At 40.8% G+C, this 1,153,433-nt stretch overlaps 1 protein-coding gene and 2 pseudogenes across 16 annotated transcripts; 2 read left to right on the plus strand and 1 right to left on the minus strand.

Moving 5' to 3' along the window:
* Positions 139,129 to 788,843, plus strand: MAGI1 (membrane associated guanylate kinase, WW and PDZ domain containing 1). Of its 15 annotated transcripts, none has more exons than XM_018066867.1 (25): positions 139,129 to 140,079; positions 520,999 to 521,115; positions 659,604 to 659,723; positions 674,203 to 674,409; positions 682,490 to 682,691; positions 690,443 to 690,525; positions 694,473 to 694,511; positions 699,989 to 700,046; positions 701,850 to 701,959; positions 704,186 to 704,278; positions 710,475 to 710,657; positions 711,164 to 711,784; positions 742,260 to 742,291; positions 752,634 to 752,850; positions 756,537 to 756,620; positions 759,395 to 759,486; positions 761,800 to 761,992; positions 764,914 to 765,207; positions 768,210 to 768,413; positions 776,749 to 776,842; positions 776,987 to 777,047; positions 778,022 to 778,165; positions 781,085 to 781,223; positions 783,278 to 783,366; positions 785,272 to 785,451. In XM_018066867.1, the coding sequence occupies exons 1-25, from the start codon at positions 139,767 to 139,769 to the stop codon at positions 785,326 to 785,328; spliced, it is 3,846 nt and encodes a 1,281-aa protein (XP_017922356.1). In that variant the 5' UTR covers positions 139,129 to 139,766; the 3' UTR covers positions 785,329 to 785,451. The 15 variants fall into 15 exon arrangements, with proteins under 15 accessions (XP_017922356.1, XP_017922357.1, XP_017922358.1 ...); XM_018066868.1 differs by having other exon boundaries at positions 694,476 to 694,511; XM_018066869.1 differs by having other exon boundaries at positions 139,130 to 140,079; positions 694,476 to 694,511; positions 768,213 to 768,413.
* LOC108638613 lies at positions 587,184 to 588,290 on the minus strand (annotated as a pseudogene). Its single transcript, XR_001919971.1, has one exon. The product of XR_001919971.1 is annotated as a TIP41-like protein pseudogene (transcript).
* LOC102178951 lies at positions 899,160 to 899,294 on the plus strand (annotated as a pseudogene).

Genomic DNA, 1,153,433 nt, shown 5'->3' on the forward strand with positions numbered 1-1,153,433 from the left:
TGGCATCTGGTCCCATCACTTCATGGGAAATATGTGGGGAAACAGTGGAAACAGTGTCAGATTTTGGGGGGGCTCCAAAATCACTGCAGATGGTGATTGCAGCCATGAAATTAAAAGACGCTTACTCCTTGGAAGAAAAGTTATGACCAACCTAGATAGCATATTGAAAAGCAGAGATATTACCTTGCCAACAAAGGTCCATCTAGTCAAGGGTATGGTTTTTCCAGTAGTCATGTATGGATGTGAGAGTTGGACTGTGAAGAAAGCTGAGCACCAAAGAATTGATGCTTTGGAGCTGTGGTGTTGGAGAAGACTCTTGAGAGTCTCTTGGACTGCAAGGAGATCCAACCAGTCCATTCTAAAGATCAGTCCTGGGTGTTCACTGGAAGGACTGATGCTGAAGCTGAAACTCCAGTACTTTGGACACCTCATGCTAAGAGTTGACTCATTGGAAAAGACCCTGATGCTGGGAGGGATTGGGGGCAGGAGGAGAAGGAGACAACAGAGGATGAGATGGCTGGATGGCATCACCGACTCGATGGACATGAGTTTGAGTAAACTCCGGAAGTTGGTGATCGACAGGGAGGCGTAGCATGCTGTGATTCATGGGGTGGCAAAGAGTCAGACAGGACTGAGTGACTGAACTCAACTGAACTGATGTTGAAATGATACTGTTCCAGATTTATCTTTGCTTCCTGGGCAATGTCATGAAAAACTGTTGTTAAACTCCCTTCTGCAATTGTTTTGGCATAAGCAGCCATCCAGAAATGTAATGAACATCCCAAGTTGAATTAGGGATGTGTTTCTGACATTTTTTTTTTAATTTCTCAAAGATTTCTCTTGTCTGCTTGATTATAAGAGTATTTATCTAGGTAAAAAGAATTTTTTAACATAGTAATCGTCTGGTGAAGCTTTGCTATGAGATTCTAAGTCTTAGTCTTTGACCTTTTATTTTTCATTACAGCTATTTTCTTAGGCACAACAAAGTACCTAAAAGTTCTTTAATGTGTTGTCCAATGGCACCCCACTCCAGTACTCTTGCCTGGAAAATCCCATGGACGGAGGAGCCTAGTAGGCTGCAGCCATGGGGTCGCAAAGAGCGACTTCCCTTTCACTTTTCACTTTCATGCACTAGAGAAGGCAACGGCACCCCACTCCAGTACTCTTGCCTGGAGAATCCCAGGGACGGGGGAGCCTGGTGGGCTGCCGTCTATGGGGTCACACAGAGTCGGACACGACCGAAGTGACTTAGCAGTAGCAGCAGCCACTTTATTTAGATTTTCAAGGTTAGAAAAACCTTATATATATATATATATATATATATATATATATATATATATATATATATATATATATATATATGTTTATTTATTTATTTATTTATTTATTTAATTTGTTTGGCTGCACTGGCTCTTAGCTCCAGCATGTGGAATCTCTGACCTTCACTGTGGAATTTTTTGTTATGGCATGCAGGATCCTTTAGTTCCAACGTGCAGAATCTTTGGTTGCAGAATGCAGTCATTTGTTCCCTGACCGGGGATTGAACCTGGGCCCGCTGCATTGGGACCAAGGAGTCCTAGCCACTGGACCACCGGGGAAATCCCAGAAACACCTTTATTTCTAAGTAACTCTGAATTTGTGAGCTACCTCAAGAGCATATTTGTATAAATACTTGCACTTTTATTTTTTGAGAGTAGGCAACCACGAATGAGGACAATTATGCTAGTCATCTGAACTCATTTATTTGTGGAAGCTGTCCGTCTAAAGGATGACTTAACTTTGTTAAAAAGGATGGTTTTTAACTTTCAACAGATTGGATCAGGGCTATCCAAGGGACTTGCTGAGAAAGTGGTTGAAGAGTATGCAAAAAACATAAGCGTTAATAGTTAACCAACAGTTAACATTTGGCGACAAAAAGGAACTTCTGTTGATCTGGGCATAAAGCAATCATTTTACAGAAAAGGCTCAAAGTTTAATATTATTCCTTGGGCACTTCACTTGTGTAACAGATTGTAGAAAAGATCCATACCTATTCCGTGTGCACCAAGACATGTGTGCTCAGTTACTCAGTTGTGTCCGACTCTTTGCAACCCCTATGGTCTGTAGCCTGCCAGGCTCCTCTGTCCATGGGATTCTCCAGTCAAGAATATTGGAGTGAGTTGCCATTTCTTCCTTCAGGGGATCTTCCCAACCCAGGGATCAAACCCACATCTCCTGTGTCTGCTGCTTTGGCAGGCAGATTCTTTACCCTCGAACCACCTGAGAAGCTCAAGAAATACATAGACATAAAACATATGAGTAGATAATTTAAATTAATTTAAATATTAATTTTAATTTAAATATTTAATTTAAAAATAATTTAAATTGTCAGTATACCAAATAAAATATCATCTTAAATTTATTATGTGAATGAAGTGCACAACTTTTAAAAACAAACAGACAATCACCTCTTATGCACACACCTGTATCTCTGCAGTGCAGTAGCTGTCCACACCAAGTACTTTCTTTAAATAATCCTTCCTGTCTTTTTTCTCTGGACTTAAGGGACACCTAAAGGACAGAAAGTTAAAAACCATGTAGGTAATTTTTTATAAGCATTTTACCAGTGCTCTTGCCTGGAGAATCCCAGGGACGGGGGAGCCTGGTGGGCTGCCGTCTATGGGATCGCACAGAGTCAGACACGACTGACGCGACTTAGCAGTAGCAGCATGTCATATTAATTAAAGGCTCTGAGAAGGCAAATACAAACAAAAATGTATTATTCATCAAAAATGTTTGCATATTTTTTAATCCATGGACATTTTAAGAATAAAGGATTAATTAAAAATTACTTAGTAAACAGTCAATTTTTATCTTTTTGTCTTTTTAATAAGAATGTGCCTTTTCAAGTGTTGTGCTGTACTTATATTTATCTTGCTTTACTCTGAAAAGCAATATAGAGTTATCTTTGAAAAGAATGTCTGAAACTGAGCTTGTTTATACTAATACGGACTCTCTTCACTACTATGGCTTAGACTCTTCCTCATTAGCTCTAAGGGTGTGCCTTTGAGACGAACATCCACACTTGTGTTCATCTTAGTTTACTCTGAGAAGCACCAAGGAGTTTCTTTTTCGAGAAATATCTGAGACTGAGCTTTTTTCCATTAATACAAATTTTTTTCAATTCTCCTTTCTGTTTGCCTACGTGCAGACATATGTAAGATTTATATAAGCAAAAAACCCTCAGAAACTCACCCTCATCTTCATTGCATTTTCTTCCTGTGAGTTAGAACAAGAGGACTCTAACCCATATTTATGAAAATAAGTTCATATTTACATGCTGTTCTCCATAGCAACTTCTTATCTAGAGTTAAGGCATATATCACTGAAAACCACATTTGCGAGAACAAACTAGCAGTACAGAAATCAGATGTTAATCTGTAAAGAAAACTCATTGCGAAATCAATGAGAACCACACATGATCAAAAGTAGACCCTATTAACACATCAAAGCAGCACATTTGAAAACATACAATACAAATGTAAGGAAGTTCAGAACTATACAAAGTTCTCAAAAGTATGTTCTTATTGCTAGTTATAAGAAATCTAGGAGAAATTAGTATGAGGGTGTACAAGATTTCGTGTTCAGACCCAACTTGGTGATGGTAGGTAATTGTTAGGGTCAGAACCATTCTGAAAAGCATTATAAGAGTCAGAGTCACATTGCAGGTCAGGCAGGGTGAGGTTAGGGGTCAAAGTCACAATGAGAGTGAGCTTTAGGATCATAACGAGGGTCAGGATAGGCGTTAGGATCTGGGTCAGGGTCAGTGAGGGAGTCAGTGTCGGGCTGAGGATCAGTGATCACCATCAAGGTCAGGCTAAGGGTCCTGATAAGAGTTAGGGTAAACATGTGAATGAATTTCAGGGTCAAGGTGGAAGTGATGATGAAACTCAGAGTAATTGTCCTCCTTCATTCGAGGGACAGGATGAAGATCTGGTCAGGCTGAGATTCCAGCCAGGCTCACTGTCAGTGCGAGGTAAAGGTCAAGGTATGATCAGGATTAGGGTCATGTTGAGGATTGAAAAGCTGACAGAAAAGTGAGGGTCAACTTCAGGGTGAGAGTAATACAAGGGTCAAGGTCAGGGTGCTAATCAAGTTCAGAATGATGAACAGGGTCAAGACCACCCAAGAGTAATATTGGGGGTTTAAGGAAGTCAGACAGAGTCAGGGTGATGTCAAGGTCAGAGGCACTTTGAGGTAAACAAGGTAAACGTGAGCATTAGGATCAGAGTGAGGATCAGGTTGATGAAGCAGGAATTCTGTGTACTTAGGGTCAAGGTTATCAAAATGGTGAGAATAAGGATGAAGTTCAGGGAGAGGGTCAGGGTCAGAGTCAGCATGAGAGTCAGAGAAAGGGTTAAGTTCAAGCCACACTCAGAGAGGTAGATGGTCAGAGTAAAGTTCACTGATGGTCCCGGTCAGGGTCAGCTTGAGGGATGTGGTGAAAGTCAGCCTAAAGCGCAGAATCAGGTCAAATCCAGTTTCTGGGTTGGTGTGAGAGTAGAGTCTGCGTCAGGGGCTGCTTCAGGATCAGGAAAAAGGTTTTCAAGACAGGGTGATGATGCGGGTCCAGTTAAAGGCAGGGACAAGTTGAGAATCAGTTCACGTAAGGCTCCAGGGTGGGAAAGTCAGAGGCAATGTTAAGGCTGACCTCAGAGGCAATTCCACTGAGAATGAGGGCCACAGTGAGGGTCAGGTTGAAGGTCAGTGTCGGGTCAGATCTGGGGACAAAGTCACTGTGGGGCTTGGGATTAGGGTCATCATTTATGCACAGAAAGCCGATAGCTACTTTATGACCCTCCACATTTTTACTGTCCGATCCATCACGTCAGGTCTTTGGAAAGACCCACCTGACAATCCGCGGCCTCTTAGAGCACGTCTAGAACTGCAAGAAGTAATCCACAACCTCCACTGCAAAAGCTTCCTTCACGCGCCTTCAGGCACAGCCTCCTCCAGGCACATTTTAATTCTCTATGGAAGAATTAGAGCACGGCTGCTTGGAGGTTCCCTGGCTTTTCACCCACACTCCCCTCCCTGCAAGCGCTGGTGAGGCCCCATAACCACTGGCCCTCCAGCCAGAGACTTCCCTCTGGGTCTTATTTGCCTCACCTGTAAAATAAGGAATTGGATGGTCTTTTCAGACTCCATGCGATCCTTTCAGGCACCAACTCCTATCTTTCAGGCCCCGCTTCTCTTCTGAAGGCTGCAGAATAATGTCTCCCGGCTTTTCACATCCCACACAGCCCAAAACACAGGGTGACTATCACCTCACAATTCAGAGCCCACCTCCTACACAGCTGCAGGGGTCAAGGGGATTCTGCCGAGCTGTGATTTCTATAGTTTGTGTTGTGAGAATAAGAGATATTTTTGGTGTTTTCCCAAACATGAACATCATAATGTGAGATCTGCTTTTTCAAGCAACGCCGCACCCTTCACTCCCTTAGAAGAGCCCGGCGAGCTCTCTCAGGCTGTCGTTTCCCGGTCTCTTTCCACCTCTCTTTTGGGAATCTCTGTTCTCAAATCATTGAAAGATATTGATTATCTGCTCTACCACGGCCGTGTTCTTCTTCTTTTTGTCCTGATTGCCACTGTTTGGTGTCAGTTTTCAGATAAGAAAAGAGAGTGCTGTTGAGGCTGTATTTATAATATGTCCTTGAAGGCTGAGTGCCGACTTCTTTGAGCTAGAAACTGGCAGGTTAGCAGCAGACTCAAGACAAAGGGTCATCCTCAGGCATGTGTGTGCACACACACACACACAGCACACACTTAGCCTCCAGGTCAAAATGAATAAAGAGAAAAGAAATACAGATTCAGGGAAAGAGGGGAAATGCCAGGAGCATAATAGAAACTCCATACAAGTTTGGTGAAAAAAAAAAAAAAAAAACAGAAGAGAGGGAATGAGAAGGGAAGGGAAGAATTCAGAGAGATGGCAAATTTAGTTCAGAGAGCACAAAACTTGGCGTCAGGGGACTCACATTTGAAGCCTGGCTTGATTTATTAGATTTGTTAGGAAATCGAGCTTGGGAAAGTTTTTTGGCTGTTCTGAACTTGGGTTTCCTCTTCCCTCAAGTGGGTGTAACGTTTCCTTTCCAACGAATCTTGTAAGATGGCTATAAAAATAAAATGTAATCACAGTTATGGAAGCTCTTTGTAAACTCAAAATATTGGGGGGAAAAAAGCTGAAAATACACTAGGCTCCCAGCCTCCTTAACAGAGCTGCAATTTAGTAGAGCAAATTTGGTAGCAGCCTTTCTGACTTGCTCTGCATACATTAAAGCATCTAACCTCACAACGCTCTTGCAGGTATAAAGTACTACTATTCCTGTTCGACAGGTGAGGAGCCGCGCAGAGGTCACGCCCTTAGGGGGCCATTAACTAGGACTTGTCCAGCAGCCACTTCCCTTAACCACCCGGCCGCCTCTCAGACACTGACGTGCATCCTGAGCCGTTTAGCATCCCCTTACGTGTGCTTAGTCACTCAGTCGTTTATGACTCTTTGTGACTCATGGACTGTAGCCTACCAGGCTCCTCTGTCCATGGGGATTCTCCAGGCAAGAATACTGGAGTGTGTGGGGTCATGCCCTCCTCCAGGGGATCTTCCCAACCCAGGGATCGAACCCAGGTCTCCTGCGTTGCAGGTGGATTCTTTACCTTCTGAGCCACCATGGAAGGCCGTAACATCCCCAGGTGAGAGGAAATGCATCTTCCAGTGTTGATTGACATTAACACTGTGTGAGTCAGGGTGGGCTGCCACAACGGAACACCAGAGACCAGGTGGACTTCCACAATAGCAGTGTATTCTCCATGGTTCTGGGGTTGGAACTCCGAGAGCGAGGTGCCGATACCGCTGGTTTCCAGTGGGAGCTGTCTTCCTGGCTTGCAGATGGCTGCCTTGTGTCTGGGTCTGCACGTGGCCTTTTCTCTGAGTTTGTGGAGAGCCTGGGATCTCTGGTGCCTCTTCCTTTCTTCCAAGAACACCAGTCCCATAGGGTTAGGGACCCACCCTATGACCTCATTCAGTATCAGTTACCTTACTAAAGGTCCTATCTCCAAATACTGTCACATTAAGGGGAAGGGGGTCAGGATTTCAACATACGAATCCAGTCCACACTTGACACATACTCCAGAAAATAAATACTCTGTCAACTTTTTCTCCCCAATGAGGAAATTTTTTAATCCCATCAGCTCAACAGCAGCCACTGCAGTAAAATTCTTGAGCTCTGAGTCCTGCTCAGACAACTCCCATAATGCTAAGCAGCTCTGCTGTCAAAGGAATGAAGCAGGTTTCGTGAAAAATACTTAAAACGTTCCGGCTCACTCCCTCCTTCCTCTCAAGAGCATTCCGCAGAAGTGAAAGGTCTGTCCCTTGTTCCCCTCTTGCCAGGAGTTCCTATTTATAGTTTCTGGCACTGATGAGTCTGAAGGAGTCAAGAGTTCTCAAATCACTTCCAAGGCTTTACAGCATGCCACCCCTCCCCTATCCCCCAGGCCATTAGAAATTATTATTCCTTGTTCCCATAGGGTGGGAGTCGGGGGAGAAGGGAAAAAGAAAGGTTTGCAGTATGCAAAGCTACAAGTTCTTTGAAAAAGCAAAACAAAACAAAACATAGAGGAAAAGGCATTCTGCTTTGTATCTCTGTAGAGCTTTCTGTTGGCTGGTGGTGATTTATTCAAGTTGTGTCTGACTCTTGCAACCCCATGGACTATGGAGTCCCATGGAGCCCTGCCAGGCTCCTCTGTCCATGGGATTTCCCAGGCAAGAACACTGGATTTCTATTTAGGTCTCTTCATAACCAAGCCCTCCCCATCTCTTCCTTAAAACTTAGAGAAAAATTTTCTGTGGACTTCATCCTTGAATCCTACTTCAGAGAGATGCTGATGCATTCAAGGGGAGGGGAGAGAGACAAAGGCCAGAAAGGTTTGTTGCCTGGAGGCCAGAAGCCATTAAAGGGTTTTACAACTCATCTCCCTACTTGTGCCTGCACGTGATAAATTACCAGCATCCATCTATCTAACAGGATCAGACTTCAGAATTTGTGAGCCATATGCTCACGTCATTGCTTTGTGCAAATAGAGACTCTAAATATGCAACAACCTGGCACGTTTCATGTGTATTTATCAAAATGTTCTCTTGTCTCCCAACACATATTAATATATTAATAAAAAATAATACTGAACAATTCCAAGTGGCAGCTGTGCACATGATTCCAAATTGGAAGTTCAGTTTGCACATTTAATGAAGGTTATTTTTAATCATTCGAAGGGAAAAAAAATAGCCCAGCAACCAGAAGTACTTATAGAAGATAGAATGAAGCTCATATGTTTACAGTGTTTATAGATGGCTGCAGTCCATGGGGTCGAAAAGAGCCAGACACGACTGAGCGACCAAACAACAGGGGAAGGATAGAAATGTGGTTGAACTTGGTTTATCCCCAATAAAAATTCTGGATTGGGGGATCAGCTATGCAGGGCAATAGTAAACAGTCTTTACTTTGGGAACCTTGTCCAGGTGACAGGGAAATCGATCACACCCCATTTTTATCACCTTAGTGCTCATCTCACAAGATTCTGCAGAAGAAATCGATACATTTTAAAAATTTTCTGTTACCAATGCTTCCCCCTTGGTTACCATAGTCAACAACAGAAGTTTTGGGCTTCTAAAGAAAGCAAGAAAGTTGCATTTCAAGGCAACAAAATGTAAGTTAGAAAAAAATCTGGAGGGAAATATATGGAATTGAGACTACAGGTTGTAGCTTTGAGCTGAATTTATGTAGGACATTTTAAATCTTTTTTTAAAGTTTGAACTCACTGACTTCCTAGGAAACATGTAATACTGCTTTAACTTTCTAATCAGGGAACATTTTAAAGTACATAGTATGAGAAAATATAATAAATGCCCGCATACTTTGCAACCAAAATAAACAAATGTTAATACTCTGTCCACTTCAAACCATTCTTTAAAATACATAACAAAAGTTACAGATTAAGCTGAAATCCTCTTTAGAGCCCTTGCAAGCTCCATTTTCCTGTTTACTTCCCCAGAGGTGGCCACCACTGTGATTTAAGAAGGCATCCTTCAGCCATAAGCACAGGTAGCCCATCAATTACATAAGATGTTGCTTTGTATGTCCTTTGACAATTGTATACACATCTTACTGTATCATTCTTCAACCTAATTTTGCATTCTCATATGCATACTTGGGCTTCTCTGGTGGCTAAGGGGTAAAGAATCCACCAGCAATGCAGGAGCCACAGGAGACATAGGGTCAGTCCCTGGGTTGGGAAGATCCCCTGGAGCAGGGCGTGGCAACCCACTCCAGTATTCTTGCCTGGAAAATCCCACGGACAGAGGGGCCTGGCAGACTATAGTCCATAGGGTTGCAAAGAGTCGGACAAGAAAACCCAGCCCAGCCAAAAGTAATAAATAAATGAGTGAACTAACTACTCTAAAAAAAAACCTCCAGCACATAATAAATGCTCAATAAACATACTGTGAACCGTTGACCCCACTTTGTACCTAAAATGCCAACTTTACTTAGCATGAGTCTTGAAGGAAGGACAAGTCCATACCCTGACGGTTTCATACACCATCTGGGTCACCCAGCGATCTCTCTTATCCCCATCTCCTGGACAATCACAGGACGGACAGAGGATGGATACCTCAGAGACATACAGGGGACCATTGCATCTGTTCTATGTGGGGACAAAAGGTAACATGCGGATTCTATCTGAGGTGGAGGGGACAGGAGATGCTTGCCAGGAGGGGTAGGAGCTCAAAGTGCATTAGTCGCTCAGTTGTGTCCAACTGTTTGCGGCCCCATGGACTGTAGCCCTCCAGGTTCCTCTGTCCATGGGATTCTCCAAGCAAGAATACTGGGGTGGGTTGCCATGCCCTTCTCCAGGGGATCTTCCTGATCCAGAGATTGAACCCAGGTCTCCAGCACTGCAGGTGGATTCTTTACCATCTGAGCCACCAGGGAAGTACTTGGTAGCTCAAAGCAGGAGAGCTGCTCACCAGGAAGTGTTGTGAATTTTACTGAAAACAAGTTTTGCTGGGGGTCCACTGTGATTCTCCTTTTGTCATTTATTCTAGTGGTTTTGGGAACAGTTGCTCTGTTCAGAGCCTCCTTGTTACTTATCATTATCACTAAGATTGCCGAAACCTAATCTACTGTGTTCAATCCTGCTATGTCAGCACTTCCAACATTCTGCAGGCTAGAGATCACATCATCTGATTTTCACTGTGGTACCCAGGGAACTGTCCATTCACTCAGTCAACAGGGCCCATCCTTTGATTAAACCTGCCAAGCTCCCAATGCCAAAGGGAAGCTGAGGATGACAGTGATTGACTGGATGACCCCCACCATCATCTCACTTTTGCCGAAGTGTGATCCTTACATTAATTGCTTGATGACTAGAGGGAGACTTTATTCTTAGAATTATAAAATTATAAGACTAGAAAGAGATCTAAGAAGGTCATTTATCTCCAGGACAATAAGCTCAGTTATGTGGTACAAAAAGATGTAAAGAACAGACTGTTGGACTCTGTGCGAGAAGGCGAGGGTGGGATGATTTGAGAGAATAGCATTGAAACGTGTATATATTAACATATGTGAAATAGATCGCCAGTCCAGGTTCGATGCAAGAGGCAGGGTGCTCAGGGCTGGTGCACTGGGATGACCCTGAGGGATGGGATGGGGAGGGTCAGGGTGGGGAACACATGTACACCCGTGGCTGATTCATATGAATGTATGGCAAAACCATCACAATATTGTAAAGTAATTAGCCTCCAATTAAAATTTAAAAAATAATATTAATTTTTTAAAAAAGAAAATAAAACAGAAAGATATGAGACATTTCTTCCTTTCCACGTGTAGTGGATGGGGGCTGGGGAAGGGAGAGATTTGTTACCATCCCTGCCCTCATCCTTCCCAGGTGGCACAGTAGTAAAGGGCCAGGAGATTCAAGAGATGCAGGTTCTATCCCTGGGTTGGGAAGATCCCCTGGAGAAGGAAATGGTAACCCACTCCAGTATTCTTGCCTGGGAAATTTCACAGACGGGAGCCTCGCGGGCGATAGTCTATGGCGTGGCAGAGTCGGACACAACTGAGAACACGAGCATTCTCTCGCTCTCTCTTACCAGCTTCCACTCCTTCCCCAATAAAAGCAACCAAAAATGAAGTCCTCAGCAGATCCTACAGGTTATGAAGTGTCCCTTAGGAACAAAGAATAATGCAGTTGAGGGGATGGGTGAAATGGGTGGTGGTGGGGGGATTAGGAGGTACAAACTTAGAGCGATAAACTAAATAAGTCACAGGGATGTGATGGACAACATAGGGAGCAAAGTTAAAAACGTTGCGGTAACTCTGAATGGTGATTGATGGCAACTAGACATAGTAATCATTTCACAATGTAGAAAGATATGAAAGCACTGTGGTATACACCTGAAACTAACATAATATTGTGTGTCAATTATAATTCAGTTAAAAAAGAAAAAGGACAGGGATTTCCCTGATGGTTCAGGGATGAAGACTCCATGTTTCCACTTCCGGGGGTGTAGGATCAATCCCTGGTCAGGGAACTAAAATCCTACAGGCTTCATGGCACAGAGAGAAAAAAGAAAAAGGACAGTGTAAGCTGTCCTTTCATTCCTGTCTTCAGTGACCATTTATTTTGTTGGCTAGGTATAAGGTGATGTTACACTTGGAAATGGTGAATTTATGTATACTCAGACGCCTGAGAGCTTCTAAATTCCCACCCTCTGCTTTGGGCTGATATTTTTTCCTTAATAGTCTCAAATTTCTGGCAACATCGTGTAGCTGCAAATAGGTTCTAGAAGATTTGATTTCTTATTTAATCAATGAGGCTCAAATCTACTTTTGGTTTACTAAGCTCCAAGGCGTCCTCTGAATTTATATTAGAGCAGCGTACTACAGGCACAAGGACTGTCGTTTGTAAACAATGCCACCACAATGCCACCACTCACCAGCTCTCTCTGTTTCCCTCTTCCGGCTGTCACAGCGTTCATCATTCCTAGGTTCGGTTTTTCTTTTTTATGGTTATATAACACCTAATCAGAGAAGGCAATGGCACCCCACTCAGTGCTCTTGCCTGGAAAATCCCATGGACGGAGGAGCCTGGTAGGCTGCACTCCATGGGGTTGCTGAGAGTCGGACACGACTGAGCGACTTCCCTTTCACTTCTCACTTTCATGCATCGGAGAAGGAAATGGCAACCCACTCCAGTGTTCTTGCCTGGAGAATCCCAGGGACGGGGGAGCCTGGTGGGCTGCTGTCTCTGGGGTCGCACAGAGTTGGACATGACTGCAGCGACTTAGCAGCAGCAGCACCACATCAATACTTTTCTCAGGTTTGATGAAAGATGCCAGAATATTTGCTCTTTCTTTCTTAAATAATTCTATGTAAGCATAGACAGCTTTTTGAAACCATTACTGGGAGGTGTAATTCTCTTATACCACAAAGTAAAAACAGGATGAAACACTCCCTTTGACACAGCACCTCCTTAATGACAGAAAAAACAAAATATCCAGGTGTGGGTTTTCAAAGATTCCATTTATCTAAACACCATATTCAAGCCAAAGATTAAGTGCACTTATGGTATTCTAATGACAAAAGAAAAAAAAAATTTTTTTTTAACTTCAGAGTGGTTGCCATTTTGCCAAGTGCTTTCCTTCAACACCATGCCCTGTAATCCCACAGGTTAATTATTTAATCCTCAAAGTAACCATAAGGGCCACATATATTTATTGCCATGTTGTAGATTAAGAAACTGATGCTTAAAATACTCGCCCAGTTACGTGGCCAGAAAGTAAAGGTTGGAGCTGGGCTCAAAACCAGGTCTATTATGAGTCAAAAGTCAGGTATGCAGATAAGCTTTATGCTCAGTGTACCAACTGTGTTTCATTTAACATAGAAACATGACTTACTTTCTGGATTAATTAACCAATGCAACTTACTTTCGGAATTAACTAAAGTGGGAAGCCAGGTAAACTGAAATGGACCCTCTGAACCTGTAAAGCTTCAAGCGCTATGTTCTGCATAGCAATAGTTGGTGACTTTTCATAATGCATTTTCATATGTCTGACATCATTTCATTTTGGTTTTCATTTCAAAATAATGATGAATATTAATAAGTGCTCAAGGCACTGTCTTTTCTTATGAGAGCCTTAATCACACGAGTGTGAGAGCATCTGAAAGTCTGGTTCAAAATGGAAATGTGGATATAAACGCTGCAGTGCTGAGATGTGGGGATTCTGGGCTGCAAGACTTAACTGCAACTCTGCAAACTGCTCCCTAGCCCTGATGAGGAGTTTGGGGCGACAGCATTTCCAGGGAGAGTCGTTCGTCGGCCGTAACTTTATACAGAAGAAGAAAATAACTCAAATTTGGTGGAATACTGAACAATGGCCTCCTATCTGTTTTCAGCTGCTTGTTATTTCAAAGACAAAGACAGCCAGAAACCCACCTGGGCTGGGAGAGCAGCAGCCTCAGGAGAAACCAAAGCTGTTCAAACCTTGACCTTGGATTTCTACCCCCAACTCTGTGACAAATAAATAACTTTGCTTTTTAACAAAAATGTCCACCAACAGATCCACGCACAAAGAAGACGTGGTTCAAATATACAGTGAACTATTACTCGGCCATAAAAAAGAAGAATGAAATAAAGTCATTGGCTGCAACATAAACACCGAGAATGATCATATACTAATTCAGGCAGAGAGGGACAAATAGCCAGTCACGTCACTTTAAAGTGCAATGGAAAAACCAGATAAGCAGTTCACTTTGTAAAGAATAAATTTACAAAAAAGGAAACACACAAAGTTAAACCACCAGGATTACACTCTGGAATGGTTAAGGGAAAAACACATTAGAAGGTCTGGATTCGCATATACACAGAAATATAAAAGTAATAGGAATTCACGAGCAATTGGCTTCAGACAAGAAAATCTACTCCACTTCCAGCTCTAACTGCTATGGGAAAATAATCAGAAAACCACTAGATGCACTGTGATACAGGTGTAAATGAAATTATCAGCTGTACATAGAAAAAGCACACCAATGAAAACCAATTATTTTCACATCAAAACAAATAGCAAGTTTCAAAAAAAATAAATAAATAAAGGAATGGGAATTATATTGGTCTCAGTCCTCGGGGACCTGGGCTGGAGACAGATCCCTGGACCCTGAGCAGCCTTGACTCCCAAGGCTGGACTGGGCTGAAGTACAGAGTGCTAGGGGACGATGGACTAGCAAGAGGAGCACAAATTTAAACAGAGCATTGAGGCCTGTGAATGGGACCTCAAACTACAGATCCTGGCAGTCTCTAGTACACCTCAAGTTAGCCTCATGCACCCCAAGGACACTGGATCCTCTGGACTGAAAGCTCTTGGAAAGACACGTGGCCTCAGACTCCCAGTGATGGCGTTCCCCACAGCAGTCTGTTTCTCCTGAGACTCTGGGCCCCTTCAGACAGGACCCTGAGCATCGCTGTTTGGACAGGATTGAGGATTTTTCTGGAGGCGGGGGTGCAGGGGAAGGGGAAAAATGTCAAAAGACACGGGCCTTCGCACAGGTTTGCCACTCAAATCTATAACCCTGGAACGAGGCTCTGATGGCGGAGGGACCCCAGCAGGGCATGAGACAGTGCTGCCTCCTTGTGGACATTTCTAGTAACAGCAAGAGGAAAACCAGTGCTTAAGGGCACTTCTATTCACAAAGCCTGAAGAGCTGAGAATGATACCTGACCTCAAGCAATGCCCAGGATAGATAGTTGAAAACACCTCAACAGGGCAGACTTTCAAGGACCCAATCTCTTAGAATTCAATTAACAAAAGGCGTTTTGGTGTTTTCTTTTTTTTTTAAAAAGTCCATGAGAGGCTGATCTACATCTCTAAATATCACAAAAAATATAAAAGCTGCAATAAGGAATCACCTGGCAGCCCTCAGAAGTGCCATCATGAAAAAATTAAAAACTGCAGTTTCAGGGAGCATGGATATACGGGAATGGATGGCTGATTCTCTCTACTTTTCCCCTGAAACTCCAGTCTCAGTTCAGTTGCTCAGTCGTGTCTAACTCTGCGACCCCATGGACTGCAGAACACCAGGCTTCCCTGTCCATCACCAACTTCTGGAGCTTGCTCAAATTCATGTTCATCAAGTCAGTGATGCCATCCAACCATATCGTCCTCTGTCATCCCCTTCTTTGCCTGCCTTCAATCTTCCCCAGCATCAGGGTCTTTTCCAGTGAGTCAGCTCTTCCCATCAGGTGGCCAAAGTATTGGAGCTTCAGCTTCAGCTTCAGTCCTTCCAATGAAAATCAGGACTAATTTCCTTTAGGACTGACTGGTTTGATCTCCTGGCAATCCAAGGGACTCTCAAGATTCAACACCACAGTTCAAAAGCATCAGTTCTTTGGTGCTCAGCTTTCTTTATGGTCCAACTCTCACATCCATACATGGCTACTGGAAAAACCATAGCTTTGGCTAGATGGACCTTTGTTGGCAAAGTAATGTCTCTGCTTTTTAATGTGCTGTCTAGGTTGGTCATAGCTTTTCTTCCAAGGAGGAAGTGTCTTTTAATTTCATGGCTGCAGTCACCATCTGCAGTGATTTTGGAGCCCAAGAAAATAAAGTCAGTCATGGTTTTCATTGTTTCCCCATCTGTTTCCCATGAAGTGATGGGACCAGATGCCATGATCTTAGTTTTTTGAACGTTGGATCTGAAGCCAGCTTTTCGACTCCTGCATCGATGCTAATTGGCTGTTTTCCACAGTAAAGTAAAACGTTGAAGGGGAAAATACAAAAAAACAAGCAGGGCACCGCGGGGTACAGGAGTAACAGTGTGAGAGGGCCTGGAGCACTGATAACGCGGCTACACTTCTCGGGGACTGTGTAGCTGTTAACAGTCAGGACAGAGGACAATAAAGAGATTGCCTAAAAAGCTGGAAACTGAGATGCCGCATGACTGGTCCTTTTCACTCCAGGCCTCTTCTAGGAGAAAGCTGCGATTCTGGAACAACACAGGCACCACAACGGTCACTGCAGCATGGTTTACACTCAGCAGAAAGCGGAGCACCCAAAAGTTCTAGGGACGATGCATGGGACAAGAAGCCGTTTCCTATACCTACAATAATATGCCTCAGCCAGAGAAAAGAATGAGCTAAAATCTTGTCCAGTGGCATGGACGTACTTGCAATGATCATACTAAGTGAACGGAGACTCAGATAGGAAAACAAAAGGTCTGGGATATCCCATAGGGGGAAATATGAACATCGATACACATGAACGGGTTTTAAAAAGAGAAACCGACTCTGAGACTTAGAAAGGAAACTTCTGGTTACTAAAAAGGACGGTCGGGTTCAGGGAGGTTTAAATACAGAGGTTGGTTTGAACATATACACAGTAATAGAGGCAATGTAAATAGTCCAACAGGACCTAAGACATAACTCAGGGAAATCTACTCGATGCCCTGAAATAGTGCCAATGGGAAAAGAGTCCCAAGAATACACGTAGGTATCTCTATGACTGAATCAGGATACCGAACACGTAAGCCAACACTGCTTTTTAATCAGCTCTACTCCAGTATACAATGATAACTCAATTTAAAAAGAGAAAAAAATCTCAGAAATAAATGCGTGGGGTATTGGCCTCAGGCCTAGGTTATCTGGGCTGCTGACACGTCCCTAGACCCTGAGCAACGGTGGGTGTAGAGGCTGGACTGTACGGAATCGGATGGTGTTAGGGAGCATGGATCAGCAAAGGAGCCCCACTTTGGAGGAGGAGTCCCTTGTGGCCTGTGGATCTTCAGATGCAGGCGTGTCCTCGGACACCTCCTCCTGAACTGCTGCTGCTAAGTCGCTTCAGTCGTGTCTGACTCTGTGCGACCCCGTAGACGGCCTCCTACCAGGCCCCTGGACTAGTGCACCCAAAAGACAGCGGGGCTTCTGGGCAGAAAGCTCCTTGAAAACTCCCCTGGCCTCCGAGACTCTCAGTCCCGGGCGTCCCTGCTGCAGCCTGCGTCTCCTGAGACTTCGGCCCCGTTCCGAAATTACCCTGAGTATCACTGTTTGGGCAGGACTTGGGAATCTTCTAGCAGGGTGCAGGGGAAGGGGAAAAATTGTCAAAAGACACGAGCCTTGGCACAGGCTTCCCACTCGAACCCGGGACGCAGCTAGCTCTCTGTAGGGAGCCAGTTAGCCTAGGAGCCCTAGTAGCGTATGAGACAGTGCTGTCGCCTGGTGGACATCTCTGGTAACAGCAAGAGAAAAACCGGTGCTTTAGGGACACTTCTGATGGATGCACAAAGCCTGAAGCTGAAAAGGATACCTGACCTCAAGACCTCAGGTAACTGTCCAGGGCAGATGGTTGAAAAAACTCAACAGAGCCCATCTTCAAAAATCCAATCTCAAGAGTTCAATTTAACAAAGGTTGTTTTTTTTTTTTTTTGAAAGCCCTTGTAAGGCTGATCCACGTCCCTAAATGTCAGAAAAATGAAAATGAAAACTGCAATGAGGCAACCCCCAGAACCACAGTCATCAAAAAATTAACAAGTTCTGTTTCAGGAAGAACGGCTATATGGGAATGAACAACTGAGCCTCTGGCTCTTCACCTTATACTGTCACATTCATGCTAATCAGCTGCTCTCCACAGTAAAGTAAAAAGTTTAAAAAAAAAAAGGGCATTGGGGTATAAGGAGCAAATTCACGAGAGGGCATGGAGAACTGAACTGTACTACACTTCTTGGGAACCGTGTAATTGGCAACAGGTCAGAGGACAGTATGCAATTTCCTTAAAAGACTGAAAATTGAGACGCCATGTGACTGGTCCTCTTCATTCCAGGTCCCTTCTTGGAGAAAGCCGGGACTTGGGAACGACACAAGCACTCCAGCATTCTCTGCAGCATTATTTACACTTAGCAGAAAGCAAAGCACCTAAAAGTTCCAGGGAAGACGGATGGATCCAGAAGCTGTTTCATACACCTACAGTAACATGCCTCAGCCAGAGAAAATAGAGAGCTGAAGTCACTTCCAGCAGCATGGTAGGATGTGAGATGATTACATTAAGTGAAGGCGGACCCCCAGAGGATGACAAAATGTCTGTGACACCCCGACGGGGGGAACATGAACAGCTACACAAATGAACTGATTTTAAAAGGAAAAACCGACTCAGAGACTCGGAAAGGAGATTTCTGGTTGCCAAAGAAGAACGGTGGGGTTCAGGTAGGTTTCAATACAGACCGTGGTTTGAACATCAACACAGTAGTAGAGGCAATATACATTATCCCCAAGGAGCTGAGGCATAACTCAGTGAGCTCTACTCAACAGTCTGTAATACCGCAGACGGAAAATATCTCTATAACCTCGATATCTCTATAACTGAAGCAGGAAACCAAACACCCAAGACAACACCACTTTGTTCAACTCTACTCCAGTAGGCAATGATATCTAAATAAAACAGAGAAGAAAAACTCAGAAACAAATGATTTCCAAAGTTGGGATTTACCTCTGGGGTGAGGGGTTATGGTGAGGAAATAATGAGTCCAGAACCCCTTGGGTTTTTTTTTTTCCTCCCCCTTTGGCTGCCTGGCAAGTGGGATTCTAGTTCCCCCAAGAAGAACTGATCCAGTTGCTGGATCAAATAGAAGCAAGGAGTTTTCACCACTGGACCACCAAGGAATCCCCCTTGGGTACTTGCTCTAACACTTGAATTTGCGACGCGGGAACGGAACTTTCCATAAAGCTCTTGTCTGAGTAACCAGAACTGGGTATGAAGAATTCCTGCCGCCTTGTGGCCATTTCCCATAACAACAACCTTAAAACCGGTGCTTATGGACACTTCATGTTAACAAAGGCCTTCCCTTGGTAGGCTCAGATGGTTAAGAATCTGCCTGCAATGCAAGAGACCCAGGTTCGATTCCAGGGTCAGGAAGATCCCCTGAAGAAGGGTATGGCAATCTACTCCAGTATTCTTGCCTGGAGAATCCCATGGACAGAGGAGCCTGGCGGGCTACAGTCCGTGGGGTTGCAAAAGAATCGGACACAACTGAGCGACAAACACCTTCACTTCACAAGACCTGGGGGATTGTAAATGACCCCTGCCCTCAAGAAAGGTCCTGTGTGGCAGAGAATCAGAAAAGAATGCAAAACGCACAGCCTGTGAAAAAGTCAGTTTCAAGACATAACTTTTACTCACACTGTTTAAAAATAAAACACATGACATGATACTCAACACCCATAATTATTAGAGAGATGCAAATCAGAACTACAACGAGGTATCGCCTTGCACCAGCCACAGCGGCCAGTCTCAGAAATTCTGCAAACAAAAGTAGCTGGAGAGGGTATGGAGAAAAGGGAGTCCACCTAAGCTGCTGCGGGAATGGAAGCCGACAATCACGGTAGAGAACAGTATGGCAGTTCCATAAAAAACCTGAAAGGACACGATCAGGTGATCTGACAGCCCCACTCCTGGGGGTTTATCCAGAGAAAGCCAGTATTCGAAAAGGCCTCAACCCCAGTGTCCACTGCAGCACTGTCTTTACGAGAGACAAGACATGGAAGCAATGAAAATGGTCACAGACAGATGAATCGGCAGTACGCGTGGTATGAGCATGATGGATACCGCAGATGGATATGTGGTGTAGACAGTGGAATGCTACTCAGCCATTACAGACAATGCCATCTGCAGCAACACGAGTCGACCTAGAGACGATCACGCTAAGGGAAGTGAGGAGAAAGAGAAAGACAAACACTGTAAGATAGCACTGATACGTGGGCTCTGAAATATGGCCCAAATAAACTCATCTATAAAACAGAAACAGACTCACAGGCATAGACAAGAGTGTTGTGGTTGCCTAGAGGGAGGGATGGATTGGGAATTTGGGGTTGGCAGATACAAACTCTTATATACAGAATGGATAAATCACAAAGCCCTACTGAATAGCACAGGGAACTATATTCAATATCCTATAATAAACCATAATGGAAAATATGAAAAGAATATACGTATATGTCTGAATCACTTTGTGGTATAGCAGAAATTAACACACTGTTGTAAATCAACTATACTTCAATAAAATAAATTAAATGGGTCTATATACATATATCTCTCTCTGTTCTCTTTGTTTAAAGCCATCCATCATGGAGTACTTTGTTATGATAGCCCTAGCACATGCATACAGAGCCACTGACCAGTCTTGCCTGGACCTGATTTGCCATAGAATTTTCAGTTTTCTGAGCCTGTGTGTGTGTGTGTATATATACATATATATTTTTTACTTAATTCAATATGATTGAGTTTCTAACACTTGCTACTTAAGATTCCTCACACATATTCCACTGAACTCTTATAGCATTGGTGGGGGGGCGGCTACAGGGAATAGGATGGTGTTGGGACTAAAACTGTGTCCACTAGGCAAGGTTGAAGAAGCTGGGGACATTTAATCAGCAGAATGACAATGCAGGGAGGAAGTAAAGGAAGAGTGAGGCTATTTTACGTGGTTTCCAGGAGAGCAGCACCTTTTCCTGAGTGGTTCCCTGCTGTGTCTCCAGTGCTTGCCACAAAGGAGTTGCTCTATAAATATGTGATGAACAAACGCCATGAAAATGGCAGAGGACTTAGTTGCAAGAAATAGCACATGTTTAACAAACATAAGGTGGGGAAGGGTTTATTAAAAGGCTACTGGATAAACCAAATAATTGTTGGGATGACTAGAGAATCTGATCAGAGGAAGCACACTGGATCATAATCAAAATCATGCTACCAGGCACTTCCTGGTGGTGCAGTGGCCAAGAATCTACCTGCCATTGCAGGGGACGCAGGGTGGATCCCTGGTCCAGGAAGGTCCCACATGCCACGGAGCGACTGTTGAGCCTGTGCTCCAGAGTCCATGAGCCACAAGTACTGGACCCGTGCACCTAGAGCCTGTGGCTCTGCAGTAAGAGAAGCCGCTGCAACAAGAAGCCTGTGCTTTTTCTCATCCAGCTGATATTCACTGAGTGTCCACCCTGCATCTGGCATAGTTTCTAGCAGTTGGTGATACAGATGTGAACAAGACGACCAGGCCTGTGTCCTTGGGGAACTGAAATTCTAGGGGCAAGATTACAATAAAGGCAAAAAGCAAGATACAGAACAAGATGGGATACAGTAGCCAAGAGTGACTAATAGGTGGCTGTTTTCATGGGTTGGGCAGGATAGGTCCTTAGGAGTCTTTTGCGTTGTTACCTAAATGGCAAGCCCAATGTTTAAAGAACTAAAAATTGTACTCCAAGGCAGAGGAAATACCAAGCGCAAAGGGCCTGTAGAGGTAATGAACGTGGTCTTAGAGGAATAGAGATGGGACCACTGTAGGTGGCATATAGTAAATTAACACTGAATTTGAGGCCCCAGTAACTCAATAGTGCAATAAGCTTAGTTTCTGACCACTTGGTAACTATTTAATAGGATTTTAGAAATAGAATCTGTGAGTACTAATGACAATTTAGGAAACCTGAGTACGTCAAGGCTGTATATTGTCACCCTGCTTATTTAACTTCTATGCAGAGTACATCGTGAGAAATGTTGGACTGGAAGAAGCACAAGCTGGAATCAAGATTGCTGGGAGAAATATCAATAACCTCAGATATGCAGATGACACCACCCTTATGGCACAAAGTGAAGAGGAACTAAAAAGCCTCTGGATGAAAGTGAAAGAGGAGAGTGAAAAAGTTGGCTTAAAGCTCAACATTCAGAAAACGAAGATCATGGCATCTGGTCCCATCACTTCATGAGAAATAGATGGGGAAACAGTAGAAACAGTGTCAGACTTTATTTTGGGGGGCTCCAAAATCACTGCAGATGGTGACTGCAGCCATTAAATTAAAAGACGCTTACTCCTTGGAAGAAAAGTTATGACGAATCTAGACAGTATATTCAAAAGCAGAGACATTACTTTGTCGACTAAGGTCCATCTAGTCAAGGCTATGGTTTTTCCTGTGGTCATGTATGGATGTAAGAGTTGGACTGTGAAGAAGGCTGAGCGCCGAAGAATTGATGCTTTTGAACTGTGGTGTTGGAGAAGACTCTTGAGAGTCCCTTGGACTGCAGGGAGATCCAATCAGTCCATTCTGAAGGAGATCAACCCTGGGATTTCTTTGAAAGGAATGATGCTAAAGCTGAGGCTCCAGTACTTTGGCCACCTCATGTGAAGAGTTGACTCATTGGAAAAGACTCTGATGCTGGGAGGGATTGGGGGCAGGAGGAGAAGGGGACGACCGAGGATGAGATGGCTGGATGGCATCACGGACTCGATGGACATGAGTCTGAGTGAACTCTGGGAGATGGTAATGGACAGGGAGGCCTGGTGTGCTGCAACTCATGGGGTCGCAAAGAGTCGGACACGACTGAGCGACTGAAATGAACTGAACTGAACTGAACTGAACTGAAAAGTCCTTGTAAAAATTCAAGAAAGGGCTAGCACTTTTTAATAATTATTAATTACCATTTTAGGAAGACCTGTGGGCTATAGGTCAATTTTTAGAAATTACTTGACCTAGGTGGGTTCTGAAGGGCTTCAAACCACCTCTATCAGCTGGAAGCTCTAATTCACCAAATTTTTAGACTCCACTGCAGCCCCTCCCTTCATTTCAACCATTGACTCTTCAACATCTCTAAATTATACTCTAAAATGTCCTACTTTTAGTGAAAAACACAAAGTCCCATGTTTCCAGCAGAGATATTTCAAGTTTGGAGGAAAAAATAAGACTAATTATGGTTCTGACTTGAAGTCAAGGCTCCAAAAGGACTCCCTAAAAATGCTTTAGAAATGCAAGCTTTTGTAAAGAGCTCCTCACTCCAAAAGAGAGAGAAGTTAATTTGAGAGAACATCTGCAAAAGTTTTTCCCTCCCTCAGAATTTCAGGAATGTCACTGTAATAGATTCATCTTAGTGCAGATAAAATCAAAGGCAGTGAATGTTGGAGTGTCCTATCATCCAAAATGGCAGCCATTTCACTGCAATTTAAGCAAAACATTAAGGGAGCAATGGTTTCCTTAAGGTTCTTGTTATGCAAAAAGCTGTTTGCACTTAACTCTGAGCAGCTAGGCATTTTTAACCCATACGGAAAGAAGACAGAGCTCTGTCAGGTTATTATGTAGTTCCCTGAGAAATTCAATAAATGAAACACATTAGCCTAATATCAAAGGAGGGGCAATTGAACATTTTCTCCACCATCAGGGCAACACGGCTGCAGGACTATATTGAAGGAATAATGTTTATTATGCACTTAAGGACACCTGGAGAGATTAAAGGATCAGCTTCAGAGAACATTATGGCAGTTTTTACACTTTCTGCTAGACAAAAGGTTTTCAGATATTTTTCTTGTCCTCATAATAACTCTTAGAGTTCGCATGTTAGTCAGGATTCTTTAGGTTGCAAATGAAAGATACATATCTCAAGCATGTTTAAGCATAAGAGGGAATGTATTAGCATATATGAGTGTGGGTTAGTTGCTCAGTCGTGTCCAATTCTTTGCAACCCCATAGACTATAGCCCGCAAGGCACCTCTGTCCATGGAATTCTCCAGGCAAGAATACTGGAATGGGTTCCATTCCCTTCTCCAGGGGATCTTCCTGACCCAGGGATTGAAGCTGGGTCTCCTGCTATGATTCAGATTTTGTACCTCTGAGCTACCCGGAAGCCAATTGGCATATATAAAATGTATTATATTCAGGTCTGGCTAGATCCAGAGGTCAAACAACCTCTCTCCCTCCCTCTCTTTCATTCTATCTTAACCCTTCCCTCTATGTATCTTGGTTTCATTTTTCTTTAACACATTAGTGTGATCTTCTTCTATTGCAGACGGCTTCCTACAGGCAGCTAAAGCTTATGTCATCCTTGTAGATTGTAACTCCACATGAAGCAGAAATCAGATCATGTGGGGAGATTCTAACGGGCCCTGCCTCAGTCATGTACCCATCCCTTGAGCCAACCTCTGTGAACACTGGAGCAGTTTGTCACCATTAGCTGGGCTCATGTGTATGGTTACTATGGTGACCAGACAGTAAATGTGATTGACAGTCCAGCTACAGCCACATGGAATTAGGGCTGGGGGTACTATTTCTGCAATGGAAGGAGGCATGCTAAGCTGACAAAAGCTACAGATAGGCAGAGCCAATCTCGTTAGTTCTATTTGGCCAACATACAAAAACAGTGGACTTGCCCAAATTAAAACATGTCTGTTAATCATGACCTTCATTCCATAAGACAGATGAGGTTTAAAGTGTATGGTAACACAGATAAGTTAAACCAACATGGAAGAAAAAATTCAAGATGCTGCTCTGAGAGTCAGTCTTATGTAGGAAGATGTATATAGTGTGTGTATGAAGGAGGAAGGAGGAAACACAGTAAAGAGAGTTATTTGAGTCCTTGTCACTTCCCCTCTAGACTGCAGACTTTTTTGAGGAAAGAGTCTGTGACTCCCCCCCTTTCCCCTCTGTAGGGCCTGGCAAATAATCGCAAGCAGCAGTAAATGTGCGCTGAATAAACAGAAATAAATTAGCACCTTCCCTTGTCCTCTTTTCCTTGGTAAATTGATGTGAGTTCAGTATATCAAGCTCAGCGCTACATCCATCTGATAGACAAAGCTGACCTTCTACATTAGCAGGAACTGAAGGTGTTTGACAGGGATCTACGAGCAGTACAAAGAAGCTGGAAGCATGAATTTTCAGATTAGAGCTGAGTTTTAAATAGCCTATGATTCAACTCCTCCAATTTTACATATCAGAGAATGGCTGCCAGAAAATGCATATCAAGCCCCAAGTTGCCTGTGGAGGGAAGGGGCAGAGGTGCGCAGGCTACTGTCCTTGGTTCTGAACCATTGCTTTTCCTAATGGTGGACACTTGTATCCCAGTCCAACCTCTCCTGGTCCTATGGGTGTTTCTGTATTTCTATCTTTGAGATGAATGGGGAAAAAAGATAAGTTATTTACTGCCTCAGAGAAAATAACTGAGACTTGTATTAAATATATAGGTTATTCTACAAGCATTTGATAGTTCTCTCATTTTTTTTTTCTGTCAACTAAACCTTCTTCCAAGATGAGCTTATGTCATCCCAAGAAGTGAGTCAGTCTGCCTCAAGTTCACAAATGAAGTAGAGGTCCCAGGCTTCCTGAGTCCTGGTCTGTTGGGTTTCCACCCTCCTCTCCCTACTACACCTTACTGTCTTACTAATATTTGAAAATCCCATTTCAAAAGTCTTAAGACTAAGGCTGGTGTTATCCATGGCTGTGTAACTAATCACCCCAAAACTAAGGGACTTAATCAATATGTATTGTCTTACAGCTCCTGCGGGTTGGGAATTTGGAAGCTGCTTAGCTGAGTTCTGGCTCAGGATTTCTCATGAGGTTGCCATTAAGATATGAACCAGAGCTGCAGGCAAGCCAAAGGGTGTCTGGGTCTGGAGGAGCTGCTTCCAGGGACATTCATCCCACGGCTGACAAGTTGGAGCTGGTCGTGGGTGGGAAGCCTCAGCTCCTCTCTTTGTGGGCCTCTCAACAGTTCCTTACACTGTTCTCACAACAAGGCAACTAGTTTTCCCCAGAATGGCACTTGAAGAGAATGAGGGACAAGCAGCTGTGTCTTTTAGGACCTGGCCTCTAAAGCCACATGCCGTCCCTTCCATTAGTCCAAAAAACCGACCTAATACAAGCAGATGAGTACTAGGAAGCAGGGATCATCGGGGGCCATCTAATGGCAACAGCCTCTTTTATGCTTTCTTATCACAGCACTTGTCCTGAGGTGTTGTAATTACCTTTTATTTGCACACCCTTCTGTAGCATACACAGCTCTCTGCTTACCAACAGTCTTTATTCCCATTCTCCTTGATAATAGAACCCTGGTTTTGTTCAGGTGTTAGAAAGCAATTTTTCCAGGTATTAGCAAACTATGACCCATTGAACTAAAGACAGTTTTAACAGTTATAAAAATTAAAAGAATGTGCAACACAGACCGTATATTGCACTCGAAGACTAGACTATTTTCTATATGATCCTTTACAGAAAAAGCTTGCTAATTCCTGATGGTAATCTCATTTCCAACTTTCCCTGAAGGGTTTAAGGACAGGTAGCGGTCCCAATTCTAGTCTGAAGAATAAAGAGAAAGCCTACTGGGCTTAGGGAGCTTCTGGAAAGATTTTTTTCTTCTTCATAAGAAAGAAAAGATATCACTAAAGGAGATCCCATATACTTTTCATCTATCCTGCTTTTGGGGTTGTTTTGCAATCAGCAAAAAGAGACCGGGAGCTGACTGTGTCTCAGATCATGAACTCCTTATTGCCAAATTCAGACTTAAATTGAAGAAAGGGGGGAAAACCATTAGACCATTCAGGTATGACCTAAATAAAATCCCTTATGATTATACAGTAGAAGTGAGAAATAGATTCAAGGGACTAGATCTGATAGATAGAGTGCCTAATGAACTATGGACGGAGGTTCGTGACATTGTACAGGAAACAGGGATCAAAACCATCCCCAAGAAAAAGAAATGCAAAAAGGCAAAATGGCTGTCTGAGGAGGCCTTACAAATAGCTGTGAAAAGAAGAGAAGCAAAAAGGAAAGGAGAAAAGGAAAGATACAGGCATCTGAATCCAGAGTTCCAAAGAATAGGAAGGAGAGATAAGAAAGCCTTCTTCAGCGATCAATGCAAAGAAATAGAGGAAAACAGAATAATAAAGACTAGAGATCTCTTCAAGAAAATTAGAGATACCAAGGGAACATTTCATGCAAAGATGGGTGCAATAAAGGACAGAAATGCTATGGACCTAACAGAAGCAGAAGATATTAAGAAGAGATGGCAAGAATACACAAAAGAAGTGTATAAAAGCGATCTTCATGACCAAGATAATCACGATGGTGTGATCACTCACCTAGAGTCAGACATCCTGGAATGTGAAGTCAAGTGGGCCTTGGGAAGTATCACTACGAACAAAGCTAGTGGAGGTGATGGAATTCCAGTTGAGATATTTCAAATCCTGAAAGATATTGCTGTGAAAGTGCTACACTCAGTATGTCAGGAAATTTGGAAAAATCAGCAGTGGCCACAGGATTGGCAAAGGTCAGTTTTCATTCCAATCCCAAAGAAAGGCAATGCCAAAGAATGCTCAAACTGTCACACAATTGCACTCATCTCACATGCTAGTAATGTTCAAAATTCTCCAAGCCAGGCTTCAGCAATATCTGAACCATGAAATTCCAGATGTTCAGGCTGGTTTTAGAAAAGGCAGAGGAACCAGAGATCGACTTGCCAACATCCGCTGGATCATGGAAAAAGCAAGAGAGTTCCAGAAAAACATCTATTTCTGCTTTACTGACTATGCCAAAGCCTTTGACTGTGTGGATCACAATAAACTGTGGAAAATTCTGAAAGAGATGGGAATACCAGACCACCTGACCTGCCTTTAGAGAAACCTGTATGCAGGTCAGGAAGCAGCAGTTAGAACTGGACATGGAACAACAGGCTGGTTCCAAATAGGAAAAGGAGTACGTCAAGGCTGTATATTGTCACCCTGCTTATTTAACTTACATGCAGAGTACATCATGAGAAACGCTGGGCTGGAAGAAGCACAAGCTAGAATCAAGATTGCCGGGAGAAATATCAATAACCTCAGATATGCAGATGACACCACCCTTATGGCAGAAAGTGAAGAAGAACTAAAGAGACTCTTGACGAAAGTGAAAGAGGAGAGTGAAAAAGTTGGCTTAAAGTTCAACAGTCAGAAAACTAAGATCATGGTATCTGGTCCCATCACTTCATGGCAAACAGATGGGGAAACAGTGGAAACAGTGTCAGACTTTATTTTTCTGGGCTCCAAAATCACTGCACATGGTGATTGCATCCATGAAATTAAAAGACACTTACTCCTTGGAAGGAAAGTTATGACCAACCTAGACAGCATATTAAAAAGCAGAGACATTACTTTGTCAACAAAGGTCCGTCTAGTCAAGGCTATGGTTTTTCCAGTAGTGATGTATGGATGTGAGAGTTAGACTCTGAAGAAAGCTGAGCACCGAAGAATTGATGCTTTTGAACTATGGTGTTGGAGAAGAGTCTTGAGAGTCCCTTGGACTGCAAAGAGATCCAACTAGTCCATCCTAAAGGATATCAGTCCTGGGTGTTCATTGGAAGATCTGATGTTGAAGCTGAAACTCCAGCACTTTGGCCACCTGATGTGAAGAGCTTACTCATTGAAAAAGACTCTAATGCTGGGAGGGATTGGGGGCAGGAGGAGAAGGGGACGACAGAGGATAAGATGGCTGGATGGCAACACCGACTCGATGGACATGAGTATGTGTAAACTCCAGGAGTTGGTGATGGACAGGGAGGCCTGGCGTGCTGAGGTTCATGGGGTCGCAAAGAGTTGGACATGACTGAGCGACTGAACTGACTGACTGTGAGAATGGTGCTTTGGCAGCCACTTTGTAACATGAAAAGAAAGCCAAGAACATTCTGGAGAAGTTGACTCACACCTCACGTTGTCGAGTTGCTTAGTTAACCAATCCTAAAACAACCTATTTCCACATTTTTGTACATGAGAAAATTCAAACTATCTTTAAGCCAATCCTTGGGATCTTGTTACTGGCAGCTTAAATCACACTAAATTATATATACCTTCCTCTAGACAGTGAATTTTTAGAGGGTAAAAATGCATGCTTATCACAGAATCTTTTATTTTTACCATAAGGCCTGGCATAGACTAAAGTCTAAAGTATCACTTGTATAAATCACAGTTTCTCAACCTCAGCATGACTGACACAGGGGCCAGATAATTCTTTGTTGTGGGGGCTGCTGTGTGGATTGTAGGATGCCTAGCAGCATCCCTGGGCTCCACCCAGCTAGATTTTTATTTTTTTGACAGCACCACTCAATATACAGGATCTTAGTTCCCCTACCAGGGATTGAACCCAAGACCCTTGCAGTGGAAGCACAGGGTGTTAACCACTGGTCCACCAAGGAAGTCTCTCCACCTACTAAATCTTACAAACACCCCTTCCCTTATGTTGTGACAAACAGAAATGCTCCCAGACGTTTCCACATGCCTCCTAGGGGAACAAAATCACTCCTGGTTGAGAATTACTGGTATTGTGGAATGACTCCTAGGATATTCGTTTCTAGTGTACATGATATATTATGTAAAACTTTAGATTAAGTGTGGGCTTCAGCCACATTCTGGTCAAGGCAGAGAGGCCTTCAAGACAATGGGTACATTGAGACAGGGTGATGGAACCATGAAAACAAAGGAAGAGGAGGGAGGTGGGCACAGTGAAATCCTGGCTGTGCCCCAGGCTGGAGAGGGCACAGAGATAACCACTCCCATCTCCTCTTCTGATCCTTTTTTTTTTGTTGTGTGGAAGTTATTGGACATGATGACAAAATTTATTGGTCTGGGTCTTGGACAAAATGGTCTTGGTGAACCACAAAATTTCTGATGATAAAGATGAAAAGAAAGAAAGGTGATCTTGTTAACAGTATCCAGGCTTTAGGGAAGTCATGGCCCTTTGGGGCCAAGGTTTTGATAAAGGATGGGGTGGTGGGGTAGGGGGAGATTAAGTAGCACCCAGGACTTTCCTGGTGGTACACTGGATAATAATCCACCTGCCAATGCAGGGGACATGGTTCAATGCCTGGTCCAGGAAGATTCCACATGCCTCTGAGCAACTAAAGGCCGTGCTCCACAACTGCTGAGCCCAGGTGCTGCGAGTACTGAAGCTCGTGCACTCTACGGCCCGTGCTCCACACCAAGAGAAACCACTGCAGCGAGATGCCTGTGCATGGCAACGGGACGGTGGCCCACAGGCAGCAATGATGACCTAGTGCAACCACAAATAAATAAATAAACCAATCCCTTTAAGAAAAAGAAAAAGGAAGGTAGCACCTAAAAGTGGTTGAGAAAACATAACTCAGCAATGAGAAAAATCATTGTATCAAGAGTGGTTCCCAGCAATATGTCTATCTCTTTTGGAAACACAACAGAAAAGCTTCCAGCAAACTGTTTTCTGTCAAACGCTGGCCCCTGACAGATTGTGGCATATGGAGTGTGGTTTGTCTCTTAAGTCATTGGGGTTTTCTCACTCAACGTCACCAAATGGCGGCTGTAATTATGGCAATCAGTGCTTCTCAAATGACAGCTTTCTTTCTCCCTTAAAAGGGTGAATGTTTTTAACAAGGCTGTGGAGTAGACCACAAATAAACATGTGCTGCAGGGCTTTTTGGAAGGGCGGCTAGAGAATGCAGCTGATCACTCAGAAAGGAAGCTGATTTCCTAGAAAGAGCCTAGGGTGAAGAGTGAGAGAACAGAGTTCCAATCTGGGTCCCTCTCCACCTCACAGGCCAGCTTGGTGACCTTGGCTCGGCAGGTCCATCTGTCTCTCTGAGCCATGGTTTTCTCAGCTGTGACTTTGGAGGATTGAACAAAAACATCTATATGAAAGAGCTTCTTTAACTGCACCTACATACGCAAGGACAATTATTACCCTTATTACCTCCACAAATTGTATTCTACGAAAGCTGCAGGGGTTCTTCCCAGGTAGCGCTTGTGGGAAAGAACCCAATGGCTGTGCAGGACCCACAGGAGGCACAGGTTCAGTTCCTGGGTCAGGAAGATCCCCAGAGGAGGGTATGGCAATCCACCTCAGTATTCTTGCCTGGAGAATGCCATGGACAGAGGACCCTGGCCAGCTATGGGGCATGTGGTCGCAAAGAGTTGGACATGACTGAAGCAACTTGGCATGCGGGAAAGGTGAACAGCCTCGTGACAGCTTGTGCAAATCATGCTATGTGAACATGCACTCTTGAGCAGCCTCTAGATACTACATTAATACAAATCTGGTGTTCAGCCTTTTGCTTAAAATCCTTCCCTGTACCTCACTGTCCCAATGCTACCTTGGATGGCTGGGCACAGTCTAGCCTTTCTTGTGCTCCAGCCTCAAATCTTATTGCTTTCCATCCATGTTACTTCTAGGCTCTGGCTACCCCTAAAAGACATGCAGTTTGCTGCAGCTGCCGTTTCCTCTAACTCGCCTTGATAAACAGATATATGAGTACCTTTGGCACAGAATGGTCTCCCTCTACCCAGCCCTTCACCTGACTGAATCCTACTTTTGCTTCAAGTTCAAGTTTAAAAGCCCCTTCCTCTGTGCTATGGGCTGAATTGTGTCAGCCCTCAAGTTCATGTGTTGAAGCCCTAACCTCCAGTGCTCTGAATGTGACTATGTGGAGATAGTGCCTTTGGTGGTCATATGGGCTGCCATCTACGGGGTCGCACAGAGTCGGACACGACTGAAGCGACTTAGCAGCAGCAGCAGCAAGGTGAAATGAGGTCTTATGCGTGCACCTGATCCAGTATGACTGGGGTTCTTATGAGAAGAGATTAGGACACAGACATACACAGAGGAAAGACCACGTGAAGATGGCTGTCCAAAAGCCAGGGAGTGAGGCCTTGGGAGAAATCAGCCCTGCCCACATCTTGACTTTGGACTTCCAGCCTCTAGAACTGTGAGGAAATAAATTTCTGTTGCTTAAGCCACCTAGTCTAGGGTGCTTCATTATGGCAGCCCAAGGAAACTAATACACCCTAGGAAGTCTTCCATGACTTCCAGGAGACCAACCATGACCTGCTGTTACCACCCTTTATTCTTCTTTTCCACACACTTATCATATTGAAATGTTTTGTCTCCTCAGTGTGTGAGTGTGTGGGCGTTGATGGCTTGGCTTGAGGGGTGGATGACCGAAAGTCCTGAGGTCAGGGATTATGCATCTATGTATCATCGAGACCTACCTGAATGCCTACAGGCATACAGAAGGCATGCAGCACAGTATGGTTTCCATAGATGAACGGATGGACATGAATGGAAAACATCATGTCAGTTATCCGGTAATTTAGGTAAACAAAACCTCCCTCACTTAGGAAAAGACAGATTTGGAGCGGCATCTTCCTAGTTAGTTTACCTAAATTCAGGGATTTCTAATCAAATTATCTATTCCTCACCAGATCTATGAAGGTATACATTTCAAATGTTCCCCAAATTTGGCTGAGAATCATGAATAGTCAAAGAAAATTTTCTGGTGGGTTTTCCATTATTTATCTGTTTATCTAGGTTCTGTGTCTCACCATGTCTGTTTCACTCACATTCCCCATAGGAGTCAGATTAAGTGACGAGGGGAGGAGAAGATGAAAGAGAGAAGAATTTCTTGGTGCATTTGCTGCTGCTGCTGCTGCTGCTAAGTCGCTTCAGTCGTGTCCGACTCTGTGGGACCCCATAGACGGCAGCCCACCAGGCTCCCCCGTCCCTGGGATTCTCCAGGTAAGACCACTGGAGTGGGGTGCCCTTTCCTTCTCCAATGCGTGCATGCATGCATGCTGTTGCTTCAGTCGTGTCCGACTCTGTGTGACCCATGGACAGCAGCCCACCAGGCTCCTGTGTCCACGGAATTCTCTAGGCAAGAGTACTGGAGTGGGTTGCCACTTCCTTCTCCACTTGGTGCATTTAGGCATCCACAGTCTGGAAGCAGCTTAATATCTCCTGTGAGCTCAGTCACTCAGTCGTGTCTGACTCTTTGTGATCCCATGGACTAGCCCACCAGGCTCCTCTATCCATGGGATTTCCCAGGACAGGATACTGGAATGGGTAGCGATTTTCTTCTCCAGGGGATCTTCCTGACCCAGGGATCGAACCCACATCTGTTGCATCTCCTGAACTGGCAGGTGGATTCTTTACCCACTGAGCCACCTCATCAGTCCTAATACCTCCTGCTGCACCTCAAATCCATTTATGCTGATTCCATAGGAAAGCAATTGGCCTCCACTTTCTATGTAACCACCAATCATAGCTCAAAATAATGAGTTTAAAGGAATAAATACAAGATTGGAGAAGTTCTTTAGAAAATAAAATCCTATTTCGCACTTTCAGTAATTGAAATCACCCAATAATACCCAGACAAGATCCGATTTCTTGATATTCGGATAACGAACAACTGAAAGCCAAGACAGCCAGGGGGAGCAATTAGGGAGAAAAAGAAAATTAAGAACTTGCCAATACATTCTATTCTGTCAACTTCATCAGTGAAGTGTTCCCTTTAATTACTATTGATTTTCATAATAGTTTATTAACCCAATATGTTAATTTAAGTTTGTCGCAGGCTATTGTAGATGTAGAATAATGCATTTTTTGGTCTTGTTGTGGGGGGAGGGGGGATAGTGTAATGAGAATAAATTTACCCCTCTTACACTTTTGTGTCTGATTTTTAAAAATTGTTTTGCTTGGGCAGAACTTTATTTTATTTTGGGCAGAACTGACCCAAATGGATCAGTCATCCTGACAATGTTTTGGCTTCCAGCATTAGCTTCTGAAGCACTCTATTCACTCTCTGGCTTTGGAGAGTGGTGGTGGTAGAGAAATGGGAGACAGACTGATCTGACAAGTGAAGTCAATAAAGTGAAAGTGAAAGAGAAGTCGCTCAGTCGTGTCCGACTCTTCGCGACCCCATGGACTATAGCCTACCAGGCTCCTCCCTCCATGGGATTCTCTAGGCAAGAGTACTGGAGTGGGGTGCCACTGCCTTCTCCAAAGCATGAAAGTGAAAAGTGAAAGTGAAGTCACTCAGTTGTGTCCGACTCTTTGCAACCCCATGGACTGTAGCCCACCAGGCTCCTCCCTCCATGGGATTCTCCAGGCAAGAGTACTGGAGTGGGGTGCCATTTCCTTCTCCAGGGAATTAAGTCAATAAAACCATCTTATAACTTTCATTATTAACTTCTTATGAATGCAGCCTAGGACTTGTGTTGAACTGAGAGAATCACTGTCAGAACTCATTTGTTTTGCCACTGAAGACACTTTGTAAACCTCATGAGTTAAAAAATGGGGCTTCATGAACTCCCTTGGTGGCTGAGTGGATTAGAATCTGCTGTCAATGCAGGGGACATCGGTTTGATACCTGGTCCGGGAAGATCCCACATGCTGCTGGGGCAGCTAAGCCCATGCAGCGCGACTTCTGAGCCTGCGCTTCTAGAGCCTGCGCTCTGCAACAAGAGAAGCCACCACGATGAGACATTGTGCACTGCCACGAAGAGTAACCCTGCTCACCCCAACTAGAGAGAGCCTAAGTGCAGCGAGAAAGACCCAGCACAACCAAAAATAAATTTAAAAATAATTTTTAAAAAAATGGGGCTTCATGATACCTTCTTCATCCTACCTTCTCGAGTGGGCACAGGGCCCACATCAGATCGTGGAAGGGCTTCTTAAAGGTAAGAACACACAAAGAGAAGATGTTACAGGCTTCCTTGTTTACAGAAAAGTATCTTTAACCTCCAAACACCGAAGGACATAGCAGACTCTCAGAGCAAACGCCTGGAACCAAAAGCTCGAAAGATTTACCAATCTTGGCTAATAAAATAGAAACTAAACCCCAATTACTACAGAAGGGAAATCAGATTAATGCGGTGGTACCTTATCTGAATAATAATTATGAATTAGGAGATTCCATTACAAGGCCCAGGCAGGGCATGCTTTATTGGTTCATCAATAAGGCACGCATTCTAATGGACTGGCATAAAACATGCTCTGAGGATCTTCCTGCTGGATACCAGAAACTCAAAATAATTTACATGGTACAAAATCGTTTTTCTTCCAATCTGTAAAACACTCATGAGAAATACTGGGCTTTGTAGAAATATGAGGATTTAAAAGGTCACAGAGGCTTCCATCTTTCCTTCCTTCAGTAGGCTCACAGCTATTGTGCTTATACTTGTCAGGCCTAGAATTCCCTAAAAGGCAAAAAGTGACCGTGGATTTGAACAAGGGTCTTTGAGGTAGGGCCATGGGATGTGATCATGGTAGTTGTTAGCCTATGGGCTAAAGATTCATTCCCAAATCGTGCTGACACTTACCCCCCGAGCCTTCCCATGTGACAGCGTGTTCTCGCATCCTGGCCTCTTTGTGGAAGCCACTGCCCACCAGCTCATATCCCTCAGCCACCTCCTTGTTGGCCCTCATTCCAGCATCAGTATGGGGACACGGTCCCCACCATATTGAACTCCATCCTTTGGGTCCCAAAGCATCCTGCCAGGGCACAGAGTATTATTACTAGGTGCTTCAGGAACTTCTTGAGCTCTTAACTATTTCCTCTCTTCCCTAAGACTTGAGATCAATTCATGAGACAAGGTTGTCTCTACCTTTCCCTTCTTCCCCTGCCTCTTCACATATAAAGAGATAACAAAAAACTACCTTATATAGTAATTGGTGAACAAAATACCTATAAGAATCAACACGCTATAACCAACAAGAGGAACAATAGCACTTAGGTTTGTACTTAAGGGGATTAAAAACAAGCATCCACAACACTTCTACATACATGTTTGTTGGTAACAATATTATTCATAATAGCCAAAACGGAAAGCTACTACAATGGCTATCAACCGATGAATAGATAAATAAAATGAATTACATCCACACAATAGAATAGTATGAAGCTTTAAAAAGGAATGCAGTACAGATACGTGCTACAACATGGATGAACCTCAAACATATGTTACATGAAGGAAGCTGAACACAAAGACCACATGCGGATTCCATTTATATGAGACGTCCAGAACACATAAAGTCAGAGAGACAGAAAGTCAGCAGGTAGTGGCCAGGAGCTAAGGGAAGAGGGAAGTGGGGAGTGACTGTGGCTTGACTTCCTTAACTGTAAAAGGGGGATTATAATTGTACCTCATAGCATAATTGTAGAAATTAATACATGTAGAGCTTTTAGAACATAGCTGTGATACTTCGTTTTAGAACAAGAAATATATACTTGGTCTTCATCCCCATTTCTGGCACAGAGCTCCTAAAACCCTAAGAATATTTTAAGTGATGAGTGACAAAGGTGTCTTTTTATGTTAACAAGGCGTGGGATGGAATTATTCACCTGTGGAACCTGGAGCTATCTCTCCTTAGAGAGTGTCAGAATTGACTTGAATTGTAGGACACCCTCTGACCGTGTAGAGTATCCTCTCTTACTCTGAAATTGTTGACCAGAATAGTTAATTGCTTCTTATAGTTAAGTTTGCAGTAAACGTTAGCTGTTGCTGTTTCTAAGGATGCTGAAAGTATAGACTTGCCCATTGCTACATCCTTTCTGTGGAAGACTATTGGGAAAAGTCCACGAGACTTGAAGTTGCGATACACAGATGAACGTCTCTCCCATGCACTCCCCCGCCTTCCCCCTGATGCTGGCACTAGGGAGGCCCCCAAAGAAAGCAAAGATAGGTGGCTCTTGGAAGGTGGCTTGTCCTGAGCCATAGAGAGTTAGAGAAGATGACTCCTGCCCCTGGTTCTTCCTAAACCAGCCCAAACTCCATTCCTTGCCCTGGATTGTTCTTTATATCATGATAAGCACAGAGAGAATTGCAAGGAACATTCTGGACTCTACTTTTAAGTCCCTCTTCATAAATAGAACAACAAGATCCTGGCATTATTTTGGATATTTTGGGCCATTAAGACAGACTAAAACACTGTAAGTGGCCATTAAAAATAACCGCCTCACTCCTTGCCCCATCATCTTATATTATATTGCCATTTCCTCCATGAACTTATCTGAAGTTATCCTGCTAGTATTCACAGTTGCTGTAATGTACAATTGTTCGTCCTGTAGAATGAGGGTTCCGGGGGGACAAAGTTCCTGACTGTCTTCTTTCTCACTGCTGGATCCCAGCACCTGGAATAAAGACCAGAACATGGCAGGCATTCAGTGGATATTTCTTAAATAACGAATGAATGGTCCTTGCCCCAGTGCTCAACACAGTGCCAGCGTTCCAGACACAATAATCTCTATCGATAATCACCGCTGAGCCTCCATTCCTCCTCTGAGAGAACCAGTCAGCGTTTGCCCTCTGCCCACACTGGGGGTGGCTCAGAGGACCTCCCTCACCACACACACTACCTCTGCCATCACGGCTGGTTAGACCTGGGGTGGGTTCCTTCTCTAAGCCAAGACATTCCTAATTTTGTCCTGGAAAATTTGGGCTTGGCACTCAGATTCTGATGAATAAGAGTTGGTGCTTAAAATGTGAAGCTGGAGAGGTCTGGATCTCAAATATATTCAAAGCAGAAGGAGCTATATGAAGGTAAAGAGAATAAAACGCACCGTAGAGAGGAAGTGAAGGGATGGGAGAAGAGTGAGGAAGAGAGAGGGAGAGAGAGTCCGGGCAAGTGAACTCTTTGATTGGAGCATGCTGGTTTCCAGCTTTTCATCTTGCCCCTCCAGACTCAGCTGTGTTTCTAGCCTTAACTGTTTCTTTCACTTTACATTAGTTTGATTGGGTTTCTGTTTCTTGCCCACAAAAAATTCCTGACCATGAAACCCTAGCATGTGGGAGGCATTCTCAAAACCTTTGTTGACTTGACTTCATTTTTCATATATGTGTTCATTTGTTCACTTACTCAACAAGTATTTATCAAGCTGGGCACTGGGCTAGAAAATAGAGGAAAACAGATGTGCAGAAAGTTAGACTCTGCCTCTGCCTTGGTGGAATTAGGGCAGGGAGACAGCATTAATCAAAGAAGAGAAATAGTGAATGTTTGCATCATATACTGTCTGCTATGTGCCAGGAATGTGTTGGGCATCATCAGTATTAAGGGGACCACCATCTGCTTAGAATGGGGACCCACATATGGTTCTTTACCAACCAAAGAACCAAGCACTAACACACATTTTATCTGATTTGACGTTCAGGCTGATCCCACATAATTGATTTTTAAAAGGTATCCATTTTATAGGCATGTTTGTAAAACTGAGCCCCACCCACAAGGGTTAAGTGACGTATCCAAAGTCAATGAGGCTGGTCAGAGGCAGAGCCTGGACTTAACTGCTGTCTTCTGTCTCCAAAGCCCAGTACGGTTCTTTACCAGCCATCCTGCAAAATGCTGCCTCTATGAGGAGATGACAAGTGTGGCAGAACCATCACTGCACACCCCTGAAGAAACATTGGGCAGAAGGTATCCAGACAGGACTCTGCTCTGCTGTTTTTAGGATAAATTCTGCTGAACTATGCAAGCAGCAAAGGGAAGAGGCAGTTAGTTAGCTGTGCCTGCTGAAGCAGCGTGTCTATGCCCAGTGCTGGATCTCTGACAGAGGCCCAGGATCCCCCACCTCGGGAGGCAGGATGGATGGCTGAAGTTCACGAGGCCTCCTCTCTCTTCCCTAAATCTCCTGGGCAGCCAGGGTCTGGTACCTGGGGGTTTCACATGCAGGCATCACAGTGAGATGATAAACACAGTCCTGGCCACAGAGCTTCTAGGAGGCTCAGACTAGGCTCATTGCAACTACATTAATGTCCATTAAACTGGACATTCCTCTGTGGAGGGGGTGGTATCTTGTTTTTCTTTCTGACTCATCTCTCAGCACTCTCAGAAAGGAGAGAATTTACCTCCTCAGAGCTATAAAAACGAATGTCAGTGAAACCTTCAGAACTTGCTTGGTGCACTGGAACCCTGTCTTCAGGCAATCTTTCCTCCAAAGAAGACGAGAGCTGGGTTTTTATTTGATTTTACAAGGCCAAGGAACATTCTGTTATTGTTTCTCGAGGTATGCTCTGTGGAACACTGACATTCAAATCAACTTTATCAAAGTAAGTGTTCAGCTAACTGGACTCTCGTTTCAGATTGGATGAATTAATTCTTCAGAGCATGGGACCCAGGAAGTTTCATTTTAAACAAGTACTCTTGCTAATCCTTAAGTACAATTAGGCTTGAAAACAACCATTCTACACTATATGTTTGCCTACCAAGGTGCCAGAACATGCTGCAAACGGCTGGTTCTAAAACCTTGGCCCTCTAGGTCAAATGTTCTCCACTTCCATACTATCAACACCTGGCCCAGGTAGTTTTTTTGCAGTTGGGGGTTATCCTCTACCTTATAGAATGTTTAGCACCATCCTATTAGATACCTATAATGACTTCCCTCCAGTTGTGGCAACCAGAAATGGCTCCAAATGTCAACAGAATGTCAATGACCAATGACGTGTCCCCTGGGGACAGACCTTCCCCTCCTTTACACCCTACTGAGAAGCACTGTTGTAGATAAGTGGGTTCCAATCCTGGCTGAACATTGGAGTCACTCAAGGACCTTTGTCAAACTTAGATTATTGAACTTTACCCCAAGAAAGTCTTGTTTGTTTGAGTTGGGGTGGAAGCTAGGCACCATTAAGATTTCCCAAATGATTCAATATGGCAGAGTTGAGAATCCCTGCTCCAGGGAGATGCTGGAGGCATGAGTCTACATGTATGTTTGTGACTTCATGGAAGCTATAAACACTCAAGTCACATTGATGGCATTATCTGAGCACCTATGTATCATCAGGACCAGGCACCGAGACAGGATGACAAAAGCCACATCTTTTGAAACTAACAAACACAGAGCTTCAGCCAAACACATTATAAATTCCTCCCATCTCACCCCACATATGACCTAAATCAGAATTTAAAACAGAACTTTTCTTGATGGCTAGGAAAACAGATAAATTTTTTTCTACTGGATGGTAAAATATAGAGAGATGACAGCTGAAAAAGCTGCAGTCATTTTGCCACTATCAAAAAAGCTGACCAAAAATGGAAAGAGGAGGGCAGCACCAAAAGAATCACAGAGCAACAGAGCTATAGCCTTGATCAAATTGTACCTGAATTCCATCCTGCCAAGTTATAATCAGTTACATGACAAGATAAACCATCCTTATTTTTAAACTAAGCCAGCCTTTGACTGTGTGGATCACAATAACCTGTGGAAAACTCTGAAAGAGATGAGAATCCCAGACCACCTGATCTGCCTCCTGAGAAATCTGTATGCAGGTCAGGAAGCAACAGAACTGGACATGGAACACCAGACTAGTTCCAAATAGGAAAAGGAGTACGTCAAGGCTGTATATTGTCACCCTGCTTATTTAACTTACATGCAGAGTACATCATGAGAAACGCTGGGCTGGAAGAAGCACAAGCTGGAATCAAGATTGCCGGGAGAAATATCAATAACCTCAGATATGCAGATGACACCAGCCTTATGACAGAAAGTGAAGAGGAACTCAAAAGCCTCTTGATGAAAGTGAAAGAGGAGAGTGAAAAAGTTGGCTTAAAGCTCAACATTCAGAAAACGAAGATCATGGTATCTGGTCCCATCACTTCATGGCAAACAGATGGGGGAACAGTGGAAACAGTGTCAGACTTTATTTTTCTGGGCTCCAAAATCACTGCACACGGTGATTGCATCCATGAAATTAAAAGACACTTACTCCTTGGAAGGAAAGTTATGACCAACTTAGATAACATGTTAAAAAGCCAAGACATTACTTTGCCAACAAAGGTCCGACTAGTCAAGGCTATGTTTTTCTAGTGGTCATGTATGGATGTGAGAGTTAGACTGTGAAGAAAGCTGAGCACCAAAGAATTGATGCATTTGAACTGTGGTGTTGGAGAAAACTCTTGTGAGTCCCTTGGACTGCAAGGAGATCCAATAACTCCATCCTAAAGGAGATCAGTCCTGGGTGTTCTTTGGAAGGAATGATGCTAAAGCTGAAACTCCAGCAGTTTGGCCATCTCATGAGAAGAGTTGACTCATTGGAAAAGACTCTGATGCTGGGAGGGATTGGGGGCAGGAGGAGAAGGGGACTACCGAGGATGAGATGGCTGGATGGCATCACCGACTCGATGGACATGAGTTTGAGTGAACTCCAGGAGTTGGTGATGGACAGGGAGGCCTGGTGTGCCGCGATTCATAGGGTCGCAAAGAGTCAGACATGACTGAGCGACTGAACTGAAATGAAGCCAGCTTGAGGTGCATTTTCTGTTACCTGCAATCAAAAGCACTCTAACTGATATACCACTCCAGACCAGTATCCTCTTGCAATTATAGATGGTCCCCAAATTACAGTGGTTTGACTTACAATTTTTCAACTTTATGATGATGTGAAAGAAACACACATTCAGCAGAAACTGTACCTTAAATTTTGAATGTTGATCTTTTCCAGTCTAGCGATATGATATTGTCTTGAGATGCTGGACAGGGCAGCGAGTGCAGCTCCCAGTCAATCACCGATCACAGGGTAAACAACTGATACACTTAGAACCATTCTGTACTCTGAGAACCACTCTGTTTTTCAGTCTTAGTATAGTATTCAATAAATCACACGAAATAGTCAAGACTTCATTATAAACTAGGCTTTGTGTTAGATGATTTTGCTCAACTTTAGGGTAATGTAGGTGGCACAGTGGTAAAGAATTTGCCTGCCAGTGCAAGAGATGCAAGAGATTCGGGTTTGAATCCCGGGTCAGGAAGATCCGCTGTAGTAGGAAAAGGCAACCCATTCCAGTATTCTCACCTGGAAAATTCCATAGACAGGGGAGCTTGGTGGGCTACAGTCCAGGGACTCACAAAGAGTCAGACACGACTGAGTGACTAAGCACACACACATACAGGGTAATGAAAGTGTTCTGAGCACTTTAAGGTAGGCTAGGCTATGGTAGACCCACTCCAGTGTTCTTGCCTGGAGAATCCCAGGGACGGGGGAGCCTGGTGGGCTGCCGTCTGTGGGGTCGCACAGAGTCGGACATGACTGAAGCGACTTAGCAGCAGCAGCAGGCTACAGTAAAACTATGGTATTCAGCAGGTTAGATACATTAAATGCATGTCCAACATAGCATATTTTTCAGTTATGATGGGCTTATCAGAAGGAATCTCACTGTAAGTCAAGGAAGATCTGTATAGTAGATTACTTAGAGGTAATGAAATGAAATAATTTTTAAGGCAGGGCAAGAAAAGAGCTTAACATAAAATTTTTTCTATCTTTTGAGCTCTTACCCCTCTCCTTTTAGTGTGCATTGTACCCTAACTAGATCCCCTAAGAAGACTCAGGAATGCCTACTAGTCAAAAAAAGAAAAAAAAAAAAGAAGAAGCAATTTCTTCCTGACACCAGCAAGATAACTCTTTGACATTCCTGTCTCAAGTCTGTAAGGGGTTACAGTGACTAGTCTTATTTTGATGTATAACCCTTTGTCTCAAAAACTTATATAAATGTGGTTTGACCTCTAATGGGTGGAACAATCCTCAGAAGTTTCTGAATGACTGTCTCCTGGGTTATAATCCTCTGGTTGGCCTGAATAAAATGTTCCATTTCTTTCTTAGATTGACTATCGATTAATTTTTTTTATCAACAAGCCTTGACGAAGAATGGTCCTTGAACCAGCAGCCTCAACATCACTTAGGAACTTCTTAGAAATGCAGAATCTTAGGCTCTTCTTCAGATCTACTGAATCAGAAACTGTGCTGTAATAAGAACCTTGAGGGACTCATATGAACATTAAAGCTTAAAAAACCTGGACTTAGGTAACTGCTCTCTTAAGCACTGAGCTAGATAATAGGGACCCAAGGATAAGCAAAAAACAGACTTTGTTACTTGGTTCTATGACTTGGTTAAATGCCCTGTTTTATACTTGCCAACCAACATCTCAACTCCTTCAGTTCATCCATCCTTTCACTCATTCAACAAATACATATTTAGCACTATGTTTATGAGCTTAAGGCTTCCCTCCTGGCTCAGTCGGTAAAGAATCCACCTGCAGTGCAGGAGACTACCTGCAATGCAGGGACAAAATTAGCAGAAACACTAAAAAGTGTGCTCAGAGAAGGGAGATGAGGCATACTCTGCCCTTTAAGAAGCTCCTTGCGCATTTGAGTTAACAGATATCGTAATCGCACAGATAAATGTTAATGTGCCAGTGATGTAAGTGCTACCCTGGAGAGGTCCTGTGGGGGTTCCTCCCATCCAGTTCCTCCATGGGGGATATTTGATTTGATCAGAGTGGTCAGGCAAGGCTGCCCTGAGGAGATCTGAAGTGCGAGGAGAGAAGAATGGTGCACGTAAAGAGGAGAGTAATTGAGGCACAAGGGAAGACAATGTGTAAGCTTTTCAAGCTGGAAGAAGCGAGTGAACACAACAGTTGCCAGGAGCAGGGAGGGTCAGAATGAGACCAGACAGGTAACCAAGGGCCAGCGTCTTTAACAATATAAAAACTACATTAAGGATTCCTCCCTTAATCCTCAAACTAACAGCCATTGATGCATTTTAATATTTATTTCACTTTTTTTTAAAATTTCACTTTGATAGGAATACTTAATCTACCTTCTTACCACATATTTACATGTACATTATTGTTGACTTTAGGCTGACAATGTTATACAGTATTTCTAGAGCTTATTTATCCTCCTTAACTGAAAGTTAATGCCTGTTGATGAGTATTTCCCTATATCCCTCACTCCCAGCTCCTAGCAACCACCCTTCTTTGATTTTATAAATTTTACTATTTTACATATCTCAAATAAGCAGGATCATGTAGTATTTGTCTTTCTGTAGCTGGCTCATTTCATTTAGCATAATATCCTTGAGTTTCATCCATGTTGTTGCATATTACAGAGTTTCTTTTTATCATAAGGTGGAATAGTATTCCCCTATGTGTATATTCCGCATTGATTTTATTCATTCATCGGTCAATGGACTTTTAGGTTGCTTCCACACCTTGGCTATTGTGGATACTGCTGTTTTGAACATGGGAATGTTAATTTCTCTTTGAGACTCTGATTGCAGTTCTTTGGATCAGATACCCAGAGTTGGGATTGCTGGATCACATAGTAGCTCTTTTTTTTTTTTTTAACTTTTTTGAGGAATCTCTATACTGTTCTCTGTAGTGGGTGCATCAGCTTGCATTCTCACCAGCAACATGCAAGCCTTTCCATCCTTGCCACAACTTCCACCTCCTCGCCAACATTTGCCGCCTCTTTTGAAAATAGCCATCCTGGCAGGTGAGGTGAGATCTGATTATGGTTTTGATTTGCATTTCCCTGATAATTAGTGATGTTAAGCATTTGTTCATCTGCCTGTCAGTTGTTTGTATGTCTTCTTTTCAGAAAAGTGTCTTCAAGTCCTTAGCCCATTTAATCAAGTCTTCAGTTATCTTGCTATTGAGTTGTAGGAGTTTCTAACACACTTGGACATCAGATTTGTGGTTTCCATGTGTTTTATCCCATCCCATAGGATAGCATCACCATGCTGATTCCTTTGCTGAGCAGGAAGTCATTGACATCTTTTAAATATAGTGCTTTCCACATAGCACAGCTTATCAACTGAGGGTGTACACAATCTGAGCCCTTGTCCCAACACCTTTTGTTTTTGTCTTCCCCCTCCTTGCCTTATCACCCAGCAGAGTAGACCAGCACGGCCTAGCTTGTTCACACCACACTTGTTATTTGGGGCTGACAGACAGGATGGAGCTGTGGGTCAGGTTGACTTGACCCGAATCCATTTCCATATCTTCATTGCTGTGAGGGCCACAATGACAGTGACTACAGGTGACAGCTTCACAGCGTGCTCAGCACTCCACCACACACCTGGGCACAAAGAAGGGCAGACTAGGGACTTCTCTGCTGGTCCACTGGTTAACGTACTGTGCGTCCAAGGCAGGAGGTGTGCGTTCCATCTCTGGTTGGGGAACTAACGTTTCATGGTGAAGCCAGAAAAAAAAAAAAAAACAACAGACAGACTAAATAATCACTCGGTGAATGGCCTAACCCAGAGAAGCTGCTGGGGGCTTCCCTAATCATCACCCCTAGTGACTCTTTGCATCAAGACTCCCTGGAGAGCTGGCTCTCATGTCTACTGAGGGAGGCGCCAGGTGGATGTGCCAGTGGGACACTCAGAAGGACCCCTGGCTTTGCAGAGGCAGCTCTGGGAGCCCAGGTCTATGGTCTAGGCCAGGAAGCCTTGAACGTGGGCCTGCTTGGTCAGATGCATGTCCTCTCCCCAGGAGAACCTTCTTCTACAATGTTCTCCAGGTCTTCCCATGAGAGCCAGTCAGCCTGGTCCCCCACGGAGCGTGCCCGCACACGTCTGGCTTTGGAGCCATGTGCAGAGCTGGTGTACCTGGGTATGTGTCTACTTCTGCAGCCAAGAGTGTCCTGAGCAGGACTGTCCTGAGTTCCCTGCTTTTGTAGACAGCTCTATGGCTTCAGAGGGCTCCCCAGGTGGCACTAGTGACGAAGAGCCCCATGCCAATGCAGAAGACATGAGCGATGTGGGTCTGATCCCTGGGTTGGGAAGGTCCCCTGGAGAAGGGCATGGCAACCCACTCCAGTATTCTTGCCTGGAGAATCCCGTGGACAGAGGAGCCTGGCCCAGCTATAGTCCACGAGGTTACAAAGAGCCGGACATGACTGAAGTGACTTAACATAACATTGTTAAAAAAATGTGAAAATATAAAAAAGATAAGAATCACACCTTATCTTACCCTTAGAGGTGATGATAATGTGCATTTTGGGATATACTCTTTCATAATTTATTTTTTGCAGGTAAATACATATGTACACAAGGCTGTGGTTCATGTGATCAGTTTGATTCAGTTCAGTTAAGCAGCTCAGTTGTGTCTGTGACCCCATGGACTGCAGCACACCAGGTTTTCCTGCCCATCACCAACTCCCAGAGCTTGCTCAAACTCATGCCCATCGAGTCGGTGATATCATCCAACCATTTCATCTTCTGTCGTCCCCTTCTCTTCCCGCCTTCATTCTTTCCCAGCATCAGGTTTTTTCCCATGAGTCAGTTCTTCGCATCAGGTGGCCAAAATATTGGAGTTTCAGCTTCAGCATCAGTCTTTCCAATGAATATTCAGGACTGATTTCCTTTAGGATGGACTGGTTGGATCTTCTTACAGTCCAAGGGACTCTCAAGAGTCTTCTCCTTGCTTTTGGATCATCAAAAAACCAAGAGAGTTACAGAAATACATCTACTTCTATTTTATTGACTATGCCTTTGACTGTGTGGATCACAACAAACTGTGGAAAATTCTTCAAGAGATGGGAATACCAGACCACCTGACCTGCCTCCTGAGAAATCTGTATGCAGATCAAGAAGCAACAGTTAGAACTGGACATGGAACAACAGGCTGGTTCCAAATCGGGAAAGGAGTACATCAAGGCTGTATATTGTCACCCTGCTTATTTAACTTCTATGCAGAGTACATCATGAGAAACGCTGGGCTGGAAGAAGCACAAGCTGGAATCAAGAATGCCAGGAGAAATAGCAACATATCTATATAGTGGTATATAGATAACACCACTCTTATGGCAGAAAGTGAAGAGGAACTAAAGAGCCTCTTGATGAAGGTGAAAGAGGAGAGTGAAAAAGCTGGCCTAAAACTCAACATTCAAAAACTAAGATCCTGGCATCCAGTCCCATCACTTCATGGCAAATAGATGGGGAAACAATAGAAACAGTGAGAGACTTTATTTTCTTGGGCTCCAAAATCACTGCAGATGGTGATTGCATCCATGAAATTAAAAGACAATTGCTCTTTGGAAGAAAAACTATGACCAACCTAGACAGCATATTAAAAAGCAGAGACATTACTTTGCTGACAAAAGTCCATCTAGTCAAAATTATGGTTTTTCCAGTAGTCATGTATGGATGTGAGAGTTGGACTATAAAGAAAGCTGAGCACTGAAGAATTGATGCTTTTCAACTGTGGTGTTGGAGAAGACTCTTGAGAGTCCCTTGGACTGTAAGGAGAACCAACCGGTCCATCCTAAAGGAAATCAGTCCTGAATATTTATTGGAAAGACTGATGCTGAAGCTGAAACTCCAATATTTTGGCCACCTGATGTAAAGAACTGACTCATGGGAAAAGACCCTGATGCTGGGAAAGACTGAAGGCGGGAGGAGAAGGGGACAACAGAGGATGAGATGGTTGGATGGCATCACTCACTCAATGGACATGAGTTTGAGCAAGCTCTGGGAGTTGGTGATGGACAGGAAAGCCTGGTGTACTGCAGTCCATGGGGTCACAAAAGGTCAGACACGACTGAGCGACTGAAGTGAATTGAACATATATACCTATTTTTTAAAACAAAGGTGAAATGATTATTCAGTTTTTAAATTAAAAGTTCTCAAAAGTGAAAAGTGCATACTAGTCTACATTTCCTATTAAAACAAATCATAGGAAGTTAATGTTCTCAGATTAAATTTCAATCATAGAAAAGATACATACAAAGATACATCTTTATCTTTGTAGAACATTATTGTTATGATTATTATAATGTCACCTTTTCCCAAAACAATTACAAAAAACATATTTTCAGAGTTCTGGCTTATAAAGAAGTGACTTAACTTTCAAATTTTACTCAGGCTGGGAAAAATAAATGTGGAGAATATTTTTTTACTTAGCTGGTTTTCAGTGAATTTCTTCTATGATCATAGAGGAGAAAGGGGAAAAAAGAATTAAAATAAGATAGCACATTATCCAGTTTCAATTTCCATCTGGAGAGGTTATATTTAGCTTAAGATGAGGATATAACATTTTCCCTAGGTACCTCACATTCCAAGGGAAAAAAAACTACCAAAATGATGATGAGTATTGAAAAAAAAAAAAGGTATGTGTTTCATGATCTGAATGGAATGCTGAGTCAGCAAAGTCTGTCAAAAAGGCAAGAGAATTTGGAATTTTGTATATTACCAAGAACTATCTTGTAACTGGATGCCCAGACATGGCTGAAACCATGCAGAACGTTCTCACTGGTTGGTACTTCCACAAACATAATGAATATGAAGTACACTTTGGAACCTGATATGGCCAGCAATGGGCTTCCCGAGTGGTTCAGTGGTAAAGAATCTGCCTGACAATGTAAGAGATGTAGGAGGCACGGGTTCAACCCTTGGGTTGGGAAGATCCCTGGAGGATGAAATGGCAACACACTCCAGTATTGTTGCCTGGAGAATCCCATGGACAGAGGAGCCTGATGGGCTACAGTCCATGGAGTTGCAAAAAGTCAGATGTGACTCAGTATGGACCCAAGGACACGATCAGCAATGAGCTACATTATTTGTATACTGACACCCCCACCACCCAATTCATATGTTGAAATTCTATCCTTAGTGTGATGCTATTAGTGGGGGGAGGAGGGACTTTGGGAAGGTAATTTGTTCCCAAAGATGGAGCCCTCATGAATGAGATTAATGTCCCATTTATTAGATCCTTTATAAAAGGGACCTGAGACAGCTCTCTCACCATCTTTCCACCATGTGAGGATACAGTGAAAAATCCATCTTTCCACCTAGAAGAGGGATCTCACCAAACCCAACCATGCTGGCACCCTGTTCCTAGAATTCCAGCCTCCAGAGCCATGAGAAATAAATGTTTGTTGTTTAAGACATCCAGTCTGCGTTCGTTTGCTACGACCACTTCAAATGACTGAAGCAGTGTCCTTTAAAATGAATATGATCACATTTATCTGTCTGAGCATGATCTAAGATAACAAAGTGTTTATCTAACCAAAAAGAACAAGGAAATATTTATTCATGAAAATCCTGTGAAGTGTTTATACTGCCGCCTGATCGTTTCTGTGATCTGATATCATCATTTTCTCCTCCTAGATGATACTCATTGCTGTTCTCTCTTGGTTGCTATGGGAAGACTTGGAGCATACAGGTTTCCCACCACACCCCCAGTCTCCAACTTTATTAGCTCAGTTTTTTAAACCACTGATTTTACAGTAATTCCTAAAATATCCCTTCTGGACTGCATCACCTCTCTGAGTCACTCATCCTGCCCTCATGGTTCCAGAAACTTCTTGGCTTGGGTGTAAACCCTACTTCTTGGGCCAGGGCTTCCCCAGTTGCAGAAAGAACTGCTAGGTCAGCCAGATGTCTGACTGTTTCACCTACATAGCGCTTGTAAATGCTGTCTGGCATCACGTTCTCCACATTTTTCCCAGTTTCCAGAACTTTATGAGTACTGAACTTTTGAAGGCATGCTGTGAGGGATGAAGAGACACACAGAAGCCCTCAGCAGTGATGGCAGCGCAGCACCCACTCCCGTGTCTGGATGGTGTGTGCGAGAGTGTGCACAGAGGTCACTCTATGCTCTGGGCCTCAGTTCACCCTCCTTCCCCCCACGACTCTGCACTTAGAGACTCCTCTTCTCAGTCCATTCCAGGAGATGGTCTTTGACCCTGGTTGGCATTACGGTATGCTTCTTAACATTGACTTGCATCACATTCTCCACACACACCACATCCTGCCACCCCTCAGCTCAGCACTCCTACAGATAACCACAAATTCTCTGTGAAGCAGAGTACATTTGACACATTTGGTGAAAGCTGACTCCCACCCGCGCCCCTGCCGAGAAGGACCTGGGGAATAGCGGTGTGCCACGGCCTGCTCATTGAGAATGATGGGTCCAGAGTCTAAAGTTACCAAGCTTCTCTGCCTTCACTCCAAAAACAGGTCCAGTTTTTACTGAGTAGAATTGTAAAAACTTGGGGCCCTTTTCAGGGAACGTATGGTTAGAAATCATACTTCAACACATGCTGAAGTCACCAGGCTCTAGCCACAGTGGCTTGATTCTGTTGTTTTGGCTCTTTAACTACACCAAGAGCATTTACGCCCTGGGGCCTTTGTTCAGTCTATTCCATCTGCCTGGCTGCTCTGCCCCTAGATGGAGATAAACTGTTTCCTTTTTATCATCCAGGTCTGAGCTTGAATATAACCTCAGAAAGGCCCTTCCCTACCACCTATACTAAGTAGCTCACACATTTCCTGGTTGTTGCTGCTCATCAAGTATCCCCATTTCATGTACTTGTGGGTGCTTGGCAGCTGAAATGACCATACTTAAACGTGTTTGTTGTCAGGATCAGCTTCAGCATGAGTGACAGTAAGTTCTCTTGGAATCCCTTGTTTAGACAGGTTCTTCATGTGGTTTAATGCTCTGTTGTCGCTGTCTTGGGATTCTAAATTTTTTTTTCCGAGAAGATCTTCATTTTCATTTTAGACCACAAGTTATGCACCTCTCCAGCTTACTGTTTATTATCTCTTTGCTAGTAGGTACCCAGGAGAGCAAGGTATCTCCTAGGTTCAATATTGTGTTGTCAGTACTTAGGACACTACAGAGAATACTGTAGCTGCTCAATGAGTATTTGTTAAGTTAGATAGAGGATTATTATGTGACCCAGCAATTTCACTCCTAGGTATATACCCTAAAGAACTGAAAAAAGATGTTCAAGCAAAAACTTGTATACCAATGTTATAGTGGCACTATAACCAAAAGGCGGAAACAACCCAAATTTCCATCAGCTGTTGAATGGATGAACAAAGTGTGCTATATCTGTAAAACAGAATATTATTCGACCAGGAAAAAGAGTGAAACATTGATATGTGCTCTGATATAGATGAATGTTTTCCATAGCAAAATATTATGCTACGTCAAATCAAATACAAAAGATCACATATTTATAATTCTGTCTTGTGAAATATCCAGAAACAGTTAATCTGTAGAAATGGGAAGTAGATTGGTGGTTGCCAGAGGCTAGAGGAGGCAGGCAAGGAAGGACAGATGGAGAGTAACTGCTTGACAATGTATGGGGTCTTCATGGATGGAGCTGGATAGAAATGGTGGTTGCGAAGCAATGAATTGAAAGTCACTCAGTCGTGTCTGACTCTTTGCAACGCCATGGACTATACAATCCATGGAATTCTCCAGGCCAGAATATTGGAATGTGTATCCTTTCCCTACTCTAGGGGATCTTCCCAACCCAGGGGTTGAAACCAGGTCTCCCACATCGCAGGCAGATTCTTTACCAGCTGAGCCACAAGGGAAGCCGTTGTTGCACAGGCTTATTATGAATGTATAATACTAAATGCTGCAGAATTGTTTCTTTTAAAAGGTTAGTTTTGGTTTAACTGTGTATTGTATTAACTTTACCTTGATTTTTTAAAAAAAAGAAAACTGAAAAAAAAATTTGCTGAAAGAATACATATTTATAGAACTTGTGACCAAACTCTTTCCAAAACCAAGTATAGCGTATTCTTAACTTAGCCTAAGGCTTCAGTAATTTCAGTCCATGAAGATAAGGACACATTCATACCTTTCTTTGAAAAAACATTTTAAGTACTTGCTTCTGTCAAGATGATATCAGATCTTGTTATCATTAAGATGCCAACCTTTTCCTACATTTTTTTTTTTGGTGGTTGTTTTGTTTGTTGGTCTTATGGTATCTTTATTTTTTTTTTAATTGTAAAAGAACTTTTTAGATAATTATAGATGCATATGCAGCTGTAAAAAATATTATACAGAGAGATCCTGTGCTCCTCCTCCCAATTTCTCCCAATGGTAATGTCTTTCAAAATTATAGAATAATCTCACAACCAGGAAATTTATATTTATACAATCCATCTACCTCATTCAGATTCGGTGGTTTTATCTGTACTCATTTGTGTGTCTGTGTCCTGTCTCTATACTGAAATGTAACAACAGTTCCTTTTAGTATTACTGTAGTCTGTCAGCGAGTAAGACATTCCAGAGAGATTGTGGCACAACCAGAATAACCACAAGTAAATGACTCTGAGCATAAGTTAAAAGAAAGAAACATTTCCAAAGAAGTAACAGGGGCCTAGCAGTCTGGAACCTGTTAGGTCAGCCATGCCTTCTTTACATTCACTTGACCCTTTCAGTGCCAGGATTCTCAAAAGGGCTGGCACGTATTTTGGTTAATTCAAGAGACTGAGGGATGGGGGTACTCTAAGATACTCTTCTTTCACTTGAGAAAATGGGAAACATAAAAGCCAGCAAACATTGAGTGGGAGCATAGAAAAGATGCCAGGAAGATTGTTTTTACCTGTTAAGAACACGTGTTATTTCACCCTGGTAGCAAACGTAACTTGGAACTCCTCAGGCAAATACACAGACGTGAGGACATTTCCCAGTGTTGACTGTAGGCTCCATCCTGTGTATTAACTTAATTCATGTGAAGGTTCTAGTGAATGTTCCTTTCTACACTGCATTTGCTAAAGGGTCAGACATCTCTTTCGCCTTGTCAGCATCCCTTCACCATCATCTGCTGATAGCATGTAGGTTTCCCTTGAAGGGCCACTCACCTCCTCTCCTAGTCTACGTGTTTTGGTAGTGCTACGTACAAACCCTGTTTTCTCCTGCTCTGCCCCTCTTTCACCTCCCCCACCCCTGCCCTGACACACGCGCACACACACTCATGGCTCAGTAGAAGGACTCCATCAAAACATGTTTCTCTTCCGGACACAATGATTGGTTCAGAAAACGCACATATTCAAAACTGGTCAAAGAGATGTAATCCATGATCTTGCCCGATGATTAGGACAAAGAATCTCTTTCCATTGGGTTTGAAGGTGTTAATACACAACCATGGAGTATCAGTGGAGACCATCAGGGATGTCACGCTGGAAAGGAAGCCAATAGGGAAGGGAGCAGAATTGACAGCCTTACCTAAGTGTCTAGAACCAGCTATATCTAAAGCTCTGAACTTAGTTACATGAACTAATAAGATTAAAAAATTACATTTTGGGGTGTAGTTAAATTTTTGTTTTGGTTTGGTTTTTTGGTCACTTGCAACTCACTGAGAAGGACTGAAACACATAACATTCATTAGGCTAAGCTTGGGGCCATAAATCCTTAAGCTAATTTTAGTCTTTGTCCCCTCATCATTCAACAGTTCCCTTATCTTCTCATGTGTCTGCATTACTGCTGCAATAATTGGCCTGACCCAGGCTTTGGTGCTTACTGCAAAAGAAGTAACTCAAGTCGAGTGAATGAATGGCACCGGGAGTACATTAATTCTTCTGCCCCTACAATGTTGTCTTTTAAATAGGTTATGCATGCGTAATGCTGCAGCTGACCATCTGTACTGATTATTTAAGTTCTGTAATGAAATGGTCAGGTCTCTCATTGTTTATTTATGTGATGCAGACAGCCATTCTCTAAATCCTACTTCAGTCTTCAGTCACTGTTTTGTAGGCTAGGCGCTCTAATGACTGCAAAAGAAATGTTTGCTGCTTCAGGTGGTGTTATTAAAAGAAAATTGCTCCCAAAGAAATTCTTATCTCCTGATGGGGGGAGCTAAATCACTATAAATTATGGAAAAGGAAATTGCAAATGTGTCTTGCTTTCTCTTTATTGGAGGCATTGTTTTATCACAACTGTCAAGGAGAGCGCACACCTATTTTGAAAGCTTTTTACAGCTTTGAATTAAGCCCAAATGGAGAAATAAGAGGCTGCACGATTAGAGCAGCTGACTGGAGTTGTGCTTTGCAAGGCAAAGGCAGGGTTTTACCATTACTTTCTTATTCACAAATGGCACCAGCGAGGGGGTGGGGCGGGGCAAGGCGGTGGAAAAGCCGAGAAAAGCAACAGCAAAATACAGTTAAGAAAAACAACCGAAGAGATCACCGGAGACCTGGCAGGAGGATAATCAGAATCTTGAAAAGGAAAGGGGAGACCTTTAGAATTGCACTACTCTGGGCAGGAGGCGGGAGGGGGTTGCGGATTCTCATTTGTTTCAACCGAATAAGCACAATCAGTCAATCCATCAGTGTTGCTGTAAACTTTGTCCTTATAAAGATTGCATAAAGAGTGGCTGTTTCTCGTCTGTCCATCACAGGCGATTTCAATGGACTCGGCTCCTCCGTGGTCACTGCTCAAAGCATCACGCAGCGAATGTGTTCTCGGAGGCCAGCAGAGGGAGCGCGAGATTAATGGGTGGGTTCCCAGCGTCACCAAGGCGACCGGCTCCCTGACTCAGGACTGCCCAACCTAGTTCGTGCTGGTGAAGCTGTCTCCATGGCTCCTTTCCTCCATCTCCTCCATCCAAACTGTCTGATTGGTTCATCTGGGAACATTTCTACCCAAGGTTTCACAGGTTGACGTTCTCTTGGCAGATCCGACGATGAGTGCAAAAGCAAGGCCCTACTGCGGGGAAACATGAAAAATGGTGCTGAGTGAAAAGACTTCTGTAACACCAAGTAAAAGGCTGATGATATAATGTTAAGTGGAAATAACTGGTTGCAAAACTGTGTATACAGTAGTAGCCTGGCGGGCTACCGTCTATAGAGTCGCAAAGAGTTGGACGAAACTGAGTTCACACGTGCACTCACACACACACACATATATATTTTTAATTATAGAAACACTGAATTTTGACAAGTTAAGGATGATTAGTGCTCGCTTCGGCAGCACATATACTAAAATTGGAACGATACAGAGAAGATTAGCATGGCCCCTGCGCAAGGATGACACGCAAATTCGTGAAGCGTTCCATATTTTTACCCAGAGGGATGTTGTGGGGAGGGAGGTGGGAGGGGGGTTCATGTTTGGGATCGCATGTACACCCGTGGTGGATTCATGTCAATGTATGGCAAAACCAATACAGTATTGTAAAATAAAGTAAAAATTAAAAAAATAATAATAAAGTTAAAGGAACCTTAAAAAAAATGATTAACTTTGATGCGTGATGTGTGTGTGTGTGTGTGTGTGTGTGCGTGCGTGTGTGTCTGTGTACAGGGAGGTGGAATTTGAGGGAGGCCTTTTTTAGTTGCTTTATTATCTTTTCGTATGTTTCAAATGTGTATTCTGGGCACAACGTATACAATGTGTACACTGACCACATACAGCTTTGGTAATTGTGGGGGGAATGAAAGACTGGAAATGCTTGTATGTATTTCATGTGTTCATATGGTATACTCTCTGCTGCTGCTACTGCTGCTGCTGCTGCTAAGTCGCTTCAGTCATATCCGACTCTGTGCAACCCCAGAGATGGCAGCCCACCAGGCTCCCTCATCCCTGGGATTCTCCAGGCAAGAACACTGGAGTGGGTTGCCATTTCCTTCTCCAATGCATGAAAGTGAAAAGTGAAAGTGAAGTCGCTCAGTAGTGTCTGACTCTTAGCGACCCCATGGACTGCAGCCTACCAGGCTCCTTCATCCATGGGATTCTCCAGGCAAGAGTACTGGAGTGGGCTGCCATTGCCTTCTCCCAGTACACTCTCTACTTTATAATAACACAGGGAATCATGTGACAATACCAAGTGCCATCACAGAAAGAAGGAAGCAAATGAGGCTCCAATTAAGTCCCCTGTGCTAAGGACTGTGTGAGAAGCTGAAGGATTAAAAAGATAAGCCAGGTATACTCTGGGGAGCTTATAGTCACCTGTATCATCTTATTTCTTTGTCACAATGACTCTGTGAGGTAGATGGTAGTGTTCTGAGTTTGATGGCTAGGTTCCTAGAGGTGGTAATCGACCCAAGGCCACTTAATACACAACTGTTTTTCATCTGGATTTTCACCTCCAAATTCTCTTCTCCATCCTAAATTTGAGGCCTCGTAAATCTTATTGGAAAAGACCCTGATGTTGAGAAAGATTGAAGGCAAAAGGAGAAGAGGGTGGCAGAGGATGAGACGGTTAGATTTAATCACCGATTCAATGGCCATGAATCTGAGCAGTCTGGGAGATAGCGAAGGACGGGGAGCCTGGCCTGCTGCAGTTCATGGGGTCGCAAAGAGTCAGACTCGATTTAGCGACTGAACAACAGTAAGAGTCATGGTATTTGCCATCTCCTAGTTCATCACTTCATGGGAAATAGATGGGGAAACAATGGATACAGTGGCTGACTTTATTTTGGGGGGGCTCCAAAATCACTGCAGATGGTGACCGCAGCTATGAAATTAAAAGACACTTGCTCCTTGGAAGAAAAGCTATGACCAACCTAGACAGCATATTAAAAAGCAGAGACATTCCTTTGCCGATAAAGGTCCATCTAGTCAAAGCTATGGTTTTTCCAGCGGTCATGTATGGATGTGAGAGTCGGACTATAAAAAAATTTGAGTGCCGAAGAATCAATGCTTTTGAACTGTGGTGTTAGAGAAAACTCTTGAGAGTCCCTTGGACTGCAAGAAGATCAAACCAGTTAATCCTAAGAGAAATCAGTCCTGAATGTTCATTGGAAGGACTGATGCTGACTGAAGCTGAAATTCCAATACTTTGGCCACCTGGTTCGAAGAACTGACTCATGGGAAAAGACCCTGATGCTGGGAAAGATTGAAGGCGGAAGGAGAAGGGCACGACAGAGGATGAGATGGCTGGATGGCATCACTGACTCCATGGACATGAGTTTGAGCAAGCTCTGGGAGTTGGTGATGGACAGGGAAGCCTGGTATGCTGCAGTCCATGGGGTCACAAAGAGTCAGACACAACTGAGCAACTGAACTGAACTGAGTTCATAACAGTTATTGCAACCTATTTTTGACAGCAATCTATTTTAAGAGAAGTTTTATACTACTAATGTAAATTCAAAACAGAATAATTTTCCAGAAATAAAAGATAACCGTTAAATAAGTACAACAAAAACAAACAAAGAAACAAAAATAATTAAAAGTACTGACCGTGCTGGGGAAGCTCTGCAGCTCTCTTTGTTGTAAAAGAGTAGCAAGAATGAGAGAGATGTGAAAGGCACACAGCCACTTCATTGAGGTTTCTTCTCGACATAATCAGAAGGCCTGAGCAAGAACTGAGAGGGAGTAGCCACGTACGCAATTTAATGCATACCTTAAATGAGACCAACTGAAGCTTTGAGAAATATGGTATTATTTGATGCAAAGCCAAGAAAAACATCCCCACCCAAGCAGAACAGAGAAATAGTTTTCAAGTTGACTTTTAGCTCAATGGACTTTCTAGCAGTTAGAAAGATAAAGCTGGGGTCTGAGACTGTATAAATCAAATTTACTATGAATTTCAAGATTATGGGGTATCCTTTTTTTTGGATAACAAGTAATGACTTTGAATATCAGCATCAACTGGAACATAAAGCTAAAAGCAATCTTTTAATGCATAAAAATCTATTTCTCAATAAGAAGGCAATGCTAAGGGATAGAACAAAACAACAGTTTAGGAACTGAGTGGACATGGATTCAAGTCCAGGTGGGCAGTTTACTGCCTGTATTTAATTCTCTGAGTTTCTGTGAACCTAACTCTCTTCATCTATAAGCCTAGGGAGAATGATAAGAGGTTTTCTCTGGTTCAGTGGCCATTTGTATAATATCTTAGGTTAAAGGATACTTTTCACAAAAAGGTAAAGGCGTGACTCCCCTATAGATATGAAAGGTGAAGTGAAAGTGGAGGCTGCTCAGTCATGTCCAGCTCTTTGTGACCCTATGGACTATACAGTCCATGGAATTCTCCAGGCCACAACACTGGAGTGGGTAACCTTTCCCTTCTCCAGGGGATTTTCCCAACCCAAGGATCGAACCCAGGTCTCCCACATTGCAGGCAGATTCTTTACCAGCTGAGCCACAAGGCAAGGAATACCTTGTAAATATTTTATTTCACTATCAGTGAAATGTGACAACTCATTCAAAGAAGAAGTCAAAGAGAAGAGACATGTATAGATGGGAATGCTAAAATAAATTTACAAATGGATACAAAGCTGTCTTCTACAACGGGAGAGGAAAATCAATAGACTGTTCACGGGACACTCTTTGCTTGTCTATGGACAAGAATTATTTGCATTACTAGAGTTTCATCATCAAATTCTGGATTGTTCTGGTCAACTGAAATTGTTTTCAAGTTGACTTTTAGCTCAATGGACTTGTAAAATAGCTTAGTCACAGATAAACATGTATGTTCCTGTAGGGGTACAAGATCCCCAGAGGTATCAGTATTCTGCTGAAAGACTATCCAGTCATCTCTTTTTTTTAAATTCCAAAGTCTTAAATTTTTCCCTATGCTTATGTCAAGACGTGATGTGCGGATGTTAACACCACTTTGAAAACAGCAGATTTATAATACAAAATAGATGAAGTAGGGGAAAAAGTGTGCTCAGAAGCTCAGTGGTGTCTGACTTTTTGTGATTCCATAGACTGTAGCCCACCAGGCTCCTCAGTCCTGGATATCTCCAGGCAAGAATACTAAAATGGGTTGCCATTTCCTTCTCCAGGGGATCTTCCTGACCCAGGAATGGAACCTAGATCTCCCGCATTGCAGGCAGATTCTTTAGTATCTGAGCCACCAGGGAGATGAGGTGGGAAACCTGGGGAGGGAAGGGGAAGGGCTTCCCAGGTGGCTCCATGGTAAAGAATCTGCCTGCCAAGGCAGCAGACAGAAGAGACACCGGTTTGATCCCTGGGTCAGGAAGATCCCCTGGAGGAGGAAATGGCAGTGTTCTTGCCTGGGAAATCCCACTGAGGGAAGGGCCTGGTGGGCTACAGTCCATGGGGTCACGACTGGGTGATGGAGCACACAGTAATCATCTAACTAGTGGCAAAGATGGGACAGAAAGGGCCCTTTCCAAATCTCAAATTTTAGGGTCCCATCCCCTAGCAGGTTATAATGTTTATTTACATTTTACAAAAAGCTAGTTTTAAAAAGGCTGGGAGTAAATTGAAAATCAACCTGACGCAGCCACTGTGGAAAGCAGTATGGAGGTTTATCCAAAAACTAAAAGCAGAACTACCATACATTCCAGCAATTCCACTCCTAGAATATACCAAAACCCCCCAAAACACTAATTTGTAAAGATACATGCAATATCATCAAATTCACTTAAAAAAATCAACCTGAAATAAAAATAATTGCTGAAATTAAAATGTGAGTCAAGAAAAAAGAACTGCTTATAGGAAAATACGTAACTTTCAGTAAAAGATGTTATATAATCCCAGACTTTTCCTTATTTAAGAAATACTGACAAAGAATGACACTATCAAAGATGAAAGATGACAGAAGCTCTAGCTCAGTGTTCTGATCAATACAGAAATTTATGGTAAAACAATTTCCAAGACTTTCTTCAAAGTGACCTACATAATCATTTTAAACTCATTCTTTTGCAGAGCTCTCTAACACTGTTTCAGTAACAAAGAGTATCATTTTTTAATACAGTAAAAAAGGTAAATCAAGCTACATTTTCTAACCAAATTAAGGTAGCTTGTGAGCATCCGAAAGTTGATTTCCTAATTCACTAATTTCTTAATTTTACTGTGAACTCAGATTTCCCAGGAAGCTCTCACCACTGCCCCTAAATGGACTGGTTCTTATGGTCAGTTCAGGGGCCGTTCCCAATGACAGATCCACAATCCAATAATTCTCTCTAAGCCTTTTAAACCACCCAAGCCTTCAAATAAATGTAGTGAACAAAGCAAAGGAGTTCAAGTGACATTTCCTTCTATTCACAAAAACTTCAACTTTTATGTTCAGTAATTAATGGCACTGTTTAACCAGGAACGACATTACAAAATGGGGGCAGTTGTTATTTACCATCACCGTGAAATAGAGTGTCAAAGGTTATCACAACAGGATATCTGTGTTTAAATGGGAAGAGATAAAGAGACAAAGTCAAGCTAGTTATGCCTGTTTTGTTTTCCAACTGGAGGGAAGTCTGCTGAAATAGACTTCTGAATACCTACAGCTGCCATCTCAGCACCAATGGTAATTTTGATGTTCTAGCCCTTCTTTCCTTTCAAACTGGGGGTGACTGAAACGAACATTAGAATACAGCAATTCTGAGTGCCTGCAATGCGAATTTTTTTACTGGCATCTTCCCTTGATCCGGATGGAGTATGCATTCTCATTCTCACGTTATAGAAGGAGGGTGGGTAGGTTCTAGAAGCAGTCTGGAAACACATAGTGAGCCTGTGCTGATGTTGGTTTGGGGAGTGTGGACATCCCCATGTCTTCACTTTAACTGTGAGAGATTGTGTTTTCTCACAGATCCCCTGCCATCTTCTTATCGGGATTCATTAACAACTGTCATTTCGACCCTTCATCTTTATTTTTATTGAAAAAGGCACAGCTTTAGAGAAACACTCTTCCCTTTCCCTGAACTTATCCAGGAGAGACGCTGAAGCTTGGAGATTTAGGTTGCATGTGCAATCAGTAACCCACTGGATTCGAACCCACATCTGCTCAGTTCCTAAGCCGATGTTCTTTCTTCTTCATGCACTCTGTCCTCGTTGAATGTGTATTCATTTAAAAATTGCTTTTAGGAAATTCCCTGGTGGTCCAGTGGTTAGGATTCTGCGCTTCCAGCGCAGGGGGCATGGGTTCGATCCCTGGTTGGGGAACGAAGACCCCACAAGCCTTGGTTCCACAAAAAAATAGAAAAATCATTGCCTTTACCTGTTCTTTGTAAAAATAATTTAAACTTTGCAAGTAAAAGCAAAATAAGAAAGTAAAAATAACTCAAACTTCCATCCTACAATGGTTAATACATAAGTATGGTGTTTTCCTGGTTTTTTAATGCATCTTAAAAAACTGGAATCATTCAGTAATTACATTATTCCATATCTTCCATATTTTTATTCAAGACATACTAACACCATATTAATGTTTTTCAGAAAGTGGTTGCTAGTACTTGCAAGTAATTCCTTTGTGTTCATGGACCAGTTTCTTCAAACCATTCAAGAAACATTTAAAAATCATTTTGATTATCCAAATCTTTCATCATAAATCTTTATCCTATAAGTAGAATTATTATATCAACAAGCTACGGAATTTAGAAATTGAGAGCATAGGGTTTTGTTTTCAGCAGTTTCAAATACAACTGAATAAGCAGCCGGGACTTCCTCTAAACAGATTATTAGCAAAAAAAGTTTTAGATGACAAAAACATGAAAAGGTCTGAATCTATTATAACTCAGATTTTTCACAGTTAAAAAGAAAAACTTTTCACTTAGGCAGCATTCACACAGTACCAAAACATCCAGATAAAGAATGGAAAACCGTCCGGATGTGGCAGTTTTGTAGAAGTGCTGAATCATCTGGGCAATCTCGGTAATATCAGGGGTAAAAGAGAGCATCACACAGCACAACACTGCAACCAAAAAGTGAAATGCAATGGAAAGCGTTTTAAACATCTGTATGCAAAGTACAGGACTTCCCAGCTGGCTCAGGGGTGAAAAATCTGTCTGCAATGCAGAAGACCCAGGTTCGATCCCTGGGTCAGGAAGATCCCCTGGAGAAGGGAATAGCTATCTATTCCAATATTCTTGCCAGGAAAATCCTATAGACCGAGAAGCCCGGCAAGCTACTGTTCATGGGGTTACAGGACTGGACACGACTGTGCAACTGAGCACACATACGCACAAAGCATAAAAAGTCACTGGTGAATGTAACGGAAGGCAGCATATTATATCCATGTTACAGTCCCAGTGTTCACTGACATTGTTCCACCCTTCTCCTTAACGATTCTCTTGAAAGTAGACTTGGATGCACCTGCGGATTTGGGTCCAGGCAAGAGTTTTAGGAACCATACCTGTCAACTTGCACAAAGGTGCGATTATAGCATAAAAGGATTGGGAGAAAAAGAACTGGCAGCAGGAGTCCACACATTAGCCCAGTCTCAAGAAAAAATAAATCTGATAGCATTTGAATTTGTGATTATGGTCAACAAACTTTCTAGATGCAAAAATAACATTTCTGCTTAACTGTCTTATAACACCTGAGCACCTGAGAACCTTTCTAAGGCTGTATGTGAATCAGAACACAATACAAAGTTTCACCCAACACAGCAGCCTCTTGACGCTAAAACACTGAGCTTTCAAAATGCACCTTCTTTAATATTAACCTACATTCAAGAGGATATATGTATACATCTAACTGATTCACTTTGCTGTACTGCAGAAACTAACACAACAGTGTAAAGTCACTATACCCCAATAAAATTTTTTTTTAAATTAGTACATTTACCAGATGGGCTCATGGGTTGAACGGAATGTCTCTAAAATTACTCCCTCTCTTATAAATTGCCCGCATCCAGTTTATTTTCTGGAAATAGTTTTTTTCTTGCATTTGCCTATACCAAGCTTTAAAAAAAAAAAAATGCCCTCTGACCCCTCCACCTCATGATCATTTACCATTATTTCCAGGAACAATATCATTTTTGCTCTGTGTGTCAGGGAGAAGAGAGAAGATAATTTTTAAAAGCATCAAAAAGGAGAAAAGGACTCATCACAGCTTTGAAAGAATGTTTAGGAAAACTAAGGCTGATTTATCCCACCTCTTGAAAGCTGGATTTTATAGAACTAGGCAGACATGGTTATACTGCTTCCTTGTCCTGGATTAAATTATAACCAACAAAGGATCAGTAAAAGTGCAGCTGATCTTGGCAAGATTGCTTGTTTCCTGATTGAGAATTCAGCTGAAATGTCACCTCTTTGGACAGCTGCTTCCCTAACTTCCAGGTACAATGTAGCATCTGAGTCCCTCTAATGTCTCCCCTTATTCTGCTCCTGCAGCTGTTTCGGACTGTTGTTTTCTGGCAAGTGGGTATGTATGTACTGATGGGTGTGTGTTGGCTTTCTGGTTTGCTGTTTGCCTTCACTACAGTGACAGGTCCGAGGGAGTATAGTTCTTAGAAGTCTTGGGGCAGCTGGCATTGCTAGCTGCTTATTCAAGGATGCCTTTAATTGTACTCTTTCCCCCGATTTTGTTTATGAAATAACACAGCCGACCAAAAGAAGCAAACAAAAAATGCTGTGTTTCTTAGTATTGGTGCTAGGTGGCCAAGAGATGGGTAAGAAGAAGTAAGTGGAGATAGGAAGAGATCGATCACAGGCTGAGGAATCCTCTGGAACACACATTTTCCTTTGGCCATTCCCCTCTTCCTGCTTGGAATGCAGACACTGATGGAGTTGAGGCAGCAAACTTGGGACCACATGGAGGAGGCAGAAGCAGACAGGGTCCCTGGTGGCCCCCTGGAGCCACTGTATGCGCCCCGGACCGCCTACGTCTAGACTTCTAATTATACAAGAAAAATAAAACCAACTCAGTTTAAGCCGTTGCTTCTGGTGTTTCTGCCTTCCAAAAGCCATTCCTAGCTACTATAAAGCGATGTTCCTGGTATTTAAACAGTGCCTGGTACGTAGTTGATCGTCAACATTTTTGAGAGAGCATGAGGGCCATTGAAGGCCATTCATAATCAGGTCCTAATGGGTATATGTTAGCATGTGAGATGTCAATTAATCATATTTTTTCATCTCTTGGGGATTATAAGTCAATTGATATATAGACACAAGACACTAATAGAGACTTTTTTAAATGACCTTTCATTCATTCATTTCATTCATAAATATTAAATGACTTTTCATTTAATACTTATTGAACATCTACTATGTACCAGCCACCATGCTAAGCATTTCAGGTAAAGCCACAAACACAACAGACCAAAATCCTGCCCTTGTAGTGCCTCTGTTAAATGGGGTACGAAAGACAGTGAGCAAGATACACGTGTATGTTAGAGGTAGAGAGGCAATTTAAACACGGTGATCAGGAAAGGCCTTGCTGAGGAGTCATTTGAGCATAAACCTAAGAAGTTAAAACTCAATCATCAGAGGGAAAAGTGTTGTAGGCACAGCAAATGCGTGGGGCTGTCGTGGACATTTTCAGGGTCTTGCCCTTATGCCTCAGGCTTTATTAGTGGAGGGCCAGCCTGACGTCAAATTACCAACATTTTTATCCTTTCTGCCTGTAGGCTTTCTCTGGGCGCCGGAGCCTTCTATGTTCACACAGGCAGATAGATGGACATACACACACACGACCAGCTACAGGAGAGACCTGGGGCATCACCTCCAGGCCCCTTGCCTCTCGGGAGGGCTGGCCCTGCCATGTCTGTTCCACACTGGCTCCCACACTTTGCCAGCGGAACTGAAATCAGTGGTCCACGGTGACGGCTGCCTCAGCAACATTCCGTATTAGGAGACTTTGCTTTCCAATCTCCCTTCCCAATGTCCTGTGGGTATTTCCTTCACTTCCCCAGCTAAATAACTGACACTCAAATCCTTGTCTCTTGAGTCTGCTGCTGGGGGTGTGGGGGACACAAACAGAAAGGCCCTGGGTGTGGGCATAGAAGGAGGCCTGTACTGCTATACGGAAGGAGGCAGGGGAGTGACAGGAGAGAAAATCAGAGAACAAGACAAAATCACGCCACAAGGCCTGGAGGATGCTCAGATCTAGTAAAATGGGCTTCACAGGTGGCGCTAGCAGTAAAGAACCTGCCTGCCAACACAGGAGATAGAAGAGACGCGGGTTCCATCACTGGGACATGAAGATCCCCTGGAGGAGGGCATGGCCACCAACTTTAGTATTCTTGACTGGAGAATCCCATGGAGGGGCCTGGAGGGCTACACCCCACAGGGTCACAGAGTCGGACACGACTGAAGTACTTAGCACGCATAAGATGGGAAGCCATCGGAGAGTTTTATTTTTTGGCTGCACCGCACCACTTTTGGGATCTTAGTTCCCTGACCAGAGATTGAACTCATGCCCTTAGTACTGAAAGTGTGAAGTCTTAACCCCTGGACCGCCAGGGAATTCCTGGGGTGACCTGTTCTGACTTATACTTTAAATGCTTGCTCCAGCTGCTGTGTGGGGAACAAATTGTAGGAAGAGACCATATTAGAAACAGGGAGACTTAGCAGGAAATTATTACAACTAACACAGATAATAGATGATGAGAGTTTGGACCGGAGTGGAAGCTTTATCGTCATTAAAGTTGGAGGGAAGAATACTGCCAACACAGAGCCAAAATAATCTTCCTGTCTCTCCTCGTCTCAGATGAATTTATTCTCCACATAGAGCAGCTGGAAAACTGCAGACCTCCCAGCACCGGGCAGGTCAGCATTCAGTAAGCTCCACATCCCTGGGTTTGAGTCCTGGCTCCATCACTTGCTATCACTGCATATTGTATAAGTTACCCAATTTCTCCAGGGCTAAAGATACCACCTTCATTGAAACATGTATACTATCATGTAAGAAACGAAGTGCCAGTCTATGTTCGATACAGGATACAGGATGCTTGGGGCTGGTGCATGGGGATGATCCAGAGAGATGATATGGGGTGGGAGGTGGGAGGGGGATTCAGGATTGGGAGCTTGTATACACCCGTGGTGGATTCATGTCAATGTATGGCAAAACCAATACAGTATTGTAAAGTAAAATAAAGTAAAACAAACAAACAAACAAACAACAAAAAAAGATATTACCTTCACGGCTGCTGTGAAGATCAAATTAAATGAGAGAATGTTTGAAAATTGCTGCAACTGCCTGGACCAATAAATTACAGTTTTAATATTATCATTCAATTACCAGATTTCATCAAAATATAAGACACCATTATTGGTAAATGCATTGTTATTTATCTACCTCCAAGGAAAAGTAAGGATTTCCCAGGCGGTACTAGTGATAAAGAACCTGGCTGGCAATGCAGGAGACATAAGAGATGCGGGTTCAATCCCTGGGTGGGGAAGATCCCCTGGAGAAGGGAATGGCAACCCACTCCAGTACTCTTGCCTGGAGATCCCATGGACAGAAGAGTCTGGAGGGCTACAGTCCATGAGGTCAACAGTCCAAGAGTCAGATATGACTGAAGTGACATAGCATGCTAGGAAAAGTGAAAATGCTGCCAAATGACAACACAAGGCTTTAATGACAATCCTGCCTGATGCCTGAACAAGGTAACGGCAGCTTCTCGATGCTTTAAAATTTCTTTCATCTATTTCAAGGCATTTGGCCATTTCTCCTTCCTTCAGCTGCATGACTTGACATGAGATGAGAAATACTTTCACATATACCTGAGAAACAGCATGAACTCAAGTATGACTGGCAGTTTCGTCTCCTTGAGGAGGTCTGTGTTCTTAGGTTTCTTCTGCAAATATTTAGAAGAATTGAAGTAATCCTCCCTTGATGAATATTTGTATCAGTCACATAATTTGCACCCAGCTACTCTGTTTTTTAATTTTCCTGGTGGCTCAGCAGTAAAGAATCCTCCTGCCAATGCAGGAGACGCAAGATTGATCCTTGGGTTGGGAAGATCCCCTGGAAAAGGAAATGGCAACCCACTCCAGTATTTTTGCCTGGAAAATCTCATGGATGGAAGAGCCTGGTGGGCTACAGTCCACGGGGCTGCAAAAAAATCAGATACGACTTAGCGACTACCAACAACAATTCTTGTTTCTATATCCATGAAAATTATGGATATAACTTTCCATTTTAATGCTGAATCATTATGTTCTCTTTTCTCAAGTTTATCAAACATCAGTTAAACCCAATGTGTGTAACTTTAACCATGTACAAAATGTCATCGATACAACAAAGATGAACAGCCATGACCAAGTTAATTAACAGGTACACAGGTAAAATCACTTACATCACGACCCAAAAGAAATGCATACACGTGTGCACCAAAACTCATATACTAAAATACTCACAGTCTCCCTCTTCCTAAGAGCCTCCGTCTGGAAACTTCCCAAAGATCAGTGGTGGAATAGATAACGTTCAGTCTGTGCATACTGTGAGATACACAGCCATCAATAAGAATGAATAAACCACTGTCAGCAATGACAAATATGAATCTCATAGACACAAGGTGGGAAAAAGAAGGCAGATACAAAATGTTATTTTATTTATATCAAGTTTAAGAATAAGCAAACCTCACCTATGAGGCTATCAGAAGACAAGGGAGTTACTTGTTGAGGGGAGTATGGGGATGGTGGATGGCTGGATTTAACCATGAGAGGAGCATTCAGGGTGCTAGCAAAGCTCTGTTCCTGGAGCTAGGTGCTGACTTCCTGGGTGTGAAGAGTTTATGAAAATGAAAACTCATTGAGCTTTACACTTGGGAATTGTGCGCTTTTCTGTGAGTATATTATAGACCAGAAAAGTTTAAAGTTTTGAAGCTCTGGATCATTACATACACACATACACAGGTAGGCGTATACAAAAGCAAAACTGATCTTTTTTTGTATTAGGCTAAAAGAGTGGCACTTGAGTTAAGGATGACGTATCTTGCCCTTTATCATAAAATTTTATGAGTGAAAACTTTATGCCAAGCAAAACAATAAACACTTAATTCATTCTTTGCCTCTTGCATGTCGTTGCCATCAGAAACAACATTTTATCGAGTAAGAAATCATTTCTTTTTATAATTTCTTTCAAGGTCAAGTCCCGCTAAGCCTGCTCTCACACCAAACACACATCCACATTAAGCACTGAAGTTTGCACCTCATTTGAAGTTTTGATCCAGTGCCAGGGACCTCTTGTGAGTATAAAATACTGCAGGGACACAGCAGGACAAACAACCACTTCTGCCTGGAGGAATCTGGAAAGCATTTCCCGAGAAGTATGTGTAACAGTGGCTTCTGCACAAGGATCCATAGGTCACCAGGTCAAGGCTCAGTTATTAGATGAAATGAGAGTGATGATCTGGAGGATGGGCTGTGCTCCGATGGGATTCTGGTTTCTTTGTACATGAGTAAGTTTGTCTCTTCTTATTTATGCTGCAATTTACCAAACGCCTGATCGTTCCTCCAACTGCTTTAACAGCCTTAGGGTCTGGGGAGGCTTCAGTCTTCTCTCCAAGACTGTCCATCCTCTCTTCCTGAAAAATACAGTCTCACTTATTTTTATCGGCTCTTACCTGCTCTGCTGCGAGAGTCAATTTACATCTCTCCTCAACGAATGTATTAGTTTATCCCCTAGCTAATACCATGGATAGACCTCCAGCTACCCCCATAAGGATCAGAAGAACTACTCAGCCCATACTCTGCAGCCACAAAAGCAGGAGACATAACAAAATGCTGGGTTTTAAAATAACTTTTTACTGGAGAATAGTTAATTTACAATGCCACGTTAGTTTCCGGCGGTGCGGCAAAGTGAATCAGTTATACGTTTATCTACTCGCCATTGCAGAGCACTGAGCAGAGTTGCCTGTGCTGTACAGTAGGTCTTTGTGGGTATTTTTTATTTAATTTGGCAGCACCTGGTCTTAGTTCCAGCATGTGGCATCTTCAGTCTTCTTTGCAGCATGGGGGAAACTTTAATCGCGGCATGAGGGATCTAGTTCCATGACCAGGGATCGAACTCAGGCCCCTTGCTTTGGGAGAACAGAGTCTTACCACTGGACCACCAGGGAAGTCCCAGTAGGTCTTTGTTGATTATCTATTTTATATATAGTAGCAATGTCAATGCCAACTGCCCAATTATCCCTCCCCCACTTCCCCCTGGTAATCACAAGAATGTGTTATGTATCTATAACTCTAAATGCTGGTGTTTTATGCCACTCTTTTGGTGAAGCTTGGTATACAGCAAGAGATGACTGGAGCAGTAATAACTGGATTCAGACGATGAATAATTTAAAGGAAATACACTGAATTTGGGGAAAGACTGAGAAACTTATTAGCCCAATGAGGATAACAGAATAAGACGATAGAAACGAAACTTACAGAACCACTGGGACAAACTTTTACTTTTTGGTGGTCCTGAAGCTCAGTCCTTGGCCCTCTGCTCGTCTCTAAATAAATACTCCCTGAATGATTTCTTTCAGTCCCATGACTCAACATCATCTATATGCCAGTAACTCCTCAGTGATGTCTCTGGCTCAGATCTTTCTCCTAAAGTCCAGGCTCACTGTTTCAACTACCTACGCAGTTGCTTCTCATGGATGCATATCTAATAGACACGTGGGAATTAACATGGCCAAACTCTACACTCAGTCCTCCACTCCACCCCTCACTTGTTCCCTTTGCAGTCTTCCGTATCTCAGCAAATTTCCACTTCCTCTCTCCAGTCGCTCCGGCCAAAAACCTGGGATTCATCCTCGTCTGCAATCTTTGTCTCACTTTCCGTATCCTATCCATCAGGAAATCCTGTTGGCTCTACCATCAAAATGCATCTATGCTCTGTGCTCTTTCATGAGACAGTCAGGCGTGGCCATAAGAACAGACACAGGAGTGGCTCAGGCAAACAAGTTTTAATATCCTTACAGACCTTGGAAACAGGAGGCAAGACAGGCCACCTAGGGCCGTGTGAGGGACACCAGGTTTGGGTCAGGGGAAGGAAGACAGGAAGGAGGGGAAAATCTAGGTCAACCTTTACTGGAGTTTCTGCAGGAACTGCAAAGCAAGGCACAGCTGGGTAAATGGTTTAGGATTGGCTATTTGGAATAATTCTTTGGAATTTAAGCTCTCAGGGTGGTCTCTAGTTACCTGGTCCCTGGCTTTAGGGTGATTAAGGCAGAGGAATGGGAAGCAGAAGTCAGGGAGAGGATGTCTGTCTCTGAATTGGTTAGTCTGCAAACCAAAGGCATGCTGAGCCCTTTCCTATCTCTAAGAATAGCCTTGGAAGGGGCAGTCTTTCTCTAGCCAGAAAGGTGTGGTTTTTTAAATACGTCAAAACATCACAACATAAAGGAAATTATAAAATATAAACAATGGAATCCAGAATCTGATCCCCTGTAACACTTTTGCAGACAATACCATGGCCTAACTCATCATCTTCCCTCACCTGCATTAAGTCAATGGTTGCAGCCTCTGGAGGACAGATAAAGGCAAGCGGGGCAAGGCACCAGCAGTACCAATTGCAGGGACATCACACAGAGTTGCACTTATGACCCGTGTCATCCGGCTTTCCAAGTTAGAGTGCTTCCAGCACAGACACGTACAGACACGTACTCATTCAGTGAATGTATCATGAGCGCTTGCCCCATGCCATGCACTTTTCTGGGCACTGTGGACACAGTGGTGAGCAAGGCAGGCAAGTTTTGTGGAGCTCATAAATGCACCCCTTCTTGTTCCAGAGGAGGCATTAACAAGCCTGGACTTGGCAGTGATCAGATTGATTCATTTGCCTTATTTACGTACGACCAAGATTTAATTCAGATTCTTCCTTCTTACTTTATATATCCAATTGGTCTCCAATGGTGGGTCTTCCCACCTCAAAATATTTCAGGGACTGAGAGTGGATCCTGGCCTAGCCCACCATCTTTTCCTCTTCCTTCACCTGCTCGCTTCTCCAGCTGATGTCACTCAGTCCCATGACTTTAAAATACACTTACTTATTTGTGGACCATCCTTGGTTAAAAAAGAAAAAGAAGAAACACAGTCAGGGAACTGCTTAATACTATGTTACTATGTACTGGCAGTAAAGGAGACTGCCAGCTCAGATTTCACTCAGGAGCACATTCTTAAAAGTACCCCTTGGTGAACTTAGAGCAGAAGTTATAAAGCCTTTGTCTAAAGCAAAGGCTCCACAAAGAACAAGAGGCCTGGAGTCTGAACCTGATTTCCTATCTTTTTCTGTTACATATGGACATTTCCCACTGGAAGACTTTAAGAGTATAAATATGCTCCCCACCCCACCGTATGTAAAACCAGCATCTCCAGCCTAAGAAGCCTTTAGACTTCTGCATCGTAACAGAACCTCTAAACACCACTGTTCTCAGCCGAGGGCTATTTTGTTCCCAGGGGACATTTGGCAATATCTGGAGACATTTTCGGTTGCTGTGACAGCCAGAGGATAGGTGCTAGAGGCATTTAGTAGGTGGAGGCCAAGCATGCATCCTACAGTGCACAGGATGGTGCCTACAGCAAAGAATGATCCAGCTCCAAGTCTCTAGAGTGCTGAGGCTAGGGATGAGTACCTGCCCTCCTTCCTCCTCACCCCGCCTCACTCCATCCTTCTCTGCACCTCTCAGCCCTTCAAGGATCAGCTAAATTCAATAGCTATAACTCTAGCAGCTTAGACCACCAGCCTTCACAGTCTGGGTCTCAGTTTCTGAGCAGCGAATACACACTGTTTCCAATAAAGCACACTTGCTGATGTGCATGCCCTTGGGTAGTCCTCTGAATCTAATTTAAATATATTGCCATGTGGGATGTGGGGATCTTAGTTCCCCAATCAGGAATTGAAACTGTGCCCCCTCCCATGGAAGTGTGGAGTCTCAACCACCAGACCAGCAGGGAAGTCCCCTATCCTTAAGTCTAAATGTCCCTGTGATTCCCTGTCACCAGTAGGTATGTGCATACTCAGTTGCTTCAGCTGTGCCTGACTCTTTGTAACCCCATGGACCGTAGCCCACCTGGTTCCTCTGTCTGTGGGATTTTTCCCGGCAAATATACTGGAGTGGGTTGCCATGCTCTCCTCCCAGGTATCTTCCTAATACAATGATTGAACTTGTATCTACTGTGTCTCCTGCACTGTAGGCAGATTCTTCACACTGACCACTGGGGAAGCCTCATTGTCACCAGCAGAATGTGGCAACTGGGACACTGTGCATGATATCAGCCTAAGCCTTTGGAAGGCCCGGTGGCATCTGCTTTTGTACTTGGGAATTCCTGAGATGCCATGTAAGAAATCCAGCTACCTGATTAGAGAGACCAAATGGACAGGCAACATGGAGAGGCCATGTGGGGAGGGAGAGGCTCTGAGATGACATGTAAAGAGAGAGAGTGGCTCAGTGTCCCATGTGAGTCAAACTTACCGGCATTCCTGTCAAAAGAGACAAGCTCACTGAGCCCCCAGATAACTGTAGCCCAGGAGATGTCACTAGGAGCAGCAGAACCGCCTGGCTGAGCCCAGCCAGCTCACAGAATTGTAGGAGACAACAAAAGGCCTTTGTGTGAAGCCTCTATGTTCGAAGGTACCTTGCTCTGCAATGATAGACAGTTACAACTTTTTCCTTATCTTTAAGATGAGAAGAGGACACAAGATCACGGCGTTTCAAATTCTTTTTAGTTTCAGACTCCTGATCTAAATAAAATCTTACCTGGAAGCACCATGTTTGTATATCTGTCAGGAACGCCTTTTTGAATGCAAGTGAAACACCTGGAGTAATAGGCAAATTTGGCCTTGGAATACCGAACGAAGCAGGGCAAAGGCTAATAGAGTTTTGCCAAGAGAATGCACTGGTCATATACTGGTCATAGCAAACACCCTCTTCCAACAACACAAGAGAAGACTCTACACATGGACATCACCAGATGGTCAACACCAAAATCAGATTGATTATATTCTACGCAGCCAAAGATGGAGAAGCTCTATATAGTCAACAAGAACAAGACCGGGAGGGGACTGTGGCTCAGATCATGAACTCCTTATTGCCAAATTCAGACTTATATTGAAGAAAGTAGGGAAAACCACTAGACCATTCAGATATGACCTAAATCAAATCCCTTATGATTATACAGTGGAAGTGAGAAATAGATTTAAGGGCCTAGATCTGATAGATAGAGTGCCTGATGAACTATGGATGGAGGTGCGTGACATTGTACAGGAGACAGAGATCAAGACCATTCCCATCGAAAAGAAATGCAAAAAAGCAAAATGGCTGACTGGGGAAGGCTTACAAATAGCTGTGAAAAGAAGAGAGGCAAAAAACAAAGGAGAAAGGGAAGATATAAGCATCTGAATGCAGGGTTCCAAAGAATAGCAAGAAGAGATAAGAAAGCCTTCCTCAGTGATCAATGCAAAGAAATAGAGGAAAACAGCAGAATGGGAAAGACTAGAGATCCCTTCAAGAAAACTAGAGATACCAAGGTAACATTTCACGCAAAGATGGGCTCGATAAAGGACAGAAATGGTATGGACCTAACAGAAGCAGAAGATATTAAGAAGAGGTGGCAAGAATACAAGGAAGAACTGTACAAAAAAGATCTTCACGACCCAGATAATCATGATGGTGTGATCACTCACCTAGAGCCAGATATCCAGGAATGTGAAGTCAAGTGGGCCTTAGAAAGCATCACTACGAACAAAGCTAGTGGAAGTGATGGAATTCCACTTGAGCTATTTCAAATCCAGAAAGATGACGCTGTGAAAGTGCTTTACTCAGTATGTCAGGAAATTTGGAAAACTCAGCAGTGGCCACAGGACTGAAAAAGGTCCGTTTTCATTCCAGTCCCAAACAAAGGCAATGCCAAAGAATGCTCAAACTACCACACAGTTGCACTCATCTCACACGCCATAATGCTCAAAATTCTCCAAGCCAGACTTCAGCAATACATAACTGTGAACTTCCAGATGCTCAAGCTGGTTTTAGAAAAGGCAGAGGAACCAGAGAGCAAATTGCCAACATCTGCTGGATCATGGAAAAGGCAAGAGAGTTCCAGAAAAACATCTATTTCTGCTTTATTGACTATGCCAAAGCCTTTGACTGTGTGGATCACAATAAACTGTAGAAAATTCTGAAAGAGATGGGAATACCAGGCCACCTGACCTGCCTCTTGAGAAACCAGGAAGCAACAGTTAGAACTGGACATGGAACAACAGACTGGTTCCAAATAGGAAAAGGAGTATGTCAAGGCTGTATATTGTCACCCTGCTTATTTAACTTCTATGCAGAATACGTCATGAGAAACGCTGGGCTGGAAGAAGCACAAGCTGGAATCAAGATTGCCAGGAGAAATATCGATAGCCTCAGATATGCAGATGACACTACCCTTATGGCAGAAAGTGAAGAGGAGCTAAAAAGCCTCTTGATGAAAGTGAAAGAGGAGAGTGAAAAAGTTGGCTTAAAGCTCAACATTCAGAAAACGAAGATCATGGTATCTGGTCCCATCACTTCATGGCAAATAGATGGGGAAACAGTGGAAACAGTGTCAGACTTTATTTTGGGGGGCTCCAAAATCACTGTAGATGGTGATTGCAGCCATGAAATTAAAAGATGCTTACTCCTTGGAAGAAAAGTTATGGCCAACCTAGATAGCATATTCAAAAGCAGAGACATTACTTTGCCAACAAAGGTCCGTCTAGTCCAGGCTATGGTTTTTCCAGTAGTCATGTATGGATGTGAGTGTTGGACTGTGAAGAAAGCTGAGCACCGAAGAATTGATGCTTTTGAACTGTGGTGTTGGAGAAGACTCTTGTGAGTCCCTTGGACTGCAAGGAGATTGAACCATTCCATTCTAAAGGAAGTCAGTCCTGGGTGTTCTTCGGAAGGAATGATGCTGAAGCTGAAACTCCAGTACTTTGGCCACCTCATGCGAAGAGTTGACTCATTGGAAAAGACTCTGATGCTGGAGGGATTATGGGCAGGAGGAAAAGGGGACAACAGAGGATGAGATGGCTGGATAGCATCACGGACTCGATGGACGCGTGTCTGAGTGAACTCCCAGAGTTGGTGATGGACAGGAAGCCCCGGCGTGCTGCAATTCATGGGGTTGCAAAGAGTCGGACACGACTGAGCGTCTGACCTGAACTGAACTGAAATGAATGAAAGCCCAAATGAAGCAGCTTAGACAGTAGGGGGTTCCTTTCTTCACATGGCAAGGATTCTGGAGCCAGATGTTTGCTGGCGTTGATGCAGTCACTCATTGATCGAATTCCATGTCTGTGCGATTCCAGGCATTCCCATCATGCTTACGGACACATGGTGACAAGACTGGAAGTGGAGAAGCAGAGGCAATGCTGGCCATGAAGGCAGGCAGAGGAGTAAAGGCAGGGTCAGAAACAGCCACACATGTCCCTTAGTGCTCAGGAAATCACAGTCTCCCCGAAGCTTCCGCATCAGGGTCCTCTCATGTTTCCATGAGAAGCCATAGCTGGGTCACATGTCAATCCATAGCTCCCAGCCAGACAGGGATTGAGGGACAGGATTGCCATGAATGACTTTGATCAGACCCCACAGCTTGAAGTTGGGCCTACTGCCACTGCACACAAAATCAGGGTGTAGGAAGACAGTGGGGAAGAACACTGAGCAGTAAGTAGCTAGTTTCTGAAACAGGGCAAGAAGCACCAAAATGGAGTTGATCAGTCTGGATTGGGGAGGAAGGGCATGAATTCCTGGCACTTCAGTCTTCATTTATTACGATTTCCCATTTACCACAGTGAGACTTCCAAGAAGACCCCAGGACTCTAGAAATCCGACTGTAAAACTCACTTGATTAGAACTTGTCATTTATTTCTGCTTTAACTTTCTAGAATCTGTACAGTCAACTGATGTAACTTCTTGAGGTAGTAACTTCCATACTTTTTTTTTTTCTGAGTGGGATAAGCATCTTACATTTTAATCATCTCAAGTGGTTAAAACTCTCCACTTTTCATAATATTTCATTCATCCATTCACTAACCAGGTCCTTTACAAAACCCTGGGATTTCTCCCCCATGTAATGATAAAAGGTTAAAAATATATTTTTAGGATCATTGTTTCAGTGATCTTCACAGGTACTCTGTGAGGTAGGTATTATCATTCCTTTTTACAGGTGAGGGAAGGAGGTTCAGAAAGATGGGGGAATGAGTCAAAGTTGCTCATTGTTGGAAATGCCACCCAAATCATCTGACCCCTTGTCAAGTGCTCTTTGCACCTAGTAAGTACCACAGTCTCTTCCAGAAGCTGGGGATGGAGTGGTGAACAGGGCAAGTGAAGGTCTTGCTCTCATACACCTTCTGTGGTAGATGAGAAAGACATAAAATAAGCGAACTTGTAGGGCATTCCCTGGCCTTCTCTGGCGGCTCAGTGGTAAAAAAAAAAAAAAATATGCCTGCAAAGCAGGAAACTCAGGATCCACCCCTGGGTCGGGAAGATCCCCTGGAGAAGGAAATGGTAATCTACTCCAGTATTTTTGCCTGGGAAATTCTATGGACAGAGGAGCCTGGAGGGCTACAGTCCACGGGGTTGCAAAAGAGTCAGAGAGGACTTGGTGACTAAACAACAGCAGCAAGGGAATTCCCTGGTAGTCCAGTGGTTAGGACTCTACACTTCCTTTGCAAGGAGCACGGGTTTGACCATTAGTCAGGGAACTAAGATCCCATAAGCTGCACAGTGCAATCAAACAAAAAAGAAAAGTGAACTGGTAAGTGAATAAGCAGTTATTTCAGAGAGTCCAAAGGATTAAGGAAACAATAAGATAGGGTGACGTGTTGAAAGAATATTGCTGGGGTAAGCTGGAGGGGTTTTTTCAGTGAAGTGACGAGGAAAGCTACTCTGAAGAAGTGATCCTTGAGTTGAGAAAGTGCCAGGCATGAGAAGATCTGGGAGGAAGAGCTCCAGGTCATCATGGAAAAGCTTACATATTTGAGGGGTTGTGAAGAGACCACTGTGGTTGGACTGGAGGGTGGAAGAGGCATTGATGGAGTCAAGAGGAGTGGTGTGAGAGAAGCCAGCCCATTTGTTGGTCCACAACTTCGTAAAGTCTCGAAATTTATCGTCCCCATCATTCTCTTTACAAGACTCTGGTTTCACTTTTGTCTCCTTTGAGGGTCAAAAGCTAGAAAAGTCAGATCCACTGATGTTGATTCTGGAACCCAGTGGTTTTATAAGAGTAGGCTTGGAGGAGAAAAGGTAAGAGAGAGCCTACAGGTGAATCTTCCTAATGCTGTTTCTTTTTTTTTTTTTCCTTCTCATTTGGAAGCTGGCATTCACCTGACCAGATGAATCATGGTCTTTGCAGCTAAGAACTGCTGAGTCAAGAAAAGATGACGCTTGGCTTTATGGAACGTATGCTATATCTGTAATACATCTATCCTGAGGTGGAGGGGTGGGGTGCCACTGTGATGGTATATACTCCAAAATATGAAGGGATAGCCCTAATGTCCTTAGTTCCACTGCTGCAGAATTTATGGGATAAGCTCTTGGTATCTGTTAGAAACCAATGAACAGATTTTATAACTGCCAAATTACCCTAGACCAAGTGTAAACAAATTGATTAATGACATCCGCTGGCAAAGAACAGTTTCACAGGATTATTGCTCTAACAAACTCTGTTCACACAAGATAGGAGTTTTTGTGTTTAAATAAGATAAAGAGTGGAATTTGGATGTTAGGTGAGGTCCTGTTGAGCCAGAGCATCAGGAAGCTTCCGTGGACAAGGAGAACCTTTCACCGTGCAGGGATGATTTGGCATCTTCACAGAGTTTCAGCAATCCCCAAGTACTATTTATAAGGCTTCCTAACAAGCCAATGGGAAATAAACTTGAGGTAACTACATTTGCCCTTTGACATGAGAGCTAAAATGACTTTTAAAGGAAGCTTAACATAACGGTAGTATAATCTGTAACCAATCAACAATTGACTGAGGCTACAAGCACCACCCTTACGTGCTTCATGATTTATGACAGTGGTCATTATCCCTTTAACAGAATGAAAGGCCACTAAAAAAACCTCAGATATTAACAACAAGGATATGTCAGTGAATGGAACAAGAATGAATCAATCATACCATAAAATAATGTCGATGATGACAACAATGATGACCGTGATAAATTTTGCCATTTATTAAGAGCATATTATGTGGCAGGAACTTGGCATGTTTTGTCTCAGTTCTTACAACGTCCCTGTGAGGTAAGTACTAGTTTAATGAAAGCTACTGTCATAATACTAGATGCTCATTAAACAGAAAATAAAACTAGTCTAAGAATTTGGTAAAAAAAAAATAAATAAATAAATAAAATTAAAAAGAATTTGGTAACATGCACTGAGATACTTAATTCTAGGTGTTCTGATTCTATAGGAAGTGAACTCAACCACGAGGCATTCTGCCCCTTAAGCAGCATTTGTGCCAATTAGATCAGATTTCTGTTTTTAAAGATCCTTTGAAAACAGGTGTTTCAAAACCCACTGAGCCTGTTGCTCCTTAGCGAGGGGGCTTTTAGTTATGTTTTGATTTGGCTATATTTCTAAATTCACCAATTCACAGTAAACAAACAGGTCAAGCTCAATCAAAAACAGCTTAAAGTATATACTGGTTTGGTTGGCTAGCCATCCATGTTCTATGTCATTTGAAATGGTTGGTTTGCACACTTGCTTGTTTGCCAGGAAAAATTCCATGATGGAGTTGATTCCATGAAGGAGTTTAACCTTCTTAACAAAACAAAGGTAGTCACACACAAATCTCCCTTTGGAAGGAAGGGAGGAGGAAAGAAAGGTGGAAGGACAGCCTCTTTCAGCATTCTAATTGATATCCATGAGGGGAGAAGAGCAACGAGAGCAAGTCATCCTTCAGGTTCCTGAGATGCCCGGCAAACCCCATCCCTATGTCAGGAGAGTTATTGGCCGAAGATGAAGGGAGACTCCCCTCTCCCTACCAGCTTCTGATCAGTAGTTTACTTTGTAAGGTAGTGAGCAATGGGTTCAGAACTCCAGGAGGTAGACTTCAGTTAGAATAGCTTTCCAAGAAGTTCCTCTTAGTGTCTACTCAAAATGCTAGTAAATCATGTACTAAAACACACATTTCACACATTTTCTCGGATTCTAACGGCCCCCCTTTCTCTCCTGGTTACTGCCTCATTCATGGGTGGTCATTCTTCTACTTCAGGGAGAGGGTACCTGTTTCCGGAGAAGTTGCCAAGGGGTGAGTGATACAATAGGAAGAGAGGCAAATTAGTTCTCCATGAGGGTAAACTTTGACAGTTGGGAATGGGAAGAGGGAGGGAGAAGAATCGATAAATCCCCTTCCTTTTCTCCTTCCATGAACCACTCCCAGGCACAATGCTTTCTTGCAACCCAGAGAAAAGCACTATGTGCAAAGCCTGAGGAGGGGTTCATGCATCTCTTCATGACTGACTTGTAAAGCTAAGCATCTCACTGCTTCCCATCTTGCCTTGTCTGGCTACAGTTCTTCCCTCACCATCACCTCCCTGGGTTTGAACATCCAAAAACCAAAGTCTTAGTGCCGTATCCATGGCTTCACTGCGAGAGACCAAACTCTTGGATCTGGGTGTGGCTATTTGACTAAGTTCTTGCCAATGGGCTATGAGAAGTGGAATATACAAACTCTGGGTCTTGCCCTTAAAAACAATTTAGTAAATGCCTCCCTCCCATCCTCTTTCTTTCTATCGTCCCACTCCCTACTGGCAGGGAAGTAGTACTGATTTGAACAGTTTTGAGGCTACAAATCAATGATAGCTGAGCTGCCTTGCCAGTTCTGGACCATTCATCACTGGGTCTGTACATGAGAGAGAGAAACTTTGATCTTTAGAATGAAAATGTATTAAGTGTCTCTATCTTTCCTCAGGTTCTACTTTCTAAAGAACTCAAGCCAAGGCCAGTAATAATCAGGTATTATCTGTATTTCATTTGCCAGCTTTCTTCTGGTAAATATTTTCCCCTGAATTATACTAAACTTCCTGGCTAAACCAAAGGTGCTACTCCCACTCAGGAGGTTAGATACATCTGAAAAGAAATGCTTCCATGCTCAAGCATCACAGCTGTTAACTTGGATCCAGCTTTTCCCCCTGTAGGGGGACCTTCTTTTATACCTGAAATGATTGACAGATGACATCCAAAGGCAAGCACTGATCTTTGGACCACTGAACAGTTGGTTTGCTTTATTCTCAAATAAAAGTATGACAAAGATAGAAAGCATGCTCAAATTCTCATAATGTAGAGAAAGACAGAAAGACTCAAGAAATTCCCAGGCTTCCATTCACGTCCCTGAGTAAAATCACTAAATTAACTCTTACAAATAAAATAGTCTGTGCCATAAGCTTTAGTGCTCAACTCTTTGAACGTGAAGGAGTGGTCACTGCAAGGCAAATAGCCAAGGTCTTGTCCTGCTGAGTCAGGGTCACCCAAGGGCCCTCTGACAAAATACCTAAACCTAAGGACAATGTATCTGCAAGTAGATTAGAGGGATTTGGGAATGAAACCGAAGGGAAAAACCCCCAAATATCTCTCCAAATGTCAGCAATTCTACTTCTAGGAATTCTCCTTAAGGAAATCACTCAGTGTTGTAAATGCTTTATGTTGTTGTTTAGTCACTCAGTCGAGTCTGACTCTTTGTGACCGTATGGGCTGGGGCCTGCCATGTGATTCTCCAGGCAAGAATACTGGAGTGGGTTGCCATTTCCTTCTCCAGAGGATCTTCCCTACCCAGGGATCAAACCCGTGTCTTTTATGTCTCCTGCATTACAGGTGGACTCTTTACTGCTGAGCCACCAGCAAATCAAGAGTTAGTTCTTAAGTTAGTCAGGACTACCATAAAATGATACTTACGGCAGGATTGTGCATGTTAATATAGTACAACTCCCCGCCAAACAGAAGTATCTATTATCAGAGGAGGAAATGGCACCCCACTCCAGTACTCTTGCCTGGAAAATCCCATGGATGGAGGAGGCTGGTAGCCTGCAGTCCATGGGGTCGCTAAGTCAGAAACGACTGAGCGACTTCCCTTTCACTTTTCACTTTCATGCATTGGAGAAGGAAATGGCAACCCACTCCAGTGTTCTTGCCTGGAGAATCCCAGGGACGGAGGAGCCTGGTGGGCTGCTGTCTATGGGGTCACGCAGAGTCGGACACGACTGAAGCGACTTAGCAACTAGCGATTATTAGTAGCATGGTTTTGCAAGTTCTGATATAGCTAATACAATACTAGGTAGTCACTCAAAAAGACGATAAAGATCTGTACTCACTGACATGAAAAAGAAGTTCATGAAAGATGTAAGTCTTAAAAGCATGTTGCTAAATACAGTAAGATGGTGGGCTTTCTTGGTGGCTCAGTGGTAAAGAATTTGCCTGCCAATGCAGGGGACGTGAGAGTTCGATCATTGGTCAGGGAAAACCCCACATAACTCGAGGCAAATAAGCCCGAGCATCACAACTACCCAGCCTGTGCTCTAGAGCCTGGGAGCCACAGTTACGGCCGCAACTACTGAAGCCTGCATGCCCAGAGCCCACGCTCTGCCATAAGAGAAGCCACTGCAAAGAGAAGCCTGAGCACAGCAAGTAGAGAGACGCCCCTCTTGGCCACAACTAGGGAAAAGCCCACAAAGTCATGAAGACCCACCACAGCCTAAAATAAATAAATAAATACAAGTTTTAAAAAGAAAATTAAAACAAACAGATACATGCAGTAAGATGGTGTCTAAATTCTAGAGCAGCAGCTCTCAAAGAGTGGTCCCAGGGCCAGCAGCATTAGCACCACTTGGTAAAATGCCCTATTTCAGACTTATTGAATCAGAAGCTCTTTAATAGATTAAGGCAAGCTGTTTTAATAGCTTTGTAGGTGATTCTAACACATGCTAACTATTGAAAGTCACTGGTCTATAAGGGATGAGTAAGAGCATCCCTTTGTTATTTTAACACAGCTTAATACCAGGGGTATTAGTTACAGTGTCCAGTAAAAAATACTCAGCCAAATGGTCTTAAACAATATGTAAATTATTACTTCACATGAACTTGAATAGGGCAGGTTCTAAGACCTCTGTTAAGGCTCTGTCTCCATTTCTTATCATTCTTTCACATATGTGCTTCATCTTCAGTCCTGGCTCTTGCAGTTCGATGCATCACACACCACATCCAGAGGCAAAATGGACTGTGTCTTCTGGAAGCTCCTTCTTAATAGTAAGGAAACTTTCCTAGGAGCCCCTGTTGCCCTCAGCAGACCTTTATTCCTTTCTCATTGACTAGACATGGTCACAAGCTTATTATTACGTAGTTAATTACTGAGGAAAGTAATAGGAAAACCAGGATTAACTTAGTTATGATTTGCCCCTGAGCTGGTCATCAGTTCACCTCTCCTGAAATATGGCCACTGAACAAAGCTGAGGTCCTGCTATTAAGAGGGCAAACGAATTTTGAGTTGAACAACAAACGGTATGCTACCTTAAGTCTGCATTAATAACTGCTTTTTCATATTTATTGGGCCAAATAAATCCGAATGAACTTGTGGGCCAGCACCATACTTTTCTACAAAACTAGAATGGGTTACCATTTACTTCTCCAGGGAATATTCCTGACCCAGGGAGTGAACCCACATCTTGTGCATTGCAGGCAGATTCCCTACTGCTGAGCCACCAGGGAAGCCCAAGTCATCACTGTTGTGAGTTAACTTGTCAGGTGTGATGAAAAATGGGGTCTCCTGGGTGTTTTTATTTTTTATTTCTAGGGTCTTGCTTGCTTTGGAAATGGCTCCTCAAGCTCCAAGAAAATGATTTATATCATGCAAGGTTTTCCTTTTTTCTTTCTTTTCCTTTAAGGCAACTTAAAAGACTAACAGTATCACAAGCTCTGCAGTTGTGGAGCAACTGGAAACCACATACTTGGTTGAGTATAAATTAGTACAAACACTTTGAAAAAAACAGTCTTATTCTTTGACCTAGCAATTTCATTCCTAGAAATGTGTATAAACATGCATAAGAATAGTCATAGAAGCTTTCAAACTGGAAACAACTTATATGTCTATCAACTAAGAGATGGATGAGACAATTGTGGTACAACGCATAGAATGGAATACTACATAACAATGAAAATAAACATGCTACTGATACTAACAACTTCTGTGAATGCATCTCACAGAATTAAGATTAAATGAAAGAAATAAGACTCAAAGTAGTACACACTGTAGAGTTGTATACAAAGACTGAAAGCAGGCAAAATTAATCTAAGTGATGGAGTCAGAATAGTTTTTACCCACACTAGAAAAGAAAAACTTTAAGTGTGGTCTTGGTCTATCAAATAAATAGCCTTTAAAATTAAAACAATGTTGTATTTGCAAATGAAGACACACTGACCCGTGCAATAGGAAGCCTCAAATAGACTCAAGGATATATGAGAATCTAGCATATGATAAAGGCGGCATCTCAAATCACACAAAGAAATATTCCTCAGCCATAAAAAGGAATGAAAAAACGCCATTTGTAGCAACATGGATAGACCCTGGAAATTATACTAAGTAAGTCAGAGAAAGACAAATATGTGATATCACTCACACGTGAAATCTAATTTTTTAAAAAATGATCAAATGAACTTATTTATAAAATAGGCTCACACATTTTGAAAACAAATTTATAGCTACAAGAGGGGAAATGTAGAGGAGGGGAGGGAAGGATAAACTAGGAGCTTGGGATTAACATAAACATGATGCCTGTGTGCATACCCAATGGTGTCTGGCTCTGCAACCGCATGGACTGTAGCCCACCAGGCTCCTCTGTCCATATCATTTCCTACTCCAGGGGACCTTCCTGATCCAGGATTGAACCCAAGTCTCTTACGTCTCCTGCATTGGCAGGTGGATTCTTTAGCACTGGGACACCTGGAAAGCCCATAAACATTGTACTATATATAAAACAGACAACCAACAAGGACCTACTATATATTCTGTGATAACCTATATGAGAAAAGAATCTGAAAAAGAATGAATATATGTATAACTGAATCACTTGGCTGTACACTAGAAACTAAGACAATGTAAATCAATAAAATTTTTTAAAAAGCAGATAATAAAGGGTCATGTTTAAAGGACACAGGAGGCCACAAGAAGGGACTTCCAATGGCCTAAAGCTACCCAATGGACAATTTGAGAAAGAAATATTGATAGTAATGAATTATAATGCATAGAATAAAATAAATCTCCATGAGTACAGACTACTATTAATAAATAATTAGGTGAAGAAATAAATGTAGGAGAAGGGCCAGTTCTTCCTTACAGGAGAGTTTCAATTCATAAGTAGGAAAGGAATGGTAAAAATAGAAAAGCACCAATTTGGCAAATAATGGATGCTAAAATTAGTCAGTAAATGCCTGATGAGTAATAAGGTATTTGCATGGTCTCAAAATATCTCCCAAGATAATTATTAATTAGAAAGGGGGAAAATATCTTTACATTTGAGAACTCTGGGAGCTATTACCTTCATTGTGTGATCAAGGCTAATGTCAACAATATCGAGACGTTATCATATGTCTCCAGTTAGAAAGCACTAAGCCGAGCACATCATTTCTGAAGCATTCTTGCCGAAAACACATAACCTGAATGTAATCTGGGGAAACATCACACGGACTAAACTGAGGGACATGCTCCAAAATAGTGGAATGGTCTCTTAAAATGTCATGAAAGACAGGAAAGGCAGAGGAACTGTCCCAGACTGGGACAGACTCAAGAGAGAAGAAAGCAGGATGCAATGTGTGAGCCTGGCTTGAATCCTGGATCAGAAAAAGAACTCCAGTGGAATAACTGAGATAAGGTCTCTACAAGAGTTAGCAGTATTGTGTCAATGTTAATTTCTGGGTTTTGAGAATTGTCAATGATTAAGAAATATGTCACCACTGGGGAAAAGTGGGTGATAGGTAGACAAATTCTTTGTCCTACTTTTGCAACTTCTTGTGTTGGTAAAGATGAGATTATTTCATAATGCAATGTTACAAAAAACCAAAAGAATATTGTTCGCTTCCAGAGAAGCATCGACTCGGAGGGATATAAGGAAAGCTGGGGCACTAGATATTCTCTGTCTTGATCCTGGTTCAGGGTACATGGGTGCATACGTTTAACTTCCCCTGAACATTACGCTCAAGATTTATGCATTTTACTGTAGGCATGTTGTTCCTCAATTTTTAAAAAATGTTTAAAAAAGGGATCAAATCAACTTAAAGTACAAAGTATGAGCAAGCTCATCAATGCTCAACCCTGCATTAGGCTGGGCTCTTAATCTCTACTGGTCGCTCAGTCATGTCTGACTCTTTGGCCTGTAGCCTGCCAGGCTCCTCTATTGATGGAATTCTCCAGGTAAGAATACTGGAGTGAATAGCCGTTCCCTTCAGGGGATCTTCCCGACCCAGGGATCAAACCTGGGTCTCTCGCATTGCAGGCAGAGTCTTTATTGTCTGAGCCACTATAAAAGTTTAGGCATGTACTATTTATCATCATGGTGCTCTCCATGACTATGGCAAATACCAGAGAGACATCACATGTTAAATTCACAGCCCAATTCAGCTTTTCATAGGTGCTTGTAATTGGCGGAGATTATGTGACATGGTTTTTATTTTACAGATTTTTCACGACAAAACATTGAAGGAGATTTTAGGACCCACTTCCAGCCTTTTTAAAGATGAGGAAACCAGGTCTCAGAGAAACAAGAAGACATTGACCACTCAGGCAGAAACTGGCAAAGCCAGTCTTTAAAAGCCAGATCCATCTAAGTTTTAGGTGTTTCCTGCTATTCCATACTGCCTTAAACAGGAAGATTTTTCATTTGTACATTAAAAGAATGAATTCTAAGACATTTTATAGTTATAGCTCTTAGCACCTGAATAATGGTCATGATTTTAGCTGCACTCTAACCCCCACCCCACCCCCCACACACAAAATAGCTAATTTAATAAGGGTTTGGACACTTGACACTTGATTAAGAAATGTGACTTCAAATGTTTAAGAAAGAAATTTTTCCAGTTTAGCTTTTTATCGGTTTGATTTATTTTCTCCTTTTGCTAACTTTCAGACTTAACTTCATTAACTTTCCCTTGAATTTAAGTTGAATGCTGATCACTAATTATAATAAAATGAAAGAACAAGTTGAGACAGGCTCATCATCAAGTCAATGAACAAAGACTAACTAAGTGCAGTAATGCCCTCTCACAGTGCTTCTTTGTATCTGTTTGCCACACATATTAAAGACAGGTCTGCTGCTGCTGCTGCTGCTGCTAAGTCGCTTCAGTCGTGTCCGACTCTGTGCGACCCCATAGACGGCGGCCCACCAGGCTCCCCCGTCCCTGGCATTCTCCAGGCAAGAACACTGGAATGGGTTGCCATTTCCTTCTCCAAAGACAGGTCTGCTGCACCTCAAATACCTCTTATTCCCATGAGTCCAAGGAATCCTGAAATCATCTCTATCTAATCCACAGAATTCAGCAGGCCCCTCTGTGGGTAAAACAAGCATGCTAAGTTGCTTCAGTTCAGTTCAGTTCAGTTGCTCAGTCGTGTCCGACTCTTTGCGACCCCATGAATTGCAGCACGCCAGGCCTCCCTGTCCATCACCAGCTCCCGGAGTTCACTCAGATTCACGTCCATCGAGTCCGTGATGCCATCCAGCCATCTCATCCTCTGTCGTCCCCTTCTCCTCCTGCCCCCAATCCCTCCCAGCATCAAAGTCTTCTCCAATGAGTCAACTCTTCACATGAGGTGGCCAAAGTACTGGAGTTTCAGCTTTAGCATCCTTCCTTCCAAAGAAATCCCAGGGCTGATCTCCTTCAGAATGGACTGGTTGGATCTCCTTGCAGTCCAAGGGACTCTCAAGAGTCTTCTCCAACTCCAATTCTTTGCGACCCTATGGACTGTAGCCCACCAGGCTCCTCTGTCCATGGGATTCTCCAGGCAAGAATACTGGAGTGGGTTGCCATGCCCTCCTCCAGGAGATCTTCCCCACACAGGGATCAAACCTGCATCTCTTATGTCTCCTGCATTGGCAGGTGGGTTCTTTACCACTAGTGCCATCTGGGAAGCCCTCTGTGGATAACATAACCAGTGTCTGAGACTGAAAGAAAGTGTTAGTCTCTCAGTGGTGTCCGACTGCTTGCGACCCCATAAACTGTAGCCCACCAGGCTCCTCAGTCCATGGAATTCTCCAGGCAAGGATACTGGAGAGAATAGCCATTTCCTTCTCCAGGGGATCTTCCAGACCCAGGGAATGAACCCGGGTCTCCGCATTGTAGGCAGACTCTTTACTGGCTGAGCCACCAGGGAAGAGCCCCTCAAATCTGAGATACCTGGGTCAAGTCCTCGCCTTTTTTCCAGTGATATGACCTTGGGAAAGTTACTGAACTTTCCTGAAGTCCAGTTTTCTGATCATTAAGATGAGATTGACTGCTGCCAATACTACCACCCGTAGACCTTGAATTTGGGGTAGGTGGAGGAGGTCAAACATGTAAAATACTCTGCATATCCTTCAGGACAAAATCGTTGTTAACTATAATGATTTTCTGGCATGGACACCAGCTGACAGATATTCTGTTCACGGTTCAAGCATTCACTCTTGTTATTTGCATTGAGTACTTACTAGGCACAAAGAAAGACACAAAGATGAATCCTTTCAGTATGTCAAAGCTGAAATAATTTAACTCTGGAATTCATTCTAAAGACAAGGAATGGGTATCTACAACATGCCAGCCATTGTATTAGGTACGGGACAAACAGTGGCAAATGAAGTCCCCAAACTCCTAAAGCTTATATTCTATTGGGAGGAAACAGGCCATAAACAAAAAGGTGAAAGATGATTAAAGCTTGTGCTGAAAGTAAAACAAGTTCCTGTGACACAGTGTGTACCTGAGGGGGTCACCGGGTGACTGTGCAAAGCCTCCTCTTCTCACCCTTCCAGCCCTGACCTGACCTTTCTGATTGCTTAAATGCCCACAGAGCCAGAGCATTCCCATGTGGGGCTGGACAGGGGACCCGAGACAGAAGGAGCCTCCATCCTGGGTGCCAGGCTGCCCCCAGTTCCCAGGAGGGGCTGGACAGGGGACCCGAGACAGAAGGAGCCTCCATCCTGGGTGCCAGGCTGCCCCAGCTGCTCTTCTCTGAGCTTCCGTGAGTCTGTGTTTTTGTCACTCCCAGCAAAAACAATGACTTCCTCTTGGCTGAGGATGTTTCTGCTTCCCATTTTATCAAATATGTAAATCTGGAAGAAACTCATAATTTGAGTCACAAAAGTAGAGAGAAGGACAGAGACTATAAACCAGTAACAATTTAGACTTATTTTGTACTTTTTTTTTTTAAGTATTTATTGAGTACTAAAGAGCCTGAAGTGCCAGAGACACAGGTTTGGTCTCTCAGTCAGGAAGATCCCATGGAGAAGGGTATGGCAACCCACTCCAGTATTCTTGCCTGGAGAATCCCATGGACAGAGGAGCCTGTCAGGCTACTCATAGGGTTGCAAAGATTTGGACATGACTGAGGCAACTGAACATGCATGCATTGAGTACTAATTTGTGAAGCTTCATTCATACTCACGTGTGAACATCACAGTAACTTTACTGATTATCTACATCAATCCTCATTTGAAAGATCAAAGCAAACACAATCCCAGTAGTCAAGCACTTACACAGGTGACTGAGGCAAGAGTTAAATCCAGGTGTGAACTAGGGTCAAGGCCAAAATTTTACCCCCTCCCCTTGCCCTCTCCAAGGTCAGCCAGGAAAGAAGAGAAAGTAAACTGAAAAGATAGAGGCACATGACAGAAGGGTGAAAATAAAGAATTGGTTTTAGACCCATTTCCAGAGTCCTCTTGGTGGTATCCAGTATTAATTGTGGCAATCACAACTGAGGCAATCACACATTTACAAATTTTTATAACTTGAAGGTACTGCCCAGAGTAAGATTTCCCATGCAGGAGAAGAGGGTCCTCATACTCTGCTTTTTGGCAAGCTTAGGTATGGCTCTCAGACCCAACCCTACCCATTGCCTGTTTTGTTTTGTTTTTAATAAAGTTTTATTGATGTAGAGCCACTCTTGTTCATTCAGGTGTTGGTTTTGGCTGTGGTTGCTTTCATACCTCACTGACAGAGGTGAGAGGTTGAAACAGAGCCATTAAAAGCCTTAAATATCCTCTACTCAATACTCTATAATGAACTGTATGGAAAAGAATTTAAAACAGAGTGGATATATGCCTATGTATAACTGATTCTCTTTGCTATAGAACAGAAAGTAACACAGCATTGTAAATTAACTATACACTCCAATAAAAATTAAGTTTTAAAAAGCCTTAATATTGACAATCTGTCTTTAGTAAAGTAAAATAAATAAATAAGCAAACAGAAGTGAAGTGAAAGTGAAGTCGCTCAGTCGTGTCTGACTCTTTGCGACCCCATGGACTATAGCCTAACAGGCTCCTCTGTCCATGGGATTTTCCAGGCAAGAATACTGGAGTGGGTTGTCACTTCCTTCTCCAGGGGGTCTTCCCCACCCAGGGACTGAAACCGAGTCTCCCACATTGTATGCAGACGCTTTACTGTCTGAGCCACCAGGGAAGTAAACCTCAGTTAAATAGAGTCAGGAGACCAGAAGGGGGAGCCCTCACACCCTAGGAAGAAAGACTTTTCTTTCCTGGCAAGGACTCAGCCAATGAACAGTCATGGAGCCTTTGATTACTCTAGCCTTCCCAACTTCCTTTTCCCCTCTATAAAAGCAGTTTCCTTCCCTGGCTGTGCAAGGATTGCTGGAGTTGCAGATTCAAATTGCAGTTCTCTACAGATCCCAAATAAATGATCCCCATCTTTTTTTTTTTTTTTTTTTTTGCTGGAGAAATATCCAGTGGTCTACTTATTTTAGGTCAACACCCTTTACAGAAAAGTTTACCAACCTTTGCTCTCTGATGTGGCTACAGTTCAAAGATCTTCCTATTTACACCAGCTCCATTGTAACATTAAGCTGAAGCCTTGGGACCAAACACTAAAAATCTGTTTCCATGGATTTTTCCACTGCTAAACACATGGATTCAGGGCTAATGCTGGACCTCTGTATCATAATGAAAACTTTAATTAAACGTTCAGCGATACAAAACCCATTCAGACTCCCACTCCTTTGTGTGACCAGCCTGGACACCAGGAGACACCCCCTGAACCTTGTTAACTCATGCCCTTGTGCACGCCTGTTACCTCGATGAAAAACGTGACAGTAATCTTAATTAAGTTTAAATCCACTGGATTCATATTCTATCAAGTCACAATAAATGAATGTGAAAGAAAATGAAGACAGTCGCCTTAGGGAAGATGACTTTTAGAACAGGGTTGGGAAATAGAGGGAAAATGGGCATCTTGGCTGTCTTTTTGAACTGACAGAAAACTGTAGTGATTACATTATTCAGCAAGTAATGAAATGTTCCTACACACTTATTCTCAGAGGGGAGAACCTGGGGTTTTAATCAGTTGGTAATGCACTTCCCTCAAATCTTGCAGATTTGTCAAATGCTGTAAATGAACCACAGTTTTCTCTCTTTTCGTCTCTGGGGCCCAGCTCTAGTTTTTCAATCAGCACAGGCAACTTTAAGCAGACAGGACAGCTGGGAAGGGAAACAACCCTTCCCAAGAACGGCTGAGCTCCACGTGCTGGCCCCAGCTGTGTGTGAAGGGCTGCACCCCACCGATCCCTCAGGTTTTTCTGAAGCCTCCTTTAAGGCGGCAGAGGCAGAAGGAGCTGCAACATTTAAAAATTTTCTGGGCTCCTAATGGAAAAGCACTCTTGGTAGGTAAAGTCTGGTTTCTGTGCTCGGTTCACAGCGACCACACAACGTGCTTTGATGCCTGACTCGGCGTGATCCTTTTCCTGTCTAATTTCAGCCACTTGTCATTTCTGTTTCCTCTTGGCTTCAAATGCATTGTGGCAATCCTTTCCTGAGGGCGGGGGTGGGGGGCTGTACCATCAATCTTCCTGTGGATTATTCACTGGTTGGATTATAGGAGGCATGTTTCTAATCCTAGCTGGGCTTCCACATGCCACCCAGCACGATCTCAGCCAAACCCTCTGCCATCTTACATGCTGGGGAAAGGAAAGCCAGTTTGAATTAGTTAATTCTGGTCTCTGCCTAAGAGAAACAGTACTACCGGAAGATTAAGAGGAAAGGCTTTTTCAGGGAGATGAACTTAGTTCTGAGCATCGGTTTTGCCTCTTCCTGGCTGTGTGACCTGCAGTCAGTGTCTTAACTGTTCTGAATCTGTTTTCTCATTTTAAAATGGGGTGGCAATACCCAATTCCCAAGCTTGTTATGAGGATTAAATGAGTACATGTATAAAAAGGACTTAGATCCTTAAAATAAATGTTCACAAATAAGAGTAAATCCACCTAGAAACTGTGAAGGAGAAAAATATCAGCAAAGCAATAGAAATACAACTGGAACACTGACAGGTCACAGAAAAATAAATATAAATGGCTCTCACACATTTGAAAAGATGTTTGACCACCTCACTTATAGTAAGAAAACTGTAAGTCAAAACTGCACAAGGATATCATTTTTCACCTATCAAGTTAGCAAAAATTCAATTCAGAAGTTTTACCCAGTACATTCTGTAATAAATAGCAGAATTGGGCATTTTCACACATTGCTGGCAAGAGTGAAAAATGGCCCACAACCCTTTGGGGAGCTTATTGGCAATCACTATTGAAGTTATGAATGCATTTACTTTTTAACTCAGCAATTTCACTCCTGGGATTTTTTTTTTTTTGTAACAGCTCTACTTAAACCAATGTGAAGTAAAGTGACAGATAAACCTCGTATTGATCGTAAGATTGGGTGCGTGTGTGAGCAAGTGGCTGCAAATACCCAAGTGTCCATCTAAAGAGGAGCAGATAAATAATCCATGGTACTTCCGCACGGTATCAGTGGCTGAGCAAAGGAGAATGCAATTCTCCATGCCCTGTGGAAATATCTCAGGGAAACTATTAAGTGAAAGAGGAAGGATGCAAAGCAGTGTATATAGCATTTCTATGTAAACAGGGGGCAAATAAGAATATATTTGCTTACATCTGCAGAAATACAAACACCAGAAGGTTACACAAGAAATTAATGAGTGGGTACCTATAGGAGGCTGAAGGTGGAAAATTAGGTAGGTGGAGTCAGGAGATAGAATAAGACTTCTTTTGACTGCAATATATTTTTAAGTTGTGTGACTATATGACAACTCCAATAATACAATCAAAATAAAGAAAATAACATCTTCTAAAACGAATACAGACTTCCCAACTCAGATCCATATTTGACTTCTCTGTCATTTTGAAAACCCTGATGGCCCTGTGCAACGTTGCATGCAGCGCCTATAAAGCAGGTAGCCAGGTATGTCTCTCACTCTCAAGCAGAGAGGTTAAGGCATACTTTTTCCTGAACGAATGAACGAATGAGCTTGCTGCTTTCAGCTGCACAGAGAATGATCATTGGCTGACTCTGTCAAAAACTATCAAAGAACCAAGGAATGGCAGGAAAACAATGAAGTTTTCAGTTTTCAAATGGAAAGTAGAAAACAGACCACTGAAGGAAGAGCTTAATGACCTTAGATAGAAAAAAGAAAACTATAAATGCATTCCTTCTGTGAAGTTGATGAACGGCTTTAATCCAGCTTCCTTTTGGAGGATTTACATTTGAAATGGAAACCCCAATGCAACAGCGCTGCTGTCTCTACAGGCTGGAAAAGCGGCGCTCACCTACCCCGGTCGTGTTAAACCTGGAGAGAGACTTGTTAGGTCAAAGAGGATGCTCCTCCACAGAACTTTCAACTCTTTCCTCATCATCAGTCCTCCAGGAAAAATGGAGGGGAAGATCAGCTCAGACAGACGACCAGTAAAGTGACTTCTATGCCAAGAAGCCAGTAAAAATTTGTTCACCCATGATTTTCCTTCCTGGATCCACAATAATTTATACAAAAATGCCATCTCCTTTACCGCAGGGTGCCTGATTTATAAGATGGGGCATCTGTTTCATATCAAGGGCCCCTGAATGGAACAACACTCCACGTTCTAACAAAACAGAGAACTCATTTCATAAATCACTTTCAACCTATCAGATATCTCACACTGAACTTCTTTTAAATCCAGGCACATTTTTCTTTGCCTCAGAGTTTAACCTGCATGTTGCTATCGAGAACACAAAAACACTTGAAGCTTTGAAAAGACTCCAGCAGAGCAATAGCAAACCTAGCAATTGGTCTATTTCTTTTGTTTGAGCCTAGAAGAACCTGTTATAAATGTTTTCAGGAAGAAATATTTTTTAAAAATTACTGTCCTCGGGGAGCCCAGAGAGTCCAGGAATTTGCAAACAAATGGAATTTATTTTGTCACTTCCTGTTCCTTTGCCCATAGCAGACATTACTATGGGCAATGATCGACTCCTTCCCACTGAGTTTGTTTGAAGTCCTGCTGTCCTTCTCAGGCCCCAAATGCCAAGAAACCTCTGTTAGGGAGCAGCAATTAACACGCAGGGTGAGATAGTCCAATTCCATCACTTTAAACAAACAAAAAATTTTTTAAATTTATTTTTGGCTGTGTGGGTCTTCGTTTCTGCACAGGCTTTTCTCGAGTTGTGGCAAGTGGAGGCTACACTCTAGCTGCAGTTCGAGGGCTTCTCCTTGCAGGGGCTTCTCTTGTTGTGGAACACAGGCTCTAGGGCATGCAGACTTCAGTGGCTGCAGCACATGGGTTCAGTGGTGGTGGTTCCCAGGCCCTAAGAGCACAGGCTCAATAGTTGTGCTGCTTGGGCTTAGTTGCTCCAAGACAAGTAGGATCCTCCCAGATAAGAGATCAACCCTTGTCTCATACATTTGCAGGCAGACTCTTTACCTCTGTGCCTCCAGTGAAGCCCCTGATCACTTTTAAGATAACAGAACTGAACCCCAGAAGAGGAAAGAAATTTTGCTACAGTCACACTGTTAATCAGTGATGCACCTGATACATATCCCTGAGTACTGATCCCCAGGGATCTCCTTTATCTGCACCAACACATGACTTAAATTCAGAAGATCAAGTAGAATTTTGGTGTATGTGCATTGGGGAAGTAGTGTGGGTTTTGTTTTTCAACAGAGCTTTCTTCAGAAGAAGTCTTTTTACACCAAACCGATCCCAAGTAGCCATGCTTTTCAGATAAAGAGTTTACTAATCATTCTAATACAAATGATTCAGAAGCTCCTGGAAGCCTGCTGCTTTAAATATTATTTTGTTTTAGCAATAATCTTCTTTTACCATCAAATATGCTTCCTCCTCAATGCAGAAGAGATAATTGTTATTAAACAGGAAATTTCTTTTCATTTGGGCTAACACAAAGGACTATGCAACAAGCTTGGATGCACAGGCACTGTTCTCCATCACAGTTATGCAAGGACGTGGTAAACCTGCAGTAGCTCTTTAATCAATTGATTACAGAGTTTACTCAATCTCAACTGGGTTTTTTGTTTTGTTTTGCTTCACTGAAATTTCTTAGAATTACAGAATGTCAGAGCCAGAGGGGACCTTACAATTCATCTGATGAGACAACTAGGAGAAAGCAGAAGGAGAGTCCTAGACATGACTTGCCCAGGGTAGCACAGTGAGGGCCCAGGTATCACAATTCCAAGCTCCCTTTAACTCAGCATCTCACAGTTCTGAGATCAAAACGAGCAATTCCCCATGTAGCAGACAATGCAAAACATACTGAATTCTCTGATCAAGCTTCTGAAATTGTAATGTGTGTATAAATCACTTGGCGATCTTGTTAGAATTATAGATTCCTCTTATGTAGGTCTAGGATAAAGCCTGAAATTCTGTAGTTCTGACAGCTCCCAGGGGACACTGATGCTGCTGATCCCTGGACCAGTCCTCTGTTTAGTCTAAGATAGCCATCTCAATAGAGAAACTTGACTTAATCCCAAACTTATAAGTCACATATAATTATTGGGTCAATCAGATTATCTCAGGTTGTAAAAACTGAATTACAGTTTACATAGTAATGTGAGAAACTGATTAATTAAATGAATTGAACTTGATAAGAGTTCCTTGATAAGGAAATAAATTAATTTCCCCCATTGCCATCTTTAGATCTTCTCTACTGTTTGTCTCCTCTACCCCAGGTCAATATCTAGGCCAGATTCCATGGCTTGTTCAGGAACATCTGAGTATTAACAATCTCATTTTCAGGTATTAGAGTGTCCAGTGTAGTGTAACTATCAAAACTTCATTTTCTCATCCATTCCAGAATTCTTTCCCAAGTAGCTCAGACCCAAGTAGCTAGATGGTTAGAGCAAAATGCTTTGATGCTTCTCTCCTTGTTGTGCCTCCAATTTTAGCCACTTTGGGGCACTTCTGGATCACAAAGAGCTGAGGCTGGGAGAAAGGGAAGAGCTTATGGTCTTTACTGAACCTCAGATATGGTCCTGTGTGTGTGCATGCTCAGTCACTTCAGTTGTGTCCAACTCTTTGCAAACCTAGTGTGCCAGGCTCCTCTGTCCATGGGATTCTCCAGGCAAGAATACTGGAGTGGGTTACCATGCCCTCCTCCAGGGGATCTTCCCGACCCAGGGATCAAACCTGTGTCACTTATGTCTCCTGCACTGCAGGCAGATTCTTCACCACTGAGTCTCTGAGGAAGCCCCAGATATGGTCTTCAGTTCAGTTCTGTCCCTCAGTCATGTCTGACTCTTTGCGACCCCAAGAATCGCAGCATGCCAGGCCTCCCTGTCCATCACCAACTCCCGGAGTTCACTCAGACTCACGTCCATCAAGTCAGTGATGCCATCCAGCCATCTCATCCTCTGTTGTCCCCTTCTCCTTCTGCCCCCAATCCCTTCCAGCATCAGAGTCTTTTCCAATGAGTCAACTCTTCGCATGAGGTGGCCAAAGTACTGGAGTTTCAGCTTTAGCATCATTCCTTCCAAAGAAATGCCAGGGCTGATCTCCTTCAGAATGGACTGGTTGGATCTCCTCGCAGTCTGAACACCAAAATTAGGGATTTCTGACAGTGCCCTATTTCCTTAGTTAATGTACATTTTCAGCAACAGCCTGTGTTTCCTTCCAGCCTACTCGGGTGAGCCAGCAATGCCATATTTGGCTACTCTCCTCTTCAGTGTGGGGGGATCTTCAGAAAATCAAAGTTACCAATGCCAATGAAATGTCCACACTCTCAGTTCACAGCTCACTCGGACGGACAATGTCTCAGCTACTAATCTTCGGGCTATTCTGTGTAAGTCAGGTGCTGGGCCCTCCAAACTCCAGGAGAAATTAGTCAATCCCTTCTTCGAACCTTTCCATTGTACTCCGGTAGGTGACATTTGCCTTTTTAAAAATACTCTCGACAACTATACAGTATTATAGAATGATAATCTATGGACCTTAAATCCCTAGAGGTGTGTATTTGTAGACTAAAGCATGTTTCTGAATAGAGATGGTTTTAAAGGTCTAATAAAATGGTGCTAATTCTACTAGCATAATGGTTGGCTAAATGGCATTGAATATTTCTTCTACTTCCATTAATTATAGCAATTGAGCACCTACTAATTTCTAGGCACTCCTTGAAGACTTAAAATCCTAAAATTGCTATGAATTAATGATAAAAGTACTATCAGAATTCTAGCAAGTGACATTTTTTTTTCTCCTCTTGAAAAATGAATCATACAGAGAACCTTAATCTCCTGGTACATTCACACAGTAAAATATCTACCAATGTATTTCTATAGAAAGACATCTATGATAGATTTAGTGAAAAAATGTTTATAGAAGAGACTATACATAGTATGTATGTGTAATTACAGTTTACAAGGGTATAAACCATCATCTTAACAAAAATGATGATTCAGTTTGTGGGAGAGCTTTTACTTTCTAATTTATTCTTTCCTGTACTAACTTTTTTCTTTTTTACTGTAATACATTTACAAACAGAAAAAAACATTATTAAGAAACAAATAATGATGCTGCGGAACTAAATCTCTAGTTTTTTCCTTTCCAGGTTTCTTTTGTGAGACTCTGCAATACGTTAAATTAGCCTACCCAATGGAAATAAATATATACGAGCTACAGATAAAATTTTATTCTGTTGACTAAAAAAGATGTACAACTTGAGAGTTGTGAGTTAAGTTTCATTTGTGGCAAAAAAGAGAACTGCAGCCTGGGAGGCTGCATCTCAGATAACTCTGAGAGTCTCTAAAGTGGCCGTGGGGGGAAAGTCAATACCTATAAGGTTTCGGTGAAGGGGGAGCTCATGAAGCACTCATTTTACAAAAGGTTTTTGTTAGGCGTGAAGATCTGATATCACCTTGAAGGGATTTAGTGCTTCTCTAGACATGAGGAGATGCAAGGATTGAGATAATAAAATCTGTCCCTAAAAACATCCAACTCTCTAAAGACCTGTCCCACCAGATTCCCTGGAGCACAGAGTGCCTCACTCCACCCTGAACTCCCTCAGGAGTTGTTGATGGTCAACAGCTATAGCAGCATGGGGTTCGATTCCCTAGAGGCAGATGGCAAGTGCCTTTCAGTGCTCTTGGTAAGTGCCAATTTGTAGTTGACATAGTAATAAAATATTTTACTTAATCTACTATATCCAAAAGATTGTCATTTTAATATATAATCGATATAATGCCATTGATATATTCTTTTTTTTCCTAAGCCTTTGAAAGTCTCTGTATTTGACATAGGACATCTCAGTATGGCTCGAGTCTTGCTGTATAGAACAGAGTGGTTTTAGATGGGCATATGCCCTCATTCTCCATAACAATAGGGTAGCCAGTTCTGTTATTGGTGACTTTCCGCTTGTATTTTTTTAATTTAAACTGATCATTTAAAGAAACCAAAGCAAAATAAAACAAAGACCTGCTGAAGAGTTAACGGTGTTTATTTTTAGAAGGAGAGTCTTTAATCCACAGGTTGTTTATGTTAAAATTCTATTGTTAAAATATTATTACATATTAAGATTATATCAGTAATATTTATTTATTTCAACTTCCCTGGTGGCTCAGACCATAAAGAATCCGCCTGCAATGCAGGATACCCGGGTTCAGTCCCTGAGTTGGGAAGATGCCCTGGAGGAGGACAGGACATGGCAACCCACTCCAGTATTCTTGCCTGGAGAATCCCACGGATAGAGGAGCCTGGTGGGCTACAGTCCATGGGTTCACAAAGAGTCAGACACGACTGAGCAACTAACACTTTCACTTTCAATGTATATTTATTTAAATAGAAAGGAAAATATGTTTAACAGGTTTTAAAATGTTTATTATAGTTATGTATCAGTATCTTTAAAACAGAGTTGGTGCTGGGTTGTTTGTTTGAAGAAACTGCTGCTGTCAGGAATGCCTTTCCCTGCACTAACACAACTTGGGTGAAATCCTACCTCTACTTTAATTCTCTATTGTTGACAGGTGGAGTCAAAGCCAAAATCTTCAGAAGCTACAATTTTTGCTTACCCCTGGAGGAAGGAAGGGCAGGGAGATAGCAAGAAAAGGCCACACTTGGCAGAGATCACTCAACTGCACCGTGAGAGAAGGACTGAAACTATCTTCAAACTTCTCTGAATAATTGAAGTGACATTACAAAGGTCTGATTCCTTCTAAAGAGTAATCCTGTTCTCTCTTTTGCAGTAACACCAATCCCATGGGGATATTTTCATTGCCTGATACACTGGCTACAGTGTATCCAGGTAGGCCTGGGCTTGTATGTCTCTGGGCTTCCTCAGCTGTAGACATCATAATATATAACTTACTTCATAAGACTGTACCATTATTTGATGACTCTTTCATAACATTTTCTCGCTATTCTGTAACAATATACAAAATACAGGGACTTCCTTGGCAGCCCAGTGGTTAAGAATCTGTCTTCCAATGCAGGGAATGTGGGTGCAAGTCCTGGTCAAGGAACTAGGATCCCACATGCTGCAGGGCAACTAAGTCCACCCACTGCAACAAAAGATGCCACGATGAAGATCCCACATGCCACAACTAAGACTCAACAGAACCAAAAATAAATAAACAAAATAAAAATTTTAAACATATATACAAAATACAAATAGAAAAGTACACATATCCTAAGTATAAAGCACAATGAATCGTCACAACTTTAAAATATACTGGTACAGGAAATTCTCTGGAGATCCAGTGGTTAGAATTTGGTGTTTTCACTGCTGAGGCCCAGGTTCCATTCCTGGTTGGGGAACTAAGATCTTGCAAGCCTCAAAGCACAACCTACATATATATGAGTGAGTGAATGAAAGTTGCTCAGTCATGTCCAACTCTTTGTGACCCCATGAACTATAGAGTCCATGGAATTCTCCAGGCCAGCATACTTTTAGCCTTTCCCTTCTCCAAGGGATCTTCCCAACCCAGGGATCGAACCCAGGTCTCTCACACTGAAGGCAGTATCTTTACCAGCTGAGCCACCCGGGGAGCCCAAGAATACTGGAGTGGGTAGCCATCCCCTTCTCCAGTGGATCTTCCTGACCCAGGGATAAAACCGGGTCTCCTGCATTGCAGGCGGATTCTTTACCAACTGAGCTACCAGGGAAGCCTACACACACACACACACACACGCACACACACACTCATACACACACACACTCACACACGCACACGCACACACACACACGTGTAACCATCACTTTGATCAGGAAACAGAACACTCTCAGTGGCCCAGTAGCTCTTTCCAGTCGCTATGGCCTATATTAATTTTCTTTTGCTATGTAAAAATCCAGTTTAGTGCCTTAAAACAAGATACATTGATTACCTCAGCTTCCATAGGGCAGGAGTCGGGGCGTGGCTTAGGTAGATCCCCTGCTTAGGTCCGTGGTGAGAATCAAGGTGTCACACAATGCTTGGGTCTTATTTGTGACCTGAGCTCATTCATGTTGTTGTTGGAACTCAGTTTCTTATTGCTCAATAACTGAGGTCCCCTCTTTCATTAGCTGTTGGCAGGATACCAGTCTCAGCTCCTACAGGTTGCCCACAGTTCTTGCCATGTGGCTTTCATCCAGTTAACCCTGTTGCTTTCTTTCAGTCTAGCAGTAGCTGATCTCTCTAATTTCTATCTCTGACCTTTAAATGCTCTTTCAAGAGCTCGCCTGGTTAGTTCAAGCTACCCAGGTCAATCTCCTGGGTGATTAAGATCTTAGTTACAGGAATTACATCCCATCAAATCACAGGTTCCACTGTATTAAAGTGGCAGAGGTTATGCTAGGGAGTAATACTACTGGCATGGATCATGTGGCTGCCTTGGCATTCTCCTACCACACCCTTCTCTAAGGGTAGCTACTCTCTGATATATATACAACACAGTTTTACCTATTTTTGATCTTTATAAAAACGGAATCGTACAGTATGCCTCTTGTATCTTGTTTCCTTGATCCAACACTATGGTTGTGAAATACACTCAAGAGGAGCTAAAAAGCCTCTTGATGACAGTGAAAAAGGAGAGTGAAAAAGTTGGCTTAAAGCTCAACATTCAGAAAACGAAGATCATGGCATCTAGTCCCATCACTTCATGGGAAATAGATGGGGAAACAGTGGAAACAGTGTCAGACTTTATTTTTCTGGGCTCCAAAATCACTGCAGATGGTGATTGCAGCCATGAAATTAAAAGACGCTTACTCCTTGGAAGGAAAGTTATGACCAACCTAGATAGCATATTCAAAAGTAGAGACATTACTTTGCCGACTAAGGTCTGTCTAGTCAAGGCTATGGTTTTTCCTGTGGTCATGTATGGATGCAAGAGTTGGACTGTGAAGAAAGCTGAGTGCCGAAGAATTGATGCTTTTGAACTGTGGTGTTGGAGAAGACTCTTGAGAGTCCCTTGGACTGCAAGGAGAGCCAACCACTCCATTCTAAAGGAGATCAACCCTGGGATTTCTTTGGAAGGAATAATGCTAAAGCTGAAGTTCCAGTTCTTTGGCCACCTCATGTGAAGAGTTGACTCACTGGAAAAGACTCTGATGCTGGGAGGGATTGGGGGCAGGAGGAGAAGAGGACGGCTGAGGATGAGATGGCTGGATGGCATCACGGACTCGATGGACGTGAGTCTGAGTGAACTCCGGGAGATGGTGATGAACAGGGAGGCCTGGCGTGCTGTGATTCATGGGGTCACAAAGATTCGGACACGACTGAGCGACTGAACTGAACTGAACTGAACTTCTATATGTAATTGTAGATGGTTCATTTGCATTGCTGCAAGTGTGAATATAACACAATTTACTTACCCATTTAAAAGTTGATGGGTATTTGGGTACTTCTTCTTTGGGGGCTATTACTAACATTACTCCTATGCATATTTTAGAAAATATCTTTTGGTAAGCACTTGTACACATTTGTGTTGGGTATATATATACTAAGGAGTGGAATTGCTGGGTCATAGGGTATGCATGTGTTCAGTTTGGGAGAGAGTGCTAATTTCCTAAAGTGGCTTTACCAAGCTGTATACCCACCAACAGTATATCCACGAACAATGTTAGAATGTTCCATAAGCCTGTTTTTTGAAGGATGTAAAATATGATCATGATAAAGAACATAGGACAGTATCTGGGATATATTAATAGTAATGACTAAATAATAGTATTCCCAATGGAAATTAATTAATGCCAGGTGTTATCTTCTGTTACACTAGTTTTTGAGATATGTGTGTCCTGCTTACTGATATACCCCTAGTGCCAAGTCAAAATGTATTAAATAGCCTAAGGAACATATCTGTGTAGAGTAGTTTCCTGATCAGAAACAACTTCTTTAGATTTGTATTTAACTTTCCTTTTCCTTCGTCCCTGCACCAAGGCACACAATAAGAAGATACTGAATCTCCTTTGGTCAGATCTAAAAGTTGTACAGGACTCACTGAGAAGGTAGTTTCTTCAAACTACAAGCCAGCCAGCAAAATTAAAATTAAGGACCACGGTGATTTTGCATACAGCATCTATCTCTAGAACAAAACTACTCAGATTATGTCTTGCAGGACAAGATATAAAGAAAGATAGTTCAGTTGGTGGGATCACCAAACCAAAAGAAATATTTTGTTTTAAAACCTAGCCTGGGGACTTCCCTAGTGGTCCAGTGGTTAAGAATCCACCTTGCAATGCAGAGGACATGGGTTCTATCCCCCACCTGAGAGCTAAGGTCCTACATGCCAACAGGGAACTAAGCCACAACTAGAGAAAGCCTGTGGGCCCCAGTGAAGAGCCCATACATGGAAACAAAGACTTAGGGCAGCCAAAAAGAGGAAAACATAGCTTAGGGAAAGACTTTGTCTCACTTTGCATGGGATTAAGGGCTTCCCTGGTGGCTCAGATGGTAAAGCAGCTGCCTGTAATGCGGGAGACCCAGGTTCGATCCCTGGGTTGGGAGGATCCCCGGGAGAAGCAAATGGCAACCCACTCCAGTATTCTTGCTTGGAGAATTCCATGGATTGAGGAGCCTGGTAGGCTACAGTTCACGGGGGCTGCAAAGAGTCAGACACAAATGAGTGATTTCACTTCGCTTTGCTTGCATGGGATTAAGACTTGAAACAGGACACTTAGCAGTAAAGAAATGCTAATCTTCTGTACTGGGTTATCTTTTTATCCAAGGGCTCAAGCATACCGGCTCCTCCTAATTGTTTGTCCTTACTCCACTCTTAATAGTCTTCTAAGACTGCAATTGCATGCCTTCGAAGGCCAAGTCAAGTCAAAGGGAGTAGTATCAATAATAACCAGCTCTGGAACACCAGTCTTTCAGCAAATTAAAGTTATTGGCTAGACCAAAAGCTCTTCAGAAATTGGTCTGACTTTAATTAGTGGTCACTTCGCTCCTCTAAACTTCTAATTCCTCATTTGTAAAATAGGGCACATAAAGGCATCAACTTTAAATCACTGGTTCAAGAAAGATTTCCTTTCTATTATATGCTAGATTCTGCTTCAGGCAATGAATAAGTTTATCAAATGCTATTCATAAATCAGCTATTGTTTAATAATTAATAGTAATAATCATTAAATAATTATTTGCAAATCAACTATCAACTTGGTGAAAATGTATCTGAAAAATGTGGAGTCTTATGTGCTGTGTACTTAGTTGCTTTAGCCATGCCCAGCTCTTTGTGACCCCACAAACTGTAGCCCACTGGCTCCTCTGCCCATGGGATTCTCCAGGCAAGAATATTGGAGTGGGTTGCCATTCTCTTCTCCAGGAGATCTTCCTGACCCAGGGATCAAACCTGCATCTTCTGGGTCTCCTGTATCGGCAGGACGGTTCTTTACCACCAGCACCACCTGGGAAGCCCATGGAGTCTTGGGCTGGCTTAATTATTATCAACAATTATTTGCATACCAACTCTTCACTGGGTGGGAAAGTATCTGAAACATCTAGAGTCTTAGGCTGGCTTCCTAAACCACCTAACCCCAAACTTACACCCACCCACATAAATAAATCAGATGCCCATTGATGACCACAGTTAAATCCAACTCCTCAAGCCTGTATCCTCCAATTATTGTGAACCAGGAATGACAACTAAGTTTATTAGCAGCCTAAGAGCTTCATAATTAAAAAAGGGAAATTTGCCACATTTCAAAATCATAGAAAAATGTGGGGATTATCTGCCCCACATTTCCCCTCCCATTGGCTAAGAACATTAGGGGGCAGATCATGAGATGGGTCTGAAGGCAGACAGATTCTCATTCTCCTCTATTTTCTTACCTTCCCCACCTTCAGTCCCCTCCTGAGTCCCATCCCCACCTCCTAGAACAGTACAAGAAACTATCAGTGAGAAAAGTTTCCAGAGTGCCTTTTTTTTTCCTCTTAGAGAAGTGTTCAAATTTGCTTATGGCCTTATTCATAAGATTAAAGGGTAAATACTAAATTAACACTGAAAGGGGAACAAAACCACAGGAAGAGAATGGTACTAAACAGACTATTCATCTCTGGAGGGACTTCCCTGGTGGTCCAGGGGTTGGGACTCCCCGCTTCCACTGCAGGGGAGCATGGGTTCTATCCTAGTTAGGGAACTAGGATCCCAAATGCAGTGGGAAGAGGCCAAAAAGTAAAAATTGAAATTGAAGCAAAAAAAAAAAAAAAAATCCATGATAAATAACAACAAAAAATAATCTCTGGAGCCAAAATTCTTAGGTTCATATCCTGGCCACTTCATTTTAAAGCTGCCACATAAAATACACGGCAGCCAGTTGAATTTAATTTTTAGATAAACACCAAATGCCCATTTAGCAAAAATACAGAGATATTTGTATTTACACAGTGGCGCTAGTGGTAAAGAACTCGCCTGCTAATACAGGAAATACAAGAGACGTGGGTTCAAATCTGGCCCAGGAAGATCCCCTGGAGGAAGGCATGGCAACCCACTTTGGTATTCTTGCCTGGAGCAATCTCATGGACAGAGGCGCCTGGAAGGCTACAGTCCATAGCGTTGTAAAGAGTTGGATAGGACTGAAGGTGACTTGGCACCCCGACACATACTAAAAAATTATTTGTTGTTTGTCTGAAATTCAAATTGAACCAAATGTCCTGTATTTTTGTTTGCTAAACCTGGTCATTGTTTACTGTTTTTATGACCTGAGGCAGGTTCCATAACTTCTCTATGCTTCAGTTTTCTCGTCTGTAAAGTGGATAAGAAATGGGTGTAGTAAGAGCACATTCTTCACAGAACAGTTGCAGAAGTTATTTTCCTTGTTCAATAAATTTGTGTTTTTCTTCCAGAAACACGGGTAGGGCAGCACTTTCTTGAGCTCCTCAAGTTAGGTGAGGCCTACAATCTGCTTTAGCCAATGAGAGGTGAGCAGAAGGAAGGCATTACTTCGAGCAGAGTCTTAAGTACTGCTGCACCATCTGCCACCCTCTGTTTCCTTGTCAGAGGGGCCAAGGTAGACAGAGGATGATGGGGAGAGGAGCCTCCCACTTACACCCACAAGGACCCAGAAAAACTTCAGTGTGAAGGAGAAATAAACATATAGTTTTTATTTTATGGAAGTATAGTTGGGAAAGGTCAGTTTTAGTTCCAGGCCCAAAGAAGGACAATGCCAAAAAACGTTCAGACTACCCCACAATTTTACTCATTTCACATGCTAGCAAGGTAATGCTCAAAGTCCTTCAAGCTGGGCTTCAACAGTATGTGAACAGAAGACTTCCACATGTACAAGCTGGATTTAGAAAAGGCAGAGAAACCAGAGATCGAATTGTCAACACCTGTTGGATCATAGAAAAGCCAAGAGAACTCCAGAAAAAATTCTACTTCTGCTTCATTGACTACACTAAAGCTTTGACTGTGTGGATTATAACTAATTGTGGAAAATTCTTCAAGAGATGGGAATACCAGATCACCTTATCTGCCTCCTGAGAAATCTGTGTACAGGTCAAGAAGCAACCGTTAGAATCGGACATGGAACAATGGATTTTTTCCAAATTGGGAAAGGAGTATGTCAAGGTCGGATATCGTCAGCTTGCTTATTTAACTTACGTGCAGAGTACGTCATGTGAAATGCTAGATTGGCTGGAGCACAAACTGGAATCAAGATTGCTGGGACAAATATCAATAACCTCAGACAGGCAGATGATACCACCCTTATAGGAGAAAGCAAAGAGGAACTAAAGAGCCTCTTGAAGAAGGTGAAAGAGGAGAGTGAAAAAACTGGGTAAAACTCAACATTTAGAAAACTAAGATCATGGCATCTGGTCCCATTACTTCATGGCAAATGGATGGGAAAAAAAATAAAAGCAGTGACAGACTTTATTTTCTTGGGCTCCAAAATCACTGCAGACATTGACTGCAGCCATGAAATTAAAAGACACTTACTCCTTGGAAGGAAAGTTATGACCAACCTGGATAGCATATTAAAAAGCAGAGACATTACTTTGTCAACAAAGGTCCATCTACTCAAGGATATGGTTTTCCCAGTAGTCATGTATGGATGTGAGAGTTGGACTATAAAGAAAGCTAAGCACTGAAGAATTGATGCTGTGGTGTTGGAGAAGACTCTTGAGAGTCCCTTGGACTGCAAGGAGATCCAACCAGTCCATCCTAAAGGAGATCAGTCCTGGGTGTTCATTGGAAGGACTGATGTTGAAGCTGAAACTCCAATACTTTGGCCACCTGATCCAAGGAGCTGACTCATTTGAAGAGACCCTGATGCTGGGAAAGATTGAGGGCAGGAGGAGAAGGGGACGACAGAGGATGAGATGGTTGGATGGCATCACTGACTCAATGGACATGAATTTGGATAGACTCCAGGAGTTGGTGATGGACAGGGAGGCCTGGCGTACTGTGGTTCATGGGGTTGCAAAGAGTCCGACATGACTGAGTGACTGAAATGAACTGAACTCATGTAAGTAATTATTAGCTTTAAAAAAAAGTGTGCAACACTCTTTCAGTACTAAACAGGGATTGAGATAGGCCTTGATTGCTGTCCCAGTTTTGGTAATAAACATGTATTGTCCAATTTTCTGTCTCCAGGCCAAAGAAATCTAATCTACCCCTTCCCCACAGTGTTTGGTAATAAACTCTGTAAAGTCAGCAGCATTGAGCTCAGGAAGTTTCTTTAATCATTAGACAGAATTTTCATGTCGAAAGCACTCCTGATATAGGTCCACTCAAATTGCAGCATCGGTTCTAACTGAACGGCGGACTGGATCGCTGATGACCCGGGCTAAATCTGCGGAAGCGAACCATGTGCACAGTAATTCAGAGAGGGCAGAGCCGCAGGATCCAGGGGAGAAATCATGGGCAGTTAATGAGAATCAGATGCAGTGTAATTCTGACCGCAGCGCTCGTCCTGATCTCTGGGCACAGAGAATTACATCCATAAACAGACCAGACTTGATTTTATACAGCACTTTCATCCCCTAAAGAATTCCAAAAGCGTTCCAAAAGAATGCTCTGGTTGCTGGTAGCTCAGTGATGGGGAAGACAAACAGGGAAATTGTTGTGTTCACAGCCCAGGCTCTGAACCTTCGTTAAAATCTCTGTCCTCCAGAATAGGCTAGCTTGAGAGACCAGGAACCCTTTCCTGTTATGAAAAACATACTCCCTCTGTCCCTTTCAAATATAAACGTGCTCATAAAGGAAATCCAAGCATGCATTCAAGAGGCTTTCAAACTCTAAGAACCACAGTACAAGTACATAGTTCATGTCAGATTCAATGATTCACTGTATTGATTTCTATGTATACTTGGATATATACATATTTTAAAATATACAACTTAAATGAAATTTCACTAAATACTGCTTATTCTTCTCTTCTAACATGTGATGTATTCTGATGTTATCTATTCTATTTCATTTATAAAAAGCTGACCACTCTCCATAAGTTAATACTGTTATTGTTTAGTCACTAAGTTGTGTCCAACTCTTTGTAAATCCATGTAGTGTAGCCCTCCAGTCTTCTCTGTCCATGGGATTTCCCAGGCAAGAAAACTGGAGTGGGTTGCTATTTCCTTCTCCGGGGGATCTTCCTGACCCAGGGATCAAACCCGCGTGTCCTGAAGCAGCAGATGGATTCTTTACCCACTTAGCCTCCTGGAAAGCCCAAGTCGATATTACAATCCACATATATGCAGGATCTTACATTTTGAAATTTGTTTCACTAAAAGATAGTGAAAGAGAGTGGAGGACTCTAACATCACAGCACTTCAGTTACACCACAACAGACAACCCTGGGACAGCAGTAACTTCACCTTTTTAGGTCACAAACTTTCTGGGATTCTTTCTGGTTTAACTTGCCGAAATTTTTATGTATGGCACTTATGTAGAAAGTGAAAGTTGCTCAGTTGTGTCCGACCTTTTGCAACCCCATGGACTTACAGTCCATGGAATTCCCTAGGCCAGAATACTGGAGTGGGTAGCCTTTCCCTTCTCCAGGGGATCTCCCCAACCCAGAGATCGAACCCAGGTCTCCCACATTGTAGGCGGTATCTTTACCAACTGAGCCACAAGAGAAGCTGAACCTAAATTCACATGCTGAGACTTTCCCCCAAATTCCTTTGTTGATTCAGAGTTGGGATGGAAGGTATGGAGGAAGTCCACTTTCTTTTAGTACTAAACACAGTTTTGGGTGACTCCTAAATCAGAACGGTGAGGTTTTTGTTGTTGTTGTTGTTTTTCTATTGCAGGTAACAAAATCCTTCCTCTATCCAAATACAAAGGAAATTACTGGTTCAAATAGTAGACTAGTCTAGAAGCTATAGATTTTAGCACAGATGGACACTGTCTTCCCTCATCTCTGGGTTCTACTTCTCTCAGCTATTATTTTGTCCTGTTATAGATAGGATTGCTCCTTGAAACTAGAGAAGATATTTATCAGCACCTCTAGACTTAAATTCTTCCAGCCTAACAATCCAAAGGAAAGAGGGCACCTCTTTCCTGACTGTTTAAGCAAAAGTTCTAGACTTCTCATCAGCCCAGCTTGGGAGGTCACATGCCCATTCTTGAACCCAATATTGTGACCAGGTATATGGATTGTTCCAAATGGTCACGTCTGGACCACGTGTCTACCCCCAGGGCATAGTGATGGTCTCAGAACAAGCAAACTACGTGAACTTGAGAATCTCACAAAGGAAAATGAATGGGCCGTATCCAGAAGTCAGAGACACGAATTTCAAGTAGATGATGAAAAAAAAGGTTGTTACTGACCTCTGTCCAGATATAACTCCAGTCTCTGCTTCCTATTCAGTCTTAAAGTACAGAGACAAAGCTGGCATTCTATCACTCCACTTGAAGAGTACTTTTCTCATCAAGAGAAATCCTGACATTTTCTCTCTCCAATCACTTTGAGAAGTTAGAAGCTGTGGCAAGGGATTCTCTTAGCTTTCAAATGGAAAAACTTAATGTGCCATGAACTTCTGGTCATAAACTAAGAAGTAAAAACTCTCTTTGGGCCTTTTAGAAATCAGCTCTCCAACTTTATGTCCATGGTTTGTAATGTCGTAATTACCTCCCTGGTTGTACAGCAGCTGCCTTTGCAAACAAAGTTGAAACCTGCAGGTCACCTTGGATTAACCAATGTATTGTGTGCACAACTGCCAGGGCCCTGAATATGTGCTCTGTCTTGAACAGAAAAGCGCATGAAAAGGGAAAACACACAGGCACACAAAACAACTTTGGCTAAATCTGACAAACAGGAAGAAAGCATATTGGAGAAAGATGGCTTGGGTATGATTATTTTCCTGCATTTTGCTAAACACCATTTATCTTCTGGGAAGCAGTACAAACAGAGCTGTGGCTTTCAGACTGTGCAAATATTATTGCTATGCATGTGAAGAGATTAACTCACTGAAACATAGAAAAACACAGACTCTAAGGAGTAGTATAGATTTTTTCTTTTGACTTGTGCCTTTCTCTTGTCAGATTATCACGGCCAGCATTTTGGTTTTTCGTTTGCTTGCTTTTTTGGGGTGTTTGTTCCTTGCTTTAGTTTGGGGTTTTTCTTTCTTCTTTTTTTTTCAAATGATTTCTCACAGAATAGTTCAAATCAAACTGAGAAAATGCACCCTTACTGTGATGTAGGCTCATTTATCACCTTCAAGAAATTGACAGCTTTTCTTCGATAACACTCTTTTGCCTCGGGTTTAAGATGCAAAATACAATAGTTATTACTTTATAGGTATCCCATCAGGAATAAAGAAACTGGTGTTTTACCCACTGCCTAGAATATTGTCCCTTCCTTTTTCCTCGGCTCTTTCTTTTTTCATTTTCATATCTTTGCTTAAATGTCAGGACTTAGTTTCTTAAAAATTAAACATACTCCAAAGTAAACAAAATTACCACAACAACTGAGCAATTCTATTTCTAGGCATGTGCCCAAGAGAAGTGAAAACATCGGCACAAAACCTTGTGTATGATTGTTCATAGCGACATTATTCTTAAGATCCCCAAACTGGGAAATATCGAAAGATTTGTCAACTGGCAAATGGATAAACAAAATGTGATATATCCACAGATCAAAATATTATTTAGCTGCAAAAAGTACTGGTGTATGCTACAACACTGATTAACCTAAAAACCTTTATGCTAAATGAAAGCAGTCAATACAAAAGATCACATATTGTGGGATCTCCCCTTGTATGAAATGTCCAGGAAAAAGCAAGTCTGTAGGAAGTACTCAAAAGGTTGCTTGTGACTAGAGATAGAAATAGAAATTAACTGTACATGGGAATGAGGGACTTTATAGGGGTGATGAGAATGTTCTAAATTATAAATATAAATTATATTTTGATGACAGTTATACAACTCAGTCAATTGAATGAAAATCACTGAATTGTACAACAAAAAAATTTTAATAATAATAAAGCCAGGCCTTTTTTAGCCTGAGATTAAATAAAATGCCCTTGCTGTACCTTCCCTTGGCTCCTGCTTTAGATAGCCTCATTCCATTTGAAAGTACCTGGATTTGGTCTCAGATACACATGGATTCTATTCTCAACTGTGCTATTTACTGGCTTGATCTTGCCCTCCTTAAGAGTTCAGGGTGCAGGTCTGTTTGTATTGAATTATTTGTCATAGCATCAGAATGTTTTTGTGTTTGTGTCCTTTTACTTAACTAGACCATGCACTTGGGGCCTGTTCTTCTGTCTCTCTTGTACTATGCCCGGTGACACAGATGACATCTCTGGGCAGAGCAGTGTGGTGGGTAAAACCTCTGCAACCAGGGTGCTTGCATTTAATGACCCACTCTCTAGCTGTGTGACCGTGGCCAAAGTATTTAACCGCACTGATTCACCATTCTTAAATGTTTTGTGTGTGTGTGTGAGTTATTAAGGTCTTCTGAAAATTAAATGAGATGATACAAATTACATGAGGTGAAGCATGCTGATACATATACAGTGATCAGAACAGTGCCTGAGGGCCCATCAGAAGCGCTACATGCTAGGTATAATCTGTATACTCCATATCTGGACAGATACAAATAACACACGTCTGCTTGGCTTTTCACTTCCCAGGAGTGTTTGGATCCACTCTCGAAATGCATCACCACCAACCAGCCTTGGTAACACTCTTCAACAGAAAACGCTCACCTAGACCTCTGAACAGCCTGGGGGTTTATGGTTCTCCTTTAATCCTCTGCCTCAGTTTCTCATCAAAGTAGGTTGTCTTTTAGTAAAAACTTAACAAATGTTTTTGTACTTGAATTTTGTACTAGCAAATTCCATTAATTCAAAGAATTGTGCACTTAGCATAGTTATTGAATGCTCACTGAGTACTGGAATTCTAGGAGGTAGAGACTAAAATACTTGTCCTTGAGAAGTTTGAGATCAGCATCAGAGATTCCCAAACTCCCTGGGTATCAGTGACCTCCAGAAACAGTAGGTGATAAGGTGTGGCAGGAGGAAGGAAGGATTAAAAATCACTCCTCTACCCCATCACCTCCAGAAAGTTACATCTAACTAAAACAACTTTTTTAAGTAATGTAATATCTGCAGAAAACCACCTTTAGAAAACTTTGCTATTTTAATTGATCTGTAACATGCAATCAATGTAAACATAACATGTTTGCTATGCAAACACAGTCTCAGGTAAGTACCCTATGAGACTGTTCCTCAAAACGAACTTCTGACATACTCCTATGTTGAAATTTTGGAATTGTCATGAAAGTATTAAGTTTTGTTTGCTCATTTACTTATTTAAACCAGTATTCTGGTGGATTTAAAAAATACAGATCCACTGGACTTTCTGACTCAGAATCTCTAGAGGTAGAACCCAGGCATCTGTTCTGTTAACTGTCCCCAGGGTCCAGTTAACAGATCTGTGTTGGGGAACCACTGCTCACAGGTAGCAGAAAGGGAAGATGGGTTACACTAAAGACAGGGAGACCAGTGAGGAGGTAAGAAGTGAGGAAAAGATGAGCAAGGCAAGAAGGATGTGGGGGGCTTAGCCCCTCAAGATGTGCATGTCCTCATCCCTCACCTGACATGGCAAAAAGGACTTTGTAGATGTGATTAGAGACCTTGAGAGAGGGAGGTTATCTGGGTGAGCTCTTAGTGTTATCACAGTATCCTTGTAAGAGGGAAGGAGAGGGAGATTCAGCTGTAGAAGAGGAAGAAGTCTTTGGCAGGGAGAGGAAAACTGTTGTTCTTGGAGGAAGCAGCCATTAGGCTTGAACAACGCTGTGTTAATCCACATACAATTTACAGTTGGGCCTCCATGTCTGTGATTCTTCTGCAGCCATAGATTCAACCAACAGAGGACCATGTACTGCTATATTATTTACCATTGAGAAATATCCCCATATAAGTAGAAACATGTGGTTCAAACCTGTGTTGTTCAAGGGTCAACTGTACAGAAATATATAGGAATGAAACCATTAAGAGCTGGCAATTGTTAGATTATACAAGGTTTAAAAACAGAGTGAGAAAGAAGAATCAAAAATGAGTCAAGATTTCTAATGGTTGATGGATGAATTGATTCCTGACCACCCTCAAAAACAAACAAACAAACAACCCAAAAAACCAAAAAGGAGGTTATAAAAAAAATAGAAAGATTTGTATGGGCTTTTACTCAGGGAAGGTACAGGTGAAGATGGCCAACAGATAGTTGGATATACAGGTTTAAGATTTGGGTTCTATCATCTGCAAAAGGGAAAGCTGAAATATAATCCATGTCTGCTGATTGCGGGGACTAAAGGAGACAGTGTATGTCGAAGTCTCGTGTGTGAAGGTACTCAACACATCAGAGGAAATACCTCCACCACAGCATAGTTCCATGATCTGGGGTCTGTTTCCAGGCAAAGGAGGCTATGAGACTTTGTCCCTTATCCCACCCTCACCCCATTAGTCTATTTGGCAGAATGCAAAATGCTAACTGGAGTGGTCATTAAAATAGCCATGAACATCAGCTAAGGTTTAAGTGCCTGGTGAAAGGTGCCTCTGTTGACCCCAGAGGAAGATGCAGGCTAATGCAGCCAGTCAATATTTCTTAACTGAGTAAAGCTTCATTAATTGGGACACAGAATGGCTCAACTCTTAACAGAGTTTATGTTTTCCCCCTTTTTAAAGAAAAGGGAAGCAAAATGAAGAGTTTAACAAGATTTCCAGAGGGAATATTTAAACACCTTACAAAAGCAAACTGCTTTTAATCACCTTCGAACACTTGAGAAGCACCATTGGCTGTCCAGCTGATTTCTGAATGGCAAATCATTTCTAATTCTTTATTAAGCAAGTGCTCGAGGGAAGATGAAGGAATAATTTTATAACCTGGTTCTATTTCTTGGAAATAATGAAGCTGTTTCCTTTAAAATACGTCACCATTCTGACCTCCACTCATTCTAACTGGCTTTCGTCTAACAAGGAGTAGGGGCGTCCCTGGTGGCTCAAATGGTAAACAATCTGCAGTGTAGGAGATGTGGGCTTGATCCCTGGGTTGGGAAGATTCTCTGGAGAAGATTTAGTGAAAGCTATGGTTTTTCCAGTAGTCATGTACAGATGTGAGAATTGGACCATAAAGAAGGCTGGGAGTGAAGAATTAATGCTTTCGAGGTTTGGTGTTGGAGAAGACTCTTGAGAGTCCCTTGGACTGCAAGGAGACCAAACCAATCAATCCTAAAGGAAATCAACCCTGAATATTCATTGAAAGGACTGATGCTGAAGCTGAACTTCTAATACTTTGGCCACCTGATGCGAAGAGCTGTCTCATTTGAAAAGACCCTGATGCTGGGAAAGAGTGAAGGCAGGAGGAGAAGGGGATGACAGAGGATGAGATGGTTGGATGGCATCATTGATTCAGTGGACATGAGTTTGTGCATACTCCGGGAGATGTTGAAGGAAAGGGAGGCCTGGTATGCTGTAGTCCATGGGGTCACAAAGAGTCGAACACGACTGAGTGACTGAACAACAAAAACAAGGAGTGAGATAAATGAGGGTTTCATAGATCTTCTCCAGAGCTCTTTCTCCACCACCTGTCTTAGCCATGTATTTTGGGGTTTCTGGACTCAATTCCAGTGTATGAGTGTGTGTATAGGGGTGGGGCTCCTTCCCATATCAGCAAGCAAGTCTCAGGACACCAGGTGGCGTCCTATGATTCAACTCAGTTCTGTCACTGCACACCCAGGGATAGTGTCAGGTTTCAGAGTCAGGGTTCAGTCCCACAGGAGTGCCCACATCTGCTCCCTGCTGTCCCACTTCAGTTATCTCCTGTGCTTGTGACCACCTGGCTAGAGACTGGAGGTTCTGATGATTCTCTCTAATTCATGATGCCAAATGCAAGTCCAGATTATCACCTGTGCATCTGACCAACCAGCTATAGACTGAAGGTTCCCACAGCCTCCTTCCTTAAATTGCTAGAGCAGCTTTCAGAACTCAAAAACATTTATTTACTAGGTTACTGGTTTATTGTAAAAGGATTTAACTCAGGAATAGTGAGATGGAAGTCAATAGCCAAAAACTGAAAAAATTCAATTAAAAAAGAGGTTCGGTTTAGTTCAGTTGCTCAGTCATGTCCAACTCTTTGCGACCCCATGAACTGCAGCACGCCAGGCCTCCCTGTCCATCACCAACTCCTGGAGTTCATCCAAACTCAAGTCCATTGAGTCGGTGATGCCATCCAGCCATCTCATCCTCTGTTGTCCCCTTCTCCTCCTGACCTCAATCTTTCCCAGCATCAGGGTATTTTCCAATGAGTCAGCTCTTAGCACCAGATGGCCAAAGTATTGGAGTTTCAGCTTTAGCATCAGTCGTTCCAGTGAACACCCAGGACTGATCTCCTTTAGAATGGACTGATTGAATCTCCTTGCAGTCCAAGGGACTCTCAAGAGTCTTCTCCAACACCACAGTTCAAAAGCATCAATTCTTCAGTGCTCAGCTTTCTTTACAGTCCAACTCTCATCTCCATACATGACTACTGGAAAAACCATAGCCTTGACTAGACAGACCTTTGTTGAGAAAGTAATGTCTCTGCTTTTTAACATGCTGTCTAGGTTGGTCATAACTTTCCTTCCAAGGAGTAAGCATCTTTTAATTTCGGATGTGCTGAATAGATATTTTTCCAAAGAAGACTTACAGATAGCCAACAGGTGTACTCAAAGACATTCCATGTCACTAATCATAAGGGAAATGCAAATCAAAACCACAATGAGATGTCCCCTCACACCTGTAAGTAGGCCTATTATCAAAAGACAAAAAATAACAAGTGTTGGCAAGGATGTGGAGAAGTATTGGAGAGAATGTAAATTAGTATAGCCACTATGGAAAATAGTGGGCTTCCCGGGTAGCCTAGCTGCTAAAGAATCCACCTGTAATGCAGGAGACCTCAGTGCAATTCCTGGATCAGGAAGATCCGCTGGAGAAGGGATAGGCTACCCTCTTGAGTATTCTGGGCTTCCCTGGTAGCTCAGATGGTAAAGAATCAGCCTGCAATGCAGGAGACCTGATTTCGATCCCTGGGCTGGGAAGATCCCCTGGAGAAGGGAATGGCTATCCACTCCAGTATTCTGGCCTGCATCATTTAATGGACAGAGGAGCCTGGCAGGCTACAGTCCATGGGCTTGCAAAGAGTCAGACATGACTGAGTGACTTTCACACACATGGAAAACAATATGGGGGTTCCTCAAAAAATTAAAAATGCAACCATAATGTGATCCAGAAATTCTACTTCTGGATATTTATCTAAAGACCTCAGAAACACTAATTTGAAAAAAAAAATGAGCCCCCATGTTTATACACATACAGACACACACACATACAGTGGAATATTATTCAGCCATAAAAGAGAATTAAATCTGGCCATTTGCAACAACGTAAATGGACTTTGAGGATATTATGCTAAGTGAATACCATATGATCTTACTTAAACGGGGAATCTAAAAACAAAAAACCAAGAGATAGATATAGAGAAGAGCTGATTGGTGGTTGCCAGATGTGGCAGGTGAAGAATGGGAGGAACAGGTTAAAAGAAAGAAAAGATTAATTAAAAAAAATTTTTTTTTGTCCCAGCTCCCATCATTTTCTACCTGGACTCCTGCAACAGTTCTTCCTCTAGCTTGTTGAATCTACTCAATAGTCTTCTAATTTCCCCAGTGACAAGTGCCAGTGAGATCTACCCAAAACAAAGTGTAGTCTCTGGAGTCAGACTGAATGGGATCATTAACCCTGGGACTTTTGCTCATGCATGGTGTTTCCTAGCCTCATTGTCTTCATCTACAAAACTGATAGCAGTCACTGCCTCTGAGGTTTCAGGTGAGGATTAGGTGAAGGTGAAGGGCTTTCCTTGGCACCTACAAATAACAACTGCTAAGTAAATCTAGGTTCCATGACTGTGACCACTTGGCCTGTCCACCAGCCAACCAGTTTGGACAATCTCACCCCAGTTATAACAAACTAGCACGTGTTTATTCTGCAATAGTCATATACCAGTTTATGTAAGCCAAGTGCAAAAGGAGGTTTATGCCTTGTTTTTTTTCCCCATAATTTTTGAGAAGCATAATTGGGAGAATATGCATATAACTTAAATGAAACCAATCATGCTTATGAACAGTCTAAGTCATGGATATAAAACGAGCATTTAAAATATGAGTAGATGGATCGGTTCATTATTCTTTCTTTAAAGTGAATACAATACCTTTCATACGCCTAACAGACTCTTCCCACAACTTATCCCCTGTAGCTCCCAGTAAAAAGACCAAAAACATCTTTAAATAAATTAAAAAAACAACTCTGAGTGAGCCATTAAATATTCAGAAGGGCACTTCATCTGTGAAGAAAGAATGCAATCCTTAGCTGACCGGAGATAAACAAAGAAAAATTAGAAAATAATGCGACTCTGAAATCTTCATTGTAATTCTCTCTAGACACAAATAACGTGTTTTCTATCAGGTGATTCCTTTTATCTCAGGAGCTGTTCTAATTGCTTAAAATTTGCTCCGAGTTGGGTAATTCAAAGTGTCTCACCATCATATTTTGTTAGAAAAGCTCATTATCTTAATGTGAAGGAAGCTTTCTCTAAAATGATGAAAAGAATATATTTAAATGAAATGCCATTTCATTCTTTTTAAAGGACTTAGGGCTGCAGTTTGTACTTTAAGCTCTAAAGACTGAAGACATTACAATGGCTACTCTCTACACCCCACCTCATATTTCAAAATAAAAACAACTCTAAAAATAAGTGGGGGAAAAGGCCAAAGTTCTACTTTTCCCACAAGGACTACATTGTTGATTTCCTTCAAATAGCATATACTTAAATTCTTCAAATTTTTTCTTGGTGAAGTTACCTGATCGGCTTAATTTGCCTAGTACAGACCCACAGGACTCAAAGTGTTTGGGCACAGAGTAGTCTAGCAAAGGTGAGACTTGAAGACCTGGATCCAAATCCCATCTGAGCCACTTACTACCTGTGTGAACCTGGGCTAATTCCTTCTCTCTGAGCATTAATCATCTGGTCTATGGTTGAAGCATGGTTGTGTTGGGATAAGAACAAGTAAACAGATGCACAGTCCCCTAAATCTGTCCTCTCAATTTGCTAACTAAATAATAGTATAGAGCGCTTTGCAATTAACCCATCACTTGTACGTAAACAGTGCCTCAGCAAAGCACTATTGATTTCCTTAAGTAAATTAAATGGGCACCCTTACAGTGTTTATTTATTTTAAAAATTTGTTTAGCATGTTCAGACAGCAGAGAATATTTCAAAAACTCCACAGGTTTCAGTGGATCAGAATTTGAGTTAATGAGTTTTTGGTAGGTAGCCTAACATGGGGAGAGAAGGAACGAAAAAAGAAGAGAAGAAAATTATGTACAATAGCCGTTAAAGATAACAGAACACAATCTTTCCAGTGGATTTTAAGCATTTGGGGAGTAAACAAAATATTCTTTTGTAGGAATATGCTTGATACCTGCTGGGAAACCCATTTTCCTGAGAAGGTGAAGGCTTTCAATACCTGCTCAATTACTTTGTGCCTTGTCACTTGATAGGTGACTGAAATTTTAAAGAAAAAGATGGTACTAGTTAACACCTTATTGCTGCAGGAGTCATTCATTCAACAAGCAAACTTTTTATTGAGTCTATTCAATATCAACCCATGATCTTAGACAATTAGGATGAAATTACCAACAAGACTCATATATGACCCTCGTCACACGGAACATACATGTTTGGAGAGTGGAAGAAAGCTACCCTTGAGAACATTTATTTTCTAGTAACCATGTGCCAGGCACTCCTTTAGCACATTACATGTGAATGCATTTTTATGAATTTCACTGATAGGACTGAATTAGAAGCTATGCAATTCCTGTCTCTTCTTGCAGTTACCATCAAAAGTTGTTCAGGAGGAATAAATTAATGGTTAGGATTAATACACACACATTACTTTACATAAATATATCTATTATCTGTATATATATACATAATAGATAACCAAAGAAGATCTACTGTATAGCATAGAGAACTATACTTACTATTTAGTGATAACCTATAAGGGAAAAGAATTTGAAAAAGTATATATATATGTAAAACTGAATCACATATATTTATATATATAACACAGTATGCATGCATGAATGCTGAGTTGCTTCAGTCATGTCCAACTCTTTGCAACCCCATGGATTGTAGCCTGCCAGCCTCCTCTGTTCATGGGAATTCTCCAGGCAGTAATACTGGAGTAGGCTGCCATTTCCACCTCCAGGATATATATATATATTATATATATATATAATATATAACATGTATGTATATGTTATATATATAACTGAATTACAGTGTTGTACATATGAAACTAACACAGAATTCTAAATCAACTATACTTCAATTTTTTAAAACTTTATTAGCTGAAAAATTAAAACAACCATCATTAAACCTAAATTTCTCCAAAAATTTTTTCTATGTAATTATATTTAAAAAGGGACCTATGTTCTTCAAAAATGTCACTGCTATGGAAAAAAAAAAAAAAACCTGAAGAACTGATCAAAATTAAAGGAGACATAGTAACAAAATGTAATAAGCAATCTTGGTCGGAATCCTGTACTGTAGAAGAAAAATACAATAAAGATCCTTATTGGATCAGCCAACAAGATTGGAACGTGAACAGTAGATTGAATAGAAATATTGATTAATGTTTAATTACCTGAAGTGGGTAACTGTAGTGCAGTTATGTAACAGAATGTTCTTATTCTTAGGAAGACACAGTAAAGAATCTAAGGATAAGGTGGTATAATGAATGCAACATAACTGCAGATGGTTTGGGGAAAATATTCTATATATGACAAACGACAAAGTAAATAGGGCAAGACATTAACAATTGGTGAATCTAGGTGAAGGGCATTAAGGAGTGTTTTTATACAATCTTGGTAATTTTTTTTTCGTGATGCTTGTCATTCCTTGCAAATAGAAGTTTAAAAATACTGTAAATCTAAAACATAGGCTCCCTAATAGCAAAAGGTAGGGATGAAAATTCCAAGTACATACTCTCTGCAGCTGGGGATCATTAAGAATGATGTCCTGTTGTGACCAGATATTAAAAGTCTGATCTACCATGGTGAATTTCTATGGATCTGGGCAATAAAATGGAACATTCTCCCAGCCTAGGATTTTATTATCATTCCTCTGAGGATGTATTCTTGGTCAGATATTCTTTATTTTGGCTCCAGATCACCTACAACTTCAGGATGTGTTTTGAAGTCAATTCATCTCTAAGGCCTTCCAAATATTGAAAATGTCATTAAAATATGAAGTAGAACTGAGCAGATTTTTGCGTTAAAATTCTCCCAATCTATTCTCATTTCCACTCATCACTGTGTGTGTGTGCGCAGTCACACACACACTCCATCATGTCCTACTCTTTGTGTCTCTTTGGACTATAGCCTGCCAGGCTCCTCTGTCCATGGAATTTCCAGACAAGAATACGGGAGTTGGTTGCCATTTCCTTCTCCAGGGGATCTTCCCAACCCAGGGATTGAACCTGCATCTCTTGTGTCTCCTGCGCTGGCAGGTGGGTTCTTGACCAGCTGAGCCACTAGGGAAGCCCTGAGCCACCAGGGAAGCCCACTGCGGAAGTTTTATTGAAATCTGAAATCCCTAAGTAGCTTAGTCTCTTGATAGCTCAAATATAACTTTTTTGCCCTGATTTAAAGTTTTCTTTAACAATGTGATTTATGTGCTAACTTAGACATTTCTCAGGAGATGAGGGATTCAAAGAGCAGCCATGACTTGGGACTCTGGGAAGGAATAATTTTATGGAGGCTCAGTTATAATGGGGAAAATAATTCTTACCTCAGAGGGGATGATGTAAGAGATAATTGTCATTTGCAAAATGCCTCAAGGTCTTGAGATAAAAGGGGTCATTTTGGTGTATCAGGCTGTCATTTTTATTATGTGCTTTCTTATTTTTCTTTTACAGATTATGGAGCAAAATCGTTTTAAATGAATTCAAAGTGGTTGCCTTACTTCACCGATTAAACCATCTACTTGCCCTTGGCCACAGGCAGAGTTCTTATCAATGGAATGAAGAAGAATAAAGTAATTCCTAGCTTTGTTGCTTCTCCTTTTATTTTCACTGGCTTTCTAAATGAGCCACTTTATTTTCAATATATTATTCCACTTTAATTATTTCCATATTATTATTTTAGTTTAAATTATACAAATGACACTTGCCTTAGCACATTAATGGTAAGTGTACAGCCAGGGAAATTCAATTTCACTCTTAGTCTAATTGGGCTACTATAACAGAGCATCATAGACTGTGACTTCTAAACAACAGAAATGTGTTTCTCACAGTCTTGGAGACTGGAAGTCTGAGACAAGGGTGCTAGTATGGATGGGTTCTGATGAGGGTCCACTTCTGGCTTGTAGATTGCCCTCTTCTCCTAGTACCTTTGCATGGAGGAAAATGCACAAAGGAGTACTCTAACCTCTTTTTATAAGGGGCACTAATCGGTGGCTCAGACAGTAAAGGGTCTGCCCACAATGCAGGAGACCTGGGTTTGATCCTTGGGTTGGGAAGATCCCCTGGAGAAGACAACAGCTACCCATTCCAGTATTCTTGCCTGGAGAATTCCATGGATAGAGGAGCCTGGCAGGCTACAGTCCATGGAGACACAAAGAGTCAGACAGGACTGAGCGATTTTCACTTTACTTCAAACCCATTTACCAAAGCTTCATCACATGACTTAATGACTTCCACCTCTGAATTCCATCACATTAGGAGTTAGGATTAGGGGTGGGGAACACAAACATTGAGTCCATAACATCCACCAATATTTACTGAACACCTGTCATGTGTTAGGTACTGAGAGAAAACTGGTGGACCCACTTGCAGAGTTTATGAAGCTTGGAGTTTAGTGGTGCAGAAGCACAGGGAATAATCATAAAATAAATAGTCCATTTTAAAGTTTGACGAAAGACATAACCAGAGGCTTGATACTACTAGGATAGAGCCTGGTATAAACTTCTAATAGATCTTCCTAGTTCTGTTTGTAATAAATGTGATTGCAGATGTCCTCAGAGGTAAGACATTTTAATAACACACTAATTTGTCAGAAACAGTGTATCTAGGTCAAAGGAAGAGCTCAGTCTCAATCGTTAGTGATGATTTGGTTTTCTCTGAGTTTTAATATCTTTGAGGATATGATGGAACATTGCAACTGTAGAAAAAATTGCAGACACTGAGCCAAAACTGGTTCTTATATAATTGACTGTAAACATCAAGAGGAAATTAAACTTTTTTAAAAAGAAAAATATGAAATAAACAACATTGCAGTAATGAACTTAGGGACAAAATATTTATGAGTCACTGCAATTCCCTAGTGGAACATCTAGTTATCATTTATTGAATGCTTTCTCTTTGTACAGAGTAAGGACTCAATAAATAATACCTATTACTGTGTTCTATTTTGGAGGCTCATATTGTGGTAAGGACTCACTCAGATTAGCTCAAATAATGTGGAGATGTCAAAAGGACCTGAAAATACAGGCAATCAGGAATTTCAGCTCTGGTGTAAATGATCTCACAGGGACCCAGAAAATGAAATGTTCTATCTAGCCTAACAGTAAGAAGAGGACCCATCTTACTTCAAAGAGATTTGAATGCATCTAATATTTCTGTAGAGTAGTGGTTCTCAAAGTTTGGTCCTTGGATCAACAGTATCAGCATCAACTAGGAATTTGTTAGCAATGCAAATTCTTAGTGCCCTAGACCCACTGTGTCAGGAATCTGACTGTGGAACTAGTATTATTTTAACAGGCCTACCAGGCAAGGAGAGAAGATTGTTTCTCGATTTCCATCACCTTTACCATCTGGGATAATTGGGACATCAATCACCAATTAAACAGAAGTCTCAATTTAAACAATAAGTGGAATTAGGGACTGACCTAAATTAAAGATCCAGAAGCAGGGACTCTCTGTCCAAGTTTGAGGAAAACTGCCCTAGACCAGACCTGCCCTGGTTAACTCTGGCTTGTCACTGGGTATGAAAACCTTGGCTACAGGATTTCATGACTTGACTATATGACTCAGCCTCTCCTCTCCTTTGGGTTTTGCTTCCTTAGCTAACACTTATTTTATTTTCTCAGTATCTCAATTTGAGATGGTCTGATTAGTCCAATATTGTAAGCACTACTTCTATTGGACAGAACTCTGGAGCCAGGCCAGCCTATCGGTCACCAATCAGCTTATAAAGTGGCTGCCTTAAGGTCCCATGCCCACTCCTGGTCCAGTCAGCCAAGGCCAGAGAGCTGGGCCTATAGGGAAGCACCTGTAGGTGGGGCTACTGATGCATAATGAATGGCTTGGAACTGTTTCTAGAAGTATTCTATGGAAGGCTCTCCATCAAAAGGGACTATTGGTCCTTTACTTTTATCACCTAGAAATATTGAATGACCTAACATAGACATGACTTCTGATACAGGTCCCAAAATGAATTGGTTTGTACTGAAGTAACTGTGAAGCTGTTATAACAAATCCCTTAAATACTAACGTGTCTAAATAACTACAGATGACTGGACATTCATCGGACCTATTATGTTTTTCTTCAGTGAAGATCCTTGAGGTAAGGATCAGTACCCAAAATACTCCCTGGCACATAGTGAGTGCTCAATAACTATTTATTGAATAAATGAATGGATGGATGGGTGAGTGAGAAAAAGGAATCTATCTGGACCTACAGATTACCATATGAAGTGAAGTGACCAGAGAAAGACAAATATTGGATATCACTTTATATGAAATCTAAACAAATGATACAAAGTCATTTACAAAATGGGAATAGACTCACAGACATATAAAACAAACTTAAGATAACCAAAAAGGATGCGATGGGGGAATAAACTGGGAGTAAGGGATTAACAGATACACACTATTCATAAAGTAAAAAGTAAGGATTTACTGTGCAGCACAGGGAACTATATTCAATATCTTGTAATAGCTTATAATGGACAAGAATCAAATAAAAAATATATGTAATATATATGTAATATAATATAGTATAATTTAAAACTGAATCACTTTGCAGTACACCTGAAAATATCCTAATATTGTAAATCAATTATCCTTCAATTTTTAACTCTTTGTGAAAGGGAAGGGTTAACACACACAAGCAAAAAAGCCAACAAAAACAAATTTTTGAATTCTTGTATTCAGAGTCTCAAATTTAAAACTTTTGATTCAATAGCCTATATTTATACAGGCTGTTGTTGAGAACATTTTACATAGCTTTCAAACAAAGGAGCATACATAACAACATTTGCTATAGCTTTATGTAAAATAGCTAAAGGTTATAGTCTAAATGAGTCTCTAAAGGACCCTGGTTAAATAAATCACAGAACCAAAAACAGAATAGTTTGGAGCTGTTTCACAATTTTAAATGAATTTCTTCAGAAATGTGCAACAGGTATTTGCTACAGTTGCTTAATTTCACTGATTCAACAAACAAACTAATTTACTCACCCTTGTTTGCAGGTAGCAGTGAAATGAAGAATGAAAAATTCCTAGCCGTGTTGTCATGTTTAAGAAGCAATTTTCCCATTAAAAAAAAACAAATATGGTTGTTGGTTGCCCATCAACCACATTTCAATTGAAATAAAAAATAAAGAAGCAGCTTAAATATTTTCTGATATGGAACAACCTCTGAAAAATATTTGTAAGCAAAAAAAGCAAGATGCTGACAGCATATATTAAGTTTGCCAAAAGCTTCATTTGTGTTTTTCCATAATGTCTTATAGAAAAACTCGAACAAACTTTTAGGCCAACCCAATAGTACCATTTGTGTCAACTAAAAGGAAGATCTTTGTGCAGAATATCTTTAGAAGTATACTAAGAAGCCCGTAAAGGAACTAAATGTTGCCTTTGTGGAGGAGAACTGAGGAAAATGGGATGGAGACCCCCTCCTCTCTGTCTGGAGACACCCTCCTCACTGTCTATCCTTTCATAGTGTTGCCATTTTTAAGAAAACACATGTATTCAAAATGTTATTAACATATTTAAGGTGTTAACACTTGGAAGATTTCACTTTAAAAAAACTAAGAGAAAATAGATCTTGCAGCAATTACAGCTGCATTCTGATTTCCTATACATACTACTATATTTTTAGAGAACAGAAAAGTGTTTCTGGATTTCTGTCACCCTTACCTCCTAGGATGTTTGGCCAGCGAATCCAGAAGTTTCAGTTTGAGAAACAGAACATATAGACTTTGTGGAAGAGTCCAGAAACATGGCCAGATTCAGTTGCGATCTGATTCATGTTATGGGGGCTCTGCTGCTCTTTCCACTCAGTTGGTCATCTCTGGCCTCTGAATTAGCACTGGTCTCAGGCTGGCTCCCCCTATCAGTGGCAAAAAAATGTCACTGCTGTTCCAGGGGTTGGCAGCACCACCACACAGCCCAGCATTAGGGGAGCCTCTGTCCCAGCATTCCAAGTGCAGCGCCCGAGGTTCACGCCTGGAACCAGCCTAGCTCACAGGTGCAGAGCCTGGCATCCGTGATTGTGGCCAGGTGAACCAAATGGGCCGCACCTGGGTTCCCTGCTCCTACCCCTGGGAAGACAGAATTCACTTCCGTGGTACCATGATGTAATGGGATGCATGCATGCTCAGTTATGTCTGACTCTTTTCAACCCCCTGGACTATAGCCCTGCCAGGTTCCTCTGTCTATGGAATTTTCCAGGTAAGAATGCTGGAATGGGTTTCTCTTCTTCAGGGGATCTTCACCACCCAGGGATCCAACCCTCATGCCGCCTGCATTGGCAGGTAGGTTCTTTACCACTGAGTTGCCGGGGAAGCCTCCCTGGTAGCACAGTTGGCCTCAAATGCAAGATGAGAATTGTTGGAAGCAGGAACCGAAGAGTGGAGGCTGATAAGAAATATCAGGAATTCTCCCCTGAAAGTTGATTTCAAGTTTGGAAAAGTGAGGGAGGGGTTGGCCAGCTCTTCGCACTTTGTCCCAGAATCATGCTATATCTTTTGTTTGTTTTTTCCTCGCAGATGAAATGCCTTGGCAATCCATCTACTGGATGGGCAGTGGTATCTTAGATAACACCACACATTCTTGAAATAAAAGAACAATATTGTCTTCTCATCTGACAGTTTGATTCTTTAAGACTATGCAGCAAGCACCCACCGTAGACTAGAAGCACACTATGGCTAAGTCAAGATGAGAATGTCATCTTGGTATGACAAAGGGAGAAAAGTGCCGCTTGGACTCTTTCTCAGCGGGAGGATATCTTCATGGTCACAGTCAGCTTTTATCTATGATTTTGAAACAGAAGTCACAGCTTTGAATACTACCGAATTTGCTGTGCTGTTCTAAACCCAGAATGTGGCATAGTCTACTCACAAAACTCTAGTTGCCTGTTACCACTGAGGCTTTCAGCTGGTTGTGAGACTGCTGGAGCTGCTAGCCAGTCAGTCAGCCAGTCCACAGATAAAGCCCCTGCCCTTGGGACTTCTCAGCTTGTCCAATGGTTAAGAATCTGCCTTCTAATGCAGGGGACATGGGGCTCCATCCCTAGTTGGGGAACTAAAAGCCCACATGCTGCAGGGCAACTGAGCCCTCACACCACAACTACAGAGCTCACATATGCTCTGAAACCAGCACATACCACAACTGGAGAGAAGCCCGTGCGTGGGCAACTCTGGAGCCTGCGCTCCACAACAGATCCCCCGAGACTGGGGCTGGCGCACTGCAATTGGGAGTCATCTGCAGCTCTCTTACCTCAATGGAAAGATCCCATTTGACACAGGGATGATCCTGAGGGCTGCCTCCTTTCCCCTCAGTTCACCCTACTATTTATTCCTAAGGGAACCCCGTGTTTAGATTTGATCAGGTATCTTTTCTATTTTCTTTTGCAGGGGTGTGGGAAGGGGACATAGGAAACAGGCAGGATCTTCATTTCTTGGCTGTGGCAATTTATTACTTTCTTTAAATATATATATATATATATAATTTAATTTGTTCATCTTATTTGGGGCTGTGCTGGTTCTTCATTGCAGCTAAGGCTTTCTCTAGTTGCAGTGAGCAGGGGCTACTTCCTCGTTGTGGTTTGTGGTTGTGGTTCATGGTCTTCTCACCTCTGTGGCTTCTCTTGTGCGGAGGGCGGGCTTCACTAGTCATGGTGCAGGGGCTTAGTTGCCCTGAGGCAGGTGGAATCTTCCAGAACCAGGGATTCAACCCATGTTTCTTGCATTGGCAGGTGAATTCTTAACCACTGGACTACCAGGGAAGTCCATTTCTTAAGATAACAATGAAGTTTGCCACACCGATTGACTCTTCCTTTCACAAATTATTTCTCTTTAGCATGCAATTTGATAGCATTACCCATAGTAGGACTTCTTTCAAATTGGAGTCAACCGTTTCAAAGCCTGCTGCTCCTTTATCAACTAAGCTTATGTCATATTCTAAATCCTTTGTTGTCATTTCAATAATCTTTACAGTATCTCCTCCAGGAGATGAAGGAACTAGTGATCTCAAGAAACCATTTTCTTTGGTCGTCCACAAGAAGCAACTCCTCACTTGTTCATGTTTTATTCTGGGATTGCAGCAATTTAGCCACATCTTCAGGCTCCACTTCTAATTCTAGTTCTCTTGCTATTTCTACCATAGCTGTGGTTCCTTTATTCACTGAAGTCTTGAAATTTATATAGTTATATACATATAACAAAGTTATATAGGAGGGTTGGAATTGACTTCTTCCAAACTCCCATTAATATTGACATTTTGACTTCTTCCTATGAATCTTGAATATTCTTAACAACATCTAAAATGGTGAATCCTTTCCAGAAGGTTTTCAATTTCTTTTGCCTAGATTCATCAGAGGAATCACTGTCTGTGGAAGCTATAGCCTTAGGAAGTATATTTCTTACTAATAAGACTTGAAAGTAAACATGACTCCTTGATCCACAAGCTGCAGAATGGATAATGTTGCTAGCAGGCATGAAAACATTAATCTCATTGTATATCTCCATCAGAGAGGTTAGATGACAAGATGCATTGTCACTGTGCAGCAGTAATATTTATTTTTAAAAATAATTTATTTATTAATTTTTGGCTGTGCTGGGTCTTCCTTGCTGTGTGGTCTTTTCTCTAGTTGCGATGAGTGGGGGCTACTCTGTAGGTGCGGTGCACAGACTTCTCATTGCCGTGGTTTGTCTTATTGGGGAGCACAGGCTCTACGGTGTGTGGGCTTCAGTAGTCTCAGCACGTGGTCTCAGGAGTTGAGGTTCCTGGGCTCGAGAGTACAGGCTGAATAGTTGTGGCACATGAATTTAATTGCTTCATGGCACGTGGGATCTTCCTGGACCAGGAATCGAACTCATGTCTCCTGCATTGGCGGGAGGATTCTTTACCACTGAGGCCCCAGAAAAGCCCAGTGAACAGTAATATTTTACAAGGAGTCTTTTTTTTCCCTGAGGAGTAGTTCTCAACAGTGGGCTTAAAATATTCAGTTAACCATGTTGTAAACAGATGTGCTGTCTGTCATCCAGGTTTTGTTGTTCCATTGACAATGCATAAGCAGAGTAGATTAAGCATAATTCTTAAGATTCTCAGAATGGTAAATGAGCATTGGCTTCAATTGCAAATGACCAGCTGCAATAACCCCTCACAAGAGAATCAGCCAATCCTTTGAAGTTTTGAGGCTAGGAGTCAACTTCTCCACTCTAGCTACCTCTCTAGCTATGAAAGTCCTAGAGGATATCTTCTTTCAAAAGAACATTGTTTTATGTATATTGAAAATCTCAGGATAGTCACCTTCATAAATTATCTTAGCAAAATATTTTGTACACCTTGCTGCAGCTTCTACGTTAGCACTTGCTGCTTCTGTTTGCACTTTTATGTTACAGATATGGTTTCTTTCCTTAAGCTTCATGAACCAACCTCTGATAGCTTTAAATTCTTGTTCTGCAGCTTGCTTACCTCTCTCAGTCTTCATAGAATAGAGGAGAGTTAGGAACTGGCTCTGGATTAGGCTTTGGCTTAAGGAAATGTTCTGGCTGGTTTGATCTTCTATCCAGACCACTAATATGTTCTCCATATCAGCAGTAAGGCTGTTTCACTTTCTTGTCATTTCTGGATTCACTGGAGCAGCACTTGTAATTTTCTCCAAGAACTGTTTCCTCTGCGTTCACAACTTGGCTAACTGGTGCAAGAGGCTTGACTTTTGGCCTGTCTAGGCTTTTGACCTTCCTGCCTCACTAAGCTTCATAATTTCTAGTTTTTACTTAAAATTAGAGACATGAGACTCTTCCTTTCACTTGAAAACTTAGAGGCCATTTTAGGTTTATTAACTGGCCTAATGTCAATATCATTGTGTCTCAGGGAATAGGACAGCAGGAGGAGAGGGGTCGAGACAGGGCCGGGGGAACGGTCAGTTTGTGGAGCAGTTGAAACACACACAGCATTTATCAGATAAGTTAACTATTTCCTTACACAGGTACAGTTTGTGGTGCTGGAAAACAATTACAATAGTAACATCAAAGATCACTGATCACACATCACCATAATGTTAATGAAAAAAATTGAAATACTGTAAGCATTACCAAAATGTGACACAGAGACCAGGAGTGAGCAAATGTTGATGGAAAAATGGAACCAGTAGATTTGCTTGAGGTGGGATTGCCACAGTCCTTCAATTTATAAAAATATGAATACAATATCTGCGAAATGCAGGAAACTGAGGTATGCCTGCAGGTCAAACGTCAGTTAGACTTTGTTATATTTGTTGGTAAGACTAGCATGTTTGAACAGGCATGGAAACTGTTAAACCTTTCCCTCCCTAGATACCCATCAGACCCAGTTCCCTGCTCTTCACATAGTCACTCAGTCGGCAGTTTTGTTGGCCTGTAGTTTCTTGCCAAGAATGGAGATCGAAAATCTCCCATAGAGCAGTTAGCGTCAGGGTTGACCAAGTGGAAGCCAAACCCTGCAGCTATTTTTCTCCCCGCATTCCTCAACTCCCAGGAGAGCCCAAGAGGATGAGGAACAGGGGTTAGAGGGCAGGGTTCTAGAAGTTTCTTTTTCTTACTTTAGAAAGGCTGAGTTGTGTGGCTGGAAGAATTGTGTACGGTGTAGAGCAGAGAGTGCTGTCTGAATCTTTGGGAGATGAATTTCCTCTACCGCTGTAAATTTGCCCTTCCAGTTACTAATGACGCTAAAGGAGCTACATGGTTTCTTCCTGAGCTATGCCAGGATTTGCTCCATAAATTACCTGGGAGGATGGCATATGCAAATCCACAAAGAAACAGCAGTCTTGATATTCATGGTGACAGCTTAGTTATCCTCAAGGGGAAGGGAAGGAAACGTAGGTACCTTTTCTTCCTAATAAAGTCTTTCCTATCAATTCCCAGATTCTATGACTATTCTTTTGTAGAAACAGTTGGAAGCAGCCTAGAAATTTTAGTAATAGCAATTTAGCCTAAATTTCAATATAACCTCACATAATCATTACAGTGAATTGCTGGACTCCTTTGGATGCCATTTTAAAGATCTGTTCACGGGATACTTTTCCTGGGATGTAAAAAGTCACATATGGTGATAAAACTATGATTGTTATCTCCCCAAACCCAGATCACTTTCCTTTTAATGAAATTATCATTAGGAAGACTAGTAACACTCAATTCACATATATACAAAGGTGGAAAAAAAAAAACACAAAGCATATATTAATCATCATCATTATTTTTAGGCTAGGTGACAACTTATATAAAAACTATTTCATTATAACCAGTAGCAATGACACACAGTTGACGAATGAGGACTCTGAGTCTCAGACAGGTTATAAAACTTGCCTAAGGATAACTAGTCATTACGTGAGAGCACAGGGCTTTGATTCTACAGCTGCCAGTTTTGAAAGTCCACGCTCTAAATCAAGATGCTGTGCTGAACGCTGATATTTCATGTAATATTTAATTTTTTTTCCTTTTTAAGTGGTATCATATCTCCCAGAACATTCTATTTCAGTATACTACCTTTTAAAAATGGTATCCCAGTGAGCTTTTAAATTGAGGTAAAATTCACTGAACATAAAGTTTGCTATTTTATTACTATTTTTATTGACATATGGCTTTTGGGACCAGGGATTGAACCTGGGCCACTGCAGTGAAAGTGCCAAGCCCAACTACTGGACTGCCAGGGAATTCCCTATCTTATCCATTTTAAAGTGTACAATTCAGTAGCATTTAGTACATTCAAAGTACTGTGCAGCTATCACCATTATTTAGTTCCAGAACATTTTCATCATCCCAGAAGAAAATCCCATGATCATTAACTAGCACTCCCTCATAACATATGTCAGTCCTTTGTTCCATTTTACAGCTGAATACTGTTCTACTGTATGGAAAGCTACATTTTCTTTAACATAATTTTTGATGGATTTTTGGGTTATTGCCATCTTTGGCTATTGTGACAACTGCCGTTATGAACATCCACATACAAGTTTTTGTTTGTACGTCTGTGTTCAATCCTTTTGCATATACGGATATACACCTAGGAATTTAATTGCTGGGTGATACAGTAATTCAACATTTAGCTTACTGAAGAGCCATCAAACTGTTTTACAGTGTATGCATCATTTTATAGTTCCAGCAAAAATGCATAAGTGTTCTAATTTCTTTGCATCTGCACCAACACATGTTATCTTCCATTAAAAAAAAAGTGTACCCATCCTAGTGGAGGTATAGTAGTATCTCACTGGGGTTTTGGTTTGCATTTCTCTAACAACTAATGAAATTAGACATTTTTTCATGTGCTTCATTGTGTTCTTAAAAAATTTATTCTAGAATAATTTTAGATTTATAGAACATTTGCAAAAAATATAACACAACATTTTAATAACAATTTCCATATCGAATGTACTGGAAGGCATTTCTCTGCCTTCTCTACTTCTTCCACCTTGAGTTTTTAACTTTTTGGTAGAGAAATATGTCATTGAAAAATATTATAGTTATTAATGAAGGTTCTGATACATTGTCTATTTTGGTTACAAAATTATAGGGGTAGGTATTACCGTGATATTAGAAATTAATAAATGGAAGTACATAGCATAGTAATTAAGAAGATCATCTGTCTTAGTCACACCAGATCTAACTATACTAGTCGCACCATCTCAGGCAATGTACTTAACCTCTCTGGACCTCAGTCCTTCCTTCTGTAAAACAGGGATAGCATCTAACTCATAGTGCCCTTATGAGGGTTAATTGAGTAAAGACACTGAAAGCAATTACATAAAGTAGTTGTTGGTGGTGGTAGTTTAACTGCTAAGTCATTTCAGACTCTTGTGACTGTAGCCCGCCAGGCTCCTCTGTCCATGGGATTTTCCAGGCAAGAATATTGCAATAGATTATCATTTCCTTTTCCAGGTGATCTTTCTGATCCAAGGATCGAACTTGAGTTTCCTGCATCTCCTTCAACGCAGGTGTGTTTCTTTACTGCTGAGCCACCAGGAAAGCCCACTTGAAGTATTTAGCACTTAATAAATGAGGGATTTACTTTGTTTATTTGTTTGGTTGGTTGCTTTTTAAAGCACCAAGCAATCACCTAATTTATCTGTGTTCTCATAGTTGGTCAGGGTCTATGGGATACCATCAATCTATCTCTGCATCCTTCATTAATTCATACATGTATTCATTCATTCTTCAAATATACATTGGGTCCATATTATGTGTCAAGCTATGGTCAAGAAGCTGAAAACATCAATAGTATTAAGAACCAAAAGTTTGGAAGCAGAGAAACCTAGGGTTAAATCCTAATTACCACTTCCTAGGTGTGTAATCCTGTGCAAGTGATATAGCCTCTGTTTTGTCATTTATTAAGTGTGACTACTAATATCCCCTGCCTCATAGAGTGAAAGAGAAAATTTTGGTCGCTTAGTCATGTCTGACTCTTTGTGACTCCATGGACTAGCTTGCCAGGCTCTCTGTCCATGGAATTCTCCAGGCAAGAATATTGGAGTGGGTTGCCATGCCCTTCTCCAGGGGATGTTCCGAGCCCAGGCCCCTCTCATTGCAGGCATGTTCTTCACCATTAGGGCTACCTGGGAAGCATCATTGAAAGCACTTACCAAGGCATCCTGCACACTGAGCACTCCCTCAAAATATGTTAACCACTAAAGATTTAACAAGTCAATAAATGCAAAGGCTCAGAAGAGCACATGACATATTGTAAATAAATGTGTCTCATTATAATTTGTTTGTTTGCTTTTGAACCACTGAAAAACATAAAACCATTCTTAGCTTGTAGGTAATCCAGGGAAAGGTTAAGAAACATGGCTGTGGGCCATAACCCAAGGCATAGTACATCATATGCAGAAAGGATAAATACGGTTTCCTGAAATTTCTGTTTCAATCATATATATGTGTGTGTGTTTATATATGTTTATGTGCTGTTTCTTATTCTAAACAGCAATCATAGAATTTGAAAACATTACTCTAGAGAACAGTCTCAGCTCTCTGGAGAGCAGTGTCAAAATGTCAGCTTGCCTTAGCAGGTGGGTCACACAGCTTTACTATTTTTAGGTTTTAGTGCTATCAATTCAAAGTGTAACGTCATACCAAGAGGGTAGATTTAAAAAAAATTAATAACTGGAAGGGAAGTTGGGTCTAGTTTAAAACAAAGTAGCCTAAGATTTAAGCAAATAAATAAACAAAAGAAAAAGAGAACTGCTATCTGTCTAGTTTTGCTCCCATCACTCAGCTGTGACTGTTCCCAGGACTCTCAGGATTCTAGAGGAAAGGTCATAAGATCAAGGTCAAACATTTTAAAAATGCAGTTGCTGTGAGTTTGGAAACAGAAACATTCCCAAACATATGCCAACTTGTGCATTCACTAAAGCAGGGGGCTAACTTAATAATTAAAACTGCAACGTCTTCCAACACTAAGCTTAATTCAGTAGTTCTCTGCTGCATGTAAAATCCTTGGGGTACCCAAACTTAGGCAAGCTGAATTTCTCAGCCAGTATTGTCAGGAATGTTCAGAATACAAGCACTCCAAATTTGGGAACTGACTTCCTGGGGGATGGTGCTCATAACTGTTCGTGGCTTGGCTAAGCCCCCCTCACCTGGGCAACAGTCCATAAAAATGAGCTTAAAATTCTAGGAATGCGCTAAATCTGGAAAGTGAGTACTGCATCTTTGGGGGTCCTCGTTCATCTGGCTACAAGATTTTATAGGTAACAATTTTCCAAAGATAGTACAGTTCAAGGAGCAAGGCTGCTCAGATTCCAGATTGCTGAGTCATTTTCCAAAACTCCACCTAGCGTTTGCTGGATCACTTTGTGGCAAGACAGAGTTGTCCTTTATGGAAGCACATATTCACACTATATTCAACTGTAACCGTCTGGGAACTCAGTGAATGGTTCCATGAAACATATCCTCAAGTATCATAACGTGATCATAAAACTGGACATTCTCTTTCACTTATTAAAATACTATTAAAATAAATTATGGGTAGAGGAGGCAAGAAGTTCTAAAAACTGCACCTTTAATTTCTGAAGCCATGTTTGCAAATTATAATTTTCCTAAAGAGATGTCTACCAAGATGACCCTAGCTCCTTGTCATTGAACTTACCCAACACAGTTGAACTTGTATTTTTTTTTTTTGTCTGTGTATCCAATTAGGAGGTAACCTTCCTCCAGCCAAAAAAAAAAAAAACCAGCAAAGCCTAGTGAGTCTTTTAGTTCTATACCATAAGTGTCTAGTGCAAATTGACAAAATAAGTATTTAATCAGCATTTGTTGAAGGAACAAATGAATGAAAACAATCTAACAATCTACCAACTGTCATGGATCATCTTAAAATATTTAACTTTTTCTTTTTTGGTTTAGCTTCAGAAAAACTTAAGACTCATTTCAGAATATTTGAAATTGATGTTATGTAAATAGTTTAACAAACCATCTGTATTAAATAAGTATAACACTTGACTGGCTTCCTCTGTAAAGGGTACAATCCTGCACTACTGCCAGCTTCAGAGTTTATTCAAAATAGCTACCAATGTGTGGGCCAACCACTGCAGCTTTGATTGGAATCAAACTCCCACTGTATTTGTATTCTTGGAACTCTTAGTTAACTGCGTAAGAGGCAACCACGATAGGAGCTTGTAGAGAAACGTACCTTAATGACCTTTCCCTGAGTCTCAAGTCTACACACACACTGCCAGGCTTGATCAGGTAGCCAATCATGTTTGTGTTTATTCTCAAAGCTGGTGAAAAGTATACAAACTCCATCTATACACTCCACAATTGAAACTGAAAGCTTTAATACAGAATGAAATTTCTCTCATTGCTTTTCCCATCTGTTAGTGAAAATCTTTCTTTTGGGATTACTAAACCTAGATGCACATGGTTGTCTTTCCTGGATTTTGGAAGGTCAGTCCATATGTAGTATGAGAGGATGAGGGCAACTAAGGAAAAAAGAACCAAGAGATGGAGGGATAAAGCTGACAGCATTGATTGAGCCTCTTAATCTAGGCTTGCTGAAAACTAGTTTCATCTCTAGTCTTGCCAGTTATAATGGATTAATACATTTGCTTTTATTCCTGTTAGTTCAACTAAGTTTCTGTCCCTGGCAACCAAAACATCCTAATACAAATAATTACTTTAGTCTCATCCAGAATCCTAAATGATCATGAATAGGGCATTATTTTAATAAATTTTGGAACATTTAAAGAATGGAATATTATTGAGCTGATAAAAGTGATAGATATAGGTTTATATTTAACAAATAGAAAATTGAAGATATATTGGTGAGTAATAAAAGATAAGGGGCTTACCAGATGGCACAGTGGTAAAGAATTCACCTGCCAATGCTGGAGAGGCAGATTCAGTCCCTGGGTTGGGAAGATCCCCTGGAGGAGGACATGGCAACCCACTCCAGTATTCTTGCCTGGGAAATCCCATGGACAGAGGAGCCTGGTGGGCTACAGTCCATGGGGTCTCAAAGAGTTGGACACGACTGAGCAACTGAGCACACAAACACACACACACAATAAAAGGTATAAAGGATTATTTTATTCCATAAACTAACTATAAATCCTAAATGAGGAGAGAGACAACTAAAGAAAGTAGATTGTGTCAGTGTGTGTATATTTGTATTGGCCAAAGTCCAGGAGGAGATAAACCCAAATATAAAATTAGGTAATACAATCTTAAATTATTTAATTCTGCCTTTTTATTTATCTATTTTTAAAGTTGTTCAGCAATAATTTATACTATGGGGTATTTTTTAAAGTGCCCGTATTGCATCCTTGATTTCAATGTGTAATTTCCTCTTTCATTCAGTTCTGCTTCAGTGCAATAAAAATTGTTAAAATATATAATAAGAAGACATACACAGAATGAACACCTTCACTAATCAAATTATTATTTAAGCATCTACCATGTTCCAATTACTATATTTTCATAGAGTTGGCGGGAGATAAAAGAGATACAAATATCTATTATGAACAAAATTGCAAATATCCTGTTCATAAGGAAATTTACTGTCACCAGGTATAGTTTCAGCGGAATTATGCAGGATGATATGCTACAGTATAGCTGAATATTTGGGAAATTTTAGGAGAGATTCCCATAATAAATTCTTGGGTTTCTCTTGGTTCCTCACAGCCAACATTGAAATTTCAAATCTTCCAGTTACCAGTATTAACTTTTTCCCATGGAAGTGAACTAGAACATTAGCCAGGATTAAACTCTCTTCCTGGAGTCCTTCCTCTAGGATATGAAAATAATAGTTCACATGCGATTGCTTGGAAGATCACGAGAATTAACATTTTATTTTTTCTTCCCTAGCTGAAAGTACTAGAGGGGTACTGTGTTCAGAAAAAACCTGTCTGCCTCCCTGTGAGGAAAAGAACATGTTATCAAGTGAATCGTAAAAGTGCCTCCAGGAGATGACTGAGAAAGTGGTCCTCACTATCTGTTTCCCTCTATCTGAAATAAGGGTTTTAACTTTCTTTGTTGATCTGCTCTAAATTACCAGTTTGGAGTCAGTTAACCTTATTGAATATGAAGCATTTACCTTGATATCTATAATATATACTTCTTGATGACATTCTTCAGAAACTGAAAGATAACCAATTTATATGTCCTCTTTTGCCTCACAGTCAACCAACTTATCTCCTGTCTTCACATTTTCAGAAAAAGGAGGTAAGTTACCACTTTAGATTGCAGTAATGCTTTCTTTACTCACAACTAGAAACCTTTGAAAAGAAATGTCTTTGGAAGAAAGAAAGGCACAATTTTACATTTGTGGATTTTCTTCTTCCTTTGAGTGGAACTAGCTATAGGAAAATAAGACCATCGTTTTTGCAGTTTATTATGTCACAGTTTACTTCTTAATCACGTTTATTAAGATTTCGTTGTTGAACTGCTTCTGCAGTAACAGTATATTGGCATGTCACCTGTACCAGAGCCCATAGATCTCTAGACACTTCGGAAATGTTTGCAAATTAATCCTCTTTACATTCCAGTAAATTATTTGATCTTCAGAGCCCACAGAAGGAGGACCGCAGACTGGATTCCAGAGTGGAACACTGTGTTCTTTCAGTTTAAAAGGAAGAGATAGGAGAGTGTCTTAACTGATATGCACACACTATGTGGTGGATACTGGAGCCAAAATATGCTGGTACCCAAATATGCTACATGGTGGATGGCCACATCCCACCCCTCCCATAGGGCTGTAGTTCTGAATGTGGGCCTAGGTTCAGGCCCCTGCATTCATATCCTAGCTCTATCATTTCCAGGCTCTTGAGCAAATTTCTTTACTTATCTAGCTTTACTTTCCTTTAAAATAAAAGTTACTCATACAAAATCAAGGCCATACCTACCTCACACAATTGTTATAGTGATTAAATAAAATAATGCACATAACTCTCCTCGCATACATGGTAAACCTCAAAGTTAGGTATTTTATGGCATTATTTCCCCCACTAGAATGTATTGTCAAAGTCATAATGTAAGTGAGGGAAGCCAGAATACAGGGTTCTTCTTTATATATATTCAAGAAAAATCTACTTCAAGATAGTTATAAACTCTTAAGAAAACAATCTATAAATATCAGTTTTAGCCACAAAATCTAACTGGGTTTCATGTTTTTTTTTTTTTTAATTTTACTTACTTAATTTTTTGGCCATGCCACGGGGAACTCACGCCCCCTGCAACAGAAATGTGTAGTCCTAACTAACCACTGAAAGGCTAGGGAATTTAAATGGGTTTCATGCTAAAGGTCACATACTACATAGTTTAAGGTCACACTTCACCCATGCATTCACACATTCATTCATCAAGTGTGTATGTGCACACTCACCTCGAGGCATGGGTTTAGGTGCTGAGGATTCAAAGTTCGGGTAGAATAAATATGATTTCTGCCCCGAAGCTCCTTCCAATCTGGGACACAGGAACTGAACCAGGAGAAACAGAACAAACAGAAAGGTTCAGAGGAGAGACAGAGAGTTTGGGAACATCATAAACTTAATGTCTGGAAATTGGCAGTCTTAGCTGTTTTGAAAGTTCAAATTACTTCTTTTTAAATTCCTGGATTTTAATATGTCTCTCTGCACCTCTCTCTACCCTGCTGTCTGTGCCCTCACTTTTCCCTTCTTTTTGGGGGGGGTTATTCCATACCTAGAATCTGAAGTAGGCTAAATTCCAAGTCCATTCCTCTTCTCTGCTTCAGGGTCATGTGGAACCCTGGAGAGGGAAAACGGTGCTGCTGCCAGTAACTGCTAACCACTTGATCTTGTCTATTGTCCGGAATCCTCTAGGTAGGTGACCGCTGATTAGAGGCAGGTAGGAGAATTCCTCGTAAGTAGGCACCCATAGTTATAAAATATGGAGTGTGGGAGGTGGGAAATATAGGTCAAGCTCACCAATGATCTGTAGGGAAATCTGTGATTTCACTCTTAAGGTGGTATGCAAAAATGTGCATTTGGGAAGAGGGTTCACTCACTGAACACCTGAACATTAACAAGATACCAGATACTGGGACTACATCAGTAAACCAAACTGCCAAACTCCACTACCTTCCTGGAGTATATGCTGTCCAGGGAGATGTGGACATAGATTCTTACCCTAAAAGTGTCTGTGAGCTCAGGAATCAAGCTGACTTCTGGTCCTCAGTGTTGTGTACTAGCACCATGCATGTAAAGGCAACCTTAAACATCCAGATGATAGAGCCTATCCTTAAGATTCTGACTGGGTGGATCTTTATTTCGTTTTGGGGCTGAAGCTTTTTAATTTCTCATTCATTTTGATCCAGTCAGGCTGGAGACAAATGGATATCTTCTGAGAAAAGAGGCTGAAGATGGTTTCCCTTATCAAGAAGAGCCATGGAAAACTGGTCACTTTCTTCTTTTACAAATACTAGAAGGCAATAGGATTTTTCAGTTTTAGAGATCTCAAGAGAGAAGTAGCAATGTTCTTCTCTTATTTTTATTGGCTTAGAAAAGTGCCCTATAAGCAGTGCTTTAAAATATTTAAATGTATGCCTATATATTTTAAGTTTTAGCGAGAAGAGGAGGAATTACCATGTAACTTGAAACCCCGAATGATTCTTAAATTTTCAAATTACTACTAGTATTACTACTAGTAAGCTTTTATTATATATCCCCGTAATACTCCCAAGAATCTTGTCAGGTATTGTTACACTTACTTAAGAAACTCAGGGTCTGAGGGGTCCCAGCGCTTGGTCAAGATCACACGGACACTGGACCGGTGAGAACCTAAACCTCAGAGCCCAGCTCTCAACCGTGACCTCTGCGGCACCCCGTCCTTTCGGAATCCTTTACACTCACCTCCCTTATTTAGCACTTGAAATCTCTCTTGTGACCCAAGATGGATAAATAAGTTATAAATCACTGAGGAAAAGAAAATGTTTAGGAGACTATCGCCCAGGCCGATTGAGGAGTATTTAGGGAGGGTAGCCTTGCCGGTGCAGGATATTCTTTCTGTCCGCAGCCCCCAAGCACGTTCCGAAACCTAGCAGGGACATTAGCTGGCTCTACCCCCGCCCTCGGGCGGTGCCCGAGGCAACAGCAACTCCAGGCTGTGAATTCCGAGAGGTGGCTGCCGCGCCCACGCCCCCGCGGGCGCCAGGACTTGGGTGCAGATCCCAGACCCAGGAGTGATCCTTATCTCCTGGCCCCGGGGCGGGTCCAAAGGCTGCCCAGCTTAGCCAGGAACTTGAGTCCAGGACAGACGCCTGGTTCCAGAGGTCTCTGGCCGCAAGTTTTAAAGAGCTAGACCCTTTTCGGTTGAAGACCCCAAGCCTCTCTTGCTTTTTGGCTTCTTTCCCTCGCCTTATACTTTATCTGCGTCCAGAAAAGTTGGCCCTAAAGTTTAAGGATGCAGATAAGTGTGTGTATACGTGTATGAGCGTGTGATGGATCCCATTTGGGGGACACCACGGCCCCCCCTCCCCAGGGTCGCAGAGGCTGGGGCACACCCTACTCAAAGACCAGAACCCGCCTTCACAGTGCAGGTTGGGGGGAAGCCGGGCAGGCGCAGTCCTCTGGGTTGGGGTCAGGGTATTAGAGGGAATTGCGGCGGGGGGTGGGCTGGGTGACCGACAGCGTGGCCAGCCACTGGCCGAGGGCGGTAAGGAAGCTTAGGCCGGCGTGTGTGCGTGCGTGTGTGCGTGAGTGTGAGCGCAAGGGTGAGTGTGAGCCTCCCCAACCCCCACCTGTTTGAAATGGTTTTAAAATACCCAAGCAGATTGCCCATGTTTTTAAGTTGCAGACAGTTGGAGTAAAACACTTCCTCGTCTCCCAGACCCCCGAAGGGCTATGCAGAGTCGTGAGCACTGAAATAAAAGTAGGTTTGAGAAGGGTGTGTGAAGGGGGAGAAAAGTGGCTGATCCTGGAGAAGTCGGACTTAGGACCCAACGGGAAGCACATTGGAATCTCTCACTTCAGGAAGGCGGGGTGGGGCGGGCCGGCCGGCAGGCGGTCGCGGGGCGCATGCGCGCGCGTCTCCTCTTGCCGGCCGCTGCGCTCGGCGGCGCGGAATAGAATGAACTGTAACAAAACAAGCCGAGCCTTTGTATCTGCTTAAAGGGGACGCAGGCACTTCCCTCCTGTCCCCCCCGCCCCCGCTCAGCTACCGCGTCTCCAGGGCTCCCAGCAACTGCCTAGAAGGGCTTCCCTCACCCTCAGAAACTGCCCGCCAGCGAGGAAAGGCGACCCAGGCGGGAGGCAAAGAGGAGACACCGCATTTCTAAGAGGCAAGAAAGAAAGGAAAAAAAAATAATTCAAGCGGCGCAGAGTGGACTCTGGTCCCAGAGAGCACGGTCGGGCGCCGGAACGTGGACCGAGAAACACCGGAATGCAAACAAAGCTCGCGGGCGCCTGTGCAGGGCTCGCGGGGAAGCCCAGAAAGTTTGTTTTATGATGGCTTGAGTGAGCGAGTGTGTGCAAGGGAGCGAGGCTGCCAAGTTTCTCTCTCCCGTTGCGTTGTTTGGGGGGGAGATGTCTCTCCCATGAACCAGCAGGGGCTTGGGGGCTTGTGCTGTGGGGGGCACCTGTCTCTCATTTTATCGTTATTTTTTTTTGGCGGGCGTAGTAGGGGTGTAACTCATCATGTCGAAAGTGATCCAGAAGAAGAACCACTGGACTAGCAGGGTTCACGAATGTACCGTAAAACGGGGACCCCAGGGAGAGCTGGGGGTGACGGTGCTGGGGGGCGCGGAGAACGGAGAGTTTCCGTATGTCGGAGCGGTGACGGCTCCCGAAGCGGCGGGGCTTCCCGGCGGCGGCGAGGGCCCTCGGCTGAGCGAGGGCGAGTTGCTACTGGAGGTGCAGGGGATCCGGGTGTCCGGCTTACCCCGCTATGACGTACTGGGAGTCATCGACAGCTGCAAGGAGGCCGTCACCTTCAAAGCCGTCAGACAAGGTAAGTCGGGCCGCGCCTCCTGGAGGCGCCCCCAGAAAAGAGAACCGGCCTGAGAAGTCTCCCCCCGCCCCCCTTCCGATTTCCCGCTTTTCTTCTGCGAACGCGGCATAGGGGCGATGTTGAGGCCGTGTGCCCAGTGATGGTGAAATACACCAAGTTGTTGAGAGGCTGTGGGTTGCTTGCCCACCTGCGTTGGGAAGAGGGGCTTGGGTTAGCTCCGGGAAGCGCAGAGGTTTTTCCCTGGCCTGGTTTGCTAACCTGTTATCTCCACCACCAAGCGCAGCAGTGGCTTGCCTGCACCGGCAGGAGAGTTGGGACACTGAGGCAGGGGCAAAGTGGACGCTTTCCTGGCTGCCTGGGCGAGTGTTGCAGCGGGCGCAGCTACTGTGTTCTTTGATCTCTTAGCTGTTTTCAGACCTAGAGAATGGGTATGAAGGAGGTGAGGGTCTTTGATTGTTGGACATCCTTAATCAAAAAATCAGCATCACCCCCTGACCGGCCAGGTGGGCTAGGGCATCACCACCTTTCAGTCCTAAAGCTTGCAGCTTGAAGATCTTGCATTCACCCCACAGCTGGATGATGCATGTGTCTCAACCCGTGTGGCCTGGCCCCAGACTTTTGGGTGGCGGTGTGGGGAGAGAATAGAGAGGGTATTTCAGCGCCATTCAAGCCCAAGTTTATACTGCCACCAACATCACCACCATCCCCATCACTGCAACCATCGTCATCATCCCTGTGAAGATGATTATAGCTGCTGTTTCTTATTCACTTATTATGTGTCAGGTTCTATGTAAAATGCTTTCCTTGCACTCTTTTGTTCTGATGCACAACGATTCTGAGAGCGAGTGTTTCTTCTAAACCCCCTTATGTTACCGATAAGGAAGCTGGGACTGACGTTGTTTCATTTACTGATATTGGTTCAGTTACTTGCCCAAGGTCACACAGATGCCAAGGGTGAGGGTTTGAAAATCCTTGCTGCAGAGCCTTAACCACCAAGGAGGAAGAGGATGAGTGTGGGAGACCTGAGGGGTGCACTTAAGAGAAAGGAGTGGAAGCAAATTCACCTCTCCGAAGCTTGGAGAGGAGTGATATGGCTGCTGGTTGCGGGGAGTCCCTTGCATCTTAGTTTGGTATAGGCTCAGGGCTGTCCCTGAGTAGAGAAGTAGAGAAGGAATGGATTCCCTTAAAAGGGTCCCTTGTATGACCAAGCACCGTGATGCAGGTTCTTCCCTGGTTGAGCCCTGGTGAAAAGTTCACACATGTGCCTGCGTGCTTGAAAGGGCAAGCAGCAGCTGGAGGACTGTGTCAGAGGAAAGGAGGGCTAGGCTGAGCTAGTCCTCTTTTGGAAACAGGCCTGTTCCAGATGAAGTGGAGGAGGGGGACAGGGAGAAGAGACGGGCCTTTTGGTAGCTTTGGGAGCTGAGGGACTGACAGTTATGGAAATCTCCTTCCATTTGTGTCCTCATTATCTGCTTGCACACCTCCTCCAAGAAGCCTTCAGGCATCCTGCCAGGATGAAGAAATCAGCGTTCCTCTGGACTCTCCTAAATGTGTGTCTTGTCGGTTTTCTACTTATTCTGAACTATGCGTTAGATCCCTTCCCTTCTTTCCATACAAGGTGGTAAGCTCATTGAAAGGAGAGAATATGCCTCATTGACTGCACACCACCTCAGTTTTGCTTAAGGTCCAACACCTTGTCTCACCTGGAAATATGTCTCCCGTTATCTGTAAACTGGCTGTTTTGTATTACATAAACTTATAAAGGGTGCAGAATAGTGCCTGACACATAATAAGTGCTCAATAAAGACCAGCTATTATTGTTATGTTTCAAGTGAAATTGGGGCAGTTATTTATTTCTATGTCTAGCTTTTAAGTTTAGCTTTAAAAAATATATATTTTAGCACTTTATTAGGTATTAGGTATAGAATGATAATAAACCAGTGTATTACCATTACTACATTAAAACAGGTTCTGCTTACTCCATATATCACCAAACATTTTGAGACACTTATGTGCTATGTACTGAGCTGGCAATGCTAGAGATAAAATGAAGTTTACAAAACAGTCCTCAATCTCAAGGAGCGTCCAGTCTCACGGAAGAAAATAATGCCTATGTACAAATAGGATCTTAAAGTGCGATGTATATGATACTTAAAAAAATGAACATTAGCATTTAGGAAACTAGGAGCTAACTTCCAGTTGTATGATCAGAGAAGGTTTCCTAGAGGACTTTGTTGTTGTTCAGTCTCTAAGTCATGTCTGACTCGGGCTTTTTTAGTGTCAGGAATCTGAATTATGAGGTGAACACCGTAATTCAGGTTCCTGCATTACTAGGACTTGATACAACTGTAGAGAAAATACTGCGTATAGCATTTGATGGGATCTGCTGTGGGTCACCATGCAGGGGCATCTTGGAGACATGGCTGGTAGAGGATGGGCATGAGTTCCTGACTATCCTGGAGATTATGGGGGCAGGGAGCATTTTACTAGTGTCTAATTGATCGATGGGAGCTCATTCTCAGTGTGCGAGATACTATAGGTGGCAGAGCCTCCCTCTACCAGTTACCAAAGATTGGGAGGCTTTGTCCCAGTGTTGCATCATCGTGAAACCTTGGAAAGGTCAATGAGGTAACCAAGGGTGTTTGGAATCAGAGGCCTCTGTGTTTGAAGGAAGCTAGTGTATCCCCATCTTATTTCCTTTCACCTGGAATTACTCTGTGTGCTATGCAAGAATGCTCATAGAAAGTGTATGTGCATGTGTGTGTATGCAAATCTACTTGTTCTTTTAGTGGGATAAAGTTACGGATGGGGACATTTGAATGGCTTCACATCCACCACAATGTGAAAGCTACTATTTCCTGTCATGATTACCCAGGCGCAGGCAGCTCTTCTAACATCTTCATTAAAGAAAGAAGGCACTGGAAAGCATTTCACCAGCCTTCTCTCTCTCTCTTTTCTTTTGGTGGCTTGAAACTTTTTATTTTGTATTGGGATATAGCTGACTTAACAGTGTTGTGGTAGTTTTAGGTAAACAGGGAAGGGACTCAGTCATACATATATATGTGTATCCATTCTCCCCCAGACTCCCCTCCCATCCAGGCTTCACCATCACCAGCCTTCTCTTTCATATTGAGAATATGATTTAAATTATACGACAAAATTGTTCTTCTTGTGTTTTCATTACTGTGTTTTAATCATATTAAATAGGCTCCTACTTGGTAAAGGAAAATAATACTTTTGAGTTGTCTCCACCTTAAACTCGCTACTCCCAGGGCCATGGGTCACTCTTATGGAAATGTCATGGTCCTCTTCTGGGAGAGAATCCTGCTCTATTTCACGGCAGCTCTCTGGAAAGTTGCACAGACCAAACTAGTCTGTTGTAAATGGTATATGAAATAGGACTGGTCTGTGAAAGAATCAAGCTAAATAGATCTACTTGGTTGGAGTTGGTTTATTTGAAATGAGGGATGACAGTTTTTTGTCACAAAAGTGCCTTAAGAAATTTACATATATATGCTATATAAAATAGATCACTTCATATATATAATAAGATATATATACATGTACTATATATACTATAGGCTTATAGTTACCTGCAGTAAAATGCACAGATCTTAAGTATATAGTTTGATGGGTTTTGACAAATGTATATGCTCATGTCCGCTTCACCCAGATCAAGATACAGAGTGTTTCCATTACCTCAGAAATTTCCCTCCTATACTTTTCCAGTCAGCTCCCTCCACCTCTTCCAGAGGCACTGACTGTTTGATTTCTCTCACTTTGGTTAGTCTTGTCTATCGTTGAAATTCATATCAATGAAATAATGCGCTATGCACTCTTTTGTGTCTGGGTTTTTTCCCTCAACAAAATATTTTGGAGATTTCATATTGTGTGTATCATGGTTGTTTTGTATTGTAGAGTAGCATTACATTGCATACATATACCAGATTGTTTATATTTTTATTTCTCAATGGACATTTGGACTGTTTTTTCTTTCACCTATTATGAATAAAGCTGCTATAAATGTTCCAGTTCTGCCATATCTTTTCCAATCTTTGATCTTATCTATCTTTTGAACTTTAACTATTCTAGTGTATGTTGAGAAAGGAGAAAAGTGAAGTATTTTCAAATGGTACATTCCAACTTAGGCACAGTGAGAGATTAACAACAACACAAGAAAATAGAACAAATTATAACTGTATAGTGTAATAAAAGGTATGTGACTGTGGCCTCTAAAAATACCTTACTGTACAAATTTAATGCCTTTTCTATCTTATTAATATCAAAGCATTTATTATGCACTGCAGCTGCAACTTTGCAATTTTAAGTATGAAAGCAAAACTAGCATGTATTTCTTTTTTCCTTCTTCATGATTTTACAGATAGAAAATTCATTCTTACTGTAGATCTTAGTATCCATAGCTTAATGATTTTTTTTGGTTGTGCCCTGTGGCATATGGGATCTTAGTTCCCAGATCAGGGATCAAAACATTGCCCTCTGGGGTAGAAGTGCAGTCTTAACCAGGGAAGTCCCCACAGCATATGATTTTAGGTTGAGAACTTGCACCTTTTCACTTCAAGGAAGTACTTTACGGCTTCTCTTTGGCAGATCTGAACTACCAGCATCTCTCCTCTTGTGCTTTCGGGCCATTATTGAGCCCAGTAAGGGTCACTTGAATACGAGAACTGCTATACCTGGACAGTTGATTTGATAATGGGACTTCTAAGTGACTAATGGGCAGGATACCCTGGACAAAGGGATGATTCATGTCCTGGGCAGGACAGAGCGGGAAGGTGGGAACTTTCATCATGTTACTTGGTGCACAGTTTAAAACGTGTGAGTTGTGTATTTGTGGGATTTTCTGTTTAATATGTTCGGTCTGGGGTTGACGGTAGGTAACTGAAATCACAGGAAGTGGAATAGCAGATAACGGGGAGCCATGATGATTAAGGAAACGTTTCTGTATTGGGATGTAACTAGTATTTTTTGAGCACTTGCTTCTAAAAGGCTTAGCTCTTGGCTGAGCTAGAGCTATATGGGCATTTCTTTATTCCTCCCAACTGGACTTATGTGTCAGAGACTGAAGTCCAGAGGTTTTGGGTGGCTTTTCCAAGGGTCATCCAAGTGGCTGAAGTGGAGCTGGAGCTCAGCTGTGTTAGGTTGCAAAACCCATGCTTCCAGTTCTTGGGTCAGTGAATTTCAAGTAGGGTCCCCAGATTAGTGGCATTGACATCACCAGGGAACTGGTTATATGTGCAGATTCCTGGCCCTTACCCCAGTCCTACAGATACCTAAACTCAGGAGCGTGGAGCCTGTGGGTGTTTTAAACAAGTCCTCATGTGATTCTGATGCATGCTCAATTTTGAGCACCACTGTCCTAGGATATAGAGTGACATTGGAAATATGGTGTTGAACTTCCCCGGTAGTCTAGATGTTAAGACTCTGTGCTTCCAATGCAGAGGGCATGTGTTTGATCCCTGGTTGAGGAACTGAAATACCATATGCTGCACAGTGAGGCTGAAAAAAAAAGAAGAAAACAAATATGGCATCAAATGAAACAGATAATCGTGAACAAGCTAGGTGACTAGTGCTGTTATCGCCAGTATGTTACCTATTTGGACCTTTCTTTATACCTAAAATAAGTGGATATGCCCCTTCAGTTCCTTTGCATTCATAAAATGCTAAGATTCCCTGAATAACCCAGACTCCAAAAGTTTAAAAGGGTGTGATTGTAGTTTCCCAAACTGGTAATATTATAGGTCACGCTTACATATTTTTGTAAGTGAATTTTGTGGTTTTGCAAATTACCCAGGAACCAAAACTGTCCTTCCACTTTTTTTTTTTACAGACAGAATGGAGACAATAAATAAGACACAATTTAAAAACCACAACACCACCACCAGACCCTTCCCCTCGCTGTAATGAGGGACTTAGGACCATTACACAATTTAATATAGCTCTTTGTGCTTTTTTGAGTTTTGTTTTGACATTGCGTGTTTATTTTGACCAATTGGAATGTATTACAACATTTTAACAAAATAATTCTGTTCTTGTTTTAAAACAGTGCTTTATCTTGCTTGGTTTCCTGTGAATTCTGCTTTTGGGATCTCTGGGCTTGCTTCCTCCCCGACCCCACCCAAGATGGTCACAAGATTGACTTGTCTATTTAGTGTCTCTTCAGAAAGACCTCCTCATCTGGTGGTGTGTTCCTAAAGGCTTAACAACTGGCTCTGGTGGCAGGGAGACACTGATTTGTTGCATCACTGGAGTTGCAAAGAGATGGATGTAATTGGTTCTCCAGAGCCAGTCTGAGGTGGCCCCAGTATTCACACTGATCCCCATATAAGAGAGCTCCCTGGATGACATGCCATCTCCCCATTTTGGTTTGTGTCTTCATAGCCTTGATATAATTTCACATTATCTTCTTTTGTTGCTTTTATATTGTCTGTCTCTCTTCCCACTGGAATGTAAGGTTCATGAAAATAAGAAATTTATCTCACGTGTTCATGCCTCTGTTTTCCAAAATTAGTACCTGGCAAGTCATCAATTCAGTACAGTTGCCCCGTTGTGTCTGACTGTTTGCAACCCCATGGACTACAGCATGCCAGGCTTTCTTGTCCATCACCAACTCCTGGAGTTCACCCAGACTCATATGCATCGAGTCGGTGGTGCCATCCAGCCATCTCATCCTCTGTCGTCCCCTTCTCCTCCTGCCCCCAGTCCCTCCCAGCGTCAGAGTCTTTTCCAATGAGTCAACTCTTAGCATGAGGTGGCCAAAGTACTGGAGTTTCAGCTTTAGCATCAGTCCTTCCAAAGAACACCCAGGAATGATTCCTTTTAGGATGGACTGGTTGGATCTTCTTGCAGTCCAAGGGACTCTCAAGAGTCTTCTTCAACACCACAGTTCAAAAGCATCGATTCTTCAGCGCTCAGCTTTCTTTATAGTCCCAACTCTTAACATCCATACATGACTCCTGGAAAAACCATAGCTTTGACTAGACAGACCTTTGTGGGCAAAGGAATGTTTCTTTTCAGTATGCTGTCTAGGTTTGGCATAGCTCTACTTCCAAGGAGCAAGCGTCTTTTAATGTCATGGGTGCAGTCACCATGTGCAGTGATTTTGGAGCCCAAGAAGATAAAATCTGTCACTGTTTCCACAGGTGCTCGCTAAAATTTGTTGGCTGCATGAATGAATTTTCTCTTGCTGCTGCTTATTAGGATGGTGAATGTAGATCAGGCCATCCACAACATGTTTCCTCTTTTCCTCTCTATTCGTCTTTGATTTCTTCTCAGTTTGGATCCTAATATGTTCATTTTCTCATCACTAGGCATTCTGATCAGCTGGTTCTCTGTCTAATAATTTATACTGAGCTATAAATAAATAAATAACTGACAAGGCTTCATGAATTATACTTAAGTGTTTCTGCCTGTGGACTCTAGGTGGGGTTTAAGAGGTGAAATTTCAGATGTTCACTCAACGGAATGATGAGGAGCTGTCCTGTTTTTTGTTTATGTGGGACCTGGTCTATGTCAGCATCCAGAAGAATGACACTTTACCTCTGTCTTCTTGTAGCCTGGTCCCTGGGTACAGTTTTTCCAGCCAAGAGCAAATCGGATCTTTGCTGTGGAAAACAGCCTGATTTTTTTTCCTCTCTTGCTCTTAAACTGAGCTTTGTGTTTATGTCTTTTTTTTTTTTTTAACTTAAACTTTCAAAAACCAATCTGTTTTTGTTCGTGGTGCCAAAAGACCACTCTCTGAAGGATATATTTAGGTTTTACTGTGGAACATTCTACAGCTTTTACAAAAAATAATGCAAAGACAGTGAACCCAACATGTCCATTGTTTCTGGTGGCTACTCTTTGCCAATGGCCGTGTTATTTAAAAATAGAATAACTTGACCTTATGATGCCTTGGCATACAGTGGGCTCACTGCATTTGTTGGCATTCATTACCCAGCTAGTTTCGGATGGCAGAATTGATGACATCCACCAAGGGGAATTAAGTGGTTTATAAGGGAAAACATTCTGACATCTCCTTACCACAAGGGTTTACATGAAGGATGTTGCTTTATAAACGATGATTATTTAATGCAAAACACCAGTCTCTGATGTTAGTGGTCCCTTCCTTAAGTTTGTATATACGTGTAACAGAATATACTGATTTTTGTATACACTGTGAATAAAGGCTGTCAAATTCGTTAAGGGCTGACATTCATATCCTAAAAAAAGGACTGCCTTCCTGCCTGTCTTCATGGAGCTCATATGTGAGATCTATAACCTTGAAAAATCCTTGGGAAACACTGGAGCTTTGCTCTACTGCGCTCCTGTGGATGTCGACATCCATGTAGTATGTCTGGGGAATTTGTTTTGGTGTTTTTCACAGCTGAACCTTCATGGATGTCAAGGACAAGCAAGTAATGCCGACTTTTGCTTTAAGGTATAGTAGTCTGTGGAGGGTCCAGTGTGTTCTAGATGTTATCCTTTCTGAAAGCACGGAGCAAACCGAGAAGATGGAATTTGAACAATGACTCTTATGATTAAATAGTAATCTCTTTTTATAGCTAAATAATTAACGAATGGATAATCTATAACACAGTTGTTTCTCTAGTCCTTCTGTCTTGAGTAAAAACTGAAATCCTCCTGGTGACTCACAAGACCCCCCAGCCCCCAACAACCTGGCCTGTAACTTGTCCTCTGTCTCCCTGGCCGTGGCCTGATGGTCCCCACCTGGTCACCTGGGAGGCTTACTCTTTCATGAAATTCAAATCTTTCCCACTTGTCTTGTCATTCCCCATTCCCATCCTCTGCTTTATTTTACTTTATAATATGTTGAGTATTTCAAAATGACTAAGTTCCTTACTTTGTCTCTTTCAAATATAAGCTCCAAGACGTTAGGCTGGTTGTGGATCTGTTTCCTGTTGCATCCCCAATACCAAGAATGGTGCCTAATGCATAGTAATCGCTCAAGCATTTCTTGAGTGTCCACTGTCCACTTTAGAGCTAGAAGAATTGTCTCTGAGCTTGGTTGCCTCTGAAAATTCTGATATTTGAGTCTCTGAAAATGTAGGTACTTTGTGATAAACTGCATTAAACTTGATTTAACTTTTGCTGTCTATAACTTGGGCTAAATAGAGCTTCACTGTTTGATTTCAGAGTAACCTTGAAGACAGGGAGCCTTGCAGGTCTTCATTTTAGGGATTTAGACCAGCACCGTGCTGAGTGTGCCAGATAACTGTGCACACTCTCTCACCCTTCAGTGGATGGTGGAGATGTTCTGAGCACCGTCAGTTGTGTGTATAGACTTTTCCCGTTCCATCTGCAGTGTGGTGAGAATGAGTTACGTAAGAGAATTACATCCTCCTGGCTAAGGTGTCAGCCCTGTTCTTACTGCCAGAGGAGGCATTAGTGTGTGACTTTAATGGGATGCAGTTATGTTTTCCACAATAAGGCTAATCTTTCAGTCCATTGTGAGGAGAGACTTGAAGCTCTCTTTATGGACAGTGGCATGATGGTGCAATTAAAAGGCCATTATGCCCTGATTATAAGCCATGTTTCACAGTTATTGCCATATACAGTGTTAACAGGACTGTATGCATTTATCGGTGTGTTGTAGATTGGCAGGTTTTGGACTCAGTCTGGCCTGGGTTAGAAGTCAGGCTTTTCAATGTAGTACCTGTGTGACTTGGGGCAAGATACTCTACCTCATTGTGCCAGGATTTCCCCTTCTGAAAATGGGGATAATAATACCTACTACCTGAGGCTGATGGAGGGATCAAATTAGGAGATTGAGGTAAACCACACGGCCCAGGGCCTGGCACGTGGTGAGTGCTCACAGAATACCGGCTTCTGTTATTGTTTGAATGTTCCCTGTTGGAAAGCACGTGCGCGAGAAGAAAGGATCTCTTGAGAGATAGCAATTGTGGTACACAGTTCCCTAGAGAGCTTTTCAAGTCTAGAAAAAGCCCTCATTTTTTTTTTGCCTGATTCAGATACCACTATTTAAAAAGGCTGAGACTGGATTAGTACAGACAAAGAAGAAGGAAACCTCTGGATCTCTGCCTGAATTTCTTCCGTGTTGTCACTGGTGAAGAATTAATTCTGATGAGTGTCCTCAGGACCCTGGTTCAGGAAGGTGTAGGAAGGATGGATCCTCTCCCAGTTTCCTGGGGGTCCTGGGTAGGGCAGTACCAGAGAAAGTGATCCTCAAGAGCTTGACCCTGAGGTCCTCTGGCCTTCCTGGCACCATACCTGGGCTCCTGAATCAAGAAAGGCTGGAGAGGCAGTGGGACTCGGTGTTACAAGCTTTTGAAGTCAGCCTGGTTGGGTCTGACTCCAGCTGAAGAACCACAGGCATGTTAACCTCCCAGAACGTCAGTTGTCCCAGTTGAAAATGAGAATAATGCCTACCTCATAGGGGTGGTTGTGAAGATTAAATGAGAAAACATATGCAAAACACCTTATCCTCTGCTTGGCATGTACGGTATGTAGTCCTTACCTACTTAATAGCAGCCATGATAATTTTCAGTTCAGAAATGAAGACCCATCAACAAAGACCCAACAATCCATCCTCTGAAGAAGTGGTTTTTCAACTGAAGATGATTTTGATCCCCAAGGGACATCTGGCCATGTCTGGAGATGTTGTTGGTTGTCTCAACTCAGGATGGGTCAGTGCTAAGTGGCATTTAGAGAGCAGAGCCCAGAGATGTAACTACACATCTTACAGAGCACAGTATGTCCACCTGATGCGAAGAGCTGTCTCGTTGGAAAAGACCCTGATGCTGGGAGAGATTGAAGGCAGGAGGAGAGGGGGATGCCAGAGGATGAGATGGTTAGATAGGGTCACCAACTCAGTGGACATTGAGCAAACTCCAAGAGATAGTAGAGGCCAGAGGAACCTGGCGTGCTTAGTGACTGGACAGCAACAACCATCGCAGAGAGATATCCAGCCCCGGGGGCCCAGAGACTGAGTCCAGAAGCTCTTCTCTCAGGTGCAGTTTCATGGTTGAGACTGAGAATCTGAATCAGAAGCAGTAAACTGAGCATCCTAATTGCTATATATTGATCTTCCGCCACGTCTCTGAGACCCCGGTTAGCCTGGGTGGATGATGTCGTTTCTCATTTTAGCTATGAGAAAAGTAGCTTGAGAGCTCAGGTAATTTATCCTGGTCCCCAGGTAGCTTACACAAGGGAGAGTCAAGCTCAGATCTGCCTGGTTCCAAAATTCTCATCCTAGGTTTTTCCACACTAGAAGTGTGTTGACCTCTGTTAAGCTGTACCATTGCTGTCTGAGATAGCAAACCATGCCTGGTAACCTCACCTATCCCCCAAAAGAGTCCCAGAATTAATAATAATAAAATGGATTTGCAAAGTGTTTATTGGTCAGAACACAGAGGGTGCTGCTACGACGGAGTTTCTGGCATTTCTGCTTATTTGCCTTCTCTTTTCCCAGATCTCCATCACCAACACTGTTGATTCTTTCCTCCTCTGTGCTCTGTCTTCCCCCATGCACATGATTTCAAGAGTCACAATAGTGTCTTGAACGCAGATTTGCTTGTCTGTTTCCTGCACTGGGTTACGTGTTTCTCACAGTCTTAAAGGCAGCATCCCTGTTTTATGTCTCTTTGTAATCTCTGCCCTCTCTAGGTACTCAAGCAATCACCTTTGAATCGAAATCTTTTGAGGTAACGAGTAGGCATAACTTTTAAATAAATAAGAAAAATTCTTGCCTAAGATCTTGTTGGCTCAAAAATCTGTGGCTTATTTTTAAAGCGTATTAAATATACTTAGCCATATGTCTGACTTTTCCGTGATGATTTAAGATGGTTGTCTGCCAGTTGTCGTGGCATTTTGAACTGTCAGGAAAATATTGAATTAATTGTGTTGAAGGTCTTAGAGGGCCTTTATTCTGACCAGATGTGTGCAGCAGTGGAGCCTATTGCTTATGTAATGTGGCCACGGAAGGCATCACTTTGGCTTGATTTAAATAGAGTCAGTATTTTACCACCTGGATTCTTGGCTAAGCGTTGGAATTTACATCTGATAGGGAGAGCCTGTTCATTTCCTCCTCCAACTATCAGCCTGTTTAAGTCTGTGTGACTTGGTTAAGAATTCAAAACTCAAGATCAAGTAATTAAAAAATGACTTTCTTTGGTGTTGGAGCATGTAGTTTTCTTTCTTTTTTTTTTTTCTCTTCCCAGAAAGCACAGGCATGTAGATTTCTTTGGTTTCTAATTTTTTAAAAACTCAAAGTTGTGATCTTGGATGACTGTCAATCACTCTCCATTGTTGTTCGGTGCTTCCATAGCTTATGGTTTTTTCATGGTGAAATTCAATTTGTTCCCTCATTTAAACAGTGTGTACAATACAGAAAGATGTGACTCTATGAAAGGAAAATGTACCCACATTGCACATAATCCCATCGCAGAGAAATACATGTGTTACTCTATTTTTACCCAGACATTTATATGTATATATAAACATACATAAATACACATATTTTTTTTTTGGTAGACTTTTTTGGCAGGGTCTTTTTCTTCTGAAAATTGAATAGTACTGCACATAGTTTTAGTGTGATTTTTCTTTGTGCCTAACGACATATCACAGACTTTTCTCTTACACTTATGTGTAGATCAATTTTACCATTTTGATGGCTGTGGAATCGGTTTTTAGTTGTGCTCTAATGTGTTAAATCGTGTTTTCAGAAGGTCGTTTTTAGTTCTTGTTTTATACAACACATTGCTGAATATCCTTATATATACATTTCAGTGAACTTCTTCAGCTATTTTCTTTGGATAGATGTCTAGAACTTCTTGTCTCACTTGAATTTTATCTTTTTAAACCTTAATGCCTTGAAAAAACCATTCAGGCTGCTTATCAACTTAACTCCCTGCTGCCTGGGAGTTAAGTCCTATATTTTTCTTAACCTAGCTCAGTTAGAACAGATCCTACCTAGCACTGGAATTGTTCCTTTGCAATAGTCATCACAAAGGCAGATAATGAGTGGATATTTTAAAGGGCATTAGGGAGTGGTGGGGACTGGGGTAAATTGGAAGGAGCTGTTTTGTTCAAAGAGAGCAGTTGCCACTCAGCTTCAGCCGGTTGTTGACTTGTCGGGGCATTGCCCATCGATGCCAGATTTTTTTTAAGCTTTAAACAGAAATGCAGAATCTTTGATTGTTAAAAAAAGTGAACTTCGCCAATTTGAAAGTGTTAGTTCAAAAATTTTCTAAAGCATGGATAAACCAAGCAACACATCTGGGAGCCATATTTGGTCCTCAAGCAACAAGCTGCAGCCTGTGGTTGACCTATTTGTCTTTCTCACTTGATGTCTGCTCTTCAAGAGCAGTTATCACGTTTCTTAATCGTCTGTGTTCTCAGGGCCCAGGATAGCCACTGGCTCCCAGTGAGGGCCCACAAGCGTGTGGTGAGGAGAATAATAAGTTCCAGAAGTGGTCAGGTTTGTCTCTTTAGACCATGCTAGTTTATTGGTTGCTTAGCTGGTGACAGCTCTCCCATTCGAGTTACAAGAAGATGGGGAGATGATATATTTTGACAGCTGATCTTGAGTCTTGGACTATTTTATTTCAGGGTCCTGATCTGCTGAGTCTTAGAACTGGGTGCAAAATAACATCTTGATGGTGACATTTATGTGAGTATGTACTGGGAACAGTATATATTCTCTGCCCTGAGGTTACTGTACTCTAAAATTTGTAGTCTCCCAAATTAATGAATGACTTTTATGTGTATTTCTTAGGGAACTTCTAAATATGGCAGGAAAATCCCTAATAACATGTCTCGTTTGGCTGTTCTACAGGTAAATCAGGACCCTGGCCTTTAGCCCAAGAGCAGGTGCTTTCAGAACACGATTCACCTCTGTTCTCCAGGCCAGCATTATCTGGTAGAATTCTAGTTTTTTGAAAACCAGCGCAGTACTTCTTGCTTTCCTGCCTGCATCATGGGTCATTTTGTGCTGCAGGATTCATGGTGGGCACCAGGCTTGCTGACGTAGGATGGGGAAGGGGACTTGTGTAAATCAGATTTGAAATTTAGGGAGTGCAGTTTTTCTAATCATGGAGCCAACCAAAAACAGGCCTCTGTAAAATGAAAACTAGTGTTGGCAGTGAGAGCCCGACATGGAGCTCAGATTGTGCCAGGTGTGGATTGGGACTGTGTTTCTATTCTCTTCTGCTCCCGTTGCCTTCTTTCTCTCCATATCTGTATCAGAGTGAGAACATTCCAAGAGACTGTCTAGGAATTCAGATTTTAGATAAGATATACTATATGTAATCCAGGACTTTGGGTGTGAGACAAAACCAAGGAGTGTTTTCAAGTGGAGACTGCTATATGCTCTGATCCGCCTCCTTCAGTATGAGCACCGCTTTTGGGGCACCCATGATTTCCCCAAGTCAGGATGAAATTTGGCTTCTGTCCTACTTTAAAATGCCCAAGGATAAGATGGAGCAGGAAAGGCTTATATTCTGCAGCGTTTTAACTGTTTTTATTATTTTTTTTAATTTTAATGTTTTGGCTGCCCTATGCCGCATGCAGGATCTTCCCAGACCAGGGAATGAGCCTGTGCCCTCTGCAGTGCAGTCTTAACTGCTGGACCACCAGGGGAGTCCTCTGCAGTGTTTTAGGCTGGACAGACATTGGTAAGCTTCCTGAGCTTTGGTATTTGGTAAAGAGAAGAATCCAGCTATGAGGAATCATGCAATCACCGTTCAGTACCTGCACAGGGTCTAGGAAGACTCTTCAGAAAGCACACAGTGTTGTCTCAATATTGATATATTGTACACATATCATGATTTGAAAAAGGAATGTCAGAGAGATAGGATGCCCAGCAGAGGAAAACTCAGTGCAGCTCTTGGCTATTTCTGTCTCTGTCTGTGGGAAAATACTGCCATAAGGAAGAAAGGCCTAGGCTTTCTAAAGCAATGTGAATCTGTTTCTGAGACATTTTAGCTAAAAATGTAAGCTCAAGCTATTCTGCGTGAATTATCTCTGAGCAAGGCAATTGTTAGAAGACGGCGTTATTGAGGAAGATGATAGCTGGTTGTCACTGTTGGAATCTGTTTTGGTGGAAGGCACCCGTCCATGGGGTTTAATAAAACATGATGAGTTACCCTATTGCCTGGATTCCTGAGGGAAGAAAGACATTCTGGAAGGGCTGTGGGGAAATTTGAAGCCCTGGGTACCTGTTACCAGGCACTTGTAGTCACCTGGTGGCTGCCAGCAGCTTGCAGGCAGAGCTGCTTGGAGAAAATAATCAACTTTGGAAACAGGGGCCCGCAAATTAGGTTTTGGGTAAATGGAAAGTACATCAGAATTACCTGGGAGTTTGTGAGCTCTGGACATCTGTGGGCGAGTCCATTAGTGGACTTGCCCTGCCCAGTGGAATCCTGATAACCCCAGCTCCAAAGAGTGGTTCATAAAATGGTCACCGTTCAGAATCATCCAGAGTGTTTATGAAATTCAGGGGTTACTCGGCCCCATCTCAGACCTGTGGAATCTAGAATCCTAGGGGGTGGACCCTGTGAATCCACATTTTTTTTTTTTTTTTTTTTTTAAAATTTAGGCTTGTTGTGGTAAGTTTAAAGCTTGAGACTCCAGGCTCTAACATGCTGGCCTTTTCAAATCCAGTTCCCTAATAAATGACGGTAGCAGACCCCACTGTACATCTAAACGAACATTGATTGGGGAACGGAGTCAACAATAGAAATACTAATTGAGTTATTTGAGCTGCTGCTTCTTTTAGGGTGACACATACTGGCTGTGTGCAGATGCGTACGTGGAAGGTCATTTTTTTGCTTCAGGATCCTAGCATTAGCCTGGTAATTTAAGACACCTCTTCCTCATCACCACGCGTGCCTTTTTGTAAAATAGAAAATAAACTCTGGAGAAGGAAAGTATTAATACAACCCAGAAGAATTTTTTTTGCAGTGATGGAGATACTCTTGACCGGTGCTGACTGCTAAGGAGATTGTGTACTTGTGTGGTTGGCGTGGCTACCTCTCACCAGCCAAGCTACGAAAAAGGTTTTTTTTCCTTTTTATTTACATAGCATTAATTTAAATTTAGCCGTAAGTGGCCACGCATGGCTAGAGTCTGCCAGATTGAGCAGCATGGGAGACATTGCTATCACAAATGGTGAGGGCAGTTGTATTTCTTTAGTGACACATTTATCTGCTCCAAGAAAAAGAGGCTGAAGTGACCCTTTGTGTTGATGTTTGTTAAATGTGGAGGCCTGGGATAGGTAGATTTTAAGCGTCCTTTTGACCGTTTTATCAATATATTTACTGGTGACAGTTTTCTTAAAGAAGCTCAGTATGGCAGTATGCTGATTGTCTCAAATGGAGTGGTTTACATAGAACAGATGAATTCCATGAAGCTAGGGGTGATGTTTTTCCTGTGGACTGCTCAGTTTCCAGCACCTAATATAACAGATGGTTGAATAAATTACTTCAATTTGAATATTTTATGCAGGGAGGGAAACTCTTAAGTTACCTGGGAGTTGCATAAGCCATTTTATCACCTGATGCTTTTGGTTACAAATCATAGGAAAAAACAACTCAAGTGGCTTAAACAGCAAAGAGGATTAACTGGTATATGTAACCAAGGATTTCAGAATAAGAAGGGAGCTTCAGGTAGGGTTTGATCAGGGCATGGGCCATGTTTTTCTGATTTGCTTCAGAGCTGCCACTAGCCCATATGATGTCTTTGTTCAGAGTAGAAATTATATCTCTGCTGGGCAAACACATCCCTGCGTGGCGCGGAGAGCAGAGAATGGATTGGATTTCAGCCTGTACTTAGCAGGTGTAAGGACACTGCCTAGATACCGTAAAGGGAGGCCTTGATTCTCTCAGTGCTCTCTTCACAATGCTGGCTTGACCTTAGGATGGCGTCTCTTGTTTGCAGACAGGTGACCGTGGCAAAAGGGGTGACGGGCCTGCTTATTTATAGCCAGGGGGAGAGAGATGGGGAAGAATGCCACATACTGTGTGTAAACCAGTCCTTGAGGCTTAAGCAGATCATTGGCCACTTGCAGTAGGAGTGAGTTTAGCCATCTGGGTCCTTTGTATTGTACCAAGATTTAGAAATCCTGGTCTAGACTCGTGTTGGCTTCTGATAGAACCTTCCTCTCCTCCAGTCACTCACCGCTTCATCACTCTACTGTTGCTTTTGCCCTCATCGCCATCTGAAATGAACCCCTTTATTATCTGTCCCACCAGAGTGTGATTACCTTAAGGGCAGGAACATGAATCATATACTTTGTGATTCGTCTTTTGGCTGTGCAGTGCAGCTTTCAGGATCTTAGTTCCCCAACCAGGGATCCGACCCAGGCCATGGCAGTGAAAGCACTAAGTCCTAAGCACTGGACCACCAGGGAATTCCCTGCTTTCTTATTCTTGTGGCCAGGCAGTTTCTGGCACTTGATAGCTGAGCAGAACAAACCAATGAATTGGTCCATTCATTCCATGGACCAACGAATGAATGAAGCCGAATGGCTGCCTTCTCATGGTGGGTAAGTACTTTCAGATATATACATGGCTTAGGGAAGAGATGAAAATTAACCAGGAATTTTGATTGAGCAGTTCAGGAGAACTATGGAGACACACCATGGATTCCTGAAGGGCAGAGTGAGAGATGAGCAGACAGATTTTCAGTCTGCTGGCAAAGCTTGACAAGCACTGACTTGAAGAAGGAAATGGAATTAAGTAAGCAGAACAAGTGTGTGTTGTGCTGAGTGAGTTAACAGCCTGAGCACTCAAAATGCAAGGGATGTGAAGAAGGTCACCAGCCTCATTAGCTGTAGCAGATATTGCTGGAATACATATATAATCAGGCTATAGGGAACCATGAACTCTGTGAATCAAAAGAGCTAGGTGGTTACAGTGGGCTGCCCTGATTTCAGTTCCAGTCCATTCTTTACCAGCTGTATGGCCTTGGGCATATGACTTCACTTCTCTGTGCCTCAGTTCCCTTGTCTGTAAAATCCAATGATAATTTTAGTTCCTGGCTGCAGGCCACATAGCTAGCTTCTTACTTAAGAGTTTTGGAGATGCAGAGTGGGTTCACATGCTGGCTCTGAATACCCTGGTAGATGGGTGTAGGAGGGGGATGCCATCTTTAGGGAAAGATAGTGTGGCCAAATTCTGTTACCCAAGCATACAGTTTTTGGAGGAAAATAGTCTTCTTTTACATCTCCCAAGTGGTGGTAACAGAAAGTTGCAAATGTGAGAATATGCCTCGGTTGCTCCTGTGCGTATTGTGTGTATGAGAAGTACAGCCAGCAATAATTAGGGACCCCATCTCTGACCAAGATAAGAGGGGGAAAGTTAAATGAATCCCAGATAAGAGAGCAATTGGCAGATTTTTAACTCCCAAAGAGGAGTAAGGATGCTTGCTTCTCCTTTATTTTGTTGGCTCCTGGCATTCTCACAGTTCAACTCAAATGCCCTTCTGCTTTATCGTGTGAGACTGTAAGTCCGTCTTTCTTGTCAGAGTCGGGAAGCCTTCTGGCCCCCACCTCCTCATACTTTGTCCTGTCTTCACGTATGGGAGTGAAAACCCAGCAGAGAAAGCTAGTACCAGTGAGGCCCTCAAGAGCAGAACTAGGTTCAGTGCTGGGCAGGTCAGGCTTTGCTCTGAGGGCTGCCCAAGCCTGATCTTTAATCCTTAGCACAAGCTGTGAAGTGTGTGTGGTGGTGGAGGTTGTGGTTTAGTCGCTTAGTCACGTCTGACTCTTTGCGACCCCATGGACTGTAGCTCGCCAGGCTCCTCTGTCCGTGGAATTTCCCAGGCAAGAATACTAGAGTGGGTTGCTATTTCTTTCTTCAGGGGATCTTCCTGACCCAGGGATCGAACCTGGGTCTCCTTTGTTGCAGGCAGATTTTTTACCAACTGAACCACCAGGGAAGCCCATATATCCCCTCCAATCACCATCTGATTCAGCCTCAACGCAGAAGTCACATCTGAACAGCAGACAGGTCCTGCCTAAAATTGAAGCGTGTGTGCTGTCCTCCCATAATTAATTAATTAAATTAATTATTTTTAAAACTTTAAATTTTGTGTTGATTAACAATGTTGCGATAGTTTCAGGTGAACAGCAAAGGGACTCAGGCATACATAGACATGTATCCATTTTCCCTCATACTCCCCTCCCATGTAGGCTGCCATGTAACACTGAACAGAGTTCCCTCTGCTATATAGTAGGTCTTTGTTGGTTACACATTTTAAATATAGCAGAGTGTACATGCCCATCCCAAACTCCCTAACTGTCTTTCTAGTTTAGAGGTTGGAGCAGTGAGGCTTGAGAGGTCATTACAGACCTAGGTTTCTCCTCCGATTAAGTGACAGTGATGGCATTTCTGCAGGCTTCCACCAGGATGCTGCATTATTGCCTTGTGCCATGGATGGAGGAGCCTGGTGGGCTGCAGTCCATGGGATCGCGAAGAGTCGGACACGACTCAGCGACTTCCCTTTCACTTTTCACTTTCATGCATTGAAGAAGGAAATGGCAACCCACTCCAGTGTTCTTGCCTGGAGGATCCCAGGGACAGGGGAGCCTGGTGGGCTTCCATCTATGGGGTCGCATAGAGTCAGACATGACTGAAGCGACTTAGCAGCAGCAGCCATGTGGTAGGATCAGCTTCAGATGGCACCACACCACTGTGTGAATTCAGGGTATGGAGACTTCTGGAGTGTAGTCTGGGGAAGGCGGGGAAGGCGGGGAAGGCGGGGAAGGCGGGGAAGGCCGGAAGCCAGGCACCCTTTCTTGTGCTCAGGGAGTCTATAGTCCTTGTGTCCTCTCTGGGGAAGGAAATGTCAGTGCCTGGGGGGTGGTTTGCGGTGAGTTTGCTTGGACCGTCGCAGCTCAGAGCTTCTGTTTATCTGTCTGTAGCCATGCCCTGCGTAGATCCTGACCTTTCCCAGCACTTAGGCACAACTCTCTTACGGTTCCAGGCAATGGAACTTGCTCTTTATGGCCATAGCAAGGTTGTATTTGACTTTTTGAAAAATGGTGGTAAAATATGTGTAACATAAAATTAATTTAACCATTTAAAAAATGTACAGTTCAGTGGCTTTAAGAACATTCACATTGTTGTGCAATCATTAGTCATCTGTCTCCAGAGCTCTTCCATCTTCCCAAACTCGCTGTCCATTAAACACTCAGTCCCCATTCTCCCCTCCCTTAGTGCCTGGCAGCTACTATTCTAGTCTCTGTCTCTATAACTCAGACAACTCCATGTACGTCATCTGAGTGAATCATACAGAGTTTGTCCTTCTGTGTCTCGCTTCTCTCACTTAGCATACTGTGCTCAAGGCTCATCCATGTTGTAGCATGTGGCAGAATTTCCTTTTAATGGCTGAGTAATATTCCATTGAATTGGCTATACCACCATCGTGTATCCATTCTGCTGCCAACGGGCATTTGGATTTTTACCTTTTTCTATTTGACTTTTCCCGCTGCCATCAGAAGCAGGTGCAGTTAGATTTTCTTGATATCTTGGCCAAATCTGTTCTGCTTTTTCTTCTTTCTCATAGCTTTGCCTGACCTTGCCAGGTATGTCAGGAATACCATTTGCTTGATGTCTCTGGCTCAGAGGATGGGGAATTTGTTGTCTGGGTTTGCCAGCTTTGCCATCAATACTTCCTCATCATCTCTTTGGCACTTAGAGGGGTATGTATATTGGTCACCAGGTGTGTTTTTTTTTTTTAAGCTGTCCCTGGTCAACTAGACTAGGAGGCTTCAATCCTACGATCAACTTTGATTTGGCCAACATTTCTTGCTGGGTTTGAGGCCATAAGCTTAGAAGTGATACTCACCGACTTTGCATTTCAGATGTGTATGTGTGCACTCCGTCTCTTTAGTTGTGGCTGACTCTTTGTAGCACTATGGACTGTAGCCCGCCAGGCTCCTCTGTCCGTGGAATTCTGCAGTCAGGAATACTGGAGTGGGTTGCCATGCCTTCCTCTAGGGGATCTTTCTGACACAGGGATCGAACCTGGGCCTCCTGCATCTCCACTGGGCTCAAATCCAGTCCCACTGCTTGACTGCTGTGTGACCTTTGATGCATGGTTTTACTTCTGTGACCTTGTATGGTTGCTGCAAGGATTAAAAGAAATGTTGCAATGAAGCTCTTATTGTGGAGTACAGAGCATTGAATAGATGATATTATTATATTACATTTGTCAGCTTCTCTCTTTTGAATCTGATTACTTTTGATTTTAGGTTTATGGAACCACTGTATTTACTGCATAATTGACTTAAAACACTTCTGTTTAACACTCTGCGTTTTTATATTCTTCCTTGGCACTAACACCTCGTCTTAGATTTTATGGAGCTGAATTTGTTGGACCAAATTATATGGAGCAGATTTGATAGAGACACATTCTAAGTATACTGTCTTTGTGTCTTCATGTTATTTTTCTTAAATCTCTCTCTTGAGGTCTGAATTTAGTCACCACTCTGTGGAAGCTACAAATGATTACAGAGCAATTAAATGATTCCTGAGTCTTTAGAATTCTAGACTAATTGGTATAAAGATAGGCATTTTCCAATAAACTTGATGCAAGAGTACTTACCTAGTTCGGTCAGTTATTCTTGCAAATGTTTATTCCAGCTATGAATGGGATCATGAGGGAACCACTAGACATTTATTGCTTATTAAATTTTTTGTATACTTTTCTCTCATTTAATCCTTCTTAAAAGTACTAGTTAGAGTTTGATTGTGTGCTATGCTTTGCTGTCAGTGCTCTGTATTATTTCATTTACTCCTCAACTCTGTGGAGTGTAGGTACTATAATCCTTCCCATTTTATGGAAGAAAAAAATTAAGGCTCGGAGAAGTTAAAAGTATCCTCTGCCATTGCTGTTAACAGCAGACCTGGAATACAAAGTGAGTCCAGGAAAGATGGATGCCCTTCTGAGCACTGGGAGGTGGTTGGCGTCTTTACTTGTTGATAAAGAAATGGACTTCTCTGAGGATCAGCAGAGCCCATACAGGTCTTTTTTTTTTTTTTTTCTTTTTTTAAGTATAGTTGATTTACAGTGATGTGTTATTTATAGCTGTACAGCAAAGTGACTCATTTATTTGTATATATATACACACACACGTACATTCTTTTTCATAATTAATTTTCATTGTGGTTTATCATAGGATATTGAATATAGTTTCACCCATCCAGGTCTTTGATGCTGTGTCTTGAGCTGATTTTGATTTACTACAACAATCTTCATTATGTACATTACATCTTCCATTTCTCCAGGTCCAGAAAAACCACTGATATATGACAAGGGCATTTTGGACAAACCCTGCGAATGATGCAACAGATCAGCAAGGTTGTTGAAGGGAAAACTGTACTTCCCAACTATTCCATTTTATCCCTACTTTCAAATGATCCAGGACTCTGCTACTTTGTACTGCCAATGCCTCGGTTTCTTTGTCTATAGAAAGAGTACTATGCTGGACTTCAAGACATTTTTCTAGAATTCAGTGAAGTTATTGTTTGCATGTCTGCCAAGGTTGAGTATCTATCCCGAGAACATGGCTTCTTTGCACCTTACGTGCTAGCAGTGGCTTTGGCTGTGCACTCCTCCCCCGTGGAGCTCAAAGTTGCTCATATGTGCAAGTCTCGTTTTGGAATTGTTCCCCAAGCTGCTGCAGTGCCCAGGCCTGCTTGCTGTCCTGAGGCTGCAGGCTGCAGCAAGGCTTTATGAATATGTCTTGGGCTTGCAGGGTGCAGCGTGGGGCAGCTCTGGGACTGGCGGGACTGAAAGAACCCCTGGCTGGGCCTAGCTTCAGAGAACTGGCATTCTCCATCCACAGAACTGTTTCATCTGTCCCTGCTTTATATTTAAAATAAATATTTGGTGTCATTGAAAGGGAGAGCTGGTGACAGATGGGTGATTCAAGGTCAGGGATACCTGAGTGGTGATTCCACTAAGCAGCAGGTTCCCCCCCCAACCTGAAAATCGAGGCGCCATGCATATAAAGATATTTTATAATCTAGGAAATAATTCATATGTAACTACGGCAAGGAGGCCTTGGGACTCCGTTGATTTCCCTCTCTAGTGGGATTTTAGATGCAGTGTGGGGTGTAACACAGGGACACAGGGCCACTGTGTTAGGTACAGACTCTGGGGTCAGGCAGCTGTGAGTCTGAATGTCTGATTCGCCTGTGGCTTTGGGTGAGATTTGTAACCTCTTCAAGTCTTAGTTTTCTTACATGTTAAGTACCTACCTCATAGAATTATTTGTGAGCATTAAGTTATGATAATGGATAAGAAATATTCATCAGAATGCCTTGTGCTTTTGTAAATGCTCAATTCATGTGAGATACCATTGTTATTAGTATAATTTGATCCATTGAGCAATAACATTAATCTCCATTCAACAAACACATATATTGTATGATTTCTATGTGTGATTGAATGTGCTAGATTCCAAAGGACTCACAGTTGAATGAAACTTAGCCCTCAAGGGCGTTCTCTCATTAAATAGTAATAAATTAAATTGTTAGCATTTCTTTCTGTTATATTATATGTTAAGTATTTGCTATACACTTGCTCATATAATTTTCAAAATAAACCTTAGGGTAATTACTATATAAAATCCCCATTTTATGGATGCAGAAACTGAGCCATGGAAATTGGGTAGGGCAGGTCTTTTGCCTGTGTGTGCCCATTGACTCTTGTCTTTGAGTTCCCATGATTTAGTGGTAATTGTGGACTCTAATTCAGGTTATGGGAAAGGGGTTGCAGTGGGGGGGATTAGCATGGTGGGCTTTTGTAGAAGGAAAAGATGATGTGAAGACAGTTTGTAGTTAGTCTGGCTCAGGACAGGTCTTATGGAGGTTGTATTTATTGTTGGTAGCATATTTAAAGAGATGGGTAGAATGTTATTCCAAGTGGAGGGAGCAACAGAGTAGAGGCCTGGTGGCAGGAAAATTCTATTAAACACTCACGGCCCAGATTGTCTGGAGTTGAGGGAACATATAAGGAAATCATGGAATGAGTTAACATCCTTTTTTGTTTGTTTGTTTTGTTTTCAATTTGGCACAGTTGATCAGGGTATGAGGATAGAAATGCCTTTGACATCTCATCTTCGATCATTTGGTCAAGCCTTCTGGGGCATGGTCTCTGACCCCTACCAAAAGGTCACTTATTGCCTATTCTTTTTTTCTCTCTCTAATTTTGTATGCATTTGCTTTAAAAAAATATCAGAAGATTGTTTACATTCTGTAGTGCTTTACAGTTTTCAGAAGTATCAACATGATTTCATATAATTCCATAATAACCTTTCTCATCTCCCTTACCCCTATATTGTCCCTCTCACCACTGGTAACCTATTTCTGTGTATCTCTGAGTCTTCTTCATTTTTGTTTTATTTGCTAGTTTTATTTATTTATTTTTAGATTCCCCATATAACTGATGTGGGGCTTCCCAGGTGGCTCAGTGGGTAAAGAATCCACCTGCAGGGCAGAGATGCGGATTCAATCCCTGGGTCAGAAAGATCCCTTGGAAGAGAGCATGGCAACCCACTCCGGTATTCCTGCCTGGAGAATCCCATGGACAGAGGAACCTGGTGGGCTACAGTCCATAGGGTCGCAGAGTTGGACACGACTTACGAGTGAGCATGCACGCACATAAGTGACATCATACAGTATGTGCCTTTCTCTGACTTATTTCACTTAACAGAATGCTGTCCAAGTCCATCCATGTTGTAAATGGAAAAATGTCATTCTTTTTTATGCCTGAGCAATATTCTATTGTGTATTTATGGTCCATCTTCTTTATCCGTTTGTCTGTTGATGGACACCTAGATTACTTCCATTCTGAGGCAGTTGTAAATAATGCAGCTATGAACACTGGGGTACGTTAGCATGCTTCCTTTATCAGCTTGGCAGAAACTCAAAAACTGTCAAGGAACTGTCTTAATATGACCTGGGAAGGCATTTGGGGAAAACCCTTCAAAAATTGTAACCTTTGATTTAGCATTTTCACCACCAGCAGCCTATTCTCCGGAAATACACAAGCCCATAAAAGATGTGTTTAGGGTTATGTTCCCTGTAGCACTACTTATAATGACGAAAATATAAAGTTGCCTTACCTGTGTTTGAAAAATTATGGTACCTTAGATCAGCCCTGGGATTTCTTTGGAAGGAATGATGCTAAAGCTGAAACTCCAGTACTTTGGCTGCCTCATGCGAAGAGTTGACTCATTGGAAAAGACTCTGATGCTGGGAGGGATTGGGGGCAGGAGGAGACGGGGACGACAGAGGATGAGATGGCTGGATGGTATCACTGACTTGATGGACATGAATCTGAGTGAACTCCGAGAGTTGGTGATGGACAGGGAGGCCTGGCGTGCTGCGATTCATGGGGTCGCAAAGAGTTGGACACGACTGAGCGACTGAACTGAACTGAACTGATATAGTAGTATATTCTGCATTAATAACAACAACCAAAAAAATGACGTGATCTCTGTTTTCTGACATGTAGACACATCATATGTTAAATTAAAAAAGAAAAAAAACCCTACAGGAGACAGCAGAATCTATAGGCTCATCCCATTAGTGTGACTTATTCACAGTTGACCTCATGGGTGCCTGTGTGTGTACCTTAAAATTGTGAATGACAGGTAACTATGAGCCATGGCTACCTCTGAGTGGGGTGGCCATCCGTCCCACTTTGCTGCAGAAATACCTGGGCCACACCTGTTGCTGCTGCTGCTGCTGCTGCTAAGTCGCTTCAGTCGTGTCCAACTCTGTGTGACCCCGTAGACGGCAGCCTACCAGGCTCCCCCGTTCCTGGGATTCTCCAGGCGAGAACACTGGAGTGTATCCACGCCTGTTAACCCGGTATAATTATTCTTGTGCTCCCTTTCAGCCTTGAGTGGCCTGGTTGGGATGATGAATTACGTGGTTACTTTACCTTCCTCTGAGGATTAGAAATGGGGCAAGAGGAAAGGGAAATTGGATGTCACACACAGGACTTGGCATAGTTTATAACAGGCAAGTATTATTTTTATAAGGTAAACTGAGGATGTGCTCCTAAGATATTATGCATTGGTGTTCTGCGTAGCCACAACGTGAGGCCATTACTAAAAGATAAGTTACCTTTGTTTGGTTTTGTCTGATATCTGAGCATTTACTTTGTTCTGCTTAAATAAGTCTTGGGTCCACTCATTGAAGATACTCCTTTGTCTGAGAAAAGTGCTTATTAGGCTTCCGACTAACAGGCTTTTTCATTGATCTAGTGGGGATTTTTGCATTTCCTTCTTTCATTTGGCTCCTAGGCCATTAAATTGAAATTCTCTTTTGGAAAAACGACACACCTTAAAAAAAAAAATGTAAAAATTGTGGCCTTCCTCACCCCTGGGTTTCTCAAACATAAAAGACACAATAGGAGTCAGAATTATTAAATGAGCTAGATGCAAACTCTTGACCCAGAGTGGGCTTCAAAGTTGGCTGGGTTCCTCTTTTCTTTGCTTCCCAGTAAAATCATAGAGGAAATAGAGATGGGTGGGAAGTAGCTGCAGTTAAAAAATAGCAGTGATTCAGACTGCCCAGACATCGTGGGCACCTTTGATGTGCCGGGCACTGTGCTGGGTCATTTCTCACGTGCCATCTAATGTGTTCCTTACCAAAACTCCTCATAGGCCCCGTTTTAAGCCTTTGGAGACCGAGGCTCAGAAAAGCGAAGTTCCTGGCCCAGGTAACGTGGGATTCTACTTGGGTTCCTTTGACTGGGGATTCTAGAGCTCCCTCCACTCCACTAGGATTTTCCCTCCTCAGCACTATTAACATTTTGTGCTGGATAATTATTTGAGTGCCACTTTCTTGAGTAACTCGACCAAGAAGATACATCTGGAAAGTAGATGTGTTTGGATTTGAGTTCACACAAAAAAATTACTTTTTATCTTTTGGCTGTGCCACTCATGTGAGATCATAGTTCCCCGACCAGGAGTGGAACCAGAGTCCCCTGTGTTGGAAGCTCAGCTTCTTAACCCCTGGACCGCCAGGGAAGTCCCCTGAATTCACATTTGACTAGTCCCCAAACCTTTACCGAGACAGCTTGCAATGAGAGTTGCCCCAGAAAAGAATACCCATGGCAGTCTGCTTCATTTTCCATGTGGCTTTATATCCGCTGCGGTGTGCGGACCCCCTTGAGGCTTGCTGAACTGACTTTCTCTGACATACTTTTGTCACAGGGGTTGAAAGGAAAGGTAAAATCATTTGTCCTAAACGAATCATCAGTTGGAAAGAAAAAGTCTGAACTCTATGCCTCTATTATGTTCCTCAGCCAGGGGTGACTTCAAACACATTGGTGACCCTCCAGTTCCTCTGGGAAGCACTTGACTCACCAGGTCCCTTACCATTAAAATCCGGTGGGGAGTACTTGGCTTCCTTTCAGAAAGCTCTCAAGTCCTGGTGCTTGGCTTACAGCTGACTGGCGTTCTGCTTGCCCCTGATTGCACTAGTACAGGACCAAAGCTATAAAAGATTTCTTCTCCGCTTTTGTCGATGCCTGGAAATCCTGAGGGCAAAGGTGTTTTGTAAATACTGAATTGGCGGTGGCCATGGTGTGCAAAAAATTGGAAAATAAAGGTAGTTCAGTTTATGGTTGAAGGAACCCAGAGTTGAAGCAATTCCTCTAAATACCCCAAACAGGAAATTCCAAGGAGAAAGTTACATTTTACCAAAATTCAGTCCTGAGGGATTTTCAGGTCACTGGACTGCTAAGGACATTGCAGTCCAGCCAAGACAGAGAGGTATAGTGAGGTGCTCTTCTCTTCAGCCTTTCTTACTGTTTTCTTTTTACCTTTTCTTTTTTTGGCCTTGCCATATGGCGTATGGGATCTTAGTTCCCCAACCAGGGGTGGATCCCATGCCCCTTGCATTGAAAGTGCAGGGTCTTAACCTTTGGGAGTCCCCAACCTTTCTTACTCTTCACCTGACTCGGAGGGTCAGATTATTTTAGCAGCAGCTTCCTTCATCCAAGCTTTTTACTCAGCTGGAATTTGGGTGCACCAGGTCTCATTGGGAATTGGTGAATTTCGTGCTGATTGCTTCAAGGAATGGGAGAGCCCTTAGTGGGAACTGCCCCCCTACCACTTGGTGTGTCCTTGGGGAGCCCTCAGGATCCATGCGCCTGCTTAGAGCCTGGACTCACACTTGGCACATGAGCCGGCCGCTTGTCCTCTTTGTGCTTTGTTGTGCAGTGGGCTTAATAGCAGTGTCCACTTTGTAGAGCTTAATAAATGAGAGATGAGGGCTTTACGTTGTGTCTAAGTATTTGCTCCTTGGTAATGAAGATGATCTTTTAATAAAGAAGCTTTTAGCTTCAAGAGTTAATGTGTTCATGGAGGCAGGTTGAGAACCACAGTGATGTGTAAAGATAAGACATCTTTTGTTGAACACCTACCGCATGCTAAGGGCATTGCTTAGGGCTTGTAGACTCTGTTTCTGCTTTGTTCAAACCAATCAGACCCCTGTGATGTAGGGATTATTACGGCCTTGAGTAAATGAAGGCTGAGATGTCCAGCAGTAGAACCAGGTCTGAATTCAGATATTCCTAGAGTCTCAAGTACTACTTAACATCCCTCCAACATTACAGGAAGCCATTTAGGCTTATTGACTAGCTTAACTGTATGTTTCTCTTGCTTTAGCACTGGGGAGCTTCTTGCATACTCTTCTGTAGGTAAGGGGCTCACTTTGTGTTGTGGGGTGGGTGGCAGGCAAGGTAGAGTCAAGGCGCAAAAGGAGGAAGGTAAATTGTACAGAGAGGATTGTCCGAGATCTGAGTCTTGCTTCCAGAGTGAGATCTCTGGGATCTGTCCACTTGTCTACTCTCTTTTTTCTCACGTTGGGGAGCCTACCTAAAACCTGTCAGGGACTTCCCTCTGTTCTTAGGATCAAATGCTTCCTGGATCTACAGGAGCCGGTGTGATCTGCCCTCTGCCTCTCTTGCCAGTCTCATTTTGTAAGTATTGTGCCAATCTAGTTCCTTTAATGTCTGGTGTTCCTTCAGGCCACAGGGCTTTTGCATATGCAGGAGACCCGGGTTCGATCCCTGGGTTGGGAAGATCCCCTGGAGAAGGGAATGGCAGCCCACTCCAGTACTCTTACCTGGAGAATCCCATGGAGGGAGGAGCCTGGTAGGCTACAGTCCATGGGGTCGCAAAGAGTTGGACACGACTGAGCGACTTGACTTTACTTCCTCTCTACCTGAATGCCGTACCTTCTCCTTACCTACCTAGTTAATGTCTAGGCATCCTGCAGATCTCAGTTCTATCATTGGTTTCTCTAGGGAGCCATCCTTGACGGGATCTGATCTCCTTATTTTATGCTTTCGGAAGACCACACGTTTTTCTTTGAGAGCACTCATCACGCTTTTTATGTTGTACTTTTATATGTATTTGTGGTTGTATGAGTCTTCTCTTCCCTCCACTGCACCGCACCGCCCCCCCCCGCCCCGCCCAGTGCTCAACTCTAAGCTGCATGAGGGCTGGTGACTTTCTGTTTATTTGCTTATTGCCTGCTCTGCATCTTCATTGCTGAGAGGGGGCTTTCTCTATTATGGTGGTTTCTTTTGTTGCGGAGCACTGACTCCAGGGCACACAGGCTTCAGTAGTCGCAGTACATGGGCTTTGTTGCCCTGTGGCATGGTGAAATCTTCCTAGACTAGGGATCTCACCCATGCCTCCTGCATTGGCAGGGGGATTCTTAGCCACTGGACCACCGAGAAAGTCCCAACATGCTGTTTTTTAATATCAGTTTTATATATCTACACTCCCTGCCAGAGATGGTGCCTGCATTCCACGGGTCTTCACATTTTGGAGACTAAGAGAAGGAAGAGATGAAGAGAAGATGGGTTCTTCTGGGTTCACCAGATGGTGTAGGGCCCAGCAGAGTAAACTTGAGTATGTATATGAATCATATGGGGATGTCAGTTCTGACTCAGTGGCTCAGGTTGGGCAGCTCTAACAAGCTGCCAGGTGATGCTGATGCGTTGAATAGTAAGAGTCTGCGGCCCGGTAAGATCCAGAGAGCAGGTGTGGCTGGTGCGCACACCCCTCCCCCATTTGTACCTTTCATTCTCTGTTGCTCCCGAGGAAAGTAGAACAGATGCCCTGACATAGTTTTCTCTTCTCTGTGGCTTGTCACATTTAGCTGTTCTCTGTTTTCCTACTTGTGTGCAGTGTATTTTCTCTTTTGTGTCAAGCTCATCCGTATCATGTTCCAACTCCTGTGATGAATGGTCCTGAAGTATTTCCTCTGAAACAACGCTGCGGCCACAACAGACCTTACCGAAGGTGGCTGCTTGGGATGCGGTTGACGGATTTCTCCTCCACGTAGCAACGTTCTTTTCCTCGTACATTTATGGAGCTGAGTTTCTTTGTCCGCTCTCCTCATCCTCAGCAGGCCTGAACTGCGCCTGAGACATGTGGTGCCAGAGGACTTGGAGGCAACTCCCGGTGTCTTAGGCACTGATGAGGTTCTGAGTGTGTGACCCAACTTTTCTGCTTCTTGTTTTCCTTATTCTCGTGTTTGCAACTTGATTTTTGCCTGTTAATTAATTATATAGGAAAAGAGGCCGTGACTTATTGGGAAAATGGGAATGCCGCCGTGACCTGGGAGCTTAGAAGAGATAATCAGATAGAGCTGATAATAACCTGAAGGTCTACCAGAATGGGACAGGGGACTCACCCTCTTCTCCTGACTGGCAAATCCGGCCTCTGCCCTGTGCTCAGAGCTTGGTAGAACTCAAATACATTTTATAGGAACTTTGTGCTTTTTAAAGATAAAACTGCTGAACTAAAAACAAACCGAAACAAAATTTAAAAATGTATAATCCCATTCTCTCTTAATATTTATGTGTCTGTTCAGATGTTTTTATGTCATACTCTTTAAACAGTATAATATGTGACATCATTGGAAACTTCCTTAAGTCCTGATACCATAGGATGGTTAGCGTTAAGCAAATAAAAAAGCTTTATTTGGCATTTGCCGGGGGTTTGGCATTTGCTGAAAGTAAATCACTTTAGTTTGACTTAGGCATACAGACACATGTACATACATACATATACCCAAATATATGCATGACTGTAGTTACTTATAAACCCCTATACATACATGTGTGTATACATTTGTGTTGCAAATTTAAAAAAATTACTTGATTGACATTATGAGAAGTTTCTAAGACTTTAAAACTGCAAATAAAATCCATGGCACTTTTCTCTTTTAGAAGGTTGGAATTCCTTTTATTTTACATTTACCACTGGCAGTAATTTCTCAGCCTCTTGTGAGTTAATTTTTCTTTGTTGGTATTATTTGCATAGTAGCAACACAGATGCCTCCTTTCCTGGTTGCTTGTCCTGCCTGGTGAATAGTTCATGCTGAGGAACAATAGATGATAAGAGCTCAGTGAATCTGTATGATTTCTATTTGCCTACTGTGTTGCATTGGTAAATCACATTCTTGGGCAGAACTGAGTTGTCAGCTTCCAATTAAGCCTCAACTTACTATGATTTTTTTTTTTTTTTGGCCCTGCTGTGCAGTTTGTGGGATCTTAGTTCCCTAACTAGGGATCAGACCTGGGCCCCCTGCAGTAGAAGCACTGAGCCCTAACCACTGGACAATCAGGGAGTTCTCTCTAAGCCTCTCTAAGCCTGTTTATCAGCTGTGTGGACCCCATGAAAATCCATAGGTCCTGGTGCAGCTTCTCCTTCAAGGAAAGTCTAGGGCCAACAGTAGAAGTGGTTCTCATCTTACATCTCTTGAAGAACATTTAGAGGAACGCAGGCAGGCAACACTTCCGTTCTCTGACAATCTGTCACCAATCCCGTTCTTGGTACCTGGTAGATGCCTTGACGGTCTCCTCACCGTACATTCCTTATTCTCTAGCAAGTCTCTCCCTGACGTCCTGCTGCCCTTCTTCTTGGTCTCGTCCTCCCTCTCTTTTTCTTCATCCTTCAGCTGCCATCTTCTAACCTCCCTTTGCATTTTACTCCTCCACCCACACACAGTGATTGCCTCAGTATGTTGGGAAAGACACAAGGAGATTTAGGAATGGAGTTAATGCTAAGTGGAAAAGGCCAAAGATTTCTTAGGAGGTGAGGGGAGGCAAAGAGGCTGTGGGCATTGATTACTGAACAAGTCTCAGTAGGGCAGTTACTTCCATAATAAGTGTCCTAAGCTAATAGCAGATAGCGATAATGGTCCCAGTCGGTGATGGTACTAGATGGTACTAGAAATCTGAAAGATGAGTCTGTGTGTGTGTGTGTGTGTGTGTGTGTGTGTGTATGTTTGTGTGCACATATGCACTTTCAGTTGTGTCCCACTCTTTGTGACCCCGTGGACTGTGGCTTGCCAGGCTTCTCTCTCCATGGGATTTCCCAGGCAAGAATACTGGAGTGGGTTGCCATTTCCTCCTCCAGCGGATCTTCCCAACCCAGGATCTAACCTGGGTTTCTTGTGTCTCCTGCATTGGCAGATTCTTTACCACTGTACCACCTGGGAAGGCCAAAGATGTGTTTGTTACATCCTTAAAGAGGAAGAGGCATGATTAGGTATTTTAGGTTTAAAAAATAAAACCTAATAAACCATGGGGCAGTGTCGATCATCTCCTCTGCTCTGCCTCTCCTTCTTGCCATCTTGGAGAGCAGGCTTGCTTTGAATGCTACATTATTGAAGACTGAAGTCTCCCTTGCAGTACATCTGTAGGTCACATCAGCTCTGAATTAAACCTAACCCGTGGCTTTGCATGTGGGGCTGCTTTATAAACAGCTGCTCTCTGTGTTCCATTAAAAATTGAAAAAAAAATATATTTAACATGGTGAATTCATGGTTTCATAGATTTCATCTCAATGTCATCTGAACTTTGGAATTGTAATTCAGCAGATGTTTTATTACTCTCGTACATTTAAATCATATGTCAATGGAATACAGAAGAAACCAAGCTGTAATAAAACAGAGGAGATACATATTGTATGTTGAGGACACTTTTAATTGTTACCAGGACCAATGTTTGTAACCATGACTTCAAAGGAAACTCAACGGGCTTCCGTGGCTAGAAAGCCGTTCCTCTGGCTTTGGGCTGTGATCTTTTGCCTATCAAAGTGCTGGCTTTAAATTGACAATAGTCAGGGATACCTGAGATCCAGATTTTTGTACTTACCTTGGTCATGTACGGCAGACTGCATTTCCAAAGGTGGAGGCAAAACTCTGTCCCATTCCACAGGCTTATCTTCTAACGTGACTGTGACTCTTCTTCCATGGAGTAAGGAGGGGTGTTTATATCTTCTCTGGAACCTGGGCAGACCTTTGTGAGCCTCTTGACCTACAGAGTATGATAAAAGTCATACTGTGACTTTTGAGGCAAGACCATAAAAGTGCCATGTGTTTCTGCCTTACTCTTGGAACCCAGCCACCATGCTGTGAGGAAGCTCAAACTAACCCATGTAGAGAGACCACATGGAGAGGCCATGTGTAGGTGTTCCAGCTAATGGCCAGTATGAGCCTCCAGACATGTAAGTGAAGATGCCTTCAGACGTTCCAGTGCTTAGCTGTCAAGTCACCCCCAGCCAAAGCCCCAGACACTGTGGGGTCCAACTGTCTCCATTTTGCTCCATCTGAATTTCTGAGCTCTAGAACCAGTGAGCCTAATAAAATGGTTATTTCATACCACAGAGTTTGAGGATGATTTGTTTCAGAGCATTAGTAATCAGAGAGAGAGTGAAACAAAAAGCTTTCCATTCAAGTGAATTTTGAGTGTTTTTTTTCCCCCCACATGTGTATATTTATAACTTGAAATAATTCAAAACCTTTTGAATTATTTAGCTTGCCTCCCAGGTATAAAGGAAGTAGCATTGTTAGCTTAAGGTAGATGCTGTGATGTACTCACCTTTTCTTGGTGCTGTTCTGTTACTAAAACAAACTAACAAAAAGGTGAGAATTTGCTCCAGGCAGTTACCAGGTTAGCCTTAAATCACCAGGTTAAGCCTTAAAAGCAATTGAGGTTTCTCTTCAATGTGAAATGTTTGAAAAATTTTGGTGTCCTGACATCCCACAGGATCTGCAGTATTCTTGGTTTTGAGTTACTATCTTCCTGTATAGCTCCCTATCCATGATGACTTTTCTAAACCACACTTGACAAATATTTGGTGAAAGGCACTTTCTGGTAACGTGTGTCAAGGCTACAATGACCTTGGCAGTCACATATCTATCATCTTTATCTTTTGGTTTTTTTCTTTTGGCCATACTGCTCAGCTTGGTCATTATTAGTTTCCTGAGCAGGGCTCAAACCCATTCCCTCCACACTGGAAGCGCGGAGTCCTAACCACTGGACCTTCTCTGTTATCTTTATCTTATAGAAGCCGATACTGAGAGAGAGATGACTTGGCTGGGGTCACACAGCCAGGATGTGGTAGAGCTTAGACTAGGTTTCTGGCCTCCTGGCTCTCAGGCCAGCACTATTTTTGGACACCATGCTATCTTCAGACAGAAATTGCCTAAAGGTGATTTTAAGAAAGTATTACTCACTCAGTGGTGTCTGACTCTTTGTGACCCCATGGACTGTAGCCTGCTAGGCTCCTCTGTCCATGGGATTCTTCAGGCAAGAACACTGGAGTGGGTTACCATTTCCTTCTCCAGAAGGTGATTTTAGTGTTAATAAAAGCTGTTTGTATTCACAGGAAATGTCCTGGGGACTATTACGTTCCTTTCTTCCTGGTACATAAATATGTAAATACATTTAAAAATTTTTATCTGTCCGTGAGTGATAGAAATTATATGACAGGAGATTTCCCCCTTTTCTGTAGTGGAGAAGTTTTCTCTCATGCTTACCCTCTTTTAACCTGAGGAGTCAACAAGCCAATTTACTTTGCATTATAGTGTGGCCAGATTGCCAGTGCACAGCGCAAATGCCAAAGAAAGGGGAGGGGAGGAAGGGAGGGGATGAAGAGTTTGAACGAGAGCTTATGGCACCACCTGTCTGTGCATCGTGACTGCATTATTAGGTATCAAACTTATCCTTTCTTCTTCTTCTGTATGTTCACGGTGAACAGGTCTAAGTAGTTCAAGCAGAAGTTTTGCTTTATATGAATATAGGTCTAATACTGCCTGGATGGTGTGTGTATGTGTTTGTGTGTATGTGTGTTTATTGTTAATTCCACCCCTGCACTAATTCTCCTGTTGAGTCAATCATTAATTTACCTGCCTAAGCTAATGGTCCTCCTTGTGCCAGTGGTACCTGGAAATATTAGAGGCCAGATCTGAAATGTAGTGAATCAGAAGCACTGCTTTTGGTAGTCGTTGGGACATGCAGGTGTTGAGTTGTCCTCATTCGTTTTGGAGAAAACACAGATCATCTTTTCCTCTCCAAAATGTCTTAAAAATAGTCTCCAATTCTTGCCTAAGACCTATGTCCTTTCACATAAAATAGGGGTGGTAGTGTTGTCTGCTGTATAATTGCATGAAAATGAAACAAAATGTCAAGTGGTTAAAGTGGATAGGTAGGGAATATTTGTATTATAGAGGTGTTTTAAAATAGTGAGATCTCACTTCTGCAGCCAGACTTACTTTTTTTTCTTTTCAGCAAATTGACCCTTTGTTTCTAAAAGTGCTAATTTAAAATGCTTTGTTTATAAGCATTGATTAGAAGTTGATTGTAAGCATGATTATAAGCATGGTTATGGAAGTTAGTGTTTTGTTTGAGGAAAACGAATGCCAGGGCCTTTACTTTACTGGCAGGAGATTTCCGTGTTGACCAGTTGCTTTTGTTTATGAGACTCCGTGAAATTGAGGCAGCAAGCATGTCAGGTGACTTCAGAGGGTCTGAAGTCTAGAGGCAGGAAGTAGTTTGTCAAAACTGAGCTTTCTGTTGGGAGGGATCAAGTACAGAAGCTGGGGAAATATTTGGACCTTGACAGCCATCACAGAGGATAGTTTTTTTTTGGCTACACTTCCCAGCACGTAAGATCTTTGATTCCCATTCAGGGATTGAACCCTCACTCCCTGAATTTGGAGTGCAGTCTTAACCACTGGACTGCTAGGGAAGGCCCCAGGGTAGCTTTTCGTTTTATATACAGGAGAGCTTTCAACGTCTATCTCTTTCTAAGGGCTTTCATAGCTTGGCCTGTGGGCAAGCAGTTATATCACTGAATTTGGCACAAATGTCCAAGATTTTCCATTGTTTTTCAGATTATTTGTGTTTTGATTAGGCAGACATATCGTTATGAACTGCAGAGGAAGCAAAGTCTGAAGGGCAAGTAGGAACAGTTTTTAAGGTCTCAATCATGTACATTTCTGTATTATATTGGAATGGAGTCCAATCAGTTATTTTCCTTGTTACTCAAACTGTCACTGAGGCTCAGTTTTCCCCTGTGTAATATAGGGCTCATTATAGGAACTACTTTTAGTAGTCATGAGGATTTAAGAGAGATCCTGCCTGTTAGGCCTTTATGACAATGCCTGGCACATAATAATCACAATTATTTTTAGATGTTATGCATGTTTTTTGGAATATTCAACGTTTATTTCAAGATTTTCCTTTTAAAACCCCATTGGGGTGAATTCTTTCTTTTTTTAAATATATTTTTTTTAATTTAAAATATTATAATTGAAGTATAGTTGATTTACAGTGTTGTGTTAGTTTCAGGGGTATAGCAAAGTGATTCAGTTATATATACATGTGTTCTCAGTCGCTTTAGTCATGTACAGCTCTTCACAACCCCATGGACTGTAGCCCATCAGGCTTGTCTGTCTATGGGATTTTCTTAGCAAGAGTATTGGAGCAGGTTGCCATGCCCTCCTCCAGGGGATCTTCCTGACCCAGGGAGCAAACCTGTGTCTTATGGGCCTCCTCTGAACCCCTTGTATTTGCTTCTTATTGTAATATTCAGTTATTGTCTGAAAACCTTTCTATCTCTTCTGTTTGATAAGCAGGTACCTTAAAAATAATTACATTTCTCCATTTCACCACCTCCAGTACCAGGACAAGGTATCTTCCTACTGTCTTAGTACATGCTGACTGCAGCTCTTGGAGCCTCAGTTTCCTCATTGCTCACTAGGTCATTGGGGTGGTTAAATGAAATAATATGTGTGAAACACTTTAGACAGGGTTTAGCCTGGCGTGGATTGTCACTGAGGTTGGTGGACTGAGAGTAAATAATTCCCGCCCTTTCATAAACTCTGATAGAGAAGATTGAACCCATGATCCAGGGGATTGCATTCCTGAAGTGCCCACTCTGGGCCCAGCCTATGTGCTAAGTGCTGACCATCCCGACATCAGCCCCCAGCTCCCCTGTCCCTCCAGGAAGCATAGGGCCTAAGCCAAGTTCTTAGCCTACCTGGTTACTTTTTGAGATACTACAGTTTGCAACACCTTTCATCTTGTGTGGTACTGTTGGATAGTCTTCATTTTTAATCCCTACCATTACTTGGTAAATAACCACAGCTGAATCATCAGAGTATGTGTATATAGGAAGTAGTTTTTGCCTTCATCATCATGTGTATATATATATATTTTTTTTTTTTTAAGCCTGTTTTCTTTAGTAAGAAAATTTAATTGGGATAGGAAGAAAGATAAGGGAAATTAAAGATTAAAACCACATACTATCTCTCAACCTGGTTTCCTGTGTCTTAGAGTTCTTAAAAAAACCTTTGGGGAGGGGGGAATCTCAAGTTTTTTTCATTGTTAAATGAGAACAAAATCTGCTGGACTAGAGTTTGTTTTCTAAAGATGCAGTTACGTAGGTTAACTAAAATGTCAAGTTTCTTTACTTTTAGTTGGAATTGTCTCACCTCTGTTGGTTTCATTGGCTATCTTGGAAGCAGATAAGTTTCTCATTATTTCGTAAGTGCAGCCGGGGAGCACAGGCTTCTCATGACTGGGCTGTATTTGCAAAGCATGATGCAATTAGTTCTCTGGATGGCAAAAAGATAATGGACCACTGGTATACCCTACTGTGGCTCTGTTAGGGGCTTCTCCCATATTTTTTCACACTTGGAAGGGAAGAAGGCATTGATAGATTATGCCCATCTGCACATACAAACTTTTAGTATTTCATATGCTTGGCACATTCAAATTAAACATATCAGTACCATAGCTGGGAAACATATTGGTCTCAGATTTTATTGGTCCTTCCCCCTTTCTGTCTGTCTATACGCCACCCCACTGAAATTGTATTAATGATTGTATTACAAAGGGATTCTTTCACAGCTGTTGCATTGAGTGATAAAGGGTCAGAATGAAAAGATACTTAGAGATTGTAATGTGGCTTTACTCCCATTTCGATGTGATTCTAGTCTCTGCTAAGAAATGAAGTAATTGTAAATACAGTACGTAAGTGAATTGTAAAACTACTTCCATTTAGTGTTCAAGTAATGGAAATACATCAACAATAACCCTACAAAGCTATATGCCTTAAAAGTTTACAGCCTCAATTTTATGAGCTTCAAGGCTTTCTGCGCTAGACGAAAGGGATAGTACCCCATTAAAGTTGGTATCTTATGAGCTTGAAGCCTTCACCAGCATTTTAAGAAAGGAGAGGGTTAAAAAAAATTCATGGTTTCAGAATATAATCTATAAATGGAAGAAGTAGTTATTATCTTTTGGTTCTGGTTAAATAAGAAAGACCAGACAGATCACTGTTGGTCTCTTTGGTCCCAGTTTCTGCATATGTATTCTTTATTACACAAAGGAAGCAAAACCAGGCTTAAAACTTGATGTGTTTAGAACTGTCACGAATAGTGGAGTTTTAGAAGTGCTAAGTGGAATGAAATTTTTTTCTTTAGTTACTTTAGCAAATGTACATGGGAAAAAATGAAAACAAACATATTGAGAGGCTACTGTATTAGTCATCTGTTGGTACAAAAGTGGTGTGTAACAAATCACTCCAAACTCCGTGGTATTCAATAGTAAGTTTTTATTCTCACACTTCCACGTCTACAGGTTGGCCAAGGAGCTCTTTTCTGCAAGTCTCTTTCTGGGGACCAGGCTGGTGGGAGCATTGGTAATTTAGGGCAGGTTCTCTCTCCTTGTGGTGCAAGAACCCAAGCTCCTAGAGGGCAAGCAGGTATACATGTAGACAGATAAGTCTTGTCTTGGAAGTGACATGGCACTGTCATTTAGACACATCCAAGGCATGTTAATGAAGTATATTTCTCCCACCTTGGTTATAGAAGGAGGGAGAGATATTTGCCAGAAAAAATTTGAATCCATACCCACTACTATTTGCTATACCTTGTAAGGTCAGAGTTACAACGATGAACAAGACTGATAAAGTCCTTGTACTCAAGGATCATTTATTCTTGTTTCAGGGGAGCAGGGGTGGAGGGAAAAGATCGTAAACACAACAGCAAATACTGGAACAAGATGGTTTAGATAGTGGATGAGATGATAAGGTAGAACATACTGCCTGAAATATCATATATGTGTATTTTACTTTGTCATTTGTTTAGAGTTCTTTAAGGTTGATGGTTTTTTCTTCCTAGGGTGATATCACTATAGTTTTATAGGTCTTGGCAAATCTGAACATTGGTCTGTGGTCAACGTGGTGGAGGTTTTTGTGGTTTGGATCTTGTATGAACTTTCGCACATGCTGGTCAGAGGAAGTGAGGAAGTTTGTTACCAGACTGCGTCCATCAAGGCCGAGGTGTGCACTCAGACACATTTTTAAGTCGTCCCTGGAGCAGAAACTGTTCTCTTGAGAGTGTCAAGGGCTGGAGGCAACAAAATCTGCAGGATGTAATCTAAAGAACCATCTATATCCCAATTAAATTTCTGCCTTCACTAAGCATATTAGCAGCCAGCAGGCTGTTTCCTTTTCAGGAGTGAGAAGTTGAAAGTTGAACACCCAGCAAGGTGTGTCCTGGTGATGATGTCATTTGATCCTGCATATGGCCACACATGAGTTTCTTAAGCAGCAGGCATGTCCTTTGGTGATTAAATCTTTAACCCTGGCTGACTCGGGCCCTCTCTCAGATTAGGGTGCTTATACTATCAGAAACACCCCAGAAAGAATGGTAGAAAGCTTCCTGAGTTCCCAGCCCCTCCCTTGTCTGTCCCAGCTGTCAACACAAACTGGAGTGTCTCTTGCTTTACCTGGCAGAGAGCTCCTGGCTCAGAACAGGAAATGTGGGAGTTCTCCACCCAACCTTGATAGACAGGAGTGGAAAGGAGCAAAGCTAGAGGAAGTCTAACTTCATTTTTGGTTTTCAGACCAGCAGACTGGGAGGGTGACTGCAAGTTGGGGATTTTTTATTTTTTTCTTAGTTTTTCATTTATAGTTATCACTAAATATATTCCAATGATGGAAAATTACGGCTTTTCACTTGCCATTTGGCAGCTGTGCCTGTATCTCTTTTTTAGTTTTTGGTGTATATTTGAAATTCAGTTAGACTTGAATGGGATGGAATTAGACCTAAAAAGAATGAAGTGTCTCACTGCTAATGTAGGGTTAGGTGTGGTATAAAAAGGCGAGTTATAATAGTAGCTAGCAATTATTGAGAGTTTATTGGGTGCTATGTCCTGAGCAAAGCACTTGACATATCATTTTTTTTTTTTTAACTTCCTAACATCTTTATGAGGTGGGTGTTATAATTATTCTCTTATTATAGATGAGGAAACTGAGGCTTAGAGAAGTGCAGTAGTGGCCCAAGGTTACTGAGCTCATGACTGGTGGGTCCTAGATTCTGATCCACACTTGTATGTCTAGGACACAAATTCATAGAACTCTAGTTATTATTAGGAAGCAGATAAAGAGTCTTTTGAATTCCTGTACAAACTCTCGTTATGAAGAACCTATTGCCAGGGTTCACACAGCATGGACTTGGTACTTGGATGTTGAGTACTATGGAAACCAGTGCACTTGAATAATTACAAATGGGAATAGAAGGACCCAGTGGAGCAGTGCTCTCTCAGCTGGAAGAGATTATGGGAGGTTGTTAAGTTGGTGTTTTAGGAATGCGCTTGCTATTCCTTCATTTCCCCTACTCCCCTGACTATAGCTGGAGTAGGATTTGAATTTGTTGTTTGGGGCCTGGAGACACACTTCGAATCTGACCCCTTTCTCAAAAAAAAAAAAAAAAAAAAAAAGCCTGTAAGGGAGCCATCATTCCCTAATTGCCTACAGGGAAAATGGGAGAAAAGATTGTGTCCTCTTGTTTCCATCAGCTGTATGGTTAAAAAAAATATTTTCAATTTCCAGTTAACTTGAGCTTTCAGGGGGACCAAACCTGTCTCTTATTATTTCTTGACTGCCCTGTGTTGGGTCAGCTCAAGCCGCTTACCTCCTAATGACTCATTGTAGTAATTGGCCATTGCCAAATCCTCTGGACAGGCACTGTCGAGTAGAAAATTCATCCTGAGACCAGATTGCTTGTGTTATTTATGCTGCTGCTTATCTCGGCGCCTTTATGGAAATATGTTTCTTGTTGTCTGCACCAGGGAGATGCCAAAGCTGTGTGACTCATCAGAGGGTCATGGACGGTGCCTTCCGTGTTTGTCTGAGGCCTGCAGTGTGTGAGCCAGGGGCAGTCACTGAGGAACAATGCAGTGTTCTCCACCCCCCCGAATCTTGTATGTTGGTGGGGAGGCTTCTGGTCCAAGACTCTGTGCCCCTCACTTTTAGTACATGGTTTCTTAATGCTCTGTAAACATTTCTAACCATTCAACTGTTCTTGTTGAGATCCCCAACTTGTGGGTGCACAAGGCGTCTCAGAGACCCCGGCTCCATTAGATAAGATACCACTTTCAAAATAATGAAATGGTTCTTGAATTTGTTCTAAGCCCCCAAGTTTTGGTTAATTTGGTTTTAAAAAGGTAATTGAAACATACATTCAGGAGATAGTTCAGTTCAGTCTCTCAGTCGTGTCTGACTCTTTGCGACCACATGGACTGCAGCACGCTAGGCTTCCCTCTCTATCACCAACTCCCAGAGTTTACTCAAACTCATGTCTGCCTAGTTGGTGATGTTGTCCAATCATCTCATCCTCTGTCATCCCCTTCTCCTCCTGCCCTCAGTCTTTCCCAGCATCAGGGTCTTTTCAAATGAGTCAGTTCTTCGCATCAGGTGGCCAAAGTATTGGAGCTTCAGCTTTAGCATCAGACCTTCCAATGAATATTCAGGACTGATCTCCTTTAGGATGGACTGGTTGGATCTCCTTGCAGTCCAGGGGACTCTCAAGAGTCTTCTCCAACACCACAGTTCAGAAGCATCAATTCTTTGGTGCTCAGCTTTCTTTATAGTCCAACTCTCACATCCATACATGACTACTGGAAAAACCATAGCTTTGACTAGATGGACCTTTGTCAGCAAAGTAATGTCTCTGCTTTTTAATATGCTGTCTAGGCTTGTCATAGCTTTTCTTCCAAGGAGCAAGCGTCTTTTAATTTCATGGCTGCAGTCACCTTCTGCAGTGATTTTGCAGCCTAAGAAAATAAAGTCTGTCACTGTTTCCTTTGTTTCTGCATCTGTTTGCCTTGAAGTGATGGGACCGAATGCCATGATCTTTGTTTTTTGAATGTTGAGTTTTAAGCCATCTTTTTCACTCTCCTCTTTCACTTTCATCAAGAGGCTCTTTAGTTCTTCTTTGCTTTCTGCCATGAGGGTGGTGTTATCTGCATATTTGAGGTTCTTGGTATTTCTCCTGGCAATCTTGATGCCAGCTTGTGCTTCATCCAGCCCAAGCATTAAAAATGTCCAGGAGATACTTAGTCAGCACTAAGTGACTCTGTACCTCTTGGAGCTTAGTGTATGTGTGCGTGCTAAGTTGCTTTGTTTGTGCCTGACTCTTTGCAACCCTGTAGCCCATACATTGCATGCGAGGATACTCTGTCCTTGAGATTTCCCAGGGAAGAATATTGGAGTGAGTTGCCATGCTCTCCTCCAGGGGATCTTCCCAACCCAGGGACTGAACCCACGTCTCTCATGTCTCTTGTATTGGCAGGTGGTTTCTTTCCCACCGGTGCCAACTTGGAAGCCATATTGTATGGATGGGAAGAAAGAGGTTTGATATAGTTTCCCAAGTTAAAAGTATTTTGAAAAGGGCAATGAGTTGCTCATGGGATGCTGAGTTCTAGAGGATTTTGTGTTGGAAGTGTTCCCTTTGGCTTACCATTTACCATTTTCTGTGTTTGTTGAAATGCCTCCAAGCTGTGTGTTCTCTATTTTTCATGAGATGGTAAACTTCTTGAGGGCAGGCATGGAGTTGATTCTCTCCTCTGAGGAGATAGAGCAGGCTCAAGATGGAGAGCATGGATCTTGGAGTCAGGCGGGATGTTGTTCCTTGGTATGTATTAGCTGTGTTGGGAGAAGTTTACTTAACCACCCCAAGATGGGTATGTGTGTGTGTGATCTGTCTCTCTCTCTTTTTTTGTCTATGCCATGTGGCATGTGGGATCTTAGTTCCCTAACCAGGGATCAAACTTCTACTCCCCTGCAGTGGTGGTGCAGAGTTTTAACCACTGGGCAGCCAGGGAATTCCCTGTGATCTCTTAACTACAGATAATGTTAACCTCCTGGAGTTCAAAAACTGTAAGATGATGCAGCAAGTAGTCTGATAAGATCTGATAAGATGATGTTTGAACTTCTGAAGGCATAGGCTTGTTTTGATCAAATGTCATTCAATTTGATTAAAAAAAAGAGAGAGAACCTACCAAGGATTGTTAAGGCTACAGTATGAACAAACTTCTGAGTTCGGTCTGTAGAACCTACAACAGGCTTGGCACACAGTGCCTTGCCAGCATTTGTTGAATGAATGACTAATGTGTGAAGTCTGTTTGGATGGAAGTTATTCTTGGTCAGTAGGTGTTCAGTAAGGGCTTGCTGGTTTTTCTAATTGTCTCTCAGTTCCTACAGCGACCCAGCCTCTAGCTACCTCAACATTTGTTCCACAAACGCAGGGCCACACCCTGTGGAATAATAGGCCAAAAATCTGTCAGTTTGAAGTGTCAGTGGGGAATCTGACATCAGATGAGTTGCTGTTAAAATCATGCAAAGCAAGCAAATTAGCTTTGTGTTGTTATAACCAGCACCTTAAGGCCTGATCCAGTGGTTCTTCATTAAGTGGGGGAATTGTGTTAGACATTTTCTGCTTGGAACATCTGAAAATAAAGCTGAATGACAGTCAGACTCTTGGAAAGAGAAGGAAATTTGTGAGAATCTGTTAAGGTTCTTCCCTTGTTCTAAGTACTGGCTCTGGAAGGTGATGATGTTGTCTGGGTTTTTGCTACCTAAAATGTAGTCTTTGGACTGACTAGCAGCTTCAACATCTGCTGAGAGCTTATTAAATATGGCATCTCAGTCCCCTTCCCAGTGCTATGAGATGAGAATCTGCATTTGAACAGGATCCTCAGGTGATGCCTTGGCCCATTACATGTGATGGGAGGAGCATTGGAGAGTTTTGGTTAGATGGGCCTGGTATTGAAGGGAAGGCAAAATGATGACTATTAAACTAAAAGTGCTATGTAAGGGCAGACAGGATACACTGTTAATTGACAAGAAACTTTGGTCACAGTTAACTTTGGTCTGTCAGTACAAACTGCATTCGTTCCATGTATTTTTATTACAGAGAATGGAGAATATCACTCAGGGATCTGAGGAAGGAGAGCAAAATACTTGTCCTAAATTATTTGTAGGCTAAATGTCTGTGTCAGGACATGGGTGACGTCCTAATTCCTTAACTCTATAACTGGCTTTTTTTTTTAAAGAAAGGGAAAGCAGGCTGACATTTATGAAATGCCTATTATATGTCAGTTAGTACACGACCCACCTTTTGTGCGTTATTTCATTTCATCATCTTACAGCTTCGGAAAGATGTGGAGGTTTGAGGAGATTAATTTGATTGTGAAAGTTAAAGTGAAGTTGCTCAGTTGTGTCTGACCCTTTGCAACCCCATGGATTGTAGTAGCTTACCAAGCTCCTCTGTCCATGGGATTTTCCAGGCAAGGGTACTGGAGTGGGTTGCCATTTCCTTCTTGAGAGGATCTTCCTGACCCAGAGATCGAAGCTGGGTCTCCCGCACTGCAGGCAAACGCTTTGCCACCTGAACCACCAGGAATTTGATTGCCCATGATCAAACTCTGCATCTCTCTGGCACCTAAACACTTCCGTGCCATCATCCTGCACACTTTTTTTCTCATGGCTTTGGGATTTATTTATTTTTTTAACTAATATCAACCTGAGATTTAGGGAGGAATCTAAGCAAGAAAAGAGTCTACATCAAAACATCATCTTTGGTTGGTTAAAGTCTTCAGTGTAGTAGTGGTTGGTAAATGTTTGAATTTCATTGCGTCAGAAGCAGGCCAGGAGGATGAGCTCATGAGAGCTATTTTTTTCAGTTTCCTGGGAACGAGAAAAAGTGATGTCTAGTTCTGCGTTTCCAACACCTACGTCTCATAAATACACTGCAGCTGTAGAGACACACGTATAATGCCATTGAAAGAGAACACTAAAACACATATCTGCAACAGAAGTCCTCAAATATGAGTCATTTGGAAACCACCTTCACGATTTCCCCCCTGTTCACATACTGTTACTGGGCTATTAACCTGTTTTTCTGTAGCTGAGTCACTTTTAAAGAATTAGATATGTTTTAGGAGCAAGCTTTATATGAGTTTTCTGTGGAAACCCACACTGTTTGCCATGAATATAACCCATCTGAAATACAAGCTTCTGGGCCTGAGTCCTGCTGTCCATTCATTAGAGTGACCTGGAGGAGTGGGATGGGGGAGGGGAGCAAGGCACAAGAAGAAGCTGTTACATGTATAATTAGGGCTGATTTGCGCTGTTGTATGACAGAACCAACACAACAGTGTAAAGCGATTTTCCTCCAGTTTAAAAAAAAAAGTGATTAACCAGTGTGAGATGGGAAAAATCCCCTCTAGTTCTAAACTCTGGCCTTCTGAGATCCAAAATTTGAAGGACTGAGAGAGAATTAGACAGGAGTGATTTTCTCAAAATGTGATTCACTCATTTTTGTGTCTGTATACCATCGGAATTCTCCTCCTGTCCATTGGCACATATGACTGAAGATGAGTAAGTTTTCATGGTTGGAATTCTCTTCCTCAAGCCATCCCTGAGCAAGTGGTTCATAGACTTCAGGAACATTACATTATGCTGAGTTCATGCTCATCATTTACCCTGTGTGAGGAGGCAGACTGCCTCAAAGGAATATAGCGCCATGGCAAGAACTGAATTTGAAGAATGAAACTTGAAGCATGCATGTGCCCGAGAATGGCTTGATAGCTATGCTCGGATGGTTTTAGAAACTTCAGCTAAATAAGGAGAGCCTCTCTTACTCCAGGGCCGTTCTGTGGCAGGCTGCCATAGTAGGTGGCACCTTCCTCAAGGGACCTGTGGATCTTTCTAAGGCAACTGGCCTGAGCATTTGGTTTAGATGTTGGTCTTCCATGAGCAACCTCCTTAATCTTTAATAACTTTTCCTTTTTCTGCCTGTGGTGGAATGCTTACTGAAACCCTACCAGGTATTTTTAGTACTTGGAGCAAGATAGAGAACTAAGAACTTGACTTCATTTTCCTGCACTTTGTCATGGTGCACTCTTGGTAACCCCTTCTGCCTCTTCCCAGCCACTTGCTGGTTCCTCTCTCTTCCTGTGTCTACTTTTTCCTGTCTCCTTTCTCTCAGTTCCCCTCCCCACTCCATCTTTTATCATCAAAGATCTAGACTTCAGCCATTCTTGAACCACCTTCATAATTTTTTTCTATGTCTGTCTACCACCCGTACTATTTTTTTACTTATATTTTTCTGTTGGTCAGAAACTTTTTACAAGGTAGTCTGATAAAGTCTGTAAAATCCTTGGTTTTATAGGGTCACTAATGTTTTCCAAATATTCATAAAAATGAACATATATAACTGTTAAACACACAATGTGCCTGGTATAACAAAGTCATTTCACGTACCCTCCTTGCCCATGTATTTTGGGTACTGAGCTCTGACCTGTAGCAGCGGTTTTTCAGCTGACGTCTATTAGATTCATGTGGGAAGATATTTTTGAAAAACCCAACAAACTCCATGTCCCAAGCTCTATCAGTTAAATCAGAATTTCTGATAATGGGTTACAAGTAGAACGTGTTTTTCTAAAAAGCATCTGTGGTGAGTCTGTTGTGCAGCTGGAATTGAAAACCACTGAGCCTAGAATAGGGTCAGATAGTCTTACCATCTTTAGTCTCTACCTGTTTTAACTCATGTTTTACTGTGTGTCTATGTGAATCTTCTCAAAGCTGTGATTTTCAAGGCTCACTGGTTGTACAGAAATAATTACAGTGCTTTGCATAGTATGTGCAGAGGGCACAGTTTAGGTACAGTTTCGTGATACTGGAGTGAAAGTGAGCAGACGGGGTCTAAGCTCAGTTCCGCCATGTTTTCACTTGAGTACTGTAGGTAAATGGCTGTATCTTTCTGAATTTTAGTTAAGTCAGTAGTCACATAGAGAGACTCATCCATACCCTGCATATCTCCCAACTCAGTAATGTTCAAATGAGAAAATGCATTCTTAACATGCGCCATCAGGATATATAATTATGATTGATTCACATTGATACGGCAGAAACCAACACAGCATTGTAAAGCAATTTTCCTTCAGTTAAAAAAAATACCAAAAAAAAAAGTGCCATCAAATGTATTAAGGGGATCATGTCATACAAGTATCATTAATTAGCAAGTCTGGGGAAAGATAAGAAATAACATAGGAAGAGTATGAGGAGAGAATATTTCACATTAGTGTTGGGTGATTTAAAAAAATGACTGCTTGCTAATTATAATTATAGAATCTACCCTATATTTTTGCTCTCGGACTGTTCATAGTCCCCAAAATGGAACAGCTGGGCTCATCATAGTGCTTGAAATGAACAGTGGCTGTTAATTACAACTAAAATAAAATATATAGTTGGGTCTGAATTTGGTGTCTTGAAGTTAGACTCCCTTTCCCTGTATCTCATTGTGTTTACTTTGTTTTTACTGCAGTGGGTTAGTTCTGGATTTGCCCTCATTTGTGGTAGTCTTGGAAGTTGCGTGTTTCCACACTGGTGACAGAAGTCTTGTTTTGTTCCAGATGATGGCTCAGATGCAGGAGTGTGGGTGAAGAGAAACATCTACCCTCCCCATCTCCCAGGGGGCTTAGGGTGCTGTATGAATTCCTCCTCTTCCTAGGGACAGTTTCTAACATTATCAGGAACTCAATTATGCCTGATTTAACCTTCAACTTGAAAACAGCTGGCCTTCCTGGCTTCTGGGGAGCCATAGGCTAAAAAAAATTTGGATCTTACAGACAAACAAAAACCTTAAGTTTCAGGACAAGTGGAGATCTGAGTGACTTGGAGAGGCTTCTGAATATTTCCATTACTTACTGATGTAGGTTTCTTTTTTTGATTGGAATGTCCTAAGTCCCTATTAATAAGCTTTGAAAAGTTGAGAGGATTTTTGTTTTTCAAACTTAAAAAAAAAGTATTCAGATAATAACTTGCACCTGTCTTATATTTTCAGTGCATTTTCAGATCCCTGTTCTCATTTAGCCTTATAACACTATGAAGTAATCAGGAAAGGCATCAGCTTCATTAGATAGAAGTAAATGGTGCTGGCAGTTAAAATCCAGCTTTAAGTAAGCTGGAGTCAGAAAGTAAGTGTTTTGAATTCTGACTCCTGTCACTTACAAGCTGTGTGACACTGGGCAAATTAGTTAGTTTCTCTGAGCCATATTATCATGGGCTGTAAGAATGTAGTACGTGGGTGTATGAAGAGTTAAAGGATAACGTGGGGACCCTTGTGATTTAGCTCAGAATTGCTGCTATTGTTCCGTCGCTAAGTCGTGTCCAACACTTTGTGACCCTGTGAAAGGCAGCACGCCAGGCTCCCTTGTCCTTCACCATCCCAGAGTTTGCTCAGACTTGTGTGTATTGTGTTGGTGATGCCATCCAACCATTTTGTCTTAGTTAATAGCTAAGTTTCACAGTGGTTAAATGATGGGTGTAGGTCAGAGGACTAGTTTGTACACAGAACTCCTGAAGTTTGATACTGTGGGAAAGAGCACTGGCCTGAGAGTTTGAAAGTTTACTTACTAGTGCTGACCAGGCCATGGATCATCCATGTGCTCAAGAGCTTGTCCTATGTTCACATTATTTACATTTATATAATTACAATTAAATGAATAGAAATCAAATAAAATAATACATTTAATTCCTTAGTTACACTAGCTTCATTTCAAGAACTCAGTAGCCATGTGTGGCTGGTGGCTGCTGTAATTGGATAGCTTGGCTGGAGAACAGTGGCCCCCAACCTTTTTGGCACCACCGACCAGGTGTGGAAGAATGGTTTCAGGATGATTCAAGTGCGTTACACTTGACAGGAGGTGGAGCTCAGGCAGTAGTGTGAGAGAGGGGGAGTGGCTGTTAATACAGATGAAGCTTTGCTTCCCTTGCCCACCTCCTGCTGTGCAGCCTGGTTCCATGGAGCTGCCCATATCCTCTGTCCATGAGATTCCTACTATGCCACCTTGAGCCTCCCCCCATCCCACTGCACATATCCCCTTACAGGCTTGTATATATTCTATGAGAAGTTTTATACACTAAGACTCAAAAGATGGTGTATATGTATTTTGCATGTAGAGGCAACAGCACCCCACTCCAGTGCTCTTGCCTGGAAAATCACATGGATGGAGGAGCCTGGAAGGCTGCAGTCCATGGGATCGCTGAGGGTCGGACACGACTGAGCGACTTCATCTCACTTTTCACTTTCCTCCATTGAAGGAAATGGCAACCCACTCCAGTGTTCTTGCCTGGAGAATCCCAGGGACGGGGGAGACTGGTGGGCTGCCATCTATGGGGTCACACAGAGTCGGACACGACTGAAGTGACTTAGCAGCAGCAGCAGCAGCACTCCTCCATCCCTGGGATTCTCCAGGCAAGAGTACTTACCCCTAATCTTATAAGTGGGGACCTCTGGCTGCCTTCAGAGCTCAAATTCTTAAAACAGCACTACAGCGCAGCACCTTCTGACCTTGTAGGAGTGGACATCTTAATTATGTAACGTAAAATAGTGAAGCCATATCTTCCCTGCAGTGCTGTTGTGGCTGCCACTGGGTTTTATCTGAAGACAAGCTCCTTCAGTCTCTTGGCCTAGGCCCCCTGGGCATCTGACCTTTTCCTAGTGGCTCTGAGAAGAACCTAGTGATTTAGGGAGGGGATTTCTGTGAGCACTTCAGCCTGAGATTGGCTTGGGATTCACTTCCCACCCCCTCCTTATCTCTGGGGCTAAACTTGGGCAGGCTCCCTGCTCCTTGTCTTGTACTGGATATTCCTACACTAGGTACAGCTTCCAGAATGAAGGCAGATCCCTGTTCTGTATCTGTCTCCTCACGGTCGACATACTTCAGTCCCAGTCCTGGACAGAGGTTGGGAGACACTTGGGTACTTTCCACCGTGCATTCATAAAGGGAATAAGTGCCAAACAAGCTATAAAAATGATGGTATATTTTAAATATTTATGCCTAATAAATTCGTGCTTTTAATGCATACCTGACATGCCATGTGGAGTTACTGCCATTATTATATGGTTATGGTTTCATAAAAAATATTAATTACTGGTGTCTTAGAGGATGTGTGGTCTGATAATGGGGCTTATGTGTAGAGTTGTATTGACAGTGATGTAATTTCATTCCTGTCAGCAGATTATAGTCAGGTATACCTAAACTCACTATGAGACAATGTTGCAAGACTGAATTTGAAGCTCCCTGTGACTAAGAGACCCTGGAACTAAGAGCTTGCAAAAGCCTTCATGATAGTCTTGGGACGGCACAGTCTAGCCTATAAAAATAAAAAAATTTTTTTTTAACAGCGAGGAGCATGGCTGTTTTAATGCATGGGGTTTCTTAGAGAAGAAGAAAAATCCAAGCTACCTCATAAAGGAGAACTTGTTTGCTTTCTGACATAAATGTTTGCTTCCTTTTCTTTATCATGTTGACTTACTATTTATTTCTCTCCTCTTGCTCTCTGCTTCAATAGCTCCTGATGTATGGACCATTGTTTACTCGTGTTCCCCTTTGAAGTTGTGAAAATTAAACGAAGTTCTTTTATCCCAATAATGCAGAGTACAGTGTGGTTCTCTGAGGTCTCTGTGAAGTGACTTTAAAACAGCTGGTGAGCATGGCAACTCTGGGCTTTTCTGTCTTTTAAAATTTACTTACAGAATTTGGATTAAGAGAATTGGAATGAATGGGACTTCCCTGGCAGTCCAGTGGTCAAGACTCCATGCTTCCAGGGCAGGGGGGTGTTGGCGCAATGCCTGGTCAGGGAATTAAGACCCTGCATACCAGTGCTGCAGAGCCAAAAAAAGGAAAAAGGAAGAATTGGCACGGACAGAGAGATTTAGGTAGCACGATTTCACATGTGAATGCTTTTCTCTAAGTACATGTTCTTTTTAGATAAATATTGTGTTTTAAAAAAAAATCAAATTAAAGGGTTTGGTGGCTAGTCCTTTAAATAAATCTTTGATCTGCCCCTCCTATATTCTTTTCTTCCTCCCAATTATCCTCTCACTATTCCCTCATGCCCTCATCTTTCCATCACTCAGCATTCCTAGAATGGACGGAAATATTAGTTGGGAGCAGCTACTTTCTTGGGTGACTTTGCCAGTTACTTAACCTTTCTGTGTCTCAGTTTCCCAGATTTGTAAAATAGGAATAGTGATATTACAGCCCCAGATGATAACTACCATAGGTACAGTGTATAAATTAGTGGGAGGTTTAAATGAGTTAATGCATATAATGTACCTGGCACCCAGGAAGTACTAAGTACATTGTCATTAATATTACTTTTCTGATGTTATTATTAGTCATCATTATCATCATCCTTTAATTCGCCTGCTCTCTCATTCATCCAATATGAGCTGAATGCCTTCTTAGAAGGCAGTGTGTTAGTGGTTAATGGAAAAACGTGGTTTTCCATTCGTGGATGCTTGAACTTAATATTTATACCAGGGTGGGAATTCTGTTTATACCAGGGTGGGAATGCTTAATGGAATTGTTGTGGCCAATCTGCGTGTTTATATCTTCCCCCCTTTAAAATATATAAATATAATAGACCATTATGTATTTTTCGAAAGATAATGCCATTTTATTCTCAGATTGGGACTTCTCTGGTTGCTCAGATGGTAAAGAATCTGCGTGCAATGCTGGAGACCCGAGTTTGATCCCTGGGTCAGGAAGATCCCCTGGAGAAGGGAATGGCTTTCCACTCCAGTATTCTTGCCTGGAGAATTCCATGGACAGAGGAGCCTGGTGGGCTACAGTCCATGGGATCGCAAAGAACTGGACATGATTGAGCACCTAACACTTTTTTTTTTTTCAGATTAATATTGTGGAGAGGAGGGGAGATTTTACTTTTGTTTTGCTTTGTAGTAATTTGAAGTTCTACCTAAGTCCAGTTCTTTGTAGCAGCCCTTGCAACCTACTTTTGGTACTGATGGCAAGCCCATTTCCTCAGTTATTAACTATGTATTGTGAGCCTTTTGTAAGGCTGCTAGCCTCTCGAGTTGCATGATGAATTAGATAGCCATTCTCTTACTCTGAGCATGTAACTAGAAGTATGCTGGGTATTGGATGGAGTTCCCAGAGTTTCAGGAGCATGTGAGAGAAGTTGTTCTTTATACCATCTGTATAAGGAGTGGCAAGTCAAGGACTTGGCAGAAGACAGCATTGACTTGAGTCTTTTCTGAGAAGGGCCAAAATGATCACAGTGGCCTATTTGGTAGCCTGATTATTTTTGTCATATTCAAGGCTATTGTCAATGGCTGATTGGATCTAGCTGGTAAGTCAGTATTTAGGCTCTTCCTCATTGGATAATGTGATAAACAATTGGGAAAAGTTTGAAATGTCTATCTATCTGTCTTGATCTCATTGAAAACTCTTTACATATCACATTCTGAAAAGTTCAGTGGGATTGAAAGTCATGGAAGGGAGTACAGGACTAATAAACTATAAAGGAATGAATCCCATGCCTTTTTCCCCCTGGTACTTTGAGAGGCTAAAATAAACTTCATTTCCAGTATTTGATTGTTTATTTACTAACCACCTTTTTGGAGGAAATGTCATATTGTCTCAGAACAATGGGGCTATGATTTCAGACAGTGATTTGGGATAGACCCAATTTGGCTCAAGTTTTTTGCATCTGTGAGTTCAGGTGAAAAGGCTAGTGGCATTGCCGAAAATCCAAGAGAGCTGAAAATGGAAAACTAAAACAAAATAGTGTCCATTTTGAGTCTACACCATGTCTCAATTTAGAACCATTAGTCAAGAAGGATGTATTACATGCTGCAGACTTCTGCCCTAGTTGGTAGATTGCTGTCTTTCACTGGCTTTTGGATAATCAACTCAAGGGCAAGGGTTTAGGATCAGAGTAGCAAATGGGTTAAGTCTATGTGGTCATTGTTTTCCCAAGCCCATGACAGACACAGCTGATTTTGGCACCTTCTCCCGCCATACGCAGTTGTGGTTGCAGTTATTCTCAGGTTATTAGAGTTGGCACATGAAATGAAACTGTGTGTTAGTCATAATAATATGACATGATTTTTTTCTACTGATGTGTCCTAGATTTTACCCATATTAAATTAACTTAGAAAAAAAGGATCAAATTATCTTAGAAGAAGAGTTAATATTTGCAGAGATCCTTAGGTTCAGATGAAGACATAGGTTCTATAAATACATTTACAACCTATCCTAATTTTATCCATGGATGAGTTGGGGTGTGCATCTGAATCAGGGCCAACCTCTACGCTCTACTAGTATAAGTGTGTAATTAAGGTAAAGGGTTTGGAACAGGCCAGGCAGTCCTAAAATTAGCTCTTGCTTTGATGTTCCCCAGGTGCAAATGCATACATCTCAGATTCTTTCACCCTTGATTTCATTTTCTAAGGGATGTGCCTGGCCTTACCAAGGTTGCAGCAAGTTTGGTTCTGGCTCAGATTAGGTAACTGAGGTCGTTTTTCTCTTGTGGTACATAAGTCATAGTTGAAGTATCCATTGGAGTTGCAGAAGCTTATATGCTTGTTTGTCTAAATATTCTTTTAAGGAGAAGTCTTAAGTGATAGTCCAGCACAAGCTATTTCAAGCTATTTTTGGGCTGATACATTGAGGGTTATGTTGTATTCCTTGTATCCTTTCTTTTAAGTGAAGGTAGGCAGTGCAGTGCAGGAAGGGGTTTGAAGCTTACTTGTCAAGAGATACCAGTACAACTACACATTCCCCTCTGGCTCCTTTAGGAGGGAAGCCCTTGGACTCCCTGCAACCTTGGGCAAGTTATGTAACTTGTCTTGAGTAAAATGGAGATCATAACAGTATCTGCCGCATAGGGTTGTTATGAGGATTAAATCAAATGACATAACAGAGATGAGTAAATCCACTGACACATGAAGCTTAAATGTAAGCAGTACTCCATAAAGATGGGCTGCCTGGGCAGCAGCTCACCTTGGTAGAAGCATTCACCTTGGTTGCAAAATTTCTGGGGTGCCAAAAGCTCAATAATCAAGGTAAATAATAGCAAATGCAGTACTTTTAAATTAATGCAAAATTTATGACAATACTAAAATTGAAAAGGCACACGGGTGCCCCAGCCTCATTCTCCCTGTCTGCATCTGGCCCTGATGGTTGCTCAGATGTGCTCTCACCCAGGACCAATGACTTAGCAGCTCTTTCAGGAATGGTGTTCCGTTGTACTGACCCACTTTGCAGGTCAGTTCGTTTTGAGTCATTAGCGCATACTTTCAAGATGGACTCTCTAAAGCCAAGAGTGCAGCTGAATCCTGAAATATTGCTGAGCTCAGTTTATCAGGAGAGACTGACTTTGCATCCTTGCTCTCATAGCCGGGTGCTAGAAATGTCTGGGGCTTCCCTTATAGCTCAGTTGGTAAAGAATCTGCCTGCAATGCAGGACACCTGGGTTCGATTCCTGGGTTGGGAAGATCCCCTCGAGAAGGAAATGGCAACCCACTCCAGTATTCTTGCCTGGGAAATCCCATGGACAGAGGAGCCTGGCAGGCTACATCCATGGGGTTGAAAGAGTTGGATATGACTTAACAACTAAACCACTGCCCGAAGCACCTGAATGATGGAGTCCCCAGACACTGGAGTAATCAGTGTGTCCTATTATTGCATAAAATATTCACTCAAAAAGATCTCTTTAGGACCCTGTATCTTCAAGTGTAGCAGTGCAGCTGTTCTTCAGAGAGTTGAAGCGTAAGTTCCATTTCCTACTGCTGACCTGGTTTCTAAAAACAAAATGAGGAATAGGGAGAGACAAGATTCCAGAAGAGGCTTCAATTGTTGCTCATATGTCTCTGAGTATTTTATGTAGTAAAACAGAGATTCTGCCATTCAGTTCCCTGAAGTGAAGAGAGCTAAGAGTTCTATAAGCACGTCCCCAAAGAAAGCTAATCAGGGTTCCTTAGGGTTACTGGGCTATACTGCTTTGAGGAAAAACAGCACAGCCCTGAAGAGTACAAATAGCGAGCTTCCAGCCAAGGGCTCCTGAAGGAAACCGTAGTTAACTGCTAGGAAGGTTTTGTTGGATGGCATTTTGATTAAGCAGCAGGCTACTTACCTCCCAGCCCTGGGAATGGGATCTCTTGAAGATGGAAATACTGTAGTCCACATAGGAGTTAGAGGAGCAGCAAGGGCTTGCAGGCTGAGGTTGTGTGTTGTTTGATAAATTACTGTAAAAAAAAAAATTGGACTGGATTTTTAAAGTTCAGTTCTTATTTATTGTTTCAGAGATCTTGAGATCTCTGTAAGTTGATTGTGGCAAAAACAAAAACCAACAAAACACGAAAACCCCCAAACCTGGCTGTTCTCTCTAAAGCTCTTTTTTCCTGGAAATTGTTAAGTAGCTATTTAGGCCCATTGGATGAAGAAAGAGATGCTCTCTGGATACTTAAAATTGTTGCTCTATGATTGAAGAAATTTATAGCTGAGTCACTCATATTATATTATTTCAGATTGACCTGGCAACGAAGAAGCTGAGTGCACTGGTGGAGGCTGGCAGTATTTGGGGTGATGGGGTAGGAGATGAATTAGCTCCCTTCTTCTAACCCTTTTCTTACCGGCATCCGGCAGTGAGTAGAACAGAGAGGGTCTCTGCTCTGACAGGAAGGCAGCAGGATGTGATGGTTAAGAGTATGGATTCTGGACCCACACACTTCTGGATTTGAATCCTAGTTTTATCCCTGAGTAGCTGTGTGTCCTGGGCAAAGTATTTAACCTCAGTGTGTTTGGTGGTCCCATTTGTGAAATGAGGATGAAAGGCTTGGTTAGTTGCCTTATGTAGTTGTTGAGAGAACTAAGGTACTTGGAACTAAGCTTGGCAACCTAATGAATTTTAGATCCAACATCAGCCTTAGTTTTTTATCAACTGCTGTTTTATAGAGCTTGCTGCCTTATGTGTACCCACATGACAGGCGATAGACATGTTAATGAGTAAATGCAGGCAAATATAATAGCTAATGATAAGAGAGAATGGGATATGCAATATTAGTTTGGTTGGGGAGGGCTGTTCTGAGAAGCTGATACTTGAGGCAGGACCTGGATTCTAAGGAGTCTACCTCTTGATCATCTGGGGGAAGAAGGAGCAACCCCACCAAAGCCCCTGAGGCAGAAAAGAACCTAGTGAACTGAGGAAGAGCTGCAAGACCAGTGTGACTCAAAGACATGGCCATTTCACGTAGAGCTTTGTAGACCTTGGAGGTGAACTTACGGTTTTGTCGTAAGGGTCTTGTAAGGTGGGTGTCTAAATGAGCAGGGTCTTGACCTGGTATTGGAAAAGCTACTCTGGAACCTGTACCTGAGTGTGCTTCTTAGAATGAAGTCAAGCGAAGTTGCACACAAGTTAAAGGTGACTTTGACACTGGCAGTGATGTTGACAACCTTTGAAGCATGTCATTGGATGGAGGAGAGGTCCACAAGGGTTAGAGTCTTTGATGACCTCTGGTCTCCTTTCCAAGGCTGAGATGCTTAAAGCACACATTAAATGGAAGGAAACCCCCTGCTACTACCATCTTTTATAAATAAGTATTGAACATCGCTAAAGAGGGCCAAGGTTAACTGTTTTAATTGACACTTAGGTTTCCTGAAATTAGAATTTGAATGATTGCTGGAGTTGTTTACATTTCTTATTAACCTGAAATATTCAAATGATTTCTGCTTGAAAATACCTGAAAGAGATACCACAGAGAATGAAGGTGTTTTTTGAAATGCCTTCTGCCTTTGTTGCTTCTGAACAAAGCAGGTGTGTGATCTGAATTAGGGCAGGTAAGAAAGCTTCTACCAATTTAGTATTACAACTTCTAATGCCTTTTCTTGGTTTAACTGCCCCTTAAACTTAAGTGTGTTTTGATTGATTCACATATGTAATTGAGTTTGATTCAAAAGACTAACAGAGCCAAATTCAAGAGTAATTAATTCTAGACCATGATCAAAAGTGTTTTGCCATCAATAAACTCAGTGGTGAGAGATGTCTTTTATATATATATATTTAAAGGATTGAAGTATATAGTTAGTTCATTTTTGTGTTAGTTTAAGGTGTAAAGTGATTCAGTCATACATACATGCAAATATATGTGTGTGTTTATATATGCATGTATATATTTTTCAGATTCTTTTCCATTATAGGTTATTACGAGACACTGAATTTAGTTCCCTTTGTTATATAACAGCACTAAGGTCTTTGTTGTTTATCTATTTTGTATATAGTAGTATATATCTGTTAATCTGATACTTCTAATTTATCCCTCCACCACCTTTCACCTTTGGTTACCATAGTTTATTTTCTATATGTGTGAGTCTGTTTCTGTTTTGTAAATAAGTTCATTTGCAACGTTCTTTTTCAATTCCACATTTAAGTAATATCATATGTTATTTGTCTTTCTCTCTCTGAGAGACCTGAAGAAAATTTTATCATTACCTTGTGCATGGCCTATGTTTTAACCCCCCTCCTCACTTTGAAGAACAGTCATGAACAATAATTTCTATCATTTGAAGGTGTTGGTGATAATTTGCTTTACTTATGAATATCCTACTACTCAGCAGCTTTTACAGTATCATCTAGGGTCATATATGGGCTGAACTGGGAGGGGCAGCAAGGGGTTACAGCCTACAGAAAGAAGCATGATTGAGGTTACCAAATGCTTCTGGCTTTTTTAGCATTTGCAATAGAACTTTGATGTATGTGGGTGTGTGCGCTCAGTTGCTCAGTTGCATATGAATCTTTGCAGCCCCATGGACTGTAGCCCACGGGCTCCTCTGTCCATGAAAAATTTCCTGGCAAGAATACTGGAGTGGGCTGCCATGTCCTCCTCCAGGGGATCTTCCTGACCCAGGGACTGGACCCGTGTCTCTTGCGTCGGCAGTTGGATTCTTTACCACTGTGCCACCTGGGAACTCCGGAATATTGATGATGTATTTGCAAAAGGCAGTTTTGAACATACCAGAACAGGAAGCAGCCATAAAGATGGTCCTTTGGGAGAGGGACCATCTCCATCATTCAGCAGTAAAACTGAGTTCAGCCTGGCGTTTGTTTCTTCTTAATTCCAGATCCAGAGGGGAAAAAAAAGCTTTAAAGTACTTTGTATTAATGTATGCTGGCCACTGCCACCATCCTCTGGAAGCATTTAAAAAGAGGAAGATGTGCCACATAAGGGTATGCAGGGGCTTGATCCAGTCACGGAAGAAGAGCTCAAAAACAAGAGTCAACATCGGTCAGTTATGACTTTATTTTAGTTCAAGTCTGAGTGACATCTGATTACAGACAAAGAAATAGAAGGAAACTGGTGCAAAGCTTTCGGTGATGTAAAAACCATCTTCCAATTCAGACCTTGGGTAATAAGGCATTCTGAAAAAGTGTTTCCTTCTATTTTATGCCTTACTTAAAATGTAACTTATTTATACAAGGGCTCAAAATGACAGCTCATTTTGTGGTCTAGATTGTTTCTTCATTTATATCTAACCTGTGCTCCAGAAAGAGCGAGATGTGATTTTAGAGATTTGCCTTTTTGGCATTGATGTGTTTGCTGAGTTAAGTTTTGAATTTTTAGAGTGCAAACCACTATTGCCATGAGTTGGGAGTCAGACAGCAGGTCATTTTTGGATCAGGAAGAAAATTAAAGTTGACATTGCTCATAGATGGTTACTTTTTCTTCTTTATAGGTATTTCCCTTTTTGGTTTTATAACATAATATGAATGTTTTGTATAAGCTTTTGTTACTGTACAAAAAGAAATCTGCCTCTGATGCTGTGTTACTTTGTCAGCGTCTGAGCTTGGCTCAGAGATTTAGAAGAGCTGATGATTTTAAACTTTACAGCCTTTAGAATGTCCCTCCATGATTCCAGGTATTCACACCCTTGTGCAGGACTGGCCTGTGTGACCCCTAGCAGAATTGATGGTGCATCTTTATAAAAGCCTGCCTTCTTTCCTCAGCATTTTTTCTCTTTCCCTCTCTCTTGGGATCCCTCACTCTGGGGAAAAAATCCATGTTGTGAGCAACCCTGTGGAGAGGAATATGCAAACAGACATATGCATGAGCTTGGAAGAGAATCTCCAGACCCAGTCAAGCTGTAGATGACTGCAGTCCTGTTAATGTTTTGACTCCAATACCGTGAGAGATCCTAACCCAGAACCACCCAACTAAGCCATTTCTGGTTTCCTGACTGATAGAAACTGCGAGATAATAAAATTTTATTATTTGAAGTCAGTGCATTTGGGATAATTTGTTATAAAGGAATAGAAAACAAATACAGTCTAGTAATATAAGATTGGTTAATTTATCCACCCCTGCATCTACCCTTCCATTCATCCATCCATCCACCCACCCCACCCACCCGTTCCACCTACTTTATCCATACATTCATCCATCCATCCAACTCTCTGCTTTTAACAAATATTTGAGGAGTTACTCTGTCCTATGAACAATACTCAGTGATTAGAAAGCTGAAGTGAATGCCACAATCAGTGTTCTCAAGGAGTAAAAATATCTAGTTTTCCCCATTACATCAGGGTGGAATACTACCTTTCCACTTTCCTAGGATTAATTTTTTTTAAGGTAGAACTAAATATGACTTTAAAAAGTGAATAAATATTTAAAGGAAATTCTTTTTTTTTTTTTCTCTGTCTTTCCTTTTTTATAATCTTTATGCTACTCAGAACAGGTAACAATAAACATTGCATGCTAAGTCAGTTCAGTCTCTTCCTACTCTGTGTGACCCCATAGACTATGGCCTTCCAGGCTCCTATATCCATGGGATTTCCCAGGCAAGAATACTGAATGGGTTGCTCTTTCCTCCTCCAGGAGATCTTTCTGATCCAGGGATTGAACCTGAGTCTTTATGTCTCCTGCATTGGCAGGTGGATTCTTTTAGCGCCACCTGGGAAGCCCATAATAAACATTACTTTAAATCTTAAAGTGAAGTCGCTCAGTCCTGTCCGACTCTTTGCGACCCCATGAACTATAGTCTACCAGGCTCCTCTGTCCATGGGATTTTCCAGGCAATAGTACTGGAGTGGATTGGCATTTCCTTCTCCAGGGGATCTTCCGGACCCAGGGATCGAACCCAGGTCTCCTGCATTGTAGACAGACGCTTTACCGTCTGAGCCACATTATAAAAATGAATTTTAGATGAAATTAATGCAAAATATATGGCCTCAGTATTTATAAGTTGTATATAATGCTTTGATTGAATTCTTGATATTCAGTGTTTGTAATTTTCCCCTGATTATATGAATGGTTCCAAAAATAAAAAGTTACTAAGGAATTTCAGGAAGAAAATGTGATTTGAACCAGATTAATGCATGAGTGCGTGCTCTGTCATGTCTGACTCTTTGAGACCCCATGGACTGTAGCCCACCATGCTCTTCTATCTATGGAATTCTCTAGACAAGAATACTGGAGTGGGTTGTCATTTCTTCCTCCAGAGCATGCCAGACTCAGGGATCAAACCCACGTCTCCTGTGTCTCTTGCATTGACAGGCGGATTCTTTACCACTGAGCCACCTGGAAAGCCCCAATTAATACTTAATAGTAAATACTATTAATGATATTGATTGAAGTGCTTTCTCTATGCCAGATTCTGTGCTAAGCAATTTATTTACATATTTTCTGTTAGTCCTCAAAAGGTATTATAATTATTTTCCCTGTTTTGTGGATATGAAACTAAGATTTAGAACAATTAATCAGCGCGGAGTCCAAAAATCAGTAAGGGTGGGAGGTGACTTTCAAGCTTGGGTCTCAAGATCTTCGCTGCTCTGTTCCACATCGATGTATGTGCTTATATACCAATACCCAGTGCCATATTTCAGGAGTTTATAGTTTTTGCAGGGTACTCTCAGTTGTCCTGTTTTTTTATGTGTAACCAGAGCCCTTAAAGCATGATTTGGCCAAATTTGTATCAGAATATCCTGGGGGCTGTAATAGAACTGTAAATTGAGGTTTGTCCTGTGCAGTCTAAAGGAACTCTTCCTTCGTAAAGATGCTGAAGTTGGGGGAAAAAAGAGAAAAACAGCAGATTCTCATGAAAGTTCTCATGAAAACTTACTTCATCTCATTAAATTTTGATCCCTGTTAAGAGAGGAGGCTGAGATGAGTTGACTAACGCCTCTGGAAGGAGAACAAGTTCCCTTACCTTTTGTCTTTAGAAAGCTCTGTTTGTCACCCACCTGGAGGGCAGTGCACTTGGGAAGGTGTTCCGAGATCAGGACTGGGATTAATTGGCCCTGGCTTTAATCCAAGCACCGCTGTTTACCAAGTGTATGACTTAAGTCAGAGGCCTAAGTATTTTTTAGCATATTTTCCCATATATAAAATTAGAATAATATTAGCATACTATTATGTTCTGAGGATTGAGTAAATGCATATATATATGTGTGTGTGTGTGTTTAATAAAAGTTGACTGTTAATCGTTTAATATAGAGTCGCTCTTCTTTTCCCTTTCTTCCCCTCTTCGTCATCATCATCCTCATCATTAGCAATGATTTTAGCAGGAATACATGAGATTTTAGGCTGGCTAGAAACTTCAAGTAAAAATTAAGGAACAAAATAGTTCCAGCCAAGTGAAGGTCATATGGTGCTGACTACCCAGGAGGTTGCATAATAAAAACTGAGTTAAGAGGAATACTTTTAGTTAATTTACAATTTAAATAAAAGAAGAAATGTGTATGCATGTGGCATACACATAGGGCAGCGGAACATGACTGCATCAGGAAATATTTAAAATTGCCGACAATCCCCCCTCCCACCCAACTAAAAACCAAAAAACTTCTAAAAATAAAAACAGAAAAATAAATTTGTCAGTGAAATTTCATCTTTTGGTAAACATCTTTCTAAAGTATTTCTGTTCTGTCATTTTTTTTTCTTTAAACACTAGTTAATGTTTTGAATTTAAAACAATATGCTTTGTGTCACAAATTCCTCTTGTCCTAGTTTTCTCCTTTCCACTTTTTTCTCTGCTGCTAGTGTGTGTTTCTCTTCCCTGCTGTCTTGGTCCCTGGTGGTTTTCCAAATAAGAAATGGGTGCTGCTTTGCCATGTGATGGGACCTGCTAGAGGCTGCGGGGATGGAGGGGGTGGGCGTGAGAGAACTTTGTCTTAATGCATTCTCTCCTGTGCTCTAGATCAGTCTTCTCCTGGGTGCTGTTCCTCTTATCCCCCAGTCGAATCCTTTTCCATTTGCCCTTGGATTCTTCTTCTGCTCCTTCTTCTATTGGTGCAGTGTGATTATTGTATATGCCCAGGGGTGAGCTTGGGGCATAGAAGCATTGGAAGTTTGCCTCTTGGAGAAAAAAATCCAAACCATTCTTCCTCCTTCGGGCACTTGGTGCTGAGGTGAAGAGAGGCTGGAGCTCTTGGAAGCCCAGGGAAGCACATCAGTCAAGAAACAGAAAAACTTCCTCCCAGCAAGATGCAGGAAGGCATCTCTGTGTTGTGGAAGTGATGGAGCATTGGAGTTGGCTTCATTGATCTTTGTGGATGTTGACAGGGCTCCTGTGAGCCTTCCGATTGTTCAAGGTTTGGTTTCTTTGACTTGCATCAAAACAGGCACTTGACTTGGATGTGAATTTTATTTCCTCCTTGGGTGAAGGGTCTTGGATAGTACAGTCTGTCAGCTGCCGGCTTGGAGTGACTACCAGGGACTGCTGAAAGGAGAAATTTTGAAAGGAGAGTGCTTAAATGAAGCTTGTACTTTAGGGAGCAGTTCAAATTAGATCCTTTCTGAATCAGATGGTCTTCTCAGATGATAATGCATTATGAGAGGTGCCAGAATTTGTTTTCTTCAGATTTAACACCACTTAAGACTATAAGCCTTTTCGTACTGTTCTTGCCATGGGGTTCTCAAGGCAAGAATATTGAACGGGTTTGCCATTCCCTTCTCCAGAGGGACAGAGGATGAGATGGCTGGATGACATCACTGACTCGATGGATGTGAGTCTGAGTGAACTCTGGGAGTTGGTGATGGACAGGGAGGCCTGGCGTGCTGCAATTCATGGGGTTGCAAAGAGTCGGACATGACTGAGCGACTGAACTGAACTGAACTGAAGACTATAAGCCACAGGCCCTTAAGGAATGAAGCATATTTCTACATTGGACTCACCTTGTTCAAAACTCTGAGGCCTAGTGGGCCTCCTAAATAATTCATAAAAGTTTATAGTTCAGGGCATTATATTTAAAATAACCTATACACATGTAATTCTAGAATGCAACTCCTCCTAAGATGCTTGTGGCAGGTACTCATTGATGATTCTCTTGGTGGTAAAACCATGACCACTAAAACTCTTTGTATCAGGTAGCTTTCGGTCTAAACATGCTGTGTAACAAATTGCTCACATATCCCATAGCCTGCAATAGTAACATGTCTTTCTCTCGGTCACAGGTTGCTGAAGTGGCTTTAAGTCAGGCTGTGGGTTAATAGATCTTGGCTTCAGAGTATGGGGTTAGGTTTGGATTTGTTCTGTTTATTTCTTCTTTCTTTGACTAGCAGCTACTCTGGCATTTTCTTCTGATGGTGCATCAATTGAGTGCACCAGACTGCAAAGGCAAACCAGACTGCAAAGTACATGGAAACCTCTGTTTGTGTCTTGTCGTCCTGTCCAAAGCAGATCGTGTGGTCAGATCCAACATTAATGGTGCGGGGAAATATACTGTATCCATATCAGAAAAAAGAAAACTATAAATGTACAGGGGAAAGGGCATGGATGTATAATTTTTATGCAGAGATAGCGTGAAGAATCATGAGGCATGGTTTAGTCCACCATACTCCGTTAGGTTTTGTAGGTCCATCCATCCATTCATCCGTCCGTCTGTCTTCCCTCCTTCTCTTTCTTTCTTTCTTTTTTGTGGTAAAATATATATAAATCTGGGCTTCCTGGGTAGCTCAACTTGTAAGAAACCCACCTGCAATGCAGGAGACCCCAGTTCGATTCCTGGGTTGGAAAGTTCCCCTGGAGAAGGGATAGGCTACCCACTCCTGTATTCTTGGGCTTCCGTGGTGGCTCAGCCAGTAAAGAATCCGCCTGCCATGTGGGAGACCTGGGTTCCATCCCTGGGTTGGGAAGATCCCCTGGAGGAGGGCATGGCAACCCACTCCAGTATTCTTGCCTAGAGAGAGGAGCCTGATGGGCTACAGTCCACAAGGTCACAAAGAGTCAGACACAACTGAGCGGCTAAGCACAGCACAACACATACATAAATCCGTAGTTCTTTATGTGGCATTAACGACATTCATGTTTTTGTGAAGCCATCACTATCACCCAGAACTTTTCATCTTCCCCAAGTGAAAGTCTGTGCCCATTAAACACCAACACCCCATTCCTTCTTTCCCCCAGCCCCTATCAACTTCCCTTCTATATAATGTCTGTATGAATTTGATAATTCTAGGAACCTCATGTAAGTAAAATCACCTAATATTTGTTATTTTGTGACTTGGCATAATGTCTTCAAGATTCATTCATGTGGTAGCATGTGTCAAATTTTCCTTTCTTTTTCGGGCTGAATAATACACATATACCATATTTTGTTTATCTAATCATCTTTCAGTGGATACTTGGATTAATTTCATTTTTCTGATTCTTTGCCACTGATTTTCCATTTTTCCCTATGGCTGGAGTCATCTGACTTTGCCTAATAATCCTTTCCACTCCAGAACCTGTGTTCATTCTTGTTCATTCATTAATTCAACAAATAGTAGGCGCCAGTATGTGCCAGCAGTTTTCCTCAAGCACCCTAAAATTTCTCAATAGGCAGAGTTGTGTTCTCCTTTTTGGTTGCCAATAGTTACATGTGGCTATTTAAATATAAATCAAAGTGAAACAAAATTTTAAAATGTGCTTCTTCACTTGCAGTAGCTGCCTTTCAAAGGATTAATAGCCACATGTGGTTAGTGACTACTGTATTAAATGATGCAGATATGAAACAGCTCTCTCCTTCTGGAAACTTTCTTCCTCTAAACCACAGACCTGTCAAAGTCACCTTCTGAGTGCAAGATGGCCATGTTTTATTTGTCCAGATCTGAGCAACCAGCTAGCCAGTCAGAGCCCTTCCTCAGCCTTTCAGAAAGTAAACTGAGCAAATAATTTAGATTTCTCTAGGTCAGTGACGGAGAAGGCAATGGCACCCCACTCCAGTACTCTTGCCTGGAAAATCCCATGGACAGAGGAGCCTGGTAGGCTGCAGTCCATGGGGTCGCTGAGAGTTGGACATGACTCAGTGACTTCACTTTCACTTTTCACTTTTGTGCATTGGAGAAGGAAATGGCAACCCACTCCAGTGTTCTTGCTGGGAGAATCCCAGGGACGGCGGAGCCTGGTGGACTGCTGTCTATGGGGTCGCGCAGAATCGGACACAACTGAAGCGACTTGGCAGCAGCAGTAGCAGCAGCAGGTCAGTGATAATTTTACCCGCAGGAGGCATTTGGCAATGTTTGGCAAGTGTTTTGATTGTCACAGCTGCAGGGAGAGGGAGGTGCTACTGGCATCTCATCTGGAGGGTGGAGGCCAGGGATGCTGATAAACCTCTTACAATGCACAGGGCTCTCCCCATACCACAAAAGTATATGGCCCCAAATGCTAATGATTCCAAACTAGAGATATGTTCCTGCCCCTGGTGAACTGTTTACAGATGATAACGGATATCTGAGAGACATGTTTTCTGGTATGTAGAAGAAGCTGGTGTCACTGAGAGAGAATGCAGCCACAGAGATGGAGACCCCTGACCAGGATCCAGTTTCCTTGTTTCTGAGACCAGCCTTTTTCCTTTTTTGGGGTTCTGTATAGGACCTCAGTGTTACAAAACTTTCCTCTTTCATCTGAATTCTTTTGGGTTGGGTTTTTAGCCTTTTGCTGCATGTTCCTAATAAGGCAAGTTATTTAGTAGTTCCTTATCTTAGTTCCACCCTGTGTAAACTGGATCAGAGGGTAACTGCCTGCAGTTGTAGAAGACCTGGGTTCCATCCCTGGGTTGGGAAGATCCCCTGGAGGAGGGCATAGCAACCCACTCCAGTATTCTTGCCTGGAGAATCCCATGGATAAAGGAGCCTGGTGGGCTATAGTCCACACGGTCTCAAAGAGTCGGACACGACTGAGCGACTAATACTCTCTCATTCTTATGTCTACACAGAGTAGCCATTCACTGCAGTAATCTCATGGAGATGTTTTAACTACATTCCAAATGGAGTATCTCATTCCCTATGAATGAAGTATTATTTTGCATAAACAAACCATGGGACCTCATCATACTTTACTAGTGGCCTTTGGGTTGGTGATAATCTTTAGCCCTACTTGTCAAATCAAAGGGCATCAGTAAAATGCTTTTTTTGAAGATTTTATCAACTCAGCAGGCAGTGGTATCATCTGAGGATTTTCAGTCTTACATCACCTGTATGGACTGAAAGACCTGTATATACTTAGTCAAAGTGTTAGACACTCAGTCGTGTCTGACTCTTTGAGACCCCATGGACTGTAGCCCACTAAGCTCCTCTGTCCATGGGATTTTTGAGGCAAGAAGATTGCTGTAGGTTGTTATTCTCTTCTCCAGGGGATCTTCCTGACCCAGGATTGAACCTGGGTCTCCTTCATTGCAGCTGTATTCTTAACCATCTGAGCCACCAGGGAAGCCCATATGTACTTTAAGGGGGACCTATGTTTTTTTTTTTTGGACATGGTGCAAGGCATGTAGGATCTTAATTCCCTGACTAGGGGTTGAACTCACGCTCCATGCATTTAAAGTGCACAGTATTAACCACTGGACTGCCAGGGATGTCCCAGGACCTGTGATTTTTGAAGAAGACTTGAATTTTAATCACTTGGAAACTATATGAATTAACATGATTTCCCCAAATCGATAGCCCCTGAGATACTTTGATTTTTATCCCTGAAAAAATCCATGGCAGAATGCGCATGGAAGTGACATGTTTTTGTCCTGGATATTTTAATCAACAGCAGTTAATTAGACACATGCATACTTTTCCCCCATTTATCACTTTGCTGTACAGCAGAAATGAACACAACAGCATAAATCTTTAATAAGAACATATAGAAAAATATATAGAAAAGAAAATTATATATATGCATGTGTGTTACATAAATACATATACATACATAGACTCTATGTAATTTTTTATGTTCTGTTCCTTATTGTTTTCAGTTAATATTTACAACTTTGTCTCAGAGCTGTTTTTCCATCAGTACTGAAACTGGCTTCATTCTTTTCAGTGACTTGGAGTTTGCCCTCCTGTCAGTGTTCCATACATAATTTATGGAACCAGTCTCCTGCTAATGTGCATTACAGTCCTCTCCAGCCTTTGGGTTTTATAAATGCTGCAATGAACAATACACTCTTGTATCTTAATCTTTATGCATTTATAATTATATTTGTAAAGTAAAATCCCGGTAGTGGACATTCTCGTTCAAAAGGTGGGTACATTTTATGTTTCTATGACATATTGCCAGATTACCTTTTAAAAAGATGCACCATTTTCTACCTTAACCTGTTTATGGACGTGCCTAAAATTTCATCTTTCTACTTCGTTATAATCTTTACCACCCTGTTTACCTCTCCATCTCTCATCCTGCCCCCAGGCCCGGTCTAGAAGTTGAGAAGCCTTCAATGAAAAGGTTTATCTTATTGAAGTCTGTAGAACACAAACTGCAGGAGCTTTCCTGAAAGACACAGACCTGTCCCCTGGGTGAGCACTGGCCCTGTTTCCTTCCTGGTGGGGTAGGCAATGCCGCCGGCCAGTGGCCCCCTTCTCCTTCATTTGCTGGCTCAGCCTCATCGGTGTGAAATCCCTCTCCTCACTCTTCTCTCTTCATTCCTTTGGGAAGCTTTTAAGAGCTGGTATTCGTCGCTAGCACCCCGAGAAAGTCCAAATCTGTTCACTCGTCTTGGGTGCTTGCCAGTACTTAAAGATAGGCATGGTTGGACCACTGCATTCTTTGCCCTTTCAGACGAAGTTGTGTCTTGTTTGCGAGTACAGTGTCAAGAAACGATTTCCAGATGACTGCTTTGGCCTGGCATCTCCATTAACGCTTTCAGTGGGGAGAGGGTTTCTCTAGTGAACCTGGCAGAAGACCAAGGTTTTCATCCCTCCAGCTCCTCTGTTTCCCAGCCTTCCATCCCATGTGGGGTTACCTGTAACTTGATTCTGTGGCCTCTGGAATTTAATGGGGACACTTAAGAAAAAGGGATTAAAAAAAGGATTAAAAAAATCCTTTCAACATGACATCATTGGCAAATCCTTTTTTTCAGTGTTCTTCCATTTTTGAGCAGGAAACAACATCCTGCGCTCATCCTCACTCTCCTTCCAGTATTTTATTATGAGAAATCCTAAACATCTAGCCAAGTTATAAAAATTTTATAGTGAACACTCATATGTCCGCTAATAGATTCTGCCCTAAACATTTTACTATACTTGTTTTATTATATCGCTGTCTCCCCATTCATCATTTGAGGCTCTATTAGTGATACCTCTGGCATTTCAGAGGCATCATGACATGAGTGTGGTTTGGAGTGTGAGCTGTGAGTTTGAATTCTGGCTCCTCTGTTTGAACCATGTGACCTTAGGTAAGTTACCAAACCTCTGTCACTTCGGTGTTTCATCCGCAAAATGGAAATAATAATAGTGCCTGCTTCAGGGGGTTTGTGAGATTAAATGCATCAGTACATGTCTAGCATGTAGAACAGGACACAACATATAAGTCACTTAGTACATGCCATAAAGTAAGTGCTAAGTTAATTTTGATTTCCTGGATTAAAAAAAGAAGCAATAAATTTCCTGGATTTTAAGGGGAAACAACTGTGTACTTGATATTGGGCCAGACATTGTAAGTACATTGCCTCATTTGAGCCTCAGAATAACCTTAAACAGGTTATCCCATTTGCGGATGAGCTAGCTGAGGCCAGAAAGTGTCAGGGGTGGGATTTAGTCACAAGTATATCCTACTCCAGTGGTCATTATCTCCATGCTTCGCTCTTTCTTTTTTAATCACAAGATGGAGACATTGCCGGATTGTGTAAGGTGGCAGAGATTTCTGTGGCTCAGGCAAAAACTTTCCCTTGAACTCCAGAAGCAGGCACCAGCAGGCACTCAAGGTTTTACCACTTCGGTGTGACCTTGAGCTGCTGAGGGTCAGTCTTGCCAAAAAAGAGAACTCGCTGTTTTTTTGTGTCTTGTTACAATTCTTTTCCTTCTCATTCACTCTTCCATCTCTGGGTCCTCCTGCTGCCGGGTGTGCTGCCTGACCTTGCTGGGTAGGAACTACCTTGAGGGTATTTTGGAGTACCATTGCATGTCACCTGTTTAACATCTCAAATGCTAGCTTGCCTGCTAAGTGGCTTCAGCTGTGCCCAACTCTTTGCGACCCTGTGGACTGTAGGTTTTTTAATCCAGGAAATCCAGGTCCATCAGGCTCCTTTGTCCATGGATTCTCCAGGCAAGAATACTGGAGTGTGTTGCCATGCCCTCCTTCAGGGGATCTTCCCTACCCCAGGGATCAAAGCGTTTGGGCCAGTGCCGCAGACAAAAGAGAGGCAGAGTCCATCCCTCTGTTGGGAAGGTCCCCTGGAGGAGAGGAAGTCTGCAGTAAGCTGTGTTATGCATACACCTCAAGTAGTAAAGACGAGATTGAAATAAAGCCCCTAGGCTTTTTTTGTTTTCTCCCTGGAGTTCCTGCCTCCATTCAGATTCAATCCTTTCCCCTGTTCCTCTTAATTCTAGGTGCTAATATGTCTTTAATACCCTTTAACATTTGCTAATCTCCCTTTCTGCTGCCTAGGTAGAGCAGTGGTAAAGAAGCTGCCTGCCAATGCAAGAGACATAGCTTCAGTCCCTGGGTCTGGAAGATTCCCCTGGAGTAGGAAATGGCAACCCACTTAAGTATTCTTGCCTGAAGAATCCCTTGGACAGAGGAGCCTGGTGGGCTACAGTCCATGCAGTTGCCAAGAGTCTGACACGACTGAGCATGCACACGTGCACAAATCTCCCTTTCTAATTGAGAGGCCCAGTGGCACCCCACTCCAGTACTCTTCCCTGGAGAATCCCAGGGACGGGGGAGCCTGGTAGGCTGCAGTCCATGGGGTTGCTGAGGGTTGGACACAACTGAGCGACTTCCCTTTCACTTTTCACTTTCCTGCATTGGAGAAGGAAACGGCAACCCACTCCAGTGTTCTTGCCTGGAGAATCCCAGGGACGGCGGAGCCTGGTGGGTTGCCGTCTAAGGGGTCACACAGAGTTGGACACGACTGAAGCGATTTAGCAGCAGCAGCAGTTTTTAATGACAGCATTTTGCCTTGCTTGTATTTGCTTTTGGAGTTACCTTATTTTTATGGCAACTGATTCTGTATGTCTGCTTATAGGAGTGATGAAAAGTTTCCACATAAGATATGTTTATTTACATAAATATAAGCTGGGGCTCTTTTGGAAAGTGAAGATGGAATAATAAAATGATACTCAACTGAGACCAGATTTGTGAGAATGAGAATGCAAAATGATGGTGTTTAAAGAAATACTGACCAATCCTCAGGGTTTTTGGTCCTGTCTCTTGACAGTAAATGCTTTGGAGAGAGGGAACATGTATCAGGAAGTTGCTTCTGTTGTGAAGATACTCAGTGGAAAATGCTCACCCTACATCTGTCTCTTGGCTGAGAAGACATGTGCAGTAGGTTTTGGGCTCTCTGGAAGTTTTCAGAGCAAGGCTAATTATAATTATGCCTTGGAGCTCTGGGCAAGCACACTTGTTTTTATGAGACAGCCCTTGGTATCATTGGTACCTAGAGTGGTTGAGTTGGATGCCAATGTTTTTAACTTCTTGAATTTCTTTGCATTTCTTATGTGTCCGGACACCCAGGAAATGGTTACTATATATCCTGTTAGTCTTGGGGTGACTTCAAAAGGCAGAGGGACATCAAAAAGGATGTCCTCAGAGAGTGCCCTGAAAGGGAGTCCAGGATAAGCCTCAGGATTGGCATGGTTCTCAGTGATTCTGTTCAGGAGGAGACATGTGTACCCCTGCTCTCAGAATCTGTCTGAGCTGGGTTAGTGCCTAATTATTGGATCCTCCTTTGGAAAGGAGGGAAGGGAAGGACAGGATCTAACCTCGGAAATAGAAGCAGATGCTCACTGATAAGAACTTGTTCCAATTCATGGACCCTTGAGAAAGGGTGCGAATGAAAAAGAGAGAAACCGATTGATTGATTGGGAGAGACTGAGAGATTTCTAGGTATGAAAGGAGAACTCCTTTTCTTTGCATCACTCGGTAAAAGAGGAACCCATGACTCATGCCACTGTTCTGTGAAGAGTTCTTCTTTCCCTTTGATTCACTTGCTGATACAGGGATATGGGGCCCATTCAGATTGTCTGGGTGATTTCGGATGAGCTCCCTCTACCCTTTGCTTTCTCCTTCTTCTTGGTACTGATTTTGACATTAAACAGAAGTGACTTTCTCCCACAGGGGCTATGGTATCCACAGGTCCATGGTTTGGCTTCTCCTGAGTTCTGGTGGTCTTCACTTCCCCATGTAGCTGTGCACGTGTGCTAGGCTGCTTCAGTTGTGTCCGACTCTTTGCGACCCTATGGACTGTAGCCCGCCAGGCTCCTCTGTCCATAGGATTTCCCAGGCAAGAATACTGGAGTGGGTTGCCATTTCTTCCTCCAGGGGAGCTTCCCGACCCAGGGCTCTATCCCAGTCTCTTGTGTCTCTTGCATTGTCAGGTGGGTTTTTTTTACCGCTGGGGTCGCCTGGGAAGACCCTGTGGAGCTGTGGTGGTGGGGGTTTAGTTGCTAAGTCATGTCTGACTCTTGCGACTCTTTGGACTGTAGCCCACCAGGCTCCTCTGTCCGTGGGATTCTTCTCTAGGCAAGAATACTGGAGTGGGTTGCTATTTCTTTCTCCATGGAGCTGTAACTCTAAAGTAATTCTTGGGGGTCAAGTTTCCTGAAAGAGACAGTGGAAGGAGAGTGAAATTCATGGGCAGGGCAATTACTGGGTTAATGGATTAAAGAATGTTTCTCATTCTACAGGATAGTGCCTTGTAGCTGCCTTGCAGGGGTATGCTGTGATCTTAAAAGTGTTAGAAGTCGATTCTCTTTGTCTGAATCTCTATTCCTGGACTTGTGGACACAAGGGAAGGGAAAGGGATGTGTGACAAATTTAGATAGTAGCATTGTCATATATACAGTATAAAATAGATAGCTAGTAGGAAGCTGCTGTATAACACTGCGAGCTCAGCCTTGTGCTCTGTGATGATCTAGAGGGGTGGGATGGAGTGTGTGTGTGTGAGGGAGGTTCAGAGGGAGGGGATATATATATACATATAGCTGATTCATGTTGTTGTACAGAGAAACTAACAATAGTGTAAAGCAATTATACTCCAATTAAATTTTTTTTTTTAAAGTCCAGCCCTGCCAGGACTCAGGAATCCCACCACCTTTCTTTGGAAGCCTGGCTCAGCCACTTCCTAGTCTTCTGGTCTCCGACAAGGTGCTTGAGATTTATGAGCTGCATTGTCTAACATATGACATCAGTCAACAGATTTCACTATATACCTACTGTGCACCAGACACCACGCCAGCTCTTAAGATAAATGAGTGAAAAAGCAGGCAAAGCTCTCTGCCCTCACGGAATTTTTTTTTTCCTTTCTTACTTAAGATTATTGTGAAATTTAAATAAATTAGTGCCTGTAAAAGGGTATAAAGCTCTAGTTAAAATTAGGAAATAACTGTTATCGAGAACTGATGAGCTGCCCATTCTACTCTGGGGTGTCAATTTAACAATAGAATTATTGAAAAATGACTTCATTATTCTACACACAGTATTTTTTAAAAATTTGTTTTCTTTAAATGTTCTTTTTTCTTTTTCTTTTTTTTTTTGCCTATATATGAGAGAAACCAAATTTCTCTGCCCCTGTGTCTTGACTTTTTAATCACTATTTTGATGTAACAAAGTCCATCTTCTTTCTTTAACATTAATTTTTATGGGAGTATAGTTGATTGACAGTATTGTGAAAATGCATCCTCTTAAACAACTCAGTAGGAAACAGCATTTATTTGGTGTGTGTGCACACATATGTGCATGTGTATAACTCTTGGAAAAACTTGAATACATTTGAATAACACAGTTGAGTAGTGTCTGTGAGGAAAAAAAAAAAAATATGCTTCCTTCTTATCTTGAAAGTACTGATTATGAGAAAGATAGTAGAAGAAAAAGAACCTGCTGTTGAATGTTGTTCCAAGTGGGACATTGAATGTGTCCCAGTTGGAAATAACCTCTTCCAAAGACCTTAACTGATTTGCTCAGGTGGCTCCTAAGTGTTTAGTTCAAACCAAGCAACTTGATATGAGCTTCTTTCTTCTTGGCACAGTGGAATATTCATGATGTTTATCAGGGAGAAACTTCATTAAGGGAAGCCTGACAAGAGCGATTCATGGGATCGCAAAGAGTCAGACACGACTGAATGACTGAACTGAACTGAACTGACAAGAAGGTCATGGGGAAGAGGAATGAATGTGTTGTTATTGGAAATCTTGATTTTTGAAACATGTAGAATTGCATAAACAGATGTACTTCTGTATGATCTTTTTGGCTTCTGACTGTACTGAAAAAGATACTTATTCTTCATAAAGTGCCTTTTGAGGCGCAATCTAGGTGCTAAGTCTTCCTTATTTCATTGTTATCTCCAAAAAGAGCTCCATTTTAATATTATTGCTTTGTGGTAAGTTGAGCCGTGTATTGAGGGTCCACCATGTGCTGTGTATGGCTCGGATAGCCTGTCATGTGGCCCCTGTGGTCTGAACCACGAGGGTAGGGAGGCAACTGTTCCATCCATGGTGGAAGGACTAGTTGGCCCTCTTGCAGGTGGAATTTTGCCTCTTTGAGAATGCAGTGTGAAGTTCCCAGCATCTATTGGTAATACAAGGATTTCATGGTTTTTTTTTTTTTGGTAATATGGTGAGCATATGTATGTGAGTTTTTAGAATTGGTACTAGGAGGGTCTTCCCATGTGGCGCAGTGGTAAAGAATCTGGCTGCCAAGGCAGGAGATGTAAGAGATGTGGGTTTGATCCCTGAGTCAGGAAGATCCCCTGGAGTAGGAAATGACAGCTCATTTCAGTATTCTTACCTGGAAGATTCCATGGACAGAGGAACCTGGCGGGCTGCAGTCCACTGGGTCCCAAAGAGTTGGACACACCAAGTGGCGGAGCACACATGGTAACCAGCAGAGCACGTATACAAAGGTATTTCAGCTGTTAAAGCCAACCATACAGTATGCATGTTATTTTTCAACATACTTTTTTTAGTTTTATATTTTTTCTCAATTTACATAAGGAATCTTCAAGACCCTAGTAATTTATTCAGTGCTGACAGTATACAGTTCATTTGCACATATTCAGGAGCTTAAGCAACTCTATCTCAGGAAAGGATGGGCTGAGTCACTCAATGAATTCAAAGAGGTAAGGGAAAATGAATGCTGGGCAAGTAGCACTAAGATCAAGGTGACTTTTGTTTCTATAGATCTGTGTTGAATAAGTTTCTGATTTGATCAAGAGTAGTTTTCTGTTGTCTTCCTTCTGATGTATCTTAACACATGGGGATAGCCTGAGGCAGGGGTATACCAGGTAGCAAACAGCAGTAATCTTACCCTTTTTCGTTCACAGAAGCTTGGTGTCCACAGAAGCTTGGTGTGAGGGAAGTTCAAAAGGTTATTCTGGCATTTCATGGATTTCAAAGCAGAAAAGGAACCTAACTTATCCATCTAGCCTATCAGTGTTTGCATGCCTGCTATGCCGACATAAAGGGTGTACTCTCTGCTGAGAGTATCGAAAAGACAGATCAGTCCCTGTCTATCAACAGCTTAGAGCCTAGAATCAAGGTACAGAAAGTCAGTGAGGGTAATGGGTTATTAACAAACAAGGAAGGAATGCGTGTATCTAGAGCATGAAACTCATTTCTTAGAAATTTTTTCCTCATGGCCATATAGGAGGAATGATAAGGAAATTGTATGTAAACTAAGATGGGGACATTTTAGGGGAAAAGTGAGAGAATGGATATGGGTGAAGAGTACCAGAGACCCACTGCCCGGCACAGTTCTGCTCCATGGCAGTCTTCTGTATTAACATATGTGTATGGGCACTGGGGTCCACAATTCTAGCTTGAAACCTGGGAGATTTTCTCCTCTGTGGTTTCAGCATAAAATATTGTAATTAGATCATGATTAAGCATATTTTCACTGTTTTGGAGCCACTCCATAGGACAGGCCTTCTTTTTTGTTCGGCAGCCGCAGGGACCAGTGACATCCTAGCCTTTTAGAATTGTTTGTACTTACTGGTTTGTTGGAAACCACTCTAAAGACTGCAGTCTGTCCACCCATCCCCCAACTCTCTTCTCCAGAGATGTCAAAACCCTCTTGTGGAATCTGTGAAATGTGAACTATGACTCGGTTATATGAGGTTCAGTGAAATAGCTGGAGGTTTTCCCAGCAGAAGGCTAAGCAGAATTGTCTAGACATCGCTTTCTCCTTATCTCGGCAAGCCTTTCTGGGAGCTTTTCCACATGGGGAATCTAGGCAGAAAGGAAAATGAACTTGACTGTCTAAAAACCCCCTTGACTTTTAGATCTCTCCTGAAACTTACCAGGCTGCAGTTTATTGTTTTGAATAGAACACGAAGATATTTGCCTTTGTTGTTACTACGAGAGAGATTTTTCATTTATCCATTAAGACTTTATCAAGCACCCACTGTGCACAGATATTTTGTCATAAGCAATCGAAGATGGACAGAAAAGTGATGTTCTTTGCAGCAAATGAAGTTAAGTAGATAAGGATATAATGACAGTTTGAGTAAAGGGCTGATTGGAAAAGAATAACATTCTAAGGGTCTAGAAGATGAAAGGACCCACAGGGGAAGGGGAGGTCAGAGAAAGCTTGGAAGCAGTAAGCTTGAGGCAGGTCTGAAAAATATCTGGGAGTTAACCAAATGAAGGGACCAGACAAACCACTTTAGAGTCCCAGGATCTGTGTCTCTTGGAGGTACCATGCCCTCAGGGGCTCTTGGAGAGTTTGAAAAATTTTTTTTAAAGAAATGTGGTTTTATTTTTATTTAGTTATTTAATGACCGCACTAAGTCTTTGTTGCTGTACGCAGGCTTTTTCTAGTTGCAGCAAGTGGCGGGGGGGCAGGTGGTGCTCCTCTCTAGTTTTGCTGGGTGGTCTCTCCTTGCGGTGGCTTCTGCTGTTGCCAAGCAAGGCTCTAGGGCGTGAGTTTCAGTAGTTGCTGCGCATGGTCTCTAGTGCACGGGGTCTGTGGTTGTGGCCCATGGGCTTACTTGTTCCACAGTATGTGGAATCTCCCCGGAGCAGGGATTGAACCTGTGTCTTCTGCGTTGGTAGACGGATTCTTAACTGCTGGACCACCAGGGAAGTTCAAGTTTGAAATCTTATTTGTCCTTTGGCGGGTTGAGAAGCAGTGCATTTCTTTCTATACTGGCCAAGGGGCGTAGTGAGTATTTTTCCTCACTAGGAGCATGAAGATTTTTTTTTTTTAATCTCAGATGTATGGGTCATATCATACTATATAGAGCCCTGTTGTCTTATAGGATTGCTGAAGTAAGTCTGCCATGGTAAAGACAACATTTAAGACCAGGCTGGTCCTCTGTTTTCTCTTAGTAGCTGATGTTGAGAATGCTCAGTTTTTACCCTGGCATAGAGGATTTTGTACCAAAATACTAAATGACTTCATCATTGCAATAAGAGAGTTATCCTTTCGAACCCCTGGCACTGTGTGTGTGTGTGTGTGTGTGTGTGCGTGTGCGTGTGTGCGTGTGTGCCCCTTTGTGAGATGGATCACATTTGTGTCTCTTTGATGCCACAATAAAGAGGTCTTTATTGAATACAAACATGGTTTACAATCATACTGAGAAGATTTCTCTGTAGAGCTTTTCCTGTGTGTTAAGATCATTGAACTTGCTTTAGAATGTCTTATACAGTACCTCCCCCACCCCCCAGTATGGATCTTAAAAACCTGCTTTATTTTTCAAGGTTTTATGAATTTCCTTACTTTGTTTGTTTGTTTTGGAGGGAAGGGAGAGGAAGGTCATCTGAAAGAGAGTCGCAGAAGTCTTAAGCAGACAATGGATAAGTTTACCCCAAAGGCTGGATCTGAAATTAGAACTTGACAAAACCAAGACGCTCCTTCTTAGGACTTACTTCCTTCTCCCCAAAAGTAACCGCTGTCCTGACTTTGCTGCCCACTGATGAGCTGTGCTTGTTTTGGAACTCTTTATAAATGGATTCATTCAGTGTTGTATTCTTTTGCTTTCATTTCCTCACCATTATCCTGAGGTTTGTCTGTGTTGTGGATAGCTATGGTTCATTCATTTTCATTTTTGTATAGTATTACAGTGTGGAGACAGCACCGTTTACAAGCATGCTTTACTTTTGGTGACATTTATGTTGCTTGCAATTTGGGACTCTTATGAATAATATTACTGTCACTATGACCATCAATGACCATCTATGTCTTGGTGCACATGAAAAGTACATGCATTTCTCAGGGGTTGAACCCTGGGGTGCAATTGCAGGATTGGGGCATAGGGTATGAGTTTATCTAATTCTACTAGATAGTTTTAAGTAGTGTTCCAAGATGCTGGTGCCAGTCCGCATTCCCACCAGCAGTATATGAATTTCTGTTGTTTAGCATTCTCACCTACACTTGGTATTGCCATTCTTTTCATTTTAGACATAGAAAAAGTACGCCTACTTTAAATTTTAAAATTGATCATTGTAGAGTCTAGGTGTTTTTGGTGAAAAGAAATGAGATGTGGAGCCCAGAAACTTTGAATGAGTTTCACTTAAAGCCTTGTTGAAGGGACACTGAGGTACTATCTGAGCCAATTTTCTTAAAGTTCGACCTCCAGAATCTCACAGACCAGGGTCCAAAAGCCAATGGCAAACTTTGTGAACCTATACCATGGCTTGACCTCCATGAGCCTCAGTCTTCTCGCCTACAAAATGGGAATAATTTCAAATTCATCACAGCACTGGTACAAAGAGTCTGTGGGTCAATCCACCAAAGAGCATGTCATTCCTGGCCCATGGTCATTACAAAAAAGAAGCCATGAGATCGTTGTGAGTCACAGGAAGAAGTAGCTGACTACAGTGCTTTGGAACACTCCTATTTTTAGGGGAAACAAAGTTATTTCACTCAGCGCATTGGACGTCAAAACCCAGTATATCCTTTCTGGAACAGCCTCGCTTGTTTGATGTTGGGTGGCTCTGTGTGTTGTTTTGAAGGATGGCGTGTTTATAGCTCCGTGGGACCATAAACACTTCTGGAGCCCAGGGCAGCTCTGAATTTGTGTGCAGTTGACACCAGGGCAGCAGAGAAGGAAATCATCTTCAGCTTGTGTTTTGACACAGAGGAGTTTTTGTTTTTCCTTTGTCAAGTCTCGGTATCCTCCACCAAAAACTAACAAAACATTCCAGCCCTGGTAAATATTGTGACAAGCAGCCCTGTGTGGTTGTTTTTTTCCTTTCCTGCCATCACAGGGTGAGCGAGGGTGGCATTTTGAAAGATCAGTCATTGTCATGCTGATATTTGAAGGACAACCAACTGTAGCAATTCCAGAGATGAAAAAGTGATATAAAGGAAAATAGGAACCTCAAGGTAAATATTTCTTTCAAGGGAAACTGGGAGACTTCTCAAGGAGGAAAAAGCTCAGCAGAGTTATGGGGGTTGTTTGCATTCCCTTCCTTAAGCGCCTGGATTTATCATGCTGCCTCTCTTGAGCCTTAGGAGAGATTTTTCCAAGAAAGTTGAGCTGTGGTTAATTGAGTCTCTTCCCTGTGAGCATGGCCTTCCTCTGCTCTATTTGCCCATCTGGGGAAGATCAACTAGAATTGGGGTGCAAGCCAGGCCAAGAGGGCAGGAGAAGAGTAGCCCCTCATCTCTCAGCCTTCAAGAGTTTGACTTGGTAGAATTTCATGTCTATAAGATTATTTTTATTAATTAAAAAAGTATAATATACCCTATTTCTTTTTAAAACTTCCCCTATCACTTTCTTTTTTTAAGAGAGAAATCAGTCAGTAAAGAAAAGCCAGACAAGAGACCAAAGAGACTAACCCTGCTGGGTTTTGAGTCGACACCACTGGTGTGCATCCCTCCACGTGGTCTCTTATTAACTCCATGGTGTAGAGCAAATTCTGTAATTTCTCTGAGCCTCTGTGCTTTCATCTCTGCATGGAGACAGTAGTCCTACCTTTTGTTAGAAAGGTTGTGGCAAATGTGACAAATGTTACCAAGTAACATGTGAGAACTGCAGTTACCTTAAGTACTGGGTATATATACGTTTATTAATTCTTACCACAGCCGTGTGGATTGTGGGCTCTAATCTACAGAGGAGGAAACTGAAGCAGAGAGTGTCTAAGTAACTTGACCAAGCATCACTCAGGTAAGAAGAAGCCAAGCTGGGATTTGCACAGGAGGCAGTTTGGTTCCAGAGTTTATGTCTTTGTCACAATATTTTCCACCATCCCTCCAACCAGGGTATCCCCATCCTTCACTGTTACCTAGAGATAAGCATTTCACAGGTTGGCATAACTCCTCCTATGTAATTTGAAGCAAGAAAGTAGATCCAAGAAACCGGGTCCGTGTTGCTTGTTCCCTGACACACTGTCATAAACATTTTTCCAGGTCAGTACCTATAGCTCTACCTGGGTCAAAAATTAACCACCTTGGCAAGAGCTGGCCATTTTAGCCCAGCCTTGGCGGGGGCTGGCTGGCTTTCAGAGAAACCCAGTTCTAGCTGGCTTGTTGCCTAGGAACTGGCTTTCTTTCCCACAAAGTAGCTTCTGAGAAAAACTGTGGGAAACAAATGACTTCAGAGGTTTTGAGAAACAAAAGTGCAAACTCTAACAAATTTCATCTGGCCCCAAAATGTTATTACCCCAAATCTTGAAAATATTTTCTTATAGGATTATTCCCCTAAGGTTGTTAATCTGAGAATCGGCCAGGCCTATTAGGCCTGACTTTTTGCCCCTTGATATTGGAATCCTGTGTATTTGAGTGCCGGAGTGCGGGGGTCGAGGTAAAAATATTTCTCTGGAGGAAATGAAGTCATTTTATTTAATATTATAGTTACCACTGGGACTCCATCATTTCAGCAAGGGGATGGCAGTTAACATAGCCAAGAAGAAGCTTTTATATTAGTCCAAGAAATCTTTTAAAAGAGAGCAGTGGGTTTTCCGAGCCACAAATATTGATCGATTGTATCTGCCCTAAAGATTCCTGATGTAGTTAAATTTTACCTAAGAAGCCTTGTCTATCTAGATGAATGTTATTGTAACATTATCAGACTCTTTCTTTTAGTGGTTGGCATTCAAAGCTTTTTACTTTCAACATTACAGAGTGGCAGCCTGCTAAAATGTTTCTGTGTTGAGATTACTGTGTGTGTTTTTGTGAGGCTGTTATCTGGCTCTTGGAGCCTAGCACAGCCTGGAGACAATTCTGCATTTGTTCACAGAAGGCAAGAATGTGGCCCTTGTACACCTGCCTCCCTGGATACACCTGTAGGGCTGGTTTCTCTGGTGAAAGCTCATGGCTGAGCACCTGACACAGGCGGAGTTCGTGTGGTCCTGGCAACAGTGTCAACAGTGACTGGACACCTAGGAACTAAGGTTTCTGGGTCATTCCCCTGCTGGTTCAGTCCCATGAGCATGTGTGTAATCTCTCTTGAGCTGGTGTGGTGAAGTCGAAACTTGGCTTATCACAGGCCTCAGTTCCCCTGGAACGTATTTCAGATAAGAGTTGGAAGAAATGCCAGGCCTAGCATTCTCTGTGCTGAGATACAGAGGAGCTTATTTTTCATCACAGACAAAGAAAGGCCTTTGGTTTAATTTTGAAACCTGATTGTGAATATGCTGGAAGGTATAAAAATGGCCTTTCTTATATAAAGGTGGCCTTTCTTACCTCATCTAGCTTTACTTTTTCAGCAAGTGATTAAGAAGCAAGAATGAAGATGATAAAACAAAACGAAACAAAACAAAACCATTAGCTCACTTGTAATGAGCAGTCTTGAGGTTCCATTGTTTGGTGTTGACCTCACCTTGAAAATACAATAGGCAGCTGGTTTCTCTTGGAAGCCCAGCTGTGTAACCTTGGGAAAGTTATTTAACATCTCTCTGAGCCTCAATTTTCTCATTTTTATTAGGGGATAATACTGATTATACTTAAGTCATAGGATTGTGTTAAGGATTTAGGAGTTAATGCTTGGAGTCCTAGAACAGTACCTCACAGACAATAGGTAGAGTAGAAGTGTTTGTAAATTAAAATAAACTGGGAGGTACTTTGTGCATTATATTTAGTTCAGTTGCTCAGTTGTGTCCGACTGTTTGTGACCCCCATGGACTGCAGCATGCCAGACTTCCCTGTCCATCGCCAGCTCCCGGAGCTTGCTCAAACTCATGTCCATTGCATTGGTGATGCCATCCAACCATCTCATCCTGTCGTCCCCTTCTCCTGCCTTCAGTCTTTCCCAGCATCAGGGTCTTTTCCAGTGAGTCAGTTCTCCATATCAGGTGGCCAAAATATTGGAGCTTCAGCTTCAGCAACAGTCCTTCCAATGAATATTTAGGACTGATTTCCTTTAGGGTGGACTGGTTGGATCTCCTTGCAGTCCAAGAGACTCTCAAGAGTCTTCTCTAACACCACAGATCAAAAGCATCCATTCTTTGGTGCTCAACTTTCTTTATGGTCCAACTCTCACATCCATACATGACCACTGGAAAAACCATAGCTTTGACTAGACGGACCTTTGTCAGTAAAGTAATGTTTCTGCTTTTTAATATGCTGTCTAGGTTAGTCAAAGCTTTTCTTCCAAGGAACACGCGTCTTAATTTCATGGCTGCAGTCACCATCTGCAATGATTTTAGAGCCCCCCCCCCCGCCCCCAAAAAAGTCTGTCATGTTTTCCATTGTTTGCGCATCTATTTGCTATGAAGTGATGGGACCGGATGCCATGATCTTCGTTTTTTTGAATGTTGAGTTTTAAGCCAACTTTTTCACTCTCTTCTTTTACTTTCATCAAGAGGCTCTTTAGTTCCTCTCGCTTTCTGCCATAAGGGTGGTGTCATCTGCATGTTTGAGGTTATTGATATTTAGTACGAAATGCAGTAATTGGGTGCAGTCTCAAAAATGACAGAATGATCTCTGTTTGTTTCCATTCAGTATCAAACCATTCAGTATCACAGTAATCCAAGTTCTAATGCCAAAGAAGCTAAAGTTGAACAGTTCTATGATGACATATAAGACCTTCTAGAACCAACACCAAAAAAAGATGTCCTTTTCATCACAGGGGACTGGAATGCAAAAGTAGGAAGTCAAGAGATACAAGGAGTAACAGCTAAATTTGACCTTGGAGTACAAAATGAAGCAGGGCAAAGGCTAACAGAGTTTTGCTAAGAGAATGCACTGGTCATAGGAAATACCCTCTTCCAACAACACAAGAGACAACTCTACACATGGACATTACCAGGTGGTCAATTATATTAAGTGCCACTGAAATTTCTGTGGTCTTTGTGATTGCTGAATATTCTGACACACAGAAATTAATCATTAGATCAAAAGACTAATTTTTGATACTATGTACTTGAAAATTTTTTTCTTTCCTTTTAAATATACATTCTTCAGGATATTCAGTATGCTGTGATAAATTATAATAGAAAAGAATATGAAAAATATATGTGTATAACTGAGTCATTTAGCTGTACAGCAGAAAATAACACATTGTAAATCAACCATACTTCAAAAAAATTAAAATATATACATTCTGAACTGCTCTTCCTGTTCTCTTTGGAGAGCAAAAGTATCGGAAAAAAACAAGTGCAAGCGTTTCCTTATAATATTGGTTTGGTTGTGGTCAAAAACAGGAATTGTGAGTCATGACCTCCAAATGAACAGGAATGAGCCAAGGTGAAATGACATCCTAGGGATAGGGGTCATTTTTAACAAACAGATTCAGGAATTCACCAGGTAGTAAAACAGTCCTTTTAACCTAGAGTCCATGGATCCCCACGGGGGTCTGTGAGTAAATATTAAGGGGTTTATACATTTGGGCAGAGTAAAAAGTAAGTACATCCACATTCCCCACACCTCACCCTGAACTGCACTTGAGCATTTCCTTCAATTATAAATGTAGGCAACAAACCTCAGCAGCATAAACAATACCCACAACTTTGCCATCAAATAGAAATCTTGGAAAATTTAATATGGCATGACAGATTCATTTATGTTTATCTCTAGTTAGAAATTATACTAGTCATTTGACTCATCACTATTTATTTATGGTTTTTCAGTTCTTTAATTATGAAAAGTACAATTTCAAAAAAGAAAAGCACAATTATAAAATTATTTTTAAAGAATTTGGGCAACAGTATTTTAGTATAATTGGTTTCATTTGTGAAACCAATTTATTTTATTGTATTCATTTGATAAAATAAACCACTCATTTTATTTATTTATAAGCATCATTCTTAGAAGGGTCCATAGGTTTTATCTGATTGCCAAAGTCCAGACACAGAAAAGATTAAGAGGGAGTTTTTTTTTTTTTTAAATTTTTTAATTTTTAAAATTTCAAAATCTTTAATTCTTACATGTGTTCCCAAACATGAACCCCCCTCCCACCTCCCTCCCCACAATAAGAGGGAGTTTTAAAGCTGAAAGTTTAGGCTGATTTAAATCTGAAGAGTGGTGCTGTCCAATGTAAATATAATGTGAACCACAAGTAGTTAAAAATTTTTAATAGCTACTTTAAAAGAATAAAATGAAGTAGATTTAATTATTGTTAATAATACAATTTTATTATTGTATAAAAATTAATTTCAATTGGTAAATTATAATAAATTAATTTTAATGATACTCATTTTGACTGAATCTATTCAGGATATTATCATTTCAACAAGTAGTCAATATTAAGTTACTAATGAGATTTTTACCTTTGTTTTCATACCGGTCTTTGAAATCAAGTGTATCTTTTACGTTTAGAGTACATCTCAGTTTGGATGCTGTGACTTCATTGGGAATACTTGCTCTGTGTGTGTGTCTTCCATACTTGAGTATATACGTTTAAAAGAATTTAGTTGGAAAAGTAGATTCAGGTGGTTTAAAATAAAATGAAAAGTTTTCCATTAACTGCACTATCTTTTTAAATCAGTGAAGATGAAATTTAAAATAAAGTTTCTCTGTCGCATTCGCTCCGCTTATAAGTATGTAAGCAGTCCTGTGCGTGGCCTGTGTCCATCCTGTTAGCCCATCTTGGGAGCCAGACTAGAGATGGAGGCCTTGGCAAGGAGAAGCAGGAATAGGACTCCAGGGAGACTTCCTTAAGATAACATGCGCTCTTTTGTTACTTTGTTTAGTGAACCAAGTGCTTTTTTTGTCCTCTCCCTAAAGTCTCCCCAGCGCTCTGCCTGTCTTTCAACAGATGCATCCTTCCTGTTCCCCGCTAGACCCGCACAGAATACAGGACTCTGGCTGGAGCTTTGTGTATTACAGGGTAGGCATTTCCATTCAAGTGTTGGCTTTTGACAATCAGTGGGAGCTGGCATTTTGTAATTTCCATTCCAACTGGTAGAAGAGGGATTTACAAATTCTTGGAGAGGAGAGATTCTAATTATTTTCCTTGAGCAATCCTTTGGCATAATAAGGGAATTAATTTACATATGAATTTATAGTAGTTATATCTGTGTTTTGCAGGACTCAGTTTTATCATTTAGTCTTTTGCTTTAGTCCTTACTTTTTGGATTCAAATCCTATCTTCTTTGACTATCATTCACCAGGTAGGGCAGGTGCAAGCCTACTGTTCTGGTTTTGTGCCCACGTGTGTGTGTGACTGTGTGTGTGTGTACTGAGATATAGTTGGTGTATAATATATGTTTCAGGTGTCCAACATAGTGATTCACAGTTTTTAAAGATTGTACTCCATTTATAGTTATTGCAAGATAATGGATATATTCCCTGTGCTGTACAATATATACTTTTAGCTTATTTTATACATAGTACTTTGTATCTCTTAATCCTCTATCTTTATCCTGCCCCTTCTTCCCTCTCTCTTCTCGCTGGTAACCACTAAATCTTCAAGTCTGTTTCTTTTTTGTTGTATTCACTGGCTTTAGTTTTTAGATTTGCATATAACTAATAACAGAGTATTTATCTTGACCTACTTATTTCACTAAGCATGAAACCATCCAGGTCCATCCATGTTGTTGCAAAAGGCAAAATTTCATTCTTTTTTATGACTGAGTGGTATCCGAGCCTAGTGTTTTTTAGTCTTAGCAGGGCTGAGAGGAGATGTAAATCCACGTGGAGTTCCTTTACCAGGAACGTTAAGTGAGGCTCCACAGTTTCCACAATTGACTGCAGTTCTTCATGTCTTTCCCTTCCAGGAATGGATCTCTGAAGTTAAGCTAGGTAATTTCAGCCAAGACTAAGCTCTCCACAAGACTAAGCTCTCCACTTGGGCGGTCTAGCTCTATTTTCATATCCTAACGTGTGTGTCTAATTTTTGATCCTGGATGTGGCCTTTTCATTTCTTCTGCTTAAAATTGACAAGCTGTGAAAACATTATGAACCAATAGAGTAGCTAGTCCCAATCCGGTTTATTGTTTCCTAGACATGAAAGTTTAAACATTTGAGGTTTAGATGGAAATGGAAGGCAGTCAGATGCTGTTGGTAAATGAATTCTGTACTCCTGGGTGTATTTGGCTCTTTGAGAGAATGTTGAACTCTCTGGGACCTTAGAAACCTAGAAGCATGTCCCACCCTTCAACTGACCTCTGGGCCTGCATGTTAATGTCATAGTGTTTCTAGGGCTTCTGAAAGAGAACCAAAGGCACACTTCCTGCTCTTGGGGACTTGGAGTCCTTAGTCTTGGTAAAACAAAGCTGTGAATTTGGATAAGCCTAAAGGATGATTGAGACAGAAGGTACAAATGTCAGTGGATTCTGTTTTGTTTGTTTAATCCCACACCTAACAGAAACTTAGGAATTTCCAGCCAAGCAGCAGTAATAACATCAGAAACAACAGTGGGCATTTACTGGTTCATTCAACAAGTGTTTAGTGGGTGCTTCCTATGTGTCAAGCACTGTTCTAAAATATAGCTACCCACACAATGGATGCAGAGTTCGCTTGGGTTTATTGTGCAGATGTTGGGGACGTATCAGATGTAACCCTGGCACACTTGTACTTTAACGAGTTGGGCGACTAAAAATTTGTAGCTGAATGTTCCACTGCTATGGACGTGTGCTCAGGAAGTGACCAATGCTTGGAAGAATATGGAGCAGTAAGTCTGCTGAGTGCACTGGAGTGACATTTGCCTTCTTTTCTCTTTACCTCTTCACTCTGCTCTTGTCATCTTTTTAGGTTTGTTACTGGGCAGTTGAAGGACGCTGGGCGAGTCAGTTCAGTCCTTTTGCTTTGGGACATAAAAATTCAGCTGCATGGTTCACAGATAGTATATCTCTGCAGTAGCTTCTTCATGCATTGCAGCATTTGTTTCTTAATAAATCTCTTGTGAGATTTTATGATGCTAAAATCAAAACAGGTTTTAAATTGTTCAAACAATTTGAAGCAGTTTAAATTTTAGGTAATTTAAATAGTTGCTTAAGACATTATACATTGGCAGGAATGACTTTTGAAATGCTTGAGTTGAAGAGGAATGCCTTTGCTTGTGATATTAAGGGATTTGTTTTACAAATCTATTGAATAAGCTGAGCCAGTATGAATTATGTTATTATCTTTTAAAGGAAAGATGTCCAAAGTTCAAACATCGGTTTTGAGGTTTTGAGTTAGTCCGACTGAACTTTCCAAGAATTTTCGACCTCTTGGGTTTAACACAAACTGAAGTTTAATGAGGCTGGCCCAGGTGACTTCTAATCCTGTTTCAAACTTTACCATAGCTCTGCTTGAACACTTTGAATTTTATCACAACGAAAAGGCAAATTACTGAGCATTTTATTCAGGCTGTTGCAGTAGGGAAAACTTTCATTAATGAGGAAAGTCTCAAAGTAGAGAGAGAAAACTCGACCTTTTATAGAACAAGAGAATCACTGAGAGGGCCAAGCGAGGTGGGTCTCATCTCAGAATATTCCAGGTCTTTTCCTTTTGCCCTTAAAGAGGGGGTATGATTGAACTGGTCATTTTTCCTTGGGCTTAAAGTTCAACACTGTCTTAGCACACTGGGCAAAGTAGTTTTAAAAAGGTACCACTGGTAAAAGCTTAATTAAAGATATGCAGTTTATAATTAGTGTTATTTGGTCACAATAATTTCATGATAGCTTGTCTCAGTGTAGTCTTTTGGTGATCTTAAGATGTAAATTCAGGATTTTTTTATATGGGCTTCTCTGGTGGCTTAGCTGGTAAAGAATCCACCTGTAGTGCAGGAGACCTTAGTTTGATCCCTAGGTTGGGAAGATCCCTTGGAGAAGGGAATGGATACCCATTCTAGTATTCTGGCCTAGAGAATTCCATGGACTGTATAGTCCATGGGGTTGCAAAGAGTCGGACACGACTGAGAGACATTCGTTTTTCACTTTCACAGGATTTTTAAATGCTTGCAAATTATCTTAAACCAGAATTTAGAGAAATGTTGTTTATTCTCCCCCTTCTCCCATTTTAGGTTGCTCATATATTTTTCTAGATTCTTAAGCCTATGTGTGGTATAGTTCCATCTTGCAGTTCTGTTTGGGAGTTTTACAAATTTCAGTCCCAGCCTTAGTATGGATACAGGTATAAATATAAAAGGACAGAGGCTGACTCTCTTAGCATTTTGCTGGTGTGCTTTCAGAAACTGTTTACTGTGGCTTATAGATCTAATTCTCTTGTAACACTGGAATTCTGTTTCCTTTAGGGACTGCAGGAAGTGCAAGCTGGGCAGTTATTTTACATAACAGTCAGGAGAAAATGTTATTTATTTATAAGCTACTCAGGGCCTGAAGGCCTTAGGGCACCAAACATAATGCCATGTAGAAAGCAAACCAGTTTTCCTTGACATTTAGCTGTAAATTGAAATTAACTCATATGAAATACCTGAGATGAAACACTTTAGTAGTGGAATTTTGGGTACTGCTTGGCTTTCCTGGTTTTGTCATTTAACTTCAGAAGTATGCTGTATCAACTTATTAGTTGGGTAAAATTCTCCAGCTATCCGCATTTTATTCTGTACTTTCTCTGTAGCTAAAAAAAAATCTTTGTGTACTGAAAAATTTTATGTGTTTTGTTCCATGTCGATTGTATCTTTTTTGTTCTCATTCCCTTTTGTTTGGCCCTGCTTCTTTTGAAAGGCACTGGAGAGGTGGTATACGGGGTGTGTGTGTGTGTGTGTGTGTGTGTGTGTGTGTGTGTGTGTGTGTGTGTGTGTGTGTGTGTGTGTGTGTGTGTGTGTGTGTGTGTGTGTGTGTGTGTGCGTGTGTGGTGCATTTTGTGGTGTGTGTGACTGCGCAGCCAGGCCTGCCTACTTGTGGGTGAATGACATAACCAACAGCTTACTGAATGCCTTGCCAAGACAAATAGGACTGAGTTGTCCTCTTTGGTGGCTGATCCTGCCCAGCGTGAATTTTATACCCTCATTGAGTCTGTCATTTTCTAACCTGGAGATGCTTTTGCTGAAATTTGGAACCAAAGGGGGTGGGTGGAGGACCAGAAATAGAACGTAGTGAAGCTTTAATATTTTAAATCAGGAAGTAAATGATAAAATGCAGAAAAGGGAGAGAGCAAATTCTAACTGCACTGAGTTCAGAGGTCGGCATCAGTAACCAGGAGGAGGAAGAGGAGGACTTGCAGCTTTGAAAGTCCTTTAACTGGGGCTTGTTGGCAAGAGAGCGGACATATTTTTTTTGCTTCCTCTCTATCAGCACCCTTTCTGTTCTCCAGTGATCCTCCCATGGTCCCAGGGAGAGAGCACACACAGGACTGGCAGGAAAGTCTGGAGCCTCCTTTGCAGACCCTCTCCAGGTGGCTGCTAGCCCTTGTGGTCAGCCTACTCCACTCCCTCCCAGTGTCTACATCTGAGACTGACCTTTGGGTCAACCCCAGATGGCTGCCCAACGGCTTTTTCCTCTAATGTAATAAATAAATTACAGCTGGGAAATTTTGGTTCCCGAATTTTTTTTTGAATTTATTTGAAGAATACTATATTACTTTAAAATAATTTTTAAAAAGTTATTACCGCCCGAATGCGTGTTTCTCACGTGTGCTTTCCTCACTGATCGGATTTTAGCACCTCAAGCAGGTATTACCCACTGAGGTTTCATTGAAAGAATGTGTGGTCTACAGACCAGCAGCCTCAGAATCTGCTGGGTGGACGTTAGAAATGCAGATTCTCAGGCACACCACAGGCCTCAAGAATCAGAATGTCTGGAGAGAGGCCAGAACATCTGTATCTTAAGGTTGATTTCTCCAGCAGACTCCTGTTGAGAACTGATGCCCTCACACACCAGCTCTCTTCAGTTTTCCGTGTTGTAACATGAGGATCTTAGTTCCTGTTCTCCAGTCCAGACTCCCTGCCTCTCCACAGCAATATCATATAAGGAATATCCCCTGTATAACAGCTGAGTGCTGACATTATATAATTCATGTTTACCCAGTTACACATTTTGGTGTTATCCAGCGAACCGTCAGTCTCTATATTACATAACCAGTTCCCTGGTTTTACCTTACCTTCCCCTCCCCCCATTTTCCATTTTCCATTTTTTGCTTGCTTTGTTTTTTGCCTTGGTTCCCACTTTCCCATTTTAATATTCTGGCAGACTAGAATTTAATGAACATTTGATGAGTGACTCGATGAATGGGTATGTGAATGGGCGCACACACGTGTGAGCATGCGTCCGTGCCCTGTTGCTCAGTAGTGCCTGTAGTGTCTGCAGTGTCTCTGACCCCATGGACTGTAGCCAGCCAGACTCTTCTGTGGAACTTTCCAGGCAAGAGTACTGGAGCGGGTTGCTATTTCCTCCTCCAGTGGATCTTCCAGACACAGGAGCTGAACACAGTCTCTGGCGTCTCCTGCATTGGCAGGGGTGTTATTTACCACTAGCGCTTCCTGGGAAGCCGTCTGAGATGCTACAAAGAATAATTCAGGCATATAGCTTTTCAGTTTGTGAGCTGGTGGTTCTTTCTCGAAGTATCTTACAGAGAGCAAATAGAGTATCCAAAGGATTCTCTTCATGGTCTTAAATATTTATTTAAAAGACTGTATTAAAAAATTGCTAGCTCTGTAAAGTAATAGATGTTAACTAAACTTACTGTGGTAATCATTCAGAATATATATATATATCTAATTATTAGTGTTATATATTGTAATACAACATTATATGTCAATTATATCTCATTTAAACTAGGAAAAAAAAACACCAATCCTCCACCCTAAAACATATATGTCTATATATTATATAATTATATTAATTATATACAATTAATATAATTATATGCACACACATACACACACACGGACACCCAGTGTAGTGCTTACACATAAACATCTATTGGGTACAATACTGCGTAAATGGATGAATGAGCACCCTCCCCCAGAAAAAGACTTTTGAAAGCTTTTAGCATCTATATAGCAGTTTTAATCTCATTTAATCTTACTTATACAAAAAAGATCTTCATGATCTAGATAACCACGATGGTGTGATCACTCATCTAAAGCCAGACATCCTGGAATGTGAAGTCAAGTGGGCCTTAGGAAGCATCATTGTGAACAAAGCTAGTGGAGGTGATGGAATTCCAGTTGAGCTATTTCGAATCCTGAAAGATGATGCTGTGAAAGTGCTGCACTTAATGTGCCAGCAAATCTGGAAAACTCAACAGTGGGCACAGGACTGGGAAAGGTCAGTTTTCATTTTAATCCCAAAGAAAGGCAATGCCAAAGAATGCTCAAGCTACTGCACAATTGTACTCATCTTACACGCTAGCAAAATAATGCTCAAAATTCTCCAAGCCAGCTTCAACAGTATGTGAACCATGAACTTCCAGATGGTCAAACTGGATTTAGAAAAGGTAGAGGAACCGGAGATCAAATTGCTAACATCCGCTGGAAACAGCAAGAGAGTTCCAGAAAAGCAGCTACTTTTGCTTTATTGACTATGCCAAAGTCTTTAACTGTGTGGATCACAACAAGCTGTGGAAAAGTATGAAAGAGATGGAATACCAGACCACCTGGCCTGCCTCTTGAGAAATATGTATGCAAGTCAAGAAGCAACAGTTAGAACTGGACATGGAACAACAGACTGGTTCCAAATTGGGAAAGGAGTACATCAAGGCTATATATTGTCACTCTACTCATTTAACTTACATGCAGAGTACATCATGATAAATGCTTGACTGGATGAAGCAGACGCTGTAATCAAGATTGCCGGGAGAAAGATCAATAACCTCAGATATGCAGATAACAGTGAAGAAGAACTAAAGAGCCTCTTGATCAAAGTGAAAGAGTAGAGTGAAAAAGGTGACTTGAAACCTTCAGAGAACTAAGATCATGTCATCCGGTCCCTTCACTTCCTGTCAAATAGATGGGGAAACAGTGAAAACAGTGAGAGACTTTGTTTCTTGGGCTCCAAACTCCCTGCAGATGGTGGCTGCAGTCATAAAATTAAAACATGCTTGCTCCTTGGAAGAAAAGCTATGACCAACCTAGACTGCATATTAAAAAGCAGAGATATTACTTTACCAACAAAGATCTGTCCAGTCAAAGCTATGGTTTTTCCAGTGGTCATGTATGGATGTGAGAGTTGGACTGTGAAGAAAGTTGAGCACTGAAGAATTAATGCTTTTGAACTGTGGTGTTGGAGAAGACTCTTGAGAGTCCCTTGGACTGCAAGGAGATCCAACCAGTTCAGTCCTGAATATTCATTGGAAGGACTGATGCTAAAGCTGAAACTCCAATACTTTGGCTACCTGATGCGAAGAATCTACTAATTGGAAAAGACTGTGATGCTGGGAAAAATTGAAGAACGGAGGAGAAGGGGATGACAGAGGATGAGATGGTTGGATGGCATCACTGATTTGATAGACATGAGTTTGAGAAATTTCCAGGAGTTGGTGATGGACAGGGAAGCCTGTCGTGCTGCACTCCATGGGGTCGCAAAGAGTCGGACACGATTGAGTGACTGAACTGAACTGAACTGAACTGAATTTTACTTACTCAATTCGGACATTCTTTTATAAGGGAAAAGCAATTCAGGATCAGTTCAGTTCAGTTCAGTCGCTCAGTCGTGTCCTGCTTTTTGTGACCCCCTGAACCTCAGTATGCCAGGCCTCACTGTCCATCACCAACTCCCAAAGTCCACCCAAACCCGTGTCCATTGAGTCAGTGATGCTATCCAGCCATCTCATCCTCTGTTGTCCCCTTCTCCTCCTGCCCTCAATCTTTCCGAGCATCAGGGTCTTTTCAAATGAGTCAGCTCTTTGCATCAGGTGGCCAAAGTATTGGAGTTTCAGCTTCAACATCTGTCCTTCCAATGAACACCCAGGACTGATCTCCTTTAGGATGGACTGGTTGGATCTCCTTGCCATCCAAGGGACTCTCAAGAGTCTTCTCCAACACCACAGCTCAAAAGCCTCAATTCTTTGGCACTCAGCTTTCTTCACAGTCCAACTCTCACATCCATACATGACCACTGGAAAAACCATACCCTTGACTAGATAGATCTTTGTTGGCAAAGTAATGTCTCTGCTTTTGAATATGCTATCTAGGTTGGTCATAACTTTCCTTCCAAGGAGTAAGCATCTTTTAATTTCATGGCTGCAGTCACCATCTGCAGTGATTTTAGAGCCCAGAAAAATAAAGTCGGCTGCTGTTTCCACTGTTTCCCCATCTATTTGCCATGAAGTGATGGGACCGGATGCCATGATCTTTGTTTTCTGAATGTTGAACTTTAAGCCAACTTTTTCACTCTCCTCTTTCACTTTCATCAAGAGGCTTTTTAGTTCCTCTTCACTTTCTGCCATAAGGATGGTGTCATCTGCATATCTGAGGTTATTGATCTTTCTCCCAGCAATCTTAATTCCAGCTTGTGCTTCCTCCACCCCAGTGTTTCTCATGATGTACTCTACATATAAGTTAAATAAGAAGGGTGACAATATAAAGCCTTGATGTACTCCTTTCCCAATTTGGAACCAGTCTGTTGTCCCATGTCAAGCTCTAACTGTTACTTGCTGACCTGCATACAGATTTCTCAAGAGGCAGGTCAGGTGGTCTGGTATTGCCATATCTTTCAAACTTTTCCACAATTTGTTGTGATCCACACAGTCAAAGGCTTTGGCATAGTCAATGAAGCAGAAATAGATGTTTTTCTGGAATTCTCTTGCTTTTTCCATGATCCAGCGGATGTTGATAGTTTGATCTCTGGTTCCTCTGCCTTTTCTGAAACCAACTTGAACATCTGGAATTCACGGTTCACGTATTGCTGAAGCCTAGCTTGGAGAATTTTGAGCATTGCTTTACTAGCATGTGAGATGAGTGCAGTTGTGCAGTAGTTTGAGCATTCTTTGGCATTGCCTTTCTTTGGCATTCAGGATCACTTGTCATTAAATCATATTAAGAAACTGCAAAATGCTTGAGAATTGAGTGAGAATTCCTAAGCACCTTCTTTGAGTTAGTCACAGGTTTAAGGCACTTGTAGGCTGAATCACGAAGAATGCCTCTTTGAGGCTTTGTTTTCCTTCCATTTAAGAAACATAAGAATTAGCTATGATTCCTCAAGCTTTGTAGTGGTACTCTGTTACCAGCGAAGAAAAAATATTCCCAGTCCATAAATAAATTTGAGGTCTTTGAGTTCTACAGGATGAATCCATTTCTTAATTTAGAATTTCTTGGCTTGCATTGTGTTTGGGGTATATGACATAAACTGTTTCCCAAACTTATTTGACTACAGAACCCCTTCTTTAATATCTGCTGATCTTACCTCTCTGCAGAACACCTCTGACACATATGGTCCTGAAGTGGTGTTTTCAAATGGTAAAACAAGGTTCATAAATGATGGTAGGGAAATTTATGTAGTAGGTTGCAATCAGAATTGACATGTACACATACGTATATACATAAGGTTAGTACATCACATATAGTGGGGTATTGTTTTCTAGGAAAAATAAAACGATTTTTTCCCCAAGGTGTGAGTGTGTCCTAAAAGTTCAGAGATAAAAAGGGACATTTCAAAACAGTGTTCCTACCAGAAGAAAAACAAAAGAAAAATAACAGCCAATTTGACATGAAGAATGCCAGCATAAGCATTAAAAGATCATGTTCAAATAACCAGGCCACATTAACTTTATTTAACAATCACTTATGTTGATTCCTATGTTGCAACACTATTGTGAACCTTTTATAAGTTTGATCCTCATAACAACCCTGTGCTATTATTATTCCCGTTGTATAGATGAGAAAAGTGAGGTGCTTGCTAGCATTCTGTCTGATACAGTGAACTGTAAAATCAGAAAGTGGCAGTAAGAATTACTCTAGTGTGTATAACTTTGACCTCATGTTTAATAGTGGTCAATAAAAACCAAAAAGAGAAGTCAACCATATAATATTAGAATGGGTGTCATGCCAAGTATTCTTTCTGGCCCCATAGTAATGGGGTTGAGGGACATAGCAAGTTATGCTCAGCTGCTGAAATGATCAGCTGTCTGCTTGATGGCTCTTAAAATATGACCGTTGTCCAAAACATGGATAAAACTTCTTCTGGTACTGCTTGCCAGCCATCCTTAGTAAGAAGTAGTTTTGTTTGATAATAAAGTGTTTCACTAATGTCAGGATTACTGCTCTTGTTGGTTTTGTATCTGTCTTCTCTGAAGGCAAATGAAAGTATCAGTTCTCACAAACTGAACTGTGTACATAGTGACATGTTGAGTTGGCCACAGGTGAGGAAGAAAACAGTGTTCAGGACATGCTACCCCAAAGTATGACCCTTGGCACGTTGGATATTCTTTTTATTGAAGTATAGGGGTTGGAAAGATCCGCTGGAGGAGGGAATGGCTCCCCACTTCAGCATCCTTGACTAGAGAATTCCATGGACAGAGGATCCTGCCTTGCCACAATCCATAGGATCGCAAAAAGTCCGACATGACTAAGCGACTAACACTGCTGCTGCTGCTGCTATAGTTGATTTACGGGGCTTCTCAGTTGGCTCTGTGGTAAAGAAATTGCCTGTTAGTGAAGGAGATGCGAGTTTTAATCCCTGGGTCAGAAAGATCCCCTGGAGAAGGAAATGGCAACCCACTCTAGTATTTTTGCCTGGGAAATCCCACAGACAGAGGATCCTGGTGGGCTACAGACTCAACAACAACAGTTGATTTACAGTGTTGTGTTAATTTGTAAGATACAGCAAAGTGACTCAGGTTTTCATACATGTATATTCTTTTTCATGTTGTGTTCTTTTTTTAAAAATCCGTATTGTTTTCCATTCTGGTTGATCACAGGATACTGAGTATTGTTCCCTGTGCTATATACTAGGACATTCGTTGTTGGCATTTGACTGCTTGGAACTGAAGGAGTTTGAGAATTGGCAGTGGCATGAAGGGCTCTCTGACCCTTCCCTGAAGCAGGCTCATGACCCTTGTGTGCCCAGGAGGAAAGGAGCATCCATGCTTCCTAAGACACCACCTGTGTGCCCATTTGCTCAGTCATCTCTGGCTCTCTGTCATCCTTTGGACTGTGTAGCTTGCCAGGCTCCTCTTTCCATGGGGTTTTCCAGGCAAGAATACTGGGGTGGGTTGCCTTTTTCCTCCTCTCAGGGATCTTCCCAGCCTAGGGATCTAACCTGTGTCTCCTGTACCTCCTGCATTGTGGACGGGTCATTTACCCACTGAGCTGTTAAGACACCAGGAGACATCTGAATTAAGAGGTTTTGCCAGGCTTCCGCAGTTCACTTCCCTTGCCTCATGTCCTTCTGTCCTGTCACCTTTTGCATGACTTTGTGCTCTTCATCAAAGAGTATAAAGAAATGCTCAGATTTTACTACTTTGTTTGGCCTTCATTTCCTTATGAAGGCTTCTGTGTCATGTAAAACTTATATTAAATAAATCTGCTTCTGTCTTGTTAATCTGTCTTTTGATATAGAGCCCTGGCTGAGAATTGAGCAAGACAGAGAAAAAAAGACTTTTTCCCCCTACTCGGCGAAGGAAACTGGCATTCTCTAAGAAAGTTAATATTTTTTCCTCGACTGCCCCGGAGCTGTTGAGAAACACTTTTTATTTCTAAAAAAGTTATTTGATTCACTTAGGAGAGAAGCTAAACTCATGAGTCTGGTGACTTTATACTAGAGTTGTGGTTCTCATTTCAGTGATGTTAACCTAGCAGTGGATCTCCACAGGGTTAATGGTGTCTCCCAGGAGACATTTGGCAATATCTGGATACAGTTTTGATTGTCACACCTGGGAGGGTGCTGTTGGCACCTAGAGGGTAGAGGCCAGGGATGCTGCTTAAACATGTTGCAATGCACAGTATAGTTCCTCAGAGGAAAGAATTTACTAGCTGTGAGAGCAAATAGTGCTATAGTTGAGAAAGCCTGCTTTGGAGAAATTAGATGCAGTTCAGTATTAGTGAACCATCTTGGTTTTAACTAGGAACAGTAGAATTGAACTCCTTTGCACTTTGATTATATTAATTTTTTTTTTTCCTTCGCTACAGTTTCATATGCAGTTGCAGAAATTAGTTGGAAGGGGATAGAATCCTGCGGTGGTGAGGAGAGGTGAAAAACAATGGCAGCTGCCTGGAAAATCATAGTATTCCTAGAGTTTCTCTAATTGTTGAACTTTGGAGTTCAACAGGAGGTTGTTTGGGGTTTGAAATTTGTGTGTTGGTAGAGATCTTCTGCTGAAATGCATGCTACAAACAAGCTAAATCATGAGTAAAAATTTCAGGTTGTCCCTGTGTTGGGTCGTGTGACAGCTGCTTTGCATATATTATTTTGCTTACTCATGATAGTCAGTAAACTTCAAAATCTTACTCATTTTAATGATGAAAAAAAGAGTCTCAGTATTAAAATAACTGGACTCCCTAATTCTTTCTTTAAGCATGATGCACGAGGTCTTTGGCATCACTGACTTGATGGACACGAATTTGGGCAAGCTCCAGGTATTGGCGATGGACAGGGAAGCCTGGTGTGCTGCAGTTCATGGGGTCGCAAGGAGGTGGACACGACTGAGCAACTGAACTGAACTGAAAGTCTTTGAGTGGGCATTCCTAAGAGTTGCTTTCCTTGTGAGCTTTGCTTTGTTTGGGATAAAGAGAAGTAGGATGTAGAGAACTTTCTGAGTGTTTTGAGTCTGGTACTGTGAAACCTTCCCTCCCTGATGATCTAGCTCAGCTCCTGGTACTTGATCACCAGTAATGTGAAAGTTCTGTTATTAAGGGGCGAAAGGGTAGAATTGACAACAGGCAAATTACAGCTTGTACTGCACTAATATTTCAAGATTCTTATTCTTTTTTTTTTTTTAAATTTCACTAAAAATTTGTCTTGCTCATTTTTTCTTCCTTTATCTGAGAGACTATAAATTGATCCAGACACTAGAGAATATTGTGAGTGGCCATTTATCAAGTGGCCACAGTGTGCTTACTAATGTTCAAAGAATATGAGGAATGTCAGTTCTGCTTCCAAATCCTCATTAGCCATGAACTGCTTCATACTGTGACTGCTTCAGTCTTTTTACTCCCCAAATCAATCACCCTTTCCTTTTTTGTAGGGTCTGTGATGTGGATGATCCATTCTAGGGAAGATCAGAGGGGCTAGTTTGAGTGATGGAGAAGTAGCAATTGGTGTTTTATATGGCCCTTGTTACTCCTACTTAATAATTTAAATGGGCTCATCTTTTAACATCCACCATTGAAATATTTTCTCAGAAATTAGAAAACGAACCATCTTTCAGACCCTTTGACAGTGTTTCATTGCTATACTTTCACATTATTTAGTCTGTCTGTGAGTAATTCAAGATCAGTTGTCTACATTTAGCTGTTTGTAATTTGTTTAGAATTAGCATTGGTCATCCATCTGGTTATTGATCCCGCCCCCCGCCCCTCTACCAGTGTTTAACCATGAAATACTGTGAAATACAGATGGTAAAATGTAGTTTGTATATATTTTCAATAGTAAAGATTACACAGCTTGCTGTTATATAGGTCTTTGTGCCGATAGTCATAAAGTGTGGAAGCCTGCAGGACTTGGAAAAGGAAATTTAAAAAAAGAGAGGAAATAAAAATACTTCATGTCCAACTAGGGGGCCACAGTAAGTTCCAAAGAGTATATTTCATGGATGATCTGAGTGTCCCAGTTTCTGCGTAAACAGTCTACTTATTTGAAATTAATCTACATTAATTTAAAATAGAAGTAGATTGATTTATGTTTTTCTCTTCAGCTGCATAATCAATCACAAAGGAATTACTAATGCTAATGTTCACTCTATAAGCATAGGGTCTCCTAAATTAACGAGTTAAACAGGACAGGATGTAATAGCCTGAGAGTGTTCTTGCTGTTTACCTCCAATGGCTGCATCCTCTTTTCATTTTTTTTTTTTTTTTAATGCCCTCCCTCTGCTACAAAGGCTGAGCTCTGGCAGCCTACCACAATAAAATGATTTCAGTGATGTGGTCTCATTTCAGGAAATGTTTAATGAGTCTCAGGAAAACTATAAATAAATCTTATGTCACTGTTACACCAAAGAACAAGGACATCTTGAGGCCTGAGATAATTAGGATGTCCCACCTCCACACATTACAAGCAGTCTGCATTTAAAGGGGTGCGTGTTTGACACTTGTCTTAATTTATTCCATTCCGGGCTTTAAATTGCTTTGTCTAAATGTTGAAAGGGGAAAAATAACACGTCTCAGTGAATATGGCTAGTGGTGAGGTTTTCCTTTTGAACAATGTCATCATAAGACTGAAGGAGACATTCAGAGATTGTCCCTCCTGTACCAGCCTCTATGTAGTACTTGAATCACCTGGAGCAGGTAAGTGAGAGCAGAGCCTTCGTTAACGTTCTTAAAGAAGCAAGTTGTACAGTTTCCCCAAGTAACACTTTAGTTAACTAAGCTAAATTGGAAGATATTGCATCTTTCCATGGATCAAGTTCTTTATTTCTCATGGTAGCTCTATTTTCATTTGTACCATGGATAGTTGAAAAAACATTGGCAGTAGCTTGAAGATTGTCTTCCTTGTATGTGTTTGCAGTTGAGAGCAAGGATGATCATATTGACATTTAATGTGGAATATATTCTCTTAAGGTCACGTGTGTGTGTGCGCTCTGTCATGTCTGACTCTTTGTGGCCCCATGGATTGTAGCCTTCCAGGCTCCTCTGTCCATGGAGTTTTCTAGGCAAGAATACTGGACTGGGTTGCCATTTCCTGCTTCAGGAGATCTTCCCGACCCAGGGATCAAAGTCATGTCCCTTGCATCTCCTATATTAGCAGGTCGATTCTTTACCACTGCACCACTTGGGAAGCCCCCTTGAGGTCTTAGGTGTGTAGTTAAATAGTTCATCCTTAGAAAAATATTATTTTGGCCATATTCCTTTGATTCTGGCAATTGCTGTTAAAAAAAAACTAAATACATAAATAAAATTAAATAAAAAGTAAAGAGCTGCCATATTCTTTTTTCATTGAATTGACTGAGAGGCTGACGTCCCCTATTTAAAACTCTTTCAGGCTAAAGTATTCATCAAACCGAAGAATGTCTTTAGGGAAAATTCTTATTTAATTTTGATGTAATTTCATTACCTCTCTCTTTACCCTTCTTGGATTGAGACGCCACCCTTTGCAATAGCACTCCTATTTATCAGAAGTGAAGTTGGAAATAAAAAAAACAAACAACTAAAATTTATGACTTAAAAGTTCGATTTAGCAGGTGAGGGGTAGTGGGTCCTGGGTGGTGCTTATTTGAAGCAGTCCATACAGCAGACACTCATGCAGACAGGTAATTCACACTGCAGAGGCTGCCTGAGGCCGGGTGGTCGGCCCAGCATCCACAAGTTGACCAGCAGGGGAGACAGCTCCAGAGACAGTCTCCCTCTCTCCCTGTAGGCAGTCAGGCCACCTCCAGGAAAAAGCTGACTTCTAAACAATTTCCTGGTGAGCCAGCTGGGGAAGGAGGGGATTTCCTTAGCTGAACACTGTGCCCTGCCATTCAAAACAGACAAAGCTGGGGAGCCTGGGAAATAGGAGGGAAAGGGCAAAGGAGATGTGACAGGGAGGGGCAGACTGAGGTCCGCAAATTGGCCGAAAGCATTTTCAGGGTATTTGGCTACCATCCTTTTGACAGCTCTTGGTGATCTCCAGCGGTCATAACTTGCTGTTGGAATTTAGATTCCAGAAAATAGGCCTTCTTCTCTTTTGCTAGTTTACTTCCCTGATGAGATTCTCTGCCCGGTATAAGCACACGGGTATCAATTTGCTTTTGGTCATCTGTACAAACTGGCTCATCATTGGGATGAAAGATACCATCTATAGAGAAAGTTAGGGAGATAATTGTTTTTTATTAAGCAGTTTGACTCAAATTTTGCTAAATTTTTGGCCTGCAAGATAGATACAATTTCTTTGCTGTATTCATGAGTTGGCACCATGGTGTGGTAAGCCTTTTGGTATCTCTGATGACTGCTCTCACTTCTGGGACCTTCTCTTTGTTCCCATATTTGCCATTTAAAGACAAGTCTTTTTGTCGAGCCTTTCCTCTGTGGCTAGTCTAACAGGTTAAAATGAAAAATGATAAATGTAACTATCTAAGAATTGATTTGTAGCCATCCTGCTGCAGATTGCAGACATCTAATGAAACATGAATGAGCTCTGATTCTGCCTTTTTTTTTTGTTTTTGTTTTATGTTCTTTTGCATTTCATAATCCATTCCGTCTCTCCTTTAACTTTACAAGATTTTTCAGCTCCTGGAAATCTTGTTGGCCTGGGCACTGTGTCTATGGTACTCATAGATTGTGTTACTCTATTCTAAAAACCCATCCATGTCTTGCCATTGATTCAGGATGAATTTCAAAGTCTTTTACCTGGTCCTGTACAATTTGTCTTCTTTCTATTTGCTAACAAAATCCCCAAAGCTTAGTAACTTAAAAAAATAAAAAACTAAGAATTTTTTATTTCTTATGATTTTTTGAGTTGACCAGATGGTAGTTGGGCTAATTTCACCCAGGTGGTCAGTTGGAGGGGTAACTGAGCTCTAGAAGGTCCAAGCTCATCTCCATCATGTGTTTGGTCTTTGGTTCTGCTTGTCTGCTGGGGCACCTTGCTTCTCTTCCAGGTGGTCCCTTTGCCTCCATTGGCCTAGACTGGTTTCCTTACCTGGTGGTTTTGAGACAGCATTCCAAAGGAGTGAAAGAGGATATGGCAAGGTCTCTTGGGGCCCAAACTAATAGAGGTCACACAGTGTTACCTTCACCACATTTATTGGTCAAAGCACATCCCGGGCTGGCCAGAATTTAGAGGGCGAGGAAATAGACTTCTCTTCTTGCCAGGACTTGTTGCACAAAATTTACTCTGCTAAACCATTCCTTTCTCATTTCCCACTTGCCCCCTTTCATTGCACATTTTAGTCTCTCACTTCTTTCAGTTCCTTAAATTCATCCTGTTTTCTAGCTTTTGGCCTTCAAACATGTATGTCTCTCCACCTGGAATATACTTTCTTGCCTATCTCCCCCCGCGTCCCCACCCCCCACCGTTAATGCATACACATAGTTTAGTTTTTAACTTCATTATCCTTACTAGAGTTTTAAAAAAAAAGTTGTTTTTTTTACCTTTCCTGATAAACTGGAAACTGTCAGAGATCAGGATTGATGTCTTTCTTGTTCTTAGTCTGTATCTAGTACCCAGCACAGTGACTGGCTTATAATAGCTCAGTTCAGTTCAGTTCAGTTGCTCAGTCGTGTCCGACTCCTTGCGACCCTATGAATCGCAGCACGCCAGGCCTCCCTGTCCATCACCAACTCCTGGAGCTCACCCAGACTCTCGTCCATCGAGTCTGTGATGCCATCCAGCCATCTCATCTTCTGTCATCCCCTCCTCCTCCTGCCCCCAATCCCTCCCAGCATCAGAGTCTTTTCCAATGAGTCAGCTCTTCGCATGAGGTGGCCAAAGTACTGGAGCTTCAGCTTTAGCATCATTCTTCCAAAGAAATCCCAGGGCTGATCTCCTTCAGAATGGACTGGTTGGATCTCCTTGCAGTCCAAGGGACTCTCAAGAGTCTTCTCCAGCACCACAGTTCAAAAGCATAAATTCTTTGGCGTTCTGCTTTCTCTCACATCCATACAGGACTACTACTGTTAAATAAATATTTATGAACTCACAAGATCAAATTGGTGTAGATTCCTTATTGTTGTTTGCTCACAAGATGATTTTGAAGTTCCCCTTGGAATACTACCTCCTACCCACTCTAGAAGTTTTTTTTTTTCTCCCCTTCTCAGCCCAGCAATCTAGCATCAAGATGATAGCCCAGTTGAAGAGGTACTTGGTTGTGGAGTAATTAAGGTGGAAACCTTTTTCTTAGATTTAATGAGTCATTAGAGCTGTTAAATCACTTACTAGCCTCAAATGAATGTTTGGAGGAAGTCCTACCTGTAGTCCATAAAATAGGTGGTTAAAAATGTGAAGTTAAGCTAAGCTTTTGTTTGTAAAGAGTGGGAATGGCTTTCCCATAGCTCAGCCACCCTATTAGTTCTTCCTTTTCTGAGTCTGTATTATACTTAGAATCAGTGCACTCTAATTGCTCTCTAATTATGCCATGTGCAAGTCTCAACCTCTCACCTAGAATTAACGTTTTGAAGGAATAGGAGTGTATTTTATTCCTCATTTATTTTCTTTGCAATGCATACTATCATAAATAATTAATAGACTCCGGCTCAGCCAAAACATCCTCCTCCTTTCTTCTTTTGCTCCAAGCATTAGATTTAGTGTTAAGAGTTTCAATGAATTTATTTTCTAATTTAGTCAAGTGTAGTAGCTAGTCTCCAAGATAACCCTCCCCTCTACCCCCAACCTCAGTAGTTCCTACCTCCTTGTATTTATGCCCATGTATAGTGTCTTCCCATACCAAATCATACCGACATTTGAGCCAGTCCAGGATGGTGGAATAAAAGACATTGTGGCTTCTGGTGTGCTTTTTTTGATCACTTGCTCTGAGGTAAGCCAGTTGCCACTTGAGGATATGCAAGCAGCCTTTGAGAATTGTCCATGTGGTCAATTGGACTATGACGCAAGCAGCCTTTGAGAATTGTCCATGTGGTCAATTGGACTATGACGTGAGGAACCCAGGTCTCTTGCCAACAGCCACATGAATTAGCATCTTAGAAGCAGATCCTCTAGCCTCCATCAGGCCTTCAGATGACTGGTCAAAATCCTGACTGCACAAACATGAGGGACTGAGCCAGAGCCACATAGCTATTTCCAAATCCTGACCCACAGAAATAGTAAATATTGAGATAATTCATGACTCTTGTTATTTTAGGCTTGTTACACGTTGAATAGTAGTATGTTACGTGGAAACAGAGAAGTATATATTGGCCGTTTTGCATTCTCTCTGGACTCTTATGAAATGAACGTGGTGTTTGTCTGTGAGAAGATTGACTGAGCTTTGCCTTGGAAAAGATACATATTACATAATATATCTATTTATTGGGAGAAACATAACTATAACTTTTCCTGTATACCCAGATTTCAGTGGAACATTGGGTTAGATGCTACCTAGAGGCAGATGGGAAAATCGTGTCATCTTTCATATCATTCATACCTTATATGATTAAAACTTTGAAAAGATAGAAATGTTAAGTAAGTTAAGTCTGGTACAGGGTAGTATAGCAGAGTGCTTTATTTAAGCTTAAGAATTGGCTTTGGTTTCAAGTAACAGCATAAGCAGAAAGGAAATTTATTATATAGAAAAAGAGATGTCTCATGGAGCCCCAGGTTAAGGATGGGAGGAGCTGGAGTTGGGGGGCGGGACTATGGGACTGCTTGTAGCATTTTCCTGTTGATGGTATAGGTATGTTGGGTGGGAGTTGGGTAGGGAGAGTAATAAGGATACTGTAGGGGCTGTTAGGTTCTAAAGGAGCCTGTGAGGCAGACAGAAATCTCAGAGGTATTTGCTCAGATAGGAGAGAACCAGTTTTAGAAAACATGATTGTATTATCTCAGCTTTGTGAGGCAGCACATTCTCAGCCTGTCGTTTTATAAAATGGCAGTTGATGATAAAACCCTAGATATCATTTCCCTTCTCTCCCTTATTCCCACTTAGATCCTGGGTTATAAATGTTACTACCAAGAACTTTAGTGAGAACATAGTTTATTACCCATGTTAAAGGTCAAAATCAGAGACAGGTATCAATAATGTACTTTTATGACACCCATGAGGAAAGTCAGTGTTCTTGGCCATTCCAAATCAACACTTGTAAATATACATTTGAAAGAGTGGGAGGAGTGAAAACAAATACCCTTCTTCTAGTCCATGTACACTTAAGCTTTGTCTGGAATTTGGGCAAAATACATGTGGCAGTTCTGATGTTCTTAATTTGCCACATACATCTTAGAGTCAGGATGTCTGAAATACTTCCTCCTTGAACAATATAATGATATAATTGGGATACAGCACTAGTTTCCAACAGGGCTTTCTCTGTGTTGTTTTAAGCAGAATGGAAGAGAAAAATGAATAAGAAACTGACGTACTAGTCAGATTAAAAAGAGCAAGTTTGACGCATTCCTCGCTGAAAAAAAATACTTCATTGAGCTCTTCTGAAATGTTTCTAACCATTTGTGTTTTCACAAGTTTACTTTATTGTGTTTTTTTTTTTTTTTCCAATTCAAAAATGCTTGCATTCACCACTCGCTTGATTTATCTGTGGAATATTTGGCATTTCCCAGTTTCAGTGAAGTATCTGGAATAATGTATGTGATGGTAGGGCTTTCCTGGTGGCTCTGATACTAAAGAATCTGCCTGCAATGCAGGAGACGAGGTTTGATCCCTGGGTCAGGAAGATCCCTTGGAGATGGGAATGGCTATCCACTCCAGTATTCTTGCCTGGAGAATTCCATGGACAGAGGAGCCTGGTGGGCTACAGTCCAGTTCACAAAAGAGTCAGATATGACTTAGGAACTATTGTAATATTCCAATGGGGAGGGAGTATTTTAAAACTCATGGTTTAGTTAGTGTCATAAGGCTTTTCTGTAAGTGTGCATATCTGCATACTCTAGTTATAATACTGTTACCGTAAGCGGGAGTCCTTCCCAGGGCTCTAGAGATCCTGTGTAACACTCAGAAATGCACGTGCTGATAAAGCTAGACTTTCATTGGGAAAGGGTGCCTGTGCAGAGAACAGTAAGGCAAGGGAATCCAGGAGAACTACTCTGCCATGTGGCTCGCAGTCTCGGGTTTTATAGTAAGGGGGCTACTTTCTGGATGGTCATCTTGCTTGGCTCATGTCTGACTTCCTGGTGGCACATGCGTCTCTCAGCCAAAATTGATCACTGAAAAGGACTCTGGAAGGTTGGTCATCTCCTTCTTTTGGCCTCTCCCAAATTCTCATGGCTAGTGTTCTTAATCGGGGCCTCCTGTTGTGGGACAGCTCAGGCAAGTAGTTATCACTTGCCTGGCCAAGTTGTGTGGTTCCCTAATGGTACAATGAAAAGTCAGTTGTAAGAAAATATAGGTGGTGATTTTCCCTGTGCCATACATAAAATTGGGTTCAAATCCTTTTTTAATGGTGGTATTTTTGTGCCCTTGGGAATAATGCATAACCTGTTTATCCTATAATATCAGAGAAGGAAATGGCAACCCACTCCAGTGTTCTTGCCTGGAAAATCACATGGACGGAGGAGCTTGGCGGGGTACACACCCCATGGGGTTGCAAAGAGTCAGACACGACTGAGTGACTAACACACACATCCTGTAATATAACTTGAAAAGAAGTTGAGCAAACACAAGAATGCAAGTAATCTTTTTGATAAATACTTGGAGAAGCTGAAGGCCAAAACATAATCGGAAGAACCTAATGCTTATTTTAGATACAATATACATTTTTGTTATTCAAAGTTTGCTCTTAAAGAGTTTACACTGAGATACTTTTAAGGGATTTACCCTGTAGAAAAGATGTGAGGTCCCCACGGGAGCATTTTTCTTTTGCTGATGGAAAAAACTAACTTCATTTAATTGCTTGCCCAAAGCCACGAAGGTGTTATTACATCAAAGAATGAACTAGAACCCTGGATTTCTGACTGAGTACACCTCCCATGTTACATCCCTTCAGCTTCTCATCCTAAATAATTCCCCTGACTTGGTTTCTGGACCAGGCCCCCTGGTTTGTGGTTTATGGTACCTTGTTTGTAAGGATTTGTTTTCATTTTTTACTTTATAACTTTGACAGCATGAAAGGATCTTAGTTAAAGAACAGGTGAAATTGTCCAGTATCTTATACAGATTGCTTTAAATATTTTGATTCCATTTCTTTGTGATGGTGGCGTTTTTGTCACCATTTTGTTACCACCGAGGGTGGTGAGGATACTTGTGTAAATGAGTTTTGAATCAGAATGAGGAGAAAGGATGAATGGTAGAGGTAGCTTTCAGGACAGGTTCATTGTCACAGGCTTTTTTCATTGAATGCTCTGAGCACTCACTATCATTGCATCGCTGGAAACTGCTCGATGCATCATTTTCAGGGTGGAGTGGGGTGCTGGTGGCGGTGGATGTCCTTTTCATTGTTTTGCCCGTAGGCTAGGATGGTAACCCTGTAAGGTGTGGTTTTCCTTGAGTAACAGCTTCCATTGTAACTTTCTTATTTGGAAGGTAGGTTTTAAAAGGTGAAACTGCATGTTTTCTATTTAAAGGAAGGCATTGGCTGCTTTTCTGTTGAGGTCAGGACCATGGAAATCAGATCTAATGTAGTTTGACATGTATTACAGAATTTTAGAATCTTGAGGGAGATGGAAGCATACAGCCAGCATATGCAGCATGCTTGCTCCTGTGGCAGTGTTGGAGGTGCGGAGATGGGCACAGTGGGGATTCCTGTGCGCGCAGAGCTGAGTCAGTGGGAACACAGTGCATTGATTGCATTGCATGTACTTCTGACAAATGATGTCCATTTTCTGTTTAAACATGCTCCTGGGGCCACTTTGGAAAGTTTGTCCGTCAGTTGCTCTTGCCCCTAATTCTGTCCTCAAATGTAATTAGTGGTGTGCCGGTTAATGGTTATCAACCTGCTCAGGGCAGGGAATGCTGGTTTGTAGTGTTTGCCAGTTTCCACTGTGTAAATACTCACACTTTGGCCAATGTTAAGTCACTAATGAAAAGACACAGAGCACAGGATTGGGAAGAGCTGCACACGATTGGCTCCTTGGTGTTAATAATGAGTGGCTTCTGCCACCACTGAGCTCCATATTAATATGATAACTGTAAATGAGAATGGATAACAGTTTATTGGGAACAATAGTTTTAAAAGCTCTTTTACACACACACACACACACACACATTACACCATGATAACTGGGAAATAAGTGTTATTAATCACCTCATTTTAATACAGTCTCTATTCCCAAATACTTGGATTCTCAACCTCTTTATAGTTACCTCTGTGAAACTTGAGGTTATCCAAATATTTAGAGTGTAGTTGCTTGTAAGTGGCAGATTCAAACCCATGTCTTTCTGATACCAGAATCTTCACAGAGAGTCACTGTAAAATACAAAATAAAATTAAAGGCTGATTGCATTTCATCTAAGCATCTCCTTTCTGGTTGTGTGCACCCACAATTCTAATAAAGTAGCTCTTTCATTGAATGAGTGTACTGAGCATCTGTGTGTGTTAGTCATTGTTCTGGGCACTCCTGGTGCATCTGTGAACTAAACAGTAAATACCCTCCCCTTTATGGAGGGAGACAGACAATGGACTCATGGAAAAGCAAGGAATTTGCATGTTAGGAGGCGAAAATGCTGTGAAACAGAATAGAAGAGAATGAAGGGGATTATGTATATTGGAGAGACTTGGGTTGCTGTTTTAAATACGGAGATAATATTCCTCACGTGGCTTAATTTTCAGACCTTTCACGATTGCTCATTGCCTTTTCTCAAAGGACACACTGTGTTAAGTTGTGTGTCCTGAGCCCCAGGTGTCATAGTGCAAACTGGTCCCTAATAGGTTAAGAACGCAGCCTGCGAGGCCCTTCTCTCTCCATGGACCCAAGTCCCATTCTTGGCCGCTGTTGTCTTGTGGTCAGTGCCACAGGTCCCTTGCCACAGGAATGCCTGCCAGCCATGTTAGCTTTCCCTCATCAGATCGTTTCACCCTTGACTGATGGAACCTAGAGGCAGTACTTTATGTTCATTTCTGTGGTCTCTCATTATGCAAAATAACTACAGGGGCAGCTTGATTTATTGGCAGATAGATTTGCATTTGTGACATCTCTAGGTCTTAATGCTCCTTGAGGCAATGTTTTCCAAAGTGTGGAATCACTCATGAAAAGTGGGGGGATTGGCACTGAATGATGCTGAATCTTAAAGGAAGAGAGTTGCTCCCCTTGTAGTTCACTGGCAGTGAGTGTGATGCAGTTGAGGTTACAGTCTCATTTTGGTGCCAGTGAGTCTTTAATATCGTGTATCAGTTGGCAAGAGTTGGACACAACTGAGCAACTGAACAAAAACAACAATCAGTTGCCGATGTACCTTTTCTCAAAAGAGAAAGGAGACAGGGAGAAGGGGGTGTGTAGGAACTTTAGAGTCTTCACAGATGACTGGTTTAGCTAGAAATGAACATTCCTTTAGTTACAATATATTGTATTTGTTTATCTTTAGGGTTGTCTTTTACTCACAGTAGATGATACTGATTTTCCTCTCACATAATGAAATAAAATTTTCTTTCAAATTGAAACTATTCATGTTAAAATGTGTTTATTTAAAGAAATTTGAAATAAATAGCAGATGATTTTTAAGTTTGACACATTATGAAGGTAAATCTTCAAGGTCTGAAGTTCAGTTAATGTCTGTGTAAACAATGCTGCAATATCAGAAGTGGATACAAAGCTCTTTAAGAGCTCAGATCATGAAATAAGCAACATTTTAAAATCTAAAAACATTTCATCATAATCATGGTTGTGTATAGCAGTCAAGAGTGTGAACCATAAGTCTCTTGACTTGAATTCCTCTTTTACCAGTTGTGTGATCTTGGGTAAATTTCTTAGTGCTTGGTGCATCCTCAGTGTGCTCATCTGAAAAATGGGGATAAAAGCCCTTATGTCCAAGGATAGTAGTGAGGATTAAATGAGTTATACGTTAAAGATAGTTATGGCTATGTAAGTGTGAACTATTATAATTATTTTTAAGAGAGTGATGTTCTTCATGGCAGCAGTGGTGGGGGAATTCTTCATTTTTATCAGTCTAACCGATACATTCTAGTTCTTAAAGGAGTGTAACTTAGGGTTCTAAGTTATGTAAACAGAAAAAAAGAATGAGCCACATTGTGTTAATATGATGAACAAAAGTTCTTATTGTTTTCCTCCCAGCTCCACTTTGGGAAATTATGTTTTCACTGGCCCTGGGTTGTTTATAATTGTCCTTGTTGAGTCAAGGTGGGCTTTTTTACACTAAGTCTGGGCAAGATGCCCTTTATTGTCATTTCATGTGACCTTTCAGCCAATTTCTGATGTATAAATAACACATAAAAACACCACCTGGATTGAGGCCTTTTATTACTTTGAAATTAAATTTCAACGGAAATATCAAGGACGATGCAATAGATGAGGAACTGGAAATTTAAAGGTGGCCTAAATATGGGTCTGCTTTTTCTTCTGCCATCTCGTGACTTCTTTTATAAATAAAATCTCCTTCTGGATTCCTGAATGAGCAGCTGCGTGTCCCATGGTGAGCTCTGTAGGACTTGAGCTCCCCTAGTGATACAAAGTGTTTAACAGGTAGAAAAAAGGATCTGCTGGCCAGACAAATTTGGGAAAGATGGGCACACGTAGAGCTCAATGGATTTATCTGTTCTCATGTTTGTTCACAGGGTTTTATGCATGGAAATCCATCGTGATGCTTTAAAAATGAAAATAGCAATAACAGTTAACTTTTATTTAGCACTTACTATGTGCCAAATGTGGTTCTGAGCACTTTACGTGTATTACCTTGTAAATCTTCAGAGTGGCTCTAGGATGTAATAAGCACGACTGTTACTCTCATTTGATATGTGAGGAAACCGAATCCTAGACTGGAGATGTAGGATTTCGTAAATGTTATCTGACCAGAGACAAGTTTTTTGATGCACCTCATGTAATGAGAGCCATGGGAAGCTTGGTCTAATGCTCTAAACACACTAACTCACGTGTAGATAATTTTGGATGTCGGATGGCCTTTTTCTGACCTCACGTTTCTAGGCCTTCTGGTTTCTGTGGAGGAAATGATGGCTTCTTTTAAAATCCGCATGTTATATAGATTTGTTTCCCAATGATTTTCTTGCTTGCTTTGATGCTATAAGTTCTGAAAGTGCAAGACTCATACATCTTAATGTGACAGATTTAATTTTCCAACTTTATAGTCTCCTGGATGGGGAAAATAGATCCCTTTCCTGCAGACCTAACCTTCTTCACTTGAGCATTTTAGTAGCATCGCTTGAAGGTGAGAACTTGCTGTGTGGAAATGGAAGACAGCTTTGCATAGGGCTTGTGATCTTACTGGAGTCAAATGAAAGTACATCTGATTAATAAAGGGTTTATATCCTCCTGAAGTTAAGAGAATGAAAAAAAGCTATATTTTTCATCCTAGTTTTAAATGCACATCAACTGGTAAAATGCCAAAATGGCATTTTGACAAATGGTCTTCAGTTCAATTATTTATACATTTCCTTGAATTATTTCAGTATTACACAAGTGATGAAATCATCTTGAGTAAATTACTGCCTCTGCTCCCATAGACAGTTGAGTGTAGTATATACAAAATTCTTCCATTATTTCCCACCACTCTTAATATGAAATCCAAATTTATTATTGCTACCTACAAGACCTAACCCCTGTCGTCTACAGCCTCAGGGCTGATGCTAGTTTGAATTGCCTCTTTGTGGTAATGAGGAAATAATGCTTTTCTGGTCAGGCTTTACATATGGACAGGGCTACACATATTCCTTGGCCATGTGCCCTTGTGCAGTGCACAGCCCATACAGCTGCACATAACTGACCACCTCATCTCATATTCCCCGTAACATCTTTTATGTTTCCTCGGTAATTCTTATCTCACTTAAAATGGCTGATTGAATGTCTCTCATTTTTGCTAGAGGGTAAACTCTCTGTACACTGTGTCTGTATTTGTCATATTTACTACTCTATTGTTAAGAACAAGCAAAATGCCAGGTACCCAGTATGCTTTTTATGATGTTACTTGTTTATGATGTTTATTGAAGGCAGGCTTGACAATTGAATCCATGGCTGGGCCCATGGATGTCTATGGAGTGAATAGAGCAAGCATAGGTCTTACACGGAAGGATTAGAAGTCTTTTGACTGCGGTGTATGAACCTGGGATTTAGAAGCTGGTATAGAATAATCAAGTTTTATCTAGGTACTTTTCAGCCCTTAGGGAGGCTATATATTGCACATATCTTCTGTTGTGAATCTTTTATGTTTGACATAACCAGATGTTCCTGCTATCAAGAAAAAATGGTGTGTTTTCTCATTATGTGCTGTGCCACCAGAGCTCATCTTAGGTGTATGTAGTAGTAATAGAGTGGGGCAGTGCACAGCCCTTAGCATGCAGCTGTTGCTCTATGCCATTAGAGCACAACTCCTTACCAGGCAACGGTTACCGTGAAACCACTAACGGGAGATCACTGATGTGAGATGGTTAGAGCTGTGGTTAGAGGTCCCTGCTCAGCCATTGGTTGGTGACACGGTGGGCTCCTCCCCAAAGCGAGCAACTGTCAGTTGTCAAAGAGCAACAGTTAGTGGTCCTGCTCAGACCTTGGTTGGTGCTGCTGTGGGCCCCTCCCCCAAGCAAGCACCTGTCAAGAGTGGCCGTTAGTGGCCTGTTCAGCCAACAGTCAGTGGAGTGTAGGCCATTGGAGAACGAGGTAAGAGGTGGGTCCCAGCCTTATCCCATGGCTCCTCGGTTTACCTGGCCTCAGGCTGGCACGTGAATTGGGGGGCCCAGGGAACAGGCTGGGGCCTTTGTCCTGCAGGGCTTCAGAGCCCACACCAAGGCCGCCCGCTAGCCAAGCCCAGGCCTTGAGGCAGCGGTGAACCTCTCCTCCCTTTCCCTGTTCCTCCACCCGATGGCAGTGGTTGTCTGCTATTCTTTATGTGACTTTGTGCATGTCATGTCGTATATTAGATGCTCAATTTCAGTGGAAGGGCACCAGTAATAGTACTTGTGTCTTAGGAAGTTTTCAGCATTAAATGTGATAATGCAGATAAATAATCTAATACACAACCAGTACAGGGTAAAGCGTTTAATACTCTCTTCTTCTTGTTCTTTTCTTTCGTATTTAACCTGAACCTAAAATTACTTTCTAAACAGAATTTTTTTCTTAACTTTTTCCAAATCAATTCTGATTTTCTTCTTTGTTTCTCTAACTTTTGTTAGTAGGTTGCATACAGTTATCATTCTTTTTAAATTCATTCTTCTACGGTTGACAGGGCCAAATGATCATTCCTTGGGGATCAGGGAAATGGTGAGTGGAGAGTGTATTACAAGAGAGGTAATGGTGTCTGTGTTGATTGGAGGTTATTCTAGTCTGGTGGTAGAGTTTTTAAGAAAGTTGTTAAGTCAAGGCTAAAATACATACTTTAAAAAATTGTCTTTTCAAGTCAATTTTTTTATGATTGCACATTGGCTTGAGCAGATGTCATGTGATAGGGTTCTTCCAACTTGGCGAAACCATGTTAAACAATTTGTGCAGTGGGTTGAAATGGTAATAAAAAGTCAAAATCATATGTTTGCACTTTCAGTGCCATTATCACTTTTCACTGAACTTATTCTGGCAGTAGAGTAGATTATAAGTATAAAATTGCACCCTAATTCTATTTTGTACTTAGTGAATGTAAATATAATATAAATTAAAACCCATGTATAAATAATCACAGGGGATAATTTAACATTAATTTTAATTTTCTTCTGAAATGTGAAATTGAATAAATGTTGTTAAGAGTGTTTTTCAGAAGTGGCAGAATGGGCTAAACTTAATTATACTGTATTATTTGAAAAATATGTAAGTTCCAGGAGAGAATGAAGTTTATAAATATGGAGTGCCTTGAGATGATTGAATCTAAGAGAAGTTAGGTTTTACGTCTGACTCATGTATTATGGCTTAAGATGAGATGGCCCAGGATTAGAAATTCATCTGGCGTTTGTATGTGACTGTCAGAATTTGATTGAAGATCCAATACGTTTTGTTCCACACAATTTGAAACTGGAAGGAAAGTAATTTTAGAACAACTTGTTCTGGAATATTACTGTCTTTAATGACTATTGACAGAGGCCTTAGAGAAAATGAGGGCACAACTTGAGGAAATAATACAGCAGATAGGAGGTGGAGACCAACACTTTGAATAAGTGAACAACTGATATTTGTAAATGAACTTCCGTTTGTTTTAAAAGCGTCTGCCTGCAATGTGGGAGACCTGGGTTCAATCCCTGGGTTGGGAAGATCCCCTGGAGAAGGAAATGGCAACCCACTCCAGTATTCTTGCCTGGAGAATCCCATGGATGGAGGAGCCTGGTGGGGTACAGTCTACAGGGTTGCAAAAAGTCGGACACGACTGAGCGAGCGACTTAAAGAGATGTGAACAGGACTATGGCTGTAATTGGTGACTTGTGAAGTGCCCTAAAATGAGATGTCACCGCCTCAAAAGGTGGTTTGTTCATTGGCATCTGAGCTCTCCAAACCTATCCTGGGTCATTCTAAGCAGAAGTTGTGAATGGACTCAGACATTAGATGAGAAGTTGGGCCAGGTGACCACTTAGATTCCTGTCATTCTTGCATTTCCAGGAATTTTAAGCTGATGACCACTGGATACAATCGAAAAATTTAAAGGAGGCAACACGATTGAAGGTCTAGAATGTGTGTGTGTGCCTTTCTGTTTAACTGCTCTTGATTCTCTTAAATCTGATCCCCTACTCAGCTTAAATGTCCTCCCTTTGGAGAGGCCATGCCTAGCTAAAGATTTGTTCTTGTTTAGTCAGTAAGTCATGTCCCATTCTTTGTGACCCTGTGGACTGTAGTCCTCCAGGCTCCTCTGTCTATGGAATTTCCCAGGCAAGAGTACTGGAGTGGGCTGCCATTTCTTTCTCCAGGAGATCTTCCTGACCCAGGGATTGAACCCACGCCTCTTGTGTCTCCCTCACTGGTGGTGAATTCTTTACCACTGCACCACCAGGAGGGTCCTTGAAGGTCTAGAATATTTAGTTAAAAAGTAGACTTTTGATACACAAATGAGTATCTGGCTATTAATGAGGTGGCTAAGAATATGTATGAGCAAAATTTTTCCAACAGTATTTAGTGTTCATTGTCAGCAAGGCCTCAAATGGTGGAAAATTGCCTTTTTCTCACTTGTCACAACGTGAGAGGTGTAGAGGATGGAGGGAGGAGAATGAATGTGAATGAGAATATATCCAAATTCCCTGTTGGATGCCTTCTCTTGTGTAAGCACTTTGGGGATTAAGAAATAGCAAATCTGTATAAAAATATTGAATTCTTATGTTGCATACCTGAAACTAGTATAATGTTATATATCAGTTTTAACTCAAAGAGAAAAGAAATGGAAAGCTGTGTTGTTCTTACATATATAGTTTCAGAATGAGAAGTCAGCATTTTATCTTCTGGGCGGGGGGAAAAAACCCCTCCAAAACCAGTTATAGTAATTTACCCTTCTCCAAAATAAATGATGATGAAATTCTCTTGAGTAGGGTCATGAAAACTGATCTTCTCAAATCAATGCTTAGCTTATTTCCTGGTTCCACGTACTTTGAATCCCCAGTAGACATGCTATTGTTGTCTTCCAGAATAATATAGGCCTCAAATTTTATGCCCTTTTGGCTGGTGTTCTTTTTGTAGTGGTTGTTCTATTTATTTTTATTTTTTGGAAAATGAGAATTATCATCTTTCCTTCAGAAAATCAGGTCTCTCTGGGTTTAACTGTTCAGCACTTTTTATAAGCATTTTCCATATGAGACATTTGTTTATGGGGATGGGGAGTAATTTGAAGTGAAGAAAAATATTTGAAATATTTTAGGCATACCTTGATTTTCAATTCACATGCCTAGCCCCTAAGCAGTAGGATGAAAACAATTTATTTATTGTAAATAGATCAGTTGAAGAATGTTGTGGAGCTAGATATTTCTATAGATTCTCAAAATAATACATTGTACAGATAAAAGTTTCCTACTCTAGATTTTTAATCAAGATAAGCTAAGTAAAGAATGCATAGGGGAAAAAAGAGGTTATTATATGAAATCATGTGTGTGAAACTTTTGAAAATTATAAAGAACTGTAGAATATAAATTCTTTCATTCAACAAAAAATAGAATTTTATACTAAATATCACACTGTGATTAAACTCACAGTAGTTACAAAATACATTGGAAGCCCAGTTGGTGCCAACAGTCAAATAATATATGAAATATCTGAGGGGCAGAAGCATCTCAATTTTAACTACTTTTTAATTATTTATAAGTACAGATATCTGTAATGAAGAAATAGGAATATTCCTATACGATAAGTTGAATCTGGAAGAAAGAAAAGAATGCAGAAAATTAACCTGATATAATTAAATCCCTGTTTAAACTACAGTTTTCCTGAGCATTTAATAAAAATGCTTAAAGATAACAATTTATTTGTTAGGATTCTGACCCTACCTCAGTATATAGCTATTCTCTTTATAAAATTAACTCAGTCTCATTCTGACATTTTTCTGTGTAGGTTAAAAAAAATAGCTTTTATTTTTTAGAGCAGTTTTAAGTTCATAGCAAAACTGAGAGTACGGTACAGAGATTTCCCCTCTACCCTCTGTCCCCACATGCATAACCTCCTGTGTTATCAACATGCCTCACCAGAGTGATAACATTTGTTATAATTGATGAACCTACACTGACACATTGTTATCGCCCAAAGTTCATAGTTTCCATTAGGGTTCCCTCTTGATATTATGTAGTCTGTTCAGTTCAGTTCAGTCACTCAGTCGTCTGACTCTTTGCGACCCCATGAGTCGCAGCATGCCAGGCCTCCCTGTTCATCACCAACTCCCGGAGTTCACTCAAACTCATGTCCATTGAGTCCGTGATGCCATCCGGCCATCTCATCCTCTGTCGTTCCCTTCTCCTCCTGCCCCCAATCCCTCCCAGCCTCAGGGTCTTTTCCAATGAGTCAACTCTTCGCATGAGGTGGCCAAAATAGTGGAGTTTCAGCTTTAGCATCAGTCCTTTCAATGAACACCCTGGACTGATCTCCTTTGGAATGGACTGATTGGATCTCCTTGCAGTCCAAGGGATTCTCAAGAGTCTTCTCCAACACCACAGTTCAAAAGCATCAATTCTTCGGCGCTCAGCTTTCTTCACAGTCCAACTCTCACATCCATACATGACCAGTGGAAAAACCGTAGCCTTGACTAGACAGACCTTTGTTGGCAAAGTAACGTCTCTGCTTTTGAATATGCTATCTAGGTTGGTCATAACTTTCCTTCCAAGGAGTAAGCGTCTTTTAATTTCATGGCTGCAGTCACCATCTGTAGTGATTTTGGAGCCCCCCCAAAATAAAGTCTGACACTGTTTCCACTGTTTCCCCATCTATTTCCCATGAAGTGATGGGACCAGATGCCATGATCTTCGTTTTCTGAATGTTGAGCTTATAAGCCACCTTTTTCACTCTCCTCTTTCACTTTCATCAAGAGGCTTTATAGTTCCTCTTCACTTTGTGCCGTAAGGGTGGTGGCATCTGCATATCTGAGATTACTGATCTTTCTCCTGGCAGTCCTGATTCCAGCTTGTGCTTCTTCCAGCCCAGTGTTTCTCATGATGGACTCTGCATAGAAGTTAAATAAGCAGGGTGACAATATACAGCCTTGATTTACTCCTTTTCCTATTTGGAACCAGGCTGTTGTTCCATGTCCAGTTCTAACTGTTGCTTCCTGACCTGCCTCTAGGTTTCTCAAGAGGCAGGTCAGGTGGTCTGGTATTCCCATCTCTTTCAGAATTTTCCACAGTTTATTGTGATCCACACAGTCAAAGGCTTTGGCATATTCAATAAGGCAGATGTAGATGTTTTTCTGGAACACTCTTGCTTTTTCGATGATCCGGCAGATGTTGGCAATTTGATCTCTGGTTCCTCTGCCTTTTCTAAAACTGGCTTGAACATCTGGAAGTTTGCGGTTCACGTATTGCTGGAGCTTGGCTTGGAGAATTTTGAGCATTATTTTACTAGCGTGTGAGATGAGTGCAATTGTGCGGTAGTTTGAGCATTCTTTGGCATTGCCTTTCTTTGGGATTGGAATGAAAACTGACCTTTTCCAGTCCTGTGGCCACTGTTGAGTTTTCCAAATGTGCTGGCATATTGAGTGCAGCACTTTCACTGCATCATCTTGTAGTCTGTGGGTATGGACAAATGTTTAAAGACTTATATTCTCAGTTATCGTATCATACAGAGTATTTTCTCTGCCCTGAAAATTATCTGTGTTCCTGTAGTCATCCTTCCTGCTGCTCTAACCTCTGGCAACCACTGATGTTTATACTCTTTCAGTAGCTTTGCATTTTCCAGAATGTTATATAGTTGGAGTTGTATAGTATAGCTTTTTAAGATTGGTTTTTCATTTAGTCATATGCATATAACATTCCTCCATGCCCTTTTATGGCTTCATTGCTCATTTCTTTTTACTGCTGAATAATATTACATGGTCTAGATGTACCACAGGTTATTTATCCATTCTCTTACTGAAGGACATCTTGGTTACTTCCAGATTTTTACAGTTGTGAATAAAGCTGCTCTAAACATCTGTGCATAGGTTTTTCTGTGGTTGTAAGTTTTTTACCTCCTGTGGGTGAATACCAAGAAGTACGACTGTGTGGTAGCAGTATTTAGTTGTGTAAGAAACCACCAAAATGGCTTCCAGCGAGGCTGTACCATTCTTTGTTCCCACCAGAATGAATGAGAGTTCCTGCTGCTTCTACATCCTTGTCAGCATTTGGTCTTGTCAGTTCTGAATTGTGGCCGGCCATTCTAAGAGATGTGGAAGTGGTATCTCTTTTTCTACCCTGTGAATTCAGTTCAGTTCAGTCGCTCAGCCATATCTGACTCTGTGCAACGACACGGATTGCAGCACACCAGGCTTCCCTGTCCATTAGCAACTCCTGGAGCTTGCTCAAACTCACGTCCATCAAATCAGTGATGCCAACCAACCGTCTCTCATCCTCTGTCGTCTGCTTCTCCTCCTGCCTTAATCTTTCCCAGCATCATGGTCTTTTCCAGTGTGTCAGTTCTTCACATCAAGTGGCCAAAGTATTGGAGTTTCAGCTTCAGCATCAGTCCTTCCAGTGAATATTCAGGACTGATTTCCTTTAGGATTGACTGGTTTGATCAGCTTTTACTTTATTATTATTATTTTAAAAATTTAAAGGTGATACTGTTACAGAAGGCTAGACAAAAAAGCAAACCTTCTAGTCCCTTCTGCTTAGAGTTAGTGGTCTGATGTATGCATTTCTAGATGCTTTATTTATGTGTAAAAAAGAGAAATATCCATGGGTAAATTTTAGTTAAAAACAGATTGGTGTAAACTTCTTTTTTAGTAGTTCTTTGATATGTAAGAAACACCTGGCAGTCCAGATGAAATTTTTAAAAGTCAGAGGTACATTTTGGGGGCCATTAATATATTCATCAGGTGTATAATTTCAGAAGGTAAGAGGGTGGACGATGCAATCCGTAATCTGCTTGGTTCCCCTCAGCTCCCTTGGTGGGTTCTCTTGGGTTAATGACAAGGTCTGCATAGGTGTGTGTTGTGAAACACAAATGGTAAATTTATACTCATTTTACATTTAGCTTTTTTTTTTTTAACACTGACAGTACACTTTGATTTAAAATAAATTAAAACTTGATTTACTTAGCTCTGAGCCTCTTGCTTCATGGTTACTTAATTATTTTTAGAATTAAGGAAATACAAATGAACTGAGATGTCCATAGGGAGGAAAGCCAGGAAGCAGAAAATACCATTAGTTACCTGATAGTCATCATTTTACCAAAACTAAGAGACGGCAATTTTCAGGAAAGCATATGGAATATGCCTCTTGATGGAGCTACGTGCCACTTGAAGGATACATGTGGATAATCCTCAGGGATGATTCACTACAGTGCAGCTGTAAACTTCTTTTAATTAGGTAGGAAGCACCTGGGTGTTATTACTTCATCATTTTTCCTCTTCCCAGTCCATTTTCTTCAGGGATTAAAAAAGAAAAAAAGCTCAACAAGTTGGAATTTAAATTTTTTGTAGGGGAAAGTGTTCAATGTCTTAAAAAGGGGAGGTATACTGATCATCTGCTGGAAGACGAGGTGAGACTAGTAACATTAATCCATGTGAATTATAGAGGGAAAATGACTGTGTACATTGCAGAGGTTTTTGAGGGTATACTTGGTGTTAAATCCTGGTTTGTTTTTTCCCGAGCAGTGTATGTATATTGTGCAAGGTAATCTCTTTTCAGCCTTAGTATATTTGTCTGTTAAAGGGGATTGCACCACCTATCCTGTGTAGATTAAGTGAAATAAGGTATGGTGGGAGTAAACACCTAGGGATGGGTAGATGAAATAACTTGATCACATTCTTGGTAGCAAATTCAGTGCAGGAAAATCACAAGTTAGTGGCCTATAAAATTATGGTTTTGTATTTGAGAAAGCAGAGTACATACAAAAGTAAGAGTACAGGATAGGAGTCATAAAAACTTTGAGGAAGGAGGTTCATGGTGTTGGGGTATAACATTGAGGGACTTGAAAATTATCTGTGACTGGGTTTTGGTACCAAGCTGTCAGAATGATCTTGTCAAGCATGTGAGCTTAGTGTGTTTTGGGTGCAAGCAGCGGATTATCTGCCCTGAATACACTTTAAGCAGAAGATACATTTATTAAAAACCAACAATAGAGACACGGAGTAAGTAGCCTATGGAGTCTGAGGGTCACCTGAAAAGTGGAATCAGAGAGGTTAGGAACTGGACACCTCCAGGGTTGCTGGGTGAAGGAACTGATGCACCATCTCTGTCAAATGCCCCCTGTAGAGTGATTGCGCCCTGGCCTTTCTCAGCCTTTTTCTGCTGGAACAAGTGGTCCAGCTTGGGTAAGTGCCCACACAGAGCGCTTTAACTCTCACTCAACCAGAGCCAGTGAAGAAAGGATTTTGTCTTTTGAAAGAATTGCGTTATTCCTACCAGATACAGGGGAAATGCATGTTAGGTGGCAAAAGATTACCTACCATGTACGGAAGAGACCTGAAGGTAGAAATCAATCAGTGATGTTGCATAGGTGATGAACAGAGATTTGATGAGACCAAGGCCTTTGCATCAGGAGGATATTGGGAAGGAAAGCTGGAGCCTCTGTTAGATTTTGGTGAAGGTTGAAGGTCATGTCTTGTTTTTACAGCAAAATATTGTAAGTACATAGTTCTTTACAAACCATCACTGACTCTTTCCTTAGATTAATTTCTAATTTTTTCTGGCTACCCCATACCTCCATCATTATAGTTTTCGGCATGTGCTGACCCAGCAACCACTTTAACATATAAATAAGAGAGACACTGACGAATGGTGACATGCTTTTTTGGTTGTTTTCCACTGACTTATTTTCTAGGATATTTGCTTTTCCTCTGGAATGTGTCTTTGACAGATTTGTGTATTGTCAGCACAGGATTTATCATCATTTTCTATATATCTGCTTTGAACTAACTGGCATAGTTAGCTCTCTGTATCCATGGGTTTTGCATCCATGGATTGAACCAACCACAGATTAAAAATATTTGACAGAATTTTCCATAAATTTCCAAAAAGCAAAACTTTAATTTGCAGCACATTGGCAACTATTTACATAGCACTTACAATATATTTTACAGCTATTTATGTGACATTTACTTTGTATTAGGTATTATACCTCATGTAGGGATGATTTAAAATATGTGGGAGGATATGCACAGGTTATAAGCAAATAGTGCACAATTTTATAAAAGAGACCTGAACATCTGCGAAATTTGATTTCCACAGGGAATCCTGGAACCAGTTTCCCTGGCAGATATTAGAGGGATCACTGTATATTCTTTTCATGGGGATAAAAAAATCTCATAAATTTGACATTCCCAGCTCATGATATATCTAGCTCATAACAAACGTGCTTCTTAAGTCTTTAAATTAATAGCCCAAGCTACTTAAACTACTTATTATTTTGTATTCAGTTATTCAGTATAATGTTTTCGAAACAGACATATGGTTATGAACTAACATTGTATTGATATTATTTGTGTTTGCTTACATTTGGAATCTCCAAACCTCTGAAATAAAGCTGGCAGCGGCTACTTTGGGAAGACGTGGGCTGTAGAACATAATTTTGAAACTCGCACTTATTGATGGTGTCAGTGTAGGAAGAAGGATTTTATACTTGTGATTATAACTTGAAAGTCGCCTTCTGGAGATGGGAGGTACTGTGAGTAGAAAGCACCCTCTAATAAGAATCAACATACTGTCCTTGGAAGTAGTTTCATTTTTGAGTCCCAGATGTGTACAGGGTTGGCACTGCAAAATGAGTTAATTCCTCATAGATGGGAGGAAATATTTTAAACCATAAATGTACCATTGTTATTACTAAATTGATCTTCATCAGCATAACATGCTAGGGAATGAAAAGGCTTCTGAGTAGCAGCCCCACTGTGTTACAGATGGAAATTAGGGGATTGTGACTAGCCCTTATAGCTAATGACCAAGAGAATGCTCTAATGAGGTACACTGGAAAGTTGCCCTGCATTGCATAAAGATTGGAAAGACTGATCAACGCTTTTGGGAGGGGCAGGTGGCCAGAGAATCCTGATCTACTTTATTTTGGACAGGTTAGTTAGTTTTTTCTTAGCTGATTGTTGTATCCTAACCTGTTTCTTGGCAACCCACTGGAGTATTCTTGCCTGGAGTATCCCATGGACAGAGGAACCTGGTGGGCTACAGTCCATAGGGTTGCAAAGAGTTGAGCACGATGTAATCCTAGTAGGCCTCTTGGAGGAAGTGATGTTTGAGTTGGAATATTGAGCCAAGCCAGGCACATGGATATTGGGGAAAGAGAGTTCCTTGCCGAGAGAATGGCAAGTGTCAAGGGCCTCAGGCAGGAACAAATCTGAATAAACCATTGGATGTTTGAGGAAGGAAGTGAGATGGAGAAGGAATAGTTAGAAACGGGTTGCAGTGACATGACAGTGAAGTTTTTCCGGAGGATTAATGGTGGCTAAATGAGGATTCTGGGTCAGGCAACATGAAAAGCCAGGTCTACTGAAGGCTTCTACCTGAAAAATGTCAAGCCGCTGATCGGCCAGTTCTGGAGAGCAGAGTCTTCCAGATTTTAAATCAGTTTGTGCTTTTGCTTTTAACCTGGTTCTTTGCTTTCATAATTCCTTATGTTTCAGTAGTGGAAGCTTGACTGACTGAGCTGTTATAAGATCCAGGACAGAGGTGGGAGTGGAAGCATTTTGCAGGTGGTGACCTTCTAAGTATTTGGAACCAGAGACCTGAGTCTGAGTCTTAACTCTGTCACTGACAACCTATAGGACATTGGGCAAATAACTTCATCTCACTAGGCCTCGGTCTGTGAAAACATAGTGATATTCACCCACTAGAGTTTTCTGAAGGATCAATGGGTATAACATATATAGAATGTTTATTATTAATAATACATATGACATCGTATTTGAAACCAAAGAAAGGTAAGCAGTAAGATTCTTAGGATTTGATACTCTAATTAAGGGCTTTTTAGGCAGTAGCATGACTAAAACTAATGTTACTGTTGTAACTGAGCTATTTCTTTATGAAAATCCTTCACCTGCACCAAGATGAGCTTATTCCAGTGGTTATTGTTTTAAGTAAATAAGAAGCAAGATTTTTCTCACTGAATATATGGATGCATGCTAAGATCCAATGGGCTTCCCAGGTGGCTCAGTGCTAAAGAATATGCCTACTAATACAGGAGACATGAGGTTGATCCCTGGGTCAGAAAGATCCCCTTGGATGAGGAAATGGTATCGCACTCCAGTATTCTTGCCTGAAAAGTCTCATGGACAAAGGAGCCTGGCGGGCCACAGTCCATAAGATCGCAAAGAGGTGGACATGACTGAGTGTGCATACTGGATCCAATAGGGAGATCTCATTTTTCTCACCCAACTCAGATGCAGAAGTACATTCTTAATTTCTTTTTAAAACTTCACGGGAAAACCATGGACTTTGTTTTAGATTTAGACTTTTCATTGTCTTTCCCTTGAGAGTTTAATGAAGGCATTGACTTTCATGGACACTGAAGAGGGCAAGCAAGGTCTGCGAGCCTGGGGGCTGTTTCCCTCCAGGAAAAGACGTGTGCTCATCATTCGCCTCCTCTCCCCCGATGGCACAGCTCTTGTGCTACAATTAGCTGCTTGTCTCGGCTGTTCTTCACACTGGGCTGAAATCCTTCCTTGCTTCTATGTCCCTGTGTAACCCTAACCCTCTGTAAGTCCCACCCTTAGTGCTTCTTTCTCTACGAAGCCTTCACTTGCTCTTTTGAGCCACCTTCATCTCTGCAATCCTTTTATTAATTTTAGACCATGAGTCTCCCTTTCCTCTCTTAGTCCTGATTCAAGACCTCCATTCTCTTTATGGTTAACTGCTATCATTGTGAACATGCGCTTTCATGATAGCAGCATATTTTCAGGCAGAGGAATGACACACCTCTCCATCATTAGGTAATGCAAAACACATGTTCCAAGACAGAGATGTTAAAATAAAAAGTGAACAAATGCAAAGTTATTTTTTAAAAAAAGCAATACTTTAATTGTATATAAACCACCCAGAAATTCCATTCTTTTAGCATTCTAAAAACTCTTGAGAATGCTTCCTTGTACCCAGAAACAGCACACACACAAAGTCTATCAGAGGACAAGTTTGTCCTCATCTTTATGGCGCTGCCCTGTGGTTTAGATACGCTATTTTTCCCTGCTGTGTAGTATAAGTTGAATGGTGTACAGTCCTCAACTAAGTTTTTAGACTATATTTTCTCCCATTTCTGTACTCTTTGGGTAAGTGCCGCTCTGAACATAGGTTTTATAGACTCACTTGGGTGCAAATGGTGTTTTAATTCCTGGTGCACAATTATTGATACAATTCAACTTTTAGAGATGTAACAAGGGCCTTGAGATTGGATGACTTTAATGCCTCTTCTAATCCCGAGAATCTGCTTTCAGTCAGTTCAGTTCAGTCGCTCAGTCGTGTCCAACTCTTTGTGACCCCGTGAATTATAGCACACCAGGTCTCCCTGTCCATCACCAACTCCCGGAGTTCACTCAGACTCACGTCCATCGAGTCAGTGATGCCATCCAGCCATCTCATCCTCTGTTGTCCCCTTCTCCTCCTGCCCCCAATCCCTCCCAGCATCAGGGTCTTTTCCAATGAGTCAACTCTTCAAGCAGGGGAAATAGAAAATGAATCGGGGTTGGTCAGTGTAGGTACCTCTGGCCTTCAGCAGCTCTCTTCACCTCATAGATTGTAGATCTATCAGCCATGAATGTGATGGTGTTTCTGCATTGTCTAGACTTAGTTTGAAAGGTGAGAACTGAATCAAAAAGTTATTACACAATCTAGATGACTTCCCCAAAGATGACGTATTCTGTGTTCCAACCTAATTTGCTAGGTTTATGTGTTTTCAAGGAATTTAAAATTTTCTGTGCCTTTTTTTCTACCACATTGTAAACTGGGCCATTTGTAAAAGGTACTTAGGAATTTTCATTAAAGCAAACTAGTTGGCAAGGAATGAAAACAAAAATCAGGAAGTATCTTCTTTTCTTTCTCTTTAGGAAACTGGTCTTGAAGGTATGGGTGTGTGGGTGTGCGTACATACTCCTCTGTTCATTCCCCTTAATAATGGCATTTCGTAAGTGCTCTTTGTGTGTTCAGAATTTAATTCTCACCCCACCCTATGAAGCTTAGGCACTGTTGTTATCACTGTTTTGAGGATGAAGAAACTTTACCCCAGAGAGGAGGGACTTGTCCAAGGTAACACCCAACTAGGAACTGGGGAATCAGGATATAAACCAGGGTTGCATAGCTGGAGCTCTTATCTTCTCCTCTCCCACTGCATGAAGACTTCAAACTAAGAACTTCTGGCTGAATGTCGACAAATTCCATGGCTCCATTTTAAAGGATTGGCCCTGTGCCTAATTTCAGCCATTTGATTGACACTCATGATCTCTTTTGTTCTCTTCCTTTGATCTTTCATTTTTGATTGTGTTAAAGCTCCTTAAGGCAATTTTAGGTTCCTGAGATTAACAGTAGTGTTGGAAGGTCAGTGCTAGTGCCCTGGTCTTTCTCTTGAGCTCCTGATGAAGGTGATATCCTTGCCCTGGCATCTTCCTGGAGAGGGAGCATTCTCAGTTTCCTGCAGGCAGGTGTGAGCAGTCATTCCAGCAGCCCCGCCCCTTTCTCAGAGTTGCAGGGAGAGCCCTGATAGCCTGTCCCAAATTGGAATAAGGGGGAGGGAGCCGCAGGCTGGTACAGGTAAGAGAACCCGAGCTCGGTCTGTTGTTTTACAGCTAAAACTTAGCACTTCTGCTTGTGACTCCAGCAGGGCTGTGGGTGCTTTCTGCAGGAACGAATGACTCCATATGGGGGTTTATTTTTACACTTTAAAGGGGCTGGGGCTATCCCTGCCTCTGAAATCAGTTTTGGTGGGTGGCTGTCTTCCTGCATTGCTGGAATTTCAGTGTGAAGGAGCCATCTTGGCTCTTTTTATTTTCATTACACTCTTGGAAGCTGGGCTTCATGTCGGGGGCTGCCAGTCTGTGACTTCCCTCCTGGGGGGAGAGGCAGTGTTTCTGGCACCAGTTCTTTGGGAAGACAGAGCTCAGAGATGGTTTCCTTCCACTTTGCTTGTGTGCCTCCCTTTCATTTGTGTAATGCTAACATCCCAACCTGTACAATTGTTTAGGAAGCAGAAGCAAATCCAGCTGTCTATTCCTTATTCTTACTCTATTAGAAGATATTGTTAATTTGTATCAGAGAATGCTCACAGAGGTTTTATTGTTACATTTTTTGATGTTTAGTATCATGGGAGAAAATTAAGTTATGTTTGTTCTTTTGCAGAAAACAGTCCTGACAGGTTTTTTTTTTTGGGGGGGGGGTATGGTGAAAGGGGTGTATTTTAATAATAATGATTTTTTTTTTCAACCTGGCAGGTATCTTCTGAAGCAGATTGAGCATGTTCTAGTAAAAGTGAAGATTATTGGAACTCTGTGGGATAGCAGGCATTTGGGGGAGTTTTTAGCCGTTCTTGGCTATGTCAGCGCAAGTGTGTGGAAATGAGAACAATAGAATTAGTCTCTGCAAAATTTGCTGTTTTCCCAGAATCTGGGGGTCCAACCAGAATCTTCGTATAGCTTAAGCAGAAGTTATTTTTGTTTGTAGATTTTCACCATTCTGAAGCTTAGGAAAAATATTTTTCAATAGAAACCCCCCTTGTCACTGCAGTTCTTTCTTTCCAACAGCGGTAGCAAGTGGTGAATGAGAGAATGTTTCTAACTGAAATCACAAAACTTCATCTCAGCCAGCTTTCGATTGCATCCCCTGTGTAGGATTTGCCAGAGTTTCAAGCAAGACTGTACAAGAAAGGAAAAGAATGTGGTAGTCACAGACACTAAAACATTGTAAAAACAGCGCTGATAGCTGCAGCCAGTGGGATCACTGTCTTTCCCCAGCCCTTACTCGTGGGTGAACAGAACTGCAGTTCATCTGCTTGCTCTGAGCTCTCCGGGCTCCGTCTTGGCTCTGCGTGGTGGATTCCTCTTCTGTTCAAGTGCCACCCTGGATCATTTGCCCTTCCCTTTCTCGCCTTTCTTATCTGTTGATTATTTTTGTTAATCTTTCATGTAAGGCTGAGTTGCAAGTAGTATAATGCTTTTTAGCAGAAGCAAAACGGAGGTATGTATTTGTAGGAAATAAGGTGCCTGAGAGATAAGGTAAGGCACGTAGTCAAGGTAAGGCATGACGTCAAGCCTTTAAAATACCCTAGAACTTGGGGCTTTGAACCTTACTTGGTTTTGTTATAAGTATCTGCACTTTCCCCCTTAATATGCGCTTGCTTTAGTCTTCTGTTTCATAAAAATAGACTCATCTCCCTTCCATACCAGAATGTGATTCCTTGCAGTTCCCAGCATACATTTCTTAACTCTCACTGGCTCAGCCAGACTGAGGTTGGAATCATGTAGTCCCTTCCAGGGAGAGGAGCTCTGATTGAGAGAGTTGGGTCCATAAGAGTCTTGATCCATAAATGGTGCAATGGAGTTCTATGCAGCTGTGGTAGCTGGAAGTGTGTCTGCGGAAACCAGTAAATAGGAGTATGACAATGACTAGATAATTGGAAGGAGGGTGGTAGCAGAGTATTTCCCAGGCTTCCCGGTGGTATACACCACAGTTGGATTTTATGCTTGTTCATTGGACCTTGTAGGATCTCTTGCTAATTCCCTCTCCATCCTAACTTCAGCTTTATCAGAACTTAATCAAACACTGGTATTTATATGTGTGGTGTTGGACAGACAGATATGGCAAAATAATTATGTCTAGAATATTATTATTATTTAGTGAGCATTTGAGTGTCTACTGTGTTACGCTTTGTTTCAAGTCTGGTATTAGACATTAATTATATGACTCAGTTTATTTTTATCCATGTCTTTACTACCTCTTCCCGATTTTAACTGTTTTTTTTCTGTCCGCTTGTCACGGATCATGTTCATTATAGTGAATAGCAAGTTATTGTGAGAGTTAGGTAGTGATGATGTTTGATATGTATCTTTTATGTCCTGGTGGTGGTTGTGACTTTTAATAGTGAATTCAAAGACGCCCGATAAAGGCAAGATAAGATCTGTAAGAAACTGCATATGTCCTTGAAGGAAACTACATGTGTCTTTGAAGAAATATCCATGGCATGAAGATTGGATATCTGTTGCCCATCACCTGTCCCAAAGACACTCAAAGAATAATTTACCAGTGGGCAAGAAAGCTCATTATATTCTGGGTCTAGGTAATTGAAATCTTGGGACACTAATTCTTTTGGAACTTTAATTATTCTCTTTGATCTAAGCATACAAGTGATTAACTGCAGACATGTGAAAAACATTCTTTTCCATCTTTCTTTGGAGGCAAGATGTGCATTTCCACGGACTTAAGGCCATTTTAGTACTCTCACTTTGGACTTGACCAAGTCGACTTCTGTTTTCTCTGGAAAAGGAATGCCTCAGGGAGAGTTTGCTTTAATTTGCATTCCTTAATCCAATTTTAACTTTAATCCCCCTTTGCACATCTAATTCAAAATGTAAGCAAGTTACCTGAAGTATATTAGAAATTATATTAAAAATCTCTATGGGTTTTGGGTGCATGTATGGAAAATTAACATCGATGCCAAGGTCCTTGCTCTAAATTAATTTTCCAGCATAAAAATGAAAACAACTCTTAAGTGTTCTATTCCCAGTCCTCTTATTTTATTTCTCTGATATTGTTGTCTACAAAGGATTTTAGTCCAGTCATGTCAAAAGGGTTGGTAGTTTTTGGCATGGGTGATATTTCCATTATCTGTCAGCACCTCTGTAATGTTCTCTCTCTCTCTCTCTCTTTTTTATGAAGTTGACATTCCTCCTCTGCCTTCCTGTGATCTGTTTTCATTTCATGATAAGCCTGATTTTTTTCAGATGAATGATCATGAAGGTACATGCTGTTAGTAAGAATTATAGAGAGAAAATAGATCTGAGTAAGTGGGAATTTCCTGCCTCTGGAGACTGTTTTCATGGACCTAAATCCTCTTGGTGTAGATTTCACAGTGTGAATGCATCTTTTTACAGTGTATTGCTTTGTCATTGGTTTCTGTTGTTTTTATTTGTTAGTTGTTTTGAAGGACTTTGCATAATAAGCATTTCAAAGTGGTAATAGAAACTTTTGCTGAAATGAGTCATAGGAATGAATGAGCCATCAACTAACTTCTATTGTTTGTACTTGCCAAAATTTGAATTTCAGATTATATGTTTTGTTTGATATGTCTATGTGTGGGTAACTATACACACATACACACAGAGATCCATAATACAAACAAATATGTATATTCAGTTTTTACAAACAAATGACTACATTATATGTTGTTGCCACACTAAACTCTGCTGTGTCCCTACTTTTTCTTAAGGTATTAAAAAATAATACTTTTTCCTGTACCCCTTACCCCACCCCATTTGTATTTAAAGTTTTCAGTGGAATATCATTTGGTAAGACTCAGAATTTGATTCTTTATAATTAATATTGGACTTCTGGGTGAAAATACCTAGCAAAAATAGATAAATTGAAAAAAGTTATTTTGAGCACTGATTCTATGGAAAGAATTATTAAACTTGTGGCATATCAAATGCTCTGGCTGGTGGTCTTATCTCAAGCATTTATCTTAAGAATTGTACAGAGAAAAAGCTAATTATGAAATTATCTTGAGTTAAATATTTGGATTTGGGCTACAAGTTAATTTTAGGGAGCAAATATCTCTTTGAAAACAATATGCCTTTAAAAATGCTCCATTTAAAGGCACAGAATGTGGGAAACTGCTTATATGATTTCCATTAACTTTCTGATGCAAAAGAATGCTCTGTGTTTGTTAGAGTAACATTAGAATAGATTAAAAAAAAACCTTTAATTCCACCAATGTTATCCTTTTGTGATGTTACTCTAGAAGTATATTTGTATATAAAATTAAGATTCATATTGAAGTGTGTACATGTTGCTACTTGAATTTTCACTTCGCAATAAATTGTGAATATTTTGTTCTGCCAAAAACATCCCCATATGATTTTTACACTGTCCCTTTAAGGTTTATTCAGTATGCACCATGCGTGTGTGTGTGTGTGTGTGTGTGTTGTCCTTCAGTCCTGCCCAACTCTTTGCAACCCTGTGGACTGTAGCCCGCTAGGCTCCTATGACCATGGGATTCTCTAGGCAAGAATATTGGAGTGAGTTGTCATTTCCTTCTCCGGGGATCTTCCCAATCCAAGGGTCGAACCTTGCATCTCCTGCATTGACAGGCAGGTTCTTGTGACTACTGCTGCTATTGTTGTTATGATGATAATGATGGTGATTTCACATCCTGGTGGTTTCTGTTTTGATTAGGACTTCAGTTTTCTTCCTTGCCCAAGTATGTTTACTCATGCCTGAATTTGAGGTTTTGTAACATTTGACTTTTGGCCTCAGCCTGTAAGAGGGAAAATAACCACAGCTGGTAGAGATGTCATCTGTCTTGGACTTTCTCAGCCAGGCTGTTGGATGTTATTGATAGGATCCTCTTTGAGCATCCTTCAGGAGTGTGGGCCAGATGCAGTGAGAGTGAATCTGTAGTCCTCTCCTTGCTGGAGGAATGCTAGGAAGTGTTTCCATTGTAGAGCAATCAGGGTACCTCTTGGTGTCTAGGCGGCTAAGGAATGAGGAATAATTAATTGGTTTCCAGAGAGATGTTAATTTCTGTCATTGAATATTATTTTGGGCTTAATGGCAATTATAGTTTGATTATTGAAGAATCCAGTTAGAAGAGAAAAGCATTTAGAAGTAAGTGTGTTGATGACATAGATATGCATTGTTTTCCAACATTAATTTGGAGGTTGACTTGGTATAATTTTGGATGAGGCTTCTCCATTGAGATGATTTGTTTTAATGTGAGCCATTAACTATGCAGTTGGCACCTCGAACTATAGTTAATATATGTTATTCCCTTTGATAAAGCTCCAGGACAGGTAGATAGTCATTAATCATTTCAAAATTTATGGTGGGGGTTTGGAAAGAAAAATTGTGATTATTGTTTGAAGGCAGAAGTAGTGTCCTTGCTGTGCCTTGCCTTCTGGAATGACAGACAGTAATTTTGAGAATTCTGGCCTCTGACTCTGGGGCATTAGTTTGATTCTGAACTCTTAAAATGTCACTGATTAAACCCAGACCAGGAAATACTGTGTGTATTTCACATGTTGTATTCTTGGGTGGAGAGAAGAGGGATTGAAAAAGAGGGACTGAAAAAACAATGATTTTTAAAACAAGGCATTCTGTGCTTCCCTGGTGTCTCAGTGGTAAAGAATTCGCTGCCAGTGCAGGAGACACAGGATCGATTCCTGATCTGGGGAAATCTCACATGCCGTGGAGCAACCAAGCCCGTGTGCCACAGCTATTGAGCCTGTGCTCTGGAGCGTGGGAACTGCAACGACTGAAGCCTGCACGCCCTAGAGTCCTTGCTCCACGACAAGAGAAGTCACTGCAATGAGAAACTCGCACACTGCAACCAGAGAAAAGCCCCCACTCGCCGCAACCAGAGGGAAGCCCATGCAGCAGTGAAGACACAACGGAGCCAAAACAAAAAGATTAAAAGTAAGGCGTTCTGCTTATTGCACTGATACGAGCCCATCTCGGAACAAGTGCTGACCCTGCCCACTTGAAAGCTGCATTTGTTCCAGACATTCACGCCTGGCATTTCCTCACCCCAGTGATCCAGCGGAGGATGGATGGATTTATTGTCAGGTTATGCAAGACCGTGTGCAGATTCCTAAGTCTCCCACGAATATCCCAGACCCCTAGAAAAAAAGAAATCCTGAATTGTTTTAATAAATAACATGAAGTGTCCTCATCTCTGATCCTTGCTGTATTGTCCAGTCCTCTTTGGAAGTGTCGCAGTAATGGGTGTGTGTTACCTTTGCCTCGTATGAAGGTGCTATGGCAACAGTAAACATTCAGCTTACAGTTTTTATGAGGCAGTGACTGTGGGTGATGTCAGCAGCCTTGGCTTGTAATGAAGAGGTGTGGAGAAATTTCCCATGCCAGAGGAGTCACTCGTTGCTGGGCTTGGCACTTTCGTGGCTGTTGATGGTGATGACTAAGGATTCCTTTCTTGGACTTGACCTCAGGTGAAGATGGTAGCTCACTGGGTTCTCTGTGTTGCCTGGGTCTGTCCTGTATAGGCTTCACTGGATGGTTGCACAGCTGCCCTAGGTGGCTCCTGTTCTCCTCAAGGACTGTCTTTACAGAATGCTCTTGGTACTCTGTTTCTCCTCTCTTAACACAAATCCTCAATTAAAAACAAGCTCTAGTATTCAACATGCTTGACAAGGCTAAAAATGTAATAGGATTTTTACTTGCCACCTTTCCAAAATCTGATAATTCATATTTGGATAATCTTTTAGCATAATTTTTATGAGATGCTTTGCTTTTTAAACATTTTTTTTTCAAAAACACAGGTATGCTACCTTTTGCCAAAGAATAGCACAATTTCAGTGGTGGTTTTACAAGTAATGGTAAATTGTATAGAATTTGGCATCATCATGGCCTGTTTTAGCATCTTAATATAGTTTATTAGTTATGTCAACTTAGGCAGGTCACAGAGCCTTTCTGAAACTTAGTTTTTCAGCCTAGTTAGGAATCATAATACTCGTCCCTGAGGGATTATGGCACCAATTGACTGTTGTGATAGCTCCCATTCGACTGGACACTGTTTCCATGGGGAGGAAGGGGGCAGTGGAGTCTGTGTCACTTCTCTTTGAGTCAAGAGGAATTTGTGATGATGATGGGAGTGGTGCTGTGAGAATTCCAAGGTAGTGTCCTAAAAAGAGAGCTATTTGCTGAGTGTCTTGAGACATTTGCCTTTGGAATCCAGCCAGCAGGCTGCGAGGAACCTCAGGCAACCACTTGGAGGTGCTCCCATTGGTTTTGTAGTGGACAGCCCCACTTGAGCTAGCAGGATACTGCATGAGTTACCCCTCGCTGTCAAGTCACCCTCAGTCTTACCAGCAGAAGCTCCGGGAGTCAAGAAGCAGAGACAAGACATTTCCACTGTGCTATGTGTAAAACCCTGATGCACCACAACTGTAACAGGTAATAAATGTCTGGTTGTTGTCTGAAGTCATGATATTTTGGGGTGATTTGCCATGTAGCAGTAAGTAACCAGAACAAGTCCACTGCAAGATTCAAATGAAGCAATCATTCTTCTAGGTTTGAATCCTGTCTCCACCCCTTAATAGCTGTGTGACCTTAGGGTAGCTATTTAACTGCTTTGTATTTCTTTCCTTAAGTATAAATGGGACTCCCTCTAGACTTATCATGATATTTAGTGTTTTAATACTTGTGAGATGTCAAATAAATGATACTTGTTATTTCCTATGAAACTATATTGTTGGTGTTTGATAATGTGTGGAGGGATTTATGTTGATTGTTATGATTTTTAAAGGAGTTACGCAAATGTTATTTAAGCACCTTTGGGTAAGAAACCAATGGGGCTTTTGGATATCAAAGTTTGAATGTCATTTTTGTGAAATGAAAAAAGTCTCTTACTAATATCTGTCAAACATTTATTTTACATATCTTGGTAAGATTAAGATTGTACATGTCCAAGAACCTTTGGTTTCGGTTGGTAGAAAGAGGAATAAATATTCCATTATAGAAGAACAGATGAAGAAAAGGGGAGCAGAAGTAAATCTTATTTTATTCGTGTTGCATACCAAAAACTGTGCTATAGGCTTGTATTTACTGTTGTTTTCATAGGTACTTTGAGGCAAATAATTGTAGAAAAATCTTACTAAATCTTTGCTCTCACTGAAATTGAGTTTGTTACTGTCCTTGTTTGTTGTGTTTTGGGGAAAGAGGAATTTGTTGAAAGTCACTGATAGTATTCAACTAAGGATAGTCAAGAATAGTCATTACTATGGCTCATTGTGTTGCAGAGTAGCTGAGAAGACAGAGAATATGACTCTGGATTAAAAATGTTGAGCGCATCGCTAAGCCCAGAAGGGAAGGATTTGTGCTGATTCAAAATCTGTGGAAGCAATGGGACCTTTCCAAGGACTCCCAGAAACAGAAAGGAGTCCTTGGCTTTTTCAGTTGATAGATCTTTCTCTTCTCCTTTCACACATGTTCCACTGCAGGTTGGATGATTGGTCTTTTTGCTTAGTTACTTCAGCCATTTCAGACTGACGCAGGTCTGATATAGTAACTCTCGCTAGCTATCAGATAGTATATTACCCAGGTTAATTGAAAGATCACTCTGGATAAGGATGTGGTTTCTATTCTTTTAGAGTCTGTATTAAAAAAAATATTAGACGCTTAATATTAGTTATACTTTTAGGATCTGGTAGTTTTGGAAAGCCACTATGAATCTGGTAGTGCCTATATATTATATAGGGCAACTCTGTATTACCATATCTGTTACATATGTGTGTAATGGAAAATATTTAGTTTATATTATTTATTTATTATACAGATAATATTTAGAGTACCAAACCTCTCGGAATAACTGTTTTCCATCTATCAGATTTTGTCACTTGAAGTTCATAGCAGTATTGGATTGGAGTGTCTTGAGCATCTGGGCAATCTTTATGCTTTCTCTTTCTTTTAGAATGGGAAAACTAAGGGCTTTTAGTTTTTTATAATCAATATTTTGTTTTTGAGAGTTTTTTTAAAAATTGTAAAGAGTACTGTTTTAGCATTTTAAAATTTAATATCTGTGTGTGTGTATATGTAAGATTATCAGTTCAGTTCAGTCGCTCAGTCGTGTCCGACTCTTTGCAACCCCAAGAATCGCAGCACGCCAGGCCTCCCTGTCCATCGCCAGCTCCCGGAGTTCACTCAGATTCACGTCAATTGAGTCCGTGATGCCATCCAGCCATCTCATCCTCTGTCGTCCCATTCTTCTCCTGCCCCGAATCCTTCCCAGCATCAAAGTCTTTTCCAGTGAGTCAACTCTTCGCATGAGGTGGCCAAAGTACTGGAGTTTCAGCTTCAGCATCATTCTCTCCAAAGAAATCCCAGGGCTGATCTCCTTCAGAATGGACTGGTTGGATCTCCTTGCAGTCCAAGGGACTCTCAAGAGTCTTCTCCAACATCACAGTTCAAAAGCATCAATTCTTTAGTGCTCAGCTTTCTTCACAGTCCAACTCTCACATCCATACATGACCACAGGAAAAACCATAGCCTTGACTAGACAGACCTTAGTCGGCAAAGTAATGTCTCTGCTTTTGAATATGCTATCTAGGTTGGTCATAACTTTTCTTCTAAGGAGTAAGCGTCTTTTAATTTCATGGCTGCAGTCATCGTCTGCAGTGATTTTGGAGACCCCCAAAATAAAGTCTGACACTGTTTCCACTGTTTCCCCATCTATTTCCCATGAAGTGATGGGACCAGATGCCATGATCTTCGTTTTCTGAATGTTGAGCTTTAAGCCAACTTTTTCACTCTCCACTTTCACTTTCATCAAGAGGCTTTTTAGTTCCTCTTCACTTTCTGCCATAAGGGTGGTGTCATCTGCATATCTGATTCCAGCTTGTGTTTCTTCCAGTCCAGCATTTCTCATGATGTACTCTGCATATAAGTTAAATAAGCAAGGTGACAATATACAGCCTTGACATACTCCTTTTCCTATTTGGAACCAGTCTCTTGTTCCATGCCCAGTTCTAACTGTTGCTTCCTGACCTGAATATAGGTTTCTCAACAGGCAGGTCAGGTGGTCTGGTATTCCCATCTCTTTCAGAATTTTCCACAGTTTATTGTGATCCACACAGTGAAAGGCGTTGGCATAGTCAATAAAGCAGAAATAGATGTTTTTCTGGAACTCTCTTGCTTTTTCCATGATCCAGTGGATGTTGGCAATTTGATCTCTGGTTCCTCTGTCTTTTTTAAAACCAGCTTGAACATCAGGAAGTTCACGGTTCATGTATTGTTGAAGCCTGGCTTGGAGAACTTTGAGCATGACTTTACTAGCATGTGAGATGAGTGCAATTGTGCAGTAGTTTGAGCATTCTTTGGCATTGCCTTTCTTTGGGATTGGAATGAACACTGACCTTTTCCAGTCCTATGGCCACTGCTGAGTTTTCCAAATTTGCTGGCATATTGAGCGTAGCCCTTTCACAGCATCATCTTTCAGAATTTGAAATAGCTCCGCTGGAATGCCATCACCTCCACTAGCTTTGTTTGTAGTGATGCTTTCTAAGGCCCACTTGACTTCACATTCCAGGATGTCTGGCTCTAGGTGAGTGATCACACCATCATGATTATCTGGGTCGTGGAGATCTTTTTTGTACAGTTCTTCTGTGTATTCTTGCCACCTCTTCTTAATATCTTCTGCTTCTGTTAGGTCCATACCATTTCTGTCCTTTATCGAGCCCATCTTTGCATGAAATGTTCCCTTGGTATGTCTAATTTTCTTGAAAAGATCTCTGGTCTTTCCCATTCTGTTGTTTTCCTCTATTTCTTTGCATGGATTGCTGAAGAAGGCTTTCTTACCTCTTCTTGCTATTCTTTGGAACTCTGCATTCAGATGCTTATATCCTTTTCTCCTTTGCTTTTCGCTTGTCTTCTTTTCACAGCCATTTGTAAGGCCTCCCCAGACAGCCATTTTGCTTTTTTTCATTTCTTTTCCATGGGGGTGGTCTTGATCCCTGTCTCCTGTTCAGTGTCACAAACCTCATGTAAGACTATAGTGAATGAATTTTCCAGTTTCAGTAGGTTCTCAATCTGCATCGTGTTATTATAAATTTTATCCCATTTATTACTTGAATACTTTTATTTTCTTAACTTCTGCCAGTAATAACTTGCAATAAACACCAACTTTTTTTTTTTTTTTTTCTTCTTCTCAGCTTAGCCTCATAAGAGTTAATTTGGACCTTTAGAATTATAATGAGTCTCTTAAAACTTTGGCTGACTGCATTAGACAGTCAACCTGATATATGCTCAACAGTTTTCCTTGATTCTGGCCCTGAAAATGAAAGACAGTCCTTTTCTCCAGCTCTCTTTGAATACCCTTGGGCTTTTGTAAAGTTGTTGAGGTGAATGCTTAATATTTAATTCTAAATGCTTAATATTTAATTCTGCTGCTGCTGCTGCTAAGTCGCTTCAGTCGTGTCCAACTTGTGTGACCCCAAAGATGGCAGCCCACCAGGCACCCCTGTCCCTGGGATTCTCCAGGCAAAACACTGGAGTGGATTGTCATTTCCTTCTTTAATGCATAAAAGTGAAAAGTGAAAGTGAAGTCGCTTAGTCGTGTCCCAACTTTTAGTGACCCCATGGGCTGCAGCCTACCAGGCTCCTTTATCCATGGGATTTTCCAGGCACGAGTACTGGAGTGGGGTGCCATTGCCTTCTCCGTTTAAATAAGCAGATATACTTATTTAATTCTTGTTTGAAAATCTGGCTTTCAACTTAGACTATTCTTAATATTTTATTATAGCTATGCTTAGTATTTCATGTGTTGGCTTAGAAGTCTCATATCCAAGGCTACTGATTAGATTCAGTTCAGTTCAGTTGCTTAGTCGTGTCCGACTCTTTGTGACCCCATGAATTGTAGCACGCCAGGCTTCCCTGTCCATCACCAACTCCCGGAGTTCATTCAGACTCACGTCCATCGAGTCTGTGATGCCATGCAGCCATCTCATCCTCTGTCATCACATTCTCCTCCTGCCCCTAATCTCTCCCAGCATCAGAGTCTTTTCCAATGAGTCAACTCTTCATATGAGGTGGCCAAAGTATTGGAGTTTCAGCTTCAGTATCATTCTCTCCAAAGAAATCCTAGGGCTGATCTCCTTTAGAATGGAGTGGTTGGCTCTCCTTGCAGTCCAAGGGACTCTCAAGAGTCTTCTCCAACACCACAGTTCAAAAACATCAATTCTTCGGCGCTCAACCTTCTTCACAGTCCAACTCTCACATCCATACATGACCTCAGGAAAAATCATAGCCTTGACTAGACAGACCTTTGTTCGCAAAGTAACGTCTCAGCTTTTGAATATACTGTCTAGGTTGGTCATAACTTTTCTTCCAAGGAGTAAGCGTCTTTTAATTTCATGGCTGCAGTCACCATCTGCAGTGATTTTGGAGCCCTCAAAAATAAAGTCTGACACTGTCTCCACTGTTCCCCCATCTATTTCCCATGACGTGATGGGACCAGATGCCATGATCTTCAGTTTCTGAATGTTGAGCTTTAAGCCAACTTTTTCACTCTCGTTTCTCACTTTCATCAAGAGGCTTTTTAGTTTAGATTAATACTCTATTAGAAATCTATTAGAAATTAGATACTCTATTTTCTTAAATGATTAAGAAGTCACAAGAGTTATGTACAGCTTTTCAACTATTTTTTGAGGAAGAGATATGTACGGTCAAGTTTGAGAAATCAAACCACCAGTTCACTGCTTCCACTGGATTCTAAGAACAGGTTTCAGTCAGTTCAGTTCAGTTCAATTACTCAGTCATGTCTAACCCTTCATGACCCTATGGACTGCAGCACACCAGGCTTCCCTGTCCATCACTGACTCCCGGAGCTCACTCAAACTTGTGTCCATTGAGTTCATGATGCCATGCAATCATCTCATCCTCTGTCGTCCCCTTCTCCTCCCGCCTTCAGTCTTTACCAGCATCAGAGTATTTCCCTGTGAGTCAGTTCTTCACATCACCTGGCCAAAGTATTGGAGCTTCAACTTCTGTATCAGTCCTTCCAATGAGTGTTCAGGATCGATTTCCTTTAAGATCAACTGGTTTGATCTGGCAGTCCAAGGGACTCTTGATAGTATCCCAACACCACAGCTCAAAAGTATCGGTTCTTTGGTGCTCAACTTTCTTGGTGATCTAACTCTCACATGAATATATGACTACTGGAAAGACCATAGCTTTGACTAGATGGACCTTTGTGGGCAAAGTAATGTCTTTGCTTTTTCATATGCTCTCTAGTTTGGTCATAGCTTTTCTTCCAAGGAGGAACAATCTTTAATTGTTTCATGGCTGTGGTCACCATCTGCAGTGATTTTGGAGCCCAAGAAAATAAAGTCTGTCACTGTTCCCATTGTTTCTGCATCTATTCGCCATGAAGTGATGGGATTGGATGCCATGATCTTCATTCTTTGAATGTTGAGTTTTAAGACACCTTTTTCACTCTCCTCTTTAAATTTCATTAAGAGGCTCTTTAGTTATATTTGCTTTCTGCCATAAGGGTGGTGACATCTGCATATCTGGGGTATTGATATTTTTCTCAGCAATCTTGATTCTAACTTGAGGTTCATCAGTCTGCCATTTTGCATGATGTACTCTGCGTATAAGTTAAATAAGCAGGGTGACAGTATACAGCCTTGATGTGCCCCTTTCTCAATCTGGAACTAGTCTGATCGTCCATGTACAGTTCTAACTGTTGCTCCTTGACATACAGATTTCTCTGTATACAGAGAAAAAGAAAATCTGCATACAAATTTCTCAGGAGGCAGGTAAGGTGGTCTGGTATTCTCATCTCTATCAGAATTTTCCACAGTTTGTTGTGATCCACACAGTCAAAGGCTTTAGCGCAGTTAATAAAGCAGAAGTAGATGTGTTTCTGCAACTCTCCTGATGTTTCAACAATCCAGCGGATGTTGGCAATTTGGTGTCTGATTCCTCTGCCCTTCCTAAATCTGACTTGAACATCTGGAAGTTCACAGTTCATGTACTGTTGAAGTCTAGCTTGGAGAATTTTGAGCATTACTTTGCTAGCACGAGGGTTGAGTGCAATTGTGTTGTAGTTTGAACATTCTTTTCCATTATCTTTCTTTGGGATTGGAATGAAAACTGACCTTTTCCAGTCCCATGGCCACTGCTGAGTTGTCTAAACTTTCTGGCATATTCAGTGCAGCACTTTCACAGCATCATCTTTTACGGTTTGAAATAGCTCTACTGGAATTCCATCACCTCCACTAGCTTTGTTCATAGTGATACTTCCTAAGGCACCCTTGACTTCGCATTCCAGGATGTCTGGCTCTAGGTGAGTGATCACACCATCGTGGTTATCTTGGTCATGAAGATCTCTTTTTATAGAGTTCTTCTGTGTATTCTTGCCACCTCTTGTTAATATTTTCTGCTTCTGTTAGGTCCATACTATTTCTGTCCTTTATTGTGTCCATCTTTGCATGAAATAGTCCCTTGGTATCTCTAATTTTCTTGACGAGATCTTTAGTCTTTCCCATTTTATTGTTTTCCTCTATTTCTTTGTACTGATCACTGAGGAAGGCTCTCTTGTCTCTCCTTGCTATTCTTTGGAACTCTGCATTCAGATGGATTTATCCTTCCTTTTCTCCTTTGCCTTTCTCTTTCTCTCCTTTTCCCAACTATTTGTAAGGCCTCCTTAGACAATCATTTTCCCTTTTTGCGTTTCTTTTTCTTGGGAATGATCTTGATCACTGCTTCCTGTACAATATCATGAACCTCCATCCATAGTTCTTCAGGCACTCTGTTTGTCAGATCTAATCCCTTCGATCTATTTGTCACTTCCATTGTATAATCGTAAGGGATTTGGTTTAGGTCATGCCTGCATGGTCTAGCGGTTTTCCCTACTTTCTTCAATTTAAGTCTGAATTTGGCAAGAAGGAGCTCATGATCTGAGCACAATAAGCTCCTGGTCTTGTTTTTGCTGAATATATAGAGTATATAGAGCTTCTGAGTATATAGAGTATATAGAGCTTCTCCATCTTTGGCTGCAAAGAATATAATCAGTCTGATTTTGGTATTGACCATCTGGTGATTTTTACATGTAGAACCGTCTATTGTGTTGTTGGAAGAGGGTTTTTCCTATGACTTCAGTATTCTTGCCTTGAGAACCCCATGAACAATATGAAGAGTATGAAAAGACTGGGTTTAGTTACATTATTAGCTGCGCTTAGTCACTCTTATCTGACTCTTTACGACCCCATGGATGGTAGCCTGCCAGACTCCTCTGTCCATGGGAGGTCCCAGGCAAGGATACTGGAATGGGCTGCCACTTTTTTTCCCAGGAGATCTTCCTGAACCAAGATCAAACCTACATTTCCTGTGTCTCCTCTTCTCTTGCATTGTAGGTAGATTCTTTACTCACTGAGCCGTTGTAATTTGCACATGCTCCCAAATCATAGTGGTTTCAGTATCACAGAAGATCGTTTCTGTCTCATATAATGGTCAAACCCTATAATAGTTCAGGGTGAATGTGGTGCTTCTGTGGGGTTGCTAAGTTGGGTTCCATTTCTTTTATTACTCTGCTGTTTGCAATATTTTGTCCTCCATAGCATTCCTGCTAGTGGTCAATGGGCCATGGGAGTGCAGGGCTCTACTTTTTGTAGACATGTCTTAGAAATTACACACTCCACTTCTGCTCACATCTTATTAGCCAGACCTCATCATATGGTCATAACCAGATGCAGTGGAGCACTTTAATCAGAGCAGCCATATGCTCAGCTGAGAAATTTGGAGGATGTGGGGAACAGGTATTTTCGAAGGCGTCTCACAGTCTTTGTGACAAGTATAACTTTATCATTTTGTTTAAAGGGAATCTTGAGACATAAACATATGTTGCAGATTAAGTGAAAAATCCTCTATTGGTACCAAATATAAGTTAACCAAATAGTTTTCTCTTTTAAGTATTTTCCTTGTTGTTAATCACTTATGTAGTTTGACTGTCAAAAAGTATTACATATAATTTTGCTGATAATGGAACCTCTTTTTTGTTTTTTTTTGTTTTTGTTTTTGTTTTTTTTGACAGTCCTGTTGTGTTGTGGGCATTGTTTTCTCTGTACAGGGCTGCAGTCTACTACAGAAACCCATGCCTCAGAACATGTGGTTTTAGTGAAACTTACGGTCATGGTTTCTCCTGGCTCCCAGACTGGAGAGCCTCTTCTGTGCAGATGGCTCACTTACATCTTGCCCACAGTCTTTGTTGTTTTTTGTTGGTTAGTTGCTAAGTTGTTTCTGACTTTTGCGATCTCATGGAGTATAACCCACCAGGCTTCTCTGTCCTTGGGACTTTCCAGGCAAGAAAACTGGAGATGGTTGTCATTTCCTCTTCGGGGGGATCTTCCTGACCCACAGATCGAACCCATATCTCCTGCATCTTCCGCACTGACAGATTCTTTACCTCTGAGCCACTTGGGAAGGTCAATGAAACTTTACATATGAATATTCTCTACAGAATAAGTATAAAGCTAAAATTAGGAAACCATTTAAAAAATAGGGAGATTTGGAGTATAATAGTTCATTTCTCAGTCTAACGAAAAATTGGCTCGTTACATACATAGATGCCTAATCTTTAAGAAAGTATACCACCATATTCTTGTAGAGTTACTTTTACTTGAATTTATGAAACTTGTTTGCTATACCCAGAAAATATAGACAAAGAAAACTGTAATACCTCTTCTTAGAGATTACTGCTGTACAACATTTGATTTTTAAATAGTATTATATATATGTGAATATATCTGTATATAGAAATATACACATATAATACCCACAATTACATTAGCATTTGACTCAGAGATCTTAACTGCTTCATAGCCTGAATTTTTCCCACATGATCTATATTTGATAGTGTAGGATGTTCACAGTTCTCTTGTATTGTTGGAAGAGGGTGTTTGCTGTTACTACTGCGTTCGCTTGGCAAAACTGTTAGCCTTTGACTTGCTTTGTTTTGTACTCCAAGGCCAGCCTGATTTCCTGTTACTCCAGGTGTCTCCTGACTTCCTACTTTTGCGTTCTAGTCCCCTATAATGAAAAGGACATCATTTTGGGATGTTAGCTCTAGAAGGTCTTGTAGGTCTTCACAGAACCCTTCACCTTCAGCTTCTCCAGCATTACTGATCGGGACATAGACGTGGATTACTGTGATATTGAGTGGTTTGCTTTGGAAACGAACAGAGATCATTCTGTCATCTTTGAGATTGCATCCAAATACTGCATTTCGGACTCTTCTGTTAACTATGATGGCTACTCCATTTCTTCTAAGGGATTTTGGCCCATAGTAGTAGATATAATGGTCATCTGAGTTAAATTCACCCATTCCAGTCCATTTTAGTTCGCTGATTCCAAAAATGTCTGTGTTCACTCTTGCCATCCCTTGTTTTACCACTTCCAATTTGCTTTGATTCATGGACATAACATTCCAGATTCCTTTGCAATGTTGCTCTTTACAGCATCAGACCTTGCTTCCGTCACCAGTCACATCCACAGCTGGGTGTTGTTTTTGCTTTGGCTCCGTCTCTTCATTCTTTCTGGAGTTATTTCTCCACTAGTCTCCAGTAGCATATGGGCACCTACAGACCCAGGGAGCTCACCTTTCAGTGTCCTATCTTTTTGCCTTTTCATACTGTTCATGGGGTTCCCAAGGCAAGAATACTGAAGTGGTTTGCCACTCCCTTCTCCAGTGGACCATGTTTTGTCACAACTCTCCACCGTGACCCATCCATCTTGGATGGCCCTACATGGCATGGCTCAAAGTTTCATTGAGTTAAACAAGGCTGTAGTCCATGTGATCAGTGTGGTTAGTTTTCTTTGGTTGTGATTTTCATTCTGCCTGCCCTCTGATGGAGAAGGATAAGAGGCTTATGGAAGCTTCCTGATGGGAGAGACTGACTGAGGGGAAAACTGGGTCCTATTCTGATGAGTGAGGCCAAGTTCAGGAAATCTTTAATCCAATTTTTTGTTGATCGACTGGGCTGTGTTTTCTCCCTGTTGTTTAACCTGAGGCCAAATCATGGTGGAGCTAATGTGGATATCACCAGATGGTCAATACTGAAATCAGATTGATTATATTCTTTGCAGCCAAAGATGGAGAAGCTCTATACAGTCAGCAGAAACAAGACCGGGAGCTGACTGTGGCTCAGATCATGAACTCCTTATTGCCAAATTCAGACTTAAATTGAAGAAAGTAGGGAAAACCACTAGACCATTCAGGTATGACCTAAATCCAATCCCTTACGATTATACAGTGGAAGTAACAATAGATCAAAGGGATTAGATCTGACAGATAAGAGGGCCTGTAGAACTATGGTCAGAGGTTCGTGACATTGTACAGGACACAGGGATCAAGACTATCCCCAAGAAAAAGAAATGCAAAAGGCAAAATGGTTGTCTGAGGAGTCCTTACCAATAGCTGAGAAAAGAAGAGAAGTGAAAGGCAAAGGAAAAAAGGAAAGGTATATCCAACTGAATACAGAGTTCCAAAGAATAGCAAGGAGAGATAAGAAAGCCGTACTCAGTGATCAATGCAAAGAAATACAGAAAAGCAGTAGAATAGGAAAGACTAGAGATCTCTTCAAGAAAATTAGAGATACCAAGGAAATATTTCATGCAAAGATGCGCACAGTAAAGAACAGAAACGGTATGGACGTAGCAGCAGCAGAAGATATTAAGAAGAGGTGGCAAGAGTACACACAAGATCTATACAGAAAAGATCTTCATGACCCAGATAATTATGATAGTGTGATTGCTCATCTAGAGCCAGACATCCTGGAATGTGAAGTCAAGGGGGCCTTATGAAGCATCACTATGAACAAATCTAGTAGCGGTGATGGAATTCCACTTGAGCTATTTCAAATCCTTACAGGTGATGCTGTGAAAATGCTGCACTCAATATGCCAACAAATTTGGAAAACTCAACAGTGGTCACAGGGCTGGAAAAGGTTAGTTTTCATTTCAATCTCAAAAAAAGATAATTTGAAAGGATGTTTAAACTACCGCACAGTTACACTCATCTCACACGCTAGGAAAGTAATGCTCAAAATTCTCCAATCGAGGCTTCAACAGTATGTGAACTGTGAACTTCTGGATGTTCAAGCTGGATATAGAAAAGGCAGAGGAATCAGAGATCAAATTGCCAACATCCGCTGGATCATCAAAAAAGGAAGAGAGCTCTAGAAAAACATCTACTTCTGCTTTATTGGCAAAGCATTTGACTCTGTGGGTCACAACAAACTGTGGAAAATTTTTAAAGAGATGGAAATACCAGTCCACCTGACCTGCCTCTTGAGAAATCTGTATGCCCATCAAGGAACAACAGACTGGTTCCAAATCAAGAAAGAAGTACATCAAGGCTGATATTGTCCCCCTGCTTATTTAATTTATATGCAGAACACATCATGTGAAATGCCGGGCTGATGAAGCATAAGCTGAATCAAGATTGCTGGGCTAAATATCAGTAACCTCAGATATACAGATGTCACCACCCTTATGGCGCATATCGAATAATAATTAAAGAGCCTCTTGATGAAAATGAAAAGGAGAGTGGAAAAGGTGGCTTAAAACTCAACATTTAGAAAACTGAATCATGGCATCCTGTCCCATCACTTTGTGGGAAATAGAGGCTGAAGAAATGGAAACAGTGAAAGACTGTTTTTCGGGGCTCCAGACATCACTGCAGATGGTGACTGCAGCTGTGAAATTAAAAGATGCTTGCTCCTTGGAAGGATAGCTATGACCAAGCTAGACAGCATATTAAAAAGCAGAGACATTACTTTGCCAACAAATATCAGTCTAGTCAAAGCTTTGGTTTTTCCAGTAGTCATGTATACATGTGAGAGTTGGACCATAAAGATAACTGAGTGTGCCGAAGAATTGATACTTTTGAGCTGTGGTGTTGGAGAAGACTCTTGAGAGTCCCTTGGACTGCCAGGAGGTCAAATCAGTTAATCCTAAAGGATATCAGTCTTGAATAATCATTGGAAGGACTGACGTTGAAGCTGCAACTCCAATACTTTGGCCACCTGATGCAAAGAACTGACTCATTGGAGAAGACTCTGATGCTGGTAAAGATTGAAGGCATGAGGAGAAGGGGATGACAGTGGATGAGATGGTTGGGTGGCATCACGGATCCGATAGACATGACTTTGAGTAAGCTCTGGGAGTTGGTGATGGACAGGGAAGCCTGGTGTGCTGCAGTCCATTGGGTTGCGGGGAGTTAAACACGACTGAGCGACTGAAGTAACCTTAACTGACATTCATGCTACATGTAAAAACCATTTTGTACCACTATTAAGGTATCTATTTTATGGATATTTTAGAATTGATGTAATGAGTTTCAATTTTGAATATTTAGTCTGTGTCTGCACTTCTGCTGTTTTAAACAATACCATGATGAATATTTTTGTGTACATAATGTATATTTTTCTGAATATTTCCTTAAGACAGGTATTATATGCAGAACTATTTGGTGATGGGATTTATACTTTTTTAAGGTTTTTGATAAATATTATGTTAATACAAATTTCCTTGTATTCTACTCAACCCTGGAGTTTTATCTTTCTCTTAAATCTATGATAATCTGATAATAAATATGGTTAATTGTTTCAGTAGTTGGGAAATTGATTCTAGTTATTTACATTTTTTTTCCTTCTTGGATTTTATCCCTCACTCGGAAATAGTGTCTCTGTATTTGAGGGGATTATTTTTTCCACGGTTTGCTTATGTTGTATGGATGTTTGTAGATGGTGGCATAATTGAGTTCTCCCTTTATTCTTCCACTCCATGTGGTACAATTTATCCTTTCTTATTGGTAATGAGTCTGCACTTGGATACCTCATGTTCTGTGCTTTCTGTCGATAGCTCCCTGTTGTATCTAAGGATAGGCAGCAATTGGTTGGCCATAGGGAATGGAGACTGGTCAACTTTGTGTGGGCCTGCAATTCTTTCTGTTAGATTGTGAGTCTGGGAATCACATTAGTGGACCATCACTTTCTTTCTTTCTTTCTTTTTTTAACCTACTGGAGTACGATTCTGAAAAAATTCCTTTCTTCTTTCTTTTTGGTAAACTTGGGGGAATTAATGCTGAAAAGCTTTTTTTTTTTCCTAATGAACAAGAAATATAATAGCCCTGGTAGTTTATTTGGGAGAGTCACAGTTTATTGAATGCCCATAGGCGATTCATATATACATAAAGCTCAAGATAAATGTAATTTTTGCAGTTTCCTCTCTTAGTGTCTCAGGGTAAGAGACAGGGAAAATAAGACCCTAGAGTAGATTAGAACAGTGGCTGTCTTGAAATATATCATTTGTCTCACAACTGGATATTCTGATGCCTGTGTTTAGAGTAACAATTTCTGTCAAAGAATATATTTTGAAAACTGTGAATATTAGTAATTCACTAATTCACACATTCCATCTTAACTGGGTGGTCTTCCAGCAGTAGAATCCTAGTGCATATTGCCAGTTTCAGCGGAACTGCACAAATACGTCTTTACTGTAATTGTTGCAGAGTTATTTATCTTAACAAGTATGAAGTTCTTTCCTATGATCCATCCTGCTTATAAACAAGATACTGTTTTTCATTCTTGGGAATTACATTTCAGGATTTTTTCGTTCTGTGTTTTTTGACGCAAGAAGTTCCTAATTCAACTTCTGCACGCATATGCTTTTTTAAATTGACTTTTAATTGGAAAATGATTGCTTTACAATGTTGTTGTTGGTTTCTGCCATACAACAACATAAATCAGCCGTAAGTATACATATGTCCTGTCCCTCTTGAACTTCCCTCCAATGCATATGTTTTTGAAACAGTATTTCTAGCTTGTTTGGTTAACACAAAATCCAACTTCAAAAACGATTGTATGATGAGGTACATCATCATAAAAAAGTTACTTTGTATGATTTTCACTGACTTTGGGGCTCCTTTTTAATATATGTTTTACCTGTGCTCTTCTCATGAGAGTCCCTTGTTATATTCATACCCAGTCTTCTACTTTTTTAGTGTAGCTAGGCCCATGAAAAGACTGGCATTTTAAAGAAATTGGAGAGATCGGCAGTCACATCAGGTGCGACTGTGGGCTTCCTAACTGCGCTTGAGATCACTTTGGGCATTTTCTTCACGGAGGTGATTGGCACACATTTTCTTTCTTTCTTTTTTTTTTTAAATTTAAATTTATTTTATTTTAATTGGAGGCTAATTACTTTACAATATTGTATTGGTTTTGCCATACATCCACATGAATCCGCCACGAGTGTACACGTGTTCCCAATCCTGAACCCCCCTCCCAACCTCCCTCCCGGCACCATCCCTCTGGGTCATCCCAGTGCACCAGCCCCAAGCATCCTGTATCCTGCATCGAACCTGGACTGGCGATTCGTTTCTTATATGATATACGTGTTTCAATGCCATTCTCCCGAATCATCCCACCCTCTCCCTCTCCCACAGAGTCCAAAAGACTGTTCTATACATCTGTGTCTCTTTTGGTGCACATCTCCTTTGATCATTTTTTCCTCATTCTTTTGCTTCCTTTTTCTCCCCTAGCCCCTTTTTTTGCCCATTGGGGAACGTCTCATTTAGTTGGCCCCCCAAAGTTCTCTGACTTCTGCTGGAAGAATGTGTGACTTAAGCTAAACCCATAAGACCCTTCCAAAAGTTAAATACAGAACTGAGTGATGTGAAAACTTACTCACCCAGAGGTGAGAAGAGACTGTGGCTCCGGCTTCCTAGATCTTTATTTTGTTATTTTGTTACCTGTTCTTCCTGAGGCTGTTTCTAAAGCCTTTTATTTTATGGTCACACAGTAAATTGCTCTTTTTCTTTTACGTTAGCCAGAGTTGGTTTCTGTTGCTAACCAAAGAAGCCTGTCTGAAATGTACAATGTACACTTGTACAAATGTACAATGAACAATTTCACAGTGGCTCAAGGGCAGCTAGTGCAGCAGCCAGGGAGCCTCCAAGGAGGGTATTTACCTAGCTGCCAGGAGCAAATTCACATTAGTTCATTTCACAGAATCATGAGTTAGAATGAACACATATGAATTTATAAAAAGAAAGGCTGCTGTCAGTGTGCAAGCTTAATATAGCATTTTAATGCTTGCCTATTGGCAAGCCATGTGGAATTCAGGAATTTCCCAGATAGAAGACTACTTGATGAATAGGGTAAGATAGTTGTATGACCCAGGATAGAAACCTGATTTCCTCTTGATAATGCTTGAATGGACTCTTGTCAACGCCTAGCCCTTTTCTCTGCTAGATTTCCAGAGGATCCCATGCCTTTTTAACCACTGTCTACTGTGAGGAAGAGAACTTTGAATTTCCTCTCCTACCCAGGTCACCTGCAAGGAAAAATACAACTAATTTAGAAAGATGCGAAGAGCTGAGGCACTCCGCCATAAAATTGAGAGCACATTCTTCTTTAAATCTATACATTATTAAGGCTAAGTCTTATCGTTTTATAAAGCTACTCCAAATGTAAGATGAGCTTAATGCAGCTGCATTATGTTCTCAAGTTCCTGGGACTTAAACCATGCTACCTGGATTGGACTCTAAATGCTTCTGAATTCTTCAGTGTATGTTAGAGAAAACCTCATGTTCATGCTGTAATGTGGCCATTCACAGTTGCTGGCCCAGAGAAACAGCTTTAGTCTCTACCTCCTTTTTATCCTATTTTCCTCTCAAGATCTTGGCGGAAACTTGAGAATAACACCTCTAGATTAGAGGCTGAAAAAGGACCCAGCCTTCCCAGAAAGATAGCTAGACTTGATTTCCCCAGATGTTCTATGTGTCCAAGACTAGAACGTCTTAGGACCGTTGCTGCCACTGATGTTTATTTTTCTTTGCTGTCACCTTCCCTTCCCTAAGGATTGTTATAATAAGTTTACCTGGTTTCCCTCATTTTAATCTCATCCTTTTACGTAATTTTGTTGATGTCATCAGAATAATTTTTCCAAGAAATTACGTTGATCCTTCTGGTTTCCGTACTCTTTCTGTCTGTAGAGGAGCTGTATAGTGCACTGGCCTGGAGCACAGGTTCTGGGGTACAAATGCTTGGGCTGACTGATTCTTCTCTTGGGTAAATTACTTCCCTTCACAGTGCCATGATTTCTTCATCTATAAAGTAGGGGATAGTTATAGAACTTAGTGGCTACTGAGAGGATTAAATATGTTTGATATTAAATATCAAAATGGCCTTTGTTCTACTTTTTAAGGCTAAAGTTGATTACCGTTTCTTAATCACTGGTATATGCCATGTACTGTGCTAAATTTTGTTAATATGTTGTGAAAGAGCTATCCTCCGAAGTAATCTTCAGCTCCATTTTTCATGTAGGAAAATGAGACTGGGAAAGGTTAGGGCCCAAAGTCAGGTTACTTAGCTGCTGAGGTGTGGTAGAAGAAAAATTCAGACCACAAACTGCCCTGTCCACACTGTCGCTCTTGGTTCCTCTTGGAAACTGCACTGTATGAAGTTGTGACACATCTGGCCACAGTCATCCAGCCAGCAGTTTGCCTACTTGTGATTTTCACTGTTGCATGCTCAAGAATTGCGCCATATATTATTTTTCTAATCAATGGAAATGCTCTAGCACAGATTTTTAAACTACTTAGAAAAAAAAAAAAAGACATAATTTCTTAGAATTCCTCCACATCAAGAGACCAAACAATGTTTAAATACTTTAAAATAATTTGTAAAGTTGACTCTATTATTGAATCATTTTAAAGCAGAGTCAGTGGTACATCTCGGCAGTTCTCATAAAATTCCAGTGTGTTTAGAAAAGGGGGTCATTCTGGATAATGATTTTGTAGATAGAGAATTGAAGACAGAAGGTTGTTTATTGACTTGCCAAAGGCCACCTGGTAAATTAACAACAAAACTTGCTTTACAGCCGTGTTTTCCAGCTCCTTCTGTGCAGTTTCTACCCTGAGACCATGTTGTCCTTTAAGGTGAGAGAGTAATTTAAAATTTATATGTGATGCTTCCTGGGAAACTAAATCTGTTTGAAATTGTATTTGGGAGGAATTGACACATTCGCCAGGCAGCGTCAGGCTGCTGTGTGTGGATTTCAGTGATGAAGGGCGAAGACACATAGGTGCCTAGAAATTGTTATCTGTGTGTGGATTTCAGTGATGAAGGACAAAGACATATAGGTGCCTAGAATTTGGTTATTAATATTTTTTAAATGTTGGGATGTCTATAGTGTGCGGTTATTTGTAATCTTGACTTCAGGCTTGATATGAATCTGCTGTTCCCTCCACCTGGGAGAATCGACCCCATTTCTGATTCTCATCCTCAACACACCGGTTCTTGTCATAGTCCTAGTTTAGGTCTCAGGGTCAAAGTCTTTCTCAGAAAACCCAACCCTTATTCACTGCTCTGATTCTTCCTCATCTGACCTCACTTCTGTTCTTCAAATTTCCCCCAATTCCCATTTTCCCAGTGTCCCAATTCCCAGTTTCTTCCTCCCTTTTAGAGGCCAGTGTGTCAGAACTTGACTTTTAATCATGCCTATGGATTCTCCTGCTCAAAACATATTTTCCTTGTTGGTGGAATCATGGTCATCAGAATCTTCAGATTCAGTACATTCTGCTACTGGCTACAAAACATCCACAGTGTTCCAAAATAATAAGCACCTTCACATGGAGAACCTCTCACAAGAATCATTTTTCTTTTTAAACTTGTGACTTATCCTAACCATTCCTAACCATGTAAACATAGGACATTTTCCTCCTGATCAGTGCTACCCATCTGTATTATTTAATTAATTCTGTGATATGATTCTTCACTTTTAAGAATGAAGACTGCATGGGGACAGGTTCATTTCCTATCTTGGTCATTGTTACATCCACAGGGAAGTGTGTAACACAAAGGAGAACCTTAGTAAATATTTGTTGGATAAATGCACATTTTGATGAGTGTGTGCAAATGGGCAGTGGTTGAGAGACTGAGGGTGAACGGGAGGGTAGAATGATGAATCTGGGCATCAAGGAACTTCCAGTCCAGAGGAAGAGAAAAATGGTGGATGATAAAATTCGTTTACAGGATCCTGAACTGAGGGTTAAGTGGCAGATCAAGGAGAAAGGGCTGACTTGATAAGAGAATGAGAAGTGATTGGTCCTAACTGGGCTGAGGAAAGACAAAGTAGACCCCACAGAGTAGATGAAATTTAATTTGGCCTTGAAAGAGAAACTGATTTAGGAGGGTGGGAAGGGTTCGAAAGCATGATAAATTGCTGTTGTGTTTACGCATCCCTGGATCCCTTGTATATTTCTCTTCTGTCAGGATAGGAGACAGATCCTATGGTTGGGAATCAGGGAACCTGAGTTTGTTGCTGTTTATCATGGGGCCTTGCTCACTGCTCACTATTTCAGTTTGCAACAGAAAGGTATTACACATGAATTTGAAGGACTCTTTCTCCTCTAGGACTCTAGGATGCCATTATGTCCTCTGACTCACATGAGAAATGTGCCTTTCTATTGTGACCTTTCTTTTCTGCATGTCATGGAAAATGTCAATGAAGAGTTAGGGTTGTGTCCTGGTCCTCTTTGTGGCTTGCTGACTGCAGACCTGTTCTAGTGTTTCTCTGGTTTTGTTTTAGTAGGTGAGATGTGCAGTTAGAGCGCAGGGTAGGTAGTGGGATCACAACCTTTTGGGTTCTCCTTGGATCGCCCCAGGTCTCCAGGTCAGGGTTTTGTCAGGCTGAGTTGGGTCCACTTGACTTAGCGGAATTCTGATGTGAGCAGCCCCATTAATACAGACTTGGTCTTTCTCACTTCCTACATGTGGTTTGGAAATGCATGGCCTTTTGACCCACAGCGGCTGAAATTCCTTCTTGCACATGAGTTCTTGGGAGAGATGTCAAGTTATGAAACAAGTGGAAGCAGGGGCCTGAAGAAAGGAATAGGCTGGAGTTGAGCCCAAACTGCAAATATTTACAGAGTATCTGTGGCCTTTGCAGATCTAAAATTATCTTATGTTAATTATACTATGTTTTGAGAACATCGAATGTCCTGAGTGTGATTTTGTTTTCATATGAAATTACTACATTTCTACTCTTCTTCTATGGTAAATTGAGAAGTTTGGTCATTAGATAATCTTTGATATTTCTTTAGTTATAACATGCTATGAATTTTTTAGTGAAGGTAGGTGTAAGAGTGAGTAGGTATCAGAAAAACTGGGATAGAGGAAGCATCTCCTCTTTGTTAAAAGATTACCCTGGGACTTCCCTGGCAGTCCAGTGATTAAGACTCTGCAGTTCCAATGCAGAGGGCATGGCTTTGAACCCTGGGTCAGGAAGAAAGTAGTAATCTTGCATTTCTCTCTTCTTCACTTTTTGCCCTCGAGAAATTTGCTTTCTGGTGCAAAGAGAGGAATCAACAATGATGAACTCCAGGTTGTGAAAACAATAGTGCCATCTGGTTAATTACCTTTTTTGCTGTGTGGATTTCTTCTGTATTTTCTGGGAAGGAAGTGTTCAATATATACACAATAAATTGTAGGAGTTGTGTGTCTGTGTATATATGATTCAGGTTTGATTTAATCCCTCATTTATGATGGCAGGGATCTGTTTGTGAAATGATGAATTGCAGATGTTCATCTTTTTTCTTTATTTCTGAGATACTAATGAACTTTGCATGTAAGACTTGCAAATTGTGAGATCCAAAGAAATAGATTAATCCTTTTGTAGAGGAAAACAGAAAATATTAATAATGAGATACCATCAATTTACTGAGTCCTTAGTGTTTGCCTGCTAAGAGATTTAAAGATATCATTTATGCATTCAGCAAATATTTAATATCTGCTTAGTTTGTGCCAGTACCGTTATAAGGTATCGGCTGTTTACTGGTGAACATGACTCAGTCCCTGTCATTATAGACATTAGGGTAAAGAAGAGGAATTAAAATCAGACCCGGAGATGTTTCATTGTCCAGGAAAATGATGAAAATGTAGAAGATGAAAGTCATGTGACATTGTTGAGATGTGTCCTGGACCGAGAGTACTTTCCTAATCGTTAGTTCAGGAGTTACAACGATTTCTCAAACTTGTCTTTGATTTTCTCTATTGAAGAAAAATTAAGGCCATTTCCTCCCTGCTTAACCTGCTGAGATGGTGCACAGATCACCTCCCTGTGATCTGTGACTGTCAGCTGTTCATCAGGTTCTCATTTGTGAGGTGTGTAATGCTTGCTTTTATGGCGCAAGCGTTTGCTCCTCCCACCCTATCTGTCATAAAGATCCTTGTTTGGGTATCATTCTCCAGTATTTCTTGTCCATAATTGTCCCACCAAAGCATAGCTCCCTTTCTGTGATATGACTTCCAGATCCCTATGTTTTAGCTGATATGTAACCCTTGGATTCTCTGCTGACGGAAAAGGTGAGATATTGTATATACGCACTTTAGTCCACAGTGGCACGCAGAGGGTCACTGAGGACTGCTATGATGATGATAACCACTGCCAACACCACCCCCGCCCCTATTGTTAGTACTGAATGGGCTTGCTAGGGAACTTTAATTTTTCTTCTAAGTTTTTTTTTTTTAATCTTATGGACAAGCCAACAGCTAATCTCATGTAGCTGTTGGGGTTGATAAGGGGAAAGGAATAGGGGAGAGGAGGGGCCCATCAGTCGCACTTATCAGACCCACAACTTATCAGCTGTGTAATGTTAAGACAAGTTTGGTATCCCTTCTAAGCTGGTTTCCTTATCTGTAAAATGAGAATAATAATAACCATAAAATTATGTTGATTACTTATTATGAATCAGGCATTTTACTCAGATTGTCTACTTTGGACCTTTTAAATAACTCCTCTTTGAGTTGTAGGAATTGTTATTATTTCCAATTTACATATGATCCTTAGCATCGAGAGGTTAAGAGCTTTGTCTGTGGACACACAGCCAGCATCAAGTGGGGCTGGGATCGGAACACAGGCAGTCTGGTTGTCCCAGGTTGTTGTAATACATGAGACTTTGTACATCACTTCCCTTGAAGGGTACATTGTCATGTTTATTCAGAGTGTAGTATCACGACCACAAACTGGGCTTTCAGCATCAAATAAAGCTGCTCTTCCCTCATGGAGGTGGCCTTGACTGCTCTCTCAGTTCAGTTCAGTCGTTCAGTTGTGTTTAACCTTTGCAACCCCGTGGACTGCACCCTGTCCAGGGGGATGGACCCCCTGTCCATCACCACCTCCTGGAGCTTACTCAAACTCATGCTCATCGAGTCGGTGATGCCATCCAATCATCCTGTGTCGTCCCTTTCTCCTCCTGCCTTCAATCTTTCCCAGGTAGACTGCTCTCTACCCAGAACCCTTACCCCCAACTTGGAGTTCTTTCTGCCGGCTGCAGGTGGAGGTGGGAAGAATGATTACTTATCCAGTGTTTAACTGTTCATCCTGGGACTTCCTGGTGAACTTAGTCACTTCTTTTCACTCTCTGCTTCCACTTCAATTTCTGGTTTGACATCAGCGTATGGAGAAATGTTAGAAGAGCTTTGCAGCTAGCCTCTGGTGCCTCGATGAGCTTTTGCAGCCACAGGACCTGCCAGGTGAGGATACTTTTTGTTTACTGAGAAGCATTTCTTTTTTTTTTTTTTCTTAAGATGCCTTGATGGCATGGAAGTTACTCCAAAGTAAGATCTGTATTGACTTTGATCACTTCACCCCCAGCTGAAGGAGTTCTGGCCCCAGGGGCAGCTGAAACCAGCTCCAGTGCGGTCAATGATGAGGATTTGGGGGAAGAAACTCTCTAGTGCAAAAGTCAGTTCCCACCTTAGCACCTCTGTTCATCCCCCTACCTGTTGTCTACATCAACTAGAGGTGGCTTCTGGTCTGAGCTGGTTACCACATCAACCCAGGCAGCTTTCCTTTGGGCTGTGACAAGGAGCTGGTTCTGGGCTATTTGTAAATAGGTTGATAGCATCGAAACAAAGTGTAATATTTAAACCATAACACAGAACATGCAGTCATGGTGGCAAGCCTGTCCCATCTCTGGTGTGATTTGTCCCTTACTTTTATTTTTTCCTTCTCATCTTGTGGTAAAGATGTACTCATTTGAGGACTGGAGAGAATGATTATTTTGTCTTTATTTGGGTAATTAAAGGATGGATGTACACTCTCACATCCAAAATTTTGATTTACAGTGTGAATCCTGTGACCTGAGTATTTCATCCAATGCCAGAGTGGTTTGGCTATGGACTGTGGTTTGTTTTTGTTCTGTTTTTGCAGGTGATTAGATTCTTCTTTTTTTTTTTTTTTTAAGTTTATTTAATTTATTTTAAAACTATTTTGGCTGCATGGTACAGCATGTGGATCTTAGTTCCCTGAGCAGGAATTGAACCCACATCCCTTTCAGTGGAAGCTTGCAGTCTTAACCACTGGACCACTAGGGAAATCTCTGATCGGGTTCTTTTCTGATGATCAGAAAGCTTCAGCACAGAAGTTAACTGAAAATTCAGGTTTGTATATTTGGTGGGAAACACTTTCTCTGTCTTTTTCTTACCGTACTCATTCTGTTCCTGAGAGCTAAGACACTTTCTCCCTGGTTGAGGCCTTGTTCACTGCAGCTGGATGCAAGCTGAGATCATCTCTAGGGAACCAGTCCTCATGGGTGGAAGTGGAGAAAAACACATTAAAATATCTCTGGGCTTTTGAGAGGTCCTCATTCTTATAAGGAGGCTGCCTATGTTTATGGCCCTGACTAATTACTGGTGTTACTCATCTCAGTTAATTGTTAGAAGATAGGGAGTTGAACTGTGGAGGGTTTCATCTCTTCTGTGGAATGAATAAACTCATATTGGTGGTTATGTCAAAATGTCTTGAAGATGTTTTCTAAGACATCTCCAAGATTGTTTTTTTATAAATTTCAGAGGGAAAAAGGCCCAGTAGGTTGGGCCACAGAGTGTGTTGATAACAGCATGAATTTTGAATTGAGACCTCCTTTTGAATTTCAGTTCAAACTTGAAGAGGGTTTTGGCTTTAACTTAATTTTTATTTAAAAAAATTAATAAAGTAGTACACATAGATAATTTTAAGAAGCACAAAGATTTATAACAATAACTTGAGAGTCCCCAACATCACTCCTCCCTACCCTTCAGTGGGATCCCCCAGAGGGTACCATTTTTAACTGTAAATTTTTCTTCTGAAATTTCCCTTTATATTTAGAACTCATATGTTTGTGTCTGTTTCTTAAAGTTTCAAATGTAGGTATTTTGTCTTGTTACCTCTTATTGTCCCTTGCAAGGACCTTGAGGTTTGTTTTCTCACTCCATCTAAAAGCAAAATTCTTCCTCTACCCTTCTAAAATCTACATAGTAGTACCAGTGTATCAGCATTTTTGGATGAGCATTCACAGTGAAGTCTTACAGTGTACTATAATTACATTGTTTTTTATGGCACAAGTGCTTTGCTTTTTCTGTTGCTCATTTTCCTTTGTACCCTAATTCTTTTTCAAACTCTATACCAGAACTGAAAAATCCTCCCAACATAGTCAAACCAATCAAATTCTTCAGTTCCTTTAAAATTTTTCTCTGGAGTCCTGTCTCATGTTGTTGACTGGCTTTCTGCCCTAGTCTTAACTGGGTGTTTTCTGTGTCTGTCCCATAGTGTCATATTGGAATTTCTCTTCTTAAAGTCCTTGAAAGGGAAAGTGTCTTAACCCTTCTCAGCCATGGATCTTCGTCTGTGAAATGGGGCTAATAGTATCTATCACAGGGAGTTACTGTGAGAACTTAATAAGCTGAGAGAAATGGAAGGCAGTGGCATGAAACAAAAACTTAATCAGTGTTAGTTACTGTGATTCTCCTCTTCTTTATCATGTTAAATTATGCTCACTAATCTGCAGTGCATCTTTAAGAATCAGGTGTCTTTTTATAGCTGGAAAAGACCTGAGATATAATAACCTTTCATTTTGCAGTGAGACCCAGAGTAGATAATGTGTCTTTACCGAGGTCATGGGTCTAGTCAGTACAGAGAAGTGGAGCCACAAGGAGATCCCTGTATCTCTAACATTAGTTATAGTCATGTGTTCTTTCCATTTTCTCTTGTAGCCCAGTAACTTGCAGGGTTTTCTATTTTGTTTTTATTGTGTTATGTCTTAGCCACTTCTTCTTCCTTTGCCTAATTTCTTAATTTAAAACAAATAAGTAGTAGCTTTATTGAAATACAGTTTGAATATCAATCACTCACTTAAAGTTTATAATTCAGTAGTTTTAGCATATTCACAGAATTGTATGCCGTTGCCAAAATCTGGCTTAACATTTTCACGATCTCAAAAAGAAATCCTGTCGTTATGCTATCACTCCCCTGACCCTTAACCCTCAGTTCAGTTCAGTCGCTCAGTCGTGTCCGACTCTTTGCGACCCCATGCATCGCAGCAGGCCAGGCCTCCTTGTCCATCACCAACTTCCAGAGTTTACCCAAACTCATGTGCATCGAGTTGGTGATGCCATCCAGCCATCTCATCCTCTGTTGTCCCCTTCTCCTCCTGCCCCCAATCCCTCCCAGCATCAGGGTCTTTTCCAGTGAGTCAACTCTTCACATGAGGTGGCCAACGTATTGGAGTTTCAGCCTTAGCATCATTCCTTCCAATGAACACCCAGGGCTGACCTCCTTTAGCAGTATTAAACACAAGTACTTCATCCAGGGTTTTCTGGAGTAGTTCAAGAAGGAACAATGATTGTATGGAGTGAAGGACAAAGGAGAGTTGGTGGATCTCTTTCCATAATATTTAGCCTCATCTTCATGGCAAGTTTTTGAGTTTCTTTCCCAGCATTCACTAGAAACTTTGCATCAAGGTTCTGATAATGGTCCAGATCACACCTTCCCCCCACTCCTTTCTGAAGTCTCATCCCTCAGTCTGGTCCCAGGTAAAAGTGCCTTCCTATTCCATTTTCTTCTGGCTCCACCTGCCATGTTTTGTGCTCTGCTGGCCTTACACCACGTTTCTGTTGCTTTCTAAGATCCAGCATTTGCCTCCTGGGAAGCACCCAGGGTTCCACAGTTATTTTTCTTCCTCTTCCCCTCCGTAATTCCTCCATTGCCTTCTCTCAGTACTGTGCTCTTCGCTGGATGGCTTTGCGGTAGTTCCATAACCCCAGTCCTGGAGCAAGTCACATGTTTCAGAGGTGCAGGAAAGAAATGTTAACCTCCCTCCTTCCCCCTCCAAACTCACCCTTCCCTCAGCCCCACTCCAGCCAGCCAATGATGCCAGACTGATTAGCTTTTTGTACTTGTAGGAACATATGAAAGACTTAAGACCATAGTCTGTCTTCATTTCTTTACTAAAATTGTAGGGCCTCACTGTGCACACAGTCCAGTGTTCTCCTTCTCTCTCCTCTCCTCTTTCCTGTGATTTTTCCTCCTTCCCTCTCTCCTTTCTGCCTACTTCCCTGCAGGTCCATTCTCTCTCCCTTTCTGGCTCCTTCCGTTTTCCCCTTCATTTCCCCCTCTTCCCTTCCTGATTTGAGTTGCTTGCTTAGTTCAGTCATCGTGTAGGGACCAGGGGGTATAAAGATGCACTGAGACAAGGCCATCACCTTCTAGGAGACCAAGATCTTGTGAGGAGATCAGAATATGAATAGTTTATTGTTATAAAAGCTTTCTATCTTTTAGACAGTCCTCCTTACTCACTCAGAATGCAATTGAAGAACCATTGGCGACCCAAACTCCCTTCTCCAGTATTGAATTGAACTTGGGTCCTGAGAATTAAAAAAAAAAAAAAAAAAAAATCATATCCCAGTGCTCAGGCAGCCTATTAAATTAACCCATTCCTATCCTTCCCATGTTTGTTTACATTATAGGTATTTGTCAACATTATAGGCTTCTGTCTACAGTAGAAATAAACTCTCAGCATCATTGGTAGAATAAATAGCTCTTTCTAAGGGGAATTGCATTTAATGAAGAATGGCTTTCCCAACCTCAGAAGTAACTTGATCCATTTTAAGGGTAGCAATCAGTGATTCAATCTATACAGCCAGGTTTTGGAATGCAGTGCAGAATTCATTTTCTGGGAGATGTATTGACACTTTATTACTCTGTGCCCAGTCTTACACTGTATGGTCCACACGTCTCTTACCCTCTCATTCTCATTCTCAGACATGAAATAGCCAGCAGTGGAATCGTTTAATTGCAGACAAGAAATGTGAGGTGCTAAATAGTAAGAATCTCTCTCTATTTCAGTTTAGTTCACTTAGGAGTATTCATTGGGTGCCTATTGTGTGCCAGGCTCTGTTGTAAGACACTTGGAATACATCATTAAAAAACAAAGAGGCTTGCCCTTAGGTAGTGTACATTCTAAAAAGGGTAGGTAGGTAGGGTAGGCTAGATAAACAAGTATAGGCATAATCAATTAGAAAATTATAGAATACAGTAGAAGTTGATAAGAACTGTGGGGGAAAAAAAAAGTAGAGCAAGGTAAGGGAATTGAAAGTGGTCAGGGTTTAGCAGATTATTGTAGTAAATGAAACAGTCAGGTTAAACTTCATGGAGAAGTCAATAATTGAGTACAATATAGAAAATATTACCTCTTACCTCATTTAGAGTTGGAAAACTCATCTACCAAGTCTTTTTGGAGCTGGGCAGTGCAGGAACGGTTCATCCTGTTACCCATGCCCCTTAATGGCTTATAGTTTCTCTAGGGAGATCTATTAGCCCCAGGAAGTGAGTGGGTGGCGGAAGCAATAGGGCAGACAGTTTTTCAGTAGAGTTCAGAGGATGTGAGACTGTATGTCAGTTAGCACCTCCTGCAGATAAATGCTTAGCACATGTTATGTGGAGATTTTGTGACCGACTTCCAGAGGTTTTGAGCCATTTTTCCGGAATACTGGGAACCTCTCTGGGATTTTAAGTGACGGAGCTCTGTCTTCAGAGTCATACTGTCTTTTGAATGTGAGTTTTACCATTTGACAATGATGATTGTGTTACTTCACCTCCTTCAGCTTTGCTTTCTTCCTCTGTAAAGTGGGAAAATTGATACTTAGCTCAAAAGTTGTTGTAAAGCTAATATAAGTGTTATTAACAGTGTTTAGTATGGGGTCTGACGCATTGTCACAGTGGTGATTATTCTTATCCATTCTCATCTGTAGAAACATCTAAGGTTTTGTTTCAAGAAAGGAGTCGTTGGCAAGATGGTTTAGGTAACAATTAGTCTTGCAAGGCCCCTTGTCCAGGCCAGGTGAGAAGCCTAGAGTAGGGAGGCCCTCGCACTTCTCACTTCCGCTTCCTAACATGGGGCCAACTTTTCAGAACAGCATATGGACCAAAAGAACTCACGGGGATTTTTCTCAGCAGGTAGACTCGTAAACAAATGACAGGGCAGAGAGAAGTGACTTGTGGAATCTTGATAGATCAGCAGTTACAAGGAGTCACCCCTGGGACCACCATCTGTTCCCAGTCCTCCCCTGGCTGAGGTTAGCTTTACGCAGTAGCTGTTTTCTGTGCAGCCCATTCATGTCCTTTAAGATGATGTGGGTTCTCGATCAGTGATACAGAAAGGAATTCTGGACCTTAGGTCTTGGGGAAATATTCCAGGACTGCTTCAAGTATTCAGAAAGCATTGCTGCCCTCAGTGTGTCAGACACTGCACTAGGGGTTGTGTAACCAAAACTCGTGGAGGCACAGGCCCTGCTGTCAGGGGGCTTCTGACATAGTGGTTCTTTGGGAGCGTGGGTGGATGATGGTTGGATGATGATAAACACTATGTGTTTATTTTGGGCCAGGTAAGGTCTGATCCACACAAAGCGCTTCTAAGTCTGAAGTCATTTATATGTCACAGCAGCCTTGGGGGAGAGACTGTTGTTATCTCCAGTTTACAGGATGAGAAAACTGTGCTGAAGAGGGGTTAGGTAACTTACCCCAGAGCACACCCATTGGTAAATGGACACTTAAAATATCAGATTTCCCAGATATCTGGATTTTCAGCTTCTGCTTAAAAAGACCTGCAGATGGATGGACATGAATGGGCTTGCATCCTGCTCAGCGTCGGCTGGCAGCAGTTGTGTGGCTGCTCATCCTGTTGACTGGCTGCAGTCCTCACTGCTCCATAATCTCTCACCCTCTTCCCTGTGCTGACTTCCTGACCTCTTCCACACCTGGTGAGCAGCCCTGAGTTATGCTGTTTATCAAATTTATTTGATTAATATGGCAGCACCCCAGTTGTGGAAAATGGTCAACCTTAGAAAGAAGTGAAGTTCAGATGCCGGGAGAAGGAGAGGGGAAGGGGGGCAGATGAGAGGTGTAGGAGGCAGTGCCCATGGTGGAAATGCTTTCGTGCCTCTATATGCATATAATTGAGACACTGCCTCTCTTTAGTTCTAGAGCACATATTACATAGGTTATTCTGTCATGACTTGGTCTTGATGCTGAAACTTGGCTTCTGTGCACTGTTGCAGGATTGATTTTTCAGGGACAGAGTGTTGGGTGAAGTAGAAAAGAATAGTGCTTTGCCAGTCAGACGGGGATACAGTGGGCCAATACCCTCAAAACTGTTTGTCCTAACCCAGGAGGATTGGGTGAGGAGTTTTATAGCAGTGGTTCAAGGGATGGGGAGTTGCTGATAGGGATTAAGGTCTATGCAGGGCCTGCACTCCTTTAATCTGACCTCAGGTGGTCTCCTGATCAGCCTCTGTGGTTTTTCACGTTATCAGACTGTGGCCTTCTTCTTTGGAATGAAGACTGCTTCATCAAGTAGTTAACATCTTCCATTTGTTGGAGGTTCTAGTTCTGTAGAAGAATTCAAAGATATTGTTATATGTATCCCTTGAAGAGGAAGCAGGATCCTGGCTCAAGGCTGCAGGATTGTTTCTTGACTGCTCCTCCCTTGTGTCTCATCCCCTCCCTTCCCTGATTAGAGCTGAGCTGTTGAACTTTGAAACTCAGGGAAGGTCTTGGAGGCTGAAGCCTATTCCCTGCGAATAAGAAACGGGACACAAAAAGATTTCCGTGTCCCGGAAACCCCCAGGGTCCTGCTTGGTTTCATTCTTTCTCAACCGGCTTTTCTGAACCCTTGTTTAGGTAGTCTTCCTTTTTGCTTTAGAGTTTTCTTTGTTCCCACCTTAAAAAAACCCTGCGTATCTCATTTTTAAAGAAAAAAAGTGGAAAATACGGGAGAAAAACATAAAGAGAGTCAATATCAACAATCCCTCAAAGCATATCTATGCTATTCATGTGTAGTATACCTTCATTTTATATATGATTCAAATAGTTTTATATCCTATGTAATATTTATATTTTAATAGAATAATATAAACATTTAGTTTATATGTTATATGTTTATGTTAACAAAATTCGAATCAATATATGTAATATTTTGAAAACAATTACAGTATTTTGAAGTTTGTTTTTCATGTAATAATACATCATGAACATCATTCCCTGTCAGCAGATGCACCTGTGATTTTTAAAGTATGCAAAGCGATCCTTGTTTCGATGTACCAAAGTTACTGCTTTGGATATTTCCATATTTTCATTTTGGCACACATACTAGATTTTTTTTTTGGCTGCATAACACAGCATTCAGGGATCTTAGTTCACCGACCAGGGATTGAACCTTGGCCCTTGCCTTGGAAGCATGAAATCTTAACTAGTGGACTGACAGGGAAGTTTCCCTAGATTATTTGTTTGACAAATTTCCAGGAACAAATTGTGCCATCAAAGGGTGAAGAATATCAGTCTGTGCGGTCTAGTTTCCCTTACTTCTGATTTTTTAAGTAGAACATTATCATATGTATACCTTCCACATACATAGTATATGTATGTGAGTATGCATGCACGTATTGTATGTATAGGCATGGATGAGCGTCTATATACGTGTGTGCATATGTACGTATGTATGTGTGTAGCAGTACTGTAGATGTCCTTATCTAAAGTGTTGAAGGGCAGAGCTGCTTTTGTATATCCTTATGATAATGGTAGATATTTACATATATTCCTTTATCCCTGCCAGCTTTCCCTACAAAAATCTTCATTTCCCTTATTATGCAGCCTCAGTGAAATCGCCCTATTGTGACTGAGGCTTGAGACTGAAGAGCAAAACAGTGACTAGGCAGAACTTTCCCATTAGTTCACGGTTTCCAGTGATTCACCTTGAAAAGCTACCTGGTTCTTCACCACAGCCTGGAGGCAGGTAGCGGGGAAAGGGTACCAGTGCTTTCCCTCCTTCTGTAACTCTTCTCCATAGTGAGCCTGCTCAGACTGGGTAACTGAAAGTGCAAAGTGCTGTTTTTTCCAGTTTGATGTGCAGCTGGCAACACAGTAGCAGACCCGGCGGTCTCACCGCTCCGCTAGTGCCCTGGGCCCTGTTGTGGTGCCATGGCTGATGGATGGCCTGGACCATCCACACTTGCTCATCACAGCTGCTGTTTTCTCAGTTGGCAAGCAAGGCAGGGAAGCAAGCCACCTCTTCCACCTGCTCACAGAAGTGGTCCATTCCATCCATTGCTTGGGAGGAAACTCGATTGGACTGGACCAGGAAAAAGAAAGAGAAAGAGCCTGGAATCTTCTGATCAGGATTATGAACACCCTACAGATGTTTTCATCTTGGGTAGAAAAGCCCATTATTGCCACTTTGGTTAAAGATCTTCCATAGGTTCCTTACTGTGTGTGTGTGTGTGTGTGTGTGTGTGTGTGTGTGTGTGTGTGTGTTGTCAGGCGGATGTAAAATTTTTCTTTTGCAAAATAGGACTATGTTGAATATGCTCCTCTGTAACCTAAATTTTAAAATTTAGAAGTATATTATTTTTTCATGTCAGTATTCTGTTGAATATTCATTCATTCATGTATTTATTCATTCACTAACTTTTAAAAATTACACAAAAGAACATGCTTGCCACCATCATTCAGTATCACTGGGAGAGACAGATAATGGCCAAATAATTGTAGCAATGAATGTGAAGGAACTCTGAAGGAAAGTTGCTTGGTGGACATTTAGCAGAGAGGACCCAACCCCCAAGGGACTGTCACTGCAGTTGCCATTTGAGGTCTGCATCTATTTTTATAGCTCTGTAATAATTCCATTTATGGATATGTCACAGATTATATAACATTGTTGGCCTTTTTTTTTTCAGCTTTATTGATGTATGTGGTGGCATTTAGATTATTGCTAATTTTTCATCCATTTTGTTCATTTTTTATGGATGGATTAGAGCTTTGAGCTGTTGGTCTGGCAGTGGAATGAATTTGCCTGTATTTACCAACATCCTTATCTGGCTTCTGATACTCAGTGGTCCAAGTTTCCAAAGCTCAGACTGGACTGTTGACAAAGGTAATAGACCTGCCAAGGAGCTGCACAACGAAGTGGCCTCATGTGGTAGCTGGAATATGCCCCTCTTCCTTTGGGCCTCTATGAATCTACCGGTGTAACATTTACCAGGGCCCTCCTCCTGACAACTAGTATGTTAAGGGCTGAGAACATGAAGTCGGGAAGCTCTTAGCCTCTTCCTTCAAGTGCACCCAGTGTATGTGGTGATACCGAGGCTGTTCACTCTATGGTATTACAAGGCAGCCTCATGTAGTAAAGGATTGAACCTAGTCTGTGCCAGCTGTTCTGGAAGCCTGAGGACATGGTCACCAGCCCCACGTGGGTGGCCCAGTGGAGGTTGTATATGGACTAATCCTTGAAGGCTGATTGGAATTTTGTCAGGTATCGAGGCATTTGGGCCTTCTGATAGAAGGAACCCTAAGAGGAACAATATCTGGGATTACAGAGGCCTGGCGATATCTGGTACTTATGGAAAGTACTAGGTGCATCACTGGCTTTTTGGTGGGAAATGGGCTTGTAGAGGTTGGGGCTGGATTGGCAGAGACCTTGAATGCTGTGCTAGGAAGGTTACATCTCATTCTGTAGGTAGTGAGGAGAGAATTGTTTCATCATGATTATGTTGGGGAATATTAGCTGATTTAGCAGATTAACTCCAAAGCCTCTGTGACTTCACACCATAGAAGTTAATTTCTCCTTCACATAATGTCCAAAAGCGGTGTTTGTAATTGACATGCAACTCTCTTTCAAGTGGTGATTCAGGACCCCCAGTCTTTTCCATTTTGGGGACTCTGCATCTTCAGTCCGTGGCTTCCATGTCATATCTGCAACAAGCTAGTGGAAGAAGGAAAAGCACAGAGCAGCCTGAAGTTTTCGTATGCCAAGTTTATAAATGCTCTCATGTCACATTTGTGCACATTTCGTTGGTCATAACTAAGTTTCAAGGCACCCTCAAGCTGGACATGGGCTCGGGAATGGAGTCCAGGTGCAAACGTCGCTGCCTCGCTGTTTTAGTTGTGGTGGATAGAGTGTGATCTAGAGGAGAAGGAGCCCAAAGACAGGGAGGGAAAAGGGCTCAGCACGAAGGCATGAATAATTAGGGCTAACATTTTTTTGTTACTAAATGTTAACAGATGTCACTGTAAGACTGGAGCTGAGTTACTTCATAAGCACCAACCCTGTGAGGTAGTTTGGAGAAGGAAATGGCAACCCACTCCAGTATCCTTCCCTGGAGAATCCCATGGGCAGAAGAGCCTAGTGGGCTACAGTCCATGGGGTCACAGAAAGTCCGACACGACTGAGCGACTAACATGAGGTAGTTACTGTTGTTGCCCCCATTTTACAGGAGAAAAATCTCAGCCTGGGGATGACTTGTTGAGAACTAGAAGAACCAGGGTTCAGAACGAGGCAGATCTTAGTCCAGCATCTGAGTTTTTAGTCTAGACTGACTCTTGCTGGGCTGGGCTGCCTTCCTAGAATGCAGGAGGAAGGGGAAGGTGAGCATTTGGACCAGATCTGCACAGAGGTGGCCAGTGCCTCAGGAGATGAAGTCCAAGCTGAACAAGATGTCAGCTTGGGGGCCCAGGGATGTGCATTAGAGACAGGGCATGCTCTGTGTGACTGTGTGAGAGACCTCACCGGTTGTTCCAGACCTCCCATCTCATAATGCCTGACCCCGTTGTTAGCACATGGACTGTACACGCCTGTTCACATCTTGACAAGTTGCCTTGTAAGTAGTTGTATTGGTTTTTACTGATTGCTCTGTGGTAAGGGATAGTTTGATGCACTTTTAGATGGGACAGTGGAGGCACAGTCCCTGTGACTCAGCCTTGAGTCATTCCGATCTTCATTGTCTCAGGCTGCCCCTCCCCTCTGCCACCTTCCAGCCATCTTCAAGACCAAGGTCAGATGGCCTCTCCTTGGGAAGCTTTCTCTAACTTCCGTGGTCAGAGGCAGTTTAATGTTCATGCTTTGACGTTGACTCTCTTTATGTTTATTTTTTGTAATAATCTATTCTGGACTCTTTCCTCTGTGAGGATATTAATTTAACATCCCCAGTTTCTGGGGTTTATATACAAATGGGGTTGCAGGGGACATACTTTTTGTGGACATGAGGTTTGTTCTTTTCCTCTTCTGCATATATAAAATGGAGGTTGCAACAGAAAATGTTTAGGGGCCAGGGAGGTGACATAAAAATGACCCTCACCTGTCTGGGACAGTCAGAATTGGTGGGGTGCTGGCTCAGTGAGAGAGTGCACACGTGGTCTCTAAAACTGCTAACTAAACTGAAGAACAAAGCAAAATATCGTTTTGGCAAACAAAATAGTTATATGAGATATGTTCAGTCCTTTGGTTTCTTATTTGTGATCTCTGATAAAGAACATAGCTCTTTGGAGAAATCATAGAAAACACAGATTATTAACATCAAGAGCATATAGCCAAGCCCCCATCCCCTGTGCACCCCCCAAGCTGAAAACTAGTGTGAGGAGGCTTTGTTTTCTGTCACTCTTAAATTTGGCCTCGTGGTCACAGGGCATGCCATCAGCTGACCCGCTGACATCCTTTGAAATACTGCTAAAATCAAGACCTTCACTGAGGCACGAGCTATGCCCCTCTTATTTGAATTCTGCATGTTACTTTGGAAGTAATGAGAAAACAAGGGGAGGTAATGAGTGTTGTTTGTTATTTTGAAATGGCTCAAAAGTGTAATTTGTCATGTCAAACCCAGTTGAAATCTATGAAGGGCAGTCTCTTCTCAAAGGAGGTGGTGGAAATGGAAGAAGAGGGAAAATTACTCACGATGAGTTTACCGTACTCACATCCTGCTTTTCTCTCCTGAGGACGCCTTTCAGAGGCACCAGCTGCCTTGGTGGAGGGCAGCTCAAATCACAACCCCAGAGGGACGTTCTCTGTAGCATCTGACTGAGGATGCCATCACCATGGCAGATCCCCATAGATCCTGTTAGAGATGTGCCCAGAGATCCCTGTGACCTCCCACGAGGACTTCTTTCTCTTTTTGGAGCAGGCGGAAGGGAGCAGGGCACAACCTTTGAAAGAATGACATAGTCCAAGGAGGCAACATAAGCTGATTAGAATCAGATGGGTCTAAGATGGCAGTCAAGCCAGCTTTGACTAGACCTTGATCCTCAGTATACACTCATTGTAACGCATTAGAGAGCTAAATGACACACTCAGAGGTGCCATGACAGTTCGGCCACTGACCATCAAAGACCAAAAGTGGGAGGTGGCCCAACTCCTGGAAATCTCTGCCCCTTCCCCAGATAGTGGGAATAGTCCTCCCACGAATGCAGAAGGAGAAGAGGCTTATGGAAGCTTTACTGGGGGACATGGGGTCTTTCCCAAATTGGGAAAGGGGTATGTCAAGGCTGTATACTGTCACCCCGTTTTTTAAACTTATATGCAGAGTACATCATTAGAAAGGCTTGGCTGGATGAAGCACAAGCTGGAAACAAGATTGCTGGGAGAAATATCAATAACCTCAGATATGCAGATGACACCACCCTTATGGCAGAAAGTGAAGAGGAACTCAAAAGCCTCTTGATGAAAGTGAAAGAGGAGAGTGAAAAAGTTGGCTCAAAACTCAACATTCAAATAACGAGGATCCTGGCATTTGGTCCCATTTCTTCATGGCAAATAGATGTGGAAACAATGGAAACAGAGACTTTATTTTTTTGGGCTCCAAAATCACTGCAGATGGTGACTGCAGCCATGAAATTGAAAGACAGTTTCTCCTTGGAAGGAAAGCTATGACCAACCTAGACAGCATATTAAAAAGCAGAGACATTACTTTGCCAACAAAGGTCCGTTTAGTCAATGCTATGGTTTTTCCAGTGGTCATGTATGGATGTGAGAGTTGGACAATAAAGAAGGCTGAGCGCTGAAGAATGGATGCTTTTGAACTATGGTGTTGGAGAAGACTCTTGAGAGTCCTTTGGACAGCAAGGAGATCAAACCAGTCCATCCTAAAGGAAATCAGTCCTGAATATTCATTGGAAGGACTGATGCTGAAGCTGAAACTCCAGTCCTTTGGCCACCTGATGCGAAGAACTGACTCATTGGAAAAGACCCTGATGCTGGGAAGGATTGAAGGTGGGAGCAGAAGGGGTGACAGACGATGAAATGGTTGGATGGCATCACTGACTTGATGGACATGAGTTTGAGTAAGCTCCAGGAATGGACAGGGAAGCCTGGCGCGCTGCAGTCCATGAGGTTGCAAAAGTTGGACGTGACTGAGCGACTGGACTAGACTGAGGTCCGGAAACCAGGTGTGGTGATCTCAGTTGAAAGATTGTGGGTTTTGGCTAGGTTTCAGTCCCAGCCAGGTGGGTTCAAGTCCCAGAGTGGGTTTTGGCTGTGTCTGAGTCCCAGTCTGAGGTGAACTGTTTCATTTTGAGTAGTGTGGAGGGAGGGAGGGGAAGCACATGAGCTGCAGAGGCCAGCACTCTCACTGCCCAACTACGGGGCTCTGGTTCCTCCTCGATCCAGTGTTTGTGTCCATTTTTGAAGATGGCTCTGTTAGTATGCTTGTTTACGATTCTGGTATAAGGAAAAAAGAAAATCATATATTTAAAGCACATGCCACAGTAGTTATGCTGAAATCTCAGCTTCTCTGTGCATCAGTGCTAAGCCAAATTTCCGAGACAGGGTTTTGGGTGAAGCATAAGAGTAGCTTTATTGTTTTGCCAGATAAAGGGGGCCACAGCTGGCTAATACCCTCAGAAGCATGTGTCCCAACTTGGGGGGATAGTGAGCAGTTCTATAGCAGTTCTTCAAAGAGGGCGTGATCAGCTTGTGGACACTCTTTTCATGGATTGGTGGTGAGGTAGGTAGCAGTCAACATCATCAACCTTCAGGTCCAACTGGTTTGGGGTCTACATTCTTGTGGGCAGCATACCATCATTAATTGTTCCCTTCATCCCCTTTCCTGCCCATGATAAGAATTTCTTGCTCTTTAAGTTTGAAGATTCCGCTTGTATTTATAGTTGATACAGAGAAACTTGGTGTTAGCTCATTCAGGAGTGAAGATGAGTTAACTTTGAATTACTAATAAAATCAGTGATAAAATGCGATTTCATTTATTGCTATCACAATTACATGTAGTTGGAGATTACGTATTTTTCTAAAATGATCCTTGAAAATTGCAGTGTTGTTTTACCTCATGTCATCAAACAGGTGGAGTTTCTTGCAGAAATGAGAAAAGCAGGTCCTCGGTGTTTTTTTTTTTTTTTTTTTGAGTCATTAAACATTTATTTTCAACTTTCTCAGTTCAGTTCACTTCAGTCGCTCAGTCGTGTCCGACTCTTTGCGACCCCATGAATCGCAGCATGCCAGGCCTCCCTGTCCATCACCATCTCCCGGAGTTCACTCAGACTCACGTCCGTCGAGTCCGTGATGCCATCCAGCCATCTCATCCTGTGTCGTCCCCTTCTCCTCCTGCCCCCAATCCCTCCCAGCATCAGAGTCTTTTCCAATGAGTCAACTCTTCGCATGAGGTGGCCAAAGTACTGGAGCTTCAGCTTTAGCATCATTCCTTCCAAAGAAATCCCAGGGTTGATCTCCTTCAGAATGGACTGGTTGGATCTCCTTGCAGTCCAGGGGACTCTCAGGAGTCTTCTCCAACACCACAGTTCAAACTCATCAATTCTTCGGCGCTCAGCCTTCTTCACAGTCCAACTCTCACATCCATACATGACCACAGGAAAAACCATAGCCTTGACTAGACAGACCTTAGTCGGCAAAGTAATGTCTCTGCTTTTGAATATGCTATCTAGGTTGGTCATAGCTTTCCTTCCAAGGAGTAAGCGTCTTTTAATTTCATGGCTGCAGTCACCGTCTGCAGTGATTTTGGAGCCCCAAAAAATAAAGTCTGACACTGTTTCTACTGTTTCCCCATCTATTTCTCATGAAGTGATGGGACCAGCTGCCATGATCTTCGTTTTCTGAATGTTGAGCTTTAAGCCAACTTTCTCAGTGTTTTTAAAAAGCAAACTTTTAGGGTCTTAATGCTACCCACGCCCATGAAGAGATAAGGAGTAAAATGGAGTTAAAGGAATTTTAAGTTCCTCCTGGGAAGAAGCAATGATTTAGTGATCTCTTATTAGAATTTTGAAAATCCTGCTTCTCATCTTTTCAAATTTATTAATAGCATTTCCCATCCAAACAGAGTCACAGATCCACAAGGTTGAAAATGTGTTGAGTTCGGCACGGACCCACTGATGTATTGTCTCCGCAACAACTGGCTTGTGATGTGAATGTTAGGCATGGAACTTTCTTTTTGCTAATCACGCTGTTTTATAAACATCCTTTCATGTTATGTCAACATGGAGCAGAGACTTCTTTCTGAAGTCATCTGGAAGCTTCATTTTGTCGTGAAGTTTTGTTCAATGCAACGGTTACATTTAAGATTATACCATTATTAAAATATTATACTTGTTATTGTCATTTTGCAGTTAACACAGTTGAGAACACTAGGTTTTTATGAATCTTTACTTAACAGTGTAAATGTTATATCGCTTGATCAATGCATTCCTTCCCTCTTCCCGTTGAGTTTCCTTTTAAATGCCTAAGGGATGTTTGCAGGGTTTCCCTCCAGAAAAGAATGAAATACAGGTAAAACAGGACCCACCTGTGACTGTCCCATATATAGTCTGACAGACTATAGCACCATCTAACCAGCTTCCTAGGGCATAGCACTTTTCAGGATTTCAAGAAAGGCAGCATCTCAGGTGAGCACATTTTTAGCTTTTTAGGGAAGGGAAAATAATATTATTTTTACCCTGTTGGTTTTAGCTGAGACACTCCCCGTGCCACCCTCTTAGTAATAAATGAAAGATTCACAGGAGGAAAACAAATAGAGGTTTAATAACATCTTTACCTCTTGTATACAGGAAATATACCTAGGAAAACTGAATAAAATTCCCTGAAATAACCCAAACCATATTTTAAATGCCATCTCCATTAAAAGATAAAAGAAGGTGTTAGGGATGACATAGGGGGTAGTCAGTTATGGGGGATTCCTAGAAAACCACACTCAACCAGAGTATGGTTAATATGCAGCTTTAAATCCTTGATTCTCTGTTGATAAAAATTTCTTATTCATGTTCCTCTTCCTGGGACAGACAGGAAGATACCCTTACAAATGGAGATTTCCCTTATCAAGTAAATGTCTCTTATAAAAGGTAACTCTTACTCACTTTTCAGAGCTTCACCCCGTCGGCTGTTTCTTAAAAATGATCAGCCCTAAAACAAGATTTTTGTCTGAGAGACATATTTTGGGGTGGCAAATTCTGCTTCCCTTCAGGTTCTTCCTTTAGGGGAATACTGAGCAGAAGAGCCAAAAAATCGCAGCCTTGCTGATCAGTTCCTTGTAGCATATCCCCGAGGGGAAGAAGATCAGAGACCTTGAACTCCGAACTGTGTGATCTGGCAGGAAACTCCGTCAATTGGGTTCCAAAATCTCTGCTCAGGCCACAATAATGTGAGGCTTAACCTGTGTAACTTTACAGAATAGCCATGAAAGCACTCTAATTTTCAATGATTCTTGGGAGATAATTACACAGTTTTCACCCATTTTAATGTTGTTAAAATGTGGAAAGTAGGACATAGCTGAAATCATAGATGACTTGGCTTCATTTTTGTGTTTTAATGGTTTGTAAAATCTACAACAGTCTCAGACTTTGGGCAGGCCTTGTATGTGTCCTCCCTCCAGAAAACCACTTGCCAGTCCTCATGAAGACCAGTTCTCTTTCCTGTTCTGAATACCTCTGACCATGACTCTAGCAGCTGCCCCTGGGAAGAAGGCCAACTCCTATGGAGAAATAAGGTCGGCCTTTCTGCCAGGTGTGCTTGTGTGTGTGTGCGGTGGCCATGAATCCTGCTAAGCTCCGTTACCTCTGCTTGAGCTGGCTGATTCCTGTCAAGTGAATAGGGCAGTTAGGTTATATTGGTTTTCATATGGTTCCTGCATTTTGAGGAGACTGGTTGACAGTTTTTCATATGTCGCTCAATTAAGAAAAAAGGAAGTCTGGTGCAGTTTGAGGTCCACTTCCATTTGGCATCCTATAAACTTGAGCATGTATCAAGCCTCCCAGAGAAGAGAAGATCCTGTTCCTCCATGTGCTGACTGCAGTCAAAATCAAGTTCCCCTGCCAAGCTGATGATTAACCTCTCTCTATTCAAAACTGCAAGGCGTTCAAACCTGTCAATCCTAAAGGAAATCAAACCTGAATATTCATTGGAAGGATGGATGCTGAAGCTGAAGCTCCAATACTCTGGCCACCTGATGCAAAGAATCAGCTCATTAGAAAAGACCCTGATGCTGGGAAAGATTGAAGGCAGGAGGAGAAGGGGACAGCAGAGGATGAGATGGTTGGATGGCATCACCGACTTGATGGACATGCGTTTGAACAAGCTCCGGGAGTTGGTGAAGGACAGGGAAACCTGGTGTGCTGCAGTCCATAGGGTTGCAAAGAGTGGGACACAACTGAGCAAAACTATTTCCTTTCTTGTTCTTTTCTTATTCCCTTCAGGATTGAGAAGTATCACAGAAAAGGGAAAGTGAACCCAGCAGGACTCTGTGGAGCCTTCCCTCTCTCCTAGGCCTTCCTAGAGTTGCAACAAGCAGACTGAAGCAGTTACTAATTAGGGAAGTGAGGCAGAAATTAACAAAAGCAGTAAAGCTAACAAAATCCTGGCAACTTAAACAATAATTCAGCAATAAAACAAAACCCTAATTCCTCCTTGAGGAATATACGTATGTGACAGTCTGTTGCATATCTTTGAGTTGTTCTGCAGAAACTAAGACCCCTGCCCAGGTGGAGGGTGCTGACTGCATGCTGACAACCCAGACTGGTTGGAACCAGAATATTGATGATTAAGATTCATGAAACATTACCTTGTTACCTCACCATGAACCAATCAGAATAAAGTCCACAGACTTCAACCATCACCCCAAATAAGCTGATCACTTATAAAAGGATTGTTGACATGAAGTTTTAGCTCATGATGTCCTCCCTTATTCATCCGAAATATGTCAGAATAAACAGGAGCAAAGCTTGGTGTGTTCTCTTAGACTCCTTGTTTTCTGTAGTGCTGCAGCGTTTCTGTTACTTGATGTGAAGGTGATCTTGTCATTCTGGCTGTTGGGATGTGTGGAAAGGAAACAGCATCAGGCAGCATGCAGTTTGGACTAAATTGAGTTGGGCATCGGAGCTCATTCACTTAGTGTTCTTGTAGATACTTTATTGGATAGGACCCTAAGTGTTTGTCACCACCTGCCATTTGATTTTAATTTCTGTCACCTGGGATAGTTTTTTTTTTTTTTTTAAGATTGGATGGAGGAGGTAGCCATGGAAAAGCTGAACATGTCAGCTGTTTAATTGATACCGAAAGTTTAGTATACAGAGGGGTGTTGGGATGGGTCCTGCATTCTGTCCCTCTGGAGTCTTCAATTTTCCTTGCTTTTCTTCTTTCCAACTGAGAATTGCTAGTCCCCAAGTTCTCGCTGTGTCTATGCCATCCACTGTGGTGCCCGTTAGCCACATGGGTCTATTTAAATAGAAATATAAATTGATGAAAAAGAATGAAAAGAGCCTCAATCCCTCCAACACAGTTGCCATGTTTCAAGTGGTCTGTAACCACGTGTGGCTGCCGTGTAGGACAGTGCGATGTAATTGTTTCCATCAGTGCACAAAATTCTGTTGGACAGCAATACAGTCAGTAAACTCTGAACGAGCAGATGGCCAGTGTATGTATGTGTGTGTGTGCACGTGCATATGTGCATATTAATTCCATCGTCTTTAGTGCAGAAATGGGGGTGCCTGACCAAGAAAAGCTCCCAGTGACTACCCTTTGCACAAGTGAGTTAGAGAAGGAGAGGTGAATGAAGGGATTTCGTGCTTTTTTCCCCCTCACTCAAACTGATGTCCCCAGTGAGTGTAATGCTTTCCAGGAGTGGTTCTCATAAGTATGCCATGTGCCATCTGCCCCCCTTCTGACTTCTCTTATTTAATTACATTTCCTCCCAGTTCTTCAGAGCTGTTGGATCGTTTGCCTGAAGGTCTCAAAGCAAACATTTCACAGGCCATTTTCTGTCTTTTGGACTTATACTGTGTCATACTCCTAAAGGCATTTTTCTTTGAGTACATCCTGTACACTGGGCACTAAGTGTCTTAGGTCAACAATTTAATGCAATCCTTGCATTCTTCGCGGGAGGTAGATTCTCTTGGAGTCCCCATGGGAAAGCTGACGACTGTCAGGATAAGAAGCTTGCCCAAGGTGAGCCAGCTGTGTAGAACGTGTCAGATCTAGTGGTCACATCTGTATTGAAGAATTGAAAGCCACTAGGTTGGACCCTCTTTCACTATATCCTTATTGCTTTCATTTCTGTAATATTCTGATTCATCTTGGAAGTACCTTGGGCTCTGTATCATTTAAGATTAATTGTATTAGTATCATTTAGGATTAATTATATTGGGATGATAATGCAGAGACCCTAAAGTGGTAACCTATACAAGATTGACTTTTTTCCCCAGGAAATGAAAAGTCTAGGCAAAGGTGATCTAGGGTGTTTAAAGCCTATTGTAATATCATGATTTTTGTTTTCTATTCTGCTGTTCCTGAGTCAGGCTGTTATCCTCACCTTGAATGAGACTCCTTTGTCAAATTCAAGATAGGAGGGAGCAAGAAGGATGAGAAAGGGGATAAGATTAGATGACAGCTGTCTGTCCTGTTTGAAGGAAGGTTTTAGAAGTTCCACCCAGTGACTCTGCTGGCACCTCCTTAACTTTCCCTCACTGCAGGGGAAGCTGGAACATGTAGTCTTTCATCTGAACATCCTTCCCCTAGTGACACTGACCTTCTACCCACAAGTAATAAGTGAAGAATGAGTATTAGGTAGGCACCCTGTAGCCTGGCTCGACCCCATGCTTTTATTTCCGTTTTAGAGGTTGTGAATGCATATTCCATGGCTGTGGGCAAGTTCTATTCTATACACCCAGACCATAACTATTTATTTTTATCCTTAAGGATAGGCATACCCTCTCCAGCTGCAGTCAGCACATCCCCTCTTGTATAATGCCTAGCACATGTGCTTATTTATGGTCACCTTCCTGGTTTCTGCAGACACTTGAGTCTCCAGCCCCTGATCAGAGGATGCTATTCCCATCTTTCGGGTGCCACGCTTTTCTCTAGATTGTGGGGTTTTGTTGTTTTCTTTGCAGTACTGAGTAGCTTGTGGGATCTCAGTTCCCTTGCTGCTGCTGCTGCTAAGTCACTTCAGTCGTGTCCAATTCTGTGTGACCTCGTAGACGGCAGCCCACCAGGCTCCCCTGTCCCTGGGATTCTCCAGGCAAGAACACTGGAGTGGATTGCCATTTCCTTCTCCAGCACGTGAAAAGTGAAAGTGAAGTCGCTCAGTCATGACCCCATGGACTGCAGCCTACCAGGCTCCTCAGCCCATGGGGTTTTCCAGGCAAGAGTACTGGAGTGGGTGCCATTGCCTTCTCCGCTTAGCTCCCCTACCAAGGATTAAACCCAAGTCCTTGGTGGTGAGAGCATGGAGTCCCAACTACAGGGCTGGCAGGGAATTCTCATTGTGGGCTTTTAACAGGTGTTTCCTTTTCAGGGATGTGATCCTCTGTCGTGGCTTATCATCCAGGGGGTATGTGGGAACTGCCCTTTATAGTGCAGCCTGAAGCGCCAGGTGACACAGCAGATAGCTTGATCTGTAGATCTCTGCTTTTGTGAAACCTGTGGCACAGAGCCCCCCTCTGGGTAGATGTTGCAAATTACCCTGAATAGGATTTCCTGGAGTGGTGTTTTTAAGACTAGCTTTAAGCTTTTCTATGAATGTATTTGAAAGTTATCCATGTTGTAGAGAAAATGATCCTCCTAAGTCTAGCCTTTGAAACCACTTTTATTTACATGGTGGCTTTTTGTATGACTCATATGGAAACTGCAATTCCTACAGTATAGGAATTACAGTATAGGAATTCCTGAGCTTTTTGAGTGGAGAGTGGATGCCTGTGATTCACTTCATTCATTGAGTCATCCTTCCATCCACCCATCCCTCCATCCATCCACCCATCCCTCATTCACCCATCCAAAGATGTGATATTTTGTATGTACAAAGCACACTCTAAGTTACTGTGTTGGCAAAATCCTTGAGTGCAAGAAAGCATGTTGCATTTGTTTATGTTTCTTTGTTTTTATCTGCTGAATTTTTTTTCCCCCTAAATGAAAGGTTAGACTTTTCATATAACTGATCTGTTTTTGTCAAGGACATTTCTGAGAGTTCTTGGTTTAGAAGACCATTTTCTTCTGTAAAGCTGTCTGCTTTTAGTATTAGTACAAGATATGCCAGGCAAATCATTTTATCTCAATTTCATAAAACATGTTCTTGTGTAGATAGAGACTGCTTTTCTTTGCAGTCTCTTCTTTTTGGACACATCTTAAGATTTATTTATTGATTCAGAAATTCATTGTATGTTTCTCTAATATTAAGTTGATGGGGGAGGCCAGTATGGACAGAGCAGATGAATGAGTAAGGGTTAGATATATCAGAACTTGCCAGCATCCAAGAAAAGTGTAGTGTTTGAAACTTTTGATAGTAAGGCATTTGAGGGCTGGAGTGTGTGTTAAAAATGTTATCAGCACAGCATATGCATAGAAGAATGAGCTAAGATCTTGCTCCTGCCAGGAACTCACTTATCTGTATCTTAAACATCCACTCGTAGGACTCTTCATATCGCACAAGTAAGGTAATGCTCACAGTTTCCACTGAGCTGTTCACTACATCCATGTTGTGTTGGGCTTGCGAGAGATTTTCATCAATTTTAAGATACTTCTTTTTGAATCTTGTGTTACACATCAACAAAGGATCTGGTGGTGTGCCTCAGAGTAGAGACCACGAATATTTTCTCACAGTTCACCATTTATTTAAAATAAGGGTGTAAGGCATGTCTTCTGTGTTTTTTTAATCCCCCTTTGTAATGGACATGTGTGTGTACACACCTGTAGTGTTTGTTTTTACTTATTAGGTATGAGCGCCACACTTCTACCTCCCATCCTAAATGTGTTTGATCACTGTCCTCCTCTTACTTTTCTGGGCAGGCTCAAATCTGATGCTGACCAGGGGCAGGAATTCCATCCCTGTCAGCCTGCTGTCCCCCTGACTGGGTGCCGTGTCACCTCATGGAAGCCACCAGGAGAAATACCTTGGTCGGGATCTCTTCCTTGTGCTGGGGTCCAGAAAGAGAGCAGTTGCAGGTAGTGTCGACCCATGAACACTTGACATATAGGTCAATCGTAACCCCAGCTGGTAGAAGAATCGACTACTTGGCTTGGGCCCTTGTGGTCTTGAGCCCCCAGGTCAATTTATTCTCTTTTCAAACCTTAGAAACCGTCTCTATAGGATCTCAGCTTTTGGCCTTCATCCACATTGCTCTCAAATTCTTCCCCCTTTTCCTCTTTCTCTTGTAGATCAAAACTCTGCAGCTTCTTCTTTCTTTTGATGCTTATGTTTTCATACTTTTTCACTTAAACTTTGTTTTTTTTTTTAAATTACTGAGTATAAACACATGATTTCTGCCAGCATAATATCTTTTAGAAAATATTCCCGAACATATGTGGCCATGTCAGTATAGATATATATAACTTAGCCTAACAGATTTCCCCCAACTTAAGTTTACAAATATACACCACTACCCAACAAAATCCAAATCAAGCAATAACGTAATATTTATAAATCACTGAAAAGGGAGAAAATAAGATAAAGAAGTTTACAAAAATAAATGAGATCACTTTCATACAGCTTTTATTAGTATGTAGATTGCTTCTGTAAATATGATCATCTTTGATGGTTTCGCAGATCCTACCATGGGTAGTAGTTTTATCTCTGACTGGAGATTTAGCTCTTCATTTAGTGAAACATTGCAGATTGAGCCCTTCCTGTGTGCCAGGCCTAGTTCTAGATACCAGGCACAGAGTACGTCATTAACAAAGCAAAGTCCCGGCCTTCTAGTGGGGATTGTTTGAAAATAAAGGAAGTGTGATTGTGCCTTTGAGGGGTTCAAGGCCTGGCGTAGGTTCATGTAGCAAGTTAGGGAGGGTGTGAACATTGCATCCTAGATGTTTCTATGTCAGCAGTTTTTCTTCTGTAGTCTTGTTTATCAGTTCTTTCCACCTGTGTACCTCTGTAAAAACAGCGCATGAACAACTCAACTACTTTGACTGCTTCAGGTTTTTTTTTCCCCTGAAAGTTCATCCAGAGTTTACGTAGTATTCTATTATATATCTTTGTTTTCATATGAAGCTCTTTTAGGTGATGTAATGTCCCTCCTTTTATCTTTACATTCCAGGAAGATGTTTCTTGTTTACTTGATGCTTCAAGGATGTCTTTTCTTTACTGCATGACCCAGCATCCTGGTTTGTCCTGGATTGAGGGGACTCTTGGGATGTGTGACTTTCTTAACATAGAGACAGTGCTGGACCATCCTCCTGGTTTGCCTGGGACTGAGTGGTTTCCTGGGTCTGTGGGACTTTCAGTGCTTAAACTGGGTTAAGTGTCAGGCAAAATGGTACTTGTTGGTCATCCTAGATTGCATACCGGAAGTGGGAGGGGGCTACATTTATCTCAGTTTGTAGCACATCACAAACATGCTGGTACATACTCTTAGAACGTTCTACAAATAGTTACATTTAAATTAGTGTTATTATTATTATTTTAAATAGAGAAATAAGTTTGACTGCTGATATTTTATCTTGCTTCTTGTTGTTGTTCAGTTGCTAGGTTGTGTCCTATTCTTTGTGACCCGGTGAACACAGCACACCAGGCTTCTCTGCCCTTCACCATCTCCCAGAGCTTGCTCAAACTCATGTCTCTTGAGTCAGTGGTGCCATCCAACCATCTCATCCTCTGTTGTCCCCTTCTCCTGCCTTCAATCTTTCCCAGCATCGGGTCTTTTCTAATGAGTCAGCTGTTTGCATCAGGTGGCCAGAGTATTGGGGCTACATCAGCATCAGCCCTTCCAATGAATATTCAGGGTTGATTTCCTTTAGGATTGACTGGTTTGATCATTATTTTCTAAGCAGAGAAACAGGGTATCTAAATAAGTTTGGCTGGTGATATTTTGTCTCACTTCTAATGTTAGTTATTTTGGAGAAAAATATGATACGGCCTTTGAACTATGATAGTGCATGATTGATAAATTGATTTTAGGTACGTATTCATGTTTTGTTCCTTGCTAGTCAAGTATCTTATTTATCTGTACTGCACAGAAAGTCTCTACAGTCTATGTGTGTTTATATTTGTGTTTATTTTCCTGCTGTGCTGAGAATTTTCATTGAAGGGAAGAAAATGAACTTAAATTTCTAAAGAGATAAATACATTTTGTAGTAGGGAGGGGAAGAATAGCAGCTGTGTAATTTAGTGTTGAGGCTTGGGTTGCTGGACCCTGATAGTCCTGAGTTTGACCCCTGCCCATGCAAGCAAGATACTCTTGGTTGAGTTGCTTAAACTCTCTTAGAAGCTGACTCTGGAGGAAAGAACTCTTTGGGATTAAATTTCTGTAGGTTTCCAAACACCAACATCAAATCTTTAGTGGAACCTGGAAAGAAGGAAAAAAGAAAATGTTTATTGGTTTATATTTTAGTTCTGTTAAACCTCTTCTGTGTTAGGTGTGAAGAAAAAAATATGCCTCCAGTATACCCTGGGAACACCATTTAACCGTTTGTACTTGGCAAAAATGTGTATTTCTTACCAAACAATCAAATGACAACAAACACAACAACAAAAAATCAGTTATTCATCGACTACTTGTGGATATCTTTACTCCTTATAATTAACTTATAAAAGTGGTCTATCAGTTGGTATTGTCTAAAGTAACAGATGCAAACCAACCCCCCAAATACGAGTGCTACCAAAAAAACAAGAACAAAAACACATAAATAAAAGAAAACAGACTTGCTTTTTTCTCAGGATACTTATGCATCAGTTGAGTCAATGAGTGGGGAGTGGTCCTGCCCAGCGTAGTCACTTGAAGCCATGGAGAACTCACCCTCCCTGGGTGGTTTTGAATCTGGAGTTCAGAGTTTGGAGTGGACACAGTACACTTGGTTTCTACATACATCTGATGGGCTAGAACCAAACATATGCTCTCCCACCCACCTCTCACTTATAAAAGAGGAGACCTGGTAGTTAACCCTTTCATGTCTTCACTGGCAAAGGGCAAACAATAGTTGGTGAACTGCTCTGATGTCCACCACAGCTGGAAATCTCTATTTGAAGATGAGGGACAGGAGACTGAGAAAATTCAAGTAACTTGATCTAGAGCATCCTGCTTGCAGGTGACAGGACTCAGTGCCGATTTTTTTGGGGGGAGGGTTCTGTTTATTTGGCCACGAGACTCCCTATTGGTTCAGACAGTAGAGAATCTGCCTGCAGTGCGGAAGGTGCAGGTTTGATCCCTGGGTCCAGAAGATCCCCTGGGGAAGGGAGTGTCTACCCACTCAGTGTTCTTGCCTTGAGAGTTCCACGGATAGAAGAGCCTGGCAAGCTACAGTCCACGGGGTCACACAGTCAGACACGACTAAGCGACTGACACTTCCGTTTTCATTTGCTAACACCGTATGGTATATGGGATCTTAGTTGGTGCCCAGGAATTGAACCCACACCTCCTGAAGCAGAAGTTCGGAGTCTTAACCACTGGACCACCAGGGAAGTCCCTGTCTCTGTATAAGTTATCATTTTTTCCCTTTATTGATAACTCTCCGAAGAGAAGGAACACACACACAGATACAACGTAAGTTGAGTAACTCTACCAAAAAAGTCATTTTCTTTGTACAAAGTATGCCTCAAGTTATTTTCAGTGTATTTTAATTAAAATTTGCCTGTCAGCTGTTTGTAGGTGTTATTGTAAGCTGAGCACTAGTAGGTCTGTGGGACCAGGGGTAAATGTATTTAAGTGCTGAAGCAGATTCTCAGTTCATAGGACGTCAATCTGAGCATCTTATGAAGGTTGTTCAAGCCTAGCATGGGTGTAAAACATTCTAGGTCACTTGACTTTGCTTCATCCACCTCTTTAATTCTCCCATATGTTTCCCATTTGGTTTTACAATGCTTGAAACCATTCAGGATAACACACAGTTCTCCTGGTCACCATACTTTCAGTTACTTAGAGAGACAGAGCTGGACAGAGTGGATTTCTTCAGACTTGTGTCTCCTTGTTGATGCTTGGTTTAAGTTCACCAAACATCCTTCCTATCCTTTGGGTAATTCTTACCTTCTGGTTATCTCTTTTGTGCTTCTACTGGGCAAAGGTATTTAGGACTTTAGAGCTACCGAAGGTATACTGAACTTTTAACTATTTAGCTAATGCTTGAGCACTTGTGTGTCCAGTATAATTACACCTATATTTAGCAGGATTTCCAGCCAAGGACAATTTCAGCTTGACTGCAGTTAGTTAATAGGATTTAAAGATAGAACTCTTAAAACAAAACAAAACTGGAACGTCTCCATTTTCACGCACATATATTTGGATGATTCATCATTATGGTCATCATGACAAAGCAAATCATAGTGTAGCAGTGAGGACCATTAAAAAACAGGTAAAACAGCATTTAAATCCCTAGTTCTGGGAAAAGTTTTAAATCCAGGCTGAGCTTCATTGTTCTTACCTGTAAAATGATGACATGGACAGTACCCAGTGGAGTTACATTACCAGAAGCACATTTGCCTTAGAGGAAATTGTCTCCCCGTCCTCAGCATGAATGAGTGTTGTGGTTGGTTCCCCATGCTGTATGCTTTCAGAAGTGCTCCAGCTGAGCCGGGCGTGAGTCTTTTCAATTCATGCATTTTGATAGAAGTTCTGTATTTAAGAGAATGCTCTAGAGGTGAGAGTATTTCCATGTGGATAAAAACTAAATTCGTTCAACACTTTAGTTAGAATTATGTGAATGAAATATAAAGATTGCCTTCTTTCTTCCAGGGATAACCCTGACAGAATATCTTCCAGGTCTTAGTTTTATGGTTCAGTGAAATTTAGCTTTTAGAGGAGGAAGAAAGCCACCAGGTGGTGCCAGCCATTTTCTGATGCAAAAAGAAGACAACTCAGCTAAGGAATTTCATCCAGGATACCCTGAATAGTTTGGGATCTCTTAAGGCACTCAGCCAGATGCCTCAGATTTAATGTTATCAAGTACTTTGAAATTCTTGAGCTTTAAATCTCTATGGAGAAGACTCTGTGTCTGGCTTGTGATCTGTCATGCTACACTCTTTTAGCTGATTGGAGTTTTGTATTTACAAAGAAAAAGTAGTTGCCTGTAGTGATCAGCTGTTGCTTTTTTGCATAGCCATTTCATTATGTGGCAATGTTTGAGTACCTACTCTCAGGGTAGTAAAAATTTGGTTCAGCAGATTATTGTGTTAAAATCAGTACAAACAAATAATGCTTGGTATTTAGTAAGATAATTCCACTCTGTAATCTGTAGGGAGAACAAATCAATGTTTCCCTCTTTTATTTGGGAAGGGAAAAAAAGGCCCTGGAGATGAAAAGATCAGATAATTATATTAATTAACCCACCCATCCTTTCACATACTAAATGCTTCCTTCCGGAAGCGATGTGGTCTGCTGGCTGTAACCTCAGACCCCGAAGGCAGATTGCCTGCGTTTGAATCCTTGCTCCAGCATTTCCTAGCTGCCTTGGATAGAAGTCCCGTGACCTCTCAGTCTACAGTTATCCCGTCTGTTTTGGGGGTAAGAGGACCTAGTTTGGGGTTGTTGTGAGCTACAAGTATGAAACATGTTTTTTTTTTTTTTCTTCCAGAATAAATGCTCAAAAGACATTGGTGACCATGAATATTGGTACTTTGATCCCAGTTGCTACCTAGGATTATTACAGGGACTTTTAGGGAGCCAGAGACCCCATCCCAGTTTCACTGCTCTCCTGTGCCATTGGTGGCAGAGCATCATTTAACTCTTAACAACCCAGAACATCCAGAGCACGATCCCCATTTTGCAGATGAGGGAATGTTGCTGAGAGTGGTTAAATAACTTACTAGACCAAGCTGCATCCAGCATCTCAGTGTTGCTGTAGATTTACAGTGTGGTACAGTCTGGGGTGAAGTTTACCTTTTCATCTGTTGTTCACTTGAAACCATATTGTATCAGGGCTTGTTGCATCCTAGAATGACACTAGTTTTTAGGCAGCCACTAGGCAACTTCGGAGCTTCCTGTGAGCGTCTGGAAAATAACACTTTTACATGAACACTGCCTTCTGTTCGCATTAGGATGAGGCTAGCAGTTGCTGCATTTATAGCTGCCTGATCTCCTGTTCCCTCGTGCTCTCTGTGTGCCCACAGCCCAAGTCAGTTTCTTTGGATTCAGAACTGGCCAAATGAAGGGCTTAAGGTTAGTACTTCTGATTTGTAGCTTTGAGTCCCAAATTTTTTATAAGGAAGATTTATTTATTTATTTTTAAAATCACAGCCTTCTACTTACTTTTTATCTTTTAATTCAACAGGGAGGGCAAAAGGATTGGATAGGTTTTGCATGTTAATCTGTCTCGAGGCCATAAGGTCAGTAACATATGGGGTGATATCATGAATGATCTTGGAAGTAAGATAGCAAAGCTTACCCTTTGTAAAACATGGTGAGCTCTGAAGCTTGCTAGAAGGAAGGAAGGGTGGAATTATGGAGAAGCATTTTGCTGTAGTCCAAATATTTCTTTCAGCAGGAAAAAATATTAGGTTAAAAGTACACATGTATGAAATTCAAGGGAAAGAGAATGAAAAAGAGGTGAAAACAGGTGTGAATTTGTTTACTTGATGAAATAACCTTTTATACTTCCTCCCTTAGAAGAGTATAAATTGTGATGTTACAAATGCTGATATTGTTTATTTGTTATCTCTTAAGAAACCCAGGAGGGAACAATCAACTGCTTCCTCCTCTTTGGGAAACAGCTCCATAACTCAGGGCTGTGACATCTGTTTTGATGTTAGGGAAATGGTAATAAAAATTTGATTGAGGCAAAACATTTCTGTGGGTAGTGGGGAAGGTATGGGGCAAGAACTAGAAAGGTAGAAATAATCAAACATTCTGCTGCTGATGTTTAAATATTGAGTTATTTAAATATTTAATTACCAGGATTGGCTTCCTTTATGTCTATATTATCACCCTAGGTAATGATCCTGTTTTTGAAATGAGCCCCTGATGTCACTCAGGCGTTTTGAGTTGGCTTCCTTCAAGCCAGCTGTAATATGGATCGTTAGTTTTCCATATGTGAAAACCCCCTTCACCTCCTCCCTCACGCACTCGTGGATGCTGTCTGGACACATTTTTGATGAACTTGGTGGTGGTGGGAGATGCTCCTGACAGAGGCGAAGGATGCTGCTAAACATCCCACAGTGAACAGCAAAGCCCCAGCAGTGGAGAATTATCCATCCCCAAATGTCAACAGTGTGAGGGTCGCCGAGTTGGATACAGCTGAGTGACTGAGCACGCGCACAGCATGTAAGGAAGTGTGAGATTTGGGGTTATGCCTTTACGTAACCAGAGAGCAATATCAGATAGGAGCAACATAGCAAAGACCATCATAGATTAGCATGCTGACAAACACCACTCTTATGTCTCTAAAGGAGAAAAAAGTATAGCATGAAGAGAAAGAAAATGACAATATGTTTTGAGTTATTTTGTGCTTTACAGTCACCTGCGGTTTTTAGGCCACAGGTAAATGCTCATTGTTACCAAGCAACAGGAGCTTGGCTGGAGCTTGGCTGGAGCTTGGGTGAGCAGCTGGTTGCAGGGGCTGCAGATTTCATACAAGTAGAGGATGAAGACCCTATTAGTGTGGTATTCCCTTGTGGTGAGCTGGAGTAATAGCGACAATGGTGGTCTGACTTTGCAGGTGTGTGGGTGTTGGAGAATGGGGCTGGAAGAAATCCAGGGGCCCCGTCTTACCTATGGGAGGTTGTTGCATTTTCCCCCCTCTTCCTGCTTCAGTGTTGTGCTCTGTCTTCTCTCAGCAGGCACTGCAGCTGGTGTTGACCTGAGGCTTGTTCAGCCAGCTGCTGCAGAAACACCAGGCAGGTCCCGGGATGGAGGAGGCAGGAACAGGGAGGCACACATCTGCCTTGGAAGCTACATTTGCCTGGGATTATTCCTAATAGGAAGTGGTTCCCATATCCCACCTGTGCTGCCTTGGAGCTGAGATATCATGGTTGTTTCACAAGGAAACTGATCTGATTCCATTTCCCTGTGTGTGTGTTTTTAAAAATTTAATTTTGTCCATCATTTTTTATCAAAGTATAGTTAGTGTATTAGTGATCTTAATTTTTTCTTTGTTGACATCCTCAATCTCTGTTGCGTTTTAGAGATCCTTTAAGGAACTAGAAAAACTGCGAGAGCACTGCACTGTGCCTGCAGAACTGGTTACCAGGCTAACCAAGGTAACTGTCGGTAGCTAAGGTTGTTTACTGTCCTGATTGTAATCTCTCATGCAGAGTTTTCAGATTTTCCAATGAAAAAGTTACCCTTCTTTGGCTTTGTGATGTTGTGTATAGTTCCTTTCACCTCTTACATGGGACTGGATTCGCCTCACTTCAGTCCTGGATCCCACAGCCTGCTCTAGGCAGCACTGAGCTGGTAGACCAAAGGAATATGTACCTGACACTGGTGGGTGATGTGGCGGAAGCCACCAAACTAGTGTCCTGATACTGGGCCCTCAGGTTGAGCAGCCTGGTTGTGTGCAGTGATGCGGACTTCAGTTTGCCTTTCTTCTCTTCTTCATGATACCAATTTCATTATTTAAGCAGAAGTAACCAAGAAGCCTAATACAGTCTACAAGGGAAGAAACAGGGTGGTTGAACAGAAGGGCTGCTTTTTGGTTTCAGGCACAAGGTGGGAGAGCCTATGTATGGTGCAGTGGGTGCTGAAATTATAAATATAAATCATTAAATCTGCCAAATAATAGTGTATAAATACCTAGTGTAAAGGAAGAAGATTCTCATTTACATTTAAATGGTTTAGATTTCTTAGGTTTTACTATAAAAATGTAATATTAATGCAAATATTATTTGGCAATGAAAGTAAATATACTAGACAGAGTTATTAATTTGTTAAACACAGTGATCTATTTTTAAATATTGGCTTATCATGAATGGTCTTTATCATACTTATGAGCCCTATTTGTTAAAGTGGCAAGAACTAGAGACAGGAAATGGAGATTCACGGAATTAGAAAATGCATTAGGTTTGGATTGAAAGTGAATCTTTTTTGTATTTGTTTGATATAAATTAGCTTGCTGGTACATTTGTCATTGCTATTAAGAGGCCCATCTAACACTTCTCTCTCTCTCTTTTTTTTTTAATTTATTTTTTTATTTTTTAAATTTTAAAATCTTTAATTCTTACATGCGTTCCCAAACATGAACCCCCCTCCCACCTCCCTCCCCATAACATCTCTCTGGGTCATCTAACACTTCTCTCTTTCTGTCAAACATACCTGAACTAGTGCATTTTTAAATATTCTTATGATATAACTGCAGTCTTGTTTCCTTGATGTGAGTAAAGTAGTTGCATAGTATCTAGCACAAAAGTCCCTGGATAAAATAAATATTTTAAGATATATACTCAAAAATACTATAGATAAATCGAAAGGAATTCTAAAAAAGGCTCAAGTAACGCATAGGAAAGTAGGAAACAGAAAAGAGAGAAAACAAAAACAGAAAGAAAAAAAAAAAGACCTAAGTCCCAACACCTTTGATGAGTAATTTCATCAAATGCAGGTGGTGTAAGTGCACCAATTTAAGACAGAGACTGGCAGGGTGGGTTGAAAATATGACCCGATTATATGGTATCTTCAAGGAACTCACATCAGTTAATATGAAATAGGCAGGTTCAAGGTAAAAGGATGGAATAGTGTATCATGGAAACAGTAATCAAAAGAAAGCAAAGGTGGCTATATTAATATCAGATAGGGTAGGCTTCATAGCAAATAAAATAACTACAGATAGAGAGAGACAGTTTATAATAAAAGGGTCGTTCAGCAAGTTGATATAGGAATTCTACATGTCTGCGCGTCAAACAACAAAGCAGCCAACTGTGTGAAGCAAAAACTTATAGATGAAAGAAAAATAGACAGATCCAAAGTTATGGCGGGAGACTTCAACAGCTCTGTCTCAGCAACTGTGAGAACAAGTGGGAAGATGAGCATAGATATTGAAGAATACAGTAGCACCATCAGCCATCAGGCTGGCACTTATAGAACACTCCACCCATCAAAAGCAGAACATGCGTTCACGTACCCACAGACCATTTACCAAGATGGACTGTATCTTGAGCCATAAAACAAGCCTCACCAAGTTTGAATGAATTGGGATTGTCCTTTGACCACGATGGGCTGAAAAGTAATCAGTAAGGGAACGACAGCTCCAGCTATTTGGGCTTTCTGTATTGTTTCTCTAACATATTAAACCTATCCACACCACTTGAGGTCTTTGTCTAGATGTCTTTCCTCAGGTTTTCTGCTGACTTACTTATCTAAACTCTAAATTCACGACCATCTCAGAAACTTTGGTAGTTACCTTTGGTAGTTACCTTATCATCTAAAGAAAATTTGGGTTTCCCTGGTGGCTCAGTCGGTAAAGAATCTGCCTGCAAAGAGGAGACCTGGGTTTCATCCCTGGATTGAGAAGATCCCCTGGAGGAGTGCATGGCAACCCACTCCAGTATTCTTCCCTGGAGAATCCCCATGGACAGTGGAGCCTGACAGGCTACAGTCCTTGCAGTTGTGAAGAGTCTAACCTGACTGAGTGACTAAGCACACAAAGAAATTTTGCACAGCATCGTCTGGCCACTATCTTCTTGACTTCACCACCCTCCATCAACTTTTGTATTAGTCTGCATTTTCTTCTTAGTACCAGGTGGCTCAGTGGTAAAGAATTTGCCCGAAAAATCCCACGGACAGAGGAGCCTGGTGGACCACAGTCCATAGGGTTGCAAAGAATTTGACACGACTGAACATGCATGCACACACTTATTAATATCTGAAATTACCTTTTCTTTTTGTTTACTTATTTATGAGCCAGTATTATACACAAGAATATTAGCTTCAGGAGACTTCCCTGGTGATCCAGTGGTTAAAACTCCATGCTTCCACTGCAGGGGTGTGGGTTCATTCCTTGGTTGGAGAACCAAGATCATGTATGCTGCATGAGGCAGCCAAATAAATATATGTGTACGTTTCAGAAAAGTAGGGATTACACTTGCAGTATCACCAGTCCCAGCCTCTGGGGCAGTAAGTGCTGAGTAAGAATTTGTTGCATGATTGTAGATTTCAGTCATCTAGGTAGCCACATATACTGGTTATCCAAAGGTACTCTCTCTGTCACAGAAAGCCACTAGGGGTCTTGTGAAAGTTAATAAATAAACTCTTTACTGCATGCAAACGAGACAAAGAGAACTAGCCTGTCTCTGTTTAGCTAACCTTTGGTTCATATATTTGTTTTCCCAGCTAAGGAAACTCTTAGGGGAGTTTGGGTTGAAATAGGACAAATGCTTATAAGCATTCAGAAGCCTGCAGACTTAACTTGTGGAACAAGGCTGGTGGTTCCCCGAAGCTGATTGTAATAATGAAGTAAAACTGGAATTTAAAAATTAATATTCTCTATTTTATAGAGCATTGACAAGACTTGAAAATAGGTAAATGATTACCCTATCAAATAGATAGTTGAACATACGCATGCATATTAAGTGAAAAATCATTGTCAAGTTTTTGTTCCTTCTGTTTTGGAGTTGGACATATGCTTTTGGGTAAATTGAAGAGACCATAATGCATAGGTTTGGGGGTTTGATAGATCTAGGGACCCAGTCCTTGGTTTGTCACTGGTTTTGTTGGGAGATATTTAGAAAGTCATTTACTCTTTCAAGACTTAGTTACCTCAAATGTAAGAAGGGGAATGGCAAAGGCACCACTGTAGAGTTGCTGTATGTATTTAATAAGAAAAAAAATAATGCATTTTTAATTTGTTCCCTTGACACTGTCATATACTGGGTGAAAGTAGTGAAGTAGTGAGTAGAGGTCAAGTTATCTCCCTCCCCCTGTCCCCAACTACGTAAAAATAATCAGACTTGCAAACTCAACAGTATCTTTGATGGTGTGTCATTTCCATCAAAGTGGATAGAGACCTAGAGGGTTAAATTTGAGGCAGATCCTTTTCTTGATTGACAGTCATGGAAGTAAATATGAAGTACCACTTATATATCTGGGGTGGGGCTAGGCTGTTGAGGTACAGAAATGAACAGAAAAATTAGGTCTTGGGAGAGAAATGGTCAGAAAAAAAGGAACAGCTACAAGGCATATAGTAATTGCTAGAACTGAAGCTGTGGACTGGGCTCTTTTGTACCAGGGACAAAGAAACATGCACCTTCCCTCAGCAGTCTCCAAGGATGAGTGACTCTTCAGCTGACAAAGGTAGAGGAATCAGGCGGAGTTTACTCGCAGAGCAGAGAGGTTTGGAAGAACACACATTCAGAGATTTGCTAGCAGTCTGGCTATGAAGAATTGCCATAAACTTTCTAGTTTTGTGATTTCCCAATTCCTAGAAATTTTATTTTCAATAGGTTTAGTTTTATTATGTGTACTGAAAACACACTGAAAGTCTTTCCCCATTGTTTTAAAGAGTATCTGTTTGCTTCTCCCTTGGCATAATTTTTTGAAGGCTTAGCCAAATTATAAGGCATGAGGACCCTACAGAACCAGCTGCATTTGTAGGCACTGATGTGAGAGACATCAGTTCTGCCAATTAAATGTGGTGGTTGGTGGCTCTGCAGCATGACTTATGCTGATGGCTGTGTTTGTTCCTTTTTTGTACACGATTAAACATCCCTCTGTGGACAGACGAGAGAGGTGCTCTTGAAAAGAGAGATGGTTGAGAACAACAGAGACCAAGAGGCATTCGGAAGTGATGCCAAGAAAGTGGTCAAGACTTCTTGATAAATAACGGTATGAAGTCTCTCAAGAGAGTATTGGCACTATTACTGAAAGCAAGGTCCCCACAATTATTAGTCATCATTCAGTAAGTCCAGGAGGGGATAAATGATATGAATTAGAATTCTGAGGATGTTCTCCTCAGTGTAACCTTGTGTCTCACATTGTGGTGGCAGGATTCAGATTTGCCTTTTTCAATTTCATATATGCAGTAAAGACTGATTACCTGCCACCTTTCTTCCCTCCCTCTCTTCCTTTCTTTAAAGTCCTTGCAGTTCAAGTGGGGCATTTTATCTAAAAGTCCCATTCCTGCAAGTAGGTTTTCTTTAGTAGGTGCTTTTAAAATTCTCTCTTGCCAAAAATATTTGTGGAATTCTGTTTTGTTTCGTTTTGCTTTCCTGCCCAGATCTTAAGACTAGGAGTCATTTAGCCTGATTTTTCTTTTTTTTTCGGTTCAGAAGCTTGGCATGCTTTATTGTGGTTGCATGCTGGTTGTCAGGAGTTAGAGGCCAATCTTCAAGTCTATTTTATGGATTAAGCATTCTATTTTGTGTGCTTTGGAAGAAGAATGGCCAAGTCCAACAGTGTATTTGGTCCCAATGAGATGCTCTCCCTTTTTTATTTTTCCACTCCACACACTCCATTCTTAAAATTATAAAGGAAGTGGAACTCGCTAGCTTGGAGTTTAATCTGAGCATTATTTAGTTTTTATAAACAGGGATGCTACTTTGATTTTATAGGAATGTCTCCCCAGGTAGCCCTATTCTCTTCACAGTTAGCAAAGGAGAAGCTGAGGCTTGATGGGAAATCCACACTTGCTTGAGTTTGCTCATCAAATCAGGATTCAGAGCAATGGGCTAACTGACACCTAGCTCAGTCTTAGAGGTAAGGAACATCATCAGAAACTGACAATAGGGACACTGCTATTCCACTTTGCATTCGTGAATTTAGAGTGCAGAATCAAATGAGAACCAACCGCATCATTTTACACATGAGGGGGGAAATCTTGAGGCCCAATTATTTGTCTAAAGATGTACCTCAGATTATTGGCAGAGTCTAAATGCCAGCCTTGTTGTCACTTAAAAAATTCCATATAACCATCCTAAAAACCATCAAATGTTGCCTTCTCTGTGGTTTTACGCACTTGTTTGGTTCAATTTAATATTATAAACCTTTTCATTGGTTATCACTAGATGTCACATTTGGGATTTGTGATAAACCATGGAATTACTTTCATCTCTTTGTATATTACTTACCCATAGTACTGAAGTAAGATTATATTCTAACCTTGATAAACTTTGGGCAAGTGTTCTGATATTTGACTACATGGGCGTATCTAATTATTTTTAATGGATTGTGCAACATCATACTGTTAACTATAAGTTATATTGGAAATTGTGTTTGTTAAGTTATCCTTGTATTATTTGAGGTTGGTTGCTGGCTCTCATATTGATATAAAGTCTGCCTTTGGGAGTCTTGTGGACATAATGTCTACTGATGGAAAATGAGTATAGCAGCATATTCTCCAAGTATTGGTTTTGTGTGATTTAATATTTAGAAATATAATTGAATCATTTTTCTGTTTTAAAACATTTTCTTTTTGTCTTAAGAACTTAGTTGAACCAAGGTATGTGTTGGTGAAAAACGGAAACATGCCAACATGCTGCCTCATGTATTTTTTGGAAAGTGATTTTTGTTAGGGGGGAGGTTAGTCATTCTGTTTATAGTATCTTTCCCAGGTGTGGTTTTAGCAGTGTATAAAATAACTTCAGGTGGATTTGTGATTATTAAGAAATTCCTTGAAATGTTAAGAGGATTAAAAATCCTTAGATAGTAAAAATATCTTAAGACTTATCCATAAGATAGAAATTGGAAAACCTATGATGCCTCTGACAGAGGTACCCTCTGACACATATGTGCCAGGACTAATGGCGGTATTTAGTCCATGATGCTGGTTTTCATTTTATGGGTCTGAGCAGTGCTGGTGGCCAGGACCCAGAAGAATCTTTGCCCCTCCATGTGTACCAAGCTTTGTATAAATAATTTTCCCCTTTGTGTATGGGATACAGTTTTTCATCTGTATGTAGATTCTGTTGTGATTAGTAAGATGCAAAGACATTCACAAACATTAATGAATCCAGACTAGATTTGGGGGATTATGTCAATATATACTTTACTAAAAGCATCACTGTTCATGTAGGAGCCCATCCATACCATTTATTGCTTCTATAAAAGCTCGTTAGACTTGAAAGAAACGTGGAATTACTGGTCAAAGTTAATTATCTTTGCTTTTGAGGATAATCTGGGTTGATTTAATATTTTTGGTAATAGTCTTTCAGAGTCTTTTCTGAACACCAACAGCTGTCTTTGGTATTGCAAATGTTGTTCTACAGCCGCTCTCACTTACTGAAGAACATTTGTAAACAATGTGCTATGTAATTTGTTCCTTGTGATTTTAAAGACTGAAATCCTAGAAGATATTCTCACAAGGCTTCATTTTGCCTGAGCTCATGTATTAGTTTTCTCTTGCTGCTATAACAAATTGTCATGAACCTAGTATCTTGTGACAACACAAATTCATTTTATATTTCTGACACAGAATTTACTAGGCTAGTATCAAGGTGTTGGCAGGGCTGTATTCTTTTCTGGAGGCTCTTGGGAGAGATCTGTTTCCTTGATTGTTTGGGTTGTTGGCAAAATTCATTTCATTGTCACTGTAGTAATGAGATCCCCATTTTCTTGCTGGCTGAGAGCCATTCTTAGCTTCTAAGGACCCTCCATTTTCATTAGCTGGTTACTATATAATCTTCCATCTTTAAGCCAGCAACAGTGGTTGGGTTCCTTTTGCTTTTGAAATCTGTCCTCCTCCTTCTATCCTGTCTCTTTGACCAGGACTTGTTCTCAGTTCTTAAGGACTCATATGATTTATATTGGACCTACAGGATAATCCAGGATAGCCTTCACATCTAAAGGACTGTGTGTGTGCTCAGTTGCACAGTTGTGTCTGACTTTTTGCAACCCCATGGACTGTAGTCTGCCAGACTCCTCTGTCCATGGGATTTCCCAGGCAAGAATGCCAGGGTGGGTTGCCATTTGCTACTCCAGGGGATCTTCCTGACCCAGAGATTGAACCCACATCTCTTGAATCTCCTACATTTCAGGCTGATTCTTCACCACTGATCAACCAAGGAAGCCCCTAGAGGACCATACCTTTTCTTTATCCTACCTGCCAAGTCTTTTAATGTAACATAACATAATATCTAGGCATTAGGATGTGGACATCCGAGAGAATATTATCTTGCTTACATAGCCTAACATGACTTTAAAACTTGAAAAACCATGTTAGTTTGCTTAGATTTCTGCCTTCAGGATTTGGTGATCAGAGTATTAATCATTAACCATAGGGTAACATTGTAGTTCTTGCTCCCTTTCCTCTAGGCCCCATGTTAAAGAGTCATTCAGAGAAATCTGGCCATATATCTAAGATAAGATGACCTCAGAGAATAGCAACAATGCAGAAGGTAGATTTAACTGTAGAGAAGTGGAGAGAAGTTTTGGTGGTGGAAAATCTTATAGCTGTGGGGTGACCCTTCTCTCTCCTGTCAAAGTTCAGCCCCAGAGTTAGCCTGTGATGCTGATGTTTGATGTTCACTCACCTTGTGATGGAACTTGATAAAGAAAGAGTCCTCCTCTGGCCTTGAGATCTGTTAAGATGTGCTGAGTTAAGACAGTGAAAAGTAGACCTAGATGAGAACTTTTGGTTTCAAGTACAGATAGAAACATCCGAGACTCAGATCTCCCTTAAACTGACTTAAAATCCATCTCCTCTACACTGCCAGGAAAGCAGATGGGGTCTTGTCATTGCGGAGTGAAGCAGTGTTAATTAACATATTATGAAACTGACTCCAGTTGAACATGCACTTTATATGAATGAGTGGTTTACTGGTTCCTCTGAAAGGAGGTGCTCAGGGAATTTTTTGGATGGATATTAAGTCTCAGCATTGTCATGATTGATGTAAAGATGCTGTTTATTTTTAGACATAACTTTTTATTATACTGCAGGCAGTTGGAAGGATTTGATGGGATATAACTTACATACTATATAAATATGAGAGCTGTATTTCTCAGTACTGAAGTGAGATCAGAGAAAGCTTATCTTTCTCTGTGATAATTATCTCAGTAATCTTATACAACTTCCTCCATGCTAATGTGCATAGCTGGGGAACTAGAAATTTAGTGTGTGGTGGAGGGACTGTAGGTGAGTAGGGCTTGACGAAAAGATGCACCTCATAATGCTGTGGTTTGCCCCCTTCACTAAGGTATCCTGGGTCAAAAACAGAGTAAAATTTAGATCCTGGCTTGCTTGGAGGTAGAAGATTATAGTGCTCAAGATAAAGAGTTTTGGACAAGGGTGATTTGACTTCATAGTTAACCAACTTTGCTGTGTGTGACTGTGGTATTGTCTTATTTTACTGAGTACTAGCTGGATGTTAGTCTCCAGAAGGGATTTTTGAGCATTGAGAGACTTTTTCTTTTTAAATAATATGTTGGTACTGTGCTTGGCATGTGGTGAAGTGATCAATAAAAGGAAATAGTTGCTTTCTTCTTCTTTCCTTGCACCCCCACTTGCTGTCTGACATTCCAGTTCATCATTAACTTTCTCAAGTCCTGCAGATCTCTTATGCTTCTGGTCATGGGTATTCCTGTTTTGCTGCTTTATCAGGGAAACTAGTGGAATATAGAAAGGAAAAGAAAGAGCTACCCAATGATGAGTGGTGAAGATAACAGGAATTCTGTGTGTGTGTGTGTGTGTGTGTGTGTGTGACCAGTATCCCTCTGGGGCTATGCACTGTGGTAGTCCTTAAGATGGCATACATTTGTAGAGCAAGTCTCAGATTCCTAGTACTATGGGTCAACCACTCAGTTCAGTCGCCCATTCGTGTCTGACTCTTTGTGACCCCATGAACCGCAGCATGCCAGGCCTCTCTGTGCATTACCAACTCCCAGAGTCCACCCAAACCCATGTCCGTTGAGTCAGTGATGCCATCCAACCACCTCATCCTCTGTCGTCCACTTCTCCTCCTGCCGTCAATCTTTCCCAGCATCAGGGTCTTTTCAAATTAGCTCTTCACATCAGGTGGCCAAAGTATTGGAGTTTCAGCTTCAACATCAGTCCTTCCAATGAAAACCCAGGACTGAGCTCCTTTAGGATGGACTGGTTGGATCTCCTTGCAATTCAAGGGACTGTCAAGAAAATGTAACTGTAAGATAAATGAAATATTTCTATCTAACATAGCTGATGAGAAGATCCCAGATCTCAGTTTCTCAAAAAATTGTGCAGGTTAAAAGTATAAATACCAACAAAATAAATGATAGCATTGAATTGTAGCCCAAAGAATAAAATGATTATCCATGAGACCACGATGATGACAGTCATTACAGAAGAATTCCAGGTAGTCTATGTTGATGCTTTCACTCTTAGAAGGGGGAGCTAAATTTGCCTCCTGTAAAGTGTACTGTGAACTCAGTAACTTGCTTTCAAAGAATATAAGGTAGGGAATGGAAAATAGTGACTTTGCCATGGAGAAACCTGGTAGACACAATCTTACTAAGTGAATATGGTCAACATCACCAGTGATAAGCCATGTTAACATCACGTGCCCCTAATATGGTATGATTAGAAGCATATCTCACCTGTTCATATTTTTTCCACAAGTTTATAACCCTAGTCTAATGAGAGAAATACATCAAAGAGAAATGGAAGGTTGTTCTATAAATACCAGATCAGTATTCTTCAGAAGTGTCAAAGTCATGAAGAAAAGGCAAGTCTGAAAAACTTGAATAAAATAAGGAAATGCTTATTTTAGGAGCCTTATAATCATCTGATTACTCTGGATTATGGAAATTGAACTCCCACGGGAGATGCTATATCCTGAGATCTCTTTACTGGAGTAGGATACAGGGGCTGGTGGTACAAATTCGTGTTAGAGTCGAATAACTCGAGTAATGTGAGGAGAAGCTGGAGGATGTTGCTAAAAACAGTGCTAGTAGGATGGATTAATTTCCTCTTACTCATTTTTAAAGACTTTCTCATTCCCCTCACTAATGTTATTGTTTGCATTATGTTTGATAAAATGTTTAAAGGCATTGGAAAATACTCACATTTGAAATAGGAAATGGGTCATGTTTCCGCTTTCAAAACCTACTGCAGACGGTTTTGGAGAATCTGAGATTATTAAAACATCCAAATGGTGAAACTGTTGATTTCTCAATGCAATGATGTCTTTGTGGCAATTAGAGAGTTAAAAAACAAAACGAAACAAAACAAAACATGCTGGTATATGTCATGTTGGCCTGGTCTTCTGAGTTGGGCACAAAATTTTCCAAGTGTTGAATGCTATGGACCAGTGTATGCAGTGATAGGAAAGGTCACTAAGAAAAGAATTCTTCTCAATTATATGCTAGTTTTTTTCAAAGTTTTATCAGACTGAGTATCCATTCTTAATTAGTCTGGAAGCAGGTGAAGGTGCATTTAGGCCAAAACAACTTCTCAAAATTTACAGGGAACTCTGATACCTAATTCATTTCAATATTTTTTAAAAAATAAATAAAATGAAAAGGAGAGAATACTCCCCTGTACTTCTTACCCCAATCATCTTCACATACAGGTGGTTCATGATTCTAGCATTGAAATTTGTATACTTGGGCCAGTATCATAACATTAATTTCTTTTCATTTAAGTTTCACTGTAGTCCCCTGCCCATTTTGAAATTACAGCCATTTATTCCAAAAACTTTGAAAAATTCAGAAAAGTTAGATAAACTAGAATTTACTCATACTCTTACTAGCTATTGATAAATAGTGTGTTTTACATATTTTTCCAGATTTTTCTTTGTGTGTGTATGTATTTATACATATGTAAGTTACTAAAATGGGATCCCATGTAAAAATATATACGTATATATATGTAGTTTTAAAATTACCTCTAATATATAATTGTAACTTTAAAATACTGTGGACACCTTTCCTTCTCCATCAATATGTATTTTGGAATTCTGTTGTATAGTTTTGCCATAATTTATAAAATCTGTCCTTAAATTTTTTTTTTTTAAGTTTTAACTTTCGGCTCTGCTGGGTCTTTGTTGCTGCACAAGCTTTTCTCCACTTGTGGTGAGCAGGGCCTCTTTTCTAGGTGCGGTGTGCGGTCTTCTCAGCGTGGTGGCTTCTCCTGTAGCAGAGCATGGGCTCTGGGGTGCATGGTCTTCAGTAGCTGCGACACGCGGGCTCAGGAATTGCAGCTCTCATGCTCTTGAGCACAGCCTCGGTAGTTGTAGCACACAGGCTTAGTTGCTTTGAGGCATGTGGGATCTCCCCCAACTGGGGATCAAACCCAGGTTTCCTGCATTGGCAGGCAAATTCTTTACCACTGAGCCACCAGGGAAGCCCAAACCAGTCCCTTTTTGATGGATATTTTGCTCTGTTGGTGTGCTGGTGTTTAACTGGCTCTCTGGGCAAAAGAAAAGACTTCTGACTTGTAGCACTTGGTGATTTCCAAGGTGTAAACGTACCTACCATGACTGATTTCAGCCTGTTAACATGAATGTCACTGAACCTGCAATTGAAAAGAGATACTGCAAGCCAGCTTCAGCCACCTAGTACTAGGGTTCAAAGTTTTATACAATTGATGTTAAGAACAGTTTTTTAAATAGAAGTGTTGTTTAAATGCAAGGCCCTCAGGGAGAGAAAAGACAGTGCCATTGGCCAGAATGGTTATTGGTGAGCTATAAAGTATGTTGCCTCTCTTAGACTTCTGAAAACTAACCTCAGGCTTATGTTTTCAAAAATAATATATTAAAATGTCTTAAACCAAGATGCTCGTTACAAATGGTTCATTGTCTGCTCTACTTTTTGAAGATAATTCTTTCTCCACTTTAAACTTCAAGGATCTTCTCCCTTAAGCTGCTTGTGTGTGCCTGTTTGATTGTTTGAGGTAGGCAGTGCAGATCATGCTTCTCACAGGGAGCACTTGTAAATATTTAGTATCCATGTAATCTTAAAATATTTTTGAATATTGCCACAGATTCGTTGTTGTGTGGCAGCAGAAGAGTTTATGATGGAAAGTAACATGGTGCTTTTCAGCAAGCAGATGTTTCCTGTAATTTACTGAGAGGTTAAATTATTGATAGGAAGAGAAAAATCCATGGCTCTGTGCAGAACTGACGGCTTTCCTGACTAAAAACCCAAACCCTAGATGCTGGTATAGATTCGAAAGGTATTTAGGTGGCCACTTTCAGGAGGAAACGGAGGGCTATTGTGTCTTGTTTCTTTGTTGGTGGGTCCATTAATAATGGAAAGAGGTTGAGTCGGCTGAGAGCAGTGGATGGATTTATTTTTGAAGATGATGAAACTCATACGAAATCCTTTCAACAACTCATTTGGCTTGTACATGCTGCTTTCTAAGGGTCTCCCTCACCATTCCTGTATTTTTTAACAGCTCAAGGTTGGGGAATTAACCTTGGGCCTTCAAGACCTGCTGACCCCCTCCCTTGTTTGCCTCCATCCATACAGTGGAGTATGGCTCATTTGCCTCATGCAGCAAGTATACAAATAAGACTTAAAACTTTGGAACTTGTGAAGTTCCAAAAAATTGGAACTTGGCCACCAAGGAATTGGAGAGAAGTCCAGATGTGATGAGCAGCCAAGTCCTATTATCTGCATTTCTGCAGCTCTGGAAGTTGTTAAGTCTCTCATCTGAGACCACCCCCGCCCCGACCCAAGGGCTTAGGAAAAGAGCAGAATGGGGATTCTCAAAATCATGTGCAATTCCAAGTTAGCAGGGGTAGTGAGTAGATGTGGGTAACTTGGCCAAACAGCCTTTAATCCTCTTTTAATTAAAACAAGTTAATCTTCAAACTTTGCCTGGGAAAAAACCTGATATGATAACCAGTAGCCGTAGTCATTATTTTGGCTGGGTATTGTGATAGCCATTTTGTGTTTAATTCCAACAACTCTGGGAAGTAGAATTTTAAATATTCTCTGTTTTACCAGTGAGGACACCGAGGCAAAGAGAGTTTAAAGGGTTCATCTAGTGTCCCACCATCTGGTCAGGGGCAAAACCAAGATTTATACCCACTCTTAAATTCTAGAGCCTTCTTGTGCTTTGATGCCTCCCATGGTGACATTGAGGAGGGGGTGTGCCGGGCGTGTGTCCATGCTTCAAAATGAAAGCCCCATGAAAGGCTTATCATCCTCAGGATCTAGGTCAGTACAGGTGCAGTAAATACCATTTTTCAAAAGAAAAAAAAAGTAGATTCCCTTGGGTTGGACTTTTCTCACTTTTATTGCATTCCAGTAAGCATGGAGATGACGTGCCAAGCTGTGAGCACTGAAGGAGAAGCCACCTGGAAGCTCAACAGTAGTGGGAGACGGGAGGAGGTGCTGTTGACAGCAGCGGGGCGTACAGTGTATGGCAATACCAGTAGCAGTAGGCTGGGGAAGGTTTTATTTAGATTTATGCGGGCCTCACCGTGTTACCACTAGCCGTAGGGCTAGTGAAGTAATGGGAACCAAATGAATAGTATGAACTAGTGGGGATACCCTCTACATTCATTTCTTTTCTTTCTCTCTCTTTTTTTTGGTTGAAATATAATTGATGTACAATATTATGTAAGTTTCAGCTGTATTACATAATGATTTGACATTTCACACATTATGAAAAGATTACAGTAAGCCTAGTAACCATCTGTCTCCATACAGTTATTAAAATATTGTTGACCGTATTTGGTCATATTTTACATCCTTGTGGATAATTTGTTTTATTGATATAATTGGAGGTTTGTACCTCTTAGGGCTTCCCAGGTGGTGGTAGTAGTAAAGAATCTGTCTGCCAGTGCACGAGACATAGGAGACATGGGTTTGATCCCTGGGTCAGGAAGATCCCCTGGAGGAGGAAATGGCAACCCACTCCAGTGTATTCTTGCCTGGGAACTCCCTTGGATAGAGGAGCCTGGTGGGATACAGTCTGTGGGGTTCCCAAAGAGTCAGACATGACTGAGCATGCATGCACCTTGTACCTCTTAATTCTCTTCACCTATTTTGCCCTCCTACCCTTGGCGTCCCCGACTTCTGGCAGCTACTCTTGTTCTCTGTATCTATAAGTCTGTTTTCTTTTTTTTTTTTTTAAATTGTGCATATAACTGAGATTATATGGTATTTGTCTTTCCCTTACTTTCCAGCATATTACCTTCTAGATTTACCTATGTTGTTGCAAATGACAATATTTCTTTTCTTTAAAAAAATCGCTGGTTTTTTCTCACGTGGTGTGTGTGTGTGTGTGTGCACCACGTGTTCTTCATCCATCCATCTATTGATGAACACTTAGGTTGCTTCACACCGTCGCTATTGTAAATAATGTTGCAATGAACATTATTATGCATATGTCTTTTTCAATTAGTATTTAACCCTCTCTTTCATTTAACCCATATTTATTATGCTTTTTCTTCTTTTTTGATTACCGCAGTAAGGTTATTGAACATCCAACATTATGTGTATATATATATATATATATATATATATGCAGTATTAAAAGAAACAAAATTTTTTCCTTGTATGAGAACTCGCTTATGATTTACTCTTAACAACTTTTATATATAACATACAAAAATGTTAATTATATTTGTCATGTTGTACATTATGTCCATAATACTTATTAGCCTAAAAGGGTAAGGACCCTTGCTTGGTGAAGGTATGTTTAAATCAGAGTTGAAGGTATACTTCTTGACTTAAATGGAAGAGATTGCTACTCTATCACGGGGTTTCCCAGGTGGCGATAGTGATAAAGAACCTGTCTGCCAATGCAGGGGACATAAGAGACACAGCTTTGATCTCTGGGTTGGGAAGATCCTCTGGAGAAGGAAATGACAATCCCCTCCAGTATTCTTGTCTGGAAATTTCCATGGACAAGAGTCAAACAGGACTGAAGAAATTTAGCATGTAAGCATGCACTCTGTCACTACCCACTCTACCCATTGACCCCTTGAAATGGAGGATGATGTCACTGATGTAACTGGAGATGGGCTGTAAATAGCAAGAAAATCATGGAGAAATCTCAAATGCTAAAGAGCAGACTTCTAAAACTGTTGCCATTTGTGGTAAGAGCACTAGAGATTCATCTCCAAGGATCTCCCAGAAAATGGTAATTTTATGCGGTGCAAGCTGAAAGGCAGAAAAAAATATATGCTACAATAAATAACACTATTCAAGTATGGTGATTTTTTTTTTTTTCTCTCACTTTGAAATACTTCCTTCTGCAGCAGTAAAGACTTGTTTCTCTTTGGGTACTAATTTTTGGGTATTCTAGAAAGTCAGCTTAAAGGTCAGTTAACTAATTTATAAATTGCTGGGATAATGCCTAGTATGGTCCAGTGGGATTCTTCCTGAGTGCAAATGTAGCATATTTGCTTGATATACAGGTATATAGTTCTGCTCAACAATTTCTGGATGGATACGTTTATCCCTCAACTTTGGTTTTTATTGTTTTAATACTGGGTGGACTGTATTATATTTGGTAGAATTAACATTGTGAACAAAAGAAGCTACTTCAGTTCAGGGGAAGATCTATCTCTTAACTGTGACCTGCTGCTATGCAGGTGTATCCATTGATCACTAGAATGACCGATGTGAGGGTGGTGGGAAGAAGATAGAGTACCTAAAATTTGGGGGAAGCTAATTTAGTAGTTATGAAACAGCTTAAACTCCATATCCTTACCACCTATGGATGGTAAGCACATACCTTGTTAGTAAAGAATGATAGAAATATGTATTTTGGGCATGAATAGGTAAATAGATAGGTTTTCCAGCATGAATTAAGTTGAATCAGTGCTGTCGATTGATCTTGCATTGAATCCTGTTAAACTGCCTTCTGAGAGACAGTCATCAGGAGTCTTATGCACTTTGGCCTCCTTCACACTCCAGTTTCTTTTCTCCAAGGCTATCAGGATAATTGTCCCATAAAACTCAAATCTGGCACCTCCAGGCTGGAGGGATAGAGCTGAGACTCCTTAACGTGATATATAAATCCTTCACTGTTGCTTCTGCTCACTCTCGGGCCACGTCTTGAACCCACTTTCTTCTTGAGCTTAGTGAACATTGCCTTCTCCTTCATTCAGTGCCGTGCTCACCACTGAGCTGTTGTACATGTTAATTTTTTGGATAGTGATGCTCTTAACGTCCCGTATTCTCCATTGGTTCTGTTTTCCAACTTAGATCACATCTTCTGGAAGGCGTTTTCTCACCTCCATATGTGGGCTGGATCCACCCTTCTCTATGTTCTGACAGCATCCTGATTGTGCTCCTGTTAGAGCACTTATCAGCTCTCTTTTATCCATAAATTTATATGTTGTTCCATCAGACCATTAAACTTACCATGTTCATAGTCGGACTGCCAGTGTCTGATATGGCACTCGGCATATGGAGCCTCAATAAGCATTTTTTGAGTTAGATACTGAAGATAGATGTGCAAACAAAAATAGTACAGTGAATAAATACTTTGATAGGAAAATGTATATGATATCCCATGGAGGATCAGTTAACCAACCTTTTTTCAGGCCAGGGTAGTGTTTGAATTATATGGACTATTGTCTTGGGAAAAAAAAAAAATAAATAAAAAGGACTACAGGCTTTAAAACAAATTCTGTTTAAAAAGATAAAGTGAGATATATTCATAATTTCACTCGTTCTTTGCTGCAGCTAATGTGTTATGTGTTTGACTTTCACTATGTAATTGGAAAGGGACAATTAGTAGATATCATGGTCTCTTCCAGTCCTGGGTGTTCAGTGGAAGGACTGATGTTGAGGCTGAAACTCCGATATTTTGGCCACGTGATGTGAAGAGCTGACTCATTTGAAAAGACCCTGAAGTTGGGAAAGATTGAAGACAGGTGGAGAAGGGGACATCAGAGGATGAGATGGTTAGATGGCATCACCGACTCAATGGAAATGAGTTTGGGTAAACTCTGGGAGTTGATGATGGACAGGGAGGCCTGGGGTGCTGTGTTTCATGGGATTGCAAAGAGTTGGACATGACTGAGCGACTGAACTGAACTGAACTGATGGTCTCTTGTGTTGGAAATGACTGTTTTAGGCCATTATCATAGTCCAAATTTCTTTTAAGATTTGCTTTTCCTTTTATTGGACCATTGTGTCTTGTATTACATTTGTATGTCATTTTCTTGAAAACAAAGGCAAACTTACTTTTCATTGCTGTCATAAAAGGAGTTACCAAGGCCAGAACAGTAGTTGTTACTTAGATGATATACAGTAGAATAGGAATGGTCCAGAAGAACTGTACCCTGAAAGCAACTGATGATCTTGGATCTTGAATACATTCAACACGTTTGTGTTGAATTAGTGTTACTAATCCCTCTTCCTCTCTCTTTTCTAGCAGCTCTTACTTGTCTTGACTTTGGAAAATGGACATTCAAGTATATTATCAAGTTAATAAGAAGTGTATCAACAAGGTTTTAGTGTTTATCTCCAGACAGTTTAATTTACCAGATGAAGTTCCTGGTTTTGTTTAGCTTCGTATTATCCTCAGGTTTTGCATGACTGCATTATAAAGGGAAATACAGAGCCATAGAGGATGTTTCTCTTTGAAAGTCCTATTCAGAATATAGTAAATCATTTTAAATAATTGAGGTATTCACATATATAATTAGTTAAACATTATGTTGAATTTTAAATTCAGATATAAAATATTTTAACATTTGATATGCAAGATTCAAATAATCTGAGCTTTTGAAAAAGCATCTCACTTCATGGCAAAATTTAGGGAAATACACACATCTCTGGAATGACTACTGACATGTAGTCTTGTAGCCCAAATTAAGGAAGGTTTCTTATCAGAATTTTAAAAATTCTTATTGAAGTAAAAGTGGCACTTTTTGGTAGACTGTGGATATTTTTTTGACTTTTCAGGTGGTTCAGTGGTAAAGAATCCACCTGCCAGTGCAGAAGATTTGAGTTCGATCCCTGGGTGGGGAAGATCACCTGGAGGAGGAAATAGCAACGCAGTCCAGTAGTCTTGTGTGGAAAATCCCACGGACAGACGAGTCCATGGGCTACAGTCCACAGGGTTGCAAAGAGTTGAACATGACTTAGCGACCGAGCACATAGATTTTTTAGACTGTAACTTGTGTCTAAGCCCTTATATTCCTCAAGTATTATTAGCTACAATATTCACAAGATTAGATAAATGTATTTATATTTTCTATACTATTACTAATCAATCCATGGAAAATGTGTGTGTGTGTGTGTATGTGTGTGTGTGTGTGTGTGTGTGTGTGTGTGTGTGTATGTATGTATACTTTGGTAGATGCCAAAGATATGAAGATGCAGTTTCTTCACATCCTTAACTGTCTCCATTTCTTTGCATTATCAGTATGATATGGTGTACATAATAGACATGGCTTGCAGGTCATACTTGCTTTATACAGAACAAATAAAGAATGATTCTGAAGACTTGTGTCCTCAAAGCATATTTGGCTGGACATACTTTCTATGGCATTGAAAGTACCTTACCCTGTAAGGTACTCAGAGCATCTGAATTGTTAACAAAGCTCCATTTTAGAAAATTGGTCCTAAGGGATATAAACAGTAAGGCCTTATCTACCTTGCCTTGTTGCTTTCAGTCCATCTCCCTCTTTTTAGCTATTGCAAACCAAGGATGCTGAGATGAATTGAGGGGCCTCTGGAACTGTGTTGTCCATTATAGTAGCATCTATTCTCAATTAAATGGAAAAGAATTGAAATTAAATGTTAAATTGACTTCAGTCACACTAGCCATTGTAGCTAGTAGCTACCATACTGGACAAGGCAGATTATAGATCATTTCTAACATGGACAACACTGTGCTAGAGTATTCTAAAACTTCATTTGGTCACTTAGCTTCTTTTATTAACTAACATTTAATTTCTAGTCTGCATCATTCCAGATGGTAGTTTGACTTGTAGTCTCTGTGTAAATCACCTGTGGAAGTATATAAAAATTCTGATGTAGAAACTAATTGGAATCAGAATAGGGATCAAGGCCTGGGGCCTGGGCACCGGCATTAAAAAAAAAAAAATTCCCTGAGCCATTCCAGTCAGCTGCTAGCATTCAGAGCCACCATCTAGACAAAAAACATTTTTTTTTTTTAATGGGACTAATCAGTGTCCTCTGTACTTGCTACCTCTGTCTTTTGTTTACCAGCCTCCTTTGGAACTTGGCTGGAGAGAAATGTGGATATAATATTAGAGTTAGCATTTAGAGTCAAATGACCCTGGGTTGTTCTGCTTCTTTACTTGTTGCTTGACTTTTGGCCAGTTACTTAACCAGACTAAGGTTCCGTAACTAAAATATAGATAATAGAACTTGCCTTGAAGCATATGAGGATTAATTTAAGATAAGGTATACAAAACACTTCTCTATAAACTACATATAATCACAGTTCCTGGCACAAAAATCCTTAATAAATATTAATATATCTTAGAATATATTTTACAACGTAAAATGGATTTTATAATTTAAAAATATAATAAAAAATTCATGCTAAGATAATACCACAGGATTTGACTTCATGGATTTTGCCCTTTCTGACAGGGAAATTTTAAGTATTTCCTTACTATATCTCATGGTAACTCAAGGTAAGAATTTAGGCATTCCTATCAAATGAGTAGGGAGAAATTTTGAAACAGGAAGGTTTCTTTCTTTCTTTTAATAACAGACATTTATTTCTCACAAATGTACATGTTTGGAATCTCAGATTGAGGTCCCAGCATTTTTGGCTTTTAATGAGAACTCTTTTCCGGGCTTTTCCATAGGAACATTTCTGTAGAGTCTGCTGTACCTACCAGAAGTTGCTTGCTCAGCTTTTCTGGTTCACAACATAAAACTGCTGAGCAGGCCTGAATTTGAGTGTTCTTAGCAGGTGTTCTCTCTTGAGACTTGACTGGATTTGGTATTGCCTCCATGCTTAGAGCAGTCAGGGCTTCTCTGGTGGATCAGATGGTAAAGAATCAGCCTGCAACGCAGGAGACCCGGGTTCTATCCTGGGTTGAGAAGATCCCCTGGAGATGGGAGTGGCTACCCATTCCAGTGTTTTTGCATGGAGAATTCCATGGACAGAGGAGCCTGACTGGCTACAGTCAGTGGAGTTGCAAAGAGTCAGACACAACTGAGCAACTAACAGTTTTCACTTTTTAGAGCAGTCAACAACCAGTTGGCGGCCCTGGTTTGGATTAGGCTGGACCAGTTTATTCCCAGACATCAGGCCCAGACTTGTCAGATTTTGAGGAAAGAAACTCCCTTCTAGTTCCCTGAGTCCTTGAGACTTTCATGAGGTTAGATGTAGAAGTGGTGATGGAGGAGCACATGTCAGCTCTGCTGTTCGCTATCAGCTCCTGGAACCCTTTAGACAAGGGACTCTCATTGCAGCAGCTGGCTGGGAATGTACCAGGTAGGACTTAGCAAAATATCAGTGGATCTATAGATTGAGTTTCCCAATGGATGATCTTGCAGCTTTCCCAAGTCAAAACTAAAATGCAGTTAAGTTTTATGAGCTTCATCCATCCTTTTCCTCTCTGTAGACACTAGTAATTTCTTTCAATAGGTATGTTTTCATAAGCCGCCTATTAAAATGCCAAGACTCTTAGCAACTGGTTATATAAATGAACCATTTTATGTGTGAATTTTAAAATGATAAAATTAAATTACTATAGAAGTGAAACCTGAATTATTGCCGTTTCTCAAAAACATAAAAACACAACAGCCATACTTTTCTAAATAAAAGACTTCTGTAATGTTCTGTGATGCTCTGAGTGTTCTTTGAATTGTCCTTTGGCTGTGGGAAAAGGCAACCTGTTGAGTTGTTACTGAGGCTATGCAGTTGTTTTAAGAAAATGAAGTGCTTGCTTTGTTAGCTGCAAATGTCCCTGCCCCTGCCAATACCTGCACAGTTCAGATTGGAGTCTTTTGGGTGAGATTTTTGACTATGTAAAAGGCATGGCTTTGAACTATCTATAATGTGAAACATAACATTTTAAAAAGTTTTGTTACCCTTTGTTGGGGAGGGGCTTTGAAAAACAATGCTTCCATATTTGATTTGGTTACTTATAAATGTATTCTCCATTATTCCAATTATGCATAAAGTTATTATATTTTAATAGAACAGCCAATGGAATAGAAACGGATGCATTCAGTTTAGTTCAGTTCAGTCTCTCAGTCATGTCCGACTCTTTGCGACCTCATGGACTGCAGCATGCCAGGGCTCCCTGTCCATCACCAACTCCTGGAGCTTACTCAAACTCGAGTCCATTGAGTCGGTGATGCAATCCAACCATCTCATCCTCTGTCACCCCCTTCTCCTGCCTCTTTCAATCTTTCCCAGCATCAGGGTCTTTTCAAATGAGTCAGTTCTTCGCATGAGGTGGCCAAAGTACTGGAGTTTCAGCTTCAGCATCAGTCCTTCCAATGAATATTTAGGAATGATTTCCTTTAGGATGGACTGGATGGATCTCCTTGCCATCCAAGGGACTCTCAAGAATCTTCTCCAACACCACAGTTCAAAAGCATCAGTTCTTTGGCACTCAGCTTTCTTTATAGTCTGACTCTCACATCCATACATGACTATTGGAAAAACGACAGCCTTGACTAGACGGACCTTTGTTGGCAAAGTAATGTCTCTGCTTTTTAATATGCTATCTAGGTTGCTCATAACTTTTCTCCCGAGGAGTAAGTGTCTTAATTTCATGGGTGCAGTCACCATCTGCAGTGATTTTGGAGCCCGAAGAAATAAAGTCTCTCATTGTTTCCACTGTTTTCCCATCTATTTGCCATGAAGTGATGGGACCAGATGTCATGATCTTCGTTTTCTGAATGTTGAGCTTTAAGCCAACTTTTTCACTCTCCTCTTTCACTTTCATTAAGAGGCTTTTTAGTTCCTCTTCACTTTCTGCCATAATGATGGTGTCATCTGTATATCTGAGGTTATTGATATTTGTCCTGGCATTCTTGATTCCAGCTTGTGCTTCATCCAGCCCAGCATTTCTCATGATGTACTCTGTATATAAGTTAAATAAGCAAGGTGACAGTATGCAACCTTGACGTACTCCTTTCCCTATTTGGAACCAGTCTGTTGTTCCATGTCCAGTTCTAACTGTTGCTTCCTTACCTGCATACAGATTTCTCAAGAGGCAGGTCAGGTGGTCTGGTATTCCCATCTCTTGAAGAATTTTCCACAGTTTATTGTGATCCACACAGTCAAAGGCTTTGGCATAGTCAATAAAGTAGAAATAGATGTTTTTCTGGAACTCTCTTGCTTTTTTGATGATCCAGCAGATGTTGGCAATTTGATCTCTGGTTCCTCTGCCTTTTCTAAATCCAGGTGGAACATCTGGAATTTCACGGTTCATGTATTGTTGAAGCCTGGCTTGAAGAATTTTGAGCATTACTTTATTAGCGTGTGAGATGAGTACAGTTGTGCAGTAGTAAGCATTCTTTGACATTGCCTTTGGAATTGGAATGAAAACTGACCTTTTCCAGTCCTGTGGCCACTGCTGAGTTTTCCAAATGTGCTGGCATATTGAGTGCAGCACTTTGACAGCATCATCTTTCAGGATTTGAAAGAGCTCAACTGGAATTCCATCACCTCCATTAGCTTTATTCATAGTGATGCTTCCTAAGGCCCACTTGACTTTGCATTTCAGGATGTCTGGCTCTAGGTGAGTGATCATACCATCGTGATTATCTGGGTCGTGAAGATCTTTCTTGTATAGATCTGTGTATTCTTGCCACCTCTTAATATCTTCTGCTTCTGTTAAGTCCATACCATTTCTGTCTTTTATTGTGCCCTTCTTTGCATGAAATGTTCCCTTGGTATCTCTAATTTTCTTGAAGAGATCTCTAGTCTTTCCCATTCTGTTTTTTCCCTCTGTTTCTTTGCACTGATCACTGAAGAAGTCTTGTCTTATCTCTCCTGGTGTTCTTTGGAAGTCTGTATTGAAATGGGTGTATCTTTCCTTTCTTCCTTTGCTTTTCACTTCTCTTCTTTTCATAGCTATTTGTAAGGCCTTCTCAGACAGCCGTTTTGCTTTTTTGCATTTCTTTTTCTTGGCGATGGTCTTGATCCCTGTCTCCTGTACAATGTCAGGAACCTGTGTCCATAGTTCTTCAGACACTCTATCAGATCTAATCCTTTGACTCTATTTGTCACTTCTACTATATAATTGTAAGGGATTATATTCATTAGTTAGGCATTTTTATTGAAAATAGTTTGCATTCTATTAAAATTTCCCAGAAATAAAATATCTTTCCATAATCAGACAAAGAAAAGACTTGGTTTTATGGGTGCCTTCTAGAAGGACTGAACTGCTGCTGATTTTAATTGCTACATTAATGGAAAGTGAAGGTTGAATGCTGGGAAAGTAAACTTCTAAGCTTAGGCTGACGTATAGCAAAAGGGCTTCCATTGTGGACTCTTGTGTATCAGACACTGAGGCAAACACTTTTCTATCATCTTAATTAAATTTCATCATCATCTTAAAGATGAATTTTATCTTAATTGCCTTATCTAGATAAAGTTAAAGAGCAAGTTAGGAGTACATTTATATATTTTCTTTTAAAGAATGTAAGCCAATTTAAACTAGTCATTTGGTGTCATTAATTTTAAGTCATCTAGAATTCCTTTAAACATAGCATGCCAAGTGTCATTGCTAAGTCTTTTAATTATCCCGTAATTTTATTCAATCCTTGCTAGGAAAAGATGTTTTTACAGTTACGACAGCAGAAGTGTGCCCCCATCTCACATATCCTACTGGGGAGCACTGGGTCAGAAACAGCTAATTAATAATAGCAACAATAACAGCTATTAACATGCCTAGAACACTCACTCTGTGGCAGCTTTTATGTTGCACCTACACTGAGTCAGAAATGCCACGAGTGTCCAACTTGGTGGGGCATTCTTATTTTCCCTCTCTACTTAAAAAAATTATCATTTGTCTAGGAAACTATGTTTTCTGAAAACTATTTATATGGTTTGTTCTTTGAGCTTCATAAAGCAAACAAACAAACAGTTTCATGCTGAATTCATTTAGAGATTGTGAGATTTGGAGTTTTTATGGGAGTTTGCAGTAAGAGAAAAAGTTTCATATTCATAGCCTGTTGTATGCCTGTTCCCATGCATATGTATATAAATACACAAAAGGTTTTCATTTTCTTAGGGTATGTAAATATGCATATTGGGTTGTATTCAGTTAATTAGCTAGGAACAAAAGTAGCTCAAGTAAAAGAAGAAAAAGAGGGTGTCTGTTATACCAGGGTGTTTCTTGGTATTCCCGGTCACAAGAGAGCTGGTACTTGGGAAAGGGCAATCTTCTGGACCTGAAAACCTACTGGGATATTCTCTGGTTCTCTTGCCTCTCCTTTTTAGTTTTTGCTGCATTCTGCATTCTTCTGCTGAGCAGCTTTCTCACTGAAGAAAACATGAATAACCCCTAGCTGCTCCTACAATTCCAGCCACCCACGGAGACTGGCTGGCTGGCTCTCATTCACAGTTCCAATTTCCCTGGAAAGTTAGATTCTGCTTTGCCAAGCCTGGGTCATGTGACTGCTCTTGGCCAATGAGTGCAGCCTGGCTTCCCTGTCCAAACATGGCTGCTTGGGGCTCCCTTGGAGATCTGGCAAGAAGCTTCCCAAGAAGATGATCGGCTTCTGGGCTTGGCAGACAGTCCAAAAGATGTCCAATATAATAAGAAAAAAGCTACCCAGGATTCAGACACTAATCTCCTAGACTCTAACCAGGAAATGTTAGCAACTGTAGTCTCCATTATTTGTTCATGTCCGTACTGTCTGAGTTATAAGACCGACAGAAAGTTATCATAACAGAAACATGTTCTATAAATATTGAGGGGCCAAGATGCAAAGAACTTTTTCTGTGAAACTGCATTCAGATAAATAATGAAGTATGTTTGCCAACTTTTTGCTTTCTTGTGTACTTGCTTTGGTATTATAGAATATTTTCTACTGTTAACTTACAGAAGCTAAAGCTATGATGAATCAAGCAAAAAATCATTCTTTCCTTCTTCCATATGTGTTATGGACTGAATGTTTCCATCCCCTCCAAATTCATATGTTGAAGCCCTACTTCCTAACATGATGATATTGGAGGTGGTGTCTTTGGGAAGTAATTAGATTTTGGTGAGGTCATGACCTTGTAGCCCCCTTGATGGGAATAATGACCTTATAAGAAGATAAACAGACCAGAGCACTCCATTTTGTCACCATGTGAGAAGAGAGTGAGAACGTGGCCCATCTGGAAGCTGGGAAAAGAGCTCTCCCCAGGAACCAAATCAGTTGGCGCCTGAATCTTCCACTTCCAAATTTTATTAACTCTGAGAACAAAATTTCTGATGTGTAAGGCACTCAGTGTTTTGTTATATTTCTAGCTGACTGACTTAGTATGTAGCAATTCATTAAGTTAGTCATCAGTCTTTTGCTTAAAACCAAAGGATTAATTATGCTAAGAAATATGTATTAAGTGTTTATACTAGGTCAGGAACTTACAAGGTAATGAAGATACTGCCAGAAGCCTCCTGAAATATGTGGTCTTGCATGGGAGAATGGGGAGAGAGACTGAACACGTATATACATAACAAAAGAAGTGCAATATCAAAGGTATGTGGGTGCTTTGAAGCACATAAATAGGTTGCTGTAAGTGAGAGTCTGTGGAACTGAGGATAAAATAGGGCTGTTTCCAAACCATTAATTTCAAGTCATGAAAAAGATGCATAGGCTTGAGACTGGAGGAATGGGAAGAATTGGGCAAAGACTCCTCCAGATAGAGGGAAGGACAGTCTTGGCTGGGTCCTAATGAGTGAGGCAGATTGGTGTGCCTCATCCTGGGTCATGAGGACCTGGTGGATGGTGAGTTTTCATTTTTTAACAATTCTGCATGGCTTGTAGTCCATTTTGGAATATATGATGGATATGACAACAAGCGAATACATCTGGGAATGAGAGGTACAGGGCACTGTGGGGCCACAGTAAATGCGGCATCTAAATTTCTCAGGAGCGAGGAAAGAAAGTAGGGAAAACGTCTGATCATCCCAGGCTGAGTGAGGTGTGTCAGTGTAAGGTCTGGAGGCTAGATATTTTTGTTTGATTTAAAGCATCTGGACACATGGGGTGTCTTATCCCCACATTCAGTGGTGTGCGTTGAGAAAGTCGCTGAACAGGGGATACCGTTGAAACTGGAAGACAGATCTCAAGGTTGCCATTTAAAAAAAAAAAAAGAAAGAAAATCTATCTGCTCCCCCCCCCAAATACCTTTAGCAAATATTTAATGAAATTACTAAGGAGGCAAACATGTCCTTCTGGTACTAACATTATTTGTGAGTCATTTTGCAGTTTGATTGACTGCATCATTAGGTGTTTTTGTACATATGTACGTTGTGTAAGCAGCAGGGGAACGAGATTTGAGCTTGTATTGCCTGTATTTTGTGGAAATGTGGAAACCTGTTCGTTGCCATATGTTGACACTGGTTTGTGCCCCTTTGGCTGACTGAGGAACACAAGATATCCAACAGAGGCCTGCCATCATCTTCCCTGTGACTGACCTCTTAGCATCACTGACAGACAGGGAACCTTTGCTGGATCTTCAGAAGTTAGAGAAGGGAAATACCCATCCGTTCATTCAGTTCTCTCCAGGGAGCCAAATTGGAACTCATTTTCCATTTGTTGTTGTGGTTACTATTTTCTTGTCTGAAGTAGTTTCTGCCTTGTGTTCGTAATCAACGCTAATGGAATTACTCATGTTTCATTTAACAGTCTGTTTTGAAATAACCTTTTGGAAGTATTACTTTTCCAGGTAAAGACATTACTTGCCATGCATATCCTTTTAGGTGGATGGAGCAGAAACTGGATAAAGAGAGAGGCCTCCTGTGGGCTATCTCTGTGGCTGTTCTATCTCTGTGGCATGATTTGAAACCCATTCGGAAGAAAGGTCTTCTTGGTCTCCCCAGAAGTGTCGCAGTATCTGAAATTCCACCATTAGCATGTATGCCTTCAAGTTAAAATAACTTTATGTAAAGGGACATTACAGGCAAAGAGGAAGATGACAGCACCTTTGGTGAATTAATTCTTATACTGGCTCATGTTTGTACTGTAGATTAAATTATGAGATACTTGGAATAAGCGGAGATCCTGAAATGGAGGAAAATGGCAGATAATGGAGAGAAGTTTGTGTGTGTTGAGTGAGGGATCAAGAGTGAGCACGCAGAAGAAGTAGGAGGACAGTTAGGGAGGGGCGGTCAAGTTGGGGATGTGTAGTAGGGTAGTAGAGAGGAAAGGAACATAAATGAGTTTGAAAGACCGTGAGTTTTTCTAGAAGGAATAGCTTGGGCAGTATTTACCGTTATATGTACATGATACATGATTGGAATGTGCAGTATATGTTTTCTCCTGCATGATCTCCATTCCCTCTTCTTGATAACTGGATACCACCTCCCACTGGGCCTGCCACCCTTTTCTCCTGCATTAGCCTCTTCCAGGCTCCAGGGCTGGGCACGTGACTAGGTCAGTAGGTGAGAGTGTTCCGTCTTCCGCTTCAGTTGGGTTTTCCATCATAACTGAAAGGTGTTTTTTTTCAAATTGTTTGGGACCTTTGCATGGTGGTGGAACTGAACCTCCATAGTGTTAGAACACAGTGGACAGCCCAGTGCAAGGTGCTCCTGAAAGCCCCCAATGCAAGTCGCCCTTTCCTACTCCGTAGTTGTCGCTTCTCCGCCACCTTTGATGCCTCCAGTTTCTGGCTTCTATAAGCTCTCCTTTCCCTATTGCAAAAGAACTTACGATGGATGACATCTGAGAACTGAATTTCTATGATCCTGAAAAATAATATAAAATTCTTTAACCTACTTATTTAACTTCCCTTTGGAAACAGTGACAATTGTTGCTATATTCTAATGGCTTTACATTTAAATTTGTCTTCCACATGTGAGCTGCTGAAGCATCCAGAAACAAGCGTAGGATCCCAGTGTTGTCAATTATCCTAGCTTTTAGATCATCTCATCACTGTCTGTGATGGGAGGGCTCTGTGAAACCTCAAACAGTGCTTTTACACTGATGTGTGTAGGCAGAATAGTCTCTCAGTTAATAACAATCCTGGGCCCTTCTAAACCATAGTCATGGCCTCAGTTCTCCTGTGTTATTCCCAATATCCAAATATTTCTCTCCGATTAAATATCTGTACTGTAGATTATTTCCGCCTTGAGTGTTGCTCTTGTTTTCCCACCATAAATCTCCCTTTGTGTCTTTGCTCCCCTTTTGGATTATCCGCCAGACACGTTGTTCATGGACCTCACATGTCCCAGCTGACCTTCAACTGTGAAGTTAATATCCTGGTAAAGGGAAATTTCACTTAGAAAAAAACCACAAAATATCTGGTTCTACTTAAAATAAAATCTAAAAAGCCAATACCTAAATGGAGCCTGAGGTGGTCCAGAGGGACAGGATACCGGAACAGTCCCCAGTTTGAGAGGTGCTTGGATCATGAGTGAGTTCTGTTGGTCTTCACAAGATCTCACCACAAAGTGGGACCCAAGGGGATTTCACCTGCATCGGTTACTGCCCATGGTATGTGTGCTGTTTATGCTATTATTCTTTCTCAACCCATAAAATCATTGAATCCCTAGCAGTTGAAGCTCAGTTGTCAGAACAATCTCATTTTAAGTCTTGGCTCTATTCGGAAAGTCAGTTATGTGACCTTGAATTACTTAGTCACGTCTCTGGATATAGTTTTCTTGTTTTCTTTTTTTTTTTCTCCTTTTTGTCTTTACCTGTAACATAGGAATGCTGGTGTCTATCTTGAGGGGTTGCTCTGAGGATGATCAAGATTGTATGTAAAGCATATGTTATTAATAGGAGCCTCCCAGGGGTTTCCTGCCCAGCGATGCCCTGCTTTACCTGCCTCTCCACAAAGTCTGTTGTATTCTTTGGGTACCACATTATACATTCACCTCTGTCTGCAACAGCCTGTTTAGTGTTGCATTCAAAAACACAGTAATGATTCTTGGGGTGATGGCAGTATGTAGCATGATTTAGAAAGTGAATGCTTGTCACCCCCTTAATAATTGTATGACTTTGAATAAGGCACTTAACTTTTTAAAACTTCAGTTCCTTTATTTATAATATGTGGAAAATTGTAGTACCTATCTCATAGGGTGGTTTTATAGGATAAAGTATATGTAGAGCCCCTAGGACAATATCTGACGTAGAATACTAAATTGAAATTGTTCTGATTTATTATTGTTCCTGCTTTTTTACTGTCTTCATCATCATCATTGTCATCATCTGCGTCGTTGCTGTTCCTTAGCGTTTCTCACCCGAGGGCTGTTTCATCCCCCAGGAGATATCGGGAATGTCTGGAGATGTTTTTTTTTTTTTTTTTTTTTGGTTGTTGTGACTTGGGTGTGTACTACTGGTATCCAGTGGGCAGAAACTTGGTATGCTGTTAAGCATCCTGCAATGCACAGTCTCCTATAAAAAATAATTGTCTAGTCCCAAGTGCCAAGAGTGTTGAGGTTAAGAAACTCTGATGTAAATAAATTATCCATAGCAGTCAGTGATGTCAGCTGGAAACCTTTCTTCTGTTTTGATATTCTGGAATTACTGTGTCTCTTTTGCTAAGCCATCTGAAAAAATGCTCTGTTTTGCAGCACGATGAATTCTTTGGAACTTTCTGCCTTGCTTGTATTTTGCGCCAAGCAGAGTCTGTGCCAGGCTGTGTCAAGGAGCTAATGGTGTGATCCTTCTCTGGGTTTCTGCATTGCTAAGACAAATGTTTGTTTTTCAGACTTCTTGAAGGTTACAAATGGGACTTGAATGTCCTTGGAGTTGTCCCAGGGATAGATGGAGAGTGGATTTTAGAGATTCCTTAAACAGTTTGTGCTAGATTCGTGTTACCATCATTATCTTAAAGATTTAAGTTGTTTTTATGGACCTTCTTTAAAAAATTTTTTGAGGCCTTCATGTTATCATTCCTGTGTGAAAGAAGGTATGAGGTATTTTGTCCTTAGCAAAATTGATTTAACAAAATAGTTTACCTTCACGCATTCAAGTGATGGGTGGAATAAAGTTTCACACAGGGAACAATTTTAAGATGAGAAGTTTGAGGGGACAGATTGTGTCACCTCTGAATGTTTCATTAGTGTATCTTTTATTTTTAGTCAACAAGCATGTGAATAGAAAATTATTTAAGCATCGACTATTGAGAATAAAGATAATTTACAAATAGAAATGTTGAATGCATTCTTATTTGCAGAATACCCTTTATAATATCACATATGTAGTTTAGATCCCAACAGTGTTAAATTTTCACCTCCTAACAGAATGCTGTTAGATTCCTCATACTATTTTCAGTCTGTATCACTGCTAGATTAGAGATATTTTCTCTAATACAAAAGAAAAAAAAATCAACTTGTTCAATCGTTGTCTTATTCAAAACCTGTTTCACTAAGTAGCAGAAAACAAACAAAAAGTGGAGGAGGACGTTACTAAAAACATAAAAGGAGGACCTACTGAGGGAGTCTATTGGGATTGTTTAAAATGTTGTCTCTGTCTTTATCTGCGTGTTGGTTTCGTGGATACAGGGTCAAAATTTGTGTTCCTCACAGCAGCTAAGCTGTGCTGTGCTTAGTAGTGTCCAACTCTTTGTGACCCCATGAACTGGAGCCTGTCAGGCTCCTCTGGCCATGGAGATTCTCCAGGCAAGAACAGTGGAGTGGTTTGCCATGCCCTCCTCCAGGGGATCTTTGCGACCCATGGATTGAACCCAGGTATCCTGCATTGCAGGCTGATTCTTTACCATTTGAGCCACTAGGGTAGCCCAAGAATACTGGAGTGGGTAGCCTAACTCTTCTCCAGGGGATCTTCCTGACTCAGAAATCAAACCGGGGTCTCCTGAATTGCAGGCGGATTCTTTACCATCTGAGCTACCAGGGAAACCCAGCCAGTCAAGCTAGCTGTCAACAAAATATAGACACTTAGGAGCGATCCTTTGAGGGGGGTCTTGGATAGTGTGTTGAAGTCACCAAGGAAGGAGAAATGATCAGCATTCAGTCCTTAAGACGTGACATTGGAGCTTCTTCATTCACTTATTCTTTCAGCAAGCCAGTTAATAACTACACAGTTCAGTGCTGGTTGTATGCCAGTCACTGTGTACTTGGTGGGGTTTACAAGGACCAACAAAAGGAAGATGATTCTTGCTTGAGTGTTGTCAGTTTACTAATTCTCATTGATGTGAACAACTGGGGAGAGCCACTGGTTTCTCATTGTAACGTGCCGTGTAGAGTTGGGTAGTCTTGTATGCTGAGGATGGCAAAGGTGGGGAGGGCTTAAAGTAGTTGCAAAGGACTGTTTAATGTTTCTAGGTGTCTCTTAGTGTTAGTCACTCAGTCGTGCCCGACTCTTTGCGACCCCATGGACTGCAGTCCACCAGGCTCCTCTGTCCATGAGATTTTCCAGGCAAGGATACTGGAGTGGGTTGCCATTTCCTTCTCCAGGGGATCTTTCCAACCCAGGGATCGAACCCGGGTCTCCTGCACTGCAGGCAGATTCCTTACCGACTGAGCTACAAGGGAAGCTATCTCTTACCTAATTATTTTACCCCCTCCCTTTATGTTTAGTTTCATGACTAATTCATGAATACGTCTACGTAGTCAAAAATTAAAACACCAAATATAAAGGAAAAATTACCTCCATCTCTTTCTCTTATCTCCTTCCCTCAACCAAATAAAATTCAGAATTCTTCTGTCAGAAGAAGCCATTTTCTTCAGACCTCTTTTGAGACAGAGAGGTCTAGGAAGGAGGGAGAGCAGGAATGAGAAGTTCTGAGAGGCAAAATTTGTGTCTCAAGTTCTGTGAACAGTGTCTAGCACATAATAGGGTCTCAAATATCAGTGGAATGACTTGTTTTTACGTGAATGCAGATTCTTTGGGGATTAATAAAATAGAAACCCTGTTGACTTTTAAATGTTTTTAAAAACATTTTTGTTGGGGGCATAGTTGATTTACAAAGCTGTGTTAGTTTCATGTGTACAGCAAAGTGAAACTGTTATACATATACATATATCAACTCTTATTTTGATTCTTTTCCTGTATAGGCCATTCAGTTCAGTTCAGTTCAGCCGCTCAGTCGTGTCCGACTCTTTGCGACCCCATGAATCGCAGCACGCCAGTACAGGGTATTACCTAGAGTTCCCTGGGCCATAACAGTAGGTCCTTTTTAGTTATCAGTTTTATATCTAGCAACATGTATGTGTCAATCCCAATCTTGCAATTTATTCTTCCTCCCTTGGTGAATTTCTTAATGGTTTTTAAATATGTATTTTCTTAACCAACATATTACTAACTGAATACTTAGTCATTCCACTGAAGTTTAAAACCTGTCTACATTGTTGGAAAAGATGGAGCCACTGAGTTGGAGTGTTGGACAAGCAGTGGGTGGGCAAGTTGCTGGAAAGTGAGGCAGAGTTCCAGGATGTAGAGATCTTCCTCAGAACTTGATAATGTGAAACTGTTTTCAGGCCAGGTTTGTCTAAGATGGTCACTTCAGTGAAGGTACTCAAGTACGAGTTTGCAGTCATCTTGATGGAACCTAAAGTCTAAGGGGTCTGTCATTTCCCTATAATGTTATGACTTTGTATCTGACCTCAAGACGTTGGTACTTTTATCACTTCAGAGCTTCCAGTTTTTTTTTTTTTTTTTTTTCTTTTTCTTTAAACCCATCCTTTGAATGTATAGTATTAGATCTGGAAATACTCAAGCTGCTGTTATTGACTCCATCAGTGTTTTGTATAACTGCAAGCTAAACACCTGCTGTTTAGGAAGTCTGTATTCCCTCCCCCTCCCGACCGTGGTTGTCCCTTGCCATTTCTAAAATGAATATTCTCCTGGAAATTTTAGCACCATGGTGTGCGCCCTAAAGAACATTACCCAGAGTTGTTCTTTATCTCTCATTTTCATAAACATCTAAAATAGAAACCAGTGTTGCTTGGAGTTTGGAAAGAAATGTAAGGTGACTGAGAAGGAGAGTTAAGTAAGAACTTGGAGAGAAAATTGCTTGTACTCACTCGATTCATCCCACCCTCTTGCCTCCAAGAAAACTTAAAAACTGTGTAACAAATACCCTCATTTTAAGGCAAAGGAAGTATATGTGCTGTGGAATTTCTGTTAGAATATAAGAATATTGAGGTGCTTGAAAACCATAGCAATGGATACATTTTTATTTTTTCAGTTTTTATTTCTCTTTCCTAGAAATGCCAATTTTGCCAGTTTCTTGTATAGTGATTTTTTCTTGCTTATTTAAAAATATGTCTCATGGTGGGTGTTACCTCTTTCAGTGAATGCATTTCACACATTTGAAGCAGTTCGTGGTTTGCTCACAGAGCTCCTGTTTTCTGGGCTGTCTGGTAGATGATCAGGAGACTGTGATAGTGTTGAATTGGTCTCACTGACCGTCATGTCTGGCCTTCTCTAAAGATCCCTCTATTTCCTCCTGGGGATAAGAGAGAAATTCAGAATTACTAACGGCTGTTCTTCAATTTTAAACTAAATAATGGACGGTTGACTGTATTTAACAGTTAATGTGCCCCCCCTCAATTTTTATCTACTTGTACATTTAACTTTCATGACACCTTTAAATGAGAAGACCAAAAATTGATGAAGAAAAAGATGATGATGCTGGTGCTGATGATAATTAGCACTTACTAAGGGCTTGCTAGGGGGCTTCCCTGGTGGCTCAGAGGTTAAAGCGTCTGCCTCTAATGTGGGAGACCTGCATTCGATTGCTGGGTCAGGAAGATCCCCTGGAGAAGGAAATGGCAACCCACTCCAGTATTCTTGCCTGGTATCTGCCGTGTATTTTCCTAAATAATTTACATTCATTGAGTCATCTCTCTTCCTTAGAGCCCAGTATGGGGGCAACATTATTAAGATCTCCATTTCCAAAACAAAAAACAGGTTTTGGGAGATGAAGTAACATCCTTAAAGATGGTACAACCAGTAAATGCTTGACCTGGAATTATGTAGCCTGAATATTCATTCATGGTATCAAGAAAAATCTGGAAACACATTATAAAATTGTTTTTGAGCATTATGTTAGCTGTTTGTTCAGATAATATGCTCACTTTTTAAACTACTAGGCATCTTTTCTTTTCTTTTCTTTTTTTAATTTTTTTACTACTAGGCATCTTTTCAACTGAAGAATATTGAAATATTCTTTGGGTCCACTTACTCATCTGGAAAAGAATGTACAAAATGCTACAGCATTTCCAAAGATTTTTTAAAACACGGATCAAAAGAATATACTTTAAAAATATTTAAATGTGGGTTTTATTATGCTTAGTCCTTTCCAATGCTTTGTGACCCTAGGAACTGTAGCCTGCCAGGCTCCTCTGTCCACAGGATTCTACAGGCAAGAATGCTGTAGTGGGTTGCCATTTCCTACTCTTAGGGATCTTCCCAATCCAGGGATCAAATCTATGTCTCCTTCATCTCCTGAATTGCAAGCAGATTCTTTACTGCTGAGCCTCACATTAAAACTATAGTAGTCTGATTTGTAAATCAGTCTTTAATATAGCTGTAGCATTTCTGTAAGTGTTTTAATTAAAAGAACCTCAGTTCACAATGAGGTTCTCCATGAAGATTGCTTTAGATCTTGGGACTATTTTTTTTGATTGCAATCTTCCTGAATGTTGAGCTTAACGAAACTCAAGGCACTTTTCTGAAGCCACAGTAGAGACATAAGAGCTATAGCAGCTCTACGCTCCTCTTGATGGGAGTCCTACCACTGATGTCTTTCTTTGAAACCTAAGGTGACGTCTTTAATGTTCAGAATGATGTCAGCTCTCTCTGGGCTCTGATGACTCCATTTCCTGTGAGGAAGAAGGACATGGAAGGGTGGGGAGGTCACTGCTGAAAGCACCTGTGGCTGTATTTTTAAAAGGAAGAATTGAAAGTATGTTCTAGCAATTCAGGCAAGTTATATCCGTGTCAAAAGCTGTACTGCCCATATACTGACATTTCCGGTTTATCTAATCCAAGGATGTACTTACTCATAGCACTGTGATCATAACATACTTTTCCAGTATGCTGAATCAATTTTGTATCTTTTTTCCCATGTCTCTATTTTGGACTCTTCTAAGTTCCTGATTATTAATATTGGTTAAAATGCTAATATTTATAGAAAATAGGTTTTTGTTTTGTTTTTCTACTTCAAATCTATTTCATCAGAAGAAGAAATTGAATTTTTATATCGCAGTAATTAAAAAGCTTTTCCGGAATAATACAGTTAGTCCTAGACTCTCTCAAGGCATCATGACTCCATTAAAACCTTCCTTAGAAGCTTCTTCCCTGTTGATGGTGCTACAGTGTTTATCTATCTCCACTTAATTCTTTTGAAAACTTGAGAGCCCATTGAAGCTGGGTAATGGCTTGTATAGTCCATGCTAATTAGGCTTGCTTTCTATCTCAGAGAATGAGGCTTTTAATCATTTTTTCTTACAGTTAAAAAACTGCCAGCAAATAGTAATAACTCAAGATTCAACGTACAAGTAATCATGACTCATGGAGCATAGCCAGAGTTTTCTAGATAAATAGCAAGTGCTATTTAAAAAAAAGAAGTATGATTAGATTCACTTCAAGATCACACCCTGAAAAGTTGAAGGCAGAATGAAAAATTCTTGAAAATCTGTTGGTAATAGCTAAGGCAAGGATCTTCAAACTGTGGCCCTCAGACCAAAATCTGCCCTGTGATCTGTTTTATAAGTAATGTATGTTGTTGTTGTTTTTTTCCCACCATGTGGCGTGCAGGATCTTAGTTCCCTGACCAGGAATTGAACCCATGCTCCCTGCAGTGTGTAACCCCTGGACCAGAAGGGAAGTCCCTATAAGTAAAATTTTGATGGAACGCAGTCATTCTCATTCGTTTCTGTGTAGTCTAAGGCTGCTCTTCCAATACAACGGCGGACTTGAGAGGTTAGGGTGGAGAATGTATATCCTGCAGTGCATGAAATACTTACCATCTGATACTTTCTTATATATATTAAGGTGAAAAGTGAAATTAGTCACTCAGTGGTGTCCAGTTCTTTGTGACCCCATGGACTATAGCCCATGAGGCTCCTCTGTTCATGGAATTCTCCAGACAAGATTATTGGAATGGCCAGAAAAATAAACAATCCAATCAAAAAATGGGCCAAAGAACTAAACAGACATTTCTCCAAAGAAGATATACAGACAGCTAACAAACACATGAAAAGATGCTCAACATCACTCATTATCAGAGAAATGCAAATCAAAACCACAATGAGGTACCATCTCATACCCATTAGAATGGCTGCTATCCAAAAATCTATAAGCAATAAATGCTGGAGAGGGTGTGGAGAAAAGGGAACCCTCTTAAACTGTTGGTGGAAATGCAAACTAGTATAGCCACTGTGGAGAACAGTGTGGAGATTCCTTATAAAACTGGAAATAGAACTACCATATGACCCAGCAATCCCACTGCTGGGCATACACACTGAGGAAACCAGAATTGAAAGAGACACGTGTACCCCAATGTTCATTGCAGCACTGTTTACAATAGCCAGGGCATGGAAGAAACCTAGATGTCCATGGGCAGATGAATGGATAAGAAAGCTGTGGTACATATACATATGGAATATTACTCAGCTATTGAAAATAATGCATTTGGATCAGTTCTAATAAGGTGGATGAAACTGGAGCCTATTATACAGAGTGAATAAGTCAGAAAGAAAAACACCAATACTGTATATTAACGCATATATATGGAATTTAGAATGATGCCTTACAGGCGGATTTTTTACTGTCTGAGCCACCTGTGAAGCCCTTTCACATATATAAGATATGCCAACCCCTCGGTTAGAGCATCAGAATCAGTGTAACTATTATTCATTAGGTTTAAGCTTTAAGTGTTCAAACTGACTGAATAAAAATACCTTAATTCTGTTTCATGGAAAAGCTGAACTTACTAACATCTTGCTTGCCCCACTTAGATGTCACGGTGCTCAGAGCCAGTTCCTGTGAGAACCATGCCCACTCCCTCCATGTTCTCTGTTTAGTGGTTGAACACCGAAGAGAAAAGGGCAGGATGAGGACCAGGTTGATGCAGGCAAGCCTGGGGACAGAAACTATGGGGAAACCATGAAGTAAAGTCTCCCCAAGGTGGCCTTTGCTTCCCCAGTAGGCCTGAGCATTGTAGCGGCAGCTGAGGAAAAGAAAGGGTTGAGTTTTGAGAGTTGCCTGTATATTCTGGATCCTAGTCCAGTATCAGATACATGATATGCAAATATTTCCTCCCAGTCTGTAGCTTGTCCTTCTGTTGAGCAAAAGTTTTACATTTTATATCTCATTCATGGTTTCCCTTTCCATGGATGGTGCTGTCGACCCATATCTTCTGTCCATGGCTTTCCTCTCATCTTTTTACTGTTATTGTACCTTTTAGTTTGAGGATGTGGTCCACGAAGGGGGAAACTCGGGACCCAACATGTAGTTTTTATAGTGGATGTGCAATAAATTCCAGTTGCTGTGGTTTCTATGTCCCGGGAGAAAAGAAAGGGATGGGTTTGCAGGCTCGCTGGAGTGCATTGTGAGGAGGAGGTTGGATAACTTCTCAGCCACTGGGAGCTTTAAGTATCATCTGGGTCCACAAGGTGCCAGCATCACATAATGGAAAATAGTGGAAAATTGTTTCTGTTTATGTGGTATGGATGCAAAAATATTTCCGGGTAATAATGTATTTATCGTTTCCGTAACTAGAGTCTCTGTTGGAGTATGGAGAAGACAAAGCAAGGAGAAGAACCAGGGGCACAGTGCTCTTGAAAGGCAGTTCTTCTGGACAAAACAGCTCAGATATCTGCTTCAGTTATTCTTTCTGAAATCATAATCTCTTCTAGACTAACCACCTTGACGTTAACTCAGTGGTTATTTTGATTCTCTAACTTGTCCATGGTCTCTTTTTGGATAAACACTTTGATGTGCATAGCCCATACCTTAGGGTGGGTTTTTCTGATACTCCTTTTCTGATCTGCTTTGTGTAATTTCTCAGTTCCATCTCATATCTATCATTCTGTGATTCTGTGATTCACAGTGGGAAACAATTGGTTTCTTTATCTCAGGCTCTATTGGTGGGAACTCTTTTCATTAGTACCATTGTATATAATTAACCAACTTATATATCAATCATTTTATCCTTTACCAGGGCCAGTAATTTTATTAAAGATGATTGCAAACAGATTCATCCCATGTGCAGTCTGTCCCAACTAAACTGGCTTTTTCCCTTCAACAGAGCCCAGAGAACCTAAATGGTACAAATCCAGTTGAATATGACCAAGCTCTGCCAGTAATTGCCACTTTGGGTTCATGGCTCTGCCTTCCAGATTCCCTTCTTTCTGAGACTGGCTTCCCCAGAGACAGCCTTCAAAGGGGTTCTCATCAAGAAAAGAAACCTATTCAGCTTAGCTGGTTGCCTGAACAAATGATTAGGATCAGAATTTAGCCTTATAATAAACCAGTTTGTAAAACTCAGAGACAGTATTTCTTCTACTTTGATGTGCTTTACAGTGAATCACTGAGAGAGACTTAAAATGCAAATTCTAGGACTGCCTCAGAAGTTCTGATTTAAAAGCATGGAGTGGAGCTAAGAACGCTATTTTGAAAAGATACTCACAGGCACTTGTGTTGCTTATGGTTCCACAAGCCATACTATTATAAAGGCCTTAAAGAAACATCAAAGGGTAGGTTTGTGTATGTGCAGGGTGGTATATATGTATATGTGTGTACATTATATATATATATGTACACACATACATTCCTACGTGGGGATTCCCAGGGAGCTCAGTGGTAAAGAATCCACTTGCAATGCAGGAGATGTGGGTTCAATCACTAGGCTGGGAAAATCCCCTGAGGAAGAAAATGGCAACCCATTCCAGTGTTTTTGCTGGGAAATCCCATGGATAGAGGAGCCTAGCGGAGTATAGTCCATGGGGTTTCAAAGAGTTGGACATGACTGAGCATGCAAATGTTTTGCATGGAGTCCTCAATGGACTTTCTAGTTCTTTTTCCTTCTGATTTATGTGAACTGATATAATTAAGAAGGCAAGAAGATCAAAAGGTCAAACAAAACATTCTATCACTTGTTTTTCTTTTTCATAAATTATGGTCCAGTGGTCTTAATAGTTGTTCCTAATTCTTTAATATTGTATCTTGATTTTTAAATGCTGAGTTTGTTTAGTGAAATTCAGTTCAGTTCAGTTCAGTCGCTCAGTTGTGTCCGACTCTTTGCGACCCCATGAATCGCAGCACGCCAGGCCTTCCTGTCCATCACCAACTCCCGGAGTTCACTCAAACTCACGTCCATCGAGTCAGTGATGCCATCCAGCCATGTCATCCTCTGTCATCCCCTTCTCCTCCTGCCCCCAATCCCTCCCAGCATCAGAGTCTTTTCCAATGAGTCAACACTTCGCATGAGGTGGCCAAAGTACTGGAGTTTCAGCTTTAGCATCATTCCTCCCAAAGAACACCCAGGGTTGATCTCCTTCAGAATGGACTGGTTGGATCTCCTTGCAGTCCAAGGGACTCTCAAGAGTCTCCTCTAACACCACAGTTCAAAAGCATCAATTCTTCGGCGCTCAGCTTTCTTCACAGTCCAACTCTCACATCCATACATGACTACTGGAAAAACCATAGCCTTGACTAAACGGACCTTTGTTGGTAAAGTAATGTCTCTGCTTTTGAATATGCTATCTAGGTTGTCATAACTTTCCTTCCAAGAAGTAAGCGTCTTTTAATTTCATGGCTGCAATCACCATCTTCAGTGATTTTGGAGCCCCCTAAAATAAAGTCTGACACTGTTTCCACTGTTTCCCCATTAGGGCAAGCATAAACTTGCTTTGGCTCTTAGGGAAGTTAGAACTAGTCCCACCACCGTCCCCGCCCCGGCCAAATACTTCTTTGATTTTTAAAAAGAATGATATGCAAGTTTTGAAATGAAAGTGAGGCTATTTATTACATTTATAATGATGATATATGATTATGCATTTAATAATAATGGTTTTTGTTTTGAGTGCTCTGGGCAAGACACGATTTTGAGGAGTTGAAGATTTTTGTGTTCAAGATGCTTCCTTTTTGTGGGGAAAAAAAGAACACAGGAAATTTTGATGAAATTATTGAGATTGCATACTGTTGAAGGACTTCATAAAAGCAAGCCTTGTGATTTTTTTTCCATTTGAATTTTGCTCCATAAATTTTACATAATTCTCACCAATTTTGAGTCCCCAATGGCAGCATTAAGGCCCTGAAAGACTGAGGCATTCACAAAAGCAGCCTCTTGAGGTGTTTCTGTCCCATCATTTAATGTTTACTGAGCCCAGAGGGTACTTTCTTGGACTGCATATGAAAAAGATTTTCTATAGGGCTTGAGAGATTTGAGCATGGAGACACATATTATTCAAAAAGACAGATGTGGCTCCCTAACTTAGGGCTCAGAGATTTGAGCTTGGTTTCTGATTTTTCCTTACACTGAGTAGCTGAGTTTAAATTTCTCAGCCTTTTTGATAATCATCTGCCTCAAAGTGTAAAATGGGTCTCATTTAAACCTCTCAAGGTCGGATGAAGGATTAAATGATACCCAATAATTTGCAGAATGGAGAAGACTTGGAACTAAGCAGAATGTTCTATGACTCGTGACTATAGGCTGTAGTTGGGCTTTCAGCATCTGGGTCAATCTCTTGTCTCCCACAAAAAGAGTTTCCGAGGCCTCTGTTTCCACCTGCAGGAGTTCTGGACCCAGGAGGATTAAGTATCCTTTGAGAATGGGGAGGAGAGAGGAGTGCCATAGGGCGTTGCCTAGTCCACGTGCTTGCTTTTTCCCTTCCCAGTAGAGGAGATGTTCTTGATCTTTTTGTTTTGTTTTGTTTCTTAAAATTTTTGTTAGTTTGTATTGTGAGTTTTGTGCTTGGGAAATCAATAAACTTTTCTAAATTATCCTTTTAGTCTCACTGAGAAAACCCCACGCATAATTGGAGAAGGCGTCTTAGACTAATATTATTTTCCTTTGAGGATGCCCCATTTCTTTGAATATTGATTTACTTTCTGAGATGCTTCTGTTTGGTGTGAGTAGCAATACAGAGATTTTATTACAGCAGAGTGCCTTAAGTGCAAGCTGAACTTGCTAAATTTTCTTAGCAATCCACAGACCTCAGTGACACTGCTGCCAGTAGGGCCTGTGAGAAGTGAATTTAGGCAGAACACACTGGAAAAGAAGCTTCCTGAAATAGACATTTGAAATAAATTATCAAAAAAAGCTTAGTGAAGAGTGGTCGTAACTTATGTACACACTAACAACTTGTTTCCAGAGGGAGTTGGGTGTTCTGGTAGCAAAAAAGAAGATAATTGGAATAGGAGAGGCCAGGTTTGGGGTCCAAGTATCAATATTATTCCTGAGTTCATGACCATAGCTAGCCTATTCTCCTTTTTGAACCTCAGTAGTGCTATTTGTAGGATGGGAATGAGAGCCCCTACCTTGTGGGATGGTGGTGGGATTGCTAGGACATACTGCGTTTGATGACTTTTTAAAACTTTTAAGTACTTTAAGTATACATGTTATTTGTGAGTCCTGCCCACTTGGCTTTTCAAAACTTTCACACAGTTGAGTGACAATGTGTATTAATTACTTTGTAAGGTTTTTAGTTTGACCTCAAAGAAATTTAGAAGAGTCTAGAAAATATGAGGAAAGGAACAGTGCAGCTTCCAGACGTTCAGGCATTGTAGCCATGGCTCCCGTAGGATCTGCCTAAATAAATTTTTTTGTGTGTGTGATTGGCTTCTCTTTACCTCCTTCACCCTTGTCAGCCTCTGTTCCATAGTTGGATTCAACTATATTAAACCCTGTTATTTCTTGAACTTGGTAAGCTATTCTGCTCCCAAGCTTTTATACAGGCTTTTTGTTTTCCTGCCTGGGCTATTTTTTCTATTTATGTCAGTGGTTAGATTCTTCTCTTAAATTTCAGCTGTATTATCCCATCCAGATAAAGTTATTAGTAAACACCCAGAGTTAAATTAGGTGTTCAACCTCTGTGTTCCCATACACCACCTGCCTACCCCTGACATTCCTGTCTCTTTGGTTAGCACCAGTTTATATTTGTTCATCAGCTCTACTAGGCTCTGTGCTTCCAGAGGGCAGGAAATGTGCCCTTTTTGGCCCTTTTTGCTGTTATGTCTCCAAGCACCTAATATAACCCCGAGTTACATGGAATAATTTTTAGGTATATAAATGAATGATGTGTGAGAGTTAGTTTCCTTGTTGCTCAAGTACAATGTGTTTTGGTGTTCTATTTAAAGTTTCTGGGCTGCCTAGAACTGGCTAAACATAACATCTTTGTTTTGACAGTACACTCTTCACTAAAAAATGGCAGAGGAAGACTTTTCAAGTTGAGTTTATCGTTTGGTGATCCAGTTTCTTGCAAAATGTGTTGCTATGAAAGTGTTTCAGTGCCTGATGAATTCAAGGTACCTTAAAGACGACCAGTGTCTGTGTCTGCAGCAGCTCATCCTCTTCCTATTTGTTAATCCCAAATGAAAATGCAGTCTAAAAAAATCATGCCTAATTTTTATTGTGGTTGAGTTAGGGGGTAATACAATTTTTGCAACTAAACCTGGCTTCTGCGTAGGAAATAGGGAAAGTATTATTATTGCTTGAGATGCTATTCTGATGTCAAACTGTTTGAAATATGAGAGGGATGGATAGGAATATGACTTCTAATGAAATGTTTTATGCTTGTGGTTTATTGAGAGGTACATTGATTGAGGAACTTTAAATAGGAAGACAAGAGACAATGCATTGAGAGAGAGAGATGTCAGTCAGTATTAAAGGATTCCTTGGCCAAAGAAACTATATTAAACACCACAGAATGTCTCTGTAGATACTTATTCAGTGAAATAACTGTAATGTTTTATTCATTTTTGGTATGGACCAAGGGAATATTTTGATCTGGCTTCCAACGCATAGGTAAAACTTTTTTTTTCTTATAAATTTAAGAACTGTGGATTTCACTCAGTCATTCGTTTGTCTGATTCATTTAATGAATATTTATTGAGTGCCACTTACACCAGGCATTGTTCCGACGGAAATAAATAACAAAGAACTGGAGACCAAGTATTTATAACGTTTCATTTCTTGTGATGATTTTTTATTTTATGCTACTTTGTATAATGTGTTATACAGCTAGAAGGGAAAAAAAGAATGAGACACAATGTCATCCATAGTTTCTCTGACGGAGGTTAATATTAAACGTTTACTTTTTATCTGTGTTTAAGTCATGATTAACTAAACCTGTCACCATCTCTGGTCATACTATTGGCTTAAATGTATTGGATGAAATATACTCCAGCATTAACTCCAACAAAAATTGGAGAAGGATGGTAAAATGGTAAATATTATCCAGGTAATGTAAAATTGGTCTTCCCTAGTGGCTCAGATGGGAGAGAATCTGCCTGCAATGCGGGAGCCCTGGGTTCAATCCCCGGGTTGGAAGATCCCCGGAGGAGGGCGTGGCAATCCAATGCAGTATTCTTGCGTGGAGAATCCCCATGGACAGAGGCTGGCGGGCTACAGTCCATGGGGTCGCAAAGAGTCTGAGGCAACTGAGCTACCGTGTGTAGAATCTCCTGAGTGTGAAGCTGTGAAGAACGTGCCCTCTTGTGGCTGCTTGAGGTTTTAAATTGTTTTTCAAATTGCTTCCTTATTTAAAACTAGGGAGCAGTTCATAAATACACATGGAGAACAGAATAGTATATTAATTATATCTCAGTAAAGCCCTGTTTACAATGTAATTTAACTTCTGTATACCATATGGTTTTTTTTTCTCTTGTGTATATACCTAGGAATGGAATTGCTAGGTTATAGGGTAATTCCGTGTTTAACTTTTTGAAAAACTACAGGACAGTTTTTCAAAGTGACTGACCCGTGAAGGTCTTAATTTCTCCACATCCTCACCAAAACTTGTTATTATGCCGTTTTAATTTAAGCCACTCTAGTGGATGTGAAGTGGTGTTTCACTGTAGGTTTGATTCACAGTTCCTTAGTGAGTAATAATGTTGAGCATCTTATGTGCTTAGTGGCCACTGTTTATCTTTGAAGAAATGAATATTTAAATTCTTGGTGAAAGTCTTCTCAGTCGTTGCCAACTCTTTGTAACCCTATGGACTATACAGTCCATGGAATTCTCCAGGCCAGAATACTGGAGTGGGTAGCCTTTCCCTTCTCCAGGGGATCTTCCCAACCCAGGGATTGAAACCAGGTCTCCTGCATTGCAGGCAGATTCTTTACCAGCTGAGCCACAAGGGAAGCCCTTAAATTCTTAAGCCAGTTTTTTAACTGGACTGTCTTTTTACTGTTGAGCTTCAGTTTTTGTTTTTTTTCATCTTATAGATAATGGACCCTAATCACTACATGGTTTCCAAATATTTTCCCCCTTCTTCAGGTTGCCTCTTCACTTTCTTAATAGCATTGTTTTCAGCCCCTAATTTTACTTTTAACGTAGTGCATTTTTTTCCGCTTTTTTCTTTCGTTGCTTGTGCTTTTGGTCACACCTAAAAAACATATTTTGGTTAAAGGTCATGGAATTTACTTCTGTTTTCTTTTAAGAGTTTTAAAGTTTTAGCCCTTAAATTTCGGCTTATGATCCATTAAATCAATTTTTACCAGTGGCCCAACTGTATTTGCCTCACAGGTTGTGAGAACTTATACCTGGAACATAGCCAACACTCAGCCAATATTAATGGTTGCTATTGAACTTGAAAACGGATCAATTTTACTAAAATAGAATCCTCCAGCTATTAAGATCATACCCTAAACTGTAATAAAAGTGAACTTCAATTACTGTGGAAGGCAGATATTGTGAGGAAAATAATACTACTAATAAACAACTGTTCATTTAACTTGTGATATTTTTTCTTTTGCTAGAATAATCCATGTAATTCTTTTTTTTCATGTAATTCTTTTAAAAAGAGTTTATATTATTTGTTTAAAGAGGTCTAGACAAAAGTTCAGTAATTACTCCCTGTATTAATTTCCTTTTTACTACTGTTAAAAATTAAACGAATTTATGACTTACTATACTTTTTTAGGTTAGAAATCTGACAAGGGTCTCATGGGGCTAAAATCAGGTTATCTGCAGGGTTGTGTTCCATTCAGATCTCTAGGGGAACATCTGTTTCCTTGATTTCTCAGTTCAGTTCAGATCAGTCACTCAGTCGTGTCCGACTCATGTGACCCCATGGACTGCAGCAGGCCAGGCTTCCTTTTCCATCACCAACTCCTGGAGCCTTCTCAGACTCATGTCCATCAAGTCGGTAATGCCATCCAACCATCTCATCTTCTGTCGGCCCCTTCTCCTCCCGCCTTCAATCTTAGCAAAGGCAAGTCTCCTTTGCCTGTATCATATTCATAAATCTGGACATTAGGTTGTGGGTATCATCAAGGGCCATTGTTCTGAGTTTCATTCTTCCTAATTTTGTCTGTGCCAGGTGTGACTGCAGAGTATTTCCCTTTGATAGCCATGAGTTTCTAGACATGGTACCTGTGAGAAACTGACATGCAAGGCATCTCATTCCAAACTGTGTGAGATAGTCTGCTCAGGAGGATGCTCTTCTCACATGTCTCTGTTTTTACAGAACCATTTGCAATGAGGGGCTCTCCAATCAGATGGTTCAGCCTCCCCCTGACCCTGTGAGGAAAGCTACCTCAACTGTGTTTTTGTAGCCTCAGAGGGAGAGGCAGAGTGATAGAGATTAATCAGAATTGACTTTAAATGTTACCAGGTTCCTCTCATGGAGGCTGTTTTCATTATGGTTATTGCCAGTATGGCCCCCAAAGCTGTTATGATCCTATAACAGCATCTCAGTCATGAGATGAAACTGAATTATCTATAATATGACTTTAATGTCAATTCAATTTCATTATATCCTTCATTTTTGAAAAGCTGTAATTGTATATAATTTGTATAATAATTATTTTAATGAACCCGTTTCTATGAAACAAACTGTGTACTTAAAAAAAAAAAAAGACTCCATTCGCTGATCAGGGTTGATGAGGGAGTTAGGACGATGAGAAAACCAAATGCTTGTATCATCGAGAGCAATGCCTGGCACATGGATGTGCTCAGTGGATACTGTGAACTAGCTTATGAAAGTGAAAGTGAAAACGGCTCATTCATGTCTGACTCTTTGCGACCCCATGGGCTATACAGTCCATGAAATTCTCCAGACCAGAATACCGGCCTTTCCCTTCTCCAAGGGATCGTCCCAACTCAGGGATCGAACCCAGGTCTCCTGCACTGCAGGTGGTTTCTCTGCTAGTTGAGCCACAAGGGAAGCCCAATAATACTGGAGTGGGTAGACTGTCCCTTCTGCAGCGAATCTTCCTGACCCAGGAATCGAACTGGGATTTCCTACGTTGCAGGTGGATTCTTTACCAACTGGGCTATCAGGGAAGCTCGAACTTTCTTATGACGATGTGCACCAATATTTGTTTTTGAGGATTCTATTTGCAGGCGTTATTCTCTTTTGCTTCCAAATTTTAAAAATATAAATACGGAAGTATTACAACATCAAAACTGAAAAACACTGAAAAAATAAAATTCATCCTTAAACAGAGCCCTGAAAAGATATAAAACAAGTGTTGCTAATACCTCCTTCTGCCTTCAGTGAGCTAGATTTTTTTCCTCTTCTCTCATCAGCCCCACTCTGTGAACCACTGTTAATAATTTGATACCCATTCTTCCTTAATTTTTTTAAGTTTTACACACAAATCTTCACTTGCCCTTAAAATACACAGTGGGTTATTCATCTAATTGAGCAAAATGGTGATTTATTTTAATGTTAGGATCATGTTGTTTTAGAAAAATAGAGGAACTTTAGTTCCACTGTTAACACTTTCAGACCTTGGGTAATCTTGAATATGAATATAAAAACTATTTGAAAATTAGCCCTCCCAGATTCTTCTTCATTTTAAAATTTCATTTATTTATTTGTGGCCACACTGGGTCTACACTGCTGCTCACGGGTTTTTTTGCAGTTGTGGTGAACAGGGGCTCTATTTGTTCTGTAAGGACTTTTCATTGCAGTGGCTTCTTTTGTTGTGGATCATGAGTTCAGGTTCTAGGGCTAAAGTCCTCCGTATTTGAGGCGGGCAGACTTAGTTGCTTAGTTTCATGTGGAATCTTCCCAGACTGGGGATCGAATTTGAACTCGCATCCCCTGCCGTGGCAGGCAGATTTTTAACTAGTGGACCACCAGGGAAGTCCAAAGTCCCTAAATGGTTTCAGATCTGACTGTTCATTCTTTGGGGAAAGGGAAGTTGCTCAGTCATGTCCGACCCTTTGCAACCCCATGGAACCTACCAGGGTCCTTTGTCCATGGGGTTTTCCAGGCAAGACTACCGGAGTGGGTTGCCACCTCCTCCTCCAGGGGATCCTCCCAACCCAGGGATCGAACCTGGGTCTCATGCGTTGCGGGCAGACGCTTTACCATCTGAGCCACCAAACTGGATGAGAACAAATCAAATTAAATTTGTGGCTTTCTTATTTTCTGGAATTAAAATACCTTGAAATTAAAAGCACCTATGTTTAAATTCGGAGAAGGCAATGGCACCCCACTCCAGTACTCTTGCCTGGAAAATCCCATGGACAGAGGAGTCTGGTAGGTTGCAGTCCATGTGGTCGCTAGGAGTCGGCCACGACTGAGCGACTTCACTTTCACTTTTCACTTCCATGCATTGGAGAAGGGAATGGCAACCCACTCCAGTGTTCTTGCCTGGAGAATCCCAGGGACGGGGGAGCCTGGTGGGTTGCCATCTCTGGGGTCGCACAGAGTTGGACACGACTGAAGCGACTTGGCAGCAGCAGCAGCGTGTTTAAATCACTGCAGTTATTACTAATTTAACATTTATCAACAGAAGATCAACCTGTATAATCATAAATGGATGGATAAAGTTAGAAAGAAACTGTGTTCAGTAAATAACTATTGAGTACATCTGTTGAAACAGTGTCCCTTTTGGTCAGCTTCTCATTTTAAAAATTATCAGGGTCTTCTCTCTCTCTCTCTTTTGGTCACGCCTTGGCATTTGGGATCTTAATTTCCCAAATCAGGGATGAATCCAGTGCCCCCTGCAGTGGAAGCTGGAGTCCTAACCACCGGACTGCCAGGGAATTCCCAGGGTCTTCTCTTACTAAATTACAAACCCAGTTAAAAAATATGTCAGTTGGGTGTTAGTAATTTAGCATTAAGTGTTGATTTAAAGTATTCTGTGTAAGTTTGCTGCTGCTGCTGCTGCTGCTAAGTCACTTCAGTCGTGTCCAACTCTGTGCGACCCCAGAGACAGAAGCCCACCAGGCTCCCCCATCCCTGGGATTCTCCAGGCAAGAACACTGCAGTGGGTTGCCATTTCCTTCTCCAATGCATGGAAGTGAAAAGTGAAAGTGAAGTCGCTCAGTCGTGTCCAACTCCTAGCAACTCCATGGACTGCAGCCCACCAGGCTTCTCCGTCCATGGGATTTTCCAGGCAAGAGTACTGGAGTGGGGTGCCATTGCCTTCTCTGGTGTACGTTTGCTAGGGATAGTATTTTTGCCATCCTGCTTACATGTTAGATGGCCATGGCCTTGGGTAAATCTCCTTTCCTGTTTCCTGCTTCTTACTGTGACACATTAAGTTGACAGCATCATCTCACAAGGCACCGCCTCTTTTTCAGGTTGTCAGAAGTGCTACAGCTGTCATCGCTCCCCCTTCTTAAGTGCTGTGATTTGCCTGACAATTCAGATACCCATCACGAGTAATCTGTAACAGATCTAGCTAGTAAGAAGATGGTTAGAGTTATTTGCTACTGCCGAGGCTTAACAACATACTTGTTACTTTCAAAAGATGGATCTTGGAGACCTTAAGAAGTCAAGATCTTTTTCTTTATGATGTGAGAAAAGTTCATTAGACTGTGACTTTTAAAAAAGGCTTGTGTTCCCACAGGAGAACTATCCATTCAACTAGAACCATAAATCTTAAGTTGAATTTTTCTGGGAAGGGGCAGAGGCTATCAAATTAAGGGATAAATCTATCAAGTAACTGTGTGATTCCTGCCATTAGAAAGCAGATTTAACTTTGCCCTTGCAAAGTTTAATTTTAAGTTGTTTCACAATTTCTTATGCTGGAAAACACAGGCAGAGGAGACCTTATCACGAGGGCGAGGATGTATTATATCTGCAAAAAATTTTAAGTGTGACAATGAATGTCATCTGAAAGAGCCTGCCCCTGACCTTCCTTACTTTGGGCTGAGTCCTTCCAGAAGCTAATTGAGAACCTCCTGTACCAACTTGAATCCAACCTCGGTCCATTTGTTGCCATCTACATGGAGAAGAGGGCCATGAATGTGAATGCTGGCTGAGGCCAGGATGTGATGGACGAGGTCATATTGCCCGTAATGTCTGCTGAAGCAGAAACGTAATAGTGAAGAAAAAAATGAGTATGTTAAGTGGTTATTCCTGTGGAGTTCTGGAGCATGACCAAGCAAAGCACAGTACAACTGTTTGGAGAGTCAAAGGTTTTTACTTAATTGATTAATACAGGATTTCTTAACCTCTACTCTACTGACGTTTGGACTGGATAATCCCTTACTGTGTATAGAAGGGCTCTTTGGGCTATTCTATGTATTGTAGGATATTTATCCACACCGTTGGCCTCTACTTGTAGGCACCAGTAGTGCCTCACTCATTGTGACAACCATTAATGTCACTGGACAGTGACGGCTCCCTGGGAGCATCATGACCCCTGTAGAGAGCTTTTGGATACATTGCCATCTTTGGAGATTTGTTAATAATAAGACCATGAGCTGAGATGAAGAGTTCTCTTTATAAAAGTTGCTAAATATGAAGATAAATTCTGATTATTTGGCTTTATTCATCTCTGTTTATTTTTCCATTTATGAAATTTAAAAAGAGAAGGGCATGGAGTTGGGTGGATCTGAGTTTGAGTTCTGGTCATTTCTGGTCCTGTGTGGTCTTGACAAGTGGCTTAACTGCTGTGTTTCCTCACCTGTGCAGGTGAGATGATGGTATTAATCTTCTTGGTATGCAGTGAGGAAGAAATTAGATCATAAATGTGAAGGGCTCTATACAGGGCCTGGCATGTGCTGGATATTCAGCAAATGTATCTCGTTCTGACCTACATTCCCCCGAAGGTTTTTTTTTTTTTTTTTCTTTTTAATGTTTTGTCTTTAATGAAGTTAGTGCTATAAACTCTCTCGTTTGGCTCTTGTGGGACTTTTCAGAATATGGATCTAAAATTGCTTTGTATGCTATAAGTTCTCATAAGCATGAGATGCATAAGTAAATGAAACACAACATATAAATTATTGTACAATAACTGTTTAATCATGATGTTGAAAAAATGAAAGTAAAAGTCACTCAGTGGTGTCGGACTCTTTCTGAGCCCCTGGACCACACAGTCCTTGGAATTCTTCAGGCCAGAATACTAGAGTGGGTAGCTTTTCCCTGCTCCAGGGGATCTTCCCAACCCATATTACTTGATTGTCAAATAGCAGTCTTGTAGTGTTAGCTGAAATGTATTGCTTGTTAACTTTGTGCCAGGCATCTTGCTAAATTCTTTACAAATACTATTAATTTAGTCTTCACAAAAACCCTATGAGACGGGAACACAAAAACTTATCATCTCCATATAGAGATTGTTTACACAGATGCTCATAGATTATATTAATATAACACCCCAACCAAATAGGCAGGATTCATGGCCAGCTGTGTGTATTTGATCCTCATTTTTTAAGGAGACTGAACATATTTTTCATGTTCATTTGGTATTATACTAAGGATGGCCCCTTGAGTTTTAATAAACTAGTGATAATGAACTTGGTGTTTATTTGCTTCTAGTTACTTTTCCCCCTTGACTTTTATTCTGCAGTCCTCATCCTGTTCCAGTTACAAGCAGTAGCTGATTTAGCCCTTTTATGACAACCCCCTGAGACAGAGACTATTACTCTTTGTTTTCCAGATGAGGAAACCAAGGCACAGAGGCTAAGGGATTTACCTAAGGTCACATAGCTATTGAGCACAATATCTGTGTGTCTGCTTCTAAACTTAGAATAAGGATCCTCAAAGACTTAAGAATAGAACTGCCGTATGACCTAGCAATTCCACTTCTAGGTATGTAACCAAAGGAAACAAAAAGGTTAACCTGAAAAGATATCTGCATCCCCATATTCATAGCAGCACTATTCACAATAGCCTAGACATCAGAGCACGCCAAATGTCCACTGAAGGATGCAGGAATGAAGAAGCTGTGATATGTACATACGACGGGGGGTTATCCATAAGAAATGAGGAAAACCTGCTGTTTGCAACAACATGGATGAAGCTTGACTGCATTGTGTTAAATGAAATGTCAAGTGGGAAAAGACAAATATGATCTCACTTATATGTGGAATCTAAAATAACCATCTAAAATAACCAGCCAACCCCCGCCCCCGCCCCTGCCCAACTCGTAGAAAAGGAGATTACATTTGTAGTTGTCAGAGGTTGGGGTGGAAAGAGGGAGAATTTGAGGAAGGTGGTCAACAAGCTTCTGGTTATAAGGTAAATAAGTACTAGGAATTTAACATATAACATAATGACAGAAGCTAACACTGCTGTATAAGATGTAGAAAAAAATGTTACAGGTGTAAATCCTAAGAGTTCTCATCACACACAAAAAAATTATTTTTGCTCTTTCTTTTCTTTTTATTGTCTATATGAGATGATGGATGCTAACTAATTGTGATCATTTCACAATATATATGTCAGACCATTATGCTATGTACCTTAAGCTTATAGAGTGATATATAATAGTTATGCCTTGTCAATTGAAAAAGATGCACATTGTGAGAACTGTAGCCCTTTTATTCCGGGACCTGACTGTAGCCTGGGAGACAGCCTCTCAGATAGCTCTGAGGAATCTCTTCAAAGAGATAGGACGAGATGCCAGTCTTTATACCGTTCTGGTGAAGGAGGAAATGTAACCCAGCATACATCTCAGTTACTATTGCTCAGGAGAAACAGATGGCTCAAGGATTTTAGTGCTTTTCAAACTATGGAAAGATGCAAGAATCCAGATTTATAAAACATGTTTTCCCTTGAAATATTACTAAGAACCTGTTTTGCTTGTTTTTCCAGAGCACAGAGTGCCTCACCTGGTTCTTCATCCTGAATTCCTTTCAGGGTGGACTGGAAGTCAGCAACTGCAGTGGCTAATAACTTAATCCTTGTAGAACTGGATGGCAGGCAACACTGTTTGTATTTTAATCTCAAGAAAACTAGAAAAAACTTGAAACAACAGAAAATTTTGTTTTTATAAATTTGTAAATGTTATTATAAAGTTTTTACATTTTTCTTTATGAATAGTTTTAGAACCAGGAATGTGTTTTAGTTTTCAGTGCTAGCTTTTGGTACACATTCTTTATTTTAAAAAATTATTTCATTGACATATAGTTGATTCGCAGTGTTGTACTAATTCCTGCTTCAAATTTTAGTGACTGGTTGTACGTATATATACATTTTTTTTTCTTACTCTTTTCCATTATGGTTTATCACAGAATACTGAGCGTAGTTCTCCGTGGGATACAGTAGGTCCTTGGTGGAAAGATACATATCTTTCTGTGTAGGATAGTTTGTGTCTGCTGATACCAAACTCCCAGTCCTTCCCTCCCCTACCTTCCTTCCCTTATTAACCGTAAGTCTTTCTTTACGTCTGTGCGTCTGTTTCTGTTTTAAGTTCATGTGTGCAATATTCTACATTAAAGGGATTCGTATGGTGTTGGTCACTCTCTTTCTGGCTTACTTTACTCAGTGTGATGGTCTCTGATTGCACCCATGCAGCTGCTTATGGCACTGTTTCATTCCTTTTCATGGCTGAGTAATACTCTGTTAGCGCTTCCCTGGTGGCTCAGTGGTAAAGAATGCCCCTGCCAACGCAGGAGATGCAGGTTCGATCCCTGGGTCAGGAACGTCCACTGGAGAGGGAAATGGCCACTCACTCCAGCATTCTTGTCTGGGAAATCTCCTGGACAGAGGAGCCTGCTGGTCTACAGTCCATGGGGACACAACTTAGTGACTAAACAACAACAAATTTTCCGTTGTATATATGTGTACCACATCTTTGTTCATCTGTTGATGGACATGTATGTTGTCTTCTGTGTCTTGACTGTTGTAAATAGTGCTGCTCTGAATATAGTGATGCATGTATCTTTTGGAACTATACTCTTGTCTGGATATATGCCCAAGAGTGGAATTGCTGGATCATCTGGTAGTTCTGTTCTGAGTTTTTGGGGGCATCTCCATGCTGTTTTCCATACTGGCTCCACGCGTTCACATTTGCTCTAACAGTGAAGAAGGATTCCCTCCACATTTTGGTGCTCGTTCTTGATCTGTGTGTTCATTTGCCACCCAGCCTGTCAATCCACGGCCTCTCATTGAGCATCTGCTGTGTTCTCGGCACTGTGCACGCCCTTGATGCCCCTCAGGGCTATAGGCAGATGTAAAATGAGGAGAAAATAAAGGACTTGTTGGAATCAGTGATAGAAGCCACAAGTGCTGTTCAGCCCAGACATAATCTGGGTATGAATGAAGCAGCCAGTGATGGGAGTCAACAAGAGTAGCTGAAATGCAGAAAAGGTCTGAGGGAAGAGATCAAATCACTCTTTGTTCATGAATGACACAAATGTCTTTCAGCTGTTCTAGGCTAGAAGCCCTGTGGATTCATGTTTTACATTAAATCTGTGGTTATTTGGGGCGGCGGGGGGCGGGTGTACCGTTTTTTGTTGCTGTCAGGATTTTTTTTTTTTTCATTATGATGCCTGAAAGCTGGCATTAATTATTGTAGCGGTGTGTCTGCCCAGAGAGTTCTTGCAGCTGCCAAGAAAACCAAATATTCGCAAAGTCAAAATCACCCCAGATGTGTTCTATTATAATTTAGAAATCAGCCTTTACAAAACTGATGTCCAATTTATCATTTAATGTGTTTGACAAGGAGATCTTTGTGTATGTTTTAAAAAGCATTACCATTTAAAAAATTATGTTTTCTGGGACTCAGAAATCTTAAAAATTCTTTGCAAGTATATCTTTCATTCTTTCACTTCATCACTTTTTTTAATGTCAATGTTTGTGTGCTTTTTTAAAAAAGAAAAATTGAAAGGAGGATTTAATTAATGGAAGGTAAAACATTCCAAAGCCATAAAAAAACCCTAGCTGTCTAATGCCAGTAGTGTTTCATGCAGAAGGTAGTAAAGAATACTTCATTAGTTTCATTTATTCTTTCTGTACCACCTACGGAGAAGACAGAGGAATGAGTATTTATACCTCAAGGAACTGGTAAAAATTGCTGACTGGGTAGCAAGGGTGACCAAAAAATGCATTCCTGTAATATATTCACCTGTCCTTTGGACACTTTGTAAACTGGTGGTTTTCGTTTTTTTTCTTTTATAGAAGCCCATTTTAATTTCTTTATTTCATAAGTACTATTTGTTCATTGAACAGCAGCAAGAAAATGCTGTTAGAAAGACCTGTAGGTTTACCATTTTTTGTAACCTCGGTTGACACTCCTGTGTAGATTATGGCAGATATTTTCTGTGCATGTCCGTTAGCATATAGTCTTTGTGGTTTAGTTGCTCAGTCGTGTCTGACACTTTAGCTACCCCATGGACTGTAGCTTGCCAGGCCTCTGTCCATGGGATTTCCCAGGCAAGAATACTGGGGTGGATTGCCAGTTCCATCTCCAGGGGATCTTCCTGACCCAGGGAGTAAGCCTGTGTCATCTGCATTGCAGACAGATTGTTTACCACTGAGGCACCAAGGAAGCTATGCTTTCTTCGAAGAATGGATACTTTCAAATTGTGGTACTGGAGAAGGCTCCTGAAGGTCCCTTGGACATCAAGGATTTCAAACCAACGAGTCAGTCCTAAAGGAAATCAACCCTGAATATTCATTGGAAGGATTGTTGCCGAAGCAGAAGCTCTGATACTTTGGCCACTTGATGTGAAGAGCTGACTCATTGGAAAATATCCTGATGCTTGGGAAGATAGAAGTCAGGAGGAGAAGGGGACAACAGAGGATGAGATGGTTAGATGGCATCACCGATTCAGTGGACATGAGTTTGAGCAAACTCCAAGAGATAGTGGAGGACAGAGGAGCCTGGGGTGTGGCAGTCCACGGGGTCACAAAGAGTAGGACGTGACTCAGCTGCTGAACAACAATGACAGCAGTTTTTACAGTGTCTGTCATTTTCTCCCAAAGTAAGCAGCAGTGTTTCTGCAGAATGGTGGGGGGAAAGGTGAAACTTTGTAATAGAACATGATTTCAGAAAATTTAGAAAAATACATTTGAGATTAATGTATATCTATATTGTGTTAATGAGAGTCTCCTATATGATAATAAGAATATAATGATGATAAAAATTGTAGCCAATCTTACTGAACTCTCTCAGTACCAGGCACTATGAACTTAATGTATATTGTTCTATCACATTTTCACTACTACCTTGTGATGACAGTAATATTTTATCCTACATTTGTAGATGGATGAGGAAACCGAAGCTTAGAAAGGCTAGATAATTGGCTCATGTAGCTAATCAACCGCAGAGGCAGCAATCAACCCAATCCTACCTGGTGCCAAACACAAGACCTCTTAATATGGTCTCCCACTGGGCAAGGCCAAGAACTCCTTGTAAGGCACACAACACTTGCTCATCTCCATTTGGCTCTTGGTTTCAATTTCTTGACCGTCTTACTGTGATCTTTAAGTTCCACGTAGTTGTTCTTCAGCAAATGGGAAAGTATTTTGAGTATACTGTTTCTCTTAGCGGAACAGTTGAACATCAGGATGAAGAATGAGCACACAGTACGGTCATACGTTGTATGAACAGTAGCTTGATTGATTCTTGAGCTTTAGAGGACACCTGCCAGTGAGGTTCTAAGGAAATTATGTGAGCACCTGCTCTGAGTCCTTTCCTACCAAAACCTGGGTGTTCAAAATAAGAAGGAACCTTTTGCGCCAAGAAGATTTTAAATGGAGGCCAAATTTGGCCTTTGGAAGCTAGTTATTCTAGAAGCATTTGCAGGACAGAAGTTGTGCTCATTTCAAATGTATTTACAATAAGTTCGTTGGGTGGGAAAAAAAATCACAGGGAGATTTTAGAGGCAATAATATTATCTTGGTACTATCACTGATAAATGCCTTCTGTGCCTTTGATAGCAACAGCATAGGTGATAACCACCATTTCGTCCTGCTCAGGACTTATGTGCTTGTTAAAAACAGAATTTTAGTTCAGCTGGAATTATATTAATGTCACAAACAGACATTCATAATAATTAAAATTTTCATTCAGTATTAGGAGAAAATGTGATATTCTTTTGGTTTTCAACATTTGTTTATTAGCTAGAGAATCTGGGGCAAAGGAAACAAATATCCTGTGCCACTTAATTGTTGAGTTGGTTGCATTTGGGAGTCAGTAGTGTGTAATTTTTACAGCAGAGCTATGTACCCTTTGGAATTTTCTCTCTTCCTGTGAATTCTTCTTCCTCTTTGTTCTTTGTTCAGAATTATTCTAATTTGTAACTTGTTCAGCAACCACAAGTAATTCATATTAAATTGAAAGTACAATGGGATATAAAAATTCTAATCTTTGTATCTAATTACAAAAAATGTCATTAAAATTAATGACTTAAGTATAATTAAGGCATAGCCAGCCTAGTCAAGGAGATCTGAGGCCTGAGAAAAGCAAATTAGAACAGTTATATTTTCCTTCTGAATTGACCGTACTCTCCAGAAGGCAGTCTTGTGCACTTCTTAATCATAGAGGAAATTCAAAGGTGATTGTAACTTAGAATTCCAAGTCCTGTCTACCAGCACCACAGCCTGTGTAACTTTCTAAGCCAGTGGCTGACTTTGTACATTCAGAATGGTGGTGTTCAGACCTGGTGTCAGAATATTATAAGTTCATCTGCCAGCAATCTTTATCCAAACCCCATCCTGTTAGGTCATTAGTCTTCAGAAGGCGTTGACTCTTGTTTTAATGTGTCAGTCCTTGGTCATTGTGATTCAGGGTCAGTGAGAACATGAGAGTACATGTTTTTTCTTTAACTTTGCATTTTATGGTGGTTAAAGTAGTAATAGCTAGTATTAATGGAGAGCCACCATATTTGAAGAAGTCTGGTTATATCTCATTTTAATAGCCAATTTTTTAAAAATTGCAGATATGTAATATGATAATTGTGATTTTATATTATACAATTATGAAATTTTTTTCCTTTGGTTTGGCAAATATCAGCACAGGTAATACATGAAAGTGGGAAAAATAAATCTTAAATGTTCTCTGCTCTGCCACCTGAAAACACTGAGAACCACATTTAAGGTTTATTTTTCCCACTTTCACATATAACCTGTGCTGATATTTGCCTAACAATAGGGCGCTAGTGGACTGCAAGGAGATGCAACCAGTCAATCCTATGGGAAATCAATCCTGAATATTCATTGGAAGGACTAATGCTGAAGCTGAAACTCCAATACTTTGACTATGTGATGCGAAGAACTGACTGTTGGAAAAGACTCTGATGCTGGGAAAGTTTGAAGGCAGGAGGAGAAGGGGACGACAGAGGATGAGATGGTTGGATGGCATCACCGACTCGATGGACATGCGTTTGAACAAGCTCCGGGAGTTGGTGAAGGACAGGGAAGCCTGGTGTGCTGCAGTCCATGGGGTCTCAGAGAGTCGGACACGACTGAACGGCCGAACTGAACTGAATTGAGTGGTTAAGAACCCGCCTGCGAATGCAGGAGATATAAAAGATGTGGTTTGTTCCCTTGGTTGGGAGGATCCCCTGGAGGAGCGCATGGCAACTCACTCCAGTATTGCCTGGGGAATCCCATGGACAGAGAAGCCTGGTGGCTATAGTCCATAGGTTGCAAAGAGTCAGACATGACTGAAGCAGTTTAGCATGCACATGGTCTTTATGTCGACTTCATTTAAAAAAAAACAAACTAATGAGAGAAAACTCACCTGTATACGAACCACTCATTTTTTGAATGCTTCAGTTCAGTTCAGTCGTTCAGTCCGACTCTTTGCGACCCCATGAATCGCAGCACGCCAGGCCTCCCTGTCCATTACCAGCTCCCGGAGTTCACTCAGACTCACGTCCATCGAGTCCGTGATGCCATCCAGCCATCTCATCCTTGGTCGTCCCCTTCTCCTCCTGCCCCCAATCCCTCCCAGCATCAGAGTCTTTTCCAATGAGTCAACTCTTCGCATGAGGTGGCCAAAGTACTGGAGCTTCAGCTTTAGCATCATTCCTTCCAAAGAAATCCCAGGGCTGATCTCCTTCAGAATGGACTGATAAAAAGCATCTTTCATAACCCTTTCCCACTCCTCCATGCAAAGTGCACCACGCTTTGAAAAACACTTGAGGCAAATAAGTACCTTTTACCCATTTGAGCTGAGGCACACAGAGTGACTTGCTTCTGGGAAGGGCTAGTGCGTATGGTGAGAACAAGAACTGACCAGTGGAGTTTTTCCCAGCTCTGTTTCTTTTTATATCTAGCAAGATGAATGGCAGATTAAATTTACTAAAGTAATGTCCTATGGTATTGAAAAGGGTAGAGAAAAATCCATGTTAGCATTTTAAACACTACTAATGGTGCTTGGCCAATTTTGATATAAGGACAGAAATGACAGTTTTCCAGGAGGCATCTTCTTTAGAATGGGGCCCAGATTGAGATTCCCAGGGAACAGTTGAATGGCCTGAAAGCTTTTGTCCCAGTGGATGCATTTCTGTAGGCAGAAAATTCAAATAAGCCTGTGGTAAACAGAGAGCAGTTAGCTTTATGATATATTTTCCTCTCTATCCCTCACTTGCCCTGTATCCTCAGTAATAAGGTACATGAGAGGTATATCATGTCAAGGGCACAAGATAGCAGTCTTCCAGGTGGCATATAGATCTGCCACTTGAGACTTTCAGTGGTGAATTTTGGACATGAACATCTTTGCCCAAGAACCCTGTTGGGTGCATTGATTTTCATTAAGAGTTGTGACAGCAGAAGCCATCTCATTCATGATGTTTAAGTGACTTTATTGGAGAAGTGTGCAAGCTGGGGAAACTGTTCCCAAATACCCTTCACCTCTCCCCAAATCTGAACTTTAAGGGTTCTTTAACATCTTTCTGCTTCACTTTCCTTTGTGACAAACAAGTATGTGAAATTTATTGCACCAAGATTAAATGAGATGGATAATGAGATTAGGTAATTGCTTACAGTGGTTCTGAAATAGTTTTTTAAGTTGTGCTTTTGTTTTCACAAAACAAAATATGGTAAATAAGACACATTATCATCATCTATGGGTCCATTCTAGAAAAATCAGATCATGCTATTTTTTTTTTAAAGGCATTATTATATAGAGATGGTAGCGACACTTTTAAAACAAGGTGCATATTTATTTCCTTAGTGTCCAGGGATATGTGTTATCAGTATCTGGATCTGGATCTGGATCTTCTCCCCACAGAAGAATAGAGAATGGTGCTTTAGAATCCCCTTACAGCCCAGGGCTTCTTCAACGTTCTTTTACATATGAATCCCCTTGAATATCCTTAAAATACAGCTAGTACCTGGGGTGGTGCCTGTCACTGTGTATTTTTAATAAGCTTCCTGTGATGCTAATGACCTTTGAGCAGTAAAACCAAGGAAGGGCAAGTGCAATGTGAGCCCATGTTTGTAAAAAGATTGTTGCAGGAAGAGGGCTCCTGAGAGTGTGTTCTTGTCTGACACTGGGAAATGAATTGTTCGAGGAGACACACGTGCTGACAAAGCAAGGGACTTTATTGGGAAGGGGTGCCTGGGTGGAGAGAGCAGGGTAAGGGAACCAGAAGAACTGCTCTGCCAAGTGGCTTGCAGTCTCAGTTTTTACGGTAATGAGGTTAGTTTCCCGGTTGTCTCTGACATATCATTCTGACTCAAGGTCCTCCCTGGTGACACACGCATCACTCAGCCAAGATGGCTTCCAGTGAGGGGTTTCCAGGAGGTTGGTAGGAGCATGGACTTGTGTTTCCTCTCTCCTGATAACATTTCCTGAATTATTCCAGTTGGTAGTGTGTTAGTTCCACGTTCCTTCCTAGGACCTCCTGTTGTAAAATAACTCGTGCAGATGGTTGCCGTCAGGTCTGGCCAGCGCAGTCAATTTTGGTCAGTGGTTCCCCTGAGAAGATCCTGAAACAACCCTTAAATACACACATTTATTAGAATTATATACATTAAAATAACCATTTTGCCTTGCTTACTTGAATTCCTTTGTCATAAAAAAAAAAGATTGATGACTTTTGAAGAATATTTTCCTGATTCTTTTCTTTGATGATAAAGCAGGCAATGAGTTCAGACTTGGCAAAAAAATATTTTAAGTCACTGCTTCTTATTAAGGAGATGTTGACTTTAAAACTGAAATACTTCACTTGAAGTTACCAAGATCTATTTGCTAGTTTTACATTTTTTGAATTCTTAGCACTGAGTTTGGGATAGGAAGACTTACTTAGAATCCCAGCGGGCTGCAGTAGGGTGGCGCTGGAAGAATTTACCTTGTCCCTGGGGCTTAAAGGGGAAAATATTATTCTCTGTGTGGTGCGGTTTTTATCTTTTAAGAACATATTTCTCACATTTTCTAAAAGATAATGATTTCTTTAAAGTAATGCCACTATAGAGTTGTCTAAAGCAGAGATACTAAAAATTAAATTTTAGGAAGGTTCAAACGCACACTCGTGTGTGCTTTACCTTAACTGGAAAAAAATAGGCCTTCACTGCTGCGTTTCGTCTTTGTCATTTACTTAATAGACCTGAATAAAGTCATTCTACCCCACAGCTGGCTCTATTATGTAAACCCTGCAGGAGTGATTAGTTTTTCAGAAACCATTCTAACTTTCTGCTCTTAGATTGCAGCAGATTTTGTAAGCATGCATGTGCACTTGAGTCAAGCAAAAATGATTAAAAAACTCAATTGAGGCAAGTGACCTTTGTTTTACCAGTTCTTGAATTTGATATGGTAGAACCAATTTCCTTAAAAAAATTTTTTTTTTTCTGTAGTTTATTTAGAGGATTTCCATTAGGAAAAGGATGCTTGCCTGATTCTGTTCTCAGACCTTCATCCTGGGATGTTCTGTCCTTCACAGAAGAGGATGGCTTTGTGCTTTTAAATTAATTTGTTCTTTTTCGCTGTCCTTGGTCTTTGTTGCTGTGTGCCGACTCTCTCTAGTTGTGGCGTGAGGGCTTCTTACTGCAGTGGGCTTCTGCGAGCTTGGGCTCTAGGGCACACAGGCTCAGCAGTTGCGGCCCCCAGACTCTAGAGTGCTAGCTCAGTAGTTGTGGTGAGCATGTGGAATCTTCCTGTATCAGGGATCGAACCCTTGTCCCCTGCATTGGTAGGTAGATTATTAACCATAGGACCAGCAGGAAAGTCTAGCTTTTGCTTTTTAAGTACTATAAAAATATTCTCCAATTTAGGATGATGGGGATTTTGGAAATGCTTTGAGGAAGGTCTTCATTAACCAAACAAAATTATGAGTGACTCAGAGAGAGAAAGCATATATATTTTTGGATCATATAGGGGTTAGGAAGGAACGTTAGAAGTGTGAATAGGTGATTATTGGTAAGATGGAGAGGCAACAAGTGTGAGGATCTGAGGAATTCTTACTGACCAAATGGAACCTCTGTGCTGATTGATTTTGCATGCCGTGGTTCTGCCATTTCTGCTAGATAATGGAGACCAAACACATGGAAGAGAGAAAAAGAGAAAGTGAAAGTCAAAGAGAGGCATCTGACTTGCTGAGGATAGTGGTCGGCTCTCGACTGCTGGGACAAGAACCAGGCATTTTCACCCCCGTGCTCGTGGATTCTGTATTGCTCCATCACACTAATGGCTGGGGTGAAGGTTTTTCTTTCACTTCAGCAGACCACATTCCCCACTCTTGCCATTTTATCAAACATGTCAGTTTGTCTTTACAGGTGTCTTGAAGCTCTTGTCAGTAGCTGGCATTGCCTGCTGAGGTGTAGATGTCTAAGCCTTTTTTTTTTTTTTTAAGGAGGGAAAAAAACCTTTAGCATCTCTTCCCTAAATGTCACCCCCCTAAATACTAAGAATGTTAGTATTTTTTTAAAATCTCCAATAGGAAGATGTTATAGTATCATATCATTTCCAACTATTTGACATACAGCCCCCCCTTCTTGTTTTTGTTTTTTAGTGTATCCTATTAAACTCTTGTTTTGAGCTAGTATAAGGAACATTTTTTTTTTTTTTTAAGATATATACCTCCCATAGAATCCCTTTCAACCTGGTTTCAAATCTCTCTTATTTGCACCTCCTTTGGGGACAGTTTGGTTTGTGTCCCTTTTAAGGTGTGGCACCCAGAGTGAATTACAGTAACTTGGGTGTTTTGTCAGGACCATTGATCCCCACTTATCCATGGTTTTACATTTCTGTGGTTTCACTTATCACAGGTCCACCATGGTCCGAGAATATTAAGTGGAAACTTCCAGAAATAAACAGTTCATAGGTTTTAAATCATGTGCCTCTCTGAGCAGCACGATGGAATCTGCCGACCTGCCCTCGGAGCGCATCATCCCCCTCTGTACGTCATGTCCACCTTGTAGTCACAGTAGCAGAAAAGATCAACTGTGTTCACAGTCCTTGTGTTCTAGTGACCTTTATTGTACTTAACGACCCCAAACTGCAAGAGTAGTAGTGATACTGGCAGTTCAGGTTTGCCAACGAGGAGTCCCAGAGTGCTTCCTTGACGTGAGTCCATGAGAGTTCTTGACTTAACGAGGAAAGAAAAAACTGTGTGCAGAGGCTGCTGAGACCTCTGGTAAGATTGAATCTTCTATCCGTGAAATTGTGACAAAGGAGAAAGAAATCCGTGCAAGTTCTGTTGTTGCCTCGCAAAGTGCAAAAGGTGTGGCCACAGTGAGTGATAGCTAGCTAAGATGGAAAAGGCATTAGCTTTGGTATTAAATGTGGTATTTTGAAAGAAAGAGAGATAATATTCACATAACTCTCATTACACTATATTGTTATAGTTGTTCCATTTTCTCATTAATTATTGTTAGTCTCTTCCTGTGCCTACTTTATCATGGGTATCTACATCTAGGGAAAAACATAGTATACATAGGGCTGGGTATTACCTCCAGTTTTAGGTATCCACTGGAGGGGGGGATCTTAGCACATATCCCCTCGCAATAAGGGGGGAACTGTTATATTGCCTGCTAGAGCAGGATGCCTCCTCCTTTTTTAACTTTTTGAAGCATAATTGATTTACAGTGTTGTGCGAATTTCTGTTATACAGCAAAGGGCGTCGGTCACACTGTGTGTGTGTGTGTATTATATTCTTTTTCATATTCTTTCCCATTATGGTTTATCACAGGATATTTAATGTAGTTTCCTGTTGTTTATCTATTCCACATATACTAAATTGCATCTGCTAATCCCATACTCCCACTCTTACCACCTACCTTCAACCACATCTCTTCTCTAGGTCTGTGAGGTCACCTCCCTTCTTCTAGATCGTATGCTACATTGAATACCACCAAAACTCATTAAAATCTCTACTTCTGAGCTGAAGCAGATACTTCACACTTATACCAGTTTTCTGAGCATTAATTTGTTCACTTGTGCTGTGCCTTGTAGAAAGAGCTGTGCTAAATCTGTGAAGCTTAATTAGTACTAAATATGTTAGGAAGGCAAATGCAAATAGCCATAGTTGTTAATTAAATAAGCAGGGAAATATTAGGTGTAGTTCATTCCTACCTGTTTATCTCAGGTTAATAAGTAGCAGGAATAAAACCACAGGTGAGACTGGTGTTTGGGATGGTCAAATAATCAAGTTATTATTTAGTTAAGGGCAGCAAGTAGTTTGGTTATATTAAGCAGAGTTATGTACGTATTAACAGGTTAGGCAGATTTTGAAGAAATGAGAATATTGTCTAGGAAGAATCATTAACCTGCTTAGAAACAAGTTTAAGAAGGACAGGAAATCTGAAAATGTTAATCCATGTGAAGATTGTCCATTGACTTGCTTATAGAAACAAAGGAATTGATTCCATAGGGAAGGAACCACTGGCATTCAGCAGCTAGTGATTAACTTCTCTACAAAATTAATTCCAAAATGCTGTGTAAGCTCTGGTTGAGTATTTCTAAATGCTAGTATCACACTTTTTAAGGCAAGGTAAAGATGGAGGAAAGGCACTATCGGTTAGTGAATTTGGGGTTAGGCTATGCCGAGCTTGATTCCTGACTCGTCCAGATCTCTAGTTGGTTTATTACTTGAATCCTTTAAAATTCAATTTTCTTTATTATTTAAGATAGAGTTAATCAGACACACTTTCTGAGATTGTTAAGAGCACTAGTGAGACTCTTGTGTTTTACAGTTCTCAAATATTAGTACCTTTATAGTTGTCATTGCCATGACCAGTTGTTGAGGGAGAACCAAATACTGGGCACTAAATAAAAATCGAGCCCCATATTAGCTATCTTGTTCTAGTTGGGTGGCTTTTACTGTTAGTATCAGCCCATTCCTAACACCAGCACTGTAAATGGGATTCATCGTGTTTGCCAGAGATTTTCATTCTATAGGAGCTGACTTCATGTATTACACTTTTAAAATAGAACAGATCAGTCAGTGTTAATCACATAACATTAGCTTTTGAGTTCTGTAGGACTGATTGACCTCTAAGATGGAAAGCATGCATTGCAACCCCAGGGACATAGCCCCTTAGGAAAGCCAACCTCACTGTTGGGTTGACTTAATTTATTTCCTATGATTTCTTTGATGATTGAGTGTTCGCTTTCCTGCCATAATCTTGGTTAAGTGTTGGAACTGCAAGGGGATAGTACACAGTGTGTTGCCATGGGACTTTGAGTCAAGTGAACAAGACATGAAAGTGGACAGAACAAGAGCTGCTGTTCTTAAATGTCTGGCAGAAATCATGAAACCCCAGGCATGAACTGTATCTGTTGTGTAGGTATCGCTAGTTCATCTCAGAAATGAATGAATTTCTGAAATTCCATTCAAAAAGTCATGTTAATTGATATTATTTTTTTGACATCTTGTGCTTTTTGTAAAAAAAGAAAATAGATAGGTATAAATACATATATCTCAATAATTCAGTATCATACCATTTTTGACATCTCTGGTTTTTTTGTGGGGGAGGGGTTGAGTTCTAGAAATTCTGCTAACTGTATGAAGTATTTTGTTATAAAATGGAAGAGAAAACTTTTAAAATACCCTCTTATAAATTTTTTTTTTAAACAATTGGGGGTTTTCCTTTATGAAAAAATATAAGTATATGTAATAAAATATGGAATATACATACATTCCCAAAAAGGAGAGTGTGTTGTTTTGTAGCCATTAATATAGGGTACTGCTTCAGAATGTACACTTTGAGCTGACAGCCTGGGTTGGATCCCTAGCCTTTGCACTTAGCAGTCACGTGATTGGGTGCTTTGTTTGTCTGTGTCTCAGCTGTCTGAAGTGGTTGAGAGGATTAAATGAGCTAATAGATGGAAAATATGACAGTGAGTGCTCTGTAAATGTTGCTGTTATCCCCTCCCTTAGCTCTGTGTTTCCCTTTGCAAATATTACCTTGCATGACTTGCTCACAGTTTTGTGACCCAGCGCTACTTTGCGGATAGATGATATTTTCATTTTTTGTTTTTACTCTGTTGCAGTGAATATCCTTGTATGTACACCGATGCCTGCATTTAGTAGACCATGTCCTGGAAGTGATAGAGTGATGTATACATTAATACCACATAGAAAATGCTGCTCCATTTCTTTTTCTAAGTGCAGACCAGAGTTTAAATCCTATCTCAAGCCACTTACTAGCTATATGACTGGTGAGTTACTTAGCCTCTCAGGACCTGTTTCCTCTTTGATAACATAAGTGGAGCCAATAGTATCTACTTCAATGCTGTTTATAAGGATTATGTGAAAAAAGCATGTAAAACACTTAGGGAAGTGGTTGGGCCATTATAAACGCATCAGACATGATGTAACCAAAGGAACAAATAGAAACGGGATCATTATTGTTAATGATAGCATTCTTTTTTTTTTTTTTTTTTTAATGATAGCATTCTTGCTTGCCCAGAGTCCTGTTCACGATCCTCCAGTAAATGAGTAAACGAAGAATGAGTGGTTCACTACTTTCATGGGATTATTATAAAGTAGAATAATGATGGTGTCTGTCTGAGAGCTTGTGCATTTTTGCTTTTTTTTCTTCCCCTTCCTACTCTTTGTTACCTCACTATCCATCTGATCTGCAATACTGAGACTCCTAAAAGAGGCTAGGTTTTGGAGAATGAATAGGTGCTTTGAAAGTACCTCTGCTGCAAAGATCTCTTTTCCATCATCAGAGAGGTCTATACAAAATTTCTGATTTGGAGAAGAGCGAAATGGATTTTCAAGGAGGTGCCGATGGAACCCCTTCCCAGGATACGTTTGTGGTTTTTGTTGGAAAGGAAAAAGTGAAACCAGTTGAGCTGTGATTGTTCATGGATTGCCTGCCTGAAAGGACCTGGGCATTTGAAGGGGTTTTTACCTGTTGAAATGCAATTGTTCTGGAGTATGTGAATGCTGGATACAGGAAGCTGAGTTACAGAAACAAGAAAGGAAAGCACTTGCCCTCAGTGCCCTGGGGGCTCCTGAAACTTTGTGGGTTTCTATCACCATCTGCTCTTGAGAGGCTTGGATCTCCAAGAGTTAACAGTCCTCACTTTGTGTCCATTGAGTCCTGTGTACAAACAGGATGGAAAACACAGCTTTTCATCTTGTCAAGGCCATTTTTCATTTCTTGCAGCAGCTGACTTGTTTTCACAGACACCTGGAAGCCCAGCAATCCTTCCCTTGGAGGGGAAATAAAACTGATTGCATTCGCTACTATGTGGTCCTGAGAGGAAGACCCGTCAGTTTTACCTGCAGCCATCACTAGCCTTTCTTTGCTGTGATTGCCATGAAATTGTGCATTCCAGGCTCATTCCTGGCTGGTTAATGAGGAGCAGGCTGGCTGACAGAATAAAGACTTCTTTTGCGGCATTGTGCATTCAGTTTGTGGCTTGTTTGAAAGAAAATTGTTCTCTCCTCTTAACCTTTCCGCCTTTGCCACTATAGACAAGAGACAGACATAAAAGCGTTTGGAGAGGTTAGGAATGAAACCTCATGTAATTACTGTAGGAAAAGGCTTAACAATGTTGGGATTTGGTATTCTGTTGTAGTTCTTTAGAGTCTTTACTTGACAAGATTACGCCTAGGACTATTGGAAATGCTGTATTCTTTCTTCATAGAAATGTCTATAACAGTTTTCTTAAATTGACTCTATTTGCCTTCTCTGGCTGTGTTGGTATCTCCAGTTACAGTCTTGAGCTGAATAATTATTCCTCTGAATTTGGTTGGTGATCATATGGTGAAGTTGCATAGGTTTATGATGCCTGAAGGCTGTTTTCCCCCAAATATCCCATCTTTTGCGTTCTACATCTCAGGGACACTCTGGAAATTGGACTTGCTTGATGAGAGTCAAGATTGAGGGTTTAAAATAACATGTTATTTTATTTCATCTGCCATGTGGAAAGGCTTCATGTTTTCCTTCTTCAATATCTGCCTTTTTCAGGGATCCTTGATTGTGCCTTTAGGTCATCTGTCGGTATACACTAAATATGTTTAATGACAAGCAAGCTCACTACACTCAAATACAATTTCCCACCTACCTCAATCCCTTATTTCAAAGGTGTATTTCCAGAAGCTTCCCTCTACAGGCCAGCTCGGGCATGTCGTTTCTCTTCATGATTTTGAGGTGAAGCTCATGTGTTGAAATTTTAGGTTCATGAGAAATTTCTCAGCCTCAGTTTCACTGTGCCTCTTTTTTTTTTCCCGGCGCCATGCCTCATGCATCATGCGAGCCCACACCCCATGCAGAGGAAGCCTGGAGTCCTAACCACTGGATCTCCAGGAAAGTCCCCACTGTTGCTTTATTTTAAAACAGGGTGTCGGGTGGATAAGGACTTAGACTTTGAAGCCTGACAGCCTGGGCTCAAATTTCAGCTCTGTTGCTTCCCAGCTGTGTGACCCTGGGCAAGTTTCTTAACCTCTCTGATGGCCAATTTCTTCCTTTTTCAAAGGGGATGGTAATAGTAACTACCTCATAGTACGGTGTTTGGCATGTAGTACACCATCATTAAATGTTTGCAATTATTAATCAGTAGACATTCAAAATTGTGAGCCTGCTGTGAGCTTGGTCTTAGGGATGATGGTGGTGTTGATGACAGTCATTGTGATGATAACAAAAAGCAACATCAGTAGTGATGGTTAGCATTTATTCTACATGTCCTATATGTTAAGAGTTCAACACATGCTTTTTCATTTCAATCTCAGAATCGTTCTGTGAGGGAGAGGTACTGTTGTCTGGTCCAAATTTGACAAGAAAGCTGAATTGTTGCCAGTATTATGTAACTTTCTACTGATCAGAGCTAGAAAGTCTTAGAGCCAGGATTTGAATCTGGGTTGTCTGATTTGAGTTGGGCTTGAGTTTTAATTTCAGTGCCACGTCAGTCATGTAAAAATGAGCTTCATTTTGAGTCTGTTTGGCCTATCCCTTTCAATAGGGAGATTAGATTCAGATCAGTTTCACTGGACAAAGATATTTACGATAGGTGCTGCTTATGGTGGCTTTCCTCTCCTGCCGTTGGGTTGCTTGCTTAAATATTATTCTGCTATAATTACACACTTGATCTGCAGTCCCACTTCATGCAAAGAACAATAGCAGCTGTTTGTTCTTCTGAGAGCTTGTCCTGTGCCAAGTACAGATTTTTTTCTAAGTGTTTCACGAGTGCCTTCTTGGGTACAAGCTCCTCATGATTAAAAGAAAAAAACAGTGAGACAGACTGTCCAATATGTGGACTGTTTTGAGGATAATAAAATCAGCTGCTAGATCTTTAAAGACAATGAATACCTTTCTTTCCCTCTCTTCCCTTGGTTTTGTTAGTCTTAGTCTGCCCCAGTCTTGACTTGGGAAGGTGATTATTTTAACAATGTGCGTCTCTCTTGTTTTCCTTTTTTTTTGGTGTGTGTGTTCCTTTCTGTGCCTCTTTGAGAGACTCAACTAGAAGTGAGAGATTTATCTCCTAGAGGGTTAGTACACTCTTAAAGTCAGCAAGTGTCCTTTTTTGGGGGTTTGAACCACTTAATTGGGCTCTAGGATTTCAGGTGCCTTTAAGCTATGTGTAACACACTGAGATATCACAGAAATGGGCCTCTCATGTTAGCTCTTCCTTGGAGAAGTTCCTGGCAAGAAAAGAAATATTCCTAAATGTCTCCCTGGAGCAGAATGTCTTTCAGTATTTTTCAGAGGAAATTAGGTGCTTCATTTAGTTAAAATTCAAGTGTGTCTTACTTTCTATATCAAAAGATGGAAATCTTAACTTTTAAAGCAGAGAAAGCAGAAATGAGTATATTTTTCTTTTTAATTTCTTTAAAAATTCATTTTAGAGTTCCAGTTTAATGAATCAAACTGTAAAGAATCTGACAGAAAAACCTCAAACTGAAGTTGTTATTTATCCCTACATCTTCTGAGAAGATGGTTTAAGTAACTAAGAGGTTATGGTTTTATTTATAGAAATTTAATTTACACTATATTTTAAGAAATCAACTGGTTATATAGCTACAGTAGAGTCCCTTTGTTTTCATGTTCAGAAAATCTCTTTTCTGCAAATGCCCTCCAAAATGGTTATGTCAATGGTTATAAGTCACTTATTTATAAAAAAGAGTCCATATAGATAATCAAATATAGTTTTTTCTCCAGGTTTCTGGTTTAAAAAAACTAGCTAATGGAAATTACATAATTTGGGAAAGGCTTTTGAATGATTTTTTAAACTTTGCATTGAAAACTGTAATAACCTGAGGCTATGATATATTACAAGATTCTGAAGTATATTTTAAGTGTCTGAAAGCAAATTATTTCTGCACGGTTTTAGAGTTATTTTCTTCAACTGAAAAGCTTTCAGACTTCGCTGTCTGTGTAAAATTTCAAATGTAAGTTCCAAAGGAATTCCATTTTTTATCAAGGTTCAGTTCAGTTCAATTCAGTCGCTCAGTCATGTCCGACTCCTTGCGACCCCATGAATCACAGCATGCCAGGCCTCCCTGTCCATCACCAACTCCCGGAGTTCACTCAAATTCATGTCCATCAAGTCGGTGATGCCATCCAGCTATCTCATCCTCTGTCGTCCCCTTCTCCTCCTGCCCCCAGTCCCTCCCAGCATCAGGGTCTTTTCCAGTGAGTCAACTCTTCACATGAGGTGGCCAAAGTATTGGAGTTTCATCTTCAACATTAGTCCTTCCAATGAACACCCAGGACTAATCTCCTTTAGGATGGACTGGTTGGATCTCCTTACAGGCCAAGGGACTCTCAAGAGTCTTCTCCAACACCACAGTTCAAAAGCATCAATTCTTCAGCACTCAGTCTTCTTCACAGTCCAATTCTCACATCCATACATGACTACTGGAAAAACCATAACCTTGACTAGATGGACCTTTGTTGGCAAAGTAATATCTCTGCTTTTGAATATGCTATCTAGGTTGCTCATAACTTTCCTTCCAAGGAGTAAGTGTCTTTTAATTTCATGGCTGCAGTCACCATCTGCAGTGATTTTGGAGCCCCCAAAAATAAAGTCTGTCAGTGTTTCCACTGTTTCCCCATCTATTTCCCTTGAAGTGATGGGACCAGATGCCATGATCTTAGTTTGCTGAATGTTGAGCTTTAAGCCAACTTTTTCTCTCTCCTCTTTCACTTTCATCAAGAGGCTTTTTAGTTCCTCTTCACTTTCTGCCATAAGAGTGATGTCAGTTGCATATCTGAGGTTATTGATATTTCTCCCAGCAGTCTCAATTCCAGCTTGTGCTTCTTCCAGACCAGCATTTCTCATCATGTACTACAAGGTTAGGTAACAATTAAGTAGAGTAACCATCTTAACAAATACTTAATAGGTAAGTAGTTAACTATTTCTTATGATGGTATATTTGTGGGTGTTACTTTTAGTCAAGACTGAAGCATAGATACTGTATAGCTTTCATTTTAGCTCTCTCCTCTGAGTACTCTGCACTGATAATAAGAATGTCTGCCATTAACCTCACGCAGAATGTGTCACTTGGGAATATTACCAGAATTTTCCAGACATGTAGTTTATAGGAAAAAGACCGCCACCATAATTCATGTTGGAGAATGTCCAGTGGGCAAAGGGCATATTTCTGGATGTCCAGATACTATGAAAGGCTTGTTGTGGATATCTCTGCAAATAGCAGGTGCTGGATGCTGGCATGCACACATCATGTTTATAACTCTGTACTTACCCTGTCCAGTCCCAGAGCCGTGTTGCATTTAAAGAAGCATAGTCCCATGTGAATTTTGATCTTTACTTATGTTTTTACAAAGAACCCAGATGGTACCAGTAAAGAATTCTGCCAGTGCTGGAGATGTAAGAGATGCAGGTTTGACGCTGGGTGGGGAAGATCCCCTGGAGGAGGGCATGGCAACCCACTCCAGTATTCTTGCCTGGAAAATCCCACTGATGGAGGATTCTGGTGGCTTACAATCCATGGGGTCGCAAAGAGTCAGAAACAACTGAAGCAGCTTCGCATCAGTTCAGTTCAGTTCAGTCCCTCAGTCGTGTCCGACTCTTTGCGACCCCATGAATCGCAGCACGCCGGGCCTCCCTGTCCATCACCAACTCCCGGAGTTCACTCAGACTCACGCCCATCGAGTCAGTAATGCCATCCAGCCATCTCATCCTCTGTCATCCCCTTCCCCTCCTGCCCCCAATCCCTCCCAGCATCAGAGTCTTTTCCAGTGAGTCAACTCTTCTCATGAGGTGGCCAAAGTACTGGAGTTTCAGCGTCAGCATCTTTCCTTCGAAAGAACACCCAGGGCTGCTCTCCTTCAGAATGGACTGGTTGGATCTCCATGCAGTCCAGGGGACTCTCAAGAGTCTTCTGCAGCAGCACGCATATTTATACAAGGTATTGAAGGTGGTCCAGAACCACTGACTACATGACAGCTCTTACTGAAATTTTTTTGCAGCTCTTTTCTCTAGCTTCTCAGTGCTTGAGAACTTGGCTTTCACTTACACCATCATGTACCACCATTCAGTTCCTTAGCTGTGCTCCAGAGAAATGTGTACAGTTTCTTCCTAAGAGACCCTGTTTCCCCAGTGGTAGGCAGCCTCCATTCTGACTCTGATGTAGAAGCTCGTCAGATTGTCCCTTTCCTTTTCATCCAGTGGGGTCAGGGAGGAAACTCAGTAGGGAAAGAGAAGAAGAAATCCATGAATTCTCCTATATTAATGTTTTCATCACCTGCATATTGTGTCTTTGTTCCAAGATTCAGAATATTTTTGGATATTCAAAATATCTTTGGATTCTTTCATTGTGAAAGTATTTTAAAAATTTAAGATGAGAGCTTATTCATAAGTGGAGAAGTAAAAATAGTAATGCTGTATGAATGTAACGTAAGAGATCAGAAAGGGCAGATTTTGAATTATCCAGGTTCAAAGGTGATTCATTATTTGTATTACAACATAATAATGCAGTAAGTTGCCTCCGGGGTAACAGTTTCCTCGAATGGGCACTATTTGAAATAAGTTGGTGCAGGGTTAATGAGATTTTATTTTAATAATTATGGTAACTTTGAAGAATACCTGTTGAAAAACTTAATTTTTTTCTAGACTTGCTTGATTGTGGTAAGTTAATTTCATTATGCACATGAGAAAATATTAAAGCATTATACTAACCTTTCTATAGGTCATCAATATATATAGTCATATCTTTAGGTCACATTTACATTTTTAGAAGATATTTATTTTGTATGCTTATATGCCTACCATCCTCACACTGAATTCCATCACATATGGTGTGGAAGAAATTAATTCTAATATTGCCCACACTCTTTCCCTGCCTCGTCTACAACTCTGCACAAAATAGTGATTTTTATTTCAAATAAACTCCCATGTGTTTGTGTAAATATGCTACTCTTAGGGACTGCAGGTATAGGGCACAAGAATATGGGCTGCATCTGGTCAGAAATGACCATGAACCCAGACTAGTCAATTAAGTTTTCTAAGCCCTTTCCTTAATTGTCAAAAGGCGGTAACTACCTTCTTGGGTGAATTGTTTAAGCATTCATTGAGAGAATATGTAAATTGATATAGCTACTGTGGAAAATGTTACAGAGGTTCCTCAAAAAATGAGAAATAGAGCTACCATAGAATCTAACAATTCAAATATATCTCAAGGAAATGAAATCACTAAGTCAAAGAGATATTTGCATCCCCCTCCCCACCATGTTCAAAGAAAAGTATTATTTATAATAGCCAAGACGCAGAAGCAACCTACGTTTCCATCAGCAGATGACTGAAAGAAAAAAATGTGGGGTATGCGTATACAATGAAATACTGTTCAGTCATAAAAAGGAAACTATGATTTGTGATAACAGAGATAGGCCTCGATGCTTCCGGGAAAGATAAATATTATATGATCTCACTTATATATGAGAACTCATGGAAGCAAAGTAAAAATTGGTGTTTGCCAAAAGCTGGGAGCGGGGATGGGATGGGGTGGGAAATGGGTGAAAAAATTGAAATATTCTAAATATATTGTGTTTGGGGGGATAGTAGGTGTTGAACTGGCCCTTCTTCTACCCTCCTTTAATTGGAAGGTTCTCAAATCTTTTAAACATGGAAAATAGCAATCAACTGATAAGTTCTCCATATGGATTTAACCTCTAAGATAATATTCAAATCAGTTGACTAGAAGTTTGCCATGTGTTTATCTGTAACTTGCGTATTTGGTTTCAATGAGAAGATAGAATTTGAAACCTAATAGGGCTTTTCCAAGGTTTTACTTCTTTTAGCTTCCTGGAACTAACACTGCCTTTGGGGGCTAAAACTGGTTTAAATAAAGCTGTTTTCCTTAAGGTATTTCTTTTCACAGTAACACCGCTAAAAAGGTAGACTCAGCAATAAAAAAAATTACATCATAAAATACAGTTAATAAAATGCTTGTCTTGGAAACTTGTGAAATAACTTCCTTATTACTCTTGAAAAAATGATGATGAGGGTAAAAATCTGGGAACTAGAACAAGTGAGTAAGATCAAATTGGTTGAACGTGTTTTTGAGTGCCCGGTTGGAGCTCCTCGCAGTCCAAGGCACTCTCAAGAGTCTTCTCCAGCACCACAGTTCAAAAGCATCAATTCTTCAGCGCTCAGCCTTCTTCATAGTCCAACTTTCACATCCGTACATGACCACAGGAAAAACCATAGCCTTGACTAGACGGACCTTAGTCGGCAAAGTAATGTCTCTGCTTTTGAATATGCTATCTAGGTTGGTCATAACTTTTCTTCCAAGGAGTAAGCGTCTTTTAATTCCATGGCTGCAGTCACCATCTGCAGTGATTTTGGAGCCCAAAAATATAAAGTCTGATACTGTTTCCACTATTTCCCCATCTATTTCCCATGAAGTGATGGGACCGGATGCCCGGATCTTCATTTTCTGAATGTTGGGCTTTAAGCCAACTTTTTCACTCTCCTCTTTCACTTTCATCAAGAGGCTTTTTAGTTCCTCTTCGCTTTCTGCCATAAGGGAGGTGTGATCTGCATATCTGAGGTTATTGAGATTTCTCCCGACAGTCTTGATTCCAGCTTGTGCTTCTTCCAGCCCAGCGTTTCTCATGATGTACTCTGCATAGAAGTTAAATAAGCAGGGTGACAATATACAGCCTTGATGTACTCCTTTTCCTATTTGGAACCAGTCTGTTGTTCCATGTCCAGTTCTAACTGTTGCTTCCTGACCTGAATATAGGTTTGTCAAGAGGCAGGTCAGGTGGTCTGGTATTCCCATCTCTTTCAGAATTTTCCACAGTTTATTGTGATCCACACAGTCAAAGGCTTTGGCATAGTCAGTAAAGCAGAAATAGATGTTTTTCTGGAACTCTCTTGCTTTTTTGATGATCCAGCAGATGTTGGCAATTTGATCTCTGGTTCCTCTGCCTTTTCTAAAACCAGCTTGAACATCAGGGAGTTCACGGTTCACGTATTGCTGAAGCCTGGCTTGGAGAATTTTGAGCATTACTTTACTAGCGTGTGAGATGAGTGCAATTGTGCGGTAGTTTGAGCATTCTTTGGCATTGCCTTTCTTTGGGATTGGAATGAAAACTGACCTTTTCCAGTCCTGTGGCCACTGCTGAGTTTTCCAAATTTGCTGGCATATTGAGTGTAGCCCTTTCACAGCATCATCTTTCAGGATTTGAAACAGCTCAACTGGAATTCCATCACCTCTACTAGCTTTGATCGTAGTGATGCTTTCTAAGGCCCACTTGACTTCACATTCCAGGATGTCTGGCTCTAGATGAGTGATCACATCATCATGATTATCTGGGTCGTGAAGATCTTTTTTGTACAGTTCTTCCGTGTATTCTTGCCACTTCTTCTTACTATCTTCTGCTTCTGTTAGGTCCATACCATTTCTGTCCTTTATAGAGCCCATCTTTGCATGAAATGTTCCCTTGGTATCTCTTAATTTTCTTGAATAGATCTCTAGTCTTTCCCATTCTGTTGTTTTCCTCTATTTCTTTGCATTGATCGCTGAGGAAGGCTTCCTTATCTCTTCTTGCTATTCTTTGGAACTCTGCATTCAGATGCTTATATGTTTCCTTTTCTCCTTTGCTTTTCGCCTCTCTTCTTTTCACAGCAATTTGTAAGGCCTCCCCAGACAGCCATTTTGCTTTTTTGCATTTCTTTTATATGGGAATGGTCTTGATCCCTGTCTCCTGTACAATGTCAGGAACCTCATTCCATAGTTCATCAGGCACTCTATCTATCAGATCTAGGCCCTTAAATCTATTTCTCACTTCCACTGTATAATCATAAGGGATTTGATTTAGGTTATACCTGAATGGTCTAGCGATTTTCTCTCCTTTCTTCAATTTGAGTCTGAATTTGGTAATGAGTTCATGACTGTGAAGAAGGCTGAGCTCCAAAGAATCGATATTTTTGAACTGTGGTGTTGGAGAAGACTCTTGAGAGTCCCTTGCACTACAAGGAGATCCAACCAGTCCATTCTGAAGGAGATCAGCCCTGGGATTTCTTTGGAAGGAATGATGCTAAAGCTGAAACTCCAGTATTTTGGCCACCTCATGCGAAGAGTTGACTCATTGGAAAAGACTTTGATGCTGGGAAGGATTGAGGGCAGGAGGAGAAGGGGGCTGCAGAGGATGAGATGGCTGGATGGCATCATGGACTCGATGGACGTGAGTCTGAGTGAACTCTGGGAGATGATGATGGACAGGGAGGCCTGGTGTGCTGTGATTCATAGGGTCGCAAAGAGTTGGACACGACTGAGCGGCTGAACTGAACTGACTGAACTGAATGTTAATAAGTCTTTGATAGATATTTTAAATAGTTAACTGTTTTATTTTATTACCAATTAGCTTTTTATTTTATTTTTCCTCCTTGCAACTGTCACTTGAATAGAGACAAATTAATTTTTAATATGCCATTGTTTTTACATCAGATACTGGCATATTTGCTTGATTTACTCCTTGTGGTAATGATCAAAATTCTGTCTCTCATCAGTAAGTAGGAAATAACAGTTTTGCTTTTATGCCTTAAAATAATTGGCAAAAAGTTAGTTTTTCCAGCAGGAGCCATCATGTGTTAGATTTCAAGTGACTAGTAGATGGGTTAGGAAGGAGAATTCTAGGAGAAATTTTGGAAAAACAGTGAGAAAGATTTTGTGTGATTATAGCTAACGTTGAGGGCAAACTAATTTGCTTCTGCTGTAAGACTTTGAGTCCATCAAAAATTGCCTGCATCCACATGGTCCACTAATAGGACTGCGGCTGAAGGCAAGTCAAAGTAATTAGGTATCAAGGAGGGGAGAGTCATTATGATTTGTTAAAATGGAGCTATGCAGGCCAAAAGTGGGATGAGGAACAAGACCAAGAAAAAAGCTTAGAGGAGCCCAGCTAAAATTTGGTCTAAGAGAGAGTCTTTGTCAACACACAGGGATACAGGAAGCCCTGTCCCCTTTGTAGCTTGGCTCCTTCTGGACGCTTAAAAATCACACCTCTGAGATTGCACTTATATCTTTACAAAATCAGTTTTAAAATTTTATGGAGAGGAACCATTTTAGATTAATTATGTGATTCATTTTGACTGTAAATTTTCTTTATGTGCTGGGTTGCCATTTGTAAAGTACTTTCCTATACATTACTTCATTTATGCCTCACAAGAAACGTAAGTAGGCATCTTAAAGACAAAAATTAAAGCTTAAAGAGATTAAGTGACTTGGCTGACATCATACTAAAGTAAACATTAAAACCTGAGGTTTGAATCTCGATGTTAAAAATATCTTTAAGTATCTTTAGAAACAACTTTAAAGGTAGTGAAATCACTCATTCGTGCCCAACTCTTTGTGACCCCGTGAACTGTAGCCCATCAGACTCCTCAGTCCATGGGATTCTCCAGGCAAGAATACTGGAGTGGGTTGCCATTTCCTTCTCCAAGGGATCTTCCCGACCCAGGGATCGAACCCAGATCTCCCGCATTTCAGGCAGATACTTTAACCTGTGAGCTACCAGGGAACCTTTAAAAATTTCTTGCATAAGGAATTCTGTATTTGCAAAAGACTGAACAGAACAAAGAAGGAAATTTTAAAAATTAGTGATCAAGTCTTTCAATTATTGTTTTCTTTTAAGCTGTAAAAATGTTACATGAACTTAATTGTAGAATTCGTATATATTTCAGTGAAGGAGAAAAATGGGTTTAATATATAGGTGCATATTCAAGTTCACATGAACACGTATTCTTACAATACCTACCATCCACATTTGCCTCAGTGATGCTTACAAAGAACATTCTTCAGTGACATTTGGAAATCACTTTTGTCATTGGTGTCTTTTTCCTAAGGCCACTATTAAATGACAATTGTTGTCTTGTCCTCTTGGTAAGAAGTACTGCTAGCGTCTAGGAAGTGTTTTTTAGAAAGCAGCTTATCAGAGCTGTGTAGAACAGTGCCCTTTTCTCTAAAGGTTAGTGCGACATCATAATCTGAGATTGAAAAGAGACATCAAAGTAGACACGGAGAGACACTGTTTGCTCTTTGAAGCTGACCCTGCCACGCAGTGAAACCGCTCTGGCCTGACTGATGCTGCAAACGTCTCATTCTTTCTCTCTGTGTGAATAACCCATTGCCCAGCAGGGGGCAGGACAGTTTCTTTCTTTGCAAGAAGAGGGCAGAGGAAGGCTCCTTACTTGTACTTCAGGGAGTCTCAGGGCTAAGGGCAGAAATGTAATTGACACTTTCCTCCTCTTTTAAATGCAGGACTAGCTATCTCATTTTAAGCAAATATTTTATCCAGATAATTATAGCTTATAACCGTTAGGCACTTGCTCTGTGCCAGGCGCTGTGCACATGATGAATGTATTAGCTGGGCAAGTTCTCTGAAGATTTATGACATTATTTTTAATACCCGTTTTAAAGATGAATAAAGTGAGGTTCTGAGAGGGTAAATAGCTTGCCCACTGCATCTTTTTTTAAAAGATGGCATTGAGCCATTATTAAGTCATTAGTTGATTTACAATATTAAGTGTTTCAGATGTGTAACAGTGATTTGCAATTTTTAAGTTGTGCTCCATTTATAGTTATTATAAAACATGGGCTATATTCCCCACGCAGTACCGTGTATCCTGGTAGCGTAGTTATTTATTTTATACATAGCGATTTCTGCCTCTTAATCCTCTGCCCTGTCTTGTTCCTCCTCCGTTCCCTCTCTGTACTGGCAGCCTCAAGTTTTTTCTCTGTATCCATGAGTTTGTTTCTTTTTTGTTATATTGACTCTTATATTTTGACTGCATCTTATATAAAAGAAGGTTCAGAGATTTTTTATAAGCTGCTGCTTCTTTGATAACTCATTTCAGTATCCAAAGACACCTGCTGTTATAAAACTCTTTCTTTGGCTACAAAAATTCCAAGTAGTATTTTATTTCTTATGTTCATTGAGAACAGTTGAGTATGTACCAGCCCATCCTTCAAGGTCAGCTTCCTTTCCCCTCGGGGCTTTCAAATTTCAGTGTTTGTAAAATTCTTCAGGGGACCTTCTGAAAATTTCATATTCCTGTGACCTGAAGATTCCAATGAAATGAATCTGATTTGACTCCTAAAGTGTGCCCTTTTTTTTTTTTTTTTTTTTAACAAATATCTCAAGTGAGAGAGCACTAGATTCTCCACTGGCCACGTTTGAAGAAATTCTAATCTAAATAGCAAATTTTGAACTTAAGTCTGATTCTCAGAGTCACTAATGACATTAAATAGGTTGTCTAAATGTATATAAACCAGTATTTGTGAAATAAATGTCAATTTAGAGGACCTATGTTGTGAGATCTTTTATAAAATTTGTGAGTTCATCTTCTTCATTCATCTCGTTTGTTAATGCCAGATTTTGTCTTAGAGGGAGATGAGAAGCAGTATTAAAGATTTCTTTCCTACCTCTCTGCTTATAAATCCCAGCTCCTCAGTCACTTTTTAAAAAGCCTGTTCTCCCAACCCCTCTGTGACATGTGTGCCTACCTTTTGAACTCTCAGGTTTCACATATTTTCGTCCCTATCTCTATTAGCACACTTGGCAGAATTACAGGATGCTTCCTTTATGGTCCCCGACCATCATTTTACTGATTACCCACTCGTCTTGTTCTCCTGTTTGCCTGAGGGCTTCGATTTTTCTGATTTTAATTTGTGGCATGTATCTAAGCTTCAGCAGCAACTGGACCCCATCCTGTTTTTCCTGCCCTTAACCAGAGCTTTGTCCTCCAGGAAGTTGAATTTTCCTCATTTGTGCTGTCGTCTTTCTGACCTGTCTTCCATTGCATCATTATTTTGACTTTAAATCCTACCCTCAAGGTTATAGAGCCTGGTGGAAAGAGGATGCTCTGTCTGTATCACCTGGACTTTGCCCGAGGAGGCTCAAACAAAGTATGTATTTTAGAATAAAGATTCCAGAACAAGTCTGGAGGCCTCCCCTTTGTTTGCTTGGCCATGATTTGATTCTGTAATATCAGCTCTTTCTGAATATAACTTTCAACTTCACTCACATAATAAACGATTAGCCCGCAGCACAGTGTAATAGCTGATTTTGGTCTGTGTTTTACATATAACAGAATCAAATTCATCTTTATTTGTCCTGATCCTCAGTTACAAGGAGAACTCCAATAATAGCAGTAACAACAGTTATTATGAATCACATTTTTCAGACGCTTCCAGGGTTTCTTTTCATTTCATGTTCCTCACAATCTTGGCTATGGTTTGCTGGCCACCACCGAATGCTTTCCACTCCTGTGTGACCTGTCAGCTCTTCCACTAGAGAGAATTGGCTGTTCGTGCTGTTTTCCTCTCTTTAATTTTGTGCATCCTGTCATTTGCAGAGTCCTGGGCTTCCCTGGTGGCTCAGATGGTAAAGAATCTGCCTGCAATTCAGGAGACCTGAGTTTGATCCCTGGGTCAGGAAGATCCTCTGAAGAAGGGATTTGCAACCCACTCCAGGATTCTTGCCTAGAGAATTCCATGGACAGTGGAGCCTAATGGGCTACAGTCCATGGGGTCACAAAGAGTTGGACACCACTAAGCAACTAACACTTTCACTTCCTTTTCATCTATGGTATTCCAGAATATCTCTGTATCCATCTCCTTCTATCACTGTTCCTGACTGGCCAGGTTGACAATGCCAGTCACGCCCACTGTCATCACGCCTCTGTCTTCTCCAGCGTTTAGTTTAATCCCCTTTCCCAGAGTTGCTTTGGGATCCTGTGTTGCTTCTGCCTTTTGTACATGTGTTCCCCCAAGTTTCAACATAGTTGGACCTTTCATTTCCTCACCTGGCCAAATACTACTTGTTAACCAGACCTCAATTTTGACAACATCTCCTCCAGAAAGATATGTTCTTCTTATTGTCCTTCCTTTGGGTGCCTATAGTATCCCTTCTTTATCTGTTAACATATATCAGACTCTATATTCTGGTCTTTTTTTTTTTTAATCAGTTCATCAACTTGATCACCAGGTCCTGGATGTCAGGTCTGACACACAGTTGGTGTTTAATAGAGGTCAGTTGAAAGAATGAATGGACAGCTGAACCTAGCCTGTCCTGTACTGAGTAGCAGTACAAAGCAATAGCTATAAATTTACATCATCCTGTGTCTGAAAATTGCATATCTCTAAGTGCCTTTCCCGAGCGTCTTGCACTCTCTGGGGGTTACTGCTTGGTTTTTAAAAACCCTAACCCAGAAGAAAGCTCAAAGATCTAAAGGCGCACATCCTGCCCCCAGCTTTACGTTAATCATGTCCAGAAGATTTGAACTTGAGAATTGAAATGTCTGTACAGTCTTTGCCTGTTTCCTTCTCTTTGCCAGAGGAGAAAGTGACTTTAGTCACTTTAGTCTGTGATGACATTTTCAAGTTCAGTTCAGTTCAGTCGCTCAGTCGTGTCCGACTCTTTGCAACCCCATGAATCGCAGCACGCCAGGCCTCCCTGTCCATCACCATCTCCCAGAGTTCACTCAGACTCATGTCCATCGAGTCCGTGATGCCATCCAGCCATCTCATCCTCGGTCGTCCCCTTCTCCTCCTGCCCCCAATCCCTCCCAGCATCAGAGTCTTTTCCAATGAGTCAGCTCTTCGCATGAGGTGGCCAAAGTACTGGCGCTTCAGCTTTAGCATCATTCCTTCCAAGGAAATCCCAGGGTTGATCTCCTTCAGAATGGACTGGTTGGATTTTTTTTTTTTTCAAGTTACCTGGTATATATTAAAACAAGAAAATCTTAATTCTTCTTATCTTGATAAGAGCAGACTTCACAAGTCTTAATATCTAAATTCTGCTACTCTGGTGCCTACAGCCATTAGCTGTAGCTTGATTGTCTCTGAGACTTTTTGTTTTCGTAGTCCCTCTTAGCTGTCATTAGAGAGAAGAGAGGTGCTATTTCAGGCAATCATGCTGGGAAGCATTTATCTTACCCATAGCATTCTTCAGAGTCACACCTTAGTTCTCGTCACCATCGCTTCTCATCCTGGTTGCTGAGCACTCTGTTTACAGGTTTCTCTGCCCACCTCCTTCAGTAGCTTCAATTCTTCTTTTTTATAGGTCAGTGGTTTTCTAACCATTTGATCACAGCATTCTTAATCCCCCCTCTTTCTTTTATAAGGAATAATTGAATTAAAGTGTTATTTTCAGGGGTACAACATAGTGATTCAAAATGTTTATAGATGATACTCCATTTATAGTTATAAAATATTGACTGCATTCTCTGTGCTGTACAATATGTCTCTGTTGCTTGCCTATTGTATATATAATAGTTTCTGCTTATTAATCCTCCACCTCTATCTTTCCCTTTTCCCCCTTTCTTCTCCCCACTGGTAACCTCTAACTTATTCTCTGTCTGTGAATCTTTTTTCTTATATTCATTCAGTTCAGTTCACTCACTCAGTCATGTCTGACTCTTTGTGACCCCATGCACTTCAGCACACCAGGCTTTCCCGTCCTTCACTAACTCCTGGAGCTTGCTCAAACTCATATCCATCAAGTTGGTGATGCCGTCTAACCACCTCATCCCCTGTCATCCCTTTCTCTTGCCTTTAGTCTTTCCCAGCATCAGGGTCTTTTCCAGTGAGTCACTTCTTCACATCAGGTGGCCAAAGTATTAGAGCTTCAGCTTCAGCATTAATCCTTCCAATGAATATTCAGGACTAATTTCCTTTAGGATGGACTGGTTGGATCTCCTTGCAGTCCAAGGGACTCCCAAGAATCTTCTCCAACACCACAGTTCAAAAGCATCCATTCTTTGGTGCTCAGCTTTCTTCACAGTCCAACTCTCACATCCATACATGACTACTGGAAAAGCCATAGCTTTGGCTAGATGGACTTTTGTCAACAAAGTAACGTGTCTGCTTTTTAATATGCTGTCTAGTTTGATCATATATTCATATATATGCTCTCTAGGTTGGCTTACATACATTAGTTTTATTACTTGACTAAGCATAATATACTCTAGTTCCATCCATGTTGTTGCAAATGGCAACGTTTCATTTTGATGGCTGAGTCATATTGCATAGAATGTGTGTGTGTGTGTAACGTCTTTGTCTATTCATCTGTTGATGGACATGTAGGTTGTTTCCATATCTTGGCTATCATAAATACTGCTGTTGTGGACATTAGGTGCAGGTGTCCTTCTGAATTAGTGTTTCTGTTTTCTTCAGATCTATATACCCAGCAGTGTAATTACTAGATCATATGGTAGTTCTGTTTTTAGTTTTGCGAAGAATCTTCATCCTTTTTTCCGCAGTGGTTTCACCAATTTATGTTCCCAGCAACAGTGTTCAGGGGTTCCTTTTTTTCCACATCCTTGCCGATATTTGTTATTTGTGTTTCTCTTGATGATAGCCATTCTGACAGGTCTGAACTGATATGTTATTGTGGTTTTGATTTGCATTTCTCTGATGATTAATGATGTTGAACATCTCTTCATACACCTGTTGATCATCTGTATGTCTTCTTTGGGAATGATAGCTATTTAGGTCTTCTGTCCATTTTTTTAGTCAGATTGTTATTTTGATGTTGAGTTGCATGAACTGTTTATACACTTTGATTATTTACTCCTTCTCAGTCATACCATTTACAAATATTTTCTCCCATTCAGTAGTTTGTCTTTTTGTTTTGTTGGTGACATCCTTTGCTGTGCCAAAGCTTTTAAGTTTAATTAGGTCCTGTTTGTTTCTGTTTCCTTTGCCTTAGGGGACAGATATTTTTTAAAAAAATTGCTGCAATTTATGTCAAAGAGCATTTTACTTTTTTTTTTTTTCTTCTAGGAGGTTTACAATTTCTGGTATTACATTTAGGTCTTTTATCCAGTTTGAGTTTATTTTTTCATACGGTTTGTGAATCTCTCTCTTTTTAACAGACTGTAGTTTTTAGAGGAGCTTTGGGTTTACTGAAAAATTGCACAGAAAACATATAGAGTTCCCACATATCCTTTCCCCTTTACCTCATTGTTTCTCTTATTAATAACTTCTTGTGTTGCTGCTGTACAGTCGCTAAGTCATGTCCAACTCTGTGTTTGTGTATAGTTTTTCTATAAACCCAAAGCTGCTCTAAAAATCTCTTGTGTTAGTGTGTATTTTTGTTAGCATTGATGAAGCAGTGTCAATATATTATTTAATCAAAGTCCGTAGTTTACTTTTTTCAACTCATAAATATGTTTGCGAATGCAGAAAGGCTTTGTTTCTTATGTAGTCACCTTTATAGAAATTAAAACTGAGAAATTAAAAAATATGTATGTAGCAATGATATTCTTTTATATTTTTGTCTGTTTCTTTCAGGTCTGATTGAATAGAATACAATTGGTTTCTCATGATTGATTCTGCCTTCGTTCAGTTTTGATGCCACTAGTCACATAGGCTCTGCAAAACACCACTGTATACTTTAAAAAAACTGAGAGTGAAAAGGGCATATATGTGTTAGTATTATTAGGAAATGGAGCTTGTCAGTCCTCTGAAAGGGCCTTGAGAATCCTCCTGGGTTCCCTGATCACACTTTGGGAACCACTTTCATCCACCTATATGATGCTTCCTTTAAGTCCTAATAATCGTTTAGGTCTCAGTTTAGATGTGTGTCATCAAAGAGGCGTTCTCTCACCCAATACTACAGCTCCCTATTGTGCCATCATATCAGGCACACTTATATTAAGACATCTGTATTTAACTACCAAATTCTAAGGTCCCTGAGGGCAGGGCCTGGAGCTTCATTCACTATTATATTATGCATTGCTAGCACATATGGTCTGATTATACTTACTGTATCTATTATTGAGTAGGCAGAAGTAAAAACTAATACAATTATTTTTTTAGGAATTTACTAGTAACGAGGAAAAAGGCTATAACATCATTTATTTCTACTTTAGGATCTAAAGTCCTTAATGGCTGGCATCATGCTTTTTCTCCATGGATCATCAATGGACATAGTTTGTGTTCAGTACATGTTGTACTGAGTGAATGGATGGCTATTCAACTAGTGAATAGGTGAATTCAGGGATTAGATGGGATTCTGAGTGAGAGTGGAGGACTTATTTCATTATGTAATTATTGTATCCTGGAAATGACTAACTGCCTTATTAATAATATAATTGCTGTCAACTCTGAGTTATGTTTGATGCAATGGTTTCATATATTTGTGTTAGGAGCATTTATCAAATATACATGCTAGATGGAAATGTCTCCATCAAAACAGTCTTGAGTTGGTGGGAATAATGTGCTTTGAATTAAGACTTCAATATTCCCTTGCCTTTGCCAGTCTTCCGTGAGAAGAAGTAATAATTGATTAAACATGTAGCTTAAATGACTAAGAAAGACATAAAATTACGCCAATTGAATTTTAATATGTGTTATGTGTTTATGTTTTTCAGGTAAGGAATTACATTTGGTTCTGCCTGGTTTCCTAAGGAACCTGACAGATGCTGTCTTCTTGTGTTCATTTGTACCCTGCCAAGTCATGCAAAATACGCTTGCCTGCAAAATTAGGGCTTCAATTGTAAGTAAGATGCTCTGTGCTTTTGTCAGTGGAGTGGATCTGGAGGTAAGAGCTCTGCAAGATGCTCTGCGTTGTATTTGCTCTCTGTTGGGCTGATGTCAGCATGCCAGTCAGATTCAGAACCGCTGATCATAAGCTCCTCTCCCTACACCAATGTGTGGACCGTCTGTCCTCTGTACTGTTCCTGCTATATTCTTCCTTCTTGAGGCGGCTTCCTTTTTCTCTTCTGCTTCATTGTTTATCACTCATTATTAAAACACAAAGCCTGATGTTATCCTGTATATAACATTTCCACTGTAATACAAAATTCAAATATGCAAATACAAATTGAAAAAAATTATCAGTTGTAGAGGAACCTCGAAAACATTGTGGTACTTGAAAGAAGCCAGAGACAAAGGCACTGATATTATATGATGCCATTTATATGAATTCTTTAGACTAGACAACTTCATAGAAATGGAGAGTAGACTAGAGGTTACCAGGGATGGGAGAGGGATGGGAGGAGAGAGGCAGAGAGTATGAAGTTATAGCTTAATAATTACAGAACTTTTATTTGAGTTGATGACTAAGGTTTTTTTTTTCCTCCTTGTGTTATTGAAATATAACTGAAAAAGTTTTGTAAATAAATAGTGATGATGGTTGTATAACATTGTGAATATAAGTAATGCTGCCCAATTATTCATTTAAAAATGGCTAAAATGACTAATATAATGTGTATATATTTTTATATACACACACATGTATATATATAATCACAGTTTTTAAAATGTTGAAAAATAAATCAACCATAATCCTACCCTTCCTACAGGGATATCACTGTTAATACTCAGGCACGTTTTCCTTATTTATTTATTTATTTTTTTGCATTTTACATTTTTAACAATTTTCTTGATAATGTTTCTTATGATTGAAGTTAAACTCATGTATATAATAAATTCTACATCACTTTCTTTGTCTCAATGTTCGCTCATAAGTATTTTTTTCCATACCTTTGGAGCCTTTGCATCCATACTGTCAACTACAAAAGATTTCATCCTAATCAGTCACATTGATTCAAGACCAAGGGCTGTTCATCCCATTCCTGGTCACACTGATTTGTCCGTTTTGTTCATTCAGCATGCAGCTCTTGAGCACTCACTGTGTGCCAGTCATTCTTCTGGGCCCTCCGAACCCAGAGGGTTCATCTGACCTACGCAAACTAGTTGTGTGGATATATTTCAGGTGACACTGGGCTGAATGTTCTAGGATTCTGTCCCCTTCCTGTGGTCCGAGATTCTCTGATATAGGCCATTTAATTTTGACACTTGAAAACTAAGTGCAGGTAACCTGGCCATGAACTAGCAATTATGAGCATTTTTCAAAGTAAGCTCTATTGAACATTGCCTGGTGGTCCAGTGGTTAGGACTGTGCAGTCTGATTGCTGAGAGCCGGGGTTCAATCCCTGGTCAGGGAACTAAAATCCCACAAGCACGTGCACCGGCCAAAAACCAAACAAACAAAGCAAAGTCAGCTAGCTCTTCTTTCTTATGTCAGTGGATGCTCGACAGACATGCTTTTGGCCTTTCCTCAAAACTGATTTGTAATATAATAGTTCACTTTAGTAGAATTCTAATGAAGGAGGGTGTAGTCTCATATTTTAAGAAGGAAAAGGACAGAGCTCACACACAATAGTGGAGTCTTGGTGAATATGTGTCTATCTTAACGTGTAAATGAATTCTCCTTAGGCTTTCTTTTCTTCTATTAAAATGTATCCCATTCAAGATTAGAGAATCAACACAGGAAAATGAATATATTCTAAAAATACAACAGGGACAAGGGAAAAATACACATTTTCACAAAAGCCTTAATGAAATGCATTGAAATTTTTTTAGCATTTTTAAATACTGGTGGAAACTAGGTTTGCTTCAGAAACATTTATCTTGGTTGATTTATAAGTGAGATGGTGGAGTGAGAATAATTGGAGAAACTGGGATCTTCTGGACTATCTTATCATTGTGTATAATGGTACCAGGTATATAGTAGGAACTTGATATGCAACTAGATGAATGAAGGGATTTTTGAAAGGACAGAACTTTTTAACATTAGACCACGAATGTTATCACCACAGGGACAAAGATATATTTTAACACATGATCTCAGGGAAATTGGGGAGGTGATCATGGGATGATATGACTCCTGTTTGTATGTTATGAGCATCTGGCAGTAAGGACTGTGTGCTGATGCCTTTGTAGGTACACAGCAGATAGCATTGCTTTTCCTAGAGATTGATAAAATAGGGCTTGTTTTACCCTACCTCCTATTACCTCCTTCAAAAGCTAAGTATCCTGTCTGTTTTCAGGCTTGTATGTGGGCAGATGTTTCAGAGTTTGTTTACAAACATTTCCCAGACATATTGTCGATCAGCAGGTTTCCTCAATTAACATGCAGCTTCTTAAGTCTGTTTTCTGTGTTCTGATTGTATGACAAATGCTATAGGGTTTGGTAGATGCAGGGACAGAGAAGTATACTGACTCAGCAGAGTCCAGGGAGTCTGAGGACGGAGTGTACAGCATGGAATTCATTAAAAGGGTGAGAGCACAGGAAGCAATTTGGTTGCAGGTCTTGACTTGAATAAGAACATGACCAGTTGCCATGCCTATCCTGCCACGTCCCCGGCAGTGCGCACACACATTGACTCACGTGTGGTGTCTTCATGTCATCCTCTGAAGAGTTCTGGAGGAGAGACTGGAACCTTCATTTCACGGATGAGGACAGAGTGGCTCAGAGACTATATAATTGACTGAAGTTTGGACAAATTCTCAGTGTCCCCCAAGTCATACTCTGTTGTGTCAGGCTCCAAAGCCCTACCTGCTCTTATAAACAAGGAATTATTGAATAAGAAGCGTGTTCTGGGGTGTGTTGAATTTCTGTGACAGGAAAAAGAAATGGATGCATTGTCTTAAAACACAAGCACAGAGATTCTGAGAGTCATCTCTTAAATATGAGAGACAATGTAAAATTTGTGACATGGTCCCTGATACCCTGTAAGTCATGAGATCTGTTGCTGCTGTGTTTGTTATTGACACAGAATGGCGGAAGACTGTGTAGACAGCCTCTGTTCTTGCACTTAATATTGGTGGGCATGGTTTTGAGAAACACAGGTGTTGGAGTCAGGCTCTCCAGGTTCAGATCTCAGGATTGTAATTTACTGGATTGGTAACCCTTGGCCAGCTCATTAACGTGCCTAAGCGCTGCTCTTTGTCCTTGCACATTGGGGATAGTAATTGCACTAACCTCCTAGGATCCATGCGAGGATTAAATGTTAAGGTCATGTGTGAACTGTACCTTGTACGTCTGGCACTCAGAAAATGTGATTAGTGTTATTATCCATCATTAGTGTCGTTATCAGTTGATCATTATAAAAACCTAAAAGGCACCCCCATTGGAAGTTGATCCATGGTGTTTCCTAGCAGAAATGTGAATCTAGGTTGCTGATTTGATATGTGAGTGTGTGGTTGTGTGTGTGTGTGTGTGTGTGTGTGTACTGCGTATACCTTCCTATCAGATGCTTCAGCTGAACTAGCACAAGAAAACCAATTATAAGTCTCCTTGGAGGTACTGGGGAGGATGGGTGCTCGTTTCATTGTGAACCTGTGATTGAAAACACTTTGGGACTAGAGTGAGAAGATGTGGCCTGAAGCCATTGGCACAAACTGGAAAGAAAACTGGGAGCTTTGGAAAGCACTCTTGCTTACAGTGAGTCTTTTTATGTTAGAAAATTGTAAGAGGATACAGAATCTAATTTTAGGAGGCCTAATGAGGCTGGTTTCACAGGCTAATGCTATGTGTGGGTGGGTGTGTGTATTCAGTCATTGGAGAAGTGGAACCTCAGTCTTGCCTTGTCACCCACTTCTGACCCATTTGCCAGAGGTAGCTAGCTGGAGTGATGCTGATGAAGTGGAATCTGATGGCCTCACTTCCCTGTTTGAGGCCTTTCGTTGATTCTACTTTGACAGGACTTACTTGGCTTTTGGTGACCTGGCCCTGGCCACCTGCCCATCGAAAGTCTTTATTTCCTGCTTGCAGCAGAGTTGGAAGGGCTGGCAGTAGGTGGTGGCGATAGGTTGTCAGTGAGAAGTGGTTGAAGCCCTTAGACCAAGCTTTCAGACCCCACAGCTTACTAATGTCACTTGCCTGACATCTGTAGACATTTGCTACCTGTGGATGAAGACGACTGTGGTGTCTTTAGTATAGAAATTTAGCTCCCTGTTGCTATGTTCCCATAAAACTTGCTTCTGCTTACCCTCATTGAAACATTTGCACAATTGGAGCATTCCAGTGTCTACCATGTTGTAGATTCTGACTCAGGGCACACTTGGTGAATGAATAAATTAGTTCGAAAGATTGACTGGTCTCTTACCTGAGACCAGTAGAAGTTGCTTTTATCATTAATTTTGGGGCAGATCTGTCTTTTTGTCAAGCTAGACATCCATCCATCCATCCATCCATCTACCCACCTATCTATTCCTTTAACTTTTATTTCTTAAAGTTTAACAATTTAGAAGTCTTTCCAATTCATTTGGTTCATTTATTTATTTATTTTGGCTGTATAGTGTGGCATTTGGAATCTTAGTTCCCCAACTGGGGATTGAACCCATGCCCCCTGCAGTAGCAGCACAGAGTCCTAACTTCTGGACTGCCAGAGAATTTTCCTCATCGCTTGTTTTAAAAAACTTGAAGTAGATAGTATTAATGTTCAGTTTTGACATGTGAGGATACAGGGATTTATAATATTTGATTGATTCAAAGACATTGTTGTCTTTGAAATTAATAGTATTCCCTGAAACAAGGCCCCTGGAGCGTTATTCATCTAAAAATAACCACTGTCAAATCCTAAATAAGTCTGCTGCTGTGTCTGGGAACTTTTCATATGGGTTTGCCATCCACTGATGGCATTGAAAGTCCTTTTGTAGTGAGACCCATATAAAGTTATAGGTGAGTTAAATGATGGAAACAGAGAATGAGGGGTGGATAGCCAACCATTTCCTCTCTGCATTCATTTCAACAAATATCCATGTTGTTTCTGAAAAGGCAATGTCTGGGAATTTTAGTTGTTAGAGCTTCTTAGGTAAGATATATAGCTGTGGATCTAGGTTTGGGCTATAGCTTGGGTGCTCACTGGTGGGATGACCCTGACTGGGCCATCTAATCTCCATGGGTGTCCGTGAACCCTGACTATAGAGATCAGAATGGCAAGTCTCACAAAGACATCTTCAGAATTCATTGACACAGTGCCTATTAAGTGCTTGGCGTAGTGCCTGGCATGGACTATACATTTAATGGATGATGGCAATTATCATTGTTAAACTGTTCATATTGAAATGCCTGATTTCTTTAGTTGTAAATGAGAATTAGCAGAGGAAAAATATCTTTACTTGTGGAGCTCTTTGGTTACCATGTGTTGCATTTTGTTTGGTCTTTAATAGGTTGTTGATAATAATCACTATCAATATGCTGCTCTGGGACCTGGGGGTTGTATTTTTACACAGTTTCCGCTGACTTCAAATGATCCACAGCAAGAGTTATGTATACTGAATTTCAGTGCCATCTGAGCATGAGTGGAGTCTTTAGATTGCCCTTGACCCTTTGACAACATGACTGATTATTCTGATATATAATCTCCAAATGATAAAGCAAGTCCACAGAATCTCACTGATCCCACTTATTCTTACATAACCTCAGTTATCACATCAGCATTTGTTAAAAAAACAAATGATAAAAAACATTTGATAAAAAAAAACAAACTTAAAAAAATCAGCGTTATCCAGGGGAGAGGGGAGCAGAAGGTGAGATGTATGGAGAGAGTAACATGGAAACTTACATTACCATATGCAAAATAGATAGCCAACGGGAATTTACTGTAGGTCTTGGGAAACTCAAACAGGGTCTCTGTATCAACCTAGTGAGGTTGGATGGGAAGGAAGAAGGGAGGGAGGTTCAAAAGGGAGGGGGGGATATATGTATACCTACAGCTGATTCATGTTGAAGTTTGACAGAAAACAGCAAAATTCTGTAAAGCAGTTATCCTTCAATTAAAAATAAGTAAATTTAAAAAAATAAGGAAAAAAACCTCAACATTCAAAAAACAAACAAATGAAAATCAACCTTGTTCACTTTTAAAATGAGAGACCTAAACAATACATTCTGCTTTCGTTTGTCTATTATTAGAACACTTGCAGGGAGCAATCAATACAGTGAAATTGTAAACGAAGCAGTCTGCATGACTCTCGTACATTCATTTGCAAGGGAAAAATTAAGTGTTAGGAATATAATACAATTCCAGTAGGGATTTGAAGCAGTGTTTGGAGATGAAATGACATCCATTGGTCTTTAAATGTAACTTTGCATCTCCTTCAGGAATAATTTGCTTTTAAATGATCAATAAAGATTTGGTGAGCTTTTCAAGTAACTTAACGGTATGTACAGGTTCATACATTGTTTAATATATCTAGAGAAACTCATGTGAATCACAGTGGTCAGTAGGATAATTTTACGGTCTGTTCTCTTGCTCTCTATCTCTTTCTCACTTACTCACTCTGTCTCTTGTCCAGAGCTGTTAATCCAGATATGATACTGGATTTAGGCTCCCTGGGAACTCCTGGTAAATGCATAAATATATTCAGAGAGATTGCATCTTTTTATTAAATTTTAGCAACTCTGCTTCCTTCAGAAATCTTCAAAGGTCATGTATCTGAGTGGAGAACAGTCACTAAGGAGATTTCAGTGCTGCTTGCTGAAATAGAGATTTGACTAATGATAGTAAAGGTTATATAGATAAGATAGTGTATTTAACCCTCAAATGAAAATGAGTTGGCACCTTGCCAGCTCATCCTCATTTGCTAAATCTTTTCTCATATGCCTTGGTCTGTCAGCTCTGGAGAAAATGAACTGAGAGTCTGTACTCATTTTTGAAAAGGATAAGTGGAAGTGAGGAAGGGCCATTATGCCATTAGGAAGGGTAGATTGGAATTTAAATCAGACCCAAGATGAGGAAAAGTAACAGTAGGAGTTAAGGCTAGAAATTTTGTTTCGTGCATTGCCCTTCCATGGGGGACAACAGCTGACAGCAGAGGTGCCTTGGCCTCCTGCAAACATGAAGGCTGTTCCATTGCCTCCACTTCCTCCTCGGGGGATGACCTTCTGCCTACCTGTCCTCTGAGCTTTTGGACTGAGCCAGCAGGAGAAGAAATAGGCCAAACTCTGGGAGTGATTTATTTATGTTTTAATATGCCATAGAAAGCTACTTTGTTTCAAAATTAAGTGGAAAAACCCAAGAAAGGGACTAGCTGAAGATTTAAGCAGTCTTCAAATTACCACATCTGCTACATCTGTCCCTATTAACCAGATGGTTTTTTGATAGGCTGAATCTCATTGTAGGAGAGATGGATGAGTTTTCCTTGTCTGGTTTGTCGTTGCCATTGACAGATGACGTTACTGCAGAGATATCCGCTCTGGTGGGCAAATCCAGTTTATTGTGATTTCTTCTACCCAGTATAGTGTTTGGTGGTAATTTAAACATCAGAATCATGGAGACTTTATATATATATTTGGGGACTTTTCTTTAGAAAAAAAATCAAGTTTTGTTGCAACCATGGGCCCAGGAATGAAGAAGATCCTCACCCGTATAAGGGCCATGAGTTTTCCAGTGTGTGACAGTACTTACCATTCCTTAGGTTTTTATACCCCGCTTATTTGCATTTCTAATCAATGAACTCAAGAATCACCGAGTCACCATAAAAAAGAATGAAATAATGCCATTTGCAGCAAGGTGGATGGAACCTAGATATTACATTAAGTGAAGTAAACCAGACAAAGACAAATATATGCTATTGCTTATTTGTGGAATCTTTAAAAAAAAAAGAAAAACTATACAAATGTACTTACGTATAAAACAGAAATAGACCGACTGCATAGAAAACAAATTTATGGTTATCAAAAGGGAAGGGGGATGAGGGATAAATTAGTAGGAGTATGGGATTAACAGGTACACACTATACTGAATAAATTATGCTTAAATGTGATGTACAGTCAATCTATGACAAGATTTTTGCATAATTTCCTCATAGTAGTCAAAATGGAAAAACCTAAGTCTCAGAAGAGTTTTGAATGTTATATTGAAGACATCGTCATTTTAAAACAATTTCACATTCTTGTTTTTAAGTCATCAGAAATAAATGATTAAAAAGTATGTAGTGATGTGAAAACTTTAGCAGTCTGGTCTTTTTTTTTCCTGCTGTAATATTCAGCTCCTTTAGAAGGCAGTATAGAGCAGTCTAATGTTAAGAATCTGGGGCAGGGTCACCGGTTTGGAATAATTCTGAAACCTTCTATCTTTCTTGCATGTAAATTCTGGGAGTACAAGAAGTTGTTGGAGATGTGAGAAAAGGGATGAAAGTTAGATTTTCTGCTAGGTATTGTTTAGTAGCATCCCTAGGAATCAAATAAGAAATGTGTATATACAAAGTATTGGCAAGTTTTTGTGTCTTTTGTTTTTTGTGTGTGTCTTTTAAATCATTCTGGCCAAATACTGCCTTCATGTCTGTTTTGTTTGACCACTAACTGCCAAAGAACTGGACTGTAATCCTAGCACAGAGACAAGGAAAAGAAAGCCGGAAGCTTTTCCTCTCTAGTTCCTGTTGTCTCAGATTTCTGGCCTCTATCTTTAGACTAAGACTGAATTCATTTTATTCCTGAACAGGTTGGCAAGAGCTATTTTGCTTAATTGATTTACATGGTTATTTTCTACTAGGAAGCAGAGTAATTTAAAGGGGAAATTTTCCACAGGATTTATAATAGAATTGTTTAATTTTGACATTTTATTATCATCTTTATACCATATCTGAACCCCAGATAATCACTTTAACAATATTACATTTGGTAGTTTCTAAAATTTGCAGACTCATTTTGCCCTGTGCTTAAAATTTAGCAAGAATAGAGACTGCATCTTACTTTCCAATCTTGGCGACTACTAACATTTAATGTTTGTCTTAGTCCTTGATTCCTGGGGATACATATACACAGTTTGCTTATTGGCTGAGTTTTAAGAAATACTGTTGACTGTTTAAAACACTAAAAATTGCTAATTTATGTGTAATAATGTAAGTTTCTTTATATGCTACTAGAATTCAGTTTTAGCCAGACTGCAACCAAATGTTAAGCTTGGCTGTGCAATGGTGTTTTTAGCTATAACATAGATATTACTTGTATGTGTGCCTGACTTGGCAGAAAAACATCCTCATGTTTCCTTTGGAGCTCTATATTCTGACAACAGATTGCCTCCAAGTTTCACCTTTTCTTTATATACTACTTGTTGTATCACTGGAGTATGTGTTGTACATTTTAATTTTTTTTATTTTTTATTTTTTAATTTTTAAATTTTAAAATCTTTAATTCTTACATGCGTTCATTCTAACATGTATACGGTCATGTAAGAATTGAATCGCCAGTCCATGTCTGACGTAGGGTGCAGCATGCTTGGGGCTGGTGCATGGGGATGACCCAGAGAGATGTTGTGGGGAGGGAGGTGGGAGGGGGGTTCATGTTGTACATTTTAAAATGGACATTTAAATCACCTTCCAGGGACAGTGGATGAAATAACCTGTTGTATTTTTGTTACCCTTGGAGTCATCCGATCACTGCATTTGGTGGGGTGGGAAGATATTTCCAGAGACGATTTGATCCTGTTCTTTGCAGAGGATATGGTAAAACTTGGTATGGAGATGACCATCTCTCTTATTAAGAACAATCCTCATAAAATCCAAGGAGGAGAGTTAGATAATAACTCATCTGTGTTTATAGCTCTGACCCATTTCAGGTTCCCACAATATTCAGGCTTAACAGGAGATGGAAGATATACTATTATATTTTTTTCTTTAATGGCCATGTGTTTATGTGGCTTTTCAGAGATCCTTCCATTCTGTGAAACACTGTAGCATAAACAACTATTTTTGCCTAACTAGCACCTATCCCCTCAGTTTTGTTTGTAGTCACCTTGGTCTCAAGCAAAGCAGGTTGACTCCAGTAATCCTTGATGAATTGTGATTGGTCTAAGCCAGTCTGGTCAGCCCATTCTGCTTCAGAAGTGATTGGTATAAAGCTGTGCATTTGACTCAGTCCTAACCAATGAGGCTTAAGGGGAAGTGGGAGAGATTCCCTTCCTGAATAAAAATGACTCCCATGAAGGTAAATCCCTTTGCCTCTGTCTCTCTTGCTTTCTGCTTTAATAGAGGATATGTTGCTTGGAAAGGTAGCAGCCAACTTGAAAAATGAGGGGACAGGCTTGAAGAAGAAAACTCACATGCTGAGGATGGTGGACTAGAAAGGGAGAGCCCTGTCTTCGTCAGTATTGTGGAATAGCTGAATCTCTCCCAGGGACCACCTCTCTCCAGATTTCTAGGCAAAAAATAAACTACTAATTATTGAAGCCACTGTTATTTAAGGATTCTCTTATTTGCACTCAAAAGCATTCCTAATTGATGTGCCATGTAAAGGTAACATGCAGTGGAGAAGTTCAGCAACTCAACTAGATGAAAAGACTGCAGTATATTTTATCTCAATCTGCTATTGTGTAAATATTATTTTCTTTTGGCCTGGAATGAAAGGCAGATGTTGAGAAATGTAATTAGACTCTCGGTATTTGTGGCCAAGTTTTAATTTTTAATTGAACATGAGGTCCCAAAGTATTTGGCCACAGAAAGAAAATAACCTAGCATTTCTTTTTTAATTAAATCGTCCTGTACTACTGTATACCTGAAGATCAGAGCTAGCAGGGTTGCGTTTCACGGTCATTTTAGTGTTGCTGTCTTTTATTGCAAACCACTTGTTTTAAAATCTAGTCCAGTCTGCTGCTTAGACTACAGTACTATATTTACAGTAGACTGTCTCAGAGTTTGCCTCCAGAGACTCTGAGTATGACTGTATTTCTGGAACAGCTAAAGAGGTCAGGAGGTGGAGTTTACTTTCATTAGTGATAGGAGCCTCCAGGATGGGTTCCCAGAGAGGGCAGGCACAGGTCTACTCAAGGAACTTGGCCTTGTTGGGCAGTTGCTGTAATATTTAGATGAAGCAAGATTAGTAGTGTCTCTTCTGGGTTAGATTCAGCTTCATTTCTAAACCTAAAGAGCTGTAGGTTACTGCACTTAGAAATTCAGGTAAAACTAAATCTACAAGTGACAGACTGAATATGTCTGTTGTTTATTAAGTATTGTGCGAAATATTATACCTGGAATATTAAAATGCACTGATTGTCTGTGATTCCAATTAACCACAATGTTTAGCTAGAATTACTGAAAATTTTCAACTAGGAAATATTTTGAAATTAATACATTTGTTTGCTAATATATAGATGTAAGAAACCTCAAAGTAGGCTATGAATGTAATAGTAATCTTTAAGTGGCCTGCATGAATGAGTATAGATGAACAGTTTGTAATCAGTGGTTGGTTCTGCATAAATACATTTCTGTATGGTTTGTTCTCTTCAGAATGAATACCTTCCTCCCTGTAATTATTTGTTAATCCCTAATTTGTAGAACAGAATTTGAAAAAAAATTGGATAAAGCAGAATACTGATTTAGATTACCCAGGTCCCAATTTTTACAGAATCCCATTTAATAGGACCAGAATTAGTCAGATTTTGCCATATGCCAAGGTTTTCTCTTTTAAATCTCAAGAATTATTAAACATGGTAAGTTATCATTTTGTGAGACAATGTCATTTGGGTATTGATTAAAAAATCAAGGTAAAGCCTTACTATTTTTAAAAAATAATTGGCTTCAGTACGCACTTGGGCTCTACTAGAGGAATAATGCTTACGTAGGTAAAAAAAAGTTTTATCCTCACGTTCTTTCTCTTTTTTTCCTTTCATTTACGATTCAAAAGAAGGTTGTTAAGAATAAATGACGCTGTAGACAAGCTAATATGAAAGCAGATTTTTTTATTTCTTTGTGTCACTTCTTTGGCATGACTGTGTCTCCTCTGACAATAGTGCAGTGCCCCCGTGTGGCAGAACATCTGGTCCTTCTTGCTGCTGCTAAGTCGCTTCAGTCGTGTCCGACTCTGTGCGACCCCGTAGACGGCAGCCCACCAGGCTCCCCCGTCCCTGGGACTCTCCAGGCAAGAACAGTGGAGTGGGTTGCCATTTCCTTCTCCAATGCAGGAAAGTGAAAAGTGAAAGGGAAGTTGCTCAGTCGTGTCCGACTCTTCGCGACCCCATGGACTGCAGCCTACCAGGCTCCTCCGCCCATGGGATTTTCCAGGCAAGAGTACTGGAGTGGGGTGCCATTGCCTTCTCCACTGGTCCTTCTTAGTTGGATGAAAATCAGGCTTGACTTATCCCTGCAGAATTTGAACTTTAAGGCCCTAAGATTTGAGGAGGTAACCTACCATATAATTATTCTATTTCATTTCTTTACTTTTTCCTATCACTGTTTCCCACACAACAGCACCCATCTTTATTTTAAAGAAAAGTTTATATATTTACTTATTTTTGACTGTGCTGGGTCTTTGTTAAGGCTTCCCTGGTGGCTCAGATGATAAAGAACCTGCCTGCCAGTGCAGGAGACTCGGGTTCGATCCCTAGGTCTGGAAGATCCCCTGGAGAAGGAAATGGCAACCCACTCCAGTAGTCTTGCTTGGGAAACGCCATGGACAGAGGAGCCTGGAGGGCTACAGTCTATAGATTTGCAAAGCGTTGGACACGGCTTAGCAGCTCAACAGCAGGGTCTTTGTTGCTGCTCAGGCTTTGCTCCAGTTGGAGTGAGCTGGGGCTGCTCTCCAGCTGAGCTGCTCGGGCTTCGCATTGCAGGGGCAGAGCACGGGCTCTAGGGTGAGGGGTCTTCAGCAGTTGAGGCATGTGGACTCGGAAGCTGCGGCTCCTGGGCCCTAGAACACGTTGTGGCGCACAGGCTTAGTTGCTCTGCGGCGTGCGAATCTTCTCAGATTAGGGATCGGAACTGTGTCTCCTGCATTTGCAAGTGGATGCTTTACCAGCAAGCCACCAGGGACGCCCCAACAGCACCCATTTTTAGGGACAGAAATCATGTCAGGGCTTTTACTGTTAAAAGTGCTGAGTTCCTTTCCTTAGATGTGCGTCCGGATTCTTCACCGTGGGCTCTGTGTTCCCGTGTGATCTGGTCCCTTCCTGGGTCGGCAGGCTCATCTCTTGCCACCTCCTCCCTCTTAGGAAGTGCTCCAACTGTGCTTACTGTCTTTACCCCAGACTCATTTCCGTCTCTAAGCACTTGCGCCTGTTGTTTGTTTAGTTTGTCTAGTTTGGCTGACTTAGTCTCCTGGTTACACACTCCAGTCCTGTGTCACTCCAGTCTTTCTTGCCGTGTTACATCGCCCAGGTGGACGAGTCACACTTAAAAGCATAACATATTTCAAGTCGTATGTTGGTATTTCTATTGTCCGTCTCCCTTTCTGTGGACGGAAGTTCCACGTGGCCCACTATAGGCATTTCTAAGGACCATGGGATCCCCGAGTGCCTAAGGCACATAGTAGGCACTCATCGATGCTCCTCAAATGGAGCAAAAGGAAGCAAACAATGTAAAAATACACCTGGAATATTTTAGAAGTAAAATGGCAGAATTAATTGAGGCCATCCAAATGTATTCTTACTCTCTTCTCCCAGATTACATTCTGTCCTTTGTATCATAAAGTGTCTACATCATCAGGAACTCCATCTGGAATGATACCTCCTTTCTTCTTTAATTTATTTTAAAAACAATTCAAAGGTAACTCAAATGCTTATTGAAGCCCCTTCATCCAGTCACAAGCTAAACACTAAGAGCAGCAGTTCTCAAACTGTGTGTTCTGTTCTTAATCCAGATAAAACACCATTAAAACGTGAGTGCTATCAAATAAGTTGGTGAAATCCAGCAGTATTGTATTCCTTTAGCATATTCCAATAGCATATCAAGGGATTTTTCAAGGTTTGTAGTAAAGAAACCCCTTATTACTTTGTGTTACTATTCACTATATTTATTTAGCCATGGAGTCCCCATCCCACTATATTTTGCTTTCTTCCAAACTCCTGTTAAGATTGTATGGAACTATAGCCTGTCCTTCTGCCTCCAACTTTGGCATATCATGGCTGAAATAGCCAGTGGTATTATTAGCATGACATTTCAGAGAGAATTTAGAGCTCTAATAAAATGCATATAGGATGAGTTCATTCTGGAGCTCGCATCTCCCCAAATCCCCACCAAGGCCCCCAGGGCCAAGGGCATCAATCTTCCTAGGAACGCTAGTTGAGAAAGCTGTGCTTTCTAGCACATTTATGAATAGAGTCCTAGGTAACGTAGACTATGGCCTTTCAAATCACTATGTGTAGAAGATCACTGGAGAGAATCGCATTCTCTCCAGCTATTTCCTAGATGTCATCTGTGAAGTAAAAATGGCATCATTCAGAGACTTCTGGACTTTCTGAATGCTGCAGAAGTTTGGTGCCCCAACAAGAAAGCACGGTAGTACATGTCTGTGGTACAGTTGTTAAAGATTGGTAGAGTTTTAAAATCCACGTCCCAATCATAAGAAAATATACATTGCAATAGTTCTCCGGTGTCAGAGACTCAGTGTCTTTACCAGATTGAATGGTTTAGCATCACACACACTAAATTTTCTCTTCTCCTAGCCTCCCGTTTTGGCATAATTTAATTCAAAAGCAAGGTTCCTTATTGTGAAATATTAAGCCAAGGTGTTTTATACAAAAAGTGTTGAATTATTTTATTCTCCAGGTGGCATAGTTTAAATAAGATGAAAGTGTGAATCTAATCAACTACAAGACCATGTCTATTTTATGCTGTATAGATTCTTGAAAAAAGACTGATTCATATGCAACAGTAATTCATTTAATCTCAACAAGTCTTTGCATAATTTTATATTTCTTCACTCGACTCTCTCTGCCAAGAATTTGTTCATATAAATCTCTTTGCCCCTGCTAAATTGGCTTCAGAAAATATTTGAAAAGCAACCAGACTATTAACCCTTTAAATCATAGTTTCTTTTCCCCTTTTCTTTCCTTTTTTTTTTTCCCCACTAATTAGATTATCTGAAACCAGGTTTTCTGAGAGGTTGAGTTTCCACATTTTTCTTATTATGCATGGAATTTTCTAATAATTGGAGCATCTAGCTTGGAGTGTCTCAGCTAACCTCTAGATTTTTTGGTGTATGATTAGTTGAGGCTGGGTCCTTCCACTTTTTTAGTTGGCTGGAATCAAGCGTGTTGCCACTCATTCTGCGGTTATGGTGGAGTGTGGATGGAGGAGATCATAGTTCTTTTCTTTCAACCCCTTGGCCTCAATGAAGTCCCTCACATTCCTTCTTTTTTGTGCTGTGGATCAAAAAGCAAGCCCACATGTTTAGTTTCCAGTCTTAGTTTCTGAGTAGCGGTTGGAAATTCAAAGCATCTATTCATTGTGATCTTCAGAGATTTGGTAGAGTTTCTAAGTCCACTTCCCAACTGTAGGAAAATGTCCACCGGTTTTTGGGACAGTGGAAGGCTATCTCATGATTGTCCTTCTGCCTCCTGGTGGGGAGAGTGAAACATGTAGCCATATATATAGTATCTGCTGCTGTTGTAAGAACATGGGGATGTTTTAGTCATCTTTTTATCTGTAGTGTGTGCTGACTGGTAATAGCCAACATTTAATGTCGGTCCTGTTTCTCAGTGTCTTTCTCAGATGGAGACACTGAGGCACACACAGTAGTTAGCTGATCGCTTTAAAGTCACTAGGTGATAGACTCAGAATTCAAACCCAGGCATTTTGGTCCCAGAGTCCATCTACTTCACCATTGTACTCCTGTGTCTGCTGAATGAGTTCATTATAAACGGAAGGGATAAAGAATAAAGCTTAAGGAATCTTGTTTGGATTTCTTCTGATCAGATTGAGAAATTGAGTACTCTTGACTCCAGACCTGGGCCTTTTGATTTTACAAGACTGCGGCGTTTTACGCTGTGGTTCTCCTTAGTGCTGTGTTTTTCATTATGATCTTTCATTTGACATAAACTTACTGAGCACTTAGCATGTGCCAGGCATTATCTTAGGTAATGCTGGTTCAGCAAAAAGCAAAACCGTGGAGAAACCCTACTTTCATGTAGCACACACGCTACTGGGCAGTGCTGCCTATTTTTTTGAGCCAGGTATGCAGTAAAATTTCCTGTCCAGAGACTTTTGTAGTTATGGTCACACTCAGGTGATTCAGAACAGAGTCCTGTGCCTGAGGGACTTTCTTCTGGATGGCTGAAAGATACCTCGAGCAAGTCATTCTGGTAAGAACCTGAGAGATGAGACGGAGTCACTCAGATATTTTCAGTATGGTGGCGATTTTCATTGCTATGGTAACCACTTCTCTTAGCATCCCTCTCCAGTGCTACATCATAATTTTGACAGGACAGTGTGAGTGAGTTTATGAACACACAAATGTGCTTTTTACAGAGCCTGGTTGGGTCGGAGGAAAGCTGTAATACCTGTGTTGTCTTTATAAAGATATGCACTGTTCAGGGTAATTAAACCTGTCTGTGCAGGCTTCTCATTGCCCCTGCCTCGCTTGGAATATCAGATTGCTTTGTTTGTAATGATGGTCTGCCTGCGAACAATGGGCTTTTTAAAATATATATGTTCACAGGTACACCTAGCAGATTCTCACTTTTTCTAATCCAGAAAGCATGCTAATTTTCACGCAAAGCTCTCTGAAGCTCATGCTGCATCTCAGTGAAGATGAAATACTTGAGGCTCTAATGAGGCCCTCCTCTGCGATTCGGATTTCATTGCTCTCACTTTGGCGTAAGTTCTCCACCAAAACTGTGATTACGATGTGCATTTTACATGTCAGAATGACTGACTTTATCATCTTTTGTTGTTGTTGTTGCTGATTTCCTGAGATTAATGAGGGAGCACTACTTAGACAGGAGTTGTGTGTTCGAGAGGCGTAGATGCCAGCCTGTTTTGAATGGTGGCACAAGTTACATCTGCGGAATCCAGTCGGTATCCTGGGGGACCCTGTGAGCAGGAGAAAGGCCTTGGCAGAATGATTTAGGAAAGTATAAAGAAGTCCTGAGACCTTGAGTAGTCTCTACAATCAAAGATACCAAGATAAGACTCTCTGCTCTTGTCTCTGCCATCTGGAGGGTCTCTGCTTCCTTCTTGAGCTACCTTGGGATAGGGGGATGTCAGATAGAGACATTCTGTGTGAAAACCCCAATAGTGAGCTTTTGATGAGGTAGCTCCTTTTTTCTCCCATACACCCACACATTTTCCTCACTACAGCGTATCCACAGTGACAGAGGGATTTCGCTGCTAGCCATACCCTGTGCCCCTCCTAGGGCCATCGTTTGCTCATTCATGTATTAACAGTGATGTCATAGGTGAATATGAATTTGTATGAAGCAGTGTTCACAGTATTTGTTCCTGGTAGTATTTGTTCATCTGGTAGAAACAGAGTTACAAAATAGGACATAATGTTTCATCGTTTATTAAAAGTAATCTGTGTAGTCAATATAGGGCTTCCCAGATGGCTCAGTGATGAAGAATCCGCTTGTCAGGGCAGGAGATGAGGGGTTGGGAAGATCCTCTGGAGGAGGAAATGGTAATCCACTCCAGTATTCTTGCCTGGGAAATCCCATGGACAGCGACCATGAAGGGCTGTAGTCGCTGGGGTCACAAAAGAGTCGGACACGAATGAGCACACGCACAACAACAGATATAGTCAATGTAGTCTAATACAGAAATCTATGCAGTAAATATGGTATAATAGCCATACAGTAAATGTAGTATATTACTATGCTTTACAAAAATGAAGTTATATATGGTAATATATATGGACTGTATGTGTGCGTGCATGCTAAGTCGCTTCAGTCATGTCCAATTCTGCAACGCTATGGACTGTAGCCTACCAGGGTCCTCTCCAGGCAAGAATACTGGAGTGGGTTGCCATGCCCTCCCTCAGAGGATCTTGCCAACCCAGGTATCAAACATGGGTCTCCTGCATTGGCAGGCGAGTTCTTTGCCACTGGTGCCACCTGGGAAGTCTGTATGTACTGTGTATGTATGTATACATTCTGTGTAGTTCATAAGTGTTTGTATAAAGGTGCACATTTATGTACAGTTTGAACAAATCTAAAGCAGCATGGTTATATTGATTATCTTTGTGCGGACAGACGGCTGCTTGTAGATTTCTTTGTATTGGTGTCTTTGGGTGTTTTGCAATGAATATATAAGTTTTTGGTTTAGATGTTATTTTTTGAAAGGGCATTTACTGTGTGTCCTTGTGTTTGTAGGGCTGTGTGCTGCTGGTTGGAAATTCTGGAAGACAGCTTGTAGGATGGGGTGAGGAGCAGAAAGAGGGCAGGGTGGAATTGGCAAGGACTCCTGGTGAATTTTGAAAGGAGGGAATGATGGAAGGGAATAAGGAAGGAAAGGAAGAAATGAAAAATGAAGCAAGGAAAAGTACTGTGCTCTAGTTTGAAAGGAAAGGACACTTCTGTAAAGGATGCTTAGTGATGCTTGACTTGGGAAGATGAGTCCAAACATGACAAATATATTGTTCACGGGAGATTCCTATGCAAAAAGAGGATTTTATTCATCTTACTTTTATGTTGCCCTCGTTAGTGTTTTATCAACTTCGAGGTTCACAGTATCATGTTTGTATGTGAATCCTATAATGTTTTGACTTCAGTTATGCTTAGAAATCTGTATCGTCCTTGATCACAGGCTACTTTTGACTATTTATATAAGAGTTATGAAAAGTTAAGGAAATTTTAAGGCAGGGCACATGACCAATGCTTGACTAAAGTGAACCACTTATGCTTTGCAGATAAAAGGAGTGTGAGAGAAGAGGTCAGTTTGAAAAGATAAAGCAAATACTCAGCATTGCCACATTTGGGCTGGGCCACTAGGGTCATTTTCCTTTCTCCTCTCCGTTGGGTGTTACTGATCAAAAATTCATTCGTCTTTGTCTTGGTCTAGAAACGTGTACTGTGAAGAGAATTGCATCAAGTTCTGAGGCTAATCCTTTTTTCATCATCTTAGTAAGTTATGTTTCAGATCCAGCCACAGGGCTTCTGGCAGCTTTGTAGAGTTTATTTCTACTATGAGAGTGCCCAGTCATAGCATTCTTAAAAAGAAAGTCTTCTTGACCAAATCGTGTCATGTTAACCTGAGACAACACAGCCTGTGAGCTGTATGTCGTTTTGACCCTTCAGAAACACTTTGATGGAGAGCTGGGGACGATTCAGAGGCCCACGTAGAGATGTGGAGCCAACAGGTTCCTGTTCATGGAAGATGTTGTTGGTGGTTATAAACCCCCCCGGAATCACTCTTGATCCACTTGATTAGACAGACTCTACCTCAGCAGCAGACATTTAAAATTCTTTCTTACCTTGTTTCCTTTTGACGGTCGTCTGCCACCGCATAATGGTTTATGTGGAGCTGGAGCCGACTCAGCCCTTTTGGGCCTAGGGGAGGGCATGTGGCTAAGCTTGGCCAATCAAAATAGTACTTCATCCTCATAGCCACTGAGATTAATTTGCGTTGTTGTTGTTCAGTTACTCAGTCATGTCTGACTTTGCAACCCTGTGGACTGCAGTATGCCAGGCCTCTCTCTCCTTCATTATCTCTCGGAGTCTGCTCAAACTCATGTCCATCGAGTCAGTGATGCCATTCAACCATCTCATCCTCTGTCGTCCCCTTCTCCTCCTACCCTCAGTCTTTCCCACCATCAGGGTCTTTTCCAGTGAGTCAGCTCTTCGCATCAGGTGGCCGTATTATTGGAGCTTCAGTTTCAGCATCAGTCCTTCCGGTGAATATTCAGGATTGGTTTCCTTTAATTCTGGTTTGATCTCCTTATGGTCCAAGGGACTCTCAAGAGTTTAGGAGTCTGGATGAATCAAGATGGGCCAATCAGAATCACCCCCAAGAATTTGCCAGACCCAGCAAAGAAGGGATTTTTGAGGCTGAAAGCAGTGGGCTTGAAGCTGTATGCAGCCACTTTGCTACCATGTGGGGAGATCTTACCTAAGGATAAAACTAAACAAAGCCAAGACATATAGAGAGATGTGTCAGTATAATGTTAAGACAGAGCACTGTTGATGTTTTGGGCTCGGTGATTCTTTGTTGATGGGGGCTGTGTTATACCTTATAGGATGTTTAGCGCCATGCTTGACCTCTACCCAGCAGATGCCAATTGCATAACCCCTGAACTTTAGGTGTGATAACTGGACATGTTTCCAGGTCTTGCCAAATGTCCTCTGAAGGACAAAATTCTCTCTAGGTCAAAACTACTGGTTGAAGCAACAGGGCCTAATTGGGTTTGAAGGAACTCCTGAGGTTTTTGGTTGTTTGTACTGTACCAGTTTTCTGTTGCTGTTGTCTATACGACCCTTGTTTTGTCTTCATATCTGTGACTAAAGCCAGAAAATACTCTTCTCTTTTAAGGAGTCATGTGATTAGATTGGCCCATCCAGGTAATCCAGAATAGTCTCCCCATCTTGGTCCTTAATTTCATCTGCTAAGTCATTTTGCCATGTAAGGTGACGTATTCATAAGTTCAAGGAGTTGGGTTGGACATTTTTCTGCCTCCTCCGTGCACCGATAAATTTCTTTTTTGCTTGAACTAGATTGATGTCAGTGACTACAGCCAAAAATTAACAACGAAATGTTTGAGATTTAGTATTGGAAACCTCTTTTTAGTCATGGTACGATTTATAAACTCAGTTTTTTTAAGCTCCCAGCACCTAACCCAAAGCCTGTTACACAGTGGGGCCTCCCTTTGGACTCAGTGAATGTGAGTTTATTCTTCCCATTCATCTTGGGTGCCATGAATAAGAGTTATTAGAAACTTTGCCACATGAATTGTTAGATGGGACTCTGGGAGAGAAAATGAAGAGAAAGGCAGTAAACATTCCCTGCAAAGAGAAGCAATTAAGTGATTTTAAAGAGCTGGGATTTCAGAGTCAGGTAGCAAAGAAGGAACTGCAGTTCCCCACTGTTCCTACCACTCGTGAAATAAGATAGTCAGCCTTCATGTTAGCCTAATTGCTGCTCTCCCTTCCCTTCATTTTTTGTGCCTTGTGCATTGAGGTAAGTGGCTGATAAATCAACCTGGGTGGATAAGAATTTATTACTTTTATTTTCCTTCTCAGAGCAGTTTCTCAAACTGCTCAGACTCAGAGCAGTTTCTCAAACATATATTTATGTTCTCAGCTGTGTGTCCTGGAGTCTGTGAATTTTCTAACCGGGAGATTACACAAATCCCTTTGGAATTACCATTTAGCAGCCTGGAGCACATCCAGTGGTCCTTTCAATGCCTTCCCTGTCCTCAGAGACTCTCCTAGCTTCTCAGGTTGGTCCTGCCTCTGATGTCGTTCCTCACTCCACAAGAGATGGTGTCTGGTACATCAGCCCCCAAGGTGACGACCACGGATGCCTTTCGTTTAAAGCAATCCAAGGGAGCCTGACTGCTTTCGTAGAGCAAGTGCTCTCTTGGAGGCTAATTTTTTGTTTTCAAAGGCCTCAGGGAACAAAGAGACCTGAATCTCACATCCCTTGACTTATGACAGGGAACAGGGAACTTCTTGAAAACTCGATTCTCATGAACTGCTTCCAGCACCTCTGGTTGTTCAAAGGACAGCTGATATGGGAGTGTCCTGGCCTTAAGGTGCTCAATTTGTAAATCCCAAACAGAATGAATTTAGCAACCTAAACGCTTCCTGATTTTTTACTTCAGCAGAAAACCTTGGTTATAAAATGCAATGTTTTCCTATAATGAGTGTGCATAAATATTTCATTAATGCGATTATCTTTGACGTGAAATAATTCTGCAGCTTGGCTAGTGCCTGGGAGAAATGATGAACCTATTTCCTTCCCCTGAGTGATTTCTTTTTTAAATAAACAAAATGTGCATCTGAAATGGTGGTTCATGTGTGTACGTATCTCTTTGTACCTGCTGTTTCCTTCTCTGGAATTTGCATGTGACTTCTAAGAGGAAGTTGTAATGAGATAGGAAAGCAGTGGGTTTTTGTTTTGTTTTGTTTTGTTTTGTTTTTCTTTTGTTTTTGGCAGTCACAATGAAATAGTCAACGGCTGGTCCAGTTGCAGTTTCCAGACTCCCAGCAGTATCCTTATTTGAAAATGCATTTCAGATTCTGAGCTTTTGCCATGTATAATAAGAGTTAGTGAATTCAACTTACACCTTTGCACTTAAAAATAAAATGGCTTAGAGAGAAGAAAGAAAATACAATAATAAGAGTCTAGGAAAAGCTTCTGACTCTTCAGAAGTAATAACTGCTGCCTGTTCATTTTTTACTTTTACTTGAGATAGAAGAAATTGTTACACACCATTTTTTACCATCTGATACAAGGGATATGCCCTTTTGCTGATTAAAACTTACTTGTCTAAGTTCATTTTCCTTCCTAGATAGGTCTCCATTTGAGAGCACATCTATGTGTTTTACCTCATTTGCAAATTTGCCACCTTCTCTGTTTTTTTTGATTCTGTGGCGGATTTCACTGTCTTTTGTCATAACTTTGTCACTGTACTATATGCTGATTCTAAAGTTGTGTCTGTATGGGGTCTCTGGTCTTTCTGACTTGCTAGAGGAAAAAAAAAAGCCATCGTTCATACAATAGTTCTCTAGTGATGAGGAATAACAGAAACTGCCCCGCGTAGTGGTGGTGGGTAAAGAAACTGGAGGTGATTTAGACTGGTGCTGTGTGGTGTGTGCATGTTTTGTGATGATGGTACCTGCAAACCACCATTAAGAGAGCCTGCTGTGTCAGGGAGGAAGTGACTGATGGCTTATCTGTAGAAAACTAACTTAAAGGTCATTGGTGACTTTGAAAGGATGCTATCAGGATTAGAGATTCTACCCTGCATATGAACTAAAATTGCCTATTATGGTATCATGCATGCTTCCAGAAAACATAAGGCTCCTGGGTCAGATAAAGAACTTAATCAGTCACAGCACAATAGGCAACAAGAGCGTCACATATGTATCAGCTCCCCACATCCCACGCAGGCGATGTGAAGGGGCCTCGGGGAATACTGTGTGCACTGGGTCTGCTGCAAAGCCAAGGAATTGGGAGCTTGGGGGATCCATCTCTTTTATGCAGACTTGTTTTTTGCCCTGGAAGCAGACAAGGCTTTTCTCCTCAAGATTGCTCTCTGCAGACACAGACCTGTTAGTGGCCTTGGCAAAGAGTGGTCAGGACTTAGCATTCTTTGCTGGGACACTCAGGGCTCATGGCCTGTGGTGGAATGCTACTCCCAAGATACTCTGATGTGTCATATTAATCATACAACTAGCTGCCATTTACTGAGCATCATCGTGCTCCAAACACAGCATATGTACTCAGTGTAGTTTAATTTGCATCCTTGTGACAACTCCAGTGCAGTGTATGACTATTTGCTGCTGCTGCTGCTAACTTGCTTCAGTCTGACTCTGAGCGACCCCATAGACGGCAGCCTGCCAGGTGCCACCATCCTTGGGGTTCTCCAGGCAAGAACACTGGAGTGGGTTGCCGTTCCTTTCTCCAATGCTTGAAAGTGAAAAGTGAAAGTGAAGTTGCTCAGTCATGTCCGACTCTTCATGACCTCATGGACTGCAGCCTACCAGGCTCCTCTGCCCATGGGATTTTCCAGGCAAGAGTACTGGAGTGGGTTGCCATTGCACGCAAACTCACACGTAAAAAGTTGAAACAGCATTACCTGCACTAAGGTGAAACTGTTATTTCGTTTTAGCTTCTTATATGTCTCTTTCCTGGCTCTCATCACAACATGTCCTTTCGTTTAAATGTTTTCCTCTGTCTTCACTGCTAGAGTGAAAGCTCCTTAATGTCAAGGATTTCATCTCATTCACCTTTGTTTTCCCTGCAGCTAGATTATGTGCCTAGTGGTGTGTTAGGCATGGGGTAGACCTTCTGGAGTATGTCTGTTTTGTATCCCAAGGCTTTTCCCAAAGCTACTGTGACCTAGTAGATACCTCAAATATTTGTTGAATGAATATATAAATGAGCAAATGGACTTGCCCAGCTACTTAGTAATGGAGTCAGGACTGGAAATGAGGTCTGACTTGGAGTTAATTATTATTAGTCTCTGCCCTTCTCAATTAGTGGTGGAATCAGCCTGATGCACAGACATCCTTGGAGCTTATGGTTCTTTATCACTTGTGTTAGTAGTTCCCACAAGGTAGGCAGTAAGTGTAATTTTGGAAGTCAGTTACAAACGAGTTTCATTTGTGTTTATTTTTGGAATCTCTCTTGCAGCTTCCTAGGGAGAAAACAATGGGAGAAAGCAATAGGTGCCTCTCAGAATTTGAAATAACCATTTTTACTTAAATACAAGCTTCTCCTTCCAGAGCTTTCTGTGAGTGATAGCATAGAGGGTTTGCCCAAGAATGTTGAGCTTCTTCCTGGGCTGGTTTCCATGGTAATGGTTGCAGCTTTGATTGGGCTGGGACCGCAGAGAGCGGAAGCAGCAGACAGGGTGACACTGCGTTGTGAGGTATCCCAAATCCTTATGACCACAAACAGTACAGTCTGCAGCCAGTGACAGTGGGCAGGAACTGGCTCCTAATGTTCGAGGAATGGGCTCTGAAAAGCTGTTTTTGTCTGTGAAAGAGAGGTTTGCCTGTATTCAGGGTCAAGACTTAACAATAGGATTACTTTTCTAACTAAGATTTGCCTAAATACATAGTAAGTTGGAGATTTTACCTGTGAGGGAATACAGGTAGAATGGTGCCCTTGTGGTAAGGTTCCCAGAGGCATCCCAAAGCACTGTGGACAAAATTTGTAGGAATATGTCAGAAAGAAATTCATTGAGAACATATTTAAAGAGTGCTGTTTGAGTAATCTCTTGCTCTATAACCTTTCCAAAACAACACAGTTTAGCATAACAACTTTATATTATCTGCCCTGGTTTGGGGGGTTGTTCTTGTTCTGGTCTCTTGTGTGGTTGCAGTTCAAATGCGAACTGCAGCTGTATTCATCCTGGGGGTTCCTAATTCATGTTGTGGCTGATGCTGATTCATAGCTGGGACCTCACCTTGAACTGTCAGCCAGCACATGTGCTGGTAGTCTCTCTACCTGGCCTGGTTTCAACACACTGTGGTGACTGGGGTGCAGGAGTGGGTGTCCAGGAGAAAGGAACTGGAAGTCTCTTAAGCCCTCAGCCTGACAACTGGCACGACATTGCTTCTACCATATTCTGCATGGTCATGTTGTCCAAAAGCCCACATTAAAGGGGAGGAGACATAGACCCTACCTGCCAATGGAAAGAGTGTGAAAAAATGTTTAGGTTGTCTTTTAAGCCATCACAACTGGCAGCTGTATCCTCTTGCTGTCCTTCTGAAGTTCATAGTCAAATTAAAACACTACTAAGTACTCTTCCCAGGTAGCGCTAGTAGTAAAAAATCTTCCTACCTAAAAAAAAAAAAAAAAAAAAAAAAAAAGAAGAAATTAAAAACAAAACAAAACAAAACCTTCCTACTTGTATAGGATCATAAGAGACCAGAGTTTGATCCCTGGGTCAGGAAGATACCCTTCAGGAAGAAATGGCTACCTGCTCCAATATTCTTGCCTGGAGAATCCCATGGACAGAGGAACCTGGTGGTCTACAGTCCATGGGGTCACAAAGAGTCAGATGCATCTAAAGCGACTTAGTACATAAGTACTCTTGAAATTTAAGGGGAGACATGATACTCAAAATCAAGTGTCTTCTAAAGTTACCAATTTTAAGCCTATGTTTGTCAATTATGGACTTCCCTGATGACTCAGATGGTAAAGAATCTGCCTGCAATGCAGGAGACCCAGGTTCAGTCCCTGCATCAGGAAGATCCCCTAGAGAAGGGATTGGCTACTCATTCCAGGATTCTTGCCTGGAAAATCCCATGGACAGAGGAGCCTGGTGAGCTACAGTCCACGGAGTCACAAAGAGTTGGACACGACTGAGCGACTAACATTTTCACTTTTTCAGTTATGCCTAAACTATCTCCCTCCGGTAGTATTTTGCTTTTCTAAATCAACTCTAAAGGATTGTGAAGTCTTAGGGAATAACTTCTTCAGTTCAGTTCAGTCACTCAGTCATGTCCAACTCTGCGAGCACATGGACTGCAGCACACCAGGCTTCCATGTCCATTGCCAACTCCCAGAGCTTGCTCAAACTCATATCCATTGAGGCGGTGATGCCGTCCAACCATCTCATCCTGTGTCATCCCCTTCTCCTCCCACCTTCAATCTTTCCCAGTATCAGGGTGGTCTTTTCCAATGAGTTAGTTCTTTGCATCACGTGGCCAAAGTATTGGAGTTTCAGCTTCAGCATCAGTCCTTCCAGTGAATATTAGGTGATCTCCAAAAGAGTACTTTCAGAAGCCAAAACTTAGACTTCTATGTTCTTCCGTGTTCACTCTTTTCTCCTTGAGTAGGCTTTTTGGAGGAGCTATGGCCATAAGGTCACTGATTTTGGAGACAGTTATTCCCCATAACTTACAGCACACCAGACACTTCTAGGCATGTCAGGCATTGTCTGATTTACACCAGTTATAGTTTGCATTTCAATTAATACAGAGGCTGATGTCATAAGTATATTACAGCTACTCATTTTCTCTTCAAATTGCTTAACAAAAGCATATCTTGAGTTTTTAGCCTGTTACATATGACACATCAAGTGAGCACTTCTGTGTGCTGATGGAGGTGAGAGAAGTGGATGTCACCTTGCTTAAACACAACTCTAGTGGATAAGAGACAGAAAGGAAGGCATTAAATGTGTCTTGTCTTGCTGGAAGCACATGTTAGCAAAATAGTGCTGATGTCCATGCTTTGTCTGTAATTTCACATCTTCATTTTCCCAGTGTTTCTAAAAGAGATTTAAATATTTTGTCCTCCAATATGTTTTTTTTTTTTTTTTCAGTAGATCTTAAAAGTGAAGGGAAACCTCAGAAGTATTAACAGAGGTGGTTGAATCGACTCACTTTTAAAGGCAAAGTCTTGGCAAAAGACACAGCCTCAAAGATGAATTTTCTCAAAATTTTTGAGGACTCTGTAATCCAGTGTGCTAAGCACTGGACTGGAAACAGAGATAGAAGGTTTTCATTTCTGATGTGTCACTAACCACTTCTACCTTGGAAGCTGGTTTAAGAAATGTGTCAGGCTGCATATCTTTCTTTCCTCCTCAACTCTTTTTATACTTGTAAAAAACTGAGTGACAGTGATGTGAATATAGAGCGTATTTCCGTCACACAAAAGGGAACAGAGATCTCTTATATATATAACATATGTGTATCCATCCATATTTATTGGAAAATGACTGACTAGTTTTAAACTTAGTTTCTACCCTGCAGAAGCTGGGGTGTGGGGTCTGTCCCATGTTCTGAGGTCTAGTTAAATTAGAACAATTTGTCAACTCATATGAAACCTCAGATTTCCCCCTCTGAGCCACAGGGCCAGTGTAGAATGGGGAGAATATAATAGGGTGAGAGTGGGAAATTATTCTTTGCTTCTTGGCTGGATTTCTCCTTTTATCAAGTACCTGAGCAGTAGGGTGGGTAATAAGGGAAACGCTAATTGGCAAGTTCTCTGGAAGCTGTCAGAAGATGCGGAGTGTTATCTTTTGTCTGTTCTTTCTCCTTTCTCCTTCCTCTTCTTTTTCTTTCTTTTTGTTGGTCATACCATATGGCATGTGGGATCTTAGTTCCCCGACCAGGAATTGAACTCACTCCTCCTGTGGTGGAAGTGTGACAGCCTAACCATGGGACTGCCAGGAAATGTCCCCTCCTCCTCTTCTTTCTTCTTTAGCCTTCTTCCCCACCCCCATGCATCAGCTCTTCTCTCCTCCTGTATTCTTTTCTCAATTTACCTTCCTTTTTTTCCCGTCCCCCTCCCCCACTACCAATAACACAATTGCCCATCTTACTATTTACTTAAACCCTAGTTAGAAGAAGTAAATGATTGAAACCTTCATCCCAAATGCTTTTTTAAGAAAAGAAAGCTTTTCTGGATTAAGGAGAAAATGGCATCTCCCAGCTTTGCTCTCTTTCTGCTCCACCTGTGATTGGGCTCTTTCCCCCATGGCTGCTCTTCTGACCGAATCCCCTCTTTCTCCACAGAGACAGAGAACCCTGCCCAGGCTCTTCCGTCTCCATTTCAAGTGGCCGCAGGATCCTTGTCCCAGCAGACCCTGCCATTCATTCCTCCTCTCCTGGGTCTCGCTATCTTCCCTTAATTGTTCTTTTCTTTTTTTTTTAAAGTCTCCACATTTAAATGGGCTTATTATTATTATTATTTTAAGGTAGAGGGAAACCCAGGTTGAGTCTCATCTATAAGTGGTTGGAGCAGTCTTGAAACTCAGATTGGAGGTTTAGTTGCGGGAGAGTCATGGATCTTGTTAGGCTAGTTCCAAAGATTCTTTTTCAACTTACAGAAAGTGGGTCGCATTTGTAGGGTTGGTTACTTTGGTCAGTAGGTTGTATGTAGAAGTATGTCCAACTTCATGCTCTCTGATGATGAAATGCTTTTTTAGTATGTGTACATTGATGCTCCATCTAATGATGCATGACTGTTCCTATTCAGTTGTATATTCTCCACATAGTCACAGCCTCAGGTGGGACTGGCATGGTCATAACTTTGGGTTTTGACAGGCCTTCTAATTGTCAGTATTTTATTGATCATTTTCCTCTGGTTCGACTATCGATGTAGTTTAAAGGCTTTACTGAGAAAGAAACTTGAGAGGGAAGTTTTGATAACCTTGACTGGAAAAACATCTTTTATCTCTGTGACTTTTAGTAACTCTCTCTTCTCCACAGGTGCCTTTGCCTTCTTGATTGCATATTTTGATTATTTACAAAGTGCTTCCATGTGGCATAGCATCAAACCTGAAGCATATGAATCATGAAATATTTAATTTGTAAGTGTGAAATGTCAGGTTCAGTTTGAAAGTTATACCTTAGGAGCCTCGCTAATCCACCCTGAAGAATGTTTCCTGCATCTAAGGTTTGGTCAGACTTTGGGGATGGAAGTTCCTGTACTGTTTACAGTAACTGTGGCATACACATTCATGTTTGATCAATGGGCTGTCATCTCTCTAAGCTCTTTGCCAAGGCTTTAGTTTATCCTGCTGCCTCCTGAAACAGTGGCTCACTGGAGATGATGGATGAAACCCACAGGTGGTTTTGGTATGGAAATTTTTTATGCCTCCCAAAGATGGAATTATAGGGCTGGATTTAAAGCAAATTGAGCATCCTAAATAAATGTCTTCAGTGTCTTCCTGCTGAAATGAGAATAAGATGCAGAAACTTATTACTATGGCCAACCAAGCCCTGTGGTGTCTGGCCCCTCCCTGCTTCTTTAGTTCCATCCCATGCCACCCAGCCCTGTTTTCATTTGTCTGAAATCAACAGAAATGCCATAGTGCTGTCATAATTACTTTGTCTTAGAATCTTTGCATTTCCCTATCTGCTTTCTGAATCTCTCCCTTCTCCTCCCATGCTTGCAAGCTTGCGTGCTAGGTTGCTTCAGTTGTGTCTGGCCCTTTGCAATGCTGTGGACTGTAGCCTGCCAGGCTCCTCTGTCCTTGGGATTCTGCAGGCAGGAATACTGGAGTGGGTTGCCGTGCCCTCCTCCAGGGGAGCTTCCCGACCCAGGGATGGAACCCTGCTCTCTTGTGTTGGCAGGCAGGTTCTTTACCACTACTACCACTTGGGAAGCCCTCCTCATCTTTTACTCCAGTCAGGAGCATCCTGGGTTTCCTCCCAACATCGCAAGCTTCCCTATGCCCTTTTTATTTGGCAGATTCTATTGTCAGTGTGAGTGTTAGTCGCTCAGTCATGCCGGACTCTTCGCGACCCCATGGACTGCAGCCCACCAGGCTCTTCTGTCCATGAGATTTTCCAGGAAAGGATACTGGAGTGGGTTGCCATTTCCTTCTCCAGGGGATCTTCCCCACCCAGGGATCGAACCCGGGTCTCCACTGCAGGCAGACTCCTTACCGACCGAGCTACAAGGGAAGCCAATAGAAAAGCCAGTAGAAAAGGTTCTATTGCAGTGTTGTCTGTTTCCCAGCTCATTGAAACAGGGGACCTTGGCTCATTTTTGACAGTTTTCCCATGTGTTGCCTTGTGGTTCGTACCTGGGATATGCTTAATCTACACTTGTTGAACCAGTGAATGGAGTTATAAACAGAGAGGATAGGGGAAGAATTTGTTAACTCATGGGCTTAGACTAAGTTTATGCTAAAAATCCACTTCCTCCACAGAAATACACAGCAGGTAAGGAAATGATCTTTCTACTACAAGAGTTTTCCTTCATTAATAAAATTATCAGTACTCACTTTTTGTTTGATTCTGTAATGTGAGGACAGATGCTCTGAAACCTGAAGAATCTTGGAACTTTTGTTCTGTGGCATTGAACTTAAAGGTCAATAGTTACTTAATTTTAAAATTAACTTTTTCACATGGAAGTAATCTTTGAGATGGCATGAGTGAAAGTCTCATCATCAAGGGGAGTGTGAAGATGTCCAGGATCAATTATAATTCAGAGATTTAGCCATAAATTGCTTTTTAAGAATCTGGTGTATAATTAGCCTTGCTTCTCTTAAGGGTCTAGTTAGAATTTTAGTAAATTCCTAGAGGACCTCATAGATGGCCTTGGTTTGCCACTGAATGCTAACCACTTTCTAAAACTTCACAGGGCAGAAAAAATACTCAGTTAAGCTAACACACTCAAAATTTTTTTAAGTAGCTAGAATAACACTTTATTATCCACCTGTACGCTTAGAAAATTTCTCTTACTTCAAATGAACCTTGATACGAGCATAACTTGACTTAACACCATGAAACTGAGAGTTTTTAGAAAATCTTCCAAAATTCTCTGCATCAGTGTCCCGTCTAGTATTTGTATGAAAGTAATATGTGATGAATTGTGACTGATCCTTCAGATCAGCAAAGTTCTCCAAAAATTCAGCCAGGCAGAGCCATTTTTAATTGATTGGGGATTTGGGAAAACCACTAAGGAGTTTGTGCAGCAGTAGAAAGCCATATTTTGAGTCTAGAAGGAAAGTAGGGATTAATTGGAAAAGTAGGTAAATATGAGACATACCTCACAGGGCACATCCATTGCAGAATGGAATGAGATGGGGTCTTGTGCATGACTACAACAGAGGAGAAATATTTAGCTCATTAGATAGGTGCCTGTCTCTATAGGGTTAGTGTTGATGCTACCAGTGTCATTAAAAAAAACAATCTAAAAAAAGTCAATCTTTAGAAGTCAAGGCATTCAATTCTCAGGAATTGATGAAAATAAATGTTGAGAAAGAAACTGATCTACAATAGCATCCCTAAACTTACAAATCCACGTCAACTCCATTGATTCTGTTGTAAAATGTACAAGTTTTTGGTGCCCGCTCAGATGAGGGGGATAAAAAAGAGGCCACACATTCAAATTAAAAATAATCTGTCTGGACAAGGATAATTGGAAACAGAGAATATCAAGGGCAGGAGAAATCTGGCAAGAGGTAATGTCCAAAAGCTCTCAAGGCAGCATGTGGAAAGGAAGGGAGCACAGCCAGTCTGACCTGAGCACCTCCCTGGGCAGGATAGATGGTCGGCCCTGGGCAAACCGGCTGAGTCGACACCTGAGGCAGGTGCACATTTGGTAATAACCCCGTCAAAGAAAATTGGAAAGAGTTGAAGCTTGGGAGCAAGCTGCAAATGAAACTGTGTCTTCTGAGAACCACAGCACTCTGTTCAAGGATGTTGCTAACTAAGACTGTTGGTGAACGAAAACATAAAAGGAATGAGGCAAAACACAAGATTGACTGGACTTGGATGGTGTTGCTCAAGAAACGGTATTTTCCTAAGAGGATAGTTAAAAGAGAACAGTGGATTGATGATCTCCATCCTCTTTCACTCCTTCTCATCCCCTATCCTGGGAGATCCTTCATTAATTGAGACACCTTAAAAGCTAAGTAAGCAATAAAGGGCTATTAGGTTGTACCTGCTTCCCTGCAAACCTTCCCTGCACTTAATTCTAGGCAAGTGAATTTCTTGCAGCAACTGTAAGGCCATCATTGTCTAAGAAGTCCCCAGCTAACACTGTTGTTTACGATTGCCAGGTTAATGGGAGGTTGGGTAGCATTTTATTGACAGTGTTCACTGCCATTTGTGCTGTAGAATTCATTTCCCTGAGGTTCATTTACCCAAGCAAATCAGTTCAGTGGCATCCTCCTTACAGGCATCCCCATCCATGAGAGGGAAAGACTGTATAATCTTTCGTGTCATCTGAACCTGAAATGAACCTGCCACTTTCTATCAGCATGACCTCAGGCAAGTTTTGCGCATTATGAATTTGAGATGCCTGCAAGATACCCAAGTAGCCAAGTCCAAGGGGCAGTTGGCCATGTGGGAGAAGCTCAAGAGAAAGGTCCAGCCTGGAAGACTCATTAGCATAGAGATTGTAATGGAAGACTTGAGCTCAGATTGAATTGCCTAAGGGCAACATGTCTAATGGAATGGGAAAGGGCACCAGGAGTGTATTTAAATTTTCTTGAGCAAGTTTTTATTGGGTCTTTATACTAATGAGCCCGAAAAGTTGTCCGGGGCAGTCTTGCTAGCATTTGAATAGATAATTGCTTCACCAGTCTTGGGTCCTCACTTATACCTCATTCCTGGGTTCAGTGTATGTGCTCCTGGTGTTCATTACTCTAGTTAAGCTCACTCAGCATTGGGGCAGCTGTCAGATGTGCTCATCTTCTGGCTCAGTAGCCATGCAACACATATAGCAGCGAAGGCTGAAAAGCCAGCCACCCTCTGCCCAAACAGTAGGGAGAAGTACATCATGCCTTGAAGCCCAAATGAGGCAGATTGGCAAGTGCTGAGTGGCTCTCCTGAACTTAGAGTGTGCCCTGACTCCCTGGGCCCCTCCTTCAGTGTTTCTGCTCCAGATTCTACTGGAAAGTGTTCTATGAAGGCAAATACCTTCCATTATCCTTAGCAGGGGGATAGCCCTGGCTCTCAGATATCTCAGGAAGAAAGTTTCTCACTGCCATATGTGGAGCTCAAGCTTTTAGGAGTGGAAATTTTAAAAGCGAGGTGCTTATTTATTTATTTACTTGGCAAGCCTGCATTAGCCTCTGCGTTCGAGATACTCTATTGTCATTACAAACAAAGTCTCTGCTTTTAAGGAATTCACATTCTAGAAGAGATATACTATAGATAAATGAAATAGTTACAAGTGATTAATATTCTGGTAGAAAATAATTGAGGAATCTTCTTAGCTTCCCCAGTGGCACAGCAGTAAAAATGTCCATCTGCAGTGCAGGGGGAACAGGTGTGATCCTGGGTTGGGAGGATCCCCTGGAGGAGGTCATGGCAACCCACTCCAGTATTCTTGCCTGGGAAATCCCATGGACCGAGGAGCCTATAGTGTGAACTGGTAGGCTACAGTCCATGGGGTTGCAAAAGAGTTGGACGCAACTTAGTGACTAAACGAGAAATCTTTAGCCTAGGGACGGCCTCTTCAAAGAGTGGACATTTAAGCTGAGTCCTGAAGGATGCAAAGGGGATAGATTTAGGACAATCGAGAGCAGTTAAACAGTTACAAAGGCCATGCTGGAGAGTCTTTGGTAATTCTAGGCAGCGAGAGGTGTATGCCGTGTGTGAGATGTCTCCCAGGCTAGTGACCCTATGACAGGTGACAGCAGTGACTCAGAGGGCAGTGGTGGCGTTGAGCTTTCCGTGGTTTCCATTTGAATTCTCATTTCAAAGGCATTGGGTTCAACTGTGAAAAACTTCTGCCTAATGAGTCCATCAAAGAGGTGGTTTGTTGTGTGCGTGTGTGGATTTTTAAAGAAGCAGGGTGGCAAAAGTCTGTCTGTAACTAGGCTGAGACCTTTGAAACTGACACTTAAAAAATACGCGTATACACATTCTTCTAGACGTTTGGATTTAGTGCTGCCATTGTAGGAGACCAGTGAACGTAGGTACCGAATACTGATCAGAAACTTCCCTCAGATGTGTCCTCTCCACTGCAGCAAATGTTCCATCCAGAGCACTGAGCCAAGAGGGCAATCCAGGTTCCATTGTTTCTACTTGGATTTCCTGAGGGCCACATCCCGGGGAAGGCAGAGAAAAAAAAAAAAAAAGGCAGGGAGAGAGGGAGAAACAGAGAGAGGGAGAGACAGAGAGATGGGAATACGTGCAGGCATTGTGGAGGAGAAGGCAATGGCACCCCACTCCAGTACTCTTGCCTGGAAAATCCCATGGACGGAGGAGCCTGGAAGGCTGCAGTCCAAGGGGTCGCTAAGAATCGGACACAACTGAGCGACTTCACTTTCACTTTTCACTTTCATGCACTGGAGAAGGAAATGGCAACCCACTCCAGTGTTCTTGCCTGGAGAATCCCAGGGATAGGGGAGCCTGGTGGGCTGCCATCTATGGGGTCACACAGAGTCGGACAGGACTGAAGCAACTTAGCAGCAACAGCAGCAGCAGGCTTTGTGGGGGATTTGCATGGGATTTACATAGTACTTGATAAGCTGAAATCTGGTCTCCGAAAATGTTCAAATTAAAATTTTATCATGGCTACCAATGTAGCCATTTCTTTACTATTTCCCTGTCTATTTTATTCTTTCACTCACATTGACTGTCTGTGATGCATGTATCTTTTTGTTAGAAATGTACAGCTGTGATTCAGAGCATCAAAGAAGGAAAAAGGGGGAAAATCTGAGTCTGCCAGAGACCATTTCTTGGCAAATGAAGTTTGCATTCAAGTGCTTCAAGTCTAGTCAATCTTTCTCTGTCCTTCAGTGGAAGTGCCTTTATTTGGGTTTTCTTGGAAGCTCAAGGAAGCCATATGTGTGACAGGGGGAAAAAAAGTAAGTCTTGTGTAGAAAGCTACTTGGATTCAAGTTCAGGCTTTGGTCTTTGTGTTGTGCAGTTTTAGATAAATTACTTTGTCTGTTGGGACCTCAGTTCCTTTGTTTGTAACTGAGGATAAATACAAACTTCAGAGGGCCATTGTGAAAATGAAACAACATGTACTATGAATGTTTCACTTAGTATAAGGCTAGCAATTCATATTGCTAACTTGTTTATATAAACTGTCCTCAAGCCATATCATGGGCATGGCTTTTGTCCCTGAAATTTGATAATGAACACTGTTGTGGTGGCTGCAGAGTGTCAACTGCAGTGATCTGGGGACCCCAGCACTCTGTGTTCACTAGAGTTGGGGAGTGACTTAAGCACTTAGGTTTTCTGAAGAGCCGTGCACATCTTATAAGTACTCACATTTGCACTTAATATTTAATTAACCACATGCATTGACTTCATTAGAAGCAATTAGAGAAACAACTTCAGGTAAAGACAGTTTGTGAAATTTCTGGATGTGGGGCCATTAGACACATGTTTTCAGTCCTTCGAGGATTTCTTACAGGACGTTTTACAGTCACTTTTTAATTTCCTGATTCCTGCTAATTATCAGAACTTCTACCTGAAACAGTCACAACATTGGCATAAGGTTAGATGTGCTTGTTCCATTTTATTTATAAGTAGATCTGGGGCAGATATGGAATATGAAGCTTGATTCTTGAAAATGCTTAAAACATTAACTCCATTCTGTACAACTTTTTGTCAAAATGACAGTCCCATTTAGGTGATAAAATCAAGTTTGCTATTATTTAAGAGCTGTCTTATTCACCTTATAAGGAATCATATTTTTAATTTACAAGACAAAAGAGTGAAGTTTTGCCTAGTTAAAGTTTGAAAAAGTTCAAATCTCCTTTTGGGGCAGTAGTTAGCAAACTCGAATGTACATCAGAATCGTTTGGAAGGCTTGTTAAAGGGCCCCTATTTCTGGGTCTCTACCTTTAGAGTTTTTGATTCAGGGTATGTAGTGTGGGGCCCAAGACTTTGCATTTCGAGCTTGGAAGGAGGGGCCCTGATGCTGAGTTTAGGGACCGTGTTTTGAGAATCACTGCTTTAGGGAAACCCTGTAAGGGGTTATGCAGGGGGGCTTTCCCCATCTTGTTTCCTTGTTACATGTATGTCATGGGTGAGTACATTGCTTTTTGCTGAGAATGTGCATTTCTGTTTGTCTTCTCTCTAGAATTGTTTCAAACTGGGAAATTGGACTTATGGTATTTGGTAGGAGGATAGCAAGATATGAAACCCATATATGTTGCAGGAAAGGGGACCCCTTCCAGGACCCAAGAGTGAGCTCTTGTCTGACACTCGGAAGTGAATTGTCCAAGGAGACAACACTAATTGACAAAGCAAGATACTTTATTGGGAAGGGGCACCTGGGCGGAGAGCAGTAAGGCAAGAAAACCCAGGAGAACCGCTCTGCCATGTAGCTTGCAGTCACAGTAATAGGTTTAGTTTCCGGGTTGTCTCTGACCAGTCATCTTGCTTGGCCTATGGTTGTTCTGACTCAGGTCCTTCCTGGTGGCACGAGCCTCTCTCACCCAAGGTGGATTCCAGAGAAAAGGATTCTAGGAGGTTGGTAGGATATATTATGGGCTGGCGTCTCCTCCCTCCTTTTGGCCACTCCCAATTTTTCCAGTTAGTTTTCAGCACCAGCACCATGTTCCTTGTTTGGACCTCTTGTTGCAAGACCACTCATGCAAGCAGTGACCATTGTGCCTGGCCAAGGTGGGCAGTTTCAGTCAACAGTTCCCTAACATATAGAGAGGTTTTAATGGGTGGATAAGCTATTCTTTCGATGAAAATAGGCTTTAATCATTTTAATTATCAGTGGGAATTTATTTATTTATTATTCATTCATTCAACATGTATGTTGGGGGGACTCTTCATATGTACCCAGTATTATTCTCAGCATTCTCCATACTTCTTGAATTAAGAAGACAAAATCACTTTTCTGACGGAGTTTAGGCGTTTAGGTGGCACATGGGAAGGGATGGAGGGAGCAAACAGACGATAAATCATGTCAAGTAAGAAGTGTCCTAAAGAAGAATAAAGCTAATGGGATTACAAAAAGTGGTGGTGAGGGAGTGCAATTTTGCAAAAAGGGTAAAAGCCATTGAATACCACACCACGTGACCTGCCTCTTGAGAAATCTATATGCAGGTCGTGAAGTAACAGCACCAGGCATGGGAAAACAGACTGGTTCCAAATAGGAAAAGGAGTACATCAAGGCTGTTTATTGTCACCCTGCTTATTTAACTGATATGCAGAGTACATCATGAGAAATGCTGGGCTGGATGAAGCACAAGCTGGAATCAAGATTGCTGGGAGAAATATACCAGAAATAACCTCAGATATGCAGATGACACCACCCTATGGCAGAAAGTGAAGAAGAACTTAAGAGCCTGTTGATGAAAGTGAAAGAGGAGAGTGAAAAAGTTGGCTTAAAGCTCAACATTCAGAAAACTAAGATCATGGCATCCGGTCCCATCACTTCATGGCAAATAGATGGGAAACAGTGGAAACAGTGGCATATTTTATTTTGGGGGCTCCAAAATCACTGCAGATGGTGACTGCAGTGATGAAAAGACGCTTACTCCTTGGAAGGAAAGTTATGACCAACCTAGACAGCATATTAAAAAACAGTGACATTACTTTGCCATCAAAGGTCCGTCTAGTCAAGGCTATGGTTTTTCCAGTAGTCATGTATGGATATGAGAGTTGGACTATAAAGAAAGCTGAATGCCAAAGAATTGATGCTTTTGAACTGTGGTGTTGGAGAAGACTCTTGAGAGTCCCTCGGACTGCAGGGAAATCCAACCAGTCCATCCTAAAGGAGACCAGTCGTGAATATTCACTGGAAGAACTGATGCTGAAGCTGAAACTCCAGTGCTTTGGCTACCTGATGTGAAGAACTGACTCATGGGAAAACACTGTGATGCTGGGAAAGATTGAAGGTGGGAGGAGAAGGGGATGACAGAGGATGAGATGGTTGGATGGCATCACTGACTCAATAGACATGAGTTTCTGTAAATTCTGGGAGTTGATGATGGACTGGGAGGCCTTGCGTGCCTGGGGTCCAATGGGGTCCCAAAGAGTCAGACACGACTGAGCGACTGAACTGAACTGAACTGATCTCTTGGTGTCTGCACATGAAATGAAGTCTCTTTCTCTCTCTCCCAACAGTTCACATAGCAAATGGCTTTCCAGTGCTCTATCTGTCCTTCAAAGAGGTCTGGGCACCTGCTTCAGTGACATTTGTTCATCAACACTATGTACTGAGTGTTGTGAGGCAGACATTAAAAAAAGCCTATAAGCAGATGGACTTGATAAATTTCAGATCATAAGCGCTTCGAAGAAGAACTTGATTGAGTCCTGAAAAACCAGGCTATTTACATAATAGGGGAAGCAGAAGAGCAGGAGGTACAGGGTTCCATGGCAAGATGGACTGAAGGAGAGTGTGTCTTGGGCACAGATCCTGTTTTTTCTTAGTTCACGTGTACCCTTCTGGTCCATGCATCCTTTGATGGGGGTGATGGATGCCTGCGTCTGTTCTGGGCTTTCCCTTGAATATCCCCCGCCATCCCACTCTCTTGCTCTCATTTCCATTTTGTCTTCCTTTCTGTAATTCTTTTATTTCTTATCCTCTTTTTTTTCATTTTTCCGTTACTTATGTTGATGAGGATTGTGTGGGGGACTATATTAGAATGGATCTCACATGGCATTTATGTGTTAATAAGCTTATTAGTTTGGGGACTTCCTTTCTTCTTTGCCTCCATAATTATTTTTTGTAATAAATGCCCGTTTCATTTTCTAAATTTTCCTTTCAGCCCAGGAGACCTTGTGTACAAAAGGTATTTCTCATCTTGTACCCTGATATAGTATTTGCTAAAATATACACACAGAAAAAAAATCATTAAACAGGAAAAATAAAACAAAAAGGAAACCAGTTGTTTCATCTGTTCGGAGAGGCATCCAGCTGGAGTAGTGAGTAGTAATTGCAGTATTTTGTCATGGAAGTCTTTGGTTGTAAATAATAGATTTCTGTTTTTGGCCTACTTTTGTCTTATTGCCCATTGGAGGGCCTTGCTTTGAAAAGTGCAGCTGAGGGCTTAGTCATGGGAGCGTGAGTTAGCGAGAATTATGGGGCAGCTGCTCTTTGCTGTGTAAGAGTTTCCAGGTGTGGTTGGTGCAGAACTGAGGCTCAGCCAGAACCGACCCTGTTGTCAGAGTGTGTCTTGAATAAGGGACTCTTCAGTGAGCCCTTTTTGCTCTCTAGCCTTGAAGATGGCTCACTATGCTTTGGTATACTCATCTGTAAAATGGAGTTAATTGGGCCCACCTCATTGGGTTTCTGTGGGGATTAACTCAGGATGGTGGTGATGAGAAGAGTTCACATTTTGAGTGCTTGAAATCCACCAGGCAAATGCCAGAGCACTTGCCATTCACCGTTTCCGTTGATCCTCGCAGTAGCTGCTGAGATCAACACTGCTGCCCTCATGCCTCTCTTGGGGAATGGATGGCATGGAAGGTTAGGTGAACCGCTCAGGGGCACCCAGGTTAGTGCAGTGCCTGATACACATGGAGTGTTTCTGGAAAGGAAATAGCTGCTGCTGCTGTTCTTTAGATTTAACAAAAGAGAGACGTAGTTTGAATATATTACAGAGTATAAGAGATCTGATACCTAGTATACGCTGTTTTCTGTTTATGTAGTTGTCTGACTCCATTTCATAACACTAATTTTCAGCTTTGTTTTTCTACTGATAAAAAATCAGTTTAAATTTTTTGTTTTTCCCAATTTTTTTTTCCTCCTGTAAATGCTCTGAATATGGGGATCCTATCACAACACAATATCTGCTGGTCCTTGTGTCATCTAGGAAGACTCTTCTTGACTCCCCTTTAGGGATAGGGGAATAGTCATTTTGTATAAGTCAATGAAGATCCTTCAGGAAATTATGACTGTGGATATTCCTTCTACTTCTTCTAATTTTTAGCATCTTCAGAATCTCATTTGGCTTACTTGGAACCAGAGCCAATTTGTACGCTACTTTTAATATTCCGGGTGGTTTGGACCCAAGAGTGTGAGGGCAGGAAAGACTTGAGTCTGTATCTGAGCTCTGTTTATAAAAGTTGCCTGCTCTTAGGAAAGTCTCTCAGTGTTTTAGCATCTCAGCCCTCATAACCCAAAAGGGGCTGGTGGGGATGATGACATGATGATAATGTCCATCTTGTAGGGTTACATTAATTAAATACACCTTTGTAGGTTAAGGCCACTGTAGGCTTTTATTCCTCCTCTCAAGTTACATACTTCATTCTCTGTATGTTCTACTTTTCCCTCAATGCCTGTTTCCTTTACAGTGTTCCTTCCTGCCTTCCCTACCCTTTCTTCCATTCTTTCCATCCTTCCATCTGTCCAGTAGTCTATCCACTGACCCACCCCCCCCATTCTTCCTTCCATACACCCATCCATCCATGCATCTGTCCATCAATCCATCATCTATCCATCTGTCTATTCGTCTCTCCATCCAGCCAGCCATCCAGCCACCCCCCACCCTCTCTTCAACTTTGAGTTTCAGTTTTACCAAACGCCGCTTTGCACCTTTGGCCTACAGCAGTGAACAACTTGTTGCCAGTTACAGTGCCATGGCCACACAGATGTGAATCTATACCATGATCTTCTAGATAATATGTTTTTCTTATTTTATTGTGTTTATTTTCTGTCCTCCCCTCCACCCCCTAGATGTTTTAGTTAATGCTCTAAGTGTAGCTATATCCCCAGTGTCTCGAACAGTGCCTGGCACGGAGTGAATTCTCAACAGATGCTTTTGAATAAACAAATGGATCCCTACTGAAACGTAACATGCAGGCAAGTTGAGATATGGATGAGCTTGCTTTTTTCTGAGGACTTTTTTTGTTTTTTTAAGAGATTTTGGTAGTTTCAGAATTGTTATAGCAGAAGATAACTATGAAGTTTGCAAATGATGGCCTTTGTAGATTTCAGAGTTTCTTTAAAGTGTGTTGAAATTGATTTTCTTGGAGAAGAGAGAAATGCTGAGCTGATGTGATTCTGGCTTCCCACACCCAGCTTCAGTCAGACTGGTTTTGCTTTTCTCTGATTTATGTATCTGGCTTCTACTTAAGATCTGATTTGAAGAATGGTTTCCCCTACTGAAAAGTTTTATTTTAGATCAGAAAATTCTTCAAATGCAACACTGCTCTGGCAGTCTCTTGTTTTGGCCATTTTCTGACCTCCTTCAGGCATTTTCCATATCAGAGCCAAGATGGTATTTTGAAGTATAAACCTGACCACCATGTCACTCCTTCAAAGCACTACAATGAATTTGTGTTAATAATAAAAGCAATATCTGCTGTTTATTAAGGCTTACTAAGTCCATTCTGGGCGTTTTCTGTGTATTGACTCATTGGATTCTTTGTACTGTAGAGAGAGTCTTCTAAATCCCCATTTTACAGGTGAGGGAACCAGGTTTCAGAGATGTTAAAACTTGCCCAAGTGACACAGCTGGCAATTAAACTTAGAAGAGAGACAAAATAAAGATGTTAAAAGTTCCTAAACTCTTTGTGCCTGTACCCTTTCTGGCACTCTGGTAAAACCTATGGAAACTGTCTCAGCATATTATTTTTTTAACTGTATAAATTAGTATTACAAAGGAAACAGTTACATTTAAATATAATGGGCAAACTATTTTAAATAAACTTGGAGCTTATGGATCATAGAAGTAATATATAAACTTCTTCAAATGTATTAAGTTATGAGATCCAGAGCTAGGCACAGTAACTCCATAATTTGTAAGTGGTGATAAATGTGTATGAATTTCATGGTGTCTGCAAAACCCTAACAAGATAGGAAAATGGATTCTAATTTCTGTGGGTGAGAAAGGGGCAGCTATTGCTATAATAGCATCATGATTTGTTGCCTACGCTCATAATAGAAGGAAATGCTGAATTTTAGCCAAAGAGAGTAAAGATAGAAATGTAATTTTTACCCATCCAAGTTCTGAGACCCTTGGAATATAATCTTAACAGTAAGTCCTTCCCTGTCTTGTACCCTACAGCTTGGCCTCTGATTACCTTGCCAGACATGTGTCTCCTTCCGTATTAGCTTCCTCTTTGCTCCCAATCACACTGCCTACTCTTGGTCCCTCATATGCCTCTCCACGAGACCTTTGCATATACTGGATCTCCTGCCTGGAATGTACACCCCCTCCTTTCTCACTCTGTTAAGTTTTTTCCTCCCCATCTTGGTACAGTGTCTCTTCCCCAAGGAATATCTCCGTCATCTCCCCTCCAGGTCACAGAACCTCCTTTGGGATCTCCATGCTCCCACTCAGACCTCCAGGTTTGGGATTCTTTGCATGATCATTTGATCAAAGTCTGCCTCTATATAGAGTTTAAGCTTTCTGAGTGTATTTGTTTGCTAACATCACCAAGTATTGACTAGGTGGCTTCCGCAACAGAAATTTATTTCCTCACGATTCTGGAGGCTAGAAGTTGGTTTCCAGCAGGATTGGTTTCTTCTGAAGTTTCATTCCTTGCCTTGTAGATGGCCTCCGTCCTTTTATGTTTTCACATGGTCTTGCCTCTGTGCCTGACTGTGTCCTAATTTCTTCTTCATATAAGGATACCCTTCGTATTGGATTAGGACCACTCTTATGTCCTCATTTTAACTTAATCACCTTTTTAAAGACCTTATCTCCAAATACAGTCACATTCTGAGAAAGCTGGGAGTTAGAACTTAAATGAATTTGGCCTGCATGGAGGAGGAGCACAGTTCAGCCAATAACACGAGTGAAGGGGAAAGTGTGTTTCATTCGCCACACTTTCCCCATCATCTAGCATCTAGCGCTTAACCCAGAGCTGACCATCGATAAATATCTCTTGGGCTTCCTTGGTAGCTCAGCTGATACAGAATCTGCCTGCAATGCAGGTTCAGTTCCTGGGTTTGCGAAGATCCCCTGGAGAAGGGATAGGCTACCCACTCCAGTATTCTTGGGCTTCCCTGGTGGCTCAGATGGTAAAGAACCAGCTTGCAGTGCGGGAGACCTGCATTTGATCCCTGGGTTGGGAAGATCTGCTGGAGCAGGAAATGGTAACACACGCCAGTATTCTTGCCTGGAGAATCCCCAGGGAAAGAGAGAAGACTGGTGGGCTCCATGGAGTCACGAAGAGTGGACATGACTAAGTGACTAACGCACATACACACACACACACACACACCCCCACACACCACCCCCCCCACACACATATCTATTAAATGAGTGAATATGGATGCAGGTATAAATGAATGAAATATACTTTGTTGGCCATTGAAACATTAAAAACATGCCTTTTTATCTCATGTTCTAGCATTGAGCTTATTCTTTTTGGATTCTATTTTTCACTGTTCTGAAGTGAGTCCATCTGATCTAGGAATGTCCAAATCACATTAAATGGAAAATCTCATGTGCCTATACTTGTCTACTTGATTCAGCTCAAGTAGCGTTACTCATGTAATTAAATCACAGACTTGGAATATGTAAATTTCACTTCTGGGCTGATTAGTTATAACCTGAATGTTACTCTGTTCCGACACGCAGCACGGTGACTTTGGTTGTTAATCGAATCGCTGTGTGGTTGTAGAAAGCAGGGTGTTAGCTTCTATGAGAAACTAATTAGATTGAAATTGGTTGAAGCAGCTATTTTCTGGGATGATTGCAGTCCCTTTACGCATGCCTTTTTCTTTTTGCTCCCATGTAAGTGCAGGTGGCCACAGCAGTCTCACATACAGAATTGAAAAATGTAACACAGTACTGACAGTATAACTTCTAGAAGTACATTATCGTGTGATAGGCTGTGATAGTGGGATTTAAATTCTGTTGGATTTCAAAAATCAAGGTTCTTAGCATTTTTATCAATATGGCAGCAAACTGGGAAGAATGAGCTGAGGGATGTACTTAACATGGGACTGGTGGGTTCTTTCTTTTTTTTGAAGGTTTTCCATGTCTAACATGCATGCATGCATGCTAAGTCACTTCAGTTGTGCCCGACTCTTTGTGATCCTGTGGACTGTAGCCCTCCAGGCTCCTCTGTCCATGGAATTCTCCAGGCAAGAATACTGGAGTGGGTTGCCATTCCCTTCTCCATGTGTAACATAGGCAAAAATATTTAAGTCAATAAATTCTTAAGGAATTTCACATGTTCTGATTCTTTCCACTGCCAGTCACTTTAGTTCCACCAAAGCCATGATCTTCTAGATAAGATAGGCCTTTCAAAAAGTTCTGTTCAATTCACAGCTGTCATTTTAGTCAGCCCACAATTCTTTCAGTTGGACCTCTTTGATCTCCAGTGGAATACGGACACACTTCAAAATTCCCCATCTGTACTCTTTGGGATCCAATTTCCTCAAGCAATTTACTGTAGGACCATGTTTAGGGTCAGAAGATGGATCTGCCTGAATTTGACACCTTATAAAAGTATTAAGTTCATATCATATTCACTCCTAGGTTGTCACACCCTAGAATAGTACACATTGTTGGGATATGCCAAGACCTTTGTAAAATCCAGACACTGCGTTTTCAAGATAAAAGGCTAAAAAAAGAAGCCATCTTTGTTTCATGTCAACATTAAAATTAGAGTACTCAATCAATACAGCTAATGATTTAAATGTAGCTGATGGGATCTTGAGTGTAGTTGTTTTCCCTAATGTTCCTAAGTACCGCTAAAAATAAAAATAAATAAATAAAATTGTAAAAATAAAAACATAATAATAAATGAAAGTTTTTTGGTCAAAGAGCACAAGCACTCTTAAAATGCTGATATTCGTTGTGACTTTCCAGGTCGGAAATACAGTGTGCACACTTGCACACATTTCCCCCCCTCCACTCTTTTTTTCTTAAGGGACTGGATCCTGAGAAACATACTTTGAGGATGGTCTCTGTAGACAGTCTAAAATTAGTTCATGCATTTTGTTGCTTTGGGGATATTTCTTAGAATTTCATCTATTACCATTCAAGATATCATAGAATTATATGTTGGTATTTCACAGGCATCATTGTAAATATAAGTTTTTAATGCAGACCATTACAGTGGTTAAAGTGTATGTTTTAAAACTATATTTAGCAATTAAAAAACAAACAAACAAACTCCTCAAAGTTTCCTTGTTTATTGTTGCAAGTGTCAGAAAATCAACTCCAACTGGCTTTAACAAAAAACTGTGTGAAAGTGTCTGGAGAGGGATTTATTAACTGCTGAAGAGTATGTCATCAAGATTCAGCCCAGTTCTGTCTGCAGAATTTTCTGTCCCTCTGCAGTCACTTGATCATTAAGGAAGATCTTTGCCTGTCTAAGGAGATGGACTCTTGTAGGTCTGCTCACTTAGTGTGTACAGTGGCTATTGATATATATCTATATATATTTCCTTTCTTCCAGCAGAGCCCTAGATTTAATTCTCATTGGTCTGGTTTGGGTCCTGTGACTCCCTGCCTCCTACTTCCTCCTACTCCTGTGTGGGCAAAACTAGATTGTGTATCCCGTCTTACGCCGAGGGGTGGGGGCTACCCCACTGAAAGTCCATGCACAGAGCAAGGAAGGGGACGCGGGATATGGATCCCTAGGGAAAAATGGAGGTACAGTGGCCCAAGGAAGCAGAAATGTATGCCTGGCAGGTGAAAGCATCAGGTATCCCATTTGCCTGCCTTCAGGCTTGTGAATACTCTTTTCCTGTAAATCCAATGAAAAAGATTTCAGTTAATTAAGTTTCTAGTTAGTTAAACTGCAGCTAATTAAGTTTGTTAGCTAACTAGGTACTGATGAAGTAAACAAAGGGAAGAAATGTCACAGAAATGAAATCAGCATATCCTGACAATTGATTCTGTGTGGGAAGCAAGTAAGAGGGAGGTTTCAGGATAACTTTATTCCAGATGATATGACTTTGACTATGAGGATTTCTTGTCTGTGAGCTTGACCACCTGGGGTACCATGTTTGTTCCATCTTGGCATCACTGTAGCCTGGCGTATAGTTAATTGTCAGTGACTTTTTTCACTGTTACAGAATTAGGGGATTGGGATTTGTATTTATTTATTTATTCTTGGTGAGAAGTCATGAACTGAAATAAGGGAGCGTAGGGGAAAGAGCAGATTAAGGAGAAAAGATGCTGAGTGTGAATTTGGAAGTGAGATGCACTTGACCTATATTAGTGGAACAGTGGCAGTTGGGAGCATGAAACTCGGGTCCATTTGGTTGTATCCTGGGAAAATCCAATTTTAGCTGTAACTTCAGTTTAAAGCAAAATTTTCCCTGGTAAAAGTGTAGGCATATTTTCTCATGAGATGCAGGAAGTTGGGTGCTGTATTAAGGAAAAAAACTATTCAAGGGAAGTATTCATGGGGTATTTTCTCTTAATTGCGCTGATGTGTTTCCCAGTGTTTCCATTTGTGAGTGGCAAAGTGTGTTCATGCCACACTTTAGCGACATTAACATCTCACTGCCTCAATGAAGACAATTTAGGCTACAAAAATTATAGTCAAGGAAAAATTCATGTTTGTTTCTATTGTAATCAGCTGAACTTCACCTCTTTTCCTAGGGCTAGAAAAATAAAACTACAAACAGAGCTGGAAATGGGTAAATAGTTTCTTCAGTAGTTCTCAAGGCTGAGACTCCCTATTTTATATTTAATAATAAATATTTTTAAGTATTCCCTTTATTTTCCAAAAATGAAACTAGTAGGTAATATATTTTTAAATATGCCTGATTCTTCTCTCTCTGTTTATTATTATTTTTTGTTGAAGTATCGTTGATTTATAATGTTTTATTAGTTTCAAGCAGATAGCGAAGTACTTCAGTTATTGCATATGTGTATATTCTTTTTCAGATTCTTTTCCATTATAGGTTATTACAAGATAATTGCATATGGTTCCCTGTACTATAAAGTAGGTGATTGCTGTTTATCTATTTTATATATAGTAGTGTGGATCTGTGAACCCCAAATTCTTAGTTAGCTTTAGTTCGTCTAATTCTTTAAACTCATGTACTTCTCTAACCCTAGAAAATACAAATGGAAGAGATTTATAACAAATGTTGCAGGATGTGAGTGATGCTTCAGCACAGGTTTTCTAGAGCATCACTTCTCTTGAGAATTTTCTAAGATGCATATTCTGACTCTGTGGCTCTGGTGTGGGGCCTGAGATTATTCATTTCTAACAACCTACAAGGAAGTGCTGGTACCAATGAGTTTGATCCCCACTTTGGACAAGAATACTCTGAAGAACATAAGAAGATATCAGATGCTTGCGCTTATACACAAACTCTTTATGAATGCTTCAGCTATGAAACCCACTGCTACAGATGCATCGAATGGGCTACCGTTGCTGTGGGTGATACCACTTTTGAAATGGTAAACAATCCTTAGTAAAGTTCCCAGCAAAGCAGAATAGCAGTTTCTTCTCATTTTAACACAATTTTACATGCCAAGTATATTAAGACTGTAAAGCAAAAACAGAAACGAAAAAATATTATTTGCATTTTTGTGAACTGAAGGAGGTTTCTAGGTTTGGAGGCTTGGCATTTTGTTTCCTACCCACTAGGGTAGTCCTGTATACATCACGGCTGTATATTGTCACCGTGCTTATTTAACTTATATGCACAGTACATCATGAGAAATGCTGGGCTGGATGAAGCACAAGTTGGAATCAGGATTGCCGGGAGAAATATCAATAACCTCAGATATGCAGATGACACCACCAAAAGTGAAAGAGGAGAGTGAAAAAGTTGGCTTAAAGCTCAACTTCAGAAAACTAAGATCATGGCATCTGGTCCCACCCATCACTTCAGGGGAAATAGATGGGGAAACAGTGGAAACAGCGTCAGACTTTATTTTTATGGGCTCCAAAATCACTGCAGATGGTGATTGCAGCCACCATCTTAAATTGAATTAAATTAAATTAAATTTATTTTAGTTAAAAGCATCTTAATTAAAAGACGTTTGCTCCTTGGAAGGAAAGTTAAGACCAACCTAGACAGCATATTCAAAAGCAGAGACATTACTTGTGCCAACAAAAGTCCATTTAGTCAAGGCTATGGTTTTTCCAGTAGTCATGTATGGATGTGAAAGTTGGACTATAAAGAAAGCTGAGTGCCAAAGAATTGATGCTTTTGAACTGTGGTGTTGGAGAAGACTCTTGAGAGCTCCTTGGACTGCAAGGAGATCCAACCAGTCCATCCTAAAGGAAATCAGTCCTGAATATTCACTGAGAGTACTGATGTTGAAGCTGAAATTCTAATACTTTGGCTACCTGCTGTGAAGAACTGACTCATTAGAAAAGACTGTGATGCTGGGAAAGATTGAAGGCATGAGAAGAAGGGGATGACAGAGGATGAGATGGTTGGATGGCATCACCGGCTCAATGGATATGAGTTTGAGTAAACTCTGGGAGTTGGTGATGGACAGGGAGGTCTGACGTGCTGCAGTCTATGAGGTTGCAAAGAATCAGACATGACTGAATGACTGAACTGAACTGAACTGAAGGCAGTCCCGAGTTGTGCAGAGTGTCTCCCGGAAATCTCAGATCCCACTCCTGCCTCTCAATTGCTCCCTTTCCCTCTGGATTCAGAAAACACCCCGTAGATTTCCAAGATGCCCCTTGTGAGCAAGTACCATCTGTGGAGGACTTCTGAACCCAAAGACCAATACACGGGAGCAGGCCGCAGGGACTTTCACAGGTGTGGTGTCACTCCCTGTAGTTTATTTAGGCACATTGTCCCATGACCCAGGGCCCGTGGTTAATAGAGAAATGGAAGTCCTTGCACGGCACATGGCAGCTGAAGGGCACATTCTTTTCGGAGGTGTTTTCCCTGCTGTTCACTTTGTTACCCTGGTAATTGGGGGAAGTTGCTATGGCCGTATTTGCTGCTGACAGATTTGTTTTGCAGTGTGTTGTGAGAGGGTGTTAAATCCAGGCCCGTGAAGAAACTGAAGCAAATGGAGATAATTTGGGGGGTGGGGTGGAAATAAGCAACGGTAACTTCCTGGTAACCATAGCCTGAATTGTTTTTCCAGTTTAGTTTCTACCTCTCCCAGTGGCCCTGTATTTCCAGTGTCAGAGACCATGGGTATCCTCCTGACACAGAAAAGGAAAGAGCAGTTATTCAGGGTGATGTAATCCTCTGAAGTCCTACCTCTGTTCCATACAGTTCTGTTGAGTCTTATTCCTTGGTTTTAATAGGTGTATTGCAAGAAAGATTTATTTTCAAGGAACCACCACTTCTGGATTCAACGTTACTGACTCAGATAGGTTCTTAACTTAAAAAAATCTTAACATCTTAATCCTCAGAGCCTTCTCTCTCATTGTGCTGGGTAAGAAATACATACAATGAGGATGATTTTTTTTCCTCCTTTTGATATCAAGCATTTTTAATACCATTGGAGTAAAAGAACCATTGGATTATATACATTTTAGAGTATTTGAAAAATAAATTACAAATTTGAGAGAAAAATTAAACAGCAAGTAACAGCGTGCCTCATCTCACCATCAGAAATGACAACTGCAGACAAGTATTTCTTCCTACACTTTTTTCAATGTAAAAATAGTATAGGCACATGTTCACATTTTAACAGAATCAGAATAGTTCCACTCATTTTGTATGCTAGTATTTTTATTTAGTGTTATAAAGTATGCATCTTAATGATGCTTCATATTAGCACTAATTTTTTATTAATAGAAAACTTTGAGATACTCATAGGTTTACAGGCAGTTTCATGAGATAGATACCTTTGACACTTGGCCCAGTTTCCTCCAATGGTTACATTTTGCAAAACTCAAGTCTAGAAACAGAAACGGTTGAGAACAGACCTGTGGTTGCCAAGGTGGAGGGTCTGGGAAGGGGTGGAGTGGAGATTGGGTCTAGCAGATGGAAACCATTATATATAGACTGGATAAACGACAAGGTCCTACTGTATCTAGCAAGGGGAAATATATTCAATATCTTGTGATAAGACAAAATGGAAAAAGGGTATAAAAATGGATGTATATATGTGTATGTACATTTAGGTACATATTATATACATACATATGTATAACTGAATCAGTTTGCTGTACTGCACAAATCAACTCAACACTGTAAATCAACTATATTTCAATTAAAAAGCTCAAGTGATTAGAGGGTTGGAAATTCCATCCCGTGCCACTGACTTTCAGCGAGAAAGAAGTAGCTGGAGATGAACTCTATGAAAACTTTTGAACCACAAGATTTGGGGAGCTTCCAGGTTAGTGAAAACATCGGGACGACACACTACCAGTGAGCATGGAAGCCCCGCACACATACACACCCTGTTCTCTTTGGCTGTTCCTTAGTTGCCTCTCTTTATATTTAACCAGTAGCAGTAAGTAAAAACAAAAAAACCCCACCTCTAGTGTAATATCTCATCACAGATATGACACTGATACAATCTACCAGTTTTGTTACAGTTTCTCCTATTGTGATTGTACTCATTTGTGTGGATACATGTACTTGGTTTTGTAAAGTTCAGTCACCTGCGTATGTTTGTGTGTCCACCTCCATAGTCAAAGATGAGCAGTTTTGATATCACAACTAGCCCTCCTTTTACAGCCACACTCATCTCCCTCCTGCCTCCACTTCTAACCCCCGATAACCACTCCTCTAGCTCAATTTCTAAAATTTTGTCTTTTCAAAAATTTTGTTACTGCAGTATTACATATTAACATTTCGGGGTTCCCATCCTCATTTTCTGGAGATTCATCCACATTGTTGTTAGTATCAGTATTCTGTTGCTTTTCAGTTGCTGAGTAGTATATCATGATACATACACACATACTGTTTATACACAATATATATGTGTGTACGTCAACATATCATTACATATATATATATTTAGATGTATGTATGTATACATGTGTATATTCTATGTATTCCACAGTTTGCTTAACCACTCACCTGTTGAAAGACACTTTGGCTAGATCCAGCTTTTAGCTGTGAGAAAGCTGCCGTGAACATTCATGTACAGATTTTTGTTTGGTTGCTTGTTTTGAATAAAAATTTTCATTTTTTTTTCCCCCAGGATAAATACACATGAGTGCAATTGCTGGTCAAATGCTTAGTTTTATGAGAAACTTGCAAGCCGTTTTCCAGACTTGTATCGTTCTCACCAGCAGTGTATGAGTATAATCCAATTTTGTCGTAGCCTTACTAGCAGATGCTGTTGTCACTGTTTTAATTTTATCCGTTCTGATAGGTGTGAAATGATCTCATTGTAGTTTAAATTGGCATTTCCCTAGTGCCTTATTATTAGTTCTTTATTACTGCTTACAAGGGCTTCCCTGGTTGCATAGTGGTAAAGAATCCTCCTGCCAATGCAGGAGACGTGGGTTCAATCCCTGGGTTGGGAAGACCCCCCAGAGAGGAAATTTTGAGGTGGCAACCCACTCCAGTATTCTTGCCTCAGAGATCCCATGGATAGAGGAGCCTGGCAGGCTCCATGAGGTCACAAGTCGGACACAGCTGATCAGCTAAACAATAGCAATAATGCCTAATAATGTTGAGCATCTCTTCATGTGCTTGCCATCTGCAGACCTTCTTCGGTCAGATATCCATTGAGGCCTTTTGCTCATTTTTTTAAAGTGGACATTTTGTTTTTAATGTTGATGTTTGAGAGTTCTTTATATGTTGTAGATACTAGTCACATATGTGATATGAAATATTTTCTCCCAGTCTGTAGGTTGTCTTTTTCTTTTTCTTCACGTGGGTTTTCATAGAGCAAAAGGTTTAAATTTTGATTAGGTTCAAATCATCAATTTTTTGGTTTTATGAATCAATATTTTGGTATCAAGTCTAATAATTACAATAACAAATAGCACTTACTCTAGATCTAAAGATTTTTGCATTTTTTCCCCTCTAAAAGTGTAAAAGTTTTTACATTTTACATTTAAGTCCTTGATCCATCCTGAGTAAAGTTTTGTGTGTGGTGTGAGATTATGTCAGTAGTCTTTTTTGTTTTTTTTGTTTTTGTTTTTTGCCAGTGAATATCTACTTTTTTTAGTACCTTTTGTTAAAAAAACTAATCCTCTGTTTGAATGCTTTTTGTACCTTGTCAATCAGTTAGGCGTGTGTGTGGTCTATGTCTGAGTTCTAGATTATGTCCCATTGGTTTTTGTGTCTTTCCCTCTGTCCTCATTATTGTAGCTCTGTAGCAAACCTTGAATTAGGTAGAGTGATTCCTTCCACCTTATTCTTTGTCAGGATTGTTGCAGCTCTTCTAGGGCTGCTTGTCGCGGGTGGGTCCTCTTCTGGTTTTGCATACCTGTCCTTGGTGTTCATTTTCAACCCTGGACTCAGTGTTCTAATTTTCTCTCCAGAGATTATTTTGTTTTACAGAGGGAACGTTTCCTTTTCCCAGGAAATCCTGTCTTTTATTTTTCCTTACTCAGTTTTCACAATTAAAATTGTAGATGTCAACAATTTTATTTTTGTGCACCTAAACCTGCTGAAATTTTCAAGGACATTGCCATAAACTCATTCTGGCCTTTTTTTTTTTTTTTAACCATCATCTACTTAGATACTTGGGTATCTAACTTCTTTCGATTTTGTTCAAATTTATCTACATGATTGGGAATGGGGATGAAGAGTGGAAATTAGCCACTGACATTCTCACAGTATTATGTTCAAAGGCAGGAGGGTTTTGCACTGGAATCTCAGTGAACTTGAGCATAAATAGATGTGCTCAGGGTCTGCCAGTGTTTATTTAAACAGAAAGTTTTTTGGAGTTCTCTTCTTTGGAAAATATTTCCAAACAATATGACAGCAAAGTGATAGTGTAAATTGTAATGTCTGTCTCAGTTAGATTTATAAACATAGGAAGAGTTTTTTTCTGAAAAATGTTTGAGTTGTTCATTTAGAGTGAAAATGATATAACTCATATTATAAAATAAGGGCAGGATGAAATAATGATTTTATCTTTGAGAGTCATAGGTCCTTTGTTACTTGGCAGGGAGTTGAAGGGACCAGCTTGTTTGGGGCAGATGTTTTTAGATTGTGGTCTGTGAGTAAATCCCAGGTCTTTGGAAGAGAGAAGGAATACATTCAGGGAGAGATGATTTAGAATTAGTCTTAGTTCATAAATAATGGAATGGGTGCTCTCAAGTGTCTCTGATCATGCTGTAGCCAATAAACCATGGAGTACCTAAGCTCTCTTCTCACAGTTCCTGAGACACTTGTGCACAGAAGATGAATCAGAGTGCAAGCATGTAGACAGCTTTGTCCCCATGGCCCCCTGCAGACCTTGGTTAAGCATATCTGGACCTACAGACCTGTGGGGAACACCTTTCCTGAGCCCTGTCAGGCAAACCAGGCATCAGTTCTTCGGCACTCAGATTTCTTTATGGTCCAACTCTGACACCCATACATGACTACTGGAAAAGCCATAGCTTTGATTAGATGGACCTTTGTTGGCAAAGTAATGTCTCTGATTTTTAATATACTATCTAGGTTGGTCATAGCTTTCCTTCCAAGGAGTAAGTGTCTTTTAATTTCATGGCTGCAGTCACCATCTGCAGTGATTTTGGAGCCCAAGAAAATAAAATCTCTCACTGTTTCCATTTTTTCCCCATCTATTTGCCCGAAGTGCAATAGGGGACCGTGATCTTCATTTTTTGAATGTGGAGTTTTAAGCCAACTTTTTCACTCTCCTCTTTCACTTTCACCAAGAGGCCCTTTAGTTCCTTTTTGCTTTCTGCCATAAGGGTGGTGTCATCTGCATATCTGATTTATTGAGATTTCTCTCAGCAATCTTGAGTCTAGCTTGTGCTTCATCCAGCCTGACATTTCTCGTGATGCATATAAGTTAAATAAGCAAGGTGACAATAAACAGCCTTGATGTATTTATTCCTTTCCCAATTTGGAACCAGTCCATTGTTCCTTGTCTGGTTCTAAATGTTGCTTCTTGCCCTGCATCCAGATTTCTCAGGAGGCAGGTAAAGTGGTCTTGTATGCCCATCTGTTTAAGAATTTTCCACAGTATGTTGTGATCCACACAGTCACAGGCTTTGGCATAGTCAGTAAAGCAGAAGTAGATGTTTTTCTGGAACTCTCTTGCTTTTTCTGTGATCCAAGGGATGTTGGCAATTTGATCTCTGGTTCCTCTGGCTTTTCTAAATCCAGCTTGAACATCTGTAAGTTCTCGCGGTTCACGTACTGTTGAAGCCTCACTTGGAGAATTTTGAGCCTGACTTTGCTAGCATGTGAGATCAGTGCAGTTGTGTGGTAGTTTGAGCATTCTTTGGCATGTCACATGTCTGTGACAATTCTAATGTATATCCCTGGTTGTCACAGTATAATTAACTGTTTACTCCCTTTCACTCTCAAGAGGGTGCATGTTTGGATGATATTATAGGCCCCGTAAGCTTAGCACACTTAAGTCCTAAACAAATCAGAAGGAAAGTATTGGTGAGAGCACGAGGTGACCTCCCTTAATGCCTGTGGGAGGCTACCCTAGGCCTCTGTCCCCTAATGTGCCCTGACTGAGATGAGTTAGGCACAGCGCATGGGAGTCTAATGGAAATACTTACACATCTGTTCTACTTTTTCTCATGAAAGAATAGGAAGCATACAAAGAAAAAAGTATGAAATGTCAGGGCTTTTCCTACGCATGCCTTTCCACCTTTTCTACCCATATTTCAAAGAGGGGGAATCTTTGAGGTCAAGGGAGAAAAAGGTTCTGTCTCCTTCATCCCCCTTCATCAAGAGAAGAGCCAATGCCAGAATATCAGCAGCATATTGCCACGCTCTCTCCTAGAGCCTTAACCATGTTACTGCCCGAGAGCCATGGAAATTTGGGAGATGGACAAGATTCTGCAGCCCCTTGCAGTCAGACTTCTGACTGGCAGAAAGCAATCACCCCGCCACCCCAGTGTTTGAGACCACTAAAATGACCTTTGCCCTCTCTGATGATGGCAGTCCTCTTCTTACTGGATGGTAGAATGAAGGTGGGAGATATGAGGGGTTTTCTTACAGCCACATCTATCTCCTGCTCTTCATGAATAGTCCCCTGTTCTTACCATTATTTTGCCTCTAAGGAATGGGGTGACATGATGAAACTTCCCCACAAGGTAAGGGGAGCATCAGTGCCTCCAGTCTTCTTAGGTATAGCATGTTTAACAGTATTTTTTAAACACATAAATAGTGATACCAACAATTTATGTATCTCAAAAAGTCTCATCTTAGCAGGAAATGAAACTGATATCTTAAACATTTCATTAGAAAGTGTTTGTTGCTATTAATGGCACTATCAGTAAGGAATGCATACAATATTTGACATTTGAGCAGTAAAATTCACACATTTCTCACTGAACTAAAGAAGACAGAGTAGAATGCAGATATGGGAGGACTACCTTTTTTGTGAATGTGCCTCTGCTTCATACTAGTTTATGTGAAAAAGAGAAGAAAATAATTAGCAAACCTGAATGCTTGATTGTTACGTTTCTTGTTTCATTCTTTCTACCCTTTTGGGAAGTATACTGGAGTGTTTGAGGACCTCTGAGCAAGAGTGGGGACATTAAACAGTTACAGGCCTTAAGTCATCTGTCCAGGTAATATGTAGAACCCTCTGAAGGAAGCACCCTCTATAAGGTCTTGTGGGTTTGATTTGTTCTCCTTTCTTTTTTTTAAATTATTTATTCAATTTTGACTGCACTGGGTCTTCATTGCTGCACATAGGTTTCTCATTGTGGTGGCTTCTCCTGTGGAGCTCACGCTCTAGGCACTCGGGCTCCAGCTGTTGTAGCACAGGGCTCAGGAGTTGCTGCTGGGCTCTAGAATGCAGGCTCACTAGTTGTGCCCTCGGGCTTAGTTGCTCTGAGACCTGTGGGATCTTCCCAGACTGGGGGGTTGAACCCATTATCCCTTGCATTGGGAGGTGGATTCTTATCCACTGAATCACCAGGGAAGTCTTCTCCTTTCTTTTTGATGGATTTTCTGATTAGTCCAGGGGAGGCTTTCATTAGGCCGTGGGAATGCTTACAGTAAGACTTATCCAAAAAATCCCCAGGGAAACATCGATCACAGTTCTTATCACCATAGATACCTGCACAGGGATGGTCCTAAAATGAAGTAATCACTGGCTCACTGTTTGTAATTCATGTATCAAACACAATGCAGTTGCAGAATACTTGAGACAGTTGAGTACTTACTACATTCAGGTTTTTGAGCTGAAGGAGGTAGGCAGCTAAACAGCAAGCTCTCGCTGCAGAAATGGCACACGCTGGGGGAAAATTGCTTTGTTAGTCCAAAGATATGCTTAGCTGACGAGAAATTAAACAACATGATTAAGGAGGAAAAGCTAAGCAGGTAGAACATGGAAATAACAAAGAATTTTGTCACCATCTATGCCATTATTCATATTTGGAGATTAGATAACTCTTAATTATTCATTTGGGTCTCCATGAGGATAGAGAACATCTATCTTTGAAGAAAGAAAGGATACGTTGAAATGAATAAGAGATTCTCAAGATTCACAAGTATGTGTGGAATTTTGCAGCTGTTCAGAAATCTGTTGAGTTTCGGAATAGGAGAGCCATGCTCCACTGATGGACAGTATTGTTTGAAGGGCATGAGCACAACAAGCTGACAACAAGCACAGCATGGATAAGCAAAGGAGTAAAAAGATGACTCTGAGGTTTCTGCATTGAACAAGGCAAGCTGTGTGTTAGTATCAGTGCAACCAAATCCGACTACACTTCCTTGAATCTTTAGAAAGTTGAAAAGTACAGAGTGGACACGAGATAGTCTTGATTATCCATTCCCTCCAGTTTTAGGACCAGAAAGACTTCTGTACATTTCCCTTAATCCCATTGTGCTGTTACTTGATCTGGTAGTACTTGATCACTTGTTACCTGATCACTTTTATTTTGTTGGCAACGGCATTTGATTTAATTTTTGGTCTGCGTGGTAGATACATAAAGAAAACACAAAAATACTGCCACTTAGTAGATTTTTCTTCTTCTTCTCTCTTTTTTAGGGAATGGAAACACAGTCTACCAATGATTAATAGTGTTGAATTTTTGTCCTCACCTGTGGCGCATGCCCTGTATCTGTTCTTTAGTGTATTTCCTTGTGGATTTACATTAGGCAGACGTGGGTCGCTTGGTATATGAAGAGTTTTACCTTTTGGCATGGATACAAAAGATCAAGCAGAAGTGGCCACTGAGCTTTCATGTCAACTGCAGAAAGCTGTAAGCTGTAGAAAGTATGGAGGCAGCCAAAGTGTTGATTCCTTTTCCTAAAGGATAAATCTGGATCCAAATTTGACTTTTTAAACTGCTTTCCTGTTTCCACAAACTGATGTGAATTCTTTCTCATTTTGTTAAGTTCTCTTCTCGAATTCAACATCTTTCTTCCTGTTTGTGTCAGTTATTGGAACATCCCCCATTGCTGTTTATGAGACTACCAAACCTTGCTAATTTGCCACCACGCCAGGTCAAATATTCTTTGATGGTCACTACCCTTAACTCAGCTGGCGCTGCTGGATGGCTTATGGCTGTGAAATGCTCTTTCCTCCTCTTTATGCCTTCAACTTGCGGTATGGCCTGACCAGAACTTCAGTGTTCTCTTTTCCAAAGCTTACCTGATCCTGCTGGCAAATAGTAAATACCAAAGCAAGACAAAACCAAAAACTTAAGAAGGAAAACAAATTAAAATAGTAAAAATTTAAAAAGTCATTAAGTAGTTTTCTGCTTACCCTATTTAGCCTAGTCTCAACTCTATAAAGATCTTGTTTATGCTATAATAATAATGATCATAATTAATGATGATGAGGGAATGCAGTCTCCTGGTTAATCTTAAACTATCCTGAATTGTTTATCTTCTTTCCTACTAAGGAGTTTTAAATTTGTAAAGTTCCCTCCCCTGCTCGTAATAAAATATCAGTGCATGGGAGACACTGAATTAATATTTGTTGAATTAAGTTAAAACATCTGGTGAAATCCCTTTGAATAGCTCATTAGTAGTGAAGTCTGGCAAGTTCCTGTGTGAGCAGCAAACTGGGGTATGTCACTCTGTATTGTCAAACATGATATTGTTCCTCCAAAAAAACACTGTTGGTTTTGTGTGATTTCATTGACAAATTCAAAGGATGGGGTGACCATCTGTTTTCTATAGCTCCTGAGGAAAGAACAAAAAGTCTGGGCTCTGAGCTGAGAGTAAGAAGAAGAGGGTAGATAAAAGGAAGGATTTTTTTTTTCACTGTCCATGTTATATAACATTGACTGGATTTTCTCGGAACTCTGCCATCCTCTTCCCTAGAGTCTTCATAAAAAGGAAGGTCCTCTTTGATGGAGGTGATGGGCATAGTTTTTCCGGATGACCTCTCTGGGCTGATTCCAGCTCTGTGGTTTTTAGTTCAGGTGTTTTCCCCTCTTATTCTCCAGATTTATGTTTTTGTGTGTTAATTTTAATTATAAGGGAGATTTGTTTGTTTAAAAATATATGAGATTTCAGAAATGTATAACATAAAAAAATGCAACCTCTGCTTCACTTTCTTTCCCCAGAACTAACCACTATTAATGGTTTAGTGCCTGTCTTTTCCTGCTTTTTACTTTAAATATAAAAATATATATACATGCATATATGACAAAACATTTCGTGACATTTATAAAAGACGATTATAGTTTTTATTCTTTCTCATTTGCATATTTTCTCTCATTACTGTGTCTGCGTGTTTCCTTCCTTTTAATGATTTTGTAGGATTTGTCATAATTCTGTAACTGCTCTCAAATAGATACATGTTGGGGTTTTTTCCAGAATTAACTACTGAATCCAGTGCTGCAAATATTCCTGTACTTTACCAAAGTGTGTCAAGAATTTGTGCTCAATTTTATCAGAGGCTTTCTTTCTATTATATGCTCAGGTAATCATGTGGTTTTTTTCTCTAAATTATTGATAGGTCGAGGATCTTAATGTTGAAGGACTTCACAGGTGGCTCAGCGTTAGAAGAAGCTGCCTGCCAGTACAGGAGACATGGGTTCAGCCCCTGGATTGGGGAAATCACCTGGAGAATGAAATGACAGCCCACTCCAGTGTTCTTGCCTGGAAAACCCCAGAGACAGAGGAGCCGGGTGGGCTATAGTCCATGCGGTCTTGAAAGAGTCAGACATGACTTAGCAACTAAACAACGAAACAAATTGATGTTGAAAGTGAATAAACAAGGTGAAAATTGTACAGACATTCCCTGACTTATCATGGTTTGGCTTATGATTTTTTGGCAAAAGTGTTATGTATCCAGTAGATACCATGCTTGGAAGTTTTATCTTTTCCTAGATTAGTGGCACACAGCATGGGCCTCTCTTGTGATGCTGGGCAGTGGCGGCCCCTGCGGCTCCCCGTCAGCCATGTGAGCACAAGGGTAAACAACCTTTAGGATTACAGCCGTTCTGTACCCAGACAGCCGTTCTGTTTTCACGTTCAATGCAGTAGACAAGAAGTTACATGGGGTATCAAGACTGTATTATAAAACCTGCTTTGTGCCAGATGGTTGTGCCCAACCACAGGCTAAGTATTCTGAGCATATTTAAGGTATGCCGACTATGCCATGGGATTTGTTACCATTTACACTTACTGGTATTCCCACTTATGATGGGTTTGTCAGGACATAATCACATTGTAAGTCAGCAAGTTTTGTACAGTACTGTCATGATTGTTTTTGAAACTCTGTCAAACCATTCCCACTTCTGCTCTAGTATTTCTCAGTGAGAACAGCTCAGCCAAATTTTCCTCTGAGCTTGAAATTGATCATTGCTTCTTTGAATGAATCTCATGAACTGACTGGCTTGTGTTACAGAACCATCTTTTATCACAGTTGTTCTTGGTTTTGTTGATATTGTTTTGTTTTGAGCTCAGTAATGCAGTTGAAATTCCTAAGTCAGATGTGGGTATGAGACTCTACCATTGTAATGAACTCTGCAATAGATCTTTCTGTTGTTTTTCCCTTTAGTTTTGGGGTCAAGCCCTGCTTGGTTCATGGTGGGTTTGCTTTTGTTTTTAATACATTGTTGAATTCACTGTGCTCCGTTTGTGTGTGAGTTTGTATGAGCTTATCTTTTTATGTTTTTCATAAGTTCCTTAATGAGTAACCTTTGTTCTATCATGTACTGTTAGTACACTTTTTCAAGTAGTATTTTTCTGGCACCTTTAAAAAATTTTCTTGTGTTTAAGTTGCCATTTATGCTTTGGCAGAGATTACTTTGAGACTGATGACTGCAGCTTTCCAAACTGATTTATTCAAAGCAAGCATCTTCCTTCCTCCTTGAAGTTTGGAGGCCATGGGGGTTCCATTTTTAAGGCTGATACATTGCTGTTTTAAATTATACTGAAAACTCTAAACATATGGAGCTTTTCATCTACCCTTCCATCACACATGTTAATGAATGTCGTGATTTTATTTTTATTTGGCCTCATGAATCTCAGTGCCCACATGATGTGATTAAGAGTGCTGATATGGTTGAAGTTTTGTTAGGAAGATCAGAGGGGATCAGGTCAGAATGTTTCTCCCCCCTCTAATTTCTGAATCTTTTATCTTGTGAGATACAGCAGAGCCGGCTGCTTGCATCCTTGGGTACTGCACCCTTAGATTATCAATGGCGCTCTCCCCTCCTTTCTGTTGGGAACCCTGGTACAAAAGCAAAATTGGGAATGCACTTTACAGTGTCTGCAGGATGTTTGAAGTTTATTTATCAACACTAAATGTATCTGTTGGGCTGCGGTGATGAGATTAATCCTCATTTTTAATATTTGGTTTGCAACTGATTAATAGCTTGAAGCCTTCACTGTTATACAAATGTAGACTACTGATGTGACTGGGAGGTGTACCAGATATTTAGTTAGAGAGCAGGTTGTGTGGTGGGCAGCGCTCAGACCACAGAGCACGTGGAGCTGGGTTGGAGTGGAAATAGTGATGAGGTGAAGGGGTGCATTGGAATTTTTTTTTTTTTTTTTTTTGCAGTAACTAGAGAATGAACCCTGTCTAAGAACATAAAATCTGGGAAATCGCTGCTGTAGGAATGAGGGAAAGCTGAACTGTGTCAGTAGAAGAGATGGATGTGACTGAGTACGCATGCTATCTCTTTGCAAGTCCATGGACGGTAGCGCCCCAGGCTCCTCTGTCCGTGGATTTCTTCAGGCAAGAATACTGGAGTGGGTTGCCATTTCCTCTTCCATGAAATTTTCCCCACCCAGGGATCGAATCCCCTTTTCCTGCATCTCCTGCATTGGCAGGCGAATTCTTTACCAGTGAGCTCCCTGGGAAGTTCAGAAGAGAGGGAGGGTATTCTTGTATTCATTGCTCCTGGCACTTTGGCCTTTCCCCTGAGAATACACTTCCCATGTGTGAAGTTTCACAGGCACCTCTTGCAATTGGGTCTCTCTGTGATCACAGGGAAGAAATAAAATGCCTGGTTTTTGTTCTTGAAAATACATTTGAGGACTTGATTCTTCAGTGTTTGTAAGAATCTGCCCTAAAGACCTCAGGCGGATTGGGCTGTGATTGGGTTCTCTGTGCTGGTGCATTATCTTTTAGGGCTTGTCGGAATGTGAAAAATCCACAGACCACCAAGTGGGAAAATCTCAGCTACTTATCTTCTTTTTTCAATAGGTATATGTATATATTTTTGAGCCTTTTTTTTTTTTTTAGGACAGTATTAAGTTCACAGCAAAATCTCATTTTAGCTGTGAAGATACAGAATTCCTATATATACCTTCTGCTCTTAAACATACATAGCCTCCCCCATTACCACCATCCCTCACCAGAGTGGTGGCGGTGGTTGTTCAGTCACTAGGTCATATCTGACTCTTTGCAACCCTGTGGACTGCAGCACACCAGGCTTCCCTGTCCTTCACTGTTTCCTGGAGTTTGCTCAAACTTACATCTATTGTGTCTATGGTACCATCCAACCATCTCTTCCTCTGACCCCCCCCCTTCTCCTCCTGCCCTCAGTCTTTCCCAACATCAGGGTCTTTTCCAATGAGTTCACAACAGGTGGCCAACGTATTGGAGCTTCAGCTTTAGCATGAATATTCAGAGTAGATTTCAGAGTGGTACGTTTGTTCTAATTGATGAACTTAAATTGACAAGCCGTAATTACCCAAAGTGCATCATGTACAATAGGATTTGCTCTTGGTGTTGTGCGTTCTATGGACTTGAACTAATGTATAATAATATGCAGCTACCCATCATTATAGTATCATAAAGAGTAATTTCGACACCCTGAATATCCTCTGTGCTCTACCTGTTCATCCTTCCCCTCCCTTAATCCCTGGCAACCACTGACCTTTTATTGTGCCCCTAGTTTCACCTTTTTCAGAATATCATTGAGTTGAAATCATGGACTATGTAGCATTTCAGATTAGCTTCTTTCCTAACAATGCTCAAAATTCTCCAAGCCAGGCTTCAGCAATACGTGAACTGTGAACTTCCAGATGTTCAAGCTGGTTTTAGAAAAGGCAGAGGAACCAGAGATCAAATTGCCAACATCTGCTGGATCATCAAAAAAGCAAGGGAGTGCCAGAAAAGCATCTATTTCTGCTTTATTGACTATTCCAAAGCCTTTGGCTGTGTGGATCACAATAAACTGTGGAAAATTCTGAAAGAGATGGGAATACCAGACCACCTGACCTGCCTCTTGAGAAATCTGTATGCAGGTAAGGAAGCAACAGTTAGAACTGGACATGGAACAACAGACTGGTTCCAAATAGGGAAAGGAGTACGTCAAGGCTGTATATTGTCACCCTGCTTATTTAACTTATACGCAGAGTACATCATGAGAAACGCTGGACTGGAAGAAGCACAAGCTGGAATCAAGATTGCCGGGAGAAATAAAATAACCTCAGATATGCAGATGACACCATCATTATGGCAGAAAGTGAAGAGGAACTAAAAAGCCTCTTGATGAAAGTGAAAGAGGAGAGTGAAAAAGTTGGCTTAAAGCTCAACATTCAGAAAACGAAGATCATGACATCTGGTCCCATCACTTCATGGCAGATAGATGGGGAAACAGTGGCTGACTTTATTTTTTTGGGCTCCAAAATCACTGCAGATTGTGATTGCACCCATGAAATTAAAAGATGCTTACTCCTTGGAAGGAAAGTTATGACCAACCTAGATAGCATGTTGAAAAGCAGAGACATTACTTTGCCAACAAAGGTCTGTCTAGTCAAGACTATGGTTTTTCCTGTGGTCATGTATGGATGCGAGAGTTGGACTGTGAAGAAGGCTGAGTGCCGAAGAATTGATGCTTTTGAACTGTGGTGTTGGAGAAGACTCTTGAGAGTCCCTTGGACTGCAAGGAGATCCAAGCAGTCCATTCTGAAGAAAATCAGCCCACAGATTTCTTTGGAAGGAATGATGCTAAAGCTGAAGCTCCAGTACTTTGGCCACCTCATGCAAAGAATTGACTCCTTTGAAAAAACCCCGATGCTGGGAAAGATTGAGGGCAGGAGGAGAAGGGGACGACAGAGAATGAGCTGGTTGGATGGCATCACTGACTCAATGGACATGAGTTTGGGTAAATTCTGGGAGTTGGTGATGGACAGGGAGGCCTGACGTGCTGCGGTTCATGGGGTTACAAAGAGTCAGACATGACTAAGTGACTGAACTGAACTGAACTGAAATGAAATGAATTAGCAATTCAACCTGAATATTTGGTGATAAAATATAAGAAATTCATGGCAATACTGGTTTGGGGGTTGGTTTTTTCCAGGGATGGAATAGATACTTTGCTTAATGCCAAGCTGCATTTCTAATTGAGATTAAATTTCACTTCCCCTCAAATGTGAAGTGGAAATTAGCCTTTTTCCAGCAGTGATTCTTTACCAGTTTTGTGTCTGCGGTGAATAGATTGTGTTTCTATTAAGAAATCTGTCTTTGGCCAGATTGTGTCATAGTTCTATGATGGAATTGTACAAACTTTTCTGTTTGGGGAATTTGGCCCACTTTGTGTAGTGTGGCATAGAAGTCTGGGATGGAGTGAAACACTGGGTGCCGGACGGTTTCACAGAATGGACGGTTAACTATGGAGAGGTCTTCCACATTGCCTAGCTGTGTCTACTCAACTTATTGATAAGGGATTTGAGACTCTGAGAAGGCAAGTAGTTCCTCAAGATGATAACAATTAATGGGGCTGGGACAAATGTCTCCGCCTCCTCTTAAGTTTCTCCTGAGCCATTTTGCTGGATCCCTAGAGATTGGAAACTGCAATTCTAATCTTATTTTTTACAGTGTCTTGTAGGTATTTCTAATTTATAGTCAGGTTGAGGAATTCCTCTACTCTGTTTCTCTTAATTTGCAACAGTGCTTCTCAATAAGGGGCAGCTTTGACTTATAGAGGTCATTTGGCAAGCTCATTGGAATGAGTTTTGTTCTTACCAGAGCCACTTTTAATTGTCACAAATGGAAGTGGCTCCTAGTATCCAGTCGGTGGTGGCTAGAGATGCTGCTAAACACCTGTGATGCACAGCACAGAATTATTGAGTCCTGTGTCAAAATTGAGAAACCTGATTACAGTAATTAATAGCACAGGGTCTCAAGTCTACCAGACTCCAGACTGAATCTTACCAGGTCTGTGACCCTAAGCAAGTTACTTAATTCCTTGAAGCTTAGTTTTCCCATCTGTAAAATGGCGATACTTCACAACGGGGGACAGTTAACAAAATAATGTAATGTACTTAGAAGAATGCATAGCTGGTAGTAAATTCTCAATAAACATTTGGTGTTATGATTGAATTATCATTATAGTGCATGATTTTTAGTTTTGATACAATGTTGTTAAGACACGGCTAAAAACAGTGAATGAATGACCTTCAAAGGTGAAAACTTATAAAAAGTACTTTGGCACATTCTGGGGGTTTGGTGTGTGCTTGTTGATTTTTATTAAGTTGAAAATTTGAGAGAGAGAGAGTGAGTGAGTGAGTGAGTGAGTGTGTGTGTGTGTGTGTGTGTACACCATCACTGTTTTTCTGTATGTATCTAGTAGGAATGCTGAGCCCCCAGTATGCATAGCCTCAGGCTATACCGAACCATATCAACTGTGGAGAGAGCTGAGGTTTCTGGAGGAAGGACAGAAGACAGATAATGGTACTTAAAGGGACCCAGGGAAGGCAATGATCACTGGCTACTTGGGGCCAGATTCCTATTTGCTCTTCCTTTAATCCTATGAGAGAAGAGATTGAGTTTTACTTCTGGCGTTTTCTTGGCAAACAGTTTTAGCTAGGTGGAAAACTCTTTGTGGGCAAAGCCCTTTGTTATACCTCTTCTGTAGTCCTTAATGACTAGGCCTGTGCACATACACACACGTGTGTGTGTGTACATATATATAGATATGATGTTCTGGGAAATGTTTAACACTGACTGCTCTTTCAGAGGATGACAGATGTCACTGAATATGGAGTTGGAAAAGAATTTTACTCTGAGCCAATACAAGTGAACTCTAGCACACAGCTATTAATACTCTGTGTGTGTGCCAGGTACTGTGCTAAGTATCATAAGTATATTAATTCATTTACATACTTATGTATATAAGTATATAACTTCATGTCAGCCCTTTTGAGGTAGATGTACTAGTGTCATCCCCATTTTGCAGGTGAGAAAACTGAGCACAGAAAGGGTAAACAAGTAACCTAAGGTCACAAAGCCAGTAAATGTCAGAGTTGGGTTGGGGACCCAGGCAGCCTGGTTTCAGAGTGCGTGTCCTGCACCTCAGCATTTTATTGTTATTTCTCAGAAAAGTCTAAGAGGTCCAGAATTACTTCTGAAAGACACCCCTTCCTCCTGGCTGTCTCCTTTTCCCTCACACGCAGCCCTCCCTTGCATCACCAGTGCCAAGCACACATCACGCTTCTCGTGCAGGCGTGTCTCTGATGGCTTCAGAAAGCATAATTAAGTTTTACCTTCTGGCTGCTTTTCTCATAGGAGCTAGCCACTGTGGAATTCTGAAGAACCGAACTCTACTTTGCGTTACATTTGTTCATCCTGTTTAAACCACCCTTCCATATTCTCAAAAGAGTCCAGTCCCACTTGTCCATTTGGAATTGTCCCTCGAGGCCTAGCCCATTGCTTACTTCTTTATGGACTCTCTCCTGATGCCACCGAATCATTTCCATAAAGACCTTTTGAAAATGAACATATGTTAATTTGTAGACTTTCTCCTCTGTTCTTATTCCAGACAGAAGGAAGGCCATTTTCACTGTATGAGGACAAACAGGAAACTCAGTTTTCTTCTATAAGAACATTCTTTTGTCATGCTCGTCTCTCCCAGTGGGGTGGTTGTAGCTATTTGTAAAAGACTTAACTTGGATTGTATTGTCTGGTTTGGGATGGATATTGTCATGGAGAAAAAAGAAGTGAAGCCCAATCTTTGTCTTCCCCTAAGCACCCTTAACTGTGGCATGCCACTATGAGGCAAATGGTGCAGCCATGGCATTTCTTAAGGGATCCAAAACTGTACAGAGAGGGATCTGTGATGAGTCCTTACATTTAGGAAAGGAGAGGGAGGAGTCCCAGAGGACCCGTGAGAGCAATGAAGGGCCCTTTGGTGGCAGATGGTTTTGTCTTTCTCTGTGGCCTCTTCCAGTAATATATTCAAACAGTATTTTCCAGTGTTGTTCCCTGGAGTTTATAGGTGCTTAAAAGAAGTCCCTCATCATCTTAAGTCTAAGAACTGCTCTTTGAAACATATTTCAGACATGTTTCATTCCTATCTTCCCTTTAGGGAGTCTCTGAGCTTTTATTATATTTTATGTGATGGAATGTCTGCAGGGTTTTACCTAGCAATTTTCCTAGTCTCACCTGCCATAGAATTCTTTCTTCTCGAATAATTTTATGGGATTTGTGTTCAGTAGAAGATCCTCTGGGGAATTTTGTATTGAAGATAAAAATTGTTTGACATTTGAGGATGACCATGAGATCCACACTGAGCAGGAGTCAGTCGTTGTTCTCTTAAGAACATAACATTTCCAAGTCATTCATAATCCTGTTCATGTCTCTGATGATTTTTCAAGTGTTTTAAAATAATTCTGTTTGTTTATTTTTGGCCGTGCTGGCTCTCGGTCACTGCCCGGGCTTGTCTCTAGCCTCCGGGGCTGCTCTCTAATTGTGGTGCGCAGGCTTCTCACTGTGGTGGCGTCTCTTGGTGTGGAGCATGGACTCTGGGGGACACGGGCTTCAGTACTTGTGGCTCCTTGAGCTTAGTTGCTCCTTGGCATGTGGGATCTTCCTGGATTAGGGATCGGACCCATGTCTCCTGCGTTAGCAGGTGGACTCTTTACCACTGAGCCACCAGGGAAGCCCACTATGATGGTTTTTAAATGCTATTTGTGTATTGCTCTGATTATTAATGTAATGGTTCATGGTAAACAAAGGCACAAATGTGAAGTTTTCAAGAGGTGGGAAATTTAAGTGACCAGGAGTCGATGATAGACTCCTGTTATATACTGATTAACATGAGTGACAGAAGAGATGATTGGATGGCATTACCAAGTCAATAGACATGAGTTTGAGCAAACTCTGGGAGATAGTAAAGGACAAGGAAACCTGGCGTACTGCAGTCCTTGAGGTTGTAAATGGTCAGACATGAGACATGAGACACCCCCACCACCATGAGTTAGTGTAACTGTGGTAAGTATAGAAAGCCTTCTGCCTCAGTGAGTACACTTTTGGCTGGAATTTTAGGTGGGGTTACTTTTTAAATAACCCCATGAAGGTGTTGGATTTTTTTTTCCCCTGGTGGTTTTAGGTAAATTGTTGACTGGAAGCAAAGATATCCAGATAGTTTCATGACATCAGCTTGTATTTCTGGCTATGCACATTTAATTCAGGGTTATGCCAGATTCTGGGATGAATAACTTTTGTTAGGGAGCATAGTATGCGCCAGGTATTCATAGACACAGATCTGTGGATAAAGAACATTCAGATTTATGGACCCTTGTGCTGAAATTTTAATTCAGAGCACCAAGTTAAAGCTTAGAAATGTGTGATTTCTATGTGTAGTCTAAAAGTAGTTGGTGCTTGTTATTTGTAGTACTTATATTCTGTAGGGTTGCCAGAGTGCTGAATTTGCAAATACTGAGCTATTACTCCTAGGGTAAATACAGGATTAGGTTCCTGCAAGCTTTTGGTTACATTTTCATCTGTTACTCAGTGCCTGTCTTTGTTTTATTTTTGTTTCTGTTTATGGACATTTTATGTAACTTCTAAAAATCATACATTCAGAATTTCTTTATAATGAAACAGGAAATAAGAAAGATTTAATATTTTCCTGACCCTGCATAATATGACCGTAAATTTCTTTGACTTTCAGTCTCACAGTGCTGTCTCCTATGCTGTTTTTTAGAAAATCAGTTGTCATCTCAAGAACTCACAAATGCAGTCACTTTTCTATTTTTTTCTGTAGCTTCATCATGTGCTATAAATGTTACTTTTAGCACTTTCTGGAGCAGCCTCATGTACAGATGGGCAAATTTTCTATTCCTTTTTCTGAGTATACCTACTATTGAACTCATGGCACTATATAGCCTCTTAATATCTGAGGGTGATTGGTTCTAGGACCCCTGCCCTGGGGATACAAAAATCTAAGGATGTTTATATAAAGTGGTTTAGTATTTGCATATAACCTAGGCTCATCCTATATATATATATTCTGAATCATCTCTGGATGATTATAATACCAGATCCAATGTAAATGTCATGTAAATAGTTGCTGGTGCATAGGGAAGTCAAGTTTTGCTTCTTGGAACTTTCTGTAAAAATTTTTAAAATCTTTCTGATCTGAGATTGATTAAATATGCAGATGATGAAAGCCACCTACAATTAATGCCTCAGTTCAGTCCAGTCACTCAGTCATGTCCGACTCTTTGCAACCCCATGAATCGTAGCACGCCAGGCCTCCCTGTCCATCACCAACTCTCGGAGTTCACTCAAACTCATGTTCATCAGTGATGCCATCCAGCCATCTCATCCTGGGTCATCCCCTTCTTCTCCTGCCCCTAATCCCTCCCAGCATCAAAGTCTTTTCCAATGAGTCAACTCTTCGCATGAGGTGGCCAAAGTACTGGAGTTGCAGCTTTAGCATCATTCCTTCCAAAGAAATCCCAGGGTTGATCTCCTTCAGAATGGACTGGTTGGATCTCTTTGCAGTCCAAGGGATTCTCAAGAGTCTTCTCCACCACCACAGTTCAAAAGCATCAATTCTTCGGCACTCAGCCTTTTTCACAGTGCAACTCTCACATCCATGCATGACTACTGGAAAAACCATAGCCTTGACTAGACAGACCTTAGTCGGCAAAGTAATGTCTCTGCTTTTCAACATGCTGTCTAGGTTGGTCATAACTTTTCTTCCAAGGAGTAAGCGTCTTCTAATTTCATGGCTGCAGTCACCATCTGCAGTGATTTTGGAGCCCCCCAAAATAAAGTCTGACACTGTTTCCACTGTTTCTCCATCTATTTCCCATGGAGTGATGGGACCGGATGCCATGATCTTTGTTTTCTGAATGTTGAGCTTTAAGCCAACTTTTTCACTCTCCTCTTTCACTTTCATCAAGAGGCTTTTTAGTTCCTCTTCACTTTCTGCCTTAACGATGGTGTCATCTGCATATCTGAGGTTATTGATATTTCTCCCAGCAATCTTGATTCCAGCTTGTGCTTCTTCCAGCCCAGCATTTCTCATGATGTACTCTGCATAGAAATTAAATAAGCAGGGTGACAATATACAGTCTTGACATACTCCTTTTCCTATTTGGAACCAATCTGTTATTCCATGTCCAGTTCTAACTGTTACTTCCTGGCCTGCATACAGATTTCTCAAGAGGCAGGTCAGGTGGTCTGGTATTCCCATCTCTTGAAGAATTTTCCACAGTTTATTGTGATCCACACAGTCAAAGGCTTTGGCATAGTCAATAAAGCAGAAATAGATGTTTTTCTGGAACTCTCTTGCTTTTTCCATGATCCAGCGGATGTTGGCAATTTGATCTCTGGTTCCTCTGCCTTTTCTAAAACCAGCTTGAACATCTGGAAGTTCACAGTTCACATATTGCTGAAGCCTGGCTTGGAGAATTTTGAGCATTACTTTACTAGCGTGTGAGATGAGTGCAATTGTGGGGTAGTTTGAACATTCTTTGGCATTGCCTTTCTTTGGGATTGAAATGAAAACTGACCTTTTCCAGTCCTATGGCCACTGCTGAGTTTTCCAAATTTGCTGGCATATTGAGTGTAGCCCTTTCACAGCGTCATCTTTCAGGATTTGAAACAGCTCAACTGGAATTCCATCACCTCCACTAGCTTTGTTTGTAGTGATGCTTTCTAAGGCCCACTTGACTTCACATTCCAAGATGTCTGGTTCTAGATGAGTGATCACACCATCGTGATTATCTGGGTCGTGAAGATCCTTTTTGTACAGTTCTTCTGTGTATTCTTGCCATCTCTTTTTAATGTCTTCTGCTTCTGTTAGGTCCATACCATTTCTGTCCTTTATAGAGCCCATCTTTGCATGAAATGTTCCCTTGATATCTCTAATTTTCCTGAAGAGATCTCTAAATGAAACTTATCTAATGCGTATTTTTTCTGTAAGGCACATCATGACCTTCTTGCACTTTGGGACACTAGACAGCATTTTAGCAGTTTATTTGAGTGTTACTTTAAATAGAGAAATCACAACAAAAAGCACAAAAGTGTGAAAACATGGCACTTAATAGATCATGAAAAAAATGCTTGTTTATACTGTGGGACCTAAAGAAAGAAGGTAGAGCCTCACCTTCTTTAATCTCCTGTAATGTGATGTTGGTCAATGAAAATTTTTCACCGATTGTCATGTGTCTGTGAATTATTGGGAAAGTGCCACAAAGGTTGATTTAGGGGTTACATATAGGTGAATTCAGAAATACCTACTCCATGAATAATCAGTATTTCTCCATGTGAAGTTGGATTTTGAGGAACCACCTGTGTAGAAGAATTCAAATCCCTCTTCCTACAGTTTGTGTCAGAGTGCCGTAACTTCAGACTCATTATTTAGTTTCTCTTATCCTCAGGTTATTTTTTGGTACAAAATGTGGCAGTATCAGATGCTCTCTCATAGGGCTGTCATTTAGTTGAGATAATGGTGAGAACAAGTTTACATATGTGTGTACTCCATAAATGTTAAACGTTCTCTGTTGTTGGCCGTCATGATCTTAGACTTGGAGTAAACCGGCCTGCTTCATGCTAATGGTTTAATTTCTCTAGATCTGTTTACTTTCCCTTGCAAGCATAGTATAATATTTACAGTTGACTCTTGTACAATGCTGGGATTAGGGAGAGTAACCTTCTGTGCCATTGAAAATCCATTTATAACTTCATAGTATTTGTGGTTCTACATTCACAGATTCAACCAGATTATGCAGTAATGTAGTAAATTACTAGAAAAAAAAAATTTGTGTGTAAGTGGATCCACCCAGTTCACCCTGTGTTGTTCAAGGTTCATCTGTGCTTAAGAGGGCTGCAGTGTGCATTTTATCGACATACCATTGGTGACAGAATTTGGTTAGCTCTGATGGCCAACAGAACAGTTACAGTTTGGTGAAGTCATAAATATCACTTAGTCAGCATTTACAGTATTTTTCCACAAGGATTTAAGATTTTGGGGTAAAGCCCCTTTCTCACCACTTAGCATATTATACTTCCTGTCAACTATAATTATCATTCTTTTGCTTTCAGCCAGTGGCTCACATTGGAAATGATTTTGATTATCAGGGACATTTGGCAATGTCTGAAGATCTTTGTGGGTTTTCATAACTGGAGGTGCTATTGGCATCTAGTGGGTAGAGGCCAGGGTTGCTGCTAAGTTTCTTACAGACACAGGACAGCTGGCTGCCCACAGCAAAGAACTATCTGGTTAAAAATGGCCATAGGGCCAAGGGTGAAAAACCCTGAATGAAACTGAAAGCTTCCTGAGCTCAGGCATCAACTTACTCACCCTGCGAACCCTGACACAGGAGTGGATACCCAGTGGGCCCTCAAGGGATACTTGTAGGTTGAAGGAATTTACAAATGCATAGACCTTTGATTTGGCATATCCACAGGTGGGCTTCGTGACCTCTAATGTTAAAGAGTTAATCTTTGACTTTTCTCCTCCCTTTTCAGTTTATTATTTATAAAATTTCAACTGTGCCATATTTCAAACATATGGAAAAAAAAAAGAAAATAGTATAAACAGAGCTCACAATGTGGTCTGTGGAGTGGTGCCAGTCTGCAAACTGTTATCAGTCCAGAAGGAGGCCAGTAGATAATGTGGGAGTAAGAGTTTAGGCATTTTGAAAGCAATTGGCCAATCCTGTGATGTTTCTGTTGAATATACAGAATCATCGAACTGCAGCAGGTTGGAAATTTGAAAGCCTGATTCCTCACTTTTGCTAGTTTGAGAAGTATAGGTAAAGAATTATCGGACTGCAGCAGGTTGGAAATTTAAAAGCCCGATTCTTCACTTTTGCTAGTTTGAGAAGTATAGATAACCAGTGCTCAGATTCTGACTTTCCAGATTTCACAAATGTTGACATTTTGCTATCTTTTTCTTTTTTTTAATTTTTATTTTTACTTTATTTTACTTTACAATACTGTATTGGTTTTGCCATACATTGACATGAATCCACCACGAGTGTACATGCGTTCCCAAACATGAACCCCCCTCCCACCTCCCTCCCCATAACATCTCTCTGGGTCATCACCGTGCACCAGCCTCAAGCATGCTTGGCCAAGCCACATGTCTTTCAGGATCTTAGGTGCTTGAGCAGGGATCCCCTGCTGTGGAAACGTGGAGTCCTAAGCCCTGGACCGCCAGGGAATTCCTGACACTGCTGTCTCAAGTTTGTATTTGTCATCTCCCTTTCAGCCTCACTCTGTGACCTTTTCTCTGTTTGTTAAAGAGGTACAACGTTGCTGACATTGAGCACCCAGTCTGTGCTTGGGCACAGGTCGGGTGCCGTTCTCTGGAACAGGTGTTTCAGCGCTCTGCTCAGCATGCTGCCTCCACTCCACTCAGAAACCTGTCTTCGCCCACCCCAGCCCCACCCAGAACCACAGCAACTCGACAGAACCAGCTGCTGGAAAAACGATAAACCCATACCTACCATACTGACTTCTCAAACTTCCGTTTAGGCCAGAGATTGTTAAGCTACTCCCGTTGCATAAAAGTTTTATTGGAACACAGCCATGCCCGTGCATCGTCTGTGGCTGCCTGCACACTAACTAGCTGAATTGAGTGGTTGCCACAGAGTCTGTGTGGTTTGCAAAGTGTAAGATAATCAGTGTGGTCTTTTATATAAAATGTTCGGTGATTCCTAATTTAGACAAGCACTTTTTCACGTAAAACCAGGCTTGGGTGCTCATTTGCATATCCGATCTAAACAATTTGATTTCTCTTTGAACTGAATAGGTCCTACTTGTTTTGATGGGGGTGAGAGAAAGTGGTTCCAGTCAAATGATGATTTTTCTTTTTATTTTTTTCTCCTTTAATGCACCTTTTGGTTTGTTTTGATAAAGCTTCTCTCCTGAATTTGTTAGTGGAGTTCTTGGTAGTTCCTGTTCTTTCAGTGTGTTCATGGCCTGCTTTCTTGGTGGTCATAATAAAGAAATAAAGATGAAACTATGGTTTTCCAGTAGTCATGTACGGATGTGAGAGTTGGACCATAAAGAAGGCTGAGGCTGAAGAATTGATGCTTTTGAATTGTGGTGCCAGAGAAAATGATTGAGAGTGCCCTGGATAGCAAGATCAAACTAGTTAATCCTAAAGGAAATCAAGCCGGACTATTCATTGAAAGGACTGTCGCTAAAGCTGAAACTCCAATATTTTGGCCACCTGTTGCAAAGAGCTGACTCATTGGAAAACACCCTGATGCTGGGAAAGATTGAGGGCAGAAGAGGGCGACAGAGGATGAGATGGTTGGATGGCATCACCCATTCAGTGAACAAGAGTTTGAACAAATTCTGGGAGATCATGAAAGGCAGGGAGGCCTGACATGCTGCAGTCTGTGGGGTTGCAGAGTCTGATGTGACTTAGTGACTGAAGGACAATAATAACATAAGACTAGAAATAACAGGTGATGCTTACTAGTACAAAGCACCAGGTTATGTGCTTTGTATGCCTCACATCATAGCAAATATGCCCCTGTTTTCATATGGGGAACCCAAGGCCCAGATATGAGACACCCAAGGTCTTCTAGCTTAGAAGAAGCCGGACAGGGTTTCCAACTCAAATATCTTGACCTGAGTCTAGTCATAACCCTTATACTTCAGAGGCTTTGATTATTGATGTGTTGCTGTGGCTTCTGTTTTCCCCATATATTTTAGAATGTTAATTTTCCAGCTCTTTTTCTGAAAAAAACCAAGATGTCATTTTAAATGGCTGTTTTCCACTGAATTTGTCCTTGTTTAATTATGAAAATGACTTGTGTGTTTAATAAGGTGCCACTTCCAAAACAACCTACAGGATTCATTTTGTTGACAGGAAATCATTTATTCTGTAATTTACATAGGATAACGGGGGTATGCTTTGACATTTGCTTTCCTCCCCACTCATTCTAGATTGACACTAGGGATCCGAAACGGCTAGTTCTGCCCCCTGGGGAGAACATATACCCACAGTAAATCTAGTTGTAAACCATCTGCTGAGCAAATGTGTAGAAGATGGAGATTTGGGCTTTTCAAGTTTGTTTGTTTGTTGGTTTGTTTCTTCTAGAGCTCTCAACTAGTGTTGGAAAAGATAATTCTGTGTCCTGAAGGGTGCCTGATTTGCTCGGAAAATGAGTATTGGTGCTGGTCCTGGGGTGTAGTTTGGTGTTTTATCTGATATGCCTTTGTGGTGCCAGTTTGATGAGTGTGTTTTTATTTGAACTTGATGCTTTTCTGCCTACCATTTTTATCCCCAGGATTAACTTCTAGTAATAATTGGTCCTCTGGCGTTGTGTAGTTGACTTCATTGTGTTGTAATAGCTTGTTACGGAAGACTGGACCTTGTGGCCTCCCCTGGAGATGATGTTTCTTTTTAATCTTGTTTCATTATAGCAAAATTTGTCTAATCTGAAAGTGAAAAGAATAATTAGAAGACAGATGTCAGGAAACTTTTTGACACCCCTGGTTTCTGTGATTTTAAGCCTAGTTTGAAGTAATCATGTGATAAGAGCAGGAGTCTGGCCCATTTTCCTCTAATGAGATCTGGAAACTTTCAGAAGACAATAATGTCCTTTGTTCCCCATGAATGTGTAGATTTCAGAGTTGTCAAGGGGCCATCACTTTGTATAGCTAGACCACTCCTTCAAAGGTGGCTAAATATTGGTGTTTGAGTATTTATCTTAACCTTGCTTGAGTTTCTTAGAATGTACTGTCTGTGGCCCTACACAAGACCACGTCTCCCCCAGCATTTTGTACTTGACTGTTGTTCCACTCATCACATTTGTATATGATTATTTATATAATTTCACATTTAATGTGTATTTCTACTGCTTGACTATGAACTCAGGGTGAAACTGTTGTCTGACTCTGCAGAGTGGGTGACATGGGATAGTCACAGAGTGAATATTTGTGAAATGAATGAGACAAATCAATAAAAGTTTTACCTCACCAAAAATACTGGGTTCCTTTGGAGGCTGAAACCATGCCTTCTTCTTGTATGTACATAACAAAGCACAGAAGAGTAATTTTCTAAATAGCAGGTAAATTGGACAGCTGAGTGATTTCTATGTGGCCAGTTTATAATCTGTGACTATTTAGTACTGTTCTTGGCAGGCTATAAAGCATGGACTCAATCTATCACATGGAGAGACCCAACCAAACTCTGGGAACCTGCTTTCTTCACCGTCCACTCATTCGGGAATTCTAGGGATGAGAAAGGTAGAACCTGAGGCCGACATCACTGTGACACAGGCAGTGATTTGGTGCTGAATTTTTCCAGAAGCAGAATCGGCAGTTCTGGGATAATTGTACATCATGGCATAGTGTTTATGAGCATGGACTTGGTAGTCAGACACTCTGTACTTCCTGTCTGGTGACATTGGGCTAGTTATTTAATCTGGCCGAGCCTCACTTTCCTCTTGTATAGAATAGAGATAAATACAGGACCTACCTCGTACTTCCTTTTCATACTGTTCATGGAAATGCCAGACTGGATGAAGCACAAGCTGGAATCAAGATTGCAGGGAGAAATATCAATAACCTCAGATATGCAGATAACACCACCCTTATGACAGAAAGTGAAGAGGAACTAAAGAGCCTCTAGATGAAGGTGAAAGAGGAGCGTGAAAAAGCTGGCTTGAAACTCAACATTCAAAAAACTTAAGATTATGGCATCTGGTCCCATCACTTCATGGCAAATAGATCATGGCAAATGAAAACAGTGACAGACTATTTTTTGGGGCTCCAAAATCATTGCAGATGGTGACTGCAGCCACGAAATTAAAAGACACTTGCTCCTTGGAAGAAAAGCTATGACCAACGTAGACAGCATATTAAAAAGCAGAGACATTACTTTGCCAGCAAAGGTCCGTCTAGTCAAAGCTATGGTTTTTCCAGTGGTCATGTATGGATGTGAGAGTTGGTCTATAAAGAAAGCTGAGCACCGAAGAATTGATGGTTTTGAACTGTGGTATTGGAGAAGACTCTTGAGAGTCCCTTGGACTGCAAGGAGATCCAACCAATCCATCCTAAAGGAAATCAGTCCTAAATATTCATTGGAAGGACTGATGCTGAAGCTGAAGCTCCAATACTTTGGTCACCTGATGCGAAGAGCTGACTCATTGGAAAAGACCCTGATGCTGGGAAGGATTGAAGGCAGGAGGAAAAGGGGATGACAGAGGATGAGATGGCTGGATGGCATCACCGACATGATGGACATGAGTTTGAATAGGCTTCAGGAGTTGATGATGGACAGGGAAGCCTGGTGTGCTGCAGTCCATGGCTTTGCAAAGAGTCAGACATGACTGAAGGACTGAACTGACTGACTGACTGACCTGGTAATTGCTGAGATTAGGTAAGTGCAGAGGACTGGCATGAAACATGTGAGGAGGGAGGCACCATCATTGATCCTTAAAAGAAGGAATTGTGGATATAAGTGCTACTTAATTTCAGGTATTTACTATCTTCATCCTTGTGTAGTTATATTATAGTACTGGGAAAGAAAATCTTCAAATTTAGACTCAATGTACTTAGGTACTTTGTATATATTTCATTTGGTTTTGGCATTGGACAGAAACTTAGGTTGGAGCACAGAATGTTGCTTATGAGCTGAAAAAATTTTTTTTTCAAAGCTGGATTTATGAGAGAGAGGGCATGTGTGCACATGTGAGTGATGGTTGCCTTGTGTCTTACAACCTTGCTACTCAAAAGTGTGATCCATGGACCAGCAGCATTGGCATCACCTGTGAGTTTGTTAGAAATGCAGAATTTCATGGCTCACCTCAGTCCGGAGGAACCAGATCAATACTGTAACCAAATTCCTAGATAATTGAAAAAAAGGCACATTAACATCTGAGAAGATACATCTACTGGAGTTCCTTCATTTGGTTACTAGCAAATGGGAATCTTGGTGCCCATAGATGGCATTGGAGGACAGAAAAGTTAAAAATCATTTTTTAAATTAAACTTGTTTGTTAAAACAGCAGCATTTTCCTTGACCAATTAATTTTGACTCAATAACTAAGTGGAGCTTTCATTCCTTTACTGATATATTGATATTTGGTTTGCCATATCCTTATGGAAAGTCAACAGTGATATTTATAGAGAACTGTGTAGTCTCTGGAGTCCAAAAGAAAGACTTTATAAGTGAGGTCAGAAAGACTGTAATAAATAAATGTTAAGAAACCCTCACCTCATTCCACCTTTGATTGTTCTTTTTGGCATTCAATTTCTTTCCCCAAGGAACATAACAGTTAAGTCACTGATTTTCCCTAGTGTGACTTCCACATCATTTGAAAGTCCTCACATACTGCATTAATGTTAAATCCTAAATTGCTTTCTGTGTACACACTTAATGCTTCACTGATAAATATATCAGATGTGATGCAAACATTTCACATGCATTATCTCAATTGTCAAAGACCCGCACGGGAAGATACTGCTCCACTAGTTTGATAGATGAAGAAATTTCACTCAGAATATTGGTGACCTTCCCAGTAGCAGGTGGGCGAATCAAGATTTAAACAAAAGTCTTAGTACTATCGCTTCTATCGGAGGTTTTTTTCAAGTTGGTTTGATATTTTTGGGGCTTTGCTCCAGACTTGGGAGCAAGTGTCATTGCTATCATGTTTTGGCTGCACAAAGCTCAGGCTAATTAGGATGCATGCAGATAGAGGTTTCTATAGAAAGCAAAGTTTAACCAGACTGACCATTGAAGCAGGTAGGAGGCAGGCTGCTGCTGCTAAGTCGCTTCAGTTGTGTCTGACTCTGTGTGACCCCATAAACGGCAGCCCACCAGGCTCCCCCCGTCCCTGGGACTCTCCAGGCAAGGATGCTGGAGTGGGTTGCCGCAGGCAGGGGTGTTCAATTTCCCAGTTGCTTCGGGGATCCTGCTTTGTGTTCCCTTTGACAGGAGGCTTCATTTAGGAAATAACTGCAACTTTCTCCCTCAATAACTAGCTACATATGTCTATTGTACATATTAAGTAGAGAGCACTTTCCCCTACCCCTCTTAATTCAAAGGCATATTTTCTGTTTGTTTTACCTGGGAGGCATTGTCAGTACAGGCCCTGGAGGTGGATCTCAGCTCCACATTTGCTGTATGCCTTGGGCAATATACTTAGCCTGCCTGTGTTTCTGTTTCCTTCTCTTTAAATTGGAGCTAACAATAGTATTTACTTTCTAGGGATATTGTGGCTTTGAAGGGGTGTGTGTGTGTGCCCGAAACATGTGTGTGCATGTTCAGTCATGTCTGACTCTTTACAACCCCATTGTAGCCCGTGGACTAGCCCACCAGGCTCCTCTGCCCATGGAACTTTCCAGGCAAAAATACTGGAGTGAGTTGAGATTTCCCCCTCCAGGGGATCTTCCCCATCCAGGAATTGAACCCATGTTCCTGCATTAACAGGTGGATTCTTTACCACTGGGCCACCTGGGAAGTCCTGGGAGGCTTATCAGGTTCTTAGCCCAATACTTGGCAGGTATTAGGCATTCCATAATATTAGCTATTGATATCATTATCCTTAGCCTCTTTATCATCATGTTTGCTATTGTATCTCTTTTTTGATACCTCCAGATATAGCCTATGTTTGGTGTGGAACACAGTAGATTTTCTTTCATTTATTCCCCCCCCCTTTTTTGTTTGTTTGTTTCTTTTTTTGTTAGATAGCCCTTCTTCATTTCCCCCATGGAAGAAGAAGTTTGTACCAAAAGATTCCTTTATATTTTTACCTATGATGATTATCTTAAGTCCATTAGCCTTTTTTATATTCCATAATATTTTATATTATGGAATGCATAATATAAATTATGAAATGCATATAATAACATTATGAAATGCATAAGATTTAGAATTAAAAATGACTTAAAAGATGCATGTTATTCTGTGTTTAAGGATGGTTTGGCATGTAGAATTTGATCTCCTTTGGATCTCAGATCTAGTTTGAAAATTGATACCAGACTTCACCTCATTTCTAATATTAAGCCTTCTGGGAGGCCAACTGGAAAAGAGAAAGAGAGCTAATATCGTAGCAGTGTTATATATAGTTTGAGATACAGTAAGATGCATCAGAGGCAAAGGGGCTTTGAGATGGATGCAAGTTTTCTAACTTTTGATCAAGAATGAATTTTCTCAATATATGGCCTGGAATTTTTGTGGTGATATTAAGGGAAACCTTTTTTAAATTTAGCACTTCTGAAACTTCATTTCTTTTTCCCTGATGCAGACTTGATGAGATTAGAGGATTATGTTTTTATACTGAAATCTGAAATGGTCAGCAAGAAGACCCACGCTTGCATGCTCGGACAGTTCCTGTGTCTTTAGCATTAGAGCTTTCCAGGTTGTCAGTGAACTCAAGGTACAGCCCACCTTTGAGGAGAAACTAAAAGACAAAAACCAAACAAATCCCCCAAATTTAGAAAGATGATTTCTTGCTAAACAGCATGACTTTTCACAAGAGTGTGAAAGAGCCCTGGGAATTGGCTCTTACTAAGCTGTTTGAACTTGGGCAGCTTTCTCAACTTGTCTGTGCTTCCATTTTTGTTTCCGAAAACAGAGATAATGATAGTTCCCATTTCGAAAAGTGGTGAGGATTGAATTAAATAATATATGTAAGCACTTACCACATAGTCCTGCAATAAATTGTAGTCAGCGTGGTGACGGATGAGGACGATTCAGAATTCTCCTCTACATGTCAAAGTGAGCAACATGAAAAAACTCTATGAGTTAACAAATCTGTAGGCATTGTACCATCGGTGGAATGAAAACCAGAAAAGCTCTTCATTTTCTCATGTGTGTTTTGCTAGAGTTTGGGTTCTATTTCTAAAGTCACAGTTGACTGTGACCATAACTCTGTGTGGCTGGATGTAGACTTTTTTTTCCCTTTTAATTAGTGCATTGCTTTATATTTGCTAAAGCCTTTATGGGTTTTCGGTGAAGTGTCTTCCAGTGCCATCTGGGATTACAGGTGGTGAGATGCTGTTTTTTCCCCTCTCTTCTCTCTGTGTCTGAATTCCCAGTCATCATACTGTTAGAATGCCAGGGAGTTGAATGAGACCCCCCCGCTGGCCTTCACACTGGTAGGAAAATGCATTGTGTGTAATAAAGAGAGCTTAGAAAGGCTCCTGTAATGATTGCAACTGTGCTAAGGCAGGAGGCAGTTTTCACTTTTTGAAATTGATCTGAAAGAAATGCAAGAGGCATTTTCATGTTGAAATTTAGGTTATTTGACAGTTACAAAATACATAGTTCACTCCACGTGTACTTTATGCTTACCAGTTTGCATTTCTCAAACTACTGGACAGTGAAGTCAATGTAGTTTCTATCCTCATAGTTGAGACCCTCAACACTCAGGAGCTTGGGAAAAGAAATGCAGTAGACAGAAGGAGTCAGTGTGGAACGTGGCCCCTACACAGTGGTGCATTTCGTGCCCTGACCAAAGTTCACACTGTTGCTTTGGGGCAAGAAGAGATAAAAGCAGGTAAAGTTAGGCAGATTGGCATGTCCTCTTGCCCAGAGTGAAAAAAAGACATTCTTCCGGGCAAAAAGTAGACAATCACTGCCCATGTCACTAGCACAGAGAACAAGACTCAACACTGTGTGTTGAATTAAGCTGTGAATTTGAAGCTTTTTACTCTGCATGAAAGCGGCGAGGAAACCTTTTTACTGATCATTATCAGGCGCTCATACTTCAAAACTGCGCTTTTCCTTTTGCTTATATTCCCTGTGGGTCAGCATTCCACAGCTTTCTCTGTACTTTTAACTTGTGCACTAGTGTTCTCCTACCACCGTTTAACAATGTTACAGGACATTCCCCTGTCCTCAATTTTGTCTTTCTTGCTGTGTGTTTGTCAAAAAGCTTAGGGCTGAATGAATTGAGGGAATAACTTCTGGACACACCACACGACAACAGTTTCTATTCTGTGCCCCATTATCTGGGCACAGGGATCTGCAGCTTAGCAGAATAAGGGCAAGTGATAAATCTTTACATTCCAGAATAATTTGATGCTCCTTTTGCCATCTGGTCTGTATCTTAGCCGATATATAAAGGCTTTTTTTTGTTAATTAATTTTTTACTGAAGGATCATTGCTTTACAGAATTTTGTTTTCTGTCAAACCTCAACATGAAGCTAAGGCTTACTTAAAGTTACCTTTTCGAGTTTTTATTTACTTTTCTTATTCTGTTATTGATAGTGGAAACCACATGAAAGTATGGAAAATCAAATTAATCATCTCTAATCTCAACATCCAGAGATATTCCTGTTAACATATGGCTGTCTTTCTTTCTGGTTCATTTGCCTTGCTTAGAACTCCCTCTGTAACAGCTTCCTCTACCCCATGGAAATATGCCGCATATGTGTATGTATATTTTGGACATAGCTGGAGTTGTGTTTTATATTCCCGAATCACGTTCTAAATAATGTTTATCACCAGTTTAACTTCCCCAAACCTTCACCCTTGCCACATTTAAACTAATCTTGGCCTAACTCCCTCACTGTCTCAGGGAAAAGGAAAGCACAACAGAAATTCAAAGAAAAACTAAGGTTGATTCTTGGCCTTTGAGTTCCAAAAGCCCAGGTCCTGGCAGGCTAGTGGGATTTTTAGGTATAATTTAGATTACCGGTAATTCTGGCTTTTTAAACTTTTAGTACCAGGCTCAGCTTAAGATCTGATTCCATTGCATGTGATACTGATTTTTTTTTTTTTATATCCCTCCCCTGCGCCCATATTGATGGTCCAGATAATGTAGAAGCATGAGGATGTTTGGATTTCATTTAAGAACAGTGGGAAACCTGTGAAGAAATACAAGCTGGAGAAAGGCGATCAGATTTGTGCGTTAAAAAAATTGTTTTATGTCCCATGGGAGAAGCCAAGACTAGAAGCTCAGTATTTACTTGGGAGGTGTCTGTAGTAATTCAGCAATGAAATGTATGATGCAAAGAAGTGGGCCTATTCAAGAGAGACACAAGCGGTGGAATTGGGAGAACTTTGCAACTGTTGTAATATGGGGGATGTGGGAAATAGAAGGAGTCAAAGATGCCTTTCAGGTATAAGAAGGTGCCTTTTCCTGTTCACCAGGTTGTGAGTTCAGTGCAGATTTTCATTGGGAAAGAAATGGAAAAATAACATATGAAGTTGCTTACCTCTTTGAATGTATTTGTTAAACACCAGTGACCTTGTGGATGAGTTAGTTCACCTCGTGCACTTCTCCTAACTACTCAATGTTCCTGGACTCCAGCAATTTAGGCCAATAGGCGGTCATATTTTGATGATAACTTTGGCCAGGACCGCAGTCTACTTGCCCATAGTTTTGGGCATAGTGACTATTTCAGGTATGCCTCACAGTAACTCTAGTCACTAGCTTCAGCCTTCAAAATATACATATATTCAGTCTCTAGACAATCAGTGAGCAGTTGACACCACCATCATTTCAATTCCAGTAAAGCTGAGGCCTCTTCATGCATGGGCTTGCATTGCATGCCATCTGCTAATACTTGATGATTCCTCAAATGCAGTCATAGGAGGTTGAATGGTGACAGTCATTCTGTTGTGTTGGCAAACCAGTAAACCACAGAGGCCAAGAGAGGTTTCAGTTACATTTAGGATTCACTAGGCTACTCTGTTGCGTAAGTTAAGCTGTGGTGCTCAATCGAGGACAGTTAATTGCCCAGGAGAAGTTTGGCAATGACTGGAGATGTGTTTGGTTTTCACAACTGGCCTCACATGAGTTTTGGCGTCTCGTGGGTAGATAACAGGGATGCTGCTAAACATCTCACAATGCACAGCACAGCCCCCACAACAAAGAATCATCTCACCCTGGATGTCAGTAGTGCTAAGGGTGAAAGCCCCAAATTAAAGTAAAACTTGTATTTGTTCCAGTTGTTACGGCTCTCTTACTGTCTTTGAATGACTGTGAATTGCCCTTCCTTTTTGAAATCTTTCAAAAATGACAAGTGACTTCATATTTAGAAGTAAAAACCAATTTTCTTACAAGAGTGTTTATTTATCTACCCTTTGATAATCAGAGTTTAAAAATACTTAAGTAATGATTTCATAGCATGAGTATGGCTAGTACAGAAACAGTAATAAAGCTCCTTTGGTTTTCATTTTGGATGGCATGTGTATAAATAATTGTTGAAGTTTCAAAGTAGATATTGTTTTGTTCAGCCAGTATAGCATTATCCCTTTAATTAAAGTGTTGTTGTTGTTGTTTTTTCCCTTCAGTGTAATAGTTAAGGAATATAGGGTTTTAGATGTTTACATATAAATATTCCCAGAACATGTTTGAACTGGGTCACTACATACTCTAAACATGAGCTGAAGAGTTTATCTGCAATGTAGTCATTTTGAGATGAGGTGGGGAAAAGTTGGCTTGTAGTAAAAAATCATTTGAAGAATTAACTTTGGGGTTAAGTTAAGCATATAGTTTTTTTTCAGCTATGGGACACAGATTATCTCTTGGATCCTCGGAAAATCTGGTGGTGTTTTCCTAGTGCCATTTACAAGGATGACATGTTTGGGATTCTGCCTGCAGTGAGGAAGGAAAGGAAGCAAAGAATTTAAAAGATGACTCGTTGATGAGCAGTCAGTTGATTTCTTTGTCTGTGCTGATGCCACGTGACTGGAGGAGTGGGTTTAATGTACAGTCTCAGAGACCATAATGTCCAGGCCCACAGCTAACCACCATCATAGTCAGGACATTGTGTATTTCTGGTGAGTGCTGGGCTCTCGCTGCCATATCTGCATCCTGGAGCCAGTGTAGATCCGAAGACTTTGGACCTGGAGAGAGTGTTACTCTACCGACAAGTTGGACCTTATGTCTAGAGCATATTTGAGATGCTTTGGGTGTGCCTTTAAATGAGGCTCCTTTGGACCACTGTTTGTTCTTTTTGCAGGTAGTTAAACTGGCTAAAACCAAGCCAGGGCCCTTGCAGATCTGGTTGCTCATGAGCCTGCGTAACCTCAAGTATGTGGGATTTCATTCTACCAGGTCATCATGATCCTAGGAAAGCAGCAATCCAGAAAGTAAAAAGTGTTGATCCTCATACATGGGCCCTGGCATCTTGTCATATAACATATTAGCAGGATTATAAGTATTAAGAACAAAGTGGGGGACTTGGTGAGGAAAGAGTCATAATCCCTCTGCCTCCAAACTGCTCTTTTTATGTTGTGCTCATTTCCTGCCAGGCCTTGACTTGTGTGCACGCACAGAAATTACACTAGCATTAAGGAATTTCAGATGTGTACCCTGCTTATTTTGCTTGTGGGGATATAATACATACATTCCATGTTGGTACAAAGTCACCACTACGGTGAATTAAGAATTGTGTAGTAGGAAATTCCCTGGCAGGTCAGTGGTCAGGACTCTGTGCTTTCACTGCTAAAGGCCGGGATTGATCTCTGGATGAGGAACTAAGATCCCACAAGCTGTGTGGTCCCCATCCCCCCAGTCATGTTCATATCAGTGCCCCTCAGACTTTATTCGCATCTTCATCACTTGGCGATGTTTATTTTTTTGAATATTTATTTGTATTTATTTATTTGGCTGCACCAGGTCTTAATTATGGCATGCAAGATCTTTCACTGGTTCCAAATAGGAAAAGGAGTACATCAAGGCTGTATATTGTCACCCTGATTATTTAACTTATAGTACATCATGAGAAACACTGGGCTGGAAGAAGCACAGGCTGGAATCAAGATTGCCAGGAGAAATATCAATAACCTCAGAAATGCAGATAACACCACCCTTATGACAGAAAGTGAAGAGGAACTAAAGAGCCTCTTTGAAGGTGAAAGAGGAGGGTGAAAAAGCTGGCTTGAAACTCAACATTCAAAAAACTTAAGATTATGGCATCTGGGCCCATCACTTCATGGCGAATAGATCATGGTAAATGAAAACAGTGAGAGACTTTATTTTTGGGGGCTCCAAAATCACTGCAGATGGTGATTGCAGCCATGAAATTAAAAGACGCTTACTCCTTGGAAGAAAAGTTATGACCGACCTAGATAGCATATTGAAAAGCAGAGGCATTACTATGCCAACAAAGGTCCGTCTAGTCAAGGCTATGGTTTTTCCAGTAGTCATGTATGGATGTGAGAGTTGAACTATGAAGAAGGCTGAGTGCCGAAGAATTGATGCTTTTGAACTGTGGTGTTAGAGGAGACTCTTGAGAGTCCCTTGGACTGCAAGGGGATCCAACCAGTCCATTCTGAAGATCAGCCCTGGGTGTTCTTTGGAAGGAATGATGCTGAAGCTGAAGCTCCAGTACTCTGGCCACCTCATGTGAAGAGTTGTCATTGGAAAAGACTCTGATGCTGGGAGGGATTGGGGGCAGGAGGAGAAGGGGACGACCAAGGATGAGATGGCTGGATGGCAGCACCGACTTGATGGATGTGAGTTTGAGTGAACTCTGGGAGATGGTGATGGACAGGGAGGCCTGGCGTGCTGCGATTCATGGGGTTGCAAAGAATCGGACACAACTGAGCGACTGGACTGAACTGAACTGAAGATCTCTCATTGCAGCCTGCAGAATCTTTTAGTTGTGGCATGTGAACTTCTCAGTTGCAGCATGTGAACTCTTAGTTGAGTCATATGAGATCTCGTTCCCTGACTAGGGATCAAACCCAGGCTCCCCTGCCTTGAACCTGTTACCTGGGTCTTTAGGTAGAGAGAACAGACTTTTGTTGGACTCTCGACATTTACTTGTTGTCAGCGTGTTCTCCTGCGATGCTGGGTTATATGGGACGTAAAGAAAGACAACTCACCTGCATGCTGAGATCTTTCCTGAGAGTCTTAAGAGGTCTGCCGTTGTGCTCCATGGGAGGATGAGGGAAATGCACGTCTGCATCATCTTCCCAGAAGAGGAGGTGTTACTCCTTTACTGTTTATAGACAGCAGATGTGACGTTGACTTGGCTCTGTAAGCCAGAACATTTATCAATGAGAGCTGTTGAGTTGGCATGAGATGTTTGATAAAGGCATGGTTTTAAAGGAGATAATAATTCCCCAGAGAACTGGTTATATGCATTTATCCAGTTCTTGTCTTTCCAACCCTTGTAAGGCACCCTCACCTGGAGAGGCTCTAATGTAAGGGCAGAGATGATGAGAAGCTGAGAAATGAATAACCTACCCCACCATCTGGCCTGTTGCATTTCCAAAAGTCACATGGCACAGCCAAGTTAGTTCTTCTTCGCTGTGTTTATTTGAGGTGCCAAATGCTAGATTTAAGCCAAGAACCGATTTTGAAAATATTTTTCTACTTCTGTTTTGTCAAACGTGTTCCTTGGCATATTATGTTAGGGCTTGTTCTGCTAAAGCTTAGCAGAGCCTTCTGTTTCTTCAAGCTGATTTGGCTTGCACAATTTAAACATTAGACCCTCGTTTTGGAACAGAATTCTTCTCTAGAGATAGCACGAAGTGTTTTAATTTCCAGTCAGGTAATACCTATCAAATGAAGGATGGAGCTTTTATTTTTTAATTGTTATTCTTTTGTATATGGGGCTTCTATTTTAGCTATTTTCTGCTCAAGCCTGTTTGACTGCATTTTCTCTTCTCTTTCCATAATCTTTCTAATTATGGGGGAAAAACGCAAATGTTAAGCTAGAATTCTTTTAACAAGAAAAAGAAATGAAAGTGTAACTGCTTTACTTTCATAATTTGATTTTGCTTGAACTTTTAAGATACCAGTGTGATTTTAGTATAAAGAAATAAAGAGTACACATGAGGGTTTTAGAGATTATACATGTCCAGGTAAGACAGCACAGAAACACTTTTAATTTTAATATGTGAAAAATTTTAATATATGGATGAGGAAAAAGTTTTCTGCTGGGGTTAAATATATGTAGTTGCTGATGAAAAAGCTTTAAAGCCTTTTCACTTATTCCCTGGGAGTCTTTTGGAGAGAGGGATGATTGTAGTAGCTTCTATATCTGTGACTAGTGGCAGAATAATATTTCATTAAAGGAAATTGATTGTTTGTGAGCACTGAACAGCTTGATTGAGGTCTGAGGGTGGCTGAAAGCATCACTTGGTGTTGGTACTTGAAGAAATGAGGCAGCCCATGGTTCAGCGTCAGCTTGAGTGTAGAATCCATCAACAGAATAATTACCCGATTCACAGCAGTTACATTTGAGTTGTGTTTAATTTAGGGGGGAGACTTCTGTTTGTTCTTTCGTCTTCTCTGTTTCTTCCTAAGTGTGTCGGTGCTTTATTCAGCTCCAGAAATCAGCCTGTACCACTTTTCAGACGTCAGCATTACTATTTTCATGTGGGAAAGCCCTGCGTTTGTGCTCGCAGTCCACCCTTTCTCACCTTGTTCTCTGTCATTGGTTGTAGCCCCTTTCCCACCTTGTCACTTGGTAAGTGTTCTTCAAACTAAATATATGTAACTTATTACTTTTTTCAGGAATTGGTCAGAAAGCCAAGGGGATGCCTGAACTGCAGTGAGAGACATCAAAGTCCAAGTCACCCAGCATCCCCAGATCCTTTGAAATGAATTTCCTACCCGGCTAAGTTGAGTGTTCTTCCCTAGTCAGGGCAGGCAGAAACCCAGTTTAACTTCCCAGGGCTATGGCTCTAAGAGGGTGTTAGATTTTGTTTGTTTGTTTTAAGCTCTCTTTCCTCTTGGTGTTCTTCACTCCACTCATCCCACCCTGCTCCTGGTTCAGAGCCTGATTTCACCTTTGAAGCTCAGGGCACTTCATCTTTGGAGATCCTACAGGATTCGCTCTACACAGAAGGTTCTGCAGAGATAGTCTCATAATTAGTGACTCCACTAAGTGTCCAGGATCAGAGAAGTAGGCTAGGCTTAGAATGCTGACTGCACACTGCAATCCCTAGGGAAGATGAAAGACCAAAACACCCACCACTGTCCGTTCTCTCCTCATAGATTCTTATTTAGTTGCTCAGAGGTGGGAGATTGGACACTGGTGTTATTTCAGCTGTGCCCTAGTGATTCCAATGTTCATCAAGGTTCATAACCCTCCCTTCCAGGTAATGTCCAGTCACCTCTTCCATTCTGAGTGAGCCTGGCTGGTTGCTTGTCATTAGGACATCCCAGGCCCCAAGGAGAGACCAGTTCCCTGCTTTTGCTGTTAGAGACATGTGAGGGAAGCCAGATGAACTCCATTCCTTCAGGTTCTCACCGTGACTCTAAATCATTATCACCTAATTTTCTTATTTAATACAACATATTCTAAAGCAGGAATTCTCAAATGTGGCGTGACATCTCCCTGGGATGTAGGCTGGTCTCAAAAGGCATCGCAAAATTTATTTAAGATCACTTTAATTTCTAATGAAAATTTTCTGTCTCCTTGGACTGGTCTGAAATCAATCAATGGAAAAGAGGGTGTCAGAGGTTCCCAAAGGGTGAGGTGTTGATATACTTCTGTTTGTTCCTCTGACAAATGTTAGACCCCTTTCTGTGTTTTGGTACCTCTGGAGTGTCACCTGTGACTTGCTCGCCTTATAACAACAATCAGTAATTAGATTTATTGCCTCATTTGGTGACTTTGTTGCAGTTTTTAAAATGTCAGTTTAGAAGTCTGGTGAGTATGTCTGTGTATCAGCAATTTATTTCTTTATTGTTTTTTGGTTTGTTTTAGCATCCTGGTTTTTTTTTTTTATTATTGAAACAGTTGATTTACAATGCTGTTTTAATTGCAGGTGCATAGCCATGATTCAGTTATACATATATATATGAATCAGTTATATATATATATATGATTCTGTTTTAGATTAATTTAGATTAACATTCTTTTTTAGATTCTTTCCCATTGTAGGTTATTACAAGATCTTGAGGAAAGTTCCCTGTGCTGTTAAGAATTTGGCTGCTGTAACCTGTATGATGTGTAAATACTCAAATAACTTTGAACTGTCTGAACTCCTTAGCTAGCACTCTCCTTCCTCAATGTGGGGGCAAACAAGCCAGAACAGGTTTACATGTAGCAGGGCCTGTTAAGAGTGACTGCTGAGTTGATGAGCCAAGAGAATGGTTTGTCACTTTTTCTGAGAAGCATAGCTGGATTAATTTTGCAAGAGGACACCCAAGGGAGAAGCCCTTGCTGGAATGGAAAGGTGAGATCAGATAAGTATCAGAATGGGAGAGAACTCTGGGATGGTTAAATCTAGCCTGTTTACTTCAAGTATGTGAACCAAGCTGATTTATTGGGGATTTCAGCAAGATTCATTAAGTGCCTGTTAGAATGTTGCATGTCATGTTGGAACCAGAAGAGGTAGTTAATGTATTCAGGTTCTGCAGAGAAGCAGAACCAATAGGAAGTTTTATCTATTTATGGATATTTAGGAGAAGGCAATGGCAACCCACTCCAGTACTCTTGGCCTGGAAAATCCCATGGACCGAGGAGCCTGGTAGGCTGCAGTCCATGGGGTCGCTAAGAATCGGACATGACTGAGTGACTTCACTTTCTTTTTTCACTTTCATGCATTGGAGAAGGCAATGGCAACCCACTCCAGCGCTCTTGCTTGGAGAATCTCAGGGATGGCTCAGCTGGGAAAGAGTATGCCTGCAATGCAGGAGACTTTGGTTTGATCCCTGGGTTGGGAAGATCCCTTGGAGAAGGGAACAGCTATCCACTCCAATATTCTTGCCTGGAGAATTCCATGATCTGTATAGTCCATGGGATTGCAGAGACATGACTGAGCAACTTTTCCTTACTTACTTTATGGTAAGAAATTGGTTTATGCAATTATGTAGACCTACAAACCCAAGGTCTATAGTTGATAAGCTGGAGGCCCAGAAATACTGATGGTGTGGTTTTAGTTAAGAGTCTAGAGGCTTGAGATCTGGGAGAGCTGATGGTGTAAGTTCTAGTCTGAAGGCTGCAGGCTTGAGACAAGGAGAGCTGATGTTTTGGTTTAGTATGAAATCCGGAAAGCTGATGTCTCAGCTCAAAGGTTGAGGCAGGAGCTCTTATTCATGAGCTTATTCATGAGCCCTTATTCATGGGTAAGTCAGCTTGCCCTCAACTGATTGGGTGAGGCCCACTAATATTAGAGATGGTGATCTGCTTTACTCAGTATATTAATTGAAACATGAAAGTCATCCCGTAGAATTCTCATAAGAAACATGCTAAATAATAATTGACTAGATACATAGATATCTAGACACCCTGTGGTCCAGTCAGGCTGATGCATAAAGTTAGCGCTCACTCATGACTTTTCCAAAACATATGGCACAGATGTAGGTCTCAAATCAACATCTCCTGACCCTTGCTCAGAGTTCTGTCTGCTTCATGTTCCTATTTTATGACTCATCTGTAACAAATGAACAATAAAGACAAAAGTAACCATAGAAATCAATAAATGAGGCTTCATCAACCATCAAAACTTCCACTCATCAAAAGATATCCCTAACAAAGTGAATAGACGAGTCACAGGCTAGGAGAAGGGGTTTGCAAAATTTATTTCAGACAAAGGACTGATATGCAGGATCTATAAGGAACTCTTAAAGTCAATATTAAAAAGATAAACTAATAAAAAGAAGTTAAACAATTTGAATAGAAATTTCACAAATGAATAGAAGATACTTCATATCCTTATCCATCAGGGTAATACAAATCAAAGTAATGAAGAAGCAATATGATACATATATGAAGAACATTGAAATAAATAGTAAAGTGAAAAATGAATGCCAGATTTCCTGATAACTGGTGCTGGACTGAAGGGTGTGTGATACTCTGTACTGTCATTCCTGTTCCATACAAACCTAAAAATCCTGCCTTTGCTCGCACACCTTTGGCCATAGAGTATACCGTGGATGCGCCATTTGTAAGTGTTCGGTGTGTGAAAGCAGTCCAGCGACAGCATCCGAGTTTTAGTTAGTTTTCAGCCTAGTAATATGGAAAGCTTGACTTGTTTAACTTGTTTTATACATTCTGTCATAAGCATTAATTATTAAAAAACTCTCCCTGAGGACAAACAACTCCACAAAAGGTACATTTTGGAATATGATACTGATACTTCCAAGTCAAGGAGGGGGTAGCTAGCATTTGCTGAACATTGCATGTTTTCATTTAATGATCTTTACCGCCCTGTTGTATGTACTGTCATTATCCCCACTTTCCTAAGAAAGAAACAGAGACCCAGAGTGATTAAGGAACTTGCCTGGGAACACAGAGGTAGCAAACGGCAAAGCCGGGGTGGGAATGTAGTTCTGCTTAGCCCTGCCTTAATCACTGGTGTTATTTTAAGTAGTGTTTTCATCCTTCATCCACTCATTTCATCATCACTAGGTGATGCCAATTTCTCCTCTAAGCTGAGAGGGTCTCAGCTCTCATGTGAAACTATCATGGTGGTGGAGGACACATAATAAACAAGATGAAGAAACATATTGATAAACCACCTTAGGTGGCTCAGTGGGTAAGAAAATCATGACTTTAGGTGGCTCAGCGGGTGAAAAATTCACCTGCAGTGCAGGAGATGCAGGAGACAAGGGTTCTATCCCCGGCTCAGGAAGAGCCGCTGGAGGAGGGCATGGCAACCTACTGCAGTGTTCTTGCCTGGAGAATCCCTTGGACAGAGGAGCCTGGTGGGCTAGAGCCCATAGGGTCGCAAAGAGCTGGACACGACTGAAGCGACTGAGCATACATGCAAAGGCTGTGAACACAGTAAACCGGAGCGATGGGCTAGACACTGGGGGAGGGGCTTTCCATTGAGAGGCTTGCCGGAGACTGTCTCTGCTGTATCACTGTTAAGACTAGCACAAACCTCTGGTCTCAGCATTAAGCTCTGATTCCTCTTTACCAGCATCCCTGCGCTAGAAGACAGATATGCTTATGTAAGTATGTGCCGAGGAGATCTTAGCTGTTTGAAATCATCCCCAGTATGAGGGTTTTTCCCCCAGTATTTTTCTAATATGCTCTTGGATCTAAATGGAGAAAAGAAAGAAAGCTCAACAGGAATAGCTGTTCCTGATTGCTCTTCATGTATCCGTCTCCCAGCGTGGCACTGCCTCACTAGGCTTGTGGCAGTGACTGGGGATCACTTCAGGCATTTATTTGGAAGCTGCCAAGAACCGGGCTGCTGAGGTTCAGAGAGTAAACCCACAACAAAGAATTTTCCTGTCCAAGATGCCAGTGGCACGCCTGGAAGAAACCCTAGGTGAATCGTGCCGTGGGCTGAAGGTTACATCTGTTAAAGTCTTGTGTATCAAGAGGGTGAGATTTGACCAGCTCGTCCTTGGATTTCCTTTAGGTCTTTCCCGTTCTGTGACAACGGCCAGGATTCTGACCAGATCCAGTTGATGATGTTTTCTGCTTTTCCTCTGGTTATCTGGATCCATGAGATGGCAAGACAGAGGATGGTTTATTAAGTCTGGTTTTCTTTCCTTGTATATAAAATTTTAAATGCTGTAGCACTTTGGCTCGCAAGTCAGTACTCTAGTTAAGAAAAAGATGACTATTAAGAGCCCTGTTTTCATCTGCAATTGGAGAGTTCGTCAGAGAAACCAGCTTGGCAGATGTGATGGGGTTTCCTTACATAAATCACCTCCCACTGTTGGGGTGGGCATATGGCCAGTGAGTGTCCTAATTATTGAATGGCTTTTATAGCCCCATTATTTATAATCACTTTTGAATAACAGCTGAAAGATGGTGATGGAATGGAAATAGTAGTGTGAAAATGATAATCACTTATGGAATTACAAGAATTAGAAATATCTTGTGACCACCTATGAATTAAGAACTCTTTCTCCCAAAGATTTTTTAGCCACATATACTGTATATCATACTCTCTATAAATGAGAACTGTGATCAGTCCCTGTAAGAATTCTTACCTACTGGTTTCGCCAAAGTAAAACAGCCCGAGAATCCTGCACATAGGCACTTTCAGATAGGTGCATTATGTACATTTTTTTAGAAATAAATTCTGTTTTGGAATATTTTAGATGCAAAAAGTTGCAAAGATAGTACAGAGCATTCTGGAACCTCCTTTACCTAATTTTCCCCAGTGCCAACATCTTGCGTGGTCATGATACATTTGACGAGTTGCTTTTACAGTGTCTATTTCTGTCTATGTTGTACTTAGTTGTCATGTCTTAAACTCCTCTAGTCTGTACAAGGTTCTTAATCTTTTCTTCTTCTTCCATGACCTTGACAGTTGTGATAAATACCAGTATATGTTTTTAACAAAAAGTTTTACTCTCCACTGCTGGATAAACACCTGGTTTAGAATCACAGAGATGAAAGGGGGAATGTGTAGAGGTTTGGAGTTAGAACATCTGAGTTCTAGTCCTACATCCATCTGATCCCTTCAGGACGTGGGAGTCTCACTTTCTTCATCTGTTTTGAAGTGGGAACAATGTTAACCATTCTCCCTGGGTTTTATGAAGTTTAAATGAGATGAAGTTCATGAAAGAGATTTATGATAAAGCATCAAACATATGATCATCAAAGGGAAATTTTTATTTATAATGTCTGAGTTTTTCTATCCTGCAGATCTCTATAGAGTGGAGATTGACACCAATAACATTCCATTCCAGGAAACATTTAATACATTTCTCAGAAGGCTCTTTAAATGTGTAAAATTGTTCTGCTTTATAGAGGCCATGAGAATGGGTTATGTTTAAGCCATAGAGTTTTTTTATGAAAGCCCCATCAGTGCAGATCATGGCTCACGCTCCTACTCTTTTTCTAAGGCAGTTGTTTGTACACCAGAGCTACCTGTATACACACAGATGCACAGTCATGTAAAGCCTGGCAAGCTTAGGCAAACAGCACATTTTTGAGAGAGAGACAATCCTTGGAATGGGGTGGTGGCGAACTACAGCTGGCGGGCCAAGTCCAGGCTACTGTATGTTTTTGTAATAAAGTTTTATTAGAACATAGCCAGGCACAACTGTTTACGTCTTGTTTAGAGTTGATTTTCTGGTAAAAACAGAGCTGAAGAGTTGGAACACAGACCTTAGAGCCTATGAAGCCTAAAATATTTACTATCTGACCTTTCAGAAAAGTTTTGCCTGCATCTGCTGTAGAATTTTACTGATGCAAGATGTCTGTCTTTCCATTCTCACCTGTCTGGGACCATATACTTGTGGTTCTCTCATTTGTTTTCAGTTCTGAAAGATTTTTAAAGAGGAATACTATGCAAAGCATAGAATTATTAGGATGCTTTGATCAGGGAAAATGGTCTTACCTTTTTCAGACCCATCAAATAATGTGTAGATATTGTTGGTGGGCTCTGTTCTCACAATCCAGCAGAAACTGGAGTGGCATGTGCTAACGTAATCCTTGTTGTTGAGTCACTCAGTAGTGTCTGACCCTTTGCGATTCCGTGGCCTGCAGCATGACAGGCTTCTCTGTCCTTCACTATCCCCTGGAGTTTGCTCAAACTCATGTCCATTGAGCTGATGATGCCAGCCAGCAATTTCACCCTCTGTCACCTCCTTCTCCTCCTGCCTTCAGTCTTTCCCAGCACCCTGTTTGTATGGCTTGGTGGCTTCCCTGGTGACTAAGACAGTAAAGCATCTGCCTGCAATGTAGGAGACCCGGGTTCAATCCCTGGGTCAGGAAAATCCCCTCGAGAAGGAAATGGCAATCCATTCCAGTACTGTTGCCTGGAAAATCCCATGGACGGAGGAGCTTGGTAGGCTACAGTCCATGGGGTCCCAAAGAGTCAGGACACAACTGAGTGAATTCACTTTAACTTTCTGCTTCTATGATATTTCCTTGTGTAGGTCAGAGGACCTGGAACTCTAGTCCTCGTTTGCTGTTGCTTGAATGATATCAAATCAGACCATATTAGAATATTGTTTGCCACCTGCATTATCTGTTCTTATCTGGGAATAAATTGGAGTGAGATTGGGACGGTAGGGGAACAGCTTCGTTAATTACTATGGATGTTCAAACTATGGAATGCCACTGGCATCTCAGTTTGTATTTTCATAAACACACTGAAAACTTCTTACTTGTCAACAGTGTCCTAAGACCCAAAAGGGCAGGGCTTCAATCTGGGGTGCCCAGTCCTGGGAGGAAACCTTGCATACACTCCCTGGTTGGGTGTTCTCTGGAATCTAATGCTGTTCAGATGTCACTTTCTTGTTGTTTCCTTATGTTGAGCATCAAGAGAATACTGGAACAGCTGTACAATGCCACAGTTTTATGGGAAGTCAGCCTGTGGTTTTTATGTTGAGATCCACATAGATGTTTTCTAGTGGCCTGATGAGTGTGACTGTTTAAGAAAAAAAATCATTTTCTTCTTTGTTTTATCTTGAAATATTTCACACCCATACACTAATTAAAAAAAAACAGCATGATGTATTCCATCATCATTGACCAGCTATTAACATCTCGCCATGCCCATTATCTCTCTCTATTTACACATATTTCTACTTTGTCAAATTACCTGGGTTATGGGGCAATATGTGAGCCTCATCTTCGGTAAGATGACATTGGAGGCAGAACCAGTCTCATTGGGTTGGAGTAAGGATTGTAAAGTTATTACTTAGCATTGTGGGTGGCCTTCAGAGCCATGTTCCATCCAGTGTTCACTGTCAGCACTTGAGTCCTGCAGGCTGGCTGAGCACAGTTCTGTTAGTTCCTAATGTGTTTTTAAGAATTTAGTGTCTTCTTGTAGGACACACACACACATACTATCTTCAGATTCCACTCATGGTTCTGATTATAGGGACATTTGACTTCAACTTTATATGAGGTCATGCAGCTGTTTGTTGATTAGGTTTGGGCAGAAGCTCATATCAGCTATATAGTGTGAAGCACATATCAGCTATATAGTGTTGCCAGCAGGGGACCATTGTCTTTTCTGCTCTCAGTAAATCTTTTATGTATTTATTTTTCTGAGCAGGTGTTATTCTACTACCCTGTTTAGCTAGAACGAATATAAGAAACACAAAAGGCTGGAAATAATGAGAAAAATAGAGATGATGGAATTTGAACCTTGTTTTCCTTTCCAGGCTTAATTCAGGTTTCTTCTGGCTGGGGGATGAAATTTATCAAAAGACTGACCAGGAGAAAAAGAACCAAGAAAACAGGCAGGATAATAATAATAAAGCAGCTATCCTGAAGTGGTAGCAAAATGTTTCATGCTTCTCCATGTGGGGAGTTAAATGTAGATAGTAATTTCTAGAGCTTCATCAGCATACAGAAATCTGTCCTGCAGCGTCTGTTTCACATCACAGACTCACCATGTATTTTTCTTTTCTGTTTTTTAAGTTCTGCAGAAACAAGACTGTAAGGATAGCAGTCTTTGTACCACTAGGGGAAAGGATTCAATCTCTGCTGGTCTAATGAGATACCACCTGCCTGGAGTCATGTGTGCTGTGCCTCTTATTATAAAGTGTTATTACTAGCTCACTAGCGGAGTGGCAGCATCTCTTGAGGTTTGCAAGAGATGGGAGAAATAGGGAAAAGCTCATTCTTAGAACCTAGTTCCCCAAGTTTTATTAAGGAACTTTGCTGGACTTAGACCTTTAATTTGAAGATTTTAGCATGTATAAAATCACTTGAAGGCTTGTTAAACCATAGATTGGTGAACCTGACTTTCAGAGATTTTAGTTCCGTAGGTCCTGAGTACAATGTAGTAATCTGAATTTCAGTAAGTTTCTGAGTAGAGCCGCCTAGGCTAATGTTAGAGATGATGACTATCCTGTACCCCAAGTATTACACACGAATTGCTCACCTGGAGATGCAGAACCAACATCTGGACCAAGAGTTAGCCAAATGTGGCCCCTGGGCCGAATCTGCTGCCTACGTTTGTAAATAAGTTCTATTGGAAAACAACTTTTTTTACATATAATCTATGGCTGTTTTCATACTACAAAGGCAGAGTTGACCAGTTGGACTGAGTCCATGCATGCCCCCAAAGCTGAAAAATACGTGCTGTCTGGCTGTTGGCCCTTTACAGAAAAATTTTGCTGACCCCTGACCTAGACCAATGCTTCCGTGTCATTTGGGGGAAGGCATCTTGGAAGTAATTCTGTAACTGGCACACTGAGTGTTACCAATTTCTGTATGTTTTGGACACAAGGGTTCTTCTGTTTTTATTTTATTTTTTTACTTAAATACATATGATAATGGAATTCATTTGTTATTTCTCAACAAGCTGTTCTCCAAATTGGTTTTCTCATTGGAACCAACAGTTTCTCAGAATTAAAAGAAACATAGTTTTAGTAGCCATGCTGCTTCTGTAATACAGAGCTTTGAATTAGAATTATTTGAATTATTGGTGGAAACTTTTTTTTTTTAATCACATAATTTAAAGGAGAAAAATCATTCTCCTATGGACTCTGTACTTGTTAGATGTGTGTTAGTTGCTCAGTCATGTCTGACTCTTAGTGACCCCATGGACTGTCGCCCACCAGGCTCCTCTGTCCATGGAATTCTTCAGGCAAGAATACTGGAGTGGGTAGCCATTCTCTTCTCCAGGGGATCTTCCTGACCCAGGGATTGGTCTCCCACATTACAGGCAGATTCTTTACCTTGTGAGCCACCAGGGAAGCCCCCAGTTGTCAGATCAGTGATACCATATTTCCTCCAAAACTGCCGTATGGAAGGCATTTGTCAATATGTTATAAAAATCTTTAAAAAAAAAAAATCTTTAATGTTCATACTCATTGCTCTATTCATTCTACTTCCAAGAAATTTCAGCAAAAATTCATATTCAGTGTTTTCCATTACAGCACTATTTATATATATATATATTTTTTAAGAATAAAACATCTATATGACTGTTAATGTGAAGCTAATAATATTAAGGTGAACCCACACTGCTGTTTTGGGACCATTTAAAATCAAGCTGGAAGGAAATGCCCTGGCTGTTCAGTGGTTGAGACTCCGTGTTTGTACTGCAGGGGGCATAGATTTGATCTCTGGTTGGGGAACTAAGATCCCACATGCCTTGTGATGTGGTAAAAATAAATGAAATCAAGCTGGATGAAGGGATGCTGATACAATCTTTTTGGAGGGGATTTTCTGTCAAGAACCTTAAACGTTTTTATACCTTTTGTACCAACATTTTCACTTAAGGATCATGAGAAAGTAATAAGAAATACAGATAGATTTTGTATAAGGAAGATAAGCACAGTGGAAACAATTTGTATGCTTAATAATTGGTAATGATTACATAGGTTGTAATAAATTGATAAGCTAAAGTACTATGTAAATTAAAAGTATATTTTGAGCTCTAATAGTATATTGGAAATGCTTTTGAATTATTAGAACATTTGGGTATGAATCATGTATATCACATGATCTTACGCATCCCATGTTAAATAGGTACTCATGGAACTCTCAGTTCCCCTCAGACCTGTAAATCACAGCTTAACTGAAGCTCAGACACCGAAGTCATTTTTGAGTCCTCTCTTGCATTTGGTATTTTCCTCCATCACATAGGTGAACTCTATCAGTTTCAGCTTTAAATTGCACCTCCTCTGTGCCCCCTGCCCTTCTATTTGGTCATTTCCTTAATCCAGGTCATCTCAGGTCTTGTTGGGTCAGCTTCATCCCATTTCCTCCCTGTAGCTTCACCCACTGCCCGGCTGCAAGCCTCATCTCAGAAGTTAGAGCACATCTTCCCACCTCTCTGACTAAATCCCTTGAGTGGATTCCTACTGAGCTTGGAATAAAGTGCAGACTCTTTCTCATGGTCTGCAAGGTACACAATTATCTGGTTCCTGCTTATCTTTGGAACCTCGATCTGAGCCGAGCCCTTGTCTGAGCTTTTTGCTGTTTCTCTAAAATTTCAACCTCTGTTCCGCTTCTGGAACTTTTACACATGCTGTCCCTCTGCCTACAGTGCTTTACCCGACACTTAGCAAAACTAACCAGCTTCTCGTCTTCCTTCTCATCTTATTACTTCAGTCCTGAGGCCTGCTTTTTGCTGCCTGAAACGGGTGTGTCAGTCCTGACTCAGGAACTCAGTGTTTTCATGCCCTGTCTTCTGGGTCCACAGGGTATCTGGCTGAAGGCACTTAAGAAAAATTTGTTGAGTGAATCAATGAATCTGCTCCATTATTTAAGCATATTATAAGTATATATGTATATGCCTACTCAGGGCATATAGTACTAAATGTTAATGGTGTTGCAAATTAAGAGTTTATTTTAAACTTTTGATAGAAAACAAAATTATGTAAAGCAGTTATCTTTCAATTAAAAATAAAAAAAATAAACTCTCTTTGGGAAGTTTTGTATATTTTTAAATCTTGTAATTAATTTATATTGCTTCTTTATTGTGGTAAAATATACATAAAATATATCATTTTAACCGTTTTTAAGTATACAGGTCTGTGGCGTTAAGTACATTCACTTTGTCGTGCAGCCATCAACACCATACATTTCCAGAATTTTTTTCGTCCTTCCCAGGTGAAACTCTGTACCCATTAAATATTAAATTTCACCAGTAACTTATCTTATTTTCACAATAAGAAAAACATTAGGAAAAATAGGTTACAACAAAACAAATGGCGAACATATTTTTTGGACAAAGCTCATTTAAAGGTATGTCAGATTGTGAGTCTGAGTGACTACAAAGCTAGTAAATTTGTTCTTCACCTTATAATTTTGTATTAGAAAGGCCCATCCTGTATATAGTACATGTATATAGATGTATATGTATAAAAATGTATATACACACACATACATCTAAACCATATATATATTCTTTTCAGATTCTTCTCTGTTATAGTTTAAGATACTGGATATAATTATTTGTGCTATACAGTAAGTTCTTATTGTTTATTTACAATAGTGTGTATCTGTTAATCCAAACCTCTTAATTTATTACCCCTCCCTTTCCCTTTGGTAACCATAAGTTTGTTTTCTATCTCTATGAGCCTATTTCTGTTTTGTAAATAAGTTCATTTATATCATTCTTTAGATTCCACATATAAGTGGTATCATATAGCATTTGCCTTTCTCAGTCTGACTTCACTTAATATAATACTTCTAGGTCCATCCATTTTGTTGCAAATGAATTATTTTATTCTTTTTTATGGCTGAGTAATATTTCAGTTGTGAGGTTTTGTTTTTTTTTTTTTTTTTTTGCGTGTGTGTGTGTGTGTGTGTGTGTGTGTGTGTGTGCCTGCATCTATACGCACACATACACTGTATCTTCTTTATTCATTGATCCACCGCTGGACACTTAGGTTGCTTCCATGACTTAGCTATTGTTAATATTTCTGCTGTGGGCATAGGAGTTCGTATATCTTTTTGAATTAGAGTTTTCACCTTTTCCAAGTATATGCCCAGAAGTGGGGTTGGTGGATCATATGGTAGCTTTATTTTTTGTTTTTTAAGGAGCCTCCATACTATTCTCTGTAGTGCTTGCACAGATTTACTTTTCCCATCAATAGTGTAGGAGAGTTCTCTTTTCTCTACATGCTCTTCGGCGTTTATTAATTGTAGACTTTGATGGTGGCAGTTCTGGTTGATGTAAGGTGATATCTCATTGTAGTTTTGATTTGCATTTCTCTAATTAGCAATGTTGAGCATCTTTTCATGGGTCTCCTGGCCGTCTGTGTGTCTTCTTTGGAAAAATATCTACCTAGGTCTTCTGTCCATTTTTTGATTGAGTTTTTTGTTTCTTTTTGTTGTTGAACTGTGTGAGCTGTTTCTATATTTTGGAAATAAATCTGAAATAGGATGCATCGTTTGCACATACTGAATATTTTCTCCCATTCTGTAGGTACTTTTGTTTATGTGGAAACCTAATTTCTTGACCGTGCAGATTATTTCTACTGACTAGCATTCCTCCTTAGAATCTATATTCTAGGAGATAGAGATCAGAGCAGAGTTCCCTCATAGTCCATCACCTTTAAATTGATGCTCTGGTTGAGTCGGTAGAAAACCACCTAGCATGGGAGAGGAACAGTTGGAGAATAGCACAACTCAGTTATTTTGGGAATTGTTTCATGTTTAAATAATAATAGGCAAGGTTTGTAACATAAATACTTGATGAAGGAATCATACCCAGAATATATAAATAGCATCTTATCAAGAATAACAAGATAACCTACTAGGAAAATGCACAAAGACTATGAACAGGCAAGTTACAGGAGAAGAAAAGTTAAAAAGAAAAAAAGAATGTCCAATTTCATTAATACTTGGTTGTAAATAAATTAGTGTAACACCAAAATATCAATTCATCTTTATTAGATTAGGAAGATTTTTTTAAAAAGATGGGTGGTTTGTGTATGCTCAGTTATGTCTGACTCTTTGCCCTCCCATGGACTGTGTAGCCCACCAGGCTCCTCTGTCCATAAAATTTTCTAGGCAAGAGTACTGGAGTGGGTTGCCACTTCCTACTCCAGGGGATCATCCTGACCCAGGGATTGAATCCTTGTCTCTTGCATCTCCTGCATTGGCAGGTGGATTCTTTCCCATTGCACCACCTGGGAAACACCATGGACAGTACAGAAAAGAGCTGATGGTTAGTTTGAATGCCAGCGTACCAAATTGGCTCTTGGCTAGGGTCTGGGAAATTGCATTTCCAGAGGGTTCTATCCATTCCCAGAACTAATAGCGGCTTACTGTGCTTTAGCTGTTGATGCAAAAGATACATTTTATCCTTTCCTTCTGAGAGTTTGGAACTTGATTTTATGCCAGGCAGAGGCTGCCTACATGATTAGCTTCTAATACAAATTCTGGGCCCTTATGTGTAATGAGCTGCCTTGAGTGTCTAATGAGCACATTTCACATTGTTGCCCTGGGAATTAGAGTGACTTCACAGGGGAGGGGACTCTTAGAAGCTTGTACCTGATTTCCTTTAGACTTTACTGCCCCTTGAACCTTTTCCCTTTGTTGCGCTTGTGGTGTACCCTTTTTCCATAATGAAATATAGCTTTGAGTACAAGTATATTCTGAGTCCTGTGAATCTTCAAACCTGTGACTAGTCCCAGGACCCTACATACACAAATAATAGCAAACGTTGGCCTAAGTGTGGGGAAATGGGACTTCCCAGCCTTTTGGTAGAAAAGCAAGTTGGTCCCAATGATTTTGAGAATTTAGAGATACCTTGGTAAGTTTGAAGGTGACTACATCTATTTCCAGATTTAGATATTTAAAAAGAGTAAAAAAATACACAGTTTTGCTTTTTAAAAAAAATATTTTAATGACACTTACTGCAGCATTGTTGAATTGTCAGCAACATTGGAAATAGCCTAATTATCTCTGAAGGAGAAATAAAATTGCTGTATTTTTAAAATGGAATATTATATAGCATTTAAATAATTCAAAAGTACACTGATTGACATGGTTAAATTTCTGTAAAGTAATGCTAATCAAAAAAGCAGAGCTATATTGTTGTAAATTTAAAACCACAGAATTCCAGATATATACATATGAAAATATGAAATAGTGGCTAATCCAACACAGGGTCTAAAGTCTCCCTTTTCCTGTTTAAATAATAAAATTATCTTAAAATTAGCTCTAAACCTTTTCTTGGAAAAAGTTCTGTATGTTGCTGATCTGTGTTCTCTTTTCCATTTGCAAAACAAATCTTGAATTTCACAGAGAGCGAAGATGCTATGACAAGCTCTTCCTCTAACAATCATTATTTCATTGGCTCACTGCCCTTGACAATTAGGAGAAGATTTATAGACATGTCCCCTGAATAATTGGCAATTAATTTGAGATTAGATGCCCAAAAAGTACAGTATTTCTAATGTAATGCGAAGGTTGAGGCTTTTGGCTTATAAATGTCACGAAACACAGAGTAAATGTTAGCCGGCAGCGTAGTTAACCTTGCCCTTTTGCACATCCGCAGTAGGGAGGAGTTTTAGTTTAATGATCATAAACTTTAGCTAGCTTGGCTAGTTTGATTGTAAAGCTCAAGAGTAAACAAAGAATGTCTATGAATTAAGAATGCTTCCAGTCTCAATGCCCCAGGTTCATCTTGACAGGTATTGAATATAATTCATAAGGATCTATGTGGGATAAAGAAATACTCTATCCTGAGTCTTCTTTGGATTTTTGTTTTGGACTCATAAGGACCTATATGAGATAAAGAGATATGAATCCTGAGTCTTCGGAATTGCTTTTGACTTAGGCAGTGGTACATTTGGATCCCATAACATCTTTACAACTTACAGATCAAATGTTAACTGTCAGTGTGTTTTTATTGCACAGAACTCTGGTCTCCAAGAGGAATATAAATCCTAGGTTCTAGGCAATGGGGATTTTGCTGATAAACTTTCTTGTCCTTGTGGTCAAATTCGAGAAAGTTTAGACCTAGAAGTAGAGTTGGCCAGCATGACTATCACATGTCAGTAATTTACTAGTTGATTTTATTTTCTGAACAATTCCAGTGCAGTGCCAGTTCAGTTCAGTCGCTCAGTCGTGTCCAACTCTTTGTGACCCCATTGACTACAGCACACCAGGCAGGGGTCTATCACCAACTCCTGGAGCTTGCTTAAACTCATGTCTATCAAGTCGGTGGCAAGGTGCCAGGAGTATATTAAATCTGTGCTAAATGTTAACCAGATTACATGTGTCCAGAAAATTTTAGTGCAGTAGAGTTTATATTAGAGTCCTGAATAGTCATTGGAAGGACTGATGCTGAAGCTGAAACTCCAATACTTTGGCCACCCGATGCGAAAAACTGATTCGCTGGAAAAGACCCTGATGCTGGGAAAGATTGAAGGCAGGAGAAGGGGATGACAGAGGATGAGATGGTTGGATGGCATCACCAACGCAATGGACATGAGTTTGAGTAGGCTCCAGGAGTTGGTGATGGACAGGAAAGCCTAGCGTGCTGCAGTCCATGGGGTCTCTAAGAGTCGGACACAGCTGAGCGACTGACCTGAACTAAGAGTTTTATTCCCTTCTGGAAACTCTAGAAGTATCTTTTATTCCAAATTTCCCTGTGCCTGTATTTTGTTTCTGGCCATGTAAGTCAAAAGTTTTATGTGCATTTTTTAAAAGTTCATTTTAATTATAATTTCTTATATATCTAATTCATAGTTAGTATTTTGTATATGTGTGTATTTGGCCACTCTGTGTGGCTTTTTAGGATCTTGGTTCCTTAACCAGTGATTGAACTGAGGGAGGCCCTTGGCAGCGAGAGCTTGGTGTCCTAAGCATTGGACCACCAGGGAATTTCCTGTGTGTATTTTTAAAAGGAATAGCAGTCCATTTTTGGACTGATCTCAGCTCTTTCTTCACTTGCGTCAATGGTGGCCCACTCTAGTGATAATCTCCATCTTTTATTAAGTGCTTTCTCTTCTCCAAGTACTGTCTGAATCTCATTTAATCCTTACAAGTCTTGTATTAGAGCTACTGTTACATCGGTGCTCTGTTTTCATAAATGAGAAAAGTGAGGTTCAGAGATTAAGCAAGGCACTTGGGTTCACCAGCTAATAAAGAGTAGAACCAGGATTCACACCCAAACCTGTCTGTCTCAACCACCAAGATTTACTCCACTCTTCTTTCAGTTTCTCTCTTTAATGAGAAATTGAAAACTAAGCATTTATAACAGTGCCTACCATATAGTCTTTTAATAATTATGTACAGTTTAAACTTTTGAAATTGATTTTATGATAGTATAATTTCTATACTATAAAATGTCTCCATTTAGATATACTCTTCTGTAAGTTTTGATAAATGTGTAAACCCGTGTTATCACTAACACAATTGAGATATACTGCATTGGAATCCCCCCCCCCGCTGCCTAAGTTTCCTCTTGATTCCCCCTTTTAAAAAAGTTTTTGTCTTGATATCAGTGTTGACTCTCAGGAAGTCATAAAAAATAGTTCAGACTTCTTGCTTATCCTTCACCCTGCCTCTTCCAGTGGTGACATTCTTATATAGCTATATAATACAGTTGCAGAGCCAGGAAATGATAAATATACTCTATAGATTTTATTCCCTGTGTGTTAATCTCTTCCTGTTCTCACTCCAGGTCACTGCTGAACTGTTTTGTGTCATTGTAGATAGGCCTTCTGTGAAGCTTTATATATAAATGGAATCAGACAATATGTTGTCTTTTGTGTCTGGCTTCTTTTGCTCAGCATAATGTATTTGAGATTCATCAATATTAGTGATTTGTATCTTTTAATTGTTGTATAGCATTCTGTTGTTTGAATATAATACAGTTCCCTTATCCATTCAATATTGATATTCGTTTGGATTGTTTCCAATTAGGGGCTATTATATAATGAATAAAGTTGCTGTGATGATTCATCTATAAGTTTTGTGTTTATATGTGTGTACTTGTTTTCACTTCTCTTGCATAAGTAACAGTGGAATAGGGTCATTTCGTTAGTGAAGATTAGTTTATAAGATACTGTCAAATTGTTTCCCCATTTTAGACACCCACTAGCTGTATATAGGAGTTCCTGTTGCTTCACGGTCTTGCTAAAACCTAATAATGATTTTGCCATTCTGGCAGGTATGTAGTAGGATCTCACTGTGACTTTAATTTGCCTTTCTCTAATAATTAGTGATATTGAATATCTTTTCATATGCTTAATGCACAATTGTATATATTTTATAAACTATATATTCAGACCATTTTGGGGAGGTAGGAAATGCGTGTGTGTGTGTGTATGTCTTCTTACCTAATAAATATTTGATGAATAATTGAATGACCTGAGATAGAGCTATGTATTTTTCTTTTGGCCACTCTAAATCTTAGGTGTACTACAACTCAAGTAAAGTAGTTCAAATTGAATTTCATTAGTCTATTCTAAAATGATCACCTATAGTAGGAAACCTGGTTTAGAATATGATACTAAAATAAAGATCAGTAATTCCTCTCCTAGGCGTCATAGCATCTTCTTAACCATCAAAACTTTCATCCTCAAAACTTGTTCTTTTTGACCATGGGAAAATTATCTTCTGAAGATGTGAATTTTGTGGTTCACACGGATACTGCATTGTTTCTCTAATGCTAAAAATGCTCTTACCTAATTTTTATCTTGTCTAAAAACGGAAGGGCAATCTTAGCCTTGTTATTTTTAGCTGTCACTGAAGCAGTTTTCTCCACTAAGAATAAGTGTTAGCTATATTGATCTATAAGCCATCTGCTGATCATGTAGACTATAATTTGTGTTTATAATTTTTTTGAAAAGTTTGGTTACCTACTTCTTTCTGTGATACAATTTGTAATAATATATTTTTTTAAGCTTTTGTGTCGGTCTGTTATCTGTAGAGAATTAAAAAGAAATAAACACATAGACCAGCCCAGGTAACTATTGCTTAAGCAACACCAATTTAAAAAAAAATGTGTTTAGTGATTGTAAATCAACATAGAATAGTAAGCTCTATATATCTTTTTCTGTCTGTATAATGAGGAGTGACATCTCCTCTTTTATTTCCCAAACTCAAGTCCTTCTTTCTAAAGGAGACTGTTGTTAAAACTTTTTGGTGGTTCCTTCCATTAATACATGGTCTCTCCTTTTCTTTATTCTTCTCACATAAAAAGTCAGATACCATTCCACATATTTTTCCTGCAGTTCCAACACATGAAGATCTAGCTTTTGTAGAGTAGTTATTATGCAGATGATAGACTTGGTTGATTCCTGATGGTTGTTTCCAGGGTTTTTTGGTGATTATTTTTATTTATTCACTGTTACAAAAATGTTTCAATGAACAATACTGGAGATTTGGGCAGACTTTGCAAGTATAGCCATAGAGTAAATTTATTCCAGTTGAATCCCTGGTCAAAGAGCATTTTACAATTTGTCAGCTGTTGCTAGACTGTCCTCTGTAAGATTTCAGCCATCCACTTTTCATCTAATAATGTTTGCAAGTGTCTACAATACATATTTTAAATGTAATAGCCTCTTTTGCGTTCTTTGTTATTTGAGTCTCCTCGTATTATGTGAATTGGGATCCCCAAACTGATGCTGTTTCAGTGCTGTTTTATCTCTGTTACATTCCTGCTTGCTTTTTCCCCTGCATAGGAAAACCTAAACTTGAGTCTTCCCGCTGACAGCGGGTAGCAGACTAGAATGGCTTCATGGGGCTCTCCTATACGTGGCTCTCGGGCTGCCCAGTCTCTAGGAAACCTGGTGTTTGATGCCTTCTGTTTTATATCTTTCCTGTAGGAGGAAAGCTGAACAAAGACCTGCGACATTTTCTCAATCAGAGGTTCCAGAAAGGGTCGCCTGATCATGAGCTCCAGCAGACCATAAGAGATAACCTTTACCGCCATGCTGTGCCTTGTAAGTAGTCAGTTTTGGACATCTTACTGCTGGTGGGTGTGTGAAAAGTTGAGGGAAGACAGACGATAGCTGGTTCTGGAATACTTGGCAGTTTGTTCATTTAGTGACTCCCTAAGTGCAGGGAGTCCAAATTGACAATGAGGGACTGGCAATCCAGTGGTTAAGACTCCACACTTCCAATGTAGGGGGCGTGAGTTCTATCCCTAGTTAAGACACTAAGACCCCACGTACTGCAAGGGGAGGCTAAAAAATGGTGAAACAATTTAAAAACAAGCAAAAAAATTGACAGTGAGACAGAGTACTAAACCAGGTGAATGACTTGGTTTTTCAAGTTCTGGCTTGAATATGCCAGGCAAATTATTTATCCTTTGTAAGGTCATGTTTTCACAGCAGTGAAAAGCACATCTCACTCCTACTACCTTCAAAGAACTGTTAGAAAGTCAAAGGAGTGACATTTGTCAATGTGTTTGTATCGTATGGGCACGGTGTAAGCCTCATAAATGTTAACCATTTTTGTTATGAGTGAAGAGGACCAGGCCAGAGGCCTTCAAACTGACCTCGGAGGATTTCAGTAGGTCTCTGGTGGCCCTCAACAAAGGGAATGCCTCAGTGAATTCTCTCTTCCTCCCCACCTTAATGAGATTCATAAATCATGATTTCATATATGATTTCCTTTGAAGAAAGCCTGCGATTCCACAGATTAAAACCCCCAAATTTCCAAACCTATTAGATAAGACCAAATCTGAGAAAGTAAGATAATGGAATGTAGGGACTATGACATTGGGAATTTTGTGGTTAAGGGAAAGAAGGAAGGGAGGAGGGAATCAGCCTATCAGATCATGAGGTATTACCATGCTCTATCAGACTACATTTTCATCCAGCTCATTATGAGATGAGAATCCTGGGAAGACGTGTGATTATTTACATTCATTCAAAATAGGAAGAAAAAACGAAGAAAAGAAGATGAAAGAATGGTTTTTATTTTATTATTTGGGAGTTTTCTTTTTTCTCTCGATTATCCAGTCATTCAAAATTTTATAATTAAAAAAATTTTTTTTAATCTCCTAAAGAAAGGAGGACAAATTTGAAGTTCAAGGTACTCTGCTGATTGCTCTAATTTGTTTGCTATGGATGGTAATATTTTTCCAGTGATGTGCTAGAGTGCTAGTGTTTCCTCATACTACTGCAAAATGATGAACAAAATTGATTTCAGGCATGCCATGGTTCTGCAAGGACTTAGACTGAAAGCATAGCTGGGGACCTTTAGCGATCAGATTTTAGAACAGACCCTGCCTTCCATTTCACCTATTCATAAAGCCAAGACTCCAAGAGTAAGACTGAGTTGACTGCAAGTGACATGGGTCAGTGCCCCAAAGTTGCCTCTTTCTGCTGAGTGGAAGAGCCACATTTATTTATTTATTTATTTTCAGAGCTGCATTTGACAGAGAAAATACCATCATGCATTGATGTGAATCCCTGGCCCCCAGTTCTTTTAATTTTGCATTATTAGTATTGAAAGCCATAATCCTAAAATATCATAACTGTTCCTTACACTTGGATTAATAATAATAATGATGATAATACCTATGGTTACTCACATGCATGGGCAGGGATTGCCTTTCTATTTTTATATAAATAAATAAAGAAATCAAGACACAAAGGTAAGCCAGTTAAAGCAAGGCCAAAAGTGACTGGGGTTTCAAGTCATTGTCCTACCTCTGATATACTGTCCCATGTTACACTTAGAATAGCAGCCCTTTGAGGTTGAGGTTTCCAGTACCCATTTTCCAGATGAGGAAACACAGTCACAGAGCGATCAAGTAACTGTTTCATGGCAGATCCAGGGCTTTGGGACTTGTAAGCCATCCAGGGCTATTTCTGTAGCTCAACCGTTGCTGCCCCCGAAGTTCTAGTAAGCAGGTTGGATGCAATTTTGCATAATTCAGTAATTGCAGAATCATGATTGTTCTCTGTGTGATTTTTCCCCTACTCAGATTCCAATTTAAGAAATGGGGAATGAAGCAAATGAGCACACCATTTCTTGACGCATCTGTGGTGTTACTATGGTTACATTTTGGCAAGCTTTTCCATTTATTTTTTTCCAGTGATTTATTGGACCTGACTGTGAGCTAAATGGCTTGATTTTAAGCTTATCACTCTGTAGGAATTGGGGCAAAAATGACCTCAGCCTTTTAAAAAACAGTGGAAAATAATATTTTGTCTTTGCTTATAGAGAGCCATTGGTATTCATGTTTCATGTCTATGAAACCAATAAATCAGAAATTGAGAATGTGGAGAGAGGTTTTTTTTTCCTTACTAAAGAGAAAACAGGTAACATTTCATTTTGTATTTCCTGCATAAAACAGGAAGGAAACTTGGAAGAGGTCTGTTTCTGAATCTGGCGCAGTGTGTGTGCCTTTGAACAGTGGTCACATGGGATTTGGTTATGGGCTTAGATGACTGGGGCCACATTTGTGTTTATTTTGGTTCTTTGGCCCGTGTGACTGATAGAGCAGAACTCAGTACCAAGCTGTTGTGCTCATGGATGAGGAAGCCCTTGATTGAGTCACGGATCTTCCCAGTGATGTTGTAACTGTGCCACCGGGAAATGAACTCCTGCAATCTATATTTTCCAGAACTTCCTGCTGCCGATATTTCAGTAACTTTGGTCTTTTGAGAAGGGATGATCTCATGAACAGGTGCTTGCGAGCTGGGGTAGACTTCCTTTTCTTTACATTTTAGGAGGCTCACATGTCATTAGAAATGAACAGATAAGGCTGTTTGTTCTCAAGTTTGTTTTAGGATCATCATAGTGTAGTAGAACCTTCTGGGCACCATGATGGATTTTGCCATTCAGAATTCCATTTTATCCTCGTTTTTTGGCAGACAGTGTAAGTTTTGCATCCATATTTTCAGGTAAAAAAAGTGAAGTAACAAATGTAGTTTCCTCAAAATCATACCAGTTCTAATGCCACATTACTCACTTCTCATCCACTGCTATTTTTAAAAGTGGCTTTATTGAAATATAATTCATATATCATATAATTCACCCAGTTAAATTGTTCATTTAGTGCTATTTTTGCTATAGTCATTATTATTTTCTACTCCTCTTTTGTTTTGATTCAAAAACATTTATTATTTCCATAGTATGAAAAGGGTCATCATAGATAAAATTCAATTATATTATCATTGAAAATTACTCATTTCAGTTCAGTTTCTCAGTTGTGTGTGACTCTTTACAACCCCATAGACTGCAACATGCCAGGCTTTCCTGTCCATCACCAACTCCTGGAGCTTTCTTAAACTCATGTCCATCGAGTTGATGATGCCATCCAACCATCTCATCCTCTGTCATCCCCTTTTCCTCCTGCCTTCAATCTTTCCCAGCATCACAGGCTTTTCTAATGAGTCAGTTCTTGACATCAGGTGGCTAAAGTATTGGAGCTTCAGCTTCAGCATCAGTCCTTCCAATGAGTATTCGGGATTGATTTCCTATAGGATTGACTGGTTTGATCTCCTTGCAGTCCAACAGACTCTCAAGAGTCTTTAACACCACAGTTCAAAAGCATCAGTTCTTCAGCGCTCAGCTTTCTTTATGGTCCAACTCTCACATGGATACATGACTTTAGGCAAACCCATAGTTTTGATTAGATGGACCTTTTTTGGCAAAGTAATATCTCTGCTTTTTAATATGCTTTCTAGGTTTGTCATACCTTTTCTTCCAAGGAGTAAGTGTCTTTTAATTTCATGGCTGCAGTCACCATCAGCAATGATTTTGTTGCAGGAAGGGGGGACACTTCCAGTTACCAAAAGTCTAACACTCAGAAATGAATTGTCCAAGGAGACACATATGCTGACAAAGCAGAAGAGTTTATTGGGAAGGGGCACTTGGGCGGAGCGCTGTAGGGTAAGGAACCCAGGAGAACTGCTCTGCCATGTGGCTTGTAGTCTCCAGTTTTATGGTGAAGGGATTATTTTCTGAGTTGTTTTTGGCCAATCATTTTGACTCACAGTCCTTCCTGGTGGCACATGCATTGATCAGCCAAGATGGATGCCAGCTAGAAAGATTCTGGGAGGTGGTTGGACATGTGATGTCACCTTTTGAACTTTCCCGAACTCTTCTGGTTGGTGCTGGCTTATTAGTTCCGTGTTCCTTACCAGGACCTCCTATTGTAAAACAGATGGTTAGTATTTTGCCTGGCCAGGTCATACCTGAATGGTCTAGTGGTTTTCTCTACTTCCTTCATTTTAAGTCTGAATTTTGCAATAAGGAGTTCATGATCTGAGCCACAGTCAGCTACCAGTCTTGTTTTTGCTGACTGTATAGAGCTTCTCTATCTTTGCCTGCAAAGACTGTAACCAGTCTGATTTTAGTGTTGACCATCTGGTGATGTCCATGTGTAGAGTCTTCTCTTGTGTTGTTGGAACAGGGTGTTTGCTATGACCAGTGCGTTCTCTTGGCAAAACTCTGTTAGTCTTTGCCCTGCTTCATTCTGTCTTCCAAGGCCAGACTTGACTGTTACAGCAGGTATTTCTTGACTTCCTACTTTTGCATTCCAGTCCCCTATGAGGAAAGGACATCTTTTTTGGGTGTTAGTTCTAGAAGGTCTTGTAGGTCATCATAGAACTGTTCAACTTCAGCTTTGTCAGCATTAGTGGTTGGGATGTAGACTTGAATTGCGGTGATACTGAATGGCTTGCCTTGGAAACGAACAGAGATCATTCTGTCATTTATCAGATTGCTCCCAAGCACTGTATTTCAGACTCTTGTTGAGTACAAGGGCTACTCCATTTGTTCTAAGGGATTCTTGCCCACAGTAGTAGATATAATGGTCATCTGAATTAAATTCACCCATTCTGGTCTATTTTAGTTCGCTGATTCCTAAAATGTCGAGGTTCACTCTTGAAATGTCCTGTTGAACACTTTCAACTTACCTTGATTCATGGACCTAACATCCCATGTTTCTGTGCAGTGTTGTTCTTTACAGTGTTGGGCTTCATTTCCATCACCAATCACATCACAACTGGGCATTGTTTTCGCTTTGGTTCTGTTTCTTCATTCTTTCTGGAGTTATTTCTCCACTCTTCTCCAGTAGTGTATTGGGCACCTACTGACCTGGGGAGTTCATCTTTCAATGTCATATCTTTTTGCCTTTTCATACTGAAAATTACTACTACCACCACCACCCCCAAAATTACTGCAGAAAAAGAGATAACTAGATGCAGAATGAGTCAGAAGCCTTGGTGTAAAATCTGAGGGCTGTTCTATAACTGGTCAGCTTGGTCAGATAGCCTCTCTGAGTCTCTCTCTCTATATATTTTTTAAAAATCTATAGTAAAATGGAGCTGGAAATATCTGTCTCCAGCATTGTCTTACCAAATGCTGACGGTAGCCCCAAGAGATGGATACATTGGAGGAGACAGAGACTCAGAGAGGTATATAGGTTGCTTCGAATCACACAGTTAGCAAAGAACATGGTCAGGGTTTAACCAATTCTCTAACTCCTGCACTAATCACACAGTAATGTGTTTAGAAAAACCTGTTTGCAGTTCAGGAAGCAACCATTAGAACCAGACATGGAACAATGAACTGGTTCAAAATTGGGAAAGGAGTATGTCAAGGCTGTGTATTGTCACCCTGTTTATTTAACTTATATGCAGAGTACATCATGTGAAATGCTAGGCTGAATGAAGCACAAACTGGAATCCAGATTGCAGGGAGAAATATAAATAACCCCCAATATGCAGATAACACCACCCTTATGGCTGGAAAGTGAAGAGGAACTAACTAAAGAGCCTTTGAGGATGGTGAAATAAGAGAGTGGAAAAGCTGGCTTAAAACTCAACAATCAAAAAACTAAGATCATGGCATCCGGTCCTACCACTTCATCACTTCATGGCAAATAGGTGGGGAAACAATGACAGACGGTTATTTTCTTAGGCTCCAAAAGCACTGCAGATAGTGACTGCAGCCATGAAATTAAAAGACGCTTGCTCCTTGGAAGAAAAGCTATGACAAACTGGAACAGCATATTAAAAAGCAAAGGCATTACTTTACCAACAAATGTTTATCTAGTCAACGCTTTTTTTTTCAATAGTCATGTATGGATGTGAGAATTGGACCATAAAGAAAGCTGAGTGCTGAAGAATTGATGCTTTTGAACTGTGGTGTTGGAGAAGACTCTTGAGAGTCTGTTGGACTGCAAGGAGATCAAACCGGTCAATCCTAAAGGAAATCAACCCCGAATATTCATTATAAGGACTGATCTGAAGCTGAAACTCCAATACTTTGGCCACCTGATGCGAAAAGCTGACTCATTAGGAAAGACCCTGATGCTGGGAAAGATTGAGGCCGGAGGAGAAGAGAATGACAGAGGACCTGATGGTTGGATGGAGTCTCTGACTCAATGGACATGAGTTTGAGCAAGCTCCTGGAGATGGCGGTGAACAGGAAAGCCTGGCCTGCTGCAGTCTATGGGGTTGCAAAGAGTCAGACACGACTGAGAGACTAAACAACAAAAATGTGATTAGAGCAGTATACCATGGACCACTGAGACTGAAAGAAGAAAGAAAGAAAAATCTCACTGTTGAATTACAAATGTTTAAAATCATAGAGTTTTATGTCTTGGGGGTGGGAAGCTAGATAAGTCATCGTATCTAAGAAATAAGCATCTTCTCTCTGATTTTCATGTATTTCACTGATGTGTAGTATTGAATTTTAATAACTGCTTAATGATTATTCAGCTTTTAAAAAATCACTGTAGGAACCTCTTGAGATTTATCAGTAGTCTACTCATGGAAAACCACCTTAAGATAAATGAATCTTTTAAAAAAGAATTTTTTAAATTTTCAGCTGCCCTGGGTCTTCCTTGCTGCATGAGCTTTTCTCTAGTTGCAGTGAATGGGGGCTATTCCGTAGGTGCAATGAGCAGGCTTCAGTGGTTATATCTCAGTAACTGCGGTTCCTAGGCTCTAGGGTACAGGCTCAATGGTTGTGGTGCCTGGGCTTAGTTGCTCCTCAGCATGTGGGATCTTCCTGAACCAGGAATCCAATCTGCAGGCAGATTCTTTACCACTGAGCTACAGGGGGAGCCCCAATAAGTGGACTTCAAATGCATGGAAACGTCATCAGTGTTGCTGACGTCTCTCATTCCTCAGAATCATCTGGATAATATTTCTGTCTCCTGCCCCTCCAATCCTGCTTACATTCCCAGTACCCTTCCCCTGAATTCTTTAGTCATACAAACTTCGTCCATTTCTCAAATATGCCTGATACCTTCTTATAACTGGGTATCAATTATTGTCTCTTTTCTCTCCATCTTTCCATCTAACCAGTTCATAAGCTTCCTGTAAGCTTCAGTCTAGATGCCACTACCTCCAGGAAGGTCTCCGTTGATTGTACCCATTGCCTTCCTCACTGCTTCCACAGCCCCACCACCCCATTTGACCACATACTCTGCCTGCTGTATATCTGTCTGTTCTTTTAGAATCCTACTCTTGTGAGGCCAGCAACTGATCTGCCTCAGTGATCAGCCCACACCTGGCTGGCTGAGTGCCTGGACCATGGGATAAACATCTATTGATTGAAAGAACTGATGAAGAAATGGATAGAGACCCTCTTTGTTTTTCTTGTTTTATTATTTGTTTTCTTCATTACTTAACATTTGGGGGAATCAGCAGAGCTACTCTCGCCATAAAGCTCTCAGAATAAAGGGCAGCTCAGCAGCTTGAGCTCCGAGTTGGCTGATGAAGACTCCACTGATTACGTGACTGAGAATCTAAACCCAGAAAGTCCAGTCTCCCGGTGAGTTTGGAGCTGGAGTGCCCATTCACAGCTCCTCCTAATTACAGTCTAGATATCACTGCACCTCCTGCACTGATAGCCATTCTGCTTTATGACTTCTTGTCTTAGCTGATGTGACAACATCTGAGATTCTTGCTTTGGAACGGCTGCTTTGCCCGTGAAGATAAATGCATTACCTGACAGGGCTTGTCATTGACTCTACTGCTGCTGTCAAAACGAGATACAGCTCATCTAGGAATCTCGGGGCTCTGGAATGCTGAAGTCCACCCCTCCTGTTCCTTCTCCCTTCTCTGGGCACAATAGTGATTGAACACATCTTTCTTTTCAAGCAGAGGTCATTTGAAAGAGGAAAGGATAAGTCAGTTTTTTCTGTAGCTTAACATGGTGATCAAGGCTCTCCTTGATACTGAGATCATTGCAACCTGTAAGAGGCATTGATCATTGACTTAAAGGAGTTTACAAAGGAATTAAACATGTTTGATCTCTAAGATTATTTAAATCTAATGTGGTAAACATAGGTGATCCTGCTTTTTGTTTGTAGAGGTGGTGGATTTTAATGGACATGTTTGTTAGCATCTGCTAACCAACAGTTAATGTTTTTATTATTTTGAATGTGACTGTGAAGTCAGGGGAGAAGAAAATGGCAACTCACTCAAGTACTCTTGCCTGGGAAATCCCATGGACCGAGGAATCTAACAGGCTACAGTCCATGGGGTCCCAAAGAGTCATTTAAGAGAATGAAATACAATATATGTTTAAAGAAATCTTGTATCAAATGTGTTTTATAAAACTATGTACAAATAAAATTTCCAGCTTCTCTAATGGATAATGAGCACTTATGAGATCCAAGTAAGAACACTTCACCAGTTATGCTGTGTTAAGTTACCCAAGTCCCTATGAAATGAGCTACCCACAGTTTAAACAATAAGAAAATGTCACTTTTGTTAGTTTCAGTCATGATAAGAATAAAGTAGACTTATGAGCTGCTTGGCATATTGCCTGTTGCATTTAAAATTTAACCAGTTATACATCTCTATTTTGGGAAAATACACTGTAATGTATTTAGGGATATAGGGCCATGGCTACAAAAGATTAGAAATGGTTAAAATTTTGTACTATTCTTACTCTTACAAATTTCTATAAATATGAAATTATTCCCAAATAAAAGTATTTTAAAAACAGTTCAGTTCAGTCACTCAATTGTGTCTGACTCTTTGTGACCCCATAGACTGCAGCACACCAGGCTTTCCTGTCCATCACCAACTCCCAGGGCCTACTCAAATTCATGTCCATTGCGTCGGTGATGCCATCAACCGTCTCATCCTTTGTCATCCCCTTCTCCTCCCACCTTCCATCTTTCCCAGCATCAGGGTCTTTTCAAATGAGTCAGATCTTCGCATCAGGTGGCCAAAGTATTGGAGCTTCAGCTTCAGCATCAGTCCTTCCAGTGAATATTCAGGACTGATTTCCTTTAGGATGGATTGGTTGGATCTCCTTGCAGTCAAAGGGACTCTCAAGAGTCTTCTCCAGCACCACAGTTCAAAAGCATCAGTTCTTTGGTGCTTAGCTTTCTTTATGGTCCACCTCTCGCATCCATACATGGCCACTGGAAAAACCTTAGCTTTGACTAGATGGACCTTTGTTGGCAAAGTAATGTCTCTGTTTTTTAATATGCTGTCTAGGTTTGTCACAGCTTTTCTTCCAAGGAGCAAGTATCATGGTTTCATGGTTGCAGTCACCATCTGCAGTGATTTTGGAGCCCCCAAAATAAAATCTCTCACTGTTTCCATTGTTTCCCCATCTATTTACCCATACCATAAATTTAAAAAAAAAAACAACCAATGTAGTTTCTGGAAAATATATTAGGTGTTGTATTTTTGTTTTTCCAGATTATTAATATTAATGTTTTTAACCTAACATTGTGATTTTGTTAATACTTTGATAGATCTTATTTATTAAACTATAGTGGGACTAGCCTGAGACATTGTGCATATATTAAAACCCCAACACTTACAGAATACCAAATACATGCTAAGTGTTGTAGTTTTAGTTCCTCATTTAACCTTTGTGGAAAAACTGTGGGGATAAAGTAATTGTTATTGTTCTCATTTACAGATGAGGAAACTGAGCCTTGGTAAGGTTAATACTTTGTCTTAAAATTGTGGAATCGAACTGGAACCGAGGCACTCAACACGGATGCTAATGCTGCCTCTAGTAGCCACCACATTTTCTTAGCTCAGACTGTGTGTGTGGATATATATACGCAGACTCAATATATTTAGGAAATAAGTTAGGAAAAATTCTTTTAAATGGGTCCTAAGTATCTGCTAATGGCATTCTAGATGACTATGAGTATAATAATCATCATTAGAATTATTACCATATATTGAGTGCTTGCCAGGTGCTAGGTTTTGTCTTATATTTGTGTAATAACTCATTTAATCCTCACAGTAGCCTTGCGTGTATATGTTATTACTCTCCACATTCAGGGAAACTGAGGAACAAAGTGATTGAATACCTTGCTGAAGATGTCGTGGTGAAGGTAGAACTGTGTTGTCTTGTTCTGAAAGTTTCCTTCTTAGCCAGTGGCTCATATTGCCTGCTATTTATAACTCTGGAGAATATTAGAGAAAAAAAAGGAAAATAATCAGTAATTCAACATACTCCTTCTCTTTTGGAGAACAGAGCAACTATTTTTTCATACTCTTTTTTTGCTAGGGGAATGGGGGTGTTAGGTCCATGACCAGGGATTGAATCTCAACCCACAGCAGTGAAAATGTGGAGTCCTAATCACTGAACTGAAAAGCAGGATATTCCCTGCTTTTCAAGATAATATGTCTTAGTCTTAGATTCTATCAAAGCTACCACAGTATACAATCCTGGGGGGCACTATTCAGTTTATAATCTATGTGAATGGTGCCCTGGGTTGTGGGCAGCACCCTGACTGCCTGGCTGTATGTTGTGGCTGAGTTCCAGTAGCCGATACTCAGCCGATACTCAGCCGATACTCTGAAAGAGAACCCATTGCCATTCAGTTGGGATGCATGTGTCTCAATCATGGTAAAACGGTACCTTACTCCTGTGAGGGTAATACCCACCACATACTTGAACACCAGAAGCCTAAGCCAGTCCAATTACACGATCTCTCCGTCCTTAATTATGCCAATCAAAGGTTTGAGACAGTACTGGGACTGAATCTTTCAGGGTAGAAGCTGATATTTCTTTCATTTATCCTGCCTTCAGTCATTTGCTTTAACTATTCACACAGCCAGTCTCCATTTATTTCATGTATCTGTCTATTCAGCAAGCATGTATTGAATATTGCTGTGAGCAGGTCACCATGACAGACGCTCAACATTTAGGGGGGAAACTGGTTACCTTTCCTGCTTTCAGGGAGTTTATAGTATAGTGGGCAACCACTATAACAAACAAGAGACAGCTGTAAGAGAGAGAAGTAAATCCCATGGTAGAGTAAGCCCAGGACTACATGACATACAGGGACAGACACCAAGCTCAGTCTTGAGACCAGTGAATCAGTGTGACCAGGAAGTGAAATAAATCCCCGAAGAGAAGACAAAGGAAAAGCAGTGCAATATCTTTCCTAGGAAGAGTCAGGAAATATCTACTCATGTAACCATGGGCAAATGACTAAAATCTCTAGGCTTAATTCCTCTTTAAAAAGGAGTATGTTTATTAGGGGTATAATTGACTCATTAAGCATCTTAATATCCCAGGCCCAGTCTCAAGATAATATAGTCCTTTGTACAGTGCTCTCTCCTTAGGTCCCTTCAAGAATAGACTGCTTAGAGTTTTGTATCTTACAACAACTAAAACCAGTGCCACAGTGAAAGATAGGATGCGATTTTAATGCTTGCGTTTACTTAATCCTTTTAGCATACACATAACAATGCAGTATAATAGGGCAGTTCACTAGCTGCAAGATGTATAAAACATTAACTCAAGGTATACTAAACGCAGTATATTCTAGTAATAGACTCCAAGTCCAAATACATTTCTTTTAGTGTATCTTTGTAACTGTAGACATAACTTTATTTGATGATAACAAAAGTCTAATTTTAAGGCTCTTTTTGAATAGTAGACATGGATTAAAGATCTTGCCCCTTTGCCTCCTCGGCATCTCAGTAGATACAGGATGTGATGAGATGAGATAGGGGCGTCCCTGATAGCTCAGTTGGTAAAGAATCCACCTGCAATGCAGGAGACTCTGGTTTGATTCTTGGCTTGGGAAGATCCGCTGGAGAAGGGATAGATCACCCACTCCAGTATTCTTGGGCTTCCCTTGTGGTTCAGGTGATAAAGAATCCACCTGCAATGTGGGAAACCTGGGTTTGATCCATGGGTTGGGAAGATCTCCCAGAGAAGGGAAAGGCTACCCATTCGAGTATTCTGGCCTGAAGAATTCCAAGGACCGCATAGTCCATGGAGTCACAAAGAGTAGGACACAACTGAGCGATTTTCTAAAACAGCTTGAACATCTGGAAGTTCGCGGTTCACATATTGCTGAAGCCTGGCTTGGAAAATTTTGAGCATTACTTTACTAGCGTGTGAGATGAGTGCAGTTTTGCGGTAGTTTGAGCATTCTTTGGCATTGCCTTTCTTTGGGATTGGAATGAAAACTGACCTTTTCCAGTCCTTTGGCCACTGCTGAGTTTTCCAAATTCGCTGGCATATTGAGTGCAGCACTTTCACAGCACCATCTTTCAGGATTTGAAATAGCTCAACTGGAATTCCATCACCTCCAGTAGCTTTGTTTGTAGTGATACTTTCTAAGGCCCCCTTGACTTCACATTCCAGGATGTCTGGCTCTAGGTGAGTGATCATACCATCATGATTATCTGGGTCATGAAGATCTCTTTTGTACAGTTCTTCTGTGTATTCTTGCCACCTCTTCTTAATATCTTCTGCTTGTTAGGTCCCTACAATTTCTGTCCTTTATCGAGCCCATCTTTGCATGAAATATTCCCTTGGTATCTCTAATTTTCTTGAAGAGATCTCTAGTCTTTCCCATTCTGCTTTTTCCCTCTATTTCTTTGCATTGATCGCTGAGGAAGGCTTTCTTATCTCTCCTTGCTATTCTTTGGAACTCTGCATTCAGATGCTTATATCTTTCCTTTTCTCCTTTGCTTTTCGGTTCTCTTCTTTTCACAGCTATTTGTAAGGCCTCCCCAGACGGCCATTTTGCTTTTTTGCATTTCTTTTCCATGGGGATGGTCTTGATCCCTGTACAATGTCCCGAACCTCCGTCCATAGTTCATCAGGCACTCTATCAGATCTAGTCCCTTAAATCTATTTCTCACTTCCACTGTATAATCGTAAGGGATTTGATTTAGGTCATACCTGAATGGTCTAGTGGTTTCCCCCACTTTCTTCAATTTAAGTCTCAATTTGGCAAGAAGGAGTTCATGATCTGAGCCACAGTCAGCTCCCAGTCTTGTTTTTGCTGACTGTATTAAGCTTCTCCATCTTTGGCTGCAAAGAATATGATTAATCTGAATCAGAGGTCAAATGCAAACATCCGCTGGCATGGAAAAAGCAAGAGAGTTCCAGAAAAACATCTATTTCTGCTTTATTCACTATGCCAAAGCCTTTGACTGTGTGGATCACAATGCTGCTGCTGCTGCTGCTGCTAAGTCGCTTCAGTCGTGTCCAACTCTATGCGACCCCATAGACGGCAGCCCACCAGGCTCCCCCGTCCCTGGGATTCTCCAGGCAAGAACACTGGAGTGGGTTGCCATTTCCTTCTCCAATGCATGAAAGTGAAAAGTGAAAGTGAATTCGCTGAGTCTTATCCAACTCTTAGCAACCCCATGGACTGCAGCCTACCAGGCTCCTCCATCCATGGGACTCTTCAGGCAAGAGTACTGGAGTGGGGTGCCATTGCTTTCTCCGGTGGATCACAATAAACTGGGAAATTCTGAAAGAGATGGGAATACCAGACCACCTGACCTGCCTCTTGAGAAACCTATATGCAGGTTAGGAAGCAACAGTTAGAACTGGACATGAAACAACAGACTGGTTCCAAATAGGAAAAGGAGCACATCAAGGCTGTATATTGTCACCCTGGTTATTTAACTTATATGCAGAGTACATCATGAAAAACGCTGGACTAGAAGAAACACAAGCTGGAATCAAGATTGCCAGGAAAAATATAAATAACCTCAGATATGCAGATGACACCACCCTTATGGCAGAAAGTGAAGAGGAACTAAAAACCCTCTTGATGAAAGTGAAAGAGGAGAGTGAAAAAGTTGGCTTAAAGCTCAACATTCAGAAAACAAAGATCATGGCATCTGGTCCCATCACTTCATGGGAAATAGATGGGGAAACAGTGGCAGATTTTATTTTTCTGGACTCCAAAATCACTGCAGATGGTGATTGCCATGAAATTAAAAGATGCTTACTCCTTGGAAGGAAAGTTATGACCAACCTAGATAGTATATTCAAAAGCAGAGACATTACTTTGCCAACAAAGGTCTGTCTAGTCAAAGCTATGGTTTTTCCTGTGGTCATGTATGGATGTGAGATTTGGACTGTGAAGAAAGCTGAGCGCCAAAGAATTGATGCTTTTGAAGTGTGGTGTTGGAGAAGACTCTTGAGAGTCCCTTGGACTGCAAGGAGATCCAACCAGTCTATCCTGAAGGAGATCAGTCCTGGGTGTTCATTGGAAGGACTGATGTTGAAGCTAAAACTCCGATACTTTGGCCACCTCATGTGAACAGTTGTTAGAAAAGACCCTGATGCTGGGAGGAATTGAGGGCAGGAGGAGAGGGGACGACAGAGGATAGATGGCTGGATGGCATCACCGACTTGATGGACATGAGTTTGAGTGAACTCTGGGAGTTGGCGATGAACAGGGAGGCCTGATGTGCTGTGATTCAAGGTGTTGCAAAGAGTCGGACACGACTGAGTGACTGAACTGAACTGAACTGAGCGACTTTCACTTTCATGAGATATAATGACACTTTGGACTGAGACTTGGCTCTTTCAAATCAAGATGCAGTGGATTATTAATGGAAAAAGCCAAAGTAGGGTTAATAAGTTATCTGAACTATCTAAGCAAGCAAGACAGGCCCTACTGAGCTCCAGTGGTACCAAGGCTCAGCCTTCTCTTTGTATTTCTAACACTTCTATCGTCAAAAGGAAAACGTTTTATTACTTGGACCATTTCTTCTGAGGTTGCCATGTTTCTAGTTGGATCTTCTCTCCTGACCTCCCTATTAGAAGTGAGACCATGCTATCTCTTCAGTGCTTCGCTTTGAAAACTAAGACAGAATTTGGTTATATTACCAATGAAGTCATTTTCAGGGTCAACAAGCTTAAAAGATTTATTACTTTGGCTTTCTAGTTATAGTTGCTGTACATAAATAAACTTGATATTTTTCTCTTTTCCAGTCTCATAAGATCATTTTAAACAGATCTTACAGGATTGTCAGAAATGACAACTTATGTATTTTTAGTTTTCCTCATCAGTTGATTTGAGGGACGCACACAAAAATGTTACCCAAATTGTACATAAAATATTCTCTAGATGAATAATATGACTTGGAAGTGAAACATCCTAGAAAACCATCAGATGAGCTCAAATTTGACCTAAGTTCTGATGGTTTGGTGCATGACTAAAAATAAGTCTGAGAATCTACATGTTTTTGCCCTAGTGAATAGAATATTGTGACTAATACAGGTTCCGTTGAATTTCGAGTTTGCTGCTTAATGTGGTCGTCCCATATAGGCTGCCTGCTAGAAGGTAGGCATTCAACCTTCTTCATTACACTGGAATCAGACACTGCTTGCAAATCCGCCATCATCTGGGATACTTTAGAAGAATTTTTTACTTCTGACTGTAGATATAGATGGTTTGCAGAAGCAAACTGTTAGATACAACTTAAAAAAATGATATCTTTAGGGAACATGGAGCAGTTGAAAAAAATAACATTGATATAATAATTGTTGTTGTGTTCTGAATTCATGTTGTATACTTCAGGGGCCTGGCCTGCCTTGACCTGTCAGCCTTCTTTCTCCTTTCCTCTGTTGTTTCCTTCCTTCCATTGTCCTTCCCACCCTCTATTTCCTACCCCCTCTTTCTTTTCTTTCCTTCCACCATAAACTATTTCTTCCCCTTGTTCCAGACTCTGGCAGTAGAGCAGTCAATAGCCGTTACTGGAGCTATGTGTACTTGGGCTCTAACAGAGACCCTAAAAAAAAGTTTAGGTAGAAAACAAATAAAACATCTGTAATAAATTATATAAATCTTAAGTTCATAGCTTGCAGAATTTTTATGCAGATTCGCATTCATACCTCCACCCCATGTCTATGTACCCATTACCCAGATCAATATGGAGAACACTGAGCATTCCAGCAGGTCCCTCATGTCCCCTCTCATGATTGTAACTTAAGTACCCTAGATTATTTTGTCTCTTCTTGAATTTCATATAAACAGAATCATACAATGTGTATTATTTTGTTCTAACTTCTTTTTCATCCATATTGTTTGCATGTAACAATAGCCGTAGCTTGGTTTTTCCTTGTTTTTGTGCTGAGTCTTGCATTGTGTGACTATACCACCATCTTTATCCATTTTTCTGTTGATTTAAACTAGCATCCAGTTTTAGCTTCCTTACTGCTGGGAACATTCTTATATAAGGGGATGTATGGAGTCGTTTCACACCTAGAATTGTTGGCATATGTGTAGGCATATGCAGACATACGCAGTTCCCTGTAGCAGAGATTGTCACATAGTTTCCAAAACGATTGTACCGATTTGCACTAGGACTTTACGTGAGTGAGAGTTCCAGTTGCTCCTCATCCTTACTGACATTTGCTATTGTCAGTCTTTTACATTTTTCATCCTTGTGGTAGATGTGCCATGGTTCTTCATTATCATTTGAATTTTCATTTTTTCTGATATGTGATGATATTAAGCACATTTTCAAATGTTTATTGTCTACTTGGGGACCTTCTTTTGTGAAATACAATTGAAATCCTTTCCCATTTTTCTTTTTAATTGGGTAGTTTGTCTTTTTCTTGCTGATTGGTAGAGAAAGCTGGGTTTTAAATCTTGACTCTGCTGGTTATTAGATGTACTTGGAAAGGTTGCCTCACCTTTTTGAGCTTCATCTATAGGATTGGGCCAGTAATACCTATTTTATAGGTTGTGGTGAGAGTGGCTTGAAGAATTGTATGTTAATTTCTAGTAATATACGTTACTATGCCTGTGTTTCCACGCATAGAAAAGGCATGGGTGTCTTATACCTAAACTGAAAAAAAGTCTGTTCTGCTATCAGGTGAATAGCCTATTGAGATATTTTAAATACCTTTCTTTTTCTTTCCCAATATTCTCTTCTCTTTTTTATACTTACATAACAAAAAGGAAGACAGTGCCCATGTCTGTAATACACTATAGGCCAAAGTGACTTATCTCCTACAAATGAACACTAGAAGTTGTATCTGTTCTCCTAAGAATTCTGTGCTTGCAACTGGGACAAGTGAGAGCCAAGAGACTTTCTGAAAAGGAAAGAATAAGATAAAATGCAGATGTAGGACCCAATTAAAGAAATCTGCCTGCCCTGGGTAGTGGTGGGAAGCATGTCTTTTATTTCCTCTTTCTTCCTTGTCAGCCAGCTTCTTGAGACTTTGCTTTCTCATTTGGAAAATAGGACTAACAATACTTTCCTTAAAGGGTGAGTCAGGTGGCCTGGCGCAGTCTGGATCTCCTGTAAGCACTTCGCATCTGGAGAATGCCGGGATGGCTCATGGGCATGGTGACTGTGCTGGCCATGATGGGGATAGTGGTGAAGGTATTGGAGATACTGAAGGGATGTCTTCTGTTAGCAGACTTGTTTACAGCCTACGTGAAAGGCTGCTTCGGGGCAGACAATAGCAGTTTCAGGAAGTAGGTGGGAAGGCTAGAAAAGAGCAAAGAATCCTCTGTTCTGAGAGGAATTAGCATAGGTTGCCCATTTGTACACCAGATTTGTGTGTGTTGAAGATGACCTGGGCATCCCAAACCATATTACTGTGATAGATTATTTATTCCTAAAAATATCAAAATCATTATATCCTAATGGGGTAGGCAGTTATTGAAACCCGCCTTGAATACCTGTGTCAACATTGAGCAGAACCTTATTGCAAGGGAGTGAAGTGAAGTGAAGTCAGTCGTGTCCGACTCTTTGCGACCCCGTGGACTGTAGCCTGCTCAGGCTCCTCTGTCCATGGGATTCTCCAGACAAGAATACTGGAGCGGGTTGCCATTTCCTTCTCCAAGGGAACTTCCTGGAAAATCAGTCCCCTTCAGTTTTCAGGATGCTGAAGAGTACAGGGTTGTGACTGCTGAGTCAACATAAGCTTCGGTTGTGGATAGAACTGGTTTGATTCACCACCCCTCCACTCTGTGGCTCTGTGATCTCAGATAAACTACTTCCCTGAGGTTTCCTAGTTTATAAAATTGGGACAGTAGTATCATCCCAATAGAAGTGTGGTGAGAGTTATGTGACATAAGACATAAGAAGCACCAAGAGAGGTCCTGGCAAGTAATAGTTGCTCAAACTGCAGAAATATATTCATGTATCTGATGAGTAGATGCGCATGCTCTCTTTCTGTGACAACTGTTTAGTGAGCAGAGTGGAGTGATGCAGAGGAGGACGAAAGGGTCTTTCGATGTAACTATCCTGCTGTACAAGAGCACTTGCTAGACCTCATCTCTGGGTTGTGGATAAAAATGGGCTTTCTTAAAAAAAAAAAAAAAAAAGGCTTTCTTGCAAGGTTTGGTCTCTATAATTCTTCCACTATAATGTTTGATATTAGAGCAATTACCGTTGAGAAAAGTCCACCGTATAACTCACCCACTATCGAGGCCATGTTGGACAATTTATAATTTACTAACATAGGGCCCACTGATAGGTACTCTCAAATGCTGCATAGTGTAAGCTTAATTCATTCTTTCCTCCTCATTAACTCTGATCTGCTGAAAGCCCTTCAGCACACTCTAAAGGTAGGATAGGCACCCTGGAAAGGACTAGTTGGCCTCCAAGGGCTAGTTTTTCTTTTATTGCCAGCTCTTGGGCTCTCCGTCTCTGAGCCATTGCATATCTGCAAGAAGATAAGCACTCCCTGCAGTGGTGCATGGTCCCCGAGAAGCACAGTTGCCTTTCACAACAGACTCTCTGGAAAGTATCGAATCTGTATTTCATGCCCCCTTTACTCATTCACTGTGACAGATTTATTCAGAAGCCTTTTTGGCTGGTATATGAAAGTAGTGAAAGGTTCTAACTTGCACACGGTGAATATACTCTTGGGAGGCCTAATTTGTATCCTGAAGGCAGCAGGAGTCAAAAGACACAAAGATGATACTGTAGATTCAATGTAAGTTTTGCAGTTTAAAGGAGGGAGAGATGTGGTCTTGTAAAACAGGTCATTTGTAGAGAAATCTGGTCGTAAAAATGTAAAGAGTCAATTTTGACACCGTCCTTTGTGCAGTTCAAGTCTGAAGTTCCTGAAACTTTGATCTTTGATAGCACCATTGCAGGATCCTTCTATTAATCATCTTAAATTGTGTATTTTCATTGCATGAGTCATTTTCTTGTGTAATAGCTAGAAGCCTGATTTTTTTTTTTTTGCATTTTCTTGGAAAACCTGTAAAAAATCTCATTTGAGTCCCATCCAAGAATATGATCATCTTTCATACCTTAAAGAGAAGTAATGCTAGAATTATGATACTTGAATGTAAATGTTCCGTGTCTATCCTTTTCCACTTCTTGTTGAAATTTACATCCATAGGAATTCTATGTATCTCCCCTTTGCTACTTGGCTCCTCTTTTGACTAAGAAAAGCCAGGAAATTGTCAGTGGACTTGTTGCTTCATAAAGGGTCTCTTCCTCACACTTCCATGGAAATTCAAGTTAAAAATCCAGCTGGAAAATACCATCTCAGGTTGATCTATATATTTTTTAATGCTGGAAATCCAAGTTTATTATAAGGAAAATACCCATTTCTTTGGGTATGTAAATACTTGAAGCTAAGTGATATGGTCATTTGTCTTTGACATATGAAAGTTGTTATCTTTCATCCATAAGTCATGAAAAAACATAAACAATATAAACTCCAATATCACTCTTATATGTTGATCTTATATTCAGGCCCCTTGGTCACTTTAAAAAGCATCATATATAATGAGATGCTTCTGTTTTCCTTCCTAACCAATGGTGTTTTCCTAATAACCAAAATATTTGTTATTTCTTATAATTAATGTCCATATCTAATTAAATATCATTTTCCAGACCGATCTTGGCTACAGAATCTAAACAACACAGATTAAATTATTATCATTTGAAGAATATTTTTCTCTTTTATCAGCATTTCACTTGGTTAGATAGCACCATTATTTCTTGATTCTCAGATAGTAAGAAATCAATATTTTTTTCTGATTGGCTGTTGTTGAACATAGATGTAGATGTTTATTGTGGTAGTTTTCTTTTTTTCTGGAAAGTTATTAATTCAAAAATGTATTTTATAATTAATGATATCTTAGAACTAAGAAGATTTTGGTATTCAAAATTACTAGGCTTCTGCTTTGACGTTTTGGTCAGGCTTGCAAATCCACCATTCAGTCAGTTCAGTTCAGTCACTCAGATATGTCCAACTCTTTGCAACCCCATGAACTGCAGTACGCCAGGCCTCCCTGTCCATCATCAACTCCCAGAGTTCACTCAAACTCATGTCCATCAAGTCGGTGATGCCATCCAGCCGTCTCATCCTCTGTCGTCCCCTTTTCCTCCTGCCCCCAATCCCTCCCAGCATCAGAGTCTTTTCCAATGAATCAACTCTTCACATGAGGTAGCCAAAGTATTAGAGTTTCACCTTTAGCATCATTCCTTCCAAAGAACATCCAGGACTGATCTCCTTTAGGATAGACTGGTTGGATCTCCTTGCAGTCCAAGGGACTCTCAAGAGTCTTCTCCAACACCACAGTTCAGAAGCATCAGTTCTTCGGCATTCAGCTTTCTTCACAGTCCAACTCTCACATCCATACATGACCACAGGAAAAACCATAGCCTTGACTAGATGGACCTTTGTTGTCAAAGTAATGTCTCTGCTTTTCAATATGCTGTCTAGGTTGGTCATAACTTTCCTTCCAAGGAGTAAGCATCTTTTAATTTCATGGCAATCACCATCTGCAGTGATTTTGGTGCCCAAACAAATAAAGTCTGCCACTGTTTCCACTGTTTCCCTATCTATTTCCCATGAAGTGATGGGATCAGATGCCATGATCTTTGTTTTCTGAATGTTGAGCTTTAAGCCAACTTTTTCACTCTCCTCTTTCACTTTCATCAAGAGGCTTTTTAGTTCCTCTTCACTTTCTGCCATAAGGGTGGTATTATATGCATATCTGCATATTGATATTTTTCCTGGCAATCTTGATTCCAGCTTGTGCTTCCTCCAGCCCAGCGTTTCTCATGATGTACTCTGCATATAAGTTAAATAAGCAGGGTGACAATACACAGCCTTTTCCTTTTCCTGTTTGGAACCAGTCTATTGTTCCATGTCCAGTTCTAACTGTTACTTCCTGACCTGCATACAGAGACTATTTATTTCGTTCCTTAGGGATTTTTGCCTGCAATTAGAATACATTGCCATAAGGTGGCAACAATGGTACCCTCTTATCTACTCTCCATGTTTCAGTCAATGAGACAGAAAATTTAGTCTCCAGTGAACACTAATTTTTTTTTCACTTCACATTCCTTTTTCTGTTGTGTAAGCAATGCATGTCAATTTTTCATTAAAAACAAAAACATCGTAATAAATGTCAGCATCCTCTTGGACCATCCCACCCTCATGCTCTTTTCTATTTTTTTCCCCAAAGGCAACCACAGATCATCATTTAAAATTGTCCTCTGGGATAGTTTCCTAATCATTCATAAATAGATATATAAATCCACAGAAAATGGAGAATACATAGTTATGTGTTTGTTGATTACCATAAAGGGTACCACATTCTTTGAAAGTCTTTGTAAAATCTGCCCATAAAGCATCCTGGCCTAGGACATTTTTTTTTCCCTTATAAATGCTAGGAAAAGGGAACAAGGAGATAATTTAACATCATTTCATTTTAGTTAAAGCCATTGCTCTACTTAGGATTCCTATTGCTTCTTGAGGTAGATCCATTAATTTATTGCCCTGGAAAAATGATCTCTTCCTACTAGATTTTGAAATTAAACTGGTATAAAGCTGTACATGGCATTCTCTTATACATGAAAATAAATCTCTTTTATATATTTTCAATGCCACCTCTTTTGTGCTAAAGTTGATTTTTTTTTTTTTTTTTGAGTGTGTGTGATTTCTCCTCCCCACTTCGCACCCACCCATGGTCATAATTGCCAAAGGCTTTTCAGTTTTATTAATCCTATCATAAAACAGCTTTTTTTCCTCTTGATTTTTTTTCCTTATTGCCTCCAGTTACCTATCTATATTTCTACCTTAATTTCATTATTCCTTCTTTCTACATTTTTAGAACAACTTTATGGAAATGTAATTCACATACTATATAGCTCACCCGCTTTTCAAAAAGTCAGTATTTTTTAGTATATTCACAAGGTTGTGAGGGTGTCACCACAATCAAATTTTAGAGTGTTTTAATCTTCCCCATAAGGAATCCTTGACTAATTAACGGTTATGCCCCATTTCCTCCCAAATCCCAAAGCTTTAGGTAACTATAATACTAGTCTATTCTTCATCTATAAATCTGCCTGTTCTTGGACATTTCATATCAATGAAATCATACACTATGCAGCATTTTGTGTCTAGTTTCTTTAACTTAGCATAATGTTTTCAAGGTTCATCCAAGTTGCAGCATCTATCAGTACTTAATTCCTTTTTATTGCTGAATAATATCCTATTGTATGGATACACCACATTTATGAATTCATTTATTAGTTGATGGATGTTTGGTTTATTTCCTTTTTGGGTTATTATGAATAATGTTGCTGCTGCTGCTGCTGCTAAGTCGCTTCAGTCATGTCCGACTCTGTGCGACCCCATAGATGGCAGCCCACCAGGCTCCCCCGTCCCTGGGATTCTCCAGGCAAGAACACTGGAGTGGGTTGCCATTTCCTTCTCCAATGCATGAAAGTGAAAAGTGAAAGGGAAGTCGCTCAGTCGTGTCTGACTCTTGGCGACCCCATGGACTGCAGCCCACCAGGCTCCTCCATCCATGGGATTTTCCAGGCACGAGTACTGGAGTGGGATGCCATTGCCTTCTCTGGAATAACCAGGGAAGCCCAATAATGTTGCTGCTGCTGCTGCTGCTGCTGCTAAGTCGCTTCAGTCGTGTCTGACTCTGTGCAACCACATGGATGGCAGCCCATCATGCTCCACTGTCCCTGGGATTTTCCAGGCAGGAGTACTGGAGTGGGATGCCATTGCCTTCTCCGGAATAACCAGGGAAGCCCAATAATGTTGCTAGCAACATTCAATTAAAAGTTTTGTGTAGAAGTAGTTTTAATTTCTCTTGGCTATAGATCTAGGAATAGAGTTGCTGAGTTTTCAATGATAGCCACCCATTGAGTTTGAAGTGGTATCTCATCTTGGTTTTGATTGGCATTTCCCTAATGACTAATGATGTTGTACTTCTAATATGCTTATTGGCCATCTGTGTATTGTCTTTGGAGAAATATCTAAGTACTTTCTCATTTTTTAATTTAACATTTCAGTTATTTGTCTTTATTGTTAAGTTGAAGGGAGTCCTTGTACAGTCTAGATGCAAGTCCCTTATCAGGTATATGATTCACAACTATTCTCTTCCATTTTGTGGATTGTCATTAAAAAAAAAATTGTTGGACTGTAGTTGATTTACAATGTTGTGTTAGTTTCAGATATGCAGCAGAGTGAATCTGTTATACATGTACCTATATCCTCCACAGATTGTCATTTCACATTATTGGTAACATTTTTTTTCAGCACAAAACTTAGATTTTGATGTAGTATAACATGCCTATTTTTTCTTTTGTGATGTGTACTTTTGTTGTCATTATCTAACCCAAATTTACTCCTGTGTTTTCTTCTAAGAGCAGCATAGTTTTAGGTCTTACACTTAGGCTATGATTCATTTTGAGTTACTTTCCATGTACTGTATGAGGTTGGTTTCCAACGTGATTCATTTGTATGTGGATATTCATTTGTCTCAACTCAAATTTTCTTTTGCTTCTTTTAAAAATTCATTTCATTTTTATTTTAATAGCTTCATGAGTATAAAGCAGAAGACATTAATTTTCTGTCTCTCTTGTTCTCTAATAAATGCATTTAAAGCTATAATTTCCTTCTGTTTAGGAATCTGGGTACATCCCACAGATTTTATTGTTATTATTGATAATTTTTCTTCCTTTTCTATTAAATTTTTTCTTTTTATTTTATTTTACTCCACGAAGGTAGCCTGTATTATTAATGTCACATGAAAAAAATCAATATAATTTTATCCAAAGTACATTTCTATTAAAAAATAACTATAAAGTGTTTTTTCAACTCTATACATGTAGTACTTATTACATGCAAATGCTGTGTCCTTGGTATGTGCTAATACATATTTATGGGAAGACATATGTAGAGCATCCTAACTGTGAGAAGTGATTGATGTCACAGATGTTAGTAAGTAACTAACACTTACTAAGTCCTTTTCTCTGCCCCAGCCACTCATATAAGTGCCTTGCCCGGTATGTACTCAGTCTTTGTAGCAATCCTAGGAGGCAGGAATGCTTTATTCTCACTTTATAGGTGAGAAAGTGAAGGTGTAGCAAGGTGGTGTCCCTTACCCAATGATTCATACCAAGAGAGAGCCAGAGGCGGGTTTTCAACCCAGCTAGTCTGGCCCCAGATGCCACTCTGAGGATTACTACATTCTATCGCCTCCTAAATGGTCACTTTCCCACATTTAATTGGTCTGATTTATAATTATTTCTGTAATTGCTTTGAACACAGTCAGTGGAGGAGATTCTTGGCCCTTTTCTTTCCATTGTTAGTTAAATATTGTGATAAAGGCATATCTACATTTCGCTACCACTCTGAACTGTGCTCTGGAGACACTGCATAGCTCACCCTTAAGTTTCAGAAGTTAGACATCCAGGAAGGAAGGCTAGTTCAGGACTACTGGTTTTCATTTTTGTGTGTGTGTGACAAAAAGAAACTCAGAAAAAATGCAGTAAAGCATCTCTCCTGGCTTACGCTGGAGACCACACAAGCTCAGAGAGCCAGTTTTTGAGATCAAGTGTGTACTCTGATGAAAACCAAGTAGATTTTCGTGGAATCTTTTCCTTGTGCTTCATTAGACATAGAGAAACCTGGTTTTTGGAGCTCTGATTGAAAATAATTTGTTATTGTTAGGGACATTTCCAAACCAAATGAGGGCTATTTTTCTCCCCCTATTGAAGATTGGAAAGCTACATCCTTGAATACTTATTGAATAAAAGTTCCCTTCTTTCTTTCATAAGGAGAATGGCTTTTGTATTTTTGTTCCCATCAGTGCAGTCTCTAAGCAGATTCCTTGCAAAAGAGCAATTTAATTTGTACTGCACAATCATTTTCTTGTGGAAAACTAATAACACACAAATTCCATTTTTCAGCATTGGGTTGTAGCTAAAGGCTTTTAAAAGTTTTATGTAGAATCTGCTTTCCTTTTTGTTTCTTCTTTTTGATGATGATCAAGAGGGGAAATGATGTAAATGTTCACATGTATTATGTACATGGTTGATAAAGAAACCATCCCCTCAAGTTTTTATTGTTTCTTGCAAACCAAAAATGTAATCTAATACTCCTCATTCACCTCTCAAGGGCTTTCCATCTTCCTCAAAGTAGATGTGAGACAAGAATGAAGCAGATGAAACTGCTTTTTCTTCCAGGGTGTCTGTTTCTGACCAGGTGACATCCAGGGTGCTGATGTGTGCCTTTTGCTAAGCCTGGGGAGCTGTCCCAATTTGTAGGTGTCCACAGAAGTAGAGGATGGAGGTTTTCACTTTGTGAGGACTCTTTACATAGAGATAAAGTGATAATAATAATCATAATAAATGATCATTTATTTTAGGGAGCACCGTTTTTTTGTGTGGTGAACTGTGCCAGGCACTTGCTATATATTATACAACAAGTAGTTTTAGTACCTTTTACATGTGGAGAAAAACAGGTGCAGATCTAGCAAGTAAGTTACCCTCTGCCCCACTGCAGAAAGGTAGAGAGAATAGGGAGAACGCAGTGAGTGGGACTCCAGAGTTGAGGGTTTTGACCATCATGAATGGCTAGAAGGACAAGGAGCTTTAGCAATGCTGTCCGTCCACATCCCGGTTTATCAGGGAACAGATAGCAAGATGGATGTGCACACAGAGACTGTACTGGGTAGCAAATGTTGAAGGAACACATTCTGTTTTCTCATCTGGTGTGAAATGCAGCTGGCACTGCCTTCAAGGGTGGACTTTCTGTTACCCTGTGATTTCAATGTCTCTACTGCCCTCTCACCTTTCCTCCATCACTGCTTTATGATCACATGAAATCTGGTCTTCTGTCCATGTTGAATATAGGTTCTGCATTGTCCTTGTCCACCCTAGCCCCCAGGAATAGACATGTCCCTTGCTTCCTCCCTCCCTTTTCTTATATTCTTGTCACTTGTCCCCCTGGAATATTTCTTCTGCCTCCTTGTCTCCTCCTGTCCCAACTGAGTCAGGAATTTTCAGAGGCTGCTTACATGCGGCTCTGTCACACCTGGGTGAGGGGAAGGCAGGCAGTGGGCTCTCTCCCTCCTTTGACAGTCTGTGGGCGTTCTCTGCCTTACAAGTGGCTTCAGCAGTTTCTAAGGACCGACTATTTGACAATAGAGGGAAAAAATGTACCTCTTTAGAGCCAGATGGCTTTCAATAAAGTTTTCTTGGTAAAGAGGGTGAGGACCCCTAAGGAGGGGAAGGATGCCTCATCCGAAGCAGAGGCGAGATAACACCACTAGTCTCTTAGGTTTAGAGAGTGGATTTGAATGACACAGAGATAAGCCCTAAAGAAACAGCTTGATTCTGAGCCTGCTTCTGCTCTGAGTTCTTGAAGTGGCTGTTCCTTGAAAGTAGATTTCACAAATTAATATGCTAAGCTTCTCCATCCACCTCTAACTCCAGGGAAAACTATTATTTCAAACATCAGAGTTATTATCTTTGAAGTTCCCTCCAGAGCTGGGGACAAGGCAGAAGGGCAGAAATGAGTCCCACCTGAAGGTGCTTGGAAGCCAACTGCCCGTTCCTCTTGAAGAAGTCAGGGTTGCATCCTTAGCCAAGAGAATCACCACCTTTCCCCGTCTTTCCTTCCCCCGTCTTTCCTTCCCCCAGCCTTCTGCGTCTTGCAAATGGAGCAGCCTTATATCCCGCCTTTCCTTGGCCAAGGTCTCCCCCAGGACCTCACGGGCGACGGGGACCTGACGCGCCTGACGGGAGAGGCCGTGCCCGCTTCGCTTGGCTCTTGGCTTCCGCCCGCTCCGCAGGTGCGGCCCTAATCCCCCTGGCCTAGATATCCGGCAGCCTCTAGGAACCCGGGCTCTGTGATGTAATGCTCTTTTTTCACACTCTCGGCTTAAATACAGATGGAAATTGTTGTCATGTGTTAGAAATGTCGCCTGTAATATAAAAGGCGCAAGCTTGGGCATCTTCGTTTCCTTCTCGCACCGTCAGCTGCTCCTGCCGCCAGCGCCTGCTTCCCTCGCAAAACCTCTCCATGGTCAGGTGGCCGAGGCGCCCCCAGCTCGCCTAGGAAGGGGTTCGGATCCCACCCCACCCCCTCAACCCCCGCCTCTCTTTACAGCCGCTGCAGAGCCGAGGACCAGCGTGGTGGGAGGCTCTTTCTGGCTCACAAAGGGAAGGATTAATCTTGGCGATTGGGCTGGGGTTTGCAGGCAAGTACAAGAGGTCCACGATCGCCCGCTCTTCGCCCCCGCCGCCCCTGCCCACCTCTGGATTCGAACGCTCGCCTGCGGGAGGAAGCCTGGGCACAGGCAGGCGTCGGCAGAGGCGCACCGTCGCCCGAGGTTTGCGCTTGGGTTGTGGGAACATCCATGGAGGTGAAGATGCCCTGTGTGGTGTGTGGACCAGGGAGGAGGGGCGGGGAGAAACCGGGCCAGCTTGGGAGGGCCAGATGGCTGCGGCTGCGTTCTAATTCACCGGACAGGCCCGTTTGGCCCGGCAGGGCGGGCGGGAGGGGGTGGGGGGAGAAAAAAAAATCAGGGGTCAGTGGGTAGGGAGAGGCCGGGCTCTGGAGCAGATGCCTGACGAACAATGGGGCTTTTGAAGGGGATGCTGGAGGAAGTGTGGCGCGCGCTTTGTATCGCCTCCTCCGCATTGCAGGTTGGAATCGGGCGGCTAAATTTTAATGAAGTGCATTCCAAAGTGTGCTCGTCAGCCTCGGCTTTGGAGAGAGGGGCTCGGCTGAATGGGAACCGGCGGTGGGAGGGGGAAGGGGGCGCCGAAATGAGTTCCTGATGGATGGTAAAGGAGGAGATGAAAGCCTGCTCAGTGAGGAGGGCAGGGGAAGGGACGGGGGAAAAATCAATAGGTCCCCGTGCATATTAATAGGCTCCAGCAGGTGTTGGGAAATGTATGTTACTGCATTGTTCCGGCGGCCAGGCTGGGGTAGGCGGGGAAGAGGGTGAGCTACTTCGCCCTGGCACTGGTGGGCAAATGTCTTTGCACTTTGGAGGGCTTTGCAAGCTCCCGGGGAAATGAAAGGAGGAAAGAGCTGCCATCCACTCCTCCCGTTTTACCCATTTTTAAAAGTAAGAGAGTACCTGCAGGTGCAGGCGGCTTTTTAAGTTTCCTGGAAATTAACATGTGTGTATCAGAGCACTGTCTTATCTAGGTAAGATATGGATGTCTGTGGGCAACCAGAAAATAGAAAACAGAATCTAGAGTCTCTGGCTTGCTGAGTGCTTGGGAGCTGAAAGGCTCTTCTCGCTGTCTGGTTCTTATAAGTGAGTGGGCCAAGCAAGGAAGGCTGGGAGGGTTTTAGAGAGGCATGAAGGCTGGCCCTTCCCCTTCCCAAGTCGTGAGTCTGTCTGACCTGAGTACCAGGCAACAGTGGAGTGTGCATGGAAGCTGTCATGTCGTGGTGTTGAAACACGGACTTTTGCCTGGAACACAAAGGGAATGGATTTGTGCCTGAGCCAAATTATTTGAGGGTATGTGTAGCATATTTATAAGGATTAGGAGGTATGTAGTAGAGTTTACCGTGCTTGTGCTTTGTCAGTTGAGAATCATTGAGGAGGCTACTTCCTCACGAGTGTGTGCTGACCAAAACAGCCTTGCTGGTTTTTTTTGTGGTCTGTTTGTTTGCTTTGCTATTCATCTTGAATAAGTATTCAGTGCTTTCACAACGTTCAGACATGTTTGTTGGGGGAGCCAATAAAACTGGAAGCTTTTGCATGAGGTCATCGTGACTTTTTCATATTAAAAATATTTGAGAGTGGGTATGTATACAACACAGATGAACCCATGTATATGAACTCGGTAACCTCAATAATAACATACTGTCTTTCTGGTTCTGGGAAAATACATTTCTTTAGTTGAGAAAAAGCTTGTCTTTTATCACCTGTAAGGCTCTTACCTTCTAAAAACTGGTGTTTTTGATAACTTTGCAAGCCCTCAAGTATTGATTGGATATGCCCGTAGGTTCTTTTCTTGATTTAACTTGCACTGGAACTTGTCAACAAGATGCAGCTCATCAGTTGCCCATGAATTTTAGTGCTGTTGAAAGCTTTAGCAGATTAATGGTATCAACAGGGTCTTGATTCCTCCATTTCTCAACTGAGCAAACAGAAGCAGTCTGCCCTGGCCTCCCAGTGTTTTGGGAGAAGGGGATGGGCCAGAGGGAAAGGCTCCCTGCTGAGGACACTGGTCTCTAATCCTGAAGCCCACCTCACCCCTCCTGGACCCCACCAAATGAAGTACTGAATGTTACTGATTTGCATCCCTATGTAGTTTTTTTCTTAGGCTATATTTCTGCGGCAGCATTAAAAAAAAAATGTTTGGATTGTGGTATTTGAATTTGTTGTGCATGTAATAAAGAGATGTGGGATCAGTTTGTTGTTCTTTTCACTTACTATAGCTCCTGAATGGATCTATATTTCCTTTAGACTTGAGTCTTACCTGCTGGTGTGTGCTGAGCAAAAACATGGAGAGTTGTATTTATCATGAGACCTCCCACAGGGGAGTCCAGAGCCTCACTACCTTTTAAGTTAACTGTGGTCAGAGGAACAGTTTGTGATGGAGCCTCTGGTGTGTTTCCTAGAGCTACCAATCATGGAACTCAGGTTCTCTGAAAACTTGCAGGTAACAATTTCATGAACAGAAAGGACCACCTCAGTGTATTTTTTCTGACACCAGGGCTGTTTTAGTAGTTAACAGCTGTAGCTCTTTGACGTGCATAAGTGTGAAAACAGAAACGCTGCCCATGCATTAAAGGTACCACAGAAGCCCTGACAGTAGCTGATATTACTAAGACTCAGGCAGCAGAGGCTTCTGATGAGGCACTCTTTCTCTCCCCCTTGTTTCCATTCTCTCGTAGCATCTGGATGTGGGTAGAGGAGAGGAAAAAGAGGAGAGAGAGAGAATGAGGCTCTCATATTCACAGAGAAGCCAATCACCCTGATTACGTGATACCAGTGATAGAAAAATTAAATTGTAATTTCTGTTTAACCCTCTGTTGTGTCACTTAAAGCAGGTGATGTAATACCAACAGAGATTGCTGATTTACTGATCCCAAGAAGTATATATAGATCCATGATGCTGGCTGATTAGAGCTGCTGTAGGGAAAAGAATTTGGGAGACACCTATAACTAAAGGTGAAAGAATTTCTAAAAGGAAAAGTAAACACAGAGAAATAGTGTTAGAAAAAGGGAAATCACAGGAATCCCTCAGCTCCATCAAATACATACCAAGTAGTGTTTTTCCCTTGTAACTATGTTTTCATGGCAAAATCCAGTTAGTTTGGTGATCACCATTTTCCTATCATGTTTGCCTCTTCTTTTTAGAATTGTTTTTACGTTGATAATCAGGCCCCAAATATTTGACTGTAAGCACATCCCTTGCAGTCATACTGACACCCTCTGGCACCAGAAAAACTGTCGAAAAAAATTTGAGAAGTCTCGTGGGAAGAAAAGAGAGCAGTGCCAACCATTAATTCAGTAACTCTTCTGATGGCTGTGTCTGACAGCCGGTCGGCTGTGGGTGACTTTTAGAGCATTATAAACACTAAGTGCAAAGATCTTGCTGGCGTGTTGGGTCTTGATGACAATTTTCGGCTCCTGGGGATCTCCGGCACAACTGATCAATTTAGGATGCTCACAGCCAGGAAAATTATGCCCAAACAATACCTCTGAAGGAGTGTGGTATGCCATTTTCACTGATAAACCTATTTGATATGTGGTGCCATGTTGATAAAAATGCCACACTGAACCCATTCACTTCCCCATAGTCTTATTGAGTTGATGACTGCATGCGATCTAGATACCTGTTTTTGTTTTTTGTTGATACAGTTCTGGAGCTGCTGTTAATGATTTTTATTCTTTCTTCCAATGAGGTTGACATCTGTTAAAGTTTGGAATCAACTATCAAATTTAAAAGCAGAATGGTAGAAATGTTGCCTAGTATTTACTAAGGTGTTTGAGAAGATTGTAAGCATGAGAGTAGAAGAGGACTTAGAAATGAATTACGAGGCTGAAAGTTCTTGAATGAGAAGATTTGAATGTGTTGACACTTTACGTTTATCTAACCTGAAAGGACAGCAAAAAAGCATAGTGCACATACCTCTGTTTTGTGAGGTGCAGCATATTTGTCCCTGGAGGGTTTTGCTATTCCTTTTTCTGTGTACGAGTTCTAAGCCCAACACTTAACCTATCACATGTGTTCAACAGTGATTGAATGAGTGGTTGCATCGAGAACGTAGACCACTCACTGTGAAAAAGTTTGAGTAATTTCCTGGAGTGAAATTACTCAGCAAAACAGCAAAAAGCACGATTCCATCGAATGTTGTTTTAAAAACAGAAAAAGGAAACACCACTTTTTATCAATTTTAATAACATATATTCTTTCCCACAAACCAGTTTTCCTGTTGTTCTATTGGAAATTTGAAAATAATTTAGGTTTCTACTAATTGGTTGACTGATCTTAAATGCTGAGCTATTCTCTTGATTAGAGAATCTCCTTTTTCCATGACCTGTCCCACTATAGTTGACCTTGGGTCTGAATTATTGCACTGGGTATTCTTCTTTGCTGCTATGAATATTAGATCAGTGGGAATCTATACATTTGACAACTATCATATGAAGTAACTTGCCTAGGAGACAACAAATGCCATAATTTTCAAGTTAATTGTGGAGCAGTGCCAAAGAGAGTTGCTTTAAAAATACACAATGATTGTGAGAGAGACCTGAAAGGGAGCAAAAATGTCTAAAACATTTTAACTCCTTATTTGGAGGCTTAATACTCTAGTTTATGGAGGCCTTTGATATTTCTTTTTGAACTGTTTCATTCATTGCTTATATTTTTACCTGGAGGTGGTCTCATATTAGAACCAATTTACTTTATAAATATTTAAGAGCCTACTATGTGCCAGACACTTTCTGAGTATTAGTACAGTGACCAAATCAGTCTCCCTGCCCTCCTCAGGCTTGTATTAGAATCCATATTAATTTAGTCCTAATAAGATCAGGGAATAGGGAATAAGGTTGAAATGATTAGTTAAAATGAAATCTTTCAGCTGTGAGACGCTTGTTCCAAAAATGTCTGTGGTTGGTTTGATTCCTTCTGAACTGGTTTGCTTGATTCCTTGCACAATGAAACAATGCAGTATAAAATTACACAGGAGCCTTCTTTCTCTCCTCAGCCTCACTCCTCAAAAATAACTTATTTTAAAATATATCTTTCAAATATAAAAAATTATATGTATAGAAATTTGGTTTCCCTCCTCTTTTGCTTTAATATTGATACACACAACTTTTCTTTTTTTTTTTTTTATTTCAAAGTAAATGGTATTACACTCTAAATCCTGTTCAGTCAATAACAACTTTTTTCCCCTAGCTGAAATTGACATCTTAATATGATAAAGTAAATACTCATACATAATTCTTGGTAACGATTATGTGGTATCCAAAGCATGACTTGAGGATTGGCGTAATCTATTTAAATATTACCTGGGTAAAGAGATTTTAGATTGTTTCTGTTAGTCTTTTTTTTGTTGTTTTTTCAGTATTGCTAATAGTGCTGTGATAACTGTCTTTGCATCTAGTAACTTGGCTTTTATTATTGTCGTTATGATTGGCCAACCTTCCACATCAGTACCTGTATGCTTACTTCATTCTTTCGAATAACTGGAACCCATATTTATTAGATGATTATTTGCTAGGGCTGGTTCATTTTGTTCTGACAAAATCATTAAGATTTTTCATTCAGCAAATATTTATTAAACAACTTTCTTGTGCTAGAAACTGTTCTAGCTGCTTAGGACATTATTGACCAAAAGAGATGAAGATTCCTCTTAGGGTTTATGTTCTGGTCAGGGAAACAGACAATAAACAGTTAATGTACTCAAATAAGTATAAATTATTTTGTATGTTAGAAGGTGGTATGGGGGAGGGGAAGCAGTGCAGAGTAATATTGTCAAGACTGTGGAAATGGGCCATGTTGTAATTTTAAACAGGGTTATCAGGGTAGACCTCTCTGGGAAAGTAGCATTTAAGCAGAAATTTGAAAGAGTGAAGCAAGGGGCCATGTGTATATCTGGCTGAAGTACAGATGTCCTTTGGTGGCGTTGCAAAGGCCCTGAGATAGAAGTGGTACCTGCATTGTGGCAAGAGTGGCTGAAATAGAGAGAGCAGAGGCTAGAAATGTGGAAGGAGAGGTCAAATTGTAAGGGACAGCAGACAGGTCCTTTAGATCCTTTAGACAAGCATTTTAGATCCTTTTAATTACTTGACTCCAGGTGTAGCGGTAGTCACTGCAGGGTCTTGATTGGGATAATGACATGTCTCAATTAACATAGGAGAAGTCTCACTTTGGTTAATGCATTAAGGATTTATGGAGGAGTAGAAGCAGGGAGCACCGCTGGGAAGCTGTTATTGAAATCCTAGTGCAAGATGGTAGTGGTTAGACCAGAGTAGCAGTAGGAGTAAAGGTGGTGTAAATGGTTAGGTGTATTTTGAAAGCATCCCCAAAGCAATTGCCTGATGGCTTAGATGAGGGATATGAGAATGACTACAAGATTTTATTTGTTTGTTTTTTTAAATGGAGCATCTTAAAAGATGGAGTTGCTCTTTACTGGATGGGGAGAGCTGGGGCTGTGTCAGGAAGTGAAAAGTGAAAGTGTTAGTCTCTAAGTCGTGTCTGACTCTTTGCAACCCGGTGGACTGTAGTCTGTCACGCTCCTCTGTCGATGGTATTTTCCAGGCAAGAATACTGGAGTGGGTTACCATTCCCTTCTCCAGTTAGATCTTCCCAACCCAGAGACTGAACCTGGGTCTCCCGCACTGCAGGCGGATTCTTAACGGTCTGGGCCCCATCAGGGAGGCCATGGGCTGGGTCATCTCTTGTTGTAAGATCTGGAGTTTCATTTTAGACTTACTGAGTTTGAGATGTTTATTAGACACAGAAGTGGGCTCTCAGAAACTCAGTGGGTGAATTCATCGAGAACATGGCTGCACCATCATCCCTCAGTTGTGGAAAGGTAGAAACAGTGCTGAAAAAGAGCATCTTGCATACACCTGGGCGCCCAACTGTGAATCCTAATGAAAGCTAAACCGAAGCTGGCCTCACTGAGTTTCAGAGTGTGTGCATTTTGGGATTTGAAAGTACTTCCAAATTATTCTACCGAAAGGATTGTATGATTTACATTCCCATCAGTGTGTACAAGAGTATTTATTTCGCTTCATCTTTGCCAAAACTTAACATAGTTTTTTAAAGTTTTGCAACTTTGATAGGTCAAAGACTTTTTACGGGCTTTTACTTTGAGCTCACGTGTCCTCTGATCTCAGAAGCTCTGTCCAGCTCTGGAACACATAGGGCTGTTCCCTGTTCTGTGAAGGTTTGCACAGTGGTGATGCAGGTCATACTTGGTAGCTTGAGGACTAATTGCTTGAGGACTTAGCTCTCTGGAAGAGGATGCAACATATTCAGCATTGTTCAAGCAGCTAATTAAAGACTAATGGGGAGACAGCTAAGTAGCAGTTTTAAAGTACATCTCTTTTTTTTTTTTAAAGTACATCTCTTTTAAGAGGGGAAATGTTGAATTATATCCTCCTGAAGAAGAACAGTTCATTCTGACATTTGGACAACTTTAAATAGTGAGTGTTGAATTCAAATCATTGACATCACCAAGATAGTTAGAACATTGAGCGAGTTGCAGTCTCTTTAAAGTTACGCCAAGTGAAATGAGCACCAAGTTAGAAGTTTTGTGACTTCCTTTTATTAATTAAATAAATTAATAAACTTAGCTGTTATGACACAGCTAATGCAAAGATATATGAAACACAACCTTTATCCTCATAGAGGGTCCATTGGAGTTGGTGGGGGAAGACATATATACAAGCAGACGTCCCAGTGTGCCATGGGTATAAAAGAATTATGTAAAAGTTCTTGGGGAATAAAGATGCTGGCCTGAATTTTGTCCAGAATTCAGGTCGGGGAATTTTCATGAAACGTTGGTTATGGGTTTGAAGGACAGACGCAATGTATTAGAGACGTGATATATTAGAGGATGTATGTAGCCAGTTATACTAGAGGAAACATTGCAGAAAGAGGACCCAAGCCTGTGTAAATCATGGCGTGAGAGGTTGGTATTTCTGGGAAGCATCAAGTCATTGATTGCTGAATGTGCAGTCTCGAGCTGTGAGGGACTGGCGAGGGGAGAGACACAGAGGCCCTTGTATGTCCTGCCAAGGAGCCTGGAACTTCTCCTGAGGGCAGTGGGTGACTTAGAAGAGTTTAGGGTGGGGAATAACATGGTCTTATTTGTAGGTTTTGAAAGCCGCTCTGGCAGACATCTAAGACAGGGTTCATCAAACTATGATCCTCAGGCCACCGCCTGTGTTTGTTAAAGATGTTTTACTGGAACACAGTTCTATGTTTATGTATTGTTTATGGCTGCTTTTGTGCTACGGTGGCATTGTTGAGTAGTTGAATCAGAGACTGTACAGCCTCCAAAGCCTGAGCTATTCACTATCTGGCCCTTTACAGAAAAAGTTTGTCAACCCTTAATTTATGGGATGAAATTAATGTGGGTGGTGAGGAACAGAGTGGAAACAGAGAAGCTATGGCTAAAGTGAAAACTTAAGGCAAAGGAGGCCAGGGGGAGGGGAGACTCAGGAGGTATTCAGGAAAGAGAACTTAGTGAGTCATGGGATGGGAGGTGTAGAAAGAGGGAGGAGGCCAAGATTGTGTACAGGGTCCTGGGAAGAGTGACCAGGCTGCCCAGAAGGTCATAAAGGACATCTGAATGGAAACGTGCAGCTGAATGAGGGATAAATGAGCCCAAGTGTGGTAGAAGCGGGTGTTCAAAATGGTGAGTTTGCACTTGTGTTCAAAGTATCTTGTTATCATGTAAAAGTCCAGAACCATCTAATCCCACTGCCCCATCGAACATCATATTCTGGAAATGAGTCCTTTCTTTGACATTTTTAATCTTTCTTGGCCAGTCAATGCTTGTCATCATGTCTGTGCCCTTCAGGAGGCCTTCTTTGCAGACTGCAGGCTGTCCGTGCTGACTCTCCCTTCTCTGAACCTTTATGTGGATTTAGTGGACTGCCTATGTGGTTCTTATGTCAAATAATCGTTTCTTGTCTCCCTATCTAGATCATAAGTACAAGGGTACACTCTGTGTCTCCTGCGTGTTTGTGTGTCTGCTAGGTCTACCATAAAGTGTCAAATTAGGTGTATAAAGTTTATTTCTAATTTACAGAACCCAATAGTCAAATGATGGGACAAAAGCAATCTTATCTTACCTCTAATATCATTCACTCAGTTTTTCAACAAAAATTTATTGAGCACATTGTACATATATGCCACTCTTCTAGGTTTCAGTTCAGGTCAGTTCAGTCACTCGTTCGTATCCGACTCTTTGCAACCCCCATGGACTGCAGCACGCCAGGCCACCCTCTCCCTCACCAACTCTGGGAGTGTACTCAAACTCATGTCCATTTGAGTCGGTGAGGCCATCCAACCATCTCATCCTCTGTCATCCCCTTCTTCTCCCAACTTCAGTCTTTTCCAGCATCAGGGTCTTTTCAAATGAGTCAGTTTTTCGCATCAGGTGGCCACAGTATTGGAGTTGCAGCTTCAGCATCAGTCTTTCCGATGAATATTCAGGACTAATTTCCTTCAGGATGGACTGGTTGGATCTCCTTGCAGTCAAAGGGACTCTCAAGAGTCTTCTCCAACACCACAGTTCAAAAGCATCAGTTCTTCACCACTCAGTTTTCATTATAGTCCAACTCTCACATCCATACATGACCACTGGAAAAACCATAGCTTTGACTAGACAGACCTTTGTTGGCAAAGTAATATCTCTGCTTTTGAATATGCTATCTAGGTTGGTCATAACTTTTCTTCCAAGGAGGAAGTGTCTTTCAATTTCATTCCTGCAGTCACCATCTGCAGTGATTTTGGAGCCCAGAAAATAAAGTCTGTCACTGCTTCCACTGTTTCCCCATCTATTTGCCATGAAGTGATGGAACCAGATGCCATGATCTTAGCTTTCAGAATGTTGAGTTTTAAGCCAACTTTTTCACTCTCCTCTTTCACTTTCATCAAGAGGCTCTTTAGTTCCTCTTCACTTTCTGCCATAAGTGTGGTGTCATCTGCATATCTGAGGTTGTTGGTATTTCTCTCAGCAATCTTGATTCCAGCTTATGCTTCATCCAGTACACCATTTCTCATAATGTACTCTGCATACAAGTTAAATAAGCAGGGTGACAATATACAGCCTTGATACACTTCTTTCCCAGTTTGGAACCAGTCTGTTGTTCCATGTCCAGTTCTAACTGTTGCTTCATGACCTGCATACAGATTTCTCAGGAGGCAGGTCAGATGGTCTGGTATTCCCATCTCTTTAAGAATTTTCCACAGTTTATTGTGATCCACACAGTCAAAGGCTTTGGCGTAGTCAATAAAGCAGAAGTAGATGCTTTTCTGGAACTCTTGCTTTTTTGATAATCCAGTGGGTGTTGGCAATTTGATCTCTGGTTCCTCTGCCTTTTCTAAAACCAGCTTGAACATCTGGAATTTCACAGTTCATGTACTATTGAAGCCTGGCTTGGAGAATTTTGAGCATTACTTTGCTAGCGTGTGAGATGAGTGTGCAATTGTGCGGTAGTATGAGCATTCTTTGGCATTGCCTTTCTTTGGGATTGGAATGAAAACTGACCTTTTCTAGTCCTGTGGCCACTGCTGAGTTTTTCAAATTTGCTGGCATATTGAGTGCAGGACTTTCACAGCATCATCTTTTAGGATTTGAAATAACTCAGCTGAAATTCCATCACCTCCACTAGCTTTGTTCTTAGTGATGCTTCTTAAGGCCCACTTGACTTCACATTCCAGGTTGGCTCTAGATGTCTGGCTCTAGATAAGTGATCACACCATCGTGATTATCTGGGTTGTGAAGATCTTTTTGGATACTTGTTCTGTGTATTCTTCCCACCTCTTCTTAATATCTTCTGCTTCTGTTGGGTCCATACCATTTTTGTCCTTTATTGAGCCCATCTTTGCATGAAATGTTCCCTTGGTGTCTCTAATTTCTTGAAGAGAACTCTAGTCTTTCCCATTCTATCGTTTTTCTCTATTTCTTTGCATTGATCACTGAGGAAGGCTTTCTTATCTCTCCTTGGTAATCTTTGGAATTCTTCATTGAAATGGATATATCTTTCCTTTTCTTCTTTGCCTTTTGCTTCTTTTCGTAACTATTTGTAAGTCCTCCTTAGACAACCATTTTGCTTTATTGCGTTTCTTTTTCATGGGGATGGTCTTGATCACTGCCTCCTGTACAGTGTCAGGAACCTCCAACCATAGTTCTTCAGGCACTCTATCAGATCTAATCCCTTGAATCTGTATCTCACTTCCACTGTATAATTGTAAGGTATTTGATTTAGGTCATACCTGAATGATCTAGTGGTTTTCTGTACTTTCTTCAATTTAAGTCTGAATATGGCAATAAGGAGTTCATGATCTGAGCTATAGTCAGCTCCTGGTCTTGTTTTTGTTGACTGTATAGAGCTTCTCCATCTTTGGCTGCAAAGAATATAATCAATCTGATTTTGGTATTGACCATCTGGTGATGTCCATGTGTAGAGTCTTCTCTTGTGTTATTGGAAGAGGGTGTTTGCTATGACCAGTGCATTCTCTTGGCAAAACTCTATTAGCCTTTGCCCTGCTTCATTCTGTCCCTCATGGCCAAATTTGCCTGTTACTCCAGGTATTTCTTCCCTTCCTACTTTTGCATTCCAGTCCCCTATAATAAAAAGGACATCTTTTGGGGTGTTAGTTCTGGAAGGTTTTGTGGGTCTTCATAGAACCTTTCAACTTTAGCTTCTTCAGCATTACTGGTCGGGGCGTAGACCTGGATTCCTGTAATATCAAATGGTTTGCCTTGAAAACGACCAGAGATCCTTCTGTCATTTTTAAGATTGCATCCAAGTATTGCATTTCAGACTCTTTTGTTGACTGTGATGGCTACTCCACTTCTTATAAGGGATTCTTGCCGACAGTAGTAGACATAATGGTCTTCTTTAAATTCACCCATTCCAGTCCATATGTTCACTGATTCCTAAAATGTTGATGTTCACTCTTGCCACCTCCTGTTTGATCACTTCCAATTTGCCTTGATTCATGGACCTAACATTCCAGGTTCCTATGCAATATTGCTCTTTACAGCATCGGACTTTACTTCCATCACCTGTCACATCCACAGCTGGGTGTTGTTTTTGCTTTGGTTCCCTCTCTTCTTTCTCTCTGGAGTTATTTCACCACTGATCTCCAGTAGCATACTGGGCACCTACCTACTGACCTGGAGAACTCATCTTTCAGTGTCTTATCTTTTTGTCTTTCCATACTGTTCATGGGATTCTCATGGCAAGAATACTGAAGTGGTTTGCTGGGTATCAAGGATACAATGATTGCCCTCATGAAACTTAAATTTTAATAGAAGATAGAAAAGATGTAACCCTCTGCTTTTCTTAAAAGTATAGACCATAATATTGCAAGAGAACACTGAGATTGTAATCTTGCTCAGTTGTCTTATTTTACATATGTTTAAATTGTGCAGATATAGAACTTGAACTGCCCATTTCAGAAGTAGAGTGATGAGGCTTTCATTCGTGTTGTTCAGATTGAACAGTGTGATTTGATTTCCATTCAAGAACATAGCAATTCATTGTTTTAATGCACTTTTGTATACAGGGAGTTGCTTGTTACGTTTACTCTGGTGAGTGTCCATTCTGAAGTGCCGGGGTTTTATTTTTTATTTTTATTTTTTTTTTTTTTCTGCTTCCAGATTTGTATTTTCCTGCAAAATCTCTGCCATACTGGGGTCAAATTTAGGGAGGAGTGCTTCACCCTGGTTCCCATTTTATTCTCATGTAACATGCTGATATCTGTATTCTTGGAAACTGACATGGAAAATGAAGGAAAATGGAGTCTCTGGCGGCTTCCCTTTTTCATCATTATAGGAGTTGAAAGCATCAATTTTCATTTCATGCTTTGAATTGCTTGTAATATAGGTTTTTAACAAGTCTTTGGTAGGCAGATGAGCCAGAGCTCGGGGGCTGTTCATGACAGGAGCCTCTAAGGAAAGCAAGAGAATAAGCTCTCGAGCCCCAGGGAGGGAACCATATGTGTGCTGGGGAATTGAGACACGAGTGTTCCTCTCCCAAAACTGCCAAGCGGAGCAGCTCTGTCTTGCCAGAGACTTCATTTATACTTACTGATTGAGGGCCTCTGTTAGGTCTCTTTGTGTTCAATGAGTCTTGCAAAAAAGTGGGATGGAGAGTGTGGCTAATATTCTAGTGATAGTAAGAAAAACATTAGGGTAAAGAGAGACTTGGGGCCCAAAGATAACTTATTGGGGAATGGCACAAGATGTCAAAAGGAGCTAACCGTGACTTTGACAGCAGAGTACTTACCCAGCAGTAGATGAGGAAGGAAATTCCTGGGGCAGTAAACCAGGTTATTCTTATGGTGCATCTTCCCTAATGGGAAACCAGCAAGCCTTTGGAAAATTACAGCTTTGTGACAGTTTCTCTCCAGTAAAGACATACATTAGCTACAGCAGATTTTATGACATTACAGACTGAGGAGAAACCTGTCTCCCCTATCCCAGGAGCTCCCCTGCACCACATTTTTGTATTTTCCAGCATTGAGAGTGAAGGTACTGGAGGGAACTGTTCTGCTTACCAACCAGAGGGAAGGGGTTAAAGAAAAAAAGTCTGTTCCTTGCTGGTAGGAAAGTATGTGTGGTCCAACATTTTGTCTTTAAGAAAATTACTTGTAATTTGAGATGGCTATAATCAAGATGAGTTTCCAGCCTTGTAATGCATCTATGAGAGGTGTTCAATTTGTCGTGTTAAAAAGCCACAGTGTTTTGAAGTGAGCTTTATTCAGCTTTCAGAGTTTACTTGCAATAAAGTTTGCTCTTCTTGCTAAACTACTGTCTGAGTTGCGGTAAATGCATGCAATCTTGTGACACCATTTCATTCAAGGCACAGAACAGTCTCAGCCCCTCTGTCTGCACAGTTCTTTCCTCTCACTCTCTTGTTCTTAGTCTTCCGCTATCACTTGGCAACCACAGCTGTTTTCTGTTCTTAATGATTTTGCCTTTTTCTGAATGTTATATAAGTGGAATCGTATAGTATGAAGCTTCTGGATTTAGTTTCTTTCACTTGCTAAGAGGATTTCAGGTTCATTCATTTAGTTGCTTCTATCATACTTGTTCACTTTTCTCGCTGCATCATATTCCACTTTGTGGACATACCAGAGTGTGCTTATTCTTTCGCTAGTTAAAGGACAGTTGAGTTGTTGCTGGTTTTGGGGGATTATGAATAAAGTCAATAAACGAGCTTCCACAGGAAGCAAGAGAATAGACTCAGAGCCCTAGGGAAAGAATCAAAGATATACTAGAGAGGTTTTGTGTAAATAACAGGTTTTCAGTTTGCTTGGGTAGATACCCAGGAGTGAGATCAGTGGTTATGGTGAATATGTACAACTTTATAAGAAGCTGCCGAAGTCTTTGGCAAAAAGCTGAACCATTTTGCATTCTTCCTTAGCAATGTTTAAAAGTTCCAGTTGCTCTGCATCTTCACAGGCAATTGGTGTTGTCAATTAAAAAAAGAAAGTTTCCCTCACCTCCAGACTTTTCAATACATAATATGGGGGTATTTCCTTGTGATTTTATTTTGCATTTTCCAAATGATTAAGATGTTGAACACATTTTCATGTGTATGTTTGCCATCAGTGTCTTTGGTGAAGTGTCTTTTATCCATTTTTTTAAAGTGGAGTGTTTTTCAATTACACATTTTAAGAGAATGTACAAACTATCACTCAGTCCTGCTCATGTTTGGCTTGCCTGATTTTTTAAAAATACAAAATAACACTTTCAAACATTATTTATAAACATTGCGTTTTTTAAAACTTAGAGGTGAGTTACAATATTGTATTAGTTTCAAGTGTACAGCAAAGTGGTTAAAGTATATATGGGTATATATATGGAAAAGGATCTATATATATAAGGATATATCTATACACATGTATTCTTTAGAATACATTTAGATTCTTTTCCAATATAGGTTATTACAAGATATTGAATATAGTTTCCTGTGCTATACAGTATAAACACTTCTCTTTCAAACATTAAGCTTACGACAGCAGTCAGACAAATCTGGACCTCTTGGCTCTGTCATTGACTATCGATTGACCATGGCAAGTCATTTGACCTCTTCAGCATTCAGTTACATCATTTGTAAAATGGTCTCAATGCCTACTTACTGATGGTTGTTAGGATTGGGTGCCTTGCATAGAACATAACACATGGTAGGTATTCACCAAATAACAGTTCTTATAAATATCAGCGTCACTGACTCAGGTGAATGTCGGTAGGCAGGTCTTTGTCAACCATTGCAGCGTCCGTGTCTAGCAAGGTGCCCAGTGCATGAAAAGACGTGAAGTGATCGAAGAAATGAGTCGAGGAAAGCATGCCTACTGTTTATGCTTACCTCACCGAGAATATCACGCATACAGTTTTAAGTCGAGGAGTATGTGTTGAGTTGTAGCCCTGTTACATTTCCCATTTATTTTAGTGTGTAGTTATTGATATCTTTTTACCCACACACCTCAGATTTATTTTTAGGGAGGCTGAGGGTGGAAGCATTTGGGATGCTACATGATTTTCTTTTTCTTCTCTCTGCTCTTATATGCTTTCTCAAAGGCCAAAGAACCATGACCCATGACTCATTCTTAGGTATCTCTCCCACTTGAATGGGATGCTAGCAAATAATTGCAGATAGACCAATGGCTTCCCAGCCTTGCGGAACACTGCTAATCACTCAGCCCTGCTAGAGGTTGCTGCCAGTTTCGTTTGGGCTGTTTTCTGGCTAGTGGGTGTGTGTAGGCTGGTCTTTGCCTTTTCCAAGAAAGATGGCCGGTAGATAGAGCCTCTGAGTTTCTGTGTCCTGACCCCATTTTGAAGAAATCGCTGATTTTGGCAGGGTGATTTCAAAGCCTCACCAACTCCAGAAGTGGTCTGAAAAACCGTTTTTTCAGCTGGTCGCTGCTGAGTCAGCTGTTAGAAGTGGGCCTGAATGTCTCATTCTGTAGGCAGAACAATGCTGGAAACTAGCCTTCCACCCTCAAAGGAGGCAGTTAACATTAAACCAGTATGTTCTCTTTTGCAGAAGGAACTTTTTTTAGGTCGTGGTAGATGGAAATAAGGGTGGGGAATGTCTGAGTCTGGACACTCGGTGATGTGTTAATTATTTTAGGTCCATCGTGCTACAGACTTCACACCACTGTTGCTGTGGAAAGTTCTGCAAATTGAACTGCCTCTTGTATTCTGGTAATCCGTTTCACCTTTGAGAGGCTAGTAGAAGCTCTAATCTCTGAGGAGAAAATGACAGAGCTCTTCTTGGTATAGATTTTCAAAGCAACTCTCTCCCCTGGTAAATTCTCTCCTAACCTGAGTGTATTTAAAGTTCTTCTTCATTAAAAAGTTGGTTAGAGCATTCCTTTGAGTTCTCAGAGTCCTGTCCTGTTCTTCTTAAGCCTCATCTTGGTTTTATCTGTTGGACCACTAAGAGCTGACTTACAGGCATGCAGTTACAATGAGAAGGTAACCGCACTTGAACTTTGCCCTGTTCTAGCTTCTTTTCTGTTGCTGTGCATTTGTTTGCTCTTTGTTGGTGGTAATGTTGGCATGCTGTTTCAAGAAACCTTGCAGTCAGCACAGACTTGCCCTTGCTATCCATAGAAACTCCATATAAGAAACTTAAGGAAGTTGATGAAATTAACTGAAATGGGTTCTAGTTAGAGGTCAGAGAAACACACATAGTATTTTCAAATGAGAGACAGGTTATCTCTGTCCTACACGTCCTTTCATGCTGTAATATTGCTTCATTTAACTGCCTTGCAAGGAACATGTTTTTGAACCTGAGAATAATGAAAGTGATGTCATTATAGGTTAGGAGACATTTTAAAATCGGTTGTAAAATCTTGAAATGGTGCTAGTCTGAGAGTAACACTAACATCCTGAAAGAGAAAGAACTTAACATACAGACTTGGCTGCCCACTCTGGTAGCCTCTAGCCATTCATGACTTGGAGCATTTCTAATGTGACCAGGTAGCACTGAAGTAAGCTGTCCGTGCAAAATATATACTAGAATTTGAAGAGTTAGTATGAAAAAAGAAAGTAAAATATCTCATTAACAATTCTTTGTTGACTTCATGTTCTACTTACAGTATTTTGGATATATCAGGTTAGAATAAAAATTTAAACAGTATTAAATTAATTTCACTTGTTTATTTTTACTTTTAAAAAATATTTTTAAATTGAAGTATAATTATTTTATAATGCTGTGTTAGTTCAGGTATACAGCAAAGTGATTCAGCTTTATAGGCTCATACACACATACATACATTTTATATATATGTATATATTTCAGATTCTTTTCCATTATTGGTTATTATAAGAATGTTGTTTCTTGTGCTATACAGTGAATCCTTATTGTCTGTTTTATATGTGTATATGTATATACATATATACACACACACACACACACACATATATATAGTGTATGTGTTAATCCTAAACTTATTTTGAATGTTATGCATGTAATTTGACATTGCATATGTGGTTCACATCATGTCTTTATTAGACAGTGCTGCAAGAGTGTATGAAAATGGTACCCTTCATCCCAAAGGCCATAGACATTGTAGTCCTGTCTCATAGCAGTGTTCATTTGCCGAAGAGGTCTATCCATCTTTGGAACATTCACATTCATGAAGCAAAGCCTGTGAGAATTGCTCTATCAGATCAGAGACCCCAGGGAAAGACAGGTGATGACCGAGGTTTCTTCCCTGGATAGCTGAACTCATGGCAGGGAATATCACCTGAGTGGTGACGTTCAAGATGAGAGAAGTGAGGTCACAAGGTGAGAATGTGAAGGGAAACCCCAGCAATTTCCCTAGTGAAGCTTGCTTTCCACAAGAGTCTTACTTGACCTTGTTTTTGTGCTCGGCATCCTCACGTATGTCAACACTGGTGAGGCTCTCTCTGCTGTGATGCAATAGGAATTCCGAAGGGCTGTCCCCTGACGTGAAATGCTTCTGTGCCATGTTTAAAATCATCCCTTTTGCTAATATTCCCAAGAATAATGAGAGAGGCCCCTGTGTGTAGCGCTGCCACCTGGTTGGTTGGTTGGTTTTTCTTTGATCTAGTCATTACGCAGAGCTGAGCCTGTGTCTGGTGTGACTTCTGTGTCTGGGTAGGATCAGACACTCAGAGCCATCAAGAGCTGTATTTCATGTCCACAGGGAGCTTATAGCATGCCACGTGTTATCTGGGTTTGAGGAGGCAGCAGTGAGAAAGCAGATGTAAATTCCTACCTATAGGGAGCTTACATTCTGGTGGAGCCTATGGTATAGTTTAAAACCTCAATTGGAATAAATTTGTGAGCTGGGGAGGAGGGTTGCCTTGGGGATATTTTACATGTTAAATGTATCGTAGGGGTTAGTGCAATACCTCACATATGGCAGTCTCCAGTTGTGTATATTCATTTATTCAACAGGTATTTATTAAACGCCTGCTACATTCTAGGCACTTTTCTACGCATTGGGAATATATTGGGAAGTAGAAGAAAGATTAGTGGTCTCAAGGAACTTTGATTCCCTCTGAGTATCCACTGACAGTGGCATAAGATATAAGTAAGTTGCATGGCATGTCTGCAACTGACAAAAATGGATGAAAGGGAAAAGACAAGTATAGCAGGGCAGTGGTGGGTATTGGGAATGCTGGTGGGAGATGGGTTGCAACTTTCAGTAGAGCCTAATTTGGGAGGTATCTGCTGTGCAAGAGTTGGTGTGGAGGATATTAAGGACTGGCAGGGATGAGGGGCTAGAGGGGTTGGGTTACATTCCAGGTAAAGGGAACAAACTGGTACAAAGTTGCCAAGGCAGGAGCCTGGCCTGATCTGTTTGAGGAGTAGTCAGGGGGCTAGTGTGGCTGGACCACAATGTGCCAGAGGAGAAAGAATATTAGAAGATGAAGCCAGGGAGGTGATAGGCAATTGGATCAAAGGGGAATTTCACTTTTACAATATAGGGTTTTGAGCAGAGAACTTCAGTGGTCTGACTTAACATTTTTCATTAAATTTTTTTAAACATACCTTTTTTGCTGTACTGTTCTCTGAGCTTTGATAAATGCACACAGTCATATGACCACGACCACAATCAAAGCAGACAGTCAGTCTTCCCATCACTTCAGAAACCTCCCTCGTGCTACCCCTTTGCTAATAAATTAATACTTGAGAGGACAATTCTGGGTGCTCTGTGGATTGTAGACTACGGAAAGCACCTGAGATACAGGAAGACCAGTTGGGATGCTTATGCAGTTATTAAGGTGAGTAGTGATGGAGGGTTGCCTGGAGCAAGTGGGGACTGGTCTTTTCTGAAGGTAGAGGTTTGGTAGGTGTAAAAGAAAAGAGAGCAGAAAATCATGACATGATTTTTGCCCTGAGCCAAAAGGAAAATTGGTGTCATTTACTGAGATAGGACAAGTTGTAGGTGTGAAGGGGAAGAATATTGTGTAGCTTTGGACATTTTTTATTTCATCAGCTATCTAAGTAGAGATATCAGTTGGAAAGTCAGATGAATTGAAATGCACAAATTATTTTTAGAAACCAAATTTTTAATATCATGAAACAGTTGGGAGGGAAAATGTGCAATTCTTAAAGGAAACCACTTTTGAGTCTTTAGCATTCAGAAGTTCTTGAGTAATCTGATACCCAGGATTTTGGTGTGCACAACTTTTTTATGGTCCTTCAATTCTTTCTCTTTCTTATTTTTTTCTATTTTCGCCTATGCCGCACTGCATGTAGGAACTTAGTTTCCCAACCAGGGATCAAACCCATGCCCCCTGCAGCGGAAGGGGGGCATCTTGTCCCCTGGACCACCAGGGAAGTCCTTCAGTTCATTTCTTTATCTGTTCTTTGGTAGATAGACCTACATCCTTTCTGTGCAGAGAATACCACAAAGTTCAGTATGATGATAATGGTCCTGGTGTTTGCTTAACTTGTTAATTGAAAACATGACCTGTGTTAGTAGTGAGGAAGAACTAGTTCAGAAGGACTCTTTTTATTCCACCAAAGATGTTTAACTCCAGGAAGAACTTCCAGTGTTTGACTTTAGGTCACTGTGTATTGACTGACTCATTTCTGGTGCCTCTAGCTGCCAATGTACTTGAGTTGAAGAAGAGAGAACCGAAGGGAAGGCTAAAAATAAAAGCAAGATATGATGTTAGTTGGCAAAGAAAAGTAGAATGCAAAATTCTATATATGGTCTAATCTCAAATTAGATTGAAAGCTTGTATGTACATGTACAGAATACATTCTGAACAGAATATTCGGAAATAGAACAGCCACTATCTCTCTGTTGTGAAATGATGGGAGAGTTTTATTTAAAGTATTTTTGGGGGGAATTTCAATAAGTAGATATATTTTTCTTTTTTAAAAAATATTCAGGAAATGTTTATTCAATATTTGATTCAGATGCAGTGAAGGCAGATCAGTGAAGAAGACAGGAAGAGGTTTCGCAGCTTCAGGGAGTTAAAGCCTTGTGAGATCATTGTAGTTTTATAATTAGAAGAAAGATACACTAATTAATGAAGAAAGAATGCGAGTGAACTTATCTAGTTTCATTGGCTTTTTTATACACATGGACTGAGCGAGTTTTTTATGAATCACCCTCTGTCCACGTTTCTTCCTCTGATGGTCTCAAAGGAGTGAGCCTTTGTGGCTGTGTGACTCTTGGCTGAATTTCTGAAGCCACTCGTATAATATGGCATATCTTGTAATAGTGGGTTGAGGGGTCTATCTTGCCTTACCATGGTGAGGGGCTACATAAAGCCTGGACATGTAACAGCCTTGGGCTTAATTGATCCTACCACAGGGCAGCTACAAAGATCATACTTCCTCAACAAAAGCTTTGGGGAAAAGTCAAACCTGCTGTCGGCTTCCCAAGGGGCTCAGTGGTAAAGAATCTGCCAATGCAGGAGATTCAGGAGACACAGGTTCGACCTCTGGGTTGGGAAGATACCTGGAGGGGGAAATGACAACCCGCTCTAGTATTCTTGCCTGGGAAATCTATGGACAGAGAAGCCTGGCGGGCTACAATCTATGGGGTCGCAAAGAGTCAGATGTAACTGAGCATGCACACACACATACCTGCTGTCAGTATGATCTAAAATGAGTTACCCAGTCTTGCTAAGCAAGCTTCTGCTACCTCATTTGAATAATATCTGGGACTAGTTGAATCTGATCCTCTCTGAGTCCAGAATTTACACAGTGGTGGTGCTGGACAGTGCCTGATTTGAATGTGAAGAACATTCACCTCGTGGATATTTACATGAACATAATTATCCAACCTCCCTTCTGTTAAGAGATGTCCTGTGCCAAATCCATGCTTTGTTTCAGTGACCCAAAAAATGGAGCTGATTGCGGAGAGCTCACAGAGAATACCCATTCTCACTGAGAGACTTAGATCAGGGAGATTTCATTTTCCCCCATGACTGTCTCTCCATTTAGGCTCAAATACATTGAATAGAATTGGCATCCAGCTCTTAGATTAGTGACTGGCTAGATGCCACGAGGAGGAACAAAGAGGAATAGGAGGGGTTATTTTGTACCTGAGGATTTGAAACCTACAAGACACATTTGCTCTTATCTTCTCTGTACTGGATTTTGTAGCTGGTTGAGTTTTGCTTTCCTCCTTTTTTTCTCTCTTCTTGTGTGAAAATGTTGATATGGTGACTTTCTTCTAATTTTATCAAATACAGTATGTCCAGAAACAAAACAGAACCATGTTTCCGTGTGTGATTCCTGGCAGAAATGGTGCGATTTCATCTCAGGATAAAACTGTGAATTTGTGGGAAGCAATATGGTACGGGTACTTAGGGAAAGCAAAAGGAATACAGAGCCTGGCTGCCAGTCGCCTTTGTCTTGGTGACTGGAGGAAATCACTCGTGATTTGTAGGAGCTGAGGCCCCTGAGGATAGAGTCGGTCAATGAGCAGGCAAGCCGGGTAAGGCCAAGGCTCAGGCAGTGTTATGTTTCCAGTAGAGCCACATAATTTATGCATTCACATTACACGTGTGTGTGTTTATGTGCATGTGAGAGAGAGAAAGAGAAAAAGACCGAAATGGAGAGACAGAGGCACAGAGGGGAAGAAAGAACACAAATGAAAACACATATGGACAGAAGAGCATAATTGGGTCCAGCTGCCTTGGAGGCTGTGCCTGGAGTCGGGGTGACATGGAAGACAAGATTCTGTTGATCTCACTTCCCAGGGACCTCACACAGCATCAGCACCTCGAGCTGAGTGTGAGAGTGCTAAAGACACATTTTGTGTATGGTGAGGCTCTTTAAATATAAGCCAACATCTTCATGCAGGGCTTATCCGGAGAAACAGTAAGCTGTTCCAACACTGTCGACAAATGAACTGGGTTGAATATGTTGAGAGTAGAATATTTTATTTCATAGACAGTCTAAGGGATTTTTCAAGGTCAATTTTGACTGTCAAGCAGAGCTGGGGTTAGGTGAAGCCAGTGAGGCACTCATCTTCAGCACAAAATTAATGCAGGTGCTAAAAAAGAATTCATAATCATGAGAAATAATATTTTTAAAAAGTCAAAATTTTTTTAAAATAAATGTAGGATTGGTGTAACTATTTTTTTTCCTTTTGCCTCAGGCTTCAATATGACTCAGCATGGCACTATTAACTGATTTCATCTTTATTTAAAACTGATGCTTGGCTCATCAGGGATTTGTTTGCATTAATTTTGATTTTAAAAAATGTTACATGAAAATAACTATTTCTCCTAGTTACTGAATTCTGGGGGCAATTCAGTGAAATTTGTACTCAAGTGATATGGTTTAGTTGTTTCTCTGTAGTCCAGCTCTGTTCATGACATTTGCATTAGTTTTTAACTTTAGAAGCCCTGAGTAAAAAATGATTCCAAGGGACAAATAAAGCATACAGGGTGACTATCTCCAAGAACCTCAATATTTATAGAATATTATCTATGTATATGAATTGACATATTTTTTATATGCCATGATATGGGAAAGGCTATTTACACATTCATTTATTTAGTAGCTATTTATTCAGCACTTAATATGTGCTTGGCACTATTTTAGGTGCTGGAGTTACAGTGATACACCAATTAGACAAAATGTCAGTATTTGTAGAGCTCACATCCCATTGGTAACCATACATCATCTCTAGTTTTCACAACTCTGTAATATAGATATCAGTTTCACCATTTCATAAGTGAGAAAAATGATGCTTAAAAATAACTCTAGCTACAAATAACTATTGCATTGTCTAGTACAGAATCTTGTGTTGAAAGGATTCAGAGAAAGCCATAGTTACCATAATATGGGCTTAGTCAATAGGAAACTTCTGGAATGAGTCTTAAATTGGTTCTTAAAGGAGAACATTATGGAAACATATTTAAACACAAGACTGAATGTCAACAATAATACCAAGCCCATTTCCCTTGATTTTAATAAAGCAATAAATGGCCCAGTGAAAGCCAGGCAAGAAAATAAAGATAGAAAAGTATTTACCTGCCTTAATCAGCAGCACCCTCTAGATATCTGGAGTGGCATGAGGGTTAACCTTTTGTACCAGCTCCAAGCTGTTAGAACTGGAATCCTTTATCCAGGCTTAGAGAGGAAGAGTTTAGTGATTGGTTAGTAGTATCTCCGTGGATCACCACTAGTTTTATTCTAGTATGTTACATGCGTTATGATATTGGTGCCACTATGTTGATTATCCTAGTGTCTTAAGGTGAATTTCTAGATTGTCAGTGTTGTGATGCATCGAAATTATTGTTGAATGGGTTATTAATAAGTGTCACTGTATAGGAAAGTGTCCGTTTCTACAAAAAGGCATGGTGGGATGTTGATTGTGATTACATTGACTATAGAGAGATCAATTTAGGGTAGAATTGAATTTTAAAAACACTTGATCATGAAAGGAATACATCTTTTAAAATATTTCACAGTAAATTTTTATAGTATTTATATAGGTCATTCAAATTTTTAGTCAGTTATCCCTGAGTATTTTTTATTTTTAATGCTATTATAAGTCTGATTTTAAATATGCAATTTCTGACTACCAATGACAAGTATAGGTATACTTTATTGCAATAATGTGCCCCACACAAATTTTTTGGTTTCCCAATATGTATTTGCTTTTTCTTTTTCTTTATGAATAAAATATGTGAACCCAAAGTGAAATTTATAGTAACTCCTGGGAAATTCTGTGGGGAGTATGTAAGTGGAAGAGAAATCATCTGGGTTTAGGTGAGAGGTCCTTCCTAGAACTGTTGAACAAACCAAGTGTTTCTATGATCTGGTTGCTCTTTTGGGAATAAAACAGTGTAGGTAGGCCTGGTTTTTTGTAACTAGACGGATCTGACCTTGAATCTCTGTCCTGTTAACTGACATGTCTGTGGGCTTTTACTTTTTCTTGATTTAAAATGGGCATAATATCTACAAGGCAGTATTGTTACAATGATACAGGGTACTATAAAAAAACTAACATAGAACATTTAAACTAAATGGTAATAAACGGTCATCTCTACTACAACTGCTGTTGCCGGTCCATTTATATGATCAAAGAAACACAAGGTCTATCTCAAACCTTCACACTCAGTGCCTATATTATCTTCCTGTTTGACAGATGATCTCCTGCTTCTGCTTAACTGCTTTGAAGGACAGATGTTTATGGCCTGTGGTCTTTCAATTCTTTGGCTGCAGTGGTCAGCCGTGTCTACCTGATTGGTTGTCCAGTCTCCCCTCATATGGTGCCACACGTCATGGGCTAGCAACACTGGCTTTCTTTCTGCCCCTCTAGTATCTTTAGCTTGTCCTTAGCTTGAGGTGGTTACATTACCTGTTCTCTTAGCCTGGGATATAAATCCAGGTTGCCTCATTGAAAGTAATGTGATTTTGGACCATCCTTTGATTTCTTTGAGTCTTAATTTAATTATCCATGAAAATGGGAGAGTAGGGATACCCTCCTTGTTGAGTGGTATTGATGAAATATAACTTGGAAAATATTGAGAACTAACGGTGCTTGACACACACTAAGTGTTCAGTATTATCAACCAGTCAGATCTGCCTCATTCTCATTAGTCACAAGTTAGTAGGATTAGTTCCTCCCATGTTTTTCACACGACTGCTCTATTAAAGGCTAAATCCTTCCTGTCCCTGTCTCCTAAATGCCCTACCCCCGTTGGGATATATGTGGTATATACATAAAGAATGGGTAGCCTTTCCCTTCTCCAGGGGATTTTCCCAACCCAAGGATCAAATCTGGGTCTCCTACATTGCAGGCAGGTTATTTACCATCTGATCCACCAGGGAGGTCCCATATATATGAGCATAATACACTACCTGGGGGGTGGGAGGGGACATTTAATAAAGTATACAAATATATAAATATACTTGTCTGGCTGATCAAGTGATTTTAAACCTTTTAAAATGCAGCAGATTATCAACATTATCTTGGAGCTATTTTTGATCAACATGCCATTTGTGTTTTCATCATAGATAAGCACACATCAGTGAATGGGACAGAGTCAAGTATTGAATTTGTTTACATCCCTCAAAATTGAGCCATCAATCAGTACTCTTTGTCCAGGTACTTTTGGCTCCTCCCTTGTCAAGGATGTCACAGGCAAACCCTCAGTTCAGTTCAGTTCAGTTCAGTCACTCAGTCTTGTCTGACTCTTTGCAACCCCATGAATTGTAGCACGCCAGGCCTCCCTGTCCATCACCAACTCCCGGAGTTCACTCAAACTCACGTCCATCGAGTCGGTGATGCCATCCAGCCATCTCATCCTCTGTCGTCCCCTTCTCCTGCCCCCAATCCCTCCCAGCTTCAGGGTCTTTTCCAATGAGTCAACTCTTCGCATGAGGTGGCCAAAGTATTGGAGTTGCAGCTTTAGCATGAGTCCTTCCAATGAACACCCAGGACTGATCTCCTTTAGGATGGACTGGTTGGATCTCCTTGCAGTCCAAGGGACTCTCAAGAGTCTTCTCCAACACCACAGTTCAAAAGCATCAATTCTTCGGCGCTCAGCTTTCTTCACAGTTCAACTCTCACATCCATACATGACCACAGGAAAAACCATAGCCTTGACTAGACGGACCTATGTTGGCAAAGTAATATCTCTGCTTTTGAATATGCTATCTAGGTTGGTCATAACTTTCCTTCCAAGGAGTAAGCATCTTTTAATTTCATGGCTGCAGTCACCATCTGCAGTGATTTTGGTGCCCAAAAAATTAAAGTCTGACACTGTTTCCACTGTTTCCCCATCTATTTGCCATGAAGTGATGGGACCAGATGCCATGATCTTTGTTTTCTGAATGTTGAGCTTTAAGCCAACTTTTTCACTCTCCTCTTTCACTTTCATCAAGAGGTTTTTTAGTTCCTCTTCACTTTCTGCCATAAGGGTGGTGTCATCTGCATATCTGAGGTTATTGATACTTCTCCTGGCAATCTTGATTCCAGCTCGTGCTTCTTCCAGTCCAGCGTTTCTCATGTGATGTACTCTGCATGTAAGTTAAATAAGCAGGGTGGAAATATACAGCCTTGACGTACTCCTTTTCCTATTTGGAACCAGGCTGTTGTTCCATGTGCAATTCTAACTGTTGCTTCCTTACCAAATGGCTTTTGAAGTCCCGATGCACTTTGCTATATTCTTTGACCTATACTCTGTAATAATGAACCCTAAGAATTATTGAAAGAAGCAGATTGGTTTTGGTCTTCTCTTGCTAATCCCATGGTTAAATCACTATGTACTTTTGAAGGGTGCGTGTTTTTTTAAAGCAGCCTTTACAAATTATTGGTTCATCTGTGGCTGTGCTGGGTCTTCAGTGCTGTGCATGGGCCTTCCCCAGTTGCACTGTGTGGGCTTCTCTTGATGTAGAGGACAGGCTGTAGTCTGCCTGGGCTTTGGTGGCTGTGGCTCCCGCGCTCTAGAGCACAGGTTCAGTAGTTGTGGCGCATGGGCTTGGTTGCTCTGAGGCATGTAGAAACTTCCTAGACCAGGGAACGGGACCTGCGTCCCCTGCATTGGGAAGCAGATTCCCACTGTACCACCAGGGAAATGCTTGGATACATTTCACAAATTTATGAAATACAAAAGTCTGTTTAAGAAAGTCTTCTGAAAATTTCATCTAAGGATTCATTTGAAGATCATCCGGACACTTTTTAAGAATAACACTATACAACTTCCTTTTAGTGATAGGCTTTTATTACATGTGTTCATGATGTTTAAAATCATTTAAAGAGCACTTGTTTTCTTCTGCATTTTCCATGGTACAAAATTTGAGAAATAGTTTCTTTTGTATATTTGTATTGCTCAATAGAAAAGTTATACAATATAATTCACATATAGTTGAGTGATTGGGGCAGTGCACCTTAGTTTCAACCGCTGCAGTTTTTATAATGGAATTTTCCAAGCAATTAATACCTAATGTGGGCAGGTGTATTTTGGTTTTTCATTTGCTGGGACAAATTTCATGTTTAAAATTTTAATGAAAAACAATAAAGAGGAAACTGGTTTATAGGTTTCTGGAAAAAGAGATGACCTTTCTGTCTGCCCTCTTCAAGGTAAAAATATTAAAATAGTAAATTTACCTGATTTTAAAAAACACTTAAGGCCATTTTCTAAGATACAGTGGCAAAACTGAATATGTTATACTGTAATTGACAGTTTGCTTTGGTTTCCTATATATATATATATATATATATATATATATATATCTCTTTTGAATCATTAAATTTAAAAAAGACCCAAAAGCACTTGACAGCTAAAGTTAGAACAATGCACTGGGGGGAAAAAAGTCACTTTATCTGTTTTCATTGCTTATTTGTATTCAGTTTTTAATTTGGTTTTCCCCCATAAAGAAGACAGACTCTTGTAATAAATCTAGGTATACCCAACACTGTGTTTTTATAGTTATCAACTCTTGGCAAATTTTGTCTTATCTATACATCTATATTCTCTGACACTGGATTAATTTGCAGCAAATCTTGGACATTGAATAATTTCATTTGTTCAGTTCAGTTCAGTTGCTCAATAATGTCGGACTCTTTGCGACCCCCATGGACTGCAGCACGCCAGGCCTCCCTGTCCATCACCAACTTCCAGAGTTTACTCAGAATCATATCCATTGAGTCAGTGATGCCATCCAACTGTCTCATCCTCTGTTGTCCCCTTCTCCTCCTGCCCTCAATCTTTCCCAGCATCAGGGTCTTTTCCAATGAGTCAGTTCTTCGCATCAGGTAGCCAAAGTATTGGGGTTGCAGCTTCAGCATCAGTCCTTCCAATGAACACCTTTAGGATGGACTGGTTGGATCTCCTTGTAGTCCAAGGGACTCTCAAGAGTCTTCTCCAACACCACAGTTCAAAAGCATCAATTCGTCCAAATCTCACATCCATACATGACTACTGGAAAAACCATAGCTTTGACTAGATTGACCTTTGTTGGCAAAGTAATGTCTCTGCTTTTTAATATGCTGTCTAGGTTGGTCATAACTTTTCTTCCAAGGAACAAGCGTCTTTTAATTTCATGGCTGCAGTCACCATCTCCAGTGATTTTGGAGCCCAAAAATATAAAGTCTGACACTGCTTCCACTGTTTCCCCATCTATTTGCCGTGAAGTGATGAGACCAGATGCCATGATCTTAGCTTTCTGAATGTTGAGTTTTAAGCCAACTCTTTCACTCTCCTCTTTCGTTTTCATCAAGAGGCTCTTTAGTTCTTTGCTTTCTGCCATAAATGTGGTGTCATCTGCAAATCTGAGGTTACTGATATTTCTCCCAGCAATCTTGATTCCAGCTTGTGCCTCATCCAGCGCAGCATTTCTCATGATGTACTCTGCATATAAGTTAAATAAGCAGGGTGACAATTTACAGCCTTTGACATACTCGTTTCCCTATTTGGAACCAGTCTGTTGTTCCATGTCCAGTTCTAACTGTTGCTTCCTGACCTGCATACAGATTTCTCAGGAGGCAGGTCAGTTCGTCTGCCATTCCTATCTCTTTAAGAATTTTCCAGTTTGTTGTGATCCACACAAAGGCTTTGACATAGTCAGTAAAGCAGAAGTAGATATTTTTCTGGACCTTTCTTGCTTTTTCGATGATCCAGCAGTTATTGGCAGTTTGATCTCTGGTTTTTCTGCCTTTTCTAAATCCAGCTTGAATATCTGGAATTTCACAGTTCATGTACTGTTGAAGCCTGGCTTGGAGAATATTGAGCATTACTTTACTAGCATGTGAGATGAGTGCAATTATGCAGTAGTTTGAGCATTCCTTGGCATTGCCTTTCTTTGGGATTGGAATGAAATCTGACCTTTTCCAGTCCTGTGGCCACTGCTGAGTTTTCCAAATTTGCTGGTATATTGAGTGCAGCACTTTCACAGCATCATCTTTTAGGATTTGAAATAGCTCAGCTGAAATTCCATCACTTCCATTAACTTTGTTCATAGTGATGCTTCCTAAGGCCCACTTAACTTCACATTCCAGGATGTCTGGCTCTAGGTGAGTGATCACACCATCGTGATTATCTGGCTCGTGAAGATCTTGTTTTTTAGTTCTTCTGTGTATTCTTGCCTCCTCTTCTTATCTTCTGCTTCTGTTAGGCCCATACCATTTCTGTCCTTTATTATGCCCGTCTTTAGAAATGTTCCCTTTCTATCTGTTTTTCTTTTTTTTACTGAAATACTCAGTTGGGATGAGGTAATTGAGGAATTTGCAGCATGAGAAGGAAGGTGAGAGGCAACATTTTCCCTCAACACATAAGTAAGCTTCTTTCATTTCTACAAAATTTTAAAGGAATTAAAATCTTCTGCTTCTGTTAGGCCCATACCATTTCTGTCCTTTATTGTGCCCATCTTAGAAATGTTCCCTTTCTATCTGTAATTTTCTTGAAGAGATCTCTAGTCTTTCCCATTCTATTGTTTCCTGTATTTCTTTGCATTGATCACTGAGGAAAGCTTTCTTGTCTCTCCTTGGTATTCTTTGGAACTCTGCATTCAAATGGGTATATCTGTCCTTTTTTCCGTTGCCTTTCACTTCTCTTCTTTTCTCAGCTATTTGTAAGACCTCGTCAGACAACCATTTTGCCTTTTTGCATTTCTTTTTCATGGGGATGGTCTTGATCACTGCCTCCTGTACAATGTCACAAACCTCCAACCCTAGTTCTTCAGGCACTCTCTCTATCAGGTCTAATGCCTTGAATCTACTTGTCAATTCTGCTGGATAAGTCTAAGGGGTTTGATTTAGGTCATACCTGAATGGTCTAGTGGTTTTCCCCACTTTCTTCAATTTAAGTCTGAATTTGGCAATAATGAGTTCATGATCTGAGCCACAGTCAGCTCCCGGTCTTGTTTTTGCTAACTATATAGAGCTTCTCCATCTTTGGCTGCAAAGAATATGATCAGTCTGATTACAGTGTAGATCATCTGGTGATGTCCATGTGTAGTGTCTCCTCTTGTGTTGTTGGAAAAGGGTGTTTGCTATGACCAGTGTGTTTTCTTGGCAAAACTCTTTTAGCCTTTGCCTTGCTTCATTCTGTCCTCCAGGGCCAAATTTGCCTGTTACTCCAGGTATTTCTTCCCTTCCTCCTTGTGCATTCCAGTCCCCTATAATGAAAAGGACGTTTTTTTAGATGTTAGTTCTAGAGGTTCTTGTGGGTGTTCATAGAACCGTTCACTTTCAGGTTCTTCAGCATTACTGGTCGGGGCATAGACCTGGATAACTGTGATATTGAATGGTTTGCCTTGAAAATGACCAGAGATCATTCTGTCGTTGTTAAGGTTGCATCCAAGTACTGCATTTCAGGCTCTTTTGTTGACTATCATGGCTACTCCATTTCTTCTAAGGGATTCTTGCCCACTGTAGTAGACATAATGGTCTTCTGAGTTAAATTCACCCGTTCCAGTCCATTTTAGTTCACTGATTCCTAAAATGTCGATGTTCACTCTCGCCATCTCCTGTTTGACCACTTCCAATTTGCCTTGATTCATGGACCTAACATTCCAAGTTCCTATGCAATATTGCTCTTTACAGCATCGGACTTTACTTCCATCACCAGTCACATCCCCAGCTGGGTGTCGTTTCTGATTTGGCTCCATCCCTTCATTTTTTCTGGAGTTATTTCGCCACTGATCTGCAGTAGCATATTGGGCACCTACCGACCTGGGGAGTTCCTCTTTCAGTGTCCTATCTTTTTACCTTTGCGTATTGTTCATGGGGTTCTCAAGGCAAGAATTTTGAAGTGGTTTACAAATTTCGTTTGTAAATATTTCAGTGCCTTTGATCTGATGATCATAGGCTTTACAGATAGTCAACTTTTCCTGATGTTTGGTATTCTTTTTTAGTACAGTATTAAATTTCTAGTCAACTTATAATTTTTTTCTTCCATTGTTATATTTTAATGTGATCAGATTAAGCATATATTCCTTTAAAATTTTGTAGAAATGAAAGAAGCTTACTTATGTGTTGAGGGATAATGTTGCCTCTCACCTTCCTTCTCATGCTGCAAATTCCTCAATTACCTCATCCCGACTGAGTATTTCAGTAAAAATAGTGAAAGTCTCAACAATGAGCAGTTAAGGTTCTCTTGAAAATTATTTATCTTAGATCATTAAAAGAAAAAGTCCTAAGGTGGATTTATACCAAAATAATGAGCATGGTTATTTCTGAGTTGTGCGAGGAGTTATATTTTTGTATCCTCATTTTTGATTCTACAGTGCACAGATATTCATTTTTATAAATGAATATGGTTTTTTAATATTTAAAATTATAGCTAAATATACACAACAAAATTTATCATTTTGACTATTTTATAGTGTGCAGTTCATTTTTGTGAAGTATTTGTACACTCTTACACAACCACTACCATCATCCATCCCCAGATCTTTTTCATCCTGTCAAACTGAAACTGCGTGATCACTAAAGTATGATTTCCTATCTCTTCCTTTCCCCAGCAGATGGTAACCATATTTTTTCTTCTTCTTTTTTAAAATTTAATTATTCAAGATATCTCATATAAATGAAATTATATAATATTTGTATCTGGCTTATTTCACTGAACATGTCTTCAGAGTTCATCCTTTGACATGTATCACATTTTAAAATTAAAAAAATTTTTTTACAGTCCCCGTTTAATTGTGTCCTTTGTTTTATAGTTGCAGAACCTGTTTGGCATTCATGTTTTAGCTAAACCTCCAGAAAAGTTGAAGGTGAACAGGGGTCACAGGACTCTTTTTGCAGATGCAGAAACTGAGATTGTGGAAGCCTGCATAGGCTTGCGAGGAGTGCATGGTGTTCATATCCGCAGACAGACCTTGGGACTCGGTCTTGGATTCTCACATTGGTGTACTTATTCTGTATTTGAATCACATGGTGAAAGGCCTATCGATGCTAAGAAGTTAACATAAATCAACATTTCATCTTCTTTATTTTAATGGCTTAATTGGCCCTGTGGGTGGCACAGTTCCTTTGTGTGACATTGTCTCAGGTATCAGAGCCCATTTCACATCTCTGCCTCTGCACAGCGCCCATCCCTTAATGTGTGACAACCAAAATCACATCCATGCATTTTCTAAGAGTTTCCTGGTAAAGAGGGGTAGTTACGGTGGTGGTAGGCATTACCCTCTGTCAGATGTGTAGGGTCTGAGATATGCAAACCACTTTACATTCATTTCCCATGATTAAACATAAAATAATATGGAAACTTCCCAGAAGTAAAAAGTCAAGGATTACTATTGTTATATAATACACAGTAATAAAGAATCTACCTGCAGTGCAAGAGACACACGTTTGATCCCTGGGTCAAGAAGATCCCCTGGAGAAGGAAATGGCAACCCACTCTAGTATTCTTACCTGGAGCATCCCATGAATAGAGGAGCCTGGTGGGCTACAGTCCATGGGGTTGCAAAAGAGTTGAATATGACTGAGTGACTGAGCACACACAACAAAATGTTGCCTAACGTAAAACGAATCTTCCCGAACGAAATCTTCCTGTGAATACACATCACACTGATGTTCCTTCAGGTGGGGTGGCCTATCACAGGGCATTCGGTCTACATGGGTGTCTGCAGTGGGCCATTAGTGACTTTGGAGAAGGATCTTTGTGTTACCAGCGACCAGAGAGGACATCGCTGTGAGTTGACTCTGATTTTCGGCTCGCAACAGGGCGAGACTGACAATCTCTGCTCAGAGGCTGGTCCTTCCAGTAGTGGGAGAGTGAAGGGCTGCATTCATCCCTGCAGAGAGACTGAATGTCATTGAGCTATGGAAGCTCAGGGCTTTTTGCCTTTAGCAGATCCTAGTTTATTGATCTTTGTTGTATCTCTTACACATGCTTTCTTACTTTCATCCATTTAATTTTAGGTTTTATACTGGACTGGATAAGATTCTCTGGATACACCCAGAATATTATGAATATAATGTATGGGTATCTTAAGCGTGCTGTGGCTAGATCCGAAACTAAGCACCATCAATCATACACGCAAAGCACTCAGCATGCCTCATGTTGGGCACTCTTGCCATAACTAAATGAAATGGGCTGTGCAGGTTGACGACAGGGAGGGTAGGGAATGTGAGAAGCTAGGGCACATAAAGGGTATATTCTTCTCTGCTCCAGCCTCCATGCCAGGCACAATGCAGGCCCCATGCAGTCACATCTTCCATTTTTTTAAGGCAAGCTAGAAATGTGGATTTTTTTTTCCCTATGGCTTCTCCCAGTTTTTAAACTTATTTTTAAACTTTTACTTGGATGATAATTACTTTACAATATTGTGATGGTTTCTGCTATATATCAGCATGAATCAGCCATGGGTATGTATGGGGGACGTATGTCCCCCCCTCTTAAACCTCCCTCACACCTGCCTCCCCATCCCACCTCCAGGTTGTCACAGACCACTGGCTTTGGGTTCCCTGAGTCATACAGCAAATTCCCACTGGCTATCTACTTTACATACGGTAATGTGTATGTTTCAGTGCTACCCTCTTAAATCATTCCATCATCTCTCCCCCCGATCTGGGTCCAAAAGTCTGTTCTCTATGCCTGCATCTTCATTGCTGCTCTGTAGATAGGTTCATCAGTACTATCTATTGGCAGTATTTTAAATTGTGCTAAAATACATACAAAACCTAGCATCTCACACAGTTTTAAGTGTATAATTCAGTTGCACTACATGCACACTGTTGTGCAGCCAGTCTCCAGAACTTTCTTTTCCTTGTAAAACTGAAACTGTACCCATTAAACAACTCCCTATTGCCCCGACCCCAACTCTTGACGACCATCCTTCTACTTTCCATCTCTATGAGTTTGACTACTTTAGGGACCTCATATACATGTGTGTGTGTGTGTGTGTGTGTGTGTGTGGGTGGGTGGCTGTACCACACAGAATATAGTATCTTAGTTCCCTGACCAAGGAACAAACTTGAACCCCCCTGCACTGAAAGCATGTAGTCTTAAGCACTGGACCTCCAGGGAAGTCCTCTCAAATAAGTGGAGTCATACACAATGCTTGTTTTTCTGTGATGGGCTTGTTTCACTTAGCATAATGTCTGCAAGGTTCCATCTATGTAGCATGTGCCAGAACTTCCTTTTTAAGGCTGAATAATATTCCTTTGTATGTATAGGCCACCTTTTATTTACCCATTCATCCATTGATCAGTACTTGGATTGCTCAGCAACTAATTTACCAAAGGAGTTGGAAGCACAGTGTGACAAAAAAAAAATTTCAGGTGTCTGGATTTAGCACATGGGCTGCCATTTGCCTCAGCTGCCCTCCACGGATAATAAAATCACACATGGACGTTTTTATGCACTCATTGCTATCAGTCACAGAAACCTTGAAGGTGGAGAGGATAAAGTAACCCCGGAAATCACACTAATGGGTCAGGCCTCCATCTACTTAAAGGCTTGATTTGTTCTGTAAGTGAAATTTATGGAGCATTATCAGAGACTTTTCAGGACACTCTACACTTATATTTAATACTTAATGTGGTTAAAGTCCTAAAGCAAACTTGGCAGCAGTTCTTTGGGAACCAACACAGCACCTTGCATGGAGCTTAGCCCAACAGCAGGCACTAGCAAGTGCAGGATGAATGAATAGATTGCAGACCCAAGTTGCACTCAGTCCCTATTACCTGGCACACTGCTAGAGAAATGAAATCTTTTGCCACAGCGGCCAGCCTGAGCACAGCCTGAGGGCTAGTCAAGTGAAAGCTTCCTGCCCACGTGCAGTGGCTGCCTGACCCGGAGTTTCACACAGATGTCTCCTTTCTGTGCCTTGATTTGCTTATGGTTAAGGCCTGATGACACCCCACTCCAGTACTCTTGCCTGGAAAATCCCATGGACGGAGGAGCCTGGAAGGCTGCAGTCCATGGGGTCGCTGAGGGTTGGACACGACTGAGTGACTTCACTTCACTTTTCACTTTCATGCATTGGAGAAGGAAATGGCAACCCACTCCAGTGTTCTTGCCTGGAGAATCCCAGGGACGGGGGAGGCTGGTGGGCTGCCGTCTATGGGGTGGCACAGAGTCGGACACGACTGAAGCGACTTAGCAGCAGCAGCAAGGCCTGATGACAGACCATACAGCACCTCGCCTGGATCCCTTGGATGTGTATGGCAAGGCCTCTCTAAGCTCACGGGAACAACAAAACAAGTCCCCAGATACATGTTTCCCAGGCAATTCTTATTTTACTTTTTGCCACAAAGCTTGGTTTATAAACTGGAGAAGACAGGGAATGAGCTGTGGAAACAATTCCTGCTTCTCTCCCAATATGAACAGTGCCTGTGATTTACTCAGAGATGTGAAGAATTTATGAACAGTCAGTCTTAAAGTACTGTCTTGGCTCTATAGCAGTCTTCCAGGTCACTTGCCTCTCTAGTTGGGTCCTTCCCTTGGTAAATATGTTCCCTTAGGGCCGTGCTTTTTAAGGTTTCTGTGTTGGTGTTGACAGGATTTATGTCCAAAGATTCCTTTGAAGGAAACATTGAGTGACTAAGAGAAATTTACTAGAGACCTGTTCAGCCTCAGTCAGTTCAGTTCAGTCTCTCAGTCGTGTCCGACTCTTTGCGACCCCATGAATTGTAGCACGCCAGGCCTCCCTGTCCATCACCAACTCCAGGACTTCACTCAAACTCATGTGCATCGAGTCAGTGATGCCATCCAGCCATCACATCCTCTGTCGTCCCCTTCTCCTCCTGCCCCCAATCCCTCCCAGCATCAGAGTCTTTTCCAATGAGTCAGCTCTTAGCATGAGGTGGCCAAGGTACTGGATTTTCAGCTTTAGCATCATTCCTTCTAAAGAAATCCCAGGGCTGATCTCCTTTAGAATGGACTGGTTGGATCTCCTTGCAGTCCAAGGGACTCTCAAGAGTCTTCTCCAACTCCACAGTTCAGAAGCATCAATTCTTTGGCACTCAGCTTTCTTCACAGTCCAACTCTTGCATCCATACATGACCACTGGAAAAACCATAGCCTTGACTAGATGGACCTTTGCTGGCAAAGTAATGTCTCTGCTTTTCAATATGCTGTCTAGGTTGGTCATAACTTTTCTTCCAAGGAGTAAGTGTCTTTTATTTTTCTTTTTTTAAATTACTTATTATTTATTCTACTCTTACAAAAAGACACTTGGAACAATAAATATAAAATGGTATAGGTCTTGTTTAGCAATGGGCAAATACAAGTTTTCTTGGTATTCTCCACAGGAATAAGCTAATGAAGTTTTTATAAGTTTATCCATTCACCTCATCCTACCCACCTTCCACCCTCTAAAAAAGATCAATTCTACAATTTTTAATAATGGATTCTCAAAATAAGTAATCTAAGACTTATTTTGTGACTAAGATATCTGAATTAAGTTAAAAATATATGTATAATATGTTGTTACCCAGAAACCTCAACTAATTCAACTCATGAATATTCTTAAGCTTTCCATTTTTTATAATTCGTATAACTAAAGAGTCTGTTCTGTTCAAATCTGCATGGCAAATAAACAGAAAGCAGAATACAAAATATACACTTTTCTGTCCTAGGAGGAAACACTAAGTACAGATATATTTAATATACAGTGAGTATGTCATGTGTTTCTTCATAGCCAAAAAAATCCTGATTCTTTTATACCTTGCAGGTTGATGAAGCAGAACACAAATACACAAATTATTTGTGACTAAATTTAGCTAATAAAATCAGCAAAAAAAAAAAAAAAATACACACAACACACCAGAGTCTGAGCAATGATGAATATCCAATTGTATTTGTTTCCCTAAAATTTATCTTCAGGCTAATACCTGAAGAGTCTTTCTAATACTTAAATATTCTTCTTTAATGACTTATGCACCAAGTGGAAATATGTACAATAGTTATTTCAAACTAGAAACAGTTGGCGGGGGAGGGTAATTCTTTTCCCCTGCTCTGTGAATAAAATATTTTTAAAAATCCATTTAAAATAATTTCTTACTTGGTGCTTTATAACTACTTTCTACTTTATGGAGATCATTTAGAAAGGCAGAAAAGAATATAAAATATTTAAAGGTCATCATCAAAATAACCAAATGGATTTTTAATTTACCTCTGTGTACTTTCCGTACTACTGAGGCATTGTCCTAATTAATTACACTTTCCTGGATCCCCCTGTAACATTAAAAACATGAATCTTAAAAAAATGAAAAACTGGCTTTTAGACTTTAAAATAAGCCTCCTCCTCCTCTTCCACAGCTACCCTTCAAATATTTTAAGCAGGAAATTAATCTGATTGCTTTAGGGGTTGATGCAATGTTTATTTAAAATAATGCACTTTAATTCAAACTTTTTAGGACTAATATCAAATTCAATACCCAGTGGAAGATGGAAGTAGAATACATGTCAGTATAAATAGTACCAAATACAGAAAAAGCACCTAAAGATGGAAGGAGACAGCTCTGACACCCTAGCTGTTAGTGGCAAACCACGTTCGTGTGTTTCCATCGACATAACACCTTACGCTATCCAAAAATATAGTTTATTTGGTTCTATGTTTGACTTTCTTTAAACTTCAAAAGCCAATTTAAAATTTAAGGGATAATTTTTTTTTTAATTCCTGGGCACAGATCAATTTCCTAGGTAAAGAGCTACTAAACTGTATCAATGTACGTGATGAGGAATCCAATGAAAGCAACAAGGTGCTATGATTGAATGATTTAAAATAACCTCTCCTCATGGTAGAAGATAGCGTTTCATGATAGATGCAGGTTGTGCTCACTCCTTCAGAGACATACACACATCACCTTCTTCTTAGTGAGACTCTGCTTTGTTACAATTTAGAAATCTGAACTTAATTTCAGAGAATATAAATTCCTGGAATATGACTTGAAGACAGGGTACAAACAGCAGTTGAGTGGAATCTGCCTGCAACAATCCTTTATTTTTTCCTTTAAGGTTACAGAAAATCTGCACATAGACAAGGCAGTTAATTCTCAAAATAAAAATACCCCCCTCCAAATAGCCAGTCAGATTCCACAGTGAATATATGTCATAACACATTCTATTCCACAGGTGTACATTCTTTTGAGCCTGCAGGGTTAGGATCGATTCTTTCTGGAAATATTAGCTTCTCACAAACTGCCTCCTTTATTGGTAAATACTGTGATATTTCATTAGGTTCCCTGAAGAGGGAAGGTGAAACATGCATTAAATTAGCAATTTTGCTCTCTCGTGATGTATATTCTCGTAACATGTAGGTCTTGTCAGCCTCATGGTAAAGTCTTGTGTCATTCATTCTAATAAGCACCCCATCAATTCTCAAGAAAAATCTCAACAGCAAGAAAAAGCTAGAAGGCATTACTCTAATTTTCACACTCAGGCTTGAAACTCCACGATCATGAAGTTCATCCTCAAATAGGAGAACTTCTTCGAAAAACTTAATCTGTTCTCTGGCTTTCAGTTTCTCTGTATCTATATGATCTGTTGTAGGTACAACCTTTAACTTAAGTGATTCTCCAAGTAATGTTCCCTTATAATCCGTTGTATAGGTCCAATCATATGGTTTAATAATCTCTTTAGAGTGTTCACCCTCCGTCCTGCTTTCCTGCCACTCTTCAGCACAGGCTACTTTAAGCATTCCTTGGTAGTTGTTCATACATCTTAATGCATCTGTAGCATTGAACTCAATTCCAAAGCCAGAGCCATGCTGGATTCTTAAAACATTGTCTCCAAACATCATTTCGGGGAGAGTTGGCGTATGCAATTCATCAGCTAACTTCTCCACATCCGCCGACTTCATGATGTGGGTCTTGGACGCCGTTAGCTTCCACGGCCCGAAGGAGAAGTCCTGGTGGCTGCTCTGGAAGCCGTGGATCATCATGGCCAGGGCAAGGCCAGCGTGGGCCACACGGAACAGGTTGGAGCACCGGCGGCAGCGGCAGCGGCAGCGGCGGCAGATACCGGTCCCTCCGGAGTAAGTGTCTTTTAATTTCATGGCTGCAGTCACCATCTGCAATGATTTTGGAGCCCCCCAAAATAAAGTCTGACACTGTTTCCCCATCTATTTCCCATGAAATGATGGGACCAGATGCCATGATCTTCGTTTTCTGAATGTTGAGCTTTAAGCCAACTTTTTCACTCTCCTCTTTCACTTTCATCAAGAGGCTGTTTAGTTCCTCTCACTTTCTGCCATAAGGGTGGTGTCATCTGCATATCTGAGGTTATTGATATTTCTGCCAGTAATCTTGATTCCAGCTTGTGTTTGTATGGATCACAATAAACTGTGGAAAATTCTTCAAGAGATGGGAATATGAGACCACCTGACCTGCCTCATGAGAAATCTGTATGCACATCAGGAAGCAACAGTTAAAACTGGACATGGAACAACAGACTGGTTCCAAATAGGAAAAGGAGTACGTCAAGGCTGTATATTGTCACCCTGCTTATTTAACTTACGTTCAGCCTCAGTTTAGTGTAAATATCACCTGCCTGTAGGGTACGTGATAGCAGCATATGAGGAGTGCCTGCAGGTTCCCCTCATCTTTTTTTTTCCTTATTTCAATTTGATGAAATGGTAATGGACACAGTGATAGGGCTTTCCATCAAATACTTTAGACATTAATTTTTTTTTAAATTTAATTACTTAACTAATTTTTGGCTGCTCTGGGTTTTCGTTGCTGTGCGCAGCCTTTGTGGATCATGGGCTTTAGTTGCTCGGGCTTCAGCATTTGCGTTGTGTGGGTGCTGGACCATGGGCTCAGTAATTACGGGACCCGGGCCTAGTTGCTCCATAGCATGTGGGATCTTCCCTGATCAGGGATCAGACCACATCCTCTGCATTGGCAGGCGGATTCTTCACCACTGACCACTGGGGAAATCCCAAACGTTCATTTTTTTTTAAGTTACTTTCTCCACCAAATGCTTAGGACATTATTTTCTTTTTAAGTATTAGTAGCTCTACTTCCATAGAATCATTCGGGAGGGGGCAGCATTTCTTTTCATCCTTCACAGGGTCAGAGTAGTTATTAAGGGAGGAAGAATGGCCCCAAGTTTAGACTTTTGACATCATCTGCAAATGAAGGGTGACATAGAATCATGTAGATACATTCACAGGATTTTAACTAGTACTGTTGTTGTTTAGTTGCTAAGTCATGGCCAACTCTTGTGACCCCGTGGACTGAAGCCCACCAGGCTTCTCTGCCATGGGATTTCCCAGACAAGAATACTGAAGTGGGTTGCCATTCCCTTCACCAGGAGATCTTCCCAACCCAGGGATTGAACCTATGTCTCCTGCATTGGCAGGCGGATTCTTTACCGCTTAGCCACCAGGGAGGCTGTTAGCTAGTCTATGTAAAGATAAATCACATTTTTTATAAGAATTTCTGGGTGTTTGTACAAAAGGCCTCAAAAAACCAGAAGCTTCCTGGGCCTCTTCTGACATGGAAGAGCCCTGTTCATTTTGCCTGCTTTTAGAGAAGTACTACTAATTAAAACTGTATTGTACATTGGATTGCTTTTTGCCAAATGCCTAAACACTTGAGCAGAAGCATGTGCTTTATATTGCAAAGCAAACAAAACTTCAGTAGTACTGACTTGGGAAAACTGACCTTTATGTTAATATGTCATGTTAGCCAAAGCCTTAAGAAACTCTGAAAACAAATGTCCCCAGGTTAATGAGTATGACGTGTACTTCTGCTTTTTCTATCATTTGCAGTTCATATAACTATCATAGATCATTTGTGTTAATTGTGGAAAGAAAAATGTGGGAAACAAAAATCATCCAAATCCTACTGCTTAGGCACTGTTAATATCTTCATGTTGATTTCCTTCCTGCCTTTTTTCTGTGAGTATATAGATGAAGTTTGTAGATGTGTGACCTGTGTACATATGTTATCCAGACTTGCTTTTTATCCTTTTTTCCTACTTAAAATGTTGTGCCTTTTTTCTCTTCCAGTTCCTATACCTGCCACTTACGTGGTAAAAGCTCTTTCTGAGTCCATTGAATGGTGGATTTTTCCTTAGCTGCTACTTGGTGCCTGCTTAGGGGTATGTAGATTGCTACAGAAATATTTCTTAATAAGAGTAGTTTTACCCAGCTGAACCACATTGTTTAGCTGAAGAGGGTTAGAATCTGAGATACTAAACCAACCAAACGGAGAAGGCAATGGCACCCTACTCCGGTACTCTTGCCTGAAAAATCCCATGGACGGAGGAGCCTGGAAGGCTGCAGTCCATGGGGTCGCTGAGGGTTGGACACAACTGAGCGACTTCACTTTCACTTTCTACTTTCATGCATTGGAGAAGGAAATGGCAACCCACTCCAGTGTTCTTGCCTGGAGAATCCCAGGGACGGGGGAGCCTGGTGGGCTGCCGTCTGTGGGGTCGCACAGAGTCGGATATGACTGAAGTGACTTAGCAGGAGCAGTAAACCAATCAAAACACTTTGACTTAACAATCCTGAGTGCAGATGGCCGCTGCATGTTTTTATTTTAAACTTCTCCTACAGTTCTACTTTTACAGTCTTCTACAGTCTTATGAAATACTTGTGGTCTGTTACTGTGCCTGTGTATTTTCTAATTAGTACAGACATGCTAGATTTGGCTACATACTGTGGGTTCACAGCAAGGAATATGATAGGCCGTTGATAAGAATAATAGAGTTAATCTGTATCCGATACAGGCCACAGCATTTGATAATGAGAAGTAAAGAGAAAAGGTGTCTTAAATCATGTACACTTCTTTTCTCTTGCTTTTGATCACTAGAACTGTGTTTAATCGTTTCATGAATTGCTTGTACATTCATGTGTGTGTGTGTGTGTGTGTGTATGTGTGTGTTTGAGTCACTTAGTCATGTCCGACTCTTTGTGACCCCATGGACTGTAGCCCACCAGGCTTCTCTGTCCATGGAGTTCTTCAGGCAAGAATCCTGGAGTGGGTTGCCATGTCCTTCTCCAGGGGATCTTTCTGACCCAGGGATCAAACCTGGGCCTCCTGCATTGCTGGCAGATTCCTTACTGTCTGAGCCATGAGGGGAGCCCAGTATATATACCCCTATGTGTGCACATGTGCATATGGGCTTGCGTTGAGCATCTAGGTTTGGGCAGAAGTTACTGTTAGTATCCATAGTATCTTGGCAGATCAGCTGGTCTCAACTGAAGGTTTACTGTGTTTGTCTTCTCTGGGGTACCTGTAGTCTGAATATGCAGCCTGCTGGCTCATCTCAATTTTTAAGTTGCTGTCCAACTTGGTCTGAAGCCTTTGGAAACACACTTTATTTCTGCCATGGATGGGTTCGTTGGCAGTGAGAGACCAGTAAACTTATTCTCTCATAGACATTTAATGACGTTCAAACATTAGTGATGCCATTTAAGAGCAGTTTTGAAAAAGTCTCTCTGCTAAAGACCCTGGCTACAAGTTAGAATACTGTTAGACCATCAAAATGTTAAGCAAATAAATCTTGAGTTTGCTATTGAACATGAGATGAGGCTGTGCCTATTTTTAATTTCCTGGGGTATTCAGGAATAGCTACTACATGGCCCGCTATTTTTTTTTTTTTTTTTCTGGTGTACTTGTTGTTAGTATTGTAAATTAGATGTCCACAGTTATTTCAAGATTTCTGCAGGGAGTTATTTATAAGGGATTTTTTAAAAAAAAATCTCATTCATTCTTACGCCATCTAATCATCTCTTTGCCTTGGCTAGATCTATTCAGTGAAAAAGAAAAATCAGAATTAGATGTGGAAGGAGGCCAAAAGCAGGGGCAGAACATGGCAGTGGAAATATCAAAATCAGGGCATTTGTGAAGCACATTGTGATTGTAAAAGGAAGGAAAGCATCTTTAAAATAGATCTGTTCTGACGGTTTTATTTTTTATTTTTTTCCTTAAAAGATTTGTTGTCTATTTTTGTAGCCTTATCTAAGGCAGGGCCACTGGTCCAGGATCCATGAGGTCACCTGCCAGCCCTGCACTCCATTCTGATCAGTTTTTCTGGCCCCTTTAGTAGGAGAGAAGGAATGGAGAACAGTGAATCCAAGAGCTCAGCTGGTCCGTTTGGCCTGAGGGGACCTGTGTCTTGTTTCCCTGGGGTCCAGCCTCTCCATGCTGGAGTGCTTCCTTATCAAATGTCCTTTTGCTGGAAGCTGCATCTGTGATGTATTTTCCCAGTGCCACACTCTAGTACCTACCTTAGTGAGAAGGTAAGGATGAAGAAGGCTTATGGATCACCATAAGAAGGCTTACGATCATCGTAATATGACTATACACACATTAAGGCTTGGTTTGATGTAAGTTTGCATTCGGTAACCATTAGTTGTTGGCAGTATTTGTACTGAATTTATAACAACTCCTGATAACAACCCAGTGAATTCACATGAATGTCAATCCCATTTTACTGACGAGAACATTGAGTTTAGGAGAGTGGAGTACCTCACCTACCGAGCCATCAGTGGCTGCATCTGGGTTTGAATCCAGGTCGGAAAGATTACAAAACTTGTGCTCATAAGCACTGATTAAATTAGAGATCAGCATCGTGTATGTAATGGGTGTTTGCTGTTGGCAGTTATTTTGTAGACATTCTTATGTAATCTTTATGAAACTCAGTGATGTTGGTCCGATCTGACTCACCCAGGATCACAGAGCTTACAAGAAGTAAGATGATGTTGTGAGTTCTGTTCTTGATTCTATTTTCTGTACTGTCAAACTGATTTCAGTCCTGGAGGCAAAGGAACTATAGGATGAATTATCTATGTTTTTACCAAAATTAGGCTCTTACTTTTGAGCTGGAGTTCAGCTCTTTCTGCAGCCTCTCTACCCTTCTTGTATGATGAAGTTGGGCATAGTCAGAGGGAACCCACCACCATCCAAGAGAGTAAGCGGCTGGAATGCCCCTGCTCTGACCAGTGCTAATGGAAGAAAGGGCCAGGAGAGACACATCTGTGCATTAGCTTCCCCATCTTAGTGTAGAACAAGGGAAGTGGGTGCTCACCATGTGATTTGTAAAGTCTTAATCCCCATGACTTGAAATGTTTCCTTATCTGTAAAATTTATAAGATAATTATAAGAAAGTATGTTCAGGACACATGAGAACCATGGTATCTATTTCTATTTTTGCCAGTCGGAGTCTACTCTTGCCCTCTGAATTTTGAGGTCTTAAAAGCCAGCTTCATCTAATACATGCTTCTCTGTTAGCCTCTTTTGTAGTTCATAAAACAGATTTATTTAGCTAAGGCTTGACCATGAGGACTTGAATAAAACACCAGTAGTTTCTGCTAATTGATTTTCTTTGCGTATAAAGAGGGACTGGATTGGCTCTACTAAAATGTAGGTATTTTCTAGATCACTTACTCCTGGGTTTTTTCTGCCCCAGATTTTGTTTTTTTATGACAGAGACTTGTATGTGGGCTTAGAGACCTACTTTTTCAAGCTCGGCTATTCCAAGAACCGATGACTCCCCAATTTAGACCTTTAGAAGTACAGTGCAGTCCAGGAGAGGAAAGCAGATAGAATTGAGGTTTTGGCCAGGAGCCACTTGGAGGTGTTAAGGAAGGGTAACAGGCAGTGGACACTGGTTTGACATCATGAAGTCAGCAAGCAAGCACAGAGTGGGTTGGATTTTCCAGATCCTCTTTTCTTCCCAACTTCCATTTGTTACAGGGCTCAGCCACCTTTACCCCAACCCTCTTGCTTACTGGTACCATTGTTCAGTTGAGTTTAGTCACTCAGTCGTGTCCGACTCTTTGCGACCCCGTGAATTGCAGCATGCCAGGCCTCCCTGTTCGTCACCAGCTCCCGGGGTTCACCCACACTCATGTCCATCGAGTCCATGATGCCATCCAGCCATCTCATCCTCTGTCGTCCCCTTCTCCTCCTACCCCCAATCACTCCCAGAATCAGGGTCTTTTCCAGTGAGTCAGCTCTTCGCATGAGGTGGCCAAAGTACTGGAGTTTCAGCTTTAACATCATTCCTTCCAAAGAAATCCCAGGGCTGCTCTCCTTAAGAATGGACTGGTTAGATCTCCTTGCAGTCCAAGGGACTCTCAAGAGTCTTCTCTAACACCACAGTTCAAAAGCATCAATTCTTCGGCGCTCAGCTTTCTTCACAGTCCAACTCTCACATCCATACATGACCACAGGAAAAACCATAGCCTTGACTAGACAGACCTTTGTTGGCAAAGTAATGTCTCTGCTTTTGAATATGCTATCTAGGTTGGTCATAACTTTCCTTCCAAGGAGTAAGCATCTTTTAATTTCATGGCTGCAATCACCATCTGCAGTGATTTTGGAGCCCCCCAAAAACTGTTTCCACTGTTTCCCCGTCTATTTGCCATGAAGTGATGGGACCAGATGCCATGATCTTTGTTTTCTGAATGTTGAGCTTTAAGCCAACTTTTTCACTCTCCTCTTTCACTTTCATCAAGAGGCTTTTTAGTTTTTCACTTTCTGCCATAAGGGTGGTATCTTCTGCATATCTGAGGTTATTGATATTTCTCCCGGCAATCTTGATTCCAGCTTGTGCTTCTTCTAGCCCAGTGTTTCTCATGATGTACTCTGCATATAAGTTGAATAAGCAGGGTGACTATATACAGCCTTGACGTACATCTTTTCCTGTTTGAAACCAGTCTGTTGTTCCATGTCCAGTACTAACTGTTGCTTCCTGACCTGCATATAGGTTTCTTAAGAGGCAGGTCAGGTGGTCTGGTATTCCTATCTCTTCAGAATTTTCCACTGTTTATTGTGATCCACACAGTCAAAGGCTTTGGCATAGTCAGTAAAGATGTTTTGGCATAGTCAGAAATAGATGTTTTTCTGGAACTCTCTTGCTTTTTCCATGATCCAGCGGATGTTGGCAATTTGATCTCTGGTTCCTCTGCCTTTTCTAAAACTAGCTTGAACATCTGGAAGTTCGTGGTTCACGTATTGCTACCATCTCTTAATTTATTACTTACCTTTGATTCAGTACCATTCTGGGGAATTAGGAAAGAAGACTGCCATGTGGTAAGTCACTTCAGTCATATCCTACTCTTTGTGATCCTATGGACTATAGCCCACCAGGCTCCTCTGTTCATGGGATTCTCCAGACAAACATACTGGAGTGGGTTGCCATTCCTTCCTCCAGGGGATCTTCCTGACCCAGGGATCGAACCCACATCTCCTGCATTGGAAGGCGGATTCTTTACCCCTGAGCCACCAGGGACGCCTGGAACGGAGACTAGAGTCTCACATAAAAGGAGTATTTGGTAGCCCCTAGTAGCACAGAAGTGCTTCCCTTGTGGCTCATCTGGTAAACAATCCACCTGCAATGAGGGAGACCTGGGTTCAATCCCTGGGTCGGGAAGATCCCCTGGAAAAGGGAAAGGCTACTCACTCCAGTATTCTGGCCTGGAGAATTCCATATACTGTATAGTCCATGGGGTCACAGAGTCGGACACAGTTGAGCCCCTTTCACCTTCAGTGATATAGAAATTCAGAGAACTTAAGGAAGCTTCACTTAATCAATTCACTCTTCATTCTGAAAGGTGCCCTGAGCCTGCTAACTGTCTACGTTGTTTAGAAGGCTGCTGTATGTGTTACCACTTTTATGTGACAAACTATCCACAGACTTTGTGACTTAAAACAATGCATGGCTTCATATAGTTCCTCTACAAGGGGAACCTGGCAGTGGCTTGGCTCGGTTGTCCTGGGCCAACTTCATCTCAGTGGATATCAGCCTCAGTGGCTGAACCCTCCAAAGGCTTGGCTGGGGCTGGATGATCTATTTCCTAGCTGTCTCACTTGCACACCTGGTTACTGGGTGTTGATTGTGGGCAGGTTGTTAAATTAGCTGTTGGAATAACTGCAAAATGTAAAGAGAAGTCATTAAAAGAAAATCTAAATCATTCACGTTGCTTTGCAAGTGTCTTTACATTATCACTCCATTTCAACTGAACCCAAATTGGAAATCATGGACTCTAAATTAGAAGTGTTTATATCAAGAAAGAGCCTATAGAATCCTAAACTGGTAACATATGTCCCAAAATAGTTCTCAATCTACTTTAAAAGATGGATGAAGGAATGAACACCCTGTGTGTTAAAATAAGATACTTGACGTATGTATGAATAATTTTGTATGATTTCTTCTCTTGTGATTAACTCAGTATGTGCTAGTCTCAAAGATGTTGCAAAGAGGACTTCTAATGTTTCACAGGCTTTCGTTTACAGTTTAATTTTTACAAAAGGAAGTTTACTACATTCTGTTCTTCCAGGAGTCATCTAAATCAAGGCATTACTTTTTTGCAATATTGCATTTCATCAAGTCTAAGACGCGGATTTTTTAGAAATGCACATGCATTCAACCATCTTGCTATTTAATTAGCAGTTTATTTCCTGCCTTATTGCTTCATAAATTATGATTGTTATCTTACACTTGGTGAAGCACGGTATGTCTTATTTTTTTATTTTCTAGAAAACATGTTAAATACTTGTTAATTGCTTATTATAGTTGAGGTGGGTATATCTGCCCAGCTGTGGTTTGGCCAAGTCTGTCTAAATGTATTAATAAAGTTTTATAAAGCAATGGCTTCTTTTAAAAAGTGAAAAACTCGTATTTTATCTTCTTTGAGTGAAAGTAGTCATCACATTCTTGTGTCTCACTTTTTCATGTGTCAAATAAGAGTGGCCATAAATTAGGTCTACAAAGTCTCTGTCTGTTTGATTATCCTAAGATTCTGGATCTTTTCTAGAAGAAAACAGAACTTAATTCTTCATCTGCGTGGGTGGGGGAGAGTCAGAAGTTTTTATAATAGTAGGATGAAATCCATCAATCCTCTCCAACAAATAGTGCTCATGAGAGCATAATATCAGAGTCTGACTGTGATTTCAGGAGGGCCATGGACTCTTGGGCTTCCTGTGGCTCTAGTTGTCTCTCTGCCAATGCAGGAGATACAGGTTGAATCCCTAGGTCAGGAAGATCCCCTGGAGAAGGGCATGGCAATCCAGTCCAGTATTCATGCCTAGAGAATTGCATGGGCAGAGGAGTTGGCAGGCTACAGTCCATAGGGTTGCAAAGAGTCAGACACGGCTGAAGTGACTTAGCATGCACGCACACATGGGCCCCTGACTCAGAGCTCTTTCCCAAACATCTCAGGGTTCTTTGACTTCCAGCTAAGCAGATACTAGGATATTGCTTCTTGAGTTTAGATTTTCCTGTGTGGTGGTTTTTTCCTTTGTGACAAACAGGTAAAATAGAACTTTTTGAATTATTAGTTTATCCATTGCTAATATCCTCCACTTTAATCTGGGTAGAATCCTTACTTTTCCTTTGCCCCAACCATAGATACTGTAAATGGGGCCCTGGTACTGAGGATAAAGGACTGAATACACATATGGAGAGGGTAAAATAGCTCTCAAAATACTTTGATAAAATGAGATTTTCTTTATAACTCAAACCTATGCCAAATAGGGAAGTGTTACTAATAAAAAAAAAATCAATGTTACATGTTCTGAGTTTTCTTAGTCATGTTTGAAGATCTGTGAAATATTTTTCTACATAGAGGTACAAAGTCTTGGTAAAACCCTAAGGTATAAAGCCTGTTACAGAAATAAGATCAAAGTTGGACTTCCTGGGTGGCTCAGATGGTAAAGTGTCTGTCTACAGTGCGAGAGACCCGGGTTCAATCCCTGGGTTGGGAAGATCCCCTGCAGAACGAAATGGCAATCCACTCCAGTATATTGCCTGGAAAATCCCATGGACAGAGGAGCCTGGAAGGCCACAGTCCATGGGGTTGCAAAGAGTCGGACACGACTGAGCGACTTCACTTCACAGAAATAAGGAGAGCACCAGGTTTGACACCGAAGTGCCTCAAACAAGTTGTTTTTATTTCCTCTCCAATCTCTATTGGGACTTTCCTGGTGGCTCAGTGGTAAAGAATTTGTTTGCAGTGTAGGGGATGTGGGTCCTATCCTTGGGTTGGGAAGATCTTCTCAAGAAGGAAATGGCAAACCTCTCCAGTATTATTGCCTGGGAAATCCCATGGACAGAGGAACCTGGCAGGCTACAGTCCATAGGGTCACAAGAGTCAAACCCAACTTAGCAACTAAACCACCACCCCATCCAATCTTTATTGTTGCCTCCCTTCTACTGACTTTAGGTTTTGTTTGTTCTTCTTTTTCTCACTCTTTTACGTGGTGGGTTAGGTTGTTTATCTGAGATTTTTCTTGCTTTTTGAGGAAGGCTTGTATCACTATGAACTTCCCTCTAACAGCTGCTTTTGCTACATCTCATAGATCAAATAACTTTTTTTCTCTATCTTTATACATCTATCGTACTGGTTGTGTTGTTGTAGTAAGACTTACTTGTAGAGGATGCTTTGCCTGTAACATTTTCAAAAAGTGGACTGCATCTGTACTGAAGCAAAAATTTATTCCAATGGATCAACTTTTATGCCTTTTATGTGCTTTTAGGCCTGGCAGTAGAGTCCAGTTCTTCAGTTACTTGTTAAAAAGGCTGATTCCAAGGCTCTTTCTCTGCAAATTCTGACTGAATGTATCGAGATGGGATCAAAAATCCAGATTTTTTTTGTTTTAAGCAAGCGCCGCTGTTGAAAGTATGTATTCAAGAAAGGCTGCACAACTCTAGCTTCCACATTCAACACACTGGAAGTGATGGCTAAAGCCCTGTGTTTCTTGGAAGTGAATCATGGGCCTTTTGTTCCCCTTGTCTACCCATAAGACCTTAAGTGGGGAAGTAGCTGAAGGTGCATTGTGCAGGGAGAGAATAAAATATATCATCAGCTTTGAGTTAACACTGGGTATTGATGGCCTGTCACATCTCTTTGGGCGTACTGCTGGCTGTATTTTACTTCAAAGATGATTCCATTTATGACCAGCAGTTTTAATGTTACAGAGGGGAGACCAACAACGTGGTTTTCATCTTTGGTTGAATGAAAATCAACCAATTAAAAATAGAAACAAGTTAGGGCACTTAGTCCCCTGGTTGGGTATTGAGAGCATTTACGTCTAGTTCTTAGGAAGACATTGTGCTTAACATGCAGTACTCTGATAATTATCCTTCAGGGGTGAGAAAGTCTATTAGTGACCCGGACTTCCATAGATCTCCATGACAGTGACAGGAGGGAAAGTGCAATCTGACCAAATCGGGATCAGATGCTATTTTATTGTTATGATTAGCCTATTGGGTTTGACAGCCAGTGTTCCCTGTTGAAGGTAGGCTGCAGAGTGACAGTAATGGTGGATGAGGCTGTGTTTGGGTACTTGTTTACATGGATCTCTCATATTAATTACTGACTACATCTAGGGCTCATGTTATGTATAGTGACTCCCTACCAAAAGCAAGTTTAACAAGGTGATTACGTTACTGAAGGAAAATCTTCCCGGTATATGACTTTGAAAATAGAATCCTAGTGTCAGAAAGTGAAGAGGAACTAAAAAGCCTCTTGTTGAAAGTGAAAGAGGAGAGCGAAAAAGTTGGCTTAAAGCTCAACATTCAGAAGACGAAGATCATGGCATCTGGTCCCATCACTTCATGGGAAATAGATGGGGAAACAGTGGAAACACTGGCAGATTTTATTTTTTTGGACTCCAAAATCACTGCAGATAGTGACTGCAGCCATGAAATTAAAAGATGCTTACTCCTTGGAAGAAAGTTATGACCAACCTAGATAGCATATTGAAAAGCAGAGACATTACTTTGCCAACAAAGGTCCGTCTGGTCAAGGCTATGGTTTTTCCTGTGGTCATGCATGGATGTGAGAGTTGGACTGTGAAGAAAACTGAGCACCGAAGAATTGATGCTTTTGAACTGTGGTGTTGGAGAAGACTCTGGAGAGTCCCTTGGACTGCAAGGAGATCTAACCAGTCCATTCTGAAGATCAGTCCTGGGTGTTCATTGGAAGGACTGATGCTAAAGCTGAAACTCCAATACTTTGGCCACCTCATGCAAAGAGCTGACTCATTGGAAAAGACCCTGATGCTGGGAGGGATTGGGGGCAGGAGGAGAAGGGGACGACAGAGGATGAGATGGCTGGATGGCATCACTGACTCGATGGACATGAGTTTGAGTAAAGTCCTGGAGTTGGTGATTGACAGGGAGGCCTGGCGTGCTGCGATTCATGGGGTTGCAAAGAGTCAGACATGACTGAGCGACTGAACTGAACTGAATGTTTTTGATGGTGTACTTTGTGCCTTGTGCAAAATTCTAGAAACACCATGGTGAGATGGAGAGACAAAACTGATGAAGAGACCAACACTGATGCATTTACTTCCATAAATATGTAATTACCAAATACTATATGCACAAGAAAGGAGAGGAAGCACTAAGATTCTGTGAGAGGGTATGACCTGGATATCTAACTAAATATGTTGATTATCTATTGCTGTGTAAGTTACACTCCCCTCCCCCCGTCAAATTACCCTAAAACTTAGCAATGTAAAACAACAAATATTTAATCTCAGGGTCTCAATTCTGAGTGTCAAAAATCTGGAAGTGGTGTAGCTGGGTGGATTTACTTCATATATTCTGAAAAGGATAAAGTCAGATGCCTGGGGCTACCATGATCTGAAAGTTCGACTGGGGCTAAAGAATGTACTTTGAAGATCATTATGTATCCCTCGGCAGAAGGCTTCAGTTCTCAAATGCTTACCTGATGACAGCTGCCTTCCCTAAACAGTCCAATAGGAGACAGAGAGTGTGTACAAATGACCAAGATGGAAGTGGTGTGGGAGTGAAAGACGATCACTTTTCCTAACTATTTGTCACATAGACCAACCCTGGTACCTGTGAGTGGAGAGTATGTAATAGTCTGAATACCAAGAAATGGACATCATTAAAGGTTATCTTTGAGGTCACCAACTCACTGAACGTGGGGAGTTGTTGCAGATCTTTTATGAGAAAGTGCTATGTAAGTGAGACACAAAAGTTGAGTAGGTAGAATGAGGGTGATTTGGTGGAAAGCCTTTACCGGCTGGTCCCAGCTTGGTATGTTTTGAAACAGTGAATGATTGCTAGTGAAGACAGCACAGAAAGAGACAGAAATCATGTGCTGAGAGAGAATGCTGGAGAGGTTGGCAGAGACAAGACCAAGCATGCCCTTTTAGGTCAAATTGAAGATTTTCTTCTTTGGAGACTTAAGTTGGTAAATGACATGATCAGATTTACTTAAAAAAAAAATGTTTTTTAAGTCTCTCTTATGTACCTGCCTGGGTTATCCAGGCTGATTGGTGAGGTTCTGGCTTCTAGAATGGGGTGGATGGAGGTGACATTTGCTAATAGAGTGAATCCTGGAAAAAGGACCAGGTGTATGGACTACATGATGGGCCTGACCCTGAACTTACACACATCATTACATGTACTAAGGAAGTGTGTCAGATGGTTAGGGTACAGGGATGAACAGGAAGGTCTTTACCAACAAAAATGTAATTCCACATTTATCCACAAAAGCACACTGCATTTTAAGAACCATCTGACAGGTTTGGGATTTTTTTGTTCTAATTTATGTGTAAGTAGCTAAAATCTGGTAAGTATGACAGGGATTTCTTGGCATTTCTCTGTTGATTATCATCCTTGTCTTTTAAAGCATGTTGTTGAAATCTTTTAAAGAAAGAAAGAAAGTGAAGTCACTCAGTCACGTCCGACTCTTTGCGACCCCACGGACTGTAGCGTACCACGCTCCTCCATCCATGGGATTTTCCAGGCAACAGTATAGGAGTGGGGTGCCATTTCCTTCTCCAGGGGGTATTCAGACCCAGGGATCAAAGATCCCGGGTCTCCTGCATTGCAGGAAGACACTTTACCATCTGAGCTACTAGGGAAGTCCCATCTAGGGAAATCTTTTAAATCCCAACTTAATTTGTTTCTTGAAGTGTCAGAGTCTATTTGGATGTATCAGTTCAGATCTCCGTTTCTGTTTCCCACTGCCTCTAAAATAAATTCCTTATCATTCTCTCGCACTATTTCTCTAACACACATACATACACTCCTACTTGTCAAGAAATTAAGTATTACATGTCATAAAATTGTAACATTTAAGTCTGAGGAGACAAACAGATGATCATTCTTAAGTTCAAGCCAAGGAATATGGTAATTGAATACCTACTTTGTTGTATGTGTGTGTTTTTTGGGGCCTCGCTGCATGTGGGATCTTGGTTCCCTGACCAAGGGTTGAATCCATGCCCCCCTGCAGTGGAAGCATGGGGTCCTAACCATAGGACCACCAGGGAAGTCCCTGAACAGTTACTTTGTGAACAGGCTCTGTGTCAAAAGCTTTCGTGTTTTTAAAAATGGCATCTCGTATTACCTATCCAAGATCTAGCCTGTATTATGCACTGTTCTAGGCATATGTTACTTGCCATGCAGTGGACTTAAGAGCTCTCATCTCCTGTCCACTCCCCTGGAGAAAAGCAGAGGAATATAGCCATATGCCTGTATGCAACTTACACTCCCAGCACGGGGGCGTGGCATGAGCACATGGATGGCACAGCAGTTAACAGACAAGATTGGGCCCATAGGTGTTGCCCCATAGCTATACTCAGAAAGGGTGAAATCCCTAAAATATAGAATAATATCCATGGCATTAGGAATTTTTGTTTTGCTTGGTTCATTGCTGATTACCAGCCTCTGGGCACACTTGTTGCAAGAATGAATGAACAAATCATCATCTTTCTTAAATTTACTATTTCAAAATCATTTAAATATGGAGAAAAGTTGCAGAAATAGTAGGAAGTTTTGCCATAACCAGCTTCCCCTAATGTTAACCTCTTACGTAACCATGTATGATGATCGAAACTGAGAAATTAACATTGACACAATACTGTTAACTAAGGACTCTTTGGATTTCACTGTTTTTTTCCCTACTAAAATCTTTTTCTGTTTCAGGGTCCAGTCTAGGGTACCATATTATATTTAGACGTCTTGTACTCTCCAATTGGGGGGAGCTCCTCCTCAACCAATCCTAGTCTTTCACGCCTCAACGTTTTTTGAAATAAACTGTAATAAGTTATTCTGTAAATTGTCCTTCAGCTTAGATTTGTGTGATGACGGAAACCCGGCAAAGACTTTGTACTGAAAAAGACATCCTAAGGAACTGGTGCTTTGGGTGGACTTGATGGAGGAGTGAGACTTGGATGGAGAGAAAAGTGGAGTTTTCAGGCCAGCAAAAACTCCGTGGCCACATCTGTAACTGGGAGCACTTCGGTGCTGTCTCGGTTCCTCTCTGCATGTGCCAGTGATGGGCAGCCTGCGCTGGCTGATCGAGAGCTGTCATCACGCCTTGTCTAGCTGCCGTGCTGCTTTGCATCTTGCCTTTTTCTCATCAGCAAGAAGGTCTTCTGATTCCGGCTCAACTCTAGCTTCCAGATGCTGCTGGCTGCGATACTGGATCTGGGCTTTGGTTCCCTGGACAACAGAGCTGATGGGTTTTTGCTTTTTATCAGACTTTATGCTCTTCTGCAGTCTGGTGACACAGGGCCTTCTATTTATTTTTACTATGACTCTTATATTGGTTCAGACTCAGCAAGCACTGTGCCAAGCTCTAAGCCAACTTTTCTCATTGGGGAGCAATATCACCTGTAAGGGAAAAAACACTGGGTTTTTGGGAAGTGAAAAAAAAAATATTCTTCTTGTGTATAAGTACACAATACTGAAACAGCCATACGAGATATCTGTGGTATTAAAATTTCATTGAAGGGGGCGGGTGTTGATTAGGGGAAAAGAAATCTTAAAAAACTTACTGATAGGGTCAGTGACGGAGAAAAAAGGTTGAGATATGTTGATTTAGGCCAGACGACTTGCTTATGTCATCTCATTTTAATTCTCAACATTATCTCAAGGGACATATTCTTATTATTCCCATTAAAAAATACAAATGGGGAAATTGTGAATTAGCAGAATTGAGTACCTTCCTCAAGGTCACAGAGCCATTGGGGGTATCCGTTCAGGACAGGTAGGCTGCAAGGTAAAGGTCTAAACAGTGATCATCATTGTCAATTTGTAGCCTTATTCATGAAAACCAGTAAAAAAGAAAGTCAATAGAATTAAACCATAACATATCATAAAACCAAGGAAAAGTTTTCTAGGCTTACTCAGTAATTAGAATTTCCTGTTATATTATTATCCCATGATTAAGGTTAATAATTGTGGGTCAGTTCTGCATACATTTACAGTGTTGATATAAGGAGTCTAGTCAGCTACAGTAATATAATTGCATGAAGGCAGGTTTTTTTGTCTGTCCACTGTTGTATCTCCAATGCTGAGAACAATGCAACACATACTAAGTGCTCAAAAAATATGTGTTCAATAAATAAAAACAAAAGGTTATTGTATTTTAAGAAAAAAAATTCAAAGCCGAACTCAGTTACATCTGTTTGATGTTAACGCCGTGATGTTTCCTCTTAAAAAAATAAATAGCAACCACCAAAATGTATGAGAAGACACATACCTACCACAGTGAAAATAAGTTCTGGGTGGCCATTTGAGTTTGATGTAGCAACTGCCTCCAGCTACTCAAACTCCAAACATATGACTTAATATTGTTATACCATGCAGAGCTAAGAGAAATTAAATCAGACCTAATTTTTGCATCCATTTTGAGGGGTTAAAAAAAACACAACCAATATTATTGTTTGAGATAGAATATTGATAATACAATTGGCTGAAATATACAGTGTCATCTTTTCTTTTTCAACTGAGTGTCAAGACCAGCTATTTCTGTTTTGGGGTAGGGACTAAACCTACCTGAGATGTATTATAGTCATGGACAGATGAACACAAACCCCGAGTTGTATGGGATGTAATTTCTTCCCCTTGAGAAACTTTACATTTACCATCTGTGAATAGGAAACATAAATTAGGTTAGTACACACAATGCATCTCATAAACCTTACCAAGGGGGAGCACGAGCCTCTCCTTGAGATACTGCGAAGGTTCAGGAGTGACTATAGAATTAAGTTGGATTTGCCAAACTATCCCTTCCAGACAAATGCAAATTTCAGTTCTCACAGACCCTTCCTGAAATAAGTAATTCAGAGGATCAGGCCCAAGAAAGGCTTGGTTGGCTCAGAAGAAGCCCATTTTCATATATATGAGTGGAGATTGACAAAAAGGTGGTGACATCACCACCAAGTCCTCATTTTCTTATTCTCAGTGGCATATACCAGCAGCATTGCGAGGGCTCCTAAGAAGGTTTACCATGAGTGCAAATGAAATAAGAAGTCAAGAAGGTCAGAATCTGAGAGTGGGGAGGAATTTTGCTGGCTGCTTCAAAGGCTAAGTCACTCTCCTGCCTCCATGTTAGATGAGCTGCTTTTGGATGTGGGTTCAAATATCTCTTTCTCTAAATCACAATTTTTTTAGGGTCCTGTTAAGTGGCTTTTTTGTTTCCCTTTGTTTTTCTTTCTTTTCTCCCCACCACTGGAAACTCATAAACCTTGGTATTATATGGTAATTAGATGGTGATGCTGGGAAATGGAGACTGAGGACACACACACACACACACTCTCTCTCTCTCACTCTTACACAGACACAGTCACACTCAAACCCTATTACCTTGGCAGGCTGTCCTCCAGCCTTCTTCATGGAGAAGTGGGTACTTCAGGGCTTCTAATTACAGGCTTTCTGCGAGAACCCTCTCAGCAGGAACACTGTGTACTACAGACACTCCTTTCTACACACTGAATACCCTAGTACAGTTGTTTGAAACTGAAAGTCACTTTCACTTCAACAGAAGGCTCTCAATCACCTCCACCCGCCCCCTTACCTTTCTGGAGTTATTAGCATAGACATTCCTTTACTGCATCTTATCACAATCCGGCTTATCTAGTCTTGTAATGAGCTCCACTAGAGAAATTCTGTTAGGTTCACTCTGGGAATCCCCTCATGCCAAATCCTTCTCCTGTGGCTGCTGGGGGGAAAAAAAGACACAGGAGTAAATAGGTTATGGTGTTTGCTCTTTTGGCTAATATTTTTCCACACGTTGGAAGGGGGTCCCACTCAGACCGTCGATGTGGATTTTATTGTCCTCCGCTTGTATAACTCACATGGAAACTTCATTTTAACATTATGTAAAGTGTTTCAAATAACTGCATTAAGGGCTTCTTCCTTGGGAGATGATTTGGGGTCCCAGGCAGTGACATGCATTTGCTGGAGACCAACCCCAGTGTTGTCAAATTGATGACTTCCCGTGAATGCTCCACTCACTACCGCCACAGTTCAGTTCAGTTCAATCGCTCAGTCGTGTCCGACTCTTTGCGACCCCATGAATCTCAGCACGCCAGGCCTCCCTGTTCATCACCATCTCCCGGAGTTCACTCAGACTCACGTCCATCGAGTCTGTGATGCCATCCAGCAGTCTCATCCTCGGTTGTCCCCTTCTCCTCCTGCCCCCAATCCCTCCCAGCATCAGAGTCTTTTCCAATGAGTCAACTCTTCACATGAGGTGGCCAAAGTACTGGAGCCTCAGCTTTAGCATCATTCCTTCCAAAGAAATCTCAGGGTTGATCTCCTTTAGAATGGACTGGTTAGATCTCCTTGCAGTCCAAGGGACTCTCAAGAGTCTTCTCCAACACCACAATTCAAAAGCATCAATTCTTCGGCGCTCAGCCTTCTTCAGAGTCCAACTCTCACATCCATACATGACCACAGGAAAAACCATAGCCTTGACTAGACGGACCTTAGTCGGCAAAGTAATGTCTCTGCTTTTGAATATACTATCTAGGTTGGTCATAACTTTTCTTCCAAGAAGTAAGCGTCTTTTAATTTCATGGCTGCAGTCACCATCTGCAGTGATTTTGGAGCCCCCCAAAATAAAGTCTGACACTGTTTCCACTGTTTCCCCATCTATTTGCCATGAAGTGATAGGACCAGATGCCATGATCTTCGTTTTCTGAATGTTGAGCTATAAGCCAACTTTTTCACTCTCCTCTTTCACTTTCATCAAGAGGCTTTTTAGCTCCTCTTCACTTTCTCCCATAAGGGTGGAGTCATCTGCACTCCACCTGGAATTAGAACTAAAATTCTATATGAATCGAAAGGAAATGCTGAGGTGAGGTGATAGATTCAAAGGGAGCTCTCTGTTTTTTTTTTCCCCTCTTAGCCCAAGGAACTCACCTTTTTCAGGTTTATCCTTGCCAGAGAAGAGGTGAAGTATTTTCCAGAGTTCAAAAGGCATGCCCCTTGACCTTAAAAGTTCACAAAAGGCAGATGCTCAGGGAGACCAAGATTCAGGACTTTGAACTTGGACTGACCGGAGACATTGCTCCAAGCTCTTAGCTGAGTGACCTTTGACTGTTACTTAACCTCTTTGAGCTTCATCCTTTTCATCTTTCAGAGGCCAGACAAATAGTTCCCTCTTTCCAGGGCTGCATAATGATGAGATGGATTGGCTTTGCAACTAGAGAGTAGGGCCCCTTTTTTAGGATTTCTTTTTTTTTTTAAGGGACCTTGAATGCTAAGCTAAGGTGTTTGGCTTTTATTCTATGGATTGGGGCCAATCTAAGTTTCCTGAAGAGTGAAGAGACAATCTGTATTAACCAAAGGATCACAGTGGTATACTGGAACACCAGCACAGTACTTTCAGAATAGTCTGTACCAGAAGAGAATAAAAGGCTCCTCATAGTCATTAGTAAAAGGGCAGGTGCTATTTAAGAATTGTTATTTTAAATAAAATAATGATAAGGAAGGAAAGTTCAACTTTATTCCTGATATATTTTAAAGTATATCTGACTCTCCTGTTTGACCACCGTCTCCACATCCGTTTCCAAGGTTGCAGCTCTTCGTGGGCCCATATTTCCTTGGTTACCCTGGACTGGGACCACGTGACCTCCCCTCCCACGCTGGGTACCGTGAAAGCCCTGTTTATCCACACCCCACCCCCTCCGCACCCCTACCCAGGCCCTGTGGATGGGGGTGGGCGGGAGGCCGCCGCTCACTACCAGGGACCCAGCAGCGGCCCCTGAGTGTGAATAGCGCACATTGACAACGCTGCCGCCCGAGCGGGCTGGGGACGCCAGGGCACTGCCTCTGCCTGCGGGCCCCATAAAAGGAGCAGCTGCCGCTGGGGCCGCTCAGATGCGCGGGGATGAGGCGGGCGGCGGCTGAGTGCGCGCCTGGACTCCGGCAGTCACCGAGGCAGACCTTGGGGCCACTCTGAGGGCCCGCAGGTAACCGCGGGCGGGCGGGTTTTGTCCCCTGGCTTGGGAGTGACAGCAGGAGGAGGGCAGGGACGAGGGTCAGGGTGGCAGGAAGGAGGCTGGGCAGGGATGAAGAAGGGAGGAAGCCAGCAAGACGGGAAGGAGGAGGAAAGGGGAGGAAGGAGAGGGAGGGAGGAAGGAAGGAGCCACGCCAAGGAGCAGCTGGCACGCGCTGCACTTGCCTCCAGCCCAAGCGTTCAAGTTCCCCACCTCCGACCTCTCCCAGCTGCGGGGCCGGGCGCCGGGCGCATCCCTCCCCAAAACGCTCCCGCGTCGCGCGCGCATCGCGGATCCTCAGCCATGTTTTCTGGGCGAGCATCTCCGGCGGCACAGCTGAGCGGCAAGGCCCCCACGCGGGGACAGCCTTGGTTGCGGCGTGGGGGCAGGTGGAAGGGGATGAGAGCGGCCGCTCTGCTCCAGGCTCGCGCTGCTTAGGGCAGGGGGCCCGGAGGATGATGCTTTACTTTGCTTCCAGTTGGGTAAAGACAGGGTCGCGCCCCGCCCCCCCCCCTCCCGCCGCTGCCTGCCATCCCTGCAGACCCCACTTCACTGGCCTGCTGCCACTCTGAACTGTTGGCTCCCCCACCTTGTCCTTCCTCAGCCATCCAGTAGCCTGTATTTTGAGCTTCTTTTAGAGCGTTGTTTGCATATAACTGGGCTCAGCTGGAGAAAAAGGAGAGGGGCTGAGAAGGAGGAGGGCCTTTTGTGCTGAGCCCCATTGTAAAGCCCTCTTCCCCCCACCCCAACTCTGAGCCGCTGAAGGCTCCCAACAGAGAAGGACGGATGCTAAGGCACCCCAGACCTCCTTGGCTTGCTGTCAGTCAGCTGCCCTTCTCCTCCTCTGTTGGGAGTCTTCTGTGGGTAAAAGGTCGCTCTGAAGCTGTGAGGGCTCCATTTCACCTGGGATGCCCCCAGACATCCCGTGGCTCTAGTTGCTATGGCATCGCTGCCCACTCACAGGAAATGCAACTCCTGGCAATCACGCCAGTCTGCCAAAGGCAGAGTTTCTTCCTCCAGCCCAAAGTAGATCCACGTTAGCAGGTTCTGTGAATTCTCAGCGGGGTTTGGTGGTTCTTGCTTGAGGAGCTGTTGGATGGGAGTTCAGGAGTTCCTCAGTGACTCCTCAGTTGAATATTGTCCTTAATTTTCTCCTAATAATGAATTTTCACAGTTGGCCTTTTCTACAGCATATGATGTGTTTCAACCCCAGGCTGTGCTCCCTGAGGTAGTTTTGTGGTTGTTTGTGTTTTGTCGTTTGGTGGCTCAGTTGTGTCCGACTGTTTGCGATCCATCGCTGCAGCACGCCAGGCTTCCCTGTCCCTCACCATCTCCCTTGCTCAGACTCATGTCCATTGAGTTGGTGATGCCATCCAACCATCTCATCGTCTGTCATCTGTATGTAAGATAGGTGATTGTAGCTCTATTCTAGAATGAATAATGGCAGTGTTGTCGTAGTGGTGAGCTGTCTAGAGAGCCTAAGCATTGGCTGGACACAGTTCTCAGCTCTTTACATATAGTATCCTCTTTGATACATAGAGCTACCAAGAATCTCTGATAGATAAATGGAAACATGGAGAGATTAATTTATCCGGTGTCCACAGTAACCACTTGCTGGGATTTGAATCTAGGCAGTATTAGTCCAGAGCTGATGCCCTTAACTATTCTTCTTTGAGGAAGGTGGGCAGTAAAATCTGTCCATGGCATCGTCATTCTGAGGTTCCACAAGGTGGATTCAAGAAGACTCAGTGTCGAGTCAGGTAGACTGGGGTTGAATCTTGGATCCAATATATGTAGAATTGTGAGTTAACCTTTATCACTCTTCCATGGTTTGTCATTTTACGTGACTGGTACATAATTTATAAACAATTATTAAATGGATTTTGTAGCTGCAGGAACACAGTGTCATAACCAGTTACAGATTTTAAAGCAAAGGCTGTCCATGTTTATGTTCAGTCCTATCATGTAGGGGCTGAATGAACTTGGCAAAATATCTAAACTTCTTTTAAGCCTCAGTTTGCACATATGTAGAGGGGTTGTCCTGCTACCACATGAGAAGATGTACTTAAAACCCTTGACACAGGGTCTGGCATACATAGTACTCAAGAAACGTGGTTGTTGGAGTTTGTTGTTTGGTTTGGTTTGATTGTGTTTTTTTTGTGACTCAGTGCAGGTTCCTGTATCTGGTTTGTTTTTGTTTTGTCATTTCTGAATTTGTATGGTTCAGCAATTACTCCCTGGGCCGTAGTGCATACTGTGCTTAGTCTTTCAGTCATGTCTGACTGTTTGCGACCCCATGGACTGTAGCCCACCAGACTCCTCTGTCCATGAGGATACTCCAGGCAAGAATACGGGAGTGGGTGCATCATGGACCCTTTGCAAATGTTGTGGGACACACACCCACACACCCACACACACCCACACACCTGCACCCAGAACATGTACATTTGAAATGATAAGTACTAAGTGAATTCTGTCCTGTTCAGTAAGAGCTCTGTTTCTCTTGGCAAAGCAGTCACTCTGACTTTTAAGGGTTAGGGAAACTTCAAAGTTAATTTTAAAGCTGTCTGAAAACCAGCTGGAAGAATTAGCACCACACCTAACAGTTGCAAGGGGGGGTGGAAATGGATTGGCAATGGCATTTGCTTTCTTCCTGGGTTCTGAAAAACTGTAACATATTCTGCTAAACTGTTACAAATAATCAACTGGAATTTTAACTTAGTTAAACAATTCTAGGAGAATATCTTCTCCCATGTGGTTTTATAGATACTGGTTAAATGAAAAGAACTTAATGAATAAAACATTTTCAAGATACAATGTTGACGTAAATTAACTGGTTTTAAGTGGCTGTTTAGAATTTGGCCCAAATATTTGTTTATAAATGAAGAGAATGCCATAAGATCAACATTTATTAAAAAAAAAAAAAGCATGCATTAACTCGAAAAGGATCTAAAAGCCCATCAGTAAGGGACTGGTTAAAGACATAGCAGCATATACTTACAGTGGGTGAATACCGCCCCTTGAGAGAATGAAGTATGGTTTATATGCTGATATAGAATGTAGTACTGCAGTATCAACTCCATGAGTTTAAGGATTTTATCCGTTTTGATCAGCTCTCCAGCCCCTGTACAGTAGTGCTTGCTATGTAATAGATGCTTAGTAAATCACTGACTGAATAAGTGAATGTTGTTCATTGAGACAAAACAAGGTATTGAACAGAATTTATAGTTCAATGCCATGTATGTTTTTAAGTGAGTGAATGTATATTTGTTTGCAAATGTAGGGCTAGGGGTGGGAGGGAATTTTTGTGTTTGCTGGTTGGTTGATTGTTGTTTTATTTTTTAAACCCTTCCCCATTTTGTACATGTACTAGTCAAACACTGAAAAGTTAAGAGTGCCTAATTTTCCCCAGCGTTCTATTTAACTAACCCTTTCTTTTATTCTTTTATTATATGCTGTTTAATTTCTTTGCCTTATTTAAATACTTTGGTAGGACTTCCCAGGTAGAGCTAGTGGTAGAGAACTCACCTGCCAATGCAGGAGACATAAGAGACTCAGGTTTGATCCCTGGGTTAGGAAGATCCCCTGAAGGAGGAGATGGCAACCCACTCCAGTATTCTTGCCTGGAGAATCCCATGGACCAGGGGCCTGGAAGGCTATGGTCCATGGGGTTACAGAGTTGGACACGACTGAAGTGACTTAGCAAGTCACACATGCAACTCTTTGATAGGACTGGAAATTTTTTTTTTTTTTTTTGAGAGGTGTCTACTGGATGTAATTCCTACATTGATTCATTGTCCTGCCTTTGGAGTTGCTCATGAGGCAGACTCTTTTTTTGTCTATTAGAACAGGTTTCATGCACCTTCATGCCTTATAAAAGCATGGTGCCTCTCAGGAACCCCATAAGTTATTTTATAATGAATGGATTGCTAAAGTATGAATCACATCAGTTCAGTTCAGTCGCTCAGTCATGTCCAGCTCTTTGCGACCCCGTGGACTGCAGCATGCCAGGCTTCCCTGTCCATCACCATCTCCCAGAGCCGACTCAAACTCATGTCCAGAGAGTCAGTGATGCCATCCAACCATCTCATCCTCTGTCATCCCCTTCTCCTCCTACCTTCAATCTTCCCAGCATCAGAGTCTTTTCTAATGAGTCAGTTCTTCCCATCAGGCCAAAGTACTGGGGCTTCAGGTTTAGCATCAGTCCTTCCAATGAATATTCAGGACTGATTTTCTTTAGGATGGACTGGTTTGATCTCCTTGCAATCTAAGGGACCCTCAAGAGTCTTCTCCAACACCACAGTTCAAAAGCATCAGTTCTTCGGCACTCAGCTTTGTTTATGGTCCAACTCTCACATCCATACATGACTACTGGATAAACCAAAACTTTGACGATATGGAACTTGTCAGTAATGTCTCTGATTTTTTAATATGCTGTCTAGAGGTTGGTCATAGCTTTCCTTCCAAGGAGCAAGTGTCTTTTAATTTCATGGCTGCAGTCACCATCTGTTGTGATTTTGGAGCCCCCCAAAATAAAGTCTGACACTGCTTCCACTGTTTCCCCATCTGTTTGCCATGAAGTGATGGGACCAGATGCCATGATCTTAGTTTTCTGAATGTTGAGTTTTAAGCAAAATTTTTCACTCTGCTGTTTTACTTTCATCAAGAGGCTCTTTAGTTCCTCTTCACTTTCTGCCATAATAAGAATTTTAGTTTCAAAACAATAAGGGCTAGTCTCAGATTAAGCAGTTTTTGCTTCAGGACAAGTACTTCCCTAATTTTTGAAAAACATCTTACGTGTACTTTCAGAATTCCGACCCTTATGTAGGTTCTGTAAGGAGGTCGTCTCCAAAATATGAGATGACCCACGTGAATACAGGAGGAAGCTCTCAAGAGTTCTGTAGCTTTTTAATACTGTTTGTAGGCTCAGATGTTAATAGTGTGTGATACTTGCTTTCTCTCATTGCTTTGTTTTGTTTCTGACCGGACCATTGAAAGTTTGTTGCACCCATCATTCCGTTTCACCTTTGCTCCTCTTCCCCGTCAATCTTTAAGTTTCTTTTAGTTACTGTATTTGGGGTTAGGTATTACACTTCTTTCTTTCTTACGGATTTTTAAGGATGCATGTTACAGTTAAGAAATAGATGTTTTAAACGTTGTCTAAATATTTAGTATCTATCCGTTTTAAAGATCTGGGCCTTAATTTTTACCATCCTTAACTGTCTCGGTAGAGTAAAACCAGTGTACAAGTTTCCGTTGCTGACCTCTGAAAGAATACTGATTCTTATTTCTTACGTCTTAGAAAAGATTGATACAGATGACAATGATCGTGAAGATGTTAGCACCACCTTAATATGTATATAGTAGTTTTTAACTCCTCAGTCGAACTCACATGCATTACTTAATTTACAAAATAACCCCTGCGTTTTCAGTGTGTGTGTTATCAGAGATAACACATATCACAATACTTTTTCCTCGATGCTTTTAACAGCCTGTCTGTTCCTTGAGATTCTGGAGCTGGCCTGCTGCTATCAGTGAGTCCTTGTTACTGATGTGAAAGATGACTCAGGACAAGACCATTCATAATCATGTCTCCGCATGGCCAACGACGTAAATGTTGTTCAGACCACCAAAATGATGGTACATCCCCTCCCTCTGACTAATATGACTCACTGCTGCTTCTTGATTTTTATAGTTACAAATGTAGTATTCTAAGATTTATTCGAATATGCAAACAGAAAATTGTCTCCACTTTCTAATAGCATCCAGTTTGGAAGGAAGCCTTACTTCCTGAACCTTCCCTCACATCCCCTGAAGTCACTTGCCTCATGTCCACATGACTCAGGACTAAAACCCCTCTGCAGTGCCGTCTTGTTGATTTGCTTAGTCGCTCAGTCATGTCTGCCTCTTTGTGACTTCATGGGCTGTTGCCTCACCAGGTTCCTCTGTCCAGTGGATTTTCCAGGCAATAATGTTGGAGTGGGTAGCCATTCCCATCTCCAGGGGTTTTTTTCTGACCAAGGGATTGAATCCTGGTCTCCTGCATTGCAGGTGGATTCTTTACTATCTGAACCACCTGGGAAGTCCACTGTGTTCTTGAACCACCCACAAACCTCAAAGTGTGCACTCTCTCTGTTGCGATGAGGAATAAACCAACTGGTTCAACTATAAGTATTTTCCTGATTGTTTTGAAAGCATTTGGTATTTAGTTGTGAATAAACCACATTCCGTCAGACCTCCCACCGTGATCTGCCTGTTTTGGGTGGACCCGCGGGCATGGCTTAGTTTCATTGAGTCAGACAAGGCTGTGGTCCTAGTATGATTAGGTTGACTAGTCTTCTGTGAGTATGGTTTCAGTGTGTCTGCCCTCTGATGCCCTCTTGCAACACCTACCATCTTACTTCGGTTTCTCTTACCTTGGACATGGGGTATCTCTTCACGGCTGCTCCAGCAAAGCACAGCTGCTGCTCCTTACCTTGGATGAGGGGTGTCTCCTCACCACTGCTCCTCCTGACCTTGAACATGGAGTAGCTCCTCTCGGCCCTCCCGCACCCCTGCAGCCACTGCTCCTTGGACGTGGGGTTGCTCCTCTCAGCCGCCACCCCTGGCCTCGGGTGTGGCATAGCTCCTCCCAGCTGCCACCCCTGGTTTTGAACTGTGGTGCTGGAGAAGACTCTTGGGAGTCCCTTGGACTGCAAGGAGATCCAACCAGTCCATTCTAAAGGAGATCAGGCCTGGGTGTTCTTTGGAAGGACTGATGCTAAAGCTGAAACTCCAATACTTTGGCCACCTCATGCAAAGAGTTGACTCATTGGAAAAAACTCTGACGCTGGGAGGGATTGGGGGCAGGAGGAGAAGGGGATGACAGAAGATGAGATGGTTGTATGGCATCACTGATTTGATGGATATGAGTTTGAGTGAACTCCAGGAGTTGGCGATGGACAGGGAGGCCTGGCGTGCTGCAATTCATGGGGTTGCAAAGAGTCGGACACGACTGAGCGACTGAACTGAACTGTGACTAAACAGAATATTTCAGAAGTGGTTGAGTAATATTCTAAAGTAAATTACAGCATTTTGTCTGAAAAGTAAAAAAGAAAATCTGAAAAGTACGAAAAGATATCAAGAATAAATGGTTCTTAATTACATAAACTAGGAATCATCATTTTGAACACAGCTATATTTTCCTTACCTATATCCACTTCTATATCTTTCTTTCCATATATATACGTACTCTCTCTTCATGTGTGTCTGTATAAATAATGTGTATAAATACGTGTGCATATATATGTGTATATATGTTTTTATATTTTTTTGGTCAGAAAGTTCATTCAGGATTTCCCGTAATATCTAATGTGCTTTTGTGTCCTGCTTTTTACATTTAACATGAAATTATGAATATGACCTTACATAAATCTGATTTTGCTCAAGTACTTATTTTTTATTATTAAATAGTATCTTGACATTAGACGCCAAAGCCTTTGACTGTGTGGATCACAATAAACTGTGGAAAATTCTGAAAGAGATGGGAATACCAGAGCACCTGACCTGCCTCTTGAGAAATCTGTATGCAGGTTAGGAAGCAACAGTAAGAACTGGACATGGAACAACAGACTGGTTCCAAATAGGAAAAGAAGTACGTCAAGGCTGTATATTGTCACCCTGCTTATTTAACTTCTATGCAGAGTACATCCTGAGAAACGCTGGACTGGAAGAAGCACGAGCTGGAATCAAGATTGCCTGGAGAAATATCAATAACCTCAGAAATGCAGATGACACTACCCATATGGCAGAAAGTGAAGAGGAGCTAAAAAGCCTCTTGATGAAAGTGAAAGAGGAGAGTGAAAAAGTTGGCTTAAAGCTCAACATTCAGAAAACGAAGATCATGGCATCTGGTCCTATCACTTCATGGGAAATAGATGGGGAAACAGTGGAAACAGTGTCAGACTTTATTTTTGGGGGCTCCAAAATCACTGCAGATGGTGATTGCAGCCATGAAATTAAAAGACGCTTACTTTTTGGAAGAAAAGTTGTGACCAACCTAGATAGCATATTGAAAAGCCGAGACATTATTTTGCCAACAAAGGTCTGTCTAGTCAAGGCTATGATTTTTCCAGTGGTCATGTATGGATGTGAGAGTTGGACTGTGAAGAAGGCTGAGCGCCGAAGAATTGATGCTTTTGAACTGTGGTGCTGGAGAAGATTCTTGAGTCCCTTGGACTGCAGGGAGATCTAACCAGTCCATCCTAAAGGAGATCAGCCCTGGGATTTCTTTGGAAGGAATGATGCTAAAGCTGAAACTCCAGTACTTTGGCCATGAAAAGACTCTCATGTTAGGAGGTATTGGGGGCAGGAGAAGAAGGGGACGACAGAGGATGAGATGACTGGATGGCATCTCCACCTCGATGGACGCGAGTCTGAGTGAGCTCCGGGAGTTGGTGATGGACAGAGAGGCCTGGTGTGCTGCAATTCATGGGGTTGCAAAGAGTTGGACACGACTGAGCGACTGAACTGAACTGAACTGACATTAGATAGTTGCTTATTTATTATCCTCCATAAAGTTATCAGGTTTTACTTTTTAGCTGATTATGAGAGACATCTTCATGTTTTAATGTATGTTTAGGTTTCTGTTTCTTTCTTTCGCCTAGTTTTGCCTAGGAAGGTATACACTTTAAAGAAGTTCTTCTTATCTAGTGCCTAATTATTCCCCACCACCCCCGCCCCCTCAGAATTGCTGGTTCTTGTGCCACCCAGGGATTCGGTGCCAGTTGGAAACTGGGATTGGCAGCGCTGTGGGGAGCCCTGACGTCCTCTTTCAGCTGCTGCGTCTCTCTACATATGCTTCCTCCATCCTTCTCCCTGCACGCTCGTTGTTACTTACAATTTATCGATGTGGCCGCCTTTGCTTTCATCACATAGGAGGATGGCAAAGGGCAGTTCTAGCGAAAGAAGCATTACTGTACTTTGATGCACCCCAGGGCTTCCCCAATAGGTCCGTTGGTAAAGAATCTGCCTGTAGTGCAGGAAACCCCAGTTCAATTCCTGGGTCAGGAAGATCCGCTGGAAAAGGGATATGGTTCCCACTCCAGTATTCTTGGGCTTCCCTGGTGGCTCAGCTGGTAAAGAATCTGCCTGCAATGTGGGAGACCTGGGTTCAATCCATGGGTTGGGAAGATCCCCTCGAGAAGGGAAAGGCTACCCACTCCAGGGTTCTGGCCTGGAGAATTCCATGGGCTGTATAGTCCATGGGGTCGAATAGAGTTGGATACGACTGAGCGACTTTCACTTTCACTTTGATGCACCCCAGTGTATAGAAGGCAATGGCACCCCACTCCAGTACTCTTGCCTGGAAAATCCCATGGACGGAGCAGCCTGGTAGGCTGCAGTCCATGGGGTCGCCAAGAGTCAGATATGACTGAGCGACTTCACTTTCCCTTTTCACTTTCATGCGTTGGAGAAGGAAATGGCAACCCACTCCAGGGTTCTTGCCTGGAGAATCCCAGGGACGGGGGAGCCTGGTGGGCTGCCATCTATGGGGTTGCACAGAGTCGGACACGACTGAAGCGACTTAGCAGCAGCAGTAAAAGTGTATAGAAACCAGATTATTCTAAAACCTGTTTAAGGTCAGGATCTGATTAATCATTAGCTCTTCATCCATGCCTAGAAGGTAGCATTTTGTACTGTCCAATAAATATTTCTTGCCTAAGTAGAGGATATCCTGTTTGACTTAAAATAACCTGCAATATTACAAATACTTTTATCAAAGACACCCTTCTTCCCAGAACAAATACATAAATTTATAACCCTTATACTTTTTGACTTCACTTCATTCTATCATCCTCCAGATTTTTATTGAGGGCTTCTTTTTAGCCAGACACTGTTATGGGAACTGGGGGGCATAGCAGTGAGCTCAACCAACCTTACATTATGGAGTGTGGATACAGAAAATAACCCCCTAATAAATATACAATGCCAGGGAGTGGTGCATGTTTTCATAAGAAATAATAAAGTAGAATGAGAAGATAAAGTTATTCAGTTTTGTGTTCCTTGGTTTCTGTTACCTGAGATCAACCATGGTCCAGAAATGTCAAATGGAAAATTCTAGAAGTAAACTGTGTACTAGTTTTAAATTGTGCACCATTCTGTGTTGCATGAAGAAGTCTCTGGGCATCCTGCTCTGTCCCACCTACATGGAATCATCCCTTTGTCCAGCGAGTTCTGTCCATTTTTCACTTAATAATAGTAGCCCTCTTGGTTGTCAGGTTGGCTGTCCTGCTATCAAAGTGTTTGTGTTCGATTGATCCTTATTTTATTCAATAATTGCCTCAAAGCACAAGAGGAGTGATACTGGCAGTTTAGATGTGCTAAAGAGAAGCCATGAAGTGTTTCCTTTAAGTGAAAAGAGGAAAGTCCTTGTCTGATTTTTTTTTTTTTTTTTTTAAAAAGCTAAGATCTATTGGCAAATAGATGGGGAAACGGTGGAAGCAGTGACAGACTTTATTTTTTTGGGCTCCAAAATCACTGCAGACGGTGACTGCAGCCATGAAATTAAAAGACTCTTGCTCCTTGGAAGAAAAGTTATGACCAACCTAGACAGCATATTAAAGAGCAAAGACATTACTTTGCCAACAAAGGTCCATCTAATCAAAGCTATGGTTTTTCCAGTAGTCATGTATGAATGTGAGAGTTGGACTATAAAGAAAGTTGAGCACTGAAGAATTGATGTTTTTGAACTGCGGTGTTGGAGAAGACTCTTGAGAGTCCCTTGGACTGCAAGGAGATCTGACCAGTCCATGCTAAAGAAAATCAGTCCTGAATATTCATTGGAAGGACTGATGCTGAAGCTGAAACTCCAATACTTTGGCCACCTGATGCAAAGAACTGACTCGTGGGGAAAAGACCCTGATTGTGGGAAAGACTGAAGGCGGGAGGAGAAGGGGATGACACAGGATGAGATGGTTGGATGGCATCACTGACTCAATGGACATGAGTTTGAGTAAACTCGGGGAGTTGGTGATGGACAGGGAGGCCTGGCATGCTGCAGTCCATGGGGTCGCAAAGAGTCGGACACGACTCAGCAACTGAACTGAATTTCAAAGAGATTTGTATTTCTCCAGGGTAGAGTGGTCCAGGAAGGCAAATATAAATTAAGAAGACTCTTCTGTTGTCTGTGATAGTTGATCTAGAATAGTTATCATGACATAGCTGTTACTGAAAGTCTAACTACTGGTTGTCATTGTGTGTACACGCTTTGTGACTTTCCCTTAAGCACCTCATGATGACAAGCACTTCCATCCGTTATTTAACCTCATATTCTCACTGGTCTTATGAGAGAGCTATTATGCCTTTTCTAAGTATATGGCAAAGCAAGAGAAGTTAAGTTACTGACCCAAGTTCACATAGCTCCTAAGTAGCAGAGGTGATACTCAAATCCAGAATTGAAATCCCTTTAAAAGCAAGGGCTATGAGTCTAGAGTTAGTCCTCTGGCTCCTGAGGCTCAGAAGGAAAAGGCCCTCGTGGTCAAAACCACTGGTGAAAGGTTAATTAGAAACTATTGGTATGTAAACTATTTATATTGATGACAGACAGCTTTTATTTCCAGAAAGTGGGTATGGGCGCAGGGCCTCTCTTCATATGCTAACCAGTTGTACGCAAGCTGCTAAAGTACTAAGGAAGCCAGCTCCCTTTGTGTCTAGCAATAGCATTGCGAGGTTTGCTCTGCTTTTGATCCCGAGTTGTGCTGTAGTGAGTTATTTAACATATGTTTCCTTACACCCCTATTATTGAGCACATATGCTTTGGCCCATGATCACAAATATGGGTCCAGGTTAAAAGGACACAGGCATCTTTTTTTGGTTGTTGTTCGCGTTCCTCAGAGAATGGGGATATCCATTTCAGATGGCCCCTTGGCAATAGCAGGAGAGAATTTGCTGTTTGATGGTACTTGGTGTGTGTGTCTTGTTTCACAAAAGAAAAATATTGAGGACCAAATGGAGAGAAAGTGGCTGCTCTGGGTCTGGCTGCTGCCTTTCACATCCATCTGGTTCTGACATGAATCTTGCTCGTCGAGACTGAGATGATAGTGGAGTGTCTAGGAAACCTTACCAATTGAAGAGAATTACATTGAGGCTGTAATTAATTTTTCAGCTCAATTACATGCTTCTCTTGATAGACTTAATGTTTTCTTTTCCTGATTTCAAAGAGCTTTGGTAATTTTACAGTTAAACCCAGCCTCACTTGCAATGCATATACCTGTCGGAGATTTCTGGATGTATGTATTTCTTTCCAACAATGCTTAACACAAGACAAATATTTTTGGATGAGAGAAGGAGAGAGATCAGTGTCACAGCTTGCTAAAAGTGTGATGCGTACTTTTCTGTCTGGGCAACCAATTTCCCGTTGAGTATCCATCCCTGTTAAAGGATTATTTGTAGCTGAGGCAGTTTGTTGACTATACTGCGAGTAGGTGTCCTTGAAGCCATTGCTTTCCTGAAATCCATATTGCTGCCTTAAGATTTCATTCTTATGCTCTAACCTGTACATTATGGAAAATGTGAGAAGCAGATCCACAGTTGTGATTACATTTAACTTCATTAAGTTTGTTCTCTGTCTCTCAAAATGTAGTTTTCATAAGTTTGGGGTAAGAACATGGAATCCTAATTTGGCTACAGCAGTGGTTGTTTCTAGTGATTCTTCAGTGTAAGGAGGAAGATGGGAAGGTTATTTTGGAAATGTTTGAATCTAATACTGATCTTCTGATTTTTGCTTTTATTACATGTTGTTTTCAAGTTCTCTAGAATCTTGTTCAGAAAATATCCCTTTCCTCTGCCTTGCATTCCTTTTTCCTTCATACAGTCATTAGTGAACATTAAACTGTGAGGAAACAAAAGCAAGTACGTTCGCTTTCTTGAGTATGGACTGTTGAACAGGAGGAGAGTTAAAGGAACATTTAACAGTAGTCCAGTGTGGGAAATGCCATCACGTCCCATATCGTAGGAGGAAATACAGAGGAGACATAGAGAAGGGAGTTGCTGTTTCTGCTAATGAGTCTTGGGAGATGGTTATGGAAAAATGGGCTTTGTAGTATAAATAGTTTTCCAGGCAAAGGAAGGAGGAAGGATCTCGTGAAGAGAGCTGATATCATGAGCAAAGGCATGTTGGCATAAATGTGCCTGGTCTTTTCATGGGCAGTTGATAATGGAGGGCATCTAATATTTAAATGCATGGAATGAATGGTAGATGATGGCAGGTGAGGTTAGAGAAAGTAGATTGGGATATATCGTGAAGAATCTTGAGTGTTGCAAACCTGTGTTAATCCTCAGGAACACCCATCTTTCACTTAGAACTCTTTTCCATTACCATAGTTAGAATCTGAAATTAGTCCTGATTTAATCAGAAAAGAGAATTTATTGGCTTATCTAATGGGAAAAAGTCTGAAGATACAGCTGCCTTCAGGAATGGCTGGATCCAGGTACCCAGAATTTGTTATCATGAATCTGTACCTCAGCTCTGCTCTGTGCTGTGTTGATTGAATTCACAGGCTCGTCTCTGATAGGAATGATATTGTTCCTCACAGCTGTAGACTCCCTTCCTTGCAGCTTAGCAATCTCCCAGAAAAGTGAGTTTCTTTTTCTTAATGGTTACAATTATAAATAAGTCCTGAGTTTGAATCCAGTCGGATTAACTTGGATCATATGACCACTGCTGAACACTTGGCTAGAGAATGGACCATGCTGATAGCTAGGTCAGGGTCACTCACTGGACTGTAGGAAAATAGGAAATGGAGACTAGATAGAACAAAACAGTACGTTCTTAATGCAAATTCTACTCTGTAAATTAAAAGGATTGTCTTCTTTGAAAATAATGTGAAATCCTTTTGGATACCTTTTTACCTTCCTTACTGTTGTAAGGAGGCCAGCCAGAAGGCATATTACCCTTTTTGGTGCATTGGGACAACCCTGAGGGATGGGATGGGGAGAGAGGTGGGAGGGCGTTTCCGGATGGGGGACACAGGTACACCCATGGCTGATTCATGTGAATGTGTGGCAAAAACCACTACAATGTTGTAAAGTAATTAGCCTCCAATTAAAATAAATACATTTACAAAAAAATAAAGAAAATTTCTAGGAAAGGTGAGATGTAGCAACATTTTCATACCTTTCATTTAAAAAAAATCACATTTCATTAGCACATTATTTTTCCCCCATTACTATTATCCAGTGTAAGGTTCCTGAAAACCTCCTGTGTGGAAAGTACTAGAAGCTAGGAACCTGGAGTGTGCTAGGAGTTATTACACAAAGATGAATTCCACCTTCACAGAAGTTACAGCTTGTTAGGAGAGAGATTAGAACAAAAAGAATAAAATAATAGTGAAATGTGAGTCTATATAAAAAAATAAATCAAAATTTATAAGGAAAAACATACACATAATACAATCCATGTCAGCTGCCTTTCAATGCTGTGGGTAAAATCTCCAGAGTGAGCAGAAATTGAGGCATGAATCTTTTTCATTTGTTTCAGTTTTCATGTGCCCCTTATGGTGTGAGCATCTTACCAAGTAGATATGAATCTAGTGCTTTTCTTTATTTTTTTTTAAACGTGGTCCTCAGAGGGATGGGACGGGGAGGGAGGTGGGAGGCGGGGCTCAGGATGGGGAACACATGTACACCCATGGCTGATTCATGTCAATGTATGGCAAAACCACTACAATATTGTAAAGTAATTAGCCTCCAATTTAAAACAATAAATAAATAAACGTGGTCCTTGAATTCAAGCCAGCTTGCTCAGCTGCTGTTTAACCAAAGCAGCAGCCACGAAGGGTGATTTTGACTGTAAGCTGTCAAGAAAAAAATATTGAGGTGTCATAATTAAGAAAGAGATGACCTAACTGATCTCTATTTTAAGAACTGTTAATTTTCATTTTGCCTAGTACAGCCCTTTGCCGTTTTTCTCTGAATCATCCCTCATAGTCAAATGCATAAAATAGCTTTCAGTTGAATGAAATGTATGTGCATGTCATTGATAGTTTCATTCTATTAAAAGAGAAACAATATTTGGGTTACTTTCTGGATTCAAAAGATCACCATGTTCATTTTTCTGGTGTGACACATACCTGTATACTCATAGAAATACACGTGAGGTCACATTCTTAGGGATCCTATTTCAGTGTTCCCTGCCTTTTTCCTTTGAAGATGAATTTTACTCCTAGAGACTGGTGGGATCTGTCTCTACAGCTTCTTTCCTCCTCTCCCCTTTGCCATCTCTGGCACATGACCTCAGAAACTTATGTCTGAGCTACAAGAGGTGAGCCATCTCATTTAGTTCACCTGCTTTTTTATTTTTTTAAACAAGAGAGTGAGGTTGTTAAGCTTCCTCAAAGTTAACAATGATCTTCCCTTTGAAGAGTTATTGATGCACCAGGCTTATAGGAAAGGAGAAAATTGTTTTAATGGCCTGGCCTTAGAAATATCTGCTATCATCAGTTTTCCTTTTCATCTTTCAGTTCGTTTTCAAATTCATCACAAATCGGTAAAATCTCTTGGGACACAAGAACAGCCCCAAGAAGGAGCTGACCTGGGCCGACATCTCCTACCAGCCGTTTCGGATTTTGCCAGGGTTATTTTTGCTCTTGGCAGTGTAATTCCTCCCTAATTGCAGGGCCATATGGTGCCTTGTCCCCCATGTGGAGAATTGGCACTTCCCCTTCAGTCTCTGTCCTTCCTGCTGCAGATTACCTGCCATAGTGAAGGGGTTGAACAGACTCATCCTGCAGAGATTTTGCACCTTTTGCACCTTAAGAACCAGAGCTGAATGCTTGTCTTGATGCTCTAGATTGGAGACCAGAGTTGAAAAAAGCTGTACAACAGATAGTAAAATGAGATTGAGTTTCAGAGGCAATCAGACCTGGATTCCAGCTCTGGCTCACTCTTGCTGTCATTATCGTCATACTCACTGATGTCATAGTGCTCGTTTATGCCAGGAGCTGTCATCTCATTTCCTGATCTCATTTATTTGTGGAACTGAGGCTTGGAGTAGTTACTGAGGCACTTGTCCACATCACATAGCTCAGGCCAGTTTCAGACTCTGGTCTTTCTTCTTCCTAATCCCACGCTCCTAACCAATAGTCCTTTTTCACTCTAAAATAGTATCTAGTATTGTGCTTTATACAGCATTCTTTGTCATAATGTAATCTGGAAGTGGAACCATTAGTGGTCATTTTTTGAAAAACTATCCCAAGGTAACATTTACACAAGTGATAAAAGCTTTCACAAGCAATCTTAGATAGTAGTGGAAAATCTGAGATTGGATGGATGTAGTAAGTGAAATGATTTTATAAGACTTTGTAGACTGAATTTTCAAGGCTTCTTCCTTGCATTGAATTAAATCAAGAAACCATCTTAACCATGAGGATAATTCCTTACTCACATGCACAGAAAATGTTTTGAGGTGGGTGGTCTGTTTGGAATTGCCTCTTGTGAGAATATTTGGTCTCTTTCAAAGCACTTCGTAAAATCCAATTTGTCACTATTCTCAGGGGGTAATCAAAGTCTTTGAATTCTGGAGAGTGATTTTGAAGAGAGGACGGAGCAGTGATAGAACTTTTCAATAACTGAGTGTTTTGTGACATTTTTAAAGCTATCTTTTGGAAGATATCCATGTTTTGTGATAGAACACTACACAAGTGATTCCAATGTTCTCCAAAATGAGATCCCAAAATGAAAATAATGGGTAATGCCTAAGCTCCTCTCTAAGTATACACTGAACAGAAGTTACCGTCAGCTTGCCATTTACTTCTTGAATATTTAATGGTGCTCTAAGAAATGAGGAAAACAGCATTGTCACGCCGTGAAGTCACTGGGGAGAGTGACTGTGTCAGCTGTCTTTGTTTCTCCACTGTTTCCACCCTGTGGGCGCTCAGTTACTGTTTACTTTGCATTAAATGTCCTAATACTGAGATTAGGTATTAACTAGCACCTGCCTTTTTAATCCTTCCAATAACTCTGTGCTGTAGGTGCTATTTATTCTCATTTTACAGATGACAGTACTGAAGTAAGGGAAGGTCAGGTCGTTTGTCCAAGGTCATTTGGCTGGAAACTGGAGGAGCCAGGATGGTGCCTGATTGCTTCCCTTCCATTAGATGCGCTGTGCTGCTTTTATTGAGATGGCTGGGGAATTCAGAGGTAGAGAACAAACCTATACTAGTTCAGTTTGGGCCAGGTTAGTTTTAGTAATCATTAATGACTGAAAAATCATTAACGACTTTTACTCTGAAAATAGTGTGACTTACATAAAGTTGCAAATATAGTACAGAGAGTTTCTTTATTTCCTTCCCCCAGCTTCCGCCAATAATAATTCCTTAAGCATGCACTATATTAATTCTGAGATGCTTCAGTGATCTGAGTGAAGATTTCACATAGACTTTCAGATAATAGACAAGTCTGCAGCTCACACTGCAGCTATAAATTTAAAATCCATCAATATGTAGATGTAGAACCATGGGTCTGGATTGAAAAAGTTAGAGTTAATGTTCCCCGAGATTTTGGTGTGTCCTGGGAGACTTTAGGCTGTGGTGAAGAATCTGCCTGTTAGTGCAGAAGACTCAGGAAACATGAGTCAGGGAAGATCCCCTGGAGGAAGAAATGGCAACCCACTCCAGTATTCTTGCCTGGATAATCCCATGGACACAGGAGCCTGGCGGGCTGCAGTCCATGGGGTTGCCAAGACTTGGGCATGATTGAGCGCCTGAGCACACATGTGGGCGGCTTTAGTGTAAGAGGAGAGTTTTGGCTTAGACTTGGAACCTACTTAATGGTTAGAGGCACACTTCATGTGAGTTATGTCATTCACTTCTCTTAGTAACTTGAAGGTGTGTGAATTATTTTCCTTGTTTCTTAGACAGGCAAATGGAAGCTTACAGGAACTGTAGATAGCAACATGGCTGGTAGAGATTCCAGCAGTGATCTGTCTCCAAACTTATATTTTTAACTGCTGTGCCATACCATTAGGAGGAGTTTGCTGATAGATGAGAGAAATCAAGGTCAGCCTTAGCACTTGCCTAATTAAATAAAATGGGTGAATTGGTAACAGGTATTCTGAAAGTGAAAATCAGAATAGTACTCTGAGCACTGAAGGCTGCCCTTTATTTTAACCTTGAATATTGATTATGGGGTCAATTTTCCTTCAGTTGCTCACTTTATCTTTGCTCTACACAAGGTACTGCTTCATTCATTCAGTTCAGTTCAGTTCAGTCACTCAGTCGCGTCCGACTCTGTGCGACCCTGGGGACTGCAGCATGCCAGGCCTCCCTGTCTATCACCAACTCCAAGAGTTTACTCAAACTCATGTCCATTGAGTGAGTGATGCCATCCAACCATCTCATCCTCTGTCGTCCCCTTCTCCTCCTGCCTTCAGTCTTTCCCAGCATCAGGGTCTTATCAAATGAGTTAGCTCTTTGCATCAGGTGGCCAAAGTATTGAGTTTCAGCTTCAGCATCGGTCCTTCCAATGAATATTCAGGACTGATTTCCTTTAGCATGGACTGGTTGGATCTCTTTGCAGTCCAAGGGACTCTCAAGAGTCTTCTTCAACACCACAGTTCAAAAGCATCAATTCTTCAGCGCTCAGCTTTCTTTATAGTTCAACTCTCACATTCATACATAACATTCATTCATTCAGCAGACATGAACGGAGCAACTAGTACATGCTAGGAACTCTGCTTGATATAAGGGTAATACATAAGCAGGGGGTATGGAAAGGACATAAAATAGTTTCAGGAGATTACAATAGGAAAGTGAGAGTTGGTCAAAATCAGCTAATGATGGAGAAGGGAATAGGAAAGGTCTTAACTGAACAAGTATAACAAAGGATTACTACAGAAGCTGTGTGCTATGTGTGTGTACATATTTAGTATAACTACATATTAATTATATCTACATATATGTAACAGATGTGTATGTTTATATATATTATTTTATGTATGTGTGCGTATATTTCATATATATAATATATTTAACATATTTTAAACCCATTCTACTGCTAGGTATATATGCAATATAATTGCAAACAGATGCTCAAACAAAAACTTGTACAGAAATGTTCATGGCAGCTTGCTATTCACAATAGCTAAAAGGTAGAAACAACCCAGACATCCACCAACTGTAGATAGATAAAGAAAATGTGGGGTGTGCACACAACAGAATATTACTCAGGAATGAAAAGAAATGAAGTGCTGACATGTGCTACAATGTAAGTGAACTTGAAAACTTTATGCTCCGTGCAGGAAGCCAGGCAGAAAAGGCCTCATTTTGTACAGTTTTGTTTATATCCGAAGAACCAACTCACTGTAAAAGACCCTGATGCTGGGAAACATGAAAGGCAGGAGGAGAAGGGGACAACGGAGGATAAAATGGTTGGATGGCATCACTCACTCAGTGGACATGAGTTTGAAACTCGGGGAAATAATGAAGGACAGCTGCAGTCCATGGAGTCATAAAGAGTCTGACTCGGCTTATCAGCTGAACAACAGTAAATGTATATGAAATGTCCAGAAAAGGCAAGCCCATAGCAGTTACTGGGAGGGGGGTTAGAGGGGAATAGGAGTAAATGCTTAATGGGTATGGAATCTCCATTTGGGTAACAAATGTTTAGGAATCAGATTGTGATGATGGTTGCACAGCATTGTGAACGTACTAGATGCACTGAATTTATACAGTGTAAAATGATTTGAATGGTGAATTATATATTTTTTCTATTGTACTTCTATAAAAATAAGTATTCAAAACCTTCCACTTTTGAAATGGAACAGAACTTCCAGGATTTCTTTTTTTTATTTTTAGAGAAGAAAACATTCTCATTAGACATTAATTAATGGCAATATTTTGAATAGCTGCAAGTACTGTATTGGCACAGTGGTGAATTTTTACCTTGGAAAGAAGGGAAAGAAAGGTGTGTTGACATTTGCTGTGTGTATGCTCTCTTTTTAGACCCTGTGCAAAATGTTTAACGAGGTTATCAAGTTTAAATAGCTCTTTGTTGAGAGGTGGGGTGGATGTATTTTCTCTGTGTTACAGACTCAGAAATAGAGGTGTAGGTGTTCTTTAACCTGCCCAGTGTTGCACAGAGAGGTATAGTCTCTGTGAGTGCTGGGGTCCTTGGATGTTCCACTACATGGGGCCAGGCACCCCCTCTTCTTGCTCATCCATGGTGATCTCCGGCCCTGGCTCCTGACCCACCATGGCTAAGGTATTCAGTGTTCAGTCTGGTCAATGAATGGACATAGGTCTTTAGCTACATAAAGCATCTCCATTTTTGATGACAGGTGCACCACTTTTGGAGGGGGGGAATCGTTCCTGAGAAAACAGATGAATTTTGCACCATTAGATGACTCTCTACTGATGGACATGGAATAAAAGTGAAGTGCAGACATGGTATTTCTGATCGGGTTTAAAAGTCTTGAGTTTGAAGTCATGCTTTTCAAGGTGTTTGAATTCTTCCTGATGCAAATGATAGAAGTGGAACAAGAAGGACTTAATAAGTAATTTAGAATTACTTTATTGTCCTCTTAAAGTCTTGATATTCTTTTCAGTCAACCGAAAAAGGCAGTCTATAAAATTAACTTTAGGTAAAAGTCAGTATTCTACACTTCTTGTGAACTTGCCAGTTGCTACTTATAATCTCTCTGAAATGTAGTTGACTTTGAAAACAGTATTGCAAATGTGTATCTGTGAGATGATGCTGAGGGTCTTCACGGCAGCATCCCCAGCTTGCCCGCCGTGTAAGTGCTAGTTGGGCTGGCTGCAGCTTGGCCTCCTTGGACGTAGACTGCTGGAGTGACCAAGGGATGCTTACTTTTACTCTGCAGGTTTAGCCTAAAAGCAATGATTCAGAATGGCTATTGGAGAAATCAAGAAAATACCAGAGAAACAGAAAATGTATGACTGTTAGCCTTCCTGAAATTTAATGGCCTTTGTCAATGGGTTAAGCCTGCATTCTTGCCTTTATGCATGGTTTCAAGCCTGGAAATAAGGACTGAATATTCTTTTTTCCTTTCTCACTCCTACCTTCTGATAGCCTTTACAATTTCTAGGAAAACCTAGGGCTGAACACTTGTGAGTTTGATGGCTGTTTAATTTTTTAACCTTTAGAGGACTGTGGAATTACTTAATCACCCAGTTACCCATATTGTTAGTTGAGGGAGCATTCCCATTACAGGATTGAAGAAGACAGATCTGTGAAAAGTAGCCTGGAGATTCCCCCCTTGGCTTTTGCACTTATTTAAAGCAATGTGGAGGTAGGTTAAATGCAGGGTCCCATGTGCCGGGAGGCAGTTAGTTAGGCCTTCGGTTGGTAAACTATTGTGGGTATATGCAGTGGGTTATTAGAGTAATTGAACTGTGTTTCCGTAAAGAGGAGAGTTTCATTATCAGATTGTTGTTTGAATACTGTCATAATAGCAGCTGTAGCACATATGACCTTATTTGCATGCAGATAAGAATTCTAGACAGCTTGGTAGCATAATTACTACATAACATACGTTGCTAGTAAGAACTGGGGTTTTTACCGGAGGTATGCTCCTGGGACGCATCTCCCTGACTTTGTTAAATTTCAAATGATAGACAAGTAGGAAGTGGCCATTTCAGTGATGCCCTGCTTGTTTTACAGCATCCGAATTTGAGCAGCCTTTTTGGTGTAATAGGGTAGTGGTGTCAACAACACCTTCAGAATGAACCAAATCTCAGGAGAGCAGGAAAAATAAGAGTGGGTTGCCATTTCCTACTCCATGGGATCTTCTGACCCAGGGATCAAACCTGCATCTCCTGACTTAGCAGGCAGATTCTTTACCACTGCGCCACCAGGAAAGCCCAAAAGGCACAATAGATTTTGCTAACTAGAAAGTCTAATGAAATGGGGCAATGTAAATCATGATGAAAATGGAGACCATAAGATTAATTCTTTGAAAATGTAGCAATAAGTAACAGAAGGTTCTTTGTTGTCTTTGCAAAGATCAGGAAGCCTTTTTTTCTGTGCAAGTTGTGGAAAAACTCATCTCCCTGTGGCTGTGATTCAGTGAAGTCACTGAGGTCCCCAGGGGAGTGAGCACCTGTTTGCATGCAGGCAGGAGACTCTTTGCATCCCTTACACTGGGCATGGTGATTAAACATAGTATGTGCTCAGTAAATATTTATAGAATGAAGAATTAGATTTTTTGATTATCATCAAAAAGTCTACATGTGGGACTTCCCTGATAGTCCAGTGGTTAAGACCTTGCCATCCAACGCAGGAAATGCAGGTTTTATCCCTGGTCCTGGAGCTAAGTTCCTACATGCCTCACAGCCAAAAAAAAAAAAAAAAAGCAAATCTTAAAGCAGAAACAATATTGTAACAAATTCAATAAAGATTTTAAAGATGGTCTTCATCAAAAAGAAAAACGTCTACACATAATGATTGCTGGAGAAGATGTGAAGAAAAGGTTACCTTTGTACACTGTTAGTGGGAAATTAAATTGGTGCAACTGCTATGGAAAACAGAATGAAGCTTCCTTAAAAAATTCAACATAGAACCACCATATGATACAGCAATTCCACTCCTGGGTGTATATCTGGAAAAAAAAGAAAACACCAATTCACAGAGATACATGTATCCCAGTATTCAGAGCAGGATTATTTATAGTATGATATCACTTATATGTGGACTCTAAAAAATAAAACGAATGTGTACGCAAAAGAGAAACAGACTCACGGGTATAAAAAACAAATTTGTGGTTACCAAAGGGAAGAAGGGAAGGGGATAGGGACACATTGGGAGTACCAACTACCATACATAGTAGGAGATTCACAGTATTGTAAATCAACTATAGTTCAATTTTTAAAAGATACCATTTTATTTTACCTTTCTCCAAGCTACTCTATTGGACTTGAAAACTCAGTATCCTTAAACTTAATGTTTACATTTCTGATTACCACTGGTCCTTTAGTGAAAATGAAATCATTGGGTATCATGAATTTATCTTAAATACTTGATTGTTATAAGCATTCCAAACATTAGTTATTTCTTTGCAGATTGCCTTAGTATAGCTGATGATAGCTAATAATATGCTTGGTTATAAAGACTCTAAGGAGAAGAAAGGAAACAGAACTACTAAGTGTTGATGGGATTTGTGAGACTAAGTTGAAGCTGTTGGTTTGAGGAAGGTGTTCTGTTCAGTGCTTGTTGGAATTTTCCGAGAAAGCTTGTCTAGAAATGAGGCAGCCTTGACATCAGGACAGAGGGATGGCTGCATCTGGGGAACATGCTGGTTGATCATTGTGAGCTGAAAGCGGGGACCACAGACTCGTTCTAGGGAGATGAGAATGTTTACAGTTTGAGTCTAGAAATGCAGCTAAGTAGGTATTAAAATTCTGGCTAAGGTAAGTGGAGCAGAAGGGAGTGGAGAAGCTAACCTAGCGAACTACACAAATGAACCTCTGTTTTAAAGTAATTGTTTCTGGAAGACATATGTGAGGCTGCACCTCCAAGCTCTGTGGTCTTGAGTGCTTGATCTGAGGGGCACAGTTTGCCAATTATTAATGGGCTGGCCTGGGAGCTTTGCCAGTTTTCCTATTACATTTTTCTGGATCACAGCCAGAACCTTGTGGATGAGCTTCGACCTCCAGAGAGAGCCCCATGGAGCTGAGAGAGCTGGAATGGGAGTGACCGCAAGGAATTCTGCCTGCCCTAACTAATCAGATATCCCCCTGGAGTCATCCATTGTGTGGCTCATCCTGGTTCTGTAGTGAGGACTGCGCACTGACCTGCTTACTGCTCACTTGTCTTCGCACTCTCACAGCAGGCCGGAGGAGCAGGCTGTGTTCACACCCTGGAGGGTGTGCTGCATTACTTTGTTCCCTGTGTTGCCCAGCCCTACTCCATTCCAGCATGATCAGTCTGGAACTGAGTGATGCCCTGAAACACCTGAGCAGTTGCTCTGGAAATCGGTCAAAAAACGACTAAATGCCTCTCTCTTTTCTGTAAGCAAGAATACAATGAGAGAAGACCTAGGGGCTCACATTCATTAATTCCTGTGAAGGGCCAAGTCTTGTATATACGAAGAGTTGTACCAGTTATCTCAGAATTTTCAGAATAGTGCAGTGAGCTGTGATGAGAAATGAGCGCTGTTCCTTTATTGTGGTCCTTTGTCTTCTTATGGAGTCTATCAGAGACTCCATTGTTTCTAGATAGAACATGTTGGAATTTTTCCACTGGGTAGCATCCATTTTCATTGTATACCAAGGCTCGTGGTTTGAGAGGATCGGTTACAGTTTTAGTTGTCCCACATTGCTGTGGAATTACAGAATTATCCTAAAGGCCCAAACCAACTTGCCTTGCTTCTTTCCCTCCCTCTTTACTTTTCTTCCTCATTCTTTCTGTTACTCCTTTCCTTCCTTCTCTCCTCTTCATCCTCCTTTCCTTTCTTCCCACCCTTTCTCAAAATTTTACTGAGCATTTGCTTTGTAACAACCTCTGGAGTAACTTGAGAGCAGTGCTTTCTGAGATCTCTAAATTTGAGTTTCTGTTGCTGTCAGGAACTTCATGGACTCTTCTGTAGTGAGATCTCCCAGGATGTGCACTCTGGAAATATTTATGGTTGTCCAAATGACCCAAAATTAAGAAAAGGATTTTTTCAGCTTGGTGGCTAATTTGTGTCTTCTTCTCAGTTCTCACCACTATTTCTAATTCTTGCTGGCACTGAAAAGAGTCCTTTCTTAGAATGCTTAGGCAGTTGAGTTTTAACTTAGAACGAGTTCATTCTCAAGCACATGATGCAAATGAAATAGCGTTAAGGTCTAACTTTCCATTGAAATTTTCGTCTTTGGTGAAGTGTCTAACTTCACCATGGGGCAAGATGCTTGCTTTGAGATGCACAGGAAGCAGAGACTGCCCACTGGGAGCGCAGCCTTTCATTTCCTGGTTGCTCAGAGACAAAAGGTCATGTAAATGGAGTAACCGGAGCGCTCTCCCTTGCTTTTCTTTCTCTCTTGTGTATTTCCTTTTTTTCCCCTCCATCTCTCTCTTTTTTTCTGATGTCACTCATGAAGTTTGCTCACATCAGGTGACATTTATACTGATTGCCCTGCAATGTTCTCTTGGACCTTTATAGCGTGTAGACTAGAGCATTGTCTCATTCGGCATTCCTAGCGTCTGCAGTAGAATTTTCTCCTCTTGAGATTAAGTGGCAGGGATACAATGGCTCAGAAACAATTTGTTTAGTGACTCTTACGGGCTAGCATACCTTCTGAGCAACTGCCTGTGCTTTATTGATTGATTGCGGTGTAAGAGACTCCTTAGTACACATGACATGTGTGCGCAAACACAGCAGTTACTTAATAGCATCCAGGGAATGGGCATGCTGGTTGAGGAAACAGCCGAGTTCTTTGACTGGAGAGTGGTAGGTGGCTGTGGTGTGGCCAAGGACCAGATACCATGAGAATCCACAGTAATGATACCCAGCCCAGTCTTTGTGTATCAGGCTAGGTTTCCTGGAAGAACTGATGTCTGCACTGAGAATTACACTGCAGGAACACGTAGGGGTGCAGTAGGGATTGGTAGTGTAAGTGTTGTGTGAGAGGGAAACAGCAAGCGTGGGGTTTCCGAGTGTAGACGGTTACAGTAGGTGCCACATTCAGAGATTAGCCAAGACTGCTCTGCCTTTGGAGCAATTGCTTGGGGCGGGGGTGGTGGTAGGGGGGGTGGGTGGGTTACAGGGCACCAGAAGCGACAAAACTGAGATCCTGAGTGCTCAGCGCCGACGGATATGACCAGAGGAGAAAGCTCGAGGCGCTCATGGGAAGCTTCCAGGAACTCTACAGAAATTGAGTTTTATGTTTGTAGACTTTGGGAAGCTTCAGACAGGTGAATGATGTAATTACGTTTGAATTTGCTGTTCTTGTCTCCTGAGTCTAGAAGCTATAATCTGTATAATTAGTTGTTGTCAGATTTTTATCTTAAACTTAGCTTTATGTGGTAGAAGAGGAGTCATTTCTTCATATTGAGATCTTCTAAAACCATGAGTAAGCTTCATAGGAAGTTAAGGATAGTGGTACTCAAATTTTGCCTGCTTCTGTTAATATTTCTCAAAGTGTGTGTCAATGAATACTAGTCCTGTGAAATGCCCACTGAAGAAAGAGTTGGGTAAACAGAAAGAAGTCTTGCAGTAAAGAATTCTGTTGAATTGGATTAAACTTGGTGCTTTCCAAAATCATTTGACTTAGATTTCTTTATGGCTGAAAATCTGTTAGTATTAGGCCATGCTGTGGGAGAAAGCATTGTTCTTAATGGAGGATATTGAATGAAATATTCAGTATTCAATAAGGAATGAAACTGGTTTTTCCTTTCTCTATGATAGTATGTTCTCTTGATTGCTACCTCTCTATAGCAGTTAAGGGAACCAGGGACCCATTGCTAACTTAAGCTAGTATAGTTGTAAAGAAGAACACTGGAAATTGTAGAGAAACACATCCCCAATAAATTGAATCCTGTTGAACTAAAGCATAAGGTTAATAGCCATTGCAAGTTTTTTGTTTCTTTTTGCTTTGGCCACACCCCACCATTTATGGGATCTTAGTTCCCCAATCAGGGGTTGAACCTGGATTCTAGGCAATGAAAGCAGAGTCCTAACCACTGGACCACCAGAGAATTCCCCGAAAGTCTTTTTAAACAACAAACCTTTGGTTTGTGCTTTAGCAGATAAATGGTAACTTCTCTGTAAAAATGAAAAGTTTTAGAACTGTTAGTTTGTAATGACTTTCTAATGCATTTTACCATTTGGCAGTTTAAAATGATAACTTGAGTCTTCATAAAGCTCTTATGCCTTGAATTACTCTTTAACATATGATAAGAGGTATACTGTTTATCATAATCTAACAACCACCAAATAAGAAACTAAGGAACCCAGGTATGCATATTTACATTAAAACAGTGAATTTTCGTCATTCATGAATATTCATTGTTCTTTGTATTTACTCAGTAAGTAGTACAGGCCTCATGTCAATATTTTCTGAAGTTTATATTTCACAAACTAATGGCACGTCAGCATGCATATTTAAATATTTATTAAACTAGTTCTAAATGTCTGTCATGCTGCTGCTGCTGCTGCCAAGTTGCTTCAGTCCTGTCCGACTCTGTGTAACTCCAGAGACGGCAGCCCACCAGGCTCCCCCGTCCCTGGGATTCTCCAGGCAAGAACACTGGAGTGGGTTGCCATTTCCTTCTCCAATGCATGAAACTGAAAAGTGAAAGTGAAGTCGCTCAGTTGTGTCCGACTCCTAGTGACCCCATGGACTACAGCCTACCAGGCTCCTCCATGGGATTTTCCAGGCAAGAGTACTGGAGTGGGATGCCATTGCCTTGCTCCTAAATCATGGGCTGCTGATGTTTTTAAAGGAATATTCGTTTCTAATGTCCTTCCAGTGATGTATCTTTAAGGCTGATTATTTAATGTAGAGATACATGACAATAGGTTTTTCTGTTTTGTTATAGTTGTTAGGTCAGAATCTTATTAGTTAGTTAAGTCACTCAGTCGTTTCCGACTCTTTGTGACCCCATGGACTGTAGCCCACCAGGCTCCTCCATCCATGGGATTCTCCAGGCAAGAATACTGGAGTGGGTTGCCATTTCCTTCTCCAGGGGATCTTCCCGACCCAGGGATCGAACCCAGGTCTCCCGCATTAGAGGCAGACACTTTAACCTCTTGGTCACCAGAAATCTTATTGCTCATGGCTAAATGCCACGGAAAGACTTTTACTGTTAAAAGCAACTCTCTCTTCAGTGTAATCTCTGTGATAAAGTGGAAATGGAATGTGAGTCTCAAACAGTGATCTGTTATCAAGCTCAGGTTAATAAAGTGATAAAGTGATGGTTCTGTTTGAAGTCTCGTCCACTGTTTGTGGTGAATGTTATAGTGCATGTCTTGGGTTTTACAATGGAGTTTGCACTAATTATCATTATTAGCGAGATTCTGGATAGAATGATAAAATCATTGTCTTTCTTTTATGAACTTACAGAATCTCATAAGTTGGTGTCATGATGGTTTGCCCTCCCCTGGGTTGGCTAAAACTTTGCCAAAATATATTTGGAGGTCTTAAGTTTTGGTAAGGGTTATTATGCTGAGGTATTTAGTTATCTTCTGTTACCACCATGCTTCATCAGTCACAAGAGGCTTCTGAAAGGAAGTTTGACAGATCATAATAAGACAAATAAGACATCTTAATAAACACTGTTCACACTTAGAAGATGGGTAGTCCACTGTGGTTGCTGATTCCCCTGGGACTAATTCTTTTTGTAGTTCAGCTCTTAATGTAATGGAAATCAGGGAGTCATGTCACACAAGTTTCCATTTTGAAAATGTTCCGTGATAATGCCATTTTTTAAAAATGTGAAAATCAATTCTTTTGCTAGCATACTTTTTTCTTTTTTTGGAAAGAACACTCATCATGTGTCAGGCACTGGCTGAGTATTTTATGTACATTATCTCAATGTAACCTCACCATATTTTTAGACACTAGGCCCTATTATTAATCTCATTTACAGACAGGGAAGCTGAAGTTCAGAAAAACCAATGAATTTGCCTTGGGTCACCTGTTAAGCAGCTTACCTGAGTTTAAAAACAAATCTTTCTGACTCCAAAACTCAAGTTCTTAACTGTATTAATGTAATATCTTCCACATAAGTGCTTTGGAACTTTTTTTTTTTCCCCTTATGGCTGATCCAATGCCCAGTAAATTGTTTGTTAACCACCGCTGTGTCACAAGTCACTCCATCACTCCAAAATTTGGCGGCTTAAAAGCAGTAGCAAGCATTTATCTTGTTCGTGAATCTGCAGTTAGGCTCAGTCTCAGTGGGGTGTCTTCACTAAGGGTAGGCTGGGTGGTTCAAGTGGAGTTAGAGGGTTTACTTCTTGTAGCTGCAGAGTTGTGTGGGCTGTTGACTGGGAGCCCAGCCGGGACTGTTGGATGGGAACTTTGGTTCCTCTCTGTTGGTCTGTCTAGCTCCCTCCTAGCATGGCTGCTGTATTACAAAAGCCTATTAGCAAGTGGCCACATCACAAGCTACAAGAGTTCTTTTGACTGGGCTCAGTAGTAGCATCCATCACTTTCTCTATATCTCTTGGCCAAGCAAGTTATTGGTGGTGGTTTAGTCGCTCAGTCATGTCTGACTCTTTGTGACCCCATGGACTGTAGCCCGTCAGGCTCCTCTGTCCATGGGATTTCCCAGGCAAGAATATTGGAGTGGGTTGCCGTTTTCTTTCACCAGGGGTTTTCCTGACACAGGGATCAAAGCTGGGTCCGCTGCATTGCAGGCAGATTCTTTACCAGCTGAGCCACCAGGGAAGCCCAAGCAAGTTAATAAGCAGGGTCGGGGTCCAGCCCCAGTGGATCCAGGGAATTCAAAGCGGGGACAGAGTTGGTGTCTGGGAAAGGACTGTTTAATTAGAAATATAAAGAGATTAGGAAAGAATAGTAGGAAATTTAGAGGAGGAAAGAGGCTGTATTCCTTGGTTTACATAGAAAGCCAGTAAAGCCCCAAGACAAGGGACTTGAACCATCTACGTGGGGCCACAGGCACCTGCTTGAATAGTGGAGGGTGCCCCGCCTTGGGCTCCCTCTCGCATGGGTCTTAGAAACCCGGGCAAATAAATAGACACGGCTAGCCTCTATGCCCCAGACGGGAATCAGCCAGAAAATAGAATAAGAAAGAAAAGAAGACACGGGGAAACCCGTCTTTCCAGTGACTGGTCCATCCTTTATTGTCCGGGAAAGCTTTTTATACTTTTGGTTGTACATAGAGATCAATGGATAATACAAAGTTATGCAGCGTCAGCAGCCCTGACTCTTATCGAGACCAGGCTTTCTCTCTGCATACCTAGCTGTATGCGCAAGTCTTAGGTGATTTACATCATCTTCTGGACGGGAGGCCTATTAGCATTTTACAGCCCTTTTCTGATAAGGGTCTGTCAACCAGAAAACGTATTTGCCTTAAAAATGTTTTTCTTTCCAAAGTCTGGTGCCACTCTCAGAAAGCACTAATTAAGGTTACATTCTTATATAGCAAGGACACAGCAATTTATAACGAGGAAAGAGGAGTACAGTGATTTATAATAAAGAGAAAGTTCATTAACTCAAAAGTCTAGTGTTGCTAACATCAAAACTACTATATTCCTTTTTCTATATCCAATTACATTGATTAATATCCTTCAGGTGCCTAAAAGATAAAGAATATGGAGGCCTGGCAGCAGTCATTGACTCAACAATGAAAACCCATCCCCATTATAATTCTTAGCTCTTTAGAAAATAGAAAAGGCTCTATATCTTTAAGATGTTTTAAGCTTCATGCCTCTCGCAGTTGGGGGGCTGTAAACAGTCACAAGTTGTAAAAGTCTCTAACTGTCAGGCAAGTTAGAGAGCCATCAGAGGGGTTTGAGCTAAGACAGTCCTTTCATATGCAGGAGACCAGTTGGAGCTCTAAGTTAACTTTTTCCAGAGAAAGGTGGTCGGGGATAGGCCCCTGTAATGTCCGAAGAGTATAGTATAGCAGACAGTAAACAGACCGATTTTGGTTTCGGGGTAGATGCTCAGGCAGAGGACCCCTTGAGACCTAACTCGCCTTGCCCCATCAGGTCTCTCCGCATGACCTTGTCATGGGTGGGATCTCCCGTGCTGGCTCCCGGCAAAGCAGATTCAAATTCAAGAGGAGTAGAGTTGGACATCGTCTTTTAAGGGGCAGGATTAGTAGCTCTTTTCCATTCTCACAATCTGTTACTTCAGTTTCTATAATATCCTCTTAACTATTGTTCCTCTTCCTATTCTAGTCCAGCATGGAGTTTGTTCTCAACCCAGCAGACAGAGTGACCTACTTAAAATCAGTCTGTAAAACCTGTTGACCCTGCTCTGGTGAACACCCTCTAACTGCTTCCCTTCTTATTTGAAGTAATAAACAAAGTCCTCATGGGGGCCTGCATCTGCCTGTGGTGTCGAATCTTGATCCTCTCTGCTCTGACGTTTGACTGTCTCTGTTCCATGTTCTCGTTGAAACACCAAGCCTGTTGCTGCCTCAGGGCATTTGTATTTGGTGTTGGATACTGTGTACGCCTAGAATACTCTTCCGGGTTTTTTATATCACTCCCATCTTCCTTTCCTCTAGACCTCTGTGCATTTTACCTTCTCGGTGAGGCATCTGCTGGCCAGAGAAGACTGAATTCCACTTCACCATCCAGAATTTCCTTTCACTCTCATTCTACTTTTTCTCCCTTACACTGAGTGTCACATGACATATTTATTAACTTATTTATTGTGTTATCTCCACCCATTAGAGTATAATCTCCATGAGGACAGAGACTTTGGTTTATTTTGTTGCTGGATCCCAGTAATTTGCACAATACAATACCTGGCTTGTAGTAGGTGTTCAGTATTTTTCAGATGCACAGAGGAACTTGATTTCAACACAGATTTAAATTTTTCATGGCATTAATGTTTATGAAGTATTTTAATTTATGAGTATAACTTTGTGTCTCATAATGCTGTGGGATTAAATCTGGTTTAACAACAGCCATGTGGAATTTCAGGTCTTATCGAGGAGATCCACAATGAAATCTCTGTTTATTCCAATCTCCTCCTGCTTTTTCTTTTTGTAAACATTCATGGAGATTATCATCTTATGAAGTTTTCTAAGCCCCAATGTACCTTTCTTTCAATAAATACTTGTACAACTACTACATGCCCAGTCTGTGCTAGTCACTGAGGATATAGTGAGACAGGCATAGCCCTGGCCTTACAGTGTTAACATCATGATGAAAGAGAAAGACAGTAAATAATTATACATATACACAGTCATTACAGATTCTAAAAAGCACTGTGAAAGCTATGCAGTGGTCTGTGAAGGGGAATTAGGCAGGATTTCCTTTAGATATACACAGGGAGATATTGGGTACAAGGAGGTCTTTAGGCTGAAATGTACACAGTGGCTTTTGGTTAGTTTTAAGCTACCAACCAGAGGGATATGTTTATTCAACTAATGTGAATTTAGCACTGCCATGTGCCAGATTTGACTTAGGACATACCTGAATGGTCTAGTGGTTTTCCCTACTTTCTTCAATTTAAGTCTGAATTTGGCAATAGGGAGTTCATGATGTGAGCCACAGTCAGCTCCTGGTCTTGTTTTTGCTGACCGTGTAGAGCTTCTCCATCTTTGGCTGCAAAGAATGTAATCAATCTGATTTTGGTGTTGACCATCTGGTGATGTCCATGTGTAGAGTCTTCTCTTGTGTTGTTGGAAGAGGGTGTCTGCTATGACCAGTGTGTTCTCTTGGCAAAACTCTATTAGCCTTGCCCTGCTTCATTCCGTATTCCAAGGCCAAATTTGCCTGTTACTCCAGGTGTTTCTTGACTTCCTACTTTTGCATTCCAGTCCCCTATAATGAAAAGGACATCTTTTTTGGGTGTTCATTCTAAAAGGTCTTGTAGGTCTTGATAGAACCGTTCAACTTAAGCTTCTTCAGTGTTACTGGTTGGGGCATAGACTTGGATTACCGTGATATTGAATGGTTTGCCTTGGAAACGAACAGAGATCGTTTTATCGCTTTTGAGATTGCATCCAAGTACTGCATTTCGGACTCTTTTGTTGACCATGATGGCTACGTCATTTCTTCTGAGGGATTCCTGCCCACAGTAGTAGATATAATGGTCATCTGAGTTAAATTCACCCATTCCAGTCCATTTTAGTTTGCTGAATCCTAGAATGTCGACATTCACTCTTGCCATCTCCTGTTTGACCACTTCCAATTGGCCTTGATTCATGGACCTAACATTTCACGTTCCTATGCAATATTGCTCTTTACAGCATCGGACCTCGCTTCTATCACCAGTCACATCCACAACTGGGTATTGTTTTTGCTTTGGCTCCATCCCTTCATTCTTTCTGGAGTTATTTCTCCACTGATCTCCAGTAGCATATTGGGCACCTACCGACCTGGGGAGTTCCTCTTTCAGTATCCTATCATTTTGCCTTTTCATTCTGTTCATGGGTTTCTCAAGGCAAGAACTTTGACTATGCCAAAGCCTTTGACTGTGTGGATCACAACAAACTGTGGAAAATTCTGAAAGAGATGGAAATACCAGACCACCTGACCTGCCTCTTGGGAAACCTATATGCAGGTCAGGAAGCAACAGCTAGAACTGGACATGGAACAACAGACTGGTTCCAAATAGGGAAAGGAGTACGTTAAGGCTGTATATTGTCACCCTGCTTATTTAACTTATATGCAGAGTACATCATGAGAAACGCTGGACTGGATGAGACATAAGCTGGAATCAAGGTTGCCGGGAGAAATATCAATAACCTCAGATATGCAGATGATACCACCCTTATGACAGAAAGTGAAGAGGAACTAAAGAGCCTCTTGATGAAACTGAAAGAGGAGAGCGAAAAAGGTGGCTTAAAGCTCAACCTTCAGAAAACGAAGATCATGGCATCTGGTCCCATCACTTCATGGCAAATAGATGGGGAAACAGTGGAAACAGTGTCAGACTTTGTTTTTTTGGGCTCCAAAATCACTGCAGATGGTGATTGCAGCCATGAAATTAAAAGACGCTTACTCCTTGGAAGGAAAGTTATGACCAACCTAGATAGTATATTCAAAAGCAGAGATATTACTTGGCCAACAAAGATCCGTCTAGTTAAGGCTGTGGTTTTTCCTGTGGTCATGTATGGATGTGAGAGTTGGACTGTGAAGAAAGCTGAGCGCCGAAGAATTGATGCTTTTGAACTGTGGTGTTGGAGAAGACTCTTGAGAGTCCCTTGGACTGCAAGGAGATCCAACCAGTCCATTCTAAAGGAGATCAGCCCTGGGTGTTCTTTGGAAGGACTGATGCTAAAGCTGAAACTCCAATACTTTGGCCACCTAATGTGAAGAGTTGACTCATTGGAAAAGACTCTGATGCTGGGAGGGATTGGGGGCAGGAGGAGAAGGGGACAACAAAGGATGAGATGGCTGGATGGCATCACTGACTCGATGGACATGAGTTTGAGTGAACTCCGGGTATTGGTGATGGACAGAGGCCTGGCGTGCTGCAATTAATCGTTGCAAAGAGTCGGACATGACTGAGTGACTGAACTGACTGACTGATGTGCTAGATGTTTTTCCAGGCATTAGGGATTCAGCTTTAACAGGACAGAAAACCCCTCTATTGTCATGGATTTTGCATTCCACTGTGAGAAGATATTTTAAAATTTTCTTTGTAATCTAAAATTAAAATTATTGTAATATTTTACAGTATGTTCAGCAGGATCAAGTCAGGAAGACAGAAGCAATACTAGGTATTTCAGCAGAGAGAATCTAGTAATGTAGGGTCTGAAAAAGCTAAAGGAGAGCTCAGTGTTATGCAAAGAATAAACAATAAGGTCATGAAGTGGCTCACACTGTTAGGGAGGGAGAGTCCAATGGAAGGGGGGAATGTTAGGGGAGGGACTTAATGACTGAGAGCTCAGATCTCTAAGGAGGCAGCACTGGCCTGGGATATAGGTACCTCTCCGATGGCTTGGGGAAAGTGCAAAGGCCCTGAGGCAGGAAACCTCCTGGAATGTTCTAGGAACAAGGAGATCAAGGTGGCTGACACAGAGGGAGACATCAAGATGTTTGGTATCAGACTTACTGCTCCAGAGTCAGGAAACGCCAAATTTTAATACCAGTTCAGCTCCCTCTTTAACTGACCATCAGAAGCAAGTAATACATGCTTTCCAATGCTCAGTTTGCCCATTTGGGAAACAGGGATGTAAACACTATGTCCTGTGGTTATGATGACGTTTCAAGGGAAAAAATATACTTTACACAGGGGCTGACACATAGTAAGTGCTTAATTGTGGTTGGTTGTGGTGGTGATAATAGTAGACCTGTATTATTATTTTATATAGGTCTATTACTATTTTACACAGGTCTACTCGGAGAAGGCAATGGCATCCCACTCTAGTACTCTTGCCTGGAAAATCCTATGAACGGAGAAGCCTGGTAGGCTGCAGTCCATGGGGTTGCTAAGAGTCGGATACGACTGAGTGACTTCCCTTTCACTTTTCACTTTCATGCATTGGAGAAGGAAATGGCAACCCACTCCAGTGTTCTTGCCTAGAGAATCCCAGAGATGGGGGAGCCTGGTGGGCTGCCGTCTGTGGGGTCGCACAGAGTCAGACACGACTGAAGCGACTTAGCAGCAGTAGCACAGGTCTACTACTACAGAGAATTCCAGAAAAACACCTACTTCTGCTTCATTGACTGTGCTAAAGCCTTTGACTGTATATATGTAAGAAAAAAATGTAGTGTATATATATATATATATATACACACACACACATATAAATGTGTATATATCCATATGTATATATATGGATTCTGCATTATCTGTAGTTTTAAGTGTCCATCGGGGTTGTTGAAAGGTATCCTCCTGGGATAAAGAGGAGCTATTTTAAAGGGATTTAGAAAAGGCAGAGGAACCAGAGATCAAATTGCCAACATCCATTGGGTCATCAAAAAAGCAAGAGAGTTCCAGAAATACATCTACTTCTGCTTTGTTGATTATGCCAAAACCTTCAAATATGTGAATCACAACAAACTGTGGACAATTCTGAAAGAGATGGGAATACCAGACCTCACCTGACCTGCCTCCTGAGAAATCTGTATGCAGGTCAAGAAGCAACAGTTAGATATGGACATGGAACAACAGACTGGTTCCAAATTGGGAAAGGAGTACATCAAGGCTGTATATTGTCACCTTGCTTATTTAACTTAAATACGTTAGTTATTTATTTAACTAAACAAATTCAGTTATTTAATAACTTATGTAACTTACATCATGTGAAAGCCAGTCTGGTTAAAGCACAAGCTGGAAACAAGATTGCTGGGAAAAATATCAATAACCTCAGCTATGCAGATGACACCACCCTTATGGCAGAAAGCAAAGAGGAACTGAAGAACCTCTTGAGAAAGTGAAAGAGGAAAGTGAAAAAGTTGGCTTAAAACTCAACGTTCCAAAAACAAAGGTCATGGCATCCAGTCCCATCACTTCATGGCAAATAGATGGGAAGCAATGGAAACAGTGAAGGACTTTATTTTCTTGGGCTCCAAAATCACAGCAGATGATAACTGCAGCCATGAAATTAAAAGAGAGTTACTCCTTGAAAGAAAAGCTATGATCAACCTAAACAGCATACTAAAAAAGTAGAGAAACTACCGCCAAGTTCCGTCTAGTCAAAGCTTTGGTTTCTCCAGTAGTCATGTATGGATGTGAGAGTTGGACCGTAAACAAAGCTGAGGGCCAAATAATTGATGCTTCTCCGTTGGAGAAGATTCTTGAGAGTCCCTTGGACTGCAAGGAAATCAAACCAGTGAATCCTAAAGTTTGGAAGGACTGATGCTGAACCTGAAGCTCCAGGACTTTGGCCACTTGATGTGAAGAAGTGACTCATAGGAAAAGACCCTGATGCTGGGAAAGATTGAAGGCAGGAGGAAAAGGAGACGACAGAGGATGAGATGGTTGGATGGCATCACCGACTCCGTGGACATGACTTTGAGCAAACTCCCGGCAATAGTGAAGGACAGGGAAGATGTGTGTGCTGCTGTCCATGGGGTCCCAAAGCGTCGGGCAGGATGGAGCAGTTGAACTGATTTATTATTTTAGCCCCTGCTGTCACTGGTGCTGCTGCTTCTCTCCCTTTTGTTCTTGATCATGACTGCTACTGCTGCGAAACTTCTTTCATGACCCAGGGTCTGGAGCCCAGGACACGAAATTGCTTTCGGTCAGTTTTGGAATGTTCAGAATTCCAACCCCTGTGCTCCATGGAAAGGTTTCTGAGTTGTGCCTCAGTGAGTGCTGCCTCCTGCAGGAAACTTTGCGATGTGTCCTCCCTCTCAGTTTAGAACGTGTGTCCTTGAAGCATTGCAGTGGCAGGTGTGCTGGTGTGGTTGGAAAAACAAAAGCCAGTTCTTTCTCTTTGTCCAGTATTGGCCACGGTCATTATGCTGATTGCAGTGGAGGCTGCAGTAGTTAGGGATGATTCTGATGACTGAGGATTTACCTCAAAATGCCAGGACTCAGTGGTGACTGAGGACTTAAGGTCCTTGAACACTGACATAGTGACATGTTCCTTTCCGGATGGTGGAGAGGCTTGTTTTCTCTATGCTTTTTTTATGGGTTTGACATAGGCTAGAGCATGTACTTTTTATCTCTGAGGAGAGAAATAAGAGAGTAAAAGTTGTTAATTTTTAAGCTAGCCACTTCTATGTCATTTTGATCAGGTCCTATTTTGTGAATGTCCTATATCACATGTATTTTGTTGTAAACGTCATTCATTGACCTTAGCTGTTGCTCATTTAAAGGGTTAGGAAGGCACTCTTCCCTTTTAAATGTCTCATTTCCTGTTTTAGATATGTAAAACAAAAATCTGTACAGGTTGGTGAAAAGTCCCTAACTGTAAAAATGAATCACTTTTAGTCTCATTACTCTTTTCAGATGTAACATGTATGACATGTCGAGAGTAAAATACGCTTTCTGAATTTCCCAGCTGGCTCAGTCAAATACCTATACCCTTTTTTTTGTTTGTTTGTTTGTTTCGTTGTGTGAAACTAAATGTGTGGAAGGCCGTGGTGGTAGCTTTTGGATAAAACTCAGTTTTTATGCTTTTTTGGATTTATTGAAGATGTTGACTCTTTGCTCCCTCTGGGCATAAATGTGGGTTTCCTAGAAAATGAAAGTGTAAGTGCTGGGTAAATAGGTTAAGAGGCAGGTATCTGGTGAAAACTCCTTGTAGCAGCTCCAGGATCATCTATCAGGTCCTCAGGTCTTCACCTGCTGACAGGAAGCTAATGCCAGTGGTGCCAATGCTGCCAGACCAAGGAAATAAAGATTGCCGCTCCCTTCTCCTTGCCCTTGATCAGCAGGCGCTGTCAATAGGGCTGATGAATTAGGTGAAACTCAAGACCAGGAAGCACTGTGCAATATGACATTTAATTACTAGGTGTGAAATAAACCAAAAACAAATGAAACCACTTTTTTTTTTTTCCTAAAGATAGATTGTTCATATGTCAGAGCTAAGATGTCATTGCCTTTTAATGAATTGGTTTATAAAATTCTGTCTTTAATAGTCATTGATTTGATCCTTGACCTGATTTTATCTGGACACATATTAGGTCTAGTTTGTGTTAAGGACCCGGGCATAATTTGCTTTCTTGGGTTAAGGAGAAGCCTGTGGACTGAAAATGATGTGGCTGTTTTTGAAGGCAGCTCTTTCACTCACCTGACATCTCTGAAATAAGGTTTCTTTGAAAAGGGCCAATTTCTCTTAGAAAGCATAGAATAATTTGTAGAGTTTTATGTAGTAATTATTATAAGTAACTCACAATAACATTTCTACTTGATTTTACTTATTCAAAACTGGTCACTCACTTCCTAGTAATACCTTTGCTATCTCATACATTATTCTAATGAAATCATGCCTTTAGAAGTCAGTGTAGGTGATATCATATGAACTCAGGCTTATGTTCATTACTGTCTGCATTTTTCCTAGCAAATGTTTAGAAGCATTAATAATTTGTGTTTAATTTAAACTCTGAAAGATACTTCATTTGGCTTACCAGGCAGAGTGAAAAATAATAATTTATATGAGTCATCTATCTAGGAAGTGTAGTCTATAACATAAAACGACCCAGAGCTGTGACAAGAGAAGTACTGCATAATGTGAGACTGTAATTGCTCATTGAGAAATGAATTAAGCGAAAGAAGGGCAATAACAGTTCATCAGCTGGATCTACATCATTTTGCAGTTGTTCCCAGTCCATATTTTTTTGGAATGTGACTTAGATTTGGAGAGGCAGTTGGCAAGAATTAGATAAGGTAATGTATGGTCCCAGGGTGGGGGAAGTCAAGGCGGTAATTCAGTTTTCTGGGAATCTGCTGATGTCATCATTTATGGGGAAAAGCATAAGTCGCTTATGAACAATAGCAGAGTCCCAGGAGTGAATTCAGCTGCCTGGGATCCCATCCTTATGTTCACATGTTCATATTTCTCGGACTTGGCTCATAAGACACTTTTTGAATATTAGAGTTTTGAGTGCTAATATAGTCTTCTCAAGGTGAAGGGTGGTATTAAGGGAAATTTAAAAGGCAGAGAAGGACATGCTAAAAAATAGAAATACTCAGTTTTTATGCTTTTTGCTCAGTTTTAACACTTTGGAAACATAATCCTAGAAATTTTACTGTTCACATCATGTTTTCCTTTATTATAAAGGCCATACTCTGTTGTTGAAGTAAGGAAACACATAAACAGTACCATAACATGTATGTCTTTGGTATATGCTTAATGTACCAAACTGCTTTATCCTTTTAGCATCTCATATTGTGCGTCACACACTATTTCCTTTTGTCTTCTTTGACATGGCAGTTATACACTTGACAAGAACCAAAGTAAAATTTACACGGTGATGACTGTTACTCTGAATACTTGAGAAGGCTTTAAGAATTGTCATGCCTAGGTCAACTGAGAACCAGTGTATTAATTAAATCAATGCAGACTCTTTTTTTCTTATGTCCATCTTGACTTGCTCTTGTAACTGTTCTCTGTTGGTGTTAGATATAAATTGTTTTCTCTCTTTATATCCAAGTTTATGGTATTTCTTTAGGAAGTCTATATTTACCCTTTGCGTGGGAAGGAGTTAATTGTATGAAGAATAGCATGTAATATTAAATTATGGGACTTGAGGACCTCACATTCAGACACACTGTATTCTAGCAAATAGGCATCTGTCTATCCTTATAGATACATGCTTGTGCTTAATGACAATGATCATTTAAAATTATGGTATTTACAGAACAAGTTGATTTTAAGATTTCTTAACAAAATACCGTCCACAAAGTTGTGACTGGGAGTTGTGTGCTTTTGTGTGAGAGCTTTTGACAAATAAGAATTAAAAATAGAAAATTTTGTGTGATGTGAAACTTGTGGGAAAAGAATGCCACTCTTGGGATAATTAAATTAGGCATTATGTACAGAAAACCTGTGTTCCACAATAGCAATATAATGAAGGGGCAGTAGTTACTTTCTTTACTTTTAAAGGGAAATGGTTGGAAAAAGAGAAGGGGGAGCTGTGGTGGTGATGGTGATGATGCTTTTGTTGTTATAGTCGATGCTCATTGAATGCAGATTATGACCAGACCTAGCAGGTTCTATGTATTGTCTTAATCCTTACACAAGTTTATGAGGCAGGTATTATTATTCCCATTTTGGAGATGAGGAAGCCATGGCCCCAAATGTTTAACTTGGTTTTGGTTACACAGTTTGTCAATATCAGAGCTGGAATTTGAACTCACCAAGTCTGATTTTAGATCTTGTAACAGTTTCTGTCTCTATATGGCTGTTCTGGGAGAATTCCAGACCCCTGCAGTTTTTAGGAAGATATAACGTGGTCAATAATTTCTGATTTCTGATCTCATGCTTACACTTGATTCATATATTGGAAGGACTAATGAAAGCAGGTTACTGTTAAAGAAGAAATTTATGCCATGCACATGTTATCCACAGAAATGTTAACAACTCCTCTACTGAATAGTCATATCCTTGGAGACAGAGACTACCTTCTGTTTATCTCTGCATATCTGTAGTGTAGTATTATTTTTAACAGTGTTATTGATAGTGTTTACTCCATAAAAGTCAGCATTTTTATTATATTCCTAAAACTGTGAAACCAGCTATCTAATTTCAGGACATTCTTTTCACCCCTGAAAGAAACCATCTACCCATTGGCAGTCAGTCTTGATTATTATTTCTTTTAAACTAAAGAAAGAAAGCTGCCAGAGATTAGCAGCATTTAGCATTGGCTTGCAGTCACCTAATTTGTGAAAACTTGACATTCTCCATTAATTATAGCTTTTCACCAAAATAACCATTTTCTTTCACATGCTTTTGAAATTACCTGGTTGAAATCATTGGCGTTAGTTCACTCCATTTTATACAAACACTTGCTGTCATTAATTCAGAGAAAGTAGAATGTATAAACTGTCATAATACTGAAAGTCTATCTGATCTAATCCCTTCTTATCGTAGACAGCCTTTAGTACTAAACTATGGCATTACTGATTTTCAGAATTCCTTTCTGAACAGAAAAATGCCTCAAGATAATCCCCCCTAAAGTTGATTTTTGATAAGCATGTACGGAGTGTTGGAAATTCTTTTCGTTCATTGCCTGAATGCTGAATGTTTGCAATGAATCTGTGACAGCTTGAAAAATTTCCCTTCCCTGTTTTTAATGAATGCAGGATTTCCATGACTATGTTTGCCTCTCCCCCGCATCAAAGAGGAAGAATGGTTAATATGCATGTTCAAGTCATTGCTTGACTTTCCTATTCAGTGATCCTGGCCTGTATTACCTCATTATTCTGATTAAGAAGTAGTAAAACATGTTTCCTGGGAGCTCAGGTTTTGGATTAAGAAAGTCATAGGGGGTGGGACAGAGCATTCTCCCCCAGGCTTAACTCCATCAAGCACCCCTTCGTTTTGCTTGATGAGGCCAGAGATGAAGAGCTATGAAGACTAAGCTGCCCCCCTCCTCACACTAGCTTGTTCCTGTACCCAGTGCTTTCTTCATATATAGCGGCTTTTGCTGCCCTGTGGAAATAAAGTCTCGGGTTCAAATCCTGGCTCTGCCACTTACCAGCTGTGTAATTCTTGGCAAGTCACCTCATCTCTGTTGGCCCATTTTGTCGCCTGTGAAGTGGGGGCAATAATGATAACTATAGGGTTGTTTTTGTTTGACTGTTTAGTGGATTTAAAAGGACACAAGGACACAAGCAGGGGACTAGTTTTAAACATTAAAATTATTAGAAGTTGAGGTATAGTTGATTTACAATGTTTAGGTATACAGCAAAGTGATTTAGTTATACATATATATATCTGTGAGTATGTATATGTGTGTATGTATTCTTTCTCAGATTCTTCTCTGTTATAGGTTATTGTAAGACATTGAATATAGTTATAGTTCCCTGTGCTATACAGTAGGTCCTTGTTGTTTATCTGCTTTATATATAGTAATATATAAATGTTAATCTCAGATTCCTAATTTATCTCCCCCCCCTACCCCACTTCCCCTTTGGTAAGCATAAGTTCTTTTTCTATGTCTCTGAATTAATTTACAAATAAATTTATTTGTATAATGTTTTTAAGGTCCCACATGTGAGAGAGATCATGTGATATTTGCCTTTCTCTGTCTGATTTACTCCACTGGAGACTGTCTAGGTCCATCCTTGTTCCTGCAAATGGCATTACTTCACTCCTTTTTATGGCTGAGTAGTATTCCATTTTATGTTTATATACCACATTTTCTTTAGCCATTCATCTGTTGATGGCCTGATTTTAAACATAAACATGTTCTCCTAGGAGAAAAGGCCTATTGGTCTTCTGTTCTCCATTCTCTGTTCCTGCCTCCTGTTCGCTTACAGCCCTGGTAATAACAAAAGCTTCAGTAAAAGCAAGTGCTTTTTATGCAGGAAGAAACACACACTAGCTATTCAAGGGGCCCTGCATTTGGGTGCCTAAAGCCATGATTAAGGTGCCATAGAAAAGTCCCTAATGTTTTGAGTCTAATAGACTTGCAAGGCTTTGTGGTCAGTATTAGTAGATACATTGTTTCTAAATCTCTGTTTGGGGAGGAAGAGGGTTTATCCCCTTGTGGCTGGTCAGGCTCCCTAGAAAACGGGCATGTACTCACAGAAAAATGTTTGTTATGGCACATGCTACAAGATTTGTATTTCTGGGTTGGTGACAAGAGGACATGAGCATTCATGAATTGGAGCCAAAGAGTTAGGACTTATCCCTACAGGGTAAAAACATAAAGATCGCTTAGTTGTAGGACATACCTTCCTTCCATTTTTTAAAGACATAAAGATCACTTAGTTGTAGGACATACCTTCCTTTCATTTGTATGTCGAAATGAAATAGGTGGGGTTGACATGGTAAATAGGCAGATGATCTCCTAGCCGGGGTAACGAAGGTTACATTAACTGAGGGCCAGAAATGACGCAGGTTTGACTGTGAGAATATCTAGCAGGAAAACAAAATAATATGCTATGTATTTAAATGATATGCAGAGAGGTTTTTCTCCTTGAACATATCTCCAAGAGTGTTGATGAAACTCACCTCTGAGTTTCCAGGCTAGCCAAATCCAGGTCAGCTGCTCATCACCTACCTGTTAGTTTCAGGTACTCTGTCCCCGCTGGGCACCGTGATGGGAGCGGCACATACCTGTTTCCCTTTGAACTTGCACAAAGCCCAGAGGTGGAGGTGTTTTTAGTACTTAAAAATTGTAAGTTTATATGTTGATGGTTTTATTTTTTCCACCCTCAATGTAGGTGAGGAAACTGAGACTTAGGTGGAGCAACCTAAATTCTTTAGAGAGTAAGGTGAATGGAGTAGCACTCTGAAATGACTGTTTTCCACCTTAAAAACTAGAGGCTCTAACATCTGTCCTGGGTTTTCCTGGTTGGTAGAGACCTAGTCCTAGTGGTTCCCAACATGACTTTAGTGATGAAGTGAGGTGATTTTAAGCAGTGTTCTTGATGCTACTTGAAGATCTGATCTAATACTGAGCATATGACTCTCTGTAATTAAAAATAAAATGCTTGTAATTGTGTTAAGGAGAAAGTCTCAGTTTGGTGCTAATAAGTCTCTAATGTTTGTTAATCTCCCTTTGTCATGAGAGAATGTGGACTTCAGGCTCAGAGCCTTGGACTCTAGGTAAAATGAACCAATTTTATTTTTGTTGTATTTATTTTTAGTTGTTGTTTATGACAGGCTGGAACTGATTGTTCATTGTTGGTAATGCTAAGTGTTTCCTTTCTGAAGTTTTGTAACAGTAAAATCTGCTCTTTGTCATGTGCAGTTCTGTAGGCTTTGACAAGTACATTGTCCTTCACCTTCCACCGCAATCAGGATACAGAACTGTTCTGCCTCCTCAAGCCCTCTCCACTCCTCCCATTCCCTGGTGCTGCCCCCTTGCAGTCAACGTCAACCATACACCTGGCAACAGCTGGTTTATTCTCCATCTCTATTGTAGTTTTGCCTTTAATGGGCTATCACTGATATGGAATATGCAGTATCTAGCCTTTTGAGTCTGGCTTTTTTTTCTTACACTTATTGGAATGTATTTGGGATTAATCCATGTTGTTGTGTACATTTAAACTGTTGTTGAGTTCATTGTAAGGACTTAACACTGTGTATCCAGTTGTCAATTGAGGCACGTTCAGGTTGTCTATCTGTTTTGGGCTGATTATATGTAGAGCTGCTTTAGACATTTGTATATAGGTTTTCGTGTAAATGAATTTTCATTTATTGAGGATAAATATTTAGGAGTGTGATTTGGGGGTCCTGTGTAGATTTGTGTTTAACTTTTTAACAAGCTGCCAAACTCTTTTTCAAGTGGCTGTACCATTTTGCATCCTTACCAACAATGTATGAAAAAGTTCCAGTTGCTCCTTGTTTTCACTAGCATCTGGTACTGTAAGATTTTTTTTTAAGCCCATTCTAATAGGTGTATAGCAGTTAAGCATTTCTTTTGATCTCAAGATATGGCAAAAACCGTATGTGTGCATGCCAAGTCACTTCAGTTGTTTTCAACTCTTAGTGACCCCAGGGACTGTAGCCTGCAAGGTTCCTCTGTCCATGGGATTTTCCAGGCAAGAATACTGGAGTGGGTAGCCATGCCCTCCCTGAGGGGATCTTTCCGACCTAGGGATTGAGCCTGTGGCTCGTGCATTGCAGGCAGACTTTTTCCATTGAGCCACAGGGGAAAAATTGTGTGAGTGGTAGGTAGGTAACTGAGTGAATTTTGGGAAAAACATGTTCTACTCTGCTTTATCTCTGCCAACTAAAGAATAAAGACTATGAGGCTATCTTGGATATCTAATGAATTTCAAGCAACGTAAACACTTGTTTCCTTAACCTGTAAGCAGATGGAGTGACTATGATTTTTGAAAGTCTCGTTACATTTGGATAAGCAAAACCCAGATGAAGTTAACATCAGATGATCCCATTGAGTATTAACAATTTACTCTTAGTAATGATCCTTATACTAGCAGTCTGGCCTTGAGGCCAGTTGGAGTGACGACTTGCCTTGAAACTTAATGGTATTGGGAACACTTAGCAGTAGGAAATAGCATATTCGTGTTTCATTTCTAAATTATTTTCCTGCTTGAGCTGGATATTTCAAGAGGAATTCTAGAAATAAGGAGAGAATGCAGATGAGCTCCAAACTTGGTTTTGTTTCTGTAGCCATTTGTTGTTGTTCAGTCACTCAGTCGTATGAGATTCTGCGACCCCATGGACTGCAGCACACTAGGCTTCCCTGTCCTTCACTGTCTCTCAGTTTGCTTAAACTCGTATCCATTGATTCGGTGATGCTATCCAACCATCTCATTCTCTGTAGCCGTAGTTTGTGGAGTTTGATGATAAGGAAGGTAGTTTTTTGATTTCCTCGTCAAGATTCCCTCGTGCCAGGTACCCTGAAAGTTTATGAACCATACAATGTGCCCAAGAAGCAAGCAGCCACTCAAGCTTTGGAGGCAAACTTTTGTGGGTATTGCTAATTCATGCTGAGACAGTCAGCAGGGCATAGCTCAAATTCATTTATCTCGTGCGTAAAAGGCTGATAGTATTCACTTCTCTGGTGCAAATCTTATTAAATTTTTTAACACTTAAAAAAAACTCTGTGTAAGTGATGAATGGTTTGAGATTTAAAAACCAAAATCAGGCAGAAAAATACTGCCACCTTCTCCTAACTTTAGGTTGCAAAGTGTCGGATACGACTGAGCGACTGAACATCCAAGTATTGAGGACCTTGATGCTAGCTTTCCATGAAGTGGGGAACTTTGGGACGTATCGGGTGTTGATTCAGTTGGAGCCTCTGGTCTTTGGCATGTTCTTGCAAGGATTAAGCTAATATTGAAGTTGTTTGAGTAAGATGCCTAAGAATCAGGACTTTCAGGATTATTTTATTATTTTAGTTATTTTATTTGATTTATAAAATATCAAAACAACTAACGACAAGCACCGTGGTACAATTCAGAGGGATGTAAAGAAACAATTTTTTTTTTTCTCCTCCCATTTCTGCACCCACCCTCTTCTGGTTACCACTGTTAAGGATTTATTCCATCCATTTAACTATTTATTAACTCAGAAAACATGTAGCACCCATAGGGCTTTCTTTTCTCTTTTTCAGTAAAATGCAGTGGTTATTTTTGTACTTTATGTTACTTAACTGTATATTATAGATATTCTTTCTCATAACTGCTTGGGCATCTAACTAGTATTTCTTTACAGAGCAAAAAAAAGGAAAAAAAATCCTAAGGGCAAATCTACCATATTTCATTTACTCATTCCTATATTCACAGGAACTCACTTTTTGTGTATGTGTGTATTTTGGAGGATTGCTTTTGTATTGATCTTGTTGCTTTTGGTTTTTGTTTTGGCTGCCAAAAGTGATGGCACGAATATCTAAGAAGACTTTTTTCCCAAGATACCATATCCAAAAGAAACCAAACAGAATTTTTAGTACAAAACATAAAGCTTGACTGTCATTTTTCAGAGCAGATAAGAGGTTTTTAAAGGATGCGTTTCCTGTTGGAGTACAAGATTCTGCAGTTTGATTGTTGTTGTTCAGTCAGTAAGTCATGTCTGACTCTTTGTGACCCTGTGGACTGTTTGCCAGGCTCCTGTGTCCATGGCGTTTCCCAGACAAGAATACTGGAGTGGGTTGCCATTTCCTTCTCAAGCAATTTGATTTGTTTCTTACTTTTATTTCAGAAGCTGAAAGTGCTTTGGGGGCATGGTAGTGAACATAATACTGGAAATGACCTCCTGGTTTAGAAATGCACTGGCCAAGCCAGTTGCTGCTAGCCATGTGTGCCTCTTTAAATCTAAAGTAATTAACATTAGATAAAATTGCAGTTCAGTTCCTCTGTCACGTTAGCCACATATCAATAGCTACATGTGTACACATGTTGAACTTCAATGCTGTGCACCTGAAATGTATTTAATAAAAATAATAATAACCAGATGTGGCTCGTGGCTACCATCTTAGACTCACATCTACATCTATGAAACATTTCGCATAAGGCAGAAAGTTCTTTTGGACAACAATGATTTCAAATGACTAAAGTCAGATTCCTACTTTCAAATCATAGCTCTGCCCAACTGAGTTGTATGTGACCTTGGGAAGATTACTTTGCTTCTCTGGGTATCAGCTTCCTCATCAATAAAGTGAGCATAATAGCAATTCTTCTGTGTTTCTGAGAAACTAATTAGCTATAGCACTATTGATTAACTGTTGAACACTTTACCTAAGATATAGGTAAGCATCAAATAAATGGAAGCTGTTCTGTTTTTCCTAGTGTTTGATTATCTCTTTTTTCTTTTGGAAGGCCAGGAGGTGAGCTCTGTGTTTGTTTGTTCAAACATAGTAGCTGTAAGATATTGTTGCCCTGATTTCTAGCTGGATCAACAAAAGACGGTGTAGTAAGCTGTAAGCAACCTCCGTTTGTCAGCCTGGGGATTTTTTTTTTTTTTTTTAATACGTTATCCCTGAGAAACACTGTAGAATTTGTTTTACTTCTCTTCTGCCAGGAAGTAACCCTTCTGGCTTTGTTAGAAGTGTGGTTTGTAATAATTGTACCCACCCCAGATGGCTCCTGAAAAACCTTTGAAATGCCATCTGCCAGGCGTGTGTCCAGCAGGCAGCCTGTCATTCTGCTGAAAGAAAAGAGAGGGCGGGGTCCCCTCCCAGGCCCTTTCTCCCTAGCATCTCTGAATGGGAGCCTGGTCATGTGGACCAGGCCCAGGGCCGGTTGCTCAGAGGATAACTCCAGTAAGCTCCTGCTGGCCTGCAGAGAGGAAAGGTTTTGTCTGGATAGTAAACCCTGAAGGTTTTCTGGGTGGAGATGAATCCTTCCCCACCGGCTTCCCCCGCCTCTTAAAGACCATTCTAAGCGTATTTATTTCCAAGGGAAAATGGTGTCTGCATGTTTTCATTTTTCCTCTAAAATGTACCATTTTCCCCCAAGTTCTTGATTATTTTCAATCCTTTCAGGAAATTAAGTCCCAGAGGTTAGTGTTGTCTCAACAGTTACTCTGACAAATTGGTTCAGAAAACATGACTGGAAGAAATGTCAACGATAAGATGATTATAAGAAGGGGAGAAAAACCAAAATATTGTCTGATGTGGAAGACTTTGAAAAAACAAACAAACAAATCTGTTTGGTCTTACTTATTTATCCGCATTTGGGGGTGCTGGGAAGGGAGGGATGGATTTAGTTAATAGAATTTTGGTATGGAGACTTGAGTGTGAGAGTTGCCATATAAAACATATTTAGGACAGATTCTTTCACAGCAAGTTTCAAAGAGATTCTGTTCTTGCCCTGCACTGGAATTTCCCAGTACGATGCAGACTGTTCGTGTTTTCCAAATAGCCGGCTGAACAGCTTTTGCACTTGGCTCTGAGACATCACACCCTCCTCCTCTGCTCCTGCTTTGTTGACAGCTGCCTCTTCATCTCCTCTGCGGATCTTTTCCTCTGCTCAGTTTCCAAAAATTGTTAAGTTTTTGTGTTTAAGTCAGACTTCTTGACTGCTTTTTCTATACTGTCTCTCCCCCTAGATTCTTTCTCTTGCCTTCAAATGCCAGGGGTTTAGTGATAACTCTCAAATTTGGGGCCCAACCACCCGTCTTATTTTTAGATTTACATATTCAGCTGTCCAGAGCGCTCTACACCCAAGGTGTCTGATAGGCATCTCAAGCTTTCACATATTCAGAAGTGAACTCTTGGTTTTTTTTCCCTTATACACCATTCCCCCATCTTCTTGATATCTGTAAGTAGCACATCCTGTTTGCCCAGGTCATATTCTTCTGTTTTTCTTACACACTCCATCAGAGGTTTCTGTCTTTAAAATCTAAACCTAGCATAGCCTGATGAGTTGATGTACTTTGAACACATCTATCCTATGTACTCTCTTACAGCTGTTTAAAGTGTTCACAATTCATAATAGAAATCTCATTGCTTCTTATCACCTCTGTCCTATTGTTCTTGTCTACGCCTTGATTTTTTTCTCAACTGGACACTGAAAAGAGTGAAAGTGTTAGTCTCTTAGTCATGTCTGACTGTTTGCAACCCCATGGACTATAGCTCACCAAGCTTCTCGTTCATGGCAAGTTTTCTAGGCAAGAATACTGGAGTGTATTGCCATTCCCTTCTTCAGGGGATCTTTCCCAACCAGGGATCACAGCAGGGTCTTCTGCATTGCATGCAGATTCTTTACCATCTGAGCCACCAGGGAAGCTTGATTATGTATATAATTTGAACTATAATACCAACTCATTTCATTCTATAATAACATAAACTATGTATCTGGTAGCAGGTACTGAGCTAGGCCTTTTAAAAGCCTTGTCTTACTCAATACACACAACAAATGTATAGGTAGTTTATTGTCCTTATTTCACAGATTAGGAAACTGAGAAACAGCAGAAGCTCCAGGAACCAGACAGACATGAATTCATCATTCCCTTTCTATGTGTACCGCCTCAGCAGCAGTATATGGTACTCTTTATGCTTCTGGAGTACCCACTGTATGCCTGACACCCGAGACGTAAATTTAAACACTGTAAAGTACCTCAAGGGTGTCATAGTCTGCCAAGGAAGCAAGAAATGGAAACAACTTAGGAAACACTTTAAGAATAGACTTTTGGACACTACACAAGCAGGCTTTTATACCAGAAAGTCCTGGTGTGCTGAGCATGACAAGCAAACATTTGTAACATAATTGGTACTATGGATAATGTGCAGCTCTTTGTAACACTCAGATTTCAGATATTAGAAAAATTGGACGTGTTTCAAAATGTTCTGTTTGAGTAAAATATGGAAGAAGTGTTGAGTTTTTGATGTAAGAGGTATCTGGATATCCATTGTAGATGCATGGAAATTCACATGGGTGGACAATCAGAGACTGTGCCCTGCCATGAACCCTGGAGACAACATACAGTTGGTTATTTAATCGCTTTTTAGGGAGAATTAGAATTAGGACTAGGGGGAAAAGTCTTGCTTATTATATTTTTAAAAAATGACTTAAAAGCACTGTGGGTAATTGTGCCTTGCAGAGTGAACGCATGCTGGTTGCATGCCCTACCTAACTTGAATGTTGGAGCAGAAATCATGAATGTTGCTCCTTTAATTTTTGTTTAATCTCCCCTACCATTTAATATAGATTCCTAGTATGTACTGCAAAATTGCTTATGGTTTATTTTCTTTTTTTAGTTAGAGTGTAAACCACACTCCTTCCACACTTTTGATTGAGATTGACTGGGCTAAAATGATAGGTCTTTCACCCAGCACCTCAGATGGGTGACTTAAATATTCTAGAGGGTCTGTGTTATTTCATAAGAAGAATTGTTGTATTTATGAGTCTTTGATTGCATGATGAGATTAATTCAGGGGGAGAATTTTCTATCAAATGCAGTGTCCTTTTTCTCCTGTCAGAACTTACGGGTGGCCTCTTTTTGCCAAACATATTAATTACATGGAGACACAGCAACATTTTGATCCCTGGGAGGTATCCAGCCACAGATCTTGGGCAATTGAATTTCTCTAGTGATGTGTTTATGCAGCGGGTGTCATTTTCTTCAAAGGGCTTATTACATTGGAAGTTGCCGGATATATTGAGGAACACAAGAATTTCGAGGCCTGTGATAAAAATATAAACCCCTTAGGCTCTGAGCTTAAGGTGGATAATGTTTTTAGAATTTACTGGAGCCCTAAAAGCTGCTGATTGTGAATGTTGTCTGTGTAAAATACAGTTCACCCTTTTCATTCAGTGCATTCATCATTTTTTTTCAGTGATAAAAATCTCCCTGGGCTGCCTTGCTGTGATTGGCTTTGTCTTTCTGGTATTTGAGGGGCCCAGGCACGAGAGGATGGAAGTCAGGATGCTTTTCTGCTAGAAAGACATTACCTTTGCCAGCTCCCTGTCTCAGTAGGTGGGTCTGTCAGCTTAGGTACTTACTGAACTGGTTATTTTAATTACACCTGGATGGGACGCTTCCTCTTTCAGTGGACTGATGTTTTCTTGTGCCTTTTGTCTTGTCTGCCACAGGCACAACCCGGTCTCCCAGAGAAGGAGAGGTGCCTGGCGTGGACTATAACTTTCTGACTGTGAAGGAGTTCTTGGACCTCGAGCAGAGTGGGACTCTTCTAGAAGTCGGCACCTATGAAGGTGAGCTGGTCTGTATGGCAGCAGTGAGCGTGCCTCTCTGCTGGGCACCACAGAGGATCCTGGGCCATTGAGGCAGAGATGTTCTGTGGACTAGTGAAGTCTAAACATCTGTAGGAGATGGCAGTTCACCTTAATGGGATTAATAATAATAAAATATACGGAATAAGGCTTTGTGGAGCTCTTTAAAAATAATTTGGATTTTTTTTTTTCCTCCAGGATTTTTCTCCTTTAATTTGTTAATTTAAATCCAGGCACGTGTGAGTGTGGGCGTGTGTGTGTGTGTGTGTGCGTGTGTGTGTGTGTGTTTAATATGGGTGTGTACGGTAGTAGAAAGAAGAGGAAGAAGACTCATAGCATAAAATGTGACCTTATAGGTGGTGGTGTTTTAGTCTCAAAAGGACTGGAATGTCATTTGTACCACCAATTGATGTTTAATATATTTTTGAGTAGGTGATACATTTTCATGGAATATTTCAAAGCAGAATATTTTAGAAGTATTCAGTAAGTAAGCTCTTTCCTAGATCTATCTTCCACCTGCCTAATTTCCATTTCTCTTTACCCCAGATATTAAAACTGGTGTTATTCACTTCTGATTACTCTTCTGAAGTTTTTTTTTTTAATGTAAATACAAACACATATATGCAAGTGTACACATACATGTATTCGTTTCATACATGTGTTCTCATATCTTCCCTTATAGAAGGTATATATGCTATTTGACATCTTACTGTTTTATATCATGAAACTATGTCTTCTAAGTCTTTGAGGTTCAGTACTAGAGTGCTTTTTGTTTTCTTTTTTAAGTGACTGAATACGTGGACCATAATTTATTTAACTAGGTCTTTTTGAATAAACATTTTTTTAATATTTCAAAACATGACTGTGTTGAATAACATGAGTATAAATCATTTCACATAGGTGAAAGTAAATCTGTAGGAAGAGATCAAAGCCTAATGTGGGGAGAAAATTAAACTTACATCTTCTGAAGACAGTATTATAGCTTGATTGCTTTGTTGAGTGTCATTATTTAAGACAAAAGGATGTACTATGATACTGTTAATAACTGGATCAAGTTATTAAGTTTTGTGTACTTTTTAGAAACTCTCAAAATCTGGATTTATGGGACAAACATAGTGGCATTTTCCAGATGAGACTTAAAAACAGAGGATGAATACAAAATAGACTTATTTTATTAGGGGCATTGTAACTTTGACGTGATATTGCCCGTTTCAGGGGCATTTTTTTGCAGTGGTACAGGGAAGAATACTAACTTTGTGCCTACTGTTCATGTCCAAATTTTGAATATACATTTAACATTAGGTAGATATTAATGAGATTCCTGATTGTGAATACAAGAAGATTTGCTTTGAGTATTGCTGGTTATCCATTGTTGTGAAAGTCGTTCAGTCATGTCCAACTCTTTGCAACTCCATTCACTGTAACCTGCCAGGCTCCTCTGTCCATGGAATTTTCCAGGTCAGAATACTGGAGTGGGTAGCCATTCCCTTCTCCAGGGGGTCTTCCCACCTCATGGATCGAACCCAGCTCTCCTGCATTGCAGGCAGATTCTTTATTGTCTGAGCCAGTATTGCTGGTTATCCATTGTTGTAGTTTCCTTGAAGTACTGGGATTTGACTTGGGGTTGGTGGGCTGGGAGATCTGAGAGTGCCCCAAGGAAGAATGATTTGTTAAGACTGGTACATATATACAATAGAATATTACTCAGCAATAAAAAGAAATGCATTTGAGTCAGTTCTAATGAAATGGATGAAGAGTGAAGTAATGAGATGGATGAAGAGTGAAGTAAGAGTGAAGTAAGTCAGAAAGAGTGAGACAAATATCATATGTTAATACATATATATGGAATCTAGACAGATGATACCTCTGATCCTATTTGCAGGGTAGCAAAGGAGATGCAGACGTAAAGGACAGACTTTTGGACAAAGTGAGGGAAGGAGAGGGTGGAATGATTTGAGAAAGTAGCATTGAAACATATACATTATCATATGGAAAACAGATAGCCAGTGGTTTGACACAGGGAACCCAAAGCTGGTGCTCTGTGACAGCCTAGAGGGGTGGGATGGGAAGGGAGATGGGAAGGAGGTTTAAGAGGGAGGGGACCTATGTACACCTATGGCTGCTTCATGTTGATCTATGGCAGAAGCCATCACAATATTGTAAAGTATTTATCCTCCAATAAAAAAGAGTAGACCTAGTTGTGAGGTTAGAAAAGGGATGGGGGCTCAGTGGATATACCAAGAGCTTCTTCAGTGTGCTGTTTTGTAAATGTGAATATGGTTATAAATTCACGTGGCTGAGAAGAGAGCAAGTGTGGATCCTCTTTGCTGTAAGAAAGTGAGTTGTCCTGTCTGAAATCACTTATTATGACCATCAGAGGAGCTTTGATCCGGAATACAAAAAATATTCATTTGCGTGTTTGGAGAGGGTAAGGGTGGCAGTGGCTGTGCAAAGCCAAAGAGTACTTTGTTGAAAAGGAAAAGCAGGTGGTTAGGCAACAGCATATATGGGACAAAAAAGAAAATCAGCTTATTTTATTGAGGTGTTTATGTTACAAGTGGAATATAGGTGGAGTCACTTTTTTCCCTATTAATTTTATCACTTTGACAGAGGTAGCTATTATCCCCAGCTTTTTAGATGAGGATGCTTAGACCAGGTAGCACTTAGCGACTTTCTTAAGGTTGTGCAGCTGGTTCCAGAAGGCGAGAGCCAGGAAACAGACCCAGCTGTTGGATTTTTAGATCCCATGCTCTTTCCTGGAAATGCCAAGATGATACTGATGTAACTAAAAAGTTGTGATAATAGACCATTAGGACTTCCACCCAACTTCTTGCTGGGTAGCAACAGGAAAAAGTTTTTCAGAAAATGTCTAGTCATCCTTCTTTCTGTGAATGTCATTCAGTTTTTTAGAGTTGAAATTCTCATGCTGCATATGGGCCCAGTGTCTTTTAGCCATTTACCTGTGTTCTTCAGCCTTTTGACCTTTTGGCTATATGATTTCCCGGCTGTACGAGATGGCTCCTAATTTTTTGGTAGCAATTGGAATGTATTGTATTGACTTTCATAAGGTGAAAGCAAAATGGAATTTTTATGATATGCCAGTTAGTGTTACAGGAATAGGGCTGGAGAGATCTTTGTGAGCCCCTCTGGGCCCCCTTAATGGTGTGTCTGTCAATTGGACACTAACAAGCCTGCAGGCTGGGCTGTGGCCCTGTCAGAGTTTAAGTCTCAGCCCCTTTGCTGCTGAGCTGTGTGCCCTCCGGCAAGTTACTTAATGCTCCATGTCTCCATTTTCCCTTCGGTAAAATGAGGATAATAATAGTGCTTTCTCATAGGTAGGATTAAATGAGACAATAATTGGAAAGGGCTGAGGACCGCGTCTGACACCCGTAAGCTCTCTGTCAGCGTTAGCGCTTATATTTACACACACGACTGGCCCCAAATTGCCACCCTGTTGGATGGATTCTCTTCTCCTTCCTCTAGTCAGTAAACTAGTGGATTTACCAGTAAAATATCTTTATTTACTTCCCTAGGTACTCACTGTCTATTTCCCTTGCTTACATTTGTTTCCTCTTGTCCTGACCTGGCTCCAAAGAGTTTCCTCAACACCGCAATGCAAATCACTCTTCAAAGCAAGACTTTTAAACAGCTTGAAGTAAAAGTAATGAATTTACACGATGGAATTATTTCTAGAGTAAAGAACTTAAACATCTTTTAAGTCTAAGTTGATTCTCCTCCTCCTCACAGGAAACCTCTGTTAAAGGGTCTAGTGCAAAGATTCAGAAAACGTAGACATAAACGGCATAAACCTAAGTATTGTTGTCTGTCGACTTAACACATCCTGGAGATCTTTCCAGTGACCCCATACAGATCCACCTCATTCTTTATAAATGCTGCAAAATATCCCATTGTATGAATTTATATAGTTTATTTAACTAACCCCCTGCAGGCGGACGACTAAGATGCCTCCTCCCCACCGCTTTTTTAATGTTTTGTAAACAATACTGCTGCGAACACCTCTGTACAAATGTCTCACTGTACTGTTTTGAATGGATGTATAGAGGAAATTCCTGGCAGTGCAGTTTTAATGGCAGCCCTTCCATGCCTACATGGTTCATTTCAACATTTTCCATGGCTTAGGGTGTGATGATGGGGCAGAAGATCAAAGTAGCTCTGCCTTTGAAGGTGCTTATGCTTCATAGTGATTTATTTCTGACAGTGTTTGTCTAGTATATACGTGATGAGTGCTTTTCAAAGTGCCTTATGTGTAACAACTCACTTAATTATCCAGTAATCCTATGAGCTGAGTACAGTTTGTCACCATTTTACAGAAGAAGAGTATGAGGCCCAGAGATGCCCACTGTCTTTTTTTTTTAACTCCACATGGTGAGCCCAACATAAAGCTGGCATTCAAACCCAGGCTTACCTGGCTCTAGGGTCTCCGCTCTACAGATCCTCAATCTTGGGAGGCAAAATAATTTAAACAGCTTCTAGAGCAATGATGAGTGCTCAGAGAAGAGAACTACAAGAGTGCTCCATTGACTGTAACATTAGGGTCAGTCCCCTTGAAGAAATGGACTCTCACCTGCAGCTTGTCAGAGGATCTCATGGGTTCAGGTGTGTCAGCACCGACCCTAAAGCCTGAATCCCGAGAAAGCAAATGCAGTGTGAACCAAGAAAAGGTCGGAACGTTGGTGCTTGAGACGGAGGAGCAGGGAATCATTGCTTGCTTCCTGTACAACCAATGCCATCCAACAGGACTTTCTTCAGTGATGACAATGTTCAATATTCCGAGCTGTCCAACACAACAGCCACGGACCATATGTGATTTTTGTGACTGAGAAGCTGCATTTTAAAATTAATTTCGTTTAAACTAATTTAGCCTTAAAGAGTCCCATGTGTCTGATGACTGCCGTATTTTCTAGGGCAGTTCTAGAATGAAAGCTTCTGCAAGGATGGTTGAGGATCCACTCAAGAAGATCTTGCTCTTCTCAGTCATCCGACTTCAGAGAGCTAAGCTCATCTTTAAGAGCTAATCTCCTTTTGGAAAACATAGTTTTGAATCCTCCCAAAGAGGATGTCACTACAGAGGAGAGGTGACCTTCTTTATGTACATTCTGTGACATATATAGGGCAGACAAGTAGAGTGAACCAATAAACCCTAAAGGCCTGATAACCTGAATATTCTTTCAGGTCCGGTATTTGTTTGGGGTTTAGAATTTCAGGGTTGTAAAAGTTTAAACTGAAAGGCAGTAGAGCTCATCTCTTCAGAAAACAAAACCGAGGTCCAGAAAGAGAATGTCTAAGACACTAAAGGGAATTGGGGAATTGGGGACCAAATCTGGCCAAATGCCTTTCTCTAAGGTCATGTCCCAGGCAGGACTGAAATGCTCATCTTGCCCGAGTCTGCGGCTTGGAAATGGATACTCTTCCTGTAGACTCTCTTACTAGTTTGTGCGTTCATTCATTTCACCATTAATGATAAAATGTTTAGCAAAACCAGACATGGTTGTTGTCCTTAGAGGTCTAACAGTAGTCTGTAGCTACTAGTAGACTGTAGCCTGCCAGGCACCTCTGTCCATGGGCTTTTTCAGGCAAGAATACTGGAGTGGGTTGCCATTCCCTTCTCCAGGGGATCTTCCCAACCCAGGGATCGAACCTAGATCTCCCACAGGCAGATTCTTTACCATCTGAGCCACCATTTTTAAGGGAGTGTCACATTATTATATCAACAGTATGAAATGTTTATGTGGACTTGCTAATGTATTAGTTATTGGAAGAAGAGGTAAAAGATTCAGGTGATGATATTCTGCCTAGGATGACTCCTGCTTCTGTCTTAGAAAACTGGAAAGATGCTGGTACACTGGAAAAAGCCAGGATTGGTGTGTGTGTTGGTGGTGGGGGAGAGGGTTGTCAGGGGCTCCATGATGGAATTTTCCACCCCCAACAGCTGTAATGCTGGCATATTATGTGTATCCTCCAACAGAGTAGATGCCCTTCATGACTGTTTAGGGAACCTAAGTATTGTCCCTCACAAAGGCATATGAGTTATGAGTAGAGTTCATAATTGGTCTCAGCTCTGCAGTTTGAGCCAGCTCCTCATTCTGTCACTGGTTGGAGTCAACATCAAGCCAAGACACAGAAGACAAGACTAAGCGTGTCCTCCTTGGCCCAGCTTCCTAACTGTGACACTGAGCTCATTTATTGGATAGCATTCTTGAAATAAATCAGAAGCACCATCTCCTTTTTGCCTTGCCTTTTTGTTTTTTTTCTCCTGTTGACATTTTTGCTCAATAAGACAGGTTGCTGCCTCAGCCAGCCCTTGGGACTTCTCTGGGAGAGAGTTTGTAAGGGCAGAACTATTCAGTGGGGGTGGTTCCAAACATGCCTGTTTTACAAATGCCTCTGGGTAGAAGAGGCTGATTATACACTTTGAGCTTGCAAAGGTTTTCCCTCAGCATGGAAGTGTGGTCTCAATGTGACATATCCAATTGGAGTTATGGGTTGCATATCTCTTCATGTTAATTAGGAAGGGAGTGTGTGTGTCAGCCTTTAATAATGGTACTGTTCTGCTTCTTAGAAGGTCTGCAAAAAGGCAGCTGCCAACGGTCTACTTTGGGGGGACATAGTAATAAAGGTGGGGTGAAGAGAGTTCTTGTTTGTCATTGAGGAAGACGAGACCGTCTGGAGTCCTGTTCTTTGGCAGGCCTCAGCAGCCGTCTGTTGTGATAAGCTCTGTTGGCAAACCCCACTGTGGAGTGTTCTCTGTTGATAATGAAAGAACCAAAGGAAATCTGTGCGACAATTGTATATTCCTCTGCCTTTGAAGACAAGGAGGCCAAGCCCAGGGACGTTTTGGTTAATTTTCTGCTCAGAGATCCCCAACCATAGACAGTGGAGACAGATCCATGTTTAAATGCCAGCTGTCATTAAGCATTGTGTGAATGTCAGTTTCTTCGTCTGAAAATGGGAATATTAATTTTTTTCCTGTAGAATTGTTAATGATTAGAATAAGAGAATGTGTAGGTAGCAACATATGGAAGATGCACAATAAAGGAAACTTTTTGTTAACGTTCTTTAAATATGTGCTTTGATAACAATACTAAATTTTATACCATAGAGCTGCTCAGAGTATCAGAACAACTGATGCTGGGGTTTATTACATGCTCATATTGTGCCAAGCACAGTACTGAGTGCTTTATGTATGTGATCTAATTTAATCTGCACAAAAACTCTGTTTCATGGGTACTAGTCTTTCTATATGAGAACCGAGGCCGGAAAGAAAGAAGTCCCTTACCTTGCTCAGGGTCACAACACTATTAACTTACTTTGCCCTTTCTGGTCTTAAATTCAAAGCCAAATGGCACTAGTAAGAACAAACCTCTACTTACAGGACATGGGCTTATTATCCTTCTGTGCATGCAAATCAAAGATTTGTAGAGTAGAGCAGGTCAGTAAAGAAAGAATAAATAGAAAGTGATGCGAGTTTTATGAATGATACCATCATGTGTTGAGTAAGCAAGTGGCAAAGTGAAGTGATGTGGATCTGAGATAATTCAGATAGAATTGATGGACTGAAAAGAAACTGCCATGAGTCATGCTCTTAAAAACCGGATCCGCAATATAGGTATTGAGGAGCATCCGGGCTAGGATTTGTGTCCACTGTCTCCACTTGATTCAGTTACTCATTCTGCAAAGAACCACTGAGTGACAGCATGTGCTCGGCGCCATGTTTGTTTTGGAAATGCCGTAGTGCACAGAACACATGTGGATCCTGCCTTCATGGAGCTTAGTTTAGAGGTAAAGACAGGTATCATTTCATTAAATAGTCTGATAAACTGAGCAAAGGGCCTTGGGAAGGAAGAGATACACGCTTCCCTAAAAACATGTATAGGAGACTTTGATCTAGTTGGTGGGGTCAGAGAATCAGTAGGTGGTATTGGGATGAGGAGCAGAGGGAAGAAAGTTAAACAGAGAGAAGAGTGAGTGCAAGAGCTGTGAGGTGAATGAGGCACAGATTGCATATGAGACCTGAAAGAAAACCAGTGAGATTTGAGCAGAGACAGCAAGGGGTCCAACTGTGAAGCTTGCCTGCAGAGCCTGCAAGGGTCAAATATGCATGACCTTGAGGCCAAGACAAAATCAGGTATGCTGGGTCTGTGTCCTTAAGTACTGTATACATATTTGTGTTTTACAGAGAACAAGAGTAAGGTTTTTGGACCCCACACATCTTACCCTGGGCTTCCCATGTGGCTCAGTGGTAATGAATCTTCCTATCAATGCAGGAGACTGGAGTTGGATCCCTGGGTTGGAAAGATCCTCTTGAAGAGGAAATGGTAACCCACTCCAGTATTCTTGCCTGAAAACTTCCATGGACAGAGGAGCCTGATGGGCTATAGTCCATGGTGTCGCAAAGAGGCAGACACAACTGAGTGCACACTCACTTTTGCCCCTTGGGTATAGTATTGCCCCTTTGATAATATATGCTCCAGATTTCCAGCCATTCGTGGCCACTGTCATCCTGTTCTGCTATTTATTTTCAAAGCTTATTCTGCTTTGAAAAAGAGAAGCAAGCCATCTGTCCCTTCATCTCCCCCACCCCTGCCACCTCCCAGTTCTAAAGAAACATAGGACTATAGGACAGAGGACCTAAATGTGAATGCTTTTCTCTGATTTCTTCACCTTTGCTGCACAGAAGGTGGTCCATGGACCAGTATCATCAGCATCACCTGAGTCCTTGTTAGAAATTCAAAATTTCAAGCCCCACCTTGACCTTTTAAAAGAGAATCTTCATTTGATGTAACTATTATTTGTACAAAGTTTTAAAAACTAATGTATACCATGCAGAGCATTTGTGAAAATCATGTTCTAGTTCCATCTCTGCCTTTCCAGCATAGTGCCTAGCATAATAAGCGGTTCTCTGTAAGGAAATGAATGAATGAATCTTAAATTTATACAAAGTGAAAGGCGTTAAAGATTTGATTCATTCTGGCTTAAAACTCAGGGTTGCAGTCCTCCTTCAATATTTTATCAAGCTCTAAAAATTGATTTGCAGTCCCCATTAATTTTTAACTGTGTGTCAGAAAATATTTTCTTTGGCTTGGTCATGGCCAAAGAGTGTGCCTGTTAATTATGGCCATTGGTGGCTTCCTCTTGCGTCTTCCCTGCCCTCCTCTCCCTCCCCAGCCGTCATCCCTGCTGAGTTGTATTGTGGAGCCAGTTCTGAAAATAGTAGCTGGGACACACACGATTGTCACTTGGGAGGGAGCCCAGTCACCTCAGGAAGTGTGTGTTGGCTAACATGGGGACTGTGGGATGGTCAGGCTCGTGTCTCTTAGAAACTGTGCAGCCTGCCAAGTGATAACCTAAATTAATTTTTTATTCATTTATAATTCTTCCGATGATTTTTACTTAGTACCATTAAGCGATCCAGATAGTCTTCACAGGAAGTCTCTTGTGCATATTCTGTGTAAAGTTTGTGTTGCTGGCTAGGCTTGGCTTGATGCTGACCAGAGTGGCAGTGATTGATGAGGTGGAGAGTTTACTGGAAGGGCAGTGTTTTGAATTGAAATGCCTGGAGGTCAACATGAGTGGAGTGAGTAAATACATGGCAGGTGAGGCGGTGGTGGTGGGAATGGTGGTAAACGGTGGAGTGCATGAGTCATCTTGCCCTTGGTTGTGTGGAAAGATAACATGGCCAATCCCAGATTCAGCAAAAATCAATTCATTCACAGACCCATCGGAATTCCTGAGGATTTTTTGAAGTTTGAAGTTTTCTCCCATCCCTCTTATGTCCATGCCTCTTTATCTGCTCAGACCTTAGGGCACTCTTCTGGGTTGACGTCAAGCTGTTTGTCTGGCAAAGGCTGGGACACACCAAAGATAGGAGCAAAACCTCTGTGCAGAAATCCTTAATTGTGTGAGTGTTCAGTTCAGTCGCTCAGTCATGTCTGATTCTTTGCAACCCCATGGACTGCCGCATGCCAGGTTTCCCTGCCTATCACCAAATCCCAGAGCTTGCTCAAACTCATGTCCATTGAATCAGTGATGCCATCCAACCATATCATCCTCTCTTGTCCCTTTCTCCTCCTGCCTTTAATCTTTCCCAGCATCAGGGTCTTTTTCCAGTGAGTCAGTTCTTCACATCAGGTAGCCAAAGTATTGGAGTTTTTCAGCTTCAGCATCAGTCCTTCCAATGAATTTTCAGGACTGATTTCCTTTAGGATTGACTGGTTTGATCTCCTTGCAGTCCAAGGGACTTTGAAAAGTCTTCTCCAACACCACAGTGTAGTGTGGTCCTGGTGAATTTGGTCACTCACTTGTCACCAGCATTGCCCATAAGAGACAAATCTCAGGAAAACAGACTTTACAGTTTGTCCAGCAGCATGTCTCAGTATATCCAGACTTGAATCAGAGATATTTAGGTTTTAAATATGGGTCACTAAATTCTTTATTTTGAAAAATGTATCTGCAATAGAAAGTTGACCCCTCTGCCCTTAGGAAACACCACTTGATAGAAGTTTTTCTGTAAAGGTTGTAGGTAATATGCTGGAGAAGTTTGAATAATTACACTCTCGCGTATTTATAACACCTTATAGTGTTATAGTTCGAGAAAGTTACATCATTTGATTGTCGTGGTAATCCCGTGATGTTATGAGAGCTCATGCTGTCATTATCATATCACAGAGAAAGTATGAGATGATAGTAAGTAATTTGCTCAAGGTTATTTGGTCATTGAGAGGTTTTCCTGCTTGTTCCTTTATGTCAGTAAAGTTGTGGTACTCTGTTACCATGTGGCAAGCACTTCAGACATATTGTCTCATTAATCCTTCTACTAAGGTGTAAAGAGCTTCCTTTTAAAGATTAGAAACATATACTGTTAACATTAAGTATTATAGCATGTATCAAGCCTTGTAATGAAGTCTTCCACAAGTGCTAAAAGCATTAAATGGACTGTCTCATTGTATCCTCATAATAGGAAGAGTCCGCTCTTCACATCAGGTGGCCAAAGTGTTGGAGCTTCAGCTTCAGCATCAGTCCTTCCAATGAATATTCAGTGTTGATTTCCTTTAGGATTGACTAGTTTGTTCTCCTTGCAGACCAAGGAACTCATGAGTTTTCTCCAGTACCACAATTCGAAAGCATCATTTCTTTAGCACTCAGCCTTCTTTAGCGTCCAACTCTCACATTCATACGTGACTACTGGAAAACAGAGCTTTGGCTATATGGACCTTTGTCAGCAAAGTAGTGTCTGCTTTTTAATATGTTGTCTAGGTTTGTCATAGCTTTCTTTCCAAGGAGCAAGCATCTTTTAATTTATGGCTACAGTCACCATCCATAATGACTTTGGAGACCAATAAAATAAAATCTGTCACTACTTCCACGTTTACCCCTTCTATTTGCCATGAAGTGATGGGACCAGATGCTGTGATCTTAGTTTTTTTAATGTTGAGTTTTAAGCCAGCTTTTTCAACCTCATCAAGAGGCTCTTTAGTTCCTCTTCACTTCCTACCATTATAGTGGTATCATCTGCATATCTGAGGTTGTTGGTATTCCTCCCTGCAATCTTGATTCTAACTTGCGATCCATCCAGCCTGGTATTTTTGCACAATGTACTCTGCATATAAGGTAAATAGGGTGACAGCATGCAGCCTTGTCATATTCCTTTCCCGATTTTGGACGAGCCGCTCTGTGTGAGGTTCTCACTGTGGCTTTCTGACTCACATGCTGGTTTCTCAGGAGACAGGTCAGGTGGCCTGGCACTCTCCTCTCTTTAAGAGCTCTCCACAGTTTGTTGTGATCCACACGGTCAGTGGCTTTAGCATAGTCGGTGAAGCAGAAGTAGATGTTGTTCTGGCACTTTCTTGCTTTTTCTGTGATCCAGTGAGTGTTGAGCATATGTTAATCTATACTTTAGATGAACCCAAATGAAATTGCTGATATTTGACAATTTGTCTTCTACATCAACAGTTGCATATGGTTCAGTCTAATAATATGTACTTTATCTGTCTCTAATCAATCTTAAACTAATTTCCAGAAGCAGGAAACAACTATGAATAAGTGGGTTGTTTGGGGAGAATTTGTAATTGCGTTGAGAAATCTGCTAATCATTTACTAATGTAAGAAAGACCCTGACCTCCCTTGAAAACTGAGGAAAATGCACATAAATTTGTCAAATTTAGGTAGAACTTTTCTTTTCCAGACATTTATTTCTGTCATAAACAAGGATGTCTAAGTTTTAATTGATTTTTAAATGACAAAGCTTCATGAGTGTTATAAACTTATAATTATAAAATTATGAATCAAGAGTCCTATTTTTAAAATTACATCCTTCAGTGGAAGATTCTTGTTTGTAGACATTGGTCTTACTTTAATCTCTAACTGAAAAATGTCCACTATGTTTTGGTATAATAATGATCATAAAGAATTCAGTAGAGGTTTGTCTTTATTTCTTGTTCACCGTGAAAATTGCTTTTTAAATAGTCAACTGTTTTATTTACCTAAACCCCACTAAGAATCTTCAGTTAGTGAAAATAGTCAACACTGTAGCCGAGTTTCAACTTCATCAAAGGCCTGGGACATCGTTCGGTGTAACCTGTTTAGAAATGCAGGCTGAGTGTTGGCTTATATGTGTGTTCATTTTTCCCTGCACTTGTGTTAGTCCCTAGAAACACACATGGATGCCTTTTCTTCACACTGGTTCCACTTAGTCTCTGTACCTTTGAGTTAGAAAGCTGAATGAAGGTTTTGAAGAGGTTGAGATATCACCTTGTGTGCAAGAAGTGATTGAATTGAGTGCAAGCCACCAGAATGTGCTCATCGGCTTCTATGTGGTTTCCTTCAAGTTCAAACATGGTGCCCTTTAGTCTGCTGGTTCAAGATTCCCTGCTGACTCATGCTGTTTATACCTCTCTCAAAGAAAGTAGATGATGCATATGTTCATAAATTCAATGATTCAAAAAATAGTTTAAGGAAATAATGTTCATAAAGAAAATTTAATTATAAAGATAAAGCTTAATGTATATAAATCTGTAAAATCTATGTGTCTCATACAGAGAAGCATAGTCCTGTCTTCCTCTGCTTCTGTGCTTTTATCATTAAAATGTATATTTTATAGGATTTAATTATGTGGTGAGGTTTGACAATGGGATGTGATTCTTGGGAAGAAACAGTATGTATAGAATTTGTTATTATTTACAAATTCTACTTTACCAAGCACAAAACTAGAGACATTACATAGGATTTTTTTGTAGGGCTTAATAAGATCTGTCTATCTGACCTTACTCTAAAAGATGTGAGATGGTGAGTGGATTGATGGCTTTCTGATGTTGATGCTTTTGATCATATGGTCACTGTGTATTATTGATTTTAAGCTGTCGTTTCGAATTTTGCCCATTCATGAATTACCTTCAAGATTTTGTCTATATCTCGTTATAATGTCCATTATTTGCTTGACACTTTCTTTAAAATAACTTAATTTTTAACTTATGTTCAAAAGGAACCTCATTGCTACCAATGTTATTATGTACTCAATTAATTTCTTATTAAATATATCTGCTTTTTTAAACTTGAAATTTAATCTTCACATTTTAAAAAGTCAGTTTTATAAAGTATTGCTTTGTCACTTAACTTTTTAAAGTAAATATTTTATTTTACTAGTTAGATTTCTGTACTGCACACTAAAAATATACGCATTTTAAATTTAAAAAATTAAGACATAGAAGCCTATCCTGGTCCTGCCCAGAGTCACTTTGCACATGAGAGTCAGAGCTGAGCCAAACTCTAGAGGCAAGTGTCTAAAAATGAAAATGAGCCCTGACTAAACAAGTGACCCATGAAGGGTGCCACTCTGCCACTGCTGACCCAGAGTTTCCTGTTAAAGCTGGGCAAGGGTTTGTTCCAGCCACACATGACTGTGCCAGTCAGACCTGCCATTCAGTTAAAGAGGCGCCACGTGGTGTTCACTCTCTTTAAAAAAAAAAAAAAAATATTGCTTGGGTTCCCTCTTGAGGAGTTTCCTTATTAAGGGAGGGTGACCTCCGCTGCGTCAGCTTGTAAGGGTGCTGGCGGTAATGAATTTGTTATTTTGTGTGCCACTCACTCCAAATTGGATTCTGCATTATGCTGGTGCATATATGTGAAACGGTGACCAATTGAAATTCAAATGTAATGAGGATGAAGCTTTTCCATTCTGCATAGCCCCTTTTGTTTTCATCCCTAGTAGGTTCTTTCCCTACCACCATGCAGCTTTCCTCCTGGCTTCTGAAATCACCATGTCTAACTGGGTAGGACCAACATGTTTTCTTACCCATTCCAGAAATGAAATACAGTTTGTTCTGGTTTTCTAATTTAAAAAAAGAAAAAAAAATTTTTTTAATGGGCTGAGAGATTTGGATTTGCAGACTTGAGAAAAACAAAGTATTCTTTCTAAAACATGCAAATGTGTCTCTCCATCACCTAGGAAACTATTATGGGACACCCAAACCTCCTAGCCAGCCAGTCAGTGGGAAAGTGATCACGACGGATGCCTTGCAAAACCTTCACTCTGGCTCCAAGCAGTCGACCCCAAAGCGAACCAAGTCCTACAATGATATGCAAAATGCTGGCATAGTCCACGCGGAGAATGAGGAAGAGGATGATGTTCCTGAAATGAACAGTAGCTTTACAGGTAAAGACCAGACGATGCTCCCCCTCAGTGGACTTGGGGAAGGAGGGTGGGGGGAGGATTTACAAGGAGTTGTGAGGAGGTTTCTGTTCTCAGGAAGAATTTGGAAGGATCACCAGAATTCAAACTCTGACCACACAGTGCTTATGGAAGAGATGATCTTTTTATTTTTTTTTCTGTGCCCAGAAATTTTTTTTTTCTTTTTTAAATTTTATTAATTTTTTTAAATGGAAGGATCATTGCTTTACAGAATTTTGTTGTTTTCTGTCAAACATCAACATGAATCAGCCACAGGTATACGTATGTCCCCTTCCTCTTGAACCTCCCTCCCATCTCCCTTATTTTAAAAATTTTTATTTTTAATTGTAGGGTAGTTGCTTTACAATATGGTTTGGGTTACTGCCATACATTAATGTGAATCAGCTGTAGGTATATATATGTCCCCTCCCTTTTGAACCTACCTCCCACTGCCTCCCCCACTCATCCCTCTAGGTTGTCAGAGCACTGGTTTGAGCTCCCTGAGTCATACAGCAAATGCCCACGGGCTATCTGTTTCACATATGTTCGTGTGTATGTCTCCATGCTACGCTCTCCATTCGTCCCACCCTCCCTTCCCCCACTGTGTCCGCAAGTCTGCTCTCTATGTCTGAGTCTCCACTGCTGCCCTGCAAATAGGCTCATCAGCACCATCCTTCTAGAGTTCATATATATGCGTTAATATACAACATTTGTGTTTCTCTCTCTGACTTACTTCACTCTGTATAATAGCTGGTCTTTTCCCTGGTCTGGTTTTCATGCTTCTTGTCAAGAGTCCTTCACCCAGCTATCTTACAGGGACAGGAGGGAAGTGTTTGTAGAAGGAAATAAAAAAATAATTGGCATCCTTTCTCTCTTTTCAAAATGATACCTATAAGAATCACTATTCTGTTCATTTATTACTTGGCCTTGACACTGCTCCATAATTGTGGCTGATTGTTTATAAAGGGAAATAGGAGAATTTGTTTAATATCACTTGATGCTATATGGAATGCATCCTTTTATGTCATACCTTTGTAAATCGAGATACAGTGGAAATAAATCATGTTTTCAGTTAATTAATGCAAAGTTTACTATATTCCCTAAGAAATAAAAGATGGAAAAATAATATTCTAAGATTATATTTTGTATATGTATTTTATATTGCATAGCATATATTACTCATTGCAGTATATATTACTCATTGCAGTATAATTTTAAATATACAGTCAGAGCTATCTATGCTCAAGCTTAGTAGGCTATATTTTATGAAAGGGTCTTCAAGGACAAACCCTCTGCATAAAGCTATACAGATAAGGATGTGCACATTCCTGGGAGGCACTGTTCACTGAGGCCATGATATATGCTCTATAGGTTAGCACAGTGACCCAGAATGGTTCAATAATATTTTTGGCTTTGTGGGGGTTTAATATATAGAATGACTCAAAATTTAACAACTGCGTAAGACGTGAGTTACTCCAGTCTACAAGGTGGTGACTTTGAAGACCATCTTGTTTCTTCTGTTTTTCCTGTGCTTATTTTCTTTGATATTTTAGAATATTTTCCCCCTTGTGCTGTCAAGTCTAACAGAGTGTTTCAGAAAAACAGTTTCTATTAGTTGAGTGCTTTCTACTGCCTGTATGGACCTCTCTGAAGCTTTCTCATTCATTGAACTCAGAAGCCTAAAATTTTTCAAGTTAACAATTTAAAAAAAATGTTTTTGGTGACTTATCATCATAACAGTAGCCCAGCCATTCTGCAAGAAGCACTAGAGAAAAGAGAAGACCCAGTTTGCTACCCTACCTTCGTTCTTGGTAGCTGTCTTGTTATGAATTTAGTATCTAACTTCTCTAATTACTGATTAGGATTCAATCACATCAGGTTCCCTCTTCCAGCTCTAAGGATTCAAGTTCATGAAGATTTCCATTTTCTTCATTAGGCCAGTCACTGACCTATTGTTAACAGTATCTAGGAGAAATTTACTTGTTTTTACTTAGGCATTTATTGAAACTGGCTAATTTCATCTACTTCCAAATATTTTATCCATATGTAGTAGCCGTCACCAAAATGAAAGCACATTACGAAAAAAAAAAAAAAAGATCTTGATCTTTCAGCAGGTAAGAATAGCAAATCATGATATAACCCCAAAGTATAGATGTGTACCTTTGTGGCTCCATTGACTAAGTAGATTTGTCGATGCAGAGCATGAACAAAGCAGGGAGAGCTGATTGTAGGTCTGGATGTTTCCTAATTTCTGACCACTTTAAATCTCTGTTGTAGAAGCCAAGCCTCAGAAAATCTGACCTTGTAACACCCCTGTTTGAAATCCTGGTGTCAAAAAAAAAAAATCTGGCCCCAGGTCATCATTGCTAAAGGCAGTCTAAACATCCATTTATGCACAAAGGAAGAAAACTGATTGTCACCTGATCAGATGTACAAGGAGAGAATTGATCTTGAGATAGATAAGCAATCGGGCATCTTCAGTATGGAAGGGATATGTTGAATAAATGGCTTCTCACTTACCAGACTACAAGTATGACAACTGACAAGCTGTCATACTCTCACTCATGTGAATTCTTTGAAATAATTGACACTGCCCACTCTGTGAGCTGTGTGCCATGCTAGCTGTGTCAAAGCATCTTGCACTCTGAACCACTTGTAAGTAGCAATCCACCAGCCGCTTCGAGCACAGAGTGGCAGTGGCATAATGGAGTCTTGGCTCCTGGGTGGGCCAATTCTGATGAAGGGTACCGGATTCAAATGTGAAAATACAATACAGCTATTTAAAATGATATTTACCTAGGATGTTTTTAAATAATGGGCTATTGGTACGATTTCTGCTCATGTCTGCTTGGGTCTCTTGAAAGAGACACAGGATATCTAGATAACATGCCTAAATAATATTGGCGCTGTCTGCTGGCAGAAGATGCCTGGAGCATCCTGGGGAGGTTGTGTCTTCCTTTCTGCAAGCAAAGATGGAGGCAGGAGCTGAGTACTGAGCAGTCATCCCAGATTCTTACCATAGAACTTACTGTCAAACACAAGGCAGAAGGAGAATCATCTACAAATAATGCCCAAATTATAGATTTAAAGGAGGCCCTGGAGAGAGAATACTGTATGTGCTTCATGAAGGTAGACATAAGCTTAAATTGTGGGGCAAAACATGTAGTTATTTATATAAGTAAATGAAAACATTGTTAAAAAGATTTTGTTCATTATAGAAAAACTTGGAAAGTATATAACAAACCACCACAACTAAAAAGTAGTTGATGCATCCATCGACCATATCTAAGAGACACCAAAAATGTTATTTAATTGTCTTCCTAAGCTTGTTTCTTCAACAACCTCCTTATTGTTCAACATTAGGCTGCTGATGCTTCTTTCTCATTAGTGATTAATGATAAAATACTGCTTTGGAACGTCAAGAGATAACGGTATTACCAAAAGAGCTAGTGTTTCCCCATTCCTCTGTGGCAGGCATTTTGGTAAGCTCTCATGCATATTACTGGGGAGTTCTAACCACTTGTCCAGTATTACTCAACCAGTGAGGGTCAAAGCTGTCATTTCAACCCAAAAACCCTGACTCCAGAATCTATATGGCTTTGGGTTTTAAGTTTGTTAGCCCTTTGCAGCATCAAAGGTTTTGACTGGTTATGTACACAGTGAGTGTACACATAAATCTAAATGCATGTGTAATTTAAAACAAGCTCCAGAATGTGTGTTTGACATGAGCTTATGTTCTCAAAGTCACCTTCAAAGTCTCTCAAGAGTGTGTGTGTGTGTGTGTGTGTGTGTGATTTAAATACTGGGAAGCGTCTGCAAATGAAAATGTTTTTGTGTTTGTTTATGGTTTATGAATCTTTTTCACATGTAGCTTATAAACTTTTTGGAAATTTTGAGAAATAAGCAGTCTAACTATTATCTTCCCCATTTTTCAGACAGAAACCCTGAGAAATAGTGTTATCAATCCCACTAGGCAGTTGGAGCATGTAGCTTCTTATCTACTTGCCAGTCTCAGTATTCCAGTAATCCGTTCTACCTGTCCTCTTTGGATGCATTGGCAATCTTTAGTAATAATTTAGTAATCTAATCTTTAGAGCATGATAGCAGTGCTCTTAAATGTTAGGTAAATTAAATGAAAGAGTTTTTGAAGTCAGAGCATGCTTCAGGGTCAAAGCTGTGATTAGGACTATGAATTTTAAAATCTGCCCCCACTCTCTCATTTTTGAACTTCTCATTTTCTTTCAGAGAATGAGAATGTTTAAGGTTCTATTGAAAAAAGAAACAGAAAACTAAACATATCAAGTCGTACATGTTTAATATCTTTTTTTTTTCCAAAAAAATTAACTAGATGGAAGGAATCCTTGGATAACATATGTCAAATTGTCATGAGGTACATTTTAAATATCTTACAGTTTTGTCAATTATAGCTCAATAAAGCTGGAAATTAATATCTGTAACTTTTTGTATGTCAGTTATATGTAAATAAAGTGGTTTTAAAACAGGAAGACACTGAGAACCTATAAAATAAATATTTGGATAATTTAAAATAAGGTCACATTGCTAGAGGAATTTCTTTTTTCTCTAGGAAGTTGCAATTTACATATATGTATTTCCAGTGAGCTAATATCCCCTTCATGTAGTCGAGATTACTCTTCTTCCTCTCCCTCCGCTCTTTTCTTCCCAGTATAAATTGCATACTGCTGCTAAGTCGCTCCAGTCGTGTCCGACTCTGTGCGACCCCATAGATGGCAGCCCACTAGGGTTACCCCCGTCCCTGGGATTCTCCAGGCAAGAACACTGGAGTGGGCTGCCATTTCCTTCTCCAAAAATTGTATACATTAGGTATTAAATCACATTGTTTCTCTTTTCATCTGTAGTGACCTACCTATGGCTTCCATCCTTTTGCTGTTACACCTAGTTTCTATTAAAATGGGTTAATTAAGATTTTCCAGTCAAATTATTGAGTGTCTACTATTGTCCCAGCATTTCTCTGACTCTTAAATGTCATATTGGGAGGTGACCACTGACCTTGGCCCTGGGTATTCCTGGTAGCCAGTCCTGGGCCTGAGCTGTCCTGAGGACTCTGAGCACCACGTTTGGCAGGTGCTTTGCATGTATTGAGAATGTTCCATTCTTGTAGTGCACGTGTTATACCCATTTTATAGATGAGGAAACAGATACCCAGAAAGGTAAAGTCTCTTTCAAAGACACACAGCTAGAAACAGGCACCCTGTGATTTGATCTGTGGTTTGATGTCTAATCCATCCTTTTCTGCCTATTTGTAAAGAATCTGCAGCCTATGGGTGAGCTCTGACCAGGAAACAAAGATTAAAAATAACAACTTTAATGAGGAAGATGAGGTTTATTGTATACTAAAAACTGTACTGAGTGCTTTACCTAAACTAATCCTCCCTACAACCTTATACAGTAGGTACTGTTACTCTTCCGACTGTAAAGTTAAGGAACCTCAAGCACATAAAGGTTGAGTAAACCCAGTAAACGTAAAGCCAAGATTCAGACTCAAGTAGACTGGCCTCACAGTCAGTGCTTATAGTCACTGCTTTTTTTGTTTTTTTTTCGCTTGTGCCAGACACATTGCTTTATTTTTTCAAGGAATTTTGATTGGTAAATTGGTAATTTTTGCATCAAAATATAAATTTCCACCTTTTCTTAAAGAGTTGGAGATCTGGAAGCCCTGACTGCACTTTTTTCAAGGTGCTAATTGCCTGGCACTGAGTTCTCTACTTCCTTCAGAGAGGATGCGGTGTTCTGGATTTCTAGCGTTTGTACCATGTGGCTGCGCCGTACTCTGCCACACTGCCAGCTGACAGAACCTATCCGAGAAACTAAAGCTTCCAGTGATTTTTTTTTTTTTTAGTACTTTTTGTATCTCAGCCTTCAAAATGTAATGCTTGCACTTGAATCGCAATCACCTGGGTGCTCTCAAAGTATATATATTTTGAACCTAATTCCAAATCTGTGCTCTGAAGTAGGGAGCCATGCCTGGAGGAGGGAATGGCATCCCACTGCAGTATTCTTGCCTGAAGAATCCTGTAAACAGAGGAGCCTAGTGGGCTATAGTCCATGGGGTCACAAAGAGTCAGACATGGCTGAGAGACTTGGCGCACATGCATGCTTTGAATTCTTGCCAACTTTTGAATTTTTGTTATTGATTACCAATTTCAGGGGCTTTCCTGGTGGCTCAGCTGTCAAGTATCTGCCTACAGTGCGGGAGACAGAGGAGACACAGGTTCAGTTCTTGGTTAGGGAAGATCCTCTGGAGTAGGGCATGGCAACCCACTCCAGTATCCTTGCATGGAGAATCTCAGGGACAGAAGAGCCTGCTGGGCTACAGTCCTAGGGTTGCAAAGAGTCGATCACAGCTGAAGCAACTGAACACACACGTTCACACTAGTTTCAGACTGTTTCTTCCATGGTGGCCTAATTTCTTCTTTTTTCCCTCTAACTTAAAATTTTACTAATCTCCATTCATGAGTGCAAATTGTAAAAGCAATTCAGATTGGTTTAAGCAGGAAAGGGAGTTGAGGGGATCAAGCAATTGGAGAAGCCAGGAGTACATGTAATCAGAGAGGCTTCCTCAGGGGTATTAGGTGACTTTCTCGTATTTCATCTTTCCTCCATAAGGGTTTAGTTCTCAGATAAGCCTCGCCCAGGTTCATCAAGATGGCCACCAGCACCATCAGCATTCTCATTTCACAACATGAGAATCTACCAGCTTATTGATTTTAGCATCAAGAGGCTACCTCTTGCCTAACAGTTCAGCAAGCACTTGCATGCTGAACCGTCAGAAGTTTGCCATGGATCCTGTGCCTGATCCAGCCATAAAGACAAGAGTGAAATGGGTGTGACTTGAGCCCACTGCCTGAGCTTGGAGTGGGCATAAGTCAGTGTCCACCTGGACCACAGGAACCTCCGATGAAGGAGATGATTTCCAAATGGAGATCCAAGTGGTTGGTACCAGAAGAGGGTATAGATGCAGGGCAGTGAAAGACCCCAGGCTTCCTTCTCAAAGGCAGTGGATTTTTGGTGGAGGTGATTGTTTAGTAGGCTTGGCATGTCCTCCATCCAACTTTTGGATTGCCTTTATTCTCAGGTGTATCATTGGGAGCTACTCATCAGAGAAAGATTTGAAAGCAACCTTCTATTATCCCTCAGTTGGCTTTGAGTAAATCAGAAATGTCTGTAGGAGAATTATTGTGGGAGACAGAAAATGACTACATCCCCTGATTAATGTTTTAAAGTCCCATAGAGATTGACATTTAATATCATCAGCCTCTATAAAAATTCAACCAGAATGTCAACAATGCCGTTTGTGTAAACTCTGATGACATCCCCTCTGGATATTTCTAGTTAATAAGAAAGCAAGGAGATTCAGAAGCTTAGAGCCTTCAAGACCCAAGTCGAATCAGTCCACCCACAGCATACTCTGGGGGTAACTGTCTTGGTTTTCACAGGAACATTCTTCTCACTTTTCCAAAAGAGGCTAGACTGACTCATTGGTGGAGCTGTCTCTGTATTCTAAACCTTTGTAGACTTTTTAGTTTGATTTGTCAGTCTTTGATATTTGCCACCATCTACCAAAAATATTTTAGATAATTTTTTACAAATGGATGATAATGTCACTATCTCTGTGTTTTCAGCATGGACTTTTTCCCTGCCCCAGAAGTCCTTGTAAGTCATGAAGCCAAATGATACCTAAGTAATGAGAGTTCAGCTCAGTCTGTAACTTGATCGCCTTCTTAAATTTAGAGGGACTTGAGGGTTTGAGTCACGAATATGTTTCTTCTTTGACATTTCCAGGATTGTGAGTAATGCATTATTTGAGTGTGTTTTCTCCTTTTTCAGTAAAATAAATTTGGTTCATGTCAGTGTTTTCTATTAAAAGAACTTTCATCTAAGTAAGACAGAATCTAGTTGATGTCCTGCAGTTAGGAAAGAACTTTAAGAACATAAAAGTGTGCATAGTAATGGTCACCCTGGTATGGAGTATGACTGATAAATTATTTTTTCTCTCTCTCTCTTTCTCTCTCTGGTGCATAAATAGCCGATTCTGGTGACCAAGAAGAGCACAGTCTCCAAGAAGCAACACTCCCACCTGTGAATAGTAGCATCATCGCTGCTCCCATCACGGACCCTTCTCAGAAGTTCCCTCAATACCTACCTCTTTCTGCAGAGGATAATTTAGGTCCTCTACCTGAAAACTGGGAGATGGCCTATACCGAAAATGGAGAAGTCTATTTTATAGAGTAAAGTACCATTATTTCTACTTCAGTCTCTCCCTTTCCCCCCTGTTTCCTTTCTCTTTCTTTAGCAGCTACAGATGTAAATTAACTCTGAAAGGATTGATCACATGCTGTTGGTCTTCTCTCCTACAATTTAACAAGCCTTGTACAAAAAAAGCAATTAGCGTAACATCCTAACCATTGAATGTGAGAGCTGGAGGAAGCATAAGAATAATTATTTCCCTAAAGAGTTAAACAACTAAATTATGGTGCATATATAAATTATGATATTATATATTAATATGAAGAATATATCTAGCTGCTTAGAACAGGTAAATACTTTGCTTTTTTTTTTTTTTCCTTAATTGGGTTACAGTTTCCGTTGAGTGTGAAAGAGTTCTTCACATATTTTTGATTCAATTCCTTAATTACATTTGTGATTTGCAAACATTCTGTCCAAATTTGATTTTTCATTGTCTTCACTGCATCTTTTAAAGAGCCAGAAGTTCTTAATTTTTATCAACTCTAATCACTTTCTTTTTTCCTTTGTGAATTGTGCTTTTATTGTGGAACCTAAGAAATTGTTGCTTGACTGGAAGTCAAAATTAAATCGTTTTCTGCTATATTTGTTTTAGAAGTTTCATAGGTTGCATTTTACATTTTGGTATATGATCTATTTTTAGTTAATTTTTTTACATGCTGCAAGGCAAATGGGTTAAAATTTGAGAATATAAAGATGTGAAAAGTCTTTTAAAATTAAAAACTTAAATATTTTATAGTTAAACATTTAACAACCTATACTGGAAAGGAATAAAAAATTTATAAAATTGAAACCATTCTAGAAAATCTAAGCTAATGTAATTTCTTAACCATGACAGTCAATTTTTAAAATTTTTTGGCTCTCCTTTTGAGATTTCCTATTAACATTCACCATAGTATTATGAACCTGTAAAAAATAAAAACAAAAAGACCAATTAAACTATGAAATAATTCAAAACATAGGTAAATCTGTTCTACTCAAATGGATTAATGTTGCAGGTCTGCTGTTCATGGAACAGTAACAACAGAGGACATTTCTGAACGACATGAAGTATCTTATTTTGTAAAATACATGGGTATATACACTTATGTGTTTTCTGTGAAAATGTAGATAAAATTCTATGTGAAGAAAAATTCCAGAAATATCTATTGACACTTGAGTTTGAGTTAAGTAAGGAATTTAAGGAATTTATTTTCTTAACTAACTTATACATTTCTGTGGGATTTGAATACATATTTCCACTTAGAAAGATATTCCAGCATACATTCTATAATCAGAAAAATCAGCAAGGATAAGAAAGTACAATTTTCCTAAAGATTTGGGAGTAAGAGAGAAGGCTTGGGTCTCAAAACATCCTTTCTCAGAACTAACCTAGGAAATCCGAGATGAGTGAACGATTGCTCCAGGGTTATTTTCCAGCCTGAAGGAGATGACAGTCCATGTTTTTGTCTTCATGTTAATAACAAATGCTTGTTGAAGACAGGGGTGGATGGGGAAGTCTTTCCCTTGGATTTAGGAAAGTACAGTGGTTAAGAACTCCCCAAAGTTCATAATCTGTGTGACCTTGAGTTTGCCTCTCCGCATCTCAGTTTTCCCTGTCTGTAGAAGGACATGAGTATTATTGATCATGCCTACCCTGTCAGATTTTCGTGAGAGTTAGATGAGATAAGGGATATAAAACTTGGGCCTGTGCCAGTTAGTGAGTATTATTGTTACTGTTACCATGTTTATCTTCATGTGGTTATTACAGAGAGGCTTAAATGCTATGAAAATGGATGTCAGCTATAAGCTTAGAATTTTGTACTTAGCTTTTGTGATAAGTTGTCCTTTAAATTATGTCTGTTAGTAAGGAAGAATTATATGAAGCAAAGGAAAATAACAACAGAGGAATTCCTAATACAGAGTAATATGAGAAACTTAAACTTGGAAAGGAGTGTGTTAATAGTTTTGCTCAAGACTGACTTGATAAATTTGAAAAAAAAAATTTTGGTTATTTTGAGGGTTAGTGAGGAATGTGGTTAGGAAAAATAGTTAATGAAGACCCAAGACTTTGAGTGCTGTAGAGGGGAGTATGGTGATTTGCTTACTTTTTACAACCTAATTTAGCTTTTAATCAGTGCTAGGCCAATCTTTGGTCTATTGTTTAATAGAAAATTTATGCAAAAGTGTAGCTTCTTACGACAACTCTGTGATTTGGTCTGCAGCAGCCAAATTCCATACACATTAAATTATTAGATGCACACCATTTGGGCTTCCCTCATGGCTCAGTGGTACAGACTCCACCTGCCATGAAGGATATGTAGGTTCGACCCCTGGGTTGGGAAAATCCCCTGTAGAAGGAAATAGCAACCCACTCCAGTATTCTTGCCTGGGAAATTCCATGGACAGAGGAGCCTGACAGGCTACAATCCATGGGGTCACTAAAGAGTCAAACACAACTGAGCAACTGAACAACAGTATATGCGGTTTGATGAGTTTTCCAGTATCCTGCATTCTGAAAACTTCATCTTAGAGTGTTGTACATTGAATAGCAAGTTAAATTTCTGTAGACTCAAATCTACCTGGTTTTACTTATACGTATGTAAGTCTATGTTAGCTTTACAGTTTATGGGAAATCTAAGAAATACTGGAACATTAAAAATTAAGCATAAACTTGCAAACCCTGGATGTTGTATAGAAAATGAACAGAAGAAGACTTGAAAAGGAAATAAAAATAATGCAGATTGGCTAGGGAACTTGGGATCACAGAAATGACACGTCATAAATTCCCTGAATTTTCTTTTTACCTCATACATCCCAGATTTAGAGCTGTAGAAGCCGGTAATCCAGAAACACCAACAAATGAACACCAAAAAACAAAACCCTCATGAAAGGAAATAAAAGATACATAGACTGATTGTCTAACTGGAAAATCACCAGAAATATATAAGAAGTTCTAGACTAATCATACAAATATCAATTGTATATCTATATACTAACAACGAACAAGCAGATAACAAAATTCAAAGTAAAATATAATTTACATTTACTTTTCAAAAGTCACTTAGGTATAAAGCTAATGAAATATATACAGGATTTGTATTCTGTAAACTACAAAATGCTGATGAAAGAGATACATGAAAGTTTAAGTAAATTGAGAGACCGACTCTATTCATGGGTTGAAAGACTCAGAATTGGTATAGTAAAGATGTCAGTTCTCCCCAAATGTGTGTACAGGTTTAATATAAATCCTGTCAAAAATCTCAGTGAGGCATTTTGTTAGTATCGACAAGTTTATTCTAAAATTTATTATTGAAAGGCAAAGGAACTAGACTAGTTAAAACAGTTTTGAAAAGGAGAATAAAGTCACAGTAATCAGTCTACCCAATATCAGGTTTATTATAAATCTACAGTCATAAAGGTTGAATGCTACTGATGAAGAAATAGACCCATAGATCAAAGGAACCCACAAACAGCCCCACAAATGTGTCCAGCTGATTTTCAGTAGAGAATGCAAAAGCAGTTCAATGCATGGAAGGTAACCTTTTCAATAAGATGGTACTTTAAGCAGGACTATAGACAAAGGCAAATAAATTAACCTGAAACTAAACCTTTTGCCTTATTAAAAAAAAAAACAAAAACCTCAAATCATCATGAAGTATAAAAGGTAAAGTAATAGAATTTTTAGGGGGGAAAAAAATAGAAATTCTTTGAGACCTAGTAATAGGCAAAGGGCTCTCAGACTTGACATCAAAAGCATAATCCTAAAAGGAATAATTGGTCAACACAGCTTTATCAAAATGAAAAAAAAAAAATTCACTTTGCAAAGACTGGTAAGTAAATGAAAGGACAACGTATACACAGGGAAAAAGTATTTATAAAGCTTGTGTCTCAAAATGGACTGGTATCTAGAATATGTAAAAGTGAAGTCACTCAGTTGTGTCTGACTCTTTGTGACCCCATGGATTGTAGCCTACTAGGCTTCTCCATCCTTGGGATTTTCCAGGCAAGAGTACTCAAGTGGGTTGCCATTTCCTTCTCCAGGGGATCTTCCTGACCCAGAGATCGAACCCAGGTTTCCCGCATTGTAGGCAGACGCTCTTACCATCTGAGCCACTCTCAAAACTCAACAGTAAAAAGAAAGAAAAAATAAAATCCAATTAGAGAATGAACTAAAAAACACTAAATGGTGGTAAAGATGCAGAGAAGCTATATCACTAACACATTGCTGGTGGGTATGTAAAATTCTGTGGTATTCCAAAAAGCAGTTTGGCATTTTTTTAAACTAAACATTTCAATTACCGTAGAACCCAGCCATTGCACATTTGTCCAGAGAAGAGAATACTTTGTTGTGGTTGTTTAGTCACTAAGTTGTGTCAGACTCTTATAACCCCATGAACTGTACCCTGCCAGGCTCCTCTGTCTGTGAGATTTTCCAGGTATGAATACTGGAGTGGGTTGGCATTTCCTTCTTGGGGGGATCTTTCCAACTTAGAGATCACACCCATGTCTCCTACATGGACAGGCAGATTCTTTATCACTGAGCCATCTAGGAAGCTCAAGTGAACACTTAGATTCACATAAAAGCTTGTGCATAAATGTTTATAGTAGTCAGTTCAGTCACTCACTTGTGTCTGACTCTTTGCAACCCCATGAACTGCATATAACACACCTTGTCCGTCACCAACTCCTGGTGCTTGCTCAAACTCATGTCCATCGAGTCGGTGATGCCATCCAAGCATCTTATCCTCTGTTGTCCCTTCTCCTCCTGCCTTCAGTCTTACCCAGCAACAGGGTCTTTTCCAGTGAGTCAGTTCTTCACATCAGGTGGCCAAAGTATTGGAGCTTCAGTATCAGTCCTTCCAATGAATACTCAGGACTGATTTCCTTTAGAATTGACTGGTTTGATCTCTTTGCAGTTCAAGAGTCTTCTCCTACACCACAGTTCAAAAGCATCAATTCTTTGGTGCTCAGCTTTCTTTATGGTCCAACTCACACATCCATACATGATTACTGGAAAAACGATAGCTTTGACTAAATGAACTTTTGTCAGTAAAGTAATGTCTCTGCTTTTTAATATGCTGTCTAGGTTAGTCATAGCTTTTCTTTCAAGGAGCAAATGTCTTTTAATTTCATAGCTGCAGTTACTCTCTCCTGTGATTTTGGAGCCCAAAAAAATAAAGTTTCTCACTATTTCCATTGTTTCTGCATCTATTTGCCATGAAGTGATGGGACCTGATGCCATGATCTTAGTTTTTTGGCATGTTGAGCTTTAAGCCAGCTTTTTCTCTCTCCTGTTTCACCTTCGCCAAGAGGCTCTTTAGTTCCTCATTGCTTTCTGCTGTAAGGGTGGCATCATTTGCATATCTGAGGTTATTGATATTTTTCCCAGCAATCTTGATTCCAGCTTGTGCTTCATCCAGCCCAGCATTTCGCATGATGTTCTCTGCAAATAAGTTAAATAAGCAAGGTGACAGTATATAGCCTTGCCTTACTCCTTTCCCACTTTGGAACCAGTCTATTGTTCCATGTCCAGTTCTGATTGTTGCTTCTTGACCTGCATACAGATTTCTCAGGAGGCAGGTTAGGTGGTCTGGTAGTCCCATCTATTTAAGAATTTTCTGCAGTTTGTTGTGACACAGTCAAAGGCTTTAGCATAGTCAGTGAAGCAGAAGTAGATGTTTTTCTGAAATTCGCTTGCTTTTTCTATGATCCAATGGATGTCATTCCCTTCTCCAGGGGATCTTCTCAACCAGGGGTCAAACTCAGGTCTCCCACATTGCAGGTGGATTCTTTATTAGCTGAGCCACCAGGGAAGCCTGTTTATAAGTTTTCTTCTAAATAACCCAAAGCTAGAAGCTACCCGGGTGTCCTTCACTGGTTAAACTGTAGTACATTCATGCCACGAAATAACCACTGACAATAAAAACAATTACTGATGTATGCAACAATCTTGAGGAGAGTTATGCTGAATGAAAAATGCAAATCCCCGAAGATTGCATACCATATGATTTCATTTATATAACATTTTGATATGACAGAGTATGGAAATGGAGAACAGATTAGCAGTTGCCAGGGATTAACAGTGGGTTTCGTTGTAGGTAAGGGTTGGAAGGGAACCAAGTGTGGCTATCAAAGGGCTACATGAGGGATCCTGTGATGATGGAAGCCTTCCATATATTGATTGTTTGGCCGTCAGTATCCCATTTGTGACTTTGTACTATAGTTCTGCAAGATGTTACCTTTGGTGGTATCTTGGTAAGGTGAATGTAGGATCTCTCTCTGTTCATTCTTACAGCTGCATGTTAATCTACAATTATCTTGAGATACAGTGTTTTTTTAAAATATGACACCCAATATCCTTCCCCCCATCATTCTCCACTTTTGCTCTCTTCTTTGTGAGAATAGCACAGCCATGGTTTCTAGTGGGACTCCTTGGATTTGATTCTGTATGTCAGCAGGGTGTCCTTTTCAGGGTTCTTCACATCTCTGTCCTCAGTTTTCTCCTGTGCAAAATAGGGAGTCATCATTTTAATACTAATGATACTTCTCTCATAGGGTTCTTGGTAAGGATTAAGTAAATTGTAATTTATATGTAAATGACAAAGCAGGTTAAGATAGTATTAATTGGGCTTTTGGTTATTCTATAGGTCCTGCTTCATGATAAAGATAGTAACTTCCTGATGGTCCCCCAGCTCCCTGTCTCTTCCACCTCAGCTTTCTTTGCTGATTGGACCCCATCTCACAAGAGCTCTGTTTCTGCCCAGTCTTTCCTGCAGGCATCTCGGTCAGGCCCTGGGTTATACCTTGTTTCTCTGGGCCAGTCATTTCTCTTCCTTCATCTCCAGGTCCAAACTGTTCTGAACGCTAGTGTATATTGTCCACATACCCTTCCCAAATATACCCTCCAGTTTCTTCTCCACTCCCCACCTTCCACCCCCAGCTATACTGGTGCTTAAAACCTTCAGAAAGTTCTCCTTGTTCTAAGGATAAAACCCCCAAATTCTTAACATGCCTGCAAAAGCATGCATGACTGGCAAAATTAGGATAGATTAGATTAGGATAGTTCTGCATAGACAAGTAAGTATTGTTGGTTGAGATACTTGTAACTGTATTACCTTTCATTTGTTTTATTTTATTTGAACACATTTTAGACAATGTTTGTAGGCTTTTGCATATTCTGTTTTGCCCTTAAGCCTTAAGTTTTTCCCATCAGTTAATAAGATTTGAATCTAGAATTAAAAACTGTGACAATTTTTTCAGCATATTTATTAGTACAACTTAAACTTAAGACTTCACTACCTACACTTGTGAAAAAAAATTTTTTTTTCTGTGTTTCATTTTTGGTTTGCAGCTTGAACTGTTGGACTTGTAGTTCTTTGATCCTCTTATTTAGTTTGCATAGAATGGACTGGTTGCTCAAGCAGAATTTTGTCCCAGATCTGCTTCAGGTCAATCAGCCCAGTCATTTTGCCTATCATTTCTCTCTTGATCGAAGGGCAACGATGTCTATTGAAACACTTCATCTCCAGTTGGGCTCTACCCTCCTGAAGGAAGTAGAATTTCATGTCCAGCCTCTCCAAGCTTCTCCTTGTTCCAGGGCTCTCTTTTGCCCTCAGTTGACTGTTAGACAATATCTTTGCTTTAGTGAAGAGTAAATATTCAAGACTGTTTAAATCTTTTATCACTGAGCTTTTACATTCCTGGCCCCCCCACCCCGACCCTTTCAAACATATTTCTTGTTTCTGAATTTCAGCCACAACACAAAAACAACATCTTGGTTAGACCCTCGGTGCCTGAACAAGCAGCAGAAGCCTCTGGAGGAGTGTGAAGATGATGGTAAGGGGCTAAGAAAGTCTGGGTTTAAGTGGGCTTGTTCACACATGCAAATTTTATTTTATTTTTTCTTATTTTGGTATACCGTGTGGCATGTGGGATCTTAGTTCACCAACCAGATTGAACCTGTGCCCCTTGCAGTGGAAATGCAGAATCTTAACTGCCAGGAAAGTCCCACATGCAAAGTTTAAAGAGTTGTAGCAAGGTCAGCCAGGTTTCTAACAAAGAGTTTTTGAAACGTAATCCAGTTTCTATTAAGTGCATTATGGTTTCCAAAAGCAGGAGAGAAATCTGTAAAATTGTTTTAGAAGAACAGTTTGTTTAAACATAAAGACATACTCAGCTCTCTATTAGAAACCGAACTGCAGCCCAGTCAGGAAGGATTCAGATGTGGATGTAACCTAAGCCCTTCAGGAACTTGGAGAAAACTCTAGAAAGTCTCTACGAATTTAGAAACCAAAAATGCTTTGGTCACTTACCTGCTGAACCATAATCATATATTGTGACAGCATTAGAGAAAAAAATATTATAAACTTTTCTTGAAGTGTTCATGCTTCATAATTTGAGTATTTCTCCAGGTTTAGCATTAAGAAAGCAGATCTTATTATGTTTGGGAATCTCTGTGTGACTTAGAGTGTATCCTAAATATGAGAAAGTACATTCTTCCAATAAAGAGGCTGAGGTGTTACCCTTTGCCCCACTCCTCATGTTAATTTAAAGAAAAAAGGTTCAGCTGTCAATAACGTCTAATTCAAAGCTTTGGAATTTCTAGTTACTTTTGCAAAAATGAAGAAGAAATTAAGGTTGAAAAAGTGTTTCCTTTTGATTTGTCCTAAGTTTTACCAAAATTGCTCTTTGACATGGACAAATTAAAAGGAAAATGGCTTGCTTTACTACTCATTGTTCATTCCTGGCATTTGAATTAGTAGTATAATTATTGAATATATATTTCACTGTAAGTTAGTGAAACTTTATTAATTTATTCTATGGGGCAGAATTATTGTCTGTATAAACTTGATGTTTGGTTGAAAATATAAGCCAGTAGAGTATGATCCTGTGAAAGCTTTAAACTACAGGATATACGTGGATTGTAAGATTGCATGAAATGAACATAGAATTGTGTGTTCATGTTGATCTGAGTAACTTCAAGTGGAAATACAAATCCTTCTGACTGAGGAGGCATAACTGAGAGACTCATTTTATTTTGATTGCTTAGTCGTAAAGAAGAAAAGGAACAGGCATAGGCAAATGCATTATTTTGCATGCTTAAGGATAATGGGCTATCATGATCATTCACATATTCTCTGTAACATGTGATACAGAAGTGACCAGTTTTCAAAGATAAGAACATAAAATACATCCAGCCGTAAAACTTCTTGGAACAGAATGTAATCTTCATTTGATGTCTGAGATTCTGAAGCTGTTTTAAGCCCTCTTATTACCATCAGATCTTCAGTTTCACTATCCATTATAATTATACTGGGAATGTATGAAAATGCCTGTTAGTATAATTTGATAGATAATAGAAGACTCCAGTAGCTTTTACTGAGAAAAATGGAGTGAAAGTGTTGATACAATTACTGAATTTTCTTTTCAGCCATTCTAATAATTTTTAATTCTTAGAGTTCATGTCACTGGTGTGAACATTATTCCCTTTGAAACAAGTATGTATTCATATCCAATGCAGTTCACTTAGTGATTGTTGCTTCACCATTAGAATTCATATGTTCTTTTTCTGGTAGAAACTATATGTATGTCCGTGTGCCTGTAAACCCACAAATGGTTTAAGCATATACAAGCAGATTCTACCCCAGTGGCAAGTATCCATTCCCATATCTGCCTTTTCTCCTGCCAATTACCCCAAGACTGTCTTGTGCTGTTTATATCAGGTCACAGAGAAGAATCACATTGTTCTTTTACAACACTGTGTTTCTTTCTGCTCTCTGTAGGTCATACACATGTCGAATGTAACAGTATAACATTATTGTAGAGAATGTTGTTTTCTTTTTCCTGTCTCAAAAAAGCAGAAACTAATTTGGGATTTTGATAGTCAATGTATAACCCTTGTTGTGATTTCTGTGTTTTAGTAGTTCTTTAGATTTCTCCCTTGCTTGTGAACTCCGGGCCAGTATTATTTAATAATGCTTTTTGTCCTAAAGAGAATTCAGATTCATTTTGATTAAAACCCAACTAATGATTCCCATCAACCCAAATCTGCTCTTCTAAAAGTTTTCGCTGTCAGTACTACCAGCTGAGCTCACCTTGCCTCCCAGATGTCTCTAGAATTCATTCTCCATTTTCCCCACCATGTATACCATCCTAGTCAAGGTCAAGGTCATGCTGATCTCCCACCCACACTCTTGCCCACTCTCGTTCTTGCACTGTATTCAGAGCAGCCTGTGAAAATGTATTTGCGTTATCACCACTGCCTCAAGCCCTGTTTAATATTGTAGCTCTCTGATCTGTTCAGTGAATGCCAGGTTCAAAGCTTGTCTTTCCAAGTTCTCTGTGGTTCAGCCTCTGAGCTTGTCTGACTAGTTCCATCGCACCTTCTGTCCATCACCCCCAGTCCTCATTGAGTTCCTGCGCTGTGATAGTTAGATGTGCAGTTCTCCCTTCTTAGAATGCTCTTACATTCCACAAATAATTGTTGAATGCTTTTTGTATGTCAGGTGCATTCTGGGAATGTCAATTGTATCATTGAACACAATAAACAAGAACCGCACTCCAGCCAAGCTTGAATTCTAGCCATTTTTCACTCTTAAGTCTTCTCATTAAATTTTACATAACGTTCAGATGACAGCTCAGGGGCTTGCACATAGTAAATCTCATTGAAGAACTTTAAGGGAATGAATGAGTGCCCCCAAAGATATTTTAAATAATATCCTAATGGGCATTTTCATGAAAGATTTTATGTAAATAAGATTCCCTTCTTAGGGGACAGTGCCAGTGTCAACCTTGTTACCTTATTGTTGGCAGTTGGTGACTAAAGTCAGTGATCAGTTCGTTTATTTATTCACCCCTTTGAGAAATACTTGGTGCCTGTTACATATCCAGAGCTCCCACGGGCACTGAGCGCTGCAGTAGTGAAAGTGGACTTGCCCCCTGTGCTTGTTCAGCTTATGGTGGAGGGGACAACCATAGCTGTGTATGAAGTGGCTTGTTGTATGGTGTCCTATATTCTCTTTGCAGTCATCACAAAATGTTTTACTGACAGCAAGAGGTAGTCAGGAGTGGAAAGGATCTTGACTTGTTTTGCTTACTGAAATTACAGAGAACATTCTCATTCTAATATTTCTGAGCTGCTTGACTTAGAAATCTTATGCAAAGTAAACTCTGCTTCCCAATCGTCCTTTCAGGGCAGCCTTCAAGCCTCACCTCCCCAACCCCCGATGAACATCATCCTGACATAGTTCATTTTTCTAACTCCTTTTGAAAGACAAAGTATAGCTTATCTTAGAATCTTTGTTCTCAGTTTGACCTCACCTTCTGTTTTTCAGGCACCAGTATTACTTATAGGTTAAGTAAATTTTTAATTGTGAGTATAATTGCCTTGCAGATTAGAAGATCAGAAGGATTAAAAGGACTAATATTGAAAGGTCTAGCAGCTTTGTTTGCTTGAAATAAGGTCTGTAATAAGTGACTTCCCACGTAAGAAAAACCAAAAACCGCAAAGGTGTTTGTCATCTTTTACAACCAATCAAACCTTATTTTGACACGCAAGGAAATGAGCCATGTAATTATGTTGCCAATATCAGCTCTTCCCATTTTGTGATTTACACTGAGGTCTCGAGTTGAGTAGCCAAGCCAATGAAATAGCCACAATGCAGGTAAGGACAAAATGAAGTGATGTGTTTGCTGTTTTTCTTGAAGGGCGTTTCTTTCCTTGGTGCTGGTGTCTGAATTTTTCTTTCTCTCTTTTCTGTCTCATTCCTGCTATTCCTTTGGAGAAGAAGGGATCCATACGGAGGAGCTGGACAGTGAACTAGGTAAACTCTCCCAGCCTGCATGACTTGCTCTGGGTGCTTTGGTTTCCAGTGACTTGCTTAATCCCTCTGTTTCTTTAGTTTGCACTTCTTCAATTACGATTTTCATTCCGGCTTAGCCACAAAAGGTCAGTCATATACAACCCATGTGTCTGACTGCAGACATCATACAGAGTTGTAATAAATTGTGTCTACAAAGAAAATATCTGAGGGATTTGGGGCTAGAATGAGAGTTAGCAGATCAGTACTCTCGTAAATTAAGGATTAAGAAAAAACTGAGGGATAGATGGTTGCCATGTCCCCTGAACTCTCTTATAGTCTATCTCAGTCTCAATTCTTTATTTGGTATGAGGGGTTTTCTCCATGGGGAATATAGAAAAGCAAAACAAACAAAAATCTACCAGACTAATTGAAAGATCTTAGGGAGAGTAACAGCAGTACAACAATTCCACTGATAAACTGAATGGTTGCTAAGTCCTAGTATTATATTGTTAGTCACAGGCTACTTGTTGAGTTTGTAACTGTAGTGAATGGCTTGAAAACCAGAGGCCGGTTTCTGTGTTATTTTCCTTCGAATGTGTATGTCAGTAGAAATCAAGTCTTGACTACTCTGAGTTCTTGCAGTTTGGAAATAATTTACATTAGCTGATAATGCCAAACTCTTTTATCTTTGCTGTTGGAACATAATGAATTATGTTCCCTGCTAAGTTAAATGTTTAATGTTCATCTTTGAACAGTATTAAAATTAGTTTGCTTTCCATTTGATGCATGTATGAAACGGTAGATGGGAAAGCACAAGTTTGGGCTAAATTGCACTTGAGAGCCTTGGCTGATTGAAAATTGACAATAATATATTTTTAAAACAAGATTATTTAACATTAATATGAATAGAACTGTCCTGAGATTATTCAATCAGACTAGCATTTTTAAGTTTGCCTTAAAAACTGATAATATAAATATTTAATACAGATGATTGGGTTTTGTTCAGTTTGATTTTTTATTATCTAAATAAAGATGAGTTATCATGATTGGCTCAGGATATGATAGAATCTTGCTCTATTTTTGTTAATGTTTGGAACATATCCTGTTGTTATTGGTGAATATGTCAACAGTGGTCAATAACTGTTGAAAGATATATATTTAAAGACATACAGTAAGTTGTCATTGTGTTAGGAATGATTTGAGATTCAGCCTGTGTAATAGAACAATTTGAAACTCATTTTGTAAATGAAAAAATATATTAATCTAGTGATATTAATGATTGTTGAAAAAGACAGAACTAGGTTTTCCAGATGAAAAATGAGTGCCTCAGTCCTTTGTGGAACCCATTTAAACTGCTCCGTGTGCTCAGGCGTGTCTGACTCTTTGCAGCTCCATGGACTGTAGCCCCTGGCCACCTGACCGATGTGTGTGAGCGCCCAACACCATGTGAGATAATTCCAGTGTGCACAGGGGCACAGCCTGTTTGCTTCTATGGAAGCTTGAATGTTGAAATTTTTAGGGAAAAATCAATTGTCCTCTTTTTTGGTGTACCTGTAACATTGTGGAAACATTCCTGTGCTGTTAAACTCTGCAAAGTAGGTTTTACTGGCTGCATAGGATCCCTTTTCATGTTCAGAGCCGCAGTTCTGGGAGATGGTTTGGTAAAGCAGAAGCTGTTTCTGGGGTCAAGGCACATTGACTGGCTTCATTTCTGGGCTCTCACTTACTGACTCTTGTGACCTTGGGGAAGTCATTCACTTCTCTTAGCTTCCTGTTCCTAACCTGTACGACGAGCTCCCATGGGGCTTAAGAGAAGACTTAATGATACTGTATCTTAATATATATTTGTCCCTGTGATCACATATTGTTTTTGCCAATTTTCTGATTTATTAACCAGTTCTTCCCTGTTGGACATTTTGGTTCTTCCTTGTGATACTTTTTGTGTTTAATATGGGACAGGAGAGCGACATGTATACTACAGAGTTGGCCCAAATGTGTCCTTGTGGGTAGAGATAGGACTCCCTGGTTTTTGTCTGTATGTGTCCTCTGTATAAAGAGTGGTGTATATATACACACACACTTTTTCCTTGCATTCATTTCAGGTTCTTTTGACAAGCTCACTGCCCATTTTCTTAATAAGAGGATCCTAATTTCAGACAATAGCAACTGTCAAGGTTTTCACTGAAAAATATGATTCTAGATGTGATGAGGACACCCTCCCTATAATCTGCCTCTGAGAACTAGGGGTGGTGGGCTTGGGTGTTGGACCCAGATCATTTGCTTACAGAGTTGTCATTTCTGAGCTCTGTTGTTCGTGCTGAATGGGCAGCACCATTACGCACTTTGGGTTTGTAGAATTTATCACATCTTCTGCAGTAAACTCCCCAGAATCAAAAAGCACTTGAAGAAGCTTCTTTTTGAATTACAGAGTATTCATGTGCTGCAGCCAATTAGGAGGCAGAGACAGAGAAATGAGGTCCCCTCCCAGCCAACACTGAATCACAGTTTAGAAATTTATCTCTGTTTGTGATCATGACTTTTAATCTGTGTGTTGACAAAACTCTGGGAACATTTGTCGGCTCCATATTCGCTCCATGGTGATGATTAGTACAGCGTGAATTTTTTAGTGGTAGCAACAGCAAGCTAACAGGCTGTGTGGATCTGTCCTGCTCCTTTTGGGCTTTCTTACAATTGCCATTAGCTAAGCTTAGGTGCCAGGTGCTATGTAAAAGGTTTTCAGACCTTACTTAATCTACATATGACCTTCGAGGTAAATCTAGGGGAAAGGTGTGGTTTCAAGATATTAGTAAGTAGCTGAACACGAGGCAGATAGAAAAGAGTATGGCTAAGGTTCATATCTTAGGTCTTCACCACCTTCCGTCTCAGTGACATCTTGTCCAGACTGGTCTGAGGTCTGACAGTTGTTAGACATGAGGGCGTGGCTCTCTTAAGTATCTTTAGAGTAAGAAAAAAATTTTAATGTCATCATTTTCTAGGCTTCAGTATTTTCTCCCATTTTCAACTTTTTAGGACCAAATGGCACACTGCAAGACAAACACCCTCTGTTTTTAAATCGATGACCAATTTCTATTTTAAGCTTTCAGAAATGAATGCCTATTATTAAGTTAATCACCACAATGGAAGTGAGAGATCTATCTTTTCAATGTTAAATGAGCTTTATCTTGAAAAACTGGACCATTTCTGGAGTTTGTTAATCTGTCCCAGAAGAGCAAATGTCCAGAAATACCAGTTGACCAACGTCGTGTCTCAACCCTAGTATGTAAGTTGTCGAGTAGGTAACATGGCTAAGTCAAAGGTGGCTTCTTTTCTTGAAGCCCTCTTGGACCTCCATTAAAGCACTCACTGTGCCATATTTGAATTGTCTGCCCAAACGGTGCCCTTGTAATTATCTTTGTGTCCTTGGTGTCTAGCATGCCCTCAGGCACTCAACAAATGTTTGACCAGTAATGGAATGAATCGAATTCTTAATTTTTTCCCTATGTTAGCCAAAGATGATCAGGCCATATATGTTTGTTTTTTTTCTTTCAAATGTAGACCACTTTTTAAAAAAGAGTCTTTCTTGAGTTTGTTACAATATTGCTTCTCTTTTTTATGTTTTGGTTTTTTGGCTGAGAGGCTTGTGGGATCTTAGCTCCCCAACCACCAGGGATAGAACTCGGACCCTGGGCACTGGAAGACAAAGTCTTAACCACTGGACTGCCAGGGAAGTCCCTAGGTCATATACTAAGGTTGCCGAATTTGAAAAGAAGTTTGATTCATTAAACAAGGTGCAGTCCCCTAATACCCACTCACTCTTCTGCCCTGTGCCAGCACAAACATATGCCTGGGCACCACTTTGCATTTTTCTAATCTTCAGATTTCCCAGCTCTTTGGAAATATTTTTCCTGGTTCGTTTTCATTTAAATGGTAATTTCCAGCATTGTAAGGGGAAACCACTTCCCAGGCATTTGATTTGCATCAGTTCACAAGACATTGCGTATAAAAAAGCCAAGTTGTGTCAGCATCTGCACATTGGACCTGCCTTGCATTTTAGTAGCTGTGTCTCCCAGTATTCAAAGACTTCTTTAAAACCTGCTAAGTGTTCCCCACGCCCACGAAGAAGGGGGGAGGGGAAAACATGTCTCTGTTTGCAAACAAACAGCATGTGGAATAAAACCCATAAAATTAATGTCTCTTGATGTGCAGCCAAATCTGAGCAAAATGTAAACTTTGAGTAATTAGCCTGTGTGTGTGTGTCTGTGTATCTGTGTCTGTGCGTGCGTGTATGTGTGTGCACATGACTCCATTTTAGTGTAGAACTGTTTGTGTCTTATGGAAAACCTAAGCCCTGATGAAATGGGCACGATTTTCAAATGGTGACCACAAAATCATTGATTTTTTTAAAAAAAAGTCTTGCTTTTCAATCAAGTGTAATGTTCAGTTCAAGCCAGTCTTAACGTGTCCTTCTAGGAATAAAGGTTCGCTTTGGAGTACAGTGTTACACCACCTTGCCTTAACTACACACAGAGCCGAGTGGCTTTGAAATTAAGTTGAGAATTGCAGCTCTGCCTGAAGAATTGTTTAGTGACACAAAACACAATGTAGCTGCTCTTTCACCGAGTTATCTGATGCAGTGGACTTTTAGAAATAAGCACTTGTTATGACAGAACGCTCTGTTACCTCGTTAAACGAAGTTGCAACTTCTGATATGAAACTTTATGAAGTGAAGTTCAGTAGAGCACAGATGAGTTTTCCAAAAGGCATGTATATTCCCCAGTGCCGTTTTACCACCACCATTTAAAGGAATGAAGTATACCCAGTTTGTGGAGAGTTTTTGGAGAGCAGGACCGATGTTTCTGCTTTCATAGGCACAGCCTGGTGAAGATTTGGGCCTGTCCAGATGTAGCCAGTTGAGTGATAGGTGTGTACAACTCAAGAACTCAACTCCAGGTGGGCATTTTTATTTACTTGATAGCATTTTGATTAGGAACAGGAGAAAATTAGATGTAAATTGTAAGTATTCTAGGGAGAGCAAAAATGGGACTTACATTGGAAATGAAAAAGAACGTTTATTTTCATCCATTTTTGCTTGTGTGGTAAGGCAGTCTAGCAATAGAATGAGACCACTGCAGATATTTAGGATGGGGACCAGGCATTCAAGGCAAAATTTAAATATATTTTCATTAAAATCTAATTTAATAGTTGATTTAGAATGAAGGCACCTAAGACTGCATTATATTAAGTTTCATTTGCTTATACAAAATACCAGTAAAGAATTGCTCTTTGTGTAGGAAAACACTGATAAAATAATGCTCACTTTTTAATTGGACTTTAGACAGTATTTTTATTTGGACTTTAATTGGACTTTAGACAGTATTTTTATGACTCATTTTTTTTCTTCTTCTTTTTTTATTTTTTTGGCCTAAATCGGTTGTTGAAAATCTCTAGGCTCTTCAGGAATATCTTCTTCTTGCTCTGAATGTCCTTTTATTTTTCAGAACTGCCTGCTGGTTGGGAAAAGATTGAAGACCCTGTCTATGGTATCTACTATGTAGAGTAAGTGCCTATTAAGTCACATTTTAGTTTGCATTCTTCTGTAATTAATGTACATTTATGCTGAATAGAATTTGCCATTGGGATAAGGTAAAAAGTAGTAATAGTAACATTATATTAATTTTATAATGAAAAATAGTTTAATGAATAAGAAAATATTCAGCAAATCTGATGATGATATATAATAAAACCCCTGAGGGCCACATGTCTTCTGTTTACTACGGTATTGCTAGAGCCAAACATAGTCCTGGTCTGTGGCAGGTACTTAATAATAGGTATTATTTGAATGAATGTAAAAAGCTCAATAGACCATATGAGTATGAGTTGTTTATCTTCAGGAAGAGCATCAGTTTTGCCTATTGTTTTGCCCTGCTCAGGTCTGAGATTCTCAGTGATTACTTATTCATTTAAACTTTCTAAATTCTCCGGTACCAGAAGATAGCTGTTTCCTTTTCTAGGGGATCTTCCCAACCCAGGGATCGAACCCAGGTCTCCCGCATTGTAGGTGGATTCTTTAGCAGCTGAGCCTCCAGGGAAACTGTTAAAAACTAAAGCCTGACTTGAAAATTATTTTGAGTTCTAAATAATCATAGAGTAGGAATATTTCTAAACTTCTCATGAAATATGATTTTGATGAAGTGAAAAAGAATATGTGTAGGCTTGTATATATGTGTGTTGATGTAATATGTGTATATATACATGTACATATATCGCAATTGTTGTTTAGTTTCTCAGTTGTGTCTGACTCTTTTGTGTCCACATGGACTGTAACCTGCCAGGATCCTCTGTCCATGGGATTTCCCAGGCAAGAACAGTGGTGTGGGTTGCCATGTCCTTCTCTAGGGGATCTTTCTGACCCAGGGATCAAGCCCAGGTCTCCTGCATTGGCAGACGAATTCTTTACTGCTGAGCCAAATGGGAAGCCTACATTACGTATACATACACTGAATAAGAATGGGAAAAAAAAATGCTTTGGATTCATATATATGTTTGTACATATGTGTGTGTGTGTGTGTGTGTGTTTATGTTTCCTTGGCCTTATTCGTTTTGGAGCCATCTGAAGTATCTGGGTCTTTGTCACTTTGAACACATCACATTTGCTTAGGTTAGCTGCATTTGGAATCTTTTTGCCTAGGGCTTATACTTTGAATCCTGACTCCATGCTTATTGATCAAAATAGTTGACAGATGTTGGTAGAGTCCTTCTTTTAACTTGATCTTTGGGGGGCAGGATGCTTATGGTTCCATGAACTGTAGAAAGTTACACACAGTTTTTGGCACTACGTGTTACAGACAACACCACATCTCCACTTTCAGCTCCATTTAAAAATAATTCTGTAACTGACTTCTTGTTAAATTAAAGAAACGTTCTTTGTCACGTGATTCTTTGGACATTTGGGAGAGTCAGTGTTTACAGTCCTGGGGCTTGAAAGCTGGCCATGCTAAGCTTGAAGCCTCCTTAGTGCTGACTAGCTGTTTTGTTAGGTCAGCTGGTACTTAACTGCTCAGAAACTTATTTCCTTATCCACAAAATAACAATAAAAATAGGACCTTCATCTTGGCATTTACTGAAGATTTTTTAAATAAATCATGTGTACTGGTTTTACAATACTTGGTACAGAGAAGCAGTCAGTATGTGGAAACCATTCATTTTTGTTTTTGTTATATCTTCCTAACTGTGCTTTTTGACACAAAATGCTCAACCACCTGCTTTGCTCAGGTCCAGTCAAGGGAACTTGGCCTGATTGGCATTTTGCTTGTGGGACAACATGTTTCCTAACTGAGTGCAATATGCCTTCTGCTTCAGCCACATCAACAGGAAGACACAATATGAGAACCCAGTCCTAGAAGCCAAACGGAAGAAGCAGCTGGAGCAGCAGCAGCAGCAACAACAGCAACAGCAACAGCAGCCAGAAGGTTGGCTTTCCCTCTATCTGTGGGCCAGGAGCTCCAGGCAAAGCCTGGGCACTGACACCCCCGTGTGGTCAGAAGTGGCCGCGAGGCTCATGTCCTGTGTGGTGCTAGGAACTCAATGTCCTGGAAGCGTGGGGAGTGTGCAGAACCTCTGTTAGAGTCCACACCCCGAACCCAGACAGCTAAAGTGGGGGGCCCCGTTTAAAAGCACCCAGTCTCCACTCTGGTTTAGAAAGGGGCTGTTAGATTGGAGAACATTTCTGATGGTGACAGAATTCCCTTGCCCCTGGGAGCTTTTGCACAGCACCTGCTATCTAAATCCAAACCACTTTAAGATGTGCAGGGTATGGAACTAACTTTTAATTGTAGGCATGTAGGCATCAGAAAAAGCTGGTAATTTTCAGTGCTTTCAAAAAATTAGAAGTTACTTTGTGCTCTTCACAAAAACATGAACAGTTCAGAAGTGGAGAACATTTACATCTCCCCTGCTGGTTCCCATTCTATTCTCAGCAATAAGCAATGTGCAGAAATTTTCTAGGGATGTACAAATATGCAGATTTTAACAAACACCAGGTCATAATTTATGTATATGAATACATTCTGTATTTACATACATATTAGTTTTCTGGCCTATTTTTCTCAGTTAAATATATTTCTTGCACATTTTCAAGGCTGCTTAATATAGATTTACCTTGGGATTATTTAATGACTACATAATATTCCTTTTATGAATCTCTTTACTTCATTTAGCCCTCTGTTTATTAGCAGATGCTTAGATTTTTCTTCATTTTTCATCGCAGTCTTTAAAAATATTAGGTTTACTGTTCCTTTTATATGAATATAAAATTCAATACTTCTCTTATTATCATAGTGAACTTATTAAATATAGACCATAGCATGGAAGTTGGCAGATTTTTTTTGTAAATGACCAGATAATAAACACTTTAGGCTTTGCTATTCATACAGCATCTATTACAGCTACTCATCTCTGCCCTTATGGTATGAAATACGTTATAAACTGTAAACAAATGTATGTGGCTGAAACACTGAACACTGAAATTTGAGTGTCATGTAATTTATGTGTCAACAAAATATTCTTCTTAATCATATAGAAACGTGTGAAAATCATTCTTGGCTTGCAAGCTTAATAAAAATAGGCACAGGGGCCAGTTTGGCCTTTGAGCCATAGTTTGCCAACCACGGCCATAGACTGTATTTTAGAGAGTGTTTGTACGTATCTGTGTGTGTGTGTGCACACGCACCTAGCTATTGAAAAGTTCTTCTTAATCTCTCTTCTATTTAAAAATTTAAAAAATATTTTTATGAATTTGGGGAGTGAGAATGTACAATTGAAAAATGAGTGTAAAATTAACTGTATGTACACAATTGAATTTGTTAGCTTAGCTGGAAAGGTGAGTTTGGGATGAATCTTAAGATTCATTTGCCGTGAGTTATTTCTTGGTCTTCAAAGTGAACGCGACTACACTTAGTTCATACACTTAGGCTAGTTAGGACTCAGGGGCTTTCATAATGGGTCCCCCTCGGGTTTTAGAGATGATAGGGGACAGCACCTTACCAGACTCCTGAAACCTACCTTTACTGCCCCAGCCAAGCAGACTTCAGCTCTCCAGCCAAGTCTCAGATGAATTATAGAAGTTTCTGCCTTATTGGGCCTGCTTTAGTTTACTGTATATCTTTTCTGATATTTTTTTACTTGATCTCACTTTGAACTCTGCAGCCAGAGAGAACTGGAGATTTTTATTGGTTGTATTTTTATTGGTTTTATTTCTGTCCTCACAGGTCTTAGGAGAAAGAGACATAAACACGCACACACAGGGAGGGACCTTAACGTAGAGTAGGTGTGCTGAGTAGTGTCCTACTCTGTGCAGCCATATGGGCTGTAGCCTGCCAGGCTGCTCTGTGCATGGGGTTCTCCACACAAGAATACTGGAGCAGGTTGCCAGTGCCCTCCTCTAGGGGATCTTCCTGATCCAGGGATCGAACCCACGTCTCACGTCTCCTGTGTTGGCAGGAGGGTTCTTTACCACTAGCGCCACCCGGGAAGCCCTACGTAGAATAGCAGCAGATACCAATTTCTTGTCAAGTGAAGCTCTCTGGTTCTGGTTTTATTGGCTTGGGTAGTTTTATAATGAAGAAGGTGGTGAATCCTAAGTAAGGTGACCAGTGGTCGGAAGGAAAACAGTAAACTGTTTCTTGTTTTCATTGTAGAATGGTCAGAAGATCATTCATCGCTTGTGCCTCCTGCTATTCCAAACCACCCGCCAAGTAATCCGGAGCCAGCCAGAGAAGCTCCACTTCAGGGTAAAGTGTTTTTATAATCGCATCCTACTTTGGCTCAAAAGTTCGATTTTTTTAAAGAAACTTTAAAAAATGAAATCTGATAATTCCCAGATCTTTCCAAAAGATTGTTCCAAGATAGTTCTTTGTTGTGGGGCTGACCTGTATATATAGTAGGGAATGAGCAGTATTCCCAGCCTCTGTCCACTCAGTGCCAGGAGAAACCCTCCCCCAGTGTGACAAACAAAACTGTCTCCAGATATTGCCAAATGCTGCTGGGAGTGGGGAAGAGGGTGGTGTACAAAATCATGTTGAGTTGTGAACCCTAAATTTAGAGAACACATACATTTAATGCTGTGTTAAATGAGATACATTGAAAATTCAGCACTGCATGTTTCAACATTCTAGTCAATGTATTTGCTTTTGACTAAGATTTTCTTGTAAATGTAAAATGGTTTGATATTACTGTGTTATACACTCTAACCTCTGTTCTTGTGGCAGTTTGGGCATTTATGCATGTTTTACAACGTTTCATTGGTTCTCACTTATTTACATTCACAAATAGTATGCATCCCTACTGAGATTCATTACAGAAAATTGGAAACTCAGAATCTTGCTACTTTCAGGCCTCATTACTTTTAAAGGATAGAAAAGATTTGGGGATTTTTTTTCTTTAGCTTTTTTGTGTTGGGGAGTATGTTACAGAACCAATAAAAAGCTGTAAAATTTGTCTTTTCTTCTCTCTACATTTTTTTAAAGATATAAATATGTTAGATATTAAAAGAAAGGTAAGATACCCCTTTTCCCTAATTTTCATTCCTCCACTTTTATTTTTATAAGAAAAGTTATTTCCCTTTTAGCTGATATTATCATGAGATTAGTATTAATATCAACTTGTATAAAATAGTTTGATACCATTTAATGGTGATAATGTTTTTAATAGAGACAAAACATAGAAGATAATGATATATAAATTAATATCAACAGGATTGTAGGCTCATCTTTATTTTTAAAGTATAAAATTCCTTCTTCAACTTCATGTTGTCTTCTTTCTTTCTCTCATGGTAAGTTAACTCCACTAACTTCTCAGTTCCTTGACCCTCTTGTTAATTTCTTGAGTCCTCGAAACTGTGGACACACCAGGGCCTTTGCACATGCTGCTCTCTGGACACACCAGGGCCTTTGCACATGCTGCTCTCTGGACACACCAGGGCCTTTGCACATGGTGTTCTCTGGACACACCAGGGCCTTTGCACATGCTATTCTCTGGATACACCAGGGCCTTTGCACATGCTGCTCTCTGGACACACCAGGGCCTTTGCACATGCTGTTCTCTGGACACACCAGGGCCTTTGCACATGCTGTTCTCTGGACACACCAGGGCCTTTGCACATGCTGCTCTCTGCTTGTGGCTGTCTTCTCCTCCCACTCTTTGCTCTGCCAGCTTCTGCTTAGCTAAGGTTTCTGTTGGATTCTGTCCGATTCACTCTTCCCACGTCAAACTTCTCGTTTATAGAATTTAACAGTTGGTAATTTGTGTTCATTTGAGTTCAGTTATTTAGCAATTTCCTCTTCAGAGTTTCAATCGCATGGAGGTATGAGACTGAGTTTTGTTTTGTTGTGTTTTGTTTTTCCACAGTAGGATATCCTGAACTAGATCTCATCCTCTCTGCTAAATTTATTATTGTGTGAAATAACATATGTACGTCCGTGATAAACAGCCTGGCTTCCTTAAAGGATTGTCTTAGAGATTAAATCAATTAGAGCTTTAAAGTTTCAGATTCTGAGTGTCAAATGCTTCGTGCACCAACTGAGTTAAGAGTCCAGACAGTATTGATCTGTATGAGGAACTTTATTTCAGATTTTTCTCTTTCTTTTTTTTACCCCCTTTTTCTTCTTTAATCTTCTTGGGTCCCCTAGTGGTTGGGGTTTGGGAGAGGCTCACTGAGCTCCCTGTGGGAAATAGTCTATTCTTAAAACTTTTACTCTAGTCTCTGTATTGATTGTTGTCTTTCAAGCATAATCGTAATCTTCAAAGTATAACTAATACCATAGAAGATAGTTTAAATCCATACTCTTTGACTCCAAGCTACAGTTGTAAGAAACATTAAGTTGGGCTTTATCACCATCGGTTACAACTCTGAGTTCCCTGTGTACCTGTAAAGTGTCCTGGTCTATGTTCCTGACAGTACTCTCAGGAAGAGGCTGTGTAGCTAATAGGGTTAGATTGTTTGGTATTAATTTTGCTGAGTTCATTGCTCAACTGACTTTCCTCTGATCAAAAGAGTATCCTTCTCAACTCAGAAAATGTTAACTTTTAAAGAGATTTGCTCTTGGGAAATCTCTCCAGCTTCCAGCTTTATGCTCAGAGATTTTGCAGCTACCCCTTCACCCTACCCATTTCACCACCACCATCAACAAAATAATAACCTACATTGATTGAGCTCTTTTTATGCATCAGGCACCTCCTTGAGCACTTCAGCTATGTTATCTGTCACCATTCCTCCTTACAACTATCATGTAAATAGTGAGGTTAGTACTCTCAATATCTCCACTTATACATCTGACGCTCAGGCAGAGAGAGGTTTAGTAATTCATACACACCCAGGAAGTAGTAGAGCACAGAGTTGAACCCTGGGTGTCATTAGAAACAGTTTAACTTCTGACTTAAACCTTTTTGTTGTGTTTTTTTGTGTGTGTGTGTGGGGGATACCTCACCGTCTTAATGTATGCCATTCAGTTTGGATGCTTCTGGGTACATTACCTTTTTAATTCAAGTTAATTACAGTTTAAAAAAATAAAAAAGTTAGTTTCTTGTTTCCACTGGCCACATTTCAAGGAGTCAGGAGAGCCTCGTTTTTGACTAGTGGCTGCTGTATTGGATAGTGTAAATAGCGAGCATTTCCGGTGTCACAGGAAGTACTCTGGGGCAAATGGTACTATGGTATTCAAATACTAGTTCCAAGAATAGTGCCAACTTGGCAGAGAAGCAGGCAGCTACAGGTTGTTCATGAGTAGATGTTTTGGAGCTGAGACCCAGAAGTTCCAGATTCAGTGAATCCAGGGCAGGCCCTAGAAATGAGTACATTTTTAAAAAGCTACCCAGGTGATCCTTCCACATCACCAGATCTTGCAACTGTTGACTAGTCAGCAGATTAGCCTGTCTTAGAAAATTACATGTGCCACAAGGCTGCAGCAGAGAGCTCCTCATTCCACTCCTTGTATATAGAAAAGCACTTCTCCAAAGCTACAGTAACTGATGACCTACCTGTACATCAAATGTAATAAAATGTGCATAAATGTGGAACCCTCTGATCTTCTCTCCCTAGTTAAATGTTGAAACAGAAAGTCAGTGTGTAATTTCAAAGTCCTCTTCATGTCTCTTTTAAGCTGAAAGCATTCTCAACTCAAAATATGCTAATGGTTTTTTAAAACATTCATTTAGATAAACTGCCAGACACATTTTTACATTTTCTAACTTTGCTATAATCAGGGTGAAAAACTTACACACCCAGCCACCTCTTGCAGCCTTCTCAAAGACACGTTAAATTTCACTTCTTTGTGCTCTTATTCATTCGTTCATTCAACACACATTTTTGGAGCACACGCAATGAAACAGGCCATGTTTTATTTACACTCTGGACATGCAATCAGGAATCCTTGTGGAGTTTGTTCTAGTGTTGTATGTGTGAACATGTGCAGTGCCCTTCCTGCAATAGGGTATGGGGGAGAGGGAGATAAAACCCCCATCAGTGAGTAAGCTGTATCCTGTGCAGGATGGTGATAAATGCTGAAATCAAAAGTAAAGCAGGTAAGGAGGATTGTGAATGCTGGAAGAGATACTGCAGTATTCAATAAGGGGACAGAGAGTGTCTCGCTGAAAAGTTGATGGGTATTGATATCTTTGCCTAAGTGAAATATGTGTTTGCCTTAAAGCTTTCCCTAGTAGCCTCTGCTTCAAGAATAGCTGCTATTCATACACCCCATAAAGGGAAATTTGGGGGTTATCTGAACAGTTCTCAATTTTCCATCTAGTAATTGCCATGGCAACTCTTTCAGTACAATCCCTGACTGCGCTTGACATCCCTTCCCTGGTGCTTTGGCAGATGACTTCTCATGGTAAATTCAGCTCGGTCTTGCCTTTCTTTAGCCATGCTGACAGGACTATAGTTTGTCGTGCTTCCAGCCAGCCTTGGGACTACAGTAGAGGGGAGGAGGTTAGTGAGCAGACCTGTGACTCCAGGCAATTTTAAAAAGCCTTCTTAAGAGCCAGAGACTTTTGAAATGTGCAATTAAAAATTGTATGTGTTCCCAGAGACCTTTTTAAAAAGACCTTTTAGATGTAGCTAACCAAAAATAACTTTCCTTCCTGCGTGCCAGCCTCCTAGTGCAGGGGTATTTGGAGACATGGAGATTTTTTTCTCCTTTTTTTGGATAACATTTTTGGTAGAAAAGTAATAGGGCATATGGGGAAGCAGTGTCAAGGGCAGGAGACAGGAAGTATAATAGGAGAGTTGAAAGAGTCTGCACCTAGAATGATGTTCACTACTTTGGGATAATTGGGGAAATTCAATTGAGCTTCTCGATTACAGAGAAATGCCCAAACTCAAAATAAAATATTGGGTTTGTGTGCAAAATGTTATTTGTGAATGTTATCAAGAGAATTCACTAAATGTTTGGAAGCTATTTAGCTGTATATCTGTTAATTTATTTTTAATGAGACAACTGATTTTGGACATACCTAGGCTATTTCACCAGAGAAGGCAATGGCACCCCACTCTAGTACTCTTGCCTGGAAAATCCCATGGACGGAGGAGCCTGGTAGGCTGCAGTCCATGGGGTCGCTGAGGGTCGGACACAACTGAGCGACTTCACTTTCACTTTTCACTTTCATGCATTGGAGAAGGAAATGGCAACCCACTCCAGTGTTCTTGCCTGGAGAATCCCAGAGACGGGGGAGCCTGGTGGGCTGCTGTCTATGGGGTTGCACAGAGTCAGACATGACTGAAGCGACTTAGCAGCAGCAGCAGCAGCAGGCTATTTCACTACTTGTTAAACGATGCAAATGGACAGGAAAAATTGGTCGAATTTAGAATTCAATTCAATTCCTTTTAATTTTTAAAATAGCGATTCTCTGTCTGTTTATTTATTTTTGGTTGTGCTGGGTCTTCACTGATGGGCATGGGCTTTCTCGAGTTGCATCGAGCGGGGCCTACTCTCTGGTTGCGATCTGTGGGCTTCTTGTGGTGGTAGCGTCTCTTGTCTGGAGCACGGGCTCCAGGTTGTTCAGGCTTCAGTGACTGTGTTGCAGGGACTCAGTAGTTGTGGTGCACAGGCTTAGTTGTGCTGGGGCATGTACAGTCTTCCCAGACACCCAGGAATGCTGGGTTGAACCCACGTCCCCTGCATTGGAAGGTGAAGTCTTAGAGAGTGTGTATTAGACTCTCAGTTGTTTCTGACTCTTTGTGACCCCGTGGACTGTAGTCCACCAAGCTCCTCTGTCCATGGAATTCTCCATAACAAGAATACCGGAGTGGGTTGCCATTTCCTTCTCCAGGGGATCTTCCCAACCCAGGGATTGAACCCGGGTCTCCTGCACTGCAGGCAGACTCTTTACCGACTGAGCCACGGGGAAAACCTCCTAACCACTGGACAAACAGGGAAGTCCCATGATTCTCCATTTCTTATTTATGAGTTATTCTTTGTGACCATATGGTGCGGTGTCTCCTGGTGTCATCTGTTTATTTTCAGAATGAGTTTTCTCTTTGAAGAGTTTCTGTGTAATTGACTGTACAAATGGGAGTCAAACTCTAGACAACATACTAGAAGCCAGAGTAGAAAATATGATCTGTAACAAAACAAAAGACAGAAAGCAAAGACCCGCGCCATTTTTTTTTGAAGGCCTCATGGCAGCTCAGTTGCTGTCAAACTACATGAAACAGACCAAGATGTGTGTCAGAGCGTGGACACCAGTGTCGTCCTTCTGTTAAATTTTCTTCTGATCTTCGTGCTGACACACAGTGAGCCCCAGCCCCCTCCTTACACAAAAGGGTCTGGGAATTCCCTTATAACTGGAATCAAGAAGGACTTTCTTGAAACACCTCTGTGCCCCCATGCCCCAGCACAGGAGTTTGGAGAGAGATGTCTAACTTGTCTCATTTCTTATTTACTTCATCTTTCACTCATGGTCACCCTCCTTCCACATCTTGTTTTGATGCAGGCAAACCCTTTTTTACACGAAACCCTTCAGAGTTGAAAGGCAAATTCATTCACACGAAGCTGCGGAAAAGCAGTCGTGGCTTTGGCTTCACAGTTGTTGGAGGGGATGAACCTGACGAGTTTCTGCAAATCAAGAGCTTGGTCCTAGATGGTCCTGCCGCCCTGGATGGCAAGATGGAGACAGGTATGAGACACTACAGCAGGGACCAGACAGCACCATGATGTCCTGAGCTTGTCATTGTCCTTTAAAAGCTTGGCCAGTGAGCAAGCTTCCTGTATGACGTAAATGTGTTTCCTGGTATAGATGAAAAACTTTGAAGCTGCTTTAACATTTTCCCTTTTGGGGAACTGTTAGGGTACTGTCGAGTATAGTAAATGAGTAATTTACTAAAAATGCAGATCCATTTGAATGAATGAATTCTCAACTTCACATTCTGCAGTGATTTTTTTTTAATACAAAAAAGCTCAAATGTTCTTTCAGTGATCATTATATTCCCATTAGCATGGAAGACAGTAAATGCTACACCAATGCCTTATTAGCATAAACAAAGTAATAGCAGCTGTCTTTTTGTGCCTTACAGTATCACCCCCTACTCCAATTTCAGTTCAACTTCTTATTGGTAGGATTTTATAGTATAAAATTGATGGAACTTTCCTGGGCAGTTTTTCTAATCCCCAGCTTTTTTGCAGGAGACGTAATTGTGAGTGTGAATGACACCTGTGTTTTGGGACACACGCACGCACAAGTTGTGAAAATCTTCCAGTCCATTCCCATCGGTGCCAGCGTGGACCTTGAACTCTGCCGAGGTTATCCGTTGCCTTTTGACCCAGATGACCCCAACACAAGTTTAGTGACTTCGGTGGCCATTTTGGACAGAGAACCAATTATTGTGAATGGGCAAGAGACCTATGACTCGCCAGCTAGTCACAGTAGTAAAACAGGCAAAGTCAGCAGTATGAAGGATGCCAGGCCAAGCAGCCCTGCGGATGTGGCTTCAAATGGTTCCCATGGTTACCCCAGTGACACTGTCTCTTTGGCTTCCTCCATAGCCACTCAGCCGGAACTCATAACTGTTCATATAGTCAAAGGGCCAATGGGTTTTGGTTTTACTATCGCGGACAGTCCTGGGGGTGGCGGCCAAAGAGTGAAACAGATTGTTGACAGTCCAAGGTGCCGAGGCCTGAAAGAAGGGGATCTTATAGTGGAAGTTAATAAGAAGAATGTGCAGGCCCTAACTCACAACCAAGTCGTGGACATGCTCATCGAATGTCCAAAGGGAAGTGAGGTCACATTATTGGTGCAACGAGGAGGTATGTGGACTTAGTTTGATTCATTTTTTTAAAACCTTACATCCATTGTTATATATACTGGTTATGAGATGGGTCTTTGGGGCTTTCTAAATGTCTCCTCCTTTAAGATCATTTTTATTTAAATACTGGGAAATGCATTCAAAATGCCTTCTGATTTCTCCAAATGCTAGCCTCTTTAGAGTAAAGGTTATGTTTATACATTATGTGTTTATACAAAGGGCTTGCACATAGGGTAGCACTGTTGCTGAGAGTGGGATCCAGCTGCTCCAGACTGAAAAGCCAATAAAAATGCAAGGCTGGGAGAAAGGAAAATTCACTTTGTTTCAGAGGCGAGGGAGGGTGGACTCGTGTCCAGAGGCCAATCCCCACCCGCCCCTCCCCCACTGACATTCAGTGGGCCAGAACTTTTACAGGCAGGAGGAGTTGTACAGGCAGAGAGAAGAGGCTACATGTGGAAACAGCACAGTCGTCTTAAAGTTGGTCATGCAGTGGTCTGATGAGTGTCATCTTGATTGTTGCAAAGGCAGTTAGTTTTCAGTTCCAGGGTCAGTTTATTCCCATTTCTTTGAGGCCAGTTCTCAGAATTGTGGCAGTTTCTGTCATGGCTACATTCCGATCATCAGGTAGGTAGCTTATTCCACCTGATGGGGGTTTCAGTGTCTATAAAACAGCTCAAAGGATATGGCTGCAAATGCTATCCGTAGCCACTGAGGAGGACCTCAAGGTCCCTGACTTTGCTAAGTGACTAAACTAATATTTTTTGGTTCTGTTTGTTTTCATTTGCTTCTGCATTTTCTCACTTCTCCGATTAAACTTAATCTTTGACTAAAGTTTTTCTGTGGACAAAAGACAGGCGGAAGACCTGGAGGGAAAGAACCATGGTGTCCTGCTCTGTTTCAATTTCCTTTAAATGTAAATCAAACTGTGCCTTTTAAAACCCATTAAGATTTGAAAACCTTTATCCTGTAAGTCTCTTGACCCTGGTCTGCACAGCGTGCCTTGGCCACTCTTCCAGCCTCGTCTCACACTCCTCTCCCTTCCTCAGTGTGCTTGGCCACCTGGCTTCTCTGTGATGCCTTCAGTTCTCTAAGCCCTTCTGTCTCAGGGCCTTTGCATTTTCTGTTTCCATTGCTTGGAAAACTTTTCCCCAACTCTTCACCTGGCTGGCTCAGTCTCATTCAAGTCTCCTCCTGAGAGAGGGATTCTCTCATTATTTCTCTTAAGTACCCCCCAGCAATCCTGTGTAACCCCTGTTGCATCACTCCATTTCTTGTTAGCTTTTATCGCAGTCATTATTATCGCAAGCCATTGTTTTGTACATTTTCTTATTTTTCTTTGTTGCTCTCCCTTCTTCATTAGAATTTAATGAATTGAATATCCTTAAAGCCAGGGCCCACGTCTGCATGTTGACAGTTGTGTCCCTGGCGTTTAACATAGTACCTGACTCCTGCTAGGTGTTCATGCATAAACAGATAACGAATGAATGGACATGTGATTATTATTTCCCTTGGTGGGAGCAACAGTTCCACGAATCATATTAGAAACATTTCGGCATACCCACATTTTGATGAAGTGGTTAAGAATCTCAGAGAAGTGAGGTATTCGAAATAAATCTTGAGACAGTTGGCTTTCTTCTTTTTCCCCTGTCAGCACCCCCAGCCCACCAGAACTTCCAGGACCTCACACTGAGAAATATTTTCTGGGTCAGTGTTTGCGGCTAATCCTGATTGATTACCTCCCACTCTGGGCAGGAGATTGGTAGTTCCCCTGACTCTTGCCAACATGAGGTGTTTATGCACGGAGTATTCTGCCCCTGTGAAAAAAGATCAGGACCAGACTTCTACTTTCTCTCTGTTTCACGGAGGTGGAAAAGCTTGTGTATGTTGCAACAGCGATGATCTCGGGCTCTCATGAAACTGTGTTCTGTGATCAAAATGATTGGGGTTGTTGGAAGGGAATCCAGAATTCAGAACTGTGTGTGACTCACAGTGCTCAGTTCACCATTCTTAAACAGGTATAAAAGCCATTTGCACATTTTTTTCAAAGAGTTATTTCTACCAATAGTATTTTGAAGTGTCTTCTTGTACCCAAATCACTTGATTTCACAGATGTGTTTTAAACAGTGACCAAGATGTTGCAGGAAGTGACTTGAGGTTAAGGATGAGGAGGAGGGGGAGAGGGTGGAGGATGGTGGTACCTGGCACTCACAAGCAGGAGAGCAGTTTACAAAGTGCTTTTCAAACCTACACGCGCCTCTCAGGCCTTGCTTACCGTGTCCCTGAAAGGTAGGCAGGCACCAACCAAGAGCAGGATCGAGACGTTCACCCGGATTCTTTGGTTTCCAGTCCAGTATTCTGCTTTACTTAACTCTGAATACCACTGATTTTTGCATATTTGCTGGTTTTAGTGGCCAGCAAGTTGGAAACTTGTAAATAGTTTTTGGTACGTCAGGGCATCTCTGATTCAGCCACTGCTCATTTGACATTACAAATCACACTGTTCTCCTTCTTCATTTATTTGCCCCTCCATTTCTTTTGTCATTCTGTTCAGTTTTTCTTTTACATTCAATTTAATTTCAAAGGGATGAAAAACAAACTATCATTGTAATCTACTAAACCACGATGGTTAATGAAACCATTTTGTAATGAATCTGCCCGAGATAGCAAACAGCTCATTATAAAAGCATATCGCTAGCTGATTCACTTTGTTGTACAGCAGAAACTAACACAACATTGTAAAGCAATTATACTCCAATAATAAAATTAAATTTAAAAAATATTTTGAAGAGTGTACAAGGAAACATGTTAAAGAATCTTAACCACAGTGAAATACAATGGAAATGATCAGACTATTCATCAATAAAGTATGGGTTAAAAATAAAATACCCTTGATTTCAAATATGTTTATTTTCTCTCTTAATTCCTCAGACTGTCTTTCAATTAATGCCATTGCATTTTATAACATTAAATTAATAAGAGAAGCTCCAGAATATATTACCACATTAGTCAATATCTGCATATTTTATTCCAGAGCCTGAGTAATTTAAAATCACTATAACATCAGCAGTCTTTAAAATATGCTATATGCTTTGCATTTGATTTATGTGTCGGATAGAAAGTTTGTACATCTTCCCTTGGCAAGCCAGCACCAGCTACTATTAATCTTTCTAGAAAGCATATAAATATATTTGTTTCTGCCATATATCAGTTATTTGAATCAGAGCTGGCATTTTAATCATTCTTCTTGTATGATGGGAGTGTAAATGAGAAGGTTTGATGATCAATAAGGATAGCAGCTAGGTTAAATGAGAAAGCAAATGGCCACTTCACTGATTCTTTCTAATGAATCTCATTTCTGTCTTAACTGCTGGTAAGCAGATTGATAAACTCATTAAGTCCACACTTTTCTTGATTCTCAGGATTTCATATCTCAAGGATGGCACTTTCTGTGCTTTAAAGAAGTAGTATTTCTGTTTTGGGGCAAAACCTAGCTATATTTGCATTTTGGTTTTCACTCTTAGTCTCCTAAACTCATTTTTTATTTTTGTTCTGGTTGAGATCAGGTGCATTTTGTTTTTCTTTCCATCTCCCTCCTGCCAACCTGAAAATAAGCAGAGGTTGAAATGTTATTTGTAAATTTCTGGAGACAGTTTTCTGGGTCAGGCTTGGGCTTGCTGGGGGTGTCCATCCATAGCCTTGTCAGTTGGGATCATCACTGATTTGTTTACAGGTGTCTTCTCCGTAAACAAGTCCATGTCTGTGGCTAGCAGTCAGGTTCTGTAAAGGGCAGCCCCTTCTTCCTTTGCCTGGCTTCCCATCTTCCCATGGCCAGTCCATTCCTCCTTCTCCCTCTGCTGTCCAGTCAGGAGAATGCCTTTTATTTTTCTTAGTTTTTCACAGAGCATTTGCATTCAGAAGACCCATCACCTGACTCCGGTGTGAGTCTAGAGTCTTTTTTATGTGTTTGGAAAATGATGCTCCAAGGTTATTACTGTTGTTTTGAATAATTTTTTTTAATTTACAAAAGATGAAGAATTTGTTTCATAAAGGTTTTTTATTTATTTTTAAAAAGGAATTATACTATATGTAGCATAACTACCTGTGCCCCCTGTGTATTTGGCTAATTTATACCCAGTAGGAAGTACAATGCTTTTGAAGATACCATTGGGGGTGAGTCAGAATACTCTGTTTCAGGCGACAACTTGGAATATTTTTTGAAAGAGAAGAATGTGTGTTTTACTTTGACAGAAGATGTGTATTAAAAAAGCTAAACTGAGGACTTCCCCGGTGGTCCAGTGGTTAAGACTCTGAGTTCCCAGTGAAGAGGCCTGAGTTCATTCCCTGGTCAGGGAACTAGATCCCACATGCCACAAGTAAGATTCAGCGTGGCCAAATTAAAAAAAAAGAAAGGACATATCATTTTGTTTTTGTTGTTGTTCGGTCACTAGGTCATGTCTGACTCTTTGCAACCCCATGGGCTACAGCATGCCAGGCCTCTCTGTCCTATACTATCTGCTGGAGTTTGCTCAGACTCCTGGCCATTGAGTTCGTGATGCCATCCAACCATCTCATCCACTGTCGCCTTCTCCTCCTCCTGCACTCATTCCTTTCCAGCATCAGGACCTTTTCAGTGAGTCAGCTCTTTGCATCAAGTGGGCAAAGTATTGAAACTTCAGCTTTGGCATCAGTGCTTCCTATGAATATTCAGAGTTAATATCCTTTAAAATTGACTGGTTTGATCTCCTTGCAATCCAGGGGACTCTCAGGAGTCTTCTCTAGCACCACAGTTCGAAAACATCAGTTCTTCGGTGCTCAGCCTTCTTTATGGTCCAACTCTCACATCTATCCATGACTACTGAAAAAACCATAGCTTTGACTATAACAGACCTTTGTTGACAAAGTGATATCTTTGATTTTTCATGCACTGTCTAAGTTTGCTACAGCTTCTCTTCCAAGGAGTAAGCGTGTTTTAATCATCTTGTTTTAAGTGATATTTAAAAGAAAAGGCTAAACTGAGGGTTCCAGGAGCCTGCCTCTAGTTCAACCTCTGCCTGTAACTCCTCTATAACTCTGACTGCGTTACAACTCCTGCCCTGAGACTCATTTCTTTTTCTTAAAAAAGAAAAGGATATTTTGAACTAAATCATGTTTAGGATGACCGCTCTAAATTTATGCCAATACTTTCATTGGCGTATAGAGGAAAGAAAGATCCAAGACTCAGGTGATGCAAGTTTAAATTCCCTCTCCTGCCTTTATCCCCTTTGTGACTTTAGGCAAGCCATCTGAAAAAAGTAGCACTTATGCCGGTTCCTGACCTAGAAGCAGTCACATGATGAGTGGTGTATTACTGATCTTATCTGGTATCAGAAGCCCCTGAGTGTGGTAGCTTACTTTTTCTCTTTTTAAAAAGAGTTTTTATCCTTTATCTGCAGAATCTTAATCTGAGTACACGATGTGCAGGCACCTGTATTTTTTTTTTTAGAAGCTCTACCAGCAATTCTGATATAAAATCAGAATTGGAATCAGTTTTAGGCTCCTGCCCTCCCGATTCCTTCTCATTTTGATTCTGTGACATATAAATGGGAGTTAAATAAGTTTATAAAGTTTAACAGTTGTTTTCATTTCTAAGTAATATTCTTCTTCTAAAGTCTACTTTCTAAGCAACAGATTTCTCCATCTTCGCTAAGGTCCATTGCAGCTTCCAAATTTGATATTTTTCTACTTTAGAGGAGGTTAGAAAGGAGGACTTGGTCTCAGAGATGCTTCTTTTGAGCTCATCCCCCAGGTGGCTTTAGCTGATCAAAACGGAATTAGAAGTGATGCTTTGTTTATTGAGTGCTCTTGTCAGGACACTGAGTAAGTTTAGGATCTGAATGGAAAGTAATGAAAGGCCAGGATTCCCAGAGGGCAAGATTCTATCCAACTTGTACTTTTGTATCTCTGGACATCATGGGGAGCCTGGTCTGTGGTAAGGTCTCAGTTAAATACCAACTGGATAAATGTAACTTCCTCTGCAAGCCACATTAGAAAATTAATTATGTAGTTTCACAGTCACTCTTCATAACTTCTGAAACATAAGAGAGAGATGTTAAAAGACAACAAATCAGATATAAAAATGGTGGTAGTGATAGTAATGATAGTGTTAAAAATATTATTGGTTATATTGTGTACCAGAATTGTTACTATGGTACAAGCGATACGTACACACTTAAATAAAAGCTCTTAGCATCCCATTGTTGTGGCCACGTTGGAACCAGGCATTTGCAGTGTGATTCTGAACAGGGCTCTGTGGGAAATGAAGGCAGTGATTGGTAGGGGAAAAAAGGAATTGCTTTTGTTGTAGGTGTTGAGACTCCACAGTTAAATTTGCTTGGTATAAAGCAAAAGGGAAATTTCTGGTTTAGTTGGTAAGTATGTATAAGATACTTCCTTGCTTAAAGCTTTTGTAATAAAAGCAGTCAACGCTTCCACAGTGTGCCAGCCTGAGTTGGTTCTAAACATTTTACATGTCATAATTCAGGAGGCCTCTGAAGTGATTAAAACCTGGTTGCTGTTTAGTCACTAAGTAGTGTCTAACTCTTTTGCGACCCCATGGACTATAGCCCATCAGACTCCTCTGCCCGTGGGATTTTCCAGGTAAGAATACTGGAGTGGGTTGCTGTTTCCTTCTCCAGAGGATCTTCCTGACTCAGGGATCGAAGATGCATCTCCTGCATTGGCAGGTGGATTCTTGACTGCTGAGCCACCAGGGAAGCCTGCTTAAAATCTTATCTTCCCTTTAAAGATTTTTTAAATAGGAAATCATTTACATTTTTATTTATTTATCTTTGAGGTCTTCATTGAATTTGTTGCAATATTGCTTCTGTTTATGTTTTGTTTTTTTGGCCCCGAGGCATCTTAGTTTTCTGACCAGGGATCAAACCTGCACCCCAAGAATTGGAAGGCAGAGTCTTAACCACTGGATTAGCAGGGAAGTCTCTACCTCCACTTAAGAGGAGAGGATCCTGAGGCCCAGAGAAGCTCACTGATTTACCCAGAATCACACAGCTGAATTTCAACGACTCTACTTCCAAAGACAAATCTCTTACCCACTATGTTAAGCAGCCTCCTGGCTTTTAGATAAGAAGCTCCAATACCTAAACTGTTGAGCAGTACGCCTTATCCATAAAGGAATGAATAAGGTCTGAAGTCCGTGGCAAATTAATGCAACTTAATTTTCATACAAATTAATGATGATATTTAGTTGATTAAATCGTCATCGATCCACATAGGGAAAGCAATATCTAATCGCATCATCCAAGCACATGATTAGCATTAGCTCTTCTTTGTTGTGTGTTTTCCCTCTGTCTGAAACGATGTAGAACCATCATGATTAGAACCGCAGCGAGCTGTGCCCTGCCTCAGAGTTAAACCCGAGTTATCTGGCGCCTCTGTTCTCTTTGCCCTCTGGTCACGGACTGGAGAATGAATTGCAAATTGTACCACTTAAGGTTTGACTGCCAGAAGCTCTTCAGTTGAGCTGCAGGGCCTCGGAGAGGAAAATTCAGGTTGCTGGCTGAGTGATACCCTAATGGAGGTGGAGAGTCCTGTGTATTCACATCCTCACAACCCGTCCCCTCCCCCTTCTCTGTCCTGCCATCCTCCCTGTCTTCCCCGGCCTCTGCCATCCATCATGCGGCATCTGGCCTTGCCGTGGCCTTGCAACAGGTCTCGACGCTTCCTGTAGTCCATTCTCCAGCTAGAGTGATTTAAAGTCAATTGGATCCAGTCACTGCTAGTGTCAGGATGACGTCCCATCATTCAGAGGAAACTCCAAAGTCCTGTGTCGCAGCCGAGAGCTGCTCTTTTTTCTGTCTATTTCCTCTTGCAGAGAGCCACAGGGCTCTGTCACTCCTGTCCTTCAGGCTTCTGCTCTGACTGCTACATGTCCACCGCCATCATGCTCTGCTCTTTCCTCCGTGAGAGCAAAGACTGGGTCTCAATCACGATTGGATCCTCACCACCTAAAATCATGCCTGGCACATTGTAGGTCTTCATAAAATTCTCCGTATTGAAAGAAAAATAGAAATTAATGCCAGGCCATTTATTTTCATAAGTGTTCATCATCTTGGACAGAACTTTCTGAGATGAGCGCTCATCATTAGAGCTGGGAAGATGGGCAGCAGGAGATGGACCACCTCAGAAATCACACAGCATGAAGGTGACATAGCCTGACTTCCAACCCAAACTTCTTGGCCTGCAAAACCCATCCCTCTCTCATGGGCTGTTCTAAATGGCAAGGGAAACATGGTACAGATGAACTTATATACAAGATAGAAATAGACCCACAGACAGTAGACAACAAACTTACGGTTACCAAAGGGGAAGGGATAAATTAGGAGTTTGGCATTAATAGATACACACTGCTATGTATATAATAGATAAACGACAAGGCCCCACGGTATAGCATAGGGAATATTTTATAATAACCTGTAAGAGAAAAGAGTCTGCAAAATAATACACACACACATACACATATGCTGAGTCATGTCCGACTCTTTTGTGACCTCATGGACTGTAGCCTGCCAGGCTCCTCTGTCTGTGGGATTTTCCAGGCAGGAATACTGGAGCAGAGTGCCGTTTCCTACTTTAGGGGATCTTCTCTACCCAGGAGTCGAACCTGTGTCTCTTGAGTCTCCTGCATTGACAAGTGGATTCTTTACCACTGTGCTACCTGGGAAGCCTATATATATATATATATATATATATATATATATATATATATATGTGTGTGTGCGTGTATACTCATACACACACACACACGTATGTGTATAACTGAATCACTGTGTACCTAAAACTAACACAACATTGTAAATCAACTCTGCTTCAAGTAAATAAATAAATGATAAGGAAATACATTATATGGCAGTGGATCATGGTCCAATTAAGCCTGTTCACCAGGTCCAGTGCAGTTATCACTATCCACATGTGGCTATTTAATTAAAGTTAGATACAATGTAAAATGTAGTCTGGTGGACCACATTTCAAGAACTGAAGAGCCATATGTGGCCAATGGCTACCATATTGGACAGTGCAGTTTTAGAATCTTTGCATCCTCGTAGAAGGTGCTATATTGATTATCCTTCATTTTACCCTTTCTCTTATTTTTAATGCCTTTTAAAGAAGAAAAATACGAAACTGAGGGCAACTTCATGGTTAATGTACTTCTTTTATAAAGATAATAATGATAATAGGTCCTATTTATTAAATTCTTTCCACGTGTAGGTACTGCTCTCAGCTCTCTACATGTGTTAACTGGACTTAAGGGGGTCACAAGGAATTGAGCCTCGGAGAACATGAAACGCTTGAAACATATCAGCGCTTGGGCTATCTGCTGTGTTCTAGTCCTGAGATAGCATATCAGCTTTTAACCTGGCCAGGAAGCATCTCATGTGTTATACTGGACCGCTGTTAAGGAGTTTAATTTGTGTTATTATATTATGTAAAGTATCTTTATCCCCAAAAGGGAAGAAACTTTAACACACAAAAAAATTCACCTTAAATTCTTATATATAAAATAGTATATAATCTGCATGAACTGTCAGCAATTTACAGTTTGTCAGCCTTCTGCTTAAAAAGGGAAGATGTAGAAGTCATCTTGGTGTGCTTATCTGGTTTGGTATCTCAAACTAATTGACCTCACTTACCTGTGATGCTTGGTTTTTCTAGTAATTTTCAAAGTCGAGGTCTCTTACTAAATCTCGTGTGCTCCCTAATAACTTCTTAGCGATTAAATGTAAACTTAATGTACCAAGTTATTTGCTTCTGTGCATTATTTATTATAAATGTGTACGTGATTTATAATTTTCATTAAGGAGTGGTGACATTGTCTCCCCTTTCTGGAAGAGAGTAGGAATTTCAAGTTAGAATTATTGCATTGGTATGTGGGCTGTAGAATACTCATTCTACCTACAGGTCTGCATTTAAACGTAAAGAGGTTCTTTTGTTTTCCCTTTTGGGGGGGAACAAATTCCTAAACATTGTGGGCCAGGCATTGTCTGGGTACTGGGAATGAAACAGATCATCCACAAACAAAACAAGTCTACTCTAGATTTCATGACCCTTTTATTCTACAGGAAGGAGAAAAGGGGCAGACACATTCAGGTGAGCAAGAAAACATCATCCAGAGAGAAGTGCTGTGAGGAGACTGGATGAAGCGGTGAGGGAGTGAGAGGAGTAGGGCCGAGAGGGCTGCCTTCAACTAGGTGACAAGATTTGAGTGACTGCAAGGAAGGAAACAGCATTCCAGGAGCAAGGGACAGTTAATGCCAGGGCCCCAAAAAAGAACTGGAATGGGGGACAGTGTGGCTGAAGAAAGGTGAGCAAGGGGAGAGAGTGGTGATGAGCTTCAGAGACCAGCACCCAGGGTCTGGAATTCGGATTGTATTTTCTGTGTGATGTCTGGTTTTTAGGAAATACAAGGACGAGATCTCGTTAACGCTTTAAGCAATCCCTCTGGCGTATTTGTGGAGAATGTATTTTAGAGGAACTGATGTGGGAGGGGAGACCCAGTAGGGCTGTGCGGTGGTTGGAGAAGGGTGTTTGCGGTGTGAACTCCTGTGATGGCCGGGGAGACAGAGGGAAGTTGGGGGTGGGGATGGTGTTGAGGAGTGTTCAGGAGAGTTGACAGCACTGGGTAGGTTGACTCAGGATAAGTGTTGGCAAACTCTTGTCTCTGAAGGGCCAGATGGTCTGTATTTTCACTTTGTGGGCTACATACTCTGTTACCCCTATTCTCCTCTGCCCTTGTACCAGATGACGTGAACACAAATGGATTGCTTGTGTTCCAAGAAAACATTATTTGGTCCTGGGGCTACAGTTTGCTGAGCCCTGCCGAGAAAGGAAAGGAGAGGAGCCAGGAATGACCCCCAAGTTTCTTGCTGGGGCAGGTGGATAGACAGAGGGACCATTTGTTAAGATGTGAATACTGAGGTGGGAGTGGATGGGCCTTGAACTCAGGCATCAAGGGTGCCTTCTCAGACATGGTAACTGCAAAATGCCCGTCTGACATCCAAGCGGAGCAGAAACACAGGCAGTTGTCTGGGGCCTGGAGTTCATCACTGGCAAGTTAGGGCAGGAGAGATAAACATTTATGAGCCATTATCTTATTAAGTTTGCTGTATACCATGAGCCATGGCCCCTTACTAGGTCCTGAAACTTCTGTACTGGGACTATGACCAGTGTTTTTTTCCAAAAGCAAAATAAAATAGAAACAATAATAATATGTCTTCCTCAGTAAAGATAAGCACATGTTCATGAAACTTTGACTTACGTGTGTGCATACACATATACACTCACATACGAACACATGTATGTATATGTGTGTGAATCTGTTACCAAGTGCATTTCTCACTGTGGACTATGTTCACTACCATTTGTCAGACACACATGTAGGTAGTATATAGAGCCATGAGGATGAATGAAATTGCTTAGGGAAAGAGTAGAAAGGAAAGAAAGAGCCAGGACAGGGGCCTGGGGCACATCATCTTGCAGGGATCAAGCTGAGGAGGAGGGACTGGTAACAGAGCTTATCATGGGGCACCCAGTGCAAACAGGATATGTGGTGTTATGAGTCCCAGAGAAGAAAGTGTCTCAAGTGTATTCCTTCCACATCAGGAAGTGGAGGCATACGAGGGTGGAAAGATTGCGTGTGGCGTTGGTCATCTCTGAGAGCAGAGTTCATGATGTGTCTATAAGCAGCAGCCTGGAGTGGGGCATAGAAGGCAGGAGTGGGATGAGGATTTGATCAAGTGGTCCAAGAATTCTCCCTGTGAAATGGAGCGGAGGAAAGAGCTATGGCGAGAGAGGTCGAGAGGGCTGTGCAGCTGAGAGAATTTGCTTTGGTTTTTTACATGGGAGACAGTGCAACATGTGTGTCGATAGAAACAACCCAGAGGATAGAGAAACCGGAGATCCAGAGGAGAAAGGGGCGTCACTGTAGGAGTGAGGGCTTTAAGAAGGGAAGAAAGTAGGACCCAACATAAGAGAGGAGGGGTTGGCCTTTGGAACAGTATTTGTAAATTGCAGAAAACAGAACCAGATTTGGTGACGCCCTTTTCTCCTAAAGTTAAGCTAGAGAAATTTCTGTGTGTTTGAGGTTTTCAGTTAGTAGAATCAGTTGAGCTTATATATTATACCTGTTCTTCCTCTCTATTTCACATCCTTGTTCTAAACTGGTGACAAGCCTTTTTCCAGTTGACCCACTGTGTAATCGAGGTCTGAGTGCGTTCCATGTGCACAGCCCTAGGATAAGGGGGAAAGGAAACAAGGTACCCACAACCCAGATACAGAGACCAGACTCACCTGTGAATGTAACCAGCAGTAATCTGTAGTCTGAATCTGTGCCTACAGATTTGAGTAAGGTGCCACAAGGAGGAAAGGTGTGACAGTGGCGCCTTCTAAATGACGTGAGGCCACAGCGGAGTGTCTCAGCCTCGGTACTGTTGACATTTAGGGTCAGATTTTTTTTTTTTTAATTGGAGTTTAGTTGATGTACAGTGTTGTGTTACTTTCAGATGTACAGTGAAGTGACTTGGTTGTACAGGCGTCTATTCTTTTTCAGATTCTTTTCCCATATAAACCATTATAGAGCTTTGAGTAGAGTTCCCTGTGGTATAGAGTAGGTCTTTATTAGCTATCTGTTTTGTATATAATAGTGTGTATATGTCAATTCCAGTCTCCTAGTCCTCACCCCGCCACACTCAGGGCCAGATAATTGTTGCAAGGGTTCATCCTGTGCGTTGCCAGATGTTGAGCAACTTCCCTGGTCTCTGCCCAGTAGTGTGGCCTCCCTCCACATTCCCTCCCTGAATGTCTTCAGACATTGACAGATGACCCCTGGGTGGGAATGGGACGCAATTACCATTTGCTGAGAACTACTAGACTGGAACTTTGAAGTACCTGAAGGATTGAGAGCTGTGAATGGGTCATCCATGCATGGTATTTGGCCTGACCCACTCATGTCTATTTTAGTAGTCTCTCTAAAAAGTATTTTTAAATTTACATGCCTTTGGTTGGTGCCAGCAATTCCAGTTTGCCATGGCCTGCCATTTCCTTTTTTATCCCATCTGGCCTCGCACACTCCTGTGCATTTCCTGCCCGCTGCTCATACACAGTGGACTTTGAGACCCCAGAACAGCACGTGTGCAGGCACTGTGAGGAGGACCTGTTTCCTAGGAATTTCTTTTTACCATCCTTATCTCAAAATTTCAGGAACTGGCTGCTTTTCTTTTCTTTTGGATTTCATTTATACTTTTTATTTTTTATTTTTATTTTTTGGTGACAAAAGAAAGATGACATCCTCGGACTTTTTTTTTCTTGACATTGAAGTTTATTTTCTTCCTTTACTTTGGTTCGATATGAAAATTAATTAGTGATCACCTCCTTGGAATGGGGGCTGTGGTGTGAGAGGCATCTGATAAGAGAAACATTATTATGTTTTTTTAATTACTATTCTCCCTTATTTGATACTAGTTTTGTGACCTCACTTCATTAAGCTTCTCTTCCTAGCCTTTCCTCTAAGCATTTTGCAGTTCTGAACATTTTCAAAACAGTTATTGAGGCAGAGAGTTTACTCAGGGTAATGTTTTCCACCTTCCTTCATTTTCCTTAAATTAAATCACACATTCTTTACCACCATCTGGAGTTAAGTGTCTGCTATGGTTTTTATTGAGTCTGTCTTTGCATTGCACCTGCAAATTTTAAAACATTCCCCAACTTGTATCCTGCCTGGTATTTCACATGTTTGTATTCCTGCTCAAAGATTAGTCATGTCCTTCATTTATGAACATAATCCTTTTTGGTTCCGAAATCATGTTGGTAGAATTTTAACATCTTTGAAAATAGCACTGGGTCATTCAAGTGTTGTTTCCACTGGCAGCGTGGAACCTGCCCTTTTTTTATGCCACGTTGGTACCTGGGTTTATGTTATACTCCTGTGTAGTGTGTGTGTGTTTCTAATGTTCTTGATGTTTCTTGTTTCTCACCACATGCAAAAAATGCTGTTCAGCCTTTCTTTTATACAGTGGGCCTTCAGCACTGTGATAATCTCTCATTATAGATGAATGACATGCAAGTAAACATCTAAAATACAGTGTGGTTAATCATGTCCTCTCCATTTCCTTACACTCAGTTCTTTTTCTAGAGATTCCATTTAGCATATTACCTTTGCCATGAAAACTTCTCATATCCTAGTTTTGTAATTTTAACATTTGAGGCAGAGTTACTCAAAAGATCCTTTGGCACTGTATCTTAGGATAGCAGTCATAATAGCTAGGAAACTGCAGCGTGGAACAATTTTAAGATCCTGTAATAGAGGGAATTCCTTTCCATCTCAGGTGTTGGGCATCAGCATGCCTTATTCAGCCACCTGTTTTGTTTCATTTTGTCTTTTAATATTGTTTGTTTATTTTTTTGACTGTGCCACGTCTTAGTTGTGGCCTGTGTAATCTAGTTCTCTGACCAGGGATCAGACCCAGGGCCCCTGCATTGGGAGCACAGAGTCTTAGCCACTGGCGCATCAGGGAAGTACCTTCTGTTTTTATTAGACATTTATTTTAACAGTTGGTATGTTCAGGGTCCATGGCATGAGGAACCCATCAAAAAAACCCTATATTTTAAAAATCTTTCTTATAGTTGCATAATACAGATCAGTTTATTTTAATCATTTGGAGACAGTTGGAATTAGATCTATGCTTCCTGAGATATTTATATTGTTTCTAAACTGAAAAATGTTCTCTGTGATTACTTTTGCCATAGATACCAATGACCAAAGCGGGAAATGTTTGTGTTGGAAAAATAATAACACTGCCCATGAATTCATGGAGTCTTTGTTTATGTAGTTTGCCCCTGCAAAATACCTGTTACTTTGACTTTGGTGATGAAACGGGAAGGTGCAGTTGTTTTTTTGTCCCAGAGTTTCTCTAACCGGGCCCTACTGACACCATGGACCGGGCAGTTCTTTGTTAGGGCGCCGCCCTGTGCATCATGGGATGTGTCACGGCATCCTCCGCCTCTGCCCTCTGGATGCCAGCAGCACTCTCCTCCTCCCCAGCAATGATACCCGACAGTGTATTCAGACATGGCCGGTGTCCCCTGAAGGGCAGTAGCAACCTGGAATGAGACTCCTTAGACACCCTTTGTTTTTGCTTCTTGGAAATGGTGTCTTTTTTTTTTTTTTTAAGATGTAAATGGAATTAGTTTATGGATTTTTGTGTGTTGAATTTGGATGGAAGAGAGTTCATGGGAGAAGTCCCCGTTCCTTCTCAATCATTGCTTCTATATCAGCTCATTGATGGAAGTAGCCCATTGGCCACATCATGTCCTCCATTCAGTCCTCCTCTCTGCCACTTGCCAGCAGTTCTGCCTGGGCCAGCCATGGGCCACGTCCCTGAGCCTCTGTATTGTCATCTGAAATACGAGGGGATCTGTACCTTCCTCAGTGTTTCAGTGAGGATGGAACGAGACGAGGACTCGTCTTACTCACCCTGCTGCCCTGTCCTGATGGAGGGTTGACTGTATGATTGGATGGGGCTTAGGAGAAGGGGGGTGGATGAAATACTCAGGTGGTCCTCCCGTGTTCAGTACTTCAGGAGAAATTTTCTGGGGGAGAGACAAGAGAAGGCAAAAAGGAGTCACCTCAAGAAAAAAATGTGACTGAAGATGTTTCTTATTCTACTCTGTGATGACAGTGATTTTCAGTAAACAGTGAAATGAGAAAAAGCAGGATAGAGAAGTAGGTTATTCGTGAAGTTTTATAACCTCTCAAAGACTCTCTTTGGGAGATTATATCCCTCTATCTTTTTTTTTTTTAAGTATCGTTTTACTTATGGAATAGTAGTTGTTACCTTTCCACCCCCTTTTTCATGTTTCTAGTTTGCAAAATAAGGAATTGGCACTCTGTGGTCAGCTGCTCAAATCCATTTAGTGAAAAATTGCTGGTTCCTAAAATCCGAAATGCAGGAAGCACTGCGGTAGGAAAGGAGGCTGTCAGGATGTTAGAGCAGAGGAAAGGAGGTGGGATGCTTGGAAGTAATGTGTGAGTGGGGGGTCTAGAATCCAAGCCGCAGGAAGAGCAGTGGAAACCTCCTTGGTCTCAGCCAGGGCTTCCACAGTCTCTTAATTTAGGGAGAAACTGAGTGAGGAGTTCAAGGCCAGGGTGAATTCCTCTCTCTGCCCTGTGTTGCCCTTACAAAATACTACATTTATTGGTTAGACTCTTTCAGAAATTCTTTTGTCATGTGTAAATTATTAAGGTAACTCAGAGAATGTTAAATCCAAAAGCAAGAGAAAAATTGGATGAACTGTACACATTCATGATGCATGAGGCATCCCAAAATATCCATGGCTAATTCTGCGTGTATAAAACGGTGTCAAAAACTTAAATGATAGCTTTTTTTAAAAAAATCCAGTTTCAGTGGGTCCGTTTGCATTAAGTTCTCCCTCTGCATTGACTCTAAACCTGATTAGAGCTTTATTTACTAAGAAAAAAAACTGCCAAAATCAGATAGGGGAGGGAGCAAAAGGATTCTGGCATTTGATCTCCACCATGAGAAATGTGTTGAGTACCTTCTTCAGTGTAAATGCTTACTGGGGGATCATCTGTGTCATTTCCAATATGAATTTATGGTACTTACTCTTCATTGCCATAAACGCAATGTACTTCTTGAAGGCAAATGCCCTGTTGTACATCTTGTTCCCAGCTGAAATATTTCATTAAAAGGACTTGCAGTCCTTGAATTTCCCTGCATCCTAAATGTACCTGACCTATAAAAGTTCTTTCTAATTGAGATTCATCCTGAGTGGGACATTGTGTGTGTTGGGGGGTGTGTGGGTGAAACCGATTCCCATATTCTGCCTTTAAGCAAATCAAATTCGCAAAATGAGTATTGACTCACTGAAACCTGCAATCTAATAGTTGAACAAAGCATGAGCTTCTGCTGCTTCCCATAGCTGTATGAAGCAGCTATCATTAGAAATTGACAAAGTCAAGGTAACAGCTTTTTTCCCTCTGTAATTCACATAATCACTTAGACCAGGGCAGATATTGTTTCAGCAAGAGGATTTTGAAGACATTTAATATCTCCATGGGAGAAGAATGGGGCTGCTCATCATATGTCCTTTGCTCTTTGGAAAAACATGACCCGTTAGTAAATGGCTCTTTGGGTCTGAGTGCCAGACACTTTGAATAATGCAGTGCGGTCGGACTCATAAGTTGGATCTCCCTGGCTTTGTTAACATGACCCATGCTTTCCAAAAGCTAATATGATTTTCTAAATTTAAGAGATTGGAGTCAGGTTTGATACAGTGCCAGGGGTGGCTTCCGTCGCAATTAGGCAGTTTGGTAATGAAGTTAATTGAAATGGCTGAATAATAGATGCCCTTACAGAGCAGACGGGAAAATTGCCCTCCTATTTGGCAAAAGTACACTGTGACAGAAAAGTGATTGTCGCACCCAATAAAGGCTGTTAAAACTGCTCAAGAGATTCATGGATTTGACTGAAGGAAAGAACGTGGAATAGTTTTCATCCTCCTGTGTTTGCCTTTTGTCAGGAAGGGTGAAGCATCTGGAGCTTTTTAACTCAGTGTTGTCATAAGAGGTTGTTTTTCTAAGGAAAGGTATGAAGGTGTCCTTAACTGAGAACGTGTTTAGATTCTCCAGGAGTCCCTGGGAACACACTCCTCTGCTGAGACCAATAACTGTCAGGCTTGGGGCTGCTTTGTGAGCCTCCAGTTTACCCTGGGACTTGAGCGATTGCCATTCGTTGTGATAAGGAGTTTAGAACACAAGGTGGCACAGCGGAACCTTGCTCTCCGCGCGGAGGGAGGCAGCGGTGAGTCAAGCTGAGCCTGGCCGCTCACCAGTAAATCAAGGAGCAGCCCGAGGATCAGGAGCTGGTAAGCAGTCACAGCAGTGATGGTGGTGAGCAAAAGAAAGGCCAAGTCTCCTTCCCCTTTGCCTCATCAGCTCTTCTTGCAGCCCTCGAGACACAGACTCACTTTCTGAGATCCCAACAATCATGCATTCATTCCAAAGATACTTATTGAACTGGGACCAGATACCCTCAAGGGCTGGGGGACTAACTTTAGCATAACATGCAAAGTCCCTGAAACAGAGACAATAAACGAGTAAATGGTAATAAACAATATAAACAGTAAACAAAGAAATACATAAGTCACAGGGTCTATGAAAACAAACTGAGCTATGTGAATATAGTGGGACAAGAAGGATCTTTCCTTCTGTTGGCCAGGATTCCTGAGTGGCTTCTCTGAGGAAGTGACATTTGAGGAGAGCCCTGAGTAATGGGAAAAAGATGCCCCATGTAGATCTGCAGGAACAGTGTTCCAGACAGAGGGAACAGCCGGTGAAAGTGCCCAGAGGAATGAAAGGAATGAGCCCAGAAGTGGAGAAAGCGTACTTCTGGCTGTGGCGCGTGGTCAAGGGGAAGAGTGGTGAGATTTAAAGAGGCAAGCAGGCTCAGAGCAAGGAGGGCTTTGTGGGACACAGAAAGAGTTCGTGTTTTGTTGAAAACTGTATTGGGAAGCCACAGCGATGTGTAGTCAGGAGTCCATGTAATCTGATTTATGCTGTAGAAAGAGGTCTCTGGCCTTTTTGTGTACAGTGCATTAAAGTGGATGAAGAATAAAACGGAGACCAGGTTTTGGCTCTTGTAGTCACACAACCAAGAGAAGGGGGTGGCAGTGGAGATGGATGGATGTTTCAGAATACATTTAGGAGATGGACGTGATAAGAAAGATGAATAAGCATCAAGAAGGGCTGCAAATCTGGGGGTACCCTCATAGATCACATACCTGGTCCTATGTCCAACTTACATTGCTAAAAGTAGGCAGCCAGGATAAGCATCATCCCCAAGGTCAGTAATCCTGAAGAAAAAGATTGTGGCTTTTTTTTTTTTTTTTTTAATCTAGAAACATCTCAGCACCAATTACAGTGCTATTTGTGATAGGTTTCCCTTTGGGCCGGTGACCTTAATTTAAAATAAGGACCCACACAGCATCCTGTTTTTCACCCCAGGAAAGGAATCCTTATCAGTTTTTTCTTTCAGTGAGCTGTTTTGGGCTATTGTTTCATGATCCCCCCATACACCTTATGCAGCTGAAAGTCAAACTTAACTTTGGAGGCACTGCCCTGGAGACAAGTTTTCTCTCCTATCCCTTGGAGACCTTGATGAACTATTGGTAAGGAGAATGGGTGCAACAGGGCCAGCCCGTAAGCATGTGCTCAACAAGTATTTCAGATTTGAAATATAGGTGGTAGGAAAGCCAGCTGGGTAGTCCTCCTTAGAGGCAGAAGCATTTGTAAACTAAGGTAAGATCTTATGCCCAAATACCCGTATTAGAAACATTTCCAATCCACATTGAGAGGTTTCCTAGAACCACTTGAAAACCTGGTTTAATTCCATTGTTTTAAGTAGATCTTGGTAGGAATATTTCCTAGAGAAGAAAGATTGGTCCCCATAGTACACCATGAGCAATTAGTGGACTTTTTAAGTTGATTGTTGAGTTACTTCTCTTTTCCTTCCTGGAGAGATGATGCCACAACCCACTCTCCTTCTCACTCTCTCCTTTTTTTTCCCCTGTTGTTTTCCCAATAGCAACAACAACAAAAATCTGTTATCAAGTAGTGTCAGAATGCATTTTCAAGCTAGAAAAAAGCAGAAATTTTTAAAAGTATATCACAGGACTTGGTGTCCAGCCAACCTATTAGTTACGTAGCTTAAAAGACTGTCTTAATTGCCTTCAAATCAGAGACCCAGATTATTACATTTTAGCATGTGTAGCTTTAGATGGCCAATGATCTCCATCCTGTGACTTGGAGTAAAATATCACAGACATCTTAAGAATTTGATTGACCATTCATGGACTCTCACGCTGTTTGTAGAAAGGAAACTCTCTTTCTAGATTCACATTACAGTTATGGGTCCAAGATACCTCTACCCACTGACCTCCAGGTAGATATTCATATATTCCATGAAGCTATATGCCAGATTTGCTATGAATACATTTTGATGCACAAACACTGTCGTTCTAATCACTTCATGATGGGCTACGATCCAAATAGATGAAGCACCTTTAAATGAGACTGTACAGTTCAGTGTTTAAAAGCATAAACTTGGCATTAGACCAGGTCTTCAGGCCACTGCTCACCTAACTGTGTGACCTTGGCCATGTTATTTACCCATCAGTGTCTCAATTTTCTCATCTGTAATCATAGAGATGCTATCAGTACTTGGACAGCAGTTATGAAGAGTAAGTGTATGTCAGAGGCAAGTTCTCAGTTCTTGTTGTTTTTGCATTTAGCTCTTGCTTTTGAAGACCCCCTTTTTGTTTATTTCTTAACAAATAGGAAGCTGAGTCAGAGACCCTTCAAGGTGTTTTTTATATTTTCAAAAGTCAACAGTAGGACTATCCATGTTACTTCAGTGACACTCTGTCTGAAGTGACCATTTATCTTTCAAGAATTGCATGAGGACAATCCATCCATCTTACCCAGATTTTGGAGCAGCTCAGAGTATTATTGACTCTGGGTCTTTTCCTCACCTGTGCCAGTTCAAGGCTTATGACTTTGAGGTGAAAGGCTCTGTAAACCATTAGCAATCACCAGCCTTGCAAGCCATTTATTTCTCTTCAGGACATATTTATTAGGCTATATGTACTGTGTAATTGAAGCAGACTTCTCCGTAGCAGTAAAGCTGTACAACTGTATTCTTAATCTTCTTAACAAAATGCCACCTGACATAGCATTGGGAGCTCACTTAGCCCATACGTCAGAAGTCTAAGCATCTCTTTAAATTATGATGGCTGTACTATTTCATAATGACCATTATGAGGTCCCCAAAGGAAAGAATGTCTTCATCTTTTTAGAGACATTGAGTCTGGTGCTTCTGTTCTTGGCAGCTGATATCATATTTGCTTTGGAAAATTATGCTGCAGGGTTGATGATGGAATTTGGCTAGAAGAAGGAGACAAAAATCAAACATATCTAAATTAGGTCCATTTTTCATTTTGCTTTATGGATTCAGTTTTGTTTATAAGGTCCTTCAGTGGAAACGTACTCTAGTTTTAAACTTGGTGTTGAGTTTATGCTGGCACCCTAACTTTGTTTGAAGGGAAGGTAACTTTTTTAAAAAGGTCATTATCAGTATTCAATCAGGAATCAGTTATTGCGTGTTGCTTCCAACCTCTTGACCTCATGTTTAGATGCTTCCGTGGTCATTGTCCCCTCTGCTCCCTTCTTCACTTTGGATTTGCTTTTTTCTCTCATACTCCCAAAAGCAATGGAGCTCCCTCTTATCACAGCACTTAGTACTGACCACATTGCATCATAACTGTGGTTTTGCATCTTTCTCTCTCTTTTAAAAACAAAAATTCTCTTTTTGGCTGTCCTAAGTCTCAGTTGTGGCATGTGGGATCTAGTTCCCTGACCAGTGATTGAACCCAGGCCCTGTCTTAAAAGAGAAAGAGGTGGGACTTCCCTTGTGGTCCCCTGCATTGAGAGCTCAGAGATTTAGCCATGGGACCTCCAGGAAAGTCCCACCTCTTTCTCTTTTAAGACAGACTATAAACTCGTCCGGGTCAGGGCCATTTACCTTTCATGCTTCAGTAGGCATTTGGCAGAGCTCAATAAATCTTGCATAGATGAATAGGTACATGGACAGTCTCGTCTCATGATACAGGTCTTATCTTAAGTACTCTCTTTAAGAAAGAGATGCTTGGCCACTGAGTATAAATTAGCCATGCATGCCAGGCACTGCATGTTCCATTATCCTGCTTCAGTTCAGTTCAGTCGCTCAGTCGTGTCCGACTCTTTGCGACCCCATGAATCGCAGCACGCCAGGCCTCCCTGTCCATCGCCAACTCCTGGAGTTCACTCAGACTCAACGTCCATCGAGTCAGTGATGCCATCCAGCCATCTCATCCTCTGTCGTCCCCTTCTCCTCCTGCCCCCAATCCCTCCCAGCATCAGGATCTTTTCCAGTGAGTCAACTCTTCGCATGAGGTGGCCAAAGTATTGGAGTTTCAGCCTCAGCATCAGTCCTTCCAAAGAACACCCAGGGCTGATCTCCTTTAGAATGGACTGGTTGGATCTCCTTTCAGTCCAAGGGACTCTCAAGAGTCTTCTCCAACACCACAGATCAAAAGCATCAATTCTTCGGCGCTCAGCTTTCTTCACAGTCCAACTCTCACATCCATACACGACCATTGGAAAAACCATAGATAGCCTTGACTAGACGGACCTTAGTGGGCAAAGTAATGTCTCTGCTTTTGAATATGCTATCTAGGTTGATCATAACTTTCCTTCCAAGGATTAAGCGTCTTTTAATTTCATGGCTGCAGTCACCATCTGCAGTGATTTTGGAGCCCAAAAATATAAAGTATGACACTGTTTCCACTGTTTCCCCGTCTATTTCCCATGAAGTGATGGGACCAGATGCCATGATCTTCGTTTTCTGAATGTTGAGCTTTAAGCCAACTTTTTCACTCTCCTCTTTCACTTTCATCAAGAGGCTTTTTAGTTCCTCTTCACTTTCTGCCATAAGGGTGGTGTCATCTGCATATCTGACATTATTGATATTTCTCCCAGCAGTCTGGATTCCAGTATGTGCTTCTTCCAGCCCAGCGTTTCTCATGATATACTCTGCATAGAAGTTAAATAAGCAGGGTGACAATATACAGCCTTGACATACTCCTTTTCCTATTTGGAACCAGTCTATTGTTCCATGTCCAGTTCAAACTGTTGCTTCCTGACCTGCATACAGGTTTCTCAAGAGGCAGGTCAGGTGGTCTGGTATTCCCATCTCTTTCAGAATTTTCCACAGTTTGCTGTGATCGACTCAGTCAAAGGCTTTGGCATAGTCAAAAAAGCAGAAATAGATGTTTTTCTGGAACTCTCTTGCTTTTTCGATGATCCAGCGGATGTTGGCGATTTGATCTCTGGTTCCTCTGCCTTTTCTAAAACCAGCTTGAACATCTGGAAGTTCACGGTTCACATATTGCTGAAGCCTGGCTTGGAGAATTTTGAGCATTACTTTATTAGCGTGTGAGATGAGTGCAATTGTGCAGTAGTTTGAGCATTCCTTGGCATTGCCTTTCTTTGGGATTGGAGTGAAAACTGACCTTTTCCAGTCCTTTGGCCACTGCTGAGTTTTCCAAATTTGCTGGCATATTGAGTACAACACTTTCACAGCATCATCTTTCAGGATTTGAAATCTCAAAAACAACAGAATGATCTCTGTTCGTTTCCAAGGCAAACCATTCAATATCACGGTGATCCAAGCCTATGCCCCAACCAGTAACGCTGAAGAAGCTGAAGTTGAACAGTTCTATGAAGACATACAAGATCTTTTAGAACAAACACCCAAAAAAGATGTCCTTTTCATTATAGGGGACTGGAATGCAAAAGTAGGAAGTCAAGAAACACCTGGAGTAACAGGCAAATTTGGCCTTGGGGTACGAAGTGAAGCAGGACAAAGTCTAATAGAGTTTTGCCAAGAGAATGCACTGGTCATGACAAACACCCTCTTCCAACAACACAAGAGAAGACTCTACACTTGGACATCACCAGATGGTCAACACCAAAATCAGATTGCTTACATTCTTTGCAGCCAAAGATGGAAAAGCTCTATACAGTCAGCAAATACAAGACCGGGAGCTGACTGTGGCTCAGACCATGAACTCCTTTTTATTCTGCTTAATTTCCTTAAAAAAAAAAAAAAAGTTAAGTGATTTATTTGTTCATTGGCTGCACTGGGTCTTCACTGCTGCACACCCGCTTTCTTTAGTTCTGGCAAGTGGGGGCCACTCTGTTGCAGTGTTCAGGGTTCTCACCGTGATAGTTTCTCGTTGTGGACCATGGGCCCTAGAGTGCAGGCTCAGTAGTTGTGGCATATGGGCTTAGCTGCCCCGAGGCATGTGGAATCTTCCCAGACCAGGGATCAAACTGTGTTCCCTGCATTGGCAGGAAGATTCTTATTCACTGACCACAAGGGAAGTCCTATCCTGCTTCTTTTTCTTCACTCTGAAATTATTTGTGGATTTTTCTTTTCTTTTCCCACAGAATGTGAACACTGCAAAAACAGGTTCAGTTAAATGCACTATCTCATGCCAGCTCTTGGCACATAGCAGGCTCTTAGCCCAGTTTGCTTAAATGAGTGAGTGCATTTTCCCTAATTTCCTTCCTGCCTTTAGCGAAAAAAAGTTAGGGCAAACTATACGTACCTTTTTCAGTTTTCTGGACTGTCCTTATTAGCATTTCCCTGGTGAGGTGCGGGCAAATTAAATTTGTTTTGTGGTTTATATATTATGTATTGAACAAAACAAACGAAATACTGATTGGTAGAGAATGGTGCAGATGGCTTTTTTCCAGAAAGGTTACTGGCCATTAATGTTAATTGTTCAGAGCTGTTGGTTTGCAATCTAATAATCATCTATTCTGCATTACCAGGAACATCACAAATTTTTTCACTCTCTTTGTTTTGTACCTCTTCCCATCTGTATCTTAATGATCTCTTGATATTTGGATCCATCGGCATACTACTCTATCCTCCAGTAAAAGCATTACCTAGTAGTTTCATAATTTTTTCATGCAGCAGCATTTTTGCCCATAAATATTAGTGTTCTGGTGTGTTCTTAGTATCGCTCCTCAAATTTTTTTTTTTAGATCTTCCCAAGAAAGAAGGAGAGGAAAGCAGCAAAACCTTCCCCTTTCTGCTCGATTCTTCTCATTGTCCCCTCTATTTGCAGATGAAGTATTTTGCATACCCTGTTCTTAGAGACACAAACTCAGCAGAAAAGAACTTCATTCTAGGAATTGCTTCTAACACCATACTCTTGTGCTTGAACAAGATGATTTAACCTGCAGATCATATACCCCAACAGAAGGGGCTTCTCAGGCTCCCTGATCAAGGTTTCAGAGGCTCCTCGAATTTGTATGCAAAACTGTGTGCTTCTCTGCAGCTTTGCTTCAGAAAGGCTCTAACAGCTTTGTATCCCATTTTCAATCAAGGCCATGGCCCATAATTTAGCAGTACAGACACTTGAGTAGAAATGGCATCATTGAATCAAGAGAGAGCTAGAACAAACTCCAGTTATTTTTTAATCTAGCAGTGTACTAAAGCCAGTAGGTATATCCCACTGTCCAGGTGCATTCAGTGTGGCTACAATGTTCAATAAAAATTAACTGTTTATGATTCTAGTTGTAGTGTATGTAAATTCTTAGAAAATACCAAAAATAAGAAGATGAATCACCTATTCATCCTAGCAGTCTGGGCAGATATTTTAATACATCTTTCTGTAGTCTTTGGGTGTATGATGTATGTGTGTGATATAACATTTTTTAAAAAGGAATTTATATTGTCTGGCAGGTTTTAATCTGCTTTTCATGTCTTGTGTCGTTACCGTTTTCTCACGTTGCTCAATAGTCTTCACTTTTACAATCCACTCATTTTTAATGAATTCATAATTTTCCATCTTGTTGATACAACAATATGCTTGCTCATTCCTCAGTTCTTGGAAGTTCAAATTGTTTCCATTTCTGCCTTCTTTAAATAACACTGTGTGGAACATCTTTTCCGTGTGTATCTGTGTGAGACTCTGTTCCTGTTCCCTTAATACAAATCCTAATGATGTTTACTGAGTTAAAGGCAGTTGTAATCTGTGAATCCTGCATTTAGCATTATGCATTGATAAGTTTTAGAATAAGAAAGAAAACTTGTAGGGTCTGAAATGAAACTGTGTTCAAAAGTAGTCTTATTCTCTTTGAAGTCTACCTAAGATGAGCCTCTGACCAAGTTCTTAGTTTTCTTTCTGTGGCTTTTCTGGGAGCTACCTCTCTCTTTCTGAATATATATAAGTTCCTTGCTCCTTACACGTGGCATTACCATATTCAGCAGTACAGTTGTAAATGCATCACTTTGCTCTGCACACTGCTAAGGAATCCCTTGTGTTTGATGATGTAAATTAGTGACATAGTATATGTTAGAATACTGAGGCGGGAACCAAATGTTTCCATTAAAATTCTCAAATCTAGAGACTAAGTGAAAAGGGGAATGACTGTCACAATGGAAAAAAAGGAAATTGATGACACAGTACATTTTTCTTATTTGAAGATCCACTTTGCTTTTGACAGTGACTTTAGCATTCCCTCCTTCCAGACCCTTTGTGCAATTTTTCTTGGTTCTTTCAGAGAGTAAGGTTGGTAGACATTCTCACTTCCTTTCAACCTAGAGGAAATTAGGTCCAGGGAAGTCCAATCTCTTTCCCAGCATCTCAGGTTTTGTTTATCTTGGTGACAAAATGGGAAAGAGATTGACTTCTGTTTGGCTTGCCTGATACCCAGCTGAGCTATCCAGTGTCTTCCCTATTTCCATCTAGTCAGTAGGACAAACGCAAGTCCTAATCTCAACAGGATGTTTAAAGAAACTCAATGTGTATATATTCATTTTGGGAAAAAGTAAGCAACTCTTGGAGAAGAAGTCAGCAGAAGTCAGTAGTGGCTCTAGAGATTTAAAAATGCAATAAAATGTTCTGAAATTTGCTGCGTTTATCTTACTTAAAGAGGCAGTATAGACCTTATTGTGGTGTCTGTGGGTATGTATATGTTCGTAAGTAAACAAAACTTTTCTTGTTGTGGAACATTCTAAAATAGGTAATAAAGCCATCCATGATATCATTGGCCCAAGAACACACAGTTTTAGTGTATAAATTTCTGTGCTTTCTTCCCAAATGCTTTGTATTCTGTTATATTTTTACTTTTTTCATATAAACGTTCATGTACAACCATTTTAAAATTTCATCAAGAATAACGCTTGCCATATAGTTGTATGAGAACATGTTCAGTAGCGTAGTTTATGGCCTTGATAGCTAAAGGAAAGAGATTCCTCCTTCTCCTCCTCCTGTTAATTGATCATATATCAGTCACTAGCCGGTCATTTGCCATTTGTTTTCTCCAGAGGGACACCTTGTTTGTTGGAAACTTTAGAAATTCAGGCCCCCAGGTTTTCTCACTTGTGTAGACCACACCCAGACTTAACACTTTGAAGGTTCACTTCCCCGTGAAATTTTCTGGGATCCCTTTGAAGTTCCAGGCTCTAAGAGCAAATGGTGCTGTCCGTGGATTCTTTCTTCTGCCTCTTCTCACAATCCTGCTTCCTTTCCCTGAAGGGAGCAGATGAGCCCCTTAAGACAGGTGCTCTTTCTGCCCATATGCCTCCTATGTAGCGTGTGACATGATTTCTACAAGACGGGCTTCCTGCTTCCCCTGGGAACACAAAGTTTACCTTTGTCCTAAGGAAAACCACTGACATGCTGTTGGTATGGGGTGGTTCTGCTTTCCGTGGCACATCCAAGGTAGGATGGCCTGCAGTCACCTCCAGTGAAACCAGAGCCACTTAGCAGGATTTCTCAGTCTTGGAAAATTCTGCCGAAAAGGGATCTCTTTTAGTGCTTTCCATTAGGTCTTCACAGCTATTTTCAGCCCATCTGAATAGTTTTGGTTGAAATAAATTATAAATTGTCATCAGGAGCTTGGTTCCAACATTCATATTCATTAGATTTTAAGGTTTAATGATGATGTGGACCTAAAACAAATCTTTGATTTCTTCCTTTTTTAGCAGTCAAATGGAGTCTCTTGATTTTTGACTTTTTAAATACTGTTTTGTGGGCACATTTGGCTCCTGTCAGTGGTGTGGCTTTTTTAAAAAGAAGAGTTTTGGCAACTAGCCAGCACAGAAGAGCAAATCCCTCTTTAAATTAAAGAACTTTATTTGTAAAACAACTTGTTGGGTCACTTGAGCATGGGATTTTTTAGACGGGTCCATGAACTGCTTCTTCAGAGCAAACAGACTAACTGGTTACCACAATATGCTTTAGACTGGTTGATTTTGTACAGTTAATGGAAGGGCCATTAATTAATGAATGTTTAGTTTATTGCCTCAACAAGATGTGAGTATGTTCTTGCGGAAAGAATTCTAGATTAAGGCTGAAGCCTGCTTAAAATAGTCCATCCACTCCCTGCCCCTTATTTCCCCACTGGAAATACTTCACTTGCCAATATTTGTGTGGGACAGTCAAGAGCACGGATGTGTCTGAATCTGTGTAATACCCATCTCTTGTGCCTTCCCTTCAGCTTCATGCTGTTCTCATTCAGCATTATAGTTTGGAGACCGTTCATGCTGTCACTAGTAGAAATAGCTTGTAGCATTTAACCTCTGCTTCATAGGTTGGCCGTCCCTGAGTTTATCTTGAACTTCCAGTTGTTTCCAGATTCTTTCTGTACTAATCACGCTGCAGTGAGCAGCATGTACCTGCAAAACTTTGAATGTGGGTGCGAATATTTCACTATGATAGAGGATCCAAAGTACCCTTTATTTTATATATGAAAATCGTAAGAGATTGAGGATTTGAGATGGTCAGAGTTTTAGAACTGATAAGCAGAGTGTAAATTGAAGTCGTTTTCCCTGACTCCTCGTAACTAGTTGGAGATTCTTTACAAAGTTTTGTAGAGGGTTGTTAGAATCCTAGGCACTGACAAGTCTAGCAAAAGCTCACTCCAGTGAAGTATTGTTTATTCCAATGCACTAAGAAGATCAGTCTGAATTAGAGAAAAATCTATATTTAAAGATGTAATATTAGACCATTTTAATGTGTACACAGTGACCCAAAACTAATATCACTTGATAAAATTCCTTAAGGGGAATCTCATTAATGAACAAATCAAAGCACCTAATGATTATTTTTAAGAAAAAAATGACACATCTAAATCGCTCAAGACAGTTATTCTCATCCATAGGCAAAATATTTCCCCTAGCATGTTAAAATCCAATATATATATTGCATTTGAGCGAGTGATGATCCTTGTCCTGCAGTGGCATAGCTTCCTTAAAAGAGTCCTCAGACCGTCCGCGTCAGAATCTCCTGGGATGTGTTTGCATTCTGCAGATTCCTGGGCCCCTGACGGTGGGTCCTGGGATTCCGCTTTGATAAGAAGTTGCCAGGTCCTCCATATGCGCTCCGAAGTCCCAGAGCCACTGTGCCAGACCGTGGTGACCTGCTTTCAGTGAAATGACAGTCCATCCCAGAAGAGTGTCCCCACTGCCTGTGGGGACGAGCAGCCCCTGCCACGCCCTCTTGCAGGGCCCCATTAGCAGCACTCCTCTGGACTGCTTCTTCCTACTCACCCACTTCGCCGCCTCCTGCTACTTGCATTGAACTTAGCACGCCTCGTGGTTTGACAGGTCACTTCCAAGTAGAGGTGAAATCATCACTACCTAGGGATTGTGTTCTAAAAAAGGTTGACATTTCCGGTGCAAAGTCATCAGATCCCAATACATCAGGACCTGTATTGTGCCTAACACAGGTGGAATCTGCGTTTTGCAATCTAACCTTGGCTCAAACCAAAAATTAAAGGACAGCTTGCAGAAATGATTACTTTTTAAACACTGATAAACGCTGTGCTTTTCCTTTCCAGCCCTCCTTGGCCACACTCCTCTTGGTGACAGGTTTCCCATAAGTCTGCCCCTAATGGCTGCTGAGTTTCCCAGAAGTGAGAGCAGTGGTCCCTTTCAGCTCTCCCTCTCCCAGTAAAGACAGGGGCGTTTTAGAAGAGCCTGCTAGGCTCCGTGAGCACCTTTTCTCCTCTGCCTTTCTCTTTCTACATTATTATCTCTTTCTCTCAGCACCATGAAATTTCTCTTTTTACTTCCTAACGATCTGCTTTCAAGGGGCTGGTCCTAGGAAACTGAATAGGAGTTTACTTGCACGAGTGACGTGTGGAGAGGTGTGCCATGAGCCAGAGGGGTTCCTAGACTGGCTTAGGTTTGTGATCTGTGTGTGCTGGCAAAAGACGATCTGTCTTTGTTTTGGTATTCAGCTCATCCAAATAAAGAAGGCATTTCCTCTCCTAAAAGGCAGGGGGGAAAAAAAGACTAAGAAAAAAATTTCTTTTTTAATTTTAACCATGGACTCCTCTAAAACTAAATATACACCCCCTTCCTCTGTCCTGATTGGTCCTCATCAGCTGACAAGTGGATCGTGTGGAAAGGAAATATCTTGGACTTAATTGTAAGTTAAGTCTCTCTTAATCCAGAAGAGCATTTGAGATTCTGTCCAAGTGTTCAATTTCCCAGGCCGCTGAGGTCTGTGAATTTCTTTTCCCAGCCTCCAGGCTGCTGCAGTACAAGTCAGCATAGCTAATGCAGATAGATCTCCTGCCTCTCGCTCTCCTCCTCCCTCTGCTTTGATTCGATATGAACAGCCTGGTAACTCCGATGCTGGGGAGAAATCTGACATAACTCTGCAGATGGCTAGGTTGCCATGAAACACCTGGGGATTGTTCTTTAAGGAAAAGGTAACATTTATATGCTAATGATTTCTCTCCCCCCGCCCCCCAACCCCTTCCCTCCTTGTTGCATTTTTTCCAGGACTGCCAGTTCCCAAGAAGAGCCCAAAGTCGGTAAGGACTTGTCAGTTACTTGGTACTGGTTTTTTGGGGGTGGAGGGTGGGAGGCTGGTGGTGGGAGGAGATGCTATCTGGCTGGACTTCACTAAATGTGTTTTAGAGTGGGTGGAGGAGACAAGAACCAAGGCTCATTTTATTAAGTTCTGGAGCTCCGTTTGGTATAGAAGGTATTATCTGGGTTTGTCTTTTAACTGTCCAGTGATTTGTAGGCAGGCTGCAGGAGCCTGGATAAAGAATGCACGTTTGTAATCTTCTCTGTATACATGCTTCACAACTCTCATTCCAATGCATGAGTCTCTTAGATGTTTTAACTTGATACAAATGCTATTGTTTCTTTTGGGAGGAGGGAAAAAAAAAAAACCCTCCTCCTGCTTCCTGAATAGCCTTGCTCTCAACTGGTGTTCCCAGCCATTCACATGGGTGGATTCCCTCCCTAAGCTTTCTTATGCACTGGATGATAAATTATTTAAAAATTGTAAAGCCTGTAGGTTTACGGAGGAATAACTCTGTCCTGTGCATATGCCCATGCTCACATGGAAAATGCCCCAGCACTGAGAATAAGACATTTTGCCTTCTGTGGAAATGTCCTTTGTTGTTTTTCCGGCTTTAGCGGCATTATGCTGCAGGTATAGGATTCTTTAAAAAAAAAAAAAATCAATGTTATGCTGTCCTTTCTAATCTGGTTTCCCTGAAGATGCATTACCTAGTTGACATGTTAGCTAATAGCTTAGAGGCTCTAGTGTTTGCTTGGTGGTGGTGAGCTTCTGCTCCCAGGGCACTGACAACAAATTAAAATGCTACTTAAAAACTCAAAATCTGGAACTCCGGTGCCTGTGCAATTGATCCAGGTGAAAGAACTTTTCCCAAATCTTTAACAGTAAGATACAGAGAGAGAGGTGTGCTTCCTTGTGGCTTAGAATATTAGGGGGCGGGGGAGGGAAAATTGACAACCTTCTGCCATCCGGGAGCGGAGAACCCTTAAAAACTTTGCAGCTAATGTGCTGCAGCTGAATTTTTCCACCTGTCTCCAAGACTGGAAGCAAGAGGCAGAAGTTTATTCAGGAGATGAGAGAGGGGGCTTCCTGCATTCATAAGCCCTACTCCTAAGTTCTCCAAAGAGAAAAACCTGCAATAATGGATGTGATTCCAGTGGCATGATGCCATGGTGATGGGAACATGTGACTTTGGGGCTGCCTTCCTTGTCATTTTGTGTTAATGTCCAGGCTGAGAAGGGCTGGTAGGTGTCCGTGTTGGAACTATGGAGATTCCAAAGCGTGTGTGTGTGTGTGTGTGTGTGTGTGTGTGTGTGTGTGTGCGCGCGTGTGCGTGTGAGTGTGCGTGCATGCATGCGCGCGTGTGTGTATGTGCATACTTATGTGTCTCTCCATCCCTGGGTCATAGTCAGAAACCTTTTCAGCCTTCAGAAAAAAATAGAAGCACAACTGAGAGAGGTGTCACACAAGCTTGAGTTATCAGGAGTCATCCCTTTTTCTCCCCCGCCCCCTGGCATGCTACGTGATGCATGGACTTACTTTATGCACTCCACATGAAATGGAGTCTTGACATGGAGCATACTGGGGGAGAGAGCAGTTTGGCACAGGCAGGATGACATCAGTAGCAAGGTGTTCTGTGTTGTTTTGCATTCCATTTAAACTTGCTGTGCAAAAGGATCTTTGTAGATTCATTTGCACCTTTTCTCCCCCAACACATTGTGGAATTTCCTGCTGAACTCAAAGGGTATCAAACAGGTATGGGGGCCCGCATTCACCAAGTCAGTTAAGAATTCCCCATGACCGTTTATTTTCGTGGAAACCGTGTCGTTAGCAAGCAGCAAACCAATTACTCAGGTTGCATTCCTAGGGAAAAAAGCTCTCTTAACTGCTTTGCCCACAGTCTGCTGGCTCTTAATTACCACAAGCTAAGAGACTGGTGTGTTGCTGGGTTAGAAAAGAGCCAGCCCCCAGCCTGGGGCTTGTCCTTTCCTGGTTTCTCTGCCAGGACAGGGATGGTGGTTTTCACTGCATTACTGGCACCCTTTGGCAGCTGCTGCACAAAACTGGGGGGGGGGGGAGGGGGAGGCTATCAGCCAAGGTCTGCTGTTGCCAGTTAGAGCCTTGCTAACATCTGTGATCAGTGGGAGTTCTGTACAGGTGGGTTGAAAGCTGTTCCCCTTTCCCAGTATGAATTTTGATGAAGTCCTGCCAGAGAGACAGATGACGATGAGTTTTTTTGGGTAGAATGGGAGGGAATCCATGGGGAAGTTGAATGTCCTGGTTCCAGAACGCCATTCCCATAGTGACAGACAGAGTCAGTTAGGCTGCAGAATGAAATGTACACTGTCTGTGCCTGGGTTATGATACGCTGAGACTTACTATTAGTTCTGAGATAACATTGTCTGAACTGAGGATGGTGTCTGTTCTTTATTCCTAGAGGCTCCTGATGTTGACTTGCTCATGTGACTGACAGCTTCCTTTGCCCTCATACCTTTTTTTTTTTTTCCCCTAAAATTTCAATAATTGAGTAGTTGGTTTTTTTTTTTTTTTTTTTTTTTTTTAAGAACAGAAGGACTTCTCTTTTTTATCTCATTTCCCCTCCTGGATAGTCTCTGTAACTTACTCTCAATCAGCAATTTCACCTACTAGGTTTAGTGTAAATGTTAAATTTATGGTTTATATACTCATGGGGGACAATGGTGATGTCTTAATAACATCTTTCTAATTTAATACCTGGACATCCATAGCATCAGGGATTTTTCTGCCAAATGGCAGAGATAAAAATAAGACATATTTGCTGTCAAGTTTTAGCCCTCACTGGGAAACATTTGGTGGCCCAATTTAATCCCCATCTTGACTGGAAACTTGTTTAACAGAGACTCTTTGTCAAAATCGCACACAAGGATTTTGTGTGTGAGAACTGAAAACTCTCGGTATCACACTAAACTCTGAATCTGAAGTCAGTGTCCACCTAGGTTTGCTCTATCGTTCATTTCCCAGCTGTTGCTTTCTTTTCTCTCTTCTTTCATCTGTTCATCTATCCATACATTTCTCTCTTATCTCCTCATCCTTTCATCCATCCATTCAGCAAGCTGGTGTTGAAAAACAACTAAGTGTAGGGTTTGGTGTGAGCCACTGGAAATGATGTAATAAATAAGATGGTGCCTTCTTGGAGCCTACAAATGATTTATTGATTGCTCCTTTCAAAAAAAGGATGCCCTGTCACAGATCACTAAAAATTTTTATACATTTGTTCCATCAACGGATATTTATTGGGTATCTCCTATGAGCCAGACCCAGACCCAGACCCAGGAACTAAAACAGAAAACATTCAAGCCCTCATACAGCTGGGGAGAGATAAAAAGACAAATCTATACTCACCGTCCTCATGAGGCCTAAAGTCTGATGAGCATGTACTTTTAAAAGGTAGCAAAGCAGAAATATAACATTGAACAAGTACACACATAATGAAACTCATTGAGCGCTTAATGATAATAACCTTAGTGAAGTAGTCATCCAAAGCCATAAACAGCCATTTAAAAAATTGAGTTAGATGCTGTGATGGGGCTATGAAATTCTTCTGAGTTCCCCAGCAGCCTATGCAATGTAGGTAACCACATTATTTACTTATCTTTTATTTTCAAATTAAAAAAAAAAAAAGCATAATGTGTTCACTAAATAGTATTTTCCTAGTTTTGATAAAAAGTTCTCACACAAAGTTTTCCTAAAGGACACCAAATGATGGGCAAAGTATCTTCAGCAAACACAACAGGATGAAAGTAGCAACAGTCACAGGTTTCTGTTCCATTGTCCTCTGTCCGTTACTCCTGGAAGGACTGCTAAGGACATAGCTGACATCTAGTCATTAAAAAATACGAGAGAGAGATGTTAGGCAATGCACACAGTTAAGTAACCCAGCCTGCCTCCTCCTGAATGCTGCCTCTTTCTCAAATTCTCCATTCCCTTAGTGCCCCAAATGCCACTTGACCCAGAACCAGGACAATGGTACAACCCACCTAAGTCCAAGCTACAAGGAAAAGCAGTGGGAGGAGTAGACGGTAGAAGGCCTAGAGTTGCGTACGTGAGTCTTCTTGCCTCTCGTTGCTCACAGCAGCTCATACCCTCAGCCCTCTGGAGCCCCACAAAATAGACTTTGCGGTTGTATTAGACTCCATCAAAACATACGTAATTCATTTTCATATTAATCGATACTTCCCTTTTCTTCTCCATTCACTCCTTCCTCTCTCTTGCTTTTTGGAAAAAATCATTTGCCTTAGACCCATAAATGATAAAAGAAAGAGATTAAAAGGACCGTCCTCTGCTTTGGCTTGTATTTGAGACTGATTTTGGAGCAACCTTTAATGACATTGGCCTAATACCTCATCAGCACTTGGAGTTTTTCCTGTTGTCCATGTAAATCGCTGCAGTGGCCTTCAGTCTTGGCAGATACATGAACTGTAAATAACTTTGCTTTAAAAATGGATCAATTTGTCATTTTTAAGCCACATGAATTCTTTTCATCATTTAAGCGCCTAAGTGCTGTCTGTATTAGTTTGCTCTTCCGAGCAAATATTTTCAGCTCGCTTTATAAGTACCTCCACTTTGAAATCATTCTGTGAAATACTAATGAGCTGACTTTTTCCCCCATTCCCATTTGTAAAATCCATTGCATCTTTCCAATTTCCCTGGCCTGTCAGTAATAAGGAAATCATTTGTTTTAGGGAGATTGGTTCACTGTTATTTTCAAAGGTCTTATGATACAAGTTCAAGGCGAGTGTGTGGCCAAGGACTTCCAAGGAGTTTTCAAAATTGAACCCATTTCTTTCTTCCTAGTTGGCCCTGATGTGATACTTGGAAATAAAAAATCTTGCTCCAAAAATGTCCATGTAGTGTTAACAGCTTGTGTTGGAGATATTCAGCTCAATATGTAGTACTCCTTTCCAATCGTTTATTTAAGCTGGAGACCTAAGGGTAGATATCCATGTCTCTAGGATCTCCTTTTCCTCTACCTAACCACTCCTCCTCCTCATCTTCTCCATTCAAGCTTTCAGCAATGCCTGTCAATCTGGCACCAAAATGTCTTTTGGCTTTACTCATCCCTCCCCTTTGTCGCTGCTTTTCCCCTGGTGTAAACCACCCTCGGTCCTTCACTGTTCTGTACAGTAGCCTCCTGACTGGTGCTCTGCTTTTACTCCCATCCCCACCCACATATTCTCCAGGTAGTAGCCAGACCAAACTTTCTGGGAATAAATTGGCTCTTGGCACATCCCTGCTTTAACTTGTTAATGGAGTCTTCCTCCGCAGAACAGAGAGTGAACCCAGACTCCTTAAAGTAGCCCACAAGGCCCTTGCATTATTTGGTCTCCAAGTTCATCTCAAGCCACCTTGGCATCCCCCCTGCCCCTCAACCCCAGTGTGCCTCCGTAGCTGTCTCTCAGTTCTTCTAACAGGTTAGGCTCTGTTTTGCTTTGCAGACTTAGCACATGCTGCTTTCAGCAATGGAATATTCTTCCAGAAGCCACCCCTTACTACTTACCTAAAGAATGTTGCAGTATGTTGTCATCATCCTGTGTTGATTATCTGATTAGTACCCATCTACAGACACATGGACACACACAGGCGCGCACCTCCCCTAGATACACAGGTATAACTTCTCAGATAATACCTCTTTCTTACTTACACATTATATCTTTCAGAATCTGGCTCACAGCAGGTGATCAGTATATATTTATTGGGTGAGGGAATAAATGTATGTTAGGTATTTACTCAAGAAGGGCTGTTCTGGGTGTTCTGTCATTGATGTTCTGGGTGTTTGCACCGTCCGTGTTCTTAGCATGCACAGAACTACTCAGCAGACTTGAAAGTGTATGCATGTGTGGGTGCTAAGTAGCTTCAGTCGTGTCCAGTTCTTTGCAACCACATGGACTGTAGCCCACCAGACTCCTCTGTCCATGGGATTCTCCTGGCAAGAATAATGGGGAGGATTGCCATGGCCTTCTCCAGGGGTTCTTCCAGACCCAGGGATCCAACCCATGTCTCTTATGTTTTCTGCAATGACAGGCAGGTTCTTTACCACTGATGCCACCTGGGAAGCCCTTGAAAGTATATCTTTAACTATTAATGCTTATTTGGGGGCCAGTTTCTCACCTAGAAAAATAAGGTGAAAGATAGTCATACTATCTTTGCATCTTTCTGATGCAAGTCAGATCCTGTGTTATAACAAGTTCAGAAGTGAATTTGTTCTTATGCCCCAAGTCTTCTGGGAGGTAATCCAAACTGTTGAAAGGCATACAAGATGACTTTAATTTGAGAGCTATATAAACATTGCTTTTCTCCTGGACAGTTCTGGACCCTAACCAAATAAAAGACAATGTCATAGCTAATTAACATGTTCTCAGAAAATAAAAAGGCATATTTTGAACTTCTCCATACCCACCAAACAGCTTCAGAAAGGTTAGGTGCCAAGATATTAAATACAGAATGTATCTTCAAATTAAGTCATTTTTATAATTGAACTTGAGAAGAAACATAAAGCAAGGTTAAATCTTATCAGAGAAAAGTCCAAAAAGCTTCCAGATGCTCATATGTTTAGCCCCTGAGGGTAGGTTAGAATATTCCAATTAGTGATAGGTTAGTGGTGGCATAGTTTTTAGAGCATATTCTCAGGATACTGCTTTGCTTTGATTTTCCGCATTTAAGAACAAAGTTTAGATGGGATTCAAAGGGGATGCAGAGGTGCAGTTTGATGGAAAGGCAGTTTTGCAAACTCAGTCCGGATCGTATCTGTCACTTTGTGATAAATTGGACCTAAATGTGTCCTTTATGGGAAAGTTGAGAAAAAGTGATAAAATTTTTTAAATGGTCCAAGCCATTTCCAGTAAACTTCATTTGCACTCTTTGGCTATGGTGAGGCTGTCTCTTCAGTTAAACACAAGATTTCCAGGCCCTCCATGTCAGACCTGTTACACTGGGATAGCCATCAGAGGGTCTTGGAAACCCCTGAGGTGACGGACAGAATCTCTGTGCATGCCTTTGTGGGCATGTGTGTGAGAGAACACGTGTTCTCTGTTGGAGAAATGTCCAAACTCTTTCAGTGGGACAGGGCTGCCGGAAAGATACTTTTCTCTTGTTTGGGAAGAGACAGTGATTGGAAGAGGTTACATTTCAAGAGGTTACACAGTAGCCCCGGGACGGGAGGAAGAAGGGTGTGAGGTTTCCCTCAGGTAATCCTGCGGTGGACCTCACAGGGTCCCAGAGAGGCTTCGTGAAGAGGAGCCTCCGTACAGAGGATGTGAGAGCTTCGGGAGTCTGAGTCCGACCCTAACCGTGAACTGAACTTCGTGATAACGGTCGGAACGCACATCTGGCATTTGCTGCTCATTTGAAAAGCCGGGAAAGGGGGGGCGTTTGAAGAGAGGGATGCAACTCTCATGGTGAACCCAGCGGTTCTTCATCTATTGAATTGTTTGCTTTCACTTTTATTTATTTCAGTTTTTCACTTATTTATTAATTCAGCTATTTATTTTATTTTTTAAAATTAAAAAAAAATTTTAAAATAAAATTTATTTAAAATAATTTGAAATTTTTAAATTGGAGACTATTTTACAGTATTGTAGTGGTTTTTGCCATACATCGACATGAATCAGCCATGGGTGTACATGTGCCCCCCGTCCTGAACCCCCCTCCTCCATCCCTCCCCATCCCATCCCTCAGAGTTGTCCCGGTGCACCGGCTTTGAGTGCCCTGTTTCATGCATGGAACTTGGACTGGTCGTCTCTTTTACATATGGTAATATACATGTTGCTTTCACTTTTAAAATACCATTTTCCTCCCCTTCCACGTGTTAGTCACTTAGTTGTGTCCAGATCTTTGCAACACTATGGACTGTAGCCCACCAAGTTCCTCTGTCCATGGGGATTCTCCAGGCAAGAATACTGGAGTGGGTTGCCATCCCCTTCTCCAGGGAATCTTCCCAACCTATGGATCAAACCCTGTCTCCTGAATTACAGGCAGATCTTTACCATTTGAGCCACCAGGGAAGCCTCCTCCCCGACCCCTTTCTGGGAGGGCGGAAACAAAACGCTTCCAAATTGTAAAAAGCAGAAAGTTACAGTCCCATTAATTCTCCTTACTAAGGTTCATTTCTAAATGAAAACAGGTTTACATTTGGTCTGGATTAAAAGAACATTCTCTGTGCATTATGCAAGTAAGAAATAGGCAGTACAGGAAAATACAAGAGGGGGAAAAATTCCCCCCGAATCCAATATATTTTCTGTTTATGCTGGGATGTTTACACACCCAAAATGGGCTGACACTGCACATATTTGTTTATAATGGAGACCCTTGTAAAGTCTGCGCTGAAGAGAAAAACAAATTCCCATACATGTGTATAAGGGGTTAGGAGTTGTATCGGTCATTAACATTTTTCTGACTCTGAACATCTTCAACATGTCTCTAGGGGAAGCAAGAAGGCAGTATTGACCTTCTCAGGAAATAGAAAGGAGATACCTGGCCCTGAGAGCTGAATTCACCTTGGTGGGGGGCATTGTTGGAAGTTGGCAGAACCAGGTTCTATCTTTGGAATGCTGACCCATCCAGGTCTGAGCTGAGCCCTTGGTCCTCAAAAGGGAACATGGTGATGTGGGGTAATGGTGATGGTTGTCCTTGCCAGTGTTTTCCTGACCTCTTCATCAGCTTTCCCCTTGAGTCTGAGTGAATTTAGCCTGTCATACCATTGGTTACCAAGACTTCTTTGCTAGTTTAGAATATGTTTCTCAAGTTTCTCCCACAGGCCACACCAAGTATAGTTTTACCTTCGTGAAACACATTCCCCATTTTCCTCCACTCTGAATCCTTGCTAAAACCTGTCTTCAGATCTATAATCTGGAACAGTCAAGGGAAGATCAAGTTTTTGTCCTCCTTGACCTTCCTTTGATATTTATTTCAAAGCAAGGACTGGAGAGGGAAGGAGTAGAGGACCTAAGAAGTAAATGAGAGGGACCTTGGAAATTTCTGTTGAGATGGGAATAAAAGTTGGAGGCTATATGGGGAGAGAGCAAGGAAGAAGGATGTGATAGGACTGATTGTGAGACCAAAGGCAAGAGTTTGATTCTATAAAGAACATAAGGGAACTGGGATGTCTAGGTCAGAGACCTTGTAAACTACTTGATAGGCTACACAGAATCTATAACACGAGCTGGAGATGCCCTTTTACCGTAAGTATAGTGACAGTGTGCTAGAAGAGAAAGGACTCGAGGATTTTTCTTTTGAATGAGGAGAACACACACCTGGGCTTACCACATCTTTCATTGGAGAAAATAAGAGCAGAAATTATTTTATTTCCCATCCATTATTTTTCCTCCCACTAGATTTTGCTGTCCTTTCTACAAAGAGCATCTCGTAAAATGGGAAGGGTCTTTTGCTGAGCACATTTTAAGGAACAGGAACTTGCTTATTCTAACTGCAGTTCAAGTGAAACTCTGTGCCTTTGACCACTGCTTGGAGTTTGGACAAGTCAGTGCCCATCTAAGAAGGCTGAGCCCTAGAGGTCAACCCATATATAAAGTTGGATCTTGGTTTTCAAGCAGCAGTAGTTATCAGGAGATCAGAGGTGAAATGTGATGACTGCAAAACTGATTCACGAAGAATTATGAGAGCTCTTCAGATAGTAGTTATTTATGTAGTTGTAAGTACAAGTACACACATAATGCTAGGCATGGGTTTTTTTTTTTTGAAGATCTGATCCTTGTTTCTTACAGACTAGAAAGACTGATAGTAAACCCTTCACTAGAGGTTGGGTATTTTATTATTGAAAGATGGAAAATGCAAGATCTGAAGGAATCTTGTTAGCCCTGATTTACTTTCTTGGATATTTTAGCCTTCTATTTAAACCATGCATGATATTTTCTGTCAGATGTTTGATTTTAAAATGACGATGTTTATGCAAGTATTAAGCTGGAAGGATTTAACTCCTGAATAAAATTCTTTGTAATTAAAAAAAAAAATGAAGATGTTAAAACAGATACATCTCATAATAAACAAGCCTGGTGTCTTAGCTGAGAACCTGTGATGAAAATTGGATTTGTCTTCTGCGCTAGCCCTGAAAGCAGTATGTTTTGTGGTGATGTCCTTCTATCTGGCCTACCCCTCTATCTGTCTGTCAATCACCTGGAGATTTATCTGCATTCGGCATGAGCCCGACAAAGGTGGAAGCCAAAATGTTGTTGATAAATTTATGTATGTGTGCACAGAAGTGGTGAACAAAAGCAAGCTGATGGAAAACACCCACTCGGAGAACCAATAATAATCTTCTCTTCTTGCCCCTCTCACTTGCTTCCTTTCAGCAACCACTGGAAAGAAAAGACAGCCAGAATAGTTCCCAGCATAGTGTCGCCAGCCACCGAAGCCTGCACACTGCCTCCCCCAGCCACAGCACACAGGTGCTGCCCGAGCTCCCACCCGCCGAGGCCCCGGCTCCAGATCAGACCGACAATTCTGGGCAGAAGAAACCAGATCCTTTTAAAATCTGGGCCCAGTCCAGGAGCATGTATGAAAATCGACGTGAGTAGCGCCCTGGCTCCTGTCTTGCCTGGACCCCATCTTGGTGCTCCAACTCTGTCTTGAGGGTTGTTGAGAATGGATTATCAGTGTGTGAACAGGAGAGAGATGAATCCAGGTGAAAGGTGGCAGCATCTCAGAGCAGTGATAGAATCTGCTGGACATTCATGGAGGCTCTGTTCTGTCATCTGTTTGGACGGGGTGGGGGTAGTCATGGATGGTCATCAGATGAAGGGCCTGGAAGGGAGATGGATTTATTTTTCCTTTCTGTTAGAAGAAGTGGCAGATAAGAGCTACTGCCTCATCAATGCTTCCCTGCATGGAGATGGTGGCCTCTTTCGAGCTCCTGTCTAGTGAAAGGGCTCTCATATACAACAGAACATAAATACGATTGGTGTGGATCGCAAGCGTAATAAGAAGAAATTCAGTGCTTTCTTAGTGGTCTCTTGGTTTTTTAGAGTACTTGTAATGTTTTAAACTGTTATTAATCTTTCTAAACATTCCCTTCAAAAAGGAAAGAAAAGCAGCAGTGGGTATCTGAGCTTTAACGGTTCATACTGTCGTGTGTGTTCCTTCAGCTTCACCTTTTTGATAAATATGAGCTACTGATGTCTTACTAGCTCTGATAAACTGAAGAGTCCCTGGACTTTTAAAATTTTTTTTGCTTTTTATTATGAGATGATTTCCAAAGACTGTTCACCACAAATAATATTCATTTATCTTACTAAATCCAAGTTCCTAAAAATGCTTTAATCTTAGGGCATGCAAATAGACACCCCTTCTCCCTTTTTTTTTAAGCTGTTGATTTTACTGACATTTTTTTCGTACGTGGGGTCAGGACAAAGTAACTATAAAGTACATGCACTGTAGGTTGTCATGGGATAGGAGAGCATGTTTAATGAAGGTCTGCTAAAGGGTCTGATTAAAATTGGAAGAGAGAAGGGAATCACCCTGTCCATCCTCCTGGCCCCCACTCCCCTCAGCATAAGTGTCCTTTGGAGTCACAGCTGGGGTTCTCTCGGTACAGCCCTCTGGAGAGGCGAGACACAGAGGTGATGCGGGGTATGGGAAATGCTGCAGCCTGCTGCCCACCCCCTTGGACTTGGCCAGGAAGCAGTTCCCTGGCTGGCTGAAGCAGCTCCTCTGTGACCCAAACCGGACAGGGGAGTGAACCCAGCAGCCCTGTCTGAAAGCAGGCCACACTGCTGGGTGAAAGTCAGCACTTAGGGGACACAAGGCCTGTCTGCAGTCTTGGTGATGGTCAAGTGTTAGAAGTTACCCAGGGTTCGTCTGTCTCTTTTTCCTCTTCAAGGGAGAGAGATCATTACCTTCTCACTATAGTAGGATGTGGAATTAAGTACACTCTTTTGGCTAAGGCTTCACTATGCTGGCAAAAGCCCGATAATTTGAGAAGGATTTATTTAGTCTCTGGACTAGAAAGACCCCTGGAGTATGCCTGACTTCAGGCCAGAAGAAATGAAGTTCCATTCGGGCATCCCTTGTAAGCAGTGTTGCTAAGCGTGAACCTGGCGTCTGTTCTCACAGTGTCTTCTCATTGATTGTAGTGATTTCATTGAAGAAATGTTTTTCAAAGAGGAGTATGTTCACCATTCCCTTCACATTTCCAAGCACACGGCTCCTCCAACTGATGACCCAACTTTAGCTGAGGTGGAGATACCGCTTTATTGACCATGTCCCTGCTTTTCTCAGTAGAGCACACACTTATGACTGAGTTTCCCATGTATGAATCTTTTTGCAGTAAAACAAATTGTGTTCTGAAGTGCTGGCGAGGGCTACGTGGATTTGACAGACAGTTCTAACACACCCAAGGAATACAAGGCTCTAGCTCAGATGCCATTTTTATCTTGATGGAAATGGTATTTCTGTTATATCAAGTGGTATTTCTATTATATCAAGACTTTGGTATTTACTTTTTAAAAAAATTTTCACCAGAAAAAAACAAAAAATACTGTAACTCTGCCACAGCCAGCTGCTCTAAACCTAGAATGAGAAGCAGGCCGAACCATTTGGAATGGTGCCTCTTTAGGCCTTGACTTTCTAGGACATCTAAGGAATAGGATCTGGCAGCACAAATGAGAAGCAGGGGTTTTTTTGTTTGTTTGTTTTTTGGGTGATTAGAGGCTCCATAATTGAGTGATTGTAGAACCTAATTGATGTTAAAATTCACATGGATTTCTTCCTCACAACTAAATGAGGGTAATGATAAGATTTCTCTCTCCATGATAGTTATTCAGTATCTATCACAGATTTTTTTTTCTCTTCACAATACCTATTGAATGAACTTAAATTAGTCTTGTCTTTTAATCAGTATTTTGCTTTATTCCAGATCAGTTTCTGCCTTTCCCACAGGCTGTTTTTAATCTGCTTTTTTGAAAAAAAGAAATATTACAACATGTAGCCTCATTAGGTGTGATTCCCTGCCCCTCCCCGCAAGGCAAAGTACTCCAGGAAAACAAGAAAATTAAAGTCAACGGTAGCACCTTCATTATACCCTTAATTTATCCCCCTTTTGAGGGGGAAATATATTTTCCTTATACTTTATTTTATTGTGAAGGGCAATGTAAAGATTCTTAACCAAGTCTCTGATCCAGTTCCTTCACACACTTTATTTTATTGTGAAGGGCAATGTAAAGATTCTTAACCAAGTCTCTGATCCAGTTCCTTCACATGGTCTGAATGCTGTGAATACCACATTCTTTATATGGCCATCTGTCAAAACAGCAGTGTCCAGATGAATCAATCTGAATTACAGATGTGTTAATAAATCCCTTTGATAAATTTAAATGTTCAGTTAAAAACAAGCATGGAAGTCCCTTAAAAGTCACGTTGACTGTTTTGTATTTTTTCTCGATTACATGGCAGTTGTGCATATCTTTAAAAAATGACATTGATGAAGTCAATTATTTGTAAATGTTCAGGAAGAGCAGCTGGTATCCACTAGTGTTTACTACAAAAGAAAATCTAAAGCTTTCACTTGAAACTTTACCTGTTCACAAGAGAGTTGGGAAAGAAAAAATGACAAAGCTGTCATATTAACCAGCGTACACCTGTCCCTTGAGAGACATGCTTACTGATCTCAAATTGGTGTACAGCTCCTTTATCATGGTTTAAGAAGCTTGGAAGCTCCAGATTTTAAGAGCTATTTTGACAGTTCTTACTTGTGTATTTGTTCAACTCTTAGCCAGATCTGATGACTTGTGTCACTAAAATAGTATTTTGTTTGAATTGCCAAGAATACATCTGAACAGATATTAGTCCAAGAATTAATCCCATCAGAAACTTGACACTATTTTCAAAGACAAAAGCATGCTTGCCTTTTTCTCAAAAGGAAATAAGTGGTTTAGATAAATCTCAGGTTCATGACTTGATTCAAACAAGGTCATATGAGAATGGGTACTTTAGAGTATAATTAAATAGAAAGAGTCTTAAGATGGTAATGCTGGTTCGATGAAATTCTCAATGGTACTGTTGTAAATTCTAGCTTTTTGACAAGAAAAGTACCATGAAAAAGAAAAGACTCAAACTATAGTCTTTTAAAATCCACAGCAGCCTTGACCTTTACTGTGAAAGCTTAACTGCACATTCCTTATCAATCAAAACTAAATTAAAATGAAGTAAGAGAAAGCACATACATTAAGCTTTGCAAAATTGTGACATTAATATTCCAGCTATGTCACCTTCGCCTGCATCGGGATTGAGCAAGGGTGAAAGAGAGAGAGAAATCAATTCCACGAATTTTGGAGAATGTCAGAGTAAGGATCCGCTGAAACCTTTCATTTCTCTATTATTATTCATCCTGTTTGATGTTCCCATTGGTCCGGGGGTGGGAAGAAACTCAGAAAAAGGAGGGAAGAAAGAGGGATGCCAGGAACAGAAGTGTTTGGGACTTTCTTGTTGACCAAGCCTAGATCAAACACAAGGTGAAGTAAAAAGTGATAGGCATGTTGTAACCGAGTCTGCAAATGTGTTGTGTATCTGTAGTAATGGAGACACCAGGAGGGTTCTCTGCAAACCTGGTGATTCCATTGTCTCTAATTATCAAAGGAAGTCTTTTGACTGCTCTGTTGGGTTGTTGGTGGAATTACAAAGGAAATGAGCTACTCTTCCTGTCCCCTGTGCCAGTGCTTAGAAGTAAAGAGAGCTGGACGAGATTTTCTTAGCTCTTCTTGATTTAGACTGGGGAAAAAGAAAAAACGGCGATAGTAATACCAGAAAGTTGGTTCTACCCTGCTACCTCCTAAAAACTTAATTCTAATAAAATCTTCCTGAAACAAAGAAGAGAACAAAAAAACATTTGGGGGGAGTAGTTTAGAAACTGTAATGCCATTGGGAATGAGTGGCAGCAGAGGACATAGAAGGTAAAATAATTTTGTAATAGGTTTCAGTACTGACTGATCACCAAAGTTCTATATTTGGTACATGGTATTTGGTTGGTAGAAGAATATAATTGTCAAAATGCTCAAGTTCAAGGGCCAAAAGACTTTCTTTGTAACTTATCTGTGTTTGTGTATGTTTTCCTGAAGGTTCATTGTTTGCATCTTCTGCATCCTTGGGGTCTGTCATTGGGCATCTTCATTTTCAGTCAGAAGCTCTTTTAGTAAATTTGCCATTTGCTTATTTCTGATAGCAAATTTTTTTTTTCCCAATGGGCTAAACTGTTTGATAAGCCTAAGTCTGCTGCTACGTTTGGTGTCACTCTAGGATGGGCAAGTGTTCTAGTGTTACATGATACTGCAATAAAAATAAAAATTGGTCTGGGCTGGAGGTCTCTGCAGAGGTCTTTCCTTGTTCACAGAAAAGTTCAGCTATTTTCAGGCAGACTCTGCCAAGAACCTTGTGCTGGCTGGAAAGCACCCATGGTCTATTTTGGTAATAATCCTGCTTGAGTGAACCTAAGACGGAGACTCAACTTGATTTAATTTGTTGTTTCAATGGGGCTATTACAGCAAATACCCTTTAGCCAGCTACTCAAACAGAAAGAAAATATTGTTACCTTAGCACGCTCAAGAAAATATCATTCTCAAATTGTATTTCTGGGAGTACTATGATGTAGCTTAACTCCGTGTACCATAGCGTCTTACAGCTTAGCCCTGGCAATTATAATGAAAATGCGTTGGATAAGATGATTCATTGAAAGCACAGCATTAAGGTAGCTCAAGCACAAATATTGGATTCAGACTCCTCTGACTTGGATTTACCTGTTCATTTAGTTTCTTCTCTCTTGGCATATTCATTCACTGTACGTTTTAAGCTTATGGATGAGTCCCCCAAATGGGACATCTGTCACCTGCTTGAAATCTGAACAGCCACCTTCTTCTTCCCTGTCCCATTGTACAAAATCAGAGAAGACGGAGACTATATTCTTAATATCTACACACTCCTTCAGCCCCAAAGCCAAGGAATTAAAGAAACCAGAAATTCTGCAGAGCAGTATTTGAAAACCTCTTTTAGGATTCACAGCCACTAAATTATTTTTTTTCTCTTTAAATAAAAGATTTGTCATTTTATAGACTATAAAACACACTACAAATACACTAAAATATTAAGTAAGTATTAAATAGGAATAACCCTTTTTTATTACCTTAGTTAAGTCATAATGATGTATAGGACAGTCTCATGTACAGTAAGCATGGTCTTATGGAAATTACTTTTCTTTAAACAAAAAATGAGATTTCCATTTCAAAACCCTGAACTATTACTGCATTTTGAAAGTAAAATATCAAGTTATTGGATAATAAATTAGTACTTACAGTGTTGAAATATTATAGGCAAATCATGGAGTAAAAAACTCATTTAGTGATGAAATATGGTTCATTTACATAGAACAATTTGTTGTCACCATTGATCTTAAGGATATAGAAGGCTGGCTACTTTTTGGTAATAGTAGTGAAATCATAGTAAATGTTCTAAATTGGGAAATATTAGGATGTTTGAGAGTAACTCATTTGGCAAAATTGATCTAACAGATCATATTATCAGTGTGCTAGTCTTGGTTACTTTAAGGAAAAACAGAAGTGATTTTTTTAAAATAGTTTTTGCCATAAGCTGTTTTTTAGATAACATCGGCACTTAACAGGTCTACTGAATCCTTGTCCCCAGCCTCTGCATCAGAGGTCAGTCTGACTTAGCATGAACCCCTTCCTTAGATATGGGCAGCCACTTTGTGGTGCAGAGCATGATAATTTTAATTTACTAAATTCCTCTAGCAACAATACCCAGGAGAGTGGCGAGCACTGACTGCAGCCTTCATAAGGGATAATTTCTTGATGAGGAATTATCAAACAGTGATTAGTCCTTTGGAAAAAAAAAAACACAAAAAACAACACTTCAGGCTCAATGATTGTCCCCACCATTTATTTTTGTGCACCGTCTTCACCCGTCCAGATCATTTTGTTTGCTTGTCTGTGTTTGAAAACTGTCATCCATTCAAGCACCGTCAGTGTTGGTCCTGTCACTGTGTTCGCCTTAGGGCTCTGATTCCTTTTATCACAGAAATAATCTCTCTCTTCCCCTCCCTTCTCTGCAGTTCCGGATTATCAAGAACAGGACATCTTCCTCTGGAGAAAAGAGACCGGATTTGGATTTAGGATTCTGGGTGGCAATGAACCAGGGGAACCTGTGAGTCTCTTGTCTCCCTGCCCCATCCTGTCCCTCACGATACTAATTTCTAAGAATTCGAAACCAGTTGGCAGCAGTGACAGATCACCAAGATTGGAGTCCCAATAGGTGCACGCAAAACTGATTTCATCTTTTGAAAAAAAAAAAGTTTGATTTACGATGTTGGTGTTAATTTCTGCTATACAGCAAAGTGACTCCGTTATATATGTGTATATATATATATCTCCTCTCTGGCCGTTTCATCTTAACCATTGGGAGCTATTCTTTGGGTTTTGTGGCGCTCTTTCTGTCTTGAGGAAGAAGAGACTAGATCCTTTTAAACACTGTGTGTTCATGTTTGCGGAGGGCGGCAGCTGCAGCATCTGTAGCTCCCTATCAAAGAAACAGAAACCAAAAAAGGCAAAGTAGGAGTAGACGTCAACCGAGAACACAGTGGCCTGATCTTTCTGGGCAGTTCTGTTAAATCCGCCAGCAGGCCGTTGGCTTTGTATATTGAGTAGCCAGGACATAGAAGGCACTTCACAAGGCATTATGAAAGATTAGAGAAAGTAGGACCACTCTCTTTACAAAATTAGAGAAAGAACCCTGAACAAGGATCAGGAGACATTTAATCTCTCCGGGCCTCATCTTTAGAATACATTGAGGAGACCACCGTGCGATTCTTTTGAAAGGGGTGAAAAGAACTAAAGATAAGTATTGTTCAAATTTTCCTCATCACAATAAAAATAGTTATCATTTCTTGTCTGCTTCCTATGTGCCAGTTGCTATGCTAAAGGCTTTTGACATACATCCTTCTCATGTGTGCATCAAATCTATGAATTTACCCCCGTTTTCAAATCATGAAATAAAGACACAGAAAGATTAATGTGGTCTTGCCTGGGATCACAGAGTTAGTAAATGGAGGGACTGGAAAGGCTGTGATTCCAGAGTCCATATTCTTAACCGCTCTTCTACCAAAGTTCTTTGTAAAAGATACATGTCACGTAAAGACCGCTGTGCATCATTACCTAGTGAGAAGGCAAGGAAAACAGATGTTTTAGTAAAGTTTGTGATGTGCTCAGTCCCTCAGTCGTGTCTAACTCTTAGCGACACCATGGACTGTAGCCCGCCAGCCTCCTCTGTCCGTGGTATTTCCCAGGCAAGAATGCTGGAGTGGGCTGTCATTTCTTTCTCCCGGGGATCTTCCCGACCCAGGGATCGAACCCGTGTCTCTTGTATCTCCTGCGCTGCAGGCAGATTCTTCACCACTGTGCCACCTGTGAAGTCTAGTGAGCAGTTAGTATCACAATACCAAGACACTAACTATAAAGGCCTGCTCTGCAGCCAGTGCTGTGGGCTATGGAAAGAGGGACGCCCAGCCAGACTTCGCCTGATTCACCCTTCCGTTTAACAGTATTTATCATGCATTCCCTATTGCTAGGCACATGCTGACCTTTAAAGAAGAGTTGTATTACTGTTACACTTAGCAGAATTCTCTGAATATAAGGCTTATAGGTAGATAGAAAAGGAGAAAAGTTTTGCCCATGAAGGGAGTAAAACGATTGATTTCTGCAAAGGGGATGAAAGAATGAGTCGTCAGCAGACCACAGATAAATGTCAAGGAACCAAACAACAAAAAGTCATTTTTTTCCACCACTTAAGAATTATTGTACCACCTAGCACAGCAGCTAGAACCCAGTGAGGGGCACGGATGCAGACACAAATGAATGGACTGAATTTTGCTCAGAGATATGAAGGCCATCATTACACAGACAAGCCTTGTTTTATTAAGCTTTGCAAAAATTACATTTTTTTATAAGTTGAAGTTTGGTGCCAACCTTCCATTGTCAGATGATGGTTAGCATTTTTTGACACTTTAGGTTGTTTTTTTTTTTTAATTAAAGTATGTACCTTTTTAGACATAATGCTATTGCGTACTTCCTAAACCACAGTATCTGTGTTTGTTTGAGCAGTCAGTCATGTCCAACTCTTTGTGACCCCATAATCTGTAGCCCACCGGGCTCCCATGTCCATGGAGTTCCCCAGGCAAGAATACTGCAGCAGGTTGCCATTTTTTTCTCTAGGGGATCCGTCTGACCCAGGGATTGAATCCATCTCTCTTAGGTCTCCTGAATTGGCAGGCAGATTCTTCACTAGTAGCGCCGGGTAAACATAACTTGTATGCACTGGGGGAAAAAAAATCATGTGACTCGCTTTGTGGTGATACTTGCTTTATAGTGGTGATCTGGAACTGAACCCACAATATCACCAAGGTGTGCCTGTAATAGTAAACCAAAAGGTTAGTGTTTCATCTATCATCTACTTGCTCAACAGATTTATATTGGTCACATCGTACCACTGGGTGCTGCTGATACGGACGGCCGTCTGAGGTCTGGGGATGAATTAATCTGTGTGGATGGGACACCAGTCATTGGAAAATCACACCAGCTTGTGGTCCAGCTTATGCAACAAGCCGCCAAGCAAGGCCACGTCAATCTAACAGTGCGGCGTAAAGTGGTGTTTGCGGGTATGTTTTTCATTCATTCCTTTAGACGTTGCCTTGTCACTTTATGCACAGAAGAGGCCCCCTTCCTGTGTCTGCCTCCTCAAGCATCTATTTTAGCAAATGTTTGCAAATGTGATTAAGCACAGAATTTCCAGATGGTTTGCTTCTCTCAAACCCTGCAAAACTACTGTCACTCAGAAGTACTGTAATGTGCCAGCCGTGCATATCCAACAAAGGCTTTTAGAGGAAAGCTAGTTGAATATATATGTTATGTCCCTCCAGCCCCTTGCCAACTAGAACTTAGTCATTGTCTTCATTTGATGAGAATTCTCAACAAGAGAGGTCGCTAATTGTAGCACCCAAATAAGAGAGCAAAAATCAGTTTCATGCTGCCAAATAACCTTATGAAAAAGTTACTCTGTTGTTGACAGTCATATGTATTAAACTATTTTTATTTTTTACTTTTTCTCTATAAGAAAGCCAAGTGGCTAGCCAGGTTTAGGTTATCTTTGATTTCTTCCTCTATACCTGGAAGTCCTATACATTCTTAGCTCAAATATAACCTGTTTTGTAAAACCCTTGGCAATTCTCTACTCTCTCCAACTGCCTGCTGATTTTAGCCTTCCTTTCTTACCATCCGTGGCAATCATGGTTTACTTCTGTGTTGGGATCTGCCAATTTGAGACAATCCATTGAGTGTCTTCCTTTCACATTCATTCATCACCTTTGTTGGCAGCCCCCACCTCCAAGTATTCGAGACAACCCAGAATGCTGAAGAAAGAAATTCCGTGTTACATCAGTGGAATTACTGAAAAAGTATGACATGAAATTTTATGAATTCTCCATAGCTATGGTACCAGTGAAACAGCTACTTATCAAATAAAATCAACTGGCTCCTTGTTTAAGAAAAATTAGTGGAACTCACTTCAATGGTATATAATTAATTTCAAAAGAATTAAGACATCAGGGTCCAGTGTGAAAGCCCTACTACCTGTTGCCGCCGTGGAAAGCAGTGTTACTCATTTATGTCCTGAGAGCTCATTTATGGTGTCAGGATAACGTAGTGTCCCATGTAGCCAAGAGCAATCAGAAATAGACTTTTGAGATGAGTTGAAAACTTTTTATTTCACTGGTCCAAATAAAAAGAATAGAGCAATGAGATTTTTGTTTGTTTCAGATTTATTTTTTAAAATTTTAAATATTGGGGTTTTTAAGCTCTTGGGTAAAAAGGCATATTAAATCTTTGAAGAGACATAAGGCTCAGTGAAATAAGCCAGTCACAAAAGGACAAAAATGGTATGCTTCTGCCTCCATGAGGTGCCTAGAGTAGTCAATATATAGCCAGAAAGAACAGTGGCTGCCAGGGGTTGGTGATTAGTGATTAGTTGCCAGGGAAAGTGATTAGTGTTTAAAAGATACAAAACTTCAGTTTCAGAAGATGAAAAGTTCTGGAGATAGCTGGTGGGGATGGTTGGACAACAGTGTTTCTGTACTTAATGCCACTGAAGGATACGTCTAAAATGGTTACAATAATACGTTTTAGGTTCTGTATATTCTACTACCATAAAATGAAATCTGTGAAAGGAGATGCTTTAGGGAATAAATTTAGTAGTCCTGTCCAAAAGCTGAACCCATATTTTGCTTTTGGCATGAAAAATAAGTGGTCCCACCTACTTTTGTGGCTATCTAGGAGTGGTTTATCCTGTCACTTGAGAAAGCAATAAGACTGGAATTAGATAAAATGAATTCTGAGGGAGGTTAATGTATCCAGTTGTGTGATCAGAGTGGATCATTGGCATCTGGAAGCTGGGAAGAAAAGTGAAGTATACCTCTGACAGGTGGTGTCAGGAATCCTACAGTAGGGACGTCATAATGGTGCTGTCAACTGACAGTCTCTCTGATGGAAAAAGCAGAAGCAAAGCTGAGCAGAAATGTGACTTGAGGGCAATGACAGCTTAAATGCAAACATGTCTCTGAGGCAAAGACAGTGGGCTACGTCTTATGCTTCCCTCAATGGGTTGCTTCTGTTTGTTTCATTGAAGTCTCGCTGCTGTACAGTGTCACATATGTTACAAGTGTATAACACAGTGATTCACAATTTTTAACGGTTATGCTCCATCTGAGAAATGAAGTGAAAGTCGCTTAGTCATGTCCAACTCTTTGCAGCCTCATGGACTGTAGCCTGCCAGGCTCCTCTGTCATGGAATTCTACAGGCAAGAATACCGGAGTGGGTAGCCATTCCCTTCTCCAGGGGCTCTTCCCAGCCCAGAGATCAAACTCAAGTCTCTTGCGTTGCAGGCAGATTCTTTACCATCTGAGCCACCAGGGAAGCCCATTTATAGTTATTATATTGCAACACTGTAGAATATATCCTTATAGCTCATTTTACACCCAATAGTTTGTACCTCTTACTCCCCTACCCCTATACTGCCCCTCCACCCATCTTCTGCCCTCTGATAACTGCTAGTTTGTTCTCTGTGTGTGTGTCTGCTTCTTTTTTGTTAATCCACTAGTTGGCTGTATTTTTTAGATTCTACACGTAAGTGATATCATGCAATATTTGTTTTCTCTGTCTGACTTATTTCACTTAGCATAATGTCAAGGGGTCATTTTTTGACCTGTGAAGCAGGAGATATTTCAGAGTGGGCCCGTCTTGCTACAAATTTGCGTCCAAATACAGATGCTGACACACAGTATGCCCTAAATGTAACAGACTCTGGGCGTCCCCTTTGTTCTCCCATGGTATCGGTGTCTGCAGGCCCTGAATGCTAAATGCTTATCAGAGTGGTTTTCGGTTCCTGTGTCTCAGTTATGTGAGGCCAGGTGCTGTCAAAGCTGTCACTCTCTTGGTTTGGTTGTGGAGTAGATGGGGGAAGGAGGAAGGGGTGTCCGCACATTTCTTGGCAAAGGCGGGTAACCAAGAGGTATGTCTCTTGCACAGCCCCCAAAACTGAGAACGAGGTACCCTCGCCAGCCTCATCCCATCACAGTAGCAACCAGCCGGCCTCGCTGACGGAGGAGAAGCGGACCCCGCAGGGCAGCCAGAACTCCCTGAACACGGTGAGCTCGGGCAGTGGCAGCACCAGCGGCATCGGCAGTGGCGGCGGCGGCGGCAGCGGCGTGGTGAGCACCGTGGTCCAGCCCTACGACGTGGAGATCCGGCGCGGCGAGAACGAGGGCTTCGGCTTTGTCATCGTGTCGTCGGTGAGCAGGCCCGAGGCCGGCACGACGTTCGGTGAGTGTGGTCACTTCTGCTCCCCAGCGTCTCCTGGGGTCACTGTTCTCTGGAGAGGAAAAGACGAGCCAGAATCTCATTAACAGAAATGCTTGTCATGCTTTCCGCTTCAGGTAATGAAAGTCTTAACTGGGGACGGACTTTATTGGGTAGCTTTTCCTCTCCTGAAGGTTGGGATTTTTTTTTTTTTTCAACTCTTCAGCTTCCATTCTGGTGGCACGTTCACAGGCAGACAACTTCATGCATAGGTGAAATTTGCAAAGAAGCCCCTTGACAGGATAAAGTGTGAGAAATTCTTGCCATAGAGAGACCTTTGCAAGGTCCTGAGCAGGGTATCAATCATAGCAGTTGTCTCAGAAGGTCTCCGCATTTTTAAAAGAAGCATATGGTTTTAGAAATAAATGCCTGCGGGGGGGTGGGGGGGAGAAATAGAGGTGTGAGGAGTAAAAAATATACATGCAATGCCCTTTCCATCTTATCTGTGTCCTTCCTCTACCTATCTCCATCTGAAATTTTTAAATTTTAATTTAAAATAATATGTTTACTGTTGCCTGGTGGAGAATCTAATTAAAATCTGAGTGCAGAGCTGTTTGTCTTCACTGCCCTTGAATTCTAGCAGGGGTGGTTGTCCTGTCTCATCCAGATGTTGAGGGTTTCAGCAGAGAGTGGAGAAACACAACTGTCACCTGCAGGGTACATGGGCTGAGACAAACAGGAAGCCAGGTGATTCTAGGAACTAGGAATCGTGAGTCTTCCTATTAGAATGGATCATAAGTATATACTCCAAACCTGATCCACCGTCTTCATTAAATAAAACGTCATTTGTTTTTTTCCCCAAGCACATTTGTTAGTTAATATGGAATATGATGGGAGATGGGAAGGGCTGTGCAGCCTTTGAAACATGCTTCAGCTCTGTCTCCAAATGACCTACCCACAAGGAGTCTGAGGACCAGTGGTCCAGGTCGCTTGCTGGCTAACATCAGCTAGGTGCTCCATCCTGTTGGATTTCTGCTCTGGTACAACTCCGTTTGTCTCCATTTAGTCTTGGTACTTTGCTTCCTGCTTAAGTCATGTCCCTTTAAGGTGCAAACTTCAGGGGACAGTGCGTCAAGCCAGGTCTGTGCATGTGTGGCTGCAGTAACAAACACGCATTACTAACAATGCCTCTGTGAGCTCTGTTAATAGCATTATCACAGCATGTTGTGGGTGGTTAACCTCAAGGCAGGGTGGTTTTCTGGCTTGTTCTCTCCATTAGTTTTGAAGACTTTTCCGTCCAATTTAAAAAGAAAAGCAGAGGGGACAAAGACATCTCAAGTTATTTTCTTCAGATCTGCAGTTTGTCCCTATGCACCCAGTGATATTCTCAGAATTTGAGTTCTCAGTTTCTCCTTCTAGAATGAAACAACAGATATGTCTGGTGGGAGGTTTTGTGTTGTTTAACAAATATCGAATGTCTTCACTCACAATTTGGTCTTTGATTGTTTTCCTCCAACTTTTACAATGAGCAAATTAAATTTTCCCTAATACCTTGCATGTGACCTCTCTTCTGAGCCACGCAGACTTTCCTCCCACCTGCATGATACCTTTTCCATGGACTTGTCCTTGGAGATGAGCTAAACTTAATCAATACCTTGAATTTGAGTATGGAGGCTTTCCACCACACCTGCTTGTTGCTTTCCAGAAGACTGTTTAACTCTCTTTTGAAAAATTCTTTAACCTTAACCTTAACATCCAGTGATGCAGACTCAGGCAAATATACTGAAATTCAAAGCAATTGCAGCTCATTTCCCATACACTTTATCCTTACACTCTGAATTAGGATGGAAGAGCCTTCTCTTTCAGGGTTTCCCATGTTAATTTTGTCACCCTTTCCCAAAGATGGCTCAACTACGTAACTGTCTTTACAGAAAGACAAACTCTCAAAATCAGTGGACATGCCCAACAAAATTTACAACTCAGTATGCAAGTATCTGGAAACCAGATCAGGCCACAAAGCCTATTTTCCACCTCTCTTCTAAAAGTTACCAGTCACTCTTGGTTGTGACATGAAGTGCCTCAGAGCGCACAGTAAACTTTCTTCTTCAAGTGCACTTTTCCTGATTTTTCCTGTCAGAGCTGTGTAGTAACTGAGGAGGACAAAGGAAATGATTAAAGAAGAAGGGCTGAGGAATGATTTGAACCTAGCTTCAGATCACTGTCCTCCATCTGAGTATGTACTAGATTTTCTTATGGCTTTGAGGGGATTTCTATGAGGAAGAAGGAGGATTTCAGAGCTAATGAGCCATTTGGGCCCTTCTCTGAAAGCCCACAAGAGCAGCTGATTGAGCAAAGGTCATAAAAGGAAAAATGCGTGTCAAGGTTGGGTGCTTCCTTGGCTCATCTCGTAATTATGCCCCTTTGCTAAAGCTTTCATCATGCTGGATAGCAGGCAGAAAGTCTAAGTGTTTGTCTATTAGGTGTTTTCAGATTGGATTTTTGGCACTAGCGGACTCTCTGACCTCACTAGACACCCAGTGATTGTGTTTTCTAAATGGAGAAAGAACAAAACATTGGCAGAAGCTTAAGCAACATCTGGCAAAAATGAAGTGACATGAACACAGAATGTGCAAAAGCTTCCATCCCAGCTCTGGGTTTCGTGTTTGAAGTCCCCAAATAAGCCCACAGCAAGTTACTTTGGGGGCTGTTGAGAATCTTTGGAAATTGCTAAAGATCCCAAATTTTGCCACTGATAGAAAGAGGAAAGCTGGGGTGTCCCCCTCATTTTAAATCGGGAAAGGACTGCAGCAATGAACTATCATTTAGGGCTGTAACTTCTTACCCAAACGCCCGAAACTTTGCCAATGTTTTGACCCTCGGCACAGAGTTCTCCTTTAATAACATTTGCTTAATGCTTTAATTAATTAACACTTAACCTTCTCTTTCCCTTTTCAACCCTTTTTCTCCTCCCTTCACTCTATTCCCATGTAACGTTAAAAAAAAAAAATTAAAACTGACTATCAAAGCAGGCAATGCATGTGTGGCCATGCCTCACAAAATAGGTCGGATTATTGAGGGGAGCCCTGCTGACCGCTGCGGCAAGCTGAAAGTGGGAGACCGGATCTTGGCAGTAAATGGATGTTCCATCACCAACAAATCCCACTCTGACATTGTCAACCTCATCAAGGAAGCGGGCAACACAGTCACCCTCCGCATCATCCCTGGGGATGGTAAAGTATACCTCTCGTGTGCGTCTCTGTCTCTCTCTTCGGTCTCACTCTGTCTTTGGTGTTCAGGTAATTGAATAGTGTTGACTTAGAGACAGTTCTTTCGGACCCTCTCTGAGAATACCCATCAAGCACTCGTGAGCCACTGTTATGAAATCTTACCTCACCTTCTTGACTTCATCCTCTTGCCCAGGGACCCTGTCTTGCTACAGAGATAAACATACCAGAAAATTTTTAACTCTCTCCAATTTATTTTGGCTGTGGTGCCCTTGTCTTTAAAACAACAGAATAGTTTGAGTATAGGTGGTAAAACTTGACTGATATTCTACCTGGAAACTATTAATGATTTTTTTAAAAAACAGGAATGTAAAATCTGAGTATATAGTATGATGATATCATAAAACCTCTGTAAGGACAGTGGAGAGCCAATGCTGGTTTTTGTGGTGTTGTTTTTTTTCAATCAGAGTAAGTGAATGTATCCATGTTTTTTGTTTAATAGGAGGTTATTAGAATTTGTGCTATATGATTTGTCTCTACTTTTTGCACGTGGATGAAGAAAGAATAAAATCTCAGTATTTTTAATATTTTGACAGGCTTCCATTAAACTAGGCCTGTTCTTATTTATTTGTTTGATTGGTTCAATTCAGATCTTTGGTTCTTTTATAACAGAGGTGATTCTGCCCCTTGAGGGACATTTGGCATTGTGTGGGTAGAGACCAAGGACACTTCTAAACATCCCACAGTACACAGGACAGCCCCCACTACCAAAAGCTTTCCAGCAAAAAATATCAGTACTTACTTTATTATTCTTACATACTATATTATTAAAGTATGTAATACTTATTATATTCTATTACATTATATTTACTTATTTTATTATTACTTAATAAAAATGGAGTTGATCTACTAATGTCTCTAAGAACCCTCAGAGAATTAAGTCCTGTATAATGACTTCCTTCCAAGCAGATTTTGCCCTTGGGAAAAAAGTGATATTTTTCCCAGAATGTTTCAGTGTCCTTTGTTTTTCATTCTTACTATATATTTATAAAATAAAATATATTCCAAAAGTCAGTGGTTATTTCTCAAGAGACAACTGTGGTTTATGGTTATAGTATGATAAAATTCTATGCCACTGATCTGTAAAATAAGAAAATCAGAAGTTTTATCTGAAAGTAATTCAACATTTTTATCTACTAATTGCTAGAAAGTGAGCCATGTTAGTTTAAAATTTGAGTACTATAGGCTGTGCACTTAAGAAGATGTAAATCTAAAACCAAACAATAAATATTTGAAAATTGTTCATTCTAAGAACAGGGATATTTCTCTGTACCAGAAATACCCCCTGCCAAATGTGGAGGGGAAAAAATAGCTCCTTGAATGATGGTCTATTTCAGCCTGCCTCAAATGCATGGTTAGTAATTTACCATCTGGTCTAGAGTCCATTCTACCAAATCACCACTCTGGAAAGCTATTACAATTTAGGAAAGTGGTCACAAGATGATATAACCTAGGTTCCTAATGGAAAGGATGAAGGAAGCTAGGAGAATTTGGTGAAAAATGGTGGAGAGAGCCTAATGTAGTATATAAATTTAGATACATTTATCTCCATGCTGTAGTGAGATTTCAGAAAATTAATTCAAAAGAAATGAACACAGGATATAACTTGCTGAGTCTATGTTGGTTAGTCTGTGGGAATGAAAAATTTCCAAAAAGGAAGGAAGGAAAGAAAAAGCGCCTTGAGGGAAGAGCTTGGAAAGGAATTCACAATCAGGAAAGATAAATATGCAGAAGCAACTTATACTCCTGTGCACATACTTGCTGACTTAAATTAATATTGGGCAAGGGAAAGTATTTTTTGAGAACCTGAACACCAAGAAATGGAAAGCAAGATAGATTATCCAATAATGTTTGTCAATAAAAAGATGTTTTTTAAAACCACAGTCCTTCAAAAGTGTAAAATTTGAACAGAGCTATCACAGGCCATCTTGGTGAGAAGAAAGTAAATGTTGATACAGTGTAGTTAAAGCTTGATGTGCTGCTGAGGATGTGATTTCATTGCAAGATATTTTAGGAATTCACCACCATGAAATAAAACTCTTTACCAATTCCTTGGTCATTTTCCAAGTGCAGGTAAAGGGAATCAAGTCTGCAGAGGGTGGATTTCTAATACTCATCTTTAAAGTGGGGCCAAAAATTGCCATCTTGGAAGTTAGAATGAAGGCAGGGGGGTTAGATTTCTGGACAGATGCTAAAGCAATCCATGAAGATTTTGCAAAAACCTATAGAACAAAGAGTGACCTTTGCAGTCTGATGAAGAGAAAACCATGCTGGATCCACTTCCTCCCCATAAAAGTGTGCTGGACATGGTAGATTGTAAGGTACAAGGAGGCCTTCTCTCCATGTCAGGAAGTTCTGGTCTCCTTCAGTCTCACTCTAGTGTTCAGTGGACTCGCCCAGAGACATTTTGTTGAGTGATCTTCATAAAAAAACTGAAGTCTTTCATCAGAGTGGCTCAGGAGCTCTTAGAAATCCATCTTGTTCAAGGTACTGTTCTCAAAAACACAAGGAACCACTTCAGGAAGAGGCACTCTTATGAGCCAGACAGAAAGAGATAAGCTGACCAAACTTGGAGGAGATGAGGCTAAACACTTTGTATTAGTTTCTGGGCTAGTTACTTGTTCATTATGGAGTTGAAGACTAACTCATCCTTTCTTTGCACAGTTCCTCAAAGGGGAACTTTAAAAAGCAGGGTAGTCTTGAAATAATATCACAACGAGGTTGAGCAATTTTAACATTTCTTGGGGGTTATTTTTATCAGACAAGGATTGAACTGAAGTCGTCATTTCCACACTGTCATTGAATACTTGTGTTTTCTGATTTTATCCTGTCATGTCAGTCATATTTCAATTCAGGATAAATATTTGCAAAATGTGTATTCAAAGATGCCTCTAAGAATAACCCATTTACTATTAATGGAGTCATGAATTAAGGAGAGATCACATATATTTAATGACTGAGAATGTCCCTAAATGAAATTCACAACCAAAATATTAATATTAATGGTTTATTCCTTTAAACCATACCTGGCATTAGTCCCCAAGTGACTTTTATATATATATATATTTTTTCCTTCTGTAAGGCATCATAACCATTTTTTAAAATTTCTTACTACAAACTATTTTAGTTTTCTAACTAAAAAATGATCAAATTAAAAAAAAAAAAAAAAGGACGACACACCCTTGATTGGTCCATGCTGGGAACTTACTCCCTATCCATTTGCTGTGCCTTGTAGCATATGGGTTCCGAATTCTTCCCCAGCCAGGAGCCTGACCCATGCCTCCTGCAATGGAAGCATGGGATCATGATCAGCTGGATTCCTGGGAAGCAGCATGCTCACCTGATTCTCCAGCTTCACTTCTCTCCTCACTCTCTCTCTCCCATTCCCTTCTCACCATTCTGTCTCTGCTAGCCCCCTCCAACAAAAGCTTTGAAACATGACCCCCCTTGATTTGGGCACTGCTGTGTTTACAGTTCTCAGACAGGCGTGTTCAGGGGAGTTCTCACCATCCTAGGCTTTTACGACCTTTGGGAAGAGGCTGGGAGGTGGAGTGAGGGCAGAGCCTCTTCTCCTGTGAGAGGTGGACTGCTGTATGAGAAATCTATGGTGGCAACACAGAAAGGCCCATAGCCTGGCTTACATACTAAATTTGAACTTGAATTCTGGCAAGTCAGAGCACACATGCCTCCTATTACTGGAGTGTATAGAAATACCCTGTGAAGTCTGGGTGTGAGTGAGACTGTTCAGACAGGGCAGATCCTGACTGAGCCAGGCTCTCCTGGAATCATCAGACTGAATCAAGTTCAAACTAATGAAAATATTTATGAACTTAAAAATACATTATTTAGGGACTTACTTGGAGGCCCAGTGGTTAAGTATCCATGCTTCCACTCCATGGGGTGTGGGTTCGATCCCTGGTTGGAAAACTAAGATCCTGCTTGCCCCATGGTGCACCCAAGTAAATAAATAATAAAAATAAAAGACATTATTTAAATATAGTCTCTTTTCCCTGAAGTCTCTTTTTTATGTATTTTTTTTTCTTTTTATTGGAGTATAGTTGATTAACAACGCTGTGTTAGTTTCTGGTGCACAACAAAGTGATTCAGTTATACATGTTTATGTATCTATTTTTGTACTTCACATCTCTCTCACTTAAAGTATTTACTTGTATAGTAAGTAAGGCTTGGTGACACAGGTAGTGCCATTTCCTTGGCAAAGGTCTAAAAGAGTTTAATTATCTTAATAGAAAGCTCTGTAGATATGACAGCTAGCATATACTCAGGCAAGAAGAACAGAGTTTCTACCATACACATTTTAAAAGTCTCCCCAAACTTTTCAAATATTTATGGGATTTAAATTTTCAAATGCTTCCTTCAGGTATTTATTACATATGTGTTTATGCATTAAAATATTTATGAATGGAATGTTTGTATCCGTTGTCTATTTGCTTGGCCTTGTAATGTGGTTCTGTAAGGGCAGCTAAGGATATTAACATGGGAGCAAGGTTAGAATGGTTAATCACTTGTCATGGAGATAAGTTGAAACCCAAGAGAAAGTTCCTTTCAGAAGTTAGTGCCCTGATTTAGCACAGCACTGTGATGGTGCCTTGAGAGCTAGGATATGCTCCTCTTGATATGTGATTGCTGTGGGAAGGGTAGTAATATCCATTTTCATTCCTCCGGGAGAGCTAAAGCAGGTATAAACACTGTTTAAGAAAGCACATAGGGCACTTCTGGAATTCATCATGAAAACAGTCAACCTGTCCATCTGCCTTAAGAATTCCACAAGTCAAATACATTGACAGTCCTTTTTAAAACTGTTGCTAGGGTGTATATTATATCAGACCCGTCTTTTGTGTTTATTCTTTTATATGGGGGACATTTTACTTTGGACTAGAGATAGAAATTTGTGAGGATGGGCTTCAACTCCGTAGTTTAAAAAGCTGGAGAGATTTCAGCACACACTGTCTTGGTTTGATTCTAAATGAAGACTTAAAAGCTCATTTAAAAATATATAACATTATAGATCTTTTAAAAAGCATCCTGGAAATTGAGGGTATGCTGAAAGTTAGAGTGCTTGAAAATGACCCAGGAAATCTAGAAGTCAAAACCAGAGTGTTTTGTATTTTAATTAATCTGTGATACTATTTAGTGAAGTTGGTGGTATTTATACAGGAAGGTAAAAGTACTTGCTTGTTAAGAAGGAAATGTACCAATCAGATCCAGTTTCCTTGACCCATGAATAATTCCCTTGTAAACAGAGTGAAGCTAAAAATTAACGGTCAGGCAGGCCCTGGGTTTAATTGCCAGTGCCTCCACTTGCTCTCCGGATGACCTTGGACATATTGCCTACTTTTTGTAAGCCTCAGTGTCTTTAGCTTTAAAATGGGCATAATTAATTGCACCTGTTTCTTTGGGTTACGAGGATGAAATGAAACAGTGCATGTGGGAATGGACCTTACACGGCGTGTGGCACATTGGACATAACTGAAATATGGTGATTGTTCATAGATTAAGAAAAACAAACAGGAGAAAAAATTCAGTGGGCTCGCTCAAATAGGCACTTGCATACCAAGTGTTAATTTCTGAAATGCTTAACGTTAAGCTTCAACTCAGAACAGATTTGCATATAAATATTTGAAAATAGCAGCGGAATGATAGGAAAATAAATAAAAGAATTCTACTTATACGTATGTTGAGTGGTTATCTGTTACATCTCATCAAACCTTGAAAATGGCAGAAGTACTAGAAAGGCTTGAGAATAGGATCTGATCTGCCTAGAAAACTCTGGCTACCAAAAACACCCAAGAATTCTAACGGGGAACCTCTGCACAATTCAGTAATTATAATCACTCTAATTACAAGGAAACTTTCTTTTTGGTATCCTGATGGTGATTTCCCCATGGTCCAAGCAATCTTGTGATTTCCCAGAGAGTCTCCATAAAGTTAATTACAGTACATAATATGAAGTGTTTTTAAAGGACCAATACATGTTTATGAAACTTCTGGCAAGTCACATTGACAGGCTTGGCAGTCTACTAGTCCTTTGTAGGGGCACAGAGGGTAGACTTTATGAAATACCACTTAGATTTACCTTGGTTGTGCCAGTTAACTGCAGTCATAAAAACAGACTAATATTATGCTGTTAATATTGTGATAACGGTAATAAATACATGCCACCCATAAAAAAGATGGTCTTCAATTTTTGAGCAGTTTTTACGTGCCAGGCACGAGCCCAAACACTTTTCCTCCCAGGTAGTCTTTGCATCAGTGTTCTTAGATACTTCTGTTATTCTTTATGTGTAGATGAGGAAACTCAAGCATAGAAAGTCTAAGTAACTTTCCTTCAAGTCCCAGCTAGTAAATTGCGAAGTTTGGGTTGCAAAGCCAGGTAGTCTGAGTCTAGCCTCTGACCTTGTAACCAATACACCCGACAAGCTTGAGAAGCACCACGCCCCCCTCTTGGAGGGTCCCAAGGTATACTGGCACAATTAAGGGTCCATAGGGAAAACAAAACACAGACACGCAAAAACATTTCTGTTTCATCCACTGTTTTTCACCCTTACTTGGCCACAGATTACTGTTCCCTCAGATTCTGGTGCAGCATTTGGTAAAACAGGTTCTAGGGGAGACGTCGTTCTGAAGCATGAACTAGATTCACAGTTTCGTTCACCTGATTGAGTTACATTTTCTTACTAATCTTGTACCACCACTATCCAGATCATAAGCTTTAGGGCTGGAATAGAAACTGTTAAAATCATATTTAAACTGTCTCATTTTGCAGAGAGTTTAAAAAACTTAAACACATTTCCACAGTAATAAATACAAAATAGAAATAGTAGCAAGGGCACTGGCTGCAGTCAGTGTATGTTGAGTGTATGTCAGATACAGTGCTAAACATTTCATACACTTTAATCCAAGAAAAGGGATGATTATTGTCCCATCCCTTTCAAGGAGAAGAAGACATACAGATAGTGAGTCAAGGACAAAGAGATTTGAACCCGGGTCTGATCTCCAGGCCTTTGCTTTTAACAGCTATTTGTAATGAAAATAGAATAACGGAAAGTCAGACCTAAGCTGAGTAGCGTTTTTAGCAAAGTACAGTGGAAGATAGAGCACAAATAAGTGGGATTAGTGAGATATCCATAGAAACTCTGTTATATGTGATGGGTAGATACATGTATTCCACAAACTATGGAGTGCCTACTGCAAACCTCAGAACTCCTAGAAACTTCTAGACTTCATGGTACACTGTGAAGTAAAAGGCAGGTTACAGGCTAATCTAAGAACTTCACCCCCACATTTAGCATTTTCTTGATTAGAAAATGTATAGCAGGTTCCAAACTGTCAATCTAAAAATAAATTCAAATAGTGCAGCTTACTCATCATTTTTTACTATCTGCCTTGATCTTAATGGAGAAGTAATTAGTAAAATAACATAAGACTGATACTATGTAACTTATTTTAATACATTTTTATATATGCACGTCAGTTAGCAGTCTGTAGGCATGTTCATGAGTGTTTTCAAATCCTAGGTTTCCAAGCTCCCAGAGATTAATGAAGTTGTTTATGAATGTGTTTAGTGAAGAAGAAAGTCAATTTACATGAGAATATAATCATATTTGTTACATTAGGGTGGCTTCCTGATTTGTACAACTTAAGATTTACATACTGGCTCTGACTAATGCAAGTTTTGAAAATAACTCTCCATGAGTGATACTAGGCAAGATCTCACAAGAATTCCACATTTTTAGTTGTATTTCATTAAAAGCTTTGGGGAAGAAAGTAGATGTTCTCTGTATGTGTATTTATGAGTAGCAAGAAGTTAGAACACTGACTATTCACATGAGAAAATCAAGCAGACTCACTAAAGATCACCGATAAATTGCAGGGACATTAGCAGAGACATTTATTATCAGCCTGTAAAAGTCTGGGAAATAATTTTGCAGTGATTTGATGGGACTGCCCTTTTCAAGTGATGGGGGAAGAGTGAAAGGCACCTAGCTTGGCTATGATTTTTAAAGTACCATTTTCTTGGGCAAACTCTTTATTTCATGTGTCGAGATACCTAGTTGGAGGAGTGTCATGGGGGTGTACATGGCTCACATCATAGAAGATCTTAGAATGGTTCTTTACACTCTTGTTTAGAAATTCAAGTCAGAACATTTTGAAATGGTGACAGAGAATTCAGATGTCATTCAGGTGTGGGGCTTCTGCACACCTAATTTGATGATGTCTTCTCCGGGGCCTTCATTTCATGATGCTCTGTCTTACCCTGCAGAGTCGTCGAATGCCACTTTGCTGACCAATGCAGAGAAGATAGCCACTATCACCACCACACACACCCCTTCGCAGCAAGGAGCCCAGGAGACCAGGTCAGACACGACTTTGGCTTCTTTTGTTACTTTCAGGGGGAAAAAGTAACTCCTGGTGGTGTGATGATACTTCTCTTTGATGCTTTCTCAGGCTCTCCATGGGTTTCTCTTATCTTTTTTTTTTTTTTCCTCTTGCTTTGGCAGGAATACCACCAAACCAAAGCCAGAATCTCAGTTTGAATTCAAAGCACCCCAGGCAACACAGGTGAGGACTATGTCTCTTTTTGCCTTGTTGGATTTGTGCATTTCCTTCCAATTTTCTGAAGCTCTTTTTACCAGGTATCTTATAAGGTACTCTCAATTAACATAAATAACCTTTTATGTACTAAATATATACTAAACACGAACTCACATTGGGTTATCAAAATAACATTATTTTACTACCTGTGAAAAATATCCCTAGACATCCTTTTTCTGGAGGCAGGGGGCGAAGAGGACCAAACAAAATAAAATGCTACCAATTATCTCAATAATAGGTGATCAGAGAAAGAGCAAAACAGGAGATAGCTGGTGATGGTATTCGTAAAGGCATTTACGTCAAGAAAATGTCTTTTGGTTAAGCTGTTACTCAGACTTGTGAATTTCAGGTGAGGCTCCTAAAGCTACCTACCTGTCCCACAAGGTGGTAATGGGAGCGTGTACAAGTGATAATAGGTGAAGCAGATTTGGGAGACATTGGGTGATACAGAGTTAAGTAGTTTTTTCTGTTTTTCCTCCTCCTCACTGGCCTTCTCAAAGCCTTTCCTAATCTTTTCCCAATTCTCCTTAACCAGCATAGGAACCACTATCAAGGTGTGTGAAGCTTGTTGTTGCTATCCAAATGATGAGATATTTTAGGGCCTTGGGCAGGGAGACTAAAACACCAGCAACGTGCAGGATGGTATTATTTAATGAAGGGTTTTTCCTGTCACAAATGCAAGTCACAGCCTCACTGATTAATTTTAATATATGCGTGTTGGTATGCAATCTGAAAGCACATTCATGAGTGTTTTCACATTCTGGATCTCCAAACTCCTAAGGTTAATTGATATTAATAAACAATTAGGAACCACCAAGAAGGGGATATAAATTGTGCCTTTGGGTCAAATGAGCCATAATGGAGAGTGTTTGGGAAGAGAGAGAGAAATGTGTGTCAATTTAAGTCCTCCCAGAATAACTGCGTTTAATTTCTTTGAATAGGAGCAAGATTTTTACACTGTGGAGCTGGAAAGAGGAGCCAAGGGATTTGGTTTCAGTCTTCGAGGCGGTCGGGAGTATAACATGGACCTCTACGTTCTGCGCTTAGCAGAGGATGGTCCTGCGGAAAGGTGTGGGAAGATGAAGGTAAGTAAGGGCGAAGCATCTGGGATGGATGTAAATAAGTCATCTGCAGTGACTTCTTGACATCTTATGATTAGAGCCTGCACGCTCGTGAGAATTACATGTTTCCACAGCTTTTCATCTCTCCCTCAAGCTTAGATGTATCTGTCAGAATTAGGTGAGCTCTTCCAACTCTGGCATTGAAGAAAGGATTAAAATCACCCATGAACTTACTAAAGTGGATATTGTCTGAATCCCATTTCCAAATCCCAATCCCATTTTCCGTTTCTTATACTTAATCTCGTATTCAGTTCAGTTCAGTCGCTCAGTCGTGTCCGACTCTTTGTGACCCCATGAATTGCAGTACGCCAGGCCTCCCTGTCCATCACCAACTCCCGGAATTCACTCAAACTCATGTCCATCAAGTCGGTGATGCCATCCAGCCATCATATCCTCTGTCATCCCCTTCTCTTCCTGCCCCCAATCCCTCCCAGCATCAGAGTCTTTTCCAATGAGTCAACTCTTCACATCAGGTAGTCAGTAGTGGAGTTTCAGCTTTAGCATCAGTCCTTCTGGTGAACACCCATGACTGGTCTCCTTTAGAATGGACTGGTTGGATCTCCTTGCAGTCCAAGGGACTCTCAAGAGTCTTCTCCAACACCATAGTTCAAAAGAATCAATTCTTCAGCGCTCAGCTTTCTTCATAGTCCAACTCTCACATCCATACATGACCACTGGAAAAACCATAGCCTTGGCTAGACGGACCTTTGTTGATGAAGTAATGTCTCTGCTTTTCAATATGCTATCTAGGTTGGTCATAACTTTCTTCCAAGGAGTAAGCATCTTTTAATTTCATGGCTGCAATCACCATCTGTAGTGATTTTGGAGCCCAAAAAATAAACTCAGCCACTGTTTCCACTGTTTCCCCATCTATTTGCCATGAAGTGATGGGACCAGATGCCATGATCTTCGTTTTCTGAATGTTGAGCTTTAAGCCAACTTTCTCACTCTCCTCTTTCACTTTCATCAAGAGGCTTTTTAGTTCCTCTTCACTTTCTGCCATAAGGGTGGTGTCATCTGCATAGCTGAGGTTATTGATATTTCTCCCGGCAATCTTGATTCCAGCTTGTGCTTCTTCCAGCCATACTTCCCTGGAATTCCTGGGTATCCAAGCATGCTTTGAGAGCAGGAAGCCATGTGGTTCTGTAGGTTCTGGGTGGTGAGCTCCATTCAGTCTCTCACTACTCACTGCCACCTTTCCCTGGCCTCAGGAATGAGTAACTGTCTTTCTTAACAGTGGGCCAAGGACACCATAGCATGAATATTCAAGATCATTTGCTAGTACTCAGTAATGCAAATTTTAAACACACACATGCCAAAAAAAACATTGTGTTCTATTTTGATATCTAATATCTCTTACCACATATGAATATGTTGCTCTTCTGGGCAGATCAAATGATTAAAAAAAAATCATTTGCTCATTATATCTAGGGGGCATAGATTGAGACATACATAGGGAACAGTTTGGAAGGAATTAAAAGAAATCGAGAGTCGGCTCAGGAAAGGAAAAAAGTGAATAAAATTAGTCCTGAGCAGAAAGGGGGGAAAGTGGCCAAAGATGAGTAATTTAATACTTGTAACTTAAGACAGAATCTTGAAGTTTATATTTCTGAAGACTGAATTTTTTAATAAGCTTTTTTTTTTAATTGAGAAAGTAGACCAGGAATGTGATTTTTTAGAATTAGATTTAAAAAATTATCCATAGTAAGAATATAATTTCCAAGGTCAAACTATGTACCAGTTTCTTATATATACACATGCATAATTTGTGCATATACAGTGGTATATAGTCCTTTTGTTCATATTTCAAACGCATGGATTTTGCTTTTCCCTTTACTCATTTTAAAAAGTTTCTGATTGAAAGAAACACCATTATTATGATATTTTGTACCATGTTATATAGTTCACATGACATACTGTAACATTTAATTGAACCTCAACATGGTAGGCATGAGCTGTTATCCTCCCCTTTCTCAGATGAGGAAATGAACTGCAAAAAAGTAGAGGACTTTGCCAAGATCACTTGGCTAACAAGTGATAGGACTCAAATTCAGTGCTTTAAACTCCAGTACCAATCTTTTTCTCTTCTGCCTTGTAGAATATGTGCTTCTTGAGAGGAAGTATCTGGCCTGTCTTGTTCATTCCTTTCCCTCCAACGTATTAGCAGTCAGTGTATCAGCCAGGAGTGTGGTCTCATCTGAAGGCTCCTCTAGGGAAGGATTTGCCTCTAAAGCTTCATGGTTGTTGTCAGGATCAGTGTAGCTTGGGCTGTTGGCCCGAGCCCTCCCTCATTTCGGTACTGTAGGCTCTGTAGGGCATCTCACAGCATGCATCGGAATAGACAAGTGAGACGACAAATGAGGGCCAGTAAGGCAAAAGCCAAAATTATTTTGTAACCTTATCGTTGACCTCTCATTACATTTACCATGTTCTGTTTGTGAAAAGCAAGTCATTCATTCCAGCTCACATCCAAAGGAAAGGAGATTACATAGGATATGAATTCAAGGAGGCAAGGATCATTGGGGATCATTGGCAAGGATCATTCTAGAAGCTGTCGACCACATCCTCTTCCTTCAGCAACTTATATTTCCCTCTGCTTTATTTTTTTACCTTAGCACTTACAAGATCTAGCATACCATGTTTTTTCTTTAAGTTGCCTGTTGTGTTGTATTTCCCATATTAGAATGTCATCTCCTTGAGGACAGAGAGTTTGTGTCTGTTTTTTTTTTTTTCATTTCTGTCTCCAAAGTAATAGATTTTTCTGGAACATGTTCAATGAGTAGTTGGTCAGTCAATAAGTGGAAGAATTTGACATCATAAAGCACCTCCATGGCTGATGAAACCCTTTGGTGATCTTCTCACTTGGCTCTCTCTTTCTGGCAGGTTGGTGATGAAATTTTAGAGATCAATGGTGAGACCACCAAAAACATGAAGCATTCTCGGGCTATAGAACTGATTAAGAATGGTGGCCGCAGAGTGCGCCTGTTTCTGAAGCGGGGAGATGGCTCGGTCCCAGAATATGGTGGGTCAAACTATGAAAACATTCCTTCCTTCCCTGGCATGACTCCATGAATTTGTCTCCAGAACTGCAGCAGGAAAGTCTTTTTGTTTCCCCTATTCACCAGTGTCTTACCAGCCTCTCGCACCATGTGATTATTTGCCTCGCTTGTTCTGAAATCTCTACACATTTCATCCTTTTGCTTGCTCACGTGGACTGGGGCATGGTCTAAGACGAGATCTTTATATAGCCCCCTTTCTGATAATCAGAGAGAACATTTTGTCTAGTCCGACCAAGAGCGAAGGAATGTTTGTTTGAACTGTGCCAAACCGTTTCTCAGATCCAATTGTTAGCACAAAATGACTCTACTCCTTTTAAGAAGCAGGAAAGCAGGTTTCCTGAGTGATAATGTTGAGGCACAATTATTTTTTTCTCCTCTCTCGTTTTTGATTACTTGATATCTTTATTTAAGAGGCATGAATTTTGGAGATGATTTGGGGGCTTTGCTCAGCATCAAGGAGGTGTATACAGTTCTGCATCCCTCCCACTAGTCCCTACCCCAAATCAGACCACCTGAGCCCACAACTACAAAACAAAACTGTTGAAACTTCAGCCATATGTTTTTAGATGATAAAGGATGAAATCAATTCCCAGTGCCCATCATGAGGGAAACACATTACTATACCTTTCCTGTAAGGAAAGCCAGCTTATGCATAGAGTTCCTTTGTCATATCTGTAGACATGATTTGACTAAACAGCAATGATCTTTACATAGCTTAGTGTTCTGATGGCGAAATATTGTATATTATAATAATTATGTCCTATTTGAGATTCTTGTTTAAAATTTAAAGGAAAAAAAAAAAAGCTATGCCCTAGATGTAGGGCTCTTCTTCCCAACCAAAGGTCTACAAAAGTTTCTATAGAAACTGTGATTGAATGGTCCCCATATACATCGGTCCCCTTTATTAGGGATTTATCTGTTATTGCCCTCTTTTCTGAAAGTCATTTGGCACAATGCCCAGTTGCATTTTGGACTTGATGAGATCCTTAATTCAGATGCAGCTCAAGGAGAACGAGAACTCCTTTGAAGGACAGTCTTCCCAGGTGTTGGACATCCATACAGGTGCAAAATAATGAGGGGCCTGTGGTGGGGGAGGGGCGGGTATCTGATGAGGCCCCTTTAGACGTGCCCAACCACAGGGGAAGTATTTTGACAACGTTAAGATGCCACAACTGTGCCCTGTACTAAACCTTGACTGTAGGTGTATCGATGCCACTGAAACTGTGTAACATTGTCTCCCTTTTCTGTCTTCCCTATGCTTCTGTTGGATGTGATCTTTCATTTGCGAGTCATCATCAGTAACCTGTGTACCTTCTCAAAACCTATGTCTGTTGCACTGAGGATGAAAATCCAACACTAACCGATGTTCTTTGGGCTAAAAATAAAGATCATTTCAATACACCGTTTTTTTTTTTTTTTTTTTTCCCAAAAAGGGTTGAATGTGCCAGGGTTGTGCTACTGTAATGTCTCTATATGTCATTGGGACTAAATTTCTCTAATTCTATTGATTAGAGTCACAAATGGGTTATAATATGTTAAGTTCCAATATTTTTCTGACTTGATTGGAACCTGCTTCTCTGTGAGGCTATTTTTGTAATGAGTTTTTTGTACTTAATTTAACTGCCGCGGTCTTGGGGGTGGGGTGGGGGAGGGGGGGAACTTTGTTCTTTTGTTGTCTATTGTTAATGCTCTCCTATGCCAGCCTGTCATTGTTCCAGTTGTTTGAAAAAGAAAGAGTAAAAGAAAAAAAAAGGATGCATCCATTGTCTGGGTTCTCTCACCTTATCTGGCTGTCTGAAAACGTCACTGTTCTGATTTTGGTCTCTGCAGCCTTATTTGAGTGTTGCCTTAGACTGTCTGACTGGACAAATAAACTCTCTTTACCCTATGTTAACAAATGCAGATTTTTTTTTTTCTTTCCTCTTTGTTATAGGGAATCTAAATGTTCAACTTTTTCTCTTTCTCTCTTTCTCTCTCTTCTCTGACTGTTCTTGGTGCTGGGCCCTCCCTTCTACAGCGATGATACCTCCTAATATCGCTGCATGTATGAGAAATGAAAAGCTCGGGGAGGCTTGCTTCTACCTTATGGGCCATAATCAAACTACGGTTTGTAGCTCAATCAATACTAGGTGTTTCTGTGCTGTGGCCTAATTTCCTCATTGCTTCTGCTTTAGCTCTGTTTTGATATGTTTGGCAATTCATTCTGAGCACCCTGCGTTCTTTGAATTGTAAGTACACCACTGACTCTGTGGAAGCCTTACTCTCCCTTCTCTTAAATATAGGTGTAGGAAACCCCAAGGTTAGATTTAGGATGGTCACTGAAGCCCCTTCCCTCACCTAGATCTTAAAATGACTTCATAAGCTTCTATGTTTGTTATTTCTAGACACCTCCCCAGCCATTCCAAAAGAACAAATCTCAGATCACAAAGCTCTCACCTAGAGAGATAAGACTCTGCCAAAACAGGAAAATGAGATCTCCTACTTAGTTATCTCTTGTCGAATGACAGTCCAGCGGCCAAATCTTGTTCACAGCCTGTTTTTGAATTGATAAGTAAAGTTTCATTGGCACATAACCATGCCCACTTCCTGTATGTGTTGTCTGTGGCTGCGTTTGCCATATAATGGCAGATGAACAGTTGTGACAAACTACATGGCATGCAAAAACCATAAATATTTTACTCTTTGGCCCTTTACAGAAAAAAGTTTACTGATTCCTGCTTTAGGCTACGTTCTTGTTTTTGTTAAAACTCACCCTAGGTTTTGGGAGATCCTTCGTGAAAGATTAATTGCGTAATGTTGACCTTGTTGACTCCTGAAAGATCCTTAAAGAGCGCCCCTGATTTCTTAGTCTCTCACTGTGGCCCTAGTTTGTCCTCTGTGACGCAGCACATCATTTCTGGTGCCCAGCCTGGAATGGGATAGCATGTATGACTTACTGGGTTTAGGTATGACAAGGCTTTGAAAAGAACTCTCATAAATCCAGGATGCTATTTAATGTTTTTGCAGTGTCATTTCAGATAGTTTAACAATAAACAGGAGCCTTTATGGGGCTCCTTTGCTTTTTAATCTATAGATGTCTTAAGGTTGTAAAAAGTCGCCCAGTGAATCCACACCTTAGATGTAATTATGGCTGCTTTTATAGCATCAAGAAAAGTGCCTCTATGCAAACCCCATGTAATGTCAAATGTGCACTTGACAACCTCTCTTCCACTTCCTTTTATCTGTCAGATGACTCCACAGTTTAAAAACAGTTCCTTAAACATATGCAAAAATAAAGAAAATAGTTGGACGGCACTCACACAGGTAGAGAGAATGTTTAATGGACCCTCTCATAATGTCACATTTGCCTGTCATCAACATCTGGCTGTGTTGCCTCTGTCATCACCAGCCTGGATTTTTTTTTTTTTTAATGAAAGTATACTTTGCTTACAGTAACATTCATAAAACCTGAGGGCCCAGAGCAGTGAATTTCTACCTCTCTATGCACCCATTTAATCCCTACTCAGATCGAAACATAGATTCTTTCCATTCCCTTACAAAGTTCCCTCATGCCCCTCCAGTTTAACAGCCCAGATTTTTGTAAGCACATTAAAACAATCTTTAAACAAAGGAATATTTTCTGTCATGGGGTGGGGGGAGATGTCAGGGAGGAAGGGTGATGGCTGGGGGAAAAAAGAACAGGAGATACTAAGGGGGAGGGCCTTTTGATACTTCTAGACAGATTACTTGGGCTATTCCTTTAAAGACTAAACTCATGACTGATGTTACAAGTTGAATGATCTATGTGAGTACAAAGATGGTAGGCTCGCTGCCAAAAGCCACAAGTACCAGTTTTTAACCATGGCTAGTTGGAGTTATACTTAAATTAACTAAGAGTCAGTTTGGCTTTGATTCTGACTGCTTTTAACAGTTGTTTGCTTGTTGTGACTAATGGGGTCTCAAGAGGGCGGGTGGGGACAGGAGCCAAGGTCCTTGATACCAAACTGTTGCTCTCCTTTGTCTTCCTGGCAGACCCCAGCAGCGACGGGAACGGCCCCCCCACCGGTCCACAAGGTGTTCCGGAAATGAGGGCTGGGCCCCCTGACCGCCGACAGCATCCATCATTGGAGTCCAGTTACCCACCCGATCTTCACAAATCATCACCACATGGGGAAAAGCGGGCACACGTGAGAGATCCCAAAGGCAGCAGAGAGTATAGCAGACAACCCAATGAACATCACACATGGAACGGAACTTCTAGAAAACCCGACAGTGGGGCTTGCCGACCCAAGGACCGGGCACCCGAGGGACGAAGAGACGCCCAACCCGAGCGGATGGTGACCAATGGCCCCAAGAGGAGGTCTCCGGAGAAGCGGAGGGAAGGCACGCGCAGCGCTGACAACACTTTGGAGAGAAGGGAGAAGCAGGAGAAGAGGAAGGAGGTTTCCCCGGAGAGGAGGCGAGAGCGGTCCCCGACCCGCCGGAGGGACGGCTCTCCAGGCCGGCGGCGGCGGTCTCTGGAGAGACTCTTGGATCAGAGAAGATCGCCCGAGCGCAAGAGAGGAAGCTCGCCCGAAAGGAGAGCCAAATCCACCGACCGGAGGCGGACCAAGTCCCCCGAGCGGAGGAGAGAGCGGTCCCTGGAGAAAAGGAACAAAGAGGACAGAGGCAGCCACCGGGAGAGGGACGAGACGAGTCTAAGACAGGACGCCGGCCGGAGTTCCAGACATCCCCCGGAGCAGCGGAGAAGACCTTACAAAGAGTGCAGCACCGACCTCAGTATCTGAGAGCCTGCGTCACATTCCCAGCCTTTACCATGTCAAAGGTTCAAAGAGGAAGCTCACAAACCTGAAATCATTTAGTTTCTTACCTAATGAAACATCTGACGTCAGCCTGATGATCCTCTGACTAGCGACATTTGATGCATTTGAAATCTTATAAGAAAAAAAAATATATATGAAAAGTGGTGTGCCTGATGTATCATATTAAAGAAAGTATTTTTAAATGCATACTTTTTTGGGAAATTATTTGCTAAATGCTTCCCCCAAGGGATATAAATTTTGTTTCTACATAAACTGTAGAATTGTTAAGAATTGTTCCCTTTGGGGGTGGGGGTGATCTTTTTCTCTCCTGGTTAATTGGGGCTGTTGATCATTTTCTCTAAGTAAAGAAAATTATTGATCAAATTTAATTAATTTGATGGAGACTGTTATGTACTGATGTAGTGTTGTAGTGTAGTTAGGTGTGTTTTTTTTTTTTTATAAAAGCAAAAAGGCAAAAGTTATATTTGTAAAAGCTGAGGACTCCTTGGAATAAATGAGGATTACTGATGATCCTAAAGTTAAGCAAACTGTATGAAGAGACTACTGTTGCAAATGAAGGATATTTATAGCTAAAGGACACAGCACAAAGCACAAAGAAATGTTATGTTCTCAAGTGATTCTCCATTCAGAAAACAGTTTGTACTCTCCCTGGCTATAGAAAGGTGCAGAGAGGAGAAGGTCGGTCACCGTTACCTAAATGCAGCCCACGCACAGATGGTCAGGTATTAGCATCAGCAACATTGAATGAGACTCTCATTAAGGCAGTGCCATGAAAGTTTTGCTCAGCTGCTAGAAGGAATGCACAGCAAACACCTTTGGTGTTGTCTTGCCTGATTTAAGACTGAAGAGTAAATGGCATGGGAGACAGGGTGGCGGTGTGAGGAGCCCTAAGAATCACTAGTACAGAAAGTTTCCCTTTTTATCATGAGCCTGTGGTTGCCCTTTGCCAAATTGGGGAGGAGGGAGTAAGCCTTGGTAGAAGGAACTTCTCTGTTGATATTTAAAGACATGAGGGTTGGGCATGCTCATTCTTAGAAATGCCAGTTTTCTTTGGAACCGTAATAAAAATCTCCAAAATGGTTGAAAGAGAGAGAAGAATTCTATTTCATTATTTCTAGATCTGGTTGACAAACATCTGCACTTATGACCCTGTCCTTTTAATCTTTGGGCAGAACAAAATATAGAAATTTTTCTTTAATAGAAGACATTCTTTTGCTATCTCACAGGAGGTTGGTTGGGTCGGCTATAGCCCCGGGTTGTGGTTGAAATGAATTACTGCCTAGCTGAGCCAAAACCTTTGCTTGTACCTGTTGGACCACTACAACAAATCGCTGCTTATGATGCATTGCGTATTTCCGTAGTACTGTTTTGCATTTTCCATACAGATACCAAACTTTGCAAGTCAATCACTGTTGTTCTCATGGTACTGTTTAAAAAAAAAAAAAAGGATAAAGAAAAAAAAATGGAGAAAACCAGCCAATTATCTTGTGTACAGAGTTAAAAATTGTAATTAATAGAGCCTGTTTTAAAAACAAACAACTGTTGCCTTTTTTTCTTGTATAAAAGAGAATTTATGACAAAAGAATTAGCTGTGAGGAATGTGACATGTGTTTATATTTCTGAATATGGAACAAATTGATTCATTGGGATATATTTTACTGTAAACTAAATCAGGTATGTAAAGCTGTTTTAAAAATGGGAGACTATATAAGTAATTCTCTAAAGCTTTAGTTGGTTTGAATATCATCATTTCCTCCATGGTGAGCCTGCTTGTGAATTATTAAGCACTTGTTTGCATTTCTGTTCTTCATTCATTTCTTGCAGTGTGCTGTGGACTTAATGCTCTTTCTGTATTGATGAAAAGCAGTATGTGGGCCAATCTTTTTATAAAACACTATGCATATATAAATATTACATTGTTCATAGCTTTATTTGACTTATGGGTTTATACAACATTACAATGAGTAGCTGTAACCAAGTTCATTTCCTGGAACAGACACAATGTACATTCTATAGCTAAAAAAGAGGAAAAAGTCTGAGACTGCTATTTTTATCTTCAGAGTTTTCCATACAGAGCATATATTGAGCTACAGTAGTATGGTGAGGGAGAACGCAACTGAATAATGATGTTCCTTTTTCATCGATTTCCTAAGAGCCAACTGGGGATTTTATTCCTAAGGCTCCACTGCTAGGAGTTCTCTCACTCATTCTAGCCAAATCCATGATGTTTAATGATCGATGCTCTCAGTTGTGGTCCAGAGTTTTAAATAAATGAAATCAAGAGGTGGATTTTTGGAGTGGATCATGAAATTAACATCTCAGTGTCTTTCTTGTTGTCAGAGATGTTTGACATGTTAAAATCTATGTGCTACCCACCTGGGCTTGGCTTTATCCGTGAAGACTTTTAGTGTGGCAGTGCCATCTGAGTTTCATACTTTGAAAATATCATACTTTACAGGGACTATACATTAAGCAGAAAGATAGAGTTTTTCTCTGAACTACTGTAACCTTAAATTGGAGACTGATTCTTTTGAGCCTACTTTCCCTAGTTCCCCACTTCATGTAAATGTCTTGATGAGAGATGATATGAATGAGTATTTTGTATGATTAAATCAAACCCTTTAGGAACTCCCCTCCCACCCATGAGACAGTTGATGCCTGAAAGAATGTTGCGGGGAGGACTTAACACCCTACTTGTATTTTTTAAGTTTCTTTTGTGAAAGATTTTTTAATGCATTTTTACTGTAAAAATACATGGAAATGTATGCATTCCATAACCACGATTGCTTCTGGATTGATATCTTTCTTGTCTCTGTGTTGTCTCAAGTATATCAGGGTCACGTCACCAAGTAAGAGTGTCTGGCTCCCAATGCAATGAACTATCATACCATTCTGTTCAAAGGGAAGAGATGATGGTCTTTCAGTAATATAGTGCCTTGCTACTCAAAATCCAGCCTGTAGACCAACTGCCATCTCATCACTGGAGAGCATATTAGAAATGCAAAGTTTCAAGCCCCACTCTTGACCTGCTGAGTCAGAATGTGCCTTTAGCAAGATCCCCATCTAATATGAATACACATGAAAGTTTGAGCTGCATGGTGTTGCACGGAACCCTGGTGATAAAGCACAGCCTGCTAAGCCAAGAACTTCATTGCCTCCTAACAGTGTAATACTGGGCCAGTTCCTTAACCTCTTTTAAAGAATCAGTTTCCTCATCTTTGAAAGGGCAGATGTCATAGAGTTGATGAAAGGAAATGCAAAGTGATTAGCACACCTCTGGCAATCAGAAAAATCCTCAGTGAATAACACTAAACTTTTTTTTTTTTAAGGAGTATTTTCTGCATTCCAATCAGTATTCTACTTCTTTTTATTGTCCTGGTTTATTTTCCAATCAAAACGAAGAAGTATTTTCTCGATTAAAATGGGGAAGAAGGCCTTCTATTTTAATTGTAAAGTTAGCAAACAATGTGGTTCATACTACTTCACAAGTATAAAAATTACAGTGACCAGTGTTTTAAAATAGGAATCCAAAATGCCATGCTGTGAAAGTTAAGATGAAAATAGCCTCAAAACTTATCTTTTGGTGATAGAGATGTATGTGAAGTTAGACATACTTTTAACTCGAAAAGGCTAACCAGTCAGTGAGTGACTCTGCATGTATTCTGGTTGACATGTAGTTTGTAATCCTTTCCAATTTCCTTACAGTTTTGGCATTGTTCCTTCATATGACTTAGTAGTTAGGATTTTCCTACAGAACCTGAGTTCCTAGGCACTCAAAAAGTATCGTCTGTGATAGTATATTGCTTTATTTTGTCACCAACATGGTGATTATAGACACTGCTCACTTCCCAAAACTCTGTTTTGCTAAAGATGGTATCCAGATTGGTCCTTGGCTTAACTGACAATGGAAACTATTTGTGAAACCCTTACATTGCACAAGTTCTTTGCCTGTCATAAACCACAAAGAAGGTGCTGAGGGTCAGTTAGAGCTCTCAGGATTTTTCCTGCTGGGGGGCCAGTGTGAGACCACCTCAGGTGGTCTGCATCAATTGTGAAAGGCCCTTCCGAGTTCTTCCAGGAGTCTTTTCTTACCATCCCTCGACCTCATCAGCATGAGGGTTCTCAGCACAGTCAGATGCTAGTGCTTTCGCACTATGTGTAATTACAAACTTTCAAGGAAAATAACAAAACTGGCCCCTTCCAATACGGTTATTTGTTTTTGTTTTTGCAGGAGTGGACCTTCTGTGAAAATGTTTTGACAAGTTTCATCCGGTGATGTCTTTAATCATTGTGCTCATTGTCAGGGGCAGGAGTGGTGTGGTTTTACTTCTTCACACCACACAAGACATCAGGTTTTCACTCAAGCCAAAGGGCAAGGCCTTTTTGAAAGCACATAGATCTCAGCAAGGTGGTGGAACTGCACAACTCAGATTGGAACTTGAACCCACTGTCTTTGAATTGAGATCACATACCTGGCCTCAGAACTTTATGAAACTCAGATTCTTTGTGTTTCATCGCAGAAAGAATTCAGTGGGAGACAAAGTGATAGGTAAGAAGTGGACTTCTTTAGAGCAATACACATTCCATAGACAGAATGCAGTCTGTCTCAAAAGGCAAGAGAGACCCTAAGGCATGGTCATCTCAGAAACTGAGAGCAGCCAAGGGCGAAACACACACCACAGTGTGGAGTGTGGGCAGTCTCCATAGGTGAGAGACCCTGAAGTATGGGGTGGTTAGTTTTTATGGCCTGGATAATTTTTTGGGGGGGGTGGGGGACATGTCCTGTGGGATTCCCAGGATTCTCACGCTACCTGTCAGTGCAGGAGACATGCAATGTAAGAGATGCATGTTCAATCCGTGGGTCCGGAAGATCCCCTGGAGAAGGGCATGGCAACCCACCCCAGTGTTCTTACCTGGAGAATTCCAAGGACAGTGGAACCTGGCAGACTACAGTCCATAGGGTCACACAGTCAGACAGGAGTGAAACGACTCAGCATGCACACACTTACAGGCACAGGCCACAGCTGTGAAAGTGCAGAGTCATAGACACTAGACCGCCAGAAAGTTCCCTGGGGTGGGTAATTTCATACGCTAACGAGTGGGAAGATTATTCCAACTATTTGAGAGGAGTGGTGCTGGAAGGGCTGGAATTTCTAGGAACTGTCATGGTGCTGGTGGGCGTGTCATTTAGGTAATTATTATAATGAGTGAATAAGGAGACGCAAGGTACACTGGAGGTTGAGACTTCTGCCATCTTGGACCTAGGCAGTTCTAACCAGTTAAGCAGGGTCCTCTGGCTTCAGTTGTACCCTGGCCGCTTCCCTCCACTTTCTGGGGTATTAACAGTAAATACTGGAGTTTTGCATGTGACTGCTACCTTTCCACATAACTGATAAGTGTGCATTGTCATGTTGAGGAAATAAGAACTTGGTCTGCACAGCAGGGCCCTCTAAATGCCACACCATACTGATAAGCATTGACCTTTTAAGTATATTTATCTCTCAGGGAAGAAATTCCCTTTGATCGCCTAGGATCCTACAGGTGAAGGGAAAAGAGCTCAAAAAGGCTGCAGATTCCTTCATGTGTCATAGTCAAGGCTGTGACACATTCATTCTTTCAACACACTGAGGACCACTCATGGCCAGGTGTAGCCTGGGACTAGAAACACCTGCTCCTGGTCTTGAACACGTATAGTTTAGTGGGGGAAAGTGAATGGTCAAATACTTATAAACTCCATTTCAAGCGGAAGCACAGGATATTGTGAGAGAAAGTAATTGGGGTTTTAGGCAGACTGAGGAAAGTTATGATTCCATAAGGAGGAGGGGTTAACTGGTCAAAGAGGGAGAGAACGTGGTTCAAAATGGAAAAGAGAGCACTTTGAAGGGCCGTGGGGCCGGGAGGGTTGTTATTTTGAGTTTTACACTTTGCTGTAATAACTGACCACTGGAGAGTGTAACCGGACCACCGCCCCACCCCGCTCCGCAAGCTATACGTGTGCTGGGGGAGGGGCTGGTGACCAGCTCAGGTTTGAACTTAACAAAGATGGCCTTGGATCTGCACAGAGAGCAGATGAGAGGAGGGGGAAGGTGAATCTCCTAAAGCACTAGTTCACATCCGGAGACCATCACTTATCATAAAACAGCATCCTGGTTAAGACAGGAGTTCTCTTAACTGAAGAGAAGGGAATGGCAACCCACTCCAATATTCTTGCCTGGAGAATCCCATGGACAGAGGAGCCTAGCAGGCTTCAGTCCATGGGGTCACAAAGAGTCGGGCTCGACTGTTTGACTACCGCTCTCAACTGAAAAGTCCCCAGGGCCATGTTTATCATCCCCTTGTGAGGAGAATTCGTTTCCTTTCCAACCTAATCCTTCTACCCCATTCCCCACCACCCCCCAATGCCTTTGCTAGACCTTTGTTAAGACGTGCAGAACACTCTGTACCTGGTCTCTTTCTTTCTTTTTTTTTAATAGATGGCTTTGTATTTTATGTATTCATTTATTTTTGGGTGTGCTGAGTGCTTGTTGCTGCACAAGGGCTTTCTTTGGTTGCTGCGAGTGGGGGCTGCTCTCTTGTGGAGCACCGGCTCTGAGCATGGGCGCTGTGGCACACAGGCGTAGTTGCTCCGCGGCACATGGGATCTCGCCAGACCAGGGATCAAAACCAGGTCCCTTCATTGGCAGGCGGATTGTTAACCACTGACCAACAGCAAAATCCTATATCCTGTTTCTTGCATTAAAGTCAGTCCTTCACTATTCTACCTGGTTTTCTTCAGGTTTCTTCCCACCTCACTACTCTTTTTTTTTTTTTTTTCAGCTTCTGGTATAAAACCTGTACCATAGCTTTGACTAGACAGACCTTTGTTGACAAAGTAATCTCTCTGCTTTTAAATATGCTGTCTAAAAAAAAATAAAAATAAAAAAATAAATATGCTGTCTAGGTTTGTCATAGCTATTCTTCCAAGGAGTAAGCGTCTTTTAATTTCATGGCTGCAGTCACCATCTGCAGTGATTTGGGTGCCCAAAAAAATAAAGTGTCTCACATTTTCCATTGTTTCCCCATCTATTTGCAATGAAGTGATGGGACCGGATGCCATGATCTTAATTTTCTGAATGTTGAGTTTTAAGCCACCTTTTTCACTCTCCCCTTTCACTTTCATCAGAAGGCTCTTTGGTTCTTCGTTTTCTGCCATAAGAGTGTTGTCATCTGCATATTCAAGGTTGTTGGTATTTCTCCCAGCAATCTTGATTCCAGTTTGTGCTTCATCCACCCTGGCATTTCACATGATGTACTCTGCATATAAGTTAAATAAGCAGGGTGACAATATACAGCCTTGATGTACTCCTTTCCCGATTTGGAACCAGTCTGTCGTTCCATGTCCAGTTTTAACTGTTGCTTCTTGACTGTGTATATATATATACGTACACAGAATTAGAGTGTGTATATATATGTATAGATAGATAGATATATAATACATATATCTGTCCTTCATCCCGTTACTTCAATAGCTTTCTTCTTGTTTTTCTTGCCCACCTACAGACTCTCTCCACACAGCAAATCTTTCAAAATCCCAAGTGAAGGGCCAGAGTCCTTAGAGCAGACTCTAAAGCGCTGTGTGACCCAGCCTTTCCTTCTCTCCTGATGCTACCGCTCCAGTTCTGCTCCATCCACACTCCAGGCATGCTCCCAGCCTCACTTACTGCCTTTGCTCTAGCTTGTCCTTCATCTGGAAAGCTCTTTCCCCAAGTATTTACAATGGACTCCCTCACTTCATTCAAATCTGTTCAAATCTCCCCCTTCCAATGGGGCTTATCCTGACCACTTGTATTTACAACTTGATTCCCTTTCTTAGTTCTCTTTTTCCCTCCATGACGCTTACCAGCTTCTAACATGCTGTACACTGTATGCACTTATTATCTTTATTGTTTATCACCTGTCTCCCTCCTTTAGAAACTGGGTTGACTTTATGTATGTGCAGTCCTGCACATCCGTGGATCCCATACTTGATTTGATGCTCTGCCATCACCATCTTGAAATTTAGTAATTCTTGAGCAAGGAGCAGCACATTTGCAGTTTGCACTGAGCCCTGCAAATGATGTAGCTTGCCTTGTATAGAATACAAGATTCACAAGATCTTGGTGCTGAACGCTGATGTATTTCAAGTTCCCGTGATAGGATCATATTTATAGTAGATGCATGTAATATTTGCTCAGTAAGTAGAAGTATTATATTTCTTAGTTTTTTAGTATTCTGAAGTTGAACATTTACTTAACTAGTTGAGTTATAAAAACATGCTTCTGCGAACAACTAATGCAAAAACTCAGTACTCTTGAGTGGTTTGAACACTTTTAAGGGGATACGTTGTGAGTGCTAGTTCTTTTTATTTCTGGTAATACTAGTATTGTTGAGACTTTGCCTGCTTTCATTGGAAATAGCTGTCTTGAGCAAAATGCTTGCAGACTGGAGACCTATATCTCATCAGGGAGAGTTACCAAACACAGTGTAGCCACTAAACCACCAGTTCATAGCCTTGGATACACATGGAATCACCCAGGAGCTTTCAAAATGCCTGGACCCACCCTCAGAGATCCTGGCATAATTAGTCTGGGATGTGACCTGGCTTTTCTTAAGTCCCAGAGGATTCCATTTGGCTGCAGTTGCATTTTTCATTTACTTTAACCTCATAGACTGTGTGGGATTGAATAGGCCTGTTCTACTTCTTTCTGCTTTATAGTATCTACTATTGTCATTTTTAGTTTGCAATATAGCAACAGCTCAAAGGAAAGATGGTTAGAGAATATTTTCCCAAAGTAAACTAATGGCCTATACAGTCCATGTAATTCTCTAAGCCAGAATACTGGAGTGGGTAGCCTTTATCTTCTCCCGGGGATCTGCCCAACCCAGGGATCAAACCCAGGTCTCCCACATTGCAGACAGATTCTTTACCAGCTGAGCCACAAGGGAAGCCCAAAGCAAACTAAAATGCCTTTCAATTCCAAGAAGTTATTAGTCAAATAAAAAGATAATAAGTGTATATATTTCCATTGTGAGTTCTGTTTAATATTCCTGCCACTGCTTAACTTATTCATTAGGAAGGATAATGGAGAGACGTCTATATCCTCAACAAGAAGAGATCTGAACACTATCATTTAAACCAAAATTTAGCTGGTGTGCTTTCACTTAAATTAGTTGGAGAAATACTTTAATGATCTTACAAAATGGAGCAATACAATGCAATGCTAAGTCGTGTCAGTCATGTCCAACTCTGTGCTACCCTCTGGACTGTAGCCCACCAGGCTCCTCTGTCCATGGGATTCTCCAGCCAAGAATACTGAAGTGGGTTGCCATTCCCTTCTCCAGGGGATCTTCCCCACCCAGGGATCGAACCAGCTTCTGTTACACCTAACCTGTATTGGCAGGTGAGTTGTTTACCTCTAGCCCCACCTGGGAAGCCCATGAAATCGGACATGTGGTATGTTAAATAAAACCTAATGGAATAAAGAGAATACTGAATAATTAGCAATCATGACGATGAACAATTGTTTTCTAACAAGTTCTTCCAAAGTATTTATAATTCTTCTTCCCTCAACCCCCTATACAGCTATTGTACTTTTAGCAGACAACTTTGGGGCTGAAAAGTAATTATTCTGTGACATTCCTATGACCAAAACAACATCCATACTTTAAAATCTAAGGGGTATAAAATTCTTGGAAAAACAGTGCTGGGAATAAGTGCCATTTACATAGATTAACACAAAAGACTCTAACGTGGATCCAGGCCATTGGTGCAGGATCCCCCATTGAGATGACCAGCCCTAACTCTGGACCAAAGGGAAATATATTTGAAATAGTCATAGTGTCTAGACAGAGGCAGGATACATCTTCATTGACTGATGAATGTGGCAAGACCAATGAAAATTTCATCGGTCTATCCAACCCATCAACTTGATAGCTCTCCCTATAGTCACCCTTTATGTAAGGAATTTTATCAGGCAAATTCTCCATATATCCTTGGAATAATAACTTAGTTGACTTTAACTCCTCCCATTGTCTCCTGAAAATGGAGCTTTGTTCAAAGCAGTTTGTTAGCAAGTATGTAGTGACAACTGTTTTCCAGGCACAGTGCTCATTGTCAAAGGCAACAAAAATCCCAACCTTCCTGAAGTTTAGAGTCTGGCAGGGTGGATGGACATTGAATGATGAACTTAAATTGTGGTAAGAGCTATAGATGTGGCTACAGTGCCCATGACTGTCTGTAAGAAGGCAACTTACTCTAGATAGTGCAAAGAAAGGCAAAGAGGAGGAAGGGCTTGCCAAAGAGAAAGGAGACCTGGGCAGAGGCCTCATGGCAGAGGGAGTGCAGCTTGTTCCAGGAGTGAATCCAGAGACCCATGGGACTAGAAATCTAGGCCAACCAGAGAGGAGAGGGAGAAGCAAGACGTGGAGTGCGTCTGTAAGCCATAGGGAGAGACCTACTGGGTGAGAAAAGAGAGCCCAAAGGAGGAATTAACAAGGGATCAAGTGATTCCCCCATCACTAAAATGTCACACACACACACACACACACACACAAAAGCTGTGAGAATGGAGGACATTTGACATCTCTATAATCCTGAAATCTGCTAGAGTAACCACAAATATTTGAAAGAAGAATCATGTATTAATCTCCTTTTTACAAAGAAACATATATTATGTGTTTGTTTCTTTGTATTCTTGCTGTAAAAGCCAACCTTTAGGTTATAGAAAATGCACTTCGGTTGGGCATACCTTTGCCCTTGGTCACTTTTTTTGTTTGTTTTAAACCAGGTAGGTCTTATTGGAAATGTGTAACAGGAAACATTTCCTACAGATAGATGGGAAAAATTATTGAGCAAGGTTACAAACCCTGTGAAATCACTCAGTCTGATTTATGATGTCTTTCCCCCTCAACCTGTTTTGGTTTTATTTCAGAAATCTATTTCATGGGGGGTTATTTTTATTACTTGGATGTATTATGTTTGGATGGCTCTTGTTTTGGTCTTTCTTACTAAAAATTTGTTTTCTTTCTCTTCCTGACTTCCACTGATACGAACTGAAAAAGAAATTCCAAAGGTGTGTGCCTGGAGAATGAAAATGTTTTAATTGTACCCTATATTAGTGAACTTTAATTTGGATTTGAGGAAGAGTTAGTTCCTCTGTGCCCCACCCCCTCCAATGATGGCATGAACAGTGACATTCAAAGACTGGCAAGAGATCTGCTCCATTTATAGGATTTAGACCAAAAAGGCAGAGAAGGCAATGGCACCCCACTTCAGTACTCTTGCCTGGAAAATCCCATGGATGGAGGAGCCTGGTAAGCTGCAGTCCATGGGGTCGCTAAGGGTCGGACACAACTGAGCGACTTCACTTTCATGCATTGGAGAAGGAAATGGCAACCCACTCCAGTGTTCTTACCTGGAGAATCCCAGGGACAGGGGAGCCTGGTGGGCTGCCATCTATGGGGTCGCACAGAGTCGGACACGGCTGAAGTGACTTAGCAGCAGCAGCAGACCAAAAAGGATTCCCTATTCTCTTGCTGTTTCAAATACTTTAGAAAGAGCCAAGTGTGAGCCTCACTGAGAGTGTGATTCAGGCTTCGAAAATACTCCAAGGACAGGTGAGATGAAAACCTTAACTTTTTATTTGTTTTGTGACACAAATAATAGATACTACATTAGCTTTGTTTAAAGATAATCCAAATAGTCTAAAATAAAAGACCCTGTTGATGACACCCCCTCCCCAATTCCAGTCATTCCCCGCAGCTAGACACTGTTATCACATCAGGTCTGTCCATTCAGACACATCACTGTACATATGTAAATGTGTGTATTTATATACATATGTACACACACAGTTTTTGTCTGTGGGATTCTAACATAAGTGCATGATAATATACATATTGCTTGGCAGTGTTATTTTTTCTCACATAATATATCTTGTAGATCTTACCAGTTTAGTTAGTGTTCTCACACTTTCTTTCTTGTTTTTTAAACTGCTGAATAGTATTCTGTAGTCTACCAGTCTGCTCATGCTGCTGTAACAGAACACCATAGATTCAGTGATTTAGCAACAGCAGTTTATTTTCTCATCTTTTTCTAGGCTGAAAGTGAAGTCGCTCAGTCATTTCCGACTCTTTGTGACCCCGTGGACTGTAGCCCACCAGGCTCCTCCTTCCATGGGATTCTCCAGGCAAGAATACTGGAGTGGGTTGCCATTTCCTTCTCCAGGGGATCTTCCCGACCCAGGGATCAAAGTTAGGTCTCCTGCATTGCAGGCAGACGCTTTAACCTATGAGCCACGAGGGGCTAGAAGTCCAGAATTAAACTCCTTGGATTGGCTCCTGGTGACTACCCTTCCTGGCTTACAGATGGTCGTCTTCTCTTTTTGTTCTCATATAGTCTTTTCTCTGGGCATAAGCCCTGCTGCTATCTCTCCCTCCTCTTGTAAGGACACTAATCCTTTCTGATTAGGGCCCACCCTTATAACCTCATATAAGCTTAGTTACATCCTTAAAGACTTTCTCCACAGTCACACAGGGATTAGAGCTTCAGCATAAGAAATTCAAGGAAACCTAATTCAGCCCATAGCATTTATATGGATGTATTTTTTTCTTTAATCTCTTTAACTGTATCTGCCATGTAGAAATTCCTTTACATTTTTTTGAAGTTTCACTACAGCATGATTTTGTCCTCTTAATCTAAAAGAGGCTGAGATTTCCTTAGCCTCTGGGGGTATGGAAGTCAAGTGAGAGGGAATAGAGATGGGGAGGGATAGGAAGTAAGAGACTGATTTCTAAAAGGCTAATTCCCCAATTACTCATTATCACTTTGCCCACGAAGTTTTCAGCTTCTTCTCTCCCTGCAAAGAAAATGGGAGAATTTGGCATTTGAGGATGCAAAGTTGGAGGAGGCAGGCAAGGCCAGAAATGTCCTGTGTGGGCTGCAAACCTTCCGTAAAAATTAGTATTGCCAGTGGGAAACCTTGGAGGACCAGAAAAAGCTCCAGGCCACAGGCAGACACCCCCAGCCTGGTTCCTAGCCACTTTTCAGATGGGTTGCCCAGGGGGATTTGCATCCGGTTACCAAAGGCTGCATTCACCATTCTGCGCATCTTTAGGAACTCTCTGCATGCACCCACACCCAAGTCCCTTGATGCATGGGAAAATCTGGAATTCTCTGTTCATTTAGATGAAAGAGTAATAACCCAGGGAAGATTAAAAAAAAATTGTTTTTTTCTGGTAAATCTACCAGGGCCCTCTGGAGGTGAGCACTACTGGAGAGAAATACTTTGACCTCTTGCTTAAGACCATGGTTCTCAATTTTGCCCCCAGGGAACAGTTATCAGCATCTGGAGACACTTTCATTGTCATAACCAGGGGAGGGGGAAGGGTGCTGGCTACTACATTTAGTGGGTAGAAGCCAGGGATGCTGTTGAACATTCTCCAAAGTACAGGACAGGAACAATGAATTATCTAGCCTCCAATGTCAGTAGTGCCAAGGTTGAGAAAAACTGGTTTAACCCAAATGGTAGAAATGTGCTGGGGAGTTGTATCTTTTTTATTGAAGTGTAGTTGGTTTACAATGTTGCGTCAGTTTCAGGTATACAGCAAAGTGATTCTGTTTTATATATATAAATATATATGTGTATTATTTTTTATTATGTTATACTGCATAGGTTATTGCAAGATGCTGAATACACTTCCCTGTGCTATGCAGTAGGTCCTTGCTGTTTATCTCTTTTATATATAGTACTGTGTATCTGTTAATCCCAAACTCCTAATCTATCCCTTCTCCCGCTTTCCCCTTTGGAGATCTTAAGTTTGTTTTCTGTCTGTGAGTCTGTTTCTATTTTGTAAATGGATTCATTTGCACTAACTTTTAGATTCCACATATAAGTGATATCATATAAATTTGTCTTTGACTTATGTCACTTAGTATGATAATCTCTGGCTCCATACATGTTGCTGCAAATGACATTATTTCATTGCTTTTTAATGGCTGAGTAATATTCCATTGTGTGTGTGTGTGTGTGTGTGTGTGTATACCATATCTTTTTTTATTCATTCCTCTGTTGATGGACACTTAGGTTGCTTCCATTTCTTGGCTTTTTTGAATAGTGTTGCTGTGAACACTGGGTTACATGTATCTTTCTGAATTACAGTTTTCATTTTCTCTGGATATATGCCCAAGAGGGAGATTACAGGATCATACAGTAATTCTATTTTTAGTTTTTAAGGAACCTCCATGATATTTTTCATAATGCTTGCACTAATTTACATTCCCACCAGTGTAAGAGGGTTCCCTTTTCTCCACACTCTCTCCAGATTCATTATTTGTAGAATTTTTTATGATGGCCAGTCTGATCCAGTGTGAGATGATAGCTCATTGTGGTTTTGATTTATATTTCTCTAGTGCTGAGTACTTTTCATATGCCTGTTGGCCATCTGTATGTCTTCTTTGGAGAAATACGTTGAGGTCTTCTGCCATTTTTTGAATAGGTTGTTGGGGTTGTTTTTTTTTTTTTATTGAGCTGAATGAGCTGTTATGTATTTTGGAAATTAAATCTTTGTTAGTTATATTGTTTGAAAATATTTTCTCCAGTTTGTAGACTTTTTGTTTTGTTTATGGTATCCTCTACTGTGCAAAGTCTTGTATGTGATTGGGTCTCATATATTTATTTTTGCTTTTATTTTTATTGTTTTGGGAGACCTAAGAGGATATATTTATATTTAAAGAATGTATTGCTTATGTTCTCTTGTAGGATTTTTATGGTATCATGTCTTGTATTTAAGTCTTTAAGCCATTTTGAGTTTATGTTTGTATATGGTGTGAAGGAGTGTTTTAACGTCAGCGATTTATATGTGGCTGACCAGATTTCCCAAAACCACTTGCTGAAGAGATTCACTTTCCTCCATTGTGTGTTCTTGCCTCCTTTGTTGAAGATTAATCGACCATCTGTGTGGGGCACTATTTCCGTCCTGTCTTTTCCGTTCCTCTGATCTATGTCTGCTTTTGCAACAATACCACACTCTTGTGGTTACTGTAGTTTGTAATATTGCCGAAATCAGAAAAGGTTATGCCTTCAGCTTTGTTCTTCTTCCTCAGGATTGCTTTGGCAATTCTGGGTCTTTTGTGGTTCAATATATATTTTAGGATTATTGTTCCAGTTCTATGAACAATGTCATGAGTAATTTGATAGAGATCTCATTAAATCTGTAGACTGCTTTGAGTTTTATTGCCATTTTAGCTCTATTATTCCAATCCAAGAGCATGGGATATATTTCCATTTCTTTGAATCATCTTCAGTTTCCTTCATCAATGTTTTAAAGCTCTTAGCATATAAGTCACCTCCTCCTTGGTCAGGTTACTTCCAAGGTTTTGTGTTTTTTTTTAATTTATTTATTTTAATGCAATTCTAAATGGGATTAAAAAAAACTGTCAGTGTAAAGAAATACACCAGATTTCTGCATATTAATCTTGTTTCCTGCTACCATGCTGAATTATTCATTCATCAGTTGGAATCCCTCAGAAGAAATAGAGTAGCCATCATGGTCAACAAAAGAGTCTGAAATGCAGTACTTGGATGCAATCTCAAAAACGACAGAATGATCTCTGTTTGTGTCCAAGGCAAACCATTCAATATCACAGTTATGCAAGTCTATGCCCCAACCAGTAACGCTGAAGAAATTGAACAGTTTTATGAAGACCTACAAGACCTTTTAGAATGAACACCCAAAAAAGATGTCCTTTTCATTATAGGGGACTGGAATGCAAAAGTAGGAAGTCAAGAAACACCTGGAGTAACAGGCAAATTTGGCTTTGGAATGTGGAATGAAGCAGGGCAAAGACTAATAGAGTTTTGCCAAGAAAATGCACTGGTCATAGCAAACACTCTCTTCCAACAACACAAGAGAAGACTCTACACATGGACATCACCAGATGGTCAACAACGAAATCAGATTGATTATATTCTTTGCAGCCAAAGATGGAGAAGCTCTATACAGTCAACAGAAACAAGACCAGGAGCTGACTGTGGCTCAGATCATGAACTCCTTATTACCAAATTCAGACTCAAATTGAAGAAAGTAGGGAAAACCGCTAGACCACTCAGGTATGACCTAAATCAAATCCCTTATGATTATACAGTGGAAGTGAGAAATAGATTTAAGGGCCTAGATCTGATAGATAGAGTGCCTGATGAACTATGCAGTGAGGTTCGTGACATTGTACAGGAGACAGGGATCAAGACCATCCCCATGGAAAAGAAATGCAAAACAGCAAAATGGCTGTCTGGGGAGGCCTTACAAATAGCTGTAAAGAAGAGAGGTGAAAAGCAAAGGAGAAAAGGAAAGATAAAAGCATCTGAATGCAGAGTTCCAAATAATAGCAAGGAGAGATAAGAAAGCCTTCTTCAGCGATCAATGCAAAGAAAGAGAGGAAAACAATAGAATGGGAAAGACTAGAGATCTCTTCAAGAAAATTAGAGATACCAAGGGAAAATTTCATGCAAAGATGGGCTTGATAAAGAACAGAAGTGGTATGGACCTAACAGAAGCAGAAGATATTAAGAAGAGGTGGCAAGAATACACAAAAGAACTGTACAAAAAAGATCTTCACAACCCAGATAATCATGATGATGTGATCACTCATCTAGAGCCAGACATCTTGGAATGTGAAGTCAAGTGGGCCTTAGAAAGCATCACTATGAACAAAGCTAGTGGAGGTGATGGAATTCCAGTTGAGCTATTTCAAATTCTGAAAGATGATGCTGTGAAAGTGCTGCACTCAATATGCCAGCAAATTTGGAAAACTCAGCAGTGGCCACAGGACTGGAAAAGGTCAGGTTTCATTCCAATTCCAAAGAAAGGCAACGCCAAAGAATGCTCAAACTACCGCACAATTGCACTCATCTCACATGCTAGTAAAGTAACGCTCAAAATTCTTCAAGCCGGGCTTCAGCAATACGTGAACTGTGAACTCCCTGATGTTCAAGCTGGTTTTAGAAAAGGCAGAGGAACCAGAGATCAAATTGCCAACATCCGCTGGATCATGGAAAAAGCAAGAGAGTTCCAGAAAAACATCTATTTCTGCTTTATTGACTATGCCAAAGCCTTTGACTGTGTGGATCACAATAAACTGTGGAAAATTCTGAGAGAGATGGGAATACCAGACCACCTAACCTGCCTCTTGAGAAATCTGTATGCAGGTCAGGAAGCAACAGTTAGAACTGGACATGGAACAACAGACTGGTTCCAAATAGGAAAAGGAGTACATCAAGGCTGTATATTGTCCCCCTGCTTATTTAACTTCTATGCAGAGTACATCCTGAGAAACGCTGGGCTGGAAGAAACACAAGCTGGAATCAAGATTGCCGGGAGAAATATCAATAACCTCAGATATGCAGATGACACCACCCTTATGGCAGAAAGTGAAAAGGAGATAAACAGCCTCTTGATGAAAGTGAAAGAGGAGAGCAAAAAAGTTGGCTTAAAGCTCAACATTCAGAAAACGAAGATCATGGCATCCGGTCCCATCACTTCGTGCGAAATAGATGGGGAAACAGTGGAAACAGTGTCAGACTTTATTTTGGGGGGCTCCAAAATCACTGCAGATGGTGATTGCAGCCGTGAAATTAAAAGACGCTTACTCTTTGGAAGAAAAGTTATGACCAATTTAGATAGTATATTCAAAAGCAGAGACATTACTTTGCTGACTAAGATCTGTCTAGTCAAGGCTATGGTTTTTCCTGTGGTCATGTATGGATGTGAGAGTTGGACTGTGAAGAAGGCTGAGCGCCGAAGAATTGATGCTTTTGAACTGTGGTGTTGGAGAAGACTCTTGAGAGTCCCTTGGACTGCAAGGAGATCCAACCAGTCCATTCTGAAGGAGGTTAGCCCTGGGATTTCTTTGGAAGGAATGATGCTAAAGCTGAAGCTCCAGTACTTTGGCCACCTCATGAGAAGAGTTGAGTCATTGGAAAAGACTCTGATGCTGGGAGGGATTGGGGGCAGGAGGAGAAGGGGATGACCGAGGATGAGATGGCTGGATGGCATCACGGACTCGATGGACGTGAGTCTGAGTGAACTCTGGGAGATGGTGATGAACAGGGAGGCCTGGCGTGCTGCGATTCATAGGGTCGCAAAGAGTCGGACACGACTGAGCGACTGAACTGAACTGAACTGAGTATCATTTCATCTGCTTATGATGTCAATTTAACCACTTCCAGGGATTCCCTGGTGGCTCAGACTGTAAAGACCCAGGTTTGAACCCTGGGTTGGGAAAGTCCCGAGGAGAAGGGAAGATCCCCTGGAGCAGGGCATGGCAATCCACTCTAGTTTTCTTTCCTGGAGAATTCCATGGGCAGAGGAGCCTGTTATAGTCCATGAGGTTGCAAAAAAGTCAGACACCACTGAGCAACTTTCACTTTTACTTTTCCAATTTGGATACCTTTTATTTCTTTTTCTTTTGTGATTGGACTTCCAATACAATGTTGGATAGAAATGGTTAGAGTGAGCATCCTTGTCCTGTTGGCAAGAAGGCTTTCAGCTTATTGTCATAACTGGCTTTTATTGTGTTGAGATATAGTTCCTCTATATTCACTTTGGTGAGAGTTTTATGGATGTTGAATTTTATCCAATGCTTTTCCTGTACCTATTGAGATATTCGTGTGGTTTTTGTCTTTTCTTTTCTTGATGTGAATGTGATGTGTTATATCACATTAATTGATGTGTATATGTCAAACTATCTTTGTGACCTAGAACAACTCCAACTTGATCATAATATGATCCTTTTTATGTGTTGTTGGATTCAGTTTGCTAATTTTGTTGAAGGTTTTTGCATCTATATTCATAAAGACATTGACCTATATCTTTCTTTTTTGATATCGTCTTTGTCTGATTTTGGTATCAGGGTGATGGTGGCTTCATAGAATGACTTTGAGAGTATTCCCTCTTCTTTGATCTTTTGGAAGAGTTCAAAAAGGATAGTTATAAATTCTTCTTTGTAGTTTTGATAGAACTTAGGGAAATAATTTTAAAGAATATTGACATCTTAATTTTGCAGGAGATACAATTTTTAGACGAGCCTCCAAAATTGGTAATCTGAATGTTTCCTTGAAATGGTAGACATCTCAGTGAACAGTTTCCTTTTATTTATTTATTTTCAGACAGCTACTGAAGCAGTCTGTTAAATTTCTTAGTTGTAACATACAGGTTTCTTAGGAGGGCTGACGTCTACAGCCCTCCTAAGTTTGGTTACATATTCAGTTGCATTATTTCTTACTATCAAATGGCCTTGATCTGAATTTCAACCACCAACTGAAGCTTCACCTTGAATTAAATAGTAATGCATGCATGCATCGGAAGGTGTTATGAGAATTAATTAGTTAACTTTTGTAAGGTTCTTTAAAGATAAAAACCCTGCTTTGAGTTCTCAGTTTTATAAATAGGCAGATTAGGCATTTTTTAGCCATTATGAGTAGCTTTGATCCTGTCTGGCTTCTTCCTTGCCCAAGCAGTTAGTTTGCTGTGAGGAAGGATATTGGAATAACATTAGTGACCCACAGTGGAAAAACACTAACCTCGTTTGTGATGGTTATTTTCAGATTGTCTTTTAGTGGCAGAATGAGGAGAAAAAACACCTCCAAGGGAAATTAACATCCCTTAGTAGTGATGGAAGACTTCAAGGCAGTACTTCTGAAACTCCGATAAGTAAATTAGAGAAATGGTGTGTGTTCTCTTATGTACTTTATCCATTCACCCTGTGTCCCCTACTCCCTGTCCCCCATAAAATGGAAAATATGACTGAGTCTGCTAAAAATCTGACAAGTAAACCACAGCCTCTATTAGGGAATCTTTATTTCCTATGCAGACTCTTATCTTTTAACCCCTCTGATGTTTGTCTCTTTCTTCCCTTATAATGATCAGCTTTGTCATTTTCATCATTAACTTTTATTTGCACAACCTTTTGTAGTTTGGAAAAAAAGTTGTAGTCAGAATGTGCCAAGCTCTGTCCTTGCCTGCTGCATACCCCATCTAATCGTCACAACACCTACTGAGGTGGGTGCCACTGTCCCCAATTTACAGATGCCATAACTGAGGCTCAGAGGCTGCTCTCAAGGCCATGGTCACATCTGGGAAGCGGTGATGCTGAGACTGACTGTCTCAGTGTTGTGTTCTTTCCAGCACCTCATGCAAAAGAATTTTCATTGCGCCTTTTCTTTTCCACTCTGGCTTTTGACGTCCTGTGAGTCTAGTAGGAAAGGTGGTATTTTCTCTGTTCTTCAGATTAAAGAGACAGGAAATAAAGGATTTGCCTACAAATGGCAACAAATGTTGTTGAGTTCATCTGCTCACCTCACATGCACTCTGCAGCCCCTGCAATTCAGACTGTGTATTGACCCCTGGTGACCCAAGCCCATAAAGGATAATAGACAAGTCTTAAGAGACAAGCTCAATGCCCGTTTCCTGCTTTCCCTCTCTTCCCTTTCTGCAGCACTGCACACACAGCTGACCACCCTCTCCTTGGCTCTCCACCTTTGCTGTTCCCATCCTTTCCTCTAACCTCTACTGTCCACCCATCTTCATTGTCTCCTTGCCCCTATGTACCTTTTAGATGCTAATAGCTTCCCATGGGACCATCTGGGTATTCTTCTCTACTTTGGTGTTTCCACCTATGTTCAAAATCAGTATGTCCTAAATTTTGCTGCCAGTTTAGAATTACCTGAGGATGCATTTAAACATCCCAGTGCCCAGACTGCACCATAGACCAATTAAAACAGAATTTCTCATCATCGATGTTTTTTAAAAATCTCTCTAGATGATTCCCAAGCGCAGCCAAATTACAAGAAGCAGAAGTGCGAATCATTTCCCAAAAGTGATTCTCAGGTATCTACTTCTAGCCTCAATCTCTACTGTCAATGAGACCTAGGTCTCTATCTGCTCCCCATGTCCCATGGACACCTCAAACTCAGTACATCCGAAACCTAGGGTTACCAAACTTAGCAAGAAAAGTACAGAAGGCTTCATTACATGTATATTTCAGATAAACAATGAATAACTTTTTAGGTTAAGTATGTTCTAAGTTTTGCATGGGATATGCTTATCCTAAAAATGTATCCATTGTTTTTCTTAAGTTCATATGTAACTGGGCCTCCTGTATTTTATCTGGCAATCCACCCTAGAGAAAAGCTATCTCTGCTTTTGAATTCCCTCTGCTCGGGAGAGAGCTTGCCCATATACCCTGTTGACCTAAAGTCAACGTCAGAGCTTTCTTTGACCCAGTTCTTCCAGCTTCACGTCCTAGCTCCAGCTCTTCTGAGCAATCCGGAAATGCTCCCCAAGTGTCTTCTCACTTCTTTGCCAGTGTGTCTGCCTCAAGCCTGTCTCAAGTCTGTCTCAAGCCTCCTTCTTATTCTTTCAGGAGTATGTCAGTTTTGTAGCTGGACCCCTTTGCATCTATACTCTTTCCTCAAGTAATGTGATTCCCTTGATTTGCCAAAAGAACTTTATAAAACACAGATCTCATTATGGCACTCTTCCCTATAAAAGCCTACTTACCAGGGTCACTCACTGCTGAAGACAAGGCACTGCTCCTCCAAATCAGACCCCAACCTAACTTTCTAGCAGCTCCCCTGCCTCCATCCTAGACCCCCAAGCATCCAGTCTCAGAAAACATTGTAGTCTGGCACTTGCCTGCACTTCAGTTGCTGCTTGGCCTTGGATGCCTTCCCCTTCCTAACAAAATTATAACAAACAAAAAATGTACTTTGAGGTCACTCTTGTGACTTTCTAATCTGTTAGTAATTCCTGTAGACTTGACCTTCTAACTTAACAGCCGTCAACCACTTCTCCCCAGCCTCACCATTCATGCTCTTTCAAGATACTAGCATGTTAAGCCTGGACTAATGTAGAACTTACTTATTGGTCTCATTTGCCCCCTTCTAGTGTGAACCTTTTTAGAAGGAGGTCAGATGCTGCCTGGGTGCCCCTCCCTGCTCCCTCACATGCTCCCCGCTGGTTGGTTATGGTCAGTGCACATCAGCTGGGCTTCCAATGGCTGGGATCTGAATTTTGAAGCCCATGAGCAATCTCTGGCCACGGGAACCATTCTTACTATGTAGGCAGCAGACTGGCAGGACCAGGGATTAAACAATCCAGTCCTAACAGCCCTCAACCAGTGCTTGACAAGTCTTATGTGTGTGACCAACACTGCTTCTTAAGAGTTTCCCAGCAGGATTAAGTGTTCATTGCCCACAGTGATAATTTGCTTGCTAATTCACCATTAATTTGTTCCTTCTGGTCTCTGGTTTTCCTCACTCCTGTGTTGACTTTTCCTGGGATTACCTCCCGAATAAGCTGAAAAGTGAAAGTGCTCTGTCGTGCCCAACTCTTCGCGACTCCATGGTTCTGCCCGCCAGGTCCTTCCGTCCGTGGAATTCTCCAGGCAAGAGTACTGGAGTGGGTTGCCATTTCCTTCTTCAGGGATCTTCCCATCTCAGGGATTGAACCCGGGTCTCCCGCACTGCAGGCAGACTCTTTACTGTCTGAGCCACTTAGGAAGCTCCTGAAGAAGCGAATTGCCCTTAAATCTTTGACTCAGAGTCTGTTGCTAGGGATCCCTCAAACTAAAACTAAAATATTTCTCTTCAGCATGGTTAGATAGCAGAAAATAAGCAATGCCATCTTTCAGCGATTCTAAAAATTTAATATATTGGAACACAGCTTTTCAAAGAATCAGAATGAATGAATGAATTTTTATGATATCACAAGATTGACTTCTTTCCCTCCTTACTGAAACCCCTTCCTGAAGCTGGGGAGAATTACTATCATCAACACTTTAGAGGTATGCCTATGCAAGTCATAACAACCTCTTAAGTGCCTCCCTCACCCATGAAACAAGGGGCTCTGGGAACCACTTTTACAGTCTCTAACCCTGGTCATATATGGTTGGACAAGTGTGGCCCTCTGTCCCAAGCTGGACCAATAAAATCTACCTTATCAGGAATATGAAGTTAGGACTTAGACTTTTTGGATCAGTTTGAGCTGAGAAAAATAAACCATAGGAAAAACAGGACAGCCATTTTCCACCCTGTATTCTCTACCATGTGGGTTAAGGAACAGAAAACACTAGTTTGCAGAGAGAGGGAAATAAAGTCAGCAGAGATGAGTGAAAGGCTGTCTCGTTTCCTGGCTGCCTTTCAGCCTCTTCTGGAAACTCTGCTGCATCTTTGTCCACCAGTTCTGAGAAACAACCTCTATCCTTTTAAGTCTCTCTCTCTCTCTCTTCTTTTTTTCCAATGCCTTAGCTAATTCAAGTTGGTTTCTGTTACTTGCAACCAAAAGATTCAAATGAATATGGTTTCCATGGAGCTTGCAACAAAAGAAGGGAAACATCTTTGATGTGTTTTCTTGATGGAAGATTTTTGCTCAGATCACTCAGGCAGCTAAACAGAAAGCACCCTGTGCCCACAGGAGAACAGTCTGGATGAAGGTAGGGAGCACAGTGCTCTGTGTTTTTGTTTCCTGACAGGCTTTTTTGGTTTGTTTGTTTGGTTTAGTTTGCCTCTCTAACCAGAGTATTTTGATGCTATTTTACTTCTTAAGACTTCTTGTCTCTGTTAAGTCTTAACTTTGGGGGAAAGTATATTTTAAAATAATCACCACTGAAATTATAAAAGAATTCTTTTCAGCATGGTTAAGTAGAGGAAAAGAAGCAGTACTGTCTTTCAGCTATTCTAAAAATTTGGAACGTCGATTTTCAGAGAATCAGAATCAGTTGATTTCTCCCACTCTTTCCCCTGGTTAAGTGATAGCATGATGTGTTCCAATCGCAGAGAATGTGTGGCTGTATGGAGCTGATATTGGAGTGGCCACAGGGGTGGGCCCGCTGCATTGATGACTTCAAATCATTGTCTCTCTGGATTTATTCCTTTTGCCCTGAAACTTTATAGTTTCCATTTCAATATGATTCTTGGCCAGCTTTGTGATTTGCATTAGCCAAGAGAATGTGTTGGGAATGATGACACAAACGTTGGAGCCTAGGTCTCGAGAGGGCTTGCATGTTTCACCCGTTCTCTTGCATAACTGGTCTTGCTCATGTTTGGACTCCAGCCATGACATGAAAACCAGCCCTTGCTAGTGTTCCAGAGGATGAAGACCTTATGGAGAAGAGCTAAGCCCTCCTAGTCAAGGCCACCCAAGGCCACCGAGCCCCAGCCGACCCACTGGCTGACTGCAGACAATATGCAAATCCAGCCAAGAGCAGCAAACCAGGCCCAGCTTAGCAGAACCATCCAGGGGATCACTAGATGTTGGAGAAATATAGATTGGTGTTGTATCCAGTTATTGAATTGGGGGATGATTTGTTCTATAGCCTCACTGTTGTAATAGATACAGCATATAGACCACCTGATTTTTCTTCTATTGGAATTAAAATGCTTAAGTTCCCAACATGAAACTTGAAAGAGAAAGATGTTATAAGTCTGTTCATTTGTGTTATTATTTGCTTTTCAACAGATTAGGAGGCTATACTCTATATGATTGTCTTAATATGGGCCCTGCTGTATACATGAAAGTCACTTGATGGTTGACTGGGATGTCATCTGAAAGAGGTTAATCCTACAGAGCAGAGCTCTGTAACCCATGGACCAAATCCCACCTGTGGCCAGTTTTTGTCAAGTTTTACTGGGACGCAGTCATACTCACTTGTTCACATGTTATCTGTGGTTGCTTTTGGGCCACAATGATAGAGCTGTATAATTTGACAGACATTATATGGTCTGCAAAGCCTAGAATATATATTTTCTGGCCTTTATAGGAAAACATTTGCTGATCCTTACTCCAGAGAATCTAAAACTAAGGTTCCATGTCCTAATAATTGGAAGAGAGGTGCCATATGGGTTAAGACACAAGGGCAGAGAAAACAGCAATGACAAATAACAAGCTAAAAACCTGAAGTCTCAGAGATAGATGCTCCAAATGGCAACCACCCACTGGTGCTTTTCACAGGAACACATGCATGCACGTGCTCCATGGAGAGAAACAGCAGGGGTTTGTTTAATTAATGACCAGTAGCAGTTTCTCTACTCAACCCCAGAAGGCCCAGCTTGTTCTAAATATAAACGTCACCCTTAAACTCCTTAAAAATCACTTTTATCTGTAGTCAACATCTGAGTCTGTAATCCTTCTCTCTGGAGTGCAATTTTTTGTTTGTTTGTTTTTGTTTTTGAGTGTGAGAAAGCATAGAGAAAAATATTATAAAGAGATTGGTCCCAAAGAACTCTGCCACTGATTTACCATCTAACAAATAAATGGAGGGAGAGTCAGGAAAATTAACCCAACTTCCCATGGATGATGGATCCCAGTTACTCAAATAATTCCTCCTATCAACTATCAACTATCCTATTTCAGCAAGAAAAACAATTCTATTTTAGCAAATGGAAATGAAAGGTATGAGTAAGTGACATGGATACAATTTTCTTCACAAATTTGTCTTAGCTGAAATGTCTGCGGGAAACACATACTTCAAATAGCAGTTCAGAGGCTTTCATAAAGAATTCTAGGCTATGATTATTCAGCTGTGTCTGCTTTCCCCCTCTGTTTCTCTCGCCCCATTGATAGAGCTCTCGGTATGTGCCAGGCATTGTGCAGACCCTCTCCCCACCCCCTACCTTCATGCGAGAGGAGAACCCCGTCAAAGGCAGCAAGTCCAAGTTGACACTATTGATTCCTCCACCCAAACTCACACCTGCTGTCTTGCCCCACGCGTAATTTCAGCAGCCCCACCCAGATGTTCACACCCCAAGTTAAGCATTTCTTTGGGTTCTCTTCCCTTTGTTTCTCCCTTCTGATACATCTCCTGATTCTAACAGTTCTTCCACCAAAATGTGATATTTTCTGACAACTTCTCCAAGTGCCCATTGCCATCGTCACAGTCTCCACACCAGCATCTCTCCCTGGGTGCCTGAGCGAGCCTCTGTAAGTGGACCCATTTCTCCTATTCTACCCTTGAAGGTCAGTTCTCCCCATGGTAGCCAGTGATCTCTTCAAGATGAAAACAAAGTCAAATTCTTTTCAAAACTTCTTTTAGCTTCTCTTGCCACTCACATTCCCAATCTCTTACTACCATCTCTGAGGACCTGCGCGATCTAGTTCCTCACTGGTTCTCTGACTTCCATCGTCAACGTCTTTCTTCTTCCTTTTGACGTCAGCATTTCAGACATCTACACTCCTTCCTGTTCTTCCAAACCACTGGCTGATTCTCACCCTGTGGGTAGGTGCATTTATACTTGCGCTTCCTTCTCCCTGGAAGACTCTGCCCTTGAACAGCCACATCCCTCTCCCCCTTACTCTTCTCTTAGTGCTTCTCACCTGGGGCAGTTGCACCCCACAGAGGACATCTGACAGCTGTCTGGAAACACATTTGATTGTCACAACTGAGGGCGGTGCTATTCCATCTAGTGGGTAGAAGCCAGGGGTGCTGCTAGGCTTCCTACACACACAGGACAGCCCCAGTGTTGGGAGTTACCTGGCCCCAGACGTCAGTAATGCTGCCAAGGCTGAGAATCCCTGCCCTCCTCAGTTCTTTGCCCCGTTATTTTCTCCTCAGGGAAAAAAGAAAACTGTGATGCTCACTCTCTGAAACAGTGTTTCCCCTCTTCTGATTCCAGTTCAGTTCAGTTGCTCAGTTGTGTCCGACTCTTTGCGACCCTGTGGACTGCAGCACGCCAGGCTTCCCTGTCCATCACCAACTCCTGGAGCATACTCAAACTCACGTCCATCGCGTTGGTGTTACCATCCAACCATCTCATCCTCTGTCATCGCCTTCTCCTCCCGCCTTCAATCTTTCCCAGCATCAGGGTCTTTCACAATGAGTCAGTTCTTCATACCAGGTGGCCAAAGTATTGGAGTTTCAGCTTCAGCATCAGTCCTTCCAGTGAATATTCAGGACTTCCTTTAGGATGGACTGGTTGGATCTCCTTGCTGTCCAAGGGACTGTCAAGAGTCTTCTCTAACACCACAGTTCAGAAGCATCAATTCTTTAGCGCTAGCTTTATGCTTCCCTGGTGGCTCAGAGGTTAAAGTGTCTGCCTCCAATACGGGAGACCGGGGTTCGATCCCTGGGTCGGGAAGATCCCCGGGAGAAGGAAATGGCAATCCACTCCAGTATTCTTGCCTGGAGAATCCCATGGATGGAGAAGCCTAGAAGGTTACAGTCCACGGAGTCGCAAAGAGTCGGACACGACTGAGCAACTTCACCTTCAACTTCTTTATGGTCCAGTTCTCACATCGGTACAGGACTACTGGAAAAACCATAGCTTTGACTAGACGGACCTTTGTCAGCAAAGTAATGTTTTTGCTTTTTAATATGCTGTCTAGGTTGGTCATAGTTTTTCTTCCAAGGAGCAGTTCAGTTCAGTTGCTCAGTCATATCTGACTCTTTGTGACCCCATGGACTGCAGCATGCCAGGCCTCCCTGTCCATCACCAACTCCCAGAGTTTACTCAAGCTTATGTCCATTGAGTTGATGATGCCATCCAACCATCTCATCCTCTGTTGTCCCCTTCTCCTCCTGCCTTCGATCTTTCCCAGCATCAGCAAGCATCTTTTAATTTCATGGCTGCAGTCATCATCTGCAGTGATTTTGGGGCCCCCCAAAATAGTCTCACTTTTTCCACTGTTTCCCCATCTATTTGCCATGAAGTGATGGGACCAGATGCTGTGATCTTAGTTTTCTGAATATTGAGTTTTAAGCCAACTTTTTCACTCTCTTTCACTTTCATTAAGAGGCTCTTTAGTTCTTCTTTGCTTTCTGCCATGAGTGTGGTGTCATCTGCATATCTGAGGTTATTGATATTTCTCCCAGCAATCTTGATTCCAGCTTGTGCCTCATTCAGCCTGGCATTTTGCATGATGTACTCTGCATATAAATTAAATAAGCAGGGTGACAATAAGCAGCCTTGACGTACTCCTTTCCTGATTTGGAACCAGTCTGTTGTTCCATGTCCATTTCTAACTGTTGCTTCTTGAACTGCATACAGATTTCTCAGGAGACAGGTCAGGTAGTCTGATATTCTCACCTCTAAGAATTTTCCATAGTTTGTTATGATCCACACAGTCAAAGGCTTTGGCATAGTCAATAAAGCAGAAGTGAATTTTTATCAGGAACACTCTTGTTTTTTTGATGATCCAGCGGATGTTGGCAATTTGATCTCTGGTTCCTCTGCCTTTCTAAATCCAGCTTGAACATCTGAAAGTTCATGGTTCATGTACTGTTGAAGCCTGGCTTGAAGAATTTTGAGCACTACTTTGCTAGCGTGTGAGATGAGTGCAATTGTGCGGTAGTTTGAACATTCTTTGGCATTGCCTTTCTTTGGGATTGGAATGAAAACTGACCTTTTCCAGTCCTGTGGCCACTGCTGAGTTTTCCAAATTTGCTGGCATATTGAGTGCAGCACTTTCACAGCATCATCTTTCAGGATTTGAAATAGCTCAACTGGAATTCCATCACCTCCACTAGCTTTGTTTGTAGTGATGCTTCCTAAGGCCCACTTGACTTTGCATTCCAGGATGTCTGGCTCTCGGTGAGTGATCACACCATCATGGTTATCTGGGTCACGAAGATCTTTTTTGTATAGTTCTTCTGTGTATTCTTGCCACCTCTTCTTAATATCTTCTGCTTCTGTTAGGTCCATACCATTTCTGTCCTTTATTGTGTCCATCTTTGCATGAGAAGTTCCCTTGGTATCTCTAATTTTCTTGAAGAGATCTGGTCTTTCCCATTCTGTTGTTTCCCTCTACTTCTTTGCATTGATTGCTAAGGAAGGCTTTCTTATCTCCTCTTGCTATTCTTTGGAACTCTGCATTCAAATGGGTATATCTTTCCTTTTCTCCTTTACCTTTTGCTTCTCTTCTTTTCTCAGCTATTTGTAAGGCCTCCTCAGACAACCATTTTGCCTTTTTGCAATTCTTTTTCTTGAGAATGGTCTTGATCACTGCCTCCTGTACAATGTCACAAACCTTCACGAATCTTCTGATTTCACTCACTCCTTATTCTCTTGTTCAGCTTAACAACCACCTGGAATCAGAGTTCCATTTAGGTTTTGTGTCTTTCATCCCTTAAACTTCAGGTTCCTGAGGGCAAGAGCTCGTCTGCTTTACCACTGGTTCTTAAGTGCCTGTGGGCAATGCCTGGCACACAGTAAACCTTCAGTACATGTTGATGGATCTCTGAGGTTTGGAAAAGTTAGTAATTTGCCAAAGATCACATGTGGCTAGGAAGAAGCAAAGTCGCCCATGTGTCTATCACTCCCTTAAAGGCCCTGCACAGACACATACAATCCAAGGGAACAGCTTAATGCTGGTTATGTAAATATAGCTTTAAGATAGTTTTCTCAGCTTTCCCTTTTCAATTTCCCACAGCCTTCCCATGCCCTATTGCAGGTTGCTCCTATGCAGAAATTCTCAATTCATTAAAACCCAGATCCTCTGACAAACAGTTCTTGAACCTTCTCTTCCTAATCCAAAAATGGCTAATGAAAGTGAGATGGAAATGCCAGGCAGCTGGGAGCCAGATAAGTCTATCAGCAAGCCCCACTGTCAATGTTGCATTAATTGATTGTTTAACCTTGAGTTCTCTGTAGCTTTTTGCTCCCAGACAAAAATTACCAGTCCCCTTTAGTACCAGCTTGGCAGTGATAGAGGAAGATTTGAAATGATTATCCCCATTTAAAGATACCATGAATTTCTGGCTCTTTTTTTTTTTTTTTTATGTGAACATAATATAGTGAGTGTCTTTTGTTCTTGCAAAAGTGAAGAGCTTAAAAAAAGTCATTTATTGTCCCGTCTTGACTTTTCTGTAGTCAAGACGGGACAATAAATGTCTTCGTATTTTATTCCTCAAAGACTTGGCATTTCTGTTGTTTAACATTGAACATTGTCATTTTAGGCTTGGCCCATTTCCCTAGATTTTCTTCCATCCTGCCTATGCTCTCCCAGTCTCTTCCACCCCCCAACACATCATTTCTAATGATGAATAAATAGCCATTCTAACCATGGAAATGATCTTGACCTGGAGAGCCAGTTGTCTAAGGGAGCCCCCCGCTGGACACCACCAAGGTTGCAAAATGGATTGAGCCATACCCTTATTTGCAAGGAGGTTCCTAGGCTTTTGGCTGTGTGCTTGCCTTTCTGTCTTATCAAAAGCTGTGTGCTTTCCATGGCACTGGAGCCTGTTTCTTTAATGAATCAATTTCTTGGCAGCCTTCTTGGTGTACAGCTGAGCACTTCATTTTCTCATTTGGGATTTCCTGTCAACCTTGACCTTGCTTGGCTCTGGCTGGGAAAGTAGCCTGCAGACTAGCTTCGCTTAGTCTGAATTACTGCTTTTTTAGGAGACAAGTTGCATGTGTTCCCCCTCCGTAATCACTCTGAGGTCTTCAACTCGAGAGGACCCGAAGCTCTTTGAATTACATTCAAACAGCTGTTGTGTTGGCTGCAAAATTTAAATTAACCAAGCTCAGGAGAAAGCTACTAAGACAATTCATGTTTCAAGGAGGGAGTATATATTGAACAGGCAGCAGAATGTCACAGAGTGCACAGAACTCAAGCTTTGGGGAATGAACTGGTTCGCATTTTATTCCAGTGTGTACATGTTGTGTGACCCAGGCTAAATCACTGAACCTCTCTGGGCTTTAATTGCCCCACAAAATGGCATTTCCTATATATACTTGATATCATTTTAGAGTTTGGGGGAGGATTAAAAATAGCATATGTATAGTGACTAATAAAGTGACTGACATGTAGTGGGGCTATTTGTATCTTTACTGAAAAATAAATAGCTATGGAATTTTTATTTTCTGTGAAAAGCTCAGTGCCTTTTTGTTTCTGTTGAGCAACAGTCTGAATGATGACCCTCTGCACTCGTGTGTTGGGGAGGGCAGATGAAAGACTGAGTTTTCTGAGGTTGGGAATTTCTGTTTGAAGAATACATGGGGAGAGGGAGATTTTTAAGGGAGAAGAAAAACAGTGTGCTCTATCTGTGGGCAGAGTTATGGGTATGAGATGCTGGTTGTGCTGTGGGACCATCCATAGAAGGGGTCTGGTGACTTTGCCATTGCCTGACAGTCTGACCCGGAGATATGCCAGGCAACTGGAACTCAGGGTTCTCTAGTCTGTGTAACTTCCAATGACCAGTTTGTTTGTACTTTCTGATTCAACTCTCCATAATGCCCAGATTGTGTTTAAACACTCAGCAAGCAGTGTGTTTTGTTTTATACTGATTTTTCCCTGTTATATTATCCTTCCTTTTCCCCCTCTCTTCAACCAAGTGTTTGATATGTGAGTGTCTTAGGTTGTGCTCCTCCAGAAGCAAACTGCAAGGTAAACCATTGAATGCAGATTGTTGCTTTGGAAGGTGATTCCAGGATGCACTGGGAAGGTGATGGGGGAAGTGAGATAGGAAAAGAAGGAAACCCACCCAAGGGAGCTTGGTTGGTGGATACTTCCGGGGGCTGCTGGGGCTCAGTCCCACAAGCAATTTCCTGGGAGACAGTGTGCAGCATCCTCAGGGATGTTCCACCAGAAGCTAGGACAGAAGCCAAGCAGCAAATGCTGAGCGATGGCAGCTGGGGCATTGGTAGCAACTGAGACAGCGGGATAGGGTGAAGAAAACAGCACCTAAAAATGAGGAGGAGACCAGTTTGATGTTGCTAAAGGAACCCTAGACCAGGAAATGAGGAGAACCAGTTTTGAATCCTCTGACTGTACCCAGGTGGGTAAGCTTGGGTAAGTGACTTCCCCTCTCTGGGTCTCAGATTTTCTCATCTGGGGAGAAAGGACCATGGGCTAAATGATCCTGGAGGCATCTGGCAGCTTAGAAAGTCACTGGTCCTTTGAATCAGAGTCCCATGATGGACTCAAAGGAACATGTTGATGTACCAGCTTGTTTGATTGCTCAATCGTATCTGGGAGGCAGTAGAAAATAGCAGTTACAAGTCAGACTGGCATGATCTCAAAGCTCGCCTCTATCTCTTAACATCTATGTAGCAAGGACAAGTGCTTCCCAGGTGGCTCTGGTGGTAAAGAATCCACAAGTTAGAGCTCAGACTGCACTTCCCTGTGCCACCTAGAAATCAACAGAGGAGTGACTGAGAGCCATTTCAGCCAAGATGATCCAGGTGCCAGTATGTGACTTGAAACACTTTCGTGTTGTCTTTGTTCCCTGGTTCATTCTACTTATTGTAAATGCTGTTACCCTGAAAGAAGTGGGTTAAGTCCAAAGAGACTTTTTATTCTTAAACCCATTTAGGAACATGGCATCTGTCTGGGTCCTTATTAGTGTTTGAAAACTATGTTGCCTCCCAGTGTTCTCATAGCATCTCTCCTTCATCTGTCCCCAGTTACTTCTGAGCTAGCATAAGCATGGTTATTCTGTGCAACAACCAAGTTCCATTGGTAAAAGTGCTTCTGGTTGCAGGATCCAGAGCATTCTCCAAGTGAAGACACACAGGCCAAGACTGTCCATGCCGCAGGCACCTGTGGTGACTTTTTTTTGTTTGTTTTTTTTTTCTTTTATTGAATGAAAGATTCTTTAATTTCTCAACAGGATTAGGTATAATCCCTAATAAACTCCCCCCTCATACTGTGCCTTCCCTGTCCCCACTGGTAACTGCTTGCTTGTTCTCTCTATCTGTGAGTCTGCTTCTTTTTTGTTCTAATCACGAGTTTGTTGTGAAAGTGAAGGTCTCTCAGTTGTGTCCAAATCTTTGAAACCCCTTGGACTGTACAGTTCATGGAATTCTCCAGGCCAGAATACTGAAGTGGGTAGCCTTTCCCTTCTCCAGGAGATCTTTCCAGCTCCAGGGGATCGAACCCAGGTCTCCCGCATTACAGGAAGATTATTTACCCAGCTGAGCCACAAGGGAATCCCAAGAATACTGGAGTGGATAGCCTATCCCTTCTCTAGCAGATCTTCCTGACCCAGGAATCAAACCGGGGTCTCCTGCATTGCAGGCAGATTCTTTACCAACTGAGCTATCGGGGATAGGTTTTAAAATTTCACACGATATCATACAGTATTTGTCTTTCTCTGCCTGACTTATTTCATTTAGCAGAATGCCCTCCATTATATAAATGCACATACATATATATATACACACACACATATATATGCACCACATCTTCTTATCGATTCTTCTGTTGATGATACTTAGGTTGCTTCCATACCTCGGGAGTTGTAAACTATGTTGCTATGAACATTGGGGTGCATGTTTCTTTCTGAATTAGTGTTTTTGCTTTTTTTTTTTTTTTTTCAGGTACATACCCAGGAGTGGAATTGCTAGGTCATATGGTCTTTTGATTTTTAGTTTTTAAAGAGACCTCCATATTCTTTTCCACAGCGGCTGCACCAATTTGCATTCGTACCCACAGTACCCGAGGGCTCCCTTTTCTCCACATCTTCTGCGACATTGGTTATTTGTGGTCTTTTTGATGATAACCATTCTGACAGGTGTGAATCTCACTGTGATTTTGATTCACATTTCCCTGATGATTAGTGTTGGTGATAATGCGATGACTTCTTTACCTACTTGCTCTGCATTCATTCATTCATTCAAGAATCCCACACCAATTCATGATCAGATTCTCTACGAGGAACCATGAGGAACACAACAGGTGAATAAGACTTATTCAGAATCCTCAAAGGTCTATTGGTCAGCTTTCTAAAACACAGAGTTGAGGTACAGATAAGGAAAGAACCAGTTAATCATGGAACGAAATTAGGACACTATCATGAAAAAAACATTAACTAGTGAAAAGTCGCCACCTTAAATATTCGAAAATACATAGTTCCTTCAGAAAATGATAGGAACATTTTGGCTGTGAAATACCAAGCATTCCTCAAGTTAGAAAAAGCAAGGGGATAAGACATGGCATATTTTCAAAATAAATTAATTTTAATTGCAAATTTTAAAATGTCAAGCTCTTTTTAAAAGCTTGCTTAATTTTTTTTCCTTTAGTTATTTAGCAATGTTAAAATTAGATCAGATTGTGCTGGTAGCTCATTTGAATTTAACCTCTGATCTTAGCTTTGAGGGATCTCGAGGCTTGTACATCTCGAGGGATGGGTACAGTTCCTTACATGGATATGAAAGTGGTTTGTAATTAAACAGGAAGATGGAGAGAGACTGTAGTTGTTCCTGAAGGTGGGTGGTTACAGGTGCTGAAGTGTGGACTTTCTTTAGCAGTGACAGATCCATTTGTCCTCAGGAGAGGAGAGAGCTGAAGGCAAGAGGAGAAAAACATTTCATTTTGAAGGATAGTTGCCCATCGTGATCTCTGCAGGTGGCTTGCATTTATTTAGAGAGCACAGGTAAAATGTCTATGGGAGGTATCAGTGATGATGCAGTATGTGGATCCCATGGCCTACTGAAACAAAAACTGGTGATGGGCACTTCTTCCTGGGATATCAAAATCCTTAAGCTGTAAATAACTAGTGTAAACCATGCTGTTCTCCTCTAAATAGACTCGTTGGCTATTGTGAAGTAACCGAAGCATTATACGATAAGGCCTATAGTGTAGGGACAAAGAGGCTCCTAAAATACCAACAGTTGCTGAGCTTCATTGAATTATAGCCCCAGTCATCCATTTGTCTATACTCTTCCCTAGATAAATATTTATTAAGCAGCTACCATGTACTTGCAATGTTCTAGGTGCTGGGACTTAATAGTGAATGGACAGAAATCTTTATCTTTATACAGTGTATATTTTAGTGGAGTGATATATCCACTGCCTCTTGAGAAACCTGTATGCAGGTCAGGAAGCAACAGTTAGAACTGGACATGGAACAACAGACTGGTTTCAAACAGGAAAAGGAGTACGTCAAGGCTGTATATTGTCACCCTGCTTATTTAACTTATATGCAGAGTACATCATGAGAAACGCTGGGCTGGAGGAAGCACAAGCTGGAATCAAGATTGCTGGAAGAAATATCGATAACCTCAGATATGCAGATGACACCACCCTTATGGCAGAAAGTGAAGAAGAACTAAAGAGCCTCTTGATGAAAGCGAAAGAGGAGAGCAAAAAAGTTGGTTTAAAGCAACATTCAGAAAACTAAGATCATGGCATCTGGTCCCATCACTTCATGGGAAATAGATGGGGAAACAGTGGAAACAGTGTCAGACTTTATTTTTTGGGGCTCCAATTCACTGCAGATGGTGACTGCAGCCATGAAATTAAAAGACGCTTACTCCTTGGAAGGAAAGTTATGACCAACCCAGACAGCATCATGTATAGCAAAACCACTACACTATTGTAAAGTAATTAGCCCCCAATAAAAATAAATTAATTAAAAGCAGAGACATTACTTTGTCAACAAAGGTCCGTCTCGTCAAGGCTATGGTTTTTCCGATAGTCATGTATGGATATGAGAGTTGGACTATAAAGAAGGCTGATTGCCAAAGAATTGATGCTTTTGAACTGCGGTGTTGGAAAAGACTCTTGAGAGTCCCTTGGACAGCAAGGAGATCCAACCAGTCCATCCTAAAGGAGATCAGTCCTGGGTGTTCATTGGAAGGATTGATGCTGATGCTGAAACTGTAATACTTTGCCCGCCTGATGCGAAGAGCTGACTATTTGAAAAGACCCTGATGTTGGAAAAGATTGAGGGCAGGAGAAGGGGACAACAGAGGATGAGATGGTTAAATGGCATCACTGACTCAGTGGACATGAGTATGGGTAAATTCCGGGAGTTGGTGATAGACAGGGAGGCTTGGAATGCTGCAATTCACGGGGCTTGCAAAGAGTTGGACATGACTGAGTGACTGAACTGAACGGATATAACCACTAAATAAGTAAGTAAGAAAATTATGCAGGATGTCAACTGATGATGAATGATATGTACAAGTGAGGGACAAGGGTTAGAAAGAGGGGATGTGGGAGCTGCAATTATAGATTGTTTATTTTTGGCCATTGTTGTTGTTTAGTTGCTAAGTTGTGTCTGACTCTTTGTGACCCCATGGACTAGACCTCCAGGCTTCTCTCTCCATGGGATTTCCCAGGCAAGGAAACTAGAGTGGGTTACCATTTCCTTCTCCAGGGGATCTTCCCCACCCAGGGATTGAACTCACATCTCCTGCATTGGCAGGCAGATTCTTTACCACTGGGCCACCTGGAAAGCCTACAGTTATAAGCAGGAAGGTGTAAAAGGTCTCATTGAGAAGGTGAAGGAGGCGGGTCAGGCTGTGCTTATCTGGTGACAGAGCACAGGTCCAAGCTGGAGAGAACTAGAAACTCAAAAGTCCTGAGTTGGGTGGGTTCCTGTCCAGTTCAAGGAATAAGAGTGAGATTGGTATGGTGCAAAGGAGAGTAGCAGGAGATATAAAGAGATGGAAGCAGTGGAGGTGAATACACTTTGCTAGTAGAGCCACTGGTATTTACTGACAAATTCGATGTGGTCCAGAAGAGTGAACTGGGAGTTCAGAATGATTCCAAGGATGTTGATCCAAGCAAATCAGATGATGAAGTTGCCATTTACTGACATGGTGGACCATATTTACAATATAATGTTGACTTATAATAAGAGGTTAAATGAGAGATGGTCAGTCACCGTTTCTTCATGCTGGATCCATGGGAGACATTAAGTATGGGTTTGAATGTGATCTCAGAACAATTCTTAACATAGTTCTCCTGGAAGCCAATATGTGTCAAAGTTGGCATTCAGGATGAAACCACTGTTGTGTTGCCTATGACTCGGGTACAGGGGTGAGAAAATATGTGACCTACTTTATAAAGAGTTCTAGCCAAGAATGATTTAATTTCTATAATTATAGTTTATTAATATGCTTCATAATATAGTTGATTCAGTTCAGTTCAGTTCAGTTGCTCAGTCGTGTCTGACTCTTTGCGACCCCATGAATCGCAGCACGCCAGGCCTCCCTGTCCATCACCATCTCCCGGAGTTTGCTCAGATTCACGTCCATTGAGTCAGTAATGCCATCCAGCCATCTAATCCTCTGTCGTCCCCTTCTCCTCCTGCCTCTAATCCCTCCCAGCATCAGAGTATTTTCCAATGAGTCAACTCTTCGCATGAGGTGGCCAAAGTACTGGAGTTTCAGCTTTAGCATCATTCCTTCCAAAGAAATCCCAGGGCTGATCTCCTTCGGAATGGACTGGTTGGATCTCCTTGCAGTCCAAGGGACTCTCAAGAGTCTTCTCCAACACCACAGTTCAAAAGCATCAATTCTTTGGTGCTCAGCCTTCTTCACAGTCCAACTCTGACATCCATACATGACCACAGAAAAAACCATAGCCTTGACTAGACAGACCTTAGTTGGCAAAGTAATGTCTCTGCTTTTGAATATGCTATCTAGGTTTGTCATAACTTTTCTTCCAAGGAGTAAGTATCTTTTAATTTCATGGCTGCAGTCACCATCTGCAGTGATTTTGGAGCCCCCAAAAATAAAGTCTGACACTGTTTCCCCATCTATTTGCCATGAAGTAATGGGACCAGATGCCATGATCTTCGTTTTCTGAATGTTGAGCTTTAAGCCAACTTTTCCACTCTCCTCTTTTACTTTCATCAAGAGGATTTTTAGTTCCTCTTCTGTTTCTGCCATAAGGGTGGTGTCATCTGCATATCTGAGGTTATTGATAATTCTCCCGGCAATCTTGATTCCAGCTGTGCTTCTTCCAGCCCAGTGTTTCTCATGATGTATTCTGCATATAAGTTAAATAAGCAGGGTGACAACATACAGCCTTGACGTACTCCTTTTCCTATTTGGAACCAGTCTGTTGTTCCATGTCCAGTTCTAACTGTTGCTTCCTGACCTGCATACAGATTTCTCAAGAGGCAGGTCAGGTGGTCTGGTATTCCCATTGATTAATACTCTTCAATTCCTTACCCTGGGAGTCCATGCAAGGAAAAGATTGGCAGAAGTGTGTAGAATTATCCTCAGAAACTCTGCCATCCTGACTTGTAGAGTGGAATTTCATATGGCATGGAGCTGATTTATGCCACTGTAGCGTGAGTCTTTGAAGGACAGGAGCCATGTCCCATTCATTTCCATCTGTTTAGTACTTGGATCACTACAAATGATCAATCAAGTTGATTACCTTGAACATTTTTGAATTAGTGCAGGGCCTTATTTTAAAGTGACCTTACCACATTATGTAAAACTATCAAGCATTTATTAAGTACCTGCCTTGTACTGATTATATGAGGTCTAGTGGAGCCAATCAAGAGAATGACAATGTGGGCTGTCTAAGCAATATGTATGGAGAACTTACTGCATGTCACACACTGGGCTTGATTCCATCTGGCCCTCAAGTAGCCTTGAGTTTCACAAGGATGCTCTCAATCTATTTTTATGGCTTCATTAAGGATCACAAATTCACATAAGCATAGAACTTGCACAGAGATGTCAGAGAATCATGTCATCCAACTTCCTATCCTTAAGGCACATAGAATAACGTTATCCACACTGTTGGTGTAAACAACAAAAGGCCAGAGAATGAAAAGCCTTGCCAAGGACATACACCTGAGCCTTTCTGGAAAATGTTCTCAACTGGGGCATTTTGTCCTCTAAAGGACATTTGGCAATGTATGGAGACACTTTTGTCTGTATTAAAAAACAGGAAAGTTCTATTGGCATCTAGTGAGCAGAGGCTGGGGATACTATTACTCATTCGCTAGCACACAGAATAGCCCCATAGCAGGGAGTTTTACAGGTCAGAATGTCAAGAGTGCCAAGGCTGAGAAACCATTATGCCTATGCTATAGAGCATCAGAGCTTTGGGTCTGCTTACCCTAATCTGAAGGAGAGGATGAAACAAGAAGTATAGTTTTAGAAATATATAATATATGGCGCAGAGTCTCTTTAAACTGTGAGGCCCCCTGTGTGCGCTGGACAGTGTGGGAGAGTTTGCTTACACAGATACTCAGCCTTGTCTTCATCTGATGAGGCTCTGAACTTCATTTTGACTAGTGTTTGTGTATTCTCAGTCAAATTGGGTGGTGTTTGTTGGGAGAAAAATCAAGAGGTTTGCTTAGAAGAAAAAATTTTTATTATTTTGTTGGCAATTTGCTGTTGATCTTTCCAGTGCAGCCAAGAAGAGAACAGGGGCAAAAGCTCTGATGTATGGTGATGAGGTTGATGATGGTGAACCCTGGTGTGTGGGTATATCATATGCTGATGATTTGTAAACTCTTCCCCCCTTTGAAACAGGTGAAAGAAAAACTGTCAAAGTCAGGATGATATTAAGGGTCAGAAAGTAGCCTAAAAATGCTTTATTCTCTTACTATATGACATGGGCTTGAAAAGTAAAATTTAACCCTCCACTGGCTTATTGACACCTTTCAAGCAAAGCATCAAAATTCTTACCCTGATCTACAAGGCCTTGCCAATGTCTCTGACCATCTCTTTGCTGTTCACTTCCCTGGCTTCCTTTCCGTGCCTTAAGCACACGAGGCGTGGTCCTACCTCAAGGCCTTTGCATTTCCTGTTCCTCCTTGTTTGAACTTTCTTCTGCATTTCCCCCACTCCTTCATGTCTCCACTCAGAGTGGCTGTCTTCAAACGTTACCTCCCTCAATGTCTGTCTTTATTCAAGAGAATATCATGTTTATATCTGATATAAGTTTTTAATTGAAGTAGAGTTGATTTTTAATGTTGTATTAGCTGCAGGTGTACAGCAAAGTGATTCAGTTATACACACACACACACACACACACACACACACACACACACACTTTCTTTTTCAGATTCTTTTCCCTTGTAGGTAATTATAAAATATTGCTTATAGGTCCCTGTGCTATACAATAGGTCCTTGGTGTTCATATATTTTATGTTGAGTGGTCCCAAACTCCTAATATATCCCTCCCCCTCCTTCCCCTTTGGTAACCATAAGTTTGTTTTCTATAACTATGGGTCTATGTGTGTTTTGTAAATAATTTCATTTGTATCATTTGTTTTAGATTCCACATATAAGTGATATCATATGATATTTGTCTTTGGCTTACTTCACTTAGTTTGATAATCTTTAGGCCCATCTGTGCTGCTGGAAATGGCATTATTTCACTTTTTATGTCTGGGTAATATTCCATTGTGTATGTATACGATATCTGCTTTATCTGTTCATCTATTGATGGACATTTAGGTTGTTTACATGTCTTGGCTGTTGCAAATAATGATGCAATGAACACTGGAGTGTGTGTATCTTTTCGTGTTAGAGGTTTCTCTGGATATATGTCCAAGAGTGGGATTGCTGATCAAATGGTAATTCTTTTTTTCCATTTTTTAGGGAACCTCCATACTGTTCTCCATAGTGACAGCACCAATTTACATTCCCGCTAATAGCGTCAGAGGGTTCATTTTTCTCCTCTCCAGCATTTTTCATCTCACATAGCATATCATCTGGTATAGCTTTTCAGTTTGTTTGTCTGTTCCCTGCCATCCTTCAACACCTGCCCCACCCCTCTTTAAACCTGCAACTGCTCATCTCTCCTCCATTTCTATTATTTCATGATTCCAAGAATGTTACATAAATGGCATGTCACAGTGTGTAACCTTTTGTGATCGATTCTTTTCAGTCAGTGTAATTCTCTGGAGGTTTGTTCATGTTTTCACATGTATTCAGAGTTCCTCTTTTTGCTGAATCATATTCCATAGTATGGATGTATCATACATGTAATTTTTTCACCCATGGAAGGTCAACTTGGCTGTTTCCATTTAGGGACCATTAAGAATGTTGTAAACTTTTGTGTACCAGTTGGATTTTGGCTTCTTTTGGCTTCCTTTGCGGATATACAAGGCAAACAGAAAATCCAGGATATTTAGCATTGTGTCATTCCTTTGATCTCAGATCCCTAGCTGAACTGCCTTCTTCATTCCTTTTAAAGTTTCCTTATGCTTGTTTTATATATAACACCCAGGGTTTTTAGTTATACTTAGCAGGAAGACTACTGAAAACTATATCCTCTTCTCCCAGAAGCAGAAGTCCCGGCATTCTTTTTAATTGGTAAGTATCACCCTGTAGTATGAATGCATGGGTATATCACAGTGCAGGTCATCTAACTTAACATTTTCCCACATTTTTATTAAAAATCCCGGCTCCCCAGAATGGCCTAGTGCACGTCTATTTGTGCTCCTGTAAAGATGCTTTTCTGTGATACTAACCAGAGTGCAATTTCTTGATCAAAGGGTATAAACCCTTTTGTTATGTAAGCTTCAGGTGTACAGCATTATCATCTGACATGTGTGCTGCTGCTGCTGCTGCTAAGTCGCTTCAGTCGTGTCCGACTCTGTGCGACCCCATAGATGGCAGCCCATCAGGCTCCCCCGTCCCTGGGATTCTCCAGGCAAGAACACTGGAGTGGGTTGCCATTTCCTTCTCCAATGCATGAAAGTGAAAAGTGAAGAAGGGTATGAACTCATATTTGATAGATACTCTAAATTGTTTTACAAAAACGCCTGCTTATTATACATTCCCACCCATCCTAAGAGTCACTGGATGATGTCTTATGGATGTTGAAGGCTGACTCTGTGCTCACTTGAGGTGGAGTAGGTGCCGGTGAAGTGAAGTGAGGTAGATCTGTTGTGACCTAGAAGTGGGCTCAATCATGGGATCATCTTTTCCTGCATCTGAATGTTGAGTGCTTATTTATTTTTTACAGAACAACTTAAAAAATTATTGTTGGAGTATAATTGCTATAAATTGTTATGTTAGTTTCTGTTGTACAACCTAGTGAATCAGCTACATGTGTCCATATATCCCCTCCTTCTAGAGCCTCCCCCGCCCGTCCTATCCCTCTAGGTGATCACAAAGCACTAAGCTGAGCTCCCTGTGCCATATAGCAGTTATCCATTTTACATATGGTGGTATATATATGTCAGTGCCTGAGTGCTGAGTATTTAAAAAGCTGGTCAGATGGCTGATAAGAAGCTGGTTCCACAGCTCTTAGTTCCAGTGTATCAGTGGTGAGGGCCTCAGTGAACTGATTAGAGAGCTGTGTTTTATAGTGGGATGATTCCTCACTGAGCCCTTCTCAAGCTCGTGAGAGAGTTTGGTTGGCTGGAGAAATCAGCCTGGGCTCAGAGTCAAGAAGAAACCAACTTATAGCTCTAAAGGTATGTGTGTGTGTGTGTGTGTGTGTGTGACTAAAGTTCAGGAAGATGCTAGGAGTTGTCTTTGTTGTAGGGAGAGGAAGAGAGCCAAGTGGTGAGAAAAGAAGTGATGGACCCAGGAAAGCAGGACTACAAAACGTGAAGATCTTACCAGGTGGAGGGAATCGATTGAGTTGGATATATCTGGAGTTATGGTGATCTTTGTGGACACAGGCAGAGAAATCCCTGAAAGAAGACAGGCCCAGAGTCACCCCTGTGGGAAAGGGATATTGAGAAGAGGGTAAAAATCAAACTACCAGGGAGGCCCTGGGACACATTGTTAGGGTTTAGGTGAGGAGACGGCAGAGGAGAAATTTTGGATGTGATTCTTTACAAAAGAACAGAATTTCAAAGACAAGGAAGAGCATTCTTGAAAGACAGCACAGTACTTTCTATATTAGTTTTCCCTGCTGTGTAACAAACTTAGCAGCTTAAAATAACAGACATTTATTATCTCACCAGTTTTGTGGGTCAGGCATTTGGGCAAATCTTGGCTGAGTTCTATATGCAAAATCTCACAAGTCTTCAATGAAGGTGTTAACTAGGGCTGGTTCTCATCAGAGGCTCAACTGGAGTAGGGTCCACTTCTGAGTTTCATTAAATTGGTGGCAGAATTAATTTCCTTGACTCTGTAGAGTTCAGGGCAGCTTGCTTCATGAAAATGAGCAATGGAGAGAGAGAGAGAGAGACAGAGATTCTAGAATGAATCTGCTAGCAATAGAGAACATTATATAACATAATCAAGGGGTTTCATCCCATCCTTTTGGTCATATTCTGTTGATCAAAAGCAGACACTCAAGGGGACTGGATGACACAAAGATGTGAATGTACCAGGCATGTTGGGGATGGTGGTTGCCCGTTTGTATTTGGTCTGTCACAGTAGCAAAACACTGGAGGTTATTGGAATATTGGTTTCAAGAGGGAAGAGAAGAGAGAAAATGGCTGTTGACAACTATTGGACACAAAGCTGGATCTGAAGTGTCCTGCTACATTTTAAAAATTACTTTAATTGGAGAATAATTGCAATGCTGTGAAAGTTTTTGCCACACATCAACATGAATCAGCCACAGGTATACATGTGTTCCCCACCTTCCTGAACTCCCCCTCACCTCCCTCCACACACTACATTTTCAGGATCCTTGAAAGACAGTTTGAGAGATTTGCCCTTTGGGCGTTATAGAATTCTTAAAGGACATTTCCATCCTCGGTCTCATGGTGCTTCTTGAAGCCAGCATCCTGGCTAAACAACCCATTTTTAAAATTTCAGTTCTGTGCTTTGATACTCATTTCCCAAGCAATCATTTCTGTTTAGAAGTGTTGTAGAAATGAAATGACAGTTGCATTTAAAGTGTAGTATCTACGTTAAAATTAACCTTGACCATTCTGTGGTTTCATTATTTATACAGTTGTTGAAGCCAAATACACAAACTCATTCTGCATTTATAAGGAAAACAATAGGTAACCTTTTCTACCTTTTCCCTACCTTGACTCCTCTATGGGACTAATTGTGGAGAATAGAATGTGCTACCCACTCAATGCTTCATATCTTTATTCTCTCCTGTGAGTGTCTGTTTAAGGAGATTTGTGAGAAAAGAAAAGATTCTTTGGAAGTGTTCAGGAAGATAAAAACTTATGGAGATGGAGCTTGTTTGGACTATGTCATAAATAGTTCTCAAATATCATAGAAAAGATTGAAATATAACAGTAGCACCAAATAAAAATGTTCCCTGTAGGCGGAATTTATAAGCCTCTAAAATAGTGTTTTGCACTGTTTTAATTATCAAAATGTTTCGTGAACTTCCATATGATGTGTATATTTGACCAAAAGTAAAATCTTTATAATGCACTTATACCTTATTGAAAATGACAACCTTGTTGGTGATTAATTTTTTGCCTGTGTATGATGAGAATTAAAAAAAAAAATCTTGTTGAAAACTGTGGACTTTTTTTCCTGAAAGATGCTTATAGGCAGAACATGAGTGCTTGTAGTGTTCATAGAGACCCCCATCCCCAAACCACCTATTGTGGACATCCAGGGTCTCTACATTAAGAAACTCTGAGTTACATATATTTGGGAAAAATAGTAAATTCAAATATAAAATATATAACATATTTAGTCTATACCTGGTGATTTTTGTTGTTGTTCAGTTGCTCAGTCGTGTCTGACTCTATGCGACCCCATGAACTGCAGTGTGCCAGGCTTCCCTGTCCTTAATCATCTCCCAGAGTTTGCTCAAACTCATGTCCATTGAGTTGGTGATGCCATCCAACCATCTCATCCTCTATCATCTCCTTCTCCTCTTGCCTTCAATCTTTCCCAGCATCAGGGAAAAATTTGGCTTTTCTAGTGATTTGGTTCTTTGTATCAGTTGCCAAAGTATTGGAGCTTCCGTTTCAGTATCAGTCCTTCCAATGAATAGTCTGGGTTGATTTCCTTTAGGACTGACTGGTTTGATCTCCTTACTGTCAAGGGACTCTCAAAAGTCTTCTCCAACACCCCAGTTCACAAGCATCAATTCTTCGGCACTCAGCCTAGGTACCTATAGACTTGAGGATATCTCTGGACATATTTTGGACTAGTGATCTAAGTGACGAGAAGGCGCCTTCGTTAAATCTTTGGGTCCTCGTGGAAAATCCTGGATGCTGAGGATAATGAAGACCCTGCCCTGTGTTTGCACTGGGACTTTGTTTTCTAATAAGGAATGACATTTCTCTGCAAGGAAACATTGTTTTTCACTGTGCTAGTGTGGGAGACGTGTAACAGTTTATTGGGGTTAATAGTGAAGAGAAAACAGTAATGCCATTGGTGGTTTGTGTATGCATGGGCAGGTATGAGACAGTGAGAGACAAAGAAAGAGAGAGAGAAAGGGAAAAAGGCACACACATACACACACATACAGAAACAAAGACACACACACACAGACACACTGCTGCTCTCTCTCTATAGAGAACCAGAGGGAGAGAGACGAAGGAGCAAGAAAAAGAGAGAGACTGAGACAAATAGAAAGACACAGAGAAATACACGTAGAGAGGAACATAGAGAGAGAGAGGGGAACAAATAGAGAGAGGCATGTGGAGACAGAAATTAACTTCAGGAGGGAGAAAGAATAAGAGGTAGAGACGGATCCAGGCACAGTCTGTCAGATTGCCGTGAAGACTAACAGACGAGCATGACACGGGCAGAATGAGAGGCAGAGCATTTCTTGGCCTGTGGACTCCCAGGGGTGATCTTACCTGCCGACCAGCAGCTGGGTACCAGCGATGTGCTTTATCACCACGGCTGTACTGTGAAGGGGCTGCTGGATGATTAAACAAAGAGGTAAGGCCCTGCTGGGAGAGTTACTTCCTGGGTAAAATTAGGCGATTGAGAAAGGACATCAATATAGACCTCGCTCTACCATTTGTTAAGCCCTTGGCTGGGACTGTGCTGCTGGGCTGGAAGGAATTGATCAATACCTCTTAGCCTTCCAGGAGTTTTTTGTTGAATTTCTGAAAAAGTTTAGCTGAACTTCTGGAAATGTGTGTATCTCATCTCTCTGTGAACGCGAGAACATCTAAAACAAAACATGCTTTCAACTCTTCCCAGAAATTGGCTAAGTTTTTTTTCCCCTGAATGCCTGGTCTGTGAATGTTACATAAGGCTAAAAAAAAAGTTATTTACAAAGACATTATACTAGTCTTTCATGGGGGATCAGTCAGGGCAAGCATTAACGTCCAGAGAGAGATGGAAAATTTGCTGGCAGCATCTTTTGATGTGTAGAGAATTGCCCACTGGTTCCCCACACAGTAAATGGCTGTAATTCATGCAGTGACTGTTCAGTGCCTTTAATGTCTTGTAACATGAAAGACTTGGATTTTAAAAATCTTGCTCAGAAAAATGATAGGTCATGTCTTCGTGCATATGTCCCTGATAAACATATGCTTTGAGCAGGTATTCAATCTCTCCTACCTGCTGAGTTGATGAAAACTCTAGAGAATTTACCAGAAAAACCTCCTTTTCATATGTCATCATCACATTGCATTAGGACCTCATTTGTGTCAGAGGAATGACTTATTGTTCAATCAAACCTTGACACGAGCACTTTTCCAACCACCAAAATTAAGCATCAATATTTCTGTCCGTCCTGGGACCCACTAACTTGAAAAAGTGTGGGTGAGAGAATAGAAGTGGAAGTCAAAATCACCCTGATGAATTGTAGCCTATAAATAAAGATGGGAGTTTAGTGAATACTTATATCGTGGACCATCTTTAAAGGATGACATTTTACAGTAAGTGGCCAGGAAAGTGCATGGTGTGAAAGAAAGACAGTTTAGAACAGCAGCCTTGACTAAAATAGCTGGGATTAGGAACTGTGTCTATCTTGGTGATTTTGTGTTACATTCAGAACAGTGTCTAGCTCTTTAGGAGATGCGCAAATAATATTTTTAATGAATTAAGTGAACAAATGACTAAAAATAGTGTTCTGTTAGAAATATGCGTGTGTTAGAAAGGAGGACCTAGAAAATCATGCTCAGTAATACAGAACTGTTCATTTTAAAGAGAAGATGGAGAGACAGGAATTTCAGAAGACCGTTGATTGATAATGCAAAGCAGATGTAGCTGATTCTACAAGTAGCAAAAGCATTTAAAGTATTGTTTTTAGTCACTCGGTTGTGGCCTACTCTTTGCGACCACATAAACTGTAGTCTGCCAGGCTCCTCTGTCCATGGAATTCTCCAGGCAAGAATACTGGAATGGGTTGCCATTTTCTTCTCCAGGAGATCTTCCTGCCCCAGGTATCGAACCTTGGCCTCCTGCATGGCAGGCCGATTCTTTACCATCGGAATTAATTTAGTTTCTTCTCATACTTTCAGCCCCCATATTCTTTGCTTCAGTAAAACATTTTGCTTTGGTGAGAACTGAGTCATTAGGGACAGATCAGGGATCCTGGCTCTTTGGTAGAAAAAAGGTAAGTCTGTGAAATTGCCACACACACATAGTATGTAAACCCTTTACCTTTCTAGTGATATTAATATTGTTCAGGTGATTGTCATATTGTAGGAGCAGCTATTAAAAGTACTTTCTATTTAAGCTGTGCTGGACATTGTGCTATATATGTTATATGCTGTTATTTAATCATCAAATAATCTGCAATGTTAGATGTTATTATCTTTGTTTACTCATGAGGAGAATGAGGCTCACAGAGGCTCTGCAATTGGCCCAAGTTTGTTCAACTAGATTGGGAATAGAAGTTTATGCAAAAACATTTTCATTACACATCCAGTTTCTCTTATTTGCAAACATTAACTTCAATGCTAAGCTCTTTGTCTGTGACACAAATACTTCACTGTCTGGGAATGTCCCAGATTAATTCTTTTATTCTGTTGCCATAAGGTCTGTGTCTGTCTATCAGTGTGAGTATTAGATTATTTATTAACTCTTAGAGCACAGAGTTGGCTTCTTAAATCTCTTCACCAAGTACCTGGCTTTGTGTCCCCAGAGTCGGCCACTGAGAATGCACTCACTAATTTATCCAGCAAGTCACTGAATGAGTGAGCAAGTGTCACATGTGAATTAGGACCTTTCCTTTGGGCTCACTTCTAATGTATAAATAAGTTTGTGCTTTACATGCTCATTATACACAAATTCTAAAGTATCAGGGAAAATGATCAAACGGAATGTTGAATTTTACATCAGGAAAGCTTTTGTGATGCTGATGAGGTACATGGTCCTGTTCTCTCTCCTGGGGCCGGAGGTAGGACTGGCGGTTCATGTCCCATTTTCTAGGTTGAGAGCACTGGCGATTTCAAAATTCCTTTGTGAGCAGTTATGCAGAACTCCATGCGGAAGGGGCTGGTGCATTTTCTCTCCCTATTCCTTAGACTTCCACTATAGCTATTCTTTCAGGGCTAGTTAATACTAAGCCACAATTACCAGTTTTCCTCACTATCCTCAACTCCCTTAATATTTATGTGTGTTCTACTACCCTTCCTGTGAATTTTCTATGTTTAAACAATTTATTTATTTATTAAAAAATTTATTTATATATGTATTTGACTGTACTGAGTCTTAGTTATGCTATGTGGTATTTGATTCCTTGACCAGGGATCAAATCTGGGCCCCCTACTTTGGGAGAGTGGAATCTTAGCCACTGGATCTCCAGAGAAGTCTCCCTGTGGATTTTCTAAATGTCAAATTGTAGGGAGTAGGGACACCTCATAAAAAACTTACTCATAAAGGAAGCCTTGGGTTTTCTTTTATAGTTGCCCAAGAGCTGGTCCTGGCTCATGTTTCAGGATTGTATCTGACTGCTTCTGTGCTGGTTCAACTTGGGTGTCCACTTGACTGGGTCACAGGGTGCCCAGATATTTGGTTAAATGTTCTTTTGGGTGTGTCTTTGAGTGTGCTTTTGGATAAGGTTAATATTTGAATGGTAGACTGAGAAAAGCAGATTGCTCTACATAATATGGATGGCCCTCAGCCAGTCCACTGAAGGCCTGAATAGAACACATAAGCTGACTTTCCCATGATGAAGGGATAAACTCCTGCCAGACCGCGGAGCTGGGACGTCGCTTTTTTCCTGGCTTTAAACTTGAAACATTGGCTCTTCTTAGGTCTCAAGCCTGCTGGCTTTTGGACTGGGGTTTATTCCATCAGTTCTCCTGTTTCTCAAGCCTTTGGATTTAGCCTGGACTTAGATCATTGGTTCTGTTGCGTCTCCAGCTTGCTGACTGCAGCTCTTATGACTTCTCAATCCCCCAAATCACATGAGTCAATTCCTTACAAATAAAAATCTCTTTATGTCTTCATTTATCCTGTTGGTTCTGTTTCTCTGGAGAACCCCAAGTAATATAGCTTGTTATGATAAAGCCTGTAAAACTTATATGAAAAAGAGGTCTAATTGTCTCAGAGGAGAAGAAAAGGTCTGGCAGTGGGCAGTACTTGGTCAACACGGTAGCCTGCCGATCAAGTATCCAGGCTCTCTCTCTCCTCTTGCTTTGCCTTTCTCTGTGACTTTTTCTCATACTCATAAGGTGGTTGCTACACATCTAAGAGTTCTTCTTGCCTTCAAGGCAGGGAGGAAGTCCAGGGACAAAAGCTAAAGGGTTCGTGGGAATCCTTATGTGGCAGCACTGATACCGCATTGGCCAGACTTACAGGCGTCACATGGACTCTCCTGTCTTCCAAGGAGTTGGGAGATAAAGCCTTCGGTCATTATGTTACTGCTACAGGTAAATTTTGGGTTCTGTTAGGAAGAAGTACGGAGAAGGCAATGGCAACCCACTCCAGTACTCTTGCCTGGAAAATCCCATGGACGGAGGGGCCTGGTGGGCTGCAGTCCATGGGGTCGCTAGGAGTCGGACACGACCGAGCGACTTCACTTTCACTTTTCACTTTCATGCATTGGAGAAGGAAATGGCAACCCACTCCAGGGTTCTTGCCTGGAGAATCCCAGGGACAGGGGAGCCTGGTGGGCTGCCGTCTACAGGGTCGCACAGAGTCGGACACGACTGAAGCAACTTAGCAGCAGGAAGAAGTGAAAGTGAAAGTGTTAGCTGCTCAATCATGGCTGACTTCTTGTGACTCCATGGACTGTGGCCCTCCACTCTCCTCTGTCCATGGAATTCTCCAGGTAAGAATACTGGAGTTGGTTGGCATCCCCCTCTCAAAGGAGTCTTCCCAACCCAGGGATTGAACCCGGGTCTCCTGTATTGCAGGCAGATTGTTTACTGTCTGAGCCACCAGGGAAGCCCATTAGAAAGAAAAGGGGATGGCTATATATATATTTTTCGCTAGGTCACTAGCTAAGTCACTAGCAATATTCTCCACAAATTGTTAGATAACTATGTCATAAGCATATCGTTAAGTAACTGTGACAATCAAAAAGAGATTTCAGTACTTCTTTGGCTTTGGAGATTATGTGAATTCACAATTCATTTGAAATTAAATATTATATATAGGTTTCTCCAAATCCAGTGCATGATTAAATGTTTTTAGTTAATGAGAGAAGATACTTATACATTTACTGAGCAGAAACTATATACCATGAGCAAAGCCATTGCTTTCTGAATTACCTTTTTGTTTCTATTGTCCCTATCTTAAAAATAGAGTAAACGAGCCTTAGGGAGATTTTACCTAAGTTGTCTAAAACTGCAAAGCGAGGAAGTAGAAAAGTCAGGTTAGGACTCATAAAACTCTTGTTCTTATAAGAAAGAACATATAAATTACATGTAGCGACATAGGTATTTTAAATTCTGCTTAGCACAGTGTTTTGCATTTAGTAAGCTCTCAGTAAACGTCTGTTGATCATATCAATTTTTTTGTTCAGTTGCAGCCACTGACATTGCTAGTTCTTTTACCAGATCTTTTCTAAGTCCCAATCCAGAAGAGCCAGCTCACATCTGAAGCCGGAAAATAATCTCATCAGTAAAATTAGAGTGCCGTTGGTTTCCAGAGCATTCAGCAACCATTTGTTGAATACCTGTTCTAAGCCAGTCCCCTGTAAAGCCTCTCTTATTTTTCCAGCTGTTTGCTTTGTGTGCTTCTTTCTGGATAATATCCCACTTATTCTCTTGTTATGTGATCTCCTGCTCAATTTATTGTTTCAGCTTTCAGTTGTTGTATTTTTAATTTATGCAAGTTTAATTTGGTTCTTTTTTCAATCTGCTGGAACACTTTTAGAGTTTCCTGTACCCTTCATTTTCAGATTTATCTCATTTCCTTAAGCAGAGAAGCATAGCTTTTGGAAAGTCCTCCATGTCTCATAGTTGCAGTATCTGAAGTATTTAAGTGTCTGTTATATCTGCTGTTTCTCACTCATGCTGTATTATTTCCTTAGGTAATTTTTGTTACCTTTGTGGCTCACTGAGCTTAAGCAACTGTGTGTGTGTGTGTGTGTGGAGGGGCACTTCCTGATGACCAGAGGACTATTTTAAGCTAAAACCATCGTGTATAGTTTTTTGATTGCTTAGGTGCTGCAAAATTGAGACAGTAAGCCCTAGAGAGCTTATCCATAGTTACACCCTCTCAAGGACAATTCTCTTTACTTTTTCTTGCCTTTCTTTACTCCTGCTCTGCTCAGCAACAAGTTACATTTCCCCAAAAACTACTGGGATGGAAGGAGTGGGGTGGAAAAACTGTTGGTTGATCCTTTCTCTGATGCTGTAACCCTTTGGGATCTCAGCTTAATGCATAAGCGTGAGGTGGTTTACCAGACACACAACAATGAATGAGCCCCATACTTTGTAGTCCTTGTCCCACTAGGCCATCAAAAACACAATTTTGTTTCTTCCAGATTGGCAAATGCCTTCAGAGCTAAAGCAACTCATGAGTTTTGCATTTACCTTTCTTATTTTAGTATTGTTCTCATTCGGTATTTCCTCTCTATTTTGTCAGCTCTTTGATGCTGCTAAAAGGATTACAAATGTTTAATGCAGCAGTTTCAGCTGTTTTCAGTAGGAGAGCTAGTCCAAATAACTGGGTCTGTCATTGTCACCTCATCAGCCTTTTAAAGAATCATCCTTAATAACCTTTTTCCTTTTATAATTAGGAAAAAAAAAACTAAGAAATTCAGCAATTTTTCTTTCCTTTTGTTGGACTTATGTTCTATTCTTTTCCTTTCTTCTTTTAAATTTTGAAATTATGTCTAACTTTCTGGGATTTATTATTTTTTTCCAATCATACCATCAGCTTCAGAGTGCTGAGGGGAAATGGAGTGAGCATATGGTAACTACTGCAATGAAATTTGGTTCTTTACTCATGTCTCTATAGGATGTGGTATTAGGCACAGAATCACCAATTCTTTATCAAATTGACCAAATTGGCTAATTTCCTTAATGTATTTAACATATTTCCATAAAGAAAGTGATCTGAGCTGAATTAGCCTGGTAGGAAAATGAGAGCTATCCATGAAGACATAAATTGGGAGGGGAAGTATGAACCATTTCATTCACTTCCTTAATATGAATGCAACTTCAGAGTACATGGATTTTACAGATCTGGCCACTAACTTCATTCACTTGCACTTTTCATTAACCTTTAGCTGGTTTCTTTCTTTTTTCTTTCATGCTTCATGAAGTGCACTTAAGACCTCCGTTTTGTTCTTAAGGGAATGTGACATAAGATTATCATCCTCTGTTGAATGAGTTTTTTCAGATTATGAATTCCTCTCTCCCTCCTTATTATAAATGTCTTTTTTTCTTTCTTTTGAAAAAACATTTTCTGTAGTTCTATGTAGACTTTTTACGTTTATTACTCACTTAACTTTTGACATTACTTTTCTGACTAAGGTCTGTCTAGTCAAGGCTATGGTTTTTCCTGTGGTCATGTATGGATGTGAGAGTTGGACTGTGAAGAAGGCTGAGCACCGAAGAATTGATGCTTTTGAACTGTGGTGTTGGAGAAGACTCTTGAGAGTCCCTTGGACTGCAAGGAGATCCAACCAGTCCATTCTGAAGATCAACCCTGGGATTTCTTTCAAAGGAATGATGCTAAAGCTGAAACTCCAGTACTTTGGACACCTCATGCGAAGCATTGACTCATTGGAAAAGACTCTGATTCTGGGAGGGACTGGGGGCAGGAGGAGAAGGGGATGGCAGAGGAGGGGATGGCAGAGGATGAGATGGCTGGATGGCATCACGGACTCGATGGACGCGAGTCTGAGTGAACTCCGGGAGTTGGTGATGGACAGGGAGGCCTGGTGTGCTGTGATTCATGGGGTCGCAAAGAGTCGGACACGACTGAGCGACTGAACTGAACTGAGCTGAACTGAACTTTTCTAAATGGAGATAGTTTCACTTTCGTTTTCTCATTGTTTGAGTAATACATCTCTGTAAAAATGCAGAAAATCAAAACTTTGGTTGGGGGGGGGGCTGCAAAAGCTTTATTATTTCTACATCCTGGGAAAGGGATCCAGGGCGGTTAAAAAGCTGCCTAGTGGCTGCAGAGAGGAGCTTCAGGAAGAAGCTCTGACACCAAAGAGGCTCCTCAAAGGCCGCTGGGCTTCCAAGGCTGCCAGTCAAGCTTGAGAATGAGCCTTTCAATAAGATGCTCTCCCAGCCTCAGCTGGGGACCAGTCATCCTGCGGAGGTTAGTCACATGGTCATACATCGTCTCGATGCGTTTCACCGGCTCCTGCGAGAAGCTGCTCTCTGTGGGTTTGCCTGGACAAAACCAGGCTGTGCAGGCCCACCAGGTCATAGTTCAGGTACTTCTCCATAAGAATGACTGCTTCCACAGTGCTCTGGTTTTGCCCTACCTGTCTTGGGACGGCTACTGCATGTTCTGGAAGAGGGGGACTGCTGCCACAGTGGTTTTGCATTTTCAAGAGGTGCTGGCTGCCCTCTTAATTCTCCTCAGCAGATTACCAGAAAAAGCCGGCACACACCTTCCGGAGCCACATTGTAGAGGTGGAAATAGAAGCCAGAGAGAGGTAGGTTTAGGAGGCCCACAGATGCATGGTGGTTGTTGACAGCTTCCATATTAGTGAAATAATTCTGAGAAACCTGGGAGCTTGTGGTTGATCCCTAATAAGGAGTAAAGCTCAAAAAATGGTGTTGGCTGGCCCCAGTGGCTGAGGATCGCTGAGAAGCCGGTTCCAAAGGTTGTGACTGGAAACCTCTGAGCGCACTGTCCAAAACTCTTCTTTTTCTTTTAAGATAGCATATTCTTTGCTATTATATTATTGGTGGTGGTTTAGTTGCTAAGACATGTCTGACTCTTGTGACCCCATGGACTGTAGCTCACCAGGCTTCTCTGTCCCTGGGATTTTCCAGGCAAGAACACTGCAGTGGGATGCCATTTCCTTCTCCAGGGGATCTTCCTGACCTGGGGGTTGAACCCGGGTCTCCTGCACTGCAGGCAGATTCTTCACCCACTGAGCTACCTGGGAATTACCCATTATTATTATTGCTTGGGTTATTGTTTTAATCTTTATTTTTTTAGTGGGAGGATAATTGTTTGGCAATATTGTGTTGGCTTCTGCCATACATCAACATGGATCAGCCATAGGTATATGTATGCCCCCCCAACCCCGAACCTCCCTCCCACTTCCACCCCATCCCACCCCTCCAGGTTGCCACAGAGCACTGACTTTCCAGAATTAATTTCTCTGATGGTTGATTAAGAGTTTTGGTAAATATAATTCCAAATTTCTCTTTCTCTAACATGTCTAAATTTGTGTGTATAGTATATACATGTCTGCCTGTATATGAAGCGTATGTGTATATGTGCATACACACATGTATTTATAAAGATGTGACCACACCATACAGCTATAAGGAGGTGTGAGGAAAATAAAACTGTTCGTTACTAATGACTCAGGTACATCCACGTCTGTCTCTTTAAGGGGTGGCAGCATTTCTTTCTGCATCAGATAACTTTTTGCTTAGCAAAAGTACGTGAATAGGCTATTTATCCACAAAATGATCGCCTCTGTAGATGTCTTGAAGGTAGGAAATTGAAACAAAGGAATTAAATTCCTCTCATAAAAGAATGTGAGTGCTCTCCAGGAACCACCGTGGAAAGGGGCAGAGGGGCTCTGGAGGAAAAACAGCTAGCTAGAAAATTAGCTAGAGACCAACTAAAAGCCAGTGGCAGTTAGAGAGGGATTTGAAAGAAATGATGGCCAAAATCCAATCCTTAGTTCATTGCTCTAAAAGTGTTGAGACTCCCCCCTTCCCTGCCTCTGGCCCATCACTCTTTTCTAAACCATCTATAGGTGGTTTAGAAATCTCTTTTGTCTGGGGCACTTTATGGAGTGAAAGCACTGGGATAGTGTTCAATGTGGCCTGATATTCTGCCGAAACACACAAGAAGGGAGAGATTCAGAGTGGCGATGGAGAATTCAGTATGAGATAGAAACTGGATCCAGAGCTGATGAGACGCTATTAAGCTGGGACTACACCCTGGATCCCTGCTCTTAACCACTAGAATCCTGAGCATGGTAGCCTCCATCCCTCCCACGCACTAGCCTTTACTGTCCTCAGCTATAGACCAGTACCGTTTGTATTTCCCAACTAGTATTACATCCTTAGTCATTTTAGGATTTCTTAACTCCTTTTATTACTCTATCCTCACCCCATACCTGTTCTCGAATTCTGCAATACAGCTTCAGTAGACAGTTAGCAAATGCCATCTTTTCCTTTTCATACGTAGAAGTTAGAACCTTTTAGAGTTATTCTTATCATGATTAAAAAAAGCAATCTTTGAGAAGATGATTTGATTGAAAAAGTGAAAGTTAGTCACAGTCAGGGCTGGCTCTTTGTGACCCCATGGACTGTAGCCCACCAGGCTTCTCTGCGCATGGAATTCTCCAGGTAAGAACACTGGAATGGGTTGCCATTTCCTTCTACAGGGAATCTTCCTGGCCCAGGGATCGAACCCGGGTCTCTCGCCTTGCGGGCAGACTCAGTACTGACTGAGCCACTGATTGGGTGGATGGCAGCCTCAAAGGTTAGAAATAGACCTTTTTAAATTTGATAAAGTGTCTGGTACATACTGTCCCTAACATTAATAACTTTTTTTTTTTTTCCTCACTTGTATTCAAGAAAGCTATAACTAAGGGCAGGGTAATGAAAGTGGCTAAAGAAACAGATGGGTTAGGAAAGAAAATAATATGGAGCTCTTAATGCCAAGATTCCCCATTCCACTCTTTTCAGCCAGTAGACTACCCTTCCCTGCACACTCCTAACAAGAGACAGGGTATTTATTTTCTGGGGAAATGACTCTTTCCTGCTTGCAAAGACTTAAAAAGTCTTTTGCAAAGACATAAAATGTATTCATAGCATCCTGCCCTACGAAGATTCTGGAGGTTGTACTCCTATAAACAATTGGGTACAAAACAGAGAAAGAGCAAACAAAGAATTCAGGAATTGGGCACTCCAGTACAGGAGACTTGCAAAGGAGAAGACCTAGAATGACCTAGAGTAGCAGGCCTAGAAATGAAGGTCCAGAATGGAGCAAAAGTGGGTGGAGACCTTTGCTGGAGAAAGAAAGTGGAACTGATGTGTGTGGGTAAATGGAAAATATTATTCACAAGTGTGTAGTAGAGATGTTGAAGCATTTGAAAAATTTAACAAGTTGTTCTCAGAAAATCAGGCTAAAACAAGAAAATAAACCCAAGGCAGTGATTGACTCCAAAAGCTATGAAGGACTGTCCAAAGAAGGCATGGTCAGAAAATACAGACTGGCTCAGAAGTATCATGAAATGTGTAGATGATATCTAAAATGAGTGAGTTAGGAAAGAATAGTACAGCCCTATTATTTATAAATATGGAAATATTAATTTAAGGAAAGCAATAGACGAGTTTGCCTGTTTGTTGCCTGTGGGGAGTTGGTCTGAAGGATGCAGAAGAATGTGGATATGTCATTAAAATAAGTGCACTGTTGGCAACCCACTCCAGTATTCTTGCCTGGAGAATTCCATGGACAAAGGAGCCTGGAAGGCTACATTCCATGGGGTCACAGAGTCAGACACGACTGAGTGATTCGTTGGTTGGTTGTCAGGCATTTAAAACCATGCACCTGTAATTTTTTGATAAACATTAACTTTAAAAGTCAGACTTTATTTATTTATTTATACAGCAGGGCCCATAAACACAACCCAAAGACTTCATTTGGTGTTCAACTGAGAATTTGTCAACATTGGAAGAAAAATGGTCTGTTTGGAATCACTGAGAGATAGTACAATGATACAAAATCAAGTAGATTAAGACTTTGAGTGATTTAAATCATTTTTCTTGCTATTTTTTAAGCCAGGCAAATTTTCCTTAATCATCATGTGAATTGGGACTCTACATGAACAGAGACTAAGGTGCCAGACTTAGCAAACACAAGCAAGCAAGCAAACAAGCAAAAGAAAAATATAGCAAACCAAACGAAGGTGATTAGTTACATTTGAATTTCAGATAAACAATAGCTTTTTAAGTACAAGTATATTTCAAATACTGTATGGGATATCCTTACACTAAAAATCTCTGAAACTTGAATTGAGTGTCATGAATTTTATGTGGAAACCCTATTAGATGCCCAAAAGATAATTTCTGGGTCTCTCTTTTCTTCACGACCCCTTACTATCTGACATCCAAGAGTTATGAAAACCTGCTTGTAATCGATCTCTATTTTCAAGCTCTATCAGCTTTGGGGATTAATAAGTTCCATAAGGTCATTAACTCACCTGTAAGTTTAGAAGAATGAGTCTATCTGTGCCTCTCTGTCATAAATTTGTCTGTAACTTTACAATGGCCAAACTAATGACTTGGATGCAAAACCTTAAGAGCAAATCCAGGTACAAGTCATGTTAAACAAATCTGATAGCAGTTTTTAAAACTTTGGTGGTTAAAGAAAGGATGTATGACATGGAGTAACATATCTGAATAAGCTGACATATACTTGATAGAAGGTGGTGACCTTGTTTTAAGACTGTCAGACATAAAGTTGATCTTGTCCTCTCTTTGAACTCAAGCCCAACATCTTAATAGTCATGGCTGTTACCAATCAAGCTTTTATCCCAAGTCAGTCCATCTTTTTGGTTAGAATTTTTCTCTGGGACCTCTTTCACCTTTAATATAATTGCAGAGTAATTCATTCTTCTTCATTGGCAATTAGCTGGTCAGAGTTCCAGCACCCAGTTTTCAAATCCTTTCCAGAATTCAACTCTTCAAACAGCCTGGAGAAATCAAAGAAGCCATAAAGTGGTCTATTGCATGCCTCTGCTTTTCAATTATTTCCAGCATGGTAAAGATTCTATCTGTAATGGACTTAGGAGTATTAAGTCCCTAACTTTATAATGTGGCATTTTCTGGTTATCAAAGAAATTTTCTGAAACTAAATGTATCTTACTATAATTACTTCCCTAGCTTGTACTGCTCTTTTTTCCCTGTTCTTCTTCTCATTTATAAAAGGCAGAATAATTTTCTCTTCATAATTCCCATCTCTTTGATTTTCCACATCTAGCCAAAATGTCAATAAGCCTCTTTGTTTGAAGATCACTGGCTTCAATAAGTATTGTTGCTTTAGCAATTTTATTCCTTTCATTTTTTTCCAACTTAATCTGTATCAGTCATTTTATTCATCTTCTGATACTTTACCCCAAACTGCAAGATTTAAAATGGATTGTGTTATCTGTGTGTATGCTCACATATGTGTTTGTTTCAAAAACAACAGGTATGTCTAGGGAAGATGGGATACTAGAGTAAGTTGTTGAGCTTCATTTGAAGATTCTAAAATATTATCTTGGGCAGACCTGAAGGACAGTGAGATGTTTTGGAAAATAGACAAGACTAGAGAATACGACTACAACAATCACAGTCACTGAACGTGTGTATGTGTGTGTTTGTGGGCAAGAGAGAGAGAGAGACTCTAAATAAAAAAAAAATAATAATAATAATCCTGTAATGGATGGAGCCATACAGATCCACAATTGAATCCAAGCCCTATGATTTTCTGTCTGTATCATAAGACTAAGTCACTATAGTTCTTCCTATCCCCAATTTTATCAACTCTAAAGCAGGAACAGCATCTACCATGTAGATTGGGCTCCAATGAGATGAGAGTAAAGTTTGCATGGGCTCTGCCACAAACTTGTCTCATAATAAAATGTAGCAATCCAGAAAGCATTTTCACACAAAATAACCATTTTTGGGGGGTCAAGCCCAGATCCACCCCCTCAAACTGTGTGTTTTGCAGAAACTATCTCAGTGTCAGCATAAATGAATTGCTTCATGCCTCAGGGCTTCTAGCTAGATGAACAGGGCTTAGGACGTAGGAATTCTGGTGCTCTCTCTTCTGTCTAAGACACCACACTGCCTCATGGTTTCAGTGGTACGGAGATTCTTTAGAAGCATCTGCTTTCCCTGAGTTAATTTTAAAAGTTCTCTGTATCATGGTTTCATTAGATTATTTGAGGAAGAATCATTGTTTTTCAAGGCTGTCTTGTACTTTTGTGAGCTTTTGGAAAGTTTCCATTGTAGAATATGCCTCTGGGGGCTCTCTGGCCCCACAAAGAATGGAGAATGGTGACAAAAGTCATCAAATACGAAAAATAATGAAAAAGGAGATTTGCTCTGTGTGATGTGTATAATGTCCGTGATTTGGAGTTGTGAGAACATTTGCTGCTACCTACCAGGAGCAGGAAGTAGTATCCTGAATTACCTCAGAAGGAAGCACAGGGCTGTGCAGACAGTGGCAAGGGCAGTAAGGGTAGACTCTATGCAGCGGTGACAATCTCGTTTGGCTCAGTTGCCGAGGGGTTATATTGTTTGGTGCCCTTTGAGAGCCTTTGCTAAGTTGAAGTCAGCTTTGTCTCACCTGCCGCTGAGAGATGCTGTAAACAAAACTAGGTGTTTCCAAGGAGCCATTTGCCCAGTGGCTTTTCTTCAGTTTTTTTTTTTTTTTAATTTATTATTTCTTTACTTTTGGCTGTGCTGGGTCTTCATTGCTGCACGCGGGCTTCCTCTAGTTGAGGTGAGTAGGGCGCTGGTCTTCACTGTGGTGTGAGGGCTTCTCATTACAGTGCCTTCTCATGTTGCAGAGCATGGCCTCTAGAAGTGAAGGCTTTGGTAGTTGTGGTGCATGGGCCTAGGTATGCCACGGCATGTGGTATCTTCCCAGACCAGGGGTCGATCCCATGTCCCCTGCATTGGCAGGTGGATCCTTAACCAAGGGACCACCAGGGAAGTCCTCTTCTGCAGTTTTTATCTCTCTGACATGGAAGCTACAAAGTTATGATAACTCTTCACAGTTATTATGAAAGTATTTGCAGAGATTTCACCTGAAAAGTGTGGAAAACACAACCATGCTTGGGGGGGGGGGTGCTTTTTTCTTGGGGAATCCACTTGACTATGGAGGAACCTGTCAGTTGTCTGCAGTAGACACAGCCATTTCTTTTTTTCCAAGAACAGAACTCAGGTTTTTCTTGGGCAGTAATGTGTCTAGGTCTCGGGGTGAGTCAAGATTGGTCGAAGTCTAGCCTTTGCCACCTACCCCTGTACTAGGGAGCTGCTGATACAGCTCTTGCTGATTAGGTGTAAATAATAGTCAGCTGAGGCATCTTGGAAAGCAGAGCTTGTGTGTACCACCCCTCTCTCTTCCTGAATTGTCAGTGTGATGCCAGAAGCTACAAGAGTCGTGTTATAACTATGAAACAAGAAGCATGAAGACAAAAGGCCAAAAGGTAACTATCAGAATGAACACTAGTGATTATTGACCTTCATACTCCTTGTGTAAGCCACAGAAAGTTGGGTTTTCTTTTGCTTTAAGCCAGAAAGCACTTCTAATAGCTTATTGCTGGTTATTGCTGGTGGAGTAGGTTTTGAGTCTTTTTGCCTTTCTTTCCTCATTTTCTTTCTTTCCTAATTTTCTTATTCTTGCTTTGGAATAATCTTCAGATCTTTTATCTATCCTTTCCAAGGTATCTATGAGGTGTGTGTTAGCCTCTCAGTCATGTCCGACTCTTTGCAACCCATGGACTGTAGCCCACCAGGCTCCTTTGTCCATGGGATTCTCCAGGCAAGAATACTGGAGTGCATTGCCATTTTCATCTCCAAATCTATGAGGTAGCACAGTAAAGAAAGAAGCTTTCGAATTCAGAAAGTTTGAATATGATTATCATCTGTTTCAGGGACATGGCCATCAGGGAGGATTTAAATCTTTTTCTTGGACAAAGATTTTAAAACAACTGTTTCTTTGATTTTTATTGGAGTGTAGTTGCTTTAGAGGATTTAAATCTTGAAGGCTCAGTTTTCTCATCTGTAAAATGAGGATGATGATGACAATCACATCAACAGTAATGATAATAGCTGACTGACATGTAATGCTCATTTATGAAATGCCAGGCTCTGAGCCAAAGAAATTTGTTGATATTATCGAAGACTTCTCAACATGGTGACAATGTAGATATTTGAAACATTTCTAGTGTATTGAGAAAACTTTATAAAAATTAAGTTATTCATCTGAAGATCTATGTCTTTGAACTCATCTCTTTCAGGTATTTATTCAATGTCAGTGTTAGCCAACCTCCAAGGAGCCCCCCAAGGATCCTGGCATCCTAATAGTCACACTCTGGTAGTCTCCCACAATGTCCCAGGTTTCATGTGTGTGAACAAGAGCATACAGCAGGATTGTTCTGTCACTTCTGGGATGAAATTATAAAAGCCTGTGGCTTGCATTTCGAGTTCTCTTTATCATCACTTGCTCTGGGGGATGAAGTAGCTAACTGCCGGGTTGCAAATACTCTCAGAAGCACACAGAGACATTCACACAGAAAAGAACTGAGGTTTGCCAAACTGTGGATTCTTCAGCCCCAGGCCAGTCTCAGATGCCTGCAGCCCCAGCTGACATCATCTTTATGAGAGGCCTTGAGTCAGAACCACCCAACTTAGCTGCTCTCAAATTCCTGACCCATAGAAACTATGGGATAATAAATGTTTGTTTTAAGATGCAAAGTTAAGGAATATTTTTCTATTGGAGCAACAGATAATGAATACAGTCACCTTCTCAGGGCGTCTTTCCCTGATTTTCCTATTTAAAACTGACTCCCTCCCTTGCTATCCCAGAACTCCCCAACCTCCTTCCGCTTTTTCTTCTTAGCCCTTATTACCACCTGAAGCCTCTGAAGACAGGGGTTTCTTGTCCATTTCATTTAACACTATATCCTCAGCACGTAGAGTGGCTCACAGCACATAGTAAGGGCAATCACTATTTATGAAATGAACAAATGCTCAGCTCCACAATCTCCACTCTTAACCCTCTTGCGTTGTACATTTCCTGTCTCATTTGCAAAATAATGCGTGAAGATGTCTCCTGGAAGGTCTGGTGTTTGTTTTCAAATTTGAATGACCTTTTGCAGTAGGAGGCTATCAATTTTAAGCCATATTTCTGTTAGGACTTATCCCTACTATAAGTCTTCTCAGTCTGTAAATCAATACATAGGAGGAATTTTAGGTAAGATGTCTATTAGAACAAGCAGACCCCAATTCTAATTCCATCTCTACCTCTCATTTGTTTGTGACCATGAAGAATGAACTTTCTTCCAACTTCTTTTTTCTCATCTTTGCCGTTTCTTTTTAATTCAAATACGTTGTCTTATTCATCTTCGTTATCTTAGAAAAAAGCAAACTATAATAATTTTCTAATAATTGTGCCTATTTCATCTTCATTTATATTAAAAGTTTTGCCTAGCAACTTTTTGATGATGATCTTGGGGAAATAAAGGCCAGAAGGCTTGTACTTGCTTGGTCTTGTCATCAGAGCCCAGAGTTAAAGAAGCCTAGATAACATACTTGGAAATTTACAAAGCTGTGTTCAAGGGCTTGCACTGACTACCACAGGGGAATATGTTGAAGAGTTAAGGCCAGGGGCATCTACCCAAGTCTTTGATCTACAATAGTTGCTAACTTAATGAGGCTTTTAGGTTTAAGGCATCATCTCACCTACCAAAGTCTTTTCTATGGAAGAGGGTGGAGTAAAGAGTGATTTCACAGTGTTGTAGCCACGAGTTCCAGGAAACAAACTCACTCAGAAGGACAATGCAGATAGTGGAGGGCAGTTTATTACACCGGCGGGCCCAAGGCAGAGTCTGCTCTTAGCCAAGGACCCTGACCAGCATTTGTGAAAATCTTTTATACCCCACGTGTACGTGTCTGAACCCACCACCCCACACTCCTTGAGACTTACATAAACCAAGGAAAATACAGTCCCAATAACCCCATCATTCACGTGCTATGTGCTCATGTGCTCAAACAGTCAAACAATTAGCCAATCATCAATAAACCTGAGGTTACACTCCAATTGATACAGAAAAATTTATGGCCTGTCTGGAGGAAGGGGTGATTAGCGTATGGTTTCGTTTAGGCAATGAGTAACCTAGATACGCTCTTCAAGGTTCCCCTGTCTGGAGGGGGTCTTATCCTTCTGTTGTTGTTTTCATAGGCACTAAGCACAGAGTTCAGAGTCCATTGGAAAGTTGGCCGAGCATGATCAGCATGAACAGGCCTAAGATGGAGTCCAGGCCCTCTGAATTCCTTCTTCAACAGTAGAGTTTAATACCTACTAGCTAGTTTGGGGAAGAATTATTTAGAACATACTTTTTGACTGCTCAGTACCGGCTCCTCTTGGTCATCTATCCTTTGTTCTGAGAAGTTTTGGTAGTATTTGGGTCATCCGCTCTTGTTGATATTCAACACTTCCATTTTAGTTTATATCCTCCCTGTTTCTGAAGGTAACTTTGGTCAAGGTTTTGTGTCAAGGATAATTTCGCATCTTTCAGTATTTACCTTGGCCTTTCTCCCCATCTCTTTCTCTGTCCCTATCTCATTCTGTATCTTAGGATGTTTTGATTGAAAATAAGAACTTTTCAGTTCAAGCTCTTTTGGAAAATATGGACCATTTACAGAGGTGACATAAATGAAAAGTGTGAAGACAGAGCTTCAGATGTGATTTGATCCAGAATTTTATGATGTTACTAGATATCTAGATACTTTTTTCTGGGATTTGCTTGATTCCACTTGGCACCTTCATCCTATTACTGGTTTCCTTATGGTTTCCAAAATTGGTACTGTCAGGAAGCTCCCACTTCAGCAAACCATACATCCAGAAAAAGAATATGCACCTGTTTTCTTGGGTTCCAGGCTACAACATGAGGATCTGCAGGAGTTCAGTTCATAGGCCAGGAAGAGGCTACTGGTTGACCCCTAATATCTATTCTTCTTTCCTAGTAACGTAATTGTAGCCGGGCACATATATGCCTAGGAAAAAAAAAAACAAAAAACTGTTTCCATCTTCCTTTGCTGTTACCGTGACTGTGTGGCTGAGTTCTAGCCAATGAGAAGTAAGTGAAACTATTGTGTACAGTTTTGGTGTTTTTTCCCCTGGAGTAAAAAGAGGAAATGAGTGCTTTTTAGTTGCAAGCACTCTTGGAAATATGCAGATAAGAGCAGAACTTGAGGAAGAGAAGAGTAACAAGACAGAAAAAGCTTGGGCCCCTGCTGCCAGCACAGAGCAGAATTATTATACCAGCTTGAGTTGTATCTGATAGAGAAATAAACTTTGATCTTGTTTAAGTCACTGCTGGGGCTTCCCTCATAGCTCAGTCGGTAAAGAATCTGCCTGCAATGCATGTGACCCAGGTTCAATTCCTGGGTTGGGAAGATCCCCTGGAGAAGGAAATGGCAACCCACTCCAGTATTCTTGCCTGGAGACTCCCCTGGGCAGAGGAGCCTGGTGGGCTACCGTCCATCGGGTTGCAGGAGTCGGACACAACTTAGCAACTACGCCACCACCACCCCAAGTCACTGCTAATTTGGAGTCTTTGTCCCATTCACAGCTGCATCCTTCTAAAAACACCTGCCTAATACTGACACAATCACTGACCTAAGGGGTGAAATGCAAGGATGGGTTCAGCTGAGGTCACACATTCCCCTGCAGAGTTTGGGGTGGAGTCGGCTGATCTCCAAATACAAATTGAAGACTGTTTAGGATAAAGAGGGAAACTACTACCAATTATTCAGTAAGCCTTAGTTTCCTTTCTCTACCTCTATTTATTCTGGTTTTAGCTTTCATAACTAGTTTGCTTACAACTCAGAGATTGTTGTTGGCTTTAAGCAGCCCAAACAGATAAATAAACAAGAACACCAGGAGGTTGTCACGACATCTTAGAAAATGGTGGTACTCAAACCATGGTCTGGTGACCGCTGTGAAGGGCATGCTGCCCCTTTGCAAAGAGGACAGAAGACTGAGATGCACGTCTTCCTTGTCCTCCTTTGATTTTCGTTTTTTCTCAGGAAAGGCTGTGTCTTTATCATGAAGAATATGCTCAGTACTTGTTTGTCGTTTGAATGTGTTTAATCACTGCAGCACAGAGAATTAAACAGGCTCTCCAAAGAGGATCCTAAATGTGCCATTAACCAAGAAAAATAGGGGTAAGAAATAGATTGTAAAAATATGGAAATAACTCTAAAGGAGAATACATTTCCCCAGTGGCACCAAAGAATAAGTTTTAGGATATATGAATAACAGCACAGTGATATGTACCACAATTATGGAGAGGAATCAGAAATAGGGAGAGAAAAATCTTAAGAGTAGACATTTGCCAGGTTCACTTGCTTTATTTAATTTCCTGGTTTGCTTGTTCATCTGGAAATTCATGGATGGGGATTCAGAATTTAGCATGCTGGGAATTTGTTTTCAACGTGTATACCTGGGAGGCAGTTATGGGTGGGGTGAGCTGGAAGGCAATTCACTTTTCTAATTGTCCAGATTTACCTTGAAGACCCATTTCACAGATTGAAGTCAATTGCCAGCAAGTAGTATTGTTTACCCTTCTAATTTCTCTTGTGTAAAAAATAAAGTCTTTTTGAATTTCAAGATGTTGCCCCAGACTTTTTGAACAGAGTTAATCAATTTATCTTTAATAAAGTAGAAAATTGATTTATCTTTAGTAGAGTTAAAAACCTATATTAAAAATGCATGAAAGTTGGTGGAAGAAGTCCCCACAGTACTCTGGCAAGGAGGATAGAGCAAACACAAGAGTGCAGAAAAACCACCAGCAGATAATGAGGAAATTGCTGTGAAGGTTCTTGTGCTTACATTTGCATAAGAGCTCCAGCTATGTGCATTGTTTCACCTAAATATTTTATATTATGTCACCCTAGGCTGTATCACATATCAGTCAAAGCACAGAGCTTTTGCTCAGTCTCTCTCTTTCCATTGTTGCGTGAACAATGTGCTTCAAACACTTGTCTAAACAAGGTCTATGGCTGCTGCAGGCGGCAGCAATGACTGCTGGGATATCAAACTAGGAGAGTGGGAGCGGAGTTGAGCTGTTGTGTGGTTCCACCGCATGCAAATGCCTGGCCTGGGTTAAACACGGACTTGGTGCCCATTGATTCTGGCTGTTATTGGATATATTTGCCTGGGTTATTGTACTGTAGCCTGCCAGGTTCCTCTGTCCATGGGATTCTCCAGGCAAAAATACTGGAGTGGGTTGCCATTTTCTTCTCCAGGAGATCTTCTCAACCCAGGAATCTCACCCAGGTCTCTAGCATTGCAGTCAGATTCTTTACCGACTGAGTTATGAGGGAAGCTCATGGGTATGGGCACCACACATCTTTAAATACTTGCCAGGATAGTATGGTGAAAGTGATTGCTTTGTTTGGGCTGAATCGACAGTCACATGTATACAGCCCTCAGTTCTGGTAATTTTTATAGACTTAAAGGAACAACTTCCCATCCTAGTTAAGTAGCCTGTGGAGAGCATCGTTTATTCTCAATGTTTCCGGAAAATCAGATAGAGCTTTTCCTTGTTTGCTGAGTCTGTGCCAAGAATGTACCAAGACCACTTAAGCATCTAACGCCTCTGCTCCAAGCTTGCACACAGGCTCATTGTGGGACCTTGTGGCTCAGAATTAGATAGAGAATGTTCAATATCTCTCGGCAATGACTGAGGGACTGGTTCCTGTCCGTGATCTGGGGGACCAGGATGGTCATTAATGGACAGCGTAACATTCTGGGAGAGAGTGGGATAAATAGAGGGAAAGTGGAACACAGAATTCGTCAGTCTAGGGAGCTCAAAATGTTTTAAAGAACAGTGGGCACAGGCTATAACTTGTGATTTATAATGGAACTGAAATTGATATTTGAGTGACTCTTAAGTCTGAGCCAAGAAAGCTCTTGATTTTGATGTAGGGAGTTGACACCTGGAATGAGTCCCTGCATGCTGAGCTATACTGGTCCCAGGTGAGTTAAGCTCTGCAGGAAAACACTCTGTCATGTTGGCAGATGACGCAGCATTGTCTGTTGCAGAGACCATGGTGCTGGGGGCAGGGACAGCTAAAGTTAACTCTCTGCCAGGATCATCAGTGTCCTGGTCCTCTAAAGCCAGAGTTTCTAAAGTCCTTTGATCTTCAGAATCCCCTGGAGAGCTTTAAGCATTCTGATTTTAGGTCCACCTTGACTGACTGAATGGGACCCTTTGGTATGAGTCCTGAGATGAAGTCTTTGAAAAAAAAAAATCTCTGCAGGAGGTTTTGAGGATTGCCTAGAATTAAGAATTGCCTTGAGCAGCATTGCGTCATGGTGAAGTGTGGATACTTAGACTGTACAGCGTTAATCCCTGTGTTGCTACTTCTGAGCTCTGAGCCTAGGCTAGTAACTTCTCTGTATTTCACTGCTGTCACCTGTAGACAAGGGGAATGATAGTACTTCCCCACTATGCATGAATGAGTAATAATGTGTAAAGAACTTAGCATAATGTCTGGCATGCAGTCAATACTCTCTATAAATTAACTGCTGCTATTAGCTATTAGGACATGTTAGTCTTTAAGAGCCAGATCTAGTCATAGCTTCTCCATGCATCAAAGACCAGAACAATGATAATAGTGAAGGGTTATGCAGTATTTCAGAGGAGGCAATGGAGACCCACTCCAGTATTCTTGCCTGGAAAATCCCATGGACAGAGGAGCCTGGTGGGCTGCTGTCTATGGGGTCGCTAGGAGTTGGACACGACTGAGCGACTTCACTTTCACTTTTCACTTTCATGCACTGGAGAAGAAAATGGCAACCCACTCCAGTGTTCTTGCCTGGAGAATCCCAGGGACGGGGGAGCCCGGTGGGCTGCCATTTCTATGGGGTCGCACAGAGTCGGACACGACTGAAGCGACTTAGCAGCAGCAGCAGCAGCAGCATGCAGTATTTATTGTGTGCCAGAGAGCACAAGGTTTTTCCCAACAATTATACCATCTTGTTATCACAAGTTCTCCCTAAAGTAGGCTGTGTTAGTATCCCTATTGTTTAAAAGAGGTATCTGATACTCAGAAAAATGAGGTCCTACAACCAAAGTCCCATTCCTTACAGCTAGTAAGTGGCAGTGCTGGGGTCTGAACTTGGGTCTACCTGACCCCAAAGCCCTCGTACCTAATAAGGGCTATCTTCTGCTGTTGTACCTGCCATAAACATCTCCTTTAGCTGAAAAAATTATAGAACTAAAAAAAAAAAAACAAACCATGTTCACTCAATACTCCTCCCTGTCTTCTGTGCATCTGTACCAGCCATAGACTTATTTAATAAAGCCTTATGTTTTTAGGGACTTGAATGTTTTCTCAAATATCTAACACCTTCTTCCTCTCTGCTGAGAATGACTGTCCTTGAACATGGTTTAATCTGCTTCACACAACTATGATCTTGGATAAGCCAGCTTATTCTTTCCTGTATGAACACTGCGAGCATTTTAAGGACAACGCGAGTATTTATTGTCCTTCTTTTACCATCCTCAGGGCCCAGCCGAGTGCAGACAAAATAAGATATCATGGACAGATGCTCAAAGAGCCTTTGCTGAAACCAAACTGACTAAGTTTGGGTTCATATACAATTTTTCTTTCTGAAATCTCTCCATTGGAAGCTGAGACTCTATTTCCTGTTCTGGAACACTTAAAATTTCTTATTCTCAATTCCATATCCACAGTCTATGTTGGGGAGCCTTAAAAAGATCCAAAAGAATTGAAATTAAGTTTTTGGAGAGGTATCTGTACTCCTATATTCGTTGGAGCTTTATGCACAATGGCCCAAAGTGGACATAATGTAAATGCCTGTCACAGATGAACAGATGATGAAAATGTGGTGTGTATATATATGCAAGGGATTATGACTCAGCCTTAAAAAAGAAGGCAGTCCTGCTATTTTCAGGTCCTTCAGGACACTGCGGACATTGTGTGAAGTGAAATAAGTCAGTCACAGGAGGGCAAATGCTGCCTGATTCCACTTACATGAGGGGTATGAGCCCGTCAAATGCATAGAAGCAGAGAGTAGAATGGTGGTTGCCAGGGGCTAAGGAAGGTGAAATGAGGAGTTACTGTTCACCAGGTATAAAATTACAGCTTTTCTAGATGACTAAGTTCTTGAGATCTGCTTTATAACATTGCGCCTATAGTTACCAACACTGCACTGTGTACTTAAACGGTTGAGTAGATCTCATCTTAAGTATTATTTCCATAATTGAAAAAAAAAACCACAGGGTTACTCACATGAAGTGGGAGTGAAACTGCCTTATCTGTCAGGTTAGATCTGTCTCTCATTTGCCTTTGTCTTTCCTGAAGGTGCCTCTTTACTGCTCCCTCACACCAGCGTCCTCTCTACCTGTAGACGTTTCATGGTCTCTTTTGTGTTCAGGGAGTAGTCAGATAGCCCTTCATTATAGCCTTGAAGGGCTCTATATTTTCCTTCTTAGCATGTTTTCCTAGCATATTTTCCTTTCAAAGCCTTTTTTTTTTTTTAAAGATGCTTACTTAAATTTATGTTTTCATTTTTTGGCCACGTTGCATGGGATCTTAGTTCTCTGACCAGGGATCGAACCCGTGTCCCCTGCAATGGAAGTATGCAGTCTTAGCCACTGGAAAACCAGGGAAGTCCCTCAAAGCCTGTTTGTCTGTGACTTTACTTGACTCATGTCTCCACTCTCAGAATGCAGTGCCTGTTTTGCACACAATATTTTCCCTTATCAGAGTGCCTGGTCCTCACAAAATATTTTATGAATGAGTGGATGGATTTATTATTCTTATATTTGTGAAAAATAAGCATGGAAAGTAACACAAGTCAAATGGTCTCAGTCACAAAAAGGGGTAATTGACTCATGTAATTGAACAAATCAGGTTTCGATTCAGGAATGGAGGCAAAAGGAGGCAGACGGTTAAACAGTGAACATCAAAATCTGCTTTTCTACGTGCCTCAGCTCCACTTACATTACCTTCATGCTTAGGAAGTCTGTTATCTCATGGTGAATAGGCTGCCACCAGCTACGGGCAAGTATACTCACAATTTCATCATCTCACTAAAAAAAAAGCTGTTTTCTTCTCCATTCTTCCATCAGAAGTCCTGGACTTGAATGTCACTGGCCCAACATGAATAACATACTTGTGTCCTGAACCAATCACTGTTGCCTGGAAGGAGGATCGTGTGAATGGTCCAGGGTTTGATCATGCCCATGCCAGGATCTGGGGAGGGTGTGCTCAGCCCCACTAGCAATGTGTATTCTGAGAGTTGGGGAGGTATTTTCCCCTTGCTAGGACCTAGATATTATCCCTGGAAGGAAGAAGATGGGGTCCTGGAGAGACAAAACACAATTATTCACTGCGGTTCAAACTACTTCTAAGTCTGATGAGTGTCCCTGAAGTTAAGACGTAGAAAAGCTCTTAGGAAGAAAAAGCTCATTGACTAAAAGAACTCTCTAGATTACTAAATGAGGCCCTCAATGGCAAATTTCAAAGTAGAGGCAAAAATTATCTGTACCAGTGTACTCTTCACTTATTCGCTAATAAGAACCTTCGCTGTGGTTATGAACCTTCACTGTGATTTATTGTATTGAAGAGGTGAACCCTGAGCTGGGTGGAGTACACTGTGGATGAAAGAGTGCAGGATGGAGCAGGGCTCAACCAACACAATGATTTGTACATGTGTGCTTCCTTGAGTGGAAATTACAGAGCCTCCTTCCACGCATATCTCACCAAGTCAGCCAGGCTTTCTAGGATTCTGTATGTCCTACTAGCTTCTGTTTTCACTACGTTATTCCAGGGACCCCAAGAATGGTCCAAATGATGGGAAATGGTCCAGTTGTGTATATTAAGGCTTTAACTTCCTAGTGAAGTTCTCTTGGATAATATATTTATCTCTAACCTGAGGTAGCAAGTGCTTGACTTTCATTTTGGGCTCAGTGATCATTCATCTTCTTAATGCCATAAGGTTTTTTTTTTTTTTTTTCCCCTAGAGAACTAGCCCTCCTCCACTGAATGTTGGCTTGCATGTACTACTCTCCTGCTACAGAAACTGAAAGGTGAGGATAGGAGAGCAGATTCCTCCCCTGCCAGTTCTTTGAAAGACCCAGGGGCTGGATGTGTGGCTTGAGTTCAGCCAGTTGACTTAATTCTTGAAATAGTGATACAAGCCTAAAGAAAAATTTGGAGGAATTTTCGTGGTTGTTGGTGGCAATGGTAGTGACAAGAGTGGTATCACCTGTAGTTTCTGAAGAAAGTTACTATGCTTCCTGTTTCTAGCGAAATCACCCCTGCAGAGCTCTGGCCGTCCCCACACCCTACTTCCCAGCTGCTTATTGGAACGGAGCTATTTAAATCCTTCCAATGAATCCTTCTTGCTAAAGGTCATCCCAGTTGGTTTATCTTCCTTGAAGCCAGGAATCCTAACCGATGCCTTTTTAAAAAAATTTGCTTAAACTGTATTTTATAGGTAAGTAATTCTAATTCCAAATTCATCCACCTTCTAGAAAAGCTTGCACCTTAGGTTGAAGCCACTGGGCTGGGAGTCAGGAGCACTAAATTTAACCCTCAGTGCTGTAGCCATTTAGCTGTAGGATTTCAGTAAGTTATTTTATGTCCATCTCAGTTTCTTCATGAAATGGGAATAGAAAGACTTTCTGAGCACAAGGATATTGTGAGTGCCAGAAAGAGTGTGTAGCAGACTCCTGAAAAGATAAAAGGCCATGTAAACTATCAGTGTGAGATAGAATTATGTGGATCATCCATGAGTGGATGAATTTAATTGAATTCTTCAGGGTTGCAACTTTATTCTACGTCCACTTACTGACATTGGGATTCATGTATTCATTCCAGAGACTTTCATTAAGTGCCCACTATGTGCCAGTCGCCAGTTTCTAATTAGCATTTTTATAAGGAATTTATCATTTGCTACGTGTCTGTCATCTCCTTCCACTTCTACGGAATACATGAGTCAGATCTCCATGCCTGCAGGAGGAAATCACTGACTAGTTTCCAGGTGTCTTGCCTCCATTGCTGAGCATCTTTTTCCTCCTGAGAAAGCCCTGATGAACAAGGGCAGCCAGGAAGCAGCCTTTCTTTCCTGCAATGCTTTTAGTTTCCCCAACCAAAAAAAAATTGTTTTCAACTGTGTCAGTCTTGGTGCTATATCCCCTGCTCTACACACACCTGCCCCAGCAGTTTCTCAAGTTGTCCCTGCTGGCAAGGGGAGAAGACCCTGATTAGCAAGCATTAAAACTCTGATGTCAGTAAGATATGGCAGAACAAGCAAGGAGGCAGATGATGATGTTCCCAACTAAAGAAATATTATTTTCTGACAAGAAAAGTATCAAAAAGTAAAGAAAAAAGGTGAGATCTTCAGTTCAATAACTGAGTGCAGTGCACAAGTCTTGAAATAAAATGTGTGTGATATGCACTGAAAGCTACATTGTGTGATCAGCAGGGCAAAATTTCAGAAAACGGTTGCAGGCAATAGTGATGACTTGGAAACCTTGACAAATGGAGTTTACGGGAAATGGGCTAAGGATTTGCTTTTTCTTGTAGGAGCCTAAGGAGACCCTTCTTTCTTGCAAAGTATTATAGAATCAGTTTTTCTTGGAGATTCATTTGTCTACTGTAATAGAGCTACAAAATGATGCTAGCCGTAAGTGTTACTATCTAGCTAATTCCAATCATGTAGGGGGTGAGACCTGAGGTGAAGTTGACATTTTCAATGTCAACTATTTATAATTCTTAAAAGAACACAAAGAAGAGAAAATTTGGCTGCCACCTAATTATTCGTGGTGATTCAATATTTCTGGAGTGCCGGCTCTACCAGGGGCACATGAGAGTGAGCATGAAAGCACATTTCGAGAGGGGCCCTTTGCTTTTGTTCCTCAAAGCTGCTTGTTTTACTGAGAGGCGGACAAGCCTCCCTCTGCTGGGACTGGCTTCTGTTTACCACTTAAAAGCAAGCCTTTGCAAGAGGTGACCCATAGGAATGTGGATTCTCAAAATGTGGGACCTTAAAGGGACCTTGGAAATCATCACATTCAACCTCCCCTCCCTGCTCCTGCCACCTTCCCCCCCTCCCCCCGAGAAACTCAAGCTGTAGCACCTAAGGGATTTGTAAGATGATGACACGTGTCATACTGGAATAGAAGACGAAGAATTTTGAAATCCTTCCACCAGCTATATTGTCTCTCCATTTTTCAAAAACAGAACCATTTGAAGATATAGCACAGTTTATATACCAGGTTATAAATGGCTCTATCAATCTGAGGTTGGGTCTTTGCATCCCCTTTCTTAGGGATTATCTTGTTCATTTTAAATAGATTGTTTTCTAAGCTCTTATGGAGTGGAGGAAGGGAGAGGCAGATGTCAATTTCCAGAAAACATCTTCTGTGAGAGCAAACAGAGAAGACGGGAGACTGAGAAATTCAGCTTCCTGAGAGAGGCTCCATGGGCCTGATGACCTTGATGTTCATGCTATAGTTGTTATGGCAACAGGAAAGTGAAATGATGGTTGCTAAGGGACACTGAACTGAAGCAATCTCCATTACTTACTGGTCACTCCACTTTGAAACTCAGAAATCCACCCCAAGCTGGAATGAGTCAGCAAAACAAATTTTTAAAGATGGAGTTAGAATCGGGTTCCGTTTAGTAATTTTTGTTCTTGAAGAAGGTCCCAAGATTTGGTCATGGTTAGAGCAGTTATTTTAAAGGCCTCAGATGGCTTAAATGCGGTAAAATCTTCCAAATGGGAGGTATTCTCATGCGGCCACGTCTGCAAACCTTTGCAGGCACCATGCCACCGTTCCATTTACAAACAGATGAGTTTTGAAACAGGTAATATATTCACAGTATCAATCTTTGCCTCAAGAAAGGTCAATATAATTAGTGAAGAGAAAGCTCAGATTGTACCTGAAAATGACTAATGAGTCACTGAGTGGAATGTTGCCCTGTGCCATCTTGGGGGAACTGTCAGTGACATCAAAGTTCATTTTCCCTAGCGATGACTCTCACCATCCCTCAAAAGTTTCCCGGTCTACGGAGGATACTTTGTTGACCAAGTAATGCTGGGAAACGGTGACCAGAGTGGAATTAAATGCCTTGTGTTGCGCTGCTCAGGTCGGAGACCGCAGGCACGAGTCATGTGGAGATGTCCTTTCGCCATCTGGTACACAGCAGGCACTCAATATATATTTGATAAGTTGTGTGGGTGACAAGAAGGGACAGATGACTGTACGCATGCATGATGAACATTTCTGGACATGTGCAGAGGTGCATGAAAAATGGTTCCTGTCCTTTAACCCTTCTCCTCTCATTCTTTCCCTCCTGCCTGAGCGTCTTTCTTTCTTTCTGCATATATTTCCTGAGCATTTCCTATCTGCCAGCTGCTGCCAGGTGCTGGGGGTACAGTGATAAGTAAGGGTATGCACGTAGCCTTCAAGAGGCATATTCACAGTGGGGTTGTGGACTTGTAAACAACTGTGACAGGCTGCAAAGTGTGATCACGGAGGTATGAGTGATGCAATGGGAACAGAGAAGAGCCAGCGCTGTCTGGGGGTGTCGGTCGGCGCTGAGAGAGGCATCCTTATGCAGCGTCCTTAACCATGGGTGTGTCCCCTCTCCCATGGGTGTGTGCGAGAACTTGTTTGTGGGCGGTTTTAGTGATTTGTGCCAGGGAAGCTCCTTGGGAAGCAGATACCAAGTTAGAGATAGGCATGGAAGAGGGTTAATACCTGTGAAGGATGAGAGGAAGGGAGGAAGAGTAGGCAGGGAAATCCTTCAGATCATGAAGTAGGACTGGCACCTAGGACAGGTAAGGTGAAAGGAAGGCACAGGAGCCTCACATTGTAGGGTGGACCTGAGAGAGTCTTGGCTTGTCCAAAGGGAGCCCTGGTGGGAAGGTTGCCTGCAGAGGCATTTCATGTACGTGTCAGGCCTATACCGCGCTGTGCTTCATTCTTGGCTGGAGTGTGCCTGGGGACTGAGGGGCCTCCACTAAAAACTGAAGCAGGTTCTGAAACAACCATGATGGAGACTGAGAGCTAACTGCACTCTCTGTTTCTGTCTCTTTTTTTTTTTTCTTTCTCCTTCCCTCCACCCACCCCCTATTGTGGTCAAAAACACACAACATAAAATTTACCGTGTTAGCCATTTTCAAGTGTACAGTCATGTTAAGTATATGCACATTGTTGTACAACAGTCTCTGGAACTGTTTCATCTTGTACAAAAGAAATTTGATGTCTCTCAAACGACTTTCCTTTCTCCCCTCTCACAGTGACCACCATTCTATTTGCTGTTGCTAAGAGTGTGATTCTATTAGGTACCACACATAAATGGCATCATGCGGTAGCTTGCTTTCTGTGACTGGCTTATTTCACTAAGCATACTGTCCTTAGGATTCATCCATGTTGTAGCATGTGTCAGAATTTCATTCCTTTCTCAGGCTGAGTAGTATTCTCTTGTAGGTATAGATCACACTTTTTTATTCATTCATCTGTTGATGGACACTTAGGTTGATTCTACCTGTTGGTTATTGTGACTACTCAGGATGAACATAGCTGTGAAGATATTTTATCAAGATGCCATTGTCTTTTGAAGGAAGATGTGAGTGGTATACCCCTATTTTGGCACTGTTAGAGTTCACATCTCTTTTTGGATGGATTGCCACAATGCATAAATGGAGATGCCCATCATCCAGATGTTTGGGAGTAGCCAGATGATTGATACCAGGCTATTGTCTTAATATCCAGGTTTATCCTGATAGTTTCTTTTGGGCAACTCCTTCTCTGAGAAATTGTCCCTCTCTGCACACAAAGACGTGCCACCTTGCAATCATGATTATGTTATGTAACTATACTTTTAAATGACTTCAGCCCAGTTTGGATGAAAATAGATGCCTGAGTAAAGTGAGTCTTTTCATTGGTTGGGCTCAGCTATGAGATGTTCTGACCTGGGAATTTGGAATTGGGACACAGGGATGATAGGGAGCTGGTTGGTGGCCCTGGATCTGGGAAGCAGTATAAGGCATTGAGGTAGCTGTGTTTCACTAGCTGTTAGGAAGAAGAAGAGAAAGCTGGGCTTGAGAACGTGCACATGAGAAGCGAATAGCTGAAAAGAGCAAGACAGAAAATAGCTTTGCCCTAGCTCTTCCAGTTTCAGTTTTTCAACAGCCTTAAAATTCCATGAGATATTCCTGACCCTTAAAAAAATTTCTCCTCTTAAGGCAGTCTGGATGGGTTTCATTTTTGGTAACCAAATAATTTTTGAACCTTTGTTAAAATGAAACTAACATTAATCTCTTCTGATATACCAGCCGGAGTTTTCACCCTGTGGCTGAGAGCAAGCTAACCTGATAAGAAATAACCCTGCTAATCTGTGAACTAGAGAAGAGATGTTAGTCTTGGACTCAATTTTAGCTCCCTTCCTGCTACTTTTTGACTGTGTGACCTTGGACAGTTGCTCACTCTTTGGGCTGAAACTACTGCATTTGTGAAATGAGAATTGCTCCTGGCTTATAAAATACTGTGCTTTGGTAGTGTGTGTGATGTGATGGTCTGTGACGAGTGCCAATGGCTGCTGTGTTTTGGCTGCACAGTTGGTGGAAGGCAGAGGGATTAGTTGGTATTTTGTAAAAGATGCTGCTGCTGCTAAGTCGCTTCGGTCATGTCCTACTCTGTGCAACCCCAAAGATAGCAGCCATTAAAGATAATGAGGCTAAATATATATATTTGGATTTGCATGTTGTGAACATTAAATATGTTGTTACTATTTAGTAACGTATCAGGAGAATGATACCCGATGCTGTGAATCAAGTTTGGTGTACAAACTATCATCACTACAGTAGCTCATTGAAGGGCCACAGTGGGATGGAAGATTCTCAAAGGGCATGATGGAAGAATGAATCTGGATGAGTTATCTCATACTGCCGAGACAGGTCTCTCCATGGGGAAAATGGAAATAACAGTGCTCTGCTTTATTCATGGTGATTTTGTGAAATCAAGTCAGGTAAAGTGTATTAAGGTACTTTGAATTCTCCGAGTGCTTTTCAAATGTGAGCACTTGGTTATATTTATTTATAAAATTTATTCACAGGTAATTTATTGTTATGCTACCATAAATAAAATTCTTTTCTTATACAGTTGATTTATTTTTAACTTTTTTGTTTTACATGATAATATAGTTGATTAACAATGTTGTGTTAGTTTCAGGTGCACAGCAAACTGATTTAATTATATATGCATGTATCTATTCTGTTTCAAATTCTTTTCCCATTTAGGTTGTTACATAGTATTGAACAGGGTCCCCTGTGCTGTATGGTAGGTACTGGTTGGTTATCTGTTTTAAATACAATGTGTATGTGTTAATCCCAAACTCCCTAACCAAGAGATTGGTCTTATGAATAAGAATAGGTAGGATTTGGCAACCCACTCGAGTATTCTTGCCTGGAGAATCCCATGGACGGAGGAGCTTGGTGGGCTACAGTCCACGGGTTGCAAAGAGTCAGACACGACTGAGCGACTTCACTTTCACTTTATGCTAGCAAAGACAAGGAGAAGGAATTCCAGGAAGGGAGAAGATCATGAGATCATGAGGACAGATAGAAGTGAAATTGTATGTGATCTCTTGCTCTCTCTCTCATCTCTGCATCTCTCTCTGTTACTACCCCTCTCTCTCCATGTCCATTCCTGTCATCTCCAGAGACAGAGATGGCTGTGTAGAAAGATATAGAAATATACAGGGATAAGGACAGGAATGAGGAAGGGGTTGATGGAGGATGGAGAACGGGGATGGGAGGAGATGAGTGAGGGAAGGAAGCTCACCTGACCTCAAAGGAATTTCTTAGGATTTGAAGAATAGAACTACACAGTGAGAACTACTTGCTAATGGAAGCATTTAATCTAACATGGAAAAGTATTGGGACATAGTGAATATTGGGACATATTCCATTTTCTTTGGTTACCCAGTATCCAAGCCCTGTTATACTTACAACAAGGCTCTCCTATTAAGGGTAGTTCTTTCTGGGAAACTGAGGAGGCCAACATAGATAGGTTGAAGATGACCCTGAGACAGACGTTAGTCTGTGTGTGGTTCACTGGGGTGCGCTCTTAGGAGAAATGCCTGTAAGGGAGACAGGAAAACAGGATGATGTTGAAATGTGTTGTGGTTTGTCAACCCACAAGGAGCTCTGAGTCTGGGATGGTTCTTTGCTGCTGCTAAGTCGCTACAGTCGTATCCGACTCTGTGCGACCCCATAGATGGCAGCCCACCAGGCTCCCCCGTCCCTGGGATTCTCCAGGCAAGAACACTGGAGTGGGTTGCCATTTCCTTCTCCAATGCATGAAAGTGAAAAGTGAAAGTGAAGTCGCTCAGTTGTCTGACTCTTTTCGACCTCATGGACTGTGGCCCACCAGGCTCCGCAGTCCCTGGGATTTTCCAGGCAAGAGTACTGGAGTGGGGTGCCATTGCCTTCTCCGCTGGGATGGTCCTTTAGAGATGTCCAAATTGAGGCACGGGGGCCAGACTTTAGTGTCCCTGTATCCACTGGCCTTGACTATGGGCTGCTCCTAGAAGAGGGTGTACCCCGGGGTGAGGCAACCCCTCCCACTGGAGGATGATTCCTTGGGAAGGGCTCTGTGAGGCATCAGTGGGTGACAGCCCGAGGGGCTGGGAGGAGCTGGCCATGGATCACAGCGTCCACTCCTTGGGCCACTTTCCCTGTCTCTGTGCTGCCTGGCTGCTCTGGCATGTGCACTTTTGTGAGATCAGCCCATCCTAGTCTCTCACCACAGACTTTAAATCTTGAGCAAAGGAAACAGAGAAGAAGGATCCATTAGTATTCACTTGGGGCCATGACAGCAGCTGTAGGCATGCTTGTCTTTTGAGGTTTGTGGAAGCAGTAGCTAGCCCAAATATGTCTGATACCCGGCTTTCCAGTGCCTCATGGTTCCTTAACATTTCCACATCCTGGCTCTTGAATCTCTGATTGATACTGTCTTTCTAATATCCTTCCAGCAAATATCTTTTTATCTGTTAACACTGAGAGTTCATTTTGGTTTCTTGGACTTAGGAATTCATTGCTAGTCTATTAATTTATTTAGGGTTTCACTGGGTCTTTGCTGTGGCGTGGGGGCTTCTCACGGTGGTGGCTTCTCCTGTTGTGGGGTCCAGGCTCTAGGCAGCACGGGCTTCAGCAGTTGCAGCACAAGGACTCAGTAGTTGCAGCTCATGGGCTTAGCTGGCTCTGTGGCGTGTGGAATCTTCCCAGACCGAGGATCGAACCTGTGTCCCTCGCACTGGCAGGTAGATTCTTATCCACTGTGCTGCTAAGGAAGTTTGGACTTAGGAATTCTGATTACTAAAGGCAATGAATGCCGAAAGAGAAAGAGGAAAGAAGGAAAACTACATTCTAGAATAATGCTGATTATCTCTACTAGTATTAAAGGAAGAAAGTATCTTTTTAATAAGATATGACAATGGTAATAATAAGTTGACTATTATTTCCCCATCCCCTGAGACTTCACGTCTTTAACCCCAGAGGATAAAAAAGAGATACGATTTTGTTTCAAAAAGTACATTTAAAAACAACTTTACAAAATGAGCCATTTGATGGACTGTCAGAGGTGGCATACATTTGGTGACACAAGTTCGATCCTTGATCCAGGAAGATTCCACATGCCGCAGAGCAACTAAGCCTGTGAACTGTAACTACTGCGTCCTTGGCTGCAGCTAATGAAGCCCACACTCCCTAGAACCTGTACTCTGCAACAAAGGTGGCATAACCCTCCTTTGCATCATATTGTCAAGCATATTTGCAAAAACAAGTGAATTTTCAGAAGATGGATCTGATTAAGTGGGTTAAGCTAATCAGTTGAGAAAAATGGGAAGCTACCACTTGGCATATTAACATCTTCAGGGCCAGGACAGGCAAAGTCATATTAAGAAGTATAGAAGCTGGTTAAGACTTTGGTGGCAATGCTGTGAAGGCCTCTCTGGCTAAATCAGAATTAAGGGCTGAAGGGTGTACATAGAACATGAGGTGAGTTGGGGATACCATTGGTTCTTGGGGCATATACCCAAGGTAGCAGCCCCTAGTAGACTTTCCAAGAAGTGGAAAAGGAAGGTGAGAGATAGCTTAAGTATTAATGACAGCATGTTTGGGGTGTTGAAGTCTTTGACTAATGGCTTAATAAATCATGGATTAATAGAGAAGTCTCTGGTGGGGAAATCAAAGTTCTCAACCAATCAACTGATATGTAGATAGAATGCTCCCTGGGTTAGGTTATTAAAACTCTGTTAGAATGTACTTATCAAAGCAAGTGGTACTAAATGGGAGACTAAATTGCCTTTCCTTGTTGACTGGATTGAAAGCAAATCAGCTCAAGTGGGTCCCCCACCATCCACATGTTATCCCTTTTGGAGCATGCCTGCTGATAGAGGAAATGGATGCCAGCAGGAACAGATCTTGAAGTATTTAATCTCTTACTGCTGCTGCTGCAGAGTTGACCTGCTTGAAAGAGCCCGGCTAAAAATTGAGATTTCTGTTTCTCAGACTCTTGAGACAGGCTAATGGGGATAATGTGAAAACCCTAGAAGAAGGTATCAAACTTCCTTTTTGGGAGAATGGTGTTGCAAGGTGTTGGACTTGGAGGAATAAAGAATACTCTTTGGGCACGTTGGTCAGAAACCTCCTCAGTGAGGAGGTGATATTTAGGGCGAGACCAGTAAGATCAGAAGGAGCCAGCTATGCAAAAAGGTTGCAGATGAGGCTGGGTGTGGTAGGGAAGAATGTTTTAGACAGGGGGAATTGCGCCAAGAGGGAAGAATTCGGTGTGTTTGACAAACTGAAAGGTGGGCAGCGTGGCTGAAATTAGTAAGTAGGGGAGGATGGTGGAAGGGGAAGGAGAAATTGGGTACCAGTCATTGTTAGAGAGGCAGGAGGGGCAACAGTATACTTGGCCAAGTAGACTACGATACATAGTTTGGATTTTTGTGGCATCTAAAAAGCTAAAACTACTGATTATAACAACAACAACAACAACAACAAAAAACAGACTCATAGGTACAGAGAACAAACTAGTAGTTACAGCGGAGTAGAGGGAAGGGGGAGGGGCAAGATAAGGGTAGAGGATGAAGAAGTACTAACTACTATGTATAAAGTAAATAAGCTATAAGGATATATTGACAACACAGGGATTATAGTCAATCAGTTCAGTTCAGTCGCTCAGTCGTGTCCGACTCTTTGCGACCCCATGAATGGCAGCACAATAGGCCTCCCTGTCCATCACCAACTCCCGGAGTTCACTCAGACTCATGTGCATTGAGTTGGTGATGCCATCCAGCCATCTCATCCTCTGTCGTCCCCTTCTCCTCCTGCCCCCAATCCCTCCCAGCATCAGGATCTTTTCCAGTGAGTCAACTATTCTCATGAGGTGGCCAAAGTATTGGAGTTTCAGCTTTAGCATCATTCCTTCCAAAGAAATCCCAGGGCTGATCTCCTTCAGAATGGACTGGCTGGATCTCCTTGCAGTCCAAGGGACTCTTAGGAGTCTTCTCCAACACCACAGTTCAAAAGCATCAATTCTTCGGCGCTCAGCTTTCTTTATAGTCCAACTTTCACATCCATACATGACCACTGGAAAAACCATAGCCTTGGCTAGATGGACCTTTGTTGGCGAAGTAATGTCTCTGCTTTTGAATATGCTATCTAGGTTGGTCATAACTTTTCTTCCAAGGAGTAAGTGTCTTTTAATTTCATGGCTGCAGTCACCATCTGCAGTGATTTTGGAACCCAGAAAAATAAAGTCAGCCACTGTTTCCCCATCTATTTCTCAGGAAGTGATGGGACCAGATGCCATGATCTTTGTTTTCTGAATGTTGAGCTTTAAGCCAACTTTTTCACTCTCCTCTTTCACGTTCATCAAGAGGCTTTTTAGTTCCTCTTCAGTTTCTGCCATAAGGGTGGTGTCATCTGCATATCTGAGTTTATTGATATTTCTCCTGGTAATCTTGACTCCAGCTTGTGCTTCTTCCAGCCCAGTATTTCTCATGATGTACTCTGCATATAAGTTAAATAGCAGGGTGACAATATACAGCCTTGAGGTACTCCTTTTCCTATTTGGAACCAGTCTGTTGTTCCATGTCCAGTTCTAACTGTTGCTTCCTGACCTGCATATAGGTTTCTCAAGAGCCAGGTCAGGTGGTCTGGTATTCCCATCTCTTTCAGAATTTTCCACAGTTTATTGTGATCCACACAGTCAAAGGCTTTGGCATAGTCAATAAAACAGAAATAGATTTTTTTCTGGAACTCTCTTGCTTCTTTGCAATATTTAATAATAATTATAAATGGAATATAACCTTCAAAATTGTGAATCACTGTTGTACACCTGAAGATTATTCAACATTGTAGAACAACTATGCCTCAATAAAAAAGTTTGGATTTTACCCTAAGTGCAATGGTTTTTAAGGTATAATGTGATCAAAGAATTGATGCTTTTGAACTGTGGTGTTGGAGAAGATTCTTGAGGGTCCCTTGGACTGCGAGGAGATCCAACCAGTCCATCCTAAAGGAGATCAGTCCTGGGTGTTCATTGGAAGGACTGATGTTGAAGCTGAAACTCCAGTACTTTGGCCACCTCATGCGAAGAGTTGTCATTGGAAAAGACCCTGATGCTGGGAGGGATTGGGGGCAGGAGAAGGGGACGACCGAGGATGAGATGGCTGGATGGCATCACCGACTCGTTGGACGTGAGTTTGAGTGAACTCCGGGAGTTGGTGATGGACAGGGAGGCCTGGTGTGCTGTGATTCACGGGGTCGCAAAGAGTCAGACACGACTGAGTGACTGAACTGAACTGAACTCAACTGAACTGTGATCAGATTTCTATTTATAAAAATCACTATGACTTCCACAAGGAGAATGGAGTAGGGGGAAAGGAGTGGAACCAGGTAATTACAGTACAGGAGACATGGTAATGGCTTGGTCTAGGGTAGTGATGCCAGTAGAGGTTGAGAGAGACTGATGAATTAAGGGTATAATTATGTGGTAAAAAATGAGGATCCAGTGATGGTTTGGCTGGTGGAGAGGGATCGTTAGAATGGGAGGAAGACAGTATAATACCCAGGTTTCTGTGTTGAGTTTACTGATGGTATGTGGTCTGTTGGGCAGTGTTATATTCTTACATTTTATTCTCTTGAGCTCTTGCTAAGTCAGGGTCTCAGTCTTTGTTCTTTCTCCCCCCTCATGCCTGTCCAGTGTCCGGAGACTGAAAAACAAAAGAAACAAAAAAACCCAGCTTCTCTCCTGAGCAAGCTGTGCCTCTTGCCAATAGAAATGAAAAATGGAGCTCCTTTTGGGTTATCAGCACTGCATGACTCACCTTGTTCGCATGCAGTGCTGGATTCCTGAATGATTTAGAATCAGCTCTTCCTGCTCAGTCCTAATATGAATGCATTGCCTGTTGATTATTTCAGACACAACTTATTGCCCTGAATTTAAGACTCCTTCAGCGTTGTTTCAATTAATGTGGCGATGAGAGTGCACATTAGAATGGCCAAGCAATAGCTAGGATTTAATTGATTTAATTTGCATATCTCATTCTGAAAGAATTATATGTTATAAATTCACCCGCTGGCAGGACCTGACCACTGCTGCCTCCTTTGTGAATGCAAAATTAGCTTCCCTGAAGGTTTTCCCAACCCTGGTTGCCTTCTGATCACTTAAGATTCGTGGTGTTTGTTCCATCTTTTAAGAGGAGAGTACTGAACCCTCTTGGTAAATCAATGTGAGTTCAGGGGAAGCCTGTGAGTAAGGCTAGATTGCTTATGAGAGGACTAGGTGACGATGAGTCCAGCGTCACTTTGGAGCCATCTCAAGGGATCTTTCAGGAACTGTTTCTTTGGGAGCTGAAGTCAAAGCAGATGCTTCTTTGATGGAAAAAATAATGGGAAAGAGAGTTAATGTATCTTTCTGGGCAAAAGTATCTTTCTCAGATATCTGGCTACTTGTATGCATACCACTGGAAGTTGGAAAAGAGAATGTGTAAAATGCGAACTGTTGGAAATCTTATTTTTCATATGTACACCTGTATATAAACTATATTACACATATAAATGCACACAAACACATATACAGCTGGTTAATCATCAAAAGTGCACCAGTACATTTATATTGGTCTTCCCTGGTGGCTCAGTGATAAAGAATCTGCCTGTTAATGCAGGAGACATGGATTCAATCCCTAGATCGGGAAGATCCCCTGAAGAATGAATGGCAACCTACTTCAGTATTCCTCCCTGGGAAATCCCATGGACAGAGGAGCCTCGTGGTGGTGGTGGTTTAGTTGCTAAGTCATGTCCAACTCTTGCAACCCCATGGACTGTAGCCTGCCAGGCTCCTCTGTCCATGGGATTCGGTGGGTTGCCAATTCCTTCTCTAGTAAATGGGGCTTAATGGCATCAACCTCACTGGACCGTGAAGGGGCTCAAGAGAGACAAAGACTCCTAAAGTTTTCCCCACAAGGCTTGGTACCCAGGAAGTCTTCCATACACAGTAAGTTCATTGTGAGCAGCGATCAGGAACACTCCCAGGGGCCTGCAGTGCTCCCTGAGGGAAAGGAGCAGGGCGCCTACCTCCCCTGTCTGAGAGCGCCAGGAAACACTGGTGCACGGCCCTCCTTGTGGTAGCAGCCTGACGGGTTGTAATCTATGGGGTCACAGAAGAGTTGGACTTGACTTAGTGACTAAACAACAACAAAGTTATATTAGCTGATGAAGTACTGAAATACTTCCACAGCACTTGGTAAGTAGCTGCTGACTTCACATGCTTGTCTTGCCACCCCCGAAAATGCTGATCTCCCCATGATAGAGCTGCTAAGTGGCAAAACTTGGCCCTTGGAGGGTGCCTCCGTGCCCCTGTCCCAGTCTTATGGCCAGCATCAGTTCTAATTGATCTGTGCATTTACAGGTTGCTGGCTATTTTGTATATTACCTGTGTGGAATGGGCATGTAATCAAGGTCTGCCTAAATGTATCTCCTTTCCCCTTGATTGGTTCAGTGATGAGCATGGGACCTCGGTTCAGTCCAGTAAGTTTCAGTCCCAAGATATGTGATGGATATGTTAGAAAAAGGAGGTTTCTCTCATTCTGCTGGTGTTGCTAAGCAGATCAGCATCTGGTTGTCAACTTGCTACTGTGAGGAGAGCTAGCCACCATCTTGGAAAGCGGAGTTGAGCTATGGAAACCCAGATTCCTAATGGATACCATCTAGGCATTTGGATTCTGCCATGCTGATGCCTGTAGAGACCTTGGCTCTCTTAGTTTTGTCGGCAATAATACCCCTTTCAGCTTAACTCAGTCATGGTAAGGTCCTGCCATGTGTAAGTGAAGAGACCTGACTGATACCTCTTACCCAGTAGAGTAACCCACTGGGACTCCTGGGAACAATACAAATTAAAAGGCAGGTGGATTTAGAGGACTTTGCCAAGGATGTAAAAATGGAAATATCAGGAAATGGGAGGAGAACCCACACAGTTGCTTGTACAAAGAGCTCTGTCTGTCAAGGTGAATATATTTTATTTTCTTAAATAAGTCTGGGAGCAGAAATCACCTTTGCATACTGACCACGCATGCAGTCTCCTTTTTCTGTTGAACTTGGTCATATGCAATCCATATAATCTACTTTCCATCATTTAATTTGTTTTAAAACCACTTCTTAAAAATCAGCAGTTCAAAGGGAAATGCCAGTAAGGCATTTTCCTTAACAGCACTGGATCTGAAGAAGTGAATTTTAATTTAAAGATGTTTTATCATAATGCCCTCAAGCACTGTATTCTTTTCCTCCTTGGCTTATATCAGTTTATTTGAGGACCACTTCATTTTGTCACTTGTACTTTTTGATTTCATGGTAAACTAACTTAATAATAATGTTGTAGCATTAATAATAATATTGATCACTTACTCCATGCTGAAGACTCCTTTAAGCTCTTTGTATGCAGCTAGCCTGTGAGGATGGCAACTATTATTAACCCCATTTTAGAGATGAGTAAGCTAAGGTATTGAAAGACTGAAATGTGCCCAAACTCATACAGCTAGTAACTGACAAAGTCAGGTCATTGAGCTCACTTTTATAGGATTTCTTTTTTCTATTTTGGACACACATATGGAAAAAACTAACCTTCAAAGGCCTAGGTTTTATGCTCTCTGACATTCATTTTATGTGACTTTTAATTTCTTAGTTCTTCAGTGATGTCTCACTTCTCTCTATATCACCTCTGAGTCAATAATTTACAAGACCTCTCATTAGCAACAGGTAATAACTCTCTTTTTTTCTGGGCAACTCTGATGACCAGTCTCTCTAGCCATCTCCCCTCCCTGTTAAAAGTGATTGCCTTCCATGGATCGCTTTGTGTGATTTCTGAAACATCACAGCCAATATTTATCCTTGGTTGCTTAATAAATACAGTCAGCACAGCAGCCCTAAGTATTTCGTGAGAACCACTCCTTGATTTCTCAGCAGTAATGAATCTGTCGACCTGAGGAGCAGGCTGGAGGGATGCTATTTTTTGTAAAATGGGATGAAAAATTTTGCCCATAAAACAAAACCAGAAAATCTGGTGTTTCCCTCAGTGCTGTTGCCTGATTTTTCTCCACTCTGATGGCTTTAATCGCTATGATGGTTATCTCTCTGCATCATGACAGATGTAAATAATTTCTCAAGTGACTGCTAAGAGATCCAGGCTTAGACCAGTTCACATTTTTGATAAGCATTAAAGTAGGCATACATTCCTTTACAGAAGTGTTTCTTACAAATGCCAAAGCAAGACATACAATAGATGATAAAGTCTCATATCTTTCAAATTTAAATTCTTTGTAAAACATGTTCAAGTCAAGCCCCCTCCTTAGTTTTATTTTCACTCACTGAGAGGAAATTGTTTTTATCCACAACACATCTTTTCTGAACTGCCAACTGAAAAAGAAATATAACAACAACAAAAAAAACTTCATGGGAAAACTATTCTAGAAGCTCTTAGCTTATTAGTAGTGAGGAGAAAGCAGAGCAGTTCTTGGTAATGAAGTCATTCTAGCAGTTTCTTCCTGTGTGAGACCTGCCTTTCGTGGCATAAAAAGAGTGCTCCTTGACAGAAGAGTTTGTAGTCACTGATTTTTTGGAGTGAAGACGGAAGTTCTTGGCTGTTAATTTTCTCAAAATGTTTGTTTCAACCCTTCAGTCCTGTCTGACTCTTTTGCAACCCCATGGACTGTAGCCCACCAGGCTCCTCTGACATTGGGATTTTCCAGGCAAATCCTGGAGTGGGTTGCCATTTCCTCCTCCAGGGGAATCTTCCCAACTCAGGGCTTGAACCCATGTCTCCTGCATTGCAGGCGGATTCTTTACTGCTGAGCCACTGGGGAAGCCCCCTTTAAGTGGAGGCAGTCTGATTTTCTACCACTTAGGATAAAAGAGCTGGAATGTTTTCCACCTAATTTTTGGTAGTCTCTCTATAATCTAAGTTGAACTGCCCAATTAAATGAACCTGTTTACTGAGACACCAAGATGGGTTTAGAGATGTGCTCCTGATCCATTTTAGTTCTGTTCCATAAGAGTCTTCCTTTCTCACCTCCCAAGGTTCCTCTTCTTCCCCCTCCCCTAGCTATGAAAAGAGGCTCAGTTTTACTACTAAGACTCCTGAACATGTAGGATATGAGGAGGCAGGAGATGACAGTAGTAAACATCTACATCTTAGGAAAATCAGTGAACTTAAGTAGACGGGAATGGGAAAATTTAACTCAGATGACCACCATATCTGCTACTGTGGCAAGAATCTCATAGAAGAAATGGAGTAGGCCTCAGAGTCAACAAAAGAGTTTGAAATGCAGTGCTTGGGTGCAACCTCAAAAATGATAGAATGATCTCAGTTTGTTTTCCAGGCAAACCATTCAACATCAAAGTAATCCAAGTCTATGTATGCCCTAACCACTAATGCCAAAAAAGCTGAAGTTGATAATTTCCATGAAGACCTACAAGACCTCCTAGACCTAACACCAAAAAAGATGTCCTATTCATCACAGGGGATTGGAGTGCAAATGTAAGAAGTCAAGAGATACCTGGAGTAACCAGCAAGTTTGGCCTTGAGGTACAAAGTGAAGCAGGGCAAAGGCTAACAAAATTCTGCCAAGAGAATGTAAACAGTTTTGTTCAGCAACATAAGAGATGACCTAATGCATGGATATAACCAAATGTTCAATACCAAAATCAGATTGGTTACATTCTTTGTAGCTGGAGATGGAGAAGAGAAGCTGTATACAGTTACCAAAGACAAGACCAGGAGCTGACTGTGACTCAGAATCATCAGCTCTTTATAGCAAAATTTGGGCTTAAACTAAAGAAAGTGGGGAAAACCACTAAGCTAGTCAGGTACAACTTAAATCAAATTCTCTATGACCATACAGAGGAGGTGATGAATAGATTCAAGGGATTAGATCTCCTAAACAGAGTGCCTGAAGAACTGTGGTTCATAATTTGTATAGGAGGCAGCAAACAAAACCATCCCAAAGAAAAAGAAATGCAAGAAAGCGAAGTGGTTGTCTGAGGAGGCTTTACAATACTGGGGAAAGAAGAGAAGTGAAAAGCAAGGGAGAAAAGGAAAGTTATACTCAGCTGAATGCAGTTTCAGAGAATAGCAAGGAGAGACCAAAAGGCCTTCCATGAACAATGCAGAGAAATAGAGGAAAACAGTTGAAGGGGAAAGACTAGAAATCTCTTCAAGAAAGTTAGAAATATAAAAGGAACGCTTCATCCAAAGATGGGCACAATAAAGGACAGAAATGGTAGAGAACTAGCAGAAGCAGAAGAGATCAAAAAGCGATGGCAAGCATACACAGAAGAGCTGTACAAAAAACATCATAATGAGCCGGATAAACACGATGGTGTGGTCACTCACCGAGAGCCAGACATGGTGGAGTGTGAAGTCAAGTGGGCCTTAGGAAGCACTGCTGCCAATAAAGCTAGTGGAGGTGATGGAATTCCAGCAGAGCTATTTAAAATCCTAAAAGATGATGCTCTTAAAGTGCTGCATTCAGTGTGTCAGCAAATTTGGAAAACTCAGCAGTGGCCACAGGACTGGAAAAGGTCAGTCTTCATCCCAATTCCCAAGAAGGGCAGTATTAAAGAATGTTCAAACTACCAGACAACTGCACTCATCTTCCATGCTAATAAAGTTATGCTCAAAATCATTCAAGTTAGACTTTAGCAGTATATGAACCGAGAACTTCCAGGTGGTCAAGCTGGATTTAGAAAAGGTAGAGGAACCAGAGATCAAATTGCCAGCATTTTCTGGACTAGAGAGAAAGCAAGAGAATTCCAGAAAAAACATCTACCTGTGTTTCATTGTCTATGCTAAATGCTTTGATTGTGTGGATCATAACAAACTGTGGAAAACTCTTAAAGAGGTGGGAATATTGAGAAACCTGTATACAGGTCAAAAAGCAATAGTTAGATCCTTATATGGAACAATGGACTGGTTCAAAATTGAGAAAGGACTATGATGAGGCTGTTTATTGTCACCCTTTTTATTTAACTTATACACTGAGCACATCATGCGAAATGCTGGGCTGGTTGAGTTATAAGCTGGAATCAAGATTGCCGGGGGAAATATCAACAACCTCAGATATGAAGATGATATCATTTTAATGGTAGAAAGTGAAAAGGAATTAAAGAGCCTCTTGATGAGTGTGAAATAGGAGAGGGAAAAAGTAAAACTCAATATTGAAAAAAAAAAAACCTAATATCATGGCATCTGGTCCCATCACTTCAGGGCAAATAAAAGGGGAAAAGGTGGGAGCAGTGACAGACTTTCCCTTCTTGGGCTCTAAAATCGCTGTATATGGTAACTGCAGCCATGAAATTAGATGGCTGCTTCTTTGTTGGAAAACTATGACAAACCTAGACAGTGTGTCAAAAAGCAAAGACTCACTTTGATGAGTTAAGGCTGTGGTCTTTCCAGTAGTCTCATGTGGATGTGAGAGTTGGACCATAAAGAAGGCTGAGTGCCAAAGAACTGATGTTTTCAAACTGTGGTGCTGGAGAAGACACTTGAGAGTCTCTTAGACAGCAAGGAGATCAAACCAGTCCGTCCTAAAGGAAATCAACTCTTGTTATTCATTGGAAGGACTGACGCTGAAGCTGAAGCTCCAATCTTTTGGCTACCTGATGCAAAGAACTGACTCATTGGAAACCCTGATGCTGGGGAAGATCAAAGGCAGGAGGAGAAGGAGACGACAGAGGATGAGATGGTTGGATGGCATCACCGACTCAATGGACATGAATTTGGACAAGCTCTGGAAGATGGTGAGGGACAGGGAAGCCTGGCGTGCTGCAGTCCATGGGGACAGAACTTGGCAACTGAACAACAACAAGGGCTGCTTGTGATGGTTTGCAACCATGAAGAGAGGACCTATCTAAAAAAAAAGAAATGCCAAAGAGATTCAGGAAGATACAAGAAATAGAGGGAGACACAGATTTCCTTTGACTTTACTTGGACCTCTGGGTCAAACTATGCCTAAGTCTGTTATCCTTTTGATTCCTCAATTATATGATCTTATAGCTTCCCTTTTGCTTATACCAGTTGGGTTTCTGTCGCTTGTGATACAGAGTTCTGACTCATAGTTGTATAATTTAACCTGATTTAAGTTTCTCCTCCTGAATTTATAGTTAGAAACCATCTCTTTTTGTAAAACTGAGCAGGAAGATTGTAGCATTGCGTTTGTCACAGAAATCCACATTGCACTGGTAAAAGAAAAATACATTTCATGATGGGAGGGCTTCTCAGAGGCTCATTTCATGCATACGCTAGAGCTCCTTGTGGTGGGAGTGTGGACAGTTCAGCCCTTTTGTGATACTAGAATGGACATTGGATGAATGAGGTTGTGTCATTTAAAACTGATGTGATCATGTCAACAATGAATGGTAGTTTTGAAATCTCAACTCCATGGATGAGAGTAGTTAACTTTAAACAAAGGAGTGGCTATACATCTCTACTGTTTACAAAGTGTGTTGGCTCCATGTTGCCTAGAAAAAGAAAAGTCAAATTTTGGTCCTTCTCAGTCAAATCTTAACCTGCCTTTGAAGCCATAGTTCCTGCCATGCTTTCTCAGAGAGTTTGTGTGACAGTCATGCTGTGTTATTGATCTCTTACCAAGCCCAGGCACCGCTACTCCCTGCAGCCACCATTGCCTCTCACCTGAATTCCTTGGATTGGACGCACGTCTGGGTGTACTCATTTTTCAAGATATGGATGAAGTGAAACTTAATCCATGACCTGCTGTTCACATTAAAATCAAACCCTCCTTTAAACCCTGAATGTATTTTTTTCCACATTCCTCTTACTAGACTTCTCAGATCATAAAAAAGTGGATTTGTATTTTTCCCTTTATTATGCTGTGAGGCATATCTCTTTTATCTTCAGTGCCCCAAAGAAACTAACTAGGTCTATTCCTCTAGCATATTCTGTTGTGGCATCGCTTCTCTCTCTACAATATTTGTCATGATTGGAGTTTTATAGTTGTTTGTGTGACTTTTGGATTAATTTGTTTCTTCTTTACTACATCAGAAGCCTAAAAGTGTCAGGATCAAGACAAATTTTGTTTGCCAGTGTAACCCTCTGGCCTAACATAGTTCCTGACATGTAATGGGTGCTAAAAAATAATCATTGAATAGATGGGTAAAATTTTGTCAAATGAATGAATGAATATGTATTCTCCTTCAGGAATGCTAAGTTGCTTCAGTCGTGTCCAACTCTGTGCAACCCCATAGATGGCAGCCCACCAGACTCCACCATCCCTGGGATTCTCCAGGCAAGAACCCTGGAGTGGGTTGCCATTTCCTTCTCCAATGCATGAAAGTGAAAAGTGAAAGGGAAGTCGCTCAGTCATGTCCAACTCTTGGCGACCCCATGGACTTCAGCCTACCGGTCTCCTCCATCCATGGGATTTGCCAGGCAAGAGTACTGGAGTGGGGTGCCATTGCCTTCTCCGCCTTCAGGAATATAAGTAGTTTAAAAAGATAAACCAAAAGAAGATAATACTTTCTTCTAGTGGAGACAGCTAGTAATGTCAATAATAGTGGAATTTCAGGATGAAGGGTTACTTTAAAAGAATGTTTGAATTTCTTCTTACAGAAGAATTGAAGAAACTACACAAAGAACTTTTTCCCCACCTTGTGGGTTCAATCCCTGGGTTGGGAGAGTAAGTTGTAAACATAGAGGCCATTCATTCCCCAGTACTTTGGAGTATACTTGACCTAATTGAGGACATACTCCTGTATAACTAGAATGTAACCATCAACATCATGAAGTTAACATTTATAAATGACTATCATTTAATTCTAGACCACATTCAAGTTTTGTTCATTGTTCCATTAATGTTTATAGTGAATGGATCTAATCTTGGATCACATTGTCCTATCTCCTTTTATTTATCTAAATACATTTAGTTAGCTTGACTTATAAAACAGATTACTATAGTATGTAGCTCTTCATTTGAACTCTTGCCCTAGGCCCTTGCATATGTTACTGGTGGGATTTTCTCAGATTTCCCTATCTACACCACTCCTTATGGAGGTCCCTAAATTTATCATTATCTTGAACTCTGGAGACAGCTCAGAGATAATTTTCAAATTCTGTGCATTGGAGAGGACTGGATGTGTTTGTCTATTTAGTAACCATTGCCATCTGCTTCATAATCACACAGCCTTGTGGACTGTCAGGGGACTCCTCTGTGCAGTGTCTTCTTTTGGTTCAGGTCTGATGGCAGTTGACAGTTAAAGCTCAGCTTTAAGCATGTTGCCATTTCCTACTCCAGGGAATCTTCCCAACCCAAGGACTGAACCCACATCTCTTGCATTTACGGCACTGGCAGGCAGAATTTTTACTGGAGCCACCTGGGAAGCCCCAAATAACAAAGTTAATACGGTTGAAAAATGAGTCTGATCATTTAGAGTTTGCCCAGTTTACCGTTTAATTATCTGTTCACGAGTTGGTGTTGGTCTGCAGTATACAATGGTATTTTGGGCCACTAGCCCTTCTAATGAGTTCTTGTGGAATCTCAGTTTAGACAGTGTAGCATATAAGTGTTTCTAGAATGGAAACTCTTCCCATTCCAGTAAGGAGCTACTGCTGCTACTGCTAAGTCGCTTCAGTCGTGTCCGACTCTGTGCGACCCCATAGATGGCAGCCTACCAGGCTCCCCCGTCCCTGGGATTCTCCAGGCAAGAACACTGGAGTGGGTTGCCATTTCCTTCTCCAATGCATGAAAGTGAAAAGTGAAAGGGAAGTCGCTCAGTCATGTCTGACTCTTCGCGACCCCTCGGACTGCAGCCCACTAGGCTGCTCCATCTGTGGGAGTTTCCAGGCAAGAGTACTGGAGTGGGGTGCCATTGGAGCTGGCTGACGTTAAAGAACTGTCTCCACTGTCCCTTTGATCATACAGTTTTTTTTTTCTTATCATAAAACTGATACATGTTTATAGAAGGAAAGAAAAAGATAAGCAAAGAAAAGAAAATAACAGCTCCAGAAATTCTACCAGGCAGACAGTCACTGATTACATATCAGTATATCTTTAGAATCACTTGGGGAGCTTTTAAGGAACAACAATGACTATGTTTCTCTTCCAGGGATTCTGATTCCAATGGTCAAGAGTGCACTTGGGCAGGGGTCATTATATGGGTCTAATGTTCAGGCAAAAACAATAGATCTGGGCATTTAGTATGTATATAAAATGTATATTTTACCAAAATGGGCATTCTATAATGCAGTTTTATAACCTGACTTTATCATTCAACAGTTTATTACCAACATCTTGCCATAGATGGATGAGTTATCTAAGCAGGATGTTTTCACCCAAGCCAAGGGACAGAGCAGGAGTGGGGATTGAGGATGGGGGTGGAAGCAGAAAATGCTTCAGAAAGTTCCCTGGCACTGAGAAAACAGAACCACACTTGTTTTGGATTATGACAAATGAAACAAAGACTGGAATTCTTTGCCTATAAAGCTGTGATTGTCAGTGGAACTGTCTCTAAATAATTGCTTGTTAGCCATAGACACAACTGGAAATTCTTCCAGTCACTTATTTCTCATTCATTCCTTCTTTCAGTCAACACGTACAGAACACTACTTAGGGTATACTACCAGAGATATAAAGTAACCATTTTGATCAGATTTTGTTCTTCAATTCAAGCAGCTTATAATCTCAGAAGAGCTGAGACAGGTACGAACACTTGCATGTGTATTTATTGAGCACTTATTCTGTTCCACGTCATGCGAAGAGCTGACTCACTGGAAAAGACCCTGATGCTGGGAGGGACTGGGGGCAGGAGCAGAAGGGCACGACCGAGGATGAGATGGCTGCATGGCATCACCGACTCGATGGACGTGAGTCTGAGTGCACTCCGGGAGTTTGTGATGGACAGGGAAGCCTGGCGTGCTGCGATTCATGGGTCTCAAAGAGTCAGACACGACTGAGCGACTGAACTGAACTGAGTCTGTTCCACATACTCTGCTGCTGCTGCTGCTACTGCTAAGTCGCTTCAGTCGTGTCCGACTCTGTGCGACCCCAGCGATGGCAGCCCACCAGGCTCCCCCATCTCTGGGATTTTCCAGCACACTAAATAAATGTCCTCAATAAATGTTCCCCATTACCTGATTAAATCAGTAGTATTATTACCCTTTTCTACCCTTGAGGAGACTGAGGCCTGAGAGGTTACATTGTCTGGCTCCAGAGTTCAAGCTCGCAACCTATATACTCTGCTACATCAAAGAATATGCCAAAGGACCACATATACAATAGTAAGGTTCACAAAGGAGGAAATGATGAATTCTGATGTAAGGAATGAGGAGGAGAGCTTCAGGAAAGACTGTGGAGTCAGACAGAGTATTTTATTTTATAAGGGAAAATACCATAAGTAGGGAGGATATGTAAATACTTGCCATATATAGCCATAGTGCTGTTTGTTGGGAATATTTTGTTTCTTCTCTGTGTCTCTTACATCTTCATAGCGCACGGAAGCTGCAGGAGGACCGACTGAGTTAGTCTGGTAGCCGCTACCGTGTGGATCCGTTCATGCTTCAGTACCAGGTGGGGCACTGGAGCCAGCCCCCATGGCTGCACTGGAACTCCTGCATGGGAGAAAAGTCACACTGGCACCTTTGGATTAGGGGCAGATACAAGTGTGCACAAAAGGAGGGTAGCATCACCTCAAGGTCTTTCTCCTAAGGGAAGACCACTGAACCAAGAACTGAGAAGATGAGGCTCAGGTGAAAATCCACTTTGTTGTGAGATCTGAGGAAACTGCTCGAGGAGTTCTGATCAAGAGACTTATTGAGAGAGAGACTCCAGAATGTCTGCTGCTACAACCCACATTGCTATAGGTGCCCTGGCTGTCTGGAAGAGGATACTGGTTAGAATTTACTAGACTGTCAAGCAGAAATAAGCAGAGATATATCTTGCCAATAGAGGGGCAGAAAATCACATGGTGAGGATTAGAAAGTGGACTACTCCTGAAGAGTGTTCAAAAAGTTTTTACATACACTGATAATCTTCTTTGACAGGGTGAATCCTGGCCTTGGTTCTGTGAACATATAGATGGGTTTGTTTGTGCATATATAAAAACAAGAACTGTAAAGATATGAGTTTCTCTGTTAAAATGCTTTGTATCAAAGGAAAAACAAGATTTTGCCCCCAAATAGGTTTAAAAATTATAGTAAGCTTGGCTCATAAGAGTTCAAAGTCTAATATTAGAAAGACTTCAGGCTTGGTTGATTCAGTACCCAAGGAATTTGGTTATATTAATTAGTGTAGGAAATGCCATGTGCCATGTCTTTGTCATTTCGCTACTGTAACAGAATGTCATAAGCTGAGTGACTTAAAACCAACAGAAATCTGGAGATTGGAAGTCCAAGATGAGAGTTCCAGCATGGCCAGGTTCTGTTGAGGGCTCTTTTTTTGGGTTGCAGACTGCCAACTTCTTATATTTTCACAAGGTTGAAAGACAACGAGCTCTCTGGCCTCTTCTTATAAGGACACTAATCCCATTCATGAGGGCTTCACCCTCATGACTTAATTACCTTGCAGAGACCTCACCTTGAGTACCATCACACTGGAAATAAGATTTCAGTGTATGAATTTGGGAAAGACACAAACATTCAGTCTATAATAGGCTACAACAAACTAGCTGTGAGATCTCAAGGGCTTCATACAATACAGCAGTATTATTCTATGAAAATGGAGGCTTCTGCTACATCCATGGACCTTGCCTCATTTTATGCTATAGTCCTGCCATCTTGAACATGGCTTCACAGTCATCCTGGCACAATCTATCCTACAATGGAGAAGCAGAAGGATCAAGCAGGACATTTTCCAGCCCAGTTCCAGAAGCTGTAAACCTCATTTCCATCCATAATCCACTAGTCAGGACTCAATTGTGTGGCACTGCCTAACTTCAGGGGAGGCTATTAACTATGGCTTCCTTGGTGCCTAGGAAGAAAATCAAATGAGTTTGGTGAGTTTACTATCTCGATCTCATGAGTTCTTTCCATTTTTCTGCTTTGACATTCTCAAAGTCTTCTGGTTGCTACCTTCTGGTTGCTACCTTCTCTGATAGCAACATGGCTACAGCAGTTCCAGGGGTCACATCCTGTCGCCATGGCTGAGGAAAGAAAAGAAATTGTCTGTTTTTGGCTGTCTCCTTTGAATGAGTACGCCTCTTCCAGAAACCTCCCAGCAAACCTCGCCTCACTTCTCATTGACCATCAATTGCCTCTACCTGCATACATCACTCGGAGAAGGCAATGGCAACCCACTCCAGTACTCTTGCCTGGCAGATCCCGTGGATGGAGCAGCCTTGTAGGCTGCAGTCCATGGGATCACTAGGAGTTGGACACGACTAAGCGACTTCACTTTCACTTTTCACTTTCATGCATTGGGGAAGGAAATGGCAGCCCACTCCATTGTTCTTGCCTGGAGAATCCCAGGGACGGGGGAGCCTGGTAGGCTGCCATCTCTGGGATTGCACAGAGTTGGACACGACTGAAGCTACTTAGCAGCAGCAGCAGCAGCATATATCCCTGGAAGGCGAATGAAATTCCTCTTTGACAAATCAAGTCTGTTGTTGGAGCTGGTGAGAGGGGACGTGTCCTCTGAAGCATGGAGTTGCTTGTATAGTTGGATTGCTAAAAATTTCAGGGTTCTATTAGAATGCGAAAGAGGGAAATGTTGCTGATTACATGAACATCAGTGTCTGGTGTATTTATTCTGCATATTCGAGAGGGACTAGATAGGTTTCTCTGGGAAATGACTGAGAAGGGCAGTAAGGAGAAAGGTCAGTGATATGGAGTTCTGATGGGACTATTCTCTTTGTCCCCTGCCCTCTAATAAATTCTTCCTTGCTTCCAGCATTGCTTTTGCAGAAACTGGCAAAGGACTGAATTTCTCATCTGGATTGACAAAGGGTAACAGAACACACATGGAAGCTGGGGCTATAGGAGAGATGGGAAAGCGGCAGAAGACATTGGGAGGGCAATGTAATTGTGAGTTAAAGCTGAGGTCGTCTAAATCTCAGATGAAGACAAGCCTCAGCAGCAGCCATGCGGGTAACAAGAGGACAGCTGTGGACTTTAGGATTTTTTTTTTTTTTTTGGCTGTGACCGGTCTTAGTTGTGGCACATGGGATCTTCAGTCTTTGTTGTGGCATATGAGATCTTTAGCTGTGGCATGTGGAATCTTCAGTCTTCACTGGGGCATGCAAACTCTTAATTGCATCAGGTAAGATCTAGTTCCATGACCAGGGATTGAACATGCGTTGGGAGCATGGAGTCTTAGCCACTTGACTTGATCCACTTCCCTGGATCACCAGGGAAGTTCCAGAAATTATAAGTAACACTAAAGAAAACATCTTAGTGTTTTTAAGGAGGAGACTTAGGATTTGTAGAAATCTTTGGGCAGTTTTAATGTGCCATTTACTAACTACAAGATACCTGTTGATTCTCCACCACTACTTTAATAAAATAAGACACAGAAGTGAAGAAATTTAAGATTGTCCAGCAGGGTGAATTTCCAAAGGTCTAGATGGGAGCTGGGGCTAAGCTGAGTGTAATTTCCCCCCCTAGGAAGTAATGCAGTGATGTTCTTCTGTCGAGGAAATTTCAGTGATGAACATTTCTAATGGTCATCCAGTGAAATGGTGACAAACACAGAGTTCTCTCCAGACAAATGTCCAAAGGCTTTGATGTGCCTGTGAGTGACCAAAGCATGTTCCTTGGGAGGTTCTGTGATGTAGAGGTTAAAAGTATGGTTTCTGAGGTCAGAGAGTCCTGGGTTCCAAGTTCCATTCTACTTCCAGCTCTTTGACCTTGGGTGGCTAACACAACCTCTTTAATCTCATCATATATCCTCTATTAGGGTCATTATACAGTTTCTAAGAGGTATTTAAAGTGAAAGCACTAGACAGGGTTCCTGGATGGTAAAAAGTACTTAATAAATTCCAGCTGATCTTGTTACTATAGTTTGGTTTATAATACAGTAGCTACAGTGCTAGAAACGCAGATGCATTTTGTGGATTACATAAGGGTGAATAAAATCACACACACAGCACAGTGGAAGAAGACACCCTCAAACAACTTTTTAGGAAGACGATATTGTCAGTTCTCTAGCATGGTTGGAAGCCAAGATAGAGGACATAGTGCCCTTCTTGGGAAGAGGAGCTCTGCATTTAGAGATACTTGACATTTCTTGGTGTGGGATTTTAATGAGCCCACATGGTGATTTTTGTCACTAAGCATTTAGCTAAATGTATTTTAAACAATTCTTAAGAATTTATTCAAGTAAAACTTCTATATGTGTCTAGATGAAAAGGTTGATCTGCCCCTCACTCATTCATTCTCTGTCTACCTATCTATCTCTGTCCATCCATAAATTCATCCATTCTTTTATCTATCCCTGGCACTGAGTGATGTCCATGGTTTATAAACGAGAAAGAATTTCCTGACCTCAAATTCCTTGCAGACTATGAGGGAGAAATGCAAGGATACTGAACATTAGGGTTAAAGTATTCACGGAGTGCTTGAAAGCAGCACAGGAGGGTATTCATTCCAGATTTGCAGTGGGCCAAGAGGCTTGGTGTGCTCCTGAGAGAAAGCTGTAGTTCATTGCTCTTCAGAGTGTGGTCCTTGAAGTCAGCACCTCATCACCACCTAGGAGCGTGGAAGAAATGCAACATCTTAGACCCCACTCCTGATCTTCTGAATCGGAATCTGCATTTTGACAAGACCCTCAAGCAATATGATGCCCATTAAAGTTTGTAAAGGATTTCTATGAGTTATTCATCAGGGTGCATTCATGCTCAGTCATATCCACCTTTTTGTGACCCCCAGGGACTGTAGCCTGACAGCCTTCTCTTGGCCATGGAATTTTTCAGGCAAGAATACTGGAGTGGGTTGCCATTTTCTTCCTCTGGGGGATCTTTCCAACCCAGAGATTGAATCACATCTCTTCCATCCCCTGCATTGGCAGGTAAATTTTTTTTTTTTAACCGCTAGTGCCACCTGGGGAGCCGTATAGTACACTGGTCAGGGGCAACCCTGTAAGTGGTCTTGTCAGTAATGGTCAGATCCTTAATCTAATAGGGTATGGCATGCCATGAAAATATGTTCATTAGGGAGGTGGTGGTCACATTTGTTCTTTGTTTTATTTTCAGTATTTATATGTTAGTATTGAATATATTTCTTTTTTAGTTGAAGTATGGTTGATATACATTAGTTTCAAGAGTACAACAAAGTCAGAACTGGATGTGGAACAGCAGACTGGTTCCAAATCGGAAAAGGAGTATATCAAGGCTGTATATTGTCACCCTATTTAACTTATATACAGAGTACATCATGCAAAATTCTGAGCTGGATGAAACACAAGCTGAAATCAAGATTGCTGGGAGAAATAACAATAACCTCAGATATGCAGATGACACCACCCTTATGGCAGAAACTGAAGAGCTAAAGAGCCTCTTAATGAAAGTGAAAGAGGAGAGTGAAAAAGGTGGCTTAAAACTCAACATTCAAAAAACTAAGATCATGGCATCCGGTCCCATCACTTCTTGGCAAATAGACGGGGAAACAATGGAAACAGTGAGAGACTTTATTTTTGGGGGCTCCAAAATCACTGCAGATGGTGACTGCAGCCATGAAATTAAAAGATGCTTGCTCCTTGAAAGAAAAGCTATGACCAACCTCGACAGCATATTAAAAAGCAGAGACGTTACTTTGCTGACAAAGGTCCGTCTAGTCAAAGCCATGGTTTTTCCAGTAGTCATGTATGAATGTGAGTTGGACTAAGCCCCAAAGAACCGTTGCTTTTGAACTGTGATGTTGGAGAAGACTCTTGAGTGTCCCTTGGACTGCGAGGAGATCCAACCATTCCATCCTAAAGGAAATCAGTCCTGAATATTCATTGAAAGGACTGATGCTGAGGCTGAAACTCCAATACTTTGGCCACCTGATGCGAAGAACTGACTCATTGGAAGAGACCCTGATGCTGGGAAAGATTGAAAGCAGGAGGAGAAGGGGATGACAGAGGATGAGATAGTTGGATGGCATCACCAACTCGATGGACATGAGTTTGAGCAAGCTCCAGGAGTTGGTGGTGGACAGGGAAGCCAGGCATGCTTCCGTCCATGGGGTTGCAAAGAGTTGGACACGATTGAGAGACTGAACTGAGCTGATACATTACAAACGGATCACCATAAGTCTAGTAACCATTTGTCACCACACAAAGTGATCACAGTGTTATTGACTTTATTTCCTATGCTGCACATCACATGCTTGTGACCCATTTGCTTTAAATATGAAGCTTTACTCTAGGCCCATTCATGTTGTCAAAAGTGGCAAAATTTCATTTTTCTAAATGACTGAAGAATATTCCATTGTATATATACTGCATCTTTCTTATCCATTTACTTACAATGGACATTTAGAGTGCTTGCATTTCTTGGCAGTTGTAAGTAATGCTGCAGTGAACATAGGGGTGCCTGTATCTCTTCCAATTCATGTGTCTATTTTCTTCAGATAAATACCCAGAAGTGAAATTGCTATATAATATGGTAAAGTTCTATTTTTAATTTTTCAAGAAATCTCCCCACTGTTCTCCCTAGTGGCTACATATGTTTACATTCTTAGCAAAAGTGCACAAAGATGCCCTGTTTTACATATACTTGCTAACACTTATATGTTGTCTTTTTAAAAAACATGTTGTCGTTTTACTGATAGCCATTCTGATAGATGTGAGATGCTGTCTCATTGTGGTTTTGATTTGCATTTTCCTGATGATTAGTGATGCTGATAATCCTGTCAGGTCTCTCTTGATCATCTTTGTGTCTTCCTTCGAAAAATGTCTACTCAGATCCTCTGCCTCCTTTTTGATAGAATTTTTTTGATGTTGATTTATATGAGTTATTTGTGTATTTTCAATAACTGCTTCTTGAATGTATCATTTACAAATATCTTCCATTCAGTAGGTTGCCTTTTTGTTTTGTTGATAGCCTCTTTCACTGTGCAGAACTTTTTCAGTTTGATTTGCTCCTACTTGGTAAGTTTTGTTTTTGTTGCCCTTGCCTGAGAAGGCATATCAAAAATATTGCTGAGATCTTTGTCAAAGAACATGTTGCATATGTTTTCTTCTAGGAGTGTGAAGGTTTCATTTTACATTTAAGTCTTTGATCCCTTTTGAGTTATTTTTATATATAATGCCAGAAAGTGGTCCAGTGTCAGTCTTTTGCATCTGGCCGGCTTTCTCTATACCATATATTAAAGAGGCTTTTCCTTCACTGTAGAGTTTTAGCACCTTCTCATAAATTAATTGACCATATAAATGTGGGTTTATTTCTGGGCTTTCTCTTCTGTTCCAATGATCTGTGTCTGTTTTGGTGCCAATACTACACAGTTTTGATTATTATATCTTTGTCATATAGCTTGAAACCAGGCAGTATACGTCTAGCTTTGTTCTTCTTAAGATTTCTTCGATTATTAAGGGTATTTTATGGTTCCATACAGATGTTAGAATTATTAGTTCCAGTTGTATTAAAAAATACAATTGGCATTTTGATCGGGATTGCCTTGAATCTGTAGATTGCTATGTGTAGTATAGACATTTTAAACATGAGTTTGAGTAAATTTTGGGAGTTGGTGATGGACAGGGAGGCCTGGCATGCTGCAGTCCATGGGGTTGCAAAGAGTTGGACATGACTGAATGACTGAGCTGAGCTGAACTGAATTGATTTCTAGTATCCTCATTTTTTAACATTCTTTTTTTCTTTTCTGCTACTACGATGGGGTGATTTTAACTGCCCCATCTTCCACATTGCTCATCTGTTTTTCTGCATCCTCTAATATACTGTTGGTTCCTTATAGAGTATTTTTCATTTCGCTTATTACATTCTTTAGGTCAGATTAAAAAATATTTTTTAATCTCTCTGTTGATGTTCTCACTGAGTTCAGTGAACATCTTTGTGAGTATTTGAATTCTTTGTTTCATAAATTGGTTATCTCCATTTTATTTAGTTCTTTTTCTGAGGTCTTTGTCTTATTCTTTCATTTGCAAGGTTTTCCTTTGTCTTCTCACTTTGCCTAACTCTCTGTGTTTCTATGTATTTGGTATATTACCTACAATTTCCTTGTCTTGAAAGAGTGGCGTTAAATAGAATGTGTCCTGTGGGGCCCACTGGCGTAATACCTCTTGGTCACCAGAGCCAGGTGCTCCAGGGGTGTCCCCTGTGTTTGCCTCTCCAGTGTGGTTTAGCCACAATTGCTGTGGGGACACTGGTGGGTGGGCTTGGTCCCCAGGCAAGGTGGCTGCAAATTCAACCTTGACTGATACTGGTTTATGAAGCGTATCTTGCTTTGCTTCAGTGTGCTAATTTGGAGCTCTGCACATAACTCTGAGGTGAACAAAATGCATATCCCTTTTCCAGCCCGCTTGTACCTCAAATGCCACCATATTTGTTCTTTCTGCCTAAGTGAAGTGAAGTCGCTCAGTCGTGTCCGACTCTTTGCGACCCCATGGACTGTAGCCTATCAGGCTCCTCTGCCCATGGGATTTTCCAGGCAAGAGTGCCAGAGTGGATTGCCATTTCCTTCTCCAGGGGATCTTCCCGACCCAAGGATCAAACCTGAGTCTCCCGCATTGCAGGCAGACACTTTACCGTCTGAGCCACCAGGGAAGCCCTTCCGCCTAAAGTCCTGTGCATAATTGAAATGCAAATAATGGCCATGATTATTTTCCTGTGGTGCATTAGGTACTCTGCTAAGCTGCGTAACATCTTGGAAATCCTCACAAAAGCCTTGCCGGAAAGGTACTATTAATACTTGCACTTTACAGATGAGGAAACTGAAAGGCAGAGTGAAACACTGGATTTGAACTCGGACCATCTACAGATGCCATGGCTTTTGTAGTCTATGAGACTTCGACTTGCTAGTCCCTTCTCCATGCGACCAAGTTTTATCAGCTGAGTGACTGAGATTCAGGTTTGATAGCTAGAGGGAATTACTTACTGGGTACAGAACTCTGTGTGCTCTGAAAAACAGAGGTACTTAAGATCAAGAAAGAGGAGTGTGATAGTATAGTGATGATGAACTCTTATTCTTTCCTGAAAAATGGAGCAAAAAGAACCTTCCTGTGTCTCAATTTGTGACGTTGTTTGTCTTCTGCTTATTTGATGATGTTAACTCTGTTTTAAAATTCTCTCAACACATCAAGCTTCCCTATTTATTATGATTTTAACCTTTGCTGTACCTCTCTTTGGAAATGATCCTTCTTTTCTATCCCTTTTCCTTTCCCAATCAGGGTATCTTTTCTCAGGGAGAGTGAAAGCCCTCAGGGAAGATTGTTCCCACCTGCTAACCTAGGTAATATGACCCTGACATCACCTGTAAGAATACTTCTCTGTCATGCAACACTGTGGTTCTGTGGTGGTTCTGTGTGAAGACCAGCAGGGGGCGTAATTCTTAAAAACAAAGAGGTGGTAATACAAGATGAAGGGAAAGGGGGCGTCTTGGTCATTCAGGACATCAGGAATGTACCAACCCTTGGGCAAAACTGAAAATTCTGGACTAGATTAAAAGAGTTCATCAGAAAGCACAGGGTAAGTAAGGCGGTGGAAGAGAAACACAAAGACTTGACTTTTTAGGCATCCCTGCTGTGATGCAAGCCTCAGACATCTGTCCTGGCCAAAGTGTTCATTTACTTCATCCAAAGATGGAATCTGGAGTTAGAAACCCAAATGGAAACAAATCAATTCTTAGAAGCTCTGTCCCTGGAAGAGTGAAGAACACACCTCCAGAGGTGTCTCTGCAGCCCCTTTCTGTTTCACCTTTTCTTAGAGGGCAGGTTGGTTGCATCCTTTTTGTTTCTGTGACTTATAGAGAGTATCCATGGCTTTCTGGATCATTTTCCTACCCATCATTATTTGCTCAGATTGCTGACTGATCAAGAGAAAAATACTAAAACCCAATTTTTGTGCTAGGAATATGACTCAAAAAGTGGCAGTTTGTGTGTTATTTGTTGTTAGGTTCTGCCCTTACATTACATATTCCTTACAAATAACCTTTTGCAAACTGGAACCACTGCCCATTAATTTTATGAGATACTCTGCTCAGAAGTCTTTTGAGCATGCCACCATTTAAAAAATTTTCTGATCTGTCTTACTGAGTTTAGTTTTAGGCTGTGATTGAAACTCTTAATTAATCTCTGCAAACATGGAGATGTGGAAAGGAACTCAGCAGAAAAGCAATTAAAGGACTCTCTCTGATTGTTTTTCCCATTAACCAAGTCTATTGAAATCACTAAGCCAGCTGTGGTGAGTCTATTTAATAACTTTCTTTTCATTTCCTGATTTCTTACTCAGTTTCTCCTGCACTCCTCATTCCTGGGCAGCCTGGATTCATTGTTTGCTATTTCCGTCCATATGCTACTTTAAAATAATCACATGTGGATTTATGTTAAAGTCTGCCTTTAGAATTGATTTCTTTGGCCAGCAGTTATCACTGATGGAAACCAGTATAACAGAAGACTGGGATAAATGATGAAGGGAGATAAGAAATACATCTTCCCCTCTTCAGCATAAAGTTCAATAAGGTACTGAAATTATAAATTCTATTATGTATATATTTTTAATTAAAGGTAGTCTTTGCCCAAAAAGGGCCCTCGCATGGTGAGGCACAAGAGGGCAGTGTTACGTTAAATTACATTAAATTAAACTTCATGAAGATGTGATTAGTTGTGGAAACATGGGGGTATTAGATGAATTATGATGCTGGAAATGAGACTTTGGTGCTAATGGCAGTGAGAACTTGAATAATGCAAGAGGAGAGACAGGAATCCATCTCCCAGTGCTCAGATCCACTGGCCACGCTCCATGGTATCAGCTAGTAGATTGACCTGAGAGGAGATGGGAAACTGGTCCTCTGCGACTTAGCCATAGCAGGGACTTTGCAGGCCATGATAACTCTTGAATCTATTTTTAAGTACCCTTAGGTTTTTAAAAGTCATGCTTATATTTTCAATTTGATATTGCCTAAGAGAGCTCTAGAGAGAAAGCGTATGGCCAAGAAAAAGCTGGGGGTGGGGACGATTGACATGACAAGAAACTTTATTATTGCAAAGGCTTGTATCCCAGTATTCTGGAGTCAGTGGACTTCAGGACTTCTTGTAACCTTGTGGGCTGCTGAATATTTGACTTAAATATTTGACTCCAAAGCCAAGAAGTGTTCGTGTTTCAACTTCTATAAGGTGGTAGCCAAGGGATATGATTGTCCTTCAACGAAGCAGACTTCCTTGTCTTTGCTTTGTGCTCAGTTGCCAGCCTCCTTTTCTTTTAGTAACTTCTTCATCTCCTCTGGATATCATGACTGTGTCTTCCTTCCACAGCAGTGTTCCTCCCACTCCTGGTTGATCACTCCACAAGCCATTGCTCTCTGTCTTGTGCCTCATTTCCACATGTATAGAAACTGGTTAAAAATAAAACTGTAAAACTTATATGTGAAATAAAATCAACAAAGTACCATAATGACAAGCGAACTTGCTTTTTAATAAATGGTAAAGAAATGTTTGTCACTGTGATTCTATCAATCTATGACATGAATGATATTGAAAATGAGTCCAACTTCTCAGAATGTTAAGGTATCTTCAACATCAAAATACCCTTAGGCTTTTATTTTTTTCAAATTTTAGAGAGATTTACTAAAATTAGGTCGACTCTACACCTGAAACTAACACCACATTGTAAATCAATTATCAGGAATCAGTTCAGTTGCTCGGTCGTGTCCAACTCTTTGCAACCGCATAAACTGCAGCATGCCAGAAATCAACTATACTCCAATAAAAATTTAAAAACAAATTAGATTGACTGTATAAATGCATTTAGCATTCAAGCTCAGATACCTTTGCAAGTGAAAGGTAATGCTATTAATAATTACATCAGGACAACAGGAATAAAGCTGGACTATCATACCCAAATCAGGATGTATGGTCATGCTAATAAAATGTACATGCTTTGTTGAAGCAATAAATTCAGATTTGAAATGCAAGGAGACTGTCAAGTGAAGCTTTATGACATGAGCATGCAGTGAGACATGATTGCAGAAGTTGTGAAAAGGAAAATAAAACAATTGGAATCATTTCCCCAATTATATTACAATAGAAGCTCTGTTTTTATGTTTTTTGTTATGACTGTCTCCAGTACACAAGCAAGAAAACCATGCCCATCTCAAGCCCTCAGTTCCAATACCTTAGAATTTACTCATGTTTTCCGGAGCTCTCTCATTCAGGCCAGTTTTCATAGCACTGCAATCTGGGTGGGGAGTTTTCCTTTAGTTTCTTAATACCTATTGAGTGATGTTTGCAGGTCCTGTTTGGGATGTAGCTGGGCCTGGGAAGAGGGTAACCTTCAAATATCCTCTGTTCAGGGTAAGACCACTGGAACCCTCTTTCCTGGTGCCACAGCCCTTTTTCTGCATTACATTCTGATTGCATTGTCCTTTTGGAACAAGGAAATCTGTCTCATTCATCATTGTCAACAATCTGTAAGGACAGTGCCTGGCACATAATGCAATGCCCTTGAATTAAAGAGGGAAATAAAACAAAGGCTTCAACCCCTTAAAAAGTTAAAAAGGAAAGGACTACGCAACACAGGTAGATGGACAAGTTCCTACCAAGGACTACAGAAACATTTGTTGAGCTCTGGCTCTGTGCCAGGCCTTGCTAAGCTCTTTATGTTTTGATTTCATTGAATCTTTACAACAGTCTTAGTCCCAATTTATAGATGGAAAAATTGAGGCCCAGAGATTTTAGGTAACCAGAGATCATATGACCTCTAAGTCAACTTAGACAAAGGCAAAGGTTTCAGACACAGTTGCTGAAAGAATTGCTGAGGAATAACATGAGGTGTGGACTCTCAAGGGTGGGTGAGAGCCGTTGCTGTGTTGCGCATGACAGGGAGCCATCATTAACCAGAAACTCTGTGATCCTTTCCTAATATAGACCTATCCATCATGCCACTTACCTCATCTTCCTCTGTTCTCAGAGAATCTTTGTTCCAGTGAGTATGGATTCCAGGTGACTTCTCCACTTTTAAATGATTTCTCCTTGGAGAGGTCACTTGAGCTACCTAAAAAAAAATCCAATAGTGACCTTTCAAGTACCACTTGCCACAACAAGTAATGCTTGTGGAATTGGTGCAATGGGTTTTGAGTGGTTAAGAAAGATCTCCTCTAAGTGGTGGAGAGAAGCAGTTTACTTCTCTAGTTGGTACTGCTGGTGAATTCCAGTTGCCTGTGACAACCTCTCCATGGAAACTTCCTCAAGGCCAGGTACTTGCCCCATTTCTTCATCTCACTGTTAGATTTAATAGGCAGTGATCTGCCTTCCAAAGTGCTGGTTGCTCACATCCCCCTGCTGAGTCACAAGCAGCCAGCTAATAGGGCAGATTCTAGCTTTTTGCAAAGGTGCTTGCCAGCTCCTTCAACACCATTCTGCAATATATTTTTGGCAGATAGCAAAGAAGGAAATACAGGAGTTGGAATGGTTTCTTCAATATTATAACAGCACAGATAACTTAAAAGAATGAGCACAATGTGTTTGGTATTGGGCCACAACAGAATCGATCCTTTGAAACAATAACATCAGCATTTTTAGCCTGCTCTGAGTGTGTACTTTTGAAATCTCCTATTTAGGAGAGATTTAGGCCACCTCATGTGAAGAGTTGACTCATTGGAAAAGACTCTGATGCTGGGAGGGATTGGGGGCAGGAGGAGAAGGGGACGATAGAGGATGAGATGGCTGGATGGCATCACGGACTCGATGGACGTGAGTCTGAGTGAACTCCGGGAGATGGTGATGGACAGGGAGGCCTGGCGTGCTGCGATTCATGGGGTCGCAAAGAGTCGGACACGACTGAGCAACTGAACTGAACTGAGGAGTTAACATTTTATGGTTAAAGCTTCCTGCTATTTAGAGGATGAAGTGTTGATTTTCCTGCACTATACACATTCTCTTCCCCCTCAGGATGAGCTAGCTGCTGTAACAAACAGCTCCTCAGTCCTACTAAATCCTTACCTGCATGCCCACTGTGCTTTGACTGGGGCTTGTTCTCAAACAGTCTCTCAGAGACCCAAGTTGAGGGAGGTTTCATCTTAACATATGCTTCCTTGATCACTGCAGTAGTCAGGTGGGAACAAGCAGAATCATAAATAGGCCTCCACAGGTTCTTCCAGAAGCAACACTAGCTTACATCTCTAGGCCAAAGCAAGTCATTTGCCCACATCTAAATTCAAAGAGGACGGGAGGTATAAACTCACCCAATTCCCTGAAGTCAGAAAGCTAAAAATACTTGATGAATAGCACTCTATGCCTTTTTTTTTTTCCTACCAACTTTTTATCATGAAAATGTCTACGGGAAGAAGTCGGCTTGGATCAGCTGCCCTTTCTGGATCAACTGATATTGCAGGGAAATTTGGAAATACTTTCTTGCATATGAAAAGGGAAGGTAGTGGACACCATGGTTGACCACTCACAGAACAGGTGGTCATGGTTGTGGATGCCAATTCCAGAATTGAGGACATTAGGCAAAGGAAAGCACCTGGGTCCTCTCCATCCACCTACATAGTCAAAAAAAAAAAAAAAAAAAGGTAGATTAATGAATGCCCGCCTGGATGAATCACAAGTCGGGGTCAAGATTGCCCAGAGAAATGTCAACAACCTCAGATATGCCGATGATACCACTCTAATGGCAGAAGGTGAAGAGGAACTAAAGTGCCTCTTGATGAGGGTGAAAGAGGAGAGGAAAAAAGCTGGCTTGAAACTCTACATGAACAAACAAAGATCATGGCATCCAGTCCCATCACTTCATGGCAAATAGATGGGGGAAAAATGGAAGCAGTAACAGATTTTAGTTGTTTTTGGGGGGGCTCAAAAATCACTGAGGATGGTGACTGCAGCTGTGAATTTAAAAGATGCTTGCTCCTTGGAAGGAAAGCTATGACAAACCTAGACAATGTATTAAAAAGAAGAGACATCCCTTTGTTGACAAATGTCTGTATAGTCAAAGCTATGGTTTTTCCAGTAGCAATACACAGATGTGAGAGTTGGGCCATAAAGAAGGGTGAGCACTGAAGAACTGATGCTTTTGAATTGTGGTGCTTGAGAAGACTCTTGAGAATCCTTTGGACTGCAAGGAGATCAAACCAGTCAATCCTAAAGGAAATCAATCCTGCATAGTCATTGGACAGACTGGTTCTAAAGCTCCAATACTTTGGCCACCTGATGTGAAGAGCTGACTCATTGGAAAAGACTCTGATGCTGGGAGAGATTGAGGGCAGGAGGAGATAAGAACAGAAGATGAGATGGTTGGATGGCATCACTGACTCAATGGACATGAATTTGAGCAAACTCCGGGAAAGAGTGGAGGACACAGGAGCCTGGACCCTGCAGTCCATGAGGTTGCAGAGTTGGACATGACTTCATAACTGAACAATAGCAAGAAATTTTAAGCGTCCTAATGCCTGTGTGAGATCCTGAGGGATTGTTCAGCACAGCTCACTCAGGATAGGGCAAGGTCAGAAGTGCTAAGTAGGGTAAGAGAGATAGAGTTGAAGGGTGTCACTTTTCAGAGGAAGGAACTATTCCCTACAGCCAGGAGAAATTAGCAATGACTTTTCCGATGTACTATTAACTTGATAATGAAATGTGCGCATTACTGGCACTGAAAAGACTAGAGTTTGATTCTTGGCTGCACTAGTTATCAGCTGTGTAACACTGGCACTGTCTAAACTCACTCTCTCCAAAATGGGAGTGTGATAGTTTGTGCCTCCTCAGGGCATGGCCTGGAAAAGAGGCACATTTTCAGTATAAGGCCTAGCATGAAACAAAAGCTCAATGAATGGCAGATGTCATTGTTTTATTGTTTTTAGAGCTTTGTTTGAAAAGTTCCACCTGGAAAAGAAATGTGACATCCTTAATAACATTTGTGAATGTGCTAAGGATACAGAAGGATGGTGTGACTATAAAGACACCAGCGTTAGTTCTGTGGAAATGGTGGAGGAAGGGGGGGCGGGTCTCGGTTGTTGCGTGATGGGCAGTAGCCTCATGGTGGGTGGCAGCTGCATTGTGTCATAGCCAGTTGTGTGCCCAGGACTTTGTGTTTCCTATTGAAGAGGATAAAGAGACAACTAAGGAAAAATAGACATGAATTATAGGGGAAAGGGCACTGAGTCTGTTTTGGATTAGTGGCAATGAAATGGGTGGAAAACATTTGGTTGTTTGATCATAAGAAGAGCTATTTAAGAAGTCCCAGGTTTATATGTTCTCCAGAATGCTGCTTCTAGTAATGATGCCAGGGGAGTCATGTAATGTAGGAAAGAAGTTGTAAGTTGGATTCAAAAGAATTAGTTTTAGTCTTAAGCCATCAGATTCTGTTATGGGAACCTGGCCAGGCTCACCTCGAATTGTCAGTCTCTATTTCCTCATCTGCAAGTCAGGGTGATGCTCTGTCTTCGTTGCAAGGTTATGAGGGGGAAAATCAAGTAACACAACAAACTACGAGTCGTTGGCACTGCAGGGCAGTGTAAGTGTTGGACTCAGTTCAAGAGACGTGTCTGGTTAAGTCAGTGCAGCTTAGGATTCCCTATCACAATGTGGAACTTTGATAACTAGGGTGACTGCCCAAGCCTGGAATCCATAGCCCTGTCTTTAGGGAGCGACTTATTTTCTTCTTTTTTTAATCATTAAAAAAATGTTTTTTTTTAAATTGAAGTGCAGTTGATTTATAATGTTGTGTTAATTACTGCTATACAGCAAAGTGATTCAATTATACATATATAATTGACTTCCTTGGTGGCTCAGACAGTAATGTGTCTGTCTACAATGCAGGAGACCCGGGTTCAATCCCTGGTTTGGGAAGATCCCCTGGAGAAGGAAATGGCAATTCTCTCCAGTACTATTGCCTGGAAAATCCCATGGACAGAGGAGCCTGGTAGGCTACAGTCCATGGGGTCGCAAAGAGTCGGACACGACTGAGCGACTTCACCTTCACTTTCTTCATATAGCAAAGTGATTCAATTATACACATATACATTCTTTTGTCTTTAAATTGTTTTCCATTATGGTTTATCATAGGATATTGAATATAATTCCTCATGCTATACAGGAGGACCTTGTTGTTTATCCATTCTATATATAAAAGCTTATGTCTACTAACCCCACCCCCTCTCCTTTGGCAATCACAAATCTGTCCTTTATGTCCATGATTCCGTTTCTGTTTTATAGTTACGTCCATTTGTGCCATGTTTTAGATTCCACCCGTTAGTGGTACCATATGATATTTGTCTTTCTCTTTCTGACTTACTTAACTTTGTATGATAATCTCTAGGTTCATTCAGGTTGCTGCAGATAGCATTATTTCATTCTTTTTTATAGTTCAGTAGTAGAGAATGTGGAGAAGGCAACGGCAACCCACTCCAGTGCTCTTGCCTGGAAAATCCCACGGACGGAGGAGCCTGGTAGGCTGCAGTCCATGGGGTCACGAAGAAACAGACACGACTGAGCGACTTCCCTTTCACTTTTCACTTTCCTGCACTGGAGAAGGAAATGGCAGCCCACTCCTGTGTTCCTGCCTGGAGAATCCCAGGGACGGGGGAGCCTGGTGGGCTGTCATCTATGGGGTTGCACAGAGTCGGACACGACTGAAGCGACTTAGTAGCAGCAGCAGCAGTAGAGAATGAGTTGTGGTCTATAGGGTATTTCAGTGTTGTGTTTTTTTGATTGTTTGTTTTGATGAAAATCTAACAAAAGCGATACATGCATCTTCTGGATCATCTGTTTCTCCTTATAACCAAGTATGGCCACTCGATACCAAGGCCTACATTTGCATTGGTGTTTATGACTCTTTTGGAGCCAAGTAGAACTACTTCGTCTCAGGCTAAAGAGTAAAGGCAGAACTTTCACAAAAATTCTTAATACATGCCAAGGGAGGGCCACGTAATATCATGGCACACTCTATGAACAGCTCAAGTAAATTTGCAAGTGGTGATTTAGGGTCAGCAAGCAGCAGTATCTCTCTGACTATTGTTCATATTCTGTTTCATAGATAAGTTCATTTGTGCCATATTTTGCTTAGAGTTAGTCTTTAATTTTTATAGTCACATAAAATTAATAAGTAAAAGAAATGTTTGCCTGATTTTATATTGGCACTTTATTAATATCATAATAAAAATAGGAATTTCCCTGGCAGTCCAGTGGTTAGGACTCTGTACTCCCAGTGCAGGGGGCATGGGTTTGATCCCGGGTCAGGGATCTAAGATCCCATAGGTCATATGGTGTGGCCAAAAACCACATATATAGGTACACACATAACAGTATAAAAATTATTTAAGTAAAGTTTAGGGATTGGTGTGATTTTATTTTTTTCATTTAAAAAGAATCACATTGTCTTGTTTGGGAAACAGTGATGTTGAATATAAAAGCTTGCATTTTAAAATAAACACATGAAAAGATGTTCAAAATCATTACTCCCTGGGAAAATTCAAGTTAAAACCACATCAAGACTCCGCAGCTGCCACTCTGGACTTGACTCACTCACAGCTTGCTTGGCTCCCTCTGCAGCCATGTCTTACAAACCTGATATGGCTGAGATTGAGAAATTCGGTAAGTCGACGTGGAAGAAAGCAGAAATGCAAGAGAAAAATCCACTGCCTTGAAAAGAAATGATTGAAGAGGAGAAGCAAGCAGGTGAGTCGTGATGAAGTGTGCGCCACCAGTATGCACTGTATATTCCACAAGCATTGCCTTATTTGACTTCTTTTAGCTGTTCAGCTTTGTAATATGCAAAGAGATTGGATCGAGTTTAAATGACTGTGCTACCCCTTTTCACATCAAAGAATGGAGAGCTACTGACAACATAGGCCGCGCCTGCCTCTCCTACCTGTCTGCCTGCCTGGCAGGGAAGGAAAAGAACTTGCTTGTTGGTGAAGGAGGAAGCTGGATGGAATGAGAGTGAAATCTGGAGTAAAAAGCAAGCTGGTCCAAGCTGACTTGTGGGCTGTAAAATGCAGTTTAATCAGAGTGCCATTTTTTTGTTGTTCAGATAATTTTAATTATTGGAATGTACAGGTTTTTAATATGCAAATAAAAAGTTGTAAAACCTGAAAAGAACCCACAACAAGGTATCACCATGTATCCTTTACAAGTGTTAACATTAAAAAGGCTAACCTATACTAAGTGTGGATGAGAACATGTAGTCACTGGAACCCTGTAACACTGCTGGTAAGAATGTAAGGTGGTGTAATCACCTTGGAAAGAAATCTGGCCATTCCTCAAAAAGTTAAATGCAGTTAATATATGACCTGGTCATTCCACTCCTGTGTATTTATCCAAGAGATATGAAAACATATATTCCCACAAAGATATTACATGATTGCTCTTTGCAGTGTATTTGTAGTTGTCTCAAACTGGAAACAATCCAAGTATTCATTAACAGGTGAATGGATAAACAAATTGTGGAATGTTCATAAAATGGAATATCACTTAGAAAAAAAATAAGAGGGAACTATTAACACTCCCAATAATGTGGATGAATCTCAAAATTTATATGCTGAGTAAAAGTAGGCAGCTGAGAATGTACATAGTCTATAATTTCATTTAAATAGAACTCTCAAAAACCAAAGTATAGTAACAAAAAGACCACTGGTTGTATAGGGTTAGGGTAGTGATCAGGAGAGAGGGATGATACAAGAGCATGAGAAAGCTTTTAAGGGGAGGTGGAATCACTTTTTTGGATTGTGATGATGATTTTTTCAATGTAGACATATTTCAAAACTCATCAAATCATCCCCTTTATACACAGCTAATTGTATGTCGGTTAGACCTCAATACAGCTGTTAAAGAAATAAAAAACACACACTGCTAAACCTTGCCTTCAGACTGTCTTGGTTTTGATCCCACCTTTGACTCTAGGGTGTCCCTGATGGCTCTGATGATAAAGAATCCACCTGCAATGCGGGAGACCTGCATTCAGTCCCTGGGTTGGGAAGATTCCCTTGGAGGAGGGCATGGCAACCCACTCCAGTATTCTTGCCTGGAGAATCCTCATGCACAGAGGAGCCTGTGCATGCTCCTGGGCTGCAATCAATGGGGTCATAAAGAGTTGGACATGGGTGTCCGACTCTTTGTGACCCCACGGACTGCATCATGCCAGGCCTCCCTCTCCATCACCAACTCGCGGAGCTTACTCAAACTCATGTCCATTGAGTTGGTGATGCCATCCAACTATCTCATCCTCTGTCATCCCCTTCTCCTCCCACCTTCAATCTTTCCCAGCATCAGGGTATTTTCCAATGAATCAGTTCTTTGCATCAAGTGGCCAAATTATTGGAGTTCCAGCTTCAGCATTAGTCCTTCCAATGAATATTCAGGTCTGATCTCCTTTAGGATGGACTGGTTGGATCTCCTTGCAGTCCAAGGGACTCTCAAGAGTCTTCTCCAGCACCACAGTTCAAAAGCATCAATTCTTCAGCACTCAGCTTTCTTTATAGTCGAACTCTCACATCCATACATCACTACTGGGAAAACCATAGCTTTGACTAGATGGACCTTTGTTGGCAAAGTAATGTCTCTGCTTTTTAATATGCTGTCTAGGTTGGTCATAGCTTTTTTTCCAAGGAGTAAGTGTCTTTTAATTTCACGGCAGCAGTCACCATCTGCAGTGATTTTAGAGCTCCCCAAAATAAAGTCTGTCACTGTTTCCATTGTTTCCCCATCTATTCGCCATTAAGTGAAGCTGTGTTAGCTGCAAGCTGTTTGACTCTTAGACAATTGGTTAATTTTTTGAGTGTCACGTGAAATGGGTATGATAATACTTACCCTAGTAGGTTGTCTTAGAGTCAAGTGAAATATATGTGCCTTCTAACAAAGGACTTGCTTCTTAGTAAATACTCAGTAAGTAGCAATCGTGCTTCAGTGGTATTCTACCTGAGAGAAAGCAATCTAGGCCATATGTCTACATAAATATTTTCTTTTTCCTGGAGATCATAGTATATTCTCTCTATTTATGACCTGTGACAACTTCAATATAAATGTGCTACCATTTCCTTGTACGTAGAGGTACTAACAGCAAAAATGCCCATTGCCTAGGGTACATCCTACATCTGCGAAATTAGAATCTCTATGGGTGAAAACCTGGCAGCAGTATTTTAACAGCTTTGAAGTGACTCAGATATATGGGGAAGTTAAAGAAAGAGGACTCTGAGGCTGTGCTCCTCTCAATGTGATCCCCAGACCAGCAGCACCACATCATGTGGGAGCATCTTAGAAATGTAGCAGCTCAGGCCCAAACCCAGATCTGCTAAATCAGAAGCTGTGTTTGATTTATTCCAAACCCCAGGCTGATTTGTGTGCGTCTTAAAGACGGAGGAGCCACAGGAGGAATCGTCTCAGAGGGTCCTTCCTTATTTCAAATACTGTGCCAAATTTTTTGAATATGATGTAACATAATATCTCATTTTAAATCTTGTTGGGAGGAATCAGAGACCAGAAGATAATACCTCTGAGAGAAAGGCAGTTCAGAGAAATGTTTGCTAGAGGAGGTGCTTACTTCCCAGAACAGAAGGCTCTCCATCAGACCTTTATAATATGATAATATGGGATGACTGGGGACAAATTGACCTTGATAGAAACTCAGAATTTATATACTTAGCAAATGGCTCTGTTTATATGGTTCATTTTCAGACACTTTCCAAATGTTGCAATTAACACAATAAATTTTTCTTTCAGGAATCTGGTTTGATGGGCCACTATTTCATTTCAATTATAATCAATTGAACTGGGTTTTGCTGAACTGTCTTATTTAATTTAACCCTCATGTTAACCCTATGAAACAGTTACCATTAGTTAACCCATTTTTATAATGGAAGGAAACATAGCTTTGAGTTCTTGGTGATTTGCCCTAGATCCCATCCAGCTAGAAGCTGGCAGCATGGGGATTTGAACCCATGTCTGTAAAGATCAGAGCTTGTTTGTATGCCAAGGCTAATTGGGCAAGGAGGAGAAGGGCTTGATTCTGGAGATGGCCTGCTGGGGTTCGTGCCTTGACTCACTGTTGAATGGAAGAATACATGAGTGATTTTGCTGTATAACGTGACTGTGGGGTAGGGAAGAAGGTCCAGAACAGGAGGGAAGCGTGGTGGCAGTCAACCTCTAACTCAGAGGGTTGGTAGTGGGAAACCAGCGACATAGAGTCGATAGGAAGGATGGAGTTGCGGGAAGATGGAGGTGTTGATCATGAAATGTGCCTGTATCACGTCTTTGCCCAAATTAAGTGATACATGTAAGGATTATATCTGGTGCATGGCCTGACATCTATTAGCACTTAAATGACAACTATCTCTAGGCTCAAGGACAAATGTATTTTTACTGTTTTCTGTCAAATAAGAGTCTGTGCAGGAACCAGCTGCCTCATCTATTATTTCATTATCCTCCTTTCCTAAAGGTGATTACTGCAAACTGGAAATCCCACACAGCTCCATCCTAAAGGTCTATTTCAAAGATTACAAAATACTTCTTTGCAATTTCTCTCCTATTTTATCTTCTTTAGTAATCTAACTTGATTTTTTAATATTACTTAGTTTAAAATATCTTAAATAAGAAATTGATTTTTTGTGAAAAAACAGAAAGCACTATTAAGCAAAAATAAAAAACATATAACTCTAATCTTTTGTTCTTTAATATTTAGGTAATTGGCAATATCTTACCATTATAAAGAGGCTTCCATGGTGGCTCAGACAGTAGAGAATCTGCTTGAGACCCAGGTTCAAATCCCTGGGTCAGGAAGATCCCCTGGAGAAGGAAATGGCAACCCACTCCAGTATTTTTGCCTGGAGAATTCCACGGACAGAGAAGCCTGGCAGGTTGCAAAGAGCTGGACACAACTGAGCAACTAACATTTTCACACTTTCACCCATTATAAATAATGCTGATATGACCATCCTTGTCTGCAAATCTTTGTGCATATCCTTTATTATTTCATTAAGATATATTTTGCAAGAAGAACCAACAAAGGTATTTGTCACCAGTGCTGGTTGTGATTTCCAGCCCTAGATTCAGGGTATAGCCCCTAGAAACTTAGGTCTGTCACTAAGAGAGACTTGCTAAGTGGAGAAAATTTGCCCTTCCTAATTTACATGTAGCTTCCCCTGAGATTGAACCTACTCTGGTGTGTTTCAGAGGTAACATTTCAAAATAACTGGGTGGGGAACTCACCTAATAAAAATCCCTGAGGACAGCATTTTCAATTCTGCAGATCTTTTCCCCAGGGTTTTCCTTTATAGCTGACTCTAAACCCAAGGTCTGAAATGCCAATAGGAATGGTAATCTCTCTGTTTAGTATAACACTTTCTTCACTCCTCAGGAGAACTCAAAGTACTATTTTAGGTACTTTTTGCACGGTCTGAATTCTGGAAAATTGCATCACTTTACCATCAACAAAGCCAAAATAGTTCAAATTGGTCATTCCAGTGAACAGAGCATCGGTATGAACAGAAACCAGATCTAAAGCAACCAATCATACTTATTGGAACAAAATATTTTCCCTGAAAGCAAAGTAAAAATTAGAAAGAAAAGCAATTCTTTTTACTAGGACAAGGAAGGATACAGAAGAACACTGCAGGGATTCACGCGAACAAAAAACCTCACCTCCATGTTTCAAAATAGAGTAATCACTGATGGATGAGTTTCCTACGAGCTGAGAAAAGGAACCCTGAATCATTTGTGCTGCCTTCCCATTGCTTATGAAACGAGAGAGAAAGCTGTGGCTGCTGACATGGAAATGAAGGATTTAAAATGTTCTCCAACTAACTTCCAGGGGAATTCCACAGCATGTTTGCCTCCACATATCCAGTTTTATGGCCCCAAATGGACCTCGAGCCTCAAGACTCAGCTCCCATATCTTTTTTCAAGACCTTCCTCTGTCCAACAAAAAAGGGAGGTGATCTAACTGCATAGCAAGACAGAAATTTCTGTTCTCAAGACTCTTGTTTATAGTACTTGGCTTGCTGAAATGTTTATCATGTGATCTTTGTAAAATATTTACATGGAAAACCTTAAGCTAAAAATATGTTCGAGTTGGCAACCAATTTTTTTTTGTTAAATGGGAAGACTTATATAGGCACTTGACCAAAGAGAACAATCAATATTTGAAAATATTTGAAAGGTGCCCAACATTGTGATTACAACAGTAACACAAATGAAAACTACCATGAAATTGCCACTAAAAATCTGTGAAAATGGCAAAAATTATATATCAGAAAGCTGAAAGTGTGTATGGATATCTAATGCCTTCATAATTCAACACCAATGTGTTAACTATCCCGAAGGAAACGTTCGTATCTATACCGAGAGGCAGATAGGGAAATGTTCATAGGACGTTATTCCAATGTTGTGGCCATTAAACCCTAAATCAACAATATAGTTGATAATTAAATTATTATATTTACACAGAAATCGCAAACTACAAACTACCGTGTATGCAACAACATGGATAAATCTCAGAGATGTTGGCAAAACAAGCTGACATGGAATAAATACTGTGTGATTCCATTATATAATATTCAAAACAGGCCACACTGATCAAAGATGTAGGTCAGGATGGTGGCTACCTCTCATGGAGGAGTAGTGATTGGTAGAGAGGCAGAGGAGAGGCTTTTAGAATGCTGATCAAGTTCTATTTCTTTCTTGATTCCATGGGTATGAACAGTTCGGAAAAATTCACCAAGCCACACAGTACGCAGGAAACTTTTATGCTTGTACGTTATACGTCAATGAACTGGTTTACTTTAAAACAAGATCAGAAGGGAGATGCCTAATAAATATGCAGCTCAGCTCTTTTTATTGGGTGAAGATAAGAACTGTAGTTGATTCCAGGACAACAGTTTTTATAATTGTATCTTATTCTGCTCACCAAGTGTGGGATGAAAACTTGTGGGTAAACAAGTTTTGCTAAATTGAATCTAGTTCTTTAAGGAGATCTTGTGCCAAATAATTTTGAGAAGGTCCTTGCTCTCTAATTCATCTTGTCTGTGAATTAAGAAATTTATTCATTAAGCTTGTCTCCAGAGAGGTACACCTATAAGGCTTCAAATATGGGTCATTTGTAGTTGTTTTATTTAAGCTATAAGCTGTATTCTCAAACAGCATCTACATTCCCTGGTGGCCCTGATGGTAAAGAATCTGCCTGCCATGCAGGAGATGCAGATTCGATCCCTGGATTGGGAAGATCCCCTGGAGAAGGAAATGGTTACCCACTTCAGTATTCTTGCCTGGGAAATGCCCTGGACAGAGGAGTCTGGCAGGCTACAAACCCATGGGGTCATGAAGAGTTGGATACGACTAAGCGACTAACACTTTCTCACTACTATATTTGATTCCTAGGGCTGCCATTAAAAAGTACTACAAACTGGATAGCTTAAAACAACAGAAATGTGTTCTCTCACAGTTTTGGAGATCAGAAGTCTGGAATTGAAGTGTTAGTAGGGCTACATGCCTGACAAGGCTTTAGAGAGGAATCCTGGTCTCATCCAGGTTCTGGCATCTGGCATTCCTTGGCTTATGGCATCATAACTCCAGGTCTGGCCTCTGCATCTGCACAGGGCCTTCCTCTCTGGGTTACTCTGTGCTCTCTCTTCTTCTTTAAAAGAGAAAGGGCCACCCTAAATTCTAGATGACTTTTATCTTTATTTTAGATTCGTAACTACTGACATCAGCAGAAGATCCTATTTCCAGGTAGGTCACATGCTGAGGTTCTGGGTGCATATGAATTTGGGAGAACTGAGACTGATTTTACTGGACTCAGCCTCCCCACAATCCTGTACTCCATGCGCTTGGCTTCATGGCCTGGAAGCTGTCAGGAGCTCCATCTCCCAGAACACAGATTTCCCTTTCAGTAATTCAACAAACATTTTTGAGCCTCTGCTATATGCTTGACATTACCCGAGACATAGACGATCAAGAACATGGCAAGTAATGTTAGGAAATGACTAGGTGCCAAGATTTTTATCATTTAATCCTCTGCACAATTCTATCATTTGACAGGTGTTGCAACTGTGGTGACACAAATTGTTTAAGTAACTTTCTCAAGCTTACACAATTATCATGTGATTAAGCTCAGGTCTGTCTGCTCCTAAGGGCATATACCTGTTCTTCTTCTTTAAATTTGGCTGCCTTTGGTCTTAGTTGTGGCACGTGGGCCCTTTCATTGTAGTGCACAGATTCAGTTGTGGTGTACAGGCTTAGTTGCCTGGTGGGCTGTTTTGAAATAGCTTAGTTCCCTTACCAGGGATCAAAACCACATACCCTGCAAGGTGGATTCTTAACCACTGGACCAGTGGGGAAGTTCCTACCTGTTTTCAGACACCTATTTTATACTACATGGCACTGAACATTAATTGCATATTCAATTTGGGTCAAGGTCCTGAATTAGACAGTGGCCATGGAAACAAATGAAACACATGCCCTGCCTCTGAGAAGCTCATAAGCTGTATTCATACTTAAACCAAGAGTATGAATGGCAAACCGTTCATTCAACAAATATGTAACGAAAGCTTTGCATGTGTTGAGCATGGTTTTAGATGATGAATCACTAGCAACTGTGACACATACGATCCTTTTTCTCTTGGAGCTTATAGTCTATTGGGGAGAACAGAATGATAATAAATAAGCCAAGAGGAAATAAATATGTCCACATTGTGATAGATATTATGAAGTGAACCAGGAAATCAGTAATGGTGTGGTGTCATCCCTTCTGGAGAAATAATAATTTAGCAGTGGCCTTGGAGAGCAGGCCCAAGTGTAAATACTTGAGGTGATCTAGCCTAGCAGTTAGGGTATAAGGCTCTACATAAAACCTGGTAGAGCTACTCATGACATGGGTGACTCCATGGAAGTCACTAAAAACCCTCATCTGTATATTAGGGATAACAATAGTTTCCACTTCAGAGGGTTGCTTTATAAAGTGAATACAGACATAAAGAACTTGGCATAGTGCTCGGCACATAGTAAAGGCTCAGTAACAATTAGGACCCATAGTTTAGTGCAGGAGGGTGGAATGGTTACTAGTTGCTAAACCTTTCTGGCCTCCCTCTTCCTCTGATACCTCTATGCATTGACTCATCTCCCCCGCACAGGGGGCTGGGACTTCAGTAAGCTTGCATTCAGTTTAGGGAGATGGTGGCTGACAATGGGGGAAGATGGATGCAGTGTGTTCTCCCTCTTAGAATCCTGCTTTTATTCCTCCTGACAGTTTATAGCCTTCGAACCAAGCCCACCTCTCATCTTCCCTGCACTGAGCCTGTTTCCTCCTACATCAAAGTGACTCTCTGTCCTGCGGAGCCTCACGTCCCCATTGGTCAGTGCTGCGCGCATGTGCAGATATTTCTGGTTGCATCTTATGAAGCGTCCAGGGGAAATTTGAATATTGACAGCTGTGATTGGTCGCTGGACGCAGCCCACGACTGCAGAGCTGATTTCTCTTTCTCCTCTTCCAGTGATATGATAGATTTCATTCCTGGAGAGCTTTATGGGCAAGATTTATGTCTGTTTTTCCCTGCTGTGAGCCTGGAATAAAGTCTTTGCAGATTGCCGAAGCAGGTTCAGTGAATCACTCCCGCTTACTTACTCCTGCTCCTCATTCCTCCGCACGGAGGATACAACCTGATTTAATAAATGTCACTCTCCCCTTCTATCCATCACTAGCCTCAGACACACTGCCAGGCAGTGGCACTCAGTTGCAGTGGTTCCTATCAGGGCATTACAGAAGAGCCTTTTCCCGATGCAACCTTTCAAATAGGAGATTGCCCTTCTGCAAGACCAAGAATGCTCTGGAAAAACCCTGTGTCAAAGCTGGTGATAGCTTCTGTCAAGATGTAGAATTTTTTGTTGTTGGAGAGGCGGGCTGTCTGGATTGTTTGGACAAAATGTTTACAGAAGATAAACCTGCTGGCTTAGGAACCATGAATGATGCGGCTCATGTTCGAATACACTAGTTATGATTTCGTAGCTGCGGGCAGGTTTTTGAACTTCTCTGATCCTCAGTTTGTTTGTCTGTAGAACGGTACTTAATGTGGGGTTTTGTTATAGGGTATAATGTGTGAGAGTGTGGGACCTGACGCTTAGTAAATGTGAGATAGATATTATCTTCAGCTCCAGGTGACTCCAAACCCTTAGGTTTAACTCCTGTCTGGTCAAATGAGTTCATGTTTTTAAAGATGAAAACTCCTTCTCAAACTTGCGTTTTTTAAGAAGACTTCTTCATTATCTTTTGGTGTCCTGAATCCTTTGCATGGCATTTAGAGGCCTTTGAGGGCTAACCTAGGCCACGTTCCCATCCTCACATCTTAGTGTTTCTGGGGGTTTGTGCCTTCTCACTGTATCCATAATTTTCTTGCTATTTCCCAGAACTTTCTGTTCACATTGGCCTCTGAGCCTTTGGTGTCTGTTCCCTCTGACTATGATGTCTTTCTCCTGTCTGCTTGTTTACCTGAAAAAATTGTGGCTTTCTTTAGGCTCGGGATTGTTGACCTTCTCAATGATGCATGATTCTGACCTCTCAGGTAGAGCCTGTTACCTTGTCCTTTGTGTTTTCAGGGCACCCGGCTCGTGACACACGGCACATTATCACATCCTTCCAGGATTATCTATGAATCTGTCATTATCTCTGTTCAAAATGCTGGTTGGTAAACTTTGAATTGCTAGCACCATTCACAGTACTTGGCATAAACTCAGTGTTTAATACATGCTTGTGGAATGAGTGAGTGGAATGTGCCTTGTAGGAGTTCTATCCATTTTGCCTTATTGGTCTTCCCCTACTTGACAGGTGATGGGGAGGAGACACCAGCTCAGTGATATGTTGAGCACTGCAGTGTAGGCTAGGACAGGAGATCATGTTATTTAGAAAGGTTGGCTTGCCTTAGAGTTACTCTTCTCTTATGCTGACACCTGGGGCAAATGGTTGTGGACTGGGCTGGGGCCAGGAAAACTTGGTATGTGTGTATCGCTAGAATATTCTTGCGGAGAAGGCAATGGCAACCCATTCCAGTACTCTTGCCTGGAAAATCCCATGGGCAGAGGAGCCTGGTAGGCTGTAGTCCATGGGGTTGCTAGGAGTCGGACACGACTGAGCGACTTCACTTTCACTTTTCACTTTCATACATTGGAGAAGGAAATAGCAACCTACTCCAGTGTTCTTGCCTGGAGAATCCCAGAGACAGGGGAGCCTGGTGGGCTGCCGTCTCTGGGGTCACACAGAGTTGGACATGACTGAAGCGACTTAGCAGTAGAATTCTTGATCACCAAATTCCACATCTAGAAATTCATCCTGAAAATTTAATCACTGGTGAAAATATTTTATTGTTGTTCATGATTGTAGTTATTTAACAGCAAACAATTTGAAAAAATTGAAATGTCTGCCAATGTGTAATTGATTGACTATATTTTTGTATACCTGTATAATAGAATTCAAGTTACTGATTAAAAATAACATTGTAGATGAATATTTTTGTTACAGGAAAATATGTTCACAGGTAGAGTAAGAAGAGCAGCTTACAAAACTGACGTATGGCATACTGCCTTATTTATAAAATTATCTTATAAGTAATTTTATAATATTTCTCTAAAATATTTTTCATATGTATAATACAAATCTCTCTCTCTGTGTGTGTGTGTGTGTGTGTGTGTGTGTGTGTGTGACAGAGAGAGAGAGAGAGATGGAGACAGAGATACATTTAGGAAAAGGTTTGGAATGTTATATACCAAAATGTTAACAGTGTTTTTCTCTGGTTGGTAGAATTACAAGCATAAAAGTTATTTTTCTTGTAGCGAAGATATTCTGAAGTTATATTTAATTTTAAAGTATATTTATATCCAAAGCAATGTTCAGTAGGGTTTGTTTTCTAAATGCTAACATTTCCTTTATATTAAGACAAAAATTCTTTTACAGTAGGGTAGTAAAATGAAGCTAGCTACAAGTGATCAAAGTTTCCTTTTTATTATATATGACAAACTTTCTGAAAGTGATGGGTTTTTGGCAATTTACAATCCCAGTTGCTGGAGTGAAAAATTATTTTACCACAGACAGAAGGAGAGGGTGAATTATAATTGCTTCTTTAAATTTACTTTATGTAGGGGGGATTACCTGATTGCTTTATGGTAAAAACCAGGCTTTCCAGAAAGCTCCCCAGATATATCAGCTGACAAAAACAGTTAACCCATCCAGGCTCCAGGGATGGTAATATAATGAGACATTTAAAATAAAGATCATGAGAAACTACTCAGTTGTAGGCAAGTTGCCATCTGCAAGGCTAATGTAATTATAGAGACCAAATCTTGTATAGTTTTTTTCTTCACTAAATTCCTTTGGCACTCAGGATCTTTTCTTCACAATGTAGCTCTTGATTACACAGTGTCTTTTATTCTTCCCTTGTTATTTGAAATAAATTCTGTTCTCCTTATCACTCTGTGAGTATCCTAAGATATATGCTTTCCTAACTGAAGCCCAGCTAGGGATGAATGAGTAGGGAGTAGTGGATGAGAAGCCTTGGGTGTTTCTAGTATTTCAAAATGCCAACCAGACAAGGTATATTTCCCCATCCTAAAGCCATTTAGGCCAACTAAAATGTCAGTTGTCCTTGTTCTTTCCTGGAATTATATAAACAGGGCAATAATCCTAGTCATTTTTTTGTTTGCTCGATGTGCAAATTGGCTCTCGAGGAAGTTACAGAAATTTTGAGGATGTATATGGGGGACTAGTTACCAGAGTCCTATAGTTTGATTATGAAAGAATGGCAAACCATTGGTTGAGGACACAGATGAGCACAATATTTATGCTTAATATATATTAATTGGCTTGATTGAGGGAACATTTATTTCATCAAGATAAGTACACAATTTATTCAATTTATTTGACACTGAATCAAGCAGACAAAATAACAAGTTCTTGACTGAGATTTTGCTTCTTTTGTGGCTGTGATTCCTCACTGGTTGCATCAGCATCATATAGAGAACCTGTGACACTACAGATTCTCCCATTTCCCTATTCTAAATTCCAGGATTCTAATTTAGTAGGCTTGGGCAGAATCATGGGAATGTGAATTTTTAACAAACCTCTAGATGATTACTATGCACATTTCAGTTTAAGAACATCTAATGTAGATTAACATTAAATAACTTACAAAAGCTAAATAGGCATAAAGTTTCAACAAACTTTGCATAAATGTATGCAACAATAAGGATGCCTACGAATGACCTACCTAGGATGATTGCTAGAATGTTCTAGCTCTTGCTGACTCTTCTTTCTGCCTGCTGTAATCCCTAGGACAGCTTCTGTAGAATGTTCCCTGAATGAAATGCAGACTGTGTTACTTGCCATGAGGTTAATGAGATTCTCTGCTGATAAGATGATTCTTTCCCCTCTGGCTTGAAGAATGTGAAGACTCTATAAATAATTAAGGAGAAGAAAAAATATAACCAGAAGGAATTAGTGTAAATTCTTAATTCAGTAAGAAAACAAAAAAGATAGAGTGTGCTTCCAGATAATATTCCAATAGATACACATAACTATTATTCTCCTCTCCTTATAAGATCATTAGTGTTTCTAACACTGAATAAACAAGGTGGATTCATAGCTTGGCTGGGTTTGAATCCAGAATATTTTTCCACTTTGGAAGCAGGACCCCTGAGAATACTTTATTTACTGTAATGATGCAGTAAGAAGCTCCACTGCTGTTAAGAAAGTTCTATCTAAATTATCAAAACCAGTATCATTTAATAGAAATAAATGCTCAATTAAATTGAAAATCAGCACATGGGAATCCATGTAAAGAATATTATTGAGAGTAAACACATTTTGGGGAAAGAATAATGACTTTTAAAAAATTATTTATTTTTAAGTGAAAGATAATTACTTTAAAATATTGTATATTTTTTGCCACACATCAACAGGAATCCACCATAGGTATACATATGTCCCCTCCCTCTTGCTCCTCCCTTCCAGAATGATGACTTGTAAAATGTTTAGGATACAGTGTTAAGTGATACAAACAATTAAAAATAAATATACTGGCATAGACCAACTTTGGGGAATCCAAATAGAAAAATAAATTGGTTAGTAATGGACACCCCAAAAATATCATCAATGGTTATCTTTGGTTAACATAGTTAAAGTCATTTTTCTTTATCTTATTATAATTATTGTCATTTCCCCTTCATTTTATATATTTGCTACACAAAGTACATGATAACATTCTGATAGGAAAACAAGTAAATTTATTTTAAAGCAATTGCCTGCATATATATTGGGTAGTGATCTTTTATTGATCTATACCCATACAATAAAAGTTAGATCGCAACCCAATATAATCATGGCATCTGGTCCCATCACTTCATGGGAAATAGATGGGAAAAAAGTAGAAACAGTGTCAGACTTTTTTGGCGGGGGTGGGGCTCCAAAATCACTGCAGATGGTGATTGCAGCCAAGAAATTAAAAGACGCTTACTCCTTGGAAGAAAAGTTATGACCAACCTAGATAGTATATTGAAAAGCAGAGATATTACTTTGCTGGCTAAGGTCCGTCTAGTCAAGGCTATGGTTTTTCCAGTGGTCACGTATGGATGTGAGAGTTGGACTGTGAAGAAAGCTGAGCGCAGAAAAATGGATGCTTTTGAACTGTGGTGTTGGAGAAGACTCTTGAGAGTCCCTTGGACTGCAAGAAGATCCAACCAGTCCATTCTAAAGGAGATCAGTCCTGGGTGTTCTTTGGAAGGACTGATGCTAAAGCTGAAACTCCCATACTTTGGCCATCTCATGCGAAGAGTTGACTCATTGGAAAAACTGTGATTCTGGGAGGAATTGGGGGCAGAAAGAGAAGGGGACGACAGAGGATGAGATGGCTGGATGGCATCACCGACTCGATGGACATGAGTTTGAATAAACTCCAGGAGTTGGTGATGGACAGGGAGTGCTGTGATTCATGGGGTCGCAAAGAGTCGGACATGACTGAGCGACTGAACTGAACCGAACTGATACCCATACAAAGATTAGAATCCTGGATAAAGGAAATAGATTGGTGTTTCATGAAAAACATGAAGCTGTTGTATCAAATGAGAGGGGATCTGGGGACTGGGTTGATGGGAGGACAAGGCAGATTAACTTGAGGTCACCCACTCCTGTGCTATGAGACCCATGGCAGGCATGACCAATGACTTCAGCCCTCTTTCCATGAAGCCCTGACATTAAACTTCCCAGCATCCTACCAGTTAGTAGTACTTGACTGGAAATGGCACAAAGGGAGGTGGTCATCACTGGCTTATTAAGGAGTCCCTGTCCTCAAGTCATGGTATCTAACTGGGAGACAAAGGAAACATAAGACATGTTAAGTATAAAGATTTAATTCCTAGTTCAAAATAACTGAGAAAGAAGCATCACAAGCCAGTCCATGATTAATTACCAAATGAATCAGACAAGGAGGAGGTTTTATTTGAGGATGGTGAGAATACCAAATGTTCTCCAGTGTGTTTGGGCTTTGTCCTGATGACATCAAAGTACGTGGAAGAAAATGTCTCTGCCTTCCACTTTGCAGGTCAGAATCCTTTCCACTCCTGGGTGATCAGAGTTGAGACATATCTAGTCAAACAATGAAACTGAACATGCTGGTTTCACCCTATGGGTCTTCATTTTCTTTTTCTTTACAGTGAGCTAGGAGGCTTTGCCATCAGAGGTTGTGGCAAATGTGATAATATGTCAGTATTTTGACTGTAGCAGAAAAGCATGAAGTTACTTAAGTATAGTAAAAGTCCCTTTCAGGATTTTATTTTCACAGACCTATTTTATCCCATGTATCAAGCAATGGCCTCCCTATGTTTTGGCTGTGATAAGGTATCTTTTACACTTTACTCGGGAGGGTTTGAAAAACTGATTGATTGTGATAATTAAACTTAACCTCCTTTTAGAATGTATGTATTGCATTTCATTTAATTACAGATAGAGTCATAGAACAGATTAAGGCACATAGGGGTTGGTGGCTACAAGATAGTTACGGAAAGAAGGAATGCAATTTTGTTGCTTCCCTAAAATGGATGATGGCTGCTTCATTTTAACTTGTGAAAACAGCATTTTGCCATGAGTTTTCACACAGCAGAATGTTTCTTTTTCTTTTTTTTTTTTACACTTCTTAGCAGATAGAGGAAGAGTGCAAAGGCAGAGATGAATAGACCATATTCCAGTGTGTGGAATGGTGTTTTCCAGTGCTGTGCTGGGGGTCAGAAGACCTGGGAGTTAGTCCCAGCTTGGTCCCTTACTGGTTCTCCCTGTTGGGTCAAATGGTAAAGAATCTGCCTGCAGTATGAGAGACCTGGGTTCCATCCCTGGGTTGGGAAGATCCCCTGGAGAAGAGAATGGCTACCCACTCCAGTATTCTTCCCTGAAGAATTCCATGAACAGAGAAGCCTAGTGGGCTACAATCCATGGGGTTGCAGAGTCTGACATGACTGAGTGACTGACACTTTCACTTCACTTTTTCACTGTGGCCATTTACTAGTTATATGTTCTTAGATATTATAAGCCTGTTTTTTTTTTTTTTTTTTAATTTCCCCTGCCAAACTCCCACTTTACCCTTTTCAGAGCAGTGGTGCCTCAATTTTCCTTTGAATAACTGTCCTTTCTCCATTCAGTGCCAACCTGTGAATAAGCTATGCGATGTGAACAAGCCAGGCTGATAAGGACAGCAATGATTGCTCAAGAGATGGGCATGTGACCCAAACTGGGCCAGTTAAAGTGAATCCTGAAATTTGCCAGAATTTCTGGGAAACGAGAATTCTCTTTCACTTGGGAGGCTGCTAACCCTCCACTCCCCCATCTTCTCACTGTTGGAATTGCCTGTCTGAGAATGGAAGATAATTTCTACTACTTCTACTAGTAGTAGAAGAAATAAAGAAATAAAAAGGAGAAAAATATTCAGACAAATATTTTGATCACCTAAATTCAGCTGTTACTGAAACTGAAGGCCTCAGAATCCTGTGAATCAGTAAGTTAGCTGATTTGCTGAAATTTTGAGTCAGATTTTTGCCACTTGCAGCCAGAGTTCTTGCCAGTTGGGCAATACTCCTTGAGAACTTTAGTTTTCTTCTCTTTAGAAGGTGAGATGCTTGAAAATTTTTTATTTTGCTTTAGAAAGCAATACATTTTTTCTCATTGTAAAACTATAACATTGTAGGAAAGGATCATCAGGTTGTATTCACTTAACCATTATGTGTTAGTCACTCAGTTATGTCCACTCTTCAGGATCGCATGGACTGTAGTTTGCCAGGCTCCTTCTTCCAAGCAAGAATACTGGAATAGGTAACCATTCCCATCTCTAGGGGATCTTCCCCACCCAGGGATTGACCCCGGGTCTCCTGCATTGCAAGCAGATTCTTTACCATCTGAACAACCAGGATATGAGCTAACTATTCAGTTCAGTTCAGTTGCTCAGTCGTGTCCGACTCTTTGCGACCCCATGAATCGCAGCACGCCAGGCTTCCCTGTCCATCACCATCTCCCGGAGTTCACTCAGACTCAAGTCCATCGAGTCAGTGATGCCATCCAGCCATCTCATCTTCTGTCGTCCCCTTCTCCTCCTGCCCCCAATCCTTCCCAGCATCAGAGTCTTTTCCAATGAGTCAACTCTTCGCATGAGGTGGCCAAAGTACTGGAGTTTCAGCTTTAGCATCATTCCTTTCAAAGAAATCCCAGGGTTGATCTCCTTCAGAATGGACTGCTCGGATCTCCTTGCAGTCCAAGGGACTCTCAAAAGTCTTCTCCAACACCACAGTTCAAAAGCATCAGTTCTTCGGTGCTCAGCCTTCTTCACAGTCCAACTCTCACATCCATACATGACCACAGGAAAAACCATAGCCTTGACTAGATGGACCTTAGTCGGCAAAGTAATGTCTCTGCTTTTCAATATACTATCTGGGTTGGTCATAACTTTTCTTCCAAGGAGTAAGCGGCTAACTATTACTATATAACAAATCTCACCTGAATCCAGTGGCTTGAAATAGTAAGTGTTTATATTATTCATGACTTTAAATATTTGTTGGGTGGTTCTGCTGATCTGGTCCAAGCTGAGTAGATCATACCTGAACTTGCTTATCTTCTTGTGGTTACCTATTATATTGGCTAGAGTAACTGGTTTAGGATAGCCTCATTTGTAAATCTGGTGGAGCTGGCTGTCAACTGGGGCAATGGAGGTGTCTGGGCTGTGTCTTTTTTTTATCACCAGCAGGCTGGTTCTCACGGTGGCTGAGCAGGGCCCTACAAGAGCAAGTGGAAGCTTTCTGAGGCCTGGATTTGTAACTGGCATTCCTTTTTTCCTGCTTCTTCTATTGGCCAAAACAGACTCATGGCCAGCCAAGATTCAAGGAGAGGAGAAATTGACTCCATATTTTGGTTGCAAAGTCACATTTTAAGCAGCATATATACAGAAAGGGGAAATACTGTGAGCTCTTATTGTAATCACTATATAACTTTATTCCCTCAAAAATAATCACTATTTGTATTTTAAAATTCTTCTGGATTTATCCAGAATATTTCTATCTATTTTTATTTTTTAGAACATTTTTTTTTCCAGAAAAGGCATATATTTTTTTGTGCTCATTATATTTATAAGGACTTCTCTGGTGGTTCAGTGGTAAAGAATCTGCCTGCCAATGCAGGAGATGTGGGTTCGATCCCTGGGTTGGGAAGATGCCCTGGAAAAGGAAATAGCAACACACTCCAGTGTTCTTGCCTGGGAAATCTTATGGTCAGAGGAGCCTCTCGGGCTATAGTCCGTGGGGTCACAAAAGAGTCAGACGTGACTTAGCAATTAAACAACAATGTCAGCAAATATATAAAAATGGATATTTATATATTGTTTTGTAGTTTATTGTTTTCATTGACAGTATATTTTCAATATTTTCATGCTTATACACATCAATGTCTTATAAAGAAATTGAATATAGATGCTTTTCTTGGTTTTGACCTTTTGAGACTCTGGAATTCTATGACTCATTATGAACCAAATTTTCTAAATCCTCAAGCTCATGTCCTGAAAGTGGTAGGAAGATTGTTAGATTCCCAAGCAGCTAAGAAGTTGATCCTATAATTCTAACTGAGATTAGGTGTCAATTTCAGTGTTGAGTGATTTCATCCTAGCTGGTTAGAAAATTACCTATATTATTATTATTAATTATAATGACAATTAAAAGACTATTTCTGTTGAAATTCCAGCAATTGTTCTCATTAGCCCATGGAACTATATGTTGACTATTCTGGATATACTGCTTGTCTTCTGGTCTGTACTGATTTAATAAATATGCTAAATATGGAAGACAGAACTTGCTACTAAGAATAGGTAACCCAGTTAAGTGCTCACCATGTGGTTTCCACAGTGTCAAGTTAAAAAAGAATGATGGACCAAGGTTTATTGGGCTCTGGCTTCATTCTGGCTCTTTGGTTTTGAAAACTCATGAAATCTTAAGAGCTGTTCGTATTTCTTGCCCTCCTAGTTCTTAAACAACTTCAGCCTGAGGAGAGCTGAAGAAATTGGAAGAAACTGGAAGAAATTCTTTCTGTATTATGGTTAAGAACTTTGGGGAAATTTGAGCTAATCAATGTTATCTAAAGAGTGACAAAACTGTTACTGATTCTATAAGTGACTCATCCCTGAAATAGTTGCTTCTAATCTCTTTTTTTAAATAGGCTATCTAGGTTGGTCATAACTTTCCTTCCAAGGAGTAAGTGTCTTTTAATTTCATGGCTGCAATCAACATCTGCAGTGATTTTGGAGAATCACCCCCAAAATAAAGTCTGCCAGTGTTTCCACTGTTTCCCCATCTATTTCCCATGAAGTGATGGGACCAGATGCCATGATCTTAGTTTGCTGAATGTTGAGCTTTAAGCCAACTTTTTCACTCTCCTCTTTCACTTTCATCAAGAGGCTTTTTAGGTCCTCTTTACTTTCTGCCATAAAGGTGGTGTCATCTGCATATCTGAGGTTATTGATATTTCTCCCAGCAATCTTGATTCCAGCTTGTGTTTCTTCCAGCCCAGCGTTTTTCATGATGTACTCTGCATATAAGTTAAATAAGCAGGGTGACAATATACAGCCTTGACTCACTCCTTTTCCTATTTGGAACCAGTCTGTTGTTCCATGTCCAGTTCTAACTGTTGCTTCCTGACCTGCATATAGATTTCTCAAGAGGCAGGTCAGGTGGGCTGGTATTCCCATCTCTCTCAGAATTTTTCAGTTTATTGTGATCCACACAGTCAAAGGCTTTGGCATAGTCAATGAAGCAGAAATAGATGTTTTTCTGGAACTCTCTTGCTTTTTCCGTGATCCAGTGGATGCTGGCAATTTGATCTCTGGTTCCTCTGCCTTTTCTAAAACCAGCTTGAACATCTGGAATTTCATGGTTCACGTATTGCTGAAGCCTGGCTTGGAGAATTTTGAGCATTATTTTATTAGCATGTGAGATGAGTGCAATTGTGGGGTAGTTTGAGCATTCCTTGGCATTCCTTTCTTTGGGATTGGAATGAAAACGGAAATTTTCCAGTCCTGTGGCCACTGCTGAGTTTTCCAAATTTGCTGGCATATTGAGTGCAGCACTTTCACAGCATCATCTTTCAGGATTTGAATGGCTCAACTGGAATTCCACCACCTCCACTAGCTTTGTTCATAGTGAGGCTTTCTAAGGCCCACTTGACTTCACATTCCAGAATGTCTGGCTCTGAGTGATCACACCATTGTGATTATCTGGGTCATGAAGATCTTTTTTGTACAGTTCTTCTGTGTGTTCTTGCCACCACTTCTTAATATCTTCTGCTTCTGTTAGGTCCATACCATTTCTGTCCTTTATCAAGCCCATCTTTGTGTGAAATGTTCCCTTGGTATCTCTAATTTTCTTGACGAAATCTCTAGTCTTTCCCATTCTATTGTTTTCCTCTATTTCTTTGCATTGATCGCTGAGGAAGGCTTTCTTATCTCTCCTTGCTATTCTTTGGAACTCTGCATTCAGATGCTTATATCTTTCCTTTTCTCCTTTGCTTTTTGTTTCTCTTCTTTTCACAGCTCTTTGTAAGGCCTCCCCAGACAGCCATTTTGCTTTTTTGCATTTCTTTTCCATGGGGATGGTCTTGATCCCTGTCTCATCTGTAATGTTACGAACCTCCGTCCATAGTTCATCAGGCACTCTGTCTATCAAATCTCTTCCCTTAAATCTATTTCTCACTTCCACTGTATAATCATAAGGGATTTGATTTAGGTCATACCTGAATGGTCTAGTGGTTTTCCCTACTTTCTTCAATTTAAGTCTGAATTTGGCAATTAGGAGTTCATGATCTGAGCCACACTCAGCTCCTGGTCTTGTTTTTGCAGACTGTATAGACCTTCTCCATCTTTGGCTGTAAAGAATATAATCAATCTGATTTTGTTGTTGACCATCTGGGGATGTCCATGTGTAAAGTCTTCTCTTGTGTTGTTGGAAGAGGGTGTTTGCTATGACCAGTGTGTTCTCTTGGCAAAACTCTGTTAGCCTTTGCCTTGCTTCATTCCGTACTTCAAGGCCAAATTTGCCTGTTACTCTAGGTGTTTCTTGACTTCCTGCTTTTACATTTCAGTCCCCTATAATATTAAAAAGCAGAGACATTACTTTTCCAACAAAGGTCCATTTAGTCTAGGTTATGGTTTTTCCAGTGGTCATGTATGGATGTGAGAGTTGGACTGTGAAGAAAGCTGAGCACCAAAGAATTGATGCTTTTGAACTGTGATGTTGGAGAAGACTCTTGAGAGTCCCTTGGACTGCAAGGAGATCCAACCAGTCCATCCTAAGGAGATTAGTCCTGCGTGTTCATTGGAAGGACTGATGCTGAAGCTGCAACTCCAATACTCTGGCCACTTCATGCGAAGAGTTGACTCATTGGAAAAGACTCTGCTGCTGGGAGGGACTGGGGGCAGGAGGAGAAGGGGACGACAGAGGATGAGATGGCTGGATGGCATCACCAACTCAATGCACATGAGTTTGGGTGAACTCCGGGAGTTGGTGATGGACAGGAAGGCCTGGTGGGCTGGGATTCATGGGGTTGCAAAGAGTGGGACACGACTGAGTGACTGAACTGAACTGAATCTCTCTTTTAGCATAACCTCAAGTTAGCCTTCAGTTCCATTGACAGAACTGATCAGACTAATGTGGCATGAGCCAAGAACAAGTTGATTTTTTGGATGCTTTGGGGCAGAATTTTTTCATCCATCCATTCATTAAAATATTTTTTGATCATCTGTAATTTGTTACGGGAATATAAAGATTAATGGAAACAGTTTTTTGTCCTTAAAGTCTTACATTTTAGTTAAGGGAGAGTCATACCTATAATGTGATTTACAGTGTTCCGTGAGTAGAAATTGATGTCATAGTTAAAAAGAAAATCGAGATGAAGATGTCGTACAAAGATACAAATCCCAAAGCCTTGATTGTGTAGATCACAATAAACTGTGGAAAATTCTTAAAGAGATGGGAATATCAGACCACCTGACCTGCCTCCCGAGAAATCTGTATGCAGGTCAAGAAGCAACAGTTAGAATCAGACATGGAACAACAGACTGATTCCAAATTGGGAAAGGAGTATGTCAAGGTTGTATATTGTCACCCTGCTTATTTAACTTATATGCAGAGTACATCATGGGAAATGCTGGACTGGAGGAAGAACAAGCTAGAATCAAGATTGCTGGGAGAAATATCAATAACCTCAGACACAGATGATAACATGCTTATGGCAGAAAGTGAAGAGGAACTAACATGTCTCTTGATGAAAATGAAAGAGGAGAGTGAAAAGCTGGCTTAAAGCTCAACATTCAGAAAACTAAGATCATGGCATCTTGTCCCATTACTTCATGGCAAATAAATGGGGAGCCAACGGAAACCGTGAGAGACTTTATATTCTTGGGATCTAAAAGCACTGCAGATGGTGACTGCAGCCACGAAATTAAAAGACGCTTGCTCCTTAGAAGAAAAGCTATGACAAACCTAGACAGCATATCCAAAGCAGAGATGTTACTTTGCCAACAAAGGTCTGTCTAGTTAAAGATATAGTTTTTCCAGTAGTTATGTATGGATGTGAGAGTTGGACTATAAAGAAAGCTGAGCACCAAAGAATTGCTGCTTTTGAACTGTGGTGTTGGAGAAGACTCTTAAGAGTCCCTTGGACTGCAAGGAGATCCAACCAGTCCATCCTAAAGGAAATCAGTCCCTAATATTCACTGGGAGAACGGATGCTGAAGCTGAAACTCCAGTACTCCAGCCACCTGATGCAAGGAACTGACTCACTGGAAAAGACCCTGATGCTGGGAATGATTGAAGGTGGGAGGAGAAGGGACGACAGAGGATGAGATGGTTGAATGGCATCACCGCCTCAACGTACATGAGTTTGAGCAAGCTCCCAGAGTTGGTGATGGACAGGGAAGGCTGGCGTGCTTCTGTCCATGGGTTCGCAAAGAGTCAAACATGACTGAGCAACTGAACCAAACTGAACAAATGAAGTACATTGTAATAATATATGGTAATAGAGTATGCTTGTGTAGTGTTTCTATCAGTCAGAGTTCTCCAGTGAAACAGAACCCATAGGAGTTAGACAAATAATCAGTAAATGTTTTTTTTCGTATCGGGAAGAGGGAGAGGGAGAAGGAGTGGGAGAGAAAAGGATGACTGTCAAAGGAGGACCGTTAGTGCACCTGCTCAGCTATTGGTTGGTGCTGCGGTGGGCCCCTCCCACAAGTGAGCAACTGTCAAACTAGGACCGTTAGTGCACCTGCTCAGCTATTGGTTGGTGCTGCGGTGGGCCCCTCCCCCAAGTGAAAAGCTGTCAAAGGGCGACCCGTATTGGCTATTCAGCCAACGGTCCGTGGAATGGTGGTTCTCAGGCGGAGAGCGAGGTAAGAGTTGGATCCTGGCGTTCTCCTCAGGGCTCTTCTGCTCACTCGGCCTGTGCCGCTAAGTGAGCTGGGGGCCCCAGGGAACAGGCTGGAACTTGCAGGGCTCCAGAGCCCTCGTCATGGCTCGTCACTGGCCAGTTCCAGGTCTTCTAGTGGCAGTGAACCTCTCCCCTGTCCCCACCTTGGCAACCTAACGACAGCAGCCGTCTGGGTATAATGCAGTCTAAGGGACCTGCCCCCACCGTGTGGGCGGCCTGAGGAGCCTGGGGGCCAGCTGTCTCTTGGACGCCTGGCTCCCTCAGCAATGGCAGCTGGGTGGAAGTGACCCTGAGGAGCTGCCAACTGAGACCTGCCTCCTGTCAGTCAGGACCTGGACCTCAGAGGGTGAAAACTGTGCCTGGGGACCTTGCACTTTCTTGTCAGAACAGAGAGTAACAGTCTGTTTCATGGAGATTTATAGGAACATCGTTACCTGACTGTGACCTGACCTCAAGAACAAGACCTCTGACACCAAGAAGTTTGCAACAACTCATTATTGCCCCTCCCTCACCTTTCCTAGGAAAGGGCTTTGCTGAAAGTTTACAAGGAGTTTGGGGTTTTAAGGGCATGAAACACCCATTTCCTTCCACGGCACTCAATAAAACTTTCTCTCTTCCAGACTCTGATGTTTTGGTATAGTTTGGCCTCACTGTCCATTGGGTACATGGACTTCTGTTTCCATAACAATTAGTTAAGGGAATAAAAGAGGGAAGAGAAAGATATTTGCTTAATACACATAGATTCACATTTGTAACAAAATGAGAAAACACTGATGACAACAACCTGTTTCTGAAACGGATCTCATGATCTTTGCTGGTGTTTATAACTACTTTCCTCTACCACCTGTTCTTTGTCCTCACCTCAGGACAAAGAACAGGTACTTCTCTGACCTCACCTCTACCTGGTGATGTGACCCAAACCTTCATTCCTGAAGACTCTTGGCCCTAAGTGGCCCCACTTCAATTGAGTTGTGATTTTCTATTGATTTTAACCACAAAGGAAAGAGCACATACCAAGAGACACCCTAAGAGCCCTTCTGTATTCCAGATGTACTCTTCTTTACCTCCTACCTGATCGGAGCAGTCATCCAGTTTCCCCTTGATAATCAGAATCAGTCACGCTAGCCAGTGTGCTAACTCTCTTCTTTGCCTACTAATTCAGAATCATGAGGAGCGCAAAGTGGCTGGGTGGCAGCCTTAACTTTCTGTTCAATGGAATCATTGTCATGGCTTCTGTAAACGATTCCTTTGGAACTGAGACCTGTAGATTTGCAGAAAAAAGTTTCCAGGAGTAAGAATAAAATTTGTTAGTGGATCATTAGAGCTATTTCCTAGTGAATCCCCTTTTGATTTCTGGATCCATCAATTTCTTGACTGTGGGAGAAATGTTGGCTATGGGGCTCTGAATCAGAGCATATATAGCTTCTTGGAGAATCTTGCCCCTGCCCTGCAAGGGATTGCCACTTAAATGACACTGTGACTGAGACATCAGATCATGCCACCAATCTATCAAGCCACCCACTTCAGGATGGTGGGGAACGTGGCAGGACAAGTAAATTTCACAAGTGTGGACCCATGGCCAGTTTATTCGCTGTGAAGCAAGTTCCTTGGTCAGAAGCATGCTGTGTGAAATGGCATGAATGTGGATGAGGCATTCTGTAAATCCACCAGTGGTGGTTTTGGCAGAATTTTTGACTGCTGGGAAAGCGAATTCATGTTTAGATTAAGTGTCTGTTCCGGTAAGAGCAAAATGCTGCCCCTTCCATGATGGAAGTGGTCCAGTGTAATCAACATGCGCCCAGGGAATGGTGCCGTATTGGGAACTCAGTGTTGGTCTCTGCTGCTGGGAGAAGTCAAGGTCACAAAGCTAGAAAGGAAATGTGGCCTCGGAGTTTGTGTCATAACTCTGCTCTCTATCTATCCTGTCATAGTGAGAAACATCCCCATAGTGAGCACAAGATGAAGTAGTTTTCAGGAAAACCCTGGTGTTAAGCATGACATACTAAAGTAAGCCTCTGGAGACCTGACTCTGATTACAAGTCAGCTAGTAACTTGACATGAGTAACCCCCTTTCTTCTGTGTGCTGTCTATAAAATCACAGTGTTAAATTACAGATCTTCAAATGGTGTTAATGACATTTGGTCACTCAAAGTTTTGGCAGTGAGAAATCTCTGAGAGGCTGAAGAGGTGGGTTTCTGGGTATCTTCCCACTACCAGCTCTACTTCAAGCAGAGAAGCTCAGCTTTCATCTAGTTTCATCTATGGGAGGTTGAAAACCCCAGGACCAGAAGATCAGGTGTCTTCTGTCTTCAACATTACAGAGGAATAAGATTGAGCTTCAGTCAAAATGTAGTATATACTAAGTTTCTCTACTTAGGAGCTCTAAACTCCAAAACTGTTTTCAGTTATCACTTAGTGGCTTAACGTAACCCTGTGTTTTTTCTTACAACTCTGTCTGGGCTGCATGGTTCTTTTGCTCCACATGGTGTTGGCTGGGAGACCTCATGAAGTTTCATTCAGCTGGTGGCTGGGCTGGGCTGTAAGGCTTCACCATCTTGTCTCACACGTCGGAGATTTCCGTGCTGGCTAACATTGGGAAACCCTTGCTCTTTTCCTTGTGTCTTCTGTTCCTCCAGGACTTTCCTTGAGGCCTCTGTCACAGCAGGCTAGGCCAGACCTGTGTAGCAAGATATCCTCTTTAATGACCATTTCGGCTACATTTGTTTGGTCAGTGCAAGTTACAAGACATTCCCAATTAAGAGAGAAGAGAAATAGACCCCCATGTCTTGATGGGAGAAATGGTGTGTGTGTACAGGGAAGGAGACTTTGTTATTGACTTGTCTTTTGATTCACTGATTTTCTTTACTTTCTAACCCCTTTTACTTCTATATGTTACAGGCCTAGCAATACAATTATGTATGCATTTTTGGTACAGTTGCCTTTTAAATTAGTTAAGAAAAGAAAGTAAAAGAAACAAGAATTTGTGCCATCTTTTATAATTACATAATTGCCTTAACTGGCATGTACTTTATTTTTTGGTGTGGATTTGAGTTACCACCTGGGAATGCTTTCTTTCAGCCTAATGAACTTCCTTTAGTATTTCTTGTAAGGTGGATTAGTGACCATCTTAAGAGATGATCTGCCATAAGTCATAGAATTTAAGAAAGCCATACACTAGACCAGGAGCATATCATCTCTACCCGCCACCAACAGATGGCATTAGAGGTTGCAGCAATGGCATTATAAATGCACTGATGATCACCTTGGTTGGACCTTAATTGTAAGTAGAGGACATTTCAGTGATGCCGGGCAGAGTGCTAAACAAGCCTTCTGGGGAGGGACTCAGGAAGTTGGAGGAAGCTCCTAGGCTTGGATCAGGGCCTCAAAGTTGTCAAATAGTCTGCCTTGGTTGGCCTGACCCACAAAGCAGAAGAGAGGAAGCTTCCAACTCTGGCTCCTTCCCAAGGCAAAGAAAATATTCCCATGTATGCTGTGGCAGCTTAAAAATAGGTCACATCTACAGCCTCAGCTAGTTTGTGGTGACTCTGTAATCTAAACCAGCTTCTTGCTCTCTATTTAATTTGGAAAATCATTAAAACAAAACAAAACAAGAGTCCAATTAGGAAAGACCTGCTGCATAACAGATAACTACTGGCTTTTCAGAAAATGAGTATCTTCGAATATACCTGGATTGGGAGAGGCAGTGCCAAATGCTGTGGACTGGACACTCTACTGGGCATTGTCAATAATTTCTCTCTAATGCTTCATGAAAAACCCTGTGAGTCAGATGTTTCTATCTCCTGTTTATAGAAGCAGAATCTGGAGCCATGAGAGTTTAAGTAACTGGCTCCAGTCACATAGCTCGTAAGTGGAAGAGAGTCGAAATGCATGTCATTGTGTCTCAGGTCTCGTGACAGTTGTAAGGGTCAAAATGATAAATTCAGAGCGGTGAGAGTACCTTTTGTTCTCCTGGTTTAGCTTGAAGCAGTTTTGTTCATCATCATCTTCCTCGATCTGTCTGTTCCAAGTTTGTGTTTCATACTGTGTTCTATTTTATGTATAGATTGATGCTCTAATGTAAGTACATTCTATTTGATGATTCAATGGTTTGATAATTTTAGCGTTATGATATTTGCTTTCTGTTCTTCTCCCTGTTGGAAAGGAATCTGTGGGGCCATACTGACCTGTGATAAAAACTTAAACAGAAGTTTGTGTGTAAGGCTGACCTGTAGGTCATGACACTTTGAATACATTCATGATAGCATCATAATAAAAGCCAGTTATAAAAATCAATTTAAAAAAGACATCAGAAGAAATAAAATAGAGCTAATTAGATTCCTCTCGTTGACACGTTAAAAATATTGGTGTTGGCTGTCGTGAGATCTTAATGCATCACTACTTCTACCACAAACAAATTGCATGATTTGGGGCAAGTCATTTTACCTTGCTGGACCTCCATTTTTTCCATCTGTGAAATTAGAGGGTTGCACTTGATACTTCCAAATTTCTATGATTTTTGACTTAAGACTTCGTTATGGCCTCATCAGATGATTAGAGGTTGGGAGAGTAATTAGAAATGTGTATGAGCTTGTGTTCTCCATGTCCCACTATCATTCCAGCCACAGCACATACAAGCCAATTGCCCAGCTATTGGCTTGTTCACACTCTCTCTTTCTTACTCGACTTGAACACCTGTGGATTGTTACTCTCTGAGGTTTTCTGGTTTTAGAATGCAAGGACTCACTCTTTTCATAAACTTTGTACCACCAGCACAATGTTGGCACTTGCTGCCTACAGTTGAGTCCTGCTGTATTCCAATGCCCTGCCATTGTTTGAGCATCCACTATTTGTAGATTATCTCATTTAATCCTCACAACATGCCTGTAAAGTGGATACTGTCATACCCAGTGAGATAGGATGTATATTAAAAAAAAAAGCCCAGAGAGAGTAAGTGGCAGAACTAGGATTAGAAATCAGACTCTCCAACACCTGAACCTGTGTGCTTAGCCACGAGGAAAAGTGAAAGACTGGGAAACCTCAGCACAACTCACCAGGAGTGTGGGTCTTGGATGTGAGGTCCCCCTTCCCCAACTATGTATCTTTTTTCCAGTGGGGAATGCATAGAATGAATATTTAGAGGTGGAGAGTGAAAAAGTTGGCTTAAAGCTCAACATTCAGAAAACGAAGATCATGGCATCTGGTCCCATCACTTCATGGCAAATAGATGGGGAAACAGTGGAAACAGTGTCAGACTTTATTTTTTGGGGCTCCAAAATCACTGCAGATGGTGACTGCAACCATGAAATTAAAATATGCTTACTCCTGGGAAGAAAAGTTATGACCAACCTAGATAGCATATTCAAAAGCAGAGACATTACTTTGCCGACTAAGGTCTGTCTAGTCAGGGCTATGGTTTTTCCTGTGGTCATGTATGGATGTGAGAGTTGGACTGTGAAGAAGGCTGAGCGCCAAAGAATTGATGCTTCTGAACTGTGGTGTTGGAGAAGACTCTTGAGAGTCCCTTGGACTGCAAGGAGATCCAACCAGTCCATTCTGAAGGAGATCAGCCCTGGGATTTCTTTGGAAGGAATGATGCTAAAGCTGAAACTCCAGTACTTTGGCCACCTCATGCAAAGAGTTGACTCATTGGAAAAGACTCTGCTGCTGGGAGGGACTGGGGGCAGGAGGAGAAGGGGACGACAGAGGATGAGATGGTTGGATGGCATCACTGACTTGATGGACGTGAGTTTGAGTGAACTCTGGGAGTTGGTGATGGAAAGGGAGGCCTGATGTGCTGGGATTCATAGGGTCGCAAAGAGTCAGACATGACTGAGCGACTGAACTGAACTGCTGCTTGCTGCTGGTGCTAAGTAGCTTCAGTCGTGTCCGACTCTGTGCAACCCCATAGACGGCAGCCCACCAGGCTCCCCTGTCCCTGGGATACTCCAGGCAAGAACACTGGAGTGGGTTGCCGTTTCCTTCTCCAGTGCATTAAAGTGAAAAGTGAAAGTGAAGTTGCTCAGTCGTGTCCGACCCTCAGTGACCCTATGGACTGCAGCCTTCCAGGCTCCTCCGCCCATGGGATTTTCCAGGCAAGAATACTAGAGTGGGGTGCCATTGCCTTCTCCTGAACTGAACTGAACAATGTCTATTCTGGGGTTTTAGATAAACTTGCTAAATATAACTTACGTTCAGATAGGAAGTTATCAGTAGTTCATAACTAAGTATCATCTATCAAATAAGGGGGGTTAAGATTACAGAAAAGACAAGTATGTTTTTCCCATGGGCAGATGGAAAGGACAGGACTCTCCCATCCAAGATGGAGGATCTGAGAATGAAGACCAATAAACCAAGTTTTCGGCTATCATGTCCACTGTTACATTTGTATCCAATGAAGTTATATATGTCGAGAAACCACTTCAAAATAGCTTCAAGGACCATTTCCACCTTGGAGTTCCTAGAAGTGTATACCTATGATGTCTCTCCTCTAGCCACAAGTCCTGAGACTTCTAACTCAGCCATGTGAGATGCTTTTCATGGATAACACTGAGTGAGACCACAAAGTGGAGATGCTTGTCCTTTCCAACCTCATTTCTAATCTTTGAGTTGAAGGGCATAGGAAGAGAGAGGAGCATTCAAGCCACTTCTCACAGAAAACTTTGAGTCTTAAACTTTGTACTCTGATTGTTCGTAACTGGTTTGGGAATAAATATTAAGAAGGGTTGATGACAATTTTGAAAGTCAGAACCAGCTATAAAGTATCAATTATTATAATGATAATTTGGTGATGGGAAGTAGCTTTGTAGCAGAGCTCTCTACTGATGAGCAACATTTCTCTGTAGATCACGTATCTTGGTTTAAAAACTAGATGGCAGGTTATTTTTCGTTTCCTTGAATGAAATTGACCCATGCAAAACTTGAATCAAGATGAACAAATTTTCTGCTGCGGCTTTACTCTCAGTCTCACCCTTAGTCTTTCCATATGGGAGTACAAGAAAGATCTTCAGGCTACTGGTTAGTGCCTGTGATTCTCTGGGGGCAATTTAACACTGTCTTCTACATAGCTGGGAAAATGAAGACATTTATTCAAGAATGAGTAGCAAACATGCCAAATCTAGAAGTCCCAGTCTATGTGGAGAAAAAAGTAAGTAAAAACTGTAAATAATTCCTTTTATACAAACTTCTCTAGAAAGCGGTGAAACAGTTTTTAGAATAAAGCTCTCTAGAGTCTAAAACTTCTTTTAAAATGTATATTCAATAACTTTTGCCAATGATTTCATCCTTTTTTTGTGCCAAATCTGAATAATGATAGTTCTTTTTTAAAGCTTAACAGAGAGCTGTTTAATGGTGTCAGTTTGGTTTTATGGATTCATTTGCTAGAGGAACATGTTTACAAAAGCAAATAGGATTTTATGGAGTAATTAGTGGTTAGAAAGGAGGGACGAATATATATTTTTTTAATGGAGGATGCCCAAGTACTCCTGATAACAGATAGCTTGTGATGTGCTTCCTATTCCACCAAAGTAATTTACTCTGAACTCTAGCTACATTCCTACAGACTCAGGTACACCTGTGTCCCTAAGCAGCTGAGAGTGACCTCAGTGGCTTGGGTGGGAAAGCCTTGGTCCAAGGCCAGTCTTCCTTTAGACCAAGAAAGCTGTGGCTTTTGTGTTAATGATTTTTAAGTATATGATGAATGCACACCTGAGATTTGGAGAAGGTTTAGTACTATGTTCTCCATCTGTTAGTCTCACTCCTCAACCACTGACTGAGAAGCTAAAAGAAAATAAGAAAAATCTAGTTTCTACCTTCTAACAAGATTGTTGACCATAGTCCCCTAATATATAGTAATAGTAATTCTGAAATAGCCTTGGTTTTAGGGAGCCCCACCCTACAACTTCCTAAAAGGATGTTTTTTTTTTGGTCATCACTAATTTCTGTACCAAGAACTCCATCATAATACACTTGTGACTTTAAGTTTGGCCTTAGAAAATATAGAAGACTTCAGTGAAGGAAGAATGTCCTTGGAGAAATATTTAGTATCTAAAATGTTGCCCATTGACCCTAACTTTCAGTCTTTGTGTCCTTGTGTAAGAGTGGGCTGGACCTAGTACTTGCTTTTGTTGTTCTTCGGTTGCTAAAAGGAAAAAAACAAAACCTGAGCAGGTAAAAAATGAGTGATCATTCCAACTTGGTGGCATGAAATAATAATAATCATTCATTATTATCTTTCACAGTCCTGTTGGCTAGCAAGCCATATGATTTCTACTTGGGGTCACTAAAGCAGTTGCAGTCAGATGGTGGCAAACCTAGAGTCATGTTAAGGGCATCATCACTCATACACTTGACACCTGGGCTGGGAAGATTTGAACAGCTGGAATTCCTGGCTCATCTCTCTCTCTCTTTGTTGTTTTGCCAGTATGGTGGCTCAGGGTTCCAGAGGTCTATGTCCCAAGAGGTGAGAGAGCCAGGTGCCTTTTATGGATCTAGCCCCAGAAGCCACACAGAAATCCATTGCTTCCTCTTCCTCAAAAGGGAGCTATATTCTAGGGAAATGGAATAAGAGTTCACTCTTGATGAGAAGAGCATCAAAGAATATATTTTAAATATCACTGGTGGATTTAAAAAGTTTTTTTTTTCCTTTCTGAATCAGCACTTACTTGTGAATTATTCCCAGATGAGACCAAGATTTGACTGAATCCTATGTGTATTTGACTGAGGATAACATCACTGAATCCAAGGACTGAAGTTTTTAATTTCCAGACTAGAAAAAAATTACATATATTTTCTTAATCAGAACTCCAAATCTGAAAAAAATGTGGGATTTAATACTAAGAATTTATACACACACCGATATGTGTTTGCATTTTTATTTATTGACTTGAGCAAGCTCAGCTATAATTCATTGTATTTCCTGTGCATGCAGAGGGTCCTTATTATCCTCAGGGTTTGCTTTCTTGTACACAGCATCAGTTTTTATTGAGGAAAGAGATTCTGAGTGGTAGAATTGTTTTTTGCTCTCTAAAAGTTGGTTAATCTCCTTTCATGCCATTATTTGTTGTGTATTTCCTAAGGATTTCTAACCGTACAGTTGTGTTTGTGTGTGTGTGTGAATAAATGGTTTAAAATGTTTTATTAGTAAAACCAAAGTGAAGTAGCCATCCTTTTGAGAAAAACTTGAATGCCTGGCCTTACAAACTCTTTTTGCCACAAACTTGAATTGTAACTCTGGGCAAGTTGTTTCATCTTTCGTGCCTCAGTTTCATTGTTAGGATACATTGGGCATGGAGTGTAATGTATAGAAGCTCATATCCAAAATTCATACACCTTTAAGCCTGGGCTTCTGGGCCTCACATGCATAAAAGAAAAGCCCTCCTGTACATGTATTTTAACAGATTCCTTCTAGATGTGCTTGAACCCCATAAAGCATAAAATGGACAAGATCTTCCTCTCAGTAATTCTTCAGTGCCTCTGTGTCACTGCCGCAAGCTTCTACCCTTCTCTTGATAAGATACAAGAAGAGATGGGATGCACAAAGTAGATTTTATGATTTTTCTATTCCTTTACTGGCATGGCTCAGGAAGAGGAGAAAAATCAAGATGGATTTCATGAGATTATTTGGGATTTGGGGGTCACTTGCCAAGGGAGCAGGAGACAATAAAATATGCATTTTTGACAAGCTTGTGGTGCTCAGTCCAGACTCCCTGTTAGTGTATCTCCAGGGGGAGGTGGGGATGGTTTGTGGGAACTCAACCAAAAAGCAGATGTACAAGTGAGCTCAGGCAGGATGTATCCATGAATTGTGGTGGTGGGAGTCTTGGAGGTCAGAGACCCCTCTGAGAATCTCTGAGCCCAGTTGCCTCTCCTGACATTTTAGTAAGTGAAGTGAAGTTGCTCAGTCGTGTCCAACTCTTTGTGACCCCATGGACTGTAGCCTACCAGGATCCTCAGTCCATGGGGTTTTCCAGGCAAGAATACTGGAGTGGGTTGCCATTTTCTTCTCCAGGGGGTCTTCCCAACCCAGGGATCGAACCTGGGTCTCCCGCACTGTAGGCAGATGCTTGGGAGTGGGAGACAATAAAATATGTATTTTTGACAAGCCTGTGGTGCTCAGTCCAGACTCCCTGTTAGTGTATCTCCAGGGGGATATGGGGATGGTTGGTGGGAACTCAACCCAAAAGGAGATGTACAAGTGAGATCAGGCAAGATGTATCTGTGAATTGCTGTGGTGGGAGTCTTGGAGGTCAGAGACCCCTCTGAGAATCTCTGAGCACAGTTGCCTCTCCTGACATTTTAGTAAAAGAACATAATTTTGTCAGATTAGGAGATTCTTGTGATTCATTTCTTGGGTAGTGAAACCTGTGAAGCATTCTGTCAGTTCCTGAGTTGACCTTTTGAGTTTGTGGCCATAGCATAGGGAGAATCTTGAGGCAGGCTGACTCTTGGGAAGGAAATTCTCTTAACACTTTTATCCATAAACACAGGGTCCAAGGTGTGGTCACATCTGAGGCCTTTTCCAGCTTTTGGAATCTTATTCATCCTCTTCCTAGTACAGTGCAGGCAATGGGAACTCATTGAATACTAAGTGAATGAATGGATTTATCCGAGCATCATGAAGTAGTGGGAAAGCTATGGCTGTTGGATGCACACAGACTTGAATTTCAGCCCCAGCTCACCTTTTTTTAACTGTGACCTTGGACATGTAAGCTATGGTCTCTGGTTCAGTTAGGATCCAACCAGAAAAAGACAACACCATATTTGTTTAAAATCCTGCATTGACAGGCGGATTTTTTTTTTACTGCCTGTGGCACTTTACCACTAGTGCCACCTGGGAAGCCCGTGTTTAAAATCAAGGGGATATAATGCAGAGAATCCATTACATGGATCATCAAAGATGGGCTGAGTGGCCAGTGAGAATTGACAACCAGTTAGCCACTAAAGTAAGCATGTAGCATGCCAACGGGCCAGGGACAAAGAGGAAAGGTAGGATTATTGAAGCTTAAGGTCTAGGGTCAGATGCTGTAAGGCCACTAGCTAAGTAGTCTTTGGTTCAACTTTAATTTATATAATTTATGTAATGAAAATAATGAGTTGTTACACACATTTTTTTTCAAACCACTTGTATACTCTTCCCTCCCCCTCTCCCTAACCTAATTTTTATAGCCTCATTCTATTAAAAGCCACTGAAATAAGACAAGTTTAATCAGGGAACAGAAAGCCTCATTCATAGCAGATGGTTAATAAGTTTTTCAGCAAAATGAAATTGTAATACAAACGTCTAGGGGAGGCACCAGATTATGACGCCTTCACCTTGGGATGACGTAGATTATAAGACCTTTTTCTGTTTGCTGGGAGATGGATAGATGGGCCTGATATTCCCTGTAGCTCAAATTCAGAGGTACATAAAGAGGTCAAGGGCTCCCTGATAATCTCAGTTGGTAAAAAATTTGCCTGCAATGCAGGAGACCCTTGGTCAATTCCTAAGTCAGGAAGATCTGCTGGAGAAGGGACAGGCTACCCACTCCAGTATTCTTGAGCTTCCCTGGTAGCTCAGCTTGTAAAGAATCCACCTGCAATGTGGGAGGCCTGGGTTTGATCTCTGGGTTCAGAAGATCCCCTGGAGAAGGGAAAGGCTACCCACTCCAGTATTCTGGTCTAGAGAATTCCATGGGTTGTATAGTCCATGGGGTCACAAAGAGTCAGACACAACTGAGTGACTTTCACTTTCACTTTCAAAGAGGTCAAAGTATCTTAAAAAATGACCAACTCAGAACTCAGATCTTTTGGCATAATGAAATTACAAATGTTTGCCCTAAATTCTTCAACCTACTCCAAAGATATAATCTGGCAGGTAATTCTTTGCTCTACGCTAAGCTTTGGTATGTGTATCTTATATACATTTTAATGATTCATAGCATCTGAAATACTATTTCTTCCTAAAAAGAGAAAATATATCCATTATAACCATGAATTAGCCCTTAGCCTTTGGGAAGAAAGGCCACTGGGCTGTCTTTTTAAACTCTTTTAGAAAATTAGGCTTTTGCCTGTTTGCTCTGTAAACCAGTCTTTTCCTGTATTGATCAAGAAGCTTTAATACTTTGGCCATCTAATTTGAAGAGCCGACTCATTGGAAAAGACACTGATATTAGGAAAGATTGAGGGCAGGATGAGAAAGGGGTGGCAGAAGATGAAATGGTTAGACAGCATCACCAACTCAATTAGTTCAGTTCAGTTCAGTCACTCAGTTGTGTCTGACTCTTTGAGACCCCATGGACTGCAGCATGCCTGGCTTCCCTGTCCATCACCAACTCCTGGAGTTTGCTCAAACTCATGTCCATCGAGTCAGTGATGCTATCCAACCATCTTATCCTATCTTGTCCCCTTCTCTTCCTGCCTTCAATCTTTCCCAGCATCAGGGTCTTTTTCCAATGAGTCCGTTCTTCACAAAAGATAGTATGGCCAAAGTATTGGAGTTTCAGTTTCAACATCAATCCTGCCAATGAGTATTCAGGACTGATTTCCTTTAGGTTTGACTGGTTTGATCTCCTTGCAGTCCACGGGACTCTCAAGAGTCTTCTCCAACACCATAGTTCAAAAGCATCAATTCTTCTGCACTCAGCTTTCTTTATAGTCCAACTCTCACATCCATATATGACTACTAGAAAAACCATAGCTTTGACTAGATGGAACTTTGTTGGCAAACTAATGTCGCTGCTTTAGAATATGGTCTCTAGGTTGGTCATAGCTTTTCTTCCAAGGAGCAAGCATCTTTTAATTTCATGGCTGCAATCACCATCTGCAGGGATTTTGAAGCCCAGGAATATAAAGTCTCTCACTGTTTCCATTATTTCATCATCTATTTGCCATAAAGTGATGGGACCAGATGCCATGATCTTAGTTTTCTGAAGGTTGAGTTTTAAACCAGGTTTTCACTGTCCTCTTTCACTCTCATCAAGAGGCTCTTTAGTTCTTTTTTGCTTTTTGCTATAAGGATGGTGTCATCTGAGTATCTGAGATTATTGATATTTCTCCCAGCAATCTTGATTCTAGCTTGTGCTTCATCCACCTGGCATTTTGCCTGATGTACTCTGCATATAGGTTAAAAAAACAGGGTGACAATATACACCCTTGACATATTCCTTTCCAAATTTGGAACCAGTCCATTGTTCCATGTCTGGTTCTAACTGTTGCTTCCTGACCTGCATACAGATTTCTCAGGAGGCAGGTCAGGTGGCCTAATAGTCCCATCTCTTAAAGAATTTCCCATAGTTTGTTGTGGTCCACACAGTCAAAGGCTTTGGCATCGTCAATAAAGCAGAAGTAAATGCTTTTCTGGAACTCTCTTGATTTTTCAGTGATCCAATAGATGTTGGTCATTTGATCTCTGGTTCCTCTGCCTTTTCTAAATCCAGGTTGAACATCTGGAAGTTCATGGTTAGCATACAGTTGAAGCCTGGCTTGGAGAATTTAGAGCATTACTTTGCTAGCATGTGAGATGAATACAACTGTTCAATAGTTGGAACGTTTTTTGGCATTGCCTTTCTTTGGGATTGGAATGAAAACTGACCTTTTCCAGTCCTTTGGCCACTGCTGAGTTTTCCAAATTTGCTGGCATATTGAGTACAGCACTTTCGCAACATCATCTTTTAGGATTTGAAATGGCTCAACTGGAATTCCATCACCTCTACTAGCTTTGTTTGTAGTGATGCTTCCTAAGGCCCACTGGACTTCACATTCTAGGATGTCTGGCTCGAGGTGAGTGATCACATCATCATGGTCATCTGGGCCATAAAGATCTTTTCTGTATAGTTCTTCTATGTATTCTTGCCACCTCTTCTTAATATCTTCTACTTCTGTTAGGTCCATACCATTTCTGTCCTTTATTGAGCCCATCATTGCATGAAATATTCCCTTGGTATCTCTAATTTTCTTGAAGAGATCTCTAGTCTAGACTCTAGTCAAGAGTCTTGAGTCTAGTTAACTCAATGTACATGAACAAACTCTGGGAGATACTGAAGGTCAGGTGAATCTGGTGTCTTATAGTCCATGGGTTGCAAAGAGTTGGACATGACTTAGTGACTGAACAACAAAGAAGACACTGTGTTTGCTTAATCCATATTTTCTAAAAACGGTCAGAAATAAGCTGGTTAAAAGCATTTAAAAAGTCCAGATAAGAATCTCCATGGGGGATAGATTAGCAGTCCAACTTCATTCTCCCCGCAAGGTTCACCATCTTGCACAAAACTCTGATTGGCCCCTCGTTGTTGTTCAGCCACTCAGTTGTGTCTGACTCTTTATAATCCCATGGACTGCAGCACGCCAGGCTTCCCTGTCCTTCACCATCTCCTGGAGTTTGCTCAAATTCATGTCCATAGAGTCTGTGATGCCATCCAACCATCTTGGCCTCTGTCAGCCCCTTCTCCTCCTGCCTTCAATCTTCCCAGCATCAGGGTCTTTCCTAATGAGTCAGGTTTTCACATCAGGTGGCCAAAGTATTGGAGTTTCAGCTTCAACATCAGTCCTTCCAATGAATATTCAGGGTTGATTTCCTTTAGGATTGACTGGTTTGACCTCCTTCCAGTCCAAGGGACTCTCAAGAGTCTTCAACACCACAGTTCAAAAGCATCAATTCGGGGGGGCGGTCCTAAGATGGTGGAGGAATAGGACAGGAAGACCACTTTCTCCCTCACAAATTCCTCAAAAGAACATTTCAACGCTGAGCAAACTCCACAAAACAACTTCTGAAGGCTGGCAGAGGACAACAGGCAACCAGAAAAGCAGACCATTGTTTTCAAAAACAGATGTTTTATCATCGGTGCTGTATAGATGGAGAAGTCTAGAGGCTACTGTAAAAATAAAACTGAAAACCAGAAGCAGGAGGCTTAAGTCCAAAGCCTGAAAACATCAGAGAACTCCTGAATTCAGGGAACATTAAGCAATAGGAGCTCATCAAATGCCTCTATACCTCCACCGAAACCAAGCTCCACCCAAGGGCCAAGTTCCAGAACAAGACATACCACGCAAATTCTCCAGCAACACAGGAACACACCCCTGAGCTTGAATATACAGGCAGCTCAAAGTTACTCCAAAACCTTTGATGTCTCATAACCCATTACTGGTCACTCCACTGCACTCCAGAGAGAAGAAACCCAGCTCCACCCACCAGAACTCCAACACAAGCCTCCCTAACCAGGAAACCTTGGCAAGCCACTGATACAACCCCACCCACAGTGAGGAAGCTCCATAATAAAGAGAACTCCACAAATTACCAGAATATAAAAAGGCCACCCCAAACGCAGCAATATAACCAAGATGAAGAGACAGAGGAATACTCAGCAGGTAAAGGAACAGGAGAGTTGCCCACCAAACTAAACAAAAGAGGAAGAGGTAGGGAATCTACCTGAGAAAGAATTCCAAATATTGATAGTGAAAATGATCCAAAATCTTGAAATCAAAATGGAATCACAGATAAATAGCCTAGAGACAAGGATTGAGAAGATGCAAGAAAGGTTTAACAAGGACCTAGAAGAAATAAAAATGAGTCAATACATAATGAATAACACAATAAATGAGATTAGAAACACTCTGGAGGCAACAAATAGTAGAATAACGGAGGCAGAAGATAGGATTAGTGAAATAGAAGATAGAATGGTAGAAATAAATGAATCAGAGAGGAAAAAAGAAAAACGAATTAAAAGAAATCAGGACAATCTCAGAGACCTCCAGGACAATATGAAACGCTCCAACATTCGAATTATAGGAGTCCCAGAAGAAGAAGACAAAAAGAAAGACCATGAGAAAATCCTTGAGGAGATAATAGTTGAAAACTTCCCTAAAATGGGGAAGGAAATAATCACCCAAGTCCAAGAAACACAGAGAGTTCCAAATAGGAAACCCAAGGCGAAACACCCCAAGACACATATTAATCAAATTAACAAAGATCAAACACAAAGAACAAATATTAAAAGCAGCAAGGGAAAAACAACAAATAACACACAAGGGGATTCCCATAAGGATAACAGCTGATCTTTCAATAGAAACGCTTCAGGCCAGGAGGGAATGGCAAGACATGCTTAAAGTGATGAAAGAAAATAACCTACAGCCCAGATTACTGTACCCAGCAAGGATCTCATTCAAATACGAAGGAGAAATCAAAACCTTTACAGACAAGCAAAAGCTGAGAGAATTCAGCACCACCAAACCAGCTCTTCAACAAATTCTAAAGGATATTCTCTAGACAGGAAACACAAAAAGGGTGTATAAACCCAAACCCAAAACAATAAAGTAAATGGTAATGGGATCATACTTATCAATAATTACCTTAAATGTAAATGGGTTGAATGCCCCAACCAAAAGGCAAAGACTGGCCAAATGGATACAAAAACAAGACCCCTCTATATGCTGCCTACAAGAGACACACCTGAAAACAAGGGACACATACAGACTGAAAGTGAAGGGCTGGAAAAAGATATACCACACAAATAGAGACCAAAAGAAAGCAGGAGTGGCAATACTCATATCCGATAAAATAGACTTTAAAACAAAGGCTGTGAAAAGAGACAAAGAAGGTCACTACATAATGATCAAAGGATCAATCCAAGAAGAAGATATAGCAATAATAAATATATATGCACCCAATATAGGAGCACCGCAATATGTAAGACAAATGCTAACAAGTATGAAAGGGGAAATTAACAATAACAGTGGGAGACTTTAATACCCCACTCACACCTATGGACAGATCAACTAAACAGAAAATTAACAAAGAAATGCAAACTTTAAATGATACATTAGACCAGTTAGACCTAATTGATATCTATAGGACATTTCACCCCAAAACAATGAATTTCACCTTTTTCTCAAGTGCTCATGGAACCTTCTCCAGGATAGATCACATCCTGGGCCATAAATCTAACCTTGATAAATTCAAAAAAATTGAAATCATTCCAAGCATCTTTTCTGACCATAATGCATTCATTAAGATTAGATCTCAATTATAGGAGAAAAACTATTAAAAATTCCAACATATGGAGGTTGAACAACACACTTCTGAATAACCAACAAATCACAGAAGGAATCAAAAAAGAAATCAAAATATGTATAGAAACGAATGAAAATGAAAACACAAAACCCAAAACTTGTGGGACACTATAAAAGCAGTGCTAAGAGGAAAGTTCATAGCAATACAAGCATACCTCAAGAAACAAGAAAAAAGTCAAATAAATAACCTAACTCTACAACTAAAGCAACTAGAAAAGGAAGAATTGGAGAACCCCAGGGTTAGTAGAAGGAAAGAAATATTAAATATTAGGGCAGAAATAAATGCAAAAGAAACAAAAGAGACCATAGCAAAAATCAACAAAGCCAAAAGCTGGTTCTTTGAAAGGATAAATAAAAGTGACAAACCATTAGCCAGACTCATCAAGAAGCAAAGAGAGAAAAATCAAATCAATAAAATTAGAAATGAAAATGGAGAGATCACAACAGACAACACAGAAATACAAAGGATCATAAGAGACTACTATTAGCAATTATATGCCAATAAAATTGACAACGTGGAAGAAATGGACAAAAAAAAGTACAATTTTCCAAAACTGAACCAGGAAGAAATAGAAAATCTTAACAGACCCATCACACATGGAAATTGAAACTGTAATCAGGAATCTTCCAGCAAACAAAAGCCCAGGTCCAGACGGCTTCACAGCTGAATTCTACCAAAAATTTCGAGAAGAGCTAACACCTATCCTACTCAAACTCTTCCAGAAAATTGCAGATGAAGGTAAATTTCCAAATTCATTCTATGAGGCCAACATCACCCTAATACCAAAACCTGACAAAGATGTCACAAAAAAGAAAACTACAGGCCAATATCACTGATGAGCATAGATGCAAAAATCCTCAACAAAATTCTAGCAATCAGAATCCAACAACACATTAAAGAGATCATACACCGTGATCAAGTGGGCTTTATCCCAGGGATGCAAGGATTCTTCAATATCTGCAAATCAATCAATGTAATTCACCACATTAACAAATTGAAAAGTAAAAGCCATATGATTATCTCAATAGATGCAGAGAAGGCCTTTGACAAAATTCAACATCCATTTATGATAAAAGCTCTCCAGAAAGCAGGAATAGAAGGAACATCCCTCAACATAATAAAAGCTATATATGACAAGCCCACAGCAAACATTATCCTCAATGGTGAAAAATTGAAAGCATTTCCCCTAAAGTCAGGAACAAGACAAGGGTGCCCACTTTCACCGCTACTATTCAACATAGTTCTGCAAGTTTTGGCCACAGCAATCAGAGCAGAAAAAGAAATAAAAGGAATCCAAACTGGAAAAGAAGAAGTAAAACTCTCACTGTTTGCAGATGACATGGTCCTCTACATAGAAAACCCTAAAGACTCCACCAGAAAATTACTAGAGCTAATCAATGAATATAGTAAAGTTGCAGGATATAAAATCAATACACAGAAATCCCTTGCATTCCTATACACTAATAATGAGAAAGTAGAAAAAGAAATTAAGGAAACAATTCCATTCACCATTGCAATGAAAAGAATAAAATAGGAATATATCTACCTAAAGAAACTAAAGACCTATACATAGAAAACTATAAAACACTGATGAAAGAAATCAAAGAGGACACTAATAGATGGAGAAATATACCATGTTCATGGATCGGAAGAATCAATATAGTGAAAATGAGTATACTACCCAGAGCAATTTACAAATTCAATGCAATCCCTATCAAGCTACCAGCCATATTTTTCACAGAACTAGAACAAATAATTTCAAGATTTGTATGGAAATGCAAAAAACCTTGAATAACCAAAGCAATCTTGAGAAAGAAGAATGGAACTGGAGGAATCAACTTGCCTGACTTCAGGCTCTACTACAAAGTCACAGTCATCAAGACAGTATGGTACTGGCACAAAGACAGAAATATAGATCAAGGGAACAAAATAGAAAGCCCAGAGGAGGCAAGAATATACAATGGAGTAAAGACAATCTCTTTAACAAGTGGTGCTGGGAAAACTGGTCAACCACTTGTAAAAGAATGAAACTAGATCACTTTCTAACACCGCACACAAAAATAAACTCAAAATGGATTAAAGATCTAAATGTAAGACCAGAAACTATAAAACTCCTAGAGGAGAACATAGGCAAAACACTCTCAGACATAAATCACAGCAGGATCCTCTATGATCCACCTCCCAGAATTCTGGAAATAAAAGCAAAACTAAACAAATGGGATCTAATTAAAATTAAAAGCTTCTGCACAACAAAGGAAAATATAAGCAAGGTGAAAAGACAGCCCTCTGAATGGGAGAAAATAATAGCAAATGAAGCAACTGACAAACAACTAATCTCAAAAATATACAAGCAACTTATGCAGCTCAATTCCAGAAAAATAAACGACCCAATCAAAAAATGGGCCAAAGAACTAAATAGACATTTCTCCAAAGAAGACATGCAGATGGTTAACAAACACATGAAAAGATGCTCAACATCACTCATTATCAGAAAAATGCAAATCAAAACCACAATGAGGTACCACTTCACACCAGTCAGAATGGCTGCGATCCAAAAATCTGCAAGCAATAAATGCTGGAGAGGGTGTGGAGAAAAGGGAACCCTCCTACACTGTTGGTGGGAATGCAAACTAGTACAACCACTATGGAGAACAGTGTGGAGATTCCTTAAAAAATTACAAATAGAACTGCCTTATGACCCAGCAATCCCACTGCTGGGCATACACACCGAGGAAACCAGAATTGAAAGAGACACACCTACCCCAATGTTCATCGCAGCACTGTTTATAATAGCCAGGACATGGAAACAACCTAGATGTCCACCAGCAGATGAATGGATAAGAAAGCTGTGGTACATGTACACAATGGAGTATTACTCAGCCGTTAAAAGAATACATTTGAATCAGTTCTGATGAGATGGATGAAACTGGAGCCGATTATACAGAGTGAAGTAAGCCAGAAAGAAAAACACCAATACAGTATACTAACACATATATATGGAATTTAGAAAGATGGCAATGACGACCCTGTATGCAAGACAGCAAAAAAGACACAGATGTGTATAACGGACTTTTGGACTCAGAGGGAGAGGGAGAGGGTGGGATGATTTGGGAGAATGGCATTGAAACATGTATACTATCATTTAAGAATCGAATCGCCAGTCTATGTCTGATGCAGGATACAGCATGCTTGGGGCTGGTGCACAGTGATGACCCAGAGGGATGTTATGGTGAGGGAGGTGGGAGGGGGGTTTATGTTTGGGAATGCATGTACACCCATGGTGGATTCATGTCAATGTATGGCAAAACCAATACAGTATTGTAAAGTAAAATAAAGTAAAAATAAAAATTAAAAAACAAACATCAATTCTTCATCACTCAATCTTCTTTATGGTTCAACTCTCCCATCCCCTCATATCTTACTACAGAAAATGGTCATTCTCAGAGAAGAGAATTTGTAAATATATAAAAACACAAAGTCTTCATCTACTTCTATCAAATATAACAAATGGCTTTGAAAAGGAAGTTTGCTTTTTCCAAAAAGAAAAGATGCCAACATTAAGAAATTACCATAAAATAATGGCAAAGCTGTTTTCGTTGTTTCTCAGCATGGCGAAGCTCCATCTGGTCTCAGATTTGTTATGTTTGTGTCCTAACCAGTGCTGTATTCCCCCATCTTGATCTCTTATTTCATTCAGGGATCCCTGAGGTCTCTGCTCAAGTGTCATCTCCTCAGAGAAGTCTTCCTTGATCATGCTGGTGACAGTGTCTCTGCTCTGATAGAAGGGGATGTCAGATAAGCCAATTAACGTGACACGAAACCGGGGTAAAGGGCTTTAGAGAATAAGCTGGTGGGAGGAGGAGATATTATTGATCAGTCAGCAAAGGCCTTCCTGAAGGGTGGACATTTGTGCCCAGTAATGACAGGAGCTTGCTCTATATGTTCAAAGAAAAGAAAGCAAGCCAAAAGTGTGAATTGTTTTCCCTGAAAGTCACCGGTAGGAAGTGAGATCCAACAGGTAGCAGATCACAGAGGCTGGAATATAACTTTGGACTTCATGGTTCTCAGTGGAGGGATAACATGGCTAAATTTCCTTTGGTCATTCCAGTTACTTTATGGAAAATACACTGTTGTAGCTTAAGGGAGAACACAGAGAGACTAGGTAAGGGCTCCTTGTTTGGCTTTTCTTTGGATGACTGAGTAAAGAGGTCATGTGTGTGAATTCCCTTTTGGTTTTTGGACTGTGTTCCATTGACTGCCATTCTCTAAACTCTCACAAAACTGGCTGTATTGGCCTGTGGGATTTATCTCCTTTACTTGTACATGAAGTATTTCCAATATACCAGCCTCAGTGCCAAGCACCAGGGTAAGAACTTGCCAACCCACAGTTTTAGTTACTGCTGAAACCAAAGGATGGCATGATCCTAAGTATGGAAAAATTTTTTAGATATGAATCTCTCAGCCAGTTTTGGGGAGGCTTATTTAACAGAAGAGTCGGGTAGGATAGGAGAATATAGCATAGCTGCTATATTTCCCCTTTTTCACTCTCTGACTTGTAAAAATGTTTGTGAGACACGCACATGGCCTGAACTTCAGAAGGAAGATTAGCGGGAAGGAGGAAAAAATTCAGACTCATTGTTTGAGTCATCTGGCAGGGGCAGAAAGGTTTTGAGCTCAAAGGAGGCCCTCCTTCATGAAATAACTCATTCTGTCAGCTCAGTTTAGAGGCAGGAAGAGTATTCAAGGCCAAGCTTGGGTCCAGGCTCCAATTCACTTGAGGGAAATCCCCAAAATTATTTCTATCAGGGATACAATGCTATAGTTTCAATTTGAGACCCCCAAATGCCAAGACAGAAGTGCCCATGTGGTGTGAATATCATTTCCAGGTCCCAGTGGCTGGCAGCCAAACTAGTAACATCCTGTTGCCATGGCAGTGAAAGTGTCACACCTCCAATGACATCCAGGGGTGGCAGGAGGCAACAGGACCCTGAGAAGACCAGGTATAAAACTTTTCAATGTTGTGTGTAACTCTGCAGAGCCCGCTGTCTTCAGTGTGAAACGAAATTTGCAGGTGCACTTGTATGGAGGAGTTCTGGAATCTTAGAACATTCTTGGGGCTCTTAGAGCATTCCTGTCTCCCTCCCTCTTTACTTGTTATCAGCTGTTGATGACATGGCTCACATTTGTCATACATATCGCCTTGAACTCAAGTTGAAAGCATTCACAATTCTACCAAGACCAACACTTGGGAGGATAAAAAGATCAACATGCTGAGACCAACACATGAATTAATGCAGTGTCACGGCTACTCTATTTGCTAGCATAACCTGATGCTCGGGTTAAAATTTCTTACATGGAGCCTCTTAACCTCTTTATTTTAACATAAGCCTCAGCATTCCAAGATTGAAAGAACTTTTGGTTAAGAACTATTTTGCTTAGTTTCCTTGGGGTAGAGGTGTCAGTGATTTGTGTTACAATGGGTTGAAAGACCTTGTGTTATATGATAGAAAGACGTTTGGTAGAACAGGAATAATCTTTGTCCTGTGAAAGAAGCCAGACTAGTAGCAAGACTTTACATCAACATTGAACTCAAGAGTTTATCTTTGCCATCTCCGTGACTGCCTTTGGTTTCTGCTCTCCTTTTGAGAGATGGGAAATGGAGACCCTAGGATATAGCAGACAATAGATCTGATAGGGTGTGATGTAAACCAGACACTGCAAGGTGGTATCAGTTAGGTGGCTTCTAGAAAAAATATGAACAGGGCTCTCCATAAAGAATGATTCAGTGGCTTTCATTGTGGTGTGGACTCCAGTGTAGTCTGACTGGTGGGCAAATAAATGCTTTAGGGGCATCTCAAACCCCTCTGTTCTCATGGCAGCCATTCCTCTTTGATTTGACTTATTTTGTTAGATCCCTGTTTTTATTCAAAGCCTTTTCGTAATGGATGGTTAGAGCAGGGCTGATGCCCTGGTGCCTTTCATGGGCTCCGCATTCTCATGTCACTGGTTTTCAGTTGGGGATGATTGTGCCCCCAGAGACATTTTCCAGTGTCTGGAGTCATTTGTGGTCATCACTACTGGGAAGGAGGTGCTTCTGACGTCTAGTGTGTAGAGGAGGGATGCATCTTACAATGCACTGTACAGATCCCTTCAACAAGGAATGATCTGGCCCAAAACGTCTACAGTGAGAGGTGGAGAAACCCTTTGGTGTTACTCTTTTTTAAAAATTTTATTGGAGTATAATTGATTTACAATGTTGTATTAATATCTGACATACAGCAAAGTGATTTAGTTGTGCATATATGTATATATTCTTTTAAAACATTCTTTTAAATTATAGCTTATCGCAGGATATTGAATATAGTTCCCTGTGCTATACAGTAGAACCTTGTTGTTCATCCATTTTATATATAGTAGTTCAGTCGTCCAGTTGTGTCTAACTCTGCGACCCCAGAGACTGCAGCACTGCAGCACAGGTGGCATCTGCTAAAGTCCCTCCCACTTCATCTCCCCACCACTCCCCTACACTGATGGCAGCCGCAAGTGTATTCTCTATGTCTGTGAGTCTGAGAAATCCTGCTCTAAATGAATGATCTGATCCCCGGCCTCCCCACCCTCTACCCCCATCTCATGTCCTTCAGTGTGGTCCATAGGGAGATTCAGAACAGAAGATAGGCCTGCATGTGTTTTTCCATTCCGATTTTGTTTAAAAGTCTATGTGTTGTGCTGCGCTGTGCTTAGTTGCTCAGTTGTGTCTGACTTTTTGTGACCCCATGACTGTAGCCCACCAGGCTCCTCTGTCCATGGGGATAAAAATCTATATTAAATAGTATTTTGTATTAATACTCTAAATGTTAATAGTATAAATACTATCTAATAATCTCTATTATTTTTAATAGTCTATATTCCACAAGGGAATACATTAAGAGCTCATAGACTTTGGAGTAAGAAAAACCGGGATTCCCTTTTGGGTCTGCTACATGCAATCTGTGTTTAACTACTCGGAGCTCAGTTTCTTCATTTGTAAAGTGAAAGGAATATCTGTGGTGAGAATTTAGTGAAACTTAGGACATAGAAGTTCTATGAAGAAGACACAACAAGACTCCATGAGCTGAACTTGTAACAGCGCTGCCTAAGTCTCTGTGCTAAGCTAACTGAATGATTGCTGCATCTATCATTTTTATTATCTGTGGTTAGGAAAATATATATGGCAGTTTCTGAGTCAAATAAAGATTTCCTGACCACATCCCCTTTTCAGAAAAATGCTGCTTTTATGTACAGCGTATAATCTTTGGTATGGAGGCCTCAGAATCAAAATAGAAAATACAACTACAAACAGAAGTAACTGAGGATAGAAGAAACATTGAACCCATACAGAATTAAACAATGAGTTGGATTTTGTGGCGATATAATTCTGAAAGAACTCTAATTGGGAAAAAAAATGCTCTTTTTAGGAAAACGTTTCTCTATTCTTGAGCCATTTAGCTGAATGATTCTTGCCTGTACCTCCCACCCTAACCGTGACTCCCCAGAAGTGTTTCTGAGTTACCAGAATTTCCAAGCGAGTGTCTCTGGGTTCACATGAGGAGGGCTTCTAATAGGATTCTGAGAATGCCTTCAACGTGGCTTATGATGGATGTCTGTGATGGAAGGCCCCTGCGGTTTTCATTTTGGACTTGACTTAATCAAAAACAATCATGCTAACAAAAGAGGGTGGGAGGGAGTCTGCTTCTCTCAGTTTTTCTATTGTGTGGCCAATTTAATGTCGGACTTCTCAAAGGGCTTTAAAATATAAGACGGCAGGAAAAACAATTTAATATAGAAATGCCAGCATGGACTAAACTTAAGCAGACTAAATCAAGCATGAAGTAGAGTGTCTTAAGGATATAGATTTTGCCTTTTTTTTTTTTATTTCAATGTTCAATTGCACAGGGCCATGGAGTTTGCCTTTCCATGCATTAATATAACCATCAAGAGAAGACTTTCATCAGACACACCCCAGTCGGTATCAGAACCCCTCTCATAGAGTCTTGAGCCAGTCTAATTTCCCTGTTGGTTAAAAAAGATGAGAATTTCGGATGCAATGCTGGCATCCTGTGCCAAGATGAAAGAAGAAACTGATTATATCAAGTGATATTCAAACAAAACCAAAATATTTCCTCTCCTCAGCTAGAGTGCTTGAAATTCCTCTTTGGAGTTAAAACCTTATAGACCCTCGATTACAGATAGAGTATTCTATCTGGAAACAGCAACCCAGTAGTTATCAAGCTTGGCTGCAATCAATTGGAGAGTCTTTAAGAATTACTGATGCTATTCAATATCTACAAGAAAATAACTTAACTGACATAGGATAGAACTGGCCATCAGTTTTTTTTTTTTTTTAAAAAGCTCTTTCACACAATTTCCAACCTGCAGCCAGTCTTGAAAACCATTGCAGTAACAGTTGAAGCTCTGGTCCTTGGATTTTTTTTTTTTTTTCTGAATCAAGATACCTAAAGATGAATACACATCTTCATTGATTGCAGTGACTCCCTATGTCACTGATTCATGAGATAGAGTTTTGAATCTGGGTAAGGAGCAGAGAAACTGGAGGGAAGAGAAGGCATGACATACATACACACACACACACACACACACACACACACACACACATATATATATATGTATAAACATGCTCCATGTGCAGGGTGGTGTTAAAGTCTTTAACAGTGTGCTGCAGGCCCTGAGCTGTTAGTACAGATGGTCCTTAATACCAGGTCTGTGCATTGATGTTCCTCTATCTTTGAGAATCTGGGTATTAGGACACTGGCAGCTCCTGACTCTTTCACATTGTGAATTCATCCTATCATCAGCAATCTTCTAGCAAAAATCCAAGTCAGGGGAGTGGAGAAGAAGTTGAATATTGGGGGACCACAGATGCAGGGTGTCTGACTGCCTATTTAGTCAGGGAGAGAAGGATTTAATAATAGAGCAGCAATGGACAGAAGGCTGATAGTGTTGTGATGCAGAAACAGATGTTACCTACTTCCCAGGGTTGCCTTGGTTCAGCCATGTTCTTGGGTGTTGAGATGTTTTATGAATATGAAGCCCCTTGTAAGAATTCTGGAGATGGGAACTATTAAAAACTTGGAACTTAAAAACATGTCTTCTAATGAGAATTAATGGTTCTCAGTAAACCCCCTCAGGTCACATAACAATCAAACTATAAATGTAAAGCCTGAGACCCAAGTGAGGGGTCACCATGACATTGTGTACATCATTAAATTAGTGACCCTTACTTGCCTGTTGGTGGCTGAGGACCTCTCTCCTGCAGCCTCAATCATCTGTGTTCTTTGTGAGTCCAAAAAATTCCTGGGAAAAGACCACTCCTGGTTTCAACTGTACCTCCAACTTGGCTTTCATCAGCACTTTTCCCCCCTGAAACCATCCCTTTGGCAGTCCTGTTCTGTTGATAAAAGGGAAAAACTGGAAATTTAAGTTGGTGTAGAATTGAAAATTCATAGTTTGAAAAAGGAAATGGCAACCCATTCCAGTATTCTTGCCTGGGAAATCCTGTGGACAAAGAAGCCTGGCAGACAATAGTCTGTGGGATTGCAAAAGAGTTGAACACAACTTAGTGATTAAACAACATCTTGTGATAAAAAAAAGAAAGTTCATAGTTAAAACTCTGGTGTGTAATTAACCTGTGACCTGGGAAATATGACTTGTTCCACATTCGTCAGAGATGCTCTTTGACTTTAGTCCACCTTTAACTCAATTCACATTGATTTGAAAAATGATGTGCATTGAAGTAGATCTGTTTTTGCAGATATCAAGCGTGTTCAAACCTTTAAGGTCAGAAATCTAAAAATCAATTTATGCCATGCACCTTTCAGACACATTTCCAAGCTGTGGTGATTTATTAAAACATTTGCCAGACACTATCTTTTTCTTCATTCTCTACAAATTCTAAACTGCTCGTGGTCAAGATTTTCCTTGACAACAATGAAGAATTGCATTGCTGAGCTTTTATTTATGTGATTTTTGAGGTCAACAGGATATTTGATCTTTCTATCACTACCACCTTCAAAGAAAAGAAGAGTTGATCTTACTTCCTAGCATCTCCTGGTAAGTGAAAAATATCCTGGTGGCAAAGATAAACTGTTATTTACAGGTCATTTCAGCTGTACTGTATAACAACCTTTATTTCTGGTTCAGAATCCATACAAATGATTAGTTATAGGTCTTCATATGCAGCTTAGAGGCTGTCTTCTCAGCCTGAGACCTCCCAGGCTTTCTGAAACTGCAGCCATAAAAATGTTTTATTTATTTAAAATTTTATAGACAACCTATGGAATGGGGAAGAAAATATTTGCAAATGATGTGACCCAGCAAGGAGCCAGAGTGCAAAATATACAGACAACTCATATAACTCAATATCAAAAAAACAAACAACCCAATAAAAGGTGACATACAGATGACTAAAAGGCATATGAAATGATGTTCAAGAAAGTTAATTATCAGAGAAATGCAAATCAAAACACAATGAGGTATCACTTCACACGTGTTAGAATGGTGTGGCCAAAAATAACACAAATAACAGATATTGGCAAGGATGTGGCAAAAAGGGAACCCTCCTACAACCCTTCATGGGAATGTAAATTGATGCAGCTACTGTAGAAAACTGTGCATGTTTCTCAAGAAACTAAAAACAAAACTACCATATAACCCAGCAATTCCACTCATGGGTATATATCCAAAAAACAAAAAGACTAATTCAGAAAGATACATGCACCCCAATGTTCATAGCAGCACTATTTATAACAGCCAAGGCATGAAAGCAACCCAAGTGCCCATCAACAGACTGTTGGCTTAAGAAGATATGCTAGATATACGCAATGGAATACTATTCAGCCATAAAAAAATGAAATAATGGCATTTGTAGCATCATGGATGGACTAGAGAATATTATGGCTAGTGAAATAAGTCAAAGAAAGACAAATACTATATGATATCACTTATATGTGGAATCTAGAAAATACTACAAATGAATGTATGTGTAAAACAGAAACAGAGTCACAGACATAGAAGACAAACTTGTGGTTACCAACGGGGAGAAGGAAGGGGGAAGGGACAAATTGGGAGTATAGGATTAACCAATACAACTACTATACATAAAATAGGTAATCAATAAGAATTTACTGCGCAGCACAAGGGATTATACCCATTATCTTGTAATAGCCTAAAATGGAATATAAACTGCAAAAGTACTGAATCATTATCATGTACAATTGAAGCTAACACATTATAAATGAACTACACTTTAAAAAAAGATAAACAATTATTTGTTGTGGTTGTTTTTGGACCTCCAGGATAAAGCCTTTAGTTGGTTGTACATACCAGTTGCTGCCACATCACCATCACTGTTCTGTGGAAGATCCTCTTTTGTTCCATTTATCATTCACCCCATTTCATTTGCATATTCCCCACTCCCATTTATGCTAATGGTACTCTTTATTATTTTATAGACATTTTTCTATTAACTACTTTTTTCATTAAGCATTGTGATTTCAGATTTGCAGTGACCAATATGATGCCAACTGTAGGATCCAGCATCTCTTCTCATCAACTATAAATGAGCTGGCTGGTATTAGGAGCTCCTTTCCTCTCTCCAGGAGGGATCGACTGTGGCCAGTCTCAGTTTCCCAAAAGTTCTGCAGATGCATTCAGCATTGCAACTACCCTGAATAGCCAGTAGGTACAGCTTGGTTTCCCCGGTGGCTCAGGCTGTAAAGAGTCTGCCAGTCATGGGAAGGTGACCTGGGTTTGATCCCTGGGTCGGAAAGATACCCTAGAAAGGAATGGCTACCTACTCCAGTATTCTTGCCTGGAGAACTCCATGGTGAGGGAGGCTGGTGGGCTACAGCTATCACAAAAGGTCGGATACAACTGGGCAGCTAACACTTGCACTTTTTTTTCTACAGCCTGGTTTGGCCCTGTTTTCCTGCATGCAAAGCAGCTCTCACAAACCTTATGAACTTCTTGTGCACAACCCACAATCCATCTGGCTACACTCTGACCTAAGAACTTCTCTCCAGGGGATGCCATGGTAAAGGACAACTGTGTGTCCTACTCTGTGCTGTAGCTCTTCTCCCTGGGATTCCTGACCTGTCTCTAAGTGGCTTGCACCATGTGTGACAAAGCCCCGCCCTCAGCAAGCACCTTCTATGTGCTGCCGTGTAGTCCTTTGCTTCTAATTGCTGCGTAGTACTCTGTCATGTGCACCTACTGAATTCTACCTCACTTCCTCTTGCTGTGATGGACATGCAACTTCTTGCCAATACAGTGTGCAAAGAATATCCTTATTCATGTCCCTTTATGAACCTGTGTGAAATTTTCCTTGGAGTGGATTTTCTAGGTCACAGGAAATGTATTTACAGCATTTAGCTGAGTGTTTCTTCTACTAGGAGATTGTTCTTCTGTGAGAGCTTTCCCTTCTGTTGAAACCTGATTGGAGGTTGGATTTCATGTGGAAATTCAGAATCAGGAAAAGTAGTCTGTCTAATCATTCAAATTCATTTCAGTTCAGTTGCTCAGTTATGTCCAGCTCTTTGAGACCTCATGGACTGCAGCACACCAGGCCTCCCTGTCCATCCCAGAGCTTAATCGAACTCATGTCCATTGAGTCAGAGATGCCATCCAACCATTTCATCCTCTGTCGTCCCCTTCTCCTCCCGCCTTCAATCTTTCCCAGCATCAGGGTCTTTTCAAATGAGTCAGTTCTTTGCATCAGGTGGCCAAAGTATTGGAGTTTCAGCTTCAGCATCAGTCCTTCCAATGAATATTCAGGACTGATTTCCTTTAGGATGGACTGGTTGGATCTCCTTGCAGACCAAGGGACTCTCAAGAGTCTTCTCCAACACCACAGTTCAAAAGCATCAATTCTTCTGCACTCAGCTTTCTTTATAGTCCAACTCGCATATCCATACATGACTGCTGGAAAAACCATAGCTTTGACTAGATGGACCTTTGTTGGCAAAGTAATGTCTCTGCCTTTTAATGATGCTGTCTAGGTTGATCATAGCTTTCTCCCAAGGGGCAAGCATCTTTTAATTTCATGGCTGCAATCACCATCTGCAATGATTTTGGAACCCAAGAAAATAAAGTCTGTCACTGTTTCTGCTGTTTCCCCATCTATTTGTCATAAAGTAATGGGACCAGATGCCATGATCTTAGTTTTCTGAATGTTGAGTTTTAAGCCAACTTTTTCACTCTCCTCTTTCACTTTCATCAAGAGGCTCTTTAGTTCGTCTTTGCTTTCTGCCATAAGGGTGGTGTCATCTGCATATCTGAGGTTATTGATATTTCTCCCGGCAATCTTGATTCCAGTTTGTGCTTCATCCAGTCCAGCATTTCTCATGATGTACTCTGCATATAAGTTAAATAAGCAGGGTGACAATATACGGCCTTGACGTACTCCTTTCCCTATTTGGAACCAGTCTGCTGTTCCATATCCAGTTCTAACTGTTGCTTCTTGGCCTGCATACAGATTTCTCAGGAAGCAGATCAGGGGGCCTGGTATTCCCATCTCTTGAAGAATTTTCCACAGTTTGTTGTGATCCACACAGTCAGAGTTTTTGGCACAGTCAATAAAATTACTCAAATTGGGGATCTGCAAAATTGTGAGTTGCAGGAATGGTCAGTTTCTGTCATGCATGCCTGCAGTGGCAGAGGAGGCTATTTTACACAGAGAAGACTGAAATAGACTCTACAGATATGCAGAAATGACAGAATATCATGCAGGTAGATCAGGATTCAGAGACTGGCTGTCTAGGTCTTGGTTCACATCCAAGAACTATTCCCTGCCCTTGAGTTCTACAGTATATTCTGTTCATCTCCTATCCCAAAGCAAGATTCAAAGAATTTCTGTTACTTGTGACCAAATGAGCTTTTAACACAAAAGGAATTCATCCTTCTAAAAATTGACAATAGCAACAACAAACATTCAGAATGTTTTTTTTTTTTTTTGAAGTTTGCTGAAAGTCATATTCTAGAGATTTTTGGAAATAAAGTTTTAGGTTGGAAATTAAGTTTTATCAGTGCTTTTACTCATGAGAAAGGTGGTTCTTCTATCAGATAAAGACTGTTCTTGCATTTCTACTGAGAGAATAAAAGACAGTGGTATACGTCAGAAAAGTTTTGCAGGACTAGGACCCTATAAAAACTAGATACCAAATCCCTAACATGAAGATAGTTGTTTTAATGTATGACCTGTTTTTTGGTATCAGGTAGAGGGTCGGACACGACTGAGCCACTTCACTTTCACTTTCATGCATTGGAGAAGGAAATGGCAACCCACTCCAGTGTTCTTGCCTGGAGAATCCCAGGGATGGGGGAGCCTAGTGGGCTGCCATCTCTGGGGTTGCACAGAGTCAGACACGACTGAAGCAACACAGCAGCAGCAGCAGGCATAGTGTATGAGTTTAAGTATATATATATATATATATATATATATATATATATATATATAATATTTAAACATTGTTGTCATGATATAAATTGCTCTTCTGCCATTAATCTTGAGTTTTAACATAACTTTTAAGACTGCAGACACTTGTTCAATCAGTTGACTCTATTCTCACCTGTCCTGGAATGTTTGGATGGGCTAGATTTCAGTGGACCTTGATTTCCATAACATCTTTTTGCAAGGCTGGTTAAAGATGTCTGGTGAGTTTTGTTTCAGAAAGAATGCAATTTTGAGTCAGAAATATGGGAGTTGGAGGATTTAACATCACTGAACATGGTTGCTCTGTTTTATGACCACTAAGTATGCAGAGAGCAATGGAAAGAAATCCTTTATGTCAGGACATTAAAATATGATGGATATAATGCCAAGGTATCTTCTCTCTTTCCAGGATGCAATAATGCTTAAGGTGAATGCAGCTGTTTCTTAAGTTTTAAGGAAATGTTTTTCTTCATTTAAAGGTAGTTATCGAATCTTTTGTTTTGTAAAGATTACCTCTTACATCCTTGTTCTATCCTTTTTGAAAGCTGTTTTATCTTCTCTGTAGCTTTTGCCCAGTAATTTTATCTCTCCTTTCTTTCCATTTTATTTCTGTTGATTCATAGCCCATCTGTTGTGAATCTCAGATAAAATGTAGTAAAAATTCAGATTTATGGCAAGGGAAAATCAGAATCAGGTGGTTTGCAGTTAAAGAAAAACAGATTTGTAATGACAAAAATCTAGTAAAATCACATGTAAACCTAGAATATATTGAGCTCCCTTCACAGAAAAGCGTAAGAAAGGTAAGTGAAAATGACCTTGACTTTTCATTTGAACATTTCTACATGATCAAGGCATAGATCATTAAAAAACATTTGAGGTCACGGGGAAGCAATAGCCAGGGTCCTGTGAATTTACCAAAAGGAAACTTATTTTTTTCAGCTTGTAAACTTTTGCTTTTCCCATGAAGATAAAAAGCAGAATTTCAAAGCCACAAGTGTCCTTTTGCTCCTAGGAAATGTTTTTGTACTCATACTATTGTTACAAAGTTTAACTTTTTTTTTCTTTTTCATTGAGCAAATGAATTTCTGAGGTTATACCACATATTTGAATTTCAAACCTCTTTTAGTCATTTAAACTTTATGAAACGAGTCAGAATTAAGTAGATGTGAGAATTCTGGTCTCTGGCTTTCAAGTTATGGGACAGACTTCTTCACCAGGCTGGGATTAGTGTGGATACCCTTTGCTCCATGTGAACAGAACTTGCCTTCTGAAAGCAGAGGTCTTAGTGTGATGGTGGCTTGTGACCTCCAAAACTCTCTTTCTGTCTGAGAAGTGCTACTTCCGGTCTTCCTGTAGGAGTTTCTCTCAGTGCTTCCTCTACTACTCCATTTACTAATTCCCAGCACAATCCACACATGTATGCTGTATGCTTGGTTCCTCTGGGGATTTTTGTAATGCTTGGCTTAGTTGATAGATAAATGGTCCCTAAGACAGTTCACCCAACCATCTACCCATTCATCTGTCCATGGAAGTTTATTTAGTGCCTCTATGTGCTAGGTCCTGTTACATGTTGAGGATGTAATGGCAAATATTAAAATACCAAGTCTCTGCTCTTCAGGAATGTAGAGTCTGGGAAAAAAGACAAGTATTGCTCAAGAAGTCCAACTGGATGAATGCATAATTAGAAACATTTAAAGACATATCTAAATCCTGTAAAGGGGAAAAAAAAATCTGGCTTTAGACTAGGGGAGGAACTGTGTCCATGAAAGGCTCTCTGAAGCAGGACTGTTGAGCAGGAATCTGACAAATGAGCAGGGTTAATGGGGGAAAGAGCACTGTGGGCTGAGGGAGCCTTTGCTCAAGACCCTGTGACACCAAGGGCCTGGTGTGGCCACAGGTCTGAAGATAGCCAGAATGGCTGAACATGTGGAGAACTGGCTCTAGTTGAGGTGAGTGAGGGGCACAGTGGTCATCTCTGTGAGGGCCTCGTAGACCAATTAAGGCTTTCATTTCCAATCCCGAGAACAGTGGGTAGTCACTGAAAGCAGTGGTGTGGTGTGGCAGGTGTTTTACCAGGGACATTCTGCCTGCTAAGTGGAGAATAGAGGGGAGTGGGGGGAAAGGGAAGCAGTGGGACCAGATAGAAGCAGGCTGTTGCTAGAAGAGAACTGAAGAAGGGTTGGCAGAAGTGATAAAATCGATTGTCTGAAGTGATGGGTTAAATGTGACAGTGAGGGGGAGTTATGTCATTTTATGTCAGTGTGTGGGTTCTCAGTCGTGTCCAACTCTGTGTTGCCAAGGACTGTAGCCCGCCAGAGTCCTCTGTACACATCCAGGCAAGAATACTGGAATGGGTTGCCATTTCCTCCTCCAGGGGATCCTCCCTGTCCAGGGATTGAACCCAGGTCTCCTGCATCCCCTGCATTGGCAGGCAGGTTCTTTACCACTGAGACAGGCTATTACAGAGGAGGGGCAACATTATTGCATCTCGGTCCCTGATGTGTGACAGCCTCCGTCTCATCACCTGAGTTTCATTTCCAAGTCATTGTACACTGAGATACAACTTGGAAAAGATGGTGTAGTGAGGTGGGGTGGAGTTTGAAAAGTGATAGCAAAAGGAACAACAGATTTTTATTGAGCACTTACTATGTGCCAAGCAATGAGTTGATTGCTGGGATTCTAGGAGTAAGGAAAGTAAAATCATGTTCTTGCCCTCTTGGAGTATCTAGCCTAATAGGAGAGACTAAATGTATATAATTGATGCTAAGTCACTTCAGTTGTGTCTGATTCTGTGCGACCTCGTAGATGGCAGCTCCCCAGGCTTCCCCATCCCTGGGATCCTCCAGGCAAGAACACTGGAGTGGGTTGCCATTTCCTTCTCCAATGCATGAAAGTGAAAAGTGAAAGTGAAGTCACTTAGTCGTGTCCGACTCTTAGCGACCCCATGGACTGCAGCCTACCAGGCTCCTCCATCCATGGGATTTTCCAGGCAAGAGTACTGGAGTGGGGTGCCATTGCCTTCTCTGAAATGTATATAATTAATTCATTAATTATTTTTGCTTTTGTGATCAATACAATAAAGCAAATTGAACTAATCAGCTCTGGTGGAGGTGGGGAGGGGAACAAGGTCAAGACAGGTGCTCAAAGGATGAGAAGACATGACCCAGGATTCCCACTGCTGGGCATACACGTTGAGGAAACCAGAATTGAAAGAGACGCATGTACCCCAATGTTTATTGCATCACTGTTTACAATAGCTAGGACATGGAAGCAACCTATATGCCCATTAGCGGATGAATGGATAAGGAAGTTGTGGTACACGTACACAATGGAATATTACTCAGCTATAAAAAACAACACATTTGAGTCAGTTCTCTTGAGGTCGATGAAACTGGAGCCTATGATACAGAGTGAAGTAAGTCAGAAAGAGAAACACCAATACAGTATATTAATGTATATATGTGGAATTTAGAAAGATGGTAACGACAACCCTATATGCAAGACAGCAAAAGAGACACATAGAAAGAACAGGTGTTTGCACAATGTGGGAGAAGGTGAGGGTGGGATGATTTGAGAGAATAGCATTGAAACATGTATATTACCATATGTAAAATTGATGACCAGTGCAAGTTCGAAGCATGAAGCAGAACACTCAGGGCTGATGCTCTGGTACAACCCAGAGGGATGAGATGGGGAGGGAGGTGGGAGGGGGGTTTAGGATGGGGGGGCCACATGTGCACCCATGGCTGATTCATGTCAATGTATGGCAAAACCACCACATTATTGTAAGGTAATTAGCTTCCAATTAAAATAAATTAATTAATTTTAAAAAAGAAAGCTGAGAAGAAAACGAAACCAGTTCAGACAAGGGAATAAACATTTTTGAAGTTTCCAAGGAATCTATAGTATGGTGTGTTTAAAGAACTGAGAGAGAGGGATGTCCTTCTAGCTGGTGAAAGTGGAGGGTGCACTGTGACAATCATGTGGACAGAAACGCAGTGCAGGCATGATCCTGGCAAGTCAGTGTGTCACTGCTTTCATTGACCCAGACAGCTGAAAGTTGTTGTTGGTTGTTTCTTTCCTTTTTTTGAAATAACTTCCCATCCTGAGAACTCAAGAGAGAAAAGAAAACTTTCAGTTGGGAGGTGTATGGTTCTTACAAAGTAGAACTTGGAGAAAGAAGGGGAGGGACTACATAGCGATAGGCAAAGAGACTTGGCTAGAAGAATAATTTTGAATCTTTATGTATTTCAGACTCAAGCTTAAATTCATCCCCCTTCCTTTTTTTTTGCACTTGACTTCTTGGTCTAGGATGATTTTATTTTATTACCTTTTAGATCCCATTAGTTCCTGAGCTTACATCTTGACCGTAGTTGTGGAATATGTACCATCTGGTAACCAGTGTCTTCAAGTCACTCACAGAGGTGTTTTCCCTTTGGAACTTACCCAACAGCCTTCTCCAGAGAATGTGGGTGCTACTTTTATTCTGGATGAGAAAGGAGATTTAGAAGATTCATAAAGAAATAAGATGCCCAGTGAGATGGTCTTGTAGAACAATGTCCCCTGTCTGCTTTCTGTTCTAATGTGTATTTTGGTATACATGTGTGCTTGCATGCTAATTCAATTCAGTCGTGTCTGACTCTTTGTGCCCCCATGGACAGTAGCCGGCTAAGCTCCTCTCTCCATAGGATTCTCCAGGTAAGAATACTAGAGTGGGCTGTCATGCCCTCCTCCAGGGGATCTTCCTGACCCAGGGGTTGAACCTGCCTCTCTTAACATCTCCTGTCTGGGCAGGTGGGTTCTTTACCACTAGCACCACCTGGGAAGTCATTTGGGTATGAAGATACTTAATGATTCTCTCCTTATTTTTTCTGAAATTTTCTCTAGTCTCCTTTCTCAGTTTTAGTCTACTTTATCCTGTCTTTTATCATGTTGTAGTTCCTTTTGTGAGCTACCAGAAATATCGGCCTCACAAGGAGATCTGTCTCATTTAATAACTTGCTTGAAAAAAAGAAAAGCATCATGGAACATTCTAATCTTTCCCATTTTCTAGATACACTCAGCTGAACATTAATTTGAGGCACTTTCTTTGAAAGGAGATCATGGCTTTCTTATCTCCATGGCTTTTCCTGATAATCTGAGTTGTGTGCATGTTCTGAGATTGGGAGTTTCTTCTTGGGCAGTGCTGGGGACAGCATGATTGGTTCTTTCTTTGGAATGAAATAATCTCTTGTACACTTCTGTTATCACGGATTTTTCAAGCAATAGTTTCTTTCTGACTCAAGACAGAATAATATAAATAGTTTTAAGATTTGTTTTGAAACAGATTAGACATCCTAGATTTCACTTGAATTGGTGTATGTGTGCGTGTGCCTGCACGGATATGAGTGTGTGTGTTTGTGTGGTGGTGAGAAGAGAAAACAGTGCAATGCAAAGAACATAAGACAAGGAAACTGGAATTCCAAACCAGAATATTGGTTCTGTCTGTCCCCAGACTAAATCGTACAACCCCAGGTGCATCATTCCACTCCCCTGACCACAGTTTTTGAAATCCAAAAATGGAAATAATATAATAATTTCCACCTCTCCTCACCAAAATGCTGATTTGAGGACATGAACAAAGGCTTTATAGATATGAGAACATTATTATTGGAACTGGTGCTTCTTTTCCTGTGCTTAATCATTCATTCATTTGTTCATTCATTCAAAAATTATGGGCTGTGATGAGATGTGACTTGCTGGGCGAAGGGTGGGCTGGAGGGGAGCATGAGTAGAGGTGGGAGAACAGTAGTCATCCAGGAAGGAATGGCCCAGACCTGGCGGTGGCTGAAGAAGTGGAAAGATGTGGATGATTCATTATGATACAGTGCACTGATTAGAATCTTTCTGCAGGAAATGAAACTTAAGCTTAGATAACTGAAGAACAAGATGAGTACTTGGGAACAAATGTGTAGAAAAGAGTGTCCCAAGAAGGAAGAGCTCAATGAGGAATAGGTGGGAATATTCCCTGTTTTGTTTTTCTTTTAATTCTCAAAGTCATATATTCAGAAAGGAAAAGGGGGAAGAAAAGTTGCTTTCCATGTAAAAGATCACAAGCCATCAGACTGATGGTATGTCATTTTAAGTGCATATGGTATGAATGATTTCTGTCTTTATTAACTTCCAATTACTTTAATTTCTCAGGGTGTGGCAATAGCAACCTCAAAACCCTAAAGAAACAAACTTTGTAGCATGGTTCAGAATGACTTTTATGTTTTACTGAACAGGGCTGGCTTGTGGGAGAATCACAGTATCTGTGGAACGTGTTAGGACACAGTCACGATAGAGCCGCCGACACTTTCATTTGGCTGTTATACAGTCATTGTTCACAGAATCAGGATCCACACATCCGTGCGAGTCTGTGCAATAAAGCCTGCATTACAAATCAGTGTAATCAGCTTGTTGCCTGACTTGTTTATTCTCTTTTTTTAACATCACTGAGTGACAAATGTACAGCACGTGCATATAAGTTTTGTTGGTTGAAAATACCACAGTAGCAGACAGCACTCTTTAGAAACTGTGACTGAATTAACTACGATAAGTATCAGTATGCCCATGTTCCATACATCCTCCATTTCTAGTTTGACCAGTGCATGTGTTTTATGGGAATACACCATTATTATTCTATCTAAATAAATGAAGGACATGAATTTGCATCATTTTTCACTCAGGTAGTACTATGTATTATCTAGCTATATTTGGGGAGGATCATTTTTTTAACCTTTAAATTATTCGTGCATTTGGTGAGCGTGTGTTTTACCATATACTAGGCGTTGTTTTAGGCATGGGGATTAACAGAGGATGGGCAAACATTATTCCTGCTCTTCTGAATGGGAAAGTCTGACACATATCCTGAAATGAAGTATTAAACAATGAATAATATTGAATATATTATAATGAACAATACAAAATAAATATATGATAAATGTTGGATAATGATAATATATTAATTACTTTAGTAAATTAAAGTCAGTAAAATAATTTAAAATTAGTAATTTCAAGTTATAGTATTATGCAGAGCCCAGTATGTTGTGGGAGGGATTTGGGCTTTAGTCTAAGTGTAATGGGGTAACCTTGTAAAATTTTAGGCAAAGAAGTATTGAGACCTGGTGTAGGTTACAGACTATAATTTTGCTTCTATGTGAAGAGTAGATTGAGCAGAAATAGAATAGCCAATATGTACAATAATAGACGCTCAGCATAATTAGTCGTTAGGGTAAGGCAGATCAAACTATAATGAGATACTATAATGAGATATCACTTCACATCCACTATGAAGACTATAATCAAAATGACAGATATAGTAAGAGTTGGCAAGGATGTAGAGGAACTGGCACCTCAGATATTGTTGGTAATAATGTAAAATAGTATAGCCACTTTGGAAAATAGACCATTTCTCAAAAAATTAAAGATGGAGTGAACCATATGACCCAACAATTCTACTCCTGTGTATATTGTTATTGTTGTTGTTCAGTTATTCAGTCATGTCTGATTCTTTGCGACCCCAAGGACTGCAGCACACCAGGCTTCCCTGTCCTTCACCATCTCCCAGAGTTTGCTCAAATTCATGTCCATTGAGTTGTGATGCCATCCAACCATCTCATCTTCTGTTGTCCCCTTCTCTTCCTGTCTTCAATCTTTCCAAGCATCAGGGGCTTTTCCAATGAATTGGTTTTTCACATCAGGTGGCCAAAGTATTGGAGCTTCAGCTTCAGCATCAGTCCTTCCAATGATTATTCCTAGGTATATACCCAGGACAAATAAAAATATATACTCATGGAAGTACTTGTATATGCATATTGAGAGCAGCATCATTCATAATAGCCAAAAGGTGGAAATAATTCAAAGGTCCATAGCTGATGAATTGACGAATGGATATACAAAATGTGCTGTATCCATACAGTGTAATATTATTGAGCCATGAAAAGGAGTGAAGTACTGATACATGCTACAACAAGGTTGACTTTAGAAAACATTGTGCTAAGTAAGCTAAGTCAGAGAAGACTAGATATTATAGGATTCCTTTTATATGAAATGTCCAGAACTGGCAACTATGTAGAGACTGAAGTAGATTAATGTTTGCCTAGGGGTGGAGTGTAGGGATGAGAGCTGATTTAGTGGGTATGAGGCTTCTTTTGGGGGGTGATGAAAATGTTCTGGAATTAGATAGTGGTGATCGTTGTACAACTCAGTGACTACACTAAATCTATTGACTTGTACACTTACACAGGTGAATTGGACAATATGTGTATTATATATTTGTAAAGATGTCAAAGAAAATAAAAAAAGAAAAAAAACATTAATTTTTTTAAAAATTAAAAAAAATAAATAAAAAGAAAAAAACAAGAGAGGAGTCTGGTAAGAACATGGGCTTTGAGGCTGGCCTTCTTGCTATGGTTCACAACTGGCATACTTGGGGAAAATGTGCCAGATACATTCATACTAGCTGTCAGAATAACTTCTGATCACCCTCCGTATTCATACACCAGCCCTGCAAAATGACCATCATTTCTCTAAACCAGCCCTGCACTTTATTTCTGCTTACCTTTCTTTAGACTTGGCTATGTCTTTCTTTTCATACTGTTCATGGGGTTCTCAAGGCAAGAATACTGAAGTGGTTTGCCGTTCCCTTCTCCAGTGGACCACATTCTGTCAGACCTCTCCACTGTGACCCGCCTGTCTTGGGTTGCCCCACAGGCATGGCTTAGTTTCATTGAGTTAGACAAGTCTGGGGTCCTAGTGTGATTAGATTGACCAGTTTTCTGTGAGTATGGTTTCAATGTGTCTGCCCGTTGATGCCCTCTTGCAACACCTACCATCTTACTTGGGTTTCTCTTACCTTGGGCTGGGGTATCTCTTCACGGCTGCTCCAGCAAAGGGCAGCTGCTGCTCCTTACCTTGGATGAAGGGTATGTCCTCACTGCCACCCTTCCTGACCTTCAACGTGGGATGGTTCCTCTAGGCCCTCCTGCACCCGCGCAGCCACTGCTCCTTGGACATGGAGTTGCTCCTCCCTGCTGTCACCCCTGGCCTCTGACGTGGGGTGGCTCCTCCTGGCTGCCGCCCCTGGCCTCAGATGTGAGGTAGCTCCTCTTGGCCGCCTGGCCTCAAGACAAAATGAAAAGGCAAAATGATAGGATACTGAAAGAGGAACTCCCCAGGTCAGTAGGTGCCCAACACGCTACTGGAGATCAGTGGAGAAATAACTCCAGAAAGAATGAGGGGATGGAGCCAAAGCAAAAACAATGCCCAGCTATGGATGTGACCGGTGATAGAAGCAAGGTCCAATGCTGTCAAGAGCAATATTGCATAGGAACCTGGAATGTCAGGTCCATGAATCAAGGCAAATTGGAAGTGGCCAAACAAGAGATGGCAAGAGTGAACGTTGACATTCTAGGAATCAGCAAACTAAAATGGACTGGAATGAGTGAATTTAACTCAGATGACCGTTATATCTACTGTGGGCAGGAATCACTCAGAAGAAATGGAATAGCCATCATGGTCAACAAAAGAGTCCGAAATGTAGTACTTGGATGCAATCTCAAAAATGACAGAATGATCTCTGTTCATTTCTAAGGCAAACCATTCAATATCACAGTAATCCAAGTCTATGCCCCAAGCAGTAACGCTGAAGAAACTGAAGTTGAACGGTTCTATGAAGACCTACAAGACCTTTTAGAACTAACACCTCAAAAAGATGTCCTTTTCATTATGGGGGACTGGAATGCAAAAGTAGGAAGTCAAGAAACACCTGGAGTATAACAGGCAAATTTGGCCTTGGAATGTGGAATGAAGCAGGGCAAAGACTAACAGAGTTTTGTCAAGAAAATGCACTGGTCATAGTAAACACCCTCTTCCAAAAACACAAGAGAAGACTCTACACATGGACATCACCAGATGGTCAACACCGAAATCAGATTGATTATATTCTTTGCAGCCAAAGGTGGAGAAGCTCTATACAGTCAACAAAAACAAGACCAGGAGCTGACTGTGGCTCAGATCATGAACTCCTAATTACCAAATTCAGACTTAAATTGAAGAAAGTAGGGAAAACCACTGGACCATTCAGGTATGACCTGAATCAAATCCCTTATGATTATACAGTGGAAGTGAGAAATAGATTTAAGGGCCTAGATCTGATAGAGTGCCTGATGAACTATGAAATGAGGTTCGTGACATTGTACAGGAAACAGGGATCAAGACCATCCCCATGGAAAAGAAATGCAAAAAAGCAAAATGGCTGTCTGGGGACGCCTTACAAAGAGCTGTGAAAAGAAGAGAAACAAAAAGCAAAGGAGAAAAGGAAAGATATAAGCATCTGAATGCAGAGTTCCAAAGAATAGAAAGAAGAGATAAGAAAGCCTTCTTCAGCGATCAATGCGAAGAAATAGAGGAAAATAACAGAATGGGAAAGACTAGAGATCTCTTCATGAAAATTAGAGATACCAAGGGAACATTTCATGCAAAGATGGGCTCAATAAAGGACAGAAATGGTATGGACCTAACTAAGCAGAAGATATTGAGAAGAGGTGGCAAAAATACATGGAAGAACTGTACAAAAAAGATCTTCACGACCCAGATAATCACGATGGTGTGATCACTCACCTAGAGCCAGACATCCTGGAATGTGAAGTCAAGTGGGCCTTAGAAAGCATCACTACGAATAAAGCTAGTGGAGGTGATGGAATTCCTATTGAGCTATTTCAAATCCTGAAAGATGATGCTGTGAAAGTGCTGCACTCAATATGCCAGCAAATTTGGAAAACTCAGCAGTGGACACTGGAAAAGGTCAGTTTTCATTCCAATCCCAAAGAAAGGCAATGCCAAGGAATGCTTAAACTACCACACAATTGCACTCATCTCACACGCTAGTAAAGTAATGCTCAAAATTCTCCAAGCCAGGCTTCAGCAATACGTGAACTGTGAACTTCCTGATGGTCAAGCTGGTTTTAGAAAAGGCAGAGGAACCAGAGATCAAATTGCCAACATCCACTGGATCATGGAAAAAGCAAGAAAGTTCCAGAAAAACATCTATTTCTGCTTTATTGACTATGCCAAAGCCTTTGACTGTGTAGATCACAACAAACTGTGGAAAATTCTGAAAGAGATGGGAATACCAGCCCACCTGACCTGCCTCTTGAGAAATATGTATGCAGGTCAGGAAGCAACAGTTAGAGCTGAAATGGAACAAGAGACTGGTTCCAAATAGGAAAAGGAGTGAGTCAAGGCTATATATTGTCACCCTGCTTATTTAACTTCTATGCAGAGTACATCCTGAGAAACACTGGGCTGGAAGAAGCACAAGCTAGAATCAAGATTGCCGGGAGAAATATCAATAACCTCAGATATGCAGATGACACCACCCTTAAGGCAGAAAGTGAAGAGGAGCTAAAGAGCCTCTTGATGAAAGTGAAAGAGGAGAGTGAAAAAGTTGGCTTAAAGCTCAACATTCAGAAAACGAAGATCATGGCATCCAGTCCCATCACTTCATGGGAAATAGATGGGGAAACAGTGGAAACAGTGTCAGACTGTTTTTTTTTTTTGAGCTCTAAAATCAGTGCAGATGGTGACTGCAGCCATGAAATTAAAAGAGACTTACTCCTTGGAAGAAAAGTTATGACCAACCTAGATAGCATATTCAAAAGCAGAGATGTTACTTTGCTGACTAAGGACCATCTAGTCAAGGCTATGGTTTTTCCTGTGGTCATGTATGGATGTGAGAGTTGGACTGTGAAGAAGGCTGAGCGCCGAAGAATTGATGCTTTTGAACTGTGGTGTTGGGGAAGACTCTTGAGAATCCCTTGGACTGCTAGGAGATCCAACCAGTCCATTCTGAAGGAGATCAGCCCTGGGATTTCTTTGGAAGGAATGATGCTAAAGCTGAAACTCCAGTACTTTGGCCACCAACTGATGTCTTTCTTTTCCTTGTCTTTCTGTTAGGAAAAATAATGTTACTAAATCTACAAGTTTAATTCAAATTCCTCCTTGAAACTCACCTTGATTTCCCAGTAATATATTGTTCTTGTTTTCTGTGGGTTCATTTCACGTGGCTTGTGCCTCTGTAAGATCTTAACCACATAGCATTTCAAGATCCATTTTGAATTCACTTTTTCTCTTCCTCTCTCGCTTCCTCTCTCTCTTATCTCCTTCCTTTCCTTCCTTTCATCTGCTCCAGCTTGTGTTCTCTCTCTCCTTCCATTCCTTTTTGACAATCAGAAGGAAGTTTCTCTGATATTTTAAAGCCCCCAAATCCATCTTCTCCCATTTGATATCTGTAGATTTGCTTGGGCTTCCCTGATGGCTTAGTGGTAAGGAATCTGCCTGCAAGTGCAGGAGACGCAGGTCAATCCTGGGTAGGAAGATCCCCTGGAGAAGGGTATGGGAACCCAATCCAGTATTCTTGCCTGAAAAATTCCATTTACAGAGAAGCCTGCAAATTACATGTATAGGCTGGCAGTTTCAAGCAGTATATAATAAGCAATTCTGAAAATAATCAATTCAATAAATACTTATTAAACACCTCCTATGTACCAGGCATCAGTTCCTAGGAATACAGCAGAGAACAACAGGTATCTTCTTTGAGATTATTTAAGATCAGAAAATGACAGCTGTACTGCAGAGACTTATACTGAGTAATAGGAGAAGGAATAAAGACATCTTAAGATTAAATGGTCAGGGAATATCAGTGAGGAGATATGACTTGAAGTGTGATCTGAATGACAGAAAGGAGCAGAATATCCTCCAGACAGAGGGAGAAGTTCATGTGTAGGCGCTAGGGTCAGAAGGTGCTTGGGCCAAAAGAATGTTTCCTGTGATGAGAGTTTGGTGGGCAAAGGAGTGAGAGAGGCAGCAATGCAGTTGGAGAACTAGCCAGGGGCTGGATCTTCTGTTTCGCATTTCCGTGGAAGGAGTTTTGTTCTAATTTCAATGAGAAGCCACTAAAGGAAATGTGTGTGCATGTGTACCAGTTTCCAAATTTGTTGAAATTTGGGATTTCATGTTTAAAACTTTCTAAGGTCTCTGAAAAAGTAACATTCCAGTCCAAAAAGTGTAAAAGAGAAGTGAAGACATGATCAGGAGAAGGTGGAACTCACATAGCTAAGGGTCAAACTGGAAAAGAATGGAACTTACAAAATATTGGACTTCAAGTGATAAAGGATAACATTTAGAGATGCTGTTACCAGAGGTTGCACAATATGTATTGTGGGCTTCTTATTTTTGCATAATCAAATTCCAGCTTAAATGACAGAGGAAGGAATTATTTTCTATCAGAAAACTTTAAAAGCCTTTCTTACTGTCACACAGAAGAGTTTGTGTGTCTTGTAATGAAACTGAAAATAAGATGTGATTGGTTAGTGAGACAAAGAAGTGTAGCATCACATTCTTAGCCAGAATTGTAAAGAACATTTTGAAAGGAATAATGTATTCAAATAGAAATCCATTGAATATACCCAAAGGTTTCATAATGTTTATTCATTTTAGACATTGGAAACTTTACTTCTAGGAATTTATCTTAAGGAAGAGATCTTAAATCTGCGTAAACATTTACCAGCAAGTATGTTCAACAGTTTTGTAAAACTAATAAAAATTTGGAAACCTTCTAAATATCCAGTAATGGGACAATGGTTAAATAAATACTCTAAGCAATGCAATGCTAAGAATTTTTTTCCATAAAGTATGGTTAAGTGAAAAATATGACATTTTCCAATTAGTGATAGTTATATGCAAATAAATTAGGTAAAAAAAATAACATCTGTACTTTATTCCTAGTTCTGAGATTGTATATTAAGAACTCAGGAAGGAAACTTGTCCGAAATATTAACAGTGGTTATTTCTGAGAGATTGGATAACAGAAAATTTTAAATCTTCTTTTAATTTTTCTCCTTTTTAATTTATTTTCTTAAATTTCTAATGAAATATAAGTAAAAATTCATAGAAATTTATTAATCAAAATTTAATAAAATAGCTGAAGATTTACCTACTGCTTACCATGCTCTAAATGCTTTATTTTATCATAAGTAAGTTGATTTAATGCTTACAATCATTTTTTGAAACAGGTAATCCCATTTAGTGTTGATAAAATTGAAGCACAGAGATGTTAGTAATACACCCAAATAACACAGCTAGCAAACACTGATGCTGGATTTAGAATCCCAGGCATTTGGATACTATGCTCCTTGCAAATATCTAAACAGAAAGTAAAAAGTTTGTTACCAGACACAGAATGAGAACTGTTTCTTCAGCTTCACTGTTGAGAGTTTGTCACCAGCTCCTCAGTGAGGAGTAGCTCAAGATTACATGTCATCTATTACCAATTTTATAGAACGTGGATTTTCTTATGGAATATGAATTATATCATTTTCTATGAGCCTCTCAAATTTTTTGGTTAAACACATCTCATTTATAGGTACTTAAACAAGAGGCCACCTGACCTGCCTCTTGAGAAACCTATATGTAGGTCAGGAAGCAACAGTTTGAACTGGACATGGAACAACAGACTGGTTCCAAATAGGAAAAGGAGTATGTCAAGGCTGTCTATTGTCACTCTGCTTATTTAACTTATATGCAGAGTACATCATGAGAAACGCTGGGCTGGAAGAAGCACAAGCTGGAATCAAGATTGCCGGGAGAAATATCAATAACCTCAGATATGCAGATGACACCACCCTTATGGCAGAAAGTGAAAAGGAACTAAAAAGCCTCTTGATGAAAGTGAAAGAGGAGAGTGAAAAAGTTGGCTTAAAGCTCAACCTTCAGAAAACGAAGATCATGGCATCTGGTCCCATCACTTCATGGCAAATAGATGGGGAAACAGTGAAAACAGTGTCAGACTTTCTTTTTGGGGGCTCCAAAATCACTGCAAATGGTGATTGCAGCCATGAAATTAAAAGACACTTACTCCTTGGAAGGAAAGTTATGACCAACCTAAATAGCATATTAAAAAGCAGAGACATTACTTTGTCAACAAAGGTCAAAATCGTGTATGGATGTGAAAGTTGGACTGTGAAGAAAGCTGAGGGCTGAAGAATTGATGCTTTGAACTGTGGTGTTGGAGAAGACTCTTGAGAGTCCCTTGGACTGCAAGGAGATCCAACCAGTTCATCCTAAGGGAGAGGGAGATCAGTGCGGGGTGTTCATTGGAAGGACTGATGCTGAAGCTGAAATTCCAATACTTTGGCCACCTCATGCAAAGTGTTGACTCATTGGAAAAGACCCTGGTGCTGGGAGGGATTGGGGGCAGGAGAAGGGGACGACAGAGGATGAGATGGCTGGATGGCATCACCGACTCGATGGACATGAGTTTGGGTAAACTCTGGGAGTTGGTGATGGACAGGGAGGGCTGGCATGCTGGAATTCATGGGGTCACAAAGAGTCGGAGACGACTGAGTGACTGAACTGAACTGAGACAAGAGGCTTCATGAGTCAAGATTCTGATGTCTCTCCAATGAGAAAAACCAGGTAAGCTTATTTCGCATAATGTCTTTAGACTCTAATTTCACCGGATTTGCAATGTACTATCCCACTTCCACTTATTGTGGCCTTGTATCAGATGGCTTGGACTGGCCCTTGTCACGTACACCTTTTATAAAGTTAGACTATATTTTAGCAAAAAGAGGACACAATAAGAGACATGAAAAAGTAGCCTTTACAGTAGGAATGAAACTGGAATAAGATGTCAAATGAGACTGTGATGAGAACTGCCCATAACCATGACACTAGCATGTATCACATAACAGATATAACTATTATTATTAACTGAAGTTGGCTGATTCATAATATTATATTAGTTTCAAGTTTATAGCAAAGTGATTCAGTTATATATATTAATATAGATAGATAGATATTAATAGATATTCTTTTTCAGATTCTTTTCCATTATAGCTTATTACAAGATATTGAATATAGTTCCCTGTGCTATGTAGTAGGTCCTTGTTGTTTATCTATTTTATATATAGTGGTGTTTATCTGTTAACTCCATATTCCTAATTTATTACCTGTGCCTTTCCCCTCTAACAACCCTAAGTTTATTTTCTTTGTCTGTGAGTCTGTTTCATAAAATAGATTTTATTAATAAGTGCTTGCTAAGTGCATATAATACATGCAATTCCCCCTGCTCCAAACAGTCTGTGAGATGGGTGTCATCTTTCTCCCCGCTCATGCAGAGAGAGGTAAATTGCCCGAGGCCGTGCAGCCAGCCCTAGTGCTTTTCATCACAAGCCGCCTTCTGCTTCCGCAAAAGCAAATGGCTTCTTTCACAGCCAACACACTGTCTTTCTGTTCCTTCTTCAAATAGAAATCCTTAAATTACTATTTTCATTATTGTTTTACTTCTACTAAGTGATAAAGAAATGAAAGTTTTTCTTTTTGTGGGCTTTCAATGTTCTTTGTGAGAGATCTTTTCCCTCTTATTATTAAAACTCTTTGTTGAAATGTCTGTGTTCCTTCAGCTGCCCCTGAGGATTCATGATCCTGAGTTGCGCTGGCAGAGAACATGATGGTTCACTGTATGGGACTCTGGGAATAAGCTGATCATCATGAAATGATTTCAGTAGGCACTGAGTCAGGATGGCTGGAAGCCTTTGGAATTTGACAAATTCACACCCTTCTTTATTTACCTGTCACTGTGCCTTACTCTGTGTCTGAATATGGCTGAGTAACAGGGCTGTCAGCCCTTTTGCTCAGGAACACCCAGAGTAAAGCAGAGTGACAGGTAAATAAAGAAGGGTGTGGTTTTCTTGCTGTTGCATCTGTGTCTAGCCTGTCTGCTGTACAGCATCTGAGGCTGCCTCTGCAAGAGCCTGCCATTGTCAGAGGACTGGGCTCACTCTTAGCCAGCTGGGAGATCAGAGCCATGTTTCGGTCACAGCCCCTCTGTCTCTGCCAGCTGCTTGCCAGAAATCCTTAACTGGTTGTCAGCAGTTATGCTCTGGTCCTTCAGATTGGACACTCTCATTTGAACGCATCGTCACTTCAGTTTGGGTCATTTTCAACTAGTTTTAAACATGGCAGCTTTTTCCCATTGGCATTCTATACTGACTCCCACTCTCCTGTCTTGAAAAAGACAGTCCCTTTCACCTTGCTGTTTAGCACACACTCTACGTGTTACAGTGTTTATAACCTCACTTTCAGTGTTGCCTTTCTCTTCTATCCCATTCTTCAATGAATTATAATGCATCTTTAAAGGATGTTCACTTTTTCCCTTAAAACAACAACAAAAATCAGTGTTCATTTCACAAAATCAAAGGGGTGAAAAAGAGAAAATGAAAATTATGTGCAATTAAGGTGCCCAGACATTATTGCTATTGTCATTATGCAGGTGTCTTCCCTTTGTATTGGTGCCTGTGTCCTATACATTACAGGTAGAGGTATGCTTACGGCTGTACAGCAATGAAAATTGCCTTTAAAATTTGCCTGCTGGTCAAAGAAGGTGGACATATTTGTTTGAGATAATTGTTTTGTTTAAGCTAATGCTAATTTTTTCCCTTTAAAGAAGTTATAACATGCATCCATTATAGTACACAAATATTCAGTCCATAATTTGTCTTGCATATGTATATACCTGTATAATAACCCCCCAAGATTAAGACAGAGTGTCTTCAGCAACCCTCACCTAAGAAGATCCCCTCATGGCCCATCCCAGTCAATAACCCCTCTTCCCTAATAGGACTGTTCTGATCCTTATCATCTTAAATTAGTTTTGTCACTTCTTGAACTTTTTATAAATGGAATCATCCAGTCATTCCTTTGGTGTCTGATTTCTTTTGCTTAATATTATGTCTGTAAAAGTCATCCATGTTGTTGCATGAACAGTAGTTTTTTCTTTAGAAAAAATTGGCTGCATAGTATTACTTGTGTGAATACACTGCAGTTGATTTTGTTGATGGACATTCTGGATTGTTTCCACTTTTAGGCTTCGATGAATAGAGATGCTATTTTGATTAAAGGTGAGACCTTTGTAGTGTTTGCACTGGTAGTGATTGCATTGTTGCCCAACTTCTCCCTCTGCCCAGTCCAGCTCTCTTTCCTCCCAATCCCACTACCAATTTTGAAGGACTCCTTAATAATCTTCTCTAATGGTGTTAATTCTATTTCACAGTTCACTTTCTGAAAACCTGACCCTCAACAGCAGCTTTGATGAATGTGTTATGTTATGTCATGTTGTCGGTGCTGGGATTTTTTTTTTTCCTCTAGGACTTGAAAATGCTGAACCTTAGAAGTCAAGTTTTCAGAAAGTCCTGGTCATTAAAGGGACATAACTTGACATATCAGATTGAATGTTATGGTGAAAAGTAATTTCCCAAGCACAGATGAGAGAGTTCTTTAGATTTTTAGGCAAAAGCTTCATGTAAAGTGAAAAAAGTGGTGTTGTAGGAGGTGTCATCTGGCTTTGACATACAAAATGAATTGAGAAGAAATCTTTTCTGGACAATTACAGAAGTTCTGGCATAAGGAAGCAATAATCATGGAGGGAGGAATGGATGGAAGGACCTTTGTCAAGGAAAGAGATCCAGCTTGAGGCATTGAGACTGTGTGTAGACTTGTCAGTGCAGAGGATGGGGAAGTTAACGATGACACCAGTGCTCTGAATCCAAATGGCTGGGATTACATTTCTCATTCCGTTCATTTGGGCTTTGGGAAAGAAGAAAGAAGAGGGTGAAGAAGCATGCTTTTGAAAAAAAAAGAAAAAGCATGTATGTGGATAAGAAGATGCAGGGTTTAGGAGATGTAGTTGGAACCATTTTATTCCATCAAAGAATAAAGATATGGGCCTTTTATGTACATGGGGATTCAAAAAATAGGGATAAAGATCTGGAGGTCATACCATATGTCAGTTATCTATTGCTGCATAACAGGTTACCCCAAGACTTATCAGCTGGTAAAAGACAAGATTTTTCTTATTTTACAGATCCTGTGGATCAGGAATCCAACTTAACTGGGTTTCTCATGGGGCGACCATCATCTCAAGGCTTAACTGGGAAGGATTTGCTTCCAAGATCACTCACATGTCTGTTGGCAAGATTCATTTCCATGTGGGTTGTTGGGCTAAGTTTCAGTTCCTTGTGAGCTCTTGACCACCATCAGTTGGTTTCCAGCTGGCCCTGTCCACAGGGCAACAGACAGCAATGTTAACAGGGGATCGAGAAGCTTAGAGAGAGTGTCAGCAGAAGAGAGAAAAAGTGAGAAAGATGGGAGTCAAACTTCTTTGTAACTTGATCATGGAAATGACATCCCATCACCTTTGTTATATTCTGCTTGTTATGAGTGAGTCCCTAGGTTCTGCATGTACTCATGGAAAGTGGGGATCACAGAAAAGTGTGGGTCCAAGGAGGCAAGGATCATTGGGAACCCTGGCAAAAGCTCTGCCTACCACATCTAGACAAAGTAATGTTGGAGGACATGGTGCTGATACACTAGGAAGAGACTCTCCAAGCATTTTTGACTACTTATAACTTTGTGATTAGGAACTTTCAGAAAAAACATTAGAAACATTTTCCTCTGATAGAAGATCATATGTCAGTGGAGGTGTTTTGGACATTTATTAGTGCACTAAGTAACCTGATTTGAAAAGCGAACTGTGTGATACTATAAAATATCAGACACTTTTCTAGCAAAAGCATATTACCTTTAATTACACTGATTTAAAACTGTTAATATTTTTGTCAGAAATAATTTTTAAATGGATGTGTCAAGGTAAAAACAGCAGTTGTCAAGTGAAGAAAGAAGTAATTTGTGCCTGTGCTGTATGTCTTATGAGCAATTGAGTCTTTAAATACTGAGCATTTGTGCTTACCATTTCTTTTCTAGAAAGCCTTCTGACAGTGAGGGATTCAAACTGCTGGAATGCTATTGTTTGTGGTAAATATTTGTCCTATGACTAGGGAATTAAATTTGGTTTCTACCCTGTAATATAGACAAAAGCATCACGAAGAAGTGAAAGCATTTAAGCAATTCACCAATTGGTCAAACACATAGCATAAGCAAAGCATTCTGGGTGATTACAGAGTGGAATAATAATAACAGTAATGATGACTACTCTTTGATGAGAGCAAATCAGGTGACTTAAAGCACTTGAAAAGGCTTGAATTCTATTTGCAGTCTTTTTAAGCTATTAATTTCTTCAGCAAGTCTTTGTTATTGGGCAATGAAAAGGAGGGCTTTTGCTTGACCTCTATGGCAGGGTTTCATAGCAGTGGCTTTATTGACATTCTGAGTCATGTAATTCTTTGTTGTAGGGGGTGGCAGGGCTGTCCTGTGCATTGTAAGATGTTGAGCAGCATTCCTGGCTTCTATCCACTGGATGCCAATAGCTCTGCTCCTCCCACCCAAGTTGTGACAATGAAATATGTTTCCAGACATTGCCAGGTGTACCTGGGGGTGGAAGGAGAAAGGCAAAACCATCACATTATGGAAATTAACACAACTTTGCAATTAACATTCTAAACTAACAAGAGGTACTGTTATTTTACTTGTACCTGTTGCACTTATAAACAGGTTGTCTTTTTTTCCATTTTATTTTTTATTTAAAAAAATTTTTTATTTTTGCTTTATTTTACTTTACAATACTGTATTGGTTTTGCCATACATTGACATGAATCCACCACGGGTGTACATGAGTTCCCAAACATGAACCCCCCTCCCATCTCCCACCCCGTATCATCTCTCTGGATCATCCCCGTGCACCAGCCCCAAGCATCCTGTATCCTGCATCAGGTTGTCTTTTCTCTTGATCCTCGAAAGCAAAATTCTATATGCTATATACAAGACAATTCATTCTTTTATTCATTGAGACAATAAACATCCATTAGACACATCCATTGAGTGCCTACTGCATGCAATCAACTTTAACTAGGCATTGTAAAGAACAAAGAAAAAAAAATACTGGATACAGATTTTTTTTCCTCCAGAAGCTTGAGATCTTAGAGGAGGTGGAGTAGATATTTAGGCCGTGAATGTGTATAGCTATAGTGCAAGTAGGAAGCGTTAAATTTGACAAAATAAAGAGGTAAAATTTATGAAATGTTTTAAAGGAGGGGAACTCTTAGTTTTCTTTTGCACATCAGTGGTAGATGAGAAGCTCATTTCTGGGCTGGGATTCTGTAATCTGAGTTTAATAGGGTGAGGTTGACCTACAGTTTGGGGTATGAGAGTAGACTGAAGTTAGAACTAGACCTCAGGAATTAAACATCAAATCCAAGAGGCCAGAGAGAGAGACAGAGATGGAAACTCCCTCTGAAGCTTAATGTGGGTTCTCAGCCAGAAATGGCAAAATGGAGGAAGCATGCATGCATGCTAAGTCACTTTAGTCGTGTCCAACTCTTTGTGACCCTATGGACTGTAGCCCACCAGGCTCCTCTGTCCATGGGTTTCTCCAGGCAAGAATACAGATGATGCCATGCCCTCCTCTAGGGAATCTTCCCAACCCAGGGACTGGACCTGCATCTCTTTTGTCTCCTGTACTGGCAGGTGGGTTCTTTACCACTAGCGCCACCTGGGAAGCCTGGAAGAAGCACATGTGTGTTGTTAGTTGCTCAGTTGTGTCTGACTCTTCGCAGCCCCATGGACTGTAGCCCACCAACCTGCCAATGCAGGAGACCCAGGTCTGATTCCTGATCCCAGAAGACCCCACATGCCTTGGAGTAACTAAGACCATGTGCCACAACTACTGAGCCTGTGCTCTAGAACTTGGGAAAGCAACTACTGAGCTCACATGCGTAGAGTCTGTGTGCCTAGAGTCCACGGAATTCTCCAGGCAAGAATACTGGAGTGGATTGCCGTTTCCCTCTCCATGGGATCTTTCCAACCCAGGGACTGATCCCGGGTCTCTTGCACTGCAGGCAGATTCTTTACTTCTGAGCCAGCATATTCAAGACCAAAAATGTGAGGAACCTGGAGAATTTTTCCTGCAATACTGTTAAACAACATTTAGTCCCCTTTGTACGAATCTCTTAATGGCCAACGTACAGAGGGAGCTGTAAATGTACTAAACAGATTTGATGAGAGGGAGACCTCCCAGTGGGACCAAATTTATTTTTCTATTACTCATGGCATCCAATTACTCAGGACTGGTATATGGAGAGCAATTCAAGTTGAATACAGGAGTAGAAGTGTAGCCATTAGAAGGTACCAAACACCTTCCACTGACCAGCCATGTGCCCCCCATCTCCTTCATTAGAGGTGTGTTGTTTGGATGAGCCTTCAAAAAAAAATTCTTCAGAGAGGATGTTATTAACCACAAATCTCATGGTGTTAAAATTCTTCAAGTCTATTCCAAGACTGTTAATAGGTATTACCTTAAAGAGTTTAAGCCACAGATTTGTTTTTGAAATGCCAGGTAAAGCAAATTAAACACATTAGTTTACTGCACAACTTGTCAGAGCCATTCAGATACATCATAGATCTCAAATGGAGGGATATAAATAGTATGAAACATTTCCAAATTATTTGATTACTAAACTGTTTTGTCCTGTAGCATCTCATGAGAACATGGTCTAGGCTACACGCTTTGTAGAGCCCTGCCTGCTTATGAATGAGTTTGTGAAATGAGAGGCTGTTGAGGGTACAGAAGGGAAAATTCATCAGCATGTGAATATTCACATGTCCCTCTCTTCACTTGCTAAACAAACATCTGGCTCTGCCAACATGGTTCCATCATTTCTACTCTACCAAATAGGTTTCTGTCTTGATCACTAGCTTATTGATCTTTATAAAACATCACTGGACATGGTGAGGACATCCCTGGGCATGGTGAGGCCTGGAGATACTAGTTAATTACTCTGAAAAGGTCAAAGAGCAAATAGTAGGAGAAAAATAATAGTGAGGGGAAAATGAAAAGTGGGACCAGTTTGAAGAACAGTTGTTGGTGTTAGCTTTCTTTTCTCTGATCTGTTTATCACTATAGTTATGGTATATTGCCATAAAATACTTTTAGGGTGTATTACCATAACAAAATAAATGGTATATTATCATAATATAATACATTTTGAGAAAGAGGAAATATTTGGCAAGAGACTTCTCCTGGATGTTATAAGATTGGTTTTTTAAAGAGGTTTATCTATTTCTTTATTTTTGGCAGTGCTGGGTCTTTGTTTCTGTGTGGGCTTTTCTCTAGTTGCAGCAGGTGGGGGCTACTGTCTGGTTGTGGTGCTTGGGCTTCTCCTTGTGTTGGCCTGTCTTGTTGGGAAGCACGAGCTCTAGGCACACAGGCTCTAGGGCTCAATAGCTGCCTTCCCCAGTTCTAGAGCACAGGCTCAGTAGTTGCGGGAGGTGGGCTTAGTTGCTCTGAGGCATGTGGGATCTTCTGGGATTAGGCATCAGACCTGAGTCTCCTGCATTGGTAGGCAGATTCTTTACTACTGAGCTGCCAGGGGAGTCTACAAAAATAATTCTTAAGTTGACTTTTTTGCTTATCAAACTGTAATAAGCATTTAAATTGCTTTTTATTTACTGGTTACTAGGATACATTTCTTTAAATATAAAAATGAGTTGAAATGAAGCTTTTAAGATGGATCCAAAAAGTTTTTATAACCATTAAAATGTTATTATAGGGAGTATTTAATTGGAATCAGAGCTTGTGGGTTAAGGTGAAAGAGGGTCACAGTATATGGATATCTTGGAAATAAAGGCTTAATGGAATGAGTTGATGAATATCTCTTATTTTTATTTTCCCACCCATGTTCTCAGAACAGCAAATATGCCCCATTTTCTAGGAACTGTTCCTCTTCTACTCCTTGTGGTTCTGAGGAACTGCTGATCCCAGGTCATAGCCTTGTGGCCACAGGAATGGACATGTGAAAGAGTCCTGGCCAATCACAATCACCCATTCCTGTAGCTGCAGGTGCATTTGACTCAACCCAGGCCAATCAGAATCTTTCCCTGTGATTTTATATAGAGAGATGGTGAACTAAAGAAATGGTGATGGGATTAAGCAGGGGTGATGGAAACCTGGCATTGTCTGCATCCACATTTCTGTTACCACTCCATCCCTCATGCTGGCCACCAGGAAAAAGCCAGTCTATAGAAATGAAGGAAGGCACCAGCAGAATCTGAGTGGGGAAACAGAAGAAGATTGTAAAACATAATTGCATTGTCTAAGTTACTGGGTTCCCTGTGACCAGCTTACCTCTGTACTCTCTTGTTAGTTTCTGTCCCTGGTAACCAAAGGCATCCTGGGGAATTATCCAGACATGTTCTGAGTGTTATGAGGACAGAAATGTATACATGACAATGATGAAGTAGAAGGGCCTTGAAGATGGAGAGAGAAGAGATTGCTGTCAACTTTCTCATGAGCTCTGTTTGCTCAGAGCAGAGGCTGATAGGAGACTGAGGGTGTGAGGAGGGAGTGGCAATTGTGAAGTGAGCAAAAACTGAGAAACTAATTTCATCTGCTCCTTGAGCTTGCTGCCTAACTGAAGTGATAAGGCAAGATGAGCTGGATGCCCTGGATGGTGATTTGATTTTGAATTACCTAAGTTTACAATCTAAAGATTGATCTTTCTTTTCTCTGATCTGTTTATCACTATAGTTATGGTATATTGCCATAAAATACTTTTAGGGTGTATTACCATAACAAAATAAATGGCATATTATCATAATATAATACATACCCACACTTTTTATCATTTGCTTGTTTTAAGGACATCTTTATGGTTTGAAGAGGCTGTAGGTACAAAGAAAATATGATGCTTCTCCAGATTCATCTGGTGCAGTATTCAGGCTGTGGATGTGAGCAGGATGAAACGGTGGTAAAATCTACCCACATCTGGCTGGGCAGGGTTATTCACATCATCAATGCCAGGTGGCACCCACAGATCCTTCTCATATCCATTCCCTGTGTATTTCTTTAGAAAATTCAGTTCTTCCCGCACAAATTCACGTCTCACTTTGTGTCTTTGTGAAAGGCAGTAACTAAGCAGATGATATGCTTTGAAGTGGGAAGCATTTGAGTTCTTGAAAAGAAAACACAGAGACCATATTGATTTTTCACTGTGAACCCGAAACATAAATGAGAGCACCACATCAGGGTTTTTTTTTTTTCCCACCCTCCCCTTGGCATTTACTTTATTTTATTCTTCTATCCGTCTATTAAAAAATAAAGTTCTTATGATGCTGCCCCTGGCCTTAGCATGTCACTGTCCTTCTCTTCTATTGCCTCTGTACATAGGACTGATACCTAGTATAAACTCAAGTTGAATCAGAAATCCATTTCCAAAGGCAACTAAACTGGGAAATTAATTGACCCTTTGGTCTGTGTGCATGCACGTGAGGTGTGGGCTTGGCTTAGTGGGAGGAGGTGGGCAATAGGCCTGTGGTCCTGGTCAGCAAACCCCTCATAAACTTGGCAGCAGGGCTAGGAAACCTCTAAACATAATGTAGGAGCTTTTCTCCTCAGATAAAAAGGTCTTGGGCTCTATGTCCTATGATGGCTCAATAAATGTTAGCTGACATTTTTTAGCTAGTTAATACAATTATGCATTGATTAAAGACACCTGGGGTGTGTAGCCAAGTGAGTGGAAGGGATGTGGGGAAATGGATGATGATAATGCTGGAGACTAGTGTTTATTAAACACCTGCTCTGTGTAAGGCACTACTGGAAGCGCTTTGTGCATGTTTTCATTTAATTGCTACAATGACCTTATGAGGTGGTCCATTTCTCACATGAGGAAACAGAAGATCTGAGACAGAGCTCAGGTAGCTAGTGTGTAGTGGACCCAGATCTCTGTGACTCCAGAGGCTAAGTTATGAAAGAGCTAATTGTGAGTCAACTAGTGAATGGTAATTTGATGTCTAGCAAGGGAATGGCTGTCTTGTTGTAGCTGTTCCTAGAGATGCCCAATCCTAGGCTGAGGTTTATGGTCAGGGCTGTGGTAGAGAGGCATTCCATCCACTGTATAAAGAGGACAGGGTGAAAACTCAGAGGAGAAAGAGAGCTTGTGGGGCAGTGACCTCAGAACCTGGACAGATGAGCCAGGGTCATATGTTATTTATAAGGGTTTGATATCTTCATCCTAAAAGCCCTACAAAGGATTGGAGAGGCTTAATGCCAGAGTGGGACTTGCATTTTTATAAGATTTACACTTGCTTCACTACAAAATGGATCCAAGTGTCCGGATGGGGTCAGCAGGAACTTTTAGGAGGTCATTCCATTGATACCATGGGCATGGGAGAGCTAATCATGGCTTGAATTAAGCTACTTGATTAAAATAAATTCAACTTAGGCAATATCATCCCAGATGTTTAGTCCGTCACATTCATACATTCCTCTTGCTTTGTAATTTGGTCACCACTTTCAGCTGGACAAGGAAACTTGGGGGATTTTGTGAAGAAGTTACTCATCAAATCTGGGTAGTGAAGGGGGAGAAGTATAAATAAGTGACTAAATTTTGTTTCTGGGTAGAGGTGTTTGGATGAAGGAGGAATGTGGGTCTGAAGGAAAGGGTTTGCTGTTAGTGAGAGGCGGAAGGACTGAAGTTACTATTTGTTCCAAAGACGGGCATCTCAGGCAAGTAGAAACACCTGTGAACTGAGAATCAGGAGACTGCTACTTTTTATTCATTAAAAAAATTATTTCATTGAAATGTAGTTGATTTATAATGTATTAATTTCTATTGTACCAGCAAAGTGATTCAGTTATACATATGTATACATTCTTTTTCTTATTGTTTTCCATTATGGTTTATCACAGAATATTGTATGTAAGTCCCTATGCTGTATGGTAGGACCTTGTTGTTTATCCATTATATATGTAATAACTTGCATCTGTTAATTTAATCTGCTAATCCTACCGAACAATTCCACTCATCTCACATGCTAGTAAAGTAATGTTCAAAACTCTCCAAAGTAATTCTCAAAATTGTCCAAGGCGGGCTTCAACAATATGTGAACCGTGACCTTCCTGATGTTCAAGCTGCTTTTAAAAAAGGCAGAGGAACCAGAGATCAAATTGCCAACATCCACTGGATCATGGAAAAAGCAAGAGAGTTCCAGAAAAACATCTATTTCTGCTTTCTTGACTATGCCAAAGCCTTTGACTGTGTGGATCACAATAAACTGTGGAAAATTCTGAAAGAGATGGGAATACCAGACCACCTGACCTGCCTCTTAAGAAATCTGTATGCAGGTCAGGAAGCAACAGTTAGAACTGGACATGGAACAACAGACTGGTTCCAAATAGGAAAAGGAGTACGTCAAGGCTATATATTGTCATCCTGCTTATTTAACTTCTATGCAGAGTACATCATAAGAAACGCTGGACTGGAAGAAACACAAGCTGGAATCATGATTGCTGGGAGAAATATCAATAACCTCAGATATGCAGATGACACAACCCTTATGGCAGAAACTGAAGAGGAGCTAAAAAGCCTCTTGATGAAAGTGAAAGAGGAGAGTGAAAAAGTTGGCTTAAAGCTCAGCCTTCAGAAAACGAAGATCATGGCATCCAGTCCCATCACTTCATGGGAAATAAATGGGGAAACTGTGGAAAGAGTGTCAGACTTTATTTTTGGGGGCTCCAAAATCACTGCAGATGGTGATTGCAGCCATGAAATTAAAAGACGCTTACTCCTTGGAAGAAAAGTTATGATCGACCTAGATAGCATATTCAAAAGCAGAGACATTACTTTGCTGACTAAGGTCCATCTAGTCAAGACTATGGTTTTTCCTGTGGTCATGTATGGATGTGAGAGTTGGACTGTGAAGAAGGCTGAGTGCCGAAGAATTGATGCTTTTGAACTGTGGTGTTGGAGTAGACTCTTGAGAGTCCCTTGGACTGCAAGGAGATCCAACCGGTCCATTCTGAAGATCAGCCCTGGGATTTCTTTGGAAGGAATGATGCTCAAGCTGAAGCTCCAGTACTTTGGCCACCTCATGCGAAGAGTTGACTCATTGGAAGGACTCTGATGCTGGGAGGGATTGGGGGCAGGAGGAGAAGGGGGCGACCGAGGATGAGATGGCTGGATGGGATCACTGACTCGATGGACGTGAGTCTGAGTGAACTCAGGGAGATGGTGATGGACAGGGAGGCCTGGCATGCTGCAATTCATGGGGTCACAAAGAGTCGGACATGACTGAGCGACTGAACTGAACTGAACTGAATCCCAAATCACTCTCATGTCTTACATGGTAGCTATTACTATTTCAATGCATTTTCAATTTTACAGGCCACTTTTCAGCTGCATTTTCTCATTTAATCATCCTTAACATTACTGATAAGGTGGTGGTGGTGGGGATGCCTGATTATTACGCATCTTACACCATTTATCCACTTACATAAGTTTTGCATGGATATGTGAATGATCTTCCCTGCCCTCCTTTCCCCATATCCCCTGGGAAATTCTCTAAGAGAGAGAATCAATGGGAGAGGGGTGGAGACAGCTTGTTAGAAGGGATAATGATGAGAGCAAATGACATTAAGACTGAAGACATTCCCATGCCCCTGGCCACCTATAACACTGTAGAGAAGTTCTGATCAGCCTTTGCATCATCAGTGACCTGCCTTCCCATCAACCCATGGGGGATGACGTTGGTGGTTCACCCTGAGGTGATGCTGACGCATGGCCCTGCAATTTTCCAAACAGTTCTGGGGTGGTAGTGGGCACCCAGCCGAGCTGGGACTCATGATGTCACAGAGGAATCTTAGCACTTGGAAGGCTGACAGAACCTGCCTTTGCCAGCTACACACTGCAAATCAGAAGGGAATTGGACTTCCACAAAGCACACTCTCACTCCAGCCTAGAGCCAGTCAAAATCAGAACAAGACTCTTCATGGTTATAGATTGATTTAGTTGAAAGTGAAGAGTAGCACCCACTAATCCTCTCTAAGATGGTTGATTAAAAATTATTCCCATCCTTACAGGGCAAACACCCAGCTCCAGCTTCCTGTATGAGACCTGAATGTTCTCAGCCTCCTTCCCTAAAGCTGAGGACCTGCAAGGAGCAAAACTGTAGGGGGAGCTGTTTTGTTTTGAATGTGGAGTGTAATCTTGCCTTTTCGAAAGATAGTCAAATTCTCTCTGAGTTTCTTCTGAAGAAAAATTGTACTTTCTGAGACATTACAAAAATGTCATAGAAAGAAGTCTTCATCATTGTATAGGAAACTTCACATGATATGATTCAAGGTTGAGTCTGAATTAGGAAATGAGGCACATACTCTTTGCAACTATACCACATGAAATATGGACATTTTGGAGATAAGGAAAAAACTAAGGCTTTGAAGTTGAAGAGACCCTAGCTCAACTGCTTACTAGCTAAGTGACCTAGGACAAGTTGCTTCCTAACCCTGTGAAAAGGAAATAGAAGAGCATCAATCACCCACCCATGTTATTATTTGGATTTATTTGACAATGCATTTAAAGCTTGACCTGCAGAACAAGTGCTCAACAAATGATTTTTGTACCCTTCTCATTTCTTAAGAGTTTCAGACATGATACCCATACATCCCATCTATGAATTTTACCTCTCTAATTGGTATTTGGCTTTTCATATGAAAGATGTGATTAGGTTCACAAAACAGGGCACAGACTCAAAATTAGGGCTGCTATGAAGCTAGGCATCCTCCTTCCAGGATGGCTGGAGGATTGAGCCTCAGCAGAACAGTGTTTGGTGCTGTGGGGAAATGTATTTGTGCTCAGGTCAGAGAGAAAATAATGACGGAATGGCATTTGCTTCTGTGGAGATGCCTGGGAAGTGACTTGAAAATGATTCTTGAACAAAAGCATATTTCCTGGCATGCTATGGATATATGACTGTTGCAGCCTAGGGACTGCTTGGCTCCTCAGACGTAATATTCTGCTCGGGTTAAGCCTCCTTCAGAACCCAAAAGCCTAGAGGTCCAGCATGCCAATTTCTCTGCCTGCAACAAAACAAAGATTGCTTTGGAATCCATCTTATAAATCACAAAGGGGCTTACTACCTGTCTAAGAAAACTATGAGTAGTTAAGTAATAAATGGAATCAAGATGGCGGGGTGGGGAACAGTCCACAAAAGACCAGCAACAGATTACAAGGGAAAGCGTTCTGCGTGTTCTCTTTTGTTCTGCTGTGTTCGGACCCAAGCATCTTAATGAGAAGCTGTGTTCTGTCAGGATATTACCTCAGAGAGTCTCTCAGAAGCCTTGCTAAGAGGTTGCTTTCTTAGATTTTTTTTTTCCCTCCTGTCTCATGTCTACAAGAGAATTCCATATTTGACAGTGTCTTGGTACTTCCTTTATTGAACAAAGGCATCTTAATTTTTCCATGACGGTGGCATTTAAGTTACCTCAAGTCCAGTCTTAAAATAGTTGTTACACTTAAGGGGTATTATTAGAATAAAGGTGGAAGGAAACATGGAGACAATTACTCCAATTCCCTCATTTTGTAGGTGACAATTAGGGTGCCCAAGTTTAGTGCCTTTTTAAAGCAACACAATGACTAAGGTCAGGGCTTAGTCAAGAACTCATTTGTATTTCTACATTGAAGCTGTTTTGACATATCATCCTTTGGGTAATTAACTTAGAACATTAAAAGGGATGTAAGTCTAAAAGGATAACACTGCACAGGACCACTGTAGAAAACGGTGATGCATAGAATGAAGGCACCGCAGAGATCATGCAGTTGATGTTTTATATAGAAAATGTAGCAAAGATAAGGCAACAGGGCTAATCACCGATGGAGCCAAAATTTGAACTCATTGTGTCTGGTGCATCTGGTATCAGTTACAAATTAAGCTGGAGCTGGCCAAGGGTTTTACTGGACTAATCTCTGTTTGGAATATTCTGAAAGATTTGCTGATCCAACTTCAGTGGTGTGTGAAGTCTGCACTTTGGGAGCACGGAGAGGCTGGAAATAGGAATTCCGCTGAGCCTGATGGAGAGAGTTTTCCAGTTGCATCTCCAGTCCTATATCACACAAGAGAGTAGGTTTGATTCATAAGAAGAGCAGAAGTGACTTTGAAATGAGTGTGTGTGTGTATTCCCAGGGTGAGGGAAGCGGGGAGAGGCTGTGTTCTGCTTGAACACAATCTGTCATTTCCTTTTTTGCCTTTCAGCTCTTTTAGGGACTTTTACAGCCAGAAGAGCTTTCATGGTTTCACTGATTTGACAAGGTGTAGACACAGATAGCCCCTATGAAAGCCCCTCTCCAGGGTGCTTGAATTTGGGCATAGTGATTGAATTAGTCACCTTTGGAGAGATAAAAGTCATATAGATTTATGATTTGATGCCACAAGGGATGCCATGATCAGATATGTGTTTGAAAGCAGAGAACAACTAAGTAGAGAAACAAAGAGACCAGACGAATGAATGAACAAACAAATGAATGATTGCATGTGCTGTACCATCAGCTCCAAGGGGCACTTGACCTATGATTTTTCATTATGACCATTAGGAGTCTGACCATAAAGTCAACACAGTGGAAGGCAGAGTGGTGACAGGGAATGAAAATATGTCAAGATAATATCATTTGGATCTGGAATCTCGTTGAGCCAAAGCCAGCCTCTATTACGGACATTTCTGAAAAAGAGGCAAATAGCTTCTCTCTTTTCACATAATTCTGTTCAAGTTGAGTTTTCAGCTCCATGCAAAAGACAGTTGTAACTGACACATGAACTTCAATTGCCAGTAAATTGCTTTGTTTTGCAGGATGCCCAGCCAAGCTTTAAGAAAAAAGAAAAGAAGTGCTAGGTCGGCAGCTTTCTTATTGCAGTTGCTTTATTTATTTTTTTCCTTTTTATTGTTTTTGTAAAGAACATGTTAAGAAACACTCCAACTGAATTCCACATGGTGCCTAGATCCTGATCCTTCTGAAGCAATTTTTTTTTTTCCATTCTCTTGATGGTTCCTGGATACTGAGGTTCTAAAAGAATTAGAAACAAAGGAGTTGGTCAGAGTACAATTTTTTTAAGAAGTCAGAGAACTGAAGGGGGGTAGAAATGATCAAAACAAAGAAAAACAAATAAAAAGGAGTGAAATATCCAAGTTTGAGGTTGATTTCATTTGCCAAATGTTCCTAGTAAATTGAGAAATTGGCCAAAAGCATCATAAAGGAAAGCTTGTTTGGAAAGGTATGTATTAATCAAGTAACTCCCATGGAAACAGTAAGTATTTTTTTCCAAAGTAGGCTCCGGACATTGAAACTCATTGGCTTTAACCAGCCTAGATTGAGTTCCTTTGTTCATCCCTGAACTAATTGCTATGGTCCCAGGGATGAGATGCTGTGATTGGTTAGGCTCAGATATCTAGCTGGAGCTATGGAGTGGATGGACGCCACTCTACTGAGATGGTGGAAAGGCAGTACAAGGAAAATCAGGATGTGAAAGGTAAGAGAAATTAGGCAGGTAACAGCCTAGAACATTCATACTAGAGTTGTCTCTAAAGCGGCCACTGGGTCAAATAAAAATTCCTTTAATGACATATTTCTAAGGAAACATTAGTGTCCAAGGTAAATATTTCTGTGAAATTTATAATAAACATACCTGTTTCCATATGTTGGCATTTTCACATGTACAGGAGTAGTCCTAAAACACAGAGAATGCTAGGAACCTGTAGAATACTTGTGGTTTATAGTGTAACAGTGAGAAAGTTGAGAACTGAACATTATAATATCATGAAGACTTCACTTTCAGTTACTTGTTATATCATCTTATTATAGACTCAAGATTTCCTTCAGAGCATATTAATATAAATAATTTCAGAGTAATAAAACTGTAGTTTTTGTGAAACTCAGCCTTGGGCTCTTTGATTGTAACACATTCAGAGCTTTCTCATTGATGTAGCTGTACAGAAAGAATCCATTTGTTTGGGGTGACTAATTGGGGTGACTAACCAAAATGATTTCTTGGAATTATTTGGCCCTCTTGTAAGAAGTTTTCTATGAAACAAAATCTATATATTGTATCTTTTCACAGAGTTGGGTTTGGTGACTTTCTTATTGCACTTTTCATATTCCTTTTCCTCAAAATATTTGGTACGTAAATAATTCACTAATTTAAAAACCTTCCCTCACACTTAGGAAATGTGTCTTATTCTGAGAGGAAGATGGATGCTTACAATAAAAATAAAGCAGGGGAAAGATGAATGGGCAGTGTTGGATAAATGCTGGAAGAAAATAAGATGGTGGTCATGTCATTCTGGCCTGTTTCCTCTGTTTGACTTGCTGGTTCACCTTCAGAAACAGGTCACTGTGCCATCCACCATATTCTCCATTTCCTTTGTAGTAGATTTCACTGGTTTTAATTACCATATGTCATTGACTGCATGTAATATGCAGTATTTGAGTTGAAAGGGGGCATGGACAACTAAAATGACATCTCATTTTTAAAGGAACCTCTGTTCTTAAACACAGGAAGTTGTAAAATCTCCAGTAGCAAATTTCATTAGTTCTTAGGCAGTACTATAAGTGATGGTATTCTATCGAGTCAATGCCTTGAACATGAATCAGGGGTTTAACTTTTGTAACAAACTGTCAGTCTTCACTCTTAAATTACGGTGAGTAGTATTTTTTGTTTGTTTGTTTTAACTTTGAAGTTGAATTATTCTTTTTCCTCAGTTCTGTCAATCAGAAAGGAGATTTTTCTTCTCATGTGCGTTCTGCATGGTTTTCTGTAGATAATTAACAGCTCTTCCCCCTCCTCCACTATGCCATTACTTTGTTATTATTCTCATTCATCAAGTTCTAAGTATTTCTTTAAAATTCTGAGGAGCTTGACAGGTAAAACTATATCCTGTTATTTATGATATTAAATAACACCTTCTGAAAGCCCCTTTTCAGGCTTTCTGTCACATTTTTAGTAAAATGTCATTATATTTGTATCTTTATGTCTTTAAGAGAGAGACACACACACAGAGAGGTCGTTTCACAACCGTTTGCCAAAGCGCTCTGCAATATGACACTATCTATGTCAACAAACCTATGAGCTTGACTGTTTACATATTGTGTCCAAAAAATTTTATTTCTGCCTTATTTTTATCAGCTAAAAAACAAGAGTAGAAATCATCTAAATTTCCAAGTAGGTGAAACATTAAATAAACCATGTCACAACGTAATGTTAGATAGTATCAATAAAGGATAAAGTAGATTTACTTGGACTCACTTGAAATGAAGTTTATGGAGTATTATTAGAAATAAAAAAGCAATTGCATGATAGTCCACAGAGTAGAGTCATTTTTAAAATAAATATTTTTATCTCATGGATCTATGAATACATAGAAACTGTCATGTGTGGTTATCTCTGAGCAGTGAGAATTATGGCTAATCAATTGGAGGGATGTGTTCCTGTTACGTTGACATACCCCTGCATTTTTTTTATAAGAAAGTATAAAGATTTTAGAATGCACATAGATGGAAGAAAATACATTATCACACACCCTCGTTTTATAAGTAAGATAAATGAGAATGGAGGAGTTAAATGACTTTCTCACAGTAACACTGCCCATTTGAGCCAGAGATGGACTTTGGATCCAAGTCTGTGGACTTCAACTTCTGTATGATTATTCCTGTATCAGATTGGCCTTCCTCATATGAACTAATTTTAAAAAAACTAATCATCAATAGTAATATCTTTAAAATCAAATAGAAACAAAACTTCCAAACCCTACCACAAAAGCTTGGAATTTAAATTTTAAAACTTTAGATTTTACTCTTCCTCACCTATAAATGTACTTTTCCTGAATGAGTTAAAATTAAATGCTTCTCTTCATTTTTTCAAGTGAGCTTTATTATCGTCTAATTGTAGGAGGCAATGGCAACCCACTCCAGTACTCTTGCCTGGAAAATCCCATGAGCGGAGGAGCCTGTGGGCTGCAGTCCATGGGGTCGCTAAGAGTCCGACACGACTGAGCGACTTTACTTTTACTTTTTACTTTCATGCACTGGAGAAGGAAACGGCAACCCACTCCAGTGTTCTTGCCTGGAGAATCCCAGGGGCTGGGGAGCCTGGTAGGCTGCCGTCTCTGGGGTCGCACAGAGTCGGACACGACTGAAGTGGCTTAGCAGCAGCAGCAGCAGCAGCAGCAGAAAGGATAACGCTTTCCTTTCAGGGAAGAAATATCTTAATTAACAGAAAAGTTAAATTGAGTCATCAAATCAATGTGTGAAATTAAGAGGAAGAGGGCAGAGGAAGGAAGGGAAGACTGCATTTGGGCTGCTTTGGGTAAAAGTCTACTTTTCCAACACCAGGGAAAGTCTCCATGCCTCAGCTCTTCCATCACAGATGCTCACTGGAATATCTGTGAATTGACTTTACGAAGCCCATCTATACAGGTGGATTCTCTTTTTTTGAAAATGTTGTCTTCTGTATTTATTTATTTGGTCATACTGTACAGCATGTGGGATCTTAGTTCCTCAGTTCAGTTCAGTTCAGTTCAGTCGCTCAGTCATGTCCGACTCTTTGCAACCCCATGAATTGCAGCATGCCAGGCCTCCCTGTCCATCACCAACTCCTGGAGTTCACTCAGACTCACGTCCATCGAATCAGTGATGCCATCCAGCCATCTCATCCTGGGTCGTCCCCTTCTCCTCCTGCCCCCAATCCCTCCCAGCATCAGAATCTTTTCCAGTGAGTCAACTCTTTGCATGAGGTGGCCAAAGTACTGGAGTTTCAGCTTTAGCATCATTCCTTCCAAAGAAATCCCAGGGCTGATCTCCTTCAGAATGGACTGGTTAGATCTCCTTGCAGTCCAAGGGATTCTCAAGAGTCTTCTCCAACACCACAGTTCAAAAGCATCAATTCTTCGGTGCTCAGCCTTCTTCACAGTCCAACTCTCACATCCATACAGGACCACAGGAAAACCATAGCCTTGACTAGACGGACCTTAGTCGGCAAAGTAATGTCTCTGCTTTTGAATATGCTATCTAGGTTGATCATAACTTTTCTTCCAAGGAGTAAGTCTCTTTTAATTTCATGGCTGCAGTCACCATCTGCAGTGATTTTGGAGCCCAAAAAAATAAAGTCTGACACTGTTTCCACTGTTTCGCCATCTATTTGCCATGAAGTGATGGGTCCGGATGCCATGATCTTTGTTTTCTGAATGTTGAGCTTTAAGCCAAACTTTTCACTCTCCTCTTTCACTTTCATCAAGAGGATTTTAGTTCCTTTTCACTTTCTGCCATGAGGGTGGTGTCATCTGCATATTTGAGGTGATTGATATTTCTCCCAGCAATCTTGATTCCAGCTTGTGTTTCTTCCAGTCCAGCGTTTCTCATGATGTACTCTGCATATAAGTTAAATAAGCAGGGTGACAATATACAGCCTTGACGTACTTCTTTTCCTATTTGAAACCAGTCTGTTGTTCCATGTCCAGTTCTAACTGTTGCTTCCTGACCTGCATACAGATTTCTCAAGAGGCACGTTAGGTGGTCTGGTATTCCCATCTCTCTCCAGGATTAAATCTGGGCCTCCTGCATTGTTAGTGTGATGTCAACACTGGACCACCAGGTTAGTCCCCAGGTAGAGTCTCAGTTGAGTTCAGCTTCTTTTACTCTTCCCTTGGTCTCATTCATTCTTTCCTCCCTGGCTGCCCACAAAAAGTTGCCCTGGATAGATGCTCAGGCACCTGAATTCACCTTGCTGTGTACTTTAGTCGCTATTTTCTTGCCGTTATTTTTGACTTACAAATATTTAAACTTATTAGTGTGTTGATATTCTCTTTCTGTCTGGGGGATTATAGAGTCCTTGAGTTTTGAGGAAAGAACATTGTGAAAAAGAGAGAAAGGCAATAATCAAAAAGAGTTTCTGAGCTGAATTTTGATATGACCTTATCATGAGTGTTGTCTTCCTTACCAATTATCAGTCACCACTCTCATCAGTCTAATCCCTGTCTTCATCAGAACTACTATTTGTTGAACACTGACTGGGAGCCAGGCATGGCAATAGGCATTTTATATAGCCTTCTGCTTCATACAACTCATGAGGGTAGGTGCTGTTATTTTTCTTGTTTGTATGTAAGGAGAGTAAAGCCAATAAGGCTTACATTATTTGTAAGCCAAGGTCACATTGATAAGACTGTCTTAGCTGTTTTGGAGTAAGGGATTTAGGGTAGGCAAACAGGCCAACAAAACATACTAACACACTTATCACAGAAATGGAATCCTCCAACACTTTCCCCATCCACTGTGTTTAGCTTCTTACTTTATAGGGGATCTCTTTGACTTTCTGAAAACATCTATTGATTGCTTTGTGCTGGGAGATTTACACAGACAATTTGTAGGTCTAAGATGCCATTCAAACATTCACTGCTTGGTTTTGGATAGGAAGGATGTTTGTAAAAGGAAGGCCAAGTAATGTCATCATTTGGCTTCATTTGTGCAATGGATGACTGTGTTCCTGGCACTGTGAGAGATGCCCCAAAGCCATTTGAAAGATGAAAGTGCTTATCTTGAAGCAAGGTTTTCTGCAAGATCACAAACCAACCCTCTAAAAGGTTGGTTCAAAAAAAAATAAGAGCAAAGAACTATCAGACTCTTCAAATTGAAATTTCTAATTAGGATTTTAACACCATGTAGGAAAATTATCTTTGCCCTGGTCTTTGATTCTTCTTATAGGATGGGGAGAAGGTTTTCTTATCCTTTGGTATTGAAACTTCAAAGACACATAGCAATTATGGAGTTCTCACTTGGCCTAAGTTTGGTATCTGGGCATTCTTGCTGGATTCTATAGTCAAAATTCTTGTCTGCAGCTTGAGACTGATTTTTATATAAATAGTAGGTTTCTCCTATCTCAGGTGCTTATTAAAATGTCATTAAGTAATTAGCTGAATCCAAAAAGGATCATTGTACACCTATATTCTGACTCAAAGCTTGTCCATATCTGAGTTGAGAATCTTACTTTACTCCCATTACATTGAAGCAACTGTTGATTTGGATGCCTGCACTATAAATAGAGAAGGAACAAGTGCCACTCTTCAATTATCTGAAGGAAACCATTTCTGTTACTCTCTCAGCTAACAACACAAACTAGTTTTGGAAGTGATAAGGGTACATGTCCTGAGGTCATCAGTGGCTATGTAACACGTTATGAAATAAAATAATTGTATTGTAATGTTACTTCTTATAGCGCTTTCCACAAATGTTTAGATTTTGTATAATCTTGAAAGTTGGATATTAAAGTGTTCTAAAAAAGTTTTTTTTTTTAAAGATTTACCCCTACATAATCTCAGACTGCAATAATGTATGTTTGTTATTACTAGTGGGATTTTGTTTTTTGTTTCCCTTCCAATACATTTGGAGGAACTCCCTGAGATGTTGCTATCACACTAAATGGTTAAATTTTTTTAGGGTAAGCCTGAAGCAATTTAGTTTTCTTAATATTTTGCCTTATCTCTAGTATCTGCTAGAACATGCCTCATTTTGGTAGCAATATAGTTAAGACATACTTTGGGCAGAGAAAAAGTAACAAAAATAGGGAATTTCCCCTCTTCACTCTCCCTGGAGAGTACCAGGACTGTACATAATATGTACATGGATGTTTGGTATGGTGAAATATTACTTCAACTCTGCTTCATTCTGAGTTCATAGTAAGGATGAAGCTTATATGTACAAAGTATGTACAAAGAGCTTTGTCATTGAAAAAAAAGATTTCCAAAACTTTTGGTCAGCTGGCACATAACATTATTCTTCATTTTATTTCATTGATCTACATGTCTACCTTTATGCCAGTAACACCCTGTCTTTATTAATGTAGATTTTAAGTAAGATTTGAAATCAGAAAGTGTGATTTCAAACAGCCTTGCACTGTGATAGCTAGCTACAAATACCAGCAGCCTATCAGCCACTGAATGCAGAAAATGTGTTTGGAACTCCCCTGAAGCCCAGTCCCCAGAGAATTTCCACCACTTAGCTCATCTGGAAGCTTGCTGAAAAACTCCATTCTCAGGGCTTGCTCTTATCTTACCTGATTCAGAACTTACTCTGTATCAGCAGCATTTTCCTCAGGGTATTTGTTGGAAACAATAAGTGACAGTTATTTATAATGGCCAAAGTTGGCTTAAAACTCAACATTCAGAAAACTAAGATCATGGCACCTGGTCCCATCACTTCATGGCAAATAGATGGGGAAACAATGGAAACAGTGACAGACTTTATTTGGGGAGCTTCAAAATCACTGCAGATGGTGATTGCAACCATAAAATTAAAAGACGCTTGCTCCTTGGAAGAAAATTTATGACCAACCTAGACAGCATATAAAAAAACAGAGACAATACTTTGTCAACAAAGTTACATCTAGTCAAAGCTATGGATTTTCCAGTAGTCATGTATGGATGTGAGAGTTGGACTATAAAGAAAGCTGAGTGCAGAACAATTGATGCTTTTGAACTGTGGTGTTGGAGAAGACTCTTGACAGTCCCTTGGACTGCAAGGAGATCCAATCAGTCCTGAATATTCATTGGAAGGACTGATGTTGTAGCTTAAACTCCAGTACTTTGGCCACCTCATGCAAAGGACTGACTCATTTAAAAAGACCCTGATGTTGGGGAAGATTGAAGGAGGGGACAAAAGAGGATGAGATGGCTGGATGGCATCACTGACACGATGGCCACGAGTTTGAGTGGGCTCCGGGAGTTGATGATGAACAGGAAAGCCTGGCATGCTGCAGTACATGGGGTTGCAAAGAGTCGGACACAACTGAGTGACTGAATTGACCAGAGGTACCATTACCATTAGGGTTAACAAGAGGTGGACCAACAAATGAGGAAAGAATAAGGAATGGGAGACCCATAGTGGGTTTTGAAAGTCTCTAACATATTCCTAGGAATCTAAAAGACCATAGAAATTATATGCAGAAAATCTTCAGGAACCTGCCTCCCTGCCACACACAAATCATTAGAGATAATAAATGAGTTCAACAAGTTGCAGGACATAAGATCAGCATTCAACATCAATTGTATTTCCCAGTTTTATCAGTGAATAAATTGAAAATGAAATGAAAGCAATTCTATTTCCAATAGCATCAAAAAGAATGAAATACTTAAGAATAAAGTTAAAAAATAAATGTAAGATTTGTACCCTGAAAACTAAAAGAAATCGTTGATTGACGCTAAAGAATACTTCAGTTCAGTTCAGTTCAGTCGCTCAGTCGTTTCCAACTCTTTGCAACCCCATGAATCGCAGCTCGCCAGGCCTCCCTGTCCATCACCAACTCCCGGAGTTCACTCAGACTCACATTCATTGAGTCAGTGATGCCATCCAGCCATCTCATCCTCGGTCGTCCCTTTTTCCTACTGCCCTCAATCCCTCCCAGCATCAGAGTCTTTTCTAATGACTCAACTCTTCACATGAGGTGGCCAAGTATTGGAGTTTCAGCTTTGGCATCATTCCTTCCAAAGAACACCCAGGGCTGATCTCCTTCAGAATGGACTGGTTGGATCTCCTTGCAGTCCAAGGGATTCTCAAGAGTCTTCTCCAACACCACAGTTCAAAAGCATCAATTCTTCGGCACTCAGCCTTCTTCACAGTCCAACTCTCACATCCATACATGACCACAGGAAAAACCATAGCCTTGACTAGGCGGACCTTAGTCGGCAAAGTAATGTCTCTGCTTCTGAATATACTATCTAGGTTGGTCATAACTTTTCTTCCAAGGAGTAAGCGTCTTTTAATTTCATGGCTGCAGTCACCATCTGCAGTGATTTTGGAGCCCCCCAAAATAAAGTCTGACACTGTTTCCACTGTTTCCCCATCTATTTGCCATGAAGTGATGGGTCTGGATGCCATGATCTTCATTTTCTGAATGTTGAGGTTTAAGCCAACTTTTTCACTCTCCTCTTTCACTTTCATCAATAGGCTTTTTAACTCCTCTTCACTTTCTGCCATAAGGGTGGTGTCATCTGCATATCTGAGGTTATTGATATTTCTCCCAACAATCTTGATTCCAGCTTGTGTTTCTTCCAGTCCAGAGTTTCTCAGGATGTGCTCTGCATATAAGTTAAATAAGCAGGGTGACAATATACAGCCTTGACTCACTCCTTTTCCTTTTTGGAACCAGTCTGTTGTTCCATGTCCAGTTTTAACTATTGCTTCCTGACCTGCATACAGATTTCTCAAGAGGCAGGTCAGGTGGTCTGGTATTCCCATCCCTTTCAGAATTTGCCACAGTTTATTGTGATCCACACAGTCAAAGGCTTTGGCATAGTCAATAAAGCAGAAATAGATGTTTTTCTGGAACTCTCTTGCTTTTTCCATGATCCAGCAGATGTTGGCAATTTGATCTCTGGTTCCTCTGCCTTTTCTAAAACCAGCTTGAACATCAGGAAGTTTATGGTTCACATATTGCTGAAGCCTGGCTTGGAGAATTTTGAGCATTACTTTACTAGCATGTGAGATGAGTGCAATTGTGGGGTAGTTTGAGCATTCTTTGGCATTGCCTTTCTTTGGAATTGGAATGAAAACTGACCTTTTCCAGTCCTGTGGCCACTGCTGAGTTTTCCAAATTTGCTGGCATATTGAGTGCGGCACTTTCACAGCATCATCTTTCAGGATTTGAAACAGCTCAACTGGAATTCCATCACCTCCACTAGCTTTATTCGTAGTGATGCTTTCTAAGGCCCACTTGACTTCACATTCCAGGATGTCTGGCTCTAGATGAGTGATCACACCATCATGATTTTCTGGGTCGTGAAAATCTTTTTTGTACCGTTCTTCTGTGTATTCTTGCCATCTCTTCTTAATATCTTCTGCTTCTGTTAGGTCCATACCATTTCTGTCCTTTATCAAGCCCATCTTTGCATAAAATGTTCCCTTGCTATCTCTAATTTTCTTGAAGAGATCTCTAGTCTTTCCCATTCTGTTCTTTTCCTCTATTTCTTTGCACTGATCGCTGAGGAAGGCTTTCTTATCTCTTCTTGCTATTCTTTGGAACTCTGCATTCAGATGCTTATATCTTTCCTTTTCTCCTTGGCTTTTTGCTTCTCTTCTTTCATAGCTATTTGTAAGGCCTCCCCAGACACTCATTTTGCTTTTTTTGCATTTCTTTTCCATGGGGATGGTCTTGATCCCTGTTTCCCGTACAATGTCACAAACCTCATTCCATAGTTCATCAGGCACTCTATCTATCAGATCTAGGCCCTGAAATCTATTTCTCACTTCCACTGCATAATCATAAGGGATTTGATTTAGGTCATACCTGAATGGTCTAGCGGTTTTCCCTACTTTCTTTAATTTGAGTCTGAATTTGGCAATAAGGAGTTCATGATCTGAGCCACAGTCAGCTCCTGGTCTTATTTTTATTGACTGTATAGAGCTTCTCCATCTTTGGCTGCAAAGAATATAATCAATCTGATTTCGGTGTTGACCATCTGGTGATGTCCATGTGTAGAGTCTTCTCTTGTGTTGTTGGAAGAGGGTGTTTGCTATGACCAGTGCATTTTCTTGGCAAAACTCTATTAGATGAGTTATAAGATATCCCAAGTCTATGGGTTGGAAAATTAATAATGTTGAGAAACAAAGCTTCCTCAATTAATCTACAGATCTAATACTGTCTCTTTCAAAATCCAAGCTGCCTTTCTTTGCAATAATGGACAAGCTGTTCCTGAAATTCATATAGAAAAATAAGGGACCCAGAGAAGAAAAAGCAAGCTTGAAAATTCACACTTCCTTATTTCAAAACTTATTAAAAATCTACAATAGTGAAGACAGGGTGGTACTGGCATGCTGCTGCTGCTGCTAAGTCATGTCAGTTGTGTCCAACTCTTCATGACCCCGTGGACTGTAGCCCACCAGGCTCCTCTGTCCATGGGATTCTCCAGGCAAGAGTACTGGAGTGGGTTGCCATTGCCTTTTCTGGTATTGGCATAAGGGTAGATATATAGATCAATGGAATAAACTGAAATGTCCAGAGATAAACCCCGATTTATTTTAAATGATTTTTGGCAAGAGTGGTAAGCAAATTCAATAGGGAAAGCATAAACTTTTCAACAACTGCTACTGGTACAACTAGATATCCACAGGCAATAGAATGAACTTGTATCCCTACTCACCATTATATACAAAAATTACCTCAAAATGCATCATATCCCTAAATATAAGAACTTAATCTTTGTGACATTTGATTAGGCATGGTTTCCTGGAAATTACAATAAAAGCAAAAATAGAAAGTACAGATAGAAAAGAAAGTCTGATATCCTCAGAATTTAAAACTTGTGTGCTTCAAAATATCATCAATAAAGTAAAAATAAAGTCATCAATAAAGTAAAAAGACCATCCAGATAATCGGAGAATATATTTTCAAATTACATATCTAATAAGAATCTAGTATCCATGATATATAAAGAATTCTTATAGCTAAACAATAAAAGGACAACCTAATTTAAAAATGAGCAAAGGGTTTCAATAGACTTTTCTCAGGAAAATATACAAATAGTCCATAATCATATGAAAACATGCTGAATATTATTATTCAATCAGTTCAGTTCAGCTCAGTCACTCAGTCATGTCCAACTCTTTGCGACCCCATGAATGGCAGCACAACAGGCCTCCCTGTCCATCACCAACTCCTGGAATTTACTCAAACTCATGTCTGTTGAGTCAGTGATGCCATTTAACCATCTCATCCTCTGTCGTCCCCTTCTCCTGCCTTTAATCTTTCCCAAAATCGGGGTCTTTTCAAGTGAGTCAGCTCTTCACATCAGGTGGCCAAAGTATTGGAGTTTCAGCTTCAGCATCAGTCCTTCCAATGATCACCCAGGACTGATTTCCTTTAGGATGGACTGGTTGGATCTCCTTGCAGTCCTAGGGACTCTCAAGAGTCTTCTCCAACACCACAGTTCAAAAGCATCCGTTCTTCTGTGCTCAGCTTTCTTTATAGTCCAACTCTCACATCCATACATGACTACTGGAAAAACCATAGCCTTGGCTAGATGGACCTTTGTTGACAAAGTAATGTCTCTGCTTTTTAATATGCTGTCTAGGTTGGTCATAACTTTCCTTCCAAGGAGTAAGTGTCTTTTAATTTCATGGCTGCAATCACCATCTGCAGTAATTTTGGAGCCCCCCAAAATAAAGTCAGCTACCGTTTCCACTGTTTCCCCATCTATTTGCCATGAAGTGATAGGACTGGATGTCATGATCTTATAGGGAAATGCAATTCAAAACCACAATGAGATATCTATAATCAAACAGAATGTCTATAATCAAACAGACAGTGAACAGCCAATGTTTCCAAGAAACTAAATTTCTTACTGGTAGAAATATAAAATGATGAGGCCACTTTGAAGAAACTTTGACAGTTTCTCAAAAATTCAACATAGGATTATCATGGCCTAAAAATTCCAACTTTAGGTATGAACTCTAGAGAAACTCTAGAGAAAATATGTTCACACAAAAATGTTTATACAAATGTTCATGATAACATTATTCATAATAGCCAAAAGTTGAAGCACGCCAAATGTCCATCAATTAATGAATGGATAAACAAAATCTGATATGTGTATATAACAGAATATTATTCAACCATACAAAAGTGAATACCACTATATGCTACAACATGGGTGAACCTTGAAACACTAAGCTCAGTGAAAGAAGTCCATCACAAAAGGCCACATATTGTCACATTCTGTCTATATAAATTATCTGTAGGCAAGTTTATGGGGATATAAAGTAAATTAATGCAGCGCCTGGGTGGAGAAGGTGGTGAGGAGTGACTTTTTAACAGGTATGGCAATTCTTTTGGACCTAATGAAAATGTTTTGGAATTAGATAGTGGTGATGATTGCACAATTTTGTGAATATACTGAAAACACTGAGTTGTATGTTTTAAAAAGGTCAGTTTTATGGGATGTGAATTTTATCTCAATAAAGCTGTTTTTAAAAAGATAAAGGGTTTTCCCAGCTGTTCTCAAATAATGCTCTCTGGTCTTTTGTGGATGAGTGACTCAGCAGAAGCCAGTAGTTTTTAACTTACATTTTTAAGAGAGCTAAACTGTTTTTGCAACACAGCAAACATGTATTAAACAAAATGTAATCATCACATCTCCCTGTTAGAAACTAGATAAACAAAGCAGATTTCTTCACAAACAACATATGGAAATGAGATTCATCCATCAGTACATCCAGTTAGCTTTGGTCACTTTGCACTGAGCTTGTGCTGGCAGAGAAAAAGAAAAGGGAAACTAAGACTGAAAAACTTCAGCCTGATGATTCTGCTCTTGATCAAAAACAGTAAAAAGGTTTTGTTGGATCCCTACCTGTCCAGTCTGGCTCCCTATACTGATTATGTTTGACAGATAATAGTTTGTTGGCTAGGTACTGCTAATTATTTTAGATGGTGAGATTTTGCTATGATTACGTTAATTAAAATCTGTCTCCTTGGCATACTAAATAAAGCCTGTAGGTCTCACGGTTTAAGTCTTTTTTTTTTTTTTCCTTAAATTGGAGAATGGTTAAAGAGAGATTGGTGTTTCCTTGAAAAAGAAAAAAGTCAGACTCTTCTGTGTTATGTGTTAGTTGCTCAGTCGTGTCCGACTCTTCGTGATCCATTTACTATGGCCCACTAGGCGCCTCTGTCCATGGGATTCTCTGGGCAAGAATACTGGAGTGGGTTGCCATTTCCTTCTTTAGACTCGTCTACTTGGTGTCATAATAAAAGCTGATAATCAAGTAAGAGTTGGGCCTTTTTGCAATGAAGATGGCTTTAAACCTGAATGTCTCCCATTGTATTTCTTCTTGGTCTCATCATTTCCTTTCCAAGTCAGTATCTTTGTCTATTAAATGTCAGATTTTATTCTCACATTTTAATGTTAATATTTTAGTCCCAGAACCTTGGATGCAAAAGAATTCAGTTCAGTTCAGTCGTGTCTGACTCTTTGCAACCCCATGGACTGCAGCAGGCCAGGCTTCCCTGTCCATCACCAACTCCAGGAGCCTACTCAAACTCATGCCCATCGCATTGGTGATGCCATCCAAACATCTCATTCTCTGTCATCCCCTTCTCCTCCCACCTTCAATCTTTCCCAGCATCAGGATCTTTTCCAAGGAATCAGTTCTTTGCATCAGGTGGCCAAAGTATTGGAGTTTCAGCCTCAGCATCAGTCCTTCCAATGAATATTCAGGACTGATTTTCTTTAGGATGGACTGGTTGAATCTCCTTTCAGTCCCAGGAACTCTCAAGAGTCTTCTCCAATGCCACAGTTCAAAAGCATCAATTCTTCAGCACTCAGCTTTCTTTATATTCCAACCCTCACATCGATACAAGACTACTGGAATATCCTGCTGGGATGCTTTTAATTGCCATGAGAAATGACTAAGTGTATCCTAAAAAGAAGGGGTACATGAGAAATTTAAACAGTTTGTTTTGAGATTTTAGTTTTTAATTGTTCATATACATAGATATTTATATTTTGCTCTGTGTTTGCTAACATAAGTCTTACATGGTCATATGATCTTGGGTATAACCAAGGCCATACTCTTGAGGAAATGAAATTGTGATGTTGTATTGCAATTTAAATATTCCATGGGGAAAATCTAAAGATACTGTTCATTTTATGGATTGACAAGCTTTTTGGGGGGAGAGTTTGAAGTATAGGTCATGCATAACTCTTCCTCCTGGTGAACCTCTTTAGCCACTTGACAATGAATCTACTTTGGATACGTCTATCTTAGGTTTGTCACAAAAGGACAAAGAGGAGGGCTTTGAACTGTCATCTGCAAGCTGAATTGTCTGATATCATTTATACATTTTAAGGAACCTGCGGGCAGATCCTGTTTGTTTAGCTCTGATATATACTGTGTAATTCCCATGTGGATATGAATATGGTAATTTTGAAGGGTAATTTAGATTTTCTGTTGCTTTTTTGTAGTGACTGGTTTTTGCTAAAGAATGTATGTAAACTACAAATTAGAACAACTTCTTTAGAATTTTGAACTTGTATTGATGATTGATGCAGTCTAACACTGCCATAAACATTGGAGAGATCTGAAAATATTTCTAAGTGAAGTGGAAAGTTATTGTCCCAGATCTGCTCAGCAACACGAATCCCAAAAGGAAGACTATATTAGTAGGAACATGAAAGGTTGGCTTAATTTTGGAGCAGTTACATCTAAAATGGGAATATGTTTCCAGAACCTGATGAGAATCTGCTGACTCTCTGAAAGTTTTGGAGATCAAAGATTAAAGGAATTTTAGGGTCCCAGCATGCATGCAGGAATGCATGGCAGCCCTCTGATCGTCCATTCAGGGCAGATATCACCAACAGAACAGAACCAACTTGGCTGATAAACCCTAGGATAAAGTATGACAGTCAGTCTCCAAAATGTCTCCCAAAGATCCTAGCGTCCCTGTGTGTCCACTCCCTTGTGTCATTCCGTCCTAGATTGTGTAAAGCTGTCCTGTTTGAGTCTTAGAATAGAGTGTAAGAGATGGTGTGTGACTTCTGAGACTAAGTCAAAAAGATGTGACCTACTCCCTTTGTTCTCTTTCGGATCCTTTCTTGGGAGGGAGGCCCTGTTGTGAGGAACTCTTAAGCAACACTGTGGAGAATTCCTTATGGTGAGTCCTCCTGCTAACAGCCAGTAGAAACTTGCCAGTCTTCTGAGTGAGCCACCTTGGAAGTGGACCCTTCAGGTCCATCACACCTTCATTTGACTGCAACCTTGGGAGAGGCCCTGGAGCAGAACCATACAACTATGTTTTTCCTGATTCCTGACCTATAGAAACTATAAGAGATAGTAGGTATTCTTTATTGTCTCAAGCTGAATTGGGGGGCCATTTGTTACACAGCAGTAGAAAACTAATGCATAGTGTTTGAATGGTGATCCTAGAAAGCAGAAATGAAGGAGTGAGGAAAGTGAGTCAGGGGACAGAGAATAAAGGATACCTTAATATGGACAGTTGGGTTCAGTCCCATCAGCATATCATTGAGGATGATTTGTGACATACCTGAAAATTATGTAACCAAGACACAGGGCTTGTGTACTTTTCCACTGCCTTCCATTTCTCATGAACACAAAGTTTCCCTGTGGGGGCATGAAATTGTCAGTCTTTCAGGCTGCTCTGATCTTGGGCGCCTAGAATCAGAGAAAATCCTCAGAGAAGCAGAATGCTATAGGTGGTTGAAATGGGAGGCTGTCAGCATGTAACAATTGTCCACTGAGGCTACAGGTGAACTCAGGGGTGGACAGAATTGAGGAAAAGTGGACCTCCAATAACATCAGCCTCATGGCTTCACTGTGTTTTTCATTGCCACACTTGGAGCGACCACTCCCAGTCAATTAGCATTAGGATTTGAGATGAAGTCACTTGTTTTCACTAGTCTGGAATATACTCCGCACTCTTTGTTCTGTCTCCTCCACTCAACACTACTTTTCACCTGGTAAATTCTTGCTTAACTCTCAAGGGTCAAGGGTTACCTACCCAATGACCCTTACCTAATAACACCCCTTTGCCTGACTAAATTAACCTTCCTTTCCTCATCAGTCGCTGCTTTCAGTAGTCACACAAATGGACTGTAATCATTTCTTTTTTTTTTAAATTTTATTTATTTATTTATTTTATTTATTTATTTTATTTTATTTTTTTTATTTATTTATTTATCCCTGACTTCTCCTGGTGAATGTTTGCTCATCTTTATATATCCAATGTCTAGGATATCTTAGGCCCTTAAAAAATGCAAGCTAAATATGAAAGACTTAGAGGATTTGAAGTAAAGGTACAAATCTCCTAAGTGTTCCACAGCACCACAGTGTTCTCCCAGACTTTATTTTCTCTACCAAGGTACCCAAAGATGTGTGTTTTACTATGCATTACAGGAACATATTGACATGCTTTTGGATTACTTACATTGCTCTGTATAAAAGGAACAAATCAAGTGAGAATAAACAGTCTGGCAAACTGGGTTTGGGAAAATATAATTTTAAGCCTTAGGTTCTCCATTACCTGAATTTATCAATGTATATACTACGTGTATTTTTTTCAAACTGTCGTCTTCTACTGATTTGGTAGAGAAACACTTTTATGCAGAAAAAAAAAATATGGACTCTCCATAGCAAAGTCATGGAATGGCTATGTTGCCATGTGAAGTGTGGTATAAAGTTTGGTTCTGATTATTAAAGTTTGAAGAATTCTGTTTATATGGGGTGGGGGGAAGGGGAAAGTGACCAGCACTATTTCAAAGCTGGCATTGTTTCTAAAGGTCCCTGGGGAATGTTTCCATCCCCAAACACTAACAGATGTCATTCTCCTGTCCTGGATTGACCTGAGGCCCTTACCCATGGTTCACTTGTGCAGCGATTCAGCCCATATGCATTTCGTCATATTTCCCTTCAGGGCAGGACATGCAAAGAGAAGAGAAGTGAATTTCATTTTGGCTTATTTTGTGTTCTTTTTTTTGTCCGATCAGAGCCACTCCATGGCTTTGTTTAGAGTATCTAATACTTGCCGGACCTGGAGAATCCCTTCTTGCTGGATGCCAAGAGTTAAATGGATTCAGTGTATTTTCCAGGGGGCTTGATGAAAGGTGCTAACAGATGTCGATTTCAGCTTTGTCATTCAAGTGCTTCTCAAAAACCACCTGATGTATCTGGGTTAGAGCTTTTCTTTCAGCCTTTTCTCATTACATTTTAGCTCTATTTTGTGACTAAAGCTTTGAAGAAATTTGAGAGCTATTTTGGAAACCCAAGGAGTAGAAAGCTTGAAATATCTAAGCTCTGAAATATGCATTTGACCTTATTCCCAATGTCCATAATCTAGGGAAGGCAACGGCGGATGCTCAGTATTTTTCTGTGCTCTGAAAAGATGATATTTCATTAAAAAATTAATCATTAATTCTATTATAATTATACATATACACATTCTACTTTTTCCACTGTGGTCTTTGTAAAAATCCTTTAAATTTGGTGTTGAAAAGTTCATATGTTTAGAACTTTGAAATGCTTTTATTTATCCTAAAGGTGGATATAATAAAGCTTCATTCAAATACTTTTTTTTTTTTTTCTGTAGGAATCTGTAGTAGAGACAAGAATTGCATGCCAGTATAAGGCTCAGGGTTTGCATTTTCAGAAATAGTTTGGGACCCATTTGATTTTAAGGAAAATACAGAAGTCTTTTAATTCAGCTAATTTCCCTTCAGTTCTAGTTTAAGCCTGATTCAGTTAGGACAGTAAACAGTGTTTGACTATCTACATGAGTGAATAGGAGTGTTAAGTGTATCTCTGAGGTGCCATTTCACATAAATAGTCCCACTTTCAGCAAGTTGGAAATGACCTGGCAGAGACATGCAGTGTCAAGGTTATGTCGTTTTTTTCCCCCTTTTTCCCCAGTTTTATTTATTTATTTACTTTACAATATTGTATTGGTTTTGCCATACATTAACATGAATCTGCCATGGGTGGGCATGTGTTCCCCATCCTGAAACCCCCTCCCACCTCCCTCCCCATCCCATCCCTCTGGGTCATCCCAGTGCACCAGCCCCAAGCACCCTGTATCATACATCGAACCTAGACTGGCGATCTGTTTCACATGTGATAATTTACATGTTTCAATGCCATTCTCCCATATCATCCCACCCTCGCCCTCTCCCACAGAGTCCAAAAGCCTGTTCTATACATCTGTGTCTCTTTTGCTGTCTCACATTCAGGGTTATTGTTACCATCTTTCAAAATTCCATATATATGCATTAGTATACTGTATTGGTGTTTTTCTTTCTGGCTTACTTCACTCTGTATAATAGGCTCCAGTTTCATCCACCTCATTAGAACTGATTCAAATGTATTCTTTTTAATGGCTGAGTAATACTCCATTGTGTATATGTACCACAGCTTTCTTATCCATTCGTCTGCTGCTGCACACCTAGGTTGCTTCCATATCCTGGCTATTATAAACAGTGCTGCAGTGAATATTGGGGTACATGTATCTCTTTCAATTCTGGTTTCCTTGGTGTGTATGCCCAGAAGTGGGATTGCTGGGTCATATGGCAGTTCTATTTCCAGATTTTTAAGGAATCTCCACACTGTTCTCCATAGCGGCTGTACTAATTTGCATTCCCACCAACAGTGTAAGAGGGTTACCTTTTCTCCGCACCATCTCCAGCGTTTATTGCTTGTAGACTTTGGATAGCAGCCATTCTGACTGGCATGAAATGGTACCTCATTGTGGTTTTGATTTACATTTCTCTGATAATGAGTGATGTTGAGCATCTTTTCATGTGTTTGTTAGCCATCTGTATGTCTTCTTTGGAGAAATGTCTGTTTAGTGCTTTGGCCCACTTTTTGATTGGGTTGTTTATTTTTCTGGAATTGAGCTGCAGGGGTTGCTTGTATATTTTTGGAATTAATTCTTTGTCCATTGCTTCATTTGCTATTATTTTCTCCCATTCTGAAGGCTGTCTTTTCACCTTGCTTATATTTTCCTTTGTTGTGCAGAAGCCTTTAATTTTAATTAGGTCCCATTTGTTTATTTTTGCTTTTATTTCCAATATTCTGGGAGGTGGATCATAGAGGATCCTGCTGTGGTTTATGTCAGAGAGTGTTTTGTGTATGTTTTCCTCTAGGAGTTTTATATTTTCTGGTCTTATGTTTAGATCTTTAATGCATTTTGAGTTTATTTTTGTATATGGTATTAGAAAGTGTTCTAGTTTCATTCTTTTAGAACTGGTTGACCAGTTTTCCCATCACCACTTTTTAAAGAGATTGTCTTTTCTCCATTGTATATTCTTGCCTCCTTTGTCAAAGATATGGGGTCCATAGGTGCGTGGATTTATCTCTAGGCTTTCTATTTTGTTCCCTTGATCTATATTTCTGTCTTTGTGCCAGTACCATACTGTCTTGATGACTGTGGCTTTGTAGTAGAGCCTGAAGTCGGGCAGGTTGATTCCTCCAGTTCCATTCTTCTTTCTCAAGATTGCCTTGGCTATTAGAGGTTTTTTGTATTTCCATACAAGTTGTGAAATTATTTGTTCTAGTTCTCTGGAAAATACTGTTGGTAGCTTGAAAGGGATTGCATTGAACCTATAGATTTCTTTGGGTAGTATAATCATTTTCACTATACTTATTCTTCTGATCCATGAACATGGTATATTTCTCCATCTATTTGCGTCCTCTTTGATGTCTTTCATCAGTGTTTTATAGTTTTCTATATATAGGTCTTTTGTTTCTTTAGGTAGATATATTCCTAAGTATTTTATTCTTTTCATTGCAATGGTGAATGGAATTGTTTCCTTAATTTCTTTTTCTGTTTTCTCATTGTCAGTGTATAGGAATGCAAGGCTATGTCTTACATGTGCTGGCCGAGCACTCCTGCCCCTTTCCTAGAGAACAGCTGGTCAAGTTTCCCTTGAGGAACCACTGATCTCTAATTCCTAGTCTCCCCCACCCACTAACCCCCAGATGTGGGAATGTTTCTACTTTGTTGACTCAAGACTCAGCCTGGGCCAGTTAGAAGATCACAGTTGTCCTGATCACTGTTTAGGCAGATCAAAGCCTTTCTGAAGACTTTTGCTGAAACTGTAGTGCAACAGTTCCCCTTGTCTTCAACGACATAGATGTCAAGAAATTTAAACTCAGACCTGTCAGTGGCCACACTGATGAAGAGATCTGCCTTCGGTAAGAAGCATTACAGAGGAAACTGGTACAGGCGATGGTGAGAAAGAGTACTTCTGAGATCTTGCCATACCAGGAACAAGTGACCTTAGTCTTCCCTTTTAAGTGAGCCAAAATGATCCACTTTTGTTGTTGCTGAAGTTCTTTGAGTTGAAATGCAAACTAATATACAGCACTCCCTGTAAGAGCACTCCCTATAAAGAGCTCCTTTATAGGTGGAGTTGGACTTCCTGAAGACTGGAGAGCGGGTCCTTGGAAGTGAGATGGGGTTCTATAAAGAGATGTACTCTGGCTGCACTTCACTTCTTCATCATGAACACTACAATTTCTGGCAATCATTTTTAAAGCCATTTTTTTTTTTTTTGCAGTGAGGGGCGGGGGTGGTGTGTGTGGAGAAAGCCAGAGTGAACGCAGAACATGTGTCTGAGTTCATACTCCTCTTCTGCACTAATGCATAACTTTGTACCAATAGTTACCCATGGTAAAAGTTTTTACTTCCTTGCAGTGGACTGCAGTTTCTTGCAAAGTTAACCTAGGTTGGTAAATTTCAAATTATTATGCAGAGCTCTTGGAGGAAGAAGTAACCTTAGGAAACAGAGGAAATCAAGTCATCACAGTTTGGATTTCCCAACCATATTCCCCGTCCTGTTCAATGTGCAGTAATCTTTTACTTATTTTATGTTGAAAATTTCATTTGAAAAGGAGAAAAACCTTTCTTCTTAAAAAGCATTTGAAAACCACTTAGGAGGTCTCTGAGTAAGTTTCCTTCTAGCTTGTTTCTCTGACATCCTCAAGATGGTCATCTCTGAGGACTTCATGTTGAAGGCTCTAGATAGAGTCTGGTCTGCATCCCAGTTGAATTATATCTCTTGATTGATGTGCAGAGGCAAATATCCTATTTTTACCTCTTCCCTGTTTCTAAATTTTGACTTTGCTTTCTTGGTGATGTTAGCAGTTTTTAGTTCATTGACCTTCTCTCCAAGAAGGGCTTATTTGGTGAATAGTTTATTGTATTTGTTTCTTTTTAAAGTGAGTTTAAAAAAAGCTGTTTATCAATGGCATAACTATATTTGCTCATTTTAGAATTTTTAAAAATCTAAAAGTTAAGGGGGAAAATATCTTTCTTAGTCTCACTACCCAAAGAGAAGCCATTGTTCTGCGGAAAATCTGCCTGATGCTTTCCAGTATATTAGAGATCAAATCCCCTCTTTCAAGCCTGCCCTGCCACCAGGGCCTCCACCTGACCTAGACTGAGCCAAGCCCACCACTATACCTGGCGGCTCCTAGCATCTTACGACTTCTCCTGCTTCTTTCTGTTCTTTGGAAGGGCTCATTTCCTTTTACCTCCTAACCTTTGTACCTGCTGTTACACACCTCCTTCACAATGAAAGTTTCTGCTTGCTTTGTGCATCTCAGCTGAGCTGGCCCAACCTGTAGGAAAGCTGCTTTTCACAATCAGGGGTTTGCTAGGCATATACTCCTGGAGCACCTTGTACTTTCCTGAGCACTCAATTCAGTTCAGTTGCTTAGTCATGTCCAACTGTTTGTGACCCCATGGACTGTAGCATGCCAGGCTTCCCTGTCCATCACCAAACCCTGGAGCTTACCCAAACTCACATCCATTGAGTCTGTGATGCCATCCAACCATCTCATCCTCTGCCATTCCTTTCTCCTCCCGCCTTCAATCTTGCCCAGCATTAGGGCCTTTCCAGTGAGTCAGTTCTTCACATCAGGTGGCCAAAGTATTGGAGTTTCAGCTTCAGCATCAGTCCTTCCAATGAATATTCAGGACTGATTTCCTTTACAATGGACTGGTTGGATCTCCTTGTAGTCCAAGGGACTCTCAAGAATCTTCTCCAATACCACAGTTCAAAAGCATCAATTCTTCAGTGCTCAGTTTTCTTTATAGTCCAACTCTCACATCCATACATGACCACTGGAAAAACCACAGCTTTGACTAGACAGACCCTTGTTGGCAAAATAATGTCTTTGCTTTATAATATGCTATCTAGGTTGGTCATAACTTTTCCTTCAAGGAGCAAGAGTCTTTTAATTTCACTCACCATCTGCAGTGGTTTTAGAGCCCCCCAAAATAAAGTCTGTCACTGTTTACATTTTTCCCTATCTATTTGCCATGAAGTGATGGTACCAGAAATCATGATCTTTGTTTTCTGAATGTGTTTTAAGCCAACTTTTTCACTCTCCTCTTTCACTTTTTCTTTTTTTTAATTTTTATTTTTACTTTATTTTACTTTACAATACTGTATTGGTTTTGCCATACATTGACATGAATCCACCACGAGTGTACATACGTTCCCAAACATGAACCCCCCCCCCACCTCCCTCCCCATAACATCCCTCTGGGTCATCCCCGTGCACCAACCCCAAGCGTGCTGTGTCCTGCGTCGGACATAGACTGGCGATTCGATTCTTACATGATAGTATACATGTTTCAATGCCATTCTCCCAAATCATCCCACCCTCTCCCTCTCCCTCTGAGTCCAAAAGTCCGTTATACACATCTGTGTCTTTTTTGCTGTCTTGCATACAGGGTCATCATTGCCATCTTTCTAAATTCCATATATATGTGTTAGTATACTGTATTGGTGTTTTTTTTCTGGCTTACTTCACTCTGTATAATCGGCTCCAGTTTCATCCATCTCATCAGAACTGACTCAAATGTATTCTTTTTAATGGCTGAGTAATACTCCATTGTGTATATGTACCACAGCTTTCTTCTTTCGTTCTTCTTTGCTTTCTGCCATAGTGTGATGTCATCTGCATATCTGAGGTTATTGATATTTCTGAGCACTATTGATATTTCCTGAGCACTACCAGGATATAATATTGTCAGTAGTTTATTTACCTCTATCTCCCAGCAGTTCCGTGGAAACAGACATTAATTTAGTCTTTTTCACCATTATATTACTGCCCCCTCCCACTACCATATTTAGCCCTCATCTGGTACAAAGTTGTTACCCAGTATAGATTGGCAGAATGAGTCAATGCCATTCAGCAACTGAATTTTTATTAAGACTTAATTTTTTTCAAGCAGTTTAGGTTCACAGTAAAATTGAATGGAAGGCACAGAGATATCCCAGGTACATGCTTAGCCACATGCTTTGCTTCCCCCATTACCAACATCCCCCATAGTAGAGTACCTTTGTTAAAACTGATGAATCTATGATGACACACTGTGGGGCTTCCCGGGTGGCTAAGTGGTAAAGAATGCACCTGACAATGCAGGAGACACTGGAGACCTGGGTTCAATCCCTGTGTCAGGAAGAGCCCCTGGAGATGGGAATGGCAACCCACTCCAGTATTCTTGCCTGGAAAATCCTGTGGACAGAGGAGCCTGGCAATTTACAATCCATACGGTTTCAAAGAGCTGGACAGGACTTGGTGACTTTCACTTCACACTTGTGAAATATATAAGATCAATGTCTTGATTTATTTCTTTGTATGTGCCTGTCCAGTTGTTCTAGCACCATTGGTTGAGAAGACTGTCTTTGCTCCATTGTATTTTCTGTTTTTCTTTGTCAAAAATCAATTAACTATATTTATGGAAGTCTATTTTGGGGCCCTCTATTCTGTTCCATTGACTTGTTTGTTTATTCTTTTGCCAGTGCCATAATGTTTTTGATTATAGCAGTTTTATAGTTAAGCCTTGAAATCAAGTATTATTATTAATAGTTCTCTAACTTTGTTCTTTCAATATGGTGTTGGCTAGTCTGTGTCTATTGTCTTTCCATATAAACTTTAGAACTAGTTTGTTCGTATCTATAAACAAGCTTTTGCAGAAATTTTTCTGTCATATGATTACTGTACCAACAAAGGTCGGTATAGTCAAAGCTATGGTTTTTCCAGTAGTCGTGTATGGATGTGAGAACTGGACCATAAATAAAGCTGAGCACTGAAGAATTGATGCTTTTGAACTGTGGTGTTGGAGAAGACTCGTGAGAGTCCTTTGGCCAGAGGGAGATCAAACCAGCCAATCCTAAAGGAAATCAGTCCTGAATATTCATTGGAAAGACTGATGCTAAAGTGGAACCTCTGGTATTTTGGCCACCTAATGCGAAGAACTGACTCATTGGAAAAGACCCTGATGCTGGGTAAGATTGAAGGCAGAAGGAGAAGGGGACGACAGAGGATGAGATGGTTAGATGGCATCACGGACTCGATGGACATAAGTTTGAGCAAACTCTGGGAGTTGGTGATGGACAGGGAAGCCTGATGTGCTGCAGTCCATGGGGTTGCAAACAGTCAGACATGACTGAGCAACAGAACTGACTGTGATATCTATAAAGCAACTTACTGGGATGCTTCCTGGGTGGTGCTAGTGGTACAAACCCGGCTGTTAATGCAGGAGATGTAAGAGATGCAGGTTCGATCTCTGGGTTGGGCAGATCCCTTGGAGGAGGGCATGGCAACCCACTCTAGTATTCTTGTCTGGAGAATACTATGGACAGGGGAGCCTGGCTGGCTACAATTCATGAGGTCGCAAAGAGTCGGACATGACTGAAGTGACTTGGCATGCACACACGCATTGACTACAGTTCAAAGGAAAGGACTGACATCTTGACAGTATTGAGTGTTCCTATTCAAGAACATGAGATATTTCTTTGCTTATTTAGTCTTTGTGAATTTCTTTTTGTTATGTATTTCCTTGGTCAATCCTTCTACCTCAAAATTTTCTTTTAAATATAACTCATGGCTGACGCTTCCGCCTTACTCTGGGTATTCTGTTAAACATTGATACAGAAAGTGAGAGCCATCTCTCTTTGCTTTAACTGCTGTTTCTTCTGTGCCATGACGTCATTATTGTTTTTGTGCCCTGCCCCTACTCTGTGCCAGGTTCTGTGCTGAGTGCTTGTCCATGTATTAGTTCTGAAGTATTGCCTAGGGCCATGCAGAGTAGGGAGGCTTTATCACTCTCATTCTCTAGATTAGAATTTGGAGGCTTAAAGAAGTTAAATAACTTGCCCAAGGACACCAAAAAATTAAGTATCTGACTTGAGTTCTGAACCGGGATTCAGGTATATCTGAATTCAAGTTATTGCTTGACTTCTATGATGGTTCCCTGGCCTGTGAACTCAGATCACTCTGTAAAGAAGTTTTTATTGACTCTAATTAAATGAAGAATTTGAAAAAGTAAAAGTTTTCTACCAGTTAGCATATCTAGAAGATGAGGTTATACACAGGATAAATGTAATTCTAGGTAAAGTTCAGCCTGTTTTAATATGGAAAGTCTATTGTTGCTTCTGCTTTGGAAGAGGTGATTTAGCCCATCTGAGAATGAGGTGTCTTCCTGAAGGATGGCAAGTCAATATTTCTTCTCACTTCTATGAATTGAAATTAAAGAATCTTATTTTAAAGACCAAGCCCTTCTTGTCCTCAAGGGAATGGCAACCAAATTTTTGCTTGTTGATTTAGATTCTGCTTTAAATGGGGCTGTGAAAGTTTCCAAGTGGGCCAAACAAAGGAAATAGGATTTTGGAGGGTGGTATGAAGCTAAGTGATAATCTATGGGAAGGAAAGCACAGAGAAAGGAGCCTAAAGCCCGTGACTCTGGTCGGAAGGGATTTGGCAGTACCTCAGATCTGCTTAGGAAGTGCTTGGTTAAATGGCCCTGGAGAAAAAGTACTGGTCACAGCATATATTAACAAACTGCTCATTCCCACAAAATTAGTAACTCTACATGACCTCTGCCAAAAGATCTGACTGATTGACAGGCCAATCTTGACACAAAGTTACTCTTAGCAATGACTACCCAGCAGGAACAGCACTTGGTCTAAGCCACAAGGCTTCCATCTGAGGACCCGTGTGTGTACCTTCCCACAGTTCTCCCAGGGCTACTGTAAATTCAAAGAGACCCCTTGAAGTGGTAGGGAAGCAAACACCCTCCTGGGTGTGAAATAAGACCGAGCATGAAGCAGATGTCTCTCTTATGCCCAGTTGGATGAAAGACCTTGCCTTGGGCAATTTTGGATTGTGAGATTGGAATCAGAATATAAGCTGCACACTTCAGACATCCTTTCATCCTGTGTAGCAAATGGCACCATCACCAAATCATTAGAGAGCTCCTGCTGTGTGTTCTGATGAGACCATGTTTAAGTTGAATCTCCTACAACTCAAGGAAGCTCTAAGCATTCTCCGTGATTTTGTAGCATTAGCACTTCTGCTTTTCACTTTCTGCTTCCTGAATTTACTCAGCCTTCCAGATTTTGCCTTATGCTTGCTCTTAACAAGTTCTGACTCTTCTTTTTCCATTAAAAAAAAAAAGGTCTTTCTGAATACTTTGTGAAGCATTAGTAATTTTCCTAAAAAGTTGGGATGTACTCTAGGGCCTGTCATCCAAGGCTGACTATCTGTTACCTTCAGGTACTCACATTACCCTCCCCATAATGGCAGCCACCTGGGAAAGTAACCTTTTGTTCCCTATTTACCCACTATTTTACTTTGGGGTTTTATAGTGTCTGGCATAGGGCCCAGAGCTTCATCCACATTTATTGAATGAATTAGTGAATTTGTCCAAAAATTCTTGATTGGAAGGACTGATGCTTATGCTGAAACTCCAATACTTTAGCCACCTGATGCGAAGAACAGACTCACTGGAAAAGACCCTGATGCTGGGAAAGATTGAAGGCAGGAGGAGAAGGGGACAACAGAATATGAGATGGTTGGAATGCATCACTGACTCAATGGACATGAGTTTGAGCAGGCTTCAGGAGTTGGTGATGGATGGGGAAGCCTGGCATGCTGCAGTCCATGGGGCCGCAAAGAGTCAGATACGACTGAATAACTGAACTGAACTGAACTGAAAAACCTTTCTTCTGTGGATGCCAAAGTGAAATTGAGACACTTACAACATTGCAGAATGAAGAGTTACTGTCTCTTATCTGAAGAGTACATTCAATACAGTAATGAGAAGTACTAAAGTACTGTTGTGAGCTCCCTCTCAGGCTCCACAGATGGTCAAGTGTCTCATCTAGACCTAGGCCAGTTCTTTTCTTTGTTATTCTATGCATAGGAAGAACTTTCTTAGGCAGCCTGTGAAACAGTGACAAGCTCATTTCCCACTGCTGTGATAAAGTTTAATGCTTTAGTGTCCTATCTGAGTTTTAAAACTTATGGAATCACAGTATCTAGCCTGGCCTGATATTTTTAAAATGTGCATACAGGAAGTAAGGTAGTATTACCAGTTCCATACCTAGAAATAGAAACACTTAATTTCACCTCTTGGTTCAGAATTCTTTCCTCTATAACATCCCCTTTCTTCTAAATAGGAGTCCTCTTGCTCAAATGTGTTATGACGTCCCAAGAGGGAATATAAGGGAAAGAAGTTGTGAGGTATAAGACAATAGGGAGTGAGGGTGAGTATGGCAAACTAGATTATATGCTCCATTTCAAGGACAAGACCTACATTTTAGCTCTTGCTAGTGTTGCATGAGGAGAAGGCAATGGCACCCCACTCCAGTACTCTTGCCTGGAAAATCCCATGGACAGTGGAGCCTGGTAGGCTGCAGTCCATGGGGTCACTAAGATTCGGACACGACTGAGTGACTTCCCTTTCACTTTTCACTTTCATGCATTGGAGAAGGAAATGGCAACCCACTCCAGTGTTCTTGCCTGGAGAATCCCAAGGACGGGGGAGCCTGCCAGGCTATGGTCCCTGGGGTCATAGAGTTGGACATGACTGAGTAACTAAGACTTTCACACTTCCCTTCACATTTTTTTTTGTTTTATTTATTTATTTGCTTTTAAAAATTTTATTATTTATTAATTTTTTTAACTTTACAGTATTGTATTGGTTTTGCCATACATCAACATGAATCCGCCATGGGTGTACATGTGTTCTTATGTTAATTTAAGCAAATCACACTTTGTTTTTAAACAATATAAAAAGAGAAGTAGCACTGGATGGTGAAAGGATCAGTGATTTGGGAACCAGCAATGGCACCCCACTCCAGTACTCTTGCCTGGAAAATCCCATGGATGGAGGAGCCTGGAGGGCTGCAGACCATGGGGTTGCTGAGGGTCTGACATGACTGAGCGACTTCACTTTCGCTTTTCACTTTCATGCACTGGAGAAGGAAATGGCAACCCACTCCAGTGTTCTTCCCTGGAGAATCCCAGGGATGGGGGAGCCTGGTGGGCTGCCGTCTATGGGGTCGCACAGAGTCGGACACGACTGAGGCGACTTAGCAGCAGCAGCAGCAGTGTTGCATGAGGGAGCATTGATAAACCTGCTTCTCCTAGAAAAGTCTAAAATTTATGAATTTTTATATAAAATTTATGAATATTTATGTAAAAATGTTCAACCTTTACATTTTGACAAAACGTTTTTTAAAACTTAAAGATATCATATAGACTGAGCAGAGCACGTATTCAAAACTTACCCAAGCAACTTCTGCTCTGTGCCTTCCAGTAAACGTGACCACAGAGCTAGGATAGAGAATTCTAAGTGTTGTCTCAAGTCATTTGACACTGGTCTGTGGTTCTCTATACCAATATCTGAAATAAGCAATTTCCTGTTTAAATGTATTTTTGTGTGAATTTAAAATTCTCTAAAGCTAATTCTTACTTTCTTTGCCTTTGGTGATGTTTTATGAAAAGGAGAGAAAAGGATGCAGTTACATTTCTGTTTCTTAACAGGTAGAAGAGATAGCAGTCAAGAGCAGAATCTGTGGAAGCTATCTGCTTGGATATGTGACCTTGGGCAAGTTACTTAATCTTCCCATGCCTTGGTTTCTTTGTGTTTCATAAGAACTGACTCATTTGAAAAGACCCTGATGTTGGGAAAGATTGAACAGAGGATGAGATGTTTAGATGGTGTCACCGGCTCAGTGGACATGAGTTTGGGTAAACTCCGGGAGTTGGTGATAGACAGGGAGGCCTGGCGTGCTGTAGTCCATGGGGTTGCAAAGAGTCGGACATGACTGAGCGACTGAACTGCCTGACTGAATTCATAGGGTTGCTGCAAGGATTAATTGAGTTATATGTTAATTGCTTAGAATAGTGCCTAGGCACCCAGTAAGCACACAGCAATTTTTGGTGTTTTTAGGATTATTTTGCTAGTATTGCTAGTGAATTGTGCTTATCCTTGGATTTACTGCAAATCAGTTCTGTCCCTCATGTGGATCAGAGCTGAACAAAGTGTGGGTTTATGCATACTCTTTATGACATGTAGGCAGATGAAGGTTAAGAGTAGCAACACATAATCCCTAGATCTTCTCACTTGGATAACCTTTCAGGGGGATCAGGAAGCCATCAGGCTATGTAGATACTGGCAAAAAAGAAGGAATAAAGCTGAGGGTTGAGACCGTCCAGAGATGGCTGTACTGAGAGAGCCAAGCTGATTTAAAACAGAGACCTCTTTAAAGTTAGTCTATTACCTATTTCTAATTTTATCACAGTTCAGTTCAGTTCAGTCGCTCAGTCGTGTCCAACTCTTTGTGACCCCATGAATCGCAGCACGCCAGGCCTCCCTGTCCATCGCCATCTCCCAGAGTTCACTCAGACTCACGTCCATTGAGTCAGTGATGCCATCCAGCCATCTCATCCTCTGTCATCCCCTTCTCCACCTGCCCCCAATCCCTCCCAGCATCAGAGTCTTTTCCAATGAGCCAACTCTTCGCATGAGGTGGCCAAAGTACTGGAGCTTCAGCTTTAGCATCATTCCTTCCAAAGAAATCCCAGGGTTGATCTCCTTCAGAATGGACTGGTTGGATCTCCTTGCAGTCCAAGGGACCCTCAAGAGTCTTCTCCAACACCACAGTTCAAAAGCATCAATTCTTCGGCACTCAGCCTTCTTCACAGTCCAACTCTCACATCCATACATGACCACAGGAAAAACCATAGCCTTGACTAGGCAGACCTTAGTCGGCAAAGTAATGTCTCTGCTCTTGAATATACTATCTAGGTTGGTCATAACTTTTCTTCCAAGGAGTAAGCGTCTTTTAATTTCATGGCTGCAGTCACCATCTGCAGTGATTTTGGAGCCCCCCAAAATAAAGTCTGACACTGTTTCTACTGTTTTCCCATCTATTTCCCACAAATATGTCATTAAAAATGACCACCTCTGTTGCTCTAATAGGTTACTGTTCTCAGAATTTCTACTAAAGCATTTTAATGTCTTTGTAGTCACTTTCTGATACTACTGCCTTTTATTAAACTTAACCTACTTCATTGAATTTATTTATTATCTTGGTCATTATTTTGTAACATTATTTTTCCACTTTTATCAATAAATAATTGATATACATCACTTGTATAAGTTTAAGGTGTACAGCATGATGGTTTGATTTTACATATATTGTGAGATGACCACAACACGAACAGTTGGTTTAGCTAACCATCCGTTCTTCTCATACAGACATAGTGTTACAAAACAGAAAATGGGGAGGAAAATTCTTCTTTGTAATGAGGTCTTTTAGGATTCACTCTTGTAACAACTTTTTAATATACCATACAGCCGCGTTAGCTATAGTCATCACATTATACTTAGTATCCTCGGTTTGTATTAAAACTAGTAAGTCTGTACGTGTCGACCCTACCTTGGAGCATATATTTTCTAACTGGTTGAACAAGCTGGAATCTCTTGCTCAGGTAGAGGAACAAGCTCATTTTATGTGGAGAGAGAGCGTCCAGAAAGAAATCATGCGATAGATTCCTTGTGTTTCTTAATAGTGCAGACAGCAGGAGTATGACAGGAGCAGTTCAAGATCTGACCTCATAAACATCTCAGAACCATACTCTGGGGCTTTCAACCAATAGCTTGCCTTTCACTTGAGCCCACCTTGCCATGTGCAGAGACCCTCCAAGGAAAGGAGACGATCACATCTCTCCAGGTGGCAGACAAGTGTCATAAGAAAGGAATGTGGAGACTCTGGTGGGTTGTGGCCATGATGTGGAGATCACGGCCGTTTCTCTTTGAGCTGTCAAAGAGTTCATAGTGAATGTGTCTGGAGAGGGTTCCTCCTCCTTAAGAAAGGCTCTTGCTTCAGGTGTTCGTTCTCTGACCCCTTTCTTTGTGTGGATCATCAACTCTTTCATTAATCTTTTTTTTTCCCAGGGAGAGAGCTCTATGTGACAGTGATGTCAGGAATATATTTTGGGGGCCTGCCCTACAGACCCTCCCACCTCCCATGCTGACATTTATGAGACAGAAAGAAGATAACCCAGAATCCATAACAATTGGTGTGGATGCCTGAAGGGATGTGATCATTTTCTGAGTCTGAGCAAGGCTCGACAGGGTGACTGTGGCAGGCATCCATGGATGGTCCCCTCTGTCTGTCCTAGTGACTCATCGGATGGTGAGTTATGCGCGAGATAAGGCATGTTTGGCATGGCCAAACAAGAAAAGGCCTTGCCTGATGACCCTACTGGGGTTAATTCCAGTGAAAGTGTATACCATCTTATTCCTCTTGGACAGGCCTTCCCCTGGGTGTAAAGGGCTCAGTGGTACATGGTCTCTGATTTATCCACCTCTCTGTTCGACAGTACCAAAGATCCTATCACCCCTTTATGCTTTGGATCAAGTGATTTCTTTAGTGTTTTGGGCTTTTATCCAAGAGTTCAATTGTCCTTTTCAATGTCATCTATGATTAGTAGGAAACTGAACTTTATTTCTCTATTTTGATTTGCTTTTTCTTGGACTGTGATTTCCCCATCTTGATTGAAGCAGGAATGATTTGCCTATTATACTCTTTCCCTGTCTGGAAATTGTATCAAGATTGGAGACATCATGGGCTGTCTCTTGAGCTATTCATTGCATAATGCCTTCTTGATAGGCCAATTACAGTGAACAAAGCATTTTAGGTGACATCTAACTGGAGACTTGTAAACTATAATTGTCACTTTGATTTCTGTTCTATCATTTAGTACTGTGTTTTCTCTGCTTTGGTTACAATCCCCCATGTGGTTTTTAATCCATCCCAGGTGCTGAACTTTAAAAATGTATTTGTGTGGTCAGCACATTATACCAGAATAGCCTCTCTTAATCTGGCGTGAGTTTGGGGTTCAGTTTACATGTGTTTGTACCAATTCTTGTTTCCAAAATTCAAAGCCCTTTTCATTTTTATGGATGCTGCTGATGGAGCTAGTCATATCCCAGTATTTACATGATTAATCCACACCCCATATCATGGCTTCTAGCATCTCCAACTATAGATGAAAAAGTCTTGGTAGCAGTGCCTTCTATTTGAAGTTGTGATAAGAACTGACTTTTGTGTTTACTGATGATAAAGGGATTTTTAAAATGTCCATTTACTGATGTAGCGTTGGAAATCTTTTATACGTTGAAAAGAAAATACACACCATTGACATCTTGGCCTCTGTCTCTGTAAAATCTTTACCTTAAAGGGTGGTGACATCAACATCCGACATATCTCCCTGCAATGCTGGAAATGTCCTATTCTGTGCCATCCAATATGGTAGTCACTAGCTACATGTGACTGTTGAGCATTTGAAAGATAGCTAACGTGCCTCAGAGACTGAAGTTTTCATTTCATTTTATAATTTAAATTTGAATAGCCACGTGTGTCTAATAGGTCTCTTATTGGGCAAGTTGTAGTATATGTGAACTGAAGGTTGATTATTGAGACTAAGTTTGTGAATTATTCTTTTGTTGTTGCTTTCCCCCCCCCCCCTTATGTTTAAATCTGCCTTGAAAAATCAATAATGTTGGTGGTAATGATAGTTGTGAGTCTTTATTCTGTGCTATGTGTTATCTACGCTTTGTGTTTCCACATGCATTACCTCATTTAACCTTTACCTCCAACTATAAAGGAACTATCAATACTATCTTGTCTTTGTTGTTAAAAGAGAGACCAAGAAAAGAGAAACCACTTGTTCAAGGTCACACTGGAAACAGGAGTTGTAGCCCAAGGCCAAGTGATCCCAGGAGGGTACTTTCCTGTCTCTCTTCCAGACATTAAACTGTTTGTGCTTTTCTCTTGTTTATGGATTGTCTAAATGAGAGTGGTATTAATTCCCTAGGGCTGTCATAAAAAATACCACAAATTGGGTGGTTTAGGATGACACATATTTATTGTCTCACAGTTCTGGAGGCCGGTGCTCATAGTGCTCTGCTCTCTCGGAAACCTGCAGGGAAGAACCCCTCCCTGTCTCTTCCTGGCGTCTAACAATTTGTGGCAATCTTTGGCATCCTGTCTTGTAAATGAGTGACCCCAAAACTCCTTACCACATGGTGGGCTCCTTTTGTGTTTCCACTCATATGGCTTCCTTCTTATAAGGACACTAGTCTTATTGTACCGCAGCCCCACCCTACCCTATGTGACCTCACCTTGACTAATTACATCTGCAATGATTATATTTCCAAACAAGGTCACCTTCTGAGATTCTAGGGTTTAGGACCTCAACATATCTTTTGGGGGGACACAATTCAACCCATAGCAAGAACCTATCTTATTTTATTAGGATGGGGGCTTTTCTGCATTATTTGATAATTTTAGACTGAAAGTTTTCTGGTGAAGGAGGAAACAGACAGAACAGGCTCCATCTTGAAAGCAGGACTCCATCTTGGGCCGGACTGTGGATTTTGAGCTACATGCCCAATATCTATGGAAACGACATACCAACTGGAAAAGCAGGCCCCCTGGGTGCAAGAGCCCCAGGGCTCGTACCTAGATTCTCTGTTGTCTAAAAGAATACCCTAATTATCTGTGTAACTGAACAGAATCATAAATTCTATTATGCTTATTGGGGTATGACCAGAGGCCTATAGATAATTGTCCACTGTTAACAACCTAGGCTTAAGGCATATGAATCAGGGGTTAACTTTGATTGTATTTTTCTTTTCCTTTGTTCAGACTAGTTGCAGGGAATTTGGGGAGGTGGGTTTGGGCACGTACACTTAGAGTGTATAGGGTTTTCAGAAAAACTGGTCAGGGTCCTTGGCTAAGGGGAGATTCAGCCTTGGGCCTGCCGGTATAATAAACTGCACTCCACTATCTGCATTGTCCTTCTGAGTGAGTTTGTTTCCCAGAACAGGTGGGTACAACATTTGGTGTATGGGTCAGGAAACTCCTCATTTTGAGGAGACAAGTCCCATTTAGTACTACTCCGAGACCTTCAGTCTTGATCTTCTAGAGGGGGGGAGTCGCCTCGCCCTTCTGGAAGGATTCTGCTTCTCAATGCCCAGATCTTTCATTTTAGCAGGAAGTGGACGGCAGCAGGGGACTGAGCACTCAGGTGAGGAGGAACCCACCTGGTAGGGTGAAAGAGTGGGCCTGATCACCCCCCTGGGAGGAATTATAAGGGGCACAGACCCACAGGAGCCTGGTATAGGCAGGTGGCAACGATTGCTTGGTACACAGGTTGACGAGTGTGTTAGGGCTTAGGAAGGAAATTTGTGAAGGTCATTTAGCAGGTGGTGTCCATGCCGTCTCAGGGAAAATTATTACCAAGCAAATACCAAGGGATTTTTAGGAGAAGAAACTTGGTTTTTGTGTGCTCGTATTCTGCCCTCCCCAAGGAGGAGTCCCATCTGCTATAAAATTCTTGAACACCTCTGAACTGTCAGGCTAGAAGGAGGGGGATACCTAATGAGTATGAATTGGCTTTTCCAGAGATGGCCTGGGATGTGGAATATTTAACCCATCTGTATTTTTATCCACACCAGATCAAGCCCACCAAGGCAGAGCAGACTTTAAAAGTTAAGGGAGAAACAGTCTTGGATCACGTGGGGTTCTGGTTCATCTGTGCTGACCAGCAGGTGAAGACACACCGATCCTCCTTCTCCCTCTGGGATCTGGCAGGTAATGCTCTTCTCATTCCAATTGGAAAGGAGGCAGAATGGCAATTGAAGTGTCATTAAGTGGAAATATCAGAAGTCATAGGGTACTGAGAACTTTGTAGACAGAACAAAAAGGAAAAGTAGAAGAAGGTCTGAGAAGGTAAGCAAGATGGGGGGAAGTGAATCTAAGGCAACTGTATTGGAGTGCATGATTAAAATTTTAAAGAAGGGATTTGGAGGAGGCTATGTGGTGAAGATGAAGCCTAACTGCCTCCACATACTCTGTGAGGTCGAATGGCCCCCTATGGGAGTAGGATGGCCACCAGAGAACACCATGAACTTACAAATGGTGGAAGCAGTCTCTACAGTAGTCACAGGAGAGCCAGGACAGCTGGATCAATATCCATATACTGACTCATGGCTAGGTTTAGCTCAAGACCCTACTACTTGGACAAGGTTCTGTATCCAGAAGGGAAAGGAAAAAATATTAATGGCACAAAAATTGACTGATGATAAAAAAGGAAATTCTACAGGATTTGGACGGGGATGACCTGACCCCTCCTCCACACTGGATAATGATGCGCCTGCCTCCCAGTGCTCCACCAGGACCGGAGGCCACCTTAATGCCCAATCCAGGGCCAGGTGAAGTTCCTGAAGCAGCCACTGCTCTTCCACCAGCTCTCCCGGAGTTCATAGAGCTGCCGTTCAGCAGGCTCCAAACCCAGCAATGGAGACCTCTGGTCAATGCCCCCAGAATTCCACCTCAACTGGACCTCCTAGATTGTATCCACCTCTCCTGGTGAGTACTGATGGGAAGGGGGAAGAAAACACAGCAATTAGATAGAGGCTGTGATCCGCCAAGAAACAGGGGGAAGAACCCCACTACAGATGCCCCTCAGAGGGTACAACAGCCTCCAGTTCAGGACACATGGGGCACTACCATCAGCACCCTGTAGCCTAGTATCACCAGCCATTTTCCTCTATGGATATATTAAACTGGCAGAGACACACTCCACTGTACTCGGGGGAGCCACAAGCCACGATTAGGCTAATGGAGACTAGTTTTTGAACCCACGACCCTACATAGGATGCCATAATCCACCTACTAGTCTTCCTTTTCAGCACTGAGGAAAGACACAGGATCCTACCTGAGGCCAGAAAATGGTTAAGAGAAATGGCACCTGAGGGTACTGCAAACCCACAGCGGTGGGCAGAACTAGCCACCCCTGATGAGAGGCCCAGTTGGGACTGAAACACAGTGGAAGGGAGGGCCCACCTGGAGAGATACCAGGCCTCAAGGGAAGGCCCGAAAAGCTATGAGTATCGCAAAACCCTCTAAAGTGATTCAAAGGGAAAGCGAATCACCCTCTGAGTTCTGCAAAAGACTGTGTGCGGCCAATAGAATTTATACACCAACAGACCCAGCCAGAGGCTGCTGGGTCTCAGATGGTGATAAATGCAGCCTTTGTGTCTCTAGCCTACCCTGAAAATGTCAGATGAGGGGACACCAAGTGACTCATGAATTTTTATACATCCCTGAATGCCCAGTACCTTTGTTTGTTTTTTTTTTTTAATTTTTATTTTTACTTTATTTTACTTTACAATACTGTATTGGTTTTGCCATACATTGACATGAATCCACCATGGGTGTACATGCGTTCCCAAACATGAACCCCCCCTCCCACCTCCCTCCCCATAACATCTCTCTGGGTCATTACTGTGCACCAGCCCCAAGCATGCTGTATCCTGCGTCTGACATGGACTGGCGATCGACTCTTACATGATAGTATACTTGTTTCAATGCCATTCTCCCAAATCATCCCACCCTCTCCCTCTCCCTCTGAGTCTAAAAGTCTGTTATATACATCTGTGTCTTTTTTGCTGTCTTGCATACAGGGTCGTCATTGCCATCTTTCTAAAGTCCATATATATGTGTTAGTATACTGTATTGGTGTTTTTCTTTCTGGCTTACTTCACTCTGTATAATCGGCTCCAGTTTCATCCATCTCATCAGAACTGATTCAAATGTATTCTTTTTAACGGCTGAGTAATACTCCATCGTGTACATGTACCACAGCTTTCTTATCCATTCATCTGCTGATGGACATCTAGGTTGTTTCCATGTCCTGGCTATTATAAACAGTGCTGCGATGAACATTGTGGTACATGTGTCTCTTTCAATTCTGGTTTCCTTGGTGTGTGTGCCCAGAAGTGGGATTGCTGGGTCATAAGGTAGTTCTATTTGCAATTTTTTAAGCAATCACCACACTGTTCTCCAAAGTGGCTGTACTAGTTTGCATTCCCACCAACAGTGTAGGAGGGTTCCCTTTTCGCCACACCCTCTCCAGCGTTTATTGCTTGCAGATTTTTGGATCGCAGCCATTCTGACTGGTGTGAAGTGGTACCTCATTGTGGTTTTGATTTGCATTTTTCTGATAATGAGTGATGTTGAGCATCTTTTCATGTGTTTGTTAGCCATCCTTATATCTTCTTTGAAGAAATGTCTATTTAGTTCTTTGGCCCATTTTTTGATTGGGTCGTTTATTTTTCTGGAATTGAGCTGCATAAGTTACTTGTATATTTTTGAGATTAGTTGTTTGTCAGTTGCTTCATTTGCTATTATTTTCTCCCATTCAGAGGGCTGTCTTTTCACCTTGCTTATATTTTCCTTTGTTGTGCAGAAGCTTTTAATTTTCATTAGATCCCATTTGTTTATTTTTGCTTTTATTTCCAGAATTCTGGGAGGTGGATCATAGAGGATCCTGCTGTGATTTATGTCTGAGAGTGTTTTGCCTATATTCTCCTCTAGGAGTTTTATAGTTTCTGGTCTTATGTTTAGATCTTTAATCCATTTTGAGTTTATTTTTGTGTGCGATGTTAGAAAGTGATCTAGTTTCATTCTTTTACAAGTGGTTGACCAGTTTTCCCAGTACCACTTGTTAAAGAGATTGTCTTTTCTCCATTGTATATTCTTGCCTCCTTTGTCAAAGATAAGGTGTCCATATGTGTGTGGATTTATGTCTGGGCTTTCTATTTTGTTCCATTGATCTATATGTCTGTCTTTGTGCCAGTACCATACTGTTTTGATGACTGTGGCTTTGTAGTAGAGCCTGAAGTCAGGCAGGTTGATTCCTCCAGTTCATTCTTCTTTCTCAAGATTGCTTTGGCTATTCGAGGTTTTTTGTATTTCCATACAAATCTTGAAATTATTTGTTCTAGTTCTGTGGAAAATACGGCTGGTAGCTTGATAGGGATTGCATTGAATTTGTAAATTGCTTTGGGTAGTATACTCATTTTCACTATATTGATTCTTCTGATCCATGAACATGGTATATTTCTCCATCTATTACTGTCCTCTTTGATTTCTTTCATCAGTGTTTTATAGTTTTCTATATATAGGTCTTTAGTTTCTTTAGGTAGATATATTCCTAAGTATTTTATTCTTTTCGTTGCAATGGCGAATGGAATTGTTTCCTTAATTTCTTACTTTCTCATTATTAGTGTATAGGAATGCAAGGGATTTCTGAGTGTTGATTTTATATCCTGACACTTTACTATATTCATTGATGAGCTCTAGTAATTTTCTGGTGGAGTCTTTAGGGTTTTCTATGTTCAGGATCGTGGCATCTGCAAACAGTGAGAGTTTTACTTCTTCTTTTCCAATTTGGATTCCTTTTATTTCTTTTTCTGCTCTGATTGCTGTGGCCAAAACTTCCAGAACTATGTTGAATAGTAGTGGTGAAAGTGGACACCCTTGCCTTGTTCCTGACTTTAGGGGAAATGCTTTCAATTTTTCACCATTGAGGATAATGTTTGCTGTGGGTTTGTCATATATACCTTTTATTATGTTGAGGTATGTTCCTTCTATTCCTGCTTTCTGGAGAGTTTTTATTGTAAATGGATGTTGAATTTTGTCAAAGGCCTTCTCTGCATCTATTGAGATAATCATATGGCTTTTATTTTTCAATTTGTTAATGTGGTGAATTACATTGATTGATTTGTGGATATTGAAGAATCCTTGCATCCCTGGGATAAAGCCCACTTGGTCATGGTGTATGATCTTTTTAATGTGTAGTTGGATTCTGATTGCTAGAATTTTGTTGAGGATTTTTGCATCTATGTTCATCAGTGATATTGGCCTGTAGTTTTCTTTTTTTGTAGTATCTTTGTCAGGTTTTGGTATTAGGGTGATGGTGGCCTCGTAGAATGAGTTTGGAAGTTTACCTTCCTCTGCAATTTTCTGGAAGAGTTTGAGTAGGATAGGTGTTAGCTCTTCTCGAAATTTTTGGTAGAATTCAGCTGTGAAGCCGTCTGGACCTGGGCTTTTGTTTGCTGGAAGATTTCCGATTACAGTTTCAGTTTCCGTGCTTGTGATGGGTCTGTTAAGATTTTCTATTTCTTCCTGGTTCAATGTTAGAAAATTGTACTTTTCTAAGAATTTGTCCATTTCTTCCACGTTGTCCATTTTATTGGCATATAACTGCTGATAGTAGTCTCTTATGATCCTTTGTATTTCTGTGTTGTCTGTTGTGATCTCTCCATTTTCATTTCTAATTTTATTGATTTGATTTTTCTCTCTTTGCTTCTTGATGAGTCTGGCTAATGGTTTGTCAATTGTATTTATCCTTTCAAAGAACCAGCTTTGGGCTTTGTTGATTTTTGCTATGGTTTCTTTTGTTTCTTTTGCATTTATTTCTGCCCTAATTTTTAAGATTTCTTTCCTTCTCCAGTACCTTTGTTAGGAAGAGACTTGCTGTCTAAATTGGGGGCACAAGTGACCTTCCCCCCCACGAAAGACCCAACTGTTCGAGTGGGCTCAACCACCTATTTACTCTTCCATTCAGTAACCCCTCAAGATAAATGGAGGTTGCACAATCTCCCGGCAAGGAAACTGGACAGGCTAAACAGTCGAAAGAGAGTTAACTCAACAATTCCCTAGGGTCTGGGCGGAAGACAACCCATCTCCTCCTCCCCCCACCCCAGGCCTGCAAAACATGTCCCATTGGTAATAGAACTCAAACCTCATTCAATTACGTCAGCACCCGCCTTGGGTCTGCCAGACCTTGCTAAGTCGTTTGCTCTTTACATGACTGAAAAGGACAAGGTGGCTATGGGAGTGTTGTCCCAGACTATGGGTACATGGGACAGACCAGTCACTTATCTCTAATCAGCTGGACAATGTTGCCACTGGTTGGCTGGGACGCTTACGGGCAGTTGCTGCAGTTGCCTTACTGGTCCGGGAGGCAACCAAGCTGACTTTGGGCCAAGATTTGTTTGTAAAAGTCCTGCATGAAGTCAATATTCTCCTGCAAGGGGACCCCCATAAATGGCTGTCAACATCCCAGATTACTCAATACCAGGGACTGTTATGTGAGAACCCCATGTTACTGCTGAGCCTGGTCAGGCCCTGAATCTGGCCCTCTCTTTCTTGTGGGAGAAGGTGGGCCCTCACATGATTGCAAGGAAATATGCCAGCAGACCTGACTTGAGAGACTTACCAATCCCAGACCCAGATTTGGTCTTATACACCAACGGCACCTGCCTAGTGAAACAAGGACAATGATTGTTGGGATAGGCAGTAGTCACGGAGGAAACCATTGTTGAGGCTAGCTCTCTGCCATCACACTGATCCACTCAACAGGCCGAACTATATGCTCTAATCCAGTCCCTCCAGCTGTCAAAAGGACAAAATCTCAGAACTGCACTGCCTGCTCACAGGTCAATACTGCCTCTCAGCACAGACAGAAACCTCCAGGGATTCAGGTAAAAGGCACGCTGCCCTTTGAACACCTGGGATTGGACTTCACTGAGATGAAACCTCACCGACACTACTATTACCTGCTGGTCATAGTATGTACGTTCTCGGGATGGGTAGAAGCTTTTCCTACTAGGTTGAAAGAGCATCAAAAGTAGCCTGGTGTCTGCTTAGCAGGAGATAGTTCCCAGATTTGGATTTCCTATCAACATTGGATTGCACAATGGCCCGGCTTTCGTAGCTGATTTAGTATAACAAGTAAGCAAAACTTTAAACATCAAGCAGAAATTACATACAGCATATAGGCCCCAGAGTCCTGGGATGGTGGAAGAAACCAACCAGACACTTAAAGAGACACTCTCCAAGTGGATCTTAGAGACTGACTGTTCCTGGGTGGACTTGTTTCCGATGGCTCTGCTCAGACTCGGGATGACCCCACAGTCCCATGTCTCTTCTCCGTACAAAATTGTGTATGGGAGACCCCCTTCCATAATAAAACAGGTGTCAACAAATTTGCTTCAGGTAAGGGGAGATGAGATTTCACAGCAGATGGAACAACTGGGTAAGGTAATAAATCAGGTAACTAAGCTTGTACAAGGAAGGGTGCCATTCCGCCTTGAGGAACAAATTCTCGAATTTGTGCCCATGGATCAGGTGTGGTCAAGGACTGGAAACTCGACTCGTTGGCCCCACGTTGGAAGGGTCCATATACTGTTGTTCTAACCGGCCCGACTGCAGTGAAAGTTGGAGGTGTCACTCCTTGGATCCACCACACGAGAGTGAAGAGAGCATACCATGCAGACCCGAAGGGTGCCAAAAGGACTACACAAAAGGACCCCACTAATCCCGTGAAACTAAGATCATCTTTAAGAAGAAAAAGAGATGCTGCTCTATAATCAACTGCTGCTACAAGGACTTGCTGGTATCATCTTGAGACTAACCATAGTTTCAGTACAAAGAGGGACCTGTGCTATAATTAAAGTTGAATGTTGTGTATATATTCCTGATTTATCTGGCTGTATATCAGCCACCCTAGATGACATGAAATATCAGGTAAAAGTTATGTCTGATGATAATCTTCCTTTGTGGACCTCGGGTCTATCTTGGGTGAAGGGTGATTGGTGGAAACTATATTTGCCATTGTTATAGTTGCCTTGATAGGTCTGCTTTTTGGACCCTTTAGTTTACAATGTATTATGAACTTTGTAACCCAAAGGTTGATGTCGTTCTCCCAAATTGGAGGTTGGAGAGTCAGGGTGCAATATATCCCTATGAATGATGCTCATACACTGAGTTAAGCCATCAAGAGTGGGGAATGAAAGAGGAAACAGACAAAACAGGCTCCGACTTGAAAACTGGACTCCATCTTGAGCCGGACTGTGGGCTTTGAGCTGTATACCCAGTATCTATGGAAAGGGCATATCAACTGGAAAAGCAGGCCCCCTGGATGGTAGAGCCCCAGGGCTCATACCTCGATTCTCTGTTGTCTAAAAGAATACCTAATTATCTGTGTAACTGAATAAAATCATAAATTCTATTATGCTTATTGGGATATGACTAGAGGCCTATTGATAATTGTCCACTGTTAACTACCTAGGCTTAAGGCATATGAATCAGGGGTTAACTTTGATTGTATCTTTCTTTTCCTTTGTTCAGACTAGTTTCAGGGAATTTGGGGAGGTGGGTTTGGGCACATACACTTAGGGTATATAACGTTTTCAGAAAAACTGGTCAGGATCCTTGGCTAAGAGGAGATTCTGCCTTGGGCCTGCCGGTATAATAAACTGCACTCCACTATCTGCATTATCCTTCTGAGTGAGTTTGTTTCCCAGAACAGGTGGCTACAACACTGGGAGCAAATTATCATAATGGGAAGAGCACTACAGTGGGGATCAGAAGGCCTGGATTTCCTTTCTGGGAACCCTTTAGTTTAACCTCCATTCCTTGGTTCTGTCTGTGAAACGGGCATAGCATTAACTGTCGTCTGGTTGTCTGTTTCTCTCCTCTTCCTCTGGCAGAGCTTGCTAAGCAGTGGAAAGCGTGCAGCCTTTCTCACCTGGCAGAACCTGCCAGTTAATGGTGATGGCTCTTTGTCCCATACCTCTCATCCCCATGCAGGTGTCAAGACATAGCCCTTCCCACACGTTCAGATGAAGACAGGGGAAGGTGGTGGCAGAAGATGACATGACTTTGCCCTCACCTTGGTTTTCTGGACTCCTGAGGACATGTTGGTATTGCACAATGGGTGGTCCTGGTGGAAGAGAAGGAAGCATATGGGAGTGGGGAGCACCACCACGTGCCGTGATGATGTGGAGAGATGGCTGAGTAGCAGGATGCATGCTTGGGATCTAGCTCTGTGGTCGCCATCTGTGTGACCACTGGGGAGAGATTTCCTCTCTGCATTCCAATCCTTTCTCCTACTGAATGCAGGATTAGATTCCATGTTCACTGAGCCATCTTCTTTCCCTAGATTTATTGATTGATGCAGACTTAAGCCAAAGAGCAGAGAGGTCTTAAAAAAAAATTGTTTGTTTAATCCACAATCATTTCCTCCTTTTGCAGACTTGGATGTTTCTTTGGAATCATGGAAGCAAAGTTTGACCTTTCCTTATGCTGGATTCAACAGCTTAATACGGATATCGCCTCAGAAGGTAAGGAAGTTGCATTGTGTGCATACTGCTCATATGTCATATATTTAAAGCCTGAATCCTTAAATCTTTTGTGCTGCTACTGTCTAAAAAATCTGGTGGTAATTCATCTGAATATCTCTTACTCAGTGTCCTTGCAGTACATTGTGTTTTATATTCTCCTTTTGACTCTCCATGGCTCAATCTTCTGATAGAATTCCTGGGTTCATTGACTGAAGTCTTACACTGTTCTTTTTCCTGTATTGGCTTATCAGGTAGGAAAGCACAGGCATTAGAGGGCAAATCAAGAAGAGTTTGGGACTATATCCATTCTTGGCTCCTGATTAGCTGTACCTAAGATGATACTCTGGGATTTCTTTGGAAGGAATGATGTTAAAGCTGAAACTCCAGTACTTTGGCCACCCCATGCAAAGAGTTGACTCATTGGAAAATACTCTGATGCTGGGAGGGATTGGGGCAGGAGGAGAAGGGGATGACCGAGGATGAGATGGCTGGATGGCATCACTGACTTGATGGAAGTGAGTCTGAGTGAACTCTGAGAGATGGTGATGGCCAGGGAGGCCTGGCGTGCTGCGATTCATGGGGTCGCAAAGAGTCGGACATGACTGAGCGACTGAACTGAACTGAAAATGATACCCAGAGACAGAATCTTGATCTTCCCCAAATTTCTCAGGCATTGAATAGACAGAAATTAAAGAAACGCCCACTGCTCTAGTCATAAGCTGTCATGGCCTGAACAGACCTGCTTGCATTATTGGTCGATATCTGTTTCCATCCTTTTAAAGTTAGTTTTTAAAGAAATTGACTAGCGTGGTAGTATCCAGTGATTTGAAGACTGTCTTTTAAAAAATGATTCACAGAGATGTTATGGGGAGGGAGATGGGAGGGGGGTTCATGTTTGGGAACGCATGTAAGAATTAAAGATTTTAAAATTAAAAAAATTAAAAATAAAAAAAATAAAAAAAAATAAAAAATGATTCTCTTTTAAATGGACATCTCAGCTTGTCATGCAGTATTTCTTCTTAAAATATGGTTTTTACTTTCAAAGATTTTGTTCCACATATATACTAACATTGCCCTTTGCTAAGATTTCTTGAGGAAACCTTTATTTTCCAATTATGATTATGTCAATTTTGTGCATTGTGCAATAATGTATTAGAGGAATTTAATAAATATTTTTTTAATAGTCAGCCCTGGGTTACACTTCAGTGGGAATAACAGAAAAAAATTCCCCAATAGCCATGGTTTAATAAAAGGTTGATGTGAACTTCTTTTTCATACTTAAGAAGTTAGAGGAAGTCCACCCAGGAATGCCACGATGGCATATGGCATCAGAGAGTAAGATTTCTTTCATCCTTTGTTTCTGTCAGGTGTATTTTTTGCCCCATGTATATCTCATGGTTCAAGATGGCTGCTCACTTGAAGCAATTGCCTCACTATTCTAACCAACACTAAACAGAAAGGAGCAGCAAATGGCACTCCCCATCGTTTTAAGGAAAATTCATAAAAGTTGCACACACACTGGTTTTGCTTATATCCCATAAGTATATTTGAGCCAAGGTTATGATTAATTGTGAAGGGGTCTAGGGAGTGTAGAGTTTATTTAAGGTTGCTTTGTGCACAGCTAAAAAGCAAGCGTTCTTTTCTGTTTTTTAATTGAAGTAGAGTTGATTTGCAATGTTGTTTGCAAAATTTGTATTTTGTTTCTGGTGTATAGCAAAGTGGTTCATTTGTATACATGTATATGTGTGTGTGTGTGTATTCTTTTTAAAATTCTTTTTCCATTATAGGTTATTACAAGATAATGAATATAATCCCTTTGCTATACAGTGAGTTCTTGTTGGTTATCTACTTTATATACAGAAGTGTGTGTATGTTAATCCAAACCCCTAATTTGTCCCTTCTTCATCCTCTTTCCCCTTTGGTAACGATAAGTTTGTTTTCTGTATCTGTGAGTCTATTTCTGTTTTGTAAATAAGTTCATTTGTATCATTTTTTAAGATTCCACATATAAGTGATGTCATATGCTATCTGTCTTACATCACTTAGTATGATAATCTCTAGGTCCATTCATGTTGCTGCAAATGGTATTCTTTCATTCTTTTTATCTCTATTTCATTCTTTTTATCATTGTGTGTATATGAAGCATCTTCTTTACTCGTTCATCTGTTGACGGACATTTAGGTTGCCTCTATGTCTTGGCTATTGTAAATGGTGCTACTGTGAACATTGGGCTGCATGTACCTTTTCAAATTTGAGTTTTTATCTTTTCTGGATATATGCCCAGGAGTGGGAATGCTGGATCATATGGCTATGATATTTTCAGATAAAGTAAACTCCATACTGTTTTCCATAGTGGTTGCACCAATATACATTGCCACCAACAGTGTAAGAGGCTTCCCTTTTCTCTTCACCCTCTGCAGCATATATTATTTGTAAACTTTTTGATGATGGCCATTCTGACTGGAGTGAGGTGATACCTCGTTGTCATTTTGATTTACATTTCTCTAATAATTAGTCATATTTTTTAATTTATTTTTTTTTGATTGGAGGAAAATTGCTTTACAATGTTATGTTGGTTTCTGCCACACAACAACACAAATCAGCCATAATTATACAAATGTCCTTTCCCTGTTGCACCTCCCTCCCCTCCCCATCCCATTCCAGTAAATTGTCAGAGTGCCAGGCTGGGCTCCCTGTGTTATGTAGCAACCTCCTACCAGCTATTTAACACATGATAATGTATATATGTCAATGTTACTGTCTCCATTTGTCTCACCTTCTCCTTCCCCCACTGTGTCTACCGAGATGTAGACCATTATCTACATCTGCATCTCCATTCCTTCCCTGCAAATAGGTTCATCGGTACCACTCTTCTAGATTTCCATATAGATGTGTTAATATACAATATTTGTTTTTCTCTTTTTGACTTATTTACTCTGTATAAAAGGCTCTAGGTTCATTTGCTCTAGGTTCATCTTCCTTTTTTTTTTTTTTTTTGGCAGAGTATTATTCCTTTGTATAGATGGACCACATCTTCTTTATCCATTATTCTGTCAGTGGACATCTGGGTTACTTCCATGTCCTGGCTATTGTAAATAGTGCTGCAATGAACACTGGAACACATCTGTCTTTTAGAATTGTGGTTTTCTCAGGATATATGCCCAGTAGAGGGATTGCTGGGTCATCACTGACTTGATGGGCATGAGTCTAAGTGAACTCCGGGAGTTGGTGATGGACAGGGAGGCCTGGCATGCTGCGATTCATGGGGTCGCAAAGAGTCGGACATGACTGAGCAACTGAACTGAACTGAACTGATGGTAAATTTATTCCTAGTTTTTTAAGGAATCTCTGTACTGTTTCCCATAATGACTGTATCAGTTTACATTCCCACCAACAGTTCAGGAGTGTTCCCTTTTTTCCACATCCTCTCCAGAATTTATTGTTTGTACATTTTTTTGATGATGGCCTTTCTGATTGGTATGAAGTGATATCTCATAGTAATTTTGATTTATATTTCACTAATGATTAGTGATGTTGAGCATCTTTTCATATATTTATTGACCATCAGTATGTCTTCTTTAGAGAAATGTCTGTTTAGATCTGCCCATTTTTGTTTGGGCTGTTTGTTTTTCTGATACTGAATTGTATGAGCTGCTTATATATTTTGGAAACTGATCCTTTGTCAGTTGCTTCATTTGCAATTATTTTCTCCCATTCTGAGGGTTGTCTTTTCATCTTGTTAGTAGTTTCCTTTGCTTTGCAAAAGCTTTTAAGTTTAATTAGACCCAATTTATCTTCATTTTTATTTCCATTACTCTAGGAGGTGGGTCAAAGAGGATCTTGCTGTGATTTATGGCAAAGAGTGTATTGCCTATATTTTTCTGTAAGAACTTTATAGTTTCTGGCCTTATATTTAAGTCTTTAACCCATTTTGAGTTTATTTTTGTGTGTGGTATTAGGAACTGTTCTAGTTTCCTTCTTTTACATGTAGCTATTCAGTTTTCCTAGCACCACTTATTGAAGAGGCTGTCTTTTCTCCATTGTGTATTCTTTCCTCCCTTGTCAAAGATAAAGTGCCCATAGGTGCATGGGTTTATCTCTGGGCTTTCTGTCATGTTCTATTTGTTTATATCTCTGCTTTTGTGCCCGTACCATACTGACTCAATGACTGTAACTTTGTAACATAGACTGAAGTCTGGGAAGGTTGAGTTCTTCAGCTCTCTGTTTTTGTTTCTCAAGATTGCTTTGGCTATTCAGGGTCTTTTGTGTTCCTACACAAGTTGTGAAATCTTTTGTTCTAGTTCTGTGAAAAATACCTTGGTAGTTCGATAGGGATTGCATTGCATTGTAGATTGTTTTGGGTAATACAGTCATAATGATAATATTGATTCTTCCAATCCAAAAACATGGTATATCTCTCTGTTTTTGTTGCCATATATTTCTTTCATTAATGTCTGATAGTTTTCTGCTTACAGGTGTTTTATCTCTTTTGGTCTGTTTATTCCTAGGTAATTGATATATAATCTTACAGCATTGTGACCAGAAATATGCTTGATATAATTCCAATTCTTAAAAATAACCCAGGCTTGATTTGTGACCCAAGATGTGATATCCTGAAAAACATTCTGTGTGCACTTGAGAAAGAGGTGAAATATACACTTTTTGGATGAAATATCCTATAGATATCAATTAGATATTTTGGACATCTTTTCATATTCCTGTTGGCCATTTGTGTATCTTTTTTCTCCAAGCCAGGCTACAGCAATACGTGAACTGTGAACTTCCTGATGTTCAAGCTGGTTTTAGAAAAGGCAGAGGAACCAGAGATCAAATTGCCAACATCCGCTGGATCATCAAAAAAGCAAGAGAGTGCCAGAAAAACATCTATTTCTGCTTTATTGACTATGCCAAAGCCTTTGACTGTGTGGATCACAATAAACTGTGGCAAATTCTGAAAGAGACGGGAATACCAGACCACCTGACCTGCCTCTTGAGAAACCTATATGCAGGTCAGGAAGCAACAGTTAGAACTGGACATGGAACAACAGACTGGTTCCAAATAAGAAAAGGAGTACATCAAGGCTGTGTATTGTCACCCTGCTTATTTAACTTCTATGCAGAGTACATCCTGAGAAACGCTGGACTGGAAGAAACACAAGCTGGAATCAAGATTTCCAGGAGAAATATCAATAACCTCAGATATGCAGATGACAGCACCCTTATGGCAGAAAGTGAAGAGGAACTAAAAAGCCTTTTGATGAAAGTGAAAGAGGAGAGTGAAAAAGCTGGCTTAAAGCTCAACATTCAGAAAACGAAGATCATGGCATCTAGTCCCATAACTTCATGGGAAATGGATGGGGAAACAGTGGAAAGAGTGTCAGACTTTCTTTTTGGGGGCTCCAAAATCACTGCAGATGGTGACTGCAGCCGTGAAATTAAAAGACACTTACTTCTTAGAAGAAAAGTTATGACCAACCTAGATAGCATATTCAAAAGCAGAGACATTACTTTGTCACCAAAGGTCCATCTAGTCAAGGCTATGGTTTTTCCTATGGTCAGGTATGGATGTGAGAGTTGGACTGTGAAGAAAGCTGAGCACCAAAGAATTGATGCTTTTGAACTGTGATGTTGGAGAAGACTCTTGAGAGTCCCTTGGACTGCAAGGAGATCCAACCAGTCCATTCTGAAGGAGATCAGCTCGGGGATTTCTTTGGAAGGAATGATGCTAAAGCTGAAGCTCCAGTACTTTGGCCACCTCATGTGAAGAGTTGAGTCATTAGAAAAGACTCTGATGCTGTGAGGGATTGGGGGCAGGAGGAGAAGGGAAAGACAGAGGATGAGATGGCTGGATGGCATCACCGACTCGATGGACGTGAGTCTGAGTGAACTCCAGGAGTTGGTGATGGACCTGGAGGCCTGGCATGCTGCGATTCATGAGGTCACAGAGTTGGACATGACTGAGAGACTGAACTGAACTGAACTGAACTGAACTGAATATTCCACTGTGTATATGTGCCACAGCTTTCTTATCCATTCATCTGCTGCTGCCTAGGTTGCTTCCATGTCCTGGCTATTATAAACAGTGCTGCGATGAACACTGGGGTACATGTATCTCTTTCAATTCTGGTTTCCTCGGTGTGTATGCCCAGAAGTGGGATTGCTGGGTCATATGGCAGTTCTATTTCCAGATTTTCAAGGAGTCTCCACACTGTTTTCCATAGTGGCTGAACTAGTTTGCATTCCCACCAATAGTGTAAGAGTGTTCCCTTTTCTCTACACCCTCTCTAGCATTTATTGCTTGTAGACTTTTGGATAGCAGCCATTCTGACTGTCGTGAAATGGTACCTCATTGTGGTTTTGATTTACATTTCTCTGATAATGAGTGATGTTGAGCATCTTTTCATGTGTTAGTCATCTGCATGTCTTCTTTGGAGAAATTTCTGCTTAGTTCTTTGGCCCAGTTTTTGATTGGGTTGTTTATTTTCCTGGAATTGAGCTGCAGGAGTTGCTTGTATATTTTTGAGATTAATACTTTGTCCATTGCTTCATTTGCTATTTTTTTTCTCCCATTTTGAAGGCTGTCTTTTCACCTTGCTTATAGTTTCCTTTCTTGTGCAGGAGCTTTTACTTTTAATTAGGTCCCATTTGTTTATTTTTGCTTTTATTTCCAATATTCTGGGAGGTGGGTCATAGAGGATCCTGCTGTGGCTTATGTCAGAGAGTGTTTTGCCAATGTTTTCCTCTAGGAGTTTTATAGTTTCTGGTCTTACATTTAGATCTTTAATGCATTTTGAGTTTATTTTTGTGTGCGGTGTTAGAAAGTGATCTAGTTTCATTCTGTTACAAGTGGTTAACTAGTTTTCCCATCACCACTTTTTAAAGAGATTGTCTTTTCTCCATTGTATATTCTTGCCTCCTTTGTCAAAGATAAGGGGTCCATAGGTACATGGATTTATCTCTAGGCTTTCTATTTTGTTCCATTGATCTATATTTCTGTCTTTGTGCCAGTACCATACTGTTTTGATGACTGTGGCTTTGTAGTAGAGCTTGAAGTCAGGCAGGTTGATTCCTCCAGTTCCAATCTTTTTTCTCAAGATTGCTTTGGCTATTGGAGGTTTTTTGCATTTCCATACAAATTGTGAAATTATTTGTTCTAGTTCTGTGAAAAATACCATTGGTAGCTTGATAGGGATTGCATTGAATCTATAGATTGCTTTGGGTAGTATACTCATTTTCACTATATTTATTCTTCCAATCCACAAACATGGTATATTTCTCCATCTATTAGTGTCCTCTTTGATTTCTTTCACCAGTGTTTTACAGTTTTCTATATACAGGTCTTTAGTTTCTTTAGGTAGATATATTCCTAAGTATTTTATTCTTTTTGTTGCAATGGTGAATGGAATTGTTTCCTTAATTTCTCTATTTTCTCATTATTAGTGTATAGGAATGCAAGGGATTTCTGTGTGTTGATTTTATAACCTGAAACTTTGCTATATTCATTGATTAGCTTTAGTAATTTTCTGGTGGAGTCTTTAGGGTTTTCTATGTAGAGGATCATGTCATCTGCAAACAGTGAGAGTTTTACTTCTTCTTTTCTAATTTGGATTCCTTTTATTTCTTTTTCTGCTCTGATTGCTGTGGCCAAAACTTCCAAAACTATGTTGAATAGTAGTGGTGAGAGTGGGCACCCTCACCGTGTTCCTGACTTTAGGGGAAATGCTTTCAATTTTTCACCATTGAGGATAATGTTTGCTGTGGCTTTGTCATATATAGCTTTTATTATGTTGAGGGATGTTCCTTCTATTCCTGCTTTATGGAGGGTTTTTATCATAAATGGATGTTGAATTTTGTCAAAGGCCTTCTCTGCATCTATTGAGGTAATCATATGGCTTTTATTTTTCAATTTGTTAATGTGGTGTATTAACTTATATGCAGAGTACATCATGAGAAACGCTGGACTGGAAGAAACACAAGCTGGAATCAAGATTGCCGGGAGAAATATCGATAACCTCAGATATGCAGATGATACCACCCTTATGGAAGAAAGTGAAGAGGAATTAAAAAGCCTCTTGATGAAAGTGAAAGAGGAGAGCGAAAAAGTTGGCTTGAAGCTCATCATTCAGAAAACGAAGATCATGGCATCTAGTCCCATCACTTCATGGGAAATAGATGGGGAAACTATTTTGGGGGGCTCCAAAATCACTTCAGATGGTGACTGCAGCCATGAAATTAAAAGACACTTACTCCTTGGAAGAAAAGTTATGATCAACCTAGACAGCATATTCAAAAGCAGAGACATTACTCTGCCGACTAAGGTCCATCTAGTCAAGGCTATGGTTTTTCCTGTGGTCATGTATGGATGTGAGAGTTGGACTGTGAAGAAAGCTGAGCACCAAAGGATTGATGCTTTTGAACTGTGGTATTGGAGAAGACTCTTGAGAGTCCCTTGGACTGCAAGGAGATCCAACCAGTCCATTCTGAAGGAGATCAGCCCTGGCATTTCTTTGGAGGGAATGATGCTAAAGCTGAAACTCCAGTACTTTGGCCACCTCATGCGAAGAGTTGACTCATTGGAAAAGACTTTGATGCTGGAAGGGATTGGGGGCAGGAGGAGAAGGGGACGACAGAGGATGAGATGGCTGGATGGCATCACTGACTCGATGAATGTGAATCTCAGTGAACACTGGGAGTTGTTGATTGACAGGGAGGCCTGGTGTGTTGCAATTCATGGGGTCGCAAAGAGTCGGACATGACTGAGCGACTGAACTGAACTGAACTGAACTGGAGAACAATTGCATCCTTGGGATAAAACCCACTTGGTCATGATGTATGATTTCTTTTTTTAATGTGTTGTTGGATTCTGATTGCTAGAATTTTGTTAAGCAGTTTTGCATCTATGTTCATCAGTGATATTGGCCTCTAGCTTTCTTTTTTTGTGACATCTTTGTCAGATTTTGGTATTAGGGTGACGGTAGGCCACATAGAATCAGTTTGGAAGTTTACCTTCCTCTGCAATTTTCTGGAAGAGTTTGGGTAGGATAGGTGTTAGCTCTTCTCTAAATTTTTGGTAGAATTCAGCTGTGAAGCCATCTGGATCTGGGCTTTTGTTTGCTGGAAGATTTCTGATTACAGTTTCAATTTCCATGCTTGTGATGAATCTGTTAAGATTTTCTATTTCTTCCTGGTTCACTTTTGAAAAGTTGTACTTTTCTAAGAATTTGTCCATTTCTTCCACATTGTCCATTTTATTGTCATATAATTGCTGATAGTAGTCTCTTATGATCCTTTGTATTTCTGTCTTGTCTGTTGTAGAATCTCATTTTAAAATGGGCTTAATACTGAAAGAAAAACACCAATACAGTATACTAACACATATATATGGAATTTAGAAAGATGGTAACAATAACCCTATATGCAAGAGAGCAAAAGAGACACAGATGTATAGAACAGTCTTTTGGACTCTGTAGGAGAAAGTGAGGGTGGGAAGATTTGAGAGAATAGCACTGAAACATGTATATTATTATATATGAAATAGATCAACAATCCAGGTTCGATGCATGAGACAGGGTGCTCAGGGCTGGTGCACTGGTATGACCCTGAGGGATGGAATGGAGAGGGAGATGGGAGGGGAGTTCAGGATGGGGAACACATGTAAATCCATGGCTGATTCATATCAGTGTATGGCTAAAACCACTACAATATTGTAAAGTAATTAGCCTCCAACTAAAATAAATAAATTTTAAAAATAATAAAAATTAAAAATAAAAAAGGGCTTGATAAGAGCATCTAACTCCTAAGTATTACACTGATTTGGATGGGCCATGCTGCACTGACAAGTCCCCCAAAACTTTGGTGCTCAATCTGACAAAGCTTTATTTCTCATTAAAATCTGCCAAGAGTCAGGTAACTCCCCAGAGCAACTACTCTCCATTCACTGGCTTCGTAGTAATCTAGGTGACCTCAGTCTTGTGACATTGTCCCTTTAATGCAACTTCCAGGAACAGGAGAGGAAGCTGGAGGAAAAGGGGTCATCATTCCCCAGGCTTTAAATGCTTCAGGTGGGAGGGGAAACGTGCCACATCTCCTCACAGCCCATTTGTCAGAACTACTCCCATCACCTCCTCTAAAGCACCACTCCTCCAGACCTACTCTATAATTTTTGTGTGTTTTGTAGTAAAATTATGGAAAAAGGCTTTGGGACAAAAATACCTTTTTTTTTTAATGCTTTCATCAGATCTTGTTACTCTCTAATAGCTGACAGGGTTGGGTCAGCTTTAACTGGGTCTCTATTTTTCTCACCTATTTTAGGCAAATACATTTGTGAGGAGACTTCTGATTTGTCTTTTCATCTGTTGTTTTTCAAATTTTCAGAGTAAGCAAATGTCATTGGACTTTGTTCCCCTTTCCTTTTATGAGTGAAATGTCCTTTTTTGTCTCTATGGAAACCCTCTGGAAGTGCTACCAGTATTTCTGGTTGAAGGCACTGATGCTTTATGTTTGAATTATTGCTTCCTTCTGGAAATCTGAGGCATTATCGTTTGATTGAGCAAAATCTTTGAGAGTGTACTCTATGTTTCTTCTAAAAGTCAAGTTTCTCATGGAACCACAAGAAGAAGGCAAAGATACAACACTCATGGTGGAACTTAAGGTGGGGGATGGTTTCCAGGGTGTCTTCACCATGAATCTGAAGAAGTTCAGAGTGGGAACAGCACCCCAGGTTGAACGTGGTGGCTGCCAGCATTGCACATCATGGGCAGATCTTTCTTTGTGTGATTAGGAGCACAAATGAAGGCTCTAGGGGGAGTGGATCAGTACATTCATCATGGGAATTGAGCTTCTCATGCTTTCTTTATGCAGGCTGGAATACATTAAACTAAAAACCAATCCATCATGGCCACTCCAAGGTACAGGCACCTTGCCTAGAAAATGAAAAGGGAAGGAAAGGAATTACATCAGGTGGTAAAGCTTATTGCTCTCAGACCAGCCAAATTAATGAGTGCTTGGAAGAGGTCTGGCAGCCAAGTGGATTGCTGGCTTGTTGGTATCACTCTAGTGGTTGGGGATTTTGAGATAATGGGAAAAGTGGGAGAGGACTGGGGCATTATAGGCTGAGAGAGAGCAGACTGTATCAGAGCCCATGAGAGCAGAGAGCTTAGATGTCATTTAAAAAATGACCTGACTAGCCACCAAGATTGATAATGAGAAAAGAAAGAAAAGGGAAAGAGCTTTTGAAAGAGCTTTTGCCTCAATCAGGTGGTCATTTATTTACTGTTTAATATAATGAGAGATACAAATGAGATTCTGGGTTAGAAAGAGGGATTTCAGGTATGACCATCAATGGAACCTTAAAATAGACCTTCCCAAATCTGTTAGCCAAACAGGCATGGCAGCTTAGCAGTGTGTGCCTAACCAGGAAATAGCCTACAGTGTTGTAGGGGAACCAACATCTGGTAGCTGTCACTGCACATAGACCTTGAGATAGAACTTGGAAGATTTGAAGTCAAATGAAACAAAGTGTAGTGTCAGAGACATAAGGAGGAAGATCTCTGGGCCACCTTGTAGAGTACATTTCCATCAAAATAGTATCTCTCGTTTATTGAGATTTAACCATGAATAAATGTATTATTTGGATTAATCCTTGCAACAAATTATGAGTTAGACCAAACTGTTGTATCCATTTTACAGATGGATAGACTAGGGCTCACACATGTTAAGTGATACAACCAGAACACAAAGGTAGGGTAGAGGGTTGAGTTGTTGTTGTTTAGTCACTAAGTCGCATATGACTCTGATGCAACCCCATGGACTATAGCCCACTAGGCTCCCCTGTCCATGGGATTTCCCAGGCAAGAATACTGGAGTGGGTTGCCAATTCCTTTTCCAGAGGATCTTCTCAACCCAGAGGTCGAACCCGTGTTTCCTGCATTACAGGCAGATTCTTTATCATCTGACTACCAGGAGAGCTTGAGAGTTAAAGGATATTGGAGTGGATAGCCATTCTCTTCTCCAGGGGCTCTTCCTGACCCAGGGATATAGCCCATGTCTCCTGCATTGCAGGCAGATTCTTTACCATCTGAGCCACCAGGGGAGCTTGAGAGTTAACTCAGAGTTGAAGCTCTTAGCTGCTTTCCTCACAAGGGACTCACAAAGTATAGTATATGTGTGTGGAGACCAACGTAAATGTGTCTTGCTTCAGACAGGGGTTAAAAGGCAAAAATATGTGTTGGAAACCATTCTGTTTCTTATACACTTTCTTGCCTCTATTGCCTCATATCCTTGGCCTGATATTTTTAGTTTTGTTTCCTTTTCCCCTTCCTATATTTGTACCCATCTCTTAGACTGCAGCTTTGATCTGCCCTTTCATTCTGCTTTGCTTTTGTTTATATCAAAACAGTCAACAAAGAATAGTGGTTGAAGGTGTGACTTCTGATGCTGAGTAGCCTGGGTTCAAATCTTAAGTTTTGCTGCTTGATTAGCTATCATGGCCCTTTGTGATCCTGTTTCCTCATCAGTTTTGGTTGTCTATGGCTGCGTAACAACCCACCCCACAACTTAGAGTTTTAAAATTTGCTCACACATTGGCCAGAACTCAATGTGGATGGCTCATCTCTGCTCCATATGGTGCTGGCCTGCAGGGAGGCAGGGGTTTGACTGGAGCTTGAGGAGCCACAATGGCCTCATTCATATGCCTAGGGCTTCAGGGATAGGGATGGATGGAACAGGAACAGCCCAGGGTTGACAGACTCTCTCCCTCTTGTCTCTCATCATTCAAAAGTCTAGTCCAAACTTTTTAACATGGTGGCTGGATCTCAAGAGTGCAAATACAGAACCTGCCAAGTCCCTTACAGTCTAGGTCCAAAAATACATTGGCTGCATTATATGGCCAAAGAGAGTCATGAGGTCACCCTAGTTTTAAGAGAAGGTGAAATATGTTCTACCTCCTGGTGGGAGGAACAGCATAGGTGGAATTGAGGGGGGCATTTTTGCAGATCATCTACCATGGAGAAGTGAGTAGGTTGTTGAGGTAGTTGGTTCATATTGTCCTGACCACAACTTCTTGAGTTATCAGAAAAATATCATAAAGTATAGACTCTTGGATTCTGTTTTGAGATGAAATGCACACCTGTGCAAAGTTGGAGCAGGAAAAGAATTCATTGGCACTAAATCCTCGTTAGAAGCCAAATGGATGTGCTAATGTAAAAAATTAAAACATCTACCATTCAGCTGACATTTTTGTTTCCTGCAAAGGCAGAGTCATGCTGAGCTTTTCCAGATAGTTCGTTAATTATAGTCCTCTAAATAGTCATCTAAATTATAATTTGAATTTCATCAGGGTTTTAAATTATTGTTAGAGGAACAGAAATGAAATAAGGCCAACTTCCCTAATAAATCAGGAATTCACAGATTCTTGAAAGTAGCTAATTGAAGACACTGTGAAATATTTACCATCTACTGCTTTTAACAATGCCTGTATCACATCATGTTGCATGTGTCATAAAAGTGTGGACCCAGTCAGCAAAGATATACCCATGACCATGATTGCTGAGATGTATCACAGCTTCTGAAGAGGAGCCCATGAGATATATAGAATTATCCAAGGCAGAAACAGACAGGAGCCTTAGCAAATCCAGGAAGCTAAATATCTTGAGTCTCACGTCTTGTTGTTGACATGAAGAGACTGAATTTTTTTTTTTTCCTTTCATGTGGAATCCTGAGATGCTCTTTTCTGAAGTCTTCCATGCCCCTTTCATAGACACAAAGCTAAGCACTAAGTTCTCAAGGTCATCTCCATGGAGAACCATCATCTGCCCATCAGCTTATATGAGTTCAAGCACAGACAAGAAGTGAGACCCCTGTTGCTTCACTTATCAATAGGCAGTGAATGAAATTAGTCTGAATGTGATTCCAGTATCATTGTATAGTCTTTTCTTGAATGTACATATATGCTCATGTGTCTGTCTTAGAACATCAGTTCCGTGATAACAAGGATTAATTGTTTTAATTGATTCAGCAAAAGCTTATATGTAAATAGAGCATACATACATATAATAGCTTATACAAATTAAACATTCATCCATAGTCAACAAATGTTTACAAAGCACCCACTATGTGCCACACATTTTTCTAGGCTCTTTATATATAAAAGAGAATGAGATTGATGTAATTCTTGACCTCTAGGATTTTTATCCAAGGTGGGACAGTAGATATTTAATAAATATTTGTTAATAGTTAAGTAAATAATTTTAAGAGTATATACTATCACAAAGGGAAAGTTCACAGTGATATGGAGTATATATTTCGGAATCCAGCTTGGTCTAGAGAGTAAGAGAGTCCTTCCAGAAGGAAGCCCATTTTAAATTCAGTCAATCAAAGAATAGTTATTGAATATTTCCTATAATCTGGGTACTTTCCCAGGAATTGGGGATAGCAAAAGGAACACAATGACACTAGGAAATACCTAGATGAATAGAGTGGAGAAGAATATCTCACACAAAGGGAATAGCATATGTAGTGACCTGGAGAGAACTTGATATTCAGTTCAGTTCAGTTCAGTCGCTCAGTCATATCTGACTCTTTGCAACCCCATGAATCGCAGCACGCCAGGCCTCCCTGTTGATCACCATCTAACAGAGTTCATTCAGACTCACGTCCATCGAGTTCGTGATGCCATCCAGCCATCTCATCTTCGGTCGTCCCCTTCTCCTCCTGCCCCCAATCCCTCCCAGCATCAGAGTCTTTTCTAATGACTCAACTCTTCACATGAGGTGGCCAAAGTACTGGAGTTTCAGCTTTAGCATCATTCCTTCCAAAGAAATCCCAGGGCTAACCTCCTTCAGAATGGACTGGTTGGATCTCCTTGCAGTCCAAGGGACTCTCAAGAGTCTTCTCCAACACCACAGTTCAAAAGCATCAATTCTTCAGCTCTCAGCCTTCTTCACAGTCAAACTCTCACATCCATACATGACCATAGGAAAAACCATAGCCTTGACTAGACGGACCTTAGTCAGCAAAGTAATGTCTCTGCTTTTGAATATGCTATCTAGGTTGGTCATAACTTTTCTTCCAAGGAGTAAGCGTCTTTTAATTTCATGGCTGCAGTCACCATCTGCAGTGATTTTGGAGCCCCCCAAAATAAAGTCTGACACTGTTTCCACTGTTTCCCCATCTATTTCCCATGAAGTGATGGGACTAGATGCCATGATCTTCGTTTTCTGAATGTTGAGCTTTAAGCCAACTTTTTCACTCTCCTCTTTCACTTTCATCAAGAGGCTTTTTAGTTCCTCTTCACTTTCTGCCATAAGGGTGATGTCATCTGCATGTCTGAGGTTATTGATATTTCTCCCGACAATCTTGATTCCAGCTTGTGTTTCTTCCAGTCCAGTGTTTCTCAGGATGTACTCTGCATAGTTGAATAAGCAGGGTGACAATATACAGCCTTGATGTACTCCTTTTCCTATTTGGAACCAGTCTGTTGTTCCATGTCCAGTTCTAACTGTTGCTTCCTGACCCGCATACAGATTTCTCAAGAGGCAGGTTAGGTGGTCTGATATTCCCATCCCTTTCAGAATTTTCCACAGTTTGTGATCCACACAGTCAAAGGCTTTGGCATAGTCAATAAAGCAGAAATAGATGTTTTTCTGGCCCTCTCTTGCTTTTTCGATGATCCAGCGGATGTTGGCAATTTGATCTCTGGTTCCTCTGCCTTTTCTAAAACCAGCTTGAACATCAGGGAGTTCGCGGTTCACGTGTTGCTGAAGGCTAGCTTGGAGAATTTTGAGCATTACTTTACTAGCGTGTGAGATGAGTGCAATTGTGTGGTAGTTTAAGCATTCTTTGGCATTGCCTTTCTTTGGAATTGGAATGAAAACTGACCTTTTCCAGTCCTATGGCCACTGCTGAGTTTTCCAAATTTGCTGGCATATTGAGTGCAGCACTTTCACAGCATCATCTTTCAGGATTTGAAACAGCTCAACTGGAATTCCATCACCTCCACTAGCTTTGTTCGTAGTGATGCTTCCTCAGGCCCACTTGACTTCACTTTCCAAGATGTCTGGCTCTAGATGAGTGATCACATCATCATGATAATCTGGGTTGTGAAGATTTTTTTTGTACAGTTCTTCCATGTATTCTTGCTACCTCTTCTTAATATCTTCTGCTTCTTTTAGGTCCAGAATATTTCTGTCCTTTATCGAGCCCATCCTTGCATGATATGTTCCCTTGATATCTCTAATTTTCTTGAAGAGATCTCTAGTCTTTCCCATTCTGTTCTTTTCCTCTATTTCTTTGCATTGATCGCTGAAGAAGGCTTTCTTATCTCTTCTTGCTATTCTTTGGAACTCTGCATTCAGATGCTTATATCTTTCCTTTTCCCTTTTGCTTTTTGTCTCTCTTCTTTTCACAGCTATTTGTAAGGCCTCCCCAGACAGCCATTTTGCTTTTTTGTATTTCTTTTCCACGGGGATGGTCTTGATCCCTGTCTCCTGTACAATGTCACAAACCTCATTCCATAGTTCATCAGGCACTCTGTTTATCAGATCTAGGCCCTTAAATCTATTTCTCACTTTCACTGTATAATCATAAGGGGTTTGATTTAGGTCATACCTGAGTGGTCTAGCGGTTTTCCCTACTTTCTTCAATTTGAGTCTGAATTTGGCAATAAGGAGTTCATGATCTGAGCCGCAGTCAGTTCCTGGTCTTGTTTTTGTTGACTGTATAGAGCTTCTCCATCTTTGGCTGCATAGAATATAATCAATCTGATTTCGGTGTTGACCATCTGGTGATGTCCATGTGTAGAGTCTTCTCTTGTGTTGTTGGAAGAGGGTGTTTGCTATGACCAGTGCATTTTCTTGGCAAAACTCTATTAGTCTTTGCCCTGATTTATTCCACATTCCAAGGCCAAATTTGCCTGTTACTCCCGGTGTTTCTTGACTTCCTACTTTTGCATTCCAGTCCCCTATAATGAAAAGGACATCTTTTTTGGGTGTTAGTTCTAAAAGGTCTTGTAGGTCTTCATAAAACCGTTCAACTTCAGCTTCTTTAGCATTACTGGTTGGGGCATAGACTTGGATAACTGTGATATTGAATGGTTTGCCTTGGAGACGAACAGAGATCATTCTGTCATTTTTGAGATTGCACCCAAATACTGCATTTCAGACTCTTTTGTTGACCATGATGGCTACTCCATTTCTTCTGAGGGATTCCTGCCCACAGTAGTAGATATAAAGGTCATCTGAGTTAAATTCATCCATTCCAGTCCATTTTAGTTTGCTGATTCCTAGAATGTCAACATTCACCCTTGCCATCTCTTGTTTGACCAATTCCGATTTGCCTTGATTCATGGACCTGACATTCCAGGTTCCTGTGCAATATTGCTCTTTAGGAATTGAGGAAAGTCAGCACAGCAGAAGCTGAAAGAGAGCGGGAACACTGGAGGGGTATATAGGATACAGGTCATACCAGTCTTTGGAGGCCCTGTTGAGGTTTTGGGTCTTCATCCTGCAAGCAGTGGGAAATCTTTGAGTGTTAAGCTGAGGAAAACAATTCATTCACTTATTTTCATCCAACTGATGGCTTTTGAGCCTTTTTAATTGGCAATCATTGGCCAGGTCTTAGGTATAGAGCAGCAAATAGGACAAATGTGTCTGAGCCTGCTAACTGCATTCTGGTATTAGTTTTTCCTATCTTCTTTAATAACAAAATCCCTGTTTGTTTTTTTTTTTTTTGTCTGAACCAGTTCAGAAACAAAGACTACAATGTGATTTAGTATAGGCCAGTGAGATGTAAGCAGAAGTATATTTAAGGCAAGAAGGGCTTTCCTTCTTTTCACCTAGTTTTTCTTGCTACTCATTGTAAAACAGAAGCCATCACTGAATACTGAGGTGAAAATTTGCTGAAGGCAAATTTAAAAGTTTGAAAGAACCTGAGCCCCTTGAGGGTCTTGGATTCTCCTTATCAGCCTTAGACTTCTTACTTCTGATCAACTTCAATGTGAAAAAAAAAAAATGAGTTCTTATCTGGTTGATGAATTTCCATGAACAGCAGAGCAAACTCATCTTAACTGGAACAATAGTTAAGGCTCCAGTTCTCATGGAGTTTATACTCTGTTGTAGGGAAATAAGACAGAAAAAAACTGGAAGGGAAAGTCAGAGAAAGAGAGGCACTGGGAAGACAAATGTTGCCTGGCTATTTTAGATTAATGGTTCCAGATCTCTTTGAAGAAGTGTGAGTTAAGCTGTGGCAGTGACAGATGTTGTGAAAGATTGCTGGCAGAAGTGTGGTATGACAAATCAGTTTTAAGAGGAGACATTCTCTTCTTCTTTGAACAACACAAAAGGATATGATTTATGGGAGTTGTCTAACATCAGTCCCTATATACTTAGATTAAACTGTGCACAACATCCTCTAACATACAAACATCATCCTCTCACATGATGGATACCTCAAACAGAAGTCCAAAGAAACATCAGCTCATTAGGTCTGCAAACACCTGGCCCTCATAACAGTTACCAAAGTATTGTTCTCATTTCCCAGCCATAGGGACAGGCTGCCCTGGGTCTGAATCAGTGATGAAATATGAGTGCATTTGTATTATATTGAATGATAGACCTTGTGGCTCACACTACCAATCTCCATTGGCAAATCCCAGATTTTAAATGAATTCAGTGGTTTACCCCATGTTGAAGCTGATGAACATTTTGGAAAGCATCTAATAGATACATGAGAAGAGAAAGCAGTGATCTGTGAGGCCCCCTCTTTACAGAGAGGTTGCATTTCATCTATCAGTTAGGATACTCTTTCCTCAACACTCCAAAATTAAGACTTTTGTTCTTGGACTAGAGGCCACATTTAGAGCAGTTGACATGTACACTTCCCCTCTCCTGACTTGGTTTTCTCCTTTTCCCAGAACCAGAGCATCATTTTGTCTCATTCATTGGGGCTGACAGACTAAGATACTCTTTTAAGTTGTTGGGGAATGGATGTGGCGGAAGCAATCTTGTCCTGTGGATGCAGTGAAATCAAATACTTTACTACAGTCTTCACCAAGATAGCAGGGAGTGTAAGAAGGACTTCTGTAACCAGAATTTGGAAGGAGAGTTTAGATACCTGCCATGACTGTGGTCCTCGTCCACAACTTTTGACTTGTTTAGCAACCATGGGAAAACTACCACAGTTCTCCCCTATTGGGTTTGCCCCTTTCTTTCAAGGTTAGTATCATTTGCTGACATTTAGTAGGGGGCTTTAGGGGGTTACCTGGGTGATGAGAAGAACCCCTGAACTTTATGGGAAAATGGTTTGTGTTCTAGATAGGAACTTTTTTTTAACTATGAGAACAGCTGTGGCCTAGGAGTCAGAAAACTCTGGTTTTAATTCTAGTTCAGTTCAGTTCAGTCGCTCAGTCGTGTCTGACTCTTTGCGACCCCATAAATTGCAGCATGCCAGGCCTCTCTGTCCATCACCAACTCCCGGAGTTCAATCAAACTCACGTCCATCAAGCTGGTGATGCCATCCAGCCATCTCATCCTCTGTCATCCCCTTTTCCTCCTGCCCCCAATCCCTCCCAGCATCAGAGTCTTTTCCATTGAGTCAACTCTTTGCATGAGGTGGCCAAAGTATTGGAATTTCAGCTTTGGCATCATTCCTTCCAAAGAACACCCAGGGCTGATCTCCTTTAATTCTAAGCTTCTGCCAATTCTAAGATAGTTCCAGAAACACATATATTTCTGCTTTATTGACTATGCCAAAGCCTTTGATCACAAAAAACTGTGGAAAATTCTCCAAGAGATGGGAATACCAGACCACCTGACCTGCCTCTTGAGAAATCTGTATGCAGGTCAGGAAGCAACAGTTAGAACTGGACATGGAACAAAAACTGGTTCCAAATCAGGAAAAAGGGTACGTCGAGGTTGTATATTGTCACCGTGCTATTTAACTTATATGCAGAGTACATCAGATTTCTTTGGAAGGAATGATGCTAAATCTGAAACTCCAGTACTTTGGCCACCTCATGTGAAGAGTTGAGTCATTGGAAAAGACTCTGATGCTGGGAGGGATTGGGGGCAGGAGGAGAAGGGGACGACAGAGGATGAGATGGCTGGATGGCATCACTGACTCGGTGGACATGAGTCTGAGTGAACTCTGGGAGTTGGTGATGGACAGGGAGGCCTGGTGGGCTGCGATTTATGGGGTCGCAAAGAGTTGGACATGACTGAGAGACTGAACTGAACTGAACTGCGAGTACATCATGAGAAATGCTGGGCTGGAGGAAGCACAAGCTGGAAGATTGTCAAGATTGCCGGGAGAAATATCAATAACCTCAGATATGCAGATGATACCACCCTTATGGCAGAAAGTAAAGAACTAAAGAGCCTCTTGATGAAAGTGAAAGAGGAGAGTGAAAAAGTTGGCTTAAAACTCAACATTCAGAAAACAAAGATCATGGCATCTGTTCCCATAACTTCATGGAAAATAGATGGGGAAACAGTGGCAGACCTTAACTGGGGGGCTCCAAAATCACTGCAGATGGTGACTAGAGCCATGAATTTAAAAGACACTCCTTTGAAGAAAAATTATGACCAACCTAGACAGCATATTAAAAAGAAGAGATGTTACTTTGCCAACAAAGGTCTCTCTAGTCATGGCTATGGTTTTTCCAGTGGTCACGTATGGATGTGAGAGTTGGACTGTGAAGAAAGCTGAGCACTGAAGAATTGATGCTTTTGAACTGTGGCGTTGGAGAAGACTCTTGAGAGTCCCTTGGATTGCATGGAGATCCAACCAGCCCATCCTAAAGGAAATCAGTTCTGAATATTCATTGAAAGGACTGATGTTGAAGCTGAAACTCCAATACTTTGGCCACGTGATGCAAAGAGCTGACTCATTAGAAAAGACCCTGATGCTGGGAAAGATTGAAGGCAGGAGGAGAAGGGGATGACAGAGGGTGAGATGGTTGGATGACATCACTGACTCAATGGACATGAATTTATGTAAGCACCGGGAGTTGGTGTTGGACAGGGAAGCCTGGTGTGCTGCAGCCCATGGGGTCACAAAGAGTTGGACACAACTGAGCAACTGAACTGAACTGAATTCTAAGCTCTTCCTCTGATTGACTCACCGAGTGACTTTTATCCATGCTGCTAATGATCCCAGCCCATTCTTAGCTCTCAGGAACTCTGAGGAAAAGGTATCATGATGTGTATTTTCCTTGAGCTATGCAGAAGTATGGAACTCTGAATAATTACAGACATGGAAATCAGTCAATGATTATATTAATTTATTAACTATGGCTTCTAATCTGAGAGAAGATATCAAACAATGAGTAAGTGATTAGGCATGGGCCACGGAGTTAGATAAGTCCAGGATGAAGGACCAGCTCTGCCACTTTTACTTGTGTGACTTTGAAAAAGTGCCTTACTTCTCTGGGGCTCAGTTTTTTTTTTAATCACAGAAGCATTAAATGATACCTTCCTCTGAAATACAATGATGGTTACATAAGTCTGCCTAGGAAGCATTTAGCACCATGCCTGGCATTTATTAACACTCAGTAAAAGGAAACTTTTAAACTTATTTAAATTATTTTTCAGTTCAGCTCAGTCATTCAGTCATGTCCAACTCTTTGTGACCCCATGGACTGTCCCACAACAGGCTGTCCATCACCAACTTTCGGAGTTTCCTCAAACTCATGTCCATTGAGTCGATGATGCCATCCAACTGTCTCATCCTCTGTCGTCCCCTTTTCCTCCTGCCTTCAATCTTTCCCAGCATCCGGGTCTTTTCCAATGACTCAGCTCTTTGCATCACGTGGCCAAAGTATTGGAGTTTCAGCGTCAACATCAGTCCTTCCAGTGAATATTCACAACTGATTTCCTTTAGGATGGACTGGTTGGATCTCTTTGTTGTCCTAGGGACTCTCAAGAGTCTTCTCCAACACCACAGTTCAAAAGCATCAATTCTTCAGTACTCAGCTTTCTTTATAGTCCAAGTCTCATGTCCATACATGACTACTGAGAAAACCATAGCCTTGATTAGACGGACCTTTGTTGGCAAAATAACATTTCTTTTTAACATGCTGTCTAGGTTGGTCATAACTTTTCTCCCAAAGAGTAAGCGTCTTTTAATTTCATGTCTGCAGTCACCATCTGCAGTGATTTTGGAGCCCCCTAAAATAAAGTCTGTCACTGTTTTCACTGTTTCTCCATCTATTTGCCATGAAGTGATGGAACTGGATGCTATGATCTTTGTTTTCTGAATGTTGAAATTTAAGCCAACTTTTTACTCTCCACTTTTACTTTCATCAAGAGGCTGTTTAGTTCTTCTTCACTTTCTGCCATAAGGGTGGTGTCATTTGCATATCTGAGGTTATTGATATTTCTCCTGGCAATCTTGATTCCAGCTTGTGCTTGATCCAGCCCATTAATAATACATAAATAATAGTAATTTGCACTTTGAAGCACCCTAAATGACCTTTCTTGGGAGTCCCAGTGAGAAGAGACTAAAAGAACATTCTGTACAAACAACAATGTAGAGGAGGCAAAAAATTATAAGTGACACTATTATATGGAAATGCTTGAGAAATCCTTAAAATGAGAAAAGTTAAACGGTGGAAATTTCTTGGATAGCTTCTAGAAACCTTATATAACAGGCAGTATTTATATTGCCTTTGCTCCCATCCCCACCAAAAGTAAACAAGCAAACAAACACAAACCAGGCCATTCCTTTTCAATAGAACTCCCTTCCTCCTCTGCCCCCAGATATTCCTCCAAGGAAGAGAACCTTCTCTTTAGCCAAAAGATTAATCCAGAGTCAATCAAGAATATCCCTTCTCAATCAATTATTTTAGGTGTGAGCATGAAACCCAGCTCTGGCCAATGAAAAAATGAGAGGTTGGCTCAGGACATTTTTGAAAGAACTTTCCCAGAAGAAATTTCTGTCTCAGTCACGTTCAGGAAGAGATGCTCTCTTTTCTCCTAGATATTGTTTCATCACATGTGAAGCCTGGAACTGTGTGGCAGCCGTTTTGTGACCATGAGGAGAGCTAACCCAAAGCAGAGCATCTATGTTGAGGGTGGTAGAGTCTAAAAACTAGAGAAATAGATTTTTCTAATGCACACCCTGAATGATTCTCTTGAAATCATCTTCATATAAAACTTGTGTCCTGATGTCACACACATGTGTACCTGTCTACTCTTCTGACATTGTAAGTATAGCACTTGAGTTATGCTACTACTCTTAGCTATTGCCTGCTTGAGGGCAATCATGGAAGTCAGAGAAATTATCTAGTCTTTACAGGAGGCAAATTATCGAAGGGACAGAAGGGCATTTTCTTGTAGATTATTGGTGGAATAGAAAGAACAAAGTATTTGTAGCCCGAATATCTTGACAATGTTTATAGAATAATGTGATACAGAAGATATATATGGATATCATATATATATATAGATATACCTACACACACACACACATATATGGATACACACATATGATATGTAAATGTCATCGATATCTTTAGCAAGTATGAAATCTCATTACATATCTACAGCTAAGCAGGAAGCATACTATTGATATATTGGAGTGCTTTGTGTTTTTTGGTTTTATCCCTGTGATTTGTCATTGTTTAGTCACTGTTGTGTCCTACTCTTTTATGACCCCATGGACTGTAACCCAACAGATTCCTCTGTCCATGGGATTTCTGAAGCAAGAATACTGGAGTGGGTTGCCATTTCCTTTTACAAAATGTCTTCCTGGACCAAGGTATCAAACTTGTGTCCCCTGCATTGGTAGGCAGATTCTTTACTGCTGAGTCACCAGGGAAGCCTGTCTCTGTGATTTACCACAAGAGACATTCCAACTGATTCTTATTCCAAGATAACGTAAGAAGACTCAGCGATAATAATTCATCCTTCTTTCTCTTGGCAATATTAAGACTAATAAAACATAATATTTCTCTACTTGGGCTCTAAAATCTGAAGATGGTGGCTGCAGCCATGAAATTAGAAGACAATTGCTTCTTGAAAGGAAAGCTATAACAAACCTAACAGTATATTAATGTGAAGACATCGCTTTGCGACAAAGGTTCACATAGTCAAGGCTGTAGTCTTACCAGTAGTCATGTGCAGACGTGAGACTTGGACCATAGTGAAGCAGAGTGCCAAAGAATTTATAGTTTTGAACTGTGGTGCTGAATAAGACTCTTGAGAATCCTTTGCACAGCAAGGAGATCAACCAGTCAATCCTAAAGGAAATCAACCCTGAATACTCATTGGAAGAACTGGTGCTGATGCTGAATTTCCAATACTTTGGCCACCTGATGTGAAGAGTCGACTCTTTGGAAAAGACCCTGATGCTGGGATAGATTGACGGCAGGAGAAGGGGACAACAAAGGATGAGATGGCTGGATGGCATCACCAATTCAATGGACATGAACTTGGGCAAACTCCAGGAGATGGTGAGTGACAGGGAGGTCTGGCATGCTGCAGTCCATGGGGTTGCAAAAAGTCAGACATGACTTGCTGACTGACCAGCAACAACAACAAAAAACAGTATTAATAGAGAGAATTTCCTCACCAGCTTGCAGAATAGGTATTTTCAGTAGGTATTGAGAGTATTTTCATTACCTATAGCCCTCCATTTCATAGAGAGATACAAAGGAGTTCAAATACTTTACCCTTAGTAAAAGACAGAGTTCCATGTAGAAACCCAAGAATTATGCTGTCCATTTTTGGACACTAGTAAGCTGCTTTCCAGACTCAGATAAAACCAGGGAGATGTCTTTTGAAGTTTCAGAGACCCAACTTAAGGGAAATAGAGAAAATCTATTTGCTTCTACCTAAAAGACAAACCTCAGAATGTCTCTGGACTGGACTATTTTGGACTGGACTCTCTTTTCCCTCAGTTTATGCTGTTTTCTTCTGTTGGTACTACCTTTGCAAGGCCATGGAATGAGACCACTTTCTAAGCTTTGTTCATTAACATTGTAATGTTAGAGAATTGTACTTAGGAACAGAGATGAAAAAAACTCAAGGTTCGTGGTTCTAAATTCTCTTCAGTGGCTATGATGCTGTGAGCTTAAGAAAGCAGTAATATCAGAAAGAGATGATCAAACAAACCATTTAATGTTGGAGAAACACATAGGTTTCAATAAAGTCACCTCCCTTCAGGGGTTATGTGGGAATTACAGGTACAGGTTTGGTTGTTCCAAGGATCGGGAGTGTTTGTAGCTTTTGTGCTCCTCTGCACAGATGAAATCTTCTGACTCTTTCGTTTATGACTTTCAGTGCCCAAACATGCAAATATTATAATGCATAACATATAAAGATAAGTAGCATTTCCCCCTCTAGATTACAGGCAGGAAATATTTATCTATCTTTTATTTAAATGATACATTGGTATGTCATCTGTGGCTTTTATTTCTGAAGACAGGTGTGGCAAAATGAATGGCTGCTAACCACTGGTTTACACAGAAGAAAACTTCCCTGTAGTTCAGCAGAAGTTTTCAATTTTGTTACCGATTAATTCAGAGTTGTATGGATAAAACCTGTCTCCTTGCCGAAATCAAGAATACATTTCATCAGTGCCAACTCCTTGCAGCTCCCAAAGTGTTTGAAGACAAAAAAAATTCATTCACTGGCAAATAATTTAGTAATGAGTCATTGGAGAGCTAGGATGTTAGAAGAATAATTTAGAGGACAATTTTGTATGTTTCTGGGTAATTAACTTATCTGTTTCATGATTTACAGTACTGACTATAAATGTGTATTTACTACATGTGACTGTTTCTCCCTCCTCCCAGGTTATTTTTGTATAGGAGGTTTATTTCTTTAGTTGTGTTTCTTGGTTACCAGTTCTTAAAAGAACTGAAATCTGCATGAGTATTTAATGTGGAATGTTGAGCTAGTTTTAATCAGCAAAGTGCACTGTAGTAAAAATTGCCACTCAAATCTTTTTTGTATGGTTACAAAATACTGTCCATTCTGTTCATAGATTTACAGCTCACTTCTTATAGGACTTAAGTCCTGAGGTTATGAGACTCTCTTGTGCACTGTTTTAATGAGCAAAATAAAAATTGGAGTTACACCAGAGCTGACATAATAAGGTGGGATTGGCCATTTGGGTATGATGTGACGAGCTGTAAAACACTGTGTGCATGATGAGATGAGGGACAAGTCTATTCCTCTGGCTTTTTAAAGCCCCAAATTTGAGTCAAAATGTAAATGGGTAATCTGGGCAGCATGATTCATTTTAAAATTCTCATTTAGCCTTACTCTAATGCAAATTACTTAAAAAATTAACCTGGAAACTGAAACACAAAGAATGAGCCATGTTGCAGGCAACTTGAGGTTAAAGCGAATGTCCAGGGTTTATTTCTTAAAGTCGGGGTAACCTGAAAAGAAAACGGACCGACATCTTTGGTTAAGAGACTCAAAAAAACAAAACAAAACAAAACAAAAAACACCAGAGAATTTCCCCACGATCCAGTGGTTAGGACTCCGTGCTTCCCCTGAGTGGAGCATGTGTTTAATCCCTAGCTGGGGAACTAAGATCCCACAAGCCATGAAGTGATGGGATTAAGTGGACAGTTCAAGATGAAATCTATCAATAGAAACATTCATTAGGGGACAGATTGCGGAAATGTAACTTGTGTCCCTATGCAACTTGGTATTTTTATGGACATAGCCCTGATGATCTGGGCATTCATTCCTGTTAAGGGAAGATGTAGCCTCAGAATCATTTTAAAGCCCAGAAGACACTACCAACCCATTCTTGGCACATGAAATGAAACATTTCTTTTTGTACATACTAGGGTATTCCTTTTAAGTGATGGCAACATATAGTTAAACCCAAAGTATAAAAGAACCCAGACTTCATCTGGAGAAGTGCAAGAAGGAATTCCTTTAGTTGAGGCAGAGAATGCCTACTGTGTGCAGAGGTTTAGCACTGAAAATTCTCTAGTTAGCTGGTCACTAGAACCAACATCCTAAGATAGAGCTTTTCTTAAGCCGGAACAAATAGAAAGGGTTAAGAGAGGTAGCTGTAGAATGTTCGAGATTTCTTTGATGGAAAAAAAACAGAGAGAGGAAAAATGATCTCTAAGTCTGTAGCCACACACGTAGACAGGGCAGTTAATCTCAGGGGAAACAGAAGTCAAAACAAAAATATGGAATCACTTTGCAGGTGAAATCATTTATCAGTTGTGCTTGCAGACAGGATATAATGATGCCTTTGATTTTGCAGGTACAATTGCCTAATCTATCATTTTGGATACAGGAAACTTTTCAGGTTTGCTGCTTAACAATTGGATTTTGTGAAAACACACTGAAGATATCCAGATTATTGGTAGCATTCCCTTGTAAACACTTTAAAATTTGGATTCTAATCAAGAACTTTCACCCTTACATAATTTCATTAAAATGTATTCATGGACACTGCATGTAGAAAAATCTCAACATTGCTCATTAGAGATGTGATTATAAGATGAGAAATATTCCCCTGGCTTCACTCTATTAGAAAACAAAATATCTCAAAGCATCTAAATATCTTATCTCCTCAATGACTCCCCTTGGGTTTTCTGACTCATTTCCTGAAGTGCTTTAGTTCTCCTTCTGAGCTTTGCTGCCTGTGAGATGCTCTGAAGGAGCTAAGTTTTGACATTGTATGTAATTCAATCTTTCAGGGCAGAGGCAATGGTGGATCAGACGGAGTCTATCTTGAGTCTTCTTAGGAGAGCAAATAGAAAATGCCACAAGTCTACCTACCCCCAGGCAGATTTATGGCTTGGTGTCTGGTGAATCTTTAGATTAACACTCTCCAACCCCTATTGTCTAGACCTGGCAAAGTCAAGAAAATTAATGTCAACAGGGAGGCAGTCTGGTCTAGATGTTGGAAACAGAGATCCTACCTTTGACTGGGCTATAGATCAAAGAAGTTTGCCATTTAGACAGCCCTTGGAAGGAGATTTGCAAATCAAAGAGAGGGATCTATGTCACAAGTGAAAATGTAAGCCTCAGAAAAGAAAAAGAAAGTGTGTGAAAACTTGAGTTAAGAGACCACAGCAATCTTGTATTTTAACTTGAACAACTTCTGTCTTATGGGTTAAAGTTAGTTGGAAATGGAGGTAAGAATGAAGGTGGAGATTTTGTCTATGTATTACAAGCTTTGTTCAGTGATGACAGATACAAGAGCCCTCTCTGTGGTCTCACGGGCAGAAGCAGGGTGTTTGTTTACCACCATTAGTTTCCAGTCAGATGTGTGAGTTTGGAAATTTGCTTTCATCAAAAGAATTTTAAAGGGGATGTTTGCAGAGAACATTTACCATCCCTCCTCCCCTGAGTAAAATGTCTCAGTGATTTATTTCTATGGAAGTTAGGAGGATGGAGATAAATCATAAAATACACTCTCTCTGAAATGAGAGCACTGGGCTGCCTGACATCCAGAGCAAGAGTGGTCAGTGGTCCTGATTTCTGATGGGAAGGGTCACAAATGGACCCGGGGTGAGTTTCAATGGGCTATAAGTCACCAACGGTTTTGACTCAGTCTTTGGTTCTGCTGTTTTAATTCTTCATTGTTTATTTGTTCATTCAACAATGAAGTATTACTCTGTCTTTAGTTTTGAGCTTGACATTGGGTTTTAAAGACCTACTGTCTAGAGTGGTTCTCACTTGCTGCCATTTTAGCTCCCTTACATTCCATTCTCTGCACAGAGCCAAAGTAAACTCTCCAAAAATGTGAACCACATGAGATCATACCTTAAGCAAGACCCCCTATGTGGCTCCTCCTCCCCCACTTAAAATAGCATCCCAACTCCTTCCATTGACCTTTAAAGCCAGCAGGAGGTGGAACTTTCCCACTAAGTGCCACATTTATTGTGGATGAGTGACCCAGGATGGATGAGGACACCATAGTGAATGCGTGTATTGTGTTAATAAATATTAACTTGTGAGATAAAAATAAATGTAAAGGAAATGGATTGGAGAGTAATACAAGGTGAATTTACAGAGAATGGTGAGATGTTTTAGGGTAGGAGTAAAGAGTTATACTTTATCCTAACTGGGGAGAAAATCACTAAAAGGTGATATGATCAGATGCTTGCTTTAAGAGGTCCCTTGGGCAGATGTGTGAAAGTTGGATTGAAGAGATAGAGAATATAAAGAGAAGCCTTATTAGGACACCATTGTAGTAGCTTAGGGAATGGGAAATGGGTGAATATGAAATGTATATTAGAAGTAAAATTCATGGGATTGGAGTTAGATTGGGCTTAGAGTGGGGTGAGGGAAAGGGAGACTCTTGCTCAGTTCATGGTTCTCAGCTTCTCTGTGAGGTACTCTTCCTAAGATGCTCAAAGTGTCACTACTTTCACATTGGTATCAAAGTGGTTGGTAGCATCACTGGTATCATCCACCCCTATATGCAGAGTTTAGTTGGCTTTTATTTGCTTTTGGCAAAAATATGATGAATTATGTAAAAAACTCACTAGACTTTATTTAAAAGACAGTCAAACCAGATACTCCATCTTTTCTTAAACGTGAATGAGGCTCTTACTAAGAGATTTCATTTAAGTTTCCTTTTTCTTCTCCAAAAAGTATATGATTGTGTACAAAAGTATGTGTCCTGAGATTTTTTTAAAAAAAAGGAGTTGAGACATGGTAACAATACACACTTCTTGTGAGAAGTTGACAGAGCAAATATATTGTGTTGGGTGAATTAGTATAAATAAGAAGTGCAAACTATTAGATAATTGAAGACTTCCTGATGGAACCATCTATAGAGTAAAGCCCAATGCATTTTTAACACATCTTATAAAACTTCAGAATATTAACAGCAAAATATCTGCAATGTGTAGTTGAAAGTTCTGGCATCATAGCAACTCTTTGGGTGAAATTCTTTTAGCTAAGAATCAGAAAGCTGGCTTTATGCCATCTTGCAAAGTGCAATGTCTTTTCATGCTTTCAATTAAAATCAACCAATAATTTAGTCTAACAATCTAGTGCTGCCTAAAAAGTCCTCTTCAAGTCTGAGTTTTGTATATGAATGAAGTCATTGGTCTTCATTCTGTACCACTTACAGCTGGTCCTCATATTGTTCAAAATAAGTGACATCACAAAACTTCCCAAGAATCATTGAATGTGGTACTACATTGGTAATACATTGGTTTCTAAAATTTTTTAAATTTGTATTTATTTATTTTAACTGCCAGAAAATTGCTTTACAATATTGTGATAGCTGTTCTTATACATCAACATGAACTGGCCATAGGTATACATGTGTCCCACCCATTCTGAACCTCCATCCCACCTCTGTTCCCACCTCATCCCTCCAGGTTGTCACAGAGCACTGGGGTTTCTATCAATTTAAAGTACACTCTATGTCCCACAGAAATTCTAACCTGAAGTCAAAATTATTAAGTTTTGATCAGAATATGATCAGCAGGAATTTTAACCTTCTGTTTGTCTTTCTAAAAATAATTTTTTCACCTGTACTATTTATGATATGTCATCAACATGCCACATTTGTTTGGCATGCAGTCCAAAAGGGTTGCATAAGCCTTTTCTTCTTCCAAAAGAGGGTTTTAATCATGAATTTTCTCTTAGGTATGTACTGATATTTCGTCTAACTTGTTTTAAGAACTTGCTAAAAGTTATCTTGATTACAACTGTCTTTTGCATCCTTAGTAACTCTATCACTTTTCTTTTCTCCCACATCTGTAACTTTTCTCCTTCCTTCTTGTCATCCATCTCTGTCTTCATGTCTTCCTCCCTTTCTTTTCCAGGCAGTTTCTCTTTAAGCTACTTTATATGTGTCAGTCCCTAAACTATGCATGAAGGCAGACAAAGACCCTTAGCCTGAAGGTCACACAATTAAAAGTAAGACAGATTCAGAAATAAGAAATTGCAATATTGGTAAAAGAGGCTCTGAGAAAAAGTATGGATAAATTAGTAAGGTGGCTAATAGGATTACCTGACTCACATCTGTTCTTCATTTTATTTGTTCATTCTGTTAACAAATATTTATTGAGCTAGAGAGAGCTTGAAGCCCAGGAGAACTGGCAATTTTTAAAAACTGCACTTATAGCAGTATAACTGCAATTGTGGTGTACATTATCATGGACAAGTTTAGGATCCTATGAGGTCACATAACTCAACATAGACCAGTAGTTGGAGTATGAATGGTGGGCTTCTCCTGACAAATGGACTTTCACACTATGATTGAAGGGTGGAAAGAAAGAGAAAGTCAGGGGCAGGGGACAGTGGTCTCAGTGGAGACCCTATGGTGGAAGAAAGCTGATATAGTTAAAGACCAGTAAGCCTGGAAAGAGTGATAGAGCAAGGACTAAGGAGTTGCCAGATTAGCCTAAAGACTCTGACCTTAATCCCAAGAGCCATAGACAACAGTTAAGCAGAAGAGGGACAAGATCTTGTACTTCTCAACATTTTATTTAACCTTGCCTCTCCAGCTTTGACTTTTGGCCAGTTTTGACAATGGGTTTCATAGCTGAAGAAGTGGAAATCAGTACCTAGGATTAGTGTGCTAATGATAATTAGAATTCATATACTGACACCCCAAGCCAGAAAACACACTGACAACATGGCCTGGGGATGTAATAGTCTGTTAAGAGATACGCTGCCCATGTCACAGAGGTTTAAATAGTGACCTTTGGGAGCAGCAATAATCCAGTACAATTTTTTGCCTTTGCCATGTTTGTAAATAGTATAGTGTATAACAGCTTGAAATATGATAGCCTTGATAAGGTCTTAGGAAGGCACACTCAGGTGAGCAAGCTCCTATTTTCTCACTCTTTCTTTTTTAAATCTGGAGAATTTTGGTGATATCCACACCAGCAATTAGTGATAATAAATCATAAAATCTGAGCACTCATACAATATTCTCATGAAGTTTAGCACTTTTCTCTCCATCTGGTATTTGTGTATACCTGTTTTATTGGCCTTTTCAGTTTGGTTAGTTAAGTATTAATTGCAAAAAAGAGCACTTAGTCTTGTGAGGATCTTTGTTCTGAAGTCACATACATGGTACTCTATCTAAGTCAAGGAAGATCATGTGTTACCATGTGTAGGTAATGTAACATCCAACGTTGTGCTTAAATTTAAACAAAATCCTTTATTTTTGTTATAAGAACCCCCAACCATGAGGTCAGATCAGACAGGCACCAAAAAGAGAAAAAGAGTCAGGAAGGGGATCTCTCTGATTTTTCTTCCTGATCTGAAAATTATTTTAAAAAATAAAGGTTACAAGAGTTTGTTTTCCAAAGAGAGCCATCACTTTACCTTCAAAGACTCTGCATGACAGATATTTGGTTGTAGATATATTTTTTTGATTTGCAAAAATTTTACCCAGCAGTCCCAAGGGCTAGGGTCTACACACAGTTTATAAATTCCCTTTTGCACTATCACCTTTACTTATTTAGATTCTAAAATCAATACTCTGTTGTGTGCACAGAAGCAATAATGCATAGAAGGAATAATGGCTGTTGATGTTCTAGTAATTCACTTAAATAAAAACGAAGACAAAAATATTCTTACTGATAATTTAGTTCCACAAGTTGGAGATTATTTTATTTTCATTCACACTTGTCAGAAATATACAGCTAAATCCAGTGTTCAGCATCTGTTTTGTCTTTTCCTCTCTTACAAACTGCTAAATTATAGCTATGTGGGGATCTAGCTCTAATTTAGCATTATTAAATAATTCAGTGCAAAGATGGATGAACATCAACAAAAACATTGCAAAATAATGGGGAAAAAACTTCTATTTTAGGAAATTATATAGAATGGTTACTGCATATTTGTAGATTGTAGGAGTTGTCTTGAATTCTCCTCGCCTTAGCCATCATTCTGCCTAAAAAAAGATGAGAAAAGTCCACAAATATGTAACTCATCTAAAGTCAGGGTCTCTCAGTTCAGTTCAGTCACTCAGTTGTGTCCAACTCTTTGTGACCCCATGAACTGCAGCACACCAGGCCTCCCTCTCCATCACCAACTCCTGGAGTTTACCCAAACCCATGTCCATTGAGTCGGTGATGCCATCCAACCATCTCTTCCTCTGTTGTCCCCTTCTCCTCCTGCCCTCAATCTTTCCCAGCATCAGAGTCTTTTCAAATGAGTCAGCTCTTTGCAACAGGTGGCCAAAGTGTTGGAGTTTCAGCTTCAACATCAGTCCTTCCAATGAACACCCAGGACTGATCTCCTTTAGGATGGACTGGTTGGATCTTCTTGCAATTCAAGGGACTCTCAAGAGTCTTCTCCAACACCACAGTTCAAAAGCATCAATTCTTTGGCACTCAGCTTTCTTCACAGTCCAACTCTCACATCCATACATGACTACTGGAAAAACCATAGCCTTGACTAGATAGACCTTTGTTGACAAAGTAATATCTGCTTTTTAATACACTGTCTAGGTTGGTCATAACTTTCATTCCAAGGAGTAAGTGTCTTTAAATTTCATGGCTGCAGTCACCATCTGCAGTGATTTTGGAGCCCCCCCAAAATAAAGTCTGACACTGTTTCCACTGTTTCCCCATCTGTTTGCCATGAAGTGATGGGACCGGATGCCATGATCTTCGTTTTCTGAATGTTGAGCTTTTTAAGCCAACTTTTTCACTCTCCTCTTTCACTTTCATCAAGAGGCTCTTTAGTTCTTCTTCACTTTCTGCCATAAGGGTGGTGTCATCTGCATATCTGAGGTTATTGATATTTCTCCTGGCAATCTTGATTCCAGCTTGTGCTTTCTCCAGCCCAGTGTTTCTCATGATCTCTAGTGGCCCTCTTTTATCCAGTTTCATGTTAAAAAAAAAACAAAAAACAGTAATGTCACCTAAAGATAGTGCAGAAAAAATTTAAATCTTTTGTAGGGTTCCTAAAAAAATGACAGATGGAAAACCATTTAACATTGTACAGCAAGATTTTTCTCATCTTTCTATATATTTATCTGTGACTGCCTTCCATTTCATTTCATGTCTCTACATTTTTCTAAAGTTCACCCACAAACTCACCCTGTCTGAATCTCTTTGCCTTTCCCTCTCTGCTTATTTATCTCTTCATGATGAATGTCTGCTTCTCCTATCTCAGTTTTCCTATCTATCCATTAGCCTTTCTAGGTGGCTCAGTGGTAAAGAAACTACCTGCTGATGTAGGATACATGGGTTCGACCCCTGGGTCTGGAAGATCCCCCAGAGAAGGAAATGGCAACACACTCCAGTGTTCCTGCCTGGAAAATCCCATGGACAGAGGAGCCTGGAGGGCTACAGTCGATGGGATTGCAAAGAGCTGAACAACTGAGTGCACACAGACACAGACACAGACACACACACACACACACACACACACACACACACAGACATCTATCCATTTTAGGCAAAATCAAAGGTGAGGAGACTGCAAAATAAGTAGGGAGCCTTTCTCTTTAATAGAGTGGATTGTAGGGTGGGCATGGGGATGGAGGCAGATAGAACCTATACCTGTGGTTCTTATATTTGAATGTTCACATGAACCCTTGGGTATAAGTATGAATGTGTTAGTCACTGAGTTGTGTCTGACTCTTTGCAATCCGGGGACTGTAGCCCACCAGGCTCCTCTGTCCACAGAATTCTCCAGGCGGAATTACTGGAGTGTGTTGCCATACCCTTCTCCAGGGGATCTTCCTGACCCAGGGATTGAACCTGGGTCTCCTGCCATTGCAGGCAGATTCTTTACCATCAGGTTCAGACAGTAAAGAATCCTGCAGAACCCTCTCCAAAAAGCGGATCCTGATTCACTGGGTCTGAGATGGGGCCTCAGGTTCTGTACTTCTAAGCAGCTCCAGGACAGTCTGTTGCTTCTGGTTCCTGGACCACTCTCTGAATAGGAAGGCCTTAAAGAACAGTCAAGCTAGGTTCCAAGAAAGAGAAGGCTTGGGTGTAAAGAAAGTAGCTACACTATAAACTAGCTGGACTGTACACCCCACAAAGACACTAACGATGTCTGCTTCACATGGCCTGATGCAGTTTACCATATTCTGTAAATGTGTATGGTTTCCCTGGTGATCTTCAATGCAGCATGCCCTGAAGGCTCCTTTTTTTTTTTTTTCCTCTTGTCTTATTTTAACAGTTAAAAAGCCTGAGCAGAATCCACATTTCTTGGAGCAACCCCATTTATTCCAGACATTTATCCCTCTTCTGGTTCACACTGAATCCCGTGGCACTGAAGTAGTTTTGTCTGACCCTTACAGTCTTCAGAGATTCATTCTTCACTCCCAACTATGCTCACATCCCACCCTTGGTCATAGCTCACTTCTGACAGGCTGGTTTGGATCTTAATCACGGCTCCCAAAGTTAGTTAATACAGATTTATCCGTAAACGTAATCAGCAAGCTCTCTACTTTATCATTTCAGCCATTGATCAAACAACAGCCACTAAATCATAAAGGGCCCTGGCTGATTCCTGAAAACTATGCCCATTCTTGATGCTGAGACACTGATGGAAAGTACTTGTATGTTGCTTTTTAACCACTTATTTACCAGTTTCATTTTAACAGAATCACTCATAATTAGCAGTTTTAAAAATTATTTATACGCAAATGTGAAACTTGCTTTTTGTTTTAAAAATGCAAGAAACCAATCATAACCTCATACATCTACAGTTTTTTTTTAAGTTCAATAAGATCGAACTATGGATATTGATCTGCAGCTTATTTTGTTCATTTAGTATTTCTAGGTAGCAATCCTTGTCAGTATTATCCTAAGTTTATAAAATGATAAAACTGAATTTTGACATTTAAATAGCCATCCTTTTAGCATCAAGTCTGATAAAATTTATGTATAAGGTAAATTTGACTATATACCTATCTGTAAATATATATTTTCTTTGCCATTTAGTCATTTGTAAATGTGTTTTACAATAATTATGTATAATCTTATATGTAAAAATAATCTGGGAGACCTAAGTAGCATACTCACAAAGAAAAAATATTGAAAGCAATTTTTTAAGATAAAATATTTAAGAATGCAATGAATAACAAGCCAGAAGCAGCACCAACCAAATGAATAACAAAACTCCTTATCTTTAAAATTAAGTGATATAGAAAACATCAATTTGTTTCTACATGATAAACTTTGCTGCTGCTGCTGCTGCTGCTGTTGCTAAGTCGCTCCAGTCGTGTCCGACTCTGTGCGATCCCATAGACGGCAGCCCACCAGGCTCCCCCGTCCCTGGGATTCTCCAGGCAAGAACACTGGAGTGGGTTGCCATTTCCTTCTCCAATACATGAAAGTGAAAGTGAAATCGCTCAGTTGTGTCCAACTCTTAGCGACACCATTGACTGCAGCCAACCAGGCTGCTCCATCCATGGGATTTTCCAGGCAAGAGTACTGGAGTGGGGTGCTATTGCCTTTAGGATACCTAATTTTATAAAAGGGGAGGGGATAACAAAGCACATAAATGTAAAAACATAAATATAAAAACAACAATATGTGAAGGTGTAGCTAATTTCAGTTTTCAGTAGATGATGTTTTCTAATTTTTAGTGGAAAATCTGAGAAGTCAGAGTTCAGTTAATCTAAGGATTTTATTGTAGAAACAGACTCACATCACAGGAAAGGTACATTGAGTTTTTATTTGCAGTCTTGATCTGAGGTTAGGTCAAGAGGAAAAAAAATGTTTTCTGTTGACTAAGCCTAGTTTATGGTATTTTGTTACAGCAGGCCTATCAAAGGAACACACTGGAAAATGTAGACTTTGATGTGGACCTGGATATTAATCCAATCTTTGCTCCATTACATACTAGCTTTTGACTTTTGACAAGTAATTTTAACATCCTCATGGTTCGTTGTTGTTGTTCAGTTACTAAGTTATGTCTGAGCCTGCAACTCCATGGATTGCAGCATGCCAGGCTTAGGTCAGGGGAATTTTTCAAATCATCATCTACAGACATTTTTTTTTAATGTTTCTGCTTCTCAGCTTTCCTTCATTAAGTGGTGAGTAGTTAACATTTAATGCAAGATTGGACTAGTTCAGAGAATCACTTCTGTTGTGGACATTGGTTCATTGTGTTTTGATTGCCCAGCATATCTTAGTTTTTCTTCAGGCACTCTGATTTCCTTAGTCTAAGCCCATTGTAAACAATCTTATAACCATACCTTTTGTGCAACCCCATTTTTTTTGCTGTTTTGGTGGGAAAGAAAATTAAGCTGTGCATCCTTCTTAACACGGAAGTGAGGGAGAATCTGCGAGTATCTTCAGTCAGCTTTTTTTTTTTTTTCCCATTGTGGTGTGACAGAAAATACGAAAGAGGAGAAAGTGAAGGTAGTGATGGATTAGACATTAAAAGGCTGATTCTTAACTTGCTAAAATGTACTCTTGGAAGGACAGGGATACACATTAGACAGCCTCTGCTTTTCTCTTTCTCTTCTCTCTTTTCTATTCCCATTCTTCTTTTTTTCCACAAACTGTTTATCATTATTTATTTTCTCCCACTTCCTTGTCCTCTAACTCTTATTTCCTTTTTCTTGCTAGCCTATACTTTTTCTTCCTTTGGTACAAAAGGCATTCATCTCTGAAAATCTCTGTTATCCTATGTCTCTTTTCTGTCTAGTCATCCGACAGTGTTGGTGTCTTTAATAGTTTTCTCCTTTTCTTTATCCCCTCTCATATTCTTATCAACATACTCAAAGGAAGAAAAAAATGGCTGTGTTTTCCACAACTCAAATCAGATGTTAACCTATAGTTTGCTGAGAAAAGAATTTCATGTTACTTGCAGTGGTTTCCCTTATCTGCGTGTCTCACTTATCACTGGCTACTCTGTTTGACTGTGAGGGATATATATGGGGCTCAAACTGTGTTCTCTTCCCCAACGTTTGCAATAGAGGTTGGTCCCAAGGTCTCCAGTCTTCTGCATGTAATGGTCGTTTTTCTAAGTTCTATGCATCTCATTTTTATATATATTTTTTCATTATTTCACATGTGAATAGCTGGAGCTTCACAACCCACAAAAACTTAAATGTTTTTGTCAATTGTGGACAGCAGGCCAAATAGCTTCAAGCGTCTTCTAGCCCCCTCAACTGTAGCCTCTACTTCCTCTCTCTCATCCCTTTTCTATCCTCTCCCTTCTCCCCAGCACACTCTCCCATTGTATTTTACAGTAACATTACTGTTAGAAAAATAATACATAAAAGCATATTCTATTGGAAACTGTAAACCACTGAGCTGGTCACCAGAAGACCAGTTTCATTCGTATTATGCAAACATGTATTATTTTTCAGTAGAGAAAGAGATGGTGTCAGAAAGTCTGAATCTGTACACTCTAGAGACAATGAGGTTATACAAATGCATAGACTCCAGAAATATGCTCTTGTGGTTTGTGTGATCTGTTTCTCTGATGAATGGCAAGCCACTAAGCAGGATCAGTTAAAGCTAAAGGAGGAAACCTCAGGTTTATATTAGACCATGGTCATTAAGATCAGATGTAGATATTTTCTTGGGCATTTTATCATGAATCTGATTATTAGTTCTGCTCATGATGACATGTTTTGGATGTCTCAAAGGAAATACTGGGGTGTATTATTATTTGATCCAAATAAATGGAAAGGAAGAAAATATATTTTAAAAGACCTTCTAATGCCAGAGAGAAGTTCAAGATGACTTGTTCCAACTCCTTTACTCTTCAGCAATAGAAGCTGAGGTCCAGAGAAATTAGAAATCTGCTTGAGTCACACAGGCATTTCTGGACAAAACCAGGTCCAGAATCATGGTCTCTGGTCTCTGTGATTGGTGCCCGTGCCTCTTCTTTGAATTTACATTTGTAAGGATTTAAGTCCTTTTGGATAGTTGTAGCAAGTTCAACAAATATATATTCATTCTTATCTTTACTCTTAAAAATGTATGATATGCATGCAAAGAATTGTGCTTGTGGTTTGAATGGTTTGAATGAGTATGGGAGTAGTATTTGTTTTATAATGCTATAAACAGTTGACAAAGTTAGTGTCTTAAAACTGCAGAAATGTATGATCTTACAGTTCTGTAAGTTAGAAGTCTCATAATACTGGTCAAGAGTTTGGATTCTAGACCCCTAAATGGCTTTGTGTGAACAACAGATGTGTTAGTGGACATCTTAACTGTTCACTGACTCAGTTTTCCCTTCTGTAAAATGTGCACATTGATGGTATCTGACACTTAGAGCTACTATGAAGATTATAGGTGTTAATTCCATTAAACACAGTGGCACATTCAAGCACAGGAGAGAGAAAGATTTTTTCTTATTATTATAATTGTCCTTACTACTAAGAAAATTGGGCAACAAAATTCTTCCTATTTAGGAGCTTACAGTTGAGATGCTAAGAAGTGTTTTATGATGAGTAGTGTTTTACACTATGAGTTACTCAGTTTTCTGGAATGGTTTCGATAATGTAGTAAGATGACTGTACTTGATGTACAATAGAACAGGAGGCATTTTGAGTGGGGGAAGGGGCAGGAAAAGAAAGGCTTAAATCCAAAATGTAGAAGCTGAGCTCTCTTGTATCCAGTATGTAAGCCAGACAAGTGTCATAAATGGAGTTACCTTGTTGGTTCACGTTTGTTGAGCTCATTCAGCAAGTATTGGTAGCCTCTGATAAAAAAAGCAGGGTGGGAAGTGGATGTCTCTTCCCCTGCGTATACATTTTTCTATCAAGTCATTTGTCATTAAAGAGGGCAAGACTAGAAAAAAATTTCTGCCCAGAGTATGAACATTTACTCAGTTCTTTTCTGTGAACCTGTGGCTAACTCTGTTCTTGTTGTTTTAAGTTCTCTAAACAATACCCTGAAGGAAAGAGTCACTCTAAGACAGACACGGCCATGCTCTGATGGTGAGATTAACTAAGATAGTTGTGCTGGGCCACAGACACAGCTGTGATGTAGGCCTACCTATGGCTGAATGGCACTCTAGTAGAATTGCTAGGCTGTTAGGCCCACCAGATTCCTAGATTCCATCTTTGTAAGGCTGAGAGGTCCTGGATAGTGGTCAAAATCAACTACCTGTCTTGAGTACCATTCACTTGACCAATGGAAAAACTACTTCCAACATCTGTTTTACTCATTCATGAATCCACTATTGGGCCTTTAAAAAAAAGTATCTATTTTTAATTGGAGTATAATTGCTTTACAATATTGTGTTGATTTCTGTCATACATCTGGCTGTTGTACATTTTGATGGAGTTATTTGAAATGCTTGCTGTAGAATTACTAGATTATGGGTTCCTGTTTGTCTTTTAAATGCTAACGAAACAGATTAGGATTCTTCAGATTTAGTCACCTGACCCCAGATTCTATATTAGATTTAATTTATACATATGCACCTATATATTACATGACCTATTAAAAATATTTTCAAGTAAATTGCATACAAATGGCTACAGTTGAAGATTTGTGTTATGCACCAAGAAGCAGTAATATTACAAATGAGTTTTGGCTGTTTGGTGCTCACGCTCTTCCTGACATTCCAATATCTTTGTCGTAAATAAACCTTCAGCATAAAAACATGCTCAGATCTCTTACAGTACTAAAATCTTCCTTTGAGTCCACCTCTCCTAGGGTTACTACCTCATTTCTTTGCTTTCCTTCATAAGCACACCATAATAATTCCAGTTCTCAATTCCCCTTTTTAACATTTTTTATGATAAAAAATATTTTTGAAACTATCAAATGTATCTTCCATGTAAGAAGAGTGTATAAAATGCCTTTATAGCTAAAAGAATAAAAATAACTTGCACATCACATGTATAGTCAAGAATCTTGGATGTTGTATCCTTGAATCAGAATAATCAACAACAGATATGGTGATGGCAGGCTCAGATTCCCTGTTTCCTTAGTCACACTGATCCAGTCTGGACTCACAGTCTTCTGGACAATCTAGGACAACCTGTCTCATGTGATTGGATTTCTTATATTCATTTCTTTCTCTTCTTTTGATTTGTTTCTTATTTTTTATGGGGTTTATCCTTTGATAGCTGTTGAAGAAAGATTAGAGAGGCAGTACTATTTTTTAGGATATGTGTATTTAAATGTGGTCTTCCAACCCACATATTTGACTCATAGCTTAGCTGAGTTTGGGATTTTAGGTCAAAAATGATTTTCCTTGCTTCCAGGGCTGCGTTGAAAACCTCAAAATTGTTCTGATTTCTGATCTTTTGTTTCTGACATATTACTTTTTCATTTCTGTATGAAAAATTAGGGATTCTTATCTTTATTCATGAATAATAGACTGGTTCCAAATAGAAAAGGAGTATGGCAAGGCTGTATATTGTCACATTGCTTATTTAACTTATATGCAGAATACATCATGAGAAACGCTGGGCTGAATGAAGCTGAATCAAGATTGCTGGGAGAACTCTCCATAACCTCAGATATGCAGATGACACCACCCTTATGGCAGAAAGTGAAGAAGAACTAAAGAGCCTCTTGATGAAAGCAAAAGAGGAGAGTGAAAAAGTTGGCTTAAAGTTCAACATTCAGAAAACAAAGATCATGGCATCCAGTCCCATCACTTCATTGCAAATAGATGGGGAAACAGTAGAAACAGTGACAGACTTTATTTTTGGGGGCTCCAAAATCACTGCAGATGGTGACTGCATCCATGAAATTAAAAGACTCTTGCTCCTTAGAAGAAAAGTTATGACCAACCTAGACAGCATATTAAAAAGCAGAGACATTACTTTGCCAGCAAAGGTCCGCCTAGTGAAGGCTATGGTTTTTCCAGTAGTCATGTATGGATGTAAGAGTCGGACTATAAAGAAAGCTGAGTGCTGAAGAATTGATGCTTTTGAACTATGGTATTGGAGAAGACTCTTGAGAGTCTTGGACTGCAAGGAGATCCAACCAGTCCATCCTAAAGGAAATCAGTTGTGAATATTCATTGGAAGGACTGATGTTGAAGCTGAAACTCTAATACTTTGGCCACCTGATGCAAAGAGCTGACTCATTGGAAAAGACCCTGATGCTAGAAAAGATTGAAAGCGGGAGGAGAAGGGGACGATAGAGGATGAGATGGTTGGATGGCATCACTGACTCAGTGAACATGAGTTTGAGTAAACTCCAGGAGTTGGTGATGGACAGGGAGGCCTGGCACGCTGCAGTCCATGGGGTTGCAAAGAGTCAGACACTACTGAGTGATTAAACTAAACTGAACTGATCTTTATCCTCACTGATGTGTTTATTTTCATCTGTTATTTTAGGCACTCTGTGAGTCGTTTCAATCTGGTGACTAATGTCCTTCAGGAAATACTGCATTATTTTGTTGATGTTTTCTACTCCTCTCTTTCCTTTGTTTATCATACCCTTATTTCTAGGACGGTAGACTTTCTAAATTTTGTTTTTTCTAGTCTATCTTTTCCTCTTCTGTTTTCTCCTGTTTATTTATTTATTTAGCTTTCTTTTTGAGTGATTTCCTTAATTTTATCTTACAATTCTTACTTTACATAATTTTTCAATTTGTTATCCTGTATTTAATTTTCAAGAGAATCTTGTTTTGCTCATGGGAGCATTATCTTTCTTTTACTATTTGGAAGGTATTCACATTGGTAATTTTGAAATTATGTCTGTGTAGTGCTTGTTTCCTCCAAGTTTTTTTTTTTTTTTCCTCTTTGTATTGTAACAATTTCTGTCTTCCATGTTAGAGACTTTCTTCCATGTGTCTGATGATGCTTGAGCACATACTCATGATTAAGAGTAGAGGGGAACTGAAATATTGGGATGACCTGAGTACATGGGTGGGGCTTATCAACTTTGAACTTTACTTATTTTTGAACAAACCCTCAAAGTAAGTATCTTTAGCACCTCCTCCATGGATTTGATCAGGTTCCCCAGGGAAGTGTTTCCCCATCTCCTGGCTCAAAGAATAGGTTCTGAATCCTTGTTATTTTGGAGTTAAGTAGGAAAAGAGAGGTAGGGTGCCTCTGTATTCATCACTGAATATTCATGCAATCACTTATGCTCTGGAAAATCTTTGGGCAGAAGGGCCTGTCAGGGTATAGTTCATGGAGCCACAAAGAGCCAGACAAGACTGAGCACACACAGGAAAAGAGAGATCGTGGATCTCTGTATTCAGCGTTGAATAGTCACATAATCATTTAATCTGCCTTGTTTTCAGTATGTCATTCACTTTCTTGACTAATCCAGAGACTCTCTGTTTTACTTTCTATAGGTAAAAAAATACCCTAGACTTCTGTGGGGTAGAAGAGGGACAAGTTACGCAACAAAGTGAAATGGGGGAGGGAATTGAGGAATCTGTTTTTCAAACAATTTTCAACAAGTCTTTTTCATTTTGGTAAACTCCCCCAGCACCTAGTTCTAGAGTTACTGGCTGCTACTAATTCTTGTGTCTGTTGAGGACTTTGTGGTACAAATTGGCTTGTGCTCCGATTTCCTCATGACTAGCTTGGATTCAGTTTTCTTGAGTCTGCTAAGCCATTTGCCACTCATCCATCTGCTTTCAAGCTTCCAAAATTTTGTTACTTTTGTCTTATCTCCTGTTCTCCTCCTCCTTGTCTCATCCTTGTAGTCCTGTGTCTTTCTTTTTCTTTTTTCTTTTTTTTTTTGGATGGCTTTTTACTGAACTTTTGTGAGAACATGAATTAGATGTATGTTCAGTCTATTAACTTGGCCCAGACAGTCCCCATTCTTCTTCAACTTGCTTTGATCTGGTTTCTGCTTCTATTGCACCAATAAAAGTGATCATATTTGGGTCACTAGTGACTTCCATGTCGCCTCATTCAGCATCCATTTTGGGTACTCATTTCATTGGACCTCTCCACATCACCTGATACTATTCCTTGGAACTACAAACTTGCCTTCTGTGGTAAGGCTCTTATCTGATTTTTCTCCGATGTCTTTTAATTAGCCTTACATTCTGGTTTCTTTACCTCAGAACCACACTCTTAAGTCATAATGTTCTTTGGTTCCTTGTGTCTTGTATTTATTCTGTCACCCTAGGTTAGCAATCTGTTGTCCATCACAGCATCAAAAAAAGACCTGTATGTTGATTATGCCCCACATTTCATCTCCATTATTAATCTCTCCTCTGAGTTTTCAGTCTTATGTATCCAATCATTCATTTTCCTTATCACATGTTCCATTTTTCATTATGTAGTAATTTACATATTTAATTATATCTTCATTTTCTTCCTAGACTCTGAAGCCTATTAAGGAAGAAACTGTATCTGTATGTTTACTATTATTTATTTAGTATTGTATCTGTCACATGGAAGGGTCTCAATAATGCATGTTGAATTAATTAGATGTAAATATCTATGAATATGATTTTAGCCTCATATTTTGTATTCTCCAGCATATTATACTCTTTGTCTAGGACTGAGCTACAGACTTTTCAGGCTGTTAAAAACTGGCATGGATCACTGCCCTTGTTTTCTTTTATTTTCTGCATATGCCCTTATCAAGCCTTAGAGAAAAGATTCAACCACATGCATTTAAATTCAGACATCTTAGAACAAGGTGGTGAATAATATGAGGAGAGTTGAGTAAAATTTCTTTCTTTAAAATACCTATTTAATTTGTGAAAAATAAACTCCAAATTATCAGCATTTAACTTCTTGCCAAAATTAACAACAACATAAAACCATGAGTTTCCCCCTCCACCCCCACTCTGCTCAATTTTCATAGTCTCCCATTAGGGAAAAAGATACGATGAGATTTTTAGGCACTTAATCATGGGTTTTTACCTAGTTCTGGAGTCTCCATTAACTCCTGACATCTTTATTTGTTGAGATAACATTTTGGGGATCCAGGTAGAGTAGAATTGAAAAACAGGGGATTTCCATCAGCCTCCTGGCTAGAAGTTTCCCCTTTAGTTTTTCGCGTTGCCTAAGGATGGTAAGCCAAATATTATTGAAAAGAAAACAATGATTTGCCAGGTAATGTGATATGGAAAGCCAGTGTTGGCTGTTCAGGGAATTGCACCTCCCACGCTGTTGAAACAGGCTTGCTTTATCATGTGTTGAAATCACATTTTAGATATTCTGCTATGCTTCTATGCCTCTGGTGGCTGAGCCTGTCTCTGAAGTGATTTCAACTGGGCCTAGATTAAAATCCAGTTTAGTTCAAAGAGCATTTGCACTGTGTACTACGTATCCATAGCCAGTGAAATCACCCCTTAGGAGTCTTTTATTTTTTAATGGTCAATTAGCTTGATAATGATTGATACAGTTCAGTCATTAAAGTAGTCTGCTGCTGCTAAGTCGCTTCAGTCATGTCTGACTCTGTGCGACCCCATAGATGGCAGCCCACCAGGCTCCCCTATCCCTGGGATTCTCCAGGCAAGAACACTTGAGTGGGTTGCCATTTCCTTCTCCAATGCATGAAAGTGAAAAGTGAAAGTGAAGTCGCTCAGTCATGTCCGACTCTTAGGGACCCCATGGACTGCAGCCTACCAGGCTCCTCCGTCCATGGGATTTTCCAGGCAAGAGTACTGGAGTGGGATGCCATTGCCTTCTCCAATAAAGTAGTCTAAGACATTGTTTTTTTTCACACATATTTTGAAGGGCTGCTACACAACAGATGCTGTCTTAGGTACTGTAGACATTGTAGCAAACAAGTCTAAAAGTTGGACAAAGATAGAAAATAAAAAATAAACAAATATATTGAAAACCCAAGTACCTCTCAATAAAAGAAAACAAATAGTGTGGTGTGATTTTCTAATGCCTTGGAGGGGGTGTATGTGTTTGGGTTCTTTAGATCAAGGTGGTCATGGAAAACCTCAATGAGGAGGTGCTTTCAAGCTGAAATTTAGACAATAACAAGAGGTCAGTCATTTAATGACCTGAAAAGAGCATTTTGTGTCAGAAAAATAGGGTAAAAAATCTATGTCATCAGAGATCTAGGTGACGGAATTAAAAGACCAGTTTGGCTGACTGCAGTAAGCAAAGTGGGATAGTGTTTGGTGATGAGTGTTTGGAGAAAGACTGAAATTGGAGTAAGAATTCAGAGTAAACCTCTATGGTGGTGCAGGCCTGGAGGAGGGAACAACAATTTATGTGGGAAAGGCGTGAAGGCCAACCAAGTCCTTCAGCTGGAATTGGACAAAGGTTTTAAAATTAATTGAACGACTATCTTATAGATTCTAGTAAAACAGAAGATGACACACAATATCAGATGATGAACTTCAGCGGAGAGATGGGAATAACAGAAAATGATCAAACAGAAATGCTATACATGAAAAACAGAGATTAAAAAAAGGTCACTGAGAAGCTTATAAGTAGACTTAATCTAGCTGAGAAAAGAATCAGTGGAATTAAAGGTAGGCCAGTAGAAATTGCTCAGTATGAAACACAAATGGAAAAAATAATTTTTAGAAAAGAGATCTGAGCATTCAAGACCTGTGGAACAATATCAGATGATTCTACACACATGTGATTAGAATCCTAGAAAAAGAAGAGATAAAGAATAGGACAGAAGCAATGTTTGAAAAACTGGCTGAGAATTTTCTAAGATTAATGAAAGATTCCAAGACACAGATCTGAGAAGCTTGGAGACTACTACAGATTTAAAACAAAACCAAATCCAGAAACCTGGACACCATATACTCAAACTTCTAAAAAACAAAGATAAAACCTTGATGGCAGTATGAGAAAAAGGGACATTACATAAACAAGAACAAAGCTGAAAATTACAGGAGACACTTTTTCCAAACTCTTTAGACCGGAAGACAGGTGAGTGACATTTTTAAAGCATGGCAAAAAAAGTCAATGCAGATTTCTATACCCCTCGAAAAAGTGTTTCAAAAATGAAAGAGAAGTAGAGGCTTTTTCAGACCAATAAAAACTGAGTGATTCATTACTGTCAGATCTTTTCTATTAAAAATGTTAAAGGAATTTCTTCAGGCAGGATAATATAATACAGTAAAAACTTGGATCTATATGAAGAAGTGAAGAGCACTGGAAACGACATTAATGAAAGTAGATATAAAATTCATGCTTTTAATTTTTCACTTTGCTGTAAAAGATAACTTACTTTTCTAAGTATTAATATTTGTCTAAAGCAAGTTCAGTTCAGTTCAGTCGCTCAGTCATGTCTGACTCTTTGCGACCCCATGAATCGTAACACGCCAGGCCTCCCTGTCCATCACTAACTCCTGGTGTTCACCCAAACTCATGTCCGTCGAGTCTGTGATGCCATCCAGCCATCTCATCCTCTGTCATCCCCTTCTCCTCCTGCCCCCAATCCCTGCCAGCATCAGGGTCTTTTCCAATGAGTCAACTCTTCACATGAAGTGGCCAAAGTACTGGAGTTTCAGCTTTAGCATCATTCCTTCCAAAGAACACCCAGGGCTGATCTCCTTCAGAATGGACTGGTTGGATCTCCTTGCAGTCCAAGGGACTCTCAAGAGTCTTCTCCAACACCACAGTTCAAAAGCATCAATTCTTTGGTGCTCAGCTTTCTTCATAGTCCAACTCTCACATCCATACATGGCCACTGGGAAAATCATAGCCTTGACTAGACGGACCTTTGTTGGCAAAGTAATGTCTCTGCTTTAGCTCCTCAACAAAAAATAAATTAGTTAATTAAATAAAAATACATTGTAATCACAAAAAATAAAAGAGGCATAACAACATTTCAGCTTTAATTTCAAATATGGTAAGTATGAATAGGTATAACCCAGCTTTTTACATTTTTGGTAATTTTTAGGAGTGTAAAAGAATACAGAAACCAAAAAGTTTTACAGTTGATGTAACACCTTAAAGGCCTTGGAAGAAATGTCTTTTTATTTTTTTCTAAGTATGATTTGGAGCTCTTTGAAATTTTTAAAAATTTATTTATTTTTAATTGGAGAATAGCTGCTTTACAATAGGTGTGTTGGTTTCTGCCATATATCAACATGAATCAGTCATAGGTATATGTATGTCCCCTCCCTCTTGAACCTCCCTTCTACCTCCCATCCCATCCCTCCCCTCTTGGTTGTCACAGAGCACTAGATTTGAGCTCCCTGTATCATACAGAAAATTTCTACCGGCTATCTAAGTTTACGTGCAGTAACGTATATGTTTCGATGCTAATCTCTTAATTTGTCCCACTCTTTCCTTCCCTGACCCATGTCTACAAGTACTTTCTCTATGTCTGTGTTTCCATTGCTGCCCTGCAGATAGGTTCATCAGTACCATCTTTCTAGATTCCATATATATGCATTAATATACAATATTTGTTTTTCTCTTTCTGACATTTCACTCTGTATAATAGGCTTTATATTCATCTACCTTATTAGACCTGAGTCAAACGTGTTCACTTTTATGGTTGGGTAATATTCCATTGTGTGTGTCGATGGACATCTAGGTTGCTTCCATGTCCTAGCTATTGTAAATAGTGCCATGATGAACATTGGGGTACATGTGATTTTTTTTCAGTTATGGTTTTCTCAGAGTATATGCCCAATAGTGGGATTTCTGGGTCACATGGTAGTTTAATTCCTGGTTTGTTTTTTTTTGTTTGTTTTCTTAAAGGAATCGCCATACCTTTGAAAGTTTTAAGTAAAGGCATAGGGTGACCAATTGGATTTACATCATTAACCATCATTAACAGACATAGAGAAAAGAATAGAGACTAAGACCACTCAAGAGTCATCCAGGCTACATGGACTGGTGACTTAGCCAAAAGTGGTGGCAATGGAGAGGAGTGGATGGATTGGGCTGATCTCATAAGATGCACTTAGAAGTTTGAGTTGAGAGAAAAGATTCATCAAGGATAACTTCTAGATTTTCAATCAACTTTATTGATTAAACTTTACCATTTTAAAGTGTTCAATGGATGCGAGTAGACAGATGTATACACCTGTGAACCAACCACAGTATAGGAATATTGAATATTTCTACCAATCCTAAAGAATTCCTTCTGCCTCTTCCTAGGACTTCTAGAATTTTTACTTTAGCAACTAAAAGAATAATGGTGTAATTAGGTTCAATAAGGGAGAACTATGTTTGAAATGGGAGAGCTGCTGCTGCTGCTAAGTCGCTTCAGTCATGTCCGACTCTGTGCGACCCCACAGAGGGCAGTCCATCAGGCTCTCCCGTCCCTGGAATTCTCAGGGCAAGAACACCGGAGTGAGTTGCCATTTCCTTCTCCAATGCATGAAAGTGAGAAGTGAAAGTGAAGTCGCTCAGTCATGTCTGACTCTTAGTGACCCCATGGACTGCAGCCTACCAGGCTTCTCTGTCCATGGGATTTTCTAGGCAAGAGTACTGGAATGGGTTGCCATTGCCTTCTCCTGAAATGTGGGAGAAGTGAGAATTAATAATTCTGGCACTAGATTGATAGACTTTTTTTTTTTTTTTTGCCACACCACGCAAAACTTCCCTGACCAGGGAACAAGCCTGTGCCCCCTGCAGTAGAACCATGGAGTCTTAACCACTGGGCCATTAGGGAAATCTTAATAGACTCTTTTTAATGATCATGTTTAATATCCTCCAAAAAGACATCCATATCATTGCCTTTTAATCTTCTCCAACTGGGGGAGAGTCTTCCAATTCTACCCTGGAATGATATTCTGCAATTCCATCTATCATACACTCACCATGTTGCTGGATTGTAATTGCTTGTGTATCCGCAACTACAGTGAGCTCTTAGGTGTTCCAACTGCTCTCCTGCACAAAGTTTGACAGATAATGAGCATTCAGTAAATGCTGGACAAATAAGTGCATGTGGGCTATTCTCAGTTTGCTGGGATTTCCCATCATTATTAAGGTGACATTCTTTATACCTGACTGGAATACAAAAACATCCACCACCATTCTCCAGCTGCAATGTCAGTTGTAAGACACTATTTCATTGGTTAATATACCTCTTTTTGATGGGATTCTGGCATTTTTGAGCAACAGACAGCATCTGTAAGCTGGCTGGTTGGGATGGAAAAGCCTTTTAGGATTAGAGCAGAGCGATGATAACTGCTCAACAAAGACTCCAGCCCTTTGAGCTCTGAGTGTTGACACAGGAAGCCAAGACAGCCTCCAGAATATGCTCCATCCACATTTTCTTTAATGTGGTACTGCCTTCTGGAAGAGCAATGATGAAGACCTAGAGTGGGCATCACATTTTAAACATTGAGTTATAACATACATGTAATAAAGTACACAATGAATTTTTATATGTATATTCACCCTTGGAACCATCAACCACATTGAAGAAATGGAACCCAGAATCTGGCAGTAAAGGGAGGAAAAGTGAGTGGTCATTCATCATGCAAGAGATTGAAGTGTAGAGCATAACACATCAAGGTGTATTTTCATTTCCACGCATTATGTAAGGAAAGCAATTTAAATGCTATCTTACCTGCCATGTGAAGCAGTATAATATTATTTGAAGGCAGACTGAGGAACTGAACATGTATATTGTGAACCTGTGGGCAAACACTGGACATTCTTCTCAAGAGGTTTAAAAGTTTAGGCGATATGTGACTGCTGCTATATAATCATTATTTATCTTTTTTTTGCACCAGGATGTATTCACAACTTTAAAAAAATATCTTTTTAACTTTCTCCTCTGAACTCTAATTTTTTGATACTTTCATTTACCTTGTGATTAGCTTCATCAGAGAGCTGAGAGAAAAACTTCAGCACAGATTAGGTTGAGTAATTGAAATGTTTGAATTAGTGGGAGCTGACTGAAAAGCTTGTGCAGATAATAATAAAGGGTTATTTTCTGTATGTCTTGTCCTAGTCAGATGTATTGCATAAAACTGGGGACAGTGTCTGGGCTGAGCAGACCACACTAGAGGGTTTGAGTGCCTTATGGATTCACTCACTGATTTGAAGTGTGTCAACACTCAGAAAATGGAAACAAGAGATAGGAAAATCACGTCTGTCTGTGTTTCATTTAAAGTCAGATTTACGGGAAGAATTTGAAAGGCATAACCCATTTCTCTAGGAGGATGCTGGATAAGAGATTGACATGCATTACATAACAAATGTTCTTCCAGTAATAACAATACTTGCATTTATAAGCAGCTTTTAACTTTTCACTGGGTTTTTAACACATATTATCTCATTTAAGATCATTTTATATGCCTCCTAAAATGCACATAAATGCTGGATTTCAAACATAGATGAAATTTGCAGTGGATTTTGAAGTAGTCATAAATGGCTGCGGAAGTACCCCCAAGAACATGCCTTCCGTAACAAGAACAGCGTGTATCTTTAAACCTCTGATGTTAAGAGGCTGACAGTTGATGTATTATTGTAAGAAGCAAGCTCTTTTCCAAGCCCCTCCCAGGAATCATTTGCACGTTTTTCAGATATGGAGTGTCCAGAATTGTTTTTAATTTGGAGCCAAGAACTTTTCAGCTGACTCCTTTTCTTGTTTTTACCTGTATCCCCTTAAGCTGAGATTGTAAGAAGAGTGATTAAAATCAAACAGATACCTCCTTTCTGTAGGCCAGGAGAGAATATCCTGTAAGACAGGAGAATTATCGGTAGAGGGAACAACAGAATTCAGGTAAAATCTTGTACAGTTAGATTTGAGGACAGAGGGGTGCTGCTTGAGGGTGTTAACAAAGTTGGGGAGAGAGAAAAGTTTGTGATTTGAGAAACACTGCTCAAGGGAACAATGTAGGTAAAAGTTGGGTAGGTCTCTCTGGTGTTCACGGTCAGTACGTTGCCACACCAAAGCTGGAGCTAGTAGTGTAATCGTTACTACAGGAGGACTTGGGAGCCCGATTCTGGTTTAAGACTACAGTATGTCTGATTCCTAGCTTAGTGATTTAGAGTGACTTATGCAGCCTCTTTTGAGCCTCAGTGCTTGCCCTGTAAATTGGGGGTGATATGGTCCCAAGATATCCTAGATTCATTCAAAGATTAATTGAAATAATGTACATAAAGCATTTAGCTTTCTGTTTGGCACACAAAAATTGCTTCATAAATGCTATGCTTCATCAGGGTTGAATTTTAACTAGCATTATCAGAGTGAATGCTCATAAATTGAAGAAGATAAAAGAATCAAAACAGTGGGAGAGAAAACAGGTTTTGAAATGAAACCTAGAAATTTCATGTATTTCATGGGTAACCAGTTAAAGGATTGCCTCATCATTTAGAGTTTCCTGCTTAAATAAAATGGTGGTGGTAGTTTAGTTGCTAACTTGCGTCCAACTCTTGTGACCCCATGGACTGTAACCTGCTGGGCTCCTCTCTCCATGAGATTCTCCAGGCAAGAATACTGGAGTAGGTTACCATTTCCTCCTCCAGGGGACCTTTCCAACCCAGAGACTGAACCTGGGTCTCCTGCATTGTAGGCAGATTCTTGGCTAACTGAGCTACCAGGGAAGCCCCTCATAAATAAATAAATAAAATAGTAGAGCACTTAATTGAGATGCTGATTTTACAAGGAAGAGAAGTTTCTTTTTCCTAGAGTTTAGCTTTTCCCACAGTAACTTGGATTATGGTACTATTACATTTATAAACATGATAACCATAAGTTTTGTATCAGTAACTTCATATTTATTTAGGTAGCCACATCATTTAAAAAAAAACTAGCAAGACTGGAATTGATATTTTTGCTTGTTATATTCCATGAAGTGTTATGACACTTTTTTTTTCTGGAAAATTAGTGTCTTTCTTTTTCCCATCTCTTCTGCTATACTCGTCTCAGCCATTTGCATTAAATACTTCTTAGGATTCCAGTCATAATACGTATACATGCATGAGAGCACCCACTAAACTTATCATGATGATGATATTATTGCTGTTGTTCTTGACTGACTACTAGATGCCAGGCACTGTACTCAGATTTTAAAAATGAACTCCTTTCATCACTCCAGCAACTCTGTGAGGCAGATACTAACATTTCAAGTGGGGAAAACTCAGGAGAGTTTAAACAGCCACAACCTGCCCACAGTCAGTGGGCAGCAGTCACAGTCAGAAAGCAGCAGTATGAGTGTTTGAATCAGGGCGGTTGTCACCCGAGCCCTAATCTTAGCTTCCATGGCTTGATTAGGGCCTGTGTGCCTGTGTATTAGCCACTCAGGTGTGTCCAACTCTTTGCAACCCCACCAAGGAGCCCACCAAGCTCCTCTGTCCATGGAATTCTCCAGGCAAGAATACCGGAGTAGGTTGTCATTTCCTTCTCCTGATCAGGGCCTCAGTTCAGTCAGTTCAGTCACTCAGTCATGTCGGACTCTTTGCGACCCCATGAATTGCAGCACGCCAGGCCTCCCTGTCCATCACCAACTCCCGGATTTCACTCGGACTCACATCCATCGAGTCAGTGATGCCATCCAGCCATCTCATCCTCGGTCGTCCCCTTCTCCTCCTGCCCCCAATCCCTCCCAGCATCAGAGTCTTTTCCATGAAGCCAAAGAATTGTTGGCTTTTGGTAGAGAATCCATATGTCCCAGGTTGCCCAAGGCCGTCCAGTTAACATGTTATGTCATTATTAACTGTGCCCATGTTTACTCCCCAAATAGTCCCAGCCTTGTTTGGATGATAAATTCTTTAGTCTCCCTAGTCTTTTGTCTCTTTTTATCCTCAGCTCTCCTTAGGTCTCATATTTCCATTTATAATCTCTCCCCCAGGCACCAAGTGCCATGTGATGCGCTGGGTCTTCTCCATTTCTCTGCAGTGACAGCTTTTAATACCATGTTGCTACAAGTGTCAGCCGCATTGGGTAGGGTAGGCTCTTGGTGGGGCTGCAGACATTCATCTTCACCATGGTACCCTTCATTCTTCTTTGGGTTTCTCTGCTTAAACACCTGGAATGACCTTGAATAACTTTTATTTTAAAAATTCAACCTAAAAGAAAAACTTGGAAAACTAGAAGTTTCAACAACCTTCACAGAGGGTTATGGGTGTCCTTTTTAGTTGTTGTTTATTGTTTTGCCTAAAGAAAGGTGAGCTAAAATTTTGGAAAGATTCATCAGCTGGTGAACTTCATCTTGTCTCCACTTTATGTCTTTTAGCCCTTGACAGTGTCTTTTCAAAGCAGTGCTATCTGCCCACGGAGTATTTAAACAGGAGTCATTGTCATTTTCTTCCAGTTTCTTATTTTATTTATCTGTTTATTCCTTTGGCCACACTACATGACTTGTCCTCCTATTTCTTGAGTTCCCCTTGTCTTCTGTGATAATACAGCCTCAGCTGATTCCTTTCCTCACTGCTAATGATGCGTTCTCGTGCTGGATCGCTTTGCACCCTTTTTGCTGAGCCTTCACGACAATTTTTTTTTCATCCTTCCCCACATGGTCTGAAAGGTTCTTTTTCTTTCTTAACTCCTTGTCATTATACCTGTATACCGACATAGTGCTCCTAGTTTGTGGGTGATCTCAGTCAACCCTTTGTGTGTGACTTCTGACATTTGTTCCTGAGCTCCAAGGACCCATAACTCCCTGATTCCAGAAATTCTCTACTTTGCTTTGAGGCACCTTAGCCTGGTTCTGTGACTGTGTTTCCTTTCATGAGAAGCTGATGAACACAAATTGCAGCCATTGTTCTCAAGTTGGGTGTCCCTTCTTAGAAATAGGCTGTCGACCTACTAGGAGGAAGGAAGACATTGAATACTCTATATTCTCTGCTGAAAGGCTCATTTGTTGAGGACTTATTCTTTTACAAACATGTTTTTCATATAAATGTATATGTGTACCTAAATAGGTTATGAAAAGCTTGCCTGTGATGTGGGAAACAAAAGAATGTATAACTAGATTAAGGAACCCATCATTTCAGCTCAGTTAAGGGGGTAGAAATTGCCCCATTCAGCACCCTCATGTCATCTGGGACCCCTGTAATGCCTGCAGCCCATCCTCCTCCCCTTTTCTGGGTGAACCTGCTCCACGTCCACACAGAGGCCTGAGGCTGAGGATCCTGAGACAGGGAGACAGTGGGTAGTCACCTTGAGATCTTGTCCAGAACCTTCCATTACTGTGTGAATGCAAAGACCCAAGAGTGACTGTGAGATCATGATAATTAAGTAAGAAAGCAAGTGCTGGGTGCACAGTAAATCCCTACATTTGTTCCTTTAAATAAGGTGGGGTTTAAGGCTCTTACTTGAAACTATTGTTAACAATCATCCAATACATTCAAGACACTCTATCCCAGGGACAGTCTCATTATTACCTTACCCTGTGATGTGAATAATGTGATTTTCAGTTTCATCAGGCAGGTCTCACATTTCATCAGACTCACATCTGGCTCAGAGTCACAAGACTAGCCAATGGGCACTCCAGGCCCATATCAGACAGATACCATTTCCCCTATATTGAGCTTCCTTTGGATTTCTCTTCATTCCTCTGCAACAGAAATCCTACATAGCCAAACAAAAGAGGTGGAAAATCCAGTGTGTGGAAAGGAGTATTTCTTCAGATAGCTTGTTCACAAAGCACATCCAGTACTGCATTTAAATGAGTGTCCTGGCTTTCATTTATATGCAGGCAATCTGACGTGCAGAAGTGAGAGGCAGAGCAGAGTATGACTGTAGTCATGCTGTGTCCATCTGATGCAGCTGGACAGCTTTAAAGCTACACACACAAAGAATCTGGCAAATATAAATGTCCTCTGACATCTACTTGGTAGTAAACATAAGCATCTGACTTCCTTAGCCTTGTTTGCTTTCTTAATGAAAGTATCCCCTCTCCCTGTCTTTCTCCCACTCAGTTTTTAAAAAAAATTAAACTACTTGATATCGTCTTTCATGGGTCAGAACACAATTTGGAGAGAACAATGGAACATCAAATTTAGCAAGAAATGTGGTTTATACCAATCAACTTGCTGAATGTAAAAATTTAGAAAGGAGGAAAGGGAAGTAGAAAAAAATATTAAAAGCTGAATCTTTATACCCAAAAGGAATTTTTTTGCATCAGTGAGCTTTATTTTCTAGAGCAATTTTGAGTTCATGGCAAAAGGAACCACCTTTGATGGTGTACATTTTATTGGTTTGAACAGATGTGTAATGATAAATGTAAAATGACACCAATCCACCATTGTCATAGTTACAGGGTAGTTTCACTGACCTAAAAATCCTCTGCATGCCATCTGTTCATCTTCCCATCCCAGCCCCTGGTCACTACTGATCTTTTTTAATGTTTCTACTTGGTCCTGGGCTTTTAAGCCACAGAAATGTCTCTGTGTCACACCCTCAGTCTCTAGTGAGGGCTCCCTCCTGGCCCAACATCTTGAACTTGTTCATTTCTGTCTTAAGTAGGGATGACTGGCTTCTATAAAAAGATACTCTCAAGTTCATTCAAGTAAAGAAGGTAATCTAAGGATACAACAAGTAGTGAATAGTTGGCTTAACAGTGAGAGCCTTAGAATCAGAAATGAACTTGACTACCATTTACTCATCATGAGGCAGATCACTACATCTCTCAGCTTCAGTCTGTCATCCATAAAATGGGAACAATAACAGTTCTTACTTCCTAGGGTTGTGTGAGGATGTAATGAAACATCGTAGGTATGTATGTATAATGCCTTGTATATGTGCTCAATAAAATTGACCGTTGTATCTTTGTCATGAGTTTGGATACCGAGTCTTCATGAGACTGGAGGTGGCAAGTTGATAAGAAAGGAAGATACTTCTCTCTGGGGCTATCCATTCTGTCTTTTTCTTTCTTTCATTTTGCATGCTAAGTCGCTTCAGTCGTGTCTGGCTCTTTGCAACCCTGTGGAGAGTAGCCCACCAGACTCCTCTGTCCTTAGGATTTCCAGGCAGGAATACTGGAGTGGATTGCCATGCCCTCCTCCAGGGGATCTTCCCAACCCAGGAATCGAACCCACGTGTCTTATGTCTTACATTGGCAGACGGGTTCTTTAGCGCTAGTGCCACCTGGGAAACCCTGGCTTTGCCTTTTAATTTTTTCTCTTTCCTGACTGAGGTCCTCAGTTTTCTGTTGCTGTCTCTCAGTTAGCGTGGCCTACCTGACCACTAGTCCTAAATCTGTTTGACTTTATGATCCAGTGTTCATCACCAGTTGACCATAGACTCTAAATAGCTTAGTTCAAATTCCCCATAATGACAATCTGATTGGTTGCTGGGTTGACACCTTGGTTCAATTTTCCCCTCGTAGTGTAATTAAGCTCACGGTCAAGTTGTTGACTCCCAGCATCAAATAAGTTCCACTTTTCATTCTTCATTGAATCTCAGAGTGTTTTATTCCACCGTCCCTGACCCTCTGGCTTTAGATTCAAGGACTTGAGTGAAATGCTTTCCTTGTCTTAAATCTAAAAGATCTGTCACTTAATATGTTCAGGCTTCTTGTAAGTTCTGCAGACCTTTCAAAGGGAAGTTTCGAAAGCTTCTCAACAAAGATAATTGTGTCAAAAGGGAAACAGCTGTCTCTGTATTTGCAGAGAAGAAGAAAATTAAACAAATAGCAAAGATGAGACTCACGTATAATTAAAATTGGATTATTGCAACATTTGACTCACCAGCTGGGAGCTCAATTCCTCTGCCTTGGTATCCAGTTCCGACCATTTCTTCATGCTCACCCTGCATTCCCATCTTTCTTTCAGTATTTCCCTTTCATTTCACTGGAATGCTTTTCTCCTTGCTTCATAGCATGTTTCTCCATTCCTGTACTTCATCATCAATGCTTTAGATTCTTTTGTTCTTTGCTTCTTGTTTGTTTTGTCTGTTTTGGGTTTTGTTTTGTCTTTTTTTTTTTTTTTTCATTTCTGAGAGAAGGATAAATGAAGGATATGATAAATTCTTACATTACTTCTCTTTATTTCTGAAAACAATCATTTTAGCTTATTGTGTGGTGAAATCTCACAGAACTCATTAAAATCAAAAGCACAGTATTAATCTCTTGCTGTTTACATGTAAGCAATTTCAGCCAGTTTTCTGAATGTTTAAATATGTGGTCAGAAGCTGTGGTTTACCTCCCGACTTTGTTTGGGAAAACCTAACTAAAACAGCTAGGCCTTTTCTCTTTAGCCTGGGTTCATGACCAGAGTTTCTTCCTTGAATCAATTGACATTGTTCTGTTGTGTCTTAAACGTTAAAAAGTCACAAAGTAACTTGTTCTGAATAAATCTCTAAATTCATACCAATCAGAAAAGATATATATGTTATAAAGATACATTTTTACTTTCATTAAAATGTCAACAACTTGTCGGTAGTATTTCCTCTTAACTGAAATATAGTTAGTTGACTTATATTAGTTTCAGGTGTATGACAAGATGATTCAATATTTTCATAGATTATACTCCTTTTAAAGTTATTATAAAGTCATAGCTATATGCTCTATGTTGTAGAATATATCCTTGTTATTTGTTTATTTTATACATAGCAATTTGTACTGCTTAAACCCATACCCTTGGCCCTCCCCTTTTCCTTCTCCCCACTAGTAACCACTAGCTTGTTTTCTATATCTGTGAATCTATTTCTATTTTGTTATATATTCAGTATATTCATTTGTTTTAGTTTCTAGATTCCACATGTGTAACAGTATTTGTCTTTCTTTGATTTATTTCACTAAACATAATTGCGGCACATTGCAGTATTTCATTTTTTAAGGCTGAGTAATATTCCTCTGTATATCTATACCACGTTTTCTTTATCCGTTCATGTGTTGATGGACACTTAGGTTGCTTCCATCTCCTGGTTATTGTAAATAAAGCTTCTGTGAACATTGGAGTACATTCACCTTTTCAAATTAGCATTCCTGTTTTCTTTGAATATGTACCCAGCAGTGAAACTGCTGAATTATCTGGTAATTCTAATTTTAGTTTTTTGAGGAAACTCTATGTTGCTTTCCATAATGGCTGTGCTAGTTTATGGATATACTCCCACCAACAGTATATTAGGATTCCCTTTTCTTCACATTCTTGTTGACATTTGTTAGTTGTTAGTTATTTGTAGGCTTTTTTTGGGTGATAGCCATTCTGGTGGGTGTGTATGGCATTGGCTCATTGTGATTTTGATTTACATTTCTCAGATAATTGGCAATGTTTAACATATTTTTATGTGCCTGTTAGCCATCTCTGTTTTTTTTTGGAAAAATGTCTATTCTGGTTATTTGCCCATTAAAAAAAATTGTTTTTTATACTGAGTTGTATGAACTGTCTATATATTTTGAATATTAACCTCTTATCAGTCATATCATTTGCAAATATTTTTTCCCACTCTATAAGTTGTTTTTCATTTTGTTGGTGGTTTCCTTTGCTGTACAAAAACTTTTAAGTTCCATCTAATTAATTAGGAACTTTGTTTAGTAGGTTCCGTTTGCTTATTTTTGCTTTTATTTCTTTTGCCTCAAGAGACAGAACCCCAGGAATATAGCTACATTTATGTCACACGGTGTTCGGCCCATATTCTCTTCTGAGAGTTTATGATTTCAGGCCTACATGTAGGTCGTTAATCCATTTTGAGTTTGTTTTTGTATGTGCTGTGAGGAAATGTTCTAATTCCATCCTTTTACATATAGCTGTTCAATTTTCCCAGCACCATTTATGCAAGAAACTCTGTTTCTGTTTGTACTTTCTTTACTTCTTAGTCATAGGTTAATTGAACCTATGGGCTTAGGGTTATTTCTGGACTTTCTATTCTGTATCACTGATCTTTAAGTCTGCTTTTGTGCCAGTACCACCTGTTTTGATCACTATACTTTGTACTATAGTCTGAAGTCAGGAAGCATGATACCTCCAGCTTTGTTCTTTTCTTCTCAAGATGACTTTGGCTAGATGTGAGCTTTTTGGTTCCATAAAAATTTTAGTATGACTTGCTCTGATTCTGTGAAAAGTCATGGGTTTTGATAGGATTTGTGTTAAGTCCATCAACAGTATTTATGTTTGGTTTGTTCCACAAATAGTAGTTTAGTGCCTACTAAGAACTGGAAATAAAAAGAGGTAAAAGGGTACATGATAGATGTATACTGGCAGCTGTTTAGTGGAAGAGTCAAACAATACATAATAAATGGATAAATTGCACAGTTGTTTGAATTTCCCATGTTATTGTGGAATAACTATGCAAGAAATATTAGAAACTCTTACAAACTGATTTTATTTTGAGAAGGAGAAAATTGCTAAATAGAAGAGTTTGGGGTGCTTTTAATTTATTTTAAAAAACTAAATAAATTTTTATCTTAATCTGAAATCTCAGTTTATGTCCACTTTATGTTTAATTACATATTTGACAGATCTTGTGTAGTACTGAGGGAGGTATTAGACAACTAATCACATATTTACATGTTTATTTACAAATTAAGTTCAATGGTATGAAGAAAAAGTATTAGGAATTGCAAGAATATCCTTGAGAACCAAATTTAGTTTGTGGTATTATGGTCTAGAGCAGGGTGTTTAGTTGTGGAGGAGCTGGAACCAGAGAGACCCAGGTACCAGTTTTGACTATACTACTTACTAAGTGTATGACCATGTGATGTAACCTCTTTAAGCCCCTAGCTGCGAAATGGGCACATATACAATACTTCCTGTTTCAAGAATTTGTTGCAACAAGCACTTAGGCATAGAATAAGCACTTTTAGAAAGTAGCTTTTACTGTAAATTCTAACAGAGACATTAAATACAAAGAACAGGAAGTAAGAAAATAAACATTATTTGGAAACATTTACACTCATAAAACCCCAGTGCAGCACAATGCCAAGACATGACCATTTTTTCCAGAAATCCTGGGGATTATGTGTTATTGAGCTTTCTTTCATTCTGAAGCTGTGTCCCTGTTTTGAATGTTGTGGCTCCATTTCCTCTCAGTTCTGAAGTGGGTTGAGGGCTGTGTGTGGGCCTGGTCATGAGTCTACCTGAGGTTATGTTTTACATCCATTTCCACTGTTATCTGCATTTCATCGATCTCCATCCCTGACATGCCTTGAAACATGAGCTTTGCCCCCACCAGGCTGCTCTTCATGTCCTCCTTCCCAAAGCTAGAAGCAAAATAATTGCTTTTAAAGTGTGTTTAAGGCCTCAGGAAGCTAACACAGTGGACAGCCTGAGACCCAAATATCCTTTGATTTACAAAGCATACAACTCAGAAGCAGACAGGCCAGCTGCTACACACTGCCCTTCATGGGGTCATGTCTAAGAGGCCGTCCCTACTCTCCAATCCTAAGACAGTGTTTTCCAAAACATGAGCAAGGGTAAGGCAGCTTCTTCACCAATATGTTTCTTTCTAGCGCTTGTCAGTGCTGTTTGTAAAGATGGGGAAAAATACACAGGTGTGGAATTTTGTATATTCACTGGATATTTATTCTGCACTAGTTTATGGTTTAGGAATAAAGGCAATATCAATAATCATTGCCAACAATTTTGAAGCACCTACAATGTGCTAGAGACCATGTCAGAAGTTGTCCTGGCATGCACTTTTTTGGCATTACAATAGCCTTAAGGGGAAGGAACTACCATTGTCTGCGTTTCAAGGATTAAGAAACTGAGATTCAAAGAAAATCCAGCCTAGCTGAGTTCACTGACACTCAAAATATGAGCTTGTACCCATATATGTTTGTATTCACTCGTTTACTCACTTGACATTGATTTGCTGAGTATGTGCTACCTATCAGACAAAATTCTGGGCACCAGAGATAAAGGAGTGAGAAATGGGCAAAATTCCTATTCCTATACTAGAATGTAAGCTTACTTACATTCTAGTAGAACACAGAAAGTAAAATATGTGAATTTTATAGTGCAAAGTGATAAATGCTAAGGGGAGAAATTAAAGGAGGGGGAGGTATGCTTTTAAACAGGGTGGTCAGCAAAGTCTCAATGAAAAGGTGACCTTTCACATATCACAAACATCAAGTGTATCATTAAGGGTCTGGTACTGAGAATGTACTTGAGGTCAGTTCTTGTCTTTCTTTCCTTTCTTGTCTTGTCTTCTTTTCTTCCTCCAGGCAGTCTTCTTCAGGTCATCTTCTTTTCCAGGATCTCTGAGCAAGCCATCTGTAGAGTGACCCCAGCCAAAACACACAAAGACATTTGCAACCCTCCTGAACGAGCGTGTCCTTTTATAGGCACCTCACTCTTAAAAGTGACGGACGTGGAATTAAACAAGTGCTTTGGACTTGAAAATTCTGTTAAGATTCCTTTTGGTTTAAAAAAAAAAAAAGATTCCTTTTGGTTATGAGCTGCTATTGAAATAGGTTTGGACATGAATACTGTTCTCCTGTTCAACATACATTTAAGGACCAGATGATAATAAAACAGAGCTTCCAAATGAAGTCTTTATTAGTTAAAGAGTCATCAGAAAATGCATTAGTGAGGAAAGACCCTGGTTATTGTGTCTAGAGCTTCCCAAATCATCCAAGGAGAAAAACCGCAAAGCAAACATTTGGAGATCAGAGTTGCCTCCAGAGTTCATTTTATTCCATCAAATATGCTATAGCAATAGAGTAGATGGCAAGGTTAAGTTTTACATATGTAGGTGCCCACACTCATACACACTTATATAAACATACATACATATGTATGTTTTACTTTCCTCACTTGTAACAGTAAAAGCTTTTAAGATCATTTTTTGTTGATGTTTTTGTTGTTCAGTAGCTAAGTTGTGTCCAACTCTTTGTGACCCCATGGACTGTAGCACCACGCTAGGCCCTTCTGTCATTCACTGTCTCGCAGAATTTGCTAGCATTTGTGTCCACTGAGTTAGCTGGTGATGCTATCTAACCTTCTCACCCTCTGCTACCCTCTTCTCCTTTTGTCTTCCATCTTTCTCAGCATCAGGATTGGTTACCAATATTGTGAAATGTGTTCTTCAGAAAACAGCTTGGGCTCAAAGTTTTCTAGCATTCTTGAAGAAAATGGTTGCATTAACAGCAAAGATAAGATAGAAGGAGATGGCTTAGCTTTTCAACATCAAACTTGTTTACAGTGATTGGTACACCCTGAGTAGCATCCCTGACCTCTAATAATTCTACCCCTTAGCAGCCCCAGCGGGACCTTGTCACCCTGGGAAACTCATTCACTATTGGTCTTTCCTCTTGAAACAATACTGCTACATCTCCTTCATAATTTTCCACACTCAAGGTTTCATAGTAATTCCAGTGGCCATCACCCCAGTTATTCCTAATTAGTGAGATTTGCCACTTAGGAGCTGGCTGTGATTACATGTGAATGGTCACAGATTCTTAATATCACTGTTACATTTCTTTTTAGGTTCTGGCTTCTAACCCCACCTTGCCCTTTTACCAGTTTTCACAAATCAGATAAATACGATTAATTCTGTTTCAGTATCTTCAGCTGTTTTCTGAATCATTAATTCTTCTTTTATTGCACTGTATTTCCTATGCATTACAGAATAAAAATGAACTTGCCTTGGGGCACTTTACATTCCTTTAGCCTTCTCAGCTCTACTTTTTAGAAAGCCCACTCTGATTGTCCACAAATTTAGTGTGTTCTCTGGGGTAAGTCCTATCTGGTGGTGATAGGTTTGTTTTGCTAAAATCAAGTCATTTCCCAGTTTTGACTGGGAAATTTCATTTAATGAGTCCCAAATTTCTTTAGTTCAGTTCAGTTCAGTTGCTCAGTCGTTTCCGACTCTTTATAACCCCATGGACTGCAGCACACCAGGCTTCCCTGTCCATCACCAACTCCTGGAGCTTACTCAAACTCATGTCCATTGAGTCAGTGATGCCATCCAACCATCTCATCATCCTCTGTGTCCCCTTTTCCTCCCACCTTCAATCTTTTCCAGCATTAGAGTCTTTTCTAATGAGTCAGTTCTTCACATCAGGTTCCCTAACATCCCAGATTTCTAAGCCATTGCAAAACAGATTAACAATCTGGACTGTACGTGAATCATATACAATGTAATTCTACATCTTTACTGAGAAACATTTCCTCCCAGAGTTTCAAATAGTTTTATGTCACTCACCTAGGAACAATTAAAATTCTTGTGGAAAAACCTATGCTTTCACTAGTGAAGTGAAAAAAAAAAAAGAGGTATAGTTAGAATTCATCAGAGAAGAATGCTAGAATTGAAGGATGATTTTGTAAATTATACACCAGGGGTCAAAACCTCAAGTCTGCCCAGGGGATTGGTTGGTAACTTAAAGATGTCTTCAGTCTAAGCAAGGACCACTTCCAGTATCTACATATTGGAAAAATGTCAGGACAGGTTATACAGAAAAGAGCAAGTGTTCATTTTAGCCATTCATGTTCAACGTTTAAAGGCACAACAACAGGAACAAAACATGCAGGTCAGCAAATGGGATCTATTGGTCAGATCTGGCCTGCATGCTGCCGTCTTAAACACCTGGTTATTGGCAAAACTAACTAGCTTTTAATTACCTGTGCCGAGACGAAGAATGGGCAACCAGATAGCTATGGCTTTCCAGATCACTTGCAACTGTCTTTAAGGTTGGATATTTATTTGCCCAACTAGTTCGTTTCCTTTGTGGCTTCAGCAGAAGACTGTTTGCAGAGCACAGTAAAATGGCATCCTCAGTGTGAGCAGTTCATGCTATTTGGTCTGGAAGAAAGGTCAGCCAAATGAGAAAACTTGTGTTGCTCATTTCTGCTCCCTCCTATCCTGTAGCATTAAACTATCCAGTCTTTTTGTGGAAAAAAAAAAAAATATATATATATATATATATATAATTGTTCAGTTCACAGATAATGCCGCTTTTATATCCACATATGGTTTTTGAAGAAGTTGGCCTTTTCCCAATATTTCTTTTCACTCTTGCCATGGATCTTTCTAATAGACAAGAAGGCCATGAATCTGGAAAATCTCCCTTTTATAGACAAGGAATACTCAGGCTTCTTTTTTCCCTCCTCCAATATATATTGAAACCAGATCCAGGAGACTGGAGGAAATTTGAATCATCATGTCAATTAAATGAGAGTGTCAGAATGAAATGTTTCTTGGATTGATGGGTAAAAATATTCCCCTTTAGTAGGTTCTCTTCCCATTAGCAGCCCATCAGTATGTTAAATGCTACTTTCCCATTACTCAATAATGCAGTCAAGACATCACACTCTGGCCCAATGCTTTGCTTTTCATTTTGGCTCTGTGGTAGCCAAACTTACCTAATGCATATCTTAGTCTATCAGATCTTGTGTCAAGTGACAGTTGGTGGCTGGATGTGTTACCCATGTTAGGGGACATGTTGATCTTTTAAGGCAGAGTGAGAGCTATTCCCAGCAGGCCACTAATTAGATCTATATAGTTCCTTGGCTCTTATTTCTAAGTACAGAATTACCCTCCACAGATGCACAGGACAACATGAGGAAATATTTTTCCCCCAACTAAATAACCCTTACAGCAGTGGTTTCAAAGCATGCCTCCTCCTCATGCATTGTTAGGAATGCAAATTCTTGGGCCTAAAAACAGATCTACTGAATCAGAAACTATGGGAATCAGGTCCAACAATGCCTCTTTGATAAGCCCTCTTGGCAATTCTGATGCATGTTAAAACTTTCAGACCCACTTGAATATGTGGATCTTCCCTCCAACCTTTGTAGGCAGCCTGGATTTTCCCACCAATCTCCCTAACCAGACTGTAAATTCAAAAACAACAAGAATCTTACCTGCTTACTCGTCATTAAATTCCCAGTCTCCAGTGGGAACACATGGCACATAGTAGGTCCTTCATATATGTTTATTGAATGTGTGAGCAAATGCCTGAGTAGTTGGCTAATGCCTGCTTCTGTAATGGTTGTTGTAGTTCAGTCACTCAGTCGTGTCCAACTGTTTGCAAACCCATGGACTGCAGAACACTAGGCTTTCCTATCCTTCACCATCTCCCAGAGCTTGCTCAAACTCATGCCTGTTGAGTCAGTGATGCCATTCAATCACCTCATCTTCTGTCATCCCCTTCTCCTGTCTTCAATCTTTCAATCCAGCATCAGGGTCTTTTCTGATGAGTCAGCTTTTTGCAACAGGTAGCCAAAATATTGGAGCTTCAGCATCAGTCCTTCCAATGAATATTCAGGGTTGATATCCTTTAGGATTGACTGGCTTGATCTTGCTGTCCAGGGCACTCTCAAGAGTCTTCTCTAGCACCACAGTTTGAAGGCATTGCTTCTTTGGCACTCAGCCTTTTTTATCGTCCAGCTCTCACATCCATACATGACTACTGGGAAAACCATAACTTTGACTATACAGACCTTTGTAGACAAAGTAATATCTCTGTTTTTCAATACACTGTCTAGGTTTGTCATAGCTTTTCTTCCAAGGAGCAAGTGTCTTTTAATCTCATGGCTGCAGTCATTGTCCACAGTGATTTTGGAGCCTAAGAAAAAGTCTGTCAACTGTTTCCATTGTTTCCCCATCTATTTGCCATGAAGTGATGGAACCAGATGCCATAATCCTCATTTTTTGAATGTTGAGTTTTAAGCCAGCTTTTTTACTCTCCTCTTTCACCTTCATCAAGAGGCTCTTTAGTTCCTCTTGGCTTTCTGCCATAAGCATGGTGTTATCTGCATATCTGAGGTCATTGATATTTCTCCTGCATCTTGATTCCATCCAGTAACTCATCCAGCCTGGCATTTCTCATGATGTACTCTGCATATGAGTTAATAAGCAGGGTGACAATATACAGCCTCAGTGTACTTCTTTCCCAATTTTGAACCAGTCCATTGTTCCATGTCCAGTTCTAGCGGTTGCTTCTATGTGGTATAAAAGCGACCACTTTCCCCACCCATTCATGCCAACCTGAGAGTAGAGGATTGAATAGAAAGATCTTTATGAGCTGCACTGCTTTGGTTTAAATCTTTGTTCCACTGTCTATCAGCTGTGCAACCTTTGGCAAATTGATTCAGCTGTCTTTATGTACCTTGATTTTCTCATCTGTAATATGGGAATGAAAATAGTACACCAACCTCATAGGGTGCTTTAAAAAAAAAAAAAGATTAGTCGTGGTGGTGGTATTTTTTCTTATTTTAGCATTATGTTTCTCTATTCCTACATGGCAGCCTGGCCACCCTCCACCTTAACCTGCAGATTTTCTGAAAGGATCTGGGTTGTGTTTGTCCCACACTTTCATTAGCATAATATTAAGAGAACTGGATCCTGCAGACCTCAGTCCAACTCTTAGCTTTGTATCTTCCTCATCAAGATTTTCTACATTATTTATTGCTTTCATGAGTATTTACATTGCAAATAATGCCTTGTGGGAATACTTGAACTGACTCTCAATCTGTTTGCATAAACAATGTCAATGACCTGATATGATTTCCATGATAAAGCTTCTCTCTAATCTTTTCTTACTTTTTGACAGGCCTGTGTTCCGATTACCTTTACTAAGACCTCAAACGGTCGTCATGGTTAAACCACTAAAATACAAACAAGTTTTTATTTTTTGTTCTGCCACATGCAATAATGCGCTATTTATTATCTCCTTGTGACTAATCCCAATTTTGTTTTTAATGCTCAGCATTTTCCTTTCTGTTCAGAGCTCTAGACTGGCAGGAGTTCAAGGAAAGGCTGAAAATGCTTCTCAGAAACTATTTTAATCCCAAACAGTTAATGTTTGGGGAGCAGGTTGAAACATATGTAATATAGGCACCCAAATGTAGGCAATTATCTCCAAAGGGCAAAAGGGGACAGAGAAGAGAGAGAATAAAGGCCGTGCTGCCCTGAGGTCGAGGGTAGAGCCCTGAAGAAATGCCTTCTTTGGTTTTCCAAGTGTCACAATGTCAGCTGAAGAATGAAATGATAACACAAACGGAACAGCTTGATAACACCCAAATGAGTGTATTTATTCGCACAGTTCAAGCCTGATGATCGGAGCTCTTTTTCTGTCTGCTGACAGCAATTCTGAGCATTATAACAAGATCCAGAACTTAATGTCTAGAAACTCTTAATGATACTTTGTACAAAGTGGATGAAGGGTGACAGGGCAGAGGGGAGCACGCATAGAAGTTTGGGGTCAAAAAACTTGTGACTTTCAGAAGCTCTTTGTGTCGACTTGTACCTTTGAACAACACAAAGACAAGAGCTCACATTTCTGAAGGTGGAAAGGGATGTCCCAGAGTTAGAATTGCCTTCTCTTTCAATAATGCCATTTCTGCTGTCCTTGAAGCTCTGCATGGGACAGGACAAGGTGCCTCTGGTCTTCTTTCCATAGTTTCAACTGCTGTTTAACCATGTATATTCATAAGCGTGCACACACACACACACCATCCTTGGTAAAGCACTACACACTAGGGTATTCAACACAATAAGGTAGCACAGTTACTTATTATTTAATACTTACCATGCAGCTATAATTCAAAATGATTTTCAGAGAGGAAATACACTGTCAAAAGCGTAACACCACCTTGCGGGATCAGTTAGAGGAAAAATATGAGCTAAGGAGCCGGAAATCCTTGTTTAGTATTACCGAGAAATTATGACAAGCCATGAAAAGTTCCATAGGCTTTTGTAGCACTCAAGTCATTCCTTTAAAACTGACTTCTATGAAAATCTCCTATGCCTGGAATTAGCCCTGTCAAAGCCAGGCACATTTTTTTAATTGAATCTTGCTCTGAGAGTAGTAGTTTTTTTTCCCCCCTGCGTCTGTAATTTGCTTTTTATGTGAATGGAGAGCTGTTCTGTTTCTCTTCTTTGGGGAGTTGTCATTTTCCTGTAAAAACAATCAACGTTGGGCTATTTATCTCTTGCTTCATCAAACTGTGATTTGGGGTGGAAGTATGTGTACATTCGCAATATAGATTTTTCATTTCTGTATCTTATAGTCATATTATTGGAAAGTGGCCCTCATTTATTTTCCAGAACATTTCTAAGCTGATGACAGCTCTTTAATCTTTGTTAACTGAGTCTTACCTGTCTACCTTTTCATGTAATAGTTGCTTTCAGGGAATACAACAGAAATTGGGTATTGCTTTGTTGAAAATTTTTCAAATCAAATACACCATAGCACAACCATCTGTGAAAATATATTTCATCTTTCATGAAATTCTGCCAAGGCTTTTTGGAGGATTAATAATCCCTTCCTGGGGTTGTGCGTCTATAGCTAATGTAACATCGTTGGGCACAGACTAGGTTATACTTATGTTCAGACTCAGGGTAAAAAAGAAAAGGATGTGTTGAAGGGAGAATTATTGAATGTTTTCCTTCTAAATTCTTGTTACTTGCATGACAAATACCTTCAAAAATGGAAAATATTGTTGAGAAACTGTTTGAGGCAGAGTGGGGGGAGATATAGAAGTAAAAACCATCTTCACTTTTCTTGTGTGTAGAGTCCAGTTCTCTACCAACCAATCAGCCCCTAGGAGAGGTACATGCATAGTAACAGAATAAGAACTGCCTGATGCCCTTCAAAGGTATATTCTGGGGAAAGGGATGTATGTCTCTCTTGTTTTTTCTTGGCAATTGTGACCTCTGTGCTTCCTGCCTATCTTCATGTCCCATGCATCAGTCTCTCCTTTCATTCTCCAGACCCCATTAGTATAGAGCTCTTGCATGTAAGAGAGGATATGGTGGGGCAGGCTGTGATGGGGTCAATAAGATACTAACGTACATGAAGCAAGTACATGTGTCTTAATGGAAGACACATCTCTGTCTCTCAAAGTTCCTTGGCAACTACTTATTTCTTATCAGGTTCTGAACTCCTACTGAATTGCCAGAACCCTTGTCCACAGAATGCCCTTCCCTCTCTCTCTCTAGGTGTTATGATAAGAAACAGAAGACATAATTCACAATTAGATGTGATAACTGAGAAGAATATAGAAAAGGGACTATTATTTACAAGGTCATAGGCCAGGTATAGAAAAATGAACTATGTACAGTCAGTTACATTTTAACAATCGTTTTGAAAATTCAAATTTGTGCCAGTGCCCTTGATGTCTTTGGAAACAGCTTGAACCTGCACTTCCTTTAGTCCAATCAGTTCAAACAGTAGCTGTCTTAGAAAATAGCATATTTTTTCCCACTTCTCATTATGTATGTACACATATCTATACTCACAGCCCCTTGCATATGAATTTCCTTCTAAGGGCGATCATGTTTTCACCTTTAATACTTGAATATTGCCCCAATTGGCTGGATACTATTAAATAATTTACTACCTTTTCTGATTGGTCAGGAAGAGAAATACGGAGGAGCTGGTGTAATTTACTTGCCTACATACCTCCCCTTTGATTAGGATATTAATTTTTTGTATAGGCCTATTACAAGACAGCTGGCCATTTCCTCTAATGTTTAAGTAATAGAGAGGAGAGGTGGGGACTGGCTTGAAATAAGCCTCTGTTATAGGTTCTGCCGATTTTCCAGATGCCTCGGCTTGATCTGAAATTCAGAAGACACATTGAGCTCATAAGTTTCAGGGTAATTATGCAAAATGATGTTAAAACTGAAATGGGTCAATTTATCATTGATTAGTATTTGTCTTCTTTGCCCAGAAAGAACTTGAAACAAAGAGAGAGATAAATCATATAGAGTTAAGATGTTTATTTGAGGAAAAAAAATACAAAAAAATTGAAACTTCAGAAGAGAGTAAAATATGTATCTTAAAAAAATTTCCCCAGAGTTTCCTTTCTATGAAAGAAGAAACTCAAGTTTTATTCTTTCATAAGTAAAATTCATTTCATCATTAGTCATAATTTACTGTGTTTTATGCTACAGACATACGTGTTAACCTGTGACTGGGGAAAGTAATATCATATTGACAATGTTAATAGGGATAATAGAGATGATGATTTAGATCCTACTGGAGGCTCATGTACTTTTAAAACTGAGATATAATACATTTTCTACTAAATCTACCCTTTTAAATTATACAATTTAGTGGGTTGTTTTTTTTTTTTAGCATACTGGCAATATTTATAAAACCATCACCACAATCTAACGTCACCACATTTTCATCACCCCAGAAAGAAACCCCATATTCATTAAGAGTCACTCTATATTCCTCCTCCCCTGGCACTGCCAATCTACTTTCTGTTCTGTGTGGTTACCTGTTCTGGACATTTCATATAAATGGGATCATGCCATATGGCCTTTTGTATCTGACTTTTCTCATTTACCGTATTGTTCTAAAGGTTCATCCTTGCTGTAGCATGTTTCTGCGTTTCATTCCTTTTGTGTCGCTGTTCTTCAGTCACTCAGTTGTGTCTGACTCTTTGTGACCCCATGGACTGCAGCACCCCAGGCTTCCCTGTCCTTCACTGTCTCCTGAAGTTTGTTCAAACTCATGTCCACTGAATTGGTGATGCCGTCCAACCATCTCATCCTCTGTCTTCCTCTTCTCCTTCTGCCTTCAGTCTTTCCCAGCATCTGGGTTTTTTCCGATGAGTTGACTCTTCACATCAGGTGGCCAAAGTATTGGAGCTTCAGCTTTAGCATCAGTCCTTCCAATGAATATTCACGGTTGATTTTCTTAAGGATTGACTGATTTGATCTCCTTGCTGTGCAAAGGACTCTCAAGAGTCTTCTCCAGCACCACAGTTGAAAGCATCAATTCTTCAGTGCTCAGCCTTCTTTATGGTCCATCTCTCACATCCATACATGACTACTGGAAAGACAAAGCTTTGACTATACAGACCTTTGTCAGCAAAGTGATGTCTCTGCTTTTGTAATATGCAGTCTGGGTTTGTCGTAGCTTTTCTTCCAAGGACCAAGTGTCTTTTAATTTTGGCTGCAGTCTCTGTCTGCAGTGATTTCCATTTCCCCCCTATCTATTTGCCATGAAGTGATGGGACCAGACACAACGGCCTTAGTTTTTGAATGTGGAGTTTTAAGTCAGCTTTTTCACTCTCCTCTTTCACCTTCATCAAGAGGTTCTTTAGTTCCTCTTCACTTTCTGCCATTAGGGTGGTATCATCTGCATATCTGAGGCTATTGATATTTCTCCTGGCAATCTTGAACCAGTCCATTCCATGTTTGGTCCAACTCTTGCTTCTTGACCTGCCTCCAGGCTTCTCAGGAGGTAGGTAAGGTGTTCTGGCATTTCCCATCTCTTTCAGAATTTTCCACAGTTTGTTGCATTCATTTTTATTGCAAATGGATGGGCATTTGGTTGTTTCTATACTTTGGTTATAGTGAATAATGCTGCTATAAACATTCATGTACAAGTTTTCCTTTGGACATATATTGTCACTTCCTTTGGGTATGTATCTAGTAGTGGAATTACTGAGTATGTGGTAGTTTCACATTTAACCTTTTAATGAACTTCCAGACTGTTTTCAAAAGTGAGTACAAAATTTTACATTCCTACCAAAAAATTTCTTCATATTTTTGTCAGCACTTTTATATGATATGTATCTTTTGGCTATCGTCATGTTAGTAGGTGTGAAGTTGTATTTCATTGTGATTTTTATTTGCATTTCCCTGATAATGGTGAGCGTCTTTTCACATGCTTTTTGACCATTTGTATATCTTTAGAGAAATGTTTATTCAGGTCCCTTACTTGTTTTCTAAGAGGGTCATTCATCATTTTATTATTGCATTGTAACAACAAAATTCTTTATATACTCCATCTTACAGATCCCTTATCAGACACATGATGTGCAAATGTTTTGTCTCATTCTATGGGGTGTCTTTTTATTTTGTTAGGTATCCTTTGAAGCACAAATATTTTTGAAAATTTTTGTGAAGTCCAATTTATCTTTTTTCTTTCATCACTTGATCTTTTGGTGTCATATCTCGGACAACTTTGCCTAATCTAGGATCATGAAGATTTTTTCTATATTTTCTTCTAACAGTTTTATAGTTTGATCTCTTATATCTGGATCTATGATCCATCTTGATTTGTTATGTATATGAGGAAGGGGTCTAACTTCATTTAGTTGCATGGAGATATCAAGTTGTCTCAGGACCATCTGTTGAAAGACTATTATTTTCTCATTGAGTTGTTCTTGACACACTTACTGAAACATCAATTGATAATGAATGTATATGGGTTTGTTTCTAGACTCTCAGTTTTATTCTAGTCTCACAGACCTTTAGAACTAGACAGACCCTTTGAGGTTATGAAGTGTAGGACTCACACATTCACAGGCATAAATGAATGAAGTGGGTAGTGTATACCTGAAAAATATTTGCTTTGCCCAATGGTTACCATATGGGAATACAGGATGAGGTTGTTTAATCTTTTGATTTTTCAAAGGAGCCAGAGATTGTATTATTTTTCTGCCAAAATGTCTTGAGTTAAAGTTAAGCAACTAATTCAACTAGCCAAAGAAAACACATCTTTAGGCAGCACCTGGCTCATAAACCACCAGTTTTCAATCTGTGAAACACTTCAGTGCTTTCATTTGTATAGATAAGGTTGCCAGGTCACAGAGTGTTTAGGTGACTAATCCTAGGCTGTATTGTTAGTTTATGTCAGACTCAGATCTGGAAATCAAAATCTGTGCTTTCTACCCACCCCTGCCCCGCCAGTTCCATATATCTGATATACTAATATTCTAAGAATTCTCTAATTTTCTAATTGTATTTTCTTATTACTGTGATCAGATAATGTGTTTTCCTTTAATATTAAAAAACTTTGAGGCCTAAACAAACGTTCAGTTAAAATATATGTCAGTAACAGTTTTGCACTGTAATCAGATGGGGGAGCCTGGTGGGCTGCCGTCTATGGGGTTGCACAGAGTCGGACACGACTGAAGCGACTTAGCAGCAGCAGCAGCATTTCAAAGTAACATGTTTTCAGAAGTGCAATAGAAAACCTTTGTTTTTTGTCTGACAACAGATGAGAAAGAAGTGCACACCTCTGTCTCCTGGAACACAGATACACATGTGCACGTGCACACACACACACACAACACACCCTTTCCACACAACAATGAATAAGGCATGGTTTGTAGAGTCTTCCCACAGTTGGCATGGTTGCAAATATACTACATGTTGAAGGGTTATAACTCATCATTTTCTATTTGCTCTGCTCAGTTTTGTGTGTAAAGCCTTTGTTAGGAGCAGACATTTTCATCCCTAAGAGTCTCAATGGCATATTTTCTCACTCTAATAACCACTCCTGGAGGGACGTTCCCCTCCTGGGGGAACGTTCCTAACCTATTGCATAAATGTTGGTCTCCAACAATATTAATGTACCCTATTTTCCAACTCTTTTACATTTACTTCAGTTCAGCAAATGTGCAATGAAGACTGATAAAGAAAGTGTGAGGAAGAGTCAGGGGATTACTAAAATGAATGAAAAGTATGATGATCTCAGAGATAAATATACTTCCAGAAAGAAGTAAGTTATAATTAAAAGTGCAAATAGACTGAAGTGGGATCAACGGTGACAGTAATTGGGGGAGTTAGACAAGACTTCACCCTGTATGGATATTTGTACCTCTGGGCCAGGTGAATAACACCCACCAAGGCAAAAACATGCAAACCTGCAGAAATTTAGAGCTAATGGACATTACCTATACTAGGTTCAATCAGGCCAAGGATGGATGAAATATTTAGTCAGCCTGAATCCTATATGTGCTTACCACCAACCATCCTGCTGTTGGATATTTAAGCAAAGCAATTAGCTAATTGATAAAATTTTACTTCTCGTTCATTTATTTGCAGTCAATAATATGCAGTTTGCCAAATCTTGAGAGAAAATTCCATTGCCCGCATAATTTATTTCCTGAGCAGATAATTTGGAAGTCAGCAAGAGGTTGTGTGGGGCAAGTAAGGTGTAAGATATCCAAGTCTGTTACTTTTCCTAGAAAGTTACCTTGGGTTAATATGCTTGTGACAAGATACCTTTATTACTCAGTAAGATTCTTATGGGGGAAGGCAATGGCACCCCACTCCAGTACTCTTGCCTGGAAAACCCTATGGACGAAGGAGCCTGGTAGGCTGCAGTCCACGGGGTCGCTAAGAGTTGGACACGACTGAGCGACTTCACTGTCACTTTTCACTTTCATGCACTGGAGAAGGAAATGGCAACCCACTCCAGTGTTCTTGCCTGGAGAATCCCAGGGATGGGGGAGCCTGGTGGGCTGCCATCTACGGGGTCACACAGAGTCACGACTGAAGCGACTCAGCAGCAGCAAGATTCTTATGCCCTTATTTTGCCAGAGGTTCTCATTGTTCATGAACTTTTGAGAAAATGTGGTGTGTTAATCTGAAAAGAAGATGCCAAGATGGGATTAAATGAGTAGGGACTTAACTAGGGAAACACCTGGGAGAGAACATAGGGAGGGAAGAAACTGATACGGTTGGGAGCACCATCACATTGTGAAACCACCCACCCCAAGTGAAGGGAGAGTGAAGGAAGATTGACTGGAAGTATTTTAGACTGCTATGCTATCTACGGAGTTTCAGCAAAGCCACCGAGGAGTCCTTGACTCATTTGGCTGTTAGAGGAGTCTTGGGTCTCCCAAAAATGAGAGTGCATCCCCACCACACTGAGATTATAGGAGCAGCTTATGGGAAGTGAGTGCTGGGTGCAGATGTGATGGTGAACTTCAGATTGTAGCCTCTGGGACTTGGTTAATTATACTCCCTATAGTTGCAAGCCTTTGAATTGCAGCCTCGTGGCTGATGAAAATAGTAGTTTTGTTAAAATATAGATTAGCTACAATAAGAGAATCCAGAATAGTGGCTGAAACAAGATAGAATTTTATATCTCTCTCAAATTGGGGTTTTAAGGTAAATATTGGGGACCCAAGCCCCTTCTGTCTTGTTGCTCCAACATCCTCCCACATTACTGTTATTCACACAATGAGTGATGGTACAAGTTGGCTCCCCAGCACTTCTTCATTGCAGCAACCTGGATAGAAGAGAGACGAAAGGGAAAGAAGCACCTTTCCTTTGAAGACCATGAACTGGAAGCTGGACATCACCTTTTCTGCTCAAATTTTCTTTGTCAGAACTTAGTTAATTAGTTACCTGTAACTGTTATAACAAATTACCCAAATGTAGTGGCTTAAAACAAGAGAAGTGTATACTCTAACAGTTCTTTCTTGATCTCTCTGAGCTGAAATCAGGATGCCCAAATGGCTGCACTCCTTCTGGAGGCTTTTGGGAGAGTTTCCTTGCATCTTCCAGCTTCTGGTGGCTGGTTGTGTTCCTGGGCTGGGATTGCGTCACCCCCATTTCCACCTATACGGTCACATGACCTTCTTCTCTTCTGTATGTCATACCTCTTGATCTCTATTTCATAAAGACATTTGTGATTGCCTTTGAGAATCACCCCATAATCCAGAATAATCTCTCCATCTCGAGATCCTTAACTCAACCACGTTGGCAAGAAGTCTATTACCACATAGGGAACTTTCACACGTTCCAGGGATTAAGACTTGGATATCTTTGGAGGCCGTAACTGCAACTACCACATCAGTACTATGGTTGTACTTGGCTACAGGGAAGTGTGGGAAATAATACTCTTTTGCTGCCTGATGTGCACTATGCAAACTGAGGTGGGGTGGGTAGGACAGGTTATTACTGAAAATAGAGTAGGTTTTCCCAGTAGGATGTGAGACTTGGACTATAAAGGAGGCTGAGCACCAAAGAATTGATGCTTTTGAACTGTGGTGTTGGAGAAGACTCTTGAGAGTCTGTTGAACTTCAAGGAGATCAAACCAGTCCATCCTAAAGGAAATCAACCCTGAATATTCATTGGAAGGACAGATGCTGAAGCTGAAACTCCAGTACTTTGGCCACCTGATGTGAAGAGCCAACTCATTAGAAAGACCCTGATGCTGGGAAAGATTGAAGGCAGGAGGAGAAGGGGGGGAGAGTGGATGAGATGGTTGGATGGCATCACCAAATCAATGCACATGAGTTTGAGCAAGCTCCAGGAGATGGTGAGGGACAGGGAAGCCTGGCGTGCTGCAGTCCATGGGGTTGCAAAGAGTCCATCATGACTGAGCAACTGAATAACGAGAGTAGGAGAGTCAATGTTAGGTTTCAGCCATCTCTTCCTCAAAAGATCCTTTGAATACTGTACTTTAAACCTTAGAGTAAAAAGCTTTACATTATCAGCTCTAAATTCTGTATTTTACTGAGTACTTTGAAATCCAAGAGAGGTTGGGATGGAAGTGCATTGTTTTTACTTATCCACTATTTATCATGCATTCCCCACTTTTTCTGGGAACACTGTCCTGATTTGCCTGTGAACACACACCCCCTCTTAAATTTCAGTCCACGCAGTATATGGTGCCTATAGTCTAGACCTGGCTAATTTACAGTTTTCATTGGTTCAAGGTAGGGCCTGAGACCTAAAGGTTCTCTCCAATGACCATGGGACTTTTATGAAAACAGTAGAAAAAGTGATGGTCTCCTGCCCCAGAGATTGCTGATAGACAGAGCTAGAACTGCTAATAATAATCTTTTCATAGGGTGTGAAAATTCTATCTAAAAGTAAAGTCAACTCATAGGAAAAGGAAGCTGGGGGCCAGGGAGAAACCTATTCTTGATGCTGTCTTTAAAACACCTGGATCCAGCCACACCAAATATACCCCTGGACTTCTTATATGAGCTAGTGAGTGGCTCCTCTCTATCTCTGCTTTTATTTCTTGTTTTGCCAATTGCCTTGAGTTCTGTCGCTTGAAACCCAGAGCCCTGGCTAATGCAAAATGAGTGATGTGTGCTGAAGGAAATGCATCACATTATGGGCAAAGTCAAAGCTAAAATTAAGATGCTCTTCCTTCTAAGCTTTTCTATTATGCTGCCTTTCCTTCTTTTCATATAATAGCTGTTTACCAATTTCTTTTGAGTCCACTATGAAGTGGAAGTCATTTAGTCCTTTTAGTCAGTCTTGAATTTTACAAATGATTTGAGTTTTTATGTGATTTCTTTTCATCTGGCCAATAAGTTTCGATAGTTTATCAAAGGAACATCACTGACAAATAGGATCTGGGACAACATCGAACACCCTGGTTTTGTTTGGGAAGTAGCAGAGAGGCAGGAAAAGACGGTAATTTCAAAATGCCAACAGAACGTAAGGAAGAGACTGATGACCTTTTTTGTTGTTGTTTCTGGCAGATTTATATTGCAATATAAAATTTGTTCTGAAATCCTTTAGCACATGTGGTTGATATTATACTTTTCAGTCAAAATTGTTCATGTCTTCAAGAGGCTCTGAAGATTTTTATTTAAGTGAAGGATGCTGCTAAAATGTTGAACTCAACATTCCCCCTAAGTTCTTACAAGACTGTGATTATGAATAGTCTAGTTTTAAGAAATTCCAGATGAACTGTGCAAACCAAGATGAAAGACAAAGCTTATAAGCAGCTGTGCAGAGGAATTATGCAGAAGTATGCAAATTTTAACCCCGGTGATGATGGAAATGTTAACCTTATGTTTCAGTAATAATAATAACTTCACTGATCTAATGGTGAGCCAAGAGGTGCAAAGGGCATTTGGAGTCAAGAATTAAGAAGTAAAGAGAGCCTTCCCCCCACAGTATCAGGTTATTTTTCTGAATACCTTATTGTTCAGTGCAGTTCACCATAGAAACAAATACTAGCAATGACATGTTCATGGCACAGGTACTTCTCATTAAATATAATCCTATTTTATAGAAATTTGATCCTTAAGCTTCCAAAAAACTGGGTACAGTAGTCTTTCCTTATCTGAGGGGCATGGACAAAATCACTAGTAGTACCAAACCCTATATATACTGTATTTTCTTCCCTACATTCATATCTATGATAAAGTTTAATTTAGGCACAGTAAGAGATTAACAACTATAGCTAGTAATGAAATAGAACAATTATAACAATATACGATAATAAAAGATATGTGAATGTGGTTTTTCTTTTAAATACCTTGCTCTCTCTACATATATACATATATATAATGCCTTTTTCATCTTAACTAAGCACTTATCCAGAGAAGGCAATGGCAACCCATTCCAGTACTCTCGCCTGGAAAATCCCATGGACGGAGGAGCCTGGTAGTCTGCAGTCCATGGGTTCGCTAAGAGTTGGGCATGACTGAGCGACTTCACTTTCACTTTTCACTTTTATGCATTGAAGGAAATGACAACCCAGTCCAGTATTCTTGCCTGAAGAATCCCAGGGACAGAGGAGCCTGGTGGGCTGCCATCTATGGGGTCACACAGAGTTGGACACGACTGAATCGACTTAGCAGCACTAGCAGCAAGCACTTATCATGCAAGATGTCCATAACTTTTAGTGTAAGATACAACAGCAAAGTGAAAGTGAAAGTTGCTCAGTCGTGTCCAACTCTTTGCAACCCCATGGACTATACAGTCCATGGAATTCTCCAGGCTAGAATACTGGAGTGGGTAGCCTTTCCCTTCTTCAGGGGATCTTCCCAACCCAGGGATCGAACCCAGGTCTCCCTCATTGCAGGTGGAGTCTTTACCAGCTGAGCCACAAGGGAAGCAAGCCCAAGAATACTGGGGTGGGTAGCCTATCCCTTCTCCAGCCGATCTTCCTGACCAAGGAATTGAACTGGGGTCTCCTGCACTGCAGGTGGATTCTTTACCAACTGAGCCATGAAGGAAGCCCCAAACTAGCACTAATTTCTTTGTTCTTCTTCTTCTTGGATAGGAGATTTGTTTTTACTATAGATCTTAGTAACCTCAGCATATGATTTGTTTTTCTCTTTACTTACTAAGTTGAGAACTCACCTTTTCACTTAAAGGAAACAATTGAAGGCTTCTCTTTTTGGCCTCTGAACTGCCAGCATCACTACTGTTATGCTTCAGGGCCATTTTAAGTAAAATAAGGGTTACTTGAATCCGAGGAGTTTGTTACCAGAATAGTTGATCTGTTAACTGAGAGGCTTCTATATAAGGCACAGGATATGTTAGAAGAAGATCACTTGGTGTCTCACAGTGCAGAGTGGGGTGATTGATATATCATCATAGTGTGCAATTTAAAATTGATGAGTTATTTTCTTCTGGATTTTTCTACTTAATATTTTTGGATTGTGGTTAACCATGGGTAACTGAAACTGTGTAAAGAAAGCCCATGGATGAGGGGTAACTACTGTACATACTAATTTTTTTTTTCAGAAGCTAAATCCTTAAACCTTATAACACTATTAGAATTTGGTGGCAAGACTGAGTCATCTTTCTATGTTTTGAAGGGAAAAAAGAGAAATGGGCTTTGGACAATGCTAACAAGTAGAATTGGAGAAGGCAATGGCACCCCACTCCAGTACTCTTGCCTGGAAAATCCCATGGATGGAGGAGGCTGGTAGGCTGCAGTCCATGGGGTCCCATAGAGTCGGACACGACTGAGCGACTTCACTTTCACTTCTCACTTTCATGCATTGGAGAAGGAAATGGCAACCCACTCCAGTGTTCTTGCCTGGAGAATCCCAGGGACGGGGGAGCCTGGTGGGCTGCTGTCTATGGGGTCGCACAGAGTCAGACACGACTGAAGCGACTTAGCAGCAGCAGCAGCAACAAGAAGAATCCAGACGTGGGCAAGTGTTACAAAGTTCTGGCAACATGAAGGACTGTCACTGAGTAAGCGCTTTGTGCCAGATACCATGTAATACTTTAAGGTTACAAGGCCATTAAAACCTCAGAATAACCCTATGAATTAGGGAGAACAGACTTCCCTGGGATTCTGAAACTGAAAAGAGGTGTGCGTACGTGTGTGCTCAGTCCTGTCCAAGTCTTTGCGACCCCACAGACTGTAGCCCGCCAGGCTCCTCAGTCCGTGGGATTCTCCAGGCATGAATACTGGAGTGGGTTGCCATGTTCTCCTCCAAGGGAGCTTCCTGACCTAGGGATTGAACTCGGGTCTCCTGCATCTCCTGCCTTGCAGGCATATTCTTTACCACTGAGCCACCAGGGAAGCCCAGAAAGAGGCAGGGCAAAGTCTATTTAGGTGTATTAGAACTATATGTGGGTGCCCTCCAACCTTGTCCTATGGAAGCACCATGCCACACATCAGGATGCTACATTTATCTCTTATATAAACAAATATATATAACCTTTTATCTCTTAGGTTGATGTTGAAAAGCTTTATTTTAAATCTTTCTTGTTTAAGTTTTAAAAACCAATGATTATTTTGTAATATCTGTATAACTAACTCTTCTCTAAAAAGTAAAATAAAACATTGCAGGTAAGGCTGAAGTTTGCTTTGCCTACCCCCAGTAATATTATTTCTTCCTTGCCTCTCTACTGGGACTGCACGATGACCAGCCATTTCTGTCTCTTGTAGTTTTTCCTCTCTTTTATCTGTTCCTTTCTCTTTGTTTGTACTATTAAATGAACCCTGTTCATTCCTTGAAAGTTCTTTGTCTAAGTACTCAGAAATCTACACATTTATTTACTAAAGGAGGTATCCAGTGGTGTGATGGAGCCTACTTATACTAGAAAAAAGAATTCCTAGCAAATGAAAAATCTATAGCAAACATTATAGTTAATCAACATTAGAAGCATTACTTTTAAATTCAGGGAAATATCAATAAATATTGCCCTTGAATGTTATTTGCATTTAATTTTAAGTAGAATTTCTTGGCAAATAAATAAGAAAAAATGTATAAAGATTTAAGGGGAAGACATGAAATTATTTGCATATAATTTTTAACATTGAAAATATAAGAGAATCTGCAACTTATTCAGCAGTAGAGAGGTCAGCAAGTTTGCAAGCTAGAAGATTAATACATAAAAGCATATATGCTGCTTTAATAAATTAAAAAATAATAATAACAGTATTCTCTCACAGATACATAAAAACTTCAGAGTCATTAAAGCAAAAATATATAGGATCTTAAATATATAAGATCTTTATGGAGAAAATAATCCAAAAATTATTGAAAGGTAAAAGAAAATCATGTGTAATTGAGAAATCAGCTTCTCAGGTGGTAACTCAGTCTTATCCCTCCTTAAACTGGCCAACAAATTCAATGTGTATGGGATTCCTGTACTAAATAAGTCTGTATGATTTATATCCCACATACCCCATGTCTTCTTATTTTTTTAAAATTAATTTTATGTATGTTTGTATGTAATTTTATGTATGTATGGTCTCTGTTGCTGTATGTGGGCTTTCTCTAGTTGCGATGAGCAGGGGCTCCTCTCCAGTTGGAATGTGTGGGCTTCTCATTGTGGTGACTTCAGTAGTTGTGGACCACAGGCTTGGTTTCCTGCTGCATGTGGGATCTTCCTGGACCAGGGATCCAACCCTGTGTCCCCTGAGTTGGCAAGCAGATTCTTAAACATTGGACCACCAGGGAAGTCCAGCATGTCTTCTCAACATTAAGCATACACTTCCTATGGGTTGCTTTAAAGAAAAAAAAAAAAAAATATATATATATATATATATATATTCATTTAGTTATTTGACTGTGCTGAGTCTTAGTTGTGGCATCAGGGTCTTCACTGTGGATCTTTTTAGTTGTGGCGTGAGAACTCCTAGTTGCAGCATGTGGGATCTATTAGTAGTTCCCTGACCAGGGATCAAACCCGGGCCCCATGCACTGGGAGCCCAGAGTCTGAGCCACTGGACCTCCGTGGAAGTCCCTTTTGTTGTTTTTATAAAGGGTGCAAATAGATTGTTACTAAAAAAAAGTATACACTCATCGCCACTGTAATTGTTTCTAAGTAACATGTATATAGAAAAGATTGTTTCTCAGATCCTCAAATTCATTGTAATTCTCAAGCTAAGTGTTGAGAAGTTAGACTTCCAAAAGATAAAAAGAAATCAGATTAAGAAATGCAACCATCATTTTCTTTAAAAAAATGAAAAACCTTTTTGGATCTGCGAAAGAAATAAGTTCTAAAAATAATTGCAAACATTTACAAAGCACTATTTATGTGCCAGTCAATATGCTAAAAGCTTTGTGTAGCTTTCTCCATTTTGACCTCCAACTAATATGGCATTATTAGTCTCAGTTTATCAGTTAAGAAGTCAAAATTCAGAAAAAGAGGGAAATTAGTAAGGTCAGCTAATACATAACCAATGGGTGGAGTAATGAGACATAAAAACAGACTTGGGCCCTTAGATACAAAGTGACATAGTCTCTTACTTGTGAGCTATTCATTCAAGAACCAGCAATTTACTGAATGCCTAATATGTGGGGGACGCATTAGAGGAACTGAGAGGTCACTATGCTGAAGGACACTATTCCTTCAGCCTCTATACTGAAAGAATCCACAGTCCTTCAATAGTAGTTACTATTGTAGGCTCTAGAGAAAATTCTATTTAAGTCTTAAAACCCTACTTGTGTTTTCCTTTATGCACAAAACCTAATATGAGTGTCTCATTCTAAATGGTTAATACCTCTTTCTGTTGGGAGGGACAGAAATGAAAATTCTCAAGACACTTCCCATAGACTATATTAAGCATTCAAGACAAATGCACTGGTAACTCAGCTCAAGGTACATAATTACCACTCAGAGATTGTTTTATAAAGCGTGTCAGCAGATATATTTTTGAATTAGAATTGAGTGCAAAAATCTTCTGGTTAAAACAGCATTGTATTATTGCCTTCCAGTTTTAGAGGAGTGGAGAAGGCAATGGCACCCCATTCCAGCATTCTTGCTTGGAGAATCTCATGGACGGAGGAGTCTGGTAGGCTACAATCCATGGGGTTGCGAAGAGTCAGGCATGACTGAGCGACTTCACTTTCACTTTTCACTTTCATGCATTGGAGAAGGAAATGGCAACCCACTCCAGTGTTCTTGCCTGGAGAATCCTGGGGACGGAGGAGCCTGGTGGGCTGTCATCTATGGGGTCACACAGAGTTGGACACAACTGAAGTGACTTAGCAGCAGCAGCAGTTTTAGAGGAGAGTGAAAATGTAGTTTTTTAGACTTTTGATAGTGGGGATTTCCTTTCAAAAGAATGTGACAGTGAGTTTAATTCTAGAATTATCTTTCATTACCAAAAAACCCCACATATTTGTCTTACTTACATATCTGTAGACACAGAAAATTATGATTCCTTCACCCTAGTTAAGTCAATCCTGGTCATGGTACACAGCATGCATTTGGGGAGTGGTTTCTCTCTGCAAGTCCTTATTATGAGGTTAGCTCATCCTTCTGGCCAAAGTTATTCTATGAGCTTCCTCTGAACAGAGTTTTATTTTGCCAGGTCAGTCACAGGCTACTGCTTGCTTATGGTTCAGGGTAGGAGGGTGCACTTACTTTTCTCACCAGGCTTAAGACCACATCGGTATATTACAAACACCACGTTTCCACAAGTATTCTGTGGTGTATCTCCAGCAGATAAGGAATTTTCAAAAACACAACTACAATGCTATTAATACACATAGCAAAATTATAAATAATTCTCTTATCTCAGTTATATCTTGTTGACCACTGAATCTGGCTCTTCCACAAGCCAATCAAATTCCTTTTCTATTTAAGACAATTCTATTTATAGAAAGACTTCAATTTTAAGTTGAAGTTTCTAATACTCATAACCTAAGTTATAGGCTGAGTGAAATATCAGAAGAAGAGTTTAAATTATTTGAGTAGGATACAATTTTGTTCAGATGAACATTGATAGTATACATTAACATGTAAATAATGATTGTACTGCATAAGAAACATTACGTGAATAACTAGTCCTTTATAGCTTTGTATTTCATGGATTGTAAAATGCTTTTGCATACATTCCATTAACTGTTCACAGATGCTGTATAAGCAGTGGTTATTCATCTCATGTGAGAAGTGATTATCACCCGTGATTTATGTGAGGAAACTAAGATACACATTAATTAAGAAACTTGTCCAAAATCAACAAAAGTGAGATGAAAGGTTGTAATCAGAACCATCTTCCTTCTAACACTCCCCTTGGTTCCTATGAGTCTCTGCGAGTCACTAGCTCCAGGCCAGTAGGGTTTCCCTGGTGGCTAAGACGGTAAAGAATCCATCAGCAGTGCGAGAGACCTGCGTTTGATTCCTGGGTTGGGAAGATTCCCTGGAGGAGGGCATGGCAACCCACTCTAGTATCCTAGCCTGAAGCATCCCCATGGACAGAGGAGCCTGGCGGGCTACAATCCATAGGGTTGCAGAGAGTCAGACATGCCTGAACAACTAAGCACAGCACCGGAGCGTCTAACAAAAGATGTAAGTAGGTTAATAAGGTGTATGAAGAACGATTCCAGTGTGTGTGTGTGTAGTGCGTCTCATGTATAGCTTCTACTTAAAAAATCTGGCAAAATTTTCCAACAGAAAGTATTATTAGTCCTTTTAAAGAGGCACTTCCCTAGCAGCATTTAGCTTTGATCTAGTGATCCAAGGTAAAGTCAACAAGTTTTCTTAAAAGACCAATATCCCAAGACCTTAAAATTAGACCTTTGCTTTCCAAAGTCTTAGCCAAGAAATCAGTGTGGTAAACTGTCTTCTCTGTTTATCTAATTTGGGAGGATGAAGGCCCATGCTGACCTGGCAGGATTTGAACTCATGGTTCCAGGAAGTCTAAATGAGCCAAAGATAATGCTTGGCCGTGGATCATTACCCCTGTCGGAGAACAGGCAGAGCTTGAAGCTTGTTTACTCTGACAAAGTGTTTTAAGATAAGGGATTAAAATCCTCCCTAAAAGCAGAGTCTTGATGTCTGCCTGCATGCAATAGGTAGATCGTTCCAGAATATGCCTATAAAGTATTTGAGATACTCTTCATAGGATGGAATAAGGAACTTATTTACCTGTGACAGAGAAAAAAATGACAAGCAAACTGTTCTTCCCTATGTTAAGCAGAGTAAGTAAGGCCTAGGGTGAGAGACGAGTTTCATACTACTCTAAGAAATCATTAAAAAGAAGTAATTTTCTCCTCCCTCAGGCTCTGCGGTAAAGTGGTTCGAGTCAGAACCTAAAACAAGACTAGCAGCTTCTGTTTGCAGCTTAGATAATCATTTCCTGCTTGTCCTTAGGCACATTGCCTCATCAGTTTGGGGAGCCTTGATTAAGAGTATCTCAATTTACCCATCTAAAATAATAGCTGCTTTATCAAACATATTGTGGGATTTAATTAAAGCCTGTGAAGGGTAATGAGATCCTTAGATAAGACCCTGTGTAAACACTAAGTAAGGTATGTCTGCACATACTCGCCATGTACAGATATAGGCCTGGTTCTACCAAACTGAATTTTCTGGCAAAGTTGTTTCCTTCATCACATTAACATGCCTCACCCGAGCTTTGTTGTCCCACACTTTAGAACATAAATTCCTCCAGGCCAGTATTCTCCAAGGATTGCCAAATGCTTAGGTAAGACACCTTGGTGAGGTGTTAAATGCTATAGCCAATGTCAGGTCAGGTCTGGCTGCAATATTTCCCAGATTTCAGGCATTCATTTCCCAGATTCACAATTTTACTATTTCTGCTTACTATAGTTTACTTAATATCTCTAAACTGAGATAGTTTTTGTTTGAAAAGTTTATTTAAAATGAATACTTTATGTGATCTTTGTTTATAGAAAACCAGTGTCTCCTAACACACACTAATCTACATATGGTGCTGGTTTAATTACTAAGTCATGTCCGACTCTTGTGACCACATGGGGTGTCGCCTGCCAGGCTCCTCTGTCCATAGAATTCTCCAGGCAAGAATACTGGAGTGGGTTGCCATTTCCTTCTCCAAATCTATGTATATATCTATTAAAATTTTAAAGGTTTATTTGTGTTATTTTAAAATTACCTTGCATACCACTAGCTTATGCATATCACATTTTGATATGGTCAAAAGTAAAGATAATTCAAAATTACATATATATATGTATGTATACATATATAAAACACATTTTGATGCGATTTTTTTAGGCAGCTTTATCAACAAGCTACTGGAGTATAACAAACTCGTCCAAAACTCAGAGGCTTAGAACAACACTCATTTATTATTACTGAAGTGTCCATGAGTCAACTGGACAGTTCTGATGGTCTAGGTCAGATGTCCCTGATTTGTCCGGCTGGCTTATGTGTTCCTGTCCAGCTGGCAGGTTGGCTGGGGCTGGATGGGCTAAGATGGCTTCATTCACATCTCTAGTGGTTGTTTGAGTTTTGCTTTGGAGTAATGCACTGACTGGAGGGCTTGCCAGATGACACAGTGGTAAAGAATTAAAAAATACGTGGATTCGATCCCTTGGAGTAGGAAATGGCAACCCACTCCAGAATTCTTACCTGGAAAATTCCATGGACAGAGGAACCTGGAGGGCTACGGTCCATGGGGTCACAAAGAGATGGACATGACTGAAAATGACATTAAGAAATGAATTCCATTTTCATTAGCTTCAAAAAAAATAAAACTCTTAGAAATGAATTTATCAAAATAGTACAAAATTTACACTCTGAAAACTACAAAGCATTACTGAAAGAAATTTAAAAAGACATAAATAAATAAAAAGTTATTCCATATACACGGGCTGGAAGATCTAATGTTATTAAGATGACAGTACTCCCCAAATTGATCCACAGACTCATTGCAATCCTATTCAAAAGCTGAGTCTTTTTTTTTTCTTTCAGAAATTGAGATGAACCTAATATTTATATAAAAAACCAAGGAATTTATAGTAGACAAAACAACCTTGAAATGAGAGCATATTTGAAGAACTCACATCAATTTAAAAATTACTACAAAGCCTTTAATTAAGACAGTGTGGTACTAACATAAGTATAAATATATACATCAATAGAGAGGATTGAAAATCTGGAAAGAAACCCTCACAATTACAGTAAATTGGTTTTCTACAATGGGACATAATTTAAGGAGGTAAAATGAATCTTTTCAACAAATGCTTCTAAAACAACTTGGTAGCCGCATGTGAAAAAGTGAAGTTGGACCCCCTCTCTCACCCCATACATAAAAATTAACTGAAAATGGATCACAGACTTATAAGAGTTGAAACTGTAAAAGTTTTGGAAGAAAACATAGGAGTAGATCCTTTTGACTTTGTTAGACAATAGATTCTTAAATATGACACCAAAAGTACAGGCAACAATAGAAAAATAGATAACATGGGCTTAATCATAATTAAAGCTTTGTACTGAAAGAATACAATCAAGGAAAAGGAAAGATAATAACCCACAAACTGAGAGAAAATAATACATTTGATAAGGGACTTGCATCTGAATTATAGAAACAAAAATTCTTACTATTCAAAAAATAAAATGACAACCCAATTAAATAATGGATACAAGATCTGAATGGACATTTCTCTGAAGAAAATATGCAAATAGCCAATGAGCATATGCAACAATCTTTAAATATTAGGTAAATGCAAATGAAAATTATAATGAGATATCATTCAACACCCATTAAGATGGCTATAATAAAAAGACCAGACAATAACAAGCTGGCAAAGGTATGGAGAAGTGAGACTCCTTACACACTTGAGAAATTAAAATTTAAAAGACACTCTGAAAAATGGTCTGGCAGTTCCTCAAAAGATTAGGCAGAGTTACTATACTATGTGATCTTATAATTCCTCTCCTAGATACATACCCACGGAAAAGGCAATGGCACCCCACTCCAGTACTCTTGCCTAGAAAATCCCATGGACAGAGGAGCCTGGTAGGCTGCAGTCGATGGGGTTGCTTAGAGTCGGAAACGACTGAGTGACTTCACTTTCACTTTTCACTTTCATGCATTGGAGAAGGAAATGGCAACCCACTCCAGTGTTCTTGCCTGGAGAATCCCAGGCACGGCGGAGCCTGGTGGGCTGCTGTCTGTAGGGTTGCACAGAGTCGGACAGGACTGAAGCGACTTAGCAGCAGCAGCAGACACATACGGAGAAATGAAAATATATGTCTACACAAAAATTTGTCCATCAGTGTTCATAGCAGCTTGTTTCTAATGGCCAAAAAACAGAAACAACTCAGATGTCCATCAGCTGGTAAACGGATATGTGAAATTGATATATCCATCCATAATATGAAATATTCCTGAGCCATAAAAAGAAATAATATGTTACAGCATGAATAAACCTTGAAAACATTGTGCTAAGTGAAAGAAGTGAGTGAAATGACCAAGCGTTGTATAATCCTATATATATGAAATGCCTAGAATAGGCAAATATATAGAGACAGAAATTAGATTAGTCACTGCTGAGAGGTGGAGGATTTGGTTGTGGTGGGTGGGGAATAACTCTTCATTCATACTGATTTCTTTTGCGCGGATGAAGATGTGCTAAAATTGTGGCAATGGCTACAGACTTTTGAATATATTGAAAACCGTGGAATTGTACATTTTAAATGGGTGAATTGTGTTATATGTGAATTACATCTTGAAGTTTATATACAGAAGAGAATATGCTAGCTCTAAGAGGATGATTGATCAACAGCTACAACAAGAATGACAAAATGTGCCTGGGGTTATATTTAGCCCACATACCACCAATTTGTCCTTTAGGATTTTCATTTTATGTCAGAGAAGTCTCACTCAGAAACAAAGGGATTAATGTTCAATATGTAGAACCAACATGTGACTGGAGTTGATTAGATATCCATCTGTCTGTCTAAGCTGATCAACATTGTGAGGAGATGAGGAACAAAAGTTGTGCCTAACTGACTCAGGTAGACAAGAAGAAAGAGTCGGTTCCTAATTCCAAACTTAACACAGTCTAAAGACTAAAACTGCCTCCTTAGCAAGGACACCTGATCTTCTGAACTGAGAAGGAAAGAAGGTCTTGTGATGAGCAAGATGTGTAGGCTTCAAATAGGATCAGGTACAAATTCAAGCTCTGTCAACTGTCACTGTAACCTCAGAATTCCTGGGCCTTGATTGTCTTATCTATAAGGGAAGACAACATAGCTATCCTGAAAAATTTGGGAGGACTGTTAAAATATGGCTATAAAATGCCTAGCCTGTGAAAGGTACTCAGAAATTAATTTTTTTTCCTTTTATGTGGCAGGAAACCTAGCCAGAGTGTAAGATGATACAAAATACAAGAAAATATTTCTTTAAATTCATTAGCATAGACCCAAATATATCATACTGTTCTGTACTAGTATTCCTTCCTTAAAAAAATTCACCAGTACACTTCTCCGATATTCTGCAGGAAGCATAGTTTACTATCAACATGATAGTATTTGATTGAGAAAATCATGTTATTAATATTTCATTTAAAGAGGAAAGGAAAACTCCCTACCACTGCTATTATTGCTACCAAATAGCATCAACCCACAGCTTCTGGATTTCAAAATAAGTTGAATGGGAAGGATAAAGAAAATTATTTGCCCAGAAAAAGGTAAAATTCAGATTCAAACCTAAATGTGGTCCCAAACCCTATGAGTACAGTCAAGTGCTGCAAAGGAGAGGAACAAGGTATTCCAGGAGAATACAGAACAAGAGGACCTCGCTGGGTCTAACTGGCTCCTAAAGTAGCTGCATTACTGGTTTTGCTTCCTCCGACCCCTCCCCACCAAATGGTTTGAAACTGGCCTTTGAGAAGTTGGTCTTTCAAACAATCATTTGCTGTCTCTAAAAAGTTTTAAATGACTGTCTTGGTAAAAGTGAAATCAATATTCTTTCAGCCTGGGCTTTTCACAGATCATGTCTCCCCATAAATCAGGGGCATAATGACACTGGAATAATTCATCACTTTATTACATTTACATATGATGCGCCACATTGTTCTGAGGCGAAGGTTATCTTCCCTGCCTGGGATTCCATCCAGAAACAAATAAAAACCAAGGAAACGTGATGATTTCATGGTCCGTTTATAGATGCTATTGTGGATCAGTTTTCTGTCCATCAGCTACTTTTTCTTTACAGCCCTTGTGTGCACACACTGCAGGAAAACATCCTTCCAGCCTGAGAATTTCAATAACGTCTAAAACTTTGTGAAAAGGCGCCTGTCTGGGTTGAAAATGTTTTCTGTACTCTGGACTTATTTTTATATCTGTGCCAGTTCCAAGGTCATTAGTAAAAATAGTCAAGTATTTTTTGAGCACCTACTATGTTTCAAGTATGACCCTGGATGCTGGGGGTTATATATGTGTGTGTGTATATATATATGAATTTGCTACTGTTGTTGAGCTTATCATGGTATGGGGAAAGATGACAAAGAACTCTTCACAAATATTCATACTATCTTTACTAGTAGTAAGGATGCTATTGACGAAGGACCCTCTAGACTGGTATAGTGAGGTGTAGATTATGGAAGGCATCCCTGAGAATGGTCTTTAGGGTAACACTTAACAGTTAGATATTGCAATCACAGCATTCCAGACAGAAGGACCATCATATCACTTAATCAATAATATAAATAGGAGAAGGAATGAATGAATGATGGGGTAATAACCAAAAAGTGATCTAATAAATAAATATCTCAGATAATGGCTATAAATTTTGAGGACCTACTCTTTTTCTACTCAAGGAGAATTGAATTAGTAAAATGTCAGTGAAGGCCTGGGTAGGCCTGTGGCATTACCCCTTCACCTCCAACTCTTACCAATTATATAGACTGCTGGAATCCTGACCTGGATAAAGTACTCAGAGAAAAACAGACCTGAGTGTAAATTTCAGAGTTATACCTTATGGATGACTTGGTCCAAGGTTTCCTTGGATGAGTTACTTTCTTAATCACAATTTCGTCCATTGTAAAATGGGAATTACATATGAGATCCTCTTCAGGCTGCTGTGAAGATAAGAGATCATGAATGTTCAAGTAGAAAAATACAGGAGTTAAGAAGCTAGGCTGGGTTTCTGAGCAGATTGCATTTGAATATCTGCTGGGCCACCGTTTACCCACGTGACCTTGGGCAAATTTCATAATAGTTTCACTATAACACAGCGTGCTTGCTTGTGCGCATGCTATGTTGCTTCAGTCGTGTCTGGCTCTTTGAGACCCCATGGACTCTAGCCTGCCAGGCTCCTCTGTCCATGGGATTCTTCAGGCAAGTATACTACAGTGGGTTGCCATGCCCTCTTCCAGGGCATCTTCCTGACACGGGGATCAAACCTGTGTTTTACATCTCCTGCCTTGACAGATGGGTTCTTTATCACTATCACCATCTGGGAAGCCCCATAACACAGCACATGTGTTCCTAAAAATCATCGTGCTTTGCAAAAGTGAGCAAAAGACAAATCACAGAGCTTATGGATAAAATTGAGGCTAGGGTCACAAGGCAAAAACTTGTCAGTGATACAGAAAACATAGTCTAACAACAGTAGACAGTTTATAGGCATTCAGTAGCTAGGAAATACATTAATCCTATAAATACTGCACTTTGCCCGGAAAAGGATCAGGAGTTTGCTTGTGGGTGCTGAATGGGCTGCAGTTTTTGAACACTTATGAAGTGGCGGAAGCAGGTTTATCAGAAATGGGACAGAAAGTTGTAGCAGCAGATGTAGACCGCGTGGCTTGTAACACCTCTGGTGACCTGAGATGAACGGGGAGTACTTGAGAGATGTGCAGGTGTGTGTTTTGCATATTTCCATGCAGTCCACTTCAGCCAAGTGTAAGTTCTGCATTCACCCAATGTTTCTCCCAGTGAGAATTGAGCATCGGCAAACACAAGCATCACAAATTCACATTAGGCTCAACCTGTCCCCTAAAGCTTCAGTTAGGTTGAAACATGTGCATTTAGCAGAACTGAATGTGTGTATCCTTGCTCTGCCTCAGTTCTCCCATCTATATAAATGGGGATGATCCTAAAGCCAAACTCTGAGGGATATTATGATTGTTTTGTGTAATGGCAGGTTAAAATAAAATTTTCTTTTCTTTAAAATTTTTAATGGAAGATAATTGCTTTACAATGTGTTTCTGCTGTACAACAACATGAATCAACTGTAAGTTTATATATATATCCCCTCCCTCTTGACCCTCCCTCCCAGATATTATGATCTTAACTACACCAGATGTTGCTATTATAAAATGCCTAGTACTGGGCCTGACATACAGGTATGGTGCCTTTTCCCTAAGCATTTGACATTTCATGTTGCAATAAATTTGATTTTGACTAGAAGCCAAGCATTGCTTCTGTTGAATGACTGTTGACCTTGTTATCAACAAAGCTTGACAGAAGCACATGCTCCTGAACCCCCAAGATACATGCACAGAGTCTTCCTGCTCCTCAAAGAAATAGACCTGATGAGGGAGACTGTAGGTCACATTTTTATGGGGAGGAGGGAGAGAGAGAATGGGAGAATGGCTTCTGTGGACTCAGGGAAGGGCCTCAGACCAGCAGGCGAGTGCTTCACAGCTCACCTCAAGGGAATCCTGTTAGCTATGGCTTCAGCTCCAGCTGTTCTTGCCTGTGGGCTAGGGTGAGTCACCTAAGCACTCTTTCACTGTAATCCGCTTCTTGGTGACTCTGCACACTGAGCTTGAGTTCCAGAGGTTTTCCTATTAATGATTACAGTTGGCTCAGCCTGTGCTGAAACCCAGATAGGTAATTTTATCTTTCACCTGTCCTCCTTTTGGGTTGTTGCAGACAGCTGGGTAGGAACGAATATAAGGGACCATGACTCACAGGGTGTAGTGGGCTGAACTGGGAAACAGAGAGCACAGGCTTGCATGAGATGCATGCTGGTTGCATGCCGGAAATTCATGAGGCATGGGTGCAGGCTGCTGTGTGCACTCGTTTCCTGGAGTTTGCATCCAAGTGCATCGCCTGCAAGCTCCTGAGTCATGTACACTGGCTGTTTCCACCCCCAGCTGATTATGTTTAGGGGCCACAGAGCTGCCTCCTCCCTGGCTCTGCTCCCCAGAATGCCATCTCTTAGTTGATATGTCCTGCTGTACCTCCAGGAGTGACTTCAATCCCAACACCTCCATACCTCTTTCTCTCATCACTTCTGACTCTGAAGGCATCCCCCAAACAGTTATTATTAGCTTCTCGATACTTTGTCTTGTTCATCTCCGTGACATCCGGCTCTCTGATTGTTGTGTTTTATTGTACCCATATCTCCTATCACCTCAACTCAGAACAGAACGGTGGCGTGATTAAGAGCGACAGACTCTGGAGACAGACAGATCTGGGCTGGAATTCTACTACTTCTGCTTAGAAGTAGAAAGATTCTCCATTTGTCTAAATTTTAGTTCTCTTATCTACAAAATTGGAGAAGTAATACTTCTATCCTCAGTGTTGCTGTAAGGATTAAGCAACATAGTATCTTTGAAACACTCAACATGGACTAAATACTCCATAAATGTAGCTGTTGTGATCATCAGCAAGTTTAACTTCTTCCAAACAATGGGAGTGGCTTCATGGAGCTAAATCCACCCAGAAGGAAATACACAAATATTTATCAAATGAATGAAATGATCATTGTCATTAATGTTGAGTGTGCCACTTCATTTATTTTTAGGTGAATGTTTCATTTATTCATTCTTATGAATTGTCCCATCTGTGTCAGACGAGAAAGTGGGGATAGGAATAAACAGGCTAGATAGTCACTGCCCACCTGGAATCTTAAATGTAGCAGAAGAAATGAGTTACAGAGAATTACCTATCCTTGATTTCCTCCCCCCTTGGAAATTGTCTCTTGATGATTTTTGGCATTACTGTGTCAAAATCTATATTTTGACTAGCAAAATGATGCATTACATAGACAAAATATTGGTGAAATAACGCGCAAACACCAAATGATGAGCCCTGGAAATAAATTAGACAATATCACTAAAAGTCAACTGCCAAAACAGTGCATCTTGACCTTGGCTTTAACGAGGTTTACAGTCTGTAGGGTTTTACATTTTAGTTAGAGGCTGCCTTAACCATTTTGACTGGATTCCCTATTTAACATAAAGATCCTAGTCACATTCAAGAAACATAGACGAATGGTTTGGTAATGAAGGGATTAGCTGAAGTGAAAGGAGGTATATCATGTAGAACAGTGTTCCTCAAAGTGTACATTCCTGGGGACTGTACCCAGTATTTTTTTTAAAACAAGTGTCTTCAGTTAATTCTAACATAGGTAGTATGCATAGACCATAGTTTGAGATGTACTGCTTTAGAGAAAGTAGGTAGATTGGTTTCTAAGTCGTAAGTTATAAGTTCAAAATTGATATGAGTAAAAGTGCCAGGGACTATGAACTGGGATCAGAGTAAATTTGTACTGTGGGAATATTCAGGTGACATAATGACTTGAAAGTTTGAATTACAATCTAGATTGCTCAAAATTTGCATTTTCACAAGTCCAGAAAAGTATTAAATCTACTTGCCCAGATTTTTACTTTATTAACTCAGTCTCAATCCACAATGCCTCTATAAAACTTTGTTAACAGAAATATTGAAAAGACTGCTCTTAAGAAATTTACAGTTGATTTGGAACTTTGTTCAATTGAAACTTTTAAATATCAGCATGGGCTGGCAGATAACTACTTGTTAATGTGAGCCCCAGAAATAATCCATGTAATGGGAATTCAGAAGTAGAAGGAATCTAGTCCAGCTAGACGGGTTAGTGTCAGTCCAAATATATATTCAGTTCAGTTCAGTTCATTTCAGTTGCTCAGTCGTGTCCGACTCTTTGCGACCCCATGAATCGCAGCACGCCAGGCCTCCCTGTCCATCACCATCTCCCGGAGTTCACTCAGACTCACGTCCATCGAGTCCGTGATGCCATCCAACCATCCCATCCTTGGTTGTCCCCTTCTCCTACTGCCCCCAATCCCTCCCAGCATCAGAGTCTTTTCCGAGGAGTCAACTCTTCGTATGAGGGGGCCAAAGTACTGGAGTTTCAGCTTTAGCATCATTCCCTCCAAAGAAATCCCAGGGTTGATCTCCTTCAGAATGGACTGGTTGGATCTCCTTGCAGTCCAAGGGACTTGCAAGAGTCTTCTCCAACACCACAGTTCAAAAGCATCAATTCTTCGTCGCTCAGCCTTCTTCTCAGTCCAACTCTTACATCCATACACGACCACTGGAAAAACCATAGCCTTGACTAGACGGACCTTTGTTGGCAAAGTAATGTCCCTGCTTTTGAATATGCTATCTAGGTTGGTCATAACTTTTCTTCCAAGGAGTAAGCGTCTTTTAATTTCATGGCTGCAGTCACCATCTGCGGTGATTTTGGAGCCCAAAAAAATAAAGTCTGACACTGTTTCCACTGTTTCCCCATCTATTTCCCATGAAGTGATGGGACTGGATGCCATGATCTTCGTTTTCTGAATGTTGAGCTTTAAGCCAACCTTTCCACTCTCCTCTTTCACTTTCATCAAGAGGCTTTTTAGCTCCTCTTCAGTTTCTGCCATAAGGGTGGTGTCATCTGCATATCTGCATATTGATATTTCTCCCGGCAATCTTGATTCCAGCTTGTGTTTCTTCCAGTCCAGCATTTCTCATGATGTACTCTGCATAGAAGTTAAATAAGCAGGGTGACAATATACAGCCTTGACTCACTCCTTTTCCTATTTGGAACCAGTCTGTTGTTCCATGTCCAGTTCTAACTATTGCTTCCTGACCTGCATATAGATTTCTCAAGAGGTGGTCTGGTATTCCCATCTCTGTCAGAATTTTCCACAGTTTATTGTGATCCACACAATCAAAGGCTTTGGCATAGTCAATAAAGCAGAAATAGATGTTTTTCTGGAACTCTCTTGCTTTTTCCATCATGTGTAAAATAGCTAGTGGGAAGTTGCTGTATAACATAAGGAGCTTAGCCTGGTGCTCTGTGGCAACCTATGGCTGCTAAGTTGCTTCAGTCGTGTCCAACTCTGTGCGACCCCATAGACAGCAGCCCACCAGGCTCCCCCGTCCCTGGGATTCTCTAGGCAAGAACACTGGAGTGGGTTGCCGTTTCCTTCTCCAGTGCATGCATGCATGCTAAGTCACTTCAGTCGTGTCTGGCTCTCTGTGACCCCATGGACAGCAGCCCACCGGGCTCCTCTGTCCACAAAATTCTCTAGGCAAGAGTACTGGAGTGGGGTGCCCTGTCCTTCTCCACTGTGGCAACCTAGAGGAGTGGAATAGGGGATGGAAGTGGAAGAGAGTTTCAAGAGGGAGGGGGTATACATATACTTCCAGCTGATTCATGTTGTTGTACAGCAGAAACAAGCATAACATAAAACAATTATCCTCTAATTAAAATAAAGTTTAAAACAGATGAGGGAATGAGTTTACTAAGCTCTGAAAAAGGAATAAGTATGCATCTTCGAAGAAGGTGAGAGCCGGGCATCCCAGATAGGAACCACAGTGTGAACTGTGCAGAAATTCATAGGTTTTTCCATTAGACTCTGGTTCTCAAAGGGAGCATAACCACTAGGAAATTTTTTGAAAATTTGTGGGGACTATTTGGGTTGTAACATTTAAGGGGATACTACTGGCATTTCAGTGGGGATGGTAGATGTGTAATATAGACCCACAAAATGACAAATTTTCCCAAGTCCTGTATGATTTTCACATATTCTGTTGGACATTTAATTTGACTGAAAAACCTGCATATGATTATCTTGTGTAGAACCTAGACTAAAGGAGATGTTAGACAGATAGAAAGATAATGGTTTAATAATATGCTTTTTTCCAGGAATGCAACTACAGAAGGAAGGTTATAGTTGATTCCCTTCAGAGATTAACCAAGCATTGTTCACCATTTCAGAAAGTCATATGACTGATGGAAATACAAATATATGGAAATTTGGGTTTGAGTATCAGTTTGAGTTTGTAGCTGTCACACTCATGGTAATTCTTTGCATGTATATATGAATATATGTATTTGGTTCTCATTTCAAAATGTTAAATGGAAAGGGAAAGAATGGCTACATTCTATGAGTACTGTAACTTTTCTTAAATCCACAATGATTTGATAAAAGAGGCTACAGCATAAGTATATCTTTTAGTATAATCATGCCTGGGCACTTATTTTTTTTAATGTGTTATAGTAATTAATTAATTTTTAATTAATTAATTTTTCTTGGTCCTCTGTAATGTACTGGGGTCATCATGTTATTTAGTGTTTTTCAAATTATGTGTGTAGGTTGGTTTTGTTAGCAACTATTTGTAATAGAAATTTGATGTGAGGTTTGATAAGTATAAAAGCCTCTCAGATCAAGACATCAAGCCTGAGAATTACAAAGACATATTTGCTTACATTCAGCGGTAGGGGTGGGGTCGGGGGCTGGGATGGGTTTGGTGAAGAGATGAACCTTTGTTCAACCTTTGATCTTATCTCCCCAGGGCCACAGTAATATTTGCCCAGATATATCAATTTTTAGTAATCTATTTTAGCAACTGATAGAAAGGTCTTCTAATAATTTTTGCAATACTTAAATAATGTATACCTGATATGTAACTTTACAGATAACAGACTTCGCCAAGAAAATAGCTGTTGTATTACTGCCTCATCAGCATTTTCAGTGGTTCAAAATGTTTTCCTCATGTTTAGAAACCACAGCGTCAGACAGGTTTCCCCTGAGAAGATTTATCTGAATAAGCCATGTTAGTGATAAGGGAAGAACACAAGCCAACAGTTGCCCCCCTCCTCTTTTTTTCTTTGGTTTATATTATTAAGCTCCACAGAGCTTCTTTTTCCAAACTAAGTCAGTCTTCCCCCACCCACTGACAGATGTTTGATGCTTCCCAGAACTCCCTGCTTCTCCAGAAACTATCCCTCAGGCTGGTCTCAGGGCCACTGAAACCGAACTCTGGCAAGAGGGAGAAATCACGTTTCCTTGAGGACATAATGCAACGACAAGGCACAGGGCTACATGTCTAGCAGTTGGGGCTAGAAGCTGTTCATAAATGTTAGAAAACTGGTGTCAGGGTAAATCCTAGGCCTGGTTTCTCCACGACAGATTCTGCCAGGAGCAAATAAACGTACTGCTATCACTTAGGAAACAAGTATCTTTTTTTTCTCCCCCTTTTATTTATTTATTTATTTTTTTACTTTACAATAATTGTATTGGTTTTGCCATACTTCAACATGAATCCGCCACGGGGGTACACAGGTTCCCAATCCTGAACCCCCCTCCCACCTCCCTTCCCATACCATCCCTCTGGGTCATCCCAGTGCACCAGCCCCAAGCATCCTGTATCCTGCATCAAACCTAGATTGGCAATTCGTTTCTTATATGATATTATACATGTTTTAATGCCATTCTCCCAAATTATCCCACCCTCACCCTCTTCCTCAGAGTCCAAAAGACTGTTCTATACATCTGTGTCTCTTTTGCTGTCTCGCAAACAGGGTTATCGTTTCCATCTTTCTAAATTCCATATATATGCGTTAGTATACTGTATTGGTGTTTTTCTTTCTGGCTTATTTCACTCTGTATAATAGGCTCCAGTTTCATCCATCTCATTAGAACTGATTCAAATGTATTCTTTTTAATGGCTGAGTAATACTCCATTGTGTATATGTACCACAGCTTTCTTATCCATTCATCTGCTGATGGACATCTAGGCTGTTTCCATATCCTGGCTGTTATAAACAGTGCTGTGATGAACATTGGGGTACACGTGTCTCTTTCAATTCTGGTTTCCTTGGTGTGTATGCCCAGAAGTGGGATTGCTGGGTCATATGGCAGTTCTATTTGCAATTTTTAAAGAAATCTCCACACTGTTCTCCATAGTGGCTGTACTAGTTTGCATTCCCACCAACAGTGTACGAGGGTTCCCTTTTCTCCACACCCTCTCCAGCATTTATTGCTTGTAGACTTTTGGATAGCAGCCATTCTGACTGGCGTGAAATGGTACCTCATTGTGGTTTTGATTTGCATTTCTCTGATAATGAGTGATGTTGAGCATCTTTTCATGTGTTTGTTAGCCATCTGTATGTCTTCTTTGGAGAAATGTCTGTTTCGTTCTTTAGCCCATTTTTTGATTGGGTCATTTATTTTTCTGGAATTGAGCTGCAGGAGTTGCTTGTATATTTTTGAGATTAGTTGTTTGTCAGTTGCTTCATTTGCTATTATTTTCTCCCATTCCGAAGGCTGTCCTTTCACCTTGGTTATAGTTTCCTTTGCTGTGCAGAAGCATTTAATTTTAATTAGGTCCTATTTGTTTATTTTTGCTTTTATTCAAGTATCTTTTTATATGTCATTTTAAGAAACAAAAGAATGAAGCCATAAGTCAAAGTGATTGGTTATGGACACATGAGTTTTATGTATTGCTGTTAGGTATTTAATAAAAGGATCACCTAGATCCTGTCACAAAGATTCCTGGTCATTATTTGAGATGAGGGCTATCTGTCTTGAGGGATAGATTACCAGGAAATAGCAAATGTGGTGCTCATTTTATGCTGGGATTGCAGCCAGTTGCCATGTTTGCTGTTCTTGGGTTTGCAGGACCTTTTAAGAAGAAGCTGATTACACCATAAATGGTATGTTAAATAAATAAATAAATACAGCACACTCATGGAAAGAACAGTTTGATTGGTCTGAAGAAACAGCCATTTTCATCTAGGAAATGCTTTTTTGTAATGTGATCCTCTCAGGAATTTCAATCTAAGAATCATTTTAGGAGGGCTGCCTAGTACTGAGTATGTCAAATGGGCTGCCTCATTTGGGTTTGGGTTTTGGTTTTCTAGGAAGCTCTTTTGGCATCTCATAGACATTGACTAACATTTTCCAGCGGACAATAGTCAACAGTATGATTGTGTTTAAGAGCTTGGGCTTTGCAGGCAAATAAACTTGAATTTGAATCCACAGGCTCTACTCATAAACTGGGCACCTTTGAGATGTTAATGTAAAAGCAACAGTGTATTATAAAGAAATGTTCAGTTGAGTTCAGTTCAGTTCAGTCGCTCAGTTGTGTCCGACTCTTTGCGACCTGATGATCCGCAGCACGCCAGGCCTTCCTGTCCATCACCAACTCCCGGAGTTCACTTAGATTCACGTCCATCGAGTCAGCGATGCCATCCAGCCATCTTATCCTCTGTCGTCCCCTTTTCCTCCTGCCCCCAATCCCTCCCAGCGTCTAAGACTTTTCCAGTGAGTCAATTCTTCACATGAGGTGGCCAAAGTACTGGAGTTTCAGCTTTAGCATCATTCCTTCCAAAGAAATCCCAGGGCTGATCTCCTTCAGAATGGACTGGTTGGATCTCCTCACAGTCCAAGGGACTCTCAAGAGTCTTCTTCAACACCACAGTTCAAAGCATCAATTCTTCGGCGCTCAGCCTTCTTCACAGTCCAACTCTCACATCCATACATGACCACAGGAAAAACCATAGCCTTGACTAGGCGGACCTTAGTCGGCCAAGTAATGTCTCTGCTTTTGAATATGCTATCTAGGTTGGTCATAACTTTTCTTCCAAGGAGTAAGCGTCGTTTAATTTCATGGCTGCAGTCACCATCTGCAGTGATTTTGGAGCCCCCAAAAAGAAAGTCTGACACTGTTTCCACTGTTTCCCCATCTATTTCCCATGAAGTGATGGGACTGGATGCCATGATCTTCGTTTTCTGAATGTTGAGCTTTAAGCCAACTTTTTCACTCTCCTCTTTCACTTTCATCAAGAGGCTTTTTAGTTCTTCAGTTTCTGTCATAAGGGTGGTGTCATCTGCATATATGAGGTTATTGATATTTCTCCCAGCATTCTTGATTCCAGCATTTCTTCCAGGCCAGCGTTTCTCATGATGTACTCTGCATAGAAGTTAAATAAGCAGGGTGACAATATACAGCCTTGACGTACTCCTTTTCCTATTTGGAACCAGTCTGTTGTTCCACGTCCAGTTCTAACTGTTGCTTCCTGACCTGCATACAGATTTCTCAAGAGGCAGGTCAGGTGGTCTGGTATTCCCATCGCTTGAAGAATTTTCCACAGTTTATTGTGATCCACACAGTCAAAGGCTTTGGCATAGTCAATAAAGCAGAAATATATATATATTTTCTGGTAGAAATAAGACCCAAAGAAGATGTCTTTTTCATTATAGGGGACTGGAATGCAAAAACAGGAAGTCAAGAAACACCTGGAGTAACAGGAAAATTTGGCCTTGGAATGCAGAATAAAGCAGGGCAAAGACTAATAGAGTTCTGCCAAGAAAATGCACTGGTCATAGCAAACACCCTCTTCCAACAACACAAGAGCCAGATGGTCAACACTGAAATCAGATTGATTATATTCTTTGCAGCCAAAGATGGAGAAGCTCTATACAGTCAACAAAAACAAGACCAGGAGCTGGCTGTGGCTCAGATCATGAACTCCTTATTACCAAATTCAGACTTAAATTGAAGAAAGTATGGAAAACCGCTAGACCATTCAGGTATGACCTAAATCAAATCCCTTATGATTATACAGTAAAAGTGAGAAATAGATTTAAGGGCCTAGATCTGATAGATAGAGTGCCTGATGAACTATAGAAAGAAATGTTAGGTATACATAAAATTAAAGAAAATGGTAAAATAAACTCTCATATGCCCATCACCCTGCTTCAACACTGTCAACATTTTGAGTAAATTTACCATGTTATCAGCAGTAAAATGAGAGTGATAATAATTCCCATGCCCAAGAATTCTTGTAAGGATTATAAAAGTAATAGCATATATAACCTTTTAGTCCAGAGGCTGGGATGCAATAAATGCTCCGAAAGTTTATTCAAATGTAACCCAAGAATATCCTTAGTTTAAATATGCAATCACCTATGCTGAATGGAAAGTAGGATCTTTGTCCTTTTACTGGCCTTTAGGAATTTCACAAAACATAAAGCCCTTAGTGTGAGATGATTAGATCTTACATTTAAAAAGTAAACCCCCAAATAGTGCAGGATTCTGATGTTTACCTAACCTGGTTTGAGTCTCAGTGAACATTCCACATGACTCATGAAACACAAAAGAAGTTTCCTTAGAGTGATAACACTGTCCTTGATAAAACAACGGGCACACTAAAACAACAGGTTTATGGCTAGAAGATCTTACTCTAAGGAAAGAATATCTGTTTTCCTTAGATCTCAGGTCTCCAACACTAGGACTAAGAATAGTCCTGCCAATTTCCTTTTGGCTGGTCTCAAGAGTCTTCACAGTAGCCAGTGAAAGCACTCCTCTGGCATCAGAAATAGTTGTTGCACTCTGGTTAGAATAAGAAACTGTTTGCTGAGCTTCGATATTCAGAGTGATTAATTTGCAGAAAGCTCCCATGTCAATTAGATGGGGCAGGCCTGCATGGAGAGGTGGTTGGGAAGACTCATTTTAGAAGATGAAGAATGAGCTAGGAACCCATTTTGCTTTGCAGAGCAACTTGAAAAATAAAAATGAGGTAGGGTAGTTTCACACTTCTTTTGTGGGGGACCATTATGACCTTCAAAGAGTTATTGGACAGGATAAATAAAGATGTGGAATTTTAAAATTCAGAATTCAAGTTTTTAAAATTTTGGACTCAACAGCAAGTTAATTTTAAAAGGAGAGTTATAGACCACATGCAGTTAGATTTCAGTTCTGCCACTTAAACTTTAGATCTTGGATAAATTTCTTAATCTAACCTAGCGTCAGTTTCCTTGTCTATAAAATCAGGATGATATTTTCCCTTCCATGAGGTTTTTACCAGGGTAGAAGAGATAACACAGGTCAGTGCATGCACACTGCTTTAAAATACTAAAAGTAAAGTCTTGCATCGTTACCATCATCATCATGATATTATTATTTTTCTCATGAGTTGATTAGTAATGTTACTGGATGTGGTTGCCTTTAACTTGGCAATAGCTGGACAATGAGCTTGATATAGAAATCTTGATTCAGTATTTTCATGGTTTCCTTGTATCAAATTGCAAACAATCCATGTATATATCAAACGTCTTCTCTTTGGCATCTGATTTGTTAATTCTACTTGAAACAAGAGTCAAGGCTTATCTGAAAGAGTGGGAGTTTAAAACCAACAATAAAGTCTGATTCTTTTGATTTTGATCCTAGCCCAGGGCCTGTTACTAAGCAAGTGTTCAAAGCTGATTTGTTGAATGAATGAATAAATGAGTGAATGAAAACATTACACATTTATGGTATCTATTCTGGTATTTTTTTTTCCTTAAGGAATAGTGGTATGCCATGCTTTATTTTTTTTCTTATGTTTGATTTATCTGCATATCTAAACAAAACCAACCTGTTCAATTCATATATTTTCTCCTTGTTTTATAACACATCTCTTGCTTTTATTTAATTAGAAGCTATACATCAAAATCTTGGGGATATTTTATCTTATTTTTTTAAATTACATTATTGAAGTGTAGCTGATTTACAGTGTTGTATTAATATCTGCTTTGCAGCAAATGATTCAGGCATCCATATATTATACATTCTTTTTCTTATTCTTTTTCACTTATCGGAGAATATTGAATGTAGTTCCCTGCACCATACAATAGGAAATTGTTGTTTATTCCGTATATAATAGTTTACATCTGCTAACCCCCAATTCCCAATCTATCCTTCCCCAGCTTCACTTCTCTGAGAGTGCTTTAATGACTTAAAAAATTTTTATTTTTAGCTCTTCTGGGTCTTCGTTGCCTTTGCTCGGCAGAGTGGGAGCTGCACTTCCTTGCAGTGCTTGGGCTGCTCATTGCGGTGGCTTCACTGGTCGTGGAGCACAGGCTTGAGGCACATGAGCTTCAGTGTTTGCAGCACATGGGCTCAGTGATTGCAGCTCTCAAGCTCCAGAGAGTGGGCTCAACAGTTGTGGTGCAGGGCCTTCGTTGCCCTGTGGCATATGGAGTCTTCCCAGACCAGGGATCAACACTGCGTCCCCGCACTGGCAGGCAGGCTCTTGTCCCCTGCACCGCCAGGGAAGTCTGTGCTGAGTTAGGGACAGCGCCTACCTCACGTTAAGCAGTTAACACATTATAATAGTGACTGCAGTGGACTGAGCAAACATCAGGAAGGGTGAAAAGCAACTTCAACATGCTTTTCTTCCAGAGGAGTAGAATACTGATTGAAAAAAGGACAATCCAAAGTGAATGAATTTTAAAATGTAATGGATTTTAAAGTGTTTTGTTGTTGTTGTTGTTGTTGTTTTTTAATGGACTAGTGTAGGAAAGCCCAAATGTATACTCAGGATTTAAGGATAAGTTTGGAAAACAATTACACTTTGTAGGGTTGCTCTTCATCCTTCTTGTTGTTTTTCCACTGCAGTCAGTTTATAATGTGCTAATTGCTTCACATGAAGTAGATACTGTGCCCAATAGTTCATCCTTTATAACCATATTTTAAGATACCTATACTTATCCTAATTTTATCCATGAATAATAGATGAGTCTCAGACAGACCAAATCTCCTGTTCAAGGTTACACAGCTGGAAAGTTGTAGAGCTGAATTTTGTGTTCGAATCTAGCTGGCTCTGAATTCCAAACTTGAAGTTTGCCTTTGAACAAAGAATGATTTGTGTCAGGAAAAAAAATTTACTACCATAGACATTCAGATAGACTCCTCCTTTAAGTAAAAGACTTCTGTTATCTTTCAAGGGGATTCCCATAAGGATAACAGCTGATCTTTCAGTAGAAACTCTTCAGGCCAGGAGGGAATGGCAAGACATACTTAAAGTGATGAAAGACAATAACCTACAGCCCAGATTACTGTACCCAGCAAGGATTTCATTCACATACGAAGGAGAAATCAAAACCTTTACAGACAAGCAAAAGCTGAGAGAATTCAGCACCACCAAACCAGCTCTCCAACAAATTCTAAAGGATATTCTCTAGACAGGAAACACAAAAAGGGTGTATAAACCCGAACCCAAAACAATAAAGTAAATGGTAACGGGATCATACTTATCAATAATTACCTTAAACGTAAATGCGTTGAATGCCCCAACCAAAAGGCAAAGACTGGCCGAATGGATACAAAAACAAGACCCCTCTATATGCTGCTTACAAGAGACCCACCTCAAAACAAGGGACACATTCAGACTGAAAGTGAAGGGCCAGAAAAAGATAAACCATGCAAATAGAGACCAAAAGAAAGCAGGAGTGGCAATACTCATTTCCGATAAAATAGACTTTAAAACAAAGGCTGTGAAAAGAGACAAAGAAGGCCACTACATAATGATCAAAGGATCAATCTAAGAAGAAGATATAACAATTATAAATACATATGCACCCAATATAGGAGCACCGCAATATGTAAGACAAATGCTAACAAGTATGAAAGGGGAAATTAACAATAACACAATAATAGTGGGAGACTTTAATACCCCACTCACACCTATGGACAGATCAACTAAACAGAAAATCAACAAAGAAACGCAAACTTTAAATGATACAATAGACCAGTTAGACCTAGTTGATATCTATAGGACATTTCACGCCAAAACAATGAATTTCACCTTTTTCTCAAGTGCTCATGGAACATTCTCCAGGATAGATCACATCCTGGGCCATAAATCTAAACCTTGATAAATTCAAAAAAATCGAAATCATTCCAAGCATCTTTTCTGACCATAATGCATTAAGATTAGATCTCAATTACAGGAGAAAAACTATTAAAAATTCCAACATATGGAGGTTTGAACAACACACTTCTGAATAACCAACAAATCACAGAAGAAATCAAAAAAGAAATCAAAATATGCATAGAAACTAATGAAAATGAAAACACAACAACCCAAAACCTGTGGGACACTATGAAAGCAGTGCTAAGAGGAAAGTTCATAGCAATACAGGCATACCTCAAGAAACAAGAAAAAAGTCAAATAAATAACCTAACTCTACACCTAAAGCAACTAGAAAAGGAAGAAATGGAGAACCCCAGAGTTAGTAGAAGGAAAGAAATCTTAAAAATTAAGGCAGAAATAAATGCAAAAGAAACAAAAGAGACCATAGCAAAAATCAACAAAGCCAAAAGCTGGTTCTTTGAAAGGATAAATACAATTGACAAACCGTTAGCCAGACTCATCAAGAAGCAAAGAGAGAAAAATCAAATCAATAAAATTAGAAATGAAAATGGAGAGATCACAACAGACAACACAGAAATACAAAGGATCATAAGAGACTACTATCAGCAGTTATATGCCAATAAAATGGACAACGTGGAAGAAATGGACAAATTCTTAGAAAAGTACAATTTTCCAAAACTGAACCAGGAAGAAATAGAAAATCTTAACAGACCCATCACAAGCACGGAAATTGAAACTGTAATCAGAAATCTTCCAGCAAACAAAAGCCCAGGTCCAGACAGCTTCACAGCTGAATTCTACCAAAAATTTCGAGAAGAGCTAACACCTATCCTCCTCAAACTCTTCCAGAAAATTGCAGAGGAAGGTAAATTTCCAAACTCAGAGTTTGATGAGGCCACCATCACCCTAATACCAAAACCTGACAAAGATACTACAAAAAAAGAAAACTACAGGCCAATATCACTGATGAGCATAGATGCAAAAATCCTCAACAAAATTCTAGCAATCAGAATCCAACAACACATTAAAAAGATCATACACCATGACCAAGTGGGCTTTATCCCAGGGATGCAAGATTCTTCAATATCCGCAAATCAATGTAATTTGCCACATTAACAAATTGAAAAATAAAAACCATATGAGCATCTCAATAGATGCAGAGAAGGCCTTTGACAAAATTCAACATCCATTTATGATAAAAACTTTCCAGAAAGCAGGAATAGAAGGAACATCCCTCAACATAATAAAAGCTATATATGACAAGCCCACAGCAAACATTATCCTCAATGGTGAAAAATTGAAAGCATTTCCCCTAAAGTCAGGAACAAGACAAGGGTGCCCACTTTCACCACTACTATTCAACATAGTTCTGGAAGTTTTGGCCACAGCAATCAGAGCAGAAAAAGAAATAAAAGGAATCCAAATTGGAAAAGAAGAAGTAAAACTCTCACTGTTTGCAGATGACATGATCCTCTACATAGAAAACCCTAAAGACTCCACAAGAAAATTACTAGAGCTAATCAATGAATATAGTAAAGTTGCAGGATATAAACTCAACACACAGAAATCCCTTGCATTCCTATACACTAATAATGAGAAAGTAGAAAAAGAAATTAAGGAAACAATTCCATTCACCATTGCAACGAAAAGAATAAAATACTTAGGAACATATCTACCTAAAGAAACTAAAGACCTATACATAGAAAACCATAAAACACTGGTGAAAGAAATCAAAGAGGACACTAATAGATGGAGAAATATACCATGTTCATGGATTGGAAGAATCAATATAGTGAAAATGAGTATACTACCCAAAGCAATTTAAAAATTCAATGCAATCCCTATTAAGCTACCAGCCATATTTTTCACAGAACTAGAACAAATAATTTCAAGATTTGTATGGAAATACAAAAAACCTCAAATAGCCAAAGCAATCTTGAGAAAGAAGAATGGAACTGGAGGAATCAACTTGCCTGACTTCAGGCTCTACTACAAAGCCACAGTCATCAAGACAGTATGGTACTGGCACAAAGACAGAAATATAGATCAATGGAACAAAATAGAAAGCCCAGAGATAAATCCACACACATATGGACACCTTATCTTTGACAAAGGAGGCAAGAATATACAATGGAGTAAAGACAATCTCTTTAACAAGTGGTGCTGGGAAAACTGGTCAACCACTTGTAAAAGAATGAAACTAGATCACTTTCTAACACCATACACAAAAATAAACTCAAAATGGATTAAAGATCTAAATGTAAGACCAGAAACTATAAAACTCCTAGAGGAGAATATAGGCAAAACACATAAATCACAGCAGGATCCTCTATGATCCACCTCCCAGAATACTGGAAATAAAAGCAAAACTAAACAAATGGGATCTAATTAAAATTAAAAGCTTCTGCACAACAAAGGAAAATGTAAGCAAGGTGAAAAGACAGCTCTCTGAATGGGAGAAAATAATAGCAAATGAAGCAACTGACAAACAACTAATCTCAAAAATATACAAGCAACTCATGCAGCTCAATTCCAGAAAAATAAACGACCCAATCAAAAAATGGGCCAAAGAACGAAATAGACATTTCTCCAAAGAAGGCATACGGATGGCTAACAAACACATGAAAAGATGCTCAACATCACTCATTATTAGAAAAATGCAAATCAAAACCACAATGAGGTACCACTTCACACCAGTCAGAATGGCTGCCATCCAAAAATCTGCAAGCAATAAATGCTGGAGAGGGTGTGGAGAAAAGGGAACCCTCTTACACTGTTGGTGGGAATGCAAACTAGTACAGCCACTATGGAGAACAGTGTGGAGATTCCTTAAAAAATTGCAAATAGAACTACCTTATGAGCCAGCAATCCCACTTCTGGGCATACACACCAAGGAAACCAGAATTGAAAGAGACACATGTACCACAATGTTCATCGCAGCACTGTTTATAATAGCCAGGACATGGAAACAACCTAGATGTCCATCAGCAGATGAATGGATAAGAAAGCTGTGGTACATATACACAATGGAGTATTACTCAGCCATTAAAAAGAATACATTTGAATCAGTTCTAATGAGATGGATGAAACTGGAGCCGATTATACAGAGTGAAGTAAGCCAGAAAGAAAAACATCAATACAGTATACTAACACATATATATGGAATTTAGAAAGATGGCAATGACGACCCTATATGCAAGACAGCAAAAAAGACACAGATGTGTATAACGGACTTTTGGACTCAGAGGGAGAGGGAGAGGGTGGGATGATTTGGGAGAATGACATTGTAACATGTATACTATCATGTAAGAATCGAATCGCCAGTCTATGTCCGACGCAGGATACAGCATGCTTGGGGCTGGTACATGGTGATGACCCAGAGAGACGTTATGGGGAGGGAGGTGGGAGGGGGGTTCATGTTTGGGAACGCATGTATACCCGTGGTTGATTCATGTCAATGTATGGCAAAACCAATACAGTATTGTAAATTAAAAAAAAAAAGACTTCTGTTATCTTTAAATTTCCATTGCTTTTACCTTTCACTGCCGAGTCAGAAAAATGAAAGAAGTGGGGTTTGGCATTCTTGAGATTACCTTTGATGAAAAATAAGAGATAAGATCTTTCTTGTTAAAGAGTAGGTAAATTTTTTGCAACTGTTTGATGTGTTGGTACAACAAGTAAAAAATGAATATGATACTTAAAAATGTAATGAGAGTATAAGGCAAATTGAAGGGATAGGAAGAATAAATGAGAGATTAAAAAAAAGAAAGGGTACACTCTTGATTCATTTGGCAGAAAGTGGGGAGCAGAAGTAATCAGTTTGGACTATCACTGGGGTGAGAGGAGATTGAAAATAATACCAAATGAAGGTTGGAGATGAAGCACTCTGTCTTCCCAAATTCTGCTATAAGCCTGGCCCTCACCTCTTCTCTCTCCCTTCACCATGTTAGTTCTCATTATAGTGAGGTCCACCTTCTTAAATGCAATAGACACTCCTCATCTGTACTGCCTTCTGAGAAGCATTTGCATTATTGCTTCCTGTTGCCTCCCTTCCCTTGACTTCAGGGCACAGTTCTCTTTGATTCAGGTCTTAATACTTTTTATCTCACTTCTTTTTTGGCTCCCCTTCTACCTAGCCATTAAATGTTGGAGGTCCTAAGGCCCTCTGCTTCTCTTATCCTAGTTTCTCTCCTTGGTGATTTCATCCACTCACATGGTTTCATATCACACATACCCTCAGATGACTCACAGTTTTTATCTCCAGTCTTGATCTCACCACTTAAATCCGGGCTTGTAAGTCAGCTGTCTCAAAGATATCTCACAATCAGCAAGCCCAGGGCTGAACTTATTGTTTTCTCTTTCAGGTGTGGTCCTTGTCCAGGGTCTCTCAATGAATGACACCAATGTCTGTTTGGTTGCTCAAGCAGAAGCCAAGGGTCTGTTCTCTCCCATAACCATCCTATTTATCATCAAGTCCTATAAATTTCACCCTCCTAAATCTCTCTCAAATCCATCTGTTTCTCTCCATCTCCACTGCCATCACCCTAGTCCAAGTCACCAGGGTCTCTCTTCTAAATGACTGCAGTACACCTGCTGACTGTCTGCCTGCTCCCACACTGGCCTCCCTACATAGTTATTTTTCCATCCTGTGACTAGTGCACTAGCAGCTCTGGTTTATTTTTTATTTTTCAAAAGATAAATTTGGTCATATCATCTTTGTGCTGAAATCCTGACATAATTTTTCATTCTCCTATGACAGAATCAAAAAAATTCATCTCCTGGCCCACCAGGTACTGGACAGTCTCGGGTAGTCGTTCTCAGATTGTAGCCTCAGAATGCATCAGCATCACCCCAGGGTGTGTTTTGAAATGCAGAGTTTTGGACCCCACCCCAAACGTCATGAATTAGAAAGTCTGGGAATAGAATCCAGCAGATTTAGCAAGTTCTCCAGATCATTCTGATGTGCATTCTCAGGTTTGAAAACCACTGCTCTAGAGCCTACTTACTCTTCTGGCTCTATGTGGCTTCTTGTTCTCATAATTTTAACCTCGACAGGCTTCTCCACCTTCACATTATGCTTCTTTCTACCACAGGGCCTTTGAGCAGTTCTTCTGTCTGTCTTGAAAGCTTTTCTCTCTCCTCTTTCCCTGGTTAGTGTCTATCTACTCTTCCTTCAGGTTAGCTTAAGAAAGCTGACAATGACTGATTCCTCTTAATACCGTATGCTACTCCTTTGTAGTGCTTAACACAACTGTGTTTTTTTTCTTATTTGTGTGGTTTATTGACTAACATCTGTCTGCCCTCTAGACTGTAAACTCCAGAAGAATTAGGACAGGATCTGTTTTTGCTTGCTATTTTCTGCAGTGTTTGGTACTAGAATAGAATGTGCTCAGATATTCACTGAAGGAATGAATACACATATGAATGAACATTTCCTTTCAGTATCTGGATACTGTTTGAGAGCACAGAAAGCCTGGAATTCTCATGGTTAGCTTCTATTCCCTCATTCTATAAAATGAGGATGCCTACCTCAGGGGTTTGTTGAGACAATTAAATGAGGTAATTCATGAACAAAACCTAGCACCAGGCCAGGCACACAAGTCCTTGATCATTATTTTTATGACTTCACTGTTAGTATCATTTCAGTTTCCAGTGTCTCCCTGAATCAAAATGTAGCTAAAACTAAATAGTACTAAATAGTACAGTTCTTGACAAGGATATACATTTTTGAACTCTAAGATGAAAATCAATGCCTGTGCAATGTGTCATTTTTTTTCCCAAAAACCTTCATCTCCCAAAATATTTGCTCCAGGAAATTCTGAATAACTTTGTTATTGGTTTCTAATATCATTCATATATTTTCTTGGCAAATAATTATAGAGCACCTAAATGTACACTTAGGGTTCTGGAGATGTGCTAGTGACCAATATGCGTGTATTCCTTATAGAGCTGACAGTCCAGTGGAGAGAAAGGTATAAACATTCCAGTAGGGAAACAGTTCACTGCAGTGGCCATCAACGCTATGGAGGAGTACAAGGTCCCACTTGCGCATGCTCTCAGGAGGTTAAGCTTTAACAGGGAAGGGAGTTCTCATCTCAAGTCCCACCTTTGACTCTCAGGTAGAAGCTGCCTGTGCACAAACCAGGCCAACTGTTTGGTGTGAGTGGTGGCATGTGATGCAAACCCAGCAGGTGAAGTCGATGTTTCTCTCCCACTCTGAATCACTCTGGTCTCTGTATGTGTTAATTCTGTGTTGTTCTCACAAACAAGTTTCCATATAAACCAGCCAAAAGGGGAACAAAAGGCAAAGGCCAGCTGGGAGGCCTGCATTGTTCACGGGTTTCCCAGGTGCCTTCTGTGCAGACTTAGTGGTTAACTAGTCCTTCTTAGGCCCTCTGTCTGATATTCCTTTGGCTGGCTCTGATTTCTTTACGTCCTGAACACCTGGAGCCAAGGCTCCTTTTCAGAGCAGTTTGAAAGCCATCCTTTCTTTTTGCTCTTTACTCAGTTTGGTCCAGCTCTTAATCTTTGAACAGCATCAAATATTCATTGCCATTTGACAAAGCTGGGGCTGGAGGGTCCAGCGTTTTCTAAAACAGATCTTGCTTTACCATTGGTGATCCAGTGAGCCTTTCAGCAAGGCTGACTGTAAATCATCCAGGCTCAATTAGTTTATTTCAAAGAAATACCCAGGTGTTGTTTGACCTTCAAACATATGGACTGCTGGAATAAATGAAAGTCTCGCCTGTTCCCATCATGCCGAGGGAACTAGATGGGGTAATTCTTTTTCCTAGTCTCTGAGTTTTGTGGAGGGATTATTAGGTTTGGGCTCAGCGAGTTATTTGCTTTAGCAATATGCTCAGTGGTGGGCTGCAGTTGCCTTTGCTGAGGGAATTGCCAGGTGTGAGCTGTCACCAAGTACCACTAGAATGGTGGAGGGGCGTGGGGAACCACTGGGCTGTGTAGGTGGGGCCTGAGCTCTGAGGCTTGAAGGAAACAGCCTGGGGTACAATTGGAAGCAGTAAGGTAGGTGTCCAGCTGAGCTCTGTGCCCAGGGCTTAGGAGCTCTGCACAGCAGGAGAGAATTGGACCTGGGGTCTTTCTTACCTTTTCCTAGTGTGGGGGTGATGGCCAGCCTCTCAGACTCTGACTCCTGATTTGATACCCTAATGTTTTCTTTGGTTTTGTTCAAGAGGCCATCCTATGCAGAATCGTCAGAGCTTTGCCGAGTAGCCTATGTTTTTTTGCAGCCTTAACAGTTTCTAAGAATTGGGACAATGTTGAAAAGCATTGTTCTGCGGCCAAAAGTGTGGTTTTCAGAGTTAGAAAGATATGGTTTCAAATCACAGCCCACCCTACTGACTAATTTTGTGACATCAGGCGTATTTCTTTACTTTCTCTGAGCCCAATGTTCTCAGGTATAAAATGTAACTGATAATTCTTACTTTAGCCTTTTACAAAGTATGTTTAAAAGATATTTTAATGTTCATCCAAATAAAATGAGATTTAGTGGTCAAGTACATTTGGAAAACCCTTTAGAAACTCTTTTCCTGTATTTTGGATTTGATAATGCCTATTGTCAGATTAAACTTCCTGAGAAGTTCTGAAGGAAACATACCTGTTTAACTTTGTTTAATCCATAATGTCAAAATATGCTTGAGTTCATGAACTCTTTTTCTTTTCTTTGGTAGTAAATGGGAGCAGTGTTTCATGAAATACAAGTGATCTCATAGGATTGTTATAAGAACTTATGATAAATGCTTCCAATGGTTCCTGTCCCAGAGTAAGTAATCAATAGTAGCAAGTGTTGTATGATTATAATTGTATGATTATTATTAATGAGGGCTTTTGGTCTCCAAAACTTAAAACTCTAAATTGGATATATCTAGTTTTTAATCATAAGCTCTTTATCAATGTTTGCCAGCTGGAAATTTATAGATTTCAGCTCTCAGTGATGGCTAATGGTTGTGATTAAGTGCCTACTATGTATCAGAGTGCATTTTAGGTACTTTAACCAAATCATTGCTATATCTGATGGTCACAGCTATTTAATAAGGTAGGTATTATTATCGTTTCATTCGTAAATGTCAGCATTGAGGCTTGAGGATTGTATGCGTCCGGTCCAAAGTTGTGCAGAGACTCTGCTGTGGAATTGAGAATTAAGCTTGTACTTGTTTGGCCCAGAGCCCTTTATTATTCTAAGTTGGCATTCTGTAAATCTATAGGGGTCTGTGAAAGCATGGGTGACGTGAAAGAAATTTGCAGTAAGTCTAACAGAAATCAAACACTTGGCCCCATGAGACATTGGAAGACAGTACATTGAGAGATCACCCTTCACCCACACCAAGCTTCTTTCCTTTCTTGGAATCCCCTTGTTCTCTCACCTGGAAGCCTTGCAGTGGTTGCTCCCTTGGCCCAAAGCGTTCTTCCTGTGTCTCCTTCCTGGGTTATCTCTCATTCATCCTTCAGTCATTTTATTTCTCTGTCTACACATCAAACTGTGAGCACGGACCAAGTCTTGGTCAGTGCAGTATCCCCAGCATGTGACAGGTGACACACTATATTCCATAGATACATATTGATGAATGAAGGCTATCAATTCAAAACCTATGTGAGAAAATGATTTATGCCTTAGAGGAAAGTAGGGAAAAAAGTTTATCATTTAAAAAGTACCGTCTTCTCAAGACACAATTTTGTGGAATCCTGGACAGTAAGGATGTTGAAAACTCCTGTACAAAACAAGGCTTGCTACCACTCTGGAGATGGATGAATGTGGCAGCCTGTTTTTGCTGAGTATTAAGGTTGTGGGTTTCTATAGAACATTACACAGCTCTGCAGGTTCAGAAACTCACTTTTTAACAGACCCCTCTTCTGAGGGAAGGTTGGTGCTTATGATTCAGCTCAAGAAAACCAATTCACTGGAATGCCTTTCAATTATCACGGTTACTGTCTGTGAAGTGCCTTCTTTTATCAAGCTGTGTCCTAGGCATATTATATATGTTACCTCTCATTTTTAAGGCATGTCTCCAAAGTACTCAGCATTATTTCCATTACAAATGGAGAAGCACAGGTTCTGAGAAGTTTTGCAACTTCCAGAAACAGCTAGAAAGTGGTGGAGCAAGGATGCTAATTCAGGTCGGTCTGTGTGACAAGTCCATTTGCCCCTTTAGGCCACCTTGTCATCTGAGACGGGAGATTTCTGTTCCGTGGGAGCTCCACTGACAATGTGGCTAGTACATTGATGAGCAAGTTCCCTCTGGAAGCTAACCTTACAGCAGAAAGATGTATAGTGACCTGAAAGATGTCTAGTCACCAAAAATCAAAGCAAGTGTTGCTTTCAAGCTCTGCGTATCCAGCCTGTTCTGGCTACATGTCATCTTCCCATGCCAAGAATGTTTTGATAGCAGTAACAAGGAATAGTTCTCAATACCAGAACACCCATTTCCTTGGTTAATTCTGCATCCATGCTTCACCTTTGAGAGCAAATACTCCTCATGCTCCATTTCTTTCCTTGTTTGAGAGTTCCTAGTGTCAGACTTACTCAATTTCAACATTAGTTTGTCATTTTGTATGGAGGGAGTTACCCTGATTTTAAGAGCCAGACTGACTATCTTAGAAGTTGATGGAGTATTTCCTGCCAAGACAGCCATAGTTGAATTCTTTGCTGCATTTTATTTTGATCTTTCCTGTTTCATGGTGTCTCTGACAGGAATGGAGGAGATGGAAACTTGACTTAATTCCCTTGAGCACTGCCTCTAACAGTGGCATATTTTCAATCATAGATTAGGATAATATATAGACAAGATAGTTGTTTTGGTTAAAACAAGCAAAAAAAAAAAAAAAAAAAGTGCCAAGGAAGCAACACTAAACCAAAGGGCAAATATATTGAATACATGATTGAAATGTGGATAACCAAATAATGGGAAATGAGAAATGATAGCCAAAAGCTGTCATTGCTGGGGATGCTTACTCCTTATCCACAAATGCCACAGACTTCCTTTTCCAGACTTAAGCCCCTTAATGTTGAAACCTGGTGATGCTGCCTATCAGGTTGGGGCAAGTGGAGCAACTAATGAGTGTCAAGTATCTGCCATAGCATGAAATGAGAAGGGGGATATTTATTCTATTTCAGTTCCACAAGGTTATCTATTCTAATCTGACTTCTACATTCTGAAGGCATAATTGGATACTTGGGATTCCTTTTGATTAGCTTTAGAGGGGACAGTTCCTGAGAGAGTGGTCATCCACAGGCCTCTTTTCTATTTAAATGAAGGGACTCTCTCTTCCATTACGGGGTTTCTCAAAAGTTTGGTCTAAGGATCTAACTTAGTGCATGAGATTCACTTGGAGCACGTTTTTTAAAAATGTTCCCACCTTACACCTCCAGTACCTACATTTCAGAGGATGATGTGTTTCTACAATTTTAACAAGCCCCTCAGATAGTTCTCAGAAAAATTTTAGCTTTAAAATGACCACCTGTGATTTGGGAGAATGGCAATGAAACATGTATAATATCATATATGAAACGAATCGCCAGTCCAGGTTTGATGCATGATACAGGATGCTTGGGGCTGGTGCACTGGGATGACCCAGAGGGATGGTATGGTGAGGGAGGTGGGAGGGGGGTTCAGGATGAGGAACACGTGTACACCCGTGGCGGATTCATGTTGATGTATGGCAAAACCAATACAATATTGTAAAGTAGTTAGCCTCCAATTAAAATAAATTGATATTATAAATAAAATGACCACCTGCAAGACGCCAGGATTCAGAGGAGGCAGGCACTGAGAGAGCCCTGGGAGATCATAAAGTCAGTTAATTACTATCATTTGACAGAGGAGGAAGCTGAGCACAGAGATGCATGTTGATGGAGCTGAGGAAAGACCTAAATACAGGCTTTTCAGAGCTCTTCCAGACTCCGAGGACAAAAATCATTTTGCTACACTATAAGTGACATTCCTTTTGTCTGCTAGGAATTGGAATTGCTCTGCAAGGCTGTATTTCTTAAGGAAGAAATGGTAACTCATTTGCTCCTGGAAATGCCATCCTCTTTTTGAGTCTCAAATAGTAACATTTTAAATAAGCTACTTAAAATTCCTTTATGATTGCCCATTGTCTTGAGAGTGGGGTCCAAATGGTGGGCAAGCCCGTATCTGTGATTACACTCACATCTCCAACCCTTCCACCCTTCCACTCTCCTCCACCTCCTTTACTTTCTGCTCTACTCTGCAGGTATTCTCACCTATTTTCAGTTCACTCAATGAGCCACATTCCTCCTTCTGGAAGACTGACCTGTGATATTATTCTCTCTACACTATTTTTCCTAGAAAAGTTGTCTTCATCTTTCAGTTATTGGATGTCAAGTTATGTCCTCTCTTCCTTGAGAACCTTTCTCTGACCTCCCAAGTATTTGAAATAGACGATATCTGGTATGCTATACAACCCAAATTGATTGGTACGGCATTGCAGTTGTTGCAGTGCTTTTCTCCTTATCTACCTTTTAAGCTCTAAAGGACAGGAATCCGGTTTGGTATTGTAGGACACATAGTATGTAGTGCCTGATCAAAGGAGACACTCAATAAACTGGATGCTACATAAATGGCAGAATGATCTTGGGGTTCACATACCAGAATGCTCAAGCAGACCATGGTCTGCCTGGAATAGAGGATGACGTTAGCCAGTATTAGAAGGTGAAGTGAGTTAGAGCAAGCTGAGCTCGATCTGGGAAGGCTTTTGTTAGTTGAAGATGTTAACCTAGACCTGGTTACTGGAAATGACTGATTGATGGGGGTGTGAGGAAGATTCCCACTGCAGCAGTGGGGAGCTTGGGTGGCAGTGAGAAGTGGCTAAAACCACATGAGAATTATGATGTGGCTACAATAGTCCAGACTCAAGGTAATGAGGGACAGGAGCAGCCTAGAGGCTAGTGGGAGGATGAGAAATGAATGAATCTCAGAAATGCTGCCATCAATCAAGGGTACTTGACAGAAGAGTCAAAGATCCTTCCCAGTGGGATCTTTCTTCTTTCACTGATTTGTCAACTTATTAATTCAACAAACATTGACTGTGATATGAAGCACTGGGACTCTATTAGTAAGTACAATAGATATGCTCCTTGTTGTCCTGTAAGTGAAGGAGATAGGTAACAGATAAGTAAACAAACCAAAGAAGAAGTGCCTAATGTAAATGTTTAGTAGACAATGGACTTCATGCATCAAATTAAATAATTCATATGAAGCACTCAGCACAGTCCTTAGTATTACATATAGTAAAAACCCAATAAATTTTATGAAGTCTGACTTCCCCATATTCGCTAATAAAATTTTGAGAATTTCCTGTCTCACAGCCAATTTAAAAATTTACTTTATAGAAGTATAGTTGATTTACAAAGTGTTCATTTCTGCTGTACAACAACATGATTCAGTTATATATGTGTGTATATAGTAATATATATTTTTCATATTCTTTTCCATTATAGTTTATCACAGGATATTGAATACAGTATCCTATGCTTTACAGTAGGGCCTTATTGTTCATCTAGTCTACGTATAATAGTTAGCACCTGCTAATCCTAAACTCCCAATTCCTCTCTCCCTCACCCACACCTTGGCAACCATAAGTCTGTTATCTATGTCTGTGTTACTCAAAACTATTAAATGAATCATGACAGTGGCTACCATACATCAAGTATGTATTCAATACCAAGTTTTATCCCATGGGATTTGCATATATTAACTTCTCCTTATAACCACCTTGTAAGAAAGTTATAATTGTATTCTTTTTTCAGATAAGGAATCAGAAGATAAACAGCATGAATTTCCTTAAATTCCTAGAGCTAGTGAGCTGGAAACCCTAGGTAGGCTCAGCTCCCAATCCCATTCTCTTTCCATGGTCATGGCGGATCTGTTGCCAACCAGTGTTAGAGCGGTCAACTTTGTTGTGAATCTGGCAGGCTCTTTTGACTTATCTATTTGTTCAAGTAACTGAAATAACCAGCAAATGTTAAGGAGTATATAGAAGCATTACTTATGACTCAGTTACCCACGTGCAAGTGTGGTCAAGTCTATGCTCCTTCCCTGCCTTCCAATGAACATCTTTGAATTGGGAGGAAATCTCAAAACAGTCATCTTGTGACACTTTTTAAAAAAGTATTCATTTATTTATTTCTGTATTTTTAGAAATCTTAGACTATGGAGAAAAGACCTATGATATTGTTCAATTCAGATTCTGAGTGTTCAGTATTAGGATGAAGAGTAGAAGCTTTGTAGATTTGGTTGAAGTCTTTTCTTTGCCACTTACTGGACTATGAAATTAAACAGATCTCTTAAGGCACTCTTAGCTATATTCTCATTATTTATAAATGATGAAGAAATAGGAGGGTGGTAATAGCTCCTACTGAAGAGGATGTCTTTGGGACTGAATTAGTAAAAGTAAGAGAAAAATGTGTGTTAGTCACTGAGTAGTGTCTGAGTCTGCAACCCTATGGACTATAGGCCACCAGGCTCATCTATCCATGGGATTCTCCAGGCAAGAATACTGGAGTGGTTTGTCATTTCCTTCTCCAGCAGATCTTCCTGACCCAAGTATTGAACCCAGGTTTCCTGTATTGCAGGCAGATTCTTTACTATCTGAGCCACCAGGAAAAGTAAGAGAAGTATGTTCTTAACTGGTTGCACTTTGTTACCCAGGAGATATTTAGCAATGTCTGGTCACATCTTGGTTGTCACTACTGGGAGCATGTCACTGAGATCTAATGAGTAGTGACTCAGGATGATTTAGATCATCCTACAGTGCAGAGATAGCTCGCTCTTGCCACTCCCAGCAGAGGATTATCCAGTGCTGAGGTTAAGAAAACAGGGTATAAATCCTAGTCAGTATTGTGTAGCCAAACCAAAAAAAGAAAAAATCCTAAAATCATTCAGGAATATGGAACACTTGGAAAATCCCTCTGGAAGCACTGGGATTATGACATTCGGATGAAAATACATCTGGAGTATTGACTATTTTCCTTTTGTCTAAATATTTTGAAGTCATGAAATAGATATTTCCATTCGTCCACTTGGGGTGTGGAGTGCTGAGGTTTTTTGGTCAATTGTTTAGGAATTTCATAAAGCTGAATTTGCATTTGATGGCCAGCTCTGTTTTTATTTTTCATTTCAGGAGTAGTTTATCCTACACCATTACTTTTCGAAAGGGAGGCTGATTGGTTTTTATGATTTTTTTTTCTTTGTAACATAAAAACATCTTGAATTATTAAACTAGTTATTTTCCAGACCTGCAAATGTTTTCAATGTGTGGCCATAAGTTTCCCTGAATCAGCACATAGTCCTACATCTTGGAAGAGCTTAGTTGGTCAGAACCATTTCCTTAAGATGGTGGTAATTTTCTTTGGGGTTGTGATTTTCAAGGTGCTCATTCTGATATAAGAGAGTATGTGTGTTTCCTAGACCCCCCCATTCAAGGCTGTGATGGGAATTCTGCCCAGGACTTAGGGGTATGCATCATCATTTCAGATTAGAGAAGAGAATTAAGAGGAGAAACTCAAGTGGCTATTTAAAAATTTCCCCTGATGTTGGACTCTCACTCATTTCTAGCCAAGAGCCAAACCATAAAGTAAATCCTCCAGCTCACATTCTATGGGTGACTATAAGAAAGTACTTTGAGTTACAGCTGAAAAATTATTTTTTTCTCCTTCAAAGCCAAATGATTTCATAAGAGGCAGAAAAAGAAAAAACCCGCCAAAGTCAAATTGATGAAAACCAGCCGAAGTATAGCCTTGAGTCTGATACCGCCATCCTGTGTGTGTGTGTGTGTGTGTCTGTGTCTGTGTCTGTGTGTGTGTGTGTGTGTGTGCGTGGGTGCGCGCACTAAGTCGCTTAGTCATGTCTGACTTTTTGTGACACCACAGTCTGTAGCCTGCCAGGCTCCTCTGTCCATGGGGAATCTCCAGGCAAGAAAACTGGAGTGGGTTGCCATGCCCTCCTCCAGGGGATCTTCCAACCCAGGGACCAAACCCGGGTCTCCAGCATTGCAGGCTGATTCTTTACCATCTGAGCCACCAGGGAAGTCCAAGAATACTGGAGTGTGTAGCCAATCCCTTCTCCAGGGGAACTTTCTGTTCCAGGAATCGAACCAGGGTCTCCTGCATTGCAGGGTCTCCTGTGTTTTAGGATGAAAGCCTATCCCAAAAGACAGATGGCATCTTCAGGCATGGTTCTCAACACTGATGGAATTAGATTCCTCTGTCAACTGCTTGGAAGTTGCAGTCAGACCTGTTTTCTTCATTATCAGGAAGCTACAAAGAAGACTGAAAGGATTTCTACTGCCAATACAGGCTGACTTTTAAACAAATATCCTCAAAGCTCGTGAATACATCATGTAAGGGCTGAGCCTCGAGGAAGGTATCTTTCATGAAAACTGGGGAAATTTCTGCTGAAATCACTGGACCCTAGATGATGGATAGCCTCCCACCTAAAATCTGTTCAGTTAGTAAATGCTTAGAGATGATGGTTTGCTCTGAAACAAACATGGATTCATTCTCGATTTTTGTCTTAAGCTATATTTACTGATAGCCCAGAGAATTTTTTTCCTCTTTATGTCAAGAAATCCGAATTCTATGTAATGAGATCAAGAGATTATACCTTTTAAGAGCTGAAAGGAATCTAGCTCATCATTGGACTCAGTTTTTCAGGGAGGCTCCTAAGATCCCAAGCTAATGATGGCTGAAGAAGGGATAAAAGACTCAGCCAGAGGTCTTTGGGCTACAATACATGTGGCAATGGAGACCTCACTGTTCACTCTTCTGTTTGGTGCTCTCCTCCAAGACTAAACTGCCCAGCTCTTACTTCTCCTGATGTTTCTCACAGTTCATTTATAACCCTTGCCCCTCCCGCATCTGACTTTGAAGAACCTGAATTCATTTAGGCTTTGGTTAGTGGTAATTATTTACCTGTCAGACCCCAGCTGGACTGCATCACCAAAGCTGAGTCACATAGCTTTGCTTCCAGTGACTGCTTCCAAACAATTAAATCAGAGAAGCACCTGTGTAAATATGCAATATTTGGCAATAATAAAATGATGAGGCAACAGAAACTGAGCTGAACTGGTGAAAAATGGTGAATATTTTCCCCTGGGGTTTTCACACATGCCTATCAGCATCTCCAGTCTCAAGAACAAGATCGAGTTACTTTCCCACCCTTCCCATACTGTGTGTGTGTGTGTGTGTGTTTTTCTGGAAAATATAGCTCATCTGATACCACCAGATGTGGTTTGTTTGCAAACATTAAGATTTTAAGGTAATCCTCTCATGTGAATGCTGAGATACAAGAAGTTAAATTAGGATGAAGGACTAACCAGTAATTTTCTTTTCCAAAGCCAAAATGTCTATCTGAAGAGATAAGCTGACAATTGAAACTCATCTTGGACAATGATACACGTTCTTTTTTTTTAATATTTAGGGCTTCCGTGATGAGAGTCAAAGCCTAGGATGGTGGAAAGAGTGAGAGCTTTTGTAATCAGATAGACCAGGAGATGAATCCCAACACTGCCTAGTAACTGTGTGACCTTGAAAGGATTTTGAGCCTTAGATTCCAAATTTGTAAAAAGGACATAATTCTTAACTTTATATGCTATGCCATATGTAAAGTGTCAGTCTCATTACCTGCTTAGCAAATATTCACTCTGCCCCACTGCATAATGGTAGACCAGAAAAGTCATCATTTTTGGCCTGGTTGCCATTTAGTAAGCCACAGTTAAACTGTTGGTGACTTTTCTTTATGTTGCTTTCTGATGGTGATCACACTTTTCAGTAATAACCAGAAAGTGATTCTGAAATTTCCATCTTATGTTTCAAAGGTACCCTGTCTTGCTTTTGGGATCTGTTCCTTCTCTAATGCAAATTCATGCACACTGCCTATTTGAGAAATCATTCCAGTTGTCTTTTAGCTGGACATAGAAAGATGTTGTCACTATCCGGCCATAATTTGTTTAGATTTTTCTGTTTCAATGCAATTGGTTTTTTTTTTTTTGAAGTATAGTTGATTTACAATATTGTATAAGTTTCCACTGTACAGCAAAGTGATTCAGATATAGATATATAAATATACACACACATTATTTTTCATTATAGTTTATCTCAGGATAATGAATAAAGCTCCCTGTGTTATATAGTGGGTCCTTGGTGTTCATCCGTCCTATATATAAAATAGTTTGTGTCTACTAATCCCAAACTCCCAGTCCATTCCTCCCACCTGCCCTTCCCCTTGGTGACCAAAAGTCTTCTCTCTGTGTCTGTGAGTCTGGTTCCTTTTCAGAGAAAAGCTCATCTGTGCCATATTTAGACTCCTCATACCAGTGATATCATCTGGTATTTCTTTTTCTTTCTGACTTACTTCACTTAGTATGATCACCTCTAGGTCCATTCACGTTGCTGCAAATTATTTCATTCTTTATGGCTGAGTAGTGTTCCATTAGGGCTTCCCTGGCGACTCAGTGGTGAAGATCTGCTGGCAATGCAGGAGATGTGGGAGACGTTAGTTCAATCCCTGGGTCAGAAAGATCCTCTGGAGGAGAGCATGGCAACCCACTCCAGTATTCTTGCCTGGAAAATCCCATGGACAGAGCAGCCTGGTGGGCTATAGTCCATGGGGCCACAAAGGGTCAGACATGACTGTAGTGGCTGAGCACAGCACAGTATTCCATTGTGCGTCTCTGTATGTATACACACAGACACACACACTCCCTGCATCTTCTTCATCCATTCA

The sequence above is a fragment of the Capra hircus genome, chromosome 22, assembly GCF_001704415.2.
Source record: "Capra hircus breed San Clemente chromosome 22, ASM170441v1, whole genome shotgun sequence".
Taxonomy (NCBI): domain Eukaryota; kingdom Metazoa; phylum Chordata; class Mammalia; order Artiodactyla; family Bovidae; genus Capra; species Capra hircus.

Coding starts and splice junctions, on each gene's coding strand:
- MAGI1 (XM_018066858.1), top strand. CDS start 139,767: ATGTCGAAAGTGATCCAGAAGAAGAACCACTGGACTAGCAGGGTTCAC. Junction 752,851..756,536: donor GAGCATGTATGAAAATCGAC/GTGAGTAGCGCC, acceptor TTAATATTCCAG/CTATGTCACCTTCGCCTGCA. Junction 765,208..768,209: donor CGAGGCCGGCACGACGTTCG/GTGAGTGTGGTC, acceptor TGACTATCAAAG/CAGGCAATGCATGTGTGGCC.